The following is a 947215-nucleotide window of genomic DNA, read 5'->3' on the forward strand; positions in this document are numbered from 1 at the left end:
ACTCACTAAATGGAAATTTTTAAGGCAAGCCTTTCATATTTTTTTAGACAGTTATCTTCTTTCTGAATGATTTCTCTCTTGATTTGGATTTTATTTTATAAAGTTTAAGCTCCAGCTGCATTTTATTCTGTACCTTCACAGATATATTATTTCTAGAAGTATTTATAAATATTTTAATTAGTCACAATTTTCATGATTGAACAGGGAGCGAAATAAGTATACTTTGAGACTTAGAAACTGACCTTTGATCTTATTGCCATAGGATGTTTGCTGCTAACTCCCTCGAGGCAACACATATTTACTGTTTATGATTGTTTTGGGAACCATACTCATCTACTGAGACATGAAAAGTGGTTTTCACTACACTTTAATGCAATATGGATTTTCTTTTTTTTTTTTTTTTTCATTTATTTTGTAATTCGAGGAAAATTGGTTTACAATGTTGTATTGGTTTCTCCCTTACCACAACACAAATCAGCCATAATTATACATATATCCCCTCCCCATTGAGCCTCCCTCTCCTCCCCCAACCCCACCCCTTGAGATCATCACAGAGCACCAGCTGGGTTCCCTGTGTTATATAGCAACTTCTCACCAGCTATCAGTTTTACGTATGGTGATACAAATATGCCGATGCCATTTTCTCCATCTGCTCCACTCTCTCCTTCCCTCACTGTGTCCACAAGTCTGTTCTCTGCATTTGCATCTCCATTCCTTCCCTGCAAATAGCTTCATCAATACCATTTTTCTATATTCCATATATATATGTGCGTTAATACACTATTTTTGTTTTTCTCTTTCTGACTTACTTCACTCTGTATAACAAGTTCTAGGTTCAATATGTATTTTCTTAATGTCACATCATAACATGAGTAACACCACCACACTTCATTTACTGATCTTCCTAAATTTTATATCAATTCATTTTATGGAGTAATTCAATTCAACTGCTTTGTCTTTCTTAGCAATATGTCTGTTGTTGTTTTAAATGTAGCATCAAATTCCACATAAACTCTGGCAGTTTATATTTTTTAAGTAAGACAAAATGAAACAAAATACATGTTGGAACTGTTTTTTCTGAAATATGTCTCTAGCAAGTTTGTTTTGATTATCTTTTCCTCCTAAACTTGTTTTACCTCATTTCCAATGTGGGATTTATAGAGAACCTATGGAAAATTTGTTTCACACTTATTTTTAAACACTTTTTATTTTACTTTGTTTTTACCCATTGTTTCAATGTCCTTTATTTAGAAGATTGTTCATTTTGATGATGGATTGTCTCATTTTCTTCCGTAAATACTTGATAGACTTTACCAGCAAAATAACCTGGACCTGAAGTTTCCTTTGTGGAAAAGTTTTTGAAAACAAATTCAATTTTTTTAATAGAAACAAGGGTATTCAGGTTTTCTTTTGATCTTGTACTAGTTTTGGTAAATTATGTTTTTCAAAGACTTCATTTCATTTAAGTTGTCAAATTTATTGGCATATAGGTGTTCACAAAATTACCTTTTTAATGTCTATAGGACCTGTAATGATATCTATCCCTCTTTTATTCGTTATTAAGCAACCCTTGAGTCAAGGACCATCTTTAGTATTCTTTTCATGTAGGAAAATAAGACCCAGTAATGAAGTATATCACACGCTGGCTCAAGTGTCATGATTTACTGTTAACTCTGGTTTGCAATGTATTGTGCTTTCCTATGTGTATGTTTACCTGGAATATCTTATAAAGTTTTATTTACAAAGGCTAAAACTATCACTGGGATGAAAAAATGCTAGTAATGAAAATCCAGATCATATATGTCTTGGATATCCTTGTCTGGAATAATTTATTATCAAAAATATTAGCAGATAGTTCAGGCCTAGAACTGAAAGTTATAGATCCTGGCTGCTACAGATTGCAGTATTTTAAAGATATTTTCTTTTTTTTTTTTTTTTTTTTTTGGTAAAGCAGTCATTTGGTGATGAGCTGCTTGGTGTTGGTCCTTAGTCATCATGATTCCAGTACCGTCATGATGGTAGAGGGCTGCCATCAATTTCTTCTCTCCCTATACAAGCATGCCATACTCCCATCAAGAGATAGAGGAAAGAGCCCATTCCTTTTCTTCTTTGATTTTGGACTAGCTTTAATGACTTGCTTGATGAATAAAATGTGATAGAAGTGATGTTCAGGAATGTTCAAAGGTAGATTATAAAAAGTGTTTCTTCTATCTGGGCCTCTTGCAACACTCATTCTTGGGGAAACAAATTACTATGTAAGAAGGAAGATTTCTCTGAGCTTATTATGCTCTAGAAGCTATGTGAAGATGCTCCAGCCAATAATCTGAGCCTCCATTGTAGCCATACCTACCAAGGCACCAGACATGAAGTGAAGCCATCTTGAACCCTCTAGACCAGCCTATCCACCAGCTGAATTCACTACTAAGTGGCTTAAGTCAGTGACATTGGAACAGAAGTTAAGTCATACCTGAATACCTGACCAATGAAATTGTGAAGTACATAAAATGTTTGTTGTTTTAAACCACTAAGTTTGGGATTGTGACACAGAAGAAGATAACCAGAAAAATGACTTGTATAAATACAGGCAAACATCTCTATTATCTGGCCTCATAAATATGGCTGTAATATTTCAGATTAGGTGAGAAAAAATCTGGAAAAATGCCACCAGCAAATCTGCCATATTAAGTAGTATATCCTAAGAAAGTTTGTTCCTCTCCACAGTGCAAGAATGAGACTATAATTTCTAAAAATTATAAAAGTTCTTGCCAACACAGCTATTTGAGTTTAAGGTGATGGACACTTTCTGGTCTTCAGTTAATTCTGACATTTTTACGTTCAAGGTGCTATAATGAACAGGTTAGATTATTCAGTATTATCTCGAAGAGAAAATAAAAACATCTTCATGTATAAGGAAATGTTTGAGTAGCAATGCAAGGGTTGAGCCGTAAGGTTATGGCTGGTAAATGTACTAAGCTAGCTCAGATTTTAGAATGCTTTGTAACATATCTTGTGATTGAATGAATCTGTGATAGGGCATTTGCTTCTGAAAGAATCTCTCTTGCTGTTGTTTAGTTGCTAAGTCGTGTCCAACTGTTTGCAATCCCATGGACTAGAGCACTCCAGGCTTCTCTGTCGTTCACTATCTCCTGGAGTTTGCTCAGATTCATATCCATTAAGTGAGTGATGGCTATCTAACTATCTCGTTGTCAGTGTCTTCCAATGAATCAGCTCTTTGCATCAGGTGGCCAAAGAATTGGCGCTTTAGCCTCAGCATCAATCCTTTCAATGATCAGGGTTAATTTCCTTCAGGATTGAGTGGTTTGGTCTCTTTACTGTCAAAGGGACTCTCGAGAGTCTTCTCCAGAACCACAATTCAAAAGCATCAATTCTTTAGCAGTCAGCCTTCTTTATGGTTCAACTCTCACATCCATACGTGACTACTGAAAAACCATAGCTTTGACTATGCGGGCCTATGTTGACAAAGTGATGACTTTGCTTTTTGATATGCTATCTAGGTTGGTCATAACTTTTCTTCCAAGGAGCAAGAGTCTTTTAATTTCATGGCTGCAGTCACCATCCACAGTGATTTTGGAGCCCAAGAAAAGAAAACCTGTCACTGTTTCCACTTTTTCCCCTTCTATTTGCCATGAAGTGATGGGACCAGATGCCATGATCTTAGTTTTTTGAATGATGAGTTTCAAGCCAACTTTTTCATTCTCCTCTTTCACCTTCATCAAGAGGCTTTTAGTTCCTCTTCACTATCTGTCTTTAGGGTGGTATCATCTGCATATCTGAGGTTGTTGATATTTCTCCCAGTAATCTTGATTCCAGATTGTGATTAATAATTTCACATGATGCACTCTGAATATTAAGTTAAATAAACAGGATGACAGTATCCAGCCTTTTCATACTCCTTTCCCAATTTTGAACCAGTCTGTTGTTCCATGTGAGGTTCTAAACTTTGCTTCTTAACCTGAATACAGGTTTCTCAGGAGACAGTTAAGATGGTCTGGTATTCCTATATCTTAAAGAACTTTCCAAAGTTTGTTGTGATCCATGCAGTCAAAGTCTTTCATGTAGTCAGTGAAGCAGAAGAATGTGTTTTTCTGGCATTCCCTTACTTTCTCTATAATCCAACGAATGTTGGCAATATGATCTCTGGTTCCTCTGCCTTTCTAAATCCAGCTTGTACATCTAGAAGTTCTTGGTTCACATACTGCTGAAGCCTAGCTGGAAGGATGTTGAGCATAACCTTACATTAGCATGCAAAATGAGCCCAATTTTTTGGTAGTTTGAACATTCTTTGGCACTGCCCTTCTTTGGGATTGGAATGAATGACCTTTTCCAGTTTAAAAGGCTTTATGTTGGATACATGTGGAGCCCTCTGCAACTTAAAAGTTATTCTGAGCTTTGCAAACTGATTTAGCTGAGAGGATCATAATGCAATAAAGATGAAAATACAAATAAAAATGAGTGCTATATTTAATCAAATCTCTAGTGCTTTGAAAAGAACATCCTGGATCATAAAGTACTTTTAGTAAAAGCCTAATACCTAATTTGGCTTGTTGAGAACTTAATTGAAAACTGTATGTAAAGTAATTGAATATGTTTATTGTGAGATTTTAATCTTCCTTTTGATTCTTTAATGAAGAATAATTGTATAGCGACAGAAAACACAGTCAATATCTAAAGTCATTGATTCCCTTTCTTGCTCAAGCAAGATCATTCTCATTAAACAAAAATAGTGTAGAGAAATAGTTGCCATTAAAGGATCATCTCCTTGGGGCATATTAAAAATCACTCTGAGCCTCATATGGATGCCATGCTTCTAAAAAGTGAGCTCTTTTCATTTAGCTTTACAGTGGTACTATCAAAATTGCTCAGATTAATGAAGAAAATAAAATGGTGCTTATATGCCCACTGAAAGGAAACTGAGTTGCATGAGTTAAACTTCCAGCCTCTTATTAGCTCAGAAGGTCAATTTTTAAAATCTTTACTATGGTTTTAACAAAAGTCATTGGCTACAGAGCAGACTTTTTAAAGAAAATGGCTTATAAACAAATTATATCTATCCCAAAGCTCGAAATCTATATACATTCATAAATCAGTTAATAATAATGCCCATTTTAAAAAGTGTTGATTTCTCTGGATACACAAAGTCCCATGTCAGTAGTAGAGTGGTTTGTATTTAGCAACCATTGTTGGAAAAATGATAGAAAAGCTATTTTATCCCTTGAGGCTACTAAGATATAAAAATATTTTACCCATTGAACAAACCAAATTGTTTTCTGACATAATTACATTGTAATTCAATAAAATCTTTAATTTAAAAGCTATTATTTTTAGTTATTTAGGTATATATCAAAAAGTATATTGTCGATTATTTGTATTCATTGTAAAAACTCTTGCTTGGACCTGTGCTCTGGAGGATTCATTAATTCATCCATTTCTTTATTAATAGATATTTGATGAGCATGTATTGCTGAGAACTATCCTGTATTCTGGGTTTGCAACAGTAAACAAACCAGAAAAACAATTCCTCCCCTTTTAAAGCTTACATTCAATCTGAAGAGAGAAGAACTAGTGGTTATCAGTGGGGAGCTGGGCAGAGGGAAAGGAGTGGGAGGTACAAAGTATTGGACGTTTTTTTTTTTTTTCTTTAATTTTATTTTATTTTTAAGCTTTACAATATTGTATTAGTTTTGCCAAATATCTAAATGAATCCTCCACAGGTATACCTGTGTTCCCCATCCTGAACCCTCTTCCCTCCTCCCTCCCCATACCCTCCCTCTGGGTCATCCCAGTGCACCAGCCCCAAGCATCCAGTATCGTGCATCGAACCTGGACTGTGGGAGAGGGAGAGGGTGGGGAGATTTGGGAGAATGGCAAACTATTGTATGTTAAGACAAGCTCAAGGATGTATTGAACAAAACAGTGAATATAGCCAACATTTTGTAATAACTGCAAATAGAAAGAAATCTTGAAAATTATGTAAAAATTTAAAAACGTTTATAAGTAGAATATCTTTTTAATTTAAAAAACTTTCAAAAACCATGGAAATATCTGGAGAGAGAATATTATAGGCAGGAACAACAAATCCTGAGGCTGGAACTTGATAGGTAAATTCAAGGAATAGCAGAAGATCAGTGAAATTGACCTTGAGAAGAATGGTTGGAAATGACGTTGGAGAGATGGCCGATACCTTTGGATTTTATTCTGTGATGAGACGCCTTTAAAAAAATTTGAGCAGAGAAATAAAGGATTCCTTTCAGTACAGTTCTGTCGCTCAGTTGTGTCTGACTCTTTGCAACCCCATGGACTGCAGCATGCCAGGCCTCCCTGTCCATCACCAACTCCCAGAGTTTACTCAAACTCATGTTCATTGTTCATTGAGTCAGTGATGACATCCAACCATCTCATCCTCTGTCGTCCCCTTCTCCTCCTGCCTTCAATCTTTCCCAGCATCAGGGTCTTTTCAAATGAGTCAGTTCTTCCCATCGGGTGGCCAAAGTATTGGAGTTTCAGCTTCAGCATCAGTTCTTCCAATGAACACTCAGGACTCATCTCCTTTAGGATGGAGTGGTTGGATGTCCTTGCAGGCCAAGGGACTCTCAAGAATCTTCTCCAACACCACAGTTCAAAAGCATCAATTCTTTGTTGCTCAGCTTTCTTTATAGTCCAACTCTCACATCTATACATGACTACTGGAAAAACCATAGCCTTGACTAGATGGACCTTTGTTGGCAAAGTAATGTCTCTGCTTTTTAATATGCTATCTAGGTTGGTCATAACTTTTCTTCCAAGGAGCAAGCGTCTTTTAATTTCATGGCTGCAGTCAACATCTGCAGTGATTTTAGAACCCCCAAAAATAAAGTCTGCCACTGTTTCCAGTTTCCCCATCTATTTGCCATGAAGTGATGGAACCAGATGCCATGATCTTAGTTTGCTGAATGTTGATCTTTAAGCCAACTTTTTCACTCTCCTCTTTCACTTTCATCAAAAGGCTCTTTAGTTCTTCTTCGATTTCTGCCATAAGGGTGGTGTCATCTGCATATCTGAGGTTATTGATATCTCTTCTGGCAATCTTGATTCTAGCTTGTGCTCATCCAGCCCAGATTTTCTCATGATGTACTCTGCATATAAGTTAAATAAGCAAGTTAAATACAGCCTTGACGTACTCCTTTTCCTATTTGGAACCAGTCTGTTGTTCCATGTCCAGTTCTAACTGTTGCATCCTGACCTGCATACATATTTCTCAAGAGGCAGGTCAGGTGGTCTGGTATTCCCATCCTTTTCAAAATTTTCCACAGTTTATTGTGATCCACACAGTCAAAGGCTTTGGCATATCAATAAGGCAGAAATAGATGCTTTTCTGGAACTCTCTTGCTTTTTTGATGATCCAGTGGATGTTGGCAATTTGATCTCTGGTTCCTCTGCCTTTTCTAAAACAAACTTGAATATCTGGAAGTTCATGGTTCACATATTGTTGAAGTCTGACTTGGAGAATTTTGAGCATTACTTTGCTAGTGTATGAGATGAGTGCAATTGTGCGGCAGTTTGAGTATTCTTTGGCAAAAAAAAAAAAAAAAGGAAGTTTCCTTTATCTACTCCTTAAATGACAATGGACTTCCCTGGTGGCTCAGATGGTAAAGCGTCTGTCTACAATGAAGTAGACCCGGATTCGATCCCTGGGTTGGGAAGATCCCTTGGAGAAGGAAATGGCAATCCACTCCAGGACTATTGCCTGGAAAATCCCATGGACAGAGGAGCCTGGTAGGCTACAGTCCATGGGGTCGCAAAGAGTCGGACACAACTGAGCGACTTCACTTCACTTCACTTCACTTAAATGGCCATAGGGGCAAGTAAGAAAGCCCTGAGAACAATTAAGAGCAGTTAGAAGGCTATGCCTTGGATTAGGATGTGCTGGCTGTTTTCTGTTTGCATCTCCATTGCCTTTCAATCCTTCATGGGTGTTTTGTGCCCAGAAGACTGATTTGATTCAGTCAGTAGAAGACACTGGCGGAAACTGGAGAGCAGGAGGAGAGTCAGTAGGGTTCTTATTCTCCAGATTCACTCCCTCAAGGTCAGAGGAGTTGGGCTGTTTTTATACCATAGCTCTTCCCGGGCAGCCTTATCCAAATATCTGCTCTCTCCCAGTTCTATAACATCTCCCATCAATCGCCCCTTGAGACTATAGTGATAGTGTTCTGCTGCTGCTGCTAAGTCGCTTCAGTCATGTCTGACTCTGTGCGACCCCATAGATGGCAGCCCACCAGGCTCCCCCAGTCCCTGGGATTCTCCAAGCAACAACACTGGAGTGGGTTGCCATTTCCTTCTCCAATGCATGAAAGTGAAAAATGAAAGTGCAGTCGCTCACACATGTCCGACTCTTCGCGACCCCATGGACTGGAGCCTACCAGGCTCCTCCGTCCATGGGATTTTCCAGGCAAGGGTACTGGAGTGGGGTGCCATCGCCGCCTTCTGCACTGCTGCTAATCCCAAGATTTTATACTAACCCTTGTGGAGTTTCCTAAATTCTACTCATATCTTTAAACAGTCTTTTCAAAATATACTCCTCAAATTACCTGATTTTAAGGAGCCACGTATATCTTGCTGGGCCTTCAATGGCACAGGATAATAGTAAGGATTTTAAACTGGGGTGTTGGAGAAGACTCTTGAGAGTCCCTTTGACTGCAAGGGGATCAAAGCAGTCAATCCTAAAGGAAATCAATCCTGAAGATTCATTGGAAGAACTGATACTAAAGATGAAACTCTAATACTTTCACCACCTGATGGGAAGAACTGATTCATTAGAAAAGACCCTGAAGCTGGGAAAGACTGAAGGCAGGAGGAAAAGGGGATGAAAGAGGATGAGACGGTTGGATGTATTTCATGCAAAGATAAGCTTGATAAAGGACAGAAATGGTATGGACCTAACAGAAGCAGAAGATATTAAGAAGAGATGGCAAGAATACACAGAAGAACTGTACAAAAAAGATCTTCACGACCCAGATAATCATGATGGTGTGATCACTGACCTAGAGCCAGACATCCTGGAATGTGAAGTCAAGTGGGCCTTAGAAAGCATCACTACAAACAAAGCTAGTGGAGGTGATGGAATTCCAGTTGAGCTATTCCAAATCCTGAAAGATGATGCTATGAAAGTGCTTCACTCAATATGCCAGCAAATTTGGACAACTCAGCAGTGGCCACAGGACTGGAAAAGGTCAGTTTTCATTCCAATCCCAAAGGAAGGCAATGCCAAAGAATGCTCAAACTACTGCACGATTGCACTCATCTCACACGCTAGTAAAGTAATGCTCAAAATTCTCCAAGCCAGGCTTCAGCAATACATGAACCGTGAACTTCCTGATGTTCAAGCTGGTTTTAGAAAAGGCAGAGGAACCAGAAATCAAATTGCCAACATCTGCTGGATCATGAAAAAAGCAAGAGAGTTCCAGAAAAGCATCTATTTCTGCTTTATTGACTATGCCAAAGCCTTTGACTGTGTGGATCACAATAAACCGTGGAACATTCTGAAAGAGATGGGAATACCAGACCACCTGATCAGCCTCTTGAGAAATTTGTATGCAGGTCAGGAAGCAACAGTTAGAACTGGACATGGAACAACAGAATGGTTCCAAATAGGAAAAGGAATACGTCAAGGGCTTTATATTGTCACCCTGCTTATTTAACTTCTATGCAGAGTACATCATGAGAAACGCTGGACTGGAAGAAACACAAGCTGGAATCAAGATTGCCAGGAGAAATATCAATAACCTCAGATATGCAGATGACACCACCCTTATGGCAGAAAGTGAAGAGGAACTGAAGAGCCTCTTGATGAAAGTGAAAGTGGAGAGTGAAAATGTTGGCTTAAAGCTCAACATTCAGAAAACGAAGATCATGGCATCTGGTCCCATCACTTCATGGGAAATAGATGGGGAAACAGTGTCAGACTTTATTTTTCTGGGCTCCAAAATCACTACAGATGGTGACTGCAGCCATGAAATTAAAAGACGCTTACTCCTTGGAAGGAAAGTTATGACCAACCTAGACAGCATATTCAAAAGCAGAGACATTACTTTGCCAACAAATGTCCGTCTAGTCCAGGCTATGGTTTTTCCTGTGATCATGTATGGATGTGAGAGTTGGACTGTGAAGAAGGCTGAGCGCCAAAGAATTGATGCTTTTGAACTGTGGTGTTGGAGAAGACTCTTGAGAGTCCCTTGGACTGCAAGGAGATCCAACCAGTCCATTCTGAAGGACATCAGCCCTGGGATTTCTTTGGAAGGAATGATGCTAAAGCTGAAACTCCAGTACTTTGGCCACCTCATGCGAAGAGTTGACTCACTGGAAAAGACTCTGATGCTGGAGGGATTGGGGGCAGGAGGAGAAGGGGACGACAGAGGATGAGATGGCTGGATGGCATCACTGACTCGATGGACGTGAGTCTGAGTGAACTCCGGGAGTTGGTGATGGACAGGGAAGCCTGGCATGCTGCGATTCACGGGGTCGCAAAGAGTCGGACATGACTGAGCGACTGATCTGATCTGATCTGATGAGGTAGTTATAATAGGAAAAAGGAGTCCAAAATGGTGGTGGCTAAAAAACAAAGAAGGGAAAAACCAGCGAAAATAGAACAAGGGAAGATCTAAGGACAGGAGTGAGTATCTCAGGTAAAACAAACAGCCCTCCTGGCTAGCCCAATTTACATAGGGCAGGCTCAAGGGGGAGGAGACAAATGTATAAAAAAAGGAAGCCTAGAAGGATTGAAGCCTCTCTTCCCTTTTCTTTTGGGTTGACCTGCCCTCTCTCCTCGAGTGTACTATCCTTTGTTTTTCCTAATAAAACTGAACTTAACAGGGATTCCTCCCTCACTTCAAATTTTTGCTTTAGTGAGACAGAACCAACATTCCCCCAACAGAAGGCATCACCAACTCAATGGACTTGAGTTTGAGCAAGCTCTGGGAGTTGGTGATGGACAGGGTAGCCTGGCATGCTGCAGTCCATGGGGTCGCAAAGAGTCAGACACAACTGAGTGACTGAACTGAACTGAACTGAATAGTGAGGATGATAAGAAGTAGTTGAATTCAGGATATATTTTCACAGGATCCACTGAAAGACTAGATGTTTGCACACAGCATGAGATATGGAGAAAAGATCCAACTTTTTTCCCCCTACTTAGTAATATGGAGGTCTTCTTCTAAGTTAAAATATATACTTCTGTTTGTTTTCAGTTAAGTCATAGATTTCCTGCATTTACAGGCACATTTTTTAAAAGGACCAACATATAATAGAATTACTATACCAAGAAATGTATACCTTTAAAACTTATTTTATTATTTCCAAATTGCACTCCAAAAAGCAGCATGATTAAGCCTTCTAACTATGTTGACTTTCACTTTCATCATCAAGAGACTTTTATCAAACTTCAAAAAAATCTTATGATAAAAACTTTTATCTTATTTGCTTTTACTTGAATGCTAGTGGTGTTACCAAGTCCAAGCTTTCTCTGCGTGCTCCACTACAGGCCAATGAATCCGAGAGACTGAGATGTTGGGGCAAGGAATATGACTTTATTCCTAAAGCTGGCTAAAGAAGAAGATGGCAGACTTATGTCTCAGAGTAAACATCTTGTCGGTGTCTGGATGCCAGATTCTTCTATACAGTCAGAGAGAGAGAGAGAAGATATGAGGAACTAAAGTCAAAGGGTAGCCTACAGAGGGAGAGGGAGTGGGGAGGTAAAGTGAAAGAGTCTTCCGTTTTCCAAAACATCTCCAGGGTTGGAAGTAGTTTGTTAATCTCTTCTTTCTGTTGTAGCTATTCACAGGTGGAGAGAGTCAGATTATCTCTCCATGAGCTGAACAAAGGCACTTGTGTTTACAGTCACACTGAGAGGCAGGGTCCTCTGAGGCAGGCTGTTATGTGTGGTTATAATATTACGTTTGTAGTCCTGGGGTCTGTGATGAAAGAACTAGCCCTCAAAGCATCATCTCTGGGCCCTGAGACAGTGGAAGGCATCGTGGTTGTGACAACATGGATTGAAAAACTCCTCACTGATCTAAAGGTCCAGCATAAATGAGTTCCCTGTGGAAAGGAGGAAATCTGCCTTTTCCTAACAGCCATAGAAAACTCCTGGATTCACTTAAGGAGGGAGAAAGGAGACTGAGTGAGACAACTGAGAGAAGTGCGCCTAGCTCCAAAGAATGTGATCAAAGCCTTGGAAGAGAATAAGTCTCCCCCCAAAGAGTCTGGCAGTAGCCAGGATGTTGCCCAAGGCCCCCAGGAGAGTGCCCTGGGGGTCCCTGCTCCACTGGAAGGCGAGTCTGCCACTGTGGGGCCATGGCCCCAGCCAGGACTCGCTTTCCCGGAGGAAAACCCAGAACCCACAGAGGATGAAAGGAGTGAGGAAAAGGGGGACATGGAGGTTCTGGAAGGTTGTAAAGGCTCTAGTAATGGAGCCCAGGACCACAAAGTTCCTGAGCCCTTCAGCAGCCCAGTGTCTGGAAAAGGGAACCATCTCCAAGGAGTGGCTGGACATTACTTTTTCAAGTGTCTGATAAACGTTAAGAAGGAGGTAGATGACGCCTTAGTTGAAATGCACTGGGTTGAAGGCCAGAACAGGGGTTTGATGGACCAGCTTTGTACTTACGTACATAACCAAATTTTCAGGCTTGTTGCTAGTTAACTCCAAAATTCTCACACAGTTGGGAAAGTTCTATAAAGCAGCTTGCTTTGAAGAGTGGCCTGGGGTGGGGGGTGGTGGGGGGGTGGCAAGCTGAATTCCATCATTAGCCCATAAGTAACATTATGTAGAATTGTCTTAAGAAACCAACAAATGAGTCCATTTTTAAACACCTGCCTCCTTTAAAAAAAAAATTATAGAGCATTGTAGTATGGTAGTTCAGAGAAAGAATTGTGGTGATCAGCATCAACAAAATGCCATCGGTAAACTCATAAAGGATTTAAACCTGATTTAAGCTGATCAGCTTTGGAGAAGGAAATGGCAACCCACTCCAGTATTCTTGCCTAGAGAATTCCATGGACAGAAGAACCTTGCAGGCTACAGTCCATGGGGTCGCATGAGTCAGATACGACTGAGTGACTTTCACTACATAATAACAAAAGCAATGAAAACCAAGTCAAAGAAACAGTTTCAACATAGAGTCAGAATTGACTTCTGTGCAACAGTGATAGTGAACATATTTTCATGATAGTTGGCCAGTGTTTGATGAGGAATAGGATGACCCATAGGTTCAAAATACTTTCCCACAAAATACTTATAACAAAGAAAAAAGAACTTCACAATTAGGAAATCTGACACCGCCTTCATTAAGTGATCAAAGTGAATATTATCAGAAATGGGACAAATTAATATTAAGGACCACCTCATGAGATATAATGAGAAAACAGCATCACTTCTGTGATATTACTACCAAAGATAGGTAATCTGAATCTAATCTAGTCATCATCTTCAAATCCTAAAAGATGCTGCTGTGAAGGTGCTGCACTCAATATGCCAGCAAATTTGGAAAACTCAGCAGTGGCCACAGGACTGGAAAAGATCAGTTTTCATTCCAATCCTAAAGAAAGGCAATGCCAAAGAATGCTCAAACTACCACACAATTGCACTCATCTCACATGCTAGCAAAGTAATGCTCAAAATTCTCCAAGTCAGGATTCAACAGTATGTAAACTGTGAACTTCCAGATATTCAAGCTGGATTTAGAAAAGGCAGAGGAATGAGAAAACAAATTGCCAAATTCCACTGGATCATCGAAAAAGCAAGAGAGTTCCAGGAAAACATCTATTTCTGCTTTATCAACTATGCCAAAGCCTTTGACTATGTGGATCAAAATAAACTGTGGAACATTCTTCAAGAGATTTGAATACCAGATCACCTGACCTGCCTCCTGAGAAACCTGTATGCAGGTCAAGAAGCAATAGTCAGAATTGGACATGGAACAACAGAGTGGTTCCAAATAGGAAAAGGAGTACATCAAGGCTGTATATTGTCACCCTGCTTATTTAACTTATATGAAGAATACATCATGAGAAACGCTGGGCTGGATAAAGCACAAGCTGGAATCAAGATTTCTGGGAGAAATATCAATAACCTCAGATATGCAGATGACACCACCCTTATGGCAGAAAGTGAAGAACTAAAGAGCTTCCTGAGGAAAGTGAAAGAGGAGAGTGAAAAAGTTGGCTTAAAGATCAACATTCAGCCAACTAAGATCATGGCATCCAGTCGCATCACTTCATGGCAAATAGATGGGGAAACTGCAAACAGTGGCAGACTTTATTTGGGCGGGGCTCTAAAATCACTGCAGATGGTGACTGCAGCCATGAAATTAAAAGACGCTTGCTCCTTGGAAGAAAAGTTGTGACCAATGTAGACAGCTTATTAAAAAACAGAGACATTACTTTGCCAACAAAGGTCTGTCTAGTCAAACCTATAGTTTTTCCAGTAGTCATGTATGGATGTGAGAGTTGGACTATAAAGAAAGCTGAGCACCAAAAAAATGATGCTTTTGAACTCTGGTGTTAGAGAAGACTCTTAAGAGTCCCTTGGACTGCAAGGAGATCCAACCAGTCCATCCTAAAGGAAATCAGTCCTGAATATTCATTGGAGGGACTAATGTTGAAGCTGAAACTCCATTACTTTGGCCACCTGATGTGAAGAACTGACTCATTGGAAAAGACCCTGAATCTGGGAAGATTGAAGGCAGGAGGAGAAGGGGACAACAGGGATGAGATGATTGAATGGCATCACCGACTTGATGGATATGAGTTTGAGTAAATTCTGGGCGGGAGTTGGTGATGAACAGGAAAGCTTGGCATGCTGCAGTCCATGGGGTCACAAGAGTCGGACACAACTGAGAGACTGAACTGAACTAAATAATGAGACAAACGCAAACTGAGGGGCAAACTACAAAAAAATTCTTGTTTGTGCCAAGTTCATGGAAGGCAAGGAAAGACTAAAGAACTGCTCCAGAGTGAAAGAGACTGAGGAAATATGATAATTAAATGTGATCTGTGGATTAGATTGTGATGAATGAATCAACATTAATTTCCTGATTTTGTATTAAGGTTGTATAATGACTTATAGGAGACAAAAGTCTTACTTGTGGGAAATTCACACTAAAATATTAGGAAGATTGGGGCATCAGGTCAGCAGCTTATCCTGAAATAGTTCAGAAAAAGAAGCTATTTGTGTTCTATTTTTATCTTTTGAGAATGCTTGAAATTATTAAAACAACACAAAATAAGTTTTCACATCAGTAATCCTCATGAGCACTTCTCTTTCCTTGGCACCCAATGGACACCACACATTCAACCTTGGGCCAGAGAGGATAAAATTAATATGCTCTCTCTTTCCTAGATTTTTTATTTTTGGTTGATATAAGTTTCAGCCATTATAAATCATATAGCATAGAATTTGGAGAAATACTCCATCACACTATTTACAAGTCAGAAGAATAAAAGTTTCCTTGAGCTAATCAAAGGCTGTCATTGAAAGGGAAGGTCAGTAAGATACTTTTCCTCATATGCTCCAGCCTTTTCAGGATTTAAGATGTAAGGAATTTTCCTGAAATCTTGTGTTAAAGACATTCAAATACTATGCAAATTGCAGTGATTAAAAAATAATAATAGGTCACCTAAATCTCAATCCTCTAAAAAAAAACTGTGTATTCTACAAAGTATTTGCAAGAATCAACATAATTTGTGTTCAAAAATTAGTTGCAGCTACTGTATGGTTGTGAGAGCTGGACCATAAAGAAGGCAGAACACCAAAGAATTGATGCCTTTGAACTGTGATGATGGAGGAGAGTCCTGAAAGTCCCTTGGACAGCAAGGAGATCAAACCAGTCAATCTTTTTTTTGTTTTGTTTTGTTCATTAAGCATTAGCTTTTATTAGCATAATTCAACCTCTTCATTTCTTTGAAGATCTCAAAATGCCTCCACAAAATCTTTCCTAACTAACTGTACAACTTGCAAACCAGTCAGTCTTAAAGGAGATCAACCCTGATTATTCACTGGAAGGACTGATGCTGAAGCTGCTGCTAAGTCACTTCAGTCGTGTCCAACTCTGTGTGACCCCATAGATGGCAGCCCACCAGGCTCCTCCATCCCTGGGATTCTCTAGGCAAGAACACTGGAGTGGGTTGCCATTTCCTTCTCCAATGCATGAAAGTGAAAAGTGAGAGTGAAGTCGCTCAGTCGTGTCCGGCTCTTAGCGACCCCATGGACTGCAGCCCACCAGGCTCCTCCATCCATGGGATTTTCCAAGCAAGAGTACTGGAGTCGGGTGCCATTGCCTTCTCCAATGCTGAAGCTGAAGCTCCAGTATTTTGGTTATCTGATACAAACAGACAACTCATTGGAAAAGTCCCTGATTCTGGGAAAGATTGAGGGCAGAAGGAGAAGAGGGCATCAGAGGATGAGAGGGCTGGACAGCATCACCAATGCAATGAGCATGAACTTGGGCAAACTCTGGGAGATAGTGAGGGACCCGGAGGCCTGGTGTGCTGAAGTCCATGGTGTCGCAGAGTCGGACACGACTGGGCAACTGAACAACAACTGTTATTGAAATAAAGCACGAAAATCTCTGTCATCTAAGCCAAAATATTTGCTTTCAGTATAATTTTTGCTCTTATAGCTAAAGAGTTATATTTTAATAATATCTTCTCAGTCGACTTCCCCCATGAGTTACTCTGAAATATCCCTTTTAACAAAAAAAAAAAAACCCTGAGAATGAAGCACAGTTTCAAAAGCCATATAAAACTGTTATTATTTCATTTTCTTTTTTTTCTCAACCCCACCCCCTTTTTAAAAATAAATTAAGCTTCAAACTCAAGTAACAAAGCTTTGAAAAGCAGATACAAGTTGTTACTTTTGGCTGCCATCTAGTGTTAAAATAAAGAACATGTTTGTCTTTTCCTTTTGAAAAATTTTGTATTGAAAGTATTTTCAAAATGACAGAAGTTAAAAGCTAATACTATAATTAAAATATTTTAAAAATAAAGTTAAATATATTTAAAGTATATAACATACAATTTGATATACATATACATAGTGAAATGATTACGGTAATCAAGCTAGTATTAATAGCATACTTATGTTTTGTGTGTGACAAGTACAACTGAAATGTATACTCAGCATATTTCCACTGTTTAATACAGTATTAAGTATAGTCATCATACCTGTACCTTGGATCTCTAAACTTATTCATACTCACATAACTGCAAATATGTACCCTCTGACCAACATTTCTATTTTCCCCACCATCCTAGTCCCTGTAAATGTGCTGCTGCTGTTGCTGCTAAGTCGCTTCAGTCATGTCCGACTCTGTGCGACCCCATAGATGGCAGCCCACCAGGCTCCTCCATCCCTGGGATTCTCTAGGCAAGAACACTGGAGTGGGTTGCCATTTCCTTCTCCAATGCATGAAAGTGAAAAGTGAAAGTGAAGTCACTCAGTCGTATCCGACTCTTAGCGACCCCATGGACTGCAGCCTACCAGGCTCCTCCATCCGTGGAATTTTCCAAGCAAGAGTACTGGAGTGGGGTGCCATCGCCTTCTCCGTGTAAATGTACACACATATACATATATATATATATATATATGATACATCTTTATCCATTCATATGTTGATGGACACAGGTTGTTTTATATCTTGGCTGTCACTGAATAATGCTGCAATGAGCATGGGAGTACAAATGCCTCTTTAAGATCTTGTTTTCAGTTTCTTTAGATATTAAAAATCAGTAATTAGATTGCTGCATCCAATAGTTCCATTTTTATTTTTGAAGAAACTGCATTCTATTTTCCATAGTAGATATATCAATTTACATTCCCTTCAACAATGCACAAGAGTTCTTTTTTTCTCGACATCATTAACATTTATTATTCTTTTTTTATGAAAGCCATTCTAACAATGTGAGGCAATATTTAATTATGGTTTTGGTTGCATTTCCCTGATAATTAGTGATGTTGAGAATTTTTCATATACCTGTTGGTCATTTGTATGTCTCCTTTGGAAAAATGTCCATTCATTTCTTCTGTGCATTTTTTAATTGAATTGTTTGAGTTTTTGCTATTGAGCTGTGTGAGTACTTTGTAGATTTTGTATATTAACCCCTTATTATATATATATAAAAATATATGCAAATATTTTCTTTATCCTGAAAGTTTTCATCTTATTGCTGGTTTTTTTCTCAGAACAGAAGCTTTCTGGTTTCGATGAAGTCCCATTTGTTTATTTTTGCTTTTATTGCCTTTGCCTTTGGTGACAAATCCAAAAAAATCTTTGCCAAGACCTCTGTCAAGCATCTTGTTCCTTATGTTTCCTTCTAGAAGTTTTACAGTTTCAGATCTTGAATCTGTCTTTAATTCATTTTGAGTTTATTTTTGAATATGGTACAATATAGGCGTCCCATTTCATTCTTTTGCATGTGGTTTTTTCAGTTTTCCCAATAACACTTATTGAGGAGACTATTCTTTCTCCATCATATATTCTTGGCACCTTGTCATAAAGTAATTGACTATATATGCACTGGTTTAATGGGGGCTCTTTATTCTCTTCCACTGATCTATGTGTCTGTTTTTACATCCTTATTACAGAGGGCATACTTTTTGATTGCTATTTCTTTTCCAATGTGTCTCATGTTGAAGCCTCCATCAGATACAGTTTGACATTGGGGCCCAACTATCTCTGGAAGTTCCATTTGACATGTATATCCCTTCAGGAAATAGAACTTGCTCATTTTTCTGAGTTTTATTTTGGTAATGCCTGGCATTCTGGTTCTATCACAGAAATGGAACAATGATCAGCCATGACCAAGACCAAAATCCTTCTCAGGTTCCCTGGCCAAGGCCTGGTTTCTGGTATCTATAGATGCTCTTTGGCCTTCTGAGATCTTGCAGCTTTATTCAAGTGAATCCATCATTGCCATGCCCCTTTAACGTAAGGTTTTCCTTGCTAACTGTTTTCAAAGTGCTTTAGTCGATACTATTCCAAGCAGGGGGCTTCCCTCATAGCTCAACTGGAAAAGTATCTGACAGCAATGTAGGAGATCCCAGTTTGATTCCTGGGTCAGGAAGATATGCTGGAGAAGGAATAGGCAAACCACCCCAGTATTCTTGAGCTTCCCTTGTGGCTCAGCTAGTAAAGAACCTGCTTGCAATGCAGGAGACTTGGGTTTAGTCCCTGGTTTGGGAAGATCACCTGGAGAAGGAAAAGGCTACCCATTCCAGTATTCTGGCCTGGAGAATAGTCCATATAATCCATAGGGTCTCGAAGAGTGGGACACGACTGAGCAACTTTCACTTTCACTTTTCATTCCAAACAGAGTTTCCTTGTTCCCGTCAGCCCCAGTAGGTATGAGAGTCCTTGGTCTATGCTTTATTTCGTTAGAGGTTAAGTGGGTAAAATCTACCAAATCTAAGAAATGGCAGTTTCACAAATGTTCACCTCATTGACCTCACACTCAAGAGCTGCTGACTGAAGAGGTTTTACCTGGGAGAAATAGCAATAACCTCAGATATGCAGATGACTCCACCCTTATGGCAGAAAGTGAAGAGGAACTAAAAAGCCTCTTGATAAAAGTGAAAGAGGAGAGTGAAAAAGTTGGCTTAAAGCTCAACATTCAGAAAATGAAGATCCCATCACTTCATGGCAAATAGATGGGGAAACAGTGGAAACAGTGTCAGACTTTATTTTTCTGGGCTCCAAAATCACTGCAGATGGTGATTGCAGACATGAAATTAAAAGACGCTTACTCCTTGGAAGGAAAGTTATGACCAACCTAGACAGCATATTCAAAAGCAGAGATATTACTTTGCCGACAAAGGTCCGTCTAGTCAAGGCTATGGTTTTTCCAGTGGTCATGAATGGATGTGAGAGTTGGACTGTGAAGAAAGCTGAGCGCCAAAGAATGGATGCTTTTGAATTGTGGTGTTGGTGAAGACTCTTGAGAGTCCCTTGGACTGTAAGGAGGTCCAACCAGTCCATCCTAAAGAGATCAGTCCTGGGTGTTCATTGGAAGGACTGATGTTGAAGCTGAAACTCCAATACTTTGGCCACCTGATGTGAAGAGTTGACACATTGGAAAAGACCCTGATGCTGGGAGGGATTGGGGACAGGAGGAGAAGGGGACGACAGAGGATGAGATGGCTGGATGGCATCACTGACTTGATGGACATGAGTCTGAGTGAACTCCGGGAGTTGGTGATGGACAGGAAGGCCCGGCCTGCTGCGTTTCATGGGGTCGCAAAGGGTCAGACACAACTGAGCTACTGAACTGAACTGAACTGAACTCCTTCAGAAGAACTGCCATATTAATCTTGGACTGCAGCTTTAATGGCAGTCTCACTAAGATGGATTTGGGAAAGTTTTGGGGATTTTCAGCACTTTTTGAATCAATCCACAGAAAATTCATTTCATTAAAAAAAAAAAATTACCATTATCCATGAGTTCAAAATCTGGTAGACACTGATCATGAGCCAATCTGGAAGTTATGCAGTTCAGGGAAATGCCTTTGTCTTATCAAAAAGGAAAAAATACATATATATTCTTTTTGTATTTTCCTGTAAGTTGTATTTACTTTTTTAATCACTACAGTAATGAAAAAAATAATTTACAATTGAATCACTCCAAACTTCCCTGGTGGTCCAGTGGTTAAGACTGTGTTTCTACTGAAGGGGGCATGGATTTGATCCCTGGTCCCCCTGGTTCTCTCAGTCGAGTCCAACTCTTTACAACCCCATGGACTATAATCTGCCAGGCTCCTCTGTCCATGGGATTTTCCAGGCAAGAATACAGGAGTGGGTTGCCATTTCCTTCTCCAGGGGATCTTCCTAACCCAGGGATTGAACCTGGGTCTCCTGCATTGCAGGCAAGCTCTTTACCGTCTGAGCCACCTGGAAAAATCTTCCCCTGGTTGGGGAAGTTCCACATGCCGCATGGTGTAGCAAGAAAAATCACAATTGAATAACACTGAGGTTAAGTATTTCCAAAATATAGGCGTATATTTCCAGTTCATAATGTCATAATTGGCAATGCTCCCTTTTAAACTGACCCTATTTGTGGTAGTTCAGTGGTTCTCAATTCTTGCAAACCCATTGTCTTAATTTTATTGCAAATATTTGGCAATACTTTTACCATTCTAAAATAAAATTCACCGATAATACAACCCATAATACAATCCATATATATATACAACCTATATATATATAATGTTCTAACTGTAACATAAATGAGCAATGAAAGAGAAAGTTATTTGTAATACAAGATATGTATTGCAGTGTGTAAATGCTCAGACATGATCTCAAAGGAGACAAATGAGGCAGTCTGATGTTGGCACCTGTATTTAATATCTACCTGAATACAACTACAAATATTGTTTACAGGTGTGTGTGTTGTATATTAGTGTCATAGATGGTATTGCCATTGACAATATGATTTTCCAAAGGTATGAACAACTCTTGGTAAAGTTCTGAGGAAAACAGAATAAAATCTTTCCTCAATATCCATGGTAGCTATGCTTCTGGAAATTTTGAAAAATTAACATCATACCATACCACAAATACTATGTGTTTATGTAAAGTGAATAAAACCTAAGTAACTGCTCTGATTATTATGATCATATGTTTTATTTCACGAATGTCTTGAAGAATATTCTAATACAGAGTAAGACCTGATAATTTTCTTTTTAATATTTCTTTCTTTGGCTGTACTGGGTCTTAGTTGTGGCATGTAGAATCTAACTTGGGCCCCCTGCATGGGGAGCATGGCATCTTAGCCACTGGACAATCAGGGTAGTCTTCACAGACTTGATAATTTTTAATTGTGTGCAAGGCTGGCCTCTAATCCCAGTCATCAAATGCCAGTAGTACTCTTTTATAATTGTGATATCCAAAAGTAGCCTGAGAGGCCAATGCTACTCCTACTCCTGCATGAGATTCACTTTAAAAGCAATTAGAGACAAATAACCAAATAAATTGAAATTTTTGTTTATTTTGTAAATATTAATGAATAAGATATTTTATACATTGCATTTCTATTTTGGGGATAGCATTTCTTATAGGTCTGTAAAACAGGCTCTTTATTATAATATATGATAATACAGAGAAAAGCATAATTGCCTGACCTTAACATCTTTAAAGACTGAACAGACTATAATATTAATACAACCTACAAGCTAACAAGACATTATGATAGTAAGACATGGATATACAAGGAGAGAAACAATGTAATTCTCATAAATAATTTTTTAAATAATTATAACTTAAAAAGAAAAAAAGATGGATAAGAGAAAATTTAAAACAGGAAAAAAATTTGAATAAGTCACCTATGCAGTATGTTGTCACTTTTATTCCTCAAAATTAATTTCTATGACTCGGCAATTTCGGTAATCATAAAAATCACAAGAATTTCTTTTATTCATTTGATGAATTTGTGGATGCAAATGGTATAACACGGAGAAGGCAATGGCACCCCACTCCAGTATTCTTGCCTGGAAAATCCCATGGACAGAGGAGCCTGGTAGGCTGCAGTCCATGGGGTCGCTAAGAGTGGGACATGACTGAGCGACTTCACTTTCACTTTTCACTTTCATGCGTTGGAGGACATGGCAACCCACTCCAGTGTTCTTGCCTGGAGAATCCCAGGGGTGGGGGAGCCTGGTGGGCTGCCGTCTATGGGGTCACACAGAGTCGGACATAACTGAAGTGACTTAGCAGCAGCAGGGTATAACAAATAAAGAAAAATCTTTAAATCCTAAACATTTACCTTGTTAGGAGAAGAAAAAATTACATTGATTCACTCATTTCTTCTCTTCCTACCAAGAATCACTTCAGGTTTTGAAGGATCAAATAGGAAACAGGATCAGTTCTTTGCTAAGTTTCAAGATTGTGAAACTTTGAGGGAAATAGTAGAAATGTGAGCATGAGGGGAAAAAATCCATAGTCCTATGTTTCAATTTAGCAGTCTAATCTCATAGTCTAGCTTAATGGTTTGTCTATATATTTCTCAGAAGTTCTCTTTTTAGAATATTGTTTTCATTTATTTAAAGACACATAACTAAGGGAGGAAGGGAACTCTGAAATTTCAGTATAACTTTCTGTCTCCAAGGAAAATCTAAATTGTGGCCCAAGACAACTAGAAATCCTTCAAAAAACAGAAAGGGGGGGAAATTTAATCACTTCTCTTAGGAACTAACTTTTATGCCTAGCAGCATATTGGTCAGGGGTATTCTCTAAGTTACAGTTTCACCATTATTTAGATATATTCAGTAAGCTTTTAAATGATTTTTGGAGATATTGAGGAAAGTGCTCTCATCCTTACAACTTACCTTTCAAAAGACAAATCTAGGTACCTTGTTTAGTCACAAAGAGTTCTGTTTCTCTTGATGTCTAGATTAGTGACTTCCCATCAAAGTTTTGATAATCTAAAAAAGGTTTGTTTTTTTTTTAATACTATTATACCCCTCATCTGTGTGTGTGTGTGTGTGTGAGGGTGTGAGTTGAATGGTCATCGCATCTGGTTAGCCAAGTGAAGTTTGTGTCTTTGATGTAAAATCATGCCTAGGATTAACTTACCTAAGTTTAAGTGGAATGAAAAGAATTAGAGGGCTGAATCCAGTCCAAAAACTAAGGAAAGGCCATGTTTCAAACTGAGGAAATGAAAATAAGGTAGTAAAACTCAGAAACCATTGGACCCATGGTACCTGGATGGGCCAAGTAGACATTTTATATTGGAAAATAATGTAGTACTACAACTCCAGGTAGATTGAACATCACTAGTCTTTGTATATGTATAGCAAGACATGGTTTTAATTGAGTAATGAAATAGCCATTCCTGTTTTTACTGTCAATATTAAGGAGGTAATGTTGAATACTGTAGTCTGTGGCTAATGGCACAGAAGACAATTCCATAGGTCGATTATCTTTTGCCTAAACCAGTGGCTTCCCCCAAAAACAAAAAGCAGCAAATCAAAGCAGCTAATTGCTGTTACACTCAAGAAGATTTCATTATAAAATGCAACATTGTAGTTACAGTCTCTTGAGTGTGCCACTGTGTACAAGTAATAAATTCGAAAGCACTGGTAGGGAAGGAAGCAAATAAGAATGACTCCTATAAAAAGCAGATTTTTCAACTGAGCCCAGAACTCTTGATGGGATAGTAAGGAGTGTCCAAGCTTCCGTGCCATCAACACAATGATGGTGATCTGGAGGACCAGGAGAATCACTGCAATGACTATGACAACAGCGACTATCATATAATTGATGGCTTGCACATATGCATGAGTAAGTTCTTTGTGGAATTTGAAACAGTGGTGGCTGTCGTAGCCCTCATGAACGCCATACTGAGAAACAACCAGAGGTACCACAATGATAATCACCAGCAGCCACATGGCGGTACTGGCAGCCACAGCATGTAGTTTTCTGTAGAATTCCACTTTGTCCTTGTGCTTGAAGAAAATGAGGTACCTGATGACTAGAATCACCATGTAGAACAGGAATGTGAGGTACATGTGAATGTGCAGCATGGCACTCACAAATCTGCAGAAGGACAACCCAAATGTCCAAGTGTGCTTGATGAGGTAGGTCAAGCGAAAAGGCACTGTGAGCAGAAAAACACTGTGGACCACCACCAGATTAATGACTGCTGTGGTGGTCACAGACCGGGTGTTCATTTTCACAAGTAGGAACAAAATGGAGATGATGCCCATCAGCCCTCCAATAAGCACTACAAAGTAGAGCCTGGTTAAATGGGGTGTCAATATGGGGTCATCGCAGGAGGAATTATTGTGGGCAGCCATGCTTCAGAAGTCACCTGGAAGAGATAAAGCACCAGTGTAACTAACAAGCTTCCAGAATTTTGTTCATATTTTGTTTCCATTAAACTGGCAGTGTGACTTTGTCATTTTTCTGTTTACATGATGTAAACCTTATATGCCTTAAGAATGAGAAATATTATCAGATGCATTTCCAGGTACTCTACACTGAAAACACAGTAAGTCATTGATTCTTGACCTTTAGTAGGTTAAAGACCACTTCTAGAGGCCCCCAGAGATACATGTATATCTACACAGTCAAAACTATTTGCATAAAGCTTGATTTCAGACCATTTGAAGTTCATACATAGATACTAGTATTGCAGTAACCACTGGGCGGGGGTGGGGGGGTCGGGGAGGGGAGGATATCCTAAGATGGACAGAAAGCAAAGTGGATGCATTAAGTACACAAAATGTTTTTTTCTTTTAAGTATCATTCGAATTCTCTAATTCCTTCCAACTCATCAGCAAATGATCCAAGAATATTTATACTTTAGTTCTTTAAGATATGATTTGTTTGGCAAAAAAAAAAAAAAAAAAGACTAAATCAAGGCAGCAGCAAGCAATAGGAGGATTTATCTGAATTTCTCATCACAGTAACTTTATCATCTAACAGTGAGAGCTTGACTAAGTTTTTATCATGGGCCCCCCTGAGACCATAGCATGTCTCCCAATTTTCCCATCACATATCCTTAAATTCATAAAAGAACCACTATCAGTTTTCTTCTGGACTTCTGAAATATCCTTTCTCTATATAGTCTTTGTCCCTTCTAATTATTGTGTGTGTGCCCAGTCACTCAGTCATGTCTGACTCTTTGCCACCCCATGGACTGTTAAACTGCAGGCTCTTCTACCCATGATATTTTCCAGACAAGAATCAGTCAGTTCAGCCGCTCAGTTGTGCCTGACTCTTTGCACCCCATGAATCCCAGCACGCAAGGCCTCCCTGTTCATCACCACCTCCTGGAGTTTACCCAAACTCATCTCCATCAAGTCGGTGATACCATCCAGCCATCTCATCCTCTGTCGTCTCCTTCTCCTCCTGCCCCCAGTCCCTCCCAGCATCAGAGTCTTTTCCAATGTGTCAACTCTTCACATGAGGTGTCCAAAGTATTGGAGTTTCAGCTTCAGCATCAGTCCTTCCAATGAATACCCAGGACTGATCTCCTTTAGGATGGACTGGTTGGATCTCCTTGCAGTCCAAGGGACTCTCAAGAGTCTTCTCCAACACCACAGTTCAAAAGCATCAATTCTTTGGCGCTCAGCTTTCTTCACAGTCCAACTCTCACATCCATACATGCCCACTGGAAAAACCATACCCTTGGCTAGACAGACCTTTGTTGGCAAAGTAATGTCTCTGCTTTTGAATATGCTATCTAGTTTGTTCATAACTTTCCTTCCAAGGAGTAAGCATCTTTTAATTTCATGTCTGCAATCACCATCTGCAGTGATTTTGGAGCCCCAGAAAATAAAGTCTGACACTGTTTGCACTGTTTCCCCATCTATTTGCCATGAAGTGATGAGACCAGATGCCATGATCTTAGTTTTCTGAATGTTGATCTTTAAGCCAACTTTTTCACTCTCCTCTTTCAGTTTCATCAAGAGGGTCTTTAGTTCCTCTTCACTTTCTGCCATAAGGGTGGTGTCATCTGCATATCTGAGGTTATTGATATTTCTCCCAGCAATCTTGACTCCAGCTTGTTCTTCTTCCAGTCCAGAGTTTCTCATGATGTACTCTGCATATAAGTTAAATAATCAGGTTGACAATATGCAGCCTTGACGTACTCCTTTTCCTATTTGGAACCACTCTATTGTTCCATGTCCAGTTCTAACTGTTGCTTCCTGACCTGCATATAGGTTTCTCAAGATGCAGATCAGGTGGTCTGGTATTCCATCTTCTTTAGAATTTTCCATAGTTTCTTATGATCCACACAGTCAAAGGCTTTGGCATAGTCAATAAAGCAGAAATAGATGTTTTTCTGGAACTCTCTTGCTTTTTTGATGATCCAGAGGATGTTGGCAATTTGATCTCTGGTTCCTCTGTATTTTCTAAAACCAGCTTGAACATCTGGAAATTCACGGTTCACGTATTGCTGAAGCCTGGCTTGGAGAATTTTAAGCATTACTTTACTAGCTTGTGAGAGGAGTGCAATTGTGCGGTAGTTGGAGCATTCTTTGGCATTGCCTTTCTTTGGGATTGGAATGAAAACTGACCTTTTCCAGTCCTATGGCTACTGCTGAGTTTTCCAAATTTGCTGTCATATTGAGTGCAGCACTTTCACAGCATCATCTTTCAGGATTTGGAATAGCTCAATTGGAATTCCATCACCTCCAGCTTTGTTCATAGTGATTCTTCCTAAGGCCAACTTGAATTCACATTCCAGGATGTCTGGCTCTAGGTGAGTGATCACACCATCATGATTATCTTGGTCATGAAGATCTTTTTCGTACAGTTCTTCTGTGTATGCTTGCCACCTCTTCTTAATATCATCTGCTTAGGTCCATACCATTTCTGTCCTTCATCAAACCCATCTTAGCATGAAGTGTTCCCTTGGTATCTCTAATTTTCTTGAAGAGATCTCTAGTCTTTCCCATTCTATTGTTTTCCTCTATTTCTTTGCACTGATCACTGAGGAAAGCTTTCTTATCTCTCCTTGCTATTCTTTGGAACTCTGCATTCAGATGCTTATATCTTTCCTTTTCTCCTTTGCTTTTTGCTTCTCTTCTTTTCACAGCTATTTGTAAGGCCTCCTCAGACAGCCATTTTGCTTTTTTGCATTTCTTTTCCATGGGGATGGTCTTGATCCCTGTCTCCTATACAATGTTGTGAACCTCCATCCATAGTTCATCAGGCACACTATGAGATCTAGTCCCTTAAATCTATTTCTCACTTCCACTGTATATACATAAGGGATTTGATTTAGGTCATACCTGAATGGTCTAGTGGTTTTCCCTACTTTCTTCAATTTCAGTCTGAATTTGGCAATAAGGAGTTCATGATCTGAGTCACAGTCAGCTCCCGGTCTTGTTTTTGCCGACTGTATAGAGCTTCTCCATCTTTGGCTGCAAAGAATATAATCAATCTGATTTCAGTGTTGACCATCTGGTGATGTCCATGTGTAGAGTCTTCTCTTGTGTTGTTGGAAGAGGGTGTTTGCTATGACCAGTGTGTTCTCTTGGCTAAACTCTATTAGTCTTTGCCGTGCTTCACTCTGTATTCCAAGGCCAAATTTTTCTGTTACTCCAGGTGTGTCTTGACTTCCTCCTTTTGCATTCCAGTCCCCTATAATGAAAAGGACATCTTTTTTGGGTGTTAGTTCTAAAAGGTCTTGTAGGTCTTCATAGAACCGCTAAACTTCAGCCTCTTCAGGATTATGGGTTGGGGCATAGGCTTGGATTACCATGATATTGAATGGTTTGCCTTGGAAATGAACAGAGATCATTCTGTCACTTTTGAGATTGCATCCAAGTACTGCATTTTGAACTCTTTTATTGACCATGATGGCTACTCCATTTTTCTAAGGGATTCTTGCCCACAGTAGTAGATATAATGGTCATCTGAGTTAAATTCACCCTTTTCAGTCCATTTTAGTTCTCTGATTCCTAGAATGGCAATGGTCACTCTTGCCATCTCCTGTTTGACCATTTCCAATTTGCCTCAATTCATGGACCTGACATTCCAGGTTCCTATGCAATATTGCTCTTTACAGCATCGGACCTTGCTTCTATCACCAGTCCCATCCACAACTGGGTGTTGTTTTTGCTTTGGCTCCACACCTTCATTCTTTCTGGTGTTATTTCTCCACTGATCTCCAGTAGCATATTGGGCACCTACTGATCTGGGGAGTTTCTCTTTCAGTATCCTGTCATTTTGCCTTTTCATCCTGTTCATGGGGTTCTCAAGGCAAGAATACTGAAGTGGTTTGCCATTCCCTTCTCCAGTGGACCACATTCTGTCAGACCTCTCCACCATGACCCGTCTGTCTTGGGTGACCCAACACAGCATGGCTTAGTTTCATTGAGTTAGACAAGGCTGTGGTCCGCGTGATCAAGAATACTGGTTGCCATTTCCCCCTCCAGGGGATCTTCCCGACCCAGGGACTGAACCCCCGTTTCTCATGTCTCTTGCTTTGGGAGGCTGATTCTTAATCACTGTGCCACCTGGGAAGTGATTTAATTATTATCTACATTCTAAGTTGCTACTTGCTAAATAAAAATATTAATTTTAATTACACTAATCAAGTCACTGCACTTTCTAGTTTAAATTCCTTCAGTGGCCTTCCATTTCTTTGAAGGTAAAAATAAAAATTCTTAACATGTCTAGAATGTTCTGGGTTATAGCAAAATCCAATCCCTTGAGACCAGATTCAAGAAATAATCTAGAGGTTAAATTGACAGGATTTGACTTTAATTGTATAAGGAGAAATGAAGGGAAAGGCAGTATCTCAATCCCTCCTAGATTTCTTGCTTGAACAACTGTGTGATAGGAGGTCTGTTTACTAATACCAGGGACAACAAGGATCAAAGTTAAGGAAGAACAGTAGTTGAATCATGTGGTTAATACCTGACCTTTGTAACACATTCACAATTATTCTATTCATTCTTGAATGTCTCTTCATACAATCAAACTTACAAAACAATAAAAATGAACCAACTGATGATATAATACTGATGAATCAAAAAAGCATCATACTAAATCATGTATTCTCAATTGGGCAATATTGTCTCCAAGGGGGAAAATGTTTGTTCTGGGGGTGTGAAAAATCTAATTTTTAGTGTATAAAATGCAGGTATACATGTAGTATATAATCACACAAACAGTATATCTGTGGCATTAAAATTTCATAAAAGGGAGAGAGAAAATTAGGGAAATAGGTATAGAAAAGCTCTTTAGAGGGGCAGTGAAAAAGTGGAGAACGCCACACTAAACAAAAGATGCCAGCCACAAAAGACTACATGCTGAATGATTTCTTTTTCTAGAAAATCAAAACCGATATGATAGAAGGATCAGTGTAGCTCAGGGCCCAGTTTGAAGGTGAAGGGACTGACTTCAGAGGAGCCTGGGGAAATTATGGGAAGATGGGATGTTTTATATTGTGCTGTAGTTATTTGTCAAAGCTCAATGATCTGTACACTTAAAATTGGTGACTTTTCTTGCATATAACTTGTAGGTCAATAGGACTAATTAAAAAATAATAATAACCTGGCCCCAGAGAGCCTCTGCTTTCCTGGGTCTGGAATAGGATTTCTATGTAACAGACATTAAAGCTTGACTTCTGTTATACTGGCTCTCTGGGATGTGTAATCTCTGCACTCACCTTTTATTTTTCTCTGTAGAAAAGTAGTTCCATCAGGTAAATGTGAAATTATATTTTGTTCGTATCTGAATCAAGGAGGAATGTGCCATCATAAGTTCTGCTTGTCATTTTTTTTTTCAGTTATTTACCTAGAAGTTTCAGCTTCTAAAAGAAGAAAATATGATCAGTTGCACAACATCTGTCTCAAGTCCTCCTTTCTCACCAACTGCCATAATCTCTCTCTTTCAGATAAAAGAAGTTTATGTTACATCTCTTGTATATATCAGGTACTACATGAGATGCTTACCTGAACGTGGGCTCATTTAATCCTCAAAGCAGTCCTGGGCTTTGTGTATTAATATGTATCACTATACTGATTTTCAAATGAAGAAACTAAGCTTTAGTCCAGATATCATTTGCCAAGTTCTCCAGAGTTTTACACACACACACACACACACACTCAGAAATATACAAACTCCTGAATCATAAAGAAGCAAGTTGTGCAGCTTCTAACGTAAGAAGGAGGGGAAGCCGTGAAGATATTTGGTTCTACTCACATAGCTGTATGCCAATATATCTTAAAAGCTGCTCTTCCTTCTTTTTGGATTTCTTACTTTCCTATTCCTTTTACTTGATTTACTGCAGATCCCATATGTTAGCTCATTCAACATTGGAATAGCCCATTGGAATAGCCCATTCCAACCCTTTCTGGTCTGTCAGAAAATTTCTGTACAGTTTTCTGCAGTTATAATGCTTGTAAGTGAGCTAGTCTCTACTAGTTTGTTGCACTACTGCAAAACTTGGAGGCAAAAGTGAAGGATGTCAGTGTATAGAGAGATTAGGTTATTTGGCAAGACAGTAGTAGAAATGTCTGGTTTCTCAGGGACAGTAGTGGCACAGGAATCCTGTACTATATATCATGGACTTCAGAAAGCAATAGAGTCAGTGATGTTTCTGCTATTAATTTCATAGTGGTATTGGATATTTTTCTCTGTCTATATGGATCATGTCTTTGTAGCAGCCAAATCTGGTTCCCAGATATTCTATGATATTTTGTAACTTGTTACCTTCTAATAAACACCTTCTGCTTAGACCAGCCTCAGTTCAGTTCAGTTCAGTCACTCAGTCGTGTCCGACTCTTTGCGACCCCATGAATCGCAGCAAGCCAGGCCTCCCTGTCCATCACCAACTCCCGGAGTTCACTCAGACTCACATCCATCGAGTCAGTGATGCCATCCAGCCATCTCATCTTCTGTCGTCCCCTTCTCCTCCTGCCCCCAATCCCTCCCAGCATCAGAGTCTTTTCCAATGAGTCAACTCTTCGCATGAGCTGGCCAAAGTACTGGAGTTTCAGCTTCAGCATCATTCCCTCCAAAGAAATCCCAGGGCTGATCTCCTTCAGAATGGACTGGTTGGATCTCCTTGCAGTTCAAGGGACTCTCAAGAGTCCTCTCTAACACCACAGTTCAAAAGCATCAATTCTTTGGCGCTCAGCTTTCTTCACAGTCCAACTCTCACATCCATACATGACCACAAGAAAAACCATAGCCTTGACTAGACGGACCTTTGTTGGCAAAGTAATGTCTCTGCTTTTGAATATGCTATCTAGGTTGATCATAACTTTCCTTCCAAGGAGTAATCGTCTTTTAATTTCATGGCTGCAGTCACCATCTGCAGTGATTTTGGAGCCCCAAAAAATAAAGTCTGACACTGTTTCCACTGTTTCCCATCTATTTCCCATGAAGTGATGGGACTGGATGCCATGATCTTCATTTTCTGAATGTTGAGCTTTAAGCCAACTTTTTCACTCTCCACTTTCACTTTCATCAAGAGGCTTTTTAGTTCCTCTTCCCTTTCTGCCATAAGGATGGTGTCATCTGCATATCTAAGGTTATTGATATTTCTCCCGGCAATCTTGATTCTGGTTTGTGCTTCTTCCAGTCCAGCGTTTCTCATGATGTACTCTGCATATAAATTAAATAAGCAGGGTGATAATAGACCAGCCTAAGTGGGTTGTTTTGTCTGCAAGTAACAACCATGATGCTACGGCTACTGCTAAGTCACTTTAGTCGTGTCCGATTCTGTGCGATCCCATGGACGGCAGCCCACCAGGCTCCCCCGTCCCTGGGCTTCTCCAGGCAAGAACACCGGAGTGGTTGCCATTTCCTTCTCCAATGCAGGAAAGTGAAAAGTGAAGGTGAAGTCGCTCAGTTGTGTCCAACTCTTAGCGACCCCCTGGACTGCAGCCTGCCAGGATCCTCCATCCATGGGATTTTCCAGGCAAAAGTACTGGAGTGGGGTGCCATTGCCTTCCTCAAACAACCATGATATACCTTGTTAATTCCTTTTCTAAGGATCAATTGAGTCATCATTTCCCCTGAGAAGCCTTACTAATCTCCATTCTCAATTCAGGTTGTATGTAATCCCCGTTTGTCCCATGGAACATACCAACCATGCTTACCTCTACTATGTCACTGAGTTACATTTCTGCCTTCCGAACAAGATTGAGGAGGGAAGAACTGAGTTTTCCTTTGTATTCATATAATCTAATGAAGTTATTTAAATGAATGTAAACATTACTATTGAAAACTAACATACTTATAGTACAGTGCTCAGATATAGGTATACGGTTCAATGAATTTTAACCATACCCTCACCAAAGACAATCACTATCCTGACAGCTAAAACCATATAATATGTTTGTCTACTTTGAATTTTATATAAATTCAGTGTCCTTTTTTGTGTGTATCTAGTTTAGTGCACTCAGTATTATGCTTTAAGATTCATTCATGTGTATAATTTTATTTAGTATATTGTATCATTGCATGAATATTTCACAATTTACCCATTCTATTGTTGATGGACAATAGCATTATTTCCAGTTATAGAGCTATTATAAATAACACTATAAACCATAGGCAATGAAAAGACAACCCAGAGAATGGCAGAAAATATTTTCAAAAAATGTGACCAACAAGGGATTAATCTCCAAAATATACAAATAGCTCATGCAGCTCAATATAAACAAACAAACAAACAAACAAAAAATACACAGGAGATCTAAACAGACATTTCTCCAAAGAAAGTATATAGATGGCCAAAAAGCACATGAGGGTGTGGAGAAAAGGGAACCATCCTACACCCTTAGTGAGAATGTAAATTGGTACAGCCACTAGAGAGAATTCTATAGGGGGTTCCTTAAAAAAAATAAAAATAAAGCTACCATATGATCCAGAAATCCCACTCCTAGGCACGCATCCGGAGAAAACCATACTTCTAAAAGATACATGCACCTCAGTGTTCATTGCAGCACTATTTACAATAGCCAAGATATGGAAGTAACCTAAATGTCCATAAACAAATGAATGGATAAAAAAGATGTGATACATATATATACAATGGAATATATCAGCCATAAAAGGAATGAATTAATGCCGTTTGCAGCAACATGGATGGACCTAGACATTATCATATCAAATGAAGTAGTTCAGACAAAGACAAATATCATATGATCTCACTCATATGTGAAATCTAAAAAATGATACAAATGAACTTATTTACAAAACAGAAATAAACTCACAGACTTAGAAAAGAAACTCATGGTTACCAAAGGGGAAAGGTGAGTGTGGGGGATAAATTAGGAGTTTGTGATTAACATATATACTGTATTATATATAAAATAGATAACCAACAAGGATCTATTGTATAGCACAGGGAACTCTACTTAATACTCTGTAATAACCTATATAGAAAAGAATCTGAAAAAAAAATAGATATATATGTATGTGCTAAGTCGCTTTAGTTGTGTCCGACTCTGCAACCCCATGGACTGTGTGTAGTCCACCAGACTTCTCTGTCCATGGAATTTCCAGGAAAGAATACTGGAGTGGGTTGCAATTTCCTCCTCCAGGGTATCTCCCATGACCCAAGGATCAAACCAGCACGTCTTAAGTCTCCTGCATTGGCAGGCGGATTCTTTACCACTAGTGCCACCTGGGAAGCCAGACATAAGTATATGTGTAACTAAATCACTTTCCTGTACCCCTGAAACTACCACAACATTGTAAATCAACTGTACTCCAATACAAAATAAAAATAAATAAATAATACTACTTTGAACATTCTTATACATTTCTTTTGTGAAAATAAGTATGCATTTCATCTTCTGTGAAAATAAATAAATTCCCAAATTCCGTTGGGAATTTACATAAGTGTGTAACTGGTGGATTGTAGGATGTGTATTTGTTCTGTTTCAGTGAAACCCAGGAACAGTTTCTGATATAAATTCTCACTAACAGTACAGGAGAGTTTCAGTGCTCCACAGTCTCCAGAATATTCAGAATTTTCTGTCCTTTTAATTTTTGCCATTGTAGTAGATGTTGTTGTATTTCATTGTGGTTTTGATCTGCATTTAGCTTACTGAGTAATACAGATGAGCACATTCATATGTATCTGTTGGACACTTAGATATTCTGTTTTGTGAAGTGCCTGTTGCAGTCTTTCACCATATTTCTATTTGGTAGTCTGCCTTTTTCTTATTGATTGGTAGTAGTCTTTATGTAGCCTAGATACCACTCCTTTATTAGAGATATGTTCTTCTTCCTATACTTCTTAATAGGTATTTTGTGATGAACAGAATATTTACTTTTTGGTATTACCAGTTTATTAAATTGGTAATTTAACCGAGTCAGCACCTTCATGTCCTAGTAAGGAGCCTGGCTACTCAAAAGTAATAAGGATAGTATACTATCTTAACCTAGTATACTAGTATTTTCATCTTCTTCTTTTTTTAACATATACAGTTTATCTAGAAGTGATTTTTTAATATAATGTAAGGTAGGAGCCATGATTATTTTTTCCCATATGGATAAGCAATTGACTCAGAATCATTAATTGGAAATATCATTCCCACCCTCACTAAACTGTGTCATAAATCAGGTGACCACATATGAGTCAAGTTAGCCCTTTTTTAAGTCTCTGATATGTTCTGCTGGTTTGTTGATCTACACATGTGCCAGAACCACTGTTTAAATTACTATTGTGGTATAGTAAATTTTCATATCAGGTAGTCTAATTTTTTTAACTTTCTTTTCCTTAAGATCCCCTGAGCTATACTTGATATTCTGCATTTCCATACAAGTTCTAAAATCTGATTAATAAAACTTCTGGTGTTTTTAATGAATTTACATTAAAATTATACATACTGATAGCTTTAAACAGATAGCAATCGCTTTTCAACACTGAGTCTTCTAATGACTAAACATAATATATCCCTCCATGTTTTTATATCTTCTTTAATTTGTCTCAATGATGTGTTATGATTTTCTATATAGAAGTATTTTATATGTTTTTTTTTAATATTGATCGAGATAATCATATGATATTTCTCCCTTTTTTGTTTAATGTGGTGGATTAGTGATTGATTTGTACATGTTCCATACTTGTGAAGCTGGAATAAAACCCATTTTGAAGCAGGATTCAATTCCTGGGTTGGGAAGATCCCCTGGAGAAGGGTATGGCCACCCACTCCAGTATTCTTGTCCAGGGAATCCCATAGACAGAGGAGCCTGGTGACCTACAGAGCATAGGGTCACAAAGAGTCAGACACAACTGAGCAACTAACACACTTTGATGTTACATATAAACTTCATTAATATATAAGCTTATCTGAAGTGTTAGTATTTTGTATAGAATTTTGCTTCTCTTACAAGAGAGATTGATCTATAATTCTCTCTTCAATGCCCTTATCAGGTATAAAAAGGTTTTGCTGGTCTCATTAAATGGGCCTAGAAATGTTCTCTCATTTACCATTTTCTAAAAGACTTTGTGTACAATTGAGGTTATTTCTTTCAGTATTCTATGTATTCAACTGAGATTAAATTTATTTTTATTATCTAAATCTTTCATATATACACTGTTTTGTGGGGGGTTTCTGTCTCCTGATTCTAGCAGCAATTGAGAGTGGTTTGTTAAGATTTTATATTCTTATTATAGATGGTGCAGTATTCTTTTCATTCTGTCAACTGTTATTTCATATGTTTCTACACTATGTTATTAGACCATAAAAGTTTAAAATAGTGATTGTATATATTAATCATAAAATGTCCCCTTTATTTCCAAAATTATTCTTCCTTAATATCTACTTTTTATAATATGCAAAGCATTTTTTTGTTAAGTATTTATTTGTACTTTATATCTTTTTTCTATCCTTTTATTTGTAGACCTTTATGGTTCTAACATTTAAAATGTGTCTTTGTAAATATCATATAGTTGGATCTTGTTTCTTAAACTCAGTCTAACAGCTCTTCTTATTTCAACTGTTTCTTTACATGTGACGGAACTTCTGATTGAAGTTGTGTCTAATGTATTATCTTAATTTTATTTTCTGTTTGAGTCAACCATTCATGTAATGTCTCTTTCCCTCTTTCTCTGCCTTCCTTTGGATTATTCAAGTATGTTTTATTTCATCCCTTCCTCCTCTATTAACTTCTTAGTTATATATTTTTCTACTTTTTTGTAGTGATAACCCTAAAGATATAACATGCATCCTTTTACCTATTATGGGCTTCCCTGGTGGTTCAGCAGTAAAGAATCTGCCTGCCAATTCAGGAGAAACAGGTTTCATCCCCAGGTCAGGAAGATCCCCTGGAGAAGGAAATGGCAAGCCACTCCAGTATTCTTGCCCGGAAAATTCCATGGACAGAGGAACCTGGTGAGTACATGGGGTTGCAAAAAAGTCGAACACAACTTAGCAACCAAACAACAAGCCTAATATAAATTATTACTCTAGCCACTTCCCTCCTATTGATATAAATTCAGAACATTTAAATTCCATTTACTCTCTACTTCCGTTTTATTGTTATATATTTTAATTCTGCATACATTTTAAACTCCACAATATATTATCATTGTATTGTACAGTTAATAATCGATAGACATTTATATTTACTCACTTAGTTTTCTTTCCATTGCTCTTTTAAAAAAAAAAGATTTTATTAAAGTATGATTGACATACAAAAAGCTATATACATTCATGTATACAATTCAATGACTTTAAAGATAAGTATACACCACAATCATCATCCATGTCATAAGCTGGTCCATCGCCTTCAAAAATTTCCATATGACCGAGCAATTCCACTACTGGGCATATATCCTGAGGAAACTAGGATTGAAAAAGATTCATGCACCCCAGTGTTCATTGAAGCACTGTTTACAACAGCTAAGCGATGGAAGAAACCTAAGTGTCAGTTGGCAGATGAATGGATAACGAAGTTGTGGTGCATATTACTCAGCTATAAAAAGGAACACATTTGAGTCAAGGTGGATGAGGTGGATGAACTTAGAGCCTATTATACAGAGTGAAGTAAGTCAGAAATAGAAAGACAAATATCATATATTAACACATATATATGGAATCTAGAAAGATAGTATTGATGATCCTACTTGCAGGGCAGCAAAGAGGACAAAGACACTTTGGACACAGTGAGGGTATTAGCGGTGGGATGATTTGGGAGAATAGCATTGAAACATAACAGTACCATATGTAAAATTGGTAGCCAGTGTGGATTCCATGTATAACCCAGGGAGCCCAAAGCCAGTGCTCTGTGACAACCCAGAGGGGTTGGATGAGGTGGGGAGTGGGAGTAGGGCTCCAGAGGAAGGGGACATATGTATACCTAATGCCGATTTGTGTTGATGCATGGCAAAAACCACCACAATATTGTAAACTAATTAGCCTCCAATTAAAAAAATCATCCTGCCTCCTTTACTTATTATTATGTATGAAAACTTAACATAAGATCGATCCCCTTAGCAAATTTTTAAGACTACAATACAGTATTGCTAGCTATAGCCGCTATGCTATTTTTTTTTAACTTTACAATATTGTATTGGTTTTGCCATATATCAACATGAATCCACCACAAGTATACACGTGTTACCCATCCTGAACCCTCCTCCCTCCTCCCTCCCAGTACCATCCCTCTGGGTCGTCCCAGTGCACCAGCCCCAAGCATCCAGTATCGTGCATCGAACCTGGACTGGCGACTCACTCATTTCATATATGATATTACACATGTTTCAATGCCATTCGTCCAAATCATCCCACCCTCTCCCTCTCCCACAGTGTCCAAAAGACTTTTCTATACATCAGTGTCTCTTTTGCTGTCTCGTACACAGGGTTATTGTTGCCATCTTTCTAAATTCCATATATATGCGTTAGTTTACTGTATTGGTGTTTTTCTTTCTGGCTTACTTCACTCTGTATAATAGGCTCCAGTTTCATCCACCTCATTAGAACTGATTCAAATGTATTCTTTTTAATGGCTGAGTAATACTCCATTGTGTATATGTACCACTGCTTTCTTATCCATTCACCTGCTGATGGACATCTAGGTAGCTTCCATGTCCTGGCTATTATAAACAGTGCTGCGATGAACATTGGGGTACATGTGTCTCTTTCAATTCTGGTTTCCTCAGTGTGTATGCCCAGCAGTGGGATTGCTGGATCATAAGGCAGTTCTATTTCCAGTTTTTTAAGGAATCTCCACACTGTTCTCCATAGTGGCTGTACTAGTTTGCATTCCCACCAACAGTGTAAGAGGGTTCCCTTTTCTCCACACCCTCTCCAGCATTTATTGCTTATAGACTTCTGGATTGCAGCCATTCTGACTGGTGTGAAATGGTACCTCATAGTGGTTTTGATTTGCATTTCTCTGATAATGAGTGATGTTGAGCATCTTTTCATGTGTTTGTTAGCCATCTGTATGTCTTCTTTGGAGAAATGTCTATTTAGTTCTTTGGCCCATTTTTTGATTGGGTCATTTATGTTTCTGGAATTGAGCTGTAGGAGTAGCTTGTATATTTTTGAGATTAGCTACTTGTCAGTTGTTGTATAACTCAAATGTTGTACCCTTTGACTAACACTTCCCTGTTTTCCCTTCCCACAATCCCTGCCTTGTCATTTTGTTGATGGCTTCCCTTGCTGTGCAGATACTTTTTAGTGTAACATAATCCCGCTTGTTTATTTTTGCTTTTGTTGTCTGTGCTTTTGATGTCACATCCAAGAATTCTTTTCCAAGGTCAATGTCAAGAGGCTTTTACCATATGTTTTCTTCTAAGAGTTTTGTGGTTTCAGGTCTTACAATTCAGTCTTTAATCCATTTTGAGTTAACTTTGGTATGTAGTATAAGTTGAGGCTTCAATTTCATTCTTTTGAATTTGGTTTTCCAAGACCATTTATTAAAGAGAGCTACCCTTTCCTCATCATGTATTGTTGTCAAAGATCAGTTGATATACATGCATGGGTTTATTTCTAGGCTCTCTATTCTGTTCTGTGTCTGCTTATTTGCCAGTAGTATACTATTTGCATTACACTGTAATATGTTTTGTATTACAGCTTTGTATGGTAGCTTTGTCATACATTTTGAAATCAGAAAATGTGTTGCCTCCAGCTTTGTTCTTCTTGCTCAAAATGACTTTGGGTACTCAGAGTCTTTTGTTGTTTCATATGGGTTTTAGGACTTTTTTCTTTTTCTGTAGAAAAATGCCACTGAGATTTTCATAGAGATTGTATTAAGTCTGCAGATCACTTATACTAGTATGGATTACTATAAGTAGTAATTTTAATAATATTAAGTCTTTTAATCCATGAATGTAGAATATTTCCACTTATTTCTCTCTGCTTTAATTTCTTTCATCACTGTTGTATAATTTTCAGTGTACAAGTTTTTTACGCCCTTGGTTAAGTTTATTCCTATTTTATTTCATTTTTTCCTGCTATTGTTAATGGGATTGTTTCCTTAATTTCTGTTTCAGATATTTTATTATTACTTTATTGAAATTCAACTGACTTTTTGTATGTTGATTTTGTATAGTGTAACATTAATGAATTTATTGATTAGTTCTAGCAGGGTTTTCTGTAGAATCTTTACAGTTTTTTACATATAAGGTAATATTATCTGCAAACAGACAATTTTACTGCTTTCCAATTTATATGCTTTTTTGCTTCTTTTCCTTGATCTTTTTATTTCTTTTACTTGCTTTTTAAATTTCTCTTTAATGTCAGTACTATGCTGAATAGAAACAGCAAAAATGGGATTCCTTGCCTTGTTCTAGATCTTAGAGGAAAAGATTTCAGCTTTTCACCATTGAGTCTGATTTTAGCTCTGCATTTTTCATAATTTTTTGATAGTTTTTATCATGAAAGTGTGTTGAATTTTATCGAATGCTTTTTTTGCATCTCTTGAGATGATCGTGTGATTTCTATCCCTCATGAGGTGTATCACATAGATTGGTTTTTTGTATATTGAACCATTCTTGCATAGAGGGATAAATTTTACTTGGCCATGATGTATGATTCAATGTACTGTTGAATTTAGTTTGTTAATATTTTGTTAAGCATTTTTGCATCCGCGCTCATCAGGTATTGTGCAAGACTCCCAGATGGTCTGCCTTAGATGGCAGCTGCTGCTCTCTGCCCTATCTTTCAGCTAAGCTGTGCCATGCACTCTCTCAGTCTGCCTGCAGGGGACACTCTCTCATTCACATCGCTGCCAAGGAACCAGCTCCACTATGGTAACAGAATGAGAAAAGAGGTTTCAAGACTCTCTTCCTAGAGCATGTTCTTCTTTTTTAAGACTCTCTTCCTCTTTGCCCCCTTCTCCATGGAGCTTTCTCTTTTTTGTTCTCCTGAAGACTGCTCCATTCCACAGGATTGTCCTCCACCACCAAGATGACTCATTGGCTTTTGAAAGCCAAACAGAACTAGAATGAAGCCTAGAGAAAGATGACAATGAAGCAGTAAAGACTTTTGAGAGTCACAGGTAGTAAGGGAGATCAGATATGGATTTGGGCCCAGTTTCTTCTGGGAAGGAAAAAAAAAACAACAACGACAATGTGTCCAAGAAATATTCCTGTGCATGTGGGATATGACTCCAGTGATTAATAGACATTTTAAATCAGTTAGCATAAAAGATTTCTTTCTCCTCTCCTTCTTCCTTTCTAAGAATTAAGAGAAACACTTAAGTTTCCCACAGACATGACTTACTGTAGCCATGACTGTGTATGTCCAAACCACATTGTCAGTCACTTTCGCACCAGCGTAGGGACAGGCTCATGCCACATGTTCACAATATCCGATGCTTGAGAAGAGATGGGCACATGGATGAATAGCACTATTTTACGAATATTACACTAGGGAATTATATTCTGCGAATGCAAGTTGAAATATTGAAGCCTGCAGACAAGTTCTCACTTGCATTATGAGCAATGTCATATTTTTTTATGTCAAATTTCTTTCTACAGTTTACTTCAATAACAACATCAATTTAAACAAAGTAAACAGATTTGTTTGAACCTGGACAATTAAATCTTTCCTGATCTATTACTTTATGTGTTGAAATTGGATACCCAAAGAGAGTGTTTATCTCAAGTTTTTGCACAAAATTGGAATTTCAAAGCTTAAAAGTCTTAGAAAGAAATGCCTTCATTTCAAAAACTTTGAGCACACACAAAAATAGTAAATTCCATTCAGAAATGTTTCCAGTGCCTCACTGCAGAACAATTGCTTGCTAGGAAGAACAGTCCCTAGATGGGGAAAATCAAGAGGATGTCTGAGAGAAACAGTGAAATCTGTGACAGATGAGCCTGGAAGACAGTACCTGGGGATCTGGAACAACAGAACCAGCACCCACAGTCACAATGCTCACTCAAGAGCAAGCTCAGCCAAGGGTGTCGATGTGTGTTATATACAGAACTCGCCAAGCAAGGTTTGATAAATCCCTACAGATAGTGCATAGTCTCTTATTAACTGAGAAGCTGTTTCTTTCCCTGAATGTCAAGTTTAGATGCTGTGTGTTTGGATTTTTAAGTATTCAGGCTCAGGTTTGGAAATTTGCCCTGTGCTTTGGGACAAAGACATTTTGAAGAGGATGAACCCGAAACACAGAAGAGAGCCAGATCAAATGTTTGAGACACACTAGTTATTATTATTTAAGAGCTCTAACTCAAATTAATTAATTTTAAAAAAGACTCCACCTCACCCCCAATTTTTTCAGGAAAAAATAATGTGAGCCCCAGCCCCATAACTTACTGCATGGTAACCAGGGGCTAAGTGGTAAAGAATCTCCCTGCAGTGCAGGAACTACAGGAGGCATGGGTTCAATCCCGGGTTAGGAAGGTTCCCTGGAGGAGGGTATGGCAACCCACTCCAGTATTCTTGCGTGGAGAACCCCCATGGACAGAGGAGCCTGGTGGGCTACAGCCTATGGGGTTGCAGAGTCGGACACAACTGAAGCGACTTAGTAGGCACACACACACTCACAAGTGGCAAGTATATCTGCAATGATTGAATGAGACTGTGAAAGATAAAGGGAGAAATCGAGAAAATGGGGGACAGAAGGACAGAGAAGCAACAGGAAAAATGAAAAGAATAAGGGGAATAAGGCAGAGGGAGAGAAGAAGAGGAAGAAGGCGGCAGGCTCTACGAATCCCGGCCAACCATGCCATCATCACTTACAGGCCTTGAGCTGACTAGTATTTTCCTGGCATCAGAGTCTTTATACCTGGAAATAATACAAATATAATGATTTACCCAGTCGATTGTCTAATATATGAACTGGTTACAAAAGAGTGGTTGACCTTTGTAACACCTGAAAGAAAGTAAGGGATATAGTTTATGCTTCCATGGAGATGATCCATTTGTAAATCCAAGGAGCCAGGGAATTTTTTAGAGCAATATCTATAGCACTTCTTTGCTGCTGTTATTCAGATATGCCACCCATATGTCTTCACTGTGTTTCGCCTTGCCCAAATAGTCTACCCTGTTCATTCTCTCCTGAACATTCCTGAGGTCCAAACTCCAAATTCTTTTTCCTTCGGGCCCCACCACCCTCCACCCCCTTATAGATTCTCAGCTGCTTTCTTGCTTCACCTAAGCATCACATTCGTTTTTTGTTTGTGTGTTTCTTCTTTAATTCCCATTTTAATTCTTTATTTTAGGTATTTGTGTATCTGTTTTTAATGTTGAATTTCTTTCAGAACTAATAAGATATTTTTTATAGTAGGCATGAGTTTTTAACTGAATGGGGAGATAAGGGTGGAAAAACCACCTTGACCTTATTAAGCATACCTTTGGAAGGACCAAATTTGGATCTAATTCCATAGCTGATGTCAGGATCTTAGAATAAATATGGCCCAGAGCACAGTCTCCTAAGAGCAGGACTGCCTCCCTGGCCCTCCGGGAACCTCCTTACCTTGGACAGTGAGCTCTTCTTTATCACTGTGATTGACCCCTGAAGTACAGCTGGACCTCAAACTCCAATCTCTGCCTTCTCTCATTCTCCTAATTTGGGGGAATTCCCTTGTGTCCAAGTGGTCAATACTCTTGGATGGAAGACTACCTCAATATTAGCAGCAAGACAAGAAGTGGCTTCTGTGGCTGTTTGATAAGGAATCCATGATAGAACTAACATCAGAGGCCAGTCTATGAAGTGAGAATCCGAAAAAATAAAATGTAGAGTCCTACAAAATGGCATTAGGCAATCTACATCCTCATGAGTGCATAGCTTACAGGTCTCGGGACCACCCCTCCTTTCAAGAAGAGCATCTAAAATCTACTTTGGGATCTCTCACTTCATTTAATAAACAAATCACATCACTTAAAGTATCTTTCATATAGTAGGTAGTTAATATTCTGAGATTAATAAAACATATCCCATCCCTCCCTGCATTTAAATCTCCTTTTGTCTGGGAGGGGAGAAAGTGGTACATAAATTATTTGTCAATACAACAACACCTACAGGTACATTGAAAATGCCCCAAGAATCCAGAAAGGGGAGTAATGTATTTAACCAATAGTGGAAAGTGGAGGCATCAAAATGTCATAGCAATGGATAATGCTGGGGCCCAGATATGTACCAGGTGCTGAATCCTGAAGGATGCACTGAAGTTCTAGATGCGGAGAGGAAGAAGTAGAGCACTCTGGGTGAAGACAAGAGTCTTAGAGAAGGCATGGATGCATGTTCTGGAAAATACCAATAATCTGATATGCTAGGAACATTAGTAAATGAGTAGAAAAATAAGTGAATATCTATAGATGAGGCCTACCAAATAAACATATTCCCACTCTGAGGATTTCCTATTGTATCCTGAAAATTATAAGAGATTCAAAACTTAAAATATCAACATTTTAATATTTCAATTGCAAAAGCTTACTTTTGGCAACAGAATGAAGGAAGGATTGGAGGAAGGCAGGACAAAAAATTGATACTATAGTAGGCTATTATGCTGATTAAGTTTAAATGCTACATGGACTGGTACAAGTTGGTACCACCTAGGAAGATTAATCCCCAAACTAAATGAAAATTGAAGACACTGGGGGTGGAGAAGACATTGTATACTTCAGGTGCATCAGTTAGCAAGTAATGACATCTATATGTCAAATCAACAATAAAAAGACAGGAATAATCACTAACGTTTAAAGAAAACAAATGCCACTTTAAAAAAAAAAATCAAACTCCTCAGGCAAATGAACTAACAGACTAGCTAGTTGGCTAAAAGGACAAAGGATGAAAAGTAACTTTAAATGTAATCAATACCCTCAGTAAGAAGAAAATGATGTGAAAGAAATTCTATTACAGTTATTGAATAAAAGATGTAACAGAAACACAATTGGTGAGCTTATAAAAATGTTCAGAAAGATTCTCACAGATGGAACAAAAAGTAGCTAAGAGAGAGCACTGAAAGGGAATGCTACAAAGCATTTAGGATAAATCTAAAATTCCAGCATCATTTGGAGAGAGCAGAATGGAATGGGATGCTCAAATAATTGAAGAGCATCTCCTACAATAAAAAAGATGACCTCTTTATGTTAAAGGCTCTTACCCAGTACTGAGCTGAATTAATAAAAAAGACTCACATTTAGAGACATCAAGATGGAATTTCAAACCACAAAGAACAGCACACTTGTGTATCCACTTGGATGTCTAATAAACATCTCAAATTTAGTATATCCAAAGCTGAACTCCTATAGCTTTCTTCCCCACCTCCCAGACATACATATAAACTTGTGACTTTCAAAGTCCTTCCAGCCTTAGGTGATAGGAACTCCACTCTCTACTGCCTCAGTGAAAAACCTTAAAGTCATCCTAGACTTTTCTTTTTCTCCCCAAATTGGTCTTCAGTCCTATCGTCTTTTCTTCAGAATAATTAACATAGGATCCCTGGATCAGATTTTTTTTATATAAAGGACGTTCCTGGGACAATTGACAAAATCTGAACAGAATGTCTAGGTTAAGTAACAGAATTGCATCAGTGTTGCTTTCCTGACTTTGGTTGCTGTATGTGGTTATATAAGAGAATGTACTATTCTTAGGAAGTCTATACTGCAGGTCACAGGGATAAAAGCATCATATTTTCAACTTATTTCCAAAAGGGTCAAAATATTGTAATATATGTATGTAAAAAGTGAAAAGCAAATGTGATAAATGTTACAACTGGGAAATTGGGTTAAGGATATATTGGAGTCCTTTGTACCATCTCTATAAGGTTTTTAGAAATACAAAATTTTTCTATGTTGAAAAATACAAAAAAATAAGTCTAAGTTGTGTCTTCTCTTCACCACTTACATTGCTAAAACAACTGTAATTCAAACCACATCATGTTCCACTAGGAATATTATAACAAATTCATGAATTCTCCTTTTACTTTTGCCTCCCCTATAGTCTGTTCCCCAGGCTTCCAAGGTGGCTCAGCGGTAAAGAACCTGCCTGCCAATGCAGAAGATGTGGGTTTGGCCCCTGGGTCGGGGAGATACCCTGGAGAAGGCAGTGACAACCCACTCCAGTATTCTTGCCTGGAAAATCCCGTAAACAGAGGAACCCAGCAGGCTACAGTCCATGGGGCCACAAAAAAGTTGAACACTATTTAATAACTAAACAACAACATCATAGTCTATTCCTGCTGAGCAACTGAGGTAATCTTTCAAAATATAATTCAGAAGGGGTTGTTCGTCTCATCACAACTCTCTGATGACTTCTCATTTTTCTCAGAGTCAAGTCAAAATTCAGAAAACGCCTAATACGCCCTACAGGGGCATATTAACCCTCTTCCCCCATCCTCTCTTTCTTTGATATTATCTCCTGTAACTCTCCCTTCTGTAGGTGAATTCCAAGCAAACATAATGGGCTGTTTGCTTTCCCTCAAGCTTCCCTGATATGTTCCCACCTCAGGGTCTTTGCACATGAAGTTTCCTCTGTAGGAGCGTTCTCTCCTCAGATATCTGCACAACTCGCACCTTCACCCTCATCACATCTCTGACCAAAGCTGCTTCACTGATTCCTTTCCTTTCTATTTAAAATGTCAACACTTGACCACTTCTACCCAGCACACCTCATCCTCTTTTTATTCTTTTATTCTCCACAGCCTTTATCGCTGACATGCCATAGGTTTTTGTTGTTTGTTTCTTTGTCTTCTTGCTCCCTCCACTATGATTCAGACTCCTGAAGGACAGGAAATTCTGTTTTGTTCACTTTTTTACCTCCAGCACTGGAAATAGTGCTTTGCATATAATACCTTCTTAATAAATATCAATAATTGTTGAAGGAATGAAATGAAACATACTAAAAATTCTCATAGAGGGGGAAAAAAAACCCAGATGCATTATAAAAGGTTTTAAGACAAATCAACATCAGACTTTTGACATATTGAATGCTGGAGAAAACATTTGAATGGCTTTGAAAGACAATTTTGAATTTAGAAGTCTGCTTTCAACCAAACTACCATTTGAGATGGAGAGAAAAGGAAGCATGTATTCTAATACATATACACTCAGAAAGTTTACCTCTCTCAGATTTTCCTTGAATGAGTAATGTATATTCTAAAAATGAAAAAAGATATGTGGGATACCAAGAATAAAGTAGTGGGGGAGTGACACCAGCATCACAGTGATGTGAAATGCTCTCTTTGTTTCTCCCCTTCAAGCAACAACCAGTAAAACGTCCACAACTCAACAAAGGTGTCTCTGCTCAACGCACCAGGGTGCTGGGGCATTCCACATTATCTGTACATCTAAAAATGGGTGGACGAGAACAAACAGAGGAGGTAGAACCAGAAACACAGTGGAGATGGCGCCTGCTATCCCAGCTCACCAGCCACAGCAGCTGAGCCCAGAGCCCAGAGAACCCAGGAGCAGGAGAGGAGGAGGTGCAGACAGCAAGAGCCTCGCAGCCACCATGCGACCACAGCCACAGGAAAATGGGCAGCAGTGAGTGGCAGGGCCCATATTTTTGTCCCTTGTCACAGAGACACCCATGACGCCCTCTGCCTGCAGCAGCAGAGCCTATGAACCTGACAAAACCAGACACGGCAGAGGTGCCTGCACCACCCAGCTCCCTGCCACCTTCCCCTTCCCCTGTGGTTCAGGAGCCCACAACTCAAAAGATCCTGAGCTTGGTGGAAGAGCCCACTGTCTGGAGCCCCAGCCAGTGATGCCAGTGACACCAGCAGCAGCAAGGCACCACTGATCCATCCTGGAGGGAGGCACAGCCGTGATAATGAGGGGCTTGGGCCATTCTTTTGACAGAGGCCCTGAAAGGTGAAAAGTGCCAATTCTCAAATGTAACCAGAGGCAGCGCAGGTAAAAGAAACCAAAATCATGGTATGGCGCCACCTACTGGAACGCAAAAGAAAGGCCTCTTAATTTTTAGATGCACCAGCTGAATTCCTCAGTTTAGCTCAGTTCCGTCAGTCGTGTCCGACCGGACTCTTGGCAACCCCATGAACCGCAACACGCCAGGCCTCCCTGTCCATCACCAACTCCCGGAGTCCACCCAAACCCATGTCCATTGAGTTGGTGATGCCATCAAACCATCTTATCCTCTGTCGTCCATCCCCTTCTCCTCCTGCCCTCAATCTTTCCCAGCAGCAGGGTCTTTTCCAATGAATCAGCTCTTCGCATCAGTTGGCCAAAGTATTGGAGTTTCAGCTTTAGCATCAGTCCTTCTGAAGAACACCCAGGACTGATCTCCTTTAGGATAGACTGGTTGGATAATTTTTGCTGCTGCTGCTGCTAAGTCGCTTCAGTCATGTCTGACTCTGTGCGACCCCATAGACGGCGGCCCACCAGGCTCCCCCGTCCTTGGGATTCTCCAGGCAAGAACACTGGAGTGGGTTGCCATTTCCTTCTCCAGTGCATGAAAGGGAAAAGTGAAAGTGAAGTCACTCAGCCGTGTCTGACTCTTCGCAACCCCATGGTCTGCAGCCTACCACGCTCCTCCGTCCATGGGATTTTCCAGGCAAGAGTACTGGAGTGGGGTGCCATTGCCTTCTCCATGGATAATTCTTAGAGACAAGTAAAAAAAAAAAAAAAAAAAAAAAAAGGAACTTTACCTAAAGAAAGATTTTGAACAGTTCAGATGCACCAGCAAAGGAACAAGTCATCAAGCAGCATGAAGAACCGAAGTAACATGGTACTAGAAAAAGAAAATGGCAATTCTCCAGAAACCAGACTTTAAGTCACATAAGATTGTGGTCTAACTGATAGGAGAATTAAAACAAACAAACAAAAAAACTATTATGAAGAAACTCAATGAGCTACAAGAAAAGTCAGAAAGGCAGTTCAATGAGCTTAGGAATAAAACTCATAATCAGAGGGAAAAGTTTACCAAAGAGATTCAAACTCTAAAAAATAACCAAACAGAAATTCTGGAGCTAAAGACCTCAATAAATAGAATGAAGAATACATTAGAAAGCCTTAGAAATAGAGTGGACCACACAGAAGAGGGAACTAGTGAGCTCAAAAATAGAAATCTAGAAATGATATAGATAGAAGAGGAAAGAAAATTGAGATTCCCCCAAAATGAAGAAATTCTCCAAGAATATTCCAACTCCTTTAGGAGGGGCAACAGTAGGGTAATGGGTATACATCCTAGAAGGAGAAGAGAGGCAGAAGAGAGTGATTATTTAAAGAAATAATAGCTGAGAACTTCCCAAACCTGGGGAAGGGACTGGATATACAAGACTGTGATGCTAAAAGAATATCTAATTGCTGCTGCTGGTGCTAAGTCGCTTCAGTCATGTCCAACTCTGTGCAACCCCATAGATGGCCGCCCACCAGGCTCCCCCATCCCTGGGATTCTCCAGGCAAGAACACTGGAGTGAGTTGCCATTTCCTTCTCCAATGCATGAAAGTGAAAAGTGAAAGTGAAGTCCCTCAGCTGTGTCCGACTCTTAGTGACCCCATAGACTGCAGCCTCCAGGTGGGATTTTCCAGGCAAGGGTACTGGAGTGGGTTGCCATTGCAAGAATATCTAATTAGTTTAACACAAAAAGACCTTCTCCAAGACACAATATATTAAAACTATCAAAAGTCAATAACAAAAAAAGAATTTTAAAGGCAGCCAGTAAAAAACAAAAAGGATTGTAATCTAAAAAGAAACTCCCTTTAGGCAATCAACAAATTTCTCAGAAGAAACTCTGCTGGCCAGGAGGGACTGGGATGACATTCTCAAAATGCTGAAAGATAAAAATTGTCATCCAAGAATACTCTCAGCAAAATTGTCATTCAGATACAAAGGAGAAATAAAGACTTTCCCAGATGAACAAAAGCTGAGGGAGTTCATCAACACCTGACCTGCTTTATGGGGCTTCCCTGGTGGCTCAGATGGTAAAGAATCTGCTTGCAATGTGGAAGATCAGGATTCCATTCCTGGGTCAGGAAAATCTCCTGGAGGAGGAAATGGCAACCCACTCCAGTATTCTTGCCTGGAGAATTCCATGGACAGAGAAGGCTGGTGGGTGATAATCCATGTGTTCTTCAAGAGTTGAACACGACTGAGTGACCAGCTTTATAAAAAATATTGATAGGAACTTTTCTATCACAAACAAAAAGGCAAAAATACTTAGACATTTGAGTAAGGTGGTAAATAGAATTAGAAAATTGCAACTCTATATCAGCATATGTTTTTGAGTACTTTATTCAAGCATGAAGTTTAAAGGGAAGAAAAGCAGGAAAGAATAATGATAGCTACTTCAATTTAGATTAAAAAATGCATAAAAAGTGATAATTTGAGACAACAAAAAGAAAAAAGAAGGATGGATCTCATAGATAAATGAAGATAAGATACTATCAACAGAAATGGACTGTTTTATCAATGAGACATTTTATACAAACATCACGACAACCATACAACATAAGTCTAGAGCAGAGACATGAAACAGAAAAAGAGGAAACTGAGGTAAACATTATTAAAAAGCCATCAAACCAAAGTGACAGACAGAAACACAAGGAAAAAGAAACAATGGAGATATAGAGCAACCATAAAACGAAAGATAAAATGGCAGTACTAAGTCCTCATCTATCAATAATCACACTAAATATGAATGGATTGAATTCAGCAATCAAGACACAGAGTGACTGGGTGGATTTAAAAATAAGACAGAATTATATGCTTCCCCCAGCTCTGACAACAAACATAGGCTCAAAATGAAGGGAGATCAAAGTCATTCTCAGCTATTACAATGGCTATTATCAAAAAAGCAAGAAATAATAATGTTGTAGAGGATGTGGGTAAAAGGGAACCCTTGTGCACTATTGGTTGTTCAGTCACAAAGTTGTGCCCAACTCTTTGTGATCCCATGGACTGCAGCACACCAGACTTCCCTGTCCTTCACAATATCTCGGAGGTTGCTCAAACTCATGTTCATTGAGTCATTGATGCCATCCAACCATCTCATCCTCTTTTACCCCCTTCTTTTCCTGCCTTCAATCTTTCCCAGGATCAGGGTCTTTTCTAATAAGTCAGTTCTTTGCATCAGGTGGCCAAAGTATTGGAGCTTCAGCTAAAGCATCAGTCACACAATTGGTGAGAACATAAATTAGGACAGCTACTATGGAAAATAGTATGCAGATTCCTCAAAAACTTAAGAATAGGACTATCGTCTGATCTACCTATCCCACTTCTGGGTATTTATCCAAAGAATATGAAAACACTTACTTGAAGAAAACATATGCACCTATGTGTTCATCATAGCATTGTTTGCAATAGTCAAGATATGGAAACAACCTCAGAGCCCATTAACAAATCAATGAATGAAGATGTGTGTGTGTGTATGTGTGAATACTACACAGCCATAAAAAAAAGATGAAATTTTGCCATTTGGGACAACATGAATGGATCTTGAAAATATGCTTAATGAAATAAGTCAGACCTAGAAAGACAAATATATAATTTCCCTCCTATGTAGAATATAAAAAACAAGCGAACAAACCAAACAAACCAAAATAAACATGTAGATACAGAGAGCAGAATAGTGGTTACCAGTGGAGAAAGGGTGAAGGAGAGGGTAAATTGGATAAAGGGGATCAACTGTATGGTAACACATGGAAGCTAAACTTTTGGTGGTGGTCATGGTGGTAGAAATATAATAAAGTAAAAACAATGTTGTACATGTAACACTTGTATAATGTCATAAATCGATGTTACCTCAGTAAGAAATACAATAGTAGTAACCCAAAATATAAGTGTGTGTGTGTGGGTGTGTGTGTTCATTCACTCAGTCATGTCTGACACTTTCGCAACCCCATAGACTGTAGCCTGTTGGGCTCCTCTGCCCATGGAATTTTCCAGGTAAGAATACTGGAGTAGGGTGCCATTTCCTACTCCAGACAATCTTCCTGATGCAGGGATTGAACTCATGTCTCTTACGTTTCCTGCATTGGCAGGCAAGAATTAATACAGAGGACTGGTGGTGCTAAGTGGCTGCCTTAAGGTCGGGAGCAGAGTAGTGAAGTGACTCACAGTGGTTGCTATGTCCGTAACTAAGAACTCTGGGTGACCTGGCCAGGCTCGTGATAAAAGGCCTCATCCCCCAGACCTTATTCATTCCTCTCTGCTTCCCACTCCATCTCTGAATCACTAACTTCTGCTGCTGCCGACTGAACGGAAGGGACTGTGGGCGATTCAGCTTCCTGATCATTCAGTATGAGAAAGTAACCATAGTCATTTCTTCAGAGTACTCATCATTGGTATCTCACTTTTTCCTTGTCACCCTCCACACCCACATTTGCACCCTTCTGGAAAGAAAGGATCCATGAAAGCTGTATGAGTTATCACTGTGTCTTTAGGTCCAGAGGAACACCTCTACCAAGGATCAGAAGACAAAAATCACAAAATCTTAACATTGGGGAGAAACCTAGAGGCTGTTGTGTCCAACACACCATTAAATGGAAGAAAACACCCCAGCACAACCAAGACCTTCCTTACCTAACTCAAGAGTCGCTAGCTAAATCTCAGTTCCCCTATTCCAGTCCAGAACTATTCCCATGACACAGCATCATTGTAACAGGACCCCAGAGGCCCAGGGAAGGCAGGTTCTTTGTGGCAAAGCCATGCTTTAAGCCCATCCCCATATACCCCTCTTCAAGAATACCTGTTAGGAGTCACAGTGAATATTCAGCTCCAGCTACAAGAGGCAGAGAGGGAGAAAAGGCCATTGGTGGACAAATGGCTTCCCTGCCTTTGAGATAGCTTTGAAAGTGAAGGTGTTAGTAGCTTAGTTGTGTCTGATTCTTTGTGACTCCATGGATTGTAGCCCACCAGGCTCCTCTGTCCAAGGAATTCTCCAGCCAAGAATACTAGAGTTGCCATTCTCTTTTCCAGGGGATCTTCCTGATCCAGGGATCAAGTCCAGGTCTCCTGCATGGCAGGCAGATTCTTTACTGAACCACATTCAGCTTTAGAACAAATTACACTTTGTTCTTTCTACTGGAACCAAGTAGGAACATTCATTTCAATCATGAAAATCAAGCAGCATTTTATCCAAAGTATTTTGAGAAAAGACTCTGTAATGACAGCTCCATATTAAGAACTAACCACCTCAGTGTAGCTAAAAAAAAAAACTTGCTGAAATATCATAAAAAAGATGAAAAACAAAAACAAACACAAAAAAACAGATAAGTCAACTCTAAAGAAAGCCATTTGAAAGAATTTCATGCCTAAGTAACATATTAGACAGTCATCCCGCTCCTGTTTTTTCCCTCAAATTCCCTCTTTCGCGGTCATTTTCCTTTACTTATCCTATTTCTGAAGTTTGAAAGGAATTTCCTGAGTCTTCAACTAAAACTGAAAAAAAGAAAAGCCTGCTTAGGCAATTTTAAGTAAAGTTATAAATCTGCAGCTTCTCAAATGAAAAAATTGTTTCAAACAACAACAGCATTCTGGGTTGAGCTATTATTTTTGCAATCACTTGAGGAGTTAAACCTTGCTCCTGACTTGTCAACTTCCGGTGACCCATAAGAGAAGTGAAAGCTGAGAGAGGATACCCATGAGACTGAAACTCGGAGTCTCTGTGTTTGTACAAGTAAGAGCCACACTGCCTGCAAGTCACCTCGGCATGCTATTCTACCACCTGCTCTCCGCAAAATGAGAAGCACTTTGTGAGTTCTTTCCATTCCCAGGGGGAGCTTTCCTCATATCTATAGTTACTAAAATGTGCTATGAATTCTGACCCTCGCATATGTCCCTCACCTCCTGGAAATCTTTGCTTAAAAGAGATACTAATGCTTTCTTGCCCAATAATTGTTTGTCCTTAGGAAATGTTAAATCTGTGGGAGAGTGTTCCTGGAACTGCTCTATGCCCATTGCAGTAATGATCTTCCTCTTGCCTCACTGCGGAATCTGGTCGACTTAACCCACTCCACTCACAAAGACAGAAACAACCTGTCAGGCAAGGAAGGACGATTTCCAATAGACAAAACTTCGTAGTCAGCCATGTTAGTAATTTCCTCACCTGTAAGCTCCCACTGAGCCCAGTGAAGAACTGAAACAGAGGAAGGATAGGAGATCACTAAAGAGGCTGTTTTTCACATTTTCATTTCACATGATTCATGCTGTTTCATCAAGAGTATCACAAGTAGGCTGTCTTCTTTTTTGCGCTGCTCTGACCATGTTGTGCTTAACTATCTACTTGTTCATCTTCCCCATTATCTTTTTTCCTTCATAATAACTACCAGGGTTTTATTTCCTTTTCTTTTCTTGGTATGTTTGTCTTGTTTTATTGCAAAAAGAGGCAACTAAACTAAAAAAAAAAAAAAAAAAAAAAAAACTAAAGGAAAAGTAGTTGAACAGAATTTTTCCACTCTCTTGAGTATTTTAGTATATTTTCTGCTGGGATCTTTCTATGCATCTCTGTTAGTGAGATACTATAATTATATTGTACCTCAATTTTCAGCATATATTTTTCACTAGTGATATATTGAAGGACTTAGCCTTTAAGCTTCTGTACTTTTAAATGACTGTATAACATCCCATCAAATGGTCATCTTCAATGTTATCTAACCAAATTTTCAGCAGTGGGACATTTCCAATTTATTGTTGCTATAAATACTTCTATGATGAACATTTTTGTGAATTAAGTATTTTACATATTTTGGATTATTTCCCTGGTATACAAGAAAAGAGTGGTTGTATGACATGAAAATATTTATGGATTTATGTTTATAGTGTCAAATTGTTTTACATTGACATTTTTTTGACAAAATATTCATTTAAAGTAAAAAATTTATTCCTGCTTTCTAATTTAATCTGTTTCTATTAAGCAGTTTTTTTTTTTTAATATATTTTATCTAAATGATTCCAATCAGCCAGCAATCTCTATTTGTTGTTCTTGTTGGCAGAATTCTGTAATGGACTAAGTGAGGAGCTGTGGATAAAATCCTCAAGTAACTCTTTGAAACTCAAGTAGCTAAGCGCAGGCGGCCGCGACCGGCGCACTAAGCACACGTGGCCGTTGAGGAGCTACCCCACGTCCGAGGTCAGGGGCAGAAGCCGGGAGGACCCCATGCCTGAAGGGCAGAGGCCAAGAGGAGCTACCCCACATCCGAGGTCGGGGTCAGGGCGGCCGAGAGGAGCTACCCTGCGTCAGAGGTCAGAGACAGCCGAGAGGAGCAACCCCAAGCCCGAGGCCAGGGGCAGCGGCTAGGAGGACCAACCACACGTCCAAGGAGCCATGGCTGCGCAGGCACAGTAGGGCCTAGAGGAGCTATCCCATGTTGAAGGTCAGGAAGGGCGGTGGTGAGGAGATACCCCTAGTACAAGGTAAGGAGCAGCGGCTGCGCTTTGCTGGATCACCTATGAAGAGATACCCCACGCCCAAGGTAAGAGAAACCCAAGTAAGACCGTAGCTGTTGCAAGAGGGCATCAGAGGGCAGACACACTGAAACCATGATCACAGAAAACTAGTCAATCTAATCACACTACGACCACAGCCTTGTCTAACTCAATGAAACTAAGCCATGCCCTGTGGGGCAACCCAAGATGGGTGGGTCATGGTGGAGAGATCTGACAGAATGTGGTCCACTGGAGAAGGGGGAATGGCAAACCACTTCAGTATTCTTGTCTTGAGAACCCCATGAACAGGATGAAAAGGCAAAATGATAGGATACTGAAAGAGGAACTCCCCAGGTCGGTAGGTGCCCAATATGCTACTGGAGATCAGTGGAGAAATAACTCCAGAAAGAATGAAGGGATGGAGCCAAAGCAAAAACAATACCCAGCTGTGGATGTGACTGGTGATAGAAGCAAGTTCCAATGCTTTAAAGAACAATATTGCATAGGAACCTGGAATGTCAGGTCCATGAATCAAGGCAAGTTGGAAGTGGTCAAACAAGAGATGGCCAGAGTGAATGTCGACATTCTAGGAATCAGCGAACTGAAATGGACTGGAATGGGTGAATTTAACTCAGATGACCATTATATCTACTACTGTGGGCAGGAATCCCTCAGAAGAAATGGAGTAGCCATCATGGTCAACAAACGAGTCTGAAATACAGTACTTGGATGCAATCTCAAAAACGACAGAATTATCTTTGTTCATTTCCAAAGCAAACCATTCAATATCACAGTAATCCAAGTCTATGCCCCAACCAGTAATGCTGAAGAAGCTGAAGCTGAACGGTTCTATGAAGACCTACAAGACCTTTTAGAACTAACACCCAAAAAAGATGTCCTTTTCATTATAGGGGACTGGAATGCAAAAGGAGGAAGTCAAGAAACACCTGGAGTAACAGGCAAATTTGGCCTTGGAATATGGAATGAAGCAGGGCAAAGACTAATAGAGTTTTGCCAAGAAAATGCACTGGTCATAACAAACACCCTCTTCCAACAACACAAGAGAAGACTCTATACATGGACATCACCAGATGGTCAACACCGAAATCAGATTGATTATATTCTTTGCCACGAAAGATGGAGAAGCTCTATACAGTCAGCAAAAACAAGACCAGGAGCTGACTGTGGCTCAGATCATGAACTCCTTATAGCCAAATTCGGACTTAAATTGAAGAAACTAGGGAAAATCACTAGACCATTCAGGTATGACCTAAATCAAATCCCTTATGATTATACAGTGGAAGTGAGAAATAGATTTAAGGGCTTAGATCTGATAGATAGAGTGCCTGATGAACTATGGATGGAGGTTTGTGATACTGTACAGGAGACAGGGATCAAGACCATCCCCATGGAAAAGAAATGCAAAAAAGCAAAATGGCTGTCTGGGGAGGCCTTACAAATAGCTGTGAAAAGAAGAGAAGCAAAAAGCAAAGGAGAAAAGGAAAGATATAAGCATCTGAATGCAGAGTTCCAAAGAATAGCAAGAAGAGATAAGAAAGCCTTCTCAGCGATCAATGCAAAGAAATAGAGGAAAACAACAGAATGGGAAAGACTAGAGATCTCTTCAAGAAAATTAGAGATACCAAGGGAACATTTCATGCAAAGATGGGCTCGATAAAGGACAGAAATGGTATGGACCTAACAGAAGAAGAAGATATTAAGAAGAGGTGGCAAGAATACACAGAAGAACTGTATAAAAAAGGTCTTCACGACCCAGATAATCATGATGGTGTGATCACTGACCTAGAGCCAGACATTCTGGAATGTGAAGTCAAGTGGGCCTTAGAAAGCATCACTATGAACAAAGCTAGGGGAGGTGATGGAATTCCAGTTGAGCTCTTTCAAATCCTGAAAGATGATGCTGTGAAAGTGCTGCACTCAATATGCCAGCAAATTTGGAAAACTCAGCAGTGGCCACAGAACTGGAAAAGGTCAGTTTTCATTCCAATCCCAAAGAAAGGCAATGTCAAAGAATGCTCAAACTACTGCACAATTGCACTCATCTCACAGACTAGTAAAGTAATGCTCAAAACTCTCCAAGCCAGGCTTCAGCAATATGTGAACCATGAACTTCCTGATGTTCAAGCTGGTTTTAGAAAAGGCAGAGAAACAGAGATCAAATTGCCAACATCCACTGGATCATGGAAAAAGCAAGAGAGTTCCAGAAAAACATCTATTTCTGCTGTATTGACTATGCCAAAGCCTTTGACTGTGTGGATCACAATAAACTGTGGAAAATTCTGAAAGAGATGGAATACCAGACCACCTGACCTGCCTCTTGAGAAATTTGTATGCAGGTCAGGAAGCAACAGTTAGAACTGGACACGGAACAACAGACTAGTTCCAAATAGGAAAAGGACTACGTCAAGGCTGTATATTGTCACCCTGCTTATTTAACTTATACAGAGTACATCATGAGAAACACTGGACTGGAAGAAGCACAAGCTGGAATCAAGATTGCCGGGAGAAATATCAATAACCTCAGATATGCAGATGACACCACCCTTATGGCAGAAAGTGAAGAGGAACTCAAAAGCCTCTTGATGAAAGTGAAAGAGGAGAGTGAAAAAGTTGGCTTAGAGCTCAACATTCAGGAAACGAAGATCATGGCATCCGGTCCCACCACTTCATGGGAAATAGATGGGGAAACAGTGGAAACAGTGTCAGACTTTATTTTTGGGGGCTCCAAAATTGCTGCAGATGGTGACTGCAGTCTTGAAATTAAAAGACGCTTACTCCTTGGAAGGAAAGTTATGACCAACCTAGATAGCATATTGAAAAGCAAAGACATTACTTTGCCAACAAAGGTCCGTCTAGTCAAGGCTATGGTTTTTCCTGTGGTCATGTATGGATGTGAGAGTTGGACTGTGAAGAAAGCTGAGCGCCAAAGAATTGATGCTTTTGAACTGTGCTGTTGGAGAGGACTCTTGAGAATCCCTTGGACTGCAAGGAGATCCAACCAGTCCATTCTGAAGGAGATCAGCCCTGGGATTTCTTTGGAAGGAATGATGCTAAAGCTGAAACTCCAGTCCTTTGGCCACCTCATGCGAAGAGTTGACTCATTGGAAGAGACTCTGATGCTGGGAGGGATTGGGGGCAGGAGGAGAAGGGGATGACAGAGGATGAGATGGCTGGATGGCATCACTGACTCAATGGACATGAGTCTGAGTGAACTCCGGGAGTTGGTGATGGACAGGGAGGCCTGGCGTGCTGCGATTCATGGGGTCGCAAAGAGTCGGACACGACTGAGCAACTGAACTGAACTGAACTCATTGCCACTTGAAACCATACCCTTAGCCCTCAGCGAGCTAAGCCAACAAGGAAAGAAGCATTCCAGAAGTTCTACAGGTATTCTCCTATCAAATCCTGTCTTGGCATCTCATCTAAATAGAGCTTTGGAAAAACCATTGACCTCTGTCTTGGAGCTCAGTGTAATCTGTCAACAAATTAAGATGCCATGCCAACAGAACACCTGGGGAGACAGGGAGTGGGAAATGACTTAAAACAATGTTGAGCCTCTTTATTAAGAGAAAGATAGCCTTTCATTTGAGAGCTCATCAACAGCTATAGATGGAAGGCACCATACCTCCAAGGTGAATATGAAATATCTTAGAGCAGTAAGGCTTTCTGCATTCAAAACTATTGAGAAATTTGCCAGACAAATCTGCTGAGGCTCTCCCTCCTCTCATTTTCAGCCCCAGGTGTCTCTGGGCCTATGCTTCCTCATCAACAACGAGAGTGTTGATTCTAGCACAGTTTGTCAATAACATAGCTGCCACGTCCTCAGGTCTTCCTCAGTTCCTGGCACCATGATGGAAAAGTCATCTACATCACTTATAATCCTCCCAAGAGGTCTAGGATCTGGGTACTCTTATCTGATGACAAGGGCTTCCCTGGTGTGGCTCAGAAGGAAAGACTCTGCCTGATTCCAAGGGCTGCTTCTGCCTCCCCTCATCGTTGCCTTATTCCTAATGGAATCTCTGGAAGAATTCAAGTTTGTGCTATGCGCTTACTCCCATACCTCTTTCCTTCAAAGTTTTTCTGCTGTCCCACCCAACAGGGGCTGAAATAATTTTTTTTTTTAATTTTATTTTATTTTTAAACTTTACATAACTGTATTGGTTTTGCCAAATATCAAAATGAATCCGCCACAGGTATACATGTGTTCCCCATCCTGAACCCTCCTCCCTCCTCCCTCCCCATTCCATCCCCCTGGGTCGTCCCAGTGCACCAGCCCCAAGCATCCAGCATCGTGCACCGAACCTGGACTGGCAACTCATTTCATACATGATATTTTACATGTTTCAATGCCATTCTCCCAAATCTTCCCACCCTCTCCCTCTCCCACCGATTCCATAAGACTGTTCTATACATCAGTGTATATTTTTTACAGGAATCCCAGAGTAGGAGGAGGTACCACTTACTTCCTCAGTTTCCCACCTAATTCTCAGCTCCCCCAACTCCTTTATTTTTGGTTTGCTACCCAGCTGCCTCTGAACAGCATATTCTAACCACAACCGAGATGAATTCTAAGATTAGACAATTTAGTCCCTTCTTACAAAAGTGATTCATGACTCTTGGATAAAGGTGGTAAAGGGTAAGTTTCAATATTTTCAAAGAGAGGAACTAAGTTGCTAAGAGAGTTTTGGTCCTTTATACAGGAAGAGGAGGACCAGCTTGTTCATTATGAAACACAGGGTGAAATCCATGTTAGAATTAAAATGGGTGAGTGGAAGAAACAATTAACCATATTGCCAGATGAAACAAGAAGTGCCAGATATTTAAACATGGATTGGAAAACTTCTTGACAGATTGTTGTACAGAAAACTCATCACTGAATCTGATAAGATAAGATGACCAATTCTGAGAGTCTATAATTCAACAAAGACCTGGCTTTTTCAGTCCTATCTTCACTCCATCTCTTTAACTCACCAAACTTCCGCTTTAGGCTCAGACAACAGAACCACCTTGTGAGGGTCCAACTACCAAACAGCCAAAGGCATTTCTCTCTAGGCTTCTGGTTCACCTTTCGGCTTCTTTCTTACTTTTTTAGCTGTGCTGGCTCTTCACTGCTGCAAGGGCTTTTTCTCTAGTTGCAGTGCTCGGGTTTCTCATGGTGATGGCAGTTCTTTTTGTGAAGTGTGGGTTCTAGGATGTGTGGGCGTCAGTACTTGCAGCTCCCAGCTCTAGAGCACAGGCTCGGTAGTCGAGGCACACAGACTTAGTTGCTCCAAGGCATGTGGGATCCTCCCAGATCAGGGATTGAACCCGTGTTTCTTGAATTGGCAGTTGGATTCTTTACCACTGAACCACCAGGGAAGCCCACCCTTCAGCTTCTTAAAGCTACCAAATACCAGTATCAGCAGCTTCTCTGCATTCTGGCTGAAGAATTATTCTTAAGACAGAATGCTCAAAAAAGGACTTGGACCTTCAAGTTCTGCGAATGACAAATAGGGGAAAGCATTCACCAGAGATCCAAAACCTGTGTCATTGACTTGTCCTCAATACTTTTCCCCTGGATGATGCTTCTTCATCTCAGATGACATGCTAGTATTGTGGATTATCTTTTATATTCTTATATATATATATATATATATATATATATATATATAGCTATAACTATGTACAATAAAAATAGAAATGCCTTTCCCGTATTTTCTGAATAAGATGGTGTAGTGAGGTAGAATGATGGCCAGCACCCAGAAGGATATGTTCAGTTAGTATCTCAGAAACCTATGAATGTGACCTTATTTGGAGAAAGAATCCTTGTAGCTGTAATGAAATTAGGGATCTCAAGATGAGGTTGAGATCATCCTGGATTATCCATGTGGGCCCTAAATCCAATGACAAGTGTCCTTAAAAAAGATACACAGAAGAGAGACACACAGAAAGAGGAAGAGAAGCTCATGTGAAGACAGAGACAGAGGTTGGACTTATGCAACCACAAGCAAAGAATTCCTGGAACCTCTAAGATGCTGGAAGAAGCAAGGAAAGATTTTCCCATGGAGCCTTTAAGGAAAGTGCAGCCCTGTGGGTCTTTGATTTTATTTATTTTATCTTATTTGTATTTTGGGCCTTTGATTTTAGACTTCTAGCTCCAGACGTGTGTTAGAATACATTTTGTTGTTTTAAGTCACAAAGATTGTGGTGATTTGTTATGTTACCGCCAGGAAATAGGATATTATTTTGGTGCATTATTTGGTACAGGAGAAGACAGTCTGAATTGTAGCAGAACCTCTGAGTCTGTAATGTTAGAACCACCCAGATCTGTGTGAACATTTTCAAGTGCAAACTGACTATGTTCCACACCATTGCCTTCACAGATTACAGAAGAAAGTTAGGAACATCTGATGAAACTCCTTGTTTACAAAGAGTAGACTTTGCATGTCTCTGTATTGTACCCCAACCCCAAAACACACACACAAAAACACGCATACTACTTACCAGAGAAGTTTAAAATAAAAGAGTATTACGAAACTAAGCTCTGCTTAAGATACTATATCTTCAAATTCCATGCTGTTGGTGGGTATCCAAGACTTCAAAAAATTCCCTACGGTTCTATGAGTCAGTGATATCTTCATATTCCAATCACCCTTGGGACTTCAGAAGAGCCAAGGTTTGTGCAGATGAGGTACTGATTGGCAAATATCCTGTGTCCTTTGCCTACTGGTGGCTCTTTCAAGAAGTTCCCTGAATGGTTGTCACTCTGCTCATCTCAAATCAGGTTTACCAGCAGAATAGACTTTCTAACTCACAATTTCTCTGAAGCTTCTATTTTATCCAGAATCATCACTCACTTTCTTCATAGCACTTAATGCAATGCCTAACTTCTAATTATTTGTTAATTTCTATACTGATTGATCATTTTCCTCACTAGACAAGGATCTCCATGAGGGCAGTGACCATAACTGTTTAGTCCATTATTAGTATGATGCTAGGTCCATAGTAAACATTAAATATTTTGTTGACTATTTGTTGAATTTAAGACTCCTGATCTCCCTTACTAGGTACAAATTTTTCAATGGTGGAAACTTTCAATATAATTGATATATTTTATCCCTGAGAGAAGAAGGAATACATTGCAAAGCTGTGAGACCAGGGGACCCATTTCCTAGTATATTTATTGTCTTTGAGTAATTATATTTAAGATGCATATGTTTTACCAAGAGATGTATAAAGATTATATAGTAATGAAGGAGGGAAAATAAAGTAAAAGGAGACACAGGTCTGGCTTTGAGTACCTTCTACCCTGGTGCAAGAGACAGATATGTGTAGCAGAAATACATGCAGGTGGAATGAAAAAGTGCCTTGAGGGCACAGTGGTGGGGGGAGAACAAGCCACACTAGGAAAAGGAAGAACCCAGGAAGGCTTCACAGAAGAGGCTGCTTTTAAAATGGAACTTAAGGATACAAAGGATTTTGCAGGCAGAAAGAGAGCAAATGAAGGGAGAAGGAGACTGGAAATTTCAAGGGATGGAACTGCCAGAACCACAAAGAACAGACACCACACTTTGAAGCGTTTGTTAAGGAACATAACACAGCCTGAATGTGTCAACCAGCAAACACCCAACCTCCATAGATTGTGATTTTTCTAGTCTTGGCTGTTTAGAGATGTCCTCAATGCATTTTACTTTTGGAGAGAAGGGTGGTGACAGTAAGAGATATACTTGTATTTCTCTTTTATTAGTTTGTTTTAGACCGTATGCTTTAGACTGGAAGAAAGATGCATAGCTTTTTCCTTTCATAGATCTGAAAGCAAATACTCTTTCTTCTCACAAGCCTCAGTCCACATTTTCCAAGCCTACATTCCCTGCTGACAGTTATTATGTGTTTTAAAAATGATGTAAATTTTAATCTTAGAGAAACCCACAATTAGGAAGATCTGTCTGTAATCAGAAACATCCATGGTTTGCATGTGACCTTGCTCCATTTTGGTAATACCCATCACAGAAAATTGAGGTTCTCTGGCTAAAGCACTTTCCACATATCTTCCTGGACACCTTATATAGAGCTGGATCCTAATAAATGCTCACAATGGGCTTGGCCTCCTGGGAGGCACCGATGCATCTCTAGACTGTAAGGGAAAACCTTTCCTTTAATGCTCAGATACAAAGAGTTTGAGTTGAAAACCTCAGTTGAAAGTTCAGCTACATTATGTCCTCTTTTATAGCAAATGAGATCCAAGTAAATAAAGTTGAAACTTCATTCAGAAATAGAAACTGTTTAGAGGGAATTGTGTAAACTGATAGAAAAACTTGCTCTGTGGTACACAGATTCCTGAGAAACAGAACAAACTCACCTGAGAATACAGAAGTTGCCATTTTCAGCCAGCAAGAAATGATACTTTTGATCACATGCTATATTTTTTTTTTACCACCCATATTGAGGAAACAGACCCAAATAAAACAGTGAAATAGAGTAATTTTTGTTCTTTAGGGTGCTACATTTTCTACCAAAGCCCTGAATATTATTTCCTTTAATCTCTGTCCATCCTATTCTCTAATAAAGCTTATTTTTCCCCCGTGTCCCAGTTTCTCTTGGCAATATATTAAACATGGCCCCCAAAAAAGTTCTAACTACTCCTTTATGCTCTAAGTAATTTTTCACTTCCTTTAAGAATTTTCCATATTCCTCCCCGAGGAATTTTTCCCACTCTAATAGTTAGTTATGCCACTTTTGTTTCACATGATCTCAGGGTTTGATTATAGTTATTAATTTAACTCCTCCTTCTTTAATAAAATATAGACCTCCCAGGGCAGGAGCTGTGTCTGTCTTTTCAGTTTCCCCCATGATTCTTAGAAAGACTGATTTCTCCATGGTTCATCAAAATGAACCATAAATGATTTGTGGACAGTGGTGTTTACCTGCCTCCTCAGATTTCATTTCTGCATTCCTCAAAGCCCATCATTTCCATTTCAGGATCTATGTCATTCTCAAGATGTTCACTTCATGCCTCAATTTCATGATGGGATTCTAAACTTGGGTTAAGTTAAACTGAGTGGTATATTTCATTCCTCATCTTATACCTAATTAAAATAATTGATTCAATATGAACACATGACTCAGATGGTCCACTCAGAAAGAATTTCAAGATTTCTTCGAGGAAAAGGCAAATCTTCTTGTGTTGTTTTTGTTTTTGCTTTAACCGTACCATGCAGTTTGCAGGACCTTAGTTCCCTGACCAGGGATCAAACCCATGCCCCCTGCAGTGGAAGCGTGGACTCCTAACCATTGGACTGACAGGGAATTCTCCAAATTCTATTTTTTTTTTTTTTTTTTACAAAGTAGAGTGAGTATATTTGAGACTTAGAAGTGCTACAGTGATTTTACTACCATAACAGAAATCAACATATTTTAGGCTCTTGATACTGATTAAGTGGTAGCTTGGCAGTGGACATTTAACTATCTAGTATATGAAATAAGTTCTAATAGCAGAAAAAAAAAAAAAAAACCCAGAAGATCCCCTAATCAAATTTTGTACCACTAAAATCTGGTAATTAAAGAAGTTAAAGTTTTACCCAGTTTGCCTTCATAAAACTGTTACTACGGTATTTCCTCATTGATAATATGGAACCACTAGTGAGATAAAGTATGTAAAGCACTCAGCATGTGCCTTGACCCTGAGTGGCCACCCTATCAATCTCATTAGTTTCCCTTTCTTTTCTGTGCAGGGGTCTTTTTCCGAAACAACAAACAAACAAAAAACAATAAAAACCCTGAAATATATCAATAACTCAAAATTCTTATAAGAGCATGTTCTGAAGAACTCAGAATAAAAATAAATAATACTTAGGAATGAAACCTCATCCTCCAACTTTCATGAGGAGACAACTAACCCAAACCAGGACTCTGGTATTTTGGGGACTCCTAGTGCTTGAGATACAGATTAATGGGAAACCATTTCAAATAACCTAATGACTTATCCTATTTCTACACAACAAACCATGGTGTAACAGTATTTGCTACACAAAAGGGCAGGTTAGGACACAAAGAAATATAAACTCTCAATTTCTTGAATTAGATCTTCGCAGTAAAAAGTACAATATGGATAATGTAAAGGAAGAAACTTCAGTTTGATTTACCGAAAGATATTTGGATAAATTCAAGTTTGCTTCTTTTTGGATTATTGAACTGCCTAAAAAGTTGTAAAACCAGCAATTACTTTCCAAAAGTTCCAAAACTCCTATTACAAACCCAACACTCTAGAATCTAGTAGCCTGTAAAGGGAAAGAAAGTGAAAGTCGCTCAGTCGTGTCCAACTCTTTGCAACCTCATGGACTATACAGTCTATGGAATTCTCAGGCCAGAATACTGGAGTGGGTAGCCGTTCCCTTCTCCAGAGGATCTTCCCAACCTAGGGATCAAACCCAGGTCTTCTGCATTGTAGGTGGATCCTTTACCAGCTGAGTTATCAGGGAAGCCAGCAGCCTGTAAGCCTACATAGTAATCATCTTCTACCAAATTACCTTTTATTTTGTCATAATGCGAGAAAAACTCTCTCTGTTTTTATTCCTGAATTCTTTTAGAGCCTTAAAAGAAAAATATAGTCCTTAACAGTCAAGTTAACTTGTTAGTTCCATTAGCAAAACTGTAAACTATCCCTCTTTCAATGATCATAGTTAAATGTAATAAATTACAGGATATAGGAGGAAAATAGCCTGAGCCTGGGTCCTAGCGCTGCCACTTATTGGCTGTGTACATCTCTTCACTTTAAAATACCCCTTCAGCTTTATAGATGATAATACATGCCCTGCCAAAACCATAGGCTCTAAGAGAGTAAAACCTGATCCTACCAACATTTGCCACCAAAATACCTGCCATAAAACCTATCCCTCACTGCATCGCAGAGGAAAGTCTAGAAACTCAGGTCCAGGAGGGAAGAAGAGGATGAAACAAAAGACATGCAGAAAATAGTAGAAAAGCCATTGGCTTTGTGGCCAAAAATGACCGTATGTTAAATCTGATACTATAAAATTATCAGTTTGAACTTAAGCAATTTATTTAGTCTCTCTGGGTTCATTTCCTCTGTGTAATGGAGATTACACTAACAACATTGCAGAATTGTTAAATGAAACAACAAAGAGATGTAAAGGGTCCAGTGTAGAGGCTTGCATTGAGAACTTCTTAATAAATGGTAGCTGAAATGACACAGAATAGTCAAGTAGAGAAATAAGGTTTCAATCACATAAATATGTAATTAATGGGTATTTTGCACAGTGAATTAAAGGTTCTTTAGCAACAAGGCAGCATATATTGAAGATGACATATATTTAAAGTGATGGAACAATTGCACATATAGAGTCTGGGAACTTTCATTAAGTAATAAGGCTCAACAAAGACACGTTTAACACTGGAACCACTTAAAACCCAGAAGAATACTTAGAAGAGTCTAGGCAGCAAAAAAGGAAGAGAAATCTAAACGAGACCTGAGAGATATGCCTTGGAGACCCTGGCTAAAGTATATGTATGTGTGATTTTTTTTAACAGTTTATCCATAAGAAAGCATTATAAATTGGCACCAAAATCTAATGGTACTTTATCTGAATTTTCTTATATGTAATGTTATTTTACTTGATTGGTATCATACTGTGTATATTTGTGACAGGGCATTTTTGCCCAGTTCTTCACTCTTCCCTTTATGCACACCCTTTGAAGTATGACTTTGCAGTCCTTCCCACCACAGAAACAGCTCCCTTGACTTTGCATTTGGCCAAGTGACTTGCTTTGGGCCAAAGACTAAGGCGGAAATGATGGTGTGAGAGTTTCTCACTTAGACCTTAAGAGTTGGTATTTCTGCCCATCCCCATGGCTCTGCCATTACCCTGAGAAGAGCATGCTGGGCTAGTACCTGGTCCCAGGAGGAGAATGAGAGACACAGAAAGTGGAGCTAAACCAGAGTCCAGCCTCAGGCAGCAGACACAGATGCTGGAGCAAGACCAAGTGAGATTTGGAAAGCCAACCAGCTGGGCCTAGACCAATTGATTGACCCTTAGCCAATACACAGTTCCAAAAGGATAAACACTTGCTCGTAATATTTCTGAGTCTTGAGATGACTTATCACACAACATTTTGCTGGCAGTATCTAGCCGAATACAATGTTTTTAATAGGTGTCTTGTTTTTAAAAATAATGTCCCCGTCTGCTTACACATTGCCACCAGAAAGGCAACTATTCTTTGCTATCTTTCAGGTATCATCAAGTTTATGGGGTTTTTTTTTTTTTAATAGTTTTGATTCATAACCAGATACATTATCCAGAGATGCAGAGAAAGGTTGTGTGAAAAAAAATGTGAGTGGTAACTGGCTATTTGACAATGTTAAAGATTTATTTGGGGCAAAATGATAGTATTATGGTTATGTTTTTGTTTTTCCTTTTTAACAGAGTCCTTATCTTTTACAGATACATACCAAAATATTTATGGATAAGATGATTTTACTTTGGGGATTTTCTGGGGTTTTCTTCAAAATGATCCAGTTTCAGGGGAGGTGGAATAAACCAAACCAGAGCCGCTGTGAGTTGTATCACCATAGCTGAGCATAGCTAGGCAATGATTATATGGGATTCACTGTGAGGTATGATTTAAATTTTCCATAATGACAGTTTTAATTAGTAATCTGAAAAGAAAAAAATAAAGGCAGAAAACATTTTCTTTTAAAAAGACAAACGATGGTGAAAGATAGATATATTCTCCCATTTTCTCTTATGAGGCGTGAATACAATAAACTCCAAGGCCTCCAAAGGAAGCATTGCCAGCGGGGCTCCCTCCAGATCACCAAGTACTCTCAGCTTCTCTCTAGGAGTGCATCCTCACTTTGTCCTCTGAAGAGAAAGCTTTGTGAATACAATGCTATGAAAAAAAAATGCCTCTTAGTGCAAGCCTGCTGAGCACATAACAGCATTCAATAACTGTTCACTTGATAAAAAACACTCCTGGTGGAGGGAGGAGAGGCCAGGTCACAGACACACTGGAGTCCCTGTCACCGTGCTCCCCTGATCTTGCACTCAATATCCACGCCCATGCTCAGCTGGGGGTGACGTGATTGTCTGAACTTCACCAGGAAGTTCAGGAAACATCTAATTCAAGACTGCCCTTCACAGATACTTTTATCTGTGTTTTCAGTGAGCTGAATTGACAAGGTATTTGAAAATCATTGCCATCAGTGAAAACCAACGCAGCAATAAGATCTTCTTCATCCAGTGAAGTGAAATATTGTGACATTCTCAGTGCTGGCACAGATAAGGTAACACTGCTCATTAGAGTTGAAATGGAGACCACATTTCTAGAAATCCATTTGGCAATGTATGGCAAGTTCATGAATAGCAGTCATGCTCTTTGAGGCCGTAAACCCTCTGCTAGGAATTACTAAGAGCAATACCAGCAATGTGTACAAAATGTACACACTAGATGCAAAGAGACTTGCGAACAATAAGTTAATTCTGCTACATACCTCTGACCTACTGTGTCACTAAAATAATGCTTATAAAGAAATTTTAAATGAAATAGAAAATTCCTGTGATAAATGACTGTTTATACACTATGATCTCTACTGTATTATCTGAATAAATGTATTTATTGAAAGTGATTTTATCAAATATTTGAACAGTTGCTTTGGGAAGGTGGATCATGAATATGTTTTATTTCCCTTTCTGCAGACTTTTTCAGTGTTTGCCAAATTTTCTTCAGTAATAAGAATATAATTTCATTATTACAAAAGTATTTTAAAACCATTAGTTCTTCTAGTAATTCCTCCATCGTGTAAAATTGCCCTGTATTCCTTTATTTTCCTTTCTCATTTCAATTTTCTTAAAAATAAATTTTTTAATGTATTGAGGTATAGTTGATTTACAGTGAGTTAATTTCTGCTATATAGAAAAGTGATTCATTTTATACATACATGTATATATCTATATACACATATACATACATTCTTTTTCACATTCTTTTCCATTATGGTTGATCACAAGATATTGACCATAGTTCCCTGTGCCATATAGTAGGACCTTCTAGTTTTCCCTGTATTTCTTAGCTGCCTGATGATAGTGACTTTGGTGACAGACACAAACGACAGCTTAAGACATACTCAGAATAGTGCCTATGGCTTCCACATCTATATATAGCTTTCTTTGGCTTAGTTAAAAACACAATAACAGCTCTATCAGCTCTATCTCAAGGTCATTTTGAAGATAAAAAAGACACAATGTATAATACAGTCTTTATAAGCCTTTAAGTTCTCAGTTTCCTTTGTATACATGATATAAAATGTTGACAAGATGTGGGTAAGATACCATACCTGAACATACACTGTAATCCATGAAAACTGCCATTGTTATTACTACTTTTTTGAATGAGTACTTTAAGCAAGGCATTTGGATTTTGACATTTTGTTTCTGTACAAACCCTCTTGTATAATGAAGCCAAAGGTTATACAAAGAAAGGATCCTGTCTATCTGGGGTCAGGCCCTGCACCTGTCCTCCTGTTCTCCATCACCGGTTTCCTGAAGTCATCTGCCTTTTCCCAAGAGGGACTCATGCCTCTCCTGCAACACTGAGTTCTGCTCAGACACGACATCATTTACTCATTTTTCCAAGTCTTAGCAGGGCACTTTTAGCTTTCACTACTCCCTGGGGATGACACCCTCCTTTGTCACCACCCTGTTAGAACTCCCATTAAGCTGTGGAGGAAGAAATGTGTCTCTTAGCACAAAAATGGCAAGCCACTCCAGTGTTCTTGCCTGCAGAATCACAGAATCCCAACCCTGGTGGGCTGCTCTCTCTGGGGTCGCACAGAGTCGGACACGACTGAAGCGACTTAGCAGCAGCAGCAGCAGAGCACAAAAATAAATTTAGAAAGAACAGCAACTCTGTGTATAATTGGAACACAGACTGCATTTGGCCAGCTTTTTTGCCAAGTAATTTGTTAGGAGACAACTGGACAAAAATTGCTGAAGGAATAAAAGACTAGATCGGAGCTCTAAATTAGCCCCTTACCTAGGTTCAGCCATTTTTCCTCATCATGCTTCAATATGGCCACTAAAAATTGCATGCTTAAATCTACTGGACTTCTGTGATGGTTTAAACAAGCTAACTTCTAGCTCCAAAGCATCTCAGAGGTCTCATATTATCTAAGAGGTCATACACTTTCCAAAGTGTATGTTTTCAATTTAAGAAATTTCTTTCATATCCACGAAGATACTTTCAGCTTCATAAAATTCACATTTTTTTTGAGATAGTCTGTGATGTTGTTAGATAAAAATAATAGCTGTGCTGCTGCTGCTGCTAAGCCACTTCAGTTGTGTCCAACTCTGTGCGACCCCATAGACGGCAGCCCACCAGGCTCCCCCACCCCTGGGATTCTCCAGGCAAGAACACTGGAGTGGGTTGCCATTTCCTTCTTCAATGCATGAAAGTGAAAAGTGAAAGTGAAGTTGCTCAGTGGTGCCCAACCCTCATTGACCCTATGGACTGCAGCCTTCCAGGCTCCTCCATCCATGGGATTTTCCAGGCAAGAGTACTGGAGTGGGGTGCCATTGCCTTCTCCGAAATAATAGCTGTAAAGTTCTTTATTATATTGAACAGAAGTCTACCTTCCTCTAACAACCCCACCATAGTCATAGTTCTATTTGGGGGATCTTTACAACATAAATGTTTTTCGTATTTTCTTTGAGGTGTCACTTTTACTTTGTTTAAGAACAAAAAGGGGAGAAGAGGGACAACAGTAATTTTCATAAGATACAGAAAGGAAGTTAGCACTGAAAAAAGTATTTTTTCTTTTAAAATTATATTTTTAATCAACTGGATATTCCTGTCATCTGCCTTTTCTCTCAACTTCTGTATGCTGTCATCTTTTCTTATTCAGACAAGTAACTAAGTTTTCCAGCATAATGTGGGATTATAAGCTTTGACACTGAAGTCTTGGCTTTATTATTCACTAGCTCAGCCATCTTGGGCAACTTAATTAATATCCCCATACCTCATTTTCCTTATCTGTCAGTTGGAGGATTATAATATTACATATTTCACAAAGCTATTGCTCTAAATGTTTTACTTGCATGTGGATAGTCTACATAAAACACATCATAAGATTTGGAATAGATACCACACTCCATAAATGTTCATCATTGATAGAGGTGATAAAGGTGGTATGGTTTCCAGTACCTGCTCATATGGCCAGATGATTTGGGCATTCTGGTTTGCCAGTGTCCTTCTTAAATTATAGTGGCAGAACTGGTAGCAGAAACATAATCAGGAAAACTCAGAACACACTGGGATGCTCACCACTTGATCAGGATGTTCAGTTCAGTTCAGTCGCTCAGTTGTGTCCGACTCTTTGTGACTCCATGGACTGAGGCATGCCAGGCCTTCCTGTCCATCACCAACTCCCGGAGTTTACCCAAACTCATGTCCATCCAGCTGGTGATGCCATGCAACCATCTTATCCTCTGTTGTCCCCTTCTCCTCCTGCCTTCAATCTTTTCCAGCATCAGGGTCTTTTCAAATGAGTCAGTTCTTCACATCAGGTGGCCAAAGTATTGGAGTTTCAGCTTCAGCATCAGTCCTTCCAATGAGTATTCAGGACTGATTTTCTTTAGGATGGACTGGTTGGATTTCCTTGCTGTCCAAGGGACTCTTAAGAGTCTTCTCCAACACCACAATTCACAAACATCAATTCTTCAGAGTTCAGCTTTCTTTATAGTCCAACTCTCATATCCATACACGACTACTGGAAAAACCATAGCTTTGACTAGATGGACTTTTGTTGGCAAAGTAACGTCTCTGCTTTTTAATATTCTCTCTAAGTTGGTCATAAATTTTCTTCTAAGGAGTAAGCATCTTTTAGGATGTTAGCCACTTGAAATTGAGCAAGTTATTCAATATGTTTAAAACCTACAGATTCTTCATGTATAAAATGGGAATAATAAGATTATTTACTTTGTAAAGCTTTTGTGAACATTTTAGTAATAGTGATATACAAGGTACTGCTGCTGCTGCTGCTAAGTCACTTCAGTCGTGTCCGACTCTGTGCGACCCCATCGAAGGCAGCCCACCAGGCTTCCCCGTCCCTGGGATTCTCCAGGCAAGAACACTGGAGTGGGTTGCCATTTCCTTCTCCAATGCATGAAAGTGAAAAGTGAAAGTGAAATCGCTCAGTTATGTCCGACTCTAGCGACCCCATGGACTGCAGCCTACCAGGCTCCTCCATCCATGGGATTTTCTAGGCAAAAGTACTGGAGTGGGGTGCCATTGCCTAAGTAGGTACAAATCATGGTTCTAAGCACATCTTGACACACTGTGTACATTCAATATTGTTATGACAGGAGATGGTCTAGGAGGTACTAGCTGTCTAAGTCTAGCATGATACTTTCCCGGTAGACACAGAGTCTGAGCTGAGCCCACCTCTGATAAACCCCATACAGACCTGACCACATCTCTGGCTGGCTCCACTATCAGACAGTTTAACAGGAAGGAGGCAAACAGAAGAAGAGAAGAAGGTTGAGGAAGTGTAGGGGAGAAAGAGGAAGAGGTCATAGCAGTGATAGAGAACTAGGGAACACACCAAGAGGGTGGTTACTCTCAGAAAGAGGGAACAGGAGAAGAACCACCAAGAGAAGGGCTTTTTAAAATTTTTCTTAACCCATGCCAGACCGGGTTTCCCTGATAGCTCGATTGGTAAAGAATTTGCCTGCAATGCAGGAGACCCTGGTTCAATTCCTGGGCCAGGAAGATCTGCTGGAGAAGGGATAGGCTACCCTCTCCAGTATTCTTGGGCTTCCCTTGTGGCTAAGCTGGTAAAGAATCTGCCTGCAATATGGGAGACCTGGGTCCAATCCCTGAGTTGGGAAGATCCCTTGGAGAAGGAAAAGGCTACCCACTCCAGTATTCTGGCCTGGAGAATTCCATGGACTGTGCAGCCCATGAGGTTGCAAAGAGTTGGACATGACTGAGCTATATGACCTATAAGATTTATGTTAAAAAAAAAAAAAAGAAGAAAGAAAGAAAATAGCCTTACAATATTCATACTGTAACTTGCTTATTAAGAAGCAATGGCATGAAGAACAAAGATGCATTTTCCTTTTATTAACAGTTGCATTTTCATGGACTCCATCTTTAAACCTCTCCATTTGAATACCAGATTCAGCTGTCTCTGCAAAGTATAGCTTTTGATTCATGTGACTAAGATTCTTCTTATAGATTCTTTTCATGATTCATTTGTGAATTCTTTAGCACTGTTGGAAAAGTTAAAGGCACTGTAGGGTGGTAGAAGCGGAGAAGGCGATGGCACCCCACTCCAGTACTCTTGCCTGGAAAATCCCATGGACGGAGGGGCCTGGTGGGCTGCAGTCCATGGGGTCGCTAGGGGTCGGACACGACTGAGCAACTTCACTTTCCCTTTTCACTTTCATGCATTGGAGAAGGAAATGGCAACCCACTCCAGTGTTCTTGCCTGGAGAATCCCAGGGATGGGAGAGCCTGGTGGGCTGCTGTCGATGGGGTCGCACAGAGTCGGACACGACTGAAGCGACTTAACAGCAGCAGCAGCAGCGTGGTAGAAGATATTTCCACTTCCTCTTAGTACTTACAGAAATCTGAAGGACTGACAAAATTTCTCTCCACTGGGAGAGTTTAACCTCAAACTGCCTTCATGGATCTTTTACAAGCATTTTGATACTCAGAGTTACTGACAGGCCCGAGTCCCTTTGAGTTCTGAATTTTGGAGGTTCACCCATCCCAAACCAGTGATTCTCAATCTGTTGACAGAGTTGCACCATTTTCCCCCTTCTCTGCATCCCCTGGGGTCTCTGACCAAAGAATTTAGTGTTAGATGCCACCAGTAGTAAGTATCGCCATGGCAATCTGAAGGTGAAATTGAAGAGATGCCATGACTCTTCCTGTGTCAACAACATCCAGCCTGAGGACTTAGACAAGAGCAGATAAACCCTGCTAATGAAGGGTCTCGGTCTTCCTCTGAATAACCCTCCTTGGAGCATGCATAGCTGTAGTTTTCAGTGGTGCTTTTTTGAGATTCCTGTACCTCCTGATTTCCAGAAAAAAATCAGCAACTGCTTCTAATCTTTATTCTTACAGCCCTTCCAATGGTGTTGCAGCCTCTCATCCTCTACATTAAGTTCCTCCCTGTTTGGAACACCTAGAGTGTTGTTATTTCCACAATACTCTGGTTGATGCATCAATGCTGGCTGCATGGTAGAACTGCCTGGAAGTTTTTGGGAAACACTAATGTGTGGCTCTCACTTCTGGGAAGGGGCCTAGGTACCCATATTTTTTCAATGCTCTTCAGATATTTCCAATAGGCATCCAAGAATGAAAACTACTGTCTCAATCTCAAATTGAATTCCCAACCTCAGGGTTTCGTTTTTTTTCTATCAGACTTTCATTTTTTTTTTGTCATTTTAAATTAGGTTTAACAAGTCAGGAAGCTCACTTTATCCCCTCCTTCAGTGTTTTCCCAGCAAACCGAAGAGAGGCCAGTACAAGCAGTTTTCAAACTGGCCTAGGGTTTCTGGACATCTGGCTAAAAACCACACGGCAGACACAAATGCCAATGCAAATATAAATATATAAACAAATAAAATCTTTAACATAAGCGATTTTTAAATATTGATCATGCAGTTTGCAAAATAACTGAAAATCTATTTTGAAAATGAAACATGTATCAATAGAAGCAGAATCTCAAGACATATTCAACAAAGAAAATAAAAATTGGTGAGCTCTAAAATAGATATGAAAAAAACTTTCTCAGAATGCAGCTCAGAAAGGAAAATAATAAGAGCAAGCCCATTGTATATTTTTCTTAGCACAAAAGAGAAGTGACATGGAGGTTAAATTTGTTCCAGAAGAAACGATAGAGAGCAAAGTAAAGGCAATTTTCTCAGAGATAATGGCTGAGAATTTTCCAGATTTGATGAAAAACATTGACTGTCAGGTTCAGTAAGGTCAAAAAATCTTAAGCACGGTGAATAAGAAGAAACCCATACCTAGACAGAGCCTAGTGAAACTGCAGAATACTAAAGAAAAAGAGATGCTGATCTTTAAGGCAGCCAGTTAGAAAGGATGGATAGCCTAAAAAGAAAAGGCTTTACAGAGATAGGTGGGCTTTTAAAAGCAGCAGTGGAGGCAAGAATATGATATGATATTACCTTGAACAGTGAGTGAAAGTAACCATCAACCTACAAAGAGTACACAGCAAACTTGTCTTTCAAGAATGGGGACAAGAAAAAGACCTTTCCTACAAATGAAAATTGAAAGAGAGTAACACCAATACATTGTTTCTAAAGGAACATGTATAGGATATATTTAAGAAAGAAACAAAGTTATACAAGAAGGAAAGTCCAAGTTACAAAGGAAAAGAATGTTAATCAAAGAAACTAAATATATGCAAGTCTAATCAGATTCTGTATAAAATAACAATATTAAAGATATCTATTGGATAAAAATACAAGACAATACTAAAATATTGGGTAATAATATCATGGAAGTTTTACATATAAAAATACAAGTTGGGAGGGGGCGCTCTGTCAATGTGTTCTAAGATCTGTGTATTACTTAGGATGAAAGTAAGACATTGTTTAACTTCCAGGGTTTTTAAACTACATGAAAGTTCATAATTCTTTAACAGCACTAGAATAACAAAAATAGAATGCTTATCTTCCAAACTAGTAATGGGGGAAAATGAAGTGAAGAAAAAGCAAATTCAGTTAGTCCAAAAGAAAAGAACATAGGAGAGAAGGAAAGAAAGGAGGAAGGAAGGAAGGGGGGAAAAAGGAAACCTACAACAAGGCGTACAAATAGATGCAAAAAATTTAAAGGTAGAACTAGATGCACATTTCATTCATTTAAGTGGACCAAAGTTCACAGTCAAAAAAGATTCTCAGATTTATGTTTAAAAATCCATTGGAATCCATTATTTAGATACATCTTAAATAGAAGGGCCTGGAAAACTTAAAAGAAAAAAAATTAAAATGCTATACCTGGCAAACTCTAAAGAAATAAAAAGTAAGAAAGGAAGGGATGGAAGAAAGAAGTTACTGCATCCATTATCATTATAAAACAGGCCGTAAGTCTTATATAATAAATGCTGTATGAAATAGGTACAGTCTATTAGGGAGTAGCACCTAATTCTTTTCAGAAAAATTGGGGAAGAAGAGAAAGAAGTTCAAGGAAGAAAAGAAAATTAACATTTGGCCAATGCTTGTTGAACAGCTGTTTATTCCTGGCCCTCACACATGTGGTTTATTTGCACTCTCTCCTTGCAATCTTTATGATAACTCTCCACAATGTGAATTATTACTTCCAGGCTAAGTATTAATAGATTGCCTAAGGGCTCTTATGTGGCTGAACAGGAAATTGAATCAAATTCTGTCAAATCAGAAAACTCTCTATGTGAAAACTGAACCTTAAGGATTTGTGTGTAGAGTTGACAGATAAAATACAGAGTACTCAGATTTAAAATCCAGATAAGTAACAGATAATTATTTTTGTATATGTATCCCATGCAATATATGGGACATACCTATACTAAAAAAAAAAAAAATTATTGACATTTATCTGAAATTCAGATTTAACAGGGAGTCCTGAATTTTATTTTCTAAATTTGGCAACTCTAGGTGGGGATAAACTAAAAGAGAGCTGAGATGACAGGGCTTATCAGGGAAAATATTAATACATTCTCTTTCTGCCATACTCCATTTTGAGCACTTAGAGGACTTATTTTTAACTTACCTAATTAGAAGTGAATTTTGAGATTTCCCTAATTTTCAAATGGAACTCTTAGAAATATATATACTATAAGAATGTCCCATCACAATGATATAGTTTCATGCATCATTGGGGTCCATATTTGCTTCAGTCTGTTTTATTTGTACTTTAAACGGAGGGTACAAATCCTGGTTGAACTGGAAGGATGAAGCACCCAGGCAGGGTTATTAATAGATTTCCTGGGGCAGATGCATTTTAAATTAAGCTTTATGGGAGGAGAAGAACATAGGTTGGACTCCTCTATAAAAAACAATATTGCCTATTAGGGAATATCATAGAAATATGTATGATCTGGGTAAACAATATAAATGAATATATAAACTATATGACTGTTTCAATTTACCAGAAAAATATCATTGTGTGATATGCAATTTTAAGTATGAAATTATAAAAAATATATGTGTCAGTTACCTATACACAGCTGCATTTTTCTGCACATTTGAAGAATGGGAGATTCTAGTAAAAAAATCTCTTTCCACCAGAGCAGCAGCATCACATATGCTTGGGGAGATTGAGTAGAACATCTCCTGTGACGTGCCTCACCCTATCTTTCCACCCAAAAATGAAGACAATCTGATATGCTGATGGTAAGTGATCATTGTTTTTAACTCAGACACTATGTTATGCCTTGCCAAAAGAGGAATCTATAAAAAGGGAACTGGAGGTTGAGTGGACGTGCAATCTTCTTCCGATGCTATGATGTTACTGAATGTCAGTTTCCACATTCACCCTAACCCAAATTTTCAGAGTTAAATGTGCATCTGTTCACGTGTGGTCTATGTCTGTTTCCTGTCACAATGACAGTTGAGTAGTCATGAAAGGGACCAAATTAGCCTACAAAACTCAAAATATTTGCTATCTATCTTTTTACAACAACAAAAAATGCTGCCAGTCTCTGATACAGATAAAAGGATCTTTTCTGTTGGAAGTAAAGTTGAAGGCGATCCATTTAGAGTGATGGGCAGGAATTTATTCATGAAATCCAATGATGTCCAAAGCACAGCTCAACAAGGCAGCAGCACATCAGACTAGAAGTTTCTGTAGTTAGAATTCAGCTAGCTCTGGCTTCATATCCCACCTTATGTAGATAATATACATGTGAGACTGTTGGGAGGTTTAAAGCTAAGCCTGATGCTGAAAGTACCCGCCAAATGTTTGATCTCTTCATTTAAATAAATATTTAAGTAAATATCAACTTCCCCCCTACATTCTGTTTCATCTCAGAAGAAAGTATCTGAGTACAGTCGCTCTGATAAAATGAGACAAAACAAGGTCCCTGTGTAATTTTGTCTAAGCACAGGCAAACACAATGTCACAGGACTAGCCATAAAATGACAAATACCCACTTTCCTGGTTAAAAATTAATGGCTTCCTTTTCCTTGCCGAGCATAAAATCGTTTCTGCTTTCTGACAGCATCCAGTATAGCGTGAACCCCACACCTCCATAGACCCTCCCTGCAGTGAATCATAAACTCAAGTTGTCCAACTACAGGTGTCCTTATGGTCTTTGGCTGAAAGTCATTGACAGATGGGACAGTGAGATGGGAATAATTTCAGATTGTTTAATTTGCATTTTAAAAACTATAAACTGTACAGTGGTGGTTATAGGGAAGAAAAGTAATAATTATTGAATAATACTATGTCAGGCATTTTAACTGTTTTTTTTTTTTTTTTCATAATTCTTATTTGAGTTAGATATTGTGATCTATCTTTTACTGACACGGAAGCTGAGGACTGTTGAAGGTGACTAGGTCTGTTCACTGTGTGTGCTCAGTTGTGTCTGACTCTTTGCAACCCCCTGGATCATAGCCCGCCAGTCTCCTCTGTCCATGGGATTTCCCAGGCAAGAATACTGGAGTGGGTGGCCATTTCCTTCTCCAGGGGATCTTCCCTGCCCAGGAATCAAACTACATTGGCAGGAGGATTCCTTACCACTCAGTCACCTGAGTCTGGGGCATGGCAGATGTGTGTGTCACTTAGAAGTATATAATGGCAGAGAGAATCACTGTCTTTTCTAAAGAAAGCCAATGTAGTGAGGATTAAAGCCTCTGTCTTCCTCTGTGTTAGCCTCTCTTGTATATATTACACCATGTTGGGCATGGGGCCAAGATGCATAAATTGTCTTACTGAACATCTTAGAACCTTCTCTATTCTTCATTCCCTTAGACTTAAACCCCTTGGAGCAGCTGTTAGTTATGTCTCTGCTATTAGCATTTAAAATACAAGATTAGGAATATGAGATAAGAAAGAATCAACTGCCTAACCACAAGCCTTCATAGTCACCCAGGGAGATCAGTCAAACCATTGATGTTCAGAGTCTCATAATGACTTATGAGCTGTGCATTTTTTCACATGGATAAATTGTGTCTTTCCAGCTATATTGTTGCTTCCTGGAAAGCAGAGAACATAAACAAATCTTTGAATATTTCTTTTTGTCTTTCTCTCCACAACAGTATAAAGAGTGAAGTAGATATAATAATTCCTATATTTTTGTTACATTTTTTCCTGAAAACTCAAGAGAAACTAAAGAATTTTACATCATATTTTCTTCATGGGAAGAGATCTGAAACAGACCAACAATATTCCTCTTGGTAGAGATGTTTATAGGGTATTGTATTGTATTGTTTGGTCACTAAGCAGTGTCCGACTCTTTTGCAATCCCATGGACTATAGTCCACCAGGCTCCTCTATCCATGGGATTCTCCAGGCAAGAATACTGGAGTGGATAGACATTTCCTTCTCCAGGGGATCCTCCCAACCCATGGATCAAATCCACATCTCCCACATCTGCTGCATTGGCAGGTGAATTCTTTACCACTGAGCCACCTGGGAACCCCTTTTATAGGGTAGATTATGTTTAAAGGAGCATGGACAGAAAGAGATTGAGAGAGGGGGAGAAAGGAAAGAGGTAATTGATGAATGTGGCAGTTTTTCCTTAATTCTTGAATTTATGTTCAAATCCCAACTAAAGTTTCTCTAAATTAAGTCCTTGAATAGAACAACCTGTATTAGATATGGTCATTACTTTGCAAAGAGATTACAGTGTAGGGAAAAATAAGACCTGCACTAAAATAATCTTATGCAGTCCATGACAAATTAATCATGAGTACCACTGTACCTGCTGTGAAATAATAAGAAATAAGCACATTACTCTGCCCCTGGTTCACAGAGCTCCTAAAACCATTGCCATTTGGTGGCATTAAAGGCATGGATCCCAATATTCCAAAGAAAGTAATGTGCCATGTGCATTTTGGGGAAAACGAGATGTCCTAATCGTTGATGCTGAGGAAACAAACAGGAGAATAGTGGGATATAACTCATGAAAAGTGTAGAGCCAGACCACCTTACTTGCCTCCTGAGAAATCTGTATGCAGATCAAGAAGCAACAGTTAAAACTGGACATGGAACAACGGACTTGTTGCAACTTGGGAAAGGAGTACATCAAGACTGTATATTGCCACCCTGTTTATTTAACTTATACACAGTGTACATCATGTGAACTGTTGGGCTTGAAGAAGCACAAGCCAGAATCAAGATTACCAGAAGAAATATCAATCAATAACCTAAGATATGCAGATGACACCATCCTTATGGCAGAAAGTGAAGAGGAACTAAAGAGCCTCTTGATGAAAGTGAAAGAGGAAAGTGAAAAAGCTGGCTTAAAACTCAACATTCAAAAAACAAAGATCATGGCATCTGGTCCCATGACTTCATGGAAAATAGATGGGGAAACAATGGAAACAGTGACAGACTTTATTTTCTTGGGCTCCAAAATCACTACTGATGGTGACTGCAGTCATGAAATAAAAAGATGCTTGCTCCTTGGAAGAAAAGCTATGACCAGCCTAGACATTAACAATCAGAGACATCACTTTGCCAACAAAGGTCTGTTTAGTCAAAGCTATGGTTGACCAGCCTAGACATCATATTAACAATCAGAGACATCACTTTGCCAACAAAGGTCTGTTTAGTCAAAGCTATGGTTTGTCCATTAGTCATGTATCGATGTGAGAGTTGGACCAAAAAGGAAGCTGAGTGCCAAAGAATTGATTCATTTGAACTGCGGTGTTGGAGAAGACTCTTGAGAGTCCCTTGGACAATAAGAAGGTCAAACCAGTTAATCCTAAAAGAAATCAGTTCTCAATATTCATTGAAAGGTCAGATGCTGAAGCTGAAGCTCCAATAATTTGGCCACCTGATTCGAAGAACTGACTCCCTGGAAAAGACCCTGATGCTGAGAAAGATTGAAGGCAGGAGGAGAAGGGGACCACAGAGGATGAGATGGTTGGATGGCATCACCAACTGGATGGACATGAGTTTGAGCAAGCTCTGGGAGTTAGTGATGGACAGGGAGACCTGGCATGCTGCAGTCCATGGGGTCGCAAAGAGTCGGACATGACTGAGCGACTGAACTGACTGATAGAGTCAGGTGTTCTGTAGTCCTCAATATCTCTAGACAAGAGAAAGCTGGAAGGCAGAATAGACAGGCAGTTTATTTTTTCATTTAATTTTAAGAATACAAGCCAGAATTTGCTTTTTACACAAAAGAATAGATATTATGGTTCCATTTATGTGAATAACTTTGAATAGTCAAATTCAAAGAAACATAAAATAAAATGGTGGTTACCAAGGGCCAGAGCAGGGAGGAATGGGAAGTTACTGTTTAAAAGGCACAGAGTTTCTGCTTGGGATGATGAAAAAGATCTGGAGAGTGTTAGCTGCAATGACTGTACTTAATGCCAGTGTACATATAAAAATGGTGAAAATGGTAATTTTTCTGTTATGTATACTTTACCAAAATTGAAAGAAAAATTAGGAAAATAGTTTTTAGGGAAGACTGTGCTTTTAATCAAGAAAGCAAAATTTTGGTGAGTCTTTTAGCTGTACAAATGGAAGGTAAGTGCCGCTGTGAGTCCTGAACATGCTTCACACCTAGACGGACCACATTTCTGTTCAACGGGACTTGCTCTTCAGAGATAATTATGATATGAACTAATTTTTGACATCCTCTAACTGGGGATTGGGGCATAGGCTTGGATCACTGTGATATTGAATTTTTTGCCTTGGAAATGAACAGAGATCATTCTGTCGTTTTTGAGATTGCATCCAAGTACTGCATTTCGGACTCTTTTGTTGACCTTGATGGCTACTCCATTTCTTCTGAGGGATTCCTGCCCACAGTAGTAGATATAATGGTCATCTGAGTTAAATTCACCCATTCCAGTCCATTTTAGTTCACTGATTCCTAGAATGCTGACGTTCACTATTGCCATCTCCTGTTTGACCACTTCCAATTTGCCTTGATTCATGGACCTAACATTCCAGGTTCCTATGCAATATTGCTCTTTAAAGCATTGGACCTTGCTTCTATCACCAGTCACATCCACAACTGGGTGTTGTTTTTGCTTTGGCTCCATCCCTTCATTCTTTCCGGAGTTATTTCTCCACTGATCTCCTGTAGCGTATTGGGCACCTACCGACCTGGGGAGTTCCTCTTTCAGTATCCTATCATTTTGCCTTTTCATCCTGTTCATGGGGTTCTCAAGGGAAGAATACTGAAGTGGTTTGCCATTCCCTTCTCCAGTGGAGCACTTTTGCCAGACCTCTCCACCATGATCCGCCCATTTTGGGTGGCCCCACACAGCATGGCTTAGTTTCATTGAGTTAGACAAGGCTGTGGTCCATGTGATCAGATTGGCTAGTTTTCTGTGATTGTGGTTTCAGTGTGTCTGCCCTCTGATGCCCTCTCAAAACACCTACCATCTTACTTGGGTTTCTCTTACCTTGGACGTGGGGTATCTCTTCACGGCTGCTCCACTAAAGTGCAGCTGCTGCTCCTTACCTTGGACTAGGTCGCCCCTCCTGACCTTGAACATGGAGTAGCTCCTCTCGGCCCTCCTGCATCGCGCAGCCACCACTCCTTGGACGTGGGGATTCAATATCACAGTGATCTAAGCCTATGCCTCAACCAGTAACGCTGAAGTTGAATGGGTCTGTGAAGACCTACAAGACCTTTTAGAACTAACACCCAAAAAAGATGTCCTTTCCATTATAGGGGACTGGAATGCAAAAGGAGGAAGTTAAGAAAAACCTGGATTAATGGCAAATTTGGCCTTGGAATATGGAATGAAGCAGGGCAAAGGCTAATAGAGTTTTGCCAAGACAACACACTGCTCATAGCAAACACCCTCCTCCAACAACACAAGAGAAGACTCTACACATGGACATCACCAGATGGTTAACACTGAAATCAGATTGATTATATTCTTTGCAGCCAAAGATGGAGAAGCTCTATACAGTCAGCAAAAACAAGACCGGGAGCTGACTGTGGCTCAGATCATGAGCTCCTTACTGTCAAATTCAGACTTAAATTGAAGAAAGTAGGGAAAACCACTAGACCATTCAGGTATGACCTAAATCAAATCCCTTACGACTATACAGTGGAAGTGAGAAATAGATTTAAGGGACTAGATCTGATAGACACAGTACCTGATGAACTATGGACAGAGGTTTGTGACATTGTACTGGAGACAGGGATCAAGACCATCCCCATGGAAAAGAAATGCAAAAAAGCAAAATGGCTGTCTGAGGAGGCACAAATAGCTGTGAAAAGAAAGGAAGTAAAAAGTAAAGGAGAAGAGGAAAGGTATAAGCATCTGAATGCAGAGTTCCAAAGAATAGCAAGAAGAGATAAGAAAACCTTCCTCAGCCATCAATGCAAAGAAATAGAGGAAAACAACAGAATGGGAAAGACTAGAGATCTCTTCAAGAAAATTAGAGATACCAAGGGAACATTCCATGCAAAGATGGGCTCAATAAAGGACCTAAATGGTATGGACCTAGCAGAAGCGGAAGATATTAAGAAGAGGTGACAAGAATACACAGAAGAACTGTACAAAAAAGATCTTATGACCCAGATAATCACGATGGTGTGATCACTGACCTAGAGCCAGACATCCTGGAATGTGAAGTCAAGGGGACCTTAGGAAGCATCACTACGAACAAAGCTAGTGGAGGTGATGGAATTCCGGTTGAGCTATTCCAAATCCTGAAAGATGATGCTGTGAAAGTGCTGCACTCAATATGCCAGCAAATTTGGAAAACTCAGCAGTGGCCACAGGACTGGAAGAGGTCAGTTTTCATTCCAATCCCAAAGAAAGGCAATGCCAAAGAATGCTCAAACTACCGCACAATTGCACTCATCTCACATGCTAGTAAAGTAATGCTCAAAATTCACCAAGCCAGGCTTCAGCAATACATGAACCATGAACTTCCAGATGTTCAAGCTGGTTTTAGAAAAGGCAGAGGAACCAGAGGTCAAATTCCCAACATCCGCTGAATCATCGAAAAAGCAAGAGAGTTCCAGAAAAACATCTATTTCTGCTTTATTGACTATGCCAAAGCCTTTGACTGTGTGGATCACAATAAACTGTGGAAAATTCTGAAGGAGATGGGAATACCTTGAGAAATTTGTATGCAGGTCAGGAAGCAACAGTTAGAACTGGACATGGAACAACAGACTGGTTCCAAATAGGAAAAGGAGTATGTCAAGGCTGTATATTGTCACCCTGCTTATTTAACTTCTATGCAGAGTACATCACGAGAAACGCTGGGCTGAAAGAAGCACAACTGGAGTCAAGATTGCTGGGAGAAATATCAATAACCTCGGATATGCAGATGACACCACAGTTATGGCAGAAAGCGAAAAGGAACTAAAGAGCCTCTTGATGAAAGTGAAAGAGGAGAGTAAAAAAGTTGGCTTAAAGCTCAACATTCAGAAAACGAAGATCATGGCATCTGGTCCCATCACTTCATGGGAAATAGATGGGGAAACAGTGGAAACAGTGTCAGACTTTATTTTGGGGGGCTCCAAAATCACTGCAGATGGTGATTGCAGCCATGAAATTAAAAGACACTTACTCCTTGGAAGGAAAGTTATGATCAACCTAGATAGCATATAAAAAAGCAGAGATATTATTTTGCCAACAAAGGTCCATCTCGTCAAGGCTATGGTTTTTCCAGTGGTCATGTATGGATGCGAGAGTTGGACTGTGAAGAAAGCTGAGCACCAAAGAATTGATGCTTTTGAACTGTGGTGTTGGAGAAGACTCTTGAGAGTCCCTTGGACTGCAAGGAGATCCAATCAGTCCATCCTAAAGGAGACCAGTCCTGGGTGTTCATTGGAAGAACTGATGCTGAGGCTGAAACTCCAGTACTTTGGCCACCTCATGCAAAGAGTTGACTCATTGGAAAAGACCCTGATGCGGGAGGGATTGGAGGCAGGAGGAGAAGGGGATGACAAAGGATGAGATGGCTGGATGGCATCACCGACTCGATGGACATGAGTTTGAGTGAACTCCAAGAGTTGGTGCTGGACAGGGAGGCCTGGCATGCTGCGATTCATGAGGTCGCAGTCGGACACAAATGAGTGACTGAACTGAACTGAACTGGTGATTAACACAGGAAGGAAGAGATTTGAATTTGTGAATGTAAGGATAAGGAAGAGAGAAGACCTCTGCCTGGGATTATAAGTAGACTCCAGCAGCATGGCCTCAAACAAGGACTAATGAGAATGGCTGTTGGGAAGAAGGTGCTCCCTAGGTTGGGAATTGTTCATTTCTGTCTAAAACATTGTAATTTCTTAAGCTGTTATCAAGCCTTCAATATAGTTTATGGGCCAGCAAACTATAGCCCATGGGCCAGCCATGTTCGTAAAGTTTTTATCTGATCACAGCAATGCTTATTTATTTATATATCTTCTCTGACTGTTTTTATACTACTCCTGGAGAATGAAGTAGTTACAACAGAGATTGTATGGCTCACAATACCTAATATACTGATTATCTGGTCCCAGCAAGAGTTTGTCCCAACAAAGGGTGTCATGGATTCAACTTAGTTGTGTGTGAGAGGGAATCGGAAGGGCCTTGTCTACCTGTTGGAATAAAGCAGACCAGACAAGTGGGAAGATGACCCATGGACAGACCTGAGGCAGTAAGACTGAGGGACACCCTCTGTCTCGGATTTGTATGTAAACCAGGTCTCAGAAATCCTCAACAGGAGATTGAGCTTCCTGTCGTCATTTAAGTGAGGCCTTGTACCAATAACAGAAATGAGTTATATATTTAAGATTTCGTGCATGACGGTTTTGGTTTTTGGACTCTGTCTGGGACTAATCTTAACCCCTAAGCAGATCCAGGGATATGACTCCAGCACAACCTCTATGTAATTGAACAAATTATTATTGTTGTTCTGTTGCTAAGTCATATCCAACTCTTTGCAACCCCATGGACTGGGGATGCCAGGCTTCCTTGTCCTTCACTATCTCCTGGTGTTTGCTCAGACTCATCTCCATTGAGTCAGTGATGCTATCTAACCATAGTACCCTTAAATACGCAGATACTGCACAGGTCCAGTATGTAAACACACCACAAAGGAAACTGCAAGTTGCTGTTTCTGAGGTGGAGGGATAGTGCAGGGAGGGGAGGAGTGGGGTGCACTCTGAATAAGGATATTTCAGGCATAGTACCAGATTATACAAAGCTGTGTAGGTTTTTCAGTAAGCATTTCTTACATTGTTTTCAATCTTAGAATTCAAATTTCCCTAAAGAAATGAATGAACTGTAAACCAGCTATTGTAGATTGAATTGCTCTTTCAGAAATGAAATTATTCATAGAGAGAGAAGAGAGGTATGTTTGGATCTCAAGCCATTTCCCACTCCAGGTAGTTGTGGGGACTCCCCAGCCAATGGAGCTCAGATTTTGGTGTCATCAGCTAACCAGGCACTGAAGGCCAGACTGAACTTCTGTGTCAGGGAGCAATCCTAAACTCTGTTAGGCCTGATTTTTGAATTGCCCAGGAAAACCTTCCATTTATGTGTAATGCTCCAGCCAGTACAGTCTCCTGCCTGATGCCAAGAGTGCCACTATTCATTAACAAAACTTCATTCTCCAGTCCCCTGATCCCAGAGGCTAGGTTACTGGGAAAACCTGTAATGTGTCAATTAAATTCAACCAACTTCACTGTTTTTAAAAAATGACATAATCTCCAGGAACTGCAATCTTTAGTTGACCAAGTATTTTGAAATCCCAGTTACATCCAAATTTGAAAGAAAAGGCAATCTTTGGATTTAGCAACTACTGTTTTTAGAGCATTTGAGGCCCTAAGCCTTCAGTATCTACATAATCTCAATGATGGTGTCTTTAACTTTCCATTCGTTCATTCTTTCATTCATTTATATACTCATTCCAGAGATGTTGAATACTTAGTATGTCACACACACCATTCCAGAATGTGTGCTCAGTTGCTCAGGTGGTTCCGACTCCTGTCAGGTGACTCCATGGACTGTAGCCCACCAAGCTTCTCTGTTCATGGGACTTCCCGGCTAAGAATGCTGGAGTATGTTGCCATTTACTACTCCTGGGTATCTTCTCCACCCTGCGCTCGAACCTGCATCTTTTGTGCTTCCTGCATTGGCAGGTGGATTCTTTACCACTGTTCCACCTGGGAAGCTCCATTCCAGAATACAAAGATTAAAAAAAAAATCATCCTAAAAGAATGATTTCCTGCTCTTAAGGAAATCTGTGGAAGTTTGTTTCCCGTTAAAAAAGTACATACTTACAAACACTCAGATTTTTGTATACAATATTAGGGGATTGGTGAATTACCTTAAGTATCATTCATGAACTCCTTTGGGGTCACATAAGTGAGTCTATATCTTCCATTTTATAACTGTTAAAAATGATTCCCAAGAATCAGAACTGGAAAATTATGGCCTTGAGGCCGGATCTGGTACATTTCTCCTTCTTCATAGCCTGAGGTAAGAATGGCTTTTACATTTTCAAATAGTTACATTTTAAACAGTTATGTAAGAGTCTGTACATTATCTTCAATTTTACCTACTGACTTGCAGAACCTAAATTATTCACTTTCTAGTCCCTATAGAAAAAAATTTGCCAATCCTTGCCCCCAAATGGTTAGAAAATATCTTTCAAATCACTCAGCCAGTTACTATAAGATAGAGGACTAGGATTCATACCACTTGACTTCTCATCCATTGGTCTCTCATTACTCCTATTAATCAATTAAAAATATTGACTAACTTATTGATTGAATTAAACCTGATAAAAATAAAACAAGAAATTGTATATTTGGAGTATTTAATAAACAATTTCTTAGATAAATAATTGGACATTTTGCAGGAAGTTGAAATCCAGAGAACTTAGTGACCTACCCAAAATCCTTACAAATTTGTTAAAGAATCAAGACTAAGTTCTCAAACTCAGATTGTGTGTTACTGGGTTTTTTTGTTTTTTTTTTTACTTTGAATATTTTCTGTTCCACATGTTTGAAACGTAATACTTTTTGTAAATGGAAATAATGATATGGAAGGAATTTACTTAAAGCAAAATACTTGAACAGATGCTATTGTTAACTACTAATTAAGTCATTTTTAAGGTTATTTTCAGATTCTCCTGTAATGTAGTACTATAAACATGAAATACAAAGAATTATGATAGCTATAATTATAAAATCACATGTGCTATTTTGAATATATTCTTTTAGAAATTTCAAAGCACCTAATTACTACTGATTTCTTCTATCAGTAGGGTTGCCAGAATGGTTTCAAAGTATGTGTGACAATATTACCAATGATAGAGTTTAGAGATTTTCATAATAAAAATACTAAAACTGCTTCAAAGATAAACATTTGAATAGTACGTGAAAACAATACCAGATTCCCTAAAGACTTCTTAAATGATGTTTTTAGCCAGAATTCTTTTTTTTTCTGACACATTCTGAGAACATTTTTGTTCATATTTAAGCCCTAATAAAAATTGGGTGTCACACTCAACATCATGTGTACTACACAAGAAGAACAGATCAATTCTTTCTAAAATGAGGAGTTGGGGTCAGTGTAAATAAACTTGTTTTTTTACAGTAAGACTGTGTGGAGATTCTGAATTAGAACAGCATTGGCAAGTCCAGCATGCTCTCTTTATGCGTAACTTCCATATACATGCCCCCCAGCTCAAATCTTTTGCACTTACCTGAATAAGACAGATTTCTCAGGGAAATTTGCAGAGTTGGGCCACCTGACAGACTTCCAAATAGAATTCTTTTCTAATAGCAAGGCTGCTTGGGCATTTTCCTGGTCTGCGAGCACTCACACAGCCTAGACAGTTCACCAAACGAAAGGGAGCTAGTGTTTTAAGTTCTTCAGAGAATCACCAGCAACCACAAAACCTCAAGATCATTTCAGACACATTAGTATTGAAAAACCAAGCTCTTAAAGATGAACTCCAAGTTGCAAAATTACAGGAAGACCAACTGCCAAATACTTTTTAAGGTTTTAGGACTACTATGAGAATCCATTTTTAAAAAGTATTCAAACTGAATTTTGTAGAGAATGGGAAGTGGGGGGAAACAGTGATATTATCAAAACTGAAAAGAGAAGATGAACTCTGTGCTGTGGGATTGCTACTCTTATAATGTATTTCAGTGATTAGTTCTGTCATTGTATATAATATTGACTACAATATGACACTAACTTCAGCTCAGTTAATTAGAGTTAAGAAAGAGGACATTAGAATGATAGTCTATTAAAGTGCCAGAGGAGGGAAGTGTGTCTGTTCACAGCCTCATTTTTTAGACTCATAAGAAACCATACATATTGCAAATATTGAAAGTATATAAGTTCCTCAAACTGCTCTCACTTGCCTGTCATTTTATGCCACACTACGTGTGCATGCATTCTCAGTTGTGTTCAACTCTTTGCGATGTCATGGACTGTAGCCTGCCAGGTTCCTCTGTTCATGGAATTATCCAGGCAAGAATACTGGAGTGGGTTGCTATTTCCTTCTCCAGGGGATCTTCCCAAACCAGGTATCAAACCTGTAAATTAACATTTTATAAATACTATATCTTGTAAATCATGTAATAATATATAGATATCTGCGAATTTAAAATGCTTATTTATTAAATATCAATATTTTAAACACGACTCTAGTTTTTAAACTCTAATTTGACATTTCTTTAAAAAAATTATGGGAGCATCAAACTTGTACCATCCCTGAGTTCTCTCTACTTTAAAGGCCCTAGGTAGAATTATGAGTTTGGTTATTTCATATAATTTCTGGTGTCCTTTGCAGTGTTGGAACACTAATATTCTAGGCCAACATTTTTCAGTTCTTATTGTTCACATTTCTCATTTCAAACATAACATTACAAATACACCTGATTTTGTTTTTTTCAATTGCAAGGGAAATATTTTACATCTGGAAACTCTTCAGCTTCCGCAGGTGTGCACCATTTGTGTCTCAGGAATAAAAATGCTTCAAAATAACTCATGCTAGAAGAATTTCAATTTTCAGTAATGGTAGAGAAGACTGTTTTAGATAAACTCACCCTCTGAGAACAACCTAAAAAAATGGATTAGAATATAAGTTTATTGGTTTCAACACTTCAGAAAGCTGGCCAGGCAGTGAGAACCTGAAGAAACCAAATCCCCAGGAGAAGAGAAATACAAAAGGTGAACCTAATTTTCTATTCTTTTTTTTACTCAAAGTGCTCCTGTTTGTAACTGGCTACTCAGAAGCAGAAAAGCAGGAAGGGGTAGCTAGGAAACTCAGAAGTGAAGGATATTTGGGTTAGGGAGCAAAATTAGAGCCTAGAAATTACCAAGGAGGTGGAATCTTTATAGTCACCCTAAGGTTTCAGGTGGAACCCCTGCAGGGCTATATCTCAGGAGAAGCATTAACTAGAAATATTGTGCCATCACAAGACTGAAGTCCAATTTAAATCAACTAAATTAGTTGTTACTGTTCAGTTGCTAAGTCGTGTCAGACTCTTTTGTGACCCCATGGACTATAGTCCATCAGATTCCTCTATCCATGGGATTTCCCAGGCAAGAATACTGGAGTAGGTTGCCATTTCCTTCTCCCAAGGTACTAAATCAGTAGGCGCAGTAATTAGATAATCTAATTTAGAACCACTATAACAACCTACATCTACATCCAGATCAACAAGTTTGCTCTCAAATTTTTTATGCACAATGTCCAAATTTCAATAAATACTAATAGGCATGTCAGAAGATAAGATTAAATAACCAAAATCATGAAAATAAATAGAAAACAGAAACAGATGTGCAAGGAGATAAAGGATTGAGGGGCTTTAAAATAACTGTGATTAATAGTTAGAAGAAATTAGGTAAAATGTAGAGGATTTTATATTTTATACTGGAATCCATCTCTTAAAACCAAATGGAAAATTTGAAATTAAAAGATAAGACAGCTAAAATTAAATACCCAACTGGTAGGGACTAAGAGAAAATTAGACCCAGAAGATGAGAATTAGAATAGTTCAATAGAAAACATCAGGTTGAAGAACAGAGAAGCAGAAAAAAGATACAGGAAAAGGTCTTTTCATGTATACCTGTGGCAGATTCATTTTGATATATGGCAAAACCAATACAATATTGTAAAGTTAAATAAAATAAAATAAAAAAAAAAGATAAACAGAAATGTTCTAACATGCCCATAATTGGTGTCCTAAGAAAGAGAGGAAAGAATTGGGCAGAAACAATGTTTAAAGAGGCAATAAATTTAAATATTAAATAATTTTAAAAAGACATAGACTCCAGAAGCATTATGTACTTCAAGCACGGCAGAAATGAAGAAAATTTACACCTAGTTGTATCTAGAAAAATTGCTAACAACCAAAACCAAAATCAAACAATCTTAAAATCAGTTTGAAGGGAAAAATTATTTTTAAAAGAGTAACAATAAAAGTAAAAATAAACTTCCCTACAATGAAACCCAAAAGAAAGGAAAGAACACCTTCAAAACTATGAAAGAAAATAACTACCAATTTAAAACTCCTTATTCGATGAATATATTAATTATCTTGAAGGCAATATATAGCATTTCCAGATAAATCCAAACTGATGTAATTTAAAACCTGCAGACATTTATAACCTGCTAAGGGAATGAGCAGGAGTTATTCAGGAAGAGCAAAAGTGTATCCAAGATGGAAGTCAGTACTGCGTGTAGAAAGGAAGAAGCAAAACAAGGAGTAAATATGGGTAAACCTAAATAAATTTTGAAGATATATGGTAACAATAATTATAATGCTTTGTGAGCTTCAAAATATAGAGAAAACAAAATATGTGCTCAGTTGCTCAGTCGTGTCTGACTCTTCACAACCCCATGGACTGTACCCTGCCAGGCTCCTCTGTCCATGGAATTTCCCAGGCAAGAATACTGGAGTGGGTTGCCATCTTCTACCCAGGGGATCTTCCCGACCCAAGATCTTCCAGACCCAGGGATCAAACCCACGTCTCTTGCATGAGCAGGAGAATTCTTTACCACTGAGCCACCTGGGAAGTCTGAGAACCAAAATACATGACAATATTAGAATAAAACATGAGAAGAAGGTAAATTCAATGAATGTGTCCTAACACATCTGCATCTTCTTGGTGGTGGTAAAAGCACTAATTTATTTCAAATTATATCTGTCTAGAATACTCATTGTAATCTCTGGGGTAGCCACTAAAAGAATAACAATAGAACATATAATTAATAAGATAAAATAGAAGAAAAGAAATGATAAAAATATTAATCCAAAAAAGTGCTCAAAGCAAAGGAAAAGACATCTAGAATAGGTTGACAAGTACGAAATTAAGGGTAAGAGGATAACTTTAAAACACTTAATATAATATGTAAATTTCAAACCCTGAAAAATGATGCTGTGAAAGTGCTACACTCAATATGCCAGCAAATTTGAAAAACTCAGCAGTGGCCACAGGACTGGAAAAGGTCAGTTTTCATTCCAATCCCAAAGAAAGGCAATGCCAAAGAATGGTCAAACTACCACACAATTGCACTCATCTCACATGCGAGTAAAGTAATGCTCAAAATTCTCCAAGCCAGGCTTCAGCAATAGGTGAACTGTGAACTTCCTGATGTTCAAGCTGGTTTTAGAAAAGGCAGAGGAACCAGAGATCAAATTGCCAACATCTGCTGTATCATCAAAAAAACAAGAGAGTTCCAGAAAAACATCTATTTCTGCTTTATTGACTATGACAAAGCCTTTGACTGTGTGGATCACAATAAACTGTGGAAAATTCTGAAAGAGATGGGAATACCAGACCACCTGACCTGCCTCTTGAGAAATTTGTATGCAGGTCAGGAAGCAACAGTTAGAACTGGACATGGAACAACAGACTGGTTCCAAATAGGAAAAGGAGTACGTCAAGGCTGTATATTGTCACCCTGCTTATTTAACTTCTATGCAGAGTACATCATGAGAAATGCTGGGCTGGAATAAGCACAAGCTGGAATCAAGATTGCTGGGCGAAATATCAATAACCTCAGTGGTTATTGATAACCATAAGGATGACACCACCCTTATGGCAGAAAGTGGAGAGGAACTAAAAAGCCTCCTGATGAAGGTGAAAGAGGAGAGTGAAAAAGTTGGCTTAAAACTCAACATTCAGAAAACGAAGATCATGGCATCTGGTCCCATCACTTCATGGCAAATAGATGGGGAAACAGGGGAAACAGTGTCAGACTTTATTTTCTGGGGCTCCCAAATCACTGCAGATGGTGACTGCAGCCATGAAATTAAAAGACGCTTACTCCTTAGAAGGAAAGTTATGACCAACCTAGATAGCATATTAAAAAGCAGAAACATTATTTTGCCAACAAAGGCCTGTCTAGTCAAGGCTATGGTTTTCCAGTGGTCATGTATAGATGTGAGAGTTGCGCTGTGAAGAAAGCTGAGCTCTGAAGAATTGATGGTTTTGAATTGTAGTGTTGGAGAAGACTCTTGAGAGTCCCTTGGACTGTAAGGGGATCCAACCAGTCCATTCTGAAGGAGATAAGCCCTGGAATTTCTTTGGAAGGAATGATACTAAAGCTGAAACTCTAGTACTTTGGCCACCTCATGAGAAGAGTTGACTCATTGGAAAAGACTCTGATGCTGGGAGAGATTGGGGGCAGGAAGAGAAGGGGATGACAGAGGATGAGATGGCTGGATGGCATCACTGACTCGATGGACGTGAGTCTGAGTGAACTCTGGGAGTTGGTGATGGACAGGGAGGTCTGGCGTGCTGCAATTCATGGGGTCGCAAAGAATCAGACACGACTGAGCGACTGAACTGAACTGAACTGAACTGAAATAAATAAGCAGTCAAAAACAAACATTTTTAGATCAGATGAAAAAACCACATGCAACTCAATGTTGATTAAGAGAGACACAAAAAAATCTAAAATAAAAGATGAAATATATGTTAAATGAAAAAGTATTTTAAAGAAATTCAGTATAGCTATATATTTATGAGAGAAGTTAGATGATAAGGTAAGAGACATTATTGGCAATAAACAATAGGAATTTCGTTGTAACAATGGCACAATCTTTCTAAAATATTACAATTCTAAATTTATTGCACTTAATAGTGCAGTTTCAAAATATATAATGACACAACTAAAGGAAATATGATACAACTAAAAGGAAAATGGACAAACCCATTATCATAGGGAGATTTTAACAGCTATCTCTTAGTAACTGATAGACCAAGAAGACAGAAATTCCATGTGAATATAACAGATTTTTAACAATGCCATCATAAACTTGACCTAATTTACATACTCTATACCCAGCAAAAGTGAAATTCACATCAAATTAGCTAAGTGATGGGTATAAGACAAATCTCAACAAAGATCTAAAAATTAAAATTATGCAGAGTACATTTTCTGACAATAGTACAATTAAGTTAGAACTCAATAAAAAAGAAGGTAATATTAAAATCTTCTCATGTTTGAAAATTACTTGATATAAGTACTTTTAAATAATTCAAAGCTAAAAAAATGAATACAATGAAAATCAGAAAATGTTTCTTTGAACGATAATTAAAAATAAACTTGTCAAATATTTCAGAACACAACTAACACCATATTTAAATGCTTATAGTAGGAGCTAAGCTGAAAATGAATTCTCTAAGCATCCAGCTCCATGAGTTAAAAAAATAAATCTACAGAGAGCAAATGGAAACAAATACTAAAAATAAAAACAAAGTCACTAAAATATAAAACAAACATGCACTAGAGGAAATCAATCTAAAAGTTGATTTTTTTTAAAAGTTGGTTTTAAAATCTGATAAATCCCTGAAAAACAGGTCAAGAAAAAAGTAAAGAGGGCATAAAACACCAATATCAAGAATGATTTTTTTCAAAGGAGAGATTTAAGTATAGATCCCACAGTTAAAAAAATGAAAACAAGAGACTATCATAACAGTTTCAGGGTAATAATTTCAATAAAATAATTAAAAGGTTTAAAATGTCATAATTTTCCAAAACTGCCAAAATGCCACAAAAAGAAAGATAAAATACAAACAGTTTAATATGTAGTAAAGAAATCGAATCTGTAACTAAAATTCTTTGAAAAAAGTTTTTCCAAGCCTGGTAGTTTGACTAGTGAATTCCTCCAAACATTTAGAAATGAAATCAATCTTACATATACTATTCCAGAGACAGAAAAAGAGGAAAAACTTCCCAAGTCATCTTTTGAGGTCATCGTTACTTTGGTATCAAATATTGGTAAGAACATTACACTAAAGGGCATAAGGGAAACTACTTTCTTATTTATATAGAACAAAACTCTCAAAATACTATCAAAGCAAATCCAGTGATATATAAAAATGATAATACATTATGGCCAGGGGACAATTATTCCAGGAGAGCAAAATGGTATAACACGTGAAAATCTATGAAGGCAAATTACCAAATAAACAGACTAAAGAATCATAATCATCTTAAATAGAGGCAGAAAAATCATTCAGTAAAATTCAACATCTATCTATGATTTTAAAAAAGAAAACCTACAAACTAAAAATAGAAAGATGTTTACAGCATCTTATAGCAAACATCATGCTTTAATGGGAAATATTGAAAATGTTTCCCTCTCTCTTTCCTTTTTTTTTTTGAAATATGTATGCTCAGTTCTTCATCCCCACTGAAATAAATATCAGAATAATTAGCTCCAAATCCATATTTAAAGCTCATTCCCTTGTGGCTCAGCTGGTAAAGAATCCGCCTGCAGTGTGGGAGACCTGCGTTCGATCCCTGGGTTGGGAAGATCCCCTGGAGGAGGGAAAGGCTACCCACTCCAGTATTCTGGCCTGGAGAACTCCACGGACTATACAGTCCATGGGGTCACAAGGAGTCGGACACGACCGAGCGACTTTTACCTCTTCACCAAGACAAAAGTTGCATGTGGCATTTGTTAGCTTCCAGCTCTTACCTATTACATCAGTATGCAAAGTAAACTCTAGTTGAGCTCTGCTGCAGATTTTCAGAAATCATCTTAATCACATAAAAAGAATGCTTTCCAATATTGGCATCCCCTATAAAAACGAGGCTGGTGATAAAATGTCAAGTATTTAAAGAGCAGGGGAGGGGTCTATGAAGCAGAGAATTTCAGTGTTTAAAGATATGCACTGATACTAGAAACATCTTCCAAGTAATCATCCAGACTCTACTTGTTCATTGACAGCTCTGACATTTAAAGTTATTCTTACTCACAAGCTGAACTGTCTCACGATACCATCTACCCACATGTTCACTTCCCCTTATACCACAGAGAAAAAGCTTAATCCCTTTTCTATATGACAGTGCTGTAAATACTGATGACATTAGACTAGTCCAGTCTGTCTTCTCAATGCCTGGAGCTGTGTTCTGGTAAAACAATACTCGTCTGAGGTGGCTTTGAGTTTCTCCACCCTCCTGGCCACTCTTCCTTCAATGCCCTTCAGTTTATTTAACTTCTTTTTCAGGGTTTATCCAGACGACACCCAGTGCCGGCAGTGTTCTCTATCCCGTGAAACAATGTCTCTGTTACGTGGTGCTTTCTTTAAGAGCTGCCTACAAACATATCTTCTAACCATCTTGTGCTTTTAGACCCAAGAGAAGATCCTTGCATTGATCTTTACTAAACTTTACTTTGTTCCAGGCTTTTCCACACCTTTTCTCTTGGATCCTAAATCTGACCACTGCATCATCTTTCAAGATGTCCAATAGAACAGAACTGAAGTTCAAGGCCTTCATCAGCCACCTGAAAACTTCCAGTTGGGCACCAGTCCATTCATGTGTGTCCTTCAGTTAGAGCTTTTCTCCAAATATCACACAGCCTGTGTTTCCAGAATGCCTATGTGGCCAGCAGCAAGCTTGCTAAATGCCTGCATGAAAACCACATAAACTTTGTGTAATGATTTTTATCTTTATTCTGATATCTTATCCAAAATATTCCTCACTCAACTTAACCTTCCAGCCACATGAATTAGCCTGTGGAGTCTGTACTCACAGTGGAACACAAGGATTTGGAGGTTCATCTGCGTTCAAGTTCCTCCCTTTCACCTAGTAAGCTGAGTACCCTCAGCAAAAAACATCCAGACTCTCTGAGCCTCATCTTGCTAAATAAGATAATGGGCTAATTGCCTAGACCCCTGCTGTAGAATTTTAATTTGTTTTATAATGTGCATGAACTTTGTCTAAACCAGTATTTTCCCTGTAAGGTATTCCATGAATTTCAAACTCTACATAGAGACTGTTCTGAAATGGAGACCATCAAACGTCCCCATCGGTGCAAAGGCTCAAGATTTTCACAGGTTAATGCATTCAGACACTATACTTACACAAAAAAGGTTATCACCTGTGAAGGAATGCTGTTATGTGGGAAGATGAGGATGACAACAACCATAGTGAGGATGATGATGATCATGCCCTTGATAATGAAACTGACAGCCCACCCTGAAGTCCACGCTGTAATACTTCTGTTGTTGGCATAACAATAACACTCACGTGGCTTCTCATAGCATGAGTTCTATTTTTCTGCATGTCAGGATATTATAAGGCATTTCAGGACAGTTGCTAGGGTGACCAATGAATTTTATGAGGAAATATAAATGTACCTCAAATCTGTACTTCCTCTCAAAAAGAGACTGGATTCAAGGCCTATGTAATTCATAGGAAACAAGCTTCATGGTGCCATTTTTAAAACAGAACTTGTTTTTCTAGAAGCAGAGCATCAGCCCTTGCACTGTAGGAGACCACACTCCTATAAATAGATAAGAAATCTAAGGGTGTTTTGACTTAGGCAGGAAGTCTTAGAACACTGGTGAAGAATTTTAGTTTTCAGTGTGTTTATTCATCAATACATTTCAAACACACACACACACACACACACACACACACACACACACACACACACCCCACAGACAGATCTAGTAACTGGATCACCAAAATCCTTTATTCTAGGCTACACCAGGCCAGCACCTAATCTAAGATTCACATATTCCCACCCTGTTAAAAAAAAAAGAAAAAAACACAGTCTTGGGCTTTTTTCTCTTGATCTTAACCTTAACTTCTTGCCTCACCATCCATGTCTACATACACCTAGCTCCTGTTTGGCTTTGTCTTTTGTTCTTATCCCTTGTAGCTGAAGGTAGATTTGGCTTTTTCAGTTCCAGGAAACCTCCCCACTTGATCAAGCACTTACCTGGAGCTTATCATCAGTGATGGTTTCCTTGGTTACCTAACAATCCTCAGGGGAGAGTTTCAGAGCGTTTCCTTGAGAATGGCCAGCTCTTGCCAGAGAAGTTTAAGAAACAGTTGCAATAGACCTTTCCTTTGCTGTTGCTGCTTAGTTGCTTCAGTTGTGTCCTACTCTGTGTGACCCTATGGACTGCCACCTGCCAGGCTCCTCTGTCCATGGGATTCTCTAGGCAAGAGTACTAGAGTGAGTTGCCACGCCCTCCTCCAGGGGATCTTCCCGACCCAGGGATCGAACCCAGGTCTCCTGCATTGCAGCCTGATTCTTTACCACTGAGCCACCAGGGAAGTCCTAGACCTTTCCTTTAGCAGCCCCCAAAGTTTCATTCTTTTTTTAAAAAAAAAATCTTCCCAAGTTTTCTGTTTACTTACCATATTCGTTTCAATTCTCCATTTTGATAGCTGTATCTCCAGAGCACATTTTTTTCTTGAAGGATAAATTTATTAATTTATTCAACAAGTACTTGCGTGGTACCAGGCCACTTAACAGCAGAGTTCCAGAAGCTGCCCGTTAGGTTTGATTCTGCCTTTGTGGGGGAACCTGTCATCTGCTTGTGCAGCATCCCACATGGGATAAAAAATAAGGTCAAGATGGTGCCTTAAACCACTCTTACTCAATCTTATACTGGAAGTTGTTTCCAAATCCATGAGGAAGCACATGTCTTCATGACCTTGTCTGTTTCAGTGGTTTATTAGGTCTGACACCGAGGCACAATCAATGAAGCAAACAATAAATGGATTTCCTGAACACTTTTCTGGATTAAATGACACTATCCATAAACTATTTGGAAAAAGCCCACAAAATAAAAATATTTTACAAAACATTATACATAATATTTTGGTAAATAGGAAGGATTTCTGATTGTTTAGTTCCTTTGGCTTTATTGAATCTTTCTGTAAAGGCATGCCTGTGCTGTGTTAAAAATTGTTTTCATACTTGGGTATTGGTTAAGGTTTATTTTATTGTTAATGGCTCTGCTCTATTGAGGGACCCACAACACAGGGCCAACTCCCCTGGGGAAGCACACAACCCATCTCAAACTGTGGTAACTTCCTGCAGGTCTCAGCCGCAGTGGGCACTCCCCACACACCCTAACCATGTCTGCCACATCCCTTCCTCTCCCCAGCCCAACTGTGCAAGTGAACCTTAGTAAGCTGCTACTTTTGCCCCTTCCTGTCTGGGCAGGGAATAGACATCTGAGGGCCACCAGAGGCACAGAAGACAGAAATGAAAGACAACACAAACAGAGAGAGATACCATGTTCTTGGATTGGAAGAATCAATACTATGAAAATGACTGTGCTATCCAGAGCAATTTAAAGATTCAATACAATCCCTAACAAACTACTAATGGTATTTCTCACAGAACTAGAACAAAAAATTTCATAATTTGTGTAGAAACACAAAAGACCCCAAAGAGCCAAAGCAATCTTGAGAAAGAAAAACAGAGCTGGAGGAATCAACCTTCCTGACTTTAAACTATTAGCCTTCTTATCACATAACTGAGAGGTAAGAAAAATATTAAAATAAATTTCTTCTTTAAAAATCCAAGTCATATAAAACTACACTTTGTACAAGATATTTGAAACTATAGAAACTGAGGAGTGGGGAAAGTAGGTTGAGGTTGAAAAAATAAAGAGACAAATGTGCCCTCCAATGGTACAAAAAGAAACCCAAATGTTAATTTTTAAATGTTTTTTGGATTGAAAAGGCATTACGTGTTTACTCCAGAACATTTCTTTTAACTACAGAAAAACACAAAGCGAAAGGAAATTCACTCACATTTCCATGATCATAAATAATAATTAAGTTTGGTATTTTTTCTCCAGTTTTTATTACATACACTATAGACACACTTTTGATCACAGTGTACATGCTTAATTGGTTAAGTGAGGAGAAAGATATATGACTTCCTTTAATTTTATTATTTTTATCAATGAAACTTCTAAATTATTAAACACAATTAAAAGACAATTTATAGAATTGGAGAAAATACTTTCAAAACTTGTGACTGACAATAGGTTAATCTCAAAAAAAATACAAACAGTTCATGCAGCTCAATGTAAAAAGAAAAAAAAAAGATTCTCAGCAACACAAATTACAAGAGAAGTGCAAATCAACCATTGAGTCATCGGAAACCTTTCTTTTGCTTTCCAGAAGATGGTGCTGTAATGCAAGGTTTTGGTTTCTCTTAACTGGACTGAGTCTTCACACTATACACTTTCACTTTCCACCTCCTCCAAACTCCTGCTCCATGGATTGCTGATTTCTCCTGTCAGGTGGGCTGCACCTCCACAACTTCTCACCTCCCATGAGTGCCCAGGTCTGCACCCTCCAGGTTGCCTTGATCCTTGTGGTGGCAAGTGGGGATCAGTAGACTGTGACTCCCCAGGATCTCTCCCTCTGAAGTTCTAGCCACTCACTTCCCACAGGTGGGTGGGTCTCTCAGGTGTCTTTGTGTTACTGTGCAGAGGCACTTGTGTTGGGTCATGGATGTCTGGTTAATTGTGAACCAAAAGAAGAGAAAAAGGGAAGGACTCTTGCCACCCCTACTATGTTGATGTCACTCATCAAAAACTGCTTTGAAGAGGAGTGACCCTGCTGCTGCTGCTGCTAAGTCGATTCAGTCGTGTCCGACTCTGTGCAACCCCATAGAAGGCAGCCCACCAGGCTCCCCCGTCCCTGGGATTCTCCAGGCAAGAATACTGGAGTGGGTTGCCATTTCCTTCTCCAAGGCATGAAAGTGAAAAGTGAAAGTGAAGTCACTCAGTCGTGTCCGACTCTTAGTGACCCCATGGACTGCAGCCCACCAGGCTCCTCCATCCATGGATTTTCCAGGCAAGAGTACTGGAGTGGGGTGCCATTGCCTTCTCCGATAAGCTCTGCTAAAACTACCCAAATATGCACTTACAAGTGAAAAGCAGTCACGGAAAATGCACATGACTGTGGTCCAATAAAACTGAGTTTATAGAAACAGGCAGCATACCAAGTTTGGTCTGTGGGCCATAGGTAGTGGCCTTCTGCTATTAACAGAAACAACTGTAGTTATATGATGTTTATTTTTATGTAACTTTTTAAAAAATATTTTTAATCTTAATTTTCTTTTATGGCCACATGCAGCATGAAGAATCTTAGTTCCCCGATCAGGAATTGAACCTATGTCCCCTGTATTGGAAGCACGGAGTCTTAACCACTGGACCTACAGAAAGTCTTGAAATAATTGTAGTTAGATGCAGGGCTCTAAGGCAAACAAACATTGAAGTAGTTTTGGAGACTATAATATAAAATCTGGTACCTCAGATATTTCACTAAAGCACTGACTTTCTAACTTCTTGGCCAGGGAAATTGTGGGAGAGTACGTGTAGATCTTCTGAGTTTATTTGGTTCATTTTTTTTTTCTTCCTCTACATTATCTTTGAGCATATAAAATAGGTAGAACCTCTAGTTTAATAATTTTACTAGAATAAATGCATCATCTAAATATTGGTCCTAACACTTTTCAAGTTTTTCCTTCAACTTAAAGGAAGTTTAAAGCCAGTGTTTTCTCTTGGCAAAACTCTATTAACAACACAAGAGAAGACTCTACACATGGACATCACCAGATGGTCAACACTGAAATCAGATTGATTATATTCTTTGCAGCCAAAGAAGGAGAAGCTCTATACAGTCAGCAAAAACAAGACTGGGGGCTGACTATGGCTGAGATCATGAACTCCTTATTGCCAAATTGAGAATTAAATTGAAGTGGGGAAAACCACTAGACCATTCAGGTATGACCTAAATCATCCTTTATGACTATAAAGTAGAAGTGAGAAATAGGTTTAAGGGACAAGATTTGATAGACTGCCTGATGAACTATGGACAGAGGTTCATGCATTGTACAGGAGACAGGGATCAAGACCATCCTCATGGAAAAGAAATGCAAAAAAGCAAAATGGCTGTCTGGGGAGGCCTTACAAACAGCTGTGAAAAGAAGAGAAGTGAAGAACAAAGGAAAAAGGAAAGATATATCCATTTGAATGCAGAGTTCCAAAGAATAGCAAGGACAGATAAGAAAGGCTTCCTCAGTGATCAGTGCAAAGAAATAGAGGAAAACAATAGAATGGGAAAGACTAGAGAGCTCTTCAGGAAAATTAGAGATACCAAGGGAACACTTCATGCAAAGCTGGGCTCAATAAAGGGCAGAAATGGTATGGACCTAACAGAAGCAGAAGATATTAAGAAGAGGTGGCAAGAATACACAGAAGAACTGTACAAAAAAAAATCTTCATGACCCAGATAATCATGATGGTGTGATCACTCACCTAGAGCCAGACATCCTGGAATGTGAAGTCAAGTGGGCCTTAGGAAGCATCACTATGAACAAAGCTAGTGGAGGTGGCAGAATTCCAGTTGAATTATTTTAAATCCTAAAAGATGATGCTGTGAAAGTGTTACATTCATATGCCAGCGAATTTGGAAAACTCAGCAGTGACCACAGGACTGGAAAAGGTTAGTTTTCATTTCAATCCCAAAGAGAGGCAATGTCAAAGAATGCTCAAACTACCACACAATTGTACTCCTCTCACACACTAGTAAAGTAACGCTCAAAATTCTCCAAGCCAGGCTTCAGCAATATGTGAACCATGAACTTCCAGATGTTCAAGCTGGTTTTAGAAAAGGCAGAGGAACCAGAGATCAAATGGTCATCATCCGCTGGATCATCGAAAAAGCAAGAGAGTTCCAGAAAAACATCTATTTCTGCTTTATTGACTATACCAAAGCCTTTGACTGTGTGGATCACAATCAACTGTGGGAAATTCTGAAAGAGATGGGAATACCAGACCACCTGACCTGCCTCCTGAGAAATGTGTATGCAGGTCAGTAAGCAAGAGTTAGAATTGGACATGGAGTAACAGACTGGTTCCAAATAGGAAAAGGAATACATCAAGGCTGCATATTGTCACCCTGCTTATTTAACTTATATGCAGAGTACATCATGAGAAACACTGGGCTGGATGAAGCACAAGCTGGAATCAAGATTGCCGGGAGAAATATCAATAACCTCAGATATGCAGATGACACCATCCTTATGGCAGAAAGTGAAGAACTAAAGAGCCTCTTGATGAAAGTGAAAGAGGAGAGTGAAAAAGTTGGCTTAAAACTCAACATTCAGAAAACGAAGATCATGGCATCTGGTCCCATCACTTCATGGGAAATAGATGGGGAAACAGTGGAAACAGTGTCAGACTTTATATTTTGGGGGCTCCAAAATCACTGCAGATGGTGACTGCAGCCATGAAATTAAAACATGCTTGCTCCTTGGTAGAAAAGCTATGATAAACCTAGACAGAATATTAAAAAGCAGAGACATTACTTTGCCAACAGAGGTCTATCTAGTCAAGGCTATGGTTTTTCCAGTGGTCATGTATGGATGTGAGAGTTGGACTATAAAGAAAGCTGAGCGCAGAACAATTGAGACTCTTGAACTCTGATGTTGGAGAAGACTCTTGAGAGTCCCTTGGACTGCAAGGAGATCCAACCAATCCATCCTAAAGGAAATCAGTCCTGAATATTCGTTGGAAGCACTGATGTTGAGGCTGAAATTCCAATACTTTGGCCACCTGATGCGAAGAGCTGACTCATTTGAAAAGACCTTGATGCTGTTGAAGATTGAAGGCTGGAGGAGCAGGCGACAACAGAGGATAAGATGGTTGGATGGTATCACCAACTCAATGGACACGAGTCTGAGTAAACTCCAGGAGTTGGCGATGGACAGGGAAGCCTGGCGTGCTGCAGTTCATTCGGTTGCAAAGAGCTAGACATGATTGAGCACTGAACTGTACTGAAAGGCTCCCATCTGTTCGGTTGGTACATAGTGGGCTTCATCACTGTTCTCTACCTCTCATGATGCATAAAATCTCCCAGGCCTCTCAGGAGATAAATTAGTCTGATTGATGGCAAATTGTACCCAGTTACAATCTTGAAAGACACTTTGTTCTGAAATAAATTTTAAGTTGTTAACTCATCCATTTTAAATTTTTGGGTCTTGCTAAATCAATCAACAATACCTACCTTAATTGAGTCATCACAAACAAAATTATCTCATTATATATAGGCTTTTAGAAACTCACACATTTAGAGGTTTTGAAGTTTATTCCCTGATCAATTTCCCATTCCTTTTCTTAAAATGTTCCAAAATAAAACTTAACCCCATCTTGGCTGTTCATGCTTCCTCCCCACCCGCCAAATAGTAAATGTCTTTTAAAATTATCTATCATAATTTAGGAGAAGGAAATGGCAACCCACTCCAGTATTCTTGCCTGGAAAATCCCATGGACAGAGGAGCCTGGTGGGCTACAGTTCATGGGGTCGCAAAGAGTACTGAGCGACTGAGCACTGCATATGATAATTTAAGAGAGCTTTGTCATTAAAAAACAAAGAAACAAAAAACCCCACCTTTATTCACATAAGCAGTCTAAGGGGAAAGCATGCGTTAATCCCATCAGAGAAGGTACTTTCAGATAAGTTCTATCTTGGGTCATAAGTTCGGATAAGTCTCTAACTTGGCTGGTTTTCGCAGGTGGTTCATTGGGAACACACTCAGAGCCAGCTCCATTTTAACGATCTCACAGCGTGCTCCCATAGCATTTACAGAAGCGTCAGGCTGGGGTGTGAAACTATGGCAAACTCCTGTGTGAGGTTTTTTGTTTTGTTTTGTTTTACCATATAAATAGTTCAGAGTTGCTGTCATAAAATTAACAGTTTCTCTAATAAAACAACATCTGCATTTTATATCCACTGTGGGTTATGGGCCCCAGCAGAGCAGAGAGTTGGAGATTGCCTTTTTCTCCTCAGTAGGTACCAGACACTGGAAAGCTGAGATCCAGTTTCTTATTCAGCCATCCACCAGAAGACATTTAGAAATAATTCTCCCTACCAGGCCTTTTGAATAAACTGCCTGGCTGATCCTAGAAAAGAATTGTGAGCCATGGATGGTGGTGGCTGATTCACATTCACATTCACATTTACTTTCACTTTGGGAAACACTTCAGGCTCTCATTCTCTTGGTTAGCCATAAAGCCTTAACACAGAAAAGGAAATAGAATGAAAATAAGGACTTCTATGGAATATAAAGCCTATCCAATTAATACTAAAACCTACCTGGACTCCTTCTTGGCTTTTACCTTCTGAAACACAGACCAAGCATCAGCTTTGCTGATAGTGGTCATGAGTCAGAGAATTCTCTTTTTGTGTAGCATCAGAACCAACCCCTGCAGCCTGTTTCACACTATTAGTCTTCTTGAAATGTTGAAGAGTTAGAACTCTATGCTCCTACTTTAAGTTGAGGGTTTAGACTTAAAACCCTGTTGGCCACAGGTCTATTTTCATTCCCCCAAAGAGTTCTCATTCCTTTGTTGTGACTAGAAGCCCTGATCATGGACTCATGGTGTTTGTCAAGAGAAGGGACAGGGGAAGAGGTTGGGTAGAGTGGGCAGGAGGCCAAGTGAGCAGAGTAGGACTGTCTTATCCTCCTGTCAACCAAATGCTTGTCTGGGAATCTCTGAGTCAAGACTTTCTTGGTAGAAAATCCTGCCTTGGCTTTCATCTAGGGGTAAAGCCTGGTGTCGATTGCTCCTTTTCCATTTTTAATTCCCAGCTATCACCCAAGAGTAGAGCCTTATCTCCACCTCTGCCCTGCTTCTTGGTCCAACCCGGTCTTCCCAGGGAACTCACTGGTGGGCAGTGTAAGTAGAGAAGCAGCAAGCCCCAACTAGCCCAGCTATTTTGAAGACCTTCAATGAATTAGGCCAATGGTTGCTTTGGTTGCATTTGTTGACCGTGACTTTAAAATTTATCTGGATTTCTTTGGAGAGGAAATAATCTCATCTGTTTTGCTCCAATCTGTATTTTGGGTTGTATTCCTTCAGCTCTGATTCATAACTGCAATACTGCAAGACTTCTGCTCTACTTATAGCAGATTTTCATGTTTTTCTGCTGCTGTTGGAAATTTTTCTTTTGAAGTACATGTTTCAGATTTGTCAATGAAATTTTGGAGAGAAGAAAAAAGAGATGAAAGTGCTACATCCTTTAACTTACAGCAGTAGTTTGAAGAGGTTATTTAACCTTGTTAACAAAAGGCAAATCTTGATAAAGATGTAAGGTTTTGTTTTATCACTTACTCTCTATCTTGTTCTGTCTTTGTGTGTGTGTTTGTGTGTGTATGTGTATACATGGACTTCCTAGGTGGCAATAGTGGTAAAGAAACTGCCTGCCAATGCAGGACATGTAGGAGACACGGGTTCGATCCCTGAGTGGGGAAGATCCCCTGGAGGAGGACATGGCAACCCATTCCAGTATTCTTGTCTGGAGAATCCCATGGACAGAGGAGCTTGCTGGGCTACAGTCCCTAGAGTTGCAAAGAGTTGGACACAAGTGAAGCAATTTAGCACGCATGCTCACATGTGTATAGATATATTTTTTCCAAGCCTTAATATGATCTTTTATTATGATCAATTTTATAGATGAAAGATTCAACTGAGGCTTAAGAACAATGAACTTGATCTAATTTCCAACAATAGATATCTTTGTACTACACCTGACCTAGTACATCTTTTTATCTATTTTTTCTGTTTTTAGGTGTTTTGCCCCATCTAGACTTTGAACTGTATAATTTCAGGATAATGGTTTATTTATCTCTGTCACTAGTACCTAGTGAAACTGTTAGGCACTCAGTCATATCCAACTCTTTGCATCCCCAAGGACTGTAGTCCACCAGGCTCTTCTGTTCATGGGAAATTCTTCAGATAAGAATACTGGAGTGGATTGCTATTCCCTTCTCCAGGGGATCTTCCTAACCCAGGGACGGGTCCCAGGTCTCCTGCATTGCTGGCAGATTCTTTACTGTCTGAGCCACCAGGGAAGCCCAGTACCTAGTAGTGGCTGAAACATAGCATAGGTACTCGGTGCATGTTTGCTGAAATCAATTGAAATAAAAGAATCAGGACTCTAATCCAGGTGTGTCTGACCACAGAGTATACAGTTTTCACCACGCTCTACCATCAGAGCTGACAACTGCTCTAATTTTTAGAGTTAAGACACCGCTCTCTCCCTCTGCAATGTAAGGAAACTTCATATTCTTTCAATCCCTTGGCTCTAGCCTGAGGCATTTCCCCAAGTGATCATTTGCATATTCTGTAATCCGTTCTGGACAGGAGTGTCTAGACAAGAGTTTTGGAGACTAGAACCCCAGAAGGGACAAGCAATGTGCCTCCATTTTGTATTTTCTAGTTTCTTCCCATGGTCCACAAACTTAAGATAACATACAAGTTGGGAAATTAACCAGATACACAATTAAAATGTAATGTCAGGAGCAGCAACTTTGGAGACAAACAGAAGCAACCAATTTAAGCTGAGGCTGCACCATGCTGGAATTCAACAGTGTCTGATGATAATTAGAAAATAGGATGTAAATAGTATCAGTTCACAGAGATCCATTCATGCTAGCAGTTTTGCTTTGGTTTAAGAGGAGAAAGGATGCTATCGGGCAGGTTTACATAAATACATAAGGGTTTAAAAAGGAATGATGGAAACAGTTTCAAGCATCTTCCCAAGACTGAGTCCATGGGCCCAGTTCTAAATTTGTAGAGGCTAAAACATCTCCTTTTATAAGAAACACTTTCAGACTGGGGCATGGGTAGGGTTGCTTGGCTTCTCAGACCATAGATAAAATGCAACACAGTGAGTACCGTGAGCATGATCCTCATTTCTGCTCAGAACCCACTAACTATCGTGATTCTAGACCTGTGAACTAGTGCATTGATGATGGGGACCACAGAGTAGTGACTGAACACCCATGGACCAGGAGGTCCACCAGGAAGTGGCGTAAGCCCACTGGATACGTGTGCAGAAAAATGGCAGTACCTGAAATGCACTTCTAATAATTGTGAGACAAATGAGAGATTTTGTGGGGGTCCCTCAGAACTTTTGTGGGGAGACTGCAGGAAACTGTCTTCACCCGGGACCAGGGTCATACTCCAAGAAACAAGGTAATAAGCCAAAATAATTTGACATTTAATAGTAACATGGCCTCACTTTTAACCACAGCTCTTGGATCTATGAAGATTTTGGTTTTATTTCTTTTTAAATTGTTTTTTTTACCATGTTCTTAATTCCTAATATCATGTATGTTTAAGCATACAATCACTTTAGCTTATTTGATAAAATAGGCTCTGAAACTTAACCACCTGGTCTGGACTCCCAATTTTTCCATTTACTAGTTGTATTACTTTCCTGTATTTCCTCCTTATTCTTCCTGTGTTCAGTATGCTGCTGCTGCTAAGTCGCTTCAGTCGTGTCCAACTCTGTGCGACCCCATGGACTGCAGCCCACCAGGCTCCTCTGTCCAGTATACACATCTGCAAAATAGTACCTCCTTCAAAGTACCATTGCATTAAATTACATCAGGGATTCAAACATAGCACAGGACTCAGTCTTCTATAAGCAAGAGTTTCTGTTCACATTAGTTCATGTTTTGTTATTGTCATTAGTAATATCATCATTATTATTGAATTCATCTTCATTTAGGGCATTAGTCCTACTCATCCCATTATAGTTATCATTTTCTCAACATGTTTTTTTTTTTTAATCAGTGACTTCAGAGATTTTCTGAATAGTCATCAGTACGCAAAGACTTGATTTTCACTGCAAATTTCCCCTTTTACTTTCATTAGGCAGTGGTGTTTATTGATGTATGTATTCCTTCATTATTCACTAAATTGCTTATCCAACCATTATTTCATATGCCTACTGAGTGTTAGGTGGAATTCTTGGAACTACGTGTATGGTATAGAAACTGTGTATGTAGCAGTAAGCTGCCCTCAGGGAGCTTATATTATCATGGAGGAGATAGGCAATAAGATAAACAAATATGTAATCTAATGTCAAGTCTGTGTAAGGACTATGAAGAAAAATATAGTAGGGCAAATGAAGAGAGAGTGACAGATAATGTAAATTTAAATAGAGATATCTGTCAAGGCATCTCTTTACTTGTCACAGAGCAAGGGGATATTCAAGCTCAAGGGCATTGATAAAAGCAAAAGAGTTCTTGGAGGTGAGCAATTAAGTGAAGTCTCCTGATAGTAACAAGAAAAATCATAGAACAACTAGGAGTATAGCAGAGAGAACCTGAGAACAAGCTAGCTAAGAAGAGCTCTCCTGAGGCCTCAAAGTTATGTCTGCAAAGGGGCCCAACTCTAATTGAATCAGACTGTGGAGCAGTTTATGACCCAGAGTGTTGTCAAAAACAATAGAAAAACCAGCTGGCAAACAGTTGAGGCTAATAGCTAAGTATGATAACCAGCCTGAAGCTTAACAGGGGGTTCAGGGAAAGAAACAGTCAGAGAACCAGCTAAAACCATAAACATCTCTGAGGAAGGAGGTCAGTGAAACTGTGCACATATGCAAAGCTGCACCCTTTAGGGAGGGACATCTGAGCACGCACACTGCCTGGGAAACAGACTTCACTGAACTAGTCCAGCCATGTCACTAAATCAGTGATCAAACAAATACGCAAGCAAATGATAAGAATACCAAAGAAGATGAGGAGGAGACAAACTGGTATTCATGTTTGCAATGATATATTATTGACAATGTCTGATTTTCAATAACAAAGAAAGGATGAGACATAAAAATAAACAATAAATTGTTGCCCATAAACAGAAAAAAGGAGTGGACAACAAAATTTACCTTTGAGGGGTTGAAGGTAGCCATTATAAATATCAGAGCTAAAAGAAGCATGTTATAGAAGTTAAAAAAAAAAATGATGACAATGTCTCACCAAATAAAGACTACCAATATGTATGACAAATAACTCAATGGAAATTGTGGAGTTGAAAAGTACAATAACTTAAATTAAAATTCACTGAATTGGTCCAACTGATTTGAGCTGTCAGAAGAAAGAATAGACTGATAGAGATTATGTAATTTGAAGAATGGAAGGAAAAAGGACAAAATCTATAGTCAACCCTTTGTAACTGCGGGTTCCACATCCTCAGATGCAACAACCACATGTCAGATTTCAAGGTTGGTTAGATCTACATATACAGAAGCCCACGTATGGAGGACTGACTCTGTTATACTACTCAATTTAAGAGATTTGAACATGACTAGATTTTGGTAACCGTGGGTGTTCTGGATCCAATCCCCTGTAGCTATCATGGTAATCTCAATATACTTAGAAAAAACATTTGATGATATTCAACATGTTTTCATGAAAAAGAAAATAACTATAAATAGAAGGGATTTCTTCTCTGATATACAGCATCTACAAAAATCTCACAGCTAATATGACACTTAGTGGTGTCCCTGAAGTCTTTCCCTCTAAACGTGAAAGTCGCTCAGTCATGTCCAACTCTTTGTGACCCCGTGGACTGATCAGTCCATGGAATTCTCCAGGTCAGAGTGGGTTGCCTTTCCCTTCTCCAGGGAATCTTCCCAACCCAGGGATCAAACCCAGGTCTCCTACATTGCAGGAGGATTCTTTACCAGCTGAGCCACAAGGAAAGCCTAAGAATACTGGAGTGGGTAGCCTTTCCCTTCTCCAGGGGATCTTCCTGAGATCTTCCTGACTCAGGAATCAAACTGGGGTCTCCTGCATTGCAGGTGGATTCTTTACCAGCTGAGCTATCAGGGTTATTTCCCTCTAAGGTCAGGAACAAAACATGGCTGACCCTCTCTCAACATTGTACTGGAGATTCTAGACAGCAATTAGACAAGGAAGAGAAGTAAAAGACATCCATATTACAAAGAAAGAAGTAAAACTAACTCTAGTTTCAAATGGCATTATCCTTTTATCCACTAATTAATGAGTTAAGATCAACCTATAAAAATCAATTGTATTTCAATAGCAACAATGAACAATCTAAGAATGAAATTTAAAAATGCAATTTCACTAAATAGCATCAAAAAGAATAAAATATTTAGGTGTAGGATTAACAAAAGAATTGCAATACTTGCACTGCTAAAACTATAAAGCATCACTGAAAGAAATTAGAAAAAAAACTAAATAAATGAAAATATATTCATGTTCAAGGATTAGAGACCTAGTATTATTAAGATGATAATACTCCCCAAATTGATCTATGGATTCAATATCATCTTTACCAAAATCCCAGCTGGCTTGTTTGCAGAAAAGTCATCATGGGACAGTGGGATAGAGAACAGATGGAGAAGGCAAAAGTGGAGATGGAAAACCCAGCTTACAGGCAATGCCACTCAGCTAAGTGAAAGACTGAGAGTCTGGGTGAAGTTTATCATGGTATGGACAGAGAAATGTGACTAGATTCAAGACACATTTATGGGTAAAATCTGAAAAGATATGAAAGTAAACATAGGGATAAATAAAATGTCTGTAAATGTATATGATCTTGGAGTAATTTCCTCTAATGAGCCCTTCAGAGAATAGCTGCCAGATAAACCTACATAACTAATGAGAAGCTGCTCATTGACTAAGATGTGAAGCTATTCTTCAGTAAGTGCTCTGCATAAAAAACAACATCTCTCTTAATTGTTCTTGGCAACTTCTCAGAAATTCTCATTTAATTATTTTATTGTGGAGCAGGAAATCTTGCTGTATCTTCTAAAACCTTTAAAAAATGCTATATCTTTTAAAATCTCCTTCCCCAACTCAAAAGTCTCTGGCAGAGGATTAGGGGGTAGGAAACAGCACAGGTACTCAGGATTTCTAATAAAAAATAGAAAGCCATTAATTGATGGTTTTAAAGCTATTACATTATTTTAAAGCTGTTACATTATTAAATGAAAGTCTGAACTGTTTTTTCTAATTTCCATTTATTCAGACATAATTGACATATAAAATTTTAATATAATTTAAATATTTGATAAATGTATACATCATGAAAGGATTTTCCTCATCTAGTTAATTAACACATCAGTATCCATCACTTCACTTATTCATCTCTTCTTTTCTTTTTGGGACAGGGGAGGTGAGAACATTTAAGTTCTACTCTCTTAATAAATTTCAATTATACACTACAGGGTTATCAGATATAGTGTGAACTTAAAAGCAACTTTTTTTTTCTTTTTCTCATCTTCAAGATAGTACAGCAGATAGCAAGCAAGAGATAAACTGGATGAGTTGTGATTTTCTTGTAAATATGAGTTCATTCTCAGTTTGCTAAATCGAAAGGATTAAACCTACTGACATCTATTTAATCATTAAAGTAAGCAATGGAGTATTTTACTTTTAGCCTTATAGTCTATATTGCAGGTATAATCTTTAGCTCCATCAGCAAAATTCATCCTTTCAATTTATGACTTTCATTCTAATTACTAATTTCTTTACACAGTATGTTTAACCACATTTCTGTACATGAGATTATATCATTTGAAACTCATTTTATCAAATATTTTAGCATCTAATTTCCTGTGTGCTTTCAGAATTAGATAGCCTAGAGGGAAAATACTTTGCTGAGCCAATGATAAAAATACCATTAAAAGAATTCTATACTAGCAGATGCAGTTGACATGACTTTTTAGAATTTTTAATTAGCTATGGTTACCCTAGGATGTGAAGCTCCCTGGTGGCTCAGACAGTAAAAAATCTGCCTGCAATGTGGGAGACCCAGGTTCAATCCCTGGCTTGGGAAGATCCCCTGGAGAGGGAATGGCAACCCACTACAGTTTTCTTGCCTAGAGAATTCCATGGATAGAGGAGGTTGACGAGCTACAGTCCATGGGGTCGCAGAGTTGGAGATGACTGAGCGACTAACACACACACCGCCCCCCAGGATTTTATATTCATTGACGTCAAAAATCCATGCTTTAGTTACCTTGTTATTAGTAAGTAGTGCATTGCTCTGTTTTGTTATGTACACATAGTTCTGCTAAATAGGTGCTGAATTCAATACTAATATCAAAACTAATGTATTTTTAAATTTAACATTAATGCTATAGCAGTATTAAAATGTAAGAGTTTTTACTGTGATAAACTCTATAAAGTATTTGTAGAAATTTCAGGATCTGAAAATCAGATAGCTTCAGGACAGATACATTTTTTTGTTCTAATAAGAGTTTAATTTATTTTAGTTTAACTTAATTCTAAATAAGTTAAAATCAGAGAGAGAGAGCTGATTAATAAAGTTAAGGAAAGAAAAGAGCAGGCACTTGCAGGAAATCCTCTGTGGAAATGTTTTTAAATCAAGTACATTATATATAATAGCAATATATACCCATTTACACAGATTTCAGATATAACCAAGCGAGTGTGACAGGCCATTATGCTGGCTGTGAAGAGATTCCACCTATTCAGATAATCATCCTTTTGCTTAAATCACACTACATATCTTTCCTTGACAAGCGAATTAGGTTAGAGGGGAAAGAGAATGGTAACAGTTATATGTGCTGAGCATGGGGATTGGTCCCAGCGTTATAAATTGATTTCAGACATTTAGGGCACCAGGAATTCCAATGCTTTTTCTCACTGATACTATCTGTAATTAGTAAGAGCAAAACACTGAACTCCAAAGATACTGAGCCAAATTACTACCACGGAAGAAAAATAAACCATCCAGATTTATAGCAGAAAACTGAGATAGTGGTGCAAAGAAGCAGAGATGATACATGTTAACAATTACCCACAAATACTGCAACTATTACTGTTTGTGCACTCCACAGCACTATACAGGCACAGAGCCCTGAATTTTCCAAGCGGGTAGTATTTCAAGGAAAAGAGGAGGTGTTTTTGTTACATATTCTCATCTTAATACTTTTCTTTGGAAAATGGTTAAATTTGGGATGCAGCTCTATGAATTCGGTGAGTCAATATTTCAGAAGTGATTCGGTCTCAGAGAACCAGGTCTTACAAAATATGAGAAGCTACACTGTGGATATAGACACGTAACAGATGGGTGCATGAATATTTAGAAAGAAGCCACTATTCCTTGAGCACTTTCTATGCCTCAGACACTGCACTAAGTACTTTGCATAGTAACTGCTCACAATAGAATTATTTCTCCACTTAAAAAGTGTTCAAGCAGCAAGGTTTATTATTGTACCAAGGTTAAATGGGGGCTTCTTTGGTGGCTCAGCAGAAAAGAATCCAACTGCAATGAAGGAGACTCAAGGGATGCAGGCTCCATCCCTGGCTTAGGAAGATCCCCTGGAGGAGGGCATGGCAATCCACTCCAGTATTCTGGCCTGGAGAATCCCACGGACAGAGAAACCTGGCAGGCTGCAGTCAACAGGGCTGTAAAGAGTCAGCTACAACTAAAGCGACTGAACACACACCCACATAAATGTGGGCAGACTAAGAATCCAACCCAGGCTTGTCTGTTTGCAAACCATGTAGTTTATAAAAATCATTGCATCATGCTCTGTCTTACAGTATTAACAATTATGTAGGAAATGTTTACTGGGTACAAGTGTGTTTACACTTTGATTACTTGGTAAGTGTTTCAAATACATGAGCTCATCTCAGCTAAGGATTGTTTTATACACGTAGTTCAGAGAAGCCAATATTAAATTGACTAATGACTACCAAACCCTTGGAATCCTTTGTGGAATGTGCAAATTTAATCACTTGGAAAATATGTCTTTTAAGAGTTTTAACAATCCATGCTTAAGAAAGATGAAACAATATCTTTTGTTTTTAGCTTTTAGATGAGGCAGCTGTATCATAAAGAATTCAGTGATTTGCAGAATCTCCTTAGCCAGTCAGTGGTAAAGTCAAAATTAAAGATTGCTCCTGGGTCTGAATCATGCTGTTCCTCTGGGCTGTTCCTCTGGGTCGCTCCTCACCTGAGGAGGCTGCAATCAGCCTTTGTTCTTCCACTGCCCATGAAGCTCCCATGACTTTCACATTGCTTTTCTCCTCTTGGTGGTCTCCAAGGAGACCAGGAGCATCCAGGAGGATGCTGCCTAGAGAAATAGTGCCTCACTTCTAATATACAATAAGACCTTGATGGGTCTGTCGGCAGCAAGAATTTTTTCCATGTGAGGCCTGTGTGTGTGTGTTTTGTTTTTAATAAAAGACACTTTGGGGGGGGATAATATGCTGGCTTGACTTCAGCTTAAAAAATAAGCTTTTCAGCTTGTAATCTAAACAACTCACCAAAGATATGAAAACCTAATAAAAAATTGATGATAAAAGACTCATAAACAGAACCTGTCCTGCATATACATGGGAGGACCCAAGGGAAAAACCAAAGCTTTGCAAAGCAAAATCTACAAAAAAATGCAGCCACTTCTGCACACAGAAATGCCTGTATTGTGAGAACACAAAGACCTGCTTCCTGACTGGCCTTGGCAGAGGAGGACATGTATTCTTATTACCATGACACTGGGTAATGTGGGCTGTTAGCTCATGCAGGGGGCAAGGCAAGGGCCAAGCACTGTACCAAGCCAAATGGACAGTATGGACAGGATGACAAAACAGCTAAGAAAGCTTATGCAATCCTTGTGCCTACGAAGTTTAGTAATAAAAGTACACATATTCAACCTGGTAACCTGAATTAGCTACCTTTCCTGATCGGTAAATTTTGGTAAAAATAATAACAACTAAAATGAGCTGTTGGGAGAATTTAGAGAAACTATATGTGTGGTGTGTATTATACATATAAATACATTACAAATACTTTATACATATAAAGTACTTAACAGCGTGCATTCATTCATTCAAACACACAGTAAACCCTGGATTCCTAGATTATTTTGATTCAGCCCTCTTTCCTTATCTCAACCTGATTTTTGGCCCAATGCCTGAGATAACTCCGAAATCCATTTTTCTATTTTGATTCGGATCTAAGATATATTTTGATGCCTTAAAGAAAGTATCACCGTCTCTCTTCTCCTGGAAGAACAATGACTTAAGATTTTTCTATCGAATCTTAGTAACCTGCTTCTCAAAACTATAAACAGTAGGAAACAGAGGGTTTCAGGGCAAACAGAGATGAGTGAAAAAGCATTCCCCAGAATGCATGTTGCTTTCTTAAAACTCCATCTTTTTCTCCTGCCAGCTACTCTGTTCATCAGCCCACAACATTCCTTCATCTCAGTGAGTATTTAACAGCCAAGCTGAGTTGGTCATCTCTGTGTTATGGTCTGCATGTATTTCCCAGGTTAGAGTCACCTATACTTTGCAATTATGGGTACTGCCTGACGTGGCGCCTCCAGGTGCTCGCCCCCTGTTCTCTGCCGCAATGTCTTTATGGATGATGTGGTTTCCGTCTCAGCTTCTTTAATACACACTCTGCCAAATTGCCTGTCACCTCCTAGGGACTCTTCCCTCACCCCAGTCTCTACACAGTCTCACCTCTTAGTTAAGTCCTGTGCAGCCTTCAGACCTCAGTCAACTGCTTAGGAGAGGTGGGTCCCCTTGCTATACACTCTAAAAACAGAAAGTGTACCTTTTGTTTAACTTGTTACAATTATATATATTTATATGTGTGTGTGTGTATGTGTTTGATAAACACCTCACTGACTAAGTGCCAGGCACATGGTAGGCAGGCATGCATTTGTTGAATGAGTAAAGTATTGGTGTGTCGCATGTGCTAACTTGCTTTAGTCGTGTCTGACTCTTTGTGACCCTGTGGACTGTAGCCTGCCAGGTTCCTCCATCCATGGGACTCTCCAGGCAAGAATACTGGAGTGGGTTACCATTCCCTTCTCCAGGGGATCTTCCCAACCCAAGAATTGAACCCAAATCTCCAGCATCTCCTGCATTGCAGGCAGGTTCTTTACTCACTGAGCCACTCGGGAAGTCAAAAGTATTGGTAATGACCCACTAAAAAGAATCATTCTCATAAATATCCCTAAGCCTCAACCCCCCATAGGGTGATGCTAAAATGTCCCCATAAGAGGGGAATTCACTGGAACAGTGAGGAGAACAGCCAGGGTCTTAGGGAAAATCAAGGATGCTTTTCAGATACCTTATGGTCAATCCTTAGGTTAAACCTATGTTACATATGGAGAAGGAATTGGCAATCCACTCCAGTATTTTGGCCTGGAAAATCCCATGGATGGAGGAGCCTGGCAGGCTGCAGTCATTGGGGTTGCAAAGAGTCGGATACAACTGAGCAACTAACAACACAACAACACATGTTACATACTACGTTGTCTGGTGGCAGCATGCATACACCACCCAGGATAATATGAGTTGTTATCTCTGTTCTATGACTATGTAGCCTGCCCTTCTGAACAACAGCAAGCACACAGAAGGGGAAGGGCATCACCGCCCATAGCTCTCAGGTGATATGCCAGGCATGTTGCCTATGCCATTTCCTTGAAGGGAAGGATGTAATTCTGTTTATTCTCTGTTCTGTAGGTCAGTCTAGGATGTATAGTAAGCATTGTGTTCTATATATTAATTCTTGTTAAAGAAACTGCATGCATGAAGAGAAGGGTCCTAAGACATGTAGGCAGCCATAGACAAGCAAAATTAATGGTGACTTATAAGGACATGTTTTATATATATGTGATTTAGAAGACAGAACTGTAGCTGGAATAAAATGCTGATTTTTTTTTAATTTGCTTAGTGCTACAGTAGAAAGAATTGAAGTAGAAGGCAAATAAGAATGTGTGTTAATTAATCACTGAGATAAGCTCTTAGCTAACTGAAAAAATAACCAGATTTGAATAGGTGAAAATAAGGAGATGCTTGTCATGTGGTACTTGCCTCTAGAGACATTGCCTAAGAAATCTGTTTGGCTTCAGCATAGGCAAGCCCTCTAAATTTTGTTATTTGTTCCAACAATGGAATTTCAAATAAACACAAAAGTAGAAAGACTTATACAATAAATCTATGTACCCATGGCTCAAACTTCAATTGTTTTAAATATATGAAAAATCTTCCATTTATACCCCCAACCATTTCTCCCATAACACTAGATTATTTTGAAGCAAATCACTGGTATTACATTATTTCATCCACATATGTGACAGTCTTAATGATAATTACTCTTCTTTTTAACATAATCACAATACCATTGTTGTACTTAAAAATTATAATTCCTTAGTATCTTAATACATACTCCAATCTCATATCACATAAATATCTTTACTGCTTATTGGTTGGTTGGCTAGTTGGTTGGTTGTTTCTGTGTTGTTACTGCTTGTTTGTTTTTACAGTTGGCTCATTAGAAGCAAAGTCCAGAGTCCATATCTTGCGTTGGTTGATGTATCTCTTATGTGCATGTGTGTGTGCTAAGCCATTTCAGTCGTGTCTGACTCTTTGTGACCCCATGGACTGTAGCCTGCAGGCTCCTCTGTCCATGGGGATTCTCCAGGCAAGAATACTGCAGTGGGTTGCCATGCCTTCCTCCAGGGGATCTTCCTGACCCAGGGATTGAACCCGTGTCTCCTTTGCAGGCAGATTCTTGACCACTGAGCCACTAGGGAAGCCCTGATACATCCCTTACATCTCTTTTAATCAATAGTTCCCCTCTCCTTTGTAATTTTATTTGTGTTTTTATTATATTTATCTTTTGAAGAAGCGAGTTGTTTGTTCTGTGGAGTCTCTCATTTACTGTATTTTGCTGATATGTCACTAGGGTGCTGTTTAACATGCTTTTCTATCTCTTGTGTTTCCTGTACAGTTGTAGGCTTGATAGGCTTGTTTTAAATGTTTGGCTAGAATACTTCATAGCTGGTGTTTTGTACTTTCTTTTACAGCACTTTAAGAGTCACAGAGTAACTGATTGTCTCTTTTTTGTTATGTTAAAATTAATCAGTAAATCCAAGAGTTGCTCACCTGAGCAGTCCACAATAAAGATTTTATTACCTTTTCACCAAATGATTTTAATAGTCTTTGCCTAGATTCAGTTTTCATTCAGTTCAGTTCAGTCGCTCAGTTGTGTCCGACTCTTTGAGACCCCATGAATCGCAGCACGCCAGGCCTCCCTGTCCATCACCAACTCCCGGAGTTCACTCAGACTCACGTCCATTGAGTCAGTGATGCCATCCAGCCATCTCATCCTCTGTCCTCCCCTTCTCCTCCTGCCCCCAATCCCTCCCAGCATCAGAGTCTTTTCCAATGACTCAACTCTTCTCATGAGGTGGCCAAAGTACTGGAGTTTCAGCTTTAGCATCATTCCTTCCAAAGAAATCCCAGGGCTGATCTCCTTCAGAATGGACTGATTGGATCTCCTTGCAGTCCAAGGGACTCTCAAGACTCTTCTCCAACACCACAGTTCAAAAGCATCAATTCTTCAGCACTCAGCCTTCTTCACAGTCCAACTCTCACATCCATACCTGACCATAGGAAAAACCATAGCCTTGACTAGACGGACCTTTGTTGGCAAAGTAATGTCTCTGCTTTTGAATATGCTATCTAGATTCGACATAACTTTCCTTCCAAGGAGTAATCGTCTTTTAATTTCATGGCTGCAGTCACCATCTGCGTGATTTTGGAGCCCCCCAAAATAAAGTCTGACACTGTTTCCACTCTTTCCCCATCTATTTTCCATGAAGTGATGGGACCGGATACCATGATCTTCGTTTTCTGAATGTTGAGCTTTAAGCCAACTTTTTCACTCTCCTCTTTCACTCTCATCAAGAGGCTTTTTAGTTCCTCTTCACTTTCGGCCATAACGGTGGTGTCATTTGCATATCTGAGGTTATTGATATTTCTCCCTGAAATCTTGATTCCAGCTTGTGTTTCTTCCAGTCCAGTGTTTCTCATGATGTACTCTGCATATAAGTTAAATAAGCAGGGTGACAATATACAGCCTTGGCGTACTCCTTTTCCTATTTGGAACCAGTCTGTTGTTCCATGTCCAGTTCTAACTGTTGCTTCCTGACCTGCATACAGATTTCTCAAGAGACAGGTCAGGTGGTCTGGTATTCCCATCTCTTTCAGAATTTTCCACAGTTTATTGTGATCCACACAGTCAAAGGCTTTGGCATAGTCAATAGAGCAGAAATAGATGTTTTTCTGGAACTCTCTTGCTTTTTCCATGATCCAGAGGATGTTGGCAATTTGATCTCTGGTTCCTCTGCCTTTTCTAAAACCAGCTTGAACATCAGGAAGTTCACGGTTCACATATTGCTGAAGCCTGGCTTGGAGAATTTTGAGCATTACTTTACTAGGGTGTGAGATGAGTGCAATTATGTAGTAGTTTGAGCATTCTTTGGCATTGCCTTTCTTTGGGATTGAATGAAAACTTACCTTTTCCAGTCCTGTGGCCACTGCCGAGTTTTCCAAATTTGTTGGCGTATTGAGTGCAGCACTTTCACAGCATCGTCTTTCAAGATTTGAAATAGCTCCACTGGAATTCCATCCCCTCCACTAGCTTTGTTTGTCGTGATGCTTTCTAAGGCCCACTTAACTTCACATTCCAGGATGTCTGGCTCTAGGTCAGTGATCACATCATCATGATTATCTGGGACATGAAGATCTTTTTTGTACAGTTCTTCTGTGTATTCTTGCCACCTCTTCTTAATATCTTCTGCTTCTGTTAGGTCCATACCATTTCTGTCCTTTATCAAGCCCATCTTTGCATGAAATGTTCCCTTGGTATCTCTAATTTTCTTGAAGAGATCCCTAGTCTTTCCCATTCTGTTGTTTTCCTCTATTTCTTTGCATTGATCGCTGAGGAAGGCTTTATCATCTCCCCTTACTATTCTTTGGAATTCTGCATTCAGATGCTTATATCTTTCCTTTTCTCCTTTGCTTTTCGCTTCTCTTATTTTCACAGCTATTTGTAAGGCCTCTCCAGGCAGCCATTTTGCTTTTTTGCATTTCTTTTCCATGGGGATGGTCTTGATCCCTGTCTCCTGTACAATGTCACGAACCTCATTGCATAGTTCATCAGGCACTCTATGTATCAGATCTAGTCCCTTAAATCTATTTCTCACTTCCACTGTATAATCATAAGGGATTTGATTTAGGTTTTCATTAGGGGTTGTGAAATGTTGGCACTCTAATTTTGTCATTTTTTTCTGCATTTATCATTTAAAACTCTTTTATAAAGAATATTTTCTATCAATGAAGTTGAATATGTGTATATATAGTCTTTATTAGGGTTTGTATACCAGTTACAGGATAATTGCTTTTCCTTTGTTCAGTGCTCAGAATGAATTGATTTCTGAGCATCTTCCAACAGCGATCACATGTTTGTTTGTTTTCCTTCAAAGTCTTATGAACTCATGGGTTTAAGCCTGTTGGATGTGCTTCAGTTCATTGTATTATTATCCCTATTGATGGTTCAATTATTCCATTTTTGAGGCAAAATGGAAGCCAATTCAAGTTGCCTCTTGAGTCCTGTTGATATGGCTCCAGTGATTTTCAATTTTCTCCTTACTTTCAAGATTGAAGTTTCAGGCTAATTTTGTACATTTGCTGCCACAGACCTGGTATCAGCCATTTCTCCAAAGAGCTCTTGTTCCTTTTATGGAAATGAGTATTTAGGGACTACAGTCTGGATGTTTGGGATGATCTTTGCTCTGAGTTAATAATTTTTTCTAATCTTTTTCAGTGGATAAACTTAGAAAATATGTAATTTTAAAGAGAAAACTAGTCAGCTTTTTATAAAGTTTGTATTACCTCCAATTCAAATTTTGGCCTATGGGTTTTTACACAATTTCTTTGATTTTAAATATTGACTCTTAACCACATTAACATAATTACTTATTTACTTTATCCTAGTATGTATATCTGGAGAAGGCAATGGCACCCCTCTCCAGTACTCTTGCCTGGAAAATCCCATGGACAGAGGAGCCTGGTGGGCTGCAGTCTGTGGGGTCGCTAAGGGTCAGACACGGCTGAGCGACTTCCCTTTCATTTTTCACTTTCATGCACTGGAGAAGGAAATGGCAACCCACTCCAGTGTCTTGCCTGGAGAATCCCAGGGACAGGGGAGCCTGGTGGGCTGCCATCTATGGGGTCGCACAGAGTCTGACACGACTGAAGTGACTTAGCAGCAGCAGCAGTGTGTATATATACATATATGTGCATGTATCAAATTATCATGTTTCACAACCACTTGAAATAATTTTACTCTTATTGGCAAAACCACCAACTCAATACACAGTTTCACTTGTGTCATTTTGCCTTTTAGACTTCAACTTAATTTTGTTCATAATAATGTAAAGAATATACATGATTCCAAATAAAATCCACTAAATAAAATACATGTAAAGAAGTCTAACTTATGTCTTTTTCCCTTCCAATCTATTTTTCTTGCTACCCCTAGAGACAGCTATTGTTAGATTTATCCTTCCATCGGTTTTTCAATTCAGTTCAGTCCAGTCACTCAGTCGTGTATGACTCTTTGTGACCCCATGAATTGCAGCACACCAGGCCTCGCTGTCCATCACCAACTCCTGGAGTTCACTCAAACTCATGTCCATTGAGTCAGTGATGCCATCCAGCCATCTCATCCTCTGTCGTCCCCTTTTCCTCCTGCCCCCAATCCCTCCCAGCATCAGAGTCTTTTCCAATGAGTCAACTCTTTGCATGAGGTGACTGAAGTATTGGAGTTTCAGATTTAGCATCAGTCCTTCCAAAGAACACCCAGAACTGATCTCCTTCAGAATGGACTGGTTGGATCTCCTTGCAGTCCAAGGGACTCTTAAGAGTCTTCTCCAACACCACAATTCAAAAGCATCAATTCTTCGGCACTCAGCCTTCTTCACAGTCCAACTCTCACATCCATACATGACCACTGGAAAAACCATAGCCTTGACTAGACAGACCTTTGTAGGCAAAGTAATGTCTCTGCTTTTTAATATGCTATCTGTGGTCATAACTTTCCTTCCAAGGAGTAAGCGTCTTTCAATTTCATGGCTGCAGTCACCATCTGCAGTGATTGGTTTTTAAATATAAGCAAATGTAGATATATATTTGTATCCTCTTCTTTCTTAGGTAAAATGTAGCATAGTTTATAAGCTAGACTCCAGATTGCTTATTTTCTTTACATGAAAAATTCTAGAGATCCCTTTTTAGTGATACACGGAGAGCTTTCATGTATTTTTTATGTTGAATGGTCCTCCAGTGTCCTGAACTACTAGGGCTTATGCCTCTACTACTTATATTTGGTTGGTTCTAAGCTTTTGCTATTAGAGACAGTGCTTCAATAAATAGTCTACATTATATATTCTTTTCATTTTTTACTAGTGTGTTTTCTGGTGGTAGTTTAGTTGCTCAGTTGTCTCCGACTCTTGTGACCCCATGGCCTGCAGTCCATGGCATTTCCCAGGCCGGAACACTGGAGTGGGTGCCGTTTCCTTCTTCAGGGGATCTTGGGTCTCTTACACTGCAGGTGGTGTCCTACATTGCAGGCAGATTCTTTACTGGTATTTTCTGGATAGATTATTAAAAATGGGATGGCTGAGTTAAAGGGTAAATGCATATGTAATTTTTTCTAAATATCACCAACAGTGAATGAGAATTTTTTGTTTTCTCTCAGCCTGCTGACAATGCATGCTGTCAAACTTTTGGATTTTTACCAGTCTGCTATGTGAGAAATGATACCTCAGTGAAATTTGAATTACATATCTCATATTCTGAGTAAGATTGATCATCTTTTCTCACGCTTCAGGACCATTTACATTACTTTAATTTTTCTAAATATTTTCCCTTTCTATTCTAGAAGTCCTTTATACACGAGGTGATAAAAGTTGAAGTATTTTTCCAGGTCAGTCATTTGTCTTTTTACTTTCCTTATCATGTAAAAGTTGCTTCTGGAATTTGAGTCATAAGTGGAAAAGTATTCCACATTCCTAGCCCATAAGGGACTTCATGCATGTTTTCTTCTAGTGTTTAAATAACTTTTCACATTTAACTTTCTTTTTTTTTTTTTTTCTCTAAAGCTGATTATTCTTTTTTTTGTTTGTTTGTTTGTTTTAATTTTATTTTATTTTTAAACTTTACATAACTGTATTAGTTTTGCCTAATAAATTTGAATTTATGTTAGTACATAGTAGAAGAATAGATAGATTGGTCTTTTTCCAAATAGGTGTCTAGTTTTGTCAACATCATTGATTAAAAAGTCCATCTTGTTCTTCCTCTTTGTTCATCTTCCTGTTTTTTTCCTTTCCCTCCATTTTCAGAACTATACACTATCAAAACCATTTAGTGGGGTGTGTCCTGGTAAGCCAGAGAAGGCAATGGCACCCCACTCCAGTACTCTTGCCTGGAAAATACCATGGATGGAGGAGCCTGGAAGGCTTCAGTCCATGGGGTCGCTAAGAGTCAGAGCGCCTTCACTTTCAATTTTCACTTTCATGCATTGGAGAAGGAAATGGCAACCCACTCCAGTGTTCTTGCCTGGAGAATCCCAGGGACAGGGGAGCCTGGTGGGCTGCCGTCTATGGGGTCACACAGAGTCAGACACGACTGAAGCGACTTAGCAGCAGCAGCAGCAGCAGCAGCTCCTGGTAAGCACAGAGTGGCAGAGTCTGAGCAGAATAAGAAGACTCAAGAGTGAAAGTTCCCACATATAATTATATGATGAAACTCTGAAAATTTCATTGATATTGATGACCTTTTAGGAAAAACAGAAAACCAAACTAAAAAATAAAAAAAAAAAAAAACCTAAACTGACCAATAATCATGGAAGAAAAAGATGAAGCTGTCAAAACATAGAAGCAGCTACCCCCAGGGAATAATTTCTCAGGCAAGTTTGTTCAGATCTTAAAAAAATATGTCCTTGCTGTTTAGATTTCTTTTGAGCTTAAAAATCTTCCTTATTAATGTTAAAAAGCTAACATAATCCTGATTACTAACTCTAATAGAAATAACATAGAGGGTAAAACCAAAACATATTGCATCCTGAGCGCAGCTGAGAGGAGCTACCCCATGTCCAAGGTAAGGAGCAGCGGCTGCGCTTTGCTGGAGCAGCCCTGAAGAGACACCCCACATCCAAGGTAAGAGAAACCCAAGTAAGATGGTAGGCACTGAGAGAGGGCCGACAGACTGAAATCACAATCACAGACAACTGACCAATCTGATCACATGGACCACAGCCTTGTCTAAGTCAATGAAACTAAGCCATGCCATGTGGGGCCACCCAAGATGGCCAGGTCATGGTGGAGAGGTCTGACAGAATGTGGTCCACTGGAGAAGGGAATGGCAAACCACTTCAGTATTCTTGCCTTGAGAACCCCATGAACAGTATGAAAAGGCAAAAAGATAGGACTCTGAAAGATAAACTCCCCAGGTCAGGTGAGTGCCCAATATGCTACAAACTACCACACAATTGCACTCATCTCACAGACTAGTAAAGCAATGTTCAAAATTCTCCAAGCCAGGCTTCAGCAATACGTGAACCGTGAACTTCCTGATGTTCAAGGTGGTTTTAGAAAAGGCAGAGGAACCAGAGATCAAATTGCCAACATCCGCTGGATCATGGAAAAAGCAAGAGAGTTCCAGAAAAACATCTATTTCTGCTGTATTGACTATGCCAAAGCCTTTGACTATGTGGATCACCATAAACTGTGGAAAATTCTGAAAGGGATGGGAATACCAAACCACCTGACCTGCCTCTTGAGAAACCTGTATGCAGGTCAGGAAGCAACAGTTAGAAACAGACTGATTTCAAATAGGAAAAGGAGTACGCCAAGGCTGTATATTGTCACCCTGCTTATTTAACTTATATGCAGAGTACATCATGAGAAATGCTGGGCTGGATGAAGCATAAGCTGGAATCAAGATTGCCAGGAGATATATCAATAACCTCAGAAATATCAATAACCTCACCACCCTTATGGCAGAAAGTGAAGAATTAAAGAGCCTCTTGATGAAAGTGAAAGAGGGGAGTGAAAAAGTTGGCTTAAAGCTCAACATTCAGAAAACGAAGATCATGGCATCTGGTCCTGTCACTTCATGGCAAATAGATGGGGAAACAGTGGAAACAGTGGCAAACTTTATTTTTCTGGGCTCCAAAATCACCGTGGATGGTGACTGCAGCCATGAAATTAAAAGATGCTTGCTTCTTGGAAGGAAAGTTATGTCCAACCTAGATAGCATATTCAAAAGCAGAGGCATTACTTTGCCAACAGAGGTCTGTCTAGTCAAGGCTATGGTTTTTCCAGTAGTCATATATGGATGTGAGACTTGGACTGTAAAGAAAGCTGAATACCGAAGAATTGATGCCTTTGAACTGTGGTTTTGGAGAAGACTCTTGAGAGTCCCATCAACTGCAAGGAGATCCAACTAGTCCATCCTAAAGGAGATCAGTCCTGGGTGTTCATTGGAAGGACTGATGCTGAAGCTGAAACTCCAATACTTTGGCCACCTGATGAGAAAAGCTGACTCATTTGAAAAGATCCTGATGCTGGGAAAGATTGAGGGCAGGAGGAGAAGGGGTTGACAGAGGATGAAATGGTTGGATGGCATCACTGACACAATGGACATGGGTTTGGGTGGACTCCGGGAGTTGGTGATAGACAGGGAGGCCTGGTGTGCTGCAGTCCATGGGGTTGCACAGAGTCAGACACGACTGAGTGACTGAACTGAACTGAACTGAATCTTAATGTTATTAATGTTAATTCACAAGCCCTAAAGAAAAATGGAAAATCTAACAGTACTAAGGGCTAAGGGCTTCCCAGGTGGTGCTAGTGCTAAAGAGCCCACCTGCCAATGCAGGAGACATAAGAGATGATGGTCTCATCCTTGGGTGGGGAGGATCCCCTGGAGGAGGGTATGGCAACACACTCCAGTATTCTTGCCTGGAGAATCCCATGGACAGAGGAGCCTGATGGGCTACAGTCCATGGTGTTGCAAAGAGTCAGACACGACAGAAGCGACTGAGCATGCACACAACATTACTATACATTTCAGAAATTCAGTTATCAATATTATAATTTCAATTTAATTTATTAACTAGCTGTGCATTTCTCAATGTCTGGTGGAATCTAAGGTGATTGGATAAGAAAAAGGGGAAGAGATGATTTGAAAAAGGTCAAAGAAATTTCCTGGTTGCAAGTCTTCTCAGTGCCTTTAATTTGTTCATATACATGAAGGAGCAATTGTCTTCAGTCTTTCCGAATTTAGTTGATTATAAAATCTTCTTTAATGTTAGAAGTAATGTCTTTATAACTCAGTTTGGGAAATACTCCACCTGTCAATAGAGGGGAGAGGGAAAGCAGGTGATCATTTTGATAGATGGTACAACAGGGAATAATGAAATTCAAAGCTCATTTTTCTGAACAACTTTGGAAAACCAGAAACCAGAGTGTACCTCAAAACTAAGAGACAACATAAAATTTCACAATGATGGATTAGAGGCATTTTTGCTAAAGTCAGAAAAAAAAAAAAAAAGAGTACGCTTATATAAGAATGCTTATATATTCCCACTGGGGTACTGATGCAAGAAAAGAAATAACAGGCACAAATATAGAAGGGAAAAATAATGTAATGTTAGTTTATAATGACTGGTTATCAGGAAAGGAATTCAAAGGAGCCAACTGGTAAATTTTGAAATCATAAGAATGTTCAACAAGGTAATCACCAAAGAAAAGATCAAAAGTGTATTAACAACAACAAAAAGCTATTAGGAAATGGAAAAAATTTTCCAATATTCAATAACCACAAAAAAATAGGAAAGAAACAAAAGAAATATCATGGACCTGAATAAAATGTTTCAGCTCCAGTGAGGGACATAAACGAAGGTTCAGATAGCTGGAGAGACAACATGAGTCTGACAAAATGAATATCAAGTTATCTAAAGAAATACAGTATAAGAAAAGCACGTGGGCAGATGGGGCAAAGCCAGCAGTTCCTTACAGAACTCACCCGACCCGACCAGAACTGCTGGTTACAAGGCAGCTAGTTTATCACCCTGAAGTAGCACGATGTGATGGTCAAACCAAGAGGTTGTATGGAGGCCTCTGAGGCCTGGGACAAGTGTTAAGAGCTCCTTTGAGGAAAAAGCAGATAAGCATTGTGGTGGGCACCAAAGAAGCTTCAAATGGTGTATTCAAACCTACCGAGAGCAAACATGGGTCAGCAGAAAAAGAGGGACTCAGAAAGCAAGACTAAGAGAAGCAGAGAAGCCCAGTGGGAGGCAAGAATTTCCTGCTTTCACTTTACTTTTGGCCACACAGCCAGATTTCTGGTTCTCCCACAGTAACTGTTTTCACGTGAGATTAGGGTCATTTTGGAGGAAAGAAGGGTTGTAACATTCACAGGGCAGTTGTGCTAAGAAGCCAGGTTATTTTGGATCTGTCTAATTGGCCTGGGTTGTATGGTTGTACGGGCATTCACAGGGGCTTAGCAGTAAAGAATCCACCTGCAATGCAGGAGACATGGGTTTAATCCCTGAGTTGGGAAGATCCCCTGAAGGAGGGCATGGCTACTCACTCCAATATTCTTGCCTGGAGAATCCCATGGACAGTGGAGCCTGGAAGGCTGCAGTCCACAGGATTGCAAAGAGTCGGACACAACTGAAGCGACTGAGCACACGTACGAACACTTTCAGAATAACACAGGGCATGCAGATCAATGACATGTATTAAAAGGCCTTGACACACCCTCTAGTATATATAAAAATATATTAATTATATAACAAAAATGATTTATCAGTGAACATTAATTTGGCTGAATGAAACAGAAATCCAATTATGGGAAATTCACCAAAGAGGAATTTGGGTTTCTCACACTGAAGATGTCTAAAGCTAGCATGATTACTGGAGAAAGTCACCTGGGGTCAGACTTCTCTGACCTCCTGCCCCACCATCCTCAGCAGCCACATTTGCCCCCAAAGTGGGAAGATGGCTGACCCACTGACCAACAGGATCCATCTCACATTCCAGAAACAAGAAAGGGGAGAGGTGAAGCGACACCTTCCAGGGAGACCACCACTTGAGAAAATGTGAGCCGTCCTGGGAACTTCAGTTGTTCTGCTCTCTGACTCACATGGTCAGCTGCAAGGAAACATGGACCCATTGCTCCCAACAATTGGGTTCCTTTAGTCCAGAAAAGAATGAGAATTGGTTATAAATAGTAATGACAGTGTCAGCCATGAATGGTATTTTATTTTATTATTATTATTATTATTTTTAAAAATTTTACATTATTGTATTGGTTTTGCCATACATCAACATGAATCCGCCACAGGTGTACATGTGTTCCCCATCCTGAACCCCGCTCCCACCTCCCTCCCCGTACCATCCCTCTGGGTCATCCCAGTGCACCAGCCCCAAGCATTCTGTATCCTGAAGGATGAAATGTTGGATTGCTCAACACATATGGTGATAGTGGCTAAGCAGGGTGGAAGGTGGTGGGGGAAGAAAACTAAAGTTTTCCATTACACACTACATAAATGTAAATTCCACGTGGATAAAAAATGTAATTGCCAGGATAAATCATGGGTAGTACTCAGGCAATCATGCCTTTCTAAGATGAATACTATGAGCCTAAAAGAGCATAAAGAAAAGATCGATGAATTCAGTTATTGAAATGTTGAAAACTTTTTTGCTATAGCTTCCAGGCAACAAAATATCCATGAACATAATTCAACACAAGACTATTTACTAACACAAACATTTTCAGTGTATACTACAAAGGGTAAATCTCCTTAATATAAGATTTAATAAGAGAATAATTAATACAATACATGGCAAAGTTTCATTAACACAGTTTGGAAGAGAAGAGAAAACTAACCAACTGATACTTGAAAATATGCTTAACTTCATTATTAAGCAAAGGAATGCAATTTGATAATAATGAGTTACCATGTCTTATCTATAAAACTGTTAACTATTTAAAAACCTGATGACATCAGTGGCTGGGGTGCAGACATATATATCTGGTACAAGAAAAGCTGGACCTTTTCAGTGTGCAAATAATATATGTAATATATTACATGAGCTGTTGAATATAGCTAGGTGAAGAAAATTTTTATTCATTTTAATTTGTTTCAGTTATCTGTAATTTCCTTTTACAACTAATATGCAACATTAATAACAAGATCAAAAACAATAAAATGTACTGTCTCAATCATCAATAATGTTACACCAGAATATCATTGATGGTTCTCTCATAATCAGAGGACTGTAGAGGTTTTTCATTTTATGTTTTCACTTATAAACTTTTCTGTTTTTCCCTTTAATGAAGAGGTATAACTTCTGCAAACAAGCAATACTAGTTTGTTTGCCTTTTTAAACTACTCTTAAGAGGCTCTCTATTGCTCTCATAATTGAGTCCAAATTTCATTAGAAGGAATGTATTTCTTCATCATGCTCTGTTGCTTCAGTCATGTCCAACTATTTGTGACCCTAAAGACCATAGCCCACCAGGCTTTTCTGTCCATGGGATTCTCCAGGCAAGAATACTGGAGTGGGGTACCATGCCCTCCTCCAGAGGATCTTCCTGACCCTGGGAATGAAGCCGCGTCTCCTTCATTACAGGCAGATTCTTTACCACTGAGTCACTGGGGAAGCCCATTTCTTCATCATCTGACCTTTATTTAACATGAGAGGTTTCTCACTATCTCTTCTACCACAGTCCAGGGCTGGACAGAATGACTTTCAGTTCTCTGAAAACAGCAAAGGTCACTCTCACTCTCTGGGCATTTGCTCCTGTCCACATGCACCTTCTTGAATTCTCACAACTTTTTCTACTAGAACACTCACACCCCCTCACCTTCACCACCCAGCTTGGTGGGGCAGGTGACCTGTACATAGCTACATCATTGCATTGCTGCTGCTGCTGCTGCTGCTAAGCCGCTTCAGTCGTGTCTGACTCTGTGCGACTCCATAGACAGAAGCCCACCAGGCTCCCCCGTCCCTGGGATTCTCCAGGCAAGAACACTGGAGTGGGTTGCCATTTCCTTCTCCAATGCAGGAAACTGAAAAGTGAAAGGGAAATCACTCAGTCATGTCCGACTCTTAGCGACCCCATGGACTACAGCCTACCAGGCTCCTCTATCCATTGGATTTTCCAGGCAAGAGTACTGGAGTGGGGTGCCGCCTTCTCCAACATCATTGCATTACTCACACACTATTTTCTGTTTGCTTGTTTTTCTCACATATTTGATTCTAAATTCCTATTAGGAAACACCTAACCAGTGACCAACAATTATTGTTGTTAAAAGAGATAAAGAATGAGTAAGAGAATGGAACCAGCCTCTGTGTATCATATCTTACTGTGGACACCTCATGTACTTCATCTCATTGAATACCAACTGAGGTTTATGAAATAAATATTCAGTTAAGTTCAGTTGCTCAGTCGTGTCTGACTCTTTGTGACCCCATGGACTGCAGCACACCAGGCTTCCCTGTCCATCACCAACTCCTGGAGCTTGCTCAAATTCATGTCCATAGAGCCAGTGATGCCATCCAACCATCTCATCTTCTGTTGTCTCCTTCTCCTCCCATCTTCAAACTTTCCCAGCATCCGGGTCTTTTCCAATGAGTTAGTTCTTCATATCAGGTGGCCAAAGTTTTGAAGTTTCAGCCTCAGCATCAGTCCTTCCAATGAATATTCAGGACTGATTTCCATTAGGATTGACTGGTTTGATCTCCTTGCTGTCCAGGGGACTCTCAAGAGTCTTCTCCAACACCACAGTTCAAAGCATTAATTCTTTGGCATTCAGCTTTCTTTATAGACCAACTCTCACATCCATACATGACTAATGGAAAAACCATAGCTTTGACGAGACAGACCTTTGTTGGCAAAGTAATGTCTCTGCTTTTTAATATGCTGTCTAGGTTGGTCATAGCTTTTCTTCCAAGGAGCAAGTGTCTTTTAATTTCACGGCTGCAGTCACCATCTGTAGTGATTTTGGAGCCCCCCAAAATAAAGTCTGTCACTGTTTCCATTGTTTCCCCATCTATTTGCCATGAAGTAATGGGACCAGATGCCATGATCTTTGTTTTTTGAATGTTGAGTTTTAAGCCAACTTTTTCACTCTCCTCTTTCACTTTCATCAAGAGGCTCTTTAGTCCTTCTCCGCTTTCTACCATGAGTGGTGTCATCTGCATATCTGAGTTTATTGATATTTCTCCCAGGAATCTTGACTCCAGCTTGTGCATCATAAGCCCAGCGTTTCTCATGATGTACTCTGCATATAAGTTAAATAAGCAGCGTTTCTCTTGATGTACTCTGCATATAAGTTAAATAAGCAGGGTGACAATAGACAGACTTGACATACTCCTTTCCCAATTTGGAACCAGTCTGTTGTTCCATTTGTCCAGTTCTAACTGTTGCTTCTTGACCTGCATACAGATTTCTCAGGAGGCAGGTCAGGTGGTCTGGTATTCCCATCTCTTGAAGAAGTTTCCACAGTCTGTTGTGATCCACACAGTCAAAAGCTTTGGTACGGTTGATAAAGCAGAAGTAGATGTTTTTCTGGAACTCTCTTGCTATTTTGATGATCCAATGGATGTTAGCAATTTGATCTCTGGTTGCTCTGCCTTTTCTAAATCCAGTTTGAACATCTGGAAGTTCATGGTTCATGTACCATTGAAGCCTGCCTTGGAGAATTTTGAGCATTAATTTGCTAGTGTGGGAGATGAGTGCCAATTGTGTGGTAGTTTGAGCATTCTTTGGCATTGCCTTTCTTTGGGATTGGAATGAAAATTTCCTCCACCATAGTTTGCTCTCAAACAACAGGGAGGGAACACTGCCCCACCCATCAACAGAAAATTGGATTAAAGATTTACTGAGCATGGCCCCATCCATCTGAACAAGACCCAGTTTCCCTCATAGTCAGTCTCTCCCATCAGGACGCTTCAATACTCCTCTTATCCTTATCCTTCAGAGGGCAGACAAAATGAAAACCACAATCACAGAAACCTAATCAAACTGATCACATGGACCACAGCCTTGTCTAACTCAATGAAACTATGAGCCATGCCTTGTAGGGCCACCCAAGACAGACGGGTCATGGTGGAGAGTTCTGACAAAATGTGGTCCCCTGGAGAAGGGAATGGCAAGCTTCTTCTGTATTCTTGCCTTGAGAACTCCATGAACATATGAAAAGGCAAAAAGATATGACACTAAAAGATGAACTCCCCAGGTCCGTAGGTGTCCAATATGCTACTGGAGAAGAGTGTAGAAATAACTCTGCAAAGAATGCAGAGACAGAGCCACAGCAAAAACAACACCCAGTTGTGGATGTGACTGGTGCATGAAGTAAAGTCCGGTGCTGTAAAGAATATTGCGTAGGAACCTGGAATGTTAGGTCCATAATTCAAGGTAAATTGCAAGTGGTCAAGCAGGAGATGGCAAGAGTGATCATCAACATCTTAGAAATCAGTGAACTAAAGTGGACTGGAATGGGCAAATTTAACTCAGATGACCATTATATCTACTACTGTGGGCAAGAATCCCTTAGAAGAAATGGAGTGGCCATCATAGTCAACAAAAGAGTCTGAAATGCAATTCTTGGGTGCAATCTCAAAAATGACAGAATGATCTCTGTTCATTTCCAAGGAAATAAGCCTTACTGCTCCCTTTTTAGAGCTAAAAGGACCAAGAATTTAGGAATTTGGATCACCCTCAATAGCACCTGGCATGTAGTAAATGCTAAAAATTACAGAATAATAGAACATTCATACTCTACAGCCATTTATGTAAAGTCCAAGCTAAGTGAAAAAGTGAGCTAATTATCTGGATTGTTAAAATAAAAAGCACCTTGCTCTGAGGATGAGGTTGAGAGTGGAAGCATTAATAGAAACAGGTTGTTTATTTTACTTTTTCTTTTGTTTTGAATTATTTTAGATGGCTACACGTAGAGTGCCTGGATTCATCTGCCTTGAAACTCCTTGAGAATTTTGATAGGTTGAGCCAAAACAGAATAATGAAATGAACCCTTCTAGGCAGGAAGGCAGAAACAGACATAAAAGATGATTTCTCTGTGTTATCTGGCCTTTATGGAAAGAACCATGATGAGCTTCCAGAAAATGCATTATTGATGTGATGTAATAAGGTGAGTTTGCTTTCTTATTTTCAAATAATGACTTATTTTATATTAAGCATAGTATGAAACATGGCCACTAACATTGTTTTTCAGCACAAGTGAATTGTATTTGATCTCATACCCTGCCTTTTCTATCTATCTCAGTAACTCATATTTTGTCAATGAAGCTTTATTCATGTTATTCTTCCATTTCTAGTTCAGCATGTATTCAGTGGATTCAAGAAATTTTTCATGCTCGAATCACACCCTTTGTTCAGTTTCCTTTGGCTTCTGAGTGATTCTTGGTCAATTCATGCTTTTACCTTCTCATTTCATTTATTCCATTTCCCTCTACAAACAAACAAAACAAAAAACTTTAACTGTGCTACCATTGAGAAAATTGATGTTTGTTCATAATTAAATATTTTGTTTTTTAAAAGGGCAACCTCTGCTTAATGTCTTGAAAAATATTAAAACTCACAGTCCCATTCTTTTATTGTACATACATATCTCAATTGCATGCAAGATTGTTATTGAAGCACCACAAAAAACAAACTCAAAATCCAATAAAAGGATTTATTTAAAATATCAATTTAGAGGAGAAAGATTAATTAGAGCATGATACAAAATTTACAGATTCAAATTATTCAAACATTATTGTTCTTCTCTAGCTACATTTGATAATGATACATTTGTTGTCTACTTAGCATTCAGTTGACAGGAACTCATAAATATGTAGTGAGCAAATATCCATTTTCTTCCTTTTGAGGATGAAAAGTCTTTTGTGTGCCAAGCACTGTGCTAGACCGAGTCTCTGTCTTCTTCTTTGAGCTTGAGGTCTCATAAGAAAATGTAATCCCACTGATGAGTGTATAATGACAAACCAAAGTGAGTGCCCTGCCAACCAGAAGCAGATCGCGGGTTCTCTGGGGTGAGACAGTCAAGTGACGCACCTTCCATACCTCTGAACTGTGGTCTCTGACAAGTTGGTGAAATTACTGTCCTCCCTGTGCTCACACTGAAACATTTTCCCTGCCAAATGCTTGAGGCAAAGAGCTTGATAGACCTGACCTGGCCTGAATGTAAAATTTCACTTAGAAAGTCTTCTGCTTCTGCTGTTGACACCACAGCACATCTTATTTTCAATTTTGAAATGAGAAATTTTATCCAGGTGGCTGCCCACCTATCAAGGCTTCATTTAGAATATGTGGTTTAAAGAGTGTCTGCAGCAAAGAAGGGCCTGGAATAAACCCCTGGATTAAATCCACTGTGTGGCCAGGCAATGTGGTAGCATTCGGCAGCACGCATGGTGTTGCCAGGACACCTCTGTGTTGCTTCACCATTGCTCACAAATAAACTCCCTTTGCACCCCCATGTACATACACACCCCCATGTACATATGTGACATATACATGTCGCATCAAATGTATATACTTAATTAGAAATAGTAGGAAAAGAAAGGTGAAGCAAAGTGCCAGTGCAGGAGATATGAGAGACTCAGGTTCAATCCCTGGGTAAGGAAGATCCTTGGAGGAGGAAATGGCAACCCACTCCAATATTCTTGCCTGGAGAATCCCATGAACCAGAGGAGCCTGGCAGGCTACTGTCCATGGGGTGACAGAGTTGAACAGGACTGAGCGACTAAATGACAACATAGAAAAGATGAATAAAGCAATCGTGGCTGTCAGTAATTCTGGACTGTATGTATGGCATAAGAAGGTCAGAGCGCTATTCTCTCAACATTTCAGGATGTTTAAACTTTTCATTGTTGAAATATCTTTCAAAAATAATAAAAAGCAAGAAAAAGTGCATCAAGACACTTGCCCAATGGATGGGAAATCTCTGCCTCCCACATTTCTCTTAGGCGTTAACTTGCTCTGACTTCCTGCACTGCCAGATCCTCTCATCCTCTCCTCGTTTGCTGATGCTCCCTTTTCTGCACCCAACATAGGCCAAACATGGAATACAACCCTTTCTTCCTTGATTCCCACAAAACCCCCTGCATAAGGTGTGCGTGCGTGCATGCTCAGTTGTTCTTTGCTTGTCTGACTCTTTGCAACCCAAAGGACTGTAGCCTGCCAGATTCCAGTGTCCACAGAACATTCCAGGCAAGAATACTGGAGTGGGTTGCCATTTCCTACTCCATGGGCTCTTCCTGACCAGAGGATCGAACCCATGTCTCCTGCATCTTCTGCATCTCCTGCATTGGCAGATCAGATTCTTTACCACTGTGCCACCTGGGATGCCTTGGACCAAAGATCCTAGGGCAATGGTTGGAGGAGGGGCTTACGTTACAGAGCATCAAAGGACATGAACGAAAATGGAATTTTTTAAAATCAAACTTATAAACACTGTTTTCCTTTACGGTTTTAAAATGTCATGCACTTTAACATCCTACTCTTGAAGTAATATTTTCAATAAAGTAAGACAACTGAAGGATGGCCATTGCTGTTTCTAGAAGTCCCCTGGCCTCTCCCCCCACCAGGAGGGCCAGGTTAAGGGTTTTTGCTGCTTTTCTCTTCTCCCTGAAGCCCAGCCTCATGTCACATGCTCAGCTGATTCCCTTTCCTCCCACACCCCTTCCTCTTTCTGTCCTTGAAAACTCTGAATTCAACTCAATTTCTCATGCAGAACCACTCAGTTCTCTATATTCTGTCCCTTGCTTCCAAACCCTGTGTCTCTGGGTGGTAGGAGGGAGGATTGCACTCAATAGAACCACAGATATATTAATTCGTTTGCTTAAGCAAAAAAAATCATTTGCCCCCTGAGAGCAATTATGCTAGCAGAGGGCAAAAACAGAGATGCAGTGTTTGTTTAAATAGCAATTAGAAAAATTGTTGCTACCCTGAACTGTGGCTTCACCAAAGGACCCTATTTAAAATGTGGCAAACGCTCAGTAACAATTTGTATGTGAACCTTTTGTCTGTGAAGCCTGTGCAGCAGAAAGGCAGTCCTATTTAAAATGAGCTATAAGAATGCTCCTGTCATTGTACCTTCCTGGGTTACTAGCCTGAGACCAGACAATTGAGAATGTAAAGCCTTCTACCCCCACCCCCTTTTCCCAGCCCGGTGATATGCCCAACTATCATTGGTATTCTTGACTCAGCCCTCCCACTGGCAGCTCTATTCAGCCTCTTCAATTCTATTCAGACTCTTTTGACCTGAATCTCAACTCCTTTTGGGGGTCTTACTTTGTTCCTCCTCTGCCAGGATCCTGGACCTGTTCTGAATCTATCCTGGTTCTGTAAAAATCTGCTCTCTGTGCACTGTCCCCACTCTGTCTAATCCATTTGGCTTCATATGAGCTGGATTCAGTGAGCTCTGCTTTCATATCATTTTTGCCAATCTCAATTTCCATCCATCAGCCTTATGAAACCCTTGAGGAACATCATCCCTTCCCTGTCATTTCTTCCTCCAATATCCCAGCTCCCACAAGATGTTTCTTCCCAGAGGCCTAGATCAGCCCTCCACTTTGAGTGACATGCACTCTCTGCCTTGCTTCTGGAATCGTTGAACCATCAGAAAGAACCATGGAAAGATTTCCAGTCTAAGGCCAGCCAAACACCTTGTTATGAGCAAGATCGTGTTGGAGTCTTTTGCTTGCATTAAAATGGAAGCTTCAGGACAATAAGAAATAAAAACTTGTTCAAGAGTATCACTCTCCCATCCTTTATTAAATGAAGTACCAGGTCATAGGTAAAGAGCACCTGCACTCCTGGATAAAGAAGGGCTTCTTCAGCTGCAGACCTGCAGGTAGCCCCAGTCAGCAGGTCATGGCCTTCAAAGCAACCAAAACTCTGTCAATACTGGAATGACTTTCTAGGGCAGGGGTATCATCTCCACCCTTTTGCTATTTCATTCAGGCCCAAAGGTATGATCATAACTCACCTTACCAGATTTGGGACACTATGGAATAAATGTCCCCTTAATTTTGGTAGACACATTAAAGTAAGTCAGCACAATTTCTAAGCAGATGGACTTTGAGTCTAGAGTTTGCAAAAGTTACATTCTCCTTCATTATTTTAGGTAGAATAGGAAAATGGAGTCTAGAATGGCGGTGGCTAAAAGGCAAGGAAGGGAAAAGCCTGTAAAAATAGAACAAAGGAAGGTCCAAGGACCAGAGTGAGGACCTCAGGTAGAACAAACAGCAGTCCTGGCTAGCCCAGTTTACATAGGGCAGGCCCAGGGCGGAGGAAAAAACATATAAAAAGAAGAGCCAAAGAGCTGGAGGGGGCGGGGGAGGGGCGCTCTTCCGTGCGCGCATGCGCAGTCCCTCTCTCTTGTTCTCTCTCTCTTCACGTCTTTTGGGTCAGCATGCCCTCACACCTCGAGGATGTATTTTCCTTTATTTTCTAAATAAAACTGAGCTGTAACATGGAGCTGTAACACTGAGAGCTGTGATGCACCAAGGGCTTTAACGTTCGTCACTTCAAATTTTTGTTGTGAGGAGACAGAACCAAGGAAATTACACACTCCCCGCACCCCCACCCTCCCACAACTGTAATTGTAATCACCTACCCCGCATCCAAGGTCAGGGGCAACGGGCAGGAGGAGCAACCGCACGACCGAGGCCAGGGGCGGTGGCCGGGAGGACCAACCACACGTCCAAGGAGCCGTGGCTGCGCGGGCGCAGGAGGGCCTAGAGGAGCTATCCCACATTGAAGCTCAGGAGGCGGTGGTGAGGAGATACCCCTCGTCCAAGGTAAGGAGCAATGGTTGTGCTTTGCTGGAGCAGCCGTGAAGAGATACCCCACGCCCAAGGTAAGAGAAACCCAAGTAAGACCGTAGGTGTTGCAAGAGGGCATCAGAGGGCAAACACACTGAAACCATACTCACAGAAAACTAGTCAATCTAATCACACTAGGACCACAGCCTTGTCTAACTCAATGAAACTAAGCCATGCCCGTGGGGCAACCCAAGAAGGGCGGGTCATAGTGGAGAGATTTGACAGAATGTGGTCCACTGGAGAAGGGAATGGCAAACCACTTCAGTATTCTTGACTTGAGAACCCAATGAACAGTATGAAAAGGCAAAATGATAGGATACTGAAAGAGAAACTCCCCAGGTCAGTAGGTGCCCAATATGCTACTGGAGATCAGTGGAGAAATAACTCCAGAAAGAATGAAGGGATGGAGCCAAAGCAAAAAGAATACCCAGCTGTGGATGTGACTGGTGATAGAAGCAAGGTCCGATGCTGTAATGAGCAATATTGCATAGGAACCTGGAATGTCAGGTCCATGAATCAAGGCAAATTGGAAGTGGTCAAACAAGAGATGGCAAGAGTGGATGTCGACATTCTAAGAATCAGTGAACTGAAATGGACTGGAATGGGTGAATTTAACTCAGATGACCATTATATCTACTACTGTGGGCAGGAATCCCTCAAAAGAAATGGAGTGGCCATCATGGTCAACAAAAGAGTCCGAAATGCAGTACTTGGATGCAATCTCAAAAACGACAGAATGATCTCTGTTCATTTCCAAGGCAAACCATTCAATATCACAGTAATCTAAGTCTATGCCCCAACCAGTAATGCTGAAGAAGCTGAAGTTGAACGGTTCTATGAAGACCTACAAGACCTTTTAGAACTAACACCCAGAAAAGATGTCCTTTTCATTATAGGGGACTGGAATGCAAAAGTAGGAAGTCAAGAAACACCTGGAGTAACAGGCAAATTTGGCCTTGGAATACGGAATGAAGCAGGGCAAAGACTAATAGAGTTTTGCCAAGACAACACACTGCTCATAGCAAACACCCTCTTCCAACAACACAAGAGAAGACTCTATACATGGACATCACCAGATGGTCAACGCCGAAATCAGATTGATTATATTCTTTGCAGCCAAAGATGGAGAAACTCTAATACAGTCAGCAAAAACAAGACCAGGAGCTGACTGTGGCTCAGACTATGAACTCCTTATTGCCAAATTCAGACTGAAATTGAAGAAAGTAGGGAAAACCACTAGACCATTCAGGTATGACCTAAATCAAATCCCTTATGATTATACAGTGGAAGTGAGAAATAGATTTAAGGGCCTAGATCTGATAGATAGAGTGCCTGATGAACTATGGATGGAGGTTTGTGACATTGTACAGGAGACAGGGATCAAGACCATTCCCATAGAAAAGAAATGCAAAAAAGCAAAATGGTTGTCTGGGGAGGCCTTACAAATAGCTGTGAAAAGAAGAGAAGTGAAAAGCAAAGGAGAAAAGGAAAGATATAAGCATCTGAATGCAGAGTTCCAAAGAATAGCAAGAAGAGATAAGAAAGCCTTCTTCAGCGATCAATGCAAAGAAATAGAGGAGAACAACAGAATGGGAAAGACTAGGGATCTCTTCAAGAAAATCAGAGATACCAAAGGAAAATTTCATGCAAAGATGAGCTCGATAAAGGACAGAAATGGTATGGACATAACAGAAGCAGAAGATATTGAGAAGAGATGGCAAGAATACACAGAACTGTACAAAAAAGATCTTCACAACCCAGATAATCATGATGGTGTGATCACTCACCTAGAGCCAGACATCCTGGAACGTGAAGTCAAGTGGGCCTTAGAAAGCATCATGACAAACAAAGCTAGTGGAGGTGATGGAATTCCAGTTGAGCTATTCCAAATCCTGAAAGATGATGCTGTAAAAGTGCTGCACTCAATATGCCAGCAAATTTGGAAAACTCAGCAGTGGCCACAGGACTGGAAGAGGTCAGTTTTCATTCCAATCCCAAAGAAAGGCAATGCCAAAGAATGCTCAAACTACCGCACGATTGCACTCATCTCACACGCTAGTAAAGTAATGCTCAAAATTCTCCAAGCCAGGCTTCAGCAATACGTGAACCGTGAACTTCCTGATGTTCAAGCTGGTTTTAGAAAAGGCAGAGGAACCAGAGATCAAATTGCCAACATCCTCTGGATCATCGAAAAAGCAAGAGAGTTCCAGAAAAACATCTATTTCTTCTTTATTGACTATACCAAAGCCTTTGACTGTGTGGATCACAATAAACTGTGGAAAATCCTGAAAGAGATGGGAATACCAGACCACCTGATCTGCCTCTTGAGAAATTTGTATGCAGGTCAGGAAGCAACAGTTAGAACTGGACATGGAACAACAGACTGGTTCCAAAGAGGAAAAGGAGTACATCAAGGCTGTATATTGTCACCCTGTTTATTTAACTTCTATGCAGAGTACATCATGAGAAACGCTGGACTGGGAGAAACACAAGTTGGAATCAAGATTTCCGGGAGAAATATCAATAACCTCAGATATGCAGATGACACCACCCTTATGGCAGAAAGTGAAGAGGAACTCAAAAGCCTCTTGATGAGAGTGAAAGTGGAGAGTGAAAAAGTTGGCTTAAAGCTCAACATTCAGAAAACGAAGATCATGGCATCTGGTCCCATCACTTCATGGGAAATAGATGGGGAAACAGTGTCAGACTTTATTTTTGGGGGCTCCAAAATCACGCAGATGGTGACTGCAGCCATGAAATTAAAAGACGATTACTCCTTGGAAGGAAAGTTATGACCAACCTAGATAGAATATTCAAAAGCAGAGACATTACTTTGCCAACAAAGGTTCATCTAGTCAAGGCTATGGTTTTTCCTGTGGTCATGTATGGATGTGAGAGTCAGACTGTGAAGAAGGCTGAGCACCGAAGAATTGATGCCTTTGAACTGTGGTGTTGGAGAAGACTCTTGAGAGTCCCTTGGACTGCAAGGAGATCCAACCAGTCCATTCTGAAGGAGATCAGCCCTGGGTGTTCTTTGGAAGGACTGATGCTAAAGCTGAAACTCCAGTACTTTGGCCACCTCATGCGAAGAGTTGACTCATTGGAAAAGACTCTGATGCTGGGAGGGATTGGGGGCAGGAGGAGAAGGGGACGACAGAGGATGAGATGGCTGTATGGCATCACCGACTCGATGGACGTGAGTCTGAGTGAATTCCGGGAGTTGGTGATGGACAGGGAGGCCTGGCGTGCTGCGATTCATGGGGTCGCAAAGAGTCAGACACAACTGAGCGACTGATCTGATCTGATCTGACAGAGAGGCAAGTAGAACTCCTTGTTCCTTTCCTAAAGATCTGCAATAACAGATTAATAATAGCCTCAGCCTGTGAATCCTGTTTCTTTATCTGATTGACTCAAGAGTCTCCTTTGATGACCACATGCCTGCAGATGGTACTGTTCTGAGAAGATCATCAGCCTTATCTGAGGACCCGCACCCTGGTCCTCATACAGGTAACACCTGTACTCTGTCTCTGTGACTAGGCAGGGGTTTTAACATCTTCATCCTGGAAAATTGGAGTCCTTCCCATGGAATGTGTGTGTTGAGCTTAGCAGAGACAGCCCTTTCCACTCTGGAGGTAAGACTGGGAAAATGTGAGTCCAGAGCCCTCTGCTGCCTCTTGGCCCACTGCCTGTCCAAACCCACCTGCAGGAGGAGAGAAGGACCTTGTTACAAACAAGAGAAGAAGAGGTGAGTGACACCAAGGGGGCCCAAGTTCCCAGTCTCAAAAGACTTCAGAAGAAAGCGTCACATTACACTTGAAAATATTCAGGCTACTTTCAGATATCTTTTGATGTTGATTTCTAACATAATTATAATTTCATAGTGATAAGAGAACAGACTCTGTATGATTTCAATATCTTTACACCACGCCATTTTTGTACCTTGTTTAGTGTCCCTGGATATATTCCAATGTCTCCTTGTTTACAGCCTATGGGAACTGAAATAGAATTTGTATCCTACTGTTGTATGAAAATTGTATACATCTTAATTATGTTGAATTGGTTCATAGTGCTTTTCAGGTCTGCTATGATCTTCTACTTCTCTGTATATTTGTTCTATTAATTTTTGAGAATATGATATTGAAACTCCAACTCAAAATCTTACCTACTTAAAAATAATGGTAATATATAGTGGAACTATATGTAAATTTGATCTTCATTTTCCAAGTCTCCTGTAATTGTGTTAGCATGCTTTCATAATTTAAAAAAATAAAAATTAAAAAAATGTCCTCACAAGAGCCCTAGATACAGCACTCCTAAGGCTCTGCTTTTATGTTGTGGTTTTTTTACTGATGTTGGTTTTGACTTTCTGAACTACCATGATCCCTCAACTAAATCTTTTTGTACTTAGAAGAATCTATTTGGCTTTCTAGTACCTGGAACTCAAGCATCCAAATTACCAAATGGCCCATAATTTATTCATCTTAGTAATGGATATAATTACTGTGTGAGGCCTTGGTGAACTGCACACCAGCAGGATGGCTTCTCCTCTTACAATACTAACCTTCCAGGAGAAGACATAGCTGGATAGCACTCACTGTCTCTGAGTTCCCGGATTCACTACCCTGGGTACCAATGACCCTTTCTGAGGACACTTTAGCATGCTCTCCCCGTAGGAGCAGCAACAGCCCTTTTTCCATTTTATATTCCCATTATCTAGTGCAATCATAAAGACCCTCCAAATATTTGTTATGGGAATAAGTGAAATGCAGTAATACTAATAACAATACTGTTTTTATGGTTTCAAAGCCCTTCCAGACAAATTATCTCAAATACCAAGCATATCCATGGGATTTCTATAGTAGAAAGTTGATGTTTATCAGCATCACAGCCAAATAAAAATATCCTGTAAGACGTTCAGCTTCCTTCCCTTTTCTTATCTAATATTAATCTGATTTTCTAAGGAGACTTTCATACTGGGAAAAGAAGGAGCTCATGATTGGGAACAGGAGAGGAAAGGTGATAAAAGTATCTGGTTGATTTGGTTGCATTTCCTGAAAATAAAGTTAATTGGTTTCCAATGAATATGAATCTTAGAACCTCAGGTACCTAACAACCTGATCCTCTGGTGGTGACCCAGGAGCCAAAGTTTAGGATCTGCAAAGCTGAGGCTGAAACACCTCATTCATTCTTTCATTCAGTAAATTCTATTGCATGCCAATTACATACCAAACATTATGGTAACTGTGGGGAGCCTCTCCACTCTTGGGATTTTACAGCTTAGTATGGTGGTTCTCAGGTGGTTCTCAACTGCCAGCACAGGAGACAAGAGACTCAAGTTCAGTCCCTGGGTTAGGAAGATCTCATGGAGGAGGAAATGGCAATCCATTCCAGTGTTCTTGCCTGGAGAATCCCAAGGACAGAGGAGCCTGGTGGGCTACAGTCCCTGAGATGGCAGAGTCAGATGCATCTGAGCTCTATATAGTGTAAACGTAACAGTTGTTCTCAAACTGACTTGTACCCTGGAATCACCAGGAGAGCCGATACCTGAATCCTACTCCAAGAGCTTGTAATTTCCTTAGCCTGTGATCTGTATGTCTGCAGTTTCAAAATGTCCCCAGGTGTCCCACGAAATGTGCCACCTCAGCTGAGAGCCACTAGTCTGGAGAGAGAATGGTGAATAAGCAGGGAATTACTAGAAAGGGTTTAAATCCCTGATGCAGGGGAACCATGTGTGACCCTAGCTTGGCAGATCCTGAGAGACTTCCCTGAGGAGGCAGCTGAGCCCAAAGGGGCCCTGAGGACTGGCCCAGGTGATGATGTTGAGAAGCTGAGATAAGAAGAGTATTCTGACCAAAGAGAATAATACATGTCATAAGAAACTACCCTAAAGGGAGAGAGAGAGAGAGAAAGAGGAAGCCTGGTATGTTAAAGAACAGAAAATAGTCTTACAGTGAAAGGAGAGATAGGCAGTGATAAAAATTGAGCTTGAAGAGGTGAGCAAAGGTCAAAACACAAAAATGGAAGTTTTGGGATGTCGGAAGGCAATGGGGACACATTACAAAGTGTGCGGTAGGAGAAGGAAAGGATCCTCTGTGCTAGAGATAGAACCTTCTCTAAGCCCTTGCTCATCAGAATAATCTCAATGGCCACACTTGTAAATAAGACCAGCCTGGAGATAGCATGGTTAATGAAGATTTGTAATTGTGTTAATGATTTATCCTTTCTTTAAAAATCTTGTTCTCCTCATTGTCTGTGATAAATTTATAGGCTTCTTTTTCTCCCCAGGAGATCAAAGCAGCTGCATCATCTCATTAACCTTCACCCCCAGAGAAGATGGCAAGGTAAATGATATTATATTAGGGAAAATTTTAAACACTTAAGGTTTAAAAGACTTGCCAAGAACTCAGTGTGATAAGCAGAGAAAATGCCAAATTCTAAGGCTGGTTTTTCTTCTGATTCTTAAGTTCTGATTTATCTGTGAGATGATATTGTGGGGAGAGAGGAACAGGTCAGCTTGGAGCATGTCTGCAGAGCAGGGTGGCATGGAGCTTCAAGCTAACCTGCACTTAGAAAAAAAACAGAGGGGAACAAAATTGCTTTTTGCTCAGTGAAGCTCTTACAATTTCAATTCCAGGGGAAATAGTTAATTCATGAACTGAGCTGTGAGAGGAATGAATGCACTGGCTCCCAGAGGAAAAGGGATCTGGCCAACTCACCAACTGCTAATACAAATTTTAGACTATTTTACATTTACCCTCATGGGCGGAAAGCTAGAAATTGCTTATCTAAAGCTAAAACACTCTGGACTGGATTTGATCGGTAGATTTTTGCTAACTCATCCGCCACACGATGAGGTTGGCCCCTTTATTCGGTTTTGAATCAGTTAGCTGTGTTTCCCGACAAACCGCCAGCTCCTGTAGGCCTACATCTGATTTTCTGCTGTCTTTGCCTGAAGTTCCCTCTTACCTGACCACCTGAAAAAGATGGTTCAAATTCACCTTTTCAGTTCTAGCTCAAAGCCCAGCCTATTGCCTGAGTTCAGACAAAGTCAGAGTATGGATTAGACCAGTGCTTGCCAAACTGTAGTGGACGTCCTCCCAAATCACCTGGGGATCCTGTGGAAGTGTGGACCCCACATTCGGCATTTCTAATGAGCTCCCAAATTGTGTCAATGCTGCAGAGCCATGAGCCACACCTTTTCTCTACCTGTTCTCAAGCTCTGAGATCTTTCCTCTCAAAAGCATCTTCCCATCAGCCTGCTTCAGTTTTTGTTAGTAGAGCATCTGAGTCTTAAAGGCCTTTTGCCCTTTCAGAGTCTTCTTTTTAAAACGCTTTCCCTGGAGGGTTAATATTTGATACTCTGTCTTAGCTAAGAGGGTCAGGGATTAGATTTCAGTTGGTTGAAATCCAAATCAAAGTGGGATGAGTCAGGACTGTGGATATTAAAAGGACAAAGGCAGCAAGGAACAAAGAAAGGGACTCACTGATAATACATTCTTCTCCAATTAAAGGAAAACTTAGAAACAAACAAAACCAAGCCACTCTTCCTGCCTTCAGTGGAGCTTCAAACCAGAGGATGTTACCTAGAACACACTGGAGAGTCATAACCTTGGAGGTAAATCCCACTCTGCCCTAGGATTGGGACTTGGGAAAAACTATGTAACTTTCTGCATTAGTTTCCTGATCTATAGACTGGAAATGACAATACTTACTCCATCCACCGCAACTTGTTGTGAGGACTAAATGAGATATTTAATCTCAGCTATTACCAAGAACCTACTACGGTAGGCCTAATAGTCACTCAAAATATAATCAAAATGTAATAAACAATGCCAGTGAAATTAGCGAAATTCAGATTATCAGAAGAGCTCAAGAAGGTGTTCAGGAAATCAACAAACTCCAGTTTGGGATGTATAAAGGGAATATACTTCATCGTATAATTTGTCCTCTCATATCTGTGCCACATCTCAGCTCTCAACCTGCAATGAAGTCTTCCCTGACTCCTCCTTTCAAGGACTGGCCACATTTCATTTAGTCCTAGATTCTTCTTCTAGAGAAATGCCATATACAAGATGGAAAACAGCCCTTAGATTCTTCTTGGTATACCTTAATTAATTAGAAGAAGACACTGGAAATCCATTACTTCATTTGCCATCTACTAACTGATGTTGGGCAAATAATAAACTTTCCCACTTTTAGTTTCCCGCTCTGTCAAGTGGGTGGAAGAACAGCTAGCCTAGATATTTATCGTTCACCTAATATGGAGTGTTGTATATGGCCCCTCAGTCATTGAAAACTGCAGTCCCTTCTACCTCAAAGCCCCCATCAATGTTCCTTCATCCCATGTGTCAAATGAACAAGTCCCTAAGAAGCAAAGAAACCAAGTTAAATATTGATTCTAACCTTACAGCTTCATTTCTTTTCTCTTAACCCTTGCCCAAGCTGATGCTGCCAATTTTCCCCAGATGTAGCAGTCCAAAGAACTATAGGAGAAACTGAGTTGAATGTGATGTTTTAGGGCTGTTCTTTTCTAACAATAGGTCTAAAAAAGGCTAATTTGAATTTCTAAGGAGGTCAACATCTCAGCCACTCAGCCTCAAGATGAGAATTGCTCTAGGAAATGGAGTTGTCAGGGGCAACACTGCAGGGAACAGGGGGGCACTGTCCTCTTCCCCACCTAGAACTCAGATGGGCCCAAGCCAAGAATCAAAAGCAAAATTGGCATATATGCTCTGTTTCCTGACAAATGATGATCAATTTAGGCCGTGATGATTTTTCTAATATACCATTTAATATAAATTTTGTTTTATATGAGTTAGCAGATGGGGCCTGAAAGCTGCAGAGCAGAATGGATGTGCAAAATGTTATAAGTCACATTGGTAGGGTGACAGGTTCCATGTGTCTGCGGGGAGTAGGGAGCCATTAAAAAAAGAAAATCAGGTCAACACCTAGGTGTTATGAAGATGAAAAAAAATCATAACTGGAGAATCTAGGGATTTTTAATCTGATCTTTTGTTTTAAGATGGGAAATGAAGTGTTGAAGTACCCCTTGCGTAGAGTACCACTTTTATCAGCTCTCACCTCCTCCCTGGGTCTCAGTTTCCTTATCCAGAAAATGAGGCTTATTTCAGGTCAGGGATGGCAAAGAAGTTTCCCTTCGGGTGCCAACTCTAACTCTTGGCAGTGGCTGAGGACTGGTCTGGGAAATCTGAGGCTCCAGCTGGGCTGGTGTCACGATGTGCTTAGTCCTTCAGTCATAACCAACTCTTTGCGACCCCATTCTCCAGGCAAGAACACTGGAATGGGGTGCCATGCCCACCTCCATAGGATCTTCCTGACCCAGGAATCCAACTGGTATCTCTTACTTCTTCATTGGCAGGTGGCTTCTTTACCACCAGCGCCACCTAGTGTCATAATAAATAGATGATCATTGCTTTACCGACAGAGGTCTGTCTAGTCAAGGCTATGGTTTTTCCAGTAGTCATGTATGGATGTGAGAGTAGGACTATAAAGCAAGCTGAGCGCCGAAGAATTGATACTTTTGAACTATGGTGTTGGAGAAGACTCTTGAGAGTCCCATCCACTGCAAGGAGATCCAACCAGTCCATCCTAAAGGAAATCAGTCCTGAATATTCACTGGAAGGACTGATGCTGAAGCTGAAACACCAATACTTTGGCCACCTGATGTGAAGAGCTGACTCATTTCAAAAGACCTTGATGCTGGTAAAGATCGAAGGCAGGAGGAGAAGGGGACAACAGAGGATGAGATGGTTGCATGGCATCACCGACTTGATGGACCTAAGTTTGAGCAAGCTCCGGAAGTTGGTGATGGACAGGAAAGGCTGGTGTGCTGCAGTTCATGGGGTCACAAAGAGTCAGACACGACTGAGAGACTGATCTGAACTAACCAGGGTAGAGCCGGTTATAGTTGTGCTAAACATTTGAACTCAAATGTTCTCTGATTGTTGTTGTTCAGTTGCTCAGTTGTGTCTCACCCTTTGCAACCCCATAAACTGCAGCACGCCAGGCTTTCCTGTCCTTCACTGTCTTCTGGAGTTTGCACAAACTCATGTCCATTGAGTTGATGATGCCATTCAACCGTCTCATGCTCTGTTGCCCTCTTCTTCTCCTGCCTTCACTCTTTCCCAACATCAGGGTCTTTTCCAATGAGTCCACTCTTCGAATCAGGTGGCCAAAGGGTTGGAGCTTCAACTTCAGCATCAGTCCTTCCAATGAATATTCAGGGTTTATTTCCTTTAGGATTGACTGGTTGGATCTCCTTGTAGTCCAAGGGACTCTCAAGAGTCTTCTCCAACACCACAGTTCAAAAGCATCAGTTCTTCAGTGGTCAACCTTCTTTATGGTCTCTGAAGACCCTTCCATTCTTAATAGTTACTGATCCTAATGTGCCCAACATGGGATGAAGGGAAGAGGCAGAGGAGGAGCTGTAGATTATATTGGGAGACTCCAGAGAGAAAATAGTCTCCTACAGGTCACCCAGGAGCATAGTTTTGGCTAAAAGACATTCTGAAGTTTGGCCACTAAATGCCACCCACAAATTCAAGCCCAGGCAATACATGTGACATAGAGTTTTTTTTTAATGTATTTTTAAACAACAAAGATATAAGTCCTCATAGTTCTCTCTTTTGGCATATATGATGCACTGAATTGTGGGCCCCAAAAGACTTGTCCATTTCTTCAAGCTCAGAACCTGCAAATGTTACCTTATTTCAAAAAAGGGTCTTTGCAAAAATATTTAAAAATCTTGAGATGAGATCATTCTGGATCACTCAGGTGGGTTCTAAATCCAGTGATGGGTGTCCTCATAAGAGACAGGAGAGATGACACATGAAGAGGAGAAGGGACTGTGCCCACGGAGGTAGAGGTTGGAGAGATGGAGGCCAAAGAGGTCAAGGAGGGCTGACAGCCACCAGCAGCTAGCCGAGGCAGGGGAGGACCCTCGCCTGGCCTGCAGAAAATCAACATGGGAAAGTAAACATCTGTTGTAAGCCACCAAGTTTCAGATCACCTTTACAAAGCCTCAGGAAACTAACACAGCAGCCTACAGTACAAGTGTTTACAGAGCGGCTCTGGCTGGCCAGAGGAAGAAGCAGTTCATGGCTCTCCACAGAGGACACTGGCCCAGGTCCTTGCCATTGCTTTCTGCCCCACCCCCACCCCCCCAGACTCTCTCCCTGACATGGGGCTGTTCCTGCAGCTCAAGCAGGGAGCCCCCGCCTGGTTTCCTCTGGGCCTCCACTCAACTGCATCATCTTGACCTTCAGATGGCCTCTTGTATAGGCCACCCTTCAGGCCCACCTTGATCTCAGCCAAGTTCTATAGTCTAACTTCACTACCAGCCTAATCATTCATCATAGTTCTAGCTGCACAGAATGCTCCTGGAGGTGTTGGAGAACATATGCTTAAGCTAGATTCCCTCCCCTTTATCACCCAAATGATAGCTTAATACTGCCCAAGCCAGTGTTGCCGAAAGTCAGCCAGCATTTGGCAGCTGAGGAATGGAGCAAAAGAGGAACTCAAATGCAAGCAACATCCCTAAAACAGTGTTTGATAAGAAAATGTTCCTCTCTAATTTGTATTAAATAATGGGCAAAGGGACCATTTCTGAAATTTCATCATGATGACCTGAGAGCTTCAGCCTACAGGAACAGCAAGTCACAGTAAGAACAAGAAGACCAGACCATGAGTTTCATCTGATGCAATTGCCATTGCCTTACCTTTTTTTGTCCCCCAAATTTACACAGTCTACTTCTACTTTTCATCTCATTCCACAGCCACTTATTAGAGCTCTCTAGGAAAAACAGAGCCAGCTGTCCTGTGAGCTTTGCCCTCCAACCCCATCACAGCTTGTGGTAAGGGACTAGTATGGCTCATGTCTCTTTATGATGAGACCTGTGATGACAAAAACCCAGGCCACAGATTCCATTTCCTATATGTTACTATAACATCTTATATTATTATAGTCCATTACTTACCATCTGTGTGACATAGAACATTTATTTAATGTCTGGGAAACACTGGCTTCTTGTCTATGGGTAAGGAATAATAAGAGTTTCCTTGCATGATGACAGTGAGAATCAACATATCTAGTCCAGGGCCAGGCACAGGACTGGCAAAGTGCTCAGGAAATTTCCATTACCGTGATTTCCACTGCTATTATTGTGATTGCTGTCACGGCTGCTGCTGCTACTGCTCCTAAGTCGCTTCAGTCATATCTGACTCTATGTGACCCCATAGACGGCAGCCCACCAGGCTCCCCCATCCCTGGGGTTCTCCAGGCAAGAACACTGGAGTGGGTTGCCATTTCCTTCTCCAATGCATGAAAGTGAAAAGTGAAAGTGAAGTCGCTCAGTCGTATCTGACTCTTAGCGACCCCATGGACCCTCTCCCAAAGATACATAATCCTCTGTCCCACAACATGTCTGCTTGCCTCCATATTTGCTCCTATAATGGCTGAGGGAGAGATGAAGACCGTGGAAGAAATGGAAGCAAAAACTTGGGGCCCACTAGATTAGAAAGGGTCTGAGCTGTTTCTGGATCAGAAGATCCATCTGTATAGCAGCCTCTTTGATAACTCTCTTTTGTATTCTGAGCACAGAGTCCTCATTAGACACTTCTGCTTCAGAAATAACAGCAGCCTGACACTTGATTTTATCTCCAAAATCACCAACCTGCATAAGAAATATGCATCATCCCAAGAAACCATCTTGCTTTGGGAATAATTAGACACATGACTCCAGAATTCCCCAGTGCGGACAGCCCAGGCTGTCTTTATCCCTCCCTCTACCTGGGTTGACACTGCCACTCACCTTTGGCCAAGCACAGACAGAAGGGTTTCTGTTTGCATCCCTGCCGACCTGGTATTTGTCCACCAACAACTCCAGCCTCATCCCCCTTGGGGTACCAGCTCTGTGCCACACTTCAGGCTGTGATACAGCCCGCTGCACCCCCTTCACTGCCTCAGCCTCAACTCCTCCCTTCAACCTGCCCACCTCTGCCCTCTCCTCCCCATCTAGCCATGCTCTTCTGTACCTGTACACACCTGGCTCTTGACCAAAATGCAGGTCATTGATACTGCCTCTGAACTTCTTAGGAAAACTTCAGTTTCCTGATTGTTTCCACCAATGTACGCCAGCTCTATTATAAGTGTGAGTCAGATGTAGGGGGTATGCATGGTTATCCGGGCAGTGCTCCAAATTCCCCCTCACATGTCCTCACTCCAATTAAGAGCCTTCCTTTCCCTGTAAAGTCAATCAGACTTCAAGAAGTGTATCTGATGGACTAGTCACACGGACACGTAAATGACTGGTGAGAAAGAAAAGGCTTCCCCTTCGGGACTGTAACCTAACACGTAGGAATTCCTCAGGGTCCTCCATTGGCCCAAACTCTGGGAACCTTTGTTCAGTTCAGTCACTCAGTCATGTCTGACTCTTTGTGACCCCATGGATTGTAGCACGCCAGGCCTCTGTGTCCATTACCAACTCCTGGAGTTCACTCAAATTCACATTTCCATTGAGTCAGTGATGCCATCCAACCATCTCATCCTCTGTTGTCCCCCTTCCTTCTGCCTTCAATCTTTTCCAGCTTCAGAGTCTTTTCTAATGGGTCAGTTCTTTGCATCAGGTGGCCATAGTATTAGAGTTCCAGGTTCAGCATCAGTGCTTCCAATGAATATTCAGGACTCATTTCTTTTAGGATTGACTGGTTGGATCTCCTTGCAGTCCAAGGACTCTCAAGAGTCTTCTCCAATACCACAGTTCAAGAGCATCAATTCTTCGACACTCAGCTTTCTTTATAGTCCAGGAACCTTTGTACCCTCTGCAAAAATGAGTTCTTTAAACAAAGGTCAGTCGGTGCATTGGGGCTTCCCATGTGGCACTAGTGGTAAAGAATCCTCCTCCCAATGCAGGAGACTCAGGAGATGTGGGTTGATTCCTGGTTGGGAAGACCCCCTGGAGGAGGAAACGGCAACCCGCTCCAGTATTCTTGCTTGGGGAATCCCATGGGCAGAGGAGCCTGGTGGGCTATAGTCCCGGGGTCACCAAGAGTGGGACATGACTGAGCAGTACAGCTGGCAGTGCCTTAGTTTGCCAGGGCTGCCATAACAAAGTGTCACAAACTGAGTGGCTCAAGCCACAGAAATTTATTACCTCACTGTTCTGGAGGCCAGAAGTCTGAAATCAAGATGTCAGCAGGCTTGCTACCCTTTGAGGGCTGTGAGGGACAACCTGTCCCATGCCCCTCCCCCTGCTTGTGTACCCTCAGGTACGCCTTGGCTTGTAGATGGCATTCAACCTGTGTCTTCATATCACCTTCCTTCTGTACATGTCTGTCTGTGCATCCAGATTTCCCCATTTATAAGGACACCAGTCATACTGGCTTAGGGACCGTCCTAAGGACCTCATCTTAATTTGATCATCTGCAAAGACCCCATTGCCACGTAAGGTCACATTCACAGGTCCTGGAGGATAGGACACCAACACTTTTTGCAGGGTATACAGCTTAACCCATAACACTTAGGTACAATGTATCCTTATTCGTGTCAAGAATAAGGATATTCTTGCATTATTAGGAATGCATTATTCGTGCATTCCTAAAAATCTCATATGATATGAAACTTTCATAATTAGTTTTTCTAAAGGAAAAACAATAGTTGAGGGCAAGGTGGACGGACTATTATCTCAACATATATTTATCACTTAGTTTGTTAGTATTTCCTCGTTTTCTTTTTCTCAGTATCTTCTCTAGTATTTTTCTTTGGAGACTCACTAAATTTACTGCCTGGCCTATCTCAGTGATCGTTTGGTTCATGTAGTAGCATTTTATGTACCTTTCATTGCAAAGTTACTGATTTTCAGCACTTGCACAAGCAATATGACAGTGACATCTTCGATGATACTGTTATGTGATACAGAGAGTTTTAAATGTTTAAGTAGCAATGAATATTACAGTAATAGTGCAAAATGGATCAAAACCCCTTGCAGAAATTCTTGAGCGTGCAGGCTATTTCCATTAAGCAGCTAAAGTGACAGCGTCGCCTGGCGAGACTGTGAACGCAGGATGCAATTCATACAGGCCCCCTGCTTTGAAATTGTGTGAATTTGTTTTTAATATGAGGAATTTATAGCTTTTTTTTCATACTTGAGTAACCAATTGAGACTTTGTTATTACTTCCAGGCCACACTATTTCAAATTCACATATTTGCATTAAGTACCACCGGACTGGGTAAGAAGCATCTTTACTTCAGCAGGAAGGATTGTAGAGAAAACTACCCAGAGGAAACAAGGCAGATGGAAGCCTTGTGTCTAGTCACAGAGGCTAGCTTCGTAGATCAGGAAGATGGGGGTTTCGACATGTCTCATAGTTTTTTAAGTTATTTATTCCCCAGTCCCTTCTGCCTAGCTCTGAAGTCTACTAAGAAAAGAAATATTACCTTTATTATATGTTCTTTTGTCCTCCCTGTCTCCAGCCACCAAAATACACTGGTCATTTCTTGGTATAAAGGCTAAGCTCCTACAGCAAAATGGCTTAAAAGCACAAGGCACTTAGCACTCAGTAGTATGGAGCTGGAGGTAACCTTGCATCAGGGGTCCTAAGACTCAGTTTCTAAGACTTGGCTCTGCCATCCACAGCTTGTTCTTCTTAGGACAATTTGTCTAACTTCTCTGGGTTTCCATGTCTTCGGAGTAAATGGTTTTGTACATTTTTGTTAAAGTGATGGAATGACAAAGGCAACACAGGACATGCACGACTGTCCTCTCTTAGAGAGAAATATGTATGGCTCATGAGAAAAGGATTTCAAACCAGGAGCCCTCTCTTCTTCCCACTAAACCCATGATTCTCCTGAGTCCCCAGGTGTTGCTGAGGTCTCTTGAGCCATGGCTCATCCCTCAGGCTACTCCTGCTCACTTTACTAACTTTCTCATTATGAACAGCCTCACCCACCCCACCCCACCCCCTTGCTTTAGTCAACACTTCTACCCAGTGGGGAAGAAAAGGTTGTTCTGGCAATGTTGTGCTGATCCTGACCTTAACTGCCCAGCAGGTCCTAGACAAGCCCACCCTCGGGCTTTTGAACAGAAGGGCCTCAGGTAGACAGACACAGTGTACATTTTTCTGACTAAAATGCATGATTTGTTTTACAAGAGATTTTTGAATTTTCAAATAATCTGAAACATATGACAATCAAATCATATTTAGTTAAGCCTCTAATTAATTGCCTTGACAAAGAACAAATTACATTAAATTCATCTACCCAAGGAAATCAGAGTGGGAACCATGGCCCACTCACTTCCTTCTTATTAGTGATGAGCAGGAATCCTCTCCCCAACAGCAACCAACTATTGCTAATCCCACATCCAGTCCCATTTCTTCTTCCCCAAATCCTTTCATCCCTACATAAAGGAATTATGTAGAGAATTATTAATTTTCAGCCTCATGGAAAAATAAATGAAAGAAAGAACACATCTTTTCCCAGTCTTTGGGAATTTTGATGTAAAAAATCCATCCATTTGTAGAACAAAGGCTTGTTATTTTCACCCCATCTTCAGGAATGGTGATTCCCAGAAAGATCTGGAATTTTAACTTTTGTTTCATGCTTGACATCTGGTTGGGTTTGTTTATGTGTGATTGTTTCTCATCTAGGGAAAGTGGGAGTGAAGACAGAAAGGTATTAAATACTCAACTCTTGCCTACCCACCAGCACTGGCAGCAATTGGGGTCAACAAAGATAATGAAAAATGAACTGGGATTCCAACATCTGTGAACCAGGTCTCCCCTGGAGCTGACGTGGAAGTTGGAGACAGGTAGACAGCGCCTGGTCTTTTCAAGGTGCTGAGCTAAAAAGTCTTCGTAGACATCAGTAACATTGCATGTATTTTCTTCTGGAAACAATATTCAGAAAAAGGCTGATGAAGATGTCAGAATACACAGCTATTTTAGAGCCATTTGGCAATTTTTTCTATAGTCGTCCAAAAAGGTCCTTAGGATTGCCAACAGCCAGTGTTGCCCGCCAGCTTGTTTGCAGGAGAACCCAATTATCACACACAAAAGCCCTCTGGTGTCAGATCAGTTTACTTGTCTGCCAGCTTTCAGAAAGGGGAAACAGCTGTTCCTTATGCTCTGACTTCAGTGGGCCTCCAACTGACCCCTCCAGCAGCAGAGACATGATCTCAGCCCAATGGGTGCCTTTGACCAAAGTCCTGCTTCCCCTCTGACATCTGGTCCACCCTGCCCCATCTCACCCCACTCAGTCCCCACCTCTTGGGCCCAGTTAGTGCTTAGAAGAACCAGGTCTTCTCTAAGTTGTTTTCTTTTTTTAAAACAGAGGATGATATATATATATATATATATATATATATATATTTTTTTTTTTTTTTTTTTTTTTTCTGGTTTTGAAAATAACCAAGACCTGCAGTGTTAACTCTCAAGGTGAACTTGGCAGAGGGAGGCATAGTTGTGGACTCTGTGACCTGTCAGCTTGAGTGACAGGCTGTTTACAGTCATTAGGAGACTCTGAGAATAGAGACTTGAAGAACTGAAGCCCTCTGTAGATTTCTTGGGTTCTGTTTTTGAATGCTTAAAAATAGAGTGGTTCTTTAAAAGACATCATTTAGGAATCATCTATCTTATGTTTCCTAATCTGTGTATTTAAACTTCTATGTCATTTATCAATACAGTAGAGGCACTAATGATTAATAATTATGAGTGAGGAGCTGAAAAGGTTCAGAATGTGCATTCATTTACAGAGGCGGTACAGCAACCACAGTGGTCAAGGCACAGATTCTGGAGCCAGCCTGCATTTGAACCCTGGCTGTGTGACCTTGGACTGCTGACAACTTCTCTGAGCCTGTTTTCCCATTGCTAAAAAGCACATGAGAAAAAATACTTCTTCATATGATTTTTGTGAGAACAGGAACAGTGGTGAATATGTGAGAGACAAATTTGAATCATGTGTGTCATGGGATTTGACATACAATAGCTTATCCCTTATGGCACCCCACTCCAGTACTCTTGCCTGGAAAATCCCATGGGCAGAGGAGCCTGGTGGGCTGCAGTCCATGGGGTTGCGAAGAGTCGCACACGACTGAGCGACTTCACTTTCACTTTTCACTTTCATGCATTGGAGAAGGAAATGGCAACCCACTCCAGTGTTCTTGCCTGGAGAATCCCAGAGACGGGGGAGCCTGGTGGGCTGCTGTCTATGGGGTCACACAGAGTCGGACACGACTGAAGCGACTTAGCAGCAGCAGCAGCAGCTTATCTTGTGACTTGAGAGATAGGCTATTGCAGATCAGTGAAGAAAGAATGAATATGTTAATAATGATGCTGGGACCCTTGATGACCCCTATGGGAAAGAAATGAAAATAGAGCCCTCCTTCCCTACTTTCAGGAGAAGGCAATGGCACGCCACTCCAGTACTCTTGCCTGGAAAATCCCTACTTTCATATAAAAAATCAATCTAGATAGAAATAAATTAAGGGCTTAAACATGAAAAGTAAAATTTTAAATTTTTTAGAAGAAAAGCATATGAGGATATCATTATGGTCTTAGAGTAGACTTTTTAAAGAAAATATCTTTTGAAAGCTATTGTGAAACTATTTTTTGAAAGCTATTGTTTTCAACTACATAAAATTAAGCACTTCTGCTCATTAAGATACCATAAAGTATTGAAAAGATAGGCACAATCTGGGGAAAGAGATTTGTAACCCATTTAACTGACAAAAGATTCATGTCCAGAATAAAAGAATGTCCATAAACCAGTAAGAAAAAAGCAAACAAACTAACAAAAAAATGAGCAAAAGATCTGAACAGGTATTTTACAGAAGAGAAGACAGGAAAGTTAATGAACATATGAAAGTATACTCAATGTTGTGAGAAGACAAGACAATGCAAGTTAAAATCACAATAAAATGCTCTTTCATACCCACCAAGTTTATAACATAGGAAGCATGGCTAGACAACAATGATCTGGGACTCAGATGCACTGCTAGAGGGAGGTGACTGGGTATCACCATTTTGTAACACAACTAGGTATTGCCAAGAAGAACTGAAAACCCACAACCCTACAACCTAAGTCCACTCCTTAGAGTGGATCCCCAAATTTGCTGCATGTCACAATCACCTGGCATGCTTTTAGAAATCCTGTGCCCAGGATGCATCCAAACTAATTAAATAAGAATCTCTAGGGGTGAGACCAAGGGATCGGTATCTTAATACATCCAGATGATTCTCATATGCAGTCAAGCTCTCCAGCCAGTGGAACCCCCTGCTTGTGACCTCTGATTGCTCCTCAGAGGATGTGGAAGTGGAGGAGGCCCGATGTGACAGACACTTGGCAGGAGGTAGGCATAGTGAGCAAAACCCTACACAACCTTCCCTCCCATAGGCATTTCCTCCAGAAGATGGATCCTCTCCACTCTGGATGTCTGCCTCTTAGGTCACAAAATAAGTAAAGTCCTCCCAGGCACAGACATGAACTCTTTTACACAGTCGGGTAGTTTGGCTCAAACTGTACAAACTGAGGATGGGCCTTTCTGTGTTGTGGGGCAGGACTCCCAGGAGGGGACAAGTATAAGATTGTAGCCAATGTTCTCTTTCATGACATCCATATAGCTGTAGGGGGACTGCTCTGACTAGACAGGCCTCCACAGCAAATAAGTGTTTCCTCATTATTTTGCAATCATCCTAAGTTGCTTCAGTCATGTCCAACTCTTTGCAAACCTGTGGAATGCAGCCCTCTGTCAGTGGGATTCTCCAGGCAAGAATACTGCAGTGAGTGGTTATCTCCTTCTCCAGGGGATCTTCCAGACCCAGGGAGTGAACCCGCATCACTTATGTCTCCTCCACTGGCAGGCAATTTCTTTACCTCTAACACCACCTGGGAAACCCCAATTTTGCAACAGTTGATATAAAAAATTGCAATTGAATTTGAAATCCAGTTGCATTATCAAGGCATTTTAAATTTTTTTAGAAAGAACCCCCTTTTTTAATGTGAACAATTTTTTAAAGTCTTTATTGGATTTGTTACAATACTGCTTCATTCTGCTATGTTTGTTTGTTTGGTTTGGCTGCGAGGCATGTGGGATCTTAGCTCCCCAACCAGGGATCAAACCTGCACGCCCTGCATTGGAAGGCAAAGTCTTAGCCACTGGACTGCCAGGGAAGTCCCATTATCAAGGTATTTTTCAACCTAACATTTGTCAGTGAAAGAAAAAAAAGCCATTTGGTTCTTCAAGTATCCTTCATGAATTGTTATTATGTATTTTAAAATTTTATTCCCAACCTTGAGAGTAATGGCTTTTGTCCATGAGGACTATCAAAATTTAAAGAGATCATCATTTAAAATCTTGATCACAATTGCATGTAACTATTTCATGCAGAAAACTTGATTTTTTTTAGAAAAGTACGTTTAAGGAGGAAATCTCAAGTTTCTCTTTTAAAAATGTGAAAAGATTGTATGTGGAAGTGTTATACTTTTTCCTAAAACGATTATGAAATATTTAAAAAATTAATTTTTAACATAATTATGAAACATAAAAATAGTTCTTTTTTCACCAATACCTGTGAAGGTGCCCCCAACCCCCCTCCACCTCACCACAATGTGCTAAACAAATACCATCTATTTCAGTGTATGCCATGAAGGCTCGAGAGGCATAGCATTAAAGAGAAACTTTTACATGAAAAATACACAAGAATGTACTTTATAGCAGGATTCTTTATAATAGTAAACAAACAGAAAACCACCCAAAAGATCGCTGACCACAGCATGGATAAAGGGTGGTGAGCTCATTCAGTGGAATAGGATGCAGTAAGGAAAATCAGTGAACTACAGCAACATGTGACTATGAAGGAAACTCAAAACTTTATACTAAGCAAGGGAAAAAAACAAGTCATAGGAGAAAATGTACAAAGTTCAAAAATACGTAAAACCAAACAATAAATTTGGGAGAATGGGGAATTAGTGATGTTTTTCAAGGGAAAGTAGAGGCATTCACTCATTCAAGTCCACTCAAACCTTGACATTTGCTGGGGTTTTTTTGCCTGGAATACTTTCCCCCAGAGACAGGTTTGGTTTTTCCAAAATAAGACACTAACTTTTCTGTGCGGTTTTCCTAGATCAGCTGATGGAAAATTGTACAAGAGAACATCCAGCAGACACACACACACACATTCAGACAAATATCCCCCCGCCCATGCAACATGAGGACCCACATCATGTGCACAATGTATACTCACCTTACTTGACTTTTCTTCACAGAATTCAACACCTGGCATATAGATTTATTTTTTTTTTTTTTTTTACTTAATCTGTTCCTCTCACCCAAAAGAGAAGAAACTTAATTTTGTTCGCTGCTATCTCTCTAGCACCTAGAATGGTGGTTGGCACATACTAGGAATTCAATAAAAATCCATTGGATATAAATGGGGATTTATTTAGCAGTTACTTTATTCAGACTACCAAATTCTAGTGCAGGGACAAGATTTAAAGTCACCAGCTTGAGTAAGTAAAAATGAAAATATTTTGCAATAATTGTATTTTATTTTATTCTCAAACCCTAATTTTTACTGGTTGAAAGAATCTAAAATTTTACATTTCAAGGTAGACCTTTCTCTTCTGGGTTTTTCCTCAGACTTTTCTTTGGGTAAATGGTCAATATAATATTTTACCCCACTCACTGGGCCTCTCCCTGGAGGTGAGCTTAGTTTCTGGGGCACGGAGGTTTGCAGTGCAGCATGAGGGGTCCCTGTCTCCTCCTCCATATGGGCCCATGTGTGCTGACATCTAGGACAGTGTTCCTGTCCTGTTGGATCTTCGTTCATAGGCATATCTGACCCCACTGCCACCAAACTGCTTAAATACTAGAGTCAAAGCTTTCCTGTCTGCCTTGAGCATCCTCCTGTACCAATGAGTCACACGCCACTGAATATTCCTGAGGAAGCAAAACAGGCTCTTCCATCATACTGAATACTTCCTCATTCTCTAAAAATTCAAAAAATTTTTCTCTCCAAATCTTGGCTCTAGCTCTATTACCAGAAGTTTTCAAAATAGTTAACTCTATTCAGAAACTTGACTGATCTGAACCCACCATCTCCCAGAACCATGGATGGCTCAATGGGTGAGCGATCTGGGAACAACTAGCAAATTGAAGAAAGGGAGGAACATCTGTTGTTTTCTTGAAATTTTATCTCACCGCTCAGAACCCATGGCACCACAAGACCTTAACAAATGGCTTTACAAGTTTAAATAACACTTTATTGACCTAATCCTTTGGGAAATCTACAGAGATATTTTTTTCTTTCCAACAGATGTTCACTACCTGCAACTTTCACTTTTTGTTTTTAATGTAAAAATTTTGATGGAAATATTTTTAACAGATATTTCACACCTTCCAAATTTATTCAGTGTATAATCCAGAAGATAATGACCTATTTTCAAAAGAAAATTAGCCCCTCAAAATATCAATTATTATCCCATGCTACTCAGTAGCTCTGGGAGCTGTCATGGGTGAGAGAAATGGGCAAAATGGCTTGGCTTTCACTACATTTTGGCTCATCTGCTCTTCTTTCTACCATCAGCTGCTCTCAAGGTCACTAGCCTGTCCATTAGAAGTGGTACACAACATCTATTCTGTCTATAACAGGTAGACCTTGCTTCTCCAGATGTGATCCTTGGAGCAGCAGCATTAGCATCACCTAGGAGCTTTTAGAAATGTCTAATTATGGGCCCCATCCCAGCCCCAGTGAATCAGAATCTGCATTTTATCAAGATCCCAAGGTGATTGATGGGCACATAGTTGGTGAAACACTGCTTCAGATTCAGCCCTCCCCTCACTCCCAAAGCAAGTCAATTCTCAGGCTGAGGTGTAAGTGGCCCCTCCCTTCCACACCCACACAGTCACCATTTAGATGCCCTGTGGATTGGTCATTAGCATTGGGTCAACATTACAGCATGTAGAACCATTTCCAGTATAAGATGAGCTAGGGCAATTCTCCCCAACCCAGAGTTTGGACTGACATTGGGGGAACGACCCAGGGAGGCAGCTAATAGGAAAAAGAATATAGTGCAAAAAGCAGCCTGAGACATTTTATGTACAGAAACCCCATCAGCTCTATTGCAATGGCAAATCATTGCAATCATGGTTGCCGACACACACACGCTTTGTCCAGCACATCCCCCACATTGTACTTTTGTGACTTATTTTTATCCATAAACATCCTTTGGTATCTATTATGAATTGATTTCACCTGAATTACATATTTCCCTGAATTAGTAAGATAAGAGTAGACTGGAGGAGAGGCAGATGGCATGAAATCAGTCAGACTCTTCTCACCCCTGTGTGGATCCTCTAACCATAGGTCATGAGAAAGTGCCCTGGAGCTAGACGGATGGGGTTCAACAGCTCGCTCTGCCTATGTTACTGGATGGTACAGGACAAATTATTTGAACTCACCTCCTGTTTCCTCAATTAAAATATAGAGATGATCAGAATGAAGGTGAGAATTACATAAATTAATATACGAAAAGTGCTTAGAACCATAACTGATACATAGTAAGTACTCAGCAAGTCATTATTGTTGTTAATATTATCTCCAAACCTAATAGAAGGCCTCAAGCCACTTTTATTTCCTCCTTAAGGCATTTGTTTTTTTACCTGTGAGACCTTGAATCAATCAATATATTTACCATCTCTAAGCCTTGAGTTTCGAGTTTCCCTATCAGTAGAAAGAGGATAAGCATAGCACTTATCTCACAGTGGAGTAAGAGTGGAGTGAGAAGATTTGTTAAGAAACTCACAGCAGAGTACCCGGCCCATGCAGCCTCTGAGCAAATCTTAGCTGCTTTCTCTCCTTCACAGTGAAATCAAATAGTCGATACAACTAAACAAGATGTGTTGTTTTACATGCAGTTCACATTAAAGATGTCAGTCCCAGGAAACTCCTACTCACCCAGCTTGAATTCACCAGGGGAAGGCCGAATGAGGACACAGTGAGAAGATGGGAAGAAGGTCTCACCACAACCCAATCCAACAGCACCTTGATCCTGGATACACGGTCCCCAGAACTTCAAGACAATAGATAGATTTCTGTTGTTTAAGCCACCTGGTCTGTAGTCATTTGTGATGACAGCCTTAGCCAACTAATAAAAACCATAGAGGCCCAAACAGGTCCACTCAACGACTGAGAGAAATTGCAATGCAGTAAAACTCCCTGTAAGCTTCTTCAGAGTAAGACATTTCTGGGACACCTTTTGCCCCAAAGATTATTCCTCACTCACTGACCTCTGGGTTTCAAGGAGAAGCTCCCTTCCTGCTGATTTTAAGCATCCTATAGTATGACGATCATCGACAGGAAAGATATTGTCTAATCCCAACCACACAAAGACTCTCTGGGGCCAAGGAACACAGCCAGATAGTTTTACTCCCCGGGCATCTCTGCTCCTATGCAAAGGGGGGATTATGGAGAAAGGTTTCACCCACACAACAAAACTGCCATAAGGTAACTGCTAATGACACAGCTGGCACTCCACGCGGAGCACCTGCCGCCACCTGACAACAGCACAAAGCTCGACATTTTGGCAGCGCTTCTTGGTCTAACACAAATGATCTTATTTTCACAAGCAACTGGAGCTGCCAAAAGGCCCAGTGAACAAACACAGCCTGGCAGATGCCACGATGGGGCAGAGAGTATGAGGTCCTGGGATGGGAACTGACAGGTTTACACACCTCCCCAGGTCCTAGCAGGCAGAGCCCAGGCGACAGACACACACTGACTTGAATGTTAATGTCAGAGAATGGGACATGGGAGACACAGAGGTGAAATTGGCATGAAAGTGCTTTAAGGTGAAATGAAACGCTTCTCATCATTTGAACCACTGAGGAGATTTTCAGATTATTCAAAGGCAAATGTATATATGTTCGTTGCTCTGTTGTGTCTGACTCTTTGCAACCCCAAGGACTGTAGCCCACCAGGGACTTCTCCAGGCAAGGTTACTGGAATGCGTAGCCATCCCCTTCTCCAGGAAATCTTCTCGACCCTGGGATGAAAACCATGTCTCCTGCATTGCAGGCAGATTCTTCACCATCTGAACCACAAGGGAACAGGTAAAGACAGCCTGCAAAAAGATTGTTGTTCGGTTGCTCAGTCATGTCCAATTTTTTGTCACCCCATGAACTGTAGCATGCCAGGCTTCCCTGTCCTTCACTATCTTTCTGAGTTTGCTCAAACTCATGTCCATTAAGTCAGTGATGACATCCAACTGTCTCATCTCTGTCTCCCCCTTCTCTTGCCAACAAGGTACATGCACATCACACATAAAATATGTTTTTAACTGGAAAATCAATCTAGGGCTGTCTTAAATCCTTCATATAGTAGAAATATTTATATTTATATAGAAGGAAGAAAAGTGGTTAATTGGATTCTTTTGAATGAAGTACCATTCAAATGTATGTTCACAATAATTGGCAGCTTCTTGCCCAGGTGCTCTTGCATCTACAGAAATCTCTTAGGAATGTGGGAATCACCCCTCCTCCAGTGACGCCCTCTCTCCATCCTCCACACAGCCCTCATGCCCTCTGGAGAGCTTTATCGAATGCACAGCTCTTCACAGCCTCCCGACAATGGTTGCTCCTTTTTCGTCTTTCAAGTAAACACTACAATCATCAGCATGACCCATGAGTCCCTTCATGATGGCCTCTGCCTACCCCTCTGCCATCATCTCCTGCCCTCAGATATCATCGCATACGATCAAGATCCCAAACTACTCACTCTCTCTCTTCATCTCCACAACTTTACTGATATGCTTTCCTTTTCTACTCTACTGAGTTATGACCCATTCTTCAACACAGGACTCAAATCCAACATTCTTTTCAAAGCTTCCCTGATTCTTCTAGGCAGTATTACTTGCCCTCTGCTGTACAACCCCAGAATACTCCAGGTGTCCCTTTGACATGAGGTTTAGTATTCCCAGTTGTTAGAATGTCTTGATACAGGCTGACACGGCGGGCCCAGGTGGTAGGTACCCTTCTTACTTTTCTTCTCTTTGAGATCCTGTAGGGCAAAGCATATTAACTGTTTGCATAGGGGGAAAAAAATTGTTTCCTATTGAAGTGTGTGAAAACAGAAAAACAAATGAAAACCACAAAAGGTAATTCATAAAACATCTTGAAACATGTGGAAAAGGTAATGCTCCCTGAAAATACAGAAACAAATGAAAATACAAAAACAAATGAAAACCACAAAAGGTAATTCATAAAACATCTTGAAACATATGGAAAAGGTAATGCTCCCTGAAAATACAGAAAAGCATATATCTAAAAATGGCTTTCAACAACAAAAGAGAGAAGGAGGAAGGAAAGGAAGAAGGAAGAAAAGAAGAGGAAAGAAAATTATAGAGGACATTAGGTTGGTGTCTTCAAAAAGACCCCGAGGGCTTGACCTCTAGGAAACAGGATCAGGGAACCATAAGAACAGAAGAGGTTGAGATGGAAGAAGAGACACAAAGGGAACTTGCAGAACTGGCAAAAATATCAAAGTACAAGAAGGCAAGAAACACAAAATGCAAAAGTGAAACGAAGAATGAACTAAAACGACAGGCAAGGGAGTGGGGAAGAGGGAACCCTTGTGCACTGCTGTTGGGAAAGTAGATCGGATCAGCAACTGTGGGAAATAGTATGAAAGTTCTTCAAAAAATTAAAAACGCAACTACTGGATGATCTCACAATTCCACTTCTGGGTATTTATCCAAAGAAAATCAAAGCACTAATTCAAAAAGAAATCTGGACTCCCATGTTCTCTGCAGCACTCTTTATAAGAGCCAAGATATGGAAACAATCTAAGCATCCATCAATGGATACATGGATAAAGATAAAGCCATAGAAAGGAATGAAATCTTAAGAAATTTTGCACTTGAGACAACATGGATGGACCTTGAGGGCATAATACTAAGTGAAATAAGGAACACAGAGAAAGACAAATGCTGTATGATCTTCCTTATAAGTGAAATAGTTTAAAAAAAAAAAAAAAGCTCATAGATACAGAGAACAGACTGATGGTTCCCAGAAGTAGAAAGTAGGTGAAATGGGTGAAGAAGGTCAAAAAGTATAAGCTTCCAGGTATAAAATAAAGTCCCGGAGAATGTAATATACAGCATGGTGAGTATAGTTAATAATACTGTGTTGCATATTTGAAAGTTGCTAAAAGAGTAGATCTTAAAAGTTTCAATCATAGGAAAAAAATTTGTAATTATGTATAAGAATGAGGAGAGTTAACTAGACTTACTGTGATCATATATCCTATAAACCTATCACATCATTACATCATGACATGAAACCAAAATAATACTATATGTCAATTAAGCCACAATAAAATTTTTAAAAATAAAGGTAAGCTACATTTTTATGACAAACATCAGAAAATACCCTCAAAAATATTCAAAAGAAGGAAAGTTATCCCCAAATTATCATAACATCATAATTTGTATTTTTTCCAGAAACTTTCCATGCCGATATGTAAAAAATGACACAGCTTCCATGCATTCATACACATATCCAACATCAATTCTGTAAGTCCCTGTTGAGGTTCTGTTAGAGTGAATAAATCCAGCTACCATAAGACATAAACCCAGAAATCTGCATGTTAAAATGATAAAGGGTATTGCATTCTCAGATCACAGACCACTGCTGACAGAAAAGAGATTCTGGTTTGAACTCCAGGGCTCCTCCCAGCTTGTGATGCCAGAAGCTCAGGGCAACATTTGTGATGTGTCTCCAAGGTCACTATGGGGAGAGAGAGGGGCAGTGTCAGCCTTTGAAGGGACAGGCTTATCTACAAGAGGCGTGCATCCCCTCTGCTCACATTCCTTTGACTCCACTGACTGAAAGGGATGAGGATCTAAGACGTAGCTTTGTGCCCAACATAACAGGAGACACACAGAAGCTGGTGAGCAGTAGCAGTCTCTGGGTTGTGCAGTGGTTTTAAATATGCCTACAAATTCTCTGATGCTCCTCCCTTCTAAAGGTAGAACCTAATTCCCTGCCCCTGAGTGTGCGCTCAAGTTCTAACACATACAAATGATGCTGTGTGACTTCTAAGACTGGGTCATAAAAAGCACTGTAGCTTCCTCCTTGCTTACTCTGTCTTCTCTCTAGAGTCACTTACTCTGAGAAAGTGCCAGCTGCCACATCAAAAAGACACTCACTCAGTCCTATAGAGAGGTTAAAGTGATACAGAATTTGACTCCTGCCCATAAACACCAATACATTGAGCCAGACTTCCTCCTAACAGGCCCAAGAGGGTGCCATCTTGGAATTCACATTCGAGCCCCAGTGTAGCCTTCAGATGATCGTGGCCCCAGCCCAGCTTATGAATGCAGTCTCACAAGAGGGCTGTACCAGAAGCCCCCAGCAAAGCTACTTGGATTAGACCTCAAAAAACATTTATGTGAGACAATACATGTTTATTGTTCTGAGTCATTAAAGTGAAAGTGAAGTCACTCAGTCGTGTCCTACTCTTTGCGATCCCATGGACTGTGGCCTACCAGGCTCCTCTGTCCATGGGATTTTCTAGGCAATAGTCCTGGAGTGGATTGCCATTTCCTTCTCCAGGGGATCTTCCCAACCCAGGGATCTTTGGGGTAATTTGTTTTCTAGCAGTAGATAAGTAATGCAGCAAGGATCCACATACATAGCATAATAAGACTAGGCAAAGTATCTCTTTATCACTAAGTGGGACTTTGGGACTAGACCCAATATGGAACCTTTAATGGAGACTCAGTGACTGTTCTTGCTTACATTTGACAGCTATGAGATGTAGGGGCAAAGCTGAGAGAGATACTTCCTCTGTGCATTTCCTTTGGGTCCAAACTCATAGTCTAGCCCTCTAATTATTGCCATTTGAATGGCCAGGTTAGGCCATTCCAAGGAAAACTGTGCCAGGTAAAAACAAGGAAGAAGGAGGTGGAGTATGAATCTGGCGAACAGGCCCATGGGGGTAGGAGGAGGCCAAGAGGAAACAGCTTGTAAGAGGACACAGAGCCTCACTCTTTTCAGAGAGATAGTCTCTGGAGGAAGGAGAATAAATCTGCAGAAAAGAAAAGGGCAAACTTTCCATTCTGAGCTGCAATCAAAACTTCTTTCCTTGTCTCTCAAAAATCTCCACCTCTAAGTGCTTAGAGTCATTAAATATCCTTGGACTTAGATCCATTCACATAAGATTCCTCTGATCTGGGATGCAGTGGGGTTAATGCAAAGAAGCTTTATGCCTTCCCTGGAGGCTAGATGGCATCCTCTTCTGGCCTCCTAGGGCTATTGTTCTCTGCTTTTTAATAATAAAGACTGGGGTCTGATTAATTCTATGATAGAATAACACTTTCTAACAACAGCCTATCTTCTCAAGTTCATTTTCACTTAATACCATACTTCACTCTATTAATAGAGTCACTCAAACAAATAATCAACTGAGTGTTTTCAAATTGAGACCTTGCTAAATTGGCTTTGATGGTCAGGGTATTTACTACGTTAATTGTTTATGTACAGCAACAAACATTAATTGCAGGAGTTTGTTAATGTCTAAAGTTCTTATTTTTTTTTCTAAATTAAAACTATCCCCTTGTATAATTATTCTCACTGATTATTTTCATCTTGACATACAGTTCATATTATGCTTTAGGGGAATATTAAAAACAAATGATGAATTTGTGTAGCTTAAATGAAATATTTCACCAGTAATAGCTATTTGACTATTGTCCAGCAATCAACTTCATTTCTTGTTTAAAAGAATAACTTGCATGTTAGACCCTCTTTTACATGTATGTATGGATGGATAGGTAGGAAGATAGGTGGATGGATAGATAGGTAGGTAGATAGACATATAGGGAGAGAGCGCAATCTGGGTATATAGAAATGGAAGGCAAGGTTGAACCTCAGAGGAGGCACAAATCATTACCACTTGCCAGAAAGCACGACACACTGGAATCCGAGTCCTGGTTCTGTGCTCTGCTCTGACATTTACAACTCTTTTGCCCAAAGCGAGTAACTGCAACCATTCTCAGGTCCATTTCCTGGTCTACTGCTCGTTGTCCTGCCTGTGATGTGGAATCACTTGAGTAGGCGACAGTGCTCTCAAATGTCAATCCAGAGTAAGAGATGATCAAGATGGAGAGAAAACCCCTCGTGTGGCTGCCACCTCTAATCCATACACCCCCATTTCCAAAATTACTTATGCTGCTCTGATGGGCACAGAGGTGGCTTCTTATAAGGACATGGTTCTTTTGAGGCCCCCAGACCTCCACCAAGGACTATGGCCAAGTACCTAGAGGAGAAGCCAGTGAATATTTGCATCAGCATATTTTATATCATATTCCAAACACTTTGTTCTTGCCTACCCCAAAACCTAACTTTCAGAATGGACCTGTTAGGGGACTGTAATCTCATTGGTTCTGTTTCATCACAACAAAGATTTGAAGCGATGGAATTAAAGCCCTCAGCACATCACAGCTCTTGGACAGTCTGTGTTATAGTTCTTGGACAGACCAGTTTTATTTAGAAATAAAGGAAAGTACATCCTCGAGGCATGAGGGCTGCTGCTGCTGCTGCTGCTAACTCGCTTCATGAGGGCATGTTGACCCAAAAGATGAGAAGAGAAGAGAGAGAGAACTAGAGCGTGCACAGGAGAGAAAGAGACCCCCAGCCCTTTGGCTCCTCTTTTTATATGTTTTTTCTTCCCTCTGCTGCTAAGTCGCTTCAGTCGTGTCCGACTCTGTGCAACCCCATAGATAGCAGCCCACCAGGCTCCCTCGTCCCTGGGATTCTCCAGGCAAGAACACTGGAGTGGGTTGCCATTTCCTTCTCCAATGCATGTAAGTGAAAAGTGAAAGTGAAGTCGCTCATTCGTGTCTGACTCTTTGCGACCCCATGGACTGTAGCCAACCAGGCTCCTCCGTCCATGGGGTTTTCCAGGCAAGAGTACTGGAGTAGGGTGCCATTGCCTTCTCCATTCCTCCCCCTAGGCCTGCCCTATGTAAACTGGGCTAGCCAGGACTGCTGTTTGTTCTGAGGTCCTCACTCCGGTCCTCAGACCTTTCTTTGTTCTATTTTCATGGGCTTTTCCCTTCCTTGTCTTTTAGCCACCGCCATTCTGGACTCCTTTTTCCTATTCTAACTACCTAACAGACCCAAGCTCCTGCTAAAATACAAATTAGCATAAAAGTGACTTGAATATTTCTGAGCACACAATAGCTGAGACTCACACTGTAATTAGCTTCCCCGGTGGCACTAGTGGTAAAGAACCTGCCTGCTAATGCAGGACACATAGAGACGTGGATTCAATCCTTGATATAAGAAGATGCCCTGGAGAAGGGCATGGCAACCCACTCCAGTGTTCTTGCCTGGAGAATCCATGGACAGAGGAGCCTTTAGGGCTACAGTCCATGGGATTGTACAGAGTTGGACACAAGCGACTTAGTATGCCCAGCATGCAAACTGCTTGTCTGCTCTGCTTGTCCCTAAAGTAAAACCACCCAAGAACAAAACTATTTGCCTGTCTCTTCCCTCCTTGCTTCTGGAGGGTTGGTGTTACCTTTGGAGACTTTTCCTGCCTTTAAGACTAAGAGTTTTAAATATAGTATCCCAAGACCTCACTCAAAGCCACCACGTCCTCCTTGTTTTACAAAGCCCACCTTGAGCTGCAGAGAGTGGCACACAGTTATAGATGCCCCCACTCCCACCACCCCCAACACAGGATTGTGCAAAAGAGCACATTTCTTGCCATCTTTCCCGATCATATCCTCTGTTAACCTGTGACACAGTATTTTGGTCAAAGCGTCAATGAATGAATCACAAATACCGAAAGCGAGTTTCCACTTCACAAATAGTTTTCAGTGTGGGTGGTACCTTACCTTGGTGGATTTGTCAACTGCTTTTTCAAACTCAGGAATCATGGAATCCTTTGCAGCCTACTGTAGAGCTCAATAAAAATTAGCCAAGAAAGCATTACTATGATATCAAACTGCAAATGTGCCCTGGGTGGACGGAGGTGAAGGCAGATGTGTAATGCTAGTAAGATGATTCACAGGCACTTCTGGATCTTCTGAGGATGCTCAGGACCCAGAAATACTTGTATCATCATTGTAGCTATTTATGTCAACAAAACGTATTTTGTTTTGGCAAAGAAACAACAGCAAAACTGCTCAGAGATAATCTCAAACATCTTTTAATCCAGTCTGAATTTTAGGGAAGCTGGAAAAGAATTTTAGGGAAATGTGGGTTTTTTTTTGTTTGTTTGTTTGTTTTTTGTCAACTGGAGCGACTTAGCAGCAGCAGCAGCAGCAGAGCAACTAAATGAACACCGTCATCACTTTAAGTCCTTTTCCACAAGCCCACAAAGTGCTGTTCTCTCTGTCAGAAAAACCTAAGCATCTGTGACCACTCATCCACTTTGGATCTTCTCTCTTGTGCCTCTCTCAATGGCCACCAGAAAATATATTTATTGGAAGCCACCTCAAAATCAGATGGCTCGTAATGGGTTTGGGGAACCTGGCTTCAGCCTGTTGTCACTGTGATTTTCATAACTTTTTATCAGCATCGCCACCACTGCCACCACAGATAATGAGTTAAGAGAATCCAGATCTATTATTTTCACATCAAGTGATGAATCCAAATAAATCTGACAATCCTAGATGGATGTGCATGTCATATTTTAAAGTCTGGATAGCAGTGGGGCTTTGGTAATTTTCTTATCCTGAGGAAAAGCAAGCTCTCAACTGCTGGCCTCCAGCCCAGATTCACGGTCAAAGACCTGGGCTTTGGACCTTGAGCTTTCTCCGCCTCTGCGTCTCCCTTCCAAATTGCATGATGCAGATGCTGCTGATGTCCGTGGAAGATGCTGTGATGTATAACCTAGGTCTCCCTTCAGACATTAAGGGCTTGTTTTCCTGGTTGTTCAGTAGGCAGTTGGCCAATAGCACTCAGCTCTGAGCCCTGTCCAGGAACTGCCCATGGACAACCCTCATCCAAAGATTGGTCCACAGGGGGATATAAATACCCTTCTCCTTTTCTCCAACTCAGAACAACTCTAAAGAGCCATCCTTGTTTCTAAGCTCCCCAAGGGGTCAGCTGCACCTCCCTTGAAACTGCATCATAGCCAAATAAATGTCTGTCTCGGCCCATGCCTCCTTCCTTCTGTCCCCTGCAGATGTTGATCCCAAGAGCTCTTCCTATAATACATCTTGCATACTAATCTCCATCTCAGAGTCAGCTTCCTGGAATCCAAACTGTGGCAAGTCCCCTGTGCCCTCAGCCCACCTCCATGTTGACTTAGAGCTGAGGCTGACAATCTGGAGGCTGACAGTTTCCAACCTGAAGCGCCTGCGTCTCTCGGTGTCTTGCCTGGGGCTTTCTTAGCAATATAGGTTGCATACAAGTAGAAGCAGGGCATATGGGGGATTAACTCCCCCAGGAGGACCCAGGATAAATGTCCACCTCCCCATGCCTGGCTGGCACAGTCCTGAGACATGTTCCACAGTTTCTTGAGAGGCCCTGGTGGACCAAGTCTCTGCTGTGCCCACAGCTGCCTCACCCATGGACGTGTCATTGGCTTTCTCTTCTGTCTCACTGCTTCATACCCTGCTTCTGCTTCCTGGGATCACCTTCTAATAAGCCACCAGCACTGAGGTACTTGCTTCCCTGGTGGCTCAGATGGTAAAGAACCTGCCTACAATGCAGAAGACTCAAGTTTGGTCATGGGTTGGGAAGATCCTCTGGAGAAGGGAATGGCTACCCACTCCAGTATTCTTCCTTGTAGAATTCCATGGACAGAGGAGGCTGTCGGGCTATAGTCCATGGGGTCACAAAGAGTTGGACATGACTGAGCGACTAATACACACATAGACACTGAGGTACTTGCCTCAGAATCCACCTCTGGGTGATCTGAAAAACACAGAGATATTCTTATTTTTTTTCCTTTCTAAACTAGAAACTCACCACCCTGGGGGCAAGACCAAAGGTGCACTCGCTGGAAGGGGCCATGAGTCACAAGGAGTGTGTCAGGATAATAACTGTGGAAGATACTGAAGCTACAAGTTGAATGTCTGCCATGATGTCTGGCTAATGTCGAAGTATTTCATGATAACATTTATCAAGAGAAGGTAGACTTGAATGTCCCCCTTGCCCCATCCTCCTGTATGGGAGCTCTCCAAGTGCTCCAGAGGCTGAATGACAACAATGGCTGTCACTTACCAAGCCCTGTGCTGGTTTAGGAGGGAGCATGGGGCAGGAGCTCACTCATCTTTTGAGGTCGATAAAACCATTGACTCATTTAGAAACTGAGACAGAGGGGTGAGTGATTTCCATGGTCTCATCCTTAATCAGCTAAGAGCCAAGATTCAAACCCAGAGTGGATAAAAGTGCAAATTCCAAATCAGGGGCCAAGAGGTCACTGGAATATGTGTGTGCCCAGGCAGGTGAATGCTGGGCAGCCTGGAGTCAGTGATGTGAAGAAGAGAAAGGAAATAGCCTCCACATCATGTTGCAAGGATATGTACGAGAGCAGGTAGAAAGGGGGCTAAGAGCATCCCAAAGGCTCTAGAAATGTGTTGATAAGGGTAGAGAAGGAGAGAAGAGACAAAATAACCACACCATCTTCCAGGTCAGCAGGCAGCCCTTGAGAAATGAGCTTGGTGCCAGTCCAAGCAGGCTGAATATGATCTGTCCTGAGGAGGGACTCTGGCTTCAATACTGTGCCCCCAGATGTCACCTTTCAACTAATATTTATTGAGCGCCCTTGAACTGGAGATGTGGAAATACACAGAAAAGGCAAGTGCCCTGCCCCCAGACAGCAAGTCTACTCGTCAGGGGAAACTGACAAGAAATAAATAAATTGATGTATTATAGATGTCTGAGAGTAATAAGAGCTCTGAGAAAATTAAAGAGGGGGTGTGCTAACAGTTGATGACGGCAGGTGCAATCTTAGATGAGGTGGCAGAGAGGTTTCTGGGGAAGGTCCCATTCAGGGAGACAAAGTATCTGGGGAGGGAGCAGCTGGTAGCAATGCCCTGTGCAGGGCTGGGGAGCAGCCAGTGTTGGGCTGCAGAGAGAGAGGTGAATCAATTTCAAATCGAAATTGATGCCAATAACATCCAGGCGTGGGAACATCTAAGGCTCTCCCCCCAGCCCTGGACCTAAAGTTCTCCATGTCCTGCTGCTCCTGCCCCTTCGTCCTCCTTTGCTGTGTTGGTTTCACCTGGTGACAACCAAAAATTAACCTATGACAGCTTTTTTATAAGAAACTAACCACAACAAGCAGCTTATGGCCGTTACGTGTACAGAGATCTGGAGTACATGAGGGAAAGCTAGCTTCACCCAGCCCACTCCATCTGCCACCTCCCTCGTCCCTCCCTGCCTCATGTTCTTCGCGCCTACCTCCACCAAGACAGAGCTTCTCCCCCTCCACATACTTCCACATAGCTCCAGAACTATTTCTACTCAAGTGGAAATCTTAAATGCATTTCTGCATCTAGGTAGACCTCTTCTAAGAGGACTTTTCAACAACCACTAAGAGAATACAATGTTCCGCATCTCATTAGTTCTCCCCCACCCCACCCCTCCTGGGCAGGTGTGTGGTAACAGGGCTGGAAGCCAGGGACTTGGCCTCAGGATGGAAGGAGCATCAGCTTCCGGCCACGGGCTTGCATGGAGAGCTGCGTGGTGCGTGCATCTTTCATCTAGAGAAAAATTAGGTCAGCTATAAATGGAGAGGACACGAGCACCGTGAACGCTACAGATCTCTGCTGGGTTTCCTAGGGGATGATCTACGTTATGGAGCTGTGGAGGTGTCCTTGCAACACAGGACTCGAGTCAGGCTTTTAACAGAGCACTCATCTTGTTTTCCAATAAATACACACACACACACACACACTTTTTAAAACTAATCCTGGGAAAGGTGTGTGTTTAGTAGGGTGTTTTATTTTTCTTCTATAATAGTCTAGATTAGATTGTAAGATAGAAGATGGATTTCAGAAAATGGATAGGCCCTAAATAAACAAAAATAGTCTCCAGTCTATGATGTCTTTGCAACGCAACTCTTTCTCCCTCGTTCTCCAGCCCCTCATCCTTCCACCCTGGGAGTGCAGATGTAATTATAGTTACTGCCACTGATTGTGTTCCTAACATGTACACAGGCATTATCTCTAATCCTTCTAAGACAAGACAGTTAGCACTACTTCCATTTTACGGATGCAGAAACTGAGGCTCAGGGAGGTGGCTCCAGGCCACTTGCCTAAAACGGAGAAGTGTCAGAATCCTTCTGAACTGATTTTCCGCTGCCTGCAAAAGAGAAAGGCTTTTTTCTTGATTCCCAGAGAGGAATCAATCGCTCTGTTCTCTGGGAGTGACTTTTGCAAGATCAACCCTGGGACAAGCCCTTGATTGAGTTTGTTCCTTGACAAAGTTTACCAGATCACCAATTAAACACTTGCCATAGGAGGTTCACTATCTAGAAAGGCCAGAAAGGGGGAATGGGAAGACGAAAGTGAAAGTGAAAGTCAGTCGTGTCCAACTCTTTGCAACCCCATGGACTACACAGTCCATGGAATTCTCCAGGCCAGAATACTGGAGTGGGTAGCCTTTCCCTTCTCCAGGGGATCTTCCCAACCCAAGGATCAAACCCAGGTCTCCCTCATTGCAAGAGGATTCTTTACCAGCTGAGCCACAAGGGAAACCCAAGAATATTGGAATGGATAGCCTATCCCTTCTCCAGCAGATCATCCCAACCCAGGAATCAAGCCAGGGTCTCCTGCATTGCAGGTGGATTCCCTTTACCAACTGAGCTATGAGGCAGGCCCCAAATGGGAGGATGGGGGTGGCCAAAAACCAAGAGACTGGGTCATTGCTTTCCAAATGTTAAAGTCTAATGAAATTTTAAATTTGACTACTTGGTGAACTTATCAAGCTGTCAGAAGAATCCAGGAAAGATGCAGGTCTCACCCTTCACCCTCTCCTTATCCCTCCCTTTCCCATTCCCACTGTGGCTGGTTGAATATTTCTCCTGCATTGACAAGCAGATTCTTTGCCACTAGCGCCACCTGGGAAGCCCGACTGTTTGAATATTATTCTGTCCCATTATCTTCCTCATTTTGCTGTTGGGAGGAGCCATTAAGACAAGGTGTATGCCCGTACTTTGTAAACTCTGCTAAGTCCCTAGAAAGCACCATCCATGAGTGCGATATAAAGCTTGATCGAGGCCATCCACATGCTAGTTTCAGTGTCCTCAAAGGGCGGGCACCTCCGTTATAACCACTATCCTCCCCAGCATCAGCAACAAGAAATATTCATCCATCTTTTCAGTTATGCCAACCTCTATGGTTAGCACCAATGTAATTCTGTCTGATCTTCAAAACAACCTTGTAAGGCAGATATCATCATCTCTATTTTACAAAAGAGAATGTTAGGAATTTAGTCCCTAAATAATACGCTTAGGGTGACTTAGGTATATGGCTTTTTGGAACTGGGTATTTGGAATGTTTTATCAAGTTACTTTCTTGGTTAAAGTACATCCTTCAAAGAGTTAGAAGAAAAAGAGTAAGGCTGAGTGCTCTTAGGGAAGACAAGCTGATAACAGGGGCCCCTTAACTAAGTGCACAAATCCTGAAATCACAGAAATGTCCTAAAAGCATCTCACGTCCCCTCATCACCATGGGCGTGAACAGTTCTGAGACAAGCTGCTCTGAGAGGGTCCTGTACAAGCAAGTCAGCCTTTGCGGGGAACAGAACAGGCTGTGCCTTGGGAATGTATTCGCTTCAGGCTGGGGGTGACGTGTCAACCCCACTGTGTCCGACTCCGCCTGGCCCCTCCCTGGGGCCTCACGTGCTTCTAGCCCCTCCCTGTTGTCTACTCCCACTTCCTTCTGTGTCCTCCACATACCTCATTACCAAGCAACCCCGAAGTGGAACGCTTTGTTTAGAAAAGGCATAAACAGTGAACGTCCCGTTTAATCACGGAGTCTGGTAGTGTTCTAAAATAATTTACATGTACCTGGTCATCAGATCTTCACAGGTACCTGTGAAGCACCATTAGCTCCCATTTTACAGATGAGTGAGCCGAAGCGCACAGAAGAGAAAGGACTTTCTTAAAGCTCTTTCTGACTTTGCAAGGCCGAGCTGGAGTGGGGACACAAGTAGTCCCACGCTGCCACTTCAGAGACTGTTTCAGTTGTTTTAAAAGGTCATTTTAATCTGGAAAGTCCCAAGAACCCAGGAAGATGACAACTGAAGATGTGCTAATAAGTGAATATGTGTCCAGGAAGCTAAGCCATTGTTCAGCCCAGAATTGGATTACAGAGGAAAAGAGTGGCAGGGCCTCACCCATAACAAGCACGGTTTTAAGACCAAAGACAAAAGTAAGAATGAGGGATGGAGCCAAAAGGCAGAGCCCCAGGCTGGAAGCCCAGACACCTTTCAGCTGTCCAGAGAGGGCCCTATGTACAAAATGAGCATGTGGTGCCGGGAACCGAGGTAGGACTTTACAGCATCACCTCCTTGGATGCACCCAGCACCCTTGAGAGGGAAGTGGTTTGCCAGAGGTCTTTTAGCCAGTGAGAGGGTGAGATGGGGTCTGAATTCCTTTCTGGAAGGGTAGAGGCAGAACTGGAGCTCAGAACACTTGCTATGCCTTTCAGAAAGTTGAGACAGAGAGTCAGTTGCAGCTAGCTGGGGGCTATGCTGATGAAGCCAAGGGTCATGCTGATGGAGCTAAAGATACAGTCAGTGTTCTCAAGGTTGACATCTTCATCAATAGAACAGAAATTAGCGGGGAAATCCCTTGGCCAGCTTTGTACTGACCAGGGCAAACTGATGTCCGTCCCAGGAAGAGCACTCTAGGAGGCAATCCTACCAAGATCAAATAAAGACACTTCTTGGCTTATATTAGAGGTAGATACTATTATATCTAATAGTATATTAGAGGTAGATACTATATATCTAATAGTATACTATTAGATACTAACTATAATGTACTCTCTGGCCTTTGTAAACCAGAGTGGGAAGATAAATGTTATGCCAACAAACCTAATTTAAATTAAAAATGTTCTCTGTAACTTGCCTTTGATTCCTATAATCCAGTTTATTGTCATATAAAAGGATGAGAGTTGATCATATTCTGAGAAATATTGCCTGAAATATTTTAACTAAAGTCCTCTCCAATGGTCTATTCAAGCACTAACCATTTAATAAGAAACGACAATTCAGTTGTAAATGTCATCACTGGGCACAACATTGTTCAACAAACACTAAAATAAACTCCTGTAGGAGCAGCAAAGGACACTTCTGAATCTCATTGCTATGCAGGAGTGTAGCACTGACAGTCCTGTCTGGGAAGCCACCACAGAATAAGGGCCCACCAGAAACACGGTCTCGGAGAAGGCAATGGCACCCCACTCCAGGACTCTTGCCTGGAAAATCCCATGGACGGAGGAGCCTGGTAGGCTGCAGTCCATGGGGTCGCTAAGAGTCGGATATAACTGAGCATCTTTCACTTTTCATTTTCATGCTTTGGAGAAGGAAATGGCAACCCACTCCAGTGTTCTTGCCTGGAGAACCCCAGGGACGGGGGAGCCTGGTGGGCTGCTGTCTGTGGGGTCACACAGAGTTGGACACGACTGAAGCGACTTAGCAGCAGCAGCAGAAACACGATCTGGGAAGTACTCTTTTATCTTCCCACCAAAATCTGATAGAAACTAGAAATTTCCCTCGACACCAGCACCAACAATGAGAAGGATAGCCTATTTGCTTGTTTTTAAACAGCTAGTACATTTACAAGGCAAGTTACAGAGAACATTTTTATTTTAAATTTGCAACATTTCCAGTGCTCCAATGGGACGGCAACAAGGTGTGCTGTTCATCAAACCTAAAATTAGTTTTCTCTTTGTTGCTTGCTTGTTGGCTATACCTGCATTTAATAAAAAGAGAACCTCCTATAGATCCAGTTTGTCTCAACTAATTATTGGGTTGATTCTACAGATCTCCAGTTTAGAAACCTCTCAGGCACCTTCAAAGAATCTTTCTAAAATGGAGTAGACCCACATGACAATGACTGTCAAGATCTTGGAGCCTTGGATGAGTCCAAGCTTAAAGTCAGCAGCCACCCTTCTGCTACAATGTTTCAGACAAAAAGTGAGATGAGAGATATTTGAGGTTCAGGTCTCAGGGTCAAACATATTAAATGAACTGGTAGTTTACTACATGCATGAGAGAACAGTAAGGACAGGACATGGTCTTTCCCCCTGGGGAATTTCTTACTGTTGTAAAAGGTGAGATACTCGTTGATAAAAATACCAATGCAGTGAAACTTTGGAATCTGAAATCCTAGACTCAGACCAAGCTCTGCCACCTATCAGCTGTGTCCTTGTGCACTTTAGTTGCCGCAGGGTTGTAAGAGTGAAGGACCTGCCAGGAGTGTGACACTGCTCTTCTATTTGTCCCTTTGTTTATGTTGACTTCCCGTCTCCTTCACATGCTTGTCAAATACACACCAATTATATACTCTGTTTCATCTCCCCTCACTGTTATCTACATATGCTTCTACTTTTTCATTATAAGTAATAAAAATTAACACATGATTGCAAATGGACAAATACTATATGGAGGTACTTAGAATAGTCAAATTCATAGAGACAGAATGTAGAAGAGTGGTCATCACGGATTCCAGGTGTGGGGGCGGGGAGGAGCGGTGGGGAGTTGTGTTTAATGGATATAGAATTTCAGTTTTGCAAGATGCAAAAAGTTCTGATGATGGATGGTGATGATGGTGTCACAACAGTGGGCATGTACTTAGTGCCACTGAACTGTGTACTGTTAAAATGGTAAATTTTATGTGATGTATATTAGAGTTGGACTATAAAGAAAGCTGAGGACCCAAGAATTGATGCTTTTGAACTGTGGTGTTGGAGAAGACTCTTGAGACTCCCTTGGACAGCAAGGAGATCCAACGAGTCCATCCTAAAGGAGATCAGTCCTGGGTGTTCATTGGAGGGACTGATGCTGAAGCTGAAACTCCAATACTTTGGCCACCTCATGTGAAGAGCTGACTTATTTGAAAAGACACTGATGCTGGGAAAGATTGAGGGCAGGAGAAGAAGGGGACGACAGGGGATGAGATGGTTGGATGGCATCACTGACTCAATGGACATGAGTTTGAGTAAACTCCGGGAGTTGGTGATGGACAGGGAGGCCTGGCATGCCTCAGTCCATGGGGTCGCAAAGAGTTGGACACGACTGAGCTACTGAATTGAACTGAACTGATGCATAATTTAAAAAAAAATAGAAACAAAATAAATAAACACCTGACTCACTCTTAAGAAATTTACCTACAAGATCCATCAGAATAGAATGATTTGTCACATCCAGACCCACCTCAACACTATCTTTTGGAAAGATTTGAGATGGGAAAATACCCTTTTTTTGTTTTTATCTCCCTGGACAAAAAGGAGATACACAGTGCCCATCAGAGGGCAGGAGAGAGTCTAGGAGGCATTTCGCCTTCGATTTTGGCTGTGTGTTAGTTCATTCTTTTCTAATTTGCTGCCTAATGAAATGGTATTGTCTTTAAAAGAGAAAGTCTTTCTAAGACAACCACATTAGAGGACAGAGGATAAACAACTCTTCCACTGAGTTAATGACATCATTTAAATGATCACATGGAAATAATTGCTCTGTGCTGGTTTTTCTGGTGGTACTAAGTTCCAACTTATCTTGCAAAGTTCTCCGTGAATAGTTGTATTGGTGTTCCCACAAAAGGACAGAAGAACTGCACTAAGTCTCACTGGAAGCCCTATGGAAAGACTATTGTAAAATTAATTGGATTCAGGTATTTCGGTGTTTTCCTTCTTGGCAGCTGTGAGCTACACTGTCATAACCAAATGCCACAAAAGTGCTGCCATTTACATTCACTCTAATGGAAGAAATACCTTTTCTTTCCCTCAATTTTCTACATATTTTCAATTATCCTTGATGCGCAGTAATTACTTTGGGGAGATTGCTCTTTGGCTTAAAAGGATATTGCCGTTTTATTATTTTAAAACACCAAGGGAATCATTTTAAAGGCAGAGAGCAGCATTTTTATGACAGGAGTTTTCTCTCTCCTCTCTTAAAGGAAGTCAAACGCGTTACTGTCACATTTAAGGTTGCGGATTGTTTTTTGACTTCTGGTCTCCAGCAGCCTGGGAGGCTCAGGGCTGGCACTGGGATTCTCCAGAAAGGCTTTGTGTAATAACAGTGAGCCTTAGCTTTCTGCCTTCTCCATGGGAGGCTGCACGGAATCCTCCCCCAGTTAAAACTGAGGGCAGCAGCATTATCTGCCGAGGCAATTCTAGTTCTTCCCTTTATTTGGATAATCTGGATGCAGATAGCTTTCTCTTTCCTGCATTGAATATGATTCAAGCTCCCCAAATCCGTTATTATTTCACCTGCCTTGCGATGGGAATTGGAGGCACACTGATAAATGATTTGAAAGATGGTCTAATTTCCGTAAATACCTCTGTTGGCTGTTAACTTACAATTTTATAATGTCTAAATAGAGGAAAACAACAGAATGGGAAAGACTAGGGATCCCTTCAAGAAAATCAGAGATACCAAAGGAACATTTCATGCAAAGATGAGCTCGATAAAGGACAGAAATGGTATGGACCTAACAGAAGCAGAAGATATTAAGAAGAGATGGCAAGAATACACAGAAGAACTGTACAAAAAAGAGCTTCATGACCCAGATAATCACAATGGTGTGATCACTGACCTAGAGCCAGACATCCTGGAATGTGAAGTCAAGGGGGCCTTAGAAAGCATCACTACGAACAAAGCTAGTGGAGGTGATGGAATTCCAGTGGAGCTATTCCAAATCCTGAAAGATGATGCTATGAAAGTGTTGCACTCAATATGCCAGCAAATGTGGAAAACTCAGCAGTGGCCACAGGACTGGAAAAGATCAGTTTTCATTCCAATCCCAAAGAAAGGCAATGCCAAAGAATGCTCAAACTACCGCACAAATGCACTCATCTCACGCTAGTAAAGTAATGCTCAGAATTCTCCAAGCCAGGCTTTAGCAATATGTGAACCGTGAACTTCCTGATGTTCAAGCTGGTTTTAGAAAAGGCAGACGAACCAGAGATCAAATTGCCAACATCCACTGGATCATAGAAAAAGCAAGAGAGTTCCAGAAAAACATCTATTTCTGCTCTATTGACTATGCCAAAGCCTTTGACTGTGTGGATCACAATAAACTGTGGAATATTCTGAAAGAGATGGGAATACCAGATCACCTGATCTGCCTCTTGAGAAATTTGTATGCAGGTCAGGAAGCAACAGTTAGAACTGGACATGGAACAACAGACTGGTTCCAAATAGGAAAAGGAGTACGTCAAGGCTGTATATCGTCACCCTGTTTATTTAACTTCTATGCAGAGTACATCATGAGAAACGCTGGACTGGAAGAAACACAAACTGGAATCATGATTGCCGGGAGAAATATCAATAACCTCAGATATGCAGATGACACCACCCTTATGGCAGAAAGTGAAGAGGAACTCAAAAGCCTCTTGATGAAAGTGAAAGTGGAGAGTGAAAAAGTTGGCTTAAAGCTCAACATTCAGAAAACAAAGATCATGGCATCCGGTCCCACCACTTCATGGGAAATAGATGGGGAAACAGTGGAAACAGTGTCAGACTTTATTTTTGGGGGCTCCAAAATCACTACAGATGGTGACTGCAGCCGTGAAATTAAAAGACACTTACTCCTTGGAAGGAAAGTTATGACCAACCTAGATAGCATATTCAAAAGCAGAGACACTACTTTGCCAACAAAGGTCCGTCTAGTCAAGGCTATGGTTTTTCCTATGGTCATGTATGGATGTGAGAGTTGGACTGTGAAGAAGGCTGAGCGCCGAAGAATTGATGCTTTTGAACTGTGATGTTGGAGAAGACTCTTGAGAGTCCCTTGGACTGCAAGGAGATCCAACCAGTCCATTCTGAAGGAGATCAGCCCTGGGATTTCTTTGGAAGGACTGATGCTAAAGCTGAAACTCCAGTACTTTGGCCACCTCATGCGAAGAGTTGACTCATTGGAAAAGACTCTGATGCTGGGAGGGATTGGGGGCAGGAGGAGAAGGGGACGACAGAGGATGAGATGGCTGGATGGCATCGCTGACACGATGGACGTGAGTCTGGGTGAACTCCGGGAGTTGGTGATGGACAGGGAGGCCTGGTGTGCTGTGATTCATGGGGTCACAAAGAGTCGGACACGACTGAGCGACTGATCTGATCTGAAAGCAGTTTGAAATTCCTCTGTGCATATCCTGAGTGAGCTGAGAAACACGTGTCCCCTGCATCAATTCTGGCCCCCTTCCCGCAAATAGAAAAGAAAACAAACTATTTTTCTGTTTCTCTGGCAGTGGAAGAATACTGGTCTCAAAGACCTGCGTGTGTGAACCATGAGCCTTTTTCTATAGAAAAGAAATGACGGGGGAACCCATCACTAAGTGCAGTAGGACAGGCTTGATTAATTTAATTTCTGTCTCCAGAATGCTCTCTCTTCCTTTTTCAGAGTCAAGGTGAGGGGAGAGTGAGAGGGCATAAGGGTGGAAAACTGCTGCTGCTGCTAAGTCACTTCAGTCGTGTCCGACTCTGTGTGACCCCATAGACGGCAGCCCACCAGGCTCCCCCATCCCTGGGATTATCCAGGCAAGAACACTGGAGTGGGGTGCCATTTCAAAAGAACTAGACCACTGAATAGCCCTCAGTCCTCTCAGAGGCTGCAAACCCCCCTGAGTTGAGCTACCTTGTGTTGTGTATGTGGCAACGTAAAGATGAGTCGATGTCCTCTCTAATTACCTCAATTACCTTTCTATATATGGTAATCGCTTGGTTTACCATAAGGTTCAGGAAAACCCACTTTCTTGTGGAGTTCACCACATGTAGGAGCTCTGGAAGAGTTGTTTTCAAAACCCCAAATCCCGAATTTCCATGAGGAGAATCTAAACAAATTGTACAGACCAAATAAACATCATTGTGGGGAAGGGAGGGCTCCCATATGGAAATCATGGTGACACATGGCATTGGCAGGAGCTGCCTGCTACAATAAATTAAAATGTAAACAGCTTTCCTTGATAGAAAATCCCATATGGAAAATGGAATGTGGCTGTAGAATGTAGACCGCATAAAGCACTATCTATGTCTCTGCACTGAGTGGCGAAGCTGAGGAAAGCAGTGCAGCGAGCTTGTGTTCATCCAGTCTGCAGAGGAGGGTGAACTTATCTGTTGAACTCCATTGTGGAAGGTGAATGCCCAGCTCCCCAGGATGCACTCCACTTCAGCTCAGGCTCACCACAAGGTCTGTTTCCTTGGGTCGCACCTAAATTTATCACAGTAGAGGCTCTAGCTTCTGACAAGGTCTGTGGGAAAGGATCTGAATCCATACTCCCTGTGCCCTATGTGATAGGCACTAAAAAATTTTCATTAAAAAAATTTAAAGTACAGAAAATAGTTTAACAAGCACTGTTTCCAGATTAACAAATACCAATATTGTATTCTACTTGGTGCAGATCTTCGTACATTCATATAAAAGATGCAGAATATTCCAGCTAAAACAGAAGCCCCCTTTGCTCCCTTCCTGAGTCCTTTCTTCTCCCTCCTTCCTTCCCTGAAAAGGTGCCATCCTGAATTTTCTGAGTATCATCCTCTTGCGGATACGTTACCATATTACTTGATTTAGTCCTTCCAGCAGCTCTTTCAAAAGGATATCATCCTCATGTTTCAGATGAGAAAACTGAGATCCAAGGAGATAAGAATTTACTTAGAGCCACACATCAAGTAGGTAAAAGAGCCTTTTTACTGCATCCTACCCCCAGAAGAGATGGTCCTCTTTCTCATGGCACCTGAGGACCACAAGATTTCTTCCTGGCTGAATCACTTCACCTCCCTGGATCTTGATTCATGAGCTTTACTTTATGACTCCTTGATGGATCCATTTTCAAAGTTTTGGTTTTTTGATTTGTAAAGTCCAAACACAAACCCAATTGGGAAGCAGTGAAACAGGAGAATTACACTATCTTATTACAGGCATGTGGACGTCCTATTTATCATGAAATACACGACTGGTACACAGTTGCCTTTCTGAGGGCCAACTGCGCATCCCATATTTCATTGGTTTCATGCCATTAGGGAGTTAACATCTACCTTAAAGATTTAGGAAATCTAAATGGGCTAAAATATAAAGCAACTTATCCCACTTATTGGCACGGGTAGTGCTCAATGAATTCTATCTAGAGGAATGATTACATATATCTAAAAAGGTACAGATATATGAAAATTCTATAAAAATGTCAAAGCTGGACTGAAATATATAAAAAGATACAATCTAATTTAGGCTATGTGTTTTTTACTATGGTAAAAAAAATAAGCGATCTGATTTGGTGTAATAGTGTCAGAGAGAAACGTTTTCTTCTACCCTCTTAGGTTTAGTACTGGCATGTGCAAATTAAACATAAATTTATAGTTTAACAGAGGAAAATGGCTTATTTATATGCACACAAAAATACACCAAAAAGTGGCTCTCTAAATAGCTAAAGATAGGAGTTTATATACCTAACTTAATGGTGGGGGATGAGGGGAGGGAGAGAAGAATCTTCTATGGGAGGAGCAAATGGTTTTCTAGGGGAACAAATGGGCTTTCCTGGCGACTCCATGGTAAAGAATCCACCTACAATGCAGGAGACACAACAGGAGCTGTGGGTTTGATCCCTGAACTGGGAAAGTTTCCTGGAGAAGGAAATGGCAACCCACTCAAGTATTCCTGCCTGGAAAATTCCATAGACAGAGGAGCTGGTGGCTACTAATCTTTGCATTTATAGCTTATTTATTTAAAAAAAAATAGCTTATTTATATGCACACAAAAATACACCAAGAAAAGTAGCTCTCCAAATAGCTTAAGATGGGAGTTTATATCCCTAACTTAGTGGTGGGGGCTGAGAGGTGGGAGAGAAAAATCTTCAGTGGGAAGAACAAATGGTTTTCTAGGGGAACAAATGGGAGATAAGGAAGTTTGTGATAATGTCTGTTTATGCAAGTGGGAGTGGTCATCTCAGATTTTTCCTTCATGGCCATAAAGCTTCTGGGTAGGGAATTCTTAGCAGTCTCACTCCCAGAAGTTTCTGCTTTTCGTGCCAAAGGAAGGTTTCTTTCTACATCTGTTAGATCTAGAATGTCTTTACTTTAAAATAATCTTTATATTAATTTTAGGGATCTGAGTGGGTCTCTACATTGGCATTTAAACACTTCCCAACCCCCATATATTAAATAAACATGCTGTAATGTTGTTAGGCAGATTTTATAAAGTTTAAAAATAAAGCGATATCTTCTAAGCTGTTACTGTGTAAACTAAAACAAAGGAAGCCTTTCCAATCTAGGAGAAAAAAGTTCTAGCAGAGTCTAGATTCAGTGACTATTGCAATGGGAAAGATACTCAAAGACCTTTGCCACAGGAACAGTGTTCACATCCTGTGTTCCACCTCCCAAGAGTCTGGGACCTTCTAGTCTTCAGTTTTTTCACCTATACAATAAGGACGATAATGATGTCTAATTTGTAGTTTTCTTTGAATAAAATCTATGTAGACTGAAAAGTCATTTGGTTTATAAAGGCTCATATATGTTAGATTAGCATTTTAAAACAGTATGAGCATACAAATAAGATGACATTTTATTCATTTAAATCAAGAGAAATTGGATGGTGATTAAACTTGAAAACTTAAAAAAAATGTGTATATATATATATATATATATATATTCACCTCCAGGGAATGCCAAGCTGACATTCACCCTTAGGCACTCTGGTGGCTATAACTTACGTCAATACTGCCGTTTTGGAGACAAACCTGTTTTTAAAAACTGGAGTTAAGAGCCAAAGACATTACCAAAATAAAACAACAGCCACTTAAGGACATCCTGGAGTATGATGACCTTACATGATGACCTTGTAGAGTGTGATGGCTATTGCAGAACGTTGTGTGCTTGATACTTTGGCCTTTTTATTTTCTTGGCTCAAATCAAAAATGCCAACCTCTCCATCTATTCTAGAATCTCTGCCATGTTTATGGACAGAAAACGGCTGATGATAGGTTTTTGGTCAGGTGATCTTCAGTTAGACCTAAAACTTACCTGCTATTTTAAGCAAAATTTTATAAGATCCTCACCTAGCAAAACACACACCCAACACACACACACACACACACACACACACTACCTTTCATAGTCTTCCCCAAGCTCACAATTTTATCTGGAAAAAAGTCAAGCAATCGTGAATGTAGCTATTAACACTAACTTCAAAATTGTTGTAACAAGGTTCAAGTGGATATAAACGTTAGAATAAAGTGTCCTGTGTATAGTGATGTTTTTAATAATATGCTTCTAAAAATTAAGCTTTTCATGTGAAAATTGTCAAATAAATAGCTGTGCTGATTTCTAAAGCAATAAGTAGCTCACAGATTTCATTATTTGCTACAGATTTTCAAATGAATTGATTAAAAATTACATCTGACTAGCAGTCCCTGAGAGACTCTCTAATTTTCGACTAAAATACATACAAAATTGCTTTTGTTTTTTTGTTTGTTTAATGATAGTCAAAATACAATTTATAAAAATAAGGTACTACTCTATTCAAACTCCTCCCATAATCTGGCCTTTCCCTACTTACAATTTCATCTTCCCCTTTTCCTTCTTTTTTTTTGTTTTTCCCACCTTTTTGTATGCTTTTTTTTTTTTTTAATTTACCTCTTTCTGAAACACTCTAGGATCGAATGTGTTCTTTTCTTTTAACAAATAGGACATAAGTATGATTTCCAATGTGCCTAAATAAGCAATGCCAAAAACAAAGAAATTTTATCTTGTGTCCTCATAGTGGGGAATGTTTCAGGTGGTGATAATTTCCAAGATCCTATAAGGGTTTGACAGGCCACAAAGGAACATGGTCCAGGTGTTGGCTGGATAGTTTAGGTTTACTTTTCCCCCTTTCCTTCTTAATAAAATCAACTTCCCACCTATACCATGTGCTCTTCCATGCCTCAGGCTCACATGCCCCACCAACTCCAGTTCTTTGAATGACTAATTCTGTTTATTCTTCAGTACTCAGCACAAGCATTGTCTCCTGCAAGACTCATTGTCCATTGAGTGAAATAAAAACCCATTCATGTGGCTTCCTAGAGCGTTCTGTAGCAGTAGCTCAAAAACCTCTTCCCATTGCATTGAAACTCGCTCTTCCCAGGTCTGTTTCTTTTCTGTTAACCTAAAACAATAAAAGGGCCAGTTATTTTTCCAGCACAACAGGGTTTTTACTTGGGAGCAGCAAAGAATTGCAATTCTGGACATGCAATTATGATGAAGCACAGGCAAGTCAGGTAAAGCAAGGGAGAGAAGCTGTTATAAACACAAAGTCCAAAGTACAGCAGTTTTTCCTTGGCTGAGCTGTTTGTTGTCAGGCAAGAAAAAAATGTTTCCTCTTCCTGCTGGCCCTGTAATGTCGTTTTCTGCCAGAGATGCAAGGTATGTCTCTTCCTACTGGGATCTGTGCTGGCACAAATGGTACATGCATGAGAGCTCCCCTTCGGGCCTCCCAGCTCCATTTCCATGAAGTTTCCCTTTTAATTTTCACAGCTCCCCCTCAACTGAGGTCTTCAGAACAGAACTGATGTGCTGGTGTAGTAATTCCTAACTCAAGAGTTTACCATGAAATGATCATTTCCATTTTACAATGGATAGTTTAAAATGTCTTTAAAAACATTATTCTCAAATTAACAATAAACTATGTAATAAATTATAGAGACAGAGGACAATGGCTCAGTTGTTTCAAAATCATGTTTAATATATATACATACATCATATGTGTGTGTGTACACAAAATACTCCTGAGTTAAAATTAACCCAAAACACCAACAATTTTCAAAGCAAAATCCTAGAAATGTTTCTTTCATGAGCTACTCAATGAAAAAGGGGAAGTTGAAATTAAATATTCTGAGATATCCTACACTAAGAACCCTGCAGACACTTTTGAACACAGTAGTGCCAATAGTTCTCTGACCATGTTGCAGTTTTGTCAGGTACAGACTGAACAAACTAAGTAGACTTACCTACTCTGTGGACACATGTTTTGAGAAACGTTGCATGACTTATTCTACCCAGCCCTTTACATGGCAGACAGGTCAGACCTAGATGTCCCAGCATACATGGAAGATTTTTGTTGGAGTGGATTGTGCTCCTACCACAACACAAGAAGCAGCAGTAGACACATGCCACGTGGTACTGTTGGAGGACTACCTAGCTTATCTTTTCCAGTCCTACAAATTCTGCTCTTCTTTCACAGGCAGTCCTTCTAATTCAATGAATAATGTTATCTCCTTTTGGGGGGCATGTGTAAAAGGATTGTTAACTATTTTGAAAAGCACCCATCTGTGACAATAGTCGTGCTTACGGTGGCACTTGATTGAGATGATTTGGGAGAAGATGATGTCTCACAAATAGGAGGAAAGAAAGGGCAGAGAGGTCCCCTTTTCTTTATAATATCAGATTTATGTCTGATACCATGTGTTCATATTTATATCATATTTGTGCATAGTATCATATTTAAAACATATTTTCCATTTAGCTTTTCTAAAATTAAGGCACAGTTTGGGGAGTAGGTACCAAAATGCACTGCTAATTTAAAACTTGGGGTGGAATAAGGACAATTCAGCTTCTACTTTATTCATGAAATCTTAGCACAGGAAATGCTACACTGTCATTTGTTTGTGGCTTCATCTTCTGCACAAAATTAGTTTTCTGCCTGGTGTCATTTGTCAAGTCATCTTTTAAACTAGTAATTTCCCTACATCCCTTATAAACGCAGCCCATCTTTAAAACCACTGCATGCTGACGTCACCCAACAAATTGTCACTACAGGGAAGGAATAACATGAAAGCTGAGCGTTATAACACTGACCAAATGCAGAGCAGACAACCTTTTTGACCAACATCTTATCATAAATGCAGATTCAACTGTTAACTTTGGTAATTGTTGAGAAGGTTAACACTCTGCTATAAGTCCCATGACATAGGCATCACATCGGACACAAAATCATACATGTGTTGAACATGCTAATTATACAGAGGCGCCTAATGTACCATAAAATATACATGCATCATCTACAAAATGGTAAAATGCCAGTCTAAATATTTAAGAAATTTTACCCTAAATAGAATGTTTACTCAAGTAATAATAAATAATTTATAATATTTGATTAAATGGAGGTTTGCTAAATGCTTAGGATATAAAGATACTGTAAGGAAATTATAGGGAATCCAAATCATTTTGGAATGTCAGACAGAAAAGTCCAGTTTTCAAATCTCTACCTAAAGTAGTATTCAAATCATTTTGCACTTCCAGAAGAACCTGTAATTACCACCTTTCACGCTAGGTGGTGGACTCAAGACCAAAAAAAAGCTATTAAATGGATGAATACATTTGATTTAGCAAGGTCAAAAGAAATGGAGAAGATCATTTTAAACTTGGAAAGAGGTAATTATTTTATATAGAATTCCAATGTGTTTGATAAAGAAAACAGGCTGAGTCAGAGAAGTACGGAAAAGTGGTTTAAATAGCTTTGGGGATATTTCTAAATAGGGATTGTCTACGAGTAAGCCACCTACCATCAGGAGAGCCAGTTAAAACACACATTCCTAGGCCACACTGCCACGCTGCAGAATTATCACATCAGACTGGTGAGGAAAAAGTAGAGACCTGAACCTGTTTTTCTAACATATGGTTTTTATGCAAAATTCTAAGAACTAGATGTACATTGCTCTAAATCTGCCTGGTAGTAAGAAATCCCAGTTGGTTGAAACGTTCCTGATGTTCAGAAACTTTGTTTTCAGCCTCCTCTAGCTTTTATCTTGAAAATCAGCAGTTGTAGGTTTCACTTTAAAGTCTCCAGATGAATTTTTGCTAAGTTACTATTACCCCAAGAAAATTCAGAGTGGCAGGTTCAACACTGTATGTAACAGAATATTTGGAAAGCAGTTTGAGCTTTGTAGAATGGGGAAAATGTGTTTTATAGAATGCAATGAAAATTAATCTCTTCTGGGAGGAATGGGTGGTATTTATATTAGGTATTCAAAAGTCGAACCACATTGATCTGTCTTTTGAAGTAATTACATTGATCTCTGGAGTTAGGGAAATGTATTGCTTATTCCCTGGGGATATTTTCCAAACCTCTTTTAAAAAACCAAAGCAGTTTTTTTCCTTCTAGTTCAAGTCACAAAGAAAAGCGTCTTCTTGAACTGCAGCGAATTATTCTGAGGAATAGGAGAAGGCAATGGCACCCAACTCCAGTACTCTTGCCTGGAAAATCCCATGGACGGAGGAGCCTGGAAGGCTGCAGTCCATGGGGTCGCTAAGAGTCAGAGCACCTTCACTTTCACTTTTCACTTTCATACATTGGAGAAGGAAATGGCAACCCACTCCAGTGTTCTTGCCTAGAGAATTCCAGGAACGGGGGAGCCTGGTGGGCTGGCGTCTATGGGGTCACACAGAGTCGGACACGACTGAAGCGACTTGGCGGCAGCAGCAGCAGCAGTAGCATTCTGAGGAATGTGTACGTGTATGTGCTCATGCTCCTGTGTGTGTGTGTTTCTGTGCTCTCTAGAATCTCCTGAAATGAGTGTTCTGGGTTTCTTGTTTTTGCTTTTTTTTTTAAATAATTTTAGTTAGTAGTTTCAGCTGTGCTGGGACATTGCTGCTACGAAGACTTTTCTCTAGTTGCAGCAGGCAGGGTCTATTGTCTAGGTGTGGTGCGCAGGCTTCTCACCGCAGTGGCTTCTCTCGTTGTGGAGCGTGGGCTCTAGGTCACTCAGGCTTCAAGCAGTTGCCACATGGACTGAATAGTTGTGGCACCCGGGTTTAGTTGCTCCACGGCAAGTGGGATCTTCACAACCCAGGGATCCAACCCATGTCTCCTGCATTGGCAGGCGGATTCTTTATCACTGATCCACCAGGGAAGCTCTTGAGTTTTATTTTAAATGAGAATTTTTTGGTAGCACCAAAAGCTTGCTCCTTTAAAGTCACTTGTTAAGTATTTTTGAATGGATAATATACTCAGATAATCACTCAACTTCGACTGAGTATACAGAATAAAATTTAACCAGTGTGTTAAGACTTAGCACAGTCTGTGAAAGTGTATTCTGTAGAGTTTGCAAGTAGTCCACTGAGGACTATTTGCCCCTATAGTACATTAACACAGGCATCTTTGCTCTTTGAATTCTTGTACCTAAATGGTAAGGTTTTCTTATTTTTCACCTTACTTTCAATTGTTATTTCATGTCTCTATCAATACACCAATGCCGTAGGGAGGACTCTTTCTATTGCTAATCTTCAGAAGTTTTGGAAGGCTGATAACCACATTTAGTTTGTTAGGAATGTGTACAGAGTAAGAAGGAGAGTAGGAACGCAGTGGAGTTAAGGAATACTAAATCAGTGAAGTAGGAGATACTTTGAAATATCTACTCTGCCAGTGCTTTCTAATTATTTCCTCTTTCTTGATTGTTTTTCCCATGGGGGAGACTGTAGGTGGTTGAACTATCGTTTCAAGTAAATCTTCTGAATCTACTTTTACTTGTGGTTATAATCATAACATTTCTAGAAAAGCTTTGTGGCCCCCTAAAATATATAAATGTTTTTAATTATTTTATTTTTCATCTACTAATGGGCAGAGCATATTTTCATTCTTAAAAAATCTAGATGTGCTTCTGAGTGTTTTATGAGAGAGCATATTTGCATTGCTTTCTATGTATATGTATCTATACATGCATATATGTGAGTGTGTCTTTCCTATGGGGCAGAGAGGAAAAGGAGCCATTTTTCCATTTTGGGAAGTGACTTCACACGAATCTGCTTTATTTGAGTTACTTTCCTTGCTTAATTGTCTTCATCAAGGTCACTATATGGTAGAAGCACCACAAAAGCAGGAATAAGAGTAGTTTACAAAGGAGCAATATACCAGGACTGGAATTGTTTGTCTGCTCTCTCAGGGGCAGGATGGAGGAGCTGATGAACAAAAGCAGCCATTTCCAAGAAAGAACAATGGCATTCTCTGTGACCTGGAGCACAGCTGGTAACCCTGGATCCTCAAACATTAACTCCTTCCTGAAGACCCACATTAACATTTCCTCCAGCTACATCTACAATCTACAGCATCTCAGACAAATTGAACACCTTACTTTTTCTTTTTTATTTTAAAAAAATTTCTTCTAATTGAAAAAAAAATTATGTTTCTTTTAACATTAAAGAACAACTCCAGTAAATTTATAAATGTCTAAATACATGAGGTTTGTTTGTTGAGATTTGTATCTGGAATTACTAAATACCCATGTGACCATGAGCTGCAGGAGGGTGAAGACTGGATTTGCTTTGCTCCACACAGTTTGTCCGGCATGACCCACTGCCTGGCACACAGTAGGCCCGTGATAAACATTGTTAATCAACTGACTGACAGTAGTTGAAAACAGAAACTCATCAGTGGGTTGAGATTAACTTGAAACATTAACGGGATCAGTCAGATCAAAACATAAATGTGATTTTTTGTGTGTCTTACTGATTTATTTCCTCTGTTTCCCCTCACATAGCCCTGAAAACCTATTTTAAATTTCATGAGGAGCAGTGACGTGTTCCACTGTGCCATCTCAAATCTCCTTCTCTGAATTCAGGTTTCATCTTAAGTGCAGAAAAAGTGATGCAGGCTCACAGTAGAAAAGTATATTTTTGAAAATACCCAAATCTCACTGCCCAGAAATAAGAACCACTAAAATGTTTGCTGTTTCCTTCATATTTTTCTGTATTTATATCTTTAATTTATATCTATATTCACATAATTCAGTACTATAAATATAATTTCATATTCTGCTTTTAATGTAAATGTTATTTCTTAAGCATATGCCATATCATTCAGTTTAGTTCAATTGTTCAGTCATGTCCTAATCTTTGTGACCCCATGGACTGCAGTACGCCAGGCTTCCCTGTCCATCATCATCCTGAAGCTTACTCAAACTCATGTCCATCGATTTGGTGATGCCATCCAACTTTCTCATCTTCTGTCATTCCCTTCTCCTCCCACCTTCAATCTTTACCAGCATCAGGGTCTTTTCAAATGAGTCAGTTCTTCACATCAGGTGGCCAAAATGTTGGAGTTTCAGCTTCAGCATCATCCCTTCCAATGAATATTCACGGCCTGATTTCCTTTAGGATGGACTGGTTGGATGTCCTTGCAGTCCAAGGAACTCTCAAGAGTCTTCTCCAACACAATTCAAAAGCATCAATTCTCTGGCACTCAGCTTAATAGTCCAACTCTCACATCCATACATGTTCAGTTCAGTTCATTTGCTCAGTTGTGTCCGACTCTTTGCGACCCCGTGAACTGCAGCATGCCAGGCCTCCCTGTCCATCACCAACTCCCGGAGTCCATGCAAACCCATGTCCTCCATTTAGTTGGCGATGCCATCCAACCATCTTATCCTCTGTCGTCCCCTTCTCCTCCTACCCTCAATCTTTCCCAGCATCAAGGTCTTCTCAAATGAGTCAGCTCTTCACATCAGGTGGCCAAAGTTTTGGAGTTTCGACTTCAGCATCAGTCTTTCCAAATAACACCCAGGACTGATATCCTTTAGGATGGACTGGTTGGATTTCCTCACAGTCTTTGGGACTCTCAAGAGTCTTCTCCAACACCACAGTTCAAAAGCATAAATTCTTTGGCACTCAGCTTTCTTTATAGTCCAACTCTCACATCCATACATGACTACTGGAAAAACCACAGCTTTGACAAGACAGACCTTTGTTGGCAAAATAATGTCTCTGCTTTTTAATATGTTGTCTAGGCTGATGACAGTTTTTCTTCCAAGTAGAAAACGTCTTTTAATTTCATAGTTGCAGTCACGATCTGCAGTGATTTTGGAGCTCAAGAAAATAAAGTCTTTCATTGTTTCCATTGTTTCCCCAACTATTTGCCATGAAGAGATGGGACCGGATGCCATGATCTTAGTTTTCTGAATATTGAGTTTTAAGCCACCTTTTTTACTTTCCTTTTTTCACCTTCATCAAGAGGCTCTTTAGTTCTTCTTCACTTTCTGCCATAAGGGTGGTGTCATCCGCATATCTGAGGTTATTGATATTACTCCTGGCAGTCTTGATTCCAGCTTGTGCTTCATCCAGTCCAGCTTTTCTCATGATGTACTCTGCATGTAAGTTAAATAAACAGGTGACAATATACAGCCTTGATGTGCTCCTTTCCCAGTTTGGAACCAGTCTGTTGTTCCATGTCCAGTTATAATTGTTGCTTCTTGACCTGCATACAGATTTCTCAGGAGACAGGTCAGGTGGTCTGGTATTCCCATCTCTTTCAGAATTTTCTATAGTTCATTGTGATCCACACAGCCAAAGGCTTTGGCATGGTCAATAAAGCAGAAGTATATGTTTTTCTGGAAGTCTCTTGCTTTTTCGATGATCCAGTGGATCCTGGCAATTTGATCTCTGATCCCTCTGCCTTTCTAAATCCAGTTTGAACATCTGGAAGTTCACGGTTCACAGTTCACCTGACTTGTAGAATTTTGAGCATTACTTTACTAGCAGTTGAGATGAGTGCAATTATGCGATAGAGCATTCTTTGGCATTGCCTTTTTTGGGGATTGGAATGAAAACTGACCTTTTCCAGTCCTGTGGCCACTGTTGAGTTTTCCAAATTTGCTGGCATATTGAGTGCAGTGCTTTCATAGCATCATCTTTTAGGATTTGAAGTAGCTCAACTGGAATTCTATCACCTCCACTAGCTTTGTTTGTAGTGATGCTTCCCAAGGCCCACTTGACTTCACATTCCAGGTTGTCTGACTCTAGGTGAGTGATCACACCATCGTGGTTATCTGGATCATGAAGATCTTTTTTGTATAGTTCTTCTGTGTATTCTTGCCATCTCTTCTTAATATCTTCTGCTTCTGTTAGGTCCATACCATTTAGGTCCTTTATTATGTCCATCTTTGCATGAAATGTTCCTTTGGTATCTCTGATTTTCTTGAAGAGATCTCTAGTCTTTCCCATTCTATTATTTTCCTCTATTTCTGTGCAGTGATCACTGAGGAAGGCTTTCTTATCTCCCCTTGCTAGTCTTTGGAACTCAGCATTTAAATGGGTATATCTTTCCTTTTCTTCTTTGCCTTTCACTTCTCTGCTTTTCTCAGCTATTTGTAAGGCCTCCTCAGATAACCAGTTTGCCTTTTTGCATTTCTTTTTCTTGGGGATGGCTTTGATCACTGCCTCTCATGATGAAATGAACCTCCATCCATAGTTCATCAGGCACTCTGTCTATCAGATCTAGTCCCTTAAATCTATTTCTCATTTCCAGTGTATAATCATAAGGGATTTGATTTAGGTCATAACTGAATAGTCTAGTGGTTTTCCCTACTTTCTTCAATTTCAGCCTGAATTTGGCTTTAAGGAGTTCATGATTTGAGCCACAGTCAGTTCACGGTCTTGTCTTTGCTGGCTGTATAGAGCTTCTCCATCTTTGGCTACAAAGAATATAATCAGTCTGATTTCATTATTGACCATCTGGTGATGTTCATGTGTAGAGTCTTCACTTGTGTTGTTGGAAGAGGGTGTCTGCTGTGACTAGTGTGTTCTCTTGGCAAAACTGTGTTAGCCTTTGCCCTGCTTCATTTTGTACTCTAAGGTCGAATTTGCCTATTACTCCAGGTATCTCTTGACTTCCTACTTTTGCATTCCAGTCCCCAATTATGAAAAGGGCATCTTTTTGGAGTGTTAGTTGTAGAAGGTCTTGTGGGTCTCCATAGAACCATTCAACTTCAGCTTCTTCAGCGTTACTGGTCGGGGCATAGACTTGGATTACTGTGATATTGAATGGTTTGCCTTAGAAACAAACGGACATCATTCTGTTGTTTTTGAGATTGCATCAAAGTACTGTATTTCAGACTCTTTTGTTGACTATGATGGCTACTCCATTTCTTCTAAGGGATTCTTTCCTACACTAGTAGATATAATGGTCATGTGAGTTAAATTCACCCATTCCACTCCATTTTAGCTTGCTAATTCCTAAAATGTCGACATTCACTCTTGCTGTCTCCTGTTTGACTGCTTCCAATTTACCTTGATTCATGGACCTAACATTTGAGGTTCCTATGCAATACTGTTCTTTACAGTATCGCACTTTACTTCCATCACCAGACACATCCACAAGTGGGTGTTGTTTTTGGTTTGGCTCCATCTCTTTATTCTTTCTGAAGTTATTTCTCCACTGATATCCCGTAGCATATTGGGCACTCACCCAACCTGGGGAGTTCATCTTTCAGTGTCCTATCTTTTTGCCTTTTCATGCTGTTTATGGGTTTCTCAAGGCAAGAATACCGAAGTGGTTTTCCATTCCCTTCTCCACTGGACCACATTTTGTCAGAACTCTCCACCATGACCCATCCATCTTGGGTGGCCCGACATGCCATGGCCCATAGCTTCATTGAGTTAGACAAGGCTGTGGTCCATATCATCAAAACCTCTTAAAAAACATAATCTTGATAGCCATGTTGTATGCTACCATAGAGGGATGTCCCATAATCAGGTTAATTTCTTTTTCTTTCTTTTTACTGTTGGGCATTTAGATCACTTGGAATATTTTTATCTTCATGATCATCTTTACACATAATGTTTGTGAACATCAGATTGCTTTCTTGGAACACTTTCCTAAAAACATACTAGATTATTTTTAAGGCTTTTGATCTAAGTACTGCCACACTTCTGGTTTTATTACAATTAGTAGAATAAATGGATCTCAGGTGGCCTTGGCCTGCAATGGCTTGGAGTGGGACTTGGGTTGGTCCCAGAGATGGGGCTGGGTCACAGCACTGAGAGCACTAGATTCTAGCCTCTAGACCAGTGGTCAGTGACAAGGGCTTTGGCCCTTTGGTTTTGCAAAAAAGAGCTTCCACAAAGACGGAAAGTAGAGAAGCAAGTAAAGTTTGTGTGTGTGTATGTGTGTGTGTGTGTGTGTGTGTGTTTTAAGAGGGTAAAGAGTACAGCATGTGTGGATAGGCACACAAGCAGACTCAGAGAATCCCCGAGTTGTGCCTGAGTGGCAGTTTAAATCACTTATATGGGGCATTTCTTCTGGTTTTCCTTTGGTCAGTCATTTTGATTTGTCTGGTTCACTGTCCCTATTTGGTATATCTTAGCATCCTTCCATGTGTGAACACGCATCTCTTAGCCAAGATGGATCTTAATGCAAATGTGTCTGGGTACAGCATCTCTAGACATTGCTCCCCACTTTTGCCTGCAAGGAGCCTTTCTGTGCCTGTGTGGCTGGGGACGTCTCCTGACTTCGGGGAATGAGAGATGTGTGGTCTGGGCAGGGCCCAGCCTCCTCCCTTAATTGCTATTCTCATCTTGGAGTTTCCGGTCAATAGAGAATGAATTTCCAATTGCTTTACCCTGCTGGGGCCTGTCTGCCTCCTGGCTCAAAACTTCTAACAGCAGTGAATGACTCTAATAGTACCTGATAGCAGCTAACCTTTTTTTAAGTCTTATTATGTGCCAGATACCATACTAAATGCTTCATGTGTGTGTTTTCTCATTTAACTTTACCCATAGCAATATGAAGTAGATATTATTTTATACCCATTTAAAGATGATAAACTGAGGCACAAAGAGGATACAAACTTCCCCGGACTCATACAACTGGATTTTTGGACCCAGGTGATCAGTTGCCAGAGCCCTGGCCCTTACTATACTGAAGGAATCTTTGGCAGCATTGAAAGGTACCCCTTAAATCTTGTATTTTAATTCTTTGCTAACTATATAGAAGAAAAAACAGTATCTCATTGTAGTTCCTAAGTTTCATTATGTTAATATCAGTGACTTTATGTGCTTTCCTGATATAGCTATTTAGCCAGTTGTATTTCTTCCATCCAGTGTGAATTGTGTTTCCATCATTTGCTACTTAGTGACTCTTCTTTTTTTTTAATATAAGCATACTAAGTATTAAAAATATTCTTGTTTGTCCGTGTCTGTTGTGGTTAACTATTGTTCCTGTTTGGTGTTTAATTGTATTTATATTTGAGATATCTGACAGTTTTTCATTTTCTTTTTTTTTTTTCCTCTTCTTTTTTTTTTATTTTATTTTATTTTTAAACTTTACATAATTGTATTAGTTTTGCCAAATATCAAAATGAATCCGCCACAGGTATACATGTGTTCCCCAACCTGAACCCTCCTCCCTCCTCCCTCCCCATTCCATCCCTCTGGATCGTCCCAGTGCACCAGCCCCAATCATCCAGTATCGTGCATCGAACCTGGACTGGCAACTCTTTTCATACATGATATTATACATGTTTCAATGCCATTCTCCCAAATCTTCCCACCCTCTCCCTCTCCCACAGAGTCCAAAAGACTGTTCTATACATCAGTGTCTCTTTTGCTGTCTCATACACAGGGTTATTGTTACCATCTTTCTAAATTCCATATATATGCATTAGTATACTGTATTGGTGTTTTTCTTTCTGGCATACTTCACTCTGTATAATAGGCTCCAGTTTCATCCACCTCATTAGAACTGATTCAAATGTATTCTTTTTAATGGCTGAGTAATACTCCATTGTGTATATGTACCACTGCTTTCTTATCCATTCATCTGCTGATGGACATCTAGGTTGCTTCCATGTCCTGGCTATAAACAGTGCTGCGATGAACATTGGGGTACACGTGTCTCTTTCCCTTCTGGTTTCCTCAGTGTGTATGCCCAGCAGTGGGATTGCTGGATCATAAGGCAGTTCTATTTCCAGTTTTTTAAGGAATCTCCACACTGTTCTCCATAGTGGCTGTACTAGTTTGCATTCCCACCAACAGTGTAAGAGGGTTCCCTTTTCTCTACACCCTCTCCAGCATTTATTGCTTGTAGACTTTTGGATCGCAGCCATTCTGACTGGTGTGAAATGGTACTTCATAGTGGTTTTGATTTGCATTTCTCTGCTAATGAGTGATGTTGAGCATCTTTTCGTGTGTTTGTTAGCCATCTGTATGCCTTCTTTGGAGAAATGTCTATTTAGTTCTTTGGCCCATTTTTGATTGGGTCGTTTATTTTTCTGGAGTTGAGCTGTAGGAGTTGCTTGTATATTCTCGAGATTAGTTGTTTGTCAGTTGCTTCATTTGCTATTATCTTCTCCCATTCTGAAGGCTGTCTTTTCACCTTGCTAATAGTTTCCTTTGATGTGCAGAAGCTTTTAAGGTTAATTAGGTCCCATTTGTTTATTTTTGCTTTTATTTCCAATATTCTGGGAGGTGGGTCATAGAGGATCCTGCTGTGATGTATGTCAGAGAGTGTTTTGCCTATGTTCTCCTCTGGGAGTTTTATAGTTTCTGGTCTTATGTTGAGATCTTTAATCCATTTTGAGTTTATTTTTGTGTATGGTGTTAGAAAGTGTTCTAGTTTCATTCTTTTACAAGTGGTTGACCAGAGTTCCCAGCACCACTTGTTAAAGAGATTGTCTTTAATCCATTGTATATTCTTGCCTCCTTTGTCAAAGATAAGGTGTCCATATGTGCGTGGATTTATCTCTGGGCTTTCTATTTTGTTCCATTGATCTATATTTCTGTCTTTGTGCCAGTACCATACTGTCTTGATAACTGTGGCTTTGTAGTAGAGCCTGAAGTCTGGTAGGTTGATTCCTCCAGTTCCATTCTTCTTTCTCAAGATTGCTTTGGCTATTCGAGGTTTTTTGTATTTCCATACAAATTGTGAAATTATTTGTTCTAGCTCTGTGAAGAATACTGTTGGTAGCTTGATAGGGATTGCATTGAATCTATAGATTGCTTTGGGTAGTATACTCATTTTCACTATATTGATTCTTCCAATCCATGAACATGGTATATTTCTCCATCTGTTAGTGTCCTCTTTGATTTCTTTCACCAGTGTTTTATAGTTTTCTATATATAGGTCTTTAATTTCTTTAGGTAGATATATTCCTAAGTATTTTATTCTTTTTGTTGCAATGGTGAATGGAATTGTTTCCTTAATTTCTCTTTCTGTTTTCTCATTATTAGTGTATAGGAATGCAAGGGATTTCTGGGTGTTGATTTTATATCCTGCAACTTTACTATAGTCATTGATTAGTTCTAGTAGTTTTCTGGTGGAATCTTTAGGGTTTTCTATGTAGAGGATCATGTCATCTGCAAACAGTGAGAGTTTTACTTCTTCTTTTCCAATTTGGATTCCTTTTATTTCTTTTTCTGCTCTGATTGCTGTGGCCAAAACTTCCAAAACTATGTTGAATAGTAATGGTGAAAGTGGGCACCCTTGTCTTGTTCCTGACTTTAGAGGAAATGCTTTCAATTTTTCACCATTGAGGATAATGTTTGCTGTGGGTTTGTCATATATAGCTTTTATTATGTTGAGGTATGTTCCTTCTAGTCCTGCTTTCTGGAGAGTTTTGATCATAAATGGATGTTGAATTTTGTCAAAGGCTTTCTCTGCATCTATTGAGATAATCATATGGTTTTTATTTTTCAATTTGTTAATGTGGTGTATTACATTGATTGATTTGTGGATATTGAAGAATCCTTGCATCCCTGGGATAAAGCCCACTTGGTCATGGTGTATGATCTTTTTAATGTGTTGTTGGATTCTGATTGCTAGAATTTTGTTAAGGATTTTTGCATCGATGTTCATCAGTGATATTGGCCTGTAGTTTTCTTTTTTTGTGGGATCTTTGTCAGGTTTTGGTATTAGGGTGATGGTGGCCTCATAGAATGAGTTTGGAAGTTTACCATCCTCTGCAATTTTCCAGAAGAGTTTGAGCAGGATAGGTGTTAGCTCTTCTCTAAATTTTTGGTAGAATTCAGCTGTGAAGCCGTCTGGACCTGGGCTTTTGTTTGCTGGAAGATTTTTGATTACAGTTTCAATTTCCGTGCTTGTGATGGGTCTGTTAAGATTTTCTATTTCTTCCTGGTCGAGTTTTGGAAAGTTGTACTTTTCTAAGAATTTGTCCATTTCTTCCTCGTTGTCCATTTTATTGGCATATAATTGCTGATAGTAGTCTCTTATGATCCTTTGTATTTCTGTGTTGTCTGTTGTGATCTCTCCATTTTCATTTCTAATTTTATTGATTTGATTTTTCTCCCTTTGTTTCTTGATGAGTCTGGCTAATGGTTTGTCAATTTTACTTATCCTTTCAAAGAACCAGCTTTTGGTTTTGTTGATTTTTGCTATGATCTCTTTTGCATTTATTTCTGCTCTAAGTTTTAAGATTTCTTTCCTTCTTCTAACCCTGGGGTTCTTCATTTCTTTCTTTTCTAGTTGCTTTAGGTGTAGAGTTAGGTTATTTATTTGACTTTTTTTTCTTGTTTCTTGAGGTGTGCCTGTATTGCTATGAACTTTCCCCTTAGGACTGCTTTTACCGTGTCCCACAGGTTTTGGGTTGTTGTGTTTTCATTTTCATTCGTTTCTATGCAAATTTTGATTTCTTTTTTGATTTCTTCTGTGATTTGTTGGTTATTCAGCAGCGTGTTGTTCAGCCTCCATATGTTGGAATTTTTAATAGTTTTTCTCCTGTAATTGAGATCTAATCTTACTGCATTTGGGTCAGAAAAGATGCTTGAATGATTTCTATTTTTTTGAATTTACCAAGGCTAGCTTTATGGCCCAGGATGTGATCTATCCTGGAGAAGGTTCCATGTGCGCTTGAGAAAAAGGTGAAATTCATTGTTTTGGGATGAAATGTCCTATAGATATCAATTAGGTCTAACTGGTCTATTGTATCGTTTAAAGTTTGTGTTTCCTTGTTAATTTTCTGTTTAGTTGATCTATCCATAGGTGTGAGTGGGGTATTAAAGTCTCCCACTATTATTGTGTTATTGTTAATTTCTCCTTTCATACTTGTTAGCATTTGTCTTACATACTGCAGTGCTCTCGTGTTGGGTGCATATGTATTTATAATTGTTATATCTTCTTCTTGGATTGATCCTTTGATCATTATGTAGTGACCATCTTTGTCTCTTTTCACAGTCTTTGTTTTAAAGTCTATTTTATCTGATATGAGTATTGCTACTCCTGCTTTCTTTTGGTCCCTATTTGCATGGAAAATCTTTTTCCAGCCCTTCACTTTCAGTCTGTATGTGTCCCCTGTTTTGAGGCGGGTCTCTTTGTAGACAACATATGTAGGGGTCTTGTTTTTGTATCCATTCAGCCAGTCTTTGTCTTTTGGTTGGGGCATTCAACCCATTTATGTTTAAGGTATTTACTGATAAGTATGATCCCGTTGCCATTTGCTTTATTGTTTGGGGTTCGAATTTATACACCGTTTTTGTGTTTCCTGTCTAGAGAATATCCTTTAGTATTTGTTGGAGAGCTGGTTTGGTGGTGCAGAATTCTCTCAGCTTTTGCTGGTCTGAAAAGCTTTTGATTTCTCCTTCATACTTGAATGAGATCCTTGCTGGGTACAATAATCTGGGCTGTAGGTTATTTTCTTTCATCATTTTAAGTATGTCTTGCCATTCCCTCCTGGCTTGAAGAGTTTCTATTGAAAGATCAGCTGTTATCCTTATGGGTATTCCCTTGTGGGTTATTTGTTGTTTTTCCCTTGCTGCTTTTAATATTGTTCTTTGTGTTTGATCTTTGTTAATTTGATTAATATGTGTCTTGGGGTGTTTCACCTTGGGTTTATCCTGTTTGGTACTCTCTGGGTTTTTTGGACTTGGGTGATTATTTCCTTCCCCATTTTAGGGAAGTTTTCAACTATTATCTCCTCAAGTATTTTCTCATGGTCTTTCTTTTTGTCTTCTTCTTCTGGGACCCCTATGATTCGAATGTTGTAGCGTTTAATATTGTCCTGGAGGTCTCTGAGATTGTCCTCATTTCTTTTAATTCGTTTTTCTTTTATCCTCTCTGATTCATTTATTTCTACCATTCTATCTTCTAATTCACTAATCCTATCTTCTGCCTCTGTTATTCTACTATTTGTTGCCTCCAGAGTATTTTTAATTTCACTTATTACATTATTCATTATATATTGACTCTTTTTCATTTCTTCTAAGTCCTTGTTAAACCTTTCTTGCATCTTCTCAATCCTTGCCTCCGGGCTATTTATCTGTGATTCCATTTTAATTTCAAGATTTTGGATCAATTGCACTATCATTATTCGGAATTCTTTATCAGGTAGATTCCCTATCTCTTCCTCTTTGGTTTGGTTTGGTGGGCATTTATCCTGTTCCTTTACCTGCTGGGTATTCCTCTGTCTCTTCATCTTGTTTAAATTGCTGAGTTTGGGGTGTCCTTTCTGTATTCTGGCACTTTGTGGAGTTCTCTTTATTGTGGCATTTCCTCACTGTGTGTGGGTTTGTACAGATGGCTTGTCAAGGTTTCCTGGTTAGGGAAGCTTGTGTCGATGTTCTGGTGGATGGAGCTGTATTTCTTCTCTCTGGAGTGTAATGAAATGTCCAGTAATGAGTTATGAGATGTCTAGGTTTTGGGGTGACTTTGGGCAGCCTGTATCTTGAAGCTCAGGGCTGTGTTCCTTTGTTGCTGGAGAATTTGCTTGGTATGTCTTGCCCTGGAACTTGTTGGCCCTTGTGTGGTGCTTGGTTTCAGTGTCGGTATGGAGGCGTTTGATGAGGTCCTGTCAATTAATGTTCCTTGGAGTCAGGAGTTCCCTGGAGTCAGGGTTTGGACTTAGGCCTCCTACTTCCAGTTATCAGTCTTATTTTTACAGTAGTTTCAAAACTTCTCCTTCTATACAGCACCATTGATAAAACATCTACGTTAAAGATGAAAAGTTTCTCTACTGTGAGGGTCACTCAGAGAGGTTCACAGCATTACATGGAGAAGAGAAGAGGGAGGAGGGAGTTAGAGGTGACCCAAATGAGATGAGGTGGAATCAATAGTGGAGAGAGTAGGCTAGCCAGTAGTCACTTCCTTATGTGCACTCCACAACTGGACCACTCAGAGATGTTCACGGAGTTATACAGAGAAGAGAAGGAGGAGGCAGGAGACAGAGGTGGCCAGAAGGATAAAAGGGGGAAATGAAAAGGAGGGAGACAGATCCAGCCAGTAATCAGTTCCCTAAGTGTTCTCTACCGTCTAGAACACACAGAAATTCACAGAGTTGGGTAGAGTAGAGAGGGGTTAGGGAGGAGATACAGGCGACCTGGTGGAGAAAACGGAGAGTCCCAAGGGAGAGAGAGCAGCCAAGCCAGTAATCTCGTTCCCTAGTGAAAAATGGGTCCTGAAGATTGGGTTCTTAAAGGTACAAAATTGGTAACAAATACATAAAGGCAAAAATTAAAAATCTAGAGTAGAGTTTGGAATTTCAAAAATGTGATGTTAATGAAAAGAAGAAGGAAAAGAAAGAGAGAAAAAACGAACAAAGAAAAACAAACAAGGTCGCGAAAATTATAAAGAAACTACAGGTACAAAATTGATAACTAATACCAAAAAGCAAAAATTAAAAATCTAGAGTAGAGTTTGGAATTTCAAAAATACAATGTTAAAAAAAAGAAGAAGAAGAAAAATAAAGAGAGAAAACAAACAAACCAACAAAAACAATGTCGCAAAAATTATAAAGAAAATACAGGTACAAAATTGATATCAAATACCAAAAAGCATAAATTAAAAATCTTGAGTAGAGTTTGGAATTGCAGATATACAATGTTATATAAAAGAAGAAGAGAAAGAAACAGAGGGGAAAAAAAAGAAAAAAAAAGTCACAGAAATTATAAAAAAAACTATAGGTACAAAATTGATAACATATACCAAAAGGCTAAAATTAAAAATCCAGAGTAGTGTTTGGAATTTTAAAAATACAATGTTAAAGAAAAGAAGAAAAAGAAAAAAAAAACAAAACACGGTCAAAAAATTATAAAATATATATATGAAGTTTGCTGAAGAAGAAAAAAAAAATAGGGTCTTTTTTTTTTTTTTGCAAAGTAATAGTTATAAAAGTGAAAATTAAAGGACAATAGAGGACTTAAAATTTTTTATTTTTAATTTAAAAAAAAAGAAAGATTGATTGTAAAAATAGTAAAAATATATCTAGGTCTTTCTCTGATTTTGTTGTGAGTATTGTGGGTTCAGTTCATTTTTGGCTAGTTCCTTGGTCCAACTTATATTTCTCAAGATCTATAGGCCCCTTCCTATGTAGTCCGTAGTAACCACAGGGTTTTAATCTATGGCCTGTAGCTTCCAAGGCGTTTCCCTCTGTTGTAGCTTCTTCTGTTTGCTGGTCTCTTCAGTGTCTGGTTTCCGCCCTGACACAAAGGGGACGGTGGAGGACACTTTTTTTGTTTTTTTTTTAGGGCTCACTTGTTCAGTCGCGCTGTGGGGAGGGAGGGAGGGATGCTGCAAACAAATAACACTGGCGTGCGCTCGTAGTGCCTCAGCCACACTGGTTCTGCCCCCGCTCACAGCGCATGTATCCTCCCTGCCCACACTGCTCGGGGTCTAGGTTGTTCCGCCGGGAACAATCAGAGGCCGGCCCTGGGCTGAGCTCCCAGGTCCAAGCCGCTCAGGTTCAGGCACTCGGGTAGTCCTCAGAGGCACAGACTCGGTTGGGCCTGCATTTTGTGCTCTTCCCAGGTCCAAGCAGCTCAGGTGATGAGGTGTTTGGCAAGCGCCAATGCTGCGACTTATCACCTCCCCGCCACTCGGTTATCTGGGTGTAAAACCGGCGCACCTTCTCAGGCAGATGTTGACCCCAAGAAGTTTTAGTTAGCAAAGAAGCCTGCTTACAGTTTTATAGATAATGTCTCTCTTGGGCTGCGATTGCCCCCTTCAGGCTCTGGCTGCCTGTCACCGGAGGGGGAAGGTCTGCAGCTGGCTATCTCTGTTCAGTCGTTTGTTCCATGCGCGGGCCTAGCGGTGTCTTAGGTTAGGGCTGGCTTTTCGCGTGGTAGATATCCCACAGTCTGGTTTGCTAGCCCAAATTATTTCGCTCAGATAGCGCTCAGGACATTCGGGCCCGATTCTTACTCTAAGGGACACAGCCCACGCCGCGCTTCCCTGCCCAGCCCCCGCTTGCTAATGCCGTGTGCAGGCGTCTGCGCTGCTTCTCCGCTGGGGGAGTTACCGTAGGGCTCATAATCTGCGATTTTTAATTGTTTATTTATTTTTTTTCTCCCTGTTATGTTGCCCTCTGTGCTTCCAAAGCTCGGTACAGATTCGGCAGTGAGAAGGTTTCCTGGTGTTTGGAAACTTCTCTCTTTTTAAGACTCCCTTCCTGGGACGGAACTCCGTCCCTCCCTCTTTTGTCTTTTTTTTTGTCTTTTATATTTTTTCCTACCTCCTTTTGAAGACTTGGGTTGCTTTTCTGGGTACCTGATGTCCTCTGCCGGCATTCAGAAGTTGTTTTGTGGAATTTACTCGACGTTTAAATGCTCTTTTGATGAATTTGTGGGGGAGAAAGTGTTCTCCCCGTCCTACTCGTCTGCCATCTTGGCTCCTCCCCCCAAGTTTTTCATTTTCAAGCAGTAAAATACATTGTAAGTTCTCTTTGCGATTCCTCCCATCTCTTTTATACTCAGAAAGTAATCAATTTACAGGTATCAGATTGATGTTAATTTAGATTTTCTTTAGAAACCTGTACCTTTCCTTGAAAAAGAAAATCTTCCTGATAGTCCTGGATTTCTTCTTTTTCTCCAAGATTGTACTGTTAGAATCAAAGTGGAAACAAGTATTCTCTAACATTTCTGGTACTCTGAAAACACAATTCATAGAAATTTCAAGGCAGCAATTTTGTCTGCCCATCCTCACACCCCATGGCTGGCCCACGAATGGGGAAGCAATGCAAGCATAGATACACACTGCTGATGACGACCTGACACAAAGGATTGAGTTTTGGTTCCAGGGATTCTGTTTTGGTGTCACCAATGTAAGTTCCCCCTTCCTGGCACTATAATTCACTTGCGCTGGTTCTCAGTATGAGACACCGAAAGATTAGTTCCTGGTGAGGGCTTACTTTTAAAATGTAAGCCCTGACAGGATGTACTTTTAATCAGAGATCTCTGCCTTCTGAGCTTGACAGCTGTAGAGTAGTCTTTGTTTACAAAGCATCTCATTAAAAGGCCAGAAAGCCTCCTAATGCTACAATTAGGCTTCTTTCATTTTGCCAACACTATTTGCTGATAATTCTTCAATAAAAGCTTTGATATAAACCATTTTTTCTTCATTCTACTAATTTGTGTCAACATATTTGGGAGTATAATATTCTGTTTAAAAAGAACATATTTATGGAAAACAGTGCAAAGCTTCTCCATCCACTCTAAAATCTAAGCCTAAAATTATTTACATGCAATTTTCAGTGATTTATGACTTATTAATTAATTATCAACCAAAGTAGAGCTGATGTTGAAAAGGGTACTTTTGCTACTGGTTGCTAATATACCAGGAAAAGAAAACCTACAATTATAAGCAAGACACAGGCAACCATGGTAACAGATAGATCTACTTCTCACAAAAAATAAAAACTGTTCAAAAACAACTAATGTTTCTTGATGTTTGACTAACTGTCACAAACAACTCCAGTGGCCTCTGTTACATTTTTTAAGAAGATAACTATGAATCTAGATCCATTAACTTTAAGTTAGTTATATGGACCTGGATTTTAATGACTTTAGATTTTAAAATTCTGCAAATGATTTTGATCTGATTTTAGGCTACTTTATAATGTAAGAAACTTATCAACAAACAGCCAATAATGTGTAAATTTTACAATGATTTATGATGCATTATGAGATAGTGAGCAATTACTATTTTAAAATAATAACTGGCATGGGAATTAAAATGGTTTTTCCAAATATAATGAATAGCTACTCTCATCCAGCCTCATGAAAGGACTGGAAAGTATTTCACAAATTATCTGGATCAGCTTTGGAAATAAGTCCAAGAAACTGAATAGAATAAAAATCCTTTCCTAGAATACCCTAATCAGAGATAATTATTCATAGCAACAGCTAAAATTTACTGAGCACCGACTAGATGCCTGAGAGTTTCCAATCAGTTGACACTGATTTCTCAGGTGCTCTGTAGTCCTTATTTTATGCATAAGAAAAATAAGGCTTAGAGAGTCAAGTAACTTGTCCAAAGTTAACTTCTGGTAAGTGGCAAGCCTGGGACTTAAATCTGACCTATGTGAGTTCAGGATCCAAGCTCTTAACTCCTATGTAATAAATAAATGTCAACTAAATTTTGCCAACCCATCCTAGCTACATGACTATTAATAAGGCTGACTCCTCCATTCTTCCTAAGCTTCATTCTGCCTACATAGTGTTCAAGATGTTTGGGGAATTGGGATTCCACAAAAAGATGTAAGGAGTGACCCAATTAGCCAAAACCACTTGTCTTTCAAGATAACTAAGATTGTTTGTAAATCTTTTATTTTGGGGGTAAAGGAGCCTCCCCTCCTGCCAAGCATAACGCACCACTTTTTGCATAAAAGTTTTTCTGAGTAGGAATAGAGTTCAAGGTGGCCTGTGATAGCTTTTAATGGGATCCTTCTTTTTCATGACACATGGAGTTTTCCTGTGTGACTAATTTATAGCCATTCTTTAACAAATAGTGGACCAGAACTCCAAATACTAAGTGTATCTCAGGTTTTTTGATACCCATTCTCTCTTGCCATAAAAAAACTACCAGCTTCCTAATCGTGTTAATGTAATATTGATATATTATATAAGATGGTGTCATTGGGGAAAGCTGAGTGATGAGAACACATGACCTCTCTACTAGCTTTGTAGCTTCTCATGACTCTCTAGTTATTTCAAAACAAAAAGGTTTATTTATTTATTTATGTCATGTGGGATCTTAGTTCCCCGACCAGGGTTTGAACCCCCAGCATTGGCAGTTTGAAGTCTTAGGCACTGGATCACCAGGGAAGTCCCCCAAAAGTTTTAAACTATTGCCAAATTTCCATTTTGCCTGGGAAATGAACTTCTGACTTTTGCAGCTGGTACTTTCATCCAGTCTTTTCTGCTTCAGGATTTGGCCAGCGATTTGAAGAATCACTGATGTGTGTTGTTGTTCAATCACTCAGTCGTGTCCAGCAGTTTGTGACCCCATGGACACCAGGCTTCCCTGTCCTTCACTATCTCCCAGAGTTTGCTTAAACTCATGTCCATAGAGCTAGTGATGCCATCCAACCATTTCATCCTCTGTCGCTTCCTTCTCCTTCTGTGTAGACACAATTTGTCAGCATACTAGGAACAACAGAGCATGTCCATAAACCTGCATCTGAGGGTCAACCACATACCCTTCTCCAGGAAACTAGCTGAGGGTCAGGCTGCCTCTCAAAGCCTCATTAGAAATGAAAGTCTGCCTGCTGTGGAACCAACCCAACCACCGCTAATCCCCCTGAACAGGAAGCACTCACTAGGTGACAGGCTGAGCCCAAAATTCCTTCCTGCGGGGGAGGAAGTAGTCACGCTCTTGCCTGACCCCTGCCTCTGCTTATTTATCGATATGTATCAACTTCAAATCCTGACAAGGACAGATCACAAGACTGTGGGTTCTGGGAACAGAGTGTGCTGTAAAGAGAAAAGCAAAGCAATCCTGAGTGGAAGATCAAGGCCAGTCCCGAGCTGAGCCCCAGGAGGGCACAGGTCCTTAATCATCAGGAGGATGCTGATGATTCCCTCAGGAAATTTACTCTCTGTAAAATGCTTTGAGCAACTAGGGACAGTTCTCAAAATAAGATACTGATGTAAAGAACTGAGGAGAAGGAAATGGCAACCCACTCCAGTATTCTTGCCTGGGGAGTCCTGTGGGCAGAGGAGCCTGGTAGGCTGCCGATGTGCAGAGTCGGACACGACTGAAGCAACTTAGCATGCATGCATGCATTAGAGAAGGAAATGGCAACCCACTCCAGTATCCTTGCCTGGAGAATCCCAGGGACGGGGGAGCCTGGTGGGCTGCCATCTATGGGGTCATACAGAGTCAGACATGACTGAAGCGACTTAGCAGCAGCAGCAGGAGTATAGAACTGAAGGAAGCTCGAGGAAAACATTGAACGATTTGTTCTGGAGGCAACTGTCTGAAATGCAATCTTTTTCTTAAGAAGGAGAAGAGGGAAACACTCAACAGCTTCATCTAGTTAATGAGGCTGATCCTGGAAGTTCCTGGAACTCACTTTGATGCATCCTGCCCAGAAATGCTGTGCCAAATAAAGGGGGTTTGTCCCCAGTTTGTAGTAGAGGAACATGTTGAAGGTGGTATTTGGGGGGAAAAGGCTGCAACTTTGAAAAGATAGTTGCTTGCTGCAAACGGCATATATTCAGAGATGGCAGAAGACCTGCTAATAGAATCCGGGAAGACGAATGACGGGGCAGGGAATACAAGGAGCTCTCGTACGAGCCATTTCACAGGCTGCCCTGAAACTGCCCATTTGTCTTCTGCAGTCAACCTACCAAAGCCCTGTTGGCCTCTCTGGAAATAGATTGCTAAATAAGCCTAAGCTTTTTTAGTTTGTAGAATTGGTGAACCAAAGGGGCAGCAGATTTATTTCGTGCCTCTAAAGATCATTTATAACATGGCTAAGTGGCCCAGGGTAGAACACAATAAAGGTGATTCATGCAGGAAACCCATTCTGTTGAGGCAGAAACGAAAATCCATATTAAATCAGTCTATTCTGTGCATGGGGGCAGTTGGAGCAAGGCAAGCTCAGTGGTTTCTCAGGCACATTGAAGGCTGAGCACAATTGTTCTGGGTAACATGGGGATATGAGATGCCTTTAAAATGAGAATAGAGCTTCTAGCTCTGGGAGCAGGGGCACCCCTGACCAGGATGAGCTGCCCAGTGGCCCTGCCTAGAAAGTGGGTGTCTGGGACTATATTCTCAGATGGCAGCCAGCCTGGGGATCTATTCAATTACCACAAGTCCCTTGCCAGGAGGTTTTCATCAGCTCCACAATTTATCAAGACAATTGGACCCAGTACCGGAATCCACCTTTGCAAATTGCCCTTCATGGCGCATCTGACTGAGACAGGGACGTTCGATGGCTCTTGGCATTTGAACTCAACTGTAAAACTGACCAACTGAAAAAGTTGCTGATCTTCACCTTCACCTTCCCTTCTGCCCCTGAAGGTCTAAACTATTGAAGAATGATGTGAGTGCAAGAGCATGTCACAGAGCACATGACATGAGCATGTCACATGGGCCCACTGTTTTCCATGTGCCTGTTATTTATAACATTAAATTCCTCCTAGGTTTTTCTCCTTCCTACAGCTGGCACCACATTTCTTCCCCTTTTTCTTCTGATATCTATCCTGGGCTTTGGTAATGATCAAGTGAAATGCTTTCTGAGCCCCAATCCTCACTTTTTAGTGAGAAGTTGACTGGGGCTCTATCATAAGGCCTCCAACTATATTATAAGTTAATCATGTGTAGAATATTTTTAGCACATCTAATTTGGGGTTTTCCTTCTCCATTGTCTCTTTCCCTTGCATTAGCCTTTATTTATACAGTAATCTTGCAACTTCAAATATAGTTATTCGATCATAGTGAACGATCTCTAACGCAAGCTGTTTGACAGCAAGGGAGTCTGAAATGGAGACAGTCCATAACTACATACAGATCAGGGTGGCACTGGCATAAATCGTTGGTCCTTATTTGTTGTCTCTACTGAAAGCTGACAGTGGCCATTGTGATACATTCTAAAGGGTGGTCTAAGAGCAAGTCCAGAGCTGTGATAAAGGTAAGAATTCCATCCACACTGAATTTAGCAAAGACAAAACCCTCATCAAAACAAAGCCTTTTCTCCAAAAAAATGAAAATCTATTAACTTGTTATACTTTTATCAAAAGTGCTGATGCCCTTAGAGGTAATGGTAAGCTATCCTGTCTATTGACAAAACACTTGAAAACTGGTTTTAGATGGGAATCACTGGCTTTCCTCAAAAATAATTCATGTCTATTCTTATGCCTGGAAGGGATGCACTGCAAACATCAGCAACAAAGAAGGTTTATTTTATGGGAAAAGCAATCTGGTAGATTGTAGACAGAATACTAAATTTGTGTGGTCATGCAAATCTCATAAGCATGAACTAAAACATACTGAGTGCATAAATTAACCAGAGCTCCTATTGGATTTTTTTTCTACAAAAATAGTTTCTTATCTCAAAACAGTATTTTAATTTGTTTCCCTTTCAAAGACTAAGGGTATACTCCTGCTACTCCTGCTAACAAGCAGCTGCTCATCAAACTATATGGAAAGAATTAATTTAATGAAGAGTTTCTATTTAGGAAGAAGCGGTAGGAGGAAAGGCAAACAGTTGGAGCTTCCACCAGGCTGACGGGGTTTTACATGCTGGAGAAGCAGCTGGAAATTTGGATGACAGTTTTGAAAGATGGATGATAAGGAGAAGGTCACTGAAATTGAAATGGTGGGTGAGAAAGTGGAGCAGACCAGGATAATATGGCAAAACTGAATCATCTCATACGTGTTCAAGCCTTTAAGGAACTCTTATTTTTGCTTCAAACAGTTTGCTATTCTCCCCGGTGACAAAATGTCCCATGAACGGCATAGATTATTGGCCTTTTTTCTTCCACTCAAATCAGTTCTAAGAGCAATGTTTAAAGTTCGGTTTATATGATAAAGGATGCTCCCCTCAGACCCTCGTCAGGTTGTGAATGTGTGTCTTTTGCATAAATATGATTTTTTTTAAGTGAATGTTTGTTCCCAAGCTACCTTAAAAACAATGTGTGTGTTTACAAAACAAACGCACACTACAGCTTGGAAAATTCCTTTGGCATGGACTGATCAGCCACAAGTGCTACTGACTTAAAAGCTGAACCAAATAAAACTTGACAGCAAGGCAAAATATTTTATAGGCAAAGTGACATTTTATAATAATGGAATAATAAATGCGGAAGGGAAAATGAAGCAAGGCTAAAATATAATCTCAGATCCATTGATGCTAAAGAGGGGTGAATCTCAATTAGACTTTTCCTGCTTTTATTGCACTAATAATTAAGGCTATGACTGAAGCACTCTTAAACTTGGAGAACGCCAGTATTTCTAATCATGGTATCACATTTCTCCAATCATTTGTCTATATGAGAATCTGATGATGCAGTGTGGAAGCCTTGGTAGCATGTTGAAGTGGATGGAAGAAAGTGATGGGAAAATCACAGGACCACTTTATCAAGCACTTCAATTTGGAACCAGATGAAGCAATGTTTAAATCATCCTGATGAATATAATCCAACCCAAAACACATCTACTTCTTGACATAAATCAGATTACAAATGTAATTAATAAAGACCAGGTAAGTTTACTTGCCTATTTCCGTCTTCCACCACACTATGAAACTCAGCTAACAGAAGTGATTTGGGTCAGTTTAGGAAAATCAACAGGGTCTATTCCATAGCACAAAAGTTGTAAAGAGGATTTTTTTAAAAACCTAATGTTTAACTCTGGAAAAAGAGAAACAGTAAAGGCTGGTCTTAACACAGAGGTTTAGATTTAGGATGAAAAGACAGCCTGGATAATAAGAAGAGGAAAGTTGGGGTGTGTATTCACCCAGCTCCAGAGACATGCATCTGCTTTCTTTAAGTCCTAGTCAAATGTACTTTGGGGCAGGTGGCAACTAGATTATTATGATGACCATGTCAAAGTCTATATAAATATCGAATTACTATTATGCACATCTGAAACTAATATGATGTTGTATGTCAATTGTATTTCAATTTTTAAAAAATGTACTCTGGGTTCACAATGACTCCAAGCTGGAGAAAGCCCATAAGTCCTCATTTTCATCACTCAGAAACAAATATTTCCACAAAAGAATCATCATGGTGTAACACAGAAGAAATAAACCAAGGCAACCAGGAACTCGCAATCAACAAATTAGTAAATAAAATAATGATTTAACGGAGGCATTAATTATTCATTCATTTGATAGATGTTTATTGATGCCTGCTTTATCCAGGGTTATATGTGAGGTGCTGGAGGACAATTGGAAATGACCCAAGCATCTCATCTCTGGGTAGTTGGTTTCATTAGGTATGGAGTGGGGTTTTGAAACAGGTTGCTTTTTTTTTTTTAGCTACTAAGATAATTCTGAGGATCCACAGATTGAGAACTCAAAACCTGAAACAGTGATTCTCAATATCTGTGTTGCCGGTAGGTCAGAGACAGAACAGTAGGGAGGAATTAGAACTGATGCAGAGACCACTGATCATAACTCCAGTCTCTGTACGTGCAGGACAGCAGTTACAGGGTGCCCTGCTGGGAAGACTGAGGACTTTTGATCCAAACACTGTGTGGCTGCTTAGAAGCAGCATGACCAGGAATCAAGTTATTAAACTCCTCAAATGGGGACTTACAACCACTTCCCCAGGTGGCACTAGTGGTAAAGAACCTGCCTGGTAATGCAGGAGATGTTAAGAGACAGGGGTTCAACCCCTGGGTCAGGAAGATCCCCTGGGGGAGGGCATGGCAACCCACTCCAGTATTCTTGCCTGGAGAGTCCTCATGGACAGAGGAGCCTGGCAGGCTACAGTCCATGGGGTCACAAAGAGTTGGACACGGCTGAAGTGACTTAGCACAGCACCAAGTGAGACCACAACAAGGCTCTGCTTTGAGCCTGGTCCATTGTAAGGCTGAGTTTCTGTCCTTTTATTGAGTATGGCTCACCCTCTCTTTTTTTTCCCTTTACTTTTAAAAAATTGTTTTCATTCTTCACAGTCTAATCCCAGCCTACATTCTCTGTGAAAGCTTCTTGACACCCCACCACCCCCATTTCCAAGGCTCATCGACCTCCCTCCTCCGTACTCCTTCAGCCCTCATATTCAGGATCACACAATCTGATGCTCAATTGTCCTCCAATTACTTCATGAGTATTGCTTCAGTTTTCCTGGCTGGGTTGTCCCTGACCATTTGGATAATGTTTCTTTCCATAGAGGTATAAAAGACTTACTTGCTGGCTGGTCAAAAGTACCTGTTGGGCTACTGCCATAAGAGACATCTAAAGAGGGAAGGAACATCCTCATTTTTCTGTCAACATAATGCAGAGTGGAGATCTGCCAGCACTGCCACCGCCTCTGGTAGGCATTAGTATTCTGAAAAAATCATCAGAATGCCAGTCTCCTTCCACCCCCACTAACTTATTTTGTTGGAAAAATGCAAAACCTGCATTTTTCCATGAACCAGATTTTACTCTATGCACAGAGTGAATGCAGCGTCTGTGTTTAGCATCCCAATGTGATAATTATACATTATGCTTACTCCATGGCTAAATCCTGCATAGGATCTATACTAAAACACAAAGGAACGACTAAATACGCTAGTGTGTTATCTTCCCCTTTCCTTTCCCTTGTGATTTTTTTTCTTATCATCCAGATTGCCCCCATGCTGAACTGTGCCTGTAAAAATAATGGAGAAACCTCAGATGTGTATATAACTTGAAAGGTGAGTGACAGAAGAGGGGAATTACAGGGACATCTGTGCCAGCAAAAACATGAACATATTGGGAAGAGGGAGCAGTGTTTGTGTGTGTGTGTGTGTTTGTGTGTGTGTGAGAGAGACAGTATGCCTATAGAGAAAGCAGATTTTTTTTTTTTTAATGAAAACAAAAGCTGGGTTATGTAAGCAGCACAATTTGAAATGGCTTGTATAGCAAGAATGGAAACAAGTTATGAATATTCATAAGTAAAATGGAAGAAGTGTTCATTTGCAAGGAGGGAGTAAAGATGAAATTCTAAATATCGTTTGGCCACAATTTTATCCAGGAAATTTTAGATGTGTAGATCACATAATACAATACAAATTCAAAACCAACTAAACCCATTGCCTAAAATTTCCCCTTCAACACACTAATAACCAGTTTATGAATATTTCCACATACTATTGAGCCAATTTGCCTTAAATTTGATTTTTGTATCTCTGAAGACGTAAAAGTGAAAGAAGAAAGAAATAACAAAAACAAGAACCATATACAAATATTAACTCTAAATGGGCCACAGGATTAAATGTAAGAGCCAAAACTATAAAACTTATACAAGAAAGCATAAGAGTAAATCTGTAAATTTGTGGCCTTTGGTTGGAAAAAGGATCCTTAGATATGACCCCAAAGCATAAGCAAGATAAGAAGAAAAGATAGATAAACTGGACTTCTTTGAAATTAAAAACTTAGGTACTTTCAAAAGATACTATTAAGAAAGTGAAAAGACAACGTACAGAATGGGAGGAAATATTTCCAAATCATATATCTGATAAGGGCCTTGAATCTCAAATATATAAAGAACCCTTCAGTTCAGTTATTCAGTCATGTTTGACTCTTTGTGACCCATGGACTGCAGCATGCCACACTTCCCTGTCCATCACCAACTCCTGGAGTTTACTCAAACTCATGTCCATCGAGTTGGTGATGCCATCCAACCACTTTATCCTCTGTCATCCCCTTATCCTCTCGTCTTCAATCTTTCCCAGCATCAGAGTCTTTCTAAAGAGTCAGTTCTTTGCGTCAGGTGGCCAAAGTATTGGAGCTTCAGCTTCAGCATCAGTCCTTCCAATGAATACTCAGGACTGATTTCCTTGAGGATTGACTGGCTGGATCTCCTTGCAGTCCAAGGGACTCTCAAGAGTCTTCTCCAACACCATAGCTCAAAAGCATCAATTCTTCAGTGCTCAGCTTTCTTGGTAGTCCAACTCTCACATCCATACATGACTAGAGGAAAAACCATAGCTTTGACTAGATGAACCTTTGTTGGCAAAGTAATATCTCTGCTTTTTAATATGCTGTCTAGGTTGGTCATAACTTTCCTTCCAAGGAGTAAGTGTCTTTTAATTTCATGGCTGCAGTCACCATCTGCAGTGATTTTGGAGCCAAGAAAAATAAAGTCAGCCCCTGTTTTCCATCTATTTGCCATGAAGTGATGGGACCAAATGCCATGATCTTAGTTTTCTGAATGTTGAGCTTTAAGCCAAATTTTTAACTCTCCTTTTTCACTTTCATCAAGAGACTCTAGTTCTTCTTCACTTTCTGCCATAAGGATGGTATCATCTGCATATGAAGTTATTGATATTTCTCCTGGCAATCTTGATTCCAGCTTGTGCTTCCTCCAGCCCAGCGTTGCTCATGATGTACTCTGCATATACTAGTTATTCAGTTCAGTTCAGTCACTCAGTCGTGTCTGACTCTTTGCAACCCCATGAATCACAGCACGCCAGGCCTCCTGGTCCATCACCAACTCCCGGAGTTCACTCAGACTCATGTTCATCGAGTCAGTGATGCCATCCAGCCATCTCATCCTCTGTCGTCCCCTTCTCCTGCCCCCAATCCCTCCTAGCATCAGAGTCTTTTCCAATGAGTCAACACTTCGCATGAGGTGGCCAAAGTACTGGAGTTTCAGCTTTAGCATCATTCCTTCCAAAGGAATCCCAGGGCTGATCTCCTTCAGAATGGACTGGTTGGATCTCCTTGCAGACCAAGGGACTCTCAAGAGTCCTCTCCAACACCACAGTTCAAAAGCATCAATTCTTTGGCGCTCAGCCTTCTTCATAGTCCAACTCTCACATCCATACATGACCACAGGAAAAACCATAGCCTTGACTAGACGGACCTTTGTTGGCAAGGTAATGTCTCTGCTTTTGAATATGCTACTAGTTATTAGAAAAATGCAAATCAAAACCACAAAGAGGTGCTTCCCTGGTGGTCCAGTGGTTAGGAATCCACGCTTCAATGCAGTGGACACCCATCCAATCCCTGGTCTGGGAATATTCCACATGCTGTGGGGCAACTAAGCCCGTGCGGCACAAGTACTGAGCCCGCACACCCTGGAGCCTGTGCTCTGCGACAAGAGCAGCTTGTGCACTACTTTCTACTTGAAGAGAGAGTAGTCCCCATTCTACACAACTAGAGAAAGCTCCCGTACAGCAATAAAGACCCAGCGCAGCCAAAAGAAAAAAAGCCCCACAATGAGATACCACTTCACACTCACTAGAATAGCGATACAGGCATATCTTGGAGATTTTGAGGGTTTGATTCCAAACCACTGAGATAAAGTGATTATCTCAATAAAGGGAGTCACACAATTTTTTTTTAATTTCCCAGTACATATAAAAGTTATGTTTACACTACACTGTAGTCTATTAAGTGTTAATAGCATTATATCTTTAAAAAGTACATATTTTATTTAAAAATGCTTCATTGCTAACCATCATCTGATAACTCAGAATTTCCCAAGCCTTCAATTTGTGAAAATGCACTATCCATGAAGCACAATGAAAGGAGATATGCCAGTAACTCAAAAGTTAGATAATAATAAGCGTTGGTGAGGATGTGGAGAAAATGTGACCTTTATACACTGCTGCTGGGAATGTAAAATGGTACAGCTATTTTGGAAAACAGTTTTCAGCAGTATGCCAGACAGATAAACATAGAATTAACATTTGACTCAGTAATTCCACTCCAGAAATGTACTCAAGAGAAATGAAAACATATGCCCACACAAAAATTTATACACAAATATTAATAACAGCATTATTAATAATAACCAAAATGTAGAAATAACCCAAATATCCATCAGCTGATGAATGGGCAAACAAAACGTGGTTATCCATACAATGGGATATATTAAGCCATAAAAAGGAATTAAGTACTGATTTCATGCTATATCATGGGTGAACCTTGAAAACATTGTGCTAAGTAAAAGAAGCTACTCAAAAAAGATCACATATCATATGGTTCCATTTATATGAAGTGTCTTCTAGAGACAAGAGAGTTGATTAGTGGTTGTTTAGGTCTGTGGAGAATATAGGGGTGATAACTAAAAAGATAAGGGATTTCCTTTTGAAGTGATGAAAAATGTTCTAAAATTGACTATTTTAATGGTTGCACAACTCTGTGAATATACTAAAAGCCATCAAATGTCATCCTTTAAATGGGTAATGTATGTGAATTATTATTTCAAAAACACTTTGCAAAAGAAAAAGGAAGCAATCAGCATGATCTTGCACTCCATCAGAAATCTCAAACTATTTATTAAACAAAGCTCTATCAGTGAAATTGTTGGTGAATTAAAAGTTCAGGACAAAAGGAAAAGAAAATGCTCAAATGAAACCTCATCCTAATGTCTAATCCATCCCCTAAGGCTCATGCACCATGGTGTGAATTTTAATGATGGGGTCTTACATAAGTGAGATTTTTTTTTTCCTCAAGCAGAACTTTGATCCTCCATACATTTGCCTCAAAAATTAGAAGCCTCAAAGTGAAGTTGGTGTCAAACAGCCGACTACTAGATGGCATTTGCACAGTATTTCACCTTCAGAGCCTCAACCTGATAGTATTTTTCTTTTTGTTTTCATGAAGCTAAGAATACAGGTTGGGTAATCTCCCAGATTTTGATTAGTAATCAGTGAATCTTGAGGATGAATTCAAATAACTGAAATCTCACCTCTTGAATCAGGAAGGGTAAGGACAAAGATTAAAATATAGTTCAGCCTATTCATGGGATCTAGATAATGAGCCCAAAATGTATCTTCAGACCAGTATTTTCAGACTGTGCCCCATGGAGGCTGCTGCTGGGAGAGAGCCAGGGAAGATATGCTTCAGGTCCTCCACCAGAGAATCTCTGCTTCTACTTGTTTTAAATACAGAGTTTCTGCTTCGAGAAGAAATTTATCAGTGTTTCTATGAAAGCAAGTGTTGAAACCTAGGGATCTAGACCATATGAATTCACAGAGGCATCCTCACAAGATTTTTGGCATAAAAAAGATCACATTCAGGTGCTGATATCATTCACAGAGGAGGCCTTACTAGCTCACACAAGACCTGCTTCCAATAAAGGACCTTCACCCCCAAATATTTCTGGGAGGGTTCTGAGAGACATTTTACATACTCTCTAGAACAGGTCACCATTTATTCATCCAAAAAAGCATCAGCTGTGTGCCTGGCATAATACAAATCTCTGCCATGCTGCAGGTGTGGTGTTTCTGCACTGCCCTCATCCTTAACTTAGCTCTTGTGGCTAGACAAGGTTAGCACTACCACTGTGAGAGAGAGACCATCTTTCCAGTCACTTTGTACCAGCTGCTGATTTTAAAAAGTGCAATTAATACCCTACTGGAGGAAACATGATTCTCCCTAATCCTTCCAACACAAATACATAACAAGAAGAGTTTCTGACTATTAAAAAAATATTTACGGCCTTAGATAAGAGATAAAGCTAGATGCTTCATTATGTAGCTTTATTTTTTAATTTATTTCTAATTAGAAGATAATTTATTTCTAATTAGAAGAAGATAAAAGAGATGGGAATACCGGACCACCTGACCTGCCTCCTGAGAAATCTGTATGCAGGTCAAGAAGCAACAGTTAGAACTGGACATGGAACAACAGACTGGTTCCAAATTAAGACTGTATATTGTCACCCTGCTTATTTAACTTATATGCAGAGTACATCATGAGAAATGCTGAGCTGGATGAAGCACAAGCTGGAATCAAGTTCCCTGGAAGAAATATAAATAACCTCAGATATGCAGACAACACCACCCTTATGGTAGAAAGTGAAGAACTAAAGAGCCTCTTGATGAAAGTGAAAAAGGAGAGTGAAAAAGGTGGCTTAAAAGTTAACATTCCAAAAACTGAAATCATGGCATCTAGTCCCATCACTTCATGGCAATAGATGGGGAAGCAATGGAAACAGTGAGAGACTTTATTTTTAGGGGCTCTAAAATCACTGCTAATGGAGACTGCAGCCGTGAAATTAAAAGATGCTTGCTTCTTGGAAGAAAAGTTATGACCACCCTAGACAGCATATTAAAAGCAGAGACATTACTTTGCTGACAAAGGTCCATCTACTCCAAGCTATGGTTTTTCCAGTAGTCATGAATGGATGTGAGAGTTGGACTATAAATAAAGCTAAGAATTGATGCTTTTGAGCTATGGTGTTGGAGAAGACTCTTGACAGTCCCTTAGACCACAAGAAGATCCAACCAGTCCATCCTAAAGTAAATCAGTCCTGAATATGCATTGGAAGGGCAGATGCTGAAGCTGAAACTCCAATACTTTGGCCACCTGATGTGAAGAACTGACTCAGTGGAAAAGACCCTGATGCTGGGAAAGATTGAAGGTGGGAGGAGAAGGGGACAACAGAGGATGAGATGGTTGGATGGCATCACTGACTCAATTGACATGAGTTTGAGTAAATTCTGGGAGTTGATGATGGACAGGGAAGCCTGGCATGCTGCAGTCCATGGGGTCACAAAGAGTTGGGCACAACTGAGCGGCTGAACTGAGAAGATAATTGCTTTACAATGTTGTGTTGGTTTCTGCTATACGACAACATGAATTAGCGGTAAATACACATATATATTTCCCTCCTCTTGAGCCTCCTTCCCACTCCCACTCCCACCCCACCCCTCCAGGTCATCACAGAGCACCAAACTGACCTCCCTGTGTTATATAACAGCTTCCCACTGGATAGACACTTTACACAGGGCAGTGCGTCTATGTCAGTGCTGTTCTCTGAATTCATCCCACCCTCTCTTATCCCACGGTCTCCACAAGTCTGTTCTCTATGTCTGCATCTCTCATGTAGCTTTAGACTAGTGGGTTTCTAAGATGAATGGACTATCACCTGTTTTCAGGAAACAAAAACAAAAACAGGCTTTTGAAAATCTAACTCCCCAAATCCACCATTGCTGGTTTCAAGTGGCATTTTAACTCATAGTTTCTTACTTGGCCTCCCCCAGTTTTCCACTGAAATGCCCATTAGGACTCAGAGAACAATGAACTCTCAGACAGACAGCCTACCTACTACCAGAATATGTATGGCAGCTGGACTAATTCATTAGTGGAGTTTACTATTCATGGGACTGAAACTAGATTTAGCAGAATCTAGCCAACATTTGGGAATTTAAAAAACCCATCCCTTATACCCTGACCTGAGGATCTGAGTCTGTTCCAGCCGTAACTTGGACAAGTGTTCTTCTGCCTTACCCCATCTGGAAAGCCAAAGTGTTGGAATATACCAATATTTTCAGATCAATTTAGGTAGAAAAGGTTGGATTTATAGATTTTTATCTCTATATTTTTGGCAACATTTCTTCTATGCACTGTTAGCCAACACTATGGTGAAATGATCTTAAATTTAAATGATGATAGAAGGAATTTTATTTTGTTCACTGATGCATACCTATTACTAAGAACAGTGCCCAGCCATAGAGTAAACACGCAATTAATATTCATTGTTTAAATGTTTGTATGTAACCAATTTTAAAAAATCAAGAGGGTCTCAATCAGTTTCTAATCACATTTGCATTTAGTTTTTGAAGAGAACTTAGGCATGGAATTCTTTAATAATTGATGAAGAATTTCATGGAGAATTTTATCATGAAATTCACCAAGAGCTTAGAGTAACAAAAGCAGGAGCTTGATGAAAGAATAGTCCATCTAATAGCAAAGGAATTAAAATAAAAAGGAACTTTGTTTATTAGTGACCTTCAAGGAATCAGCCCCACGTCCTCTCCCTGCCAAGCCGAAGGCAGTGCTAACAAGCCTGCTCATTTGCCAGAGCTGAGCTGGGTTCCCTGTCAGCACCGCTGACACTGCAAGGAAAGGAGAAATAATTACTTCTTAAAGCCATGCATTAATTTAAGCACTTGGGAAAATTCAATTTGTAAAAAAAAATAAAGAATTAAATGGGAACAAAAGAAATACTGTGTTTAATGTCAGAATAGGAAGGTTAGAGACTGAAAAGTGGTGAACAGAATCAAGTGTGGGGAAACACAGTGAGCTGAAACCCACAGGGAGACCAGCCCTGCATGGCAGTGCGCTTGGCACACACCTCTCCACCTGCAAATGTGGGCACACTTACACCACCACCTGCTTCCTGCTCTCCAGACGAGGGGAGAATACTCACTAACCTCCTGATGATGACTCTAGAACCTACTTATTTTAGGAAGAGTCATCAAAATCATGAGTACCGATGGGAGATTTCTGTCCATGTGGAGTTCAAAGTAGCTCTGGGGTCTTCTTTTTCTCTTTTCTCCCTGTCTTAGCTCCTATGACTCGAGAAGGCAATGGCACCCCACTCCAGTACTCTTGCCTGGAAAATCCCATGGACAGAGGAGTCTGGTAGGCTGCAGTCCATGGGGTCGCTAGGAGTCAGACACAGCTGAGAGGCTTCACTTTCACTTTTCACTTTCATGCACTGGAGAAGGAAATGGCAACCCACTCCAGTGTTCTTGCCTGGAGAATCCCAGGGACAGGGGAGCCTGGTGGGCTGCCATCTATGGGGTTGCACAGAGTCGGACATGACTGAAGCGACTTGCAGCAGCAGCTCCTATGACTCCTATGTCTAACTTATTCTTTTGCTTCATCAGCTTTGAGGGTAAACATGAAGGAGGAGGCTAAACTAGTTTTAATTCTGCCATTCAAAGGTGCTTTAAAACATAGGTTTGGAGAATTCCCTAGTGGTACAGTGGTACAGTTAGGACTCTGCACTCTCACTGATGAGGGTCCGGGTTCAATCCCTGGCTGAAGAACTAAGATCCAGTAAGCTGTACCATGTTGCCAAAACAAAGATTTTATTATCCTTTATGAGTATGGGGAGGCCTCCAGGTCAGAGACAACTGCCACTGAAAAGATAGTTTATTATATTTACAGATGTCAAGAAGTGGAAAAACACCACAATATGGTGGGGAGGGCTCTCTAGGGAAGCATTGGGTTGGTCAGGAGGCAGAGGAAGAGGGAAAGTTGTGAACAAGAGCCTTTATTGTGACTTCTGCAGGAAGGAATGGGTCTGGCACAATAAGCAAACTTAAAATTGGCTAATTCAGATCATTTCAATGGGCTCCGGGGCATAGAGTCTGTCCCTAGTTGTTCAGTACCTGAACCTGTGGTGCTTGGGGCAAGTAGATGATGGCCCAGAATGTAAACGCTGGATAAAGGCTGTGATTGAGGTTAAGGGCTCTGGATAGATTGGTTTGCATTTGAAAGGTGTGCTCACTGGTCATTTGTTCACTGTCTCTAGGAATTGGCTAGCCCTGGTAAGGTTAGTCCCTCCAAGGTCAGCAAGGCTAGATGTCAAAGCATCAGAATGCAGAGAATAACAGACATGCTTCATACAAAAGGCACTTACATAGATTCAGTTTACTAGACTAGTAAAACGTTTCACTTGGTGATTTCTATCATAGCATGGAACTTCAGTTTTTGGAAGGTCAGGCTCCCTAAAAATCCAAAACCAAAAAGAGCTCCTCAGTGAACATGAATAAACTGCTTCTACTGCCTGGGGACCATTTTCATCCTTACCCTGGGGATTTGCCATCTCTGAATACTAAGCAAAATGCTTCAGGAGAAGGATGCTTTATATTTCATTATTAACCTTTAGCTTGTCACAGTATGAAGGAAAAGGATGGTTGAGGAACTGTTGATGAAAACAGGGAGATTTTCTCTCTATTGCAAGGTGAAACTTTGACCTGTACATCAATAGTAGAAGCTCTTATCAGTCAATAGAAGTTCAGAGCCTTGGAGAAATGGGCCTGCAGGAAAGTACTTTCATGGAGGAGAAAAAAAGACGTCAGGTTATTGGCCCTAAGAGGCTCTTAAATTCCAAAAATAAAATCCAGATGAAGATGTCAAAAGAAGGGGAAACATTCAGCCACATCAAAAACTAAGATTTCCTACCAATATATTATTGGAGTTTGTAAAGAATTCTCTCCAGCACTAAAGCTGATGGAATTGAATTGAAAGCTATAATCAGTGGCTCATTCAATGAATGTCAATTTGAAGCTAGTGGAGGTGATGGAATTCCAGTTGAGCTGTTTCAAATCCTGAAAGATGATGCTGTAAAAGTGCTGTGCTCAATATGCCACCAAATTTGGAAAACTCAGCAGTGGCCACAGGACTGGAAAAGATCAGTTTTCATTCCAATCCCAAAGAAAGGCAATGCCAAAGAATGCTCAAACGACCGCACAATTGCACTCATCTCATACGCTAGTAAAGTAACGCTCAAAATTTTCCAAGCCAGGCTTCAATAATATGTGAACCGTGAACTTCCTGATGTTCAAGCTGGATTTAGAAAAGGCAGAGGAACCAGAGATCAAATTGCCAACATCCGCTGGATCATCAAAAAAACAAGAGAGTTCCAGAAAAACATCAACTTCTGCTTTATTGACTATGTCAAAGCCTTTGACTGTGTGGATCACAATAAACTGTGGAAAATTCTGAAAGAAATGGGAATACCAGACCACCTGACCTGCCTCTTGAGAAATCTGTTTGCAGGTCAGGAAGCAACAGTTAGAACTGGACATGGAACAACAGACTGGTTCCAAATAGGAAAAGGAGTACGTCAAGGCTGTATTGGAGAAGGCAATGGCACCCCACTCCAGTACTCTTGCCTGGAAAATCCCATGGATGGAGGGGCCTGGTGGGCTGCAGTCCATGGGGTCACTAGGAGTCGGACACGACTGAGTGACTTCACTTTCACTTTTCACTTTCCTGCATTGGAGAAGGAAATGGCAACCCACTCCAGTGTTCTTGCCTGGAGAATCCCAGGGACAGGAGAGCCTAGTGGGCTGCCATCTATGGGGTCGCACAGAGTCGGACAAGACGGAAGCGACTTAGCAGCAGCAGCAGCAGCAGCAAGGCTGTATATTGTAACCCTACTGATTTAACTTATATGCAGAGTACATCATGAGAAACCCTGGGCTGGATGAAGCACAAGCTGAAATCAAGATTGCCAGGAGAAATATCAATAATGTCAGATATGCAGATGACACCACCTTTATGGCAGAAAGTGAAGAAGAACTAAAGAGCCTCTTGATGAAAGTGAAAGAAGTGAGTGAAAAAGTTGACTTAAAACTCAACATTCAGAAAACTAAGATCATGGCATCCAGTCCCATCACTTCATGGGAAATAGATGGGGAAACAGTGGAAATAGAGACAGACTTTACTTTTTTGGGCTCCAAAATCACTGCAGATGGTGACTGCAGCCATGAAATTAAAAGACGCTTACTCCTTGGAAGGAAAGTTATGACCAATCTAGATAGCATATTGAAAAGCAGAAACATTACTTTGCCAACAAAGGTCCATCTAGTCAAGGCTATGGTTTTTCCAGTAGTCATGTATGGATGTGAGAGTTGGACTGTGAAGAAAGCTGAGCACCGAAGAATTGATGCTTTTGAACTGTGGTGTTGGAGAAGACTCTTGAGAGTCCCTTGGACTGCAAGGAAATCCAACCAGTCCATCCTAGAGGAGATCAGTCCTGGGTGTTCATTGGAAGGACTGATGCTAAAGCTGAAACTCCAATACTTTGGCCACCTCATGCGAAGAGTTGACTCATTTGAAAAGGCCCTGATGCTTGGAGGGATTGGGAGCAGGAGGAGAAGGGAATGACAGAGGATGAGATGGCTGGATGGCATCATCAAGTCGATGGACATGAGTTTGTGTGAACTCCAGGAGTTGGTGATGGACAGGGAGGCCTGACGTGCTGCAATTCATGGGGTTGCAAAGAGTCAGACACGACTGAGTGACAACTGAACTGAACTGAAGAAGAGCTTGCTTTTTTCTTGCAGTGCTTATATTCTGGGTGGTGGAACCCAAGAGGCAGTATATAGATATATCTTCCTCTGAAATGGACATGTCGAGAGAGTGTGTAATTGCCTCAGTTCTGTCTCACCACAACAAAAACTTGAAATGGCTGACCAGTGTTGCAGCTTGGTTAGAGCTCAGAGTTTTATTTGGTAAACAATGGACAGAACACCCTCAAGGTGTGAGGGTGGGCCAACCCCAAAGGAGAGGCCTCAACCTGTCTTGGTTCCCTCTTTTTATACATTTTTCTCCTTGCTCCTGAGCCTGCCCTATGTAAATCAGAGCTAGCCAGGAAGGAGGCGTGTTTGTTTCACCTGAGGTTCTTACTCAGGTCCGTGGATTTTTCCTTCGTTCCCTTTTTGTGGGCTTTTCCCTTTCTTTGTCTTTTAGCCATCGCCATTTTGGACTCCTTTTTCCTATTCTAACCACCTAACAGATACGCAAGCAAAGCAAAAATAGTAGCAAAATATGCCCATGGAATGAAAGTATTAGCAATGAATAAAAAATGTCAGACATGATGCTAAAAACTCCAGAGGAAAAACAAGTGTCTGAAATGGCTTTATTTCAGAAACCAAAAGAAAGTGTTTAAAATCTGTCAACCTCAACAGAATGAAAGAAGATATAACTTTCATGGAAAAGAAGCAGATTAAAAAAATAGGAGAGTCTGAGATGAAAAGGGAACTGGGTAAGATAAGAAAGGCATTCAGGAAAACTAAAAATATAATAATAGCAGAACCCCAAACCACAGCACTTACTGAGAAAAAACCAAAACGGTCAGAAAATCAAATCAGTGTAGAGAAGGCAAGATTAAGAAACTCTTCAGGAAAGCAGACTAAGAGAATAAAGAAAAAAATGACAAGAAAGAGGATAAGTGTCTATGACAGAGAACAGAGATTCAGCTGAGCAATTCTGTGGTGGACCTGAGCAAGGAAACACAAAGATGGAACAAGAGCATGAGTCAGACATAAATATGTAACACTTTCCCAGACCAAAAATACAGGAGAATTTGACTCAGTAGGCTTCATCACATTCTTAGACAATTTAGGTACATCCTGACAAATACTTGATATGTAAGAACTACAAGAAAGGATATATATATATATATATCCATATATATATATATATCCATATATATATATATGTGCCAAAAAGTGGATTATGTGCAAAGGATAAAAGTTAGGTTGGCCTCTGTGACGCTAATCTATGACTAGATATTACAGTGTGAAAAAGGTCAGCTGATAACAACAGGAACCACTTAGTACAAATAACTATTGAGAATTTAGTTACAATACCAGAGAGACAAGTCTAAAAATTTTTTTGAAGAACAAGATATATATGACAAAAGGATCATTTAATTCTCAAAATCATTTAGTTCCTAAAACTTAAAATTATGTTACAAAATTCAAGAATTAGGGTGATTACGGTAGAAACAAAGGTTTTTAAATTCTACATTTCATATGAGGACTCAGAAGATTGCTTTCCATTCTTTTTTTTTTTTTTTTTACAGTTTGGGGCATGCTATCATTAAATTTACCATGGTATTTATATTCAACTGGTTTACCAAGTATATCACCTCTCATGTCCAGTCTACTTCTTCCCCCCCCCCCCCCCCACTGTTCTTTTTTTTTTAATTTTTTTTTATTTTTTATTTTTTAAACTTTACAATATTGTATTAGTTTTGCCAAATATCAAAATGGATCCGCCACAGGTATTCCTGTGTTCCCCATCCTGGACCCTCTTCCCTCCTCCCTCCCCATACCCTCCCTCTGGGTCATCCCAGTGCACCAGCCCCAAGCATCCAGTATCGTGCATCGAACCTGGACTGGCGACTCGTTTCATACATGATATTATACATGTTTCAATGCCATTCTCCCAACTCTCCCCACCCTCTCCCTTTCCATTCTTAATTTGATATAAAAAGATTACAGTTTGTAATGTCATTTTAAAAATGTAAGGACCACAGGTGTGTGTGTGTGTGCGCGCGCACGTGCGCACAGTCGTGTCTGACCCTGAAATTCCATGGACTATAGTCCGCCAGGATCCCCTGTTCATGGAATTTTCCAGGCAAGAATATTGGAGTGGATTGCCATGCCCTCCTCCAGGGGAGCTTCCCGACCCAGGGACTGAACCAGCACCTCTTGAGTCTCCTGTACTGGCAGGAGGTTCTTTAATTACTGCGCCACCTGGGAAGGGCTCAAAACAACTGATAACAACATGAAATGCCCAATATATAACCTTCAAGTCAGAAAAGACAAATGCAAACATGTTATGAGGTGAGCTTAGGTTTACTTTTTAAAATGTCTATTAAAATGTATGTGTAATAGGCATGTATTTATTTCCATTTAAATTTTTAGTGTTTTCTAAAATGAACATATATTATCTTTAAATATAAAATGTTTTATTCTTAAAAAAGAGATGTCTCTCATACATAAATGCAAAGGAATTCATTGGCATTTTCTAGCTAGTTTCCATGACCAGTGTTTGTTTTTTCTGTATAATTCACCATCAGAACTGTCCTCATGTGCAGACTAAATTAAACATCCTATGAGAAAATGGGCTTAGCACAAACTTCAAGTAAGATTTTTGGAAAAATTAATCTGCATTGCGTTAAACAACTAGTTAGAACATTTATTAAGGTTATATAGAATGTTATTTTCTTGAAATCCTAGATTGGCAATTATTCACATACTTTGGCTTTTTATTAGACTGTGGTCTCCTGGAAGCCCAAGATTATTTCTTTTTCTATTCCTACTACGTATCCCAGGTGAAATGAAATTATTCTGCCACATGGTTGTTGCCATCACCATGTTCATTCCCATTATTGGACAAAAGGCACTGAACTCACTCAGCTTTCTTTAGTTGCATCTTGAGCTATTTCAAACTATTCCTCCCTCCATTTTTTTTTTAAGTTTATTCACACCTGCAAAACCAAGGTGGTCTTTGATACTATATGTGCTTTTAGTTACCAGTAGCTTAAATGAGCCATAGTTGTAAAATTGCATTTTCTTTGCTTACATATAAAGCTTTTCCATCTGATTTTATGTAGGTCCTGACTTTTCTTCCCCCAAGTTCTAAAGAGCTGCATTAATTTTACTTTCTTCAGAAAACTTGTTTGAGCCGATAATCTAAACATGACCTGCATTTTCACAGCTCCAGGCCTTCGCTCATGCTATTCACGTGGTCCACACCTCTTTTCCCCTAGTATATTTATGCTCATCTGAATTCTGATATAACTTCTGCCATGAAGTTTCTTCAGCCATGAGTTTCCATTACACATTGTGTGATCATTATGATAGTGTTTCTCAAGCAGGGCAGGGCCTCTGTCTCCTTCATACTAACTCCATTCCTAGAACATGATGACATATAAGCATTTGATCAATTCAGTATACTGAGAGTGGACTCTGTGCCAAGCGCTCCATCAGACTCCCAGGATGTGACATTGAACAGGTAATGAACAGTGACATGGCCCTACCCTCAAGTAGCTCCCAAACTTGTTTAATAAGATAAGGGCCAAATAGAGCTTCCCTGGTGGCTCAATGAAAAGGAACCCATTTGCCAATGCAGGAGATGTGGGTTTGATCCCTGGGTCTGGAAGATCCCCTAGAGAAGAAAATGGCAACCCATTCCAGTATTTTTGCCTGGGAAATCCCAGAGACAGAGAAACCTGAGGGGCTATAGTCCTTGGGGTTGCAAGGAGTTGGACACAACTTAGTGACTAAACAACAGCAAGAAAGGCTGTCACCAAATACAATGAATACACACAGTGTGGCAGGGTCTGTTCTGATTGGTGATTAAGGCAGGACTGCTGCTGCTACTGTTGCTAAGTCACTTTAGTCATGTCCGATTCTTCGATGCAGCCCACCAGGTTCCTCCGCCCAACGGATTTTCCAGGCAAGAGTAATGGAGTGGGGTGCCATTGCCTTCTCCGAAGGCAGGACTACCTGAGGGGAAACTAAGGCCAAGGTCTGATGTATAAGGAGCTTGCATTTAGAGAATCAAGTGAATGCCTTCCAGGCAGAGAGAAGAACACATACAAAGGCCCTGAGGAAGGCACAGGCTTGCTCTGTTTAAGGAAGAGTAAAAGGTCAGTGTGTCTGGAGCAGAGGGTGAGAATCACCTGCAGACGGGAAGAGGGACATGAACTGAGGTCAGATAGGCAGACCCTGATAGGGGTAATGGAGGGGATTTTGTTTTACTTAATTCCATTAGCCATGAGTTCCCACTCAAGGGTTTTAAATTGAGAAGTGCCATTGCCTCATTTCTATTTTTAAGAGCTCATTGTGGAAGTGGACTGCTATGAGACACATTTTGGGTGGACAGTAGTGCTACCTACCAAAATTGGGAAGAGGGTGGGGCATGGAGCGTGTTTGTGTATGTTGGGGGTGGGGTTAGGCACTGAGTGTTTGCAAGTGGAACAGTCAATAAGGTAGGCGGATTTATGAACTCACACTTCACGAGAAATGTCTGGCTCAGAGATTTAATTTGGGAGGTAATCACAACTAATGGTATTTCAGGCTATGGGACAGGAACAGATTATTTTGGAAGGAATGGAACAGGACTCAGGTCAAGTTCTGAGGCAACCAATCATTTAGAGGTCAGATAGAAGCGGGAAAAAGAGCAAAGGAGTCCAAGAAAGGGAAGCCAGTAATGTGGGGTCAGGGTTGGGGAGTGTGACTTGAAGGGAAACAAAAGGGGAGTATTTCAGAAGAGGGAAACAGCTCGCTGTGTGGAATGCTGCTGGCAGGGCAAGTCAAGGAGGATAGGAGATGTCCTTCTGCACTGATAAATCCCAGGTGGTTGGCCGCCTTGTCAAAAGCAGTTTTGATGGGGTGGCGGGAACAGAAGTCAGATTGGCGTGGATTGTAGAGGGAGGAGAGATGGTGAAGGAGTTGGCATTCAAAAGAAATGTTGCTGTGAAGGGGAACAGAGAAATCACTTTCTGACTACTCCAAAACACACGTGGGACATAACGTTTTTGAACACACAAGAATGCTTCTTTTTTTGTGTGTGTGTTTGTGCACATGTGTGCTCAGTCATGTCTGACTCTTTGAGACCTGTAGACTGTCGCCCACCAGGCTCCTCTGTCCATGGAACTTTTCAGGCAAAAATACTTGAGTGGGTTGCCATTTCCTACTGCAGGGGATCTTCCTGACCCAGGGATCAAACCTCTGTCTCTTGTTTTCTCCTGCATTAGCAGGCAGATTCTTTTTCAGTATGTTCAAAAATACAGAAAGAATCAACTGACCAAAGAGCAATATTTATAATAGATGGTGTGGTTGGGAGACGTCTTCCTTTAATCACAGTATTGAAGCTGAATGCCCCTAAAACTGAGTTTCCCTGCTGAGTTTATGATTAACTTTTCTATCCAAAATTTTATTCCCTTTCTTATTTCCTCTGCCCTCAATATTGTGCTAACTGGATGCTAAACATCCAGAGTCAGATGACTAATATTGCTGTTGTCAATAACATTGCTAATGTATGGGGACTCAGGTTGTTTCTCCTAGACAAAATGAATTAACAGATCCCCCAGTCATGGACTACCAGACCAGAGACTCCTAAACTATAGATGACCTGACCAAAACTACAACTAGGAAATGGCACAAGACTGATTAACTGCAATCTCTTTGTTCTTCCCCTCTAAAAAGCCACTAACTCAAAGCCACTCAAAGAGTGGATCTGAGGCTCCTCTTGGGCTCCCTTGCTTGATACTCTACAATGAACCCTGACTTCGCTGCAAACACCTGCTGTCAGAGTTTGGTTTTCTGTGCCGTGGGCACACGAGCCCTTGCTCAGTCACAGTAGTTTTTCATTTGTTTCTGTACTAGCTTATACAACTCAATAATAGCTGACATCTTAAAGGAAACTATAATTTCCCTGGTGGCTCAGCTGGTAAAGAACCTGCCTGCCAATGCAGGCGACACAAGAGACATGGGTTCGATCCCTGGGTTGGGAAGATCCCCTGGAGAAGGAAATGGTAACCTGCTCCAGTATACTTACCTGGAAAATTCCATGGACAGAGGAACCTGGCAGGCTAGATTCACAAAGTGTCAGATAAAACTGAGTGTACACACATGCATAATTAAAATATATTACTTTATTTAATACTCCTAACAACACTGTGAGACAAATACTATCCCATTTTAGAGATGAAGAACCCAAGAGAGTGAAGCAATTACACCACACCACAGAGCTAGTGAGTGGTAGAGGCAGAATGAAGACCCAACAAAGATCCAGTGTCTGCATTCCCAACATTTGCAAAAGAGATGGAGAAACAAAGAAGGTATTAATGACTTGGGATAAAACTAGAATCTTAGCCATTCTCATTTAAAGAAAAATGGTCTTACTTTATTCACTAAAAATTTTGATAACAAGATTCATGTCATTGTCAAATAATCCCTAGCAGTAATTTAGATAATTCTGCTGGTAGCTGAGAATAAATGAATGGAGGCCTTAGGTATGAGTTCTTCTCTTTTTTTTAATGCAAGAAGGAAAGGGATTTAGGAAACATCATAATCTTCCTACTAAATTTGGATACTTAGACTTAAATATTCTAAATAAGGTCTCTAACCATATGCCCTAGATAGTCGTAAGAGAACTGTCTGAGTAAAAGTAGTAGTACATGCTTTATTTACTGGATTTATGGAAATGTGTTTATAGCAGTAGCTTTTAGGCATGTTTACAAAAAAAGTAGGCACCCCAAACCTTTGACAAACTAGAACCTTTGCATTCCATCAGTCATTAAGGCAATATCCAGGTAGAAAAGTTGAGTTTCATGCATTACCTAAAGATATCACCAAATACATAAACATAAAGAAATGACTCGTGGGATGTGTGAGCATACACAGGATGGATGACCCCTTAAAATAGAACCCATTTGGATCTTCAAATCAATAGTTACTCTATGCATTCAGAGAGCAAAATGACTCAATGTGACTCTGAGATGTTGAAGGCAGACAGCCATTCAATCATCCTTGCATTTAGTCATCTCACAAATGGTTTTGAGTTTTTCTAAGCACTCAGCATTGCAAAAGAAGAGGTGCAAACTCTTGAGGAATTTATGATCTTCATGTAGAGAAGAGTTCATTACCTTATCTGCCAAGTGCCAAAGGAGTGACAGACATAGGAGTGACATTAACATTCAAGAATACAAGGCATAGTTTTTTTTTTTTAATTTTTGCCAATTTTTAAAGGAAATATGTGTCCAGTGTTTAAATTACAAACAAAAGAAGTAAAACAAACACACACGATTCACTCTCAGACAGCATTGATATATTTTTGGATATGCATTTATATAGTTGAAATATAATGCACAAATGTCTATCTCTTTTTAATTTTTGCAAAATGATATGTTTTCTTTGTACCACATGATATAATTTCCAACATCATTAAAAATACTTCATATATACATGTCATTTTAATGAGCATTTATACTCCATTGTATGGATAAACTAACTTATTTCAGTATTGCCCTGCTGTTGACCATTTGAGTTTCATGCAACTTGTGATTGTTGTAGCTATAAGATAAACTGGGATAAACATGTTCATGCCAATTGTGTTTGTCTCTATCTCTTATCATTTTCTTAAGTATACATCACCAGTGAAACTTCAAGGTCAGTGAGTCTCCAGAAAGACTGAAGCAATTTCTACCTCTTCAAGGAATATATAGGTGTGTCTATCTCACAAAACTCTGGACCACTATAATGAAAATCTTAAAAAAAAAAATACATTTGTGAGTTTGATGAAGAAAACAATTACTCAAAGCTATTTGAATTCTTAGAGATTTTATTTAAATTCCATTAATGTTCCATTAGCCACCTGCATTTTCCCTTTTATAAATTATCTGTTAATATCCTTGCTCATTTGCTTTCTGGAGTTTTAGTGTTTTAATGATGTGTTTGGGTTCATTGTATATGAAGAATGATAATCCTTTATAACACCTATAACACATATTTCCAAATATCTCCCTCACTAATAGTTTGCCTTTCAATTGTGTCTCTGCTTTCTGTGCACAAAAGAGGACAGAAACAGAGGCAAGGATGTGTTAAAACACCTAATACCTGTGGGAGGAAATGGGTGTGGCATTTCCAGACACATGTATTCCTCCATCCTGGCCTGTAAGGGCTGTGTATAGCTCATACTTCACATTATTGTTTGCAAGCAATGATGAACTATTGGAGGCTTAAAACAAGTGACACGATCAGATACACTTCTTGGAAATGGAGACCTAGTGGTAGAGAGGGAGATGGATTGCAGTCAAAGACGTTTTCAGTCAGCTCCTGGACTGTTGCAAGAGCCTCCTCTGCCGTCTCCCGGGTTTAACTTACATGATTTTAAGTTTCTCTATGTTTAAATTAAAATGTTTAAACTTAAAACTAAAACATGGAATGAAGTAGAGTCAACATTTCTTTCTCAGAGGAAGGAATAAAATAGGCCAAGACGAGTGAAGAGATCAATAGATTGAAAGTGTTTATGCGACTGATATTAAAGGAACATAAACCTATCTTTTCCAGTATGTGCTTGTTTGGTGAACTATTTGACTAAATCCTGGTAATTGTATAGAAAAGTAGGAGAGAGAAAACTGTAAAAGGCTGACAGGCTGATAGCAGAAGGCATTAGTGTTAGAGTTTAGAATTATTTGTGGATCATAGGTAATCTGAAAGTTTTAGACTTGAATAAAGTAGCTTATTGGGGACATTAGCCTTAGATGTGCAATATGGACTGGAAAGAAACTAGAAGCAGAAAACTCAGTTATGAGTTTATTGCTTTGGTAAAGCATTTCCAGAGGGCAATTTGGTGATAATGCGGCAACAAATATAACATACCGATCTTTTGACCCTACAATTTCACTCCTGGGAATTTATTAAAGAAATAATAGATATGTGTTTGGAGTTGTATGTTCAAAGATGTTCAATGAATTGCCATATGTAATAGAGAAAATGTAAAGACTAAACATCCAACAATTCGTACGATGAACTACTGTGTAAGATGAAATACTGTGAAATGACTAAGTATCATGATGTACATCTGTATTTATAAACTTTGAAATAGCTTCATAATATACTTAAATTGCCTACACTTAGAGTGCCTCCTCCTTCACTTTAATCCATCTATCATCTTACCCTGGTGATACTTGTAAGATACTTGTAAGATTTAACCACAGTGGTGGTTTCTAAAGCAAATCGTATTGGATGTCTACTATAGCAGAGTGATCTTGGCTCTGGACTGGGACATTTGCTTTCAATTCTCATCTGTCACTTTATAGTTGTATAAATTTGGCAAGTCACATAATCTCTTTGAGTCTCTGTTTCATATTTAAAATGGGGACAATAAAATGTGTTGTTTCCTTTAGTTGTGGAACTGAACACAAACAAAAGCCCTTTCATTGCTTAATCCTTGCTTTTTAGGATTAGAAATTTCAGACAAAGAATATCAATAGCAAAAATAAGTTATTTTTTACTTTACTTAGAAGTAATATACCCACAACCCACTGCCTAGAATGCTAAAATGTTTTCCCTTTATAATTAGTCTCTTTGGAATAAACCACAGATCATTTCCCTCAAATATCATAAAACTTTCCTATTTTCATAAGTGCATATGCAAATTGAAGATCTCACCTCAATTATAAGTACTCAAGATAACACAAATTATGTTATTTACATAACCTACTTTGAACTTATCTTAAAATCCGTAGTGGGTTTTCCAGAAAAGAGGGCCTACCTTCTTTAGGTTCATCTAAAACCTTTTGCTCATGGAATCAAAATGCTATTTAAGATTTTTGTCTTTGGGCAAATATATGAAGAAGGAATCCTACTTGCCCTTTACCTTCCTGGTTCGTGCCCTCAATATTAGATTCACTAGGGAAATAAATTCACATGCTTAGAAGTGAGTAATTGCTGTATTTTATAATAAATGTTATTGTATTAATATAAAACCTAATATTATTCCTCCAAATTTTATCCAGGTAATTAGCAAAATTAAAAAAAAAGTATAAGAACCATATCAAGTCCAAATCCTTAAAACTGGCAATTAATGGTAAAATTACTACACTGTCCTTAAAGTATTCAATATCTTTTTACATTTAATCCTTCCCTTTTCTTTTGAAATGAAGAGATAAAGTCACATTTGGGGGCAAACAATACAGAATGTTGACAAAAAATTGAAAAAATTGGGACTTTGATCTTAAAATAAAATTGATGTCATGGAAAGGAAGTGGGTGTTAGCTCCTCAGTTGGGTCCAGCTCTTTGTGACCCCGTGGACTCTAGCCCACCAGGCTTCTCTGTCCATGAATTCTCCAGGCAAGAATACTGGAATGGGTTGCCATTTCCTTCTCCAGGGGATCTTCCTGATTCAGGGATTGAACCTTAGTCTCCTGCGTTGCAGGCAGATTCTTTACCATCTGAACCACCAGGGAAGCCATGCAGGATTTTTTTTTTTTTTAATTGGAAAATAGTTGATTAACAATGGTGTGTTAGTTTCAGGTATACAGCAGAGTGATTCAGTGATACATATAGATGCATCTATTCTCTTTCAAATTCTTTTCCCATTTAGGTTATTAGAGAACACTGAGCAGAGTTCCCTGTGCTATACAGTGGGTCCTTCTTGGCTATTTATTTTCAATACCCGCAATGTGTGCATGTCAATCCCAAACTCCCAATCTATCCCTCTCCTGCACCCTTTCCCCCAGGGATCTTAAATTTGTTTTCTAAGGCTGTGAGTCTGTTTTGTGTTTTGTAAATAAGTTAATTTGTATCACTTTTTTTAGAGTCTACATATAAGCAAAACCATATATTTGTCTTTCTCTGTCTGACTTACTATGGAGCTTTTAAAGAAAGTAACCTTCAGTCAAAATCTGGGACAAAATCCAAAACCAAAATCAATGTACATAGAATTATATATGAGCTAAATTGCCGGGGACCAGCCCCGGCTGATCCAGGGTATTCGAAGGAGAGACGGCTAGGCGAGGGTCAGGGAATAACTGCTTAATTACACTTTAATTAAGGATACAAAGAGTAATAGAATAAGGATAGCTCAGTGAGGAAATTCAGTGGAGAAAAGCGGCTGAAATAAGGATAGCTCAGTAGGAAAATTCAGTGGAGAAAAGAAGCTGAGTGGCTTGGTTTACGCGGAAAATCAATATAACCCGTGACACCAGGTTAGCTCTGACCACGGAGGCCGCAGGCGCCCTCTCGAATAGCGGAAGGTGCCCCACCTTAGACACCTTCTCGAGTGGGTCTTAGAAGCCCAGGCAAATAAATGGTCGCAGAGGACATCCACGCTCCAGATGGACGCTCAGCCGGAAGTTAAAGGGAAGAATGACATGGGGAGACCAAGTTTCAGTGAACAAGGCCCGCACTTTATTTTCCAAAGTAGTTTTTATACCTTAAGGTATGCATAGAGGATAATGGGGGAAGGGGTAGAGTCATGCAGCAAGCCAGGCTTTTTTCCTGTAAACTTATCATATGCAAAAGTTCAGGTGATAGACATCATCTTCTGGCCCGGAGGCCTGTTAACATTTTAAGAAACTTATCTTTCTCTAAAGGTGATTATTCCAAAGTCAGGCGCCAGCCTTCCAAAAAGCATTGAACAAAGCTGCATTTTACATTTCTATACACCCATTATATCAATCAATACACTGCCAAGGACACAGTAGGTAAGGAGTATGGAGACTTAGCAGCAAACATTGGCCCAACAAGTGAAAAACCCTTCACCAATACATTTTCTAATCAATCTTTTAACTGCTCAAAGGAATCTGTGTTTAGGCAGTTTAGAACATCTCCTGCCTCTCACAGTTGGGAGGCTCTGAACAATCACATGTGGCCGGAAAAACCTATTCAGGCAGGCTAGAGGATTTTCAAAGGAGTTTGTAGGTTAAACACTGTCACACCCAAGAATTATTAACTGGAGCCGTAAGCTAACTCTTTTTTCAGAGAGAGGTAGTGGGAGACAGCCCCCCGTAAAGTCAGAGGTGTAGGTGAAAGCACAAAGTAGAAAGTAGGCAGACTCTGGTTTTGGGGGTAGATGCTCGAGAATTTCCAGGGGGACTCCTGAGGCTCGATCCCGCCTTTGCGTATGCCGAGCCTCCTTCCTCATGACCTTTGTCATGGGCGGAGTTCCTCACGCTGGCTCCCAGCAGTGATAGAATTCCAGTTGAGCTATTCCAGATCCTCACTCAATATGCAATGTGCCGGCTCCCAGCATCTCCCCCTTTTTTATTTCTTAAAACAGCCAGATGCAGCTCAGTCGCGAGCTTCTGAATGTTCTGCCGAAGAATCCTGACAATACAAGGAAGAATGAATATGAGAAGCAAAACTAAAGCACCAGCAGCGATGTATCCAAGGATATTAGACAGAATGTTTTTTCCTGAAATGAAGTCAGAGAAAGTGTGAAAAAAGTCATTAGCTGCCCCAGCGGCAGTAAAATCCAGTCGAGAGTGTTCCAGGGTCTGTATTTGATTATGAAGTTTCCCTAAGTCCAGGCCAATGTCAGAGCTGTTCCAAACACCTGAGATATGATTTTTTATTTTTTCCCATTCATAATCTGTCTCATTTACCTTTAAAGATGTCACGCATATCCACCGGTAATCAGCGTGGCAAGACAAAGCCATTTTCACTTTTAAAGCCTGTAAATCAGTCCCAATATGCATTATTGCCTCTTCTAAGGCGTCTACTCTCATCTCTAATTTCCTATCTATAGCTTCCTGTGTTGTTCGAGTTAGTGAAACATTTTTAGACATGGTATCAACATATTGGGCAGTATGCACTTGTTGAGTCAATGATATTGCTGCCACAGTAACAGAAGTAATTGCGGTTATTAAAGCTGATATTCCTAAAATAAGTAAGCCCACAAATCGTCGCAATCGCATTAAATCCTGAAGTTGTTGTAATACAGCAAGACTATAGTTATATCAATAAGTGGTTACATTATAAGATAAGGTGGACGTTGTAACACTACAAAGGAGCAAACATTATATTGAGGGTTTAAACAAGATGAGAGCATACATTGTTCACAGGTCACTACATTGGGTCCACCAGTTTAAAGTCACATGTACATTAAGTTTTCCAGAATCGTTGGTAAAGAGAAAAACATAAGAAGAGGGTAGACAAGCCAAAACAGAATAAGTAGAATTATTTTCTGGTTGGAGTTCGGGCTGCAGCAGCCCCGTCGGTCCCGCCGGGATCTCGATGTTTATCTTGCCTCCCCTTCTGGTGGGCTCCTCTTTTGCGATCGAAGCAATGGGGGAACTGGATGTCTGGGGGTCTGCAACATGGTGAATCAGCCTGTCTAAATTGAAGAATCTGCATTCTGTGGAAAAATACACGCACATCCTCGACCGCTAGTTAATAATGGGTCAGGACCCTTCCATTGTCCTGAGAGGGCCTTCCATTTGACTAATGGTTTTGCATTTAATTGCTCCAGGCACCAATGACAAAGCATTGCAATAGTTCTGGCTGAAATCAGTATTTAAAATATTTATTACGAAAAGAGCATGTTGCAAGATTTGATGGGGAGAACTATACTTAAACTCCCCTTCTTTTAGTTTTTGAATTTGGATTTTTAATGTTTGATGTGTTCTTTCAACAATGGCTTGTCCCTGTGGGTAATAAGGGATGCCTGTATTATGTTTAATTTGAAACTTTATACAAAATTTTTGAAAAGACTTAGAAGTGTAAGCAGGAGCATTGTCAGTTTTCAGAGCTTTTGGCAGGCCCAAATATGAAAAACAAGTAAAGAGATGTTGTATCACATCTTTACCTGCCTCTCTGGTACGAGCAGTTGCAATAATAACGTGATAAAAGGTATTTACAGTTACATGAACAAAAGACAGTTTTCCAAATGAAGAGACATGAGTTACATCCGTCTGCCAGAGTACGTTAGGTTTGAGACCATGAGGATTAACTCCCATAGGTAGACTATTATAAACAGTGGGGCAGTGTAAGCAAGAACGCACAATCTCTCGAGCAGTCTCTCTGGGAATTTGAAATTGATATCTTAAAGCAGTAGCGTATTGATGATGAAGTGAGTGAGAGGCTCTGGCCTCCTCAATCACAGTAGCCACTGTATTTCTGGTTAACAAGTCAGCCAAATCATTAAAGGCATTTAAAGGGCCGGGCAATCTGGAATGAGCCCGAATATGTCCAATGAAAAATATTTTATTTCTTTTCCAAATTTGTTGTTGTAATTTAGTTAACAAATGAAATATGGTGGCTTTATTTTCAGGCAAAACCGCAGTTTCAATGTGTGGAATCAGCCTGACCACATACTGAGAATCAGAGTAAAGATTAAATTCCTCATCTGTAAACATAGCAAAAGCCTCTATGACTGCTGTTAGTTCAGCTCTTTGAGCTGAAGTTTCCTGTGTTTCTAAAACCTTTTGGTGATTTTTAGTAACTATGGAGGCTTTACCATTTGCTGACCTGTCAGTAAAGGCTATCTGAGCATTTGGAATAGGAGACTGTTTACATCTGACAGGAAAAATAACTGGATGTCTGGATATAAAATTCAGCAAAACATGTGAAGGAAAATGATGCAAAAATTTTGACCAAAATAGTTTCTTATAGTAATCTGCCAATTTTCAAACATTAGAAGCACATCAAGTTGTTTTTTATTATATGGAATTACAATTTCTGATGGCTCTTTACCAAATAATTCAATGTTCCGCTTTTTTCTTTTAATATCAAAGTAGCTATTAATCCTAGATAAGAAGCCACTACTTTTTTAGTTTGAGCGGGAAGATGGACCCACTCTAGGGAGCCGTTTTGCCATAAAACCAATTTTTTGCCTGGCTTCCCCAATTACACCTATGGGGGTTTTATGGCAAAGGAATTGTCAAGCAGTTGTCAATTTAATTTTTTAATTTTTAAAATTTACATTTTAACAACATGAATTTAAAGATATGTTAATTTAGGTCTAATGTTTAGTTTAGGTCTTTGTATAAATTTAAAAAATAAATGTATAACCTCCTTATCTCATTTTAGTATACAGATATACCTAAATGTAAAATGTATTTATATAGTTTATACTTGTTACCATATAATATATATAAATCGATATACTTGAATTAATCTTTATAATTAATATATTAATATATATATTACAGCAATACAATACGTACACAGCTAATACCAACCAACACAAACCGGGACCCACCTGCCGGGGACCAGCCCCGGCTGATCCAGGGTATTCGAAGGAGAGACGGCTAGGCGAGGGTCAGGGAATAACTGCTTAATTACACTTTAATTAAGGATACAAAGAGTAATAGAATAAGGATAGCTCAGTGAGGAAATTCAGTGGAGAAAAGCGGCTGAAATAAGGATAGCTCAGTAGGAAAATTCAGTGGAGAAAAGAAGCTGAGTGGCTTGGTTTACGCGGAAAATCAATATAACCCGTGACACCAGGTTAGCTCTGACCACGGAGGCCGCAGGCGCCCTCTCGAATAGCGGAAGGTGCCCCACCTTAGACACCTTCTCGAGTGGGTCTTAGAAGCCCAGGCAAATAAATGGTCGCAGAGGACATCCACGCTCCAGATGGACGCTCAGCCGGAAGTTAAAGGGAAGAATGACATGGGGAGACCAAGTTTCAGTGAACAAGGCCCGCACTTTATTTTCCAAAGTAGTTTTTATACCTTAAGGTATGCATAGAGGATAATGGGGGAAGGGGTAGAGTCATGCAGCAAGCCAGGCTTTTTTCCTGTAAACTTATCATATGCAAAAGTTCAGGTGATAGACATCATCTTCTGGCCCGGAGGCCTGTTAACATTTTAAGAAACTTATCTTTCTCTAAAGGTGATTATTCCAAAGTCAGGCGCCAGCCTTCCAAAAAGCATTGAACAAAGCTGCATTTTACATTTCTATACACCCATTATATCAATCAATACACTGCCAAGGACACAGTAGGTAAGGAGTATGGAGACTTAGCAGCAAACATTGGCCCAACAAGTGAAAAACCCTTCACCAATACATTTTCTAATCAATCTTTTAACTGCTCAAAGGAATCTGTGTTTAGGCAGTTTAGAACATCTCCTGCCTCTCACAGTTGGGAGGCTCTGAACAATCACATGTGGCCGGAAAAACCTATTCAGGCAGGCTAGAGGATTTTCAAAGGAGTTTGTAGGTTAAACACTGTCACACCCAAGAATTATTAACTGGAGCCGTAAGCTAACTCTTTTTTCAGAGAGAGGTAGTGGGAGACAGCCCCCCGTAAAGTCAGAGGTGTAGGTGAAAGCACAAAGTAGAAAGTAGGCAGACTCTGGTTTTGGGGGTAGATGCTCGAGAATTTCCAGGGGGACTCCTGAGGCTCGATCCCGCCTTTGCGTATGCCGAGCCTCCTTCCTCATGACCTTTGTCATGGGCGGAGTTCCTCACGCTGGCTCCCAGCAGTGATAGAATTCCAGTTGAGCTATTCCAGATCCTCACTCAATATGCAATGTGCCGGCTCCCAGCACTAAATTTCTCCAGGTATGTATGTCTTTGAAGGGACCAAGGTAGTAGATGAGCTCAGGTATGCTGACCCTGAATCGTGTGTGGTGACCCAGGAGGGGAAGATGGAAAATGTGATCCCGATTCTTAGAGAAGATGTGAGTAAGGAAAGAAGTGGAATAGCGAAATGGCTCAGAGGGCCTGATTCATGAGTCATGTGAATCACAAAGTGGGAACAGATCTTCAGGAAAATTCTGACTGGTCTCTGGAGGGGGCAAGTGAGTTCTACAGACTGAAAGGAGAACTTTTAAAACAATCAACTTGAATGAGATGTAATTTACATACCTTTTAAAAGATTCACCTCTTTGAAATTTTTCATTTTCATATTGAGATAACTGTATATTCACATGCAGTTATAAGAAATAATACAGAAAGATTCCATGAACTATTTACCTAAGCTGGTAGCCAAGTGAAGTCATAGCAAAATATCACAATATTATTTTATAAAATATGGTGTATATTTTATATATATATTATACTGTGTACATATATAAGAAGATGTATTAAAAATATATATAATATACTATCACAAAAAGATATTGACATTGATACAGTGGAAAAGAAGAGCATTTCCATCACAAGGATCCCTCATGCAGCCCTTATAATCACACACCTCTTTCACCCCCTCACTGTCCCACCCACCACCACTAGTCCCTGGTAACCACTAATCTCTTCTCCATTTCTATAGGTTTGTCATTTTAGAAACAATATTTAAATGAAATCATACAGTGTGTGACTTTTTATGGTAAGCCTTTTTTTTTTAGTTAGCATGATTCCCTGGAAATGCATCCAAGTCGTTATATCAGTATTTCATTCTTTTTTATTGCTGAGTATTATTCCATGGTATGGATGACCACGGTTTGCTTAGCCAGTCCTCTAATGAAGGACAGAATGTATTAATTTTAAGTTTTTGATGAGTTCTGACAAATTGAAATACCCACAGAATCGTTGCTAAAATCAATAAATAGGAAAATTACCCAGGAGAAAAGAAAATATACATTCACGCATAAACTACACGAATACTTGTAGCAGTTTAATCCACAATAGCTAAAACCCCTAGTGGCTCAGACGGTAAAGAGTCTGCCTGCAGTGTGGGAGACCTGGGTTCGATCCCAGTGTAGGGAAGATCCCCTGGAGAAGGAAATGACAACTTACTCCAGTACTCTTGCTTGGAATCCCATGGACAGAAGAGCCTTGCAGGCTACAGTCCATGGGGTCGCAGAGTTGGACACGACTGAGCAACTTCACTTCACTTTCTTTCAAAAACTAGAAAAAATCCAAATGACCAACCACAGATGAATAAAAATGAATAAATAATGATGTATCTGTACAATGCAATACTACTAGGTAGTAAAAAGAAATGAACTACTGATATAAATGTCACACATAGTGAAAAAATGCAAGACATAAAAGAGCATATGCTCTACGATTTCTTTTATATGGATTTCTAGGACAGGTAAAACTAATCCAAGTGTCAGAGAGCAGATAGTGGTTGCTGAGGGCTGGGTGAATGAGGGGAGAGACTGACTGCAAAGGGGCATGAGAAAGCTTTTCGTAGTTAGAGAACGTTTTAAACCCTCAACCTGGAGAGAATCTATTGCTCAGAATAAAAAGACTTCCCTTTCACAGAAGTTAAGAAACTGATGAAAAAAAAAAAACTTGTTTGTGGAGGCTAGGAAAAGAGTAAGGTAGGAATAGAGGCCTAAAGAATCAAGATATGGATGAATAATGAACCCCAAAGGTGAAAACAGAGGAAATTTGGGGGAAAAGCATAACAAGGCTTCAAATTGCAGAAAGCTGGTTGGAGCATTGTAACACCAGGATGTGAGTTTCATCTATTTATTGTCAAGTTTGTAATATGCAAATTCTCCCTCCTTAGCTTGTGGTCTTTACACAGGTGTGTGAGCCGTTTTTCTTTGGGTCCTGTAGGAGAATTTAGCCCAGGACACACAAGTATTGGGACAGCAAGTGTGATCTTTGAAAGGAGTAATTCTCTGATTCCATTAATTGGTTATGACATGAAATTACTTCTAATAGCAGAAAGCAAACAAAGAACAATTTATTTGCTTTTCTTGGATGGGGTCTCTCTCATGATGAAATACATTGTGATATTTTCCACCAATGTCCTTCTGGAAGCCCTCTCCATTCCTCCGAAAAACTTACTGTGCTGATGTAGTAAATGGCATGTGCTGTGCTGTGCTTAGTTACTCAGTCATGTCCGACTCTTTGAGACTGCTTAGCCCACCAAGCTCCTTTGTCCATGGGGATTCTCCAGGCAAGAATACTGGAATGGGTTGCCATGCCCTCCTCCAGGGGATCTTCCCAACCCAGGGATCGAACCCAGGTCTTCTGAATTGCAGGCAAATTCTTTACCATCTGAGTTACCAGGGAAGCCCAAGAATACTGGAGTGGGTAACCTATCCTTTCTCCAGGGGATCTTCCCAACCCAGGAATAGAACCGGGGTCTCCTACATTGCAGGCAGATTCTTTACCAACTTAGCTACCAGAGAAGCCCAGTAAATGGCATACTCAGATAAAAATAAGTCCTTTTTATCACATTATATGTGCCAAATCCCTTCCACCCTTGAAGGAGACAGTACTTACCTGGGTTGTAGGGAGAGAAGCTGGAGCAAAACGATGGAACACTGGAAGTGTGAATTGAGTCTGAAAGAGAACAAAAGAAAAGAGGTTCAAATCTAGGTGAGAGTAGGGATAAACATCCATTCCAGGGAGATTGGAGGCAAAAGAGAAGTAAGCTACAGTTACTGGAATTCAGAACTAGGGGAACAAAGTAAAAGAAACAGGAAGCAAGCTGGAATTAAATTGGAATTGGGGAGAATTATCTGCAGATGCTAAAACTACTGGGTAAAAGATGGTTCTGGAATAGGATATTTGTACAGTGTAAAGTATCCTCTCAAAGATTTCTTATTAATTGTAAAGGGAGAAAAGTACTTTTTCACGGGCTCAATCTAGTTGGTGGTGATAACCTTCCCAAGAGTGACACAGGCTAATGATGCATATGTGGATGTGATGCAGTGCCAGCTACCTATGTCACCCATGACGTGTTCATGCCCAAAATGTTTAATTTCAAGGTCATCACACCTAACTCCTCCAGAAGCACAAAGAATAGAGGGATAAATAAAATGACACCAGAGGCAACAGGCAAATCCAGAGTGTTTGCTATTCTATAAGAGGATTTGCCTGGGCCCCACACATTATTAGTAATACTAATTAGTAGTAGATAGAAGGGAGCATTTCACCTCTTAATATAATACTGTAGTTTCTAGATAAAGTTAATTGACAGTTATAACTCAGATGACTAAAGAAGAAACTCCTGATAAATCTTTAGATCCAGTGCTTAATAAGAAAAAAATCAGAGGTTAAGGCCAGGGTCTTACAGAAACAGAATTTCAGACTTACAGAAAAACTTATGGTTGCTGGGGTGTGGTGAAGGGAAGGATGGGGGCAAGGGATAGTTAGGGAGTTCAGAATTGACCTGTACATACTGCGATATTTAAAATGGATAGCCAACAAGGACCTACTATACAGCACATGGAACTCTGCTCAGTGCTTTGCAGCAGCCTGGATGGGAGGGCAGTTTGGAGGAGAATGGGTACAAGTGTATGTATGACTGAGTCCCTTCGCTGTTCACTTGAAACTATCACAACATTGTTAACTGGCTACATCCCAATACATAAGGAATAAAACCAATGCATAAGCTTAAAAAATTTTAGAAGAAGCACCTGAGAGGTGAAGGCCTCTCAGTGACCAATCTGAGAAGGTAGAAGGTATTAGTCAACTCAACATAAGAGTTAATGTAATAAGAAATTGAAATAGAGGACAGAGGCAGAGAACTTATTTTAAAATATGTTGCCTGATTTTTAAAATGTGTAGGCTCTCTGAATTTCTTTCACTGAAGACAATAAAGCACTCTTGGATCTCGAAAAAAATAAAGTAGTAATCCTAAGATAGGAATTTTTTGGAGATGTACAAATGTTAAAATTCATATCAATTACAAAATGAAATAGCCCTGAAAAACTGAACTTTTTAACAATTGTTTTTTAAAACACTGACTGATGTTGTTAATCAACCACAGTACAATACAAAATAAAAAGTTTTTATTTATTTATTTTTTTAATTTAATTTTATTTTTAAATTTTACATAACTGTATTAGATTTGCCAAATATCAAAATGAATCCGCCACAGGTATACATGTGTTCCCCATCCTGAAATATTTTTTTAAAACGATCAGGGTCTCACTATGGAGCATTTGTAGAATATAAGTACACATTTAACTAAACAATTAAATAAGTATAGTTTTTATTCAACTTGAGTCATTTTTAATTTGTCCTTTTGTTGTCCTTATAGAGTCTCACATAAAATAAATGGCTGTTCAGATATTCTTGTAACTTTTTACTAGTACTTTGTAGACCCCAGTTCATTTCAGTACTCAGGGAGAGCACCTTACAGGAGAATTCTGTTAATTCAGTGGAATCAGCCCAAGTATTCTGCACCAGCTGGCCAACATAAATAAATCTAAGTCCTTGATGGGTTTTGATAAAATAACCCAAAACAGATCCCTTCAAAAGATACAATTCTGTTCACATTTTATTTTGAAAAATCTCAAGTATACAGAATATTTTAAAAACTATTTTAATAAATATATCTTTGTACCCTCCTTGTAGTTTCAAGAATTGTTAACATTTTGCCCAACTTCATTTATATATTTATATCAAAACATTCTCCTCCATAAGCCCAATATTATTTTTATACCCAAGAAAGTAAAAAAAAAAAATTATCTACCATCCAGTGACTCAAATTCTAAAAGATGATGCTGTGAAATTGCTGCACACAATATGCCAGCAAATTTGGAAAACTCAGCAGTGGCCACAGGACTGGAAAAGGTTTTCATTCCAATCCCAATGCCTTCTCCCAATCCCAAAGAAAGGCAATGCCAAAGAGTGCTCAAACTACTGCACAATTGCACTCATTTCACATGCTAGCAAAGTAATGCTCAAAATTCTCCAAGCCAGGCTTCAGCAATACGTGAACCATGAACTCCCAGGTGTTCAAGCTGGATTTAGAAAAGGCAGAGGAACCAGAGATCAAATTGTCAACATCCGCTGGATCATCAAAAAAGCAAGAGGGTTCCAGAAAAACATCTATTTCTGCTTTATTGACTATGCCAAAGCCTTTGACTGTGTGGATCACAATAAACTGTGGAAAATTCTGAAAGAGATGGGAATACCAGACCACCCAACCTGCCTCTTGAGAAATTTGTATGCAGGTCAGGAAGCAACAGTTAGAACTGGACATGGAACAACAGACTGGTTCCAAATAGGAAAAGGAGTACATCAAGGCTGTATATTGTCACCCTGCTTATTTAACTTCTATGCAAAGTACATCATGAGAAACACTGGCCTGGATGAAGCACAAGCTGGAATCAAGATTGCCGGGAGAAATATCAATAAACTCAGATATGCAGATGACACCACCTTTATGGCAGAAAGTGAAGAAGAACTAAAGAGCCTCCTGATGAAATTGAAAGAAGAGAGTGAAAAAGTTGGCTTAAACTCAACATTCAGAAAACTAAGATCATGGCATCCGGTACCATCACTTCGTGGTAAATAGATGGGTAAACAGTGGAAACAGAGACAGACTTTACTTTTTTGGGCTCCAAAATCACTGCAGATGGCAGCTGCAGCCATGAAATTAAAAGACGCTATTTCTTTGGAAAGAAAGTTATGACCAATCTAGATAGCATATTAAAAAGCAGAGAAATTATTTTGCCAACAAAGGTCTGTGTAGTCAAGGCTATGGTTCTTCCAGTAGTCATGTATGGATGTGAGAGTTGGACTGTGAAGAAAGCTGAGTGCCAAAGAATTGATGCTTTTGAACTGTGGTATTGGAGAAGACTCTTGAGAGTCCCTTGGACTTCAAGGAGATCCAACCAGTCCATTCTAAAGGAGATCAGTCCTGGGTGTTCTTTGGAAGGAATGATGTGAAAGCTGAAACTCTAGTACTTTGGCCACCTTATGCGAAGAGTTGACTCATTGGAAAAGACCCTGATGCTGGGAAAGATTGAGGGGAGGAGGAGAAGGGGATGACAGAGGATGAGATGGTTGGATGGCATCATCAACTCAATGGACATGAGTTTGGGTAAACTCCGGGAGTTGATGATGGACAGGGAGGCCTGGCATGCTGCAGTCCATGGGATCACAAAGAGTCAGACATGACTGAGTGACTGAACTGAACTGAACTGATTCAGTGACCCAATTTCCAGGTTGTCCCAATAATATATTTAATAGCTTTCCTCAGTGAATCAGGATTTAATCAAAACTTACTTATTGTATTATTTATGTGGATTGCTGTTGTTCAGTCACTAAGTTGTGTCTGACTCTTTGCAACTCCATGGACTGCAGCATGCCAGGCTCCCCTATCCTTCACTATCTCCCAGAGTTTCCCAAAACTCATTCCATTGAGTCAGTAATGCTATCCAACTATCTCATCCTCTGTCACTCCTTTCTCCTCATGCCTTTAATCTTTCTCTGCATCAGGGTCTTTTCTAATGAGTCAGTTCTTTGCATCAGGTGGCCAAAGTATTGGAGTTTCAGCTTCAGCATCAGTTCTTCCAATGAAGATTCAGGGTTGATTTCCTTAAGGATATACTGGTTTGATCTCCTGGCAGTCCAAGGGACTTTCAAGAGTCTTCTCCAGTCTTTATGTATGATTGACCTCGTTATCTCTTATAGTTTTGAATGATCTCTTTATTTTTTCCTTACTGTTTTTTTCTGCTTTCTTTTCAAAATTGTCATGACACTGACATTTTGCAGAGTCCAGGTAAGCTCTCCTGTGCATGAGGAGTTGGAAAGCTTGACTGTATTGGGGCCCGAGAGCATGGGGAATTGAGCACCAGAGCTTTGGAAACCAGAGCAAGCAAGATCTCCATGTGGGCTCAGAGTGAGCTTCAAGACCAGCAGCCCTGTCTGCTCTCAACACAAAGGCTCCAACATGAAGATGCCACAGACCAAAAAACTCTTTGGGGTCACCCATAAACATTTTCATCCACTCATATGATCATGGAGAGGGTGATGGACATGTACGATCAACTGAGACTGGATCTCAAGCCAATTTGGTAAGTGGATGCTAAGTTGGAATATAGTGATATATTCCAATGTAGAAATTTAAGGGAGGTCTGGATTGAAGAACGTAGCCTGAGCACTTGGGTTTTCTCACCTTTGTCCAAAATTCCCATTGAAATAACAGTAAAGGTATACAAAAGGTGATCAATAGGAAACCACAGGGAGAACAGAAAGGGGGACCAGTAGCCAGAGCATTGATGAAATTATGTAGTATGGCAAGTAGACTGGATCTATATGATGATCTATCAGAGTGTAGGGAGCTAATGCTGGGAGGAGACCCAGGGGAAAGGGGATACAAAGACACAACACAGATCTGTCCAGCAGACTCCATATTGGCTTAGAGGCTGCAGGCACTGGGAGCAAGAATGGACTGTGGAGCAGTAATCGAGGAATTTAGTCAAGCAATAATCAAGGACTGGGTACAGAACAGCTGGGTCAGTGGGTCCCATCTATATTTAGAGGATGACCAGCAGCAATACTTTTTGCATGCATGCTAAGTTGCTTCAGTAGTGTCCAACTCTTTGCAATCCTAGGGACACAGCCTGCCAAGTTCCTCTGTCCATGGGATTCTTCAAGCAAGAATACTGGAGTGGATTGCCATGCCCTCCTCCAGGAGACCTCCCCAACCCAGGGTTTGAACCTGTGTCTCTGATGTCTCTTGCATTGGCAGATGGGTTCTTTATCACTAGCACCACCTGGGAAGTTGCTGTCTGAAGGAACTAAAAGATTTGCCTGAAAATACTATTCATGTTCACAGATATAAATATTAGGGAATATAAACCAATAATCTGTGATCACTAGACTATCAAAGAAAATCAGTCCCAGCAACAAGCACCAATGTGAACAAACAAAAAATAAACCTCAAATTAACAGATGATTCAGGAAACAGAGAATTTAAAAACAAAACAAATCAGTTTTTAATTAAAATCCCAGAAGAGAGTTCAAGAGATATGTCCTTAAAAAAAGAATTGGCTTCTGTGAAAAAAGGAACAATCAGAAATACCAAAAGGCATGATGAAGTGAAGTGAAAGTCGCTCAGTTGTGTTTGGCTCTTTTCGACCCCATGGACTATACAGTCTATGGAGTTCTCCAGGCAAGAATACCGGAGTTGATAGCCTTTCCCTTCTCCAGGGGATCTTCCCAACCCAGAGATCGAACCCAGGTCTCCTTTATTGCAGGTCGATTCTCTACCAGCTGAGCCTCAAGGGAAGCCCAAAATGCATGACGGCTAAAGCTAAAAGCATTCACTAAAAGGGTCAGAGGATAAAGTCAGGAATCTTCTAGAAAAGCACAGAGCAAAAAAAGGAAGAAAGGTAGGAGACAAGGAGATATGATGCAGAAGATCCAACAAGGATTTAGATAGAACTTCCAGAAAAGAGAATACAAAAAATGGGATGAAAATGAAGAAAAGACAGAAAGAAATTTCCTGAGGTTAAAGAGAGACAAGCCTTTCTTTTGAAAGGCTTATGTAGTGCAAAGAGAGAATGGTGATAAATATCCACACCCATTTGCATCCTGACAACAGTTCAGAATGTCAAGGATAAAGACAAGATGCTAAATGCTTCTAGAAATGAAAACACACGTACACATGGGCACATACACAGACACATGAAGTAAACCACAAGAGAAAAAGATCATTTTGACCTCTCACTTTTTATCAGCTGGCAGACAGGAAGCCATGCTTTTTTAGTGTTCTGATAGCTACCAAGTCTATGCCCCAACCAGTAATGCTGAAGAAGCTGAAGTTGAATGGTTCTATGAAGACCTACATGACCTTTTAGAACTAACACCCAAAAAAGATGTCCTTTTCATTATAGGGGACTGGAATGCAAAAGGAGGAAGTCAAGAAACACCTGGAGTAACAGGCAAATTTGGCCTTGGAATATGGAATGAAGCAGGGCAAAGACTAATAGAGTTTTGCCAAGAAAATGCACTGGTCATAACAAACACCCTCTTCCAACAACACAAGAGAAGACTCTATACATGGACATCACCAGATGGTCAACATCGAAATCAGATTGATTATATTCTTTGCAGCCAAAGATGGAGAAGCTCTATACAGTCAGCAAAAACAAGACCAGGAGCTGACTGTGGCTCAGATCATGAACTCCTTATTGCCAAATTCAGACTTAAATTGAAGAAAGTAGGGAAAACCACTAGACCATTCAGGTATGACCTAAATCAAATCCCTTATGATTATACAGTGGAAGTGAGAAATAGATTTAAGGGCCTAGATCTGATAGATAGAGTCCTGATGAACTATGGAATGAGGTTCATGACATTGTACAGGAGACAGGGATCAAGACCATCCCCATGGAAAAGAAATGCAAACAAGCAAAATGGCTGTCTGGGGAGGCCTTACAAATAGCTGTGAAAAGAAGAGAAGCGAAAAGCAAAGGAGAAAAGGAAAGATATAGACATCTGAATGCAGAGTTCCAAAGAATAGCAAGAAGAGATAAGAAAGCCTTCTTCAGCGATCAATGCAAAGAAATAGAGGAGAACAACAGAATGGGAAAGACTAGGGATCTCTTCAAGAAAATCAGAGATACCAAAGGAACATTTCATGCAAAGATGAGCTTGATAAAGGACAGAAATGGTATGGACCTAACAGAAGCAGAAGATATTAAGAAGAGATGGCAAGAATACACAGAAGAACTGTACAAAAAAGATCTTCACGACCCAGATAATCACAATGGTGTGATCACTGACCTAGAGCCAGACATCCTGGAATGTGAATTCAAGGGGGCCTTAGAAAGCATCACTACGAACAAAGCTAGTGGAGGGGATGGAATTCCAGTTGATCTATTCCAAATCCTGAAAGATGATGCTGTTAAAGTGCTGCACTCAATATGCCACCAAATTTGGAAAACTCAGCAGTGGCCACAGGACTGGAAAAGGTCAGTTTTCATTCCAATCCCAAAGAAAGGCAATGCCAAAGAATGCTCAAACTACTGCACAATTGCACTCATCTCACACGCTAGTAAAGTAATGCTCAAAATTCTCCAAGCCAGGCTTCAGCAATATGTGAACCGTGAACTTCCTGATGTTCAAGCTGGTTTTAGAAAAGGCAGAGGAACCAGAGATCAAATTGCCAACATCCGCTGGATCATCAAAAAAGCAAGAGGGTTCCAGAAAAACATCTATTTCTGCTTTATTGACTATGCCAAAGCCTTTGACTGTGTGGATCACAATAAACTGTGGAAAATTCTGAAAGAGATGGGAATACCAGATCACCTGATCTGCCTCTTGAGAAATGTATATGCAGGTCAGGAAGCAACAGTTAGAACTGGACATGGAACAACAGACTGGTTCCAAAGAGGAAAAGGAGTTTGTCAAGGCTGTATATTGTCACCCTGCTTATTTAACTTCTATGCAGAGTACATCATGAGAAACACTGGCCTGGATGAAGCACAAGCTGGAATCAAGATTGCCGGGAGAAATATCAATAACCTCAGATATGCAGATGACACCACCCTTATGGCAGAAAGTGAAGAGGAACTCAAAAGCCTCTTGATGAAAGTGAAAATGGAGAGTAAAAAAATTGGCTTATAGCTCAACATTCAGAAAATGAAGATCACGGCATCCGGTCCCACCACTTCATGGGAAATAGATGGGGAAACAGTGGAAACAGTGTCAGACTTTATTTTTCTGAGCTCCAAAATCACTGCAGATGGTGACTGCACCCATGAAATGAAAAGACGCTTACTCCTTGGAAGGAAAGTTATGACCAACCTAGATAGCATATTGAAAAGCAGAGACATTACTTTGCCATCAAAGGTTCATCTAGTCAAGGCTATGGTTTTTCCTGTGGTCATGTATGGATGTGAGAGTTGGACTGTGAAGAAGGCTGAGCGCCAAACAATTGATGCTTTTGAACTGTGGTGTTGGAGAAGACTCTTGAGAGTCCCTTGGACTGCAAGGAGATCCAACCAGTCCATTCTGAAGGAGATCAGCCCTGGGATTTCTTTGGAAGGAATGATGCTAAAGCTGAAATTCCAGTCCTTTGGTCACCTCATGTGAAGAGTTGACTCATTGGAGAAGACTCTGATGCTGGGAGGGATTGGGGGCAGGAGGAGAAGGGGACGACAGAGGATGAGATGACTGGATGGCATCGCTGACTCGATGGACATGAGTCTGAGTGAACTCCGGGAGTTGGTGATGGACAGGGAGGCCTGGCATGCTGCGATTCATGGGGTTGCAAAGAGTCGGACACGACTGAGTGACTAATTTGATCTGATATGATGGCTACCAATCTTCCAATCAAATGTACCTGCAAATAAAGATATTCTTATTCTGACTTAGTTCACTCTGTATGATTGACTCTCAGTCCATCTGTATCCCTACAAATGATCCAACTCCGTTCCCTTCTATGGCTGAGTGAGGACTTCGCTGGTGGCTCAGCTATAAAGAATCCACCAGCAAGCAGGAGTTGCAGGAGATTTGGGTTCGATCTCTGAGTCAGGAAGATCCTCTGGAATAGGAATTAGAAATCCCCTCCAGTATTCTCGCCTGGAAAATTCCGTGGACAGAGGAGCCTTGCAGACTATAAACTATATATAGGCTACAGGGGTTGCAAAGAGCCTGAGCATACGCACAATATTCCATTGTATTTACGTATTACATGTTTCTTTACCTATTAATCTGTGCAATTTAGAAAAATGGTACAGATAAACCTATCTGCAGGGCAGGAATAGAGATTCAGGTGCAGATAACAGACATGGGGACATGGGGGTGGGGAGAGTGAGGAGGTGGGATAAATTGGGAAATTGCGATTGGCATATATTCACTACCGTGTGTAAGACAGAGAGCTAGTAGGACCCTGCTGTGTAGCACAGGGAGCTTAGCTCGGTGCTCTGTGATGACCTAGACACGTGGGACAGGGGTTGAGGGGCTAGTAGGGAGGCTCAAGAAGAGAGGCGATATGTGTGTACATATAGCTGAGTGACTTTGTCACACAGCAGAAACTAATACAACATTGTAAAGCAACTATATATCAACAAATAAAACTTTTAAAAACATTAAAAAGGATATTGTCATACCTGAAGATTCTCAGAAATGTTTATCATCCATTCATACTTTCTAAAAAATCAATTTTCTTATATAATTCGGTGAAAGAAATCTTACAAAGCAGAAGTCAAGGTATTCAAGAAACATGGGACATAACTAAAGGGGAATGAAAAGAAATCCTGGGAATACTGTGAGAGAATAAGTGACGTTGGGATGGAAAATCTGAAGGCTTTGTGGAGAATGTCTTCAAGAGTAAAGTGGATTCCACGTGCAAGGGTATGGAAGACTTTAATATGTTTTGGCAATTTCAAGACTCCAAGGAGGGAAAACCACAAAGTTGTGATGCCTCCATGAAGTAAATGAAAATATACCCAAATTGTGGGAATCTGACAGAATCCAGAAGAGAGAATCTGTTCAGTCTTTTATTCCTGACACATTACTCTTCAGGAGTGACTGGCTTAATGACATAAGATTATATTCCTTGTCTTTAGGTACAGTCATACTATTTGGTTCTGCCATGCATAATAATGTAGAAGTTCAATGTTGGTTGCACCGAGGCAGTAAGGCAAAAGCAAATCCTTGCTTGTGGGCTTCTACAGCTGGGATGAATGACCATCTGTTCTACGTGCCCTCAGCTTCCTTTGTATCATTTCTACTTCTCCACTTCTTCCTAGCCTCTCAGTTTTGGTGACTTACGTGCCATCCTCTCTATCTTTGGTTTACTGCAATAACTCCCTATCTGTTCTTCCCTGTGCCTTTTGGTGTCCCCTTTAATCCATTCTCTATTTGAACTATCAATATAAAAAACCAGTCTCTTGCTTAAAATATTTCACTTGGAAAACAAATCAAAAAACTCTCAAACAAAAAGCTTTTCAGTGCCTTCCCATTAACCTTAATAATGCCAAGGGCTTCCAGATTTTAGATTTTTCCCTCTGATCTTGGATTCAATTTTGATATTCTCACACTTTAACCAAATTAACTTTTTAAAGGTCAATTTAAAAAGCACTATAACATCTATAGACCTTTGTACAAACTGCTCCTCTTGATCTAGAACCCCTGCCCATTACCCAGCTCACAGACCCCTCCCCATCCTGGCTAATACCTACTCATTCACCCTTTGGGTTTCAGCTCTAGCCAAGTTTCCCCAGGAGGGTTTACAGATCATGGTATCATCCCTGCCCCCTATGGTACTGCAGCCTTCTGTTACTATATCCTTCTACTATAGTCTCTCTTTTTAACTAGGTTGAAAGTGCCAGGAGGGGGACCCCCATGATTCTCATGCCCACCACTGTAGCCTCCCTTCTTCTCACAGTGGCTGTCATTTAAGGCATTCAGCACACATTGAATTAATGGATGATAGAGAGAAAGAAGGCTCTGCACACACACCTCCCTGCCACTCTCTTTGTCCCAGGGCTGACCCCAGTGGCTCTGGACTGCAGGTGCCTGCCTGCTCCGCAGACCTTGTTATCTCTGGTACAGCAGCTTCCTGGAGCTGAGGTCACTCTCTCTACCCCCAGAGCTGTTTCAAGACTGGAGTCAAGCCAACATAAGCCTGATTCTAAGACAGGAAAAGAGAACAGATTCTTCAAGTTATAGATCAAGGAAGTTGAGGCTGATTTGAGGGAGAGTTCTGAAGCTAATTATGAAATGTATTATTAAATGCACAGGACCCATTTGCAGTCCAATAAATGTTTTTAAAAAATGAATTAGAAATGAATATTTGTAAATGCTTAGGAAGGAAAGAGTTGATCAACATGAGTCATCATTGATTAAAAATATAACAGGCCATTTTTGCACTTGGGGTTTTCATGGTGACATTTGAGTACTCATCCACCTTATCTTGGATTTCTGTAAGTACAACAGAGAATAAAGAGGTGGGAAACACAGGATAGAGTTGTTAAATCTGGGTATTTCACCCAAATAGCTCTCTATCCTTCAACAGTACAAAGCTGTCCTGTAAGCATAGTTGTGGGAGGCAGTTTAGACTTGAGGCTTCAGTGAATTTTGTTCTTTAGCTAGCCCTCTCTTCCATGCTTCCTTTTCTCCTAGCCATCTTGAGACTGAGGTGGGTGGTCATGCAGAGGAGATCTTGCGTCCACCTCCCTACCAGCAGGCTGGCCCATTTGCAGAGAGTCTAGCCCTGCCCTGGTGTAATTCCTGCAGGTACGAGTGATGGGCTGCACTTGGATTCCGATCCTTATTATCAAGTGGTCCCTCTCTCTACCACAGCATGACCTGATGATTGAATGATCTGGGCTCTGACCAGGAGCTAAAATAAAATCAGAGTCATTCATACTAGTTCTTTCCCTCCCCTATGGATAGAAACTGATAGGTAGGAAATGGGAGATGTTGCTGTTTATGTGCTGATTAGAGGGCTGTTCTAGATAATAATAGCTAAGCTAACAATTAGTGAATGCTTGTACATGCCAAGCCCTGCTTTAAGAGCTTTACTGTGTTAACTCATGTAATCCTTACTCAACCCTCCCAGGTAGATATAGTTTTAGTCCATGAGTTAAGTCACTTGCATAGGGTAATGCAGCTAGTAAATGTCAATGCTGAAATTTATGTCCAACAACCAAGTCCAGAGATAGAGCCATTCCACATGATACCACCACAATGTCCTCTCTACAAAGAAAGCCTGCTGCAGACCACCAGCTAGCCCAGGGTGAAGGTGGATTTTTCTAAGGCATTTGACACATCTAAGATGTTTTTATGAATACAATAGAAAAATAAGGCTTGGCAATTGCACAGTTAAGAGGGTTATTATTAGAAACTGAATGAACCAGATAACCCAAAGAATGCTGATCCCCACAATGGCAGAGGGAGTTTGTTAATAGGGTGTCACCCAGAACCTTAGTGTTCTATCTGACCTGCAGACATGGAGAGACACTGGACACCTGAATCAAATCCAAAGAGACCTAGAGATGGTGGACCAGAGACTTTGGTTTCTAAGACTAACCTCGTAAGCACGGACATGCCTAATGGTAACACAGCAAAGAATTTTCAGTCTTCCCCATGCACTGGATGAATCTGAAAAATAACGGCCAAGAGCCTAGGCTACATCAGTTCAGTTCAGTTGCTTAGCCGTGTCCAACTCTTTATGACCCCCATGGACTGCAGCACGCCAGGCTTCCCTGTCCATCGCCAACTCCCGGAGTTTACTCAAACTCATGTCCATTGAGTCAGTGATGCCATCCAACCATCTTATGCTCTGTTGTCCCTTCTCCTCCTGCCTTCAATTTTTCCCAGCATCAGGGTCTTTTCCAATGAGTCAGTTCTTCACATCAGGTGGCCAAAGTATTGGAGTTTCAGCTTCAGCATCAGTCCTTCCAATGAAGATTCAGTATTGATTTCCTTTAGGATGGACTGGTTGGATCTCCTTGCAGTCCAAGGGACTCTCAAGAGTCTTCTCCAACACCATAGTTCATAAATTGCTTTTAATGTCTAGTTAGTTCATTTATATGACAATTAACTTTTTAAAAAGATAGACACAAGTGTCCTTTACAAAAAGGTGAAAGAGATTTGAAGCCCTATCACCTGAAAAGGAGTTAGATAGATGAGAATGTTTAATCCTCAGAAGAGAAAGTGTAGGTAGAATTCTAGGGTTATCTTCAAAGATCTGAAAGGTTATCTCCCTAGGAAGGATGTGACTTACCCCGTGTTAACTGCAGAGGGCAGTACTGGGACCAAAGGTTACAAAGAGGTGGAGTTGTCTAATTGCTGTGAGAAGTTCCCTGTCTACCCTTGGAACAATTATGACAGCTAACATTTACTGAATGTTCATGATGTCTGCACTAAAGGTCTTTATGTGCCTGAGCTAGAAAGTTGTGGATCAAATTCATACTTATTATTATAAGCATCTCATCATCATTAGTAAAGGCCCCATTTACTGACTGCTTATTAAATTACCTCATTTGATAGCTGCCCTGTTGACTGTTATTACTGTATCATTACTGTTTTACAGATGGGGAAATAAAGAAGCGAAATTACTTTCCTGGAATCATCCTGCTTTAAGTTATTGGTTTATAATGATCTGCACCCAAGTATTCATGCTCCTGATACTAACTCCTGGGGTTATGCATATAATAAGGGGTCAGATCAGAGTGGTTCACTAGAAATATAATGTGAGCCACTAATGAGAACCATGTGTATAATCTTATTTCTTCTAGTAGTTGCATTTAAAATGTAAAAAGAAACCAGTAAAATTATTTTAAATTAGTATATATAGTATACATTTATGTCTTAACCCAATAATTAACCCAACTGAAGCATCACATCTAAACTATCATCATTTGTTGGAATGATGTAATCAACATTAAAATTATTAACCAGCTATTTTATCTTCTATTTTCACATGAAGTCTAGTGTCTACTTTACACTTACAGAACATCTTAGCACTAGCCATGTTTCAAGCATTCAATAGCTGCTTGGAGCTCTTGGCTGCTAATGGACAGTTATTATTCAGTTGCTAAGATGTGTTCGACTGTTTTTGACCCCATGAACTATAGCACACCAGGCTTCCCCGTCCTTCCCTCTCTCCCAGAGTTTGCTCAAATTCATGTCCATTGAGTCGGTGATGTTATCTAACCATCTCATCCTCTGCTGCCCCTGTCCCCTCTTGCAACTCAATCTTTCCTAGCATCAGGGTCTTTTCCAAGGAGTTGGCTTTTGGCATCAGGTGGCCAAAGTATTGGAGTTTCAGCTTCAGCATCAGTCTTTCCAATGAATAATTAGGGTCAATTTTATTTAGCATTGATTGGTTTGGCCTCCTTGCAGTCCAAGGGATTCTTAAGAGTCTTCTCTAGTACCACAATTCGAAAGAATCAATTCTTTGGCAGTCAGCCTTCTTTATGGTCCAACTCTCACATCTGGACATGACTATTGTGAATAGGTTTGACTACATGGACTTTTGTCGGCAAAGTGATGTCTTTGCTTTCTAATACAGTCTAGGTTTATCATAGCTTTCCTTCCAAGGAGCAAGCATCTTTGAAATTCATGGCTGCAGTCAGTGCAGGGTTAAAATTTAAATCTCCTTTGGGGCCTAGGTGGTTGAGTGGGTGGGATTGAAACCCAAAAAGCATCTTTGCTTACATTCTAATGCCTCCCTGTCCCAATTTACCTCCTTTACCAATTTCCAGGGAATGCATAGCAATCGTCTTTTCCTTCTCTGGTAGAGCCAGCATAGATTCTTCAGAATTTTGGACAGGACAGGTGTTTCTCCTGCAACCTTCCAACAACTGTCATTTCCCTTCTGGCAGCTACTCAGTTAACGTGCTTGATTTCTGCTTTGAAAAGGACTAAAGTAGGTTATATGAATCAAATAATGTACCTTACAGACCAAATTGGGGATAGAACGTCTTTATGCAAAGTTATGCAAAATTAGGGAATCCCTGGCTTAATTGATGAGAAATAAATCCCGTGGTCCGTAAGCGCACAGGTGACTGTGAGGAGGAGGAAACGTTCTGTCGTTAATTTTGTCGCACTGTCCAAGAGTCCAGGCAGAACGTCAAAACAAACACATTAGCCTCTTCAAGTAGCTTTAAAACGGCCCACCGAAGTTTCCCCTCAAAATCCCAAACCAACTGCCAAAATTGAAAGCTTGTAAAAAAATGCCACGCACTCCCGGCCTCCCGGAGGTGGCGCTATGAGGGTGACGGAGTTAATTAGTGCCTGCAAAACGCCGCTTGTGAGCTCATCCGAAAAGTCATGCTCTGCACACATATTATTTATAGCAGAACTGAGGCGTGCACGGTGTTTGACATTTCTTTCTCTTTAAGTAGGGGGACTTCAAAAAGTCGTGGGCACCCCCATCCCCCCCCCCCCCCCCCCCACCCCCCCACCCCCCCACCCCCCCACCCCCCAAGGCGAAGTGCGGTGGGCAGGCAGCAGAGCGCCGGCTGGAGGCGAACGAGCCAACCACGCGGGTCCCGGCGCAGGTGCCGGGGGCGCCGGCGGCCACTCCGCAGCGTCTGCTCTGTAGGAGAGTTCGCGGCTAATCTCGGGATGCCTTGCAGATGCAAAATGTGTCTCTGGCCAGCAGGAGGAAGGAAGAGGAAGTGAGAGCAGCGGCAGCCGGCGGCGCAGCAGCCGGCCGACCCGGAGTGTAAGTGCGTGTGCTCGGACGAGAGAGAGCGGGCGAGGATGGGCACGGGATAGATAGAAGCAGAGCCACTCACACCGCCGGGGCCCCTGAGCTGGGCGACAGTGTCTCCGGCTCCCCTTCCACGGTCGCGGGGTCGCCAGAGATCTTATCGCTGAGAACCCTCGCCGCCGCCGTCCTGCGACCCCGGGCAGGTTCGTAAAGTTTCCTGGGCTGGCGCGGCGCCCTGACTCGCTGACCTCAGCGCGGCCCGGGAGGGACCTGGGGCTGGGGCGAGGAGGAGGCATCTTGCTCCGGGGGACTCTGGGCGCCGCGGAGACTTTTGTTTCCCTTCTGGGGGCGCCGCGGCGCAGGCGGGGGTGGCCGCGGGCTCGGCGGGGTGAAGGCTGCTGGCGCGCCCGGGCACTCCGCAGTTGGGGAAGTCAGGGCAGAGGGGGAGGCGGCAGGAGGAATGGGAGCCGAGGGAGGGGCGCCGAGGAGGGGGCGCAGGGCTCGTGACCGGGGAGCCAGCCGAGACGTTTCGGCCAGGGCTGGTTGCAGGGGGTCGACCTGGGGTTGCGCTGCTGGAGCCGGGGGACTGGGGACTAGGGACAGGGAGAGTGGGACTGGGGGCTTGGGCACCACAGAGGGTGCGCGGGAGAAAGGACTGGCAGCGAGGACTCCCGGCTTTTCTCAGGCGCTCGAAGATGGGAGGGAATCCCCCGGCAGGCGCGCTCCTGGCAGGGGGCGGTGATGGGCTAGAGGGGTGGAGGGCCCGGAGGGACGCGAAGGGGCGGCAGGGACAGCTGGGAGCCCCGGACGACTGTTAGTAAATACTCGCCTCCCGGGGACACTCAGAAGTCCCGGCTGGGACCCGGAAAGGAGGTGGGGGGATGTTCGATGGGTGACCCTGGCATCAGAGGAGGGGCGCACCGGGCGCGCCTTCAGGGAAGGGAGGTAGCAGAGCTCTCGGGGCCCTGGAATCCGAAGCAGAGCGGGGAGGCTAAGATCGCAAAGAGTAGCTTTGAGGAAGAGGAAATACAGAACTCAGCCGGCCGTGGGGTGCGCGCGTGTGTTTGGGGTTGGGAAGTCCGTGTGGTGCCGCGGGCGCGCGCGAGGGCAGCGAGTGTGTGTGTATGTGTGTGTGTGTGTGTGTGTGTGTGTGTGTGTGAGACAGAGAGAGAGAGACCGAGAGACGAGAGGGGCTCTGGAGCCCTGGAGTCCATGCCGCTGAGTGACCCTGTGCCGCCTAGATGCTGTTTGAAATTGACTGATCCGGACAAGGGTTGTTGACGGTGGGACCTGCGTTGACCTAAAGCCAAGGGCTTGGAGCCCGGTAGTGTGACCCGGCTCTGCGGGTCTCTGGACAGCCCCTGGGCCTCGCAGGGCATACTCTGTGGTGCCCAGTGCCCCAAAATTGGGCCTGCTGACATCACTGGCCTTAAATGATGCGAACTTAGATCGTTATATTTAAGATTTCAGAGAATCTGTGACAAGGGTTTCTCCACCCTTGAGACAGAGGCCGCGGTGCTCCCCATGGTAGCGCTGCCAGTGACTTGGGGGTGAATTTTTGAGTTGTTCTTTTTTTGGTCTATAAAATAAAAATAACGAATGACCAGCATTTATATATCAACTCTTTGAGGATAACTTTGGGAACTAGAGGGGCCTAACACCACTCAGGTTCGCTTTCAGATCCAAAAGGTGTCAGTGGCCATTACCATCAGCCTCCTCTGATCATGGTTTTCCATAGTATCTCACCTCCATACCTACTGCCCAAGGTTGTTTCAAAGTGTATTGTTCCCCAGTTTGTGAGTTTGAAGGTCAGATCCCCTGCTGTCATGTGGTGGACATTTTTTTTTTTTTTTTTTCTTGTAGCTGACCTCTGCCCCTGCTCTTTACTGCGGTAGATTTCCTATCTCTTAAGGTCTGTGGTTAAATGTGCATATATGTTGCTTTCTTACTATGGCTTATGACTTGATTTTGCTTGTTTTTAATTAGATGGACTGGATGTCCTCTCAGAAAATCTGAGGGAATGACCTTAGTGTTCAGACTCTGCAGGAGGGAAGGGAACTGTGAAGAAGCTGGGTAGGTGTCAGGGAGGGGTAGGCTGCAAGGCTGGCCCACACCTGAGATGGTGGAATTCGGGAGCAGACACATCTACCCCTTCTTCTTTCTGTCTCATCTCTCTGCCCTTCCTGACTGCAGCAACTCTGATTGCCTCACATTCTCCTTTTTCACCAAGTTCTGTCCCCAGGGTCTTTGCACATATTATTCCTTTTTCACAAGGAACTTTCCCCCACGTGTCCAGATGGCTCATCCCAATGCTTCCTTCAGGTCAGTTGTCAGTTTATAGGAGGGCTTCCCTGACTACCGTAAAATAGCAACCAGCCACTCCCTGGTCCTTTTCAGTCTCTCAGTTTTCCCTCTTAACATTTATTACCCTCTGGTATTATATATTCATTTCTTTGTCTGCTTATTGTCTATCTTGACCATTAAAATGGAAGTTCCATAAGGGCAGAAACCTTGTCTTATTTACAGGGCCAGAACCTAGACTGATTCCTACCTAGCAGGTGCTCAATAGATACTTGTTGACTGACTAATATGGGCCTTCATGGGAGAGGCTCACCAGGGAAATATGTCAAGAAAATACTACAGCATCAGGGACAAGTAAGAAAAGGCTTTTGCCTTTTGTCCTCTGTCTTCTCCCCATGCTCAGCCGCACCTCTTGCAGATCCCTTTCTGCCTTGAGTAAACTCCTCCCTGTAGAATTTCAGCCTGAAGAAAGGAACTGAGAAATGATTCCTTGGGAGAGTGAACAACCAGTACAGTTTATTAATAACACATAACCGCTTTAGATCTGGTATCTGTTTCATCACTCTCCTTGGAGAATGTCTTTTTAAAGTGTGTGTTACTTTAGCCAAAGGAAGACTCCCCTGGGAAGAAAGGTATTACTGTGAGTAGAGTGAAGTCAGAGACGGCCACTGTATGCCACTCCACTCCCCCAGCAGATGGGAGTGAAGGAAAGGAGGAGAGGGAATAAAGGAGGAAGGAGAGGAAGATAGAATGGAGCTGGGTAGCAGATGCTGGGGAGAATAGAGATGAGAAATGCCCAAGAGAAGAAAAGTGAAAGAGAGGAAATGGGACGAGGGGCTTCTACAGTGCTGTTAACAAATCATACATATTTATTAAATTGAGATAAGACAACATTTGAGTGTTTTAAAGTAATAAATAACCCCCCTTTGGGTTTTGGGTGTGAATGGGTGGGGATAAAGGTGAAGGAAGGGAATGCTTTGAAGCCCTTGCAGAGAGGATGTGGCTGGGGGTGTGCCAAGGGGTTCCGAACACACACTTTGCTGACATTATCATCTTTCTTAACACTGTAGGTTTATAGGTAATCATTCCTATGGAGGACATATCCTGTCTGGATCTAAGACAATGGGTACCCTTAAGGTTTGTAACTGAAGCCTGCAACCACTTTTTAATGCCTGAAACCATCCAAGTGGATCATTTGATTTTTAAGACATCACAAAGCCTCTCTACATCACAAAGCCTCAAGTGTTTCCTGCTAATTACTCAACTCCATTTCTGCTTCTTCTAGTTAACTGGTGTTTTTAAAGCTTAGGGTTGCAACAAGGAATGGATCATAACATTAATTTCTTAGGTCCAGACCAGCAGTTGAAAACACGAAATAGAAGAGAGTACAATGGAAAATAGTGTTTTACAAAACAGATACCAAATTTAAATGCCAAATGTATTACTTAATATGAGTTGTGTTGAAAAAAGTCTGTTTTAGTAATTTTGGGGGTGCTAGGCATATACACTTTAAATCATTTGCCAAGGATAGTGATGAAAGTGTTCACGGGGTCGTACTTTAAGAAACACTTAGCACCCTCCCTCATTACAAAATGCTATTAGTTTAATCTCCTGCAAGAGATGCTGTTTCCCAATGTTGAATCAGATGCAATAAAAGCATCAGCCATTGACTCAACCTTTAAAATACTACTATTCATAGAACTCCATGGTTTATTAGGCCCCAAGAATGCCATTTTGACAAAGCTGGAGATCCAAGTGTATGGTTTTCACTTTAGTGATATGGAAGGGCAGTAGATTGTATGTAATAACTTTTTAACTTAGCATAAAATGAGTGAAAATACTCTTTTCTGGCTAAGTTTTAGTTTAGAGCTTATGAGGTCTTTAAGCTTTTGAGGTCTTTGGAACCTACTCCACTGAACTTTTTCTTTCATATTCTACACCTCACAGTTCTCAAATGCATGATTTTAATTACTTTCAGAGGTTTGCAAAGACAGAAGTAATCTTGTCTGGTGGCTGCCACACTGCTGTGATACACAATTAGATTAAGCTTCTTAGCTGACCAGGGCTTGGAACTGGCCAACCAAAAAAACAAAAAGGCTGAGAACTTCAGTACCATTCAAAACATCAGGATTTTGAAGACCAGTTACCCAGGGAAGAGAGTGTGGCTCCCATGAAATGTGTGTGGCCTATGAAAGCCTTTGAATATGCCTGGTGCAGCACTTTTAGATACAGCAAAGCTAGCCTGAAAGCACAGTGTACATACTGCTTGCAGTTTTTGGGTCCCTGGATAATTTAGGTTGTCTGAGTGTCAACAATTGGAACTTATGTTTAATAGCCAGAACTGAACACCTCAGATCACTCTTAAGATCCATGATTAATTTAACTTGTGACTTAGCACTATGATTTCTGAACTTTTTTAAGATAAGTGCAGGTCAGTTTGAGCAGAATTTTGTCACCAGCCTAAGGTGGGGTGAACAGCCAAGTATCCGGTAGGAATCTGTGTGGGAGAGGGAATGCTAGATCATCAAACAGTATTAACCACAGCAACAACCTGGCCTACTACTGAGTAGAGACATTAGTCACATGTATAAATAGAAGGAGATGATGAGTCTCAGTCAGTGTTCTAGGCCCCCACAAACACTGATTTCCAGAATCTGAGCAAGATTATTATTGGAACCTTAATTTTAGGAGTTGAGGCTACCGTTTTGGCTATTTTAGTTCTAACAGTTAATGCAGGGAACATAACTTTCCTCAGTAGAAAACACTGGCAAGCGTACTACTTGTTGGGCTCCCGGACTGCTGTGGGTTGGGTGGGTTATACTTGCTGGATAAGGAGCAGAGGTTGGAGGGTGGCAGGAGTGAGTAAACTCTGACTGAGCATTGCCCCAGTGGCCTTGGAGTCACAGGATTCATGCAACATCTTCCTCCTTGTGCCGGCAGCTGACATGCTTCCTCCAGGAATGCTGTTTTGGAGACGGTGGGGAAGAACTGGTATAGTGTTCTTATCCATTTTATAGAAGTGGCCTGGAGAAATGAAATGTCACTGTTGTGCTTGGCTAGTAGATCTGAACCGACATCTGCCCTTTCTGACTCTTTATGCTGCTGTTTCTTTCACATGCCCCATGACTCTTATGTTGACTGCTTATTCTTCTTGTTGGTCTCTTGGACTAGCCTACTCTGAGGCCAGGACCCCCATGTCAAGCTATGCTGCAGCCCATCCAGGGTACTCTTCATTCCTATATGCTAGTAGAAATGCCCTGGGTTCTGATGGATGTGTCCTGGTTGCCATGGCACCTAGGGATGCGTCTGTCATCACTGAGGCCAAGTTTTTCAGTGCTTAACTTTGTATATCCCATTCCAGAGCTGACCTCTTTAGTCCTGGGAGTCAGTGATCCTTCTCTCAGGGAAAGCATGCCCATCACCTAAGCTCATGATATTGAAGCATATAAGCCAGAATGCAATTCATTAAACAAAAATGAGACTGAGGTTTGCCAAGGAGAATAGACACGTATTCTTTAACCAACAGTTTTTTCTCTTTGTGGATGAGTCATGATGAAATCAAAAGCGTGGAACTACTTGGTGTGGTGGTGATGGGGACCAATTTGGAGCAAGGAATACATTTAAAGTATCTTCCAGCTAGTCATACCTTTTTTGCTACTTCTCCTGCTCCATATATTAATACCAGCCAAGGGAACCAGAGACTGGAGTCTTTAGCCAGGATGCTTTCTCTCTTGGGTGATGCTGAGGCTGCAAATTCTCTTTTTGTTCATGCAGGCTATTGCCAATTCTATGTTGATCCTTTATGTCAGGCAGTCTCAACCTCGCACTGTTGACCCTTGAGGCTGGATGATCCTTTGTTGTGTCCTGTGACTCTTAGGATGTTTACTAGCTTCTCTGGCCTCTACCACCAGATGCCAGGAGCAGCACACTGGTGTGATAACCAAATATGTCTCCAGACATTATCAGTTGCCAGTACCCTTCCCATAGTAAGAACCACGGTTTGGTTTTCTTGCATGAATTAGTCCAACTCTGGGCTATCCAACAGGCTAGACTTTTGACCGCAGTTCTAAGTGGCCCAGTTTTCTATTCACTGGTCATTCCTTTGCCCTAAGGTGGCTTTTTCACACGTGGGTGGTCTCACCCTTTATGTTCGTTTATTTCCTCTAGTTCTCCAAGTTTCCTCTCTAGCTTCCTCTCCTAAAACTGCAATTGTTTTTCCTAACCCAAATTGCTTTCAAGTCAGTTTCATGTGTGTTTCTTCCTGTCACCCTCTGGTTGAAAAAAACTGTAGCTAGTGATTTTATGTCTCCGTTTCCTCACAACGTCTTGAATTCTGGCCCATGGTTACCGCGTTAGCTATATCCTCCACATAATGGGAATAAAATCAATGAAACAGGAGGATGGTCGCAGAACTCAACTGGGCTTGTTCATAGGTCTCTGTCACGAGATTAAAGAACTGTCTATGTGGGGATGAATTGAGAGGGTGAAATGCCTCCTCTGCTGGTAAAGTACACCTTGGCTAGTTGGGTAGTGATAGATACTAATGGTCCGTTAGGGTGACCAGGACATGCTTTAAGATGCTGCTAGATGTGGAGTCCTTTTCCACTCCGTCCATTAGATCCCTGTCCTAATCTTGGCACATTTGTTTTCTTATGTAATTATCTGTCAGCCTTTTATTTACCTTCACTGTTGTGCTGCTAGAGCAGGGCAGCAGCTAGTGGCTTAGGCGATGGAGCGATATTGCGGGCTCATGTACTAGCTGTATCTCTCTGAGGCAGCCACCTTCTTACAAGTCACAGCCCTATAGCCAACCTCCACCCTTCCTTCCGCCCTTTGTGCTTTTTTTTTTAAGTTTGAGATTGCATTTAGAAAGCCAGTGTTTTGTGCTCTGGGGTTCTGTGGCTGAGCAGTCCTGGATGAGCTATATTTTCCAGGCTGCTACACACAATTACCCTTAATTTCTAAGCGTAATGCATTTCAAAATAATTTTTTTCCCCTGTTTTCAGGCTCTTTTATCCAAATGCAGAGCCACAGCTGGCTTTGCCCTTGGCCCCCAGAAGGCATGTGGCTTGGGAGGTGGAGCCAGTGGAGGGACTTTGGTTAGATTGCGTATTTTTGGCTGAGTGAAGAGAGAATTCCAATAATACTCAGTAAGACTAGTTTTGCCTTGACTCTTGCCCACCCTCACCACTGCCCCACCCCATCATTTTCAGAGCATTTTTATAGTAGACCATGTGCCCTCATTATTCCAGCCATGCACCATTCTGTAGGAAGTGGCCAAGTATTCAGACATTTAGATTTGGGGGATAGGACTGATCCTTTCATACACTAAATAGTAAATGTTTGTTGTGTATGTGTGTGTGTGTGTGTGTGTATGTGTGACAAACACACACACACACACACACACACACATCCATGTAGCTCTCCTAATATTGAAAGGTCTTTATGAACAAAGAAACTCTTCTATCACCTGCTAAATCCTGTTTTCTCCATTGCTTATCATTTTTATTTTTAAAGCAAGTCAGTATAAATCACATTAAATCAAAATTTTTATCAAGGAATGTATTTGTTTCCATCATCCTTAAACTTACTTTAGTGCCAAGTAGTGACTTCAACTCGTTAGAACTACTTTCTCAATTACTGCCTGTTCTTTGAGGATTTGGAGAAACATTTGCCTGGATTAAGATAAGAGAAGCACAATAAAAGTTTATTTATTTATTGTATATATATTTTAAACGGGCTTCCCTGGTGGCTCAGTGCTAAAGAATCCTCCTGCCAATGCAAGAGATGTGATTTGATCCCTGGGTGGGGAAGATTCCCTGGAGAAGGAAATGGCAAACTCACTAAAGTATGCTTGCTTGGGAAATCCCATGGACAGAGGAGCCTGGCAGGCTGTTAGAGTCCATGGTGTCGCAAAAGAGTCATATATGACTTGGTGACTAAAACAACAGTGAGAATGTTTTAAATGTGTGCCTTATACTTAAATATGCATATAAGTATTTTTAAGTTGAAATATGATTGGGCTTATAGCATACTTCATAATACTTCATTCATTCAATAGCCATTTTGATAGCATTTTATGTCATACAATCAAGACTCTTGCTGGTCCTTAGAAGACCCACTTCAGATGAGCAGTTTGGTGAGGGGAGTGGTCGCAGAAACAAATTCATTAATAGATAGTCATAACAGAGTGTGACAAATGTATGTTTAGAGTGTGTGTAGATCACAGAGGAAGGAGTTCACAATGAAATGACTTGAGAATGTTCTGGAAAGCTGAATGTTGAAAGAACTGGTTAAGTCTGGGGAATACAGCAATCAGCGTGGTGGGGAGAAAGTTTGAGAGAGGCCTTGTGTCAACTCTTCTGGGAGCTGGGCATTTGGATTGAGTGGAAAGGAATGCTAAACGATTTTAGGCAAGAAAAAAACTCAATTGGAATTCAATAAGGAACATAAGTCCCAGGGCCACATGGAAGATAGATTGGATGGTACAGCAGGAGGGAAGTGCCAAGGAAAGATGGAAGCTGTAAGCCACTTCCTTCTAGGCCCACCCGAGGAAACACACAGTCTTGGTCAAATGAGTAAATAAAGCTTCCTGTATAAATGCAATTCCATTTTCAAGTCTGAGGAGTGGGCCAGTCCTCTTCCTTTAAAGAGACAACTTTCAGAGGGCCAACCTTTCCCCCTCTCCAGGCTGGATTCAAGCCAGAAGGAAAAAAATATTGGCATTGATGAAAATAAAAGATTTGGTGGCTGAATGGATTTGGGAAAAAGGGAAAAGTCTTTGGGGTTTAAATCTAAATAAATATGTGTTGGTTGAGGGTTCTTTTCTCAGCCTCAGATTTTATACCTTTCAAATGGGCATAAGTCCCTACCTCTTAGAGTTGCTGAGGTAACTAAACATAATAATGATTGTAAAATAAGATACCCCAAAAGTACTGGGTTGGGTTGGATTTGCTGTGATTGCTGATGTTATCAGTACTGATGCAGTAGTTTTGATTCAAGTTTTTTATTCAGATATTTTCCTGAAATCATTTAAAGACATACATGTATTATTCTATCCTCTTTAAGTAGCTTGGGGAATTCCTCCTAAAATCTTGACTAGACTGTTAGATTGATTTACATATCTTTTCTTCAGGAATACAGGAGAAATAGACTGTAGGTTAGGGAAAATTACCATTGATTGTGAATTAAAAGAACTGACATAATGAATAATGTTAGCAACATGGGACCCTCAAATAAAACCTCTTGTAAATGGATCTCTATCCCCCATTCATTGACAACTAACCTGGAATTTTACTGTTTTATTATTATTTTACTTTGGGTAGAGAGAATTGAGGTTGCTAATTGGGGGGTCTTTCCCTTTCCTTGAATTCAGCCTTCCTGAGGCTATTTGTTTTTATTTGGTGTGGATGGGAGCCCTGTGAGAAACCCCCAGTTTGTGGAGCAATAGTGGAGAAGTATTAGGCAGGAATTTCATTCAGTTGAACTGGGTTTCATATGATTATGCTGCATGTTAAGGACTTAGCCCAGTGGTTCCAATAATGCTTTGTAACTGTCCCTTTCTAAGTCGTTTGGGAACTTCTCATGAGTAGGGGATGGTTGAAATGTTCACTGGCAGGTGAGTGGTAAGAAAGTATTCATTTTTCTTCTTTAATTTGAGCCTATAAATCAGATTAGAAAATATTCTGGATATAAGCAATAGGAAAATAAAACTAGGATGTCTACAATCCTGAGTGTACAGCCACAGTATAGCTCTGTCATCCCAGCGTGAGTAATTGTACCAAGTTTCTCTTTCACAAGTGCCCCAGGTTGGACAGTTCATTTTATGGCCACCTAAGTAGAAGCCACCTGTTTCCATTCATTTTCCCTGGCCATTTCCAGTTTATTTGGATGCCTTTTCTACTTCATGCTCCTTCAGGATGGCAACAACTAGCTGAAAGGCTCACCAGCTCATTAAGCAGTAGCTCATGTAGCTGCCACTTGGTACTGGCTTTTATGAAGTGGGTTGGAAAAAAAAAAAACAACACCTCAACATAGACACTAAACTGCCATGAAGTATGGGTGTAGGAGAGAAATGTGCCAAGTGAAAACTACTTCTCCAAGTCTGTGCTTTGAAAAGTATAGTCCCCACACCCCTGTTACTATAGTCATGAAAAGTCTCTTATCTAATCACTATAATCAAATCTTGTCTGGTACCTGACAAATTATACACTCTCTTTAGTGTACAACAAAATCCCCAGTCACTTTCTCTTCTCCCAGGTAGGGTGATAAGGATGGATTTTTCATTGCTAGATTGTCAGTTGTGTGGTAAGGCCTCTTTACTATCTATCAGGATTAGTATGTGGCTTTTAAATAGGATCCAATGTTAAATAAATGTTAAAGACCCATACAAAGATTTATATAGTGAAATATAAATTTACGATACGTCACTGGAGAGTTACATCCATAGCAAAATATAGATCAGATCAACAGTGATTCAAACATATTCATTCACCTTGGACCCGTTTTATAGATAATACACATCAGGGAGACTGGCTGCAGAACAATGCAAGGCCCAGAGAAACAGTATAATAGCAGTTTCAATGTTGAATTTCACTCTTCTTTCAAAATCCAGGATTTTTCTGTAGCACTTCAAATGCGGTAATGCTCTCTTGCTGCCGTGTCTCTGTTGATTTGTCTAAGTCATTTCTGCCTCACTTGAACCCGTTGCATTGGAATATTATGTCTACTTGGTGAAGGATGGGGAACAATGCTGTGAGAACTTTGCTTCAGGAACATGTGAAAGAGTACAGTCAGGGCTGCAAGACCTTCATTACCTGAGCCAGGGCCAACTGCTGGCAAGATGGCAGAGAGGAGAGGGCGGTAATGGTGGGTTCATTTATATCCTCGTGAAGCCTCATTCTACTGTAGTAGGAATTGTGTTGTGATTATTGCCAGCTTATTTAGGGCCATTTGAAATCACTCAAATATGCTGATAACAATTCCAGCACTTGAAAATGCCTTGAAACAGTCTGAGAATCAGCACCTGGAGAATGATAAGACTCATGAAGGTGTACAAAAATATAGGAAGTAAGTCATTGTGAAAACCCCGAGGTCTGTTTTTATTTCAGCATATATTTTTTAGACAATGAACAGGCTTTAGGGTAATTTTTTACAGCCAAATCAAAGCAAGGCCCAGAGAAATGGCATAATAGCATTTAATGTTGAACTCCACTTTTCTTTCAAATTCCAGGAATCGCATTAGGAAGAGTTGGGCTCATCCTTTTGAAATGGTAAATGCAAAGGAAGGTATCTTGTAACATAGGCAGGGGAAGGGAAACCACCAGAGGACTTGACTCTTCCTGGTGCTGGAGAGACCCTGGAACCTTTAACCTTTAGGAGAGATCAGAGTATGTTTAAATTCTTGGTGGCTACTGTGGGATCTGCATCAGCTGCCAGTGTTTGCTTTTGAAATACTCTTTAATTACTTTGTTCATCCACAAATATTTATTGAGCACCAGCTATGCACCATGGGTATGCTAGATGATACATAAACAATAGTGGGTCTCCTTCCTAGGGAAAAAAAAAAAATAGCCCTGTAGCTGATGTCATGGACTTCTTAGACCTCAGTGGAGGAACTGTACATTAATCACAGAATCACACAAAAAAATGTGACATTCAAACTGTGCCAAGGGCTATGGAGGAAAAGGTCTGATACTGGGGATTAATACAGCCAGAGCTGGGAAGGGAAAGAACGGATTTTACTGGGGAAAGAAGAGTCCCTGCCTATGGCTAGTGTGTGTGAAGGTCATTTGAAGGGCAGACTTGGATGTTGAAGGAACTGAAGCTAGAACACAGGGCAGGGAACTCTCCAGGCCTGGATTAGACTGGAAAAGAGGGCTCATTGGGACCATGGGTCTGGGCCTTTCTCAAAAGAGCAATGAGCAATCACTGAAGTGTTTTACCCAGGGGAGTGATGTGATCACATTTATGTTTTGCAAAGATCTTTCTGACTTCAGTGTGTTAACTTTTACATCATTTAAAAGTGGTCACAATGTGACCTCACTATTACTACTTTTAGAATCTTCACGATTTCTAAAATAATCAATTGAGCCACTAGTGTCTCCTTCAGATTTTAAAGAGCAATTTAACTGAGTGATTTAGCATGGATATCTCAACCACTTAAGAAGGATAAAGTCCCTAGTTCTGTGGTTCACAGACTTCAAAATGCCTAAGAATCACCGGGGACCCAGAAACTGCATTTTAACAAGTCCCTCAGGTTGATTCTGATGCAAGTGGCCCTCTCTCCACTTTAAGAAGCCTCATCCTAGAAAGTGCTAGAGAGTGAAAAAAGAATTATAAACCTCAAGGTAAAACATTATCAGGCAGCCAGTCCAGGACAGAACCTCTTTATTGCCTGGATTTTAGCGTGGGCCTGTTCTCCCCATACTGGTGGGATTTTCTTACAGGGCACCTGAAATGGATTCTAAATCCTTTGGGTTTCTTCTCATTTATTTCCTAATCCTTTCATATGCAGCTGTTTTCTCAGATCTATGGCTTACTACTTCTGTGTCTCTGATATTTTACTTTTCATTTTGTTGCCATTTAATAAGAATCTTCTTGTGTGCATGCTAGGTCACTTCAGCTGTGTAGGACTCTTTGTGACCCTCTGGACCATAGCCCACCAGGCTCCTCTGTCCATGGGATATTCCAGACAAGAATATGAGATTGGGTTGCCCTTGCCCTCCTCCAGAGGATCTTCCTGACCCAGGGATCGAACCTGCTTCTCTTACATCTGCATTGGCAGGCATGTTCTTTACCACTTGCACCACCTGGGAAGCCTGAGAGATCTTCTTAGATAAGGCCCAAATGAAGCTATGAGGTGGGGAGGTGGTGGGAAGCCTGCCCCGATGAGGAGGTGGTGAGAAGAAGCCCTTCCATGGGTTTTGCTCAGTTTGCCATCTGGAGCAGGAGACTGGCACATTGTGCAGGGGAGAGACCAGTCAGCCCATAGTTGCCACACTGTGGAATTTTTTCCAGGGACGTAAAGGGCCAGGGATACCACGGGGACGACTTTCGGGAAGGGCGTCTCCTTTCGCTCCCCTTTTCTGGTGCCGTCTTAAAATTCTGCCTGGAAACCAATTAAGAGGAAGAGAGTGGGCTCACAGCGGTTCCCCAGGGGAGTATAAGAGCCCAGAATTCCTTCTCAGGTGAAATCAGGTGGAAATGAATATTAAGGGCGAATTTACAGCAGAAAAGAAGTGACAGAAAAGGCATCGGGTGGCGAGAAGAGAGAGTGAAGTACCCCGAAGCCACATCTCCCTCTGGTCAACACGACCCAGCTCAGTGGTCACCTCCTCTGGGAGCCCTCCGTGGTTTCCCCGTATGCCGTCCTGGGACGCACTAGTGCTTCTCTGTGCTGTCTCTTCACACTCCGCTTCCGGTCTTTGTTCCTGGGTCAACTGCAGGTCCAAGGCAGATATTCCCAGTGCTGATCCCGCAGCAGGTGCTCAGTGAGCATTTGCAGGAAGAAGCGCTATGATGCATGCACGTGAGCCCAGCGTCCTTTTGGAAGAGCCTTTTAAAATGGCTTCTTTATCGCTGAGTCAGGGCCCCAGGGACAAGTGGTTCGGGGATGCCTGGCACGTAATTCTGATCTCTCTCAGTTTTGCTGAAGAGTGGTCCCGCCTGAGGTCACTGTGATGGAGGCACGGGCCAGACAGATGTCAGATGTGGGAGGCGAGCGGCTGCTGGCTTTGCAGTGCCCTAATCCTGTGGTGGCAGTGGTTACTGCTTTTCTGTCATTCCGCTGGACCCAGACGTGTGTAATGAATGTTCCAGAGGAGGACACCAACATTGTCAGCGCGTTACTGCCTGCAGAAGTATTTATACTTCATGTGTCTGCTTGTAATTCTCTCCTCGTCACCAGAAAGCCTATGGGGCGGAGATATCAGGAGAACATAAGTTGGAAGAATGTAGAAAACATTTCTTGGCTTCCACCCTGAAACTTCTACCCCCTCTGTGTCTTCATCCACGGTTCAGCCCGTGTTGAATCTGGACAATCTGTTTCTCTCTTCCTTCCTCCCGGTGCCTGTGGGCGACCAAGCATTCATGACACATGCTGGGGGCTGGGATCCTTACCACATCTGTGGTTACCTACATTTCACTTATTACATTCTGAGAGTATCATGGCCTTGATAATTTATGTTTCTCAGCTAAAATTGCACATTATTTTTTTAGCAGCTATCAAGGGTTTTAGCTAGCAATTGAAACTTGATAGGTGTTCGTGGCTCTTCATTGCTGGAATGATTTATCCTGATGTTCAAGTGCTGAGCTGAGCCCATTTCTTTTAAGCCAGATAGCACACACACACAGTAAACCCCAAACTTAAGTGTTCTGAGTTCACTCGGGAGGTGGAGTGAGTTTGGGCCTTTGGAGCCACATTCTCAGACCTTCCCCAGCCCTTTTCAACTTCAATTAAATAACCAAACAACTCCTTGCTTCCCCACTGTGGGGATCATGCCAATTGCTGAGTATGTCTATTTGGATTATGAATTCTAGGGCCGAGGAAATAACCAAAGCTTGGAGTCAGGGACCTGCTGCAAGACGGATCTCAGCTGAAACTCCACTGATCACCTGAATTCCATAAGCACCTTCTCTCACTGGTGGGCCACTGGGGACATTTTGGGTCTCTTGGAATTAGTGTCACTTCAGAGTCAGTGACCAGTAATCCCCCAAAGGTTTGATTATTTCCCTTTCCCCATTGCACAGTCTCCCTGAAGAGGCTGTCAGTCCCTCTGGGGGAAGGCTAGGAGAAAGATTAACAGTATATGCTTTTAGCAATGTACCAGGGCCCTTCCTCAAGGGGACCCAGCCTCATCTTTATTTAAGGGATTTTTGGGTCTACAAACTGGTTCAAGTTGGGGAATTGATAGAAGGGCTGTGACTCTGTTTTTAATGGTTCAGGTTGGACTTGCATTCACTTGACCTAGAGCTTTTCTGCTTCTATGGCTCCAGTAAGAATTTAGTAGGCTGCCGGTTTCACCTTTAGAAATATCATAATCGACTCGCCACTACCATGTGCGTACTGTCGATTCAGTTGTGTCTGACTCTTTGTGACCCTATGGGCTATAGCCTTCCAGGCTCCTCTGTCCATGGCAAGAATACTGGAGTGGGTTGCCATGTCCTCCTCCAGGGGATCTTCCTGACCCAGGGATTAAACCCCACATCTCTTATGTTTCCTGCATTGTAGGTGAATTCTTTATTCTTTGAGCCACACCCCATAGGTCTGTGCAAAGCTGACTATTCTGACTGCTGCTTTGATTCTGCTGTCTATATGGGAATCACGCAACACTAGAAGGTCCTTAAATAGAGCCCTTGACTGGCTTCAGGCCTGACGCCCTCGCTCTCTTACACACTTTGCTGAGCTGCTTTGGGGGAGTGACAGAGGCAGGATCGCCACGGCTACACAGATGGAGTCTGAAATTACTCATCCCCTACTTGCTGTGGGCAAATTCATTAAGCTCTCATAGCTTTCATATCCTCTTGTATAAATGGAAATGGTGTCCATGTAATGTCATGAGAAAATGAAACATGTCGCCAAGGAACAGACCAGCCAGCATGCAATAGATGTGAAAGGATACATACTTTTTGAGCCTCTCTTCAAAAATTGTGTGTTGAAGGCCAATGGTTGGTTAGAGGGGATGGAATTAGGAGTCACAAGATGCACCATTCCTGTATCTTTCCACCCCCTTCTGGTTGGCTGACTCTGAAACACGTGCTTGATTTTAACTTTTGTAGGGAGAAAAGGCCATTTCATTAGAATTGGTTATGTCCACAAAAGCATTTCATGAAGTTTGTTCTTTGCATTTAGAATAGTGTTCTTAACATTAAGAATGCTTTTTGCATTGAGACTTAAAGTTCATTGTGTTTTCCACTACCAGATTTGCATGGGTCTTCTTTTAGAAGACCCTTTAGAGAAAATAAGGTCCCTAGGACAGGGGACCTTCTCAGTACTTGCCCAATGCTGTGGGGAGTCCTGTTTGTAGACCCCATTTGTAAACTTCATTCACTGACTCATTCTCTTTTAAAAAATATTCATTTTTATTTATCAGTGGCTGCACAGGGTTTTTATTGCTGCACTTGGGTTTTCTCTAGCTGCGGTGCATGGGCTTCTCATTGTGGTGACTTTTCTTGCGGTGCCAGGCTGTAGGTGTGCATGTACACTGTCAGTGTGTAGTGGTTGTGGCCTGTGGGCTTAGTAGTTGTGGCACACGGGCTCTAGAGAACAGGCTCAGGAGTTGTGGTGTGCTGGCTTAGTTGTCTGTGAGACATGTGGGATTTTCTTGGACCAGGGATTGAACCCATGTCCCCAGCATTGGCAGGTGGGTTCTTTACCACTGAGCCACCAGGGCAGCTCCACTGAATCATTCTTTAAACACTCGATGCCGGGGAAGTGGTGATACACAGAATGTGACTTGCCTCCCTCTAGTGGGGGAAGAGGCAGTGATGGACACACCAGTAACTCAGTGTCGCTGGTCCTCTCAGGCAGGCACCAACCGCTGTTGCTATTGGTCAATGTCCTGCTTCAAGGAAAATGTTGTGCCTCATGAGGTCTGTAGGCTCTGGTGGTCCAGGCATGGAATTCAGGTTCAAGAGGCCAGAGTCTTGGTCCTGAGGTTATAACTCACTGTTATCTGTGCCCTCCTTGATGGTCCCAGTTTTCTTAGCTCTGTAATATGCAGGAAGGGGGCTGGATGTAATTGATGGATCCCGATCAAAGATCCGTGAATCAGTCAGCTGCTTTAGAATCATCTCAGCAGTTACAAAAACTTGGAATCTGGGTCCTCAACACAAGAAATTTGGATTCTGGGTGGGTTCTGAAATCTGTATTTAAACAAAGAGTTCCTGCCGTAGTTAATGGTGATGTGGAGCCCCCTTGGGGAATCCCTGGATGACTTCTGATGCCTCTTCTTTGCTATCGCTCCATTCCTCATCCTTTACAACCTTTGCCCTCTTAAATGTCTCCTTCAGAAAGCCTTCTGGCCTCTGACTGATTGGCCCACCATAGAGAATTAATTCATGCCTTGTGCAAAAAAAGAATGATAAAACTCATCAATTTGCACTTATTTACTTTTCTGTCTCCTACTGGCCTGGAGGATCCTGAATATAGTGAAGGTTCCATATTTATCTTCCCATCCTCTGTGCCCTGCCCATTGTCTGGCAGGTAGAATGGTGCCCAAAGGGGCATTTTTCAAGACAGCAAGGTAAGAGGGTAGTGAAACTGAAGATTAGCCCTTCTTTCAGCCTTTAGCACTTCTGGAAAAGATTTAAGAAATGTTTCAAATAAATCACTCCAACATATTTGCCATTGCCCATTGAGCTGATGCCTCCCTTTCAAATATCTGACTGTTCTGGAGGTATTACTGGATTCCATCCTGTAGCCTTGAGACCCCCCCAGGATGGATGTGGGATCACCGAGAGAAATGAGGTAGGGGGAAGACAAGTTAGAAATTAACTGATGGTTTAAATTCAGGTGTTTTGCCAATACAAGCCCTTTCAGTCTATGGCTTGACGTTCCCTCCCTGTGCCTCCTCCCTTCCCCAGTTGAAAAAGACAGCCGACAATATGTGTGCCCAAACCCTCCTCTGGATGGAATAGAGTCACACTGAGAAAAGGAAAGTTGATTTCCTGGTTGCCCTCCTACTCACAGAGTTCTGGGTGGCGCCATCCCACACTATTTGCATCACTGAGCTACACATACTGCCAAGACTGCATCTTAAATTTAAACACATTCTCAGGAGGATAAAGAAAGCCCCAGGGGAAAAGGTGACACTTGGCCATAGAGGTACGTAAGCACTGTATGTTGTATGTTTTCCTTTTGCTTTGGTGTTAAGGACAGAACATGAATTAAAAAGTCAAAAGCTCATCTTCTGAGGAGCAATTAATTTGTGTATTGCTGTACTTTCATCTGTTGAGTCTTTGAATTTTTGAAAACATAAAGACTGAAAAATATTTCCTAGGGATCTCTCCTATGTGCCTTCTCATTGGATTGTTTTGATTTTTAGGCTACATGTTGACTTAAAAAAGGACCAGCGTTAAAGAAAGAAATGTCACCGTAAGGTTCTGGTTCCTGATTGTCGTCCCCATGACACAGATGTGACAGGACTCTAAGCATATACTCTGTTGTTCACTGGTTCTGCCCCATCCCCGTTCAGAGTCGAATGTTCCATTTAATCAAGGCAGTTAAGAAGCAATATAACTGGATTCATTAGCCTGAGTTCTGAATGCTCCTCTGAAGAGTTATTTTTGTATTCATACAATTTTAATATTTGGGGACAGGCTGTACCACTTTCCAGGTGCCAAAAGTGATCACTCAGTTTTTTTTTTTTTTTTATTAAGTACTATTTTAGCTTCAAAATATTTTATTTTTTTATGGACTGCTGTGTGCCTTTGACCCAGTTCTCTTTTTCCTGGGATGTGTGTCCTGAGAGGATGAAGTTTATGATATTAGTAATACTTGGAAGTTTGATTCCTTTCAAGTGGAATCACTGTTCCCATCCTCCTCCAAAACATACATACACACACAGACACACACACACATCATCCCCTTCCCAAACATCCATCCTTTATGTTGCTAAAATGCCTTTGGAGTATATATGGGGAAAACTGATTTTTCTCCTCCTTTTTCCATGGGAGAGACCTTGGTCTTGTGAGAGAGAGCTGGAGTAACCAAGGTCTCTCAATTGGCAGACCTGGGCACTGTTGTCTTTATTGTCCTTTTTAAGCAGGACTTTTGTGTTCCTGGTAGATGTGCCATGGAGGAGGACCATGGCCTTGCAAGAATGAGAGCGTGCCATTCACAGAAAAAGGGAAGCTGTCAGCAGCTGTCTCCTCTAACTATAATTTGCCAGAGCCTGAAAATGAATAGGTGACAGCTATTAAAAGAGCTTTAGAATGATTGCAGTTAAAAGTAAAGATATTACAGCAAAAATATTATAGACTACCACTTAGACTTGTTTCTGCTCATGAAAGGGCTGAATTTGGAGTCCATTAAATGTTTACAAAATAGTATCCTTGGTCTTTCTCTTAAGGACCAGTCTACAGTACTGTTTATGTCTTTCTCCATCTCCTAGTGGCTTTTCTTTTGCTGACATTTGAAGGAGGGTGACATTACATTGGAGTGAGCTGTGACACATTTTCAACAATGGTTGCTGCCAACCTGGGGTGAGGTGACTGGGGGTTATTTCATATGAATGTTAAGAGCTGTTCATCATGTGCTTTTCCTGAGGGTGGGGTGGGTGGGTGGGAAAGGTGCTCCCGTTCCTGGCTGGGCATTGTTCTGCCTGTTATGTGCTTTTTTGCGAGTTTCAGTTTTGGAATTTGAGAATGTCTTAGCCCAAACATATCTTAAAAGCATCTCTTCACCTCTCAGCTAATGAAGCACATCCTAGAGATATCTTTTCTTCTATTGTGAATTGAACTAGAGAATAGTGGTCCATTTTGGCAAACCATTTTGTTCCAAATAAGTACGCACGTTAATTTGCTTGACAGAAAAAGAACATATATCTGAACTTGGGAGAGAGTCCTAAATGCCATTTTTGTTTTGAAAAGTCACAGGCAACTCTGTGCCCCTTGCCATCTTGGATTTCCAGCTGTTAAATGATTTGAATCTAGTTTCTTAAAAGGACCCCTTTGATGGTTGGAACCATGATACTTGAGACGGTCAGGTTAGCTTTTGCAAAATTCTGTTTGTAGTTTTTCAGCAGAGATGATACAGTATCTTCTATTGAAATGATCGTAGAGATCCTACGTTACTGTTTTCCAGTTACTTGGTGGAAAGATGTTGAAGATGAATTAGGTATTAATGCTTGCTTTTAAAAGGTATTTAAATAATTGTTCATTTTAATGCATATTGGAAAAAGTATAAAAGCACATCAAACCTATGACTTCACAGACTTTCTTGCGTAGGATGAGACTAAGGTGAAATAAGAGCTTTGAAGAGCTAGAGTGTGGGAAATGCTCATGTAATCCAAAGTCTGCCTTTTGCCACTGATGAGGCTGTATACAAACCAACTCACCAAAAGCTGCTTAGTGGTGACATTGAGACAGGAATCCCAACAGTGTGTTACACTAGGGAATAATATTAATAATAACAACAAGGACAGATAACCTTTATGGAGCGTTTACTATATGTGATGCAAAGTGATTTATACACGTTATCTCTCTTAATTCTCACTACAGTCCTTTGAGTAACTACTATTAATATTCTTATTTTATAGGTAAGAAACTCGACATTTAGAGAGGATGAATAGCTTGCCCAAGGTCATAGAGCCAGAAGGAGGCAGAACTGAAGGGAAAGATGGACTGCACATTAGCTGATCTTAGGTCGCTGAGAATAATTAATATCAAAGATGACCTTGAAGAAGGGTCCTTTTATTAGGAGATTTGAAGGCCTGTGGAGCAGATATTTGTTGAGAGCCTAAAAGTATGCTGAACTGTGAGGCACCAGGCATCCAGAGACTTGCCTGGAGACTCTTGTGACTTAAGGGTTTTATAGCTTTGTTGAAGTGGGTGGCTCTCATAAAAATTGCTTGAGGATATTCTTTTTATGTATGAGCATGTTAAATGCTCAGAAACCTGCAGTCAGAAATCTGTTTTCTTCTGTAACATGACAGTTTTCAAAATTAATTAACCACAGTTTCCCTCTTTCTTAGATAACACCTATCACATTTTACAGAACCAGTTTTCTGTGGAGCACCCATTTGGCATCTCACCTAATCCTTATAACTCATTTTATAAACATGAGAAATCTAAGGTCCATGATGATTTGACCAAAGTCAAAACTAGTTGTTGGCAGAGTTTGCATCATTTGTTAATTTATTCAGTGGGTGTACATCCAATGTATATAACTGCTATTGCTATTATTTGGACAACGTATTGCTCTTTGGGATGTTAAAAATAAACTGTTCCAGAACTTGAAGTAAGTCTGTTGGTCATCCTTGCTAAGAAGTCCAGTTCTGAAACCATTGACCTTAGACAGTCATTAGAAGACAGATTATTTATGAAAGAAGTCACATTGGAAAATCATCTCTATAGGTTTCTCGGCATTGCTAAATTGTTTCATTGGCTGGAGTTTCATATCACATCTGTTTTTTGATTCCTGGGCTTTGGGCCATGTGCTACAGTGCCAGATTCTCTAAGGTTCTACCCAAATTGCTAATATCAGTGGATTCCTGAGGAAGATATAGTTTGTTCAGTTATAATAGAGATGGGACACAGAATCGTATCAGATGGCTAGTCCTTCATGGCTTCAGTTTGGAAGAACTACCTGTGGGTACTGGTAGTGTGTCCATCTAGCGATTTTCTGAGCTATATAGCACACTGTGGCCTTGTAAGTCTCTGCTCATGGATACTGAAAAGGACTCATGGAAGGATACAAAGCTTCTGTGAATTATACGTTTCAAGTATACAAAAAATGGCTGATGTTGGTACAGTACAAAGGATCGATGAGTCTGCTGGGCTAATGGTTCTGAGCTGCCCAGATGGAAGACAAAGAAGGTCAACAAAGCCACTGGGTTTTCCACTGGAAAAGGGATTTCTAACTGAGGAAGACCATTCTGCTATGGAGGAAATGATGATCTAATGCTGGTATGCTCATGGATCTTTTACAGTTTGCTCTCTTATCCTGGGAAGGGGGGAAGTATCATGCTAAACCTTGCTCTGCATTCTGCAGGGGACTCTGCTTCTAACAGGTCCTCACGCATGAGGTCTACCAGCATGGCCTTCAGGAGGGAACACTTTATCTCAAGCAGATCATTTAATTTAGGAGAAGGGTATCCTCAGTCTTATAGAGGGCTATTTTAGTGGTTAGAAATGCCATTTCTCTGACAGAGGGCACTTACAGCTTAAAAGAAGAGAAAAGGAAATAAATCTGACACTGTCTGTCAAACTCATTTCTGTGTTTCTCATGAGAATCTGGGCTTCCCCAAGAGGGTATTTCCCTGAGAAGGGATTGTTTATTTCCTCCTATGTGGGTTTATGGATCAGAGCAAAATCAGACATTTAATTCTAGGTAAAAGAGGTAAAAAAAAAAAAAGATTAAGAATTGGGATAGATGTTTGAGAAGTTACATAAAATGGAAAGCTGCAAGTTTTATTTAGTCTCAGAAACGAAAGCAAAGCTGTAAGAGGTGAAGTATAGAGACACAGGCTTAATCGTGTCTATAGGAGTTTACTGTGGGCTGTGAGAGGAATGCCTGACCGCATAGAAAAATGACTAGAAGGGAAACGGTGGTCATGTTTCCCTTCCATAGTTTTAGGAAGTAAGCTGTAATATGGAAGACATCGGTAAAGGTCAAAATGGTACTTGGAGCTTGAAAGAGCCAGAGCTGAACCCCACATTCTCCATTTACTGGATATGGAAATTTAAGCAAGTTACGCTATATTTTCGAATCTCAATTTCTTCAGCTATAAGATTTAGATAATAATACAGACTTCTGTATGTATGTAGTGCTTAACAGGCCTGGCACAAGGAGTGCCCAGTAAATGGTAGCTTTTATTAGGAACTATAAATAGGAAAGTATCTAAGTGATGCCCATCACACCTGGAAGGGAGCTCTGAAATGCCCTGCTGAGGTGCTGTGGACCCTGTGATTTAACTGAGTGTGGCATCATGCCTGTCCGATTTTGTTTATTTCCAGAGAAATCTTATAGTGCATCATTACGGAAACACATTTTGGAGTTCTTACAATTAGTTAACTAATTCTAAAACCCTTTTCCTAAATAGCAAGGCAGGTGTTGCCTGCTTTATCTGACTATTTGTACACCTGTTTAAGCAGTTAAAAATCCACCAAAAACATTTAAAATTATGAAAGCCAATTGCTTCATGACTAAACAAAATTCCCTGAAAGTGTATATTCCTGCCAACAGCTGAATCCTCTGAAAGAGGCAGGAAAACCACATGAGCTTCTCTCTCCTAATGCTGTTGATGTGTTGGGACTTGTACCACGTCCCTTAGGCCAAAAGGAAGCACAGATTTGGAGGGGGGAAATCTGATGAATTAAGCCAATAACATTCAGCCTCTTGGCCAGAGAGATGTAAATTCTTTGTCTAAACTCACAGAAATAAGTCTTTCAGGGCTGAAAAAGACTGATAAATAATGCAAATTCCTGTTTTTATTGAATTTATTTCTCTGGATGCTATGTATATAATTGGTAATCAATAAACTTTATTTGTTGGCTTTGTAAAATTGTTTCAAGTTGGGAAAGAGATGAATCTGTAGTGTTGAAAGAGAAGAAAGCTAATTTTCTTATGCTGGGACTGACTGTAATCTTATTAGCCAGATGGTCTAACCATCAGAGCTAACCAGTTAGACTAGGCCACAAATATCTCAGTTGCACAAAGCAATTGGATTTATGAGCTGCAATCTTTAAAGGTCAACTTGTGTATGGGGACAGAGGTACCTCTTGTCTGTGTTTTGGGAGCATAGGTTGGCTCCCTGGCTCTACACAGGTCAGAAACACCACTGACCATCCTTTGTGGCTTCAGCTCCTTGAGTTTAAATCCCAGTGCATTTGTAAGCCCCAAGAGCAAGGGCTAATTTTGACCAGTGAAAGTGGTTAACCTCTGGCACATCCTCTTCTGCTGCTGTTTATGAGGCATAGCTCTTTTCTCTTTGCCTGGAGAAAGAGCATTCAGAAAAAATCCACTGCACCTTCCTATTTTGATAAAACCTTTCATTTTCCATCCTTTCCCTTTGCAGCTTCCTCCATGTGCTACATAGTCAACCCCGAAGAAGCTGGGGTTGAATTAAGATGATAATTTCAGGACGACCTGAAGTTTAGAAGTTGTGATTATAGTAGAGAGTTTCCAGCCTTTTTTGCTCAGCTTTGAAATCTGGAGGACTATCCTCCCAGGGAAAGGTTTTTGACTTCTGGGGAAACAGCACTGTGACCCAGAGGGACTGCGGCATTTATCTTGTTAAGGTGCTTGAGGAAGTTGCTGGATATAGAAAAGGGTAGATTTCTGAAGGATACAAGCCATCTTGAACCCTCTTGGCTGATATTCGCAAAATAAATATGCGCTAAGAAATCAGAAACTATGTGGTGGGCAAGGTAGAAAGAGTCAAGTTGGCTAAAATAAGGAAATAGGGGAAAATTGCTGTTTAGAGAGAACTTGGCATATATTTGGTATTTGTGTCTGTTTTTCTTTTGAAATGGGCTGATGTGTTGGCAAGAAGCTTCTGGCTGTTGTCGGAGATATGAACATCTGTGCTTCTTTGCAGAAAACTCAGGATTCCAAAGTGTTTGGTGGAAAATGTGTAACTGCCACTCACTCTGTCTCCTCATTACGAGTTGAGCCTCTGCTGCACAGAGTGTGTTTTTAAAAGGAAGACGTGGCTTATGGCTCTGGGCTTTGCTTTTGCATACCACGTGGCAGAGGAGTTCCTAGCAGTGAAATCTAAGGCTGTCAGATACAAGCGTGCATACTTGGGGCAAATCTGCTTTACTTGCTTGCTTAGAAATAAGAGGGAAAGATGCCAAGTTAGCAAGATAATTGTGACATAGGCATGCAAGGAGAGCCATCAAAGGTGTGGCAAATTCTTTGAAGTCTTTTGCTTTGTTCCCTTAGTTAACCCTGAATGCCATTACAATGACCCCCAACTATCAATGGCACCACAGTAAGAATTTAATTTTTGATCACCCTAAAGTTCAATGAGGTCAGCCTAGGCATCAATATCTACCCAACACATTCCCCATCTTCTGGCTTCCTTTAGCCAAGACTTAGCACTGCTGCTGCTGCTTCTAAGTCGCTTCAGTCGTGTCCGACTCTGTGCGACCCCATAGACGGCAGCCCACCAGGTTCCGCCGTCCTTGGGATTCTCCAGGCAAGAACACGAATGGGTTGCCATTTCCTTCTCCAGTGCATGAAAGTGAGAAGTGAAAGTGAAGTCGCTCAGTCGTGTCCGACTCTTAGCGACCCCATGGACTGCAGCCCACCAGGTTCCTCCGTCCATGGGATTTTCCAGGCAAGAGTACTGGAGTGGGGTGCCATTGCCTTCTCCAAAGACTCAGCACAGATGTGGCCAAATGCAGAGGAGGCTGGGAAATACATTTTTGCCATATGCCTGTGGAAAATGCAATTGATGTGATTGAACATATAGCATCATCTCTACCACAACTCTTAATGTTCTTCCTAGACAGTTGTGGATTCAAATCTTGCGAGGCCTGGAATTTATGCAAGTTTGGGGATTATGTTGGAAACTTACACAAAATTAGGTGCACAAGTGAACATTTATTTATTAATAGAAAGAGGATGGGAAGGACTCAATAGAAAGAGGATGAGAGGCCCTGCTTTAGCTTCTGTTACTCTCTTAGATGTCAGCATATAAAATGTGTTTTTCCCCAACTTGCTTGGGGGCCCCAAGGAGCCGTTAGTGCTGGTGAGGGGGTGGCAGGCCAGCTATCTCATGCTACCCTGCAGGGTGAGAATTGGCCCAGTCTTTCTGGGGAGCCTCTCAGCTATTCAGACAAGCCTGTGACTTGTCTCCTGCTATAACTCAGTGGTCTTTGCCTTTGTGTGCCTGCAAGGGGCTGAGGGTCTAGACAGAGATCCAGGCTGTTTGAATCCCAGCCACTGTTTGCTCCAAATTCTTTAGCTTTTCCAAACTAAAATGTCTGCCTCCCCTCACCACAGATTGATGCAGCTGACATAGCAGAGCACAGAACTCAGTGCTGGTATCCAGATTCGTTGTGCTAATGCACTGAAAGCACTGAGCTTGGTACCCAGAACTTAATAAGAGCTTAATCCATATTGTCTTTTTAAAATTATTATCATACTAGGCAAAGATTTATGTTTGGAGATGTTCAATCTGCCTTGTTATATGTGTAAAAATGAAAGCTTTCTAATTGTCCAATGACAGGTAAATGCTTGAATTACATCTCCATACAAAGGATGATTACAGTAATTGGAAATGATCATAAATTTTTTGTGCAACTAATGCACAAATAAGTGAAAATAGAATGATATGAAACGGTATGATCTGAATTCTATAAATAATGAGCAAATAAAAAAGTGCTGAAATTAGGAAAACCTTAGTATTGGTCATCTCTGGATGATAGACAAAGGACCAAACTTTATCCTCAGCTGTAGTTTCTGCACCTGGCAAATTGTATATATTTATTTAAATAATGATATTGCTGATCCTGCCTTATAAATGGCATTATTGCAGTCTTCAATTATCCTAAAATTTTATTGTTTCCAAAGAACGATCACATCACACGTAATTTCAGCACAACTCTTTACAGAACAACAAAGGAAAAAACATGTTTTTAGTGGAAAAAAGATCAAACAAAACAAACCCACCCAACCATGAAAAACTTTCAATTGGGTGAAATTTCCAGACAGCATCATCACAGAAATCTCCATCCCTGCCTCATGTCCTTTTAATTACTTTTGCTGTTTGCAAAGCACTGTAAAAAAGGAACAAAGACTACTGTCTTCTCAATTAATATAGTTTTCTGTTTAAAATTTCAATCACAAGTATTTTAACAATATCAGTTTGAATTATTTTTTTTAAAAATTAATTATTTTAGTTTTTGTCTTTCATCAAGAGGCTCTTTAGTTCTTCGCTTTCTGCCATAAGGGTGGTGTCATCTGCATATCTGAGGTTATTGATATTTCTCCTGGCTATCTTGATTCTAGCTTGTGCTTCATCCAGTCCAGCTTGTCTCATGATGTACTCTGCATAGAAGTTAAATAAGCAGGGTGACAATATACAGCCTTGACGTACTCCTTTTCCTATTTGGAACCAGTCTGTTGTTCCATGTCCAGTTCTAACTGTTGCTTCTTGACCTGCATACAGATTTCTCAGGAGGCAGGTAAGGTGATCTGTTATTCTCATCTCTTTACAAATTTTCCAGAGTTTGTTGTGGTCCACACAGTCACAAGCTTTGTCATAATCAATAAAGCAGAAATAGATGTTTTTCTGGAACTCTCTTGCTTTTTCGGTGATCTGGCAGATGTTGGAAATTTGATCTCTGGTTCCTCTGCCTTTTCTAAATCCAGCTTGAACATCTGGAAATTCATGGTTCATGTACTGTTGAAGCCTGGCTTGGAGAATTTTGAGCACTACTTTACTAGCTTGTGAGATAAGTGCAATTATGTGGTAGTTTGAGCATTCTTTGACATTGCCTTTCTTTGGGATTGGAATGAAACTGCCCTTTTCCAGTCCTGTAGCCACTGCTGAGTTTTCCAAATTTGCTGGCATATTGAGTATAGCACTTTCACAGCATCATCTTTTAGGATTTGAAATAGCTCAACTGGAATTCCGTTATCTCCACTAGCTTTGTTCATAGTGATGCTTCCTAAGGCCCACTTGACTTCACGCTCTAGGTCAGTGATCACACCATTGTGATTATTTGGGTCGTGAAGATCTTTTTTGTATAGTTCTTCTGTGTGTTCTTGCCACCTCTTCTTAATATCTTCTGCTTCTGTTAAGTCCATACCATTTCTGTCCTTTATTGAGCCCATCTTTGCATGAAGTGTTCCATTGGTATCTCTAATTTTCTTGAAGAGATCTCTGGTCTTTCCCATTCTGTTGTTTTCCTCTATTTCTTTGCATTGATCACTGAGGAAGGCTTTCTTATCTCTCCTTGAGTATATCTTTCCTTTTCTCCTTTGCCTTTTGCTTCTCTTCTATTCACAGCTCTTGATGAAAGTGAAAAAGGAGAGTAAAAAAGTTAGTTTAAAACTCAACATTCAGAAAACTAAGATCATGGCATCTGGTCCCATCACTTTATGGCAAATAGATGGGGAAACAGTGGAAGCAGTGACAGACTTTATTTTTGTGGGCTCCAAAATCACTGCAAATGGTGATTTCAGCCATGAAATTAAAAGACACTTGCTCCTTGGAAGAAAGTTATGACCAATCTAGACAGCATATTAAAAAGCAGAGATATTACTTTGCCAACAAAGCTCTGTCTAGTCAAAGCTATGGTTTTTCCAGTAGTCATGTATAGATGTGAAAGTTGGGCTATAAAGAAAGCTGAGTGCGGAAGAATTGATGCTTTTGAATTGTGTGTTGGAGAAGACTCTTGAGAGTCCCTTGGGCTGCAAGGTGATCCATCTAGTCCATCCTAAAGGAAATCAGTCCTGAATATTCATTGGAAGGACTGATGCTGAACCTGAAACTCTAAAACTTTGGCTACCTGATGTGAAGAGCTGACTCATTTGAAAAGACCCTGATGCTGAGAAAGATTGAAGGCAGGAGGAGAAGGGGACAACAGAAGATGAGATGGTTGGATGGCATCACCAACTCAATGGACAGAAGTTTGAGTAAACTCCAGGAGTTGGTGATGGACAGGGAGGCCTGGCGTGCTACAGTCCATGGGGTTGCAGAGAGTTGGACACTACTCAGCGACTGAACTGAACTGAACCGAATTTTTGTTTGCGCTGGGTCTTCGTTGCTGTGCATGGTTTTTCTCTAGTTGCAGCAAGCAGGGGCTACTCTTCGCTGTGTTGCTCAGGGTTCTCATTGTGGTGGCTTGTCTTGTTGCGGAACATGAGCTCTAGGGCATGCAGGCTTCAGTAGTTGTGGCACAGGGGCCTAGCTGTTTCATGGCATGTGGGAGTCTTTTGGGACCAGGGATCAAACCCGTGTCCCCTGCATTGCAGGGCCAGTTCTTAATCGGTGGACCACCAGGGAAGCCTGGATTATTTCTTCATGGAAAGTTTTAGAGTAGAGCTTTAACCTTAGCCTCGTTCTCCCCCAAAACACTTTCTGCATTTCTAGGAGGTGACAAGTTCACTTTGGATCAGAGCCTGCCTGCCTTCTGCTCTGTGTTCCCTACCCCTCCCTCCTTTGCAGGCCCAGCCTTTGAAGCTGGCAGGTGGACTGCTGAAGGAGTCTCTAGGACCAGGGACCAACACGTCCTGATCAGGTCACCCTGGCTGGTCTTCTCTCCTGGCTGACTGTTGTTCTGTACCTGGCTTCTGCTTTGTTCCAAGTGCTCGAATCCTTGCTGGGAGAACCCACTGAGAGCTGGGCCCTGGACTCATAGCAGTCTCGCCTTCCTGCCTCTCTGGCCTTCCAACTGCAGAAGCTGAAGTTTGCACCCTGTTGGTGACTGACTGCAACCTGTCGGGTGAAAACTTCCCTGATTCCGACCACCTGCCTGTACCTGGGAATCCTGTGTATTCTTTGACTGGCCCTTTCCATACCTGGCCTTGCCTTATGTTTCTTGTCCCCAGTCTGACCTGCAGTAGCTGATGCAGCTACTTAAGCTGACTCTAAGGCATCCTTGGCCTTGATATTCAGCAGGTACAGAGTTCCACTGGGGCAGTGCACTCCCAGATACCTCAGCTGCCTCTGTCCTTGCTCTCAGCCTTGCTCATCCCTGGGGTTTGGGCAGATCCACTTCCAGGTTCTAGAATCTCCCATGGGAGAGATTCCAATCTTACCTCATTGCAGTGATCTGGGCCAGGTCACCAGATACTGTGTTTTGAAAAGACAACCTGTTTTTAAGTTGTTAACCCATGACAGGACAGCAGAACTGCAGGCTGCTGGATGGGCTGGAAGTTGGGGACTGGGGTAGGATACTCCTATTTCAATTTTGAGTAAAAATACTATTCAAGACAGTTCAAAAGATGTTGCACTTGCTATCTGTAACAGTCTCAAATCTGGGAAAGTATCGTGGAATGGCAGTTTTCGTGTCTCTTCTTTAACAGACAGGTCAGGTTAAGTGGAAGTGTGGGTGGGGGAAAGAGTAGTCAGTGAGAGTCCAGACTTCTGGGTTCAATTCCTAGGCCTGGCCCTAACAAATTGCACCTGGGTGACTTAAAACAGCAGACATTTATTCTCTCACAGTTCTGGATGCTAAGAGTGCAAAATCAAGATGTCAGGGAGTCTTGCTCCCTGGGACTCAGTCTTAGGGGAGGCTCCTTCCTTGGCTTTTCCAGCTTCGAGTAGCTCCAGGCATTTCTTGGCTTGTGCAGTGTGACTCAAGTCTCTACCTCCATCTCCCCATGGCCATTTTCTTTGTGTGTGTGTGTGTCTTGGCATGACGTTTTCTTCTTCTTGAAAGGATGCCAGTCATATTGGATTAGAGTTCACCCTAAGGATCACATCTTAACTTTGATTATATCTGCAAGGACCCTGTTTCCAAGTGCGGTCACATTCGTGAATATGGAGGCTTAGGAATATAGCTTTTGGGAAGACACAATTCAACCCATAACTACCTTCTATGATCCAGTCCTGGGTGCCCACTTCAGGGGTGTGGCCACCAGCCAGACTGCTTTGTGTCTCAGTTTTGGTGGCTGTAAAGTGGAGATAATAATAGCCTTTCTTAGAGGATTGTTGTGAGAATTAAATGAGAAAAGGCTAGTTGGATAGTATCTGGCTTATAGAAAGTGCTCAGTAGGGGTGCGCTTTTATGGCCAGTCATTTCCAGTCTAGGATTTCACAAGCTAGTTCATGGAGAAATTGAGGAAGTGAATGAGCCCCACACCGAGTAACACTATGGGAAATCAGAAGTTAACTCTTCCGATGCTGTGGCCCACAGGACTCATCTGCAGACAAATTCTGATTCCGGGGCTGTTGTCACCTCTACTTCTGCTCGAGTATTTGCTTGATGGAAATCTCCTCTGCTGCTCTGTAAAGGGAATGCAAAATAACCTTATTGGGCAAGTTCAAGAAACTCTAGGCCATTAGCTGGACTGAGCAAATGTGTCTATCCTTTCCAGGTGGTCCTGTAAGACACCTGGCTCGTGTCCACTCAGCTCCGGGGTGCAGTTCATATGGTGGTCTGTGTGAATGCTGCGGCACGCCTGGGCCCTGTGCAAGGTGGCCTCGGTCATTCCTGGGGTAACATGAGGTTTACAAGTAACATAGTCCTGGGGTGAAACTTGAACCACATTCTGCTGACTTAATTATTCAGTAGAAACGGGATTCTCAAGATTCTAAACCACCGTCCCTAACTTTGGAGAACACATATGTCTATTGTATTATTCAGCAGGGTACAACCTAAGAGTTGACTGCAAGTCAAATTGCTCTTTTTCTCCCTGATTCATCTTTGTGAGGTTGGTGTCGTCAGTTTTATAGTTGGCAGCACATCTGATTTAGGAAATAGATTCTACACGTTGAAGGCCTAAATAAAGCTTAGCTTTAGATCGAAGTCCAATAAAGGAATTATCTATAGTTAGTTCACTTATTTCTGGTACAAGTCAGTTGTAAGTCTGAAAATACAGGCTTGAATTTGCATGCTCATTTAGGGGTGCTGATCAGCTGAAATGCTGGTTATTAGAAAGGTGGTAGTTTCATTATGGAACATACTTTGAACTTAATTTTATGTGGGTCTATTGCTGTTCTGGGAATTTTGTTCTAAGATGCGTTGAAGATGTGCTGTTGCTATTTGGTTTATGAGTTGTTGAGGTGCTATTTATTTTTAATGTACTCCCTTCTTTTTTCTTCTCAAAGTGAATAAATAAGGATTAACATTCAACTTTAAGTGAGATCTTTTTACTTCATATTAAGAGTTATTATTACTCTAATTCATGTTGCTTTTTCCTTGAAGTTCTGATGTGTCTTTGGGAAGATAAACCTTTTTGCATATTCATTACTTTGCTTTTCAGTATTAATTACTGTAACTTCAGCAGTGAACATTATTGCACACTTATTTTATGCCAGGCACTGTGCTGCTTTAGATTATTATTATTCAATTTTTATGTCTTTACTAGATTTTTGAGTAATATCTGTTAGAATTCACATTTTGTAGTGGGGATCTGAGACCTGGAGAAGCAAACTTGCTGAGGCTACATTTTTGTAAGTAATGAGGGCAGGGTTTGAACATAGGTATTCTGGCTTAGGATCCCTTGCTCCTTCACCATATACCCTTGATACTGCAGATACAAGCAAATCTTTGCAGTTGAGGAGAGAACTACAGATGCAATCTAGAACTTTTCGGTGAATCAGAAGACCTCAGCATTTCCATGTAATATGCATTTCAGGCCAGTGGTTTAATTCACTTTGCTTAATTTCTTTTGTTCAAGTTGATATCATGCTAATTTGTACAGTCAGTAACTGGAAGCATGAGAAGTACCCTAGTAGGGCTCTGGGTTACAAGATACGTTAGCATGCAATTAAGAAATTCACAGGCTTCATACATAGATATCCTTGAGATTGACTCAGTTGTTATCAGGATGAAAACTGTGGCCCAAAGTATGTGTTTCAGAACATAGGGTGTTGCTTGGTTTTATGTAATAAGCAATAGCAAAGTTAAATCAACTTAGGTAACTGGTTTAACAACTTAAGTTTTTTTTTTTTCATTTCAGAAAATTTTCTAGGCCTTCTTTATTATATGTATGCTATGTATATTTCAGTCTCCAAGAAGGTTAAAAAAAAGGAGTATTAAGTGTTTTTGGAATGTCCCTGACAATTATCTGATCATTTGTTCTGGCAGATAAGATTTTGTCATAATTCACCCCTGATGTGTTTTTTTAGATTTTTCCAGTCTAACAGTTAGGATAACTTTGATTGTGAGTAATAGAAAACCTTGTGCCAAGTGGCTTAAACAGTAAAAGTTTATGTAAATGAAAAGGTTAGAGGTATAGGAAGATGTAGAATTAATTAATAGCTTGATTCAGCCACTCCCTAGGTCATGTAGGGTTTGGTTTCTTTTTGTTTTTCTCTGTCTGCCAGAGTTGAACTTTGGAGCTGGGCATTTTTCTCTCTCTGCCAGAGTTGAACTTTGGAGCTGGGCAAGGGACAAATTCCTCTAGTTAATGAGCAAAGTGATCACCTAAGAATGGCAGGACAAACATTTGATTTTTTAGAAGAGTAAATGGGAGCATGGATGTTTGAGAGGCAGCCAACAAATGTCCACCATGGCCAGTGACTTGGGTGCCTCTATTTTAAATTAATAATATATTAATCTCCTTTCTTCTTCACCTTGTATGTATGGATATAGTATATAATAATGCTGAAGAATGTTTCACTGAATGACAGGCTGGGGTTTTAGGCAGCAAGAAAAAGAGAACTAAGGGCTGTAAGCTTGCGTGACACACGGACACTCGCTTTTGGCCCTGGGGATTTCTTCTGAGAAGTGAGAAACACCTTCAGATGACATAATTCATTTGGTGGTTGCCCTTTTTTGCCATGTTGTACCAACTGGTATTTTCTTCTCTTTAGTAAAGGGACCAAGTGGCTGCTCTGTGCAAGTTACTCTGTTGAGTCTAAGTTGATTGAGAGATTTTCCTTAGAAGTATAGCCTTCCTGGTCTTTCAGCTTGGTCAGGGAAATGAGACAGGCACACAAATAGCTAATACTGAGGGTCAAATGTGGAGGGAGGCACAGGAAAAAAGTCTAAGGGGCTAAGAGGAGGGAAAGATTCCTGGGGAGATGAGTCCTTTGTGGGTGGGGGAAGGGGAAAAAGTGGGGACTTTGGACAAGGGAAGAGCTGGGAAAAGGATGATCTAGTTTGGCTAAAGTCTAAATGCTGTGAAGCAGTTAAAAAAAAAAAAAAGATTCTTATACCAGTCATTTATTACTGTATAACAAAGTAGCCCCAAACTTTATGGCTAAACCAACAGTCTTTACTCTCTTCTATGGTTTCTGTGGGTCAGGAATCCAGGAGCATCTTGAGGGGTTCTGGTTGAGGGTCTGGCCTGACGTCATAGACACATGTTAATGGGGTCTGCAAGTCATCTGAAGGCCCGATGGGAGCTGGAAGATTGGCTCCAAGGTGGCTCATTCACATGCTTGTTCGGTTGGTGCTTGTGCTCTTGACGTGACAGCTGACTTCTCCCAGGGTGAACTTTTGAGATAGAGATAGTCAAGTGGCAGCTATATCTTTTTATGATCTAGCCTTGGAAATCACAAACACTCTGTGTTTTAGAAAAGGCCATTCTAAGGGGAGGAGAACCAGGAGTCTTTTTTTTTTTTTTTTTTTAAAGAGAAGAGTGTCAAAGAATGTGCACACATAATATTAAAACCACTGCTGTTATTGAAAAAAGCCAGGAGCAAAAACAACAGTTGCCTCACAGTGGTTTTCCTTTAGTTTCCTCTGCCACAACGTTTACTCATCTTAGTTGGCCAGGCTAGACTGTTTTGATTGATTTGTTGTTGTTCAGTTGCTCAGTCATGTCTCAGTGTTTGTGCCTGTATGGACTGCAGCATGCCAGGCTTCCCTGTCCTTCACTATCTTCCAGAGTTTACTTAAATCCACGTCCATTGAGTTAGTGATGCTATCTAACTACCTTATCTTCTGTCACCCCTTTCTTCTTTTGCCCTCAATCTTTCCCAGCATCAGGGTCTTTTCTGGCTCTTCGCATCAGGTGACCAAAGTATTGGAGCTTCAGCTTCAGCATCAGTCCTTCCAATGAGTATTCAGGGTTGATTTCCTTTAGGATTGACTGGTGTCATCTCCTTACTGTCCAAGAGACTTTCAAGAGTCTTCTCCAGCACAACAGTTTGAAATCATCAATTCTTCAGCATTCAGCTTTCTTTATGGTTCAATTCTCACATCCTTACATGACTACTGGAAAAAAATAGCGTTTTGATTGGTAAACAATGGTATCAATGATATCAAAAGTATGTTTTTATCTACTCAACTAGTTATTTAAGATAAAAATTGGTAATTTATTCAAAAGTTATCTTGTAGCAGAAACTTACTACATAAGAGAGACAAAATAGAAGTGACTCAGGCTGGGGTGATGAAGGAAGGGTGCAGCCTCCAGTCAGCACCCAGGAGGACCCTATAAATGCTTTGAACCCAGAGAATAGTTCTCACTTTGAAAGCCACCAAATTTCTTTATGATTTTCTTTGAGAATTCAGTTTGTTCTTTTGAAGAACTCTTCCTTATTCAGGGATTTAGAATTGCTTTATCAAATGTACTCTAACGGTAAGAATTATTTTCTGTCATTTAAATAACGTAGTTGAATCATGACACCAAATGATGGTTAGTATTATTTCATTCAAAATGTTTGCTTTGTGGGTGGTAGTGGGAGATAGTTGAGAGTGAGGAGGGAACTTTAATTTGAACAGAATTTTCCCCTCTGTGGAGCACATATATTAGTTAAATATATGTACACACACTTGGGATTGAAACGTAAAGTGAATAGCAGTGAAAATTGGGAGGCACCATTCTCATGTCAGTATCAAAACTAGAAGCCATCTATGACCATGTGACCTTGAACCATCACAGTATGACTGGTGGAGTGGGAGGCAAACTTCTGAGAAGTGGAGAATATGTGTGTTTGGTGTGAGTGTTTTTGATAATTACCAGATGTAACAGGGGAAATTTTTATGAACCTGGTAAAGAAAAATATGCTCATTACTCATGTGAGTATTAGTTTTCTCAGTACAACAATATACTTGCTAAAATCTGCACACTCCCCCTGCCCCCCCAAAAAATATTTCTGTAGACTGCAGGGAAAGAGATTAGTTAATACAGTAAAGAAATTGGAAAAGCAGAGTGCATTACCTCTCTCTAATTTAGCACATTAAAGGGCAATAGCTAGCAAAATTAAATTTTATTTAAAGAATTTTGAGGATGAAAAGCATGAAGTATTAATTTTTCTCCACTATCACTTTCCACTTTTATTGCTGCTACAATCCGCTTTACCCACTTGTTCCTGGAAAAGAAAGAGTATAAAGCTTGCTGCAAAGATTTCTTTTGAAAATAAAGAAATGTTGTAGCAGATATAGAAAGCCTAGAAGAAACCAAAGGCTGGGTGGTAAATGAAAGAAGGGAGACTTCATTTATTTTTTTTTTTTTTACAAAGATGTGTGTGTATGTGAAAAGAGATGACTGCTTTTTGAATTCATCCACTGACAATCAGTCCATGGAATTCTCCAGGCTAGAATACAGGAGTGGGTAACCTTTCCCTTCTCCAGGGGATCTTCCCAACCCACGGATCAAACCCAGGTCTCCCGCATTGCAGGCAGATTCTTTACCAGCTGAGCCACAAGGGAAGCCCAAGAATACTGGAGTGGGAAGCCTATCCCTTCTCCAGGGGATCTTTCCAACCCAGGAATCGAACTGGGGTCTTCTGCATTGCAGGCGGATTCTTTACCAACTGAGCTATCAGGGAAGCCGAAGAATTGATGCTTTTGAACTGTGCTGTTGGAGAAAACTCTTGAGAGTCCCTTGGACAGAAAGGAGATCCAACCAGCCCATCCTAAAGATCAGTCCTGGGTGTGCATTGGAAGGACTGATGTTGAAGATGAAACTCCAGTACTTCGGCCATCTGATGTGAAGAGCTGACTCATTTGAAAAGACCCTGATGCTGGGAAAGATTGAGGGCAGGAGGAGAAGGGGACAACAGAGGATGAGATGGCTGGATGACATCACCGACTCAATAGACATAAGTTTGGGTAAACTCCAGGAGTTGGTGATGGACAGGGAGTCCTGGCTTGCTGCAGTCCATGGGGTCACAAAGAGTTGGACAACTGAACTAAACTGAACTGACAATCAGTATTCATACCAGTGGGATTTCCCTTTTAGAGTATTGCTAGGGTAGAAATTAGTTGCTGTATCTCCCCAATTGCTTCTTAAAATCATTTGCTATGAGCTAGTAAAATGTTGGAGAAGGCAATGGCACCCCACTCCAGTACTTTTGCCTAGAAAATCCCATGGACAGAGGAGCCTGGTAGGCTGCAGTCCATGGGGTCTCTAGAGTCGGGCACAATGGAGCGACTTCACTTTCACTTTTCACTTTCATGCATTGGAGAAGGAAATGGCAATCCACTCCAGTGTTCTTGCCTGGAGAATCCCAGGGACAGGGGAGCCTGGTGGGCTGCTGTCTATGGGGTCACACAGAGTCGGACACAACTGAAGCGACTTAGCAGCAGTAGCAGCAGTAAAATGCCACACTAGTTTTTGTTTCTACTTCCTATTCCAGCTGTGCTAGATTTATGTGAAAGTATTACTTGTGGGAGGAAGCCTGAGCTCTTTTTTAGTAGAGTGACTGGCATGGAGTAGCATCAGGAAACAAATTTCCTTCCTCCTCTTCTCCTCATGCGTTTCTGCACTGACCTCAACATCTAAGTTGGGAGGGTGTCAAAAAGCATTTATAAGATGCTTATAAATAGTATCTTTTCTTCATGCAGCTGAAACATTTTTCATCTAATGTCTTCTTCCCTTTACAGGTCTATCATGCAACCCACTGTTTTCTTTTTTCTCCACCAAAATATAATTCTGGTTGCCTTCATTTAGGACTAGGCCAGTGGGCCCAATAAATGGGATCTCATTTCTCTTGTTTGAATGAAAGTTTCTCTTGTTTGAATGAGGACAGTTATTATAAACCTGGATTATTGTTCATTCTGCTTTCATTTCTGTATGCCATTCATTCATTTCTTCAGGATAGCATTTAATGAAGACACACTCTGTACTGCTGTGTGGGTGTGTTGGGGTGGGGCATGAGGCATGGAGGTTATTGTGATCTACCCATCCAGCGCTCTGTCTTTCTGCCTTTTAGTATTTCACAGTCTGGTGGAGGGTTGGAGATATAGATAAGTACACAGGTAGGCCATTTCAAACAAGTACTTACGAAACTCCTGATGTATACAAGAAAGTGAATCACATATCATACAGATGTCAGGTTTTACTGAACTTCATTTCTTTCAAGGAGCTGATTGTTAAGCACAGAAAAGAAGGCAACTAACTTAGCAAATATTTATTTATTTATTTTATTTTTTAACTTTACAATATTGTATTGGTTTTGCCATATATCAACATGAATCCACCACAGGTATGCATGTGTTCCCCATCCTGAACCCTCCTCCCTCCTCCCTCCCCATACCATCCCTCTGGGTCATCCCAGTGCACCAGCCCCAAACATCCAGTATCATTCATCAAACCTGGACTGGCAACTCGTTTCGTACATGATATTATTCATGTTTCAATGCCATTCTCCCAAATCATCCCACCCTCTCCCTCTCCCACAGAGTCCACAAGACTGTTCTATACATCAGTGTCTCTTTTGCTGTCTCGTATATAGGGTTATTGTTACCATCTTTCTAAATTCCATATATATGCGTTAGTATACTGTATTGGTGTTTTTCTTTCTGGCTTACTTCACTCTGTATAATAGGCTCCAGTTTCATCCACCTCATTAGAACTGATTCAAATGTATTCTTTTTAATGGCTGAGTAATACTCCATTGTGTATATGTACCACAGCTTATCCATTCATCTGCTGATGGACATCTGGGTTGCTTCCATGTCCTGGCTATTATGAACAGTGCTGCGATGAACGTTGGGGTACACGTGTCTCTTTCCCTTCTGGTTTCCTCAGTGTGTATGCCCAGCAGTGGGATTGCTGGATCATAAGGCAGTTCTATTTCCAGTTTTTTAAGGAATCGCCACACTGTTCTCCATAGTGGCTGTACTAGTTTGCATTCCCACCAACAGTGTAAGAGGGTTCCCTTTTCTCCACACCCTCTCCAGCATTTATTGCTTGTAGACTTTTGGATCGCAGCCATTCTGACTGGTGTGAAATGGTACCTCATAGTGGTTTTGATTTGCATTTCCCTGATAATGAGTGATGTTGAGCATCTTTTCATGTGTTTGTTAGCCATCTGTATGTCTTCTTTGGAGAAATGTCTATTTAGTTCTTTGGCCCATTTTTTGATTGGGTCGTTTATTTTTCTGGAATTGAGCTGTAGGAGTTGCTTGTATATTTTTGAGATTAGTTGTTTGTCAGTTGCTTCATTTGCTATTATTTTCTGTCATTCTGAAGGCTGTCTTTTTACCTTGCTTATAGTTTCCTTTGTTGTGCAGAAGCTTTTAAGTTTAATTAGGTCCCATTTGTTTATTTTTGCTTTTATTTCCAGTATTCTGGGAGGTGGGTCATAGAGAATCCTGCTGTGATGTATGTTGGAGAGTGTTTTGCCTATGTTCTCCTCTAGGAGTTTTATAGTTTCTGGTCTTACGTTTAGATCTTTAATCCATTTTGAGGTTATTTTTGTGTATGGTGTTAGATGGAGAAAGCAATGGCACCCCACTCCAGTACTCTTGCCTGGAAAATTCCATGGACGGGGAGCCTGGTAGGCTGCAGTCCATGGGGTTGCTAAGAGTCAGGCACGACTGAGCAACTTTATTTTCACTTTTCGCTTTCATGCATTGGAGAAGGAGATGGCAACCCACTCCAGTGTTCTTGCTTGGAGAATCCCAGGGACGGGGGAGCCTGGTGGGTTGCCGTCTATGGGGTTGCACAGAGTTGGACATGACTGAAGTGACTTAGCAATAGCAATGGTGTTAGAAAGTGTTCTAGTTTCATTCTTTTACAAGTGGTTGACCAGTTTTCCCAGCACCACTTGTTAAAGAGATTGTCTTTAATCCATTGTATATTCTTGCCTCCTTTGTCAAAGATAAGGTGTCCATAGGTATGTGGATTTATCTCTGGGCTTTCTATGTTGTTCCATTGATCTATATTTCTGTCTTTGTGCCAATACCATACTGTCTTGATGACTGTGGCTTTGTAGTAGAGCCTGAAGTCAGGCAGGTTGATTCCTTCAGTTCCATTCTTCTTTCTCAAGATCGCTTTGGCTATTTGAGGTTTTTTGTATTTCCATACAAATTGTGAAATTATTTGTTCTAGCTCTGTGAAGAATACTGTTGGTAGCTTGATAGGGATTGCATTGAATCTATAAATTGCTTTGAATAGTATAATCATTTTCACTATATTGATTCTTCCAATCCATGAACATGGTATATTTCTCCATCTATTAGTGTCCTCTTTGATTTCTTTCACCAGTGTTTTATAGTTTTCTATGTATAGGTCTTTAGTTTCTTTAGGTAGATATATTCCTAAGTATTTTATTCTTTTTGTTGCAATGGTGAATGGAATTGTTTCCTTAATTTCTCTTTCTATTTTCTCATTATTAGTGTATAGGAATGCAAGGGATTTCTGTGTGTTGATTTTATATCCTGCAACTTTACTATATTCATTGATTAGTTCTAGTAATTTTCTGGTGGAGTCTTTAGGATTTTCTATGTAGAGGATCATGTCATCTGCAAACAGTGAGAGTTAATTACTCTATCCAGCAAGGATCTCATTCAAATATGAAGGAGAAATCAAAAGCTTTACAGACCAACAAAAGCTGAGAGAATTCAGCACCACCAAACCAGCTCTCCAACAAATACTAAAGGATATTCTCTAGACAGGAAACACAAAAAGGGTGTATAAACTTGAACCCAAAACAATAAAGTAAATGGCAACGGGAACATACTTATCAATAATTACCTTAAATGTAAATGGGTTGAATGCCCCAACCAAAAGACAAAGCCTGGCTGAATGGATACAAAAACAAGACCCCTATATATGTTGTCTACAAGAGACCCACCTCAAAACAGGGGACACATACAGACTGAAAGCGAAGGGCTGGAAAAAGATTTTCCATGCAAATAGAGATTAAAAGAAAGCAGGAGTAGCAATACTCATATCAGAGAAAATAGACTTTAAAACAAAGGCTGTGAAAAGAGACAAAGAAGGTCACTACATAATGATCAAAAGATCAATCCAAGAAAAAGATATAACAATTACAAATACATATGCACCCAACATAGGAGCACCGCAATATGTAAGATAAATGCTAACAAGTATGAAAGGGGAAATTAACAAAAACACAATAGTGGGAGCAAATATTTAGAGAGCTACCTCTGGCTCAGTAGTTGGAAAGTTATAATTTGTTTATAGTTACAGTTTCCAACTAGTGTAGTTGGAAAGTTCGTTTGTTTTCATGTTAATTTGCAAAGAGTCAGACTCAACTGGGCCACTAAGCACACATATGAACTAAGCCCCTTATATGCAAAGAGAGTAAAGATCTTAGGAAGGGAAGTAATCAGAGTGAGAATTGTGGAAGAACTGGGAAGCAGAATAGTTAAGAGTAATTAAGGGCTCAGACTCTAGGAGTCATGGGTATCTGGGTTGAATTTTGGAGTCATTACTTAATAGCTTTGTGTTTTTTTGTGGGAGGAGTTAATTTCCACTCCAAACCTCTGATACTCTATCTAAAAAATGGAGATGATACTGATAATACTTACTATTCAGTTCAGTTTGGTTGCTTAGGAGTGTCCAATTCTTTGCGACCCGATGGACTACAGCATGCCAGGACTCCCTGTCCGTTACTAACTCCCGGAATTTACTCAAACTCATGTCCACTGAGTTGGTGATGCCATCCAACCATCTCATTCTCTGTCGTCCCCTTCTCCTCCCTCCTTCAATCTTTCCCATCATCAGGGTCTTTTCAAATGAGTCAGTTCTTCGAATCAGGTGGCCAAAGTATTGGAGTTTCAGCTTCAGCATCAGTCCTTTCAATGAATAATCAGGACTGATTTCCTTTAGGATGACTGGTTGGATCTCCTTGCTGTCCAAGGGACTCTCAAGAGTCTTCTCCAACACACAGTTCAAAAGCATCAATTCTTCAGTGCTCAGCTTTCTTTATAGTCCCCGCTCTCACATCCATACATGACTACTGGAAAAAACACAGCTTGGACTATATGGACCTTTGTTGGCAAAGTAATGTCTCTGCTTTTAATATGCTGTCTAAGTTGGTCATAACTTTTCTTCCAAGGAGCAAGCGTCTTTTAATTTCATGGCTGCAGTCACCATCTGCAGTGATTTTGGAGCCCCCCAAATAGACAGTCATAAACAGGCCTCTATTTCCACTATTTTCACATCTGTATGCAATGAAGTGATGGGACCAGATGCCATGATCTTAGCTTTCTGAATGTTGTTTTAAGCCAACTTTTTCACTGTCCTCTTTCACTTTATTCAAGAGGCTCTTTTGTTCTTCTTTGCTTTCTGCCACAAGGATGGTGTCATCTGCTTATCTGAGGTTATTGATATTTCTCCCAGCCATCTTGTTTCCAGCTTGTGTTTCATCCAGCCCAGCATTTTGCATGATATATTCTGCATATAAGTTAAATAAACAGGTGACAATATACAGCCTTGATGTACTCCTTTCCCGATTTGGAACCAGTCTGTTGTTCCGTGTCCAGTTCTAATTGTTGCTTCTTGACCTGCATACAGATTTCTCAGGAGGCATGTAAGGTGGTCTGGTATTCCCATCTCTTTAAGAATTCTCCACAGTTTGTTGTGATCCACACAGTCAAAGGCTTTGGTATAGTCAATAAAGCAGAAGTACATGTTTGTATGGAAGTCTCTTGCTTTTCCAGTGATCCAACGGATGTTGGAAATTTGATCTCTGGTTCCTCTGCCTTTTCTAAATCCAGCTTGAACATCTGGAAGTTCACGGTTCACGTATTGTTGAAGCCTGGCTTGGAGAATTTTGAGTATTACTTTGCTAGCATGTGCTGCTGCTGCTGCTAAGTCGCTTCAGTCGTGTCTGACTCGGTGCAACCCCATAGACGGCAGCCCACTAGACTGCTCTGTCCCTGGGATTCTCCAGGCAAGAATAATGGAGTGGGTTGCCATTTCCTTCTCCAATGCATGAAAGTGAAAAGTGAAAGTGAAGTCGCTCAGTCGTGCCTGGCTCTTAGCGACCCCGTGGACTGCAGCGTAGCAGGCTCCTCTGTCCATGGGATTTGCCAGGCAAGAGTACTGGAGTGGGATGCCATTGCCTTCTCCTGCTAGCATGTGAAATGAGTGCAATTGCGCGGTAGTTTGAGCATTCTTTGGCATTGCCTTTCTTTGAGATTCTAATGAAAACTGCCCCTTTCCAGTCCTGTGGCCACTGCTGAGTTTTCCAAATTTACCGGCATGTTGAGTGTAGCACTTTCACAGCATTATCTTTTAGGATTTGAAATAGCTCAACTGGAATTCTATCACCTCCACTAGCTTTGTTCATAGTGATGCTTCCTAAGGCCAACTTGACTTAGCATTCCAAGTTATCTGGCTCTAGGTGAGTGATCACACCATTGTGATTATCTGGGTCATGAAGATATTTTTTTTGTATAATTCTTCTGTGTATTCTTGCCATCTCTTCTTAATATCTTCTGCTTCTGTTAAGTCCATACCATTTCTGTCCTTTGTTGTGCTCGTCTTTGAATGAAATGTTCCCTTGGTATCTCTAATTTTCTTGAAGAGATCTTTAGTCTTCCCCACAGTCTTCCTCTGTTTCTTTGTATTGATCACCAAGGAAGGCTTTCTTATCTCTCCTTGCTATTCTTTGGAACTCTGCATTCAAATTGATATATTTTTCCTTTTCTCCTTTGCTTTTTACTTTTCTTTTTTTCACAGCCATTTGTAAGGCCTCCTCAGACAACCATTTTGCCTTTTTGCACTTCTTTTTCTTGGGGATGGTCTGATCCCTGCCTCCTGTACAAGGTCATGAATCTCTGTCCATAATTCTTCATGCACTCTATCAGATCTAATCCCGTGAATCTATTTCTCACTTTCACTGTATAATCATAAGGGATTTGACTTAGGTCATACCTGAATGGTCTAGTGATTTTCCCTACTTTCTTCAATTTAAGTCTGAATTTGGCAATAAGGAGTTCATGATCTGAGCCACAATCAGCTCCTGGTCTTGTTTTTGCTGACTATATATAGAGAGCTTTTCCATCTTTGGCTGCAAAGAATATAATCAATCTGATTTTGGTATTGACTATCTGGTGATGTCCATGTGTAGAGTCTTCTCTTGTGTTGTTGGAAGAGGGTGTTTGCTATGACCAGTTCTTTCTCTTGGCAAAAGTCTATTAGCCTTTGCCCTGCTTCATTCTGTATTCCAAGGCCAAATTTGCCTGTTACTCCAGGTATTTCTTGACTTCCTCCTTTTGCATTCCAGTCCCCTATAATGAAAAGGACATCTTTTTTGGGTGTTAGTTCTAGGTCTTGTAGGTCTTCATAGAACTGTTCAGCTTCTTCAGCATTACTGATTGGAGCATAGACTTGGGTTACTGTGATATATTGAATGGTTTGCCTTGGAAACGAACAGAGATCATTCTGTCCTTTTTGAGATTTTTCCAAGTACTGCATTTCAGACTCTTTTGTTGACTATGATGGCTACTCCTATTCTTCTAAGGGATTCTTTCCCACAGTAGTAGATATAATGGTCATGTGAGTTAAATTCACCCATTCCAGTCCATTTTAGTTCGCTGATTCCTAAAATGTTGACATTCACTCTTGCCATCTCCTGTTTGACTGCTTCCAATTTGCCTTGATTCATAGACCTAACATTCCAGGTTCCTATGCAATATTGTTCTTTTCAGCATCAAACTTTACTTCCATCACCTGTCACATCCACAACTGGGTGTTGTTTTTGCTTTGACTCCGTCTGTTCATTCTTTCTGGAGTTCTTTCTCCACTGATCTCTAGTAGCACATTGGGCACCTACCGACTTGGGAAGTTCATCTTTCAGTGTCCTGTCTTTTTGCCTTTTCCTACTGTTCATGGGGATCTCAAGGCAAGAATACTGAAGTGGTTTGCCATTCCCTTTTCCATGGACCACTGTGGGAGATTATATTTTCTAAAGATATTCAGTCTGATCCCTCATATTTGCTTTTTACGGTATCACTTTGATCGTCCTTGCCTCTAGTGATAGGGTTTACATACTTTCTCTTTATCTGGAGTGGAATATTGTGACCCCCTTGACCAACAGAATATAGCAGAAGTGATGCTATCTGTCTTGCAAGGCCAAATCACAAAAGTGCTGTGCTTCTCCATTTTGCTCTGTGGTGTTTGTTCTTGGAAGCCAGCCACCCTGCTGTAAGAAAGTGGGAGTAATTGAGCTCCCTGACCCACAAGCCTAGTTGAGCTCCAAGCTGACTGCTAGCTCAGCTCTCCAGCATATGTGTGAACCATCTTGAAAACTGGATCCTTCATGAGCCCCATGCAAGCCGCCCTGGCTGCCTTCACATGGAGTCTAGAGCAGCCATGCAAGCCCAGTCCTGCCAAATTGTAGTTTCATAAGCAAAGTAAATGACTGTTGTTGTTTGAAGGCCTAAGTTTTAGGATGTTTTGTTACACAGCAATAAGTAACCAGGACATTTGCCATATAAGGTTGCCAAGAGGATTTGATGAAATGATGCATATAAACCAGCACAAAACTAATGCTTCACTAAGATTTTTTCATTATTGTTGGTAGTTGAGAAGATATTTAGCAGAAATAAGCATTAATTCAAAGTTTTGTCACAACCTAAATTCCCCCCTCCAGCCACCATGAACTTCTGGTATCCAGTAGTTTTTAGGAAACTTGCTTTGTTTGCTTTTCTGTCATTTGCCAAATCTGTCATGTGTCAGCTTCCTGGAGCCCTTTTCTCCTGTGTTTATGATGCTGACTCCGTGCTGGACTCTATCCTCTGTTGAGTCAGAGTTTTCACTGAGGTTTTCAGTGTCACAACCAGACCTGTAATCAACATTTAAACTTCTAGAATGTTTTGTGAAGGTCCTGCTTCTGATGTTTTAAAAGCTTTTTTATTGTGGTTAAAAAAACATAATGTAAACTTTATCATCTTAATCATTTTCAAGTGTTTAGTTCAGTGCTGTGCTGTGTGTACCAGGTGACTTCAGTTGTGCCTGACTCTTTGTGACCCTATGAACTGAAGCCTGGCAGACTCCTCTGTCCATGGGATTCTCCAGGCAAGAATACCGCAGTCTGGGTTGCCATGCCCTCCTCCAGGGGATCTTCCTGACCCAGGGTTAGAACCTGTGTCTCTTACATCTCCTTCACCGGCAAGCAGGTTCTTTACAGTTAGCGCCATCTGGATGTAGTTCAGTGCTGTTCACTATATGAACACTGTTGTGCAATAGATTGCTTATATATCTGAACTAAATCTCTATACCTACTTAACAACAACTCCCATTCCCTGTTCTCCATCCTCCCAACCCGTGGCAACCACTGTTCTACTTTCTTATTTCTATTTCTAAGAGTTTGACTCCCTCATGTAAGTAGAATCATGCACTATTCGTCCTTTTGTGACTGGTTTATTTCACTTGCCATCATGTCCATAAGATTCATTCGTGTTGTAGCATGTGAGAGGATTGCCTTCTTTTCAGAGGCTGAGTAAGATTCCATTGTACATATAGACGACGTTTGCACACGGCACTGCAAGTTTTGCAATGGGTAATGCAAAAAGGTACAGTTTAGTGAATTTGAGTAAAGTGAGAACACTGGGAACTTGGGACAGGCTTGACTTCAGTATTCGTGTGCTTTGCTGCAGATCCTGAAATGTACTCATGAGTCCTTACACAGCAGAAAAAAAGCAGGCTTTCATTATTATTTGCATCGTATAATAGATATGTATATTATTATAATGTCACTTCATGTTTATTAGCAAGTTCCTTTAAGTGGTGACCTACTTTAGTTCATTTAAAACATGATTCAATTTACTGAAACATAATTTACAAATAATTTTTCCAATGAAGTACCCTTGGGTATTTACTAGCCAGCAAATGATAGCACTGTGAGGAAGTGGAAGAGTCATGAGAGAGAACACGAGATGCAGGGAGGAAGGAGTCCTTGTGAATGTGAGCCTGTTTCAGGCCTGATGAATGGTGTTTGACCATAGTGTTGGAACCCATGAAAGATATTGATTGTGGATGTTGGGAACATTTTAATCTCTCATTTCAAAGGACAAAAAAATGTATTTCAGAACCCACTGGTGATTTTTAAATTTTATTTTAAAGGAAAGGAAGCATGGCATTTTGTGTCTTGGAGCTTACTGCCTTCCAACTCTAGCCAGTGGCCACTGAAGAGGTTTATATATGCTGAGAAAATTAAATTTGTGCTGGGAAATTATTAGTTAAATAATTGATATGTAACAACAATTATATTTCATAGTTCTCAAGCAGAGATTCTCAACCTCAGTGCTATTGACATTTTAGGCCAGATAATTTTTTTGTTGTTGGAGGGTTGTTCTTTGGATTATAGGAAATTATCAGAATATTTGGCCAGTACTCTCTCTAGTAGCACCCTCTGCTCACATTTTGTCAAAGAAAAATATCTCCAGACATTGTCAATTGACCCTAGGGGAAGAAGAACCACTACTGTTGGACAACCACTGATTTTATATATGTCTGTATATTATGTATTCAGACATATAAAATATGTCTATATATACATCTATTGGAGAAGGCAATGGCACCCCACTCCAGTACTCTTGCCTGGAAAATCCCTTGGATGGAGGAGCCTGGTAGGCTGCAGTCCATGGGGTCGCTGAGGGTTGGACACGACTGACCGACTTCACTTTCACTTTTCACTTTCATGCATTGGAGAAGGAAATGGCAACCCACTCCAGTGTTCTTGCCTGGAGAATCCCAGGGATGGGGGAGCCTGGTGGGCTGCCGTCTATGGGGTCGCACAGAGTCGGACACGACTGAAGTGACTTAGCAGTAGAATACATCTATATGTATATATAGATGTTTATATACATATATATATAAACAAATACATATATCCTCGAAGGATATGTTAGTATTATTTTTGCCTAATTTGCCTAAATGGTATAGTATGTATGTATTGATCTTCATTTTTTGTCCATTTGTTAATATTTTTGAGATTCAGCCATGTATATAACTATAGTTTGCTGCTGCTGCTAAGTCGCTTCAGTCGTGTCCAACTCTGTGTGACCCCATAGACGACAGCCTACCAGGCTCCCCCGTTCCTGGGATTCTCCAGGCAAGAACACTGGAGTGGGTTGCCATTTCCTTCTCCAATGTTTATTTATATTTAATTGGTGTATATTGGGTCACCTTTAGACCATGCATGCTGCTAAGTTACTTCAGTCGTCGTGTCTGACTCTTTGTGACCCCTTGGACTGTAGCCCACTGGGCTCCTCTGTCCATGGGATTCTTCAGGCAAGAACACTGGAGTGGGTGGCTGTTTCCTTCTCCAGAGGATCTTCCCAATCCAGGGATCAAACCTGCATCTATTACAAGATTTCCCTGGTGGCTCAGACGGTAAAGCGTCTGCTTACAATGCAGGAGACCCGGGTTCAGTCTCTGGGTTGGGAAGATCCCTTGGAGAAGGAAATGGCAACCCACTCCAGTATTCTTCCCCATGGACGGAGAAGCCTGGTAGCCTACAGTCCATGGGGTCACAAAGGGTCAAACACGACTGAGCGACTTTACTTTCACTTTCACTTTCATTGGCAGGCAGGTCCTTTACCACTAGCACCACCTGGGAAACTCCCTTTAGACTGTATCACATTTTATTTATCTATTGATGAGCATGTAAGTTGTTTCTAATTTTGCCATAGAAAACTATTCCTTGGTGATTCTTTTCATCCATGTCACCCTGAGCATGTATGTGATCATCCTAGATACTGAATAATTGGCCCTCAGAATTTGTTCGACTTTACTATAAATGACCAAATTGCTTTCCAAACAAGTTATATTAATTTATACTCCCAGTTGGCAGTATGTGCGATCCTATTTACACCACATTCTGACACTTGATATTGTTGAATTCTTTAATCTTTGTTCATCTGAAAGATGAACATGCTATCTTATTGCTGTTTTAATTTACATTTTCCTGATTACTAGCGAGTCATCAAGTTTTAAACCCGGAAGGACCTTTGGAGTTTTCTAGTCAACACATATTTTAAAGATGGAAAAACGAGACTAAGAATATTTTCTTACTTCTTTCTTACCTTTATTTTTCTTCACTAAGAATATTTTTCTGCCTGATTGTTTTATATCTTAAATTGTTTTATCATTTTGAATTCAGGAGCAAATCAAATGGAAATCTTTCATATTGGCAATGAAGGCAGGAAATGTATAGAAAAAAAAAAAAAAGAAAGATTTTGACAGTATAGATTTCCTTCTTGCAATATTTTCTTTTCACCAGCCACCTCAAGAAGATGGCTATTTACTGAACTGGTTATGTTAGGCACAGGACCTAAACCGAGGAGGGTACACAGGTGTTTGCATGAATGATGGAGTGAACCCTGAGATGTAATGAGCAAAAGACAAAATCCTAGCAGCATCTAGTCCTTTGTTTTTTTCATCTCCTCTGCATCTTAAGTTTAATTTCCTAATTCTGCTCGTAGCCTCAGCAGACCTGGGAATTACTAAGCAGGGAAGGAAGTGTCAATATTTTCCTTATTTGGGTGCACTTCCTGGTGAATTTTGATCCATGCTTCCGAGGTCTGCCCCTCTTGAGGTGAGATTCTTGGAGGCCAGCTGTTGAGACCAGACAGTTGACCCTCGGGGGCAGAGCAGCGTGGGCACTGTCGCCTGAGGGACATGTGGTTTTCTCTGTAAGGCCTCCAGACTGGAAGAGGTCATCCCTGTCTCTGTTATAACTGTCCTGACTCTAATAAGCCTGTCTTCCCAAAAACCTCATCCCCATTAATGAACGAACCCAGCATCCCGAGTCCCAGTAAGCGTGCCAGACATGATTTCAGTGCCCCACGCACAAGCAAGTTTAATTGCTGTATGATTGCCTCAGATATGAAATGAAGAAACTTATTACTTTCAAGGCTAGCATTGTGTTTCTGTGCAATTCATTTCATCACAGGTATTTGTGTCAGTCAAAACAACATGGAAATGTATTTATTTTGTGATTTGGGAGAATAACTGCAGATAAGCCGGCTTTCCCCAGAGTTAAACTCCGTGAGCTTATTTTTATGCTAAATGATGCACAAAATGCATGTTAATATTTTGTCAAGCTGAAAAAATATTTCTTGCTGAAAGAGATTCTGTTTAGAGGCTTTTTTTACAGCCACTTTATGCAGGATACTGCGTGTTCATTTCTTCTGTGATCTGTGTTTTGAGTAGGCATCTGCTGATAACCTACTATGGGCAGCATACTGTCACGTGGCTGGAGCTAGAAAGAGAACTAAGAGGAATGCCTTGCCTTTGGAACCCTCTGTCAAGTGAAGACAAAGATTTGCTAACAGTCGTTGAGAAAGGAGACACATGCAGAGAATAGGGGGCAGAGAGGAAGAATTGAATAACCACTTTGGGTAACTTCCAGGTTTTCCCAAAGGAGGAAATTCCTGCTGTATCCTGAAAAATGTGTGAGTATGACAGAGATTGGGGGTGAGGATGGTACTGAGGCTTGGCTTGGGCTGAAAGGGGAAGCCACTCCAGGCAGAGGGAACTCAATGTGCTAAGGCCGGGAACTGTGAGAAAGCCTGACCTTTGGGGAAGAATTGTTAGTTAGTATTCATTCTTGTTGTTGTTTGGTCTAGATGGTGTTTTAAATACACCCATGCCCTACTGGTGGGAATGATTCATTTGGATAAAATCCCATTATCACCCCCAAGTTATGTTGTGTTACACAAGCATTTCAGCCCCGAGCTGGTGGCCCCATTACCAAAGCTTCATTGATCTGGCCACAGTGACTGCTCCCCAGGGAGAGCTTGCTCAGCAAATGCCTCCTTCTGGGGCCAATTTCATAGTGTGCACACTTTTAGGGAGGACTCCTGATCATGTGCCCATTTGCATTTTATTCAGAAAAGATGAAAAAGGCAGAAAAACAGGGAAGAAATCTGAGCCAACTAATAGCTGATTTTTTTAATAGATATTTTGTTTTTTCATCAAAACAATTATCCAGCCACAGCCTCAGTCTCTTTAGTACTGAACTTTTAAGCCAGCCTTTCAGATGCCATAGAAAACTATGGGGAAAAAAAAAAAAGATCTAGGAAGCTTTTGGGACTGGAGTATGAGACCTCCTTCTATTAATGCTGAATTCAGAATGCTTACTTACCTTTCCACAGAGAAGCTAGATCTCACCACTGATTGGAATTCAAGGTGCTGCAGTTGGGGAGCGGTTGGACAGTGTTTGGGTATGAGATAACCCTAATGTAAACAACCTGAAGGGCCCCAGGGAGTTTATCTATTATTTACTAGGATGTTACTTCCATTAATGTGGAGACACATTTGAAGGATGCCTCCTTTTCCACAGATATCATTATCAGAAGTAAAAATAAGCTGAGGACCCTAGGGATGCCCTGGAAAGCTGACAGAGCAGATCGGCAGTAAAGTGCACTCCTTGGAGTGCAGTGAAGGTGAAGGGGAGGAGCCACCCAGGGTCAAGTTCAGAGATGGGTCTTGGTGGAAGGGAGAGAGGTATTTTGTACACCAATGAGGATGGAAGATGCTCATTCAAACCTTCCCACACACTCCTTAAATTGGATGAATTTCTGTACTGATTTGAGAAAAAAAAACAAAAACCAAAAAACATAATTTTGGAAATTGTTCCCCTCTCCTAGTAGTTCCCTCTTTCCTTTTCCTTTTTTTCTATTAATAGACTTTGTTTTTTAGAACAGTTTTAGATTTAACAGAAAAAAATGAGCAGATAGTACAGAGAGTTCCAATATACTTCCCTTTTCTGCACACAGTTTTCCCTACTAGCAACATCTTGCATCTTTTAAAATGAATGAACCAATATCGATACATTAATATCCATTAACATCTGCAGTTTACATTAAGGTTCTCTCTTTGTGTTGTACATTCTTTGGGTTTTGACAACTGCATATGTCATGTAGCCAGCATTATAATAGCATACAAAATAGTTTCACTGCCCTGAAAATCTCCTGTGCTCTTTCTGTTCATCACTCTGCTCTCCTGTCCCTTCTACCTGCATCCCCATCCTCCAGACCCCTGACAGCTACACACCTTCTGATCTTTTTACTGTTCCTATAGTTTTGCCTTTCCAGAATGTTATGTAGTTGAAATCAAACTGTCTATAGCCTTTTCACACTTACTCCTTTCACTTAGAAATATGCATTTAAGATTCATCCGCATTATGTTATACTTTGATAGTTCCAGCACAGTTGCTGGGTTCTATGGTATAGACTAAGAGTTTGGCTTTGTAAGAAGATGCCAAACTGTCTTCCAAGTTGACTGTACCTTCTCTCCTTGCTTTGAACTTGCCACATGACTTTAGTTTGGGAGCAGAGCTTAAAGATAATTTGTGGGGAAATGTAGGTGCTGCTTAATGTGTAGTACACTTGATTCTGAAATATCTAGAGAAGCGTTTATATTAGGTAGAATACAATAGGTGAAGACCTGGCCAATAGTCTCTTACTGTAAGGACATTTATGACTTACTTAACCAGAAGTCAGGGCCAGGTGGCTTCAGATTCATCAAGTAGCTGAGGGAAATCATCAGGGACCCAAGATCTTTTCTTCTGCTCAATGATACTGAATATGTTGGCCTTTTGTCTTTTTTCATGCTTCATAGTCTCAGGATGGCTCCTGTAGCACCAGGCACTATGACCTCACAGCCATAGCAGAAAGAAAGAGGAAGGGGAAACACCAGCAGTTCTCCTCTCCCTTTGTCTCCTGTATTAGAAAAATGACCTTTAGCGGATTTCCTCTGATGTCTTTTTTTGGGGCTCACTTGGGTCATTTAGTCACTGTAGCTGCACAGAGGCCAGGAAGTGGCTTTTCTGAGCTCCTTGAGTGTTTGACCAGCCCTCATTTATCGCGGGGACTATTGTAGGAGCTACTTGTCTCTTTTTTGGCCTTAGCATCCTCATTAATCTGTGATATGATATGTGGTATCAATTACTTTCAAACTATGTTTCCTTGAGCCCAGACTGTCTGAAGATGAGCTTAGAGGTCCCTGTAGAGGGAGTGTGTGGGGGCGGGGAGAGTGAGCCAGGCTCTGGCCTCCCACTTCTTCCTGAATAAGCACTCTTTCGGCTTCCTCACAGATTAGGGCAGCTGAAGGGTTTCCTTTGGATAAGGCTTCTACAGCTAAAATTAAGGATGAAAGCAGTCTGGATTAGATGATGGTGAATGTTTCAGTTCTGAGAGTCAAAGTTTTGGACCAAAGTAAGACAAAGCTATCAGTCTCCTCCTAAGTGTTTCATAAAATTCTTAGGATTTTTGCCTTGAAAATTTTACCAGATGCACATGTTGTGCATAGATTTTTGTCCTCTGTCCTAAAGGAGAAGGACTTTGCCATTTGTAAAGTGGTTTAAATCTTACTTCTTCCTTGACAAGGAGATGCATTTGGAGGTAGAAGATAAAATAGTGGTCAATAGCCTGAGTGTTACCCCTAAAAGGTGAAAATTTGGTCTTCCTTGATCTTTTCAAGCAAAATTAATCAAATGTCCCTATAATTGAAAAGGATGGTTTTGTGTTCTCTCCTATCCTCTTTGAACTCTTTTCCATATTTATGTGAAATTGGGGGGCTTTTCAGATGGAGATTTTACCTTTGATGTAGCTATTTCACTTATAGTGAAAAATGTTGTGGGCTTTTAAAATTATTTCAGTTAAAATGCTTTGTAATTAATATTTATCCCCTGAAGTGATTTTATGAAATTTTAGGAAAAGAGAATATATTTAAAAAAAACCACAAATAGGTCTGTGTTTAAAAAATGAGCAGAGGACTTTAATAGACATTTTTCCAAAGAGGACATGCAGGCACATGAAAAGATGCTCAACATTACTAATCATTGTGCTGTGCTTAGTCACTCAGTCGTATCTGAGTCTTTGTGACCCCTGAACTGTAGACTGCCAGGCTCGTCTGTCCATGGGGATGCTCCAGGAAAGAGTAGGGAAATGCAAACCAAAACCACCGTGAGATATCACCTCGTACCTGTTGGAATGGCTGTTACAAAAAGAGACAAATAAGAAGTGTTGGTGAGCATGTGGAGAAAAGGGCCTCCTCATGTACACACGACTGAAGCGACTTATCAACAGCAGCAGCAGCATGTACACTGGTTGAAATGTGCATTGGTGCAGCCAGTATGGAAAACAGTATGGAGATTTCTCAAAATATTAAAAACAGAACTACTGTACACACACACACACACGGAATATTACTCAGCCATTAAAAAGTATAAAATCTTGCCATTTGCTACAACATGAATGGTCTTAGAGGGTATTTATGCTAAGTGAAATAAGTTACACAGAAAAAGACAAATACTGTATAGTTTCACTAATTGTGGAATCTAAAAAACACAAACAAATGAGCAAATATAGCAAGATAGGAACAAAGTCATAGATACAGAGAATGAACAGGTGGTTGCCAGAGTGTTGCCAGAGGGGATGGAGGCAGGAGAGAAATAGGTGAGGGAGATAAAGAGGTACAAACTTTCAGTTGCAAAATAAGTGAGTCAGGGGTATGAAATGTATAGTATTGGGAATGCAGTCAATAATTATATCTTGGTATGGTGATAGATCAAATAGATTTACTATCAATAGTAATAGATTTGTGGTGATAATTTTGAAATGTACAGAAATATCAAATCACTATTTTGTATAACAAGAAGTAGCATAGTATTGTAGATCAATTATACGTCAAAAACAAGCAAACAAATTCACACACAAAAAAAGAGATCAGCTTTGTGATTACAAAGGTGAGGCATGGGGGAAGTGGGAATTGGATGAAGGTAGTCAGAAGGTACAAACTTCCAGTTTTTAGATAAGTAAGTACTTAAGTAAGGAAGTAAGTAAGTAAAGACTTCCCTGATAGCTCAGTTGGTAAAGAATCTGCTTGCAATACAGGAGACCCCAGTTCGATTCCTGGGTTGGAAAGATCCACTGGAGAAAGGATAGGCTACCCACTCCAGTATTCTTGGGCTTCCCTTGAGTCCATGGGGTTGCAAAGAGTCTAACATGACTGAGCGACTTTCACTTTCAATGAAGCATAAGGACGTACTAGGGATGTAATGTACAACATGGTAAACGTAATTCACACCACCGTATGTTATATACGAAGGTTAAGAGAATAAATCCTGAGTTCTCATTACAAGGAAAGCAATTTTTTTCTATTTCTTTAATTGTGTATCTTATATGAGATGATGGATGTTCACTAAACTTACTTCATGATGTATATAAGTCAAACCATTATGCTGTACACCTTAAATTGTCAATTATTTCTCAATGGAATCGAACCCAGGTCCCCAAGTCTCCCACATTGCAGGCAGAATCTTTACCAGCTGAGCCACCAGGGAAGCCCCGTTTCTCAAAGAAACTGGCAGAAGAAAAGGAAAACAACCTAACAAACAAACTAGGTCTGTGCTCCCTAAGGACAAATTGATGAATTGACTGCTAAGTGAAGCTGACTTTTTTTTTTTTAATAATTCCAGTGGCTTCGTAGTTTGCACAGTACTTTGTGATAAATGGACAGCATGCTGATGCTGATTCCATCCAGGAATGCCCCCCTGATCTTGGGCTGCATGTTGCTTTTCAGGTCTTATTGGTTCAGAGTTTAGACAGAGGAACCCTGCTGTGTGCAAGACAAAGGGCCTCAGTTCTAAGTGAGCATATGCCGTCTGATGTTCTACACAGTCCTGTATCATCTCATTATGATGCATAACTCCCTTCAAAGCAGAGGTTATTACATTTTGCAGTGGAAATGGCAGAGCTAGAGCTGTAGTCTTCCCAGAAGTCTGAACATTTGCCACTAAGTCAGTTCCTCTACCCTTTTGCAGTTAATTGGCATATCTCACATAAATGCAGGGAAAAGAGAGAATGATCAATTTTTGGAATACTCTTTGGGGTCAGATAATTTGCATATTTTAAATATTTAATCTTCACATCAACCCTAGGGGAAAGAGAGTTTATGCCAATACCTGCAGTGGGAGTTGCAGTATTTTCCCCATTTTGCCACTGCTCCTGCTAAGTCGCTTCAGTCGTGTCTGACTGTAGCCCATCAGTTCCTCTATTCATGAGATTCTCCAGACAAGAATACTGGAGTGGATTGCCATGCCCTCCTCCAGGGGATCTTCCCAACCTAGGGATCGAACCCATGTCTTTTATGTCTCCTGCACTGGCAGGCAGGTTCTTTACCACTAGCATCACCAGGGAAGTCACAGCAAATTGAAGATTGAGAATTTTAGAGGAAATGGGTCCTTTAAAAGACGTGTGAAAATCTGCTCAAGATGTTGGAGTAATGGTACTACAAGAAACTTCAGATAGTTTCTTGGCCTCTGTGGAAGCAGTCACTCAGCTTATTCCTTTTATGTATAGCACAGTGCCATGCCTTGTCCAAAAGGATGGTGAATGTCTTGTCTACTGGAAGGAAAAGATAAAAAGTTCAGTCTTTCCTCTTTTCCCACACACTTTCACAGTGGCTTACAGTCAGAGTACTTGGGTTCCCTCTCTACCTGGACTAGGCTGAAGTAGAGGATATGATGGGCTGGCACATTGTGACATTTAGATCAAAATTGCCTGACGCTCCATTTCCCCAAGTCTTGGAAGAAAATAATTTTCCTCCCACCCTTCTTCCCCCCAGGAGTTTGCTCAGTGAGTTGAATCAAGGGTGTGCTCCCAGCTCTCCTTGTCCTGTCCTGGCAGAGCCCGGGTGGGTAATGACATTGAGGCAAGGCAGATGGAGGAGGGGCCTGAACCTGGATGGATGTGCTTCTTGGATGGAGTTGGGTTGCAGATGGGAGGGAATAAACCAGCTGGAGACTGAGGAGTTCTGTCCAGCCAAGTGGCAGAATGTGATGTCCAGGCTGGAGAGTCTCAGGGACACATGTCTGGCCAGCAGTTGTTGGATTGATGAGGATATATGTGAGGGGGCTGCTCCTTGACACATTTAGTATCAGCATTAATGAAGCTGTATTTGGACCAGCTCTCTCTAGTGATCCAATGTATCTCAAATCAGTACTGGGTTAGAATATGCTTGCAAGGTGGGGATGATTTCTCTTAGGAGGTCAGAATCTTAAGCTGAGTGTGATGCTTCCCAGAAAGGAGCCCAGGAATGGGATAGGGACTCTTGAAGGAAGCTCCCCCTGTGCCTCTGGGTTGAGGATGGAGGTGGTGATCAAGGGACACACACAGAGGGCACAGACCTGTTTATCACATCTTTCGGGGGACTGATCCAAGAAGTACCAGTGTGCCTCCGTTAAGATCATCCTTTCTGTCATTTTCCAGGAGGGATTTATGGGTGAACGTGAGGCTGGAAGACCGTGATGTGATAATAGCAGCGATACACCAGAGCCCGTTCTATCTTCTGATTTCTTGCCCTTCTTTCTTGTTTCCCTGGGGGAGGAAGCTTTTCCCCTTTTGGCTTCCTTACTTAGAAAAGTTTTCATTTGTTTCAAGGGTCCAGGAATCATATGTCACGAGGTAAATAAAATAATGGAAACAAAGCAGGAAGATAAACAAGGTTGGTGAAATCAGTCCCTTTTTGGTTGCCTTCTGAGTTTTCTTATCCTGTTACTTGAATTAAGCAGCAAACAGGGCTTCAGAAGAGAGAGTGTGTCGTGGTTAATTAAAAACTTTAAAATTAATATATAAATTGAATTTTCCTGTGAAAGAAACTTGAAAGTCCTGGAGATAGGAAGGGAAAATAAAAATAAAAAAATAAACCTCCTTACTTTCTAGGTTACTTAGAATACAGTTCAAAAGTCCTTTACTGCTTTTCATGTGTTTAGACATCCCTCCTCCAAAAAAAATGACCCTGGGGGCATAAAAAGGTAGTACTTATTCCCTGGTGTCTACCATGTGTCAAGGACTAGACTGGAGTTTGTGTGACGTGAGCTCATTTAATGCTCAAAGGAGTCTTAATGAAATGTATATTATTGGCCATGTTGATGAGACAGTTGATGTTCAGAGAGGTGATGTGGGCTGCCTACAGGAAAATCACTGGTAAATGGATGTGCAGATTCCAACTCTGTTTTCACAATCATGCTGTTCATAACCCTGCTGGTGTACCTGTGCTACCAAATGAGACTGTCTTACAGATATCTTTTATAGCCATTACTTTTACCCTATGTGTTCCTCAAGTGTTAGTCACTCAATCATGTCCAGCTCTTTGTGACCCAATGGGCTGTAACTCATCAGGCTCCTCTGTCCATGGGATTATCCAGGCAAGAATACTGGAGTGAGTGGCCACTTCCTTCTCCAGGGGATCTTCCAAACCCAGGGATTGAACCTGGGTCTGCTGCATTGCAGGAGGATTCTTTATCATCTGAGCCACCAGGGAAGACATATTCCTCAAATAATGATTCAAAGCTGAGCTTGAACCTTCCTTCAACTTTCTTTTTTTTTCCTTCGTAATAATTTTTGTTAAAGTTTAATTATAGGGTTTTCAGAATAAGGAGTATTCTGGTATTTATTTTTAATTGGAGGATAATTGCTTTACAATATTGTGTTGGTTTCTGCCATACATCAACATGAATCACCCTTCAACTTTCTTAATCTTTGATAACTGAATCGAATCTTCCTATTTCGAGCATCAAGTATTTTAAGCATTGCTATCCAAAGGGATAGAAAGAGAAAGAAGAAATGAAATTAAGAAATTTTATACTATAAAAGATTATAAAAAAGCATCTTGAGTTTCCCTTGAGTCTTGTTTTAATATCTAAGTAAGTTAAATAAAATTCAGTTAGCTATACATTTTGCAGACATTCTGCTAAGTCACTTCAGTCGTGTCCGGCTCTGTGCGACCCCATAGATGGCAGCCCAGTAGGCTCCCCCATCCCTGGGATTCTCCAGGCAAGAACACTGGAGTGGGTTGCCATTTCCTTCTCCAATGCATGAAAGTGAAGTCGCGCAGTCATGTCCGACTCTTCGCGACCCCATGGACTGCAGCCTACCAGGCTCCTCTGTCCATGGGATTTTCCAGGCAAGAGTACTGGAGTGGGGTGCTGCTGCCTTCTCCTCTGTTCATTATGATTACATTCTACTGTACATTCTACTCTGTTCATTATGGTTAGAGTATGACTAATTTTATATTTCTACCCAGTTTGTTTCTTTCTCATGAAAATCCCTATCTTCAGTCTATACCATTCTGTCTTAGGGTTATATTATCAGATTTAGACAAATATTCCTTCATAACATGATGCAGTCATTTTTATTCTCCCTTTGTTTCTTGTTTAATGAAATCATTTGATGCTATGAACTTTCCTATTATTACTTCTTCTGTTGTTGTTCAGTCACCCTCTCCAACTCTTTGCAACCCCATGGACTGCAGCACGCCAAGACTCCCTGTCCCTCACCACCTCCCAAAGTTTGCCCAAGTTCATGTCCATTACTTCGGTGATGCCATCCAGCCATCTCATCCTCTGACGCCCTCTTTCCTTCTGCCCTCAATCTTTCCTAGCATCAAGGACTTTTCCAACGAGTTGTCTGTATGCATTAGATGACCAAAATACTGGAGCTTCAACTTCAGCATCAGTCCTTCCAGTAGATATTCAGGGTTGATCTCCCATAAGATTGACTGGTTTGATCCCCTTGCTATCCAAAGGACTTTCAGGAGACTTCTCCAGCACTTGAGTCCTATAGGATTTCCTATATAATTTTCTCAAAATAGTTTCTGGCTGACACATTGAACACTTGTGATGTTCAGGTGTAGAGGGTATATACATATATATGTATATACTCTACAGACCCCTGGTGTGCTGCACTCCATGGGGTTGCAAAGAGTCAGACAGGACTGAGTGACTGAACAAAAAAAAGAAAAAGAAATTATATATATATATATATATATACCTGAAACGTGGAAACAGGCAAAAGGATGATTCTGTGTCCTTTCAAAGTCATACTGAATTATATAATCCCTACCCAAGGATTATCTAATTCTCTAGGCCTGTGTGCCTTTCTTTGCTTTTCGTAGATTTACTATTTACTGTTGGTTAAAATATTTTGCAAATCTATAAGGGTAGATGAATACCTACAGAAAATGGTGCAATGCAAATAATTCTTTTTCATTAGAAAAGATAATCCAAAAGTATAATTTTGATGCCCTGCAAGGCATTAAACAAAGTTTGTATCTACTTTAACAACCTAATTTCAGCATTCTTTCTTTCAGTGACTATATATAAATATTTATCTTCTCCTATAATCCTTTGAAACAATATTTCTGTTCTGTTGGTTTTCTCATGGAATTAAATGCATCTTTAATATGTAAGTATTTTACAAGGGTCATTTTATAACATTTTGGAATTTGTTTACACTAGGAACAATGTTAGAGTCTTTCACCCATTTCACAGTAAAACCAGAACTGGACGGTAGTTAAAGCTGTGAAACTAATTTTACTCAGGAACCATTGCAATAGGGGGAAAATAGGCCTCAGTAGAGAAGTAGGCTCAATTCCAACCAAATGCAACAAGGGACAGTGGAGATTTATAGCCGAGGAACAGGGTTGGGGGAACTTCCCAGGTGGCTCAGAGGGTAAAGGATATGCTTGCAATGCCGGAAATACAAGAAACATGGGTTCGATTCCCAGGTCAGGAGTATCCCCTGGAGAAGGACATGGCAACCGACTCCAGTATTTTTGCAAGGAAAATCCCATGGACAGAGGAGCATGGCAGGCTGCAGTACATGGGTTCACAGAGTCGACATGACTGAGCATGAACGTGTGCAGCAGGGCTGGGGAATGGACAGTAGAAGGAAAGTCACTAAGGGGGAAAGCTAAGAATGTGGGATTCTTGCTAAACCAAGCAAGCATTGACAGGATTCTGGCTTAAGGCAGGCCAGGGTGATCACGGTTCAACTGGAGGATGAGGAATTTGATCAGATATTAAGAATTCTTTCTGAACTAATTTAGCAGAATTCTTATTAAAACTGTGTTCTACAAGGACAGAGACGGAAGCAGAGGGCTCAGGGGAGCCTGACCAAAGTTTTGCAAGGAGAGAATCTTTGTTTCATGCATTGTGATTTAATATTCACATAAATCTTCTTAGGTGAGCTTATCATTATCATCACTGTGCTTAGGAAAACAGAGGCTTAAGAGTGCTCAAGTGACTTAGTTTAGGGTGGACAGGGTGTAATGTGGAGGCACCAGATCAGCTCAGGTTTATATGAATCAAGGTCCACTGCTGATTGTGTATACTTCACTGTGTTGCCCAGAAAACTCAAATGCTTCTCACCAAGGTGAGTGATGGCAAAGTGTGGCTGAGGGTGACCCAATACTGTGCACCAAAGAATATAGATAAAAGGAAGAAATAAGTGAAAGAAAAAGGGCTGAGACTGCCTGCAGAAAAGCTATGATACTGTTGGGTTTTTTGTTTTTTAAATAAAAAACAATGTGTGTAAAAGGTCTGTGCAATTATTTTGACTCATTGGATAGATTTGTACTTGGAAAGTCCCCATCTCTTACCTCAGACCTGAATATTTGCTTTTTGGGTGTATAGAGAGAAGTAGTTTAAAATAAGATATAGCAGAGGTGTTTGCTTTACATTAGCAGGACAAACAAAATATTGGGAGAAGAGAAGAACCATAATTGCCTCTAGATTTCAGCCAAACATAGAGTTTTCATCTTTCACCATGTAAATGTACAGTTGCTAAGCTTAGCTTTTGAACATTGTAGGGTGTTTTCAGTTTTTCTCCTGTTGTTGTTGCTGTTCAGTCGCTCAGTCGTGTCCAGCTCTTTGTGACCAATGGACTCCAGCACACTAGGTTTTCCTGTCTATCACCAACCATCTCCTGGGGCTTGCTCAAACTCATGTCCATTGAGTCAGTGATGCCATCCAACCATCTCATTCTCTGTCATCCCCTTCTTTTCCTGCCTTTGATCTTCAATCTTCCAGCATCAGGGTCTTTTCTAATGAGTCAGTTCTTCACATCAGGTGGCCAGAGTATTGGAGCTTCAGTTTCAGCATCAGGACTTCCAATGAGTATTCAGTATTGATTTCCTTTAGGATGGACTGGTTTGATCTCCTTGTAGTCCAAGGGACTCTCAAGAGTCTTCTCCAACACCACAGTTCAAAAACATCAATTCTTTGACGTTCAGCCTTCTTTATGGTCCAGCTTACATTCATACATGACTACTGGAAAAACCACAGCTTTAACTATATGGACCTTTGTTGGCAAAGTAATGTCTCTGCTTTTTATATGTTGTCTAGGCTTGTCATAACTTTTCTTCAAAGGAGCAAGCACCTTTTAATTTCATGGCTGTAGTCACCATCTGCAGTGATTTTGAAAACCCGTGAAATAAAGTCATCACTGTTTTCATTGCTTCCCCATCTATTTGCCATGAAATGATGGGACTGGATGCCATGATCTACCTCTTAAAGTTCTCAAAACAAAATTGGTTATAATTCATATTACTTAAAAATGTATGAGAAGTGTGCTGTGTCATTAAGTCAATCATAGGCTTCTTCAACTCCAACATTTCTGAAGATGATTAGGGAAGTGTAAGTGGTAGGTGGCAGTGAGTGAGGCAAGGATGAACAAGTCTTAAATGTCTCTCTCACTCTTTCTCTTACTGTACAATCACTCCCAGCTATGCCCACAATAATCACAGCAGTAGGTAACGTTAGGAACTCAAATGTAATTAAAATACCAGGGCTGAAACTCAGCATGCTGTGGTATCCATCCATAGCAGCAAACAGTCCTTGAAATCCTCTACCAACCCAGATGAGTATAAATTCACTAGGATACCAGATTTAAGAGTTTGGGAAATTGGTTTTGTGTCTGGAAGTTTCATTAGCAACATCTATTGTTGTTATAGTCTGGATTCTGATTAAAAGCACCCTACTTATATCCACTTAATCCAGAAGCCCCCAGGCACTTCTGATATGTCTTGATCTCCTACTTCTCATGCTCCTGCAAAATCCCTTGGATATTGCATCCTGTGTTTCCATGGAATCTGGTCCCTGTTTCCTCCTCATTGTTCCTGCCCCAGATTAACCCTCATCAGCCTCTGGTCTGGCTGATGACTGCAATTTTCTCCTCAATATATTCTGTGTACTTAGCTTCCCTTCCGTTTCCCCTTCTGCCTCTTTGTACATAGTTCCTCAGATTGTTGTAAAAGTATCTGCATGATTTTGCCACTGGGCTTCAGATCCTTCAGTGGTTCTTCATGGCTTAAGGAATGAGTAATGAAGACTTTTGCTAAACCTACCAAGGTCTTTCTGACCCAGTCCCTGTCTACCTCTTTCTCCAATCTGTCGTCTCCTGCAGCTCACCTTTGCTCTCAGGCTGACCTGAGATCTGTTTACACCTGCTTTCAGCAGAACACGCCAGACTGTGTTGAGCTAGCCAGTCTCTATGCTGGATTGCTTTCCTGTGAACCTGAAGTAGGTTCTCCTCAATAACGCACTGTAGTTGTTTGTTTATGGTATTTCTGTAAGGGACCATTCTGTCCTTCGGGGCAGGGTAGTGTCCTCTGTGTATTGGTGTCCCCATGCCTAACAGAGGCTCTCCATATATTTCTTTGTAGACTGAGTGAATGAATAAGTGAAGGGGGACCTTTTTGGCTTGAGGAAGTGAATGCAACTTACTTGTAGGGAAAAATTGTGTGAGTAGGACCTAAGGAATTCTGTTATTTGCCCACAAAAGCATCTCATCTCTCTTCTTTCCTTTTCTGTATGTCTCGTTTCTGTAAATCCATCTCTATAAATCTGCTTTCATTGCCATCACTACTGTTCCCTACAAGGGGGAGGCAGAGCAGTGGAGCACTGTTTGTGATAGAGGGCAGAGAAAATACAGAGTTGGCCCAAAAGTTTGGGTTTCCCCATACAATGTAACAGAAAAAAATCTGAATGAACTTTTTGGCCAACCAAATACAAACTGAAATACTCCTGGGCCCTCACTTGCTCAGCCTGTCTTTGGGTTAGATAGGCCAATCTTCGTGGACTTGTGGGGATTTGAACACCACACACACACACACACACACACACACAAGCCAAGGAAAAAAGTGAACATAACCACCAAAGGGACAGTTCAAAATCATGGATCACCTGATAACATTCAAGGGAAAGGATGTAGCATCACTTTTCCATGATTTTCTGCCAGAAATCCACAACCTGAATTTAATCAGAGGAAGCATCAGACAAAGCCAGATTGAGGGACTTTATCCAAAATAAACAGCCTGTGATCTTAAAAACCGTCAAGGTCAGAAAAATCAGGGAAAGACTGAGTATAATGTTTTAGAATAAAGGAGGCTAAAGAGATATAATGGGCTTTCCAGGTGGCGCAGTGATAAAGAATCTACCCGCCAATGCATGAGATGCAGGAGACAGGTTCCATCTGGGCTGGGAAGGTCCCCTAACGGAATGGCAACTCACTCCAGTATTCTTGCCTGGAGAATCCCCATGAACAGAGGAGCCTGGTAGGCTGCAGTCCCTAGCATTGCAAAGAGTCAAACATGACTGAAGTGGCTTAGCATGCATAAACACACACACACACACACACACACACACACATAAAGAGGCACAACAGCTTAAAGCACTGTGTGATTCTGAACTGACTCCCTTTGCTATGAAGTACAACACTGGGACATTGGGTAAAATTTGAATAGTGTCCAGGAGCAAATGCAGCGTGTATTAAATGTTCATTTCCTGATATTGATGGTTTTGTTGTGGTTGTGGAGGAGAATGTCACTGTTGTAGGAAGTGCACACTGAAATGTCACTGAGTGATGGGCTTCTGTTTGGCAAGTTATTTTCAAGTGTTTCAGAAAGGAAGCAAGCTTTTTGTACTTTAGTTGCCTTTTTTTTAAATTTTTTTGTAACTTTGAGATTGCTTGAAAATTAAAAACAAGTTTTTTAAAGAAAAATGTTAATAAACAAACTTGGACTTTCTTTCCACAGACAAATTGTCCTGATGAGATTTGCTTTGCATTATATGCTGATGGAAATGTGGGGAAGAGGGGTCCTGGTTTTCCTTGAGAAGATTTAGGGGTGAAGAGGTGGTGAAGCCTAGGACATAGCTAGGAACAAGCCTTCATCTCAACAGCTCTCAGCGGGTAAAAACAGACTCAGAAGAAAGATTGTCAGCTCCAGGAGAGCAGAGCTACCTCCCAGGGACAGGTGCAATTAGCAGGTTTCTGGGGACTGGGGAGAGAGATGCCAATTTGCTGATTGAATGTGGGAAATGTACTCAAGGCCCCTGGCACTCTTTGACTAGCAGATTTCCTCCCTGTAGGAAATCTTCAAGGAGGAAGCCAGGTGCAGTCAGGAGACTGCTTGGTAAATAAGGACTCACAGAGCGAGGAGCTGGCCAGTGTGATCAGAAGGTCCAGAGGCATCCGGTCCGGGGCAGCCTGGTTCCTGCATTCTGCATGGGAGCCTTGCACCTGGTAATGCTACGTGGAGGCGTGAGTCTGGGGTGGGGCTTGCCCTGCCTTGGGTACAGCTGGGGTGGCCTCCCAAACTTCAGTTTGGGTCTGCTTTCATGGTTGGCCACCTCTCTTCTTGTGTTCCCTCTTTAGATACGGAAATAGCCTCAGACAGTTTGAAGCCCCCTGAATGCCTTTGCTTGTGTGTGCTTCTGTGTGACCTCCTGGGTTGATTTTATACATTCACTCTCAGGAACATTTACCACTTTATTCAGTTTCCTTAGAGATCTTTTTTTTTTTCTGCCACTGGCCACATGGGAACTTGGGTTAGAGAGAGACTGTAGAGTAGCAACTTCCCTCTTTTCTCTTATTTATTTTTTTAAGCCATGTAAAAGGAAGGAAAGCTTTTTTTTTTTTTTAAGAGGCTTATGTTCTTGGAATATCTTACTGTCTTCTATTTAACTTCCTCAGTTGCAGACTTTCTTTTAGAGATTTAGTCCCAATGGGTATTTTTTTCCCTGTTGAGACCAGTGTGCCCCCACTACCGTGAACCAAAGGAATTCGGCTCCTTGGCACAAAGTCCATTGAGGGCTTGTTGTCTGTGCATGAAGATGATAATTCACTTTCTACAACTGAGTAGTGCTGCCTCTCTAGGGGTGAGCCCCCATGCCTCAGAGACTCTGCTGCTTCAATCCCCTCTCCCCTGGAGGGTTTGTTGTTCTTTCTCACACTGGTGGCCAAGCACTTCAAGGTCCCCAGGTACTTAGCCCTGGAACCTGTGGTCCCAAATGGCTCCTTATGTAAAAAAGCTGGTTGTTTTCTAGTGAATGTTACTGCAGTTACCCAAACCTTGAGGCTGTTAGTGCTAGAATCTGTTTTTGAAGAGGTGCTGCAAACTGAAAACCTGGCATGCAAGTACGTCTACCTGCAGCCCAGCAGCAATGGTTCTGTGTGGCTCATTGGTGAGAGATGAGCCGAGAGGGTCTGAATCCTTCTGTGAGTGATGAAGACCACAGGAGTTCTTAGGCATAGACCCTGTATTCACCAAATAAAGCTTAAAAGTTTGTTTTGATTTTTACAAAGGAAGCACATGTACATACATGGACTAGCCCACCCTGGTCCAACTTCAGGGTCCTCAATTTAGTGTAATTTTATATTTTGTTTACTCCTTTGCCCATACCATGATAAGACCTTTCATACACATGCCTTTATAAGGCTAACTACTTCTTTTCTGGAACATGCCTGATTTGCGTCTCTACACTGTGGACATTGAACCATGTGTTCAGTTGGGGTGTCTACATGGTCACCAGGTTGGCTGTTGAGTCCTAGCCTGGCCATCTGTGCTCTGTGGCAGATGTTAGCAACCAGATCGTCCTCTCCTCTAAAAGTGCTGCCTCATGAGGAGTTCATGGCTCTTAACACCTGGTGGACAGAAACAATAGCTTGGAGGGTGGAGTGGTGAGCACCTGCAAGGCTCAAGAAACAGAGACTTGGTTTCCATTTGCAAACAAAACAAAAAGCCCCATGTGAATTCTGGCACCAGTTTTTGCCATCTGTTTGATTTTTTTTAAGGGTCAGGGGCTGTGGTAAGTACCAAACTCTGTGGACCAGTGAAAAGAATTAGAAATAGAATCACCTGAAACATGTATTCAAAGCAAGTAGGCCCTGTGGTCTGCTTAGGGACCTATAACTTTCACTTTTACCTTGTCCTTAGGTGGCCTTGCATCAGGGACTGGGAACTGGGGGTGGTGGGGAGGGACAAGCAGGAACAAGAAATGTGTTCCTTGGGGTATCTTCCTAAGTTATGCCTCTGTTAGTCAGATTTTGTATTTGATAGAAAGAGTTCTACCCTCTCCAGCTCTGCCAGGCATCTGCTAGGTGAAGTTGGCCAGGACAACGGGGGAGAGGGGATAGCTGGATGTGAAACTGATGTGAAACTGATCCCGCTCCTCCAAGTGGCGAAGGGGCTGGAGGCTGACAGCTGTGTAAGGAAGCGCTCCCTGTAATGGGCTTTGGGTCCCTGCTCCGTCAAAAGACAGACTTTTTACTCCCAGTGACAGCTGCAAAGTACAGATTTATGGTGGGGCACTATCTCTGAATTCCAATTACCAGTTGGGTTTCAAAAGAGTCAACATTTTCACGTCCGTGGTGCATTTTTACGACTTGTCACTGTGGTAGCCGATACATAGCCATCCACTGTTGCTAATATTTCTAAGCAACTGATTTACGGAATGAGAGCACAGGTGACGGATACTTAAGGCTTTGCTGCTTGGGGGATGAAAGGGCCGTGGAATATGCTCTGAATTTCAAGGGATGAGAAAGGAAGGTGGTATGGGGAAAGAAGACGATGAGGTTTTGGAAATTGGGTGACACCCGTGAGGCTGTGTGGAAAATGTATATTTCTGTTTACGATTATTGATTTTTGTCTCAAAGAGCAGCTCTCGCTCTTGGGGGTTGCATGTGCCAGAGAGTTAATTAAGGATTCTGGGGGCACCCATGCTTCATGCTGTATGCATGCCCTTAGGTGAAGGTGGAAGCATTTGGGTCTACTGCAACTTGACAATCTTATTTCCTATGGTTGAGAGATGGCTGGATTCACTATTGTAAGAGCGGGATGTTGAGAATTGGAAACTAGCTCTGAGCCCAATCTATCATTCTTGCCTGTAATGCACGATAGACAGTATAGGTTTATCTTTTAACTTTGATAATTTGTGACTCTTAGAGATTCTTGCATAGCTGAGATGTTTTAACAACAGATTATTGTGTGCAGATTTCAAGAAACAACTTCATTGCTTCTGTTTGAAGAAATACATGTGTCTGTTCACATTCATGTCAACGAATGGTGGGGAATAAATCTCAATGTTTTAAAATAGACTTTAAAAAACCTTCCCAAGACTTAGTGCCTTTTAAAAAACCTCCTCCTGAACTTTGAAAGTCTTTTTCTTCAAACATAAAGGACAGGTCTTATGTGGCTGTTTTGCTTAATGTGTGCTGGTTTTATTTGGACTCTTTGAAACCCAGCATGAAGGCTAAAATTCTGCTATGTGGAGAAGTAAAAATGAAAGAAATGGTGAGGTTTTGGTTGTGCTAAATTAAAGTGACAAGGTACAGATAACAGGGCATGGCTGTGTCCACAAATTAGCCCTCTCTAATTTGCTGCTGTGGAAAATAGTGCTTTGGCATTGCATTGTAATTTATTTCTTGAATTAAAAGTTTTAAAAAAAGAAGGTGTACTTTGCTCAAACGAGAAAACCTGAAAAACTCAATCCTTTCAGTTTAAATGGTCTATGGTTCCCTGTGTTCAGGGAACTATTTGAGCAAATCCTGCTATAGAAGTATGTAAATTACATGGTTTTATTTTTAGAAGCCACACTGTGTGTTGGATGAGTATGTGTGCTACTTCAAGTTACCCTTTTCTGAAGCTTTTGTTGTAATTCAGAATGTATTTTGTTCAGGCAGGTGGCAGCAGTATTTTGTGTGGTCTCTTGTGTAAATACAGGCCCGTATCATGGACAGGACAGATTTCTGATGGCTGGGGCAGGGCAGGGAGAAGTCCTAGGCTACCTTCTCCAGTTTCGGTTTGCTGCTGCTGCTGCTGCTGCTGCTGCTGCTAAGTCGCTTCAGTCGTGTCTGACTAGTTCTAAGCAATAACTTGATATCGGCGGGGAGACAAGATGACATTTGGTTTCCTCAGTCACAGCATGTCTTGCCCCAAGTTATAATATTCCTTTCCCCAAAGTCAGCTTCCCAGAAGGCTGAAATGTTGTCATTTTGCAAAGTGTGGTGGCATGTGAACTATTATATTACAGAAAATCAGCTGCATAAATTGAAGAGCAAAAGTAAGAATTGTTTATTATAAATAGCACTTTAAAAAGTTGTAGTTCATGATAATTTATCTTTTGTTTTTAGTTTCTATGGATGTTTGCTCAAGGAGAAACCCAGGCCTCCATATCAGCCTGTCCACTCCTGGGTGCTGATACTTTCACCCTCCTGTGAGGTTTTAATTCATCATGACATTCCAAACAAGCATGTAAGATGTTTCCTAAAGTGTGTTCCACAGGTCATTAACAGATGTGGTGGTTAAAGTGTTCCATGGTCAAATAAGACACTGGGAAAAACTGGGAAAAACAGAGTCAATAGATTGCTTTACTGAAGGCCTTTTCTGGGCCTTTAACAGACGACTGTGCTTGTGAATTGTCAGGACAATAAGTTCATCCTCTTGCTGCATCATCACCTGGTAGAAGAGGGCAGGGAGCTCTCTGAGGTCTCTTTAGAAAGGGCACTAATCTCATTCATGAGGGCTACACCTTCAGGACCTAATCACCTCCTCCAAACCCTACCTCCAGTACTATCACCCTGGGATAAAGTTTCAACATGAGGAATTTGGAGATGCAGAAACTTAGCCTGTAACATGATGGTTCATGGAGGAATTGTGTGTGAAGCATTGAGTTCAGGGCCTGGGAGACAAGCATACCATTGAAGACACCTCAGGAAAGCTTCAATCCTATTCTCCCCTTCCTCCTCAGTGAGATTCCCGAGATAGGAATAACCTGTCTTGCTACCTTATGCCCATTCATTATCCAAGCCTTGATTCCTCTTTCCTTATTCCTTTCTCCCTCCCCAAGTTCTGCTCCTAACAATCACAACATTCAGTAGGCTTCTAAAGAAAAGGAAACCTGCATTCTTGGTTGGCACACCCTTTCTTTACAAATCAAACACGTTAGTTAAGAAGTGTTCTTATTTCCAGTGCTGGGATAGGGTCACTGTGGCCCACAGGACTGTGGCCTGTAGGCATTAACTGTATAGGTGAAGTCGTTTCCAGCCAAGAGCCAGCAACTGAAGCACAGCAACTTCAATTCTGCCTTGGAGCCCTCAAACTGAAGATCTTCAGTTAACAGGTAGCTCAGCCTTTGAGAGAGGTTTTTGGCTTTTGGTTCTGAATCAGAATCAGTTGTGGAGTGTTGAACACTGTGAGTCCCTTGTGCACTGGCATCTCCAGGGATTGGACCTGATGTTTGGAGTTTCAAAACTCCATTCTGATGCAAGGCCATTTTCATGTAAAGACAGAGTTTCCACTCTCCATATTCTCACTCTGTGTGTATACACAGGCACTCATTCATTGCTTTATTCAACACATATTTATTAGGCATCAGGGCTATAATCCATGGGCTTCCTTTGTGGCTCAGCAGGTAAAGAATCCTCCTGCAATGTGGGAGACCTGGGTTTCATCCCTGGGTTGGGCAGATCCCCTGGAGAAGGGAAACGCTACCACTCTAGTATTCTGGCCTGGAGAATTCTATGGACTGTACAATCCATGGGGTCACAAAGAGTCAGGCACAACTGAGGGACTTTCAGTTCGCTTCACTTCATAGTGCCTGGGGTCACAGAGTCAGACTTGACTGGGTGACTGAGCATACACACAGATACACACTCACACACACACACAGTATATGTGCTGGGCCTTCTTCTAGATGTACAGCAGTGAATGAAACACACATGCTCACAAGCAGCTTCTTTTCTGGTGGGGAGTGCAGAAAATAAACAAGTAAACAAATCCCTGAGATGCTATCCTGCTTTGAGAAGCATCAGCAAGAAAATCAAGTTGAGGAAGGAGGTGGGAAGGACGGGACACTATTTTAAGTAGTGATCAAGGCAGGCTTCCCCAGGGAGGTGACATTAGAACTTGAGTGAAGAGGGAGAGGGAGTCACAGGACAGTTTGTGGGGGTGCATGTTCTAGGCAGAGAAGCTTGGTGTCCTGGGGAATAGCAAGGCCAGAGAGGCTTGAATGGAGGGAGAGACAAGGGAAGGAGGTGCAGAGAGAGCCTGGAGGCCAGATCAGAGAGGCTGATGACAGACTATAGATACAGCTTTGAATATTTTTCTAAATGTGATGGGATGCCTCTGAGAGATTTGGACAAAAGAGTTGATATGATCTGATCTGTATTTAGATGGATCATTCTGGAGAATTAACTATCCCAAGCAAGAGTAGAATAAGGAAGACCTGCTAAGAGGTAGACTTTCAGGCAGTGTACAAGGAAGTTTATGCATTTGCCGCAAGAAAAATATTAAACTAAATCTTTGAATTTATCCCTAGGCCATGTTGATGGTGCTTATTAAAAGCAAAGTATGGAATGTATACTCTATACTTTGTAAAATAATTGCATATATTTTCAAATATGATACCTGCAATGTTATTTGAACAAGGTCACACGCTCAAACCAATTTGTGTGCATTTATACTGATGTTTTGTATGGGTGTATGTACAACACTTGCTGGTTTTATTACAGATTAGCGTGAAAGAACTAATTTATCAGGGCCAAATTTCTGGGCAGCCTTTTGAGTCATTCTAGACCTTAGTGTTTTCCTGACAAATAGAAATTCTTTCCACAGTATAATTATTTTGATCACTCATTTAAATATATCTTTTCTAAATAGTTGCACTTTTATTTGCATTTGTATTACTTCATTTATTTTGTTCAAGAGTAAGTAATTAAATGTGTGCTTTGGACTGAATACTTCTGTTTCCCTCTGTGTGTGCTCAGTTGCTGAATCGTGTCTGACTCTTAGTGACTCCATGGACTGTAGACCATCAGTCCCCTCTGTGCATGGGTTTTCCCAGGCAAGAATACTGGAAAGAAAGTGAAGTCGCTCAGTCGTGTCCGACTCTTTGTGACCCAATGGATACCAGGCTCCTCTGTCCATGGGATTTTCTAGGCAAGAGTACTGGAGTGGGTTGCCTTTTCCTTCTCCAGGGAACTTCTGGACCCAGGGATTGAACCCAATACTGGAATAGGTTGCTATTTCCTCCAACAGATTCTGCCAACCCAGGGTACAAACCTGAGTCTCCTGTGTCTCCTGCATTGGCAGGCGATTCTTCACCACTGAGCCACCTGGGAAGCCCATGTTCCCCTCTACCCCCTTTTTATATGTTGAAAGCCTAACCTTAATGTTATGGGATTTGGAGGGAAACCTAATGTACTGGGATTTGGAGGTAGGGGCTTTGGGAGGTGATTAGGTCATGAGGGTGGAGCCTTCGTGAATGAGATTGTTGTTGTCATGTTGCCCAGTCACTAACTTGTGTTGGACTTTCAGTGACCTCATGGGCTGCAGCACACATGGCTCCCCTGTCCTTCACTATCTCCCAGAGTTTGCTCAAACTCACGTCCATTGAGTCAGTGATGGCATCCAACCATCTCATCCTCTGTTGTCCCCTTCTCCTCCTGCCCTCAGTTTTTCCCAGTTTCAGGGTCTTTTCCAACGAGTTGGCTCTTTGCATCAGATAGCCAAAATATTGGAACTTCAGCTTCAGCATCAGTCCTTTCAGTGAATATTCAGGGTTGATTTCCTTTAGGATTGACTGATTTGATCTCCTTGCTGTCCAAGGGACTCTCAAGAGCACCACAATTCCAAAGCATCAGTTCTTTGGCACTCGGCCTTTTACGGTCCCCTGTAAGAAGAGGCCAGGAAGATGGCCAGCTTTTACTTTCTGCCACAATGAGGATGAAAGGTGAAGTGAAATGAAAGAAAGTGAAAGTGAAAGTCACTGAAGTGTGTCCAGTTCTTTTCGACCCCATGGACTGTAGCCCACCAGGCTTCTGTGTCCATGGAATTCTCCAAGCCAGAATATTGGAGTGGGTAATCTTCTCCAGGGTATCTTCCCAGGGATTGAACCCAGGTCTCCCACACTGCAGGCAGATTCTTTACCAGCTGAGCTAGGCAGTCTGCAAATCAGGACTCTCACTAGAATCTAATCAGGCTCCATGACTTCCAACCTCTAGAACTGTGAGAAGTAAATTTCTGTTGTTTACAAGCCACTTAGTGTATGACACTTTGTTATGGGCCTGAATGGACTAAAAGAGTGTCCACATCAGCATATCATGCATGTGCATTTGTTTTCTGTTTCTATGGCCAAAGTAGGTACTGGAATCCAGTTGATTGTCTAAGCAACATATTCTATCCATACTAGAGGTAAAGTATAGAAGAAACCAACAAAACCTGGGTATGTCAAAATTTACCTAAAACCCACATCGTATTGAACATTGCCTGAAAAAAAAAATCTGTTTAGATATTTTTCTTGTAACACGTATAAGAAAGGAAAAGTAATAGAAACATGATAGTAATAAATAAATAATTAAATAGGTAGGAAATAAAGAAGAACCCCCAAATAGAATCTCTACAAATATAACAAAGAACACAGACAGTAGAAACTGTATAAGTGGACTCATTTGTGAAGTGTTTCGAGATTTTTGTGTCAGATGCTTGTAATGTAATTGACAAGTAAAAAATTGTAAACTCATCAGGCGGGCAGTCTTAACGAAGTGCTCAAAGTTGACACCTCCCTTAATGGGATAAACAAACTACAGGTGCCACCTGATATGAAATGTGACATCACTCCTGTTGTATTTCTGCCAAGTATCCATAACCAGAATCTCATTGCCAGGAGATATTAGACAAACCGAAATCGAGGGACATTCTGAAAAGTAACTTTTGTAGATTTTTCTTGTAGTCTTCAAAAATGTCAAGGTCACAAAAGACAAAGGCTGAGCAATCTCCCAGACTGAAAGAGACCAAAGATGAAAAACTTAATTCTGTTAGCAATCCTGGATTGGCTCCTAGGCAGGGAAGCAAATTCTTTGTTTTTGTACGATAAGGGACATAATTGGGCTCATTAGTGGAATTTGAATAGGTCTTGTAGATTATATACTAGTGTTGTATCAGTTTTAATTTCCTGATTTTGATAACTATGCTCTGTTTATGTACGTGAACTTTTTTTTTGCCTCACTGCACGGCTTGTAGGGTCTTAGTTCCCTGATCAGAGATTGAATTCATGCCCTTGTCAATGAAAGCCTGGAGTCCCAACCACTGGACTGCCAGGGAATTCCCTGTAAGTGAATGCTCTTGATCCTCAGAAGTACATGTTGAAATATTTAGGGTACAGGGATATCATGTCTATATCATGTCTATAACTATATATGATATCATGTTATTCATATATAGTTATAGGGGAGGAAACACGTCTTTTTCCTTAATGCTCCTAGGTTCTCTAGTTGGGGTCCTACAAATTAGATTGAAAAGATAGAATAATGAGAGAAAAACACACATGAGTTGATTGACACAAGCAGCATGCATACATAAGGGAGAAACTCAGTGAAGAGTGACTCAAAGGGGTGGTTAGAACTTGGGCTTGTATGGTATCTTAACAAAGAATAAAAATTTTTGGAACAGTGACAAGGTGAAGGAAAGGGGTGTTAGGCTTCCAAGAATGGCAAAATGTAGGAAAGGAAAGCTATGTGGAAACTAATGGAAGGTAAGGGTCAAAATTAGTGGGGTTTGTTTGTGCAGGTCCATCTGGTGCCATCTCATCTCAGGTGATAAGGTTGCTATTCCCTTCTTGGTATGGGAAGCTAGGGATACCTTTGTAAGGAGAAGTTGTGTTCTGTTTTGGGGCTTCCCAGGTGGTGCTAGCGGTAAAGAAACTACCTGCCAATGCTCGAGAATAAGAGACTCAGAGTTCCATCCATGGGTGGGGAAGATCCCCTGGAGGAGGGTGCGTCAATGCACTCCAATATTCTTGCCTGGAGAAACCCATGGAGAGGGCTATAGGGTCGCAAAGAGTCAGACACAATTGAAGTGGCTGAAAACACACATACATGTGTGTATATATGTATATATATGCATGTGTGTGTGTGTGTGTATATACATGTGCATGTGTATATATGTGTATGTGTGTATGTGTGTGTGTGTGTATATGTACATATGCTTGCACATATATACACACACACATATGCATGTGCATTCTCAGTCACTTCAGTCCTGTCTGACTCTTTGCAACCCTATGGACTGTAGCTACCAGGCTCCTCTGTCCATGGGATTCTCCAGGCAAGAATACTGGAGTGGGTTGCTGCACCCTCCTCCAGGGGATCTTCCCCACCTAGGGATGGAACTCTGAGTCTCTTACTTCTCCAGCATTGGCAGGCAGGTTCTTTACCACTAACACCACCTGGGAAGCCCATAGATAAACATGTGCCACATTTTCTTCATCCATTCATCTGTTGATGGACACTTAGGTTGCTTCCATTTCTTGGCTGCTTTGAACATTGGGGTACGTGCATCTTTTCAAATTACTGTTTTTATTTTTTTTATTTTTGGATATATACCCAGGAATAGAATTGTTGGGTCATATAGTAGTTCCAGTTTTATTTTTTTGAGAAACCGCCATGCTGTTTTCTATGGGGGCTGCACCAATTTGCGTTACTACCAACAGCGTATGAGGGTTCCTTTTTCTCCACATATTCGCCAACATTTGTTATTTGTGGGTGTTCTGTTTGTTTTGTTTTTGCTGATAGTCATTCTGACAGCTATGAGGTGTTACCCCATTGTGGTTTTTTTTTTTAATTTTATTTTATTTTTAAACTTTACAAAATTGTATTCGTTTTGCCAAATATAAAAATGAATCTGCCAGAGGTATACATGTGTTCCCCATCCTGAACCCTCCTCCCTCCTCCCTCCCCATACCATCCCTCTGGGTCGTCCCAGTGCACCAGCCCCAAGCATCCAGTATCGTGCATCGAACCTGGACTGGCAACTCGTTTCATACATGATATTTTACATGTTTCAATGCCATTCTCCCAAATCTTCCCACCCTCTCCCTCTCCCACAGAGTCCATAAGACTGTTCTATACATCAGTGTCTCTTTTGCTGTCTCGTACACAGGGTTATTGTTACCATCTTTCTAAATTCCATATATATGCGTTAGTATACTGTATTGGTGTTTTTCTTTCTGGCTTACTTCACTCTGTATAATAGGCTCCAGTTTCATCCACCTCATTAGAACGGATTCAAATGTATTCTTTTTAATACTGAGTAGTACTCCATTGTGTATATGTACCACGGCTTTCTTATCCATTCATCTGCTGATGGGCATCTAGGTTGCTTCCATGTCCTGGCTATTATAAACAGTGCTGCGATGAACATTGGGGTACACATGTCTCTTTCCCTTCTGGTTTCCTCAGTGTGTATGCCCAGCAGTGGGATTGCTGGATCATAAGGCAGTTAGTTCTATTTCCAGTTTTTTAAGGAATCTCCACACTGTTCTCCATAGTGGCTGTACTAGTTTGCATTCCCACCAACAGTGTAAGAGGGTTCCCTTTTCTCCACACCCTCTCCAGCATTTATTACTTGTAGACTTTTGGATCGCAGCCATTCTGACTGGTGTGAAATGGTACCTCATAGTGGTTTGGATTTGCATTTCTCTGATAATGAGTGATGTTGAGCATCTTTTCATGTGTTTGTTAGCCATCTGTATGTCTTCTTTGGAGAAATGTCTATTTAGTTCTTTGGCCCATTTTTTGATTGGGTCATTTATTTTTCTGGAGTTGAGCTGTAGGAGTTGCTTGTATATTTTTGAGATTAGTTGTTTGTCAGTTGCTTCATTTGCTATTATTCTCTCTCATTCTGAAGGCTGTCTTTTCACCTTGCTAATAGTTTCCTTTGATGTGCAGAAGCTTTTAAGGTTAATTAGGTCCCATTTGTTTATTTTTGCTTTTATTTCCAATATTCTGGGAGGTGGGTCATAGAGGATCCTGCTGTGATGTATGTCAGAGAGTGTTTTGCCTATTTTCTCCTCTAGGAGTTTTATAGTTTCTGGTCTTATGTTTGGATCTTTAATCCATTTTGAATTTATTTTTGTGTATGGTGTTAGAAAGTGTTCTAGTTTCATTCTTTTACAAGTGGTTGACCAGATTTCCCAGCACCACTTGCTAAAGAGATTGTCTTTAATCCATTGTATATTCTTGCCTCCTTTGTCAAAGATAAGGTGTCCATATGTGCGTGGATTTATCTCTGGGCTTTCTATTTTGTTCCATTGATCTATATTTCTGTCTTTGTGCCAGTACCATACTGTCTTGATAACTGTGGCTTTGTAGTAGAGCCTGAAGTCAGGTAGGTTGATTCCTCCAGTTCCATTCTTCTTTCTCAAGATCGCTTTGGCTATTCGAGGTTTTTTGTATTTCCATACAAATTGTGAATTTATTTGTTCTAGCTCTGTGAAGAATACTGTTGGTAGCTTGATAGGGGTTGCATTGAATTGATAAATTGCTTTGGGTAGTATACTCATTTTCACTATATTGATTCTTCCAATCCATGAACATGGTATATTTCTCCATCTGTTAGTGTCCTCTTTGATTTCTTTCACCAATGTTTTATAGTTTTCTATATATAGGTCTTTAGTTTCTTTAGGTAGATATATTCCTAAGTATTTTATTCTTTCCGTTGCAATGGTGAATGGAATTGCTTCCTTAATTTCTCTTTCTGTTTTCTCATTATTAGTGTATAGGAATGCAAGGGATTTCTGTGTGTTGATTTTATATCTTGCAACTTTACTATAGTCATTGATTAGTTCTAGTAGTTTTCTGGTGGAGTCTTTAGGGTTTTCTATGTAGAGGATCATGTCATCTGCAAATAGTGAGAGTTTTACTTCTTCTTTTCCAATTTGGATTCCTTTTGTTTCTTTTTCTGCTCTGATTGCTGTGGCCAAAACTTCCAAAACTATGTTGAATAGTAATGGTGAAAGTGGGCACCCTTGTCTTGTTCCTGACTTTAGAGGAAATGCTTTCAGTTTTTCACCATTGAGGATAATGTTTGCTGTGGGTTTGTCATATATAGCTTTTATTATGTTGAGGTATGTTCCTTCTATTCCTGCTTTCTGGAGAATTTTGATCATAAATGGATGTTGAATTTTGTCAAAGGCTTTCTCTGCATCTTTTGAGATAATCATATGGTTTTTATTTTTCAATTTGTTAATGTGGTGTATTACATTGATTGATTTGCGGATATTGAAGAATCCTTGCATCCCTGGGATAAAGCCCACTTGGTCATGGTGTATGATCTTTTTAATGTGTTGTTGGATTCTGATTGCTAGAATTTTGTTAAGGATTTTTGCATCTATGTTCATCAGTGATATTGGCCTGTAGTTTTCTTTTTTTGTGGGATCTTTGTCAGGTTTTGGTATTAGGGTGATGGTGGCCTCATAGAATGAGTTTGGAAGTTTACCATCCTCTGCAATTTTCTGGAAGAGTTTGAGTAGGATAGGTGTTAGCTCTTCTCTAAATTTTTGGTAGAATTCAGCTGTGAAGCCGTCTGGACCTGGGCTTTTGTTTGCTGGAAGATTTTTGATTACAGTTTCAATTTCCGTGCTTGTGATGGGTCTGTTAAGATTTTCTATTTCTTCCTGGTCGAGTTTTGGAAAGTTGTACTTTTCTAAGAATTTGTCCATTTCTTCCACGTTGTCCATTTTATTGGCATATAATTGTTGATAGTAGTCTCTTATGATCCTTTGTATTTCTGTGTTGTCTGTTGTGATCTCTCCATTTTCATTTCTAATTTTATTGATTTGATTTTTCTCCCTTTGTTTCTTGATGAGTCTGGCTAATGGTTTGTCAATGTTATTTATCCTTTCAAAGAACCAGCTTTTGGCTTTGTTGATTTTTGCTATGGTCTCTTTTGTGTCTTTTGCATTTACTTCTGCTCTAAGTTTTAAGATTTCTTTCCTTCTTCTAACCCTGGGATTCTTCATTTCTTCCTTTTCTAGTTGCTTCAGGTGTAGAGTTAGGTTATTTATTTGACTTTTTTCTTGTTTCTTGAGGTATGCCTGTATTGCTGTGAACTTTCCCCTTAGGACTGCTTTTACCGTGTCCCACAGGTTTTGGGTTGTTGTGTTTTCATTTTCATTCGTTTCTATGCAAATTTTGATTTCTTTTTTGATTTCTTCTGTGATTTGTTGGTTATTCAGCAGCATGTTGTTCAGCCTCCATATGTTGGAACTTTTAATAGTTTTTCTCCTGTAATTGAGATCTAATCTTACTGCATTGTGGTCAGAAAAGATGCTTGGAATGATTTCTATTTTTTTGAATTTACCAAGGCTAGCTTTATGGCCCAGGATGTGATCTATCCTGGAGAAGGTTCCATGTGCGCTTGAGAAAAAGGTGAAATTCATTGTTTTGGGATGAAATGTCCTATAGATATCAATTAGGTCTAACTGGTCTATTGTATCGTTTAAAGTTTGTTTCCTTGTTAATTTTCTGTTCAGTTGATCTATCCATAGGTGTGAGTGGGGTATTAAAGTCTCCCACTATTATTGTGTTATTGTTAATTTCTCCTTTCATACTTGTTAGTATTTGTCTTACATACTGCGGTGCTCCCGTGTTGGGTGCATATATATTTATAATTGTTATATCTTCTTCTTGGATTGATCCTTTGATCATTATGTAGTGACCTTCTTTGTCTCTTTTCACAGCCTTTGTTTTAAAGTCTATTTTCTCTGATATGAGTATTGCTACTCCCTCTTTCTTTTGGTCCCTATTTGCATGGAAGGTCTTTTTCCAGCCCTTCACTTTCAGTCTGTATGTGTCCCCTGTTTTGAGGTGGGTCTCTTGTAGACAACATATGTAGGGGTCTTATTTTTGTATCCATTCAGCCAGTCTTTGTCTTTTGGTTGGGGCATTCAACCCATTTACGTTTAAGATAATTACTGATAAGTATGATCCCGTTGCCATTTACTTTATTGTTTTGGGTTCGAATTTATACACCGTTTTTGTGTTTCCTGTCTAGAGAATATCCTTTAGTATTTGTTGGAGAGCTGGTTTGGTGGTGCAGAATTCTCTCAGCTTTTGCTGGTCTGAAAAGCTTTTGATTTCTCCTTCATACTTGAATGAGATCCTTGCTGGGTACAATAATCTGGGCTGTAGGTTATTTTCTTTCATCACTTTAAGTATGTCTTGCCATTCCCTCCTGGCTTGAAGAGTTTCTATTGAAAGATCAGTTGTTATCCTTATGGGAATTCTCTTGTGTGTTATTTGTTATTTGTTGTTTTTCCCTTGCTGCTTTTAATATTTGTTCTTTGTGTTTGATCTTTGTTAATTTGATTAATATGTGTCTTGGGGTGTTTCGCCTTGGGTTTATCCTGTTTGGGACTCTCTGGGTTTCTTGGACTTGGGTGATTATTTCCTTCCCCATTTTAGGGAAGTTTTCAACTATTATCTCCTCAAGTATTTTCTCATGGTCTTTCTTTTTGTCTTCTTCTTCTGGGACCCCTATGATTCGAATGTTGTAGCGTTTAATATTGTCCTGGAGGTCTCTGAGATTGTCCTCATTTCTTTTAATTCGTTTTTCTTTTATCCTCTCTGATTCATTTATTTCTACCATTCTATATTCTAATTCACTAATCCTATCTTCTGTCTCTGTTATTCTACTATTTGTTGCCTCCAGAGTGTTTTTAACTTCATTTATTGCATTATTCATTATATTTTGACTCTTTTTTATTTCTTCTAGGTCCTTGTTAAACCTTTCTTGCATCTTCTCAATCCTTGTGTCCAGGCTATTTATCTGTGATTCCATTTTAATTTCAAGATTTTGGATCAATTTCACTATCATTATTTGGAATTCTTTATCAGGTAGATTCCTTCCCTATCTCTTCCTCTTTGGTTTGGTTTGGTGGGCATTTATCCTGTTCCTTTATCTGCTGGGTATTCCTCTGTCTCTTCATCTTGTTTAAATTGCTGAGTTTGGGGTGTCCTTTCTGTATTCTGGCAGTTTGTGAAGTTCTCTTTATTGTGGCGTTTCCTCGCTGTGTGTGGGTTTGTACAGGTGGCTTGTCAAGGTTTCCTGGTTAGGGAAGATTGTGTCGGTGTTCTGGTGGGTGGAGCTGTATTTCTTCTCTCTGGAGTGCAATGAAATGTCCAGTAATGAGTTATGAGATGTCTATGGTTTTGGGGTGACTTTGGGCAGCCTGTATCTTGAAGTTCAGGGCTGTGTTCCTTTGTTGCTGGAAAATTTGCTTGGTATGTCTTGCCCTGGAACTTGTTGGCCCTTGTGTGGTGCTTGGTTTCAGTGTCAGTATGGAGGTGTTTGATGAGGTCCTGTCAATTAATGTTCCTTGGAGTCAGGAGTTCCCTGGAGTCAGGGTTTGGACTTAAGCCTCCTACTTCCAGTTATCGGTCTTATTTTTACAGTAGTTTCAAAACTTCTCCTTCTCTACAGCACCATTGATAAAAACATCTACGTTAAAGATGAAAAGTTTCTCTACCATGAGGGTCACTCAGAGAGGTTCACAGCGTTACATGGAGAAGAGAAGAGGGAGGAGGGAGTTAGAGGTGACCCAAATGAGATGAAGTGGAATCAATAGTAGAGAGAGTGGGCTAGCCAGTAATCACTTCCTTATGTGCACTCCACAACTGGACCACTCAGAGATGTTCACGGAGTTATACAGAGAAGAGAAGGAGGAGGAAGGAGACAGAGGTGGCCAGAAGGATAAAAGGGGGGAATGGAAAGGAGGCAGGCAGATCCAGCCAGTAATCAGTTCCCTAAGTGTTCTCCACCGTCTGGAACACACAGAAATTCACAGAGTTGGGTAGAGTAGAGAGGGGTTAGGGAGGAGACACAGGCGACCTGGTGGAGAAAAAGGAGAGTCCCAAGGGAGAGAGAGCAGTTAAGCCAGTAATCTCGCTCTCTAGTGAAAAATGGGTCCTGAAGATTGGGTTCTTAAAGGTACAAAATTGGTAACAAATACATAAAAGCAAAAATTAAAAATCTAGAGTAGAGTTTGGAATTTCAAAAATACGATGTTAAAGAAAAGAAGAAGGAAAAGAAAGAGAGAAAAAACGAACAAACAAAAACAAACAAGGTCGTGAAAATTATAAAGAGAATATAGGTACAAAATTGATAACTAATACCAAAAAGCAAAAGTTAAAAATCTAGAGTAGAGTTTGGAATTTCAAAAATACAATGTTTAAAAAAAGAAGAAGAAAAATAAAGAGAGAAAACAAGCAAACAAACAAAAACAAACAATGTCGCAAAAATTAGAGAGAAAATACAGGTACAAAATTGATATCAAATACCAAAAAGCATAAATTATAAATCTAGAGTAGAGTTTGCAATTTCAGATATACAATGTTATATAAAAGAAGGGGAGAAAGAAACAGAGAAGAGAAAAAAAAAAGTCACAGAAATTATAAAAAAAACTATAGGTACAAAGTTGATAACATATACCAAAAAGCTAAAATTAAAAATCCAGAGTAGAGTTTGGAATTTCAAAAGTACAATGTTAAAGAAAAGAAAACAAAACAAAACAAAACAAAAAAAAACCCAAGGTCAAAAAATTATAAAAAATATATATATGAAGTTTGCTGAAGAAGAAAAAAATAGGGTCTTTTTTTTTTTTTTTTGCAAAGTAATAGGTTATAAAAGTGAAAATTAAAGGAACAATAGAAGACTTAAATTTTTTTTTAATTAAAAAAAAAAGAATGATCGTAAAAATAGTAAAAATATATCTAGGACTTTCTCTGGTTTTGTTGTGAGTATTGTGGGTTCAGTTCATTTTTGGCTAGTTCCTTGGTCTGACTTATATTTCTCAAGATCTATAGGCCCCTTCCTATGTAGTCCATAGTAACCACAGGGTTTTAATCTATTGCCTGTAGCTTCCAAGGTGTTTCCCTCTGTTATAGCTTCTTCTGTTTGCTGGTCTCTTCAGTGTCTGGTTTCCGCCCTGACACAAAGGGGACGGTGGCGGACACTTTTTTTTTTTTTTTTTTTAGGCTCACTTGTTCAGTCATGCTGTGGGGAGGCAGGGAGGGATGCTGCAAACAAATAACACTGGCGTGCGCTCGCAGTGCCTCAGCCACACTGGGTCTGCCCCTGTTCACGGCACGTGTAGCCTCCCTGCCCACACTGCTCGGGCTCTAGGTTGTTCCGCCGGGAACAATTTGAGGCCGGCCCTGGACTGCATGCACCTCCCAGGTCCAAGCCGCTCAGGTTCAGGCACTTGGATAGTCCTCAGAGGCACAGACTCGGTTGGGCCTGCGTTTTGTGCTCTTCCCAGGTCTGAGCAGCTCAGGTGATGAGGTGTTTGGCGAGTGCCATTGCTGCGACTTATCACCTCCCCGCCACTCGGTTATCTAGGTGTACAACCGGCGTACCTTCTCAGGCAGATGTTGATCGTCCAGACCCCCAATAAGTTTTAGTTAGCAAAGAAGCCTGCTTACAGTTTTATAGATAATGTCTCTCTGGGGCTGCGATTGCCCCCTTCCGGCTCTGGTTGCCTGTCACCGGAGGGGGAAGGTCTGCAGCTGGCTATCTCTGTTCAGTCCTTTGTTCTGTGCGCGGGCCTGGCTGTGTCTTAGGTTAGGGCTGGCTTTTCGCGTGGTAGATATCCCACAGTCTGGTTTGCTAGCCCAAATTATTTCACTCAGATAGCACTCAGGACATTCGGGCCCGATTCTTACTCTAAGGGACACAGCCCGCGCCGCGCTTCCCTGCCCAGCCCCCGCTTGCTAATGCCATGTGCAGGCGTCTGCGCTGCTTCTCCGCTGGGGGAGTTACCGTAGGGCTCATAATCTGCGATTTTTAATTGTTTATTTATTTTTTTTCTCCCTGTTATGTTGCCCTCTGTGCTTCCAAAGCTCGGCACAGATTCGGCAGTGAGAAGGTTTCCTGGTGTTTGGAAACTTCTCTCTTTTTAAGACTCCCTTCCCTGGACGGAACTCCGTCCCTCCCTCTTTTGTCTCTTTTTTTGTCTTTTATATTTTTTCCTACCTCCTTTCGAAGAGTTGGGTTGCTTTTCTGGGTACCTGATGTCCTCTGCCGGCATTCAGAAGTTGTTTTGTGGAATTTACTTGACGTTTAAATGCTCTTTTGATGAATTTGTGGGGGGAAAGTGTTCTCCCCGTCCTACTCCTCCACCATCTTGGCTCCTCCCCTCCATTGTGGTTTTGATGTACATTTCCCTAATGATTCGAAATGTTGAGCATCTTTTCATGTGCCTGTTGGCCATCTGCGTGTCCTCTCTAAGGAAAAGTGTTTATTTGTCTTCTGCCCATTTTTAATTGGGTTGTTTATTTTTTTGATCATTTTTAAACTTTTATGTAAGTCTGAAATTATTTCAAATCATGAACTCTAAGTTGAGTTTAGGAGAGAACATTTAATTTTCTCCCAAATTTCAAAACCCTCTCTAAACCCTCTCTAGTTTCTAAATGGTAGGAAGAAGACTTTTTTTTTTTAAAGTATAAAGCAATTGATCTAGAAATTGCCTTAAATTCATATCAATTAGCTATTTCAGATATTATGCCTTCTATCCATAAAGCAGTGTATGTCTTGACATGGTAACAAAGCCAGTTAGCATAAAGTGGACCAGTAGGAAGTAGTTGTCTAATGCTGAATTCTTAAATAGTCTTTTAAATTTCTAAATAGAAAACTAAGTTGTAATTTACACTATTTTTATTCATACTTCTCATAAACTTATAGGCTGGTCTCAACCCTTGTGATTAAATGTGTTTTAATAGAATAAATAAAGAGACTCCCCTGGTGGTCCAGTGGCTAAGGCTCTGAGCTTCTAATGCAGATGGCGTGGATTGGATCCCTGATCAGGGAACTAAGATCCCACTGCCACAAACCACCCCCACACCCTCCGCCGCCCTCCGCAAAAAAAAAAAAAAAAAAAGTGAAAGAGTAAAAAGAAATTCAGTAAGAAGTGAGAAACCATAGAGAGGATTTCCTAAATGGTGAGAGTAATCAAGTATTGGAATGTTGTTGAAGAGTTTTTCCTCCCCTGTGGACAAGGACGAGGTGTAGATACTGGATTTCTCATGGTCTGTAGATCAACTTACCTGTACATTAGTTTGTGGGTGGTTCAAATTTTGAGTCTTAAAATATTTATATTCTCATAAATTTGCATTTTTGGGGTAAATCTTAGGGTCTACATCTTATTGTGAAATCACCTATTGTTATTATAAGTAACTTGGGGCTCCCTTGTGAGTTGTCACTTATTAGTAGCTAGTTCTTACAGTTTAACTCTTGAGGAGTGTAGAGTTGTCAATTGCTAACTAGTTTTATACAGATTTGTGTCCATTCTGTGAAGGAGTTTTGCCTCTCTCTGTACTTTCTACTGAAACTTTGATAAACTGGCAATCTAGGGGGTTTAATAATTATAACCAATCTATTTAGAGTAATGGACTTCCTTGGTGGCTCCGTGGTAAAGAATCTGCCTGCCAATGCAGGGGTGGTGGGTTCCATCCCTGGTCTGGGAAGATTCCCCTGAAGAAGGAAATGGCAACCCACTCCAGTATTCTTGCCTGGAAAAACCTCATGGACAGAGGGGCCTGGCAGTCTACAGTCCATGGGGTTGCAAAGAGTTGGACACAACTTAGAGACTGAACAACAAGAAGTCTAGAGTAGTGGTACCTTGCTTCAAAAAGAGCAGCTCTTCCCTTGGTAATACTGGTGTAATGAATGGATGTGAAGTTGGACATTTTCTGGGGTCTGTCTTCACTCTACAGTGTCTGTAATCACCTTAGACAAGCTACAGTGCATCCTCATTATTGGAGGATTCCATATTTGTGAATTTGCCTACTTGAGAGTATTTATTTATAACCTCAAATTGGTGCTTAGGGTGCTTTTGTAGTACTCGAAGACATGAACAGAGCAGTGAACATTTGGAATTGCCCAGTGAGCAAGTTCCCAGCTGAGGTCAAACAAGGTACTCTGCCTTCTTGGTTCAGCTCTTGTACTGTAAACAAATGTCCTTTTTTTCATAGTCTATTTAGTGTCACATTTTCCAAAGTTTTATTCTTTTTGTTTGTGATTTCACTATTTAAAATTAGCCCAAAGCATAGTGATGGAGTGCTCTCTGTGTTCCCAAATGCAAGAAGGCTGTGCTATGCCTTAAAAAGAAACTATGGAAGCTAATTAGCTTTGTGCAGACATAAGTAAGCATGTTGATGCCATGAGTTCAAGGTTAATGGATCAACAATACATGTTAAATAAGGTGTCTTTAAACAGAAACACACATGAAGCCAGGTTATTTATTGATTGGCTGAAGGAAGTGTTTTGACCAGTCATTCCCTGGATTGGGGTGGGGGAGTGTAATTCTGCATTTTACCTTGGAGCAGGGGTTCAGCATTTGCTAATTCAGTGTTCATGAAGACTCTATAGAGAATAACAACCATGGATAAGGAGAATTGAGTCTATTTGATCTCTCCGAATCTCAACTTCCTTATAGGTAGAGTAACTATATTACTCATTATAAAGTCCAGAATGAAAGGGAGAATTTGTCAATCATTATGCTAGTGCAACAGGTGTGAACAGAGACGGTGTCACACAAACTGGGTCACATAGTCATTTTATAACAGGTAATGTGGAGATTAAAATACCTAATTTCATTAGCAGACAGAAAATATTTCTTGATCCTCTCCTACGGTGCTGGATATTGTACTGGGCAGTAGGTATCAGTGGAAACAAAAGCACCATGTCCCCTGTCTGCATGGAGTTTAGAAGTATATTGTCACACATTTTGACCCATTCTATGAAAGAAAATACTAACGCATATATATGGAATTTAGAAAGATGGTAACAATAACCCTGTATATGAGACAGCAAAAGAGACACTGATGTATAGAACAGTCTTTTGGACTCTGTGGGAGAGGGAGAGGGAGATGGCGGGATGATTTGGGAGAATGGCATTGAAATATGTATAATATCATATATGAAATGAGTCGCCAGTCCAGATTCGATGCACGATACTGGATGCTTGGGGCTGGTGCACTGGGACGACCCAGAGGGATGGAATGGGGAGGGAGGAGGGTGGAGGGTTCAGGATGGGGAACACATGTATACCCGTGGCAGATTCATTTTGATATATGGCAAAACCAATACAATATTGTAAAGTTAAATAAAACAAAATTAAAAAAAAAAGAAAAAAAATGAAAGAAAATTATAACCAGTTGTATAGGTTGTAATTGTAGAGAATAAATACTTAATATTGAAGTTGGATGTGGCGATTGAGACAAAATGCACAACCTAAAAGTTGAGAATTATGTTTTATTCGATGAACTTTCTGAAGACTTTAAGCCCAGGAGGCAGCCTCTCAGCTCTGAAGAACTGTTTGGAAGAGGTAAAGGAAAGACTGATGCTGAAGATGAAGTTCTAGTACTTTGGTTACCTGATGTGAAGAGCCGACTCATTGGAAAAGACCCTGATGCTGGGAAAAATTGAGGGTAGAAGAAGAAGGGGACGACAGAGGATGAGATGGTTGGATAGCATCACCAACTCAATGGACATGAGTCTGAGCAAACTCCAAGAGATAGAGAAAGACAGGGAAGCCTGGAGTGCTGCTGTCCACGAGGTCACAAGAGTTGGAGGACTTAGTAACTGAACAACAAAGGGAGGAGCCAGGATATAATAGGAGTTTTGCAACAAAATCAAGTAGTCAGAATGTCAAAAGATGACTATTAGATAAAGAAAATCAGACATCTCAAATTAATGAATTTAGTACCTTTCTATGTATGGAAAGAGTCTGGGCTCACTGAAATCATTCTTTTGATATGTACCTTAGCTAAATTTTCTCCCATTCTGAGTCCTCTCAGGATGCACAGTTGGGGATGGCTGTAGTAGCTGATGGCTTGAAGGCAACGTTCTTTATTTACTGCTATGGCAGGGGGCAGTTTTCCTCCACAAGCAGGCAGCAAAGAGGTCTCTGAAAAGGTGACATTTAATCTGAGATCAGATGAAGAGCTTCATTTGATCTTTCCAAGTAAAGAGTGAGGTAGGATAGAGCCTGACCCTTTCCAGAAAGACCTTAGTGGCTGAAAAGTAATGAACAAGGAGAGAATGATGCAAGATAAATGCATGGTAAAGATCCTGGGAGCACTGGGAGTCCACTGGGGGATTCTGAGATCAGAAGTGATAAGCTATTTTAAAAGTTCTCTGTAGTGAATGGAATTGGGAGTGGCAGGAGAAGCAAGTGAATGCCAGGGACCAGTTAGGAGGCTATTTCAGTAGTCCTAGCAATGTAAATCAACTATACACCAATAAAAATTAAGAAAAAAAAAAGAAGTCCCAGAGGAAGTGGAGGTGGTCACAGTGTAGGTAGAAGAAGATGGGGAGAGATGCTTAAGAGGTCAGATCTGCTTGTCTTGACAATGAATATGAATGTATAGGATAAGAAAAGAAAGAGTTAGGAATGACTCTTAGATTGCTTGGATAGATGCTTCACTCCCTAAAAGTTGAAATATTGTAGGGAGCAGAGTCAAGAATTTAGCAAATTAGATATGTGTATTTACATAGAAAACCACTGTTTGATATTAGTTTCTTTTCCCCTTTTGTTATTCTAACCATAAAAGTTGTTAGACTATTTGGTTTTCTTTTTTCTCCCTGTCTGTCTCTCTGTGAGTTTGTATGTACTAGCATTCAAATTTGGTCAGTTATTCCTTTATTTTTCATATCAATTTTCTGAACATTCTTTTGCGCACATTAGTTGCAAGTCAATTAGTAGCCAGATTTAACAGGAGAAAAGAGAATGTGAAAGTGAAATCGCTTAGTCGTGTCCAACTCTTTGCGACCCCATGGACTGTAGCCTACCATGCTCCTCCACCCATGGTATTTTCCAGCCAAGAGTACTGGAGTGGGTTGCCATTTCCTTCTCTAGAGGATCGAACCCTGGTCTTCCGCTTTGTAGGCAGACGCTTTACCATCTGAACCACCAGGGAAGTCCTAACAGGAGAAAAGAGAAGGCTTAATTACCTGTGCTTGTAGGAGTACTCAGTAAGGAGTAATTTGTCAAGTGTCCAGAAGTAAAGATAAATACATCAATTTAAGAAAAAAGTGGTGGGGGGGTTAGAGCTTCAGTGGGAAAGTATGGAAAGTTCTCTCAGGCTTTCTGATGCTGATGGAAGCAGAATTCGTACTTCCTGGTGGTGAGAGTCTGTCTTCCCCCTGAAGGTGAGGTGGAGGGCAGTTGTATTTTAAGGAGGCTCTGCTATTAGTTTCAGTTCAGTCACTTCGCTTAGTCATGTCCAACTCCTCGTGGCCCCGTAGACTGTAGCATGCCAGGCTTCCCTGTCCATCACCAACTCCTGGAGCTTACTGAAACTCATGTCCATTGAGTCAGTGATGCCATCCAACCGTCTTGTCCTCTGTCGTCCCCTTCTCCTGCCTTCAATCTTTCCCAGCATCAGGGTCTTTTCTACTGGGTTGGCTCTTGCCTCAGGTGGCCAAAGTACTGGACCTTCAGCTTCAGCATCAGTCCTTCCAATGGAATATTCAGGATTGATTTCCTTTAGGGTTGACTGGTTTGATCTCCTTGCAGTCCAAGGGACTCTCAAGAGTCTTCTCCAACACCACAGTTCAAAAGCATCAATTCTTCAATGTTCAGCTTTCTTTATGGTCCCACTTTCACATCCATACATGACTACTGGAAAAACCATAGCTTTGACTAGACAGACCTTTATTGGCAAAGTAATGTCTCTGCTTTTTACTATGTTGTCTAGGTTGGTCATAGCTTTTCTTCCAAGGAGCAAGTGTCTTTTAATTTCATGGCTGCAGTCACCATCTACAGTGATTTTGGAACCCAAAAAAATAAGGCAACTCGTTATCCTTATGCAAATTTACCCATCTTCTCCCCTTTGAAGTGCTGTGCCTAGCAAGGAATGTTGGGAGGGGAACCCTTTCAGGACACAAAGGTCATGACCTTCCCTTTCCTGGGGAGGTACTAGTGTCTCACCCCTCATTTGCATAATTGTGTGAGGCCATAGAGTTGACTCATCTCTGAACTAAGATCTGCTTCTAGTGACCCGAAGACAAACTCATGGCCTAGCAGCTTCCCCTTCTTGAAACTTGTAAGACCTGCCACATCCTGTGGATATGGCTGTTTTAAACTAATGGATAATGAAAGGATGCTATGAATTGCAGGTTCACAGATTTCTTGCAACTTTTTGATCTTGGATAAACAAAAATGTTTACAAAATAGTGGTTATAAGGTCAGGTCTCTGTTCAGAGGTATAATCCTGAAACTTGCTGGGATGGTTCAGCCTTTCTCTCTTGGACTGCAGGAGCTGGTTCTTTTTGATTGGGATAAATATGATGTCCGATTACTGGTCTGTAAAAACAAAATTTCCTTCTTTTTCAGTTACCAAGTTTTTAGGGAAATGGTAACCTGTTAAGGTGTGATTATGCATACTTTTGAGTTCTGCTTTGCTTCCAAGAAGAGGAACTGTTAGAGGAGTCAGGGAGATAGAAACAAAGAACCAAAATTACTATGTAAAAGTTCTCAATTTTTTTAAAAACACAATTAATATTCTTTTCATCTGGCAAGTGGTAATGATGCCGTGGATATAATGTATTGAGCTTTTGCAAGACTTCCAAAAATTTTTATTTTTTTATTTTAAAAATAATAATTTTATTATTAAGGTCTTGGTTTCTTGGACAACATGGAGAAATGGGACCTGAATGCTGATACAGTTAGATACAAATGATTGCATAAGAATAGCAAAGCTTTAGCAGTCACCTCCTCTTTTTCCTTCCTGGGGCTGCCTGGGGCTGCCTGGGTGTCCAAGGCACTGGCCTTCAGCCAGCACTTACTGGTATACTGGTCCCTTGGAGGCAGAGTGCATTCTGATTGGTCACTGGGCCCCTGTGGCTGTGTTAATGCAATCTCAGGGTATAATAAACGACAGCTCTTAGGAAAAGCTGGCTGAAGTGGGGCCTGGGCTAGCTGAGCTCATTAGGAACTTTATACATGGTACCCATACCGCAGCTATAATTTAAATGAAAAATAAATCATAAAGTAGTGTCAGGAAATCCAACATAGTGCATGTTTTCTCATGATGGAGACTTCAGCTTATTTTTAGAACTCTTAAGTAGCAAATAATGTTTTATTTTCTCATTGATTGGATGAGAAATCAGTTTTTGTCAGTGCCTTAAACACGAGCCCTTGTTGAGCTCAGAGCAGGTCTCCTAAGGCAGCAAGGATAGGAGAGAACTGGGAGTTTATGCATTGATTCTATTTACATTTTGCACTTCCATGAGTAGTCGTGTTGGTTTAAAGTGAGTAAATATTGTTTGCACAGCCATTAAGCGTTTATGGTAACGTGTAAAGTTGTTTAAAAGAAAAAGCATTGCTTAAATTAAAATAGCACCGTGAACAAACAAGCTTTAGACTTCGTGTAATAAAAAAATAAAGCAAAATACTCAACAGAGGGATTTGCCACAAAAAATCTGTATTTATTAGACAACCACTTTTGCATATTGGCTTAGTTAGATTATTTGCTCTTGGCTTTAGGGTAAATAAGCGTGCCTTTCCTAGAACAGACCTCCCCCAGAGCCATCTTCATCTTTACACCTGACTCTCCTGCTGTCCTAGGAAATGCTGACTTGCAGAGCAGCTGGAGAGGCAGGATTTGAGGTGATAATCTTTAGGGTGATCTTTTCCTGGATATGTTACAGTGTGATGTGACTATTTCTCAGCACTGAGGGTTTGGGTGGAAGACTAGTGGAATCTTTACAAGCCTCAGGATGGGCTTCTAGCTGCATTTTTCCATCATAAAAGCCTGTCTGACTGAGGGGGGCGGTCTCTCATGTTAATCTTAACCTGCCTTCTGTTCTATGCCAGGTTGAAAAGAAAGATAATTATGAAAAAAAGAGTGCTAAAGAGACGTGCCAACCGCCAGATCCCTTTATGAGTGAAGGATTTATCTAGAAAAACAGACGAAAATACCCATTAAATGTGTAAACTAGACTGAAGGGATTGGCAGAAAGTAGACTGACAATTATTTGTTGAATTCCTGCATTTTTATGAGTTTGAAATACACTTACCTATGTTCCAGTTAGCCCTGGGAAGGAGAGAAAAGTATATTACTACAATTTGGAGTTATACAAAATTTATTATTAAGCTGCTGCTGCTGCTGCTGCTAAGTCGCTTCAGTCGTGTCCGACTCTGTGCGACCCCATAGACGGCAGCCTGACATAACTTTAAATATGAGACATGTAGGTTAGGGTCAAGTGGTTAAAAAAGAAATCTATAGAAAGTTCTGTTTCAGAACTAGCAGGCTTTGTGACCTTGGAAAATAAAAATAATAATAATAATCATTTATTGAACATATTGTGTGGCAGGGTCTCATGGGAGCACTTGGCATCGTTTAATCATCATAGCAATCTTGTGAGGTAGCAGTATTATTCCCATTTTACAGATGAGTAACAGACCTGGAGAGCTTAAGTGAGAGTATCTGCCCAGAGTCACCTGGCTAGTTGGTGACAGAGCCAGGATTCCAAGCCAGGCCTCCTGATTTCAGAAGTTAAGGTCTTAAACACATGAGGATGTATTTGTTGCCTCTGTCACTTAACTTCTCCGATTTGTTTTCTTAATTTTAAAATTAGGGATCAGGATTAGATTATTTGTGATTAATCAGAGAGTTTTGGAACTAGAAGCTCATTGCTTTTTTTTTTTTTAAAACTGAAACTGAGAAGAGCTAATGTTCACCCTGATAACTCATTACAAAAGGTCAAGAGAATGACTAAATGGCAATTACTAACAAGTATTTGTAGCAGTTTAAGTCATTTCAGGATTTTACTTTTGACAGTTACTTTTGATTAGTTTTAGTAACAGGGACATGGAAAGAAGATATTTCTGAGCCTACATCTCAACTGCTTTCTCATTTCTCTCTGTAAGAACCCCCACCCCCAGCCCATCATTCCCTGGAGTTGCTAAGTATTCACATGACAGGCCATCAGCTCATCAAGGGAGATGCAGGTGGTTCACGAGAGGAGGGTATTTCAGGAAAAGAATAAGAAACATGCCACTGGTTAAGAGAATCAGGAAGAAACTGCAGTTAGTCTGTGCTGTTAGAATCTCAAGGTTTTAAACTATGCATCACTAGAAAATACTCTCCTTACTTGATTAAGAAAGAAAATATTCATTCTCGTTTATCTGTACCTTCTGATTTATTGATTCAGCATTATGCATAGTTTCTTAAAGTGAAGTGAAATCGCTCAGTGCCCGGCTCTTTGAGACCCCATGGACTGTAGCCTACCAGGCTCCTCTGTCCATGGAATTTTCCAGGCAAGAATACTGGAGTTGCCATTTCTTTCTCCAATAGTTTCTTAAGACGTAACTAATTTACCTATATACGGAAGGTTTCAAGGTACTCCCATGATTTATTAATTAGTAAACGAGTGCATCATTCTTTTGTTATGATGCTAAAATTTGGTCTTTCACATAAGGGAATTTTCTAGGTAAATAAATAGCAAAATTTAACATTTTTATTTTAGTAAACTATGATGGAATTTTATAATTTTATTAAGTATATCATATAGACTAATGATGATATATAAAAACAGTTCAGTTCAGTCCAGTTGCTCAGTCGTGTCCCACTCTTTGCGACCCTATGGACTGCAGCACGCCAAGCTTCCCTGTCTATCACCAACTCTCAGAGCTTGCTCACATTCATGTGTGTCGAGTCGGTGGTGCCATCCTACCATCTCATCCTCAGTAGTCCCATTCTCCTCCTGCCTTCACTCTTTCCCAGCATCAGGGTCTTTTCCAAGGAGTCAGTTCTTCGCATCAGGTGGCCAAAGTATTAGAGTTTCAGCTTCATCATCAGTCCTTCCAATGAATATTCAGGACTGATTTTCTTTAGGATTGACTGGTTGGATCTCCTTACAGTCCAGAGGTCTCTCAAGAGTCTTCTCCAATATCACAGTTCAAAAGCATCAATTCTTTGGTGCTCAGCTTTTTTTATAGTCTAACTCTCACATCCATACATGACTACTAGAAAAACCATAGCTTTGACTAGACGGACCTTTGTTGGCAAAGTAATGTCTCTGCTTTTTAATATGCTGTCTAGGTTTATCATAGCTTCTCTTTCAAGGAGCAAGCATCTTTTAATTTCATTAAAAGAAACTGTAGTCACCATCTGCAGTGATTTTGGAGCCAAAGAAATTAAAGTCTCTCACTGTTTCCATTGTCTCCCCATCTATTTGCCATGAAGTGATGCGACTGGATGCCATGATCTTCATTTTTTGAATGTTGAGTTTTAAGCCAGCTTTTTCACTCTCCTCGTTCATTTTCATCAAGAGGCTCTTTAGTTCTTCTTCACTTTCTGCCATAAGGTTGGTGTCATCTGCATATCTGAGGTTATTGGTATTTCTCCCGGCAATCTTGATTCCAGCTTGTGCTTCATCCAGCCCGGCATTTTGCATGATGTACTCTGCATATAAGTTAAATAAGCAGGGTGACAATATACAGCCTTGACGTACTCCTTTCCCTATTTGGAACCAATCTGTTGTTCCATGTTCAGTTCTAACTGTTGCTTCTTGATCTGCATACAGATTTCTCAGGAGGCAGGTAAGGTGGTCTGGTATTCCCATCACTTGAGGAGTTTTCCACAGTTTGTTGTGATCTACACAATCAAAGGCTTTGGCGTAATCAATAAAGCAGAAGTAGATGTCTTTCTGGAATTCCCTTGCTTTTTCAATGATCCAACTGATATTGGCAATTTGATCTCTGGTTGTTCTGCCTTTTCTAAAACCAGCTTGAGCATCTGGAATTTCATGGTTCACGTAATGTTGAAGCCTGGCTTGGAGAATTTTGAGCATTACTTTGCTAGCATGTGAGATGAGTGCAATTGTGCAGTAATTTGAACATTCTTTGGCATTGCCTTTCTTTGGGATTCTAATGAAAACTGACCTTTTCCAGTCCTGTGGCCACTGCTGAGTTTTCCAAATTTGCTGGCATATTGAGTGTAGCACTTTCACAGCATCATCTTTTAGGATTTGAAATAGCTCAATTGAAATTCCATCACTTCCACTAGCTTTGTTCATAGTGATGCTTCCTAAGGCCCACGACTTCAAATTCCACAATGCCTGGCTTAGGTGAGTGATCACACCCTCGTGGTTATCTGGGTCATGAAGATCTTTTTTGTATAGTTTTTCTCTGTATTCTTGCTACCCTTTCTTCATATCTTCTTCTGTTAGGTTCATATATGTTGTTTAATGAAGAGTAATAAAATTAGTAGCCAGGTACCCACCACTCAACCTAAGAAATAGAACATCACCATCACTGATGCCTTTGAAGTCCTGATTCCTTACCCTTCCTTCAGCCTTGTAACCTTTGTCTTCAATGGTTTATTAATGATTTCCTTTTTATTAGAGTTACACAAATATAAACTCTATTTTGCAACTTTTTTTAAAAAATGAAAGTATTGTTTATGACAGCTTTTTGTATACATTCTTTAGGAGAAAAATTCCCCTCTACTCTTAATTTGTCTACTTTGTTGAAAGGCTGTAAGAAATTATGATTGACTAATGAGTTGGTGATTCTGATGCCCTGTTTAGTTATGACAGAAAGCAGTTAAGTTTATTATTAATGCTTGATGAATGTATCTGCAGTGGATGTTAGTGGAGAGAGAAAGGTAAGAGGAAGTAACATGTGACTATTGTATGCTTATTTCTCATTGTTTATATGCTATAAAACAATTTCATTTACAATACCACATCTTGATTATTATTTTCAGGTTTTTGTTTTTTATTAATTAATTTATTTGATTGTTCTGGGTCTTCATTACTGCATGTAAATGGGGCTATTCTTCTTTGCAGTGCACGGGTTTCTCATTGTGGCTTCTCCTGTTGCAGAGCACAGGCTCTGGGGGATATGGTCTTCAGTAGATGTGGTGCTTGAGCTCAGTAGTGGAGGCTGGCATGTTCTAGAACACGAGCTCAGCAGTTGTGGCACATGGGCTTAGTTGCTCTGCAGCATTTGGGATCTTCTCGGACCAGGGATTGAACTGATGTCCCTGCATTGCAAGGTGGATTCTTAACCACTGGAACATCAGGGAAGTCCTCCAGCTTCTTTTTATTGTTTAGAGAATTCTGATTCCATAAATATGACTGGAACCCATGTCTGATACCCACCATTTTTTCCTACTACACCCTGGCGATACTTAATTTGCACTTTGCTTAACTAACTCTTTCTTTTATTGTCTTCCCCAGTCTCTCTAGGTTACACCTTTGTTGAATTTAATCTGGAGCCTGTTATTTTTCACTGCATTGCCAAGGAATTGTTTTAAAGCATCTAAGAAATAAATGGCTTCCCCCAAATCTAATCAATTTATTCATTTATTCACTTCCTAATTCACCAAATATTCATAAGAATATACTATGTGACTGGAGACATAATGGTGAGGATAACAGTACCCCTGCCTCTTACAGAGTCTGAACTCTAGAGTGGAGCAAACAGATGAGTGTATAATACGCTACAAGGTAGGGACAGATGAGGAGTAAAGGAGAGTGAATGAGAGAGGGAAAAGATGACTGGGAATGTGTACGCTGGGGTGTGTATGCCAGTTTTACTGGCATTAGGTCATGTGGAGAAGGCTTCCCTGAGGAGATGACATTTGGGCTGTGTCCTGAATTCAGTGAACATGTCAGCTATGGGAAGTTGTGGGAACAGTGGGTGGAAAGTGTGATAAATCTGAATAGCTTCAAGACTTCCTGAGTGGTCAGAAGAGAGTAAGCAGAGTAGGAGGTGGGGACAGAGAAAGAGACAGATGCCAGAACATGTTGGGCTTGTAAAAACTCATCAGATAGATTTTGCTTTCCTATTCTTGTTGACATAATGGAACTAGGTGAGTGTAAAGTAATTCAGTAGCATCTGGTATCTTTTTGTTCTTTTACTGTCTCATTGATTTCTTCAGTCCAGAATAAAAATGTAAATTCTGACTTTCTTTCACTCTTGTGTCAGAGACTCTAAGCTCCATGAATGATGGAAGGAAAGACCCTTGTTAATTATTATGAAATGAATAGAGAATGTCTCTTTTTCCCTTAGAGGAGTTTGAGAAACACTGTCACTGAACTGGGGCAGGTTCTTTGCATCATGCTGGGAGATGCTGCTGTTCTGCAGAGACTCTGGAGGAATGTAACTTGGAAAGGGGCAGATGTAAGTTAGATGTCTTTCCAGCTTTGAAGTGCTCCATAGATGAGGCTGCTTAATGTGAGTGTTGAATGAATGAATGAATGCCCAGATGCTCAGTCAAGTCCGACTCTTTGCCACCCATGACTGTAGCCCATCAGGTTCCTCTGTCCATGGAGTTCTCCTGGCAAGAATACTGGAGTGGGGTGCCATTTCTTCCTCCAGGGATCTTTCTGATCCAGGGATCAAATCCACATTTCCTACATCTCCTACACTGACAGGCAGATTCTTTACCACTACTGCCAGTTCTCAAAATCTGACTTCCTGTCTTTGAGTAGAAACATAATTTAAACAATGTAAATGATTCATTCACGATTCCATAACTTTGTCTTACTTCAGCCACTGTTCTGAACACTAGGTGTTAGGGAATGGAGCTAATCTGATTTTGAATTGGGTCTTGATTTCTATGCCTCAGTTCTCTATTGGTGTAATAGTATTTGCCCACATACTTCACAGAGATTTTATATATGATGATATGAGATGGATGTTGGAAGGACTGTTTGCCTGTTTTAATATATGAGAAATAATTACAGTCTGACATAAAATAGTTATTACTGTTAATGTTTATTTTTCTTCTATGAAACGTAATCTAACTTTGAAGAAAAAATACACTGGACAGTCCCCTGACACCACCTAAATATGAATATAGTTTCTTCCTTTGTCTTTTAGAAAAATGGCACCGTTATGAAAATTGAGGGGCAAATGTAAGGAAACTTTCTGAATTTTCCCTCTCATTCTTTAGCCTTTTTGAGTATGATGGGGTTTTCTGCTTAGAATTTAGAGACAAATTCTAGGTCATTGTAATAATGGTAGGAACCTCACTGGTGGAAAAGTCCCTGTAAGTGGTAGATGGAAGTGAAATCTTAGTATGGTGACTCATCCATCTGATGTTTTCTTATCATTGTAGTGGTTGTTATTTTTAGTAGATTGTTGTTGTTGAGTCCCCAAGTCATGTCCAACTCTTTTCCACCCCCTGGACTGTAGCACACACAGCTCCCCTGCCCTTCACTATCTCCCAGAGTTTGCCCAAATTCTTGTCCATTGAGTAGGTGATGCTATCCAACCATCTCACCCTCTGTTGCCCCCTTCTCCTCCTGCCCTCAATCTTTCCCAGCATCAGGGTCTTTTTCAATGAGTTGGCTCTTTGTATCAGGTGACCAAAGTATGGGAGTTTCAGCTTCAGCATCAGTCCTTCCAAAGAATATTCAGGACTGATTTCCTTTAAGATCGACTGGTTTGATCTCCTTGCCATCCAAGGGACTCTCAAGACTCTTCTCCAACACCAGTTCAAAAGCATCAGTACTTTTGTGCTCAGCCTTCTTTATCATCAAACTGAAACATTAGTACATGACTCCTGGAATAATCATAGCTTTGACTGTATGGAGTCCTGTCGGCAAAGCAATGCCTCTGCTTTTGAATATGCTGTCTAGATTTGTCATAGCTTTTCTTCTGAGGAGCAAGTGTCTTTCAGTGTCATGGCTGCAGTCACCATCTACAGTGGTTTTGGAGCCCGAGAAAATAAAATCTGTCCCTGCTTCCCCATTCCCCCCCTTCTATTTGCCATGAAGTGATGGGACTGGATGTCATGATCTTAGTTTAGTAGGTTATACAGTGAATATTAACTATTTTACATTTTTATACTTATGAAGCTTAAAATCATTGCACATGGTGGATATTGTGACAACATAGGAAAGAGAATGGTGCTCATGGTGATACTTTAGTATGTCTCTATCTGCCTATCGAAAGAGAAGTCATGAGTTGGGATAATTGCAAGTAATGGAGAAAAAAGAGTCTACTATTGAGGAAAAGATTCTTCAGATGGTGTGCATTGATTAACTGTTTGGTTACTTCTTCAACTCTTCACTTTACCCCAGAAGCCACAGTTTTTTTTTCTGTGTCTTTACATTAGGTTTGAACTTTTACGATCACTGAGATCAAAGTTTTAGCTTTTAGAATTAATGACTGAGATGGGTAGTTGGTATTTGAGAATTGTCAGTTCTGCAGCAGAAGACAGTCTTTTCTTCTGCTTTTCTAATGTGGAGTGTCTCTCCAGGGACCCGTGTTGAGTAGATCTCTCGCTGGCTTTCTGTCCTGCGGCGGCTTTGGTGCTGGCCAACACTAATGGAGGGAGACTGGATGCTTCTCTTCCCTGTTGAGGGCTGAGTCCTGCCTTCACTCCTGTTTCCTCACATTTCAACATGATCCCCTGTAGTGAGCTTGGGAACAGAGGAGTTTCACCAAAACAACTTTTATTTTCAGATCCCCATTTAAAAGACTCTTCACTCTGTGAGGTTTCACAGCCTTTGATTACTCTAGGAATTTAGGACCACGTCATAGAATTTAAAACACAAAGTGGAAATGTGGCCTGATATTAGAAGTCCTTTAAGTAAAAGTGGTTGTGTTTCCTAACAGATGGGAAGAGACAGGAAAACTAAGATTCTTTCCCACCTTATGCAGGCTCAGATGTAAACCTGTGGGGGCTGAAGAGCTTTTCATTTGATAAAGGCTCAACGCTTACCTGCATTTCTCACCTTTCAAGCTATGACAGTCATTCACAAATGTCAAATATAAAGATGTTTGGACACCATTCAGAGCTCATCTTTAACAAGTTCCAAGTGTGAGACGTAAAAGAGTTTATAAAAACACCAGAGCTTTGTTAAGAGCTTCTGGCCCATCTGCAATAGGATTCATCTTTTATCTTATTTTTCCATCAGTGGTGATGGAACAGGTATTATCCTGAGCTGTCTTGCATCTGAAAAACAGGATGTGTCCACAAAAGTGCTCCAGTGTGCTCCAGTTTCTCAAGCAAACATTGCCAAACGTTAAGGTTGTGAAAAGAAAGGCCGAAGAAACTTGGTTTGACATGAATTTTTAAAAATTTTAATTACTAAAAGTAAGGATTCTGGAAAAAAATTTTAAAGCAGAAATAAAGACCAGAATTAAAGCACTAAAGCATGCCTTATAGAACTCCTTGATTTTTCTATACATTAAAGATTTTTGAAACACATGAATAAATATGGGAAGAAATCCCTTTTTCTAATTGGATTAACATTTAGGTGAAAGGAAAAATAGGTGAAAGTGAAAGTGAAGTCGCTCAGTCGTGTCTGACCCTTAGCGACCCCATGGACTGCAGCCTACAGGCTCCTCCATCCATGGGATTTTCTACAAGAGTACTGGAGTGGGTTGAGTAAAACCTTTCAGAAGATTTTTAATTTAACACTCTATATTTCAACACTCTAGATTTTTGTCTGAAACTTGGAGCTCTTTTAGTCATATATTCAATACTGTGTGTGCTTGCTCAGTCGTGTCTGACTCTTTGCAACCCCTTGGACTGTAGCCTGCCAAGCCCCTCTATCTGTGGAAATTTCCAGGCAAGAATACTGGAGCAGGTTGCCATTTCCTTCTCTAGGGGATCTTCCCAACCCAGGTATCAAACCTGTGTCTCTTGCATCTACTGCCTTAGCTGGCGGATTCTTCACCACTGTGCCAATTTGGCAGAATTGATATTAGACACACAGTCATATGGGGGTCCCCTGAGTATCTCTGAAGTCTCATTTTGTATTAATAAAGATAGAGATAAACACTGATCAGAGAGTTTGATTTCAAAGGAAAAATGTATTTAGGGTTCCATATTGGCATCCTGAGAGGGTATATCCTTTGCCACTGCTTATTCCATCTTAAAGTTTTATCATAAGTGATTAAATCAACTTTCTATTAGTAAACATCATGCCTATTTATAACATTTTTCCATTGAAGACAGTGTAGTGCACCATCTGTGTAGATGGCAGCAAGTTCAACGTTACTCTTACTGATAAGGCTGCAGAGTGCAATTACTCTTCATTCTTGGCAGTTACTTGCAACTACATATGCCTTAACTAGTCAGTTGATCTGGGGATTGAGTAGAAATCCTTTTGAAATTTGAGGAGCTTAATTTGATCCTACTTTTGAATAGGCAGTCACCCTACCTCCTGGTGGATATGCCAAAGAATACCCTCAAACAGATCCTGGATTTTTCTCAAAATAAATAATTTCTGTCTCTTGGCCTCCCAGAGTTTTATGCTTTACTGCATGGCTGAATTAATTTTTGCCTGGAAAATTTTTAAGTAGATATGTGAAATGTCTACCTTATTATTATTACTTTTTTAATCTCAGTGGAGTTTCATAAACTTTCATTTTAAGCTGTATAACTTCCCAGTGAACTCTCTTGTACCTGAGTGAATTGATTTGCTATTTAGGTTCTTTGCCATAATAAGCTCATTAAATGCTGAGGCCTGCTACCAAAAAGTCATTATTTCAGTTTTGAGTACTTGTTCTGAGGCTGTACTCTGACAGAGCTAGATGTCAATTAAGATTATTCCTTGTTAGTGGAAATAAAATCATGTTACCTGCTTATAAAAGACTCCTTCTGTTCTTTCTCTGGGGGAGAGATGAATAAACTCATACAAGGTTTATCTACTCATTAAATGAAAATGTAAAAAGTTAGAGATTGTGAAAAGATCCTTGTCTGAACTCACCGGAAGTGATGATCATAGCCATGGGGTATTTTTTTCTGTTGAGGTGTGTCTCAGAGTTCCTTTCAAGTTGCAGGTTCTGTCACAGCATCAACAAATATATCTGTGATGAGCCTAAAATTTCAGGCTGTATGATTCTTGTCTATGGGGTCAAAGTCAGAAGCCAATTCATGAAATCACTATCAGTATTATGTAAGAACTGGGTGAGAAGGTGAAGTAGGGATCCATGATGGAAAAAGTGCCTTAAGGCCTCCTTCTTTCTGGTTGTAAAAGCCTGGATTTACTGATTCTTGGGGTTAATGCTTGGTTTCACTCTCTGCCAGGCCCTGTTCTAGGCATTTTGTGTATGATATAGTCAGAGGAAGTTGATTATAATGGTTCTGAGCACAGACTTTGGACTGGCTAGATTGCTAACCAGCCAAGTTAGTGGCTGGTTTCCTCATTGACTCCATTTTTCATTTTTAGAATGGAGAATTAGAATGGCACCTATGTCAGAGGGATGTTGGGAGGATTGAATGAGTTAAAATACGTAAACTGTTCAGTAGGGTACCTGGCAGATAGTAAGTTATACAACCATTAGCTATTACCATCATCATATTACTTATCTCAAGAAAGCTGTGGGATAGTCACTGTGGTTTCTCCCATTTTAGAGTTGAGTAAACTGAGGCACAGAGAACAGTTTTCCCAAGGCCTCAGGCTAGGAGGCAGTGAAACTGAGATTAGAAAACATGCAATCTGAGTTCAGTCTGTGGCCATGACTGCTATCCTCTGCTGCCTCTCAACTTAATAAAAAGGAAATGGCCATGAGTTTTGGAGGTAATCTGCAGTAAAGCAGATTAGGTTTACAAAGAGGGGAGAGGATGTTTCTTAACTAGTGCCTTGGACTTTACCACTGGGTCCTCCAGGTGGATCTTACTGGTAGTGGTCAACAAATTGGGTGGCATGAATCTTTCTTTTGGAATAGCCCTAGCTCAGTAATGGGCTTCCCTTGTGGCTCAGCTGGTAAAGAATCCACTTGCAATGCAGAAGACCAGGGTTCGATCTCTGAGTTAAGAAGATCTCCTGGAGAAGGGAAAGGCTACCCACCCTAGTATTCTGGCCTGGAGAGTTCCACGGACTGTATAGTCCACGGGGTCTCAAAGAGTTGGAGATGACTGAGTAACTTTCACTTTTAGCTCAGTGATGACATCACCATCACTTTAGCTCATTCCAGAGTGAGCCAGCTCGCCTTTGACTCCAGCTTCTCCTTTGTCCCCTAGATCCATTTTATTATTGACGTCTGTTGATTTTTAATCTTCACAAATAGCTTGTAAATCCTTCACCTTCTCCATCTACAAGGCCAACCCCGCAAGCCATTGCCATCAATCTTACCAGGCTTTTTACCAGTTCATTCTTTCTCCACATGTGTCTGTTTTCCTGTAGGCTGAGGCAGAATGCAAATCTGCTTTTCTTGTGCCCTGACTTAAAACACCAGCCATTTTTGCATTCAAATCCAGCTCTGTCTGACTCTAAAACTTACCCTCTTTCTTATGTCGTCTTGCCCCTTTGGAGCTGTTGGCTTTGATTTGAAAAACTGGAAAAAGTAAGATTGTTAGGTATCAAGTAGAATCTGATTTTCTTTGACCTCATTCATTAAATTCATGCCTCAGATAATTAGGTCCTAGTGTCTGACCCCATTATCAGATCTGTCAGCAGAACTCAAGTGTCCCACAAAGATTTATAATATATGACCTTTTTTCTAGGCAAGGCAAAGTATATTGCAGTAGAACTTAAGATACATTGAAGTTCTTCCTAATTTTTTCCACAGTCGTCTTCACTAATCTAGCAAGGTTTGTGTGTGTGTGTGCAGGGTTGTTTTTATTATTATCAGTTTGTTAGTTTTTGTATGACTGAGTCCTTATCAAAGTAGATAGTAGCAGATTGAGTCCCAAGTATTCTACAACTATGTATAGATAAAAAGAATCTTAAATTTTTTAAATTGACATACAGTTAATTCACAGTGTTAGTTTCTGCTTTATAGCAGAGTGATTCAATTATACACTAATATACATTCCTTTTATTATTCTTTTCCACTATGATTTATCACAAGGTGTTGAATATAGTTCTCTGAGCAACAGTAGGACCTTGTTATTTATCCATTTGATATAAAATACCTTGCATCTGCTAACTAAAAAGAATCCTAAATCATCAGCATCCTGTTAATTTACCAACAGAAACTTTAAAAGGTCCTCAGTTAGCAAACTGTCAGCACTGAATTGGAATCCCCCTGTCTTCCTCTTACCGGTTTTTAATCTCACTGCTTCCCAGGGCCATGCAAACAGATTGTAGAGAAGCTCTGCCCAGTGAAAAGTGAAGGGCAAAAGCATTAAAAAAAAAAAAAAAAAATCCATCCAGAATGTGATCTTTTGGATGTTAATAACCTCAGGGTGTAATCAGTAAAACTGGCTTTCAGAATAGAACTGCAGGCTACCTCTCCCCCAGTTTGTACCCTGGCTTTATTTTTAAATAAACAGTAAGCAGTTTCTGGATATATGTCTATGGAACAGCAATTCTTTTGTTCCCCCATCCACAGGGAACGCTGGCCCACTCACTGGACCCATTGTTATCTTAATGTTTGTGTGAAACACTCTTCAAAGCCTGGCTACCTGATAGCATGTCTCCTGATAGCATTTTGTCTTAAAACAAACTGCAGCAAACTTGTGAGGGAACCCAGATAAAAAACAGAAGGAAGAGATTTCCCTCTTGCAATCCAGGGAGTTTTGATAGCACCTCCTAAGGTGAAAGAGATAAAACCGAAAAACCTATAGGCTTATGTTTTTGTTTGTCTTGCTGGGGGTGTGGGGGGTGGTACCTTGTAACCAGAGGATAAACTATCTAAAACCCTGGAAATAGGGGAGATTCATGTTTTCTAGTGGAATCTTTCCTGAGAAATGTTTTGAGGTGCTTCTGTTTAAAGCTAGGAGAGGAGCTGTGTAATCATTGGCCACTGTACCTTTGTCCTCTCTAAAACCCCTGCTTCTGCCAAGCTGGAAGGACAGACAGCTGGAGAAGCTGTGAAGTAATTGGGGCAGGCCCCCTGCTGAGCAGAGAACACCCCTTTAGTCCTTCTTTCAGTTCAGTTCAGTTGCTCAGTCGTGTCCGACTCTTTTCGACCCCATGAATCGCAGCATGCCAGGCCTCCCTGTCCGTCACCAACTTCTGGAGTTCACTCAAACATGTGCATCGAGTCAATGATGCCATCCAGCCATCTCATCCTCTGTTGTCCCCTTCTCCTCCTGCCCCCAATCCCTCCCAGCATCAGGGTCTTTTCCAGTGAGTCAACTCTTCATATGAGGTGGCCAAAGTATTGGAGTTTCAGCCTCAGCATTAGTCCTTCCAATGAACACCCAGGACTGATCTCCTTTAGAATGGACTGGTTGGATCTCCTTGCAGTCCAAGGGACTCTAAAGAGTCTTCTCCAACACCACAGTTTAAAAGCATCAATTCTTCAGTGCTCAGCTTTCTTCACAGTCCAACTCTCACATCCATACATGACCACTGGAAAAACCATAGCCTTGACTAGACGGACCTTTGTTGGCAAAGTAATGTCTCTGCTTTTTAATATGCTATCTAGGTAGGTCATAACTTTCCTTCCAAGAAGTAAGCATCTTTTAATTTCATGGCTGCAGTCACCATCTGCAGTGATTTTGGAGCCCCCCCAAAATAAAGTCTGACACTGTTTCCACTGTTTCCCCATCTATTTCCCATGAAGTGATGGGGGACCAGATGCCATGATCTTCGTTTTCTGAATGTTGAGCTTTAAGCCAACTTTTTCACTCTCCTCTTTCACTTTCATCAAGAGGCTTTTGAGTTCCTCTTCACTTTCTGCCATAAGGGTGGTATCATCTTCTTTAGGGACTATTAATTGCCTCATAACTGAAGACTACATCCACTTCTCCCTGGGGAGAAAGTATCGAGAGGAAGTTGAGTTCCGGTCACCTCCCTACACTTGAGAGAACTTTCTCGGGAGGCCTGGGCCTGTTTCAGCAGGCTGTCTGCTCAGGCAGTTCTCTGCGACTCCCAGCCTTTGCAGTGCAAGTCGATCCTTCCTGAATCTTTACCCTAATCTTCATCTCCAGTTCCTCTCAAGCCAGTCACTCACCTGGAAACTTCTGTTCATCCTTTAAAACCCAGGAAAAATCTTCATCTATGACCCACTCCCCACCCCGAGACTTTCCAGCCGAGTTATCATTCTCTACCCTCCTAACAAGTTTGTGTCCTTCCATTATGATGCTTGAGGGAAAAAAGAATTCCCTTGTGGTAGGACCTCCATGTATTTCACTAGAGGAGATACAGGAGACACAAGAGATGTGCATTCGATCTCTGAGTTGGCCAGATCCCCTGGAGGAGGATATGGCAACCCACTCCAGTATTCTTGCCTGGAGAATTCCATGGACAGAGGAGCCTGGCAGGCTACAGTCCTTGGGGTTGCAACGAGTCAGACACAACTGAGCAACTGAGCACACACACTGGAATGCCATGTATTTCACTAGAGAAGATGACAGAATCCCCTGGTTTATTCATCCAGGTACCCCATGCCTGGTGAATTAATAATCATCAGAATGCTGTAGCAGGCCCTGTTCTAGTTGCTTTATGTGTTTTGTCTTCACAACAGACCTGCAAGAAAGGTTCTACTGTTGCTCCTGTTTTACAGATGAGGATACGGAAGGTGAGCCATGGTATGTAACTTGTCCAGAGTCAGGGAGCTATGGATGCAGAGAACCAGGATTAACCCAGGTGGATGTCTGAGCACGCTCACTCACATGTCTGTGCTCATCTGAAGAATGAAACCTAAAGGGCCAGAGGAGGGAGGAAAAAGGCAGAGGCTCTTGCCATCCTGTTTGTGGGGTGCTCGGCATTGCATCAGGCACTGCCTTTTAGGATGATTAATTCTGTGTTGAGTTGTCAGTGGAAGCCTGGGGAAGTGCAGCCGGACACCCACCTTCTGCAGAAGGCCCTCCCTGCTAATCCGATATGATTGAATTTCCTAGGGTGGCCTTTAGGGCTCTGCTGTTGCTGGAAAGGGAGGGAGAGAGAAGTTTTGCGTATTGTTTTTTGATCAGCAGGTTTGGAAACTTTGAGTGTTTGGCTCACAGGATGGTGGAAATGCTCCAGCGTTTCCTGTGGCCTCAAGTCTGGGCTCTGAGATAGGAAACTGGGCCTGAGCTTTGTCTGCCCCACTGGGGAATGCCGGCACACCTCACAGAGTGATAGGAATTGCCTGAGGAGGAGGGGAGCTGGGGGAGATGCTGGGGAGTTGTGGGGAGCAGACACTGGCATTGCAACAGCTGAAAAGGAATTTGAAAAGCAAACATCCAAAAACCAGAACAAGGGAGAAAGTGTGTACATTAGTGTGAAAATAATGAACTTTCCATTGAGATGCTGATTCCCTAAAGTGTGAGAGAGGGCTCGGAGTTGAAGGGATGAGCATCAGTGGCTTTAATCTCATCTTGTATTTTGACAGAATTTCTCTGGGAGGAAAATGAATTCGGAATCAACCTTGCTCTCACCTTGGAGCACCTCCATTTCTGTTTCTGTCCCATGAGACAAATGAACAGTTGCGCTTGAAAAAACCCCTAAAGGTTTTCTATGCAAAGGATTCTGGATTTTTAAAACTGCATCCTTGGCTCGAGTAATCCCTCACATCAAAAAAAAACCCAAAACCAAAAAACTCTGAACTTGCTTTTAAGGAAAGAGTGATTTATTTATTCACTTGTCTGAAAAATATTTACTGAGCTGCTGTTTGCCATGCCATCTGGTCAGGAACAGAGGTCCAGAGATGAGTAAGATGATCGCTGCCCTCGGGGAACTCATTAACCAACAGTGTAAGCAAAGGTGGAAAGGTGCTCTGACCAGTGCATTGTAAGCACCTAAGAAGACAGATGTGAGCATGGTTCCTTCTTGCCTTGGAGCCTATGGAGTCAGAGAAATCTCTCAAGAGAAGTGGGTGCATGAAATTGGCTTTGAAGGCTAGGTGGGAATTTTTTTTTTTTTTTTTTTTTGAAGCCAACCCAGGGGGAGAGAAAGAGACGTTCTGGAATGCAGAGGGAGCACCGAACAGAAGCAGGAGCCGCAAAAATTTGGCAAGCTTGGGAAATGGCCAGGAGTTTGATAGGAGAGAGATAGCCAACCTTTTTCTCAGGACTGTCCCTCTCCCCTCAGTAGATTTTGATACACTTGGAGACTGATCCTGACCTGGCCAGTCTGGGACTTGTCTTCTTTAAGTAGTGCTACCACCAGCCACTGCAAAAGATTCATTGATGATTTTATGGGAAAACCTGTCATTGCCTGCGTCTAAGGGGCTGGGGAGCAGGGATACAGTTGATGGGGAAGGGGGCCCTGGTGGTGTGGTGCTCAGAGGCAGGTGGGTGCCAGAAAGGTTTATGTGCCTGGAATCACCTGCCAGAGATTTAAAGTGAGAAGTGAGATGTTCAGAATCTAGCTATCACAAATACAAATCTTCTGTTTCTTTTTATTTATCTTCTGATGGCCTGCACAGTAGAAGCTGTGGTTAGTTGAATTCCTATGTGAACTGGAAAGAATTACTCAAAGAACAGGGCTTCTTTCCTGGAGACAATCCCATAGACACAGGTGATGATAATTCAATATGGGACTAAAGGAAAGAGTTTTCTCTGTCACTTTCCAGTGTATTTCTGGCCCAGACTTTTCAACAGTTCATTTTTTCCTGAGAGATGAAGGAGGCAAATGGTCTCAAAGCATCTCTTCTCAAAGTGTGTCCCATGAGAAACCAGTGTCAGTCACTAGATGCTCCATGAAAAAAATCAGAGTTTTCTGCATAGGTGCGTTTGGGAAATATTGTGTATTGCATATGAATATTTCACAGTACACGGGCATTATATTAAAGACCTGTAGTATATGTGCCCTCTTCAACATATGGGATAGCAATTAAAACCATGGGCTATGGAATTGGACTGATATGGATTACGTTCTGGCTGGACTCTATAGGGGGATATGGGACTTTGAGCAACTTAATGTCTCTGCATCTCAGTTTCCTCATCTGTAAAATGGTTTAGTAAGTGATACCTATTCCATAAGGTTGGTATGTAAAGTCCATGAACTGGTTATTACTATTAACTATTATCCATTCAATGATTTACAAGAGCTTTGACTCTTTCCTTTTTTTTTTTTTGCTTTATGTTAATTAATATATCAAAGAAGTAGTGTTTGTGGGAAATGCTTGCCTAGGACTAATTCCTAAAATGCAGGCATGACTTTTTTTAATTGGAATATAATTGCTTTACAGTGTTGTATTGGTCTCTCCTGTACAATGAAGTGAGTCAGCTAAATGTATACGTATATCCCCTCCTTCTTGGGTCTCCCTCCTATCCCCACCCCCTACTCCACCCCTCTAAGTCATCGTGAACTGAGCTGAGCTCCCTGGGTTATACAGAAGCTTCCCACTAGCTATCTACTTTATACGTGGAAGTGTATGTATGCCAGTAGTACTCTCTTCCCTTCCCCTTCCCCCCCACTGCCCATGTCCATACGTCTGTTCTCCACATCTGTGACTCTGTTCCTGCCCTGCAAATAGGTTCATCTGTACCATTTTTTTTTTTTTTTAGATTGCACATATATGCATTAACGACTTCTCTTAGCAGTCTAGGAGAGCCAAGGCAGGTCCTAGGCAGAGAGGGCTCCATCAGAAATATGGACAGGCAGGTATCACAGCTCCAGAATTGGAGAGCAAAGTATCCCTCCCACTTGGCTGCAAAGTTAGACTGTGTAACTTCAGTGTGTGTTCTATGTACCAGTCATCTCTAAGGGAATGATAAGATTCTAATTCAGAGCAATAAACAGTTATGATAGAGTTGATTTTTTTAGTCAGGAATTTTTCAGTGACAAGTGATAGAACCCTAACCCAAACTCACTTAGCATAATGGTGAATTTAAGAGTTCCAAAGTCTAGGAAGAATATTAAGATAGATCAGAGAGTGGAAGGAAAAGTGTAGAAGACAGAAACTCTACATAGTCAGGATTCCTGGCCTCTTATTCTCCCTCCTGTCTCTCCTCTCTGATTGTATTTGCTTCTCTTTGCCTCATTCTTTCCTGTAACAGACAGCCCTTCCCTGCCATGGATGGGATCTGTCTACTGATAGCTTCGCTCAACAAGCCCTGCAGAAAGAGAGAACGCTCTCCTTCCAGGCCTCATAAATCAATCCCCAGAAATTGATTTGCTTGGACCATGTCTGTCCCATGGGCCAACCACTGTTCCCAAGGAGATGGGGGCTGTCATTGGCCGGGCCTGGCCGCATGCCTACTCTTGCTTAATAGCTGGTGAGACAGGACCTAATACGTGAAGAAATGAGATGGAAAAGCTCGCTAGACCACTAGACAAAAAAATTGGAGTGTGTCAACTACAAATTGGCACTTGCCTGTCACTACAAATTGGTACTTGGCTAGAGCATTTGCCAACCACTGAACAACAACAAGGGCATTTGCCATTTGCCTCTGCGGAGACCGAGCCCTGTGCTGCTGTTCCTGCTGACCCTCTGAGGGAGTTCAGGGTGGAGTGAGACACTCTGTAAGCCAGGGAATCTGGTGGAACAGGTCTTCAGGTGCCTAGGTGTTTTCAGGAACTGATTTCATGATCCCAGTCTTTGCATCTCTTCATGTCTAGAAAACCACTATATCTCTTCATGGTGACATCCTCTCTTCATGACTCGCAGAAGATCTCTTGTAAAGTAAGCGCTTGATTGCACGAACACCCCCCTCCACCAAAATCTTATATGTTGACGTTCTCCCACGGCATCTCTGGAGCAGTCTCTCAGAGCTGCCGTCCTCATTTTGCCCCAAAGAAAACTTAATTGGCAACTCTCATGTTATGCATCTTTTTATTTGACAAGTGACAAGCGCTCATTAGAGATGTGTGTGAAGGAAATATGTTGGAGTAAAATGTTACAGAATTACCCTCAAGTGGTATCAAGGTATTCATGTTTTTGTGTCAATTTCCCTTTCCTGTTGGTTTTCTTCAATTGATCTTTAACTCTATATCTCATCTCCCTTTTTTTTTGCAGTTAAAATATCATATGTATGACTTAATATCCACTTTGTAAAGTTGGTCTCTATGAAATAAAGTTTTTTTTTAAAGCAAGATTAGACTTAGTAACCTGAGTGACCTAGTTCTCAACCATGGGTGATTTTGTCCCCCAGGGGACACTGGGCAAATGTCTGGAAACATTTTGATGGTCACAGCTGAGGCAGTGCTCCTGGCTCTAGTGGACGGAGTCAGAGATGTCACTGAACATCCACAGTCTCTCAGGATGGATGTCGTCCAAAATGTCAATAGATCAGTGGTCAATAAACCACTAAAGAAATGTTCCTTTAGTGGTTTCATCAGAACAGAAATTATAATGGCTAGATTTATTACACTAAATATTATGGATTAAAAACAAAGTAATTTTTTTTTTAAAGGGCTTTTGCTTTTACATTTTTCTTGATGGTAACAATATAGTAGTAATATTAGTCACTCAGTTGTGTCTGACTCTTTGCAGCCCCATGGACTGTAGCCTGCCAGGCTCCTCTGTCCATGGGATTTCTATCTCAGGTTGAGTCATAGTTATTTGCAAATACTTTCTCAGATTGCAATTTTTAAAATATTTAATTAACTATTTGGCTCTGCCAGGTGTTAGTTGCAGCACGTGGTATTTTTCAGTTGTGGCATGGGAACTTTTAGTTGCGGCATGTGAGATCTAATTCCCTGACCAGGGATGGAACCTGGGCTCCCTGAACTGAGACTTTCCTACTGGTACAGTGGCTAAGACCCCATGCTCTCAGATTGTAATTTGTGTTTAAATTTTTATCATGTGTTATGGAATGCAGAAAATTTTAAGCATATTTCAAAACAACTATCAGCCCCTTCCCTATGTTTTCTGTTTTTGGTGTTGTACATTTGGTAGGATTGCCATGACAAAGTACTGCAGACTGAGTGGCTTACACAACACAGATTTGTTGTCTCACAGTTCTGGGGGCTGGAAGTCTGAGATCAAGGTGTTAGCAGGGTTGGCTAAGTGAGCCCTCTCTTCTTGGCTTGTCCTCAAATGATCAAGCCAAGAGATAAGAAGATGGCTCTCTTCTCCCTATGTCCTCAAATTGTCATCCCTTTGTACGTGGGTCCAAATTTCTTCTCCTTATAAGGATACCAATCAGATGAAATAGGGCTGTCCTAATGACCTCATTTTAATTTAATTATCTCCTTAATGGCCCAATCTCCAATTACAGTCACAATCTTAGATACTAGGAGTTGCGACTTCAGCATGTGAATCTAGTTCAGTTCAGTTCAGTCACTCAGTTGTGTCTGACTCTTTGTGACCCCATAAACCACAGCACGCCAGGCCTCCATGTCCATCACCAACTCCCGGAGTCCACCCAAACCCATGTCCATCGAGTCGATGATGTCATCCAACCATCTCATCCTCTGTCATCCCCTTCTCCACCTGCCCTCAATCTTTCCCAGCATTAGGGTCTTTTCCAATGAGTCAGCTCTTCACATCAGGTGGCCAAAGTATTGGAGTTTCAGCCTCAACATCAGTCCTTCCAATGAACACCCAGAACTGATCTCCTTTAGGATGGATTGGTTGGACTTCCTTGCTTCTCCAACCCCGCAGTTCAAAAGCATCAATTCTTCGGCACTCAGCTTTCTTTATAGTCCAACTCTTACATCCATACATGACCACTGGAAAAACCATAGCCTTAACTAGACAGACCTTTGTTGGCAAAGTAATGTCTCTGCTTTTTAATATGCTGTCTAGGTTGGTCATAACTTTCCATCCAAGGAGTAAGCGTCTTTTAATTTCATGGCTGCAATCGCCATCTGCAGTGACTTTGGAGCCCAGAAAAATAAAGTCAGCCACTGTTTCCACTATTTCCCCATCTATCTGCCTTGAAGTGATGGGACCGGATGCCATAATCTTAGTTTTCTGAATGTTGAGCTTTAAGCCAACTTCTTCACTCCTCTTTCACTTTCATCAAGATCAGATCAGATCAGATCAGTCGCTCAGTCGTGTCCGGCTCTTTGCGACCCCATGAATCGCAGCACGCCAGGCCTCCCTGTCCATCACCAACCCCCGGAGTTCACTGAGACTCACGTCCATCGAGTCAGTGATGCAATCCAGCCAGCTCATCCTCTGTCGTCCCCTTTTCCTCCTGCTCCCAATACCCCCCAGCATCAGAGTCTTTTCCAATGAGTCAACTCTTCGCATGAGGTGGCCAAAGTACTGGAGTTTCAGCTTTAGCATCATTCCTTCCAAAGAAATCCCAGGGCTGATCTCCTTCAAAATGGCCTGGTTGGATCTCCTTGCAGTCCAAGGGACTCTCAGGAGTCTTCTCCAACACCACAGTTCAAAAGCATCAATTCTTCGGTGCTCAGCCTTCTTCACAGTCCAACTCTCACTTTCATCAAGAGAAGGAAATAAATGCAATAGCCCACAGTCCGAGAGGAGAGGTATCATCCTCTGGAGAGTATTTAAATATTTGAAGGAAGTAGTTCAAATTGCTGAGATTTTGTATCTTTATTTTGTATCTTCATTTATTGCAGATAGTGCCAACTATCACTTGGGGCTGGGGTAAAGAATAAGTGAGAAAGTATGTACTTCAAATGCCCAATCCAGTGCTTGGTCTCAGCTCATCCCTGCCCCTTTCTGCGAGCTGTCCCATAGCCTCCATGACGACAGTTCAAGCCTCTGTGAAAGCATTTTTCTCTGCAAGTTTGCAACCTATTGTAAGCCAAAGGTATCTAATAGCACATTACCCCCACCTGCCAAGTAAATGGGCCAAGTTATTAGTGAGATGCTGCCATATGAGGTTTTCGTGCACTGCATATCCATAAAATGGGATATTGGGTTTTGCATTTGATTCACTTCTCTCTTTTCTTCACTTTCTTCTGAATGCTTACGTCTTGCACAGGGTTTTCCCCCGTTTATGAAGTCATAAAGCTTCCTCCTTGGCCCCTCCGCCCTTCTCACAATGGCCAACAGTTTTCTAACAGAGATGGAGAATCTGAAATGGCACCCCCACCATGTGTCACTCCATTTGGACCCTGCAGTGTGGGAAACACAAGTCTACTCCCCCTGCTCCCATGGTCCCTGGAGATCATGGCTCATCTACCTGACTGCATAACAAACCTTAGTAAACAACCCTTTCTTGGTGTACATTTCCAAGTTACCTTTCTACCACATACATTTCCACCTGCATCCACGAAGTCCTGAACCCCTCTTCCTTTGTCTAGCCTTTTCTCCTTGCTTAATCACCCCTTGCTAAGATGGTTATGAGCTCCAAATTTTAACTGTCTCTTTGAGTTACTCATCTCTGAGTTCTTCGGCATGTGCAGGCATTGTATGAATAAATAAGTAAACTTTCTTTTTCTTCTTTTAATTTTTTTTGTTAGTTTAATTTGCAGTCCCCAGCTGAAGAACCTAAGAGGATTGAGAAAGGGGATTTTTTTTCCCCTTCCTACAATGAAAGGCTACTCTCAGAGCCACTTTCAGAGGTCCTTTCCCTTTTTACATAACTTGGATACCACAGGAAAATGTTGTCTTATCTCTTTTTCTATCTGGGACCACTGAACATTTAAAATCTGGAACTAGTTCTCCCTCCCCACTATTCCCATACTCATTATAAACCTATTATCTGTCACAAGTAGATAATGATGGCGAGTGGAGCAGGGGACAGCTTGCCTATGGAGGAAAGGAAGAGACAGAGGAGTTGAAACAAATTGTTTCTCCAGCTGTTTGCTGTTTCTTTCCCATCGATCTGCCTTTTGACTTCTACTGGTCCATCTGTCAGGCTCTTTCAGTACAGTTGTGGGAACACATGGTTCACAGGGCAATCATGTTAACTTTCCCATTACACAGCTCCTATAGAACATCCTTATAGGCTTGATTTTCTATTCTCTTAATAGGGTTTGCTGGTGTAACAGGAAGGCTAGAAATAAGATAAAAGGGTTCAAAGCCATTCAGAGACCCAAAGCTAAAACTCTTATGGAAAATTCAAGGAAAAAAATGGGTCAGATATTTGGGAACTTTATGAACTTCAAGATCTAATCAAACTGCCTGGAAAAACATGCAGAGATGTGACACAACTTTAGGAGACTTCAGTGGAATGAGTTTCAAACACAGAACATGTAGCACTTTGGGCTTAGAACAATGCACAGTGATAGGTTTCTAGATAGGAATCAAGAGTGATTTCTCTCCATTGTATCAGATACGTGACCCAAAGATAAGGAGGAGACATTCAGCAGAATAATAAAGACAATTTCAACTTGCTCAGGGTTACATCTGACATGAGGATTTTGGTAACTCACTTTCAAGTAAGAAGTGACTCCTTTTTTATTCATTTAATTTACTTAACTGTAAACAAGTCCTTTGACATGCATATTAAGGTTGTAGAATCTTAGTATTGGCATAAAGTAAATTAATCAGCAACCAAGCCAGAACCTTGTAGAATTCTCCACTCATTCCCTAGGTAGGGAGGACCACAAGGCAGAGTGGTTAAAAAAGAGCTCGCCTATATTGCCCTTTAGTGGTTCTGAAATTATAGTTTGCATAACAATTATTATATCAAGGAGTATATTACATAAATTCATGCAGCTTATATTTACTGGACAATTTTGACTAGACTCAGTTTTACTGCCAGTAGCTCTGATGAGATGTCAGTTGTAGAAAGGATGCATTCAGCCAACACCATGCATGAGATGCCTGTGGGCCCTGGTATGTAACTGGGATCAGGATGTGTACCCTGCCTTACAGTGCTCCAAGCTGTGGTTGGGAGAGGTTGATCAGAAGACTCAAAAGCTGTGAGCACTGTGTCTGAAGATGCACAGATGCCAGGAGACTGCATTTGTTGACTGAAATTTAGAAATACTTTTGGATCTCAGTGATGCCTGACCAGGCACTGGGTCTGAATGTTCATGTTTCTTGGTGAGCCTGTCTTGTGTCTCTTCAGCCATGGCTTGCCCTGATCATTAGTATCTTCCCAGAGAACTTGGCATGTGTTAGTCACTCAGTCGTGTCCAACTCTTTGTGACTCCATGGACTGTAGTCCACCAGGCTCCTCTGTCCATGAGATTTCCCAGGTAAGAATTTGTTGTCCTTCAGATGCTCAGTCATGTCAAACTTTTTGTGACCCCATGGACTGCAGCACACCAGGCTTCCCTGTTCTTCACCATCTCCCAGGGTTTGTTCAAACTCATGTCCATTGAATCCGTGATGCCATCCAACCATTTCATCCTCTGTCATCCCCTTCTCCTCCTGCTTTCAATCTTTCCCAGAATCAGGGTCTTTTCTAATGAGTTGGCTGTTTGCATCAGGAATACTAGGTAGACATTCCCTTCCCAGGGGATCTTTCTGAACCAGGGATTGAACCCAGGTCTTCTGAATTGCAGGCAGATTCTTTGCCATCTGAGCCACCAGGGAAGTCCTGAGAACTTGGCAGCTCACACCTAACTGGAGGATGATTTTCCCCTCAGAGGACATTGGCAATGTCTGGAGACATTTCTGACATTTCTGTCACAGCTAAAGAGGGTTATTGACCTCTAGTGGGTAGAGGCCAAGGATGCTGCTAAACATCTTACAAGGGTGAGAAAACCTGAGCTAGAAACCTTCTCTTCTGAATTTCATCAGTAGCAACATGACTATATATAGAAGCTAACTGTTTCTTCGTGGAAATATAAATTCAAGAGGATAAAATGTGGACTTCTGAGGATAATGAGGTGGATGGGATTATTCATTCTGCAGTTGTACACCTGACTCTACCCATGGGAACCTGGCTGTACCCCATCTCTGCTGCTTGTTAATGTGGGGAAAACTGATGAGGACTAATTGGGCTGGTTAGGTGAGTTCCCAAGGGGTGCTCCCAGCCTCTCTGCTCTCAATGGCTGCTTTGTACACTGCTCTTATGTTGTTCTCTACGGAGGCACAAGGAGAACTGTGTTATTCTGTTCTCACCTGTTCAACAGGTTTTGTCTGAACAGTCTTTGAGAAATAAATATCTTTTAAAGGGAAAAAAAAGCACACTTGGCCTTTGATTCCTGGAAGGCCAGATGACCTCTTTCAAAGTAACTCTAGACTATTTTGTGTAGAGTTGGGAGGAAATTGCTCAAAATGCATTTTTATTTCTACTGTCTATTATCTGTTCTCTTCACCACCACGATTATGTGTTCTTTGGTTTGAATAGTGTTACCTGATATTTGCACTGAGTCTGTTTTCACATTAGAACTTGTTTTCTTAACTCTTATTCTAGGGTATGTAATTCAGTATGGATCCTGGATTGAAGTGATGTGGTACAGATAAAATACACTATCCTTGGAATTCTCAAGTGAATTAAAAGAGTGTACAGATTATGAAGAAATCTGTCCCAGTGCAGACTGGCTGCTTGTATTTGTACTTATGAGACCCATAATTATGTAGCAGTCTCTGTTGTTGAGTATTCAATTGTTTTCAAGTTTTGGGAACTACAACCAAAATGGCAATTGACGTTGTTATGGTTGAGTTAATAGTTATTTCTTAAAGAAACATCTTAGAAAAGTAAAATTACTCAAAGGGAATATAGAATTTTAAGGCTTTGAGTACAGTTTGCCAAAGATACCTCTGGAAAGTTGTACTAATTTATACTCAGAATAGATAGATATGCATGGACATGAACTTTCTTCTTTAGAAGTTAAGACCAAGAGTTAGCGTAGGAATGTCTAGCAGGGTCAAGAGTATATGAGTGAACCTACCACACTGTGACCCCAAACTGCTGGAACTCACTCTTATTACTCTTACTCTTACTTACTTGACTTTGGCCCCTCACCTGTTTCAGGAACAGGTAAGGCATGCTCCTCCCTCAGGGCCTTTGCACTTGCTAGTTGAGAAATAAAGTATTGCCTGCTATATTGGTAAAGAAAGGATCTAGCCACCACATTACAGTTGGCCCAAATGTGAGTCCTGAGGGAACTCAGGAAGGAAACAAGGAATGTCTGCCATCTAGCAGCCAGCAGACTGCAGCCACTCCCCTCCTCTATGAGAAAGCACTTCTGGCCCCAGACAGCTGAGGTGCACATCAAAGAATGATTTCAGTGAACCCAGACTCTTGCATCTTACCATATACAGAGAAGCACTAAATTCCTTAACTTGAGATATCTAGTATTCTTTTATTAACAGTAATCTTTTGTTTTGACTTCCTGGTATGGTTGCAAAAACTATATATCCTGGCTCACTGCTTCCTCTTGGGAGCAGTTTACTCAGGGTGATTTGAGATGCTGCCTCCCGGGCTCAAAGTCCTAAGAACATCCACTGAATAAAACATAACTCTCAACTTTTAGGTTGTGCATTTTTATTTCAGTCAACACGCTCTCTTGGCCTGTGACATGATTTCCCCAAGTGTTCGCATGACTCACCTCCTCACTTCTCATAGACTTTTGCTCACATTCTGCCTCTCACTGAAGTTTTCCCTGGTTTCCCTATTTAAGACTGCATCCTGCCCCTCCCACACAGATATACTTACAGACTTCAGATTCTCCTTCCCTGATTTATTTCTCTCCATGTCCCTTGATGCCACCTAAGGTGCAGATTTGCTGCTGTATCCCCAGCACTGAGAAAACAGCTGGCACAGAATTAGGCTTAATAATTATTTGTTGAATGAGCCACTGAACCACTGCTTTGGAGATATGCTCCTGCTGGTTAGCACTGATTATCTTCACACCAGGCTGGCTTCATCATCCTTGGCCAGAGGGGCAGCCGTTTTGTTTTGGTTCATTTCCTTTACTTGTCAGCTCTGGTGAAGTTAGTTATTTATATCACTGCTTGTGTTGTTATTATTAACTGACATTAGGCTGTCACTGTTAGCTCTGTTATCTCTATTATCTTAGCCATGTCCAACTGCTGCAGACAGGGGTTAGTAACTGACAAGCCCCACTCTGGTTTGATAAAGAATCAGTTGCATATGTTTGACTAGAAGCTTTATACAGAGATCAATTTCTGAATAAAAGACCAAGAACCCAGTAGAAAAAGGGCAAAGTATTACTTCAGTTCACAGTAAAGTAGACTTGGGACTTCACATCTTTACGTTCAACTTCCCTCACAATAAGAGAAATAGACATTGGAAGTACATTGAGATATATTTTTTCAATGCATGGAGGTGTGCAAAAGTTCAATCTGTTGGTGAGTCTGTGTAAATAGGCAGACTCATCCATTGCTAAAGGGAGGGTAGACTGGTACAACTCTCACTAGGGAGGGATATTTGGAGATGGTATCAGAATCTAAAACTGCTTATACCCTGTGACCCAACAATTTTACTTCTGTGAATCTACTGTAAAGGTATACTTGCAAGTGAGCACAATGATGTATGCATAAGATTATTCACCAGAGGCTTGTTTATAACAGCCAGAGGTGAGAGATCACCCAGTGGCTCATGGCAGGGGACTCGCTCTTCAGATAAGACACTTCTATACAAAGAATGACTATGCAGCTGTAGAAGGTTTTAGAAGACACATGAGATGAATAAAACAGGGTCTAGAATGCTGCCTTTTATATAAAGAAAATTGGAAATATATGTTTTAACATTTGACTTACATGAAGAAATTCTGGAGGGACACATAAAAATCTATTAATAGTGGCTAGCTGGATGGATGGGATGGAAGTTATATCTGTTCAGGAGGAGGGAGATTCACACTGTCTTTACACACACACACACACACACTCTCTCTCTCATTTTGAATTGCATGAATGTTTTACCTGTTCAAAAATATTATGTTAAAAAAAAGTCATTCTTAAAGAAATGAGGGAGTCTGGGAGAGAGAGGCAGCAGAGGATTAATCTTACTTTCTTTGTGTAAGCAACACTATTCATTCCAGTGAGAATTCAAGGTCTGTTCTGAATGCTGTATTCACCACCACAGTTAATTTTCTTCGCCTCTTGTGAACTGGCCTTGGGGAGGGAGGGTCTGTGTACATGTGTGTGAACCGTGGGGCGTGGCTCCTTCCTCATGATATCCTTGTTGCTATAGTGCAGAGCTCTATTTGTGACACCCAGAAAACACTTTAAAGAAATGCTGCTTCCTGGCCATGACTTCCTGGGCAATCTGTCCTTCCGGAGACTGTTGAGCACGAGGAGTTCGCATGTGCTTCTGGGCAGAGTGAGCCAGGCTCATTCAGACCCCGGGCACCGGTCAGAGCAGAACTGGGCGGTAAGGGTTCCACCTTGCTTCACACTGGGGACTTGGGAGCCTATCCCTCGCCAGCGCCTCATCTCCCGGTGGCTCTGAGCCCAGGGCATTGGTATCTTCCCCTCCTCAACCTTGCCTCCTGGGGAGCCGCCACTGAGCGGTGCAGTTGGCGCCCTGAGTCTGCTGCACCCAGAGCCGTTTCTTGTACCTAAACCACCAGTGAAAACAGGAAGTGATAAAGCAAAATTCACCCTGTATTTGTACTGAGCGACTTCTCTTTCTCTTTTTGTCATTCCTCATTAGGTGTAGACACGTGCAGCCGTCTACACTGTAGAATCCCACTTCCACTGGCTTTGGACGTTCCTGGAATTTGCAATGCCGCCGCCCGCGGACATCGTCAAGGTGGCCATAGAATGGCCAGGTGCCTACCCCAAGCTCATGGAGATCGACCAGGTTAGTAAGACTGGCAGTCATTTGGCGGTTATTTTAGTTTCCCTTCTATTCTGAATTTTTCCCAGACTTAGTTCTTTTTTCTCCTGTTCTCTCTCTGGCTGTGTTGAAAAATCGGTGTGATAATAGTTACAGTATAGTTTGATTTCTGTACGACATGTAGTGGCGAAGGATGGGGTTTTTATACTTGTCCAACATCTACTCAGAGTGAGTCAATACAGGTTTTGTGTCCGAAGCTGTGAAGGAGGCGGGAGGGATGAGGGCACTGGACTTGGGCAGTTGATGCAGTGGAGCTGTCCCAGCACTGCCTTGCAGAGACTCATGACTATGAGTAGATTGTTTTATTATAGACAACACAAAACTTAATTTTTGGGGTCACTCTTCTCTGGTTTTTGCAGAAGCAGCCAACAAGTACAATGTGACTTTGTCCTATTACTATTTTGATTATGAAATTAGCATAGAGGGGTGGGTCTTGGGTCCTAGCCAGTTGTCATTTCTTTATTAGAGTTAAACGCACTGTGGCTCTAGTGTATTGTCTGGTATATGAAAAATGCCCAGTAAATTTTTACTGCATGAAAAAATATCACAAAGATTTTTAGCATGGTTTTACCTATGGAAGCATCCTTTAGCTTGGGTACTGAGTCTTATGATGTAAATGATTGCAGGCAATCTCAGGGAGCTTACTTTTGTCATTCTAGAAGAAATGACTTAACAAAAAAGTTCGAGACCTAGTATATGCTTAAGGGTTTCATAAAGCATGTAGTATGGGGTTCTGGATGGCTTTCTACATTTTCAAAATTAGGGTACCATGGCAACTCTACTTTTTATGTACTTGATACTATTTTATGATTATGTTGTAAACTTTTTTTCTGGTCAGATTTTATTATCTGGTTGAAGACTACTGGAGGACTTGTAAGATACTGTGTGCATCCAAATGATTCATTAAATTATAAAGGCCAAATGAGAATTAGTTGAGTTTGAGCATGAATGTAAGGAAGAGTAAATTTTGTTGTATAAAAGGTGTCATCAGACCAACATGTCATAGTCATTGTAACTGCTCTTTGAGGCAGATTTTGTTGACTTTAGAAGCAATCCATGGAACTAGAGAAGCGCACTCAGTAATTTTACATACATTTGTGTCAGACAACAGTTGTTTACGCTTTTTCACGTGCTGTTTGAGAGAGGATACACATGGAATATTACTGCAAGATATGGCTGGGGCTACTTGGTGAAGACTAAATGTTGTTAGGATTATGTTTGTCTACAACCCAAGAAGACAATTGTTTCAAAGAGATAGAAGTTGGCTTCTCAAGTCCATAGGACTTCCCAAGTCCATAGTACTTCCCTAGTGGCTCAGACGGTAAAGCGTCTGCCTACAATGTGGGAGACCTGGGTTTGATCCCCAGGTTGGGAAGATCCCCTGAAGAAGGAAATGGCAATCCACTCTAGTACTCTTGCTTGGAAAATCCCATGGATGGAGGAGCCTGGTAGGCTACAGTCCACAGGGTCGCAAAGAGTCGGACACAACTGAGTGACTTCACCTTCTTTCCTTCTTTCTTTTAAGTTCACAGGGCCGTCCTGGGCTGGCATGCTCCAGTGACATGACACTGATGCTCCAGTGTCATGGACTCAGGCCCATTCTGTCTTGTTGCTTTGCCTTGTCTGCAGGTGGGGCTGAGGATCAGTTGCTTGAACATCACCTAGGAGCTCAGTAGATATACAGACTCTCAGACCCTACCCAGACCTCCTGACCCAGATGTGAATTTTAACAAGGTCCCCAGGGGATTCCTTGTATAGTTAAGTCTGAGAAATATTGAGCTGGATACCTGTGCCCAAGCCCGAGGCCATATCAGAACCACTTGGGGCACTTGTTCAAATGTTCTCTGGGGCCCCATCTCCAGAGATTCTAAGTCAGTGGTTCAGGTAAACTATTTCCTTTTGATTCTGCCATGGCCAAGGGTGTTTGGAAACCTCTTATTTAAGACAGCAATTCCTGATATATACTCTTAGGGGCCTGTGGAATCAGTGTCCTGTCCCTGCCTTTGAGGATGGCCTTTGTTGTATGTGTGTCAATAATCTTTCTAAAATATTCTTTTTATTTGGGAACAATTTTAGATTGACAGACAAAATACAAAGATTGTTAGAGAGTTTTTGTACACCCTTCACTAAGTTTATCCTAATGTTAACATCTTAATATAACTGTGGTACATTTGCTTCAACTATGCAGATTGCTAGAAACTGAACTACAAAATTTATTAGGATTTCATCAGTGTTTCCACTAATGTCCTTCTTCTGTGACAGGATCCTATAAAGAATACCAACTGCACTCTAATATATCCATCTTGTTTCCTCTGTCTTCTCCAGTCTTTGACAGTTTCCAAGTCTTTCCCTTGTTTTTCATGGCCTGATAGTTTTGAGGAGTAATTTATTTCAATACAGTTTCACACACAGAAATGACAAGAATAGTACAAAGAACTCCTGTCTACCTTTTATCCAGACTTACTAATTATTAATATTTTGCTTCATTATTTTTTCTCTCTTGTATACATATCCCCTTTTGAACCATTTGAGTGTGACTTAGAGGCAGCATCTCTCTTTACCCCTAAATAATCAATGTGTCCTCCTTAAGAACAAAATCATTCTCTTACATAACCATACTCTCTTTATAGAAACCAGAAAACTGAACATTAGTTCAACATTATCATCTGGTTCAGAGCCCAAAGCCCATATTCATATTTCATCAGTTATTCCAATAAGATCCTTGATAGGTATTTTCCTCAGTCTGACATCCTTTCAGGATCCTGAAAGGATCAATCATAACAATATATTTATTGTCATGTCCCTCTGGTCTTACGGCTCTTGAGTGGTTCCTTAGAGATTCTTTATCTTTCCTGACCTAGGAAGTTCTATAGAGTATAGTATAGGTATTTTGTGGGATGGCCTTCAGTTTGGGTTTCCCCAGTGTTTCTTTTCAATTAGATGCATGTTTTGCATTTTTGGCAGACAGAAAGGAGAGATGAGGGTCCTCTTCAGGGCATCACGTCAAGAGGTACATAAAGTTGCTTTATCTCATTCTTTGTGATGGTTCTAAATTTACAGATGCTAATATTGAGGTTCTTAGAAGTTAGATGATTTCCTAGTCAATGAGACCAGAACACAAACACAGGCCTTCTGTGTTTGAAGTTTGTACTGTACTTTGAAGACCGAACTTTTCAACCATTGGCTAAATTGTAGACCTCCTGCTAATGCCATATGGAGACCTCCACAAGGTGTTAAGAGACCCAGTCTCTTTTTGCCCTGCAGTGGCTGAAGCTGGACTGAGTGGCAGCCTTGCTATCAGGTGCTGTTTCTTGACTGAGTTGGAAGCTGGCACAAGGATCGGAAATGTATTTGCACAAGCAAGGAAGACTTGGGCAGTTTTCTCCTAATCTTCTACCTTGTTCAATAAAGGTCACATCACCTGCTTCTCTCCCATCACATTTTATGTTTGCTCCTTTGCTCTTAGCTACCATTTCACTACAAGGTATTTGTGGAAGCTGGGTCAAGCATGGCTGCTCTGTCTTCTCCCCCAAACCTCCAGTATCCCTCCACTTATCACACTGTGTTGTCCTTATCTATCAACTTAAACTGGTGGTCCTCAACCCTGAGTGTGTCAGGGCAGCTTGTGAGAAACAAACATCCCAGGCCCACTCCCAGGCCCACTGCAGAGATTGTGATTCTGCCGACCTTGGGTGGACCCTTGATCTGGTTTGCGACGAGCAGTAAATGAATCTAGAGCAGAGTCACCCTCATTGCATCCTGCAGGGGCTCGAGAGAAACCACCTTGAGCCTGAATTACTCCATTTCTGAATACCTTTTTTTCTAGTGCCTGTTGACCAACCTTTCTATATAAGTGAATAATTAATGACTAGCTGGGAGAGGGAGATTCCTGAGTGGGGATGGAGTCTGCTCAGTCAGGGCCCATCCCGGTTACAGGGGATGTCTACTTGGAGTCGATTGGTTTATCTTCATTCTAAATTTTGAGGAGACAGTTCTGTGTTTCTACTCCACAGGAAAAGCCCCGAGGAACTTTTTACAAGTGAAGTCTGCTCTATCATATGAGGCTCTCAAAAGAGCTGTCATCTAGCTTCTTTGTTCATGGCGGCGGCCTCTGCTCCTGTCTTCACTGCCTGTTGCTGGCTTTCAACCTCAGGAACCATTTGCGGTTTTAGGTGATCATTGTCTGGATACACAGAGCCAAAAAGGCTTCCTGTCCACTCTTCCCGTTAACCTAATGTTTTCTGAACAGATATTTTTTGGTCAAGCATGTAGAACTCCTAGCTCTTTGACAAGAGGCATAATGCAGTGTGTCCTAACAAACACGATGTGGGCTCCGGGACATTTAAACCTGTGGAGTGGGCCCAGTGGCCCCCTTTCTGTGAGAACCCAGTTAGCCTCTTTGAACCTCATTATCTTTGTCTTGTCAAGATAATAAGTCACCACTTCTATGATCATTGTGAAGATTAAAGAAAATATATGAAAAGAATAGGATACTGCCCGGTTCAGAGTAATTGCACAGTAAAGGCATTGTTGGGCTTCCCTAGTGGCTTAGCGGTAAAAGAATTTGCCTGCAATGCAGGACCCACAGGAGATGTGCATTTGATTCCTGGGTTGGGGAGATCGACTGGAGGAGAGCATGGCAACCCACTCCAGTATTCTTGCTGGGAAAATCCCATGGATGGAGGAACCTGGTGGGCTATGGTCCATAAAGTCACAAAGAGTCAGACATGACTGAAGTGGCTTAGCATGCATGCAAAGGCTTTTCTGCTGCTCATTTAAGCAAGTTCTGATCCAATAAGAGAATGAGATGCTCAGGTTTTCTTTTTTACTTGCCTTTCCATCGTGAACAGTTTCCTACCTTTCTCCTTCTTTTTCTGTGTGACTTTGTAAATATTTAGGAAAGAGAAAAAGTTAAAGGGCAAGAGGGAGGGAGGCATCACCTAGTAATAAAGGAACATGCTAATTGGCCACACAACAAGTTCATGCTATGGAATATTCACTGGCTCCCTAGTACTTCTCCAAAATATTTTCTCCCACCTCTTGGCCACCTGCTAATATTCTGGAACATGCTAATTGGCCACACGACAGGTTCATGCTATGGAATATTCACTGGCTCCCTAGTATTTCTCCAAAATATTTTCTCCCACCTCTTTGCCACCTGCTCTTCTGTCTGCTGCACTGTCTTCCTCCTGCCTCTGTTCTGCCCCCCATGCCTTTCTTTACAAGGAGTACACTGAAGCCAGAAAGCCACCAGTCCAATCTAGGCCTCAGATATTCTCTGCTGTGTATTTGCCCAGAAGGGATGATGAGACGAGATGCATGGTTTTCAACCTTAGTTCTGCAGATCCTCCTCAAATGGTTCAGGGTGAGGGGTGTGTGCCATAGGCCTCCAGACTCTCCATGCCCACTTCTGCCACAGCAGTGGCTGTTGCCCTTTTCTCGCTTTTGGATGCTTTGGGGGAAAGATTTGGTTTGAAGAAGGTATACCACAATTAAAAGAAAAAGTCATGGATGATCCTTGAGCTTCCTGGTGACCCTGAGACTTGTCAGATTCCTTGGCTTGCCTTCATGTCCTGCTGTGATTTTCTCTTACATTATCCCAGGTTCAAGGTATATGCACGTGCTGTGAGCAGTTCTCAAGTACCCTCTTGCTTTGGACAAACCGCCCCTTTACGAGTGTGTCCCTGCCCATATTTGCACTTTTCTTTCCCCCATGCACTTTTCTTCTGCCCTCTCTTACTCCCTCCACTCTAAATCTTGGCATTGCTAACATCACACAGAGCCTCCTTTCTGCTCAAGTCTTTTTCAGTTCTGTTGTAATGCAGTTGTTTCTCCATCCTTCTAATCCCTACCCCCCCCCCCCCTTTTTTTTTGGCTGCACCACGTAGCATGATGGATCTTAGTTCCTTGGCTAGGGATCAAACTCTTACCCCCTACAGTGGAAGCACAGAGTCTTGCTTGCTGGACTGTCAGGGAAGTCCCATCCTTTTAATTCCTTATATCATTTTCTTTGCCTGTAGATTTTGTTTACAGTTAACATAACTTGAGCCTGATGTTATTTACATTTTTAAAATGTGCCTAAGTCTTTTGAAGTAGATTATAAGCTTCTGGTGGTCAGTCTGTATTATATACATTTGTATTCTGCAGGCCATCACATTGGTCTCTTTCTGTGGGATGACTTTTGGCTTGAATCGTGGGTAGTAAAGATAAGAATAAAACATTGGTATTCTCCATTCTTCAAACAGAAAGAAATTACAATAGCAACCCCTCTTCATACATGGTTGCAGATTTTATTTTTCTAAAAGGAACATAGATGCATGTGTTTTTAGGCAAGCGTGCACAAAATGATTGCTCATGGTTCCCCTCAACTATCTGATTTCTGTAGTATATTTAAGCTATCCTGTTTCTGTAATATATTTAAGATATAATTCAATATGCATAAATTTGATTTACCCAGGACCTTTTAATGGCTCACTCATTGCATAAAGCACATTGAAGTTTTTGTGCTTGACACAGGAGTTTAACTCATTCTATACATAGTACTAGTAATAGTGGTAATACTAATAATAACGTATACCATCCAGTTAGCACATATGATGTGCCCGGCAGTGTCATAAGTGCCCTTCATGGAGTACTTCATCCCCTTCCTAAAGCCTAGCAAGGCAGGCTTTACACTTCTCATTTCATAATTTTTCCGAGTTACCTGAGATCACACAGATAGGATGTTACTGATTTGAATCCAGATTGGGCTTCCCTGGTGGCTCAGAGGTTAAAGTGTCTGCCTGCAATGCCGGAGACCCTGGTTCAATCCCTGGTTCGGGAAGATCCCCTGGAGAAGGAAATGGGAACCCACTCCAGTATTCTTGCCTGGAGAATCCCATGGAGGAAGGAGCCTGGTAGGCTACAATCCACGGGGTCCCAAAGAGTTGGACACGACTGAACGACTTCACTTTCACTTTCACTTTTGGGTGACACTAAAAAATCCAGGCCGTTTGTACTAAATCATAAATCTGTTTGGTAGCTCTTTTTTAAATTTCATTTCAGCTTTATTGAGGTACAATTGACATAGGGTGAGAACAATTCATTTCTTTTCCTCTAAAAATATTTATTTATTAATTTGGCTGTACCAAGCCTTAGATGCAGCATGCAGGCTCTTCAGTCTTCGTTGCGGCTTGTGGGATCTAGTTCCCTGAACAGATACCAAACCCTGGGCCCCCTGTGCTGGGAGCACAGAGTTTTAGCCACGGGGTCACCAGGGAAGCCGGGAGCATAATTAAGTTCTATTCTCTTAGACAGTTTCAATCATACAGTACAGTATTATCAACTGTAGTCACCATGTTTTACATTAAATCCTCAGGCCATGTTCATCTTACAGCTGAAAGTTTGTATGCTTTGACCAATCTCTTCATATTTCCCTCACTCGCCAACCTCTGGCAACTTCTTTTCTACCCTCTGTTTCTAGGAAATTGAATTTTGTGTGTGTGTGTGTGTGTAGATTCCACATATGAGTGATATTGTGTGTGTGCTTCGTCACTTCAGTTGTGTTCGACTCATGCAACCCTATGGACTGTAGCTCCCCAGGCTCCTCTGTCCATGGGGATTCTCCAGGCAAGAATTTTGGAGTGGTTTGCCCCCTCTAAGGGATCTGCCTGACCCAGGGATCAAACCAGTATTTGTCCTTTTCTGTCTGTCTTATTTTGTGTGTTCGGTGGTTCTCTTTGGGTCTCTCCATCCCTTATGGCTGCATTCAGTGGCTCACACCAGTAACAACAGCCTCGTTTAAACGGACACTTCTACCACTGCCAGCTTGCCTCCTCCATCCACTGACAAGATGACTTCCTGGGACACAGTGTATGATGAAAGCCAAGTCTGAATTTATTTAAAAACTAGGGAAAAGATGGTGAATGGTCTGGGTTATCATTGAAGGAGCCCACCTGAAATGAGACAGAGCCTTGAAACGTGGGAGTTTCTTTGGGGTTGGACACTGGGAGAGGCAGACTGGCCTGGTGCTTACAGGCACAGCCTTTGGATGGGCTTATTTGGACTCAAAAATCTGGATTGCCACTAAGTGCTGTGTGACGGGACAAGCCTCCTGCTTTGTAAGGATGAACTGTCAATATTCTTAGGTCCTTCCTGACTTTGTGGGGATTCAGTGACGTAGTCACTCAGCGCCCTGCTTACTAATCATTTAGGAGCCAATTATGTTTTTTTTTTCAGGGTCATACATGAAATAGAACCATTTTCTTATGTTTCAAGCAAGACTGGAACCAATAATACAAACTTTTCCTTAAGTGCATTAAAGTTATCTCTTCAGCCTAAAAACCTGTAATTCCCAAGACATTTAAATATTGAGAGCCTGGTGAACTAAAGCAGTTGAGCTCCAAATAAACATTCTGAATTCAGATGCAATCACGTTCAGTTCAGTTCAGTCGTGTCCAACTCTTTTCGACCCCATGGACTGCAGCACGCCAGGCTTCCCGGTCCATCACCAACTCCTGGAGCTTACTCAAACTCATGTCCATTGAGTTGGTGACACCATCCAACTATCTCATCCTCTGTCATTCCCTTCTCCTCCCGCCTTCAATCTTTCCCAGCATCAGGGTCTTTTCCAGTGAGTCAGTTCTTCACATTAGGTGGCTAAAGTATTGGAGTTTCAGCTTCAGCATCAGAACTTCCAATGAATATTCAGGACTGATTTCCTTCAGGATTGACTGTCTGTCAGATCTAATCCCTTGAATCTATTTGTCACTTCCACTGTATAATTGTAAGGGATTTGATTTAGGTCATACCTGAATGGTCTAGTGGTTTTCCCTACTTTCTTCAATTTCAGTCTGAATTTGGCAATAGGGAGTTCATGATCTGAGCCACAGTCAGCTCCAAGTGTTGTTTTTGCTGATGTATAGAGCTTCTCCATCTTTAGCTGCAAAGAATATAATCAGTCTGATTTTGGTGTTGACCATCAGGTGATGTCCATGTGTAGAGTCTTCTCTTGTGTTGTTGGACGAGGGTGTTTGCTATGACCAGTGCGTTCTCTTTAACAAAACTCTGTTAGAAAATGTTAGCCTTTGCCCTACTTTGTTTTGTACTCCAAGGCCAAATTTGCCTGTTACTCCAGGTATCTCTTGACTTCCCTGCAATTACATAGAATACACAATTTGAGTGTATTTAACACTGCTGAGCAGTATGTTTAAAAATAGTTAAGATTGTAATTTTAATGTAATGTGTATTTTGCCACAGTGTTCATAATAAAAAAGATCCCATAGAATCAAGAAAATGAGACTGAATTTCTGGAAAACAAGGTTCTACCCTTGCCCTGCAGAAATGAAAAGTCTTGTGCCTGTCCTGAACTCTTTTCCTGAACGGTTGTATTACATTGGACTTTCTCAATCTCAGCGCTACTGACATTTTAGACTGGAGAAGTTTTGTGGTCTGTGCTTTGCATTTGAGGAGTTTAGCAGTATCCTGGCTTTTACCCACTAGATGCCAGTGGCATTCCTTCCCCCATCTGTGACAACCAACAGTGTCTCCAGACATTGCCAATGTCCCCTGGGTGGTGGACAAATTTCCTCTTATCAAGGAGGGACTAAATCAGTGGCTCCAAGCTTGGTTCTGCATCTGAATTGTCCATGACACATATTGAACACAGAGAGGATTATTTGTAGATGTGGTTCAAGAGCTGGGGATTCCTGTTTCTTCAAGCTTTGTAGTGATGCTGATGTTCTTGGACACAGATTTAGAAATTGTTGTTGTGCGGCCCTATACATTTCTCTCTGCTGGTGCTGCCTCTGGCTCCCACAGTCATGTTTAGGGAGTCCTTAATGCTTCCTTCAGTAAAATGGTCCTAATAGTTCTTCGCTTTTTCTTACTTTATAAAGAATACAAACATGACACTTTCAAGAGCTTATTTGGTCCCGCTTAAGAGAATCCCAGGGATGGCAGAGCCTGATGGGCTGCTGTCTATGGGGTCGCACAGAGTTGGACACGACTGAAGCGACTTAGCAGCAGCAGCAGCAGCAGCAAGAAAAGTGTGATGAAGCCTGTGTGATGTTACACTGCTGGGTTTTGTGCTGTCATAACCAGGTAGAATGATACTGAGACAGGAAAAGTCATGGCTCATCTGATTTTTGCAACTGTTGGATTTGGTATCGTAACAGCTATTTCTTAAACTTCCTTTAATATAAAGTGACCGAAGAACTTCCCTTTCTGGTTTTAGCTCTCTCCCTTTGTTTGTGAGAATGTGTATAATCTCTTAAAATCTTAGAGTTTGCCATGCTTTGGAGGAGAAAGATGGAAAACATATGTTTCCCCTCGGCTGAGAACCCAGGTTAATTGCACAAGCATGAACTCCAGCATTCTGCTTTTTCTCTGAAGATGAACTGCAGATTTCAGTTTGCTTTCTAGGTAGGTAGGGGTGATATTCTCCTCCGTCTACTTCCCTTCCTCAACTCTGTCACTAAGAGCAGATTGGGTAACTCGGGACAGAACCTTTTATCAACCATGTTTCCTTAAGGTTTTGATGACTAAGACATCTCACATTTCTAGAACCTTTCGTGTATGTCACACTGTATACTTTGTTTTCCTGTTAGGTCAACTGGCAGTTTGTGGCGGGGTATATAAATATGTAGCTTTCAGCATGAAGCAGGACTCTGGGTTCTCATAAAAAGGTGCTTTGTTCTAGAGAAAGGCAGCTTGCACTTTGTCTCTAGGGGTGTGTAGACCTGTGCAAGGTGCCCAGAACTTCTCGGGAATGAGAGCAGCCTCAGGGGAAAAAAAATATGTGCTTTTCTGGTTCGTTTGTTTTTTTTTCTAGAATTTCCATCAGATGTACTCATGAGTCCTCTGAGTCAGTGGTACCACCATGGTGCTGGACAACCTCCCCTGCAACTCCTAAAGTCTCTCAAATAGCAAATCCTGTGGAATTTACCTCCTCAGTGGTTCTTGATTCTGTCTACCTTTTCTTGATCCTCACTGCTCTCGCTTGCCTCCACTTGCCTCCTCGGCTGGCCTTCTGGTCACCACTCTTACTTCCCTTCTAAGGCATTCTCCCAGGCCTAGCAACCTTCAGTGCTTTCCCACTGCACTTAGAATAAAATCTAGACGTTCTGGCTACGAACCTGCTATCCCCAGCCTTTGCTTACTTCACCAGTTTTGCTTAGAGTTACTGCAACTTCCGCCAAACTCCTATCTTGGTTCTAATTATAAGTGAATTTTTTTTTCTTTCATAACTGCACACTTCTCAGAGCCTTTACAAATGTGATTTTTCTTTTAACTGGAAGTTACCATCCTTTCATTTCTCTGCTCATCTAACTCCCATTCCCTCTTGATCCCAGATGAAATGTAAACTCCTTAAAAGTCATCTGATTTCTCAGATCAGATCAAGGCCCTTGTTATATGCATTTGTAACAGTCCATATGGCTCCACTTATTCATTATGTGACGCTCTGCACAGGCCATGTGTGTTCCCCGTGCCTAGTACAGTGCCTGATGTGTGCGACAGTCATAAGAATAGGAGCAAAGGAAATAGGTGATGTTTATACCTTCTCTGTCTGATGATGCAATTAAATACAGTTATGAAAGGAGTGGCCCTTTGAGAAGAACATCCCTCCCCTTGTCCCCACCACGCATTCTAAATATATTGTTTTATCTTATGAATTGACTTTATGAAGATCTATTTTTATCCTTCCATCAAAGCATTCCATAATCAAAAGACAGCCAAATGACTTTGAGATGTGAAATTGCTCAGTTGTATCCGACTCTTTGTGACCCCCATAGACTGTAGCCTACCAGGCCCCTCTGTCCATGGGATTTTCCAGGCAATAGTACTGGAGTGGATTGCCATTTCCTTCTCCAGGGGATCTTCCCAACCCAGGGCTCGAACCCGGGTCTTCCGCATTCTAGACAGATGCTTTACCATCTGAGCCATGATCATTACACTGGAACAAGTTTGTGGTGATCTATTTGCATTCATCAGCCTTATCACCATAAGATGCTCATAATTTCCACTGTCACATCATTCTTGACCTCCTGACCCATATGAATGGCGCCTATCTGTTACTTGTTTTGACCATCTAGATGCCCCTTGCACCTTAAACTCAAAATGGTCAAAATCAGTCCCCATTGTTCCTTCCACCCCCAAACCTGTGCAGTTTTGCTTTCCTTAATAATTTCTTTTCTCAGTGATATATGAACATATACCCAGTTTGCTGAAGCTGCAACTGCATGTCTTCCTAGATTCTCCTCTTTCCCTCAGCCTTTCTATACAGTCAGTTATCTCAGAAAACTTGCATCTGGTCCCTCTTTATCACACAGGGTGCTGCTGCTCCAGGTGGCTCTATTCCATCTGGTAAATGTAGAGGAACATAGCGCTCAAGGGAGGACTTAAAAATAAGTGTGTCATGGGCCCTCAAAGGAAGGACTTTAAAAGAGAGAGAAGAGTATCTTCACAAACAGGAAATTATGCACATAAAATGGGTAGACATAAATTGAGAATAGATAAATTTGAGAAAGAAACAATTGAAAATCTCAGAAATGTAAAAGTAATAAATAAAATGTAAGAAAAACTCTACAACAGGAAAAAAGCAGTAAAATACACAGAGTTATTCTATGGTGGGTTTGGCTAAAGAGAGAACCAGTAACTTGGAGGCTGGAAGTAAGGAATACATCCAGAATATATTCCAAAAGATAAAGGAACAAAAAATACAAATGTGAAGTTATCTTGAAAGGACAGGTTAAGAAGTCCCATCCTGTGTCTAACTGGCAATCCTACTTACAAAGAACAAGAATGGAAGAAATGGTGGAGAGGTAATATTTGAGATCCTGCCTAATACCTTCCTTCTTTGGAGTTGAAAGAAATTCCACATGGGGCTCTGGATTTGGCCCGCTGGATGGATAGAGGGTGTGTCATGAGGAACTGTATGGACTCAATACTCTGTCCAAGAGTCATGAAAAAAAAAAGGAATGTTTCTTAGAAGAAGGTTTGACTGTACATGATGTGATCTGCATTTTTAGAGGGTCGAAGTTAAAGAACTGTTTTGTGAGAAATAAAATTAAATAAGAAAGATTAGTTAGACAGTAATTAGTTGCAGTAGCCCAAGTGAGAAATAATTATGTCATGGCCTAGGATAGTGACCTGGAGAAGAGAATGGCAGCCCACTTCAGTATTCTTGCCTGGAGAATCCAATGGACAGAGGAGTCTGGTGGGCTACAGTCCATAGTGATGCACAGAGTCAGATATGACTGAAGTGACTTAGGACAGCACAGGATAGTGACAGAGGATACAAAAAGAAGTGAGACAAGTGAGCAAGCTATTTAACATTTTGAGATCCTCGTACAGTTTTCTCATTTGTAATGTAGGCTTAGTAACATCATCTTGCGGTGGGATATGGTAGTCACTCAGTAAATGATAGCTATTGCTATTATCATTATTATCAGAAGGGCTGACCAAATAATGATAGACAATGAAAGTGTGGGTTAATGATATGTCAAAGGTAGGGCAATTTTAAAAGTTCTTGATGTAGTCATACGTTTGCCTATTTCAGATCCTTCCAGAAGAGCCTGTTTTATTGTTCTTCCAGGCTGTGGTTTAGCCTCACGTAGCCATGGTCACACTCATGGGACATACATTTGAGACCTAGAAGCCCATGTTTCTCCACTACTTGCTGGCACGTTTCTCAGCACATCCATTACCACTGAAGAAATAAAGATAGGGGACTTCCCTGGTGGTCCAGCGGTTAAGAATCTGCATGCCAATGCAAGGGACGCAGGTTTGATCCCTGGTCAGGGAACTAAGATCCCAGGTACTGTGGGGCAACTGAGCCCATGTGTCACAACTAAGACACAATGCAGCCAAATAAATAAACTTTTTCAAAAAGAAAGGTGAATTGGTGCTAGTGCATCCACTCATGGTAAACCACTCATCCACTCAAACAGTAAACCACCTACATGGCACAGAGAGACAAGAAGTAGAAGAAGGGGAACTAAAAAGTAAAAAAAAAGTAAACTTACTTCTTAAAACTCTCTTTGCTATGGCTTAGTATTCTTTTGACAGCTGTCTTAATGTCAGTTTCTTCACAGTTGATAAACATTCATAATCCTGTGTTTAAATTGAACTTGAACCCTACTTTGCCTCCAGAGCTTATCTGGCTTTTTCATATCTACCCATCTGGTCTGCTATTACCTTATCCATCACAATCAGCAGTCATTTCTGTTTATTCTATCAAGCTTGTCTGACTTTTTATCAATACTTTCATACCATGCACATAAATAGGATTAACCTTCCACATATGAGCTTAACACAAATAAGTGGACTGTTTCACAGAAGAGAAGGTAGGCAGACCTTAGGACCTGAACTGAGTCACAGAGTGAATCACGCACTCATTTCCATATAAAAGAGAACACTTGACTCAAGGCAGTTTGATCTCTGGTTCAAAGAGATCAAATTGCCAACATCCCTTGGATCATCGAAAAAGCAAGAGAGTTCCAGAATGCTTTATTGACTATGCCAAAGCCTTTGACTGTGTGCACCACAACAAACTGTGGAAAATTCTGAAAGAGATGGGAATACCAGACCACCTGACCTGCCTCCTGAGAAATCTATGTGCAGGTCAAAAAGCAACAGTTAGAACTGGACATGGAACAACAGATTGGTTCCAAATTGGGAAAGGAGTACGTCAAGGCCGTATATTGTCACCCTGCTTATTTAAGTTGTATGCAGAGTAGATCATGCAAAATGTTGGGCTGGATGAAGCACAAGTTGGAATCAAGATTGTTGGGAGAAATATCAGTAACCTCAGGTATGCAGATGACATACTTTATGGCAGAAAGTGAAGAAGAGCTGAAGAGCCTCTTGATGAAAGTGAAAGAGGAGAGTGAAAAAGTTGGCTTAAAACTCAACATTCAGAAAACTAAGATCATGGCATCTGGTCCCATCACTTCATGGCAAATAGATGGGGAAACAGTGGAAACAATGACAGATTTTATTTTGGGGAACTCCAAAATTACTGCAGATGGTGACTGCAGCCATGAAATTAAAAGATGCTTGCTCCTTGGAAGAAAAGTTATGACCAACCTAGACAGCCTATTAAAAAGCAGAAACATTGCTTTGCTAACAAAAGTCTGTCTAAGTCAAAGCTATGGTTTTTCACATGTATAGATGTTAGAGTTGGACTATAAAGAAAGCTGAGCTCTGAAGAATTGATGCTTTTGAACTGTGGTGTTGGAGAAAACTCTTGAGAGCCCCTTGGACTGCAAGGAGATCCAACCAGTCCATCCTAAAGGAAATCAGTCCTGAATATTCATTGGAAAGACTGATGCTGAAGCTGAAACTTCAATACTTTGGCCACCTGATGTGAAGAACTGACTCATTTGAAAAGACCCTGATGCTGAGAAAGATTGAATGCAGAATAGAAGGGGACAACAGAGGATGAGATGGTTGGATGGCATCACTGATTTGATGGACATGAGTCTGAGTAAGTTCCAGGAGTTGGTGATGGACAGGGAAGCCTGGCGTGCTGCAGTTCATGGGGTCCCGAAGAGTTGGACACAACTGAGCGACTGAACTGAACTGAACTGAACTGAACTGACTCAAGGTGTGGTGGAATGAAATGGCCCACCAGACAGGCTGGAATTATCTGGGAGCACTTCTTGGAAAAGACAGATATTAAGGAAGGTAGAGAAGGATATAGTAGTTGGGAAAGTTGTTGTTTTTACTGCCTGAGATATTGAAATTTGGAAAAAAAATTATATCCATAGCAACATTGGTATTAGGACAATGTAAAATAGTCAAGAAGAAGGAAGAAGACTCAGAATAGATAACTGATGTGAGTAGGGCTTTATTTTTGCATTGTTCATCTCTACATTTTTGTCATTTTCTAAAATTGCAGTTTTGCTTTCAATTGAAGCAGAACACAGTTTCTACTGAGCAGAGGTATATCAGAGGACCTAAAAGAGAAAGCGAAGCTTCTCCTCCTCTTTAACTTATTACTAATGAGAGTCCATTCTAAAGGAGATCATCCCTGGGTGTTCTTGGGAAGGAATGATGCTAAAGCTGAAACTCCAGTACTTTGGCCACCGCATGCCAAAGACTCTGATGCTGGGAGGGATTGGGGGCAGGAGGAAAAGGGGACGACAGAGGATGAGATGGCTGGATGGCATCACCGACTCGATGGATGTGAGTTTGAGTGAACTCCGGGAGTTGTGATGGACAGGGAGGCCTGGCGTGCTGCGATTCATGGGGTCGAAAAGAGTCGGATATGACTGAGCGACTGAAGTGAACTGAACTGAGTGAGAGTACTGATTATTTTTTGTGTCTGTCATTTGCATAGTCTGGTGATTTTTATGATGCAAAGATTGCACTTGGTCTTGCTGAATCTAATATTTAATTAGATTCATAAAGCTTGAAACAAGTCATTTTTAGTAAACTATTTTTGAAACAAATCATCTGTCGAGAAAAAGGTGTCATAGCATGTCATCTTTCTATTTTTAAAATTAATGGGATACGTAGTTTTTACTGCTTTGGAGACGGAGTTGTGAGTCCTTTCCCCTCACCCCCTGCCTTTGTCATTTCTAACCGTCACTGGAATCTTGTGTCAGTGATTCCCATTGGAACTGTTGTCAAAATGTTTGCTTTCCAAGAACCAGCTATTAGTAAATTTGCCTCAGGGAAGTGTGGTTTTTGTCATTAACTTTCAGTTTATCTAAGCAGCTATTAGGAAAACAGAATATTCATACACACCTCTAAGAGACATCTGATTCCTCCATATTAAAGGTATATGGTTGGAAGCATGGAGAGCAGTCACCAGGCTCGTTGAAGGAAGAATAAAGCTGTTATAAAAATGACTGGTGTTTCTGACATGGTGTCAGGAGGCACCTCGGGGAACTAGATGGGTTACTTATTGCACCTGAAAGTTTTCCCAAGTCACATTGTGGGCTACGTCTTAGTCAACATGCATATATCCCTTCTCAGAGGTGTCCTGACATTTAGGAGCTGGCTTTCTTTTCTTTCTGGACCAACATTACTCATAACTGCTGGGCAGAATATGTTCAATGAATTTCCATCTATAAAAGAAAGTAAAAATCCCAGGTGCTGTGCTGTACCACCTCAAAGTGTCAAAACAAAGCATCTGTCACATTCTTTGAAAGCACTGGAGAAAGACTTTATAATAGTCTGGGACCAAGAACTTTCAGTCTTGGTGGAAAATGGTTTTGCAATTACAGGGCTGTCTGACAATGGCCCTCTGGCAGAGTGGCTACGAGGTGGTGATGGGAGACTGCTCCTGCCTTTCTCTTGCTGTCTTCCATCTTTAGCTTCTGCCTGGCCTTCAGAGGCAGTTGGAAGAAACCAGAAGAAAGGGAAAGAAGCTGAAAGTCTGAAAAAAGATGTGTTTTTAATTAAAAAAAAAAAAAATTCATTAATTGCACGCCTTGTAGCCTAGCAGCCATTTGCTTGGGAAGTGACAGAGGTGAGTCTCAGAGGCAGTGTCTCCCTCCAAATGTGTATAATCTGGTTGGCAGAGGAAACAAAAATGCATTGAAGAGTAAAGAACAGGATGAGATGAGTGCCAAAGGCAGCACTGGGGGCTGGAGTCACTCCAGGAAGAAGGAAGAAGAACTGGATATTCATTCATTCATGTATTTTATTTTCTTAACCAACATTTAAAGAAAGTACCTGCAAAGTGTCCAAGCTGGATACACAAAATGAAAGAACCTATTCAGAGGTAACGTATCCAGTGCCTCGCTGTGTACCAGGTGCGGTTTTGAGAGTTTGATATAACATCCTCTCAATTAGTCCTCACTACTCTACAAATGAGGTGCTACTTTTATTTTCAGAAAAGAAAATGGAAACATTGAGAGGAGAAGTAGTAAGCCTAAAGCTACAAAACCAGGGGCTGCAGAAGTTGGGGTTCTACCCCAGGAAATCATTTTCTAAAGTTATTCCAGTGCTTATAGTTGGGGTAAGATGTAGAAAAGCAAGTTGTTGATAAAAATTCAGCATTCTGAGTGCTTTTCTGGTGTCCCTACTGCTATCTCATAAGCATACCCCCACCCCATATCTTTAAAAACATTAGAAATAAATAAGGTTTTAAAGAAGCCAAGCTTTCTTTCTGATGTGGTGCTCTTTTTAGGACAAACGTGGGCCTGAGAAGTGGATGTCAGAGGTAGGAACGGCAGCCCACAATTTATAGTTGCTGACCAGTGTGTATCACTTCAGATGAGGGAGATATCAGCCTCCACAGGCGAGTGTCAAGGCAGAAATGTGGGCAGAGGGGACCTGCGAGCTCTGAGGTGAGCATTTGGGTCACATAGTATCCCCAGGCCAAGTGTGCTGCCAACAGGCAGGAACAGGTGGTTGAATGGGAACTGCACTCATCAGCGAGGGGACACGGACGAGGGACAACAGCTGGGCTGTGTCCGGGGAACGTGCCTCAAGGCAGGCTGGACTCCACAGCCTCTGAAATAAACAACTGGAGATCCCCAAGGATGTTTCTTCTGGGGGTCCTCTCATGTCTGAAAGGAACCATGAGCTTTGGGCGGGGAGAGTGAGATATAAATACATGTGTGTGCGTATATATATATATATATATTTTTTTTTTTTTTTTTGAGATAAAAGTGAGACAGGAGGAGGATCTGGTTTAGTGAGGAGGAGAATGTAGTGCTAATCTTGAAGAGGTGGCAGGACTTTCACGTGGATCTGCCAGGGCTTGTTGGAAATGCAGGATCAGACCTTAGAAGAGGGGTCATAGTGGGAGGCATGGATTCAGGGATTTGGGACACTGGCATTTCATTAAAAGCAAGAAAGAGTTTAGGAAGAAAAGTGAAGGACCAACACCCACTTTAAGGATTAGGGAGAAAAGGGTGCATTCTCTTTTCTCCCTAATCCTTAAAAAAAAAATATATTTTTCTTACCCAGTTGCAGTAGTTTTAACAGTGGCCCCAAAGGTATGTCCAAATTATAACACCTGGAATATGAAAAGGTGACCTTATTTGAAAAAGGGGTTTTATATATAAATTGTGTATCTTGTGATGGAATCACCCTGGATTTACATCCTTCTTGTAAGAAGAGGAGAGAACTGTTCTCACCATGTGAGAACAGAGGCAGAGATATAGATCACAAGCTAATTGCTAGTGAATTTGACCATTCTCAGGAATCTAGGTGATTTTATGAAAAGTAAATAAAAATCTTTTTGTACTGGAAATTGGCTTTCTGGATGTAGTCTATGATAAATTAAGTTGAATAAAGGAATTCTTTTGGAGAGTAAGAGTTTAAAAGGGAGGGATAAATTTAAAAAAACAAACCCAACAACAAAAAGCTTATTTGCTCCATGAATATAATTGTTGGCACATAGTACTTTGCCAATAAAATTCATTTGGAAATGCATACTTTGTTTGATGAATAAAAATATTTGTGTCATTATTGAAATTTTCTCCAATTAGTATAAAGAGAAGAAATACTTTCATGTGGTGAACGATGACCTCACCATTGCTAAAGGGAACAAGTGGAGAGTCTATTTAATTCCCAATCACCTGCACTTGGAAATCTGGTAACTGACTAACCCTCTGGGTTATCCTTAAAAACATTTCTATTCTTTCCATCTTAGTTCATTACTGAGTCTGAGAAGACCGATTTGACCTTCAAAGCAAAAAGCTTAAGGGATTTAGTTATGATTTTTGTTAAGTTACAAAAACATGCTCAGGCAATTAAAATAATTTTGCCTTGATATTTTACATGGAGATATATTCGTATAGAGTGTAGAATTTATTTTAGTTCCTTTATGGTTTATGGACTCAGAGAAGAACCAGTTTTTATCCTTCTAGATCAAATTTTCTTTTCTTCTGGGCTTTTCTCTCAATGAGATGAAAGGCAAATATTTTGTGGGTCCACAGAAAGCTACTAAGGCAATGGGCTTGTCACCCTACTCCCAAGTTTTAGTGAACTTCCAAGCATGGCTTGGAAGCTTTCTTTTCCTCAGGTGAAACTTGCATTATTATAAAAACATCTTATGTAACCTGAACAAATATTAACTAAAACATAGAGCCAAACTTTAGTTTAGAATTTAAGTCAGGCAAGGAGGTCATGTCAGATTGAAGGTTTTATATAGAAAGTGAGCAAAGCACTGCTACCAAAATAGTGTATTTGGGAGTATCTTGTTGCATTCCTGTTTACAGCAATAGTTCCTGCCCACCTGTGTGGCCTTGCTAAAGGATGGTGACAGTCATTTGATTGGTATCTGCTTTATCACCTGTTGAATTATACTCCTCATCAGCTGGCTGGCTCAGTTCTCTCCCAAGCTGTGAATCACAGAGTGGTCTGTGTGGGGAGTGGTGACAACCTTCACATGTCTAAGCAGCTGCTTATAGCCACCCCACAGTGGTTTACATGGTAGGAAGTGGGATTCGTGCTGATTAATCCAGGCTATACTTTGAAATGGTTTACTTTGATGTTGTTGGTTGTTTTTTTCTTTTGTTTTGCTTTTTAATATGCATTAATCATTTTTCTTATTTTTTATTGGAGTATATACTTGCTTTAAAATGTTGTGTTGGTTTCTGCTGTACAGCAAAGTGAATGAGCTATATGTATACACATTTATACATAGCTACCCTATGGACTGTGGCAGGCCAAGCTCCTCTGACTCCACTATCTCTCAAACTTAAGTCCATTGAGTCAGTGATGCTATCCAGTTGTATAGCATCTCATCCTCTGTCACTCCCTTCTCCTCCTGCCTTCAGTGTTTCCCAGCAACAGGGTCTTTTCCAGTGAGTCAGTTCTTCACTTCAGGTGGCCAAAGTATTGGAGCTTCAGTTTCAGCATCAGTCATTCCAATGAAGATTCTCCATTAGAAATAGGTTCTCATTAGTTACCTATTTTATACGTAGTAGTCATAGTATATATGCCAATCCCAGTCTCTCAAGTCATCCCGTCCCCCATTTCTCCCCTCGCTGTGGTGTCCACACATTTGTTCTCTACATGTATGTCTCTATGTTTGCCTTGCAAACAGGTTCATCTGTACCATTATTCTAGATTCCACATATATGTGTTAATATACAGTACTTATTTTTCTGACTTACTTCACTCTGTATGAAACTCTCTAGGTCGATCCGTATCTCTACAAATGACTCATTTCATTCTTTTTATGGCTAAGTAATATTCCATTGTATATATGTACCATTTATCAATTCATCTATTGATGGGCATTTAGGAAATGGTTTACTTTTATAGTCAAGGCTTTTCTGTTGGTTCTTTTTTTTTAAAAAATTAAAGTAAGTGAATTTTCCGTTTAACAGAAATATATTGTTTCCTCTTATATCCTGTTAGCATCTGTGAACTGTGCAACTAATACTGAGGGGTGGAGAAGGTTTACAAAGATGAATTAAGATACCTTGTTTTCAAGGGACAAGAAAATAAGACAGATATACTAGGTCCTTAGGAGTGATTCATTTAATATGCTAAGTATAGAGGGACTTTGTTGCCAACAAAGGTCCATCTAGTCAAAGCTATCGTTTTTCCAGTAGTCAAGTATGGATGTGAGAGTTGGACTATAAAGAAAGCTGAGGGCTGAAGAATTGATGCTTTTGAACTGTGGTGTTGGAGAAGACTTTTGAGAGTCCCCTGGACTGCAAGGAAACCTAACCAGTCAATCCTAGAGGAAATCAACCCTGAATATTCATTGGAAAGACTGATGCTGAAGCTGAAGCTCCACTACTTTGGCCACCTGATGCAAAGAGCCAACTCACTGGAAAAGACCCTGATGCTGAAAAAGACTGAAGGCAGAAGGAGAAGGGGCCAACAGAAGTTGAGATCACTGACTCAATGGACATGAATTTGAGCAAACTCTGAGAGATGGTGGAAGTTCAGAGGAACCTGGCGTGCCACAGTCCATGGGGTCACAAAGAGTCGGGGACAACTTTAGTGCCTAAACACTGGGGCTTCCCTGGTGGCTCAGTGGTAAAGAATTCACCTGCCAATTCAGGAGACATGAGTTTGATCCCTGATCCAGGAAGATCCCACCATGTGGTGGAGCAACTAAATCTATGTGCCACAACCATCAAATTCATGTTCTAGAGCCTGGGAGCGGCAACTATTAAACCCACGAGCCCTAGAGCTCTTTTCTGCAACAAGAGAAGCCACCACAAAGAGAAACCTGCACATCACAACTAGAGGATACACCCCACTGCAACTAGAGAAAAGCCTTCACAGCAATGAAGACCTAGCACAGCCAAAAATAATATTTAAAAAATGGCATAAAGTAAAAATATGGGGGTGGGATTTTTTGGATGGATCATTAGCTAATCCAAAAGTATGGGGAACGTGTACAACATTAGTGGACAGTTTGATTGCTTGAGACCAGATTGTGGAAGGCCTTGGATGACAAGCTAAGAGATTTGTACAATACAGGTGATGGTCATTGAAGATTTATGGTGGATATTAGAGCAAAAGAACAACATGAGCAAAGTTTATGGGGAAAGTCTAATTTTAACTAATTATAATTAATGCAGGAATTAGAAAGAAAGAAACTGGCGATGTACAGACTTATTTGCAAGGATCTGATGCCAGGATCCTGAGAATTCTTAACCAAAGGTGGTAGTTTAGGTCTGGAAGGGATAAAGCAGAGAGAGGTTTTTGCGAAGTATTGATGAGACTCAGTGTCTTGTAGATATCTGTATTTCACACAATAGAGAAGGCAAAGATAAGTTCTCTAGAAACCTACATGAGAGAACTACTAGACGTAGGTAATACAAATATAGGAACTAATGCAAGACCAGAATCTGTGTTTGATAGGCCAGTGTAATGTTTGACTGGAAATTTATGGCAAGTAGTTAATGCTAGTAATAATGGGCTCTTCCTCAGGAAAGGCACTGGGGCTGAGAAAGCAGAATTAAGAGTGAAGGAACTGGGGTATGATTTATCTGGTAGGAGTTGGAATGAGGAATGCTAAGATTTTAGAAGAGCAATTTGGAGGAGGTGAGAAGTAATGATATGAATGTCACAGAGGAAGATGTAATACTACCTGTAACAAATCAGACCCAGAGTGTGAAGAAATAAAGGTTAATGATGCTCTGGGCTATAGTGGTGTCATAGACAGAAAAAATCATGACTGAGATGGCGAGAATTTGGGGGTGGGGACATGCTATTATTGGGTTAGGGAATCATGAGAGTAATGATTTTTGTTTGTACATGTAATAAGATGCTTGAAGGAGAGTTAACATGCTGTTTCTAACAAGCTGCCAGAGATTTCTAAGAGTGGAATCAGATTGCAGACTTGGGACAGCTGAAATGAATGAGGAACTGACCAGTTGAATGAAAACAGAAGAGATAGAAACATAAATCTGATGTTAGAAGTAAAACAAATAATGAAGGATCTCGTGGATTTTATCAGAGGATTATTGCTTATAACTGTAGGAGATGGAAGGAAATACAGCAACTCTGGAAAGGTGGTTTCAAAAAGACGGTAGTAATGACATTAAAAATGTGGACGAATTAAGGGAGTTGAAAATTGTGAAGTCATTGGAATTAGGTTTGGGTGGTGGAGTTCAGTGTTTCATTGGAACATGTAAAGAAGGGAGGGGGCAGGTGTAGGATGCAGGCCGTGGGACCAGCCCATGCTTACACAGCATTCATTTTAATTGGTAAGGATGCAGTTATGTTAACTGTGAGTCCTTTTCCTCTGGGGTTTAAAGTTTTTCTCTAATCTTTCTCTATTAAATCTCTAAACTTTGTTCTTCCAGAGTCTTTACTCCTTTCATATAGCCAACTTCAGAATGTTCTAGATATAATAGTCCTAGAAGCCCACTTCTGTCTGTTCAAATTTGACTCTGAAACTATGAATTAGACCTGGATTAAAATCTGAATTCCTCTAAGTTACCTAGACTTTAAGAATTCCCATTCTGAAAGCAGTAATTTAAATGCCTTCTCCTACATCATTAGCAATACTTTCTTGGCTCCATCTGTCCTTTCAATATAATTTAAGTCTGAAATTTGACCCTGTTATTTATATTTTAGTTTTGAGGATGCAAGAAGATTGGGGGAGTTAGGAGACTGGTAGGTAAATAAGTGTCAGTCACTCAGTTGTGTCCAACTCTTTGCAACCCCATGGACTGTAGCCTGCCAGGCTCCTCCTCTGTCCATGGGATTTCCCAGGTGAGAATACAGGATTGGGTTGCCATTCCCTTCTCCAGCGGATCTTCCCAACCCAGGGATTGAACCCAGGTCTCCTGCATTGCAGGCAGATTCTTTACCATCTGAACGACTGCAGCTTATCTAGGAGACTGGTAGGTTCTCATGAAATACTAATAGCCTGGAGAGGTCTCTGACAGCTGAAGTGCAAAATCCTCAATTTATGGAAAAAGTTTTGTTCCTAAAGCTCCTTTCTCCTTTGGTTGGGAGTGTACATTTGCTCTTTGACTCACAGCCAGAGCCGTAAACAATGGACAAGTTCTTACAAAGGCCTCAAGTTGTAACATGTAACCTCATTGTCGAATCCAATCTCCATTTCTAATCTTAGTCTAAAAGAGATTAACTCAAAATGCTAATATGTACTGTCTTTCCACCCCTCCACAATTCTTGGTCCCTCTTCTGCCCACTGCATTTAGAGTTGCAGGCAGACGTTCTTTTGAAAACATGGTGGTGGGCTTAGTCATAGACCCTAGGGCTCCAGAGTGCAGGAGAGCATTGGAGGAACACTGAGGACAGCACTGGAGCTTTTACCAGGGCCCTGAAGCCCTTAGGAAGGACTGTGAAGAATGGGGTGCTTGGAATTAACCAAGAGGGGGACCTAGCAATGTTGGGTCCAAGGGCAAGGATGCAAAGAGGAAATCAAGCTCTTCTAGTGACACGAGAGAGTAAAGAAGTGGAGCCCTAACCCATTTTTGAGTCTTTTGCCCTTTATTTTAATTTTCATTTAATTCTTATGATAACCCTGAGGAATGGGTAGGTCTTCTGCCCATTTTGCATATAAGCTAGTTGTGGCTCAGCAAACTAAGGAAGTTGTCAGTCTCACTGCATGCAAGTTGACACAGCTAGGATTTAAACCAATTCTGCTTGATTCAAATTCCTTCTGCCATACCACAGTGTGCAGAGGGACAGGAGGAGAAAGTGTTTAGATGCTATTCTGTGGTTGTATCTGAAAATCCAAGACCATGTGTTGTATTTCTTTGATTTCTCTTCCCCATTTGTTTCTTGTCTGTGATGTGTTCCTTTGGTAGACACACTCCTGCCCATCCCAGGAGACAGCTGGGGTCTGTTTACATCCAAAGCAGAAAGAGTTTCAACATCTCTAGATGAGCTGTCTGTGTCTCTTCACTACATTCTTTCTATCTGGAGGCAGGCAGAGCACAGCTGTGGCTGTTAGGCCAAGAGTACAGCTGCAGTCAGCCGCCAGTTGACACCACAGCACGTGGTGACATGGTCCCATTACTCGAGTGTGCCCTGCTCAAGCTCCTGCGTGATTGACATTTGCCGGGACCACAGCTGTGGGAAGAATTCTATGTACTTTGTAGGAACAATGTCACTACGCTTCATACTCCATTTGCCTCATGTTCTCATAAAATTACCCTACATCCAAGCTTGTTTGCAAAAAGCCAAACTACTGGTTGTCCTACCCATGTACTGCTGCTGCTGCTGCTAAGTCGCTTCAGTCGTGTCCGACTCTGTGTGACCCCATAGACGGCAGCCCACCAGGCTCCCCCGTCTCTGGGATTCTCCAGGCAAGAACACTGGAGTGGGTTGCTATTTCCTCCTCCAATGCATGAAAGTGAAAAGTGAAAGTGAAGTCACTCAGTCATGTCTGACTCTTAGCGACCCCATGGACTGCAGCCTTCCAGGCTCCTCCGTCCATGAGATTTTCCAGGCACGAGTATTGGAGTGGGGTGCCATTGCCTTCTCCAACCCATGTACTACTCTTGAGGAATTCTGGTGATCAATTGACTTTGTAGGTTGTTATTGCCTATGAGATCTTTGACCAAAACTATGTTTCATCCTGATTTTAATGTGGCTAAGTTAAATACTGGGGCTTCCCTGGTGGCTCAGATGGTAAAGAATCTGCCTGCAATGCAGGAGACCTGGTTTCAATCCCTGGGTCAGGAAGATCCTCTGGAGAAGGAAATGGCAACCTGCTCCAGTTTTCTTGCCTGGACAATACCATGGACAGAGGAGCCTGGTGGGCTATAGTCTATGAGATCGAAAAGAGTTGGACATGACTAAGCGACTAACACTTTCACTTTCAAGTGAAATATGATGTATATTTTGTTCAACAAAAAAGGGACCCAAAGGATAATACATCATTAATGCAATTGGTGGTGATGGCTGGTCGATTATTAACCTTGAGAAAAACAAACTCACTGACAACCAAGAATAGAAAATGTAAATTGTTCTTACTTAAGTGTCTTTATTAGGCCTCTTCTTCTTCTTCTTTTTTAGAGCTTAAAATGATGAAATGAAACTAACAGAAAGTATTTCCTTTTTTTCTATTTTTCAGAAAAAACCACTGTCTGCAATAATAAAGGAAGTCTGTGATGGGTAAGTGTTACTCAGGATTTATCCAGGGAGCTCCAGGCAGCATATTGAAAGGCAAATAAAATATTCTTGTGCAGTTGTTAAATATTACTCATTAAGTCACTATTTGACCTGCCTCAAGACACCAAGAATTACTGTGTAATATTTCCTTGTCTTTTCTACCAAAACATTCTCTCTGTTTCTCAAAGAGTGGGAAGTGTAGAAGTTCTGATATGTGGACACTGGGATTGATCTTATTTACTTTGAAAAGATGTGGTTCATTCATCCTATTCAGCAGGAAGCAGTCTTAAGTTCCCGAAGTTGAGTGCACACTTCATCTGATATAAAATGAGAAGACCACTCAGGTCCCCACAGAAGATAAAATAATTTAAAAGACAGATCAGTGGGTGGTTGTGCTGCCACGTGGAACTTCACAAAGATAGTGAGCTTTCCTACTTCTCTTGGGCTGCTCTAACAATCCATGCATATGGAAGTTGCCTGAGGTTTTTTGAATTTTTAAGGCAGAACTATGAATAGAATTTTACCTGGAATTTGTTTAAGACCTGCGATCCTTAAATGGACAGAGGAGACTGGCGAGTTAGTCTGTGGGATCACAGAAGAGTGGGACATGACTTAGTGACTAAACAACAACAATTCTTAACTGAAATGTTCCAGTCTACAGCAAGCATACTGATTGGGGATGGTAGACTACAGAAACAACTGAAATGTAACAATTATCAAAAATTTAAATTGCATTCATTTCCTTTGTTTTCCTCTTTCTGCTCCATTTACTCCTTCATCATAGGGAGGAATGGAACTTTATATTTAATGAGCCCTCCCTCAAAGCTGTGAAGATAAAATACTTAAAGGGTGAACAATAGGCTTGAAATAAGATCTTGTCTCAGGGTCATGATAAGGGGGCTAAAGTCATTTTGTTTTAGGAACTACCCTGTGCGTATCTTGGGTACTGGCCCAGTTCCAATCACAGGGTGCTAAGTTCATCTAACTGTATCATATGAACATGAAAATGATTCTTTTTTGTTTTTGTAATCAGCTTTTGCTTGCATTTTTCAGATGGTCCCTTGCAAACCATGAATACTTTGCACTGCAGCATGCTGATAGTTCAAACTTCTATATCACAGAAAAGGTAGGTCAACCACGTTATTTAATCTGGAACACTTATATTTAAAGGAAATTAAAACATAGCTGATGTTTTCTCTGCTCAAGACTAAACATGCTGGTCTAAATTTTACATCTCTCACGAAAACAGAGTCTGCAAAGCAACCAACCGCTACTTTAGTATTAACAAGGGGATATTTAGCCCATTCAAGAGTAAAGACCAAATATGTTTCTGTGTTCTGTTTTAGCAACAGCATTTGCCTTCTAACAGTGAATTCACTAATGATCTCTCTTCCTTATTGCTTGGTTTAAGTATTTATTTGATACTTAATGACTTAGTCAAGCTTTCCTTTCTCAGACTTTTTTTTTTCCTCAGGATAACCTCTAAGCCCTGCTTAAAGTTATTCAAACAATGACAAAAACCATTTTGAAGGTGGCCTTGTGTAGGCATTGAGTGTTCTGTGGTTCTTGGGAACTCTGCTTTCTTCGTGGGTGATTTTAACTGGGAAAATTGGAAGTGAGAGAAGGATTGTAATACTATAGTGGCTCTAGCAGGAAGTACAATTAATATCCTAGAGATTCTGTGGAGCAGGGAAAAGTAACATTTATTGAGCACCTGCTGTGTGCCGGAAACTGGGCCCGCCTCCTTACATCTGTTTGTTGATTTCGTCCACAAGACTAACCTGTGGTGGAAACCGCATTGACTTTGGTTAACAGATAAGAAACTGAATCGGAGCAGTCAGGTGGCTTAGCTAATATCTCAGGAGTGATAAACCATAGAACCAAGAAGCCAGTTCAGATCTTTGTGCTTCTATCACTTTTCCTTTGGGGAATTCCTGGAGAAGTTTAGTATTCAGCTCGGTTTTATGGAGAGCTCACTGATAGGCGTAGGAGCCAAAATTGTCCTCATGGAGCTGATGGCCTTTGGGGTTGGTGGGGAGGAAGAGGATGGGGTCTCAGTTTTCATCACAGGAAGCTGGCTAGCTCTGGGACAGAAGTGAATATAGAGTGCTCCAAGAAAAGGGAGAACCGGGTGGCCTATGGCTCCTGGCTTGCTTTGTCCCAATCCGTAGAGCGATCTTCAGTGTCCCTGTGAATGAAATGGTGGCGGAAGGTGGAGGCACTAATAGGGTCTGTCCCACTGTGACTGCCCTCTCTACCCTGAGGAGGCAACAAGTGTTCAGTCCAGCCCTAAGGGAAGACAGCCAGAGGCCTGGAAATGCTTCTTAGAAATTGCTTATTCTTCCCAGATGGGTCCTGGAATTTTCATAGCTGATCATGTTTTCTTCTGCACACTGATGGCCAGAAAGCTGAGAGTTAACATGTAGCCTGGATTTCCTGGCCTGTGTTGTCTTTATTACTTGTACTTGTTCCTTTGATTTATTCCTTAAGCACTCAATTTTGTGTCTTTCTTTTCTTCTTGCTTCACTTTCTTAAGATTTTTCATTTATTTTATACTTATGTTGCAGGAAGGCGGACCCCTTCCAGGGCCTGAAACTGGGCTCTTGTCTAACACTCGGAAATGAATTGTCCGAGGAGACACAGGTGCTGACAAAGCAAGAGACTTTATTGGGAAAGGGCACCCGGGTGGAGAGCAGTAGGGTAAGGGAACCCAGGAGGACTGCTCTGCCTCGTGGCTCACAGTCTCGGGTTTTATGGTGATGGGATTAGTTTCCAGGTGGTCTTTGGCCAATCATTCTAATTCAGAGTCCTTCCTGGTGGCACACACATCGCTCAGCCAAGATGGATGCTAGCGAGAGGGATTCTGGGAAGTGGACGGACACGCGGTGTCTCCTTTCAACCTTTCCTGAACTCTTCGGGAGTTGGTGGTGGCTTATTAGTTCCATATTCCTTATCAGGATCTCCTGTCATAAAACAGCTCATACAAATGGGTACTATGGTGTCTGGCCAGGGTGGGCGGTTTCAATCAGTGTGCTTCCCCTAACACTTATATAATCTGCATGCTATTTATGAGATAAAGAGAATGTAAATAAATAAAAGTTAAATGCTAGCAGTTGAATGTATTGTTTTTGATTCCTTTAAACAGAAGACTGTCTCACTTTACCTTGATCCACCTTTTAAAGGTAACTAAAATATTGTGACTTTGGGGGTATATTGGAAAAGACTGAATGGCTTTCTACTATTTAGGATACGATATGAAAAAATTTAAAAATTATGAAGTGATAAAAATATAGGACAACAGATATTATAATAGAGTTTTTCAACCACCACCAATTAGTGGGAAGTGAAATCAATTTAGTTGGTTGCCGTAACATTAAAAATTAGAATATAATAAAAGTAGGCCAGAGTACATCACTCATGTTGTTTCTGAAAAACTTGGGTCATACACGCACACACACACACACACACACACATATAATACAAGTATTTTGTGCTGGTTTTATACCCTAGGTTGTGGCCCAAAAGCCACTGAGTCACAACAGCTCTGCCTTTGATAAACCATGTTGGTTTGTGTCCCCTAATGACTGTCCGTCTTCTGTCTTCATTGTCAGGAGACCTCAATTTATTGGTGATTGCTAAGGATGGGCTTCGCAGACCAGAGAACATCAACATCACAGGGAGCATCTTTTTTAAATGGAGATTTCTCAGATCCCAACCTCCGAGACTCAGAATGGGTGGGCCTTAGATATGGCCTAGGATTTTACACTGTAAGGGCCCTCTGGAATTCTGATGCAGATACTCAGGGACCATTAGGAAGAACACTGCTCTGGGACCACTTTTCTGAAGACTTGGGGCCCCAGTGTCCCAGGCACCGTGCACCATGAACAGAAGTCGTATGCTAAGTTTCATTTAGGAGGGTGTTGATGTACGGTCAGTTGTTAGAATAATTTAAAAATTCATATATTGTTTATACTTTTATTCCAACTAACATTAATATCTACTCAGAAAATTCAAACTACTCAAATCAAAAGGAAAATTATTATTTCATTGGGCATGCTAGTTATTTTCTCTGAGGAGATCCTTAACATTGAATGTAAAGGGACTGCCACCTTAATCTGTTACGTCTTCACTGCCCAATAGCAAGGATTCTTCCTTTACTAAAAGTTTAAGGAATGAGAAAGCTCGTTTTTTGTTTGTAAATAAAATGTCTTCACTCTTCCTCCTGCAGCTGTCTCTGGGCATAGCACATGCGTGTGACACAGAACTCGATGCACACAGGGCAGGAGATGGACCTTGCATCCTGGGTCCACAGGGGTCAATCTGAGCCACCTTCAGTCTGCGGTTAGGTCCATCTAGTTCTTTGCAAGTATTCCTAAAAATAGAGTCCATTTCCCATTTTGAAGTGATGTATTTAGCATCATCTTGGTTACTTACAGCCCAGTGAGTTGTTAGGCAATATTTGCGTTACCATGGTAACCACTGACTAATTTTTGAAACTTGTGCATATTCTTAGTTACTGACTTTCCCTTGTATATGAGGTGGTTCCCCTCCCACTGGCAGAGATAAAATATCACCTGTAATTTTAAAGAAGAAAAATTCTCCAGCTCTGGCAGGACAAGTTAACATATTCTGTAACTGACGGATGTTGACGGTCTTCTAAGATCCTCAGGAAGGCACCTCCCCTGCTTTTCTCATGTTATCCAAGCCCATTTTCTGAAATTGTCTTCATTTGCTTATTGGGCCATTAACTTTTGTTTTTCAGCACAAGGGAAAAAAATGTCATATTGTCGAGCAGCGTTCAGCAGAAGCATAGCATGCAAATGCTTAGAGAACATTAAGATTCAGCTATTTACAAGTTCAGATTCTGCCCCAGAAACTTTATATTTCAAAATGATGGCTCAGAGACAGAGAGAGAATACAAAATAAAAAGTGAATTGTGTATTTTTCAGCTTTATTGAGGTGTACTTGGACAAATAAAATTGTGAGATATTTAAGCATATGTCATGGTGGTTTGATATACATACACATTATGAAATGATGCTTATCTAGTTCATAACACAGGCATCACCTTTAATTATTTCTTTGGTGAGAACATTTAAATTCTAGTCTCTTGCCCTGTGCTGTGCTTAATCGCTCAGTCATGTCCAACTCTTTGCGATCTCATGGGCTGTAGCCTACCAGGTTCCTCTGTCCATGGGGATTTTCCAGGCAAGAATACTGGAGTGGGTTGCCATGCCCTCCTCCAGGGGATCTTCCTAACCCAGGGATTGAACCTGGATCTCCCACACTGAAGGCAGGCTCTTTACTGTCTGAGCCACCAGGAATACTGAGCCACCAATACATCCAAGAATACTGGAGTGGGCAACCTATCACTTCTCCAGGGGATCTTCCTGACCCAGGAATCGAATCGGGGTCTCCTGCATTGCTGGCGGATTCTTTACCAGCTGATCTACCAGGGAAGTCCTCTAATCTCTTAGCACATGTCTATACAATACAGTGTTATCAGCTAAGTCATCATATTTTACATTAGATCCTGAGACCTTAGTCATCTTATAATCCGAAGTTTTGTACCCTTTTACCAACCTCTTTTTATTTCTACCAACCTTCAGCTCCTGACCACTTTTTCTACTCTCTGTTTCTCTGCCTCAATGAGTTTGACTTTTTATTTTTTAAAAAAATTCCACAGATATGGGATTCCATGCAGTATTTGTCTTTCTCTGTCTGACTTCTTTCCCTTAGCATGATGCCATGAAGGTACATCCATGTTGATACAAATGGCCAGATTGCCTTCTTTCTTATGGCTAAATAATATTCTGTTGTATATTTCTACCACATCTTCTTTATTCATTCATCCATGACATCTCTTAGGTTGTTTCCCTATCCTGACTATTGTGAGTAATATTTCAATGGATGTGGGAATGCAAATATCTCTTCAATATCATGTTTTCATTCCTTTGGATGTATCCCCAGGAATGGGACTGTTGGATCGTGTTTTAATTCTGTTTTTTTTTTTTTTTTGAGGAACCTTCATGTTTTCCCTAGTACCTATACCAGTTTACATTCCCACCAACAGCGTATGGGGGTTCCCTTTTTTTTCACATCCTCACCAATACGTATCTCTTTCTATGTTTTGTTTTTGATAATAGCTATTCCAACAGGTGTGAGGTGATTTCTCATTATGGTTTTAATTTGCATTTCTTTAATGATGATACTGATTAGTCATATACTTGTTGACTACTTGTCTTTTTTGGAAAAATGTCTATTCACTTTCTCTGCCCATTTTTTAAAATTGGAGTGTTTTTTTGTTTTTGTTTTTGCTATGGAGCTGTGTGAGCTTGTTATTTAATTTGGATATTAGCCCCTTATCGGATATATGATTTGCAAATACTTTTCTCTGTTTCATAGGTTGCCTTTTCATTTTGTCAGTGCTTTCCTTTGCTGTGAAGAAGCCTTTTAATTCAATGTAGGCCCATTTGTTTAAGTATTCTAGTAGAATTTGTCTTCTGAAAAGATAATTTTATATATAGAGAGAGGGCTAAAGTGGGTGGTCCATTATCTTCATGGCAGTCTGATGATGCCAGTATTATTATCTCCATTTTACCATGAGCAAAATGAGACAAGAGAAAGATTATGCAACAGCTTGTTTAGGTCGTACAGATGAGCAGTGGTTGAGCCGAGGCTTGGACCCTGGTGGGTCTGCCTCCAATCTACCTATGTCACCTCCTGGAAATCCTGGAGTCCCTACCACCTGGGCCCTAGTTTATGATGCCCCCCTTTTTTTGCTGACACTAGGCCATTGATCCTGATGGTATTAATAATTGCCTCAGGACAATAAATATAGGCTGTTACAACCTGTGAGCATTGGTTACCGGCTTTAGTCTGTGCGCATGTCAGACGCTCAGTCATGTCCAACTCTGCGACTCCATGGACAATAACCCACCAGGCTTCTCTGTCCATGGGCTTCTTCAGGCAAGAATACTGGAGTGGGTTGCCATTTCCTTCTCCAGGGGATCTTCCTGACCCAGGGATTGAACTCACATCTCCTGCATTGGCGGGTAGATTCTTTACCACTGAGCCACGCTATTATGACCTCCTTATTCCTTAAGATGGCATGGAGGAAGTTATAACAGATAGTCTTCTACTCAGTAGAGATTAGCAAATACATTTTCATTTGCCTTTGGTCTGGATTATCTAAAATAGTATCATTGATTAATACTATATTTTTTAAGGAAACAGGAAAATTGCCTTGTTATCCTTAACCCTAAGCATGCAGAGAGGTAGGTTCCCTGAAAGCACAGGGCATGGTAGAAGGCACCTTTAGGAGATCATGTACTGGTGGACCCTTGAAGTTTTCTCACAGTTTCACAATGGTATTTGGTCCCCATGTGCTAAGACCTACCTCAGAATGTGTGAAGTATAGTAATATACCTTGGCAGTATCTTATTTCCGGAAGTTCTTATTTTGTAAAAATAGAGATAGCCATGCCTCATCCAGACTCGTCTTTGAAGCTGGCCCCAGGAACCTTTGGGAAGGAAGTGGCGTCTTTGAAGGGCACCCCTTTTTAGTGCCATTCCTACCTCCTAGATGCTGTGGGTTCTCAGACAGGCCTTGAGCTTCCCAGAATCCCTGGGCAGACAGGGATTGTGTTTCCCTGGAACTTGTGTGTCTGACTTGGGTCTGGAGACCACTTGATTACCGTGTGGAATTCAGTCCAATTATTGTGAACTGTCAAGCTTTGGGCACTATAAATAGTTTAGTGATATGAGTCCCTTTCATTCTCTGTATCCATGGATCTCAGGGTTTAGTGGGGGAGAAAACATTGAAGTGAGCACTGGTTTTGAGAAAGAAGAGGAAGGAATCAATTTATTATAGAAGAGAGGAGGGATCCAAAAAGGTCCTGGAGTGGGCTAACCATGTCTGATAAGAGATTTGAGAGGCTAATGGGAAAAGTACTCATTCAAAGACAGACATCTGCTTGTGTGTTTTAAGCACTTTGGCAGGTGAGCTGGGGCGTTAGTTGGGGGATGATAACAACTGTCCGGAACATATGTTGGATCCTTGCTTTGTGGCAGGCACTAGGCTTAGCGCTTCACATGGGCTCTTTGTTGCACTTGAGTCTTCACAGGAAGCTTGTGAACCGGGTTTTATTGGTACCTGCTCCATTCTACAGAGGACACAACTGAGGCTCAGGGGACGTCAATAAAGATCAGGGATGGGCTCAGGTCTGACTGAAAAGCCAGTGTCCCACACTCTTGGGCCATGTTGTGGGACAGGCAGGAATCTCGGCAGTTCTCAACATGCTGTGCTGCAGATGGAAGTCACACCAGTTCTTGGTACTGGAGAGGGAAATCCATCTTTCCATCCTCTCTTCTACCTCCCTAGCTTCCTCTACTGACAATCCTCATTCTGATACCTCTTGGTCCTCCAACAAGCATTTGATCCTATTTATATCCATGACCCAATAACCCAATTGCATCGGCATTGCTGAAGAAAGTAATCTGCCTTAGAAATTCCCCAGAGATACACACATTACCAACAGAATTTCTTTTCCCAATGGGACAAGTTTGGTGAGCCCAAGGGAGCTGGTTCCATCCCTGTGTGGGCAGCTTGGCTTTGTACAGAGACAGTGGGTGGTGCTTCTCAGCTAGGTTGGTTGACACAAGTGCATGAGTCCCTGTTGGTCACTAAACAGATTGAGAACAGGGGTGTCATGTGACTGGCTTAAGAACATTGTTGTGTAAACAATTTAAAGCATTAGACATCTTTTGTAAACTTGGTTCATCTTTTAAAACTGTCTACAATATTGTGGAATTTAGGATATTATTGGGAATATCATTTTCTTCTATATGAGTATAATGTGAAAAGTGTGAAATTGTTTTTAAATGATAAAATTATAGGTGATAGAGGTAATAGTAGGGTTTTTCAGATCGCTGGTCACCACTTGTTAGTGGATGTTAAATCAATTTAGCAGGTTGAAGGAGCATTAAAATGGCTATAATAGGATAGAAAAGATCAGGGTGCATTACATGTGTTGTTTTGTGAAGCATTTGTTTCATGTGCTTCATATGTAATATACATGTAGTCATATTTTTTATCCTGGGGTCAAAAATGTTTGAAAGTCACTGAAAATATTTACGAGGTGGGGGGATTCACTCGGGAGAATACATACAAGTGCTGCATATTAAGTAGTTTAAGGAAGTTTCATGTTTGGAACGTGTTCTTTGTTGAAGAGTGGAATACACACACACAAACACACACCCACACACCGACTACCATTGCCACCCAACAAAACACACAGCAAACTGAGGCATGTCTTTTCCTGGGAAGCTGCCTTTCCAGTGGCTTCTGGGAGTCCATATGTCCCTTCTCTATTGCCCCCAACAGCTGAGGGACTGGAAGTTGATGCCTTACCCTAGCTGAGCCCTGCCCCCTTACATTCTCTCCTGGAAATCTGAACTTGAGAGGTGAGTTGGGTGATGGTGTTTGCTAGAACGGAAAGGACATATGGAGTCAAAACTACTGGGGTGTCAAGGCGAGTGCATCTTCCTACAAGGTGAACACCGGGCTGCAGAAAGGATTGAGACTTGAGATAGGTGGGGCTGAAGGCCTGTGAGGAAGCCAGAGGAGGGGGAGAGGCTTCCAATCCTATTTCCATTCTGTTCTCTGTTTTCTGTCTTCGCATCCCTGTGAGAGGATCTGCTGTGGCATTTCAGTTCTGCCCCTGAAACCACTGTATGCAGGTCTCAGTTACTCTTGTTCAAAGAATTTTCACTCAGACAGGCATTTTAATTTGAGCAAACCAGAGCCCAGGAATGTTGTAAATTTCCTAACCCAGCCACACATCCATACAAGACATCCCCTTTTCTGCTACCTATGGTGAAAGATTCTGGATTTGTTCAATAGAATCCACTGTGGCTGCCTCAGCAAGTTGTCCCTCAGCCAGGTGCGACCAGCATGGGTTGCGACCTGCTGATCTGGGGAAGCGCCTCCAGGACTGGCACTCAGCAGGCAGGGACGGGAAAAGAAAGATCTGGGACTGGCACTCAGCAGGCAGGAACGGGCAGAGAAAGATGTTCCTGCTTTTCAGCTTGCCCCAGCCTTTCAGCTCTTCTGAGGCTTCTGACTCCCAGTATTTCTCTCTTGCTGCCCCTTTGCCCCATCTCCTGCCTTTCTCACACTCTGCTGCCTGTCTCCCTTTGATCCTCACTCTACATTCACATGTGCCTTGCTGCTGAATTCTTCCTTTTTTGATTTGTAACCGAACCTGACTTCTGGTATGGATGCTCCTTGCCCTGTTGGCTGCTTGTGTGCCTGTCACCAGTCTTTAGAAAGTACTGGACTCTTCTAGACAAGCTGCTTGTCCTGGATCTACCAGCTCATAATCCAAGGCTGTCCAGGGAAAAGAGCCATGCATGCATGCATTTGAGAAAAGTAACTTGTACTGACCTCCTGTATGTGCCAGGCACTGTCCTAAGCTTGAGATTTTTTTTAGCATCTTAATTGAGATATAACTCATACACATAAAAACTACCATTTAAGTGTGCAGTGGTTTCTAGTATATATACAAAGTTGTACAGCACTTTATTTTTTAGATAGTAAAGCTGTGTCATTTCTAGTCATGTCATTTTTAAGTTCCAATCTAGCAGCTCTCGATGTAAATATAGATCAAGGCCTCAGATCTAGAGATGCAGATCCAATAGATCAAGTGTGGGGTTCAAATATTTTTAACAAGTCCAAGTGGTACCACCAGTGCCGCATTTGACCCTCACCCATTAGAAGTGTGAGCAGCCTCTGGACCTTTCTCATTATTCCTGCATGCAATGTCTCAGCTGAAGAAAAATGCATGACCTAAAAGTTATCAGCTATGTTTTATTCAGGGGCTTTACTGAGGACAGGACACAGCTTCTCAGATAGCTTTTATCCAAAGAGATAAAGGAGGAACCAGGATATGTGGGAGTTTTTGCTGAAAAACAACAGCAAACATTTAGTCAAACATCAAAGATTCCTGCTACTCATAGAAAACCAGGCATCTCAAGTTAATGATTTTAGTGCTTTCTATGTTTGGGCAGATGCAGAGTCTGGACTCATTGCAATTATTCCTTAGATATGCATCTTAAGTATCTAGGGTCAGTATCCAGTTTTTTTCTCTATCCTAAATTGCCCTCAGGGCACGCCATGGAACCTGGCTACTGTGGCTGATGACTTTATTGGGGGCAACATTTGTTGTTTACCAGAATGGCAGGCAGTGTTTTTGGCTGCAGAAGAAAACCCATATTATGAATTCTTACCAGCCTGTAGTCCTGTGTGCTCCCTAATAATGGAGACAGCGTTCGCTTGACTTTCACTGTTGCTGAGAGAGAATGAAGTCCAACCTCCTTCCTTAACCTGGCTGGCAAGGTGTGTCACAGTCTAGCCCCAGTCAACACATTCAATTTGCTATCTTTTTCTTACTCTCTGCTTTAGCCAAATTGCCTTGATGTTCCCCAAATAAACTTTGCTCTGACTCCTCTGGTAGCTGTACTCACCTGCAGTTCAGTCCTGCCCAACCCCCCCACTCCCTCCTATTCTGTTTCAGGTACCTGATTAGATGCTGGGTATAAAGAGATGAAATGGCAGACTCCTTGCTTCTGGGGGAGGTGAGTCTTAACAAGGAATACACATGGGAAATAATGCCATTAAAATAACTGCCATTTCAGGACAGTCAACCCTTCTGTCCCTACCAATTCTAAATTATCTGAGCTGAAAGAGACCTTGGGTGCTTGCCTGAAATAATCTTCACCCCAGTGTTGGAGATTAGTGTCTTCATTCAGTCCTTAGCTCTAAATCCCTTCCCTTGGCTCTGTTGTTGTAGGAATGATTGTCTCTTTAGTTTATCATCTCTTAGATTCATTTGTTAGCTAAGCAGGATCTGCATCTCTTGACTGTTGCCTTAAAGTGTGACTTAACTATTTGTGGGCTAATTTTTATCCCCCCTCCCACCAAGTTGCAAGTACTTTACAATCAAAACCTTCATTTTTCACCTTGGGGGCCCTGTACAGTGTCTCATGTGGTTCCTCGAACATATTCTGTAGGTATTCGAAGATTGCTTGTGGATTTTATGTGATGCAGTTTTTTGTGTGTGTAAGATAAAAGGTACAATTAGTTGCTTAATAAATTATGTATGATATTGGTTAATTCAATTACCAGAATATGCACATACACTTTCAGATTATTCACAGTGAAGGAATCCTAGGGTGAATAAATGAATCTTAATGCTCCTCTTAAGAGTCTTAAATCAGTGTTACAAAGTTGGCTTTCAGTACTCCACCACTGATTAATTTTCTTTCCCAAAATAAGTATATACGTACATACATACACACACATAATATTTATACTGTGCTGGATGTCGACTAAAATTTTTAAAGATTCGTGAGATTTCACAAGATGCTACTTAAATCCGGTCTATGGATTTCAGTACTCTTTCTTTAGAATCAGTGACCTGTTTTTGAGAACTCACAGCAATAGCTATGGGAAGGGAAAAATAAGAGACCCTCTGGTAACTCATGTTGTACAAATAATTCATCATTAGACAGATGATCAAACAATAATACAGTTTCAAAGTCAGTATGATCATGTATTTTTGTTGTCGCAGGCAACAACCTCTAAGAACCAAACTGTAGGTGTGACAGAAAATTAACCCCAAATTTTGTGATTTATTTTGTTGTTCAATTCTGAGAAACTGAGTTTTACTTTATTTCACCCTGGGGGATCCATTAATACTCTTGTGGCTCACCCATCTTTGGTTCTTTATCAGGGAGTTGACTCTGTTTGAAACAGTGATCACAGAAGATCAGAGAGAATTCTAGGCTTAAATACATGCTTTAGAGTTTCCATGAAGGAAAACAGGGGCAATAACTTTGAAACCTTGTCAGCAGTTTCTGCCCACCCCACACACTCTTTTTCATTAAATGGAGGCGAGACAGGATAGTCACAGTCCACTGTAGTGACACATTTTCCAATAACCAAGGAACAAGTGAACGCAGCTGTTTGTAGTTGGAATTATATGTTCATTTGGTGAAAACAGGGCTTCCTTGGTGGCTCAGTGGTAAAGAATTGGCCTGCAATGCAAGAGACACAGGAGACGCAGTTTCGATCCTTAGGTCAGGAAAATCCCCTGGAGAAGGAAAAGGCAATCCACTCCAGTATTCTTTTCAGGAAAATCCCGTGGACAGAGGAGCCTGGTGGGCTATAACCCATGGGGCCACAAAGTCGAACATGACTGGAGTGACTAAGCCCACAGCACACATGGTGAAAGCAAGTCACTCAGAACAGAAGCTGTGGTGAGAGTCTTGGCCAATAGGAAAAGCACTTTGGAATTTATCCTATTGTGTTTGCTGTGTCTTAGACCTTTCAGTTTGGGTAACAAAACCGCCATAGACTGACTGTCTTAAAAACAACAGTCGTAGAAGTTGGAAGTTCAAGATGAAGGCGCTGGTAGATTCAGTATCTGGTAAGGGACTGCTCCCTGGTTTATAGGTGGCCATCTTGTCACTGTGCGCTCCTAAGACAGAATGGGAGAGACAGCTTTCATCAGGGCGCTAATCCCATTCACGAGGGTTCTGCTCCTATGACCTAGTGAAGTGAAGTCGCTCAGTCGTGTCCGACTCTTTGCGACCCCATGGACTGTAGCCCACCAGGCTCCTCCGTCCATGGGATTCTCCAGGCAAGAATACTGGAGTGGGTTGCCATTTCCTTCTCCAGGGGAATCTTCCCGACACAGGGATTGAACCCTGGTCTCCCGCATTGCAGGCAGACGCTTTAACCTCTGAGCCACCAGGGAAGCTCACCTCCCAAAGGTCACACCTCCTAATACTATCACATTGAGCATTAAGGTTTAACAAATGACTTTTAGGGTGCCACATGTGAACTCATAAAATTTTATTATCATCCCTTAGACCTTACATTTTGAGTTTCTCCAAGTCAGGAACCAAAAGATTATTAATATTATTAATATTTACTTTAAGGACTTACTGGATTTTTCCCAGTTCAGTTGTCAAAGACAAAAGGGCAGGATGATAGCCACGTGATACTTGGGTATTTGGTTCCTGGCGTGTTGTTGGGATAGAATGATAGGTACTACTCTTGGGTTCCCTCAGACCTTTCTCACTCAATTCATCAAGCCCAACTTGTGAAAATGGAAATATGCACACACATTGGTATGTATGCATACAGGCATCAGACAGTTCTAAATTTCCCTAGGAGCTATCTAGCCCTGGCATTAGGCTTCAGCCAGCCAGTCACCCTCACTCTCCTGGTATCTTTGCTCTTAGTGACTCAAAGTAAACTGGCATTAGACTTTCTGAAGTCTCTGAAAACATTTGTGGGGTATTTTTTTAAAGTTTTCTAATTAAGAGTTTAGGAATTGGGCAGGAGCTATCATTTTAAATCATTTGGTGCTTTTCCTCCAGAGAAGACTTGGAAGAGTATATACTTATTTCAGTATGAAGAAAAAAAACAAAAACAAAAACCAGTCTCAGTTGAGTCATATAAATGAGAGGGAGCGAGAGAGGGAGGGTACCGACTGCCACCAGCATTACTCAGATGTCAGTGGGTTTTATGACATATTATTTAATGTTTACCACTGACTGTTGGATAGAGGCTATAACAAGATGATTACACAGGCAGCTAACTTTTTTGCTTAGGCTCCCTAGCTTGTGTTTGGTAAGATACGGCTGCTTCTAGAATTGCAGGCAAAAATAAATGCCAGAGGTCATGATAATTCCATGTTCTCCAGTTCAGCTATTAAACCAGTGAATAGATTGACTCAAGTACTGAAGCATTTAACTGTAATGTTCAGATACAGAAGGAGTGACACATGGGTTTCCCGCAAAGGCAGACACTTATTTACCAAAAATGACCCAGAATACCCTTGTAAACAAAACAAAAGACAGTAAAAAGCAAAAACCTGTATCAGTAGAGGAGATTCTGAGAACAGCTCTGTGACATTGTATTTCAAAGCCAGAAACCTAATTGCAAATTTCCTGACCACAATCCCATTCATGTTTTTATGCTCTAAGAAAGGTTTAGTTCTGAATAGCTATTGGACTATGTTTCTCAAAGTTTTAAGATAACACAACATTCTGTGTGCCAAAGGTAACATAAAAAAGTCATGAAACAATTGTCATGATGTTGTTAATTTTATTATTTTTTATTGTTTTCTGTTTTGTTTTATATTTTAAAAATGTTTGCTAGGACCCATCAGGATGACTTCATGACTATCACTGACTGTGACCTGTAGTGTGAAAAGCATTTTGTTACACTCTTTGCTCTACAAGGTCACAGACAAAGTTAGATATCCTCACCTTTGCTATCCCAGTATCTAGAACAATGCTTAAAAATTTAATTAATGAAAGAATGAATGCCCACAGCAATAATGTGTCAGTGACTTAAAGGCAAACTTGAGGAGCAGGCATGACCGAAAGGAGGAAGAGAAATAAAACGAAGATAAAAAGTTTGGTAGAAAGATTGGGAAGAGGGCAGAGGAAGGAGATCTGGTCGCAACCCCAGAAAGGTGGTGTGTCTTCAGTGTTTTCTGGATACGGCCCTCTGTGACATTTGGGGTTTCAGGATGCCCACTTTCTACTGTAATCAGAGTTAAGTTGCAGTAATAATTATTGCAAGATCATTTCTTTTTTATCTCCATAGTTTCCATTCATTTTTGCATCAAAAATACCCCATGTTTAGTAACATAAAACAAAAACCTATTATCAGCAGAGATGATTAGTTATACTTACTGGGTCAGCCTTTTGGACATGGCAAAGCAAGGATAACCTGTCTGTGATGACGTCTAGAGTCCCATCCGGGAAGACACAAATACCGGGGCCGGAATCATTTGGAAGCATCTTCACTTGTATGTCTGGCTCCTGGGCTGGGATGACTCAAAGGCTGAGCTCCAGTGGGATTGTACACTGGAGTGCCTTCCTGTGGTCCTTCCATGAGGCTTGGGTTTCCTCACAGCATGGTGGCAATATTCCTAGGAGCTCCCTGGAAGGGCACTTCCTGAGAACCAATATTCCAGGAGAATAGAGCAGATGTTTGACGCTTTATGACCTAGACTGGTAAGTTCTGTCGAAGCTTCTGCTGTAGTCTATTGCTGAAAATAGACCAGATTCAAGGGGAGAAGATATGGGCCCCTCCTCTCCATGGAAAGGATGGCAAACAACTTAGGGGCTTTTTAATTAAACCACCACATGCCACATCACTTTACCTTTCTCCTTCAGGGAAAAGCTGTTAGCGGAGTTACAATTTTCCAGAAGTTATCCAAAAATTAAACTCGATCTTTTACTTTTGCTTGATTTTAATGTTTTAAGCTAAGAAGAAGAAGAAAAGATAGTTAAAATAAGAAGAATTGAAGAAAGTTTACATCATTAAAGCACAGAGCATCAACGATGTGATTTTTCACGTTGACAAAGGGTACAGGTAGAGGAATGATTTATTGCTTCTTTTTCTTAAGGGTGGCAGGAGGAAGCTGGGTAAATTGAGCAAGTGTTCAGAGGAAATTAGAATTAGGCACTTGGATATTTATACCTCCTTTTGAGTATAATTTTTGGGGAAATGGGTTCACTTCCTTTACCATGTCTGAAGACTGTAGTTAAAAAATAAGTGTTTTGTTATCATCAGCGGCACCTGTAACCCAGTCACAGGTGGGTTTTTCAAAGACAGTCTTGTTTTTGGTACTGTGACTAAAGAGAAAGCTGAAAAATACTTGTGTTAATTGCAGTCCTGTCCAGGTTCTGGGGTGGTGTCAGACAAGTTAACCTTGGTTATCAAGTACATTCTTCAACCCTTTCTCACTCTTACAGGGGGAAAATTAAAAAAATAAAAAATAGCTTTAAAAGTGATTCATTGTGATCTTATTTAAGTTTTTCCATTTCATTTAGAGATGAATAGGAAGGGATGGTTCCTCCTCTATTCTTATTGTTTTGATGTATTTCTTCTCTTTTCTCATTCTTTCTCTGTCCCCAATGTTTATTTTTAATTCTCCTGTGGCCCCTTTTCTTCCTACTGATTCCTTTCACTCTATCTTTCCTCATTACCATCTCCGTTTTTAGAATATTAACTATCTTTTTAAAAGTTTCTCTTCCTAGTCTCTCTTCATCAACTTTTCTTTCTCTCCCTCTCTCTTGAAACTTTAGACTGGCAAGCACTGTAGTTAGGTTTAGAGTTTAGATATGAAAAATAGTGAGGTGCCACTTTACTAATTTAATGCAACTTACATAAAACTCTCCTTTTTTTGGTATCTGCTACTCCTAAGCAAACAGATATGAGATCTTCAATTTCATTAAAAAATTTATGCACACAGATAAACACGTTGGAGACATATTCGAAGTAAACAAGAAGAGTAAAAATTGCTTTAATTATCAGAATCCTAGTATTCAGAGAAAACCACTGACATTTTAATGTAAACACTTCAGATATATTTGAGTATGCATAATTTGCTTTGCAAACTTGGATCATAGCATATACATTCTTCTCATAACTTGCATTTTAACTTAATGTATAATATGCATCTTGACACGTTAATACACTCTACCTACTTCACTATGTAATGACAATTAAATGGGATAATGCTGCTAAAACACTATGCCAGGCGCTTTGCCCCTGGTCATCCCTCAGTGAGTTGTATTTCCTATGTATTTGTCAAACTTTCTTAATGACTGAGAAGTATCCAACTCAGTTTTAAAATTAGTTCTTTTTGTTTGTATTTTAGGTTGTTTGCTTTTTTTTTCTTTCTTCCCCTCTCTCTTTTTTAAGATGCTAAAGTGTCCATTCCTTAAACTGAGTCTTTTAGTAATTCTTTAACTATTTCCTTATAAACTATCAATAGAACTTGAATGAAGAATCAAACTGGATTATCCTGACTTACACCCACTGCTTATTGATAAACCCCTGTGTGTCAGGCATGTTCTTGTGTGATTTCGTTCAATCATTAAAGGTTCGCAGGGTCTTGGGGAGGCTTGGAGTTTTAGGTCGCACAACTTTGAGTGTCATCCTTGGAGCTGAACTTGGGATCTTCTATATTATTGTGAAGAAGATTCCATTTCAGAGGATTTTAGAGATGGCTTAGCAATTGCAGACATATTTGAATTATCTGGCCTTTTAAACTGTTGCTTTGAACTATTTCAACATGAATAAAAAAGATCAACATAAACTCTAATAATAGCCTCATTATTCTTAACTAAACCTCCCAGGATAAGTTGCCTTTAGGCAAATCTCAATATGAAACATTTTCTTGCCTTCATCCTTGTGCATATATTTACACTTATAAATGTGTCATTGACTGGAAAGATTGGACTGTTTTGTTTTTAATCAAGCATATACCTGCCCACTCAAGTAAAGTCATCCCAGCAGATTTACTGCCCCAGAACCTGAGTGCCTGGTTCATGTACAATTAGGGATAGTTCAGGCTTCATGGCTTGGGTACACATCAGGTGTCCAGTAACAGGAGGAGACCTAATTTTATTCCTTTCAGTAAGTTTTGGGTGTCTTTTGCTTGACTTCTAGTGTTTATTATGAGGAATGAGAGTTGAGGTTAGTTATACAGATTTGACTACGCCATAGCCTTTGACTGTGTGGATCGCAACAAACTGTGGAAAATTCTTAAAGAGATGGAAATACCAGACCACCTTACCTGCCTCCTGAGAAACCTGTATGCAGGTCAAGAAGCAGCAGTTAGAACTGGACATGGAACAACGGACTGGTTCAAAATTGGGAAAGGAGTACGTCAAGGCTATATAGTGTCACCCTACTTATTTAACTTATATGCAGAGTACATCATGCTAAATACCAGACTGGATGGAGCCCAAGCTGGAATCAAGATTGCCAGCTTGATTCAATATCCTCAGAAATATCAATAACGTCAGATATGCATATGACACCACCCTTATGGCAGAAAGCAAAGAGGAACTAAAGAGCCTCTTGAAAGTGAAAGAAGAGAGTGAAAAAGCTGGCTTAAAATTCAACATTAAGAAAACTAAGATCATGGCATCTGGTCCCATCATTTCATGGCAAATGGATGGGGACACAATGTAAACAATGACAGCGTTTATTTTCTTGGGCTCCAAAATCACTGCAGATGGTGACTGCAGCCATAAAATTAAAGCACGCTTGCTCCTTGGAAGAAAAGCTATGACAAACCTAGACAGCATATTAGAAAGCAGAGGCATTACTTTGATGACAAAGGTCTGTATAGTCAAAACTATGGTTTTTCCAGTAGTCATGTACAGATGTGAGAGCTGGACCATAAAGAATGCTGAGCACCAAAGAATTGATGCTTTCGAACTGTGGTGCTGGAGAAGACTCTTGAGAGTCCCTTGGACAGGAAGGAGATCAAACCAGTAAATCCTAAAGGAAATCAGTCCTGACTGTTCACTGGAAGGACTGATGCTGAAGCTGAAGCTCCAGTACGTGGCCACCTGATAGGAAGAATGGACTCAGTGGAAAAGACTTTGATGCGGGGAAAGATTGAAGGCAGTAAGAGAAGGGGACAACAGAGGACGAGCTGCTTGGATGGCATCACCGACTCAATGGACGTGAGTTTGAGCAAGCTCTGGGAGATGGTGAAGGGTAGGGAAGCTGATGTGCTGCAGTTCATGGGGTCATAAAGAGTCGGACATGACTGAACAACAGCAAAACAGATTTGGCAAAAATATGCCCTATTATTCCCTAACCATCTTGAGAAACTCCTGAGACTTCAAGGTGATATCTTAAAGGACATCATTTATAGCTATTACATAATACATAGCTGGGTATGGTAGGCAGAATTGTAAGTTAAGGTGGCTCCTGAGATTCCCATCCCCTACTGTTGCATGCCCTGTATAATTCCCTCTTCTTGAGTGTGGTCTGGACCTGGGAATATGATCGTTTTACTCCTGTGGTTACATCACAGTGTATGTCAGAGGATTTGCAGATGCAGTTAAGATCCTTAATCACTTGACTTTGGGTTGACTTTGGATTCATCAAAAGGGAGACTGTCTTTGTGGACCTGACTTAATCAGACGAACCCTTTAAAAAGGGTGAAGCATTAAAGAGATGCTTCACTGTTGGCTTGAGAAGGTGTAAATTGCCAGGTTGCAGAGAAGACTACAGGCTAAAGACCTGAGAGCCACCTCCGAGCTGAACGTGGTCCCTGGGCAACAGCTGGCGAGGAAATAGGGAGAAGCAGGATCTTCGTCAAACAACCAAAGAAAACAAATTAGGCAGCAACTGGAATAAGCTTGGAAATGGTCTCTGAGTTCCAAATAAGGATGCAGCCAATTAACACCTTGGTTTTATCCCTGTGCAACCCTAAACAGAGGGCCCAGTTAAAATGAGCTATCCTCCTGACCCATAGAGATTGTGACATTACACATTTGTTTAAGCTTCTAAGGTTGTGGTAATTTGTCTTGCAACAATAGAAAACTAGCATACTGTATAGATGTATCCAGGTTTTCTCTATATTGAATAAGATAACAAAACACAGAAACAAATTGAATGTAGAAACTCGTATTATTGTAACGACCATCCATAATGCCAGATATTGAATTTTTATGTTAATAAAAAAGCCTCATTATTCCTGCTGATAACTTTAATAAAATATACATGTACAAACCTAAGCACATAAAACATGATAATATTGATACAAAACCTCTTTGTCTATTTTCGGTTCTGAGGGATTTCTTTTCCCTTTCTAGAACAAAAAGATTTCATTATTTGAAAATCATCGGCTTGACTAATAGGCACTTTTTAAAAAGACTGCATTTTGGTTGTTTTAAGAATGTAACTTTTGGCAGGGAACAGAAAAGTGGGATTGTGTGAGGCTAATTTATAGTCAGCACATTGTTTTTAAATATATGTGTGTCTTTAATTGTTCCCTCATTACTAAGTAATGCATAGATGTAAGGAATCCAGTCACTACTTTTGAGTCAGGCAGATGAGTTTTGCGGTAGTGATGGTTTTTTAAATAGTGATTTAAAACTTTAAAATCATGCAGTATTTCAAACATCAGAAAGTACAGAAAATGACATAACTAACTCCCGTATATTCAATCATCTAGATGTTAATAGATGTTAACATTTTGCCTGTTGCTTCAAGTTTTGTTTAAAAAAGTGCAAGTCCTGCTATAACCCTGCTTAATCTTTTTTCCTGTCTCTCCTCCTATTCCTCCCTCCCCAGAAGTAAATTCTAGCCTGAAATGGATGTATATTATTCTCATGAATTTTTATAAATTTTCTATGTCTGTTTGTATTTTTGAATAATATAAAGAATTGTTTTATGCTTTAAATTTTAAATTATTGGTATCATACTGAAGGTAACTTAATTTTTTCAAAGTTATATTTTCAAGATAAATGATAGGTAATGTCCCATGGCATGAACAAAACAGTTGATTTTTTAAAACACAGTTGATCACCATTTTTCTGCTGACAAGCAATGAAGTTGTTTCCCCAATTTTTGTATCATAAATAATACTGTCATGAATATCCTTGTTCATATATTTATGTGACCCCATTTGAACATTTCTCTAGAATAGAATGTAGGGAGCTGTTGGGTTGTATCTTTAACTTTACTAGGAGTTGCCAAACTGCTTTCCAAAGCATTTCTTTTAGGCTAGTCCCACCAGGCTTCCCTGTGGCTCAGAGGTTAAAGCGTCTGCCTCCAATGCTGGAGACCCGGGTTCAATCCCTGGGTTGGGAAGATCCCCTGGAGAAGGAAATGGTAACCCACTCCAGTATTCTTACCTGGAGAATCCCATGGATGGAGAAGCCTGGTAGGCTACAGTCCACGGGGTCTCAAAGAGTCAGACACAACTGAGCGACTTCACACACACAGCCCCACTCACAAAGTAGAGTCCTCTTCCCTTCTTTTTACCCAGTACTTGTTGTCATAGTACGGCTTTGTTCTTCAGCCACTCAGTCATGTTCGACTCTTTGTGACACCATGGACTGCCAGGCCTCCCTGTCCCTCATCATCTCCTGGAGTCTGCTCACTCAAGTCCGTTGAGTCGGTGATGCCATCCAGCCATCTCTTCCTCTGTCATCCCATAGTCCTACTGATGCTAACTGGATGGAGGGTGAAGGCGTGTGGATTTCATTTGTATGAAATCCTATGAAACCCTAGTCCACGAGTCCATAACTGTTTAGTTTTCTATGCTGTCTGTTGTTAAATAGATGTTAATAAGACCAGTTTAGTATGTTTGTGCTTCCCAGGTGGCACTAGTGGCAAAGAACCCACCTGCCCATTCAGGAGATGTAAGAGATGCAGGTTTGATCCCTGGGTCAGGAAGATCCCCCAGAGGAGGAAATGGCAACCCATGCCAGTATTCTGGCCTGGAAAATCCCATGGACAGAGAAGACTGGCAGGCTACAATCCATGGAGTCACAGACAGTCGGACATGACTAAGTGTCTGAACACAGTATGATCAAACTAATCACTTTTCCTTTTATTGCTTGGGCTTATTATGTTTTGTCTGAAAGCACTTCCTCTAGTCATATATTATAAAGGTATTCTCTTTTATTTTCTTTCAAAAGTTAGAAAGTTTTGATACTCATTTTGATTAAAATGGATTTAACTTATGGATTAATTTTGGAAGAAATTTGCTTTTATTAGCATACTGTCTATCTCCTCCATGTGAACAATATATTTTCCCATTTATTAGAATGTCTTTTAACCTGTTTCAACAAACTCTTATAATTTCTTCCTCAAAGTTCTTATATATATTTATATGACTCACAATTTTATGTCTATTATAAATTGTATCTGTTTTTAAGAACTTCTACTCTTTATACCTATTTATGTATAGTTCATTGAGTGTTTCCTATATAGAAAGTTTTCTACTGAGTTTAATTTCTGCAAATACACTAGATATATTTATCAGTGTATTTCCTGTTTTTTATTATTAGCAAAATTAAGTATCAGAGAGATTAACTTGAGGATTGTTTATGACTAATTGTACAACCTGGATTTTAACTCCGTTTTATCTAATTCTTTACTTTTTGCTAAAAGCCTTTCCTTTTAAATCAGCTAATGTTTTTCTGATGTATGTCACCTTGTTTCGCAGTATCTTTTTATAGTAAAAACAAAAATCTCATTGTAGAGTCTCTATGTGAAAAAAGCATTTATTCCACCAAGTAGAAGTTCCTTCATGTCAATTAGCTGATTCATCTGGATAGACATATTTATGGAAGAGAAGACGTGTATAAAAGAAATGTTTCTCTGGCAGTTATCTTTAAATCAACTCTTAAGGAAAACACCTGTTCTAATTGCCAGTGTGTTTTTTCTCTTGCTCACTACTTCACTTGTGCTAAGAGGGTTAGTCCTCCCAGCAAGACTAACAGCTTCTAGAGATAAGGCCCAGAGGTCCAAGTGCAGGGCAGGTGCTCCAGTGAAAAATGAGGATGTAGATGAACTTTCTAATACATTGTAAGTTTTTTTTTTTTAATTGAGATATAATTGACATAACTTTATATGGTGGCTCAGATGGTTAAGAATCTCCCTGCAATGTGGGAGACCTGGGTCTGATGCCTGGGTTGGGAAGATCCCCTGGAGAAGGGAATAGCTACCCACTCCAGTATACTTGCCTGGATATTTCCATGGACAGAAGAGCCTGGCAGGCTACAGTTCATGGGGTCGCAAAGAATTGGACACGCCTGAACGACTTTTCACTTTCATGCATTGGAGAAGGAAATGGCAACCCACTCCAGTGTTCTTGCCTGAAGAATCCCAGGAACGGGGGAGCCTCGTAGATTGCTGTCCCTGGGGTCGCACAGAGTTGGACACGACTGAAGCGACTTAGCAGCAGCAGCAGCAGAACGACTTTCACTCACTCACCATTAATTTCAGGTGTACAGCATAATGATTCGATATTTGTATATACTGTGAATTGATAACCACAATAAGTCTAAGTGAATGCTAAGTGAAATAAGTCAAAGATAAATACTGCATGTTTCACTTATATGTGAAATCTTAAGAAAAAAGGAAACAAAGCCTAAGTCCCTAGTTACAGAGAACAGATTAGACTGGCAGTTGTCAGAGGTGGGGAGTTAACATCCCTTATCTACATAATTACAAATTTTTTTTCCTAGCAATTTTCAAATAGTATTGTTGTTGTTCAGTCACTAAGTCATGTCCAACCCTTTGTGACCCCATGGACTATAGCACGCCAGGTTTCCCTGTTGTTCACTATCTCCTGGAGTTTGCTCAAATTCATGTCCACTGAGTCATATAGTATACAATACAGTATTACGGACTATAGTTACCATGCCATAATGACACGTCCATGACTTACTTATTTTATAACTGGAAATGTATCACTTTGACTCCCTTCACCCATTTTGCCCACCCTGTAACTCCCCCCTTCTGACAATTGCCAGTCTAATCTGTTCTCTGTATCTATGAACTTAGGTTTTTTGGTTTTTTTTTTTAAGATGCCACATGTAAGTGAAACATACAGTATTTATCTTTGACTTATTTCACTTAGAAAAATGATGCAGTAAACATGGAGGTACATCTATCTTTTCAAGTCAAGTGGTTTCATTTTCCTCGGGTAAATACCCAGAAGTGGGGTTGTGGTGTCATATGCTAGTTCTACTTTTAATTTTTGAGGAACCTTCATGCTATTTCCTATAGTGATTGCACCAATTTACATTCCCACCAGCAGTGCGCTGGAGTGCCCTATTCTGCACCTTTTTGCAATCACTCTTAATTTTTTTATCTTTTTATGATAGCCAATGGAAACAGGTGTGATGCATTATGTCATTGTGGTTTTACTTTGGATTGCCCTCATAATTAGAGATGTTGAGCATCTTTTCATGTACCTCTTGGCCATTTTTCTTTTAAGGAAATCTCTTCTCAGGACTTCTGCCCATTATTTTTCCATTGGATTGTTTGGTTTTTTCCTGTTGACTTGCATGAGTTCTTCATATATTTTAGATATTTACCGCTTATCAGATACATGATTTGTAAATTATTTGTACATCAGTTTTTGTCATTCAGTATGTTGCTTTTTCATCTTGTTGGTGATTTCCTTTGCTGTTCAGGAGCTTTTTAAAGTAGTCCCACTTGTTTATTGTTTTATATTTGTTGCCTTTGCTTTTAGTGTCAAATCTAAACAGTCCCAGAAAGACCCATGTTAAAAAGCTTACTGCCTATGTTTTCTTCTGGAAGTTTTATGGTAATACTTTCAAAGTTCTGATTGTTTAATTTCCTTCTCTTTCATTTGTCATCCATACTAACTCATCTAGAGAGATCAACCTAAAATCTAGTTTTTCTCCTAGTGCAAGAAGGAAGAGATAGGCTAGAAGGGAGAAACCTATACTGGGAGTCAAGCTCAAACCCATTCTTTCTCTAATATGTTCTGTTGGGTACTTTCACTTCCAACACCGAGGCCAGATCCTGCTTTTCTAAGGCTTCTATCTGGTCTCTTCTCATAACTGGGCAATTTCTCTTAGGATTGTAACAGTTTAGTTTCTAGGAGTGGTTCTGGATGGTCTTGTGAGTTCCAGAGCTCAGTTGTAGATGTCTGGGACTCTTTGTAACTCTGCTTCTGTGCTAGGGCAGCCTGATGCTGTGGCTTAGGTGAACATCCATTCAGGACATTATGGGAACACAAGAATTGATAGTGGAACATGAGCAATTATTATCTCTGTTCTTCCCTTTTTAAAAAAAAAAAAAAAGATGATACAAGTATCTCATAGTAGACATGAAATAAATAGCCGTTGATTGACTGCAGTTTGTAAAATAGAGCAAGGAAAGAAAGATGGACTGAGATTTATTTGTACTGTGGGAGGAAGAAAGGGACAGTGTCTCTTATCTTTGAAGAAAAAAGTGGACACTTAGTTTTAGTTTACAGATATATTCTGACTATTGCTTCAAGCCCTATTATGATTAAAATAGCCACTGCATTCATTTAAAAAGTATGTATTGAACACATTTTACATACCATGCACTGTTCTAGGCACTGATGATGAATAAAACTTAAAATACTATGAATAAAACTAAAATACAATCAGAGGATGCCCACTCCTCTGATGCATATGTTCTCATGGGTGTGGGTGGAGACAGGAGACTTTTTAAAAAATGACAAGGTATTTTTTTTTTCAGATTGAAGTAAAGACTCCAAACGAAATAAGTGAGGTAATGTGATAAAGATTTGTGAGCAGAGTGTGATAGGCAGGCATGACTATGGAGCTCAGTCTGCTAGGGTAGCCATGTAATTTAGGTTCAAGAATGGGTCAGAAATTATGACTTGACTTGTTTTAAATTTCCAAATAAACAGATATAGAGGAAATAAGGCTGCAGGAGAGTGGACACGGTTTCCAGAACTGGGGGCCTATGGCCCTTCTTCTCCAGTTATGTGTGCCCCAAGAAACAAACTTATACTCCTCTAAGGGTCTGAGTTTGTGCTACTCAAGCTCAATATCTGAGTTCTGGGTCTTTACATTGGGATTGTGCCAGCTCTGGGACAATCTGCATCTCTCTGCAAGGCCCCGGATGTCCATCTGTGGTCAAGATTGCTGTAAAGCATCAGGAAGTGTCTTTCTAAAGGGGTGATATTCATGCCAAGGCTGAAGAATAACAAGGAGGCAGATCATAGCACTGCAGCAAAAGGCACAACCAGTACAAAAGCCTTGGAGCTTGAAGAACTTTGTATGATAAGTGACAAAAGGGAATAGGAGAGTGAGCTGGGGCGTTGGGGGAGTATCAGATATGATGGTAGAGGTTGGCCATGGCCATGTCGGGAGTCTTTTAAACCATGATAGGAATTGGGATTTTCTTCTAAGTACATGGAATGCCACTGTTTTAACCCAGGGTCTGTGAATTTGTATAGGAAGAAAGTTATAACTGTATGACAAAAAAGTCACATTATTTCAATGAGACTGTAGACAACAAGCCATGCTAGTTTAAATAATATCTGTGTTTGTGTTACAGGTAGAAATGATAGATATTTCCATTTATTGCTATTATTGCAATGATCTCAAAATGTCATTTATGATAATTACATTAATTATAAATTACAGTAGTTATTAGCACTTATAATGTATCTTGTTATTTTACACATTAATAAAGGTGCCAGTGAACTACAGCCTGTGGACAAAATCCAGGTTGCCACCTAGTTTTGTAAATGAAACTTACTGGATTACAGCCATGCCCACTCATTTATGTATCACAGTTGCAACAGAAAATTTCTTCCCTTGCAATGCTTAAAATAGTAACTGGCTCTTGATGGAAAAAGTTTGCTGATAACTATACTGAAAAAGATTGAGAGCAGGAGGAGAAAGGGACGACAGAGGATGAGATGATTGATAGCATCATCGACTCGATGTACATGGGTTTGGGTGGACTCCGGGAGTTGGTGATGGACAGGGAGGCCTGGTGTGCTGTGGTTCATGGGGTCGCAAAGAGTTGGACATGACTGAGCGACTGAACTGAACTGATACTGAAAAAGTAGCATATATATTACTATGATACAATTCAAAAACTTGGATAACTATTTGTTTCTTTGCAAGCTTCTGTTTTTTATTTTATGCATTTAAAAATGTTATTTGTAGAAGTGATCCATAGGCTTCACTAGACTTCCAAAACATCCATGACAGGGGGCAAAAAGAAAAGAGATTCTTTAAATTTCTGCCTTACAGGATCTCAGGCAGGGGAACCTAATGGCCTGAACTGCATTTCCTCTGCCTGAGCTTCTCTTCCCGCTTCTTGATCTGACAGATTTTTCATATTTCCAGTACCCAGTACCCAAGCTGCCTCTTCTTTGTGAATGATGTATCGAGTCCTTACCCAGTGCCAGGCAGAGCCTTTATTAGCACTGTCTAATTTAATCCCATGACAACACCATACGGTCTAGGTGTGACGATCTTCCTTGTAGCAGTGAGGGGGCTCGGAGGAGCTGTCATGCCCATGTATTAATTGACCGGATGTTCACTGAGCACCTGCTATGTGCCAGGCTCTGTGCCAGATGCCCAGGTGACAAAGCTGTCAGTAGTGATGCCGAGGTTTGGATCGGTCCCATCTGATACCAGTGTTAGGGTGGCTCAAATCACAGCAGGTTGTGTGCGAGAAGCCAGACACCACACTGTCTCTTTGAAACCAGCAGCAAGCTCAGTTACTCTTCCTTTTCTGGTGTTTCCATCCCACTTTATTCAGTAGCTGTCCTCTTCACCATAAAGGTTTGCGTCTCGTTCTCACTCCATAGTCTGTTGTCTGCCTTGGCTTTGCCTAGAATAGGCCATAGAGTCTGTATTTTCCTAGCTGTAGCAGCATTCTTGGGCTTCCCTGGTGGCTCAGTGGTAAAGAATCTGCCTGCCAGTGCAGGAAATGGGGGTTTGAACCCTGGGTCGGGAAGATCCCCTGGCGAAGAAAATGGCAATCCATTCCAGTATTCTTCCCTGAGAAATTGCATGGGCAGAGGAGCCTAGGGCTACAGTCTGTGGGGTCACACAAGAGTCAGACATGACTTACGTGACCAAAGAAAAACAAGCAGCATCCTTAGTGATGCTTGTCAATGCCACTGGAATGGCCCTTTAAAATCTTTTCTTTTTTACAAGCATGAACTTCTTTCCTGTAAGTGCAGCTCTCTTGTCCAGCACTTTGTGGATTTCTGAGACCACTGAGATTTGCCCTTCACAATCCAGGTTTAAACATTTACACATGCCATCTGATTGGGGGTTATGTTAAAATTGATAGCAGGAGGGGCTGGCAATGAAATCTCTATCTCAAATAGATAGAAAAAAGGGACCGTCGGGGAGGCCTGATCTACGTGGTTTACCCTAGCTTGTGCAAATCTTTCTGTCCAAAACCATGGAGATTGCTTTGTCCCCTAGAAACAACCAATGTTCATTAGCTGGGGTGGGCAAATACTCACAATATCAGCCATTTTAAAAAATTTCTTTTCTTTTTTTCACATGTTGTAAGTGAAGAGCATTGTTACCCAATTGTTACTGGATCTACCTGGACATCAGCATTTTATCAGTTTATACACACATAATATATTCCATCAATTTGGACTCATACTGCAATACTGTTATGCAACCTACATTTTTTATGTGCTAACTTAAAAATAATTCAGGAGGCTGCATATTAGAAAAGAGTTTTTTGGGGTCTTAAGATTTGCAATTCAGAAGACACAGGTTTGGGGTAAACACGAAAGAATATTCCAAGGAAGAGAGTCAGGAACTTTTAAAGACAAAAAGCCACAAGGTTGTTAAAAGTTGCTTGGTGAGGACTTTCCTGGTGGCGTTGTGGATAAGACTCCATACCTGCCAATGAAGGGGACAGAGGTTTGATCCCTGGATCAGGAGGAATCCACATGCCACGGAGCAACTAAGCTGGTGTGTCACGACTACGGAAACGTGTTTGCTGTAGGGCCTGCAAGCCACAGCTACTGAAGCCCATGTGCCTAGATCCTGTGTTTTGCAACAAGAGAATTCACTGCAGTGAGAAGCCCGTGCATTGCAACTACAGAGTAGCCCCCACTCTGCACAACTAGAGAAAGATCCACTCACAGCAGTGAGGACCCAACACAGCCAAAAAAAAAAAAATGTGCCTGGTGGAGAATTGCCATTGACTCACCTGAATAAGAAAATATTTGTCCTTACAGAATCCCAGGTTGTTTTAGGATAGGGTTCCAAAAAGTAGATAGACCATCACAAGTTATTTTAGGGGAAGGGTTGAGGGTGGATGAGGCCTGTGGACTTCTTTGTATAATAGTAATAATAATGGTGATGATAATAATAACAATGATGAAAGAGAACTGCCTTTTGATGACCGGGCAGGATCATTCCAGTGCTCTCTGTTGGTGAAGTTTAACATTCTCCTAGATGGCAAAAGGGAAATGGTTGCAGGGCCCAGCTCCAATATGCAGTTGGGCCAAGAATGTTGGATTTCGGGTTGAGAGACAGTAAATGAGTAACTAAAGTATCTGGGCTTGCTTTTAGTTGTTTTCTCTCTGTTATAAATGATGCCTCGGTGGACATCTTTCATAAAATGTTTGCCTTTCTGGTGTTTCCAAAGGAAAAAACTTCATAGAATTTGATTTTGATTTTTAAGGCTTTTGCTAAACATGATAAAATCACCCATGAAAAATGTGTCTCTGTTCACTGTCCTTCAAGTCATGTGTAGGAAGAAAGACACAGATTTTTGTCGCAGAACTTATTACTAGTTTTTCAGTTCTTGGGTGTCTTTATTGGATTGTTAACTTGGAGACAGGAGATGCTCCCAGGCAGGAGTCCTGTGGTTGGAATCCGGGGTCTAATGTAGTGAGTGCTAAGCCCTGCAGAGATGGAAGCAGCTGTGTATTGCTGCAACCCTCCACCACCTTGCCCAATCTCCTTAACTTACTCTCCATTCTAATTCACTGCTGCTGACAGATTTATTTCTCTGAAACATTCCCTCTGTCATAATGTTCAAAAGCCTTAAATGTTTTCTCTTTGTTTATTGTATTGAGATGTTGCTAGTGCCTACCCCACTGTCTGTATTACCAAAATTATCCCCCTCACCTTCTGTGTTCAAGGGGACTGACTACTCTGACTTCAAGGTTGATTCACCATCTACAATCAGTCCAGTTCAGTTCAGTTCAGTCGCTCAGTCATGTCCGACTCTTTGCAACCGCATAAATCACAGCACGCCAGGCCTCCGTGTCCATCACCAACTCCCGGAGTTCACTCAAACTCACGTCCATAGAGTCAGTGATGCCATCCAGCCATCTCGTCTTCTGTCGTCCCCTTCTCCTCCTGCCCCCAATCCCTCCCAGCATCAGAGTCTTTTCCAATGAGTCAACTCTTTGCATGAGGTGGCCAAAGTACTGGAGTTTCAGCTTTAGCATCATTCCTTCCAAAGAACACCCAGGACTGATCTTCTTTAGAATGGACTGGTTGGATCTCCTTGCAGTCCAAGGAACTCTCAAGAGTCTTCTCCAACACCACAGTTCAAAAGCATCAATTCTTCGGCGCTCAGCTTTCTTCACAGTCCAACTCTCACATCCATACATGACTACTGGAAAAACCATAGCCTTGACTAGATGGACCTTTGTTGGCAAAGTAATGTCTCTGCTTTTGAATATGCTATCTACATAGTGACCTTTTATTACTTCTTAACAGATTGGACTCAATCAGTTCTTTCTCTAGGATGTTAGAGGAACAGAGACATGGATTGGGTTCTACCCTGAGCTTTTGGTCCTAGGGCCCGGACCTAGGACCGGCAAAGGTAGATGTGTCTCACTCTTGCCATATGAAATTAGCTGAGAAAGCAAGCATCTTCCCTGGCTTTCTAAAAGGTGCCTCTTTCCAAGCAGCAGTGAAATCTAGTAGTGCCTGTTCCTTTAAGATAAGCATGCTCTTTTCCAGAAAACATTGTTCTTTGTCTCCTACAAGCAGTTGATGAAAATGAAAAGGGGGACAGGCATTCTCCTCTGGCTCCTCTCCTGGGATCACTACATCCCACAGATTCCCTGGGCTCCTGAGGACTGTCTACCAGCTTTTCTCCACTCCTTTTACCCAGATCTTATTACAGGTAGAAAGAGAACAAAGCGTTCTGATGGAACAGGCCCTCCCCTATCATGGTCTGTGTTTACATAGGACAGATAAGTAATTAGCTAAATATTCCTTATCACCTGTCTTGTCTATCTTCTTTTGCTTTGGGGAATTGTGTGAATGGTACATGGGTGTTATGAAAAATAAATTGATTAAAGAAAGACAGTAACTGAGAATAGAATCTAGTTAGTGGCATGAAAAAAGAGTGGAAAGAAGTCAAATCCAGATCCTTCCATCCATGGATGATGATGAATTGCTAAAGCTATATGGAGCTGGGGTGTGGGGCTGGGAAGGAACATGGTCCTTGATGGTAAGGACCCCAGGGAAATCTGCAATATTAGTTATGGGAAATGTGCATTTAGAAGAGTTTGCCACCCTTTCTTTCTTATTCTTTTTCCCCACCTCACCTCTCAGCCTTTTTCTCCTGGCCTTTAGGGGTTCAGGTTTATTTTAGGGTATTTCTATCCTCCTCAAATGTTAGACCTGTAGTCCTCTGTCTAGAGGCATTGCTCTGTAACCTAGCAACCGGCATGTCATATGTGGTCCTCAGTTATTTCCCGCAGCCCAAAGATTTGAAGATCATGCAAATGGACACATAAAGGATAGAAAGAGTCAGGTTTACAGTGAAAAATCAGCCTCTGTGATGACTGAGTAATGGATGCAAAGAACAGCGTTATTTCCTAGTATTATTTTCAAAGTAAGGACTCCATCACATCAGGGGAGAGAGATAGTGACCGACAAAGGCAGAACCAGAGAAAAGGTCCGGGAGCTGCCTGGACTTGCGGGGTCTGGTTGTGAGTGCCCCCTCCCCCTCTGACCTCCTGCTTTCCTTTCTCAGTCACAGGAAGGGGGTAGAATTTGGAATTTTTGACCAGGGAATAATTCTTAATATTGCCTGGCTACATAGAAAGTTGGCCTACTGAGATAAACAAATTTCAGAAGGCGAAATATGACAACAGTGACGTTTTCCTGAGGAATCTTATTATCCGATCCACACAGAGGCCGAGTCACTGAGCTGGTTCTGTGAAGAAGCACAAAGACATCCTATGGAGATGCTTGTGAATGTCAGGGGCTAGTACAGTCTGCCACTGCTGGGTGGCAGGAGCTGTGACAGCGGGGTTTAGCGGCTTTCACTGGGCCCCTTGTCATTCTTCCCGTACATTGTGTGCTGTTACTTTAGGACATTCTCTGCAGAAATGTTCTTTCTGCTGCTCTCTTCTTCATTTTTGAGGAGCTGCCGTTAGTCTTGTTTGCCTTACTTTATTACCTTGAAATTCCAAACACTGACTCTAAATGTGCTGCCTGGTCTTATGAATTAGACCGGGATGATTCTAAACTTTACTGTGCGTCAGAATTATTTGCAAGCACAGTGAAAATGTAGCCGCTGAGGCCCCTGAGTGTGTGGCTTGGCGGGCTGGGGAGTCCCAGAAATCTGCATTTTAATACTCATGGTGATTCTCAAGCCAGTGGTATGAAGATCCCATGAGAATCAGGGATTAAAGACTGATTTCCCAGAGAGGGGCATGGGACAGTTTCTTGGCTCTGTGAGTTGATGAATCCAGTCTTTAGTTTTGCAGAATCCCCCTCTCTGTTTGGAGGGAGGAAGTTCACTTTTTGTTGTTGTTGCTGTTCCTTCCCCCACATGCTTTTCTTTAAAGTGCATATCTTTTAAAAATTTTATTTATTTTAAAAAATTTAAAATTAATTTTTTTAATTTGGCTGTACCACAGAGCATGTGGGATCTTAGTTCCCCAATAAGAGATCAAACTTGCAATTCCTGCATTGGAAGTGCAAAGTCTTTTTTTTTTTTTTTTTTTTCCTTAATCCCTGAACCATCAGGGAAGCACCCCCGTCATGCACACACACATGCTTTTATAAGTCATTTAATGATGTTCCTTGTCTGGCCTGAGAAAAGTGCCTCTATTGAATGCTGCTGGATTGATCCTGTTGAAATCTGCTTACCAAAGGTCACTGACATAACCTGTTGATCAGACAAAGCTGGCCTAGAGTATTACTCACTTCACTAAGGAAGAATGGATCCCTGCCAGCTGGGGCAGAGTATCGGCGGATGGAGGTGAATTGGTCAGCGTAAACTGGAGGGGATGGACAGGAGGTAGAGGGAGGCAGGCAATGGGCAGGATACGTAAGTAAAATCACACACACACACCGCTTGCTGGATGCTTGGAGGACTGCATCAAAGAAGTCCCTTCTGAAACAGACGTAGAGGCCCTAGAGTATGATAAAAGAGTGGGTGCCAGGTCCTTAGCCTTTGATGTGGAGCATGCTGTGTGCCAGACCTCCCCTCAGCCGTGCTGATCTGCTGATGGAATAGGTGAATGGTTGATAGCATTTGTTATCCCACTGGATATGTGCTGCTGACTTCCTGAAGTCTGAGACTCAGGATCGCCTAGATGGCGCTATTATTTTTACTGTCTGGATTACATATAGAGACTAGCTCAAAACAAGTAAGCTTATGCAGCAATGTGCTTTTCGGATGTTATTTTTGCACTTAATAATAAACAGCTAACTTTTTTCAGGAGTGTTTGCAAGGTGCCATTCTCTGTCCTAAGCACTTTAAATGGATTATTTCAGTTAATCCTCAGAACAGCCTTAGGAGACGGGTGCTGTCCTTATTTTACACATGAACAAGCGGACACAGAGGGCAGCTATGTCTCTTGTACCGGATTCCCCAGGTAAGAAGTGAGATGTGGGTCTAGTTCAGACTATCCTAGCTGGAAACCCAACTCGTCAGTGATGCCCTACACTGTCTGGATGAGATTTATGAAATAAGAATAAGTCCAAGCCTCTTCCTGTGTTTACATCCCAAGTTCGACTTCCTTGGAGAGCCAAAGGCGTCATCATCAGTCAGTGGCACGAGAGGTGGCATCCAGGGGATTTTCTTGATGGAAAAGTCTCCGAAGCAGATGTCTACCATTGGCTCTTTCTTTGAGTTTGATCTGCCCTTCTGTTGGGACCTTAAAGTTTTTAATGCATATATTTGTGGCTTTTCTATTTTTTTTGTTGTTGTTGTTGTTTATCTATTGTTCCAAAATACTAAACACTGATTAAAAAATGTATTTGGGGGATAAGGAAGAGACAGAAAGCAAATCAGCTGCCGATTGAGAAGGAATGCATGCTGCTCTCAATGTAACAGTCCCATTTTGAATGAATTCTAGGCCAGGCACAGCTCATACGTCACATCTGGTTCTTGCTACATTCTCTAAGCAATGACTTGTTCTTCCCATTTTAGATTGGAGTGGTTGAATAGCTTGCGCTGAGCTTACAAGGTGGTGTGAGTCAGATGGAATTTGAACCCAGCCCTGCCTGTCAGTGGTTTTGACACTGCTTTTGTTTTAAATAAGCAATCCTCAAGACTCTTTCTTCAGAGTACTCATTCTTGGATCCCAGAAAGTCAGGAGTCTGTGTGGAAGGAGTCAACATGGAGGTCACCCCAGCCATACTTCCACCCAGTGCCTCATGTCCAGGACGTCCTGGGGAGCACCTGGGAATCTGCAGAGCATTTGTTAATACCACACTTACTTCTTTGCTCTCATATATGGCAGTCAGATGATGCGCTCGCCCCTCTAACGATAAATGCAAGGCCTAAGTTGTTTACCTTTTCCAGAGGGAGCACAGCCTCTGATGTCATCTGTCCCCCACCCTGGGGCGTTTCAGTCCCCCCTCCCCCTCCTTGATGTTGGGCAAATAACTTATCCTCTTGGCAGCTTTGGTTTCTTATCTTTAAAGTGAACATAAGATTATTATGATGGTTAAATAACCATTCCAACAAAACCCCAAATCCCTCACCCCAGTGCTTTTCAATAAATGTTAATTTACCGCTTTTATTAGGAATGCTTCATCACCACTACTAATTATCACAAGGAAAGATTATTGCTAAACCCTCCAGGCCTTTTTATACCCTCTTTTCCTGCTTGATTTGTTACTTGGGAAGAATAAACTAGGCCCCCTTTTCCTCTTGGGAAGGAACCCGCCTTGGGTCTTAACCTCAACAGGTATGCTAATCTGAGGGTTTAGTTAGCTGTCTGCTGGTTATCATTCTCAGCCCTGTGTTCCATAAACACTAATAAAGGAGATATTTTAGGCTTTCACCTTCTGACTCCTTTATTTCTTGATTCATATAAAACCTGAGCAGGAAAGACGTAGCTATCTATTTGGCTTTCTTAATATTCTATAATGAGTATTTGTGGTTTTCCTCTCCATTTCTCTTAGAGACATAGAATTTTAGAGTTGAAAGATTTTTTAAAAAAAGACTGAAATTCATTTCACCATCATAACTGAGCTGGGCTGCCCAGTGGTCATTCAGCCCTTGCCTACACACTTCCGGTAATGAAGACCTTGCTCTCTCAAGAGGTGGCCCAGGGTGTCTGGCTGGGGATGCTCTAAATTGGGCTGAAATCGCCCGAGGAAAGTTTGGATCCAGCAGTGTGGAGCTTTCAGGCCTGCTGAACTCAGTGTAAAATGTTCAGATTAGGATTTCTTTGGGAGAAAGTACTGGCCTGAGGCCTGCTCTCTTTCAGATAATTGTTCTAGAAAATTCATTTTCCAATAAGTCATCAGAATTGGCTGAGGGTGAGAGTGAGTATTCTGTGTTTATGGCATCTCATTCTGAGAAATTTCCTACTACTCCAATGTGCCTGCTGCATCCTGAGCAAATTCTAGCTTGTGGCTTGTTGGAAATGGTGCAGGAGATTGACCCACAAGGCACTTTATTAACCTCCTGGCTCAGTGCTCCAGGGTGGGGGATGCGGTGGTGTGACTCCCAGAAGGTCAACTCCTGAAAGCTGAGCATGGTGCATACTCTGGTGGCAGAAGAGGAAACTGCCAGTGAAATTCTCCTTCGCATGCCAAAGATGCTAAGTGAAAGCTTCAGAACACTCACTTCCAATACACTTGCTGAGTGGAGATGGACCAATTTGGAATCTGCTCATATATGCTGTTTGTTCTTAACTTCAAGGCAACGTTCAATAGAAACCAGCAAATGTTAAGAAACCAGAAACCAGATTCCTTAACTTTTTTTTTTCCCAAAAAAGAGAACAACTTTATTGAGATAATTCATGGACCAAAAATTCACCTGTTAAAGTGTTCAGTTTGTTGCTGTTGTTGTTGTTGTTCAGTTGCTCAGTCATGTCCAACTCTTTGCAACCCCATGGACTACAGCACACCAGGCTTCCCTGTCCTTCACCATCTTCCAGAGCTTGCTCAAACTCATGTCCATCGAGTGGGTGATGCCATCCAACCGTCTCATCCTTTGTCGTCCCCTTGTCCTCCTGCCTTCAATCTTTCCCAGCATCAGGGTCTTTTCCAGTGAGTCAGCTTTTTATATCAGGTGTCCTAAGTATTGGAGCTTCATTATCAGTCCTTCCAATGAATATTCAAGGTTGATTTCCTTTAGGATTGACTGGTTTGATCTCTTTGCTCTCCAAGGGACTCTCCAGAATCTACTCCAGCACTGTAGCTCAAATATATCAATTCTTTGGTGCTCAACCATTTTTATTGTCCAGCTCTCACATCCCTACATGACTACTGGAAAAACCATAGCTTTGACTATATGGACCTTTTTAGGCAAAGTAATATATCTGCTTTTTAATATGCTGTCTAGGTTTGTCATTGTTTTTCTTCCAAGGAGCAAGTGTCTTTTAATTTCATGGCTGCAGTCACCATCTGCAGTGATTTTGAAGCCCAAGAAGATAAAGTCTCTCACTGTTTCCATTGTTTCCCCCTCTATTTGCCATAAAGTGATGGGACCGGATGCCATGATCTTTGTTGTTTGAATGCTGAGTTTTAAGCCAGCTTTTTCACTCTCCTCTTTCATCTTCATCAAGAGGCTCTTTAATTCATTGGCTTTTAATTTTTCAATTTGTTGGATTTCACTATATTCACAGATTTCTAAAATCATCACCACCATCAATTTTAGAGCATTTTCATCACCCCTGAAAAAAAATTCCTGTGCCGGTTAACACTCACTCCCAAATCCTCCTCCATCAGCCCTTTGAAACCATTAGTCTGCTTCCTTGTCTCTATAGATGGACCTCTTTCGACAAATGGAATCATAAAATACATAGCTTTTGCATCTCAATTCTTTCACTTAATGTTTTCAAGATCATGTGGTAGCATGAATCAATACTTTGTTTCTTTTAATGGCTTAGTAATATTCCATTGAATGGATTTACCATGTTTTGTTTATCCAGTCATCTGCTGATGGATATTTGGGTTGTTTATACCTTGGCCGTTATGAATAAAATTTCTCTGAATATTCAGGTACAAGTTATTGTATGGTTATGTAGTTTCGGTTCTCGTGAGTATGTATGTAGGAATGATTTTGCTGGATAATACTCCTTTTAATAATCTTTTAAACTTGCTTGTTTTGATTGCTATCCTTGTGTCCCATATATCTATTCTCTGGGTTCATATTCACTTCCTCTGTGGTGTATGCTGTCCATGATGATAGAAAGAAACAGAACGGAAATAGACTCACAGACATCAAAAGCAAACTTATGGTTACCATAGGGGAAAGGGAGGAGTGGAGGGATAAATTAGGAGTTTAGGATTAACATGTATACATTACTACATATAAAAATGGATAATCAGCAAGGACCTACTATATAGCACAAGGAGCTCTATACAGTATTCTGTAATAACATATATAGGAAAAGAATCAGAAAAAGAATATATGCATATGTATAACTGAATCACTTTGCTATACACGTGAAACTATCACAACACAATAAGTCAGCTATACTCTAAAATAAAATTAAAATTAAATTAAAAAAAAAGAATTGAAGGGGGAAATAAAGTTAATGCATCTGGGACCCAGTTTAAAGTCCTTTGTAGAAAGAATTAAAAATTATTCAAGTAAGAATAGACCGAATCATATGAATGCATATTATTTATATATAGACTCTCTGTTAGGTGATATGTGCCTTTGTGTTCTTCTTTCCCAAGCTTCCACTTGAAGATTTACAGTTTTTTTTTTCTTTTCCAGAATAGAAATGAAATAAAAAATGGCACTATCCTTCGATTAACCACATCTCCGGTAAGTTGATGCTTGTTTGTGGTTCTGTGATTTGCAGTTTGTTATACGTGATTATGGAATATTAAATTTTCAAGGTGACTCATGTGAAACAAAAGATTTTTGGAGTGTTCCCCTATTCTGGAGTAGCAGGAATGCCCCCCTTTGATTTCCTGGCACAGAAAAGGAAGTTTTTGTTCCAGGTTATGTGCAAGTAAATTCACTTTAAAGTTTGAATTTCGTGGTCATATCAACAATTCTCAAAACATAGATAGGATAACTCTACTCTGCGAATCGGTTTTACCTACCTACCCACAGATCCACCTAAGACTATCTGAACAAACAAAGGGAACGCAACTAGAGACAGCCTGTTAAACTTCCCTTGAAAGTCAAAAGGTGTGTGTCTGTGTATGGAAGAGTGAAAATGTTTAAGTATTTCCTAAGGTTTGGTCAGTTATCGTGACGATTCATCAAATATATAGTATAGAAATATTTGCCACTTCTGTTGTTTCACTGACAGCTGATTCTAGAAAAAAACCCTTTCAAGTTTTCCAAATAAAAACTGCTAAACAAAATGCTACAGTATATTTATATTACTGTAGCCAACTGTATTGCTTAACTTGATCTTTCGTACTTGCTTATGGAGACTTTGGGTAGTAACATTAGCATATTTAAACTATGTTTTTTTCACAGTGCATTTTATCACTTTCCTAAAAAACAATCTGCACAAAATACACCAAGTGTTACTATTTTCACTCTGCATATGTGATGAAAACTGTGTCTAGCTCTCATTTTCAGTTTCCACTGAAGCCATGTGCTAGGCTAAAAATAAATTTAAAAATTGGGAAAAGCATCTGGCTAAAATTAAATTGTGGGTACTGTAACCACCACAAATTCTTCTTGTTGAAAATTACATTAGAGAGGCTTACAAACACCTAAACATTTTACCCAGTAACATCTTGAGCATAAACACAGTGATGGGCTCAATAGAATACGCTGCTGGAGTTGGCTAAACTGGCTTTTGGTACCTTCTTTCCCACTTAAGGGAAATTACCATTCACACTCATTTTTCAGTGACTCCATGTTGAGCCAAGACATTTTTGTCTGCTTTAGCACTGACCTTACTTCAGTTAGCATGAATTCACATTAATTTGACTTTTAGAGACCATGGTTTCATTTGGGTTTTGTAGTTCCTATATGTCCTGTTGAAATTATTCATCTGGTTGATGGGAAGAAAGAGCATACCTTACTTTTGTTTCATCTCAGAATTAGAAAGGCACCATTTTTTTTTTTTTAATCTACGCCTTGGCTTCATGAACAAAATTTCTGCAGTGCCAAGCTACTGCTTGCAAGAAGGTTAGTGTTTGTCAGGGTGAAGTTTCTCGGCATCCAGAAAGCCAACGTGCTGACACTGTGGGGTGACTTGGCCTCACTGGGGACACTGCAGCTTGTGCCCTTCGTGTACCCAGCACAGTGAAGGGAGATGTGCAAAAACCAGTGCACAAAAACAACAGTATCCAATAGAGTCCCCCTGCAAGAGACTAGTTTACATTTGCCAGAGAATAGTGGTCCCCAAAGTTGAATCATTGGGAGAACTTTAAAAATGCTGATGTCTGGGCCTTCAAAGAGAAGCTGAATAATGACATCTTAGAATAGAGTCCAAGCTCCTGCACTTTAAGTAAGCACTTTATAGTTTGACTGTAGCCATGGAGTCTAGCATTGGGAATTACTCTATAAGCAAGACATATTGGATCTTTAAACTTTGTTTGTTGCTGGTAGATTTTCTTTTTAAAGATTTTGTGTTTGACTGAAAAAATATGGGTCAGCATATGCTAACTCTTTCACTTCTTATATACACAATAAAAATATATTTTTGAGAACTGTCTCTATTGAATTTGCAAGGAGGTGTTAGAGTACCATAGAGAAACCAGCAAATGGTGGTGTGCTAACTTTTACAAGTTATTGTATCTACCTCAGCTGAACTCTCTCTGTAGCCACAGTACTCACACTCGCCCACACTCATAGACACATGCATGCACACACTCTTGTTTTAGGTAATGTGCAGCTCATGTCCACTCTATCAATGGCATTTTGATGGATTTATTTTCAGTCTTACTCTGTTATAAAACTATTCTTTCTGGATTATTCCTAACAAAATAGGGCATTAATAATAAAAGATTTAAAAAAAACTGCATAGTTATTCTTTTAATAGCCCAACACTTGGCATATGGTCTTCCTCTATGTTGCATATCTTCAGACAGTCTCTCTACTGACCATCTTAAATATATATCTTTTTTAGATGTCATATCCTTATCTATCTCCCCAGTGGTATGAAAACATAGCCATGAACCCACCCTGGAAATGTGTGTGAATATGTGTGAGTTTTTGAGCATTTAAATGTTTGAAGACCTTCAGGTTATGCTGCTAAGTAGTATTTCCTTGTATCTGTCATGATAATATTAATAATAGCTATGGAAATCTAACCTGAGGTCACATGTTGCATGAAGCATGTTTTACATAAATTTTGACTACTGTTCCTGTTATTATTAATAGAGGAAGCCTAGGTTTCCAGACCATTGTTTTCACATTCCTGAAATTTTTGTTTTGGAAAGTTTTTATAGTAAATATATTTGTAGTTTTGGAGTATGGAAAGCAATTCTAAGTTCTAAATAGGACACAAAACTCAGAAGTTACAAAGAAAAAGATTAATAAATTTGATTACCAAAAATAAAAACACCACCACAGAACTTTCATGTTTGGGAAAAATTCCAGAAACAAAGTAAAAAATAGCAAATTAAGAAAAACTATTGGCAATGTAAGTAATAAATGGAGGGTTAATTCCTCAAATTGCAGGATCCCTTGTGAATAAATAAACTGCCCCCAAAATAGATGGTCCAAAATCTATAAACAAAAATGATCTCTTTCTCTCTGTCTATAAATCTATATATTTATCTATCTTATCTTGCCAAGCAGGATCTACATAGACCTATATATGGCTATATACCTATAGCTGTGAAAGAAGAAATTTAATCTTCCTCTCAAAAAAGAGATGAAAATGTACACTTCTTGATAATCAAGGCACGAGGCAAAGATGCTGTGGGGTCAAAAGTATAAATTGGTACAGCCTTTTTGGAGAGCAATTTAGCTGTATTCACCCAAGCTTAAAATGCATGTGTCTTTGTTCTGACAATTTTACTGCTGGGAATTTATCCAATAGATAGTCTCACAAAAGCACTGTAGGATACACACACAGACACACAGACACAGACACACACACACCCCATACACATCCATACAGGGCTGTATGCATCATTGCTTTCAATAATCAAAAGCTGGAACCTATTAACTATCAGTTGGGACTAGTTAAATGCATTAGGTGATAACTGTGTGACAGAATACTGTGTAGGTGTGAAAAAGAATGTGGCATGTGCTGCATCAGAGGCACCTCAGAATTGTGTTAAGTGCCAAAGCAGGTTGCAGAACACGGTGTGTAGAGTCATCCCCCTGATGCACAGGGAAAATAGGTATATGTCAATAAAAGAATAGAAATGGTTCTCAAGGAATACCACAAGAAACTTTTAGCATTATGCTAACTCTATTTTTCACTTTATAACTTCTGATAATACATATTTCTGTACCATGTGCTGCTGTTATTTTATTTTATTTTGGCTGCACCCTGCTGGACTCAATAAGCCAGCTAATTTGGAAAACTCAGCAGTGGCCACAGGACTGGAAAAGGTCAGTTTTCATTCCAATCCCAAAGAAAGGCAATGCCAAAGAATGCTCAAACTACCGCAAAATTGCACTCATCTCACACGCTAGTAAAGTAATGCTCAAAATTCTCCAAGCTGGGCTTCAGCAATACGTGAATCGTGAACTTCCAGATGTTCAAGCTGGTTTTAGAAAAGGCAGAGGAACCAGAGATCAAATTGCCAACATCTGCTGGATCATGGAAAAAGCAAGAGAGTTCCAGAAAAACATCTATTTCTGCTTTATTGACTATGCCAAAGCCTTTGACTGTGTGGATCACAACAAACTGTGGGAAATTCTGAAAGAGATGGGAATACCAGACCACCTTACCTGCCTCTTGAGAAACCTGTATGCAGGTCAGGAAGCAACAGTTAGAACTGGACATGGAACAACAGACTGGTTCCAAATAGGAAAAGGAGTATGTCAAGACTGTATATTGTCACTCTGCTTATTTAACTTATATGCAGAGTACATCATGAGAAATGCTGGGCTGGAAGAAGCACAAGCTGGAATCAAGATTGCCGGGAGAAATATCAATAACATATTGATATCAATAACCTCAGATATGCAGATGACACCACTCTTATGGCAGAAAGTGAAGAGGAACTAAAAAGCCGCTTGATGAAGGTGAAAGAGGAGAGTGAAAAAGTTGGCTTAAAACTCAACATTCAGAAAATGAAGATCATGGCATCTGGCCCCATCACTTCATGGGAAATAGATGGGGAAACAGTGGAAACGGTGTCAGACTTAATTTTGGGGGGCTCCAGAATCACTGCAGATGGTGACTGCAGCCATGAATTTAAAAGACGCTTACTCCTTGGAAGAAAAGTTATGACCAACCTAGATAGCATATTGAAAACCAGAGACATTACTTTGCCAACAAAGGTCTGTCTAGTCAAGTCTATAGTTTTTCCTGTGGTCATGTATGGATGTGAGAGTTGGACTGTGAAGAAAGCTGAGCGCCGAAGAATTGATGCTTTTGAACTGTGGTGTTGGAGAAGACTCTTGAGAGTCCCTTGGACTGCAAGGAGATCCAACCAGTCCTTTCTGAAGGAGATCAGCCCTGGGATTTCTTTGGAAGGAATGATGCTAGAGCTGAAACTCCAGTCCTTTGGCCACCTCATGCGAAGAGTTGACTCATTGGAAAAGACTCTGATGCTGGGAGGGATTGGGGGCAGGAGGAGAAGGGGATGACAGATGGCTGGATGGCATCACCGACTCGATGGACATGAATTTGAGTGAACTCCGGGAGTTGGTGATGGACAGGGAGGCCTGGTGTGCTGTGATTCATGGGGTCACAAAGAGTCGGACATGACTGAATGACTGAACTGAGCTGAACTGAACTGTAGCATATGGGATCTTCCCTGATCAGGCATCGAACCTGTTCCTCTTGTGGTGGTAGCACGGAATCAGCCACTGGAGCACCAGGGAAGTCCTGGCTGATGTTATTTTTAATTAAATAAATCTGCAAACAAATTTCATAATATCACTACAGTATACGAGAGATGAATCATGACATTCCATGCTAAAACCATTCCAGTATTCCAAACTATTAGATTTTTAAGAGCCCTTTTATATATGACCTGAACTCTTCTTGCCTCTTATCCCTCATTTTGGCCCATGTGGACAAATTAAATAAAATTGCTTATCAAGTATCTGCTGTTGCTTCGTCTGCTTTAAGTGCAACTCTGCCTTCTGCTCTCTTGCATTTGGGGAACTGATATTAGAAACATCTGGGTTAAAGAGCCTGCTGCGCTGATTTGGGGGGCCAGTTACTGTGGCGAAAAGAAAAACTGTTACCTCAGTCACTCTGTGGATTCAGGTTGTCAGAGATTCTTAACTGTAAGACTGTTAGTGATTTTTTGAGCCAATTTCTTTCTCCTGAGCTGAGAAACCTAAAACAGATGGCAGGATGTCTTAAGTTCTGTTTATTGCCGTCGCCCTATGAGCTTAACACAGAGGGAAGCCAGTGGAAGCTTTTAGGCAGAGGAGGGGACAGGATTACTCTGGGTGCTGCCCTGGAACAGACTGCCAGTGTCAAGGGGCCGGGTTAGGAGACGGGGTGGCAGTGCCAGTTGGAGATGATGGCGCGGGCTGCCTGTGTGTTCTGGACATGGAGGGTCTGAAGGAGTGTTGGAGGGCAGGCCCCAGCACTTCCTGATCCTGGGGCTTTGGTTCTCCTTGAGGGAGACTGCAAGGATGTCCCTGGTGTTTGGGCACAATCAACAGCAGTGCTGCTTACTGGAATAGAAAGTTTAGGAAGCGGGAAATGAAGAATTGGAGATGCCTGTCCTGTGTCCATGAGGACACGTCAACCAGGCAGTTAGGAGTCTGTTAGGCACACTTAGGTGTGCTGAGGCCTGCTGAGAAGGTATGGAGGACCAGATGAGCGAGGTAGACAGGGCGTCGTGGAGATGTTGTCTGGGTAGATGGGGGTGAGTATGGAAGCTCGTGGATGGAGGTGAGGAGGAGAATGTGAGGTGAGGTGAGTGACAATTTTAGACCCACTCTTAATTCCAGAACTGTTGTGGAGAATGGAAGCAGTGAAACGAGGGCCTGGCTCGAAGTGAATTGACTCAATGTGCAAAGGTGTGACAAATGTACACATCTTTTCATTTGTTTTTAAAACAGGGCCTGTTAGAGATGTTTGCAGCTGGACCTGATCTACTGCACAGAGAGAGACTGATGTACAAAAGAAAGGGGGACACAGTAGGGGCAGATGCCTGAGAAGGTGAGAGGGTGACAGCTCTAGGGCCGGGATAAGGGAACGATTGACCTTGGACAGGAAACGGGTCAGGTGCACAGATTCAGAAGGAAGCAGAGCAGGAGCACAGACGCCCCGGGGCCGTGTCCTTGCAAACAGGAAGCTGAAGGAACTCTGTGCTTTTTGAAATACGAAGATGCAGAAATTCCTGGCTGATTACTTTGATTTCCTCAATAAGATGTAAGGCAAGATCACCAGTGTGAGGGAAGCAGGAAATGAGGGAGTTTAAGGAAAGAAGAAAAGATGTGAAAGAGTCATTTCGGAGGGAGCTTCCTAGGTGGCGCTAGTGGCAAAGAACCCACCTGCCATTGCAGGAGAGTAAGAGACACACCTTCAATCCCTGGGTTGGCAAGATCCTTTGGAGGAGGGCATGGCAACTCACTCCAGTATTTTTGTCTGGAGAATCCTGTGGACAGAGGAGCCTGGCGGGCTGTAGTCCATAGGGTCACAAAGAGTCAGACATGACTGATGACTTAGTACGCATGCAGCAGACATTCCAGGGAAACTTGGTTGGCTTACTGGGCAATACTGAGTGCACATTTGAAAATATCTGTGAGCCTATAGACTTTTTTGATTACTTCTTAGCTGGTATCATGGACCCAGAACAATTCGGGAAATTCCTTGGGAAAAGCTTTAATTAGGACCTTAAAGAACAGAGATGGTAAATACTTGGCACGCATCTACTGTGTATACCTATTCTGTGTCCACTGTGATCCCTCAGAGGCTATTTGCCTCTGAGCTTGGGCCCAAAACTTTCTCATCCCAGGACACTAGGCAGCCACACCATGCTATTTGAGTGACTCAAGATGAAACTTGTTTTCTCTCCTAGGACAATGCTGGAAAATAATACTTATTCTCTGATACAATCACCCACACAGCTATTAGAGTCTTTTTCAGTTGTTCTAACTGCTTGGAAAATCAAAACTAAGGCTATTTTATTTTTTAATAATGTAAAATTTCCCCCAAATATAAAGATATTACAGACTCATGGAAAATTTGAAAAGTGAAGCTTGCAACAAAAAATTATGCAGAACATTACAATTCATAAATAACAGTGGGCTATATCTTGATTTGTTTCCTTGGGTCATGTTTATGCAAATATGTGTGCATTTATATATTCATTGCTTCTAGTGTTTGAATATGAAAGCTATTTTAAGAGCGCCAAAGGTACCACACATTTGTCTAGATGTTTAAATTCATCCTATCAGTCAGGGAAGATCATCACCACCCATGATTCCTCCAGCTCTGCTGCTTCTGCTCATGAACTTCTTAGGCCACCTGGCCCAGTCTGTTTGCCTGTCCTCACCTCCTTACACGCTCCCCTCTGCCCTCCAACCGCAGGCACACTGGTCCTCTTTCTGTCCCTGCAGACATCCCAGGCCTGTTCCTTCTGTTTTTCCTTTGCACCAACCGTTCGTGCTGCCCAACATACCTCCGTGAGGCCCCTCCCCAATGTGGCTGAGTTTTTGTGGATTGCACCCCTGCATCAATGTCGCTTTCTTAGGCTGCTTGTCCCTGAAAACCACATAATGTGAAGACACCTTATTATCTAGACATTCAGATCCTCCAGTATATTTTTATCTTGGATGTAGAAGCCAGGTGCCAATGCCTTAAAAATGAGAACTCTAATTCTAGGCAAAGCTGCTAATTTGGTTTTAAATTTTTTTTTTGTATTTGTGTTTGCTTGTTTAATTACTTTGTTTTAAAATCATGCTGTAAATAACTAATGCGCATGAAACACATGTTGTTGAAAAGTGGAATTTACAAGCTCCGTTGTGTTGTGCTGGAAGATTTTCAGTAACCCCGAAAGATTATTTGGGTGTCTAATGACGCTTTTGAACATTTTGTGTAGGCAGTTATTACTCAGAGTATTGACTGAACGGCTGAACATGCTGTATAAATTTGTGTAATTGCTTAATTAAGCAAATAGCTTTTTGTCATTTGTAGATAATAATTTTACTTAAAAAGTAAACATTCTCCCCCTTTTCCCCTCCACACTGCCATACCTGCTCCATTTCTGAGGTTTTACTGTTCTTGGGCTCTTGCTTCTCCTTGAGATGGGAATATGGGTCCTGTCAAAGAAAGGCAACTGATTTTTGTTGTGAAATTGACAAGCATTGCCTGAAGGTGAAGTCATTATGGTTGGAAACCTCCCGTGGTTTGTAATACTTAACTGAACTTGTGCATTTGGCCTTTGTTTCTTCCTTTCTCAATGAGATGGTGATTTTATTTATTTATTTTTTTGATCTGTGGTGGTTTCCTCTGTGAACACTCTTTGCTTTGTTTTTCTTTCCGGTGAGGCTCAAAACGCCCAGCAGCTCCATGAGCGAATCCAGTCATCGAGTATGGACGCCAAGCTGGAGGCCCTGAAGGACTTGGCCAGCCTCTCCCGGGACGTCACATTTGCCCAGGAGTTTATAAATCTGGACGGCATCTCTCTCTTGACACAGATGGTGGAAAGTGGCACCGAGTAAGCACCTTTTATCTAGACTTCATTCTGGGTATACTTTCCTTGTTCTTAGAATTTCTAGTTTTAAATACCAGAAATTGCCTAGGCTCAGGAAAAAAAATGGCGTTTAAGATAGTGTGTGGGGTGTGGTTTTGTTAAGGATCACTATGTTCTCCACCCACCAACTAGTCAGTATCTAACACAGTCTGAAATTTCAGATTTAGAAGGAGAAATATTAGGTCATTATCTCTAAGGGCCTTTCCAACACAAATTATAGTTCTTTAAAATATAAATCCCTCACATCCTTTGCTTATCTGCAAAAAGAATTCTCCTCCCCGACTCCATTTTTAAAGAAAGTTAGAATACCTCCTTAGATTTCAGAGTCTTAAATCAGGTCTAAATAGCATGCCTAAAGTAATTGTTTTTTTACATTAACATTTGACTGATCAAATACATGTATTTAGTTATTTACCATTAAGTACAATAAACATTCAGCTTCCCAGGTAGTGCTAGCAGTAAAGAACCCACGTGCCAATGCAGGAGATATAAAGAGACATGGGTGTGATCCTTGGGTCGGGAAGATCCCCTGGAGGAGGGCACGGCAACCCACTTCAGTATTCTTGCCTAGAGAATCCCCCATACAGAGGAGCCTGGTGGGCTACAGTCCATAGGGTGGCAAAGAGTCGGACATAGCTGAAGCGACTTAGCATGTATGCACGATAAGCATTTATTAGGTACCCACTGTGTACAAAAAATTAGAAGTCGGGAAAATTTTACAAGATGTGAATCTTGCCATCCAAAACTTTTTAGAGGCAGAATTCAGTTGAGGTGCAATTTCTCCTGAGGGCTGGGAAGCTAGAGGTTGGACCAGTTACATCCCATGGAACCTTACAGGAGGGTGTCAGTGAATGGGCTTTAAGGAGTTTGAGTTCTATCCTGAGCAAGGAAGGAATGGGCATTTCTGATTGAGGAGTTCATCTTCTTAGGGAAAGGTTTGATTCTGTGGTGTGACTGTGAAGTCTAAGGAGCTAGATGGACCTAGCTTTTATATGTGTGGACAGATCATTCCCTTGACCACAGAATGACAGCTTAGGGTCCACAGGAAACTGCTCATTTCTATATGGTCAGGTGCTACTGGTAAAGACTATTAGAGTATGTCAGTTAGACCTTGTGGGGATGCTGAGCCAGCCAACTACATAGTAATAATGCCAAACGAATAATGTGCAGAGCTGGGGTAGGTATTTATTAGGAAAGAGTAAATATCACTGAGAACTGCAGTTTAAACCTGGGTTATTTAAATCTCTGTTCAGTATGTGGTGATTTAAAGAATGACCTGATGACTGTACATAGTAGAAACCTGTCTCAGCCCACTGCCTCCCTTCCTTCCTTTCTTCCTTCCTGTCTCCTCCTACACTTGGCATTATTTAGCCTCTGCTACTGGCTAATAAAAGATTCTTTTTTTCTATTTCAAAGAGCATGTTTTATAACAATAGAAATATCTCCTATATTAGAATGTTCTCCAGAGTTTGGAGTTGGGGGGGTCTTACTTCACAGACAAGTAGAGAAAATATCTAGGAGTGAATAATGGAAGTGGGGAAAATCTAATCCAAGAGGACTGGGAATCAGGATTGGGTGATCTGGAAAGGGTCAGTTGTAGACAGTATTATCTGTTTTGTTGTTGTTGTTTAGCTGCTCAGTTGTGTCTGACTCTTTGTGACCTCATGGACTGCAGCATGCCAGGCTTCCCTATCCTTCAAGTCTCCCAGAGCTTGCTCAAATTCATGTCCATTGAGTCAGTGATGCATCCAACTATCTCATTATCTATTTTTTAAATGATGACTAAAACTCGGCTTATTAAATTTTTGGCAAACATGGACTTGGAGTAGGCCAGGGAATCTCAAATTCTGGGTGTTATCAAAATCCAAAGTGGTTACTGTAAATTGGAGTTGATGCTTGAAGCAGCAACTTGAAGGGAAGTTGAATAAGTTTAGCCATCCATGAGGCTCACCCAAGGAAAAGGAGAAAGAGGATTCTGTCTGTCAGAAGCTCCAGGCTAGAATCCAGTGAGGAGTGTATCAGATTCCTCACTTCTTGTTACTAGTGGACAGTGGATTGCGAGTTGTGATTACAAACACATTCACTGGTGACTGTGGATGACTTCATGAGCTTGCCATACATGGTAGGCCCTTCTTCACACCCATTACCACTTCTGGTGGGATAGTGAGCCCTGGGAGCTTCTGCCTCCATTACATTTGTAACATGTTAAACAAAAACATAAATGTGTTCCCACATTTATTGATTTATCTGAATCTCAGCCATTGGCATATCAAAAACAATGTACTAGAACCAGTTTCAGTGGAACCTGATAATATTAGGTGGTTCTGCCACAGATACCTAAGTGTCCAGGGGCTTAAACTCTGGCATATTCAGAATGACATTGTGTTAATACTTCCAGGTTTATCAGAACTGCAATCATAATTACAATTACAGTGGTCCATACACTGAAAACCAGAGTGCATGGGATATGTACCCTAAATAGAGGACTGGAACTGAGCTCCAGAACCTCTGGAGGTTGACAGTTATATACTTGACAATCAGGGAGAATGCATGCTAGGAGCTTTAATTTTTTAGTTTCTCATTATATTCATTTGCTAAGGCTTCTGTAACAAAATACCACAGAGCAGATGGCTTAAATAACAGAAATTCTATTCCCACAATACTGGTGGCTGAAAGTCCAAGCTCAAGGTGTTGGCAGGCATGGTTTCTTCTGCAGCTCTCTCTTTGATATGCTAATGGTCACCTTCTTCCTATAGGGCTTCCCAGGTGGTGCTAGTGGTAAAGAACCCACCTACCAATGCAGGAGACTTAAGAGACGTGGGTTGATCCCTGGGTCCGGGGAAGATCCCCCAGAGGACTGCACAGCAACCCGCTCCAGTATTCTTGCCTAGAATATCCTATGGACAGAGCAGCCCAGAGGGCTACGGTCCATAGGGTTGCAAAGAGTTGGACGTGACTGAAGTGCCTTAGCATGCACACCTTCTTCCTATGTCCTTACATAGTCTTTCCTCTAATCAAAAGCATCCTAGGTGTCTCTTTGTCCAGTTTGCCTCCTCTTACAAGGACACCAGTCAGACTGGATTAGGACCCTAAAGGCCTCTTTTTAACTTAATCACCTCTTTAGAGGCTTTATCTCCAAATACTGCCCCATTCTAATGTATCGGGGACAGAAATTCAATATATGAATTTCAGGGGATACAGTTCAGCCCATGACACTCATCAAGGAGACACTACCACTTGTGCTTGAGAGAAGAAAGAGGAAAAACGGATACTATGTATGGCCTTGTCAACCTTAGTGGTTTTCATCTGTGCTGTTGCCTTTTCTGTAATTTATCTTGACTCATGGAGTGGCCTACAGAATGAACATTGGGGACAGCAGATCTGAATTATATCACTAGGTTTCACATGTCAATACTGAATTTACTGTATGTGAACCACAGTAATTGAATTCTTTTTTTTCCAAAATGTATCATACTCATTCATATTTTAATTATTTATAATCCGTAAGCCATCCCAGTTTGTTACATGCAACTTGACTGCAGACAGATGAACAGAACTCAAGACCAGATCTTGAGTGTGTTCTGGTTTGCATTGTCTCTGATACTTTCCCGTCACACTGTGTTACTGGGAAGGGATGATATCTCTCTGAATGACCTTGGTGTGTGCCCTTATCACCATTTTGCGTATAAGTTCAAAGTCACACTACCCATAGGGATGGAGTAAAGAGGGCACCGGAGCTGTACAACCTTCCTGCCTTCCTTCTGCAAGGTCTTGCCACTCATGCTAGGAAGCTGCTCATTTGATGAACAGTTATTTTCAGATCTTTTGCTCAGATGAAAAGGAAAAGAGAAGGACCTTTTTTGTCATAGGGAAACTCAGCTTCTCAATTAAACTTAAACAAGACTTTAATTAATTAACAGGAAACCTTTGGAATAGAAGCTGCACAAATTAAATAGATCCTGCAATTTGGAAGGCATTTACTTATGACTCCTGGGCAGACTTCCAGGTGGGAAAGGCAGCAGTTTCCTGAGCGGGACCTGTGGAAATTTTTAGGAAACACTGAAGAAATGTAGCTGGAATTTTTCTTCTTACTTTGAGCTATAATGAGATTCAAAGATTGCTTGCCTGCTTGCCATTACCCAAGGCTGAGCTTTTTAACGTCTCTTTCCAGCTGGTACCAGGAGAGACTACAGGGAAAAAATGAACAACAGAGGAGCAAGAGGCAGTGACACTTTGGCAGAACACAGTGTCTAAAACTTGAATTTCATTTTTCCATTTTTGTATAATTTTGAAATTCCATTCCTAGTGTCAGCTTGAGAGATAGATGTGAAAGCATATACATTTTTTGGGGAAACTTGTTTCTCCAGCCTTAGTCAGAAAATGGTATCCATTAAGGAATGGGCAATTATTTTTGTTTTCTGTGTTTTGTTTTGTTTTTTTTTAAGGATAGATATTAAAAGATTCTCGGAAATGATGTATTTTGTTTTATTTGAAAGAAAAAAAAAATTGTACCTGCAACTTTAAATCCATTGTAGTGAATAACACTGCTTTTCTTAGGGTTTTAATTAAACGCCATGTTCTTTGTCTATGCTGCTGTGCACACACACAATTGGATGGTTTACTCTGTGCCCTTTTGCTGTTCAACAATCAGAAGAACAGAGGAACGTTTCCAAGAATGAAAGGGCAAGATCCTTCTAGTTTCCCACTTGGCAACATGACCGGCAAATTACGCCCTTGGAGTATGAGTAAGCAGTAGCACCACCCTGGGCAGAAAAGTTAAGAGTGAAAAAAGTTAAATCCATATATTTACCAAAAACTCATTTATTTGTTATTTAAAAATAAATGTAAGTAAGCAGAAAGAAACAAATAAGAATCATTTGTCTTCTGCCTTACTAGAGGCAAATATTTTTAACATCTGGGTGTATATTGTTTTTGTACATTCTTATAGATACACACACACACACACACACACACAGGCTTAAACACACAGACACAGGTCTTACAAAAGTAGAATTATAATATTAATGGTCTCTGTAGTCTTTTTGTACTTAACAATAGTGCTATGTCGTTAAATATTATTCCCTTCGTAATTTTTGTTATCTGCCTATCTTTTATTGGAGTATAATTGCTTTACAACGTTATGTTAGTTTCTGCAGTACAACAAAGTGAATCAGCTATCTGTATATACATATATCCCCTCTCTCTTGAGCGTTCTTCCCATCTCCCCACCCCTCCCCTCTAGGTTGTTGTCTGCCTATTAATTCATTTTTAAAGCTCTGTTGAAGTGCAGTTGGTAAGCAGTGTAATATGATAATTTGAAGGATATGCAGAGTGGAATTAACCTTTCCCCTATTGGTGGATATTTACTGTTTTGAGGTTTTATTATGATTGTGAACATTCTCTCATCAGTTTTTCTTTCAGCAGAATCTTTGTGAATAATTATTTTATTGAAATAAAATTACTAATTCACATATTCAAGCTGTTTTAAAATAAGAACAGCCCCATAGCTTGCTGACATGTCCTAATATGTACTTTACCCTTCTTGTAGGAGTATGTCCATCCCTAACACCCTGGGCAATACTGGGCTGGTGTTTCCTTAGGGATTCTGGCTTTCCTAAGAAAAATAGCAGTGAGGTATTTGAGGAGTTTTCACTAATCTGGGGAATTTACAAGACTTTTTATTTGCTTAGTTGATTTCTCCAAAATTTGGCTATGCTAGCAACAGTGGAAAGAGTCCCATAGTTACTTTATATGTATATCTCTAAAATAACTATTGGACTCTTTCCCTTAAGTGGACTTCCTGGTATCTCAGATGGTAAAGAATTCACCTGCAGTGTAGGAAATCTGCGTTCGAACCCTGGGTCGGGAAGATCCCCTGGAGGAGAGCATGGCAACCCACTCCAGTATTCTTTCCTGGAGAATCCCGTGGACAGAGGAGCCTGGCAGACAACAGTCCATGGGGTCAGAGTCGGATACGACTGAGTGACTAAGCACACAGCACAGCAAAGCCCTTAAATAATTGTCTTAAAAACAAACCACTTTTGTTGTATAAATTGCCAGTCTCCTCCCCATTCTGTCATATAGATGACACAGATGAGGCTGTTCGGGTGTGTGTATAGCTATGTGTGTTGTTCATATAAATTGTCATTGTTAATACACAGTTTCATACTAAACTTTGATGATTCAGGTCACTTTCTGCTGGTTGGAGTCAGAGTTGTGATTGTGTGGCAGGTGTGGACATTCAGTTATGATCTAAATTAAGCATGCAAAAGGATGTCTTGGCCTTGACGTTGCCTGGCACCCGCATTTGAGAATGGGTTTCTAGGTTTTATTCACTCAGCTAAGTATGTATTCTTTGAATGCCAGATATTCCTGACACTGGGTTAGACACAGAATGTGTGTGTTGTTGGGTGGGGAGGGAGAAGACACAGTCATGCATATGACAGTTTGGGACTATGTGTGACCTTTTTTGTCTTCACACAAAAGATAAATTTCTTTCTTGAAAGTGACTTTGCTAAGCTTCACGGACACGGATTATTGGCTCTAATTCAGGCTCTTGCTTCTGAGAATTCAGTGTTTCTTATAAACCATGGTTGTTGTGGAAGGTCCAGGCCAGGCCAGATTGATCAGGGAATCTCTGCCAGCCGCCAAGTGCAGGTCACACCATGCGTGTCCTGTACTTCACCTCGGACAGAGGCCACGAGGAGGAGCCAGCGGCTCCCCAGGCCGAACCAGAAAGAAGCAGCTCTGTGTGGTCCGTGGGTCCCAGCTGAGAAGCTGGCTGAGTCTTCCAGCTCCCTCAGTCTGCCTTCTTAGCGCTGCAGGACACAGAGCTCAGGGTGTTTCAACAGGAGCAGCCCTTTTGGGGCCCTGCCAGGAATTTGCATCACAAACGCCAAAGGGGTCGACCTTCTTGGGCTTTGTTGGGGGTTGTGTGGCAGAAAATTCCTTATGCTGAAACTCCGCCTTGCCATCCCTTTTTGCTTTGTCTCTGTGTCTTTGTCCATCACTCTCATAATAGAAATAAGAAGGGACCATACAGCCTGTTTAAAGGAGAGGTTGTCTTCTGCTGGGGAAAGGATGCCACAGCTTGGGCTAAGGTGAGGGGCTTCTGAACACTGTGAAGCATCGTCTTTGGAGAATCATTTGTTCTCCTGATTATGTTTCTTTTAAAGTGGATATATATGGAGACAGAGAAAGAGAGAGAGGGAAAAGGAGAAGGAGAGAAAGAGAGAGAGAACTTCAGATAAGAAAACAGACATCACAACAAAAAATTCCTCTTCTGCTTATGTTTCTCTGAAGCCAAGGTGAGGAAGTAGAGAAGTGAGAAACACTGAATTTCTCTCTCTGTACTCTGGTCAAGAACTTTCTAAAGCCAGAATCTGCTACAGGGGTTAGAACACACACACACACACACACACACACACACACACACACACACACATGTTTATATATACCTAAGGATGCACAGGCCTGAGGCCAGAAGGTTATTTTGAAAAATTGCTTTGATTGCTTTATATATTTCACACACATACACCTCTGACAAGCATTAATTTTGAAGCAGTTCTGTTAAAAGATTAACTGACCCATAGCAAAACATTTTTAGAGTATATTTGAACAGAAATCAGTTAGAATTGGTCAGTGCCAAACTGGAAGTGGTTAGGAACACTCTATCCACAGGAGCTAGTTGGGGAGGTAAGAGTCTCTTACAGAGAAGAAGTGGAAACAAGCAAGGGCCTTGTTAGACTGTTAGTCAAGTCTGGTTGCTTGTCCTTAGGTTTCCATTTCCTAACCTGGAGGCATTTGTAGGTTTCGGGTTTTGGATTGATTATATAGGAAGCCAGAGTATTAGAGCTGCCTCCTCTAAAGGGTGGCTTATTCAAGTAGTTTAACAGTTCCAAACTTAATGGAAAAGTTGCAAGCTCAAGTTTCACCAGTTGTCCTGATTGTGTCCTTTACAAAGATCTAATCCCAGAGAGCCCTTTGCACCCAGTTGTCCTGCCTTCTCCTAATTGTTGCAGGAAGGGGGACCTTTTCCAGGTCTGAACAGTAGGTGCTTGTTGAACACTCAAAAATGAATTGTTCTAGGAGACACAGTACTGACAAAGTAAAAGAAAAAAAAAAAAAACTTTATTAGTAAGGGGTGCCTGGACAGAGAGCAGCAAGGTGGTACAGGAACCCAGAATAACTGCTCTGTTTTGTGGATCACAATCTCAGGTTTTATGGTCATGCATAGTTTCTGGGTTGTCTCTGGGCAGTCTTCTTGCTTGTGCCCATATTTGGTCTGACTCAGCATACTTCCTGGTGGTGCGTGCAATCTCTCAGCCATGATGGATTCCAGCAAGGATTTCGGGAGGTTCGTAGGACATATGGTTGGCTTCTCCACCCTCCTCTGGGCCCCTCCTGAATTCTCCTGGTTAGTTTTTGGTGGCAGCACTTTCTTCCTTATTGGGACCTCCTGTTGCCAGATAACTCATGTAAGTTTCGATCACTGGTTCCCTAGTATAATCTCTTGTAGTCTGGAGCTATTCCTTAGTCTTTCCTTTTCTCTCATGGCTTTGACACTTTCAAGATCATAGGTCAGCCATCTTTAGAATATTCTCCAATTGAGGTTTATTAATAAGTAGCTAATTAAAAGGTAATTATCAGGGAAAGGTAAAAGCATGGCTTTCATACAGATATAAAATTGAACATATGTTTCAAGAATGTATGTTATTCATTTGATATAAGGGAACTGGGCAGGTATTTTCACCGGTTCAAAGGAAGAGTCAAAGGACACAAATTTGCATGAAACAGAGGAATGTTGAAATGAACTGCAAATAGAGACAAGACTAGTTTTTCACCTGCAGGGAAGAAGTCAGTTAATTCACCATTAGACAAAACTGTGGACACCAATTTCCCTTTGAAACATAAATTCTCTTTTTCTATAGGTTTATACAATGTTTTCTTGTTTTAGAAAACGTATGTCTTTGGCTAGAATATCACAAATGCTTTGCATCCTGTTAATGGCGCATGATATCTCTGTCTTATTGCTGTTCACTTTGACCACTTGTTAAGATAGTGCCTTCCAAGTATCTCCCAGTAATGCTTTTTACCCCTTTGGTAAATAATTAAGAGAGAATCCTGAGTAGTTACCCATGGGAAATGGAAAGTGGTACAAATCAGATTTATATAGTTTTCCCTAGAGATTTAGTTCTTCAACAGTACCAGCACACTACCTTTAAAGCAGTGTAGGCCCATTTGTTCTTGTTTTATTCCCTGGGCTAGAACTCATCACCATTATTATTTACCTTGATGCTCAGTGTCCCCGGTATGGCTTTGGAAACTTCTTCAAGCTGTCTTCTGTGTCCTATTGAAAGGTTGTTGTTGAATCACGCGAATACACGGGGATTCTTGGCCCCCGGAGGAGAAGAATTCAATCCGGGGCCAGAGATGAGGCTTGATCGCTCAGAGCTTTTGTGTAATAAAGTTTTATTAAAGTATAAAGGAGATAGAGAAAGCTTCTGACATAGGCATCAGAAGGGGGCAGAAAGAGTACCCCCCTGCTAGTCTTCAGCTGGATGTTATATAGTCACTAGCAGTCTGTTAATGAAAGAAAGGAATGTCTTAAAATTTAGAATGGCACCAAATGGTTTATCTTGGGCCATAAAATAATTAACTTGAATCTTAAAGAAGGGCAGACCACCATACAAATAGTTTCATTTACATAGATTAGGGGAACACTATCTGAGTATAACATACTGGTTTGTCAAGAAGGTTTTGGGCCAAGAGGCGGAACCGACTTGGAGACAGAGTTTGGGGTAAAGGCGTAGTACATTAGCATAGCTTAAGACAAACATTTCCATAAGAAAAAGGCATTGGTTATCTCTAGGCTCAAGAATAGCTAACTTCAGGCGAAACCAGGTGTCATTATGGCAACACAGTATTTTAAGAGAAACCTCTCTTTAAATTTGTATAGAGAAGGAAAAAAATATTGCTAGTTTGTTTCCTCCTGCCGCTTAAGAGAGAGAAAAATGTCTGACACTTGCAGGCTATTTCCTCCATTTGGAGACCCCTGGCCTTCCTGTCTGTTACCCTCTCACTATCTTGTTTCCCTTTATTCTTTGAGCATTTCTGTGCTTTTTGGCTCAACGAAATGTTCTGGGGTTTTCTGGGTCTTTTCTTGCCCCAATCCTGGCCAGAGTCATTTCTCCAAGGAGCCCCAGTTCCTTTTAGTGGAGGGTAGTGTTTGGCTCTTGCAAAAGGGCCCAAACTCTGCTCAGGCTTGCCTCTCCATGGCCACCTACTTCTTGTACTCTGCCCATGGCAATTTGAAGGAGAAGAAAAGGAAGCTAATATAGATCTGGATGAAAAATGTCCTCCGGCCATCTCAGCTAAAAAAGGACATTAGAGCCATCAAACCATAAACCCCTGCAGCTGCACCCCCTCCCTGTGCGGATTCCTGATGGGAAAAAGCAGGATAATGGCCCTAGATAGCTAAGTGAAGTGAGAGTCGCCCAGTCATGTCCAACTCTTTGCAGCCCACCAGGCTCCTCTGTCCATGGGATTTCCCAAGCAAGAATACAGGAATGGGTTGCCATTTCCTTCACTAAATAGTTAAGGTGCATATCAAAGGAATGATTTCAAGGAGCCCAGACTCTTAACATCTTCTAGTACTTAGAAAAGCACTAAATCCACTAGCTTAAGAAGTCTGATTTGTCTTTAACAGTAATCTTGATGTTCTGACTACTGGTTTTTGTTGCAAAAATTCCTTTGTATACTGATTCTTCCCTTAAGGCCTTGGAGCAGTCCCTCAGAAGCAATCTTGAGAGGCTGTACTATGGGCTTAAGTCCAGGTCCTTCAAATAGAACAAAATCCTCAACTTTTAGGTAGTGCATTTATATATATATATATATATATATATATATATATATAATTTAATTAATTATATATATTATTTATTGATAAAGCTAAGTAAAAGAGGAGGAAGAGGGGAGGAAGAGGAAGACTACATACATTTTTAACTCCCCAGTTTTATCAAATACTAGATCTGATCACCTCGTGGTCATTTGGGTTTCTGAAGTGGTTACATTTACATTTATGTGGTTGAAATGTGAAATTTAACTTCTTCTGAATTGAATACCTACTCTGCAGGTGCCTGATGGTATAGTTAGTAGTTGAGTTACAGAGCCAGCCTTTGCCTTCACGGTGCGGGAAGGGCTGTGAGATGTCCTAACTCAAATGCCTGGTGTATTCTCAGCACTGCCAACATGGGTGCCACACTCAGTCCAGTCAAGGAAGGGAAATCAGAGGTCAGGGAGGCTTCACAGAGGAGCCTGGAATGAATGTGGGGTAGAGTTTAGCTAGTCTGACAAGGAGGGGAAGGGTATTCCCCCAACTGAGGGAAGAACACACTTAATGCTAGAGATTTGGCAGGCTTGAGGAATGGGAAGTGGTTTGATAAGGATAGAATCACTTATTACCTAATTTTTTTGACCTAATCTTTAGTTTTTTAAGAGGCATAAGTGTCCTCTTTTGCAGACAAGTGTTGTCGATTGTGTACTTTTTTGCAGGCTACGATTCTTGAGGTCCAGCTGTCATCCAAGACTACTGCACTGTCTCATACTGCCTTCCTTCAGAAGAAGCATTTTTTTTTCCTCTAAGAAAAGAGGAAGTAGAATTAGTGAGCATTTTACCAAAGAAAGATAATCAACTATTTCTCTCCTATTGAGCATATACTTAAAGAACAACTGGTTTAAGGCCTTGGGGCTCTACTTTTTCATTGAAAATATGCTCCCCCTTATTTCTAGTGATGTCCTCCTTGGTTGAATATATACTCATTCTAAGCCAAAGGGAGTGTTTTTGTTGCCTTTGTGTGCGTGCTTAGTCACTAAGCTGTGTGTGACCCTTTGTGATCCCATAGGCTATAGCTGATACTGGAGTGGGTTGCCATTTCCTCCTTCAGGGGATCTTCCTGACCCTGGGATCAAACCCCCATCGTGTCTAGTGGCACCTGCATTGCAGGTGGATTCTTTACCACTGAGCCGCCTGGGAAGCCCCCTTTGTTGCCTTTATTCAAAAGTAAATGCATTAGGTTGGTTATAGTAGTTTAATCCCTATTTTTGATTGTTTTGTGTCATTAATAAACACAAATTTATTACTTGGAGAAATGTTTTGAAATGAATTAAGTGCCCTTAATGGCTGTTAAACCTGTCATATAGCTCATTCTGGGCTTTATTCATGATATGTAATTTGTGTAAAATCCATTGCTGTCATGCATGAGCCTTACATGGTTGCTTTTGAATTTTACAGACGATACCAGAAATTGCAGAAGATCATGAAGCCTTGGTAAGAATTTCTGATCTGTTGATATAGATGATGTAACACTTCCTTCTTCTCTGAATATTTAAACTCTGTCCTCTGAATGATTGTGTAACTATGTGTCTAGATATTTTGAGTGATTTTTTTTCTTTCTTTTTGATGTTCTTATAAACAGGTTCTTAAAAAAATTATTTCCCTTTTCTTTTTGCTTTGTGGTAGTGTTTTTATGTTTGTAACCACAGAATGATCACATCAGGATTGCTACCCTTCTCTTGGAGCAAGGCTAGGCATAATTTTATGTATTACTTTAAACAAAACCTTTCTTTTTTGTGGCCTATGTAATGTTCAAAGTCAAAAATCTTTGATTTTCTTCAATGACGTGGTAAGAAAAAGATCCACATAAAAATATTGAAGATTGAAGTATGGAAGGAAAATTATTTACTTTCAGTCTGAGAAAATGTTCAGTTACCCATGTATTTGAATTGCATGATAATTGTGTCTGGAGATCTCAAAAGTTCTTTCTTAGAGTATTCCCTCCTCAGTGCCTTTATTATTCACTAAACAAGAGGAGTCCAAATAGGATCTTATAAACTCTCTGTAATAGGCTGAATGAATTTCCATTTGGCCCAGTTGTTAAGCATACAGTTTCAGCTTGAGAAGGAAGATTGAACAGCATCTGAAAATGTGCACCTTATTTTTAAGCCTCCGGAGAAAATCCTGAACAGTGTAATAGTGGTCTCCAAGCTTTCATGTTCCCCTGCCCCTCTCACTAGAAAAAGTATTAGTTGCAGGAACTCTTCAGTTATTAAATTCTAATAAGATAGAAACATTGGATTTTTAGGATAAAGCTTCTTAAATCTGATTTTGATATATATTTTAATACAGTAGAAACACTTTATGGTAATGACAATAGAATCCATCTTTTGTTGAGAATTTACTCTGTCCTGGGCACTGTCTCAATGTTTAAATGTTTATACTTGTTACTTCTAATTCACACTTTTATCCACAACACAAGATGCGTAAAATTAGCATTATTTCCCTGATGCAGAAGTTAAAGTGAGGTGGTATTGGGATTCAAACTGGTTATTTCTTCTCTAATAACCTAATACAATTTGTTAATGTAAAATTTTGGACTCCAGCCAAAATAACTTCTCAAAATTTATCTGTCAGCAGTTTTAATCTTTTAGATTATAGGGGCATTGCAAGTGTGAATCATGATTTTTATTTATGATGGACAAAATCAATGCTCAGGATCCTGGTTCTGGTAATGGCAAAGTAGCCTAATCAGACTAAGGACCATAGATAATAATTATGACCTCTAGACAAAATATTGCAAGCAAAAACATCTAAAAACAAGCATTTAAGGAACTAGATTGCAACTGAAACAGATGGAAAGAAGTAAGTCAGTTTTTGAGAGAACAAATTGGCTCTAGATGAGATTTGTGTGTGTACAGCTTTTTGCCTGAGGATCCCTGCTCATCCAGGTAGCATGTGTTTTGCGTGTGTGCTAAGTCACTTCACTCGTGTCCGACTCTGTGCCTGCTATGGACTGTAGCCTGCTAGGCTCTTCTGTCCGTGGTGATTCTCCAGGCAAGAATACTGGAGTGGGTTCCCATGCCCTCCTCCAGGGCATCTTCCTGAACCAGAGATTGAACCCGCATGCCTTACGTTTCCTGAGTTGACAGGCGGTTTCTTTACCACTAGTGCCACCTGGAAAGCCCCATCCAGGTATCATGGAGTGATAAAAACCCTCAATCTTAATGTTACTGGTGGTACATGCCTCCTCTGTCCATGCGACATAATTTGGGGCTGGCAGAACAACTACATAATTAAGGAAAATCCATGAAAGAAAGGAGGCTCAGAGGATATGAAACCCTCATAAATATATATGAATTCTGCCCAAATATATCACTGATCACTGAAGTGTGAATGTACATGTGTGTATATGAACCCCAAAGGGTATTCAGATTTTTTGTTTCCTCGTGGGTCAGTTTTGATGTGTCAGTTTAGTCCCCTGAGCAGCTAATGCTGAGATGGAGTAAGGAGAGTAAGAGGTTTATTGGAGGATGGGTGGTACTTTGTGGCACAAAGTGAGGTGGGATATGAATACCTTTCAGATAGTGAGATAGAGCTGATGCCTGTGAAAGGAAGAAGAAAAGAGGAAGCAGATGTAGATCTGACAGTCCCAGCTAACCCAATAGGAAGCTCAGTATAAATACAGACTGTTAGAGGGTTACACAATGAAAATTGGTTGCACTGGTGAGTTTATTATGCAGATGCAGAAGAAATACTGAATCTATACATATGGTTTCAGAAAAGAGAGATGGTGGGGAAAAGTTCCCAATCATTTTATGAGGCCTGTGAAGCTAGTATCACTCTGATAACAAAACCTGACAAAGCTAATTTAGAAAATAAAAATTGTAGGCCACCTAATGATCTAGTCAAGGCTATGGTTTTTCCTGTGGTCATGTATGGATGTGAGAGTTGGACTGTGGAGAAGGCTGAGCGCCAAAGAATTGATGCTTTTGAACTGTGGTGTTGGAGAAGACTCTTGAGAGTCCCTTGGACTGCAAGGAGATCCAACCAGTCCATTCTGAAGGAGATCAGCCCTGGGATTTCTTTGGAAGGAATGATGCTAAAGCTAAAACTCCAGTACTTTGGCCACTTCATGAGAAGAGTTGACTCATTGGAAAAGACTCCGATGCTGGGAGGGATTGGGGGCAGCAGGAGAAGGGGACGACAGAGGATGAGATGGCTGGATGGCATCACTGACTCGATGGACGTGAGTCTGAGTGAACTCCGGGAGTTGGTGATGGACAGGGAGGCCTGGCGTGCTGTGATTCATGGGGTTGCAAAGAGTTGGACATGACTGAGCGACTGATCTGATCGATCTGATCTGAATGAACAAAGGTGCAAAACTCCCCAGAAACATATGAACAAATATAATCAAGCAAGGTATAAAGAAGATTTGTGGCAAAAAGATTTATCTCAGAATAAGTTTAACATCTGAAAATCAGTCACCATGATATAGAAAAATAAAGGAGAAAACTTAAACAGAAAATCCACCTTTATAGATACAGAAAATAGATAACAGATACAGAAAAAGCATTTCATAGTATCCAACACTCATTCATAAGTATTCTTAGCAATCTGGGAATAGAGGAAACTTCCTCAACCTGATAAAGACTATCTTAAAAAAAAAAAAAAGCATTTTATATATATATAAGCAATATATATATATTACTTAATGTTGGAAGATGAATCCCCACTCCTCCCATTAAAGATTGGGAATAAGGCAAATATATTCAGTTTTTGCACTTCTAGTCAACATTGTACTATAGTTGTTAGCCTTAGCCATAAGTCAACATAGAAATAAAGGACCATGGTCAGAAAAGAAGAAATAGGAGCTTCCCTGGTGGCTTAATGGTAATGGTAAAGAATCTGCCTGCCAATGCAGAAGACACGGGTTCCACCCCTGATCTGGGAAGATCCCACATGCCAAGGAGCAATGAATCCTGCATGCCACAACTATTGGGCCTGTGCTCTAGAGCCCAGGAGCTTAAACTGCTGAGAGCTACGCGCCCCAGAGCCTGCACTCTGCAGCAAGAGAAGCCACTGCAATGAGAAGCCTGCACACCGCAACTAGAGAGGAGCTCCACTTGCCGCAACTAGAGAAAGCTGCACAGTAATGAAGACGGGGCACAACCCAAAATAAATAAATTTTTAAAGATACTCATATTTAAAAAAAAGAAGTAAAATCAGCTCTATCCACAGAAAATCCTAAGGCATCTACAAAGAAATGGCTTGATCTCATAACTGAATTTATCAAAGTTTCAGAATATAACATTAGTATGTAAAAGGGATATATTTTTATACTTTAATAGCAAACAACTGAAACATGAAATTTTATAATTTCCATCTATAGACGTCAGAAATGATAAAATTCTTAGGAATTAATTTTAACAGAAGACATCAATACCTGTTGTCTGAAAAATAAAAAATACTGCTGGAAGAAATTAATGAAGACCTAAATAAGTAGAGAATAGAGCATTTTATGGATTGGAAGACACAGTATTGTTAAGATAGCAATTCTCCCCAAATTAGGTTTAATGCAATACAGTTTTTAAAAAAGAAATTACAAGCCAATCCTAAAAACTTAAAGGAAATGCATGGGACCTAGAAGAGCCAAAACAATCTTGAAAAACCCATAAAAATCAATAAAGTTGGAAGATTTCATTAACTGACTTAAAGACTTCCTACAAAGTCAGTAATTAACATACTGTGATATTGATATAAAAGGATAGACAGATCCATAGAATAGAATAAAGAGTCTAACATTGATCCACAGCTAAATTTTCAACAAAGGAGCTCAAAGAATGTCTGTTGATATATCATGCTATGATTCTAAAGGGAATGTCCAATGGAGCAGTTTAGAAATCCATACATTTCTGTGTCTATAAGTTTTACCACACAAATAAAATACTTGGAAAAACTCAACAGGCAGGGTAGAACAAAGTTATATCATTAACTTTGGCAATTAGGGATATATTCAGTATGATTTATTAATAACTTTAAAAGTGGTCTTTATTTTCATCTTTTCTCTGCTTCTCTCTTGGGCATGGCACCCAATGAAAACATTTGGAAGCACTATTTGATAAAACTAACAGCATAAAATTTAAATGCTTTGAGATTGGCTGAATTTTCTTGGAAAGAAGATGGTCTCTACTGAATTGATGAGAAACATTTATTTGAATCATTCCAGCACACATGGTGTGTTGGCTGTGACATGGCTCTCGACCAGCATGTAAAGTTTGTAGTCAGCTTAATCTGTCGCAGCCAGTACTGCAAAATCTTTAGCTTAGCACTTTATAAAAAAACAAATAAACTAAACAAATAAAAATGCTCCCCGCATGTGCCATGTGGTTGCTTTATATCTGTAATCCTTTTAGCCTTGATCTTCTGCACCCAGCAGTGATTTCAGAGACAGGATCTTGGCTCTTGCCTTTCCTCTTTGGAACCTGAATCACTCCTCTAGCAGTGGAAATAAACATCTGTGTCAGGGTTCAATAAGAGCTTTTGTAGCTGCCTCAGTTGAGATGAGGTGAGTGAGTCCCTTGATTTGGAAGGTAATAACATTTTAGCACTGCCATCCTTTCCTTGCAACTGAGGATTTAAAGTTGAATTTTGAAAAACGTCTCCCATGGCAAGGTAGCATGCCATCCAGCAACCAGTTATAATGAATTATAAATGTCATATATATAGTATATATAATATATTATATACATATTCTATATAATCATATATATGTATATATATCATATAATAGATAAAATGTTATTAGATATATATATGTACACAGTATATAAGATATACGTTATATATACAAGATATTGTATCATCTATAATGTGCACATATATCTAATAACATATTTTATATATTATATGATACATATACATACATATGAATATATAGCATATGTATGTCTAATAACATTAATCTGTAGAGTTTATAATTACACGTGTGTGTGCTCAGTTATTTGGTCATGTCCAACTCTTTGCAACCCTGTGGACACTAATCCACCAGGCTCCTCCGTCCGTGGAATTTTCAAGGCAAGAGTACTGGAGTGGGGTTGCCAATTCCTCCTCCAGGAAATCATCCTGACTCAGGGATCGAATCCACATCTCCTGCGTCTCCTGCATTATAAGTGGATTTTTTACAGCTGAGCCACTGGGAAAGCCCAGTGGCTTTATAATTATAAAGCCCTTATAATTATATATGTGGCTCAGATAGTAAAGAATCCTCCTGTCAGGGCAGGAGATACAAGAGACATAGGTTTGATCTCTGGGTCAGGAAGATCCCCTCGAGAAGGGAACAGCATGCCACTTCAATATTCTTGCCTGGAGAATTCCATGGACAGAAAAGCCTAGCAGGCTATAGTTCATGGGGTCGCAAAGAGTCAGACACGACTGAGTGACTGACACTTTCACTTTCACAAGTATAGAAAGTGTTATTATATAATAATTATATAAGTATAAATTAAGGAAATAGCAACCCATTCCAATATTCTTGCCTGGATAATCCCACAAATGGAGGAGCCTGGCAAGGTCACAAAGAGCAGGACACTCCTGAGTGACTGAGCACACATGATATAACATTTATATAAAACTTTTTTGGACCAAGAGAGTGATCCTTGCTCTGGACACCTTGGTGTGTGATGTAAAGAAACTTCTCTCACTTTTCAGCCATTGACACTAACTGGTGATTGCCAAGCACAGAAAGCCCTAGGGGCAGTCTCAGAAACAGTGCTCCAATTCCAACCATGGAGACTGAAACACTAGTTCCCCAAAGCAGCTTGGAGATTTGGAAACCAAACAATACTGTTTCTCTTTTTCTGCATCTTTTGCCCCAGGTCTTGGGAGCCTGTCTGAGGAGTCTGTAGGCAGAGTTCTGGGGCCTTTGAGGAAGAGGGAGTATCCCAAGATGTCACTGAGGCCATTTGGATTTTGAGTCCATTGAGCAAGGAACAGAATTATGTTGCCCTCAGATAATTAGAGCGCATAAGTACAATTTATCTTTTGCTTTTTTTTTTTTTTTAGCAGCAGCATTCCTAAGTATTTTATTCTTTTTTTTTAAATTTTATTTTATTTTTAAACTTTACATAACTGTATTAGTTTTGCCAAAAAAGCAGTTAATGAAGACTGATACTGTCTTTAGTCCAAGATATAGGGAATGTAAAGAAGAGTTTGTTTCTAGCCATGTGTTACTCCTTTTTCTGTTTCCATTGCTTTTCTCTTAGTGACAACACCAAGGCAGTGTTTTTACAATGCATGGAACCTATGAATGCCATCCTCCAATGTCATGTACATTTTTTAGCAATTGAGATCTTTCAGCATGCCAGGTGTAAAGAAATGCAAACCATTCATTATCAGTTGTGTATGTATGTATGTGCTCAGTCGTGTCTGATTCTTTGCAAACCCATGAACTGTAGCCCGCCAGGCTCCACTGTCCATGGAATTTTCCAGAAAAGAATACTGGAGCACTTGCCATTTCCAACTCCAGGTTCATTATTACATAGTGTGTTTTTTTTTTTTACCTTTTTTTGAGTAAAAAACTTGTTAATATTGTTTGTGTGTGTGTGTTAGTTGCTCAGTCACATCCGACTCTTTGTGACCCCTTGGACTGTAGCCCGCCAGGCTCCTCTCTCCATAGGGATTCTTGGGGAAAGAATACTGGAGTGAGTTGTCATGTCCTTCTCCAGGGACTCTTCCTGACCCAGGCATTGAACTGCAGGCAGATACTTTACTGTCTGAGCCACAAGGGAAGTTAGTTAATATTGTTTACCACTAATAATACAACAAAGTAATAAATTACATAATATTGTTCACTAAAAATTCTATACATAATTATGTAATGTTTTTACAGTGATACTAATATCTAATAATCTGTTAATAAATCTTACTAATTGATTTTTTCCCTGGCTTTCTTATTTTCCTGAAGAAATTTCCTTTTTTTTTTTTTTTTGCAAGCTAGTGTTTAGATTTTCTTTTGACTCATTGTAGGAAGAGTCATTCTGGAATTTTTCTATAACCTTTCTTACTTGTCCTTTTAATCCATTTTCCACCTGACTATCTACTTTTTTTGTTTTCTTAAAGTAAGCTTGAGTTTTCTGGTTTGGAATTTCCTTTTGGGGCATGATTCTCTGATGCCACCTAGGGGGAACCTGTAAGATGGGGATTGCTTGTCTGTGACTCAGAAAAGTCTTTTAAAAATATATGCTGCTTTTTAAATCTGATTTGAAAGGTTTGGCTTTCCTTGAATTTTTTTTTTTCTGGTTCCAAGGACAGAGAATTCTCGTCACAGTGAAGACAGACATTTGAAAATCATGAGCTTCGTGTACCTTTTTAAATACCTCTTTGCATAATGATAATAACTAATATTCATATGCTGCCTTCCGTGTGTTATACACTGTTCAGAGGGCTGTAAGTGTGGGAACTCCTTTTATTTCCCCAGGAATCCTTTGAGTAAAGTATCACCACCACAGCAGCATCATTGTCATCCTCTGTTTTAAAAAATGAGGAAACTTGCGGCACAGACTGTGTCAGTGACTTGTCCACTTACAGCTGTCCACCTCTGCTGTCTGACTCCAGAAACCACCCACTGAACCATTTCCATCTAGCACATCTCATCCCCTCTGTTGTGTCTGGTGCCTTTGGATCACAGTCCTTGCCTGAGAGTCACTTCCTCTTTTGTAGATTTATTTTCAGCATCACAGCTTCTGAGATGATGCAAGATTTCCAAGTCCTCCATGGAGGCCAGGCTGAGAACACTGGGAAGAAGGGGGACTGCAAAGGTGTTTTAAAAGAAATAGGAGCCAGTTTTCTATTCTGTTCATTGAAAATGAATGGGAAGACTCCATCTAAACACTTTATGAAACTCTGTAAAGTAGCAATCATGATATATAGGAGTCTACAGATTAAAAATCGGAACTACTAAATTTATTTTTAAAAAATCAAGCATATGAATCAGTATGGTTGTATACAGTATGGAGATTCTGATGGACGTAATTTAATATACCTGAAGAGACAAAACTTATCTTGAGAGTTTTAAGTTAATACTATTATGGTGATAATTTACAGTAGAGGTGAGTTTCTGTAAAAGATTCTCAAAGTTGTTTTGAAAGCACTAGAAACCAGGTTGTTGTCTGGTAAGGGGTGTGGGTGGAGCTATTATAGAAGGCAATTCTTTTACCTGAGTTTGCCTGATCTGTTTAAATTTCTAACTCATTCATGAGACACTTCCTACAGCTTCTGAATCACAGCAAGTCAATGGCCAGCAAATTGTTATTATCTATAATATTCTAGAAAGGTATTCTATAAAGCCTGTTAACTAAAGTTAAAATCCTGGACAGTGTAACATAGAAATTAATATGCTTACTTACATATGTGTTTGTATCTATGAGTGTGTGTATGTGTGTAAATGCACTCACCACACACACACACACACACACACACACACACCCCTAGGTATTTATGGGCCACATGAATCTTTTGCAAAGTGCTCATACTTTTAATAGACTTATTTATAACCTTCCCTGTTGGATACCCAGATATAATAAGAGAAGCGTGTTGCCCTCTTCCTAATATTTGTTTGCTGAGGAGCTTTTTTAAGCTACCATTTTCTGAATGCTTGTATGTTGAACTTTATTCAGTGCTCTACCAGCAGCCCTGTGATGGAAGAGATTTCACTATCCAGTTTTTCAGTGGAGAAGACGGTGGCTTAGAGAATCTTAGGGACCGCTTAGGGGTAACACAGCTCACCTGAGTGAGACTGTGAATCCAGGTCTGTCCCCCAGGGGCCCTGGCTTCTCTGTGAAGCTACCTGCCTCCTTCCTACTGAGCCACGTGTGTAAGGATGTTGTCTGTGGCCCAGCTGCTTATCCCAGTGATCTTGTACAGTTCTGCTTGTATTCATCTCTCTAAAGCTTTCTCACTCCCGTCTCTCCTTGTGCTGAACTCCTGGGCCTATCACCCTCACGCCTCCTTTTGTTTTCCAGCTTTGGAGACATGCTGTCCTTCACCCTGACTGCCTTTGTGGAGCTGATGGACCATGGAATAGTGTCCTGGGATACATTTTCAGTGGCATTCATTAAGAAGGTAATTCAGATTGTGCTTCCCAAGCTCAAACCACTTGTTTTTCTGCAGATATTTTTCTATGCTTTGAGCTTATTGCAAAGTTGTTTCCTTTAGTTCTTTGTGTTAAAGCGTGAGTGTGATTTTTGATAGTATTATATATATGGTGGTCTGAGGGCCTAAATTCTATATAAAAATGACATTTTCTCCCCAGCGGGATCATAGGAGTTGTACAAGAGAACCCCTAGTTGAGAGAAGTCAAGGTGACATGTTAAAACCCATCTTCTGGGCTCCATTGTTTTTAAGACCTAACTAGAGTTCCTAGTATCTTTCCTGAACCTTCTCTCCTCAACTAGGTGTTCAGGAGAAGGGAAAGAGGCAAAATATATTGATTGCTACATGACTGGGTCTGAAGCAGAAATGTAAGAGAAAATGGGGTGCTTGGGTCCATGCCTCTTAGGCAGAGTAATCCTGCTCACTCGTAATCTTGTAGTAAGTGTCTCTGGGATCAACTAGTTCAGTTGGTTCCTACTGTCCTTAGGAGGAAGGTAACAAAGGGGCAGGCAAAGGTGGACCTGGTGTGAGGAGAGAGCAGAAGAGCCCCCCACCATTCCTAGCAGTTGAATAGTAATAAAAACACATCTGCAAATTTACAATTCTCTTTCCAGTCTTCTAACCAAAAATGAATAGCCTTGACTTTTCAGCTGTTAAACGTAGTATTAAATCAAGAATCATCATTATTAATTTGTTAACTTATTTTTCCTCTCTTTGTATTTATGAAATGGTTTATAAATGTATTGGCATCTTTCTTTCTGCTGTTACTGAGAATGAAGAGATATTTGGAATTCATATATTTATCTTATAGGTCTAGATTCCTGGGAAGAATGGTCTAAAATAATTTCAGAGAGTCTTTGTGAAAGCTAGAAAATAAAAACAAAATCCAGGATGAGTCACTTGAGTTTTTAAGAGCTTTTATTTTGAAATCATGGTAGACTTATAGAAAATTAAAAAAAAAAAAAAGTACAAAATGTTCCAAATGACCTTCAACCAACTTCCTTAATGATAACATTTTGCATAATAACAGTATTATCAAAACTAGGAAATTAACAGTGCTATAAGACTATCACCATTAATTGATTTCACCAGTTTTTCTCTGGTTAAGGACTCAAAACTGCATTTAGTTATTGTGTCTCCTTAGTGTCTTCCAATATGATCGTTCCTCAGTTTTTCCTTGTCTTTCATGACTGACAGTTTTGAAGAATACTGGTCAGTTATTTTGTAGAATGTCCCTCAGTTTGGGTTTGTTTGATATTTCCCTTAAATCAAGGTTATGCATTTTTGGCAAGAATGTCAGAGAAGTAATGTGCCCTTTTTAGAGGATCACATTAGAACATGTGATGTTGATATCTCTCATTAATGGTGACCTTGATTATGTGGTTGAGACCCAGCGGATACCACTGGGTCTCCCCACTCTGAAGTTACATCTTTTCCTTTTGAAGTTAATCCGTACCTGGAGGGAGTTACTGCCTTAAACTGAAGAGCATAGGAGAGCCCTTAGTCTGTCGAATGAGGATGTTTGGAATGGAAGTCTCACAGATTGAATACCTGAATGATGTTGTCTATTTATTTCAGGCAAGAACTGTTTGGGAACCCAAGGTCTTCTTGATGTACCTCTGAATCCTTTTTTCTTACATAAGGGCATAAAGCCGAGAAAAAATGAGTAGTAAGAACTACCTAAGAAAACACACAAAGAAGGATGAAGCCTCTTTTTGCCTGTATTTGTCAGTGGCATGAATTTCTTAGGAAAAAAGAAAAAGAGAGAGAGAGAAATGAGTGTAGAAGAGAAAGCCAAGGTAATCCGGATGAGTTAGGAAGTACTCTCCTTTGGTGGTGGCAGGTAATGAATATAAGCATCAGGTTTTAAATGCATTGGAAAATATTACTGTATTTTGTCTCTCCAAGATAAAAGTTCTAGAGAAATGGAGTATTATTTACCCATAAAAGAGTGAAATATTGCCATTTGCAGCAACATGGGTGAACCTAGAGATTATTATACTAAGTGAAGTAAGTCAGACAGAAAAAGACAAATATTATATGATATTACTTATATGTAGAATCTAAAAAGCAATACAAATGAATGTATTTACAAAACAGAAACAGTCTTATAGAGATGGAAAACAAATTTATGGTTACCAAAGGGGAAAAACGAGAGGGATAAAGTAGGAGTATGGGATTAACAGATACACACTACTATATATAAAACAGGTAAACAATAGGAATATACTATATAGTGCAAGGAACTATATTCAATATCTTCTAGTAACCTGTAATGGAAACGTATCTGAAAAATAAAAAAAATATGTATGTATATATATACATGGACCTCCCAGGTAGGGCAGTGGTAAAGAATTCTCCTGCCAGTGCAGGAGATGGAGTTCAATCCCTCTCTCAGGAAGAGCCCCTGGAGAAGGAAATGACAATCTACTCCAGTATTCTTGCCTGGAGAAACCCATAGACAGAGAAGTCTGGAGGTCTGTAGTCCATGGGATCGCAGTCGGACCTGACTGAGAGATTGAGCATCCACATATGCACGTAAATACATATACATATAAAACTGAATGACTTTGCTGTACTAAAACTAATACAACACTGTAACTCAACTATATTTCCAATTACAAAAAAAAGTTCTTGGGAGGCAACTTTAAATCTGAAGATACTGGGTTTTGCAGATTTTTTTATACTTAAAATTTTTAAATTCATTCTGGATTTATGGTGGGCTTTTCTTTTCTACTTTCAAATTGCTTTGCTTCTCTGATATTATAGCCTTTTTTGCTATAAAAACAATGCTGTTCTCAACGTGAATTCCTTGAAATTAGCTTGTGCTTTCAGCAACATTCTCTCTTGATTCCTGTAGCAATCCTTTGCAGAAGAGAGCAGTAAGTGTGTGTTCCTGGTCAGGAGGGGAGGACACAGTGGCTTGGGGAGGTAGAGTGAGGTTATGGAGAGTGGGGTGTCATTGGTCCCCCATTTCAGGGCTCCCTCCCGCATCAGCATGTACCTGCACTTTAAATGTTGGAAAGAAGAGATTCTGAAGGACAGAGGACAGACTTGTTGAAACAGCATTGCCTCTTGTTCAGCCCTCCCTGACCTCACTGGGGTAGAGTTAACTGATTTCTTCTGCTCTCCATTCTCCTTGAATCTTGTACATGCCCCTGTTCCATCACTTATCAGTCTCCTATGAATTTTTTGTTCTTTTCATTGGCTCTCCCAAGACCATGAGTCCAAGAAAGCTAGGATGGAATCATGGCTTTCTTCTGGCCTCTGTCCTCAGGGCGTGGCATAGAGTCAGACCTTAGTACATTTCTGTGAAAATGAATAAATGAAATTTGCTTTGGAAGTATTTTTCTAAATTCTAAAACTTGAAGGAAAAAAAAAAAGAATACAGTGCCACCATATTTAAAATATATTTCAAGTAAAACTTCAGCCATGAATGGAAAGGAATTACAAAGGCATCTTTCTTTAAATGGGAGATATGGTTAAAGAGACTGACAATAATCTAATTTTCTAACTGCTTATGAAAATGATTTTCACTCATTGAAATTAACCAAAAAATCATATTAGATTCAGGGAACCAAAGACTAGCAGTCTTGGCAGTTTAAATTAAACATTGAGTATTTTTCAGAAGACAACATGTTTATAATGTATTCCATCCTCATTCCTAGCCATTCTATTTCCTTTGCATTGCTACTTCGAGCTCTACTCCTTATGTGAATTTTAAAAAGTGATCATCAGAAAATGACTTTATAATTGAAAGTTTTTGTAAGGTTATCTTTTTATTCATTAGCTGGATCAAATTCAGCACTTTGACAACCCAGGAATTGTATACAGGCAACTGTCTTTTAAATGGAGCTTTATCTAGACAAAAATCAGCTAGGAAATGTGCTGACAAAAGATGCTTATCTCTGTGGTCCAGACTTGGCTTCCTATTAATGCCAAATTCATACGACTTTGGAGAAATATTTTTTCCCTGCCAGCCCTGATATCCTTCTCTGCTATCTATTTTGTTATGTGTGGATCTCGAGTCTAGTTTACAAAGTTTTTCTGTAATAAGAAATACCATTTCATGAACACTTTGAAACTTGGAATCCCTTGATGCCAGTCTTTAATGTTGCTGCTTTTTAAAGACTTGGTGACTTAGAGAGAGGGTCAGAAGGCATGGGGAAGAAAGAAATGAAATAAAAGAAAAACAACCTAGAACTTTCTGTGTTACGAGTTGGTTTTACCCTAGCCAAGTATAACATCAGAGCCTTTTCTTGGAAGGAAAGTTTTATACAAATGCTCTTGAAACCTTAGCTCTGCAGGAGGGCCTGGTTCACTCTGCAGTATTTTCAGTGCCTAGATAAACATCCAGCCAATTTCAGTTTAGAGACCCAGTCATTTTTGCCTCTTAAAAGCTTGAGAGATTTATGGACCACTGCCTGAATAACTTAAAATATGGGAGAGGGGCTCCATGTTCTCCACGTATCTTTTCAGTTTTGATAACAGAGGATAATTTTAAGGTCTCTTTCTAAGTAATTTGAAGTGTTTCTGTGATTTTAAAAAGTTGTATTATTGATTCATACACTGTGATGCCCCTTAACTTCTTAAAAGTCATCCAAATATTCCTATGTTTTATCTAAGTAGCACTTTTTTTTATTTATTTTTCTTTTAAGTTTTATTTTTTTAGCACTGAAAACATTTTTTATTGGGTATAGCCAATTAACAATGTTGTGATAGTTTCAGGTATACAGTGAAGGGACTCTGCCATGCATATACATGTATCCATTCTTCCCCAAACACCTCTCCCATCCAGGGGTGTTAACACATACCACTGTGTTATGGCACATAACACTGAGCAATTCCATGTGCTGTACAGTAGGTTTTTGTTGGTTATCCATTTTAAATACGGCATTGTGTGTATAACTTTCCCAAAGTTCTAGGTAGCACTTTAAAATGAGTGGAAGCATGTAGAAGTAATAGATACCATTATTGTTAGCTCCTCCTCTTTCTTTTTCTCTCTGATACAGACCTACCTTCAAGAAGCTGTACTTTGACAGGTTTAGGCTGGTTCACCCATGTTGACCAAAGTACAGAAATGGAGCTGGAAAAAATTTAAAGGCAAAGGAAGTCATGATTGATTTTGAGGAAGACAAGGGAAATTAAAATTTAACAAGATGATTTTTAACCTTCTATAGCTATACTGTGATCTGTAGTTTTTAAACTAGACATAGAAAGTAACATTTAAACTTTCACAAAGTTGTCCATTCACCAATGAGGACAGTCATCGTGTTTGCTCAGTCAGCCCTGATACCTTGTTTATTAGTATTCATTAGATGAAAGTATTGGGTCATTTAAATGTCAAGCTGAAATTACTGATAAATAAGCCAAAAGATAGAAGTTAGTTTCAAAAGACAACTAGTATCTCCTACAGAATTGTACATTAGACTCTAAAGAGTCAGATGCATGCTTTCTTGAGTATTTCCAGAAAGGAAATACTGTCAAGGCATATTTACAGAAGTAGAGGGTAAATTTGTATCAGAGGGAAATCTTGAATATAGAGGAAATTGAAGAAGCTGCTGTCATAGTAACCCAGGAATGAGCTGGACCATGTTCCAATGTGCATATACGACTTCATGTATGTGAGAGGGTAGATGTTGCACAGAGCTTCTTTGGTGGCTTAGATGGTAAAGAACCTGCCTGCAACACAGGAGACCCAAGTTCAGTCCCTGGGTTGGAAAGATCCCCTGGAGAAGGGAATGGCAACCCACTCCAGTATTCTTGCCTGGAGAATTCAATGGACGAAGAGCCTGGTGGGCTACAGTCCATGGAATCACAAAAAGTCAGACACAACTGAACGACTAACACTTTCAGACATTGCAAATGTGTTCACAGAGACAGAAAGTAGGGAACTGGGACTATTTATCACTAATGATCATGGCAAACTTGGAGAAAGGTGATACTTGAGAAGAGGGGAATAGGAAAGAAGTCAGTGAGATTGATTTTTAGCCCATTTAATTTTAGACTTTAGAATATCTAAGTGGACTTATACTTTTGGATGCCGAGAATAAGCATGTAACATGCTGCTGCTGCTGCTGCTAAGGCGCTTCAGTCGTGTCCGACTCTGTACGACCCCATAGACAGCAGCCCACCAGGCTCCCCCGTCCCTGGGATCCTTCAGGCAAGAACACTGGAGTGGGTTGCCATTTCCTTCTTCAATGCATGAAAGTGAAAAGTGAAAGTGAACTCGCTCAGTCGTGTCTGACTCTTAGCGACTCCGTGGACTGCAGCCTACCAGGCTCCGCCATCCATGGGATTTTCCAGGCAAGAGTACTGGAGTGGGTTGCCATTGCCTTCTCTGACATACTTTATAGTAAATGACTGTTGTGTGTCCATCTTTGCTAGATTATAAGGTCCTTGAAGTTAAAAATCATGTGGCTTTGCTCATCTCTTGATTTCCAGATCCTAGGTCAGTGCAAGCCTGTTTTGTAGTACATGGTCAACACCTATTACCTGAATGAATGAAAAGAGGGGATGAAGGCAAGAGGGTGGAGGAGGGGGTTTGGTCATAAACTTTGAACTAGAAGATTCTCCACAGAGTCTTAAAGGTACATCCAGATTTACTAAATGGAAATAAGAATAGGAGCATGGAGGGAAAATAGAATCAGTGCCGAGAAATCAGTGGTATTGTCAACATATTTCTTTGTAACTTCTTCTCTTTTCCAATAAGTTTCAAAAATTGTACTGGGATCATGAAAAGTTTTTGGTGTGGCATTGATGAGGAAGTCAAGGAATTAATATTGGATTTAGAAGAGGTCTAAGTTAGGCATTAACCCTAAGCACAGAATGAGGGTCATAGGATTTTTGTGAGAGATAGATGGACTTAGAGAAAGAAAAGTGGCCTCATCGTGGTAGATCTGATAGGGGAATAGACCCAGACAGTGAGGATTAAGGCAGGGGCTTGCCAGGGACAGTAAACACATTGAAGAAGTTTATTAGCTGTGAAAGGAGCTAAAGCAGTCTTTTGAGAATCTTAAAAATCTCATACTCTTCCTATAGTCTGTGTTATAAAATAATACCCTTTTGGAATATACTAGTATAATGTTACTTTACTTCTTTATGTCACATATTTTCTATCCCCTAAATCCAGGTGTATCTGGAGGCAGAGAGCATACTGATAACTGTACTTGCCCACCTCTGTTTTTCACTGTACCCTCTGCTTTCACTGGGGAGTCATTGGGCTAAAAATGGTTGAGCTGGTAACTGTAAGTTGCCATGGTGCCTTTGAATTTTATCTTGTGCAAAGATGAAGAGGGAATGAGGAGAAGGGGTCAATGCAATAGCAAAAAGGGAAATATTCGTGTTGATAAGGGGAAGCTATAAGTGTCAATTTGTCATGGAACCCAATAGCTTTTAAGAAAGCAGTCATTATGATGATATAATAATAGCATTTTAATGTGAGTTGTCAACAAACAGTAATAACATTTAATGAGGCCTCTAAAATAAAACCTTTATGGTACCCATGTGTTTGGGTTTCTGTGATCCATTATTCTAACCCTTATTTTACTTCCCTCTTACATTCTGATTTATTATGTTTGAGGCTTTAGTGATGAATTCCTTAGGGAATGTATTTTAGAGCTTAAACGACTATTTTAACTTTTAGCACTTCTAATTTAATTGGTTTCCTGTTTGCTAAATTTGAGAGTGATTAGAAGAATTTATTTTAACCATAAGAAATGGGAAGAATGGGGAAAAGAGTGCTTCACTGAGGAATAAAAAGGAGATTAGCCAGTGACTGAAAAGTTGCCAGTTGAACTGTGTTGACAAGTGTGATTTGTGTGAGTCCCTTAAGAATGTAACAGAAGCATAGTAAGAACATAAAAGCCATGGGTTGTGTGGGTGAAGGAGTAGCCTGAAAATGGGAGGCAATGGCTATTAGTATATGTTGAAATTGCTGTCTCAAAGAAACACAAGAGTTCTTACAATATATGTGTTGAAATTATCTGCCCCTGAAAGCTGAAACTCAGAAGAACCATTCCAAAAACACCAGACAGAATAATTCTTTGAAACCATCTCCTTTCTAAAATTGCTTATTACCAAATTAGAGAAATAGGCCATAAATAGAGGTTTGTAATAAGGTGGTGAACAATCATTGTTGACACCGTGCATTTCTGGCTATCCTGCTATAATTCCAGGTACTTTTCACACTGAATATCTGGTGTTTCTTAAATGAGCTCCCGATTGACTTCATTTGCTCCCTTCTCTGCTTCTCTGCTCTGCTTACCGTGAGTGATCAATTGTGTCTCTCTCGGGTTTTCAGATAGCAAGTTTTGTCAACAAGTCGGCCATAGATGTCTCCATCCTGCAACGGTCCTTGGCCATTCTGGAGTCCATGGTGCTCAACAGCCACGACCTCTACCAGAAGGTGGCACAGGAGATCACCATCGGCCAACTCATTCCCCATCTCCAAGGGTGAGCGAGATCGACGCTGCCACAGGGGGAGGGAACGTTCTTCAGGCAGACAGCTCCCATGATGGTTTGGTATTGGTTTGATTAAATATATACAGAAAAAAAATCTTGATCTGGTATATAATCAAACCATGCCTCATGTTTGTCCCCGTCACACTGACATGGCACAGTGACTTGCCCTGGGTGCGCCCCTTGCCTGTTCTTGAGCCTAGTGTGTCCCTAGTGCCTTGGTCGGAGAAGGCGATGGCACCCCACTCCAGCACTCTTGCCTGGAAAATCCCATGGACGGAGGAGTCTGGTAGGCCGCAGTCCATGGGGTCTCTAAGAGTCGGACACGACTGAGTGACTTCACTTTCACTTTTCACTTTCATGCATTGAAGAAGGAAATGGCAACCCACTCCAGTGTTCTTGCCTGGAGAATCCCAGGGACGGGGGAGCCTGGTGGGCTGCCGTCAATGGGGTCGTACAGGGTCGGACACGACTGAAGCGGCTTAGCAGCAATGCCTTGGTAGGGACTCAGTTCTGATAAATGTTGCTAGATAGTGTAGAGCTTTGCTTTTAATAAGATATAATAAAGCAATTTGTTCTCTTACACTCTCAATAGAGTCTTTATCCTTAATCATACAGTATTTTCTGCGATATGAGAATTTTCATAGTTAATTAGGAGTTTTTAAAGCCAGACTTCTTTATTTATCTCCAGGTGATTACAATAAACTTTTTCTTGTGTATTATAAAATACAAAATTTTAAGACGCTTGAGCTATGAGATAGCTGCCCTAGCAGCCTTGGGATTTGGGGGAATCTCTCCTCCCCACTCTTAGATAACTAGCAAAGTTGCCTCTGATGATACCAGCCTGAGAAGGAATCCTTGTAGGATGCCACTTGATCAATGAAAGTATTTTGGATCGCAGGTGGCAAGAAGCATCCTGACTAGGACAGGGAGTTTATTGAAAGGATACTGGCGTGTTTTATAGAACCGAGGAATGACTTGAGTAGCTAAGCCTTGGGAAGGACAGAAACTATGGCTTCCTTGGAGTTCTCACAACAGGCCTTTTCTCTGGCATATTGGCTGGCAGTAATGTGACTTGGCTCCCAGTAAGTGCTGCCCCTGGTCTCTCAGGTCACACTGGCAGATTTTCAAGAGGAAACCTGATTGGCCTGTTTGGGTTGCGGGTGTAGAATGGGGATTCAAGGGAGTATTCAGTAGTTCTCAGTATACCAAAAATGTTGACTATGTGTTTATAATTAAACTTTATATTAAACTACCAAAATGCATTAGATGTTTCCTTCGTTTGGGGGTAGGAGATGGTTGACTAGAGTGTAAAATTGTAAGTCACACAAGCTATAGACTGTGGCCTCAGGGAAAATTAGCCCATGCTCTAAAATGATGATTTTGTGTGAAATCATGCTGGAAATGGTACCAATTTCACATGTCCCTGAATGCGACCTGTATCAACTTAAAAGTCTGTATCTTTCCTCTGAATCTCAAGGGCATCATTGTGCACTCACAGTGCACTTTGCCAAGAGGAGAGTTTCTTATTTGCCAAGCGCTGTACTAAACGTTTTATGTGCATTACCTCATTTTATCCTAAAAGCAGCTCCTTGAAATGAGTGTGTTTTTACCCAGCGTTCCAGATGAGGAAGCTGTGTAGGGATACCCTGTGAACTTGTCCAAGGCCACACAGCCAGCCAGTGGGGCACTGGGCTTAGAATTTCATCCTTCCTGAGGCTGTGTGTAGTAAGCTCTGCCTCTTCCTCAATTATCTCTAAATGTAGCTCGCTGGCCTCTGCTCTTTGTTTATGCCTTGGGTCCTTCTTATTTACTATTTGTGCTGTGCTGTGCTTAATATTTACTATTTACCATGCACCTAACTGTAGATCTTGGCTTCATTTGGAATTTCTGATTTCATTCCTGTGAAAAGCAAATTTGTAAACATAAAAACCTATCCTTCTTGTTCTTTAAAAGTTTCTAGTTGAAAATAGATTTTTAGAATATGTAATATTGCCATGGAGACAAAGCAGTTTCCTCTATAATAAGCCCAGGAATGTGGGGACACCCAGGACTGTTCCCAGATGTACTTCATGCATCAGACAGAAAATTACACACACACACACACACAGGTCCATATTTTTAACTCTAATAGAGGAGAGAGAATGAGAGCCAGCTGGCCACCTATATCTCTGGGTGAGTGTGTTTTGTCCGGCTAGCAATAGTAATTGTCTCCTCACATGTTTGCAGCTTTTCATGGTTGAAATACACAGTGCTGACTGCGTTCTCTGGGTCCTGCCTTTCTCTCTCACCTTTTTTGGGGCAATAATCATGACCCTTATCATGGTCTCACTGAGGGGTGGTCTTTCCTGACTTTGATGTTGCTCTGTGTCTTTACAGGACAGATCAAGAAATCCAGACCTATACCATTGCAGTCATTAATGCACTCTTCCTGAAGGCCCCTGATGAGAGGAGGCAGGTAAGTTGCATTTCTTCTGCCTTAAAGCCTGTGCCCAGGGCTGACAAGCTTTGGTGCAGGGAGAGCCCTTCCCTTCCAATCCCAGGAACTCCTCTGGGGTTCTCTGCTTTGCGGCAGTTTGCCTGGCCAGACTGGGAGCATTCACAGATCCAGTGGGAGCTAGTTGGAGATGAAGTGTTTCAGAGGTAAAGCCCTTTCATCATGTGAAACCCAGTATAGAAGCCCCAAACAAAGAGCTGAAAGAAAGAGGAAACTGCTTTTGTGGTGGATGCAGAGTTAGAAGCCCCTGTGGTCTTCTGTCATTTCACTGGATACTCACTGGGGCCAGGGAGGGATTGTCCCCATTTTCCTGATGAGGAAAGCTAGACTCTGAGAACTGTCACACTTTGCTGGGTTCCGGGAAGATGGAAAAGGGAATGTGTAAATTGCTGCCGCAGTTGAGAGAACCTTTCATCTGTAAGAGGCTCTTTGCTTAGTGGTATTTCTGCTGTCCGTGTGTGGATGTGCCCAGGAGGAGTGAGCATTTCATTTCCTCTCCTCTGTGTCATCAGAAGGAGGGAACCCCTTAAATGTACCTGCTTGGAAAGTACCCTTCAATACTGTCTTTTGTCAATCTTTGGTTCTTCTTCAGCGAGGGAAAGGACTATTATAAAGTGGCTGTGGAAGAAGTGGCGCTTTTGCATGTCTTAGAATTTGGCTCACATCTCAGAATCCTTTCTTTTTTTTTCCAGCAACATAACATACTTGTTACCTAGGTCACAATTGACTCCCTTTAGAAACTAGATGGAAATATGAGATCTTTCAGCGTTTAGAAAGTATACTGGGGAGCTTATGACAGTTACTAATAAATCGTTTTAGAAGAATTTAGGAGATTAGCATGCTACTGAACACTGTGGCAAGAATTTTACTTTTTTTTTTTACTTTATTTTTTTTTGTTGCCAGGGATTTTAAACCTCAGTGGCTAAATATGAGGGTTTCTGGTTTGTTTTCCATTTAGGTTTGTTTGCTCATTCCTAGGAGTTACATTTGCACAAGAAGCAGAGTGGCTTTCTAGTTTCCTGTGCTTTTGGTTTGGTATTGGCTGGAACCAGGGGGTGCCTGCCGTCTCCAAGCCTATTTTCCAGGCTGGATATTTCAGGGCAGCTTTGCAGATCTTAAGTGGGATGGTGGGTAGGGCTGCTCCTTTTATATTTATATCTAAATACTGGGAGCATGATAATTCCCATCAGGCCAGTAAGTTGCCTGCATATGTTCACAAGCCTGACATGGGCATCACAGAGAAGCTTGATTCTTCTGCTAGCCAGACCAGGGATGCCTAGCCAGACCAATGATAGCTGCTTGTAGAGTGGGGTCAAGAGCCAGGCCAGAACTAAGACTTTGACTAAACTGACCTAGACTCTTGAAACTGTCTTTCACTCTGTGGCTAGATTAGAGGAAAGGAAAGCCCACACTCACCGGAAGTGCTGCAATTTCACTCAGACCTCTGCATGAGTAAGATGCATACCCCTTGCATCTTTCTGTTACACTAAAATTACTATTAATCTGATTAATTGGAATTGAATGACCATGAAGAAATAGGGAATTAGATGCCAATCTATGCTGACTCCAGGGCAATGATAACAATGAAAATATAATGGGGTACCATTATACTAAAAATGCCATTAATATTAGGCTTGAATTCTGCTAATCAAATCTTTTTTATTTTTGAAAAATTAGGCTATATGAAACTGACATAGCACAGTTTGTACATATATTACCATATTAATACTAAATCACAAAAGGTAATCTAATAACATTAAATCATTTAAGTAAACAATTCAACTAAGAAAGAGTGTTTATCAACCAGGAGAAAATTCAGATTTTAGTCTTTGAGATAAAAATGACAATACTTGTCAATAGAAAATTAACTTGGACTTGATAGACTATGTTGAATTTAGGATGAATCAGTGACTATTTGTCAAGAAAAGGAGTATTTTGATTTTTAATTTATAAAATACTTTCTAGTGAGTTAAGAGAGAGTTGGCCCTAAAAATTACTTCAAGTTCATAATGAAGGAAAGCTTATTTGTCATTATTTTTTGAATATCAGTGGAGTCTGATAAAGCAGAAGCTCAAGCTAATTGGTAATATCTTGCTGTATATTATATATTTGTTATTGATTGGTTTATGTTTTGAAAGATTGAAATTCTGAAATTTTTGGCAAATAAGAAAACTTGCCAAAGCCTGTCACTGATAATATTTGAGAGTCTGCCTTGCAAATATGTTTTATGTCATTTCATTTAATCCTCATATCTATAGAAAATCTTATTATTTCTATTTTATAAATGAGGAAATTGAGAGTCCAAGAGGTAAGGAACTTGACTGGTTGCTGAGCTGATTAAGAGTCCATGTTAGAATCCCAGCCTTAGTCTTGCTCTTATCTGCAAAGCATCCCATTGAATGCTGGTCAAGGAAGCATCTCCTGCAGAATGACCTTGTATTTGTCTGGTAAACAACTTCCTGATACTTGAGAGACATCAAGCCCATTTTCTTACTCCAGTTAGATTAAAATATAACCTTAACACTTATTTATTGGATTTACAGGAATGTCCCTTTTTGTTTGTTTTTTTAAAGCTTTTAGACATTGGATAAATTCTACTTCGGTCAAAAAATTTTATTTATTTCAACATCTCTTTCCAACTCGGGGTCAGACACATTGGTAGGACTCCATTATTGGGGTGTTTTTTTTAAATGTTATTGAATTTAGAAGGATTTTGAATACCAATATGTTATTTCTACTTTTACTAAAGAAGGATACCATCAAAGTCAAATATTTTTACTTGGCAGGCAAACCTGAGCGACATTTTTGTTTTGCATTCATGGAGTTTACCTGCTTGAGGGAGCACTGAGCTTAGGGCAGGGGTATAACTGCCTCCTGTGTAATGGTACCCTGTCAGCCTCCCTGGGAGGTGAGGGGTTGGGTCATGCCTGCCTCTCAGATATTGGAGAAGCTCCCTTTTCCTGCCCAAATGAAGGGAAAGGGTGCTGTTTTATGGGAGAGGGGATTGTTGTTGCGGGGGGGCAAATGGATCCTTTTTTTTTACAACTAGTTGCCATTATTCATTTTATTATTTCCATGATGAAGAAGTTTGTCAGATCACTTCCAAATTTCTCTACAAACACTTATGTTTTGATAAGCATTATTTTAAACAAACAAACAAACCCTTTAGCTTAAAGATTTGGTAGAAAAATCAGAAAATACAGATTCCAAAGGAAGAAGTTTTAAAAACACAGATGTATAGAACAGTCTTTTGGACTCTGTGGGAGAGGGAGGGGGGGATGATTTGCGAGAATGGCGTTAAAACATGTATAATATCATAGAAAACAAAAGAAGTTAAAATAAAAATAAAAACACCTATAATTGCATCCCCAGAGAGGGAAACACTGCCACTACTTACCCCTGTGGGACTGTCTTGGTCCTACTTCCTACTTTTTTTGTGCAAAGACTTCCCCTCAGACATCATTTTTCACTAGATGTGATCATACTGCATGCACTGTTTATTTTTAAAAATGCTTTTAAAACTAAACATGATTTTGTGGACATCTTTCCATGTCAATATATCTGTACAGGCAGACCTCGTTTTACTGCATTTTGCTTTATTATGCTTCACAGATACTAATATATATTTATATAAATTGAATGTTTGTGACAACCCTGCATCAACCAAGTTTACTGGCACCATTATCCAACAGCATTTATTCACATGGTGTCTTTGGTAATTCTTGCAAATTTTCAAGCTCTCCATCAGCAAAAAAGATTATGAGTCAATGAAGACTTAGATGATGTCACGATTTTTTAGCGATCTGTCCTGTGCTTAGTCACTCGGTCATGTCCGACTCTTTGAGACCCCATGGACTGTAGCCCGCCAGACTCTTCTGTTCATGGGAATTCTCCAGGCAAGCAGAGTGGAGTGAGTTGCCTTGTCCTCTTCCAGGGGATCTTTCCTACCCAGGGATTGAGCCTAGGTCCCCCGCATTGCAGGCAGATTCTTACAATTGCAACCACCAGCAATAAAGTATTCTTAACAGTTCACTCAAACCATTCCTTAATATTGGACAAAAAATCCATGATGTGGATGAGGATTTTTCCATTTTCTCTCTGATCAAGCACTAGTTCCTTTAGGAGGGTAAAAAAATGTTTTATGTACTTTGTTTTCTTAGACATAATGTATTGCATACTTAATAGACTACAGTCTAGTGTAAACATAACTTTTGTATGCACTTGGAAGCCAAAATATTAGTGTGAGCTAATATTAATCAAGGTATTTGCTGTATTGTAGCAGTCTGTAACTGAACTTGCAATATCTCTGAGGTATGCCTGTATTCATATCCATATTTATATTTATCTATATATTTTTATCCTGGAGAAGGAAGTGGCAACCCACTCCAGTATTCTTGCCTGGACAATGCCATGAACAGAGGAGCCTGGCAGGCTATAGTCCACGGGGTCACAAGAGCCAGACACAACTTAGTGACTAAACCACAATCATATACTTTTATATCTGGGAGTTGGTGAGGGACAGGGAGGCCTGGTGTGCTGCGATTCATGGGGTCGCAAAGAGTAGGACACGACTGAGTGACTGAACTGAACTGAACTGAATGATATAAAATATTCTCCATAGATTCTCAAGTTCTCTCAAATCATTCTTTAATATTGGACAAAAAAAAATCCATGATATGGACAAGGATTTTTCCATTTTCTCTCTGATCATGCTCCAGTTCCTTTAAGAGGGTAGCAAACTGTTTTATCAAACATTCATTGCCTACTCTGTGTCAGCCATTGTGCTGTGGGCTGGGAATACAAAAATGAAAAGGACAGTCTGTGTGCCCTTGAGAGGACCATACTCTTCTGCAGAAGATAAATATCATAAACAGATCATTATAATAACTGCTCTAGTAGATGTTGGAAGTATATCATTCCTTCTAACTTATTTTAAAACTTTGTAAGTTGATAGACTAATATGGACTTCCCGATGGCTCAGCAGTAAAGGTTCCCCCTGCAATGCACTAGACACAGGAGACATGGGTTCGATCTCTGGATTGGGAAGATCCCCTGAAGGAGGAAACGGCAACCCACTCCAGTATTCTTGCCTGGAGAATCCCATGTACAGAGGAGCCTGGAGGGCTATAGTCCATGGGATCACAAAGAGCCAAACACGACTAATTGACTAAGCACATCTACGTCAGGCTAACATAGGCACAGAGGATTTGTGTGTGTGTGCCAATAAAGCAATACTTTTATTTTTATAAAAGAAAAGGAATGAAAGGAATGTTGAGCCTTTGTTATTCATCTGGTCCAAGAAAAAAAAAAAAAAGATGGACTTTTTCTGTTTTGATCATGAAGAAGGCATGCTTTCTTCACCCCGTGGAAGGGCAGTTCCTTCTGGATCACCATTTAACTTATTTCTGAAAGTGTCCTTGTCCTTGCCTTCTTGTTTTTAAGAGGTTGGAAGAGGATTCAGCATTGGATTTTGACTGATGCCATCTCTAGCCTTTTTAGATCACCGTAGAGTATTTGTACACGTGTCTCTTTAATGCTGTGGATGAGCAGGGACGTTAACATTAAGCTGTGATGTCTAACAGAGTGCTCCTAATTTCCATCCCTCTCTCTCCTACCTGCTTTCCTTTCTGTGGTGGCGATGGCCGTTAGGTTGGTGTAGACAGCAATGTTGACATCCTTGAGTGTCCTCTGACTGTAAGTCCCCACGTTCCCTTCGTCAGCACTCAGCAGGCCCTGCACCCCCATTCTTCTCCTGTCCAGCCCTGCCTGTGCACCCCCTTGTACTTCCTCCCCGTGTTCTGAGTTCGCCTTGCTTTCTACAAGTTTATTTTGACCTTGATTAAATTCACGGTTGTGTTTTTAAATTATAACTTAGTTTCTTCTCTACTAAGTAAGAGTGGTGACCCTCAAATTACCCCCTTCACCAATAAACATTCCAGTGACTTCCTGAATATGAGCAGTATTTTTCCTTTTGGATGTTTGTATCCTGATTGCGTCCAACTGTTTAATTTTCCCTTAGTATCTATTTGACAATGTTTAGAAAGAGCATCTGTAAATCATGTCATTTAATAAAATCACCTGCAAAACCTCTGTGCCAGTCAGGTAGGCCAATGCACAATCTGCAGAACTGAGGCCCAGGGAGACTGGGTGTGGACCTAGAGCATAGCGTCTGCCCAGATGTCTGTCCTTTGCTAAAACTTCACTCAATTCATTTGCATAGACTATTAAGCCTTGGGGTATATACTACTCAATGGTTTTGCACAGATTCAGATGAAATGGCTTTTAGAAGTCTTAGATCTTTAAAGTGATGGCTGTCTAGTATTGAAACCTCCTAGGTGCGGGCATAAGTTGCCTTGTAGTAACAACTCTCTGCACATATATATTCTAATAAAAGCTGATGAGCCATTTCAGTGGAGAGCCACTGCTCTCATTTAGAGTGTTTGATTTTGATTTAGTACTCACCTTTCCCTGGAAGGAAGAAATTCAAAAAAAAAGAAAGAAGTCACAGGTGCCACATTTCTTTCCTTTGTTTTTGGACATTGCTGTATTATCTAAACAATATTCACAAAGTCAGTTGAGTAGTACTGTCCATTTGAGCCCTTTCTTTGGTAAGAAATACTGCTGATATCCAGTTTTGAAGCACACCCCAGAATAAAGTCATTTGGGGCTACGTGGAAATGTTTCTTTCTAACTGATGCTTTTCTATCTGCGTGTTTTCTTCCACAGGAGATGGCGAATATTTTGGCTCAGAAGCAATTGCGTTCCATCATCTTAACGGTGAGTACCTGTGCGTTGTGAGCACCTTGCTGGGGAGGAAGGGTCTGGTAAGATTTATTGATCTCCTCTTTTGGCTTGGTTTTGTGGTCTGTTCTGTGACTTGCTTCTGTGGCCAAGCAGTGGGAAGTAGAAAGGAGGTAAAAGTGTGCTTTTGGAAATGGAATAAATAAAGCTTTCCCCCAGGGATGGCCTTGTGATTGGAGGGCAGGGGTCCCTGGAAGAGAGAAACGCCTTGTGGCAGGTGTATTATAACTCACCAGAGCTTCAGCTTTGTATTTAAGGAAGTTAGGGACTCCCTGACTTTAACAAATCCACCAATATGAGCTAATACCGTTTTTAATGAGGAAACTAGAGAGAAACATATCAGACTCTGAGAGAAGTCCTGAAATTTTGACCATCATTTTCCTGGGCCACTTTGCTAGAGAAAGGCAGGAAGGTTAGGCATGAAACCCACTCATTCACTGTGATGCAAAAAATACCTGAAAGCTCAGTCGAGAAGAGGCTCTACATGTTATGTTGTGAATGTTTAGAAGTAAATCAGATAGCGAGATTTCCTGAGGCCTTATCTGCTACTTGACTTTTAACTAAAGGCTGAAAGAAACATGTGTGATTGATTCTTCTGCTTACCAAAAAAAAAAAAAAAGAATAAAGATTTATGCGTGTGTAATTCCAAAAAGGAGTTCTGCAAGCATACAGTTACATACACACATACACATACACACACATTCCAATACCATGAGGCCATTAAAAATTAAAAACCTTATGAGAGCAAATAAAATAAATATTCTAGAATCCAAAGCCAATAATAATGACTACAATTTGTCATCAAGTATGATGTTAAACTTCCTGGCTATTAAGGATAAAGAGAAACCATATGAGTGTACTTTTCATTACTTGATAAAAGGGGTACCCCAGGTCTTTGGAGGATGACATATTTCCACCCCCTGGAACTGGAATCTGAAACGGGTATTGTCAGAACATTCATATATTCTTTGTCCAAGAATAGTTTTGTAGAAATTGCAGAGGGATTCAAAATACAGTTATTTTTTATACTCGCTCTCAATAAAAGTGGAAGAAACAATATTAATCATAGAGAAATGAAGGTATTTGTGTAGGGGGTGGAGGGTGATGAAAGAGTAGAAACCCGGAATTAAAGTCTTAGCCTGTTGTTGATATCACCTTGGTGTGGCAGTTGAAGTTAGAATGCCCAGAGATGGAGTGGGTGAAATGACTGTAGCTACCATGTCTCAAAGATCAGTTTACTTCAGCGTGACTGTTTTAAATGAGACCTTGATGATTGGAAGTTTAAGATTGGTTGGTATTCTCTGGCAAGAACGTGGAGTGTAGATACTGTTGAGTTGCTAATAAAATAAATAGCCACATGCTTTAGTGCCCATACACTTTGGACATTAAACATATACCAAGAATTAACATTCTCTTGGGAAGATTGGAAGATATGAGGTTTGATTTCTTCCCATCCCATTGCTTGGCTTCCCACCTTCAAACGCACCTAATTTTGGTTCAGCGACTTCCTTCTATGTCTTGTTCTTCACCCCACCTCTCCTTTAATTGGCTGTTTCATCATGGGGCTCAGAGCCAGGCTGTGGAGTCCAGGTGCACGCCAGGTTCAGGGCACCCAGAGAAAATTCCTTGAGACAGCAAGACATGGTTGGGCCTAGCAGTTCAAAATAACTCATTTGAGTGGGTGTTTCACCACTTTGACTGGTTGGTTGGCATTTTACAAAGTATTTATTTATTTATTTGCCTGTACTAGGTCTTAGGTGAAGCATGCAGGATCTAATTCCCTGACCAGGGATCGAACCTGGGCCTCCTGCACTGGGAGCACAGAGTCTTAGCCACTGAACCACCAGGAAAATCTCTGGTTGACTGGCATGTTTAAGGCACAACTGTGGTTTCTGCCAAAGCAGATGCATATTAGGTCCAAGTCTTGAATTCCATTTCAAACCCAGCCCTTGAGGGGACAAAGGCCCACATATTATAGTCTGCTGCCACTCTTTTTATATTTATTCCATTTTAGTTCTGTTTCTAAGGGGAAGGGTCATTTTCTAAAAAAAAAAAAATTCACTCACTGCATTGTGGGGGTAGTGGTCACTGTATAGTGTCCACCGTGAATTAATGACAGATCTGATAGCTACTTTGCCTTTGTGTGATGCTTCTAAAGCCTTCCCCGTTTAGATGTGGGATCACTTCTCGGAGACAGCTGTAGGGTAAGAGGATGGCAGAACTGCTTACAGTACATGTGTACCATTTATTTTTCTGGCAAGGCAAGCAGGCAAGGAGTGCTTCTGTTGTAGAAATCCATAGCTCTCCTCAAGACGCTCTCATTTTAGGCATACCTTCTCTTATATGGCTGTAATAGCCACCACATTTCCATTTCCTGCTGCACCTCCACTCTTCCCTGAACACAGTAAGTCTTTCCCCAGTTCTGGCCTAAAGATCAGGAAGCTTTTTGGGTCCTCAAATGTAAAGGAAAATTTGCACCAGGGACACCTGTGCACTCATCTTTCTCCTGAAAGTGATTCCACCCACCTCCATGCCCCGTGCTTCCAAATGAGGTCTTCTGAGGGTCTACTTGGCATCATGATGGGGGTGGGGTGGGTAAATTAGGTTATTTGCTGTTACTTTCTTCCTTTGTTTAAAAATGTTTCTCTCATGAACCATCTCCCTAGCATGTTATCCGAGCTCAGCGGGCCATCAACAATGAAATGGCACACCAGCTGTATGTGCTGCAGGTGCTGACCTTTAACCTTTTGGAAGATAGGATGATGACCAAGATGGACCCACAGGACCAGGTGAGTGCTCATTAGACAACAGTCAAAGCATATGAGGGAAAGAACATCCTTAAAAGTCTTTTCTTGAGCTTCTTAGAAACCAGGAGGCTGTTGATGATGGTAATATTATTATCATCTCAGAACTTAGGGAAATGGATTTAAAATTTTGGTGAATCTAGAATCAGAGAGGGCTTCTCTGACAGGTCAGTGGATAAAAACTCCTCTTGCAATGCAGGAGACACAGGAGACAGGGGTTCAATCCCTGGGTCAGGAAGATCTCCTGGAGTAGGAAATGGCAACCCACTCCAGTATTCTTGCCTGGAAAATTCCATGGACAGAGGAGCCAGGCAGGCTACAGTCCAAAGGGTCGCAAATAGTTGGACATAACTAAGTGACTAAGCATGCATAGGATCATAGAATAAAATAAATGAAATATTTTGTTATGTATCGAACACATGCATACTCTTTCCTTATTGGATAAGAAAGCCTGACGTCACATGACTACAAACACTGACACTTAGCTCCAGTGCCTTCATTGGTGATAGCTTTGGAGTCAAGTCCCCAGGACACAGAGCCACTTGGTAGCTCTGTGTGATATGGCTTCTACAGGCTGAGAGAGTATTTCCATTCTCCAGTGGTCAGAGCCATGGGTGGAGGTCCCAGGTTACATCTGATTTCTGGGCTTCCATTTCTGTCGGTTGGCTGTCTGCTACAGATCTCTCTAGGTCTCTGGCTGTTGTGCTTGAGAGGTTAAGTCTTGATCCAAAAGGCTCTGGGGGAACTTTACTGTGTGAAGACAGAGTGAGAGGAAACAGCTGGGAGCGCTGCTGTAGCATATTTGCAGCTTAAACAGCGCTGCAGCTTTGGAAAGGAAAACACTCGTTATTGGCACGTGAGGGTCTGATCTCTGGCAGATGTGGATGCACATGCGAAGTGTGTAACCGCCGCAGCACTTCGTTCGTGGCGTGAGGCCACGCGATTAAGAATGATCCAGAGGCTTCCAGCGGCCGTCTAATGTGCCCCACACTTCTGGCAAGGCCAAGTGCAATCATCACAGAGAGATGAGACTGCCTTACGACTTCTAGTTCGAAAGGCAGTGCATCCAGAGGTGGAACAGCCCTCCCTTCTTGGAAACCTCCTCCTTTTTATGTAAAAGATACATGCCTTTTTCTTATTGTGGTTAAACATGCACCACAGAACCTTTACCGTTTTAACCATTTTTCAGATTTGTCTCTATATGAAGTCAATTCTCAGTGGAGTTAGGGGTCCCTTGTCACTTACCTATTGTTCTTAAACCTTATGTGCCTATCACTTTATTTCAAGACTTCAAGATCCTCTAACTTGGCTTTTTCCAATCACAAGCCTTCCATCATATTTGGGGCCCTCATTGAGAATGTCACAGGGCAGTTGATACCAGAGCTCCAAGGGGCTTGGCCATGAGGATAATTGTGGAATAAAGCCAGGGCTGACCAGCAGGGAGAGTGGCAGGAGGGGGAAAAAAGTTCACAGAGCTGTAACTTAGAACACTGGTTGCCCTTTATCTGTTTCCCTTTCGCCTGTACCCAGTGATTCATTTAGACCCTGGGGAATGAGGGAGTGGATGAAGCATCACAGAATGAAGGCAGCTCTCTCTCCCTCCCGTTTTTTCCTTCCTAACCCCTTCAGGCTCAGCGGGACATCATATTTGAACTTCGAAGAATTGCTTTTGATGCAGAGTCTGAACCAAATAACAGCAGTGGCAGCATGGAGAAGCGCAAGTCCATGTACACCCGGGATTATAAAAAACTTGGCTTCATAGTAAGTAAGCCATCTCCAGTAAGCTCTCTCCTTCCAGCACCCGGGGGCCTGACCTCAGCCACATAAGCAATGTCTCCTCTGAGCGTGTGGTCCTCCTGTGCCTTACAGAATAGTTTCCACATTTTCCAGATGTTTAGCTGGTTTAAACAGGATCACATGAAAATCTCTTCTGGCTGCAGCGGAATGGAATAACTTGTACAAGTGTGACTAATACTGAGTTTGTTTATTCAGTTCTGATTAAGTGTAACCAAGAGTAGTTAGCCCGGAAAGCATCTAGACTTCGTTAGATCTACTTCACAGGAGGCTGAAGATTCTATTTAAATTAAATGGGTGATGGCAACTGTGGGAGAAATCTTATTTGGGGCTGGTGACTGGGTTATTCACATATGTCAATTCCATATCAAAATCAGATTGAGAGTCTCCTGAAATTTTATCATGGTGTGACATGCAGTTTATCTTGTCCTAAAAGTTTTGTCTTGTTATGGATGCTAATTAGTTACCACCTAGATTTTCTTTTTACTTAGTTTTCACATCAGAACACAGCCTTGTCCTGAATATAATCTGTTGTTTTTGTTTCTGCTTCCGGTCTATTTTTGCTTTCATCATTATCACATTTCTACATGACCTTTGGCTTATTAACCTCAAATTCTGCAGGTGTAAATTTGGGTTTCTTTCTACCTCCTTCATAACCAACATAAATCAGACTTTTGTCTTCAGTAATTAGAAATCATCGGGCATTATTTTATAACTGCAAATACTCTTTCCTTGAATATACATACAGACACACTAATATTAATATTCATTTGTACACATTGGTATTTATGCTTTATTGTTATTTGGAAAACCTTATCTTTTGTGGAAATTCTTTGAAAATGTTTCCACGTCAGTTATATGCATTGTTTTCATTACTAAAGAGTTGTTATTATGTGAGTGTACTACAGTTTATTTAGCCAAGCTCTTTTACTGAGTATTTCAGTGTTTTAAAATTACAGATAAGTCTGCAATTAACATCTGTGCCTCTCAGTATTGATGTACATCCTTGATCATGTCATTAGGATAAATCCATGGAACTAGCATTTCTATGATATATATTTTTAAAGCTTTTGATATCATCAAATTGCCTTCCATAAACACTGGGTAATTTCCACTTTAACCATTGGTGCATCAGAGTAACTTTTTTATAAACCTGTCCAATAATATTTGTAGAACTAGAAAAAAAAATAATTTGATGTTATTCGTTTTTTACTGGTAGTCTTAACATGTTTTTTCTAAGAAGAACACTTCTGAAGCATTGTATTCACTTTGCAACTTGCTTTACAGAGCTTTATTTTTATGCTGTCATATCCCAAATTTTGACTTTGACATTCCATTTGATCTTTTAGCTGAATCTGTTTGTCTAAATTTTAGCAAAAAGCTCCAAGACTGATGGAGAGGTGAGCACCCCTGTGCTTGGTGTGTGTCGATGCTCAAGGCTCCGAGGTGGCCCCGGCCCCGCCCTTACCCATCCGTGTGTTGGCAGACTCTGTTTGCTAGGGAGTTAGCCGTCAAAAGCTCACACTCTACCTCCCCGACAGTTCCTTCCAGGTTTTACTTTAATGTGTTGAGTGAGGAAAGTGAAAGTGAAAGTTAGTCGCCCAGTCGTGTCTGACTCTTTGGGACCCCATGGACTGGAACCTGCCAAGCTCATGTGTCCATGGAATTCTCCAGGCAAGAATACTTGAGTGAGTTGCATTTCCTTCTCCAGGGGATCTTCTCGACCCAGGAACTGAACCCGGGTGTCCTGCATTGCAGGCAGATTCTTTACTTGTTGAACCACCAGGGAAGCCCCATGTTGAGCCAGGAGTCATATGCAAATCACCTGGGAAGTTGTGCAAAATCATCCAATCTCTTACCCTTAGGTCATATCAGAATGGCCAGGGGACAGATCAAGGTGTGTACACTTCGAACTGCTTCCCCTCGATCCTGATATTTCTGTCCTGGAGGACAGCCTGCGGGTAGCGTACACTTGAGTTACTACCATTCATGTTCCTCCTTTTGACTACCTGGATTTCCTCCTTTTGACTACCTGGATTTCTAGTGCATTTGAACAATGTTCCTCCTTTTGACTACCTGGATTTCCTCCTTTTGACTACCTGGATTTCTAGTGCATTTGAACAATGTTCCTCCTTTTGACTACCTGGATTTCTAGTGCATTTGAACAATGTTCCTCCTTTTGACTACCTGGATTTCTAGTGCATTTGCAATGTGGAAAATGCAAAGTGAGCTCTTTACACACACTGATCCCTGGACACAGTGGGTCTCTGACCCAGGTCCTAGTGGGTTTTGTCGGGGGCAGTTGGGTCCCAGAACACACAGTGTTATCCTGGGCATGTGTCTGAGGGATGGAGGAGAGAGGGAAGTTGAGGAAAGACCACTCGGTAGGACTTGGATTATCCCAGCTTTTTGTGTTACTGCAGGTCTCTAGGGAGGATAGACTTAATGAGGGTGGGAGGTATGAGACACCTCCTTTTTTATTTCCATGCTTTAGTCCTGTGTGAAATCTCCAGGGTATCCCACAAGCCAAACTCTGAGTGATTTTTCTCGATGAAACTCCATCTGTCATAACACGATTGATAATTCCTTCCACAGTTGGCTTCTGGGGTCTGTCTCTGTCTTAGTTTTCAACGTCTGCTGAGTGTTTTTTGCTTTGTGAGTACTTTATGAAGAATGTTGCATTTTTAAAGTAAAAGTTAATTTTACGTGGTTTTAAGGCTTTCAGCACTTATGTGGCCTCCACTCCAAGGATTTCAAAAGTCATTTAAAAAAAAGCAAAAATCTTGAACAGAGAATAACCAAAACAGAGTGTTGGTTTCCTTCATTTTTCCCTGGTACTTTCTTTGAGCTTTCAATTTTAGTCCTTCCTCTGAAACTTCTTCCAGGCCACAATCTTGCATCAGGTAATGGAGAAACTGAAAAGACTAGTCATGATTTCTAATGCTAGAAATGATGCAACCACTTTCACAAGCAGAAATTGTCTCTTTTGACTACCTGTCAGCAGAAATACACAGGCCTCACTAATGGAAAGACAGGCTGGTGGTGCCACCTAGAGGTCATTGTGCGAAACGCAGAAAGCTGGTTGAGGACCTCAAGTGTCTGGCCCGGAAAGCTCTGGATGCTGGAAACTGTCCTGGTAAAGGATTCTCTCTGTGCTTCCAAAGGAGGAGTAATCTTGTCTGTAAACTCCTTACCGACCTCCTGCACAATCTGAGATTTGGGTAACCTTTTGGATCTCTTTGAAGAAAAGTTCAAGTCATATAAGATTGTTATTCCTCTTTTTTACATCTCCTGAGTAGGCATTGCCCAGGAAATGTTAAGTGACAAATTTTTGGAGTTGAATGAGTCTAGATTTTAATTCCATCCTTCCCACTTAAAAAGCCACTTACTGCTAACGAGCCATTTATTAATAACTGGCCAATGGGGCAGTTATTTGGGCTTCCCTGGTAGCTCAGTGGTAAAGAATCTGCCTGTAAAGCAGGAGACACAGGAGGCGCGGTTTCGATCCCTGGGTTGGGAACATTCCCTGGAGAAGGGCATGGCAACCCACTCCAGTATTCTTGCTGGGAAAAATCCCATGGATAGAGGAGCCTGATGGGCTACAGTCCATAGGGTCGCAAAGAGTTGGACACAACTGAAGCGACTTAGCATGCAAGCATGGGGCAGTTACTTAACCTATTTGGGTGTCATTTTCTTCAGGATGAAACTGGGCAGATGCTCTTCTATTTTGCAGCTGCTGGAGGGCCCTGCAAGACCATCTTTTAGCAACTGGCCTTGCACCTGGCATGGTGGAGGCACCCAGCAAACGGCACTGCCCTCCCTTTCTTTTCGGGAGCACATATCAAGGAAATCATAGGCAGCTTTTTCATTTTTCCGAAGTGGAGGGGCCGTTGTTCCAACAAGGCAAGAAGAACAGTTTGTTACCGGATAATAAAGCACGACACTTTTGAGAAGGCAGATGGGCCTCACATTTCTTCTCAGTGCAGCATCCCAACAGAGCAGATTTTTCTGGTGAAATCATTCTAAAGTCCCAATGTAAAATGGCTAAATGGCTTGTATGGTTAGTCATAACACAGAAAAGCACTTGCTCTTAACACAAAGCTGCTTGTTCTTCCAAGATCTTTTAGTTAATGGTTTCTGAGTTGCAAAATGGACATGCTTATAGATTCCCTGGTAAGAAGAGGGAGTCAAGGATGTCTGGGTTAATACTAATCTTATTGGAACTTCTAAGGAGGGGCACGTGTGCTTCTCAACCTGACAGAAGGCAGATTCACATTTTTAGAATGATTTTATTTTGAAAACACAGGAAATACCTGACTATAATGACCAGGAACTGTGACGGATGCTTTGCATACTCAGAAGAGTTGAGTTCCTGGCCACAGACTTCAGAATGTGACTGTCTTGATGTCAAATTGATAGCTTCTCTATTTGTGGATTTTACCTTTGTCCAGTCTAAAAGGAGATATCTGTAGTTCTTTTTTTTTTTTTGAGCCCTCATAGACTAAGGCAGATGTCAGAAAATGGAAAAGAGTGGGTTTTTTCCTTAGTTGTCTTTTTCTTCTTCTTGAGCTTGACTGGGGATAAAATAAGCTCATTTTTAAAAAAGAAACTCTTTCTGAACAGCATAATGTGCTTTTAATGTGAAGTGTTTTGATAAGCATTTACCTTAACATTTTCAGATGGTCTTAGCAGATAAAAAAAAATGGCTAACGCGATGGTGAAACAACGTAGTGGGAAAAATATTATTTCAGAATTAAGACTCTTTTAAAATGTAGGTTTTATTGTATTCAGGTATAATAAGGCCAGCCCTACCCCTGGAGATGGTTGTTGTTGAACAGGCAGGTTGTTATTCATAGATCCCAAGAGGAGGGAGCATGTGACCTCACAGGAACTTAAGGGGGCACTAGGGTCAGTCAGGAGACAGAGGGAGCAAGGGGAAAACTAAGGCAATAGCCTTTGTTGTGGTTTCCACGAGAAAGCCAAGGCACAGCGGGTAAGCAGACTCAGAACTGGCTGGTTTGAATAATCTCCCTGCGTTCTGGAGCCTGCATACTACCCTGCATTGTCCGGTACTTGGCCCTGTGTTCATTAGGGCAGGTGGATGGTGGCCCCGAGTGTAAACACCTGAGAAAGGAGGTTGTTGGGGGAGGAAGGCAGCCTTCTTATCTCTAGAAAGTAGGTCACTCTGCAAAGGGGAGCCCCTCCAATGTCAGCAAGGACCCAAGATTCCAAAGCATCAGAAAATATAAGAAAATGAAAAAACAAATGATGAATACAGATTTACATTTAAATTTTTTAAGGATTTTTTTACCTTCTTGGGTGATAGAAGATACTTATGCACAAGTATAATTATCCATAATTATATATGCAGTGCTTGGTGTCATTTTAATATATTTTTTCTCAAATACAGATGGCAGGATATGAAATGAGATGCATATTTATATATCTCTTCCTCCATCTCCATCTCCATCTCTGTTCCCATACCACAGAAGACAGCATCTTAGTCTAAGTGCTGCTGGAAATCAACAGCTACTAGGAGAGTGTGACATTGGGATTACGCTTGTCCAGGGCTGTCTTTGACTGCCACTCACAGGCTGAGTGATTCCGGCAAGGTACTTGACATTGTCATGTCTCAATTTTCTTATCTTTAAAATGGGGCATGTTAGTTGTTTCTGTCTATAGGTTTGTTGTGTGGATTAAATGAGTAAACACTTATAAATCGTACAGAACTATACCCGGACATAGCAATTTGGACAGTGTTACAGCTACTATTAATATTATTATTGGAATGTTGCCCGGTGTCCCATGACACTGTGAGAGACAATGATGGGGGAATGTGAGCGTTGTAAGTTGCTCCTAGGAAGATAATGAGAAAATGCATGGTTCAGAATAACAAAGATGAGGGAACAATGTGTGCTTGGGAAACTGCAAGACATTTGTCATGACCAGTGTTCATGCTGTCCTGGGGGCAGAGAAGTAGAGTTGGCGTTACAAGCAAGAGACCAATGATAGAGAATTTTAAATTCAGAGGGGTTAAAATAGACAGTCAATCTTCATGGCTTCCATACCTGAATATTCACCCATTCCCTACAATTTATTTGAAATCAGTCATTATGGGCTTTCACAGTCATTTGCAGACAAGCACATAGTGGCAAAAAAATTGAGTTACTGGGCAGTCTCATGAGATCAGCAAGGTATCTGCTGTCTTGTTTCAACTCTTAAATGAGTATCCCTTTTGCAGTCCAGCCAAGGACACATTTTCGAAATGTTGTGCTTTCTCTTGGTGATTTTGCCATTTAAAGTGGCCCCCAAACTTTGTGCTAAAGTGCTGTCTAGTCTTCCTAAGTGTAGAGGCTGTGATGTATGTGCCTTATGGAGAAAACCTGTGTAGTAGATAAACTGACTTCAGGCATGAGTGACACTGCTGTTGCTGTGAGTTGTGTTAATGAATCAACAGTATGTTACATAGTGAGTTTTTAAACAGAAATGCACATAAAACATAAAACAGAAATGCACAAAACACATATTGATTGATTGACAAAAATTTATGACCAGAGGCTCAAAGGAACCTAAACCTGTACTGCCCTTAGGAACAATGGCTCAGTGTCCGTGATGATTTCATAGACCATAGGTATAGGAAACAAAGAGAATCAATGTACTGTAAGGCCCTGGAGAGTTTTCAGGCAGGGGTGAGCCATGGAGAAGAGAAGCTAAGGTGGTCCTAGGCTCAGTTCTGTGCTCACCACGTGTCCTGTACATGCTAAGTTGGGAAGAGATGGCCCATCCTTCAAGAGCTCACAGGTAGGTGAGACGTCAACAAATGTCTGCAAATCACAGCACCACTCAGGACAGTCGGGGCGGGTGTGAATACTATAACCTACTGTGACTTGAGTCATTTATTTCAAGAGGCTGCCTTGAAACTGCTGCTGTACCAAATACTGCTGCTGCTGCTGCTAAGTTGCTTCAGTCGTGTCCGACTCTGTGCGACCCCATAGATGGCAGCCCACCAGGCTCCCCCATCCCTGGGATTCTCCAGGCAAGAACACTGGAGTGGGTTGCCATTTCCTTCTCCAATGCATGAAAGTGAAAAGTGAAAGTGAAGTCGCTCAGTCGTGTTCGACTCTTAGTGACCCCATGGACTGACTGCAGCCTACCAGGCTCCTCTGTCCATGGGATTTTCCAGGCAAGAGTACTGGAGTGGGGTGCCATTGCCTTCTCCAGTACCAAATACTACATCCTGGTAATTAGGTGAATTTTCATCCTATAATCAAGTTTCATTCCAAACTCATTCTGCATAGATGAGAATGCAGCCTCAGGTGGGTCTGGCTTATATTTCAGCATCACTCCTAACAGGACTTTCTTAAAGGTTTTGTCACTGAGAATGTGATTCAGTCCCTTGGACTACAAGGACAGTATTAGCAAGAATCTAGACTATATGGAAAGTAAATTTTAACATTTACCTAATTTTTGCTGTCCTTAACCCCCTTTCTCAAGCATTTCTGGAACCACAAGTTAAAGCAGATTTTAATAAAGAAAATCACTTTTTCCCATAGGGATGATTTAATAATTGGAATAGTATTCCTAACCAAGAACCCTAATTTCAAATAGTTAAAGATGTGACCCATGAAAAATAGGTCATAAAAAATGGGACAACTAATTAGGCTGGGTTGCTCTTCACGGAAGCTCTGGCAAGTCTTAGTCAGTCCACCCAGCCCCAGCCTACCCCTTCCACCCGAGGGAGGGACCTTTTACAGACTGTGGTGAAGGGATAACTGAACTCCCTGAATGTTTAGGTTCAGTCTGGATGAAATCACAGGCAGTTACCACATACACCTATTGCCCAGAACCACATCTTCTATCTTCTGCCTCATGGACACTGTGTTCTGGTCCATTCTGTTCAGAAACCCCCTTTCCCTATTCAAAATGCAGTGAGGCCCCGGTCCTAATCATTTCTAGTCTTGCTCCATCTGAAAGGAAACTAAGCACTGTGCATCTGTGAGAGGAAACGGCAGCCACTCCAGTCAGTATTCTTGCCTGGAAAGTCCCGTGGACAGCAGAGCCTGGTGAGCTCCAGTCCTTAGGGTCACAAAGAGTCAGGCATTACTGAACTAGCCTAGAGATACAGTTATTAGTGAAGCCTGAGCAGAAGCAGCCAGCAGATGGAGTAAACCCACAGCCACTGACGACTCTCAGTTAGACCTCACCCCCGACGAACTCGGGAGTATCAGCCACTGGGACACCCAATTATATTACAGCTTTGCTTATCAGCCTGCAGAGTTTGAAGCTGTAGGGCCAAGAAAAGAAGCCTTAGGATCTCTTCAGGAGATCTGCTTAGCCTTCGTCAAGGTCCTACAGAAGCTGCTGCTAGGTCACCTCAGTCGTGTCCGACTCTGTGTGACCCCATAGAGGGCAGCCCACCAGGCTCCCCCGTCCCTGGGATTCTCCAGGCAAGAATACTGGAGTGGGTTGCCATTTCCTTCTCCAATGCATGAAAGTGAAAAGTGAAAGTGAACTCGCTCAGTCGTGCCCAACTCTAAGCGACCCCATGGACTGGAGCCTACCAGGCTCCTCCACCTATGGGATTTTCCAGGCAAGAGTACTGGAGTGGGATGCCATTGCCTTCTCCGCCTACAGAAGCTAGGACCATTCTAAGATGCCCACCTGGCCTCCTTGTTAAGTGAGATTGGCCTGCTGTTCATAGCCAGTGAGCATTTATATGTAGCATCCACATCTCCTGATGCTCATTTCCAATTATTTTTCCTTATGCTGTCGTGAAAATACTTTATATGGGGCGTTAAGAGTCTATACATCGAATATTTTCTTCTGTCTTAACATGGAAATGCAAGAAAGAATGCACTGTAAATAGAAAATCCAGATGAATATCGACTGTAGAAACAATGATAATAATAATGTATTTGGGGGGTTAAAAATATACATAATTAAAACGTGGAGCAACAATAACTTGGAGTGTGTAGCAGAGTAAAAATGAACTAGCTGGGATGTGATACAAAGCTATTGTGAAAGTCTGAGCTGATTCTTGATATGTATTTCTCAGGTGAGTAGAATATTATGGATTCATCTTTCAACTTTTTCTTTTAGTAGCCATTTGTGACCTTGTGGACTGTAGCCCCTCCGGCTCCTCTATCCATGGGATTCTCTAGGCAAGAATATTGGAGTGGGTAACCATGCCTCCTCCAGGGGATCTTACCAACCCAGAAATCAAACCTGTCTCTCTTGTGTCTCCTGCATGGCAGGCTAATTCTTTGCCAGAGTGCCACCTGGAAAGCCCCTTTTAAGTAGCCATTTCTGGAATTAATTGTTCAGAGAGATCACCAAGACTCCCATCTTGATGGTATGGGGTACTTGAACCTCGTGAACATTTCTTCCCTTTTATCCCTGCCTTTCTCTTCCTCACTTCAACAAATAGCAAGGGGGTTGTGAAAGGGAAAGCCAAAGAAGGGCATTATTTGAGGATACTCATAGTTTAAGCCAGAATTTGCAGGCAGTTCTGTCAGTCACTCCCTTGACTGGCAGTTAAGAGTGGCAACTCCTCATGACAGGTGAAGAGAGGACACCGTGGCCAGGATGGGCTCTGCAGTGTCTGTCTTGGATGTTTTCGATCAGTGATGCACAGTGTAGCATCTGCTATCTTCACGTTTGGTTTTAAGTGCTGAGACCATAGCATTGTTGGAGTTGTGGGTGCACACATAGAAGAATAAAAGTTCGCTTCCGAAAGTCTCTGGCAGAACCAGAAGATGGGATATTGGGCTTCATTTCTCTGTCATTGAACTGCGGGGAGCAGATCACTGGGCAGAGCTGCTGCGCGGTGGGCTTTTCTGGTTGGTGTGGTGGTAGGGCCAACTTCATCGCAGGGTCGCATCATCACACTTGCTGGTGATGCAGAGAGACATCAAGAAGTTCCGTGTAGAACACTTGCAGACTTTTTGTTTCTTCTTCTTCCTTTGCTGTCTGGCTGGGGTGGGAACGGATGGTCCAAGTGGGCGTGGTGTGTCTGGCTTGCAGGGGCAGCCCCCACGCAGGCTCTCTGTCACTGTTGGAGCTGACAGATGGGCCCATTACCACTGCCTGACTCCTGTATCAGGGCTTATGCTGTTGCTGCCACTTCCATCAGCTCGGTGACTTCACGTACGTGACAGGTTACTTCTCTTCTCCCTTCCCTAGCAAGGGAGAGGAGCGCAGAGGTGCAAGAAGAACTGGGGACTGTCTCATCTCAGAATCAGCCCCCCAAGAGCCAGCTGTTACCCATGGATGCCATGAAGATGGAGAAAAGTACAACAACCCTATAACGGACATGTGAATAACTGTGCTCTTGAAGTGCTTTATATTTTTAAAAGAAATATTGAAAAGGAAAATTTTTACAAACAAATGGACTGTGATTCATTGCCATGACAATATTTGAGCTTTGTTCTCCTCTCGTATTTTAATGCAATTAGTTTTAACTCTAGGCAGAATCTCTCAGGTGACTACTGAAAAGTGAGTGAGAGGATGGGTTTCTCCTGCTCCGTTTTCCCCACTCTCCTCCTGTTCAGTACTCATTGCGCCTGTTGTTGTTCAGTCGCTAAGTCGTGTCCAGCTCTTTGCGACCCCATGAACTATAGCACTCCAGGCTTTCCTGTCCTTCACTGTCTCCTGTGCTCAGACTCATGTCTATTGAGTCAGTGATGCCATCCAACTATCTCATCCTCTGACACCCGCTTCTCGTGCCCTCAAGCTTTCTCAGCATCACTGTACCCAAGCTGGGCCATTTATCTCCTGTTAGTGCTGATTTCTAGTCACTAGGGGGCGCTCCACACAAAGACTGAGCGACTTCACTTTCACTTTTCACTTTCATGCATTGGAGAAGGAAATGGCAACCCACTCCAGTGTTCTTGCCTGGAGAATCCCAGGGACGGGGGAGCCTGGTGGGCTGCCGTCTATGGGGTCGCACAGAGTCGGACACGACTGAAGCAACTTAGCAGCAGCGGCAGTGCTGATTTATAGTCACTAGGGGGCGCTCCACACAAAGGCATGTGTGTTAGTTACTCTCCAGACAGAAGATATTTTCTATCAAGAGCAGCTCTTAGACGGCAGAGTACTTGGTGGGGTAATTTTTAAAAGACTGAACCCTGGGCCAGCCAAAACCGTCTGCCTTAAACTTTAGCTTAAAACCCACAAGAATTTTGTCTCCTTGCAAACAAAACTATGAAGGCAACTTATTAAACAGTGTTAGTCACGAACTCCTTCAAGTTGCCCTCTCCTGGCATTCTTTCTTTGTACATGAGATTTTGCAACAAGGGTTACCATTCAGCAGGTACAAGGTGGTGCACAGGGAATGTGGGCTTCAGTTCAGTTCAGTTCAGTTCAGTATAGACTATCAGTCATGTCTGACTCTTTGCGACCCCATGTACCATCGCACACCAGGCCTCCCTGTCCATCACCAACTCCTGGAGCCTACCCACACTCATGTCCATTGAGTTGATGATGCCATCCAACCATCTCATACTCTGTCGTCCTCTTCTCCTCCTGCCTTCAATCTTTGCCAGTATCAGGGTCTTTTCAAATGAGTCAGCTTTTTGCATCAGATGTGGACACCCAGGACTGATCTCCTTTAGGATGGACTGATTGGATCTCTTTTCAGTCCAAGGGACTCTCAGAGTCTTCTCCAACACCACAGTTCAAAAGCATCAATTCTTTGGTGCTCAGCTTTCTTTCACATCCATACATGACCACTGGAAAAACCATAGCCTTAACTAGACGGACCTTTGTTGGCAAAGTAATGCCTCTGCTTTTTAATACGCTGTCCAGGTTAGTCATAACTTTCCTTCCAAGGAGCAAGTGTGTTTTAATTTGATGGCTGCAGTCACCATCTGCAGTGATTTTGGAGCCCCCCAAAACAAAGTCTGACACTGTTTCTACTGTTTCCCCATCTATTTCCCATGAAGTGATGAGACTGGATGCCATGATCTCAATTTTCTGAATGTTGAGCTTTAAGCCAACTTTTTCACTCTCCTCTTTCACTTTCATCAAGAGGCTCTTTAGTTCTTCTTCACTTTCTGCCATAAGGGTGGTGTCATCTGCATATCTGCGGTTATTGATATTTCTCCCAGCAATCTTGATTCCAGCTTGTGCTTCCTCCAGCCCAGCGTTTCTCATGATGTACTCTGCATATAAGTTAAATAAGCAGGGTGATGGTATACAGCCTTGACGTACTCCTTTTCCTATTTGGAACCAGTCTGTTGTTCCATGTCCAGTTGTAACTATTGCTTCCTGACCTGCATACAGATTTCTCAAGAGGCAGGTCAGGTGGTCTGGTATTCCCATCTCTTAAAGAATTTCCCACTGTTTGTTATGATCCACACAGTCAAAGGCTTTGGCATAGTCAATAAGGCAGAAATAGATGTTTTTCTGGAACTATCTTGCTTTTTCGATCATATGTCAGATGTTGGCAATTTGATCTCTGTTTCCTCCGCCTTTTCTAAAACCAGCTTGAACATCTGGAAGTTCACGGTTCACGTATTGCTGAATTTTGACTTGGAGAATTTTGAGCATTACTTTGCTAGCGTGTGAGATGAGTGCAATTGTGCGGTAGTTTGGGCATTCTTTGGCATTGCCTTTCTTTGGGATTGGAATGAAAACTGACCTTTTCCAGTCCTGTGGCCACTGCTGAGATTTCCAAATTTGCTGGCATATAGAGTGCAGCACTTTCACAGCATCATCTTTTAAGATTTGAAATAGCTCAATATGGACTTGCTGCTGCTAAGTCGCTTCAGTTGTGTCCGACTCTTTGCGACCCCATAGACGGCAGCCCACCAGGCTCCCCTGTCCCTGGGATTCTCCAGGCAAGAACACTGGAGTGGGTTGCCATTTCCTTCTTCAATGCAGGAAAGTGAAAAGTGAAAGTGAAGTCACTCAGTGGTGTCCAACTCAGTGACCCCATGGACTGCAGCCTACCAGACTCCTCTGTCCTTGGGATTTTCAAGGCAAGAGTACTGGAGGGGGGTGCCATTGCCTTCTCCCAGTGTGGGCTTAATGATATATAAACAAGTCAGTTTCATCTAAGATAATATAACATTGCTCTCCAGACACACAGTCTGGGGCCAGACTGCCTGGTCTTGCATCCCAGCTCCATTGCTCCTCAGCTACGTGACCTTGGACAATTTACCTAACCTTTCTATATCCCATTGTCTGCATTAGTAAGAATGGCATAGTAATAGTTCCTACCTAAGCTTTGTGGTTGAGATTAATGAGTTAACAGAAATCCAATTCTTAGAAACCTGCCTGACATTGAGAGAAATTTAATAAATTCTAATTATTGCTGTTACCCTTTGGGTTGGGTGGCCACAGTGAATGTGGGGTCTGCGTTTTGACTTTGACAGTTCTCCAATTGACTGGAACCAGTTGTATCAGAGAGTAGAAGTAAGTGGCTTCAAAGTGGAGCTAATCTGAGGGATAATATGTCCCAAGAGTGCTTCCCTGGTGGCTCAGATGGTAAAGAATCTTCCTGCAATGCAAGAGACCAGATTTGATTCCTGAGTCAGGAAGATCCCCTGGAGAAGGGCATAGCAACCCACTCCAGTATTCTTTCCTGGAGAATTCCATGGACAGAGAAATCTGGTGTGTGTGCTATGGTCCACAGGGTTGCACAGAGTCAAACATGACTGAGTATGCACACACATACACAATAGGTCCCAAAGTCTATGAATTCTAGAGAATTTTTAAAAAGTGTTTGGCAGGGCAGGAATTTTATAATTTTCAAGAAGTGTTTAATGAAGAGGTAAATCCTTTTCCTCTGCCTTGAATAGCAGCCCAGGAACTAGCATTCAGGCCCATGGCTAAGTATGTCCTTAGGGATTCGGTCCTCATAGACACCTGCTCCTGTGAGGAGTTCCAAGAGGCAGGAGGGCTCAAAATCACAATGTAAATCAAAGAAATTTTGCTGTTCACAACAGGAAACACTCTTCAGTTGGCTGATTCCATACAGGGTGGCCCTTTACAGTACCTTGGACTTAGGCTAGACTGCACTAGAACTCGAGCATTTGATCAGAGTCTTAAATACGACAAGCAGTTATGGGATTCTGCTACCTATGATGGATTGTTGTAAACGTCCAGCATCTCTTCCCATCATGCTCTGCTTCGTGGCTGAGCCTCCTGATTTTGCCCCTGGTAGGATGTCAGGGGTCTTCCCAGGTAACACTAGTGGTAAAGAATCTGCCTGCCAATGCAGGAGACATGCGTTTGATCCATGGGTCTGGAAGATCCCCTGGAGGAGGGCATGGCAACCCACTCCAGTATTCTTGTCTAGAGAATCCCATGGACAGAGGAGCCTGGTGGGCTACAGTGTGTGGGGTTGCAAAAAAGTCGGACACGACTGAAGCAACTTAATACGCACACACAGGCTGGTATCAGAGCATCTTGAAAAGCAGTGCTGGATCTTCCGGGGTGGGGGCCAGAGGGTGAAGAAATGCCAGGACGGAGACCCCTGGTGCAATCGCCTGCTTGCTGTCAACCTTGCCTTGGACAGCAATTGAACAGCCCCAGGTCAAGTTAGTGGGCCTTCTATTCTCATTCTCTTTCCTGAGACTATTTTTTGTCCTCTTTTCCAAATGGTCACCATTTGTCCATGTGTCTCATAGCTCTGAATTCGGTGTGATGTGACCTCGGGAGAGGAGGTGTGAACAAGCCATGTAGACCTGTTTTATGTCTGGGAGGAAGTAATTTATACACCAGGAGCTGGCTCCATGGTGTGGGATTCTAATTCTGGGTATAGCATTTTGTATGTGTAGGAAGGCTGTCAAAACCTTTCCAATGGAAGGGACCAGAACCAATTTGAGAATAAGGTGGTTATGTAAGAACTGTCCCGGCTCAGGCATCTTGGCACATGTCCTGCGTTGTTCACTCCCAAGAGGAAAGAAAAGGGAACAGGAGGAATTCTCTGTGCACCCTTGAAAACCCACAAACTTACCAGTAAGAGATGACACGCAGTTCTGAGATGTTTCTGGAGGCAAAAACATCTGTAGTTTTCTGTAGTCAGAAAAGGGTCATGGGTGTGCATGAACCCTTTGCTTTCTTATTATTCCTGCTCCTCCTCTTTAAAATGTTCACCAAACTGACTAGCCTGCTGGGTCTATGTCATCTTAAGGAGGCCCACTAGGATTTCCACTGGTCTTATATCAGTGACAAAACAGCCACAGTGACCACCCCACTAGCAGCAGCATTTGAGCCTGTCCAGGGTCCTGGGCCAAATGGTTCCCATGCAGTGCAGCCTCCACAAGGCACGAGGCACAGCCATGGCTTTTCCTACTTTAGAGGTGAACTCGTGTGGCGCAGACATTGGAGATGGGCATCATAGAAGGGGAGGTGTTTGGACGTGCAGGAATTCGAGGGTAAACAAAGGGACCAGTGCAGATTAGCCCTGGCTGAGAAGGAGGAGCGTGAGTGATGAGCAAGGACAACTGGAAAATGTGAAGAAAGTGCTCCTTTGACGACAAGTCGTGAGCAATTTGTGCCGGGGGGTTTGGGTGATATTTGATAATTTTAAATTAGGAGAGTATGTGGTTAAAGATGAGGATTTCACTTTGACGGTAGTATGAAGAGGATGTTGTTTTGGGATAGATCCTTGCAGCCCTTTTTCTCTGTGTGCATTCGGGGGTATTGCAGGCCTTCCTGTGGCGGGAATACTGTCGGTATGCTGCTGCTGCTGCTGCTAAGTCGCTTCAGTCGTGTCCGATTCTGTGCGACCCCATAGACGGCAGCCCACCAGGCTCCCCCTTCCCTGGGATTCTCCAGGCAAGAACACTGGAGTGGGTTGCCATTTCCTCCTCCAATGCATGAAAGTGAAAAGTGAAAGTGAAGTCCCTCAGTCGTGTCTGACTCTTAGCGACCCCATGGCCTGCAGCCTACCAGGCTCCTCCATCCATGGGATTTTCCAGGCAAGAGCTAGGAAACAAAATTGATACTCTTCCTGTAAAGAGCCTTCTGCATTGTCCTGTTTTTAGTGTTTCCTAGTGACTCAACAAGGTATAGATAGTTCAGCCCTATTTTTAGTGCTGGGTGTGAGTCTACTGCCTAAGGCTGCTGGTTTCCAAGGGTGCTCCTCCTCCAAGCTCCCAGTCCTGCAGGACCTTCCCTGGTGGAGGCTTGTGAAGCCACATCCTCATCTGATACTCCCGTGGTCCGCAGTTCCGTCCGTCCTCTCTGTCCTCCCCTGCTGCTTCTTTAACAGCCTGTTGTCTTCATTCAGTTTACATGTCAGAAAAAAATTGCCTCCGTCTTAAAAGCGATCTATGTGAAAATGTCAGCCTAGCAGAAGTGCAGGGGGCCCGTGGGATGAGCATCTTTTGGGGGGTTGTGCACTGTGACCCCTGTCAGGCACGGGGGCTTCAAGTGTGCTTGCCTGTCCCCAGCCTGCCTTCTCACATGCATTTTTTCCCCTGCCTCCTGGATAAACCAAGAGGGAGGTGGTCAAAGACTTCATGGAGTCCTTGGTAGTTTTCACAAGGTTGGGCAGACATGGTAAACGGATAATTACTTGTCAGGTTGAATCCTTCAAAGCCCTCCAAAAAAATCCTCTCTCCAGATCTGAACAGGGGTGTGCAGTGTTTTGTTTTGGTTTTTACCCCACGGACTTTCTCTTTCTACTTTTTAAAATTCTTTTTTCTGCTGGTTAGTTTAGTACTTCCCTATTGTGGAAAGGAGAGGAGAGGAAATTGTGAAGAAGCAAAGCAAACACACAGGAAACCACACACACACACACACACAACACCTATAATCCTACCCTCCAATAGCAAACTGTTAATGTTTAGTATTTTTCCTTAGTAGCTTTTTTTATGGGCTCTGTTCTTTTCATATTTGAGATTAAATTTTATGTTCAATTTCCAATCGTTTCCATTTGTCACATGTAAACCTTGATAAAGATCATGTTTAGTGACTGATGCTCTGCAGTAAGTACTTAAAACATAACTTACTTAGGTGTTCCAATAATTAAGGACATTTTAAAATAAATTACAGAAATGATTCAATGATCATGTTAGGCATAACTATTTGTCCACATTTAGAATTATTTCCTTAGAAGAAATTATTAGACACTTGGGTCAACGTTTACAGATATTTTTGAAACTCTAATTTAATTTTGTTTATTTGTACTTCCTATTTTTAAATCTTCCTGCTGTCCATGAAATTGATTTTATTCACATTGTTTCTACCTACTTTATTTGAATTCTTTTTTTAAACTATTCTAATTCTGAGAGCAAGACATAGTGCCGAGAATTCATAAAATTTTAACTAAAATTATTTAGAAAAAAATAAACTATATTCCTTCATATATAAATAGTTACAATTTTGGTGCATATCTTTTCCAGATATATTCTATGCTTATATAAATAAGTATACTTTCTCTAAATGTGATCTTCTAGTTTTTTTAATTTTCAAAGTGAATTTTTATTTTAAGGTTTCTAGAGAAAATGTCGGAGAAGGCAATGGCAACCCACTCCAGTACTCTTGCCTGGAAAATCCCATGGATGGAGGGGCCTGGTAGGCTGCAGTCCATGGGATCGCTAGGAGTCGGATACAACTGAGCAACTTCACTTTCACTTTTCACTTTCATGCATTGGAGAAGAAAATGGCAACCCATTCCAGTGTTCTTGCCTGGAGAATCCCAGGGACGGGGGAGTCTGGTGGGCTGCTGTCTATGCGGTCGCACAGAGTCAGATATGACTGAAGCGACTTAGCAGCAGCAGCAGTGAAAATGTAGAGAATTTTTATGCCATCTTATTATATGCTTAGCTTTATCTGACAGAAACTTAGTGAAAATATTTAAAAAATATGGGAGCTAAGCACAATTGATGAAGCCCGTCTTTTCTGTTTGTATTCATAGAAGCTTCTCTCAGAAGGAGCAGTCATGGAGGCAACTCTTGTGGCCACATCCAAGCAATCTTTGTCCACAACAAGATTTAGTCATACTCTCTTTTTAGGGATTTTGATGTATATTGCACAGTTTGTTAGAAGAACTATAACAATTTGCATTTCCACCAAGAGCCTTAGAAAGTACCCATTTGACTGAATCTTCAATAACTCTGAATACTTTACTTTTTTGTCTTCACTAATTTTACAGGCTTTTAAGAAAATCTCCTAACATGCTTTTTTCCTATACCTCCACAGCCACATTTCCTATCTCCCTATTAGAGTCTTCTCTTACACTTATTTATTATGATTATTCCACTGGCCTGTTAATTTGTCTTTCTAACAAGAAGCACAGCCCAGAGCTTAGTACTTTTCTCACTTTGAATAAAGGATGGTAACTCAGTTAACTCAGGATAGTGCAATAATCCAGTTCTTGTTATCAGGGTAGGCCCCAGGGGACCACTGTGCTCCATCTTCCTCTGAATACCAGCCAGCAGTTTTGTATCTCTCTGCTTGTCTGTTTCACTGGTCACTTTTGCAAGCTGCATTTTTCTTTCTTCAGCTTGAACATGGCAGGAAATGGCTGTTCCATCTCTAGCTTTACATAACATACTCAGTCCTGTGCTCACGGATGATTGGTGGCTTCTGAGGGAGGTACTTCAAACTTTCTAAATGAAAATAATGTCCAGTTTGAGTCAAATGACCACGTTGGCCCAATCAGACCTGCCCAGGGTATTGTGGTCCTTCCCCACCTTATCCAGAACTGTTTCTCCAACACGAGGCTGTGCATAGGGTGTAGTACTTCCTGTGTCCATTGCAGCTCCCTGCCCAGCGAGTGGACCTTGGCTTGGAACTTGGAGATCACATAAATATTGACTTTTGGCGGGTATTTATGTATTTTTCATTTATTAAAAAGCAAAGACATCATTTTGCTGACAAAGGTGTATAAGTAAAAGCTATAGTTTCTCCAGTAGTCATGTATGGATGTGAGAGTAGGACCATAAAGAAGGCTGAGCACCAAAGAATTGATGCTTTTGAACTGTGGTGTTGGAGAAGACTCTTGAGAGCCCCTTGGACAGCAAGGAGATCAAACCAGTCAATCCTAAGGGAAATCAACCCTGAATATTCATTGGCAGGACTGATGCTGAAGCTGACTCCAGTACTTTAGCCACCTGACTTGAAGTTGTTGTTCAGTCTCTCGGTTGTTTCCGACTCTTTGTGACCCCATGGACTGCAGCATGCCAGGCTTTCCTGCCCTTCACATCTTCTGAAGCTTGCTCAAAGTCATGTCCATTGAGTCCGTGATACCATCCAACCATCTCATCCTCTGTCCTCCCCTTCTCCTCCTGCCTTCAAGCTTTCCCAGCATCAGGGGCTTTTCTGATGAGTCAGTTCTTCACATCAGGTGGCCATCGCCCTGGAGCTTCAGCTTCACTATCAGTCCCTCCAATGAATATTCAGGATTGATTTTCTTTAGGATTGACTGGTTTGATCTCCTTGCTGTCCAAGGGACTCTTGAGAGTCTTCTCCAACACCAGAGTTCAAAAGCATCAGTTCTTTGGTGCTCAGCCTTCTTTATGGTCCTACTCTCCCATTCATACATGACTACTGGAAAAACCATAGCTTTGACTATAGGGACCTTTGTTGGCAAAGCGATGCCTCTGCTTTTTTTTTTTTGTTTTTTTTCTTTTTTTTTTAATTTATTTTATTTTTAAACTTTACATAATTGTATTAGTTTTGCCAAATATCAAAATGAATCCGCCACAGGTATACATGTGTTCCCCATCCTGAACCCTCCTCCCTCCTCCCTCCCCATTCCATCCCTCTGGGTCGTCCCAGTGCACCAGCCCCAAGCTTTTTAATATGCTGTTTAGGTTTGTCATAGCTTTTCTTCCAAGGAGCAAGAGTCGTTTAGTTTCATGGCTGCAGTCACCATCTGCAATGATTTTGGAACCCAAGAAATTAAAGTCTCTCACTGTTTCCATTGTTTCCCCATATATTGGTCATGAAATAATGGGACCAGATGCCATGATCTTCGTTTTTTGAATGTTGTTTTAAGCCAGCTTTTTCACTCTCTTTCACCTTCTTCAAGAGGCTCTTCAGTTCCTCTTTGCTTTCTGCCATGAGGGTGGTGTCATCTGCATATCTGAGGTTATTGATATTTCTCCTAGCAGTCTAGATTCCAGCTTGTGCTTCATTCAGCCCAGTATTTTGCATGATGTTCTCAGCATATAAGTTAAATAAGCAGGGTGACGATACACAGCCTTGACATACTTCTTTCCCAATTTGGAACCAGTCTGTTGTTCCATGTCCTATTGTAACTGTTGCTTCTTGACCTGCATACAGATTTCTCAGGAGGCAGGTGAGATGGTCTGGTATTCCCATCTTTTTAAGAATTTTCCACAGTTTGTTGTCATCCACACAGTCAAAGGCTTTAGTATAGCCAATGACACAAAGAGCTGATTCATTGGAAAAGGCCTTGATGCTGGGAAAAATTGAAGCAAAAGGAGAAGGGACTGGCAGAGGATGAGATGGTTAGGTAATTTCACCAACTCAGTGGATATGAAACTGAGCAAACTTCTGGAGATAGTGAAGGACAGGGAAGTGTGGTGTGCTATAGTCCATGCGGTCGTAAAGAGTCAGACATGACTTAGCGACTGAATCACAGCAGTTTTTTTAGGGATATTCAATGCTGCTTGTAATGATTAAAGCAGCATTATATTAACAAATGGAAACTTTAACAAGTGGAAACAATAAGTGTTATCAAAGCCTTTCTTTGCATAAATGATACTAGTTAGACCTCTTTATTATGCTCGAACTGTATCAAATTTCATTGTACTCTCTTTGAAAAGTATAGAAATGGTTTCTATTTTAAAACTCTATTTGCTGCTTTGTTAAAAATAGAGACTGACAGCAAATTGAAAAGAAGATGCAGTTTGTTTGCCTTTAAGCTATCAGATTTCATCCAGAATAACTCCTTAGAAAGAAAGTCTTTAAGGCCGTGATGGGAGAGGGAATGGCGAGTGCCACCCCGTAGCCCATTCTCTGTTTATTCCCCTATTTATAATGGAGAAATGATCCTCAGTCTTCATATGCTGTGACTTCAAAAGGTGAGAGGATTTTTGCGTAATAGACATGAAAAGTGAAGTCACTCAGTCGTGTCCGACTCTTTACAACCCCATGGACTGTACAGTGTATCGAATTTTCCAGGCCAGAATACTGGAGTGGGTAGCCTTTCCCTTCTGTAGGGGATCTTCCAACCGAGGGATCAAAACCAGGTCTCCCACATTGCAGGCGGATTCTTTACCAGCCAAGCCACAAGAGAAGCCCATGAAGATTGGTCAAATATGTAGAACAGAGGAAAAACAATAATTTCAGGCTTTGTGATGGACTTAAATGTATGCAGACAATTCATCAAACGCGGGTTGATTTGGATAAATATTTGGTCTAGGTTTGCTATTATTTTTATTCTGCAGGATTATGGTTTCCCAGGCTACATTTTAGGGCTTTTTGCCCTTTTTATATAGAGCAATTTGTAGGAACCCATATCTACAGGTATTTGCAGTTGTAGCTTTAGTGCCTGGAGCCAGACCACCTTGGTAGCCAGAGAAATTATCCCCAAACTCTGTCTACACTCCTCTTTGACCTCGGAACCACCTGTGCATGGGGCAGACTCAAAACAGTAGCTATATAGACAAAAAGTCTGAAGTGAGACCAGAACTGCAGCCTCCAAACAGTTAGCAGTTCAAGCACAAGCAAGAAAATGATCTGCCAAAACAGAGGAAACAACACTCCTTGGAGAATAATGACAGGATCCAGACTCTTGCAACTTAACATTCATAATGGCTGGAAAACAGTCTTATGTTTTCTGAAATATGAGGAATGAAGGCAAAATTCTCTCAAATCCAACTCCAAGATGAACCAAATGCTGAAACTAGGAGAGGAATTTAAAATGTTTGTGAAAACCGTCCACAGTGAAAAAAGCAAACCATGTTTTCAATGTTTGAAAATCTTAGCAGAATTAGAAGTGTCAGTAGAGACATAAAAACCATAGGAAAGAACAAAATGGACAGTCTAGAATAAAAAAAAAATACAATCACTGAGATTCCCAGTATGTAATAAACCTGCAAATGTAAACTATTATTATTTGTAAGAGAAAAGGTAAAGTATTTTGCTCTTATTTTAGTACATTTTTTACTAATGAAATAGAAGCAGAGCAACTCTGTCCATCTTTTCCTCTTCTAACCTTTATCATCCTTAACCTTGAAGAAAGAGAGAGTTCTGGAAGGTGAGCAGTGAGGTGAAAAAGTTGAGGGAGTTTGGGGGTGTTGTAGCACAGACTCTTCCTCTCTCTTCTGTGCTACTTCTGTGCTTTGTGCACAGATTCATTGCTTTTCATAGAGCAAATTCCAATTCATCTCCCGATTTATCTCGCTCCCCTGGTGGGTCCTAAATAATAGGAGGTCAGCTTCTAGGTCTTTCTTATCTCTTTCTGTAATAGGAGTGGAATGGATGGGCACTGTTGAATGAATAAAGCTTTTGGGTCCGTCAGTTCCTGCTGTTATCTCCTTGCCTTTTTCTTGGAGTTGTCGTGTCTTTATTGCAAGTGTTTTAGAGTGCTTTACAAGAAATTGCATAATTACTGAAACAGCATTATTTACTGAGTAGGCTGTCAGAATGTTTGCCATTTTTCTTTATTATCAGCTTTTAATTTTGCCCAGCATATTTAATCACGATGAAAATGAAAGGGTCAATCACTATAAATAGATCTGTCTTTCCTCCTCCTAGTCTTCCACACCTGTGTTCCACCTTCTATTCCCTTATTGGTCCTTCTGGGAAGGTTTTGTGATGTCCATCTCTAAAATAGTCTCCTTTAAAATGGTTCTCAGGGCTTCCCTGGTGGCTCAGATGGTGAAGAATTCACTTGCAATGTGGGAGACCTGGATTCGATCCCTGGGTTGGGAAGATCCCTGGAAGAAAGCATGGCAACCCACTCCAGTATTCTTGCCTGGAGAATTCCCAGGACAGAGGAGCCTGGTGGGCTGCAGTCCATGGAGTTGCAAAGAGTCAGACACGGCTGAGCGACTAAGCACAAAGTGGTTCCATAGAAGTATGTGTACACACCAGTTACTTTTACCAAATGCATCTTAGTCACTGCATTTTGAGTCTCGCTTCCATGTGTGAGCTGTTTTTTTTTGACACTTTGTGTAGGACTTTGAAGAGAAAAAAAACAAAAATAACAAGTAGCAGAGGTATGAGTTTTCTTTTTGGTTCATCAACCCAGGGGTGAAAGAAAAACTTTTTTGTCTGCTTATTATTCTGTGGCAGGTCCTCTCCTGGGTGTTTGAGATGATTTTTTTTTTTTTCATTTAATCTTCACAACCAGTTTGTGAAATAGATGTTTTCCCCTTATTTTATATCTGAATATACTGAGGTTAAATAACCTGCCCAGAGTCTCACAGATGGTAAGAAGTGACACCAAAAATTCAGTGATAATTTTGTCTCATTCTCCAGGCCACTGCTGTTTGGCACTGAACCATACTGCTTCTCTCTGAAATAAAAGGTTAAGAGGACTCAGGAATGCAAATAAGGAGGTGTTGGAGCATGAGTGGTTGGTTCAGCTTCTGGTACAATAATTTTTAACCTTTTCCCACTGTGAAAGCACATGGTAGAATTCATTTATATTTTGTATATATCTCTTTCTTCTGGCATGAACGCTCTTATGCTGCCTCTTTGTCTCTCACTCTCAAGAACATATTGAAAAGCAAGTTAATAACTATGGCACTGTTATATAAATATATCATCTAATATTTTCCAGTGTATGAAATGCAGTGGTATGTAAGATGCATGGCCGATGTTATAAAATGGCCTAGAAGATGAGAAACTCATCTTTACTGTGCTGCTCCAGTTGCCTCGTGCTGACACCAGGGGGCAGCATCTTCACATAGCTTTCAATTTAGTGGGCATTTGAGGTAGTGGGCCATGTTTGGCCCAAGTGGATCAGGTTTGTGTGTTAGTTCCTCAGTCATGTCCAACTCTTTGCAACCCTGTGGACTGTAGCCCTCCAGGCTTCTCTGTCTATGGAATTCTCCAGGCAAGAATACTGGAGTGGGTTACCGTTCCCTTCTCCAGGGGATCTTCCTGACTCAGGAATCGAACCCAAACCTGAATTGACCTTCACCTCTTATTTTCCAAGCCAGGTGACCCAATCTTAATTGGGTTAAATGAGTGCAAAACGATTTTCAGTCAGTGTTTTTGAAGAGGAGGGTAGTGAGAGGCATAACCTTGTATGTTAGCACGCACAATAAAGTCTTTGGTTTTTTATATGAATGGATGTGTTCTGTGTATTGTAGAATTCTTTCCTCTACCGAGAACACCCATTTTCTTTTTCAGGACTGCAGTACTGAACATGCAGTCTTAACACAACTGCAATTTAAACTTTATTTCCCACTAAAACTTTAGTATATATTTATTTTCTGAAAAGATACCTAGTACAGTTACCAGAATCTCAGAATTTAATATTGATAAATACTATTTTGCTGTCCAGTCCTTACTCAAATTTAATCACATGTCCTTTATACCATTTTATTCAGTCCAGATCCACAGTTCCATGTTGCACTTGGTTGCCATTTTCTTTGCTTTCCCTTAATCTGGAGTGGCTCTTATGCTTTTCTCCATGTTCCAACCTTGGTCGTTTTTCAAGGATGCTAAGTTGCTTCAGTCATGTCTGACTCTGTGCAACCCCATAGACGGCAGCCCACCAGGCTCCCCCGTCCCTGGGATTCTCCAGGCAAGAACACTGGAGTGGGTTGCCATTTCCTTCTCCAATGCATGAAAGTGAAAAGTGAAAGTGAAGTTGCTCAGTCGTGTCCGACCCTCAGCGACCCCATGGACAGCAGCCTACAAGGCTCCTCCGTCCATGGGATTTTCCAGGCAAAAGTACTGGAGTGGAGTGCCATTGCCTTCTCCGTTTTCAAGGATATGGGCCAGTTATTACGTACATTGTCTCTCAACCTGAGTTTGGCTAATATTTTTCACCATTGGATTCAAGTTCTCATTATATTTTATACTGTACTGTGGAAAAATGAGTCCTGATTTCCAAAGGCTAGACATGCTAACATTGTTTATCTCAAATTATCTCTTCAAAAACTAGCAATTGTGTGTAGGTGGCATTTTTTAGTTCTACATTGCAAAGCTGCCCTAACCCTGTGGGCTTGGGTTTAGTTTCCCTGCTGCTGCTGCTAAGTCGCTTCAGTCGTGTCCGACTCTGTGCGACCCCATAGACGTCTGGCAGCCCACCAGGCTCCCCCGTCCCTGGGATTCTCCAGGCAAGAACACTGGAGTGGGTTGCCATTTCCTTCTCCAATGCATGAAAGTGAAAAGTGAAAGTGAAGTCGCTCGGTCGTTTCCGACCCTCAGCGACCCCATGGACTGCAGCCTACCAGGCTCCACCATCCATGGGATTTTCCAGGCAAGAGTACTGGAGTGGAGTGCAGAATGGGGATTTAGGAATTGTTTATCAGCAGTTTTATGCTTCAGGACTGGAGGGCAGTGACAGAATCATATTGTGTAGCCCTCTGTGTTAAAATCATTGTTTTTTGATATCGTGGAGCCAAATGGAGTTCCCTTTATGTTAATTCACTTGTCAAATGTTAAGTGAGAAAATGACAATTTGCCATGTAAATTGTTAAGATAATTAAGCCAGTCTTCTAGGGCATGGCGAAGGCTGCTTGTTTGACTCTTGTACACCTTCCCAGGGAGGATGGTACATTTTATTTCCTTGGCAGTAGAATTTCCCTCTGCCAAGAAAAAAAGCATTACTACCCTGAGTTTATAAAGCAAATCAACAATGTCAATTTGGGCACATGGCTAATTTCTTAAGACTATTTTATTAGTAGTGTTATAGCTGCTCTCAGAACCAGAGAAGTGCCTCTGTCTTTGTTTTTTTCTCCTCCCTTTATGCAGCCTCTCCCAAATCTTTGTGTTTCCTTTCCCCCATCCTGCTGTATTTGATAACTCAGCTTTTCCTAAAAGGATTTTGGCTTTTGTTGTAAAAGTTGAAATGAAAAAGCTATATGCAAATATATGCAGATTAGATTTGGATTATTTTTAAGCCACATGGACAAAATTCCCCTCAGCAGTCTGTTCCCACTAAGAAAAATTCCTCCGTTGTTCTCTTTCCATTTTAAACTTTTTTATTTTGAAATGATTTTAGATGAACAGAAGTGTTGGGACTATAGTACAGGGAATTACTGTAACCCTTTGTGTACCTGCCCATAATGTTACATTTACACAATGGTAGTATATTTTTCAAAACTAAAAATTGATTTTAGTATGATACTATTAAGTGAACCACAGAGTTTACTAGGATTTCCCCAGTTTTCCCACTGATATCATCTTTTCTTTCCAGGGTTCCAGAATGCATTTAGTTGTCATGTCTTCTTAGGCTCTTCCAACCCGTGGTAATGTCTCAGTCTTTTCTTTTTGTAGCAATCTTGACACTTTTAAAAGAGATCTAGTGTTGTGTTTTACAGAAAGTGCCTCAGTTTGTGTTTTTTTCTGATGTTTTCTCATGATTAGACTGGAGTTATGATTTTTCTTTGGGGGGGTTATGGTTTTTAGGAAAGAATATGATGGAAATGAAGTGTCATTCTACTCAGAGAATCTCATCACATCATATCTGGGATATATGGTTTCTTTATTGACTTTTATAATTTTCTTATATTCTTTCTCTGTTTTGCGGTTTTAAATCTCTTTATGGTGCTACCTGGTGGCTCAGACGGTAAAGTGTCTGCCTCCAATGAGGGAGACCTGGGTTCGATCCCTGGGTCGGGAAGATTTCCTGCAGAAGGAAATGGCAACCCACTCCAGTACTCTTGCCTAGAAAATCCCATGGACGGAGGAGCCTGGTGTCCATGGGGTCCCAAAGAGTCAGACACGACTTCACTTTCACTTTCATGGTGCTACAACTATTCTTTAAAAATTGAATACCATGGTCAGTTACTTGGTTGTTTGCATAAAATCCTCAGAGCTCATTTAAGTTTTCTGTGTAACATAGGGTATTTCAATGAAAGAAAATCAAATGCAGGCACGGTTTCCTCTTTCTCAAATACTTTCAACCTCTCAACTCCACTTGAAAAGCATAGTGAGAAGTGGGATATTTCCTGCCATATCAGTAAACAAGGATGTCACAGTCCTCAAAGATTCCAGTGGTCCAGTGTGAGCTGGTGAGCCTAAGGGCACTCAGGAAGGAGAGGAATACTTGCGATCTAACAGCCATCAAATTACAGCCACTGCCTGTGGTGAGCCCCAAGGGAACTCAGGATGTGAAAACCACAGGATTCTGGCCACAGGAGAGCTGAGATGCATGTGAAAGGAATGGTTTCAGTGAGCCCAGACTCTTGCATTTTCCCATATGTGGAAAAGTCCTAAATTTCTTAAGTTAGGTTATCTGGTTATTTTTAATTAACAATAATCTTTTGATGTTCAGACTGCCTGCCCTTTGTTGCAAAACTTCTGTATAACCTGACTCCTTCCTGCACCTCCTCAGAGCAGTTCTCTCAGGGTTACCTGAGATGCTGTCTCCTGGGTTTGAAATCCTAACAATTCCTGCCGAATAAAGTGTAACTCTCAACTTTTAGGTCGTGACTATTTTTTTAAGTTGACAGTGGGTACGCCACTTTCTAAAGTGTTTAGAGAGTCTTGGACAAAGCGTAGCACATCTTGAGATTTCTTTTAAGGTTATTTTCAGTATATCAGATTTGTGCGCTGGAACAAAGCATGCTAGAGACATAGATGTGCTTGACTGAGTCCTGATCTGCCTAACTCCTTGCTGAACTTTGACTCTTTGAGTTCTAGACATGGGGCTTTATTTGGCTCAGAGCATCTGTGGATATTTCAGAAAGCTGATTTTAATCTTAATATAAACTTTTCCTGCCCGTATAAGGAATAACATGGATGTGGATTGTATCTCATTTCCCATTCACTCATGAACTATCTGGGTCCTAGAAATATTCAATTTAAACAATGAGCCAAAATGAGGAAGGGCCTAAGTGATCCACGAACTATAATCAGTCTATGACCACCAGCAGCTGAAATTGTCACTCTCAATCTTTCTCTAATACGTGGCTTACTTTAGAAATACCCCCTTTTTATTGAAGTATAAGTGACATAAGACATTATGTTTAATTTCAGGTGTACAGAATTGTTTGGTATTTAATGCATAAAATCTTTGTAATAATGTCCTCCCAAACATAGAGTGACAAATAAAATAAAACATAAAACAAAAGAAAACAAATATGTAGTTTTCTTTTTATAACATTCATCTTTAGAAGGAAGATCACTCTTGTTTGCTTCCTATGATTTAATTCTAATTATGGCTCCCAGAACACATTCTAAATTACTGTGCTGTAGCTTGAATATTGCTAATTACCTATCCTTCCAATTGGGAGGGAAAAAAAAGAAATTTAATTAGCTCTGAAGTTCAAGCACTATTGAAACAAGCACATTTCCACCCCTCTTCTCTGTACTTCCTCTTGCAGATGATGTATTTAATTGCTGGTATTTCGTACTTGATGTGTGAACGTATTTGGCAGCCATTGCCACCAAGTTGAGTACCATGAGCTTTCATAAGCCGCATATGTTCAGAAAGTTTTCTGACAGGGCAGAGAAAAGGAAATCTCAGATCTGCTGCACCCTCAGTCTTCTACTAGAGCATGCTGTGTTTAAAGTACTGATGAGTGAGCTTCCTAATTGGAAAGGTGATCTTTGGTAATTCCTTGAAGCTCTTAATTTCAGCACCCCTGAGATCTCTTCTGTCCCGTTCTCTCTAGTTTTCAATGTGCTATGTCTCTTTCTGAGCTTGTCTCTTTCCTCACTGGATTATACAGCTGCACTTCTTCCTTTAGCATATTTAATTGCTATGCCATCTCTGTGCTTTCTCATTAAGCTGTATACTCTATCTTGGTTTATATCAGTATTGTCTGACATTGTGAATATATTCTTCTAAAAGCTGTGATCTGTTTTCGCCATTTTCCTTCCTTTTTCTTTTCCAATTTCTGTTTATTGCACAAACTGTGGCATAATAGTAAGAAGGGAACAAAAGAAAATTGAGTTCTGTGTTCAGATTACAGTGGACCAACAATTTTTGTTCTCCATTTCTAGTTTTGATCATATATATAATGTTTACCTAATTATAATGCTAAAAAACAGACTATTTCATATTTTACTTGGAGCATTACATCAAAAGGATTTTTTTCATATTGTTATATCGCCATCATCCTAATGACTGTTTATGTCATTAAGTTGATACACTGTCATGTATTTAGACGTTTTTAATTGCTGGACATTTGATGTTGCAGTATTTTTCTATTTATGAATAATGTTCTATTGTGCATCTTTGTTTTTATGACTTTTGCTTTTCTTTTGAATTATTTCACTGAGGTCGGTCACTAAGAAAGTACTTGAAGGTTTTCGTTGTCCTCAGGTTCAGTGCTGTGTTTTGTTTGTGTTTGTTTTTAGCACAATGTCATTTATAAGAAGGCATTTTGTCCGTGTCTTGGGATCAGGCGGTGATAAGGAAGTCCATTTGGAAGCAGTCTTTTCATGTGGACTTATTATTGGGGTTCTGAAAATGATCTTTTAGGAAGCGATAGTGAGAGCAAAGCAGCCATTGAGTCTTTGGGGAGATGATCAAATTGTTGGGATTTTAAAAGGTCAATTTGAAATTCATTCGCCGGCCTGCTGTAATCTATACTGAAATTTTTTTCTAGTAAAAATACATTCTCAACAATATCAAAGACTATTTTAAAAGCTGGCTGGGTGTCCTGTATATCATTCCAAATATCATTTGAAAGCTTTCTTTTATGTCTAACCGGAATCTCAATCTGCTGTGGAAAATCATTTTCAAGTATTACAATCCAACTTGCAATTAAACATAGCTGCGTTCTTCTTCACAGAGAGCAGAGATGCTGTCGTCTACCGTGACCGGGGGCCATTTTGAGTTGGGCATGGAACAGAGGGAAAGCAGTGTCCCTGTAGGGTTGAGAGAGGTGGTTGAAGATGAGCCTTGATGTAACTCCTCAGTAGCGTCCTCTTTCTTAATATCTGTTTGGTTTCGGTTGTCTTAAGGGGAGGATTCACTCTGTAGCTCAGCAGTGTCATCTGTGACCGGTTACCATTGTTGTCTCATTCCGATCAGACATGGAAAATAATATGCTGAACAAATTTAAAGAGCTGTGAGTACTTATTAATTTGTATTCCGAGAGGTGATGATAGTAGACGGCAACTTGATTCGAAGCCCATGTTCAACATTTGGAAGTCATAAGCATTTTATTAATATGTTCATCTCAAAAATTATCCCACATTTATTTTTCTTTTACTCCGTCATTTTTTAATAATTTAATTTAAATTTTATTATGATGATGATGATGTTTGGCTGTGCCACCCAGCATGTAGGATCTTAGTTCCACAACCAGGAATCAAACCCATGCCTGGAAGTGCGCCACCCCTTCAGTGGAAGTGCAGAGTCTTAACCACTGGACCACCAGGGACATCCCCTCCCTCTGACCTTTTACTCTTGTGTCCCCTTTCTCTTGTTGTCCCTTTTTTTGGTATTTCCAATGCAGTTTTTCTCCTCCTACGTCTCTTCTTCCAACCCTCCTCTCTCTTCTATATCACTCTTCTCTATCAATCTTCTCTCTCTCCTTCCCTCTTAGTTTCTGCCATCTTAATTCCCTTCTTTTTCCTTTGGGAAAATAGGCTTTACATTTTAAGTATGCTAAGGGAATGTCATTTCATAGTGAGAAACTGCAGGATTCAGGGACTGCATTTTATGGCTTATTGATAAAGAGAGGCTGCAGGAGCTTGTGCTTACGGCCGTGATTTAAGGGTGATGGCCCCATGTCTCAGATGAATTCGATTGTGTTGTGGGGCAGCTGGATTCCATTGTCACCTGATTCTGACCTTTCTTTGCCATGTAATTAACAATGTGCCAGCCTCAGATCATAAAGTGAGTGCAGTTCAATGAATAATACTACATACTGGTGCCTGAAGTTTATCTTAACTGTGGGACTAGTGGACATGGGATGTGCCTGGATGTCTAGCCGGGAGTGACGTTTAAGCTCCATTGCCTGATGCTGGGTTATGAGAGCTCTGACGTGTGTCCCCAGACAGTTGCTCACTACAGATGGCAGATGAGCTCTGAAGCTTCAGGCTTACGTGCCCAGGAGCCCAGAGGCAAACTGACCCTTTTCTCCTTAGGCTCAGCATCTGTGTTGGCTGTTAGAAATGATCAGAATACACTTTAATTTATTTTCCTGATGAAGCTTGGGAGGCTTAATTTTTGGTGATTAAACTAGACTTCTGAATAGATTTCCCCAAACCCCAAACATCTTGCTCGGAGATTCATATAGTGAAGTAGGCTTGCCTCCCTTGATGAGTGTTGCTGTAGATTCAGTCCTTTTCACAGCTTTTGTGTTGTGTATTGATTAACAGACCACGAGCTGACTGCCAAGCACGTACATAGAAAAAAAGAAGTGCGGAGGGTATTAAACCTGGGATGGATAATACTCATTAGCTTAAGATGCATAAAATAAGTTGAGGTAGGATGGGAAGGGGTACAGAACAGAAGATTTGCACCCCCATCATGGTTTCATTTACTAATTAAGGAGCTTGGCAAGGTGGTTCAGACAGATTTAGGGACTGAATATAAACAGGCTTTGAGTGATCACTAAGATTTTATTCAGAACACGAAGCAGATGACTTTGGTTTCACCAGAAGATGGGCAGATACGGCCATGTAGTCAGTTAGTAACCTGGAATTACAGGAGCCTGGGGGCGGGCCATCACTTTTGTGTGGCTTTTCTCTGTCCAGTCTCAGGAAAGCCAACAGAGCAGTGCCATCTGCATTGTGCATATGAGTTTGGGGGTGGGAGTGGTCCTGAGAGGAGCCAAAAAAAAGAGAGAGGTCCTTTAAAGGAAAGCATTTCTTATCTCTTCTCTGAATAAGTTTTGAGCTTAACACAAGATGCATTACCGAAGGAGTTCACCTAGAGTTCATGCATTGAACCTACCTGTGGGAAGATGCCACCATGGGGACAGGGGAAGTGGTCATCATGGGAAATTTAAGTTTTTGCAATTTAGTTTCATTATTTACTTTGAAATGAATTCTCTGATAATTATGCTCAGTCATTTCAGTCATGTCCGACTCGTTGAGACCCTATTGACTACAGCCTGCCTGGCTCCTTCATCCATAGGATTCTCCAGGCAGGAATCCTGGAGTGGGTTGCCATGCCCTCCTCTGGGGCATATTCCCGATCTAGGGATTGAACCTGTGTCTCCTGGGACTCCTGCATTGCAGGCAGATTCTTTACCTGGTGAGCCACCAGGGAAGCCTTTCTCTGATAATTGGCTTCATGTAAAATCAAAGGGAGATTTGGAATAATACCTTCAAAGGCAAATCAGTGGGATTTCCAGTCATCCTCTTCATTGCTTGGAGAAGGAAATGGCAACCCACTCTAGTATTCTTGCCTGGAGAATCCTGTGGACACAGGAGCCTGGTGGGCTGCTATCTATGGGGTCGACAGAGTTGGACACGACTGAAGCGACTTGGCACGCATGCATGCATTGGAGAAGGAAATGGCAGCCCACTCCAGTATTCTTGCCTGGAGAATCCCAGGGATGGATGAGCCTGGTGGGCTGCCGTCTATGGGGTCGCACAGAGACGGACACGACTGAAGCAACTTGGCAGCAGCAGCTCCATTGCTTTTTTGCATCAAAGGGGACCACTGTAACTTGGCTTCCACCCCACCTCAGCGGCCCCTTTCCTTGGACCCTCAGATGGCACGATGGGGCTTTCAGGTGGCGTATAAGAAGACATGGTGCATTCCCATGTGCCTGTGCTGGCCGGGTCTGAGAATAGGGAGATATTACTGAGGCCACTGGATCTAATTTCAAAGAGTGTATCTCCAGAGTTAAATGGGTTTGCCTTAAATTCTGAACAGTTACAGATGAGGTAATCCTTTGAGACATTTTATTAAGCAGATTGAATTAAGATACAGGAAATGCTATTTCACATTTCATCAGAGAGGAAAGTCAAGTCTTATGAAAGTTGTTTACTATAACAGGAGGTTGTTGTGTGTCTGTTTCAACTCAATTTTCTCATTATTTCGGGATCTGTGTTCCCTGCTGCCCTCTACTCCTTTCACAGTAGAAAATCTAGTCTGCTAATAGCTTGTTGAGATGACTAAGAGCGTTCTTCCAGTTGTGGGAAATTGGGGCTCAATGAAAATAGTCCACGGAAACCTCTATTTGCTGTATCAAGCATGTGTACTTATATGCATACATGGAACCTATTTATTTAGCTCCAGTGTTGCAACTTAAGATGGCCATTTTCCTTCTAGGCGTAGCATATACATGCACTAACTTGATAGTAACTGAGTAGTTAACTTGAGTTGTACTTCTTGTACTGTTGCTAATGTGCCCTCCACCTAAGATAAGGCATTTGGCCACTTGCTGTAGAATCTAATATGGTAATCAAGGCTATTAGTACTTCTTGGTAGCAGGCTAGATCCTAAATTTACAGAAATGTCATATCAAATCTTACTTTTTCTTAGCTTAGCTGATGGAGTCTTTGAGAGGATAGGGAGAACGATAAGTTGATTTGGGTGTTGTAGTATTTTGGAGAGAGGCTTGGGAAGGAAGCAAATTGAGGGATGCATTGGTATGTCTCACTTGGCCTTTCTTACGTAAAAAAGATATACTCAGAAAACACTTCCTAGTTATTGAGAGTAAATTTCTTTTCTGAAATATCTCAAGTGGCTTAGAAGAGGATTTCAGTATGAAATGACTTTTTTTTTTTTTAAACGAAAGCACAGACAATTCTCTCTCCACCCTCAACCCTTTACAGAATTTCAAAGAAGAGGAGAAATAGAAATGAAGCTGACAAGAGAAGTCATCTAAAATTAAAACTCTCCATATGGAATTCCTTTTTATTTTCCTCTATATATTGTACTTGAAGTCCTAGAAACTCAGCTCCATCTTTTGAGAATGTTGTTACAGGATGGTCATCGGAGGCTCTTTTAACTCCTAACTTCTACCATTGTTCAATGATTGATATCTTCTAGATGGTAAAACAGTGTTCTTCTAAATGATAATGTTTTATTGAAAAAAATTCTTACTATCTTTTCTTATATATTGAATAGGATGAGTACAGAATTCAAAAGGTATATGTGTGAGCGTGCTCAGCTGTGTCTGACTCTGTGCGACCCCATGGACTGTAACCCACCAGGCTGCTCTGTCCATGGAATTTCCCATGCAAGAATACTGGGATGGGTTGCCATTTTTCCTCCAGGGGATCTTCCCAACCCAAGGATTGAACTGCATCTCTTGATGTGGCAGATAGATTCATCACCACTTGAGGCACCTAGGAAGCCCTTAAAAGGCACAGAAGATGAAAAAAAAAAAAAATGGTGAAATGATTCCTTCTATCTCTTTCCTCCAGCCTTCCTCTTCCCTTCCCTGGAGACAAATACTGTTGTCACTGTTCATATTTTTATCTTTTGGTATGTATATGAATGTGTTTAGGAATTCATGGAGTTTAAGTATCTCTTTATGTTAGATGTGTTTTCTTGGTTCCCTTCAGTTTAAAATGTATTTGAAGAGAAAGTAAAGCTTAGTGACAGTAATAAGTTAATGGATTGTATTTAGCTAATCACATAAATTTACCTCGAATTCTCCTGGATAAACCTTCTTGCTACTGTATTACATTTATATCTCCGTATTTCATTGTCAAAGATGTCATTTATTGGGAGATATACATTTTATGTACAACTTAGAATGAAAATAACCTAACTCAGTGAACTATTAACCAATACTTACTATTATCTATGTATTTAATCCTATTATTTGGGTCTTCCCTGGTGGCTTAGATGGTAAAGAATCCACCTGCAATGCAGGAGACCCAGGTTCAATCCTTGGGTCAGGAAGAGCCCCTGGAGAAGGGAATGTCTACCCACTCCAGTATTTTGCCTGGAGAATTACATGGACAGAGGAGCCCAGCAGGCTATAGTCTTTGGGGTTGAAAAGAGACACAATTGAGCAACTAACACTTTCACACTTCATTTCCAATTATTTAAGTATTTTCTAAAATATTATGTTTATTTAAAGAGCTCAATTAGACTTACTGATACATAGATGGGCTTCCCTGGTAGCTCAGTTGGTAAAGAATCTGCCTGCAATCCAGGAGACCCCAGTTCGATTCCTGGGTTGGGCAAATCTGCTGGAGAAGGGATAGGCTACCCACTCCAGTGTTCTTGGGCTTCCTTTGTAGCTTAGCTGGTAAAGAATCCATTTGCAATGCTGGAGACCTGGGTTCAATTCCTGGGTACATAGATGCTTATTATTTAACACTCTTGAAAGCACATAAAAGGAGGTAGCAGGAAAGTAAGTTTCATTCCTGAAATTTCTATCCATGGACCCACCTCTTCTGAATCATTTCCACCTCAGTTCTTCATTATCTATCTATATTTTCCAAACAATTTGCCCCATGTGCTGTCAAGAACCATTTGGTGATACAGCTTACAAAGAATCTGAAAACAAATTAAAAGTCAGTGGTGCTGAGCTCTTAAACTATCCTTCTTCTGCAGTTTTGTAGAGTTGGCATACTCTTGGCTGCCACCCAGCTGGAAATGTAGTGAATCATGCTCGGTTGCCTCTGCTTCTACCCCTTTCCACAACCACTGGGGCTTGGGGTTAAAAAAGAAAACCTCCAATATTGTCTCAATGTTTTTATTGCAGATCCTGATACCCATTCTGCTATGTGATGCTGGGTTTTTAATATTCACACATGCTCATGCAAAGAAAATTACTTTGTGACTGATGTCTGGTAGAGAGAAGTCAAAGATCCCATTGATTATGGAATTCTACCCAGATTTAGAACTATTAAAATATGAAAAACAAGTGCATCTTAGAATTGATGAAGATGATAACCTTAATTCTGAGTCTTACTAATTAAAAATGGAATTTCTAGAAGTTTTATACTTTCAGATGAGAATTATCTCTAGATTGTAGACTTTTGCAAGGCTCATAATCAAAGCCATAAGTCAAAAACACTAAGCTTTGAGATTTTGACATGTCTTAGATTCATAAGTGTGAACCTTCCCTTCCCTCTTATGCTCACAAATATTGACAGCACATTTCTTTTTCAGAACATCTGAAGTGAGTTAGTTTGATATTTAAGTGGAAGGTTAAAAACTCTTTTCTTTTCTCCCCTAATGAGTCAGCTTTTTGTTTTACGCTAAGAAATTCAGAGATCAGATTTAAGAATAATCTTCTAATAGAAAAAGGGAAAAACAATGAGAGAATATTCTAATTTGTGACCCAACTTGGTTTAAGTCACAGCTGTTTTTTCCCTTTATTTGAAATGTGTAGTATTATAGGCAATAAGTTACTAAGAAAAAAATTGAGAATTTGGAAAGGAGGCAAAGAGTGGAGTGGCATATCCTTTCAATGTGGTATTGGAGCATTAAAAAAAAAAAGCCTGGCCAAAGATGATTCCATTCTCCAGGAGAGCATTCCTGTGTTTAACTGGGTTGTTTACTGTTATTAGAGCCTAGTCAGTGGGAAATGGTACGCTACTGTGTAGGTTTTAGCTGGTAGAGCTGCCTAGCAGGAAATCTTACCCCAAATATTATAATGCTCTGTAGGAAATTAACTAGCTTTATAAGTAATATAGCAGTCTTTTACTAATATTCTTTTGGCAGATGCTACAAACACCATCCTCTTCAAATGCACTATGAACCAGCTTTATCATCCTACTTGTTTCTTCATTACTGAGTTGAGTAAATCTTGACCCATGTTTATTCTGTATTTTTACAGGAGTCCTGTTATTAAAGTTTTGAACCTTTCCCTTTGTCAAGATTTTAATCTCTCACATGAAACAGAGTTATTACCAGTCACCATGAAATATATTTGTAGCTTGACAAGTGTGTGTGGTAGTAGTTCATAGTAACCCAAAAGCATAATAAGTGCATATTTACCAGGGTCAAAAGTAGATTGCTGAGGATGTGTGTGAGCAAGACTTACCCAGTGATGTCAGCGTGATTAGCAAATGATTCTACTTGTGTGAATGCAAAAGTTTCAGGAGCTGGAGTTGGGCTTGTGTAGGGAATTGTTCTAGCCAGAGCTGGAACTGTCTACAGAATCCTGAGAGCCTTTTCAGAACAGCCCTGGGGGTTCAGGGGTGCCCTACAGAGGTAGGTTTTGTATTTACTCCTTTGGCAGCAGGAGTGGGGTTTTCTAAGCCCTCAACCATGTATGCACTTGTTCCCTGGAGTTATCACCTTCGTCCTTTAGGGATCATCAGACCTGAAATATATTTAGTTCGGTTTACCCTCCTACACCCTGATTATTCTCACATTATCCTTCTCCTGCCATCAGTCCTATTTTCTCCCTCTTCTTCTTTCTTCTCTCTGCCTCTCTATCCATTAAGGAATGCTCCCTGACTTGGAATGGTATGGCAGATGACATCATGTTTAACTGAGATATATATTTATTTGATTACTTCAGGGCTTTTTATAATGTCTTAGAAGCACAGTAAATGCCAAGCAATGAGACACACACAAATCAGTGGAGGGAAATTTCGTATGTATTAGAACTTTGCATTGATCACCTTAACTGTGTACCTAAGTCATTTTCCTAAGAAGAGAATTAATGTATCTCAGATTTATGGTGGCTTAGGGACACTTATTTTGAAGTGACAGAGTACTCAACATACAATGCTGCATTATCTTATGTAACTCGGCACCTGGAAGTCAGGTAAAATGTTGATGAATGTACAAATGAGTGGAAAATGAAAAATGCTATTGAATCTTTTCTGCTAGAAGTCTCTATAAATATAACAAATTACTATGCAGGTGGGAGACTGAAATTTTCCACACTTGAATGCAAGGAGATGGGGAAGGTACAATATCCCCCCAGGATCTTTGGGGAACTTTTGATTCTTTAATTCTTTTCTGATTCTCTTGGCAGAATCCTGGGGTGGGGAGATGATTCAACAGTGTTGGGAAGGAGGCCCCTTTAGCACAGTATTGGTGAGATCTTTGAGTAAGTGTGGGCTGAGCATAGTCTGGGAATCAGTTCTGCGGGGCCAGTGAGAAGGCTGAATTAATGGAAGCTGAAGCTTAAGAATGCAAGGACCGTTGATGTCTTGAAGGGAACCAGAACTAGAAAAAGGACCAGAATTTCCGAGTGAGGGATCTTTTGGCAGAAGGTGAGGGAGGACACTGATGCAATTCTAGATGGAAAGTGAATAATCCACAGCTACCATTTCCCTGGGGATTACCTGTTGCTCTGTTCAGAATGTTTTCTATATGTCATCTCATTTGATTTTCACCAAGCAGATGAGAGAGAATACTACATAGAGTTATAGGTGAAGAAGTAGGGGTTTTTGTTATTGTTGTTCAGTCACTAAGTTGTGTCCAACTCTGCAACCCCATGGACTGTAGCATGCCAGGTTTCCCTCAGTTCAGTTCAGTTCAGTTGCTCAGTCGTGTCCGACTCTTTGCAACCCCATGAACCACAGCACGCCAGGCCTCCCTGTCCATCACCAACTCCTGGAGTTTTCCCAAACCCATGTCCATCAGGTCAGTGATGCCATCCAACCATCTCATCCTCTGTCATCCCCTTCTCCTCCCGCCTTCAATCTTTCCCAGCATCAGGGTCTTTTCAAATGAATCAGCTCTTTGCATCAGGTGGCCAAAGTATTAGAGTTTCAGCTTCAACATCAGTCCTTCCAGTGAACATCCAGGACTGATCTTCTTTAGGATGGACTGATTGGATCTCCTTGCAGTCCAAGGGACTCAAGAGTCTTCTTCAACACCACAGTTCAAAAGCATCAATTCTTCAGTGCTCAGCTTTCTCTATAGTCCAACTCTCACATCCATACATGACTACTGGAAAAACCATAGCCTTGACTAGAGGGACCTTTGTTGGCAAAGTAATGTCTCTGCTTTTAAATATGCTGTCCAGGTTAGTCATAACTTTCCTTCCAAGGAGCAAGCATCTTTTAATTTCATGGCTTCAGTCACCATCTGCAGTGATTTTGGAGCCCAGAAAAATAAAGTCAGCCACTGTTTCCACTGTTTCCCCATCTATTTCCCATGAAGTGGTGGGACCAGATGCCATGATCTTCATTTTCTGAATGTTGAGCTTTAAGCCAACTTTTTCACTCTTCACTTTCACTTTCATCAAGAGGCTCTTTAGTTCTTCTTCACTTTCTGGCATAAGGGTGGTGTCATCTGCATATCTGCAGTTATTGATATTTCTCCTGGCAATCTTGATTCCAGCTTGTGCTTCCTTCAGCCCAGTGTTTCTCATGATGTACTCTGCATATAAGTTAAATAAGCATGGTGACAATATACAGCCTTGATGTACTCCTTTTCCTATTTGGAACCAGTCTGTTGTTCCATGTCCAGTTCTAACTGTTGCTTCCTAATCCTTCAGTATATCCCAGAGCTTGCTCAGATTCATGTCCCTTGAGTCGGTGATGCTATTTCTTTTCTAAGAGCATCAGCTGATTTTGAAGATTGCATTGGAACCCGCATTGGTGTCTCTCCAAGTCTGTGCTGCTTACCATACCCTTTGCTGCCTTTTATGGGTGCTTGTTTTGCCCTTTTTGGTTAGCCAGGCCCTTTACTGAGGAAGTACTTGTCAGAACTGAAGAGACTTTCCTGCTTGTTCAAAGTGATTTAGGGTGAATTATTTGGAGAATAAGCTCCGTGAACATGGTGGGCACAGGACCCAGGTGGATATTCTTCCAGCAGCACTGTAGTCCTAGAGGTAGGCTTTTATGGGGTCTTTTTGGGGGGCCAGCTGTGCTGCCTTTGAACTGTTCCTTGATTTTTCCCATCTCACCCCCTGCATACGGTGCCACTGAGGGAGGTACCACCTACACCAGCTTTACTGATGAAGAGTGAGCACTTTGTGAACAAATAGACTCTTTCTACCTCCTCTGCCTTTTGTCTGATATGTAAGAACTCGGCAAAGCTTCTTCTCTTTGGGGTGCTGAAGAGAAAATTGATCTTTTACTAGAAAAATGGGAGACTAGGAGAGGAAATTATGCTCTTTTGTAGACGAGGGAGGAATTTATATAAATATGTTCAGAATGGTTTTACAGACTGCCCATGTATACACTCACTCTGCTGAAGAAAGATTCATTTGTGGAGGATTGAAATGTTCCTATTAATATTCCTTATCTAAGAGAAACAGAGGTATCAACTGAATTTCACTAAAGGTAATAGGAAAACTGATCTCCAAGGGTCTTCTTTTATATTTGGTTTCCTCTTTTGTTGTTAAAAATACATTTCATTTCTCTTTTACATGCCAGGGTACAGCAGAGGAAAAAGATAGCATAATCAGTATGAAAGTAATAGCCGATGTTAGTGCCCATTTGCAGTTCTGGTCACAACTACCTTTCATCTTACATTTTATTATGCGTTCATATTTAAGGTGCAAAGTCCTAAAATTATTAAACCTACTTCAGTTGCTGTAGTCAAATAACATTAACAAAATGTAGCCTTTCTAAATTTACACTGTAATGATGAACTATTTTACTCAAAGAAAAATAACTGAAGATAAAAGATATTGGGCTTCCCTGGTGGCTCAGTGGTAAATCTTCCTGCAAATGCAGGAGAACTGAATTCGATCCCTGGGTGGGGAAGATCCCTTGCAGGGAAAAATGGTAACCCACTCCAGTATTCTTCCCTGGAAAATCCCATGGACAGAGGAGCCTGATGAGCTACAGTCCATGGGATCACAAGTGTTAGACATGACTGAGTGACAAAGCCACCACCACCACCAAAGATATTCATGTCTGTACTTACAATTCAGATTTAATAGATAGTAACATTTAACTGTATTTTCCTCAAACATCTCTATTTGGGGAGGAGGCATGATTAAGAAAACAGGACATTACAGATTAAGTCCATGTCCCCCTCTCTCCCTACCTGTCCCTATCCTTCTGCCGTCTTATCATGATGCATATCACTTCCCTGCATGTTTTTGTACTTTGAAAAAAATGGTTGTAGAAATTTTGAGTCCAATTTTCTTTACATATATATCTTGTGATAATATTATCAGTTTAAAGTCATAATGTGTATGTTTGAAGTTATTTTTTTCTGAGATCTAATTACAAAAAAGACCCAGTTGTTAGAGGAGGCTGAATTTAGTTAAAATAACCACCAAAAAATAAATCAGACTTTAAGCAGTTAGTTTCAGTTTCTCTTGTCCCTCACCCCTGCCCTCAGCCTCTGAGTAACCTGACAGATCCTTGCATACTGGGGCTCCTTTAGGACCAAGTTCCTAGAGCATGTGATGTTTGCGAGATAACCAGGAGGTGTTTTCTTTTTTAACGTGGTAGTTTGTATTAATAATTCCATTCAATCTGTTTGCTAAGGTTAGGGGCAACTTGGCATTCACATGCTATTTATCTAACATTTTCAATAATTCTTATCCTCTTTCAGGGTTTATTGCTCTCTTGTTGGTAATGGTCTCAAATCCTTGTTTTTCAGATCGTTTTTCTCAGGACTGAGACGGTCACAGTCATTGTATCTGCAGATGGGTAGATTTAGTGTGAGCAAAACCAAATCAAGCAGAGGTCACTTGCTTTTCTATTGGGTCCTGTGAGTGACAGCCAGGAGGGGAGATATTTCTGCTGTGGTTTTGCTGATTTCTTAGAGGCAGAAGGTGTGTCATAAGATGCATTTTTGGAAGTTTGTTTTTAAAAAATCCATTTTATTACTGATTTTCAAACTAAAACTGTGGCACTCTTTCTATCCTCAGCTCCAGCTATTCTCTTTGGAATTGCTTCCATTACATTCTTTAGGAAGCCATCTTCTTTCAGGAATTTTCAAGATAACTGGAGTGGCTGCATCTATTTAGCTTGACTATTTTTAGATTGAACCTTGTGAAATTCCATTACTGCAGGTCACAAATGGTCAGATATTGGCAGTTTCAAAGGTTCAGCCCTACATATTTGGGGAGCCCTGAACATTTACTGCTCTGAAGACTTTAGAGCTGAAGGGTCCCATCAAGATAATATTGTCCAACTGCCAGCATTTACAGGTGACCGCCCCTGGGCTGGCCCAGGATTGCCCAGTCAGTAGTGAAGTGCCTCACTCAGGCTGAAGCTGTGATTCTAGTTTCCTGACAAAGAGAAGTGAGGTGTGAACAGTCAGGCTCCAGGAGATGCTGGCTTAAAAGGATCGGGTTAAAGAAGGGGAGTCCTTTAAGCCCAGAGGGCTGTACCTTTTGTAGGGCTGGCAAATTGAGCAAATGCCATGCAGTGGTCCAAGCTCAGGAAGTGAGATTGCCTCTGACTCAGATAAGGGACCTCTTCCTGGCCTTCTTCTTCTGAGGGAAATGTCTGAATTCTCACACTTTCTGAAATGCCATATTCAGGAGGCCAGCTGTTCTGCACAGGACTTACTTGGGCAGGTGGAGATGAACCTTTCTGCCCAGATGTGTCCCTTGGGCACAGCTGGACATAACCTACAGGGGGCCTTCAGCAAAGGCTTGGGCGGAGTCCAGTGTGAGACTCCAAACCATTTCTCATCTTTTCCTGCAGGATGGTCTCTGTTTCTTTTTAGAAAACAGTGGGCACACTTCTGCTCAGATATAAGTAAGAAGCAATGCATCTTCATTAGAGAAAATCTGAAAAATACAGACAGGTAGGGAAAAAAGTCTTCCATCTCCCTACCACTACAAAAAAAATTACCATTAATACTTTGGTAAGTTTCCTTCCAGTTTTTAAAAACTCACAATTACATGCTAAGTATATATCTTGATATTGCCTGCATGTATATGTCTGTTTTATATATATATATATGTAATAAGAATACATATATATATATATATGTAATAAGAATACATAGAGAGTACTCCATATAAAATATACAATGTCAAGGAATATATACTAGTATTGAAATTCTACACAGAGTACAACATATATTTTATATTCCTAAATACTCTATGAAGATAATTTTTTTGAATATATTTATTTTAATTGAAGGCTAATTGCTTTACAATATTGTAGTGTTTTTTTTTTACCAAACATCAACATGAATCAGCCATGGGAGCATATGTGTTCCCCATCCAGAACCTCCCTCCCACCTCCTTCCCCATCCCATCCCCCAGGGGTCATCCCAGTACACCTGCCCTGAGCACCCTGTCTCATGCATCGAACCTGGACCGGTGATCCACTTCACATATGATAATATACATGTTTCAATGCTACCCTCTCAAATCATCCCACCCTCGCCTTCTCCCAGAGTCTAAAAGACTGTTGTTTACATCTGTGTCTCTTTTGCTGTCTCGCATATAGGGTCATCATTACCATCTTTCTAAATTCCATATATATGTGTTCAGATCAGATCAGATCAGATCAGTCACTCAGTCATGTCCGACTCTTTGCAACCCCATGAATCGCAGCACGCCAGGCCTCCCTGTCCATCACCAACTCCCGCAGTTCACTGAGACTCACGTCCATCGAGTCAGTGATGCCATCCAGCCATCTCATCCTCCGTCGTCCCCTTCTCCTCCTGCCCCCAATCCCTCCCAGCATCAGAGTCTTTTCCAATGAGTCAACTTTTCGCATGAGGTGGCCAAAGGGCTGGAGTTTCAGCTTTAGCATCATTCCTTCCAAAGAAATCTCAGGGCTGATCTCCTTCAGAATGGACTTGTTGGATCTCCTTGCAGTCCAAGGGACTCTCAAGAGTCTTCTCCAACACCACAGTTCAAAAGCATCAGTTCTTCAGCACTCAGCCTTCTTCACAGTCCAACTCTCACATCCATACATGACCACTGGAAAAACCATAGCCTTGACTAGACGAACCTTTGTTGGCAAAGTAATATCTCTGCTTTTGAATATGCTATCTAGGTTGGTCATAACTTTCCTTCCAAGGAGTAAGCATCTTTTAATTTCATATCTTCTTTGGAGAAATGTCTGTTTAGTTCTTTGGCCCATTTTTTGATTGGGTCATTTATTTTTCTGAAATTGAGTTGCAGGAGCTGCTTGTATATTTTTGAGATTAATTCTTTGTCAGTTGCTTCATTTGCTATTATTTTCTCCCATTCTGAAAGCTGTCTTTTCACCTTGCTTATAGTTTCCTTTGTTGTGCAAAAGCTTTTAATTTCAATTAGGTCCCATTTGTTTATTTTTGCTTTTATTTCCATTACTCTGGGAGGTGGGCCATAGAGGATCCTACTGTGATTTTTGTCAGAGAGTGTTTTGCCTATGGTTTCCTCTAGGAGTTTTATAGTTTCTGGTCTTACGTTGAGATCTTTAATCCATTTTGAGTTTATTTTTGTGTATGGTGTTAGAAAGTGTTCTAATTTCTTTCTTTTACAAGTGGTTGACCAGTTTTCCCAGCACCACTTGTTAAAGAGATTGTCTTTTCTCCATTGTATATTCTTGCCTCCTTTGTCAAAGATAAGGTGTCCATAGGTGTGTGGATTTATCTCTGGGCTTTCTATTTTGTTCCCTTGATCAATATTTCTGTCTTTGTGCCAGTACCATACTGTCTTGATGACTGTAGCTTTGTAGTATAGTCTGAAGTTAGGCAGGTTGATTCCTCTAGTTCCATTCTTCTTTCTGAAGATTGCTTTGGCTATTCGAGGTTTTTTGAATTTCCATGCAAATTGTGAAATTATTTGTTCTAGTTTTCTGAAGAATACACTTGGTAGCTTGATAGGGATTGCATTGAATGTATAGATTACTTTGGGTAGTATACTCATTTTTACTATACTGATTCTTCCGATCCATGAACATGGTATAGTTCTCCATCTATTTGTGTCATCTTTGATTTCTTTCATCAGTGTTTTATAGTTTTCTATATATAGGTCTTTTGTTTCTTTAGGTAGATTTATTCCTAAGTATTTTATTCTTTTCGTTGCAATGGTGAATGGAATTGTTTCCTTAATTTCTCTTTCTGTTTTCTCTGTGTTAGTGTATAGGAATGCAAGGGATTTATGTGTGTTAATTTTATATCCTGCAACTTTACTATATTCATTGATTAGCTCTAGTAATTTTCTGGTGGAGTCTTTAGGGTTTTCTATGTAGAGGATCATGTCATCTGCAAACAGTGAGAGTTTTACTTCTTATTTTCCAATCTGGATTCCTTTTGTTTCTTTTTCTGCTCTGATTGCTGTGGCTAAAACTTCCAAAACTATGTTGAATAATAGTGGTGAGAGTGGGCACCCTTGTCTTGTTCCTGACTTTAGAGGAAATGCTTTCAATTTTTCACCATTGAGGATAATGTTTGCTGTGGGTTTATCATATATGGCTTTTATTATGTTGAGGTATGTTCCTTCTATTCCTGCTTTCTGGGTTTTTTTTTTTTTTAATCATAAATGGATGTTGAATTTTGTCAAAGGCTTTCTCTGCATCTATTGAGATAATCATATGGTTTTTATTTTTCAATTTGTTAATGTGGTGTATCACATTTATTGATCTGCAGATATTAAAGAATGCTTGCATCCCTGGGATAAAGCCCACTTGGTCATGATGTATGATCTTTTTAATATGTTGTTGGATTCTGTTTGCTAGAATTTTGTTAAGGATTTTTGCATCTATGTTCATCAGTGTTATTGGCCTGTAGTTTTCTTTTTTGTGTGGCATCTTTGTCTGCTTTTGGTATTAGGGTGATGGTGGCCTCATTGAATGAGTTGGAAGTTTACCTTCCTCTGCAATTTTCTGGAAGAGTTTGAGTAGGATAGGTGTTAGCTCTTCTTTAAATTTTTGGTAGAATTCAGCTGTGAAGCTGTCTGGTCCTGGGTTTTTGTTTACTGAAAGTTCTGGTTACAGTTTCTATTTCCATGCTTGTGATGGGTCTGTTAAGAGTTTCTATTTCTTCCTGGTTCAGTTTTGGAAAAGTTATACTTTTCTAAGAATTTGTCCATTTCTTCCAAGTTGTCCATTTTATTGACATGTAGTTGCTGATAGTAGTGTTTTATGATCTTTTGTTTTTCTGTGTTGTCTGTTGTGATTTCTCCATTTTCATTTCTAATTTTGTTGATTTGATTCTTCTCCCTTTTTTTCTTGATGTCTGGCAAATGGCTTGTCTATTTTATTTATGAAGATAATTTTTCAAGCTGTATAATGTTATATCAGGCTTCCCCAGTGCTCAGAGGTAAAGAATCCTCTGGCAATACAGGAAACCCGGGTTCGATCCCTGGGTGGGGAAGATACCCTGGAGGAGGACATGGCATCCCACTCCAGTATTTTTTCCTGGAGAATCCCATAGACAGAGGAGCCTGGAGGGCTATGGTCCTTTGGGTCACAAAGAGTCGGACATGACTGTAGTGACTGAGCATGCACAAATACAATATTCTATGAAGTGATTCCCACCCCACCCCACCCTCATTGTGTAGTTAGCCAGTTCTCCTTTTAGAATAGCCATTAAAAAATGAGCTCTGGACTTCTGGGTTCAAATCCAAGCATAATGTTTGTGTGAATGTTGGCAAGACACTTAACTTCTCTGCTCCTCAATTTCTTCATCTTTAAAACAACCATAAAAATTCTACTGGTATGGAAAAGAGAACACAGTCTCCAAATTTAAAAGCCAGGACTTTGCCATTTACAAGAGCTGTGCTGAAAGGGGGAAGGAGGAGAATGCTTATGAGACACAGTCCAGATCCCCAACTCATCAAAATTGCAGGCAGTCTTACATAAAGTTATATAAAGTATAAAAGTCTTATATAAAAGTGTGTCAAAGGTCCCTTCCCAGGTTTGCCTTTGGTTGGCAAGGAGAAGGGACCTGAAGACACCAAGGTGGGACTTTGCATCACAAATTAAGGCTACTAAAAACATTCCTTTCAACTTAACATTTTCAAGACGCTGGATTTATCCAGTTAAAATTTAGTAATCTTTGAAATCAGTACAATATTTTCCAGGGGAGCAAAACATTAAACATTCACATAGGGCTTGTGTTATCCAGGTACTAAACATTTACCAAACATTAGCATTTCTTTGATAGTTGAGATGTTTAACTTTGATTAAAGAGTCATTAATTTACTTAACTCACAGCATTGCTGTGAAAACAAAACACTTAGAAAGAGGGTTGGCAAACTTTTCATGTAAAAGAAGGGTCAGTGAGTAAAACTTTTAGGCCTTGCAGGCCAAATGCTCAAGCAGGTACAGATAATATGTAAATAAATGTGCATAGCTGTGTTCTGACAAAGCTTTCTTTATGAACATTGAAATTTTAATTTCATATAATTTTCATGTGTCAGAGGTAATTATCTTCCCTTTGAATAAAAACAAGATTTAAAAATATAAGAAGGGACACAGACTTTTAAACTCACAACTCTACAAAATTGAGTGCTGGACCCAATCTGGCCCCTGGGCAGAAGTAACCCCTGGCTTAGAATAGTCCTCAGCCTTCGTTAAGTGCTGTGTGTGTGTTAGCTGTGACACGTTCCATGATCAGAGCTGTCGTCACCATCATCACTAGCACCGTGCAGTGCTAGGTCCTGGAGGTGGTGGGGATTGTAGTACACAAGCCCCTGCATCCCATCTGTAGCAGCAGCATCTTGACCAGCTCCTGGCTCCATCACAGAAAAGAGGTATTTTCTCCCATGTTGGTGGTGGTGCCCATATCAGAGGCTGCCTGGAGAGCTGTGCTAGGCTCAGAGGGAACGGGTTCCCTGCATGACTAGCAGGGCCAGCCCTGGAGTGAGGGTAGCACACGTTCTGTGTCCTTTGATGGACCTTTTAGCCTGTGCTCTTCCTGGGGATGGGTGAAAGAAGGAGACAGAAAAAACCCCTGTGCATCACTGATGCTAGTTCACCTCCTGTTTTAAAACTACAAAAGTTTGGCAAAAAGGGAGTTCTAAAAGGAGCAGTGAAAAAGCTGCTGGGAGTTCAGCGAAGAAAGAGTAGAGTGTTGCTAGCAAGAGCCACGGTGCTTGGGTCATTGAGAATCCTGTGTGCATTCAGATCAGTAGAAAAATTGCAGATATCGTTATAAACCTTGACAGCATTGTTTCATTATTCATGAAGGCTTTTTTTAAACCGTAACCAGCTTCATTTTAAAGGAGATTTATTCCCAAGGCGTTTTTAATTGAGTTTTCATGGTAATTCTTTGTATTGACTGTTAAATCAACATACCAAATAAACAATATTAGAATTTATTCTTTTATTCAGTAAGTCTCAACTCTGCTTCCTCAAGATAATGAAGGAAGAGTGAGCCCAGTTTTTCATAAATTGTATGCATAGCACTTCATGGCCTTTTCTGACCTTTTAAGAGTAATTTTTAAAAGGACAATTTTTTAAAAAACTTTATTTTATATTGAGGTATAACCAATTAACAATGTTGTGATAGTTTCAGGTGGACAGCAAAGGGACTCACCCATACATATACAGGTGTTTTGACTAAGGAAATTAGCCTTAAATCCAGAATTTTCTGTGTGGGACCTTCCACAGTATGCATGTGTGAAGTTACTGATGCTTGTGGGGGGTGTGTGTGTGCAGAGTGTGTGTGTATGTGCACATGTGCATATTTCAAAGCTGTATTGTTAAGGATTTTAATAATTCACTTCTGAAACAGAAGTTTCTTGAAGCCAAGTACTATTTTGATTAAATCTTTGGATGAAATTTATCATGTTTGTCTCCTGTGGTGCCTTGCACAGTAGTATAAATCCAAAATTATTTGATAAGAAAAGGAATGAACCAGGGCTACTAAGTATCTATTGTCCTTTGCTCCAATTCTCTACCCTTTAGTTCTCTGGAAAACATTCCGGCTGCACATCCAGTCCTTGCTTCAGTATTTCTGAAAAGGCTGTTTTCTGCCAATTCTGCTTCCTGGAGCTGCCCTTACAATGATATCAATCCTTGAGATGCCTGAGGACAATAGTGATCAATTGTGACAATAGTGATCACAGCTCCCATCCCACTACATACCACCACCGTCACACCACATACACTTTCCCCCCGGGCTAAATATCTGACGTTTTTTTTCCCCCAACTTTTCTGACACACCTTTCTGTCCAGATATTTCTGCTTCTTCCTGGCTGCCCCTCTGTATAATTTCCTATGTGTTGGGAGCTGGTTCGCAGTGGGGCCCCCCAGATCTCTCTGTTGTGTACAGGTATGGCCTCAGCTGGGCCTGGATGGTGGAATTCTCCTCTGTTCTTGTGGTTGTGCTCCTGTTAATAAAACCCAGCCTGTCAGAGCCTCCTGCCTGCCACTTGAGATTGATTCATCTTGGACTTATATTGCCAACTCTAACTCATATTTCTTAATATAGAATAGGTCTTGAACTCTCCTAGGTTGCAGAACAGACCCAGGGAGGGGGTTCCTAGTGACACTGGATAGTAGTGGATGGTCTCAGAGCTCAACTGAATTGGAGGTATTCCCCAAAAGGTTAGTTGTGGACCTGTGGAAGGAAGATAAATGGAGCCAAGTTGAAGATCAGGAAAACCAGAGTAACAGGTGGGTGAATGACATTAGAAAGACAAGCAAAGGTGTAGGGGTGTTCCAGAGGCCAGGCAAAGAGAAGAGAATGTATAGCTCAGAGGGAGGTCCAGCATAGAAGCATGGATAGTCTGTTGACCTGAACCCTTAGCATCTTTCCGAGTATTTCTTTCTTGTAGATCCTTTGTGCTTTACCTAAAAGAATCAAATGTTAATGATGTGGAGCTGGAATCTCATGAATTATTTGTGAGCCAGATTTCCTTTTTTCTGTAGTAGATTTGTTCTTGAATTTTTAAAACAGTCTTTTTATGGGATGTTACATTTCTCTGATTAAACTTCTACTTGCTAATGGGACCCATCTTCCTATTCTCCAAAGACCTTTTGAACCTAAATAGGAAAAAAAAAAAAAGCTACAGGGTTGAAGTTGTGACTTTGCCACTTCTAACCAGCATCTTGCACAAATCACTCTCATCTGTAGGCAGAGAAGAATAACATTTACCTCCTTAATAACTTGCCTCATTGGGTAGTTGGGAAGATTAAATTAAATCGCCCCTTTGGAGTACCTGGCACAATGCCCACCTGTACCTAGTCACAGCTATTTTTCTGCTCTTCAATATATTCACCATCTTGCCCACTCTTAGGTCAGATTTAATAAGCTGCCTTCTCTGTATTCATCCAAACTCTTCATTTTTATTGAATTTAATGGAAAGAGACCAAGGACAGAATGCAAAGATTTCTAAGGGCTATGTCTAGGACTTTGGAACAGTGATCTGTGTTGGGGGTCAAATAGTCAGATACTGTTACGAACTTCCTCATTGTACTGTGTGAGGCAGCCAGGTGATAGAGTGCTGAGCCTGTATCAATTTGAAGAGTGCATGTCCTCCCTAAAGCAGACATCACAATAAAAGTCCCTGCCAAACCAAACACTTTGATACAGGGAATCAAGGTTCCAACTCCATCAGTTGGTGCGTATAGGTCCCTAGAACTCTCTTGCACTGGGTTACTGTGGCTTTAGAGCAGAGGTTCTCAAAGTATGGTCCAGAGACCATCAGTAACCCCTGGAAACATGTATGAATGCAGATTCTCAGGCCTCAACCAGAAACTCTGGAGGTGGTGCCCAGCAATCTAACTGAACAGACACTCTGTTAGATTCTGATATGCTCAAATTTGAGACCCAATGATTTGGGAAAGTGTTCTCAATCTTGGCTGGACATTGGAGCTTCAGAAATCCAGTTGCTTGGTTTCCACTTAGCAGATTTTGGGTAGAGCCTGGACATCAGAATTTTTCAAAGCTCCAAAGGGGATTTTCAGGGGCATCCAAGGTGGATGAGTGCTGTTGTAGGAACCTGTTGAAATGCCCACATACCCTTTCTCCTGGGTTGGGAGGCGAGGAGTGGAAGGCATGCACAGTTTGGCATAACTCCCACGTGATCTTTTGCAACCATCAAAACCTGCTTCCCCTTGGAGAACATGACCTTAATTTACCAGCCTCAAGAAATAGGCTTTTCCTAGACTGAATGAATATTCACTCAATGTGATTTGTTTTAAAGGTTGCTTTTAATGCTATATTTGTTCAGCAAATGTAGGCACTTGTATAGCACAAATATTAACTCTTAAATCCTCAAAGGCTTTCTCTGCGATATGCCATCTGGCAGGCATTATTGTAATCATCTCTTTATTATCCACACTAATGAAGGACTAGCATGGCATTGGTAATTGAAAAACACAGATCATCTAAAAATCATTCAGGCTCGTGCCAGCACTGCTTCCCCAACCAGGAAGCATTCAGGAGTAAAAAATATTGACTGATTACAGGCTCCTACCTTCCCCGTGGAGGTACTAATATATATTATTTTAGTCCGAAATTTGAGAAATAGAAGTGAGAGGCTTCTAAATTATAATTCCTTTTTCTGAAAAAGGAAATTTCTGTTTTCTCAACAGGAGGCCAAAGCACAAAGCAGATAAACAACAAGTATATTTATAATGCGTCACACCCTGGAACCAGTCAGTTTAAAGCATGATACTCAGGGGATCATGGGACTCAGGGATACTTAGAGAAGCTGCGTGGGACTCAGGGGATGAGTGGATATGGATTCCAGATCTTACTTTGATATTACTTGTGTTATTTGAGATGAGTCATCGCAGTCATCAGTAGGTCTCAAATTGTGGTCCCCAACCGGCAGCATCTGCATCACTTGGGAACTTGTTAGAGATGCAGACCCTTGGACCTCACTCCAGCCCTCCCAAATCAGAAGGGCCAGCAATTGGTGCTTCAGCAGAGCCTTCAGGAGATTTGGCTTGGATTTCTGCTTAAGTTGGAGCACCACTGTTCACCAGATGCTTAGTTTTCTTAACTACAAAATCAGATGACCAGCCTAGCTTATATTTGAAGTCCACAACTCTCCAGTGACCTCCAGTGATTTGGGCCTGGAACATATTTAAAAGATTCTCTGTCTTAGACCTTGGATGTGTGATTGAAACAATTCAACTTAAAAAACTGGCATGAGGATAATAGAAGAGAAACAGATCTCTAGGAACACTAAACACAAACTGTATGTAGGGTGCTCGCTGTAAAATAAATCATGCTATCTTCAGTTGGTTGGTATCATTTTCCCAAAGTGAAAATTCTTGGTGCCTTGGAAACGCAAGTGGCTGCTCCCCCTTTCTCCAGGGGCTTAGAGCTGTCTGATGTGATTCAGGGAGCAGCACTTCTACAGGCTCTAACAAATGGCATTTCAGGAGGATGTACAGAGGTACACAGGCTTTGCAGTAAAACAAGGGAAATTTTCAAGTCATTTATCAAAGCACTTGCAGCTTCCATTTCAAGACAGGTGGAAAAAAAATAACATGGAACAAGAAAAGAAAATAAATCTGTATCCAGAGCATCTCATAAATAAGGAAGGAATAGGGGAACTGTTGGCCTTGCTGGGTTCTCAGATTATTTTCGTCACAGTATAGAGAGCTCTCAAATGTCTTGGCAAGTAATTCTTATACTTTTTCCATTATCAGAATCTATGCTTGTAAAATAATTTCACTGGCTGTTAAAACCAAAAGAGAAAGAGGAAACAATCATTTCAAGGAGAGAGAGGCTGGAAAAATGAGTTAAAAATACAGAGACAGAAAAAAACTAGAGTATAGTTCACTCACAAGGCAAGTTATTTTTTAATCTAAAATGCAGTGACACTTCATAATTTAGAGCAAGTCATAGAAAGTCAAAGGCAATTTTCTAATTGACTTTGGTTTAATAAGAGCCTATTTTTGAAGACAATAAGACCTGGTTTATTGAACATGAGAGAGACTCTGGTCTGTTATGTCTGGAAGGGATGGAGAAATTAGAGCTTTTATTGAAAAGGATGGATCACAGGCCCACTTTGCCTGAACAAAGCGTTGACTGGGGAAAACTACAACGACTGAGAACCTGCATTGGACATCTTTGTAAAATTTCCAAAGGTGTCTGGTTGAACAGCAACGTGACACTAAAATCCTGGTTTAAAGCCTGTGACCTTAGTTCAGATTCTGGTTCTGCCACCTTCCGGCTCTAAAACTCTGCAAGCTATCCAGATGCTCAGTGCTTCAGTTTTCTACCGTCAATGGAGGAAAATAATAAGACCCGCTCTGTGGGAATTTTATGAGGATTAAGAGTTAACATCTTCAAGGTGCTTTATATAACACCTAACAGATAGCAGGCATTATTTTATTGGGACTGTTTGCTAAATAGCCACATGAATCTTTAAAAGAGCTATAAAAATATACTTTTTCTTTACTGTAAGACCTTTGAAAGCAGCAGTGCCCTATTTGATACCCCCATTGTGTGCCTAAGGAAGTGTGTAATTGACTGAAATAGGTTTCTAGAGGGTCCTGGGAGCACTGTTCAAACAAGACTGATGACCCTTGACCCACAGGGCCTTCTTTTTGGTCAGCTTCACTAACACATACCTTTGGAGGGTTGTTCAAACTAGATTCAGAGAAACTAATTTCTTTTTCAGATGATTGTCTTTCCATATACTTATTTTTGGAATAGATTCATAGACCAACACTAGAAATAAGTCTGAAGTAAATGTCATGTTTTTCTCTTTTATTTGGCACACTCTCCTTTGTTGGCTCGACCATGCTGTGTAGCAGCTAATATTGATTAGCCTACTTTTTTCTCAAGCTTTTCTCAGGCTATATAAAGTATAAATGGCTAGCAGTACCAAAATAAATGCATTCAACATATAAAGGAAAAAAGTAGGAGCAAAAGCATGTGGAAACTTGTTGTCCAAGCAAGACCTTGCCTGCACTTCCAAGTTCAAGTTGCAGCAAGTTCCTGGGCAAGATTCTTATCTCATCTGAGCTGTAGTTTCCTCATCAATAAAATTCGTACAGCCACTACGGAAAAACAGTATGGTGCTTCCTCAAAAAACTAAAACTAGAACTACCATATAACCCAGCAATTCCATTCCTGGGTATATATTCAAAGAAAACTGAAACGCTAATTCAAAAAAATACATGTATCCCAGTGTTCATAGCAGCATGGCCAAGATATGAAAACAACCAAAGTGTCCAGCCACAAACAAATGGGTAAAGAAGGTGTGATATAGATGTAGATATATGTGTGTATACACACACACACACATACATACATATAATGCATTTCTACTCAGCTATAAAAAAAAATAAAATTTCACCATTTTTAACAACACGGATGGACCTGGAGGATATGACATTAGTCAGATGGAGAAAGACAAATACTGTATGCTATCACTTATGTGTGTAATCTGAAAAATAAGACAAATGAATGACTAGAACAAGATAGAAAAAGACTCACAGATATAGAGAACAAACTGGTGGTTACTAGTGGGGAGAGTGAAGCAGCGAGGGGCAGAATTGGAGTATGGGATTAAAAGATACAAACTACTATGGATAAAATAAAATATGCAAGGACATATTGTATAGCACAGGGAATATAGCCAATATTTTCTAATAACTTTAAATGTTGAAATTAATATAATGGTGTAAATCAACTGTACTTCAATAAAATGTACACCTAAGAAAAAATATGAGATGAATTTTGGAGTATTCTACTCCAGAATTAAACAAAAATAAAACAGCATTGTATTATTAAAAATTAATAAAATGATAGTGCCCACCGCCTATTTATTAGATGAGAGAACCCTAGTGAAACCCAAACTAGTGCTAGCCCTGAAGAGCACTCAACAGATAGTAACATTTTTATGTTACTTGTGTCCATGAAAATCGAACACATTCAAGTCAAAATAAAAATGTACACATAATGAGGGCACTTCTACTATTCTCTTCTAAAGAACTGAAAATATTACAAGATTTTCACTTCAAGTTACTTTTTAGACTACATCTTTGATCATTTATTTTCAGCATTTTGCTTCACCCACCCCCTCACTTTTGAATACAGGTCTGACTCTCGTACACCAGTGAGTATCAGATTAAGGCTGAATCTCACTGCACTTAATGTGCTCAATGATTTTCATTTTGTTACAATTTTATTTATTTTATGAAATATATCTTTCTTATCCTAACTAGTAGTACTTTGGTATTTAAAAAATTTTTCAACATCTTAACAAACAAATCAGGTTAAAGTGCTAAAATAAAATATTAAAGTCAGTACATTGGCCCAAATTGCTTTACAGATATGGACAGAGGTTTCTGGAAATTGCGGAACTGTGGCCAGTAGGCAGCCACTGTCCTATAATTTTACATGTTATTATCTCATAAAACAATGTCAAATCAACATGCAAAAGATAACTTCTGTGTATTCTTGAAGGAGGTAAAAAAGTATGGGTTGTTTGAGCAAGTGAACAAAAAATTCTTCCTGTACGTAAAGTAAAAAAAATTACCGTTGACCAAAATTTCTCTGGCATATCAGAGGGTCAGACTGTTTATTAAGAAGTATTCAGGAACAAAATAAAATATATTCTTTCATACCAATTACCTAGATTATAAGGAAAGAGTAGTTTCTTGAATATCTCTTCAGCATTTCTTTTCAATCTCTTTAGCAGAAAAATGACTTCCCTCAAATCATTTGCATGTGGGCTAAGTTGCTTTAGTCGTATCTGACTTTGTGGGACCCTATGGACCATAGCCTCCTAGGCTCCTCTCTCCATGGAATTCTCCAGGCAAGAATATTGGAGTGGGTTGCCATGCCCTCCTCCAGGGTATCTTTCCAGCCCAGGGCTGGAACCCTCAACACTGACATCGCCTGCATTGGTGGGCAGGTCCTCTACCTCTGGTGCCACCTGGGAAGCCCCCCAAATCATTAGCCATTTAGATCTGAATTTTCAAGACAGATGTTGGTAATTGTTTTTGACAGTTGGCTGTGGAAAGTGGTTTACTGCCCTGACTAGGAGTCTCTGGTGGTGTTTACTGAGTAATCTTGAGCATATGGACAATTTGTTGGGCATATTTATAACTATTGTGTGTGTTTTTTTTTTGTGGTTCTTGACACTGTGTGGGTGACAAGGCCAGAGCACTCCCTGGAAGTAGGGAGATGTTAGGATCCTGTGAACATCTGAATTTTATAGTCATGTGTCTGCAGAGACCTGTAAGTCTGGACAGTTCACAAACACCATGGACTGGTGTGACCATACTTTACCCTCACTCATGAGGATGAGGAAGTTAAGGTGCAGAAAGGTAAATGGCAGACATAGAGCTTTATCCCAGGTCTTTCTTCCCAAATACTACTGGTTCCAGTAGAGCACAACCACCAGAAATAACTGTTTTTGCATTATTTTCTTTTCTTGCAGTGTCACATGTCTAAGAATAATCCCATATTTCGATTTTCAGCTAAGTCTCCCAACCCTGTGTCTAGAAGCCGATTTTGACGCACTTGTAGAAAGAAGCCCCCATCGCCACCCCAACAGGCTCACTTGGAGACAGCAAATGTCCTATTTGATTATTTGGAGCTTGCCCTGTGGTACTTTGTGGTCTTGTGGAGGGAAACCAGACCTCTAGTGGTTGATGAAATCTACTGAAGAACTAACCTGATCAAACCTTTTGTTTTAACCACAGAATCATGTCAACCCCGCCATGGACTTTACCCAGACCCCTCCTGGGATGTTAGCTCTGGACAACATGCTGTACTTCGCCAAGCACCATCAGGATGCCTACATCCGGGTAAGCATGTGGCCTCCTTCAGCTGTTGTAGGTTTTCTGCTGAATTTGAATTTCCAACTTGTATATATGGAGGGATTACCCTTTAGATGAGTGGCCCCAGAGTTTTGCTTCTGTTATTTAGTAAAGTAAAAAATGAAAATTAAATGACATGAACACCAAAGTAGGGATTTTTAACTTTTAGTTTTTTTTCACATGATGACATTTTAAACATATACTAGATACTGGAAAAATATTTTATATAATTCAGTTATTTGATTATGGCAAAATCTCTTATCCTTAAATAACAAAGAGAAATGGAAATCTCTTAAGACTTTTCTGACTTCTTGAGAAGAGTCTCAGGATTCTGTCTAGTACTGCTCTGTTCAATCTTATGCTGTAGATACAATAAGATAAACAGAGAAGTGTGGGAGAGATGGGGAGGGAGATGAAATGCCTTCTTGCATTTCATAACAGATTAGTGAAACACCAGCTACCAGGGCAGATTCCTTTGTGGGTGGGGTGAAGGAAAGTAGAAGGTGCCCAGCTCTGCATCAGCAGGAAAGACAGAATGTGAATGAACTGGAGCATGGAGACAGTGATAGAGAAGGTCTGCCCATCAAGGCTGCTCCACTGGAGACCCTGGATTTGTGTTGACCTCTGTCCCCAGTCTCTAGAAAGAGGACAACAGTTGGGGCAGGAATATAGATCTATGATTGAGATGGAGGAGGATATGAATAAATGGGCAAGGGCATTGGTGAGTGGTTAAAGTGATGACTGGATATAAACTTAGAAAATAGTCAGTGAATGAAAATCCTAATGCATGAAGGCTAAAGCTGAAATCGGAGTAGGATATGAGCCTGTATGGGGCTTCCCAGGTGGCGCTAGTGGTAAAAGAACCTGCCTGCCAATGCAGGAGACGTTAAGAGATGTAGGTTCGATCCCTGGGTTGGGAAGATACCCTGGAGAAGGGCATGGCAACCATTCCAGTATTCTTGCCTGGAAAATCCCATGAACAGAGAAGCCCGGCAGACTATAGTCCATAGGGTGGCAGAGAGTCGGACACAACTGAAGTGACTTAGCACATGAGCATTTACTCCAGACATTCTCTGTTGGATCCCTCTTAGCACTGGCTTTCTGGAGACCAGGGCTCAAGACCTTTCACTATTGTTACCTGGTGATGTAAATGTGGGCCATTCCTTTTGAATGGGCTACAGTTTCTTCTCCAAACTAGGGAGCTTTATTCCCCCAGGGAGCATTTGAAAATGTGTGGGCTTTTTTTTCTTTTTTTGGTAGTCACCATGCCCATTGGGGTTCTGCTGGCCACAACCCTCTAAAACATGGGACAGTCTGCACCATGAAAAATTATCCTAACTAGTAGTGACTCCTTTGAAAAAAAGCCATGCCAGATCTGAGTTCCCTGTAAGCACTATCAGTTCAGTTCAGTTCAGTTGCTCAGTTGTGTCTGACTCTTTGCAACCCCATGGACTGCAGCATGCCAGATCTCCCTGTCCATCACCAACTCCCAGAGTTTACTCAAACTCATGTCCATTGAGTTGGTGATGCCATCCAACCATCTCATCCTCTGTTGTCCCCTTCTCCTCCTGCCTCCAATCTTTCCCAGCATCAGGGTCTTTTCAAATATTTTAACTTTATGTTTTTCTATATATGCAATTTGACAAACTTTGACTTATATTGAAGCATTATTTATAATTTAATTATATGAAGGATTTTATGCATTTCTCTGAAAGTTTTATGCACTTCTCAGGTACTCGGTCAGAAATATAATTTTCCATAAGAAAATAGTTTTTTCAAAAAAGTTTAATTTGTTTTATATGTGCATACATTTATTGCACAGATTTTTTTCTAGGAATGTAATTGCTCCCACAGTAAGTAAATTAATATTTTTGAGATACCATGTAGAATAGCCTTAGAGAGTTGCATGTGAAAAGAAGAAGCCTATTAGAAATTGAATTTAGCATTAACTGATTCATGTTTGTGGATGAATGTTTCTAAAATTAGAATATTGATGCTCAATGTATTGTTAATTACGTAAGGCGCATATGTCTCAAGAAGAGTAATATAATATTTTAAGCCCATTTTCTTCAATGTGTTCTCTAAACCATCATAAGTTAAACTAATACCATAGCAACCTGATAGAACTTTATATCTGATAGGAACTTAAAAGAAAATCCTGTTTGAAAGAAAAGTGTGGCCCTTTTCATCCACATGCACTTTACTTTCTGGGTAGACATTCCGATAACTGAGATATCTGTTGTTTTCTAAAAAGTGTGCCTTCCTTTATGTTTTTTTCTGTGTCCTGTCTGACTTCGGGGTCATTAACTGCTACTTGGAAAGCTAAAGCTATTTATCTGAATGAAAGGGATTACAGGATCGTATATAAAATCTGAGGCATTTCAAAGGAAGCTTTTGGATTTTTTTTTTAATTTTTATTTATTAATTTACTTATTTTTGGCTGCAGCGAGTCTTTGTTGCTTTGCTCGGGCTCTCTCTAGTTGTGGAGACTGGGCCGACTCCGTAGTTGCAGTGTGCGGGCTTCTCACTGTGGTGGCTTCTCTTGTGGAGCATCAGCTCTGGCTGCACCTGGCTTCAGTAGTTGCTGCTTGTGGGTTCCAGAACACAGGCTCAATAGCTGTGGCGCACGAGGTTAGTTGCTCTGTGGCATGTGGAATCTTCCAGACTAGGGATCGAGTCTACGTTCTGTGCATTGGCAGGCCGATTCTTACCCACCGAGCCACTAGGCAAGTCCCTGCAAAGAAGTTTTATGGCGACTATGATAGCAGGCTTCCCAGGTAGCACAGTTGTAAAAAATCCTCCTGCCAATGTAGGAGATGCAGGAGGAGAAGGTTTTATCCCTGGATCAGGAAGATTCTGGAGTAGGAGATGGCAACCCACCCCAGTATTCTTGCCTGGAAAATTCCATGGACAGAAGAGCCTGGTGGGCTTCAGTCTGTGGGGTTGCAAAGAGTCAGACACAACTCAGCACACACGCACACACACATGAAAACAGATGTCCCACTGGCAGTAAAACAGAGACAATGAAAATTGTCATTTCAGTAGCTAATTATAGATTTTGGTCTATGAGCTGCGTGGTCTCTTCTGAAATATAAAGGTGGGCTCTTGGGTTTTTAATAAGTTTACATTCTGATAAAATTTGTTTTTTTTTATGGTAAATTTCCTATCTAAATGCAGTTATTCACTTATAATTTATATCTTTCATTCAGTAAGCATGTATTCTCTCCCTGAATATATAGTCTCACTTTTCACTTTGCCAGTCAGATTTATGGCTGAGGCTTTTGAAAAGAATTCTAATGTACACACACACACACACATTGCTTCTTTGCCCTTGATACACTCCACCACCCTCCAGCTACTGTTTTCCCTCAAGCACTGTGTGTTTTTCCCTGTTGTCTTCTTGTGCCATGTTCTAACTCACCTGCCCTTGACTTTTCAACACTTGGCACCCATCACTTTCCAGAAACTGTTCTCCTGCTACATGAAGAGCCCTCACCTCCTCCTTTGTCTCATTTGCCCTCCCATTGACACTGGACACTGTTTCCATTGGCTGGTTCTCCCTTTTTTGCCTGCAGCCTATGGTGTCTGTCTTGGTTCTCTCCTTGACTGTTTTAGTCTCTCTGATGGGTTTCTCTCCTTCTGCCTGCTTATCAAATGCGCATGATCCTCATGGCTCAGTCTGTGGACCACTTTCCTTTCAGGCACTCAGGCTGCATGTATAGACGGAAGCCCACCAGGGCCCGCCGTCCCTGGGATTCTCCAGGCAAGAACACTGGAGTGGGTTGCCATTTCCTTCTCCATGCATTTACTGAGTAACTATCAAATAGCCTGCAGTGAGTGAGGAGACAGCAAGTCCCCAAGCAACAAGTCACTCATGAGTCCTGTCCTTGAGGATTTTACTGTCTACAGATGGCAAGTAGGGGGAGCTGGGGGAAGAGATAAATACCAGCACTTTTCAAGCCACTCAGTGGATTTTGATTGGGTAAGAGTGACACTGGGGACACAGAGGAGCATCACAAACACAGATATCAGGTAAGGAGGACTTCCTAGAAGAAGTGGCATTAACACTCCTGTTGGGTAGTATAGTTATAAGGTGAGGGGAAAAGGGTGTGAGAAAGTCCTCTAAATAGAGGGAAACATACAAACAGAGGCATAAAGATGTGTGCTTTGTTTAAGGAACCGCAAATAGCACAGCATGGTTAAGGCAGGGAGTGGCAGATATGATCATGGCTTGGGAGATAATTGTGGGCTGGTTCGTTAGGCACCCTTCATGTAGTATTAAGTTGTTTGGGCCTTAACCCAAAGGCAGTGAAGAATTACTGCACTATTTTAAGGAAAGAGAATGAGAGTCAATTTTAGAAAAATCATTCTCCTGCCAGAAAAGAAACGTGAGAAATCAATACTAGCGGTGAAAATGAAATTGGGGAAATTATAGAGAAATGATGGTCACTTGATTGAGGGTAGTAGCCGTGGCATTGGGGAGAAGCAGTTTGAATGAATTATTTTGGAGCTGAGATAAATTTGATTCTCTCCAAGGAAGAGAGAAATACTGGCTTGAGTGGATGGACAATGGTGTCATAGATGAAATAGATCTGCACTCTGTGAGGGAATAGTCCTTTGGAGACATCCAGACCCTATATGTACATGGGACATCTGTCCAGGTCTTCGTTTCTAATAGGCAGTGAGCCCAAACCTATATAGATACCACATTCTATGTGTTCTCCATTCTAAACTTTCTCTTTTCCTCTCATCTATGCTCCCTTTTTTCTATTCATGTAGATTGTTACAATATTATCTTAATAACCTCCCTGCTAAAGCCTGCACTCTTTGAACCCACCTTCCAGGCTAGCTGCTAGAAAGATTTTTCTAACCACAGTTCAGAACACTTTGGGAACCACCCCTGGCCCACACAGCTCTACCTCTGGCACCTGGCACATAGTGGATTTTAATGATTGCTTGCTAGTTGAGTAGTTTCTTTAGTTTTATTTCGATCGTCTCTTGCCAGTGATCAGTTCATTTTTATCATCTGGGAATCATGGTCTTTGGTTCTCTTAACAATCATATAAAAGTATATTTTTGCAACATGAATTTATTGATGGGCAGTCTGGTTTTTCATGTATTGTTTGAATAAACTTGGTAACCATGTATTAATGAAAGCAGCAGACGTAATTGAATTAACCCACACTTGGACGGGCACAGAACACAAGGAGAAATTGCAAATCTGAGCATCCCACTGTGCCCAGAGTAAAATCTGAAGACATAGCATGATTTCAGACTTTGAGTCTTATTTACTTTGGGCATAATTGCTTTTTTTTCCTGGAAATGCTTCATTCCCAGAGCCCCCCACCCCCACCCCCACCCAAGGCTCACTCTGTGAGAGGTGGAAGGTGGTGCTTGGCTCACTCCTGCGATTCTGCTGTCGCTCAGAGACAGATAATTGAGCATGTAGTGTGTGGTTTCATCTTGCTTTTGTTTTTACTCCCTGGAATGGCAATTCTTAGTACCTTGGAAGGAAGAAGCTTAGTGACTCCATTGGAAATAAAACCTTTGGTCTTAGAGCATATATTCTTGCTGTATTTAATTATTCACTGGAAACCACTGAGACCAAATGACTTGTTTTCTTTTGGTTCAAGACTCAGACTGGCTATTGTGGGAGCCAAGATTTAGCCACAAAGCAGGAGGAAGAAACTAAGGATTCCCGACACACAATGGTCAGGTCTGGGGAGGAACTGGGACTGGAAAAAAATACCTGAGAAAAATGCTAAACTAAAGACATCATTTCAGGATGGAAGTAATTCTTTATGGTGATACTTGTCTTCCGCTGATTGTTCAGAGAAAATAAGTACCTAGTACAGGTTGGGTGACATAAGATGCGCTCCATATATTTAGCTCAGTCTTCAAGAAAAGCTTGTGAGACAGATGTGTTATCACATAGATTCAGGAACTGGGACTTAGAGAAGTACTAAGAGCTCCACTAGGTCAAACAGCCAGGAGACCAGCTGACTTTGAACTTAGGCTTTGGCTTCCAAATCTTAGGCTCTTTGCATTCTGCAGCCTCCTTTCTCAGGGCTTAGATTGTGATGAATACAACAGGTCTGTTCTTCTGGACATGATGGGTAAAGGGACAGAATCAGAGGAATGCTTAAAAGACATGGGAAGTTGATGGGACCATCAAACAAGTGTTTATATTCAGTTCTGATTTTCCTAAATCTAGCATGATCAGAAGGTTGTTCCTAAAAGGAAGAGAGGTGTCAACTTCTTCCATTTTATTACAGACTTTATATAAATATCACAGTGTCTTTATTAGACTGTAAATCCTTTGAAAACCGAGGTTGTCTTTTTCTTATATATTGTCATATTACCACATATTTGATTGCTACTCACATCATGCTATTTAAAGGGGTAATCGAGCCTGGTGAAGAGATCACTACAAAGCTTTCCAGATTGCAGATGTGGTCATTAGTTTCAGACTAGTGACAGGACAAGTGACAAGCAGAAGAATTTCAGAAGGTTCAAAACCTCTTGGCATTACAGCCAGATAGAAGCATGTTGTTCATTAATCCTAGAGCCTAAAAAAGTCAGATAAGCTATTTAAATATGTTGCAATAACAGCCACAAGTATGCAAATGAGATGTTTCTGTTATTGCTTATATTTTTCTCAGAGGGAGACATATTCACACTGAAAATAAAAAACGGTTCATTTTTTCAGATGCTGCTGCTGCTGCTAAGTTGCTTCAGTCGTGTCTGATTCTGTGTGACCCCATAGATGGCAGCCTACCAGGCTCCGCCGTCCCTGGGATTCTCCAGGCAAGAACACTGGAGTGGGTTGCCATTTCCTTCTTCAATGCATGAAAGTGAAAAGTGAAAGTGAAGTCACTCAGTCGTGTTCGACTCTTAGCTACCCCATGGACGTAGCCCACCAGGCTCCTCCATCCATGGGATTTTCCAGGCAAGAGTACTGGAGTGGGGTGCCATTGTCTTCTCCTTTCTCAGATACTAAAAAGCATCAAACCAAAGAGAGGGGCTTCCCAGGTGGTGCTAGTGGTAAAGAACCGGCCTGTCAATGCAGCAGACATAAGAGACACCGGTTCAATTCCAAGTTCGAGAAGACTCCCTGGGGGAGAGGATGGCAACTCACTCCAGTATTCTTGCCTGGAGAATCCCATGGACAGAGGAGCTGGCAGGCTCCTCTGTAGGGTCGCAAAGAGTCAGACACAACTGAAGCAATTGTACACAGGCAAAGGAAGAGAAATCTCTTTCAATATTCACATTCAACATTAACTCACTCAGGTTGACGCTGTCATTATTTCCATTTTGTGGATGGGGAAACTGATACACAGGCGGGATTACACACAGCTAAGGAAGTGCTTGTGCTAGAGCTGAGTTTAACACTGAAGAGTTTGCTTCCATACTTCGTGTCCATACCCTGTGCCTTTTAGGGGTTCATAGATTCATAGAGAGGTTGCAACTGCTAATCAAGTAAGTTCTAAGGATGTATTTTGCTCACTTGAGACAGTATTTTTAATGAAAAGAGAATTTAAATTGCCTGTGGCAGGGCCTGCACTGTCTCTCTCGAAAAGAATTGCGAGCTCCAGGACTCCCTATTACATTCTGTCTGGCTGCTTTATGAATTCTAGTTGTCTGCCTGCTACCTGAGGGACCCGACTTAGTGGCCATGATATTGGCCCTTTGTGAAGTTCTGGGTGCATTGTCATCACGCAGTGGGTGCTCAGCGTCTCTTACTTGACTTTTTCTTTTCCTGGTGCATAAAGTTATACTTGGTTACTGTCCTGTCTCCTGGGGGCTTCGTATTTCTGCGCTGAATGTTGTCTTTCCAGCCTTGTCAGCCCCTGGAGAGCAGGTGCTTCATCCTGTATTTGTTCTCTTGCTGAGAATAAAGGACTTTAATTTCAACCTCCCAAGAGTAGAGGAAAAGATTAGGCATGCTTCTCAAATTCTCTGGTTGTAAATATTAAAGAAAAAAAGGCATCAGATGTTATTATAAATACATGAGTCCAGTGTCTGGGGGCTTTCCGCACAGTCAGCCCTCGGTGCTGTGTGTCAGACCGTGCAATGGAATTCTCGCTGCCCACAGCCTGCACATAAAGGGGCACAGAAACCGAGTATCCCTCATGCACTAACGGGGTGCTGATGGAGGCAATGGTGAGCCTTTAAAATACATTAAGGAACTTTTAACATTTCAAGGGGAAAATTGGCAGTTTCCCAAGTGGCATAATTACAAGACGGTGTGTAATGTGTAATTAAACTTAACTATGAAGTAAATGATTGGAATAAAGCTTGGTGGCACATCATTTTTTTTTCTTCCCCTAGTGCTGACAGATCCCTCCCTCCCCTTGTCCCTGAAACGGCTTTACAGCAGCAATTGCTCCTAATTTTTTTTTTAATGAAATTATATGTTGCCAGTTAAACACAGAGTTTTCATGTAAAGGAACCTTTTTTATTAGAGTGATATTTTCCTTCTAGGTGATCTGGGGCACAGAATCCATAGGCTAACAAGAACCTCAAGGCAAAGCCTTGCTGGGACTTTAATCTTTGTCTAATTATTCATTTAAATACTTTATTCTTTACATTTTATTTTCACTCTTTCTTTGACCAAGGTCTGCAGCCTGAAGGCTTGTTTTAGTGTACATTTTTTTCATGTTTTAAAAATTGTGGCATTAATTTCATTGATTGTGAATAACCAAGCTGTTCCTGCCAAACAATCAAGACCCCTTGAGAGTGTGAATATATGTGATTAGATATACTAATTGCACTGGAAAGCAGAATTTCTGACTTCCAAAGCCAATGATTTGAATGGAATACTTCAGGCCTCAGGATAAGATCATTGTTCAGCATGAGCTTGGTTTTATCTCAGACAACCCATCATCTTAGGAGTGAAGGCTGGTTCCACATCCATGAACATTTGCTAGATATAGCAGTGCACGTGCCCTGAGTTCTCACCGCCTGAGTTCTTTTGGTACCTACTTCAGTACCTGGAATCTGAAGCAGGTCTAAACCTGGTAGTTACATATTTCGTTTTCCTCTGCATCAGCCCAAGCTGGGTATTAGGTTTAGAACTTTTTACTTAGCTGTATCTAAAGTGTTTTTGTTGTTGTTGTTTTTAAACTGTAAAACATAGTGGGATTTTAAAACATGTGGATGGATTGCTTGATTAAAAAAAAAAATGTAACCAACCAATAGAAGGAACTCAATGCAGTTGACACAGTACAAACTAGGCCCAGTGAACTGCAAGGTTAGAAACTGCAGGCAGCCTCATGTGTGGATGACGCTGTGCTCATGAGGGTATCAGCTAAACCCTTAGTCAACAGGGGCTGTCCTGGGTCCATCCTTAGACCCAGCCGTACTTTCTCATTCTTTCTCCACATCCGTTCTTTCTCAGCCCACATGGTCCATTGTTTGTCTCATTATTCTAGTTAAACAAATACATTTTTATTGAGTACCTGCTCTGTGACAGGTTGTCTCCTTTCTGCTGTCATCAGCTAAGTTCCCCTTTTAATTATGCACTTTCTACCTTCATTGTGGAGGGCTTAGTAGCTGCTGTGCTGGGGGCATGGTGTGGCCTCTCCTCTTTCTGCTGTAGTTGCTGTGCTACTCTCTAAAGTTCCAAGAGCTGCTATTCACTTTTGCCTGTCCCTTTAAGAGGTGAAAAGTTTCTGGGAATCCCCTCTCTTCTGTGTATCTAAGTGGAAAGTGTTATAGGCCTCTTTAGCTCTTTAAGTTATTTTTAAATAATGGACATTATTTTTAAATCAGTTTTAGGTTTACAGAAAAATTAAGCAGAAAGTACACAGAGTTCCCATATATTACCCCTTCAGTCCCTCTCCCACACATAGTTTCTCATGTTATTAACATCTTGCATTAATGTGGACTTTGTTGGATTTAATGAAGCCAATATCATACAGTCTTGCTATAATTGACTATTAGTTCCAGGATGGTTTTTTGTGCGTGTCCTTTGAAAGATTCTGGATAAATAATCATGTCATTTGTGCACCAACAGTTTTATTTCTTCTTTCTCAATCTGTGTACTTTTCATATCCTTTTCTTATCTTATTGCATTAGCTAGGGTTTCCAACAAGATGCTGAATAAGTCAGAAGGAATATCCAGCCTTAATCCTGATGTTAGGGGGAAAGAGTTAAGTTTTTTACCATTAAGGATGTTGTTAGCTGTAGAGTCTTTATAGATGTTCTTTATCAAGTTAATGAAGTTCCCCTTGGTTATTAGTTTGCTAGGACTGCCATAAGAAAACATGCGGTGGCTCAGACAATAGAAACATATCCTTTAACAATTCTGAAGGCTGGAGGTCTGAGGTCAAGGCCAGTGGGTTGGTTCCTCTTGAGGCCTCTTTCCTTGGCTTGCAGACAGGTGCCTTCTTACTGTGGCCTCCTGTGGCCATTCTGCTGTGTACTCACATCCCTGGTGTCTCTCTTCTTCTTATAAGGACCTCAGTTGTATTGAATTTGAGCCCCATGCTAATGGCCTCATTTTCTTGCTGCTTTAAAAGCTTTATCTCCCAATATAATCACATTTTGGAAGACCAAGGGTTAGACCTTTAACATACACACTGGGGCAGGGAGAGATACTGTTCAGTTCATAGCATTCTGTCTACTTTGTACATTCCAGGTGCATTCCAATCTCTGGGTCTGGTACAGGCATACCTCATTTTATTGCTCTTTGCAGATATTGGTGGCATTATTTTTTTAACTAATTGAATGTTTGAGGCAACCCTCTGTCAAACAAGTCTATCAATATTTTTCTAATAGCATCTTTTTCTTTTGTGTCTCTTTGGTAATTCTTGTAATACTTCAAACTTTACAAGCTTTTTCATCATTATCATATTTTATAATATATAATATGTGATCAGTCATCTTAGATGTTACTGTTGTAATAGTTTAGGGTTGCATGAACCATGCCTGTATAAAATGACAAACTTCAGCAATAAATGTTATATGTTTCCTGACTGCTCTGCCAACAGACTATTGCCCATCTCTCTCCCTTTCCTTGGATGTCCCTACCTGAAACCCAATAGATTGAAGTTAGGCCAGTTAATAACCTTACAATGGACTGTAAATGTTCAGGAGAAAGGAAGTGTTACATGTCTCTTAGTTTAAATCAAAAGCTAAAAATAATTAAGCTTAGTTAGGAAGGTATATTGAAAGGTGGTGGTGTTCAGTTGCATATCTGACTCTTTGTGACCCCATGAACTGCAACATGCCAGGCTTCCCTGTCCTTCACTATCTCCCACAGTTTGCTCAGATTCATGTTCATTGAATCTGTGATACTATCTAACCATCTCATCTTCTGCTGCCCTCTTCTCCTTTTGCGTTCAATCTTTCCCAGCATCAGGGTCTTTTCAAATGAGTAGGCTCTTCACATTCAGGTGGCCAAAGTATTGGAACTTCAGCTTCAGCATCAGTCCTTCCAGTGAATATTCAGGGTTGATTTCCTATAGAATTGACTGGCTTGATCTTCTTGTAGTCCAAGGGACTCTCAAGAGTCTTCTCCAGCACCACTATTCAAAGGCAGATAGGCCAAAAGCTATGCCTCTTGAACCAGTTAGTCAAGTTGTGAATGCAGAGAAAAAATTTTTGAAGGAAATTAAAGGTGCTACTCGCATTAACACATGGATCGTAACAAAGCTAGACAGACTTATTGCTGATATTGGCAAAGTTTTAGTGGTCTGGATAGAAGATCAAACCAGCCACAACATTCCCTTTAAGACAAAGACTAATTCAGAGCAAGGCTCTAACTTTCTTCAATTCTGTAGAGGCTGAGAGACGTGAGGAAGCTGCAGAAGAAAGGTTTGAAACAAGCAAAAGTTGATTCATGAGGTTTAAGGAAAGAAGTCATCTCCATCAAAATGCAAGGATAAGCAGCAAGTGCTGATGTAGAAGCTGCTGCAAGTTATCCAGAAGATCTAGCTAAGATAGTGAATGAAGGTGACTATACCAAACAAGAGATTTTTGATGAAGACAAAATAGGCTTCTGTTGGAAGAAGATGCCATCTAGGACTTTCATAGCTAGAGAGGGGAAATCAAGTTTCAAAGAACTCTCTTGTTAGGTGCTAATGCAGCTGGTGACTTGATGAAAATGCTCATTTACCATTCTGAAAATCCGAGGGCCCTGAAGAATTAGTAATACTAAGTCTACTCTGCCTGTACTCTATCAGTGGAACAACAAAGCCTATATTGCAGCTTGTTTACAGCATGATTTCCTGAATATTTTAAGCTTGTGTTGACACCTGCTGCCCAGAAAAGAAAATTTCATTTCAAAATATTACTGGTCATTGACAGTTAACCTAAGAGCTGCGGTGGAGAGTAATGTTTTCATGCCTGCTAACATATCATCCATTCTGCAGCCCATGGATTAAGGAGTAATTTCCATTTTCAAGTCTTATTATTTAAGAAATACGTTACATGAGGCTATAGTTGCCATAGACAGTGACTCCTCTGTTGTTATCTCTAAATTGAAATTTTTCTGGAAAGGATTTGCCATTCTGGATGCCATAAGGAAAGTTTGTGATTCATGGGAGGAGGTCAAAATATCAACATTGACAGGAGTTTGGAAGAAGCTGATTCCAACTCTCACGGATGACTTTCAGGAGTTCAAGAGTTCAGTGGAGGAAGTAACAACAAATGTGGTAGAAATAGGAAGAGAACTAGAATTAGAAGTGGAGTCTGAAGATGTGGCTGAATTGCTGCAATTTCATAATAAACCTTTAAGAGACAAAATCCTTATGGATGAGCAAAGAAAGTGGCTTCTTAAGGTGCAGTCCTTTGCTGGTGAAGATGCTGTGAAAGTTGCTGAAATGACAACAAAGGGTTTAGAATATCATACAAACTTAGTTAATAAAGCAGTGGCATAGTTTGAGAAAACTGACTCCAAGTTTGAAAGACGTTCTACTGTGGGTAAATGGTATCAAACAGCATTGCATGCTACAGAAGAATTATTCATGAAAGGAGGAGTCAATCAATGGGGTCAACTTCATTGTTTTAAGAAATTGCCACAGCTATCCCAGCCTTCAGTACCACCACACTGGTTAGTCAGCACTCATCAATATCTAGGCAAGAACCCCAAAAGCAAAAAGATTATGACTCGCTGAAGGCTCAGTTGCTGGTCAACATTTGTTAGCAATCAAATATTTTTTTTAATTAAGATATGCACATTGTTTTTTTAGACACAATGTTATTGCACACTTAATAGACTACAGTATAGTGTAAACGTAACTTTCATATGCACTGGAAAATCAAAAGTTTGTGTGACTAGCTTTGTTTTGATATTTGCTTTATTGCAGTGGTTTGGAACCAAATCTTTAATATCTGTGAGGGTTGTCTGTACTTGCTGCTTCCTCTCCAGGGAATCTGCTCCCCTTTCAGGGGTACCTTTGCTCTCACTTCCTCTAGATTCAGGGTGGCCTCTTCTCACCACCAAATATAAGATTGTAATTTCATCCTTTTTTTCCCATCCACCTTACCTCCTTTGTTTTACTCCAAGTGTAATGCTGTTTGCGTACTCTACAGCACTTATCTGTTAAGTGGGTGTCTAAATCGAGTGGGTGCTTGTGTTCTGCCTCCTGGCCAGATCACCAGTCACCCCAAGGTAAGAAGCCACAGAGATGGGTTTTTATCTGGAATATGCTAACTGCAGCTGTCCTTCTGTCCTTTGTCCATTCTGGAATAGAAACCAAATTAGCAGTTATACAGGTATGCCCCAAGATGGCCTTGCCTCAGATATGCTGATGCTTATACTTGGGTGAATCACTGCTGACTTTCATTTTTAAATTGTATTCATGTGACTTCAGTCTAGCCAGTATCAGCAGCCTGACTACCAAATCAGAAAGCATTTTGTGTTGGTATAATAGAATTTAGATGGTAGTGTTCCTGAATGTCCCATTGTCTTCAGTAAAAATAGCTTTCCCCTTAGGAACTGTGCAATACACCTGGTACACCCAGAAGTGTTTGACATTGTCAGGTAGCTTTATTTTTGATCTCAATTTTATCAATTTTTCCTTTGTCTTGAGGAAAAAGACTAAGATTCCAAAATTTAATATAAATCATAGACAATATTTTTCTTGTATTTGATAAAGTAGCTGAAGCACTATTAGTAACAGATAATAACAGCCTTAACAGCTTAATTTCTCTCTGATTTATCGAATGCTATTCTGTAAATAAATACAAGGGTCCTTATACTTTTATAAGGTCCTTATACTTTGAGAAGACACAGATATATGTCATTCATACCTGTCCCTAAACTTGTGATTACCAAGATCAGGGAAGTCAGTTTCGCTGCACTTTCATTTCTTGAATGGTGATGTTCCTGTGCCACAGGGCTCTTGCACATGTCGTTCCCACTGTCTCAGCTCCACTTTTCTCTGCCCATACTTCCTTGCCCACGTAACTCTCATTTTTTAGTACTTCATCCTCAAGGCTCCTCCTTTATTGATTTTCTTTCCTTGTTACTTCCTATAGAGCACTGACTCAATTTGGAATTCTATAATTACATGTTTTATTATTTAATCGTCATTTCTCTCAAATAAGACAATTTTGAGCAGGGACCTTTTTCCCCTAGGAACCTATTGTCAGCAAAGCCGAGGAACTGACAAAAGGTGATTCTGAGCAGGAAGAGAGAGGCCCTGAGTGATGTGAGACTTTGTTTGTACTAGAATGCCTTAGAAGTAGAAAGAGGAAGAATGAAGCTTCTCTAAATCCAGAATTTTCTTAATTGAATTTAGTGATTTGTACTTGGGCTTCCTTGGTGGTTCAGATGGGAAAGAATTTGCCTGAAATTCAGGAGACCTGGGTTCAATCCCTGGGTTAGGAAGATCCCCCGGAGAAGAAATGGCAACCCACTCCAGGATTCTTGCCTGGAGGAACCTGGTGGGCTATAGTCCATGGGATCGCAAAGAGTAGGACAAAACTGAGAGTACTTACATAGGAATTCTTCCCTTGAGAGCCTACAGGGGAACCACCACCCCCCGCCCCCCCTCTCATCACCATCCCGTCCCATAAAAGATGCAGCTTTATAGGACTCAGGAGTGGCTGCTGCCAAGGCTGGGGAGGCAGCCTGGAGCTGTGGGGTAATTGGGACAGATTGGTGCTTACTAATCACTTCCTTTTCCTGCTGGGAAAAATGTCAAGGACATATAGATTTTCCTTTTCCATCCTAGGTTCAGATGGGTCCTATGAATTATTTTTTAAGACTATATTTTTTTTAGTGCAGTTTAAGGTTCATAGAAAAATTGAAGGGATGGTACCATGATGTCCAATGCATACCCTGCCCCCACACATGCACAGCTGCCCCCACTAACGACATCCATATCTGAGAGGATGAACCTGCACTGATGCATCGTGATCACTCAAAGTCCATAGTTTTCATTACAGTTCACGCTTGTTGTACATTCTGTGGGTCTGGATAAATGTATAGGGACATGTATCCATCACTATGGTATTATATAGAGTATTTTCACTGCCTTAAACATTATCTGTGTTTTGCCTCTCTTTCCCCTCACTGCCCTCATCCTCCCCTGGCAAGAATTGATCTTTTTACTATCGCCATAGTTTTATCTTTCCTAGAATGTCATGTAATTGAAATCGTGAAAATCATGACTTTATCAGATTGGCTCCTCTCACTTATTAATATGCATTTAAGTTTCTTTCATGGCTTTTCATGTCTTGATGGCTCATTTCTTTTCAGCAGTGAATAGTATTCTGTCATCTGGATATATTGCAGTTCATTTATCCCTTCACCTACTCCAAGACATCTCAGTTGCTTCGAAGTTTTGCCAATTAAGAACAAAGCTGCAGTAAACATCTATGGATAGGTTTTTGTATGAAGATAAGTTTCCAACTCCTTCAGATAAATACCAAGGAAAGTGGTCATTGGACAGAATAATATGAGTATGTTTAGTTTTATTTAAAAAATCACCAAACTGTCTTTCAAAGTGCCTGTACCATTTTGCATTTTCACTAGCAGTGTATAAGAGTTCCTATTGCTCCACATCCTCACTAGCATTTGGTTTTGTCAGTATTCTGGATTTTGGTGGTGCAATGATTTTAATGGTAATTCTCTCCCATTGCTTTTGGGAGTATAAAGAGATACAAGCTTCTTGGATGGTGGTTTATAAATATATCAGTAAAATATATTTTAAGCAAACAAGCTCTTTTGACTTAATTCCTTTTCTAGTAATGGACTTGAAGTGAAAATTTAGTGAAAGTGTTAATCGCTCAGTCGTGTCCAACTCATTGCAACTCCATGTACCGTAGCCTGCAAGGTTCCTCTGTCCATAGGATTTCCCAGGCAAGAATATTGAAGGTGATTGCCATTCTCTTCTCCAAGGGATCTTCCCCACCCAGGGATCAAACCCGTGCCTCCTGCATTGCGGGAAGATTCTTTACCATCTGAACCACCAGGAAAACCCTACAGGAAATAATTTTATAAGTAAGCAAAACAATTGCTGTGCAAGATGTTTATCATTAGCTTCAAATAACATGCAGTTTAGAGGACCTTTGGTTAGCAGGAGGTGTCTGCACACAAGAGTATGAGTGAAGGAACAGAATTTGGCACCCATGTAAATGCAAATACAGCCAGGCAGCTGCATTTCTTTGCCTTGGCAGCTTTAAGTGCATTAAGATTTGTGTCATTTTTTTTTAAAGAAAGGATTTTGAAATGAAGGAAAAAATAGTCTTTTGGGGGCTATAACAACTGGGAGGTCATTTATCTCCCTAATACTTACACTCTTAACACTGTCATGTAAGCTGATTGGAAACAAGAGCAGCCAACTTCTCTTTGGTCCCCACATGTACCTCAGGTGGCACAAGAGGAGCTTGGTTCATTCCAAAGCACAGTTTGGGGCTGGTCAAGGTTGCTTCCTGGGAAAATCACAAGCATTCATTGCTTTAGCCTGCAACACTGTCTTCCCCTCTCCGCCCGTATCTTCAGCGATCTTTGTCAGTTGTAGAGTAATTAGAAGAAATTTCCCTATTAATCTTGCTATAAAGGAATACTTTGAGTCTTTTTCCTCCCATTTTTTATGTTTTACCTGAAAGCATCATAAAAAAGTGGGTGTCCTTCGCATTTCAGTAGTAAAGAATCCGTCTGTCAGTGCAGGAGACACAGATTTGATCCCTGGGTTGGGAAGATCTCCTGGAGAAGGAAATGGCAACATACTCAAGTATTCTTGCCTGGGAAGTCCTATGGAGCCTGGCGGACTACAGTCCATGGGGTCGCAAAGAGTCAGACACAACTTAGCAACTAAACAATAACAAATCATAAAATTAACTTAGGGACAGGCTCATCATCAGGCAAGCAAATTCGGGTTTGTATGGAAGGACTGTTTCCAGGAACAGGGGACTTAGAATCAGAGCTGGTGCCCAATGTGCACAAAAGAGAATGAACCTATGGGAGCATCACTACCTCGGAAACAGGAGTAGGCTTCTCTTTCATGACTTCAACTTGGAATGCTGGATTTGAAGGCCTTGGAATGTTGCCCCAATCACCTAAACCCAAAAAGGGGGATTCTGTGCCACCCCTTCATGGTAACAGGAGGATGAGAAGTGGAGCATGGTGGGTATGTGGAGGGCATATTCCTTTACTATGGAAGCTGGTTCCCAGACACATCACAGACATTTTTTTTCTGCTGGTTTTCATTCTCAGCATTTATAGGAAGCGTTTATAGCAAATACTTGCCAAGTGTTTTCCATAAACATGCAACTGAGGACATCTTTCACACATTCCAACGCTCTGTAAATGTTTGTTTTCACAATGCACAAAGAAGGTGAGTACACAGTTTCCCTGAGCACACCTTTGAAATGTGGGCTTTGGTCCAGAGAGCATTCCCTTCTGAGTTCGTCCTTCATCTGCCATGTTGGCCATGCACAGCAGTAGTTTCTCAAGAGAGTTTCTAAACGAAGTTTCCTCCTCCGCTTGGATTCCTAGCTGCATGGCTGTATGGCAAGTAACTTCTGGGTCCTGAGTACCCCCATGATGAAGAAAGGAGTGAGGTCCGAGGTTGCTGGGAACATACAGAAGTCGTTGCTTCTGAAATAGGATGGGGAATGTGGGTGACAGGGGATGAGAAGATGATTAGAACTCAGGATGCATGTGAATGTACAGAAATAATAGATTATGGAAACTCCCATGTTCAATTCTCACAAGCTAGTGGTCACAATAAAGGATGGTGATGAACCCTCGGTGGGCCTGGCTGGAGTTGTACCCTGTACTATTCATTCACTTGTTTGATAATTGTTCATTAATGAGCACTAGTCTTTGGAAGGACTGATGCTGAAGCTGAAACTCCAATACTTTGGCCACCTCATGCAAAGAGTTGACTCACTGGAAAAGACTCTGATGCTGGGAGGGATTGGGGGCAGGAGGAGAAGGGGACAACAGAGGATGAGATGGCTGGATGGCATCACCGACTCGATGGACATGAGTTTGAGTGAACTCCAGGAGTTGGTGATGGACAGGGAGGCCTGGCGTGCTGCGATTCATGGGGTCGCAAAGTGTAGGACATGACTGAGCGACTGAACTGAACTGAACTGAGTGTATGTATGATTCTGCTGCAGTGTGGGAGATCCACAGGTGACTAACATGTGGTTTCTGACCCTAAAGGCTCAGCCCCATTAGGGGAAATAAGGCATATATGAAAAGTGAAAGTGAAAGTCACTCAGTCATGTCCGATTCTTAGCAACCCCATGGACTGTAGCCCACTAGGCTCCTCTGCCCATGGAATTCTCCAGGCCAGAATATTAGAGTGGGTTGCCATTCTCTTCTCCAGGACATCTTCCCAATCCAGGAATTGAATCCAAGTCTCACGCATTACAGGTGGATTCTTTACTCATTGAGCCACCTTTGGAGCAGAAAGGGAGAAGTGCAGTGAGAAATAAGGTAAATTTCTCACAGATAAAGGGATGAGGTTTTAGACAAAGGAATTGCATAAGATTTTATGGAGAAAGTAGCACTGGCTTGGGTCCAAAGGAGAAGGACAATTTAGACAGGCACAGGAGGAGAGGGGGCGGTGGGGAGGTGTCAGGGGAAGCAGTTCTGGACTGCTGGGAACCCACATCTGGACCAACTTCTATAGGCAGGCTGTCTCATAGCAGAGATCTCTCATTTGGCAGAAGTAGCCAAAGTTTAGAATCAGATATAATGAGATAAATTCCATCTAAAAAGCTAGATTTAATAGAAGATAGATTCTCTTTTCACATGCCTTTAACTTGAAGTAAAACAATGTATGACCTAATTTAATTAGATTTCAATAAGTAACTTTCCCATTGTAGCTAAATTAATATGTATATAATTGGAAAATTGACACTCTTTTCTGTTTGAAAATGCTTCTGCAAAGGCCAATTTATTATTGTCCAGAAGATGATGATGGAAAATAGTTCTCTCTTCCTCACCTTTCCATCCCCTCATGTCCATACTTCCAAAACAGAGTGAATTTATAAATCTGTAAGCCAAGTGAGAAAACAGGTGTGATCTATTTCATCACTAGCTCTCCTGAAATGTGTTTGTTTAGTAAAGCAAGTTATATCCAAATAAATTTCAGTGTAACATAGCTTTAAGACTGCAATAACTGTTAAGACAGTGGTGACAATTTCTCAGTAAGAAATCAGGCTTGAGAAATGTCAAGCCTAATTTTTCATCTAAAAGTGACTGTCAGACAATGCCAAACATCTTGGTGTCTTTGTATTCCATTGAAGGAGACAGGAGGCATTTGTATTCAGTAATGCAACGCTGAGTGAGTCAAAATTCTGCCTTGTGATCGTGTGATTTATTGTTAATATTGCCCAAGATACAGAGGGGCTTCTCTGCCTTCATCCGGCATCCATTTCCCAGTTGTAATTAATCTTTATTACATTCCATAGCTCACCTCTGGTTTGGAATGTTAAAGAGATGCCTCAGAATAGAGTCTGGAATCAGTTTCTTCTCCAAGTTTCACCCTCTTGATGAAGCTAAGCCTGCCTGCCCACTGCATCTTATATGCACCTTCATCCCAGAAAGTCCTATTTCTGTGTAAAAAATGCAAACAATATAGAAGGACACAAAAGAGGTACATAGCAAGTGAATATCTGCCCTACACGTGAATATCTGACCGCCATCCCTTTATGTCTTCCAAATAGATTACAAGTCCCTAAAGAAGGTATTTTATCTATATGTGTATTTTTAGCATCTGGCAAGTTACTTAGCAATAATCAATGCTTAAAGAAATGCTTGTTGGATGAATCACTCAATCAAAGGGTATGAAGGAGAGTGGGGCTAGAATTCAAATGATACATTTGGGGAAGTATTTTGCTTTTCAAAATGTGATCTTTGGACCAGCGTCATCAGCATCTTCTGGGAACTGGTTAGCAGTGCAGGACCTCAGGCTTACCCCAGACTGCTGGATCAGAATCTGTATTTTAACAAGATCTTCAGGTGAGCAGTGAGTGCTTGAAAGTTTGAGCCGACCAACAGTTGTCCTGTTTATCAGCAATATAATTAAAATGTGAGCTTTCACAAATAAATGCAAGGAAAGCTATGTGATTTGCATTTACGCCATATGCAGCGGAGCCCTTCTTCATCAGTGTATACTGGGGACTTTGTAAGGCCTTCATGTTTCACTCCCTTGAGTGTGGCTGTCCTTGGGTGCCCTGGAGGAGTGTCATCCTGAGCCGTTTTGGAACTATGTCCTCTAGTGCCCATATCTGGTTAGTCCTAAGCCCCAGTTTGGAGACAGACACATTTCATATCACCCAATAAACTGTTTAAACTGCAGTGTAGAAATCATACCTTGCTGGCATATCACATTTTAACTGTTACTCAATGTCTGAGGTGTGGTTTCCTTATGTGTAACATATCCTGCTTTGACGGACTATGAAGACTAAAGGAGTTAAAACACTTAACAGTTTGCACATAGTAATAAGTCCATATATATTCATTCTTTTTTTTCCCCCACTGGGGCAAAATTCACATAACATAAAATCAACAATTTCAGAGTGAACTTTTAAGTGATATTTGGTATATTCACTATGTTATGCAAACATCACCTCTGTCTGGTTTTAAGACATAAATTATCCTCACCCTGAAAGGAAAGCATATACCCATTAAGTAGTTGTTCCCCATTCTCCTTCCCCCCAGCCCCTGGCCACTACCAACTGCATTCTCTTTCTATGGGTTTTATTTAATTATTCTTAATAATATTTTTTATTAGTCACAGAAAAAAAACCCCCAAAACTCAGATTTTTAAATTTCTTCTTCTTTCTACTCTCATTGCTTTTCACATCCTTAAAAACAGGAGGTTTGTTAATGATGGAAACTGGAAGGAGAGACGTGGTATAACTTTAAAAACAGTGGTTCATAAAATGTGGTCCCAAATTAGCAGCATCCACATTGCCTGGGAACTTGTTAGAAAATGTAGATTCTTGGGTTTGCCCCAGAAGAGCTGAATCATAACTCTGAGGGTGGGGCCCAGCAATCTGAGTTTTAATAAGCTTCCAGATGATTCTAATGCCTGCTTCGGTTAGAGAACCACTGCTTTAAATAAACCAGATGTTGCCTCTCCAAGCGTCTATGGGTCATTACACGTGCCTTCACACCTTTACCATCCTTAGGCCCAAGAACACATGTACTGGCCTAGGAGAGGTGGTCTTCCAACCCAGAGAGAGGAGATCTTCCAACCTGGTTTCTTCGATGCAGGCATCAGCTACGGAATTCCTCCTGCTATCCTCTGGCCCCGGAACAGTCGACAGAGCTACTGCCTCGACTTCCTCCAGTGGCAGTGGCATCATTGTGCAGGCACAGGTGCAAACACAAGTCATCCCTGCTGTTATTTAATCCTTTCCCCTCTTGGTGCTCCCTGACTTCATGTTTAAAGGGAGGACTTTTCAGCAGCACGTGGATGTGATTGCTCGCTGTGTTTCACACGTCCTATTTTTGTTGCACTATATCAGAGTGCAGGCAGCATTTCTTTTTGGTTGATTAATGTTCCATTCGAGGTCTATTATGAACCTCCAGGCTTTAATTACTACACCATTACCCAGTCAATTCCTTGCCATTTTATATTTATGGCCTTTATTATGCCTCTGTATGTGCAATTGCCTAATTTTATTCTGAAAGAATTTCACCTCATTAGCTGGGTTTTATACCATTCTTCTCATTTGTCCAGATTGTTATTTATCTCAGTTCCCTGTGTGTGCTTTCTACCTTGGTTTTTCACCAGTCTGAAAATGGTGAAAAAAAATCTCCTTTTCCTGAGATGCATTGTTCTTTTGCTCTTGGAAACTGCTCCTTAAGTTTCTGCAAACTCTTCTGCAGATGGTCTTTTCCTTGGTGATCTGTTACTCCAACTCTTATCTGGTTGCTCCATTTGAATTGCTTGGTATCATTGGCCCTTCGGAAGGCCTAGAGGTCTGGGTTTTCAGCCCTGGGCATGCCATGGACAGTGTCTCTCTCTAAAGGGCCAATCAAGGTTCAGGGAAGAAGTTTTTTTCTCTTTCTTAAAGACTATGCTGCTAAAAATAATTTTTAAATGAACTCTAAAATGCTTTGCTAACACTTCCTCCCTCAATCCCCCCAGTGCCTCCAAAGAATTTAGAGTTCGATTCACTTGCTTTTATATTTTCTTACATTCCATCCCATACCTGCTAAGTCAAACTCTAGGGGAGCAACCCAGCTGTCTGTGTTTAATAAGCCCCCAAATAATTCCAGTGCTCACTCAAGTTTGAGAACTACCATTGTAAAAAGATGCTGAAAGAACTTCAAGAAACCTAAGTCAGAAATATTTATTCCACCCAAGTTCTTACTTTCCCAAAGAGCAAGATTAATAATTTTGATACCAGTTGTGACTGGTTTTCTTTTGTTTGATTTTTTTCAACATCTTTACCCTAGAGTTATAAGAATATTTCACTAAGACAAGAGCTCATGTAATTACTATAGTAATAGTAGATCAGTCGTCTCCCTCATTGAGTATTTGAGATGTCTCAGGCACTGAGATCTTTACCTCCATTTTCTGTTTCCATTTAATCTTTACAGCCTTTTGTGGGTGGGTATTCCTATTTCTGTTTTTGTGGGAGAAAACTGAGATTAAGAAAGTCATTATCAAGTCACCAAATCTATTAGAAGTAGATGCAGGGAAACAATATCTGTCTAGAGCCACATTTTCTAGTCATTTGTTACCTTGATAAGAACTTTCCTGATCAAAGCTTTATTATAATTATCTCACCCTCTCCTTTTTCAGTAAAAGTTAGTATCATGTGTTTCAGTAGGAATCAGTAACCAGGAATGTGTGCTTTAGTGTTAGACACCCTGAGTCCCTGAGCTGGGTCTGCTTACTTCTGTTACATGAACCCTGGGCAAATTATACCACATCTTTTTGCTTCAGTTTCTCCATCTGTAAAGTGGGACAATGCGGTATTCCTGTCTCACAGTAGTACATGTACCTTAAATGAGATAATCAGTGAAATCATTTAGAACAAAGTCTGTAAAATAAAAGTTCTTGATAAATATTAGGTTCTGTTTCTCTTTTTCTCCCATCTTGTCTGTGCCTTTAAAGCTATTTACTTTGGGGCTCACTATGCTCATCTGTGAAGAAGTGGTGGTAGATTGGGTAGACTGACCGCCTGGGATTCTGATTTGCTCTGGTTTATTTTCCTGCTTGGCATACTTTCTATGGTTGTAATATTACTTTGTTCTCTGCACACTTAAAAGCATACTAGGGATTTGGCATGTCTGTTTAATTTTTAGGGACTTGCTCAAAATTCATGATCATGATTAAGGTCTTATGCAACCCTTTTGAGGTAGCTCAGTGCTCTTTCTAAAGCTTTCCCTCTGGTTTTCTGGTACCAATCACCATTATCTTTGGTACAAAGGGAAATGTAGGAGGTGGCTCGCTCTTGTCTCCCAAATTCCTGTGGATGTAAGACCCCCCGCCAAGGTGGCCTTACACGTTGATCCAGAAAATATCTGGGTGTCAATGATGAGATCTAAGGGCTAACACTTCATTCTGGGGTGTTCCATGATTCTGTTACTAATGTAGAAGTACCGCTGTGTTGGGGGTAGGGAGGGGACTTGTTGATACAGTAAAGGTCTTTATTTTTTATTTATTGGTTTAACACGGGAGAAGATTGGCATTTTCTCTGGTGGGTGAAGAGACAAGTTTTTGCAGAGCTTGTGGGGTTGACAAGGCTCCGAGGACAGGTTCCTATGGTCACTGTAACTGTTTAGTCTTGGGATTTTATTGCCAAAACTATCAGACTGTGATTTGTGTTTCGGGGTCCTTTCTCATTGTCTGTACTTATATACGGAGAAGGCAATGGCACCCCACTCCAGTACTCTTGCCTGGAAAATCCCATGGACGGAGGAGCCTGGTAGGCTGCAGTCCATGGGGTTGCGAAGAGTCCGACAGGACTGAGCGACTTCACTTTCACTTTTCCCTTTCATGCATTGGAGAAGGAAATGGCAACCCACTCCAGTGTTCTTGCCTGGAGAATCCCTGGGATGGCAGAGCCTGGTGGGCTGCCATCTATGGGGTCGCACAGAGTCGAACACAACTGAAACGACTTAGCAGCAGCAGCAGCAGCAGAACTTGTATAACCTCGTGTATAACTTGTATAACCTCATGTATAACTTGTATAACCCCGTGGAAAATGCCTGCTTGAATACAAGCACCTCGGACCTTCTATCTTGTATTTCTGGTGTAAGCAGGTTCACACACTGTCCTTGGTGGCCTGTGAGGAGACCTTGAGGCTTCCTGTGACACTCGGAGTTGAAGTGGCGCGCACAAGAAGTCTCCACAGATGAGAGGAGATGGAGGAAGTCCCTGAGGCTTGCTCCAGGGCTGGCTACAGGGAAAGCTGAATGAACCGGACTCACCCCAGATGAGCCTCACTCAGGAAAAGGTGGAGGAAAGTGTGCCAGGGACAATGTAAATGTCAGCAATGTGATGCTGAGGCTAAGGGGTAAGGGTGGTCCCAGAAGCTAGAGGAGGGCAGTTACTAGAGTGTGGCTGGCCTTGTTCTCAGCTCTTAATAGTCACTCCCAAGCCAGTTAGGTTTGTCATCTGCACCAGTGCAGAAGAACTCAAAATGCATGAAAACAAAGCCTGTAGGAACACTCTGCAGAAAGTCATTCACCCAGGTAATTGTTACTGACCCTCGGGGGATAAAAGAACCAAGAGAGAACCTTATACCTTTGTCTAGGAGGGGCTGGGATTTATAGACCCACTTCAGTGAGATAGAGGAAATTGATCAAAGTTCCCTTAGCCTCTTGAGACCAAGAAATCCATTGAGTTTCATGGCAAAGTGTATGTGAAAGCAATTTGTAAGCTATAATGGGGCAGAAAGAGATTTGGAAATTGAAGACCTTAAAAATTGAATTCCAGGAGTGACCTAGGTATGATCTAAGCAGGTCACCTCTTCTTGTTGTTTCAGCTTTCCTAAGAGAATAATAATAGTATCTGCCTCATTAATCTTATAGACTTGTTGGGGTCAGTGGATAGAATATATGTAAATGTACTCTGTAAACTTGAAGTATTTGATCAAATGTTTTATACTTAATATTGCATACATATCCAGTGTTTTATAAAATATGCAGACAGTTACAACTTCTTTTGCTGTATGAAATATTCTAAGGTAAGTGATAATAGAAAGTTTAAATATGTATTCCACCCATCGAGGTTTCTGTTACAGTTTGTTTGCTCTTAAAACCAAAGAGTGAGGGGAAAAAATAAAGATGAAAAATATGCTTTGATATTTCCAGATAGAGGCCCAAGTATGTCAGATAAACATGGATAGTACCAGAATGTTGAAATTGAAAACAGATATATTAGTATATTAAGTTAAAAAACTACTGTCTAGTCTAAGAATGATCTCTCACTATAGTGATATCTTATTAGTAACATTCATAATTTAGTCTTTTCTGAATATTTTTGTGACATTGTTGACCTTGAAGCCCATGCAGGTAACTAACTTGAATGATTTGTGTCAGTCTTGTCTGAAAAAACCAGTAAAGAAGGAGACTGTATTTTTCTTCAGGTGGGTAAATATGATAAGATGGATGGTACATTAAAAAGTGAAGAGCAGGGCTTTTCCAAGCTGATTTACATATTGGTTACTTAAATTACTCCTTAATTTAGTGCCTGCTAATCAACAGTGCCTTGGAAATGTTCGGAACATTTATTGGCTGCAGTAATTCCACGCGCAGTGTATTCAGATCACATCCTCATTAAATATTGATGTGCTCATGAAATGTTGACGGAATGTTAATGTGAAATGCCAGGGAGTGTCCTCGGTGGGAGCCACAGGCTGGCTGAAAACCACCTGTCTCCTGTCTTTTCTTTCTGTTCTGTCTTCTGCTGGGTTTCCTCCCTTCATTTCCCCATCATCCTCAGATTCAGATTTGCTCCTTGATGGGGCTGTCTCAGATACAGATATTTTCAAAGAGAAATGAAAATTCACTGATGGATGGGAATACGGTCGTTCTTCCCTTCTGCTTTTCTGAACTGGAATTTCTGGTTAGAACCAGAAAAGATTCACCTAAAAGGAAGAAGTGATTCAGGCTCAGTTGAATGAGACTGTTCACATTCAGGCAGATTTCCAGAAAAGACCATGAACAGGGGCAGAGCCGTTCAAGGACTGCAGTGCTGGTCCTTTCTGCTTGGCAGGAAAAGGGATTTAGTTGGAGTTTATGATGAGCTTTCTGAGAGAAAAAAGCAACTAACTCAGAATGTGTGTTGGCTAAGGAGACTGTAAGAAAGAATTTTTATGATGAATCTTAAGGACAGCAAAGGCTAGATTCATGCTGATAGTCAATGCATAATTATCTATGTGAGCATGTGCTGCAAATATTCCATGGACAGAGGAGACTGGAGTGCTATAGTCCATAGGGTTGCAAAGAGTTGGACATGACTGAGTGACTGAGCAAGCATGCACTTGCTGCAAATGGTTGACAAGTCCCACAAAATGGGATAGTTCATCAACTTCTTGGACAATCATAAAGGTGATAAAGCCACAATGATGAAGGCTTTGAAAACTGCCCCTGATGCAGCAAGTGGAACTGTTTCTGTTGTGATTGGGGTTAGGTATACCTGTGATGCTGGAAGGAACATCCTCAAATGGAAATTGTTGATTTGTTTGTGATACTGTCAATGTGCATGATTATGTGTGTGTATATTTATGTGTGTTATTGTTATAGTGTTTGTGAGGAAAACAATGGGAGCACATTCTTTTTGAAATTCTACTCCTTTGGGTTTTTTTAATTAATTTATTTTTGAAGTGAACTATTTTTAGTCTTTATTGAATTGGTTACAATATTGCTTCTGTTTTATGTTTTGTTTTTTCTTGCTGGTGAGGCGTGTGGGATCTTACCTCCCTGACAAGGGGTCAAACCTGATCCCCCTACATTGGAAGGCATACTCTTAGCCACGGGACTGCCAGGGAAGTCCCTACTCCTTTGTTTTTAAACCATTCTCCATATCCTGTGCTGCCTCATGTTACTTTGCTATTTGGAACCCAGTCTGTGTAAATAAAACAGCACTTTGATTTACTTTTCCTTCTTCCCCTTTTAATTTTCTCTTTTTTTCTTCACTTCTTCCAAACGGTCTTCCTGTTATCTGTCTTTCCTAAGCACTTTCCGTATTCATTTCTTGTGTGTTCTCCTTGCCTTTTTTGATCACTTCCTGTGTAATGAGTGCACCCTCGCAGTCAGGGCTGAGCCGCCTTCATCTCTGTCAGGGATGCTATAGGCCCTCCGCAAGGACTGCACTTTCTTTCTTAGGCCCTACTATCCATTCTTTACACTTGTAGATCTTTCAAAACAAATCAGGCCATGTTGCTCACTTGTCTCAACTTCCAGGTTAGCATCTCAGAATTTGAAAATGATACCCACTGGAGCCCTGGGGCAGTGGTTTCAGCCAACCTCTACACCCTCTGGCTCTCTCTTCCCTGCTCGGCCTCCTGGAATCCTAATACTGCCTGGCACAGCTCCAGACGCCTCTGCATTGTAGACCAGGCCATGTGAGGAGACTGTATCTGAAACATACGCTACTCAACTCAGCGGCTCTGTACTTGATCTCTGCTTGGACTATTCTTTCTCCTAGACCTTGACATGCAAACTCTGTTTCACCCCTTGATTCCTAATAGTCACCTGGTTATCTGTACTCTCCTCTCCAGGTCTTTCTTGTTACTCTTTACCATCTCAACCAGTTAATCTTTTTCATAGCACTTGTTATAAACTATAATTACCTCTTTTTCAAAAAATATATTAATTTTTTAATTGATGGAAAATTGCTTTACAATTCTGTGTTGCTTTCTGCTGTAAAACAACACAGATCAGTCATATGTGTGTGTGTGTGTGTGTGTGTGTGTGTGTGTGTGTATCCCTTCCCTCCCTCCCCTGCCTCCATCCCCACCCCACACTGCTCTGCTCTAGGTCATCACAGAGCACCAGTCTGGGCTCCCTGTGTTATTTAGCAACTTCCCACTAATTCTTTTATACATGATAGTGTTTATATATCAGTGCTATTCTCTCTGTAATTGCCTCTTTCATTTTGTCTGTCTGCCATGGTTAGAGTGGATGCTCCTATAGGTCAGAGCCCTGGTCTTGCTCTCCACTCTATGGGCCTAGGCACTTTTCTGTTAGACAGTAGGTGCTCAATTACTACTATTGATTGAATGAATAAAACACCATTTCTTCCACTGAAGAAGTCATAGTCTGGGGGTGGGGGGACCACATAAGTCGGTATACTGCATTGTGGTAAACGCTTCTGGGAGACACCTACTGAAGGTCCTATAGCTTTTAAGGACATTCCAGACAACCCCACTGGGAAAGTTATAGGGAGCTTCAGAGATGAATAAGCTGATTATTCTTTTTGTCAACATATGAATTTGAAGTTTGGCAACCTTAATTTTTATTATTATTATTATTTTGTGTGCTTTAGAACAGTTGGCTAATAGCCTTTTACTCCTGAAGTAGCGTTTTCCCTTTTTTGTTTTACTTTTGTTTAATAAATGTGCTAAATGGCTCCCTTAGTTATGGTAGGAATATCTCAAACCAGCTTAAGGAAAGAAGATAATTTGTTAGATGGCACAAATAATTTTCAAAGGGAGGGTTGAGCAAATAAACCATAAATTTGGGGAGGTAGTTTTGCTCAGCACTCAAATGCCACGGCCACCCCTGCCTCTGCTGTATTTCCCCTTGCATTTTGACTTGCTTTTCTTTTCCTTTTCTTTTATTTTTTGCAGACTCACTTTCAGGTAGTTCCTACACTCATACCTCTTGGGTAATATAAGCATAGTTGGGCCAATTTTCCCAATTATGGTGCTAAGTCTCAGGGAAGAGCTCTGGATGGTCCATTTTTGTGTCACATGTCCATTAGGTGTGCTTGGTCAACTAATGCCGGGGTGAGCTCTTGTAAGAACATGGAAACTCCTGTGGGAAATATGTGATTAAATACAGGAGCTGAACCATTAAAAAAAAAATGGAATAATACCATTTGCAGTAACATGGATGCAGTTAGCAATTATCAAACTAAGTGAAGTAAGCCAAAAAGAGAAATACAAATACCATATGATGTCACTTTTATGTGGAATCTAAAAGATGAAACAAATGAACCTATTTTGAAACAGAATCATGTGGTTGCAAAGGGGAAGGGGATTGGAGGGGAGGGATGGAGTGGCAGGTTAGGATTAGCAGGATGTAAGCTTTTACATGGCTTCCCTGATAGCTCAGTTGGTAAAGAATCTACCTGCAATGCAGGAGACCCCAGTTTGATTCCTGGGTTGGGATGATCAACTGGAGAAGGGATAGGCTACCCACTCCAGTATTCTGACCTGGAGAATTCCATGGACTATACAGTCCATGGGGTTGCAAAGAGTCGGACATGACTGAGCGACTTTCACTTTCTTGCAAACTTTTAGATATAGAATGGAGAGACAACAAGGTCCTACTGTATAGCATAGAGAAGTATAGAATATCCCTATGATACACCATAGTGGAAAAGAATATTTGAAAAAAAAGAAAGAAACTGTAGGAGCTGAAGTCGTTAAAGGAGAGTTGCTATTCCCAGGAAAGGGAAGATATGATTGGGAGAATAAGAGAGTGATTTTGTTACTTAAGTAAAAAGTCTTTATTGTACTATTTTAAAAAACTCTCCATGGGCACCTCTGGGTAAGTGGAAACTGATGAGCAAAATATCCTCTTACAGAGTTGGAAATGGTTTTAGGAGATTTGGAAAACAAGAGCGTTTTCAGCCCTATATACAGAGACTATACTTAGAGTACAATTTTGTTCTGCTCCCAAGAGACCTGGTTTGGTGGTCTGAAGTGGATCTGTTTCTCTATTACAATACAGCCAACACTTTTGATGTTTTCTGTAAACTGACTTCCCTTTCTGACCTCCTTCCTTTCCTGCTTGCAGATTGTGCTTGAGAACAGTAGCCGAGAAGATAAGCATGAATGTCCCTTTGGCCGCAGTAGTATAGAGCTGACCAAGATGCTGTGTGAAATCCTGAAAGTGGGCGAGCTGCGTAAGTACCCTCATTTCCCACAGGGTATGAAGCTTGGCAGACATCCAGCTTCTGGGGGTGCCCACCTACAGGCAGGGTTCCCAAGGTGCTGACAGCTGAGCATGGGCATCGTTCCCATGGACCGAACATTCTTTAACTCAGGTTTCCCGTGTATGTATTTCTGCATGTCTGCTCTAGGAATAAATACTAAAATCTACAGGAATGGAAAAATGTGCAGGTATTGTGACCAAATTTAAAATATTGTAAGAGTGTATATTGCTCTGTTTAGGAAAAGATCTATGGGTTTCTTTTTTAAAATTCCAGTTTTAAGCTACCAGTAAATCATTTTCTTTTTGCTTTTTGAAACATCTTTCTTATATAAAGAAAAATGGCACACTTTAATGAAATTCTCTTGCTTCCAAGTATTTTACTTGCTTATAATCCTTTCTCTATGAAAGATAGAATTATTGAAGGAAATTAGTAGCTGTGTGGTCAGAAATATGCTTATTGCTCTTTTCCTCCCTTACACAGTGTTACAGAATCTAAGAGAGGATACCTAGAAATAGAGAGCATGATAATTCTCTTGCCTTTTGCTCCCTTGCATAATTTGGTTTTAACCAGTTAAGGCAAATCTGATTTAACCTGGCCTGCAATTATTGTTAACACTGAGTCTCCCTATAGCAGCTAAATTCCATTCCCTATAACAGCTATAGAGCCGACACACATATAAATCTTTTCTTATAGACTTAATAACATAGGCATCAGCAAAAGCTATTTATACCAGAGAAATGTCTAGTGTTTGGTATTATTGTGAAAGCATAAATATTTAGTCACCTGTTTGAAAGCATAAAATAATGGTCTATAATGATTGATGGGAAGGAATCTAAAGATGAAATTGGAAAGGGGGTTATGTTTTATTTACAATGTAAAACTGACTACCATCACTGCTAAGGTAAATTTTAAATATGTAGAACTTAATAAGGAAAAAAGCTAAGAATTTAGCCTGTTTGACCAAGCACAGTGAGTGTTATCATCCTCCCAGTGTGGGTGGGGGAAAGAAACCAAATTGGGTGCGGAACTCCTATGAAAGGTCATTACTTTCAGGTCATTACAAAGCCCAAATTAGGTCATTTTTGCATTAAAAGAGTAACAACCTATCCTGAGAGATGTCTGTGTAGTCTGTTTGGGTTCACTTATCACCAATGCTAACATTTCATTTTTACTTTAATCCTTGACCTGAGTTATCCTTCCTACTCATTTCACTAACTTGTAGAGATTTATGTCTGCTATGTAGCTTACTAGGTATTCCACTGAAGAATTAAAGTGCTGAATCAAAAAAATCCTCCTGAATTCCTCAGTCTGATAAGCATGACTATTTCCTGTTTATCTCAATTTGATGGGGAAAAGTATAGAAAGTCACTTGCTAAAAGGCACTGATGACTATCCAAGATTTTCAGAAATGTGAACAGTCATGCTCTGCTTGGCTGGTATATCCTGTGTCCAGATTACTGCCTTGCAATGTCCTTTTCTTGTCCTGCCTTCATTTTTGTCTGCCCCAGTGGCCTGCTTTGGCTATCCTACTCTCATCTTGATGATAGCAGAAGGTAAGCTCTTGTGTACTTTGACTGTCATAGCCAGCTTTCTGCTTTTCTCCTTTGCCCAATGGACATGTGTCCATTATGCTACAAGTTAGCACAGAGCAGAAATATGGTGGACTAGAGGGAGAATGTTGGGGACAACAGGCAGCGGGATTCTGTCTTGGCTACTTATGACATTTGTGTCCTTGAGTAATGAGTAGCAAACTTCACTACATGCTCATATTCCTACATTTCCCCAGAAAGGGTTGGGGTGATGGTTTGAGTAGTTGCATTCATTTTGGCTTCATCACAAGTAACTTTGGTGTCTGAAATTGCAAGGGTTAAGTATGAGAGGAGTACCCTAGGAATAGGCAGTATTCAACCTCGGGAAACTAACTTGGACAAGATGGCCACATTTCAGGCTATATGTGGGCAAGATTAATGTGTATCTGATTTTGACTCTCCTCCCTGTCAATGGTGCCCCATCTGGTGTGTGGACAAGAACTTTTGTGACAAGAGTCTAAGCAGAGCATGCTGCTCATGTAAATGTCAGCTCTGTGCTTTGAGGGAGGGAATTGGTATAGATTAGAGGCTGACCTCTGCCTGGTGTAGAGCACCCTCCCCAGATTTTTGAAGACCTGGTAGTCAAGCCAGGAACCAGGAGAGAATCCCATTCTATGGGCTGAGGTAACCAAGTAAGAATGAAGGCAAATACCTTTGGGATCCCTGGAGGTGTTCCAGACACTATGCACCATTTCAGAAGGTGAGAACCTTCTGCTGCAGAGAAGGCCTCCAATATGCTGCTGCAACTTGCTTAGCACCAAGTCAAGTCTGGTTTCTGACATCTCCATGGCAGGCTTCCTTTCCTCTAAGATGACAAATGCATCTCTTCATTTGTTTAATAAAAATCTACTGATTAATTACAATATGCCAGAGACAATGTTGAACACTGTAGGTGCAAAGGTGAACCAGATATGGTCTCTGTCCCCAGGAATCAGTCTTCCACTTGAGAAAGTATATGAGTTGAAACTGATGTTTTTTCCTGTTAGCTATAAATGTGTGTTTATATATCCATAAATATATGTGTGTGTATATATATATATATATATATACCCATTATCTGAGCTAAAGCATAATTTTCAAATTTTGATAGTCTGAGCTTTCAGGTTGACCTGTGTTCACCCTCTACTGACTGCAGAGCCCATTTCTGACATTTTGCAAGCCTACGAAAGACCCGCGTGTTTCTGAAGTCTACATGCCCAAATTGGTTGTTTTCTACTCATAAAATATTAAAGGATTGCTACATTCTGATTGAGTGCTAGATAGCAAGTGATGAAACACCCTGGAGTAAGAGGAAAATTGCTTTTTAATGGATTGCCTTTTGTTTGTTGCCATATTAAATAAGTTACTAATAGAAAAAGTAAATTTAAGCATACCCTTACGTTGGAGGAGATGTCTGTTTTTCTTCTGAGGAAAATTAGGTTCACACACAAATCCATCTCCCTTTGGTCTGTGTGTGTTTGCTTTTCTCCATTCCCAAATCAATGATTTGTGTTAATAATTGACCGGGAAGATCACGGTCACATTACGTCTATGAGCAAGTACTGAGACGAAAGAAGTACTAATAAAATTCTAACTCATTTTTCTACAGTAGTAGGAAGATTCAATTTTCTAGAAATGTTTTGCCTTTTGATTTAACTTAAGGTCTTTTGAGGGAACCCACTTCTGAAATACCAATTATATCTTAGTGTCTGAAGCAAACATATCAATGTTCAGTTAAATTACTAATACCTAATATTTATGCACAAGGTTTTTTTGGATTACTTTTTAAAAAGCATTGTTTTTCTGCATCCCAATTATTGGCATTGTAAGACGCAAATGTTTAGAAGTGTAGTCTATAAAACAATGCCTCTTTATATTCTCAGAGCACTTTATCAAGGTATTTAATTGAAGTCTGTAATACCCCCAGGAGTTAACCAAGATCAATAGCATCTATTTTTATTAATGAAGAGAAGACTTGTGCTTTCTGCCTATTGTCTAAGGTCACTGAATTCAAACTGGTGTTCAGGTTGCTCAAAGAGTGGTTCAGAAAGAGGCAGGGAAGTCAAGTGTTTGCATTTTGGCATCTGAATGACCTAATTTGAATCACAGCTCAGCTATTAATCAGATGCCTTGGGCATGCTTCTCTCTGTTCTGAGCTTTCTGGTTCCTTATCCATAAAATAAAGATACTGTCTACTGCATATAGTTGTTGGGAGGGTTAAATGAGATCTTGGATGTGCTTTAGTTGGAAGATGATAGTCTTTTTTTCAAGTGATAGGATTTTACTTTCCATAAACAAACAAACTGCAAGTTAAGCAAAGAAGGGAAAGTGCTCTGATTTAAGTGACAACTGGAAGCAAGATCTGGAACCATGTCCTTTGTTTCCTCATTCTGTACATTCCGTTGTTATTGTTCAGTCACTCAATCATGTCTGACTCTTCGTGACCTCCACAGACTGCAGCACACCAGGCCTCCCTGTCCTTCACCATCTCCCGGAGCATGCTCAAACTCATGTCTGTTGAGTCAGTGATACCATCCAATCATCTCATCCTCTGTCGTCCCCTTCTCCTCCTGCCTTCAATCTTTCCCAGCATCAGGGTCTGTTCTAATGAGTTGGCTCTTCACTTCAGGTGGCCAAAATATTGGAGGTTCAGCTTCAGCATCAGTCCTTCCAATGAATGTTCAGGATTGATTTCCTTTAGAATTGACTGGTTTGATACCGGCTTTCTTCATGGGGCTTGTTTGAGGCACTTGTGTTCTCTTAGTTTCAATTTTAAAAATCACAAAAAGAAGAATCCTGTTGACCTAGAGGTAGTCTCACATCCCCATGGCCTGGGTTGTAGAATTGTCAGCCCCATGTAGAAGAATATTGAAATAGAGGGAGAACGTTTTCAAAAGGAGAGGTGTGTTTGTGAATGTGGGGTGGGTGAGAATAGGCGAAAGCGGGAAATGGTTTCCTTACAAAGGAAAGGAGGCATACTACAGGCTAATCGATTCCTTATGAAGAAACCCTGCTCCTAACAGGAGTTAACAATGATAACTGTTGTTTTTGCTTTTGTAGTACTGTTTCAAAAGCAATAATAAGCTTTTGAGGAATGCAAATAAAATTTGATTTCTGACACAAATAGGTTATTTACTTATCCTCTGGATAAGGATCCAACAGATAAGTTATATTCCAGTTGCAGTTAGAGCTAGGATATTTATTTTTATTTTGTGTTCATTCCATAGCTAGAGCTCTTCCTCTATGTTGTTGTTTAGTCACTAAGTGGTACCTCTTTTGAGACCCCACGGGTCCAGCCAGGTTCCTCTGTCCATGGAATTCTCCAGGCAAAAATGCTGGAGTGGGTAGCCATTTCCTTCTCCAGGAAATCTTTCCGACCCAAGGATTGAACCCAGGTCTCCTGTTTGGCAGGAGGATTCTTTACCATGGAGCCACCTGGGAAACCTATACTGATGACGAGGACTTAAAACACACACTTCATCCTCTAGCAGTTCACGCTCTGACTGGAGAGTCTTTCATGTAAACAAATAATTATAAAGCATCTTACTATTTGTAGATTACATTTAAGATATATTAATGTTCCTAGGGGCATTGTTTAGTTATTTTGTTCATGGAGAGCCATGCAGGCTGAGGAAGGGATATGACATCGCTCAAGAAGAGACTTTTTTTCTATTTAATTTATTTTTTACTGAAGGATAATTGCTTTACAGAATTTTATTGTTTTCTGTCAAACCTCAACATGAATCAGCCATAGTTATACATATTTCCCCTCCCTTTTGAACCTCCCTCCCATCTCCCTCCCCATCCCACCCCTCTAGGTTGATACAGAACCCCTGTTTGAGTTTCCTGAGCCATACAGCAAATTCCTGTTGGCTATCTATTTAACATACGGTAATGTAAGTTTCCATGTTACCCTTTCCATGCATCTCACCCTCTCCTCCCCTCTCCCCATGTCCATAAGTCTATTCTCTAGGTCTGTTTCTCTGTTGCTGCCCTGTAAATAAGTTCTTCAGTACCATTCTTCTAGATTCTGTATATATGTGTTAGAATACGATATTTATCTTTCTCTTTCTGACTCACTTCACTCTGTATAATAGGTTCTAGGTTCATCCACCTCATCATAACTGACTCAAATGCATTCCTTTTTATGGCTGAGTAATACTCCATTGTGTATATTACCACACCTTCTTTAACCATTCATCTCTCAATGGACATCTAGGTTGCTTCCATGTTCTAGCTATTGTAAATAGTGCTGCAATGAACAATGGGATACATGTGTTCTTTTCAGTTTTGGTTTCCTCAGGGTATATGCCTAGGAGTGGGATTGCTGGGTCATATGGTGGTTTTATTCCCATGTTTTAAGGAATCTCCGTACCGTCTTCCATAGTGGCTGTATCAGTTTACATTCCCACCAACAATGCAAGAGTGTTCTTTTTTCTCTAAACCCTCTCCAACATTTATTGTTTGTAGACATTTTGATGATGGCCATTTTAACTGGTGTAAGGTGATATCTCATTGTAGTTTTTATTTGCATTTCTCTAATAATGAGTGATGTTGAGCATCTTTTCATGCGTTTGTTAGCCATCTGTATGTCTTCTTTGGAGACATGTCTGTTTAGGTCTTTTTCCCACTTTTTGATTGGGTTGTTTGTTTTTCTGGCATTAGGTTGTATGAGCTGCTTGTATATTTTGGAAATTAATCCTCTGTCAGTTGTTTCATTTGCTATTATTTTCTCCCATTTAGAGGGTTGTCTTTCACCCTGTTTATAGTTTCCCTTGCTGTGCAAAAGCTTTTAAGTTTAATCAGGTCCCACTTATTTACTTTTGTTTTTATTTCTGATACTCTAGGAGGTAGGTCATAGAGGATCTTGCTTTCATTTATGTCGAGTGTTCTGCCTATGTTTTCCTCTAGTTCTGGTCTTACATTTTTGTAGTTTCTAGTCTTACATTTAGGTCTTTAATCCATTTTAAGTTTATCTTTGTGTCTGGTGTTAGGAAGTGTTCTAATTTCATTCTTTTACATGTAGCTGTCCAATTTTCCCAGCACAATTTATTGAAGACGCTGTCTTTGCCCCATTGTATACTCTTGCCTCCTTTGTCAAAAATAAGGTACCCATAGGTGTGTGTGTTTATTTCTGGGCTTTCTATCTTGTTCCATTGGTCTATATTTCTGTTTTTGTGCCACTACCATACTGTCTTGATGACTGTAGCTTTGTAGTATAATCTGAAGTCAGGAAGGTTGATTCCTTCAGCTCCATTCTTCTTTCTCAAGACTGCTTTGGCTATTCGGGGTCTTTTGTGTTCCCATATGAATTGTGAAAGTTTTTGTTCTAGTTCTGTGAAAAATGCTATTGGTAATTTGATAGGGATCTCATTGAATCTGTAGGTTGTGTTTGGTAGTATAGTCATTTTCACAATATTGATTCTTCCTACCCAGGATCATGGAATATCTCTCCATCTGTTTATGTCATCTTTGATTTCATTTTTTGTGTCTTATAATTTTCTATGTACAGTTCTTTTTGTCTCCATAGGTAAGTTTATTCCTAGATATTTAATTCTTTTATTGCAATGGCAAATAGGATTGATTCCTTAATGTCTTTCTGATTTTTCATTGTTAGTATATAGAAATGCAAGTTACTTCTGTGTATTGATTTTGTATCCTGCAACTTTGCTAAATCCACGGATTAACTCTAGTAATTTTCTGATACTATCTTTAGGGTTTTCTATGTACAGTATCATGTCATCTGAAAACAGTGAGATCTTTGCTTCTTCTTTTCTGATCTGGATTTATTTTATTTCTTATTCTTCTCTGATTGCTGTAACTAGGACTTCCAAAACTATGTTGAATAATAGTGGTGAAACTGGAGACCCTTACCTTGTTCCTGATCTTAGGGGAAATACTTTAAGTTTTTCACCATTGAGAATAATGTTTGCTTTAGGCTTATCATATATAGCCTTTACTCAATTGAGGTAGGTTCCTTCTATGCCCATTTTTTGAAGAGTTTTAATCATAAATGGGTGCTGAATTTTGTCAGATGCTTTTTCTGAATTTGTTGAGATTATCATATGATTTTTATCTCTCAATTTGTTAATATGGTATATCACATTGATTGATTTGCATATATCGAAGAATCCTTGCTTTCCTGGAATAAACCCAACTTGATCATGGTGTATGAGCTTTTTGATGTGTTGCTGATTTCTGTTTGCAAAAATTTTTTTGAGGATTTTTGCATCTATGTTCATCAGTGATATTGGCCTGTAGTTTTCTTTTTCTGTGTTGTCTTTGTCTGGTTTTGGTATCCGGGTGATGGTGGCCTTGTAAAATGAGTTTGGAAGTATTCCTTTCTCTGTAGTTTTTTGAAAGAGTTTTAGAAGGATAGGCACTAGCTCTTCTCTAAATGTTTGATAGAATTCTCCTGTGAAGCCATCTGGTCCTGGGCTTTTGTGTTTTGGGGAGATTTTTTTTATCACAGCTTCAATTTCAGTGCTTGTAATTGGGCTGTTCATAATTTCTATTTCTTCCTGGTTCAGTCTTGGAAGATTGAACTTTTCTAAGAATCTGTCCATTTCGTCCAGGTTATCCATTTTATTGCCATATAGTGTTCATAACTGTCTCTTATAATCCTTTGTATTTCTGCACTGTCTGTTGTAACCTCTTCTTTTTAATTTCTAATTTTGTTGATTTGATTCTTCTCTCTTTTTTCCTTGATGAAGCTGGCTAAAGGTTTGTCAATTTTGTTTATCTTCTCAAAGAACCAGCTTTTAGTTTAATTAATCTTTACTATTGCCAACAAAGGTTCGTCTAGTCAAGGCTATGGTTTTTCCTGTGGTCATGTATGGATGTGAGAGTTGGACTGTGGAGAAGGCTGAGTGCCGAAGAATTGATGCTTTTGAACTGTGGTGTTGGAGAAGACTCTTGAGAGTCCCTTGGACTGCAAGGAGATCCAACCAGTCCATTCTGAAGGAGATCAGCCCTGGGATTTCTTTGGAAGGGCTGATGCTAAAGCTGAAACTCCAGTACTTTGGCCACTTCATGCGAAGAGTTGATTCATTGGAAAAGACCCTTATGCGGGGAGGGATTGGGGGCAGGAGGAGAAGGGGACAACAGAGGATGAAATGGCTGGATGGCATCACTGACTCGATGGACGTGAGTCTCAGTGAACTGCGGGAGTTGGTGATGGACAGGGAGGCCTGGCATGCTGCAATTCATGGGGTCGCAGAGTCGGACACGACTGAGCAACTGATCTGATCTGATCTGATTGTTTCTTTCATTTCCTTTTCATTTATTTCTGCTGGGATCTTTGTGATTTATTTCCTTCTACTAATTTTGGGGGTTTTTTGTTCTTCTTTTTCCAGTTGTTTTAGGTGAAAGTTAGGTTGTCTATTCGATTTTTTTCTTGTTTATTGAGGTAAGATTGCTATAAACTTCCCTCTTGGAACTGCTTTTGCTGCATCCAATAGGTTTTGAGTTGTGTTTTCACTGTCATTTGTTTCTAGAAATTTTTTGATTTCCCTTTTGATATCTTCAGTATCCTGTTGGTTATTTAGAAATGTGTTGATTAATCTCCATGTGTTTGTGTTTCTTACAGTTTTTTTCTTGTAATTGATTTCTAGTCTTATAGCATTGTGGTCAGAGAAGACGCTTGATACGATTTCAGTTTTCTTAAATTTACTGAGGTTTGATTTGTGACCCAACATGTGATCTGTACTGGAGAATGTTCCATGTGTACTTGACAAGAAGGTGTATTCTTCTGCATTTGGATAGAATGTCCTGAAGGTATCACTGAGATCCATCTCATCTAATGTATCATTTAAGACTTGTGTTTCCTTATTAATTTTCTGTTTTGATGATCTGTCCATTGGTGTGAGTGGGGTGTTAAGGTCCCCTACTATTATTGTGTCACTATCAATTTCTCCTTTTATGTCTGTTAGAGTCTGTCTTATGTATTGAGATGCTCCTATGTTGGGTGCATAGATATTTACAATTGTTATGTCTTCCTCTTGGATTGATCCCTTGATTATTATGTAGTGTCCTTCCTTATCTTTTATAATCTTTATTTTAAGGTCTATTTTGTCTGATATGAGAATTGCTACTTCAACTTTCTTTTGCTTCGCATTTGCAGAGAATATATTTTTCCATCCTCTCACTTTCAGTCTATATGTGTGTTGAGGTCTGAAGTTGGTTTCTTGCACACATCATATATATGGGTCTTGTTTTTTTTATCCATTCAGCCAGTCTGTGTCTTTTGGTTGGAGCATTTAATCCATTTACCTTTAAAGTAATTATTGATATATATGTTCCAATTCAGAGAAGGAAATGGCAACCCACTCCTGTACTCTTGCCTGGAAAATACCATGGGTGGAGGAGCCTGGTAGGCTATAGTCCATGGGGTCTCAAAGAGTCGGACAGGACTGAGCGACTTCACTTTCTTTCTTTCTCTAGTTCCTTTTGGAGAAGGAAATGGCAACCCACTCCAGTGTTCTTGCCTGGAGAATCCCATGGATGGAGGGGCCTGGTGGGCTGCAGTCTATGGGGTTGCAAACAGTCGGACATGACTAAGCAACTAACACACACATACACACATGTTCCAACTGCTATTTTCTTAGTTGTTTGGGGTTGATTTTGTAGATTTTTTTTTTTTTTCCTCTCTTGTATTTCTTGACTATATAAGTCCCTTTAACATGTGTTGTAAAGCTGGTTTGGTGGTACTGAATTCTGTTAACTTTTGCTTATCTGAAAAACATTTTATTTCTCCATCAATTTTGAATGAGATCCTTGCTGGGTACAAGGATTTGGTTGTAGATTTTTTTGCTTTCAGTACTTTAAATATATCCTGCCATTCCCTTCCGGCCTGCAGAGTTTCTGCTCAAAGATCAGCTGTTAAGCGTATGGGGTTTCCCTTCTATGTTACTTGTTGCTTCTCCCTTGCTGCTTTTAATATTCTTTCTTTGTGTTTAGTCTTTGTTAGTTTGATGAGTATGTGTCTTGGCATGTTTCTACCTGGGTTTATCCTGTATGGGACTCTTTGTGCCTCTTGTACTTGACTGACTATTTCCTTTTCCATGTTGGGGAAATTTTCAACTATAATCTCTTCAAAATTTTTCTCATACCCTTTCTTTTTCTCTTCTTCTGCTGCTGCTGCTGCTGCTAAGTCGCTTCAATCATGTCCGACTCTGTGCGACCCCATAGATGGCAGCCCATCAGGCTCCCCCATCCCTGGGATTCTCCAGGCAAGAACACTGGAGTGGGTTGCCATTTCCTTCTCCAATGCATGAAAGTGAAAAGTGAAAGTGAAGTCGTTCAGTCGTGTCCAACTCTTAGCGACTCCATGGACTGCAGCCTACCAGGCTCCTCCATTCATGGGATTTTCCAGGCAAGAGTACTGGAGTGGGGTGCCATTGCCTTCTCCACTTCTTCTTCTGGGGCCCCTATAATTTGAATGTTGGTGTATTTGATATTGTCCCAGAAGTCCCTGAGACTGTCCTCAGTTCTTTTCATTCTTTTTACTTTATTCTGCTCTTCAGAAATTATTTCCACCATTTTATCTTCCAGCTCAATGATTCATTCTTCTGCTTCAGATATTCTGCTATTGATTCTTTTTAGAGTATTTTTAGTTTCAGTAATTGTGTTGTTTGTCTCTGTATGTTTATTCTTTAATTCTTCTAGGTCTTTGTTAATTGATTCTTGCATTTTCTCTGTTTTGTTTCAAGGTTTTTGATCCTCTTTACTATTATCATTCTGAATTATTTTTCAGGTAGTTTGCCTATTTCCTCTTCATTTATTTGACTGCTGTGTTTCTAGTTTGTTCCTTCATTTGTGTAGTGTTTCTCTGCCTTTTCATTATTCTTTTTAACTTATTGTGTTTGAGGTCTCCTTTTCCCAGGCTTCAAGGTTGAATTCTTTCTTCCTTTTCGTCTCTGCCCTCCTAAGGTTGGTCCAGTGGTTTGTGTAAGCTTCGTATAGGGTGAGATTTGTGCTGGATTTTTGTTTGTTTGTTTTTCCTCTGAAGGGCAAGGCTGAGCGAGGTGGTAGCCCTGTCTGCTGATGATTGTGTTTGCGCTTTTGTTTTGTTAGTTGTTTAGATGAGGCATCCTGTACAGGGTGCTACTGGTGGTTCAGTGATGCTGGGTCTTGTATAGAAGTGGTTTCCTTTGTGTGAGTGCTCACTATTTGATACTTCCTAGGATTAGTTCTCTGATAGTCTAGGGTCTTGGAGTCAGTGCTCCCACTCCAAAGCTCAGGGCTTGATCTCTGGTCAGGAACGAAGATTCCACAAGTGGTTTGTTATGGCATTAAGTGAGATTAAAATAAATACCCAAACACGAGAAACCAAAGATGAACCCCAGACAAATGGCAGTTACAAAATCAGGCAAATAATAATTAAAATGATGGAATATACACATTTACATATACACCCATGAGCAAAGTCAAAACAGTCCAACAAAAATAAAATATAGTAGACTGACCCAGCAAACAAAGGAAATAAAAAATTATATTTACCAGTTAAGAACAAAACTAACTAAAGCAGAAACTGGAAAACAAAACTAAAGCAAGGTGCCAAATGGGGAATGATGCAATGAAAACAAAACTAACAAATATGTTGAGAGGAAAGGAAAGAAAGAATAGATATGCAGAGTTAAATAGAGGTAGATGAAGAAGATTTATATACATTAAATATTAACTGCAAGGGGGAAAGAACAATAGAAAATGGAAACAAAGGAATAAGTGTAGAAAAATAGATTTAAAAAAATAGAAATTAAAATTATAAAAAAGAGAAAAAAAGGAAGAAAAAACGGGAGAAAAAGGAAAACTTTACAGAACTGCAAAAGCCCAGTGTAGAGGCAGAGGTTTATAACAACAATAAAAAGTGTGACTGAATATACACATATACATATACAACCATAAGCAAAATCAATACAGTCCAACAAAAATAAAGTACAATAGATTGACCCAGTGAATAAAGGAAACCAAAAATTGTATCTACCAGAACAAAACTAACAAAAACACAAACTGGAAAATAAAACCAAAGTAAGGTGCCAATTGGGAAATAAAGCAATGAAAATAAAACTAATGTGTTAAGAGGAAGGAAAGAAAGAAAAGAAAGAATAGATATGCAAAGTTAAATAGAGGTAGATAAAGAAGATTTATATACATTAAAGATTAACTGCAAGGGGAAAAGAACAGTAGGAAAAAACAAACAAAGGGATAAATGTAGAAAAAATACTAGGTTTAAAAATTTTTTTTTAATTTAAAAAAGAGAAAAGAAAAAAAAAAAAAGGAAAACTCCACAGAACTGCAAAAGCCCAATGTAGAGGCAGAGGTTTCTAACAACAATGAAATAATAATTAATTATTAATTAACTGAGGGAAAAAAGCTCAAAAGCTTAATTAGATTTCATAGTGCCAATAAGGAGAAGGCAATGGCACCCCACTCCAGTACTCTTGCCTGGAAAATCCCATGGACGGAGGAGCCTGGTGGGCTGCAGTCCATGGGGTCGCTAAGAGTCAGACACAACTGAACAACTTCACTTTCACTTTTCACTTTCATGCACTGGAGAAGGAAATGGCAACCCACGCCAGTGTTCTTGCCTGGAGAATCCCAGGGACAGGGGAGACTGGCGGGCTGCCGTCTATGGGGTCGCACAGAGTCGGACACGACTGAAGCGACTTAGCAGCAGCAGCAGCGCCAATAAAATCCATAGCTACAACAGAAGAGGAAAAATGGGGGAAAAAATTCCAAGAGAATCTACAGAACAGAATAATAAATGTTTTTCTTGAGTCACTGCTGTCAGAGTCCTTTCCCTCGCTGGAAGTCACAGTCCACCTTACTTCCCTAGGATGCCCTCCAACACTGTGCTGATCTCTGGACCTGCTGTGAGGGCAGCTCAGATTCTAATCTGGTCCTACTCCTGTGTTTTCTTGCCTCCAATGTCCACAGCTATCAGAACTAGTGCATTTATTTTTATGGGAATTCTCAATGACCTTTTATATATTCCATAGATACAAAGTCTGCCTAGTTGATCGTGTGGATTTAATCTGCAGTTTGTACAGATGGTGGGAAAGTTTTGGGTCTTCTTCTTCAGCCACGCTGCCCCTGGGTTTCAATTGTGGTTTTATTTCCACCTCTGCATGTGTGTCGTCCACTGGTGTTTGCTCCTGAGGCTGCCCTGGAGGACTTTGGTTTGCCCCTGTGAAGGCCAAGTGTGGAGGTGGTGCAGCTCCTTGGGTCGCAGGTATTCTGGTAGCACCAGGTACCCAGGAAAGTTGGCGGCTAGGGCAGCAGGAAATACAGTGCTCTAGAAGGGTGTGGCAACCAGTATTGGCCAATACGCTTCAGTATTCTTGCCTGGAGAATGCTGCTCCCTGACAGAGAAGCCTGGCAGGCCACAGTGAACAGGGTCACAAAGAGTCAGACACTACCAAAGTGACCCTGCGCGCATAGATGCAAGCCTTTTTTGCCTGTGGCAGTTCTGCCCCAGTGAGAGTTGAACATGAAGGTGGGGCAGCTGCTTAGCTTACAAGGACCCTGGCGGCGCCAAGTGTGCAGGGACACGGACTGCCTCAGCTGCAGGAGTTATGGCCCTATCAGAGTCTTTATTTGAGCCTCTTGTAGCTGCCAATCAGAAGGCCTGTTTGGCGAGTCTTTCTCCATAGCTCCGCCCATTCACGCACATAGAGAGCTCCCTTTCCTGGGGTCCTTCTCTGTTGTTTAGAGCGTCAGGCACATAGAGGGGCCCCTCTGGCTGGGGTCCTACACTGTAGATTCGTGCATCCGGCACTTAAAGGGGCACCCTGGGTGGCATCCTACTCTATAGTTCAGTGCATCAGGGGTTTGATGGGCTAGTCTCTCTTACTGTTCAGCTGCTGATGCTGGTGTGTGGGGAAAGAGAGGCTATGGTGATGTCTCCACCCCCTACACATGACTCAGCAGTATAGCCTTACTTCCATGGCTGACCATTTTCCTCCACAGGCATTTCCCACCACAATCTCCTCTCTTCCATCCCCTCGACCCATCTCTCCACAGTCAACAGCAGCCCTCGCCCTGGGATTGCTCCAGAATCTCTAAACTCTAGCTCCCAGCTGCTGCATCTTCCAGGGGACCTGCGTCCCTGTCTGGAGTATGTATGGCTGCGGCAAGGACTGTCTGATTCTCATTCCATTTAGGCTGCCACAGATCAGCTGTTTCATGTTCAGCCTTAAATGTTTCTCCTCTGACTCAGACAATTGCCTTGATGTGGGGATCAGACCCCTGCTTCAGTTCCCCCATCCGCCAAGGGCAGGCCCAGTCCTACTAACTCTCCTGTTTTCCCCCTAGTTCCTTCATCCTACCAAGTTTGCGTGGGTCTATATATTCTTTTCCGCTGGTCAGGTACTCCTGTCTGCTCTCAGCTGGTGTTCTGCATGCACTTCTGTGTCTGAAGGTTATTCCTGATGTATCCATGGAGAGAGATGTTTTCCACGTCCACCTGCTCCTCCGCCATCTTGTTCAAGAAGAGATATCTGAGTGTGTGTAATCATCAGATAAAGAAAAGAATAACCAGGCAGGCACGGTGGGAAGAAGCTGTTGAAAATTCCAGGTGGTTAGACCTGTAGGTGGAAAGACCAGGAGGTTTGGAGAATTCTACAGTCTGCTCTTCTTATCTGCTGGTTCCGCATCTTTGGATCCAACCAATCCTGGAACCAGTCCCTTGCAGATATGGAGGGCTTGTACTTCAGTATAGCAAAAGCAGGAAGCTTGAAGGAGCAGGCAAATGGAGGAGATTCTGACAGGAGAGGCAAGGATCAAGGTATAAGGATTTGCAGCACAGAGGTGTCTGGATTTCACCAGATTTCATCAGAGTGGGAACTAGTAGAAGAACTTTAACAATAAAAACAAATGTTGCAGTCCTAGGCATAAAATTCTAGAACTAGATTATGTTTTCTGGGTGTGACAAGACCTTGCAAGCATGACAATATGCAGTGTCAGGACCAGAGACAAACTTATCTTACTCTAGCCTAGCACAGATAATGAATGGAGAGTCGATTAGGAGGTTTTCAGCTTCAGGTAATCAAAATCCCAACTCAAAATGGCCAACATAAGAACATTTATTGAATGTCACAGCTTCAGACATGAGTAGGTTCTGGGGGTGGATATCTGTTTAGTGATGTCACCAAAGACCCAAGTTCTTTCCATCTTTTGGTTCTGCCATTCTTGGCATACCAAATTTGTTCTCGTGCTTATAGCAAAATGGCAGCTATCATCACATGGTCCAGAGGAACAAGAGGCTGTGTCTTCCAGAGAATCTTTCTTAGGTGTATAAGAATGTTTTCAAAAGCCCTTCAGATAAGATAGATGTGTTCAGGGTGGTGTGACTGTAGACCCAAAAGCCCTTTAGCAAACTTTTTCTCATGTATCTTTGGCCAGCACTGTGACCATTGCTTGTGTCAAACTCAGTCATTGAGAGGGAACTAGAACATTTAAAGATCATAGAAATCATTAGCTTCTCCCAAGACTGAAACTAGTCTTCTCTGAGTGGCCATAGGATGATGGGTAGCTAAAGAAAATTGGGAAACTACTCAAACCCTTAATTCTGTCCCTTTACTTTGAAACTTATTTTCTGCATTTTCTTTACTGCTGCAAAAAACTATAACAAATTGAATTCAGATTATAGCCCTGTGTCATTTTGCCTTTATTGGGAGTTGAGGAAATGCACTGTATTTTTTTAGGTCACAATATCAAAGGTTGCAGAAAAATGGAAATTGAAGTTTGATTATAATGTATTTCATTTTTCATCACCTCGCTACTAGAGCTCCACTACCTTATTTTCTTTTTAGCAAATGGATATTCCACTTCCTCAATTATGCTTTCGTGTGTGTTATTCTCCAGTGTGTTCTGAAGGGCAGGATGGACATACATTTATGATTGAAGTCTTCATATTTCTCTGAAATAACTTTGCCATCTTCAGCTGTTTGACTATACCATAATTAGATTAAAATTTAATAGCTACTTCTCTGTTTAAAAAAAAAAAGATACAAGAACAAAATCTTCATCACACACTATGAAAATTTTAAGCATTTTCTTACCTTGTCTTTCAGTGGAAATATTTATTATCACATACCAGTGGTGCTGAGTGAAGCACCTTGTATATTTCATCACCCAGACACCTCTGCTTTAGCACGTAAAAATAACACAGATGAGCAATCTGAAGGACTCTGGAGTGCACAGCAATTAGAATAGACACTTAACTCTGGGACTTTGGTGTTTTCATACTTGGATAAATACATCCATCACTTTCATTCTTAGAACATCCTAGCTAAAGCAAACTCAAGGAAATTAGCTTTCAACAATTAAACCTCTTAAGGACATTTTTCCTCCTAATACTAGCTTGTACCCATGATCCATGGCAAGTTGAAGCCTCTGAGATCTTGACTCTGTCTTAAATGTTTATATTCTACTTCTTTATATTCTATACTTTCATACTCTATTTCAGCCTTAACTTTAATATAATCAAATAAGCAAAAATTATTTTTTCCTAAATCCTGAGCCTGGATTTAGGAAGTTACATGCACTTTTGCCCCAATTTAACATGTCATAGGAGAGAGTATAAAAGTCATTCCAAAGTGGTTGTTTAAAATAGTTATGAAATTGATATTATATACATATATATAATGTAATATTACTCAGCCATAAAAAGGAACAAAATTAGGTCATTTGTGATGTGAATGGACCTAGAGTCTAGAAAGATGGTGCAGACAAGCCTGTTTGCAGGGCAGGAATAGAGATGCAGATGTAGAGAATGGAGATGTGAAACAGCATGGGAAGGAGAGGGTGAGGCGAGTCGGGAGAGTAGGATTGACATATATACACTACCATGTGTAAACCAGATAACTGGTGGGAAGCTGCTGTATAACACGAGAGCCCAGCTCAGTGCTCCATGATGATCTAGAGGGGTGGGATTGAAGGGGAGGCGTGGAGGGAGGCTCAAGAGGAAGAGGACATGTGCATACATATAGTGCATATTCACTTTATTGTACAGCAGAAACTAACACAACATTTTAAAGCAGTTATACTCCACTAAAACTAAAATTAAACAATTGATATCAGGATTTATAACAGTAGTACCATGAGAGAGAGGGCCTGATTCCTGTATCCAGAATCAGAAGCCCTGGTTGATAGACATCAGTGATTTTATCTTTGTCATGATGGCCAGACATATTGCTCCTTAGTATCCCATTTGTAACACAGGAAAATCATTATCATCTGAAAATCAGAGGAAGAACGTCTGTTAAAGTGTTTTGTTAACTATAAAATGCTGTCCTATTGAAGGAAGTACTCGAATATGCAAAGATTCAGAGACACTGAAATGCATCTCATCCCATAGCAAAGCCAACTCTTTCTGTACATCCAGTGGCTGTCATACGAATCTGAAGTTCTGGGGTGTTTTGTTGGTATGTCAGAAGGCTGTCCTTGTATATCCTTCTGAATCACAGTGTAATGGTTGTCTCCATAGACACATGGTTGCTGAGAAAAATTAAGTTTGGCAGTTTAAAAGAATATATCAAGCACATCTCAATTATAAATGGATGAAAATAATTTATAGTTATAATAGGCTTTTTTAGGACTTGCCCTTTTTTACATTATTTTTTGAGAAGATACATAGCTGGAAACAATCAGTATCCATTCCTCCTATCAAATTAGGTTATAGATTGAGAGGGAAGCCTGGTAGATTTGCCCGCCTCATGATGAGGAGAGACACAGACATACTGACAGGATACAGATGCCCGTTGTCACCTTCTGCCTTGTAGCAATATTTTTCATCCAGGTTCATCTTTAACATCCCATTTGGGTGACTGTTCTGATTCCTTCCTGAACTCCAGCTGTAACAGGATATCACATCCTCCTCTAAACTCCTAAAGCACTTTATCTGTGTCTCTTCTGTTGTACTTTCGACTACATGAAGAGTTTTTACCTTATTTGTGGCCCTGTTTCCCCTACAAGTTGAGGTGGTTTACTGAAAAGTGTAAAGATAACTTGAAAATAATTAAATGGTGAAAACAAAAGCAATTAAAAAATAAAACAAAAAATAGATTATGAGTGTTTTCAAAGTACATGTTATAAAGACCTTTGTATTGATAGTTACTAGCAGTGGACCTTGGGAGAAGGCAATGGCACCCCACTCCAGCACTCTTGCCTGGAAAATCCCGTGGACGGAGGAGCCTGGTAGGCTGCAGTCCATGGGGTTGCGAAGAGTTGGACAGGACTGAGCGACTTCACTTTCACTTTTCCCTTTCATGCATTGGAGAAGGAAATGGCAACCCACTCCAGTATTCTTGCCTGGAGAATCCCAGGAACAGGGGAGCCTGGTGGGCTGCCGTCTATGGGGTCGCACAGAGTCGGACACGACTGAAGCGACTTAGCAACAGCAGCAGCAGCAGTGGACCTTGAATTTGGCTCAAAGATCCGTTTATCTCAGGGAAGCCAAAGCAACTCAGTAACAAAAAACAGAACAGTTCCCATTACGTCTGAATAAACTCTATATGAAAACTGAAATGCTAATTTCAATTAATCCAAACTGGTATTTGATAGCATTAATGTCATCTGTTAAAGACGGAATAGGATACATTCTTAGCATCATTTTGTAAACTACTACAATGCAACAAGTCAACATGATATTTAAAATGGTAATAACAAAATTGCTTTGCCATTAAAATCTGGAACTAGAGTAGGATGCAAAGGATGCTGATAGACACAAATAGAGGTACAACACAGTGATAGAAACAAAGTACTTTAAATTATAGACAATAAAACTATCTAGAAATCCCTGAAGAAGCGAAGGAAATGCTGTTAGGATTAATATCATTTAGAAGAGTAGCTACATAGTGGATAAACAAAACTTTGTAACATTTCCATATGTCAGCAATAATTAGTTAATTATAAAATGGATTAAAAAGGGTTTTTCTAGCAGTGGCAATAAAAATGTAAACTGCTTCGGAATAATCCTAACAGAAAACATCTTGGGACTACTGTGAAGAAAACTGTAAGAGTTTACCAAGATATGCAGCACAAATTTTAAATAAGTGTTTTATTCCTGGGAGGAAAACATACATACTGTGATCAAGATTTAAGCTCCCCAGTCAATGTACAGGCTCATATCTTGTTCCAAAATACCAATGGGATCTGGGATGGGAACGTCACAGAGCGATGGTAGAGTTCCTTTGGAAGAATAATAATGTAAAAACTGGTAAGGAAGAATTGATAAGTAAGAGCAATGATAAACAAGTGGAAGTAAAAGTATTTCTTTTTTAAAAAACATTTTTTTGCGAGAGAGTCCAAAGAATTCATTCACTTATACCTTTCACCCTGGTTCACCTACTATTATGTTCACATTTTACCATATCTGCTTTACCATTCTCTCTTTCTCTCTCTGTCTACGCATACATACATACATATATACATACATACATACGTATATACACGTATTCACAATAGAGAGTATGTGGAAAATATGAAAAAAAAATGTGTCTTGTTGCAGGAAAAAAATTAATATATTTTTTAAAAATTCAATAAATAAATATGATTTTAAATTGGATCCAGCTCTGGCCTGTTGTCTCTTAGAACAAAAAGTGCCCGCAGCCCTGCCCCACAAGAGGCTTCCTTGGATGGCTGTGGGGAGGAAAGTTTGGGATGTCACTGGATGAGGCATCATGATTAGAGCAGTGGCAGGAGCCGGGCTCAGGACATCTCACCACTGGGGGTCTGAGAGAGGCTCACTGCTACCTGCCACCTTCTCAGTGCAGATCAGCCGCATATATGATGAGTTTCATTGTCTTCCATTCTGTTCAACAATACTGGGGATGTGGCTTACCAGTGGTTACATACATGAAAAACTATGGATTTCAGGACATGCAGCTTCTTATATAAGTAGAAACATTATTTTTAAAAAAACGTTAAAGTAAAGTAATCCCAGTAGATGAAGCAGACTGTCTAAATGGATGGTATCTTCAGTTCTCATCTGGGAAATCAATCTAGTATTAAAGTTACTAGTCTCACTCCAAAAATGTGACAAATGAAAACCATCTTCCTCTAGTTCTGCAGATGTCTGTCTCTTCCAAAACCCAGGGTTAGACCCATAGGCTGTTTGTTTTTTTTTCCCCAGAGCATTAATCACACTTTGCAGAACTTATTGTAGGAGTGTATCACACCAAGTTATGAGATAAAAGACCCAAGGGTGTTGTAAAAATAGAATATTAATTTGGGAGGGATGGAATTAGAGAAAAAGTATAAGTAGAATGCTGTAAGTTTCAACTAGATGGTAAAGCAGTATAAAATAGATCAGAAAAAGAAAGGAATTAAAACAACACAATCAAGATGTTAGACTGCACTGAAATAGTGATGAGATGCTAAGTTATAAGGTTTTAAAACCAAAATATGTATGTGCCAAACAAAAACAAACACACAAGAAATCCAGGAGGATACCCACACCTCCGGTCTTCAGTTCATTTCCTACAGTGTTGGACTGACCCCCAGGGAGTCCCCATTGGTTGAGAGAGCAGCAATGGACAGAAGCTCTAGGATGCCTTTTAAAGCTTCTGAGGGCTTTGGATGGATTTTCCTGGTTGCTGGAGTAGATTAGGAGATGAATGCCAATAGAATCTCCCAACTCTGGGCACTTGAACTGCAATCAAAAACCACTTGTTGATCTTTAAAGATGAGTAGAAAGAATCTATTTAAAAAAAAAAAAAAAAAAAGGGCAAAACAAGACCACTACCATTTTTCAGATGCTTTCTCTTTGGCAGGCAATTTTGTGAGGTCAGTACTCTGTTAACCCTTATAGCATCACCATTTACAATCGAAGGACTTGGGACTCTACTGCTGCTGCTAAGTCGTTTCAGTCGTGTCCGACTCTGTGCGACCCCATAGACGGCAGCCCACCAGGCTCCCCCGTCCCTGGGAGAGGTTAAGGAGGCTGAGGTCATAAAGACATCCGATACAGTTAATTATTATGGGATATTATTGTGCTGTTTACTTTTAACTACTGTGCAAAACTATCAATACTGCTTTCATTTTTTAAAGAATGCCCTATCTTCCTTACAGACTGTAAGCGCTTCCAAGAATGAGGCTCAGAGTGAATTTATGTTCTAGCTTAGCCTCTTGGTCCTGTGCTTTACATAAATCTGCATTTAATAAATATTTAATGGGAATTTCCTGGTGGTCTAGTGGTAGAGACTCCATGCTCTCACTGCTGAGGGTCAGGGTTCGATCCCTGGTTGGGGAGCTAAGATCTCACTAGCCATGTGGCATGGTCCAAAAAAAAAAAAAAAAAAGTATTTACCATACAAATAGAGTAACTTTCCATTTGCTTCAAAATCAGTTCCAAAAATATTTTTCAGATATCACTAAATTTTTTATGATGTCTCTGCTTTATCCCCAAACCTCTTAAACAGCATCCTTTTTTCTTCCAAAGTAAGTGAAAATGAATTATACCAAAGGACTCCTCGTCATCCCTCCCCCTCCTCCGCCTTGGGGTAATTTGGTGAGGAGGCCTCCTGGGTCCAAATTTGAATTAGAAAATATCAACACCACAGTATGTTCCCCAAAGAGGAAAACATGATCTATTTTCAATCTTGTGTTTCAGAACACACAGCTGTGTGACTTCCTAATTTATTATATTCCCTGTCTGCCTCCAGACAGCCCTCAGCCTGCTTCTTCTTCTCTACCCACCCCCTCGCTATGGGAAATGGGGTGGACTTGAACCAGCCCAGAGCTTGGACTCTAGTGAAAGGCCAGTAAACTGTTCCTCCCAAGACGCCTCCTGCCCAAGCAGGTGCATTAGCCTCTAGGATCTGAAGGGAGCCTGGCCCCATGGGATGACAGCTGTAGGTTAGGAAGCCAAGCTTCCGCTCCCTGAAGGTCAGTGTCAGCTGCCTGCATGTCTCCCTAGGGTGTGGTCATTGTTCCCTGTCTCCAGAGAGAACAACACAGCTTTGGGTGGGTCTTGGCAACCAAGCCCAACGTGGCTTCCCTTAATTGGGCTTTCCAAGGGTTTTGGCCATAAGAACAGATTGCAGCTGTGGCCTGAGCATCTTTAGAAGTGTGAATCATTTTTTTTTTTTCCTCCTGAAGAAGCTATTTTGAGCTTTATAATTGCATATTTCCATGTTATTTTTTTCATAGAGTGAGTAAGGAGAATGACTTGCATTTTTTTTTTTTAATAGAAATCTGCTGGGTTCTGTGCTCTTCTGTCTTGTATAACCCAGGCCAGTGATTCCTGAACTTGGTTGTGCATCAGATTTACTTGAGGGGAACTTCTGTAATATATAAATTCTTGCAATGGAATCCAGAAATCAACACATTTTATAAACTCCCCAGTTCATTTCCAGGCAGCGAGACTGGCGTCTCCTAGGTTTGTAAATCTCTTTTCAACCCCCTTTCTCCCTGCTGTGGTAATTTGGATCCCAGTTAAATGGTTATCTTTATGGAGTGCTAAGAGCCCTAGATTGGGTACTGCTGCTTAGTCGCTAGTCCTGTCTGACTCTTTGCAACCCCGTGGACTGTAGCCCACCAGGTTCCTCTGTCCATGGGGATTCTCCAGGAAGAATACTGGAGTGGGTTGCCATGCCCTCCTCCAGGGGATCGTCCCAACCCAGGGATCGAACCCAGGTCTCCCACGTTGTAGGCGGATTCTTCACTGTCTGAGTCACCTAGAAGACCTGAAATCTAGTTCTATTAATAGATCCACTACTGACCAGCTCTAGATAAATATGGTCTCCTATGTGGTCCTCAGTTTCCTCTGGTGAAAACATTGCTATTGCCCAAGTGGCCCCCAGGTCCAAAACTGCTATGTTCAGCAGAATCCTTTTTATGAAACCGAGAAGGTGACCCTAACCACTGCATTAGTTAATTAGAACTTGGCCATCATTAGTTCTCTAATTACATGTATACAACCTAGATTGGTTAGTGGATTCTGTGTCAGAGAACTGAAGAGAAGCACAAAGACCTTGTGAGGAGGAACTCCTAGTGATAAGGCAGCCCTTCAGCATGGACCAGAGGACTTGCAAATATCAGTGCACTTACCTTTTGAACATAAAATTTAGTTAAATGTGCTTTCTCTCTGTGAATGTTTTCCTCCTTTGAAAAATCAACTTTGTTGCCAGCAAAGAATTAAACCTTAATTTTGCCAGAAAAGATAAAGGAAATAGCAAAAAAAAAAAAAAAAAAAAGAAAGAAAAAAACCTTCCTCTCATTTCAGTCTTCCCTGCCTAGATGATTTCACCGTGTCTTTTCCCACCTTGTCATCCTCTCGGCTGGGTTTGGTGGCTCTTGCCTCACTCCATGATGCGGTGGGGCTGTCGGGGGCTGAAGCAGCTGCCTTACCCATCTTTACTTGGAAACAGGAGTGTTTAAATAATCCTGAAACTTGGAAGAAGACACAAGCCTAAATCCAAATGCTACTTAACATTTCTGCAAGTCATTCCTATCCCCACTTGTAGAAGCACAGCTCTGATGGTTCTATGGCTTTTATTGGGTATTTAATGGTTTAAGGAGCAGCTTTGCACTGGAGCCCATGGAATCCCACCAAATTGCACAGACCATCCCAACATGGCCAGATCAGAACCCATCCTGCTGCTCTTCTGTGTCATGAATGTTGTCAGAGGAAACCTCAGATTTAAGGCCTTGTGGAGTTGACTGTTTTGATCATTTTTTAAAAATGTTGTTTTGGAGTAGGAGTTTACATTGATGCATATACTTTAAAAACTTTTCCTTTTAGGAATGAGCTAATGCCATGTGTATTACTTGGTAATCTGATTCTTTTTAAGATGTTACAGGCTTCTTTCCTCTCAGTAAATGTAGTCATTTGCAGTTCATGCAAACTTTGAACAGTTGAATAGTATTCCATTTCATATCTATGGCCATCATGTAGATACAGATATAAATACTGTCCTATTTTCTGAAAGTGTAAATCTCTTATCGATAGATACTTAAATTGCTTAAAATAATTTTTTTTTTTATGAAGGGCATCAGGATGAACATTTGCTCAATAAATACAGTTTGCATCTTAGTACTGGGGCTGTGACAGTAAAATTAAACTGAACACCATCCCTTCTCTTAAGTAGCATATATTGTACTTGGAGACCAACAGAAAATAAGCCAATGAAGAAGTATGTCATGTGGTGAGAAGTACAACAGAAACAGATCAGACAGAAAAGGGAAGATGCGTGACATTGCCTCACTAAGATGATGACATTGATCAAAAGTATGAAGGAAGTGGGGGAGGGGACCAAGGTAGTATCGAATCAAGAGCTTTCTTGAAAGAGCAAGCAGCAGTGCAAAGGCCCTGAAGCAGATGTATCCAGCAGGAAAAAAGTGCAAGGATCCCAGTGTGGCAGGAGCAGAGAGAACCCGGGGAGAGTAGCAGGAGATAAAGAGGGTTGGAGGAAGGAGAGACTCTGCAGGCCCTTCGTAGGCCACTGTAACAAGTTCACCTTTTGCTCTGAGTGAAAAATGAAGCCATGGGATGGATTGAGCATGCATATGCTGTTATGGGACTTATGATTTGAAAAAATGGTTTGGTTTTTCTATTGAGATTAGACTATGAGGAAGGCAAGTTAATATACTCCACTACAGTGACCAAGCTGAGAGATAATGGTGTCTTAAACCAGTGTTAGCCGTGGAGATGCTAAAAAGCAGTTACATTCCAGGAAATAAAAAGAGGAGTCAAGGATGGGCAGTTAGAAGCAAGAAATTGTCATTGAGAATGATGAAGGGCATAGAAGATTAGCAGTTCTGTTTTGGTCATGTTAATGTTGAGATGCCTTTTAGACATCCATATGTTGACTTTGCAGTTGCATGTGTGTGTGTCTAAAATTCAGGGAATGGTTCTGAGCTGGAGATCTAACTTTCAGCATCATCAGCATATAGACCCTATTTAAAGTGATGAGATTGGATGAGAACAGTGAAGAGGTTCCAGGACTGAGTTCTGAGCACCCCAAAGTTGAAGGCTGGGGAGAAGAAGAATGACTCTGAGTAGAATCATAGGGATGTAGGAAGACAATCAAAAGAAAGTTCAATTAAAGGTGAGGGAGAGATTGCGTCTATAAAACGCTACAGACTGTGGAGTTAAAAGAGGTTTGAGAAGTGATTTTAGCAATGTGGAGGCTCGAGGTGATCTGAGCAATGGTAGTTTCAGCGCAAGGATGGGAAGAGAGCCTGATTGGATGGGTTAACAGCAAGAAAGGGCAGAAAGATTGTGACAGTGAGTACAGAAGAGTCCTGCTCAGTGTGTCTGAGGATTGCTGCAGGGATGTATTAATAGTACAAAGTCAGCTTTTAGAAACTTTTCTAGCAGTTTGACATGGTCATGACATTCAGGCACAGGATCATTTTTCTATTGATTAATTTTATTTCATTTTTCACGAGCATCTGTTTCTAGTCAGAGATTAGAAATGAAAAATAAACCGGTCCTTTACTACACAGAGTTTGATAGGTGTTAATGTGGGATGTTGAAAGATGATTTGCTTTATGGCAGAGCAAAAAAAATAAAGTGGAAGCTGGAGGGGAAGTTACAGTCAAGTGTCAAGTGTGATTTTTTTTTAGTCTTTTTTTTTTTTTAAATACATGTTCTAGAAAAGGAGTCAGCAAACTACTGGTAATGGGCTCATCACCTATTTTTTAAATTATTTTTTATTGAAGTATAGTTGATTATGCATTATATTATATGCATTAATTCAGTTGTATAGCGAAGTGGTTCAGTTATACATATATATGTATTTTTTCCTGATTATTTTCTACTAAAGATTATTCCAAGATATTGAATATAGTCCCCCGTGCTATACTGTCAATGCTTGTCTGTCTTTCTCTGTCTGATTTACTTCATTCAGTATCATAATTTCTAAGTACATCCATGTTGCTGCAGATGGCATTATTTTATTCTTTTTCATAGCTGAGTAATGTTCCATTGTGTTTATATATACCACATCTTCTTTGTCCATTCATTTGTTGATGTTCATTTAGGTTGCTTCTGTATCTTGGCTGTTGTAAATAGTGCTGCTGTAAATATTGGGGTTCACGTGTCTTCTCAAATTAGAATTTTCATCTTTTCTGGATATATACCCAGGAGTGGGATTGCTGAATGATATGGTAACTCTATTTTTAGTTTTTTAAGGAACCTCCATACTATCTTCTGGTAGTGGCTACACTAATTTACATTAAAGTGGAACTTTTTTAATAATGGGAGAAATTATGGTACTTATATATGCTCATGGGAAAATTCAGTAGAGAGGGAAAAACTGATGATGACGGAGAACTGTATCTTTGTGGCTAAATCTGTGTACACATCTGTAATAATTTTCTTGTTAAATATCTACCAGGAGATCCTGAATCAAAGAGTACATACTTTTAGTATTTTTTAATCCAATGTAACCTATGCCCATAGTTGAAAAATTTTTAAATTCAGAGAAGCAAAACTAGTAATTATCCATGATCCCATCACCAAAATAGATTGGTATATATATTTTGCTTTATGAAGAGATTAAACTATAATATATGAAATACCTTATTTTTTCCATTTCATATGTTGTGACTATCTTCCTACAATAAATATATAATTACATGTATTATTTAATGTCTACTTAGTATTTCATTGTGTGGATCAACTATAATTAATTTAACCAGACTCTTATGACAGAATATTTAGGGATGTTCCATTTTTTAGTGGAAATAGCATTGTGATATCCGTCTTTGTAATTCCATCTGATTTTATTTCCTGAGGATTAATTCTTAGTGGAAGTTCTATGTCAGATGATCTGAAAATTTAAAGTTTCTTATTCCTTTACAATTTACCCATAGAAAGGATGAAGCATTTGCACTCTACTGAGCAGTCATGAAGATTTAGATACAAGCTTTGAGACAGTTTTTTAAACTACTGAAAAAACTGGGAGTGGGGCAAGAAACCTAGTTGAGATGGTGGGGCCTGGGGTGATGATACGTAGGGAGTTGCTCAGATAGATGGACGTGTATCTCATGGATCTACTGTATGTGACAGAGGCTTATAGGTCTAGATATGACATATAGCTGTCCATACCACAGACACATTATGACTTTTGTAAGCCCCAGGAGCTTTTGCCTTTGTGGTCAGCTTATTCTGTAAAACAATGTTAAAATTTATATTTTAAAACTGCATGACATCACTTACATATGGAATCTAAAAAAAAGGTACAGATGAATTTATCTTCAAAACACACATAGAGTTACAGATGTAGAAAACAAACTTACTAGAGGATAAAGATGGGAGGGGATAAATTGGAAGGTTGAGATTGCCACATACATACTACTATATACAAAATAGATAATTAATAAAGACCTACTGTATTGCAAAGGGAAGTCTACTCAATATGCTGTAATGACTTACATAGGAATAAAATCTAAAAAAGAGTAGATATATGTATATGTAGAAAATAACATAATATTGTAAATCAACTACACTCCAATAAAATTTGAAAAAAAAAGAGATTAGTGAAAATCTGCAAAAAAGACTATATTGTCATAAAGATGACTATAATCCAGGCTGGATTCACTGTTCTGTGTTGGTTGTTATCCTGTTTATGTTTTTCGTCTAACTTTTTTCTGTTTTGTGGTGACCACCTAGGAGGGAAGGTGAATTTTTTAAAGCAATTCAGATGAAAACAGTTTCATGGGCTGCAGAGTATTAATACCCACAGGCCCTCAGTACTGTGCCTGCAAAGCACCATGGATAGATTGGCCCTGATTATGCTTCTCTGTAATTTTAATAATGAATTGATATGACTTATGAAAAAAATAAAGGAGAAAAATGTCAGTCAAAATTTATAAATATTCATGGTCCCTAAGTAGTTTGACTTCACTTGAGTTACAAAGGGAAGACATACAGTCTTCTTCTCCCATATGTTCCATCCCATTTCCTTCCCACCAGTGGACTGTAACAGAAGATTTGGTAAAAGTAAAGGTAAAACCTTTCCAGCTTCCCTCCCAAATTTGCTGCTATTTCTGATCCCTGCCTCTATTTACCCAGTTGTCCTCCCAAAACTCCAAAACTTGAGGTCATCTTTAGTTACAGCCTCAGGTCCACAGTCAGTCAATGACCAAGCCTTGTCAAGTCAGCACCTAAAGCTTTCTTTCTAGATTTTTTTAAAAAATTGAGATATAATCAACATGTAAATTTGTATTAGTGTTAGCCCTTATGATGTAATAATTTGGGCAGGGAAGCTGATAAATGTGTATATTGCAAAATGATGATCAGAATTAGTTTAGTTAACATCCAGCACCTCATGTAATTACAAATTTGTGTGCGTGATAAGAACTTCTAAGATCTTTTCTAGCATCCTTCAAATATGCAACACTCTTAACTCCAGTGTTGTTAATTGTAGTTACCATGCTGTATTTAGTAGTCTTATAAATGGAAGTGTGTACCTTTTGACCACTTAAGATTTCTTCTGTCTCCCTATTTCCTTGTGTTTACACTGCCATCATCCTGATTTAGATCACCGTGCTACTGCCTCCACACTTGCTTGCTCTAATCCATCCCTACTTCATCCTGCAACCTGGTCTTTATCTAGGGCATAAATCATATCTGTTTAATCTGATTTATTAAAATAAGATGGCTCCCATTGCTTCCTGTTTTCTCTCAGAATAAAATCTAAACTTCTGTTTACTACCCTTGCATCTCAGTTGCTTCAGTCATGTCCGACTCTTTGTGACTCCATGTACCATAGCCCGCCAGGCTCCTTTGTCCATGGGATACTCCAGGCAAGATCACTGGAGTGGGTTGCCATGCCTTCCTCCAGGGGATCTTCCTGACCCAGGGATCGAACCCGCGTCTCCTGCATGGCAGGCAGATTCTTTACCAGTGAGCCACCCGGGAAGCCCTAGTTCCTTTCCCAAGCCTGAGCAAGCAGGTGGGCTCTCCCAAAACCCCTGAGGCAACTAGATATATTGCTGCATTTGGCCTGAGTCAAGATTAGTCCACTCAAAGGCAGCCAGACATCGTGACGAGGAATGAATTGGAGTACAGAAGAAGGCATCCTTGAGATCGAGTCCTGTAAACCTTTTAGCATCCTCAGGAATTTGGGTTAATATATATAAAGAATGGCCATGGAGAGCTGTATAGGGATCACTGTGTCGTTTATTGCTGTAAGGTCGTGTACCATCCTATGTTCCCCATTTGGCTTAACAACTGGTAGAATAGGAGTGTTGCAACAGAGACTGGCAGAGCACCAAAAGGTCATGCCTTAGGAACTTACCCATGAGGGGTTGTAAACCCTTCTTCTCTTCCAACTTTATAGAATATTCTCTCCTGTTAGGATAAGTAGTTTCTGGTCCAAGGCTGATTTGTACAGGTTGGGTGTTAACAGCCCTTCCAGGGATTCCTTTGTCCCATACTGAAGGGTCTTCTCCTTGTAGAATATGGCCAGGAATAGAATCTTATTCTTCTGGCTGGTCTTAGACAGGGTTAAAATAAGGGGCTGTTCAGGGCCTCCTAATCAGAGTATGACCTCAAGGGAGCTTGAAAAGTCCTTCCCAAGGAGAGGAGTAGGACACTGAGCCACAACTAGAAAGGGATGCAAAATCAGCCACTGCCTTAGTACCCTTGCCCTCTGGAAATCCCATCATGACACTCTTCCTCTTCACTCTGGACCTTTACATACATAGGCCCCTTCCAGAGCATCCATCCTTTGTTCCTTTGCATCCCTACATCAGACTCACTCTTCAGCCCCTACTTCCTGACAGCAACATTATACAGGACTCGAGGCCTGAACTGAAGCACATTCACATACATGGAAATTACATTTCCTTGTCTGTCTTTACACATTTTCTCCCTTCAGCTTCATTTACTTTATAGTACAGTTCTATCCAGATTCTTATGTAAGGCTGTCCACTAATGCAGCATAGATGAAAAGCACGCAGAGGCTGCATTGGGGGACAGCTAGTGGAACATATGGAACTGGAGGAAAGACAAATTTTGTTTTAAAGTTGAATCCATTGACTCTGGGACTATGATTTGGACAGATGGGAGTCAGTGAAACCTCCCAGTCAGAACAAGCGATGTCATATGGGATGAAGAAGACAGTGGGATGGGTCTTAACCGTAGTGTTTGACAGACTCAACAGATGCTGACTCAACAGATGCTGCCTGTTGCCTTCATCCTAGAGAAGGCGAGCACTGGGACTCTGGTCCCCCAGGGTTGGCCCTATGCTTTGCTGGGGCCTGCCTGCTGGATGGTGGGGCAGGCCCAGATTGATATGACTGTGTCCGTCAGATGGAGGTTAGAAACCATCAGGTGAATCCTGCTATGTTTAGATCATCACCAATAGAAACAAGATGATTGTTCTCTTTATGAAAGAGTGGAGCCCAAGTTTCTTTGCTGCTCTTAGTCCTGAGAAAAAGTCAGAAGCATAGGCAGTGACATTTATAGCTATTTTGACTGGCTAGAGGGTTGAGTTTTCAGAAGATGAGGAAACAAGAAAATCGAAACCAAAATATATTTAACCCTCTAGATTTTGGCCCATTTTGCTTCTTTCTTATAACTTTGGTCATTGTAGCTGATGAGATGGTAAGGAGGGGACCCGTGGACATTTGTTTTTAACCATCTCTATGCCGTGTGGCTGCCTGCATTTATACTTAAAATAATAGCATAATTTATACTGTTCTGAATATTCCTCTGGGTCATAGCCTCGAGTCATTTGATTTCTAACTTTGATTAGTTCATGAGATGTGGTTATAAGCATCTTATCTAAAGAAATAGGAATAAAATATCAGGAAGGAGGCAGTCAAATGGATTACTCTCTTGAAATAATTGCGAATGGTGACTCATTTGGGTAATGAAATCACTGTAGTGAAATTTGAATAGCGTTTTAAAAAATGGAATAAAATAATTTTTAGAGTGCTTCACAAGTAGCAGAGACAAGTGTTTCATTAGATCAGTTTCATCTGCATGTGTACTGGGATACAAGATGCATTTTGTGCTGTCGGTCATGGTTGAAAAACTTTAAAAGCCTCCTCCCCTACCCCTTCATAAGGCAATTCACCTTGAAATTACCTGCGCTATAGAGCATTGTCTGTTTTCATATTAATGTATGCGTTGCATATTTTTTTATTCAGATGTGTTATTCCAATAGAGTTTATCTTAACGGATGAGTTGCCTACCTCACAATGATACGAGTGAGGCTGATCATCGCCCATAAGCATCTCTTGCATGATTTCTACTCACTACTCACGTCCAACTTTTCTCTTGGTACCACTTCTAGCTCTTGGTGATAACCCCAAATTTCTAGGCTTTTTAGAAGGGCATCTTTACAGATTAGAAAATGAGAATTTTATGTGTGATATTTCTTACATGTACATGAGAGGGAACCACAAGATATATCTTTAAATGAAAGGGCAGTGTCCAGTCTTTTGTGCCAGAAATGACTGGAGCCTTAAAACAGCTTTTGTGTTTCTGATTTGTTTCAGTGTTTTACCTGTGTTGCATCTGAAAGACAATATTCTGTTTTATTAAACAGTTCCAAATGGAAAGCTATTCAGCCACCATGTATGTAAAAGCCTGTATCTAAAACCTGAGCAGAAATGTGTGGCTAAATGATAAATGCCCTTCCTTCCTCCTGGGCTCCCTTCATGCAATCGAGGGAATGTGAATAAGAATAAGTGGGACATGAGAAAGCAATTGTGAGGTCCTGACTAATAAGAAAATCACTGAATAGTCATTCACTCCCACTCAAACCTAGGACTGTGGAAAATCCCCTATGGCTTTGGACCTTTAAAACCTCCATAATCTGGCTTCTGTCTGCTTTTCTAACCTTATTCTCTATACAGCTTGGGAAAAAGAAAAACAAACAAACAAACAAAACCTAAACCCTAAAGTAGCTGCCACAACCAGCTTGCGTTTCCTTTAGATATAGGCCATTTGCAGTACCTTAAAAAACCAAACTACCTCTTTTTGTTCCTTGGCTCTTTAGCACTTTCCTCCGTAACTGTTTTTGGTCTAATTCAACCCAGCCTATATGGTCCAGGTTATTGGCACAAAACGTTTGGGGACCCTCCTGATTAATTTGAATTCAGTGGGTTTCTGTAGAGCACTTACATGGTTCAAAAACTGTGCTCAAAAAATACATGTTTCTTCATCATCTCTCCCTCCTGAGAAGCCCACATACAGAATTATTAGACAGTATCTATTAAGCATCTGCAATGTCACACATCTTGATCTTGGTACTGGAACTTGGCTGATTTGTTGAAGATAACATAAAAGTCAATAGTGGAATTATCTTTGTGCTTTTCATTAACTTATAGTCTAACATCAGTGCAGCCACGTGAATAAAACCATTTATTAGAGATATAACAAAATCTCCATGCGTCATCTTAAACTGTTCAATGAAGAAGTGTTCCATAGAAACAAAAGACTTCACTAGTCTTTGGTTTCTACCTTTGGTTTAGCCAAGTGATATTTTGTAGCTTATATTTTATTTCTAAATTTCCTTTATGATACTGTGCATTTTATATAGGATCAGATTTTTATTTTTAAATAAATAATTATATAATAATTGCCCTTGATTTCTCTCTGCCATTTCTTTATCAAAGAATTACATAAACCAGTATCATATCACATGTATATGTATATATATAAAGATTATAAAATCAACACATTAAAAATAATTTTTAAAAACAGTATGTCTATTATTGAAATTTTAGAAAATGGGGATTTTTTAAAATTTTATTTTATTGAAGTATATTTGATTTACAATGTTGCATTAATTTCTAATTAATTGCATTAATTTCTACAGCAAAGTGATTCAGTTTTATATATATATATTTTTTAATATTCTTTCTATTATGATTTATCATATCACAGGATATTGAATATATCCTGTGCTATATAGGAGGACCCACTGTTTATCCATTCTTTATATAATGATTTGTATCCTCCTCTCCCAGACTCTCATCCACGCTTCCCCCACTCCATCTCCCTTGTAACCATAAGTCTGTTCTTTGTGCCTATGAATCTATTTCTGTTTCAGAGATAAGTTCGTTTGTGTCAAATTTTACATTCCACATATAAGTGACATCATATGGTATTTGTCTGTCTCTTTCTGACTTACTTCTAGGTCCATCCATGTTGCTTCACATAGTATTATTTCTTTCTTTTTAAAGGCTGAGTAATATTGCATTATTTATACATAACACATATTTATCCATTTATCTGTTGATGGACATTTAGGTTGTTTCCATTTCTGGCTATGGTAAATAGTACTGCAATGAACATTAGGATGCATGCATTTTTTTTATAGTTTTGTCCAGATGCATGCCCAGGAGTGGGATTGCAAGATCATATGGCAACTCTATATCTTTAGTTTTTTGAGTAGCATCCATACTGTTTTCCACAGTGGCTGTACCAATTTACATTCCCACCAACAGTGTAGGAGAGTTCCCTTTTCTCCACCCCTTCCAGCTTTTGTTATTTGTAGACTTTTAAATGATGGCCATTCTGACCAGCATGACGTGGTACCCTATTGGAGTTTTGATATGCATTTCTCTAATAATTAGCAATGTTGAGCATATTCTCATGTGCCTCTTGGCCATCTGTCTGCCTTCTTTGGAGAAACATCTGCTTAGGTCTTCTGCCCATTTTTCGATTGGGTTGTTTTTTCTGTCATTGGTCTGTATCAGCTGTTATATATTTTGGAAATTAAGCTCCTGTCAGTGGCATCATTTGCAAATATTTTCTCTTGGTCCATAGATTATCTTTTCATTTTGTTTATTATTTCCTTTGTTGTACAAGTACACATAGATTGATTAGGTCCCATTTGTCTATTTTTGCATTTATTTTTATTGCCTTGGGAGGCAAGAAAACCTGAAAAAACCTTGGTACAATTTATGTCACAGAATGTTTAGCCTATGTTCTTTTCTAAGAGTTTTATGGTGTCATATCTTATATTTAAATCTTTAAAGCCATTTGAGTTTATTTATCTGTTTGATGTGAGGTTGTGTTCTAACTTCATTGATTTATATACAGCTGTCCAGCTTTCCTAACAACACTTTCTGAAGACACTGTCTTTTCTCCATTGTATATTCTTGTTTCCTTTGTCAGAGCTTAATTTAGGGTAGATGTGTGGGTTTATTTCTAGGCTCTTTATTCTGTTCCATTGATCCATATGTCTGTTTTTGTGCTAATACAACACTCTTTTGATTACTGTAGCTTTGTAGTGTTGTCTGAAGTCTGGAAATGTTATGCCTCCTGCTTTGTTCTTTTCCCTCAGTATTGCTGTAGCAATTTTGGGACTTTTGTGGTTCCATATAAATTTTAAGAGTATTTGTTCTAATTCTGTGAAAAATATCATGGGTAATTTGATAGGAATTGCATTAAATCTGTAGATTGCATTGGATAGTGTGGCCAGAAAATGAGAAAGATTTTTAAAGAAGAGAATTCAAGTCACTCACTATTCTGCCACCCCATGATAACAACTATAAGCAAAGTGATACATGTCCTTCTACCCTCTACTGTATCTATGTTTATATCCTCACATTATCTGTAAATATACATATGTTTGCAGAAATATGCACATATTAAAAAGGTAAGGTTTTTCTGCCTCTGCAGTTCGGTTCAGTTCAGTTCAGTCGCTCAGTCGTGTCCGACTCTTTGTGACCCCATGGACTGTAGCCTACCAGGCTCCTCTATCCATGGGATTTTCCAGGCAATAGTACTGGAGTGGATTGCCATTTCCTTCTCCAGGGGATCTTCCCAACCCAAGGATTGAACTGGGTCTCCCGCATTGTAGACAGACGCTTTACCATCTGAGCCACCAGTGAAGTCCCTGCCTCTGCAGTTCAGAATACTATTTTTTTTTTCTCTTTGCTCAGAATTATCATATCTATAACATCTTTCTTTTTCTTGAAATATCCTTCAAGGATATATTCTTTAAAGACTGGATATCATTCCACTATGTGGATACATCATAATTTATTTAATAGATGTCTTTTTTATATGTTGAGGTTTTATCTAGTTTTTACTGTCATAAACACCTCTGAGATCATCATCCTTGTAAATAAATCTGACATTCATCTTTAGTCTTTTACTTAGAATAAATTCCTAGAAGTGAAATTGCTAGTCTTGTACACCCTTAAGTTCTGATTACTTGGTGCCAGACTACCCTCTGAAAAGGTTATCTCAATATTTGCCTCCCCTTCAACAGAATGTGAGAGAGTGTCTGCTCACTACACTACTGTAAAAAGAACAAAACCCAGAATTCTCATCATTCACTTGAGAGTTCAAAATATCATCTCAATTTTGGCTATTTTATGGGAAATGTGAAACATTTTTTGATGTATGAATTGACCATTTATATTTTCTGTATCAAAGTGATTACTTCTATCCTAATTACATGAGAATTGTGCATACCTTATGTTAGGAGCCTGGTGGGCTATGGCCCATGAGGTTGCAAAGAGTTGGACATAACTAAAGTGGCTTAGCATGCATGCACACATATGTGTAATACATATTTTAGGGCTTCCCTGGTGTCTCAGATGGTAAACAATCTTCCTGCAAAGCAGAAGACCTGGGTTTAATCTCTGGGTCAGGAAGATCCCCTGGAGAAGGGAATGGCAACCACTCCAGTATTCTTGCCTGGGAAATCCCATGGACAGAGGAGCCTGGCGTGCTACAGTCCATGGTACACAAAGAATCAGACACGACTAAGAGACGACACTCTATTTCTTTCTTTATGTTATATAAATAAGAGAAACTGATGACATTATCAGGTGGCACATGGTTTTTAGGTGAGGACTAAGAAGATCGATGATTTGAAATAAAGGAGAATTGGTGGTTCTAATTTAAAACATATGTAGGGTGATCATTTTACTTTATATATGTTAGACTACTTTAAAAATATTTAGAGGAGCTACGTATTAACTAGCATTCTGAAATTAAGTTGTGGCAATCCAAACCCTATTGTCAGAGGGATCTTTTAAAAAAGTCCATTTGTAGGGGTTTGAACCACTTTGGGAGACATTCTCATTATTGAGTTGCCAAAGGCCTATATAGGGTAGTATTTAATTTGTTAAGGTTTTAGATTCTTTTTTTATTTTTAATACTTTTATTAAAAGAGTAGCACATGATATTATAAAGTACTTTAAATTATATAGTAGATTTAAAATGAAGAGAATGAATTCCCCTCTCCATCCTCGGTTTGCTTCTTCTTGAGTCCCACATCTCAGCAGTAATCTTGGTATGATGAACTTGTCTGGTCCTCTCTGATTGCATAGAATAATGTATTGTGTGTGTGTGTGTGTGTGTGTGTGTGTGATATTATAGAACTCATTAATTTTAATAGCTGGGCAATATTCCAGAGTAACGTCTGACCTAATATCATGTTTGAAATGTGAACACAAGCAATGTGAGATTTACCTCAGGGCATTTTGTTTATTTTAATCATTTTGGAGAAATTAAGGGTTCCAGGAGATGACCTTTTTGACTAATGTTAGTAGAGAAGATATGGTAGAATGAGTATTTTTTAAAGTTATGTCAAATAGAGGAAGATGCAAATAGAGGAATATGATATCAAACTTAAATTGTCCTCTTTATTTAAATTTTGGAACTGAATTAAATTTGGGGAGGAGAGTAATAAGGGAAAGTGCATCTTCAAGGAGCGTTCTCTGAAATTCTCTTAGAGAGTTAATCACAATGTCCAAAATTGATTTTATCTTTGGACTATAATCGTTTCAAGACTCTAAAATACAGTCATGAAATCCTGCTAGTTTCTCCCTGAAACCACGAGGACGACTTTGGGAAAAATATGATTTTCGTCGTAGAATTGCAAGTGTGGTGAGGAGTATGAGGTGTGTATGTGGGTGGAAGAGATGAATGATTCATTCATTCACTTCTACCTACAATTCATATAAATGGAATCGTACAGTATGTAGCCTTGTGTGTATCACTTCTTTCACTCAATACAATGTTTGCGAGAGCCATCTAGGTTGTCACCTCCTGTTTTAATGACAGGTGAGCTTTGTTTTGTTTTGTTTCGCTTCCCGTTTTAAGTCAGGTTTGCTGAGGTATAAATAGCACAGTAAAGTTCGCCCATTTTAGGTATTCTATTGTATAGTTTTTTTATTTTTTATTTTTTATTACAGTTGCTCCACAATGGAGTGTAGTTGCTTTACGATGTTGCATTGGTTTCTGCTGTACAGTAAGTGAGTCAGCTGTGCCTGTGTATATATAGCCCCTCTTTTTTATGTATTTCTTTCCTAGGTCACCACAGAGCATTGAGTAGAGTTCCCTGTGCTATACAATAGGTTCTCATTAGTTATCTGTTTTATACATAGTATCAATAGTGTATATATGTCGATCCCAATCTCCCAGTTCATCCCATCCCCTTCTTTCCCTCTTGGTATCCATATGTTTGTTCTCTACATCTGTGTCTATTTCTGTTTTGTAAATAAGATCATCTATATCCAATTTTTTAAGATTCTACATATATGTGTTAATATATGGTATTTGTTTTACACTCAGTTCTTTAGTTTTGATATATGTATGGAATTTCAGCTGAGCTATTTCAAATCCTAAAAAATGATGCTGTGAAAGTGCTGCACTCAATATGCCAGCAAATTTGAAAAACTCAGCAGTGGCCACAGGACTGGAAAAGGTCAGTTTTCATTCCAATCCCAAAGAAAGGCAGTGCCAAAGAATGTTCAAACTACTGCACAATTGCACTCATTTCACACACTAGTAAAGTAATGCTCAAGATTCTCCAAGCCAGGCTTCAGCAATACATGAGCCGTGAACTTCCAGATATTCAAGCTGGTTTTAGAAAAGGCAGAGGAACCAGAGATCAAATTACCAACATTCTCTGGATCATCGAAAAAGCAAGAGAATTCCAGAAAAACATCTATTTCTGCTTTATTGACTACGCCAAAGCCTTTGACTGTGTGGATAGCAATAAACTGTGGAAAATTCTGAAAGAGATGGGAATACCAGACCACCTGACCTGCCTCTTGAGAAATCCATATGCAGGTCAGGAAGCAACAGTAAGAAATGGACATGGAACAACAGACTGGTTCCAAATAGGAAAAGGAGTTACTTCAAGGCTGTATGTTGTCACCCTGCTTATTTAACTTATATGCAGAGTACATCATGAGAAACACTGGGCTGGAAGAAGTACAAGCTGGAATCAAGATTTCTGGGAGAAATATCAATAACCTCAGATATGAAGATGACACCACCTTTATGGCAGAAAGTGAAGAAGAACTAAAGAGTCTCTTGATGAAAGTGAAAGAGGAGAGTGAAAAATTTGGCTTAAAGCTCAACATGCAGGAAACTAAGATCACGGCATCTGGTCCCATCACTTCATGGGAAATAGACTGGGAAACAGTGGAAACAGTAGCTTATTTTGGGGGTCTCCAAAATCACTGCAGATGGTGATTGCAGCCATGAAATTAAAAGACGCTTACACTTTGGAAGGAAAGTTATGACCAACCTAGACAGCATATTAAAAAGCAGAGACATTACTTTGCCAACAAAGGTCCGTCTAGTCAAGGCTGTGGTTTTTCCAGTAGTCATGTATGGATGTGAGAGTTAGACTGTAAAGAAAGCTGAGCACAGAAGAAATAATGCTTTTGAACTGTGGTGTTGGAGAAGACTCTTGAGAGTCCCTTGGACTGCAAGGAGATCCAACCAGTCCATCCTAAAGGAGATAAGTCCTGGTTGTTCATTGGAAGGACTGATGTTGAAGCTGAAACTCCAGTACTTTGGCCACCTGATGAGAAGAGCTGACTCATTTGAAAAGACCCTGATGCTGGGAAAGATTGAAGGCAGGAGGAGAAGGGGATGACAGAGGATGAGATGGTTGGATGGCATCACTGACTCAATGGACATGAGTTTGAGTAAACTCTGGAAGTTGGTGATGGACAGGGAGGCCTGGCGTGCTGTGGTTCATGGGGTCACAAAGAATCGGACACGACTGAGCGACTGAACTGAACTGATTCAATCAGAATAGAGACTATTTCCATCTCCCCTCAGAATGTTCTCTTGACAATTGATTTTGCCTTTGATAAATAGTCCTTAGCCAATAGGAAGTTGGGGTGGGTGGGGGGAGCTGGTGAAGTTAAATCTAACCTGATTGCCATAAGCCTTCAGCAATCTTATCTATTCAACTTTTAGAATCACACAACTTTCCCTTGATGAGAGTGTCCCCCTACCCTTTGTTAAGCATATAGAAAGGAATGTCACAGTAGAGACGAGAGATGGCGTGTGTTTCTCTCCACTGGATTACCACACTTTGCTTAATCTTAGATGGTAGTTTTATGAGATAGAACAGAACCTTTCCCTGACAACAGAGCAAAACTCATGCCCTGCAATCTGAAATGCGTCACACCATCTGTTTCTAGAAGTCAATAATGGCCAGAACACATGCTCAAGAGAACAAGGGGCTATAGATGATCACACGAAGATGAACCTGTCCCTTTTGCTAGTCATTATTCCTAATTGATAGATACTATCCAAATTTGTATAGTACAGACAAGCACACACAAGCCCACAAATTTCACAGATGTCCATGGGAGTCAAGAGAGGATGTGATTTTTAGTGAGCTTATTTAGTTGATAAATAACCTCTGTTTTAGGTCTAAGCCCTCTCCTACTGATGAAAAAGAAATAAAGACTAAAAGAAGATTGCATCTTCATATGAGTTTTTCTCAGCCTACAGTATCCTCTTTAAGTCTGTTTATCACACTCCCGCCAGAGGTGGAAGGCTCTGGGAGCACTGCAGAGTGAAGGGAGTCAAGCAGGCAGTCTTTTTGCCATCAAATGGTGCTATGAAGGTAGGGTAATGAGGATTTTAAATGATGCAGTTTCAGCTTCTTCTCTTTTACCTCCCTTGATTACTATCTTCTCACCCCCCAAATGAATGTCTCCCATGTCTAATCGGATGAGGTGAAGAAGAGAAAATTACATTTATTTTAAGCTTAAAGTTTAGCCAGATGGAAGCCAGCTTAAGTTTCATGTGAATATAATTTGATTATTTCCCCATCTCACCATCCCATGTTGAGTTGCCTCTGACAACTGATAAAATTCACATTTCCAAGCAAATTTGGATTTAGATATAAATATGCAGAGTGAGCACGCAAATTAACTCATGTTCTCAAAGTTAAAAAGGGTGAAATCGGACTAACTTCACATAAGAAAATTTTCGACTATGCTAGTGAGATGGAGCAAAATAGAACATAACCCATAATCAGATTTAAAAATTCTTCCAATTCATAATTTTTAACAGAATGAGTAGGAGCATTCTAGCAAAGCTGATTACTAAGTCTGAGATCAATTTTCTCATTAACTGTTGGTATAAAATTGGAGATAGGCTCCATTTGAAATAATTTTCCCAAACATTGACATAAAAATACTTGTTATGGAATAAATTAAAAATTTGGGAAATGTTATGAGATGGGATACATTAGAAATTTCAGCGCCTATTAGTAGTTCACATTTCTTTGCTTCACTAAGGCACAGGTTGAGAATTGGAATTTCTTCATTTCATACTTGTAGCCCACAACCTTTCTGCTTTCAGTTCTGGATCTTTATCCAATATTATAGATGAAGGGGCTAGGAAGAAATAGAGTGGAATTTGGTGTTTCTTTGTCAGTCTGATCGAAGTGGTTTGGATCTAGAAACAGATACTTCTTCTTCTTTTTAAAAAATTTTTTAAAAATTGTAGTGTAATTTCTATATAGTGTTGTGTTAATGTCTGCTGTACAATGAAGTGAATCAGCTGCATGTATGCCGGGTGGCTCAGTGGTAAAGAATCCGCCTACCAGTGCAGGAGACGCAGGTTCAGTCTCTGGGTGGGAAGATCCCCTGAAGAGGGAAATGGAAACTCACTCCAGCATTCTTGCCTGAAAAATCCCATGGACAGAGGAGTCTGGCAGGCTATAGTCCATGGGGTCACCAACAAGTCAGACATGACTTAGCGGCTAAACAACAAACAACACTACATATATATCCCCTCCTTTTTAAACCTCCCTCCCACCCCTCCCCTATCCCATCCCAGAGCACAGTGAGGTAGTTTTTCTGATAGTCAGATAGTTATCTGACACACAGAGCTGTGAGATAGTTTTTCTTCTAAATAGATCCATCTCAGGAACAGAATTACAAATTGTATGGATAAAGCAAGCTTTCATATGTATCCCCGTTTTTTCTAGTTGGACCCAGTGGGAAGGGCAGAGACTCTGTCCAGATGGTGGAGTAAAAAGTAAAAGCAATAATTCTCACCACTCCAGGCAGTGCAGAATTGGAGTGGAGTCATTTCCACACTTGGAGCTTCCCCAAGCAGCAGCAGCTGGAACAGTAGACATGTGAGTGGTAGTGTGTCCTGGGAGAGGTCTCTGCCGGATTGTCATGGTATGGTTCTGACTTTCAACTGGAGTAACCAGGCATTTGAGGACAAGAGACCCACCAATCATTTTAAAATGAAGTCATCAACACTTTTATATTCAAAGGCAGAATTGTTACTTAAATTCAAACTGGTATTTTATAATTAATTTCTATCAGCCACCTTTGTATTTAGAATCTTCAGTTCTTCAAATAATTTGAGGAACCATCTGATGACCTTGGGGGCAGAACCATTACTGAGCCATATTTACTTGAGGGGCCCAGACCTTCTAAAGGGGATTTCTCTAGGACCCCTCAGAATCCCCTTTTTTTGTCAGCAGCACCATCTCCTCCTTTGGAAACCCAGCCTGAACATTCCTGTGTCTCAATATTAGTGCCCTACCCCATCAGTTCTGTAAGTTTAAATATTGTGTATCATGCTGATGTCTGAGCTAGCTGAATTGTCACTGTTTTGTTCTTTTGTAAGGTTAATTTCCTTATTTATGTTTTACTCAAACAAATGTTAAAATTTGCATGCCTTAGTGGAGGGGGCACAGTGTCAACTGTGATGGAAGAAGGTTTGGCTATGTCCATCATATTGAATTTGGGATTCTTATAACTTCAGGTAGAGGGTGAACTGTTTTATTTCTAGGTGAGGATAACCTGTTGAGAGTCATTTCAAACTCATTCTTTTGAGATTTGTGAATTAATCTAGTCCAGGGAGAGCCTATAAGAACATACTTACCAGCTTCATTTCTAGGAAACTTTTAAACCTTTACAGTGTTAGTAATAGAGAAAAATTCTCCCTTTAAGAATTTTTTTATGTGAGTTTTCAAAATATACTAGACTAACAGTTTCTATTTTTGGTTTGTTCATTTTCTGATTCTAAAGTTAATAGAGATAACTTAGAAACAAAGATGTTTTAATTTAATGATCTAAAGTCATTTCTGAAATTATCTCCTTATTTTTTCTTAAACCTCTCTGCTCTTTTTCTGATGGTGCAACAGTTTCCTAAACATAGTAGTGAAATTAGAAATTTTAAAGTTAGAAAATAAAATGTAAAAGATCATCCCAATAGTCATTGTTAATATTCTTTGCATTTCTGCCAATCTTTGGAACATATGTGTTTAGAAATCTTGCTCATCATTGTAACCCCACATCCTAGAGACCTCCTGAAAGTTGTAAGTTGCTCAGCACATACATGTACTGTGGGTGATCTTTATCATGTAAATTATTCTCATTCTTTTCAATTGAGAGGGCGCCTTTGCATCATTTGATTAAAATGTTCACTTATGAAACATTGTATCTGCAGATGAATGTTTGGGCTGTCTCCTGCCCCTCAGGAACCAGTGACATCTATAGATTTAACAGCTTTATCTAAAGACAAATGGATTAAGTTTCTCTAGAATACATGGATCCCCTTTTTATGGAATCCTCTTTAAATTCTCTTCAGGTTTGCTTCATCAATACAGCTTGTGCAGAATTTTTCTGTCCTGAATATTGCTCAGATAGAGAATTTATTCCCAAGTCCTTTTTATTGGCATCTCTGTCCAATCAGTTGTAATTCTTCCTGCAGGTGATTGTACCCTCCTAGTTTTTCCTAAATGGGTAACGCAAGTGGATTTTCAGGTATTGGAAACAAATCGCAAATACCTTGCTCTCCAGTTCCCTTATTGTTATTATTAATTTTGCTCTACCCTAAAATTGGCATGAGCCCTTGAGTCCAGTTTTCTCAGTATCAGTATGTGAGGCATTAAAATCCACTGACCCGAAATCACAACCTTATCAAAGAATGACCCCAGAGTCACATTGTGCCAAGGGAGATTCCATTTTGCCTAGTTCTTGCCATTGTTCTCAAGTTGCTAAATACTAGATTCCAAAGCTCAAGCATAAGTGCATAAACATTTCCATTAATGGACATGCCACTCCCAATGGTAACTGCAAAACTCAGGCACCTCCAGTGCCCTGGAAGTCTGGCTCCAGACCTTCCTTCAGTGTCTTGCATGGTTGACTGTCCCTTCTTCCCAGATGGCCTGACTGCTGTTCAAGGTAGGCAGTGTTCCAGTTCTTGGTTTGTTCCTCCAGTCTTCTAGGAGTGCTTTCACTGTCAAAATAGATACATATGCAGATCATAGAACACAGGAGGAAGGCCTGTGCTAGAGATACTAACTTGGGAGTCATCGCCCTGTGAGTTGGTGGTAAAGTCATGGTATTAGGAAGATTGCCTCGAGGGAATTTGGAGAGTGACTAGTGTAGGTCTAGGAGATAAACCTGCAGGAAACCTTCCTTTAGGGACCACATAGAGGAAGAGGGGAGCTTCCCTGGTGGCTCAAACAGTAAGGAATCTGTCTGCAATGCAGGAGACCTGGGTTCGATCCTTGGGTCTGGAAAATCCCATGGAGAAGGGAATCTTGGAAAATCCCATGGAGCCTGGTGGACTATAGTCCATGGGGTTGCAAAGTCAGATACAACTGAGTGACTAACACTTTCCCTCCCCTTCTAAGGAAGAGGAGGACCATGCAAAGGAGAGGCAGGAGCGGGAGGGGCAGAACCAGAAAGCACAGAGGCCAAGGGTCATATATGTGGACCTAAAAGGAGTCCAGGATGAAGGCAGACATCCTGGTGAAGAGAAAAACTTATGATCTTGGTTCTGGAATATTTATTATTAAATAACTTGTCATTTGACACCTTTGCATGTGTAACTTTTGGATATTGCTGGTGTTGGCTGACAGTTTTGCAGTTCACTTACCACGCAGATTTGTTGTATTCATCAGAGAGGGAAAGTATAAGCATGTCTTAAAATATTTTAAACTTTGTTCAGTACTAAGTTTGGAATCTTTTATTAGCAACTTTTCTAAGGATTTAGATTCCTTATTGAACCTGAAAATGAGTGCTGGCATAATAAAGAAATCCTAATTGAATTAATATTAGTCATGGTTTCGTTATACCCTAAGAGCTACTTATTGATTTAAAATGCAGTCTTCAGCTCCCCTCAGATATTGCAGTCAGACTTTGTTCAGGGGTAAACATCATGTGAATTGACAATCACATAAGATTTAAAACTCTGTCCTTCACACAAGTTTCAGATCCATACCTTCTTTTCTCTCTTGGACTCTAATCAAACCTAAAGGGAACTGGCATTCACAAATAAATAGTATGTTACATTGTGCATTTTGTGGGATCCTTCCCTTACTGAGTGGATGACATAAAATTGCCTAGCATTCAGGGCAAAGGTGTCTGTTCATTCTCTTTGATGTCTCTGGGTCCACGTGCACTGTACCTTCCCCAGCTAGTCAAGTGGTGATGGTGGAAGAAAACATTTCTTCTGTTGTTCAGTCGCTAAGTCATGTCCAGCTCTTTGTGACTCCATAAACTGCAGCTTGCCAGGCTTCCTTGTCCTTCACTATCCCCCAGAGTCTGCTCAAACTCATGTCCATTGAGTTGGTAATGCCATCCAACCATCTTATCCTCTATCATCCCCTTCTCCTCCTGCCCTCAATCTTTCCCAGCATCAGGGTCTTTTCCAGTGAGTCAGCTCTTTGTATCAGGTGGCCAAAGTATTGGAGCTTCGGCTTCAGCATCAGTCCTTCCAATGAATTTTCAGGGTTGATTTCCTTTAGTATCAACTGGTTTGATCTCCTTGCAGTCCAAGGAACTCTCGAGAGTCTTCCCCAGCACCACAATTGAAAAACATTAATTCTTCAGCTCTCAGCCTTCTTTATAGTCCAACTCTCACATCCGTACATGGCTACTGGAAAAACCATAGCTTTGAACAATAGCCTTTAATGAGTTATAATGCAAGTGTTTTCCCTGAGCAACAGCCCATAATGAGTTCCTAATGTGAGCGTCTTTCCTCCCAGTCTTCCTCTCGAGGAGTGTTGGCTACTTGGTTAATATGAAGATCAACGTAGCTGTGGTTTCCCTTGCTTAGGGGCAGTGTTTCCTTGTGCTCTAAATAGGATTAATTTCCATAACTTAATTTACCAGGTCCAAGAGGCGAGCTGCAGTTGCTATGGGAACATAACTAAATTTCCTTGTGTTAGTACATTTAACACATCAACAGTGATGCTATAGTGATATACGTATGTCTTCCTTTTCCCACTTTCATTGCCTTATCCTGTTAGATGGATTACTCTTGGGCAAAGGAGAAGAGGATTGATTTTCACAGACTAGTTTATCTGATTAGTGTGTCACCATGTTCACCCGGCCAGTTATTTTCATGGTAATTACAAGTCCAAGGATGCCTGTGTCTAACCTTTACCTCCTGCCTTTGGTTGGTGCTACTTTTGACAGGCTTTTTAACATCATGGAGGCCCTTGCTGAAAGAGAGAAAAATATTGTTCATCCCCATACTCTGGGTGCCTAACCTGGTGCCCCAAACTGAATAACTGTTGATTGAATGTCACATGGCTTTGTGTATGGTGATAAGTTTTGCTCATTCACCTTTCATTTCCACCAGCATGAATCATTTCTTTGCTAAAACTGAAAGGCCTCTTGGGTTAGATATCTATATGCACACAGTGTGTGACTATCAGGAAAGTACTTGCATTGCATTTCTAGGCCACGTAATCTTTAGCCTAACATTTGCATATTAATGGATAATTGTAAAACATTATGTAAATTATACATGGTGATGAATATATTATCAAATCAAATGGCCTTTAGGGGTAATTACAGGATGCTGCTATGTCAACTAGGGCGCTGCAGGTTGAATGCTGAACACTTTCCATAGAAGAAAATATAACCTGGCCAGGGTTTATTTTTGTCCAAAGTCACGAGTTGTCTTTCAGTGTGATTTTCAATTTTTAGATGATGAAGCTGATACTTGGGATGATATTAGTTGCAGAATCTTAGGGATTAAAAGAATAAAAGCCTGATTGAAAAATATTAGAACATGGAAACTCTTAAGGTTGGTAATCAATTAAATGTTTGAGTCACAAAGTCCCATAAGTATTTATTGTACTGATTCAAACATACTTTCTTTTTATTTTTTTTTAATTTTACTATAATCCATTCTCATAGTAAAATGCACCAGACAATACTGCCTCTTTAAGTCACCCCACTACTAAATGACTTCATTTATTGACACGAGTTCTTGAAGACCACTGTCTGCTTTATCACTCTGTCCTCCTCGAGTCCAACTTGATATCTGTTCTATATATGGTGGCAAGAAAGCATTGTGGAAGGAAAGAAGGATGGAAAATAGGGACGGAGGAAAGAGGCTGAGAGGGAAGCAGGGAGGAAGAGGGAGAAGGAAGAATGGAGGCAGGAAGGGGATGGGCCAGTAAGTACTTCCACCATGAGCGTGAACTGTGGGCAACCCGAGTCACTTTCTTTGACTATTTGTTAGGTTTACTGTATGAGGAAAGAAATACGGTTTCTCTTTAGAACATATATTTTTCCATCTATAAATGTTGACTGTATCTACTGCTTAGAAAGGAGGCCGTCTCTGTAAATCTCTCTTGGTAGTCAATAGTGAGTGGTAGACTAAGATCTTTATTACCATTTAAATCTGTTCCTTTCTAATCTCTTCTCTCTCTCTCTTTTTTTTTGTTTTTTTGAGCCCCTGGGTGTGAGCCCAGGCATGGACATTTTAAAAATTATTTTTAAATTTTATTTAGTTTTTACTCTATTTTTGGCTTCTCTTGGTGTTCATTGCTGCAAGGGCTTTCTCTAGTTGCCACGAGTATGGGGGCTACTCTCGAGCTGCAGCGCTCTGGCTTCTCATAACAGTGGCCTCTCTTGTTGCATGGGCTTCAGCAGTTGTGGCACAGGGGCTTCGTTGCCCCATGGCATGTGGGATCTTCCCTGATCAGGAATCAAATCTGTGTCTTCTGTATTGGCAGGTGGATTCTTTACCACTGGGCCACCAGAGAAGTCCTCTAATCCCTTCTTCCTTAAAACCCTTATTTTACTTGATTTCCATACAAAATGATCCTCTTATCACCATTATTCCAACTATTTTTTGGTTCTCTGTTCTGTTAGTGAAAATTGGGGGTGAAACTTTTTTTTTCCTAAAACACACCTGATATTATGCCAGGTATCTACTTCCCAATAGCAAATATAAAACAGTAAGCAAATTTTGGAGGTCAGAACCAGTCATGGATCAAAATGGTCATTCAGATGTGTTCTAGGAAATCAGACTTAGTCTGAGTAGCCTTGGAGGTCAGAAACCTTCTGTGTCTGAATTCCCTGCTCCTCCTGTTCTGTTCCTGCTTGTCCCCATCCCATCACCATATTGGGCTAGAACTTGGGATATTAACCCACATTTTTGACAAATTAATTTACTTGGTTTAGTTATACTTTAAATAAAGATAATGGTCTAACATTATGTCAGCTGTAAAGCACAAAATAATTGTTGACCTAAGGTTTTTATGTTTTGGTTGATTGTTGTAGAATTTTATGGGCCCATTTCTAACCAGACAAAGGGAAAGGGACTATGCCCAATGGAAAACATTCCTGTTGCTTTCTCAGCACCAGGGTTTGGTTAGATGATTAAATCCCTGCTTTGCTTCTTGCTGATTCTGTGACCTCAGATGAGTACTTTTATAAGCCCTTCTGTACCAGCTTTTAAAGACCTGGACAGGGGGTGGCAGAAGATGAGATAGTTAGATAGCATCACTGACTCAATGGACATGAATTTAATCAAACTCTGGGAGATAGTGGAGGACAGAGGAGCCTGGCATGCAGCAGTCCATGAGGTCACAAAGAGTCAGACATGACTTAGCAACTGAACAACAACAGTGATGTTTCTTATCTCATAGTTGTGTTGTGAAGATGAAAAGAGATCACAGATGTGAAAGTCCCTAACAAAGGGCCTGATTCATAGAAGGTGCTCCATACATGTCTTTCCTTGTACGTAACTCTCCTCATTGCCAACTTCTTCCTGCAATGATAATACGGAAGCCTCTGAAAGTGACTGCTGTCAAAACTAACATGCCAACAGGTAATCGAGGTACAGTCCGTGCCTGCCCTTAGGTAAGTCATTTATCCATCATTAATTTGCCTTTTCTCCATTTCCAACTCAGATTGGTCACTTGGAGCCATTGGAAACTAACAGGAAAATGGAAGGCATTGCTATCATTATTGCTCTGGTGGAATGAGGCCTCATGCAGGAAAATTTGAGGGAGGCAAAGGATAATAAAGGAAAAAAGAAACCTGCCTAGAATTAAGCTGTCCTATCTAGGGCCTCCTTCATATGACTTCAAAGCCACATTTCCTTAAGTGGGAGTTAAAAGCTTAATCTCCTTGCCAGTTAGAATAATTCTTAATGACTAACATAGTACTGAATCATTCTTTGGCTCTGTGAGGTACTATTGATGGCAGTACTGTAAAGCAATGAAACACAGAAATGGCTTCTGCCATACAACGAAAGAGGAAAATGTAGCAGCTAATTAATAGGCCATAAAATATCTGCTACTACTGTTACTATTGATACATCCGATTTCTATGATGTCCTGTATGCGAGAAGCTGATACATTGGTTCATATTCCTGTTGAAATTATGTTAAGGCACTCATGACAACAAGCACTGCAGAGGACTATGGGTCATCAGGCTCCCTGTCTTATAGAACATCTGCCTGTAAAAGCCCCTAACTGATGTGGTGGTTTCCCTGAGCATATCAGAATCCAGACTTGAGTTCATTAAGAGACTTCATCAATACAGAAAACACAGAAGAGCAAAGGTAAGGGAACTTGTCCCAGGGTGGTTTACTGGGCTTTGGAAAAGATTCCAGCATCCAGTCCTTATTGGAGACTCTCACCTACAGAGACCCCAGGTGGCCTGGACAGGACATCTCAAACTGATAGATGCCTCCTGGATAGCAGCATAATGCCTGATGACACAGGCCTCTCCCCACACTTCCCCTTTGTCCTTTATTGGGAGTAGTAGAAAGGAAGAAAATTACCATGGGTTTCAGAAATCTCTGAAAAATCCTTTTAGGCTGTGTGTGAAATTAGACCACAACTCTGGACTTTCTAATGGCTCACAGTCTTTGTGGAATCCTTCCACCAAATATTCTCAGATAGGAATATTGCCCCTGTGAAATCAGGGCCTCTTGGTTTTCCAGGGGGATCTGTATACCACACTCAGTATCCAGAGGCTGGCCTGGGCTGGTGAGCCAACCCAGGGTTTCCTGTACTGAGATTCTCTGAAGAGGAGGTGGCGTCATGCTCTGGTAAATGGTGCTTGGCTCTCGCTGATTCCCTGGAGGAGGAAACAGCAGCCCACTCCAGTATTCTTGTCTGGTTCTCTCTGAGTAAGCATTTGACTACCTGGTTTAGCCGGGGTCCTAAGGCACCAGGGCAGGATCCCTTTGGACACAGAGGGACCTTTTGTATTTAAAAATTGACAGATTAAATAGACCTATTTTGTGGTAGGGATATCCTATTTTGTTTTTTAACCGGCAATCACACCCCCATCTAACGGATCACAGTTGGGTTTCAGCTTTTCCATGGGAGCTCTTCTTGGTCTAATCACAGTGTGTGCAGTAGGAGTTCTGAAGGATGGTGCTCCCAGAATCAGTTATCTCGTTGTGAACTCATGTGTGAAAAGCAGACCCTACCTAGTGCTCCTGTCAAGAAAGTCACTGAGAAGAAACTGCAACGTTGTTGCCTTTTAATCACTGCATTTCTTTCCTCCTGGGTACACTGACCTCATAAAAAGAACCAGCTAGGGATCTATAGTCAATAAAAATAGCTTGTGTTTATAAATCACCTTTCCTCCAAAGTATAAAAACTACTCCACAAATTTTACTCAAACTAAACTCTTCTTGAATTATTATTGAGAGAGACAAGAGTATTATAAATTCTTTCCAGGTAGGATTGTGCTTTTGCCTTTCTTTTGTTCCTCTCAAAGCACTAATGGTTACTGAATATTTTGTGATTGGTTGGTTGCTGATTACTATTAAGATCAATGCTAAATCTTACTGGATTGTACAGAATGAAATATGGAAATCTAAGGTTGCTCTTTCAGCCCAGACTATGAGCAGGCATCCGCCTTAGAAAGACTGTGGCAGCCCACTGTGTATAGTTGGGTACTGCCCAGCTGTAGGGGGCACCATTCACATGGCCCTGGTGGTTCTGGTGCCCTTTAGAATCGGGCTCAGCTTAATTGTACACAGTAATGCATCTGTGGGCACAGCAAGACCTGTGACTATAGGACTTATTACAGTTGTGGTGAGCAGGTACATTCCCCAAACAATTTCTTACCCTCAAAATCTCAGGAGACAGACCTAATAAGACATTCCACCTGCGGGAGGACTGGAGCTAACACTGTGTTGAACACTGACTCACAGGCCGGTTGGAGCAGATCCCGAAAATGGATGGTGGATACCATGCTTTGTTAGCTCTGGGAAGAATTGCTGGGCTGTGAGTCTGCAGGGGGTAGGTTGGTATCTTGAGTGCTAAAGCTTTGATTTTAGGCTGACACCCATACCTGTGTGGACTCATGGGTCTTTGGCTTCTGCTGTAGCATCAGTTGTTAGAAGACGAAGGAGATGAGGTTCAGAGAGGGATTCAGATTGCCTAAATTCCCATTCCTAGTAAGTGGTCAAGAGGGAGTTCACCCAAATCTTTAAAACTTGTGTTTATGCAGTATTCTTTCCTGCTTCTAGTTTGCACAAGTTTATTTTATAGACATTCCAGCTCTTTGCTTCATATCATTTTCTCTATTTATTCACTGGCCACAGAAGCCATTTTTCTCATATTCATTTTAATGTTCAGTGTTTACATTTCAGGATGAGCCGCAACTGCTTGTGACATGGCTGACAGGGAGCCATGGGTATCTTGGGGAAGCTAAATGATAAGCTCCTTAGAAATCTGTTCCCTGGGTAATGGAATATGCCTAACTCCGTTGTTTATAAGCAGTAGCATTATTGCTAGGACGAGAAATGCAGTGCATATGCTAGTATGTGCATGAACGGTTGGAAAGATGTTTGAACCAAAGAAGCTTGTCTATTTCACATTTACAGGCAATGAAAATTGAAATTTTTAAAGCAGATTTTCAATGAAGATTGGAGAGGTGCCAAAACTTGGAGATTGCTACATAGTGGTGCCTTCCTCCAAATTACTACAGCATGCATGCTGTTTGCAAGGGGAGGGTAACATTGTTGCCAGTTTTGAAATCCTGTGATTCTGTACAGTATTACATAATGTATAGTATAGTGGTATAGCATTAGTGGCTCAGTGCTGTCTGACTCTTTGTGACCATGGACTGTGGCCCCCCAGGCTCCTCTGTCCATGGGATTCTCCAGGCAAGAATACGGAAGTGGGTTGCCATTCCCTTCTCCAGAGGATCTTCCCGACCCAGGGATCGAACCCGGGTCTCCTTCATTGCAGGCAGATTCTTTACCGTCTGAGCTACAGGGAAGATCCATATATAATATGGATTAATTATGTAATATAGCTTACACAAATTCCCCAGGTATGCTGAGTATAATTTGAATAAACATAAATTCTTAAATTTAACTTGAATTGAGATTATATAAAATACTAAAAATTTTCTATTTCACATCTCTCTTATGATTTCTTAAAGTATTTAATAAAATATTAGCACATTTTGCCTTTTTTTACTAACACCAATGTAATAGTGTCCAAAACCTATTCCCCATTCTTCCCATATCTTTGAAAATACAATCCATTTCTTATGTCTTTGTGGCAGGCAGTTAATCAGTGTATGCTAAGGGACTGGGGGTGAATGTTATTGCTTTCATTATCTTTAAAAAAGTGGATTCTGGAAACTATTACCGACAAAAATTTTAAATGTATTATTGAAAAAGCCTAGGTTTTGGTTTTCGTAAGAGAAAGTAGCAAATACTTGGAGTCATTTGGGTTCCCTAATTCAATTTTACCAAAAATCACTTTCTTTCCTGTCCTAAGTATTAATATGATAAATTAGACAGGTGCCTTTAAATATAGTGTATATAGTGTCTAAGAGAGGGAATATTTTAAGAATTTCTTAGAATCATTTTCTTGGGAGAGTACATGGGTCTGTCTTTGGCTGTATCTTTTTAAGAAATTGAATCCATAGTCTGAATAAAGGAATGCAAACTATACTTATCATACTTTTCAGAATACCCAAATCAAGAGGAGCTTTTCATAATTAAAGATTTTTCTATGTCCTAGTAGGCTGAAACAGTGGGATAAATATCAAAATTACCTTTGACAAAATTCTGCATTTCAATTAAAAAAAATCAATTCCGCAATTTTAAAACCAGGGAAAGGACTTGGATGAAGAACCTGAGCGTTTTAGTTGATGACATTGTCAGTTAAGCCTTTGGTAAATGATTGTTAAGTAAACCAGTGCAGTCTCAGGCTGTACTCACCAAAATAGTTTCCAAATCCAAGAAGAGTTAATAGTCTGATGATAGATACACTTGCCTCAGACAATTCCTGCAATACTAGGGATTACTCTGGGACACCTATTTTAAGCCTGTCCTTGGCAAATAAGCATATATTGAAGAAAGTAATGATGTCTGTAAGTAACAGTTGAAGAAATGGGGTATGATTAGCCTTTTGTAGAAAAACCTAAGAGGAGAAATAAGAACTTTCTTCAACTGTTTCAAGGATTGCCAAGTGAAAAAGTGTCTGATTTACCACATGTAACTCTAGAGGTAAACTAGGACCAATGTGTGTAGAGTTTTAGGAAATTAAACCACAGATTTTGTCTATTGTTTGATTTTGTTAAAACAAATGAATATGTACTGTAAAGTCATGAGGTATTGCTCATCATGTTTGAACCAAAACTATATGACAGTCTTTCATGGTTGTTGTTATTTATGGAATTTTTAAAAATGAATTACCCCCATGTCTAGAAATGCACATTTTTATAAGAATATTCTAACAAACCTACTTCCAAGGATAGAAAAAAAATGAGAACTTGATTATTTCTACCTGACACACATCCCAAGACACTTGCTGAACATCCTATAAACCACAGGTGCTGGTTCCAGGCTTTCTCTGTGGAAGAGACTAGTTTGTCATCATTAGAGAACCTCTAGGGTTTCTCTGGTGGCTCAGATGGTTAAGAAGCTGCCTGCAATAAAGTAGACCTGGGTTCAATCCCTGGGTCGGGAAGATCTCCTGGAGAAGGAAATAGCAACCACTCCAGTATTCCTGTCTGGAAAATTCCATAGACAGAGGAGCCTGAAGAGCTGCAGTCCATGGGGTTCAAAGAGTTGGACACAACTGAGCAACTAACTGGTACACACAGAACTCTGTAAGCAGGGCGTGTGGTTTGGTGCTCTTTGTGGTGCTGAATCAAGGCAGGGCCTTTCAGGCATTCCCCCAGGCTAAGGTTTGCTTTTTACTTCTCTGTGTGTGTGTGTGTGTGTGTGTGTGTGTGTGTGTGTGTGTTTGCAGACGCTCAGTCATATCCGACTCTCTGCAGCCCCATTAACTATAGCGCTGTAGGTTCCTCTGTCCATGGGATTCTCCAGGCAAGAATACAGGAGTAGATTGACATTCCCTCCTCCAAGGGATCTTCTTGACCCAGGAATCAAGCCCACATCTTTTGTGTCTTCTACATTGGCAAGCAAATTCTTTACCAACTGCACCACCTGGGAAGCCCTTTACTTATCTCTGCCCTGCAACAATTCAGGTTGCATCTATTATCTGTTGTCATCCCTCAGTATTATGGCTCCATACCATATAGATCACAGCCTTACGTCAAGCTTTCTGATGATTTTGCCTGCCTTTCTTAAATCTGATTGGCACCCAGCCTGCCTTGACCCCAGTCCACTGACTTCTCAAGATAGATAAGTTATGGAAGAGATTTGAGATTTTTGAGAGAGCTGCAGTAGATGAAACATGATGTTCTTAGAGCTCTCTTGACCTATTAATTACATTTCTAATAATATGCAAAATTATCTCATGGTATATATTCATTGATTCTTGGTAGACTTAGACATGAGGCAAATATTGGATTAGATGGGTATCTGGCTGAGAAAGCATATTAAGGGTTTGATTACATCACTGATAAACTAGATATGAAAACTAGAATTTTTCTTCAGTTTTTGTTTCTCTTATACGTACAAAGTCCTGTTCTAGTGGCTGGAGATATCAATTCTTTACCATGGTTTTTGCAAGAATGAAAAAGCTTGACTAAAGGTCATCACATGACAACTAGAGGAACTTCACTGACAGAACATCTTGACCACAAAAGCAGAAATCTGATAAACTCAGGCTGTGCAGAGTAGACAGTCATGTTCTGCAGATAAGACAGGGACACAGCTGGACACACAAGGGGAAGGTACTTCTGTCCTCCTCTGGGGTCTCACCAGACACAGAGAAATTGTCTGAAATGAGCATTTTTCTCTGTGGACCCAGAGATCTATGATTAAGCTCGAATGAGAAAAATTTGTGAACCTAAAATTAAAAAGAAGAAAAGGAACTACTAATGGAGAAAAGGAACATAAAGCATAATGGAGAGAAAAGTTGGAAAATCTCTGATATATAATGGTAACTAATATAAAACCCTGCATGGAAGCCAAACCATTTAAGATTCATAAATTTTATAGCTAGAATTTAAATGTAAAATTCCTTGAGGAAAGGATTCATTCAAATTTCGCTAGTTATTAAGTTATAGAACATTGCTATACCCAATTATGCACTTAGTAAATGCTTTCTATGATACATGTGAGATGGATAGAAAGAGAAAAATCTCCCTAAAATCAAAGGGAAAAAATAGAAACTTGATTTTAGGAAATATAACAAATGATATAGTTAATCCTCAAGGTTCATCCTGTAAGGCTTTGTGATTAAATAAGAATTCACATAAAGAACTTTGAGCTGAAAGAAATTATGTTCATTCAAAATTTAGGCCATTTTTTTTAACATCTGGTCAAATTCAAGGTCAGATTTATTAGGCTTAGAAAAATTATACAAATTACTAAAGAGTTGGTCCACTTATTGAACAATTCTCTTTGAAAGTTTTTTTTTTCCCCTGAGAAGAATAATCTCCAGAGTAAAGATGTCCTGGTGTCCATTTGAAAAGCTCTTTATATCATATCTTACCCAATGTGATTAAGAGGCCAAGTGCACAAGCCCTGTTTCTCATCATCTTCCCGCTTTTTAGCACTGCAGCTCTTTTACACATTTTGGTGTTTCATATATCCACTCTGAAAGGAAACAATATTTGATCAAGCAGCATGTAGTAGTCAGAAGAGGAAGGAAGCTGAACATGTCAAAGGAAGAATTCTCATGAGAAATTCCACATTTATGGCAGGGCATCTTGCCCAAAGCCCTTGGAGTAAATGGGGCCCTCCATTTGTGCTATCTTCTGTGGTTAAATTGTGTCCCCCTAGAGGGTAGTTAACCTCATTTAGGGCAAGATAAATATCAATGAAAAAATATTTGACTTTCTTCCACAGCACAGATGAGACTCTTATAAAAATACTTCAAGTCAGCCTCTGAACTTGGCTTCTACAAGCATCCGATAAAAGTTAACTACCATGTAGACTTGCTCTAAGGCATTTGGGATCATTGTAGAGACACAGCAACTGTTGATTCTCTTTCCACCTTCTCTTTCAAGGCTATTGTAAGACTACTGAAAAAGAGGTTTGGGAGGTAAAGTTTTCATTCTCACCAAACACCTAGGTATCATCTGTCCTTGAAGGCCTTACATCTTCATACTAAGTAAAATCTGTGATGGATCCATCTCCTCAAGGGGAGGACCAGGGGGCAATTGTCTTTGAATCCCATGATCGGATGTGGCAAATAGGGTTGCTGACCTAAGTTCTTGATTTCTCCAATTGTTCTAAAGAAAATGATAAGACACATTCCCAAAAGAAAGCCACATTTGGAGAGAAAAGTGTCAACTGCTAGGATTCAAAATTTTAAATTTATTAAAGAAAACAAAATTGTTTTCAGTGGCCAGAATGACAGAAAGTGGAAAATAAGATTTAAAAACAAAGGAGGATGGAAAGTGACTGCTAAGGGGTCTGAAGTTTCATTTGGTGGGATGAAAATCTTCTAACATTATACAGTTGATGATAGCTACACAACTCTCAAAGTACAGTAAAAAAGTGTTGAATTTCACCATTAGGTGGGTGAATTTTATGGTACATAAACTGTATCTCATTAAAGGTATTAATTTTTTAACAGATGAAAAGGTTTATTTTCCTACAGAACAGGTGTTCAGGACAAAATGTCTTGGGTTCACATCCCCATAACTCTACCATTAATAGTTGGATGGCCCTAGTCAAACTATCTAATACCTCTACATATCAGTTTTCTTGTCTCTAAAATGGAGATAAGAAATTATGCTCATTCAAAATTTAGGCCATTTTTTTAACATATGATCAAATACAAGGTCAGATTTATTAGGCTTAGAAAAATTATACAAATTACTAAAGAGTTGGTCCACTTATTGAATATTCTCTTTGAAAAAAAAATTTCGGTTTTTTTTATTTCACGAGGATGATTGGACTAATGTATGTAAAATATCTACCAGAATGCTTAACTTAGAGAAAGCCCTCAGCAAGGCTAGTCCTTGGGAATAGCAGGATATGATTGTTCTCACCATGTTAGTAGAACTAAGTCTTCAGTATGAAAGTTCAAAGCCTGAAATAGCCCTTGTAGAGACCATTTCATTTCAGGATGTATTTCTTCACCCAAACATGTATTAAAGGAGATTGATTTCATTGTTTTCTCTCAATAAGCTTTCCTCCTTCCCTGGGCTGATCTGGAGACAAAAATCAGCTAATTCATTTTTGCAAGTGTGTGGTTGGAAATCCAAGTTTGCAAGTTCTTTAAGGAAAGCTGGACAGTTCTGCAGCTTTAAGCTCCACCTCCCTGCCTCTGCCACCTGGTTTCCTTTAGAATAGGAAAGCTGGGTTGCACAAAGATGAAGGGTGTTGAATATGCCCCATATATTAATTAGTATAAAAAGGCCACCCAGCTGAATCTTTTCTGCAGCAGAATGGTCTTTTCAGGGAGAAGAGATGCAGTCAGAGAGAATCCTTTTGGGAAAGCTGATCTAGGGACGTTTGGGGGAAAGGATCCTGGGAACCCCAGAGCAACACTGGCAGCGGTCAGGCTTTAGGAAGCACCTCTTCCCAACTCAGATCCTGCATTTATTTATCAAGTTCATTCAGTAATATGTATTAAATGCCAGCTGTGTCAGAGGTGGTACAGTGTGTGCTTTTGTATTTATCCATTAACAAGACAAGTGTGGTGGTCTCTATCTTAAAGGTCGACATTCCAATCAGAAGACAGAAAAAATAACTTAAAAGGAAATTAAATCACTGTAAATTGTTATGAGTAAAGCAGTTGTAAGTAAATCAAAAGACAAAAATGTTAGAGTATCAAGCTAGTGATTGCTTTCCTGGTGGGCGTGTCTGACCACATCACATCCACTAGGCTCACTGAGGAAAATCCTTTCCATCCCATCTTAACTTCTGTGAAAGAGAGTGCAGAAAGGTCTCTTGGTAATAAATAAATAAGCATTAAATTTCATATACTTCATTTAGAGAAGTCTGTCAAACTCATGCACAGGATACGTTTATTTTTAATTTAGCTATGGTTTTTGAGAGTTGGACTGTAAAGAAAGCTGAGCACTGAAGAATCGATGCTTTTGAACTGTGGTGTTGGAGAAGACTTTTGAGAGTCCCTTGGCGTGAAAGAAGAACAAACCAGGCAATCCTAAAGGAAATCAGTCGTGAATATTCATTGGAAGGACTGATGCTGAAGCTGAAACTCCAATACTTTGGCCACCTGATGTGAAGAACTGATTCATTGGAAAAGACCCTGATGCTGGGAAAGATTGAAGGCAGAAGGAGAAGGAGATGGCAAAGGATGAGATGGCTGGATGGCATCACCGACTCAATGGACATGAGTTTGAACAAGTTCCAATAGTTGGTGATGGACAGGGAAGCCTGGCATGCTTCTGTCCATGGGGTCGCAAAGAGTCAGACACAACTGAGTGACTGAACTGAACTAAGGCACAGTTTAGCTGTGTTTGTGGTGGCATGCATGGTTATACTTAAGATACTTAACTGGAGTAGGTCACATGACCCAGCCAGGAAGAGCCGGCAGCTGTGGTGCAGCCAGAATGTCTTTATTGGGGAAGATTCTTGAAGAGTGATATATTAATCCATGGGGAACAAGTGACACTGGGTAGCTGCATCCACTCTGTGCATTTGTTCTCCTCTAAACCCCCTGAATACCTCAAGTTCTCATAAGCTAAAATGGACCCAGGCTAACTGGGGCCAAGCTGGCATTCTTGTCCATTATTGAACCTTCTTTTGTGGTCAGTCCAGCTCTCTCAGTTTTTTGTCTCAAAGCTTACACAAGATAGCAAAAAAATCAGATAAATATAGAGAGGAAATTCTGTGACAGGCAGGTACATTGATTAATGAGCCATTTCTGTATTTAACAAGCTATTTTGTTCAGTTGGTCTCTAAAGTAGAAGGCCAGGTCATTTGTATTCAACAAACATGTTTTGCTAGAGGCTGGGGACAGAAAGGTGAGCCAGTCCTAGCCCTGCCCCTCTAGACATTCAGTTCTGTGGCTCAGTGCTTTCTCTTTCTCCTTTGCAAGCTGAAGAAGCAGCATCAACAACTACCATTGACAAATTGTGCAGATTCTTTTTTTTTTTAAGTGTACCATTTGATTGATCCTAAGGCATAATTTTTTAATATGGCAATCTGTGAGTTGTAAACATAGAAGGAGAATTTGTTTCATTAGTGGCATCTAGTGAGTTGTTCCCAGCATTTCACAGCCTCTTCCACAAGCTGAAAGGATCCTGAAAACCCCTCTGTGCTTTGTGCTGGAATTGCACAAAGAGAGTTCCCAGGTTCTCTTTAAAAAATCAGAAAGCGAATTTACATTAGCTGTTATTTGGCTCACGAAACTCCCTTGATCTCTCAAAGATCTCCTTACCCAATGTGTCAAAATCTCAAGCAAGGTACATATTGTCACCTTCCCCTTGATCTCTCCACGAGTTTCAGAGCGTCAGGGTTAACTGCAGACGTTTGCCTCAGTCTTTGATTCGTCTCACGCTTTGATTTTTTTGTTTTGTCTTGTTTTCATCATTTTCATTCCTCCATTTGATTCCTCGATGATTATGACATATCAAAAACATCAAACCTAAACTGCTGCTCTAATGAGAGCAGACACACCAGGGTTCTTTCTCAGCTGATCTGAAGCCCGGAAGGCAGCTCCAACTGGGATGCGCACGGCCCTGTGTTCTCCAACAAGATGGTGGCTGGGCAGAGGCCTGGGCCCCCTTTCTTTTCACATTAGTAAGTGCTAAATGTCTTGGGATTCCTTGTGCAAAAAATACAAAGAATACTTGATGTTTCTTGCAGAGTCATCTGAGATGGTTCTGACTTCTAACATGACTATGTATGTACAAAAAGCAATTTTCTCTCTTTCCAAGGCTGACCTTGAGTTAATCTGTTGAAATTGTGTATAATTGTTGGACAGTTATACACACTGTATAATTTTAAAAGGAGACGGGTAAAATATATGTGTTAGGTGACAAGGAAAGATCAGCCGGCTCTCGGCTTATTTACATTCAGAAAGCAGGGGACTGGTGTATATGCAAAGGTGGACGTAGTGAGGATTGATTTAGAATTTGGCAAGATGTGTCTGTGGATTTAATTCATTGAAGGCTGCATCTGGTGTGATGGCAGTGGCCCCAGGATCAGCTGAATGAAAAAGAGGTCATGACGTCTGCAGGAAGTAGAAAGCCTTGCATGGGCTGGAAGGTTTTACTTTGCCTCTCAGAGCCTCAGTATTCTTGTCCCTAAAGTAGAGATTATTCTCAACCTCGCGGTGGTTACCTAATGTATGCTAATCTGTGGGGAAATACTTTGTTAACTCTGAATTATTGCATAAAATATATACTTTTTATCATGGAAATATAGACTATCTTGTAGGCTATTTTAGGGACTCTAGAAAAAGGAAGACTTTATTTAACTCTTTTTCCTTTCTCTTGATTCCTTTGTAGAATGAGGCAGTGCATGAATATATAAATAATTCTTCCTCCTTGCAAATAAGTGGTATTTTTAAGATTTAATAGAGAATAAAGGGCAGGCAAATTGCTGCAGAGCAAAAGCAGTCAGCAAGAGGGCCTTTTTAAAAAAGCTTTTGAGCTATTGTCATTTGAAAAAAAATATATGTACTGTCTTGTCCAAATAAAGAAATTTTTATAATAATGGTATAAGTTTGGGGGCAGTAAGCAGACAATGCAAAATCTTACCTTCTTGTGCCACTAAATATTTTTAATGAAATTGATTTTTTAGTAAAGTTTAGATTTACAAAAAATTGCAAATATAATATAAAAATTTTACACATACCCACTACCCAGTTTTTGCCATTATTAGCATCTTACACTGGAATATTACATTTGTTTCCATCAATAATAGTAATATTAAGTGAAGTCCATACTTCCAGATTTCCTTGGTTTTTAACTAATGTTCCTTTTCTGTTCCACAAGCCTACCCAGAACACACTTTATATTTAGTCATGGATTTATACTCTAGGTGGCTCAGAGTCAGTCCTAGCTTACAGTGTGTGTCTGTGTTAAACTAGTTACTCTTTCTAAGGGTCTCTATTGATCATCCTAGTAAAGCATTCATAGCCTCATACTGGGAGACTCTAGCTCTAGATTACCTCCACCTAGAGCCCAGCTGTGTAGCCACTTTGAGCAAAACACAGGCAGAAACTAGCATGGGAATTTAAAAAATAGCCTGAAACAGTTGTAGTAAATACAGAGTGCCAACTATATTCATGCACACCACTTCCAGTATTACTTTTATAATTCATACTTATTTATTTTGATTTTACACACATTCCTAACCATTTTGGTACCATATACTATTTTGAAGGCTTCAAACTCTGACTCAGAATGTGTCTAAACCTGTAAATAGCTGAAGATTATTTGAAATTCTAGAGTAATCTCAGACTGAAGACCCAGAAGATAGTGTGGACAAAAGAATTCTTCTTTTAATGGTTTTAGTAGTTGAATTCAGCACAATGATAAGAGTAGAGACACCTACGATGAGGATAACAACGATGTACATGTGTTGAAGGAGGTAGTAGTGAAACTCAACATCTAACTCTAGGCTCTGCTGACCTCAGAGTAGCTTTTCTAGAAGCTTTCAGTGTAGTGTATGGAAGTAAAGCTAGAAGTAATCAAGCAGCTCAATAGTTGTGACTTACTATTCCACCCAAGAGACTGTGCAGCCTGCAGAAGAAAGTCACAGAGCCTGGCAGATCCTGGCTTAGCACTGTGACTGGGTGCAGAACATAAGGCCATTACGAACTCATTCATCCTCTCAACCAATATTCACAAAAGTGCCAGCCAGCCTGTGTAGACACTAGGGGTACAAAATGAACAGAAGAGTCAGAGGCCTGTCCTGTGGAGTTACATCCTATTCTCTTCTGTATTGCTAATTTTATTTATATTATAAAAGGATCCCTCTGGATTTTTTGTGGAAAAGAGATTGTAGCAAGAGTGGAACAGGATGTCTAGTTAGGGGGCCACATGAGACAGCCAGTGACGAGGCTAAACCAGGTAGTGGTGGAGATGGTGACCAGTAATCAGGTTCTGAATTTATTTTCAAGAAAGAGCCAGCAGGACTTGCTTGTGTATTGGATGTGGGTTTGAGAGAACAGGAGCCAAAGATGCCTCCAGGTCTTTGGTCATTTACTACAGAAAGGAAGACTGGGGGAGGGGAGACCTTGAGGATGGAAATCAGGAACCCAGGCTTGGCTGTCTTTCTGAGGTATCTGTGAGACATCTGAATGGTGCTGACAGCTATGTAGTGAAAATATGCGTCTGGGTGCAGGGAGAGGACTCAGCACCCAGACTGGATGAGACTGCATCATCCTGGGAGTGAGGACAGCTAGAGAAGCCTAGATGTGCAGGACTGAGCACTAAGCCTGGAGGTTAAGAATAGGAAGAGGAACCAGTAAGCAGGCAATTAGTTGTCCAAAGAGCCAAGAGGAAGGGGAGAAGTGATCACCACATCAAACAAGAGGGATGTTCAGGAGGAGTAAAAAGGTAACATGAAATATACTATTGGCATGGTGGAGATGGTGGCAAAGCCATAACATCCTCATCTTTTCCCTCTTTGACCCTGCCATGCAGCACGTGGGATCTTAGTTCCCCAACCAGAGACTGAATCCTTGACCCCTGCATTGGAAATGCAAAGTCTTAACCACTGGACCTCCAGGGAAGTCCCAACATCCTCATTCTTAACTGAAGACAGTAATAGTCTTACCTGTGATACTTCAGGATGAATATATAACGATGTGAAAATGCTTAGCACAGTAAATGTGCAATTCACGCTAGCTATTTTAATGGGATACAGTTGATAGATCACTTTCTTGCAGGTTGGCTGTTCTGAGTGTCCCAGGTGATCTGAGGGAGAGCAGCGGCCATTGCAGTCTTTGCCCTTGTTTTACAGTAAGGACACTCGTCTTCAGAGAGGTTAGAGAGAAGTAATAACGTTGCTGGGACAGAGCTCTTCCCAAACCACAATTCATGGAGGATTTTCACATTTGCCCCAAAAGAGCCCATCTGCTGTATCACAAAAAAAAAAAAAAAGAAAGAAAGAAAAAAAATCAAAAGCAAACAAACAAGCACCTGTTTAAGTCTTTGTTGGACAAAATGAGTGGTTGTAGCACTTTCCCTTACAAACATCCCATGCATCACCACCCTCCCTCGAGTCTGTCTGATGAGTATACAAAAGAGTGACTGTTCCCAGTCCCTCATTGGATAATGGGGATGGCATTCCTATAATGAAGAGGCAGAAATATGTAGTTCACAAACTTCAAAACTGAGAACCTGAATTCTTTCTCTAGAGCCAGCAACACCACTGGTCTTTGGCCCAGCCCCTTTTTCATGTGACTCTCCTATGGCCACAAATTCTAGACTTGCATTGGTCTCAGTTCTGGTTGCATGTGAGAATCACTAGGAAGCTTCTCAATAATGTCCTGACTCATGCTTTGATGATTTGATTTCATTTATCTGGATTAGGCCCAAACATCAGTAGTTTTTTGCAGGTAAGTTTATGGAGACATAATTTACATTTGGTAAAGTTCTTCTTTCTTTGTGTACAGGTCCTTGAGTTTTGACATACATACAGTCATGCAACCAGTGCCCCAGTCAACACACTGATTATTTGCATCACCCTAAAAATCGATGGGCCACTTTGAATCGATGGGTTGACACCTCTTCCCCCACGCCCTGTAAACCACTCATCTGTTTTCAGTGGCACTGGTATTTTTTAAAGTAAACTATTCTAGCATGCATCCAGGGTTCAGAAACATGGTCAGCAGAGCTGCCTTCCAGCCTTTGTTAAAATTCAGGGACAAAGGAGAGGAAACCTGAGGTGTTCTGTTAATACATTCAGGAAATCAATCAGTTTATTTCATGCTTATGCTCTATTAGCTGAGAGAAGGCCCATCTATTGCTTCCAATTTTCTGCAGCTGTTTCTTTGTTTTACTAGTGGTTTGAAGAGAGAAGCGAATGGAGATTCTGAGGCACTGATCAGGGAGGGCAGAACTTCCTGTACCTGCCAAGGTGGTGGGCAGTGTGAGGTGACCAAATACATACTCATCTTTTCTAGGTGTCCACACTGTCCTTAGCATCATGAACACAATGGCTGTTGTTCAATGCACTGCCCCCCACCTCCCCATCCCACCCCCCACCCCCGCCTCTGCTTTTCTTTGCCACACACAGACCTCAAATGTTTCTGTGATAACTCAGAAGCCCACAGTAGTTCAGCAATGTAGGCAAAGACCTTCCTGTTTGAAATATACCTTGTATATTTCAGGGGCCTGCTCTCTGTGCATGATGAATAAGGCCTTCATGTGTTCAGGCTTATGGCTATAAAATGACAAATGGCAACATTAATCTTCACATTGTTCCCTTCCCCTAAGGACATTATAGAGACAGCCAAGGTCGTGCAACCATGTAACCTGAGTGTTGTTTCTCCTTATTCCCTCTCCTATACAGGATGTTGACATTACCTATTAAATATGCTACGCTCTTTCCTGATCTCCCCAACTTCCTATTTGCAAATAGCTTTTAGACTTAAATTGAATGGTAATGATACAAGTAGAAAGAAACACAGCATTTATTCCTTATACCCACCATTTTTGACTGACGGGGTGGGCAATAGAATGTCCTATTTCTCCTTCGCTGGCGGAGAAATACACCAAGTGGTGGCAGCATAGTGTGAGAAGCATGAGTCCTTCAAGTGTGGGACTGGCTTTGTTGTTCCAGGGCGCGCTGCTGATGAAGTACGATCTTGGGGAGGAGGAGGGATGTGTCACTCTTACAGTGTTGTCTATCGTATCAGGCACACACTGATCACAGTCGGGTGCATTAGTGTCCATATTTTTGCTGTTCCTGTGTCAGTTAATGTTTTTATCATAATGATACTAACTCCTTTCCATGTGGTCTCCTTTCTGTTGGTCGTGGGTTGGAAGATCTATGCAAGAACTCTTCATACAGCATCACAGCTACTTTGAACAACATCACCCCTTCAGTCTGTGGCAAATGGGCTACTGATGAGAAAAAAATCATCTCAGGTTATTTCTACTTGGTTTTAGTTTTGTGCTCTGAGGATGGTTTTGCCTAGTAGGAGGTGCCTAAGCTGAATATCCATCTTTCTAAAATCAGATCAGATCAGTCGCTCAGTCGTGTCTGACTCTTTGCGACCCCATGAATCGCAGCATGCCGTGGCACTGTCCAATAGGTTAGCCACTCACCACATCTGACTATTGAAATTTGAGTTAGGTAGAAATAAATAAAATTTTAAAATTTAGTTTCTCAGTCATACTAGCAACATTCCAGGTGGTGCTTCCCTGGTAGCTCAGACAGTAAAGAATCTGCCTGCAATGCAAGAAAACTGGGTTTGATTCCTGGGTCAGGACGATCCCCTGAGAAGGAATGGCAACTCCAGTATTCTTACCTGGGAAATCCCATGGATGAAGAAGCCTGTTGGGCTACAGTCCATGCAGTCACTAAGAGTCGGACATGACTGAGTAACACTTTCACTTCACTAGATACACACACACACACACACGCTTTACAGGAAGTTCTTCTGGAAAACACTATAATGCAACACCTTTCCCAAGTAAAATGAGATTTTTTTAAGTCATTGCATTTCCAGTGATTTTGTATTGGAGCCTACATTTTATCTTAAATCAACATCATGTTGCTCCTATAAAGAGAGGAGATAAATACAAGTCAAAAGTATGTAAAACCAAAAAATTCATTTATCCAAGTGAATCATGTGGGTCATAGTGTTGATTATAAATGGTCAGGAGGACTTAGGCATAGACTGAATCGACTGGAATCAGGCTATGGGAAGATTTCCATAAGGAAAATGCATAGTGACCACCAAAACATACCTTCCTCCCTAATTCTGATGATATTGAGTCATTCTTTGTGTTCTGTATTGCTTGCTTCTGATGGTGATTCTTTAACTTCAAAGGTCAAAATTGCCTTCACAGAATTTCAATTTCCCCTCATGTCTTGGTCAGTATTAAGTAAAAATATGATGATGATGCTTTTTTCCAATTCTGTGGGAAGGGACCAAGATACAGTTTGCTGAACATCCTATCCACCCACATTAGCTGGACCCACAGTGGAGATTCAGGGCAGGAAATGCCCTGGTGTAGATGCCATCCGTGTCTCTCTTCTTCATGATCTATGGACAGAGTGCTAAGGAGGCTTCAGGGAGCATGGAGAGAATATGGCTGTTATCATCAAAAGAGCATTGACATTTTGAAACAAAACTAACCTTACTTCAGACCATGGCATCTCATAAGTCTGGCATGTATAAGTCTCATACATCTCACCCCTTGATAAACATATGATGTCAAGTGCCCCCCATTTTGTGATCCTGTGTGCCCAGGAGAGTGTCCTTGCAAACTAAATCGTAGTTACTTACGTAAAGCAGCAATGAGTTATTTCACTAAACCTCATCCAGAATTTTTTCTAATCCTTTGAAGAATAAAAAGAATGTCAAAGTTTCCTGAGCTTAGAAAAGTGATATTAGAAGGAAAATCTCTAAGCAAGGAAGAAACCTGTCATACCAACATCTGTAGCTACCAAGGTGTAGGTGATGCTTAGATTATTCAGAAAATGTTGCAATTTTATTGGTAAGAATTAAGGGAGACAAGAAAATCCATTCCAAAATATGAGCATCTTTTGAGTCACCAGCAAAATATCTGAACAGAGTTTCCATTAAATTAAGAGAAACTGTTCTGAGAAACCAGGGCAGCACCTGGGTAGAGTGCTAGGGTATAAGAATCTGCACAGGCAGGTCAGTGACCTAAAGCTTCCAGGGGCAGTATGAGTCTGGGGCTGAGTGCACATGGGATTTGAGCCAAGTAGGAAGAAGTAGAGATGAAACTGTCTTAAAGAAGCGGTGGTGAGAGATACACATAGAAGTGGAGGGGCTGAGGCAATTGTTGCCAAGGGGCTCATGGCTTCCTTCATGCTATTTTTTCTTTGGCTTCCATTGAGGTGGTCTTTGTGTGGTCCCCTGATTGAAAAGCACAGGCCATACAAGTGAATTAAAGAATGTATATTTTTCAGATACGGGGGATGATGGGCAGAGCAGATGGGTCCACTTAAGCATAGTGTCTGATAAATTGGGACCGTCCTCTCTGGAAATGTTTATTGTCCTCTTGATTGCAATGTCCAATCAGTGTATTTCATATAGGTTGTGTTTTCCATAATTTCTGTAGTTTCTTTATTCTATATTAACACTTTGAGAAGTGTCAGTTGCCCAGATTAGCCATATCCTAAAGCTCTAGATAAATGCATCTGAGTATACTTTGCAATATTCATTCAGTCAAAATGAGATGATGTCTTAAAGCAAAAACAAGAAAGCTTTTGAAAATGACCCATCTTGTTAATAAGAATCTCTGTATTATACATGAAAAATACTCAGGAAGAAGTCCAGAACCTAGTAGGGATAAAGAAATATACGAGACAGCAAAAGAGACACTGATGTATAGATCAGTCTTATGGACCCTGTGGGAGAGGGAGAGGGTGGGGAGATTTGGGAGACTGGCATTGAAACATGTATAATATGATGTATGAAATGAGTCACCAGTCCAGGTTCGATGCACGATACTGGATGCTTGGGGCTGGTGCACTGGGACGACCCAGAGGGAGGGTATGGGGAGGGAGGAGGGAGGAGGGTTCAGGATGGGGAACACAGGTATACCTGTGGCGGATTCATTTCAATATTTGGCAAAACTAATACAATATTGTAAAGTTTAAAAATAAAATAAACAAAACAAAACAAAAAAGAAATATTTACAGATATAAATTTAATGTATTGCTCCAACTGACCCACTGTCATGTGTCTATTTTCATGTACTTAGAAAACAGACCAAATTTGACTTCTGACCCGGGTTTTGGGTGATGATGGAGTCAGGCTAATGCCTGATTCCTATACGTTTGGTCACAGACTGTTATTTCCCTCAGTTCATTTCTCACTACCCTATCCCTCTTCTTCATGTCTGAATTTTCTCAAAAACAAAGGTGGCCTCTCTAGTCTGTGTTACAAGGTTTTTTGCCAATGGCTGCAAGCCCATGTCCACTCTGCTCAGGCCATCTGATGGCCTGATTCCTGGCCCTTCTTGCTGAGTTCTTATCACAGGCAATGTCTGTGTCTTCCCCTGATAACAGCTCAGTTATTCTCCAGGCTCCTCAGTCATAGGTGTGAGTGGATAGGACTGGCTAGAACCCAGTGAAAGAACGGCTGACCAGGTTTTTGGATGAATTGGGGAAGGAAATGCAAACATGAATATTACTCTGGAGTAAAACCAAAAAGCTTTTGAGGTTATTGAAAATAACAGAAAACATGATGCACAGGAACTGTTGACGTCAACCTAATCCCACGAGACACCTCTTCAATACAGATTTGCTTTTGTTGAAACCTTAAAGGGCATATTCTAATCTTTTTACATAGAAGAGTTTCCATTTTATTTCCGGTGAGGCTAACTAGCAGATGCAGAAAATTCCATAAATAAATTTTTAACCCCTCATTTTACTATTTTATTAGAAGCTTATCTTTTATTCTATAATAACCCCACCATTTTACCACCTTCTTTCCTCAGCTTCCCATTTACATCGGCCACTTTGTTCTCCTACAATTTCTGCAGACATGGGCTCTCGACATGATTTTTGTTTCTTTTGTCTTCTCGTCCACATTCAATTTGTTGAAAATATGTCTTGAATATTTCCCTGTCGTGGAAGTCTAAACCCTGGTTATATCCCTTCTGGGTTACTAGATCCTTTCCAGAAGTCTTCCTTCAACACCAGGATTTTGCATGTATTTTTTAAAAAAGAAAAAATTCTACCACCAAAATGTGTGGCTCTCCTTTGGGGACTTTCTTCTGGTTTTTTGTCATTCCCACCAATTCAGCTCCATCATCACCACCCCTGATGTTTGTAGATACCAGCACATTTTTGATGATACTTTTTAACATTTTCTCCTTTGATTCTCTCAGCTGTGTGAAGTTGTGAGAAATTAAGTCATTCACATAGAGAACATATATATATATCTGCTTGGTACCAGAGAGTGTACTATCACTCAAGCCTTCTAAGGGTCTAATTTCTTCCTTCTACACAGCTCTGTAGTCTAATTCAGAGGGTTACTCACTGTTTACAACTTTCCTTTATCTTCTGTTGTCTTTATACTGCACTACTGAATATTTTGGATCACGTACCCCGTTCGTCCTTGGGCATTCAAAGTTTTTCTCCCGGTGTCCTCTGCATGTTCTTTTCTTGGCTTTTTAAGAATCAATTCTCAGCCTGCAAAATTTACGTCCCCCATACCTCATCATGGGACAAATTGCAATTCCTTTTCCTTATTCTTTATTCTTATCAGAAACCTCTATCATCAAAGACACCAATTTTGCCTCATTTCTTGATATATTAAATGTACCCTGAATAGTTATGGTCTTACCTCCTGGGAAAGGACTTTAAGGGCTTGACTGTAGAATGCTGACTTTCTTATATAATCTAGTTATACAAGATTATACAAGTTATAATCTAGTGTCTGGTTTCCTCCGACCCCGACAAACACATGCTCTAGACAATGTTTTTGCTTCCTTTTTACCAAACATTCATGATCACAAAGCTTTGTTTTCAAAAGCACTTTTCACCTAAAAAATTCAAAGTGCTTTGAGCATTATGCATCTTGGCAGTGTTCCTCTGAGGTAAGTGGGTGGCAAGTATTTTTATCACCTTCTATTAAAGCAGAAGCAGAATTCACTGCACTAGGATCCCCTGGAAAGCAGAACGATGTGGACTTAGTGAGTCTCTTCTCTATTTCATTTATTGGCCGCTGTAAAACTATTCCTGATAGAACTGGGTAGAAGCATCTCCCTTGCAGGCAGGCTTCTATGCATGCTTTTAAATAGCTTCCCAGAGATGCTGATTATGGAGTTTGGAGTCTGAATGTAAATGAATTTGAAAGGAGCCTGACTGGGTTCTGAAGGAAAAACACATTCAGAACTATGAATTAGATTCTCCTCATCCTTGGGTCCAATTCAAATGCCAATTCCTCTAAGAAAATAAACTTAGCCTTCTCCAGGACTCTCATGACCCTTTGCATATTCTTCTTTTGTGGCGTATATAACTCACTGTACTTTCTTCTGCCACTGATTCCATGCCCGATTTATCTCTGTGGATAGCCACTTGAAAGATTTGCTGGAATGGAATGAAAGGAATTAACCTCTATTGTTTCTAATTATCATGGAGCTTAAAAATTCTTCCATTGGCAGGTTCTGAGTGTCCTGGATGACATCTAGATGATTGCAGTTCTTTGACTGTCTTTCCACTCAGCTTTGTGCTCACTAGTTGGCCATTGATTATGCTGAGAAATGTCACTCTCCTTAGCCAAGCATTTGTCTATCATAGCCAAGAAAGAGAAGCCAACTGGCCCTTTATCAACAGTAGCTCTGGGAGACCGTTTCTAGGTACCTGTCCTGAAAGGGGCCTTGTGGAGTGTCTTCTCCTGTGAGCCTTCCTGCTCGCATCGATGACATGCATAGCAGCAAAAGCCAAATGCAGGCCTCCCAGGAGCCACGTGAACTTTGGATGTGCTAGAACTCCACCATATCCTGCTGTTCTGGTGAAAGGGGCTTTAAGTAGAGTAGCTTGCGAAAAATAAATAATGCCAATTCTCCAGCTGCCCCTGGCTGCCTTAGATGTTTCTAAAAGGTGCCAATGAAGCCCACAAAATATTAGTAATGAAAAGGAAGGGAGAACAGGTTCCTTTTGTCATAAGAGTGAACTGTGACTCATACATCCTGACTCATCGAAAACATACAAAGGAAGCCAATCTGTGGGGTGCCCTCTAATAGGAATGTTTCTCCAATGACTCATGCAGGCCTGGAATGAGGAACAGCCTGAATCAAGCCAAACAAGTGTATTTTTAAATATGGGAGGGCGAGTTTCCTGGTACGATATGATGAAGAGTCCTACACACTTACATGGTTATTTTAGCCCAGGCATTGAAATGTGTGGGCACGGTCTCTGCAGAGCCTTCTCCTGTGGTCATGTTTTGTTTTGTTAGTGGGGAGAAATGTTTAATGATTAACTAGTGCTGGCAAGAATATGAGATTTCAGTGCTATGTTTCAGTGTAGCAAGGAGATGGAGCCTTTTTGCAAGTTGCAGCTTCAATAATGTTGTCCCATGGGACAAGTAGCGTGTCACATCTAACCATGCATTCCATAAACATTTTTGGAGACTCTAAAGACAGAAAAGGCATAGTCCTGGAGCTCCAGAGTCTTAGAATTTTTGTGGAAAGACACAAAAACAGGTAGAGAATGGTGTAAATGATGGAGTGTGAGATGGAGACAATTAGAGGTATCAGACTATAGGTAATGAGAATAAAGGCATCCCATGGAGGTGGTAACTGCACTGATGTTAAAAGACCTTTGGAGTTATCACTGAGTAGGTGGCTCAGTGGTAAAGAATCCACAGGTAATGCAGGAGACACTGGTTCGATCCCTGGGTCAGGAAGATCCCCCGGAGGAGGAAATGGCAACCCATTCCAGTGTTCTTGCTTGGAAAATCCCGTGGACAGAGGAGCCTGGTGGGCTACAGTCCATGGGGTTATAAAAGAGTCGTACACGACTGAGCAACTAAACAACACCAACCGGGGAATGAGACGAGGCAGGGTGTTTCAGGCATAAGAGAAACTTATATTTAAGTCTAGAAGTCTTGTAAACAGTTTATTTGATTTAATTTGTTTGGTCATTCTAATTCCTTCTCAAAATTTGAAATTGTTTTCTCCCTCTCCCCAGTAAATACATTCTGGAAGTTTTATTTTAAAAAATGTGCAATGGGCCTATTAAAGGCTAGGCAGAGTACACACAGTAAAGACTTTGAGAGGAGCTGGGATTTTATCTGAGGGATTTTAAGCAGAGTTGACTTAATTATTTTCACTATGATAAAGCACTAATAATAATAGGTTTAAATGCTTCTTATTGCTCTATCTGTATCTTGCTGTGGCAACAGTTAGATTTTCATGAACTCCTCATGGGGCAGTGAGGAACATGAATCTGTCTTGAGGGTGGGAAGACGTTTTGAGGTCTTTTGTCGCCATCTGGCACAGCAGACAATGAACACTTGAACCCAGCCCAGTGGCAGCAGGAGAGGAAAGGAGGAAATGAATATATTCAGAATACTAAGGTGACTGAGAGAGGAGTCCAGTCGACCATGGATGACTAAGCATAGGAGACTGCTGAGATGGGGACCCAGACTAGATAGAAGGAATGAGTTCAGTTTGGGTCATTTTGAGTGTGAGGTGACTAAGGGATATCCAAGCAGGCATGTCCAGTAAGCAACTGGTTGTCTGAAGCTCAGGGGAAAGTTCTGAGCTCAAAAACGAGATTTGACAATGGTGACCATGGGAGACATGGGAGTAGTTCAGTTCTCCTAGGGCAAGAGTGAAGAGAAAAAAGAAAAGAAAGATGAGAACAGAACCTTGGGCCGAGAAAAGTACCACCCCCATCCCAAACAACAAACAAAAAACAAGTCTCTGAAGAAGACAAGAAAGAACAGTGAGATTGGGAAGAACAATTATCCAGTGCTAGTGGGCTATTGTTTTTATGTTTTACCCTCTCGAGTCTTAACAGCTGCCATATAACCTCAAAAGCATTTATAGGGACTCCACATGCTAGATATAATGTCCTTCTTGCTAGGAAACATGGGTACCCGTATTGGGTATCCTGTGTACATTCTAGTGACCACAGGCGATGTCCTGATCATTTATGTGTGTAAGAGAATGGAAGTGATGTCAGAAGCACCCTCTGTTTTTAGAGAATTGGGAGTTTTTATAAAATCAAAGTTCTCAAATGCTTTTGTCCCAGGCGAGGGAGAAAACTATTTCAAAACATGAAGAATAAGATCGTATGACCAAAAAGTAAAATAAAATAACTGTCTACAAAGAAGGGAAATGAAAGTGTCTGAGAGCATTACATTTTATTTCATATGGAAGGCAGGACTGAGAATTTTCATCAGAAAATCGTCCTCTTGAAGTTAAAAGCATCTTATTTTAGTCTTATCCTTAGTTCGGTTTTTCATTAAGATATGTTCTTATCTAAAACGATGTCTTTTTGGTAAGAGTTTAAAAAGAAAGAGAAAGATGATGGCTAAGAAGCTGAAGGCCAAAATAACCTTTGTTAAATTTGGCTTAGAACAAGTTCAACGGCAGGCAGTCTGTCGTTGGATAATAACCACCTGAATATATAAGGATATTAGAGAAACTTTAGAACTATTATTATATCTCAGCAAGACCATGGAGGAAAAAGCTGCAGACATTCAATATAAAAAGAATGTGGATAACAAAGGGTTAAAATATATCTTTGCCATCAATTTAAGACTGACTACAGACACACATTCCTGAGGCAGAAGCTATATATGTGAACCTGTCTCATAGGCCCAACAAGAAGAAACCAGTGTTTCATTCCTTGGAATACTAATTAGCCCACAGTCTGTAATATGAAAAACTAGTCTCATTAAAGCAGTAACAAGAACTTAAACCTAATTTTATTAGTGCTTTTTAATAGTGAAAATAATTTTATCAACTGCAAAACTGTGTTCACTTCTTGGATGTCCATGTATTCAAGATAATGAGATGCACTCTGGGAGCACATGCAGAGTGAATGTGCCACATTTTTACTCAAATTTATTTCCCAAAATACCACCAAAACACCGATGCCTGGTTTTTTGTTTATTTGTTTGAAGCTATTTCTGTGAAATAGAAATCCAGTTCCAACATAATTTTTAAAAAGAAGTTAAAGTGCATGGGGCTATTTTTAACAAATAGAAATAATATAATTTGGCTACTTACCCTAAACCTGAGACATCTGGGGTAGTCATGGATATGTGTGTGATCACTCAGGGTCAAAGGAGCTCAATGGCCTTATTATGTGAATACTGTTGAAGCTCTCATTGCTTCGTCAGTATTGTAATGGTTAGGACAGCACCAGCAGCAACTAGAATGCTACGGGGGCAAGGAGACCTCCAAGTACACTGACTACACACATATTCAGAGAACAGCCTCTGCAGGCTGAAGGCCTCCAGACTTACTTTCTGCCCTGTCTCTCTTTGGCTGTGTGACCTCAAATAAGTTACTTACCCTCTCTGTGCCCCAATTTTCCTCACTTGTGAGACAGAGTTGAGAATCGAACTTGTCTCATATGAGAATTAAATGATTTAATAGTTATAAAGCACAGAGAACAGAGGCTGGAATATATTAAGTGCTATAGAATTGTTTGATTAAAAAAAAATTGGTCTCATTAGCTTGATTTTCCTAATCTTCCGTTCATTAAAAGAGACAAATTTTCTATCTTCTTTATTAAGAAACCAATGAACAAATAAAAGGTACCTGAAATTAAAAGTCTATGAATTGTTGAATTTTCTCCTGGCATTAAAACAGTAACATTTTCATGGGAATACATGTCTGCCATAGATAAATTGGAAAATGCAGCATTCTTACCAACTGTAAGAATTGCATATCCAAAAATTACTTTAGTTTTCAAGATTAAGTGTTCATTAAAATAATGGCTTGGAGAAGAAATGGAATTAAATTTATTTTTATATCACAGTAAATAGGCGTTCTAGAAAGTATTAACTTTCTGCTATAAAAATCTTCCATAGAGGGGAATTAATGTGTGTTGAGTAGTTTGATAAGAAGGACTCTGGACCCAAATTATTGTTAAATCCTGGCTCTGCCTCTTCTTAGCTCTGTGAACCAAGCAACATCGCTCTTCTGTGCCTCGTTTTCTCATCTGTACAGTTGGGGTGATAATAGCTGTACCTCCTTTATGCAACTGTTATGAAGACTAAATGAGAAAATACTTGTAAGGAGCTTAGAACAATTCTTCTGCATGGCCACTGCAATGGTATCAAGTAAATAACAGCTTTCTAGGCTACTCACCTTCTAACTTGCTCTGGCAGATTTCCCAAGTGACTGGTAATTCAGACTATGTCCTTTTCAAGTTTTCCAGCCAGCTGTTCCTGGTTTGATATGTAATGCTTTATCCTTTCATTTCCTCCTTCTGGGGTAAATCTCAGTCAAGTGCCTGTGTGAAGCCTGACTTTTTCCTACATGATTAATACGATGCTTGAGGATACACTTCTTGGGCTGGTGCTCTGTGGGTGCACTGCTTGGCCCCTCTGCACAAACCTGCCCACGTGACCCTGGGTAGGAGAGAGCCGTACTTCTTATATGCACTCTTCTTTAAGAGGATTTATGGAACTATATATATAGGCAAAAAATTAGCGGTTTAAGTCTGTTTTGATCACTGACAGAAATCTTCATCCTCTCAAAGCCCACATTGGCAAAAGCATGATTGTCACTGGATTATTCTGTTCATATCCCCCATATTCCCTTTAATTCCCCATGGGTAGGGGGACACATTGTTAACACTGTCCTGCAATTTTTGAGGCCATATGTTCCTTGTAACAAAGTCTGATGAGGGCCTGAGATCAGCACTGAGTTCAGGTGCTCCTGCTCAAAGCCACATGTGGTAAATGAGGTGGGCGGGGAGAGGGAAAGAGGCCCCTACCCTGGGGCAGGACTAGTTGTTGGCAGTTGATCTACAGGAGGAGGGTTATATACCATAATTTGGGTACATACCAGATTTGAGGCATTTTTGTTGTTGTTGTTACATTTATGTGATTAATCTGCTTCCCTTATAAAATTCCTCATTTTTCCTTTTTTTTTAACTTTCTAATTTTACATTGGAGTATAGCCTTTTAACAATGTTCTGATAGTATCAGGTGCAGAGCAAAGCAACTCAGCCACACATATGTATGTATCCATTCCCTCCCAAACTCCTCTCCCATCCAGGCTGCCACATAACTGAGTAGAGTTCCCCTGTGCCATACAGCGGAGAAGGCAATGGCACCCCACTCCAGTATTCTTGCCTGGAAAATCCCATGGGCGGAGGAGCCTGGTAGGCTGCAGTCCATGGGGTCGCTAAGAGTCGGGCACGACTGAGCAACTTCCCTTTCACTTTTCACTTTCCTGCATTGGAGAAGGAAATGGCAACCTACTCCAGTGTTCTTGCCTGGAGAATCCCAGGGACGGGGGAGCCTGGTGGGCTGCCGTCTATGGGGTCACACAGAGTTGGACACGACTGAAGCGACTTAGCAGCAGCAGCAGCAGCAGCAGCGCTACACAGTAGGACCTTGTTGGTTCTCCAGCTTAAATACGGCAGTGTGTACATGCTAACTCCAGATTCCATAGCTCATTTTCTATTAAGAGAGCACCTATACTTGGATTTCAGGATATTGGTGGAGAGAATACAGAGGACTGCGTCATTTTGTAGGTTGGACAATTTATTTTAAAGTAGTGGGTGAAGCATGTGTGGGGCCTTCCAAGGTGGCCCTATCACAGCAAGAGTGCCTAAATGTGTGTTATACAAAAGTTGGGAACTTCTCTCATCCCATTTTATTAACAGTGCACGAAGTGGGGCGTAATGGAAACCACATAGAAGAAAAGCATGTCTAGGGAGGCAGAAGAAGGAGGAAACCAGGGAAGGCATTGTGGGCATGTGTTTGTGGAAGGCTGGCCATGTGAGCACCGTTAAGAATGCAGAAATTACTGAATCAGGATTCCTGTGTCTTGGAGGCTCATAAACAAGTGTGGGGATTCCAAACGGATGGAAGAAATAAAAGGTCTGGAAACACAAAGGAAGCAGAAGTTGGGCCGGGCTGGAGGGAAATGACTTTAGCAAAGGGATGGACTTTGAAGGTTGACTCACTGGGCTTCATGAAGAGGGAAACCCAGGAGCTTAACATGTGCAGATACAAGTGTGTGTGCCCGTGTAGTTGCTCAGCCATGTCCGACTCTTTGCAGTGCTATGAACTGTAGCCCGCCAGGCTCCTCAGTCCATGGGATTCTCCAGGCAAGAATACCAGAGTGGGTGTTGCCAGCCCTCCTCCAGAGGATCTTACCTACCCAGGGATTGAACCCACGTGTCCTACATTGCAGGCAGATTCTTTACCCATTGAGCCATGGGGCAGCCCCGCAGATATAAGTGGAGAGGTTTATTTGATGACTTTTTGTTGAATTTAATGTTCAGTCCTAGGTCAGTCAGGAAAAGTTAGGAGAATGGAGTAGGGGCAGACTGGAAAGTGTTGAATGCTTTGCTAAATCATTTGCATTTTATCCTGACACCTACATGTAATCACTAAGTTTTTAAGGGGACTCAATTACTGAGTACCAAAGACATGAAAGAATGTATGCGATGAGCAAGACTTGACATGTCCTCTTTCCTTTATTTGCTATTTATTGGACTTAGGGTTACTTATTTTTAGCCTCTTTGCCAGATCCCCAGCCCTGGTTAAGGCTCTGAGCCTCAGGTAAAGATGTCATCCATGGTCATGTGATGGCGCACAGCTCTTTCTTGCTGGGGCTTCAGTGAGGCACATCCCAGCCGTTCATTAATCAGCCTCTATCCCAACATAACCCTCAAGTGCCCATCTCACATGGTTGAACAGGCAATTATTTATATCCATGCTAAATTTGCTGTATGACAGTCTCTTAATATGTCACTTCTGAGAATAATTTTCCTTATAAAGGAAATTTCAATAAGGGCATGCAGAAATCACTTCTTGAATGTGCTTTCCTTTGCCCTGCCTTGGACTGTCTACCACCCAACTAGAACTTTCCTCTTTCCTAATCGTTCACTGTGCCTACCAATGCTGCAGCCACACCTCACCCAGGAGGTCGGCAAATTAGATTTTTCATTTTGGTTTTGTATTAGTAAAGCATACTACAAACTTGATACTCTTCCCAAAGAATTCAGTTTTTCCTATTATGTTCTTTTCTTTAGACTATTCAGAGACCCATAAGTGAATCCAGAGGCAATTATTTTGTCAAGAGAGAAGGTGTCAGGATCCAGATTCTGTTTTACTGCCCGTCTTAGTTTCAGCCAGAGGACCAAGAAGCACAAACACGGAGCATGTCAGAAAGCCCATTTTTCAATTATAAACCAACATCTAGGACTCACTTAGCTCGTTGTTATTAGAAATCATAATTTCCTGAAAATTCTGCACATTTTGTCATTTGGTAGATGCAGCTCTATAATTTTCCAGGGAATCTGTTACTTTCATGAAGGGAGGTTCAAGTGAACAAGATTTCACACAGACTAAACCTGTGTGAATCTAAATTTAAGATTTTGGGGAAAATTGCACATCATATTTGTATTCTGCACAGCATTTTATAGCTACCACTTATTGAGTGCTTATTATATGCCAAGAACTATGCTAGGTGTTTTATGGGACTCCTCTCACTATATCTTTACTCAGTTCTACAGATGTAAATTACTGTTATTATCATCATAATAATAGACTTGATGACATAAGGGACTTAGTTGAGAAAGTATAGAGAAAGAATTCTAGCCTCAATTCTGGTGACTCCTAACTACTTAGCACTAATGTTTTTATGTAGTTCATCACTCGCCCTTAATACACTGAAGTAGAGTCCAGAATAACAGGGATCCTCAAATTACCTGAATTTTAATTCCATTAAAAAGAGATAAAAGGTAGAGGAAGAAAGGTGATAGAAAGTTGTTACTTTATTCCACTCCTGTTTAAAACCTCTAATGGCTTCTTATTGCAGGTGGAATAAAGCCCGTGCTCCCTAATGTGTTCTACAAAGAATTAGATGATCTGATGCCTGCTGGTTTCTTCAGCTTTTACTCATTTCTCCTTCTTCTTGAGCTCAAGGTCATATAGATAATGAGTGGCAGAGCCAGCGTCCAAACTCAGGCAGACTGGCTCCAGGACCCTGTTCTTAACCACCTTACTAGTTGGATGTATGGATGGATGAATGAGTGGATGAATGAATGGATGGATGAGTGAATCAATGGGTCAGTGGACTGATGGATGGACAGATAGATGGACATGCACACACATGGATGAAAGGAAGGAAAGAAAGACGGAAGGAAGGAAGGATCTGTAGATGAATGAAGGAAATGAGAGAGGGACAGAGGGAGGAAACTAATATAAGAGACTTGGGACTCTAATAGTTTGTATACAACCAGTCAAATCTATTAAAGCTTTTCCATCAGCATCTGCAATACTCTTCAGTGAGGTCAGGATTGCCTTTCACAAAAGAAAATGCACACATATACCCTTTTATCTACCTAACAGATGAAATTGAACTAAAGCCCAGGTGTGGAGACATACCCCTGAACAATTTTAGAGGCTAATACCACTTAAGTGATTGCACTAGGATGCCTGCATAGACAGGTTATGTGCTTTTCTATCCAGCAGTTAACCTGACTACATGAAATGCAATCCCTGGCTCCAGAGGTAATGGGCAGGGCAAATACAGCACCACTTCCGAAAGCCCATGGAGATCATCTGCAGTAGATTTTACACTGTCTGAAATGCTGTTCCTTCTTATTTGCTTAGAAAGCTCATATTCTACTATTTTAACTTAACTTTTTATATCAGTCTAATTTAAATGAATAGAAGTATTCAAATCCTGAAAGCATAACACACCTCAGTGAATTTTTTAGTATTCAGCTATCCATTTTGCTGTTCCTTAGCTCAAGATCTAGAGTATTATGCGACCACCAGAGACCCGTGGGGGCTCCCCTGGTGGCTCAGATGATAAAGAATCCACCTGCAATGCAGGAGACCTGGGTTCGATTCCTGGTTTGGGAAGGTCCCCTGGAGGAGGGCATGGCAACCCACTCCAGTATTCTTGCCAGGAGAATCCCCATGGACAGAGGAGCCTAGTGGGCTCACAAAAAGTTGGATATGACTGAGTGACTTAAGTACAGCAAAGCATAGAGACCCTTGGGGGCTGCCTTAACCCCAATTTCTTCCTGTCTCTAAGAGAATAGGAGAATACCCTGTTTCCACCACCATAGATAAATTTTCCAATTTGAGCTTTACATAAATGGAATCACATAGTGTGTGGTCTTTTTAAGAGGATTCTGTTTGTCCAACGTTGTGTTTTCTATTCATTCATGCTATTGTGTGCAGTATAGCTTTTAAAAAAGTATTTCTTTGTAGTAAGTATATTGCTATATACTTACTACAAAGTCTACTACAAAGTGGTGTTGGAGAAGACTCTTGAGAGTCTTTTGGACTGCAAAGAGATCAAACCAGTGAATCCTAAAGGAAATCAGTCCAGAATATTCATTGAAAGGACTGATGCTGAAGCTGAAGCTCCAATACTTTGGCCACCTGTTTCAAAGAGCTGACTCATTAGAAAAGATCTGATGCTGGGAAAGATTGAAGGCAGGAGGAGAAGGGAATGACAGAGGATGAGATGTTTGGATGGCATCACTGACTCAATGGACATGAGTTTGGGTGAACTCCAGGAGTTGCTGATGGACAAGGAGGGCTGGAGTGCTGCAGTCCATGGGATCACAAAGAGCTGGACATGTCTGAGAGACTGAACAACAAATATTGCTATATGAATAAACTAAAATTTATCTAATATATTGAGAGGACATTTTTACTGTTTCAAGATTTGGGTTATAACAAATAGAGCCACTATGAACATTCAGATACCTTTCTTATGCAGCACCAGTTTATGCATTTCTTTTGGATCTATATCTTTGGGTAGAATTGCTGTATCATTGAGTATGAATATTTTAGTTTACCTTATATGCAGAGTACATCATGAGAAACACTGGACTGGAAGAAGCACAAGCTGGAATCAAGATTGCTGGGAGAAATATCAATAACCTCAGATATGCAGATGACACCACCCTTATGGCAGAAAGTGAAGAGGAACTCAAAAGCCTCTTGATGAAAGTGAAAGAGGAGAGTGAAAAAGTTGGCTTAAAGCTCAACATTCAGAAAACGAAGATCATGGCATCCGGTCCCATCACTTCATGGCAAATAGATGGGGAAACAGTGGAAACAATGTCAGACTTTATTTTTCTGGGCTCCAGAATCACTACAGATGGTGACTGCAGCCGTGAAATTAAAAGATGCTTACTCCTTGGAAGGAAAGTTATGACCAAGCTAGATAGCATATTCAAAAGCAGAGATATTACTTTGCTAACAAAGGTCCGTCTAGTCAAGGCCATGGTTTTTCCTGTGGTCATGTATGGATGTGAGAGTTGGACTGTGAAGAAGGCTGAGCGCCGAAGAATTGATGCTTTTGAAGTGTGGTGTTGGAGAAGACTCTTGCGAGTCCCTTGGACTGCAAGGAGATCCAACCAGTCCATTCTGAAGGAGATCAGCCCTGGGATTTCTTTGGAAGGGCTGATGCTAAAGCTGGAACTCCAGTACTTTGGCCACCTCATGCGAAAAGTTGACTCATTGGAAAAGACTCTGATGCTGGGAGGGATTGGGGGCAGGAGGAGAAGGGGATGACAGAGGATGAGATGGCTGGATGGCATCACTGACTCGATGGACGTGAGTCTGAGTGAACTGCGGGAGTTGGTGATGGACAGGGAGGCCTGGCGTGCTGCAATTCATGGGGTCGCAAAGAGTCGGACATGACTGAGCGACTGAACTGAACTGAAATACTGTTAAACTGCTTTTCAAAGTGGTTGAGCTGATTTACACTCCTAACAACTGTTTATGAGCATTCCATTTTTTTCTACATTCTTATCCACACTTAATTTTTTTTTTTAATCTTTTCATTATAGCCATTCTGGTGATATTTGAAAATATCTCATTGTAGTTTAAATTTGCATTTCTCGGGTGATTATAAAAGCCAAGAATCTTTTCATGTGTTCATTGGACACTTAGATATCTTGTGAAATACCTACTTTAGATCAGATCAGATCAGTCGCTCAGTCGTGTCCGACTCTCTGCGACCCCATGAATCGCAGCACGCCAAGCCTCCCTGTCCATTACCAACTCCCGGAGTTCACTGAGACTCACGTCCATCTACGTTTTCTTATTTTTCTGTTGAGCTGTCTTTTTTTCCCTTATTGATTTATTAGAGGTATTTATATACAATGGATATCAGTTTTTTGCCAGACAGTGCTGCAGGTTTTTCTCCTACCCTGAAGTTGCCATCCTTCTTGTACCCTTTGATAAACAAGAGTTCTTGATTTTAATATAAGCAGATCAAACCTTTTTCTTTAGGGTTAATGATTTTTTTTGGTCCTGTTTAAGATATCTTTGCTCACTTCTAAGTTATCAGTATTATTCTCCTGTATTATATAGGAGCCTCATTGTTTTTCCTTTCACACTGAGACCTGTAATCTGCTTTGAGTTGATTTTTGTAGATGGTATGAGGTAAGGAGTTATAATTCATTTTTCAGATGCATATGTAATTGGCTCAGCACAAGTTGTTAAAAATTCTTTTCACTATAGTGTCACCTTTTTCATAAATCTAGTGACTGTACGTATAAGACTATATTTGAAGATAAGAACTCCCTATCCTGTTTTGTTGTTCTGTTTTTCCATTCATGGACCAATATCAAGCTGTTCTAATTATTATAGTTTTATGATGTCTATCTGCAAGTATAATTCCTCCAAATTTGCCATTTTAGCTAAGTACAATAATAATTATTTTGCTATTAAAACTGGTAACAACTAGCACTTACTAATGCTTATTTTATCTCAGTTAATATGTGAATCGTGTATCACTTTAGATTTAATCTTAGCAGCAATCTGATGAGGTAAGATGCATTATCTTTTTTATAACGAAGAAACTGAGCCCCGGAGGAAGAGTAAGTTGGTAAAGGTCACATTTCTATTCAGTAGTGACACCACGATTTGCCCCCAGATCAACCTCACTCTAGAATCTCTGCTCTTTTATTAACACACAACTGTGAGCTTGAGCTATGGCCTCAGGTCATTCTTGGTGAATTGTTTATCTTTTGATGCTAGAGTCTGATTTTTAGCCCTAACACTAGTTGGTACTTTTTTTTTCTCTCTCCATGTCCTTAAAAAAAAAAAAAAAGCCAGAAGGAAAGTGAACAATGGAGCACTGGATTAGACGATATGTCTTTTTAGTGTCAATTTCATACTATTTTTAGGCATGAGAGAGGATAGAAAAGAATATCCAGAGTTCTGTTAAACCAGATTTCAGGAGCTGGGAAGCGCTGAGCAGCTTTCAAGCATCTGATCCCCTGTCCTGAAATAGCAGGGATGGAAGCTTCTGCACTGGTGGAGCTCAGCAGTGGGGAACTTTTCACATTCCTTGCCCTCACTCTCCTCGCCTCTTTTCACCTCTCCCACCTACAAAAGGTTTTGAACTCTGAGCCTCTTCCCACACAGCACCAAAACTCCAAAGCCAAGCTATTAAGGAATACCCAGTCTAAAAATAGAAAACTCAAAGGCCGCAAGGGTGAGATTTTGTGCATAGGTATAAATAGACATTTGCATCTGTGAATTCATCAATATATTTCCCAGACTGACCCTAGAGCCACAAATAGTTCTAGTTTCATGCTGTGGCTACCTAGTAAGATTTGGCAGCCATTCTGACAGTTTTCACGGCGCTCTTGTGTTTATGATTTATCCTCTTATTCCTGTAGCTAAGAATTTTAAAACAAAATGCCCTTTGTGTTAGGCCAGTGCTTATTTCTTTTTCAAAAGTGTGTCATTTCCAAAGACTGGTGTAGTTGAAATGGCTCATTATTTCATGGTAAAAATACTCAGAATTTGCCTAGTGCCACCAAAACATGTCCCTTTAGTCACTTGCAAATGGGTTCACAGTCTGAGTATAACAAGGGTCATCAAAAGCAGGAACAGAGCTTTTCAGCATCTCAAACTACATTTGTCTGAGAAAATTCCCATGAAAGAGCAGAAATTATATGCATTTTCCTGTGTCATCTTGTCATTCTATCTTTAGTCGTGTAATTTTCTTATGTAATGGTCTGCATTCGGTGATATTAATAGATTGAAAGGGGCTGAAAACACTAACACTTTTCTTATGAAAGAAAGATTGAATACTAGCTTATCAAACGTCTCTAAGCCTATCAAATGCCACTCTGATGCCCTAATACCCTAACTGAAATGTGTCATTCAAGGAAATAATAATTTAGGACATAAAGTTCAATGCAGGTATAATCTCCAAGTTCTGTAATTACTAATGGACATTAGGGACTTCAAAATACATTATGTAGAGTGTGTGTGTGTGTGTGTGTGTGTACGTGTGTGTAGTCTTATAATCTTAGATTTGGCAGGAACCTTACCAGGTGGTCTCATTTACAGGTAAGAAACTTGGAGCCCTGGAGCTGAGATGACCTTCTCAAGGTCACAGGGCAGCGCTAGAACCCTTTCTTCGTATTCACTTTTCATTGTTTACTTGCTACCCTACAAAAGCCATTGTTTTTGAGCCTCCAGTGACCATACCTGCCTCACCTTACAGTATCCAATGGAAAATAGGAACAAATCTACTTTGAAAGGCAAAAATGCTACTTAAGTGTATAGCATTCTTGTTTTTCATTTTAGAAACAAAGTGTGTGGATTATAGAAGCTTTCAAAGCTTCCTATTTAAAAGTGAATTAAATGTCAGCAAATTAATAAGAACTCATTTACTCCCAGCCCTGAAAATACCTTAATATTCCAGACTTAAAAGAACAGTAAGTTGATCCTTTTTTTTTAATAAAAGAGAATCTCATTGTGTTAAAAATAGTGTGCTTAAAAACAACTTGGTTCTTAAAAAAGTCTATTTTTGTCTCATTGAAAATTTCTCTTTAAATTCCATTTATAAAATCATTGCCTACAAATTCCACACTTCTTTTTCTTCAAAAAGTGTTTCTGTTTTCCTTAAAAAACAGTAATAAACCTTCCCTTCCCTATTTTTATCTGTGTGTTTGTTTGTTTGTTTAAATCTCCAGATTAAGGACCCTGTTCATGAGAATCAGACCACCTCTGTGAGCTGATGCAAGTTTAGTTTATCACTGGGACAGCCTGGGCTGAAGTCCATTTGCTATGGGATGAGAGCAGCGTAATTTTGTTGGCCCATAGTTGCATTGAGCTTACTTCCTGTAGTCATGTTCCCTTTTGATCCCCATAGCCCCCTGATGAAGCTTTTTCTATTGTTGCCCCCAGTTTACAGATGAGAACACTCAGGCAATGACAGATGAGATGTGTGGCCCAGCTGGCTCAGCAGTAAGTGACAGAACCAGGATTTGAACCCCAGCAGCCTGACTCCCAGCATCTTTGCCTACTTTTGGCCAACACAAACTCTTGGATGAGCCATTTTGCCTTTCTCACTGCTCTTACCTGAAAAATGAAAGAGGAAAATAGATCAGATAATCTGGACCAGTCCTTCCTGCTCAATCATCCTCAATCCTGAATATCTGCAGTTTGTGTATTTTTGAGGAAAAAAATATTACTTTTTCCTTGCCTTTAATATAGGAACAACTTTAAATCATAAATCCCAAAATACATCAGTCTTCTCATTGTTTCTTTGGTAACATGTGAGGGAGAAAATTGTTTTTGATTTGTTGTGTGCCCATTTCTCATCACAAGGGATGAGTCCCAAAGAAGCTTAGGACGATGGCAAAGCCGTTCTCCTATGGAGGTTGAAAACAATGGCTCTGGTGTAGAATGCTGGGTGTGCAACAATGATGGGCTGTCACCGCAACAATGTCAGGGCAATGATGATGGACTATGGAGCCAAGTCAACTGAGTTTGACTTTGCCACTTGAAAGCTGTGTGACCCTGGACAACTTTCATAACCCTTCTAACACTATTTCTAATTTAAATAAAAAGAAATTGAGGTTATTTTCCTAGAGGAAAATAGGGCCTGAAATGTGGCTGATGACAGTGGTATGGCCGTTGTTGGTACTGTCACATGGCCAGGTATTATCCATCAGCAGGTGCTGGCTGTGTACTTGCTGTGAGCCTCACTGGGCTGTGCATCAAGATCATGGTTTCTGTTGAAGGAAGAATCCAAGGAGATCTAAGAGAGTAGGTGGAGAAATTAACTTTCAAAGCATCAATCACAAGGAAATGCCCTGTGCTCTTGGTGTCAACTAAGGCAGGAAGCTGCTGCTGGGTCAACAAAAACTGTAGGTTTCCAATGCTCATCTGGGGCCACGTGCCTTAGTTGACATGATGGAAGGCTTAATTTCTTCAAGTTTCACCTTTCTCATATATAAAATGAGGATAAGCATCATGCCTACCTCCTGGGTTGCTGTGAAGATAACACCCCTAGAGCCCTTGTGAGTTACACACAATCTTCTACCACCTGATCCCTATTATTAAGGATGTCGTTTTCATCCCTCTTCACCCCAGCAAGAGCAGGGCTCGTTGTTCTCAGTTTTGTCTGGCTTGCACAGCTCCAGTAGTCCCATAAAACTTTAATTAGGGCATAAAGTACACATATAATCACACCAGTCCTGAAAAAGGTACTGTGATAATGTGATTAATAAGTTTTTGTATGGTGATAGTGCTTTACAGTGCTGGTGTAGACCTGTAAATTTTACTGGCTTCAGTGCTTATGAAAGTGAGAGTGACAGCGCATTGCCCAGGGCAGCAACACACAACCCTCCTGCATTTACTTTTCAAGTTCCTTAAATAGCTTTGTATATCAGGTCAGGACTTCACTTTCTTCAATTTCGTCATCTCTACCACTAACATGGGCTTCCCTGGTGGCTCAGATGCGGAAGAATCTGCCTGCCAGGCAGGAGACCTGGGTTTGATCCCTGGGTCGGGAAGATCTCCTAGAGAAGGGTTGGTTACCCATTCTAGTATTCTTGTCTGGAGAATTCCATGGACAGAGGAGCCTGGTGGGCTACAGTCCACGGGGTCACAAAAAGTCAGACACGATTGTGACTAACAGTCGGCCAGTCACCACTAACATGAGCTGGAGTTGGGGTTACTCATGTGTTCTTTCCTCTAATTTCTGAGATGTAATAACAGGCTTGACTAAGAACTGAGGGCCATCAGAGAACATCCCATGTTCCTGGAAGTGATCTGCTGGTACAACCTTCATTGTCATCACCACCGCTTTGTTCCATATTTATGTCTATTTGTATCTTTTTAAAGCACTTTCCCATGAATGGGGAAGGCAGTGGAGATTTCATTTCCACTTTTTAGTTTCAAAAATCAAGAGCCATAAAGGTGAAGTGAGCTCCTCATTGTCATGGATGGACTTGAACCCAAATCTTTTGCCCTCAAAGCCATACTTTTTTAGTGTGACTGCTGGCTGCTGCTAGCCTATGCCCCTACCTTCTCAGGAAGAGAACAGCATTTACTATCTATTCTAAAGGATGAAGACAAAAGAGGTTTGTGCATAGGTGTGCCCCTACCAGAGCGGAGCATGTCCCCTTGGGTTTGATCAGGGCTCACTCACCAGGGGCTTTCCCCCAGGGGATTCTCTCTAAATAATGTCTGTGTTCAACTACACGAAGGGCTTCCTGACCTTCCCCAAGTGCTGTGAACCTTACTCCCGCCACCACCCCTCCTGCCTTCCTGGGCTTCCAGGGCTTGAAATTCAACCATTTGGGGCCTTGAGGACTAATTGGCCTTTAAATAGAGTTCAATCAGAATAGAAATTCTTTCACTGTATGACACAACTGAGCGACTTCACTTTCACTTTTCACTTTCATGCATTGGAGAAGGAAATGGCAACCCACTCCAGTGTTCTTGCCTGGAGAATCCCAGAGATGGGGGAGCCCAGTGGGCTTCTGTCTATGGGGTCGCACAGAGTTGGACACAACTGAAGTGACTTAGCAGCAGCAGCAGGAACAACAGCCTATATTAAAAGAAAAAAAAATGTAGAATCCTGTTTTGGCCCAGGGGAATCAGGGATAGGGGAGTCACAGAGCTTACTTCCTTGGGCTCCAGTAGCCTTTTTCATATGACATGAACAGTCAGAGGTATTCTAAAGAGCAAATGAATGTGTGTAAAAGGACTGTAAAAATGTAAGCTTGACAAAGAGCTGAAGAGAAGGGAGGGCCTGGTGTGCTGGTCTGGGAAGAGGAGACAGGTGGCCACACCTAGAATTCAGAGCACTGGGTCTGACCATGACAAAGGAAACTTTGTAATGAGGTGGTTTGAAGGCAGTCTGACTGACTTCAGGGTTTGGTCCAGGACTGAACCTTCAAAGACACTTGGGCTGCTTCGACCTCCAGCCATCTGTATCTAGGAATGTCAACCAAATGGTTAATGGTATCAGATGCTTAATGATCTCAGATGTCCCCTGCTTACTGCCATAAGAGGGAAAAGAGCCCCCTGGAGAAATAATTCAAGGATGCTATTTTCAAAGTTGCAATTAATTGTGTATTCTGGAAAGCTCATCTTCTGCCAGTTATTCAGTTGAGAAATGGGAAATTATGGGTGATGGAGGAGCTGTGATTGACAGGGCAGTTTGAATGATCTTTATAAGGTCAATAAGGCAGATGCAGAGCCCATATTCAACACCAGGCATCCTGGAACAAAGCCATAATGATCATAACATGGGAAGAGTTTTACGAGCTAACTTCCATCAATCAAAATATGTGCATAAGGGTAGGTCTGACCATCTGACCTTAAACTCAGAGGTTTCATGGGGACTAGCCTCTGGTTGCCTTTTCTAAGTGCCTTTTTTTCTATGGTGGCTTGAGCCGAATGTGCCTCCCATTGTCTCCCTCTGGGGGATGTGGCCGTGTCTTTTCATTTCCCTTCTCAACTTCCTCCCCTCTTTCCCTCCTCTTTCCTCCAGCTAGTGAGACCTGCAACGATTTCCACCCGATGTTCTTCACCCATGACAGATCCTTTGAGGAGTTTTTCTGCATCTGTATCCAGCTCCTGAACAAGACATGGAAGGAAATGAGGGCGACTTCTGAAGACTTCAACAAGGTAAGAGGAATCTGAGGCAGAGGCAGCAGCTTCCTATGTCCTGGAAGAGGCTCCTCCCTACCCTTTGCATGGTCTCTTCGCTGCGCGTGAAAGGAGAATGAGGATGGCTGTGAGTTTAGGTGGCTTTGAGGATGGAAAATGGAAGGCATACCTGTACAGACAGAAGCCTGTGTGCCAATGATGTTCTTATCTCTCTAGGGATAAGCTTGGAACAGTTTGTTCCTTTTGGCTCACTAAGCAGAAGCCACGGGCAGAGACTCTTTCTTAAGAAATATTGATAAGGTGAACTTTGCCCTTAATGGCGTTGAGCTGGGAGGCCTTGTTAGTACAAGATCTAGTGGGGAAAAGCACCTCCCTTTCACCTGTGCAGGTGACTGCTAGGGAGAGAATGAGATGAGGAAGGCTGCTGTGGTCTCTCTGGGTTATGAATGGGTTGAGATAACTGCCCTTTTCTCTGTCACAAAGAGTTTTTATTAAAATGCAAGACCTCTTTGTGGGAGTTGAGTAAGTTGAAATGGAACATTTCTTGGTTTACAGAAAGCATTTGGTTTTTGTGGAGAGTGTGAATCTCACATTTCCACTTGTGAGTGAATGTTGGGTGGAGAGAAGAGTGTTGATCAACTTAAAGAAAGGGGATACGTCTTGTGCACTTTTCAAGATAAACAAAATCTTTATCCTTAGATCAAAGCCTTGTTAGCAATCATGATGTGGCTACGAACAACTGGTGGTTGGGGCAGGTGTGCATAGGACTTTAATAATTCTGATTTGCTAATATATATGGCTCTGGGTTTGACTAGCCCCCATCACCCATGTTCCCTGGCCTGGTACTGGGGACAGAACTGTTTCTGAGTCTTAAGTGTCTGGTCTCAGAGTCATCCTGCAGGGTCGTCATGGGCTTATGCTTGGGGCATAACGTAATATCTGAATTCTGGTGTCATTTGATATTCTTCATGGTCTTTGCCTCCCAGTCCCCTTTTCTCTGAACTTAAGTCTATCTGGTCCTTCTTTTCCACCATATTTCAGGTTCATGGCATCTTGAACCAATATTGGCTAAAAAGAAAGAAAACCAGGGAAAGGACACTTTTCCCAAGCCCTCCCCAAGGTTAGAACCCATCTCTATCAGCATAATGATCTTACCTGCACTTGTAACAGAGAATGAACACCATTCCATCTCAGTCATTCTGGGCCACCTATTCAGTTGCTTTCTTTTTGATTTTTGTGAATCTATTGTATGTTTTTGATTTGTGGTTAGCCTGGTTTTTGAGAAAGTTTACCCGTAACTGTATCTACTTGCTTTAGACTGATAGTCATGTAAGTTCAAACACATTCTAAAAGATGGACCTTTTTTACCCTCCCCCACATTTTGTGATTTTGATGTCCTGTTTTACATCTTCATGTTTATCCTATTGCTGTTCATTGTAGTTATAACCACTTCTAAGAAATGTTTTGATTGTTTTTTAATCTGTGTACTGGTTTGTTTAAGTGATCTTCAATCCTTTTGTACATTCGCTTGGGCCATCTACTGAGATCCTTGAAATTGGCCCCAGAGACTCCGCTCTGTGGAAAACACTATAGAGTGTGTGCTAGAGCTGCAGGTGTCTGAGCAACTGTGCCCAAGGACAGACATGATTTGGGATGGGAAGTAAGAAAGAAGCAGCCCGTTAATTCCCTTATGATTATAACTGTAGCCGCCTAAGTGTACTCTACTTGATTATGAGGGACTTTGCAAATCAGGTGCAAATTATCCTTAGGAGAGAGGGAAGAAGGAGCATGGAGACCTTTGTTCAATCAGACCAAACCAAGTGGAGAGTTAAATCAGCAGGCTCTGAGAGTTCCAGAGTGCTGTAGCCACTCTGCCTCTGGGTCAATGCAGCTCTTCCCATGCTGCACCGTTTCTGAAAGTCACTCAGTCCTCAGCTCTTGTGTCCTGGAGACACGTGTTCCTCAGGAGAAGATGTCACTGGCTCCCATGTGTTCTGGTACCAGGTGTCCATCTGCTTTCTGTGGGGGGGTTCATCTAGCCTTCTTCCCCAGAATTTTAGATATCTGCATTTTTGTGAAAGATAAAATCTAGTATCATTGCTATTGATCTATGCACAGATGAGGTGTATAGAAAATATTAGCAAATTCCTGCAAAGGAATGGCTCAAGGGAATAAGTACATAGACTTAAGTACTTAATTACTGTAGAACTTATAAGTTTAGGACATAAAGTTAAGAATACATCAGTAACAAAGGAAATCAGAGGCCTCAGTCTGGAGTTGCTGAGCAGGGCTGGAGGAAGGAGGTGAGCCTGGATCTCAGATCCATTTTGTTCATGGCTGCTGTGTGCTCGGGCCGGTGAAGATGATTTTCTCCTTGCGTAGGGTGAGGTCCTGGTAGGTGACAGTAAGGGCCCCAAAGGGTCATGTGAAAATCTGTTTAATTAACTTATATGGTTGCAGAAGCATTCTTCAGCAAGATCTAAGAGCCAGGTTCAAATACAGTTTCCTATTGTAGCCTAAGTGTCATCTTTTTTGCACTGGACAATCATAAACTATAGAGAAGAAAATGGCAACCCACTTCAGTATTCTTGCCTGGGAAATCCCATGGACAGAGAAGCCTGGCAGGCTACAGCCCATGGGGTCGCAAAAGAGTCAGACACGACTGAGCGACTAAGCAACAAATCATAAACTGATTCTGACATTACACATCTGCTGCAAGTAGGGGTGGTTAATTATGGTTGTAGGTAGGCAGCTGGAGGCCTGAGAGGCAGAGGGCCCCACTCCACATGCCCACTGGTCAAGAATGGATATCAGTGGAGGATCAGGAATGGGTGTGACAAGGCATTTAAATTTTCTACATCAAATGTTTGCTGTGTTTGCTTTTTTCTTTTAAATACTGTGCATGCCTTACTTTTGTAACCAGAAAAGTATATCAGTTACACACTTTTAATCACATGTATATTAGGTTTTTAATACTTTTGTAACATATTGTCACAATCGTAGTGGCATAAACAATGCAAATTTTTTATCTTACAGCTCCCTGGTTCAGAAGCAAAAAACAGGTCTCCCAGGGCTAAAATAAGATGTCAGCAGAACCATGTTTCTTTTGGGAGGTTCTTGGGGACAATTCATTTCCTTGCCTTTTCCAGGCTATGGAAACCACCTGCATTCCTTGTCTCATGGCCCTCTTTGTCTATCTTTGAAACCAGCGATTGCAAGTTCAGTCCTTTCTACCACATTTGTCTTCACTCTGATCCCTCTTATGCCTCCATCTTTCACTTGTAAGAACCCCTGTGATTACACTGGACCACCTGGGTAATCCAGAGTAATCGTTCCTGTTTTAAGGTCAGCTGACTAGCAACCTCAATTTCATCTGCAATCTAAATTCCCTTTTGCTATAAAAGGAAATACATTCACAGAGTATGGGGATTAGATTATGGACATCAACACAGGGCCATTATTCTGCTTACCATAATGTGTACCAACTAGTAAATATAATAGATTTGTATCTGTGAGTATCAATTTAAATCAATGAAACATGATTCAAACATGAATCAATGGACAGATGAGCTTTTCTGGTGTTCTTTTTTCTGGTAGACTAGCATAATACCAGTTGCAGAGTTCTGCTAATGGTTGCTCAAATGCAGGTATAATTATGTCCTTTTTCTTTTATTTCTCTTTTTTGTTGTTGGCCTTAACAACAACAACAACAAAAAAAGGGCGGGCAGGGGTGGGGGAGGGGGGAGTGGTGGGGAAGGACCCTGAGTGAGAGCCTTTACTTAAATGTGAAGAATGTCTTCTCTGATTTTTTCCTGCTGCCTGTCTGTCAGCCACTGTTTGCTTTACCAGATAATAAATTAGAAAAGAGAAATGCTGAAATTGTAATCAGTTCACTTTTCTTCTTGTTATTAACTTGGTAGCAGAAGAGACTGAGTTTAGGAACAAATGTGGGTTTGGTGTTACTGGTAGATTTAATGTTTTTCTTGTTTCCTAAGATTATACAAATGGAAATTCAGAAGTATTTTAAGAGTTTAACGGAAGACACAGTTTCTTTGAACTTTCTTGGACATCTTCTCAAGCTTTTGCCTGTTTGAATGAAAACATGGATGGTGGATTTAATCATCAACCTGAGATACAGGGTTCTCTAAGAAAGGCTTAACTATTTGCCTCCTTTGGCTTATTAGTGGAGAAGCAGCATTTCTCAATCTAAAATTTTGATTTTTCTTCCCAACAAACAATACCAGATTCCGGCAGACCCAGGAATCTCTTCTACAACCCACTTTGTTGAGGACGCTTATTGGTAGATACTAATGCTTGGAAGTTAACACTGCTGCTGAAAGTGAGTGTTTGGAAAAGCAGCTGTCTTGCTGCTGCTCCAGACCTGGGAAACAGCAGATGCAATGTTGTTGCTGTTTTTTAATTTATTCAAGGGAAGTAGAATTAGAGAGTGATTACAATATTTATGCTTTGAAAGTACTTTCAGTTTCTCAATATAGCAGTCTCTGCAGAGTAATCCATTGATTCAGGCCATTGAGTTTGTATTCTGTGTTTTTGCCTTTTATTACCAATATTTCAGAGCATGCATTATTCATTGCCATGGGTGTTAGAGAAGAGCTAAAGCACAGCTGGATCCCCCGAAATGCAAGTGGCCCCATAGTCATTTCACTGAAGCCTTTACTTTTGAGTTGGGGGTTAGGAAGGAGGATGCAAGTGACTTGGATATTTCAGGTACGGGAATCTCATTTCAAGCTTTTGTGTCGGACTGCTCCACTTGAAAAATTTGAACAAGGATATATATACATCAAACTCAGTCTCTATGAATAACAGCATTTCTCAGCCTGTCTGTACATTAGAATCACCTAGGGGGCTTTTTTGAAAGCTCTGTTATCCCGGTGTCCAACTGTACCACATGCCAATTTAAATTTTTGGGGGTGGAGCCAGCACTATTAAAAATTTTCATTAAGGTAGATTTGATCACTAAAGGTAAATCATGTCCATAGAATTACCATCAGTTGACACATGTAACATGTTTCACCAACTCATGACTTGTGCTGATGAAGCAGTGTGTCTGTCAGTCTACAAGGCCCAGGTTCTAATCCTGACTCTGTTACTCAGGAACTCTATGCCTGAAAATTAAAAAGAAAAAAAAAGTGGATACCAGAATTCTGTCGCTTTCTCTTATAGTGGTGTGATCTTAAGGTGAAGTCATAAATGTAAAAAGACTTTGAGGAAGTAAAATGTCACGTGCAGTTGTAAAGTGCTCTTTTTGTATGTAATAAGACAAATCCTGTCTATGAAATACAAGTAAATTGCTTTTTCACAAGAAGACTTTTTTTAGCCATTATGTTTAAAAAAAAGAGGAGGGAGGGGGAAGAAAGCAAAGTGAAGCTGTCTATGTAGACCCAGTTAACTTCTGAACTGAATTAAACAGCTCATCTAACTTTGGTGGAAATAAGGTTGAAGCTGAAAATTTGGCTGTGTTTTTCTCCAAACATCTTTATTAGGTACCTTGATTTTCCCCGTGACAAGCCATGAGTAGCAGCCTAAAAATCAACAGGTCCCCCAGTTTTCATGTACTTAATGTCTGGTGAGAGTTAAGGCCTCTCCAGCAATTACCTTGTTGCCCAGACTTCTCCCCAGGGTGGCTGAGCCTACTAGATACCATCAAAATATTTGTTCATAGCATTAGTGTTACTTCAGATGCTGTCAAAATGAGCCTTAAAAACCAAGATCAAATGACTCTGCCATGCCTTCAAATTACCAAAACTGAAGAAACTAATGATTTGAAAAATGCAGTCACTCTAGAGTGAAAGCACTGTTTTAAAATGCTACCCAACAGTGTAATAAGCAAAGCACACATGATAGAGTTTATGCTCTCAGCTCACAGATGAGAGATCGTCCCTTCAAAGAGGAGAGGCTGTCCGGGGAGAACCCAGGCCCACCACACAAAGCTGCAGCTGCCTCTGGCTGAGCTACCAGCTTCTTCCAAGTCAGTGGGTGAAAACACAGTGGGAAGAATTGGAGAACAAGACACAAGACAGGGGACACATCCTGAGAAGTCCCCTGGAAGGTTATCCATGGAAAATAACCACTATCTAGTCCCATAGTCACATCTAATGGGTTCTGATGTGGTATAGAAAAGGGATTGTTTGAAAGCTCAAAGGCAGTGACCGCATAAATGCAAAAGGGAAATATGTTTTCTCCCCAAACCGCTTCCAGCTTACTGACTTTCTATGCAAGCTTTTCAGGGGGCAATTAGCTATTCAGAAGTCCCCTTCCTAGGCCAGCTCAACTTCGTCATGGTGCAGACAGCGCTCTGTTGGTTAGCTGAGCTGGCCTAGGGAATGAAAGGTGGTCTGTAACTCTCACCATGAATAAACATGAATCTCCTCATTTGCATGAGGCAGGTGACTGTAAAATATCTTGGAGCAAGTTGTGAAAGGAGGCTTTGTGCATCTGTGCCCAGGGGAAGCTGGGGGGGACTCAGCGTTGTTTATCTTCATTAGAATTCCAACTAGTGCTGCCGTTATTGATCTGAACCCAGGCCTGGTGTGGTTAATAAAGTAGGTGTATGTTTTAATTGAAACATGAATATTTAAGTAGAGGAGAAGTCTTTTAAAAGGCCCTCATGTCATATGGGATTATCCATTTTTCAGCTGTCGAGGCCATTTACAAGTATTTATTCAAAAGGCTTCTCATGTTTCACATAGGTCTTTAGGTTTGGCAGGAAGGAAATCAAATCTCCTCTAGAAGCAAATGTATTATATGAATAGGTTTATTTTTTCCTTTGATGTTCCCATTGCATAGGTAGCAAATGGTTTGTGTGTGTGTGTGTGTGTGTGCTTGTGTTTCAGTGTGTTTAAGGTATCCACTTAAGGTGGTATTACCCTTTTGCATGTAATTTGCCACTTTCTGTTGGACAGTAATCATGGCATCAATCATCAATATCAATTATGCTGTTGAGAGACAGTGAAAAGACCAAGAAAGATCAACTGTACTAATTTATTGTTTTCAAGAGGTATCTTCTTAAATAGATCTCAGCGTGTACACTTTCTAAGCAGAAATGTATTAATTATAGGTAACATAGTCCTGACTAAGATGGGAAGATTGCTTCAGTGTGAAGCAGTATTTCTCCAACTCTTTTGCATCACAACCCCATTAAGGAGCTTTCAAACATATCTTTCAAACCTAATCACCCTCCTCCTGAAATTTCAATTATGCAGATATATTGTTATTCGTTTATATATGTATATCTGTACTTTCCATGTTAAAAGACTAAGAATTTTTGCTCCTCCAAGAACTAATTTTCACCTCCCCTGGGGGAGAGCAACAGAAGAGCCTGCAGGCAGTACCAGCATGGCTTCTCACCTGAAATGTGACCTTGATCATGTCCTTTAGCCGCCAAGTCCCTTCTCATCTGTAACTGAGTAGCAGTAATAATAATAATAACAATGATATTTCCCTGAATCACAGAATTAGACCCTCAGTGGTGGGCTTTGTAAATTGCCCCGTACATATGGGAGGTGCTGATCTCAAGGGACAAACAGTAATTTGCATTTGGATTGTTCAGTATAATTGAGCAGCTTTGATTTCCCAGGGTGGTGGTGGTGGTAGTTTAGTCCCTAAGTCATGTCTGACTCCTGCAGCCCTGTGGACTGTAGCCCACCAGTCTCCTCTGTCCATGGGATTTCCCAGGCAAGTATACTGGAGTGGGTTGCCGTTTCCTTCTCCGTCGGTTTAGCCGCAAAGGGGGATTTTGACCACAGTGGGGCACATTTCTTAGTGAGGAGGAAGTCCTTTCGTGCAGTTGGTGGTTATGAGGGACGCTGTCCCCAGCCTGCCCACAGATGTACCACGGTGATGCAGGACTTCGCAGAATCTCAGAGATGGATACACTGGTCCTTCAAGAGCCCAGGTACCCCACTGTCAGCTGGGTAACCTTGTGCAAGGGCTTCAGCCCTGTCAGCTTCAGATTCCTCATCTGTGAGGGAACAGCAGGGGCAATACCATGGCTACCTGGGCTCTGAGCCCTGGACCCTGTCAGGCACAAAACTGCTTGGCTCAGTCTGGCCTGGCGCAAGCACCAGGTGACACAGGATTCTAAATTCCCCTGAAAAAGAAAACTCATGGCAAAGCTGACGACGAAATGTTTTCAGGCTTCTCCCTCTGACTTAAGTGACTAGCTTAATAGAATGTCCATCTCAGAATGCCATCTTAGTGGTCCCAGCTGCACAGGGTCCGTGCAACTTATATGGGAAAGCAGGGGTGGCCGTAAAGTGGTTCATTTGAGGGACCATCCTGAGATTGTGCCACTAACAGCCTGAGTGTATGTCCTTCTGAAGGGGTTGTATACAAGGATCCTGAATCATCCAGAAAGAATTAAATTTTGTTGACTCTTTTCTTGTAATTTTCACAAGAAATGGTTAAACTGTTAACAATTTTTTTAGAAGCTGACTGATAGGCTTAGTTGGTTGAAAACACAGCTAACATGTTTTGCTCTCTTGACATTTTCTAAAATCGGAACATTTAAAAAATAATACTTGCTGTGTTTGAGTCTCATGAACAATTTGGGGAAAAGCTTGACAATAGTAAATATACATCTTGAAGTTCCCTTTATGTGCTCAGGGCTTTTCTTGTTTGCAAAGTCTTCATAGACTCGGTGCATCTTTCTCTGAACGTGTTGTTGTTGTTTAGTCACTAAGTTGTGTCCAGCTCTTTTGCAACCCCATGTTCTGTAGCCCACCAGGCTCCTCTGACCATGGGATTTTCCAGGCAAGAATATTGGAGTGAGTTGCTGTTTCCTTCTCAAGGGGATCTTCCTGACCCAAGGATCAAACCTGTGTTTGATCTGCACTGGCAGGTGGATTGTGTGCTAAATTAAGACCTACCAATTATGAGAAGCAAAGAATTGATAGGTTCTTCTACTGGACAGTGGTGAGACATATCAGTTCCTTTAAAAGTATATATATATATATATATATATATATATATATATTTTAGTGAATTATAATTGGCATACAATATCACATTAGTTTCAGGGATACAACATAGTGATTCAATTTTGTGTATGTTGTGAAATGACCACAACAACAAGTCTAGGTACCATATGTCACCATACAGAATTAAAACAATATTATTGACTATATTCTCTATGTGATACATTATTCCACCATGTATATGTCTCTTGGTTCAACTGCAGACCTTTCCTGAACATGAAAATAATGACAACTCTTTAAGTTAACTGTTCTCTATAACTATTCAATGACTTTGGAAGCTTCTTTTCCCTTTTATTAACTACACCTTGGAGGCAGTGTATGGGTTGCTAACTGGTTCCTATGACCTGAATTCCGTATTCCATGGTGGATCATGTGAGGGATTTGATAATGGCACAGAAACCATTTTATTAGTATACATCCAATTAAAAGGAAATTACCTGTATTTTAAACTAGGCATAATGAGATTTAGGCATTCTAAAGTAAAGGGCAGATAGGAAACAGGGATGGATAGCTAAGAAGAGTACCATTTGATGGGAATCTCTCAAAAAATGCCAAGTCCTTTTTGATTTAAAAGAAAATATTTATCTTGTATTTGCAAAGTAAATTATGTTAAAAGGGAGTTGAGAACACACTCCTCAGAGACCTGTGTATCATAAGGTGGAACAGAAGTACACCACTTCTTGCCACCTGAGGGGACTAGATATTGGGTAGTGGCAGGGGATAGAGGGCAAAGAGGGGCCCTAGATAAAATGAGATTAGGAGTCAGAATGAGACAGAAGTGTCAGAAGCCAGTTGCAAAGACTCCAATACAAGAGGTAGCAGAAGTTAGAAGATCCCAAGTGAGATTTCCACATGCCCGCTGTGAAAATACTGGATCGTGGAGGTCAGGAGCAAAAATATATATTTAATTATTTAAATGTACATAGTTTAACTGCTCATTTACACTACTCATGTGCCTGTGTAGGTTTTTCAAAGTCATGCTTTTACATCTGAGCAGCCATGAATGATGAGTCAAGACTCTCCACCTTCATTTTCCTAAATAGGAGCTAAAGCAGTTACCTGCATGGCATGACACCGGAGGCTGGCCTGCCCACTCTCATCTCCAAACATAGACATAAGCTACTGGGTCTAACAGGTCAAAAACAGAAGTTAAGATTGAGAGGCAAAAAAGAGGGTACCCAATACGGCTCAATTTTATCGCAGTCTCTCTAGTTATTTGTTATAGAGAGAAAAATCAATGTGGAAATTTGAACGAGAGATGAGAATTCCAAACTGCTAGTTTCCTCTTTTCCTTTCCTCCCTCTCCCCTTTCTTTTCTATGTATTTTCCTTGAAGTTCTGGTAAAATTAAAAATGATAGTGAGTGCTTAGTGAAGTACATGGGAGGAAGTTGTTTAGGCGGGCAGTCAATTCGGATATCATTCCTACACCCAGTCAACACTCTCCTAAGGAAAGTTCTTAAGCCACTGTGGCTTTTGGCAACAACTCATTCAGATCCTCTTCAAGTGCTCCCCTTGCTCTGTCCTTGTGAATACCCATATCTAAAACTTACCACAAGGAACTGCAATTGTCTAACTGTCAGGTTTCTAGAGAGTAGAGCCTTGCTTTTTCTGTATTCTTGGTATCTACTCAATATCTGGGATATAGAAGGTATTCAGTGTTACTCTCCCACAACCATCATATACACAGCATGGCCACATCAGTGGTCCACTTTTGGTTAGTAGTGTTAATATCCAAACTACACTTTAAATGCTGCCCATCCTTTCAACAAATATTATTGTGTGTTGGCAACACAGTGGGCACTGTCCCAGGCGCTAAGAATACAGAGAAGGACTAGACTGATGGTTCCTGCCCTCGTGGAGCTCGCAGTCTGCCATGTTTCTATTTGGAAACTAGTCCCTCTTTCTGAAACCACCAGTCAGTGACCAAAGTCAATACAACCACTGTTGGGTCCTCTGCCTTCTCATCATTGCCTTGGCTCTGATATTCCTCTTCTCTCCAAATCTGGTACAAGTGATTTGCTTGGGCCAGTGAGATGTTCATGGATGTGAAGTGAGCAAAGTCCTGACTATGGCTTCTGTGATTGGGTTGGGCTCTTGCACTCTACCTTCATCATGAAATAAAGTCTATAGCCTGGGCAGCCACTAATCCTTCATTGTAGTTCCCAAAATGAGGCATATAGACTGCAGTTTCCTTACCTATCCCATGAAATTACAGCTTGCTTAACACTGTCACCTCAGCTGACCTGTAGACCTGTGAATAGAACTTCTTAGCTGTTGGGATTATTTGTTACACAGCACTCTTAATAGCTGATTAAGAAACCAACTATTTCAGTAACTTTTCTCCGAGCTTTAAAACCTTCCCACTTTCCAAATATCCTGCAAGGTAGATCTGACCATATCATTCTTGATTTTAATCCATCTATAGCTGTCCATTGCCTGACTTATATAGTTTCCTAACCTTAGCAAGATGTTCACATTTCTCTTTTATTAGCCTAAAATATTTTCCCTGCTTCATCCTCATATCTTCACCTGTACCTGTCTGAAGCTCTGCATATTCTGAACTGCCCACCATGTGCCATCATACTTTGCTAGCTGACGTGTTTGCTCATTGTCCTTCCCTCTGCCAGAAATGCCTTCCTCCATCTGCCTGTTGAAATTCTACTTCAGGATTTTGCACAAGCGCCACCTCAGGAAGATGGTTACTGTCTCCCCTTCATTCAGATTGAAATTCTGCACCTCTGCCTCCACAACATAGAATTCAAAACTTCTTTTGGAAAATATCTTTGAGTTAAGAGTAGCAGTGTATTTACAAATCTGCCTTTCTAAGTTAAATATGTCATTGGAAACAAGAACTATAGTTTTAAATCTTAATATCTTCCTGTTATTTTTAAAGTAGTCTCTGCTCATTTTTTGGATGGTTGAAGATTGAATGAATAAATGGCCAGAAATGTTTAATTTACTCATTATTAGAAGGCAATGGCACCCCACTCCAATACTGTTGCCTGGAAAATCCCGTGGATGGAGGAGCCTGGTAGGCTGCATGCAGTCCATGGGGTCGCTAAGAGTCAGACACGACTGAGCAACTTCACTTTCACTTTCCACTTTCATGCATTGGAGAAGGAAATAGCAACCCACTCCAGTGTTCTTGCCTGGAGAATCCCATGGATGGAGAAGCCTGGTGGGCTACAGTCCATGGGGTCGCACAGAGTCAGACACGACTGAAGCGACTTAGCAGCAGCAGCAGCATAATGGCCTACCCAGCCAATAAACTGAATTAATTTATACCATTTTTGTGGGATGGTCACTGTTGTTCAATTACTAGAGACTATAGTTACTAAGAATTTTGCAGTTCTACAGAATAAGGAATTTTCTTGTCCCGGATTCCAATAGATCTTGAAAAACCCTTCTAGATCCTTCTTTCTGAATCTCCTCTTCAGATGTCAGTACTTTGAGGGAGTTACAACTGATTTTGCCATTCATGTTTTAAGAAAAATGAAAATTATTTTTCCACATCTGTAACTTTAAATAAGATGAATAGAAAGCTTCAAAAATGTTAAAGAGTTGCAAAATAAGCTAAATTTCTTTTTTCCAAGGAGAGTTGCTGGACCTCCCTCCCCCACCCTGGTTTAAAACGAAAACAAAAACCTCTGTTTTATTGTTTCACCTTAACTCATTTCTTATATCCACTATTGGATTTGCTTAACCCACATGCCCTGGCCATTTGAGGAGTATTCTATTTCTCCCTAGTCTTGTTTCTTCTCCAGGCCACGGGGGGAAATAATACCGATAATGGCATTTATCCTTTCACAAGATGGCCACCAAGAGATTTTTCCAGTGTGGAAGACAGACATGCCTTTCAGCAGTTCATCCCACTTAGATGACTGCTCTCTACCCAAGCCCTCCCAAGAAACCTGTACCTGTCTCACATGTCAAATAGTAAACATGAGGGCATCATGCAGTTTATAAAAATTATCATTTGTATTTTACCTTTGCCTCCCAAATGCCCTTAAATTAGAAAAAAGTTGCATTCCCTAAGAGCTTCATAAGAGCAGGAAGATTTGATTCTTGCCACAGTTATTGTGTGTTTAAAGTGCAGTCAAGTCCCTAGAACTCTTCTGGTCCTGATTTCCTTATTTCTCTTTCACATACCCGTTTGCATGGCTTGGCTGGAATCGAGGTGTATGGCATATGGCTTTTTGCCGCTTGAGCTGCCACAGAAGTAAATGTCATTGGCATATAATGCCAGATTTCCATTTTTTGAATCACAGAGCATGGGATTCTGTCCGAAAGCTCCCAGGCCACTGTGTGTTCTTGAAGCAGAAGCAGAAAAGGATAAGAACCATGTCTCAGAGATGCTCTGCTTATTAAAATGTGTCTATTGCGATAAGAAATATATATAAAATGGAGATGCTGTTGCCCTCAAATGTGTTAGAAAAAGATGCCTGGCTTGTTTTATCGGGCACTGAGCAACTCTGGATATTTGTTCCAAGCCTCTACTAAGCAGATAAGAGTTAGAAATGTAGAGATGGTTTTGATTTTTTTTTTCAGACAGATAAAATTCACTCGTGCATGTACCAGAAAACACGAGACTGTGAATAAAAGATATTGATGGCTTTTTGATGCAGTTCACTTAAATTTTTGTATTCATTAAACTGTCATGTTATAGAACACTTCAAGACAGACTTGGCTGATAAAAGAGCCTAGAAGCTGCTGCAGACACGCCCTCAACCTTGACTTCCCACCCCCATCCCTCACTGCACTCACCTCCCCACTCCCAACCCCCTCCCACTGCTGAGGAACCAAGAGGAGGGTTTGGAGATTCACAAAGAAAGAAGAAATGTAGTCAGTAAGTTCAGTAAGTCAAGAGCAGCATTGACCCTGAACCTAAGGAGTGGGATTCAAACTCTAGCGCCATTATTTCCTTGCTGCATGATCTTGAGTGGATCAGTTCATTACCTTGCCTTGTTTCTCAATCTCTTATCTGTGAAATAATATAGATATTTTACTTAAGATAACAACTTGATATAGTTGTTGTGGGAGTTAAATGAGCCAAGATGAGCCTGATCATATGAAATGGCAGATATTTGACCATTTCTGAATTACAAAATTGAACATTCTTTATGGTTTATCCTAATATATATAAAGCACTTGGGCCATTTCCATAAGGATTACACAGTGCTCCAGACGAGGTGTGGGAGGCGTGGATTCTAGTCCAGTTCTGCCTTTAGTACTTGATCCTGGATGGTTCTCCTACACCTGCACCTACCACTCCTCTCCTATCTAGACAGAGGTGGCCCCTGAGGCAGCTTCCTCCTTCTGGGCTTTGAATTCTCTCCTTTGTCATCTGCACCAGTGTCCCTTCTAATCTTCCCATCATCGGTATCATCCTCTTGCATGCTGTCTTCTCACTATGATAAAAAGGTACTCACGTCTCTTGCATTTTACAAAAACAAGTAACTCCTTCTTGATCCTCTATCTACTTCAAGCCAGGTTTCCTCATATAGTTTCATCTGTGTATCATTTCTTTTTTCTTCTTCCCATTAATTCATTAATCCACTGCAACTTGTCTTCTGCTCTCACTAAAAATATAATTCAGCAAAAGGAGAGAAGTAGGACTCTAAAATACACTAAATTATATTGTCAATACTTGAAACCTCTTTAGCCACAAAAGCCTCCCGTTTTGACAAAGTCAAGAATTCTCTCTGATGGACATTTTAAAATCTCTCATTTTTGCCTTCTTTGGAGCACATGACCCTGTTAGTCGCTCTCTTCTTAAAAACTGTCTTCCTGTGGCTTTGGATATAAACACATGCACAAGGTATATACATGATACACTATATGTATTAAATGAAGTAAAATAATTATCATTGTTCCAGCTACAAGTGATATTTTAGGAAAAAAAAATTTTAAGGCAGCTAAAAATATAACATCTTGAGAAGAGAAATATGACTCTCTAAAATGCACTAATACACATTTTGAATACTTGAAAACCTCTTTAGCCATAAAAGACAGGATTTCTTAGAGGCAAGTGGAGATTGAGACGAATTGTTGAGTTCTAATTTAAGACTGGAAAGAAAAGTCACATTGTTAAGAATCTCTGCTCTGATGAAAAAAAGACATCAAAAAATGTATAAAAATAAATCTTTTATCCCTTTCTCCTTTATACTTATTGACATTCTCTCTCCCTCCTCCCTCTTCAGTTTCTTCTCTTCACCTAAAAATCTCTCCTTTCCTTCAAGATTCCTCTTTCAGGTTCTTCACAGGCTCTTTTGTCCCCTCTCTGCCAAATTTCCCAGGAGAGATCACCATCTCCTTGCCCACCTCCTCCGCTTGCTGTGGTTTGACATTCAGCCAGGTCCACCTACTGAAGTTGCTTTATTTAGGTCAGCAGTCACCCCTGAGTGTCAAGTCTAACGGCCTGTTCCCGTATGTTCATCCTGTTCCATGACCCTGGAGCTTTGGCTTGTGTCCCCACCTGTGCCTCCTGGGATCATCTCCATTGCTTGACTCACAAAGCACTGCAACCACCGCTCAACCCTTAAGGTTAGGCATCCCCCTACACCTTTTTCTTGTCCCACAGCCTCTCATCTTCAATCATCCATCAACTCTAAGAGTGGCCCCTCGTCTCTTAGTCTTGGAACCTTACAGTGGTCCCTGGCTTTCCTCACCTCTTCTCCTCCCCAGTCCCCAGATCCTGTGGGTCCAGGAGTGTATGAGAAAGGGTCATCTGGCTTTTACCACTTTTAACCTGTTTCCTGCCACCATTAACTCTTGTGGAGCCTGTGTTTGTTTTTTAACGTTCTCTCTGAATCTGGACTCAGCCCACCTATAAGTTCTCTTTCCCTAGCTGCCAGAAATACCTTTTTAGAACACAGTTCTTCTAATAACACATTTGCACTCAGAAATGTTTGGTTTCCTCTTCTTGCAGCATGATGACAAAATATTTTATTGTAAGCCAGTTTTCCAAATGAAATGCCTATTGCACCCTGAGACTCACCCCCTACTAGCCTGTAATTCATCATATTGATGGCTCCTCCAGTGTGCCTTGAATGTCCAGGTCTCTATCCGTGTTCCCTCAACAAGGAAGACCTATCACTCTTTCTATTGAAAGTCTGCCCATACTTCAAAACTCAGCCCATGAGTTGTGCAGAGCCCTTCCAAGGAGGTAGAATTAATTTTTTTTTCTTTTAGGTACACTTTCTTTTTCCCTTTCTTGTAGCACTTCACATGCTTGGCCATACATTGAGTTTGAAAACTTCTTTTAGTCAATTATCTTACTCAAGCAGGTCCCTAGCCACTTTTTGTCCCACCTCATGCCTGCCTATAGCAATACAGTAGAACCCTAAAAAGACCCATGAAAACCATGGTCTTAGTTTATAGTTAGTCACATGTACTTTCTCCTTCTTGACTCTACTCCAGAGAATAAGGAAAAATTCTGTATTGCCTTTCTATCCCAAGGTGCCTACTGAAAATTATACAGGTACTCAACAAATATTGAAATGAAATTGAAACTGTTAGACACTCAGTCATGTCTGACTCTTTGCAACCCCAGGGACTGTAACCTACCAGGCTCCTCCGTCCATGGGATTCTCCAGGCAAGAGTACTGGAGTGGGTGGCCTATCCCTTCTCCAGGGGATCTTCCTGACCCAGAGATCAAACCTGCGTCTCCTGCATTCAGGCAGATTCTTTACCATCTGAGCCACCAGGGAATTAAATGGATTGAATTTTTTATCCAGCCACAAATGGGAAAAAAGAAATTGATAATGTTTCTGTTTTTTAATAAACTAGAAAGCTCACCCTAGAACAAACTTGGCAAATTATGGAATAAAGTCAATCTTAAGTGAAGGGTATTATTGTGTAGCTAAGATGAGCAGGAGAAGGAAGATACTACAGAGTGATGATTTCTCTTTGGACCAGGAAGAAAATTCAGGCACTTCTAGGAGAGAAAGAAAAGAAATTATGTGTATGTGTGTTTGTACACCTTAAAAACACCTTTGCACTTGATTTTGATGGTATTTAGTGCTTGACAAAAACCAGTTGATTGTTTTGTGCTGGTGTGTGCTCCTGTTCAGAGACCAGGGCGTGAGATGCTACAAACACAGGCTGTGGCAGAGCCTGGGGACCTAGTCCCTGTTGTTTGTGAGGCTGATTACCTCCTTTCCTCTCCTCCCTTGTTTATATCAGTTGGAAAACCTGGAACTCCCTCTGCAAAAAAGAAAGAAGGAATTGGCATCCACAATGACATTAGAGGGCTGCTTGCTACCATTTTGCTGGCATAAATCTTGACATTTCAGCAGAATTTTAAGAAACAAGTTGGGACAAATTTCCTATTGGGAAATCTACCAATAATTGATAAACTAATTTATAAAGTCATGCACTACAATACAGGTGTTTAGAATTATGGACATTCCAGGGAAAAAAATGAAAACATATAGATGTTCATTTCATTGTTATTTACAGCAGCAAGAAAATGGAAATTAACTCAATAATTCAGCAATGAGAACATGATAAATTAATTCATGGCCACATTTATTTATGTGTCAAATTTTTGTAGTCATTTAAAAATGATATTTGTGAAACACATTTTAAAATATTATGTTAAATGTAGTGGGGGGAGCAGGATGCAACACTGTATCTTAACCAAGTAAAAATGTAAACTAAGAAGTTTTCAACATGAAATTTGAATTATTTTAACAATGGTTTCTTCTTCATGGTGTGATTAATAGTAATTTTTTCTGTTTTACTAAGTTTATAATGTTAAGCATATTCTACTGAGCATGAATGTTCTTACAGTCATATTTTTATGAACAACTTTAAAGTCTGAGAATACAGAACTGTCATCAAGCTCCAGTTGTGATCTGCTAAGTGGTGCTGGTCTAGGGGGAATTCTCTGACCACAACAGCCCACATTATCAATTCAGGCTAAGTTTGTTTTTTCTTCCTTAAAATAAAGCATGTATTTGAGCTATCTGTGCCAGCTGAGCCTGTGCCCTGCATCTTCAGCCTGAAGTTGATTGGTACTAAGATCAAAACCCTCTGAGGCTCCATTCGAGGAAGACTCATTAACTGCAAAAAAGTTCTAAGCAGATGTGACATCCTTGAGAAAGCGAGTGAGTTCACAGAGAGAGGGTCCCAGCACCTGGGCTGCTTGTAAAATGGGTTCCTGGGGGGAGGTATCTAACTTCTTTTCCATCTCTCTGAGGCCCCTCGGGATGCAGAAGTAGGAGGAGAAAGGAATGGAAGAAAACATGAGATGAGTCACTGAGATGTTTTCAAAGATATCCTCATCTCATAACTTTATCCTTGAGGTTGGGTAGAATAACAGAGAAGTACTCAGAAGGATTTTATCACTTCCCTAAGTGTAAAGGTTTGCAAAAAGATTTTATATTTTTGGCTAAGGTATCAGAGACATGTAGAGACGGTGTTCCTAGTGTTGTGTGAATAAATCAGACTCTAAGGAGTTCACAGAATTGGTCATAGCCCTGGAAAGAGATAATTACAAAATAGCATGACATATGCAATAGCAAAAACCTAATATACATTGTATGGAAATAATTCAAAGGAGGAATTATATAGGAAAGGCACTCTATTGGGAGGGTTTTAATGTATGACTAGACACCAGGTAAGCAGAACAGAATTGGCGGGGAAAAGACATGAAATACAATGAATACATGAAGAGAAAACTTAATGAACAGAGCTCTGTTGTTTTTAAGATATTAAAGCTGTGTTCTTCAGTATCCAAGACTTGAAAAAAACAACCTTAAAGAAACGTGTGAAAGCACATTATAAGTACTTCCTAAATATTAGTTGAATGAGTGGAGGCCCGATTCCTTAATTACAAACTGGAGTTTTTTGGTGAAAGATATTTCTTCAGCGTGTGAAGAGAAAAACTAAGATGTCTGACACACAATAGATTCCCCCAAAATGTAAACAAGAGCACTTATTCATAGTTGAACATATGTCATTATTTGAAATATCTGCTTTACAATTCTTTTGCTTGTCACTGCATTAAGAGTATTGCAGGCAATGCATTTTGGAAATCATGTTTCATATTTGCTGTGGAATGACTTGGAGGGAGAGCATTTTTGCATTTAAATGGATGGGTTATTGCCCTTTGGGGCCAATTTTTATTTATATTATCAAATTAACTCCTTCCTGCAATTACTGACTTAAAAAATGAAGGCAAGTACTGAGTAATAAAACAAAATTATACTTTGGACTGAATTTAATTGCTGCACAAATTAGGTTGCAAAGCTCATTCTTCCTGAGAGTTGGGAATAACCTGTTAATATCATTTGCCTAGGGGTCATGGTTCACATTTCATAGCTTTCTTTAATTGGAAGTAGAATAGAGAACAGTTTGCAAGCAATCTGGCTCTTACAAGCTGATAATATTGAAGGGCTGAGTTTTAGAACGAGTCTGTCCTTATAGTGGTGATGCCAGTTTGCCATGAGTGGTCACAACACTCAGAGTTGGTTTTCCTAGAGAGTTGCTGTGTTGTTTTAGTATTGAAATGGTGGGGGCATGGTTGTAATGTGTTTGGCTTCTGAACACGGTCTTTATTAAGGGGCAAAGGCAAAATAATTGAGTTTAAATAGGGCTCAGAGTAGAATTTCATATGTTGAATCCCTTTGGTCCTGTGGGTGTTCTCCCCTTGTGGTTTCTTATGTGGTTCTGTAAGACCTCTTGGACCTTATTTCAAGCCCTTAAACTCCTTTTGCTTTGCAGCATCCCCTTCCACATCTTAGAACCTGACGTCCCAGAAACTGATGTCTGTACGCCTTCCTCTTCCTCCCTCCTTGCCTAAATAAACCACATCTACTTATCTTCTTAATGTTCTTGGTTTCCCTCTTTCTCAGCAAACCCTCCTACTTTTCCACTTAATCCCTGGTTTACCGTGTTATGTTGCAGTGTAATGCCTGTTATAACTAGAGACCAGGACACATAATTTATCTGTGAATCTGTGAGCAGAAAGAGCAGAGAGAATGAGGGCATCCGATGTTAACCATTTGACAAAACAATAGATATAATATCTGCTGACTGAAACGAAATTGGTCCTTTTACTGAATATCAGAAGCTAATTTTATTCTCAAAAGATAGAATTATTTGCTTGTGAAATTCTATGTTTTCTCAGAATTGGGAGAGATTTGCTTATGCATTAGATCTGAAAATCAAGAAGAATGTGATGACAGCCCAGAAGCATCCCTTTTCCAAATGGTGAAGAAGCTGTTTCCCATTTTGTATCATCTAGAGCATATCCTACCGTTGGCCCAGCAGCTTTCTGCCACCATATTGGCAGTGGACATGCTTGGCAAGGCTGAGCTGAGGATTTTGGCATTTTCATTTTCCCTCTTGGCATGATTTTTCATAAGCCTGCAATTCTAGAATGCACTTCCATAGTGTATTTGAAAAATTTGAGCTGGCAAGTCCATACACTTTCAGAATTCACCACTATTCCTTTAAAGACAGACAAAATTAGAAGAGCTGCATGATGTTAGGTCTCACTCTCCTGCCCCCTTTACAGGCTCAGCTGGTAAAGAATCTGCCTGCAGTGCAGGAGACCCCAGATCAATTCCTGGGTCAAGAAGATCCACTAGAGAAGGGATAGGCTACCTACTCCAGTATTCATGGGCTTCCCTGGTGGCTCAGCTGGTAAAGAATCCACCTGCAATGCGGGAGAGCTGGGTTTGATCCCTGGTTTGGGAATATCCCCTGGAGAAGGGAAAGGCTACCCACTTCAGTATTCTGGCCTGGCAAATTCCATGGATTGTATAGTTCATGGGGTCACAAAGAGTTGGACACAACCGAGCGACTTCCACTTTCAAACTTTTCAAAAAAAAAAACACCTTCTGCTCCCCATGTTCTTCTCAGGTCAGATGATTTCATTTGGTTAAATCCTTCACACCCAAGGACTTCTGGACCTTGCCTCTCCAACCTTATGAATGCAGATCATGGCCACCACCTGTCAGAGGTCAGTTGCTCTGAAAGAGGGAAGAAGTGCATGGATTAGAGACCTGTTTATGGATGGGTTTACATTTTGTGGATCTACTTTTATTTCAGTGTTTGTAGATTTTGCTTATATTTTAAGCATTTCTAAGGGAAACACAAAAATAGCAAGGTTCAGGGACATAAACTTCATATTAATGCCTCATAACGTGAGTTACGTGTCTTAGGCTGCTTGTGGGGCAGTTGAATCTGCTCTAGACGCCTTGCTTATGGGAGTCTGTCTTCTTGATCTCAGTGTAACCATATCATGAATTAAGGCTGTCATTACCATCATATACATTGCCAGCAATGAAACATGCATCCTAACAAAACTGATGTCCGGCTTGTGGAAGTGATCTGTTTAGGACCAGGAGTTGGCAAATAGGATTTGCTATTAGTGCTACTTCTTTATAACTCAGTAAATGAAATCTTCCTCAGCTCTCTTTTAAATGCCCAATATAAATGGTGTTCATTTTAGCTAAAACCTGTAGGTAGACTGAGGAAAATGTAGATTGCAAATTTAGAAATCACTCCACCATAATCTCTATATTTTATGATCCCAAAATATATATTGTCACCTAACAGAATCATTTTTGATTTATTTATTTATTTTTAAAGTATTGCAAAGTTATACGACTTACATCAAATCTGGTAATAATACATTTGATAAATCATGTTTATGGAAAGGAACAGAATTTAATTAGCTTGAATCTTCCCCCAGAAAACACAGGACACATGGCGTCAGCAGTGCCTACCTGGAACAAAACAGAGTACAGGCTGTAATGTGGGGGTAAAATGGAAAGATATTTTTCTCTGATTTTATTCAGATGCCCAGGTGGCATTATTTCTCCCAGAATTTTCCAGGTATTCGATGCTGTGATTTCCTTCTTCTGTCTGTGGGCAGCACATAATAAATATGAATGTGTTCATAGCTGATGATATGCTACCAATAATACCTTTTGAGCCTCTAGAGTACAAGTCCATTAAATGTATGCTCCGTACCAGTTCTTGGGGACTTGACAAGCAGAAGTTCAAATAATATCAAGGCAGTAAAATTTAGGTTTCCCTTTTTCTGAGGTTCATTAGCAGCTGTCTCTTTTTAAATTGAAGTATAGTTGATTTACAATGTTGTGTTAAATTTCTGTTGTGCCGCAAAATGATTCGGTTATACATATTCTTTTTCATATTCTTTTCAATTATGGTTTATCACAGGATATCGAAAATAGTTCCTTGTACTATACAGGACCTTGTTGTTTATCCATTCTCTGTATAATAGTTTACACCCATCAGTAGCTCTTTAAGCTTGTATATACTTTTTTCATTACAAAGCATAGAAAGGGAAGAATACCCAATAATGGCCAAGTTGACTAACCCAGTCTGGAATCTCAGTAACAAAAGTACTAGACAACATTCCGTGGGAAAAATCCTGGGAAGATTTTCTGAAGATTCTGTAGCTACACTGTATAAAGTGACTCCTCTGGAAATGTAAATAAAGCTGCTTATTTTTCAGAAGTAGCTAGGTGAACCAAAGTGCCTGTTTGCTAACTTTTAAATAGAGGAGGGGGTAGATCAGACTGAAGGCCAAAAATCGTTCTCTGTTGTCTTTGCAAATTTTGTCTTAAAAAATGAATTTTCTAGAAAAAAATTACCCAAAGAAAATTTATGACAGTTCTTAGCATTTTACCACCTGAGCCACCAGGTGGCTTAGGTGGTAAAAGAATCTGCCTGCAATCTGGGAGACATGGGTTTGATCCCTGGGTCAGGAAGATCCCCTGGAGAAGGAAATGACAACCCACTCCAGTACTCTTGCCTGGAGAATCCCATGGACAGAGGAGCCTGGCAGGCTACAGTCCATGGGGTCACAAAGAGTCAGACATGACTGAGCAACTAAAACACTTTCATAGCATTCAGGTGATATGAGCTCTACCTGTCTTCTTGCTGGCAAGTCTGATAGCATCTCTAACTACCTGGTGAATCTGGTCTTCAGGAGCTTACATGCTCTTTCTTCAGATACTTGCTCACCAGCAAGTATTGTTGTTGTTCAGTCACTCAGTCATGTTTGAGTCTTTGCAACCCCATGGACTGAGCATAACAGGCACCCCTGTCCTTCACTATCTCCCAGAGTTTGCTCAAACTCATGTCCATTGAGTCTGTGATGCCATCCAACCATCTCATTCTCTGTTACCCTCTTCTCCTCCCACCTTCAATCTATCCCAGCATTAGAGTCTTTTCCAATGAGTCAGCGTTTCACATCAGGTGGCCAAAGTATTGGAGCTTCAGTTTCAGCATCAGTCTTTCCAATGATTATTCAGGACTGATTCCTTTAGGATTAACTGGTTTGAACTCTTCGCTGTCCAAGAGACTTGAAGAGAATGGCAAACCACTTCAGCATTCTTGCTTTGAGAAACCCGTGAACAGTATGAAAAGGCAAAAAGATATGACACTGAAAGGTGAAGCTCTTCAACACCAGCAGAGCTGCTGAGCCCCAAACTGTGCTATGTATGGTACCTACTCTCAACTCAGAAATTGATAGTCAAAGGAGTGTGATTTTGTTCTGATGTAAAGGGGTTCTTTGGGTTGGCTTGGAGTAGTGAGACCCACCCCCATTCTCAAACACACACACACACACACGCCATTCTCCATTTTATGCATTAAAGATTAATTTAGGATTAGTCTTTTTTTTTCTCCTTATTTTAACCCCTCTTGCAGTGATTGTCAAGCTGTGGTGTATACGAGAATCCCCTGGAGAGCTTGGGAAAACATTCCTAGATTCCACTCCTAAGATTGTAGGTTAGGAGGGATACAGTGGAATCCTAGGAACCCAAATTTGGCCGAGAGCTCCAGGTAATTCTGATCCAGGTGGTCCCTGTAGACCTCTTTTAAAGAAACTGGAGCTGGAATCTTTGGGTTCACATCCCAGCTCTGCTGCTTTTTATCTTGGTAACCTTACTTAACTTCCTTAAACTTCCATTTCCTCACACTGTTATAATAGGGACCATAATAATACTTCACTGGGTTGTTGTAAGACTTAAATTGGTTAATCCAGATGGAGTGCTACCCAGACTACTAACTCGTAAATGTTAGCTAGGTCAGTTCAACATGTTATGCATGCCTTGAAATCAGCTATTTCAATTAGACTGTTAACTTGTTGTTGAGATTAACTGGGGAATATATTGAGTTACGTAAGTGTGTTGAGGGATGAAGTCAGGGAGTCACTGAGTGAAGTATTTCAGTGGCTTGTCATTGTGATAGGATAAAAACCAACTCCGAGACATGATCTCTGAGACCCTGCAGATCTGGCCTCTGCTTGCTGTCTGGGTTCATCTCACACCGCCCTTTTAATCATTTTCTCTCTGATCAGTCGCATTTGGCTTGTTTCAGGTTTTCAGGGCTGTCACCCTCCCTCGTAGGCAGTGTGTGTCTATGAAGGCCCTTTGCATGTATTATTCCTTATGTCTGAGACACTGTTCCCCTTGCTTTCAACTCATTACCTTCTACTCTTCCTTTAGATCTTAGATACCTCTTCCTCCAAAGTATTCTGCCTTACCTCACTACGTTCAGTCTTTTTATTATTTGTGCTCATAGCACACAGCTCTCCTTCATCCTCCTTATGAAAGTTATATTCTAATATCTTTTGTGTCTCTGCTAGGGTCATTGTGCTGTAAGGCACAACACGTGCTAGCTTGTTTGTCGTGAGCACAATTACTTTTGGCACATAAACACTCACTAAATATTTGTTAAACAAATGATTCAATTTTGATTAAATTTCCAACCAGGGAAGAAGACCTGGTTGGAATGACATGTTTCTGCATAAAAACAATAGCAATTTGGATAATCTCAGGAGGGTGAGAGAGCAATGCGCAGGTGTCCCCATGGCAGAGGAAGATAGACAGGGGAGCTTAGAAAGGTTCCAGAAAGGTGGTAGAGGAAATCTGAGACATGCATGACCCCGGAGTGTTGAGGTAGTCTGGACAGAGCTGAGAAAGACTGCTGGGTTCCTGAGAGACAAAACCTGGGTGAGAATTCCTTCCCAAGTTCACAGTGGCACAAAGAAACAAAATGGAAAGCCAGGACTCAGATTCTTGAAAGAGCAAATATAACATCAAGACCACTGGGCCAGAGCTGAGCACTTGGAGACAGATGGTTTGGACCAAGAGTCGTTAAGGAATAAAGGAGGTCCAGGGCTACTGTTGCTTGTTAGACACTGTCTGTGTGGTAGTGAATAATTCACCTTGGCTCCAAGAGCAAGAGACTTTAGCCCTCTAGGAAGCCTGGCCAGTGTCATTAATGGTTTGAGGTCACCAGGCTTATAGAGACTGTTAAGAAAGAAAAGATTCTCCTTAAGATTCATGATGATGGGACAGAAAATAATTTCTTTCTCTCTAACTTAAGCCAGAATTATAACCTTCCTTGACACTTGCCATTTTTCATCAGTTTCTGTAGAATTCCATCATGTCAAGGGCTTCCCGCAGACCCAGGTGTGAGATCACCTGGGTTTGACCAGACCAAGCAGCCATTCATTGCTCAGTGGCGGCCCCTGCTGTTATTGAGAAATATAACAGCATATCTAAAGTGACTGACTGGTCATGCAACCAGAATTTGGAGCATGCAAAGGGAGGAGTTAGAGGGGATGTAAAGGGGCTGAGGAAATCCCCAGGAGGAGCCCCAGCGTTCAGGGTACCTTGGTGAGGTGCTAATGCAAAGAATAAGTTGAACTTAAGTGTTTGTGCAAGCTTTCTTCCACAAGCACCTGGGTTAGTCTCTTCATTCCAAAGGTTTGCTAGGAACCACCACAGTGCCCTCGAGAAATGCCACGGAAAACTTTTATTTGAGGGCTTTTAGCACTGTTAGATGACAAATATTTTAAAAGATACTCCACTCATTCTATAGGTGACTTACAGTAAATTTTAATGAGAGGTAGAGGCACAGGAGGGGCTCTGTGTGTTTGTTTACATCCTGAGTATGAATCAGAGGATGAATCCTTCCGGGGGAGCCCTGCTGGGATGCACTCTTGCATGAACGCATTTCTGGGTATGTGAGCACCCCTGGCGTGCTGGTACTGTGTGTACAGAGTGAGGCTGTTACATGACATTTTTGGACAAAAACTGTATATGAAGAAAAGGAGGGAGAAAGCAAACTCACAATCAAATAAAAGTAGGGAGGGGGGAGAGATGAGATTGCAGTTAGATTGTGGGTCTGGCAGCAGATGTTCTACACGAATCCAACTTGCTGCAGCCAGTCTGTTTCCATGGCAACAGAATCAGTAATTATTGGGCCTGGGAGCTCCCCCCTCCTTTCTCCCAACAAGGTGGAGGCTGATGAATATGAACTATCTCCAGCCCACCACTAGCTCCTTCTTGTTCCTCTTTTTCTTTTGTTTTTAGTTCTTTACAAGAAAAGGGGGAGTGCTGAGGAGTACCAAGAAGAGGAGGTATCTCTTTATTGATAGAAGAGCATAGGGCACTAAAATTAAATGAAGTTATTGTTTTCTCTTGTGGTGCTATAAGAGAAAAGCTCTTCCTCGAAAAGCCGATGATCTCTGAAGATGCTAAATAAATGAGCAGGAGTTTCCCTGAAATGGAGGCTCCCTTTGATTGGCTGATCTTTCTGCGACTTCTGCCAATCAGAGCACCCCTGGGTTCCAGCTCCATAAACATAAGCAAAGCTACATGCTTATTTTTCTGGACTTGAAGTGTATACCATTCAAAGGTGTGCGGCAGGTCTCCATTCACATGGCTCAACTGGAAATCTATTTTGTGAACAAGCTCACTCAGGAACCATCCACTATTTCAGCACGTTGTTCTTCTGGAGGTCGACTTTAAGTCATTTGGTGGCAACTGCAGCTTAGAAGCAGCATCTGTAGTTGGGGAAAGATGGACTTACGGGGGCTTGGTGAGTAAACCTCAGTCTTACACATCTGTGCGCTGGTATTAGCAGCCTGAGCTAAAATGTAGCTTTGTCTTATTGTCTGCCAAGAAAACGGTGAATTGGAACAAGCACATGGAGGAATCAGCACTCTAGGCTAGGGTTCCCATGATGTGTGAGCCTCTGTATTCCAAAGACTGCATGCATCGCTCGGGTATGATCGGGTTTGTAGTTGACTGTGTGTTTTTCTGGGATGTTGGTTTGTTTTGCTAGGATCAGTGTGAGGAGTGGAGTTTTGCTTTATCTTCCTGGGCACGAACCCATTTCAAAAGAGGAAGCTTTTAAAACTAAATTTATGAGAGTCAATCCTGTGCATGGCTGGGAGGAGAGAGAAGGGTGCAGGCACGGAGCTGAGCTGCGAGCTGCTTGATTGTGTTGCCGGTGTTTGCATTGTGAAGAGAGATGTTATTACAATGGTTTGTCAAACACTTCTCCAGACCCTCAGCCATAGAAAGAAGCATCTCTGCTGGGTGCACTGCCGTTCTTGCTCGAGAAGTATGCAACTGAGCTAGGTCGGGTCCCTTTCTTCTTTCATGAAATCGGTCTCCAAATTGAAATATATTCTCTCTCTTTTTAAAAAATTAATTGCAGAAAGAGTTAGAGTGCAGTCAGAGAGATTCCGGCTGTCAAGAAGCATGCTTCTAAATGACTCTGTTTTGCATCCTTTGAAACCAGAGAAGGTTTGCAAAGTTGAATTCAAGGATTGGCTCTTTGCCAGGGAACCGATGCTCTGAGCTAGTGCTCTGCTCCCTGGGGTTTAATTTTCTGACACTGGTGATGAAATTTTCAATTTTGTTGAGTAGAAAAAGGAGGAATAAGAAAGCAGTGCTGTAAACAGGCAATGGAGGGGTGGCGTGTGAAAGGAGAAACTCTTTGCCTTTAGGGACGCTTCTAGCTGCAAACTTAAAAATATATGTGGTGAAACGGAACTCAAGCACTATCCTCAGCAGTAGGATGTAGGATTCCAGGGGAACTACAGTCTTTCCGAATGTGGAGAGAAGAGGCATTGCCTTTGGTTTGGGTGCAGAGAGTGGGAGCTGAACTTGGGGCTTCCAGCTCTACCTAATAAGCCTCTCCCCAGCATCTCTGTTGATATTGAAGCTTCATTACTGTGACTTTTTTTTAATGCGATTTCCCGCGTTATGTGCCAGGGAGACTGACAGCACGCTTGACGTCTTCTGTTTACAGTCCACTTGGATTCAGAGAACAGAGAGAAACAAAGAGAAAAAAGCATTATCACCTGGTTCATAAATAGATGCATGTAAAGTAGTCATATATGGAAAGTCTCATTGGCTTGTCCTTTAAAACAAGGTCCTATTGACAGAAGAGCGTTGTAGGTCTTCACACGGCTCTAGAATGGAATTTGCTGTGTCCTGAATGGATTTAGTGATGAACCGGTAAAGAAACAAAAGAGTAGGAAGGTTTTGCCTGTAGAAAACTTGAAAACAGAGCGAGGGTGACTGGGTGTTTAGGAAAGATCTTCGGCTTTTGTGACCGGTAAAGAGATAGGGTTAACTCTCTGGAGAACATGGAGAGTTTCCCAACTCCGCGTGCCTGCATCGCACACGGGAAGCCTGGCTGCTCCAGGTCAGCGTCTTGTCTGTTAACTGAAGCTCTCTAGAAATAAAGGCTGTCCTGTGAGCCCAAGCTGCTCAGGATGGTGTGCTGATCGAGAATTCCACCTGATTGGAGGCGAGTGTGAGCGTCTCTCTGCTGCATCTCACTCCCCCGTACACCTCAGTATAGGCACAATTTGGAGGAAGTCTGGTTTCTAGAGGCTCTGCATTAAGTGACCGTCACCTCATTAGAATGACCCTCCATCCTCTTTTGATCTCTTCTCTCCCCCTCTAGTGTCATTTGACATGAGTGGAGTGCTGGCACCTGTTGGCACAAATGAGAAAAAAAATAGCCTTTTATGGAAGCAGTCAAAATGTAAAAAAGAAAAAAGAATAAGGGTAGTTATTAGCCTATTTTTTGTCATGGAAGTCTAAGAGTTTGAAAGCTATGAAACTCTCCCCTGGCTTAAGAAAATACCTTTATGCCGAATCACATAACATTTTGGGGACAGCCCATTTCAGGGTCTAGTAAGATCTCTGCCCTATGTGACTAGCCAAGAATTTATAATGCGCTCAAGTTCATTGTCTCCTTTTTGCAAATGGGTCCACTATGTACTGCTACAGCCATGTCTCACTCAGTGTCTGGCTTAAGCAATGATTTCGGTATCTGAATGAGGCCCTGGATGTTCTCACCTAAGATCTGAATTAAAAAGTTTTGGAAATCATTATAGATCATGGTGGTTTTCTCACTCCTGAGCTTAGAGGGTTGGTGAAGCTAGAATTATGGGACTTGAAATGAAAATGTTCTTTCAAGGACCAGAATTAATTGCATGCTTGTAACTGTTTAGTTTGCTCCTGGAAGAGAAGGCTTCTTCCCACTACCTCTTCTTGGAATTTGTAGGATGTAGGACATATTAGAAGGTTAAATGTAGAGACTTCCTTGATGGTCCAATGGCTGAGACTCCACACTCCCAATACAGGGGACCTGGTTCGATCCCTCAACAGGGAACTAGATCCCACATGTTGCAAATAAGAGTTTGCATGCTGCAACTAAGACCCAAGATAGCCAAATATATAAATAAATATTTTTTAAAAAAGAAAGATAAATATAAAGACCAAAAAGTGAATTCCCTTAGATTTTTAAGTGACTATCAGAGTTTCCCAATATAAGTCAGAGTGAATATAAATACATTGAATCTAATGCCTGAAATTTAGCATTGAGTTGGGATGATAAGATTCCTCAGTTCTCCCAGCAGTTGGAATAAAATCAATTACAACAGGGGTAGTTAACCTGCCTTGAGCATTAAGCGTGTGCCAGGCACTGTTCAATATATTTATGCCGATGTAATAGCTCAACGAATCTTTGTAGCAGCCCAACAGAACTACTTGTATTCCTTACTTCCTAAGTGAGGAGATGGAGTCACCAAAAATGTAAAGAACTTGTTTCCGTTTATCCAGCTAGAAACTGGCAAGTGCTTGGTGTTTTCACACACATTGATTTACCACAATGCTGAATTTATGGGTGGACGGAGCCCAAGTGGGTAGAGGAAGGCAGTCTCCTAGGTCATCTAGTCTGACTAGTGGAGTCAGACCCCAGGGAGTTGAATTAAAGAGTCATTGCAATAATTAAAGTCAAATTAGAAAGGCACTGTGGGGTAGTTGAGTGAATTATTAATAATACCATTTAAGAAAAAAAATTTGAACTAAGTAAAAACCTGTCACCAAAATGCTGCACTTGTTCAACCCCACCACCACACCGTGTTCCTGTATGATGTGCCACCTTATTCTGCAGAGTATTTATTTGACTGGTATTAACTGGGTCAGTTTCTATATGAAACCAGCTCCTCCTGGGCCATATGTGAGAGGTGGGAGGTCACCCTTTCCATGGCTGCCCTTTGCTTGCATTTGCCAGGAATGGTTTGCAGTTACCATAGCAATGGTGAGGGTTGTTAAGGGCCGAAACAATAGAGCAGCCAGGGTGTGCTATGGGAATCACCAGGGCTACCATGCTTTCTGAAGACTTGGCAAACAGGAGTGATGGCCCCAACTCAGAAAGATTCCAGGTAGTGACAGAGGACAAACAAAGACGAAGCAACTGAAAGGTCAAGATTAGGCCTGGAAATCATCAAGTGACATAGATTTCAAAATATGCACCTCAGATTTGCCATCATTGAGATAACTGGGGTAATGTGGAAGAGGGGTGAGTCTTCAATTCCCACTTTAACCAGAGCATCTACATTCTATCTGTTTTGCAAACTGGCAATTTCCACTGAAGACTTACTAATGAAAAATGAAAGGAAAGGTTGGGTTCCTGAAAGGTTGGGTTCCTAGAAGGAAAAACAAAAATTATTGACCTCAAAATTTTCAGTTTGGCAGATAAAGAAATGAAAGACTGCAGCATAAAAGCAAGCTTACATTGCTATATGGAAAAGGAATCTGTAGGGGTCTTAATAGCAGCTTTTAAAAACACGGGTTATTTGTTATTCATGTCTAATATTATGCAGTTTCTAGTATTACACCAAGTATTAATATGTGTGGGCTTCTCTGGTGGCTCAGACAGTAAAGAATCTGCCTGCAATGCAGGAAATGCAGGTTTGATCCCTAGGTCAAGAAGATCCCCTGGAGAAGGAAATGGCAACCCACTCCAGTATTCTTGCCTGGAGAATTGCATGGACATAGGAGCCTGGTGGGCTACAGTCCATGGGGTTGCAAAAGAGTTGGACACGACAGCAACAGCAACAGTTCAAATGTGTAGAAGACACACTTAATAACCATTCGATCAACAATGTCTTCCAGAGACAGTATGACAGATCTCTTTCTAGAGCAGCATTGTCTAGTGGGAATACAATGCAATTTATATAATTTTAATTTTTTTAGTAGTCACATTAAAAAAGTAAAAAGAAAAAAAAAAACCCAAACTCCAAATCTGTTCATTTTAATAAATTATATTCTTTAACCCAGTATGTCCAAAATATTATCCTTTCTATATCAAACTACAAAATTATTAACAAAATATTTATATTCAAGTTTTTCATGCTAAGTCTCTGAAGTCTGACATATATTTTACACTTACAGCACGACACAATTTGGAGACTGAATTTTCACGGGAAATCTGTATTTAGATTTCACAAAATTTACAGTTACAAAAGCAGATTCAGGAACAGAAGTTGTTCTAAACATACTTAGAAGTTTTCCAATAACTTAAGTATCAATTTTAAAATTTAAATTAGCTAAAATAAAATTTCAAAAACAAAAAATGCAAAACAAACAACAAAACACCTCAACTGCATAGTCTCATGAACCACGTGTTTCAAGGTTCCCACAACCATGTGTGGTCCGTGGCTGCTCCTCTGGACAGTGTAGTGGTGAACCCTCAGAGAATTCTCCTTATAAACTAGGTCAGTTACATTTCTCACTTACTCATCAGGCCATGGCGCCTTGATCTCTTTTAGCTCTATTAGGTACCAAGCAGGCTTGCCCTGCTAACAAAGAGAAAAACCACACATTAGTATTCACAGATGTGTTTACCTTTTGCCCTTAACCATTGTATGTGTCACATCCAGCATACAGCTAAATCTCGGTTGCTCCATTGCACTGTTTGGCATGGGGGAATTAAAAGGTGTGCCATTCCGCACTGCAGAAAGTCAATATACCATCCGTGGCATTTTTCAGTCCTCAGATACCTTGGCCTTGCCACTCGCTGCACTTTGGCACTACTTCCTTCAACTTAATATGCTCAGGGAACACGAGTTTCATTTTAATAATAAGCTAAGCAAACCAGAATAAGAAGGTAACTTTGCTGCAAACAGATAATTCTGTTTGCATAATTGAGGCTAAGGGATGATTTAACTGATGTCATCTTATTCAATTCTGCAAATTTTATTTACTTATAAAAGTTATTGAGGGCTTCCCCTGGCGGCTCAGTGGTAAAGAACCTGCCTGCCAATGCAGGAGACATGGGTTTGATCCCTGGGTCAGGAAGATCCCCTGGAGAAGGAAATGGCAACCCACTCCAGTATTCTTGCCTGGAGAATCCCATGGACAGAGGAGCCTGGTGGGCTACAGTCCATGGGGTCACAAAAGAGTCAGACACGACTTAGCGACTGAGCAACAATAACACATAAAGTAATGACTGAATAGTTCCTGCAATTAATTTGGTCTTCAGATCTTTACTTTCAACATCCTTATCCAAAGTTTTCTTTTTATAAATATAAAAGCAATCATGAAAACAGAATCAACCTCTTCAATAACTAGATCAAAATGATGCTACAAAGTATTCATAGAAGTATCCAATTCCAGCCTCCTAAAGATATCCTGACATTGACAATTTCAGCCCAGTCTGCCAGTGGAAGGATAAAGCTCACTCCAAGCTTGGTGCTCTTAGGCCTTCCATTAGTAAAGAGCTCTTTTAGAAATAATAGAAAAAATTGAGAAAGGAAAAAAATTCCATATGGTTAAATACCATCCCTAGAAGTGGGGATGCCTTCTGGTTCAACTCCACCCATTTCTAGCATGTTGGACAGAACTGTCAAGGAGAATGCCTTGTGCACTTAAGCACTCGACAAGTGTTGGTTGGGTGAAATTGTGTGAGTCCTTTGCAACTTCTTTCTTTCTATGACATGACTTACTCTTTTTGTTCTGAGACAACAGTGGCAAACCAAGTAGATTAAACCATAGGCAGTGTTGATTCTTGAGAGCAAGATGACTTGGTATGTGAATCTGCTGATATTTGGCCAAGCCAAGAGCTAATCCACTCAATCATGAATGAAAAGAAGTGCTGTGGGATTTCAGTAATTACAGAGTCACTGGGAACTAGCTGTATGTTACATAAGTAAAATTATCATTACAGTAACTGCTTTTGCATTATCACAGGATTTTGAAGTTCACTAGCTTATTTCATCTAGAAAGTCAGGACTAGAAAACTATCATATAGAGGACAGAGCAGTAGTCTCGTATTGTCATCTCTACTTTAAGAATTAAATTTTACAAGTCACTTAACCCTTATGCTCCTCAGCATCTTCACATGGGTAAGGAGGAATTTAGACTTGGTGACTTCCCAGGTCATGAATGTGTCAAGTTGGAAACATTCAGCCCTCGAGGGCCCATGCTCCATTGATTATAGTAGTCTTTCCCATTGTACCCAGATAGAGCTTCAGAATCCTTCTTAACACAGCGCTAAGTCAGCCACTGCCAAAGGATCAGAATTGGCTTAAAGCTGAAACTGACTTTTCATCCTCTCCTAGGTCGCTTCATCAGCTCGGTGCCTTGTGTAAGACTTTGGAAAGGAACATACAGGGAATTATCATCAGTATGCAGGGTTTCAGCGATAAGGGAATGACAGTTCTTGCCTCAGCCCCTTGCTCAGCTGTTCCATGGAGGTGTTGCCATCTGACAGGGAGGGCTGCAGCCTGGCACTTTGGGAGCTCACTTCTCTCTTCCTTTGAGCTCTAAGTGATGAGGGACCTGTCAAGGAGAGCAGTTCACTGGCATCATTCCCAGACCTGGAAGCATAATGAAATAAAATTTCATTCTGACTTGGTTGGAATTCTTCTAGCTGAACATTTGAGATAGCATCTGGGACAATTCTAACATCCAATTGCCTGGTTGGAATGAAGCACCCATCAGCTATTGGCTTTCATTCAGTCAGAGCCTCTTGGGACAAATCATTTCTATCTAGAGCCAGCCCAGTCCAGAGGTCCCAGCAGGTGATGCAGAGCCTGCTCATGTCTAAAGGGCCAACAAAGTGAAATCTGCATTTCAGAAGCTTTATCATTTGCAAAGAGTGATTTCAAAGCAGGAAGCGTCTGAAAGTCACTGACGCTGATACTCCCTCTAGACTTCTCAACATTAAGGCTTTAATTTGAGACTCAGGTTTGAGGGGTATTATGCTGGTACTGTCCACTGGTACTCTTTCTAGTACCCGCAAAGAGTGGGAGCAGGGCCACACCCCTCCAGCTATAGAGAGTGGTAGGGTTTGAGGGGCAAAAGCCTTCATTGACTCCATGAGCCAGGCTCAAATGCCTTTGCAAATTAGACCCAACAAGCTTTGCAAAGACCACCTTATGGACCATCCCTGTCCATTCTGAGTTTTCCAAGCACTGTGTAGATGATTATTTAACCTTTATGAATCCTAGTTTTCCTTATCTGTTAAAATAGAAGTAAAGATGCATAACTCACAGGGCTGTTGAATGAAAATTAGAGTGATGTCTGTGTGAGTGGTTAGTATGCTGTAATACACTATGTAAGGAGAAAACAGTATGATTATACTCCTTGGGTAGAAGCCATTTATTTTTCATATCTCATAGAATGTCTAGCTCAAAACTCTTTGGCTATGGAAGATTCTCTGCTTGGACAACCAGGGTGCTTGCTGTCTGCTCTCAGGTCATTCTCCTTAAACCACAGGGGCTATCCCAGCTCTGCTAGTGCTGGAGGCCACCCAGAAGAGAGCACTGCCCTTAGAACCCCATTGTTCGTTGCTAAGTTGTAGCCAACTCTTTTGTGACCACATGGACTGTAGCCCACAAGCCCACTGTAATTCATGGGGTTTCTCAGGCAAGAAGACTGAAGTGGGTTGTCACTTCCTTCTCCAGGGGATCTTTCTGACCCAGGGATCAAACTGGCATCTCCTGCATTGACAGACAGATTCTTCACCACTGAGCCACCAGGGAAGCACTTAGAACCAAAGCCCAAGATAAAAGTCCCAGCTTAGCCACTACTAAGATTTAGGTCTTGCCATGTTACCTCTCCAATGATTAGTATTTTCTTCCCTCACAGATAAAATATAAATATTATTTACACTAATCTGACATATAGAAATGTCTAAAGAACCAAAGAATTAACATGTTCCATGTGCTTTGTGAATTATGACATAAAGTATTACTATTATTATTTAAAATCTAATATCTCCTAACGACTCAGCCTTGTTTTTCTGAGGAAGGATAATTGGGAAGATGTTTCTGGAGGCAGAGTACCAGAAGCTCCAGGATGATGATGTATACTTTCCTGATTTTGGTCAAGATCAAACGATATTATGCTTCTAGGCAGATGCCTTGTGGCATTCAGGGATACTGTGAACTGCCATAAATAATTGGTGGTGTTTACATTTGTAAGTCAAGATGTTCTTGGGTCTCTGCAGATGGCCCATAAATCTTTCTGGATAGCCAAGTCTTAGCCATACAACACCAATTCTGTCCTTCTTCTTGAAAATATAATAAAAAGCTTTGAAAGCATGCATATTTTGAGTTCTTCTCTATGCAAGTTCTCAGACACTTCTTGATAGCTTTCTTCCCCTCCCCTTCCCACCCTCTACCACCGCCAGCCATGAACTTCGTACCCCTGAATTATACATTCTGTCAAGAGAGGAGGTGTGATTTCTTCCTTTGTAACATCTGGTGATCTGTTTATTGTATTCCCGTGTAAAAGACTCTGATGCTGGGAGGGATTGGGGGCAGGAGGAGAAGGGGACGACAGAGGATGAGATGGCTGGATGGCATCACTGACTCGGACGTGAGTCTGGGTGAACTGCGGGAGTTGGTGATGGACAGGAAGGTCTGGCGTGCTGCGATTCATGGGGTCGCAAAGAGTCAGACACGACTGAGCGACTGAACTGACCTGAACTGAACTGAACATCCTAGATCTTGAGGAAACCTGGGTCCCAGGATGTCAAATAAATTTCATCTGGTGACAGCCTGGGGGTAGTTACCAGGGCTCTTCATCTGGACTCAGTGGTCCCATGGATGGGAAGGGGAGCAGCACCATGCAGTTACATTCTTACAAGTAGAAAAAATGAGGCTCAGAGAAATTGATTGACTTGCTAATATGTCTCTTTTAACAAAGAACAGTGGCCACATTTGCTTGCTCTCTCAATTTATTCAACAATCAATACTTGCTGAATGCCTACTGTGTATGAATTCTAGGCCTTAGTATTATCTGTGAACATAGATAATCTATGACGATCTATGGATTATTCTGCACCGAGGTTTATTTTTAATGCAATCATTAGTGTCAAAACTGGAATTGCCTAAAATGCAGAGGCTATGATAAGAAAAATTTCTGACAGACAAGTTATTTATATATTCATTAATTCATTCATGCATTCACTTATGCATTTATTTCCATGTCCATTTGCATAAAGAATAAATATCTACCTTCAAAAATTGGGGCCTTGGAAGAACTGTTTGAAAACAACTTGAAAGAAATCAATGAAAACAAATTGGCCAATAACTGTCCTTACCTTCTGCCTTCTTTTCTCCTGGTCTCCGTTTATGGCCTTGCTGGCACAGAGTTAGAAATGAACACAGAAGAAGATCTGAATTATAAGAGCAAACACAAGAGCTGTGCACTCTTTTAGTTTTGCAAAACAACTTACAAGTTGAAATTTGGATGAACCAGATTTTTTTCACTTTACCAGAGGTTTCTGAACTGTTAGAATTGTCAAAGAAGAAATAATGCAGCTTTGGTGATCAAGAACTGTGGCAACTCCATATCTCCTGGACAGAGGTATAAAGTATCAGTGGGTAGGAAAATCTTTTAGCTCAATATCTGAGCACTATAGGTAACTATACAATGATCACACTGTATGTAGCAAGCTATCGTTTTCCCCCACCCCTGCTTAATTTATGTCCTTCATAAACTCACTCCCAGTCACTTGCTTCAAGGAGAGTAATGTTAGAAACACTTGTTTTGGTGGCATATGAATTGTGCCTTCTCTGTGCTAGGCACTTTACATAGTCTTAGGTCCTTTTAATGGAATTTGTCAAACCTTTAAAAAAATATTTTCAGTGTAACTATTATTTTTAAATTACCACATGCCATGGTCTGTCAGGATACAAGTTTTTACCAAAAAGTGCATCCCTGTATACTCAAAGGATGAATAGAAGTCGAGAATCAGGGAGGCTTTAGTGTGATTCTCAGTCTCCATCCTTTTTCCTAACATAGTTTCAGTATCGTGCTAACAGCAATGTTAAAAGACATTATATCCCCTTTTACAGGTAAGGGGACAGAGATGTAGTAGAGTTAGCTTATGATTATCTAGTAAGTGGCAGTGAAAGTGAAAGTGTTAGTCCCTCAGTCGTGTCCTACTCTTTTCGACTCTCTGGACTATAGCCCACGAGGCTCCTCTGTCCATGATATTCTCCAGGCATGCATACTGGAATGGGTTGCCATTTTCTTCTCCAGGGGATCTTCCTGACCCAGGCATTCAACCTGGGTCTCCTGCATTGCAGGCAGATTCTTTACCATCTGAGCCACCAGGGAAGTAAGTGGAAGAATGGAGTTCAAATCCAGGTCTCTCTGACTCCCCAGCCTCCTATATCAACTTGGAAGTCATATATACGTGGCGTCCAAGTTAACTTGAAAGTCACATATATATATATGAGGCTTTCATATATATATAAAACATATATATATACAAGTTCACACACACACACACACACACACACACATATATATATATATATATATATATATATATATATATATATTCTGTTTCAGAGAAGTACAATAGTATGATTAACAGCTAACATTTAAGCATAAAATTCTATTATGAAAAAAGTTTATGAGTAGAATCAAGATAGAATGGGAAAAATGGGAAGCAGGATGAGAATTTGAGTTCTAGGACAGAGGTTCACAAGTGACTCATGGGCCAAATCCAAGCCATGGCCTATTCTTGTAAATAAAATTTGGTTGGAATCTAGCCATGCCCATTTGTCTATGTACTGTCTGTGGCTGCCCTCATGCTACAATAGCAGTGTTGATTAGGTATGACAGAGACTGCCCGGAAGGCTTAAAATTATATTTGGCCTTTTATATTAAAAGTTTGCTGACCTGTATTAAATGAGAAAAATGAAGATGTGAAATTTCCAGTTATTAAAGAAGAACGTATTCACATATGTTTAAATGAGCAATTATGGGTATCAAATCACTCTTGTATGCATATCCAAGGATACACTTTTAAAAGCGGTGCAACCATTTTATTTTTTAAATATCAACACTGTGATACACTGAAAATTATATTCTTTGCAACTATTTCAACTTCAATAAAAAATTCTCCTAAGTCAATATAAAAATTTGTTAAAGAGCATGTAGATTTTTGAAAAATAGAGAGTTAGGAGACCAGTACTCTAGAAGACAGGATCAGGGATGGGGCTTTCCATACTTCAAGGTCATCCAGTGATGGAGGGAATTTGTTTTCTTCTCATGGGGCAAACTGAGCCCCAAGTGTAAATGTCACCCCTCAGTCAAGTTTTCTCCAACAACCTCGAGGGCTAGCTGATGGAAGTGTGGGACTCCAATAGAACAGTGCTAAAGAGTGATTTCTTAGACATCTAGGTTCAGTCCTTCAGATAAGAAATACCCTTCACGAGCCTCTATACTGGCCTTTCTGTCAGCCAGCCGTGCTCCTTGAGAAGGAAGAAGGCTGGGCTTTTCATGATGTACCTGCAGACTTGATGGGAGTCTGTGCTGTGCTCTAGCTGCCTTGACTGTGGGTTGTCCTAGACAAGTGGATGTTTAAACCTGTCTAGCAACCTTGATGTATGTTAGGAGTTGAATTGTGTCCTCCTTCAAAAAAGCTATGATGGTCTTAACCATCAGCACCTCAGAATGTGACCTTGTACGGAGGTAGGGTCTTTACAGAGGTAATCAAGTTAAAATGAGGTTATTAGAATGGGCCCTAAGCCAAGATGGCTGGTGTCCCAATAAAAAGGGGAAATTTGGATCCAGAGGTAAGACATGCATGAGGGAAGATGATGTGAAAAGACAGAGAGAGAAGACATAAACTGTTACCAGAGTACCTCTAAGGATGGAGGCCTGGAACCAGGGAGACTTCGGTCCTGGCCCCTCGTCTCCTTCCTTTCACTTAGAGAAGTTCAGCAGAGTATTTAAGATAAAAAACTCTGGAGCCAGAGCTTTTGGGTTTTAAATCGTACCTACCAGCTGTGTAACCTCAGGACTGAATAGCCTCACTTGTTAAATAGAAGAATAATGTGTGTGTGTGTGTGTGTGTGTGTGTGTGTGTGTGTTAGTCACTCAGTCATGTCCAACTCTTTGAGACCCTATGGACTGTAGCCCACCAGGCCCCTCTGTCCATGGAATTCTCCAGGCAAGAATACTGGAGTGGGTAGCCATTCCCTTCTCCAGAGAATCTTCCTGACTCAGGGATCTAACCCAGATCTCCAGCATTGCAGGTGGATTCTTTACCCTCTGAGCCATGAGGACTCACAGAAGAATAATAGTACCTGCCTTATAAGGTTATTGTAAGAACCAACAGAGACAATACCATGTGAAAGAGTGTTTGGTACATAATAAATGCTCAGCAATGAAGTCTTCATTATTGGAGATCAAAAGAACAACTACCTTGGACCTATGAATCACCTAGCAAGTACTACCTGCATGCTCCTCTGGAATTCTGGAAGTTTTATTTGTGAAATGACCATATACATGTTTGAAGTGGGTTTTTGAAAAAAAATCTCTAATCATCTTTTCTCTTGCTTTATCCTGTCTTATTCTTGCAAAGGCTAATATATGAGAATAGCCAGCATGCCTTATTAATCCTTTAAAGAAAAAGTATCTGCTCTGGTACCAGTTGGCAGTTAGATTTCATCAGTCACTTGAGATTATGGATTAACTCGCTGATCTTTCTACCCTTCGAACTAATTAGCCTTTGGACAAATACAGCCAGTCACAGAAGCCAGGCACAGCTGACCAAATACATCTCAAAGTAGATTTGGTGGGTAAATAATGCCAAGCTTACTTAGATCTCTCGATGATACTGCTTTTCTGAGTCACTAGAATCTTGATGGTTTGTCTTTCCCAGCTAGAGTTAGAAGTGAGGTGTTTACAACCCTTCAAAGCAATAGGACATATGTGACTAATTAAACTAGCTATCTCCTCCCTTCCTAACACCACCACCCCGCATTTAAAACTAGTTCTTTTTTTTTTTTTTAACTTTACATAATTGTATTAGTTTTGCCAAATATCAAAATGAATCCGCCACAGGTATACATGTGTTCCCCATCCTGAACCCTCCTCCCTCCTCCCTCCCCATACCATCCCTCTGGGTCATCCCAGTGCACCAGCCCCAAGCATCCAGTATCGTGCATCGAACCTGGACTGGCAACTTGTTTCATACATGATATTTTACATATTTCAATGCCATTCTCCCAAACTAGTTCTTCTCTTATGTTCCCAAATAACTGGTCCAGTTTGGCTTTAAATGACTTCAGCATATTCTTTGGGACCCTTGTGTAACAGATAAGGGAGACTTTCCGACATCCCCAGCTGAAATGCAACTTTTCTCAATGTAATTTAATTACCAATACTTTGGCTACCTGATGTGAAGAGCTGACTCATTAGAAAAGGCCCTGATGCTGGGAAAGATGGAAGGCAGGAGTAGAAGGGGAGGACAGAGGATGAGATGGTTGGATGGCATCACCGACTCAATGGACATGAGTTTGAGCAAACTCCAGGAGATAGTGAAGGACAGGGAAGCCTGGTGTGCTGCAGTCCAAGGGGTCACAAAGAGTCAGACACAACTGAGCGACTGAAAAACAACAAATTTAATTACCACCACCTGCCAAGACTTTCTCATACCTCTATAAAGCACCTAACACAGTTCATGCCCCACCTTGGTCCTAAAGCCTGCTAAGTACTTATAGATAATTGTCATATCCTCTTAGATAGTGTTTGGTGAAACTCAGAATGTTTATTCCTTTCATTCTTTGCTAAAGATGACCTCTCCAGATAATCCTTCTCAAGCTCCCTTCAGCTGAAATTATTCTCTCACTGTGAAATCATAAGACAGCCTGACCATCAAGCCCTTGGTAGTTGCAAGGAGCTTCTCGGTGAGCCAGGGCCATCCCCGTGGTAGTGACAGCTGGAATGGTGAGCCCCTCATGGCATCCAGTTCTGTTGGCTTCTTCCCCAATGTCTCCTCGCACGGGCAGCCTACACTGTGCATCTGTGCTCTTCTGAGTGACCCCTGCTTCTTCCTGATCCCACAGGGCAGAGTTCTGGTGAAGGGGTTCTAGACTGAGTGACCAGCTCTGACATTAAACAACCACGTACCTGAGTCACTGGGTTTGGGGTTTTGTTCTTGCACTTGAGGAAACAGAAAATAAGAAATGGTTTTGCTCTTATCTTAGAAGAGTAGTAGAAGTGTGGTCATTTTGCATTCTCATCAATATGCATTGATTCAACAAAACATTTATCAAGTGAATACTAAGTGCCTAGTACTGTGTTTGGTAAGTGGGAAGAATCCAAAGAGAATACAATCTAGTTTTTGCTCTCAGGATTTTAGAAAAGAGTGAAAAATTTTATGAGAGAGTAAATCGTCTTGAACAGTATTATCCAGTTAACAAAATTGAGAGCTTCAAAAAGATGAAGTCATAGGCCACCATTCTGTCACTTGTATGTTTGGAAAAATATCTCATGGCAAACAGCAATGCACTCTACGCTTGCATGGGCTTCCCCAAACCAAGCTATCATGTCTGAAAACCAAGTGGCATGTGTCTAAATGAATTATGATAATGTGAACTTATTATACAGAATGAACTATATTTTAATGGGAAAATGACCAAGAAATATTTCTCAGTGAACAAAAAAGGTAGGAGGATAATACACAATATATTACCCCTGGTATTTGTGTGTATGTGTGTGTGTGTTGGGTGTATGCATGTATTTGTGTCTGTTTGCATATATGAAAAAAAGTATGGAAAATGAATAAGACAATGTCAAAAATGAGCAACTGGAGAATGAGATGGAGGAACCCAGAAGAAGACTTTTACTTTTAATATGATGTTCTCTTATACATATTTTTGTTGTAAGTATGCAATGACTTTTATACTTATTTTAATTTAATCATCAAAATGAATTTTTTAATATAAATCTTAATTAAATATTGGTCATGGTGGTTTAATCGCTAAGTTGTGTCTGACTCTTTGCAACCACATTGACTCTAGCCCACCAGGCTCCTCTGACCATGGGATTTCCCAGACAAGAATACTGGAGTGGGTTGCTATTCTCTTCTCCATGAGATCTTCCTGGCCCAAAGATCAAACTCAGGTCTCCTGCACTGCAGATGGATTCTATACTGACAGTAAAAATAAAAACCTTTTACAGTATTATCAATATAGGAAAGTGTGTTCACTCTGAATTTGATTATGGAAGATATATAATTTAGAGTTTGTTTTGGAAGTATTTAAAGTAGTGATTTCATTCCTTGGTGCACAGTGTAATTACCTATTGATTCTTTTAAAAATTGAGAGACCCAGCCCCTGCATCACCTTAACTTTATAAACCAGAATTGCAAGTGAGGCTTAATTGTGTTTAAAAACAACACACACAACACCTCACCACCACCACCAACTTACTCAAGTGATTCCGATGCATACCAACTTAAAGTACAGAGCTAGAGAGGAAGTGAAAGATGAAAAATGCCACCTATTGTGGCCATATACACACCAAGTTAAACTTCCTAAGAAAAGATAAAAACCTTAAGTTGGATTATAAAACAAGATACAATCATGTTCTAGTCACAAGATAACTACCTAAATAAATGATAGACAAAAATTTTGAAGGAAAAATAGAGCACACAAGTTGGAAAGAAAGAAAATAGGAATAGCAATATGGACAGCAAAGAAGGAATTAAGCCTAAAATCATCAAATGGGATAAAGAATCATTTCACAGATAAAATGTTCAAACGAAAATAATAAAAATAGTCATGAATCTTCATTCACAACATATCAATATTACCAAAAGGAAAAGGCAAAGTTAAGAAAAAAAGAATAGGCAAAAATATAGTTGTGATAAAACATCACTGCATCATTAATATATTATCAAATTAAATATATAGAATATTTTTAAAACATATTGAATTGATACCTTACACTGAACGTGTGCCTTCTTTTTAAGGATCTATGCAACTTGTTAAAGAAAATGTGTCACATGGCCAAAGATCCTTAATAAATTCTCAATATAACAGGCTTTTCAGTAACTACTGAGTTAAAGAAGAAATAAAAGCTACAATTAGAGGCCATTTAGAAAGTGGCAACAGTGAGAACATGGTATGCCGAACCTTACAAGATATAGCCAAAACTGTCTTTATGTGATATATTTATAGCCCTAAAAATCATTATTTTTATAGAAAGAATGAGAATAAATAAATCAAGGACAAGTTATAAAACAACAACAAAGGAACAAAGAAGGGGCAAGAAGAAAGATAAAAACCAATAATAAACTAGGAAACAGAAACAATAGTGAATCCAAGAACTACTTCTATTAAATAATAACCATTGACAATTTTATCAAAGAAAATAAAGGGGAAACATGAATTGAAAAACTCATCACTGAAAATGAGATAAAAGCAGGCATTGGGTGACTAAAACAGTATTAATGAATTTTATGGGTGTCAAAGGGCTGCTATCCTAGATAAAGCTCAGTTAGTGCACAAGAACATACAAAAGGCAGGAGAAGGTTCTAGCTAGAGACCTTTGGAGCCTAGAAGGTTCCAAACCCCTAGGTCTATAGTGTCCCAGTGCTTCCATCATGGGCTTTCATCATTAATCCCTAGGAAGTCAGCTGTTCTTGCCAGATATTTAAATTCCTACTAAAAATGCCTCTTACTCACCTAGGAACACTGACTCCTTTTCCTTTTTTTGATCCTTTATCCTTTCTTTTTGTTAGTCTGAGCTTCTGGCAGCAATGGACACCTCCCTTTTCCAGAAGCACAAAATTTGGCAAACACTCCCCCTAGTGGCAATTTAACAAATCTCCTGAAATGACCTACCCAAGAGCCAGGGCTGAAAACTGGTGCCAGGCTGGGTTAGTGGAGGCACTTGTTAATGAAACATATTGCTGGACTCCACATCATAAGGGTATACCTTAAAATATATGCTTCATCTAACAAGCATCATTAAAATACTCAAGTTTGGGTCTTTTGACCTAGGGTATGTATTCCTGTATGGTATAGAAAAGAAAGGCAACATGAGAAGAAATAAATTCTTATAAACTAGCCAGAAGTGTTTGTACTAATTTTATACACTGAACACTTGTGAGAACACTTGCTGCTACTTTTCTTCCTCATATACTACCTACCAGTATATGAGAGTACAAATGACAGACAGGCCAATTATTCCTGGGAATTGTTGCTTCATTATTCTCAAGTCACATTTCTAGACATCCTCCATACCTTAGATTTCTCAGTTTCTAGATTGCCATTCCATTCAGAACAGCCAGCTGATTTCATCAACATGCTGCCTATCACATTTTCCAGATGGTTAATGGGTCTCAAAACTGGCCCTAATTCTAACCAGTGTTTCTATTCTGGCCCCTTTTGTAGAGTAATTTGTTTCATGGTCAAAGTTTCTTTTCATTATTTCTTTGTAGTCTTTGGTAATCCCTTTTCACCACTTCCTTGTTCAAAACTGTCAGATGGCGCATTCATTCAATTCATTGGTGTTAATAGTACTTGCAGGGAAGAAGAGACGTTCATATTAATATCAACACATTACTCAAATCGTTTATCATCTCCATGTCAAGTTTTAGAGAATAGATTTGTCATCATTATTGATTAAGAGAGGAAAGAGCCTTCTTGTTGAGGAATCACAGACAGGTGGTGTCCATTGCTGCCTCTTCTTTGGGAAACAGGATTATCATGTGAAACAGCATTATCTGAGGAGTAGCATGTGTGGATTGGGTTTTCAGAAGTCTCACCTGAAAAACCTGTGGTCCTAATATTCAGTGCGACACAAGGAGTTCAAATATAAATAACCTTTGAGCTTACCCATTGATTCAAGTCTCATTCCCATCTCACAAGTGGCTTCCAAGGTATACAGTTCAGTCATAAGAGTGACATTAAAACTAATGCTGGCGGAATGCCATTGTAGCATGACTTCTGCAATAATGAATGGCTGAAAGTAGGCAAGATAATGTAAGATGTAAATGAGGTTTCATTCTGAAAGGAAGGCAGCCAGAGGTCCTGAAAATTAATGGAAAAGCTGCAGAAAAAAATATGGCGCTATTACACCAAGCACTTTCCGCTTTTCCTTTCTATTGCCTGACTGAGATGATTTGGCAGAGTTTAAAAATAAATGAACTGTATTCATTTTTTTCCTTCAGAGCTTTTCTTTGAAGGCATTTTGTAAGAAAAAAAATACTAATACAGACAGTATGGGGGGATCAAGACATGAAAATGTAAGCATTCTATCCAGTGGTATATGTTTAATAGTCTAACACTCCTCATGTGGGGAGATATGCCTGATTCCAATTAAGGTCATATCATACAGGCAAATGGGATGTTTCAAAGAGATGTTAATGATCTGCTAGGTAATGCAGAGGAAATGATGTTCTAAATGGGTTTCAGTAGCATTTGAACCTTTCCACTGCCATCTTTACACTGCAACATATAGTGTTAAGGATTATGTTTTTATAGCAATGCCATTCCAATTTTCAGTACTAACTAGAGACAGGATTCTTTTGCAGACTTATCATTTATGTTGATCATTGCTTTTCAAGTTTTATTTTAGCCACAGAACCTATACTGTAAACATCGTGAAAGTACACTTCTGTGATGTAAATGAGGTTGGACAACATCTCAGAGGTCCTTCCCTCCCCCCAGCTTTTTTTCCAGTGTTTTCCTCACATCTCCCCATAGCTGAGTTTGCAAATAGTCTTCTGGGAGAAAGAACAAGATTTCTTCTTTATAACCTAGGGAGGAAATGCCTTTAATTATTCATTCATTCTTTGATGAGACAGATATTTTTTCCAGTGCCTCTTGTAAGCCATCGTTTCTAGGCATTGGGGATGCAACAATGAACAGAAAGGACCAAGAGTCTGCTCTTAGGGAGACAGTGAGAGAGACAGCCAGGCAACCGGGAGGTGATTGGTGCTATAACGACAGTAAAGAATGATGGATGAAAAGACGGGTCCTAGAGAGAGGGCTAATACAGGAAGAACAGTCAGGTAAGGAATTAGAATGTTGAGAAAGTGTGGTCACATCTGTCCAGAGCTTGGGAGTGTTTCAGGCAAAGAAAGCTTCTGAAAGCCCTAAAGCAAAGGTATTCAAGATGTGTCTGACAGCCAGGCAGCTGGAGCCCCGCGAGGATGTGGAGGAGCTGGGGGTTGTGGCAGGCAGAGAGGTCAAAGATAAGGAAGCTAGTTGATGGAGTGTCTGGTGGACCATGATGGAAGTTCAATATTTCTCATTTTATTTTAAATTTACTTTTCATTTTGGTTTAATTATTTATTATTAAACCACTTATGATTAAGCTCTTCATATTTTTATTCCATCAGCTTCCTAAATGGCTTTGAGGTAACTTACATGTATGATGCCTAAACACAGTCCATTCAAGCTCAAGACCATTTAGAGGGAGAATGAAGTAATAGTGGAACTGAGAATTTTAAATGTAGTTCTTTGTTTCCTCAGAGCCAGGTTTAAAAAAAGAAAGAAAATGATGGCTTATGTAATTTTGGTTAGTTAAAAGGGAAGGCTATCCGTTCTTAAGGGAAGGAACTTCTAAAATAAATTCAAACATAATGTATTCCATTGGGTCTTACACAAGAAACATCAATAATTCTCTTTATGAATATTGAATACCTAATGTATGCAAACTGTTGACACTCTAGGGAATACAAACCATAATCAAACATAAATTCTGCCTTCCATGAGCTTGCAGTTTAATAAGGTGCATAGCAAACATACACAAATAACTGTACTACAAAGTAAGATATAAAACAAATATAAGTTAGTTTTCAGAGTCTCTAGAAATGGTTCTTCATGGAATTTTATGTCAGTCACAGGATTCTACAAGAATTTCATGTTTAGAGGTAAGAGTTAAAGTATCCAGCCAAGTTTATAGCTTTGCTATAACCCAAGGTCTTAACACACAGTACCCTGGGGCAGGGCAGAGGGCAGGCTCTGTGGGCTGGCTTTCTCTGCCCGCATACACCTCACATACAGGCGCTGGTCCTCATTCAGTTCAAAGGTGACTCTTTGCCAGAGCCTCAGTTGCACATCGTCTGTGTTGCTAACTGAAGAGACACTTGTATTTTGGATATCAGATGTGTAGGTGAAAAACTGACATCATTATGAAAATTGAATAGTGTTTTTTTTTTCTTTAATAAGAAAAGGAATGTATTTTAATAGTGTATGTTTTATGCAGAACTAATGATTGGTAAGTGACTCAGACAGTAGAGAATCTGCCTGCAATGCGGGAGACCTGGGTTTGATCCCTGGGTGGGGAAGATGCCCTGGAAAAGGGAATGGCAACCGACTCCAGTGTTCTTGCTTGGGCAATTCCATGGACAGAGAAGCCTGGCGGGCTATGGCCTGTGGGGTCACAGAGCTGAACATGACTGAGCGACTCATGCTTTCACTGTCACTTTTTCAGAACTAATTCGAGTTTATAGTTGAAGATAGAAAATGAAAGCATTCCTAAAGGAAAAACACGTACAGTTCATCTATCCAAATGAAAACACTGTTGATTCTAATCTATGTTCCCTCAGACATTATTCTGTGTGTGTTTATGAGAATATTGCACTATCTGTACTGGTTATGTGGTCGCCTTTTTTCATTCTTTAAACATAGAGACTTGCTGTTCAGTGATATTATTAGTAATTGCTATGTGGCACTCTAGAGTGCAGGTGTATCATTATTTGTTTAACCAGTCTTCCAGAGTTGACACCTGAGTTGTTATTGATTTTTCAATGTTAGAATCAATGCTGGGGTGAACAGTCTTTACGTCTTTTCATACTTTTCTGTCATAATTCTCTAGAAGTGGAGAGAACAGTGATTTGGGATAACTATCCTAGTTCTAACTGAGTCACACATGTACCCAAAACTTTTTCTTAAGACCTTTGCCAATTGACTCTACCTGCAGATGATGCGAAGCCCTCCTTTATACAGAGGGAAGGCAGCTTCAAAACACTGAATGAGTCTCTGAATTTTAAATTATCATTTGTTTTTCCTTTCTTCCCACCCCAATGCCATCAAGTCCTTTAAATCAGTCACTCAGGCCAGACCATGGATGGCATTATCAGCTCTTCTCATCTCTCAACACCTACCTCATCCAATAAGTTACCAAGTTCTTTACATTCTGTCTCCTAAAAAATATCCTAAATCTGTATACTGACTTCTCCCGTTTAGTTTATTGGTCCCAGATGACTGACCCTGAATCCCTACTGTTAGTTGTTCAGCTGCTAAGCTGTGTCTCTTTGCAACCCCATAGGCTACAGCACACCAGGCTTCCCTGTCCTTCACTATCTAACACAGTTTGCTCAAACTCATGTCCGTTGAGTCAGTGATGCCATCCAACCATCTCATCCTGTCACCTCTTCTCCTACCCTCAACTATCCCAGCATCAGGGTCTTTTCCAGTGAGTCAGTTCTTCACATCAGATGGCCAAAGTATTGGAGCTTCAGCTTCAGCATCAGTCCTTCCAATGAATATTCAGGACTGATTTCCTTTAGGATTGACTGGTTTGATCTCCATGCTGTCCAAGGGACTCTCAAGAGTCTTCTCCAGCACCACAATTTGAAGGCATCAACTCTTCAGTGTTCAGCCTAATTTAAGGTCCAACTCTCACATCTCTACATAACTACTGGAAAAACCATAGCTTTGACTATACAGACCTTTGTTGGCAAAGTGATGGATCTGCTTTTTAATATACTGTCTAGATTTGTCATAGCTTTTCTTCCAAGGAGCAATTGTCTTTGAATTTTGTGGCTGCAGTCATCATCCACAGTGATTTTGGAACCTAAGAAAATAAAATCTGCCACTGAATCTCTATAGAATTTTTTAAATGTTCTCCTCTTCTTGGGTTTGGCTTACCCTCTAATCCATCTTTCATACTTCATTGTAATGTAAATCTGATGATGCCATGGTCAACCTCAACATCTGTGATGGTACCATATTGCTTTCTAGGTAAAATTCCAACCCTGTAGTTTGGCTTACAGGTGTCTGTTTCTGGGCCTAGTCACCTGGATGAGTCCTGAGAATCTGAATGTTTTAAACCTTCCCTGTGATTTCCATGCTAGCAGCTTGACCCTTCATGAATCCCAAGATGGGCACATAGGAAGCACTGGTCTGCTTGGAACCCACTGTAAAGCAGGAGGCCAGAGACAGCTGGAAACTTCCCTCAGCCATGGCTTAAATTTATCCAGCACAATGTGATCGTTTTAGGAAAAATTTCAAAAGCATTCCACCAAAGAGCAGCATGTTTGCAAGTATAGATTAGAAAATTATTTCCTTTTAGAAAGCCTAATTTAATTAAGTGACACAATTTTGAAGCTATGAAGGCTTTTTCCTGCTGAGTCAGGATTTTTTGTTTCTCAGCTAATGCAAAACAGGTAGTGGAAATTAGAGACCAGCTCTAGAGACTACTACATGTTTGGCTGTGTAAAAGTACAAAGTATTGTTTCGTGGGGTAGAAGGGCAAGAGGTCATTTCATTTAAATCTGGTTAAAGCACCATGTGAAACTTTTTTTTCAATTAAGGTATTTAAAATATAGCTTTCTTAGAGAAATACTGAAAAATCACTGAATCCTTTATATTTCTTACAGAAAATGATATTCATAAGTATCATCAAGCTTAAAAGAAAAGAAAAAGATTTTGGAACAGTTGTATGTTTTCTTGAGATTTATGGTGGAGTTTTTAAAGAAAAAACACATTTGTGAAAATGAAGAGGACATTGCTATAATAGAGGTTTATTTAACCTCATCCCTTGCTAATCCTCCAGAGAAGGCAATGGCACCCCACTCCAGTACTCTTGCCTGGAAAATCCCATGGATGGAGGAGCCTGGTAGGCTGCAGTTCATGGGGTTGCTAAGAGTCAGACACTACTGAGAGACTTCACTTTCACTTTTCACTTTCATGCATTGGAGAAGGAAATGGCAACCCACTCCAGTATTCTTGCCTGGAGAATCCCAGGAACGGGGGAGCCTGGTGGGCTGCCGTCTATGGGGTCGCACAGAGTCGGACACGATTGAAACGACTTAGCAGCAGCAGCAGCTTGCTAATCCTCAAGGAGTTTGGTGGACTAAAATTCCCTAATTCTCAGGCGAGGTAATGTGAACACCCTATATAGTTATTAATATCATTAGCATTATTCCTGGAAGATACAAAGTTGGAATTTTAAAACAATATTGGTTACTTTTCTTTCTGTCTCCACTAAAATGTAATTTTCACAAAGCCAGAGTCTCTGTCTTGTTTGCTGTGGGTCCCCAGGCCCTTGTTCATTAGGCACCAGAAAATATCTGCTGAGTTAGTGTTTGCAAGCCAAAGAGTGAAGATTTTGTATAATATACTCCTCTATGGAGATATAAAAGGAGAAAGAAATTTCGTACTCAACCTGAAAGAAGCTTATAATAGTAGACATTGCCTATTTTTTTAGTCCACTGGATCTATCCAATTATGATCATGCTATATACATTGCAACATGATTCTCAATAGAAAATCTATTTGTCTTCTTTCATGTCTATCCTCTATTTTCTTGATATACATCATCAATACATATATTCCAAAATTGTCACCAATGTATGCCTCATATGTATGTGGAAGGGACACTTAATTATCTCTAGGCATGCTCAGAGATTAAAAAATAGTTTTCAAAACCAGAGGTAAGAAAAAGTTGCAAGAAATACTGGGCTAGATGGTCTACATCAGCATTACTCAGAGTGAGCTCTTTGTAACTGATTTGCAACAGAATGTAAATCAACTATGTCATTAAACATACAGTTTAGTTCAGTTTATACCTTTTCCCTGGTAAGACTTTCTCAATGAAGGAAGCGGCACATTGACTTGATTTCTCCTACAAGCTCTTTATCTTGTGGTCGAATCTCAAGCAGTTCATAGACTAACACTGCTCTACAACCACACCTTTAACAGTACTGATCTTCATCAAAGTCTTATCTACTTCAAGGAATCTCCAAACTGCCTTCTATAAAATATTTATTTATTTATTTGGCTGTGCCAGGTCTTAGTTGCAGCACACAGGATCTTCGATTTTCATTGTGGCATATGAGATATTTTAGCTGGGGCATGTGGACTCTAGTTACCTGACCAAGAATTGAACCCAGGCCCCCTGCATTGGGAACACAGAGTCTTAGGCACTGAGTCACCAGGGAAGTCCTCAAAATGCCTTTTAAAAGTATCATTTTCAGTTTATTATACAGTTATTTCTCTAATAATTAGTTATGTGATAATTAATTTAGTGTTATTAATTATACCTATGTATAGATGAATAGATAATGCTATATCAAGTAATAACATCATAGAAAAACTTATACAAGGCTGAAAGGTTAGAGAAAGGTTGGGGCTGCTGTTCTGGTTGGAGTTCCCTTGGGTGGTTTCTGTGAGGAAGTGACGCTGGAGCTGTGGAAAGAAAGCTATGTAATTATTGCTGAGAAAGAGCATTCTGGGAAGAGAGAAGATCAGGCTCAAGGGGCTTGGAATAGGAGCAAGCTTGGTGTTTAAAAAACAGCAAAGCAGTCAGTGTGCCTGGAGGGTAGTAAACAAGGAGGAGAGTGGTAGGGGACTGAGTCAGAGAGCTAGTCAGGGTCCAGACTTCGCAGGGCCATGGAAAGAACCTTGGTTTCTGTTTTTGGTAAGACACAGAGCCCTTGTAGATGGTGAGCACGTGAGTGGCAGGATCTGATAGGTTTTAAAGGGTCACTGTGACTGCAGAGGAGTAAAGGTAACACGAGAGATGAGGATGATGTTGCTGCAGGGATCAGCAGGCAAGGGACATGGTGGCTTAAACTAAGGTGGAAGGGTTGGAGAAGACAAAGCAGTCACATTTGAATTTGCTTTCCAGACACAGCCAATAGGATATGCTGACTGGAGTAGGGGTGGGATAAAATGAATGAAATTAACCATGACTCTCGGTTCTGATGGCACCATTTATAGAGTTGAGGAACACTGGGAAAGAACAGATCTGGAGTGAGGGAAGAGGAAGAAAAAGTTGAGTTTGGAGCTGTTGGGTGTGAGATGCCTGACAAACATCCAAGTACAGATGTGGAGAGAGCAGTGCAATAGATGCATCTGATTCGTACAAAGAGGTTGGGACCAGAACGTAATTTGAGAGTTGCTAGCTCATCTAGGGAGTGACAGTCAAGCTTCAAGAACCAAACTCAGGGCACTCTCACCAATTAGAGATCAGAAAGATGAGGGACTTCCCTGGCGGTCCAATGGTTAAAACTCCGTGCTTCCACTGCAAGGGGCACAGGTTTGATCCGTGATGGAAGAACTAAGAGCCCACATGCCATCTGATATAGCAAAAAAAAAAAAGAGAGAGAGAGAGAGAGAGAGAGAGAAAGAGAAACTCAATAACGGATACTAAGAAAAAATAGAAAGCACACAGACAACAAAATGTGGTATTATGAGTGTCAGGAGAAGAAAGACGTTTTTTAGGAAGAGGCAGTAATCATCTGTTTCAAACACTATTGTGGAATGAAGACTGTAAATTATCTATCAGAAAGGGCCTTTTGGAGGTCATTGGTGCTCATGATTAAAGCAGTTTCAGCTCTAATTCACTGCCTAATTAGAGGAGTTTTCTTGTGATTGGTTTTACTTTCTTATTGAAATGAGAATCAGGTATCTTATGAAAACTAAGAAGGAAGGAGTGGGGCCCTGGAGGTTTGCAAGTAGAATGAAGCTATGAAGAGTGGATTAACTGGGGAAGCACAGTAGGACTGCCAACAGAACTAAGACCTCACTTGTTAGCCACGGTCATAGATTTTAAATGACGCCAGACTGCACCGTTGTATGCTTTCCTCCAGCCACTCAACTCCACAGAAGGGCAGAGCAGAGAATAGAATTTAAGGAAGATCGGTGATTTGCTGGGCAAGTATGATGGAGGGGAGAGATGCTGGGTATTTGGAAGCAAATGTAAGGGAGTGATTATAATTATAATGGAATATAAATGATATAAAAAAGTGAAGACGTGAATAGGGAAGGAAATGATGATAATGTCAGAAGTCACAGTAAGTTCAGAGAATGTTCAGAATGGACATATTAGTAAGAGTGAGTTGTAAAGATGAGATAGTAGTTGTCAACTTGAAACTTTGGCTAATGTTCTGTATCAGCAATGACAATGTTTAGGATACAATCACAGCAAAGAGTGACTTTGGAGTGTATAATGGACAAGATCATTGGTTGAGGAGGCCATGGAACTAAGAAGCTAGATGTTGGATGGATCCTCTTTGAGGATATTGGGATTACTAAGAATAGTAACAGAACGATGGCACTGGGGAAGAAGGTAAGAAAATCTTTAATAAATTGTGGGCATGATGGGGAGGAGAGTAAGTAACACAAGGAGAGCTAGTGAGTAGTATAATCTGATGGGATCTCAGATGAGTTAAGGAGTAGAAAGGACAGTGGTCTGGATGCAGCCAGGAAGAGCAAGAAGAACAACTTATCCAATCTCCAAGACCAGTAGTACCAAGAGGTAGAAGAACTAGAGAAGCCTACAGAAGAGAAACAGTCTCCTAGAAAGTCATCCAGATTTCCATCAGGGCAAGAAAGAGAAACAAATGCTTTCAGAAGACACAGGGGAATTTACTGATGACAGACCTTGGGTTTCAAAGGGCACACTGGAAAGGTTTGAAGCTAATAGGAGCTTCAGGCAAAGTAGGGAATACAGAGAACCTTTGGGAATGCAGATCTGTGAGAGTCTGGGTGATGAGGAATGAGCTGGAGTCTTGATTGAGATGCAGAGGAATGAGAGGTGTGACAGTCTGATTCGGGTGGAGTCCCAGACAGAGTGGGCTACTCAGTACAGACAGTAGTTCCTTGTTGGGACTGGTCTCATTAGTGGTTCTCATGAGGAGGTGGGAACGGTGGGAGGAGGAAGAGCAGAAATTGCACCAGAAACCGGGAGCACTTGGAAGGCTCCTTGGCATCCAAGGAGCGTGGTCTGACAGGGGCTGGGGAGCCCTAGGGGTTTCGCCTCCAACCTGTCAAGAGCAACCTCAAGGTTTTCAGAAATCATATTCCTTCAGTTGTCCATTATCTTCTCTAGATTAGAAAATCACCATCCAGTGATATTTGGGGCCTTTGCCCAAATGTATTTCAGAATTACTAGGTTGGTTGAATGCTTCAACAAGTACTGTTTTGATGGAGTATACTTCAGACTTTGGAAAAGAGTTGGTGCCATCCTTTCCACAGAAACAAGGCTGATAGCATTTAAATAGCTTTGGCTATCTCTTGGGGCAATCACAGTTGGTGGGAAGTTGACAACATTACTTGGAACATAACTTGGAAATGATATTTTCCTCTGTTCGCTACTAGACATTTTGGACTTGGGAAACTCAGACTACCAGAGAAGTAGCTGATGTGAAAGGACAGTGGAGACTCACTTCAGTTACTCATTTCTTGTTATTTTTTTTTTTTTTTCTGCCCTGTAATCAAACCTATAGACCACCCATTATTTGCCTATTATAAGTTTAACTTTTCCCATTTCAAAGTAGTCATTGAAAAAATTTCCCAACTGATGGTGTTTATATAGGCTAATCATCTGTATGTAGGCACAACATACAGGCACAACTTTGATGATAGTCTTTCCAACAACTGCTAAAAATTCTTGTCTCTACAGGCTGTCACGAGATGGCCTCACTTGGTAGTCTGAAAGTCGAACTCATTTTCTTGTATACCTCAGTGCATTTTCAAGCTGTAAAACAAAACTTCTTGGATAAACTGACCTTTTTTTTTTTATAGGCAACCTAGCCAATTTCAGAATTGTCCTTTACGAGCATTTAATACATGGATTGATCTGATGGCATTTGGGTCTAAAATTACTTCTTGGATACAGAAGAGACCAAGGCCTTGTTTGGAAATTTTCTCACTTAATTGTTTTCTTTCAAAAAAGAGAAGAAAACATGCAGAATTTGGAGAGAATTATTGATTTTTGTTCTGACTTGTTCCTGAATCAAAATGTTTATAGCCTTAAGGACATCCTAGACAAAAGAAGGTTTTGAAAAAGGGAACAAATATTGAGAGATAAATTTGAATCAGGCATCTATTTATGCATCAAGTACTGACTAAGAGAGAGAGAGAGACATAAAAATGAAAAAAGGATCTAGTCTCAAGCATCAAGTGGTCTAGCAGTAGAGACAGACAAACCAACTGCCCTGTTGAATTCCATTAGACTTAAGTAGAGGATGTGAAAACAGTTAATTAATCCTCTTGGAGGCAAAAAGAAAGGGAGTAAAGGATGGGGCAGGGGCAGTTGAGAACCTACGAAGAGCAGGAGATACTTGGATTGGACTTTGGAAGATGATTCTGAATTTGCCACATCCATAGGAGTGGGATAGAGGTCATGTGAGAGAGAATTCAAAGCGGAAGCAACAACCTGAGTAGAGGACTAGAGGCATGGACAGGGTTGCCTTTGGGACCCCGAGGAGGGAGCAAGGGACAGAAAGATATCACAACTCTAATTGGTATCCTTTGCACAGCAGCTTTGATGAATTTAAGGGGAACAAAAAGATGTATACGTGCTTCCAAGACATCATGAAGTGTTTTCATAAAAGAAGATACCTGCTAAGCATGTTGCTTTTCCAAGTGCTTTTACTTGGAGAATTTGCTCTTAAAAATGGATTCTCCATTTTTGAGGAATGAGACCAAGGGGTATACTGGTGATAATTAAGAGATGAGAGGATGTAGGAAAAGAAGCAGAGGATTTGCACCTAGAGAAGAGGGTTTGCTTCCTATTATGAGCAGTTAGGAGCCGTGAGCCTAAAAGTCACATGACCTCCTGGCATTTGTTTCTTCCTCTGTGTAAGGGGAACTACACAGAGACCATATATGAGGTAACATGAAAGCCTTGTCATGCCTTAAAGCATGATACACATGACAGGTGATACTGACTCTAATCTTTTAGTTATAAACTTTGTCTTGTTAAGACCCCAAAGTCAGAAATTGTACAATGAATTTAGAGAATGACTCTCAAATTTTAGTACCTAGAAACATTTCTCACCTGGTATACTTGTAAAAATGCCAAATCTTGGAAACCACCTGCAAAATTTCTGATTCAGTAAGATTTAATAGGGATATGGTTTAGGAATCTGCTTTCAAAAACAAACAAACAAATTATGTGATTCCAAGGAAGGTGGTTCAAGGAAACCATTTTAGAGAAACAGTTTCAAAAGAGCTGAAAAAATACATGCACTTGGCAATATCAGGCCAGAAAGTGCCCCCCTGTTAACAGAACCTTGGATTCTTATCTTCTAAGAGAAAGTGCACGTACTCCTTGTTGAGGTCTGAGGTTCACTTTGACCAGGTGCCACAGCTGAAGTTTGCCTCACTGCCTTAGGCCAAAACAAGAAGGTACCACTTTTTGGGGGTGTGGGGGGGGCACTTCCCAGGTGGCTCAGCGGGTAAAGCATCCACTTGCAATGCAGGAGACATAGGTTTGATCTCTGGGTTGGGAAGATGCTCTGCAGGAGGGCATGGCAATCCACCCCAGTATTCTTGCCTGGAGAATACCATGGACAGAGGAGTCTGGCGAGCTACAGACCCTGGGGTCGCAAAGAGTCGGACACGACTGAAGGGACTGAGTATGCATGCTGGCATTACTTTTTTGAAGTTCTTTGGTGGTGTTTGGGGTGGAGGACTGAAAACTCTACCTGCTACTGAGCACAGACTCCTGCACCTGGGCCGTTGGCCCTTTCCCATCATCTTCATCCTTCATTTGGCAGTCCAACAATCCCTGGACTGCCTTCCAGAGATGCCTGTCCTTCCCCTTGCTTCTCCGTCAGCCTTGCCCAGGGGCATCTGCCATCAGTAGAAGGCGCTCTGAGCACTTAGTCTGAACTTTAACCCTGATTGGTGGCTCTGTGACCTCCAGCAATTCCTTTACTTTCCTAGTTTCCATTTCTCAACCGTAAATGAGGTCGACACACCTAGCTCACAGCACTGCTATGAAGATGAGGGGAGATGGCTTAATGCTCTATGTAAGCCTGCACATGGGCTTCTCCTGCCTTCCAGCAACTTGTGTGTTTACGCACTTATGAGCAACTGCAGTGTGTTTGGAAAGCCTGCCTGAGACTCAGAGCAAGTATCCAAGTTTTAGGCATCGAGTCCAGAGCATTAAAATTTTCAGTACAGGCCTATTAGCTTCTGAATAAAGATAGTAACTTTAGATTGAAACATTTACTTCTCCTTTTTCCAAAATTACCCTTGAGATGACCAAACGCACATGTACACACACACACACATACACACTATACTGTTCCAGGTCTGGAGCAAGGAAAGGTGAAATCTAGTCATTCATTCAGCAACATGTTAACACACATGCCCATAAGATGCCAAACTCTTCTGTGGGTACATTCAATACAGGTTAAAATTGGAAACTGCCTACATGTTCAGCAATAGGAAAAAAGAAAATAGAAAACTGTTTTCCTTAAAGGTGTTGATGTATTAGCATAGATTTTATATAGAAAAGATGTTTATGTTGTTATATAAAAAAGGTTTTAAAAACAATATGTACAATATTATACTAAACCTATTCTTATGAAAAATTCTAGAAAGCTGTGCACTAAAATTTTTAACCTTTTTTTTTTTTGTAGATGGTTGCATTAAGGATCACATTTTAAAATATTGCTATCTATTCTAACTTAATTACATTGAATTTAGCATACTTGTGTCATAAATACATCTAACAGATTGTCACAGTTGGGGTTTTCAGACATTAACTGCAGACCTAAAAAGTATTTGCACAACTAATTTGGAGTTTGTGTGTGATGTTCATGTTTATATGAAGAGAGCAGTACCTGTCTTCTACCATTCGACACCTGACCTCATGGTACTGAAATGTCATGAGAGTCCTGTCACCTTCCTTTGGGTCCCGTAAGCAGTGCTTTGGGGCTAATGAAGAGATTGTCTTCTCCAAGGGCAGAAAGAACCCCCGTCTTCTTTGATGTCTGTACTTTTCCCTCCCCATCCATCCACATGCCAGTAGAACTTCTCTTATGTAAGTAGACCTCTCTTGAGACTCTCTGTGATAGGAAAGAAAGTGTTAAGTCTTTTTTTTTCCTTTTATTTTCCAAAAGCACCATTACAATTCCCACTTTCCCTCCACTCATTTTCATAACCGAGTCTAGAGTGATTGTTTTTTCTTTGAACCTTGCTTAAAAGCAAGTCAGCCCCTTTACAACCACCCCTTTACCTGGAGACTCTAAAGTGAGAGTGATGATACAGAGAGGCTGTCTTATTAATCAAACGTTTCCTCTGTGCTGGACATTCATCACATAAATCCACATAGCTGGATAAGACTGATTAGTGTCATCTTTCACAGCTTTTGTCTGCCTACCCTTCTCGTTCTCTGTAGCATTCATTAAAATGCCACCGAAGCTTCCGTGGCCAACTCCATCTCTCTCTCACCTCCCATGGCCAGGTGCCGTGTTTGACCCTGCAGGGACAGGGAACAATGGCTAAGAGGTTACCAAGCAGAACATTTAATTAAAGGGCCTTTGATGGCCTCTTTGACTGATTTCCTTTAAAATCTACCTGGATCCTCTGGGAGGTTCTTCTCAAGATCCATGTTCTGCCTTGAGCCCTGCAGCCCCCAGGGGTGGAGATGGGCCTCCACCTGACGCTGAGCATCTGTGTGCAGTGGGATTGCCAGAGGGACACACCTGTTCAGCAGTCACTGGCCCTTACCTGGGGACATCCTGCTGGTGCCCAGACCCTCCTCTCTGGTTCCCAACCAGCTCCAGCTGCAATCTCCTTGCTAATTTCATGTAGAGGTCTTTGAGTTCAGAGTCTCTTGCTCTGGGCTTTATATCCCCCTTTGTGTTGTTTTTCCTTGAATAAGTATTTATTGAGAGCCTACTATTTGCCAGGCCTTGCACCAGTCACTGGGGATGCAATGCTGAGCCAAAGAGGCGTGGTTCTGCTTTCATGGAGCTTACGGTCTAGCAGGGGAGACAAGCAAAGGCAACACAAGAATAAATGAGGCAGAATGGTCTCAAATGTAAGAAGTACTATGAAGTAAACCAAAAACGGGCATAGATAGAATCTACCAGGGGTAGGGGAAACCTTTTGAACAGTGTGGTCAGAGAGAGCTGTGGTCCCTGGGCCAGCACCATCAGTTTCACCTACTAGAAACCTGTTAGAAGGCAGGTCCTTCGACTGTATCCCTGACCTCTGGTGCAGTCTGTATTTACCAAGGCAGTTATGTGAAAGTGTGTGGAGGAGAGTACATTCCAGGCAGGGGGTGCAGAAGACCCAAGACAGGAAAGAGCTTGGTTTGTTCAAGGAAGTGATATCAAGACTGCTTTGGCCAGAGCAGAGTGAGGGGGAAAGTGACAGAAAATGATGTTGGTGATTTGGGCAGGGATCAAATCATGCAGGTTCTTGTAGACCAGGGTGAGGGGATTGAACTTCAGTCTAGGCAATGTGAGAAACCACTGAAGCATGTTAAGCAATATGATGCACTCACCTGAATTACTTTTTTTTAATTTGAAGTTTGCCCCTGCACATTTTTAATATAATTTTTTTTACTTTATTATTGGAGTATAATTGCTTTACGATGTTGTGTTAGTTTCTTCTGTACAACAAAGTGAATCAGCTATAGATAGAGCAGAGATGTATGTTTACATGAGATCTGAATTACTTTTAAAATGATCTCCATTGTTGAACCCAGAATAGATAGGGGCGGCTTAAGAGTGCAAGTAGGAAGACCAGTGAGGAGACTGATGCAGTGGTCCAAGCAGTAGGTGATGGTGGCCTGGACCAAGGCAATAGGGCATAGAGGCAAGAAAGTGATTCCAAGATATATTTTAGAGAGAAGCTGATGGTTCCGCTATGAGTAGAGAGAAGTCACAGAGGTGGGAAGGGTCACAATTGCCTCCTCCATTTCTGCCTTGAGTGACAGGGGAATAAGATGTAATCTACTGTTCTGCAAGGGCAATAGGCAGGCCTTTATCTCAGACCCCTGCCCCCAACTGTTTGGACACACATCCCACTGTAACAGCTTCCTGGAGCCTATCCTCAGCTTAACTCTTGGGCTATATCTTCAGTCTATCCCAGAGCCTTGACAGAGGAATGCCCAGAGCTGATCCCCATAAGGACTCTGTCCCTAAGGCACAGTGTCTTGTGTGCACAAAGGTTTGAGGAATACCTAACTGGCTCTATCTCTGTGTAGATCAGTGTTGCTACCGAAGAAGGACTGAGTCCGTCCCTAGCCTTGCTGAGAGGTGCACACTTGTTACCTTCCCCTTAGGAATGAGCAAAGAAGTAGAGAGAAAGAGGTAAACTTCCTGGAGCCAGGAAGCACAGCCAGCCCTGGAATCCAAGGGAGGTTGAACCAAAATCCAGGGGAGGTTGGACCAAAGGACAGAAGATAGGCGTGGCTGGGGGCAAAGGAGGAAATTTGAGAAACCTGGGGCTCCATGGTGAGTGACCCTTTGCCCAGTCACCCACCATGAACAGTGAACTGCAGGAGGGAAGAGGAAAGAAAACAGATGTTTTAACTCCTCACATCTCCTGCAGAGATGGTGGGCTGGTTACATAAAAAGCTACTTGTGGGCTGCTCAGTTCCTGAGTCTCACTCATGAGGCTAAAGGAAATGTCACCTCCTCTCTCACATCTGTGAATAATGGGCCTGTCAGCCAGTCTAGCCAGTCAGGAGTCAATCACTTCCCATCAGCCATGTACCTCATTGTTTGTATAACATGCATAGTATTTTGTTCCTCAAACTGTATTCATTTGGGAAATGCCAGTGGTTTCATCTTCTAAAATTAAACTCTGAAAAAGTGGTAAGATAGACAGGAGGGATGAAAAGGAGATGTAACGAAGCACTGGGGGAATAGAGAGCTTGGAAACTCTGACCAAAAAAGGCAGAACCCGAGAAGGTCAGCAGTTGAGTAAGCCCAGCCCATTTATGGAGCATCTAGTTGTCCATTATGAAAATTCTGTATTTCTCATCTATGTTGTAGAACCTTGGGGATAAAATGATAATGTATGCAGAGTTCCTATACCTGGCTGACTTACTAGCCAGATGACAGATCATCTTCTTGCTCCAGAGCTTAGCCGAAGGAGTCCAGCTTCTTCTGCACAAAGTTATGTGCACTTGGATCCCACAAGTTGCCTTAAGTTCCCATACTTTCCCCATCAGTGCACAGAAGAACATCCCTCTCTCTCTCTCCCCCATTTATCTCACCAGACAATCTTAAAGGCAAAATGTCCTTTAGAGTGCTTATAAGCTGCTGTAAGATAAATTCCATATAAAATCAAGATCCTATTCATTCTAGTTATGTTATTCACCACTTTTTACCACTTCTGTATTCAGTCTGCATTTCTTGAACATCTACTGCATGCTATGAACTATCACAGAAGCTGGGAAAATTAAATCAAAAGAACACATAGTCCTCCACTTGGCTGTTTGTCACAAACAAATATTTGCTCATCTTCTGTCAATTGAGCCCTACCTTCGTGAATTTTATCATGAACATAGTTGATTTAGTTGATATCCTCAGGCTACATCCTGAAGGAGGAGAGAATCCTGGGGGCAGAGGTGCTTGTGGGATATTCCAGGAAGAGAAATGTGGTTCCTCCACTGTGGATGCTTCCAGATCATTTATCCGTGTGTAAGCAGGAGAGCATCAAGAAATAGAGCTGTAGAGGTGAGCTGGGTCAGCTTGTGAAGGGCCTTGTACAACCTGCTATGGGATTCAGGCTTTGTCCCAGGGTTATGGAAGACTACAGAAATATATTAAGCCAAGTAGACATTGTGGTCTTTGTGCTTTAGAAAGAAAACTTTCTGGATTGAAAAGTCCCAGATGACTAGAGGAGAGACCAGTTTAGGAGGTTTAGGAGGTGGTTGCTAATCCAAGAAGGACATGATACAGGATATTTTTTTTAATTTTATTTTAAACTTTACAAAATTGTATTAGTTTTGCCAAATATCGAAATGAATCCACCACAGGTATACCTGTGTTCCCCATCCTGAACCCTCCTCCCTCCTCCCTCCCCATACCATCCCTCTGGGTCGTCCCAGTGCACTAGCCCCAAGCATCCAGTATCATGCATCGAACCTGGACTGGCAACTCATTTCATACATGATATTTTACATGTTTCAATGCCATTCTCCCAAATCTTCCCACCCTCTCCCTCTCCCACAGAGTCCATAAGACTGTTCTATACATCAGTGTCTCTTTTGCTGTCTTGTACACAGTGTTATTGTTACCATCTTTCTAAATTCCATATATATGCATTAGTATACTGTATTGGTGTTTTTCTTTCTGGCTTACTTCACTCTGTATAATAGGCTCCAGTTTCATCCACCTCATTAGAACTGATTCAAATGTATTCTTTTTAATGGCTGAGTAATACTCCATTGTGTATATGTACCACAGCTTTCTTATCCATTCATCTGCTGATGGACATCTAGGTTGCTTCCATGTCCTGGCTATTATAAACAGTGCTGCGATGAACATTGGGGTACATGTGTCTCTTTCCCTTCTGGTTTTCTCAGTGTGTATGCCCAGCAGTGGGATTGCTGGATCATAAGGTGGTTCTATTTCCAGTTTTTTAAGGAATCTCCACACTGTTCTCCATAGTGGCTGTACTAGTTTGCATTCCCACCAACAGTGTAAGAGGGTTCCCTTTTCTCCACACCCTCTCCAGCATTTATTACTTGTAGACTTTTGGATCGCAGCCATTCTGACTGGTGTGAAATGGTACCTCATAGTGGAGGTGGTTGCTAATCCAAGAAGGACATGATACAGGATTGAATCAAGGTACAGGCCAAAATGGAAATGGAATCAATCAATGTTTAGGCTGTGAAATCAACAGAGCTGGGTGATTTGTTGATTGTAATTGAGAGTGAGTTGCAAAGTGAGACATTGAATATGATTTCTGGTGGATATTGGAACCTCCAACCAAGATAGAGAATCATGGGAATAACAGCAAACCAGGATTTGGGGGAGAGATGAGTTCAGTTTCTGATCTAGATGAGAAGGGATTTGTGTGCATACACATGGAAGTCATGTCCTGTGCAGAGCTAGAGGGACTGATGAGCAAAGGTAAGTGGGATTAGCTGGAGATACAAAATTGGTTTCATAAGCATGAGATAGAACTGTAAATCATTTGAATAAAGGAGACTGAGGGAGAAGGTGGAGAGTGAGAAGAGAAAGAGGGTCCAGGACTGTGCACCTGCATTTATTTTTTTATATTAATTACTGTTAGAGTATAATTGATTTGCAGTGTTGTGTTAGTTTCAAGTGTACAGCAAAGTGAATCCATTATCCATGTACATATATCCAATCTTTTTCGATGCTTTTCCCATATAGATCATTACACAGTATTGAGTAGAGTTCCCTGTGCTATACAGTAGACCCTTATTAGTTATCTATTTTATATATAGCAGTGTTTATATGTCAATCCCAATCTTCTAGTTTGTCCCTCCCGCCTTTTACATCCTGGGAACCATCAGTTCATTTTCTACACCTGTAACTGCATCTAAGTGATGTGCAGATGAACACAAACTCACAAAAGATACTGAAGAGGATGATCAGTGAGGTAGAAGAGAAGGCTGTTCTCAGTGAAAAATAGAGTCTTGATGGTTTCAGAAAGAAAGGATAGGAATTTATGGAAAACCACCCCACCCCTATCCTCACTATTGGTATCTTCCTTTAGAAGTTACAGACCAACATACACCCACCTGTATGCACACACACAACACACACACACATAAAGGTTGTTGCAGCAAATGCCATTTTGATTTTAGCCAGGGGTGGCTTTAAGGCTTCAACCATAATGAAGTGACTGGGAGAATTCCACTTTTCTGTCCTGACAGCCCTTTATCCTCACAGCAAAGCAGGAGGGTCCAGTGGCCACTTGGACAACAGATGTATTTTCCCTGTAACCATTAATACTACTCATTGCTCTACCTACTGGGACACAGTATAGCCCTCATAGCTACCCCAAGCCTCTCTTCCTGGTGATGGAAATTTCCATTATTAACAGGAAAACAGCAGGCTAATGGCACAGATGAATTGTAAATTTTGACAGCCCAGACAGGTAAATATTGGCTTTGCACAAACAAGTTTCTATAAATAAGCTGCCTGCTGTAGAAACTCCACAGACGGCAGCAGGGCTGCCCAAGCGTTGATTCCCAGGGTGTTCGGTGCAGAAGAGCACAGCTGTCAACTTTGCTGTTCTTGCTGTGCGCTCGGGCCACCTCTGCTGTGCCGGCAGCCTGTCCCTGTCCCATCCTCCTTTGGCAGGCAGAGGCAGGGACAGGTGGAAATCAGTCATTTCAGTAACCTGCCTCCAGTGCCGTTCCTTCCAGGATTCCAAAAGGGTTTCTTTAAAATGTCACTTTTTCAGGTTTGGCAGTCAGAGTGGAAATTTGTCTGATATAGTGATTCGTTGGCCCCTTCTAATTTAAGTTCATCCTGTTGGAAAGAAAAGCAGGTGAAGTGAGACACACAGTCATTCTGGGTTGTGTGTTGTGTGGCTGCTTTGCTAAAAATAGTGCCTTCAAGGGCTCGGGGTAGATGTTGTGTGTGGGCACACCATGGCTGCTGACCTGAAAGAGAATGGGTGGGGTGAGGAACCATTTACATCAGCAAGTCATCTTGCAGAAGAAATTGGCCCAGTGGTCATCTCAGTGCATCCACACCAACGAGAATGCAGTAAGCCACTCTTGGAAAAATATAGAGCCATTCTTATTCTTAAATTGTGGGCTAAGTGTCCATAGCTGGAATAATGCAGATTAAAGTGATGGCATTCTAAATAGTCATTCTAAGGATGCCCAGAAAGCTTCGTGCTAAATTAAACACTCTGTCATTGTGGCTGGGCTGTGGTTTGGAGTATACTTCCCTCCTTCTATAATGTTTATTTCCTGCTGCTTCTCATTTCTGAGGGCTCACTGATCTAGTGCATTGTGTTGTCATCAGTTCAGTTCAGTTCAGTCGCTCAGTCGTGTCCGACTCTTTGCAACCCCATGAATCGCAGCACGCCAGGCCTCCCTGTCCATCACCAACTCCCAGAGTTCACCCGAACTCATGTGCATCGAGTCGCTGATGCCATCCAGCCATCTCATGAGTCTCTTCAATTCCTTCTGGAAGTAGACAAGTTATAAATCATATAAGGTGAGTCAAATTATTCTAGAAGGTACCTAAGATAGCAGTAGTAATCAAAAATTATTATTTTCCCCTTCCACGAAAGTTTTGATGGAAATTCCCCCGGCAGTTCAGTGGTTAGAATTCCATACTTTCATGACCGAGGGCTTGGGATCAATCTCTGGTCAGGGAACTAAGATCCCACAAGCCTCACAGTGCAGCAAAACAGAAAAAAAAAAAAAAGGTATTGAGAAAGCAAATGATAATAACAGACACCATGTTGTTGTTTAGTTACTAAGTCGTGTCCCACTCTTCTGTGATTCCGTGGACTGTAGCCCACTAGGCTTCTCTGTCCATGGGATTTTCCAGGCAAGAACACTGGAGTGGATCGCCATATCCTTCTCCAGGGGATCTTCCTGACCCAGGGATTGAATCTGCATCTCTTGCAGTGCAGGCAGATTCTTTACCTCTGAGCCACCAAGGAAACCCAATAGATACCATGCGATTGAACAATTCAAAATAGGAAATTAGGAGGAAAGATATTGTGGAGAACTGCAGTAGGAAAAACACATAAATAATGAAGAAGCAACGATAGCAATGTTGTCTGTGGTTTTTCCCTTTAGTCTTATCCCAAGAGAAGAGAGCAAAGCTGATAGGAGTCAGCCATCAGTATAAAATATAGCATGTATATTTGCTCTGCTCTGTGTTCTCAGAGTGAATTCAGGGCTTCTCTTTCCTCTCCTGGGCCACTGATCACCACTAGCATGGTCTCCTTGGCTTCTCTGGCCTGGTTACCTTCTAGTTATACACGCTCAGAAGGACTACTAATTTATTAGGGTTTAGGGCTTTGGGCTTTTCCTCCCAAGTCTTGTCTCCATGGATAAAGGCCTATGTTTCCAATAAGGGATTTGAATGCCTCCCAGGCCACGCTTGTCCAGGCCTTCTGCTTCCAGAGCAATCTGTACAGCACCCAGCAGCCAGTAGGCAACAGACCAATGTTTGGGGAGTGGAGCTGACTCTATGAGCTCTTATTATCAGGGAATCTCGTTTCCATGTTGGGGAAGAGACCAGAAAAATTCTTCCTGGTAAAATTACAGCTCGATATTCAATAGTATAGCTGAACCAGGTGCTCAGCCTAGGAAATAATGAGGCATCTTCCACTAAAACTGTAAGAAGGAGAAAACATATCATATAGGAAGCCCCAGTAGGATACTGCCAAGGGTAAGAGCTTTGTAATCAGACAGACTTCATTTTGAGTTGGGCACTCCTTATGTGAATCGGTGGACTCTGGGAAAGATTTTGAGTCTCTTTGAATCTCAGCTTCTCAATTGTTATGATACAGATGAGAATGATCATCAAATTCTCAAGACTGTGATACCTAAGAAGCAGGATGTCACCGTTGCAAGAAGGAACTCAAACCACATGGCCAGGCTCACCTCCTTTTTCTGCCATTTACTTGCTGAGAGATCTGTAGCAAATTCCTTAACTTTTTGTGCCTAAATTTCTTTATGTTTAAAATGGGGAGTGTTGCTGTGGTGAATAAGTAATTCATATACAGAGAGTGATTCAAACGGCATGAGATAAGTGTTCCGTGTGTGTTTATGACAGTATCAGAGGGCACTGAGAAAAGATGCCCACCTGGGGTACTTGCTCCCTCCATCCTACTCGCTCACTCATCCCGGCCTTTCTGAACAATTTCCCGATCATTTTACTAACTATGAAACCAGCCACATTATTGGCATCTTCATAAAGGATTGCACAACTATTGTCTAGTACATAAAGCCTCATCAAGAGGGCACCTGTGCCAGTTTCCACACAAATCCAGAAAGGGGGCCTTTGAGGCCCCAGGAGGGAGGGTGAGTGTTGTTATGTAGAGCTGGAGTGAAGGTCTTGTTTGTTTTTTATTGTTATGAATATATGTTCTTTAATTGAAAAAAATTGCAAGGTATTCACAAAATCCAAAGTAATACTCTTGTTTACCTAGCAAGGGGTGAGTATATTACTTAGAGGCATATAATACAGTTCCATAATTCAAGATATAGATATACACTTCAATCATTCATTTAGTCAAACCCTCTTATGCAGTGATTGGACACCTATGCCAGGTGCTGGAGATAGAAGTAGGAGCGAGACTATCTTTGATCTCAAAAATCTAATCTAATTGGTAATATCAATTAATGAAACTGAATGATGGTCTGTCCTTCATTGTCCTTCTGACTCAAACAATTGGATGAAGATCTGTCCATGAGTGATGATCCAGAACACCATAGAAGGGACCGTAGACAAGGGGAAAGTGAGTGACTGTGTTAGGACTAGTATAGTACCTAAGCTAAGGCAGAGCTTAAGAATGGATGTGGGGCAAATAAGGTTAATTTATACAAACACTAATGATAATTTCAGTTTGTTTAATACTTAAAGAAAAATATCGTTGACAATCCCAGAATTACATAACCCACCTAAGTAAGTGACCATGAATGCATACATGGGAAGGACTTTGGTGAATTTGTTTCATTCTCTTTTGCATGTTCATCATCCTCTAACCATGTGGTAAAGGTTTTCCCTGATGTGCAAATAAAGAACCTGGTGCTCAAAATAAGTGGGGAGCAACTGATAGGGAGCACCTCTGAAATGGAAATCCAGGTTCCATGGGTAGCTGAGGTCTCTGTCACCATGCACCATCCTGCTAGGTCAGCCTGCTGCTGCTGTGATCTGAAGGTGGCTTGTCATGGCAGTTTATCCCTCTAAGCGCACCCTGGAAACTCAGTGGTATGTTGTAACAGCCACCTTTTTTCTTCTAACTCTTCCTCCCTCCTTCTGGGAGCATCTTACCAGATAGTATAACAACTCTTAGGCTTCCTATACTTTGTGTTTCTTTTCTCAGCAAGTGTTCATCCTACGTACAGGCTTTTCACGGAGCCTAAAAATGTCCTGGCTGCAGCAGTTGATGCTGTGTTGTGTTAATCACTTGGTTGCATCCAGCTGTTTGTGACCCTATGGACTATAGCCTGCCAGGCTCCTTAGTCCATGGGATTCTCCAGGCAAGAATACTGGAGTAGGTTTCCATTCCCTTCTTCAGGGGATCGTCCCAACCCAGGAATCAAACCCAGGTCTCTTCCATTGTAGGCAGATTGTTTACTATCTAAGCATCCTGGCTGGAGCAGTAAACCTCCTAATTAGCATGCAAGGCCATGTATGATCTCCTGTTAAGACCCCTTCAAACTAAAATACAGTGAATCCTCCATTGAAAGAAGCACTCCTTTAAGGGGAGTAAGTCATGCCGTTTATCCAGATTTTCTCAGTCATGGTGTAAATCTGTGGATTTCGTGCAACTGAGATAACTCGTTGTCTACAGCAAAGAAAACATCTTCTCCATAACTCTTCTGAAATTCTCAGCCCACGTCGTAGGTTTTCTCAGATGGTAGTGGCACCAGTTGGTCTCCTGAGACCGGGAAAGCACCGCTTCTGAGTCTTAGCACGATTGGAGAACTGTCACTTGTAATTACTTCATGTTTCTATTTCAAGGACTGTTGACCGATGTTTTGTAAAAATCACTTTGTTTCTTCCATATATAGCTGAGGAGTCTTAGAACTAACATGCAGTAGTGCTTCCTGGTAGAACAGGAAAGATTTTCCAGATGTGGCAGAGGAGGGGACCATTTAGTAAGTTAGGGTGGGATGTGGCCCAGTGACCCTGCAATTCTGTGGTCAGTGTCCACCAGGTGGTGAACCAGTGTGTGGAGATCTGGCTGAACAGGAGAATGCTTGGGACTGTTGGACCTTAAAAAAGTGGATCTCTGAATATCTGTTGATAAGATGATGACTGTATAGTCCACTGGATTTGTATATAGATTACTACTTGTATCTGTCATTAAAACCCTATTCCCTAGAATCACCCAGCACTAAACTAAGGTGATCCTAGCTTTATAGCACTATTGTACATCTAAGACAACTGGGGTAGAGTGACCAGGAAGGCTTAGGAAACAGATCCCAAGTCCTGCCATTTCTCAGCTATGCAGTCTTAGGCACATTGGTTTACCTTCTCTGAGCTTTAGTTTGCTTGCTGGTGAAAAGGAGACAAAGTCCACCTCACAAGGTGTTGTGACAGGCCATGTAAGGGTGTTTTGTAGAGAAGATGGAAAAGATGAGTTAAATCCTTTGGAAGTGTGTGTTTGATCATCTTCCCTGAGTGTGGTCACAAGGCACAAGCCAGAAGCCACAGACTTTCCTTCTAGATTGCCTGAATATGGTTAGGTTTGATATGGTATTCATTGCATGCAACTCATTCAAGGCAACAATTTCCAAGGTGAACTAGAAAATCAGTAGGTATTATGCTGCTGCTGCTTCTAAGTCACTTCAGTCCTGTCTGACCCTGCACGACCCCATTGATGGCAGCCTACCAGGCTCCCCCGGCCACAGGATTCTCCAGGCAAGAATACTGGAGTGGGTTGCCATTTCCTTCTCCGAGTAGGTATTGTACTAAGAGATAAAAGGTGTTACATGACCAAATATGTTTGTGATATCCTAGGTTTATTTAGTAAGTTGAATAGATTTAACTCATATATCCTGATACATATAGTGAGCCTCCAGGAGAAGGGTATGAAAACTGAAGTTTCTTAAAATTATACATCACAGAATTCTTTCCTTCTTATCCAACTTCCTTTCCCCTACCCCACTGAGCATATCATGGAACTAATGTAACCCAAAGCATATTCTGAAAAATGCCGATGCAGAGAATTCTAAAGAAACTTGTTGTTTAGTCACTAAGTTGTGTTTGACCCTTATGTGACTTCATGGATTTCAACCCACCATACTCCTCTGTCCATGGGATATTCCAGGCAAGAATACTGGAGTGGATTGCCATTTCCTTCTCCAGGGGATATTCCCAACCCAGAGATTGAACCTCAGTCTCCTGCATTGGCAGGCGGATTCTTCACCACTGAGCTACCTGGGAAGCCCCTAAAGAAACTACTCTTAGCTTTTTACACCTGTGCTAATAGAAAGGCATGGTGTCATAGAAAATGCCAAATATCAAATACTATATAAAGTGCCAATACATGACTTCTGAATAAGCTATCAAGTAGAACGTGTAGGTGATTGAAACAGTAGGTGTGTTTCCTACATGGTCTCTGTTTAGCTGTATTTGAGAAATCAGGTTTTTTTCTAAAACTGATATTGACAAAAAGTAGTATAATTTATTCTAAGAAAACACTAGATGACCACATAGCTGAGGGACAGTGCCACCTTGTTCATGAAGCTGCTCTGAATTCCCCAGCTAGAAGTTGTTTTTTCTTCTCTCAACCTCTTATCACACTTTAACTGTGCCTCTCTTGTGCATTTATAATCTTCTACCTCACTTAAAAGCTAATTATGTATATGGCGTAACTCCCCTGCTGGTGAAGAGACTCCTTTTGTGGAGGGCTTCTTGGAGCCCCACAATGCCTGTGCTTCGTGAGTGCTTAGAGAGTGTGCCTGTGCTAGACGCTCAGATGGCTGACTCAGATGATGAAAGGTTCTCATATTTCCTTAAGACTATTAATTTCCTGTTTTTATTATTATTTAGTTATTGGGCTTCACAGGTGACCCTAGTCATAAAGAACCCGCCTGCCAATGCAGGAGACAAAGGAGACCCGGGTTCAATCCCAGGGTTGGAAAGATCCCCCGCAGGAAGGCATGGCAACCCACTCCAGTAGTCTTGCCTGGAGAATCCCATGGACAGAGGAGAATAGGGGCCTACAGTCCATAGGGTCTCAAAGAGTCAGATACAACTGAAAGGACTTAGCACACATGCATTTCTTATTTATTATTCACTAGCCAATATTTGTTAAACATCCACTATGTGCTAAGCACTTGGCATTGATTATTTCTTTTAATATTCACAACAAAACTCTGAGGTAGATACCTTTCCCCCTCAGTTTACAAATAAAGGAACTGAAGCTTTAAGAAATGCTAAATAACTTGCCCAGCATCAGGACCAGTATTCTAAACTATGGGTTGTCTCTTGCCCAAGCCTGTGCTTCAGATCACTAAGCATGACCCTCTCAGGGGCTGATGGATAGACAAACACTCACAATACAGAAAAGCAGCCTCAGTGGTACCTGTGTGCTTCTCTGTTCTCTGTAAGTCCCTCTGTGGAGATTGTGGTGGAGGTTTAGTTGCTAAGTTGTGTCTGACTCTTGCAACCCCATGGACTATAATAGTCCAGCAGGCTTCTCTGTCCATGGGGTTTTCCAGGCAAGCATACTGGAGGGGATTGCCATTTCCTTCTCCAGGGGATCTTCCTGACCCAGGAATTGAACCTGGGTCTCCTGCATTGCAGGCAGATTCTTTGCCAACTGAGCTATGAAGGAAGCCCATGGAGATAATCACCCTCATAAATGAAAGACTTGTAAACCACCAGGCAATTGCCTTTCCTCCTACACTTGGAGTGTGGAAGGCTCTCCTTGCCCTGCTCTGTCTGATGTTGCTTTCGCCAGATTTGCCCTGCCGTGACTATAAACCCTTGTGAAGTTGTGGTTTAATTGCCAATCTAGGCTGTGTTCAGAAGTCCCTCCAGAGATTACAGTCTCAGAACTGGGAAAGGTTGTCTCTTTGATCTCCACTTGCCCAGCTGCTAATGGGGTTAGGAGGATGGCAACAACATATGCCATTCCAGATTCTTCTCATTTACAGTCTTGATGTTGTTCATACCCCATGATATTCAGCCTTTTGCCACCTGTGGAGTCAGGCAGCCAAACCAAGCAGTATTTATTGTGTACATGCCACATGTAGGGACAGACAGGGTGGCCTTTTGAACTCATTCATACTCTTTTGATTCCTCTTCCTATTTTCCTTTTTCCATGGGCATACAGTGTGGCAAAGATTAGAACAGGAGATTTGCGTTCTCACTCTAGGTCAGATACTATTCCATGCACGCTGTGGGCCAGCCAGTTGGCCCCTCTGGCTCCCAGTCTTCTCAGCTAAAAGCAGGAGAACGCTCCCTGTTCTCTCCTTTCTGGCCTATCTTTCTCAGAGTGGCTGCAGCTCCCCAAGGGAAGAGTTTATCTGCAATCTGAATGGGGATAAGGACTCTTATATGCATGTGGAATAGTCCAGAACCACTACAATACTGCTGATATGTTTTATTACTATGTCATCCCTGAGAAATTCATAAAACACAGTTCTGGGTAAGTGAATACAATAAACACAGAAATCCATGTTGGAATGGGGTTTACACTCTGTAGACTTCCACTTGCAGGAAGTGAAACATACCAAATCTGTATGTAGAGCTGCTCTAAGAGTGCTGGCCCTCACCTGACTGGGTTAGGGTAGGGAGCAGGTCTCAGGCTTCTGTCTCTGGTAAGTGACAGAGTCTTTGACCTACATATGATATGGCCAGGAAATCAATAAAGTCTTTCCTTAGACTCATTCCTAAGGTATAATTATCTCCAAAGAAGGTGATTTATGGGTCATTTTCCATTTTCTAATAGCTTTAAAAATTATGCAAGTAAACACATTTTCCTTTTTTAAAAAATTAACAATGTCTTTGATGTTTTGAATTAATAGAACTTTTTTATTCTAGAGCATCATTCATTGAACAAATCAAACATTCCCTCCCTAATAGAACTTACATTCTAGATGACCATTGATGACAACTAGGTTAAGAAAGAAAACAAAACAGCATTTGCCCATCTGAGAACAAAGGATGAAAAATGAAGCAACTGCATTAAGGGCCCTCTTACCCTATGCAGCTGGAATTGGCAGCTGATTAGGTAATTTTTTAAAAAGACCATGGAAATGGTTATGGTAACATGATATAGATATGCCTTAAATATTTTACTTTAATTTAAAAAATATAAATGCATATTAATTCACTTTTTAAAAATGTGAGACCAAAGCATTTCTTAGAGCTGCTGATTGGAGATTTTAATGACCAGTCTTTGAGAAACCAGGCTGAAAAGACATCATCCATGATTTCGTTTCAGTTTTCTTAAAGTAGAATGAGATCTCGAAGGCACTTAGGAACCAATCCAAGTACAGAAGATTCCAGTCTTTTGTGTTGACCCAACCACACCTAACCCTACAGCAGGTTGATTTTGTTTTAGCCACTTTTTCCCCTAGCCTTCTAAATCATGCAGCTGAGAGCATTTTTTTTTCACACCCACATTTCATCAGTGTATATAATATGCAACCAAATTGCATAATTACACTAACAAGTATAACTGGCAGAAACACTAACAAGTGTAATTGGCAGACCCTAAAATCTCACTCCATAACTGGTAGAAGCAGAAGCACAGAGCTGTGCCATGTGTGTGCTGTCGTGTCCGACTCATTGCGACCCCGTGGACTATAGCCCACCAGACTTCTCTGGCTATGGAATTTTCCAGGCAAGAATACTGGAGTGGGTTGCCATTTCTTTCTCCAGGAAATATTCCTGACCGGAAATCGAACCCGTGTCTCCTGTGTCTCCTGCATTGCAGGCGAATTCTTTACCCATTGAGCTACTGGGGAAGCCCAAAGCACAGAGGCATAACAGCAATTAGGCGATTAGCTTGTAGTAGGGAATGGCTACCCACTCCCGTATTCTTGCCTGGTGAGAATTCCATGGACAGAGGAGCCAGGTGGGCTACAGTCCATGGAGTTGCAAAGAGTCGGACATGACTGAGCGACTAACAGTTTCACTTTTTTTTCATCAGCTTGAGCATCAGTCAGTATATTAACAGAAAGGAAGGAGAGCGTTTCTTAATATGGCAAGTCAGTTACATGGCAATCATTTATGAGAACTCCTATTGTACTTCTAAATATAGCCATAAGCACCCATTATCTGCACGACCTAGAAGAGTGTTTCTCAGCCTAAGTGCTATGGAACCCAGATGATTTTATTGGGGTCATTCAGGGGTCATTATAAAGAGTTGGCAGCAGGTCTGAATCTCCCCAGCTTTCTTCAGCTGTAGGAGCTGCACTTTTATCTAATTTATACATCTGACTGCTGCATCTAATTCCATTTTTAAAGAAAAGACTTAGGGAATGATTATATCTCTAAATAAGGGCCACTGGGATGCTTTTAGGGAGAAAATTTTAGAGTTTTAGCAACCTGGCACACGTTGCTGTAGAGAGAGGACACCTGATAACATTTTAAAGTATTTTTTTAAAAAGAGATGATTTTAAATGCTTGCTTTCCACCTGGTTTCTTTCTATTACATGTTTCTGATTAGGCACTATATCCATTTCCTAGAACTGCCATAAGAAAGCACAACAAACAAGGTGGATTGAAACAGTAGAAATTTACTGTCTCACAGTTCTGGACCCTGGAAGTCCAAAAGCAAGGTGTCAGCAGGCCCGTGCTCCTCGTGGAACCAGTAAGGGAATCCTTCCTTTCCTCTTGCTAGCCTCTGGTGGTTTACTGGTGGTCCTTGGAGTTCCCTGGCTTGCAGCTACATGATTTCAGCCTCTGCCCTTGTCATCGTATGACATTTTCCTTGTGTGTCTGTGTCTTCACATTGGTACTTACTCATAAGAAAACCAATTATACTGAACTAGGTAGGGGTCAACCCTACTCTGTGTGACCTCATCTTATCTAATTATGTCTGTAATGACCCTCTTTCCACATAGGGCCACATTCTGAGGTACTGGCATCAGGATTTTGGTCTATATTTGGGGGGAACACAATTCAATCCATAATATTTTTCTCCCTGTCCTCAGCACCCTCAATTCCTAGACACCAGTAGTGAACAAAACAAAGCCTCTCAACATTTATAAGGCCACTGATGTCCCCGTGCTTGAATAAAACAAAAATAAGTCTTCTGGAAGAATCCCTTAATCTAGGTAAGGCAGTGCAGCCAGGAAAGACACTACAGCAAAAAGAACTAGCATGTTTTAAATGCAAACCCTGCACTTAGTCTTACACTAAGCATAGGACATCTCCTTTTTATTTATCTTCTGCCAAATTCTTATAGTGTTTATCATTTTATATATTTTAATTTTTAAGTAACAGAAAATTTGCAGTTGTTAATTATCTTTAACAAGAAGAAAATGTATTGGCTCACATAATTGAAAGCTAGAAATGGAGACTGAATTCAGAGCTGACTCAGTCCAGGGTGGCTGCAGCTCTGGATTCCCTGGACTCCAGTTTTGCGATTCCCTGGGTTCTGCCTGTATCTATGTGGCAGCTTTAGTGCTGGACATTGCACACCACAACATCCCATGAGACATGGGTCATTTTAGAATATGATCCCAGAAGGAGTGAGAATATTTGTGGAAGCACCCAGCCAAAGCTCTGCTTGTCTCCTTGGCTAAAATTTGAATACACACCCTGTTCCAAACCAAATAGTGTTAAAAAGCGTGGGGAGGAGCTCAGACCAATCAGACTGGCACCTGCAGTCAGGGTGACTGGGTTAGCGTTAGCGTTAACTCAAGCTCAAGGACTTCCCAGAGGATAGGTGGATATCTGAATAAAATGAGGCTTCTCTTAGGAAGGAAAAGGGGGCAATGACTATATAAGTTACCACTAACGTCCACCTCAGCAAGACAGGTGTACAGATAAAATAACAGAGATTTAGAGAGGTTAATTACTTCTTTCCAAAATGACATAGCCTGTGAGTGTTAGACTAACGTTCATGTAGCAGGTACCACTTCCCTTACTGGAGTGGCTGAGCTCTTTGTGTGCTTTTTGGACTAGTTACGTAGTCTCAGCTTCTTAGAAACTTGGTCTCCACACCCTTGATTGTGCACCTTCTTCTAAGAGTGCCAAGAGCCTCACGTGATGTGCTTCTGTGAATATTCATTCACAGAAGTTGAGTGTCGAGTGTCGAGAGAAAATTCTAGGAGGCCTTGGGCTAGGAGAATGGATTCCCCACCTGAATGAAAAAGTGAAAGTGCAAGTCACTCAGTCATGTCCAACTCTTTGTGACCCCATGGACTTAACAGTCCATGGAATTCTCCAGGCCAGAATACTGGGTATTCAGAATACTGGGTAGCCTTTCCCTTCTCCAGGGGATTTTCCCAACCCAGGAATCGAACCCAGGTCTCTTGCATTGCAAGTGGATTCTTTACCAGCTGAGGCACAAGGGAAGCCCAGGAATACTGGAGTGGGTAGCCTATCCCCTCTCCAGGGGATCTTCCCGACCCAGGAATCGAACCATGGTCTCCTGCATTGCAGGCAGAGTCTTTACCAGCTGAGCTATTAGGGAATCCCCTCACCTGAATGCTGCTGCTGCTAAGTCGCTTCAGTCGTGTCCGACTCTGTGCAACCCTGTAGACAGCAGACCACCAGGCTCCCTCATCCCTGGGATTCTCCAGGCAAGAACACTGGAGTGGGTTGCCATTTCCTTCTCCAATGCATGAAAGTGAAAAGTGAAAGTGAAGTCGCTCAGTAGTGTCTGACTCTTAGCGACCCCATGGACTGCAGGCTACCAGGCTCCTCCGCCCATGGGATTTTCCAGGCAAAAGTACTGGAGTGGGTTGCCATTGCCTTCTCCCCTCACCTGAATAGACAGCCTTAATAAAACCACTGGATTGTTGGCTTCCTTTTTGTGCTTTAATGCATTCTGAGCAAGATAGCAAGTAGGCTGACTCCCCAAGTAAGAATAGAGATGATGGAGTTGTACCTTCCAACTTTGCAGTCAGACCAGTTAGGTATCAGATTCTTTTTGGGGAGAGACAGGTAATACCTTTATAACCTCTCAAGAGACAACTTGTAGTGAGGGAGACTGTGGTGGTGTCTATTAGTTGAGCAGAAACAATTAATGTCCAAGATGGAAGAACTGAAACTTTCCTGCATGCCCAGCATCTCACTCAAGTGATGGGAAATGAGGAGTGAGTTTCCTCAGGCTCAGACCTTGGGGACAGCCTGGGTATTTGTCTCTAACCCTTAGTTGAACTACTTCTGTGAATTTCCTTTAGCATTTCTCTGGCCCTTGGCTATTTTAAGTATTTTTTCTAGCGATACCAGTGGAGCATTACAAAATCCAAAAGTTTTTCAAGGACATTTCCTCTTGTGAGCATCTGTATTGTCAAGGAAAAAAATTGTTTTGCCCATTATTAACCTTCATGCTAATTGTTTCTTTTTTCATCTCCTAATCATCAAAAGCACATGTTTTCATTTCCATTTCAATTACTTGCATCCAAAGCAGAAATAATCCCAAATGTTATTAACGTTTATAATGCCCCAAAGTAAACAGCTCTTAGCCTTACCAAGCCATGCCTGAAGGTTCTCTTTTCCCTTGGAAGGCACTCCCAGAAGGTTTGGCTTCACAGGTGTGTTTAGGGAGTGGAAAATAGTGCAAGTGCTGTAAAGCTCGTGCCCCTTCTCTTCCTGCAGAGTTTCCAAAGCAAGGGCAGATGTTGTCCACTCCTCAGACCTCTCTGGCTCCCGAGCCAATTGGGAAAGTATTTTCATCATCTTTGATCCCGCTGTCCTGGATGGTGAAGAGCTGACTTAAATGTGCACATAATAAACCTGGTTTACAGGATGCCAGGAATATGACTTGTCACCTGAAAGTGAAAGTGAAATCGCTCAGTCTTGTCCGACTCTTTGCGACCCAGTGGACTATATAGCCTACCAGGCTCCTCCATCCATAGGATTCTCCAGGCAAGAATACTGGAGTGGGTTGCCATTTCCTTCTCCACGGGATCTTCACAACCCAGGGATCGAACCCAGGTCTCCTACATTGGAGGCAGAAGCTTTAACCTCTGAGTCACCTGAGTTGTCCCCAATTCTCTACATCTTTGCTCCTTGTCATATTGTCCCAATCTCTATGAGACCTTACTTTCTCTTCCTATTGCTGCAAATATCCTCTAAGAGTAAGACCTGTTCTCAACGCTTGGCTTCACTCCCATGGGGCTCTCTCCAGTAATGAATGTACCAGGAAAGCTGAATTAGCAAATTTCAAACATTTCCACAGTCAAAACTTTTCTAATAAAGAAAGAGAGAGAGAGAGAGAGAAATAAAGAAGGAGGGGAGGAGGTAGATGTCTAAGGGAAAACTTTTAAAAGCAGAGCTATTTTCACTTAAATAATGCCCTAGCCCCCGGTTCTCTGAGGTGAATCCCTCCATCTCTCTTGAACACAGTGTAAAAATCACAGACCTGAAACCATGAGCCCTCTGGTGTGGCTGGGACTCACCTGCCCCTGCCTCCCTACATTCTGTTCTCCAGCCCCTGCCTTCCCTGCCTAGTAGTTAGACTCCAAACTCCCCAGGTTGTACATGTGTCTGGAAGGTTCCTATGGAATTGCCCTTATTCTCACAGAGGTGGAGCCCTTGAGCTCATGAGAGTGTTACCCTCATCTACTGCCTCATTCTGGAGCTGTCTCCTTCCAAGGGCTTGTATTGGTCATGCACCTCTCACTGTAGCTTGCTGGAGCACAGAAGTATTTCCCAGGGAGCTTTCAAGGTATGTGTGGATAGACAAGCATGGGTCACTGTTGTTCCTACAATTGTGATTTCAACTAACTTCTCACCTTAGAGGATTGGTGGGTGCTACAGTTCATCTTCTCACATCCAAGTTCCAAGAGAAAAGCATAGACTTAGAGTCCTTCCTGTTCTTAAAGGAGAAAGTGACCTGGTCTTCCTGGAAGAAAGTGAGTAGTCATTCCTATCTGGGGTGTCTTGAGCCAAGCGGATTAGTGTCCTTGCAAATATCACAGTTTCAGCCTGTTCCCACAAAATTTTCGCTATGGAAAGTCTGTGACATTGTAAATAGTTATATCTAAGCGAGCTTGGAGTACAGACATTCCCAGCCTGCCACCTGGCCTTGTAAAGTCTTCTTCAAGCAGAGTGAGTGGCATACAAGGTCCTTTGCAGGCCCACACACTCTTTAAGACCAGGGTTGTGCTGCATGCTCCTTTGCTTCAGTTGTATCTGACTCCTTGCAACCCCATGGACTGTAGCCCGCAAGGTTCCTCTGTCCATGGAATTCTCCAGGCAAGTATACTGGAGTGAGTTGACGTGCCCTCCCCAGGGGGATCTTCCTGACCCAGGGATCAAACCCGCATCTCCCCCTGCATTGCAGGAGGATTCTTTACCACCAGGCCACCAGGGAAGCCCGTCCCCTTCCATACATGAACCTGAAAGTGACAAAAGGGTATTAGGCACATTTCTCTCTTTAAGCACTTATTACCCAATCCTTGAACTAATGTTCATTTGTCTCCCCATTTACCAGAGATCTCCTTGAGGAAGGAAAGAAGGAAACTGATACTGACTATGAAGGATGCTGAGCCAAGAACTGTATGGGAGCCCTCTCTTGTGTGTGGACAGGGACCATGTTTTATTAAACTGGGTCTAAATAACGCCTTGCCTGCCTCTTAACTTACCCACAAAAATGTTTTATGAATGAACGAATAAGGTTTACCCTCTAAAGAGCAGGTCATGTTACATCTCAGCATGTGTTTACCACCTGGGCCTATACAGCTTTTTGTGTTTAGTATCTGGTTACCTGAAATAATACCTTATATCATACAGAACTTTCTGATTTTTATGCATATCTTTAAAGAGAGCCACAAACACACAAAAGTTCCTAGCATATAATATTAGACCAGTTACTAATTGATACATACAGATGGTCATTAAATGAATTCTGTAAAATAGGTAATACCATCCTCCTTTTTCAGGGAGGCTATTGTATGTGTGCCCAAGGTCCCAGCTCACATTTTGGATTTGTGTTCAGGTTACATATGCGAAGGATCTGCTATGAGCTGGATGTGCCATTAGGTGCTGTCCATGTGTTTATAATTTAATCCTGCAACAACTCTACAGAGTCTTTATTAGTGTTGTGATTAACTGGGGCCTTAGGAAGATAAATAGGTCTTATTTAAGGTCACGAGTTCATACTAACAGGCCCATCTCAAATGGTGCTTCTTACAGCTCACACAGCTAGTACTAGTCCTAGGACATGGACTCTTTGGGATGAATCCCCCAAAGCTGCCTTACCTGTTCTAAAGAAAGCATTTTTCTTTTCAAACGTACATCTGTCTTTCTCACTGTAAAATGATTCTCACTAGAGTGATGGTGGCCAGAGATTCCACATTATTCAAACTCAATGTTAAGAATAAAGGCATCAACTATCAAATCGATGTTAATGAACCAAGTGCTCTTGGAAAGCCAGAAACTCATTTTCATTCTAACCCGTTCCACCGATTAATAATATTATGGAGAAGGAAGCAGAGAGAAAGAAACTGAAAGTGCCCATACACTCATCTCACAGATGAGGCTGTTTGGAAATGTCCACTGAATTTGTGTGTGTGCCCTCCTTGTGCAGAAGAAAGGAAGCATGCCCTTCCCACCATGGAGAACAAGCTTGGTTTTTTTTTCCACTTGCCTGATTGGAAAGCAGCAGAAATGACAAATATGATGTGATTTGGATGATGGACTTTTCTCAGTGAAAGGGGAAAAGCGAGTTAAGTTTATTTTAAAAGATCAGTGAGATGTGTCTAAAAACACAGCATTAAAATGTGATGTACCTGAGCATATTCTGTAGAAGATGATTTTACCCTGTTTTAGTGGACATTTCAATTAGGGCTTACTCTTATGGGGAACAGTGCTGTGGAACACAGAAGGAAGTAACAAAGCTCGGCATGTGGCTTGGGAGGCTTCCTGCTAAATGCAACTCAGCAAATTAAAAGCATAAGTAATTTTAATGACAGCATAAGAGAAACGAACCTTCAAAGGTTAGGAAATTTAAAATAGCTTTAACTTGAGGGAATTGCAGGGAGGTAGGCTTTTAACTCTTTTCATCTTAAAAAGGCACATCCTAAAATATGCCAAGTATAGGCATGTGGAATAAAATTCACTGAACTTGGAAGCAAAATATAGTTTTTGAATTTCATGACATTGACCTGCTATTGATATTGTTAACAAAATTGCCTTGGGCCCCAAATAGCCCTCTTACAATTTCTAGACACATCTGGGGCCATGGCTTCTCCCTGGTCAATGTCAGCTAGCCCATGGGCTGGGAAATCACATATACTATGGTACTTAGTTCAATTGCAAGAGAAACAGAATGAGAAGGAGCAAGCTCATGGCTGCTCAGTGACTAGATGTGCTTCCTACCACTTTTCACTGTGGGTTGACCAGTTCTTTTCACAACACAATGCTACCTAATGAGCAACAGAATCCCCAAACATCATTTAGGCCCTTGTGGAGGTGTATTATTTCATTAGGCCACTCGGATCTCATCGAGCAACAGGCTATTCATTTTCTCAATTGTTCCCAAAGGGCTGTGCAAAGCTGGTGAACCTCCTTACTTACACTTTGGGAGTTGATCATTGACCAGATAAGTATTGGCCCATATCCAGGCAACTCATGTAGCAGTGATGTGTTTCAAGTGCATTTGGAAACCAGTAAGATGGATTTGGCTACCATAGATTTTAATACTTAACATTTCAATATACCTTTGCCAGCTACTTTTATATTGTTCTGCTATAGTGATTTTAAGTCATATCCTCTTTTAAATGCATCAGCTGGTTGAACCATTCATTATTCATCCATTCAACAAATGGTGACTGGGTGGCAACCTATTCAGAGCTGGACCACACTGAGCCTGCAGCTGGAGGACTTTAAGATGCTTCAGCTCAGTTCAGTCACTCAGTCGTGTCCGACTCTTTGCGACCCCATGAATCGCAGCACACCAGGCCTCCCTGTCCATCGTCAACTCCCAGAGTTCACTCAGATTCATGCCCATCGAGTCAGTGATGCCATCCAGCCATCTCATCCTCTGTCATCCCCTTCTCCTCCTGCCCCCAATCCCTCCCAGCATCAGAGTCTTTTCCAATGAGTCAACTCTTCGCATGAGGTGGCCAAAGTACTGGAGTTTCAGCTTTAGCATCATTCCTTCCAAAGAAATCCCAGGGCTGATCTCCTTCAGAATGGACTGGTTGGATCTCCTTGCAGTCCAAGGGACTCTCAAGAGTCTTCTCCAACACCACAGTTCAAAAGCATCAATTCTTCGGTGCTCAGCCTTCTTCACAGTCCAACTCTCACATCCATACATGACCACTGGAAAAACCATAGCCTTGACTAGACAGACCTTTGTTGGCAAAGTAATGTCTCTGCTTTTGAATATGCTATCTAGGTTGGTCATAACTTTCCTTCCAAGGAGTAAGTGTCTTTTAATTTCACGGCTGCAGTCACCATCTGCAGTGATTTTGGAGCCCCAAAAAATAAAGTCTGACACTGTTTCCACTGTTTCCCCATCTATTTCCCATGAAGTGGTGGGACCGGATGCCATGATCTTAGTTTTCTGAATGTTGAGCTTTAAGCCAACTTTTTCACTCTCCACTTTCACTTTCATCAAGAGGTTTTTTAGTTCCTCTTCACTTTCTGCCATAAGGGTGGTGTGCTTAGTAAAAGTTTAAAAAGTGATGCTGAGAGTCGTGGTATATTTGCCCAGTAAGGAATAGTTACATGATCATTTTAATTCCAACTTGGAGTGAGGAATTTTCTAACACTTTGAAATGTATTCACCCTCTTTCAGAAAACTTATTTGGGAGGCAGGAGGTTCACCAGAAGTGATCCTAGGGGATTAAGAGGAGATGGCATCACCTACTCTCCCATTCATATTGCAGGGGAAGGCAAAGCTCAGCAATACGGCTGGCTTTTGACATTGGAAGTGAGTCCACAGCCCAGTCTGCAACTGCCCACACTGAGGTTAGTCCTCAAAGGCAGCTATAGGGTGTACAGGCTTTGATGTGCTATGCATCTTTTGTTTGGTTCTCATTTTGCTACTTACTAGCCATGTGACCTTGAGTAAAGTTCTTAACCTCTCTCAGTTATCATTTCTTGATAATGTGAAGTTGAGAACGTTACTAGGGCAGGTGCATCGCTTAACTCAATAGCTAGCCAGAGAAGACATCCCATGAGTGCTGGTTTTCAGTGGCTGGTATGGCTATGCTGCCATTACTGTCTGTCACTCCTGTCTTCTAGTCCTTTGTCCACATTTGTACAGGCACACAAGTTCACACACATGCTGAGCAGCTCTATATGTGTCAGATGTATAGCATGCACACTTTGGTACATTCTTGCCATTCAGAAAAGCTCTCTTTCACATTCAGTCTAGTAGGAAAAAGCTCTTCAGTAAGGGTCATCTGATTCCCTGGTGGTCTGATTCCAATTGGCCCAATGGGTGGGATGACTGATTGCATTTTTAGACCATAGTTGGTATTTATGGCGAGGACTTGGAATAGGCATGGAGGATGGTTGGCTGACTCTGGAGGCAAGTGTTATTAACCAGGCAGTGGGAACCAAGCAGGGCCTGAAATAGATGTCGACATTATCTTTTGGTTGCAGGGTGTCACTACCCTGCTGCTTTTCTCGTCAGTGCTTCCTGGATCAGGGTTTTTAAAAAAGATGGCAAAACACATCGCTTTTATCAAAGACTCAACTTTTCAAGTATAGAATGCTGTTTATGTGTCACTAATGCTGTTGGACTTGCCTTATGCACCTGATTTATACAGATCGTTCCTTTTGACTGGTTACACTGAATGATTTGCTTAAAGTCCTATTGATTGGATGGAGAGGGTAAGCATTACTGTCAAAGCCCTGGAGTCTGCAGGGCAGAAGGTAGGAGGAGATTCAGAATGTCTTAAAATAATCCTATTCTTGGATAGAAGTGCGGGTGGCAAGAGACAGTCAGCTTTCTGTTTTCTGGGGCAGAGGAAAGATACATTTATGAATGCCGGAGTTAATCTTGAAGCCTCACTTGAACCAAGGAGCTTATCTTCTTGGTTAACAAGTGGCAAAAAATGAAACTTCTGAATATTCTTTTCCCTCATTTGCCTTTTAAGATTATCAGGGACTTACCAATACCCAAAGAAAATGATAAAGCATGAAGAGATGAAGTTTGGATTTCTGAATAATCAGAATTTGATATGATTTATTCCGGTTGAATTTAAGTCTGGTTTCCCAGAAGAATTGAGAGACCAATCACCTATTTTCTGAATTTGAACCCCCAAATCTCTCCCCCTTGAGCCTATTACAGTAGCTGAAATGACAGTCCTAAGAAGTAACCAATTCCTTTAAATATGTAAATAGCCTGTGGGCCTCTAGCAATCATTCATACTCTAGTATGAACTAGTTCCTTCAAATTTGATTTCTAGAGTTGTACTCATTGGATGGAAAGAACAGGCATGTATTTTGCAAAATAAATAAATAAATAAAATGGTTTGGTACGGTCTCCCAAAAGTAGAATTGGATGTGATACCACAATGGGTAGTTTTGTCTAGCTGTGTACTGTAAGCTTCCAAATCGGCTCTTCCAGCTTTGAGCTTTGTGTAATCCCCATCATCGATAAGATGTAGTAGACTGCAGGTAAAAGAGAAGCGGTACACCCAGCTGCACTGGGGGATGACAGGGTGCTCATAAATTGCTCATAAATGCAAGCTTTGTCCATTCGCTGTGTGTTTACTGCTTGGTGTCCAGTATTGTGTTTGGGTGTTCTGCTCCTGGGAGCAAAAAAAGGCAGCTGTAGCCTGAAATGTGACTTGTTCTTATAAATGTCCTTATGTTTTCAGAAATAAATCTGATCTGTATACTACTCTGTGCAGCTTTAAAATAGGATTGTGTCAACATTTATAAATGATCAGGGTATAAATTTACTTTATCACCTTGCTGCTCTTAATCTAGTTTACTAAGGTAAATTTGCTCTGTAAAAGAGGAAGGGAGGGCAAGCACTCTCCTATGGAAAAGAATGTTAGAACCCAATTAAGGTATTTTCTAAAATTATGGACCTCAAGAAGCTATCATTCATCTGTGCCTTCTTTGGTTGCTTACACATTAACTAGATCTTCATTAAGAACTGTTCAAAATACATGTTAATAATATATAATATGTACTTCTTAGAGTTAGATAATATGTTTCCATAAAAATGACCAATATTTATAAAGAAACTTCCTTAAGTGTTTACTATAGGTCACATAACCCCTTCTTGCCCTATGTAATAGCCTTGTGATCTCTCCGCCTTGTGGGCTTCCCAGGTGGCACAGTGGTAAAGAATCCACCTGCCAATGCAGGAGATGCAGGACACACGGGTTTGATCCCTGGGTCAGGAGGATCTCTTGGAGGAGGGAATGGCAACCCACTCCAATATTCTTGCCTGGAGAATCCCATGGACAGAGGAGCCTGGCCTACAGTCCATGCAGTCGTCAAGAATCGAACGTGACTGAGCACACAAACACAGCTTTTACTCAAACCACATCAAAAAGGAATTTGCAAATTGTAGTTTAAACATACGTATGAGAAAGTTTTACCCAGTTCACCCAAAGTTGTACAACTAAAAACTGGTGGATTTAGAAATCAGACTGAGCTCTGCCTGATGTATATCCATGCAATGTGCCCATAGATCAGAGTTCATCCTTCTTAGGGCTCAGAAACCACCTGGAAACTCCCAGATTACTCTTGTCTATTAGCGTTTACAGCTGGTGATTTGAAATGTCTGAGTAAATCTTACTAGTTGTGGGTCCTTCTCACAAGTGAAGATGGAAATTGATTTTTAAAAAAACAACAGAAGCCGCTGCCCCGGATGTGAGACTTGAGGCCATAGTCCAAGGAATGGCCTGTAGTCTTTCTTCTCTCCCGTTGGCTGGGACATGGGTGTAGTTTGCCACAGACGGCAAGGGCATTGATGTGCTGTTCACCAGTCGTATCTGGCAGGAGTTCCTCAGATTCTTTAAATTGGAAATGAAAATCCACTCAAAGGGAAAATGAGAGCAGCAATTTCCATTTTGGGATGGGGAATTGAGAAAGAAAAGGGGAACACAGACACATGAAATGTCTCAATCACTCCTTGGTCCATTCCCAAGTTCTGGGCCCCTCATTTTTCAGTTTGATAGAAAATAGTGCAACCTTTTACACTTTTCTAAATACTCTGCCAAAAATGGTGGAGTGAATCCAGGGAAATCAGTTGGTTAATTAGGATATCTGCATGACTCTTCAGCAGCAAGAGGTGTGATAAAGCCATACAGTGGACAGTTAATAATGACTTCTCTCAAGAGAAGGTTATTATAGCTCCCTGCTTGCTGTTAGTGTGAGAATTAGCCTAGGAAGGCTCTGCAACTTTACTAGCACTAATTTAAATAAGGATTCCTGTGTGTGGGATTGTTGCTGAGCAGCAGATCCTAAATTACATCCCATGAAATATGTGTTCGAGATTTTGTAAGCAGGTATAAAAGGAAGAAGTTTTCATAGTCCAACAAGTTTGAGGGAACTCTAGGTTAAGCAAAGAATCTTGAATTTGCCAGTTTTCTACAAATTTGTGATATATTCTTTGTATTTTTCCTTGGCCATTAAGCTTGTTGCCGAAGAGCATCTCTTGAGGCAGGGTAGGCTGGTGGTTAAGGAGTCTGGAGCCAAATAGTCTGGATTCAAATACCTATCTTGCCACTCATTATCTGTGTGGTCCTAAGCAAGTTGCTCAGTTTCCTCATCTCTAAAACAAGGATCATAATAGTATCTACCTCCTAGGGTTGTTGAAAACTATTAAATGAATTAAACCATATAAAACATTTAGAACTGTGCCTAGTATGTGGTTAGTGCTCTCTAATGGGCAGTATTGCTGTTATTATAATTTTTCAGACTAAAAGACTGGGTATTTGAGCACCTAGGTGGCTCAGTGGTAAAGAATGTGCCTGCCAATGCAGGAGACACCAATTCGATCCCTGGGTTGGGAAGATTCCCTGAAGAAGGGAATGGCAACCCACTCCAGTATTCTTGCCTGGGAATTCCCATGGACAGAGGAGCCAGGCAGGCTACAGCCCATGGGGTCACAAAGGAATAGGATACAACTTAGTGACTAAACAACGACAGCAGCAGAAAACTTCATAGTGACCAATTTTTTCAGGAATAATTGCTTACTGTTTGCTTCAAAATAAGCTTCTTCTTCCCCAGTATGTGTGGAATTAGGTCAAAATTAATTTAAAAGGTAGAAAACACAATGAATTATGGGATTCCATGGCATTAGTTATATAGAAAGCTATAAATTTTGAGTCAAATAGGAATTTGAACATAATAGTTTGGAAACATTGAAGGACAACCTCTGGGCTTCAGAAAGTACTGTGTGAAATGATAGTACCAATTACCAATGGCAGATCCTATGTTTCCTACTTGCCCCTCCATAATGAAACCATGCATGAATGCCACCTTCTCTAGAGTAAGAACAAGGTGCCAAGTGCCAAGTACTGGATTTCTCTCCATCCTCTCCTTCTTCACAGTAAGAAGAGAAGGAGGAGATGGGAAGGTTTAATCATGTGAGATTTAAGTGCAATTCTCAGTGAAGCCCAGGAGGAGAAGGGAATGACAGAGGACGAGATGGTTGGATGGCATCACCGATTCAATGGACACAAGTCTGAGCAAACTCCGAGAGATGGTGAAGGACAGGAAAGCCTGGCGTGCTGCAGTCCATGGGGTCTCAGAGTCAGATGCAACTTAGCGACTAGACGACAATAACTGAGTGAAGCCCAAAGTTAAAAGGACAAAGATCTGAAATTCTACTGCTAGTTGGAGTGGGCCCTTTCCCCCATGGGACTCTGGGGGCCCAGGCAAAGACTTACCCTAACCCTGCCACACGTGAAACAAAAGGAAAAATCGCCCATTGTGCTCTTCAAAGACAGGCATCCCGTGAGACTTGGGCCCTAATCTTGCCACTAAAAAAATGCATGATCTTGAGCTAGTCACTCCAGGCCCAAGCCTAGTGCTTCTGTAAAACAAAGGGACAGGCCTTAGTCTTAGCCCCGTTCTCCTGTGGGACAGTCTGCCATCATCCTGACAACAGGGAACTGGACTGAGGCTTACACAGCAGAGCAGAAATGAGGACAGAGTCTTGGTCGGTCACGAATTCCGAGTTCCCTCCCTCCACCTCCTTGCCTTGGGCAGCCGGGATATTCCTTATGTAACTGGGTCAGGAAAAGGAGAGCAGGAAGGTAAAAATACTACCCTTCAGGTGTAGCCGAGCCGGTACTGCACTGGGTTCCGGGGATGGAGGAATGAAGATGAAGGGGACTTGGAGGGATATGGGAAGGAGCAGAACACATGGAAAATCCAGATTGATTCCTCCGGCCCTGAGCCTTCTTCACATATTTGGTCCTCCATGTGGCTGTTGAGTCTAGGGTGGAAAAGAGGCCACAGGGGTGGGGCTAGAAGGGAGAGGCCTCCCTCACCATTGCTCAGTGGCTTATTTTCCAGAGACTGTCATTAAACAAATTTCTGCTACAGCCCAGCAGCCCTCACAGCCCTCATTTGTTAGAAGAAAATTGGGAGGAGGTGATTTATCGGAGGTAATAGTCAGGCCGGACTCTGGATTCTTAATGGCACATGGACCTTTTGCCTTTAAAAAAATTTCTTGTTAGAAAATTCATTTTCCAGCCTGTCTTTGCATTCAGAGTCAGAGGAGTTGGGGCAAAGAGAAAGAAAAGGCGAAAAAGCTTGCTGAGCTTTTGAGCCCAGAATTGGGGTCCAGGAAAATTGAAATGAGTAGGGGGTAAATTAGGGATCAAGTGCTAGGGGTTGCATGATGGAGTGGGAGGGAAGCTGGAGATAAGAAAGGATGATTTTCCTGGAAATTTCTGGCCATTACCTGCCAGGAATAGCATCCTTTTATAAATTAAGGTCTTATCTTTTGCAGCAGCAGCATCTAGCCCAGAGAGGGCTGGAGCAGCCCAGCTCAGAGAGGATCCAAGAGCCTGGGAGCTATGTATAGAATGCAGGGTTGCTCTTCCAGCCTTTGGAAATGTTCAAGCACTGAGAGAGTCACGAAAAAAAAATGATCCCTCTGTTTGTTCCTTGAAGTATAAAAATGATTTTATTTTTAGACATTACAGTGTTTTTTTTAAAAAATCTACTGGCAGTAGTCTTCAGACGCAGCCATGGGAAGTGCAGCCAAGAATGGGTGCAGGGGTTCCTCAGCCTCAGTGCTGTTGACATTTGGGATAATCCTTTGTCATGGGGCTGTCCTCTGCCCTGTGGGTGTGTTGCAGGCTCCCAGGCTCTGCCCACCAGATGCCAGGAGCACGCCCCATCTCCACCTGCGGTGGCCTGACATTACCGAATGGTCCATGGGGTGGGGCGTGGGCAAAATTATCCCAAAGTGAGACCCCTGCCCAGAAGACACAACCATTCCCATGGCCCCTGCCTTCAGTTTTTCTTAAATGATCAGCTGTCCCCCAGACCACTGGTCTCCCTGGGGCCCACTTTGCATCCACTTCACCCCGTGGGGCAACATTCCCCCTCCATTCTCCAATTTTTTCCAAGACAAATGCTCTCCCCCCTCTTCTTTCCCCCCACAACATGTAGTAAGTTTAATGCACACTGTTTTTGTCATGAAATATTTGCATTGTATTTACCAAATTATGTTCTTTAAAGAAGTTTGCCAAATGTGTTGCTTTAGTGGGAGAAAACACATTTCCACTCAGTGTTTCCATTTGGTTTTGTTTACCTGTGTGTGCATGTGTGTGTGTGTGTGTGTGTGAGTGTGTGTGTGTGTCTATGTTTTAAGGCAGTGTGTAGAGGACATATTGGTCCTAAGATCCCTGTGGTTCTGTTTTTTGGGGGGAGTTTTTTGTGTGAGAGGGGTTGTTTTTTGTTTGTTTTGGTGTTGGAAGAGGTTTTTCTTTGTTTTTGTACTGCTTAGATTCTTTTACCGGAGAAGGCAATGGCACCCCACTCCAGTACTCTTGCCTGGAGAATCCCAGGGACGGCGGAGCCTGGTGGGCTTCCATCCATGGGGTCGCACAGAGTCGGACACAACTGAAGCGACTTAGCAGCAGCAGCAGCAGGTTCTTTTACCCTCGTTTCCACCTGTAAGGTGGTGGAGATTCATACTAAGTGATCACAGGCTTCCAGCCCATAGACTTGTAAGCTTCTTGCTCCCAGATTCAACATACCTCCAAAGAAGAAAGAAGGACATTTCTCCTAGGAAAGATGAGCTAAACCATGGAGGCAAGACCAGGGCTGTTGGGTAACAGTCTAAATTGTAAATGTTTAATAAAGACTAAACTTAGAATTGGAAGTGAAACCTAGCTGAAATAGGTAGGATTTAGATTAGGGACCATTCCAAAACATAGCTCAGAAGGGCATCTCACTCTTTGTTTAGATGCTTTGGTGGTTCCTGCAGGGGAAATCCAGTTTTCTCGGCCTGGAACAGAAGGCTTGTGTGATTTGCCCACAGAACCTCATTGCCAGTCTTTCCACTGGCCAGCTTCCTCACTGTCTGTGTTCCAGCTATACAGAACTATTTTCAGTTTTCCCAATATGCCAGGGTTTTTCATAACTTTGCCAGAAATGTCTCTTCTCTTTTCCCTTCTACCTGGGAAATTCCTACTCATCCTACTTGACCTAACTTGAAAGATCTTATCTTTGATGCTACTTCCCTGATTAATAATAACCTATGGTATTATTATGGTTCTCCTCATGCCATATTATAATTATTTATATTCCTTTCTCAATTTCTAGTACTGAGAACAAAATGGACATCCCCTGAATGTAATTGAATGAGTTAATGCATGATCCCAATCCCAAAGATGTAATTTAGAATTTGATATTCTTGAGAAAATTTTTTTTAAAAAATTCATTCCCTGAAATTCTAAATTCCAGAAGGTGCCTTGAAAATTCCAAGGTCCCCACCCACCCTCTTGCTCTTTGGAAAGCTTTGCCAATTCTAAGCCCATAGACCAGGTCCTCCACTGCTACAAATTTAGTCAACACAGGGTTTTTGTCATGGTTTCCCTTCTTCTTCTGTCATTTTCAGTTGCCATGGCATTCTTGGAACTTTTTTCTCTAAACTGAAAATAAGTTTCCTCTTTACTTTTACTCTTCTACCTGAGGCTGTAATATTGACATAGAAGGTTATCCTGGAAGATGTGAGTCCAAGTTCAGAAAAAATTTCACTCAGGTTAGTGAACCCATTAGTTCTCAAAGTTGTATTCTATTCTCGAAGTTTGAATAATCTCCCTTAATTTTCATTAGTTAATTAATTGGCATCTAGGGGATGTAGAAAAGAAAAAGGTATAGTGCCACCAGGCTTCCCAGGTGGCGCTAGTGGTAAAGAACCCACCTATTAATGCAGGAGACATAGGAGATGCAGGTTTGATCCCTGGGTTGGGAAGATCCCCTGGACGAGGCAACCCGCTCCAGAATGCCTGCCTGGAGAATCCCATGGGTAGAGGAGCCTGGCGAGTTACAGACTATAGGGGTTGCAAAGAGTTGGACACGACTGAAGTGACTTAGCACAAAGCACGCATTCTAAGATGGAAGTTTTCATATTTTTCTTTGTCTTCCTTGTTTCCCTTTGCTTTTCCCTCTCTTTCAAGTCATGTTTGGGAAGATTTCTTAATTTTCAGAAGGAAAAGATTCCAGAATCCAAGAATAAAACTAATTAAAATGACAAATTGACCAAAATGAGAAAAATGACAAATAATCCGTAGGCTGAAATTTTCCCAAAAGCCAGGAATAAATAAAATGTCTCTTAAAATGCCTGGTGGAGGAGGCTGATAAAAGAAACTCAATTATCTGTTGTTTCTTCTTCAGTCTGTGATATCTGAGTTTAAAAAGGAAAAAGTAAAAAAAAAAAAAATTAAGGATATGAAGTAAAATAATAAATAGAAGTTTATGAGCTTCTGTGTAGTTGGAGGTTGAGAGAAAATGTATTCATAGTGAACTAGCTAATGAATCAGTAGATTTTCTTTCAAGAATAGATTGTTCAATTTAACCTCCTCTCTTACGTTAAAGTGTTTCAGCTGGACAGTGGACTTGACTGGACTTGACCACCTACGTATTATTATTGGAACTTTCAACCATTTTACTGTAAATAGATACCTTACTCTGTTTCCCTGAAATTTGCCTCATTCTTGCCTGGAGAATTCCACGGACAGAGGAGCCTGACAGACTACAGTCCATGGGGCTGCCAAGAGTCAGACACAAATGAGTGACTAACCCTTTTACTTTCATAAGGGAACAGGCAAAAGAATAATTAGCAAAGAGCAAATATAGAGAATTCCAAGTGTTTGATAGAGAGTGAGATGAGTGCCGTAAGAAAGGGAAGGAGGTCTGCACCATGCAAAGAAGTCCTACTACTCTCTGGAACAACCTCACCTGGGCACTTTCTCATAGTTAAAACCCAGCAAATGCCCTAGAGTCAACGTGATCCTTCTTCCAAGGACTTTTTCAAGAGACATGCAACTTTGAAAGATAAACGACTACCACAAATATGGCAATTTTTACAGTGAATCTGCTATGGTCCAAATGCTTGTATCTCCACCAAATTAATATGTTGAAACCCAAACCCCATTTGGTATTAGGAAAGAGGCCTTTGGAAGGTGACACTTAGGTCATGAGGGCTCTGCTCTCATGAATGGCATTAGTGTTCTTATAAAAGAGGGCCCACAGGGATCTCTAGTTTATTCTACCACGTGGGGACACGATGAAAATATGTCAGCCATGAACCAGGAAAAGGGCCCCCACCCAGCATACTGACACCCTGATCTTAAACTCCCAGCCTCCAGAATTGTGAGAAATAAATTTATGTTGTTGAATATATGCTGCCCAGTACGTGGTATTTTGCTATAACAGTTCCAACAGACTAAAACACAATCTTGTCTGGATCCTTGCTCCACTGAAGAACATTTAGGAACTTTTCTGTGTTGAAAATAAGGTATTTGGGAGAGTTCGTTTGATAGTTATTGAATACCTACAATATACCAATGATTATACTTGACTCTTGAACCAAGTGCAAGAAACAGACCCTCATCCGCTGTCAGGGAGGTCACAGACAAGGTGGAAAGGGAGTAGTAGTAATAATAATAGTAGTAATAGCAAAGAGCTGATCATGACTTAGCAACTGAACAACTGTTATTATCCCCACTTTACAGTTGAAGTAACTGAGGCCAAGAGAGGTTAAGTAACATGACAAGACCACATAGCTAGTAAGTGGCAGAGCTAAGTTCTAAAGGCAGATCTGGTCCTGTGGTCCAGCTCCTAACTACAAGGTACCACTGCTTCTCACGGACATGGAAATTGATCATCTAAATATGTTCATAGAGGCCTATAAAAAGAGCTTTGGGTGAACAGAGAATAGAGTGACTCATAGGGGAGTCAGAAAGGACGTCCCAAGACAAATGACATTTCAAGAGACAAGATCGTCAGTCTAACAACAGAGAAGTTAAATGGCAGAAAACAACATGGAAAATTCTGTTCATAAATTACCATTTTGTAGAGTGATTTAATATGTATATGTTTCATGCCAGATTTTTAAAAAACCTTTCCTGCATAAAACCGTAATGATCTATTGATATTCATTAAAATATATGCACATATATATATGTGGATTTCATTATGCAGATATGAAAATTAATGTATTGAGCGAGAGAGTATGTTTTAGGGTATAAACTGAACACTGTGTTATGATTTAACTTTAAAGAACATTGTTTTTAGTTTTGGATGTTGTAGCAGTTGTTTTAAATATCCACAGATCAGCACAATAGGAAGATATAAGCCTTTCAGAGGTACATGAGATCAGCGTTTCCCTCCAGAGGCAGTGCCAGGTGATAGTTGCCTGCTCTGGGCAACAGTCCAGCTGCCCAGTCAGTCCAAATCTCATTTGTAAATGAGGAGTGATGCATTCGTTTGTTCCATCATTCATTTCCATGGACTCACTGACTCATATTCAACAAATTGTTTTGTGTGTAGGTCCAGAACCCTATATGTTGGTTCTTGAATGGCTGTCAATGGGCATATTACATACAGTAGAAGGGGTGAGATCTAGGTCTTAGAGGCCAGATTAGAGGATGAAGTCTAAAGCCGACCCCTGGAGGTGAAAGCTATTAGATATTTAATAGTCCAGGCTAGAATGACCAGAAGGAAGAACCAAGCATCCTGATCAGATTACTGCTGGTGTCTAAAAGGGGTTGGGGGCTTTTGGCACCCCATAGAGAGTTCTCAGTATGATACAGTATAGCTCTGAGAGGTCCATAAAATCTAAGATCTCAATTTAAGACATTGGCTAGAGATTTAGGAATGACAGGCTGGATGGTTGGATGACAGGGTCTAGGGCCTCTAAGGAAAGAAGGTTGGTAATGGCCAGATGGGTTGTTCCAGTTGCAGCTAAGATCGTATCATGGTTCAGGGTGGGCTCCATTTTCCTGAGAACTTTGGATTGAAGAAACTGTTCCACAGGAGCCCAGCATGAATCACAAAGCATTGAGCTATGAATTGGAGCTTTGTGAGCACTGGGGGGCCAGAGCTCACATGAGAGGACTAGATATTGGTTTTGTAGCAATACACTTGCAGCAGCAGCAGCGGCCTCACTTCCGTATTTGCCAGGTCTACTCTGTTCCAAGCACTGTACATTCACTCTGTGATGCTCACAGCAACCCAGCAAAGTTGATGTCATTATCCCATTTAACCAATGAAGAGATTGAGACTCAGACAGTAGATCATAAAGCCGAGTTTCAAACCCAGAGTTATCTGACTTTCTTCCTCTTTTACTAAATGCTACTTCTCTTGAGCCAATCAAAACCTCATTCACTGGTGACAAAGATTGGTTCGGGAAAGATAAGGGGTAGGTAGCCTCATCTTTGAGCCTCAAGGCTCAAAGCTAGTATCTGAACAGCACTGGGAAAGGCAGAGACTGCATGGTACTAAATACTATGTGAAAGAAAAGCATCTTAGAAAAGAACGATTGTCCTAGTCATTATTAACCAAATGCTGGAGTCCATGAGTACACAGTGACATCCAACAGAGAGAGTTGTGTTGTCTGCCTTCTAGGACCATCCAACCCAAGATGCACATTTACTTGCTTGAGTATTGAGCTAGGAGAAGGAAAGGTGCTGAATTTGTGCAAGTTATTACAGATGTTGAATTACTTTGAGTTAGTTGAACCATCATCAGGTGTTGACAGAATGACTAAATAAATAAATGAAGGAAGGAAGGAAGCCAGGTTTGCTTGCTCTTACAGATAAATCTTTATCTATGGATAAACCAAAAGAAAAAATATATTTTCTCATACCTCCTAAAGTGAGTCTACTTTGTTTTGTGGGAGGTAGCAATTTATAGACCTATCTACACATTATTTTCTAAAACTCAAGTATTTTGGAAGAGCAGATGGAGTACCATACTGTACACACTAGTCATATATTTTGAAATGTATTTCTTTTTGAGCAATTCAGTGCTGCTTTATTTAGCAAAAGTTGTTGAAGGTTTTAAAAGCAATGATCCAAAGAACATAAGTGGCTGAAATATAGTGGACAGACAGGCATGATGGCAACACTTTTCAAATGCTGCTCTTCGGACCCCATCCCTGATCCCCATCACCTCCCCCATGTAGAGAAAAAGATCCCTTCCATCCTGGGAGATGTGGGTGTGGAGCCTGGTTATCTGTGTTTTTTTGTAAATCCTCTGGGTGATTCTGATATGCACCCAGATTTGAGTACCAATCTTCTATACCCATATCTGAGTCCTACTCTTAGTTCCTTGCTTTCTTGAGACTCATTTATTCTCATAGATTAAATTATTAGAGAAACTAAGGGAAGAAAACCCCATTCCTTTCATATTTCCTGAGTCACAGGGAAACCAAATAGGTATTTCCAATATGCCAGGAAATTTGTTTTATAGATTTCACCTAATTTTCACAAGAACTTACCAACATTTTAAGAGTTGGCCCTCAGATACAGATTTGGGTTGTGCATACTCCTCAGTCTATAGCTTATCACCATGAGTCCATGGAAAACTTTCCTTTTATTTTATTTATTTATTTTTTTACTTGGAGGAAAATTGCTTTACAATGTTGTGTTGGCTTCTGCCATACAACGCAAATCAGCCATAATTATAAATATATCACCTCCCTCTTGAGCCTCCCTTCTGTCCCCGCATCGCACTCCTAGGGTTTACCTTTTATTTTGTTACTGTTCCTCGTCACCCTGGCTCCCAAACCCATTCCCCTTCCCAATAGAGAACTACCTACATATTCTGGAACTCAAATGTGCATATGTCTTTATAAAATGTATCTTATTATTGGTGTATGTGTATATTGTCATTTTTGTAAATGATAAATCTATAATACAAATAGGCTATAAAAAGTAAGAATGTTTCTTAGTTTTTACTGAGCATTATATTTTCAGGTAGATCCCTATTATTATGTAGTCTCCCAACATTTTCATAATATTTCATTGCCTGTATTTCATTTCACATTATTTATATCCTTCCAGTTGATATACACCTATCCCACCTCCAGGTCTCCACTAGTCACGAAAAATTCTGCAACAAACATCCTCATTTGTAACCCTTGGGGACCCGTGTTAAGCAGTATTTGGGGGATGCATACCCAGGAGCTGGGATTCAGAGTCATATGATATGATTATTAGCTTCAGACTGTTCCTATATTAATAAATGGAAAAAGCACATGAGTGGTCTCACCTCCCTATACCCTCTCCATCGTTGGGTGAACATTTGGCCATTCTGATTGCTGAGAGCACGTGTCATTGTTGTTTTAATTTTCATACCTTGAAAAACTAGTGAATTTGAGCTTCTGTTCATGTGCTTCTTACCTATTTACCTTACCTTCTAAGAATTGCATTTTTATGCCCTTCTTCCACTTTTCTATTTCTTTTTAAATTCTAGGTATTAATTCTTTGTCAGCTCTGGCTGCTGCAATAATTAACTCCCAGTTTTGTTATTTGTCCCTGGTAACTTACCAGTATCTTTTTAAATATCCTTACTATTTAATGTCGGTAAATCCAACAATTTTTCATCTTAAGGTTAATGGTTTTAGGATCTTATGAAGTACTTTCCCACCCAGAATAAGGATTTGATTCCCATTTTTGTAGGTAAGGAAATGGAATCCCAGTGTTTATATCTATCAGTTAATAGCAGGATTTGAAACTATTAATAATAAGCTGTTAATAATGAAATTGTGGTGTTCACAACACTTTTAAACTGGTAAGTATTATTTGCACCTAAGACATTCTGTGAAATTCACTAAGAAATCTCTCAAAAATTCCAGTCTGCAGCTTGCATCCCTCAGATTTCACTGAATTTTCCTTTCTGCCCTGAAATTCTTGCAAAGTATCTCAAATTGCATTACCACCAGGCTGATCGTAATTACAGCTTTGGCCTTCATTAAGCTAATTACTACTTGGACTCAAATTGAGCCATTTCGCTCAAATAACACTATAAACCAGTCCTTTCTCTGTGACATCTCTCCCTTTTTCTAGGAAAGTACAAGGCTGATATCAGAGCTCTATGTCTCCTTAGAACAGGGGATTTCAAGCTTCCTTTCTCCAAGGAACCCTGCAGTACAGTTCAGGTGTCTCATAGTGTAAGAGAAATGGAAGAAGGAGCTGGGGACTGGAAGGGCGCACAGGCCCCTCCTCCAGTTTACACAGTCAAGCTTTGCCTTCATTTGTTGTATGTACTGAGTAATGTGCTGTGCTTAGTCGCTCAGTTGTTTCTGGCTCTTTGAGTTCCCATGGACTGTAGCCCACCAGGTTCCTTTGTCCATAGGGATTCTCCAGGCCAGAATACTGGAGTGGGTTGCCATGCCCTCTTCCAGAGGATCTTCCCACCCCAGGGATCGAACCCAGGTCTCCCGCATTGCAGGCGGATTCTTTACCATCTGAGCCACCAGGGAAGCCCTGGTAGAAAGTGAAAGTGAAAGTCGCTCAGTCATGTCTGACTCTTTGCAACCCCATGGACTATAGTCCACCAGGGGCTTCTGTCCATGTAATTCTCCAGGCAAGAATACTGGAGTGGGGTAGCCTATCCCTTCTCCAGCAGATCTTTCCGACACAGGAATCAAACCAGTCTCCTGCATTGCAGACGGGTTCTTTACCATCTGAGCCACCAGGGAAGCCCTGGTGTAAAGTACTGGGTAATACATAAGATCTATTTGAAAAGGGATTCTACTGATAAAGGGGGAGGAAGGGGAGAAGTGTTGCCTTAGAGAACTAGACTACTTAATATAAACTGATATATTTTCATCTCTTTGCTTACGTTACATTTATATAGTGCTTTACATTTTGAAAAACACTGACATTATTTGAATTTATAAACTCTTGTGAGGTAGGCATATTTTAACAGCTGCAGCAAAATTTTCTCACAATTAAAGTTCCATCTTGCAGCACCTGCCTGTTCTAGCAGGCAGGCTGAAGGGCCATATGTCAGGAGATGATCGAGATTATCACCAGCTTAGGTTGAAAACAGAACTAGACTATATCTAATCTCTTTGTTTGGGCGAAGATGTTATAACTGGGAATGATTAGAGAAGAAAGTAACATTACAAGAATTGGCACCACTAAGCTTTTTGTCTGCTGGGTAAGAAGGAGGAGCCTCCACACATTAATTGGACACGTGCTCTGGTCTAGTCACCATGCTTGGTGCCTCATTTCATTTCACCTTACAGCCACTCTGGAAGGGAGGTATTATTATATCATTTTAAAGGTGATGAAAGTGAACCATGTCAGCTTAAGTGGAAAAGCCCAAAGATTTTTTTTCCCAAAGCCCAAAGCTTTGCAAAGCTCCAAAACCAGGACTCTTCCCACTGCATTAAGGATGCCTCCACATAAACATTGCATCTTTTAAAGATTAACCTCCTTGAACTTCATTTAAGCAGTTCTGTTTGGAAGGAAGCTTTTCATAAGTCATTCCGTCTCACGCTGGGCATCACATCAGTGCCTTGATCCTCTCCATCTTTCTGGTGCTTACCTCCTGTTTCAGATGGAGCCGCATCATCTGTCGTTTATAGCTACATTCAACCTCCTTGTTGATGAGGTCACTTGCCATGACTCAGCCCTCAGCATCTTTCCTGTTTTGATTTCCTGGGTTTCCAACACAAGCCCCTGCTATTTTTGGTTTTGCCTCAGATAGAAAGATTGGAAAACAGCACTCCAGCCTTCTGGTCCTCCAAAGTTGTTGATTCGACTTGGCTTTCTGTCTTCATTCATGAATTCTTTCTGGACTGCAAGCTGAGGAGGTTTACATGATTGAAAGCTTCTTCTCTATCCTCAGAGAGTGTGCATCTGGGACACAAACAGAGGCCAAATGTGGTGTCAGCATTGATTATCTTTGTTTTCACTCTTCTGACCAGAATCCCATGTACACAATCACTCTTTCTCCTGCCTGTTGCTTAAATAAAAGAGTAAATATGTTGAATAACATTGTTGAGTAGTTTTATTTCAAATATGCCATATATTATGACTAGTGTCCTGAGCAAGATGACTAAGACTAGGTATATTTAATCTTCTATTCCTAGGGCCTTTTATTCCTAGGGCCAATCTTTAAATGGAACTGTGCTGTCTTCAGTGAAAGCTGTTGGTTTTCACAACTTGAACTTCTGGGATCTTGCATTTTACACCAAGAAGCCATTTACTCAAATGTTCGTGATCATTCTAAAATGATGGAGAGCAAGAAGGTGTTTGCATAACACCTTACACTTTATGAAGTACTTTCATATGTATCATGCCTTTTATGTTAACTACTCTGGGGTAGATCTTATCATCCCTGTTTCACCTAAGTGAATTCAGATGCAAAATGCCTTAAGCTGTATAAAGGAACATGAGTTTTAAAAAACAGCTATATGCATGAGGAGATTGGGCAGGGTCACATAGACCTAGCTGTGCAAGTCATTGGCTTCTTTTACCACAAATAATGCTGTTGATGAAGAAATAATATTATACTTTGGGAGAAGCTGACGCATATAAAAAATTGAGGTAAGACTGAATTATCGTTCAGCTGGCTGACACTCAGGTCAGTATCAGAGAGGCAGAACTCCTGGAATTAAGCAGGGTTTTATATTCTCCATGTCAAAAGTAGAGCCTTTGTGACCTGTTTTCCCTTCAGAATGGTTTCCTATAGCTGACTCTGTTAGCCAAGCCTGCGGAGCAGCCATTATGTCTTCAGGATACCCCAAGCAGAAGACAGTGAGTATGCCACAGATTCTCAGTTGGCTAGGCAATATTCTAGGTATTGGGGCTAACACAATTAATAGAAAGCTTCCTTGCCCAAAGAATATGACAGTATGGTGAAGGTGGAAGGCGTGTTCGCTTAAACTAAGCCTTTTAGTAGAATGAGATCAGGGCTGTGATGGGTGACAGGCCTGCTTGTGTAAGGGATGAGTAGTTAGCCCATTAAAGAGGGAACATTTCAAAAAGAGACATCAACATGGAAGAACAAGGCAATCACCAGTAACTTGGTGTTTCTGGAAGGCAGAATCTGAATGGGGAAATGGCAATCAGTGAGACTAGAAGATACAGGCAGAGGCCCTGTGATGGGAGCCATCTTTTCTGACATGGAAAAGTTTATCTTTTATGGTGCTGGGCACCTGGATCCAAATGGTTGGATTTGTATTGAGTTCATAACACCGTGGAGAAGGGATGGGAGGATCTGAACATGAAGAGAGGGAGTTAGGAGGCTCCTGAAGTCATCCGGATGAGGGATGTGGAGCCTCAACAGACAAAGTGGGAGTAGAAGGGAAAGGACAGAGCTTAGAACCATGAAGAAGCTGGAGCCACAACTTGAGGACTGGACACAGAAGCTAAGGACTAGAAAGGTGTCCGAGATGACATCGTTATTTTTGGTCCAAAGGAGGACGCCATAAATCCTTATAGGACATGCTGTAGGCAAGGCAGTTTTAAGACGAAGATAAGTTCAAGTTTAGAAATGTGTGAGAAGTGTTTATGGGACACTTCTAAGACAATGCTTTGAGACAAAGAAATCAGTTTATATCTCAAAGCTAGAAACACAGCTTCTGCTCTGGTTTGTATTAATTTTTTTTTTCTCATGCTACTCTGTTTAAATCAGTGGTTCTTTGGGACTTCATCATGACCAACTTTAAGGATCTGATGACAGCCACGGATTCCCTGGCAGTAGAAAAGCACATGTACACATTCATAAAACGTGACACACAATTACAGGTAATTTGAAAAGCTCCAAGATAATACTCCTTGCTTTAAATGGGACACAAAACTTTAAAACTCAATGCAAATCTCTGAGCTGCCAAGTTACATATTGAGAGACTGTCAAGGATATTCTGCTGTTGCTATATGATCAGAGTCCAATTGCAACCGCATGGTTTATTACCGACCCAAGTCAATAGGACGTCAACAGGCATTACATACCTAAAAATTGGAGCACACAGGCTCGTTTTAACTCTTCTGTACACTACGCATATCTTTTTCATGACCCCATTCTTTGCCTGTGTTATAAACTCCTCCTCCGACTTTCCCCCAAAACACAGCTAACAGAATGTGAGGTGGTTCAAACTCTGTTACTACTTATTGACAAATGTAGTCTTGTCCCAGTTCATTTCATAAGCTGAGAAAGCTGTTGTGAGAACAACCTCACGTCATCTTCCACTGCATTCTCTGCTCAAGTTGGTTAAATTCTATGTCCAGAAGTCAACTCACTTGTGTTTAGACGAAAGTATAAACATCCCACAGCTTCTGTCTCTGTATTTTAACTCTTTTTCTACAAGCTCTGTACATGTTCTCACAAGATAAACTTTTTCACACATTTTGTTCTCCTGCTGAGGAATGTTGGCATTCCTGTCCTCTAATGTGCTGAGTAGTGCTTCAGATCAACAGAGTCCCCCCAGAAGATACAAAGGTGCATTAGAGATATTGTCATCTATTATTTATTGAGTGCCTATTAGGTACTAGGTCTCCCTTGAGGGTTTCCAGTCTAGTGAAAGAGGCAAATGTGGATTTATAAATTGCACACAGTGTGATCATTATGTTAGTAGAGGTGTTGAACTCAGGAGACTATAAAAACATGCATGCAGGGATGCCCCTTGCCTAATGGGTTGAGTCTTTTGGTCATTTTTGTGTGAGCATTTATTGCACCCCTCCTGAGTGGGCTTCATTGTAGGGGTAAATAGTTGGACAAATCTTGAATTTGAGAAACTTTGACAGCTTAATGAAGATGTACAAAATAAGCTTTAATGGGAGGTAGAAGTAAAACATGCCACACACACGTGAAGAAAAGCAGAGAGGAAACTAGTACTTATTAAGTACCTATTATGTGTCAGAAGTTATTTTAGATACTTTCATTTATACTTTCTAATTGAATGCTCCTACCTGTATTTAGGCTTGATTAGCCTTTTCTAATTTAATTTAGAAATTAAAACTCAGAGATGTCAAATTAACTGAAGAGTTCCTTGTTTGTGAAACTCATGATATTTCCAAACTATATTGCTAAAGGACCTTAGGAAATACATCAAAATAATGAAGTGAGACAGAATATGACCCATTTAGTTAATGCCCAGTGTTCCAGTTTTCTCTCCACTTCATTTATCTCTTTCGCCCTGCCCATTATGGGTCAGTTTATACCCAGAACATCCCTAGGGGTTATACCTTACCAGCGTTAACTATCATTAATATTATGATAATTTCAAAAATAAATCCCTTTGGATGTGGCTTAGCAACCGGCTCCTATCTTTCTCCTGTGATTTACCCCATCTTTGGTAGCGTTAATATTAGAGATAATTAAACATGCTGCCTTTACAGGATGATTTTCAATGGGCATGCCATCTTTTGTCCTAAAGCATGAGCATTTCTTCGTAAGGCATAGACATGGCAGGCACCTTTTCTTATGTTTCAGTGCCTTTTCATGTCCTTTTTAACAAGACTGCTGACAAAGCCACTCTTTTTTTTTTTTTTTTAATTTACAATATTGTATTGGTTTTGTCATATATCAACATGAATCCACCACAGGTATACATGTGTTCCCCATCCTGAACCCTTCTCCCTCCTCCCTCCCCATACCATCCCTCTGGGTCATCCAAGTGCACCAGCCCCAAGCATCCACTATCATGCATCGAACCTGGACTGGTGACTCGTTTCATATATGATATTATATATATTCAATGCCATTCTCCCAAATCATCCCACCCTCTCCCTCTCCCACAGAGTCCAAAAGACTGTTCTATACATCAGTGTCTCTTTTGCTGTCTCATATACAGGGTTATTGTTACCATCTTTCTAAATTCCATATATATGCATTAGTATACTGTATTGGTTTTTTCTTTCTGGCTTACTTCACTCTGTATAATAGGCTCCAGTTTCATCCACCTCTTTAGAACTGCTTCAAATGTATTCTTTTTAATGGCTGGGTAATACTCCATTGTGTATATGTACCACAGCTTTCTTATCCATTCATCTGCTGATGGACATCTAGGTTGCTTCCATGTCCTGGCTATTATAAACAGTGCTGTGATGAACATTGGGGTACACGTGTCTCTTTCAATTCTGGTTTCCTCAGTGTGTATGCCCAGCAGTGGGATTGCTGGATCATAAGGCAGTTCTATTTCCAGTTTTTTAAGGAATCTCCACACTGTTCTCCATAGTGGCTGTACTAGTTTGCATTCCCACCAACAAAGAGGGTTCCCTTTTCTCCACACCCTCTCCAGCATTTATTGCTTGTAGACTTTTGGGTCGCAGCCATTCTGACTGGCATGAAATGGTACCTCATAGTGGTTTTGATTTGCATTTCTCTGATAATGAGTGATGTTGAGCACCTTTTCATGTCTTTGTTAGCCATCTGTATGTCTTCTTTGGAGAAATATCTATTTAGTTCTTTGGCCCATTTTTTGATTGGGTCATTTATTTTTCTGGAATTGAGCTGTAGGAGTTGCTTGTATATTTTTGAGATTAGTTGTTTGTCAGTTGCTTCATTTGCTATTATTTTCTCCCATTCTGAAGGCTGTCTTTTCACCTTGCTTATAGTTTCCTTTGTTGTGCAGAAGCTTTTAAGTTTAATTAGGTCCCATTTGTTTATTTTTGCTTTTATTTCCAATATTCTTGGAGGTGGGTCATAGAGAATCCTGCTGTGATGTATGTCGGAAAGTGTTTTGCCTATTTTCTCCTCTAGGAGTTTTATAGTTTATGGTCTTACGTTTAGATCTTTAATCCGTTTTGAGTTTATTTTTGTGTATGGTGTTAGAAAGTGTTCTAGTTTCATTCTTTTACAAGTGGTTGACCAGTTTTCCCAGCACCACTTGTTAAAGAGATTGTCTTTAATCCATTGTATATTCTTGCCTCCTTTGTCAAAGATAAGGTGTCCATAGGTGCATGGATTTATCTCTGGGCTCTATTTTGTTCCATTGATCTATATTTCTGTCTTTGTGCCAGTACCATACTGTCTTGATGACTGTGGCTTTGTAGTAGAGCCTGAAGTGAGGTAGGTTGATTCTTCCAGTTCCATTCTTCTTTCTCAAGATTGATTTGGCTATTTGAGTTTTTTTAATTTCCATACAAATTGTGAAATTATTTGTTCTAGCTCTGTAAAGAATACCGTTGGTAGCTTGATAGGGATTGCATTGAATCTATAAATTGCTTTGGGTAGTATACTCATTTTCACTATATTGATTCTTCCAACCCATGAACATGATATATTTCCTCATCTATTAGTGTCCTCTTTGATTTCTTTCACCAGTGTTTTATAGTTTTCCATATATAGGTCTTTAGTTTCTTTAGGTAGATATATTCCTAAGTATTTTATTCTTTTCGTTGCAATGGTGAATGGAATTGTTTCCTTAATTTCTCTTTCTATTTTCTCATTATTAGTGTATAGGAATGCAAGGGATTTCTGTGTGTTGATTTTATATTCTCCAACTTTACTATAGTCATTGATTAATTCTAGTAATTTTCTGGTAGAGTCTTTAGGGTTTTCTATGTAGAGGATCATGTCATCTGCAAACAGTGAGAATTTTACTTCTTCTTTTCCAATTTGGATTCATTTCATTTCTTTTTCTGCTCTGATTGCTGTGGCCAACACTTCCAAAACTATGTTGAATAGTAATGGTGAAAGTGGGCACCCTTGTCTTGTTCCTGACTTTAGGGGAAATGCTTTCAATTTTTCACCATTGAGGATACTGTTTGCTGTGGGTTTGTCATATATAGCTTTTATTATGTTGGGGTATGTTCCTTCTATTCCTGCTTTCTGGAGAGTGTTTATCATAAATGGATGTTGAATTTTGTCACAGGCTTTCTCTGCATCTATTGAGATAATCATATGGTTTTTATTTTTCAATTTGTTAATGTGGTGTATTACATTGATTGACTTGCGGATATTGAAGAATCCTTGCCACTCTTAAGTTTCCTTTACTGCATGGCAGTTATGACAGCTTAGATCCATTTATCCATTGTCACACAAGTCACTGGATATGCTCAATAGATGACCCAAGTTTTAACCTTTTTATAGTTTAACAGTTTATTTATTTGGCTGCACTAGATCTTAGGTGCAACACGTGGGATCTTTTGTTGCAACACACTGTTTCTCTAGTTGTGATACACAGGCTCAGTAACTCCGGGACATGTGGGATCTTAGTTCCCCAACCAGGGATCTAACCCACGGTCCCTGCATTGAAAGGTAGATTCTTAACCACTGGACCACCAGGGAAGTCCCAACACTTTAAATGAAAGCCAGCAAGCTTCACCTGATGGTACATTATTAACACTGTATGTCTGAAACAAGCTCACTTCTCAGCCACACCTTCAGACCGAAGGCACTCATATGAGTATCTTGAGATGTTCCTTTGAAGATCTTATGCCACAGAGCAAGCATTTATTTATAGCTTTACTTTTTTCTTTATCAAATGAATTTTACACACAAAAAGGATTTTATGTATGGTTTTTCTTATGTACCTCTTACTTTTCCTTCTCATTTCATTCACCTGTTGTTCTACATTGGCTATCAGTATTTGTCAGACAGCCTTCCTAGGTGTAACATCTAAAGCAAGACTCACCTGGGCACCTTGCATTCTTTGCCTGGTGTTTGCCCAGTAGTCATGACTTATGTTTGTTCATTAGTTGTTGGGGTGATGAGCCAAGACACTGTACTCTCAGCTGGGGCTGGAGTCTGTTTAGCTTGGCACTGATTAATGATGTGTATGGAATAAGCCAGTTGCAGACCCATCTTAGAAGCCCAGTTAGCCAAAGACAAATAGCTGAAAGTTGGCTGATGGGAGCACAGGAAGTGGACTCTTGAGAAAGGAGAGTCATTTAGAAACAGTGGTATGACTTTTGGTTGTCATAACTAGGGAAGAGGCAGGTTCTGCAGTTAAAATAAATGCCTTGGGGTGTGGTTTCTTGGTAGGTACCCCAAATTCCGTGTAAGGCATGTTACTGATATACTTTCATAACTGTATCATTTCCCTATGCTGTGGGACCTACCATTTATAACTTGCTTATGGAGCCTTCTCAGCCACACCTTCAGACAGAAGTCACTCATGTGAGTATTTTGAGATGTTCCTTTTGAAGATCTTATGCCAAAGAGCAAGTATTTGTAGCTTTACTTTTTCTTTATCAACTGAACTTTACACACACAAAAAAGTTTTTGTGTATAGTGTTTTTCTTGCGTTATGTACCTCTTGTTTTTCCTTCTAATTTCATTCACCTGTTGTTTCATATTGGCTTAGCATCCATTTCTTTACTCAGAACTTCTCCTCTTTGCCTTTTTCTATCCTTTATGTGAGACAATGAGGAAGAAAGACATTCATCTTGAAGCTATAGAAAAAATATCTTAGTGCTAACTGGAGTCTTATCCATTTAGTAGCATGCCAAAATTGGGCATGGTACTTTATTTTGTCCTTTCTAGAACAGGCTTTTTCTCCCTATTACTGACAGAAAACATTTCTGAAGTTCCATTGCCAACTTCTGGCTAGAAACTTTAGGGATATGTATTTCCTGAAGATAAATAATCCCCTTGTTTAGAAGGCATTTTTTCACTAACCTATCTGAAATGCTTAATTCAAAAGTTATAGGGATGCCCAAATCCATTTGGGTGGAGAAAATCCAGAGATGAGAGGATGACGCCAAGATTACACAGGAGATGAGACAAGAAAATTCACCAGGTGTCCTGGCTTAGTTATTAATGTTTGGTTTTATGACTTTGCTTCCTCTACTCAAAGATTTTAATTTTTCATCACTTCCTGCAAGATAGAGCTCAGATTCTTCTACTTGGCAGCTACAGGCATCCATAGTTTGATCGTGTCCTGTCTCCCACAGCTTATTTCCTATCCCCCTCCCTAAGTGAGGGAGAAGGAAATGGCAACTCATTCCAGTATTCTTGCCTGGAGAATCCCATGGACAGAGGAGCCTGGCTGGCCACAGTCCATGGGTTCGCAAGAGTCAGCTATGACTTAGCGACTAAACCACCACCACCACCTCCCTAAGTGAATAAGCATAAACAACAGCTGTCATGGATGTATGGTCTTGTAAAAGCTGCTCAACAAATACTCTTAATTCTTACATCACCCTGCAATGTTTATACTGTAATCTCCAGTTTACTGGGGATCTGAGACGGAGAGTTAAAAAATTTTCTCTAGAACACACAGATGGCAAAAGTAAGAGAACCATGAATCAGACCCAGTTCTTTGTGACTCCAGTGGTCAGTTTTCCTTTGACCTTTTACTAAAGCCAAAGTGATCTTAAGAAAGTGCTTTTCAATTGGCTTGGAAAGCCCATCCCCCTTGCTTCTGTTTTTAGATCTAAATCAAACCCATCCTGAAGAACCCCACCAGAACCTGCTTTGTTCATAGGATGCTTCCTAACCACCCCAGATGGAAATGGTCTCACCTGCCAGGTAGGAATCGGGAGCTTTGGGATCTATGCCACTCTCCAGTGTGTGATTTTTGAGTAAATCATTTAATTCTAGCTTGGCACATGCTGCAATCTGACCTCTAGAGTTCCACTCGGTTAAAAATTTTAGGATTCTGAACACCCTTTTAATTTCTTGTGAGATAAGAACACTAATGTATCTCTTATTTGAACATTTGTCTTTGACTCCTTCCTTAACACAAGGCTCCCAAATCATTTGGAAATCCTAAGTGATAAGAGCTCTAAGAGAATTTTTTATTCTACTGAGCTGACTCTGGGTGGACTCCTAGATGGAAATTGTCACCAGAAAGACCAGGCCATGATTAGAAGCTTGGAATTTTCAGCCTTGCCCCATCCTCCAGATGGGGGACAAGGGCTGGAAATGGCAGTCATAGTTGGTCATGCTCACATGAAGAAATCTCCATAAGATCCCAATAGCACAGGGTTCAGAGAGCTTCTGAGTTGGTGAATACATCCACACCAGGAGAGTGATATACCCCAATTCCATGGGCACAGAAGCTCCTGCACTTGGCACCTTCCAGATCTCACTCCATGTTTCTCTTCATCTGGCTTTTCAACTGTATCCTTTACCATATCTTTAATAAACTAGTAAATGTAAAAAAAAATTAGAATTCTGAAGTTATATCATGTATATAATTTCTTGAATACATTAAGTCCTATACCTCTGTGCCTGTCTCACCCCCATTTCCCAGTGGCTATGTGTGTGTGTTAGTTGCTCAGTCATGTCCAACTCTTTGCAACTCAATGGACTGAGCCTGCCAGGTCCCTCTGTTCATGGGTTTCTCCAGGCAAGAATACTGGAGTGGGTTGCCATTCCCTTCTCCAGGGGATCTTCCCAATCCAAGGATCAAACCCGGGTCCTCTGCATTGCAGGCAGATTCCTTACCATCTGAGCCAAGTGCAGTGCCTTATGCAGAAGGAGTGGCATACAGATGGTATTGTGGAGAACCACATCTACTCTTCAGTTCCATCACACTCCCTTTTATTTGCTTGTCTCTTTTATTCACTTACTCATCCATTTATTTATTTATTACTAGCACAGACTTTTCCTATAACTTCCAATATCCTTCCTGAGATCTTCTAGAAGACTCATCTCCACTTTTAGGCAATATAGTTATTGCCTAAAATAACTATAGTTTAGGCAAAATTATTGGGCAATAATTATTGCCTTGAGGGTAAGAACTTTTCATTTTTTTATACTCAAATAAGAAACCAAAAGGAAAAGTCACTTTGAGAATATGAGATTTCAGAAAAAGAAGTTTGAACAAATACCAATAAACAGTTTGTAACATTTGCAGTGTCATGGTATATTCAGCATTTCATCAATCCTTGTGCACCTGTGCATACTAGCCTATAGTTACTAGCCTGTATAGAAATATAGGTGGCTACCAAGTAACTGAAGTCACCAGGTTTCAAGTTTGGTTTCAAAAGACTATCGTCTTCTGCACCATCTTCAGTGACACTTGTCCCCTTTGACTCCTAAAATTTTGGTTCCTGCAAGTTCTCAAGCATTCCTTTTAGGAGAAAATGGTTCTTTATCCATCAGCAGACACCACTGGGAAATATAGATATCATTGTCTTCCCCTCATATCCCCCAGAAAATTCTCGGACCCCAGTTTTCACCTGTCAGGCTTCCCTGGTGGCTCAGATGGTAAAGAGTCTGCCTGCAATGCGGGAGACCTGGGTTCAATCCCCAGATTGGGAAGATCCTCTGGAGAAGGAAATGGCAGCCCACTCCAGTATTCTTGCCTGAAAAATCCCATGGATGGAGGAGCCTGACAGAATACAGTTCATGGGGTCACAGAGTCAGACATGACTGAGTGACTTCACTTTCTTCACCATCAGATGTTCATACTAACTGAAATTTGAAAAGAAAGGAAAAGGTGAGCATGCTCAACATCAGAAGGTCTACAGTTTGAACAAGGTGACCTATGTCTTCCCACTATTTTATACATTCAACAAACATGTGTTGGCCACTCCTGAGTGTTTGGCACTGTTCTTAGACCCATAACTAAGTTCTTTCCATGGATAGTACACCATTTCCAGAGGTGTCGTTGTTGACTTCAAATTGCCAAGATAGTGAGATAGAAATACTGTTTAGCTATTGGGTTGAGCAACTTTCACAAGGACATACCATTGAACATAAGTTCAGACCCTGAAAGAACTTGAGCTATTTCTCAATAAATTTGGTTTGGGGCATTGGGGCTTTTAATAAAATTTAATCCAAAGTTATTGAACAATCAAATGTGTTAGGTAAAATTAACTATTGCTGACTAACATCATTTCCTTCAGACATGATAGATAAGTGCTATTGTGAAGACCAAATTCAGTGGATTGGTAGTGACTGCCTGCAGACAGAATTCTGGTTCAGCAGGAAAGAAAGTGCCGTGATGGATTAGTCATGTCTGCCACTGTCATGGGATAGAAGAATGCTGAGATATGTGCTATATAATTGCCATCTAGGCTGTTTCTTTCAAAGGACCCATCAGTAAGCGGGGCAGGGGGTGTCACATTCAGGTGAAAACAGGGCAGACCCAGTGGATTTCTGTGACAGTAGCTGCCTTCTTGGATGCATTAGATCCAAACCACCAAATGACTGAAAGGATTTTGCAGAATCAGGGCACTTTGGGTGGTTTTAATTGTCTGAGCTTTGTGGCCATGGTGGCTGACAGGTTCTCCTTTAAAGATAATAAATAGCTCACAATTGCTTTACTTTGGAAAGTGCTCTTCTGCCCTGGGACTCTGTAATAACCAGCCGTGGAAAAGGAAAGGCCTGGGGATTTATGAGATGTCCCAATTTACAACCATCTGGGAGAAATACAGCAGGGCGTTGGTACATCAGTGTTTTAACCAGAGTTAATCCATCATTGCTCCTGTACAAATCCTCTCTTTCCCTCTGCTTAAAGCTATCACACAGATTTGACCCCAGACTTCACCAGGACGGGCCAGAAATCATGTTTTAAAGCATGTAATTCAGAAATACAGTCAAATTGACCTTTGGTTTACTACACTGAAGGGGATATTTTCCAGGTATGAAAAATTTTTAAACCTACTAGTGATAAGAAGAAAAATGAGGTATAGTCTCTTCCTTCAAAGGGAAACCAGTAGTGAATACATAATTTCAGGACACTCTGGGAAGTGAAGTCCTTGAAGTGATCAGACAAGAGCAACAACATATTTGTATGCACAAAAAACAGTGGTATGCTAAATCGTCTCTTTGCTTGCCCTGCCCCCAAATTATATTGGTAACTCACATCCATGATAGCACTTATTGAGGGCCACTGTTAATATTTGTTCACACCTATTTGTTCCTCCTGACTGCCTTTGAGTTCTGTAAGAGTGAGCCTTGGATCTAGTTCTTTGTGTTTCCAGCACTTCGGGACTGAATACACGCATCTGACTCGAACTACCTGGCAATTAGGACATCAACCCTCTGCACCATCAAAATTCCACATATGATACGTAGTTTGGGCGTTTCCTTTGTAAGTGTGGCTCCACATCTAAGGATTCAACCAACCCTGAGTCATGTAGCTGTAGTATTTCCTTTGAAAATAATCCACAAATAAGTGGACCTGCACAGCTCAAACCCATGTTGTTCAACAGTCAACTGTACTTTTAAAGCTTCTAATGCCATACCCGGAATTGACAACTCATTAGATAAAATTTAGAAAATAAAAGCATATTTACTCTTCATATGTTTTGTTGATGATTCAGCTGAATCTGTTTGGAAAGTAAAAGGCATTTCTAAATTTCTCAATGAAGAATGGTCCACTTATAATATCACACCGTAAACTATAGAAACAAACATTTGATATAGCATTTGCTTAAAACTGTAAAAACACAAGAAAATATTACATGTTATTTATGGATACAGGCATATGTAGAATTACAAAAATATCTACAGAAAGAATATATCTCTGGCAAGGGTAGAATGAGGTATGGCATTTTATATCTTTAAAAAAGACATCTAAAACAAAATGTTGACACAAATAAAATTAATATGGTGGATGATGAGTATCTGCTGTATTATTTTCTGTTGAAATATTTCATAATTTTGAAGTTTATAATTACTTTTTTAATGAAATAAGACCACTGAGAGGGAAAAAATATCACACTCTTAATTTGATGAGTACTGAAAAGGAAATAGTATTTGGAGAAGGATGGCAAGAAGATTCCCTCCTGTATGTGAGTTTACACCAGTGGGCTCTGCTGCGTGGCCATCCCCCTGCAGTTTGTCTGCTGAGGGGCATCCACCAGCACGTTCACTTTGGTGCACTGTCCTTCCGGAATGACTTGTCAAAGCAGTGATCCCCATGTCTTCAGAGTTCGGCAGCCTTTTCTGGTGGCAGAGCTGGTTTATAGAAGCCAGACCTTGCCTTTTCTACCCCATTTCCCCCATGTTCTTGCCTGAGCAGTCTGCTTATGAAAAGTTTATTCAATCTCCCTTCCAGAGGGGCGGGTTGTCCTCTTTCATTTGTCACTATTTAGTAGCTTATGCAAACCTGCTAGGAGAGCCAAATGTGGGAGGCTTCAGGATTCACCCTCATTTACAGTAAGTACACAATGCATTTACAGTAAGTCTTCTCCATAAGAACCTTCAAAGTTGCGAAATTTCAAAGATGTGAATGTGTGTGCCATGAATATCTAGCATGAGTGAAATGGCATCTTGCCTTCCGTCTTCTATTACTGATGATCCTTCAGCTCTACCATCTTCCATCTCCTTTCTCTCCTCCAGTCATTAACTCTTCTTTCCTGCTCACTCTATGGAAGCCCCTGAATGTCGGCTGTTGTACTATACTATCCTACTTTTCAGGGTACTTTATGGCCTGAAAACCAGCCCCATTGGTTTCTGCCTCTCTCACCACACATGGTCATGCATTTTGACTGACTTACTTGACATGTTGTTTATTCAAAGCCATGGAATTAAATGCCACCCACTAATGTGATTGGCAGGGACTTTGCTTGCCTGAGGCAAGCATCCTCAGACACTGGTGAAAATAGCTCCCTGCTGTCCACCAGAGCCTTCAATTAGCTAACCAGCAAATCTAGCCTGATGGCTGTATTAATCTGGCTCCCTGATTCAGTGGGGAAAAGAAGCCTGGTCACAGAACTGTTTGCCTCTTGATCTCCCCTGCTCTAAGGGCAGGATGCAGAGGGAAGGCATTGATCCCAGCCCTCACCTCTTCTGCCTCCTCTTTTGAACTGGCTCCCTGTGGATGCTGAAGAAACTGAAAAGGATGTTTCTTCCACATCCATTGTTCTTCCACGAAGCCAGCACTAATTGATTTTGAGATGAATTGCTAGTTGAAATTTTTTTTTTTTTTTTTTTTTTTTACTGGCTGTAAAGGTGCCTGAAACCTTAAATTAAAATGCCTTCTTGTGAAGAGCAGGGCAGCTGTTAGTGCCTGTGTCTTCATCATCAAATGTGAAATCACCCAGTTAGCACCTGCACGGAACCACAGATCCGACATCGTTTAATAAGTTATTTGGGGCTGATGGCAAAGCCCTCAGAGCTCTTAGTTTGGATTATGATCAGATTCTCGGGATGATTGAACCTGTCTGAGCATCACTACCCCCTGCCATCTGATTCCTACTTTATTTGTAGTTGAACTAGGGGAAGTTCTGAGCAAGGAAAAGGCAGTGCCAAGCAGCTAGCTCCATTTCTAACAGCTCTGGTGCCATCTGCTTTGCTCTCGGGGTGAGTTTAAAAAAGTTATTTTTCATAGTCTCTCTAATAATAGCCCTCCATCAGGTTCCCCAGGCCCGTCTGGACACTGCCAAACACAGGCTTGCTCACTCAGTGTTGGCACTCAGGCATCTGCCATGTATCTGGAAATACTGATGCTGATTGCTGCCCGGGGGACTGTGGGCTTATTGGGAAGGCGGTGGCTGCCCTTGCTAAAGTGGGTCCCTGAGCAACACCTGAGCCCAGGTAACAGATGCTTGCACCATGGTGACTAGGGCCGCCTCAGTGAGAAGCAGCCCAGGGAAAATTACCCAGCCCCCGAGTGGGGGTGGCATCAGAGAGCCCTGTCCAAGCCTGCTCAGAGCAGATGCAGTCTCCTGACCATCTCTCTGACTGTCCCAGGTGAAAGCACTCACCCTGCCCACACTGTAGCTAGTACCTGAAGGCCAGCCCTTAGGGGAACTGTTAGAGCCTTTGAGGGCTGTAACAAGCCAAGCTCTGGGTTCCTCATCTGTAAGTTGAACATCCCTTTCTCTTTTTCCTGAAATGGCAATCATCATAGCTCCTTCCTACCTTCTTATGCCTCCTCATCTAAGACCAGTAGCCCTCAACCTCAGCTGAATATTAGTGCCTCCTGAGGAGCTTTGTGGAGAATGCAATGGCACCCCACTCCAATACTCCTGCCTGGAAAATCCCATGGACGGAGGAGCCTGGTAGGCTTCAGTCCATGGGGTAGCTAAGAGTCGGACACGACTGAGCGACTTCACTTTCACTTTCATGCATTGGAGAAGGAAATGACAACCCACTCCAGTGTTCTTGCCTGGAGAATCCCAGGGACAGGGGAGCCTGGTGGGCTGCCATCTATGGGGTCGCACAGAGTCAGACACGACTGAAGTGACTTGGCAGTGGCGGCGGCAGCGGGGAGCTTTGTAGAGTGTGACCAGTGGGTTTTCAGTGTTTGAAACCCATTCCCAGCTAGATGAATCAGAATCTATGGGGGTGAGGCCAGACAAAGGTACATTTTAAATTTTGTTGTAGACTGAGGATTGGGAATTACTGATTTTGAGGCTATTTCTTCTTTTAATCATTTGATGAGTCCATCTGTCATATATTAAACAGACCTTTTGTCAATTACTATGTGATCAGATCATGCAGACTCTGAATAGACAAGAGTCATCACCAAGAAGGACACAGCCCATGACATTATGATACAGTCCTATGAGGGGAGAATAGGTGGTCCAACGTTGCCTTTAGTGAGAGGGCAGCAGGTCAGAGATGGATTTCCAGATTTGAAGAATGAACAGGTATTGGAAGGAGGTCATTAGTCACAGGTGAGAGGAAGTAAGCACAAGTGAAGCTACAGGATGAAGTTCAAGGCACTGGGAGGATCTCAGTGTGGCTGGATCATGGAATCTGAAGGGTGATACAGTATAGACGGCATTGGCTAGAGGGGAGTGGAAGGCAACCGTGAGGGCCCTCGTGGTCACGCTGAAGGAGCCAGTCTTCACCAACAGGCAGTGATGAGGTTACCTTTTGGAAATAATCCAGCCTCTATGTAGGGGGGCTGGAAGGGGCAGAGTTGAAGCCAGAGGCTGTTGGGAAGTCGCATCAGGTGATGAGGCAGGGCTCCAGGGGTGGGTCAGTGATAATAATGTGAAGTTGAAGAAAAGAATAGATATTTAAGAGGCGAATGAGCATCTCACACTTCTGAAAACTATAATCCTCCTAGCAAAATTCCCAGCTTTCATGAACATTAAGGTTCCCCAGCCCAGAGAGTTCCACCATTTGGATCATTGCTACTTTGTTTTTCATCACTCACCAAAGACATAATGAAACTCCAAGGTGCAATACCGGCACAGTACAGATATATGGGCCCCTAAGAACAAGACTGTCAGCAGTTTGCATTCCAGACTCTGATTTGGGAGGAGTCAAACTAATGGAACATCCCAGTCTTCAGTGAACTCTTCTTATTCTCAGCTCCTAGGTTCATATCTTGGCTTTTGATTTGATGCATAGTAAGCCTAGTGTTTGCTGGATTCGGAAATGCTGTCTTAGAGAGGTCTGGTCATGGTGACCTCACAGCCCACGTTACACACAGCTCAGAATTAGGTCATCGACACCCCCTCTGAGGGATGCTCACAGGAGCTCAGAGAGCTATTAAGACCCACTGGAGCATCAGAGGTGGGGAGAAGCTAAATAGCTTGCTGGTTCTTATGATTATCACATGCCAGGCTTAGATCATGTCGTCTATGAAGTGCAGAGACACTTTATTGCATTTATTAATGAACAGACTCTTTCAGATTCATCTGGTATAATTTGAGGACATAGAATGAAATTGAGGATGGGCTGGAGGTTGCACACCAGCTGAGCTGACTTGTGATTTCAGAACAGTCTCTATTCACTTACATTAAGCCTGATCCCATGGGGCCCTGGAGAGTCAGGCCCATCAGCAGGGGCCTGCACTGGTCCAACCCCAGTAGGAGGTGTGGTAGAAGGAAGCAAGGATGGGCCAGAGTGTCTTCCAGTCCCTGAAACCATTCTGAGGGAGAGCTGAGAACACTGTTGAAAGAAACAACTCTTTAATCTGTCTGAACCAATTCTATTCAGTGCAACCTAAATATAATCTTGAATTGCCCTGCACATGTTATGAACCCCCCGGGTTGTCATGAGGATTTTTGCATGCTGCAAAGAAGATTTTTTTTCCTTTGGATAAGCTGTTATTAGAATGGTGATTCACAGGAAGCCTCCTAATGATGGGTATGGTGTAATGGGGTAAATATTGTGCATCTTCTAATCCTAACTAGAGATATTCACCTCCACTTTATAGACAAGGAAACAAGATTCAGAGAAGCTAGAGCAATTTGCCCAGTTAAGTGAGTGATGGAGGCAGACTGTGGAATGAGCACTGCCTAATTCTAAAGCCAGGTATTTTTCTTCTATACCAGGGGTTAGCAAACTCCCACCTGCAGGCTGTATACCCAGTCTACCAGCTGTCTTGCCAAATGAGGTTTTATTGGCACACAGCCATGCTCATCATTTCTTATTATCTGTGGTCACTTTCATGGCACCGCAGCAGAGCTGGGTAGCTACTACAGACACTATATGGTCCACAAAGCTTAAAATATTTCTTATCTGGCCCTTAAGAGAAGTTTGCCAACCTCTGCTCTAGATCAAACTGCCCCAAGATAAATACAGAAAAATTAAGTCCTGCTCCTTGAGCTAAGAAATCACTTTTATTTTTTCTTTCTTTCATTTAATATACTTGATTTATTGTTGTTCAGTCGCTAAGTTGTATCCAACTCTTTGTGACCCCACTGACTGCAGCATGACAATACACTTGATAGTACTCAGCAAAAAGTCTTGTTTGCTTGAACTGACTCAGGCGGTCCATTCCCTACCTATGGCAGAACTATAAAGTAAAATCATCTCTAGTTTCCAGAAGCTTTGCTAAGTTTAAAGACCTCTAAAGGATGGAGGTCAGTTGACAGCCTATATCTGGTTCAGTAACTGTCCCTTCCAGTTTTCACCAGTTTTCACCCTAACTTCTTGAACTTTTTCTAGGCAAGGCCACTTCTCCCCACATTCTAACCTTGGAGAGTAGCCCCTTAGAGTGAGTCCCAGTCTCCAGAAAAGTATCCTGCTTATACATGGGTACCTGGGGTCTTCCTTCCCCCATCCTCCTCTCCAGGTGGAATCCCTCAAGTTTTCTGAGCCTTCTGTTGTTTTATGTAAAGAACATTTCTGGGAAGAAAAATGGTTCCAGTCCTAAACTCAGCAATGAGAACTCTCCCTCATGAGTCATTTTAAAGCCAAACTGCATTGGCATCTGTCTTCTCTAAGACAGCTTTTTCTCTTCATCATGGAGATAAATCCATTTAATGGGCACCACTGGTTGGGTAATTGTATGTTTGTAAGCATCCCCTTTAGTGGTATACTGCTGTGGCTTCTTCCAAAACCCTTCACTCAGCTTCAGATCAGCCCCCTCCAGCTCACCTCTGAAAGAAAGCCCAGAATGACCTCTGGAACCCCAAGACACCATCTCAAAGCCACAGACATTATTCCTTAGGCTGTGGAAAAGTGCTCTCTGAGAGGTGTGTTAACAGTCTTAGAGTTGTGTTAAGGTTGCATTTGTTTAATTCTATAGATGAATGGTAGAAGCCTGAGAATCTTCAGTGTTGAGCCTATCAATCATTACAGTCTGGCAGATACTTGTTAAGTACCATGGGCCACAATACAAACAAGAAATAGTGCCTGCTTTCCAGGGATTTACAATCTAGATGGGGTTACAGGTACACTAGTCATTAACTTCATTGCTTTATAGGCATATGACAAGATTCTCCATAGAAGCCACACCAAAGGCTCAGAAGTGGTGCTGGACATCTGCTGAGATCAGAGGTTCTCACACTTGAAGGTGCATCAGAATCATCTAGAGCAGCTATTAAAATGCTGATTCCTGGGCCCAGCCCTAAAGTTTCTGATTCCGTGGGCCTGGGGTGGGCCTAAGAAGCTGAATTTCTAGCAAGTTGCCAGATAATACAGATGATGTGGTCTGGGAATATTTTTATAGGAGAAACCTCTGACATAATTTCATTCTCAGAAGGTAAGGGGACTCACATTTGTCATGAATCTAGTATGTTCCATTCACTGTGTCAGATGCTTTCTACATAATATCTTGTTTAGATTTTACAACAACCCTGTGGACTCTGTACTATTATTTCCACTTCACAGTGAGCAAACTAAGGCTTGAGAAGGGGAACTAGTGTTTGCTAACTATCTACAATATACCATGCAGAGTTTTAGGCTTTACCTCATTAACAATAAACAGTGTGTGCTTGTGTGTGTGTGTGTGTGTGTGTGCGCGCGCGCGTGTGTGTATGCACACGCATGCGCTCTGTTGCTGAGTTGTGTCTGACTCTTTGCAGACCCATGAACTGTAGCCTGCCAGGCTCCTCTGTCCATGGGATTCTCCAGGCAAGAATACTGGAGTGGATCTTCCCAACTCAAGGATCGAACATGCATCTCTTGCATCTCCAGCATCAGCAGGAGGATTCTTTATCACTAGCACCCTGATGAATCTCAAATGATTCATTCTCCCAGTTTACAGATGATGGAAATGAGTCTGGGAGGGATTGAGTGTCTTAAGGAAGTTGGCAGCCTGGTTTCAAAATTGTGTGTGTTGAGCTCTAAAGGCTGTGTAGCTGCCCTGCAACCAATACCCATCCACTGGCTGAAAACTACTAACATGAACTCCAAAAGCACATTTTCTCTAATACCTGAGTCATGCACTGCCTACCTCCTGCCTTTGCTCTTGCCAGTCCCTCTGCCTGGAGGGACATTTTCCTCTTCCATTGCATCATAACTCCCATTCGTCCTTCAAGTCCCAGCAACAGTCTTGTCTCAACTGTGTAGACTTTGCTGACATCCCTCCTTTCCCCAACTGGCCCAGGAAGAAAGATACCTTTGTATGTGTCCCAATATACAGTACTGAATTCCATCACACCACCCAAAATCCTCTGATGATTTATCATTAGTAATAGAAAAAAAAATCCGCATTTTTCATCTTAGTCAGTAAAACCACCTACCATCTTCCCAGCCTTACCTCTCAACTCCACTTCATTTCTCCAATTAAATGAAACCACCAGCCATTCTTCTCTACCCAGAGCTGTTCTCTCCTCTCTCTGAGCCTGCATCATGCCATTTCTTCCACTGAGACTGGCTCCTTCCCTGCTCCTCCTCATGTCCATATCTGGCCTCTCCTTAAACCCCAGCCAAAGTCCCCATGCTGCACCCTCAGCCCTCTGGCACTTGAGAGGGGCTCAGGAAATATTTGAGGGATGAATATCTTGCCCATGCACCACTATGACATCACTTCCTCTCTTGGAAGATGCAGATAGAGTTGCAAGTCTTTCACTTTACCAGGCTGGGAGCTCATTCCACACAAGCACATTCACTTTTAGGGCCTTTTACATTGTAGATGCTCAGAAACAGTTGTTGAATGAATGGATGAATGATGTTGGATAAAGATGTAACTGGTGTGTCAGGTCAAAGAGCTGATGAGACCAGGAGCACACAGAGGCTCCATGGATCAGAAGCTCATTGCAGTTAACAACAATGAAACTGGAGCACCGTTAGACTGCCAGCATGCTTGATTCTATTCAGGGATACCCAGCACTTACACCTTTAACCCACTCTGCCAAGGAGCTAAAAGGTTTTCTCCATTTAAAGTACAAGTGTCTTGTGGGACCCCCACTTCTTTTGTAACATATGATGTTATTACAGTCAGTGTGTGCTGGGAAGACTCCAGAAACACACGGTTCAGACCACAGGCACGATTCAGACCTTGATTAAATAATCAGTCAATACCAAATGCAAATTCTAAGAGTATGTTTTCTTTGATGTCTGTGGCAAAGCACGTGTTGTAATTAAGAAGTTTTAAGTTCATTGATTTGCTCATGCCTCTGCAACACCATTGTGGGTTTTTCAGAAAATGATTAAAGGTTTTCCAAAGAGGATGGGGTTAAAGATGGTGGTTGTGAGTATCCTGATTTAAATTGCACACATAGAGCATTAACAGAGACTTCACATCATTAATTCTAGTTCTTGTAGAAGGTATGTTGCAAAGGAATAGAAGGCCATTTGACCCCTCTGACTATTTTGCCCCTTCTTAAGAAAACAATGACATCTGTCGCTTAGGTCATTGCTCTTGGACATAGAACAATGGCCTGTGCCAAGCAAAACTGTGAGGTAGGCAAAACCAATATTTGGCTGCTGTTTTATCCTGTATACCTACCACTTGCTTCCGTTTTCCTGGGGCCAGTGCCATCCAGACCTTTTCACCCTTATCAACCTACTCTTAAGAAAAGGGCTATATTTTCTTCAAACTGAAGTGTAAATGATTGTTGGGGATTTAAAGGATTGTTCCACTTATGGATGCTTACATCTAACAGGGATCAAAGTCTTAAGCAGGAGAAATGGAATTCTAACAGTGGATTTTAAGTGCAGAGTATAAGTAGAAGCTGAAGAGTTTCCCATACTTGCATAAGGGATTATCATCATTTCCATGCAAAGGTACAACCATGAGCGTATAAATGAAGATGATTTTAACTTATTTGTTTTCAAAATAGCTTTATTGTTCCTACCCAGTGACCTTTTCCTATTTTTTCTCCAATCTGGGCAATGTCAGCCTCTTAAATTGGTATTCCTGCATACTTCATTGCTTATGTTCATTGAGATCTTTGGTTGAAAGTGACAAGAATCCTATTCAAACCATTTCCAGAAAAAAGGCTTATGTAATCAAACTAGCAAATACCAGGATTGAACTGAGTTTGTGATTGGAGAAGACGATGGCACCCCACTCCAGTACTCTTGCCTGAAAAATCCCATGGACAGAGGAGCCTGGTGGGCTGCAGTCCATGGGGTCGCGAAGAGTCGGACATGACTGAGCGACTTCCCTTTCACTTTTCACTTTCATGCAAGGAAGAGGGAAATGGCAACCCACTCCAGTGTTCTTGCCTGGAGAATCCCAGGGATGGGGGAGCCTGGTGGGCTGCTGTCTGTGGGGTCGCACAGAGTCGGACACGACTGGAGCGACTTAGCAGCAGCAGCAGCAGCATGGCTTCATCATTGGGCTTCCCCAGTTGCTCAGTGGTGAAGAATCTGCCTGGAATTCAAGAGATGCAGGTTCGATCCCTGGGTCAGGAGGATCCCCTGGAGGAGGACATGGCAACCCACTCCAGTATTCTTGCCTGGAGAATCCCATGGACAGAGGAGCCTGGTGGGCTACAGTCCAAAGGGTCACAAAGGGTCGGACACAACTGAAGCGACTTAGTACATGCACATGGCATCACCATTGTTAACACATTCTTTGTCTCTCTCTTTCTCTCTCTCTCTCCACTCCCGCCCACACACGTGCACGTGCTTCTAACTTTCTTGTGTCTGATTCTACTGGCATCAGGCTCATTATCTTCCACTCTGCCGTATATTAAGGGACATTCTCACAGTTCTCAATTTGAGGCGAAAAGAGCACACTTCAATTCTGCCTCAAATCGAGTCAGAAAAGTCTGGGAAGGATGCTGATTGGTCAGTTCATGCTACATGCCCTCTTACTAGCATTATCATTGTGTCTAGTCACACGTAGTCTAGTGACTGTCATCTCTGACAGCTCCTTAAGAAACTCATGAAATAAGAGAATCTCCTGGCCCTCTGAGCCTGTTTTCTCATCTATAAAATGAGGAAAGTGGAGAGAGCTGTTAAGACTCCCCCAGCACTAACCTAATTCTATTTTAAAACCTCTTCATTTTTGGTGTTCTAGTTGCTATGTCTTTGTCTCTCTTACATGTCCTACCTCCCTCTAGAAGGTCAAATAACATTAGGAGATGACAATTACAACCTTGGCTCAACTCTGAGTTTCTCTAAATGAGGAAAGGGGCAGCTCCTGCAGTGCCCCTCACATGAAACTACAAAGTGTTATAATTCAGCCTTGACCATATTTAGCCACCATTTATACTGCAAGATATGAGATGGTCACAATTTCAAAATTTGTGAAGCATCCCAAATTCAGCATTTTGCCTGAGTAAAAAAAGAAGCAGATCAGGTGGAAGGTCAACTGGAAATTTTCCTCTCTTCCGTTACACTGGGGGCATGAAACAATGTTTATGTAACTGGTTCCAATTCAGACATAGCCCAGGTTTCAAGCAGTTAAGATGTGGTAGTTTCCATATTATTTACCTATTTCAACATCACTGAATATGCATCAGATCAGATCAGATCAGTCGCTCAGTGTCCAACTCTTTGCAACCCCATGAATCGCAGCACGCCAGGCCTCCCTGTCCCTCACCAACTCCCGGAGTTCACTCAGACTCACATCCATCGAGTCGGTGAATATGCATACTTCATTCTAAATTCATGTGACATCCTCTTCTTTGAAATACCTTCCCATCTGCCAACAATGTTTATCCATCCATCTGCTCTGTCACATCCACATTTCAGCTGTCATAATCTTTGCTCATCCTGGTTCTCTTATTAGAGACAGTTCACACAAGGCAAAGAGCATGCCTTCAGTTCAGTTCAATTCAGTCACTCTGTCATGTCCAACTCTGCAAGCCCGTGAACTGCAGCACGCCAGGCCCCCCTGTCCATCACCAACTCCCGGAGTTTACTCAAACTCATGCCTATGAGTCGGTGATCCCATCCAACCATCTCATCCTCTGTCGTCCCCTTCTCTGCCTGCCCTCAATCTTTCCCAGCATCAGCATCTTTTCAAATGAGTCAGCTTTTGGCATGAGGTGGCCAAAGCATTGGAGTTTCAGCTTCAGTATTAGTCCTTCCAATGAACACCCTGATCTCCTTTAGGATGGACTGGTTAGATCTCCTTGCAGTCCAAGGGACTCTCAAAAGTCTTCTCCAAAACCACAGTTCAAAAGCATCAATTCTTCGGCGCTCAGCTTTCTTTGTAGTCTAACTGTCACATCCATACATGACTACTGGAAAAACCATAGCCTTGACCAGATAGACCTTTGTTGGCAAAGTAATGTCTCTGCTTTTTAATATGCTGTCTAGGTTGGTCATAACTTTCCTTCCAAAGAGTAAGCATCTTTTAATTTCACGGCTGCAGTCACCATCTGCAGTGACTTTGGAGCCCAAAAAAATAAAGTCAGCCACTGTCCCCATCTGTTTTCCACGAGCACTCAGCAATGTTTGTTATGTTGATTTCACAAATAATGCTTCTCGAGCAAATTTTTAAGCTGTGGTACATATACCCAATGGAGTATTACTCAGCCATTGAAAAGAATACATTTGAATCAGTTCTAATGAGGTGGTTGAAACTGGAGCTGATTATACAGAGTGAAGTAAGCCAGAAAGAAAAACACCAATACATATATATATATATATATAAAAACACCATATATATACTAATGCATATATATAGAATTTAGAAAGATGATAATGATAACCCTGTATGCAAGACAGCAAAAGAGACACAGATGTATAGAACAGTCTTTTGGACTCTGGGAGAGGGAGTAGGGGGATGATTTGGGAGAATGGCATTGAAACACATATAATATCATACAAGAAACGAATCGCCAGTCCAGGTTTGATGCAGGATACAGGAAGCTTGGGGCTGGTGCACTGGGATGACCCAGAGGGATGGTATGGGAAGGGAGGTGAGAGGGGGATTCAGGATTGGGAACACGTGTACACTCGTGGCGGATTCATGTTGATGTATGGCAAAACCAATACAATATTGTAAAGTAATTAGCCTCTAATTAAAATAAATTTTAAAAAAAAGAAAAAGAAAAAAAATTAAAATTTTAGTAAAAGCACATATTTAAAAAAAAAAAAAACATGTTTCTTATTAACAGTATGTAGTTGGGTTTTTAGAAAATCCATTCCCAAATCTCAAAAAAAAAAAAAAAAAAAAGGTTTCTATCAATAGTCTGATTGGGACATCCCTGGTGGTCCATTGGCTAAAACTGCACTCCTAATGCACAGGGGCTAAGTCAGAGATTCCTGATCAAAGAATTAGATTCCACATGCCACAGATAAAAATCCTGCATGCCACAACTAAGACCCAGCACAGCCCAATACATAAATAAAAATATTTTTTAAAATATAGTCTGACTTATGGTAACCCTAATAACCAGTGGAATTACACTGCAGAGTAATCCAGCCATCGCCCCAGAAAGTCCCATGAGTCAGTGGCCTGGAGGACAGTTGCCTTCATGCCTTTCAGTTCAGTTCAGTTCAGTCGCTCAGTCATGTCCGACTCTTTGCAACTCCATAAATCGCAGCACGCCAGGCCTCCCTGTCCATCACCAACTCCCGCAGTTCACCCACACTCATGTCCATTGAGTCGGTGATGCCATCCAGCCATCTCATCCTCTGTCGTCCCCTTTTCCTCCTGCCCCCAATCCCTCCCAGCATCAGAATCTTTTCCAATGAGTCAACTCTTCGCATGAGGTGGCCAAAGTACTGGAGTTTCAGCCTTAGTATCATTCCTTCCAAAGAAATCCCAGGGCTGATCTCCTTCAGAATGGACTGGTTGGATCTCCTTGCAGTCCAAGGGACTCGCAAGAGTCTAACATCAGTGTTATCACCAGCAACCTCTTCTTTACAAGGCAAGCATGGCACACAGTCCTCTGAGAACATTGTTGCCTACTGGATAAAGCAGATCCATAGTGAATGACATAGATCTGTCATCCTTCGCATTTTCTTCTGAAGTTTCTCAAGATTCCTGCAATTAGATTTATTTCTTGTGATAAAATACTTCTTGCCTCATAGTCCCTATGAAAATGCAAATAGATTACCTAGTAGTGGGTAGTCTTACTGTGGGCATGATTCTTAAAGGTTAGAAGCAAAAAGGAAAAATAAGGGTTGATAGCACTTGAAAATAGACAGACCTGTTTGTCTCCTGGCCACCTATGACTCATCTTACCCTTGGTTCAGCCATGTTCAGTTGACTAAAGGAAAATGTGGTTGACATGGGATTCCTGGTTACACAAGGGCAGGGCAAGCAATGTGCATGCAGATGACTAAAGAGTGAGCTATCAGCTGAGGGGACTCGTGGGCTTATGGGTTCCCCCAAAGCTTTGGTTTTTCTGAGGGCACATTTGGTTTTGCTACCAAGAAGGATTCATTTTCTTGTTCTGCCTCTCAATGCCTCTGGACCCCAGCAGATCACTGGACAGGTCCTTATTTGTAACAGGACAGCTGTGCTAGAGACATCCACTTGGAGAAAGCACCCTGTACCATCAGAGAGGGGCAGTGCCATTAAACAGAGCTCAGCTGGTGCAACACGCTGTCCAGTGTGTGGAGGACATTTCATCTGCCTAATATTACTTGAGGTGGTGAGATTTTTCCCCATCACCTGGCCATCACTCGGGTTTGAAAGTTCTGGTTGCCACAGTCTTTTCCATCCTATAAAACTGTTACTTCTGTTCAATAACATTTCATGAAATATTGACATTTTGGTGGGACTAGTCAGTGAGTGGGATTCCCTGGTGGCTCAGATGGTAAAGAATCTGCCTGCAGCATAGGAGACCTGGGTTTGATCCCTGGGTCAGGAAGAAGCCCTGGAGGAGGGCATGACACCCAACTCTAGCATTCTTGCCTGAAGAATCCCATAGATAGAGGAGTCTGGCGGGCTACATTCCATAGGGTTGCAAAGAGTCAGACACGACGAGCAGCTGATACTTTTATTTTTTCCCCATCAGTGAGCAATTACTATCTACTGTGCTTGAATTGTTGAATGAATAACTGTTTAGAAGCCATAGGAGCATACTGAGATCACAGTCATAATGATGGGCTAGGTGGTACCCCGGGGCTGTTCAACACTCAGTGTGTGTTCTGTTCACTATACAGGTATCTTAGATCTCAACTAGATATGTGTGACCTTAGAGAAGTTCTCAATCCTTCTCAGTAACCATTTTCTTATATATTTTTTAAATGTTGTACTTTATATTATAGTCGATTTACAGTGTTGTGTTAGTTTCAGCTGTACATAAAAGTGATTAAAGTGATAACTATACATATTCATATATCTATTCTTTTTCAGATTCTTTTCCCAATATTGAGTCCATTTTCTTATCTTTAAAGTAGTAGTAAAAACATACACTCCAGTGGCTCAGATGATAAAGCATCTGCCTACAATGTGGGAGACCCAGGTTCGATCCCTGGGTCAGGAGGATCCCCTGGAGAAGGAAATAGCAACCCACTCCAGTACTCTTGCCTGGAAAATCCCATGGACAGAGGAGCCTGGTAGGCTACACTCCATGGGGCTGCGAAGAGTCGGACACGACTGAGCGACTTCACTTTCACTTTCTTTCTACTGTGTTGAAAAGAGGATTAAATGAGTTGATGAACAGCAAAGTGCCTGACACCGAACCTAGCACATAATTGAGGTGCACTGGTGATCTACTCTTATTTTTAAGTTGCAGATGACCCCAGAATGTTGGTATGAAGACAGTAAAATACAGCATTTAGAGTCAGCCCTAAGTTCAAATCTCAGCTCAACCACCTACCCATCATCTATAGAATTTTGGACTAGTTAAAGTTTTCAAAGCTTCAGTTTCTGCATATAGGAATAATGATGATACCTACGTCCTGAATTTGAGTAGATTAAAATAAAGAATACATATGAAGTACCTTTCGTAGTATCTGGCTCATAGTAGGCATGTTATCAAGGGTAACAATTGTTGTTAGCATCTATAATGGAGGATTTGAAAAAAAGAAGCGGCAAGGTTACAGTCTCTTGGATGCCTCTGTGTGTTTTCTGGTCTTTTCCTGCTCTAGATACTTGGATGAAGATGAATCCACATTAATAGAGGCAATGGTTAATTGCCTTCTTGTGGTCTGGACCTGTCCCAAAGCAGCCAATTACCATATTCTTCTTTTTCCCTGAGGCTTCCAATGGGATGTGTCAGTTCTAATTCAGTAGACCTCTTTTTTTAGTGCCTGGCTCAGAGAGGCAATACCACATGCACATTTCTGGCTATATCATCTGTATGAACACTCAGACCTTAACTACATGGCGAAAGCAACCCAGGAGGGATGGGTGTAGGTATTATTTCACATTCACTTGAACCAGTGCCAACCAAACTTCCACAGTTAATTGTGTCTCAGAGAGTTTCTCCTGGAAAAAAATAATGATTATGCAGACTTCTAGCTGTTGCTTAGACTCCTTTTTCTCTTGAGTTGCATTGTCTACAGTCATATAATATATCAAGCAAATGAATAGGTATATACCCTCCCACCCTAAGTCTCCCTCTCCCTTCCCAATTCAAAGTTAGTCAACCCACCTTTTCCTTGCAATTCCAGTAGTATAGGAGGAAATGGAAGCTGTATATCATAGTAGTTGACCCTTTGGAAAAGCACACTCCAAGTTAAGGCCAAAAGTGCAAACGAAGGGAACCGGGGGCTAGGGAACCATAATCTGTGGAAGATTTTTCTGAATGGGTAAGGTCAATCCCCAGGAAAATTATGGTCTTCCTTCAATCTCACAGGTAATGCAGGTCGTGAAGGAACAGGTTATGAGAGCTCTTACAACCAAGCCTAGCTCCCTGGACCAGTTCAAGAGTAAACTGCAGAACCTGAGCTACACAGAAATCCTGAAAATCCGCCAGTCTGAGAGGATGAACCAGGAAGATTTCCAGTCTCGCCCGATTTTGTAAGTTACCTCTGACCCCTGCCTTCTCAACAGCTCTGACGCACCATTTCTAGAGTGAAAGCCTATCACCCAGCTGGGCTGTGTTGCATGGAAAGCCCATGAAAGATCTCTACTCAGTTCCTGAAGTCTCAGCAACTCCTTGAGAAAGGCTGGGCAGGGGTGGGCTACGGGGAGGTGGAGGCAGGAGGTGCTGGCAGAAGAATCTAAACCAAGAAGTGACCCCGTTACTGATGAGTCCTCTAAGGATTTGCAGCTGAAAAGACTGGAAACTTTTCTAATACTTGAGACAATCTTTTTTGTTTTGTCCATAAAGCTATATTCTATATAGGCACTCTTGAGTGGCAAGATGTTCTGCTCCAGCCAGCATGAGACTTCGCGATAATTAAAACAAGAGGACCATTGAAGTGTCATGAGTGGGAGGGAGCGTGAGCTTGACAGGGAGCAACCCACTGTCTCCCTGCCCCATTGGCTCTGCTTCGCCTCAGAACATCTCATGTGGCTATCAGCAGAACATCTCTTGTAGCTATCAACCCAGAGGCCTGAGGTGAAGAATCAGGGGGTTCGTTTTCACAGGACTTCGCATCAGGGGCACTTGCAATGGTTGTGTAATTTCATCTCCATCTTTATGATGTTCTAAACCTTGAACATGAACGCTGTTTTAGACAGTTTCCTTTATCTTTTCTTAGTATTGACCTGTTTATCTTTCTGTGTCCTTTTCTTAGAACTAGGTCGGTTTTGTTACCTTATACTTCATAGGAAAGAAAATAGGAAACAGGATGGGAAGTAAAGAAGGTGTTTGACATTTACTCTCATTCTTCCCTCGAAAGACTGAATGTGGCTTCTTCTGAAATCATCTTACATCCTTGGTGTCATGAAGCACCTCTTCAACATCTCTCTCTCTCTGATTCCTTTTCTTTATCCCTGCTTTCTGTTTCTTGCTCCAATATATCTGATATGTTTAGTGCTTGGTGATTTGCAAAGTACCTCCTCATGTTCCTTATGCTACAATCATGTCCTCACACCTGTGTGAGGAAGGCAAGTCTTATTTCTACTTGAGGACCAGAATATAGTCTAGAGAGGAAAGGACCTTGTTGGCAAGTGTAGGATCCAGGACTTGAACTCCAGCCCACAGATCCCTTAGCTAATATTCATTTCCCCTACCAGAGCTGCTTTGCCAAGTGCAAGGCTAAGATAAAGTTTTAAAAGTGCACAGAAAAAAAAAATAGCCAAGCTATAGTATCTTCTGTGTTTGTTTTCAAGCCTTAAGAAGCATCATTAGAAGCTGCAGAGCAGAACTGTGGGCTTTTGTGGGGATGAGGTTAGGCAGCAGGAGAGGGGAAATGCTTCCTCAGGGCCTTTGGTGGCTCATTCGTGCTTAGTCGCTCAGTTGCATGCGACAGTTTGGACCCCATGAACTGTACACTGCTAGGCTCCTCTGTCCATGGAGTTCCCCAAGCAAGAATACTGGAGCAGGTTGTCATTTGCAGTAGGTTTCCATTTCCTCCTCCAGGGGATCTTCCTGACCCAGGGATCAAACCCGCATCTCCTACATCTCCTGCATTGGCAGGCGGGTTCTTTAAACCTGAGCTACGGGAAGCCCCTTTGTCAGCTCACATCTATGTAAAACCTAACCCATATCCACAGCAAGCAGCAGGCAGCACTTGTAAGAGGCAGAGCTGGGGTTTTGCTTTGGTCATCAGCTATTAATAGAAGAAGAGAACAGCCCCTGAATGCCAAGTAGAAAGAGCTTTGAATAAACAGCTGACTCCTCAGAGATGCAGTTTATTTCTTTTTTTTAATTAAAAGAATCTGTTATTGAAACATAGTTGACTTGCAATGTCATGTTAGTTTCAGGTATACAGCAAAGTAATAGATAGTTAGATACTTTTTCACATTCTTTTCCCTTATAGGTTATTACAAAATATTGAATATATTTCCCTATGCTATACAGTGGGTCTGTGCCAATTATCTGTTTTATGCATAGCAGTGTGTATATGTTAATCCCAAATTACTAATTTATCCCCTTCATCTGCTTTGGTAACCACAAGTGACCATGTCTATGTCTCTGGGTCTATTTCTTTTTGGGGTATAAGTTCATTTATAGCATTCATTTTTTTTTAGATTCCACATATAAGTGATATTAAATGATATTTGTCTTCCTCTGTTTGACTTACTTCACTTAGCATGAGAATCTCTAAGCCCATCCATGTTGCTGCAAGTGGCATTATTTTATTCTTTTTTATGACTTAGTAGTATTCCATTGTATCTGTGTACCACATCTTCTTTATTCATTTCTCTGTCAATGGACATTTACATTGTTTCCATGTCTTGGATATTGTAAATACTGCTGCTATGAACATAGAGGTGCATATGTTTTTTTGAATTATAGTTTTCTCCGCACATATACTTAGGAGTGGGGCTGCAGGATTCTATGGTGGTTCTATTTTTAGTTTTTAAGGAACCTCCGTACTATTCTCCTGGAGAAGGCAATGGCATCCCACTCCAGTACTCTTGCATGGAAAATCCCATGGACAGAGGAGCCTGGTAGGCTCCAGTCCATGGGGTCGCTGAGGGTCCGACACAACTGAGCGACTTCACTTTCACTTTTCACTTTCATGCACTGGAGAAGGAAATGGCAACCCACTCCAGTGTTCTTACCTGGAGAATCCCAGGGACGGCAGAGCCTGGTGAGCTGCCGTCTATGGGGTCGCACAGAGTCGGACACGACTGAAGCAATGCAGCAGCAGCAGCAGCATACTGTTCTCCATAGTGACTGTATCAATTTATAGTCCTACCAACAGCGTAGGAGGGTTCCTTTTTCCCTACACCCTCTCCAGCATGGATTGTTTGTAGATTTTCATTGATGGCCATTCTGATTGGTGAGAGGTGATACCTATGCAGTTTCTCTCTTGCAAGGAGGGACAGAGGCCCTTTGCCCCATCCCGGGACCTACAGTACTGAAATGTTGGATTTCATGTTTGTTTCAGCAGATGTGTGAACACAAGAAGATTTTATTATGCTTTTGACAACAATTCTTAAAGCCTAAAGAGAATCTTAAGGGACCACTTCAGTTAAGTCCAAAAGGCCAAGTGATTCTAAATTAATGTTTGACCATGACTTTGTTTCAAATAAGACTATTAAGTGCTTGTCAAGTACATTTTGCTCCTGCTTTGACTTCATATCTTTACTTCTGAAGTTTCATTTCCCTTGCTTTCCCGTTATTATAAGAAACTTTTATCTTTATGTTTATTATTATATACCTTTATGCTTATTGTATAGACAGAAACTATGAAAATACAAAAGAAATCTCCTGTATGTATATACATTGGCATCATCACTTGGGCATGGGACTAAAAAGCACCATGGTCCACCAGAGCTCTGGTAAAGTCATAAAAACTTGTCAGAGCTATTTCATGGGGGAGGCCATGAACCAGCCTGGTCCCTATCCTGGCCCCTGAAGTAGGCAGGAGGCTACCAGCCTCCAGCTGCTTCTCCAGTGATGCTCTGTCTGTTAGAATGATCTGCTAGACAGGAACTCATTGTTGTAGTTGGATGAAGTCTAAATACTGCCACAGTGGCTCATGGGATAAACCCACAACAAAGAAAATGCAGAGAACCATGTATGATTGTATTCATTCATTCATTCACTTAACAAGTATGCATTGAGTAACTCCTTCCTGCAAGGTCCCGAGGTGCTGGGACAGGCAGAGAACCAGAGACACTTGGCTGTCCCTGTGCCAGGCTTTAAAGCTGAGCTTAGCAGGGATTATCAGGGACTGTGCTTAGTGCCAGGTGAGAGGAAGCGCAGGCAGGTGGGTTGTCACAAGAGCACATAAGAGACACATCTAACCTAAGCTTGGGGCTTAGGAATTCATATTTTAGAACTGAAAAGCAACTTTAAGATCATCCAGTTCAAGCTTTTCATTTTGCAGACTGGGCAGTGGCTGAGCTGGATGGTTGATCTCTGGTGCAGAACACCGATAACCATCCCCTCTCCCTCGCCTGGCTGTTGCACACAGCGTGGAGGCAAATCTCAGAGCCACGACGATCCCTCGAGGCGTGCATCTCATTTTTATAAAATGTTTATATTTCCTGAGCAGAAAAATGCAAGCTCTGGGTGAACAAATATTTTGGAAGACTGTGTATTCAGTGGGCTGAAGAAGCTCTGTTTTCTTTCTTAGCTCTTGACTAATTATTTCAGAAGGAGGTATTTGTTACTTTCTACTTCGTGTGACTTTCAGTTCAGTTCAGTTCAGTTCAGTTGGTCAGTCGTGTCCGACTCTTTGCAACCCCATGAATCGCAGCATGCCAGGCCTCCCTGTCCATCACCAACTCCCGGAGTTCACTCAGACTCATGCCCATCAAGTCAGTGATGCCATCCAGCCATCTCATCCTCTGTCATCCCCTTCTCCTCCTGCCCCCAATCGCTCCCAGCATCAGAGTCTTTTCCAATGAGTCAACTCTTTGCATGAGGTGGCCAAAGTACTGGAGTTTCAGCTTTAGCATCATTCCTTCCAAAGAAATCCCAGGGCTGAACTCCTTCAGAATGGACTGGTTGGATCTCCTTGCAGTCCAAGGGACTCTCAAGAGTCTTCTCCAACACCACAGTTAAAAAGCATAAGTTCTTCGGTGCTCAGCTTTCTTCACAGTCCAACTCTCACATCCATACATGACCACTGGAAAAACCATAGCCTTGACTAGACAGACCTTTGTTGGCAAAGTAATGTCTTACAGGGCGGATAAGTTCATCTGCACAACTGACCTGAGTTAATGGATATAAAAAGCTTAAAAAGTCCCCAAATAGATCATTTGCCATGATGTTGGAGGGGGAGGGGAGCTGCAGGGACAAACACCATGGAAGCAGAGTAGCAAAATGTGAAAAACGCAGACCCAGGAGCTAACAGACCCGGGATCAGATTCCCAGGCCATCGCTTGCAAATGTGGCTCCTCAGTCAAGTTCTATCACCCATTCTGAACCTGTTTTTCTCATTTCTAAAAATAAAGTTAATAAAATGTCTATACTGTTGAGTTTTTCAGAGGACTCAGTGAAGTAATACATGAAAAGCCCTTAGTATATGCCCTGCACTTAACAAACACTCTGAGAATTAGTCACTCTTATTATGAGTCGATAACCAGAATTTAACAAGTTGTCTCACTATCAATATAGAAATGGTAAAACTGACACTGTGAATATATTCGTTTACACCTCATCTTATCTCGGAGTATACAGTACAGGTAGGTGATGAAGGAAAAAGGAAAAGCAGATAGAGCCAGGACTGCCTGTCCTGCAAATCTACATGCCTGTTAAAGACTGGTCACAAGCTTTGCTCATGGCTTTCATAGCCAATGCCAGTGTTCAATGCAGCCTCTGTTCTAGATGAACACAGGTCCAGGAAGGAGGCTCACCAGTCTAGTGGTGCTGTCTGTCCTCGGCATATGTCACTGGCCTCATTGGGCTTAGACTTGGAATTCTCTTCCGGAAACAGTGCTAGACTTTGAACTGCTCTTCACACACTCATTTATTCTACCTCCATTAATCTTCCTCCTTTTATTTATTTACAAAGCTTTTAGCTAGAAATAGAGGAATATTTATCAAAGCAGAGCTAGTGAACCCATGACCTTGACCTCACTGACCCCAAGCTGAGAATGTCAAAGCCCAATTTCAGCCCATGTTTATTACCAGGATTCCCCCAGAGGTCATATCTCATTCACAGAAACACCATGTAGGGATTACATATGTTTTCCTAATATGAGTGAAGTCTGCAGCTACTGAGCCCATTTGCAGGAAAGAAGAGGACATCACTTACAAAAAAGAAAAAAGCTATTCCATTTCCCTCATTGCCTAAACATGTTTTGGGGTCCTTGGGGTTCATAACAAGAAAAGGTAACCTTTGTAGCAGCAGATCCACTTATTCTGACAGTCCATCCCCAGAGATGGTTCATAACGGAAGGTGCTATGATGACAACATCTGCCTCTTACACTAAAAATCATAAATCATCAAGTTCTTTCCGTTATTCCTCCTTTTGGTCCTCATCTCTGCATCTTCATCTCCATTTTAATAGTTAACTCTAGCCTAGGAAAACTATTCTTTAAAGTTGCATCTCTAACCTAAGAATTGATGAAACTCCCAGTTTCTCTCTCCCATGATTTCTCCACCTCATTACCCCAACTTGAAGCCAGGAGCAGTGACTTATTGTCATGTGTGACTACCTTGGCTATCTCCCACCTTCTTGTCCATTCAGAGCAGGGTTCATCAAAACTGCAATTCTGAGTCCATTCTACAAAAACTGAACGCTGATAATAGGTAATGTTAGTGATCTGAGTGCCTGAGATGAGACCCTGTGAGACCCACACCAGAAAAGTAAAGGCACAGAGAGCAGATGCACCAAGCTGTACCATTGGGGTGAATATCCACATTCAGCTTTAAAACTGGTCAGATGGAACAGTATCAAATGCCCTGGTATTTGAGGCCATTTAAGTTCAAATATGTATCAACAGCTTACTAGCATACCTGGTTAGGTGGCCAGATCCTTTCATATCGCTTTTTATTCTTTATTTTTTTTCTCAGGAGTGAATAGAAGCAGTTTGCACAAGAAACACTTGTACTCCTATTCAGGGCTTCTGTAAGCTATTTCTCCATATGTGAGATGGGACTGATGATATTAATACCTGTTCCCACAAGTCGGGGGTTCTTTGGTGGGGAGGAGAGAAGGGTGTTAAATGAGCTACATTTGCCTAGTACACTGCCTGGCTCATAGCACACACTGACTGAATATGTAGGGCCTTTCATACCTGGGAACAGAATACCACGTGAAGATAGATTGCTTATGATCCAGAGGGAGCCCAGAGTTAAGGCTGAAGCTTACGAAAAATGTGAGCCTAGACTACAGTATGTTACGGGCACAAGAAATGTTTGTCCTGAGGAAAGGCGAGAATATTATCTAAGCAAATCCAGAAACGCTTGGCATTCCTGCCCAGTGCTTACAGCTCACTTATACTCACACTGTCCCCTTTGTAAGGAAACATTCTTGTTCCCGTTTTACAGATGAGGAGAGACTTAGAGGAGTTACGTGAAATGCCAATCATGAGCAGAGCCTAGATGGAAATCCTAGTCTTTTGAGTTTGGGTCACTACTTTCAACACTGCTCTGAGGGCTAGACTCTAGGTCTCTCTATACATCCTCAACTAGAAAAACTCTAGCTTTAATATATTCAAATATGAGGGTGCTACCTAAAATTTCACAAGATAAAAAAATCTCTGCTCTTGAAAAAAAAAAAGGGTTCACAACCCACTGTACTCATCTTTACAGCATGGTACATCCAAACCTAAATTACATTGTATTAGCCCGAGACAAGATGCAAATAATCCTTAATTTATGCCCTCATTATCCCAATCTCTATGGGCTAAAATCTCAGACGGTATGTTATTCCCCTTTGTAAGTGGTCCTTTGCTTCACCCAACGGTGTGTTTGCTGTACAATAGTCACCGCATGGTTGTCCATCACTCCTGTTTGGTCAGATCACACATGTAGTCTAGGAGTTTATCTATCTGCTATAAGGAGTAGAATATGACCAGAGGTTCATTGTCTCAGAAGAACTAAGTGAACTTTTGCATAAATTTGTATCTGTGACTTTATAAAACAAGAGACAAAATGTCTCTGGAGACATTGGTCTAGAAAAATGTCACTGAAGTGGTTGGGGCTCTTGTGGGTATTCTGTAAATGTCAGAGAATCTATACAGTTACTACAACAGATAACCCTGTTTGCTGCTAAGTCGCCTCAGTCGTGTCCGACTCTGTGTGACCCCATAGACGGCAGCCCATTAGGCTCCTCTGTCCCTGGGATTCTCCAGGCAAGGATACTGGAGTGGGTTGCCATTTCCTTCTCCAATGCATGACAGTGAAAAGTGAAAGTGAAGTCGCTCAGTCGTGCCCGACTCTTAGCAACCCCATGGACTGGAGCCTACCAGGCTCCTCCATCCATGGGATTTTCCAGGCAAGAGTACTGGAGTGGGGTGCCATTGCTTTCTCCGAACCCTGTTTACTGATGCTTAATAAATGATCTTCTAAAGCACCAACCTAGGAGGTCTGGGGATGTTCAGGAGATGAAGCTTTTACTTACCTGCCGTCTCTGCCATGGTGCCCTTTCAGACAAGTGCTATTCTCAAAGTGCGTTGTGGAATATGTGTTTATCCTTTCACAGGGAACTAAAGGAGAAGATTCAGCCAGAAATCTTGGAGCTGATCAAACAACAACGCCTGAACCGCCTTGTAGAAGGGACCTGCTTTAGGAAACTCAACTGCCGGCGGAGGCAAGGTATTGTTTCCAGACCTAGCAAGGAAGAACAGTGGCCTGCTCCCTAAGGAATCACATGGGTATAGGTGTTGGTTTAAGGGTCGGCTAAGCAGCATTGTACTCAGAATAAAAATAGCTGTAACTTATTCCAGGTAAGTTTTAATTTCCCATGTAGATCCAGGAAGAATCAAAATCTAAAATCAGCAGAAGACCCGTGGAACTGAAGAGTCACCTGAACCATTTCATGCCTCATGTCTGCCAGAGGTGGTCCCACAACAGCTAACATTACTGAGTGTTTACCATGAGCCAGGCTCTCACTTGACGCATGTTAATGCATGTCATCTTCCCAGTAAACTTATGAAGTAGCTAGTTTACAGATAGATAAACCAAGGCAGTGAGGGAAACTAAAGCAGTGGGGTACAGAGTAACTTACCCAGTCACAGAGAGTAGGGATTTAAACTCCAGCATCTCTATGGCCCTAATTTTTAATGATTCACTATGCTATCAGGAGTGCTAGCATCCACTGTCGGTGATTTGATCTTGGGATTTTCAGCATGGATGGCCCTTGTTTTCAAATCCCCATACTGATTCTCTTCCAGGTCAGAATATTTTATTCATAGTATAAGTAACAGTGAACCATGGCGGGATAGAATCAGTTTTCATAATCTTGCAAGAGAAATTTCTGAATTGTCTTTATAAGTTTTAATCCCAAAATAATGAGTCAAAATGGGTTCCATTAAACTAGTTCCAGTAGATGGGAAGCATGTCCAGCTGTTTCTTAGCCAGGAAGGTAAACTCCTTTGATTGCTTTCTTGACATATGGCTAATTGCAAAGTCAAGGTATTTGTATTCATACTGTCCTAGAAACAAATAGAAAATAAAATTGAAATATAAAATTCAGGGAGAGGTGAAGAGATTGGGGAACAGTCAGGAAAAAGAATAAGCATTAGCAACTGTACCAAGAACAAACATCAGTTATGACCCTGGAGAAACCCTGGCAGATATTTTTGAAATCTGATGGATGCCCTGCTTAGACACAGCGTCCATCCACTAATGACATACATCACTTCATGTTTATACTGAGCCCATCCTCCCAGCCATTTACTTTTAATGGCTTTGTGCTGAATATTGAGTAAATTCAAAGTATTTCAAATGCAACCATTAAAAATCATATTAAGAAACGTCCAAAGGCAGAACTTCCTTGACAAAAGAATATGCAGGTCATTCCCAGGGGATAAGAAACCCTCACTGATGACAGTGAGCTTCAGGCTGGGCCTCAGGAGAGGACAATGGGCAGAATAAGAAAGAGCTGAGTTACAGCTGGGACTGAGAAAGGCTCACAGTAGGAGGAAGGCACTTACCTCTTCCATTCAGCCATGGAAGGACTGGCTCACTGCTCCTTCTTTGCTGCATCTCCTGCATTTGGGCACCTTCATCAGAGTGGATGGTTCTCCAGGAAAAGAGTGTGGTACAGTGAGGAGAACAGGAGCCCTGGAGCCAGATGAAGTGAGTGCCATCCGGCCTCTTCCTCTGTCCAGCTCCATGACCTTGGGCAGTTCCCCCATGAAATGGGGATAACAATGCCTGTCTCCTGAATTTACTGTGAGGAAGAAAAGTGGTCATGAATGCATCTCTTAGAAAGCAGCTAAAAAAAGGCAGGGTGGGGTGGGGGGGAGTAGAAGGTAGTTACTCTTTTATTCTGGAAGACCCTGTAGGAAAGAACAAGGAGCTGGGGGTGAGTAGCCTTGGTTCTAGGCTTCTAGACTTCAACTCTGTGAGGAACCACTTGAGTGTCTTTTGGCAGGACACGTGACCTCTCAGGTCCACAATTTCTCATCCGTTAAGTGGGAGTACAAGATCAGATGATCTGTTATTTCAGTTAGCCGGATTGTCTGTTATATGCCCTGATCGCCTCGTTGCCTTTGGCAAAATCAATAGTCAGGGTGTATTGCCCACATTAGGTAATTTATAAAGTTTTTATTTACTTGACACTGGGGAGAGAGCACAGAAGTGGGGGAGGGGAAAGGTAACAAATATACCCATGCCACCAAATGCCCCCATTCATGGCCAGCTATTGATACAATTCTTCTGAATATAATAATAATTCAAAGAAGCTAATGTAACCTTCCAGTCTACTCCACCACAAGACTTCCTTTTCTAGGCTGAAATGAGTAGATTCTATTAGAATAATTCTGTTTCTAGATGTCATAATTACAGCTTTTTTGGCTAAAAAAGCGTTATTTCCAAATGTTCAACTTTTTCAGTTTTCTAAAAATGAATTACCTAATGAACAAAAAATGATTAGCATCTAGACTATAAATTTATTAGTTAAACTCCCTAGGGAGCATGACCATCTGTGTTTAGTACAAAATCATCCTTCCGAGTGCAGAAAGGAAGGCTTTTTGGGGTTTGGTAAATTGATTTAAAATCTGGTGACTAGCTTTGTGTGCTTAAAAATAGAGATTCAAAGCAGACTGTGCTGAAATTGGTTTCCTATCACCCCATCCAAACATTCCATTCAGATTTACACACATTAATGAGGACATGGAGAAGGCAATGGCAGCCCACTCCAGTACTCTCGCCTGGAAAATCCCATGGACGGAGGAGCCTGGTAGGCTGCAGTCCATGGGGTTGCTACGAGTCAGACATGACTGAGCAGCTTCACTTTCACTTCTCACTTTCATGCATTGGAGAAGGAAATGGCAACCCACTCCAGTGTCCTTGCCTGGAAAATCCCAGGGACGGCAGAGCCTGGTGGGCTGCTGTTTATGGGGTCGCACAGAGTCAAACACAACTGAGGCAACTTAGCAGCAGCAGCAGCAGGTGTAAAATTATTTGAGAAGTAAAATTATTTCTCAAAGTCCCTTTGAGAAAGGTAAGATATGAGACAGGGACACCCATGAAATTTATCTCTGGTTAAACAGCAAGTACAAAGGGCCCATGCATGACCACACTCCCTCTAAACTTGTCTGACAGGGAGTTAGACACAGATGAGTGGATTTACATATTAACTCTCTAGGGGAAAGTAGGAAAGAGGCTCCTGTCCACCCAACTGGAAAGGGGAGGAGCAGATGTAGAGCCCTTTATCATGCCATGTTTGGCTAGAAGGTCCCTGAGTTTCTACTTGCCCATCATTCTGTCTGCCTCATTTGCAACTCTGCTGCTTGGTTAGTCCAATAGAGATATATACAAATGTGGATTTCTGGGAATTTTGACCACAGAAGAACTGAGAAGCAGTAAATCATGGGAGATACACCATGCTGCGTCCATGTCCTGCCTCCCTGCCTGCTAGCCGGTTAGCCTTGGGCAACCTAATAAATCTCTCTGTGCTTCTCTTTCCTCATCTGTCAAGTGAAGACATCAGTTTCTACATCAAATTGTTTCGAGAGTTAAATAAAATCAGGCATGCATAGCGCTTAGTCCAGTACTCAGCACATTGTCAAACATTCATTAATGATATTTAGTATTTTAATTTATAGTTACTCAGAATATACATTCTTATTTTTTGATTTTTAAAGATTTTTTTTTGGATGTGGACTATTTTTAAAGTCTTTATTGAATTAGTTACAATACTGTTTCTGTTTTATGTTTTGTTTTTTTGGCCACGAGGCATGTGGGATCTTAGCTCCTCAACCAGGGATTGAACTTGCATTGGAAGTCTTAACCACTGGACCACCAGGGAAGTCCCTAGAATATAGGTTTTTAAACATAGGCCATGGACTGCGTAGTGACTGTCACATATCTGCTTCACTCTGTCCTGCACTCACTGTGGAGTGTGAAAGGCTTTTGTCCACAGTCCTTTATGATAAATTTGCCTTCTATCTGTGTTCCCTGGGCTTCTCAAGAGAGTTAAGATGAAATCTCAGAAGCTGCCTACATTTGAGCCATTTGCTTCGTGAGACTCTACAGGCTCAGAACTGCCTCCTATTTTCCTTCCTTTTCAGAGATTAGGGTTTTTCAGAATCACTTGCATTGAATAGTCTTGATTAGAGCCCAGGGCTACACATTGGAGTGTCATTTTCAAGAAATCATAGCATGAAATTTCTACTTCTCTTTGAAGACAGTGCCCATTTTGTTGACCAGCATCCCTTCTCTAAGCATTAACTTGACAAATCTAACTTGAAACGCAGGGATGAACAAAACGTTCACCCAGAGGAGTTGGCGTGCACCTGCACTTCAGCCGCAGTTGCTGTACCTGCCCTGCCCTTTCATTTCACTCCAGAGACCTGCAGTCAAGTGGTACATTCAGCCCATTTGGGGGCACCGGTTGTTTCTTCCTCTTGGACTTTTCTTTTAATATTCCATTAAACCTTGTTATCAATGGCACCCCACTCCAGCACTCTTGCCTGGAAAATCCTATGGACGGAGGAGCCTGGTGGGCTGCAGTCCATGGGGTCGCGAAAAGTCGGACAGAACTGAGAGACTTCCCTTTCACTTTTCACTTTCCTGCATTGGAGAAGGAAATGGCAACCCACTCCAGTGTTCTTGCCTGGAGAATCCCAGGGACGGTGGAGCCTGGTGGGCTGCCGTCTATGGGGTCACACAGAGTCGGACACGACTGAAGCGACTTAGCAGCAGCAGCAGCAAACCTTATCATAACTCATTTTTACAAAAAAGGCAAATATATATAAAATGTACATTGTCAAAAGAATAAAAGCCAGATTATTTTCAGGAAAAAAGGCACTTTCCAATAGATCAGAATAACAGATAATCATCCAGTAGTGTGGATGAGAGGGGTTATTGTTAACTAAAAGGTACCAAGGTACTGATATTTGAGAGCTGGCTCTGTGAAAGATGAGTGACAGGTACTCTATATATGTTTTACTCATATAACTTTTAGTGTTATCTAACAAAGGAACCATAGGAGTCCATAAGGATTTTTATAATTTGGCCAAGACTCCATAGCTGATGTGTCAAGGCCAGGTGTGTAACTAAGGTCTGTGGACTCCAAAGCATCAGTTAAGCTAAACCATCTTGAAGATGTCTTCAGGGCTCTGGAGTTATCTTTTGCTGTGAAACAAGAGTCTCTGGGGAGGCAGAATTCTGACTCAAAACAGGAGTCTCTATTCTGAAAAATGTTCAGTGTAGTGAGGAAGATTTGAAAGGCAAAATGACCTTCAGTCTGTATCTGTGGTTGTTGTCTTCCTTCACTGAACTCAAGAATATTTCCCTTTAAACACATCGCTAGGATCGCTTATGTTTTTGTAACGTGGGAAGGTTTGAAGCGGACCTTCGCCTGAGCACACTGAAGACATTGCACATTTTAGGTTAACCTAGGAAAGACTCAAAATCTTAGTGGAAGTGCCATAAGAATTCGCTTTAGTAAAGGTCACTTGTCTCCCAAACACAGGATTCTTAGGGCCCCCTGGGCCAGCAGCCAGCTGCCAGCTGTAGGCTTTGCACACAATACAAGGATGTCCCTGAGTCCATGATAGAGTCAATCAGGACTCAGTTCTTGCTGTGGCCTGTGCCTCACTTTACAAACCACATTTCCTACTCAACAATGGTAGCTATTATTCAGCTTGCCCATCTGCCCTAAAGACCTGCTGGCCAACTCTACACTCATCTGCACTTTGGATACAAAGACAGGCAGTGAACTGTACTGTTCCGTATGGCTACCTATGGCTATTTGAGTTAATTAAAATTAAAGAAAACTCAAAATTTCTTTCCTTACTATTAAATAAAGCGGGTACAGAGTATTTGCAGTGGTGCAGAAACTTCTATCAAATATTACTGCAAGAATTACAGTTGTCAGGGGTGATTAGCTCCATAATGATCTATGTGACATTGGGAATAACTTTAATCAGCCCTGGAGACCTTCTTACCAGGCTGTGAGCTTTGAAACCAGCTTTTCTCTCTGTCCTTCAGATACACACACATGCACACACACACACACATACATACATACACAGGGAAAAAAGTGAAGCACAAAATTATCTCCATATTTTCAGTTTTTTAGTTTGGGGAATTAAAAATGGCTATTAATGTAGTAACATTTGTAATTGACTGAAAGACCTCCATATTAACTCCTGCTTTCTCTTTAAAGGCTAGTAAACAATCTTTGCTAATGTTCTCACTGCTTCTTGCTAATTGCTTTTAGTGACACAATCCACTCATTCATTGCCCAAAGGGATTGGGGAACTAGTAACATCATGCTGGGTTTTGAAAAGAAAATACATGTTTTGCTTACCATAAAAGAAACTGCAAATCAAGCTGCCACCAGTGGCTAACACTGAAACTGTCTCACCCAACAAGTCAGTGTGCTATGCTGGCTGGAGCCGGCCTCTCTGCTTCCTTTATAGCTGCTCTGCCTTCAAGACAGACACACAAGTTACGATGCCTCTAAACCTTCCCGGAGCTAATGACTCCAGCCTTTATCCCGAGGGAGAGACTGGCTCAGTATCCACCCATTTGTCTATGAATCAAAACAACCTTCCCAAGCCCTTCAGCCCGTCTCCCAATATGCTGTCATCTATCCAAAACGTCTTATTTGATGGGAGGAGCAGAACACATCACTCACATTGATGATGCACAGATCTTTTGCTCTCTACCATTTTAGTGGTAGACAGAGAAAGAGGAACTTCTGTGGGATAAGAGAAGAGGTAGTCAGAGGTAGAAGGAAAACCAAAAGACAGTGGTGTCTTAAAAGTCCAGAGATTCCAGGGCAGAAGAAGAGGGTGGAACAAATTGGGAAAATTTTTTGACATATACACACTACCATGTGGAATATAGACAGCTAAAGGGAATGGCTGTATAACACAGGAAACTCAGCTCAGCGCTCTGTGATAACCTAGAGGGGTGGGATGGAGTGGGGCGGCAGGGAGGTGTGGGGGTCGGAGGGAGATTCAACAGGGAAGGGATGTATATATACATATAGTTGATTAACTTGATTGTACAGCAAAGACTAAAGCAACATTGTAAAGAAATTATACTCCAATAATAATAAATAAATATATAAATAAATACATACACACCAGGGATTTCCAGTGCCCATGCATGCTCAGTTAAGTCCAACTTTTTTGCAACCGCATGGACTGTAGCCTGCCAGGATCCTCTGTCCATGGAATTTTCCAGGCAAGAATACTGGAGTGGGTTGCCATTTTCTTCTCCAGGAATCTTCCCAATGCAGGGATCTAACCCACGTCTCCTATGTTGGCAGGCAGATTCTTTACCACTGAGCTACCTGGGAAGCCCAGGGATTTCAGATCTGAAAACAAAGAAAAAAAAGGAGTCAAGAGAATTTAGTCCCCTGGAAGGAGGATCTGTCAGCTCTACACTGTAGTGTAATGGTAGATTTCCAGGTTTCCAGGTAGCCTTTTGTGTTTCTTTAAACAAACAGCGACTACAACATTGCAAAGATGATTGTCTTCAACCATCATAAGTAGCCACTGATTTCAGTAGTCTCTAAATGTTGTTGCACAAGAGATCTCTCCTTTTCCTGTTTTTCCTTGTAGTACAGGCAGAGTTGCTGAGTCACTGTCCATATTTCCCAGACCTGAGACACAAGTGTTTCCACCGTCTTTCTTTAAGTTGCCACTAAGAACTGAGGGAGCTCCTCCTCCTTGAGCTTTTCGGCTTTGTCCCTCATGCTTGCCTTTCATCCTGATGACTTTTGCTATATCCAGTAGAGTCCTGTGAGCACTGTAGGCACTCTGCAAATAGTCATTGGAGAAACAGACTTAACCTATTAAATAGACAAGCTATGGAAGTATATGCAGCAAATTTTTGAAGTGTTGCAAATGAATGTAAATTGTGCATTTAGCTCCACAATATATGTTTGTACCACTTAAATTTCCTAATGCTCCCCCAAATCTGTTGAGGATGACAGTCGTCTTTGATTCTGCCATATTGACTCCTGGGCTTCATGTTAGCACTGCTAGTCTCTTGAGTATACCTCAGCTTGAGAAGTGAGGAATTTCTAGAAAGAACAGGCTTACTCAAAATAAGACCAGCATGTCTAAGTGCTACTGCTCACCAACTTCCCTCCCAGCTTTCTGTTACCCTATTACAGTTGCTCACTTAGCCGAAGTCCCACTTCAGAGGTAGCAGGGGAAGGAAAGCACTAGAGAAAGTTTTTCCAGCTGTGGTCATCACAGTTTATTTAGACAAAGTGGAAGGTCCTTTGGGTTGAAGAGATCTCTATAGTCCATCATGCCAGGCCCCCAAGAGCACTATTGGTACTCATGGCTGAAGCTTAGCCCACTCCTATCAAATTGCAGTTTTCCTATTGTGAATTACAAGTCAAATTCTCAAATATGTTCTCCTCATGGAAAGCTGCCTAATTGAAGTGGTTATGAATTATTCAGGGAATGATTTTATTTTCTCCCTTTGAAATGCCCTCCCTGTGTTGAGTGTATACATATAACAGAATTTTGAAAATTTAGCAATTCCAGATGTTTTCCTAGCCTTCAAATAACTTTTTCTTTCCTCTCAAATTTTTCCACTGGAGTTTAGATTTTTTTAAATCTATGGATTGCTGTATACAGACTACATTCAGGAATTCTCAAACCCTATTTATACTTGAGAAAGGAATCACAGAGGCATTTTGCTTTTGTGGATCAAGTTGGGTGTTTCCTTTGTTCACTGTGTGACTTTTGCCTCCATCTTTAAAACTTGGTTTTCTACTAAAAGAATTGTAGTTAAGACATACTTTTTGGTGAAAGCAATTTTAGATAAAAGAACATTTTTGTTAAATGTTATAGAGAGCTTTCTGGTCAGGTTGGCGATTTGTATTGGTAGACACAGTAATGGGGTGATTTGACCCAGGCCACTATGTTTGCCAACTACGTAATTGCACAAAGGGTGTACAGGTCATGGATGTTTTGTGACTTACACATCTTGACTGGTCCTTTTGGGTCCTCATTTATCAATTTAGCCAATAGCAACTGTGCAGCTTCTACATGGCAGGCATTGTGCCAAGGGATTGGTGCCGTGCAATCATGAAGACCATGGCTGTCATCGGAGAGCCTTGGCTTTCTACACTGTCGGGACTGTTAAGTGTCCTGGAGTCTTCTTCTTTTGTTAATAACTGTTCATCATGTCCCCACTGGGCAAGCTGCTTGCCTAAGCTCTATGGCAGATAATGGGAATACTAAGAGATTTAACATGAGGGCACCAACCATCAAAGGAGATGCTGGAGCAGCTAAGAGGGTGGGGAGAGTACCCTTGGCTGCAGTAATCACAGAGGGCTTCCCAGAGAAGGCAGCATCTACCCCCGCCCTGAGAGCTGCACAAAGATCACTATCACAATTTAAGTTTCTTATCTAGAAAAAGCACTCTTTACCTCCTTCTCACTACCTCACAAGCTCATTTAAAAATCGTTATTACATTTTGAGGGAGCAGATGAAGTTAAGCTGAGGGAGTTATTTATAAGGATGATCCTAAGGTACTGGTCAAGCCTATTCAAGGGAACTAAACTCTACGAATTAGAGAGGAGATGAATGTGACATCCTCATTCTTGGATACATTTCTGACTTGGGGTGGTTCCTCATGAATCCCACCCCTTGTGTATGGATTACTAGCATCCTAATAATAGATTCATGATTAGTTTGTGTGTACAGGCCTCAGGGGTGAAGGCCTTACTATGCCAGCTGAGATATGGCACAAACATCTCAATAGTCTTAGAATCTCACAGAAGGAAGTGGAAGCAGAAAAGTTCTGAGAAAGCTCTTTTTTCTTCATCTCTCTCCCTACTTTGTCAGACCCAACTGAATAATTAATCGTGCCCTCATCATTATTGATGAAATACTCCTCTGGAAGTCACCACCTCAGACTTGTTGCCATTGTCCTCAAAGGATCTGGTAACTTTCCCAGTGGCACCAAATGTCTATGTGGAAGGACAGGAGCTAACTGCATACGAAAATTGAGAAGAGACTGACTGCCAGGGCTCTTAGAATTCATTCCTTTCTGAGGATTTAAAATCAAAGAAACTGCCTGTTCTCTCAGGAAAGGCTCTGAGGAAATAAGGATGTCAATATTTTTTGAAAATCAGAATCACTTACCTGGTAAATCTGCGTTTTCTTTTTTTTTTTTTTCTTCCCTCAGACAAGTTTTGGTATTGTCGGCTTTCACCAAACCACAAGGTCCTGCACTATGGAGATCTGGAAGAAAGTCCCCAGGGAGAAGTGCCCCATGATTCCTTGCAGGACAAACGTAAGTGTCTCTTCTGTGTAGGAGGCCTGAGTTTTGGTTGTTGGTTTGTTTCCTGGTCACAGAATATCATACAGAAAGACTATTAACCTAAGTAAACCCATTGGACATGGCCCACCTTGCTGTGAGTCCTGGCCTGAGCCATCTCATCAAGCACAAGACCTTGGTAGATTTGTGGTTAGGGAAAGGAATACTCACCCATCTGTCCTCAAAGATACAAATCTAGAGTTCTAACATCCACTTTTATATTACTTATCCACGTGCTGTTCTAAGAAACAAAACCAGCATAAACCTGATTGTCAGCTGTCTTTTTCTGATGATCCAAAATAATCTCACCTGAATTGTGTGTTTGATACCCTACCACTTTTATTCATTATAGTTGACTGAATGGTGGCTCAGTGGTAAAGAACTCGCCTGCCAATGCAGGAGACAAGGGTTCGATCCCTTGGTCAGGAAGATCCCCTGGAGAAGGGAATGGCTACCCACTCCAGTATTCTTGCCTGGGAAACTCCATGGACAGAGAAGCCTGGCAGGCTACAGTCCATGGGGTCACAAAAGAGTCAGACACGACTTAACAACTAAACAACAACAAGGTATATAAATTAAACACAGTATTATGGAAACATTAAAATACACAAAGGTAGGGACTTCCCTGGCAGCCCAGTGGCTAACACTCCATGCTTCCAATGCAGGGGGTGTATATTTGATCCCTGGCTGGGGAACTAAGATCCCATGTACCGCATGGCCCAAAAAAAAAATTTTTTTTTAATACACAAAGGTAATGAATTAATTTGGAAGAGAAATGAGAGAAAGTTAGACATAGTGTCAGAGGATATCTCAGGTAGAGAAATCAAACATTGAGGAAAAAGTAAAGACACTTTAAAATAACTTTTTAAAGTCACCTTGACCCTGCCATGAATCATATAATTCACAGCTAAAATCCTTACCCCTAGATCCTGGTACCTCCCCAAAATCGCCCCAGGGCCCATGGAAGTCCAATCTGTACTGTCTTCCTTGCAGCTCTTAGCCATCACAGGGGAAAATAAACCACGAGTGGCAAATTCCTGACACACTCAGACTCTAGGCTGACGTATCAGACAGACAACCTGGCATATTCTCTCTTCCTCCAGCTTAAAACTGGGACAGTCTGGTCCTTGTAGTGTCATTTAGTTCAGAAAGCAATCTTATTTCCCTTCATGGGAGCACTGCCTTCTCAGTCCATGTTATTAGCGCTGTTAATAGGAAAGGAAAGAAATCTGAAACCCATTACTGCAGAGTCTGGGATAATGTCTATACATACATTCCTGTTGTGGGATCATTCCAGGCCTCTCTTTTTGTGATAAGGACCCTCCCTTTAAGTCTCAGAAAACCTCCATCCCACCATGGACAAGCTAGAACAGTGGTTCTCAGACTGTGGTCCTTGGACCATCCTCAGCAGCAGCATCACCTGGGAACTTACAGAAATGCAGATTCCAAGATCCTCCCTCCCAGACTTGATGAATCAGAAATTCTGGGAATGGAGCAGCAGTCTCTGGGTTCATGGGGCCTCCAGGTGATTCTGATGCACATTTAAAGTGAGAACTACAGGGCTAGATATTATTGGATATGCTTCCCAGCGGGTCCCTAAATTTGGCTTTCACCAATACATAAACATTTTAAAAGAATAAAAAACTGAGTGGATAGTGGGTTGCCAACTTCAGGTTTTGGCAGGGAAAAAAAGAAAAGCTATTAAAAAAGAAAATCTAACTAAAATTTAATATCACATTCCTTTCGTTGTAAAAAGAACTCAATCACAAAAAAAAAAAGAAAGACCAGAAAGGCCTAACCTTGGAATAAAGGACAGTCTCTTGCACTGAATTAGCTGTATGAAAATCTCATGGTATCTCTAAAAATGAGTGTCTTCATTTTCCTGTCTTTGCTATTAACTGGTGAAAAATTCACTGAGAATCCTCTCTCATGAGCTCAAAAGAACTGTGCAAAGGCCAGCCACTTGGAATCAGAGCTTTAAGTGGGTAAAATGAAGAGTTTGAGGTTACTGTTGGCCATAGCAATCAGAAGCTCTCTACAAACTCTCCCACTGCCTCTCTCTTAACTTGGCCAGGAAATAGAGAAAGTGGTCTGGGCCGGAAAAAATAACACACATCTGGGTTCATTCTTGACCCACATGGCCCAGTGAGTCGGCTCTCCCACGCACTGAATGTATTCTTTATCCCCATATTTATAGGGATCTAATCCATTTCTCAACCCATAGATTGTCATGGGTTGTAGTTTAAATGGAGCACTCTCATTCTAGCTGGCTCTGCTGCTTAGGAAGTCAGTAGCTCTCCCCCTAGAGAAGGTCAGGGCGTGGACAGCACCTAAGCCTTGTATAGGGGCTGTCTCTAGACTTGTCCACAAGCTGATGACCCCAAGCTCTACCAAGGCCTGCATCCCCAAGGACTGGAAACTGGAGTGCCAATGCCAGGGAGAGCCAGCTTGTCAGGGTGGTTGCAGAAGAGGCAGGACAGAGCTGCAAATCTCTGGAGAGCTTTTGGTCATGGCCATGATGCTCATTCAGAGAAAGCATTGCAACAGTCCCTTCTGACTGTGGCTCTGAAACTCTTGTCCGCCCCTTTCCTCTGTGGCCTTAGAAATCTAGGAATTCAGAGTTCCAGAAGAGGTGCTCTACAAACAGTTTACCCATTGTAAGATAAACCAAGAATGCATACCTGTGCAGGTGTTCATGTGTAGATGTGTGTGTATTAAAGAGATTATATCTGTGTGCCAGGTGGGCCAGTGAGGGGGAATATTCATGTAATGAAATCAGATGAAGCTGTTTTGTGCAGGAAATGAGACGGCCCCAGCCCAGGAAACCAAAGTTTGCTGCTTCAGGCCCCCCACCTGGTTTGCATTTAATTCCAATTCTGCATTCTGCCTGGAACAAAATAATCCATCCTCTTGGAGCCCTTCAAAGTCAAAAACCTCATTCCACTAGAAAAACGAGCTGTTCCTTTAATTAATTTCAAGTGCCATTGCTCTTGCCATGTACGATTGCCCTCTCTTGAGACCAACGGGAAAATTGTCTTCCACCCCTTAAGTTAACCAGCTGAATATTGAGATATTGATGAGTCAAATAGTGTAATTGAACCCTCTTAATCCAGAGAATGCAAGTGGAGATTGAGGGCTACTCAGCTGTCTTCGTGCCTAAAAGTTTAGCAAATCTCTTCTCTCGTATTCCTTTTGTTTGACAGGAAACATGGCCCTTGAAAAGTCCATATCTCCTTACCTCCCTTTGCCCCACATTCCTCCCACCAGGTATGCAGACTGTCATCACCCCACTGAAACCAGACTCCACTGCTTTCCAGCAGTGCCCTCACCTCCCAGAACCTCCCTTTGAGAGAATCTAGGCCAGCACTCTTCACTCCTGCATCAAAGGGGCCGGGAGGAGAGGGCTCAGTCCCTCACACAAGACCATTAAGCCTCTTACCACAGAAGAGAGGAGCGGCGGCCAGAGCAAAGCAGAGTGGGGCGATTTGGGTCGTTGAAGCATGCTAAGTAATTTAGGTCCCTCAATCTACAAAGAGAATTAACTCTGATTATTGATAATAAGAATAATTGCAAATATATTTGGAGTGCTTACTCTATAACCAGGCACTGTGCTAAGAGCTCTACATATTAACAAATTGTCCTCCCCATGACTTGAAGCAGTACATACCATTGCCCTTCTTTTACAGATTAGGAAACAGAGGTACACAAAAGTTAAGTAACCTACTGAAGGCCACTTGTCTAGTAAATAACAGAGCAAAGACCTGAATGCAGCTGTCCAACCCCTGGTCCAGATTTTTACCCACAAGGAAGCTTATGCTCCAAGAACTTAAGCCCAAAGTGGTATAGCCGGTAGGTGCATCTAGAACTCAAATCCAGGCTCTGTGATTCTTCCAGCCACTCCAGACTGCCCAATTAGAGGCCAGATCCTCTACTGAACTATCCTGGGATCAGCTTGCCCCTCCTCTGAATCTCTGCCCAAAGGAGTTTCCACAGCGGAGCTATATATACGACAAGTGATCATGCTTACTGGCTACTTCCTGGAGTGATTTCGGCCTCAACTTACTGGCTTCCTGGGGTGATTTCTGCCTCAACTTTTTGGTTCCCAAGGGTGAAAGCTAGAATAATTTTTATCATGATGGCCACATTTACCTTTTTAATTTAAAAAACACATTTCTGTTTTAAATCACAATTAAAATTTCTCCCACAGATATTAGCCATTAAAAAGCTTCCTGAACATATCTGAAGTGATAACCACCTCCAGGGCTGTGTCTGACCTGTGTTTAGCATGATCTGGGGAGCTGACACCTTCCAAACATAGGAGAAAATCATGGCCTAGCAAGAGACTATGGAACAGAAGAAAAAGCGGCTGTCTCAGCTCTGTCCCTCACTAGCTGTGTGACATATTTCTTCTCTTTAGGCCTCAGTCTTCCCATCTATAAAATGGAAATGTTGGATTAGATTGTCTCAATCCAGCTCAAACTGAAAATATCATTGAAAGAAATGAGGGCAGGCCCCAAGGAGTTAAGAGTGGGGGCTAGGGAACCAATGGTGACCTTTCTGGTTCTCGTATCTCTGAACCCCACTTTGTTATGCTGCTCCCACATGAAAAAAAGACCTGATGGAAACGCTGGCCCTATTTTGAAGTAATCAAGAGCCCTCTGTCACCTCCTAGAGTATAGATTCCAAATGTGTGAGTCTAACTCTGCTGGTGGGTTTAGAGAAGATGACATTTTGGCCCTTCCAATGCCTAATTTTCCAGTGCATCCAACAACAAACTATGCAAAGAACAATCTTTAAAAGCCACGCTGTATTTTTAGAATTTTGTGTTTTCCTTTTAGCCACAATCCTGTGAGAAATACAGCAGCTTTTCTCCTTGACAGGGGGTGATGCATATGAAACACATAAAATAAGTACTGCCAGGAGCATGGTAGAAGCATGCCTTCTCTCCCCTGCCACCCGCTTGTTAGAGATTCTGAAGACTGCTCCCACAGCAGACCTTAGTATGACCCTTGTCCTGCTCCGCATGATGGGTTTTCAGAGCCAAGGGGTAACTTACTATTTACCAGTCATAGACACGCTCTCTCATTCACTGAGCATGTTACATATTTGAACAGCAGAAGACTTTCTAGGAGGTGCTTGCTACTCAAACTCCATCTGAAGCTTGAGAAGGGTTTTGGAGTTTGTACATTAATTATATCACAAATTCAGTTCAGTGGTACGTTTTCCACTGAAAAGTAAACACTAAGTAAACCCAACTTCCCAAAGTGCCCAAGTATCTCCTCCCAGAGAAGCAAGTAGGTAGCCAGGTTGGCCACTGAGAACAGGGTTGATTGTTGGTTATGAAAATGGATTTGAGAAGAGCTGAAGTCAATGGCTGTGATCAAAGGAAAGTTCAGAAATCAACAAGGATTGTCTACAAGAGGATGCCGATCCCAAGAAGCCAGGTAGGGGAGGAAGGGGGTCCAAGGTCAAGGGTCAGGCCACTCAGAAGAAGCTGCATTGCTACATTAAGTTTCAGGAATAAATAACCCCCCAAACCTCACTGACTCACAACAGTTTATTTCTCGCTCCTCAATTATATAACTGACACGTGCTTTCAAAGGACTGCTCTGCATGATCACAGGGACACAGGCTGATGGCTGCTCTGACATCCCAGAGCTGTACCATCTGGAGGGACCACGTGGCCTGATGGAATCAGTCCCTGCGGCTGGGGAAGAGAGGCTGATGGAAGTGGGCTTCTCACTGCCTCAGCCAGGAAAAGAGCCAGGCCATCTCCTCTCATGTTTCATTACCAGAGCTAATCATTATTCCGCCCCACCTAAATGCAAAAGTTGCTGAGAAGCATGGTCTTCCATGTGCCCAGAACGTTATTAGTGAGAACAAGTCCTATCTACCAAGGAATCTAGAACCAGGAGTCCAAGCTAGAGGAGCAGATGTGGTGGGACAGAGAGCAGGGGCTGCCGTCAGAGAATCCTAGAAGATTTCATCACAGCACCACTCTTCGCTAGGATTCGAGAGAGCTCTGGAGGTATCATGGATTTGGACAGAGTTCTTAGCAACTTTAGGGTACCCAGAAAATGTTAGCTTTTAAAGAGCCTTCCTGTTATATCATGTTGATATTCTACATATTTTATAATTTTATCTTCATCTAAATGAGGAGGGAGGAGGGTTCAGGATGGGGAACACATGTATACCTGTGGCGGATTCATTTTGATATTTGGCAAAACTAATACAATTATGTAAAGTTTAAAAATGAAATAAAATTTAAAAAAATAAATAAATAAATGTCACCCCCAGAACCCAATGCCCCAATAAAAGTAGGTGAACTTTAATTGTCAAATCTCTCATTATCTTCGTCATTGGAGGAGTCCAAGGAATTAATGAATCAAAGCTTCTGCACATCCTAACTGAGCCCCTAGAGTCCCTTGAGGGACTGAAAGATTAGGAGTTGGAAAGGGACAGATAACTCTGCAGTTTTTAAAATTAAGTTTCCAAACCATCCTGCAGCCTTCTCTCCATCAGATGATCTTAACAAAAGCATTAAGGGCAAAAGTCTTTCCATATCTTTTATCTTCCTGCAAGTCCTGAATAAGACGATAGATAACATCATTTTATCTAACTGCATTATTCTCAGGATTTCCAAGATAAGTGCCAGCTACCATTTCCCTAACAGAAAGGAACGTTCCCTTTATTTAATAGAGTTTAATTTTGTTGTCCATAAACTAGGAATAACAAAACCTGCCTCACAGAATGGTTGTGAGAATTAATGAGATGGCAAGAGGGAGAATTTGGAGAGTGAGAGTTCAGAATGGTTTATGTTCAGATAGATTTTTTTGTAATAGGGTTACTTCCCCTGATTATCCAAAACTCAGAAACTAAAGTGATGCCACTACTATAGTAAGAGATATCAGTCTATAGGAAGCACTTGGCATTTGCTCCTGGCACATAGATGTTTTCCATAAAATCAGTATCAGGACCCCTATTACTTATTATCATTATTGGTTCTTCTAATGCCATCACCTTTAACATAACTATGGTGGGTTTTTTATTGTGTGCAACCTTTTTTTTTTAGGTATTTCTTTTCGTGAAACAAATTCTACTTATGAACATAGATTTTTCTCCCCAGGAATGCTTTCTACCAGAATATTAAGAGTGTATTTTAGTTCCTTGTCCTGGAGCCTGCCTGACTTCTCCCTCTTTTCATCTCTTGTCTCTTCCTGCTGTAGTGTCTGGGAATGGCAGCTGTACCAACAGACTCGATGATGCTTAGTCTTGCTATTTTATGGACACTTACACTGTCACGTGATGTAGTTACTTTCATTTTCTCTTATGAATTTCAGTGCCGGTGGCAGATATCAAAGCTGTGGTGACGGGAAAGGACTGCCCTCATATGAAAGAGAAAGGTGCCCTTAAACAAAATAAGGTATGATTTCCAAATTATTCTAAGTAGTTCTGTCTGCACAATGCAGTTAGTGACTACAATGGGCCCTTCTTTGGTAGCTATGCCTGTGTGGTTGGGGAGAGTGTGTGTGTGTGTGTGTGTGTGTGTGTGTGTGCAGATGTGTCACGCAATTACGCATCTCTTAAACTCAGTTCCTTTTCCTTCCCTGATTCCTTTTACATTTCTCAGTCTTACTCTTTCTCTCACTGATCACTTGCTGAATCCCTACCATGTCCTGTATTCTCCCACTTCCTGTCCATATACAGCCCTAGGAATTGCCCTCACTGATGTTACCAGTCTTCTCTCAAGTCTTTCCACTCATCTCCATCCTCTGGGCCCCTCCTACCCTCCTATTTATGTTCATAGTCTCCCTTCTGCATTTCCTCCCCCATCTCTTCCATTTTCTTCTTCTTAGTTACCCCTATGGGGTCTCAGAGAAGTCTGGGAAATGGAAGAGAGACCAGATGACTCCCAAAAATCTGAGAAAAATTTTCAAAGCCTAATATTCTTCAGCATCATGGGAAATATTGTGAAACAGTTCAAATTCAGCTTAAGGGAGAAAATGTTCCCAAAGGTGTATATTGCTTGAATACTCTTCACATTGCAATATTTTTCACCCTTCCCACCATGTTGTCCACCATGACAGCCTACATTCCATAACAGAAGGTGTCGGGGGCAGCATTATCTGAAAAGGTAGAGGAATTTCCTTTGTCCCCAGTTTGAAGGCATTTGCCCTTGGAGGCGCCATCAGGGAGCAATTTTTGTTACCTTTTGGCATTTTGTGATCCATAGTATCCACATATGAACAAGATTAATCAGATTGATCTGGAGGCTTCAGACACCTTGGTACCAAAAATATCACATTGATCAGTAGGCTGCTTCTTTATTGTCCTGTGCCAGTATCTAAGAAGAGGATAAACATTATACATATCCTATTTATCAATCAGGGTTGACATGAATAATGCCTGCCCTGTAGTTTCAATCATTGTAAGATGAAGGTGAATCTATGTCTACATAAGATGACCCTATCCATGGTTAAGGAAAATCAAAAGTACTACAAAAGTACTATTTAGGAGGAAAATAAAGGAAAGGATACAGCCAAAGAGACTGATAATAAGAGTTTTGCTTCTTAAGTTACATTAAGTATAATTCACCTCTAGTCCATATGAATTCCTTCCATGTCAAGCCTGTCACAGTACCATCATATAAAGCACTGGGCCACATAAGGGCATACCTTAGGGTCTATAGGTTATTCGTTACACAGCATTTATTTCTTCTCCACGATGTGGGGAAACGGATCCAACAGCTCATCAGATTCCAGAAGAGCATCCTTAACAGCAGCAAGTCCCCAGCCTTCATGATTTGCCTTCCTTCAAGACCGCCTGATGTCAGAGTATAGTCTTGGGAAGTACCAGCTCTGCTCAGCTCCAGCTGAGGTCTCTGTGGTTATATAACACTTGGAACTGACCAGGACACAATTTGGGGAACTTGGCAGCAATAAGAGTCTGCAACTTAAAGAAGGCTAGGGGTGGTATAGTTGGCAGCAAAGCAACTTGCCAGGACTCAAGCGCTCTAAGTAGGCACAGAGAATTATTTAAAACAGGTGTGAAGGAACTTCTCATTCAACTCAAACACATAAAGAGCCTAGGAGTTGTCACTCCTATCCTACAGTAAGAAGAAACTGCATAAAGCAAAAATCAACAATTTTCTTGGAACTACCAAGAGAATTGATGGTGCAGGGGAAGACCACCACCATGGAATCTGGATACATCGAGTCACATACATCCAGAGTTCACAACCAGATCTACTCAGAAACAAAGTCAAGAGAATTCATTACCAGCAGACATACTCTGCAAGAAGTTCTTCAGCCAGAAGGGAAATTCTACAGGATAGGAACTTGAATCTACGTAAAGAATGGAAGAGTATTAGGGAAGGAATATGTGAAGGTAAAAGAAAAGTATATTTTTTTCTGATTAATTAATCTAAAAGGTAACTCTTTGCTTAAAATAATAATTTTTAAATGTCATATCTATAGCATATGGATAAGTGAAATGAATGACAGAAAAGTCAAAACGTACAGGAGGAAGAAGTAAGGATACTCAAAATAGGATAAAGTTTAAAAAAAAAAGGAGAAAATAAAAAACAAATGCAACAAATGAAAAAAGTTACAAACTTGGCAGACATAATCTAACTATGTCAATAGTCATTTTAAATGTCGATGGTCTAAATACACCAATTAAAAGACAGGGATTATTTGAGTAGATAAGAAGCAAGACTAAACATATGTTTTCCTCCAAGAAACCCACTTAAATATAAAGACTAAGAGAGGTGAAAGTAATGGGATGAACAAAGATCAAAATGCACGAGGCAAACTGAGAGAACTGAAAGAAGAAATTCACAAATTCATTATTATCCTGGAGACTTCAGTAACCCTCTGTCAGTAATTGATAGATCAAGTGAGCAGAAAATCAATAAGGATATTGATGACCTGAACAGCACCATCAATCAACTTGATCCAATTAACATTAATAGAAAATCTACTCAACAGCAGAATATACATTTTTCTCAAGCTCACAAGAAACATTCACCAAGATTGACCACATTCTGGGTCATCAAATAGATCTTAACAAATGTAGAAGTAACAATCATACAAACTATATTCTAATTCACGATGGAATTAGACTAGAAATCAATAACAGAAAGATAGATGGAAAATCCCCAAAATGTTTGGAAATTTCAGAACACACTTCCAAATAACCCGTAGTCCAAAGAGGTAGTCTAAACAGAAATAACAAAATGTTTTAAACTAAGTAAAATGAAAATATAACTTACTAAAATGGGTGGGTTGTGATGAAAGGGAAATGTATAGCATTAAATGCATATATTAGGAAAGAGGAAAAGTCTAAAATCAGGAAAGTTTCCACCTTAGGGAACTAGAGAAAGAAGAGCAATTTAGGCCTAAAGAAAACAGAAGAAAAGAACTAATAAATATTAGAGATCAATGAAATTGAAAACAGGAAAATAGTAGAGAAAATCAACAAATGCAAAACTTGGTCCTTGGAAAATATAAATGAAATTGAAATTTCTAGCTTGACTAACCAAAAGAAAATGAAAGAAGATACAAGCTGTCGATATCGAAACAGGTATGGAGATGAGCTCATTTGAGCCTAGGATGTATGTGGCTGAGTTGGGCCTTCTTGTTTCAGATTCCTCTCCCTTTAGAGGAGACCAACAAAACAAACTGAGTGAATGACTTTTCCAACCTTATTTTTAAAAACTGTGGTGACACTTATAGAAAACTGGGCAAGTGGGCAGATGAATGAGTGATAGATGAATGGCTGGAGGGAGAGGCGGTGGATGATGGAAGAATGGACTGATAAATGGGGCACACTGCTGTAAGCACATGATGAGACTCACATGAAGGCTACTTTCTGGGATTTGTAGCCTAGAGGGCTAAGAGAGGTAGTAGTAGCTCTGCTAGCCTGGCTCTTTCATTTGTATACACATGAAAATAATTTGTCTTGTAATATTAATAGTGTTCATATATTTGATGCATCAGGAAAAAATGTCAGAAAGCAGAAAGGAAACCCGAAATTCTAATAATTTGTTTCCTAACCCACTCACACCCCTTCCCCAGTGATCTAGAGGCCTGCTCCTCCCTACCTCTGGGACTTCTGGATAGGAAAGGGGAGTTGTTGTCATTCAGTCACTAAGTCCTGGACTCCACTGTCTCTCAGAGTTTGCTCAGATTCCTGTCCATTGAGTCAGTGATGCTATCCAACCATATCTTCTGATGCTGGGAAAGACTGAAGGCAAAAGGAGAAGGGGGCAGTGGAGGATGAGATGGGATGAGATGGAAAGAAGAGGCCTGCAACTTAAAAGGAGGGCTGGCCAAAGTGTGTCCACAGGAGGCCTGTCAGGGCATGGCAGTGGGCAGCAACCAAGGCCTGCTGCTGGCTCTTCAGCTTTTCCAGCTAGACGGTAGATTCTGACATTTTATGCCCCAGGACTCTTCATTAGCTTAATTATGAGCAGGGCAAACTGGACATTCGGATCTGTTGGTAACTGGTAGTACTTCTTGTTCATTCAACAGCTGACATGCCAGGCACAGTCTAAGGTCCTAGAAATAGATAAAGGAAAGGGACTGATCCTTTCGCTTGAGGCAGAGGTCTTTTTTCATAGAGTCCTTCACTCAGTCAGCATTAGAGCACTTGAGATAGGATGGGCTATAGGCACAGAGTGATGCACAGGCAGACACAGCCCTGTCCTCCTGGAGCTGAGTCTAACTTGTTTAAAAGAAGTTGGTGCAACAAATTTCTGTGGACACAAAAAGTATTGGCTTCTTCACAGAGAGAGTAGGAAATTCCTGATACTTGAAAAGAATTTTCATGGGTGAATGGAAATTGAATTGGAAGAATTTGACTTTTAAGGATTAAGGATTCTAAATTCAAACTCTGTGATTCATGAAATAAAGTTGATTTGTTACTGTATTTTTGAAAGTAGGCAGTCCTGGTACTTATCCCACTGCCTTGGGCTTTAAAAGTTAAATAGCATGCAATCACCAGAGGAAAACTCTAACCAGATATCAGTGAAAGGGATAGGAATATGTTTGACCTGAGAGATGCTTCCATTTCACCATGCCCAGAGCCCAGATTTATTTTTCCAGTATGATTAATGTACCTGAAATTAGAAGCAGATTATATTAAAAGATGATGTTCTAGTATTGACTTGAAAATCCTGATCTTAAGCAAAAAGCCTTTTGTTCAGAGTTACTTCATTCATCATTCATACTCACACTATATTGAGTATTTTCTTTATACCAGACCTGTGCCAGGTGCTGGGAATCCAAAGATAAATACAACCTGGCCCCTGATATTTTGTGTCTAGAGCAGATACAAGATTTAATGATCCACATGCTATTATAATCCAATGGTGCCTATGCCCCAGTAAATTTAAAAACAAGGGGAGCCTGGAATTTTGAGAAGGTTCATGGAGGAAGTGATGTCTGAGCTGGGTTTTGAAAAGAAGAGAGGGAAAGACCTTCTAGGAGAAGGAAACAATATATGAAAGGCGCATGGGGCCTTTTGACATCTGATGAACATCCTCTGACTGAGAAACATTGAATTCACAGGATTGGTGGGGACAGAGATGAAAATGGGTTGGAGAACTATTGGCTCAGATAGATGGGGCCCAAACATAAAGCTATTTCACAGAAGGCAAGATCCTCTCACTATATAATATATGAATGACTGATTTTGCCTTCTAAAATAGAAAGTCAAACTCATAGGTATACAGATGAGCCGCAGTGTTAATAGCTATGAAATCTACTATTTCTCTGGCCACGTTTAGCACACACACATGCCAAGTTATGTCCACATCCGTAATCAAAATGCTTTGCCCTCAAGTTAACATGGATAGATGCTGGAGAACCAACGTGATTAAAGTGAATGCCAGGTGAGATGGCCAAATTAGACAAGTCACCCCAGAGCAATGTAAGGAGTGGCAGCCACCACTTTACAGTGAAATTATGTTGTATAAAACTCTACTCTCATATTCCATCAGCCCATCACGTGACCCTGGAAGGTGGAAATCCCCAAACCAAGACACCATCATGCCCAGAATTTCTCTGAGCATCCCCTGACCCTGTATGCCTTGTCATTAGACCCAGGGCCAGAAGGTTGAGTGGGGTCAGAGGTCATAGGGTGAGTTCCTCCTGTATCCTCCAACCACAGAACTCACTTATCCCAGGCCTTCCTCCACATGTGAGGGGAGGACATATGAATTAGTGAGACGGAGGATGGAAATAAGCTACTCCTGGACATGATTTTTCACTGACTTAGATCCAGAGTGAATAAAAGACCTTAGGTAGTGAGTAGCAAAACCGCAGAGCATCAGATATCTAAGAGAGTGTTGTGGTGTGTGACAAGAGGCCCCTGAGGGGGATGCTGCCCCAGATCCACAACCACTTACTCCGCCGCCTCCGGGCACCTCTCTCCCTCACAGACAGTTTGGACAGGTGGCCGCTTCTAGAGTGTTAGCCCGAGAGGCCGTGGCTGCCAGCTCTGCAGCCTGCCTGCTCAAAGTGCTAGAGAGCTGACCTCCACCAAAGCCTCAATGACAGCCAAGTGGAGACGTCAATGAAACGCATTATGAGTGATAGCAGCCTTTAACGCAGGCGTGCGACTCAGAGAAGTAATTCCTCCAACCCCTCCCAGGCGGCTTTGCTGAAATTAAAGTGGGGATTGACATGCTCACGAATTTCCTATTCCCTGCCTGTGTTTATCAGAAATCTAGGTCATGACAGTTCCTCTCATTCACGTCCTCGCTGGTAAATGCCTCAGAAGGGCAAAACCTAAAGTTGGCAGCCCCACCCCCCTCCTTTTTCTTCCTACTCCATGCCCTGTGGAAGAGAAAGTGTCACAAAGGACAGCCACACTGACACTCTGGTCTCAAGTGACTTCAGCACCTAGTCAAGAGGCCACGTCTGGGCTCTGGTGATGCTCACACCTGCTGTCGTAAGCAAGGGGATGATTAGCTATGTGCCTGCCCTAAGCAGAGCAGCAGACATGGTCTAGCATCAGTCAGAAATCCGTTGTCAGTTTCACCTTTTCCTGTTGACTTCTGAAGGTCACCTGGTGCTGCTGTGATGTACTGACTGGGTGTCCAGAAGCAAAGCCCCTCCTCTCCTTTCTGTCCAATCTCCTAAGTACGAGTCAGAATTTTTCCAGGGGATGACACTAAGATTAGTAAAGAAATCATCATCTATATCAATGTTTCTCATCTAAGAACAGTTTTTCTGAATTTAGGAGATTAGAGCTTAACATTTTATTGAAAAATGTTTTCAGTTTTTTAAAAGAAAATAATCACCTATGATCCCAGCACCTTAACATAATTATTTTCATTTCACATATTCGGTTCCAGACTCCAACCACAGCTAGACATTGTTCCTAGTTGTGATCAGTATGTAAATAATGTTCATTTCTCTTGTTTGTTTTTCCACTTAAAATCGAATGTTTGTAATTATACTTAATGCCCGCTGCTGCTGCTGCTAAGTCGCTTCAGTCGTGCCCGACTCTGTGCGACCCCGTAGACGGCAGCGCACCAGGCTCCCCCATCCTTGGGATTCTCCAGGCAAGAACACTGGAGTGGGTTGCCATTTCCCATTAGCAACCCTGCGAAATATATGCTGCTGCTGCTACTTAATGCCTAGCAGCATTTATTTCGCAGGGTTGCTAATTTGTGATTTCTTTATTTAATGTTTTACCCAAAGAAGGGAGGACATTTATTTAGTTCCTTGTATTACATTCTTATGGCTTCCTCGGTGGCTCAGTTGGTAAAGAATACACCTGCAATGCGGGAGACCACCTGCAACCCAGGAGACCCAGGTTCAATTCCCAGGATGGAGCTATCCTCTGGAGAAGGAAGTGGCAACCCACTCCAGTATTCTTGCCTGAAAAATCCCACGGAGGGAGGAGCTTAGCAGGCTACAGCGCATGGGGTCTCAGAGTCAGGCACAACTGAGTGCAGTGCTGTGTTTTTCTGTTCTATTACGTTCTTACAGATAATAGTATATACAGTTTTGCTTCCTTTTGAGTTTTTTTAGGAGTAACTCCAAAAGTGGGACGGCTTGTTCTTGATATGGACTGCCTTACAGGCTTTTTAAAAAGGATGACACCAATTCTGGTACCACTGTTAGGACCCATGACCATTTTCATTATGCACTAAAAGACCTGAAAGAGATGCTAAACTTATGGGGAAATTGTTTTTGTTTGTTGGTGAACACTTTTCCAATTTTATTGATCTTTCCTGGGCAGGCTTGAATAGAATCCTAAGGAAAAAAAGAATGAAAAATTCACAGTGGGTAGTCTTGCAGAATAGATCCTGGTCTGTGATTCAGCAGTTTTTCCTTCACCTGTTTCTATTTCTGGTAGGGTGAGGATACCCTAAGAGGATGAGATACTGTTAGGTCTGGGTTCAGAACAAAAGCTGTTTTCCCTTAATGAGGGGACAGCTAAAGTCGAGCCAAACACAGAATTCATGAGAGCCACAAATAGCCTGATGGCTGACTGTGTCAGGAGAGGCATCCACCTAATGCTGAGCCTTTGGAGTCCGCTTGGGAGAATTCTTTCTCATCTGGAATTCTTAAATCTAGAGGCAGTGACCTCATCTTTCTCCCTTCTGTCTTCTTTCTGGAGCATTCTTGCTGTGAGTTACTGGCCAAAGACAAATCCTCTGACAGATGTTGAGGTAGAGATTGATGTGGAGAGGTCTACCTCCCTAAGAAAGAACGCCTGTGGGTGGTTACTGAGAATGCAGCTCCCAGATCATACCGTGAGGGAAAGGGGCAGTCCTCAGTGGTGCCTAATAGACACAGAGACAGAAGGTAGGCTAGCACATGAGTTTTGTAGTGATGCAGAGCATCGATGTGGACTCACTTGGCTCTTCCCTCCAAATTAGGAGTTGTTAGGGTGTTGAGAGGGGCTGCCTTGGTGGCTCAGATGGTAAAGAATCTGCTTACAATGGAGAAGACACAGGAGATGCAAGTTTGATCCCTGGATCAGGATGATCCCCTGGAGAAGGAAATGGCTACCCACTCCAGTATTCTTGCCAGGAGAATTCCATGGATAGAACCTGGTGGGCTATAGTACATGGGGTCACAAAGAGTTGGATGTGACTGAGCAACTAATTGGAGAAGGCGATGGCACCCCACTCCAGTACACTTGCCTGGAAAATCCTATGGACAGAGGAGCCTGGTGGGCTGCAGTCCATGGGGTTGCAAAGAGTCGGACACGACTGAGCGACTTCACTTTCACTTTTCACTTTCGTGCACTGGAGAAGGAAATGGCAGCCCACTCCAGTGTTCTTGCCTGGAGAATCCCAGGGACGGGGGAGCCTGGCGGGCTGCCGTCTATGGGGTCGCATAGAGTCGGACATGACTGAAGCGACTTAGCAGCCATCTTCCAGAGATTGTATCTGCTGACTGCTCAATCCAGTAGAATAATCATTATATCTATTAGTGCATAGCGTGTACAATTTGAGAAGCATATTTTAACGTACATGTTAGGAACAACACTAAGTGTCTCAGCCAAGGTCATTCAGCTACAATGGAATGACTGCAACACTTAGTCCTTGGCCCTTTGGGTCTGTCTCATAGTCTGTACTATGAATGAACCCAGGCACTCGAATGAAGAAACATTCACCAATGAATGAATCCAGCTATTCTGCCACTTGGGCCCATACTCTCCTTTATACCCTGCAGCCACTATAGGATAAAACTAGGTTTCATATAGCCTTCGCTCTACAGTAGTTCAGAGATCAAAGGGCAGACATACTACCTAAAGATAATGGATTCACCCCAAAGCCTCATTACCTCCTATGTAGCTTCCATGTTTTAGGAAGTTTATACCCACTATGAACATCTGTCTTTTTGGAAATGATAAAAGATAGAGCAGCCCATAATGTTGCTGATAGCGGAAGAGTTTACTACTTTCCATGGTCTCCCTGGGAGGGAGATGCTGAAGATAGGAAAGTAGCATAGCTTTGGGGCTGTGTGGCCTCGGACAACTCACTTAACCTGTCTGAGCTCCTTCCTATAAAAGGGGAATGATAACACTTGCTCCATGCACTGTCTTGAGAATTAAACGAATTGGTTCATGCAGACCTCCCATGAACAGAGAGAAGGAAATGAATCTTGAAAACTATCGTCCTTCTTCCCATCAGCCTCACTACCGCTCCGCTTGCCTGGACCCACTACAGGCACTATTCCATGTGCAATCTGCAGCCATTTGTAACTGAAAAGCAAAACGTGCAAATTGTCCTCAGTGTGGTGTTTTCTCTTATCTCTTGCAGGAGGTGCTTGAACTTGCTTTCTCGATCTTGTATGACTCAAACTGCCAACTGAACTTCATAGCTCCTGACAAGCATGAGGTAAAGGTCTCCAGGGGTTAATTTATTTGAGAATGTCATATTTTCTTGAGAAAAACAGCAGATAAAAAAATACTGGAAAGAATTTTTTTTAAGTCTACCTAAAAAAAATTATGAGCAAAGGCACATTTTGTTGACTTAGAATAGAATGAAAACCTCTCAAAAAACTGCAAATTAAACAGATTCAGCTTCTTCTTAATCAAGAGTTTATGGTAAAGAAGAAGGCACAAGTGCTTCATAGTAAGGACATAACTGTTACAGAAAAAATATCATCCTTAGCTATTGCTTGGTTTTTTATTGACTATTTAGGTTTTGGTCAAAATCTTCCCATAATAAATTTGTCTCAATTCTTTAAAACATTTGAGAACTAGATTTTTTATCATGTTTAAGTTATTTTAAGAGGTTTAGGACTGTCTCTGCTGTTGGAATTTTATTTTTGAGATGCTTTTATTCCTTTTTGACATCTTGTTATATGTATAATTTGTTTCTCTTCTCGAAGCACACTGTCAGCTATATTTAAAATATTTAGCATAAATCTAGGAAAAAGCATTTGTAAGATGAAGTAGCAGCTATGGCTGATTTAACTTTTTTTCTTGTAAGCTAGAACCCAACATCATGCTTGAAACTCTTATTTTTAGATGATACCATTCAAATTTTTGTTGTGCATGTGGTAACATAAAAAGCTTTTAGAAAGGAAGGAACATTTTAATAGAACTTGAATTTTGTTCCCCGTTTCCCCAGGGAGACTTAACTCATTTAGAAGTTATTCTGTATTTGTTTTGTTTTTTACTGGCTTGAAGCTTTTGAATAAAATTGTACATCCCCCAAAGAGAAGAAAGATTAGATGCAAATCCTGCATTTAAAGTGGTGCTTAAATATAATTCTGTGTTCTTGACATTTAGTTCATGGAAGGGAATGACTTTGTCTTCATCTTCTTGAAAATAGATACCGTGTCCTACCATTTCTCTTTTTAAATAAAACTGTGGTTGTACGCAGGCCACCATATTCAAGATATATACAGATATATAGGAAACCACTTAAAATAGTAGAACTGAGGATGCTATTTAAATCTATACAAGGCTGTTTTGCCCAGTGTACATTAATTCCAGATAAGGATAAATGCTCTGAGACTGCCAAATTTTTATTCATATCTGCCACTTTTTATTGATGCAGTGAGGAGAAAAATGCCATGCACTTGTGAATACTTTTAATTTCTTCAGACCACTTTCATATCTATTGCCTCATTTTATTTGCATAATTGCTCCATAAAGCAGAAAGTTCTATTACAGATATCCTCACTGATCAAAGGAGGAGAGAGAAGCCTCCCAAATTGACTACCTCAACAATAGTAAAGACAATAGTAATTATAACTGGAATACTCTGAACCAGGCACCATTCACTGCTTTGTGTGCCTCACATCCCTCAATCTTCATTCTGTAACTGTAAAAGAAACAAGCTAATGTTATTCCCATTTTATAAAAAAAAAAAAAAAAGTAATGCGCCACAGAGAACTTAAGAAACTTTTTCCAGATCAAACAAGTAGTAAGTGATAGAACCTGGATTTAAACAATGGGGGTCTTGTTCCAGAAACACCTTCTATCTGAGCCCTGTACTGGGTGGCTTGGAAGGAAGAAAGCAGGACCTGGACTCAGGCCTTCCTGCCAGTGCCCATCCCCCAGCTTCAGCAATTATCAACTCATAGCCAATTAGGTTTAACCTGTACCCCCGCCCACACCCAGCTGCCATACCCCAGATTATTTTCAAAGCCCATCCAGATGTCATCATTTTATTTGTAAATATTCCCCTTGTGCACCTCTAAAGACCCGATGGACCGTAACTCGCCAGGCTTCTCTGTCCATGGTATTCTCCAGGTGAGAATACTGATGTAGGTTGCCATGCCTTCCTCCAGAGGATCTTCCCAACCCAGGTATCGAACCCATGTCTTTTATGTCTCCTGCATTGGCAGACAAGTTCTTTACCACTAGCGCCACCTGGGAAGTCCTACATTTCAATAGGTTGCCATTATTGTCGTTATCAGTGTCCAAATTATCTTGTCTAGAAAAAGTAGATCTGGTCCCATCACTTCATGGCAAATAGATGGGACAAAAAAATGGAAACAGTGACAGACTTTATTTTCTTGGGCTCCAAAATCACTGTGGATGGTGACTGCAGCCATGAAATTAAAAGACACTTGCTCCTTGGAAGAAAATCTGTGACAAAGCTAGACAGTGTATTAAAAGGCAGAGACATCACTTTACCAACAAAGGTCTGTATAGTCAAAGCTATGGTTTTTCCAGTAGTCATGTATGAATGTGAGAGTTGAACTGTAAAGAAGGTTGAGTGACAAAGAACTGATGCTTTTGAACTGTGGTGTTGGAAAAGACCCTTGAGAGTCCCTTGGACTGCAAGGAGATTAAATCAGTCAATCCTAAAGGAAGTCATCCCTGAATATTCATTGGAAGGACTGACACTGAAGCTTCAATACTTTGGTCACCTGATGTGAAGAGCTAACTCATTGGACAAGATTGCAGGCAGGAGGAGAAAGGGGGCAACGGGATGAGATGGTTGGATGGCATCATTGACTCAATGGACGTGAGTTTTCGCAAACTCCAAGAGACAATGAAGGACATGGAAGCCTAGCATGCTGCAGTCCATGGGGTGGCACACAGTTGGACATGACTGAGTGGCTGAACAACTACAGAGAAAGTAGGAATACCTTCTGGTTGGCTTCTGAGTCCTATTGACAGATGACGCTGGCAGTTTTCAGGCATTCTGGCATGACAAGATACTCCAGGTTCTTCTTGAGCATTCCCTGCCTTTTCTCTATGGAGTTTTGACTCCTTTTGGTATTTAGCAACCAGAATCTGGACATTCAGTGTGCCTATTACTACTGGGTTGGTGATTATTTTTAGGCATTTTTGTAGACAGAGCTTGGAGTTATGTTTTTAAAAGACAAAATACATCATACATTTATACCGATATTTCCAACTCAGATTCAGTCCTACAGTTTTTATTTATTGATCATGATGCTTTTTAAAAAAGTTTTCTGTGCTTGCTGCTTCTCAAAAGAAAAGCACCACAGAAGTGTTCCTGTGGGTTAAATTAATCTGTACTAGGAAGCTAGCCAGGACTGGGAAGGCTGTGTACAAAGAGTGACGACCCCAGCACTTAGGGATTTACAGTGAAACAGTGTCTGAACTGGAAGGGGCCTCAAAGAGCATGGGGTTCAGTGGTGCTTCTAAATGGAGATACATCAGAATTAGCTGGAAGCTTTTCTAAATAAAATTTCCTGACCTAAGATTTGTAAGATCAAGATCTACAGAGTAGGACCTGGGTTCTATTTTTATCAAGATTATTTATGAAGAAACAAACGTTTAGATGTGTTTAGAATCTATCTAAGGCATTCACAAGATCACTAATACTTCCAGAAACCTCTTAGCCCTCAGTTGATACTTAGATGGGTTAAGTGCTCTGGCTGAGATCCCATAGTCGAGGCCGAACCGAAGCTCTACAGTTCAGGACTGCCCTACTCAGACAGACTTAATAACACACCTCCTTGGCTTAACAAGTGGAGCCCCCAGTGTGCGTCAGGGTAGATTTCTAAGCCATCACTGTGACTTAAGATCTGCATAGAGCTTGCCATCTTGTGGTGCTTTTTCGTTGAGATCTGCTGTCATATTCTGGAACATAGCCCAGGTAACCACAGTGCAAAGGACAAGCTAAGTAGGGTCTGGAATTGCAACTTGACCCAGTAAGGACAAGAGAGGGGGTAATCTAGAGCACATTCTAGAAGGAAGACCAGTCCCACAGGAAGAGCAGTGAAATTAGTATCAAAGAAGCCCTGTATAGGACTAGGACATCCTAAAAGGTGAGCTGAGCACAACATCTAGAATGCAGGCAGTTTTCTGATGTTGGCAGCAAAGGCTAGTTCTTCACCAAGTATTATGGCTTTAATACCAGGTCAGGGCAGGATTGCAGCCTCTGGAGGGATGCTGACAAGAGCAAGGCAGGTACTCAGATAAATGAAGCATAGTTCATAGCCTACTGGAGAAGCAAAGGGCATGATTAATTTTTAATGAGAGGGGAAGAACCAAATCCTTAGTTGGTTACTGTGGAGTGCTTTCCAAAACAGGTGATGTCCCCAGGGATCAGACTCAAAAGACCTGGAGGAGAAAACCCTTAGAAACCAGAAACCCAGGCAGAAGAGGTCCGTAGACTGGCAGCTAAGCCACCTTCCATTAAGATCACCCAATAATTTTAGCCATTTTGTCCACCAGACCTTGGGCAGCACTGAGCTATTCCTAAATCTTTTGCTAAGAAATACAAAGGTAGGACCACCATTAGCCCCAGGGTGGAGTTCGACTGTCCTTTTGAGTGCAGGAATCAAACAGGATAGTCAGATATTAGCTCTAGATTAGAACTTTGCTCAGAGTCAGGAGAGTAGCAAGTATGATCTGATGTTGAGTCCAGGAGTGTTAGGGTATATTCTACCAATATCTTTAACTCTTTGATTCACTGGTGGCATGTTAGAGATATTCTGTTGCACAGGCAGAAAAAATTCAAATCCTCCTGCTGCTATGTAGGGAGACATTATTTGTACAGAAGAGTGCAAACAATGGAGGCAGATTGCATAAGTTCAAATCCCACCTACTCCACATACTGCCAAGTGACAATTTCTCATTGTCTCAGTTCCCTCATCTGTAAAACAGAGATGCTAACAGAAGTGTCAATTTTATAGAGGTGCTGACTATCAAATGATGAAGTAGGCAAAGCCCTTAGCACAGAGCCCAGTCCTTGCTGAGTGATCCGTTGGTGTTAGCTATTGTTATTCCTCTTGTAATTGTCATCAGTCGTTCTCATTGTCACCTTCTTTCTCCCCAGTACTGTATCTGGACAGATGGGCTGAATGCGCTGCTGGGGAAAGACATGATGAGTGACCTAACACGGAATGACCTGGACACGCTGCTCAGCATGGAAATCAAGCTCCGCCTCCTAGACCTGGAAAACATTCAGATCCCCGACGCGCCTCCACCCATCCCCAAGGAGCCCAGCAACTATGACTTCGTCTATGACTGTAATTGAAGCACCCTGGGCCCAGATGCACCCCCTCCAAAACTGGAAGATTTAGCTAATAGGAGAGAAGAATGAAAAGGCGCCCACACCGTGGAATCCGCTGTGGTCAAGGGACGCTGTGGGTCCACCCTTCCTTTGGCCTCGCCTCCTCTAACTCTGGCATTTTTCTGCCCCTCCCTGGCATCCTGCTCACCACCCCGATTCTGTTTCTAGACTCCATTGCTTTAGGTCACCTCCCGTCGCTGCAATCAAAGGTGGGAGAAAAGCAAAATCCACCGCCAATGAGAGAGCCAAAGGGCCCTTCTATCTTCATTCCAGCAGGCAAGTCCTCCCCTCCTAGTGGCTCCAAGCCAGCAGCCCAGACCTCCTCCCAATCTGCAGCCAGACACAGGGGTGTGCCTCAAGCTCTGGGTCTGGAAGAACCGGAAACGATCTAGCTTCTTGAGAAGACAAACACCACTCCTCGTTCCCCTTCTCTCTAGGGTCTGCTCACACCACCAGTTCCATGTGAATTGAAATCTGCTTCTAAATGCCCTCCCTCCCCCATTCTGGCCTCTGCCTGCCCAGTTCCTCTCTGGTCCCAAGAGCAGCAGCAGTTGCCTCACCCTAGTTCTCGCAAGCATTGGGTCAGCAGACACAGTCTGAGGGTCCCGTGGCCACATCACATCTGCCCTGTGGCTGTGACCACCCTTTCTGTCTCTCAGCTAGTCTTGGGTTTCTTCTCCCTGCCCCATCCCTGACCCGCCTTCTTCATTGCCACACACTCCTCCAGCCCCTTAGCTGAAAGCACAATGCTGAAATCAGTCATCCTGCTTCATCTCTAATGTACTAAATCTAAAAGCCTCGATGACAGGCAGTTGCTATCTAAGGGTCTGGGGGGTTCTGCTGCAACACAGGTTCCACAAGATGGTTAAGCTGTCAGACATTCAAGTTTACATCATTGTAGTTATTACAGGTATTGACAATTTGCAAAGGGTTTGGGTTGTTGGTTTTGGGGGTTGGTTTTTGTTTTTGTTTTTGTTTTTTGCTTTGTTTTTGTATAAAAGAGTCTAACATTTTTTGCCAAACAGATATATATTTAATGAAAAGAAGAGATACATAAATGTGTGTACTTTCCAGGTTTTTTTGTTTAATTATTTGAGTCCTAAACATCTTCCTGAGAATAACATTCCCCTAAACATGCTGTGGAATAAAATTAATTGTGATGAGTTGGAGAGCTGGTGTTTTGATTTGGTAATTTAGGTTCTTGCTGTTCAGTCATCAACATCACTGAGAGCTTGTTGAAACTGCAGAATCTAAACCTCACCCCAACCTTGAAGAATCAGGTGATGCTCATGCATATTAAAGTTTGAGAGGCACTGGCTTTGGGGACTCTTGACCTTTGCTGGATCACCATAGGCTCTGCGCATCAGTAAAGAATGATCCTTCTAAGAAGACCATCTCAAGTCAGCTAGAAAATCAGACCTACTTCATAAAAATATAATGTAGGGACTTCCCTGGTGGCCTAGTGGTCAAGACTGCACTTCCACTGCAGGGGCATGGGTTTGATCCCTGGTCAGGGAACTAAGATCCCACATGCTATATAGTGATCATATTAATTACTTTTTAAAAAACAGATATTTTAAAAAATTAAAAATATGTATTTATAATCTATTCATTTTACACTATTACCTCATGACTGTGACTTTATCTTTTATTTTTTCTTCCTTACCATTATATAATTTATAAAAATGACCAAATGAAACACACCACACTTTGAAGGCACAAATTTAGCAATAGAAAAGAATGCAGACTCACAGACCAGAAATAAATCAAGCCAGAACTAGATAAATCTAACCATGAATTAATGAAATATGGGTCAGAGCCCAGCAAAGGATTTTTCTGAGGTTATATCCATTGGAGGCATATCTGGATCATAAACTCCAACAGCTGGAAGAAATGTCAGGAAGTGCCAAATGATGTGGAATTCACAGCACAAGCCACTCTTGACCCATGGCAGAAGTGTTAGATGCCTTCAGGTCACTGCTCTTTATTGTCACCAAGATATGCAATTACAGGCTAACCTGGGTTGAGATGACATGAACCCTCCATAAATTACAGGAAAAAAATTTCCTTTATGATCCATAGTAATTCCCAAGTAATTATGCTTCCCATCAATGCACACATGCCTGAGTGTCAGGTCGAAGCTTCCTTTACATTAAGTTTTGATGATATTAACATGTATGTCCTTCACATAAGGAGCATTTATAGATTTACCCATCAGCCTGATAAAATGATAAATGGTAGGTAAAACAAAAGAGACAGAGTCAGACCATTTGTCACTTAGGAGTTACCAGACTTCATCTATGAAAAAGGGAATTTTTTGGACCAAGTACCCGAGATCCAGGGACTCTTGCTGGGAGGAACGAGCCCTTCTGTCTTCTGTTTCTCTTGCTTTGGTGCATTAAATAGAAACTAACCCTTTCATGGCTATTAAAAAGAGTATTCTGCCACCTTGTAAACCCTCCTCTCAAGGACTAGTGAGATTCTGGGAGTGTGACCTCATTCCTTCATTTTGTGGCAACGTGGGGCTGGGTTACTGTCCACATTTGGCCACCCCATCTTCTCAGCCTACACTGCCCAAGGCTTTCCCAGCCAGTGAGCCTCCCACCCCCAGCTCAGCCCCCATCCCCACAGGATACTAAGCCTGGACAAATTAGCCAAGCCAAAGCAACATTGAAGGAAAAGCCCAGTTTTGTCCTTATGGCTAAGCCGCATCCTCCAATTCAGCTTTACCTGAAATAAAATTGATCATTGAATTTTAATCTATTGATACTTTAGTTCCTCTCTTGCTCTTATTCAGAAGCTATAGGGGGAAGGGTAATTAGTTGGCATTCTCAAACTCAAAAGTGACTACTAAGGATAGGAAAATCTGATGACTATTGCAGAAGAAAAAGTGCATGGCTGAATGTTTCTGGAGTCTATTTGCAAATCCACTCTAAACCACTTTTGAACTACCAGCTAAACTTCTTCCTACCTGCCTGTTCTATAATGAACTGAGTACTTGACATATATACCTTTGTTTCATCTTGTCATAGTTATGAAATATTTGGCTTCCCCAGTGGCTCAGTGTGTAGAGAATTCACCTGCAATGCAGGAGACATGAAAGACATGGGTTCAATCCCTGTCTTAAACATAAACCTTTAACTTAAAGGAAATAAATATTCATACAATAATCAAAAAATATTTAGAGCTAGACACTAGGAATGCAACAAGAATAAAATTTGTAAAATCAGAAAATTATAATCAAGTAATTTAATTGAAAAACCAAATACCTGATGGGAGATTTTAGGAAATGATAGCAAGGGGGGATCATGAGACAGTGAGTTTGCTGAACTTCTCCAATTAAAGAAATGAGAGCCGTTTACCTCATTCTAAAATGGAAATTTCATGACTTGAGAAGCCTGTGGATGATAGGGCTGGAAATTGTCATCACTCAGTAAATAAATCCCCTCCCATCCCTTTGGTCCTCTATCCATGCCCTCTCCTTCTCTCACGTCCTCTCCTTTCCTTTTTGATACACAGTGGTTGAATGATCTCTAGTATAGTTAAACTACATGGCACATTTCAACCAATTCAGCCTGTTTTATGAAAAAGGAAAATAATAAAGGAGGAAAGAAGAAAATTTTTAATTTGAACTTACTCTTGAATTAAATATTTGAGGTAACTTGCAATAAAACCACAATTTAAAATAAATTTGGGTGTAGGTGGGTGGAGCAAATATGGTATAATTCTATATGAAAATGTAGTAATACTCTATATTTTTATTTTAATGGAATTAAATTTTTTCTGACCTTAAAATAGAAAATGAATACTTCGAGTGTTTTTTTTTTTTCTTTTAATTCAGAAAACTAATCAAAACACACCCAAATGAAGGAAGAAGATAATTCTACCAGAAACATGATGCGAATAGAGTTGATACACTTGAACGTTAAATCTAAATCTGGGCTTCCTGGAAGTCAGTGTAAACAAGGAAGCAGGTTGGGATATATAGATCTCATTTTTTAAATTAAATTTCTATCACTTCATAAGAAAATATCCTTTCCCAGGCACCAAATCTCAGAGAAGACATGCTATTAAAAGCACTTATCACCTTCAATAGGCTTCTCTGGTGGCTGAGAAGGTAAAGAATCTTCCTGCAATGCAGGAGATCCGGGTTTGATCCCTGAGTTGGGAAAATCCCCTGGAGAAGGGCATGGCAACCCACTCCAGTATTCTTGCCTGGAGAATCCCATGGACAGAGGAGCCTGGTGGGCTACATTCAGGGGGTCGCGAAGCATTGAACATGACTGAGCAACTAAGCACCGTCGATAAATACTTCTTAGTAGATGCTATTTGTCTGTCATTCTGTATTTTGTGGAATGAAAAGAGTTACCCTTGCAGCCTCTTGAGGGGTGAAAGCAATGGGGTACCAGAGAAGGAGCCTTCTGAATGCTGGAGTCAGTAACAGAAGAATCAGAAGAGGATTCTGGGAGTCGAGCAACCAAGGAAAGTCTGGCCAGAAAATGGTTGAGGAATGTATGGAGTGGGTCCAGGACTAGGAGATGTGCTGGGCAGAGAAGCACAGGATCCAGGAGCCAAATCTCATGCACTTTCATCAGGCATTCACTGTGCACCATGCACAGGGTACAGGGATACGAAAGCATAAGAAACGACTCTGCCTTCCAGAGGCTCATGGCCTAGAACACGAAGGACAGACAAACAAGTGCAACCCATGGCTAAAGGGCCATAACGTAGAGAACACTGAGCTAGTACACAGAGCAGGGGGCAACTGCGTCCACTTAGAGGGAGTGAGGCCTGAGAGAGGCTTGGAAGGATGAGCAGGAAGCCGCCAGGTGAACAGGGAAAGAAGGCCAGGCTTATTCCCTACTCATCCTTTGGGTTCCCAGTTTGGTCGTCACTTTCCCTGGCTGTCAAAGTTAAGGTTGTGGGCTCCTGCTCTGTGCTCCCACAACCACCTCTGCCTATCCTGTGGTGATCATATGCGTTTTCACTGTCTTCCTCACTTGCTGGGAGCCCCATAAAAGAAGACATCTGGCCAGTGGTTATCACCACTCTCATGCCCCAGCTTGAACCCAGTGCTGGGCACCTAACTGCATTCCTTCAGCACTTTCTAAGAGAATTGATCAAGGGCATGAGCCATTAGAAAGAGGAAATGGTAAGCCAGAAAGAAAAACACCAATACACTATACTAATGCATATATACGGAATTTAGAAAGACAGTAACGATAACCCTGTATGCAAGACAGCAAAAGAGACACAGATGTATAGAACAGTCTTTTGGACTCTGTGGGAGATGGAGAGGGTGGGATGATTTGGGAGAATGGCATTGAAACGTGTATAATATCATATAAGAAACGAATCGCCAGTCCAGGTTCGATGCAGGATACAGGATGCTTGGGGCTGGTGCACTGGGATGACCCAGAGGGATGGTACGGGGAGGGAGGTGGGAGGGGGGTTCAGGATTGGGAACACGTGTACACCCGTGGCAGATTCATGTTGATGTATGGCAAAACCAATACAATACTGTAAAGTAATTAGCCTCCAATTGAAATAAATAAACTTAAATTAAAAAAAAAAAAGAGGAAATGGATTATAGCTGGAACAGACATGAGTGTGGGAGAGAGAACAGTAAGAGATGAGCTTGGAAAAGAGGTCAAGGACCTTGAATGGCAGGCCCAGAAGTTGGAACTATATTCTTTATGTGGCTAAAGCCACTGACATAGATACTTCGGTAAATGGCCATGAACTGATTTACATTTTAAGATCACCACTTTCGATCTGGCCACAGCACAAGAGACAAGTTGAGGAAGAGTGGCTCTAGAAGCAACAAGACCAGGTTAAACGTGTGTCCAAGGTGAGTCATTCTTTTTTTAAAACTTTTTATAATTTTGTTTATATAAGTTCAATGTCATTACAACATCCTGCCAATGCAGCAATAACATGTTACTGCAAGAAGTCCCTTAGCAGAAACGTAAGTGACAAAACTAGGATTTGAATCCAGATTTTCTGGATCCAGCTTTTCCTTCTTTGTTTTTCCAAGCCCTTTTATTTAGTTAGTTATTTACTATTGAATTGTCATCAGCATGCAATTTTATATTAATTTTAGGTGTGTAACGTAGTGATTTAATACTTTTCTACGTTAAGGAACAATCACCAGGATAAACCTAGTTACCATCTGTCACATACAGAGTTATTGCAATATCATTGACTCTATTCCCTATGCTGCACATTAGATCCCATGACTTATTTTACAGTTGGAAGTAAGGATGCCTCACTTTTAAGAAAGCTTAGCTTATTAATCAAATTACTAGGATCAACCTGAGTTCAGAAAAGAATATATATGTGTGTGCTGTGATAGAGGTGAAATTGATTGTCATTGCAAGGACAGAAAAAGGAAAATGATATATTTTTGAAGTATAATATGTAAAAACAAAAATAGAAACCAGGCCAAATCTTTCTCAGATTGGCTGGAGAAGCAAAATCTGGACAAATACAGGTTATAAGATATCTGCTTAAAATAAAATGACATGGAATAGTTGAAAATATAGAGATGGGCAAATACCAGGAAATACAAAGCCACTGTGGTACCCATGGGCAGGTAAATATCAGGCAAGTAAAACTGTGGGAAAAGAAAGTGATTTTGCAATACTCCTTAACATTAATACAATTTACCATTTGGATACGACTGATGAGAATAATACCTGATGTCTCTGCAAACTGGTTAAGGACTTTTCACCGGAATCTGACCAGCCGGCACCCTGACTCTAGACTTCCAGGCTCCAGACTGTGAGAAATAAAGTTCTCATAAGCCACCCAATCAGTGGAATTTTGTTATAGCAACCTGAACAGACTAACACACATGGTTTTTAGCCCACTTTCAATAAATAAACTCTGGTTTGATGGTGCTCCATTTAAAATGTCACTTGAAGCCAATCACAGTTTTCTAAAACTGTGACAGTCTAGCAAGTAAGATCTTACTGAACTTGCAGAGGATTCTTACAGAATTAAATCTTAAGAACATAATCAATTTTTATTTTATTTTCATTTTACTTCATTTCATTTCACTTCATTTCATTTTTGGAACCAAGTAATGCTATTGACCAAAAATTCTAAGAGATTTAGCAACATCTGATGCTACTAAATATAATCTTTAAAAACAAAAGCACAAAATATGATACCAGGAAAAAACATACATGAGAGAGAGAGAGAAAATGAGAATGTACATGTGTGTTGAGGAAAAGTCCAACTTTGGAGCAATGTCACGGTTATGCAGTTGTTAAGAATATATAAGCTGTGAAAATTCATCAACTTCCAGTTCCAAAGCTTCCTAGCCATGTGACCTAGTTATTTCCTGGTTTGTAACACTTTGTCTATACAATTCCTTTATAGCAACTATTGAAGGATTATTTCAAATCATGTTCATAAGCTTCACAGGACAATATCTTCAGTATAGTAAATACTCAAAAAATACTAAGTAGTAAATACTCATAGCTAGACCTTTCTGATACCAAAAAAATGAAACACATGTCCATTTGAATCCTTTCAAGCTTGAGTTTGAATCAAGCCACACTCTACTCCTCTTTCTAGGCTAGCTGATGACCATGTGGATCTTTCTACTGTATCATTCGCACTTTTCCCTCATGAATCGCTACTGTCTTATTTCCACTGTTTGGATCTTACCTCCACTTTCCTGTGTGGTAGTGGTGATGTTGAACAAATGGACCATACCCTGGATGTTACCTAGACAACTAGGATCAGTGGCCCAACCAGCAGAAAGAAAGCTAAAAATGGAAACTAAGTCAGCATACTTAGAAGTCAGGCAGAACCAACGAGAGCAAGGTCAGAAGTGAGACCATTCCTTCTCAAGACTGGATTTTGCATTTTTCTGTTTACATTTGGAAAAGAGAAATCTTCTATCACCGCAGAATGCAAAATGGAAGACGGAATAAGAGAAGGATGGGAGTGGCGTTTTGTATCCCAGCAGAGCCTGCTGTGGGGCAGTATCGCTGCGTTGGTGCATAATTTTGCCAGCTTCATGCAGCTCTCCAAGAGCAAGCGCCTAAGGCTGACGCTGCCTCTGGAGAGGAAGGCCAGGTCACACCATCCCTTCTGCCCTGTAATGGGCTATCTGTTTCCCACACCCACTGTGAGAGGAGTGAGGAGAAATGAACAGGCGTACGTGCAATTTCGTTGGCCCAAGTCATTTCAACATCTGTAAAGCAACCAAGAATTCATCCATCACAAAATAAAGTCATTATCAAAGCAGCTGTTACCCAGACATGACTCTCAGCTGGGGCGGTGGGAGAGCAATTTATCTCTTAGCAGCAGCTTGCCAACATCTAACTTGAAATTTACAGAGGAGAAATCCTCAGCATACAAGGTTCGGGAAGACACGTTGAAAACAACTCTTCAAATTCTTCTGAAACTATGTCTATTATTTTTCAATTTATCAAATACTCATTAAAAATCTGGAATATTCGGGAGCATGTATATAGGGGAAAAAATGAGTTCTAATCAAGATAACCAGCATTAATATTTTAATATATGCCCCTTCCAGGCTTTTATCCATATATTAGATAGATAAATGATAGTTAATAGATAAATAAACAGATACTGTGTAATTCCACACATCTGTAAGTGTTTGTATAGTCAACTGAATGGAGTCAGCTAGGGAAAATAAGTCTATCCATACAAGTGTCCTTAGTGTAGCCAGGTTTCCTTGAGGTCTCATCTAGTGATTCTACTTAGCTTCTTTTAATGTTTGGTATCTCATTTCATATGGTCACTCCCCTGGTCGGTCTGGGCATCCTCAACTTCACACACCAGGATACGTTTCCTATACATATGCTTCTACGCTTCTCAGCATCCAGTATGAACAGAGGAGAAGGATAATAAATTCAAGTAAATCCTATATATCAAATGGGGAAAAGTCGAAGGAGGTACTGCAAATCAAAAGGAAATGAGACAATGTAGGATGTTAGAGAAGTGCTAACAGAGCCCAACTTCACCAAAGAGGAAAGAAATACAGGCAAAGTCATGCTGAATTGAAATCTTCCCCTGACATTCAACAATAAGAGCAATCCCATTGGAGTATTTTTCCCAACTGTCTTTCAAACCTTCTCTATGAGAAAGAAAGATGTATAAGGCACATGCCTTACATTCAGGGAACTCTCAAATGAGAGTATATACCATCCTCTAGGTTCAAGTTTTCAACCTGGGCGCTACTGATTTTTAGGGCAAGATGGAGGAGCCTGGTAGGCTGTAGTCCATGGGGTCACTAAGAGTCAGACACGACTGAACGACTTCCCTTTCACTTTTCACTTTCATGCATTGGAGAAGGAAATGGCAACCCACTCCAGTGTTCTTGCCTCGAGAATCCCAGGGACGGGGGAGCCTGGTGGGCTGCCGTCTATGGGGTCGGGTCGCACAGAGTCGGACACGACTGAAGCGACTTAGCAGCAGCAGCAGCAGCAGCAGCAGCAGCAGCAGCAATCCTTTGTTATGTGGGGCTGCCCCATACTTTGTAGGATGTTTAGCAGCTTCCCTGGACTCATTAAATTCTAGTAGTACCTGTCCCTCTCCCCGGCAAGTTGCAAAAACCAAAAATGTCTCCAGATATTACCAAATGTCCCTTGGGTGGGCCAAAAATTGAGATTCTCCCCAGTTGAGAATCACTAAACTAGATATAGGGGTTGAGGACAGGGGGATATTCTGCTGCTGCTGACATCAAACTAATTCTATTTTCAAATGATTTAAAAATTCCAGCAGCAATGTCCCTAGGGACAGTAAGCTGAGCACACCCAGAGCCATTTGGGTTTGGGAAAGAGAAAGGAAATAAAGATGGGTTTACACACTTTATTTATTTTAAACCTCTCGACAGTCTTTCAGGTGAGCATTGTTCCCTCACTTTACAGGTGAGAAAACCGAGACTCAAAGAGGATAAGTAACTTGCCCAGGACCACAGAGCAGGTATATAGAGTGCTCCCTACACCAGAATGCTGTATCCAGCCAAAAAATAAGAATTCCTAGAGGTGGAGAAAGGAAAACATGCAAATTCTGAATTTGTACATTTAAAATAAAAAAAACCTGGTGCATGAGATGGGCCTGAAGGAAGTCTTGAGTGACTTCAAAAACTAAGTGATTCCAAAGAGATTTTGCTCATTCTGAAATGGTTTGTTTAGAATTACTTTGTCAGCAAAATTGTCGTGGCAGTTATTTTGTCTACTGATTGGGCCCTGCAATTAAGCCTCCTTGATGAAGGCATGTTAAGGCTAATTTTAAATCTGATTATTGTCAGCATGACATCCACTTGGAGCTGCTTTTCAAACAAGAGACAGTGTTTTCCTAAAGATGTCAGTGTCAGAATTTGTTGCCAGAAGTTTCTGCAACCACATATTCATCTCCCACCCCTGTAACCCTCTCCAGATACTATCAGTTCACAGCATCTTTAACTCAAAGTGCTTTGATGTGAGCTAAGTCCAGAGCTTCTCTTGGGAGCCCAGAAACACAGTGGTGTATAAGCATTGGCCTGATTCAGAGAACATCGGAAGATTGAGAATCTAATCAGGTTAGTAAGAGAAAAGGCTCTGGGCCATGTTCTGCAGTCCCTTGACTTGAAGCCTCTTTCATTAAAAGCAGTAATATGTGATTTGTGCTGCCTCTGCTCTATTGTGGGAGGATAAAGATAAGAGGGATTGACTATTGTTGTTGTTTAGTTGCTAAGTTGTGTCCAACTCTTTGTGACCCCAAGGATGGTAGTTCACCAGGCTCCTTCTGTCCATAGGATTACCCAAGCAAGAACACTGGAGTGAGTTGCCATTTCCTTCTCCAGGGGATATTCCCAACCCAGAGCTCAAACCCACATCTCCTGCATTGGCAGGTGGATTCTTTACTGCTGAGCCACCACACCAGGAAAGCCAGAGGGATTGATAATGATTACTAAAAAGTCTCTTGGCTCCAAGCATTCTGTTATCTCTCAGAGCTTTTTGTCTTCCTTTGAATAAAACACATGTTAAGCAAGAGAGGAACTCTGAAGACTGTCTTTCTAGACTGTATTCAATAATGGAGAGGCTGACTGTCCACCTCTGCTACTTAAGATGACAGCACATCAGAAAAGCATGCCAAGTAGGGTGGCACTGAGCACAGCTAGTGCTGTGGAATTAATTCTGGCATCTGCACATCTGCCTGGGTCCAGTGCTAACCAATCTTTTCTCTGATGCTCAGTTTTCCCAGTTCCTCTTTACCCTCGCCTTTGAGATTGTATACATCTCTGCAAGCTACTGTTTTCATGAATTCCCAGCTCCAAAGCAAAAAACAGAAAACCCTTGCTTATCTCTTCACACCAATTTCACTTACAATGAAGGTTTGTAAAGTGCAGACAGGATGAAGATAGAACAGAGATGCGGGAGATAAAAGAGGCAGCACTCGGTAACCCGTTGGTTGTAGGGGTGAACACGAGGAAGCAGTCCAGAGTGACTGAAGTGGCTTGCTTTACTGATCAGGGCAATGGTTACACATTAAACAGCAGAGTGAACTTGGACTGGGAGGAACACATTCGGGGGAAGATGGGTGACTCAATCTCAATTTAGGTCCTGGAGGTTTGAAAACCCAGGGCCACCCCAGGACCTGTGCCAGGAGAGAAGATTGCCACAATCCCAATTGCTTGAACAAGCTGGACCCCTGCTCCATTGTCTACACAAATCAGAGAAGGTGACCTGAAAGAAAATGACAAGCCATGGTCTTAAAGAAAGATTTTTAGTGGTGGGGGGAAATAAGAGAGGAAGGAGGCTACTGGTTTCTTCCTTGAAGGTACAGACCCACCAAAACTTGACCTTGACAAAAGGGACCTGGTCTTCAAGTTCTGAAACAGTGTCTGGACTGCAGATCTAGTCTCCAAAGCTCAGTGATGCAGACCCTCACTCTCACTGCTGAAAGATTCCTACCTGGCTTCCCTCAGCTCAGTTGGTAAAGAATCGCCTGCAATGTGGGAGACCTGGGTTTGATCCCTGGGTTGAGAAGACCCCCTGGAGAAGGGAAAGACCACCCACTCCGACATTCTGGCCTGGACAGTTCCTTGGACTGTATAGTCCATGGGGTCGCAAGGAATGGTACACAGCTGAGTGACTTTCACTTTCACTTTGAGGCCCGGAAGAGTCCACAGTCGGCCCTAGCAGCAAATTACTTGTTTGCTTATGCTTTTTGCTTTTCATATTATTATTGTTATTTTTAATATCTCAACTTTAAAATGGCTTTTTCTTATGTCATTTTGGGGATGTCATCTCCAGGGAAGATGCCCTGGAGAAGGAAATGGCAACCCAGTATTCTTGCCTGGGAAATCCCATGAGCAGAGGAGCCTGGAAGGCTACAGTCAGTCCACAGGGTCCCAAAAGACTCAGACACAACTCAGCAAGTAAATAACAGCAAGTCTTATTTAATTGCTTTCCCATTCAACATTTAACCTTCTGAGCTCAGAGTGTCCCCTTTTATTATTTTTCCTTGTTTTTAATTTTAACATTCTACCTTACATTACATTATATAAACTTGGTTTTGTTTTGATTTTCATTTCAGCTTTTGAGCAGAAGATTTTATTTCAATTGTTTAAATTTCTATCTCCAAACCTTCCCTTTGCATGTTTGAATTTTTACTTTAATCATTTTATTGATTCATAAAGAAATGTTTTCTTTTATTCATTTTCAAATTTTCTACCTTAAATTTTTAGCCCATCTCTAACAGTCATTTTCTTACAAGGTTTTCTCTTTTTCATTTATTCTTAACATTGTCTGTCGTTGCTCCTGCTGTTTGTTGTTGTTTTCCTCGTTGTTGCATTAAGGTCTTGGAAAAAATTCCCCTATTTCCTGTGAAAAACAGATTAGACATCTTTTCCCTTCTAACTGTATACCTTACCTCCTTTCTTTCTGCCCTTGCAAAATTTTGCCATATAGGTTTTTCAAAGTGAATTCTAAAACAATTCTAAAGTAAGTTAGATGTGCAAATGCACCCATGCGTGTACACACACACACACACACACACACACACCCTCTTACCTTATAAAATGAAATCCCTTCCCAGTCAAGAAAGCTGCTTTTGCAGATACACATCTGAACAGTTGGAATGATGTGTCACTTCAACACATTACAAGGAGGCATGGGATTGATAATCTTTGACTCCAAAGAATTCAAAGGATAATAGAGTAGAGAGATTTCAATGGTCTGCTCTGCAGACCACTTGCATCAATATCTTTGAGATTTTTGTAAAACAATCTAGGCCCCATTTCCATTTTTAACAGGTTTCTCAGATGATCACTTATATTAAAATTTGAGAACAAGTGCTTTGTTGTACTAAAATTTATCCATCTGTATCTGCATAATAGACATATACAAAGCCACTGAAGTTATTATGAATAATGGTTACTTCTGAGAAGTGAGACAGAATGGTGGGGCAAAATAATTTTTTAAATAATAAATATTTGCTACATTTATAACAATAGTTTTAATTAAATAATTTTTAAAGTTATTACACGCTCCTTTGGATGTTTTCCTATGCTGTCTGAATCTCTTTTGACTTTAAGATAGAAAGTAGAACAAGTTACAAGTACATAGCCTCTAAAATACTGACACTGTCTCCTGCTACATTAAGACAGATGTTGGAAATTCACTTTAGGAAATTCACCTGCTCTGGCCCTGTGGTGTTCCTCTTCAAAGAACTGGAATCTAAACAAGGAGGGGTGAGGTTGCTAGTTTCTCTTCCTTCCACTCCTTTCACTTAGCTTCTATGTGTCTACAGCATGGAGATCAAACATTTGGCAGAGAATTCATTGGTGCAAATGAGTGAAGATGTCCTTGTTTTAACACTCCAGTACTTTCATTGTCCTGTTTCCAAATATTTATTTACACAGCTCCATGCCACTTCAAGAGGGATTTCCGGATCAGAGCTAGCCAGCTGACTTTAATCAGTCAAGGCCAAAAGCTTGTCAATGTTGTCTTTAGGGATGTTAGCCAGGGTCAGGCCCTGAGCAACTGGGATAAGAATAGCTAGAAGACTGAGGAGGGCAAGAGAAAAGGGAAGAGACAGGACATGCTGTCACATACTTGGTGGACTACTTGGATTAGTGACTTTGGCATGTCTCCGTCAGTATCTATGAAATTCTATTATCAACATTCCTCTAACTCCAGGGAACATGTGTGGGGATGGGGAAGAGGGGAGCAGGTTGACTCCCTCAGACTCTGTGCCCAGAATTGTTCTTGGGTGTTGGAAGGCCCTGCCTCCACCCCTCTTTGCTCTTTCCTTATTGTTTGGGCATTTAATATGAATAAACATCTCTAATTATCTCTTTAGGATAGACTCCTAGAAGTAGGATTACTAGGTCAAAGAGTATGAACAAATTTGAGAATCTTAATGTATGTCTATTCAATTAGACAAGTGTTAGCTTTTTCCCACTGGATAATCTATTATAGAAAAACATTCTATAACGCGGGCTTTCCCGATGGCTTAGTGGTAAAGAACCTGCCTGCCAATGCAGGAGCCTCAGGAGATGAGGGTTTGATCCCTGGCTCTGGAGGATCCCCTGGAGAAGGAAATGGCAACCCATTCCAGTATTCTTGCCTGCAGAATCCCATGGACAGAGGAGCCTGGAGGGCTGTAGTCCATAGGGTCACAAAGAGTCGGACACGACTGAAGCAACTTAGCACACACACACACATTCTGTAACACATATGTTTATGGGCATATTAATATAAATTTTTAGAAAGAGCAAGGACTTCCCTGACAATCCAGTGGTTAAGAATCTGACTTCCAATGCAGGGGATGTGGGTTCAATCCCTGGTTCGGGAACTAAGATCCCACATGCCATGGAGGAAATAAGCCCATGTGCTTCAGCTACTGAGCCCACACACTCCTGAGCCACAATGAAGACCCAGCACAGCCAAAGAAAAAAGAGCAGAGCAGAGCTTTAGTGCTTGTCACTGTACATAACACTTAACTCCCCTCAATCTACTGGTTTAGCTTTGAATATTTAAAACAGTTTGGTGATCCACAAAGCTTTCAATGATAATGCCACACTCTATGTAAAATAAAAATTTAAGATTCCTGACCCAGAATAGTCAAACTAATGTGGAATCTACAGTTTGAATGAGTTGGACAGATTGTGTCAGATAATCAATAACTTAAAGGACCCATGTGTCTTGATGGTTGTAGAAAAGCCAATACTCCAGAGGATTTTAAAAAATTGAGATGTATTTCACACATGATAAGATTCTTAAAAAAAATTTTTTTAATTTATATTTGGCTGCCCTGGGTCTTCACTGCTGCAAGTGGGCCATCTTTAGCAGTGGGGGCTACTCTCTGGTTGCAGTGTGCCAGCTTCTCATTGTGAGGGCTTCTCTTGTTGCGGAGCACAGGCTCTAGGAACAGGGGTTTCAGTAGTTGCAGTAGGTGGGCTCAGTATGGACCATGGGCTTAGTTGCTCTGCAGTGTGTGGGATCTTCCTGGATCGGGGATTGAACTGGTGTCTGCTGCATTACAAGGTGGATTCTCAGCCAGTGGACCACCAGGAAAGCCCAGATTCTTCTTCTTTTCTTTTTTTTTTTTTAGGTGTACAATTCAGTGATTTTTAGTATATTCACAAAGTTGTGCAATACCATTATCTAAGTCTAGAATATTTTCAGTGCTCCACAAAAAGATTCCGTACCCATATCATAAGTCACTCTCCACTTGTCCTGCCTCCAGCCCATAGCAACCACTAATCTGCTTCCAGTCTGTATGGATTTGGTCATTCTGGACATTTGATATGAATAGAAATATGCATATTTTGTGACTGGCCTTTTGTGACTGGCTTCTTTCACTTAGCAGAGTATTTTCAAGGTTCATCCCTGTTGCAGCATGTGTCAGAATTTCATTTCTTTTTATGACTGAATAGTATTCCATTGCATGAATCCACCACATTTTGGTTTTCCATTCATCTATGGAGGGTTTTTAATGTTAACTTTTAATTTATTATGGAATACACCTGGGAAAGATTATACTAATGTTTATTGTACACATCGATCAATCTTTATCAAGTGAGCAACCAGCACTCAGATTGTGAAACAGAACATTACCAGAACTTCAAAAGCCCCATGAACCCCTTTCCAGTCCCTTGTCACCTCAAAATACAGCCATTATCTTTATTTCTAACTCTGCAGATTAGTTTTGCCTGTTTTTGAAATTTGTACAAGTGAAATCCTACACTACGTTGTCTTTTGTGTCTGGTTTCTTTCACTCAACTCTATTTTTGTGAGATTCATTTGTGTTGTGGCATATAATTATAGGCAATCATTTCTCAATACTGTATGGTTTTCCATTGTGCAGATACTATAGTTGATGGATATTTGGGTTTCAGTTTTTGGTATTGCTGGGAATACCAGAGCACCTGATCTGCCTCTTGAGAAATTTGTATGCAGGTCAGGAAGCAACAGTTAGAACTGGACATGGAACAACAGACTGGTTCCAAATAGGAAAAGGAGTTCGTCAAGGCTGTATATTGTCACCCTGTTTAGTTAACTTATATGCAGAGTACATCATGAGAAACGCTGGGCTGGAAGATGTGCAAGCTGGAATCAAGATTGCTGGGAGAAATATCAGTAACCTCAGATATGCAGATGACACCACCGTTATGGCAGAAAGTGAAGACAAACTAAAAAGCCTCTTGATGAAAGTGAAAGAGGAGAGTGAAAAAGTTGGCTTAAAGCTCAACTTTCAGAAAACGAAGATCATGGCATCCGGTCCCACCACTTCATGGGAAATAGATGGGGAAACAGTGGAAACAGTGTCAGACTTTATTTTTCTGGGCTCCAATATCACTACAGATGGTGACTGCAGCCATGAAATTAAAAGACGCTTACTCCTTGGAAGGAAAGTTATGACCAACTTAGATAGCATATTCAAAAGCAGAGACATTACTTTGCCAACAAATGTCCGTCTAGTCAAGGCTATGGTTTTTCCTATGGTCATGTATGGATGTGAGAGTTGGACTGTGAAGAAGGCTGAGCACCGAAGAATTGATGCTTTTGAACTGTGGTGTTGGAGAAGACTCTTGAGAGTCCCTTGGACTGCAAGGAGATCCAACCAGTCCATTCTGAAGGAGATCAGCCCTGAGATTTCTTTGGAAGGAATGATGCTAAAGCTGAAACTCCAGTACTTTGGCCACCTCATGGGAAGAGTTGACTCATTGGAAAAGACTCTGATGCTGGGAGGGATTGTGGGCAGGAGGAGAAGGGGACGACAGAGGATGAGATGGCTGGATGGCATCACTGACTCGATGGACGTGAGTGTGGGTGAACTCCGGGAGTTGGTGATGGACAGGGAGGCCTGGCGTGCTGCGATTCATGGGGTCGCAAAGAGTCGGACACGACTGAGCGACTGATCTGATCTGATAGTGCTTACTGTCTCTTGGTGAATATATGTGCACATTTCTGTTGGTTATATGTCTAGGAGTGGAATTGCTGGCTCATAGGTGTATATACGTTCACTTTAATAGATGCTATGGAATACTTTTCCAAAATTATTATACCAAATTACAGTCTCACCCTCAGTTTATGGGTGTTACCGTGGCTTCACATCCGTGCCAACAGGGCCCATTACCAGTCTTTCTCATTTTCGCCATGCTGGTGGAGGTATACTAGTGTCACACTGTGGTTTTAAACTATTTCCCTAATGACCAATGAAGTTCAGCATCTTTTCATATGGTTATTATCCATTAGAAGCCTTCTGTTTTTGAAGTATCTGTTCAATGTTTAATTTTAATATAGTCCAGATTACAAATGTTTTCCTTTATGGTTTTAATTTATATATGTATCACATTTAAGAAAGTTTTTCCTACACTAAGGTCATGAGATTGTGTTTTAATATACTTGACATTGAAAAGTTACTAATTATCAACATCATACCAAATGGTGAATACATCTCAGTTATGGCCCCATCAGGAAAGGCATATAATGTTTTAAAGATGTCTGAATGGAAAAACGAACAAATCATAATATGCATTTTGCCAATAACAACCTACTTATTTCTGTTAGCCTTTAAAAGAACCCGATCCAGGGTTGTCTCTCAACTTAGTGTTTGTGATTTTATTTCTAATTTCTTTCTAACTTGTCTATCATCCTTATTTGTAGAAACAATTTGTTTTGACTTATTTATCTCTGCATTTGTGTCTAAATATAAACCATATTAGATCATATTTCATGATTCATATAAACCATATCATGATTCTATTGGTCAGTTTGTAACCATCCTGGCAGGAGGAAGAAATTTTCTGGGAAGAACAGCTCAACAATGTTCCAATAGATTTATTTCTCCATCTGAATCCTTCTCAAACATGCCAAGTGTCCTTTCAATTACCAATCTGATGACACTTGGACCATCACTGTAATTTATGTCACAGGGAGTTTAGGGGGCAAGAAAGAGAAATTAGCCAGAATTTCAATGGCAACACACTGTCACATGAAGCAGAAGGACTGCACAGAGGCCAGCTCCTCTCCAAGGGTCATGGTGACTTCACGGCTCACCCTGATATACACAGTATTTGCATCAAGCTAAGAACGATGACTGATTCTGAAACTGCAGCACATGGCAAATGCAAATCTCACTCTTCCCTCCAAATTATCTGCTGCTAAATAATATGACCAGGCAGAGCTGCACACCAGATTGTTGAAAAAGTAATGATTCGTTGGGTGCTCGGAATAGCTGGCCAGCATATCAGAGGGTCTCGCACCCTCACAGAGCACAGCAGCTGTGTCTCCTAAAGATGGGAAGCTTCGTTAAGAAGCATGGAAAGACTCACAGAATGGGACCGAGGGGAGCGTTAGCAACAGCAAGGGAATGAGAGGCAGGGCTCAGAGTGATATGCGCCTGCCCCAGTGGCACTCCTTAATTCACATGGCAGGTGTGGAGTGCTAAGACTGAGGGGCATGAGATTGCTTCCCCAGAGACTTCGGTATGAGAATGACTTGCTCTTGTCTCCAAAACTCTCATTCTTTCAGAGTTGGGAGACACAGATAGATAATGAGCTAAGAGTATAAAAAATGCTTAATAAAAACTACCATGTGTGAAGAGCAGGGAGTTCCACTGTCTAGTGAAGTGAGTAATAGCCTCTCTTTTCTGGGGTGTGAAACAATATTCCAGTAAATCTATCTACAAGAGTATTTCTTCTCGCTCTTCAGAAAGGACACCAAGGATGTTGGAGGGAAGAAAAATGATTAGCAATGTGCCAAGGCAAGCACCTGGATGCTGTGAATTAGCAACCTGCTGAAGGGAAATCTGCTCACCTGGGTACCAACATCTGGGACCTTCCTGACCCAGGAATCGAACCCAGGTCTCCCGCATTGCAGGCAGATGCTTTACCATCTGAGCCACCAGGGACACCCCTAGGAATCCTTAGCAGGTAGGAAAGACACTGTAAGGATAGTATTCCTTTACAGTCACATTTGCCACTGTAGGGCCCTGCTCTTACTCTTTTCTGCCTGGTTTTCTCTTCTCAGGCCCTTCCTAACTCACTCTTTTTCATCCTTAGACTTCTGTTCAAATTCCATTCCTTAGAGAGACCTTCCCCAACCACCTGATCAAGAGATGTTGTCTCACCGCGGCTCTGCATCTAGTCTCATTCAGCTCACATGTTTATTTCTTTGTTTAAATTTTAATTTATTTTTTAATTGAAGCACAGTTGATTTATAATTTTGTAATTTCAAGTGTGCAGCAAAGTGATTCAGATACATTGATAGATAGATATAGATATAGGGCTTTCCTGATGGCTCAGACAGTAAAGAATCTGCCTGCAGTGCAGGAGAACTGAGTTTCATCCCTGGGTCAGGAAGATCCCCTGGAGAAGGGAATGGCAACCCACTCCAGAATCCTTGACTGGAGAACTCCATGGACAGAGCAGCCTGGCGAACATGATTCAGTGATTAAACAACAGCAACAACTATATACATATATAGTTTTTTCATTTGTGTGTATATATATATATAGTAAGTGGTAGTCACTCAAGTCATGTTTGACTCTTTGTGACTCCATGGACTGTAGCCCACCAGGCTCCTCTGTCCATGGGATTTCCCAGGCAACAGTGGTTGCCATTTCCTTCTCTAGGGGATCTTCTCAACTCAGAAATCGAACCCATGTCTTCTACATTGGCAGATGGATTCTTTACTGTGTGAGCCACCAAGAACCTACATATGTGTGTGTGTGTTTATTTCTTCATGAAAATTATCACTACATGAAAATACTTTTTAAGTTATGTGTTTACTTTTTATGGTCATCAATAACATAAACTGTGTGAGGGTAAGGTCTTTGTCAGTCTTGTTCATGTTTTATTCATGGAGCCTAAAATAAGATCTGGTATTGTAGGTGATTAAATGTTTACCGAGTAAGTGAATCATAGTGACAAAAAGATTAGTCAAGAATTACTGGCCAACATTCTAGAATATAAATTATGTACTTTAAATTGACTAAAGAATCAGCAAATTACAAGTTTCAAAAATAGAGTGTTTTCTGACAATAAGTTTACAGACCCTTCTCATTGTGGAGCTGGCTTGGTTATCAGTTATCTATTGCTTTGAAACAGTTTCAGTATCTTATAGTTTCTAAGGGTCAGGAATTGAAGAGTGGCTTAGCTAGGTGGTTCCTGTTCAAGGTCTCACATGAGGTTACATTACATCCCAGGTGTCATATGGGGCTACAGTCTTTGAAGAACTGACTGAGGCTCAAGGATGCACTTCCAAGACCAGTCACACAGTTCTTAGCAGAAGGTATCAGTTCCTCCCCATAAGGGTCTCCAGGGAACTGCCCACAACCTGGCTCCCCTTGGAGCAAATAGTCCAGGAGAGAGAAAGAGCACAGGCAGAGGAGAGAGTGCCCAAGATAGAAGCTGCAACCTTTCACAACCTAGACTCATAAAAAATAAACCCTGTACAATGTGAGAGGGACTCCCCCAGGGTATAAATATCAGAAAACAGGTGTCATTGAAAACCATCTTGGAAGCTAGATACCCATATGGCAAAGAGTTTTCTCCATTCTGGTCTGGGTCCCTCTTCTGTCCGGATAGTCTAAGATCTGCTGGCCATCTGTGGTAGGTCTTGTTCTATTCTTACTCCAGGATCATTTGCCTTGAGATCAGATGCCTGCTTTGAAGCAAAGTCCTACATCCTCAATTTACGAACTAGTTCACTGTTTACCTTAATTATGCACACTTTCAATGATAGAGATTTTACTTTTCTCCAATACAGCCTGGAAAGCATTAGCCACTAATGTTGGAATTCACTGACCTGCATAAGCAGTGTCATCCATTAATTAAATGACTTTTATTCTAAACTACATTCTGTTGGAAGATGTAGCCTCTCTGCTCAGTTTGTCCTAGGTTTAGCCTCCTCCATAGAGTGGGAAGTGGAATTTATTCTGCTCTCCCTGATACGAGCTGAAGACAGGCCCTGCGGCAGGCACACACATGGATGCTGTAAAATGTCACATCATCCTGTCAGCTTTCTGCAGCGATCAGAAATTTGGTCATTTAATTCATGGTTTAATTAATGGATGACACTGCTTATGCAGGTCAGTGAATTCCAAAGTTGGCTCCTGCTAAGAAACCCCTGGGCAGCTTCTGAAAAATACTCATTGCCTAGATCTCTTTGCAGAAGATTTGGATTCATTTTGTTCATCTTCTTCACTTGAAAGTTCTTCAGATGAGCCTGATCATCAAACAAGTTTGGAAACAGGGCAGGCAAAAATAATAATAGAGAGTAATAAAGAGTCATTAAAACAGTCATATCAGAATTCACATGTGCTAAGACCAAGGTCTTGGAAGCAAATGAGATGCTGCCTGTCCCTGTAACTTCTTACTTGGGTGAAGTCCTGAAGATGGAATTTCCTACTGCACTGGCTTTCCCTCTCTTTCTACTCCCTAAATGCATAATATACATCTTTTCCCTTTCCCTGTAGGGGCAGTAAGACAGAGAAATCAGTTTCATAAATCTCATGAAATGGGTTCTCAACTGTAAAGGGAGTTTTGTTATCAGAATATGGGGACAGGAGAATTAATAAAAACCAATGTGAATGCATACCTTGGAGAAACTGGCAACTACTGACATTGTACAATCATCTCTCCAGCTTGGAAAGAGGAAAAGAGAACAAGTTAAATATTCTACTGCAAGTTGGATGATACCAAGTTTGGAACAATTGAGCAGTGTCACATTGAATCTCTGCTCCTGGGAGGGTGTAATTGTCTTGCATAGAAAATATCTCGGTGCCTGTGGTTCTTTAAAAAAAGGAATGATTTCATCTCCACCTCTAAGCCAGAAATGATTTTTCCCTCCTAAAGGAATTTAAAGCATCCTTCATCTTGTTACAGTATGCCAAGCACGTGGTCATCAGAGCTGAGAGCATGGGGTGTAACAGCCAGAACAGATAATCACAGAATCTACACCCACAGCATCAGCCAAGTGAGTTAAAGCAAGCAATCCCCATTCTAGAAATCAGTGATGAAGATTCAGAATGTAACCATGGTATTAATATCTGTAGGAAACACAGTCAAATGCTAAGACTCTAACTAAGTACTATGACAAAGGAGAACAATTGGTCATCTCCTTTATGAGTCAAGTACGATGTGTAACACCCAGGAAAAGAACTGGCCAAGGATGACTGTATTACTTTCTCAGAGAGAAAAGTAGCCAGGGATTAACATCAGAGTTCTGTGTGTACTTTTGGATAATTAATTATATATACATATGTGTACATGTATGTCAACTATATGTGGTTTCCATTAATGGGGTGGGTTCATCTTTGATCTTCTCCATGCCACCTGAGCTAGAAAGTTCTAGGGCTGCGTGGTGCCTAGCAGACAGTGAGAGTTAGAATTCCAGGGTTCAAACCAAGTGCACACTTTCCCTTCCAGAATTCTATCTTGACAAATCTTATTTCTTTCTGGGAGAGTGCAGCAGTCTCCAACACTACACTACTGCACAAGTCTTTGTAAGACTTCTGTTAATTTTTAATCAGCCAAATTTATACATTTTGAATACAAATTTTCTCTTTAAAAATATCAGATGGCATTTAAATATTTATTTCCTTCAGTGCTTTTTTCTTTGATTTGTTCTAGAAACTGACAAGAACTTGTTAATTCTGTTTATAGGTTTTATAATGAATAATAGATCATTTTTAACAGTGATAATCATTAGATCTATTTATAGAAAATAAATGCAAAGTAAACCATTATTTGTTTCCATAACCTCAATTATTTAATCTAAGCAATGCTGTTACATTCTAAAGAATTGTTCAGTTAGAATTTTTTAAATTTAATCTCTGCTTATGGCTGCTTTTATGAATTCCATTATTTTAGATTGCTTCTTATCTTTTTTAATAAGCATCACATTATTTGCTCTCTTGCTTCTTACAAGCCAGTCTGCATTAATATGTATGAATGTATATCTCTTCATTTCAGCAAATGTAAGTGAACAAGCATGTTATATGCCCATGAACACACATATGCACATGTGTGTGCACATGCACATATGCACACACAAACACACACAATATACTTGTATGGTCACATGCAGAAAAAATATGTCTCCCTTACTCAGTCTTGGAATCCATACAGAACAATAAATTACCAAGGGAAAGAAGAATATTGTCATTGATTTTCTCCAGATCAAATACCATAATTTTTATAACTTAGTTTTTATTTTTTATCAAGGTTAAATATGTATACATATGGAGTTAAATAGTGCAAAATCAAACCAAACAAAAACAATCCCATAGTCATTGCCCACAATCTCAAATTTTTATTTCTAGGAGACTACCTTCTGCAACTTTTTAAACTCCTACTCTTTTTTTTTTTTTACTCATTTATCAATAAATTGGACTTCCTTTGTGGCTCAGCAGTAAATAATCTTCCTGCAATGCAGGAGATGTGAGTTTGTTCCCTGGGTTGGATAGATACCTTGGAGAAGGAAATGGCAACTCACTCCAGTTTTCTTGCCTGGAAAATCCCATGGACAGAGAAGCCTGGTGGGCGATAGTCCATGGAGTCACAGGAGTTGGATGTGACTTAGTGACTAACCACAACTACCACCATGAATAAATTACATACTTTTTTTTTTTTGGAGGCTAATTACTTTACAATATTGTATTGGTTTTGCCATACATTGACATGAATCCGCCACAGTGCATATGTGTTCCTCATCCTGAACTCCCCTCCCACCTACCTCCCCATCCCATCCCTCTGGGTCATCCCAGTGCACCAGCCCCGAGCACCCTGTGTCATGCATCGAACCTGGACTGGTGATTTGTTTCACATATGATAATATACATGTTTCAATGCCATTCTCCCAAACCATCCCACCCTTACCCTCTCCCACAGAGTCCAAAAGACTATTCTATACATCTGTGTCTCTTTCGCTGTCCCCCATACAGGGTTATTGTTACCATCTTTCGGTTTTTCCTGTGGTCATGTATGGATGTGAGAGTTGGACTGTGAAGAAAGCTGAGCGCCGAAGAATTGATGCTTTTGAACTGTGGTGTTGGAGAAGACTCTTGAGAGTCCCTTGGACTGCAAGGGGATCCAACCAGTCCATTCTGAAGGAGATCAGCCCTGGGATTTCTTTGGAAGGAATGATGCTAAAGCTGAAACTCCAGTACTTTGGCCACCTCATGTGAAGAGTTGACTCATTGGAAAAGACTCTGATGCTGGGAGGGATTGTGGGCAGGAGGAGAAGGGGATGACAGAGGATGAGATGGCTGGATGGCATCACTGACTCAATGGACGTGAGTCTCAGTGAACGCCGGGAGTTGGTGATGGACAAGGAGGCCTGGCATGCTACGATTCATGGGGTCGCAGAATCGGACTCAACTGAGCGACTGATCTGATCTGATACTGTATTGGTGTTTTTCTTTCTGGCTTACTTCACTCTGTATAATAGGCTCCAGTTTCATCCACCTCATTAGAACTGATTCAAATGTATTCTTTTTAATGGCTGAGTAATATTCCATTGTGTATATGTACCACAGCTTTCTGATCCATTCATCTGCTGATGGACATCTAGGTTGCTTCCATGTCCTGGCTATTATAAACAGTGCTGCGATGAACATTGGGGGTACACATGTCTCTTTCAATTCTGGTTTCTCTCGGTGTGTATGCCCAGCAGTGGGATTGCTGGGTCGTATGGCAGTTCTATTTCCAGTTTTTTAAGGAATCTCCACACTGTTCTCCATAGTGGCTGTACTAGTTTGCATTCCCACCAACAGTGTGAGAGGGTTCCCTTTTTTCCACGCCCTCTACAGCATTTATTGCTTCTAGACTTTTGGATAGCATCCATTCTGACTGGCATGAAATGGCACCTCATTGTGGTTTTGATTTGCATTTGTCTGATAATGAGTGATGTTGAGCATCTTTTCATGTGTTTGTTAGCCATCTGTATGTCTTCTTTGGAGAAATGTCTGTTTAGTTCTTTGGCCCATTTTTTGATTAGGTCGTTTATTTTTCTGGAATTGAGCTTCAGGAGTTACTTGTATATTTTTGAGATTAATTATTTGTCAGTTGCTTCATTTGCTATTATTTTCTCCCATTCTGAAGGCTGGTCTTTTCACCTTGCTTATAGTTTCCATTGTTGTGCAAAAGCTTTTAATTTAATTAGGTCCGATTGTTTATTTTTGCTTTTATTTCCAATATTCTGGGAGGTGGGTCATAGAGGATCCTGCTGTGAATTATGTCAGAGAGTGTTTTGCCTATGTCTTCCTCTAGGAGTTTTATAGTTTCTGGCCTTACATTTAGATCTTTAATACATTTTGAGTTTATTTTTGTGTATGGTGTTAGAAAGTGTTCTAGTTTCATTTTTTTACAAGTCGTTGACCAGTTTTCCCAGCACCACTTGTTAAAGAGATTGTCTTTTCTCCACTGTATATTTTTGCCTACTTTGTTGAAGATAAGGTGACCATAGGTGCATGGATTTATCTCTGGGCTTTCTATTTTGTTCCATTGATCTATATTTCTGTCTTTGTGCCAGTACCATACTGTCTTGATGACTGTGGCTTTGTACTATAGTCTGAAGTCAGGCAGGTTGATTCCTCCAGTTACATTCTTCTTTCTCAAGATTGCTTTGGCTATTCGAGGTTTTTTTGTATTTCCATACAAATTGTGAATTTATTTGATATAGTTCTGTGAAAAATATCATTGGTAGCTTGATAGGGGGAGAAGGCAATGGCACCCCACTCCAGTACTCTTGCCTGGAAAATCCCATGGATGAATAAACCTGGTGGGCTGCAGTCCATAGGGTTGCTAAGAGTTGGACACTACTGAGCAACTTCACTTTCACTTTTCACTTTCATGTATTGGAGAAGGAAATGGCACCCCACTCCAGTACTCTTGCCTGGAGAATCCCAGGGACAGGGGAGCCTGGTGGGCTGCCATCTATGGGGTCACACAGAGTCAGACATGACTGAAGCAACTTAGCAGCAGCAGCAGAAGCAGCAGCTTGATAGGAATTGCATTGAATTGATAGATTGCTTTGGATAGTATACTCATTTTCACTATATTGATTCTTCCAATCCATGAACATGGTATATTTCTCCATCTATTTGTGTCCTCTTTGATTTCTTTCACCAGTGTTTTATAGTTTTCTATATATAGGTCTTTTGTTTCTTTAGGTAGATATATTCCTAAGTATTTTATTCTTTTCATTGCAATAGTGAATGGAATTGTTTACTTAATTTCTCTTTCTGTTTTCTCATTGTTAGTGTATAGGAATGCAAGGGATTTCTGTGTGTTGATTTTGTATCCTGCAACATTGCTATATTCATTAATTAGCTCTAGTAATTTTCTGGTGGAGTCCTTAGGGTTTTCTATGTAGAGGATCATGTCGTCTGCAAACAGTGAGAGTTTTACTTTTTCTTTTCCAATCTGGATTCCTTTTATTTCTTTTTCTGCTCTGATTGCTGTGGCCAAAACTTCCAAAACTATGTTGAATAGTAGTGGTGAGAGTGGGCACCCTTATCTTGTTCCTGACTTTAGGGGAAATGCTTTCAATTTTTCACCATTGAGGATAATGTTTGCTGTGGGTTTGTCATATATAACTTTTATTATGTTGAGGTATGTTCCTCCTATTCCTGCTTTCTGGAGGGTTTTTATTATAAATGGATGTTGGATTTTGTCAAAGGCTTTCTCTGCATCTATTGAGATAATTGTATGGTTTTTATTTTTCAATTTGTTAATGTGGTGTATTACATTGATTGATTTGAGGATATTGAAGAATCCTTGCATCCCTGGGATAAAGCCCACTTGGTCATGGTGTATGATCTTTTTAATGTGTTGTTGGATTCTGTTTGCTAGAATTTTGTTAAGGATTTTTGCATCTATGTTCATTAGTGATATTAGCCTGTAGTTTTCTTTTTTTTGTGGCATTTTTGTCAGGTTTTGGTTTTAGGATGATGGTGGCCTCATAGAATGAGTTTGGAAGTTTACCTTCCTCTGCAATTTTCTGGAAGAGTTTGAGTAGGATAGGTGTTAGCTCTTCTCTAAATTTTTGGTAGAATTCAGCTGTGAAGCCATCTGGTCCTGGGCTTTTGTTTGCTGGAAGATTTTTTATTACAGTTTCAATTTCCGTGCTTGTGATGGGTCTGTTAAGATTTTCCATTTCTTCATGGTTCAGTTTTGGAAAGTTGTACTTTTCTAAGAATTTGTCTATTTCTTCGCAGTTGTCCATTTTATTGGCATATATTTGCTGATAGTAGTCTCTGATGATCCTTTGTATTTCTGGTTGTCTGTTGTGATCTCTCCATTTTCATTTCTAATTTTGTTGATTTGATTTTTCTCCCTTTGTTTCTTGATGAGTCTGGCTAATGGTTTGTCAATTTTATTTAACTTCTCAAAGAACCAGCTTTTGGCTTTGTTGATTTTTGCTATGGTCTCTTTTGTTTCTTTTGCATTTATTTCTGCCTCAATTTTTAATATTTCTTTCCTTCTACTAACCTTGGGGTTCTTCATTTCTTCCTTTTCTAGTTGCTTTAGGTGTAGAGTTAGGTTATTTATTTGACTTTTCTGTTTCTTGAGGTAAGCCTGTATTGCTATGAACCTTCCCCTTAGCACTGCTTTAACAGTGTCCCATAGGTTTTGGGTTGTTGTGTTTTCATTTTCATTCATTTCTATGCATATTTTGACTTCTTTTTTTATTTCTTCTGTGATTTGTTGGTTATTCAGCAGCGTGTTGTTCAGCCTCCATATGTTGGAATTTTTAATAATTTTTCTCCTGTAATTGAGATCTAATCTTACTGCATAGTGGTCAGAAAAGATGCTTGGAATGATTTTTGAATTTACCAAGGCTAGATATATGGCCCAGAATGTCATCTATCCTGGAGAAGTTTCCATGTACACTTGAGAAAAAGGTGAAATTCATTGTTTTGGGGTGAAATGTCCTATAGATATCAATTAGGTCTAACTGGTCTGTTGTATCATTTAAAGTTTGTACTTCCTTGTTAATTTTCTGTTTACTTGATCTATCCATAGGTGTGAGTGGGGTATTAAAGTCTCTTACTATTATTGTTTTATTATTAATTTCCACTTTCATACTTGTTCAGTTCAGTTCAGTCGTGTCCGACTCTTTGCGACCCCATGAATAGCAGCACGCCAGGCCTCCCTGTCCATCACCAACTCCCGAAGTTCACCCAGTCTCACATCCATCGAGTCAGTGATGCCATCCAGCCATCTCATCCTCTGTCGTCCCCTTCTCCTCTTGCCCACAATCCCTCCCAGCATCAGAGTCTTTTCCAATGAGTCAGCTCTTCGCATGAGGTGGCCAAAGTACTGGAGTTTCAGCTTTAGCATCATTCCCTCCAAAGAAATCCCAGGGCTGATCTCCTTCAGAATGGACTGGTTGGATCTCCTTGCAGTCCAAGGGACTCTCAAGAGTCTTCTCCAATACCACAGTTCAAAAGCATCAATTCTTCAGCGCTCAGCTTTCTTCACAGTCCAACTCTCACATCCATACATGACCACAGGAAAAACCATAGCCTTGACTAGATGAACCTTTGTTGGCAAAGTAATGTCTCTGCTTTTGAATATGCTATCTAGGTTAGTCATAACTTTCCTTCCAAGGAGTAAGCGTCTTTTAATTTCATGGCTGCAGTCATCATCTGCAGTGATTTTGGAGCCCAAAAAAATAAAGTCTGACACTGTTTCCACTGTTTCCCCATCTATTTCCCATGAAGTGATGGGACCAGATGCCATGATCTTCGTTTTCTGAATGTTGAGCTTTAAGCCAACTTTTTCACTCTCCTCTTTCACTTTCATCAAGAGGCTTTTTACTTCCTCTTCACTTTCTGCCATACGGGTGGTTTCATCTGCATATCTGAGGTTATTGATATTTCTCCCGGCAATCTTGATTCCAGCTTGTGTTTCTTCCAGTCCAGCATTTCTCATGATGTACTCTGCATAGAAGTTAAATAAGCAGGGTGACAATATACAGCCTTGACGTACTCCTTTTCCTATTTGGAACCAGTCTGTTGTTCCATGTCCAATTCTAACTGTTGCTTCCTGACCTGTATATGGATTTCTCAAGAGGCAAGTCAGGTGGTCTGGTATTCCCATCTCTTTCAGAATTTTCCACAGTTTATTGTAATCCACACAGTCAAAGGCTTTGGCATAGTCAATAAAGCAGAAATAGATGTTTTTCTGGAAATCTCTTGCTTTTTCCATGATCCAGCAGATGTTGGCAATTTGATCCCTGGTTCCTCTGCCTTTTCAAAAACCAGCTTGAACATCAAGAAGTTAACGGTTCACATATTGCTGAAGCCTGGCTTGGAGAATTTTGAGCATTACTTTACTAGCATGTGAGATGAGTGCAATTGTGCAGTAGTATGAGCATTCTTTGGCACTGCCTTTCTTTGGGATTGGAATGGAAACTGACCTTTTCCAGTCCTGTGGCCACTGCTGAGTTTTCCAAATTTGCTGGCATATTGAGTGCAGCACTTTCACAGCATCATCTTTCAGGATTTGAAATAGCTCCACTGGAATTCCATCACCTCCACTAGCTTTGTTCGTAGTGATGCTTTCTAAGGCCCACTTGACTTCACATTCCAGGATGTGTGGCTCTAGGTCAGTAATCACACCATCATGATTATCTGGGTCATGAATATCTTTTTTGTACAGTTCTTCTATGTATTCTTGCCATCTCTTCTTAATATCGTCTGCTTCTGTTAGGTCCATACCATTTCTGTCCTTTATCGAGCTCATCTTTGCATGAAATGTTCTCTTGGTATCTCTAATTTTCTTGAAGACATCTCTAGTCTTTCCCATTCTGTTGTTTTCCTCTATTTCTTTGCACTGATTGCTGAAGAAGGCTTTCTTATCTCTTCTTGCTATTCTTTGGAACTCTGCATTCAGATGCTTATATCTTTCCTTTTCTCCTTTGCTTTTCGCTTCTCTTCTTTTGTGTTACATATTGCTTCTGTGTTAGGTGCATATATATTTATAATTGTTATATCTTCTTCTTGGTTTGATCCTTTGATCATTAGTAGTGTCCTTGTGTCTTTTCACAGCCTTTGTTTTAAAGTCTATTTTGTCTGATATGAGTATTGCTACTCCCGTTATCTTTTGGTCTCTATTTGTGTGGAATATCTTTTTCTAGCCCTTCACTTTCAGTCTGTATGTGTCCCTTGTTTTGAGGTGGTCTCTTGCAGACAACATATAAAGGGGTCTTCTTTTTGTATCCATTCAGCCAGTCTTTGTCTTTTGTTTGGGGCATTCAGCCCATTTACATTTAAGGTAATTATTGATAAGTATGATCCCTTTGCCATTTACTTTATTGTTTTGGGTTCGAGTTTATACACCCTTTCTGTGTTTCCTGTCTAGAGAAGATCCTTTAGCATTTGTTGGAGAGCTGGTTTGGTGGTGCTGAATTCTCTCAGCTTTTGCTTGTCTGTAAAGCTTTTGATTTCTCCTTCATATTTGAATGAGATCCTTGCTGGGCACAGTAATCTGGGCTGTAGGTTTTTTCTCTTATCACTTCAAATATGTCTTGCCATTCCCTTCTGGTCTGAAGAGTTTCTATTGAAAGATCAGCTGTTATCTTTATGGGAATCCCCTTGTGTGGTATTTGTTGTTTTCCCTCGCTGCTTTTAATATCTGTTCTTTGTGTTTGATCTTTGTTAATTTGATTAATATGCGTCTTGGGGTGTTTTGCCTTGGGTTTATCCTGTTTGGGACTCTCTGGGTTTCTTGGACTTGGGTGACTATTTCCTTCCTTATTTTAGGGAAGTTTTCAACTATTATCTCCCCAAGTATTTTCTCATGGCCTTTCTTTTTGTCTTCTTCTTCTGGGACTCCTATGATTCAAATGTTGGGGCATTTAACATTGTCCCAGAGGTCTCTGAAGTTGTCCTCATTTCTTTTAATTCTTTTTTCTTTTTTCCTCTCTATTTCATTTATTTCTACCATTCTATCTTCTACCTCACTAATCCTATCTTCTGCCCCCTTTACCCTACTGTTGTTTCCCTCCAGAGTGTTTTTTTATCACATTTATTGCATTATTCATTATATATTGACTCTTTTTTATTTCTTCTAGGTCCTTGTTAAACATTTCTTGCATCTTCTCGATCTTTGTCTCCAGGCTATTCATCTGTAACTCCATTTTGTTTTCAAGATTTTGGATCATTTTCATTATCATTATTTGGAATTCTTTATCAGGTCGACTCCCTATCTCTTCCTCTTTTGTTTGGTTTGGTGGGTATTTACCCTGTTCCTTTACCTGCTGGGTATTTCTCTGCCTTTTCATCTTGTTTATATTGCTATGTTTGGGGTGGCCTTTCCGTATTCTGACAGTTTGTGGTTCTTCTTTATTGTGGAGGTTCCTCACTGTGGGTGGGGTTGGACGTGTGGCTTGTCAAGGTTTCCTGGTTAGGGGAGCTTGTGTTGGTGTTCTGGTGGGTGGGGCTGGATTTCTTCTCTCTGGAGTGCACTGAAGTGTCCAGTAATGAGTTTTGAGATGTCAATGGGTTTGGTGTGACTTTGGGCAGCCTGTATATTGAAGCTCAGGGCTATATTCCTGTGTTGCTGGAGAATTTGTGTGGTATGTCTTTCTCTGGAGCTTGTTGGCCCTTGGGTGGTGCTTGGTTTCAGTGTAGGTATGGAGGCATTTGATGAGCTCCTATTGATTAATGTTCCCTGGAGTCAGGAGTTCTCTGGTGTTCTCAGGATTTGGACTTAAGCCTCCTGCCTCTGTTTTTCAGTCATATTCTTACAGCAGCCTCAAGACTTTTCCATCTATACAGCACCGATGATGAAACATTTAGGTTAATGATGTAAAGTTTCTCCACAGTGAGGGACACCTGGAGAGGTACACAGAGTTACATGGAGAAGAGAAGAGGGAGGAAGGAGATAGAGGTGACCAGGAGGAGAAGAGGGGGAATAGAAAGAGGAGAGAGCAAGCTAGCCAGTAATCACTTTCCTATGTGCTCTCCACAGTCTGGATCCCTCAGAGATGTTCACAGAGTTACACAGAGAAGAGAAGATGGAGGAAGGAGAGAGAGAGGTGGCTGGAGGATAAAAGGGGGAATCAAAAGGAGAGAGACAGATCCAGCCAGTAATCAGCTCCCTAAGTGTTCTCCACAGCTTGGAACACACAAAGAGATTCACAGAGTTGAGTAGAGAAGAGAAGGGGGAGGGAGGAAATAGAGGCGACCTGCTGGAGAAAAAAGAGATTCCAAAGGGGAAGAGAGCAATCCAGCCAGTAATCTCGCTCCCAAGTAAAAATGGATACTGAAGATTGGGTTCTTAAAGGTACAAAATTGATAACAAATACCAAAAAGCAAAGATTAAAAATCTAGAGTAGAAGTTAGATTCTCAAAAAACCAGTATTAAAGAAAAAAACAAAGTCACAAAAATTATAAAATATATATATATGAAGTTTGCTTTAAAAATAGGGTCTTTTTTTTTTTTTTTTTGCAAAGTAGCCATGAAATTAAAAGATGCTTACTCCTTGGAAGGAAAGTTATGACCAACCTAGACAGCATATTCAAAAGCAGAGACATTACTTTGTCAACAAAGGTCCATCTAGTCAAGGCTATGGTTTTTCCAGTAGTCATGTATGAATGTGAGAGTTGGACTGTGAAGAAAGCTGAGTGCTGAAGAATTGATGCTTTTGAACTGTGGTGTTGGAGAAGACTCTTGAGAGTCCCTTGGACTGCAAGGAGATCCAACTAGTCCATTCTGAAGGAGATCAGTCCTGGGTGTTCTTTGGAAGGAATGATGCTAAAGCTGAAACTCCAGTACTTTGGCCACCTCATGCACAGAGCTGACTCATTGGAAAAGACTCTGATCCTGGGAGGGATTGGGGGCAGGAAGAAAAGGGGGTGACAGAGGATAAGATGGCTGGATGGGATCACCAACTTGATGGACGTGAGTTTGAGTGAACTCCAGGAGTTGGTGATGGACAGGGAGGCCTGGTGTGCTGCAGTTCATGGGGTCGCAAAGAGTCAGACACGACTGAGCGACTGAACTGAACTGAAGAGTAGGTTATAAAAATGAAAATTAAAGGAGTAATAGAGGACTTAAATTTTTTTTTTAATTTAAAAAATGATAATAGTAAAATATCTATGACTTTCTCTGGTGTTGTTGTGGATGGTGCAGGGTCAGTTCATTTTCAGTTAGTTCCTTGATCCGGCTTACACTTCTCAAGAAATATCTATAGGCCCATTCCTATGTAGTCGGTGCTAACTGCAGGGTTTTAATCTATTGCAACTGTCACTTCCAAAGCGGTCCCCTCTGTTTATTTTACCTTCTGTTTGCTGGCCTCTTCAGTGTCTAATTTCCACCCTGACACAAAGGGGCAGCGGTGGTCATTTTTTTTAGGCTCACTTGTTCAATTGTGCTGTGGGGAGGGAGGAACACTGCAAACAAATATCACTGGCATCTGTGGGGAGTGCTGCCAGTGTCTCGGCCACACTGGGTTTGCCCCTGCTCACGGCTTGTGTGCTTTCCCGGTCAACACTGCTCAGGCTCCAGGTTTCTCTGCCAGGAACTGTCTGAGGCTGGTCCTGGGTTGAGTGCATGTCCCAGGTCAAAGCCTCTCAGGTTCAGGTTCTCAGGTACTCCACAGAAGCGCAGACTTGATTGGGCCTGTGTTTTGTGCCCTTCCCCAGTCCAAGCAGCTCAGGTGACCAGGTGCTTGGGAAGCTGTGACTTCTCACCTCCCCTGTCCCAGCTGTTCGGCTTTTTGGGTGTACAATGGGCACGCCTTCTCAGGCGTGCCGTGTGTCTCCTCTGGGAAGCTGATCTCTGGCTGCGACCCTCCCAGAGGATGTGGACCGTCCAGAATCCCAAGGAATCTTGGTTAGCAATGAAGCCCGCTTGTAGTTCGGTAGATGATGCCTCTCTGGGGCCGCGATGGCCCCCTTCCGGCTCTGGCTGCCCTTGCCTGCCTGTCTCTGGCAGGGGATGGGCCAGTCTGCAGTCGGCTAGCTCAGCTCCATCCTTTTTTCTGTGAGCGGGCCTGGCAGTGTCTTAGGTTAGGGCTTTTTCAGTTCAGTTCAGTTCAGTTCAGTTCAGTTGCCCAGTCGTGTCCAACTCTTTGCAACCCCATGAATCGCAACACACCAGGCCTCCCTGTCCATCACCAACTCCCGGAGTTCACTCAGACTCATGTCCATTGAGTCAGTGATGCCATCCAGCCATCTCATCCTCTGTCGTCCCCTTCTCCTCTTGCCCCCAATCCCTCCCATCATCAGAGTCTTTTCCAATGAGTCAACTCTTCGCATGAGGTGGCCAAAGTACTGGAGTTTCAGCTTTAGCATCATTCTTTCCAAAGAAATCCCAGGGCTGATCTCCTTCAGAATGGACTGGTTGGATCTCCTTGCAGTCCAAGGGACTCTCAAGAGTTTTCTCCAACACCACAGTTCAAAAGCATCAATTCTTCAGCGCTCAGCTTTCTTCACAGTCCAACTCTCACATTCATACATGACCACAGGAAAAACCATAGCCTTGACTAGACGGACCTTTGTTGGCAAAGTAATGTCTCTGCTTTTGAATATGCTATCTAGGTTAGTCATAACTTTCCTTCCAAGGAGTAAGTGTCTTTTAATTTCATGGCTGCAATCACCATCTGCAGTGATTCTGAAGTGCAAAAAAATAAAGTCTGACACTGTTTCCACTGTTTCCCCATCTATTTCCCATGAAGTGATGGGACCAGATGCCATGATCTTAGTTTCCTGAATGTTGAGCTTTAAGCCAACTTTTTCACTCTCCTCTTTCACTTTCATCAAGAGGCTTTTTACTTCCTCTTCACTTTTTGCCATAAGGGTGGTTTCATCTGCATATCTGAGGTTATTGATATTTCTCCCGGCAACCTTGATTCCAGCTTGTGCTTCTCTCAGCCCAGCGTTTCTCATGATGTACTCTGCATATAAGCTAAGTAAGCAGGCTGACAACATACAGCTTTGATGTACTACTTTTCCTATTTGTAACCAGTCTGTTGTTCCATGTCCAGTTCTAACTGTTGCTTCCTGACCTGCATATAGGTTTCTCAAGAGGCAGGTCAGGTGGTCTGGTATTCCCATCTCTTTCAGAATTTTCCACAGTTTATTGTAATCCACACAGTCAAAGGCTTTGGCATAGTCAATAAAGCAGAAATAGATGTTTTTCTGGAAATCTCTTGCTTTTTCCATGATCCAGCAGATGTTGGCAATTTGATCCCTGGTTCCTCTGCCTTTTCAAAAACCAGCTTGAACATCTGGAAGTTCACGATTCACATATTGCTGAAGCCTGGCTTGGAGAATTTTGAGCATTACTTTACTAGCATGTGAGATGAGTGCAATTGTGCAGTAGTATGAGCATTCTTTGGCACTGCCTTTCTTTGGGATTGGAATGGAAACTGACCTTTTCCAGTCCTGTGGCCACTGCTGAGTTTTCCAAATTTGCTGGCATATTGAGTGCAGCACTTTCACAGCATCATCTTTCAGGATTTGAAATAGCTCCACTGGAATTCCATCACCTCCACTAGCTTTGTTCGTAGTGATGCTTTCTAAGGCCCACTTGACTTCACATTCCAGGATGTGTGGCTCTAGGTCAGTGATCACACCATCGTGATTATCTAGGTCGTGAAGATCTTTTTTGTACAGTTCTTCTGTATATTCCTGCCACCTCTTCTTAATATCTTCTACTTCTGTTAGGTCCATACCATTTCTGTCCTTTATCGAGCTCATCTTTGCATGAAATGTTCCCTTGGTATCTCTAATTTTCTTGAAGACATCTCTAGTCTTTCCCATTCTGTTGTTTTCCTCTATTTCTTTGCACTGATTGCTGAAGAAGGCTTTCTTATCTCTTCTTGCTATTCTTTGGAACTCTGCATTCAGATGCTTATATCTTTCCTTTTCTCCTTTGCTTTTCACTTCTCTTCTTTTCACAGCTATTTGTAAGGCCTCTCCAGACAGCCATTCTGCTTTTTGGCATTTCTTTTCCATGGGGATGGTCTTGATCCCTGTCTCCTGTACAGTGTCACAAACCTCCGTCCATAGTTCATCAGGCACTGCGTCTATCAGATCTAGTTCCTTAAATCTATTTCTCACTTCCACTGTATAATCATAAGGGATTTGATTTAAGTCATACCTGAATGGTCTAGTGGTTTTCCCTACTTTCTTCAATTTAAGTCTGAATTTGGCAATAAGGAGCTCATGATCTGAGCCACAGTCAGCTCCTGGTCTTGTTTTTGCTGACTGTATAGAGCTTCTCCATCTTTGGCTACAAAGAATATAATCAATCTGATTTCGGTGTTGACCGTCTGGTGATGCCCATGTGTAGTCTTCTCTTTTGTTGTTGGAAGAGGGTGTTTGCTATGACCAGTGCATTCTCCCGATAAAACCCTTGCTAGCCTTTGCCCTGCTTCATTCCGTATCCCAAGGCCACATTTGCCTGTTACTCTAGGGTTTCTTGACTTCCTACTTTTGCATTCCAGTCCCCTATAATGAAAAGGATATCTTTTTTTTTTTTTTTTTTTTTTTTTTTGCAGGGCTTTTTGCATGATAGCTCTTCCACAGTCTGGTTTGCTATCTCAAGTTAGTTCCCTCAGATTGCCCTTGGGGCATTCAGGCCCGGTTCTTACCCTAAGCAATGCAGCCTGAGCCTCCCCGCCTAGCCCCCATTTGCTAGTGGCAGATGCAAGCGTCTGCGCAGCTTTTCCACTGGGAGTTGCCTTAGGCATGAAATCTGTGGGTTTAAATTATTTATTTATTTTTCCCCACAGTTATATTGCCCTCTGAGGTTCCAAGGCTCGCCACAGATTCGCCTGTAAGAGTGTTTCCTGGTGTTTGGAAACTTCTCTTTTTTAAGACTCCCTTCCCAGGATGGATCTCTGTCCCTCCCTCTTTTGTCTCTCTTTTTATCTTTTATATTTTTTTCCCTACTTCCTTTTGAAGACAATGGCTGCCTTTCTGGGTGCCTGATGTCCTCTGTCAGCATTCAGAAGTTGTTTTGTGGAATTTGTTCAGCGTCCAAATGTTCCTTCGATGAATTTGTGGGGGAGAAAGTGGTCTCCCCATCCTATTCCTCTGCCATCTTAGGACCGCCCCTCAATTACATACCTTTTAAACACTACTTGTGATTTTTTAGTGCTAGGCAGCATAAATTGACTTCTTTCTATGGAAATAAGGATTTAGTTCTTTTTCACTCTTCCTCTCATCTCTCTCTCTGTGCGTGTATGTATGTCGCTCTCTCATACACACACACATTTCTCCTCAAATCCCGATTATACTTGAATGAAAGTTTTATTAATTCAATATTTAATATTAGCATTATAATCACACAAACTGTATTCTAAATGAGTCATATAGGAATATGCACAACTATTGGTTTATAAAATGAATAGCAGGCTTGTTTTTAAATGTAGTTTTCTTTGTGTTTGCCCAGACTGTCAGTTCTCTAAATCTCCTCCCAATACGTCAGACCGCATCAGGAATAATGTCAGTCTCTTCTCCTCCCAAATACCCTCTCAGAGCCCTCATCCTGGCTACTCTTTATTGCCCATTCACAGTGGGCATCTGGACCCAGCTTAAAAAAGACCTAGTTTAAAGAACTTTTCTTTTCCAGAAAAATCAAAGGGTCTTCTGACAACATGTGTGCTGTGCTAAGTCACTTTAGTCATGTCTGACTCTTTGGGACACTATGGACCATAGCCTGCTAGGCTCCTCTGTCCATGGGGTTCACCAGGCATGAATACTGGAGTGAGTTACTGTGCCCTCCTCCAGGGGATCTTCTTGACCTAGGAATCAAACTCATATCTCCTACATTGGCAGGCCAGTTCTTTGCCACTAGCACCACGTGGGAAGCCCTCTTCTGACTGTAAGTTTAGCCAAATCTATGCCTATGATTGTGAATTTCGCTGGTGAATCACCCTGTCGAATCTCGGTACTATTTGGTCAGACAGCTGTTGGAAAATAGCATGCTACCCCTGGAGTGTGTGGAGTTTATTATGGCACATTGTATCTATTATTCCATTTAAACATCATAGCAACCCAGGGAGGTGAGTGCTGTTTTCAAGAAGATTATGATCCACTCAGGTTACACAGAGAGTGTGCAGAGCCACAGGTAGGTTTCTTCTGTAAATAACTCATTAAGTCTCATCCAACCTTTATTCCCCTGTGCTTTCTGTCCCTGTGAGCTCAGTACTATTTGCTTTCAAATACCAAGGTTTCTGCATTTTGATTCTCCAAGGTTCTCAGAGGCTTTGATTTGAGCTATTCATTCCCCAAAGAAGCTCAGGCAGCCCCTTGGGTAATCAGCAATGTGGCTGGGCAAATTACTGTTCTCTGGACCTGAAATAAGCCAACTATGAAGACCAAATGCTTTAAATTAGAGTATGAAAAGTGAAAGCGTTAGCCACTCAGTCCTGTCTGATTCTTTACCACCCCGTGGACTGTAGCCCGTCAGGCTCCTCTGTCCATGGGATTCTCCAGGCAAGAATACTAGAGTGGGTAGCCATTCCCATCTCCAGGGAATCTTCCTGACCCAGGTATCAGACCCGCACCTCATACACTGCAGGCAGATTTCTTTAGCATCTGAACCACCAAGAAAGCTTGGGGGATATGAACTAGTTATTGAGAGTATGAAGAGTCACTGTTGTGTTGGGGAGGGCATCCTACTCTGGTAATTTCTAATTAATCAGACCAGCTCATAGTCTCTGGGTTTAGTTCTGTAAATAGAAAGCAGATGCTTCTGTGGGGACTGCCAGAGTAAGGAAAATAGCATAAATGACTTTAAACTGTGACAATTTCCATGGAAAGGATTTGCAGAAATGCTGGGTAAGTTTTTAGACAATTTATTAAATTAGTAGTGGGGGTGTAGAGCCATAAAGCTTACTCCTTTCAGAGTAAAGCAGCCTGAAATGTTTCAAATAAACTCTCCAAATCTCCTTGTCAAAAACAAACAAAAAAATTGGGGAATGTAAGTAATGATCTATCTTATTTGCAAACCAATCTATGTTTACAAAGTTCATTCTTGTTCTCTCAGAAGTAAGACACGTATTCCCAATATCTGTCATACACCGGGTATTTTACAACTGTTAGCTCCTTGAATTCTCACAAAACCCTGCAAGGAAATTGGCTTGTTTTTTGTTTGTTTGTTTGTTTTTTCATTAAATGAGGAAAGAGAGGCAAGGAGAATGAAGCAAATTGCTCTGGATCACACTGGCAAGGAGAGGGACTGGGATAGGTGGCAGGCAGAGGTGGGGTACAGCCTGGTGACCTGAGCCCTGGCTTTGCACCAAATCCCAAATCTGCCTTTATTGGCTACAACACCTTGGCCAAGTTCTCTGTGCCTCGGTTTCCTCACCTGCAATGTAGGAATGAGACAATATGCAAATGAATGATGGTCAAACTATCTGTGACAGTAGAACCCTGGCCTGTTACCTCTATAGCAACCAGCCCAGGAAGCCCAACCATCACCTGTACAGTAATTGGCCCAGAACTGTCAGGATATGGCCAAGGCTGCCAGCTTCCCTAGATTTTTGTCCTTCCTTTCAACTCACAACCAACCTGAGAAAGCTGAATATACTCCTCAAACAAATCACAAAAGATGCCCCACTTCTAGTTAACCTACCTCCTGCATCTCCATGCCAACAGCCTCTAATCAGAGCAGACATGAAGCCTGTCCCTTTTTATAGCTTTCCCACTCCCCTGACTGCCCAGAGTCTCTGCCAGGTGCAAGTGATGGGGGCCAACTCCCTTCCTACAGCAAGCGCTGAAGGTTTGTTTTCATTTGGTTGGTCTTCATTTATTTACACAGGGGTAATAATGGCACCCCAATTTCTTAGGATTGTGGGGAGGATAAATGTAAGCAACACAGGTATAGTGCTTAGAGCAGAACCAGACACACATTAAAAGTGCTCATAAAGACAGGTTTTTTTATATATATAATTTCACAGTGAAAAGTAGTAAGGCAGATTCCAGTAAATTATTTGCACAAGATAAAAAACTGAGAACTACTGAAGGATGGGGATTTGGGCAGATACTTAGCTGAGACTCTTCTCTGGCCTATGCTTCCCACGTGGCTCAGTGGTGAAGCATCTGCCTGACAATGCAGGAGACAGAGTTTCAATACAGGGTCAGGAAGATCCCTAGAAGAAGAAAATGGCTACTGGCTCCAGTATTCTTGCCTGGAGAATCCTATGGACAGAGGAGCCTGGCGGGTTATAGTCCATGGGGTCACAAAGAGTCAGACATGACTGAGCGAGCAGGTACACATGTTGTACCTGTACTGGGTGATATCATTTTCTCTACTCCATAGATGAAGAAACTGAGACTCGGCATGACTGCACTTTGAGGAAGAAACCGCACTACAATTCCAATTTATTTCCACTTCTCATGCTCACTTTTCTATGATTTTTTTTTTTTAAGTTTCCCTTGGAGATGTCTACCTCTTGGAGGTTTCTGTAATCCTGACCTTTGTATAGGAAGAGAGCAAGTAGGTCCCATGATTCCCTGATTTGTGAGTCCACCAACCATATTTATATCAGGCAGTAATACCATGGTGGGACTTCCTGAAAAACTAAAGATATCGCTGGGCTGAGATTGAATGGAATAGCTTAGGGTTAATCTCTTAGAAAGCAAGACTCGGCGTAAAAAATTTCTCAGCCCATGGCACAGTAATGGATGGATGGTACTTAACTACTGGCATCTATGTTTTATTTTCATGAATATTTTCAAAATAATAAAATAGATAGATAGTACCAGAACCTTAGATAGATATATAGGTCTGGATTTTCTTATTGACAGATTATATCAATTATTTAGATGAAATGAGAACCCAAATTAGGAGCAGTAGGAGATAGACATCATACATCACCGTATTAAAGACTATTTAGAAACAGCAGAGGAAAAAACAGGAGCGTCTCTAGAGAGACAAGCTGTAGGCAATGCTCCACTCTACAGAGAGAAAAAGTAAAAACCATTATACACTTTGGAGTTTAATGGGGAATTAAAATGGGTAAGGGAAATAATGAACATCTCTATTCCACAGTAAAAGTTCATCTTGCTGTAAAAGACCAAGAACTGTGAAATAGCCCTGAGAAGCCCATACATGGGAGAAAGATGAGGAAGCAAATACATTAACAGAAAATCTTCAACAGCTAAGTTAGCAATGGAACTTACAATACACAGGAGTTATTTATACTTCTTTGGTACATGTTCTAACTGTAGCATTGTATAGCCTTTAAGCAAAAGTTATGCCTCACTGATCCACTTGTCTTTGTATAAATATTCATAAATAATGGTTCCTTGTTTAAGCTGATAAATTTGATGTGATCTGTGGGAGACCCCATGTTTAACTCCCATTCCTCCCTAATTTCCATGACAAAGGTTAAAAAACTAAGAAAGAGTCTAGAAGGTGGAGAGGACAGGCTCAGAGCCCCTAGCACCCACAATCTCAACAGAGAAGAGCCCCCCATGCAAGGGGACTCCCTGGGCTTCAGGAGCAGTGGCAGACCTCAGCCCCCTAGCATGTGGAACCACCAGGAGTGTGGTTCATTCACCTCCAGACCGTAGCCCTTCCTCCTACCACCTTTGGAATGCCTGTCTCTTTTTGCAGGGACTGAAATCACAACAATTATCTGTACTTCAGAAAGAGAGACATCTCTCGCTAAAGAAAAATCGCCAGATATTTGACAAGTTTCAGCAGTTCGAATAAGAGAGGTTTTATATGAGAAATTGAGGAAAATACACGACAAACTGAAAACAGCCACATACAAATAAATGTTTGAAAAAATGTATTTTCAGTATCTTGACAAGATGCAAGAGAATGTTGTCCCATTGAAAGAGGATCAAGATGATGAGAGAAAATATTAATTGGATACAAGAAACTTGGTTAGTGGATTTTAAATGCATGGACTGATTTAGACAATATGGCTTCACGAGAGCAAAGGTTGCTTGGAACTTTATAAAGGGAGTACTCAAGCTGAAATGAGGACTAACAGTGCCAGTGATCACATTTGTTGTTCAGTCTCTCAGTCGTGTCCAACTCTTTGTGACCCTGTGGATGGTAACACGCCAGGCCTCCCTGTCCTTCACCATCTCCTGGAGCTTGCTCAAACTCATCTCCATTGAGCTGGTGATGCCATCCAACCATCTTATCCTTTGTCATCCCCTTCTCCTCCTGCCTTCAATCTTTCCCAGCATCGGGGTCTTTTCTAATGAGTCAGCTCTTCACAACAGGTGGCCAAAATATTGGAGTTTCAGGATCAGTCCTTCCAATGACTATTCAGGATTGATTTCCTTTCAGATTGACTGGTTTGATCCCCTTGCTGTCCAAGGGACACTCAAAAGCCTTCTCCAACACCACAGTTCAGAAGCATCAATTCTTTGGCGCTTAGCCTTCTTTATGGTCCAACTCTTATATCCATACATGACTATTGGAAAAACCATAGCTTTGACTATATGGACATTTGTCAGCAAAGTAATGTCTCTGCTTTTTAATATGCAATTTAAGTTGGTCATAACTTTTCTTCCAAGGAGCAAGCGTCTTTTACTTTTATGGTTGTAGTCATCATCTGCAGTGATTTTGGAGCCCAAATAAATAAAGTCTGTCACTGTTTCTGCATCTATTTGCCATGAATTGATGGGACCAGATGCCATGATCTTACTTTTTTGAATGTTGAGTTTTAAGCCAGGCTTTTCACTCTCCTCTTTCACCTTCATCAAGAGGCTCTTTAGTGCCTTAAGGTTTCTGCCTTAAGGGTGGTTTCATCTGCGTATCTGAGGTTATTGATATTTCTCTTGCAAATCTTGATTCCAGCTTGTGCTTCATCCAGCCCAGAATTTTGTATGATGTACTCTATATATAAGTTAAATAAGCTGGGTGACAATATACAACCTTGACGTACTCCTTTCCCAATTTGGAACCAGTCCCTTGTTCCACATCCGGTTCTAACTGTTGCTTCTTGACTTGCACACAGGTTTCTCAGGAAGCAGGTGAGGTGGTCTGATATTCCCATCTCTTTAAGAATCTTCCACAGTTTGTTGTGATCCACACAGTCAATCACCTTAGCATCACCTGAAGCTGTTCTTGTGGGCAATCTGTGCCTCCAAATATGATGCCATGGGAAGCATGCAACACCACCTCTGAAGGACTCTGGCCAAAAAAGAGGAGAAACAGAATCTAATAGAATATTTTAAAGGTTAGCTATGTGTAGAAAATGTAGGTGTAGAGAGAAAGGACAAGTCAGTTGATACCACAAGGCTGCAGGACATTTTAGAAGACAACTTCCCAGCATAAAACAAGCCAGGAGAGAAAGGGCTGTTTAGACTAGAAGAGACTTAGGAGAAAAGACAAACAAATGGTGTGCACAGACCCTGTTGGGATCCTTATTTGAACAGACCAATGGCAAAAGGACTTTTAAAAAATTCTGAGAATCTTGATAGGAAATTGGATATTGTATGATACTAAGGAATTTTTTTCAGTTTTATTAGATGTAATTGTGGCATGGTGGTTATATCTAAGGAAGTGTTAATCTTATTTTAGACTTGGTGTTCAGGGATAAAACAACATGATGACTGGAATAGTTTTTATTTAAAATTTTTTTCCAACTTTATTGAGATTTTATATTATGAATATAGTATACATAAGTCTAAGGTGTATAAAATGATATTATGAAATGATGACCACAATAAGGTTAATTAACATCTCTATTCTCATACATAATTACCATTTTTTGGGGGGTGATAGGTTTTAAGGTCTATTCTCTTAGCAACTCTCAAGTGTACAATATAGTATTATTAATCACAGTCACTATGCTGGATATTAGGTGGGACTATTTTTAAATCTTACAACAATAACAATAAAAATAAAGAAAGAAAATGCTGCAGTATATTGATAATTTTTGAATCCAGGTGCTAGTTAATGAGGGTTATTGTTCTTTTCTCTCTACCTTTTGGTGTCTGAAAATATTCATGTTAAATATTTTTATTGTATCAGTGACATCTTAGTGTTTGCCATCTGATCTATTATCACAGTGACCAGCTACCGAAACAGAGTATTCTTTTTCGGATGATCTACTTACTCCTAAAGTTATCATACACGAATTCAGTGGTATTAGATCTGTAAGTATTGGTGTGTGCAGTGGGTGCTGTAATGCTTTGTCTGTTTCCTCAGCTGCCCAGAGGGTTTCCTGCTAATGTCTCAAAGCCAAGTCCCTCCCCAGGAGCAGTCCTTGGCCAAGTGGGAGATAACCTGTACAGGTCACGGCCCCTTCAGGAGCAGTTCACATCCAATTTCCCATCCATGTGGGTCTCCATAGCCCCACACGAGATGGCTGTGAGCTTCATTGTGGCTGCTTAGCAGTTGACCTTCTTCTGGTCAGTCATGCTCCCTTTACTCTCCCCCAGGTGTTATTCTCAAGAGCAGCAGCTAATCAGCCTCCTACACACAGATTTCCTCTTAGCTTCTGTTTCCCAGGAAACCTGATCTAAGCTGGTGTGGAAAGACCTCCATTACCTGTAGTTGACTGAAAAGAGCAAGATGCAAAACACTATGAATAGAAATTTTCCATGCAAATAATAGTGGGGAAAGCCATACATTTTGATAAGAGGATAAATTCACAGAAAAAGATACAGAAACATATGTATGTCTTTTTAATTTGAGGAAGGGAAGTAAGTTGGGGAAATGTTAAGGGCAGTTTTCATTTTATTTGACTCGCTTTAACTTTTATTAATGAGATGATTTAGTTTGCTATTTGCATTATTAAATATGAAACGTAAGTCTACCGTGTGTTCTTTTTAAACATACAATAGAAGTTTCCCTTGGAAGATGGGATACCATAGACAGGTGAATTTATAAGAAGATGAGATAAAGATGAGATTCAGCACAAAAAGTGTTTTTAATATCAGGCAAAAGAAATGCATGTTTATATAGTAGAATTTTTAAACTTGAATAAAAAAAAGAGAAGTCTTATAGGTGCACCCAGGGCTTGAGAACAGGTGGTAGTTCAAATACAAAAATATTTCAGTTGGTGCCAGACTTCTTTAAAAATCTCAAATGCCAGAAGTCAAAGGAGAATAACCAGAGCATGTGAGAGGGAAATGTTGTGACCTATGGGTTTTTCATCCAGTGAAGTGATATTTAACATGCACAAGAACATCAGAAAAGAGTCTCATACATGCGAGAACTAAGAAGGATAGAATCCATGTATTTTCCTTAATAAAAATTACTTGAAGTACTGATGCACAAATTCTCCAAGCCAAGAAATTGAGTCTGGAGGTTGGATAAGAAATTAATGGTGATGAGCAATAAAATAAGTAAAATTTTGAATTAAATAATTAATACTAGCTTGGAGTGGAACTTAATGCAAACCTCAAGAATAATTCTTTAAAGCATGATTGGACCTAGAGAATATTACACTTAATGAAGGAAGTCAGAGAAAGACAAATATATGATATCGCTTATACATGGAATCTGAAAAATTATGCAAATGAATCGATATACAATACAGAAACAGATACACAGGCATAGAAAAAAAACATGTTTACCAAAGGGGGAAGGGATAGATTAGAAGTTTGGAATTAACAAATACAAATTACTATACATACAACAGAAAAACAAGGATTTACTATATAACACAGGAAACAATATTCAATATCTTGTAATAAGCTATAATGGAATAGAATCTGAAAATACATATATATATATAACTGAATCATTTTGCTATCCACCTGACACTAACACAATATTGTAAGTCAACTATACTTCAATTTTAAAAAAGAATAGATCTTTAAATTTAATGTTCATAACATTTGAAAAATTATCATTATTAATCTGGATGGAAATTCCACTATCTATTGGCAAAATTAAGGACAGATGGTAGGCAAGAAGGGAGGAAGTAAGAAGAAAGTGTGAGCGTGTTTATCTCCCACAGCTTATACAGGTATCCGAAAGATACATTGTTTTATTCTTGATATTAATTGGGAAATTCTGAAAGAGATGGGAATACCAGACCACCTGATCTGCCTCTTGAGAAATTTGTATGCAGGTCAGGAAGCAACAGTTAAAACTGGACATGGAACAACAGACTGGTTCCAAATAGGAAAAGGAGTACGTCAAGGCTGTATATTGTCACCCTGTTTATTTAACTTATATGCAGAGTACATCATGAGAAACGCTGAACTGGAAGAAACACAAGCTGGAATCAAGATTGCCGGGAGAAATATCAATCATCTCATATATGCAGATGACACCACACTTATGGCAGAAAGTGAAGAGGAACTAAAAAGCCTCTTGATGAAAGTGAAAGAGGAGAGTGAAAAAGTTGGCTTAAAGCTCAACATTCAGAAAACGAAGATCATGGCATGTGGTCCCACCACTTCATGGGAAATAGATGGGGAAACAGTGGAAACAGTGTCAGACTTTATTTTTCTGGGCTCCAAAATCACTACAAATGGTGACTGCAGCCATGAAATTGAAAGACGCTTACTCCTTGGAAGGAAAGTTATGACCAACCTAGATAGCATATTCAAAAGCAGAGACATTACTTTGCCAACAAAGGTTCGTCTAGTCAAGGCTATGGTTTTTCCAGTGGTCATGTATGGATGTGAGGGTTGGACTATGAAGAAGGCTGAGCGCCGAAGAATTGATGCTTTTGAACTGTGGTGTTGGAGAAGACTCTTGAGAGTCCCTTGGACTGCAAGGAGATCCAACCAGCTCATTCTGAAGGAGATCAGCCCTGGGATTTCTTTGGAAAGAATGATGCTAAAGCTGAAACTCCAGTACTTTGGCCACCTCATGCGAAGAGTTGACTCATTGGAAAAGACTCTGATGCTGGGAGGGATTTGGGGGCAGGAGGAGAAGGGGACGACAGAGGATGAGATGGCTGGATGGCATCACTGACTCGATGGACGTGAGTCTGAGTGAACTCCGGGAGTTGGTGATGGACAGGGAGGCCTGGCATGCTGCGATTCATGGGGTCGCAAAGAGTCAGACACGACTGAGCGACTGATCTGATCTGATCTGATCTGAATTGGGAAATACATTTTTTTCAATTTAAAGACTGTCACTGGTAGACTGAAGTTACAAATTTCAGTTTTTAAAGAAAAAAAATTAGGGAAGTTTGACCAGTGTGGAAAAAAAAGAAAAAGTAGAAAAAGAAAAAAAGTGGAAAATGAGGAAAAATGTTTTAAAGTACAAAATAAGATGACAAAGTCAAGGTGATAGAAATTAATTATTAAAATGAACATGAATATATTAAATTATTTATTGTTCTTGTTCAGTCACTAAGTGATGTCTGACTCTTTGTGACCCCATGAACTGTAGCATGCCAGGCTCCTCTGTCCTCCACTATTTCCCAGAGTTTGCTCAAATTCTTATCCATTGAATTAGTGATGCTATCTAACCATCTCATCCTTTGCTGCCCCCTTCTTCTTTTGCCTCAGTCTTTCCCAGCATCAGGGTCTTTTCCAACAAATCGGTTCTTTGTATCAGGTAGCCAAAGTATTGGAGTTCAGCAACCGTCCTTCCAATGCATATTTAATAGAAGTTTTAAAAACAAGAAAAAATCAATTTAAATATAAAAATTGAAGTATATGGGATTTTCCAGAGATTCAACTAAAATTAATTAAGAAAAGTTAAAAATAATGATTTGGATAAAAACACACTGGACCAAAAAAGCATATACGGATGGCAATAATAATACCAAATAAAGTTGAAATAAAGAGAAACAATAGCTGAAAGAAACAAAGGAGGTTGTTTCATATTTTTGAATAGCATTTCCAATAAAGATAAAATATTCATAAATAATGATTGAATCTATTCAATGAATGACTTGCATTAAAACATCATAATTATATTAGGAGGAGAAATTGGCAAAAATGTGTCTAATAGGAAATTTTAGTATGCCTGGCTTAGAATTTGGAGTAATAAAGAAAATTACTAAAGATATAAAAAATTAATATAATTTATAAGCTTGGACCTCTACTATCTATCTATTTACCATTCTATCTACCATGAGTAGCACTTATTACTATTCATAGTTTATTTATAAAAACTGGCATCTAGGGCCACAAAACAAATCTCAATAGTTCCAAAGAAACATTATATTAGTCAATTTTTCATGACTGCAAAAAAACAGCAAATTAATAGCAAATGACTTTTTAAAATTCTACTTGGAAACTGAAAAAACACAGCCCAGTAACACTGAAGTCAAAGAGGAAATGAAGGGCTTCCCTGATGGTTCAGTGGTAAAGCATCTGCCTGCCAATTCAGGAAACACAGATTTGATTCCTGATGTGGGAAGATCCCACATGCCTTGAAGCAACTAAGCCCGTGCGCCACAACTATTGAGCCCGTGCTCTAGAGCCTGGGAGCCACAACTAATGAACCCATGCGCTGCAACTACGGAAGCCTGTGCACCCCGGAGCCCACACGCTGCAACAAGAGAAGCTACTGCAATGAGAAGCCTGTGCACTGTAACTGGAGAGTAGCTCCCGCTGCACAGTCAGAGTCCAAGAGCAGCAACAAAAACCAGGTCAGCCAAAAATAAATAAGAAAGAAAAAATTAAAAGTGCAATTAAGGATGATTTAGAAAATGATAGCAGCTATAATAAATCTCAAATTTTAATGCAATATAGCCAAAGCTGGGAACTTCCCAGGTGGCTCAGTGATAAAGAATCTGCCTGCCATGCAGGAGACGCTAGATCGACCCCTGGGTTGGGAAGATTCCCTGGAGAAGGAAATGGCAACCCACTCCAGTATTCTTGCCTGGGAAATCCCATGGACAGAGGAGCCTGGAGGGCTACAGTCCATGGGGCAGCAACAGAGTCGGGCACGTCTTAGTGATTTAACAACAACAACAATAGCCAAAGTTATATCAAATACATTTTTAAAAGAATAAGAATACATGACCTATGCTTCTGTTAATATTGACCTAAGAAAAATAAACATATAAATTGAAATTTATAAATTTGAAAGAGAGCAATTGATAAGTAAAAGATGGAGATATAATTCTGAGTAGACTAAGGACATAAAGGAGAGAGAACAGAAATATACATTAGAAATTAAAAAGTATATAATATTGTAGAAATATGAAAAAATTAAATTCTTAGAGATGACAAGAACGAGATCAAACACTGAATATGGATGACTTTCCCTGTTATAAGACAATAGCCCTCACTTTATAAGATTTTTTAAGAGATGCATCTAATAGCAAATAACCAGAATGTTTTAAAAGAAAGAGGGAGGTAGAGATCTACCAAGTGAATGCAAACACTTAAAAAGGTAGGAGTGATACTATTATCTGACAGAGTAGAATCCAGGGCAAAAGGATTAAATAAAACAAAAAAAAAACTATTTTTAAAAGATAAAAGTACAAGTCACAGTGGAAATACAGCAGGTGAGCAGGTGTGCACCTTTCTATGTCGAATAACATAGCCCAGAGAGAGACAAACAAAAAGACGAGCAAAACAAGAGATCATGACTAAGACGTGCTGTAGGAAAACTCTTTGGGAAAAAAAAAAAATCTCTTTTTATAGCTTGGGGCTCTTCAGCATTTCCATGTGAAAAACTATTCTTCTCTTTGAAAACAAATGGGAATAATAAACTGTGGCAGTTTTTCGAAGCTCCATATTCTTTTCCAGAGAGACCATATAATGTTTACAAAATTCCTTAGAACACTCTACCTCTGTCTGGAAATGAAGCTTGCTTGCTGTTTAATGTATCTATTAGAGAAAAAGAAAAACAAACAAATAAAGGTGGTCCCTTAGCATTTCAAATCTGATAGCATTATGATTCTGTCATCCTTAGGCCCCCTAATTTCATGCCAGGAGAAATAGTAAAAGGGGACAGAATTCCAACCTCTTTGAACTAGCTACCTAGTAAAGCCTGTCAAGGGTGACTCCTGTGTCAAGGCAAACTCCTTGTGCCCCTCTTTGATTTAAGGGAACTAGACTTCCCTGGTCTGAGAAGGCAATGGCATCCCACTCTAGTACTCTTGCCTGGAGAATACCATGGACGAAGGAGTCTGGTAGGCTACAGTCCATGGGGTCTCAGAGTCGGACACGACTGAGCGACTTCACTTTGACTTTTCACTTTCATGCATTGGAGAAGGAAATGGCAACCCACTCCAGTATTCTTGCCTGGAGAATCCCAGGGACAGAGGAGCCTGTTGGGCTGCCGTCTATGGGGTCGCACAGAGTCGGACACGACTGACGTGACTTAGCAGCAGCAGCAGCAGCTGACTTCCCTGGTAGCTCAGCTGGTCAAGAATCTCCCTGCAATTCAGGAGATCCTGGTTTCATTCCTGGGTCAGAAAGATCCACTGGAGAAGGGATAGGCTACCCACTCCAGTATTCTTGGGCTTCCCTGGTAGCTCAGATGGTAAAGAATCCTCTTGCAAGGTGGGAGACCTGGGTTCAATCCCTGGGTTGGGAAGATTCCCTGGAGGCATGGCAACCCACTCCAGTATTCTTGCCTGGAGAATCCCCAAGGACAGAGGAATCTGGTCGGCTCCAGTCCATGGGGTAGCAAAGAGTCGGACATGACTGAGTGACTTTCACACTAGACTAATATGGGATTTTGCAACTGCACAGAAGTAGAGAAAAGCAGTTCTTTTTCCTTCCTAGCAGAGAGATTAAAGCCATTTTGCACACTATCTGCTGAACCTCATCTTGCTTTGTTTTTTGGACTCTGGTTTTTGAGGCCATCATCTCTATACCATTGCTTTTAAAAGATTCTCACAGTCAGTCATGCTCATCACTAGTTTTGACACATTAAAACATGGGAATGTTTTAAACCTTTTTCTCATAAACTGAGAAATGAAAGATACATAAGGATTTAGAAGTTTTGAAACATACACCAAAGTTGTTTAATAAATACAGAACTTTTTAATCCTACCAAAAGAATGCATTATCCTTAAAGTGTTTATAAAAGTTCATCAAAATTGGATTAAAATACATCAACAGGACTTCCCTGGTGGCTCAGTGGGTAAGAATCTGCCTGCCAGTGCAGGGACGGGTATTCGATTCCTGGTCTAGGAAGACTGCACATGCCGCCAAGCAACAAAGGCTATGCTCCACAACTTCTGAAGCCCGGGCACCTAGAGTCTGTGCTCTGTAACAAGAGAAGCCGCAACAATAAGCCCGTGCACCACAATGAAGAGTAGCCCTTACTTATCATAACTACAAAAAGTCCATTGAAAACAACGAAGACCCAGCACAGCCAAAAATACATTAAAAAAATTTTAACATACATCAACAAATTCAAGAATGGAAAAATCCACAGGCTTCATTTTCTGATTTATTCATTTGTTCATTCATTCATCCACTATTTAATGGGCATTACCATTTTGACAAGCAATATGCTAGATACTGGTGAGAAAGCCAGAAAATTAAGAAATTTAAACAAAAAAAAAAAAAGAAAAAATCATCAAGCTTTTGCGTCTTGGGGAACTCAAAACATATTTCTCCCAAATAGCTCTAGAATCAAAGAGTAAATCGAAAGTGCAGTTATAAACTACTTAGGAAATACTAATGCTGACTATACCACATTCTAGTGAAAACTGTATGCAGGGGAAATTCATAGTCTTTATGCTAATACTATTAAGGGAGAAAGATTCAAAATAAATAAGTGAAGTGTTTCTGTTAAGTTTAAAGAAACTTAAGAGTTACAAAAAGTAAAAAGCTAATTCTTGAATATACTCAAAGATTTCCCAGTTCTCCAGGAGCTGCCCATTGGGAGATTCCTATTTTTCTACTAGAATAAATCACAGAATCAAAAGAAAAAAGCACAGTCAGAACTCAGCATCAGGAATTTACGGACCTTTCTTCAAAATACTGGAACTGGGGTGAGTTAACCTCTGTCCCAGAAGGGGTCGTAAGATTACAGAGGGAGTTCAGTGCCGTCATTCAGTCATGTCGGACTCTTTGCAACCCCATGGACTGCAGCATGCCAGTCTTCCCTGTCCATCACTAACTCCCGGAGTGCATCCAAACTCATGCCCATTGAGTCGGTGATACCATCCAACCATCTCATCCTCTGCTGTCCCCTTCTCTTCCTGCCCTCAGTCTTTCCCAGCATCAGTCTCTTTCAAATGAGTCAGCTCTTCACATCAGGTGGCCAAATATTGGAGTTTCAGCTTCAACATCAGTCCTTCCAATGAATACCCAGGACTCTCCTTTAGGATGGACTGGTTGGATCTCCTTGTAGTCCAAGGGACTGTCAGGAATCTTCTCCAATACCACAGTTCAAAAGCATCAATTCTTCAGCGCTCTGCTTTCTTCATAATCCAACTCTCACATCCATACATGACCACAGGAAAAACTATAGCCTTGACTAGACAGACCTTTGTCGGCAAAGTAATGTCTCTGCTTTTGAATATGCTATCTAGGTTGGTCATAATTTCCTTCCAAGGAGTAAGTGTCTTTTAATTTCATGGCTGCAATCAAAATCTGCAGTGATTTTGGAGCCCCAAAAAATAAAGTCAGTCACTCTTTCCACTGTTTCTCCATCTATTTGCCATGAGGTGATGGGACCAGATGCCATGATCTTCATTTTCTGAATGTTGAGCTTTAAGCCAACTTTTTCACTCTCTTCTTTCAAGTTCATCAAGAAGCTCTTTAGTTTTTCTTCACTTTCTGCCATAAGGGTGGTTTCATCTGCATATCTGAGGTTACTGATATTTCTCCCGGCAATCCTGATTCCAGCTTGTGCTTCCTCCAGCCGTGTTTCTCATGATGTACTCTGCATGTAAGTTAAATAAGCAGGGTGACAATATACAGCCTCAAAGTACTCCTTTTCCTATTTGGAACCAGTCTGTTGTTCCATGTCCAATTCTAACTGTTGCTTCCTGACCTGCATATGGATTTCTCAAGAGGCAGGTCAGGTGGTCTGGTATTCCCATCTCTTTCAGAATTTTCCACAGTTTATTGTGATCCACACAGTCAAAGGCTTTGCCATAGTCAATAAAGCAGAAATAGATGTTTTTCTGGAACTCTCTTGTTTTTTCCATGATCCAGCAGATGTTGGCAATTTGATCTCTGGTTCCTCTGCCTTTTCTAAAACTAGCTTGAACATCTGGTAGTTCACAATTCACATATTGCTGAAGCCTGGCTTGGAGAATTTTGAGCATTACTTTACTAGCATGTGAGATGATTGCAATTGTGCGGTAGTTTGAGCATTCTTTGGCATTGCCTTTCTTTGGGATTGGAATGAAAACAGACCTTTTCCAGTCCTGTGGCCACTGCTGAGTTTTCCAAATTTGCTGGCATATTGAGTGCAGCACTTTCACAGCATCAGATGAGTGTGAAAGTGCTGCACTCAGTATGCCAGCAAATTTGGAAAACTCAGCAGTGGCCACAGGACTGGAAAAGGTCAAAGTGCTGCACTCAATATGCCAGCAAATTTGGAAAAGTCAGCAGTGGCCACAGGACTGGAAAAGGTCAGTTTTCATTCCAATCCCAAAGAAAGGCAATGCCAAAGAATGCTCAAACTACCACACAGTTGCACTCATCTCACATGCTAATAAACTAATGCTCAAAATTCTCCAAGCCAGGCTTCAGCAATACGTGAATCGTGAACTACCAGATGTTCAAGCTAGTTTTAGAAAAGGCAGAGGAACCAGAGAGGAGAAGGCGATGGCACCCCACTCCAGTACTCTTGCCTAGAAAATCCCATGGACGGAGGAGCCTGGTAGGCTGCAGTCCATGTGGTCGTGAAGAGTCGGACACGAGTGAGCGACTTCACTTTCACTTTTCACTTTCATGCATTGGAGAAGGAAATGGCAACCACTCCAGTGTTCTTGCCTGGAGAACCCCAGGGACAGGGGAGCCTGGTGGGCTGCCGTCTATGGGGTCGCACAGAGTCGGACCACGACTGAAGCGACTTAGCAGTAGCAGCAGAGTTGCTATATTTAGCAGAAAAAAACACAGGTCCCACAGCTAATTTTAAATTTCCGCTGAACATCAAATAATTATTTTAGTATAAGTATGCTCCATATGTATTCGTGTATGTAATATTTTGGGCTTATTTATACTAAAATAAGAACTCATTGTTTACTTGAAATTCAAGTGAAACCCACGTGTTTGTGTGTGTTTGTGTGGGCCTCTGTGTTTATAGCCGTTTGGGGGTTGTTTGCATACCTGTGTATATGTATGTATATGTTTTGTGTGTATATGTGTACCTGGGTTCTAGCATTCCTAATAAGAGTTTTGTTTTAACCATCCAGGCCATGGGGAAAGCAGAAATAGAACTCTCCATTTGGAAGAAAAAAAAGCAGGCAGATTTTTTTCTTTATTTTTAGTTTTGACTCTGAACAAGTTACTACAAAGTGAAAAGGTTGAACAGATTCAACCATTTAAATATTTATCAGCCGTCCTAGGAGCAGAGGCTACAAAGGCAAATAATTCACAGAGGGTTCACATTCTAGAGAAAGGACATCTATACAACCGATGAGGTTATGATGTAGTTAATGCCACAATAAACGTGCCAGCCAAGAACCCAACGACTGTGGCTGTACCTTCCAGCTCTTCATGTCTGTAAAGGCAACAGATATTTCAGTGTGATGCTTGTATCACTTGCAATCTTTAAATTATGATTATTGGTAAAAGTATGCATGCGGCTTGGCTAAGCACAGATGATCACCCAGGCATCAGCCAAGGGAAGCATTGCTCTATCGAGCAAGTTTGTTTTTGTTTTTTGTTTTTTTTTTTTAACACCGTAAGTATTCATGAAAGCCAGAAAAATAACGCTGACTTGTGCATTTAAAGCATTTCTTATCCTGTCCTCCTGGACAGCACTGCTGCTAAGTCGCTTCAGTCGTGTCCGACTCTGTGCGACCCCAAAGATGGCAGCCCACCAGGCTCCCCCGTCCCTGGGCTTCTCCAGGCAAGAGTACTGGAGTGGGGTGCCCTTGCCTTCTCCGCCTGGACAACACACCTTGCTGCTTTAAAGGGCACTGCTTCCCCTGGAGGGCATCCAGGCTGTGTTCATACCTCTCCCTATTTTTGCACTTCTTTTGCTCATCTACCATTTTCAGGATCTGTCTTCAAAATGCAATTAGCTGGCTAAGTGAGACATTGGCCATTCTGGCTTGAAATCTGTCTCAAGTGAGCATTCACACCCCTACACAACGCTGCCTTAATATCATAATTGAGGGATTATGTAGGAGCATCTGAATCCAACAATATATAGTTAGAAGACAGGCTACAGCAAAGAAATCTCAGTGGTGGCAATTAGACAGAAGTTTATTTCTTACTCATCGAGTAGTCTGAACCTAAGCTGTCTTGTTGGACCCTGCAGTCCCAGAAGTATAAGGAGCCTAGTTCTTTCTTCTTGATCCTCTGTTGCCTTCAATCCATAGCTGTGAACTCACACACGGTCTAAACTGCTGTCTGGCTCTCATCAACATGGCTGCATCCCAAGCAGCAGAAAAAGGGAGAGAAGGGGGGTGCAGGTCCAATTCCTTTCAAAGGCCATACCTGGCATTTGCATGGATCATTCCTCACCCATATCCACAGGTGAACTGTGGCCAGTGAAGTGAAGTGAAAGTCGCTCAGTCATGTCTGACTCTTTGCGACCCCATGGACTATACAGTCCATGGAATTTGCCAGGCCAGAATACTGGAGTAGGTAACCTTTCCCTTCTCCAGGGGATCTGCCCTCCCCAGGGATCGAACCCAGGTCTCTCTCATTGCAGACAGATTCTTTACCAGCTGAGTCACAAGGGAAGCCCAATTGTGGCCAGACTTGACTTCAAGAGTCCAGAAATGTGATTTTCATCTGAAGATATCCCAGGGCCTCTATCATTATGGAGGAAGGAAGAGAGGATATTGGAGTCCTCTCTGCCCAAAGAGTATTTGCCTTGAAGTATTTAAGAGGACTAAGGGCAAATAGCTCATAGAAGACACTAGTCTGTTTATAGCCGGCAGGACCAAGAACCAATACTGAGCATCCACTGTGTTCCAGACTCTGTGAGAATCATTTAGTTGATGTTGTTTTCCATAATCCTGATAGGCAAAGAGCCTGAGAGGTGAAGTAGCTTGGCCCTCATGACTGTGGTGCTGAAGGGGGCATTTGGATTCAGGAACTTTCCCACAGATCATCCTGACTTCTATAACCTACTGTGACTAAATGAATCCCTTGACTGTGTTCTGAATTGTTGATTGTCAACTCAGTATTGTTGCCATCCCCATTTAGATCTGCTCTGCACTGCAGAAGCAAAGCAAGAACTACATTTCCCAGAATGCCATTCCCTACAGGAGCTAGGTTAGAGCAGCTGAAGAGACCTTTGGCTGGAAGAAGAGAAGCAGAGTGATGCAGTGATGGTTATATCTAGACACCAAGGCAGATGGAGAATTTCTGGCTTCAGTATTTCAAGCTTTGATCTTTGGCTAGTGGTTTCTCTGACCTTTGCACCCTGGCCCTTCCAAAGTTTACATAAATCCCTGATTAGTATGTAAAACTTTTCATATCTAGAGCACATAGACTGATCCCTCACAGGCAAAGAATGTAAGATCATGAGATCAGGCAGAGTCCTTTCTTTATGGCAGAAAGAACAGTAAAAATAGTACCAAATGAACTGGATTTATTTTTTATTTTTATTGAGGTTACATTGACTTCCTACATTTTAATAATTTTCATGTGTATAACATTCTATTTCTATTCTATATATCCCATAATTTGCTCACCACCCAAAATTTATTTTCCGTCTGTCACCATACAGTTGATCCATCTACCCATTTCAACCTCCCTCTCCACCCCTTCCCCTTTGGTAAGCACTACTCTGTTCTATGTATCTATGTGTTTGTTTGGTTTGTTCATTTACTTTTTTGTTTGTTTGTTTTAACATTTTTTATATTCCACATATGAGTGGATGAACTGGATTTAAATCCTAGCTTTCTTAGCAAGCATGCCCTTAGGCATATCTCTTAAACTATGTGAGCCTCAACACTTTTTATTTATCAAATAGAAATAACAAAATCACTGGAAGGATTACATGTGATAAAATATTAAACAGCTATTAACACAACAGGAGAGCAAAATGGTATCACTGTTATTACGGGTAGTAATAATAACCAAACATATAATAAACATGATTTTATTTAATCCAAAACTACCCTTGTTACTATTATTCTTATTTTACAGATGGGAAAACTGAAAAATAGAGAACTGAATTAACTTGGAATTATCACCCAGTTAGTTCCTGATAAGGCATAAATTGGACCCAATCTCTCTAGTTCTAGGGCTCACACTCTTAACACTATGCATTGTGTTTCCTGTTAATACACATTTCAACTAGCTTGTTCACTTTGCTCCTCAACAAACAGCTTACCAGGGTTGCCAACAAGTGCAAAGATGAGAGAGAAAAACTTATGGGCAGCCGTATGTATGGAATAACCTCCTAATAATTTCAAGAACTCAAGACAAAATTTGTCTAGCTGGTGAGGTGCCTGCTCCTTGGGTATTTAAAAAAAAAAAAAAAAAGAAATCTCAAAGACAACTAACTCAAAGGCAGTGTTTCTCAACCTGGGGTGACTATACCTTCCAAGTAACATTTGGCAATATCTGAAATCATTGTCACAACTGGGGATTGGGTTCTAATGATACCTAGAGTGATTGCAGCCATGAAATTAAAAGACACTTACTCCTTGGAAGGAAAGTTATGACCAACCTAGACAGCATATTAAAAAACAGAGACATTACTTTGTCAACAAAGGTCTGTCTAGTCAAGGCTATGGTTTTTCCAGTGGTGATGTATGGATATGAGAGTTGGACTATGAAGAAAGCTGAGCGCCGAAGAATTGATGCTTTTGAACTGTGGTGTTGGAGAAGACTCTTGAGAGTCCCTTGGACTGCAAGGAGATCCAACCAGTCCATCCTAAAGGAGATCAGTCCTGGGTGTTCATTGGAGGGTCTGATGTTGAAGCTGAAACTCCAATACTTTGGCCACCTGATACAAAGAGCTGACTCATTTGAAAAGACCCTGATGCTGGGGAAGATTGAGGTCAGGAGGAGAAGGGGACAATAGAGGATGAGATGGTTGGATGAGATGAGATCACCAACTCAATGGACATGGGTTTGGGTGGACTCTGGGAGTTGGTGATGGACAGGGAGGCCTGGAGTGCTGCAGTTCATGGGGCTGCAAAGAGTCGGACATGACTGAGTGACTGAACTGAACTGAACTGAGAGGGTAAAGACCAGGGACGACGATAAGCACTTTACAATGCACAGGACAGCCCTCCTCCTCATGCACCACAAAGAATTATCTGACCTTGCTCAATAGTGTTACTGTTGAAAACCACTGCTTTAGGAGGTACTGAGACTTTCAGCTCCTGAAATGGGTTATATGGAACATTCTCTACTACTATGTTGGTTAATAAGGAGGTCACTTGCTGTGTGTGTCTAAAGTAAAGTAAAATTAAATTAAATTAAAATTTTGATTCCTCAGTTGTACTAGCCACATTTCAAATGCTCAAATTTATGACTGATGGTCATTATACCAGACAGTGTCAGTTTATAGAAAATTTCCATCATCTCAGAAAGTTCTTTTGAATAATGCTGCTGCAAGATCTTCTTTTACTCTGAAATTCTATTAAATATCTCAAGCTGTAGTTCCTTGCATGTTATGAGAAACAAAACATTCAAATGGTGATTTTAATAACAGATAAAACAGGACATGTATATTCACATCATAAAAATAATCTTTTAAATGTGAATGTTTCAAATATATTTGATGGCTTATGTCCTTGTTAAGAATCTGATTTACATGTTTATAAGATCATTAAAACAGGGAAGAAAGTATAAACAGAATTAGCAAAGCCACTACCAATTGAAGCTCAAGGGAAGGTCTTGAGGCAGCTCTGAAATTACAACCTAAACCAAAGATGTTTATGAAGTTGTAGAATTTTTTCTAGTTTAAATTTTTTTGGTTTGGAATTACATAATAGTTTTTAGAGACCACAAAGTTCTTAAAGAATCTAGTGAAATACACTGACCCTCTCTTCCCAAGGGGGACCGTGAACACACAGATGCTTACAGATACAGTTGCCTATACAATTCATGCAATCAGTGACTTTCCAAAGCCCAGGGAAACCCTCTGTTTCCCAGCTAATCCTCGCCCATCACCCTTATTTCACAGATGAGGACAATGAGGTTCTGAGAAATTAAGTGACTTGCCCAAGTTTACACAGTGCAAGAAGATGGACACTTCCTGAATCAGAAGATGGACGTTCTAATTCCCAAGCTTCACACATTAATTAAGAAAGACCAGTTTACATTAAGTATCAAAGTAACTAACTGACTGTGTGATATAAGATACACTTTTTACTATCTAAATTCTTTTGCTTGGCTTCTATGAAGGAAAGGGAGGAAGACCATGTTTAAAATATAAAGGAATGGACTCTAAAACTGCCAGAGGGTTCAGCTCAGTTCAGTCGCTCAGTCGAGTCTGACTCTTTGCAACCCCATGGCCTGCAGCACACCAGGCTTCCCTGTCCATCACCAACTCCCCAGAGTTTGCTCAAACTCACGTCCATCGAGTCAGTGATGCCATCCAACCATTTCATCCTCTGTCGTCCCATTCTCCTCCTGCAAGAGAGTAGAAGAGAGAAATGCAAGTCCATTTACTATTCCACAGACTGGGTTGTGTGGGCATCCCTGATAGCTCAGTTGGTTAAGAATCCGCCTGCAATGCAGGAGACCCCGAGTTTGATTCCTGGATTGGGAAGATCCGCTGGAGAAGGGATAGGCTACCCACTCCAGTATTCTTGGGCTTCCCTAATGGCTCAGCTGATAAAGAATCTGCCTGCAATGAGGGAGACCTGGGTTCAACCCCTGGGCTGGGAAGATCCCCTGGAGAAGGGAAAGGCTACCCACCCCAGTATTCTGCCTGGAGAATTCCATGGACTGTATAATCCATGGGGTTACAGAGTCCGACATGACTAAGCAACTTTCCCTTTCATGTACTGGATTGTGTAGCTCTGGATGAAGAAGCATATTCCTTAATTTCTGATTTTGAATTTTATCAGCAGCTTTCTCCTTTGAGAATCCATTGCCTTTCTCCATACAACACATTCCTAGTAGTAATATGAACTCCCACCCAAATGCCTCCATCTTTCTCATCTAGTCTTCAGGAAGCAGAGTTTGTGAATTCCCTTTTGAATAGCTCATTAAGTTATTTGCTTTTGTTCCTGCATCCAGTCTCCTGTGTTCTGTGTCCTTATTTGTGCTTTTTCTTTAAAGCCAACAAAGAGCCTAGAAAACTCCCTTATGTAAAATTCCAAAATTCAATTGTGTATTTTGTTTCTCAGCTTAATTATAAGAACCTGTGCCTGCTCTATACTTACAGCTTTTCAAAGTGTGCTATTATGTGGAATGGCAAACAGAAGCAAAAGGTAGCAAGCCTCATTGAGGTCTAATCCACACAGAGCTGTCCCTATTGAAATACTGTAAATAGAAATAATATTCAAGCGAAAAGAAATTGCCTCTAGATCTATGCCCAATAGATCTACTTACAAATCCCAAACAAAGCTTAATGTGTCAAGTACACTTAGCCCAATGTCTGGAACATAATAATCAGTTAAAAAAATATTTGTTGAGTGAGTACACTATTTCCATTTCCCCCTTGCCATTCACATTCTGCTCTCCATCCTCTTCCGCCTGTCTCTGTCCTGACGCCCGTGGAATGCATTATCCAGGCATTTTTGCTGCATGCCCAGTGGCTACAGGCAACAGGAGATTGGCAGATGGAAGAGAGACACTAAGAACCTCTTCTCACTCCCCTCTCCTTCTGCACTTTGCCCCCGGTGTTGCTCTTTTCCCCTTACAAGTACAGCTCCCATGAGGTGGTTCTTCTTCCATGGTACCAGCTCTCACTGGGCTTCAGAAACATTATTCCCTCCTTGTGACCCTTTAGATCTAAGGCTAATAACAGTTTCTTATGTTATTATTTCCTGGCTGTCTCCACATCCGTTTTGGTTTCTTCAGCTCTGCCCACATCTTAGTAAACCATTTTGTGTTTGTCAGTTTGGGCTACTATATAACAAAACATCATAAACTGGGTGGCTTAGTGAGAACTTTATTTCTCTCTAGATTTCTGGAGGCTAGGAAGTCTAAGATCAAAGCATCAGCAGATTCTATGGTGAGAGCCCACTTCCTAGATAGCCATTTTGGTTTTGTTGTAACTTTATATTGTGGAAGGGATGAGGAAATCTCTCTTAGTTGTAAGAGCCCTAATCTCATTCATGATCTTCTTACCTCCAAAGGCCTCCTCCTCCTAATACCATCACCTTGAGGGTTAGGATTTCAACATCTATTTAAAGTGATTCAAACATTCAGCCCATAGTACCATCTCTTCATTAAACTGCTCAGTTGAACCAGGCAAGTTAAATTTTGTTTTTCATTACCTTGACAAATGAAACAGCTAGATAAATGAAAACAATTAGAAAACCAACTTAAAGTAATTTTGAATGTATAATTTTTAACATTAAGTAATAAATCTATAAAGATAAAAATCACTTCCCCAAATATGAAAATCTCAGCAATTGAGATCTGACTTAAATATAAGTTTCAATATACAAAAATTTGCATTCATGTTTATATAATATATGTCAGGGGCAGTTAAAGTAATTGAGAAAATTGATCTAGGTGTCAAAAAAAAGAGCATTAATAAATGATAATGGGCAATTAGCTTGTACCTCTGTTATAGAAGGGAAGTTTGCTACATGTTCGTATGTATTTGCACTATAATCAGTCCTTGTTGTTGTTTAGTCGCTAAGTCATGTTCGACTCTTTTGTGACCCCATGGACTGTAGCCCACCAGATTCCCCTGTCCACGGGATTTCCCAGGCAAGAATACTGGAGTGAGCTGCCATTTCCTTGTCCAGGGGATATTTCCCACTCAGGGATCGAACCCACATCTCCTGCATCGGCAGGTGGATTCTTTAGCACTGAGCCACCAGAGAAGCCCATAAGCAGTCCTGCTGCTACTGCTGCTGCTAAGTTGCTTCAGTCGTGTCCGCCTCTGTGTGACCCCACGGATGGCAGCCCACCGGGCCCCACCGTCCCTGGGATTCTCCAGGCAAGAACACTGGAGTGGGTTGCCATTTCCTCCTCCAATGCATGAAAGTGAAAAGTGAGAGTGAAGTCGCCCAGTCGTGTCCGACTCTTAGCGACCCCATGGACTGCAGCCTACCAGGCTCCTCCATCCATGGGATTTTCCAGGCAAGAGTACTGGAGTGGGTTGCCATTGCCTTCTCCGATAAGCAGTCCTAACCAATCACAAAATTTATGCAGCCTGATACAGCATCTACAGTCCAATTTCTGACTTATTATAGAACAGAATCTTATCACTACATGGACTGAGAGAGGTAGAGTCCAAGTGGAGCTCAACATAGATAGGCATGAGTTGATTTCAGGTTACAGGTATGAGCAATTGGGAAACACCTCATAAACAAAAGGTCTAGTCATCCTAAGTCATCAGGAACATGGTGTGAATTGCTTTAGTGAAAGAGGCAGGTTGAAAGCCGATGTCATGTTCCAAGTTAGGGTGGGTAGGTGGCAGCCTGGAGACACCAGTCCATCTCTGAATGAATGCATTCTTTCTTTTCTCCCATACACACTGTCTAGCATGCTGGCACTTGCTCTGTTTCACTGTTACTCTCTCTTATTATAATACATTCCAATTATGTTACTTCTTTTAAGAAGTAATAAATAGTCAGTAAAGAAAAAATACCACAGAAATAAGATAAACGAAAGGAAAATAAAACATAAGATGACCCAGAATATTTCCATCTTAAGATAACCAGTTTATACACTTAAAGACTAAATCCTTCAGTAGATGCTGATTGATGGCTAACTAAGTGAATAGGTAGATATTTCCTAGCAAAAACTAATCAAATGTAGATGGCTTATACCTTGCTGTTTTCACTTAATAATATGTTTTAATATCTTTCCAAGTTTATTGCCCACGCTTTCACAGCAGTGTTTTTGTAGCTGAAAAATATTCTGTAGTATGAATTTGCCCTTATTGGCTTACCCAGTTCCCAATTGTTGGACATTTAGATTCTTTCCAATACTCCCCCATTTTAAACAATACTGTAAAAGATAATCCTTGTAATTGCTTGCTACTGTTATTATCTGAAATTTTTAGTGTAAGGGCAATTGGTTAACCTTCTTACCTCTGAGATATGGTTGTGATTACAGCAAGATGCAATAATCATAGACTAAGCTCAGTTTTGAAAGGAAAGAATCTATATATTCAATCTAGTGTCACTTCTGGAACCTAGGTCCTGTCAGCTACCAAAACTTTTTCCCCACACATTGCAATATTAACAGGGTAATCTTGAGGCACCAGTTAATATTTTATTTAACATTTCTTTTTTCTAATGAATACACAGCAGTAAAATTAAAGGAGACATGCATTCTTTTCTAATTCTCCCCATATCCACATCTAGGAACTACGTGTAAGACACTTCACAAACTGGCATGCGAATGCATATGTATATACCTGAATGTCTCCATTGGGTGGCCCATGCTGTCCTTACTGTTTCCATCAAAAGATTCATAGGTCACCACGTGTTTTGCACTACTTACCCCACTATGCTGATTACTACCTAGCAAGTCATCGATTCACTATAGATGGTGCAAAGGCCCCATCTAAAGCTGGCCTAAGGCTCAAAGAGCATCCTGACTAACATTTCTGCTGGCGGGGAGCCTACCTTTTACAGAATGATTATCAGACTGGCTGGAACTTTTCTTCTACAAAATAACTAGAGGCTCAGGCATTAAAAAAAAAAAAAACTTCTTAGCACCCTTTGTATACCTTACACCATGGTAAGTGCTCAGGTTTAAGTAGTAAGCAAAAATGAAAGGTTCCCCCAGGCCTCACACAGACTCATACCCAAATGCAGACTGTCGGGGAGGTAGCAGGTACTCAATAAATTAAATGAATTAACACATGTCAAGCACTTAGGACAGAGCTTGGCACATAGTAGGTGCTGTATAAGTGGTATTAAGAGTGCTAGATAAGTCGTAGTAGCAGCAGTAGCATCAATAGCAATAGTAATATTATTTGTGGAATAAATGAGTGAAGAAAGACAGGAAACCCAGAGAAGCAGGTAGTGAGCAAAAGCTACAAAGCTGAAGATATTATGAGGCAGACAGATCTGTAGAGAAGTTAAATGGAAGCAGCAGAAATGTAGACAGAGAATTAAAAAGGACAGAAGTTGAACCATGAAGATAGAAAATAAGCAATAAATATAAGAAAACCAAAGCAACAATATTGATATCAGGGGGAAGAAATTGAAAAACAGAAATGATTACTGGAGCTAAAAAGAAGAACTTCAAAATGATAACAGTGCAATTCATTAGGAAGACAAAGCAATCATAATTGTTTATGTCTAATAAGAGAGCCTCAAAATACATGAAACAAAAATTTACAGACATTTATACTGCAGATGGTGACTGCAGCCATGAAATTAAAAGACGCTTACTCCTTGGAAGGAAAGTTATGACCAACCTAGATAGCATATTCAAAAGCAGAGACATTACTTTGCCAACAAAGGTTCGTCTAGTCAAGGCTATGGTTTTTCCTGTGGTCATGTATGGATGTGAGAGTTGGACTGTGAAGAAAGCTGAGCACCGAAGAATTGATGCTTTTGAACTGTGGTGTTGGAGAAGACTCTTGAGAGTCCCTTGGACTGCAAGGAGATCCAACCAGTCCATTCTGAAGGAGATCAGCCCTGGGATTTCTTTGGAAGGAATGATGCTGAAGCTGAAACTCCAGTACTTTGGCCACCTCATGCGAAGAGTTGATTCATTGGAAAAGACTCTGATGCTGGGAGGGATTGGGGGCAGGAGGAGAAGGGGACGACAGAGGATGAGATGGCTGGATGGCATCACTGACTTGATGGATGTGAGTCTGAGTGAACTCCGGGAGTTGGTGATGAACAGAGAGGCCTGGCGTGCTGCTATTCATGGGGTCGCAAATAGTCGGACACGACTGAGAGACTGATCTGATCTGATCTGATCCTGCTGACATTATCTGATATGAATCATTCAAGAAATATAAAAACCCAAATAACTGAAGCCCACTTCCAGCTCTGTGGGAATGAGGAAACTGAGGAAGGGAGATTTTGTAATTTGACTAGGATCACAAGGCTAGCAGGTAATAGGTGTCATATACCAGAGCATATTTAGCAAATGCTATCAACAAGTTTGAGGCTTCCCTGGTAGCTCAAACAGTAAAGAATCCACCTGCAATGCAGAAGAACTGGGTTTGATCCCTGGGTCGGGAAGATAACCTGGAAAAGAAAATGGCTACTCTCTCCAGTATTTTTCCCTGCAGAATTCCACGGACAGAGGAGCCTGGTGGGCTACAGTCCAAGGGGTTGCAAAAAGTCTGACATGATTGACCGACTAACACTTTTTCACTAACAAGTTTGCCACCAAGGAATATTGAGGAATGAAATCTAGACTATACGGCCAAAAAAAATCCTCTGCCACAAAATTTAATAGCCTAGATCCTCATTTGGTGATCTCGTGAAGCAAAGAAATTTAATCCAGGTGCCCCACCCCACCCAAAAAAATAAACATTAGTAAAAGTGATTTCCCCAAATCCAAGTGTGGTTGTTAACAAGGCTCTGGAAAACACTGTAGCATGGACTTGTTTCTACTCACTCTTCTTTCCATGCAAAGTGCTTTTTCACACCTCAGTTCATTCTCAAAAGGAATTCCATCTCTCTAAAATTCCCGTCCACTCCTTTTATAAGTATTTATTTAGGCTTGTCTCCTCCATTTGATAGCGAACTCTGTGAGGGAGTGGAAGAAGAAAGAAAACCAGCATTTGAATATGTACCTGTGATGAACTCGGCACTCTTGTGGGAAATTAACAAACATCATTTGGGTAGGCAGGAACCAAGTCCAAATTCATCTTTATAGACTCAATGCTTTATAGACTCAGTACAATGCTGTACTGCATGGTTTTGCAGTCTGTAGGCAAACACAAGTTGCTTCTTTGTTTTTTGGACTCTGATGCACTTTGTTGCATGCAAGCATATTTGTATTTTTAAAATCATATATTAATCAGCTTGGTACCATAAGGCAAAGTCCAAAAGTAACAGATGATTGATATAATGCAAAAGACACAGATACTAAAATGAAATTAGGATGTAGAAACCTAAAAGCTCCCCAGAGAAATGCTTAGACGGCAAAGTGAAACTTGGTGAGTTAGGAAAGCAGAAAAGGATACCACTGGCAGAAAAACAACCAAGTCAGAGAGGGAGCATCATTAAGATGATTTAGTACAGAATTCACTTTAGGAGAAAACACTTGCAGGGAGGGAAAGAATGGAAAAAGGCAAACTGACATTCCAATTCATCTCTTTGCTGTTAAGATAATTCTGTACCTGCAGGGAATTAATTACATCTCAGAGTAACACTTAGACTCAACTCATATTGTAGCCTTGCTTTGTGGTTGAATTGACTAGTCCATGAAGACTCCCTAATTATACAAGTTTAGGTTATGTCTTGCAACTAGTCCTAACCTTCAAAACCAGAAATAAATCCTTAGATCATGGATGGGATCTCACCATTCTTGGTTTACTATTTTCCACCTTTATACTGACAGTTGATTGCCACTCTAGCATTTTCTCTAAAGGGTCTCAATTGAAGGGGAAAATGGATTGGTTTATTGCTCTGGGTCTGTCTTTTCTTGCTGAATTGATTTCTTCCATTTTGATTTCTCTCTGTCCTTCTAATCATTTTGATTAATTAATTACTTTTTGGTCATATTTATCTTCAATTTTTACCTCTCCTGGATCTTTCATATTAAAAAAAAAAAAGGTTCCCTCCCTATATGTTTTCATCCATTCAAAGCCAAATGTCTTGGAGAATCATCTATATCTGTATCCCCCATATCTGTATCCTCCTCTTCTGTGTTGACATTCCACTGAACCCCTTCTCACCAAACTGATCAATGACCTCCCAATGCCAAATCCACCTGATGTGTCTTCCACCCTTATTTTGTTTGACTTCTTTGCAGAATTAAACAATTTAGCACATCTTCAGTTTTTAAGCTCTCCTATATTTGCTTCCACAAACTGCTGTCTCCAGGTTTTCCTGCTGCTATTCTTGAAGCACAGTCTCAGTTTTCCTACCAGAGTGCTTTTCCTCCATGTTGCCTCCTTAAACGTATCTGTTCTGCAAAGTTCCATCTCTGGGTCTTTGCCTACTTAATCCTCTCTCCTTGAGAAATCTTGTCCCATGATTTGGATGACCACTCATACACTGGGCACAGTAACATCAGTATCTTCAGGGCAAATCATTCTCTTGAGTTTCAAAAAACAAATCTAACTGCCTCATTTTATTTCTTTTCTTCCCAAATTTATTTCTTCATTTAGTTATATATCTGGGTGAACACCACATCCATTCACTCAGACAGAAATTTTAGAATGGTCTTTAATTCCCTGTTCTCACTCAATTTTCACAGTAAGGCAATCACCAAGCCTAGTCAATTCCCCCAGGTAGCTCTCAAGTCCATCTCTTATTTTCTTTCCTTATCGCTTCTGCCCTAGGTAACTGCTAAATACATCCTAAATGGAATTCCTATATCTTTCTCTTGTCTTTGTCCAGGTTACTGTCCTTGCTTGTGCAGGAATTTGCATTTTTGAAATTAAATCTGCCATTCATTAATGCAGGGGTACCCAACCTCCAGAAACTAATGCCTGATATCTGAGGTGAAGCTGACATAATAATAATAGAAATAAAGTACGCAATAAATGTAATACACTCAAATCATTCCAAAACCAGCCCCCTCCATTTCCATGGAAAATTGTCTTCTACAAAACTGGTCCCTGGTGTCAAAAAGTTTGGGGACTGCTATTAATGATACCCCACTGGTTTCAGGGTAAAGTTTAAGTGCTTTCACACGGCCATCAGTGTCCTCCTAGCCTAGCCCTGTCTTCCTTTCATGCTGCAGCAGATAGTTTGTTGTCTCCCACAGCCAATCTCCTCTTGATTCCTGGCACTCTCCAGCTAACAACTACATTTCCCATGAGGATAGGTGTAGCCATGGGATGAAGTTTGTGTCTTACTTGTTTAAAAGAATATTGCTTGCCCCAGACATCCTTGCTTTCTGTCTCCTTAAGCTAGAACCAGACATGTCTGTGACCCATCTTCAACTGTACAAAGGCAAAGGGATGAGATGGTTTCCATAGAGCAAAGCTGCCCATCAACCTCAGCCAGCAAGACAGCCATGTGAGAAGTAAATAAAAATCCATATTATTTGGGGTGCTGTATTGTGGGGGATGCCCTGGCGGCTTAGCAATAAAGAACCCGCCTGCCAATGCTCGCCAATTCAAGAGATGGGGGTTTGACCCCCTGAGTCAGGAAGATCCCCTGGAGAAGGAAATGGCGACACACTCCAGAACTCTTACCTGGGAAATCCCATGAACAGAGGAGCCTGGCTGGCTACACTCCATGGGGTTGCAAAGAGTTGAACATGACTTAGTGACTAAACAACAACAACAATTGTGAGGTCTTTTACTGCTTTATCTTAGCCTTTTCCCTAACTAGCTGAATGCCTTCTCCTCACGCAGTACATGTGTTGTTTCAAGTCACTAAAGTTGTGGTAATCTGTGCAGAAGAAATTGGAAACTAATAGAAGTAGTATTATCAGCTGAATGAACTTGGACAAAATATTTAATCTACCTATACCTTGGTCTCCTCTTGTAAAGTAGGGATAACATTCTTTCTGTGATTTTGAGGACTGAATTAGATATTATATCAAAAGATTTTGGCAGAGTGCTTGGCACATGGTAAGCACTCTGTAAACAGTAGTAATCACTGTTAATAATATCCTCATCATTATTATTGTTCACTGATTTGCCTAATACTTCTGATTGGAGAAGAAGGAAGAGACAGAGGGAAAAAAGACAAAACAATAAACATCTTTCTCAGAAATCTTCAGGCGTATTTGGTTTAGCTCTGTTGTAAACTGTCTTTTAAACTCACAGAATGTACTTCATTTCGTTCTGCTTTCTCTCTCTCGCTTTAGGTATTAAGATCTATTTTAAATTTAGTCAAAGTCCCCTTGGCATCGTGTAAATGTCACACCGTTAAATATATATGCAAGGAGTGCTCAAGCAGCCTGGCTTCCCTGCCAAGAAATGGAGTCCCCGAGGTGGGCAGGTGGAGGAATGGCAGACACACCCTGCCGTGGACCCCACTGTCCTTACTCACCAAGACCATGTGTACTGAGCTCCAAATCTGGATGTGTGGTCTGACAAATGTATTTTCTCCCTAGTTTCAATTTATTTTTATGAAAGGCTTACACTGGTATTAAATCACATGAAATTTAGTGGATAATCTTTGTTGCAAAGAATAAAACCTCAAGTGAAAATTCAAAGAAAATATATTTTTGACATTTGAATCATCTATGCCAATCTGGAATGCAGGGTTTGTTTGACATCTGTGGTTTTTTGTTTTTGTTTTGCTTTGCTCTTGAACATCCCCTTCCCTACTTTTTCTCTGCGAGCCGTGCTTCTCCTGTTCTAATCAACTGACTCCAATGAGCTGCCAGACACAAAACCTCAGCTTCTGGTTGGTTGAATAGACACATGATGCTGACCTGACCAGTCACAATACCCCACTCCCTGGCCAGTGATTGGTCCCATGAATAAGCACATGACTTTAATGGAGCTAATCTCATACAGACAGATGGAGAGCACAACTCTCTCTTTACTCTTGAGTAGCACGTGGTGGCAACACACAGAGATGCTGTTGCCTGCTATACTTGCTACCACAAAAAGGAAACATCTGCAGGAAGTGGATGAGGCCAAAGACCAGAAAGAGGCAGGATGAGAAACAGGAAGGAGAAAAAAACTCTAATGATATTTGTGAGCCCTCAGACCCTGCACTGCCTGTCACCAGTTACTCCCCATTCTTCCCTGTACACGAATCAATACATCTTTTTCGAGTAGGTTTTCTGTCACTTGAAATGGAAGGAACCCTGACTAATACAGAGTCATGGCAAAGAAATGTTGTCAAAAAGAGACCTCAGAAAATCCAGCCCAAAGGTAGGCGAAACACAAAAAAGAAGAGAAAAGAGTGGATACAACAAACAGCAAGACAAAGTGAGAAGAGAACCAGACTCAGAGTCAGAGCACCAGGGTTTATGTTCCAACTCTGCCATTTACCAATGACCTTGGTAAGCTGTGATCTTGGCTGACAGCATAACATTTCCATTTGATGATCTGCAGAGTGGACGACTCTGATCTCGCTGTCATATAAAACATGATGCACTAAGGGACGCTCACCTGAGATGATAAACGTGAGTGTTCTTTGTAAATGTTAAGTGCTTGCAAATGGCATTTATTACACAGAAAGCAGCACATTTAGAAGACTATGGATGGAAACTGAGACTAGAAAGGTAATGTTAAGCCCAAAGTAGCTGAACTCATGAGAGAGGACTAGGAAACCCAGTAAATAGTTGACTCTTCTATGAACTATCAAAAGAGCTGACAATATTGAATGTCACTGATTAAGTAGAAACATATGAAAACTCTATGCAAAAACTAGAAAATAACTCTAAGGCTGTGTGTAAGTTAAGAGTCACAAGAGAGAAGAGAGAACCATTGTTTGTGAGTTGCCCACAATATCTCACCTGTGTACCGACAAGCCCTCCCTTGACCCAGGCAGCTACACTGCAAGTCAGGTATTATTGTCCCAGTTACATATTTGAGGAAAATAAGCTCAAAGCTTACATTCAAGCCCAAGTCTTATGATTCTACAACCAAATCAGTAGATTATACATTGGTAGTACATTTGAAGGTAGACTTTGGGGTTTAGATAAAGATACGCATAGTTTTCGTTCCAGATTAGAAGAACCAATCAATTAATATTTTAAGAATCAAGGAAGTCATTTATTTAAAAACTTAAAAGTTAATTATGAATGGTTTTCTGTCAGATTTAAAGACTTATTAGTGCTTTCAGTCATAAATAGGAATATTTGTCTCCTCCTCTGCTTATCAAGAATTGTAAAGGGTCTGGGATTTTACCCTACTTACAAGTAAATAATTTAGACTGCTACAATTCTATGGATGCTGGCAGAGGATACAAGACTCCCAGTTGGAGACCAAGAATGTTATTACTCATAGTCGAAGCAATAGCCAGAGGTTTGCATTGGTTTGTATTGGTTGGTTCTCAACGCTGAATTTCTCCCCACCAAGTCCCAAAGGGTGGCAAAGAAAGTTCATGGTGGGTGCCCACACGTGCCATGGGTTGCATTATGGGAGAGGGACAAGTGGAAGCAAACCTACTCTTTGTCTGGAGGGGATGTTACCTCATTCCTCAAAACTGCCTACGGCAAACACTACTCAGAGAAACAGCCTAGATAAAGAGCAACCAGGGCCTTTCACTTTGGGCATACCCAGCAGGAATGTGTAGGGAGGCCCATGGTCCATGGTGGATTGCCCTCCCTAGCACTGAGATCCTCCTTTGACAATACTGAAGTCTTATTCCTACTTATCCTCTCCAACCACAGTTTCATTCCCTTGCTCTGCATTGAAATCTTCCTTTGCACATATTTCTTCAGGCTCTTTTCTCTCTTTTGTTGTGAATATCTCCCACTTTCTCCCCAAAGTTCTTAGAAACACTGTCTTTGCACCCCCACCACTCAGCCACCACATAATGCCTTGTGATGTGTGTCAACTAGTCTAGGCTAAATCACCAGGGAAGTCTCCTTCTGGTATTTCCCATCAGAGCAGGTTGCAAAAGACACTGCTTCATGCAAACTGGAGGACTGAGAGAGGAAGTAGCTGTTTTCCCATGTTGTCCCAGTTACCTCAGCAAATAAACATGAATCTAGATGCTATGGTGAAGGGATCCTACAGATGTAAGCTACCTCATCAATTGACTCTAAGTTCATCAAAAGGGAGACTATCATGGGTTGGACTGAGTTAATCAGCTGTAAGACCTCTGAAAGAGGACCTAGGCCCTTCCTGAGCTAGAGTTGCAAACAGCAGTTGGCCCTGCAATTGCTCTCTTTTCCCATTGGATCTTTTTTCCCAACTCCCTGACTGTGAACAAGTTTCAGCTTGGCCCCACAGGATGTCAGCCTGCTGGAGGTCTTTTCTGCCAGACTGCCTGCCCTATGGACTTTGGGTTAGCTGAGCCAATCAGCACAGTTGTATAATCCAACTCCATACAAAAAATACTGAAATATATTAATGAGAATTAACATAATAACAATATCATATAATCATAAACATTAATATTTATTCTCAATAATGTATTGATCATTGACATAATCAATAAAGAACACATTCATATTAACATCTATACTTGACAGATAATTTATAAACAACATATGTATCCTACCAGTTTTGCCGCTCTTATTGAACCCTGACTGATATATGTGCCACTTCCTGGAAACTGTTCATTTGTTGAGACTAAGACCTCCTTCCTGTCTAATTCAACAGCTTTCTCAGTCCTCATTTGGCATGACCCCTCTACTAGTCATCACCTCTTTAATGATGATTTCTCCTTTAATGATTTCTCATCACTTCTCCTTTGGCTTTGGAAATATCATTTAGGCTCTCTTCCCAGTCTCTCTCTCTCTTTCCCTGTTTTTCTGATTCCTCTGGTTCTTTTAACTTTGGTCATTTTCCTAAGATAATTCATGTTATGTATTGTATCTCTTCCTTTTCTCGTACAGGCAGTCTTCAGTCCTCAGAGTCTTGACTATATTCAATGCCAGTGACTCAAATATGTATCTCTCATTTTCATCATCTTGGAGTCCTGTTAGTGTAACTCTTGCCTGACCTAGTTCATGAAAGATTCATTGAAATGAAGACCATCCCCAGGGCCATTTGAATCTTCTGCTCTTCTGGACTCTGGAGAAACCATCTTCATTATGATGGTGATACTGACTGGTACCACTATCTTTTATTGAGCCTCAATATGGATGCTGTTGAAGGTGCTTTACAAACATGATCTCATTGAATTCTTACAACATCCTTGTGAAGTAGATATTATGATTCCCATTTTTCTTATGAGAATCTGGGATTTGGGGAAATTCCATGCAATTGGCCTTGGGAACAACAGCTGGTAGATGTCAGAGTTAGGATTTTTGCCCTTAACTCAAGCCCCAACTAACTGGCAATAGTGCCTTTGGAGAAGACATGAACAACAAGGGCATAGTCATCAAAGACCATTTAAATCTGTAGGATCTGGCCAAGCATGGCAGGGCTGGGCAGGTAGCTCTATCTTAAAAGCTGGCAGTAGCACTTAGGCGACTACTGAAACCATTATAGCCTTGGGTCTAGTCTAGCTGCTATAATCACAGGTTTCCTTTGCCCTTGGTTCCTATTGCAGCTTTGTAGATTCCCTGGATGAGATTGTGTACTCTCAGCCAAAGAACAGCCAAATCATTCTCTTGCCAAGCTGTCTGTCTCCAATGATGGACAATAACCCAGCCTCCAGACAATATTGTTGTCTCACTGATACTGCTTTACCACTCCTGATCCATGACCTTGACACCACTGAGTCTCAGTCACACTGTGTCTGGCAGACCAGTACCCAGCAGGCCAAGGGATTTAGTGATTATTCCTGCTGATGTCAAGTCAGTGCAGTGTTTTCTGCAGAATCATGGTGCTTAAAGCCTCCTGTGCAGCAAAGAGCAGCAGAAGACTGATGCTGATAGAAAAAAAAAAAATTGCCTTCTTCCCCAAACAAGAATTTTGGGCAATTTCTTCTCTTGGCTAAAGCCTTTATGTTTCTGGCATGATGTTTACTTTATGGTCCAATCATCAAACTCTGATGTAGCTATGAATAAAGATTATGTTGAATATGAAGAACAAATTACAAAGATGGCTGTGGAAACCTTGCATATTTCAAAGGAATATATGCCAGGATGTGAGAAAATCTTGGCAGATGCTTCTCTTGGAGAAAAAGAATAGTGTAATTACCTACTGACTCTGGGGACCATACCTTCTGCTTCTCTAAAGAAGAAGTCCTTGTTAATATATTTTACATAAACCATTTCCTTTTGTGATACTTTGTGGCTTTAGTTTGCTTAAACATTTATTTCAGTTGGTTGTGAATTTATTCTAGTTTTTTCAGAAATTAGTTTTACAAGATCCCTGTATCAATTCCCCCAGCCAGTACTATGCATTCCACACCTTCTTTGTTAGTTCACTGGTAAGAGGAGCCTAAAAATGGCTGGGGAATAGGCTCAGCTCCCAATTTAATTGAACTAGAACTCTCTTTTCTGGCAGAACATCCCTTCATAGAATACAGATATCAAGATAGTGATAACATCAGACTTCACTCAAGCCACTCTCATTTCTCTTGGTTCTCAGGTCCATGCACACTGAAGAAGATGGTACCTGCTTGTAAGGAACTATCTTCATCAGACCATTCCAGCAATCTATCAAGTCATCTGCTTTGGGGTAACAGGAGCAAGAGCCCTTTGCCACACCTCCTTCACCACCAAATAAGTGCGTTAGATGGATACAACATTTTGTGAGAAACCATGTCAATGGATAAGGCATTTGTAGACCCATGGGTGGGAATGCCAGCAGAAGAGTTCTGGGAAAGGAAGGCAAATGTGTATTTGGGATATATATTTATTCCTGCGAGGACAAATCATTGCTTACTTCAGGGAATGGTGTTTTATTAGGACTCAGTTGCCTCTGCACTTGAAAAGTTGGGCAGTCCGTATTGACTGTCACCAAGTCAACCCTGGGAATGAGAAGTCCATGTTAAACCTCCATCTTAGTCTCTGTTGCCATGGTCTACATGGGCTCATTGAAGAAGTACTAATGTAGCCAAGGAAGGAGAATGACTGACAGCTACCTTTCCCACTATCCATCGAGAGCATTTTCATGTTGGTAGCTAAAAACCAGGTGCTAGGAGTAATTATTAATTTGCTCCAGTAATCATACCACATCCAAAATCTCAACTGTGATTTCCATAACCACCTGATTTAGTCTGGGACAATCTACAATTATTCTCTAAGACCCATCTGGCTTGTGCACCTGCCAAATAGACTAGTTAAATGGAAATATGGTAGAATTAATCACCCTGCACCTTCTAAGTCTCTGATGATGGCATTAATCTCTGCAGTTCCTCCAGGGATACCACATTGCATTAAGGTGATTATTTGGGGGCTTCTACTTGGCTCTTCCTGTCAATGTAATCTTCATTTCACACCATAGGGAGCTAATGTGTATATTCTGCCAGTTGAATACATTAGTTCCCACCGTCCTTTTAGGAATGGAAAAATAACTAGAGTATGAGAATCGGTTAAGAGGAGACAGTTGTGCGTGCCAAGGATGATCAGTGTCTTATCCCTTTCCCTCTCCTCCCGTCATGGAGATTGTCTCTATACTTCTCAGATATAGGCAACGCAATCACAAAATCTCATTTTAAGAGGCTGTGTCCCAGGGGCACTTCTCTCACTACTAATTATTATATAAGTCAAGATTCTGGCAGGAAACAAGTAGTACATTCAAATGGGGATAATGGGAGAGTACAATAAAGGGCCATTTTACAAAGATGTGGACAGATTTAATAGAAACCAATAAGGAATAGAGGAGGCACCAGGGCGTTAGCAACAATGGGAGCACCCCTTGGAACTCAAGAGAGGCAACCTGGAAAGAGCTTAAACTTCAGTAAGGATTATAGCTGCTGCCAATCTGTAACCTAGAAATGCAGTGGCCAGGGGAATAAAAACTTTGACTTCAATGCACTCCTGCCCTCTAATGCCCTGCCAGTGTCCTCCATTGGCCCAACTCAATGAGAAGTCACACAGAGAGAGGCCCATTGGTACAGCCCATATAGATCATCCTCCCTGGGCACAGAGCAGGATGAAAGTTGAAAAGTAGATCTGGAAGGGCTAATGAAGACTGTCCAGCACATCATCTTCAGCAGGAGACCCACTCTGAGTACTCTAATATATCAATATGTCCCCAAGCCCTGGAACTCCCCATTCTGCTTATCTTACTCTATCTTTTCACTTCCCATGGCATTGTCAGCACCTACAATATGTGATCTATCCATTTATTATACTTATGGAGCATTCTCTACCTCTCTAGTAGAAAGTAAGCTCTCCTAGCATAGACATCTTCATCTGGTTTTGCTCCCTGATGCTTCCAAATTACCCAGAACAATTGCTGGTACAAAGTAGGTGTTCAATAAATATATGTTGCTGAATACACATAATAATGAGTTGCGGATAATGAGAAACCACTAGGCAGAGAAGAAGGCAGACCTAAGAGCTGATATACTAGTGATAAATCTCTAATCCTCCATAGATCTTAAAGAGAGGATTTGGGACAAATTTGAGGTATGGAAAGAGGAAAGAAAACAGGGAGGCACCAGGAAAGATTTAATTTATATCAAGAAAAGTGAAGAATTTGTTTGATTGTTGTTCTAGAAAATCTCACAGAAGTATCAGTGTATAGTTTACCTTAAGGATTAAGGAATAAAAGTGACCAACACTTGAAATGGGCCCTCGTGGTCCAGTTAATAAACCTGAGTCTCTCCCGCCTTACTCAGAATCTATTTCTCTTCTCTCAGCCTATACTATTACAGCAGACATGGGGGTGAATGGAAGAAGGAAATGGCAACCTACTCCAGTATTCTTGCCTAGAGAATTCCGTGGACAGAGGAGCCTGGTAGGCTGCTGTCCATGGGGTCGCACAGTCGGACACGACTGAAGCGACTTAGCATGCATGCATACATTGGAGAAAGAAATGGCAACCCACTCCAGTATTCTTGCCAGGAGAATCCCAGGACAGAGGATCCTGGAGGGCTGCCGTCTATGTGTCGCACAGAGTTGGACATGACTGAAGCAACTTAGCAGCAGCAGCAGCAGGGGGTTAATGGGGCTGAGATTAACTGAGAATTAACCAGCACTCCTTCAGGCTCTTAAATCTCCTCCTTTGACCCTAATACATTTATACCATTAAAAAACAAAATTGTACTAGTATGAAAAGAAAGTTGGGGCTGGGTAAACACATTTGTGCTACAATGAGGGTACAGATGAGCAAGGTTGGAACCCTCTGTTGCTCTTGCTTGCCTGACAGCTTCTTCCCCTTCATTTGGGGACAACATCACATTTTACTTTGGGGAGTGTTATGGATGAAACAGTGTCCTCCCGAATTCATATGGTGAAGCCCTGTCCCCCAGAGTATCAGCATTTGACTGTAATTAGAGACAGGGCCTTTAAAGAAGTGTGTGTGCATGTGTGTGTGCACGCGTGTATGTGTGTGTCAGTTGCTCAGGCGTGCCTTTGCGGCCCCCGTGGGCTCTGTGTGTGACATTTTCCAGGCAAGAATACTGGGGTGTGTTGCTATTCCCTTCTCCAGGGGAATCTTCCCCACCCAGGGATCGAACCCGGGTTTCCCTCGTTGCAGACAATTCTTTACTGTATAAGCCACCAAGGAAGCCCTTAAAAAAGTGTAATTAAGGTTAAGTGAGGTCCTAGGATGGCGCCCTAATCCAACAGGAGTGATGATCTTATAAGAAGAGGAATAGACTCAGAGAAGAGGCCATGTGAGGGATTAGAAAGAAGGTGGCCATCTCTAGGTTAAGCAGAGAGGCCTCAGGGGAAACCAAACCTTCCAGCAGCTTGATGTTGGACTTCAAGCCACCAAAATGGTGAGAAAATACATTTCTGATATTTAAGGCACCAGTCTGTGGCATCTTGTTATAGCAGCCCTAGCAAAGTAAAACAGGAGAACGAAACCTCTCCCATTACTCATGGCATGACAAAATCAACATATGGTTCTTTTTTTCCTGCTTTTTCAACAAGGCATCCACATTTTCATTTTGCACAGGGACCTGCAAATTATATAGCCAAGCTTGTCCATCATTGCATGGATGATCTCAAGTGGCTCTGGGATGTTTTTCTTGTGACTTAATGGAGGCAGGAGAGGAGACTGAGAAAAAAGGTGCATGAACATCACTGAAGGGAATGCGGGGAGAGAGAAAAGGGTCTCAAAGGGAGATGGTGGCATCAGTCAGTGACCTTTAGTGATGTAACCGTGCAGCCTGTGAGGAGCAACAGGGACAGCATCACTAAAGGAAGGATGCTTAGTGGATAAAGGCAGTTTCCTCCTTTTAAGTTGTGCTGATAAGAGCAATTTAGTGCTGAGAATGATGGTAGAGAAAGGTTCTCTTCTCATATGATTGCTGATAACCTCCTGTCTATTACTCGAGCTCAGTACTGGGATGTATTTGTACAGAAAAGCTGAAAGCTTGCTCCCAGGAAACTCGGGAAACAGAGTGATAGATTGATTGATTTGTCAAGCCCGGGCAGACAGAAACAATTTTCTTGACTAGACTTAGAAGTTAATGCAGATGGCAGTTTCCTTCACTCTTTAATACCTCTCACCCTGGGTTTGGAGCTTGTTCCCAGGAGGATGTCACAGCCTCCCTGGAAGGCTCTGGACTTTTCCTAGAGGCATTTGAAAGAAAGAGGAGATAAAACAGCACAGCAGGAACCTGAGAAAGATTTTAGCACAAGGTGGGTGTGCCTGCTGTTTGCTGCTGCTGCTGCTGCTAAGTCGCTTCAGTCGTGTTCGACTCTGTGTGACCCCATAGACAGCAGCCCACCAGGCTCCCCTGTTCCTGGGATTCTCCAGGCAAGAACACTGGAGTGGGTTGCCATTTCCTTCTGGTAGTCATGTTAAAACCTGATTCTGCCTCTGTTTTCTGTGTCCAGTCATCTACTGGTGCATCAGAAGCTCTTGTGGGGATAGAAGGCAAAAAATACGCCAACCAAATGCTGATTCTTTATACCTGGAATGTGGGCTCCCAGTCTCTGTCTGATGGACTGAGACACTAGATTGTCAGGAAGCGCATGACCATGCAGAGCCCAGTGGCTTGGAACCTAAGCAAACACAAGCCTGATCACCCTGCTCCTGGCCTCTTCTTGCCTGCACCCACTCTGAGATCATTGATGTTTGTTGTCAAGGGGGAAGGGAAAATGAGAGAGCAGCGCCCCCACCCCCTACATCCTGCACAAATACTCATTTCAGTCTTCACATTAAATGCACAACCTTTTCTACCTCTTGCACGGTGGGGTTTGTGGGTGGGGGAGGTGGGTAGTGTTGAGCTCTATACCACAGACATCCCATCTCTAACGTCTCCTTCCCACAAACACTCCTGGCGACCCCAAATGGCATGTAGCTCCCTGTTTTGCCTCAGTCTTTCCCCTCTCTGTGCCTTTATTTATGCTGCCCCCTCTATTGGAATGCCTTCCCTACTTCTTTATTAACTGCTGCTGCTGCTGCTAAGTCACTTCAGTCGTATCTGACTCTGTGCAACCCCATGGACTGCAGCCTACCAGTCCCCTCTGTCCATGGGATTTTCCAGGCAAGAGTACTGGAGTGGGTTGCCATTGCCTTCTCCAATGCGTGAAAGTGAAAAGTGAAAAGTGAAAGTGAAGTCGCTCAGTCGTGTCCGACTCCTAGCGACCCCAAGGACTGCAGCCTACCAGGCCCCTCCGTCCATGGGATTTTCCAGGCAAGAGTACTGGAGTGGGGTGCCATTGCCTTCTCCGTCTTTATTAACTAGTGTGCATCAAATCCATTTCCTCTTCTTCCTGGCCACACAGGTTAAGACTATATTTGCCAGACTGTCTTGCTGTCATTTGTAGCCATGTAACTGGGTTCTGGCCAAGGGTATGTGAGCAGAAGTGAGGTGTGCCAGTTCTAAGCCTGATCCATAAGAACCTCTCATGTAAGATCCTTCAAGCTCTTTCCCATCTATAGACTAATGCGAGGGACCACAGTGCATGGAGAACTGAGGGATAAAGGGGATGAGGCCACAAGAAGGAAGCAACCTAGGTCTTTTAATAAACACTTGGAGGAAAACCACTGCTGATCATCAGAAACATATATTTTGGAAAGTGAGAAATAGACTTTATTATCTTTAGGGATTGTTTAAGCAGCCAGTGTTACCATAACTAATACAACTGACTTCTAATAATATTATCCCTCTTCCTGAGGGTTATAACACAGTTGTAACCCAGAAATTAGCTCCTCAAATGTCCTCCAACCAACTTTTCTAGAGTGCTGTGGCTGCTGCTAAGTCTCTCCAGTCGTGTCCGACTCTGTGCAACCCCATAGACGGCAGCCCACCAGGCTCCCCTGTTCCTAGGATTCTCCAGGCAAGAACACTGGAGTGGGTTGCCATTTCCTTCTCCAATGCATGAAAGTGAAAAGTGAAAGTGAAGTCGCTCAGTTGTGTCCGCGTCTTCATGACGCCATGGACAGCAGCCCACCAGGCTCCTCCGTCCATGGGATTTTCCAGGCAAGAGTACTGGAGTGGGTTAGGGTGGGCTCCCCCAAATTCCAGCCTCTTGGCCTCCTTATGCCCTAACTTGGACTCTTGGTCTCTCCTTTGAGTTGTAAAGATGCAAAACCTAAAGATTTAGACCAGTGACTGGCAAACTATGACCCACACACAAGATCTAGCACAGATTTTGCATAACCCATAAACTAAGAATGGTGTTTACATTTTTTAATGCTTAGGAAAAGCATAAGAAGAATAAGATTTCTTGATGTAGGAAAATCATATGACATTTAAATTTCAGTGTCCATAAGTAAAGTTGAACAGAAACACAGCCTACTCACTCCCTTATGTATTGTCTATGGCTGCTTGCACAGTAGAATGGCAGAGCTGAGTAATTGCAACAAAAATAAAGCCTACAATATTGTTATTTACTTACTTACTTGTGGGATCTTAGTTCCCTGATCCAAGACTGAACCAGGGCCTATGGCAGTGAAAGCACCAAGTCCTTACCACTGGACCGCCAAGGAATTCCCAAAGCCTACAGTCTTGACTACCTGGCTCTTTACAGAAGACATTTTCCTGGCTTAGACCCTTTATTAGTAAAAAGACCACCATGGATGCAAACAGTCTACCATTTGACTTTGCACTCTCAGCTTTGTCTTCTGCAATGATGCCCGTTTATATCTGCATTTCCCAAATGGTCTGCAAGATGATAATGTGACAGAACACAAATGGTTCTTTAATCAATTAAATCTTGGGCTTTTTATTGTGAATAATATTTTATTTAATCATTTTTGTTTACAACCAAAACTCTGGGAATTCAAAATTAACATCCTTGCCCATGAGCTTCTTATAGAGACAAGAAAATGTTTCAACCTTGTGTTCCACGTTGTTCTGCTGTGCTTTATCCAAACGGACCATTATGAGTCAGCTGCCGTCCAGCTTCATGGGGATTCTCTTACCCACAATCTCACTTGGGAAAACCAAGTTCTCCAGGATGGTGTCATGCATGGCAGTCAGAGTGAGGCTCCTGGGATGTTTTTGCTTATTTTTCGTACAACTTTTTTGAGTTGGATTAAGCAGAATTCTCCTCTGAGCGATGAAGATGATGTGTTTCCCTCTGAACTTCTCCAACTTGTGCAGCAGCTGCACCTGGATTTTCAGGAAAGATTTCAATTGCCGAACGGGAACAAAGATGATGATAGCTTCAGTTTCCTTGGCGTCTGTTATGTTCAGCTCCCACAGCTGGGCCTTGAGGTCCGAGTTCATCTCCAGTTCCAAGAGGGCCTGAGAGATGCCCAATTCAGACTCCTCCAACTTCTCTATGTTGGGCTTCATGATCCTCATGCTGGAAATGAACATGGCCTGCACCTGGCAGATGTGGCCAACACTTGTTGCTGCCACTGACACCAGTAGGCCTAGGAAGAGCAAATCTTGGATTTTTAAAAAAGGATAAAATTTATTTCGTTACCAGAAGTATTTTCAGCTCTTGAAATATGCTTATAAATATGGAAGGATATTTAATGGATAAATATCCATTGGATAAAAATGGATAAATAAGCTATCCAAATTGGGTATATAAATTTTAACGTTCCTCAAACTTATTTCATCACTCATCAGATTTTTTAAAGAATGTCCATGATTATCTCAGAATGCTCCGCACCACATAGTTTTATCCACACTACTCTATACCTTTACCAGATATCAAAAGATTATCTTCTAATTTGGAGAAATAAAGCCCTCTTCCTAGTGAAGCCCCCTCAGTCATTCACTCCCCTCTTAAGGCACAGAAAGCCTGCTCACGTTTTCTCTCCCCTATCTGTGGTATCATTCCTCTTCCCTACATACTCATCACCCCTTCGAAGACATGAGAAGACAGGAATTTTCAAGCTGCAAGTTATAACTCAGCAGTGGGTCATGAAATCAATTTAGAGGGTCAGTGATCAGCATTTTTTTTAAATAATAAAATACAAGAGGATATAAAACATTAGAGTGCATCTCAATAGTACTTGATGAAATTTTCTTACGGGTTCTGGGTCACAGTATAAAATGAATTTCTTTGGGTCATGGTTAAAAATCTTTGAAAGCCACTGTGCTAAGGAGCAAACAAAATAAAAGAACCTAGCAAAACCTTATAGCTAACATTTGATTAACAAAAATGTTATATATCTGTCCTACTATTAATTCTTCTCATGCATTTCTATTTTAAATTTCAAACATAAAGACTTAAGGACTGTATCTTTTGATTAACCTCTGTATCTCCTACCCCTCACTGACTGAGGGACTCACTTCCCTACAGAAGCTGCATAAATATTTGATGTTGATAATGAAATGGAATTAAAAGCTAATAGAAAAAACCTTTCAGTTTCTACTGTCTCTTTAAAGGATGGGAAGTAACCTCTATGCCATAACCACTTCTGCAAGGTCTTTCAGCACCACCTCAACATATACCCTAAGATAACCCAAGGGGTGACACCTCCCCTTTCTTCAGCCGAAAATGCACACTCTTAGTCCTAAATTCTTCCCACGCTGCAGCCTTCCTACATTCCCACTCACTTCTTCCCTCTCTTGCTCCAGCCACTGTCTTCAAGAACCCTCCATACATCTGCATACAAAGCTCACTCCTCCTTCACAGCTTCTCCCTCCACACTTTTCTCTTGCTGAAATTCTTTTTACCTGCACAAGTCTGCATTGCATAGACCTCTGTGAAGCCCCAACACACTGAGTTACTTTCATTCTTTCTGGTGATCCCATAGAACTTTGTTCATGCCTCTGTACAGCAACAGTGGCGCTGGATTCTAAACTCTGCTGCGCCTCTGGTCTCCTACTGCCCATTGGCTCCTCTGAGACAAAGTGTGCTTTATTCATCTCTGAGATGTCCATGACTGGCATGGCGTGGCAGAAGTAGGTACTCGATAATATTTTAAGTGTGAATGAAAAAGAAGCAATAGCATGAAATATCAAAGGGATGAAAAGTTTACATATGGGGTAGATCATGTTGCTTCCTCCCACCTCCAAACCCTCTCTAGCACCTAAGAGGAAGCTTGCTTGCCCATAATTTGCATACTTTTGTGAGTGGATGAAGGAGAGCATGATATTTGAATGTGTGTTAGTCCCTTAGTCATGTCGACTTTTTGTGGGCCCATGGACTGCAGCCTGCCAGGCTCTTTTGGGATTTCCCAGGCAAGAATACTGGAGTGGGTTGCCATTCCCTTCTCCAGAGGATCTTTCTGACCCAGGGATCAAACCCGGGTTTCCCACATTGCAAAGCAGATTCTTTACCATCTGAGCTACCAGGGAAGCTCTTTGCATGGAACTTAGTTAGGAGACAATTCTCTTCTGCAGCTGAGCTGGAGGAAGGAGAGAGGGAGCCGAATGGTGCTGGGGTCCCCTGAGGAGGAGGCCACCCCAGAGAAGCAGAACCAGAGGTAGAAGGGTGCACTGAGCCTGACGACATCCCTGAGCGCCCAGATCTGAACGCGGTCAACCCACCCCTTGGCTTTTTATATGCAAAGCCCATCACTGGTGATTGTCCTTGCCACCTCAACAGCCAACGGGGCTCCAGGCACCCCGACTTTGGCGGTGTCCAGACCCGGGGCTGCAGCCCGCATGGGGTCATGAATATCTGCGGACGTGGGAGGTGAGCAGGCTGCCCGGAGGGTCTTGCCCGGACTACCTGGAGACCAGGAAGCTGCTGTGGGAGGAGGAGGAGGAGGAGGGGAAAGTGGCGGCCCCGGTCACCCTGTGCTGTACAGTAGATTCCTATTAGTTATCTATTTTACACATAGTAGTCAATAGCGTATATATGTCAATCCCAATCTCCCAATTTTCCCCACTCTTTTCTCTGTGGTATCCATGTGTTTTTTCTCTGTCTGTATCTCTTTCTGCTTCCAAATATGATCATCTATACCATTTTTCTAGATGGACCAACTCTTCTGAGATTTATAGTCGGGCCATTCTACGCACAAAGGGGAAGTTTTAATTGCTCATGGACCTCTAATGTGATCAAAAATATCGTACAGCTAGTAATAGATGATTAATGACTTGTAGAATTTGTCCAAATGTGAGCTTTATAATTGCAATGAATTTTGAAAACTACAGAATTAAGTGACTTTTGTTTTGAATGTCCTGCAAGCTTTTCTGTTTAGATCCCTCCCTCTAATACTCTCCCCTCCATCCACTCACCTAACAGCCCCCTACCTTTGTTCCCCCAGAGCTAGTACACTGCTTCTCTCACCCATGAGCACCCACGGGATGCTCTGCAGCTCCCTGCACTTGCTGGGTAGTAGCAGCATTTCACGCCATTGCTAATCAGAGCACAGGGACCATCTAACTCCTCTGAGGCTGAAAGACAGTTCAAATGAGTTGCTCCACCTGAGCCAAAGCAGTTGCTGAAGATTAGAAAGGGGTGAAAGCCACTTTTTGAATTCTACCAGGAAATCCATGCATATTCATGCAAATATTTACCTTAGTTGGGAAAGCCATACAAACCCCAGAGTAGAAAAAGAAAAGAAACAAAGCCCCTAGGACGGTCCTGGCCCTCGGTCAGAAGTAAAGTGATTGTCACCTGTGTGTGACCTTTATTCTCTTTGGGATCTGTGGGTTCCAAAGAAGCAGAACTGAGATTATTGAAACTAGTTGGGAGGGGATGGCACCAAGAACTGAGAGATCAAAAGGCACCAAGGAGAACATCCTACTATATGCAGGCTGACAATGAATTCATTTCAGGTAAATCTGACCCACTGAGCAATCCACTATGTGCCAGAGACTGAACTCATCTGTGGGTCTCTGAAGGTCCATTATACCTGGGTGTTGCAGACAATCCAAAGATGATAACTCCATGTAATAATCTTCATCATCTTCCTCCCATGCATGCTTCCTCCTGATGGCCCTCATCTAGTTCAAGGCATTGCTCTCTGCCTCATTGTTTGGGCCAGAAGTCCCTCACTCTCACATCTCTCATCTAGTCAGCAAAATTCACTCCCTAGATAATGTTTAAATCCCTCCCTCTTCAGTAGAACCTCCAAGATCCTTTGTGTGAGTGGCCAGCTCTTAGGTGAGCTGCTGCACTCCATGCTTAGGATTCTGCAGGGTTGACCTGTAATTCTTCACCAGAACTGCAACAGGAAACATAATCAGAAGGCAAATGACAAGCAGGGAACAGTGTCTGCAACATATATGAAAGTGCAACGGTTTCCATATATTATATACAAACAGCTGTTACAGATCAGTGGCTTCCTTGATGGCTCAATGATAAAGAATCGCCTGCTGATGCAGGAGACATGGGTTCAATCCCTGGAGAAGATTGAGAAGATCCTCTGGAGAAGGAAATGGCAACCCACTCTAGTATTCCTGCCTGGGAAATCCCATGAACAAAGATGCCCGGTGGGCTACTTTGAGATCCATGGGAGCGCAAAACACACAATGCGGCAACTAAACAGCAACAATAAGAAAAACATGAGCCATCCAAAAAGACAAAGAAGACATAAATGAGCATTTTTAAAAATAAAAATACAGGGACTTTCCTGGTGGTCCAGTGGTTAACAATCCGCTTGAAAATGCAGGGGTCATGGTTTCGATCCCTGGTCCCAGAAGATCCCTCATGCTGCGGGGCAACTAAACCTGCATTCCACAACTACCCTGTGCTCCAGAGCCCGAGAGCTGCAACTACTGAAGTCCATGCTCCAAAACAAGGGAGGCCATTGCAGCGAGAAGCCCGTGTACCACTAGAGACTAGTCCCCACTCACCACAACTAGAGGAGGCCTGTGCACAGCAGTGAAGACCCAGCACAGCCAAAAACAAATACAAATTAAGACTTGTTTACATTTCTAAAAATAAAATAAGAAAATATATATGTAGAGAGAATAAACCTAAGGGGGAAAGGCCCAACCTAAATAGTAACAAAAGAAATACAAATTAAAGGAATGACGTATTTTCTTCCTTTGTTAGTGAAGTAAGGGGAGACTATAAACCTTTTCTATGCATCTGATGAAGCCCAAATTGGCGAAGAATTTCTCATGGGAAACCTTGCTATATGAAAAACAGCCTTTAAAAAAAAAGAAGTGTATAACATTGACTAAGCAATTGCAGTGGTATAATTAATTTTATCCTAAGGAAATAATTAGTGGACTGGAAAATGTTTTTACTTTGGGGATGTATAACATCATGTGGGTTTTAATGGCAAATATATGGAAATACTCCAAGGTTTCAAGAATAGGTTATTTTTTTAAGCAAATTCCATGCTCTAGTATTCATTTATTTAAAATGGAAGTATAGAAGTATAATTGTTGACATGAGACAAATGTTTATTGGTAAATGTAAAGGTAAATATAAAACAGTTTATAAAAATGTATGACAGTATTTTTTTACTTTAAAAATTAATATGCATAAAATGCCAGGGAGCATGTATCCCAAGCTATAACTATTGGTTGTATCTAGAATAGACTTACTAGTGAGGAAATGTGGGGGGAAGCCTTTCTACATTTTTTTCACCTTTGAACAATAAAAATGATTTAGCTTTATAATAAAGAGTGGTTAAAAATAACTCAAACAAAATTGCCAAACTAAGAGTTATTTATTACCAGAGACAAAGACTTGAGCAACTTAATTTTATGAATAAAGCAAACAATTTACTTCAAACTAGAAGAAATTTATTTACATTCTATGAGCCAAACGTGGTTGTGAGCTTGGTGTGGGGAGCATGGCATTAAAATGGTAATTCACATAGTTGCTTCAATAAGCCTCATGAAATTCAAAATTACAAAAATTCATTTGATTTATGAATCTTGACTATTATGCTAAAGCTATTTGAGGGTTGATTAAGTCAGGTCATACAAAGAAAATACATTTAAAAATAAAATGATACACATATATATGTGTCAAAACTAACTGAACTGCATGTTTAATCTGCACATTTTTCTGTGTGCATACTTCAAAATGTTAAGGCAGAAAAATTAAAACATCCATAGAAATAACAGAAAATATTTTACATTTTTCATCTTGAATTTTGAATGGATCTCTAATATTAATAAATTAAAAAACCAAACACAGGAGTACTTCCAGCTCTGGCTATGATGGAGTAGAGAGAAAGCCCCTCTTTCTGGCACCTCTCACTGTCTCCTCACACTTATTTTCTCCATTCTCTTCCTCTAAACTCCCAGACACCCCAGTACTTATACTTTTATCTATGAAAGTTTCTTATAAAAAAAGAATAATTTAGCATCATAAAAAACTTCTCAGGTTGACCTGAGAATAAAGCAATCAAAATCACATTAAAATTATACCATGATTTTTTTCCCTGAAATTCATTAAGGAGCCATGAGAAAATTAGTACACCAACCTGTTGTGAAATTCCAATGTTAATCTAATTTTCTGATTTGGTTTGTTTCCCCACAATTAATTTTGTTTTTCTCATAGATAGTTCCACTTTTTTTTTAGGTGACAAAAAAAAAGTGAGAGAAAATGTCAGCGCCTACAGCTGTGTTTCCTGAGGGTGCTGACTCTGTTTCCTGAGTCTACGGGTAATAGGCTCTCTTCTGCCCACTGCCAGTCCCCTCCTGTAAGCTGCACTGCTTTGGGAGCGGTTTTGCACTTGATCGCCCATTCTCCCAGCCAGAGTTGATGTGGTGGCAAATGAGTCACAATTTCAACTGAGACGGAGAAAAACTTGACCCTGCAACATGTAAACTCATGTGCTCCTGGTGGCCGTCCCAGCTGAACATGGGTAGGGGAAGATAGACCAAGCCAAAAGGAAGAGTGAAGAGGAGGCTCAGAGAAAAACAGAGAGGACGTCCATTCTGGATTCCTTATAGTTCCCAGGTCCTGTGCCTTTCGAAAGTCCTGCAGCTTCTCTGCCCTTGGTAGCCATGACTTTCTGTATTACCCAGCCATTGAAATGTAGACTTTGCTCAAACTGGCTCCCACAGATTCCTGTAACTTACAACTAGAAATGCCTGAGGAATGTGCCAGGCTTCTGCAGTTCAGTGTCATGGCCTTGCGAGCCTCACTCCTGTAAGAGGTGAGCACATTCCCTGTCTCCAGTAATCAGACGGCCCCCTCGATGGAGCCCCCCTGCTCCCTGAGCTGAGTTAGCCACCTTTTGGCTCAGTGGTCCCTGGCTCTCCAGTTATGGCCTTTCGTCCTTCAGCCTTTGGTCACTCATAAGCCTGAACTAATGGATCTTATTCCAGGGCAAGGGCTGGGTCACCCCACGACAAGCTCCTCCATTCTTGGTATCATTGCCAGGTTAACTGGGGTCAAAAATTGTACACAATGCCAGCTTATGTGACTAAGATACTGCTTCCTTATTTTCTCCTAATGATAGAATCTCCCTTTCATCCTGTGGATAATGTGCATGGAGGTTACACTTTAAAACAGTCAGTGAGTAAAATCTCAGTCTCCATGAGATTGAATAATCTCTCTGAGGTGATCAGGTCTGCTAGAGAAACACTCAACCTTCCAGACCTCCTTACCACTTCCTTTGTTTAAAAAAAATTATTTTATGTGGACCATTTTTTCTTTATGTATTGAATTTGTTATACTAGTGCTTCTGTTTTATGTTTTGGTTTTTTTTCACCCCGAGGCATGTGGGATCTTAGCTTCCCAACCAGGGATCAAACCCACACTCCCTACTTTGGAAGGCGAATTCTTAACTACTGGACTGCCAGGGAAGTACCCCACCTCCTGTTCCAGATGGCAAGTGGATGAAGGGAAACAAGGAGATTTCAGGGTGGTAGGAGAGAAACTGGGAATTCTAACTCAGACTTCCTCCCTGCCAGACCTGCCTCACAACACCTCTTACTCAGCCACAGGCTCCTCACTCAACTGAGAGATTCCTTCTGTAGGATGGTGTCCCCTCACAGTCCCAAAGCAGGGTGAAACCTTTCTGCTTCTGACTCCCCCACCCCCCAATCTTTCTGACATATAGGACCCTCAGTTTGGCTGATGAAAAGAAGTTGTGTATATATTTATGACTGCTTGGTCACTCACCTCTATGTCCTTCTCCTCTATTTGCTGGCACAGAAGGGGCAGGCTTCCCTCTCTCTTTTTTGTTTGATCTGAAATCCTCTTATGTCATTTTCTTCCACTTACTTAGGCCAGTAAATCTCAAGGCCTGGCTGCCCTAGGACAAAGGTCACTGGAAGGAGATACGTTCTAAATTCTCTAGGTTTCAGTCAATATGAAAGCTGCAGGCAGTTGAGTTAGGGATTACAAAATAAAAATATAAACCTGCTCAGCTAGTATTATATAAATAAAAGAATGATGAAAGAATGGCTGAATGAATTTCTACCAAATGGCATAAAGAAAACCTTGATATATCCAAACACTGGTTGAAATAAATAAAATTTTCACTGCGACTTTTGCTATCAAGTATTACTCTATCACATTTTTGCAGCTAAAAAGCATTTCATAAAGTATTTCATCTGACAGTTGTAAGAATCAAGTAAGGAAAAAGAGAGAGCAGGTGCTATGAAGCCCATTTTATAGTTGGAGAAACAGGGTCAGATTGCTTCAAGATGCTTCAAGTCAACACAAAGGCAAGCAGGCTTCCAATTAACTTCCTCTTAACCTCTGTATAGCATGGCACCATAGTAATTATTCATCGATATAAAATTACTTGTGAGATTTATATCTAATAATACAGAGCTAACTCTCTTTTATTTGGAGAATGCTTATCCAGAATATCAAACTATTCTAAGCAAAGATGACAAGCTATGGAACCTCTAGGGTCAAAATACATGCCACAGTAAAACCTTTAAAGGTCATATGGCCCTTTGATAGATTCTGTGAGCTCTCATTCAAAGCCTATTTTCTTTTGTTTTTAAAGTGAATCATAATTTGTTTCGTTTTCAGCCCACAAGAAAATGGAGACATTAAATGAGAGCAGGGAAGTATCTGCCCTGTAAGAAGATAGAGAGGAGACAGAAAGGCAGGAGCACAAACAAGGACTATGAAGGCATAACCATCTAGAGACAGTTGGTGAGGAGAAATAACCTCAGACAACCACACAAACTCCAGACACCTTGTATTCCAGATGTTTTAGCAGACAGAGCACAGGTAGGTTCCTCTGGAAGGTTGGTCTTGCTTCTACTTTGCTCTTTTGTTCTTTTTGAATGAAATAGACAGTGATGGTATTAGCTCCCCATTGCTGCTGTAACAAACTACAACAAACTTAGGAGCTTAAATTTTGGACTTCCCTGGTGGTGCAGTGGTTTAGAATCCTCCTGGCAAAGCAGGGGATGCAGGTTCGATCCTTGATCAGGTAACTAAGGACACACATACCACTGAGCAGCTAAGCCTGAATGACAGAACTATTGAGCCCTCACACCACAACTAGAGAGTCCATGCTCCACAGTGAAAGATTCCAGATGATGCAACCAAGACCTGATGCAGTCAAATAAAGAAATAAATGTTTTAAAATGCACACACACAAATTTATCACCTTACAGTTCTGGAGCTCAGAATTCCAAACTGGGTTTTGCATGCTAAACTCAAAGTGTTGGCACAGCTGCATTTTTTCTGAAGGGTTTAAGTAAGAATTTGTTTCCTTTCCTTGTCAGCTTTGAAAGGCTAAAAGCATTATATTTCTTGGTTTTTGGTCCCTTCTTTGCATCACTCCAACTTTGCCCTTTGCACCTTCTACTCTTACTTTGCCCCTTCGGCCTCTCTCTTATGAGGACCCTCATAATATGTTGGGCCTACTCAGGTAGTCTAGAGTAATCTCCCTAGCTCAAGATTTCTAACTTAATCACATCTGCAAAATCTCTTGCCTTGTGAGGTAACATATTCCCAGATTAGGACATGAATATCTTTGGAGGGCCATTATCTAGGCTACCACACTGAAAAATGAATTTCACAAACAATTCTAAATTAAAGTCACCACTTCATCCTCTGCAAACATTCCCTCATGGCAGGGAAAAGGGAGACTGCCTCTTCTCTGAATGACCATGATAAGGTATTCAGCAGATTTTAGAAAGGTGAAAAGAGGAATACAAACTGAAATAACAGAGCTTGCTCAAATATGCAAAGAAAAGTTGCAAAAGAACTCTGATGTTACTGGTACAAACTGGAGGGAAGAAATGAAAGCCAGTATATGACATTTGGTGTGGGGAAAGATCGGCCCTTGGGCTGGAGTTTCCTGAACATTGCTTAATGACAGCAGCCAGACACAGGGCTGATGTTCATTTTGACTGCCTTGCCTAGCAGGAAGAGCTTCTATCACAATGTTAATACGGAAATAGCTGTGCCCCAGATGGTAAAAAATCTGCCTGCAATGCAGGAGACCCAAGTTCAATCCGTGGGTTAAGAAGATGCCCTGGAGAAGGGAATGGCAAACCACTGTGGTATTCTTGCTTGGAGAATCCCACAGAGCTGCCTGGCAGGCTACAGTCCATGGGGTAGCAAACAGTTGGACACAACTGAGTGGCTAACACTTTCACTTCACTTTCAAACTTTACAAAATTTCTCAACCCAAGGGGATAAGTTTAAAGAGGAAAACACCAGTTTGTAGGAATTTCACATTTGTGAAATACAGAATAAGAAGTTGAGAAAAGTAAGATCTTCCAAATTATGGGTTCTTGACCTAGGACCCATGAACTTCCAGAAAATAAATAAGTGGGTTTCAAGGGTCTATGATGCTTTAAAATTCACATGTAAAATTTGTTTTTTTAGTATGTTTGTATATGTGCTTTTTTCCCAGGAAAAAGATCCATAGTTTTTCATCAGATTTCCAAAAGGGTCTATGACTATAAAATAGAAGATATTTTATATCAGGTGATCAGAGAAAAGGCCTCATATCATTAACTTACTGATACAAGAAGTTGTTTCATTTTATCTATGAAATGTACTTAAAAATCAACATATGAACCAATCTATGTGAACTCTAGAGCTCAGCGTCAGGACCACTCAAGGGCAGAGTAGTATAAAGGATGCCAGCTTCCTGCCCTGTGGAAGTGGTAGGTTTGTGAGTTTCCCAAGGAGGTGTTCTCCCTACAGCTTCTGTTCTGATCATGTGAATGAATAATGACAAAAAAGCAAAAGTGACTCAGTCAAGTTCAGTTAGTTTCAGTAGCTCAGTCATATCCAACTCTTTGCAACTCCATGGACCTCAGCACACCAGGCCTCCCTGTCCATCACCAACTACCAGACTTTACCCAAACTCATGTCCATAGAGTCGGTGATGCCATCCAGCCATCTCATCCTCTGTCATCCCCTTCTCTTCCAGCCCTCAATCTTTCCAGGCATCAGGGTCTGTGCAAATGAATCAGTTCTTCGCATCAGGTGGCCAGAGTATTGGAGGTTAAGCTTCAACATCAGTCCTTCAAATGAACACCCAGGACTGATCTTCTTTAGGATGGACTGGCTGGATCTCCTTGAAATCCAAGGGACTCTCAAGAGTCTTCTCCAACACCACAGTTCAAAAGAATCAATTCTTCAGTGCTCAGCTATCTTTAGTTAGTTGTGTCCGACTCTTTGCGACCCCATGAACAGCAGCACGCCAGGCCTCCCTGTCCATCACAAACTCCGGGAGTTCACCCAAACCCATGTCCATTGTGTCGGTGATGCCATCCCACCATTTCATCCTCTGTCGTCCCCTTCTCCTCCTGCTCTCAATCTTTCCTAGCATCAGGGTCTTTTCAAATGAGTCAGCTCTCTGCATCAGGTGGCCAAAGTATTGGAATTTCGGCTTCAACATCAGTTCCCCCAGTGAACACCCAGGACTGATCTGCCTTAGGATAGAGTGGTTGGATGTCCTTGCAGTCCAAGGGACTCTTAAGAGTCTTCTCCAGCACCACAGTTCAAAAGCATCAATTCTTCTGCGCTCAGCTTTCTTCACAGTCCAACTCTCACATCCATACATGACTACTGGAAAAACCATAGGCTTGACTAGATGGACTTTGTTGGCAAAGTAATGTCTCTGCTTTTTAATATGCTGTCTAGGTTGGTCATGGCAAACCATTTCAGTATTCTTGCCTCGAGAACCCCATGAACAGTATGAAAATATGCTGAGTTGGTCATAACTTTCCTTCCAAGGAGTAAGTGTCTTTTTACTTCATGGCTGCAATCACCATCTGCAGTGATTTTGGAGCCCAAAAAAATAAAGTCAGCCACTGTTTCCATGTTTACCCATCTAGTTGCCATGAAGTGATGGGACCAGATGCCATGATCTTAGTTTTCTGAATGTTGAGCTTTAAGCCACTTTTTCACTCTCCTCTTTCACTTTCATCAAGAGACTCATTATTCTTATTCACTTTCTGCCATAAGTGTGGTGTCATCTGCATATATGAAGTTATTGATATTTCTCCCGGCAATCTTGATTCCAGCTTGTGCTTCTTCCAGCCTAGCATTTCTCACAATGTACTCTGCATATAAGTTAAATAAGCAGGGTGACAATATACAGCCTCAAAGTACTCCTTTTCCTATTTGGAACCAGTCTGTTGTTCCATGTCCAGTTCTAACTGTTGCTTCCTGACCTGCATACAGGTTTCTCAAGAGGCAGGTCAGGTGGTCTGGTATTCCCATCTCTTTCAGAATTTTCCAGAGTTTACTGTTATCCACACAGTCAAAGGCTTTGGCATAGTCAATAAAGCATAAATAGATGTTTTTCTGGAACTCTCTTCCTTTTTTGATGATCCAGCGTATGTTAGCAATTTGATCTCTGATTCTTCTGCCTTTTCTAAAACCAGCTTGAACATCAGGAAGTTCACGGTTCACATATTGCTGAAGCCTGGCTTGGAGAATTTTGAGCATTACTTTACTAGCGTGTGAGATGAGTGCAATTGTGCGGTAGTTTGAGCATTCTTTGGCATTGCCTTTCTTTGGGATTGGAATGAAAACTGACTTTTTCCAGTCCTGTGGCCACTGCTGTTTTCCAAATTTGCTGGCATATTGAGTGCAGCACTTTCACAGCATCATCTTTCAGGATTTGGAATGGCTCAACTGGAATTCCATCACCTCCACTAGCTTTGTTCATAGTGATGTTTCCTAAGGCCCACTTGACTTCACATTCCAGGATGTCTGGCTCTAGGTGATTGATCACACCATCGTGATTATCTGGGTCATGAAGATCTTTTTTGTATAGTTCTTCTGTGTATTCTTGCCACCTCTTCTTAATATCTTCTGCTTCTGTTAGGTCCCTACCATTTCTGTCCTTTATTGAGCCCATCTTTGCATGAAATGTTTCCTTGGTATCTCTAATTTTCTTGAAGAGATCTCTAGTCTTTCCCATTCTATTGTTTTCCTCTATTTCTTTGCACTGATCACTGAGGAAAGCTTTCTTATGTCTCCTTGCTATTCTTTGGAACTCTGCATTCAAATGGGTATATCTTTCCTTTTCTCCTTTGCTTTTTCCCTTCTCTTCTTTTCACAGCTATTTGTAAGACCTCCTCAGACAACCATTTTGCTTTTTTGCATTTCTTTTTCTTGGGGATGGTCTTGATCCCTGTTTCCTATACAATGTCACAAACCTCCATCCATAGTTCATCAGGCACTCTGTCTATCAGATCTAGTCCCTTAAATCTATTTCTCACTTCCACTGTATAATCATAAGGGATTTGATTTAGGTCATACCTGAATGGTCTAGTGTTTTCCCCCACTTTCTTCTATTTAAGTCTAAATTTGGCAATAAGGAGCTCATGATCTGAGCCACAGTCAGCTCCTGGTCTTGTTTTTGCTGACTGTATAGAGCTTCTCCATCTTTGGCTGCCAAGAATATAATCAATCTGATTTCGGTGTTGACCATCTGGTGATGTCCATGTGTAGAGTCTTCTCTTGTGTTGTTGGAAGAGGGTGTTTGCTATGACCAGTGCATTCTCTTGGCAAAACTCTATTAGCCTTTGCCCTGCTTCATTCTGTACTCCAAGGCCAAATTTGCCTGTTACTCCAGGTGTTTCTTGACTTCCTACTTTTGCATTCCAGTCCCCTATAATGAAAAGGACATCTTTTGGGGGTGTTCTAAAAGGTCTTGTAGGTCTTCATAGAACCATTAAACTTCAGCTTCTTCAGCGTTCCTGGTTGGGGCATAGACTTGGATTACTGTGATATTGAATGGTTTGCCTTGGAAATGAACAGAGATCATTCTGTCATTTTTGAGATTCCATCCAAGTACTCCATTTTGGACTCTTTGTTGACCATGATGGCTACTCCATTTTTTTCTAAGCGATTCTTGCCCACAGTAGTAGATATAATGGTCATCTGAGTTAAATTCACCCATTCCAGTCCATTTTAGTTTGCTGATTCCTAGAATGTCAACATTCAGTCTTGCCATCTCCTGTTTGAACACTTCCAGTTTGCCTTAACTCAACCATATTTAAATAAATTGATTTGTCATAAGGCACTTGGGGTCCACTGTGAGTCCACAGAATGTAAACTCAGTGAGGATGGGAATCTGTGAGTTTTCTTAACTTCCATGCCTGCAACAGCACCTGGCCATAAGGAAATCAGTAACAGATGATCAATAAATGTGTTGAATGACTCAATGAAGAGTTTTCTAGAACCCTATGAAGACTGTTAAGTTCAGTTCAGTTCAGTTCAATTGCTCATTCGTGTCCGACTCTTTGTGACCCCATGAATTGCAGCATGCCAGGCCTCCCTGTCCATCACCAACTCCTGGAGTTCACCCAAACTCACGTCCATCGAGCCAGTGATGCCATCCAGCCATCTCATCCTCTGTCGTCCCCTTTTCCTCCTGCCCCCAATCCCTCCCAGCATCAGAGTCTTTTCCAATGAGTCAACTCTTCGCATGAGGTGGCCAAAGTACTGGAGTTTCAGCTTTAGCATCATTCCTTCCAAAGAACAACCAGGACTGATCTCCTTTAGAATAGACTGGTTGGATCTCCTTGCAGTCCATGGATCCAGTCAAATCAGGCTGACTTTTTAATTTCCTTGACAATTAATAGGAAATTTTTTGGTTTTATTTAAAAGCCACATATGGGAACTAAATGAAACATTGTCATATTTTATTATAATTGTTTTCATGCTGAATGTCTGAAAGCTGTTTACTGAAAAATCTTGTCTTTCATCAATACAATATTTCCTTATATTTTTATTAAAATTTACATATGAAAGAAAATGCAGAGAAAGGACCACTACTTGATTCTTTCCATTAATAATCATGTAAGTTAGGACCTCTGACTCCATGAAAGTAAAAGATCTAAGTTTCAGAGCCAACAATGTGAGGATTAAAGTTTTCTGCTGTTGATGATTGAGAATGAACTATTTCCTGCATGGTGGAATTCAAGGACGTCGTTCATGGTGCTATGTGTTAATGGGATTGTCTTTAGTATAGCTGGTTGAAGCCTGGCACAGATCATTTCCACATGGGTATCTTGAGTCAGGCCCGCCTTCTAAACCCACAGGTCTGTTTTAAAGTCTGAGCACTTTCTCACATCAAAGAGTGGAAAAGAAATTTCTGAATCAAAAACTAAGTGGATTTCTTGTCTCATGGCCTGCAGCCATAAGGTATTCTAACCTCCTGGGAGAGATATCTCACCAGAGCTCTTAAAATGAGGTGCCAGATGGTTGCTTTACCTCCACTGGGCAGTTTGCAGGGAGATGCCTCAAAGGAGCCGGGTGTACAGGAAACACCCGGGTAGATGGATCCATTCTTTTTGACTTGAATCCTGGGAGGGTAGGGGTGTCGGTAAGACAGAACAGCAAGATGGTATCTCCCGAGAGGCTAAACCACTCCTGAAATGTATTCCAGCAAAGCAGAAAACACCAGGGGAAGCAGATGGTCTAATTAATGACTTCAGGAGAAGACAGAGGGATGATGGTCTGAAGAAGGGTCACCCTTGATCAGAGCAAACTGGGCAGGTTCATAGTTTGCAGGGAAATCAACTCTGCCATCTTATTAAAAAAAAGCATGACAAATAGGGAGGAAATTGCATGACTGTAGACTTCTCTCTCTGACAAGATAACACTCTCACTTCTTGTTTTTTTTGCTACACAGATATAGGACTGCCTTTCAAATCCTAACTCGGGTGCTCAGCCTCCTTTGCATCCTTTACTGATATGATTCCGCAGCATTTATACTAGGGTTTAGTTCTGAACACAAAATTGTATGCCTTTAATGCTTTTCCTTTTGCATAATACTCCTGAGAACATGCTAAAAAGTGTCATCTGTTCCACTGTATTGCCATAATATCTTTAAATCTTGCACAGCATTTTTTATAATATCTTTAAAGTTTTTCTTTTGGCTTGCTCCCCCCTTTCCCCCCATGATTCATTTATTGAATACCTGCCATGAGTAGGTGCATACTCCACAGTGGTAGAGCTAAACAACTTGCCCTCAGCATCCAGTGGTGGGGGTAGGGGGAAGAAGTAGCAGACGCCCACACTAATGTCCAGGCTACAGAGGCAAGGGCCAGTGGAGGCTTGCCTGAAGTGTCTTGGTAACACTGAGAATGGATCAAACACTTGTGCTTGGCAAGAGACACAGGAGGTTTTTGAGAAGAAGTAAACTTGAACAAAAAGGAGCAGTTGTTCTGGAAGATAAGGAAAAGGATATTTCAGACAAAGTGAAAGTTCTTGCAAAGGCACTGAGGCATGAACATGTCTAGGCACAACACTGGTAATTTGATGCCAGCAGAACACCTGGGAAAGTGATGAGAAATGTGACTGAATGCATGGAGTCTCAAAATGATGAGAAGACTTGTGAGCCCTTCCAAAGAATTCACTCTTTATTTGGTGGACCATAGGGAGCCATGACGGGTTTGTAAGCATCAGTATAATATGATCTACTGTGTTTTTTTAATAAGATTACTATTTTTCTTCAACTCTAATTTCATCTTAATAAAACTCCTTGTATCTTTCTTTTTCTCTAAAAGCCCATATTATCATAACATAAGGTCATTCATGGATATATTTATTCTGGTTATTTATTTTTTTTAAATCTATTAAGGTATATTCATCCCTCCCTTTGCTTCCCTTCCATCACCTTCCCTTTGGAAGCACTTGGCAGGAGTCTGGATGTGGATTTGGATGCAACATTGTAAGCATCTTGCTCTGTGCCGGATACTGTGTGAAGCAATTTCATGATCGTCTCTCCTTTTCCCTTACTCTCTGTCTACTAACTCTTGACACAGTGACTGGGGATATCAGGGAGAGACCTTTGAACCGAATGTAGAACTCCAAAGAAGCCTGTAATAGACTGCTCTGAACTCATTGTGTGCATCTGGGGCTCATGCAATAAAATAGTATACACTTAGCTCAAGATATGACAACCCACTCCAGTATTCTTGTCTGGAGAATCCCAGGGATGGAGGAGCCTGGTGGGCTGCCATCCCTGGGGTCGCACAGAGTCAGACACCACTGAAGCGACTTAACAGGAGCAGCAGCTCAAGACAAGTTCTCAAGGTCTCCTTATATTTAGCCACTTTGCCTCTGAGATCATTCTGCAGCTGCAATGTCCTACATCTTCCACATGTACCTTGAAGCTGCTTTTAGCATTTCGTTCATGGTTTGCTTGAAGCTTAGTGAATTTTATTTACACTTCTTCCATGAAAATATCCCCAGAAGAGATTTAACTAATCCATATTTTTCAAATGTAGTGGCAAACTCCCTAGTAAGTCAGGACCCTGGCTTACTCCCAACAGTCCCCTGACCATAGGTTAGCTTGTCCCATTTCAGTCTCAGCTGTGATTTTCATGAAAGTTTTTGCCAATATGTTTTTCCATGAGCTGTCCGGAACAAGAGTTAGAGAGAAAAGTGCCTTTAGGGAGCATCTGCTGTCCATATTTTAAAGAAAACACCACTGGGAAGAATAGGACGAGTCAGTGTGCCTCGTTCCATCTTCCAAACGCCCATAATGCAAGGTAATCAAATATATACAATTGAGAAAGAAAAATATTCACATATATTTATGTATAATACACATGGTAGACAGTTGCCTCCCAATAATTCTCTTTCTCCTTCTGCTTATAACTCTGGATTTTCACTGAGCATATTGCCATCAGAATAAAGACCACCTGCCCCAGATTCCTTAAGCTAGGAAGGCTTATATGACTATTTCCCAGCATCCCTGGTAGCCATGTGTGGCCAATGAGATGTATGCAAAAATGTTGGGAAGATTTGGAAAGAAGCTCTTTATAAAGAAAGGTATACGCTTCACTAGCCTTCTGCTTTCTTCTATTGCTTCTCTGGAACATAGACATGATGGCTGGAGCTCTAGCAGCCATATTAGGTCTAAAATTTTCTGCCCTACTAATTCTAAGATAGTCGAACAGAAAATTAGAAGCTTGGGTGCCTGAAGACACCATGGGACAACCTAACAGCCCTAAACTGCCCACTCTGAACTTCTTTTATCTAAAAAAATAAAAGAATGAATGAATGTGCTTCAAGCTTATTTCACCTGTTTATTTTATTCTGTTTTGTGCATTCAAACTCTACTTTATACTTTGCAGATCTAGGTAAAACTAGTTTAAGCCCATATCCCCCCCCCCCCCTCCCCAGTCTATAGCATACAGGAGTCTAAAGCATATGAGACTATTTATGTGAACATGTGAAAGTCCAAAGCCCTCCCCAAGATACCCGTGAATCCCTGAGCATATAAACTCCAGGTCCCTCTGCCTCTGGACCTGTTACTAAGTTCTTTGCTCTGCCCAGCTCTGATCCAAACATGAAACTCATTTCCTCATTGATTTCCACAAGAATCCATTCAGAATCTGGGCAAAGCATCATCTCTCACATGGCACAGCAAACAACTTCCTCTTCATATCACAACTTCCTATTAGCTCAGGGCTTTTTGTCACCCCCATGTCCCAGCACTTCTCTGTTGGCTCTTCAGTCAGCAAGACCCCAGTATCTCATCTGATTCTGCTTCTCCCTTCTCTGCTGCTGTTTCCTTCCTTCTATATTGTGTCCAAATTCTACTGCCTCACTGCTGAAAAGCAACTCGTGCCACAGTGCCTTTTCCCAAATTTACCATCAGCTGACCAGCAGACAAAAGAAGTTCATTTAAAAGAATTCACTCTCCTTAGAAGGCAGTTGTAGTTATAAATGGCATACCTCTGCCAGCAAGTGTGAATGTATCTCTAAAAGTCTTAAGAATGTCAGAGTGTGGGAATGGGGGATATGATTAATGGGGAGCAAGAAAGGAGTGTTGGAGTACAGAACTCATTGTGTGTCTGGGTCACAGTGTTGCTGCCATTGCTACACTGTTAACACATTGAGGATCACTGGCTTATTTTCTGGGGGGTGTCTTTTCCTGCTGGAAGTTACCAGTGTACCTCTTGGGGTGATTTTCCACATTCTCTCTTATCAGGTG

General features: G+C 40.9%; 2 protein-coding genes, 2 long non-coding RNA genes and 1 pseudogene across 7 annotated transcripts; 3 read left to right on the forward strand and 2 right to left on the reverse strand.

The window, feature by feature from the left end:
• Nucleotides 1-23919: 23919 nt before the first annotated feature.
• LOC123466056 (probable G-protein coupled receptor 141) lies at nucleotides 23920-30297 on the reverse strand. Its single transcript, XM_045166411.1, has 2 exons — nucleotides 30165-30297; nucleotides 23920-24845 (listed from the first exon to the last, which is right to left on the reverse strand). The coding sequence occupies exon 2, from the start codon at nucleotides 24829-24831 to the stop codon at nucleotides 23920-23922; it is 912 nt and encodes a 303-aa protein (XP_045022346.1). The 5' UTR covers nucleotides 24832-24845; nucleotides 30165-30297.
• A 30619-nt stretch (nucleotides 30298-60916) lies between these two features.
• Nucleotides 60917-101369, forward strand: LOC123466057. Its single transcript, XR_006641317.1, has 3 exons — nucleotides 60917-68552; nucleotides 77566-77670; nucleotides 97089-101369. It is a non-coding gene; the product is annotated as an uncharacterized LOC123466057 (long non-coding RNA).
• Nucleotides 101370-142493: 41124 nt separating this feature from the next.
• On the forward strand, nucleotides 142494-163446 carry LOC112586492. The gene is made up of 3 exons (XR_003110953.3): nucleotides 142494-145593; nucleotides 146764-146867; nucleotides 163184-163446. It is a non-coding gene; the product is annotated as an uncharacterized LOC112586492 (long non-coding RNA).
• Nucleotides 163447-262372: 98926 nt separating this feature from the next.
• On the forward strand, nucleotides 262373-847367 carry ELMO1 (engulfment and cell motility 1). Of its 4 annotated transcripts, none has more exons than XM_025292040.3 (22): nucleotides 262373-262803; nucleotides 382493-382642; nucleotides 409146-409186; nucleotides 410237-410309; nucleotides 447734-447784; nucleotides 456575-456744; nucleotides 469073-469108; nucleotides 478636-478735; nucleotides 487068-487219; nucleotides 489605-489683; nucleotides 496449-496499; nucleotides 499190-499312; nucleotides 500957-501088; nucleotides 557510-557614; nucleotides 588036-588144; nucleotides 677196-677332; nucleotides 805082-805245; nucleotides 813448-813560; nucleotides 823584-823691; nucleotides 831056-831138; nucleotides 841006-841083; nucleotides 845962-847367. In XM_025292040.3, the coding sequence occupies exons 2-22, from the start codon at nucleotides 382565-382567 to the stop codon at nucleotides 846160-846162; spliced, it is 2184 nt and encodes a 727-aa protein (XP_025147825.1). In that variant the 5' UTR covers nucleotides 262373-262803; nucleotides 382493-382564; the 3' UTR covers nucleotides 846163-847367. The 4 variants fall into 4 exon arrangements, with proteins under 4 accessions (XP_025147825.1, XP_025147826.1, XP_006053786.1 ...); XM_025292041.3 differs by having other exon boundaries at nucleotides 262373-262612; XM_006053724.4 differs by lacking the exon at nucleotides 262373-262803 and adding an exon at nucleotides 382069-382210.
• Nucleotides 847368-927749: 80382 nt separating this feature from the next.
• LOC102388966 lies at nucleotides 927750-928779 on the reverse strand (annotated as a pseudogene).
• Nucleotides 928780-947215: the final 18436 nt, after the last annotated feature.

This window comes from Bubalus bubalis, chromosome 8 (genome assembly GCF_019923935.1).
Source record: "Bubalus bubalis isolate 160015118507 breed Murrah chromosome 8, NDDB_SH_1, whole genome shotgun sequence".
Taxonomy (NCBI): Eukaryota; Metazoa; Chordata; class Mammalia; order Artiodactyla; family Bovidae; genus Bubalus; species Bubalus bubalis.

What these genes read in the sequence shown, in the direction of transcription:
- LOC123466056 (XM_045166411.1), bottom strand. Translation starts at nt 24,831, where the DNA reads ATGGCTGCCCACAATAATTCCTCCTGCGATGACCCCATATTGACACCC.
- ELMO1 (XM_025292040.3), top strand. Translation starts at nt 382,565, where the DNA reads ATGCCGCCGCCCGCGGACATCGTCAAGGTGGCCATAGAATGGCCAGGT. An exon ending in ATAAAAAACTTGGCTTCATA is followed by an intron (nt 501,089 to 557,509) that starts GTAAGTAAGCCA and finishes TTTTAACCACAG; the next exon opens with AATCATGTCAACCCCGCCAT. An exon ending in CCTGAAAGTGGGCGAGCTGC is followed by an intron (nt 588,145 to 677,195) that starts GTAAGTACCCTC and finishes TCTTTCCTCCAG; the next exon opens with CTAGTGAGACCTGCAACGAT.